The sequence below is a fragment of the Rousettus aegyptiacus genome, unplaced genomic scaffold (genome assembly GCF_014176215.1).
Source record: "Rousettus aegyptiacus isolate mRouAeg1 unplaced genomic scaffold, mRouAeg1.p scaffold_m13_p_2, whole genome shotgun sequence".
NCBI lineage: Eukaryota > Metazoa > Chordata > Mammalia > Chiroptera > Pteropodidae > Rousettus > Rousettus aegyptiacus.
In genome coordinates, this window is record NW_023416295.1 from 107,898,384 (window position 1) to 109,030,361 (window position 1,131,978).

The window sequence follows — 1,131,978 nt, forward strand, 5'->3', positions numbered from 1 at the left end:
CATGAAGTTGATTTCCTTTAGCTATTCTCAGGGGAAGAGAATACAATAACAACAAAAAACTTTCTGTTTTTCTTTTCACTTGGTGCCTAACAAATATTATAGCTCAATTTTCCTATTAACAGTTTTTCTCTTTATTTCCAGAATACATCAGTTTATTTTTTATTTTTTAATAACTACATACTACTTACAAAAAAGTTTATAAAACAATATGATGAATATTCACATACTTGTTACACAGAAGTAAATATAAAGCAATAAAAAAGAAAAACCTTGTAAATTCATTATGTGCTGCTCCCCAATCTAATCTCCTTTAGAAAAAAGCAGCTCAGTGAATGTCTTTATGCACTATGTTTCCATCTTTAAATAATGTATAGTATTAATATTGGTATTTTATTTGTTGCTAGATGTATCCTTCTAAAACCTTTTTACTCAGTATTACACCTTTGATACTCATCATATTTATGTAGCTCTAGTTCATTCATTTTCCCTTTTGTATCGATTTTTATGTTTGACTAAGCCAAATGAATCCATTGTCCTGTTGGTGGACATTTAGTTGATAACTAATTTTATTTCATTCATGTATTTATTTAACAAATATTTATCAACCATCAAGAACACAGGAGGAAAATGAAATCCCTATCCTCCTGAAGCTTATATTCTACTACAAACCCATCCTGTTTCACAAATAAACAAGTATTTCTCTAGAGTAAATTTCTAGTGGTGAAATTTCTGGGGAATTGGTTATTTATTTAACATCAATATGTATTGTCAAAATTTTCTCCATAGAAATTGTACCAGAATATTAGAATGCTATTTGATCTGTATCCTACTAATACTTGACATTATCAAACATAAATTTTAACAGTCTGATGGATGTGAAATAACATTTCCATATGGCTTTAAAATGCAATTGCTTAATTACTAATTATACACAATTTTTTTTTTAATGTTCATAGGCTATTTGTATTTCTTGTGCTTTTGCCCATTTTTCTACTGGTATATTTGACTTTTAAAACTTATTGTTAGAAGTTAGCTAGTCATATTTTTTTGCACGCTAGTCTTAAAATTTTCTCTGTATAACTTAAAATACCTCTCATTTTCTCTTCAGCAGTTTTATCACTTCTTTTGATACATTAGTCTTGCCCAGTATGTTAACCTTTATAAAAGGCATTTATAAATTAATTTTCTAATTGTGGTTTAGAAAGAATTTTATTTAGAAATCCAAGGCAGGGATTGACAAACTTCTATAAAAGGCTAGCTAGTCATTATTTTTGGTCTTGCAGACCAAGGAGCAAAATCTAGCAACTGTTCTCACTGAAAAATGGAGTCATTTTTACACTTAAAATCATTTATAGCTCAGAGGTCTTAGAAAAACAGAGAGCAAAATGCTCTACAGGCTGTAGTTTGCTGATCTCTCATCTAAATTATAGTACATTAGCCAAACTATTATTAAGTGTAATAATTTTGAAGATTTATGTGAGTTTTCTAGGTAGGCAATTGTAACTATATAGGATAGTTTCACTTTTGTTTTCTTTTTAATGTCATAAATTACTTCTTTCATTTTACTGCATTTGTTAGGACTTCCAAAAATATTTAATGAAAGTGCTGATCATGATAACATGTTCTTGTTTTTTTGTATACAGGCAAACCTCGTTTTATTGCACTTTGCTTTATTGCGGTTTGCAAGCAAGTTGTTTACAACTTGAAGGCAAGACCCTGCAGCAGCAAAAAGATTACTACTCACTTTACTGTAGTAGGTACTCACTTATTTTACAGTAATCTGGAACTAATCTTTAAGGTAGGCCTGTAAAAGGGATCATCTTAATATTTCACCATGGGGTATGACATTCCTTATGGGATGTATTGAAACATTCATCAATTTAAGGGGCAGTCTTCTATAACTAGTTTCCTGAAGGTTTATCATTATTATTATTATTATTATTATTATTATTATTATTTTTACCTGGATGCATATTTGATCATGTTTAATGCTTTTTTTCATTTTCAATTAAAATTATCATATTTTTTATCTTGCCTGAAGCAAAACATAAAGAGATTTTCTGATGTTAAACTCTTTTACATTACTTGTGTTTATGCATTGCTAAATAAGATTTGCTTCTATTTTATTAAGAAGTTTTCATCTATAATAATATATAATATTAATCTGTTATTATTTTTTAATCTGTAATTTTCTTTGTCATATTGTCCTTATCTGGTTTTGATATCAATGCTGGACTAGCTTCATAAAGTGGGTTGGGGAGTACACGCTACTATTCTTTGAAAGAATTTGCATGTATTTGAAATTATCTGTTTCACCTAGAAAAACACCAGAGACCAGTAGGTTTAGGTGTGCATGTGTGTATATTTTTAACTATTGATTTAATTTCTTAATGGTTATATGTCTGTTAAGATTTTTGTTTCTTAAAAGTTAGGTTTGATAGAATATGTTCTAAGAAATTGCCCATTTTTACCTAAGTTTTCAAGTTCATTGGCATAGATTTTGTACTACTTTAAATTTTAAGACATTTTATTATGGAAATTTTCCAAATATTCATCAAATAAAGTAATAAAATAAACTCCCATGTACCCATTGCCCAATTCAATTACATATAATTATATAAACATTCTACTATATCATTTCATTTATCTTCCTGAAAGACACTTTTTGGCATAAACATTTTAAAGCAAATCCAATAAATCATATAGTTTACCTATAAATAATTCGCTATGTATTAATTAATAAATTATTAATAACCAAAAATGTCTTTTAATACCCTGTCTACATTTAGTTTTCCTTCCTTCCTTCCTTCCTTCCTTCCTTCCTTCCTTCCTTCCTTCCTTCCTTCTTTCTTTTCTTTCTTTCTTTCTTTCTTTCTTTCTTTCTTTCTTTCTTTCTTTCTTTCTTTCTTTCTTTCTGGAACATATCTTTTTGAGGAAAAATTTAAACTTCTAAGTTTAGTCTGATTTTCTATGTAGTTTCCTACTTAGAATTAAAAGAATTGTTTTAAAATAGATTTTTATTTTTAATTACATTTGGCATACAATATTATATTAGTTTCAGGTGTACAACCTAGTGATTAGACATTTATATACTTAAAAAGTGATCACGCTGATAAATCTAATACCCATCTGGCTCCATACACGGTTATTATAATATTATTGACTATATTCCTTATGCTATACTTTACATTCCCATAGCTATTTTATAACTACCAATTTGTACTTCTTAATCCTTTCTTCTTTTTCACCCATCCCTCCAACCCCCTGCCTATCTGGCAACCAACCATCAAAATATTTTCTGTATCTATGAGTTTACTTCTGTTTTGTTTGTTTGTTTATTTTATTCTTTGGATTTCACATGTAAGTGAAATCATAGGGCATTTGTCTTTCTCTGTTGAACCTATTCCACTGAGTACAATACCCTCTAGGTCCATTCATGTTGTTGCAGATAGCAAAATTTCATCCCCCTTTTTTTATGGCTAAGTTACATTACATTGTATATATGTACCACCTCTTTTTTATCCTTTCATCCACTGATAAACACCCAAGTAGCCTTTATATCTTGACAATTGTAAATAATGCTACAATAAACATATGGATTCTTATGTCCCTTCAAAGTAACATTTTGAGTTTCTTTGAAAAAAAATACCAAATAGTAGGATAAATGGATCCTTCTTCATCTTTTGTTTTAGCCTTGGTTTTAAAGTCTACTTTGGTATAATTATTGCTACCCCAGTTTTTTTTTTTTTTTTTTGCTTGTTTCCATTCTCATTAAATATTTTTTTATTTCGTTACTTTCAGTCTGTGTGTGTCTTTCAATCTGAGGTGAGTCTCTTGTAGGCAGCATATGTAAGGGGCTTGTTTTCTTATCCATTCAGCCTATCTTTTGATTGGAGAATTTAATTTAAAGTAATTGTTGATAGATATGTAATTATTGCAATTTTATAATTTATATTTTTGGTCTTATTTTCCTTCTTCTTAAAGAAGTCCCTCCAACATTTCCCATAATGTGAGTTTGGTGGTGATGAACTCCTTTAGCTTGATCTTATCTGGGAAGCTCTTTATCTTTCCTTCGATTCTAAATGGTAGCTTAGCTGAGTAGAGCAGTCTTTGTTGTAGGTCCTTGCTTTCTATCACTTTGAACATTTTGTGCCAATTCCCCTGGCCTGCAAAGTCTCTTTTGAGAAATCCGCTGATGGTCTTATGGGAGCTCCCTTGTAGTTAACTGTTTTTCTCTTGCTGCTTTTAAGATTCTTTCTTTGTCTCTAACCTCTGGCATTTTAATTATGATGTGTCTTTGGGTTCATCTTATTTGGGACTCTGAACTTTCTGGGCTTGTATGTCTATTTCTTTCACTAGCTTAGGCAATTTTACCATCATCATTTCTTCAAATAGATTCTCAATTCCTTGCTCTCTCTCTTCTGGTATCTTTAATATTGACAGGCTTGATGTTGTCCCAAAGGCTTCTTAAACTATCCTCAATTTTTAAATTCTTTTTTCTTGTTGCTGTCCTGAATAAGTGTTTTCTGCTGTTGATTTGACCCTCTGCTGTATGTAATCTACTCTTGATTCCCCCTAAGGTATTCTTCATTTGAGTTATTAAACTTTTCAGTTCTTACTGGCTCTTTTTAAAAATGTTTTCTATCAACATTTTTATGTTTTCTATCTCCTTGTTAAAGTTCCCACTGAGTTCATCTACTCTTTCCCTAAGTTCACTGAACATCTTACAACCAATGTTTTGAACTCTGCATCTGGTAGATTGTTTGTCTCCATTTCGTTTAGTTCTTTATCTGGAGCTTTGCTCTGTTCTTTCATTTGAGACATGTTTCCTTGTCTCCCTATTTTGACTGCCTTCTTCTGTTTTTTGTTTGTTTGTTTGTTTTTGTTTTATTGTTTTTTTTTTTTTAATGTAGGGCTGCCATGTTGTCCAGTCTTAGTAGAGTGGCCTTATGTAGTAGGTGGCCTGTGCAGCCCAGTCGCACAGTATCCCTGGTCACCTGAGCTGGATGCTCCAGGTGTGTCCTTTCTATAGGTTTTGTTTGCCCTCCTTTTGTAGTGGAGCCTTGTTTTCTGTTTATATATCAATGGGAAGGATTGACCCTTGGGCTGATTGGTTGTAAGGACTGGCTTGTAATGGCAGTGGAGGAATTGTCGGGCAGGGGTGCCCTATGGAGTAGGATTCACTTTAGCAGGGCTCTGTTACTGTCCAGTCTGCCCTTTGGATATGTTGTCCTTAAATGTGGCCCTTGGTGCTCCTGCTCAGATTGAAGCAGACCACTGGGTGTGCAGGCCAGGATCTTCTGGGAGGGGCCCCACCACAGGTTAAGTTCAGCTGCAGCTTGTGCCTTGCCCAGGGCCATGTGGCGTCAGCCACCAAGCAATCCCCAGATGACCACCACCCATATTGGGCTTAAATGTACCTTGAGAGACCAAACTGCAAACTGAAGCTGGCTGCTATTAGTGCTGGGCCTGAGTCTGCTCAGCAAAAGGTATGGGGCACACTGAGACCAGATGATGCTTATTTAGGTTTTGTGAACTTTTGAGAGATTTTAGAAAAGTCTTCAGCCTGAGCCTAACAGGCCGTTTATATGTAAGAGCCACTGAAGGCAACTTGAGTGTGACCGCAAGTTGAGTGCAGTGGGGTCTCAGGGAATCACTAGGGCAGAGCAACCAGTGTTAGCTAAGTTGATGGAGACTCAGATATGGTGGCCACATGACTTCGCATGTTGGGAGATGGGAAGATATGACAAAGGAACAGTGGCCTCTGCCACCACTTCTGTCTGAGAGAAATCTGCCCTCTAGCCCTCGCCCTGAAGCCAGACAACTCAGTTCCTTCGCATATGTTCTTGGCACACAAACCCCTCAAGAGGAATGTTTGTGACTCCAGCCACCTTTTGTCTCACTCACAGTCATAGTCTCTGCTGGTTTTCACAGCCAGATACGCCACCTTTTGTCTCACTCACAGTCATAGTCTCTGCTGGTTTTCACAGCCAGATACTGTGGGAACTTCTCTTTCTAGCATTAGAACACTGGGGTGGGGAGCCTCATTTTGGTCTGACACATCTTCCTCCTTCAGGGGCACTCTCCGCAGGTAAGATATCCCTTGAGATTTTTAATCACTACACATGTGTGGAACAAGCCTGTTCCATATCTCCTCTCTTCCTACCAGTCTTGAGGTGGTCTTTTCTTTATGTCTTTAGTTGTGGGAGTTCTGTTTATCTAGACTTGAGATGATTCTCAATGATTCTCAATGATTCCATACTTCAGTTGTTATTTTTATGTGGTTGTGAGAGGAGGCAAACAGTGTTTATATACTCTACCATTTTGACCAGAAGCCTCTAAAATTAATGAGTTTTAATGCTCATATAACCATGTTAATCATTTCATCTTCATGGCTAAAAAGTATTCTGTAATTATAAGATATTGTTGACTGTAGAAAAAATTGCTCCATTAGAGAATCTGAATTTCAGTCCCCACTTACTAACTATGTGTGATTTGCCAGGTTATTTAGGTCTTCTTCATTTCTGCTTCCTCAATTGGATAAACAGAGCAAAAATACTGTGAATGCAATAATTTAAATATATATATTAATATACTTATAATCTTTTTAATGCTATAGAGGATGTCATACGCAAAGACAATATAGAATGTTGTGAAAGATCATTTCAAATTTCTCCCACTTCTGAACAAAGAACTCGATGTCCATGATATACTTACTAAGGGCATATAAATAGTCCCATCTCTATGTATTGGGGTTCCTGTTTTAAGTTTGACCTATAATATCGAACATGGACAGAATTTTGCAGAAGAACATAATTTAAAAAAATTTATTGCTGCTTTTTGGAGTGGGGAGAGGAGGTGATATTTTCAACTATCATTCTCAAGGTTTATGCTGTATCCACTGGTACAAATAAGATTTCTTTATTTTTCCAGTATTTATATTTTGATACTTATAGCAGAAGGGCTAGGACTATATATATGTGTATTTCCCATCTACTATTTGCAATCTTTTATTTATTCTCATATTTATTTTCCTAACTCTTATGTTAAAAATTTATATTGAGTTTAAACTTAAGCAACAGGCGATTTTTAGTTATTATGATATAAATGAGCAAAAAGTACAAACAAAATGTGCTATGTTGTCATTTTCTACATTCTATTTTAATTGTGAAACTGAATACATTTGAGTAATGATGAAGTAATCTTCTTAGTAAAGAAAAAAAAAATGGAGGCATGAGGGTAGCTGGGCATCCTAATTGAGCCTATATTAGAATTTGAAATGCTGCAATATGAGAGACTTATTCCTATTTCCTGCCTGCCTCTCAATCAGTTTTCATAGAGTGATGTGCAGAAATATATTAGTGCCCAAGCACAGTTTCAGATTCTTAGCGTATGCAAATACATGTATGTACATATGCACGCACACACACACACACACACACGCAAGTACAGACATCTCAATATTTTCAATTTTACATTTGTAACAAGATATATAGTTTTTAGTCCAAACATGTATGAGAAAATTTTCTTAGAAAAATAGGAACAACATGCATGTATTATTCCTCTACTTTTCTTCTGTTTTTAGAGGAATATTTGGATCATAAATGCCTGCTTCTTAATTGCTTATAACACAAATCAACATGACAATGAAAATAGCTTATGTCAGACTTTATACCTGGTGATATTTAGACATTGTAGAACTTTATCAGCCTTCGTGATTGTTAGAAATGGAAAAAGGTTATTTTATCACATAGTGGATTGACAATGAGTAAAAGGCCAGTGGCCATTTCAAGTGTTAGCCTTTTGTTTCTACGGAAAAAAAAAAAAAAAAAAAAAACCTATAAAATTTACTTAACTAATTAAGGTATTCACTTATGCAGATATAATAAAAACTTTTTTTTTTGTTTACTAAGGCTATAAATCACTTTACCATCAAAATATCAAAAACTTTCAAGTTCTCATTTTGACAGCATGCTAAAGGATAAATATTGAACTATCAACAATGGCAGGAGGAAACCTGTGCAGGATAACACATTTACAACCCGCTCAAGCAATCATGAGATGAAATCTAACTCTGCCAATACTTACAGTACTGCCAGGCCCTGCATAATGGTGTTTCCACCAGTGACGGACCACATATACAATGGTGGCCATATAAGATTATAATGGAGAGGAAAAATCCCTATCATCTGGTGACACTGTAGCGTTTGTAACATCATAAGACAACACATTACTCATTTGTGTGTGGTGCTGGTGGTATAAACGAACCCACTGCACTACCAGTTGTAGAAAAGTGTAACATGTAAAATTATGTAGATAATATTTGATAATAAATGGCTGTTACTTGTTTATGGGTTTACTATGCTACACTTTTATCATTGTTTAAGAGTGTACTCTTTCTATTTATAAAAAAAAGTTGGCTGTGAAACAGTATGGCATGTTACACAGGCAGCAGTTTCATACATCTCATGTTTATGGCATCTCTCGATTGTATCATTTCTCCCGTGCTAGATTTAAATTCCTGTTGTTTTGTATAGTAACATGCTGTACAGGCTTGTGGCCAAGGAGCAATCTGCCAAACCATATAACCTAGGTATGTAGTAAAGCTATACCATCTAGTTGTGTATCAGAGTACTCTATGATGTTTGCACAGTTTCAAAATCACCTAAGACTGCATTTCTCAGATATATCCCCATTGTTAAGCAGTGCATGACTTTTACTGCTATCGTATGACTCAGAAGGTCTATACCAGTATGACATACTGCTGGGTGTCTTGATTATTCAGGCAGTTTTCATGACATACAAGTTGCTAAAGATATTGAACATTATCATTGCTTGAAACTAATTGTCTTATTTTTAAGTAATATATGATTAGGAATCAGAAACTATATAAATGTGGAAGAGAGAGAGATGTTGTGAGAGATCTGGAGGCAGTGACAGATAAAATGAGGAGAAGGAGAGCAAAAGATGGTTTATGCTCAAACTTGCTGCTTATTCACTAATTTTCAACACTCTATAAAGTATAATTAAAAATTAAAAGTAAATGTTTTCAAAGGGATTTAGGAAACATAGGGAATGTATAGTGCTGTCTCAGGGCTAGGAGACAAAACATGATCTTGAGTAGTCAGTAGTCTTATTTCAATTTCTGTGAGAATCATTTTACAGTTCTGGCACCATGAAAACTGAAACATCATTAGTGTCCAAGAGAACTTCACATCTAGATGAAAATAAGTAGATCTTGAGAGGATGTCTTGAGATGATCTAAAATGCACATTGGTGACCTCCAGAAATAAATGGAGATTTGGGGGAATGTGGAGTGGGTGAAATGGTCTTGAATTATTCTTTTAAAGCTAGAAGGTAGCAAAATTTAGATAATAATAGTAACTTATTTGCATAGATATAAATTATATAATAAGACGAGATAGTGCCTCTTTGTTTTTTAAAACTTTATTTATTTAATTGAAGAAACGATTAAAATTTTTTCCCCCTGTCTACCACCCCCCAACCCCATCCCAGTGCCTCTTGATTTGTTCTTAACAAAGGATGGTTTAGAGGGAGAGAATATTTTTGTGTATTATATAAGGCTAATGAATTATCTCATATTCATAATTTATTACTAAACAAAATATTTTTTTCACTTGTGATACTTTCTCTCTTAATATGAAATTTAATCGTTACATTTATTATAATAAGTAAAATGTTTATCCCTGTTCAGGTCATTTAATTTATGTAATATGTTTTCTTATTTTCCTAATTTCAACTTTTGTTTTATGTCTAAAGTCACCCCAGCTTTGTATTTTTAAAGGTAATGTTATTTATATATTTCTATGTTGACAACAATTTTCTCTATATACTTTGCAATTTTTTTTTTTTCACAATCTTCTGGCTTGCCTTTTTAATCTTGTTGAGAAAACTTTCATTTTAACTGTTATTCGTTTGTAATTATATACTTTTGCTTGGGATAAAATGTGCTTCTCGGGTGAGTATATTGTTATCTTTTGGTATTAGTTCTGAAAACGCACAAGTATTATCTCTTCAAATTATGTTTTCTAATTTTGATTAGTATACATTTTGGATTTTTTTGACTTAAATTTTAAAGAATTCTTCACTTCTGAGACTCCCATCAGCTGTTCACTACATCTCTCTTTCTGCCATCCATACTTCATAATGTTTTAAGAATATATCTATCTCTTTATCTCTGTGATGCATTTTAGTTATTTCTGGGGCTATATATTACCATGTATGAATTCTCTTTTTGGCTTTTTCTAATTCACTTTAACCTACCCAATGATTCTTTTTATGTCATAATTATATATGCTCATTTCTAAAAGTTAATTTCTAATTTCTTTTTTATTTGCTCATATATATGATGTCGACTAAATATTTAAAGATATTTCACATGTAGCTCTTCTAATAAGTATCTGAAATTCTAATAGGTATCTGTAATTCAATAGGTATCTTTATATTCAAATCTCTAAATGGTTTTTCCTCATTGTTGTTTGACTGATTTATAGTGTCTTGACTTCTTTCACATTTGTTAATTGTTGATTGACTTCATTTCTTGATGTTTTTCCTGATTATCTAGCACAATACATGTTGGGAAATCTTTCTTCCAGAAAGGATTTACCTCTGTATTTGGTAATATCCACAATGAGATCATTTTGGCCTCCTGATGATCATAGTGGGGAAGGCATAGATTCTGCTTCTCTACTTCATCCCACCTAAGACTAAATATTTTTAGAGGAGTATTATTATTGAAAAATGTCCTCAGTGCAACCTATTTAATTGGGGCCATGTACTGTTCCAGCAACAGATTATACATTTGTTTTTTATTATTACAAGGAGAATAATTAAAGACCCCTTTCCCTCATATGAGGCACTCCTCATGGGAAGTATATTTAGAATATAGTTGGACCATAGTGAAACTGGTCTATCAATACACTTAGTCACTCGTAATATGTAAAGCAGGTCACATTAACTATATAAATGTTTGTTATCATTATAAACTGGAAACTTTATTGTTAGAATCTACAAAATCATTTGGAATATTGATGTGCTATGCCTCCTCTTTAACCTGACATTACTTTTTGTACTTTTTAAAAAGCTTGCAAGCGACCAGTTAGAGACTTTTCAAACATGGCATGAAATTTTATCTCTGTTTTTATTTTCTTTGTGGTTGTTGTTAACTTAAACCTTACATGTTTCTCATTGTAAAATTTTATACACGAGTAATTATTTGGAAGATATATTTTAAAGAGAAATAATGACAACTGTAATCTCTTCATCTAGGAAAATACTATTATCATTTTTAATTATTTAATCCCTGTATTTATAAGCATTAATACTACAATATTTTCAGTTAACATGAATATTTGCTAATATATTTTTATTTAAGGAACATATTTTTAAAGTAAAATTATGATCAAATTAAAAGTTTAAATAAATTTTAACAGTTGAAATAAGAAAAAAATGGAATAAAATGTTAACATTTTGATGTAATCACTACTAATACTTTCATTAACCTTTTCAAAATCCCTAAGTACATGCACACACACACACTATTTCCTGACATAGCATATTAGGTAATATCGTGTATACATGCAGAGTTCTATAAGTACCCTTTTCACTTAAAGCATATTCTAAACTGAACAGGAACAACTTTTAAGAAAAATTGCAATGAAAATAAAGCTCAAGAGAATAGTTTAGTCGAGGCACAATAAAAGTTTAAATATATAACATTCATTCTCATATTTTCATGAGCGCTTTCAAATATTTGCCTTTATAAATCATTACCTTCTATGACTTGATTTGTTATTCATTTCTGCATGTATGTGTACATTAGACATTACATCTACTATTTAGAGCCCATTATTTGAGTGCTAGATGCTGGAAACAAATTTAGCTCTGCCCTTAAGATATACCAACCCACGTGAAGAGGAAACAGAACTAAACATGTATAAAACACATTAGTGACCTATATAGAAAACACTAAGGGTACTTAGAGGAGAAGAAATTCTTCCCAGGGAGAAAAATGGTTAAAAAATCTTAAAGTAGAATATTTGTGATGAGTCTTAATAATTAAAGATGTTTGCTTACCTTGTCGACTTGTAAGACTCGGGATGAGAGAGAAGAAATATGAAAGAGTATCTGGTATTCAAGTAATAGCAATTTCAACAGATCTAGTAAGTCAAGAGTGTAAGAGTTTTAAATTATAGGCAGTGGTGGTAGAAATAAGTAAGCTTAATTAATGAAAAAATTAAGCAACTGAAAAAACACTTTTTTTTCCCCCCCAAATATAATTCTTTTTCAGTGATGTATACTTCTTACACTATCAGACATGGCAATATTGTATGCCCTCCTGCTATGATGGTGAGGTTAGAAATTCATTTCAGTAAACACTTGGGTATGTTTTAATTAAAATGCCTCTGAGAAAAAGGAATGTCACATTTTTAAATAGAATTTCAGGTTGCTATAGCAACTAATAAAACTGTCACTATTTATCCTAAATAACATTAAAAGCATCTTTAAAGATGGTAAATCATTTTCAAAATAGCCTGACTATTAGTTCCTGATATTAAGTTGAATTACATTAACAGTTGAATGTTTCATGTGTGAGGAACTGCAGAAAATATATAGAGAAAATAGAGATATCTTCAAAAAATATATAGGTTAAATGGAAACAAATGTTTAACGTGCCTTCTACAAAAGGGAAGGCAATTTTCCGTCACTGATCTCATCTGTTAGGTTTAAATCATCCAATAAAATTATTTTTCATTGTTCTCATGAAGGCCTGCAACCATGGAAGCATAAACAATAGCTAAGTGAGGGACACAGTGAGTGACATAAGGGAGTAATGTGTCCTAGAACTATAGGGCTCTTGGGTCCAGATCCAAGCTCTTGTTGCAGACTTTCTGACATTGGAAATAGAGGCCAACTGCAAAACAGTTTAAATTAAAAATATATATATTTTTGTACAGTATAATGAATGCAAATATGGAATTTCAGAGACTTCCTGTTATCTTTTGAAACTTAGTCTAGTAAAATTAATACATAATCATGTCCCTATTTACATGATAATAACATAGGCCTCTAGAGTAGTAAAAGAAGTAAAGTCAGGAGCTTGTGGTCAAGAATCCAAGTTTAAAAGTTAAGAAGAATGTCAGTTAAAGACTTCCAAGACACATTCAAGTTTTGAAAACAAATTACAAAAATTACAAGTGTACATATTGCTAATGCTCACCATGCTCCTCTCCCTTCTTTTTTTGAGGAAGAATCATAATTGCTACTTTGTTCTAACTGGCCTTTCTCAGTTCAGTTTCTTCATCTCACAAAATGGGGGAAATAGTACCCACTGCAAATGAGAAAGTGATTTTAAGGATTCTGGTACAGTTCTCAATAAACATTGGTTCTTTCATTTGCCCACTCTTTCCAAGTTTCATAAGATTTAATAAATTCTACGCTAACACAGAAATTTACAGAAAAATATTTTCATTGAAGACATAATTTTGAAATTAAGGAAAATGTTAAAAGTCTTGCTTTATTAATAATAGAAGTAAAATAATTGGTTTCAGTGATAAAAAGATGCAAAAAGATTCTGAGATCCTTTGTCTTATTAGGGCTGGCGTGATACATTATGTACAGTTAAGAATTCCAGTCCATATTGTTTTTATTTTATCTTTTTTATTTTCTAGAAAGTTAAGGAAAAGTATAATTTTCTTCCTTTATAATTTCTTCCTTTGAAAATTTTAGCTGAAAACACTCCTCTGTTTTTTAGAATTAGTTATTATCTTAAGGGTTCCTAGAATTTTTTTCGAATGGAGTCATGGAATAGACATATACATTTCTTAGTAAATGTCTCCATAAAAATATTTTATGAAATAATTTGGAATAAGAACTATTTTTTTTAAATATAAATTTTTCAATTTAACTATATTATTCATTTGTTTTAGCAATACTTGGTGGATAGCATGTGTTTTCTTAGAGAAGATAAAGTTAAAAGGAATGATCTGGAGACAAACTTAAATCCTATTAAACAGCAAAAAGAATTACTATGCATTTGTATGAAGATGAAATTTTAAAACTAGAACTGGATATTTCATTATTATTTTAAAAGAGTAAAATGATCGCTCAGCTAATACCCTTTGATAGATGATTGGATAAAGAAGATGTAGTACATATATACGATGGAATATTAGTTATAAGAAAAGATGAAATACTGCCATTTGAGACAATGATCTTGAAATTATCATGCTCAGTGAAATGTCAGATGGAAAAAGCTGAGAACCATATGATTTCACTCATATCCGGGATATAAAACTGAAAGTAACAAATGAACAAGACAACAAAAACTCATAGACACAGACAACAGTTTAATGGTTACCAGAGGGGAAAAGGTGAGGGAGATAGATGAGGGTAAGGGAGTCAAATATATGGTGACGGAAGGAGATTTAACTTTGAGTGGTAAACACACAATGCAATATACAAATGATGTGTTATTGAATTGTACATTTGAAACCTGTATAATTTTATTAACTGTCACCCCCAATAAATTTAATTTAAAAAAGAGTAAAATGAAATAAAATGATCTCTATCTATTAGCCAAAAATGATCCAAGAAACAAATAGCAGGTAAATGTTTTTTGTCATTAATTAGTTCATGTTAGTTCCAGTATTCTTAAGAAAAAAAAAAATTTAATTATTGATCCCTTTCTATCTGCTAGATGGGATGCCCAATTTATGAATCTGGATAAAACCATAAGAGCTTTAAAATTTACTCAGTTGAATTTTATTTGTAACACTACTTTTCTCTAAAATTTCTTTTTTTAATTAAAAAAATCATTTTCGATCACAGTTTACATACAATATCATACTAGTTTCAAGTGTATAACAAAGTGATTAGACACCCCATAAGTCTAGTGTCCACCTGCTACCATACATGTGTTTATTACAATATTATAAACTATATTCCCCATGCTGTACCTTAGCAGCCCTGTGACTGATTTTATGACTAGCAATTTGCGTATCGTAATTCCCTCTCTTTTTTTCACCCATTCTTCCAACCCCCTCTCATTTGGCAACCATCAAAATGTTCTCTGTATCTATTATGTTTGTCCATTTTTTTTGAATTCCACATATAAGTGAGATCATATGGTATTTATTTTTTTCAGTGTGAATTATTTCACTTAGCATAATACCCTCTAGGCCCATCCATGGTATTGCAAATGGCAAGATTTCATTCTTTTTTAAAGGCAAGTAATATTTCATTGTATATATGTACCACCTCTTTATCTAGTTATCAATTGATTGACACTTAGGTTGCTTCCATATCTTGGCTATCTAAATAATACTGCAGTGAGCATAGAAGTGGATATGTCCTTCAGATTGCTGTTTGGAATTTCTTCAGATAAATACTGAGAAGGGGAATTGCTGGGTCATATAGTAGTTCTATTTTTAATTGTTTTTAGGAAACTTTGTACTGTTTTCTATAGTGATTGCACCAACTTCCGGTCCCACAAACAATGCATGAGGGTTCCCTTTTCTCTGCATTCCTGCCAACTTGTTGTTTGTTGATATATTAATGATGACCATTCTTATAGGTATGAGGCAATATCACATTGTGCTTTTAATCTGCATTTTTCTGATAATTACTGATGTTGAGCATCTTTACATGTCTATTGGCCATCTGTATGTCTTCTTCAGAGAAATGTCTATTCAGGTCTTCTGCTCAGTTTTTTTTTTTTTTAATAAGATCATTTGTGTGTGTGTGTGTGTGTGTGTGAAGTTGTATGAGGTTCTTATATATCTTAGATTTTAATGTCTTATCAGATATATTACTGGCAAATATCTTCTTTCGTTCAGTAAATTGTCTTTTTGTTTTGTTAATAGTTTCCCTTATTGTTCAAAAACTCTTTATATGATGTAGACCATTTATTTTTTTGTGTGTTTTCCTTGCTGGAGGAGACATATACAAAAAAAAAAAAAAAAAATGTCTCTAAGAGTGATATCAAAGAGTTTACTGCTTATAATTTCTTCTAGGAGTTTTGGGTCCTATACTTAAGCCTTTAGTCCATTTTGAGTTTATTCTTGTATATGATGAGAAAATATTCCAGTTTCATTCTTTGGTTGGGTTTGTCCAGTTTTGCTAACATCATTTATTCAAGAGACCTACCTTATCTCATTGTATAGTCTTGCCTCCTTTGTCATAGATTAATTGATCATATGGGTCAATTTCTGGGTTCTTTATTCTGTTCCATTGATCTATGAATCTGTTTTTATGCCAGTACCATGGTGTTTTGATTACTAGAGCCTTGTAGTATATTTTGAAGTCAGATTGTGTGATACCTTTAAATTTATTCTTTCTCAAGATTGCTTTAGCTATTTGGGGTCTATTGTGGTTAATTGTAGGAGTCTTTGTTCCAATTCTGTGGAAAAATGCCACTGAAATTTTAATAACCGTTAGAAAAAGATAAACATATATATTTATGCTTTTTTCCAAGGAATGCTATAATGTACCAAATAATCAGCTTTTACCTTAATATAATGTTTATTTAAATAATTTTTGAGAGGTAGAGAAGGGAACAATTTGACTATAATTTCCTTAATTAAGTATTTCAGGTTTTAAAATATTTGTACATCCGGAGTGCATATATATTTAACACTTATTATTGTACATTTGTGTCATAATTGCACTGAAGAGCCTAACAACTGATATTTAAAGCTTAAAATATCAAAGGCAACTTTACCACACTGTAAAGATATTTCTAAATTTCATATAATTTGTAATTAAGTACTGACACTAAATAACCTGAAAAATTATATGTTCCTTCTCTAGATTTATTTAATAATCATTTTCACGTATGCACTTATATTACTTTAACATGTCAGAGGAAGTGCTTATATAAAACAGAATGTTTTAATCAATGTTTTGCAAAGTATTTGGTAGAAAGTTTGGTAAGGAATCAGAGAAAATCAGTTTAGAAAGTGTTTATGAAACATTAACTGCATGCAGTCCCTATCAGCACACATTAATCACAGTGGTTTTTCTTTTTTATATATAATGCTTTAAATTTTCAAAAATTTTTATAATTGTCAGAATGAGTTTCTGAATTATGGTTTCAAATTTGTAGTTTTCTTTTCTCAAACCAGATTGTAAATTCCTAAATGATAAAATTCTTTTTCATCTAACTTTGAGTGAACATCAATTAGTACCTGGTAATCATGGTTGCTTGACTGAATAAAATGGAATTGCATGAAAGGCTCCTGAAGTCTGATTTTAGGACACTTAAATTCATATTCTAGATCATTTATTATTACTCCGTGGGATACTGAACTGGTTGCAAGCACTCTAAATCTGTGACTCCTTAGCTGTCAAGTAAGGATCATAACATGCTCTGCCCTGCTTACCGCAAATGTCTACTTAGTGCAATAATATGAATAAAAGCTAGTTGTTTACTATAAGTACATTGCTTCCTCTTCAGGAACATATTTTCCCCCTCAGCTAGGAGCTCTCCTTTACCAACTAATACTAAACTATAGGGCCCAGTTTTTATAGGGCCAAATTTATTGGCAAAATAGTTTTGTTTGCACTCCTTTTCTCTTTATAAAGAAAAACAAAACCAATTTATGTTCACAAATATTAACTGCTACTCTTTTCTATACAACTGGTTTGAATAGGAAAAGATCATAAAGAACAATAAACTGGCTATATCCATTAATGTTTTAAACATAATTTATAGATCTGGAAAATTTTGTTAATTCTGTTATTCATCTTTAATTTGTCTTTTACTTTATTAAATCTGATTGCTGGCATTTGAATTGGACATTTATGCCTTTCCCTGAATTGTATTTGTGTTTCAACCAGGCAGTTTTTTAAAATATTTATCAGAAACCTCATAAACCAACTACAAACAGTGTTTTATTATGCTGTTTTGGCAATTATTACTATGATACCTAACATGTATTTGGCACCTTTAGTAAATTCTCCATAATACATAACCACTGTGAGTGTCCTGATGGACCATGGCTGTTATAGAGTATTAAGTATAGTAGTTAAAAAAGAAAGGAAGCTACTGAAATGTGAAAGATTTTTATTTTACTGAAGAAGTAATGACTTTATCTAAAGTTTTTTAAATAGAAGAGTAGCATTTTCAAATTTTCATGCTTTTCCTAATAGTAATAACCTAAGGTCATGGCAATTCAATACATCAAGAGATTCTGAAATTTCAGAATTGAGCACATTTGTATCCAATAGTTTAATAAAAAGCAAATGAAGAAATAGCTTATCTACAACTGTTTATTAACTGCTGATAAGCTATATTTATCTAGATGAGGCAAGATACAGAAAAAAGGCTTATTGATACTAGTATTTCCTGAGAAATATCTTCATACTCCTCACTCAAACATTTACAAACCTTTATTCTTAGACGATTTTGTAATACAGGCCATTATTATCTTTTCTTGTCCTACTATCTCAAAAGTCCTAACTGACATACCTTTGACATTTTATCTTGACTGGATTTGTATTGTTCTCATTACTGAGAAGTCTCAGGAACTCTTCTATCCTCCGTAACCTCTTATACAATTTTTGTTTCTTACTTGCTATTGCCAGTCAGAGACTTCCACAGACTTATTTCTGGAAATGTTCTTGTTATCTATTTCTTTCAAAATTCTTCCACTAGATACTTTTATGGCCAACTCCTTCATCTTCTGTAATTCTTCCTCAAATGAATTTTCAATGGCAACTTGCCACAGAATTTAAGTTGTTCAATCTTAGGCAAGTTGAATGAGGGGGAGGAAAATGCTCCAGTTAAAGGTATGTATCTGTGAAATGTAGAATGCCAAAGAATCTATGAAAAGTTGAATTTGTTTTAGATAAAGCGTAGTGATTTTGTGGTGGTTGGATAGAGAGGGGAGGCAGGAAGACCATGGGGGATGCTATTTCAATAGCATAAACAAGAGAAGTTAATTGAAGATGGATTATAGGGAAAAAATTTAAAATTAGTCACCAAGGAGAACTTGCTGACTAAATGTGGAAGATATTAATAGAAGAGTTGAAGATGGTTATAACTTGCATGAGAGTTGGCAAATGACATGACTATTTATATCATTCTGTGCAGAATCTCATATATTGTTGGTGGCATTATAAATTCATAATTCTTTCTTTTTATTTTCTCTTAAGTTATTTTAAATAAGCCTTTACTTCCCCTACTTCATTAAAAGAGATCTTATCAAGGTCATCTATGACTTGCATGTTACTAAACTCTAATGGTCAATTCTGTTCTCATGTTACTACTCAGCACCGTTTAACAAAGTTGATCATTATGTACTCTTTAATATACTTTTGCATACAGTTTAATATACTATTGTATACAGTTTTCTGTATACTACACTCAATTCTTTTCTTTCCCCTCAAGTTACTCTTTCTTTTTCATTTTTGCTAGTCCCTCCTCTTCTCATTGGCCTTTTAATGTTTGAATGTAACAAGACTCAGTCTTAGGTTCTAATTTTTTTCTCCATCTACAATCACTTTCTTATTGTCTTATCTAAGAAACTCTGATTTTCCCAAACTTTATATTTCTAGGTAAGACCTATCTCTCAAACTCCAGATGTGAGCATGAAACTGTATACTTGATGTCTTTATTTGGATGCCATATAGATACTTTAATCCTGAATGAAAACATCCAGAATTGTGTTCCTAATCTTTCTTCAATTAATTTTTTTCTTGTTAGATTTGTTGTTTCTAGTGCTGGAAACTCAAAATTTTGGTTGATTAGGCCAAAAGTTTGGGAGTTTCCTTTGACTTTTATTTATCTTTACACATCACACTATCTTGGAAAATTCTTTTGCGTCTAACTTTCAAATGTTCCAAAATCCAGTCACTTCTTACAAAATTCAATGCTACATCATCGATCTGAACTACCAGTAATTCTCAGCTGAGTATTGCAGTTACCTCCTCATGGATCTCCTTGCCTCTATCCTTGCCCTGTATGGTATAATCTTAATACAGTCAGAAATGGACCCCTTAAAACATTAGTCAGATCATGTCTTTCATCTGCTTGAAAACCCTTTTAATTCAAAGTAAAACCCAAGTCCTTATGATAACCTATAATTTCCTACATGATCTGTGTCTCCGCAGACTCTGTTATCTTTCTGATTTTATCTCCTACTTCAACTCCTTCAGCTACAATGGCATTTTTGTACAACACCTTTTGAACTGATGTTCCCTCTACTTGACATATCACTCCACTAGATATCTGTAAGGCCAACTTCCTCACCTCCTTGAATTCTTGCTTAAATGAGTTTTTAATGGAATTAAATTGCAGCCCACCCCTGTTCAACAGCCCTCCCAGTTCTTCTAAACCTATTATACTTTTATTTTTTCCACTGTGCTTATCACTGCCTAATACTATGTAATTTACTTATTATATGTATTGTCTGTATTCTCTACCTAAATGTAAACTCCATAAAAGCATATACTTTGTTTTCATTGATGTATTCCATGAGTACGGAATGATGGCTGGTGCAACATAAACCATTTCTCAAGTAAGTTATACATTGTATTGTGACATTGAACATTCACATACTCAAACAGTAATTACAGTTCAAGGTATATATACCCAAAAGAAACTTGAGTACACTTGTGCTAGGAGACATATGCAATCCAAAATATAAAAAGAACTCCTACAGCTCAATAGTACAAAACCAAATAATCCAATTCAAAAAATGGCAAAGGATTTGAATAGACATTTCTCTGAAGAAGATATCCAAATGTCCAATAAGGACATAAAAAGTTTCTCAACATCATTAATTATCATATATATACAATGGAATATTATTCTTCCTTAAATAACAAAGAAATCTTGCTATTTGCAACAACATGGATGAACAAGTGAGAAGACATTATGCTAACTGGAACAAGAAGGTCACAAAAGAATAAATACTGCATGGTTCTACTTCCATGAAGTAACTAAAATAGTCAAGAGATATAAATAGTACTAGAAATAGTCAAGAGATATGAATAATACTGGAAATAGTCAAGTACAGTAAAAAATACAATAAACCTAGTAACAATGTTGAGTTGAAAAATGCATATACAAACATACTACATATGGTAATAATAAGTAAAATATTCAGCTACATATTGGATAAGAAGAATCCATAGTAAATATCAATTAAGATTAGTTTCTAGTTTTCAGTTGGTAGCAAATTTGTGGAACTTTTTGTTTTTATGAAAAAGAAAGACATGGCAGAAAAAAGACCATGTATGAACCAATACTAATAGTATACCATGAACTAACTATAAGCTATTTATCTATTTTACTGAACTTAATTTTTTTTTAAAAAAATAATAATAATATTTGGAATTTGGGAAGAAATTGTTTATGTTCTCTTTGATTGTGCTTCAACTTTCTTTCATCCTCTTCTTATTAGAAGTCCTGGGGGTGTTCAGGGCAATCATCTTCCATTCCCAGCTCTGGGTGTCTTGAGTCTTACAGAAGAGTACTCAGTAAGCTACTTGAGTCAAGTTATGGGGTATAAAATTAAGAAATCTTCAAGTGTGAAGCAGAATATCAAAAGGTCAAAACAACAACCTTTTCATGTATTTTCAAAAAATGGAAATTTGTTCTCAGCATGTAAATATCACAGTATGAGCATTTTTTCAGTAATTAACTCTCTTTAAAAGTAGTCAAATGTAAAAGTAGTTTAATTTTTTATTAAATTTATCAGGATGATGTTGGTTCAAAAATATGTTTTAGGTGTACAATTCAATAATATGTCATATGTATATTGCATTGTATGTTCACCACCCAAAATTAAATCTCCTTTCATCACCATACATTTTACCCCCTTTATCTTTATAATTTTAACAACACAAAAGTCTCTCATTTTTTAAATAATTTAGAAAAAGTAGAAATATGAGTAATCAACTACATGCATGAATTAAAATGAAAATAGCCAACCACATGGTGAAATAATGTTTAAAATCAATTTCTTTGAAATTTTGTCAAATTTCATTTGGGATATTTTGATCACTAAGAACTCTCATTTGGCTCAGCAAATGGAAATGCTCACTTTCTTGCTTTTAAAATATGTGCCATTTAAAATTCACCAGTATCTTGGTTTCTGAATTTTATTTTACCAATAGACATACGAAAAGAAATGTGATGACAATGACAAAGATAATATATGGCTTAGCTATGGTGCTTTCTGAAAATAAGGATTTTTAAAAAATAATCTTATCATGACTATGTGTACTAGATAGACAATAAAAACTGAAATCTGGATCAAATATTGACATGGAAAGAGCCTAGAGTTTTAAACTTTTTATTAGTCACATTTTCTCTTACTGGAAGAGACTTATGAAATATTCATCATAATATTCATCCAGGAGAATAGTAGGAGTTTTGCTTTCCAAACATGCTTAGCAATACATGAATAATATTATGCCACAAATTGTATAATAACAATTATAAATATTTTATAACAAAAAAGAGAAGATAATAAATTGGAAAAGCCAAGTTTGGGGCTAGGAAGTATTTATTCTTTCTATAATGGGGTGGAAGTTTATTCTCTTATATTCCTTGTTCTTTACCCTGTTCTTTACAAACTAGATAAAATGTACATGAAACAATTATTCTGGCGATAACAATATAAATATCATCACTAAAAACTTAATAAAATTTCTAATAAGGATATGGTTTTTGGTTTTGTTAATTACGTTAATTTTATGAAAGAATTTCTATCTTGATTTTAGATAATTAGTTAAATGAAGACCAGTCCATATTTAAAATTTAAAAACAAAGACTTACATTTCATACAGAAACATGCCAAAAATAAAGTAGTTTTATTTATTCTTCTTTTCTAGAGATATTAGCCAAAAATTAGCCAATATCTTTATTATAATATAACTAAATAAGATGACAGAAGTAAGCAAATCATCATTCAAATAATTTGTCATATTACAAAACTATTTTCTTATGTTTAAATATATGATACTCAAGTTTTTTTTTTTGTAATATACAAGTTCTAATTCTGTCAGCTCTAAGCCCTCTATATCTTCATAGTGCATAACTCATTTGATATTGATAAATAACCTACTGAATTTTGTATTAAACATAATTCCATTTTGGATCAATAATAAAGCTATAGTCCACTCAAAAATATAAAAGAAAACCAAATTATAGCGGGTTAACTGATTTGCATGCTCTGAGATGTTACCAGCTGCTGTTTTTAATAATAAATGAAGTCATCCCTTTCAGCAATCTAGAAAATAAACTGAAATAATTATGTTTTCAGCTTTGATTTAACGAAAAACTGTTAATAGGAGAGGAGCAAATGTTCTCTCAACAGAAAAAAAGTTGTAGTTCACTGACAACCAGGTCAAGTGTGTATTTTTCACAACAGCCTAATTTATTGGTCCGCATATCCACTGAAGTGAAGAAGACCTCAGAGGGCCTTAATGCAGAGACCCAAGAATTAAACTCAAAAGCTCTGTATTCACAGTCAACAGATACAAAAGGCACTTTTTGAGATTGCTACTCATTTCTGACCTTATTTATATTAATAGCAAACATTATTGAACATTTAACTCTAATTTACTTTCCCATTGCATTAAATGTTTAGTTCCCACAATATACCCCAGAGAAGATTGATGCTGTTATTATCCCTATTTTAAATATAAAGAAACTGAAATGTATTCACTAGCCCAAGGTCACACTGTTAGTAAGCAGCAGATTTTGGGTTTCTACAATCTTTCTGATTCAGAGCCTGAGAGTTTTTACCCATGTGATATTGACTCTCTATGGGCCCATTATTAAACTCACTTTTTATGTTGAGGAATTAATATGTGGATTGCATGTTTAGTTTAAGATATATTTTTGAGAAACAAACTCTTTATATCTAAATATAGCACAGCAGCCACAACCAACCTAGTACGTGAATATTTAAAAATCTCAATTTTCCAGAAGACAACACTAAAAATACATTGTAGATAAGTTTAATTATTTACATTATCCAATCTAATAAATTAGTAGTTGGATTCCAAAATATAGAAACTCAGGGCTACAATGAACTGTTGTGGTATGCACACTGCACACCCAACTCTAGTGGGCATGATTCATGGTGCTAATTATGTAACTGAGATTCACTATTAAAAACATGTATTCAACTTCTGTATACATGCTTCCAATAATTTGTAGAGCTTGACTTCAAAGAGCTGACAATTGAACACAGTCCTTTCGTACATATTTTGCTAGCCAGAAAATGACCAGAAATTAGTATTTTCCCTTTTAAATCAAGGGACAGAAATATAAATTAAGCATAATATAATATAGTAAGAGTCTTAAATTTATGTTCAAAGACAAAAGCAATTTGTCAATTTCAAAAGGTTAGATTTTTTTTTTTAAGGAAGTTGTAGAGTCAATCTGCTTGAATTTGGAGTCTGGCTTCCATTACTAGAAGTTATTTAACTTCATTTTATAACTCATTTTTATATCTATAAATTGAGAGTAACAATAACACCTATCATAATTTGTTTTGAGAATTTAATGAGCTAGTGTGTATAAACCCTATGGCACAATACTTGTGACATAGAATAATTTAATTAGTGTTCATTGTTAGTTTTAAAACAAAATTGTAAACACAGCAGAAATAATTGCTTTTTTCACACAATTTTTGCAAATGAATGAGAAAAAATTAAATAAATTGTGAATAAAATGAAAATAGGCAAAGAGGAAATATAATTAGTATCTAAATGTATATTTTTAAAAATTAAACTTTAGTCATAATTAAACTAATCAAAGTGAGGCAGAACATAAAATAATTTTCTATGCACTCATTAAGCAAAATATAATCAATATTTATAATAGAGAATGTGCTATAAAGTAGTTTTATTTTTCATTGATAACAATGCAATCATACAACTGTATTGGAAATATGTTAGCTAGTATGTATCAAGAAAACATTTTTATTTTAATAATCTTTGATCCAGTAATATCAATACTGTGGATCTTATTTAATGAATTAACCCTGATGCAAAAACAAGACAAAAGTATACTCTATTAAGGAAATTCTTTTAATAGCTTATTTACATAAGAATATTGCATACTATTAAAAATAAACACTATAAAGAGTTTGTAGAAGGAAGAAAACCCTTGAGGTTTAAGTAAAAAAAAGGGCAGAAAATGTAAGTATGTAAAAAAGATGAAAGAAATCCTAGATTGAGGCATAACATCACGTCGCAGTAATTGCATTATATTTGCATCATTCTGAGTGATGTTGTTTTTCTCTTTCAATATTCTGTAATGTGATTATAATACTTTATCATTTAAAAATAATTTAAAATATATATTATACAATACAAATGATATTAAAAATATTTGCTATTATTTACATTGTCTGTGTTGGAAACCACATAGCAGGCCAAAGAGAAAACATACCAGATTGGTCTGAGAATTAATTTTTGAAACAACCACGGATTAAAATACTAGTTTTTTGGTCCTATATTTAAGTACGAAAATTTATAAATTGAAAATATTAAGAAGAAATATGAGGCCTCAACATGAGACCAAAAGTAGTGGTGAACATGCAATGCAAAATACAGATGATGTATGATTGAACTGTACACTTGAAACCTATATAATTTTATTAACCAATGCCACTCCAACAAATTTAATAAAAATAATAATAGTAAAAATAGAAGAATAAAAAGAAAATAGTAAGGTTATATATATATATATATATATATATATATATATACATGTGAGGTATACATATATATATATATAAGGTGTATGTGTATATATATATATATATCTGATAGAGTATTTCATATGTGAACATACAAATAATATAAAATTAGATTTTACTCTTTGAAAACTTAAAAAAAATAATGGCTACCATTCTTTTTTATCTATCACAAATCAGGTATTATGCTCCACACAAGGGATATAAATTTAAAAACTTTAAAACACAGAATGTCCTTCCAGTAAGTTTTAGGAAGAAAAAATTTAGCTCAGTTTAGGAGTCTGAATAATTTAATGTCTTAGCTGAATCTCGAAGGATGAGGAAAGTCTGAGAAATCAAATATTAAGAAACAGAGAGTACAGCATGAGCAGAGATATTCAAGAAATAAGTATCAGAGTAGATTTATATAGGGAAGGGCAGTTCAGTATTAATATAATGTAAATTACTAGACAAAAATAGCAAGAGATGAAGGCAGAGAGACATCCAATTTATGGGAAAAGCATATATGCAATATTTAGGAAAACAGGCTCAATAATTTCCTCTCTTTCTTTGGGTCATGGACCGTTGATTATCTGATGAAGGTAATTAACTCAATTCTCCTCAAAACTGTATATATATATAAATAAATGCAGTCAATTATTTTGCATACAATTTTAGAGAGTTCACTGAGCACCTGAAATCTATTAATTGACTCCTTGAATCCTGTGACAGGTGAAAAAAAAAAACAGCAAAAACTGATCTCATTAATTAAACCAAAATTATGACAAAAAAAGAAAAACAAAAGGAAGCTGCTATTTCTTCACCAAAAAGTTTATCAACTCTTGCTTGCTCTAATTCAAACTACTTCTAAATAAATCAGCCTCTTCCCACTTCCAAAGCTCCATCCCAGACCAAAGCCACTGATTGGCTATCTAGAAGACCTCTTAGTTGGTCTCAGTGTTTTCATTCTGCCTTCCTATAATCTGTTCTCTACATTACAGCCAGAGTGATATGTCTAAAAGGTATACCAAACCACATTACCCAAAATGCTAAAGGGATTTTGTTGCACTTGGATTAAATCCACAAGTCCAGGGTCCACAAAACTGGTGCTCTGGCCAGGGCCGACTTCCCCAAACTCACCTGATACCCTGCTCACCTAGAGTGCCTAAACTCTAATCCACTGGATTATCTTTGCTCTCCACCTACCAGGTTGGTTCCCATCTCAGGCCTTTGAATCTGCTCTTTCCTCTGTGTCAAAAACTTCCCCCAAAGTTCTCATAATTGATTCTTTCCTATAGTTAAAATCTCACCTCAAATATTACTCCTGAGAAAGAAATTCCTTAATGACTCAGTCAAAAGTACCTTGCTACCCTACAGTCACTATTTCAAGAATATATTTTATAGTAATTATTAATACTTGATACACTATGATTGTTTATTCACATTGTTATTTTTTCTCCCCCCTCCCCCCGGCCACTCCTACATAGAATTTTACTCTACCTTCCTGGCACATAGTAGGTAGTCAACAAATGTCAGTTAAATAAATTCCTTTAAATAATTGAGTCTGTATTATGCAGTATTTAGACTAAGTTGAAAATATTAGCTTTCATGTGCATCCTGAATAAATGTGTTAAATGAATGGAAGATATATTTTAGTAATTGTTTTATGTTGACATTTCTGAGATGAACAATTAACCTTTGCAAATAGATTTACATTTATGTACAGTACTGTAATTTGTTTTACAATCACTCCTTTTATAGAAATGATGAGCAATTTAAAGTTTGGAATTTCTGTATATCTAAAGGGAACATAAAATTCTCTGTATTTTTCAAGGCTATCTCCTCTGCCAAGTTGTTTTCTTGCTTATTTGAAGTATAAAACAAACTGCTGAAAATTGTTTTGGCATTGGCTACCATACGGTCAGTTCAAGTATTTGGAACTAGTGAAATAAAAATTTAGAATTGTATGATTTTTAAGTGCTAAAAAAGATATAATTAATATGTAGTGTAACTTCTGTTTTCTTAAGTCCATTATGAAATATAAGTGAGGTGACCATATGGTTTGGTTTGCCTGGGGTAGTTCTAGTTTATGTCTGCCTTCTTATTTAATCATTTTCACTCTTGAAGTATCCCAAAATGGGCAGCAAGTTATATGCTAACTATAACTATGGGCAATATTAACTTTGGTAGCAATTTTTGTCAAATTGTGAGAAAAAAATAATAATAGTATCTACTTTTATAGGTTGCTTTCTGGATTAAATGCTTTAGCGTATGTAATGTGCTTAAAAAGGTGTCCAGCATATGTGTGTGAAATAAATGTTGAGTATCATTATCTATTTCCTATGGAAAGGATAGACCAGCAAGAGCTGCCCAATTAGGTGGAATGACAGCATTTAATGCATCCAGAAGCATTGCTGCATCATAGATTTCCTTTTCTATTCAGTTGTATTCTATTTTCACCTGATATTTTCAAGTTCCCTGATTTTTTTATGTAAATGAAGCCAAATAACCACCCAGATCATTTGTAGTCCTTTAAAATAATTCCTTTCCTTGTAGGTCTATCTTTCTGACATTTGATTTTATTAGGAATTGGTTATGCTGAACAAAAAACTGAAAAAATACATCATAGAGACATTAACTGGTTAGGAAGAGTAGAGGAATAAAATTTTCATATGGGGAAGGGATTGGAAGGGAGTGTAAGAACTGAAAGATGATATAATCTGTTAGGTTAGAAGTATCATACTTTAACATAACTCTTTTAAGCATCCAGTTTTAGAATAAAATTTAATTATATTAGGTAAATCGGTTTCAGATATAATAGACTCACAACTGAAATGAAAGTATATGTATTATATCTCCAAGAGAGGTACTATTCATGTGTTGAGGAGCATTGTCTTGTGATTTATGATAAAAAAGAATTCGAGGATTTCTTTTTTGTGATCTTCAAGCTATTAAGTGATTTTCAAGAAATATAACTCCATTTTTCTTTAAGGGAAATGTAATTTTGTCTTTCAATTTATGCATGGAGATTTCAATCATATTAATTTTGAAGAAGTTTACTTAAATTTCACAAAAAATGTCCCTAGTAGTAAAAACATAATTGGCAAAGACATCTTCATTCTTGAAAATGCCAGTATAAAGTTCATTATTTATTTCAGATGCTAAATTACCAAGGTATTTAGGATCTTTTTTTTAATTTATAAATTAATTACAAAAGAATTTTGAAAAGCATTGCCGATGTATGTTAGTCTTTTTGTATCCATTGGTCCTTAGTTTACATTATTATCCAGTTCTAAATATATTGTTTTTTAAGTAGATCTTTTTAGGAAATCTACAGAACCATTTTGATCATTAATAGAGAATGCATTAAGTTCCTCTAGTTTCAAATTTTGTTGCAAGATGAAAAGTTTTCAATGCCTATTTTTAGTCTACATTTCTTCAGACTATTGTCTTCCTTGAGTGTATTCGTGGAAAATGTTTTAATTTAATTTTAACATAAAAAGTGTCAGTGGCAAAAGTGGTGTACTTAAGTTGTTTGTTACTGTGCAAAAATAGATCTTTAAACTGAATTTATAATCAGTTTTACTGGCTTTGATTTAATACATCCTATAGAATAAAACAGAAAGTAGAGCTCATTTGCCATTTAATTGGTTGTGAAGTGCTCCAAACCAATGAAAAGATATCTGGTTTGTGGATGATAGAAATTCTATATAATTGTAAGGAGCTGGAGGATGATGGTTTTTCATAGAAGAGTGCTATTGTGAAAGATAAGAAACTAATGAAAGATATTCTGAAAGTTACTAAGAAAATGACAGCCAAGGCAAAGAGAACTCCTAAGAAATAACATTTCTGATATTAGCTGTCATCTAGTAACTTCTACATGAGATTGGATTTATATAAATAAAGCAAAATTGATTGCTTATTGATTACTGAATTTGGTAAGACTCCATTGAAAATTCGACCAGAAAAATGTATTACCACTTTATCATATTAACCATTGAGTTATTTTAGATATTGATGCTTTCCAACATGAAGACTGGAAAAGAATTACTGAGCCCATATCCAGTTATTTTTAGTGCATTATCTAAGGCCAATAATCAGAGTTCCTACAGGCTGATTTTAGAGATGATTCTTAATTTGGATTACTTATTTGTTCATTTATCAAATAATTACAATAATAAATATAAAAGCAGGCACTCATTGTGCAAAACCCTGGAAGATCAGTATAGACAGAATAACTTGTCTTCTTCAGATAATATTAAATACTCCATGGATCAAATGACATACTGATAATATGACCTTAAAAAGTTGAGTTTATTTTTTAAATTCTCTCAAGTTAGAGTTGGTTGACATTTTTCCAGCTATCTTATATCGAAAGAACTGATTGATAAAGCAACTAAGCAAATATGAAGAAGTATTTCACAGCAAAGGTATTACTGATAACACTAAGCTTTTACTATGGGTGTGGCTATGCATTACAATGTTCCTCATCACAATCCTTGGTCAGTTGTGTTAGTTAAAATAGGGGAAACTACTTTAACAAATGGCTCAAACCCAATTGCTCAGTTTAATAGCAAATGATGATTACTCCTGGTTTGTAGGCAGCTGTTCTCTGTACAGCGATTCATCTACCATTAACTAGTGGAATGAGAAAGAAAAATGGAGGAAACACTCTCTTCTTAATAATCTTGGCCCAGAGGAGACAAACATTACTTCCATTCAGGTTCTGTCTGTAAGAACTGGTAACATGGCCACACCTGGGCTGCAATGGGAGCTGAGTAATGGGGTATATATATATGTGCAAACATTTTGCAGCAAAACCTAAAAAAGATGGGAGAGAGTTGAACAACTAATTTACTTGCCTAATATATGTTGGTGTGATTCACATTTTACTGAAAACAACAACAACAACAAAAGGAATAACCCAGAATTTTCTAAGTATTTGTTATTGGATCTTACTTTTCCTTTCATGAAACCCCTATTAAAAACAATAAAAAAACTTACAAGTCAATAAATTACATTTTGAGACATGTTGGAACATATGTCTACATCACCAAATACGAAAAAGAGATTTGAAATTTGTAATCACAGCCGAATAGCTGAAGTTACATTTTAGACTATATCCGAAAGAAAAAAAGCGATTGCTTAATCTTGAATGGATTTTGAAGGAACTGGACTTAACTCATGGATATTTACTGATAGGTAACAAATGACATGGACAAATATCACTGAGAAGCCACTTAGTTCTATGTTTAGCTCTTAAGTTTTGAATATGTCTATGATCACTAGCAAGAAAGGTGGCCTGAGAAACATTCTTTTTATATTAAACAAATAAATGTTTGAGTATATATTTATATATATATTTACTTAGCTTTTTATTCAAATAAATTATTAGTTGGAAATATAATATCTTATGAAAAAATATCAAGAACTTTAGTTCCTTTAAATATATTTTGTTTTAAAGCTGTTTTAATTTTTTTTCTTATTATTTATCTATGAAGAGGTTTGTGTAGCCATAATACTCTTACTATGTTAAATACATTTTAGTTCTAGAAGCCCAGCAGGGTTAGGCCTAGTTAATGTTTGCATGAGAAGGATAAAGTTAGTCAGGTCAATATCCCATTGCAAAGAACTTTATTTATTTAGCATTGTTTGGAATATGGAAGGCATCTGGCATGTTATTCCAATTGGTTTACTTCACTTAAGTAATCAATTGAATCTTTATTTCTGAAAAATTATACAACCTGTAGAATACAGGTTTTGTTAAGCATGAACCAAATGATGCAGGCCATATCAAAGATTTTGAACTCAGTCCCAGGATCAAAGAAAAGATATTGAAGATTTTATATAAAGCGACATTATTGCATTTGCATTTCAAATCATTTTGGGGGCAATAGATTGGATTGAGGGAAAAATAACAAGCTAAAGGTCAGTATAAATGTTCAGCCTACTGTTTTTTTCTCATTTTGATTGTAGATCTCCTTCCTTGCTTGCTCTTCCATTTTAAGCAGAGAATCCTGAATCACTTTTCTTATGAAAGCTATACCCATAATACCAGGATACAGAATAACATCAAAAGAGAAACAAGAAGTAAAGTCTCAGTACAGGGGAACAGGAGTTACTTATAGGCAGGGGCTATAGCCAAAGGGAGCAGGGAATCGAAGTACAATAGTGGTAGACAGTGAATGTTTCAAAGCCTAGATTCCTAAAACTCACTGCTCACATCAATTTCATTTAATTTCTATTTCTTGGCAAGATCTTTGGCTTAGTAATAAACAAGTAAGATAAGTGTTAGAAATAAATACTATATTAATATCATATTTTAAACTTTTGACTTGAAGAAGAAATGGTTTTTGAAGAGGTAAGGAGACAAATATGACAAATAGTAAGAAAAATTATTTTAAAATGATAATTCTTAATCCTGAATGATATTTTCAGTGAGTGGATTTTTGTGATGGCTCACAAAACTGAAGATAAATTATATTCCTGTTGATTAATTATTTTTGCTAAACTCAATCAGATTATTTTGGTATGCAAATAAAATTTATCACTTTTGAAGTAACTTGCAAATTACAAATTTATTGTTTAATCTTCTACCCATCTTATGTACATTATGATCAAATAGAAAAAATGTTTTAAAAGAATAATTATCTTTTAAATTGTATTTATTGTTTTAATTATTTTCTAAAAATTGTTTTATTATGCAAAATCTTTTGCTTTGCTTGTCTCAAAGAATGAGATTTATTATGCCATACATTATATATGAGATGAAAGATACAGATTTTGCATATATCAATTCATTTAAGTTGATAATTGACATTCATAATGCTAAAAGTTTTTCTTATATAACTACTTAAAACTAACAGCTAGAAAAATAAGTACGAATTCAATCAGATTAGTAAATTATCTTTTATCTTTTTATTTCCACTTTGTACATAGATTTTCTCTAATTAGTATTAGGTAAAATGTTTAATTATTTCATCTGTATCATTTAATTAGGAGCCTATTAGTACTACAAAATTAAGTATGCAAGAAAATAAGCTAATATAAGCATTTTTCAAGAGAAGTTAATAATATGGGAGTAAATGGGAGAACAGTAGGCATCCTGAAAAGTATAGATTACTGAACAGACGAGGTCTGTACTAAATTCTTATTTGAAAATCACATCTAGGTTAACACTATGTGCCTCATTATTTGAAAGAAAATGGAAGTAACAACTTAAGAATACTAGTGTTATGGGATAAAATTATTAATTATTGTGAAGAAACATTTTTCTTAAAAATCCTTTTATTTTCAGAAGTAATTCATCACATCAGAATATTAATTTAAAAAGATGCATGATCTTGTCAGCAAAGCCTCACAAAGCATGAAGAAAATAGAAGGGAGTCTATTAATATCAGCATAAAAAAATTAACCACAGAGTTTTTTAGATTTGCTATGCTTAGTTTTAGGCATGAAACATTTAAGAAGATGAACTATTTAGCTGCACACCTCTTCATCTAAACTTACCTAAGTTTCCACAGGCGAAATTCATGGCTTTCTCCTCTATATTTTCAAAGCATTTGATCAAACCTATTTTTGTATATGTGTTTGTGTGTGTGTGTTTTTTAATTAAAATTTACATTTATAACGTTAATTGAAATAATTATAAGCATATGCCTGGAGAAATTTTAATGTATGATTTTTACATAGTAATACACCTATCTGACTACTACCGAGATCAATATATTAAACTCCAAAAGATTCCTTTTTGTTGTGCTCTATCCCAGGACTGTCCTCCAGAGGTAACAAATATTCTGCCATTGTAAATTTGTTTCACCTATCCTTGAAGCTAGCATAAGTTGAGTCATACAGTATATATGACTTTCAATCAAAATGATGTCTCTGAGATCCATTTATGTCATTATGGTCATCACTATTTTTTTCTTTTTATTTCTATGTAGTGTTGCTCTGTGTATGCATATACATTGTGTGTGTGTGTGTGTGTGTGTGTGTGTGTGTGTGTGTATTCTATTATTTCTAGTCATTTAAGTTTTTTGAAACACTTGGGTATTGTAAATAAAACTGCTATGAACAAATCATTTAGCACACATATGAACTCTCAGAAATCTAAAAGTAGAAGTAATGAGTCTAGGGTAAAAATAGGTTTAATTTTCATAAATATTACCTAGATTTTTGCTAAAATGATTAGAGCAATTTATACTACCACCAGCAATATATCAGGGTTTTTTTTTTTTTACTCCATCTCTGTTCTAACACTTGGAATATTCTCTCATTTTAATTTCATCCACTGTGGTGAGATTTTGTGGATTTAATTGAAATATCTTTGATAATAAATAATGTGAAACTTTTCATATGTTTATTGACCATTTGAACATCCTCTTTCATGAAGTGCTGTTAGTCTTTTGGCCATTTTTTAAATCGAGTTATTTATCTTTTTATTATTGTTTAGTGAGAGTTCTTTATCTTGGATATGAGTCCTTTGTCAAATGTCTTACTTATTAACTCAATGATAATTTTCAATGAGCAGATATTCTTAATTTAATGTACAGTTAGCAATTTTTAGTGAACTTGTGTGTGTGTGTGTGTGTCTTATTTAAGAAATCTTTGCTTACTCCAAAGTGATGAAAATATACTCCTATGTTCTCCTCTAGAAGTATTATTGTTTTACCTTTCTCATATGTGATAATAGTAAAAAAAATTTAAATTTCTTCTTTATTATGATAAACATAAAATAAGTTTTTTAATATTTGTACTTAATTTTCTGGTACCATTTATTTAAAAGGCCACCTATTTGCCACTAACTGACATTGGCATGTTTATTTATAAATAAAATGACAATATTTGTAAATCTGCTTCTTGACTCTATTTTAGTATTGATTATTTTGAATATTCTTATGTATACATCATGCTGTCTTGATTATTATAGTTATGTAGTAATCCTTGTAGTCTGATAGTGTAAGTCCTATAAAATTTCTTTTTAAACATTTTCTTTGCTATTTAAGGTCAAGTTAGGCAAAGACCAACACATGTTTTAATTAGTCTGCAAATCTTTAATGGTAAGCAAGGATTTATTAATTTATTATAAAATTACTTTATTACTCTTTCATTAAAAGAAATTCTTCCATAGTCCAACTGGAGAAAGCTTCAGTAAGATGCACTTTTTTATGGGCAATTATAGATTTTGTAACATGGATTGGAAATGTTCAGACTATTTAGACTAATCAAATACTATGCAAAAATAGAAAATTCACAGTATAGCTGACTCTTAAATTGAAATAATTGCTGTTAAAATAAAATTCCAAAGAATTATCTAAATAATTTGTAGTTCATCAGTTAAGCTTTTTAGGAAAATACTATGCACTGGGTTGCAATTGCTTTTCTTTTTATTTAATTTGACATTTTATGTAGCTTCTAATAGTGATAAAAAATTTTTTTTAAATAAAAAATATTCTTCCATATCTTCTTTAGCAGAATCAGGAAGGAACTAGGTTAATAGCTAGATAAAATTGTATGATTTCGGAAGGTTTTGTGCTTGTTTTTTGTGAGATTATAGTCTTGATCATGTTTAAATGCAAACACTTGAAAGAGAAACCTTGGACATAAAAAGTAGAGATATAATAATAACTAATGGTGTGAGCGCAGGTTCCTGGGAAGTTAAGAGGGTCTAGGATAGCAGCATTGAGAATGATTAGGCTTGGTTATGATGAGGGACACTTCTTTTTAAAGGGGATGATAGAGGAGAGAATGAGTATAGATATATGGTTTGCAAGATATATGAGGAAGTTGAATGACTTCCTTTTACTTTTCCTCACTGAAATAGCAAGAGAGATCTTTTGCTGACAGGGAGGGGCCAGAAGACAGGATGTAGAGAGTGGAGAACTTTTCAAATAATTTAAAGAATAAGAAAGCAAATCGACTAAAGAAATTTATCAGGACAGCTATTGGGAATGACTGAAGGTTAATGGTAGTTCTGTTATCATAAATTTGCTTATACTAGCAATCTCTCCAGAAGTAAGTGTGCAAATGGTTATCTTGTAGGTATGGCCAAAAGCTATTGGATTTTAAAAAATATTTTTAAAATATGTCATCTCACAGACATTTATTTCAGTACAATCTAGATACTCTGATTAATATGGAAACATCCTCAATACAGAATATTTCTATGCTTAGAAATTTTAAGAAACATCATTAATTTACCTAGATTACAAAAGCTCTTGTTCAGTTTGTAGTGAAGAAAGAAAATAACTATTAATCATTATCTATATGATTGATTATTTGCTATTTAAAAGTTATTAATGAAGTCAATGCAGATATTTCTCACCCAAATTTATATATACACATATATACATATATGTACACACACACACACACACACACACACACACACACACACACACACACCCCCTTAGCTGAGTTTCACATTGTCCTCCATTCTTTACATTCCTTTGTCAGGTTTAGAATAACAATAACTACATTTACATAAAATTTTAGTAAGTATTTTCTCTATGCTAAGTATTTTCTCCTCTCTTGCCCAATTTTATATAGCTATTATGCTGTATAACTAGACCATTAATTCAATTCTTCAGATTCTAATTCAGATTCATCTCCACTATACCACAGGAGGAATAGTAATACACTTATAGTCAGACTGACTGAATTATGCTGGGAGGCTAAAATGTATTTATTTCTGCATATGCTGTTATTTGAACATGAAAATACAGATACAGGATTTTTTACCTTTGATGTTTCATAAATATCTCATGTAAATGCAGTATTACTTAGATGGCTATTAAATCCAGTGGACCAGTGTTTTTTTAAAAATCTTGTAATCATGTCTATGGCCATGCCACCCTGAACAAGCCCAATCTTGTCTGATCTCGGAAGCTAAGTAGGGTGGGGCCTGGTTAGTACTTGGATGGGAGACCACCTAGGAAGACCAGGTGCTGTAGGTGTAAAAAATAAAAAATAAGGGATTATAAACTGACAAGGTCCTTGCAATCTGTGAGGTCAACCAAGGGTTGCCTTATCTAAAAAAAAAAAAAAAAAAAAAATCCTGTAATCATCTTTCTTACTATATCTGGCAAAAGAAAAAAAATGTTATACTGTGTGTGTGTGATAATATATATATGATTTTAGCCTAATTTATTCATTTTGTAAATGTAGATTCCTTTATTCCAGTTTATTTTAGAGTAAGACGTACCTGAAATTATAAGAAGAAAAATTTAACATATAAGTTAAATAACCAGATCTTATTTGATCTGAAGAACAAGCTAGGGCCTCTATCCCAAGAGAGATAGGCACTTAGTCAAGAAATTGAACACCCTCATTTCAACCCTATATTTTAAGAAATAATTTCAAGCTTTAAGATATAGTTCATGGTTTAATGTTTTATATAAATCAATACTGGCTGAGATCCAAATATTAAAAACATGACAAATAAAAAATTCTTTATTTCCTCATGATCCACATGAAATTATTTTGTTTGTTTCGCTACACTAAACAACACTTACACAGCAATTGAAATGTCTCTTTAAAAATCAGAAAATCTGAAAAATCAAGACAAGATTATTTTAAATTTAAATCCATGAATTGAACAGATATTTCTCCAAAGATGATAAGTAAATTTTAAAAATGTTCAATTTTACTAGTCATTTGGAAATGTAAATCAAAACCACAATGAGATTCCATTAATACACCTAGTAGAATGGTCCGATAAAATAGGTAGATAATAAAACATGATGGCAAATATATGGTGATGTTTGAATCCATATATATTGCTAGTGGGAGTATAAAACTATGCATTTACTTTGGGAAATAGTTTAGCAGTTCCTCAAAATGTTACACATGGAGTTACTATATAATCCAGCAATTTCACTCTTAGGTATATATCTAAGGGAAATAAAAATATGTCTACATAAAACCTTGTAAAGAAATGCTTATTGCAACATTATTGGAATAACCTCAAAGAAGAAACAACTCAACTGTCTATCAACTGCTGAATGAATAAGCAAAACATGGTATATCCATACAATGAAATATTATTCAGCAGTAAAAAGGAATGAAGTTCTGATACATGCTACAACATGGGTGGAACTTGAAAGCATTATGCTAAATGAAAGAATTCAGTCATGCATAAAAGACCATATATTGTATGATGACATTGATATGAAATGTCCAGAATAGGCAAATATATATAGAAAAATAGATTAGTGATTGCCTATTAGTGGTTGCCTATTCCAAAGGAAAATTGCACCGGACACATTAACCAGGCAAGGAAGACTATTGTAATAGAGGAAAGAGATTGAACTCCACTTCTCTGAAATAAAATGTGAGAGTATTGTTAAATGCTGTTGTGAGCTGGGGAAAAGTACTAGAGGAAGTTAAGGGGTCAGTCATTGTGATTAGGCCATCTATGTTTGCTAATATAGTTAAGCTGCTCTCCCTCAGAGACTGGGAAATAGTGGCACTGTCTCCTTTGATGATTGCATTTCAAAAGGATGAGTCCTAGGTCCTTGTTAAAGACATTTCTAGATTATAAAACTGGTAAGAGAGTTGGAAAAGATTTATTTGCATTTCAAGGAGGCAGAGAAAGAATTTACAATGACAAGTTTTCTAAAGTCAATGTTATAAGGACAGGTGTGGGAGGAGGTCCAGAATCTATAATAAGAAAGAAATTTGATTAAAATTTAGTCAAGCTGAAGGGAAAGCCATAATGTTCACCTAGGGCTGGGGGAGGAGTTGAGTGAGAACAAGAGTCATTGCTACTGGGATGAAGCTTTTTTGTGGAGTGAGAAGTGCTCTGGAATTGATTGTGGTGATTGTTGCACACCTCTGTGAATGTATTAAAAACAATCGCATGGTACACTTTAAATGATAAATTGTGTTGATTATATCTCAGTAAAGTTGTTTACAAAAACAGATGTGTGTATAATTATTTGGGGGTGTAGTCCTACCTATTTTCAGTGTTCCTTTACCAAATTACTATATGAAAGAATAAAAGGCCATGCAATTACAGTTGATTATAATTTTTATCCGTGAGGTATCTGTCTTTGCTTCTTAAGAAATTTTACAGAGTTCTCATTATTTGACTTCCGTGTTTGTCTAACATATTTTTCTCTTCTTTTATGCTACCTGAGTTGCAAGCCAGAACAGTCTGTCTACATTGATGTTTCACGAGAATATTATCTGATCTGAAGAATAAGCTAGGACCTCTATCCCAAGAGAGATATGCACTTAGTCAAATAACATATTATGTATTAAGACTTGGGTACAAAATCCTTGTGTGACCTCCAATTCCAGTTCATTTAACAGGTACAAATAGGGACCTTGAAAATTCTTTTGCCTTTTAACACACCTCTTTGACTAAAGGTCAGACCTGAGTAGCAGGCTTTGTTTCTCCTTTGCCTGTGAAAAGGTTATATTTGACAATTCAGCATCATTTGACACATTCCACCTCCTGGGAATACTTTCTTTTGCATATTTACATAACACCAGAGTTTTCTGGTTTTCCTTCTACTTCACTGACCATTCTATCTCTTGTTGAATCTTTCTTTTGCAGACTTCTGAATTGGACTACTTAGATTCTGTCCTCCCCCTGCACCTCTCATTCTTTTATATATTTCTTCCCTGCATGTACTTTACAGCTACACAATTCATTTTTGTTAATTAATGATAAAATTTATGTAGCAAGAAGTAGTCATCATTACCTTCACTTAAACAGAGACCAAATAAGAATAAATTACTTTAGCTATGAATTTAACCAATTATTTGCCAGAAGTCATTTTAAAGTTGCTTTTCCATGGAACTAGAAAACAATGATGTGACTTTGATATTATTTTTGCTTTCACAAAATTATAAAATGACTTCATGCTTATTTGACATGCAAGAAATTTTTCTAATGAATGTGCAAGAGCAGGGTCAGCCCATTGACTAGTGTTAAAGCAACAGTATGACAGTGTGGTATTAAAAAACAAATATAAACTCATTCATCCATTTATTCATTCAGTAAATATTTATTTACTGAATAAATATTTACTGAATGAATCAGGATCTGTATCAGGATCTGTTTCAAGAACTAGAGATACAGCAGTGAACAAAATTGAAAAAAATTCTCCAACTATTCATTCTATATTATACTGTGAAGAAATAGGGACAAAATTAAAAGAAACAAAACAAATGAATCTACAGTATACTGTGAAGAGATAAGTGCTATGGAGAAAAATAAAACAGGGCAGGGGAAACAGAATGCATTGGGGGCGGAGGTTGCAATTTTTAAAATAATGGTCGGAGTACTTCTATGAAAAGGATACATTTGAGCATTTTGTTGAAGGAAGAAATGGTAATAAACCATGCAGATAAATATCTAGGTGAAGTGCATTCTAAGCAGAGAAAAAAAGTATAAAGGTGGGCCTCCTGTAAACGTATGTTAAATATGTTTGCAAAATAGCAAGTAAGACAGCATGTCTGGGGAAAAGTGAATGAAAAAAAGAATAGGAGAAAGTAAAATCAGACCAGTACCTATTTAATTTATGTTGGGTTTTGTAGGCAATTTGAAAATTCTAGTTTTAATCATCATTATATACATGGATATTTATTAGCAGATTTTTGCAGAAAAGTGACTTGATCTGTTACACTTTATGTTGAGAATCAATTTTAAAAGTGTGAGAGTGGAAGCCAGGAGACATGTTGGGAGGTCATTTCAATAATCTAGGTAAGAGAGGGCAGAAGTTGGTAGGAAGTTTTAAGAAGTGGTCAGTGTCTGGGTATATATCAAAATTGGATGTGTATGGATTAGATGTGGAGTATGAGAGAAAGAGAAATATCAATGGTAACTCCAACTATTTTATTACATAAGTAATTAAAAAGATGAGTCTCTTTAACTGACATCGGAAGAATGCAGGATAAGAGGTTTGGGAAGTAAAAAACAGAGATGGTTAGAGACATGCTAATTTTGAAATGTCTACTAAAATATGCAAATGAGATGTTGGGAAGGCAATCAAATTTATGAGAATGAAGTTCAAGGAAAAGGACTGAGTATGAGATTTACATTTGGGAGTCACCAATTTATATGTGCACATTTTACTCAATATATATATATATATATATATATATATATATATATATATATAATATGAATGAGATTGCCAAGGGATGACTAGACAGAGAGGGAAATGACCCAAGTCCTGAGTCATGAGAGTCAGCAAAAGAGACTGAGAGATAGCCACTATGAAAGGAAGAAAGCAAAAATGTGTGATATCCCATAGGCCCAGTGAATAATATCAATAAAAGTAGAAGTGAGCAACTGTGTAAATATGGCTGAGAGACTGAGTAAAATGGGCAATGAGACTTGACCATGAGACTAAGCAACTAACTGATGACTTTGAAATAAGAGATTTAGTGTTGCTGAAAATCTAGTTATAATGTGCTTAAAGAGAGAATAAGAAAGGAATTTAAGTAAATATAACTGGTTTGTTTTTATTTTTGTTTTGTTTGTGTTTTGCTATAAAAGGGAGCAGAGAAATACATAGGATTAGTTGATAACTGCAAAAGTTATCAAATGTCTTCAAAAGTGCCTGATACAAAATGTTTTAGTTTTCAATAGTATAGTGAAAACATCTTTTAATCAGATCAATTAAAACCATGATCTCAAAAAGTTAACACACCTGTTTTAAGCACACTCTGGTTTGGGCTACCATATTTACTTTAAATGATCTGTGAGAATGGAAAATAAAGTGAACTGAGAAGATCAAAAAGAGTGTTCTTCCTATAAGATTTCGAGAAGAGTGGAATTAGGTTCCTCACTCCATGCTCCTTCACCCAGTTTCCTACAGTTATTCCTAGATCTCTCAAATAAGTGCCACTTCTAGATCTCTGTCTTAACACATGGGTTCAAAATAAAAGAATTGAAAAAATAAGATTTCAGTGGCTACCCCAGTTTGATTCTATTCGGAATCCCATTTCTGATCTAGCAAATACTTCCATTCATTCTACATTATGATAACGCCATAGACATGAGAAGGTGCCCAGCAGATCTCCTACTACAGGGAGGATAATTGACTGAAAAGAAATGACAATATGCTCTTTGAAATCCATCTCCAGAGTGGAACTGAGGCCATGTCTTCCACAGGCTGCTCCTTCCTCATGACTAAGAAATATTAAGGTAGATTCCTTCTAGGAGACGCAGAACTCTATTGACTAACTTTGGCTCAAAGCTTATAAATAGCTTTCCTGAACCTACCTTAGACTCCATTCAACCTTCTCCCTATCTCTCTTTTATTTGCATCACGGTCTGACAACTTTCCTACCCTTCCTTATCTCCTTTCTTAATTCTTTTTACACAAATGGTTAAAGAGCTATTGCAAACAGGGTCTGAGTTGACATCCACACAGAGACCCAAAGCATTTTCTCTCCCTCATTCAATGGGAACCTATGGGAACCAGGTAATAAATAAAGTTTTGGTGGAAGTATAACTCACAGTGAGTTCGCTGGATTTGCACACCCATTCAGTGATCTTTGTCTCGATTCCTGAGCATATAATTGGAATGTATACTTGATTGTAAGAGGGACTCTACATTGAGTCTCTGGTCTGTGGAGTCAGAGCTAATGTGGTGGGGAAAGACAAATAAAGTGCTTTAAAACTCCTCCCCACAATCTAATCCAAGGAATTTTTTTTTTCCTGAGGTATATGATGAAGATTCATGTGACCATTAAAATCTTAAAAGATGCAGAGATAGCAGCCCCTATTACATATTGATTTAATTTGCCACTGTGTCTCTTGCAGAAACTAGAGAATTACTATAGAATATTTTAGGTTCCACCAAGTAGTAGCACAAATAACAGTTGCTGTAACAGTGATGATATCACTGTTAAGCAGATTAATAATACCCCAGGTACATGGTGTGTGGTCATTTATTTCACAAATCCATTTATTACCATTCCAATTATGAAAAGTCAGAAACAGTTCACATTCACATGGGATAGACAATATTCATTTACAGTTTTGCGTTAGCGCTATGTCAACTCTTCTATCTTGTATAAAGTCCAAAGAGATTTGGACCATAAAGAGATCTAGCAGAACTACCATACTGAACTACCATTACATTGTTGGCCATCACGCCCGTGTGGCACAGTGAGCAAGAAGTGACCTGTGTTAATATATATATATAGATCTATATTAGTGACTTTTGGTCTAGTCAACTGGTCAGGGGCCAGTTGGAAAAAAAAATGAAAGGTCAGAGACAAGAAAGCCTGGAGTAGAGACAGGTGAATGGACACATGGTAGAGGGCACAAGGTAAAATATTTGTATTTACTTTATACCAGAAAATATCTATCAGGGAAGAGGCATTAAACAATGAAGTAGACAACATGACATAGCCTCAGAAATGGAATAATGAGCACAGTTGGAAAAAACAAACAAACAAACAAACAAATAGTAGCCAAAATGGCAGAGATGGAGGCCCAGTTTCAAGTCTCTTACCAATGTGTGTATGAATGTGCAGCTTTAGGGAATGCATGGCAGAGTTGAGACTGCTATGCAAGGCTACTCCTTGGGAACAATCAGGTGATACCCTTGATCAGAAGAAGGCTGTAATACAGTTTTGCACAGTGAGGGTATGGAGTAGCATCTGAAACCCTGGTGATTCACTTGGGGTGCCTCCTGGTACTCCTGGGCCCCATTTTACTCTGGATGGACATGTGCAGCAAACTGAGAAGTGTATGACTAGCAAGTATTCAAACCATACAGAGGGGTTGTTTTAGAATATAATTTTTTTAACTTAATATTGATTCATTAACTCAATGATATATTGCTATGTTATACTTATGCTAAAAAACAAACCATCTTTGCTTAGTTTTAGATGAAATTTAAATCTTCTGTGTATACTTTTCTATTTAAAAGTGACAATAAAGGTTACCTTGAATTCCAGGTACTGATAACTATACCTTTATTAGAAATCGTGACAATTTTATGCACTATCATACATTATCTCAGTATATTTTCACCTTATTATCTTAATTTAGATGGAGATTGAGATGAGAATATTTTAGAAACATTTAAAAACATATCTCAAAGTTGATTAATTCATAAGTTTTCACTTATAGTAAAGCCACAGGTAAATTTGAGAAATCTCTCCCTTTTTTGTTTACTCTTAAATATTATTGTATTAAATAGCATCTGCACACATCTCCACCTCTTTTATTCTGCTCTCTGACATAGGAGGCTGCCCTGTACAGGTTATATCAATGGGGACCCTTTCCCTATAGCTTCCATGTAGGATCTGTAGAAATGACTCCACGTTGATAACAGTGGCAAGAGATCAGAAAGAAGCTAGGAAAGTGAGGTTGGGAAACTTGTTAGCCATAAGTCCTTCCCAAAAGAGTACTTTGTACTGGCTGTTTCCCTCAACCAAAGGTCCTAGCTCCCCTCAAGTTGGTCCTTTAAATATGATTATTTGCTTACAAGGTCCTTTAACTGGTCCTTCTTGTCCTTTTGGCATACCTGTGGTACTAGCCCTCACTGATATTAGCCTCTAGGTATTGCATTATCCTTTGTGATTTTTCTACATCCTTTCATACCTTTGAAAAGAGTTTTTTAATTGAATTCTCCTGGGACTCTAACATATATAGTAATTCAGTGTTTCCCAACATTTCTTCATTATCTATCCCCTAAGTAATCTTTTTAGACATTATTTTTAAGTTGCTCTTTCATTACATCAAATACTACTGTGGAATGAATGGATAAAAAAGATTACATGCACGGAATACTAAGCTATAAAAAGATCAAATCTTGCCAATTGTGACAACATGGATGGAACTTGAGATATGCTGAGTAAAATAAATCATATGGAGAAAGACAAATATCATGATTATACAAACAAAACAAAAATCAACTCGTAGATGTAGACAACAGATTGGTGGTTATCAGAAGGGAAAGGGTGAGGGAAAGGCAACATGGGTATGGTAAAGGGTCAAATGTATGGTGACCAATAAAAACTAGACTTTTGGTGATGAGCACACTGTATATACTGGTGTCAAATTATAATGCCGTACACCTGAAACATATGATATTATAAACCCATGTTACTTCAATTAAAAAAATACTATTATAATATCTCAGATTTTTCATCCCCAAACTTAATTTACCTCACTTAGTGGGGATATCACTCCTTTTGAGAATGCTTGGAATAACTGGTAACAGAAGTAGCTTAATGGAATTTGAGAACTGCACACTCATTTAAGCAAGCACCTTAATTGTTTGGAGGAAACAAGACACAGTAAGCTTACAGGATGTGATGTATGCCTCAAACCAGCAACTCATATATGATTAGATTGCGGAGATGTGGAAACCCAGAGATTACACTGAAGGTGCTCACTCTTATTATTAGATGTAATAACCCTTTGAGGAATTTTTCTGTCACTGCAACTTTGAACATTGTGGGTTTGGGGATTTTTAGGCCCCAAACAGGAATGTTTCTTCAATTCAAAACAAAACAGAACAGAACAGAACAGAACAAAAATAACTATAGTCATGGTTCCAATGAATTAGAGGCAAATCTACTTCTGGCCATTTTGGGCTTCTTATGCCTCCAAATCAACAAGAAGAAAATTTACTGGGATTACTGATCCCTTTACCAGGGAAGTATTTGAATAAAGAGCTAAAAGAAGACTATTATTGATATCCAGGGGATTTGGTGGCGCACCTCTTGTCACTTATTTGGCTTGATAAGTGGAAAACTATGGCAAATTGAGTTGCAGTTCCTAAAAAGAAGATTTTGTGGGTTACCATACTAAAAAATCCTGTCCAGAAAAGTTACTGGTACATGGTAAGAAGAATATAATATGTATTGTGGATTAAAGCAGTTTTGACCACCAACTTAGGTTTTTGACCAGCTAAAGAAGTAGCAACTTAGCCATATTTCACATTATTTAACACTTTTTTTCCTCCCTCCTTTTCTCCCACTTTCTTATACAAACACTGGTTGCAGTTAATATTTTAGATTTCAAATAGGAGTATAGTTGAATGTGCTGGAGGGACTTTAGGTGTCTCCTGTATTTGAAATGTACCTGTCACTCAGGTCAAAGACAACAGTATATGCTGAGAAACAAAAAGATGAACTGTGGTATATATCTTTTGTCCTTTTAGATTCACTCACCATCCTGCTCTTTCTGGAAAGTATACCTATACTTGATATCTCAGCAGGCTGTCTTGTCCTTTGACTTCCAATTAAATTTAGCCAATAAAGAATCTCTGACAGATAACTCAAAGTAAGGAAGGCAGACACATTAAGTTTAGTGCACAAACCCTTTCTCTATGGAATTCCTCAAAGGTTGTCACAATACTAACTTTTAAAATCTCTTTAATAAACTCCTCAATTTATCCTATATATATTTTTGGATAAATATATGATATATTTATCCTAAATATACTATATGTTTTCTGGTGGGACCTTGACTTATACATTAACTATGATACATTTTTTGTTTATATGAGCCAAATTCCAAGATTATATATCTATATTAATCATATGACCTATAGCATTGTATGCAATATCAAACTAACTGGAGAAATATTTTTGGACAAAGAAAGTATTCTGAAACTTGAAAGCTTTGAAATTAACTTCTACCATGGAAAAAACTGAATGTAATTTGACCTAGTAAGGTCAGCTATAATAGAGTATAACATCATTTTAGTGAAAACCAAGTTTTTTTTTAAAAGCCCGTATAGTAATTTACATACTATTCTATTGGTGGACAAAAACTTAAATGAATTCTTCTCTATATTTTTATTTTTTCCAATCCTATGCAGAGAAAATTTGTGTGTGTACCTGATGTGTGTTAACTATATTTAGCTTAGTATGTTACTATTTTTAGAAATTTCTATTTATAAGTTTTACATCTTCAAATATAAAACTAAATCCCAATTCAATTATTTTAGAAATATAATTAAGACGATGTTCCTTTCTGATTAAATATATCACCTTCACTGTTTTGTCCCCAGGTTATAGCACAGTGAATGACCTACTTTTCATGAATTAAAGTAAACTATCAATATTTATTGACTGAATGAAAACCTACTAACAATATCACATAATGGATCCAATAATTCACGTTGCTATCTTATGCAAAACCTCAACTGAATTAAAAATAAGTGAAAAATGCATTCAAGGTGAGATTGTTGATAGTTGAATTTCTTTATATAATCATTTACAGATATGAAATATAGAGAACATGTTACCATTGTTTTTAATTACCAAAATATTAAGTATATTTTAGTTAATGTATCAATTAGAATAATGAATGAACCAGATGTTAAAATTAATAATCAAAATTTTCTGGAATATGATGAGTCACTCTTATTTTCCGCAATCTCCATAAGTTTAATAAATTTTATTAGTGTGGTTCTTTTTTGGGATCCAAATCTTTCAAATTTTGTATGTAGCCCATCAAGCTAAAAGGGAGAAATATTTGTGCCCTGATTCAGAGTGACCTTTGTTCATAGCAACATATGTTTATACATTTTATATAAATACATGTGTATTTATTAAATCAGCTATTGAACAACTTTTATTACTTTATAGAGTCTATAAGATTCTTGTTTATAGGAATTGTGTCAGTGTCATAACTTGATATCCATAAACCGGAACGATGAACTATTTAGAATTCAGTAAAGTTACTAAACTTAACAAGTAAAGCAATCATTTAACAAGTTCCTCTATTTTGAATGTAATGAACATTACTAAGTACCGTAAAGGAACAAAAATCAAAGCTCCAATCCATGTACTTCAAAAGCTTTTGTTCAAATAAGAGAGGTAAAGGACAATCATTTTTCCCAGTTTCCTCAGGGTAGTCTGGGTTTATACCTGTGTTCTTGACTTAAATAATAAGATGCTCCATTTCATTCTCAAAGGTGGCCTTGTTAGGTCGATAAATTATATGGTCACCCTAGTGATAATGCACATAAACCAGTAAGTAAAATCTAAAGTGGCAAGTGATTAGTATCAGGAAATAAGTACAAAGCAAGTACTACTGAAATTCATATTATGTGAGTCCAATTCTCCCTGGTAATCTGCTTCAAAGCAGAGGTGATAGTTATGTCAAATCTTTAAAAAAAAAAAAAAGAGGAAGATTTTGATAAAGATAAGATGAAAGGCAAGTAGTTTATTCAAGATAAGTATATATTTCATGTAAAATTTTACTCATTTTAAAGTATGATATGGATTACAAATGTACATTTTTTTTCTTTAACAAATCGAGTTTTCTTACTGACCCTGCACCTATTGTTCAGTGGAGAAAATTTTACTTTTTATTCTTTTCAGTTTTAACTTTCTCCTGTTAAGATAATTTAATCAAAAGGCTTATACACTATAGAAAAAAAATCCTTCATCTCATATTTCTAGTTTCCCAGTCAGGAGAGTGCCACAAAGTATTTGAAATGTTTTCAACATGGTCTATTTTTTGTTAGAAATTTAGGAGTAATATATTTAATTCTGATTTGTTAATACTGCTATATTTTTCCACTCCAACAATAATCCCATTGTACTTTTCATCACCTTGAGTTAAAGGAGAGTGGCTGCTTGTATTTGGGGGTTCCACTGAAGGAAGGAGAATTTGAGTTGAGACTGTGTTTAGTTTGTGTTAAATGTGTTATATTTTGAAGGTCATCCTTACTCCTCTGTAGAGTTCTATTATTGCCAGCCATCCAGTGTAGAAATAACTTCCTAGAATTAGCCCTACTGTCTGCTGTGACAACTCTATTTCGTGACATGAGGATATAGGGCAAGAGGATTTAATATCATATAAACATGATTTATGGTGTAAAAATGTGGGCAGTGATGGAGAAAAAATAGATCTAAGACATATAAAATGTACAAAGCCAGAAGGTAACCTATGGAAACATTCTTCCAATTATCAAATGTGTAAAAATTCAGGGGGAATCTCTCTTTATCTCTCTATCTCTGTCTGTCTCCCCCTTTCACTCTCTCTATCACTGACTCTCTTTGTCTCTCTGTCTTTTGCTTTCTCTATCTCTTTTTGTCTGCCTCTCAATATGTATGATGAGATTGCTCAGATAGAATTAATCAGAATTTCTGTTTTCTATGGCACAAATCAGTAGCAATATTATCGAGGACCAGTAAACCTTCTGGACTCCCCTTTCAGCCCCATTTTGCCCTTCTGGGTTCTCTCTCTTTTAGGTGGCCTTTGTGGTCTTTTTGCCCTTTTGTGGCCATTTTGGCCCCTTTGTGTTGGTTACAGCACTGGAACCATGTTCCTCCTTGGGCATACTTTGTCTTTCTCCATATGCCTTGGGGCATTCTTAGTTTTTCTAAAATATACTTTTAATAAAACCATTAAATCTCAATAATCTTTGATTCTTCACTGCCGTCATTTGAGAAAGAACTGAGGAAAAATGCCATCTACACATCTGCACCGTCATTATCCCTCTCTCTTCCCCCTGCCATTGGGGTAACACCAAACTCCGATAGGCCCCGACAGTGATGGAAGTAGCAAGGGAGAAATTCCAGAGCTGCATCCTAGAGGGGAGTGGATGCTTCCCTAGGCTAACTATCCTGCCTCAAAAGTAACCACATTTCTCATGTGTGGAGGGCTAAATAATGCCCCCCAAATATAAGGAAGTATTAATCTCTGGGAATGTCTTAAACTTAAGTGGCACAATGGACTTTGCACATGCAATTAGTTAAGGATCTTGAGATGAAGAAATTATTCTAGATTGCCCAGGTGGGGCTAACTGAAATCCCAAACTGCGAAGCAGAGGCAGATTTGACACAGAATGAAGCAACGTGGTCACTGAAGCAAGATGCTACACAGTTGACAATATAGAGGAAAGGCCTGTGGGCTGAGGAATACAGCTCTAGAAAGCTGGGAAAGCCAAGTATTCTTTCCTAGAGTCTTTGGAGGGAGCACAGAAATGCCAACACCTTGATTTTGACCCAGCGAAACTGATTTCAGACTTCTGACTTCCAGAACTATAAGAGAATAAATGTGTGTTGTTTCACGACACCAAATCTGTGGTAATTTGTTGTGGCAGCCATAGGAAATAATGCATTAGGTTTTGAGGGAGTTATACTGCCTTATGTCACAGGAGTAATTCTAATGGTAACATCATATATGAAATAAGTAATCAAAGGAGATATTTGGGATGAAACAAGCTTTTTGTCCTATGAAATCACGTATTCTACATGACAGCTTATTTTTAAATTTCTGTAATTGGGAAAGTACCCCCAAATCTTTAACCTTTGTGGAAATGATGTTCAGGATTTCAGGGAACAAAAGCTGCTTTCTATCAATTTAATGTGTAAGTACAAATGCATATTTAGCCTTATTATTATTATTATTATTTTACTAAAAAAATCTATGATCAGTAAGGTATGAGCTTGACTTTTCTCTGGTTCCAGAGGAAGAAAGTATAGCTAAATGGTTTGCATACTCAGGCTTTGGTATCAGCTAGTGACAAATTGTGTACAAAATACAGAACACATATATCAGAGTTTGTTAACTAAGGATCGAAGGCGATAAGCTTTATAAAGTGCTCAGTACAGAACCTAGTGTATTGTAAACATTCAAAAGTGGCCTTCGATTGTTTTATTATTAATAATATTAATAATAACAATAATGATATCAATGAATGACAGTTGTTTATCGATGAAGAGCTGAGATTCTGAATTCAGACTCCTTAGATCCGGGTCCCAGTCTAATATTAGGTGTATGACCCTGGATAAGTCATTTGTCATTTCTGTGTTTCAGTTTCCTCATTTATGAAATGGTTTTAATAATAGAACTAACACAGAGAGATGTTATAACTACCAGATGAGTTCATGAATGGAAGCATGAAGAGTCATGCTTCTAGAAGCTCAGTCAATTTAGATATTTTTTATTGTAAATTTGCTTTAAGTCCCCTCTCTACCTTACCGCTTCTGAAGATCTCACGTTTTCATTTTGTGGAGTTATATTTTTTTATATATGGGTAGGGGAAACTTGAATAGTTTGATGTCATATCCCCGTAATTGTCTTCTACCCTGTCACACCCTTTTGCCATACTGTTCACCTCGAATAGTGTCACGTAGATTCTGTAACTGGTGGGAAAAATCCCATTAAGTGGTCCATTTACTCAGCCCACTAATACAGTGCTTACTGACAAAGAAGGTTTTGTACTTCTGAAAACTTCTCTGGGGGCAACATCCCCAGGTCTGACACTTGTGTGCAAATTTGTTCCCACTTTTGGGAAAAGAGACTTGTTTGTCATGACAGTTCCCAGGTGAATACCTATTGGAGCTTAGCTTACAGAACTGGGCTCCAAATTTAGGTGATCTGCGGGAACAGAGCAAAGTATCCTGCACAAGCATGCAGGGATCAAGGCCGAGGAGAACAAACAAAACAATATCCTGAATTTTATGTACACATTTTTTTTCAAAAATCTTCAGGCCAATTAATGTAATTTTATTCTTAAATACAACATTTCAGTGTTCCATATGTGTAGGGCACTTTAAATGTATCATAACATTCACTCTTGACAATGATGCCTCAGAAAAAGTATTATTAATTCTATTTTGCATTTGAGGAAATGAAAGATACGTTAGAAACAGTCAGATGCAGAAAAGGGAGAGAATCAAGATTTAAACCTCTGCCTACCTAGTCTCCCAACAGCAGATGTATGTGCCAATATGTTTTTTAATCATTTTCCAAATGTTGAACATGGAGGTTTTTTCCAATATCTTGCTATTAAAAGTAGATCCACAATGAACATAACTGTACATTAATCTTTGTCAAATTTTTTTATTACATCTAGATAGAATAGTAGGAAGTAAAACTTTAGGTCAAAGAGTATGCAATATTTTTAAAGACTTTTTTTTTTTAATACATGAAATGAGATTGCTTCTCAGACAGGTTGTGCTGGGCCTTACTCCCTAAAGGAGTAAGAGTGCCCAATTTGTATACTTTCACCCACACTCTCATTTTTTAATCTTTGTGAATTTAATAGGTAATACAAATATTAATTTACCTCATTTACAATGAGATTGAAAATTATCGTATGTTTATTAGCCATTCATGTTTCCTCAATGAATTGTCTACTTATATATATTTTTTTAAAAACTTGAGCTGTTAGTGGAATTTTTAGAAATTGATCTGTGGGAAATATCTTTTTGGTTCTCACATATATCCTCTGGTTAGTTTTTGCTTATGATTTTGCTCATGGTGGTTTTGTTGTTTTTTAGTTGATAATTGTATGTGAAAAAAATTCAATTGAGTAAACTTGAAAGATCTTATTGACTTTATTTAATGATTTATGAATCAGGCAGCATTCCATCCAAAGAGCTGAACAAAATGAAAGATTTTATAGGCAGATGAGAGCAGGACAAAGAAGTTACACTAATAAAGAGCAGACTGTTTTTTGCAAAGTAACTTTCCTTTAGGGGCTGACAGGGGTTCGTCACCTCACTAGCACTGACCAGGTGAATCTATATTGGTTTAAAATTCCACTCTTGGAACAGTTTCAAAATGTAACTAGGTATTAAGTCTCAGTTTGGTGACATGGGTGGGGCTCAGCACAAAGTGACTATATTTTGGGCTTGTTGTCTCTTTTTTAACATATTTAATAATAATATATTCAAATTAATTTTTCTTTATAATTTATTACATGATTTTGTTAGAAAACTTTTATTATCTCCTTCCCCTAGATCACACACCCATGTTCACCTATATTTCCATCTTACGCATTAGTAGTTGTATGCTCCACATGTAATTCTTCAAATTGCTTGGCATTATTATATTATATGGTGTAAAGTTAGGGTATAACTATTTTTTCTTGAATAGCTAAAAACTTGTAGCTGTGTCATGTATTGATTTATTCTTGATAGTTTTTATTAGACCTCTTAAACTTATATTATTGATATTTTCTTATACTTTTAGTATTTTAAACTATCTTTATAAATTTTAGCATTATTTTAGTTTTTCTTTATTATTTACAAGAAACTTTATGATTCTATAAAGCTAAATAACAAACTAAAATTATAACATTGATAAGTGATGTGGTGGAGCTGTATTTGAAGGCAAGCTTTCAAACTCTAACTGCCACATAGTTATCATTGTGCTGGGCTGTATTCATTTTATTTCTCATCCTTTTTTCCTCTTCTTATTTTAGACAGCATGTGCTTTTCTTATATTTTAGTGATAGCACATTTTTTACGTTTCTTGATGTACTACATTTTAAGAGTCAACTTCCTGCTACATTTTTAAGGCAATGTTCTCATTTTGTCTTACCTAGTCTTTTCATTAGCCTAAGGCCATTTCCCCCTTCCAAACTTCCTCCAGTTTTCTTATTCTTGAATAATGAATGCTCTGTCCCAGTAGTTAACTGTTCAGCAGAGATAAGATGCACATTTTCCCCTTGCAATCCCTCAGGTCCACCTGGATGCTATCAGAATTCTCCCCTCAAATCTTCAGCTTGAGGACAGTTCAATGTGCAGTAGACAAATTCCTTCTGTCTGATAGCTCTGAGCCAGTGAAGTTCTGCAAGATAACAAAATGTTGGTCCTCTCATTTTACTATTTTTGAATACTAAAGGATGGGATTTTTTTTTTTCCTGGACATTTTGATGTAAATGGTAGTTCTTTAGCCAGCTTCAGAATGACTGCCTCAACATACAGTAGTGTTCACATTCCAACGCTAGTTTCCCTGTTTGAAAATGGTCTCACCTGGCCAAGCTACATTACTGGGCACTTAGTCTCCAAGGCAAATGCTAAAAGTATAGAGGGAGCAACTGAAGCTGCAGAAGGCAGGTTCTGACTTTCGATGCAGATCCTGTCTCTCCAAGAGCCCTGCACAGCGTGACTACCTGAACCTCATGCTCATGACTTTCCTATGTGGTTGTGTTTGTTCCAACTGTCATAATAGAGAGCAGCTCTGAATATTTGCAGAATCTGTAACATCTGTTATGTAGCAGAGGGAATTCCTCTCAGAATGTGGCAAGTCAGAATCAGCATTCTGTGGGGCCGTGGAGACTCGGACAGTTGTGATTTCACGGGTAATTTGAGGAAAAAGCGGAGGAGGTGGATGAGTCAATCACTGAGAAGTGTTAGTCACTAATGTAAGACAAAAGCTATAAACTAGTTTAAGAATGATAATATCACACAAACTGTGATGACTCACGCACGGACTTGTAACACCTCATTTCAACCCACCTCCCCGAGAACTCCTGTTCTTGCAGCGCATGATTTCAGGCCCACTAATGGGGAAGTTCTGCCTATTTCTTCCCACGCTTTGTACTTTTTCCTCTCTATTCCTCTTTATAGAACCCAGCACTGTGAGGTAGTCGTGAGACACATAATAAGTGGTTGTAACTTGATTCTAACTAAGTGTTCTTCTCTTACCATTTTGCTTCATTGTTTTCATCTGTCCCTACTTGACTGCTATGCTTTTACACATGAAATTCCAGATCAAAGTTACATTAGCTCTTGAAAATTGAATTATTTCCCATTCCTTCTTCTACTTCATTATCTTTAGGAAACACACATAATAAAGTCCTATTCCTGTTCCCTTGAATCAAAAAGTTTTGGTTCAGAAGTAACTTTTATTTTCTTTCTTCCTCCTCAGTCAGTTATTATTTTGTACATAAAACAATTTTCAAAACTTATAAGGCAAATTTTTAGGAGTAGTTTCAATGGCATGTTATAGACATATGTCTGATAAATCAGTGGTAGAGCACTATGTGGATGTAAGAATGTTAACCTTATGGGTTTACAGTTTAAAATTATTTCTAATATACTCATTACCTCATGGAGGTTATTCATTTTATAGATAATAAGGACAAACTAATACGGAATGTATTTTTGATGAACTATGACATAATGTGAATCTTTCATAAAAGCTAATAAAATGTTGCCTTGATCATATTCAATGTTATAACAATTCATTAAGGGGAATAATGAGACAATTATAAATTTGTTAGCAGAGTATCTGCTATATAGTAAGTGCTCAGCATGTCTTCACTATCATTATTTATTAAGTGGCTAATAGATGCCAACTGAGCTGCTATTCACTTTATAGCTAAGGGAGTCTTTAAAGCAAATTATTTAATTATCTGAATTTCTTTTTAGGCTTTGATATTTTCTTTGTGTCTATTATACCTGTCCACTGTCATTTCTAATATAATTTAAATCTCAAGATATCATTAAGTAATTTAGAATTTAGATGTCAGAGTGTGTTTTTCTTCATCTAAGTTTCTTTAGTTGTATGTTGCAGTGAATTGGCCAGGTCTAGAATTGTGTTTGCTGTAAAGAAACATGCTCTCATGAGTCTGCTTTTTGACTGTTTGCCATGGTTTCTGCTTGAAAAAAAAAAAAGTTTTTATTAAACCTTTAAAATGCTCTAAAAACCTTTTTATACTCTAATATTTCTTATACAGTGGTGTATAAAATGAAACCCTATTGACTGAAAATAAGCAATTCCAACTTAATAACGTGGCTTCCATTAGTATCATAAAAACAATAAGGCCATAGTTGGATATGGATAGCTTCTAAATTCTCAAACGTATAAAATGAAAGATCGTAGTAATTCATTTAATAGATTATTTTTGACAAAGTATGCCTAACAATGTCTCTGTATAAAACGCTATTGTGCTGCACCACCATTAGCAATGTAGGATGAAAATCACCACCACAGCGGTGTCCTTAATACTTCGTGTTCACAGAAGTCATATTTATGGTTGTGACTGGGATTCCAAGACTGAAATTCTTTTCTTTTCACTGTATTCAAAGACATTTTAATACACTGTTTCTTGCTTACAGGATGGCAGCAGAAGCTAATCCTTTCAATTTTCCAAAGTTAGCCTTCTATTCCTTCTTGATGGTTGTCACATTGATCCCTGTTCATCCTCTGATCTGTGTAAATGATCTGGAAACAAGAAGAAATTGAACTTTTGTGTATTGCTTATCATCAGTCAAGGCTTTCTGCCTATTCATTATCCAATTCTGCCCCAATATAAAACCACATTAGAAGAGGCACCTTGTCTGAATCTGAAATGAGAGAAATCAGAGCAGCATAACATGTGGGATGTGACATATCTTTTAAGGGGATGCAGAGCCCAGTTTTCTTTGAAAAGGAAGGTTGAACTTACCAAGAACACATGTCTTTCAACATGGTTTAGTGGCCTACACTGAGAAATGCAGATGGAGGAGCTTGACTATGTTTGGAGCTTGCCTGTGGAGAATCGGTCTCTTTAGTACTCCATGTTTCCATTCTTTTGCTTTATCCTGTGTTTCACTGTAAAGAGTTTACAGTTACTTGAAGATCAGTCCCATCAAGGTGTGATTAGATTGTGATTTAAGAAAAAGGTTTTCAGAGTAGGTGTGCATGTGGTGTGTGTGTGTGTGTGTGTGTGTATGTGTGCATGTGCATGCACATGTGCATGCCAAGAGGTAAAGACAGAACTCGAAGCCCCAGTATAAACATATTTGCTTAGAACTACAGTCAATTGCATGTTAAAAAAACAAAACAAAACAAAACGAAAAACCTGCCAATATAGTTTAACTAAACCAGGCTTAGATCTAGTTGTACTATTTAATATAGTGGTCACTAACCACAAGAGGCTATTTAAGTTCAAATTTAAAAATGCATTAAATTAAAAATTCTTCAATCTTACTAGCTACATTTCAAATGCTCTATAACTACATGTGACTAGTGGCTATTATATTGGGCAGCATACAACATTGTAGAAAGTTTTATTGGACAGCACTGGAGAGGTAGGTAGTTATAGTGCTAGTTTATTCATTACTAGGTTATTCATTATATGTACTTGTCCATGAATCCGCAGCTAAAAGTAATTATTCCACCTTTAGTCCTCATTCATTGCTCCAGGAATTAAAAAGGAAAAGAGCAAGATCTAGAAAGATGGTTATAGCTGATTCTTTCCCTACTTTCTGTTTGTCAGAAAAAAATAATAGCTTTTCCAGAATCCCTAACTACTATAAACCTTATAGCACATGGAACTGAAATGGGTCACATGACCTCCTCTGACAGAAAAGGTCTGGTGTAGTGAATATGTGTAGTGAATATTTGTAATTGGCAAATTGATACTACAAATAAAATCAGAGTTCTATTGTAAGACAGAAGGAAAGAATCACAATTGTGTACGTGACATCAGAGTCTGAAATGCATGGGATACCTCTTTTATGGCATCTATTTTTCTTAATTTTAAGAAATTTAAGTATTTGCTTTAGATTTTTGGTAAGCAAATTTTAAGTAATTTAGAATATTAAAATGCATAATAAAGGAAATGGATATGTTATATTGCGCACTACATAAATTTTTAGAATAAGAACATAATAATACAAAGAAATTTTTTTTCTCAGGATCACTTTAATATATGCTCCACATACTTCTGGGGTCTTTATTCTTCCTCTTCTACCATTAGGATTATTTTGGTTTAATAAGATATGTTCATATCTTCCTTTACTAGTAGTAAAATTTTCATTTTCATAGAAGGCTGTGAAAAACTGTCTTTAATGTATCAAGAAATAATGAGATATCTACCACTGTAAGAGTTGAAAAGTTTTTGGACATTTGAGGTTTGTGTGGGGACTAGACTTTCTTCAGTCCTTCAGATAAACCTCAATGACAGTTGTGTGTAGTCATGATATTAATGCCTCATCTCTCTTAAGAGGCTCTTTAAACTCCTTAGAGGATCTTCTTAAAACTAGAAATTAGGTTTTAGATTGCCAAATGCTGCAGTATTGGAGAGAAAGTGTCAATCTAAATCTGTCATTGAATGATCACTCTCATGATATAAATTTCTATTTACAGTCGAATTTCTTTGCTTTGAAAGTCCTGTGGTCTGTCTTTTCTAAGGTAACATTATTTTGGGGGGGGGGGTGGTGGTGGATTATATCTCTTTCCTTTCCTGCAAAATTCAGGAGTTGCTAGTCTTTCGTTTTTCCAGCCAAGTTAACTCTTAATACTACAGTAACTATCCTAAAGTGTAGCTCTGAGATTTTTTTTCTTCCTCAGTCATTAAATGGCTCCCCAAATAAAAAAAATGTGTGTGTGTGTGTGTGTGTGTGTGTGTGTGTAATTTCCTTATTGACCATTTTAAGTCTTCCAGGATATAAGCCCATTCTAGCTCCTTGATGTTAAGACCTTCTATGTCTTCCTGACCTCTATTTTGGACAAATCTGACAACTCATACATTCTCAGCAATGATTTTGTGTTACCTCTGAGAGTTTTAATATTTCCTTTACCAGTATAGACATAGGCTTCATGTACTACATGGGTGATCCCACCAAGAAAGGTCTTAGTAGAGAAGAGGTATGATTTTATAGAATAAGTGACCAATAGTAGATCAGTTTGCCATAATTTTCCTGACCCTTCATCTGTGATCTAACGTTTTCTATAAAATAAAATGGGATTTTTAATACATCTTCACTTTTTCATGCCTCCATCCTGAAAGCTGAATATTAAGCACAAATATTGAAGACAGAAATGGCCCTTCACTTTGTCATTGTGGGTATATGGTTTTTTATCTCCAATGTAATGATTTACAACGTGTAATATTTAGTGTCCCTCAAGATGTATAATCTTATAGTTTGGACAAACTCCCACATGTTACTATGCTCAACATTCTTATAAGAAAAGAAAAAAAAATTCTGCTGTTTCCCCTTACAATTACTTACAATTGCAAATGGATACTGGAGCAGAGGTAAACACAGCCAATGGCAACAAACGAATAAGTTGAAGCCTTTATATTTTGAACATGGGTAAATTGAAGCAGCAGGTATTTTCCATTTGCTTTTATTGGAATGACAAGACTGGAAAGAAAGTCACTGAATTAATTTTTTACACTTTTAAAACTAAACTATATTGTATATTCATAATAGTACACAAATCATAACTGTACTGCTTAATTATTAAAATAAACACACATATGTAAGTAACCTCTACCTGTATGCAAGTATAATAGCGACCTGCACCTTAAGAAGCTACCCTCATACCTTCTCTGGTGTTGCCCTCCACAGATAACTGCTCTTCTGACTTGCATCACCATAAACTAGTTTTGCATTTTATATTAGTGGAATCATATAGCATATGTTCTTCTTTGCCTGGATTCTTTTGTTTAACATAATGCATCTGAGATTTATCTTCGCCGTTTGTAGAAATGATTTTTTTTCATTACTGTATGATATTCCATTTAAAAAATATAACACTACTTATTTTACTACTGATGGCTCTTTGGGTTGTTTCCAGATTAGAGTTATGATGAAGAGGTTGCTATGAATATGTAGCATTGTGCTTATATTATACGTTTCTGTTCAGATTTCTGTGTATGTATATACCTCAAAGTGGAACTGATAGGTTAGTTACCGCAGCTTTGTTAGAAACTGCAAAACACTTTTTAAGGAGACTGTACCAATTTATACATCGGCAACACTATATAAAAATAAAGATTCTCCCTTATCTTCACCAACATTTGGCACTGTCAGCAGTTTTTAAGGCATTCTTTTGGGTATAGAGTGGTTTCTCATCATTGGTTTTAACTAGTTTTCCCTGATGATTAAGGATATGAGATACCCCTTCATATACTTAAAGTCCATTTGAATTTCCTCTTTTGTGAAATTCGAATGGACTTTTGTTCAAATCAGTTGTCTTATTTCTTAATAGTCATCTATCTTTGTATTTTTGGATTGTTTAGAATATTCTGATAGTTCTCTTTAGATATAAATATTACGAATCTTACCTTTCCAAAATTTGGCTTTACACTCTTAAAATGGTGTCTTTCGATAAATAAATTTCAATAAAATTTTATTGCAAATAGAGAGACATTGCTACCATGCAGCAGAACTTAGTGTGTCATTTTGTGTGTCATTTATCAGTATTTCCTTTTTTAAATGTGTTCAGTGGCCCATTTAACCAACTTGTGCCCATAAATTTCCATAAATCCATCCTATATATTCCTTTTACTCTCTCGTTCCAATCCTTAACTATCTTTTATTTTCAGATCTCTATTTCACTGTGAATAAAAACACATTATTTGTGAGTAGACAAAATATTTAATATTTCAAGACCCCAAAGCTTTATAAGGAACATACTTTGCTTACTGAAGTGGGTGATAAGAATTAGGAAATTTGCAAGATTTAGAAGTTTGAGAGAGAACCAAATTTTGTTAAAGAAAAAAAACAAATGAAATGAGGAAACCCCGAAGGAAGATTCTAGAGGTTGAAAGCTGTGGCCCTGGGGGCTGGAGTGGCCTGTGTAGAAAGAAGTAAAATCTACATGGCCAGCTATTGTTTTTGGAATTGTAACTACTTTAGATGAATGTATACAAAAGATTCTTATTCAGGATGGGCACAAAAAGTGAGATGCTGAGCAAGGGGATGTGTGTCCCCACAGTTCTAAATTATATCTGCAGTGTATAATTTATGCTATTTTGTTACATTTTCAATTAAAAAATGATTTATATCATCTTGCAGTAATATACTTATTACAAAAATAAAATTATATTTCCAATCTCTTTTAGTTCACTAAATTGTGGACATGTGAGAATTATACCAGAATATATCTGAATTTGGCTTGTCTTTGAAAATGAGTCATTTTTTGTTTGCTACATGATAGTCTTATTGTTAATCTAATTAATATTGGTAATAAAGATGGCCACTTGCCATGTTGTATTTACAAAATAGATTTTGTCTTATTTGACAAACTTTAGCCATAACTTCTTTTTTTTTAATCTCTTCTATGTAATTTGGGGGGAAATGTGGTTTTATTGTGTTCAGCAAAAAAAAAAAAAAAATTACTAGCAAGAATGAATAGTAATAATTGCCTATCTTTCTTTCATATTGATTTTTCTGTTGGAATAAAATAAATGCTGCACCCTCAGAAGGTACTATAAGTGCTATTATTCATGTTTAAAAATCATACTTTATTATGGTATACCACTAATCTTCCTCTTTCAAGTGATTCCCTAATGTTTTCTATAATATTAGAAATTGATAAAATTTACCGAACAACTATTATCAACAGATATCATCCTACAGAAGAATGAATTCACATAAAATTTCTTCTATCAAAATAATTTCAAGATTTGTACAATTTTGTATGCATGTAAAATTTATGTAACATGTACATTTACAAAGGCTCTTCATACTGTGAAAATTATTACCAATGAGAACTGTTCTAATGAGGAAGAATGCCAAGGCCCCTACAGATGGCGAAGGGGTAAGATAGTGTCAAAACTAGAGTCCTGATGGAATACTTTGTTTAGACTTTCAATAGATATTGTCAAAGTCATAATCTTTAGATGTTGTTAATTCTGACATTTTATATAATAACAGATATCATCTGTGTGGTATCTTCTACCAAAAAAATATTACTTTTTGTCTTTACCTGTCAAGGGCTGATTAGGCAGCCCAGAAGCTGAATACTAAAATAACTCCTTTTTTTAATTAAGGAAACTTTTGAACAACAACAACAAAAATTCCTAATCTGTTGCCAGTAGAATGAAAGGATTTTTTCCCCTAATAGATCACTTGTGAAATATGGCAAAACATTCAATAGACATAGGAAATATTTGTTGAGTGCCTTTTTTATATAGTATGGACTTAGGACTTCAGAAAAGTCCTGTTTTCTGTATGTACCGCCTTCCACATGTCTACGAACAAAGATCACCAAAAATTCTCAGCAGCCAGTGGCATCTCATGTTTGAAAAGTTACTCTGTATGAGTTTCAATACTCTAGGAAGGTGGTCTAAAGATTATTTTCCTTCTTTCATTTGCTTGGAGAGAATGTTAATGATCAGGTGCCAATTCTCTTTGCATTTTTTTCTCAACTGCCTTGCTAATTAGTGTCTAAATAAGGAACACTTGTTACTACTACTATTTCTGTATATTTTACTGAATCTGGGAAAATGTGCCACACAAGAGCAATGCGAGTGTCCCAGTCCTGTCGGATGTTTTTTCTGCCATCTGCTTTATGATTCTTCACTTTGCTTCTCCTGTCTCTAATAATTAAGCAAACAGAGAAGGTAGCAGCAATCTCAGTAGTGTTTTTCCATCCGGTATGTAACCTCTTGTTGATTATCTGTTTTCTTGAAGCCAAATATAATCAAGGACAAACATAATTTACTAGAAGGCAACATGTTGTGGTGTGAAGAGAGAGAGGGCTTTGGAGCCAAGGGTCTTCAGTCTGAATCATGACTTTGTCACTTACTCAGTAGTGTGGACTTACACAAGCCAAATATCTATCTGACTCAGTTTCCCTAATACAATACTTAGCAGGTGGTGTGATATAATCAGAGATATGAGACATAACATCCTTAGGATATAGCAGGCATAAATTAAATGATAGCTATATGTCAAAAGCAGCTTAGAATATAATTGGAGATTCATTACACATATGTGCATGTATACATACTCGATCAGTAATACAGTATAGTATATGATTTTGCCAAATGATTGGGGTAATCATTGCCAGAGAATTTTAGAAGCCCATGTGAAAAATTCTATGACATTCATAAGCTAGTGACCTTTTCTGGACCAAAAGCACCAAGGTGAAATCATTGTCTTAGGCAGGTCCTCTGGACAGCAGTTGCTGCAAAACACCAGAAATGGCTACAAAGCTATTGCAAAAATTTAACAATGTGTTAAAGGATGGAATTGTACACACAGATAACTGTATACATTAGAATTAAAGGCATTTAAGGACTGCTGGGAGCAAGAAACACAAATAGGTAATTCTTTCACCAAATGTTAAATGGAGATAAGCATTATTTTCTTCCACAGATAGATTGGTAGCATCACAGACTTGAAATGAATTAAATCACATTGAGCTCCTTATTAATCCCAGAGAAAACCAATTGCGGCTATGAATAAGGATCTTTCCAAATTATTTCCCTAGCAACATCACACCCTGGTGTTAGTGTTGAATTTAATGAAGCAGGGCCAAAGAAGCTGTGGCAATTGAAGCATGTAGCTTAACTGCAGAGCTGAGGAAAGGTACACAGGACTCTATGCAGACTATTTCACAAGAGTGTAACATCTGCAGAAAGAACTTCAGGATTTGCTGTCTTATAAATTCCTAGTCTTTACTTCACTCTTGGCCTCCTACATATAGATATAGAAAATATAAAGATTATACTGCCCAATAGAGTAATAATAACTGTATTATCCTATATTTTCTTTGTACTTTAGAATTGTCAAAGTGAAATCACATATATCTGCAGCAGTTTTTATTGCCTATCTTTTCTAAATTTCTAAATATATTTTTAAATAGATTTTGTTTTTTCAAAAATTGCAGAATATTCACATCATTGAAGGACACTTTGTGAATTACATTTAAAACATCTTTTAAGATGTCCCTACTTCAAAATCACTTTAGAGATATTAGCTGAACAGAAATATGAGAAGTTTGGTCAGAATAAATATGTCTCTTGGTAGAAAAGAAAATGGAAGTGTGAAGAATATGGGTTTTGTTTAAGAAACCAAAATGAATCGTTTGAGATAGGACCTAGGAGATTCCGAGCAATAAACAGTAACATTTTCCCCTATACTCTAATCTAGCTTCTTAAATACATCAATTTAGCGTTAATATGGTTATGTAAGTCTTTAGAAAAAGAGATTCGAATTTCCAGAACTCTATACTCAGACATTGAGAACAGCAAGTATTCTTTGAGCACTAAAAGTGACTCTCAAAAACAGTGTGCTCAAGGACAAATGCCCAGGTTCACAAACATATACTGCTCATCCTCACTTCTAATAATTATGAACCATGCTCGTCATGATCCGTTTACCAGTGTTCCCGACGAGAAAATGAATGTTCTTTAAAAATGCCCTGAGTGGATTTTTCAGCCCTGCAACTATAGAAAATCATTGGTAATGTATAATAAGCCCCAAACAAGCCAAATAGGAGAGACTTTTCCTATGAGTGTATGAGTGTATAAAAGAAAGGAGTCTAGTCTAGATAGAAAGTTCAGATAAAATAAAATTGTCAATGAATTTTTTTAAGCATTGTAAAAGGCTGTATTTCAAAGCAATGATTATAAGAGTTCAATTACTACATGTTCTAAGAATTTAAACATCTTTTTGGGAGAAGGCACAGAAATAATAAAGGCTAATTATGCTAGTTTTATCTTTTGCTCTGTTGAAATTTGTTGTGAGTGTAAATTTAATCCACATTCTATATGAGATCATGCCCAAGGATATTTTAATGATAATATTTTAATGATAATATTTGAAATAACAATCCTGTGTATTTCTCATGTTTTCACATGGTAGGAAAGATCATAGCAGAAGCTGGATATTTCAAAATAGTTCATCAAATACATCTTGCCCTACTCAATGTGAGAAATAATAGTAAAATTTATAAAAAATAAAAAAATCTTTGAAAAATATAAAAATAAATATGATACCATAACAGCAAGCATAATCCAAGATTCTCTTGAGTAAACCAAGAAATGTTATCATTCTGGTTAGGAGTAAAATCAGGGAATATTGTTTTAAGAAAGCTGAAGGAAGAGAGAGTTCCAAGAAATGGGATTGTCAACATTGCCTACTACTTCTGGGAACTCAAGTTAGATGAAGCCTGTTAAGTGCCCATTTGGTTTAGAAAAATGAGACTCAAAGATGACCTTATTTAGAGAATATTGATGTGGGTTTTGGAATGAGTGGGAGCTAATAAAATGGAGAGATTATAGATGAATATGTCAAGAAGATTGGCAGTAAATGGGAGGAAATCTAGACCAGTTATTAGTAAAGGAGATGGGTCCTAGGAGTGATTGAAAAGATGGATGAGACTTGAATAGGTTTATACATTTGTAATAACAAGGTTTTAAAAGAAATAGAGAGGTTGATAATGAAAAAAAGAGATAGAACTATAGAACAAAACATGAAGAGAGGTCCGGGGCACAAACATATATTTAAAACCAATTTAAATGAATTTTGAACATGCTATAAAAAGTTTATTTGTACTTGTGTGAAGCAAGTAAAGTGAATTAGAAGCAACGGATATGATAGAAACAATTGAACTTGTTAAGAAGGGATCAAATAATAACTTATGAAGATGAATCTTCAGTAGTTTGAAATGAATACATTAAATTAGAAAATGTTAAAAAGGTATCATGGCATAATGGGTTTTAAGTTTTATGAAATGTTGTGATAACTAGGTCAGAATTTTCAAGTGGATATTGAGTGATCATCCTTAGAGATGTGAAATATTAATGGAAACTATAACAAGGATGTTATTAAAGTATTCAAGTAAATATAATTCTGGCTCAAAGTAATAAGCTTTTGCCACCGTGAATTTCAATAAAATTTGGCTCCAAATGTTTGTATGGAAACTAAAATTCTATGTCATAGTTCTTAAAGTTTCTGGATGAGAATTTCTGAAACTGTTCTAAGTTTGTTTTTTTGAGTTGAAAATCAGTGAAATTGATATATATAGACATATTTAAATAAGTCATCTGTTTAAAAACTTTGGCTCAATTCAGTCATTGTATCACTTTTCACATAACAATGCAACTTGTTAAAGGTTTAGTTTATTGCCAACATTTGGCTATGCCATTCCATCTTGTCATTATTTATGCCACTACTGAAAAAAAAATCAATATCTGTTTATATGCTATAGCTGATAAAAATAAGGTTTCTTTGTTATTAATGTACATGATGTAATGACTCTAGTAAAAATTTAAAAATAAGAAAACATTCTAAGAATATGACTTTCTTATCTAACAATATAAACATCAGTCTGTCTCTTTTTATTGCTACAAGTGAAATTGAATAAGATAATTTTCTACAGATTTTCAAGAGAATTTCATAGATACAGCTATCCTATCCTGCATAGCATTTTAGCAATACTGTGGTTATTAGTGACATATTCTATTTAATGTTACTATTTATTTTATCCAATGTGTTCAAATATTATTAATGAAACAGTTCACTTCCTGTCAGAGTATATCAAAATAATTTAACAAATTTTTATTTATAGTAGTGAAAAACTTACCATATGGATTAAAAACTAGTACTTTTGTCATGCAGTGAAAGAATGCACATGAAAGACATCAAATCTGCATACATATTGAGACTATGATTTTAAACTGAACTCAAAAGTTTTTTAGTGTATGACTTCGGTTTAATTATTGAAAATAATACCAAGTCTCAGTAACATAAACTTAGATAAGAGAGGTGGGCAATGGATCTGGAGGAGCAAACTGACAATATCTAAGACATTCTCCTTATATTACATCCTTTTAAAACCCTGCAGAAATTAGTTGTATTTCAAAACTTTAATTTATTTAAGCACTCCCTTATGAATAGTCCTTAATTGTTTTCAGTTTTGACCACTGTAAATTTATGATGAAGATTTTCATCTACAGAATGCTATTTTACATGTTAACTGAATGGGTATATACTTTCTTCATTTCTGTTTTATTTAGAAGCCTTTGATATTGTTTAATATAAATAATTGACCTTTTAAAACCCTCTCTTTTACTGTATCTCCTTCATAATAGAGGCTATTTTAAAATACTAAAATATGCTTCAAATGATGGACATTACACAAATTAATAGAATATCCGACTAATGCAGAATTTCTTCTAGTGTAACGATGGTTTCATATTGAATATTTCTATTGTTAGTTCCCTATTTTAGTGGTGAAAGCAAAACAGCAGGACTTTTTGATATCAGGATAATTTGAATATAATACAAAAGGAAGATAGCAGAGATTTATGTGAGTATAGATTTAAATATATGTCTTAATTCTCAAAAGGTAATATGAATTCCTATGCCAAAGCAGTGCCTCTAATTTAAACTTCAATTTATTGTGAAGAATGAAATGCATGATGAAAAACTATTGCAAACTGTCAGCACTGATGCTTAAACATTATGATTACAGTTACTATTCAAGGGCAGAGATCATTTTGCTGAATTCCTTGCTGGTAAATTTATTGTTCAAATAACACGGTCCTTAAAATGTGGTATAAAATGAATAGTTACAATCAATAGACTTGTGATTTATGCATCTGTTGTAGATATTTTCATTGTCAGGTTGCTATGTACAAAGAAAAGAAAGAGAGCAAACCAGTGGGGAAAATGTTGAAGATGAAAATTACAAAATATGTGTTGAATTCTCTCAGTGGCAGGGAAATTTCAAGGCTTATACCAGTTTCACATGTTTTTAGCTTTCTTGGAAGAGAGTAAATATTTTTTTAAAAAAGGTATAAAGTAACAAGGGACATTAGCTCCTTTGGTAAATAATATTGAACAATGTTATGTGATGGTGAAGTTAAATTATATATCATTTATATTATCAATTGATCTGTGACATAATTTATTAAATTAATAGTTTTAATGTAAAGTTTAAGTTTAAAAGCTCCCAGAGCAAAACCTTCAAAGATAATAAATTAATCTTTTTTTGACTTATCAGCCAAATACTGATGAACATAGAAGGGAATATTCTTTATATATGTATATATAATTTTGTCATTTGCCTCATCAAACTATGTTCAAATAAATAAAAACCCTCTACCTCCATCCTTAGACTTCTACATCAGAGTTCCTAGTTCAGTTTAGGAAGATCTTTTAAAAACATATACATTCTTTAAACTAAGATATCATAATGATGATGTAATGACCCTCTCAGATAACTTTTCAAAATAGAATTTAGAGTGGCCTTTTTTAATTTTCATGACATATTTTGAGCTATTATTGACTTTCCATATTCACTTTTTTTATTGTATAGTATTGGAAAACATTTTCTAACTAATCAGAGATGTGATTACAGGAGTAAATATTTTATTTTAGTTTTAGCTTTGATCCTAAACCAATGTATAAAACAAATAAAAAAATGTAATTTAATACTTATGACTGGATTTCCTTATAGGAAAGCTTTTATTATTATTTAATATTACTAAGAATTGACATTTTTAAGTTCACAATGGGATCATAGAGTGGTGTCATATGTCTTGGTAAGCAAAGATTGGTCTTACTATGAAATCATTTATTATTCTCAAGTTCTTTACATGCGACTGTATTAATTGCATATAAAGGAGCTAGAAACTTATAGATGCATTTTAAGCCCCACTCACCATATCTCTACCTACCATTTGATCTGATCATACTTGAAATTCTTTGAAGAAAGCAGTATAATTAGTTTGTCTTCACAAATATATATATACTATCTAAATAAATAAATAAAACACTTGTTTTTCAATCTGTCACACAAAAGTAAACAAATGATTTGTTTTATTCTATGTGTTTTTTCCCTTCTAAGTTAGTTTTTGAAAGTAACTTTATTTTCAAAGATCTAAATGAAAGTGTCATGATAGAATTCATTTTAAAGGTGTCATTTAATGACTACACTTTCCTTTCACAATAATTAAATTATGAAGTATATGGCTAGAATGGTTCCTGATGTGAAAAACTTGTACTACGGTGGTATCATTTAAAATTGATTTATCCTAGAAAACTGACAGCATAATAGATATTATATCTTTAACCTTGAAATCAAGACCTATAATTAGCTGAAGATGACAAAGAACAAAGGTCACCATCTGAAGGTTACCCTAAATATCTTGATCTAATTTCTAAAGGACAAACTACCTCATTTAACACCCACTGTCTAAGTGATCACAAAATAATCATTGTAAATTAGTTTGCACTAAATCACCTTGTCCATCTGTGGAGTTCTTTTGTCCTATAACAGGTAAATAACAAAGGAAGAGAATATTGGATTCCTCTTGCTGATGTCCATATGATGCCTGACCCATAAATATATGCAGCCCATTGAGCTAGTGGTGTTTTATAAATCTTAACCAGGTTGTCCAATGTGATTAGGCCTTCCTAAAATGGGCCTTTTCTTCACTAAGTATAGTTTTTCTTCTAAAGTTTTTCAAGTAGATGATATCATTGAAATGCTGGAGCCTTGACTAGTTTTCCCACTTGAATAAATAAACATATTTTCAGGTCACGGAAAAGTAGTTAATTGAGTCATTTGAGAGACTTTTAGGCAGAGATGCAGACTTCGATTTAGATTGTATGTACATTATTTTAGAAAAAGATAAGAAAATAAATAAGCACAAATATTACTTGAGAAATTTCTCAAGTAAAATGGGTTTGTGAGATAAAATAGAGCAAGATTTAAATTTAAATACCTAATATGAATGTTCATGAAAACAATAACATTACTTATGCATATAAATTTAAATAATAGAAATAGGTAGAAAAAGAAAGAAGAGAAAGAACAAACAAATGAATGAATGAAAAAAAGAAAAAGAGGGAAAAAGGAAGAAAGAAACTGTTAAAACAGTAATTGTTTAAATATAGAGTTACTGAGCATAAAACACTTCATATATTTTTTAGTTGTATGCTCATTTTATGATTGTATGACAGTACCTATTTTATTAGTAATATCTTCAATTATTTAGCCAATTTTACATGTGCGTAATACCTTATATACAGCTTGAATTTATATTTAGAATACATTCATATGAAATACTATAATTAATTAAAATTAGAGCTTTTATATAAGTATAATGCAATATCTTCCCTAAAATAAACCAAAACATAAATTACACATTTAAATTCTTCAAATGTAATGTTTATGACAATAAACATAATAGGATATATTAATATTAAACACTGACAGAAATATTAAGTTTATTCTTAAAGTAAAATGGAGAAATTAAAGTATTCTTTATCATATTAATAAAAACTTCTCAGTATTAATTTCTATATAATTTGGACATTCAGTTTTTGATAATATGAACCTAAATATTTAAATTATATCAAAGTATTTAAGAGTTTTTTTGTAATATACCTTCTGTTTGGAAATTTTGTCATATTTTACAACAAAAATAGTATCTGAGAATCTGAGAGGTAATTATTTTTAGTAGCCCACATTTATTTAATATTTAGAAAATGGTTTCTTCAAAGGGAATATAAAATCCAAATAGTGGAAATTAAAATATTTTCTAATATCGATGGTATAAGAAGTTAGCCTGAGACTATTATTATACTCCATCACAGAGATGACATCTTAGTGAGGTAGGAGTGGTAAACAAATAAATAAAATTGAGTATGATGTAGAGTAAAATAGGAAAAGTTATTCACATGAACAATCCATCTTTGTATGTTTCAGTTTAGTACTAAAAATATGTCGTTTTTTTCTTTTCTTGAGTAAGTCCAGTTCGTCAGCCACTCTCTGCATTATTAGAGTGCTATTTAAGCACATACAATTTCTTACCTTTTTCGAGTAAAAACAATACCTTAAAACAGTTTAGGTAGATATTTATTGTTTGTTTTAAGAAGTTGCTCATCTGAATTTCACACTCATGTGGTAATTGCTCAAGGAGAATGCATCATATTCATTGTTGTGTCCATTGTTGTATACCAAAATATTCATTGGATGAATAATTTATTGTTTTAAACACAGATATTTTCTATAGATTTAAAAAATATATAATCCTAAAATAATTATATTAATAACATTTAGCATGTGTTTCTATTCATTTTAGAAGAGCTCTCATATAGCCTTGGTGAAGAATCAATATTATCTGAGGAAATAATTTCTAGTGCTGCCTTCTCATAAATTATCTTAGCTCTATACCATGTGATTTAGGAATACAACTTAAAATTCAAAAAAAGGGTAATTCCAATGCATTTTCCCCAACTATGAACATGTACAGGACTCATGCTTTAATAATCTAATCTTAACCACATGCTTATATTCTAATAAAGAGGCAATGAGGAACTATATTAAAAAGCATTTTATAAATTCATTGACAAACTAAATTGTATGTTAGTGGCATAAAGTTTCAAAAATTCTATATAATTTAGGTATGTATTTTCTAGATGAATCCTCAGAATTAAGAGTATACAGCAAGGTATGGTTATCTAAGAGCATCTCTGACTTTCATCTGCTTATACAAATTTGTTCTAATGTGACCTCTAATTTTTATCTCAGCTGCAGCTACTAGGTGTTGCCTCGTTTCTAAGGTTTGGGATTGCTGATGCTAATAGGTGGCATTTATTTAGCTCTGTAAATAAATAATCTTTTTTAATCCTATGATGTAGATACTATTTTATTCCTGTTTTACACATAATGAAATGGGAATTGCAGAAAGTTTCAATAATTTACCTAAGATCAGCTAGCATATGACAGGGCCTGAAAACCAGGCAGTCTGCTTAATTGGTACTTTCAATACTACATCTTATTTTCTTACTTAAGACAGGTGTCCTTGCCAGCTCTTGCAACTTCTCTTGGGCTGAAAGTCTGCTTCTGTCTATATCTAAGTAAACCTTCCATGTTGCCAGGCATCCTATTTGCCCCTACTTGACTGTTGAATTCTCACCTGTTATGTGTAGACATAATGATTCAGATGCTCTGCCTGTGTATAATTTATCACTCCACCTCATTAGTACATCTCTGCTTGTTTTTTGCCCCAACTCTCTTTATATCCAGACCTCCGCTTACACTTGCTTCAAGATTATTAAAGAAAATCAGTTAAATAACTTCTACAATAATGTGGCATGAGATACTACTGAGTCACAGTGGAAAAATGAGAAAAACTGAGAACTATTTTGTGGTAAAAACTCAACAAATCTTAGTATCGTACTCTATTAAGGGCTAAAGTTTAGAATTAACTAAATTAAGATTCCAAAATTATGATACTGGGAGGATGGATGTGTCATACAGAAAAAAGGGACAGTGAGAGCAGCTAGGGATAAAAAGAAAAGATATGCGGTTTTGCTTACATTGAATTTGAGGCAAAGGAGAAACATATAAAAAGAGATACCTTGATATCACTATGTCCACAAGCTTATTTGATCATTATGCATATTTCTTTTTTTTTCTTTTTTTTTTTTTTTTTTACTTTTTAAATATCTCAATAGTAGAAGTTCAGTAAGTTGCAATAAGAAGTACATAACAGGTGTTTGGTAAGTTTATTGTAAATTTAATTGCAATTATCAGACTGACATAGGCTTATATCTAGTTTTGTAAGTTTCAAGGCAAATTTATTTCTAACTGGATGTAGAACATTCAATTGTTAATAAATTTAAAAATATATCAAATGCTGTTACTAAGAATCTGCTTCACAGATATTAGCAGCTAATCTCAAAAGCTTTCAGTATTACATTTAAAAATATTCAACAATTTTTATTTGTGCCCTTAATAACTTTAAAGTGAAATTAAATCAGTGTAAAAGTTTTTATTAATGATACTTAAGTTTTAATTGCAGGTTATTTTATGGTATTTTAATATATATCTTATTATAAAATATTTTATAAGGAACTAGAGGTTTGAAGAAAGAAATAATGATATTTATTACTCATAATTTTCTTAGAAAAATTTATATGGTTATTAAACACAACAGTTAAAATACTTAATGAATATTTTTAGACAACAAAGAATATTTTTCTGTTTCCTTTCACTTCCCCTTTTGTCTCTTTTTTTGAGTTATTTTATTAGATCAATGAAACCAATTGGAGAGAAATTGTTTTAAAGGAGAATCCTTTGGTATATCTTGAAAATTGATTGCCCTTTGGCAATTGTCGATAAAAAGGTCTGTAACAAATATTTTGGAATGAACGAATGAATACTAGAATGTAAACTTCATGAGCTCAGTGTTTTTTGTTGTTTTATTCACTGCTAGATCCTTAGCATCTGTAACATTGTGTGGCACATCATAGATGCTTAACAGCTCACAGATAGGATTAAAGAAATTAGATCATAAATATGAATTAATAAAGCAGGTAAGAAATGATCTGGGCAGAAAAAGGTATTTCTAGTTACTTAAATTAACATTGCCCCTCCAAGCACTATATGCTTAATTTCCAACCAAGTATCAAGAATCATCTTAGATTTCTAATTTATCTCCTCGTTTCTCTTCTCCCTGTTCTTTCTTTCCATATAATACTGTTTTTGGTATCTTTACTCCAAATGTCCTCTGGTTTCTTCTTTCACTAAGTATTAGCATCACCTATCTGAGCAAGTTAATAATTTCATATTTGATCATTTAGAGGTCTTACTCCTCTGCCCATAGGAGCTCTCTCTGGTCAGATGGTCCTTGTCATCATTTAAATTTTTCTCCACCTTCCTCATTCCCAAAATAAATTCTATTCAAGCCATTTCTTCATAGTTATTCCTCCTAATGTAACTCATAAAAAAAACATTTAAAATGAAATTCACATCTACCTTCTTTGAGAGAGTTACTGATTACATTTATACAAAATGATGTTGTAGTACGCATTTGCTTTTTCTAGAGTCTGTTGTGATTTTGTTTTATTTTTTCTTTAAAGCTCCAAGAAGTGTGGCTTCAGTTTTCTTTTTACATGGTTCATATTAAGAAATATACTGTCATCACTTAATATATTCTGTGAAAAAAAAATCTTAATGCATTCCTTCCTTTGCATTGTTTATGTAGAATGGAAAAGGGGGAAATGTCTGAAAATGGTAACAACATCGCAAAGATAGTAATATATGAACATATCAGGCAAGGTATAATTTTAAAGATTCTGTCAATATATTAGTCGAGCTGAAGGAACAGAAACTGTCTTGGATCTAGCAGAGAAAAAAAAAAGAGCCACAGTATAATTGTGATAACTCTTCACATTTCTGTTAGATCATAGCATAGCCACCTCTGTTCACATTCCATGAGAAAGACAAGTAACATGACCAGGTCTATATCAGCACAGAAGGGATGCATACTTCTCCCACAGAAGGCAGTGTAATGAGCATTGCAATAGGTGGGAATTTATAATCTTCTTCAGAGAATATTGTGAATAATAACAAAATATAATACAGTATGCATTCTAATAAAGTAATAAGATTTACTTTCCTGTCCCAAACAAAACCAATCACAATAATATATTGTCATCGTATATAAATATAGGTCTATGCAAGCTGTAAAGATTATATGTATAGTGTATAATACTAATAAGTATCTAATATATACAGCTCCAGTTACTAATATTTTGATATGTGATTGCCTTAAGAATCTCCTACTATGTATATTTATCTCAAACAAATGCATTCATGCATCTAGATGCAAATTTCGCAACACTTTCACAGAATTTGGAACTTCTAAAGCCCACCTAAGAACCACTGGAATTCTATTGACTTTTGAGACAAGAACTCATTTCTTTTCAGCCTACTCCCACCTTTTCACATCATTAGCAGCCACATTTCTTGGATAGCCACTATTTTAACCGGTAATCTCTTTGCCACTGTGATTTGTCTTCTGCATTATTACTTCAGGGAAACTTCCCTTGCTAAATATTCTAGTAATATCTTGTTGCTAAATCCACAGGAAGTTTTTGTTGTTATCTTACTTGATTTCTCAGTAATATCTGACACTGGTCACCACTTCCCCCTTCTTGCAATATTTGTTCTCTTTCTTTGGTATCTGTGACATATAGCCTCCTAATCTCTCTCCTTTTTCTTATTTCTTGTTAGAATCATTTCTCAAATAGTTCTGAATACTTAAACACATAAATGTTTAGTGTTCATTAAAGTTCTGTAATTCTGCCCTCAATCTTTTACATTGTCTTCATTGTCAGTGTTTACTTCCACTAATGATTCCCAAACATTTATCATCAGCCTGGATTCCTCATTTGATAGATTAGCATTTCAAACTCCTTTTGAATATCTATAATTGGATGGCTCACAGTCAGATAATAAAATTCAACATGATGAAATCCAAATTTATTTTGTTTTAACCCAATTGCACTCCTGCTTGTTTCATACCCCATTGAAGGGTGATTCAATCTTCATATCTCATCCATAACATTCTTTCTTATCTCTCAATGTTTTTTCTGCTCCTTCCAAAAAATATTCTAAAACTTCCAAAAAATAAACCTAAAACTTTTTAGGCTTCCTATAACCCTCAGGATAAATGTTAAGCTCTTTAACAAGGTTTGCAGTTCTTCCATGTGTGGTCTTGGATTTTCATTTCTTCAGTTTTAGCCTCAGTAGCTGAATTGATGCCACATCCTATTCCCTAGGCAAATATAGTTTATCTGTCTCTTTTTATTTATGGTTGCTTTTACACTATCAACCCACTCATTTACAAATTTACTTAATAAACCCTCTTCATCCTCAACACTACTTTCCATAACTAAATTAGATATTTCTTTTCTATGCTCCCATATCGACTTCATTTTATCTTTTATCATATTGTATGACTCTTCACTCCCTACACAGCTAGTTCCTAGGTGCTGCATGGACACTTACAATTATAAATAAAAACTTCTTGTATAATATTGTAAAACATGTTTCAATATTCAAAGGCCAATTTCATAACCCCCCAAATTCTAAACTTGGGAAAATAAATGCAAATAAAATAAAACACAGATGTATATTATAAAAATATTTACTAAATATGGTAAAATTATTACTGAAATACATTAAATGACATAATATGCAGGTTTGCATAATTTAAAGATTAATCAAAGGATTCCAGTAGCTTTTATTTCCAACTTGCCAAAAGTCTAGGTTCTGGTTCCCCTGTATAAATCTAGTTTGGATCCAGTTGCAGTTTGGCACTATTCAATAATAGCTGTTTGTCACAACGTACATATCTATGAGATGATGTGGGTGAATGGGACAAGAGATTCCAGGGATTATCCAGTTGTCTGACACCTGATTGGTATCAGGGTTATGTTGTTTGTGTGTTTGTTTGTTTGTCTGTTTGTTTGTTTGTCTGTTTGTTTTTGGGGGGGAATTCATGCAGATAACACCGGAGAAATATCTGGGGTTATAAAGAACCCAGTTTGCCTCTCCCCACTTTCCAAGTGTCATATGGGCCATCACCTTAATAAAATGGGAGTCTCCAAATATATTACCATCAAGCTTTCCAGAAGCTATGAAATAGAAAAGCTCACAGATCATATTAAAATACTCATGTCACACAATTTATCAAGTCTATTAAAAATATACAAAAGCAATGGAAAAGAGACAGGATAGGTTAACACATCTACAATGAGGTACAGTGGAAAGACTACACTATCTGAATCTTGGGATACATAATGTTCAAATGTTCTGTTTCTCTCTGTGCCACATCAATCTTTTACATGGACAGTATAGTTACAGGTCCAGAGTTAAAGTGTGAGTTAGAGCTCAACGGGCAGAAGACACTCTGGGTCAAAGACACATACTTGTTTTACTAGAAAGATGTAGAAACAAATATAGCTGGCCAATAGATGTAGCTCTCCAATTAGCCTAGTGAAGAGCTATGGGTTTTATTTGTGTTATTTAACAGATGACATATAGGGTCATAATTGAAGTCACTACTTGATGGCCAAATAAATACCTCATGAATGATCATTTTTCATGTATATCCTGAATACTTACATACTCTTGTATATTTATTCTTAGCTATGCTTACGTATTATAAATATATAATACCCAGGTGTCTATAAATATTAGGTATCTCTGATTTTTCCATCTCTTTCTGCCTATGTTTGACACTCAAATGATCTGTTTTCTAACTACTTATCTTATACTTAATTCTCATGAATTCTTCCCATGTCTAATGAGCATTTTGTTTACCAGCTACATATCTATTCTTAAAACATTTTCAAAAACTTTGCCTACTTTTTAAGACTACAAATTTATTTTTTTAATATAACTGAATAGTTTTATTCTTAGCAAATGCATATTTCACATAGGGAGGATACTGTGGCTGAGTGTATTTTATATAAATGGTTTCAACAATACTCTTCTTACCATGTGCTTTGGATGCTCCTCTTATTAGGAAGTTGGGGTCTATGTTCCTTCTTCTTGAAACCAAGAGGGCTTGTAATTGTTATCCAATAATAGAGTATGGTAGAAGTGACACTGTGTGACTTTCAAAACTAGGTCATAAAAAGCAAAGCAGCTATTACCTTGTTCACTACTTGCTTTTGACTTCTGCCATGTCCGACTGCCCTTAAGCTGCCAATCCGTGAGAAAGTCCTAACTATTCCATTTAGCAGTATCACATGGAGAAGCTATAAGACAAGAGAGATAGGATAGAGGTAGCTAGAGAGACAGAGAGAGAAATAGAGATGGGGGAGGAGAAGTGGGGGCGGGGGAGAGTGTAGAAGCGAGGTCAGGAGCAGGAGCAGGAGCCAGAGCATCTCCTGGCCAGTCCTGGCTGCTTTAGCTGTTCCCATCTCCACTCTTTAAGTCTAGCCACTGTCACCCTGCAACCACATGAGTGATACCAAGCCAGAACCACCTAGGCAAGCTATTCTCAAATTCCTGATCCACTGACACTATGATAAATAAGAAAATGATTGTTGTTTTAAGTTACTAAGTTTTGGAGTAATTTTTATTCAGTAATACATGCCAGAACACTTGCTATTTCTACACATGGTCTTCCTCTCCCTTCTACATCTCACACCCCGTCTCCCCACTCCACCGAATTCAGCAGATAAGAGCTTGAGTAAGACTGAACAGAAAACAAGAGTTAATTGCTAAAGGCATTATATATAACTGTCATTTTAAAGAGAGTATTCTATATGACATTTACTATCTAGAACTTGTTATTAAATTATTCTTATTAATTTAATATTGAGAATGTTGTCATCTATTCACAGTCTTTGTAAAGCATACATTTTTATTCTTTATTGCTCTATGGGTCTGTAAACTATATCCAAAATTGGGATTATCCATATCAGTTATTTTCATTGTTTAATTTACTATCCATGACTGCTTACACATGTCTTAAATGATGAATACTAGAGAAAAGCTTATTTTCATGTTGTCGATTTTCCCCCCAATGATTTCTTATCTAAAGAATGGCAGTCATCACTGATTTCAACTTCATCCGCTTTATTTGTGTTTGCCAATTGATTCAAAGAAATATTGGATTGTCATCGGTAATGTTAATGATCAAATTACTTAGGTAATCATAAATAATTTTGAGAGTTAAATCTAAAAGATTTATATTTACTAGGAGAAATTTAAAAAGTAGGTTTCTAAAGTCAAGCAGTACCTGCCTAGCTTCTTCACATATGTCAGTCGGAAAATCCAGGAATTAATTCTACTGAGTTTTACGTAACTCATCTGTAAGGTTAGAGTTAGATTAGAACTCTCAACATAAAATTCTATGATTCTTTATTTACAGTGTGGGGTTTCCTGAATTGGAGCAGTGGCAAAATGAAAACCTTTATTATAAGGCTTCATATTAGAATAAATCTCCCCTCTACGTAAAAATAACTGCTGACTACAATTTATTTTTTCTGTTAATATTTTATCTCATAGGGGATTAAAGAGGGACATAAATTTTTTTCCTATGAAATATTTTTTCTTTAAAAAAGAAGAAAAAGTTATTTCACAAGACATCATTATTTTATTTGTTTTTAGTGCCTTTGTATTGCTCTTAGGTTGATGTCAGATAGCATTGAATGATGCCAGATAAAATTCTCTGATACTTGTCTTTTCTTATCACCCTTTGACTTCAGAAAATAACTAACAGTTTTTGCTGTCCCATAACACTAAGATATTTTTACTTATGAGTTGAAATTTCAGTGACTATTTGTCAAAATACTACATTTTACAGTTATCCCATACAAATGCATAGATAAAAGCTGATTAATGTAGCCTTTCACAACAATTCGATGCTAATACATTTGGAGGCATGAGAGTCAGCAACTTGTGCTTAGTATAGCTTTCATATCTTCTAGTTTGCTTTTGTACACAGGTAAGAAGAGTAATGTGTAGCATAAAAAATAAGAAAAATGAATCCTAGTGCTCACTATTTGTGATAAAATTGTGTATTAATTTTATGATCGATTCCAATTAATTACATTTAATCATTTTTAAAATATGCATAATAGAAAGTTTAAACATAACATATTCTCTACATACTTATTTCCATATTACTTTCACAAACAATGTATGGGGAAAATTGGCTAAGTTTTTACCAAAAGCCTCTTTATTCTTTTTCCAGCCTTAAGGCTAGACTACTTTCTAAGCCTCTCTTGTAATTGGATATTGCCATGTGAGTTGTTCTCATCAGTGGAATATGAGAAAAGTATGTGTCATTTTTGGACTAAGGATTTTGGAAATAGGTGTGTTTCCTTCAGCCTCTCTCTCTTTCTACCATCTGGACACAAAACTTAAGGAAACGGCAGGGATCAGACAAGAAAAGAGCCTACATTACTGTGTGAAGGAAAATAGCCTATTGACCACATCTCACCTTGGAATACTGAGAAAGTGAAAAATTATCTTCAAGTGAATTTGATTCATTATATAGGCAAGATAGTTGTTGCTCATTCTAAATAATATAGTGCAATAATATTGCATGACCTTATTGTTTAATGAAAATAAAGTAAAATTCATGTTCCCATAAGACTATAGGTAAAGTGTATGATAGGAGTTACTTCTATTATCTATTACATCCATCTTAAATTTCAAATTCAATAGTAAGCATAAGTGCAAAAAAATCATGTAATTATTTTAATAATGTTAATGTAAACTGTTGTAAATATAGGCAAAATATTTGTATAAGTGGATAACTCTACAGTTGAAATGAGGTAGTATATATTGACGTGTATGTTATGGCTAGTATTATTTGCTTCATTTTGCATGAAAATTATCCTTGCACTTAAAAGAAAAATCACTGCCAATTACTAAGTGTTTGTTATTGTTGTGACCCATGCTTAACTACCCATTTTTCTTGGTGCTTGATTTCAGCAAACTTTATTTTTACAAACAAACCTATCTTTGATTTAAATGAAAAATTCTTTCTATTATTATTATTACTATCATTATATTACTAATATACCATGCGATATTTAAAAATCTAAGGAGATAGAACCACTAGCTATCACAGTAAAAATGAGAATAATTGTGTGACAGTCTCCACTTAAAAGAATATACAGACAAAAATCTCATATTTTAAATAAATGTACAGTAGAAGCATTGATAAGTGTGGCTAGTGATATTGCATGCCTTTTAGATTAAGTCCTTTCTTGATGTTAGGCACTAAAATAATGAATGAGCTGGCTCCTACTACCTCTGCCTAAACCTAGGTGACTATTTAGGAGATAAGCATATTTCATCTTAATCATTGATCCTTGGCTATCAAAAACTAGTGGGAGCAGATGATAACCTCAGCATAATAATTGATTTTATATTTGTATGAAAGATATTTTGCCTTGAATGCAAAATATTTATTTGCTGTTTTTCTTGTTCTATACCATTTTCTTTTAAATTTCTTCAAATTTATTCAAGCAGTGGTTCTCAAAGTGGGATTTCTGACTTAACAATATTAAAATTACTTAGGAACTTATTAGAAATCCAAAATCTCTGGCCACAGGTCCAGAAATCTGCATTGCAACAAGCCCTTTGGAGATTCTCTTGCATGCTAAATTGCAGTAGTGTTGGGGGTGATTACTTTAGAACATACAGTTTCTAAACCCAGAGTAACTGTGAAGACTTTATCTTGTTAATAAATATCTTTTACTCCATGACTATTTTCTGCCTTCCATTACTTTCCCTTTCTGTGACATCAGCTATGGGGTAGCCTTTCAAGTCTGTTGTGTCAACTGAATGTGGGGATTATACTCAGAATTAATACTTTTATTTGACATGTGAATGGGAGTCAGGCAAATCAAGAGTCTTCTTGGACATGGTAAGAACATCTGAGCTGGTAATTTACAAATCTTGCTTGCCAAGGAAACTAGAACCAAGGTTTAAAAAGGAAACAATTCTTGGACATATTAACTGTATAAGGACTTTTTATATATATATCTTTTAGGGAACTCCAGAAACTGAAAGTTATGAGTACTGAAATCTGATTAATATGATAAAGCTATTATAAAATCATATCTATTTGAAAATGGACGGGGCCACCTTTTGAGTTAATGGGTTTCTTATGATTAAGAGTGTTTAAATGTTAAAGGTTGGATTAACTGGGTGGTCTGGATCCTTGCTGCTCAGTGTGGTCCTATCTGAGAGCTGTTAAAAGTGTAGAATCTCAGGGTCCACCCCAGTCCTAGTGAATAAGAATCTACAACTTATCAAGATCTGTGAGTGACTTATATGTACATTATGTTTGAGAAGTGTGTTCCAGTTGACATATGAATCTTCATATCACTCTTATACTTAATTATAATAAGATTATCTTGTGATGTAGAATTTGAATAAGTCTGGAAGAGAAAGGGGTAAATACATGAGCTTGACTACACATTTCACTGAATTAAATGCTACCCCCAGAATGAAAGGTCTGTCTCTTGAACATTGCACTTAATTTAATGGAGCTGGTATTTGAATATTATTTAGTTAGCTCCTGACTCCTCTTTACACAAAAATGAAATATACTTTTTGGATTTCTTGCACTAACTCCCAAGTTATTCCCAATGTTTAATCCGTCTTCCAATTCCTTCCTGCAAGCCCTCTTTCTTTTCACTAAAACTAGAATATGTGACCTTCCCTCACTGAAACGTTTTCTTTTTTTTTTGGTTAGTGTAGGTACTGGTTTGGTCTGCTTCTTCCCTATCTCGGATGGGATGAGTCTGTGTGAACGGATAGCAGTGGAAGAAGAAAAAGAGAATAGGTAAAGGAAGGTATAAGTATAGGGGAACTGGAACGCGATGGAGACCAGACTGCTCACAGCTGAAATTTACTAGAGCAGGTTGTACTTAACTTACAATCCTCATTGCCAAAGCAATGAATGGAGAAGAGCTGGAAGGTAGAAGTGACAGATGCCGCCACACCCTAGATTGACTCAGGTTTTTACAGTCATGACTACCATGCCCTAGTCCTGGGAGAAAGAAATTGCTTAAAGAAATGACAAGCACCTCGAAGGCCAGAAAACCAAAAGGTGCCCAAGCCTATTCCCCACCCCAGGAGCGCGGGCTGACACACGCTTTCTGGTAAAGACCATTGCGTAGGAGGAAGCTCTGGTGAGCAACAGCATACCCCCTTCCCATACCTGCCCTTCCCCAGCCCTTTCCTTCGCCGGGGGCATTGAGACCCGCGAGAGCTCCAGCAGCCCGGCAGCGACTGTGGGGTAGTCGTGTGTATCCGTGAGCGCGTGTGCGTGAGGAGGAGAGCAAAGACGTGATTACTTCAGAATTTATTTAAGGGCCGGTGGAAACCACTGCAGCAGCTTCCAGGGGAAGCCCTTGTTTCAGAGGAAAAGGAGGTGGCGACTGCCAAGGAGGAGGAGGGGGGAGAGACGGAGGAGGAGCAGCAGCAGAAACAGCACGAGGCAATCGAGCAGAGAAGATGCTGTAGCATCCACTCCGGCTCCCAGCAGGTTGGTTCTCCCGGCCGACTGATGCAAGCAACGAGGCTCGCAAAGAGGCTGGGAGGAGACACTGGGTGTCGGGGAGGCGGGAGGTAAGAGGGTGGGTGCTGACTGCTTGCCTTTCCGGGGAAGGAGCGCCTCTTTTAAGTGAAATGAGATATCCCAGCGCGGAAATAGGCTGGGGGCCAAGAAGGGACCTGTCCTGCTTCTTGCATCCCTGGGGACTCGCTTCTCTTTAGCTTTCTAACTCCTGACATTAGCCAAAAACTCTGGAGGGGCTTTGGGTGGGGGACTAGGTGGAGAACTTCCCTTCTAGTTACTTCTCACGCCTTTTCCCAAAGCTCGCGTTTGGGTAGGTACCCCCAGGTGGCTTGGACGAAGAAGGGGAGCAGCGCCGCTTGGTTAAGTTTCTACAAGTCAAACCCAGCCCCCAGTTCCCGGCTCCCCGCCCCGCGTCTCCAGCTGCACGCGGAGAGCTGCGGCTGCTACGGCAAAGGGGCCGCTACTGCTTTAAGAGCCGCCTCCCCCTCTCTTCCCTTTGACAATGGTCTGAACCGAGCTCTGCTTCCCAAAGCAAAATTTGTAATATGCCATTTTTCCGATGGACGCTTCTCCTTTTGGCTGCTGACGGAGCCGCGGGAAGATGCCGAGTTGCTGCCGCGCCACCGAGCCGGAGCACGTTCCGGGAGGGCGCCGGGGCACGCGAGTGTCTAAGCTGCTTTTCTCCTCCCGTTGCTAGGGAAATGGTCCAGGAGCGCCGGGCGTGAGCCTCCCCTCTCTTCAAGCCCGAGACTGCAGTTATCGTTGATCATTTGAAGAAGCAGGACCCGAAATTACAGGCATTAGGTACAGAAACTGTATTTGAGTTACCTGGTTTCCCTTCCGCGTTGTTTTTATTTTACCCCCTCCCCTCCCCCTCAGGCCCCACCCCGCCCCCAGGGAAGATGAGATGCAATTTCCTCCTTGCCAATTACTGTTCCATACCTTTTGCTTTCCTGGACCAGCCTCTCCACCACCCCCCACCCCCCAATCCCTCCTCTATTTCTCTACCTCCTCCCTACTTGGCTCTCTCCTGCTGAGCAAGATGAAGGATTTTAGTGTGGAAATTATGAAGTCAACTTCTTCAGGGTGGTGGGGGGTGTGGCTGATAGATAACTGTCCAGCCATGTGGGGTGAGCTGGCTCTTTGGCCATCTGTAAATGCAATAAGGTAAAGAAAGTGCGGAATGCTTCCATCAGAGGCGATAATAATATTTCCTGAGGACAGAGGATTTCAAAGAGTTAAATAGGAGGAGGAATATTCATGTAATGTAATCAGACAATACCTAGAATTTCTCTCACAGAATTACTTTTTTGTAGGTTAACTGAAATCGAGCTGGGCTAGTTTTTAAGACAAAATTTTTGCAGAAGAATCTACCAAGGATAATTGCATCTTTGCCTCTACTAGAGTCTAAATCCTAGTGATCTGCCTAAATAAAGTGATTCATTGACAGAAAAAAAAAGCTTTCGGTAACACTATTATGTCTAAATAGGTACTGCTTGAAGGGCATATATTGCTAATAAACACATTGGATGTTGAAAGTCCTTGGGTAATGACCCCACTTCAAAACTTTTGTTTTGAAATTTGAGAGATTTAGAAGACAGTCAAGGTTATATGCTCAGAATAAAGGAATTGGTTTTCCTTGTATAAAATTCTTCAAGATAAATTTAAGCACTGGGGTAATTAAACCAGCTGGTTTGTCATTATTTTTTCTCATCACAACAAAATAACCTGTACTAGGTCTTGAAATCTTTAGGAATTTAATGAATAAGGCAACAACATCTAGAAGAGGATAACATATTTCATGTCTCCAGTTGACTTTGAGGAGGGGGAGATGAAAAGGCAAATACCAAAGCAAAGTGTTAGGAAGTCCTTCCTGGTTTTTCAGGAATTATGCAGTGCAGTGGAGCTTTAATATTGAAAATAATTATAAAAATTAAAAGTGATATGAGGATGAAATATACTAGAAGTTGGTTGACTGTAGCCTTCCGGACTGTCCAAATTGCTTCAGCTGCCATCCATTCTATAAAAGGGTGTTTAACTCTTAAAATGAATGCAAATTTTTGGTTGCTCTTAAGACCTAAAATGTGCATTTAAGAAAATAGATTATAATATATTTTAAGGATTCTATAAGTATTTTGTAATTCATATCGGAATTTGAGTTATATTGTAAGAAACTAAGGTAGTTTATGAAAGTGGCCTTATTTTTGTAAAAACATTTTTTCTTCCAGTTTTGTTGAGAGGACTTTAAATTTACTTATTTGGATGACTGTTGGTGCAGAAAAGCAGCATTTATTCATCTTATTTTCTAAGTAACTTTTGCATAATTTGATTTTTTTGTTATTGGATTTGGAGAGTTCAGGGTACCCACTGGAATTAAACTTTTAGGCATGGAAGCAGCAAGAATCATAAAGGTAAAATATTCTTTCTGCAATGATGAATGTTGGTCACTTAACAATAGAAATACTTAAATATGTAATAGCCCCCCCTTTTTTTTTACTGCGTGATCTCACTATCAGAGCTTTCAAACAGGAATTTTTGTTGTTGGTGGTGGTGTTATTTTTTAAAGCAGGGATTATTATTCCTACTTTGCAGAAGAGAAAACTGAAGTTTTGACAGGTGAAGCTACTTGCCCTGGTTCACATGCTACAGGAGTCCAATTAAATCAAGTTCTTTTGAGTGTAGATTTAATAGAATTTCTAAGTCTCTAAGCTGCTTCTCATCATAGCATTTTTGGACTGACTAAATCAAAGACCAGCTTTTATACTGATCTAAGAGTCTAAAGTGTGTGAATGTTTAATGTCTCATGGTGACAACAAATCTTTTTTAGAATTAGGGTAGTATAATCGGGAGAAAATTGTGACCTAGGTAATCGCTGCAGTTATATTTTTCCTTGGAACTTAAAGTTGTTACAAGTAATTCTGAGTGAAGATGGGCTAATGGCTTAATTTCAAGAAGGATATGTATTAAAATACATATTTAAGAATGTTTAAGTTACCCTAAAATTTAAAACTTAAAAGTGTTTTAGCACAAATTGTCACAATGCTGCCATTTTCTCTCCCAGTATTTTGTTAAATGTCAAAAAGAAACACACTGGCTTCTGGTAATGATTTCTCAGAGTGACACAGCTGTTCAGTGTGTATATTTCATGTATGGCATGTGAACTAGTTGTTTTAAATATTGAAATGTGTTAGAACATTTTTTGTATTTGTTTTCCAATCCTTTCCAATTAATGTAAAGAAAAATTGTAGCAGTTAAGAGTCTCTTTTTTTTTCTTTGTGATAGTATTTCAATAAAATTCAAATTGAAAAAATAAAAAATATTATAGTTTATCATTGTTTAGTAATAATTACAGTGTGTGTGTGTGTGTGCTCATGCACACGTGTGCATTAATACATCCTATGTTTCTACTCTGTTATTTATTTTAGGGTAAATAAGAAATTGTACAAGTCAATTTCTTACCTTTAGGAAGCCCAGTGTTTTGAATAATGAACAATAATTCAAAGCATTATCTTGAATTATTCTAAAAATCTCCCTTTTTAATATTTTTACATAGGATATCAGTCACACAATACTTTCTTCTTTCTAAAACTTTCTCCTGGTTTTCAGTAGACCCTGACCAAATCATTCACAGATAATTGAATTTCTCTCCTCAAAAAGTCTATATGAAGAACCACATAAAAAGTAATCAACTATTGAGCTGTTAAGTCTTGACATTTTATTTGAAAATATCACCAGAAATATTTGCCCCAAGGACAGGAATATATAGGCAGAAAAATGAATTGATCTTGCATTATAAAACCAAAGAATGCTTCAGGAGCAACAGCCTCACCAGCCTTTCTCCATATCAGCCTTCTGCAAAACCAAGCCCTCTAATTAATAGCTCCTGGCCTCAGTACAACAACTGAAATTGAGATGGATTTGATTCTTATTGAAATATAAGATAGAGAATACAAGAGAAAATGAGATAATTTCTGATTTTTTAAATGTTACACTATAGGTCATGTTACATCCTAATGTCTGTGTTATTTTAAGTCAAATTAATAAATGATTTAAAAAATATTCTGAGCAGTTCATTTATTTTATGACTGGGAGCCTCTGACTAGCAGCTGAGATGTGAATTTACTACATTAGCTAATGTAATTTACGGCATCTGTTTTGTGGAGTATTTGAAAGAGTGTTACTTTGTATTGTTTGGATGGAAACCATACAATGCAGCTTACGGGGAAGCAAAGGAATATAAAGTGTAATTAGTAACATATTAACCCAAACAAATTTATGTACCTCAGTCTATTTCATAAAGCTCATATCTAATTCAGTCGCTTTACTCTGTGTAGACTACTGCAGGAATTTAGGAAGAGAGCACATCAAAATAATAAAATAGGAGTTGTAAACTTATGAAGCTTTAAAGTTAGTTGGTATGAAAAAAAAATCTGTTGATAAAATAAAAACATAAAAGCTGATTATTATATAAAAAGAATACTCAATGATTTTTTTGTGGATTTTCTAAAAAAGTGAACATTAATTAATTTAATTATTTAAGTTATTCAAAAATCATTTACTGTCCGCCCAGTAAGTGTCACACTTAATGTGCTTGCTGTTAACAATATAACAAATAAGGGTAAGATGGAGGTATTAACTATAAGGGATTTGTAAACTTACAGGTGAAGAGAGGTGATAATAAGTGTAATAACATGTTACTATAAATTGAATTAGGTGAGATAAATCATAGAAAAAAGTCAGCAGTAAGTGGAAACAAGCTGTATTTTGTAGTCCAGAAATATATAGACTGTCATTAACAGAGAAAGGATGTAGGTTGAAGGAAGTCAATGAATCATTTTTCATTGAGGTCAAAATATTTAGCTTGGCTGGAGTTGGAGCAGTGGGTAAAAGAAAGACACAATTAGGCTAATGAGATGCAAAGCATTTGGTGAGTTAAGGGCCAAGTGGCTGTATTGGAACTCATTTCTTTACTGAGACTTCCCTCCCCTTTACTTTCTTTAAGCAATGATGTGTGAAGTGATGCCCACGATTAATGAGGACACCCCAATGAGCCAAAGGGGGTCCCAAAGCAGTGGCTCCGACTCAGACTCCCATTTTGAGCAGCTGATGGTTAATATGCTAGATGAAAGGGACCGTCTTCTAGACACCCTTCGGGAGACCCAAGAAAGTCTTTCACTTGCCCAGCAAAGACTGCAAGACGTCATCTACGACAGAGATTCACTCCAGAGACAGCTCAATTCAGCCCTGCCACAGGTATGCTTCCTAGTAGCATTTGTCCTTCCTACTGTAATTGAAAATGTGATAAGACTTATTTAAGAATAGAAAATTCACATGAAACCTTGCCTCAAAGAAAATCGTGGTATGTTGGTAATGAAAAGTATGAATCATGGGTTCCTATTTGTTTGTTTGTTTGTTTGTTTTTGAAAATTTTATCTGCAGGTTTTGGTGGGGGTAGAAACTTACCTGTTGATCAGCTTTTAAACACCTGAAAATGGAAATGGTTGATTTTCTCTTTTTGTGTTTTAAACACAATTACAACGCTTAGAAATATGTACTTTTCATTTTCAGTTATGTGTTCTTTCTCTGGAAATGATAGTAGTTTGGATGTCTACTGTCTATTTTTTGTTTCTCTTTCTCTAAAAATGCCTAACATCTGCTTAAAAATTATTGGAGTTGTTGATGTATTACCCTCTTCCCTCAAAAAACATTTAAACCAGTTTCTTTTTTAATATTTTGGGAATTGGAGAAAAGAAAAAAGTTCAGTCTTATTCTCACAAATTTAAAATTATTAGGTTAGTTTTTTTTTGGTATTTTTTTTTTTGTCAAACACCTTATTTTATAGAAAATAATATAATATTTTAAGGATTTATAGCTTATTTAATGTTAATAAAGAGAGTTAATTATCTTATTTAAGAATAACATAATTGTGTTTATTTTAGATATGAGAAAAAGCATAGAATACAAATGAGATTTTTAATAATCACCCTCATGCACTATATTTTTCTTGTAAATACAAGTTTGATTAGCCCTCTGCTTTAAGGACAGTATAGCACATGTTTAAGAGTTGACCTCTCTCCATGAAATTATCTTGTAAATATTATGTCTTCATAAATATTAAAATTATATAATCAAAGTTAATTAAATTCTAAACCCAGCTATACTATTAACTTATACTGTGATGCTGAGATATTGATTGCTTTTGGAATAAAAAGGGTCACCTAGAACGTTTTGCCATATTCCCATTAGGTAATCCCATTGCTCTATACTGATAATTCTCTCTCTCATTCCTTTTTATTTTCAGTCAGTTTGTCTTGTTTTGAAATACAATAATGTTTCCAGTAACTCTCACCTGTTGGTACAGTGATTTGTTTAATTATACAGAATGAGTTGATTCATTTCAAGGACAACTATCAAATATCTTTATCAATAATTATATTTTTCAAGCTAGGTGTTTCCATCTTTGCAATTGTTCTTCAGAAGGTGATTTCTAAAAGGTGATTTCTCCATCATGCTTCTTCTAGGATTATTTGAGTTGATCAATGCTATTGTTAAAATGTGGTCCCTGAACCAATCACTAATTGCTATCTTCTGTGACAAGCATAGAATGGGATAATTATTTCTCCTTCTGGAAAGAATGTTTCATTAAAGAAACCTAGGAGTGTATTGTATTTTGGGGCAACTTCGATATATTTTCAGTATGTCCTGTGTCAGTAGTCAAGTGACATTTATAACTGAATTGCATAAATGCTGCATGTTTCCATTTTCCCTACTCTTTTTGTAAGTTGACTTTTTAGTCATAAGTGTAGGAATATGCATGTGTTCCCCCTACATTTATCTTTTTATATTTTATTCAAGCCCTATGCTGTCAACTTAGATCCTATTCCTATTAAAGTGATTCTAAGAATAATTTGTTTTTCTAAATCTTTCTGTATCCGTATGTGATTACTTTATTAGAATGTTATAAAAATAAAGTGTAGAACAGATACTCTTTGGGAAAAAGGAAAAATAATAAAAAGGATTCATACATAATGATATTGTATAGATAAATCTTTTAAAGGTATAAGAATGAAAAATTTTAATTCTAGCAATTCTGTTGTATTGAATCTAAATGATAATACCACCTAAAATTTTAAGTTTTGAATTTTAGTTATACTGGTGGACAATCTCTTATTCAAACCCCTTGGGGCCAGTTATGTTTTAGAGTTCAGAATTTTCCTAATGTTTTTTGTGTATATAAAGTAACTTATGGAGCAGGGCTCCAAATGGATTCTGGCAGCACCCTATAATTACACATTTTTATATATAAAGATAATTCTTATGAATATGCTTATTGTGTGGAAAAAATAAACTATTAATGTCTCATGTTAGTATTGGTCTGGTTTTGCCCCCATTAAATTTACAACACAGAAATAAGACATCATTTTATAGAGTGTGTAGGTTTTGGAATTATGCATTAGGGATTATGAACCTGTACATTTAGATGGATATGGTTTTAATCTCTTTTACAAATAGTTCAACACATTTTTTCAATATTGATTTGTATTTTACTATTATAAATATTGAATTCTCCTAGTAGTCTGCAGGTCTTTAAGACAATGATGGTCCTGTCATTTCTTTAAAGCCAGTTTTTAATAACCTAATCTGTATCTTAACAGCTATAGGGAGGGGTTCTGTAAATAATATAAATATATTCTTCTTTGATTGATATCTTTGAATCTCTTTGAATATTCTGTAAGTAATGTACCTGCATTGTTTGGTGGCAACACATTTGACATTTAGCTTGAAGGAGAAAATGGCTACCATAAATGTGAGTTTTTAGGCAGAAATAAAGCATATAAAAATGAAAACTACTAAAATAACATAAAATAAAAATTATTTTAGCAAACATGGAAGAGTTCAAAGCAGAGTCAAACTTCATAACATAATGTGTTTTAAATCGCCTATGTGATACTTTTACATTTTGATGATTCGGTACTTTGCCTTCGTCACTCTCTCTCCCGTCATTCTTTTATGAACAAATGCAGTAATGATTTTAACAACCTTAACTGTGTAAAGTGTGTTGCACCCACAGGGTTTACTTCTTCATTATGTGATTGGGTGTAAATGGGTTTAAATGCTGATACTTCTATATTAGGCCTGATGCTTCTAAGCTACACACTCAATTTTCTATTTTACTAATACACAGATCTATTTAAATATTCCACAGAACCTCAAATTCAACATGCCAGAAACTCAGTTATCATCTGCCTCCCACTCCTCAACCAAATCCGCTCGAATTCCTCACCTAGGAGACCTCACAGATGGTGCTTTCTCTCTCATCTCTGAATTCAGTCATCTTTAGGCTGTACTGTTTTTAAATCTATTAAATAACTCTCAAATCTCTCTGTTCTTTTTCTGTTTGTCTGAACCTGGCCCAGAACTTCTTCATTGTTCTATCTCCTAACATTTCCACTTTTGCAAATATGTAATGTTGTTTGCTTGAATAATACTGCACTGCTTGCAGTGCCCCTACAAACTTCATGCTATTCCAGGGTCTTTTTTTTTTCCCCAATGCATATTCATCTCTCTATCTATAATGTCCCTCCTCAATATCTTTTTCTGGCTCACTTCTCATTCTAGCCAAGATGTTATCTTTTCCATGCAGCCTTCTCTGGACCCCCAAGTACATTTCCTCTGTGTTCCTTACCCTTATCACTTACCATATCATCATTAAATTTTCTGATTATATGCCTGTTTACCACCCCAGACTATAAGTTTCTTGAGAACAGGAGCATATGTTAGTCATCTACAGTCCTCTCAACCAGTAGAGCATCAGTAGTAAAGGCTTAAAGTAAAACCGTAACTAAATGTATACGCGTTTTGACGTAGAAAGAACAATCAACTTGAAATAGGAAGATCTAGTTTGTATTATGACTCTACCATACATCATCGACCTGAGTCAGGACTTCAGATATTCATACTACAAAAAGTGATTAATACAAATACCTCACAGGGTAGTTTATGATGATTAAACAAAATAATAAAAGTAATGATATAAGTAAAAACTAATTTCTGAAGCATTAAATAGGAACATGCTTATATTTGTCTTATCTAGAATGCCAAAAGATAAACTAATTTCTAGGTGTGTATGCCAGTGAGCATTACAACAATTCATTAGGAATATTGATAAAATAAATCATCTTTAACATTTTTGAAAATGGCAAACATTTGTCAATTACTAATATGCTTATTAAAATATTTTAAAATAGTTAAGGACAGTGAGGTTTCCATTGCAAGAAGTCATTATATATAAAAGTTTAAAATTTATTTTTATCACCTTATTTACCATATAGTAAAGATCTTCTGTGTACCATTAAATGGTTACATATATTTGTAAAGAGAATAGGAAGAAAAGGAATATAATTTGGCTCCCAGAGAATTTAAGGAATAGAGTTGCTTAGAAAAATATATAAATGGATACAAATTAATATAATACCAGGAGATTATAAAAGTAGATAAAATATTTGAGGTATAATATTAGTATGTTATTAACTACAGAAAGTTTCATGTGGAAAGTGATATTAGAGGGCTATTTTTAAGAAAAGGTTGAAAATAACTCAAAGGTGTTTTATGTAGGGCAGTAGAGTAATAGGACCCTGCTCAAGGACATTTTGGGGACAGAAAGTCAGCCTATACTCTGCTTTTTAGGTTAGGCTTAGGGGTCCCTAATTTGCACAAAGGAGACAGATGAGCTAGCAATATCCCTGTTTTATTTTTTCCTTTAAAGAAGACTAAATAGGTCTTCTTTAGGAATGAAATAAGAAGAATAAGAGATTCATTTATCGAAGGGTGGTAGGCTAGGAATGAAGTTGTATATAGTAGCAGTGGAGGAGTGTGGCCTGTTTGTATTTGGTGACAGCTAAGGACAGGAGTTTGTATCCAGGATAATAAGTCGGATTTTGAGTGAATTGTGACATGGTATGGTAATAAAGAAAGGAATATTCTGCTGTTTGATTTAGGATAGATTATATAATACTCATGTATCAGCTATCTATTGCTAAAATAATGCTATATAGTAAACAGCACAAAACCCGAGTATCATGAAATAATATGGTTTTATGAAATTCAGTTGACCTTCACTTGGCTTGGTTGATCTTTCCTGGACTCATTTATGCCACTGATTAGCTAAAGGTTGGCTCAGTTAGCTCTATGTTAACTGACCATTGTCCGATATGGATGGCTTTACTGAACCAACTAGGGCCACTCAGCTGTATGCATATGTCTTATACTGTAATAGGCCGGATCATTCATGCTCGTGGCAGAGGAGTAAGAGCAAAGCAGAAACAAGCAAGTGCTCTTTAAGCTTCTGCTGGGGTCTTTTTTTTGGTGTGTTAGCACTTGACCAAGCCCAGCGACAGTGGAAAGCAATACAAAAATAACATGGCAAAATTACAGGGAGGGATAAATCACAGGGCCCTCAGTGCAATTGATTTACCACAAATATAAACTAAGAGAGTCATTTGGGTCATTATTATGTCAGGGAAAGTTTATCATGATAATGTAATAGTTCTCATGAAGTGTGAGAATTTGAAATAGGATTATAAACCCTGAATCTAATAAAGACAATAGAAATGGAAGGAATATTGAGGAGAAAGAAGGACCAAGGACTGGTAATGAACTGAATGACCAAAGCTTTGAGCTCTAATCAGAATTTCTGATCTGAATTCGACTTGGAGTCTTTCCACCTATCAGCTAAAAAACCATTGCTCAATAGCTTGACTTCTCTGAAACTCTGTTTCCTTAATAGGAATGAAGGATTATATCTTCCCTTAGGAATGAATGAAAAGAGATGTATGTATGGCTTCAGAAACCCCAAACATTAAAAAATGTCAGGAAGTTTTTTTCATAAATTTGGATGTGCAAGTATATACTCTGTAGAGGTATTAAATTAAAGAAGTTACCTGTGTAGAAGAGGAATATGTTTACATTTTAACATTTTAAAATGTAAAATATTTAAGTGAAATTTACAGAGAATGATAGAAGTCACTTTTATTCTGGAGTCAGTCTACCTAGGTATGTTTTTGGCTTGCTACTTACTAGCTCAATAACCTTGGTCAAAGTAGTTAATTCAAATAATAATAGAACCTTCCTTATAGGATCATTGTAAGAAGTAAATGAGCTGTAACATGTTAAATGATCACTGCAATGCCTCATAGATAGTACATGCTCAGTAAATGTTATATGTAGCTATTGATGCTATTATTATTACCATAGATATTATCATCATTATTCTTAACCAACCTGAACTGCACAATTTAACTGGGTAATCATGAACACTAGCACACATTGAAAGCACTAAAATCCTTGCTTTTACAATCTTTATCAGATTTTGGAAGTCCTTGATTGATCGATTGATTGATTTTTAGTTCTTAACTATGTTCTTCTAAATAGTTTTCCCAAATTCTCTACTTCCTTAATGGCTGGTCTCATGTGTCTCTTGATTAAGTCAAACAGCATCCCTTCCTATTGTGCTGAGAAGATCATATCTGGATTGAGCTTCCTTCTTTTCAGTGAAACCTAATGCTGTCACAAAAGCATTTTATCCCTTGCTACTGTCAGAGAAAGATGTTGTGCCTTTTGCTGCCTCTTACTATAGTTCTATTTTCTTAATGTGTTTTTCTTTCTATCAGTTAGCGATCTTTTTCCCTGGCTAAATGAAATGGCATTCACCTGCAGCCTTTATTTTTCATTATTTATAGCTCTTTATTTCTCTTTATTTATGTCTCCTCTTTTTCACCCTTATAATTAGGCTTCTATCATCACCATTCTCCTAAAAACACATTCCTGTATTCTATCAATGAATGCATATTTGCAAATTTATTAAATCTCTTTCATTCTTCATGCCCCTTGAATCTTTATGTCAAACAGCATTATTAATTATTTTATGCTGAAATTCTCATGTCCTTAAATCTCCATAACTATTCATTTTCTAGGCTGCTAGGTAAGTTTTTCATCAATATTCATTTTTTTCTAACATATCACCATACATTTATTTATACCTATAATTGACTTTATTATATTCTCAAATCTTAAGCATTGCCTTTCCTGTTTAGGACTAATACTTCTCTCTAAGTTTTTGATTCCACCTTCTCATTTCCTCCTTCAATTATTTTTTTCTCTGTCTCTAGTATCTTCAATTTCTCTCTCTCCCTCTACTTCTGCCACTTTCTCTCTCTCTCTCTCTCTCACACACACACACACACATACACAACTGGCTTTTTTGTAACATTAAAAGTAAAGTGATGACAAGTACAACACCAATAACAATAACAACAAAAGCCAAATAGTAGAAGGGTGATGGAGGGAGGATAAAGTGGGTAAAAGGGGTCAAACATATGGTTATGGAAGGAGACTAGAGTTGGGTGGTAAGCACGAAATGCAATATATAGGTTATTATAGAATTATATACTTGCAACTTATATAATCATATTAACAAATGTCACTCCAATCTATTTAATTAAAAAAAAAAAAAAACGCTGTCCCTGCTTAGCTACTAATCTAACTTTTTTTTCCTGTAAACTTATTTCCCAATTTGTGTGTTCTCACCATCTCAATTTCTTTATCTTCTGTTCACTGAGCAACTGCACTCTGGCTTTCCCTCAAAGTTGTTGCTCAAAGAATGAACCAATCAATGAATGTAGTTAGTTTGTTTTATTAAAATTCACTGCAAAAGTTGACACTGCGTTTACTCCCTTCTCAACAAAACAGAACAAAACACCCACTCTCTTAACTTTTATGACACCCAACTGCCTTGGTTTATAAATCTTTTTGACTTTCTTGTCCAATGTTTTTATGAGGGCAACTTCTCATCTAGCCACTCTTTAAATGTTAAATAATAAAGATAAGATAAATAATAGCAATTGCTAACATTTCTGAACACTTGCACTATTCCAGGCAATGTTTTATTTAAGTATCCACATATTAAAATGGAAGTCTTTCTGTTTGAGGGGAGGCTAAATAAGCGAGGTGCAAGACTTTACTTTCAGAAGGTGCTAAAGTATAGTCCCTAATAAGTTAAGCATTAGCTCAAACTCCATTTTAAGATTCTGCAAAGACTGATGTGGTAAAGCTAGAAGACAGGCAAGCTTTTGGGGAGCTGTTGGTTTGCTGTGCATAATCTACCACTCCATCTCTGAGGGGTGAAGAGGTTCCCTTTCAACTTAACTATGTGAGAAGGGCTTTGGCAAAAACATTCAGAGAGCATGATGTGTTTCCTCCAAAGCTGAAGGATATAGAGTCTGAAGTCTAAAACCCACAGCTGTGGCTGAAGATGTGCTGCCTCTATGGTGGATTGAAGAGTTGTATATCAGGACACTGCAACTTCTCCAATATCGAGTGAATTCACACAATGAGTGGCATATTGGGAGACTGATACTACAGAAGAGACTTAGAGCATGTCAAGAAAAACTGGGGAAGAACCCACAGAGGGTTTCTTTGAGAAAGCCACAAACACACTGTAGAAGAAGGATTATTGATTGTATATTTGCCATTCAGAAAGCCCTGACCATGATTGACAACTGGGTCAGTCACATACCACTCTGATCTTTCTACCCAATTTCCCTTTACCAGGCCCTGACTCTGAAACTGTCAGAAAGTGTTACGGTGAGTGGAGGATGTCAGGGTAAGGAGAGACCACCATGCTCCCATCCAGTGCAGACTTCAAAACTAGAAACAAGCCTAAACTGAGGACAAGAGCTTTATGTTGTACAGGAACTCAGGGCTTTGTATAGCATGCAGGCTTATATTGAACTAGAACTATGAAATCATTAGGCTTTGTAATTCTGAAACAAAAGGACAGATCATTTATTTTCTAAGCATGAGCCAAAAAGCTAAGAACTGCCTGAAATTTCATTTGCTTTGCATTCCTTCACCCAAGGGGATCTGAGGAGAGAGATATAATAGTGTTGATTTCTTAATCTAGATCATTCATTAAGTTGGTTAGATTTATCATCTCAGCTAATCCTCAAAATATTCCAAGGAGATCATTATTATTATCACCATTTTACAGATAATAAAACCAAGGCACAGAAAAGGTTAAGTAACTTGTTCGGCACCACACTATTGGAAAGTAGTAATCACCAGGATTCCATCCATGGCTTACTGTTGTTTTACTCTTAGCCAAGCCAGCTTCTTCATTTCATTATGTTTATCTAGATTTAAAGAAGTATTTAACCTGTCTGAATATGGGCCATTGAAAGCATTAATCATGACTACTCCTAAGTTCTAACAAGGCAAACAAAATTATTATTAATGAAATGTGAAATGATTGTTAGTATAATTATACTGAACATAATTATTCAGAGAGTCCCAAATACTCGTGTTTATGATACCATGAATTTATATTTTTATGTACTGAGCATATTTTCTAGCCCATTAGGTCCTTTAAATAAGCAAGAGACTATGGGTTCCAAGAAAAGTATTTACCTAGAAGTTATTCTACCTTGATTTTACTTTCATCTTTGCTAACCCCTTTGACAACAGTCTTGACAATGTGACAATATGTGAGGTAATTCAAGTTCTAGTTCTCTCTAATATGTTGTATACTTTTACTAATTTCAAAGGATTATAAAGGTCATATACCTTGGCTTTATTAATTTAATTATAGCCACTTAATAAACAATTACTATTTATTCAACACGTATTTTAGTGTCTACTCTGTATCAGATTCAGTGCTTACAGTATAATGGTGTTGAGATCTATGCTGTATTTTATCTCAATAATTGTGGCTCCCAGGAATACATTGTGACAATAAGATGGCAATTCCTGTAATGCACTGAGTATCACATTTATCTGTAAATTCTTTGAATCTTGCTGTTATTTCTAGTTATTTTATTGCCTTTAATCCTCTACTCTGATAAACTATCTATGTTCCTAAAAGACCAGCTACCTCTCTAGTGTTCTAGATCTCATCCTCTCTTGGTATTCTAGGATAAAACTTTCATCTTCTTTTTTCTACATCATCAGTGTTTTCAACACTAGTGGATTATAACCAGCAGTATGAAATATTCTTATATTTCTCTCATTGGGGGAAATAAATAATGACCCTGCCCTACCAAGCTACCACCACTGTACTAATATTTTCCTGTACAGTATATTAAAAAAAAATTGTACATTTGTTTTTTCTAATTTCTCTTTCCCCATTTTCTCTTGAATCCATTTAAGTCAGGCATTCAACTCATCACCTTCATCTAAACTGCTCTTGCGAACATTATATATAACCTCCATATTGATAAATGCAGTGATTGATTCTCCATCTTCATTCCTGTTCATCAGGATACATAGTGGATCTCTCCTTTCTTGAAACATTTTCTTCATTTGTCTCTAGGGCATCTCAGTTGCCTGTGTTTCTTTTTTTCCTATGGCAATTGTCACTTCTCAGACTTTATTGTTAGTCATGTCTCATCTCCTGACTCATTAATACTTGATTACTCCAGGGCTTAGTTTCTGTCTTTTCTCTTTTTATCTCTACACCATTGATTATCACTTCTATCTTCTGGCTTTAAATATCATGTAATGTTGATGACGCCAGAATATATATCTCTAATCCAGACATTTTCCCTGACCCTCTAATTCATACTATCAAATGCAGAAATTAAATGTGTCTAAAACTGAATTCATGATCTTCATTTAGACTTCTGCATCTAAGTTGACAGCATTGTCAATTTTCTGTTGGGTTAGGCCAAACCTTAGTTTCTTATTTCTTTCACATTCTGTATTTAATTTAGAAGTTAAGTCTCTCAATTTTATCTTCACAGTATACGTAGAATTGAACCACTGTAATCACCTCTACAAATCCATCCTAGTCAGAGTCACCATCTTTCACCTGGAACAGATAGGATTTTCCTAACTAGTTTCCTAGCTTGTGTCCTTGCATGTCATCAGTCTGTTGCCAAAAGAACAGTAGAGAGATACTGATCCTGATGAAAGGTAAATCATGTTCTGTTTCATCTCTGCTTGAATCTCTGAAATCATCTCAAAGTAAAAGCCCAGGTCTTTAAGCTAACCGTAAGGTCCAACATCTGTCCCCTCCTTTTTGTCTGTCAGATATCATCTGCTATTCTCTTTCTCACTCACTCTATTCCCACCACTTTGGTGTTCTTGCTGTTCAGCTGCATTACAGACTTTGTATTGTCTCTTCCTAGGCCTGGGAAAGTTGCCCCACCACCATCTGACTTGCTTTCTCAACTCCTTAGATGTTATGTTCTCTCAGTGAGGCCATGACTGATCATCCTATTTAAAATTGTCGTAGCCTCTCTTTAATACTTTCAATCCTTATTCTCCATAGCATATAGGATTTTCCTAACATCCAAGTATATATTATATGTCTTTGTCTTGCTTATGAACTCTTTCTCTCTCTGCTAGATTCTGTTCCGTGAAATTGGGGAGATTCTTTTCTAATGCTTCATAGCTGTATTTTCTATCTACAACAGTATCTTGTATTTGGTGGTTGTTCAAAAATACTAAACAATAAAATGAAAATGAAAAACAATATTTTGCTTGTAGAACACATTCTCTGTAATATCTACTCTGTGCTTATTTGTCAAAACATATAATCTTAAAAATTGGACAGCATGTATTAAATGTTTTGATCAAACAAGAGAAAAACACTGTATAGAAGCTTATGGCTAAAGTGTTTATAACACTAACATCCTAGTATATATGAGGCTAGTGTTGATATTGCACCTCAAAGCCCCTTCTAAAATGATGTGGGTTTTATATTAAGAGGTGGCATCACTTTTAATATTTTATGTGTTAAAGCAAGGATGATCAGAATGTAAATTGTTTGCTTTGAAGATATGAATAAGGGATATTAGTCTAAGTTTTTTAACTTCAAATTCCAATTCTTTTACGTTTTTCATGTTCTTTTACTAAGACATTTGTTGCCTAGATTAAGCCAGGTTTTAAAAAAGAAATGGTATGGATAGTTTTGTGACCTTATAATACCACTACCACTGTTTGATATCTATACATGACTTTGATCTTTTGTAAGGACAAAAGTAAAAGTAGAATGCTTTGGTTGCTTTTTGAATCAACTTGTCTTACTTATTTTTGAATCAACTTGTCATACTTATTAATTTTTTTCCCCTGCTTGCTCTCATTCTCATTCTCTTTGAAGGAATGATATCTATAGAAAAACAGCCATTTTTATTCTCAAGATGAATATCTAGCCTGTTTTCCATTAAATTTCATAGTTTAATTTGGTGTAATTAATTTTAGCATGCATATTTGATTTGTTAATGTTTGAAGAAAAAATTTAGATTCAGTAACAGAGACATTGAAACTAGCATTATTTACTTTTCCTGGATATTTCTCTTTAGGGCCTATGGCTCAAAGCTAGGTATCAGCCATCACAATGCTCTTGTTTGGGAAAAGAGAGTTTAGAACTATAATTGTAGAATATTTTTAAAACATAATTATTACGCCCCAGTTAATTATATTATTCATTTTTGCTTTGATATCTACAGTTTAGTTTACAAAATAGTAGCTCTGTATTAGCTTATGCTACATGACCCTTAGTATACCCTTAATATTTCTTGTCTGATTACTTAGGCATAAAGATTTTGTAATTTAATCTTAGTGAAGATTAGTAGGCCAGAGGTGCATAGCGCTTGAATTTTAAATTACACTTTGCATTGCAATCCAAGTTCTATTTGTAACTCTAGTGATTTATATATATATATATATATATATATATATATATATATATATATATATATAATTTCTCCCAAACATGACAGAATTTACTGAAATTCTGAATGGTTTGTAAATTTCATTCGTGGCCTTTAAAATAAGATGAATTTTCGCCTAAAAGGAAAATTTTAAATTCTTCTTTTTCTCTCTCTCTTTTTTTTTTTTCTTTCAAAAACTGTCCTTGATATTAGAATTTGGAATATGTGCTATGGGAACAAGGTAAATCTAATCCCTCTTGGCTCTTCCCCCACACCCTGCCAGGAGGTAGTCAGTCAAGAGGTCTCAGGTTGCTTTCAAATAATTGACAGTTAAGTATTCCCTAAGTACTTGGCAGATTTCTGCTTTGAAGTGTTCCTGCAAGCACATGTTAATCTTGATGTTAATTAGAAGAAATTATTTAAAAAATGGATGTGATTAGAATTTGACACTACCTTGTTCTACAGTAAACTAATTGTCCTGAATTATTTTGACCTATGATTTTCCCTTTTTTATTCTTACTTTTAGGATAATATGCTTCAATTAAGATGTATAATATATATTTTGGCTTAAAAATTGTATCTGTTCTTGTGAGAGTTTAGGAGACATATTTATGTTTTAGTGGCTTACAACCAATTTTTGATGGACCAAGTTTAAAAACAATACTGGTTATAAATTTTAAAGTTTTTCCTCAGGAAGGTCTTACCTAATGATCTATTTCTAAGACAAAGGAGATAAATCAGTTTCAAATCAGAAAGATTATTTTACCTTTGTTAATTTTGTATATGAGAAACATTATTTTACAATATTTTTTAAAAATGTCATTTAAAAAATTCTAAAGCCAGTTGCCTGATATACTGTGTCATCAGAATATGGTCCTATGAACTATATTCTGTCTGCACAAAATAATCGATGGTAGTTTGATGTTGCTTGAGTTAGAAGAAACATCTATTTGGATATTTTTGTAGAAAAGATTTCACCTCTGAGATTACAGTTTTTAGTAATATTGTTATGTACATTTAATTTTTTTGTAAAAACGTAAAAATTTTACAGTTCTAAGTCTAAAGTATAATCACAAGTTTTAAGGTTTCCCTGCTATAATTATGAATTTTCTATTTCTTCTTGTAATTCTTTTAATTTTTGCATATGTTTTGAGACTATTATTACTTGCATTCAGCTACATCACTGTTATATGTCCATGGCTAATTTAACCATCTATCATCATGAAATGTCCTCTTTTATTTCGAGACAGGCATTTTCTCATAAATTTTACTTTGTCTGATTTTAATAGTATTATAGTGAATTTATTTTTTATTAGTGTTTTCATTGTACACCTTCTCCTCCATACTTTTACTTTCAATGTCTCTGTGTCTTTACATGTATTACGCACAAATAATTTCTGTATTTTATTTTTATGCAGACTGTAAATATTTTTCCTTTCATTATTGGTCTCTTTATATTTACTGGAATTACTTACATATTTGTGCTTGATCTACTATCTTACTAGGGACTTTCTATTTTCCCTGTTTTGTGTTCCTTTTATTAATCTTTCATGCCTCCTTTTGGATTGATTGAATATATCTTTTTTTAAAAAAAAATCAATTTTCCCCTCTATTACTCTGGCAGTTTTATACTCTATTGCTATCCTTTTACTATTTAACGTTAAATTGCAATGTGCATCCTCAGCATACCAAAGTGTATGTTAATGTGTACTTTCCTGCCTTGTATTCCCATGTGTGTGATGTGAAAGATATTATTTTGTAGTTTTGTATAGGTAGTATTCCTTTAGATTTATTTACACATTTACCATTTGTGTTAGTAACCATTCTTTCTGGAACTGAATCTTCTATTTGAGATCATTTTAATTCTACCTGAAGAATGGCCTTAATATTTCCCTTAGTGTAAGTCTATAAATGAGTAATTTCCCAGTTTACAAATTTCTGAAAATGTCTTTATTACACTTTTATTACTGAAGGATGTTTTCACTGGATATAGAATTTTATGTTAGTGGTTATTTTCCTTTGGCATAGTTAACATATCATTTTATTCTGACCTTCATTTTTGCTATTGAGAAGGCATTTATCAATTGAGCCATTGTCTCTTTGAGGGTTAAATTGTCTCCCCTGTCCATTTTTTGTTTTTCTTTTTGTCTGCTTTAAAGAACATTTTTGGAAGTTTTTCTATGATTTGCTTAAAATATATTTATTTTTTATTTTTCCTGTTTTCTGTTCATAGGAATTATTGCCATTGTAACTTAATGCCTTTTATTAGTTTGGGAAAATTTTTACTAATTTTAAAAATATTGCTCCTGTCACATTCTCTTTTACCTTTAATTCTGGAATTCCACTTCCCATATACTTGTTCTTCTCACTTTATCTTCTATGCCCGTTATACTCTGTTCTGTATTTTCTATCTCTTTGTCTATCTATAATTCATTTGGAATTTTTTGGTACCTACATTTTTGTGTATTAATTTTCTCTGCTGTATCTAATTTGCTGTTGAGCCCAGTTATTTGTTTTTTTATTGTATTGTCTTTTTCAACTCTGAAATTTCCATTTGTTTTGTTTTGCTTTTTAATTCCAGTTTCCTGTGAAAATTTATAATCTTGTCTTTTATTACCTGGACCACTATAAACATAGTTATCTTATATCTTTTAGATAAAAAGCCTTTAGCTTGTTTCTGTTGTTTTTTATTTGTGTAATTGTTTATTCTTCGTGTCTTGCCATCACATGTGCATGGTTATTTTTAGATGTGTGTCAGTCATTTTTTTGGTAAGATTATTAGTGGAAGCCTTTTTTACTTCTAGGATTATATTATCTTCCGTCAAAGTGAATATCTATTTATTTTGTCCAGGTGGCTGGAAAAATAGCAATCCTCAATCACCTCTATCCAAATAATTTCTGGGAAGATCCATAATTCAGGGTTTATTCCTTCTAGAGTATGACCGATAAGAATCTTGAATCCAATGAGAAGGATTTGCCTGAGCCACTCCATTTGTCAGGACTTAATTCTAGTTCCTGTCCCTCTAGTCCAATGAAACTGTCAAATGTGTTGAACCAGCCCCTCTAAAACTAGGGAAAAAGCAGACCTTAATGTCTGAGACCTAATTTTCCCTAAATCCCAAATTCTCAATTTTTCATAATTTTTCTTTTTGTATTGGTCATTTGTAAATCAAGAAAAGTTATTCAACTTTTGTAGTTTTCCTTATCAACAGAGCTGATCCTTTGTGCACAATCTGCCATAACTAGAAGCAGAAGTCTATAAACTTTCATGAGTAAAATAAATTCAATTAATTCAAAAGTGTGCTTAAAGCAATTTTTTTTTAAAAAAAAACAGGCCAATATCTATGAAAAAAATTAGCAATTATTTTTCTTAATTCATTTTCTGGTATACTCCTAATCTTGTGATATATTCCTGCTAGGATTCTAGATGTCAGTAATTGTTCTAACAGTGTTAAAAAATAATCTCCTTTCTCCAGCATTTCTTCCTTGAAATACATCTTCCTCACAGCTGCAAAATTATTCATTTAAAATGAAAATTTGACTATGCTACTCCTTTTCTTAAAATGCTTTGATGTCCACGAGAAGGAAAAAAAAAATTACGGAAACTACTAGAAACAATAAACTAATTCAGCAATGTCACAGGATAAAAGATGAATATAAAAGAAAATTGATTATGTTTCTATATAGTATCAAAAGTAATCAGTGAAATTAAAATGATTTCATCTATAATAGCATTGAAAATAATAAAATAATGAAGAATAAACTTAATAGAATACATACAAGGGTTATGCACTAAAAACTAAAAAATATTGCTAAGAAAAAATAAAGGTTCTAAACAGACAGAGAGACATTCCATGTTCATATTTTGAAAATTCAAAGTTATTAAGATAGATAACGCATGTGCTTGATCTATAGATTAAGCACAATTCCTATCAAAATGTCAGGTGGCTTTTTTTCAGCAAGGAAGAAGGTAATTCTAAAATTTATATGAAAAGACAAATGACCCAGAAAAGCTAAAACAGTATTGAAAAATAATTACAAAATTGAAGGACTTAAATCACTATTTTCATAACTTATTTAAAAATGCAAGAATCAAGAAAGCTTAAGGATAAGCAAATCCTCAAGATAGCTTAAGAATAGACATAATGAAAGGCACCTAAAAATGGATTAGATGATATAGGCTTTATTCATCCCTCTTGCAACCATATCAAAGTTGGGATGGAAACATAGAGAAAACAGCAAGCAAAGTCACCTTGGGTCTAGATGAATAGAAGCACTACAACTTGGGAGAGAAATAATTAATCGATCTGATATAGTAGAAGGTAGGAGAGGGTGAGAATATGAGGCTGCCTGGTCCCAAGTGGCTGAGTGGGACAGAGGCTACGGCAGCAACAGCCAGCAGCTGCAGATGCCATGTCCACGAGACATTTGAGATGACGGACTTGGCTCTGAGCACCTGCACTGGGTCAGCTGCTCAGGGGACACCAGGGACTTACAGGTGGACAACAAGTTGTTGGAACAAGGGCCAGAGGTGAGGCTTTCTCCTGGGCAGAAGTGCTGGCTGTATCCATTGTTCTTCTGTTGAACCCTCCCCACTCTCGGTGTGCGGACACAGTGTCTCCATAGCTGAGATGTCATCTAACTGGATAACAGAGGTCACTCTGCCCAGAGGATTCCCTGAAACTCTGCCTCTCTCAACTCACAGCTCCACCCCAGCCACATTCAGTTGTATCTTTGGTGAGTCTGGTGCTCTTTATTGAAGTAATCTCAAGACTCACACTGGTGGCATCTGGCTTCTGGTGTGGTTTCTTGAGGCAACTATAAGCACAGCATCTGTGGATTGCTTGCTGAATCTTAACAGGTGGCTCTGGAGGGGACACAGGCTGGGGCCAAACTTGGCCTGCAGCTGAACTCCTTTCAGGACTGTGCTGCTGGACACCTACTACAAAAAGCCACGCTAATAAGACCAGGAGACTTAGGAACTTTGCTTTAGTACATAGAAAAAACACAGAAAGGCAGCCAAAATGGGAAGACAAAGAAGCAGAAACTATGAGAGAATAGAACAGAGATCCAGGAATAATGGAGTCAAGTAATCTAATAGATACAGAGTTTAAAATACTTGTTATAAAGTTGCTCAATGAACTTAGGGGAAGTGTAGATGAATGAGTGAGAACTTTAACAAAAATAAAAAACATAAAAATAGAAATGGAAATTATAAAAGAGAACCAGTTCAAAATGAAGAACATATTATCTGAGATGAAGAGTATGTTAGATGGAATAAACAGAGTGGGTAAAGAAGAGGATCTCTGAGACCTTGGATTAGGTAAAGATACATGTAACTAAAAACAAAAGTCATAAAAAATTGATAAATTGAACTTCATCAAAATTAAAAACTTTTATACTTCAAAGGTCACTATTAAGAAAATGATAACACAAAGAAGACTAGGAGAAAATAGTTCCAAATCACTTATTTGATAAAGGGCTTATATTCAGAATATATAAAGAACTCTCACAAGTGAATAATAAGAAAACAACTTAAAATATTGGTAAATAGGAAGTGATGTCAGGAACGTGACCAAACAATAGTCCCTCACTCTTATTCTCCACCTCAACAACAAGAATTTGGCATCCATTCGTGGACAAAAGTGCCTTTGTGGGAACTGTGGAATCCAGCACCTTATGCCAAGGGATCCATTCATGCATCAGATAACAGACATATTGACCTGAGTCCCATCTGCAGACTCTGCAGTGGCCCATGAACTGGCTCTGGCTCCTCTTAGCCACAGTCCAGAAGCTCATGGAGAACACTTAGATAAGTACCCGCAGATGGGAGAGTCTTTCCGGAAGTTCAGATTTCCAGTGAAGTTGCACAAATAAAATTAATATAGGCACTAGGGAAGAGTATGGAGGTTCCTCAAAAAAGTAAAAATAGAACTACCATATGATTCAGCAATCCACTTCTGGGTATGTATTTAAAGCAAATGAAATCAGGACCTCCAAGAGCCATCTTCATTTCCATGTTCATTGCAGCATTATTCACAATAGTCAAGATATGGAAACAATCTAAGTGTCTGCCAATGGATGAACGGATAAAGAAAATATGAGATATATACAATGGAATATTTTTCAATCATGAGAAAGAAGGAAATCCTGACATTTGCAACAACATGGATGGACCTTAAGAGCATTATGTTAAGTGAAATAAGCCAGACATAGAAAGACAAACACTGTATGATATTAATTATATGGGGAAGTCAAAAAAGTCAAAGTCATAGAAACAGATTGTAGAATGGTGGTTGCCAGGGCCTGGGCAGGTATGGTGTTCGGGAGAATGGGGAGATATTTATTATTGGTCAAATGGTACAAACATCAAGTCATAAGATGAATAATTTCTGGGGAACCTAATGTATAGCATGGTGACTATAGTTAATAATACTACATTATATACTTGAAAATTGTCAAAAGATTATATTAAATGTTCTCAGCACAACAAAGAAATAGTAATCTTTTAAGGCGATAGCCTACATTTTACAATGTATAAGTATACCAAATCATCTTGCTGTACACCTTAACCTACGCCATGTTATATGTCAATCATATCTCAATCTGGAAAGCATTAAAATTTTTAACATAAGAAAATGAGTCAACTTTTCAAATAGAAGTTCTACCAGCGATAATAAATGAATGTCAATAAGCACATGTAAATACACTCAACACATTTAATCATTATGAATTCCAAATTAAAAGCACAATGAGGTTATACTTCACACCCACTTTTTGTTTATAAACAAAAAGACAGCCAATACCAAGTGTTAATGATGTAGAGACTCTAGAACTTCCATAAATTGCTAATTGGCATGCAATATGGTACAACCACCATCAAAAGCATTTGGGCAGTTTCCTAAAATAGTTAAGCATAAATTCCATTCTTAGACATCTACCCAAGAGAAATGAAAACATATGTCCACATACAGCCTGTTTACAAATGTTCATAGCAGCATTATTCATAATAGCTAAAAATAGAAGCAGCATAAATGTTTCTTCACTGGCATATGGATAAACAAAATATTGCATATCCATGCAATGAAATGCCATTCAACAATACCAATTGAACTGATACTACAGCTCAAATAAAGCTAAAAATTATCATGCTAAGTGAAAGAAGCCAGTCACAAAAGATCACAAGTTATATGATTTCATCCATATGAAATATCTAGAAAAGGCAAATCTAAGGACTGATTAATGGTTGTCTAGGGGTAGAGGTGGGACTATGAAGTGATGGCAATTGAGCACTAGGGATCTTTTGAGTGTAAATGGAAACGTTCTAAAATTGTATTATGATGATTACACAAATTTATACATTTACGAAATACATGCCATGTACACTTAAAGCAGATGAATGTTATGGTATTTAAATTATTTCTTCATTAAGGTGTTAAAAGAATACCTTTTCATAGTTCCCAGTCATCTAAAACAGTTTTCACAAACTTGACTGAAAATAGGAATCCCTCATGTTGCTTATTCACACTGCAGCTTTTCTGAAGATGTCAATTTCCTATTTTTAACAATCACCTTGGATAATCCATATAGATTTGGGAAACATTAATCTGGAATATAAATTATTAAACTCTTACTATATCTCTAAAGTCTTACCTCTAATCTGCCTCTTCTCACCTCACATTCTTCCACTCTCTGCCTCATAAATTAACATACAAGTCTAAATTTATTAATCCTTGTTCCATGTCATTTTATGTATTTTCTTTTCCGAACGCAATGTAATCTTTGAGAATATAGAGATTTTATATTTCCATATCTCCCAAAACTACTAACATAGTGCTGAGCCTGGCTTTATCTGCAGTTATCAATTATTAGATGGTTGAAGAGGTTCACCTGGGATTAAAAAAAACTCAAACTGTGAGCTCTACAGTGATAGGGAGAGTACCTGTCACTTTCACACAGTATTCTCAGATTTGGGCACTGAATATACCCCTCAAATAGGAAGCAGTGGTAACATTAGATCATAATTTTATCTAGCACATGAATGGATCATTTTCAACCTGCATTCCTGTCCTCAATCATTTTACATATTTTCAGAAGTCACAGAGCCCTAATCAGAAGATTATAATAAAGTAGGTATATAATAGACAGACATGTGACTACTAATATGGGAACACAAAGGATGGGCATTAGGTTTCCTGAGCGTTCGTTGTACTTACAGAAATAAAAAAGACAAATGAAAAATATCTTTCCCTTCAAGAAATTCTTAGCTTATTTGAGGTGACTAGTGATTAAACCCGTATTTGTGAGTATATGTGACAGAAGCATGACAGTGATAGAAGTAGGCAGATAAAGAGCTCACAGCAGTGGAATGGTGGAAGAGGAGAAACATCTGTTGATCACATATTTCCAAGTACTACATTAGTTGACTCCTTCAAATATTTTATCTTCATTGGAGTCCTGAAAGTAATCCCTTTAATTGTATGTTATATATAGTAAGACAAAATCTCAGAAATCACATTACGTGTGTCAAAAATAGAATACATTTCTGATTTATTTTATTTTATGTTTTATTTTATTGTGGTAAGGACACTTAATATGAGGTTTACCCTCTTAAAATTTTTTAAGTGAACAAAAAGCAACACATAGTATTGTTAGCTTTAGCACAATGTTGTACAGCAAATCTCTAGAACTTATTCATCTTTATAACTGAAACTTTATTCTATTGCATCTTTGCAATGCAACCTCTCTTAAAGCACTTATGATTTTATAGTCAAAGATAGTCAAAGATACAAGAACAATACTACACATGTGATACTTACTAGTTATTTTACATTCCTGGATTAATTATTTAACCTGAAACTTAATTTTAAAAAAAGTTCTTAAGAATGATGACTCACATATTAGAAATGGAATTTTGTGTATTTTATCATCATAATATTAGATATAATATATATAATCTTACTATATCAAGACCATAAAGAGGTCGCTCTATTAATTTATAAAATCTTAGTAATAGATATGTCAAAATCCCAAGACCAGACATAAATAAGATTATATTTTTCTGATGCTCTGAGCTGATTTTCAATCCAATTTATGACACATATTTAGCTAATTTTCAATACAGTTTATGACATATACTTTGCTGATTTTCCACTGTGAGTCACATACTGACTTTGTTCAATTCTGGTTTGTTCTTACATTTTTCTTATAATGAACTTTCCCCTCTGTGTTAAAATGAATTTGTATTTATTTTTAGAAACTTTTATATAATCTTTTTACTCCGAGATGTATTGTCTATAGTTGGTTCAGGAGGTTCCAATTAATTGTTCAGCAGTTGTAAATGCCACTTATGTTTAATGTGCTTGAATGTTTATATCATGCTTGTATATACCATTTGTCCATTTTCATATTTTTACATTTGATTTCATTCCTTGGCCAGTTGGAATGCAACCATAAATTAACTTTCTAAGAAGGGTATTTGAATGGTGTTTTATTTTCTGAGTTCTTACATATATGAGTTTCTAAAGACTTTCTGTATAGTCAAATTCCATGTTATATTCATGTATATTCCTCATATTATGCATATGACATAGATATTAATAATCGATTTTCATTTTTTCATCATATATTTTTTCAAAAAATTTTTAGAACTGCTCTTCATGCACCCTGATACCACTAACTCTCCAGAGTAGTGACTAGTATCAGAAACAGAAATGATAGCTACTGTTTTAGAGTTTGCATTCCAGACACAGTTTTAAGAACCTTATACACATAACAAACTTAATGTGAACCACCACCCTATGGAGTAGAGGTACTATTATTTTTTCTCTTTTATAGCTGAGGAAACTGGCATGGAAATGGATAAACTAATCTTCCTTAGGTGTCAAAAGTAGTATATAGCAGAGTTCCAATTCTAACCAAGGTAGTCTGATTTCTGAACTCTCACACTGACCACCAGTCTACATTGGTATACTATTTCAAATTTATATATATTTTAAATACTATTTCAAATTTATATATATATATATTTAATTAACTGAAATATCCTAAAAGAAAAAGTTAAGATTTTTTTCTGGTAAGTTTTAAAAAAATTAAGTCCTTTTTCAAAACTTGAGGCCTGAAGTCTGAAGACTCTAAGCTTTGATGTACAAAGAGAAAGCATTGCCTGTGAAATTTGAAGTTTAGATTTCAAGTTACATCAACCTTGAACCTCTTCTTGGTTCAAGGTTTTCATTTTCAAAGGATTAATGAGGTTCACACCTATAGCCAAGAAAAATCGGTAAAAAAAACTAACTTGCAGATTCAAGTACTCCACATTGTTATGTGGAGAAAAGTTAAAGACACATTGGAAAGTTTTAGTTCCAATCTCAATCCTCCCAGACAGACTAGAGAGAACCTTCATTTAACTGCAGGATTCAGATAAGAAAAGAAGAAATTTTTCTTTTCCTTTTCTTTTCTTTTTTCTTTCTTTCTTTTTTTTTTTTGAGAGCTGCTAGCACTGAACCATCAAAGCAGCATCCAAAGCAGGAGTTCTGAAGGCAAAAGTTGAATTTAAATTAGCTTCGTAGCAGTCCTTGCAGTGATGTTAGCATATGGAAGTGGTAGTTGCACTAAGAATAGCAATACAAGGAGGGCAGAGGCCACAGTGATGTAATGGTTTAAGCAAAGATTATTGACTCGTTTTTGCTGTAATTAAAGAGTACTATTTGAGCACTTAAAAATTTCATTGTTTAGTTGATGGTGTCTATTTTTTATCTTAATCCTTTATAATCCTAGGGAAAGCAATGACTATTTTACATCAGAAACTTCTCAAAAGCAAAGTCTGTATCTAATTCAGTTTTGAGTATGCCCAACACTACACATTATTTAGCATGTTGGAACTTTCTTGTAAATTTTGGTGAAAAAGTGTGTTTCATTGACTGTAAGAGAAAATGAATTGAATAGAATTAGAGATTTCAAGTGTACAGAGCTGTTTCAAGGAAGTTTGCCATAAATAGGAAGATACAAACAGATGGCAGCTGATGGGTAAAGTAAAATCAAGACAAATAATTTTTTTTCTTTTTCTTCCAGGTAGAATAACAAGATGTTTTACACTGATGGATACTGGATAGGAATAATCTCCATAAGTATGTGATGTAGGAAGCAGGGTAGACTTTTTGGAGTCATATCTTTGAGGAGGTTGAAAGGGAAGGTAATGGCAATGCTTCAGTAGGAGAATACATAGCTTTTTTTCCTACAATAGTATCTGAGAAGTTAAAGTATGTCAGTAGAGGTGCTGGTAGGTGGGCATATGTGATTAGGGAGGCTGTGGAAGTTCTCTGCTGGTTGCTTTAATTTTCTCAGTACCTTAGAAGGCAAGGGCATTAATTGAGATGGAATATGTGGAGAAGTTGGAAGTTTGAAGATAGAAGAGAAGGTGTGGAATAGTTTTCTAAGAAAGTGAAAGAAATGAACTAGGATGTAGAGAATAATTGCTGGAAAGCATTAAGGATCCTCTTAAGGTTTGTCAAAGTATCTATTATTTGCCCATTATCAGTTTTTCTTTTTTATTTTGTGTATCTATACTTGATCTTTCCCCTTCTTTTTCTTGATTAGATTACTCAAAAGGTTATCTTTTTTTTCCAACTTCTGAGCTTTCATTTAACTTATCTGCTCTATAATATTTATTTTTATTCATTTGCTTTTTTACCATTTTAAAATATTTTTTTCAATTTTCTGTAGACCTTATTTTTCTGACTTTATGTATTAGATTGTTTAATTCACTTATTTTCAGTTTTCCTTTATTAATGTGTGTATCAAGGGCATTTTTTTTTCCTGAGAACTGTTTGGTTTCTCTTCAGTATGTAGTGTTTAAAATATTCTGCAGTTTTTTAAAATAACACAATTTATTAAGTAGTTTTGATTTTTAGGTGATGGGATATTTTTGGTTTGCTTTCTAATTTTTTTAATATTTCTGTCTTTAATACATTTTGATGGGAAAATGTGGTTTCTACTAGGACCAACTTTCAAATTATTGATTTTTTTTTGTTTTAATATGATAAAATTTGTGAACTTTCTAAAAGAATTTGGGAAAATTATTTTATTATATTTCAAGTTATACAATTTAATGTACATATTATGTAGAACTATATTATATTGTTCTTTTAAATTGTTATTTAATTTTTATTTGCTTGATTTCACATAAACTGAAAAAAGCTGAATTAATTATATAGGCAATTTAATAACATTTTGTCATTCCTTATAATTATAGAGCTTTCACATTACCAGCCAGGCATAACACAATGCCATTTTGAAAATTTTAATAAGTAAAACAGTTAACAATCACTGTTAACAATGTCAAATACAAGCTTTTTAAAGAAGGTATTCTACAAATATTTTATTGTTAAGATTGTTCAAATTTAGAGATAAATGGTTGTAGCCAAGCCAAAAGATGACTGGAGATACTCTCATATGAAACAGTCATATTTTTTATTTTTTTCTTATATTTGCAAATAGCTCCATTATTTCAAATAAGTAAAGTAATAATAGTTTTCAGTTCTTTTCTTAAAATGTTCTTTAATCTCAGACATGCTAGTTGGCAATTTAGGTAAAATTAACAGAAAATATCATTCACAATTTATCTCATTTATAGTCTTGAAGGAGAAATGTTCATTATTTTACCCTCTAATTTGTGCTTTCAGATATAAAGCACCTTAAGTAGGGAAATTATCCCATTGTAAAATGCAGAACTTTCTCAACGAGCTTGCTTTATAGACAGACATTTTAGAGTGTCTTTATATTTCATAATTTGCATTACAATAGATGTTTTTGCAAGAACTTAATGTACTCAACTGAAAGCTTTTCACTGTGTACAGGAAATTGCACTCTATTAAGCGATGACATGATTTTTTTATGAAGAAGAGTAATTATTTTCTTGGACACGTGGGGCATGTGTTAGAATTGGAATACCTAGGACAGAATAGGTGAGTACAATGATAAATAATATTATATTTCATTGATTCTCCCAAGTACCTCAATATGGACAGTTTTTTATAGAGCAATGCTCTGGTCATTGTTTTCATGAAACAAAGAAAATATTTACTTTCTATTTATTAATATTCTTTTAACTTTATATATTTAGGACAAATTATTGGTGTGTCATATATCTTTTCAATTAATTGTCACCATACATTTGAAACAGCTGGTGTGTGGTCTTGGCTGTGGAATTTCCATAGACTGACAGAGCATATCCTCTTTATGTTTTATATTCTGTTAACTTCCAAGCAGAAAGGGTATAGTGAACTAGTCAGTATTTTGAAATGTTAATTAAAGGTTTCAAAGGGGTTGTGTAGAGTTAGTGGTGCAGTGAAATATGAGACAGGAAACTAAAGGCACACTATATTCATAACCTTAATGTTCCTGAACTTGTTTGCCTGTATGCTTTAACCTATACAGATGTGCGGCTAAACTTTTTTAAAGCTAGGCACAGGCGACAGAACGTTGTATCTCAGGCTAAGTTATATTGTTTTGGTGTTATATATATTGCCAACTGGTATGTAATTCATGTATTTCAGAAATCTAACAAGTTGAAGAGGTAATTAATATACTTTATGCTTCACCCTCATGAACCCTAAGAAGAAAAATTTGAAAATAGATCATATCATGGCAAGACAGCAAGACCTTTAGATAGCATCGATTGGACAGGTTTTTCAGAGAAGGGATCTTCCTTAGGAAGGTTAGAATGAGATAATCTGGAAAATCAATATTAAGATCTGAATTTTGGATAATAATAATAAAAAAAAACTTCGTGTGGAAACTGAAGTTTGCACGAGGTAGTGTCCTGATTTGTATTCACGGAGGCAAGGGGAAGAAAATATATACATATTGCTCAAGAGACTTTGCTGTGGAAAGCCGGAGCTTAATATAGGAAGTAAGATGGGTGCACTTTCATGGTGATCTGTGATGTTAGCCAATCCCTTGTTGATAAATGAGGAATTATTTTAAAAATATTTTGAAGGAAACTACAGAGGCAATTTTCCCCTTACAAATATACTAGGAAGGTCAATGTCAGATCTAGCCAGTTTAGATTTGGGAATAAGGTATGTGTGATATACACATTAAAAGAATTCTCATAAAACATGGGCATTGTTGGGCATTGAATCTTATTCAGAGAAAAATTTATCAGAGGCAGGTTGACATGTACATCATTAAGTTTTTATTGTTGATTGTGGTATACCATCTTCTAATATTTTTAAATGGTTCAAGATCAGTTGATTTTTGGTTAAGATTAAACTTAGCTGGAAATTGGAAGTTGAGGGAGAGTAGAGAGTATGTCACACTGCAGAACTTTGAGTTATACTCTATATTGTATCATGTGTATGAAGTTTTGCATGGAAAAATCTTTTAGAGATACATGCTGTAGAAAGTTTTCTCTGAAAAACTGATGTTTTCCTTTCTAAAAAGTAGGAAGAATTATGAATTACAGGTCTAAACTAGTGACCTACATTTATTGCTGCAGATATATTTTCATTTTAAAAAACACATTGTTTTAAAATGAAAATATAGTTAATATTTAAGTACTTATATTGGACATTCTGTTATCTCATTGAAATCCTCACAAAGCCTTTATGAGGTCAATGCTATTACTACTTTTTTTTTCAGATGAAATAGAGTGATTGTCATGTCTAAGATCAAACAAAAGTAAATGGTGAAGCAAACACATAGCTCAGGCAGTTGGATTTCAGATTCATTTTTTTTTTAACCTCCCAAGAATGATTTAATTACCAAGTTTCAAATTGGGGGTATTTCATATAAAATCTGTAATTCCAGTGTCTCTTAAAACTTGGGTAATATGGTCAGTAGAGAGTTTGCATTCTTCATATAAGAAATGAATTTCAGCTGAACAGCAATTGGCCCTTTAGAAACATTTCAGCAGGGCTATCCAAGTTGTTTGTGCTCATGGGAGTTGTGACCTTGAATGGTAAAAGTAATTATGTTCTCACCTTTGTTTTGATCGCCAGGATATTCAGAACTACCTTTGTAATTTTTTTTCTTCTGACATTGAAGTTCACTGTTTTATTGTGTGCATTTTTGAGGCATGCCCAAAGTCTTTGTAGGACGTTTTAATGACTATTGGGCTAAAATTTCTTCTGCGGTTATGTAAAGATCTTGGATTTTTAAATAGTTGTAAATTTTTTTATAAGTAGATTGCTATGGAAGAGTATTAGAACTTCTGTAGTTCAGCTGTGTTTTAAGTATATAAAGTTTATGTAACTTAAAATATATGTGGATAGCATTGTGCCATTGGTATATCATGAGCTTATAAAGAAAGAGGTAGAGTTGCTTTTAGAAAAGACTTGCAGTAAAATAATATTTTTCTAATGGTGAAATTGGTGGGAATATGCTTTGTGAGACAACCCCCAATTCTATTGAAATCATGTCCCAAGTATAGCTACCTAACCATCGGGAGGTCTTAGAGATCAAAGTCAAATTGCTACTGTGTGTGTGTGAGTGTGTGTGCATGTGCACCTGTTAACTGGAATGAAGTCAACATGTATTAATAAAATAAATTCTTTACACAGTTCACTCTACCAGATGTAAAAAACATAGTAACCACAAGCCCTGTCCAACTGGAGCTTATAAATGCACTGAGGAATTCAATACACCTTAGAACACATGCAAAGCAAAACGTATGTTGAGAGCAGACTGTGGTTAAACAAAATTGATCAGGGGAATTTTTCTAGAAAAAAGCCTGGAGTCAACAATGAAAGAATTTCTAGTCGTGGCCCAAACTACACCTGCTTCTTCATTTTACTAGAAGGCCTACACTTTTTCTCTTTATTGTAGTACTATTGTAATTTCTAATAGCTGCAGCTAGGCAATCAAAACTGTCATTTTTTTTTTGCCTTGCCAGGTATCATAGTTTATCTATTTCATAATTACCTGCCTGTCTGTTGCCTTTTCCAATGAGATTTGAGGCACATTATCTGTCAATTCTAATTTATTTGGTATTACTACCACACAGAAACAGTTCATTTTTCTCTGACCAAATAATATTTTTTGTGAGCTTTTTTCATTGGTCAGGAATCTTTGTAGGTAATAGAAGTTGCTTCTAGCAAACTAAAACCAAAGACAAATTTATTAGAAGTATACAAGACAGTTCAGAATCTCAGAAAGCAAAAGTTAGGTCTAAGAAATAATAGAGACCAAGGAAAATCCAGGAGTGTGAGTAGAAACTAAGGGATATCAATGAGGTGTTCACATATGAGCAAAAAATAACCTCCAATTTTTTTTTTAATATTTTGGCACTCCATTCAAAATTCATATTCCCAGGTAAGAGATCTGAAGCAGCATAAGTTGAATCACAGGCCTACACTTTGGCCAGAAGAGGGCAGTACTTTAATAAGTGGTCCAAGTGTACGTGATGAAGAAAAATACTGTTTCAACTAAGTGGAGGTCTCATTAACAGAGAGGGGGGAAAAATGTTGTGCAGAGAAACCATTAGACGGTGCTCCTGCCAGAGTCTTAAATTCTATCTTTTTTTTAGGCTCTCCGACATGTTTGTAGCTCTTGGCCATATAAGAATGAAGTTAGTATATATATATTTGACATGCAAACCCAAATGTATTTAGTGCCAGTAATTTCAATTGACCCCCACCCCCTGCCGATATTTTATATTCAGTAAGTCTTTTACAAGAACCATTTTTCTTTCTAATTAAAGAATCCTGTTGAGAACAAGAATTCTGCACAGAAGAAAGTAACAATTAGGGATTCGATTCAATTAGAAATTTAAGACGTGGGTATATGTAGGCCATGCTTTCTCACCAATTATATCACAAGTTATTTAATAAGAATCATACTTGACTTCTTAAAGTAGAGAAATGTCAGACTATTTTTAAATTGCATTAGGTATTCTTGAGACTTACTCTAAATATACAGAATGGATACAATTAGTCAATAAAACAAATATCACTCTTTAACTGTAAGAAAATAAAATAAATGTTCTTTCACACCCAATTTTCTATATATTTAAAACAAGATATTTAAATAAATTAAGCTAAATATCTCATGATGTTATTTATCAAAAACATCCTATTTTAAAAGTCGGCGGGGATATAAGAATGAAGTTAGTATATATATATATATATATATATATACACACACATATATATATACATACACACATCCTATTTATAAATGACTTTATCTCATTAAGGTATGAAGATAAATATATATTTATAAGTATATACATATGTTGTATATAATTGTAGGAAAAAACTGAATTTTTATTCAGTGAACCTTTTAAGATCTACAGTTGAATGCTGTTTCCAATATAAATTTAATTAAACTAAGATAGATAGAGATGTTCAGTTAAAAGCTTTAACTCTGCCAAATGTATCACTTTGACTTAAATTTCTTTTTGATGTCATTGGTATTAGAATGTTTTAAAAGAGGAAGAAGAAGAAGTGTGACACAGAGATGAAAATTAGACTTCTATTTAAGTACATCGCCTCAGTAAGGGGTAATCACCACACTGCAAGTTATTAAAACCAGAAACTTGGATATAAGAGAATTGACATCAGAGTAAGATATGGGCTCTTTAAGGTAAAGTCAGAAACTTTCAAGAAAAAAACAAAGAATGGCTTTGTGTTGGAAAATGTGAGTATTTAGATTTAATAGAAACATTGAATACAGTTGCTCTGCATAAAAAACAATAACAGTAAAGGGCTGAAACCACTAATAAATATTTCTATGAAGGCCAATACTAATTTGAAATGGAATATTTCATTCAAACTAATAGAAGTAACAAGATACCATTAGTTTTATTGGGGATTCATGTGCAGTGTTATTTTCAGATTACTTTATGACTGCTTACTGATTATCCTTCAAGGATAGTCTGCTCTTCTCCATTCATCAACTTGAACATAAAACACTTTGCATTGGCCCTAGTGGAACTGACAATTTATGGAGGATAGTCATCCTGGCAGTAGCTGGCTGTTGCATGTGAGGAAAATATGGCTCACTTGCTTGAAACCATTATCACAATTTCACTACCCCAAGGTGATAAAATTACAGCTAGAATAAACGCCAAGCTAATGCCAGACTGAGAACATGCGTTCTCTGCACATCAGCCAGCTAGCTCTAATCCTTTCACAGTTTTGCCATTGATGGGATGACATTAAGTTTGGGATGTAAACAAATGGAATCCAATACACAGAAACTGTCCAAACATTTATAGCAGATTTTTTTTAATGTATTTAATGGGAAGTCACTTTCTATACCTTTTGTAACTCTATCCTTGCCTTTCAGCTTCAATGAGATTTTTCCATTGGAGAAATTCTTTAAAATTGAGGAGTCGAACCAGATGACATTTGAAAGCACTTCTGGTTCTAAAAGTTTGAGCAGATATGTTTTAGAACTTGGTGCTTTTGTTTTCTTAGTATAGAGCTCAACACCTTACAATGATCTATAAGGCTCTATATAATCTGTCACTACCTCTTTCCTTTCCAGCCTCAACTCCTACCTCTCTATCCATTCTTAACCACTTCAGGAACATCTACCTTCTGACTCTTCCTTGAACATACCAAGGCTAGATCTGTCTTGATTTAAAGTCCCTCTTCTCTCAGATAATTGCATGGTGAGGACTCAATTTCCTTAGGTCTCTTCTCAGCCTTCACATGATCAGAGATGCCTTCCTTGTTCAGCATATCTAAAAGAGCAATCCCTCTACCCATGTCATTTTCTGCCATCCTCTACCCACATAGCCATGTCACCCCCTGAAATATTAAATGTTTTGTCTTCACTTAGTAATGGATGATATTTGTTCTCTGTCTGGATTCTTCTATTGACCACTCAAAGATGCTCCTGTCTCCCTGTTTTAGAGTATTGCCTTCAGGCTGAAGAGGAACCGCCTTTCCACTGAGTTTATGTCCACCCCAAGACAAGAATACAAATAGTCTAGTCCCCTTCCCTCAAGGTGCAGCCAACTGTGATATAATTCCTACTTCAAATTTTCTCAGTGAGATCAGTCTGAAGCCTGTCTGCAGTCAATACTGAATTCTTGTTTAGTTCTTACCTCTCCTACTAAATTCTGCTTCATCCAATCCCCTCCTCTTGAGAGCACTTTGTTATTGCACTCCTTGCCCAAGAATTCACACCTAGGCTCTGCTTCTATGAAACTTGACCCAAGATACCACTCTAGAATGTAAGCTTCCTGAGGTTAGATGATGTGTCTCCCTTATTCACTGTCATATTCTCAGCATCCAGGTCAAGTGCCTGACATTTTTAGGTGCTTAAGTAATTTCGAATGTCTTAGTCTTGAAGGACGTGATTATTTTCTGCAGAGCAACACTCTAGATTATATGAGCACTCATTCTGCCTTCGATGAAGGCAAGAAAAGAAACAAATAAAAATAAGTCCATCCACTACCTTTAGCCTCTTCACTTGCAAACATCTTAAAATTCAATTAAAAAGAGGTCCATTAACATAAATATTTACTGTTTTATTTACCAACACTGGATTTTCTGCAGTTTTATGATTATTTAGGCCAGAGGTTAATGAACTATTACCTGTGGGCCAAATCCAGCCCTTTTTAAAAATTGTTTACATGATAAGAAAGGTATATTTTTCAAATCATTGAAAAATATCAAAAGAAGCTTATTATGTCATGATACATGGAAAGTGTATGAAATTTAAATTTCAGTGTCCATAAATAAGTTGTGTTGGAGCACAACCATAATTATTTATTTATGTGTTATTTATAGCTACTTTCATGCTACAAAGGCAGAGTTTCTTAGGAGTTGCAACGGAGACTACATATATGGTTCAAAAAGCCTAAAACTTTTCTATCTGGCCTACTGTGGGATAAGTTTGCTGGTCCCAGACTTAGACTCCCATGTTCTCCCACTGTCCCATGAATTCTTAGAAGCATCAGTCCAGATCATGAGATGTCTTTAGTCCAACCAGGCCTATGACATCATACCTTGACATGTCATCATTTTCTGACTTCTTTCATTTAGGACAAACTATTCTTCCCTGGTGAGATGTTCAATTTTTTTTTCTGGTTACTAGCTGCTACTTGCTTAGCTGGTAATCTTTATTAGTTATCCAAAGCTTTCACAAATATGAGTACATTTGCTATCTTACCCTATAAAACATTCACAGCATAAGTCCTGCTAGTAGAAACAAGTAAAACAAATAGAATACAAATAATAAAGATGCAAACATAACAAGACTCCCACTTGTGACAGTTTTTTTTTCTAAGAAGTCTTTACTACTTAACAGGTGCAAGTCCCACTGTCCTTCATTCCAGATGAAACTACTTTATCAGCATTCCTTCTAACTTGCATATGTTAGATAACAGTTCCCCTCCCCCAACAAACGGTATACAGAAGAGAAAAAGTGTGTGTATGTGTGTGTGTATGCTGGTGCTTTCCAAATAAGAGGTATTTTTATTATCTAGTTGAAGAACAGTTACACGAAAAATATAATCTCAAACAATAACCATGGATTATACTTGATATTAAAAAAAATGTTTTAGCAGTTTTATAAACTGCTTTATGATTTAATTGTCTCAGTTAGTAGTTAGGCCATAGTTCTAATGAGTTGAAAAGGATGTTTATTTCCCATATAGGTAATTTAGCTTTATGCTTTTCTTTGGTGACATAACTTTAATTCAGAGTTTTGCTGGTTCAGCTCTTTGTTGGCATAGAGGATAAGGCAATAGAGGAGATAAAATCAGTAAAATTTAATTATATAGCTTTCATGCACAGTCTAGAAGAAACCTGACTTTGTGTAATTTATTTAGATTACATTTTAATATTTATGAAACTTGTAATTCTTGATTATGTATAGATAAACTCAATGGTAAAAGTGAACAGTTAGTCATTATCACTAATTAAGGCCATGACAATCAATACTAAAATCAAATATTTTTGAAACTATATCAGTGTTAAATGTTATTATTTTATTTACTCAATAAACTTATTAAAGATTTATTTTTAAAAATATATTAAAGGAAATTTCTCTGTTTCTACTTGAAGTTTTTAATCGAAATGTAAGTTACAAATTTAAAATTTGTACTTCCATACAAATTTTAGAATTGTTTTTCCTCTCTGTGAAAAATACCATTGAAATTTTGATAGAGATTGCATTGGATCTGTATACCACTATAATCAGTATGAGCTTTTTTCCTTATAATATTAATAATTTTGATCCATGGACACAGAATACCTTCCCATTTAATTTTATTTTCAGCTAGTTTATTGTTACTGTATAAAAATGCACCTGATTTTTGTATGTTGATTTTTTTATCCTACAATTTTACTAAATTCATTTGTTAGTTATAACAGTTTTTTGATGGCGCCTTTAATGTTTTCTATATATTAAATCATGTCATCAGCAAACAGATGATTTTACTTCTTGCTTTCCAATTTGATGTCTTTTAATTCTTTTTCTTGACTAATTGCTCTGCTAGGATTACCAGTACTATGTTGACTAGGAGTTGTGAGAGTGGATATCTTTATCTTGTTCTTGATCTTAGAGGAAAAGCTTTAAACTTTTCACCATTGAGTATGATAGCTCTGGGCTATCATACCATCTTTATTATGTTGGGGTATGTTCCATGTTTCTCCACTTTGCTGAGAGGTTTTACTGTGAAAGGATGTTGAATTTTGTCAGATACTTTTTTTTGCATTTATCAACATGATTATGTGATTTTTATCCTTTATTTTATTAATGTGGTGTATCACATTTATTGATTTGTGTAAATTGAGACATCCTTGCATCCCAGGGATAAATCCCACTTTATCAATGTGTGTGATCCTTTTAATATGCTGTAGAATTTGGTTTGCTAGAATTTTGTTGAGAATTTTTGTATCTATATCCATCAGGGATAGCGGCTCATAGTTTTCTTGTAGTACCCTTATTGGCTTTGATATCAAGATAATTATGGCCTCATTAAATGAGTATGGGCATGTTCCCTCTTCTTCAATTTTCAGGAAGAATTTGAGAATGATTGAAATTAATTATTCTATAGATGTTTGGTAGGATTTACCAGTGAAGCCAGAGCCCAAATGGCCAAAATAATCTTGAGAAAGATAACAAAATTAGAGACGTTACATTTCCTGATTTCAAATGATGTTACAAAGCTATGGCAATCAAAACAGTATAGTATTGTCATAAAAACAGACATAAAGACAAATGAAACAGAAATGAGAGCCCTAAAATAAACTCATGTATATATAGTCAACTAATATTTAACAAGGCATTCAGTAATAATCAATGAGGAAAAAAGGATAGACTCTTTAATAAATGTTGTTAATAAAACTACATTCTAATGCAGAAAATGGAATTGTACCCTTATGCCACTCAGAAAAATTAACTCAAATGGGTTAATGACTTAAATCTGAAATCTGAAACTTTAAAACTTGTAGAAGAAAACATAGGGGGTAAATACTCTTTGACATTGGCCTTAGCAATGATTTTGTTGTTGTCTGTTTGTTTTTGGATATTGCACCAAAAAACGAGCAACGAAATCAAAAATAAATAAGCAGGACTACAGTAAACTGAAAAGTTTACACAGCAAATAAAACAATCAATAAAATGAAAAGATAACTTACAGAAGAAGACATTTTTAAACTATATATCTGATAAAGGGTTAATGTCCAAAATATATAAGGAATTCATAAACTCAACTGCGGAGAATAAACAATCTGATTTAAAAATGGACAAAGGACCTGAATAGACATTTTTCGAAATAAGAAATAACAAATGGCCAACAAGTACATGAATAGGTGCTCAACATCACTAAGCATCAGGGAAATGCACATCAAAACCAAAGTGATATATCACCTCACATCTGGTAGAATAATTATTATTAAAAAGACAAGTGATACCAGGTGTTGTTAAGGATGCGGAGAAAAGAGAACCCTTGTGCACTATTGGTGGGAATATAATTTGATACAGCCATTAGAGAAAATTGCATGGAGGTTCCTCAACAAATTATAAAAAAATAAAATTACCATATGATCCACCAATCCCTTTTCTGGGTATACATGCAAAGATGAAATAACTATCTGAAAGAGATGTCTGCACCTCATGTTTATTGTATTCACAATAGCCAAGACATGAAAAAAGCTAAGTGTTCACTGACAGATGAATGGAATAAAGAAAAGGTGGCACACATATAATATAATATTATTTAGCCAAAAGAAGCGAGAAATCCTGACATTTGTAGTAACATGGGCGAACCCTGATGGAAATATGCAAAGTGAAAGAAGTTAGACAAAGACAAATACTACATGATCTCATTTATATGTAGAATCTAAAAAAGATGTATTAATAGAAACAAGTAGACTGGTGGTTACCAGGGGCTAGCGGCAAAGGGAAATAGGAAATGTTAGTTAAAGGGTATACAAACTTTCAGGAATGAGATAAATAACTTCTGGGATTTTAATGAATAGTATGATAACTATAGGTACTAATACTATATTGTATAGTTGAAATTTGCTGAAAGAGTATCTTAAGGGTTTTCACAAAAAAGGTAACCATGTGAGGTGATAGATGTGTTAACTAATCTTATTGTGGTAATCATTTTACAGTATATATGTATATCAAAGCTTCATGTTGTATACCTTAAACTTACACAATGTTATTTGTCATTTATACTTCAATAAAGTTGGGAAAAATAAAAATCTATATATCAAATATATATCAAAGTCAGTCACATGTAATGAGCTATGACTTGATAAGATGCTAAATTTTGTTTTAAATTATTTATTTCTAATTAGTAAAATAATACAAGGTCAAATGAGATCAAAGGTGTATGGGCCATTAGCCTCTCTCTTAAATTTGGTAATTGTTCATCTGTTTTTATATAATTCAATTTCCTTGCTATGTTTCTTATATCCAACTTACAAAGCATTATTATTACTTAAATTATAAATATGTTTTTCATTATTCATCTGAGCATTGAAGTTTATGTTTATAAAGTCTTTAAGCCAATATCGTATTCTTCTTATTAATGTTATTGCCTTCACCTGGATGTTAATTTTTTGAAAAACAGAAAAATCGCACATTTGATCATCTCCTAACTGGCCTGTACCCAGTAGCTTTTCTTCACCTGAGATGTGAACATGAAATCATCTGAGAAAATGTAGTCTTATTTGTTATCCCTTATCTAAAAAAAGAAAAGTCCTCTATGTAAAACTTATGGTAAAAGCATAAGTTTAAGAACATGTACCAATTCAGCTATTGATATGTATTTTTTAATAAGCAGTAAATTCAGCTATAATTAAGTTCTCTTAATATTAGTGAAAGGAAGGAATAGATACATCAAGGGAAAGAGTTTACAATCTTATCAAATGTATAGAAACTATTTTCAGTGTTTGAGCCCTATATAGAAATTGTTATATCTATGGTCTGCTGTGTATACTATGAAATTATCTGCATATATGTACCAGAAATTTTGTGCCATCTTGTAAGATTAAGGCCAAGGAACACTTTTATTTCTTCAACAATTTGACCTCCTCTTTCCTGCCAAATTAATAAGAAGAATAATGACAGAGAAATTTGTAAATAGACTTTCTCTTCATTGCCATCTATCGATCATTTATAGATATTTATAAAATCCTTCATCATTACCTCTAAAAAAAGGTAAGTATTGGTATTTGCTCTTGGCAGTCCATGCCAAGAATTAATGTATGTTTCTTTGTTCATTGCTTTTATTTTCATAAAATAATACAAACTTATATTTCTCTTGCTTCATTGTTAAAGTCAAAGGATCTTCCCTTATCCAAGTACAATATCTCTATGAACTCTAGCATGTATCTTTTATGAATCCTCTATTTGTAAAACATAGCATTGTCATAGAATATTGTCTGAAGGATATTCAGACCTGTTCCTTCAGATTCTATGTTCTAATTATTTTTTTATTCGAACAATATAATTTCTTTCTCATCTTCCCAGCCTCTAAATGTTAACGTACATCAAGGTTGGTCCTTTGTCTTCTCTTCCTTCATGGACTCAGAGTGAGTTCATCCAGTCTCATAGTATTAAATATAGTTCACAATGTGACAACTCCTAAATTTCATATCCAGATAGTAACTCTCTCTCAAGGAGGACTCACTTCTGCAACTAGTTATTCAATAGCTTCCATTTGACAATGAACAGGATTCTAAAATATAACGTATCTATAACTCAAACACCTGATTTTTACCCCCAGACACCCCCAAAATCGCTCACACAATTGCCTTCCACATCTTTAACAGATTCCATTTTTTAAGTTACCTAGGCCAAAAATTTGAAGTCATCCTATATTTAATTTAATTTTTCTCACACATACATCCAAACCAGCACATAATCTTCTTAGTTCTATTTTCAATACATAGAAATGTATGTGCGTATTTATGAAGGTACACACGCACACACCCACACTTACATACATATTTCCCATTTCATCTCTGCCCCTCTATGTCTTTAACCCATACCACTCTCCATTTTGTTTTCTTTTCTTCAATCTCACTGGCACTCTGGATGTTCCTCAGAACTCTTCCTGGAATGGTTTTCTCCCAGAGAGCTACATGGATCACTCCTTTGCTTAATTTAAATCTTTACTCAAATGTCATCCTATTGTTGAGGTCTACCCCATCATCCTATAAAATGATTTCCACACCTTTGACTTTTTTATCCACATCACTGTTGCTGACAAATTATTTGTTACTCATCACTCTTATCTAGAATATAAGCTTCATAAGAGCAGAGATTTTGTTTGGTTCTTTCCTATTTTTTTCAGTGGCTAGAACAGTAATGGACACATCATAAGCACTCAGTAAATTTAATGCATAAATGAATCAGGTTGAGCTGAGAGCTAAATCAGACAGCAGGAAACTTTGTGACAATGACATGGGAAATATACTATAGAAGAAATACATGGGCAAGCCCATGACACATAGCTAACACATTAGGATTTTCAGAAATTGCTAGGAGTAATTGAAATTATGATGCTGTAGAATTGTAGAAGTTAGCCTTGATAAATCAAGGAAATGCTATCTCTGTGACTTTCATTATGACTGTCATAACTTTAGACTATGGAAGCTAGGAAAAAGTGTAAGTTATATGAAACAGTAGAGCATGTACTGTAGAACTGTAGGCCTGGCATTGTATCTGGCTCTGCTACTCCTAGCTGTGTGACCTTGAGCAAGTATCTTAATAGTCTTGTCTGTCAAATATAAATACATATAGTACTAATGTCCTAAATTTGCTATGAAGATTAAATGAATTAATACACTTAAAGTTTTTAGCATACTATCAGTCCTCAGAATAGCTCTATTATTATTTATGACATTTTCTAATAAATTTGTACCAAAATATTGAAGGGAACCATAGAAATACTAATCATGACCATGCCACACACATGTGGAATTTGACTTATTATTAAGTTCTATTATGCACTCAAAAAAAGCAAGAAAATAAAAGAAGTTAATCCAGAAATAGAGTCCAGCCCTTGCTTAGAGAATAATGAGCTTATGATAAAGGCAAACTTTACTCAGTGGGATTGTAGCTACACCATTGCTTCATCATTTTTCTTGGAAATGTGGTTGAAAATATCAAACCATTTAAGGAAGGCTTAGACACTGACGAGATGACAGCATTATGATCCAAGTTAAAAGCAACAAGCTCAATTTGAACTATAAAAACAGTGATATCCCACTAAAAAATCTCTTTGTGTTTTTGTGAGAACCAGAGGGATGGAGTTGAGTCATTCAGTAAGGCACCTGTTAAATCACGATGTTTTAACAAACTGCATCTAACTTCAGAATATGTTTGAGAGTGGGTTGTTCATTAGTCATGACTGAAAACATTATGTGGTACTGAAATGCAACCTAAAGACACATAATCTCTATAAAATACTTAATTTATTACTAAACCCCTACTCTAAGTTTCTAAGTCTGCTTAGAAGTTTAGGCAGCCCTGCTGTTAATGAATGTCTTTATAAACCAAAATTAAAGTCACTTGGGAAAGACACATTAGAAATTAAGGGATTTTGCATTTTTTGCCCTATAGAGAAACAGTATTGTTTGCAAGGTTCTCTTTGTGACCTTTAATAGAAAATATTAAGCCCTTTGTATCAGACTGTTATAATGGTACACTGATATAAGCTTCAACACATTCAAACTTGCAAAGCAATTTCTCATAGTATTTGTAGGTTTTTGCTGAATTTTAAAGATGAAAGTGAGACCAATATATAGCATGTACATGTGTGATGTGTGTTTTAAGACATGTACATTGTGTATGTATACATGTGTGTGTAATTTTCATAGTTTTAGGGATAAAGTGGATACTGAAAATAAAAATTCTGAATGAAAAACAGATTTAACTATAAAATAGCTAACAATAAACATACAAAAAAGATAAAATACATATGAAAAATTGGAAAAATATTTGCAACTGAGTTATTTGACTAGGTAAATTAAATATTCTTAATATTTGAATAGATCTTAGAAACTAATGAAAAAGATAAAATTTCCAATAGAAAAAAATGCCAAAGGCAATTAACAGTTTTTTTTTAAAGAAAAGAATGATATATCCTCCTCTACTGAACTGGCAAATATTCATAATTTCAATATTGCCAAGAGTATGGAGAAATAGTCACTTTTACAGGATTTGGAAACTGGAAAACCTTTCTGGAGAACAGTGTAGCAATATGAGTTAAAATTTTAAAAGTGGCTTTTTCACGTTAATGGTGGGAGACGGCTCCTGAGTAGAACACAGGTAACCGCTACTGCCACCAGGAAAGTCTCCCTCTCTCCTCCTTTCCTCTCCCTGCCAGTGTCCGACCTCACCAACATGTCCGTGGTGCTGCCCAATTGCTCGCAGAACCGCTGGCCCCCGGAGGGTGGTCAACCAGTTTGGCAACAAATACATCTAGTAGGCCAAGCCTTGGAACATAAAATCACCCTGTACCCTCTCATCAATTATACTTTTGGTACAGAAGAGCACCTCTATGAGAAGGACAGCTCTGTTGCAGCCAGATTTCAGCGCATGAGGGAGAGATTTGATAAAATTGGAATGAAGAAGACTATAAAAGGGATTCTGATTGTACGTGAGCACTGGCTACCCCAGGTACTACTGCTATAGCTGGGAACAGCTTTCTTCATATTACCTGGTGGTGAACTTAACCCAGGAGATGAAGTTGAAGGACTAAAATGCTTAATGACAGAGAATGGGTTGTCAAGTTGAAGTCCTGCAGGACTGGGTCATTGATGATGCATTGGTAATGGGTGGAGACCAAATTTTGAACCTCCTCAGTATCCCTATATGCCCGCTCATATAGGGATACTATGTGATACTATTAGATTTTGTAATAAAAAATTATTTTTGCTTCAACTTCAAGAGAAAGCCTTGTTTGCAGTTCTAAAATTTACAAGCTGGTAGCTGCACCTTTGTTTGAGTTGTATGACAATGACCCTGGGAATAGACCCATTATTTCTAGTCTCCCTCAGCTTTTGAGCAGGTTCAGTTTTATATACAACTGTCTTCCTGTGCAGTGAAGTTAAAGCAGCCATCTCTGTGAGCAGAGCTCTACACAGTGTAAACATGGTAGAAAAGCTTTTTGGTTTTATCTCTTTCCCAATTCTTAAATTGCTCCTTGCTTTCTATTGTTTGAATAGAAAAGCTAATGTGAAGAACTAGATAGTGGTATAAACAAAAATAACATAGAATTTGTTTTTGTTTCTACTCATATATTTTTATACAACATTAAAGAAAGTGGACTTCTAAAAAAATATTTTAATGTGTATATTTTTATTTACTTAGCATTTTAATTTAAGAGATTATCTGGAGGAAATAATCAGACTAGCATTCAAATATCTAAGTACAAAGATGTGAATTAGAATACTATTTGTAATAGTAAAGAATGATACTAATCTAAGTATCCAACAATATAGGATTTGATAACAAAGTTTAGTATATTCAATTGGTGGGACACCATGTAACCATTAAAAAATATGCTGCAGAGATACGCTTATGGACTTTGAAAGTGAGAGTATTTACCATCGGTCTGTTAATGGTAGTTTGTCAATGGCAGTGGGCAAGCAAATAGGTTTCTGCTCCCATGGAATGTATGTTCCGCAGAGGAAAGTCCAACAATAAGCAACTAAGCACATAAAGATACATTCAAATTTGATAGTTGGCCTAAGGAAAAGAAAGGAAGAAATTTTGCAAAGATGCCTTTGGAAAGATGCCTTTGAAGTAGCAATGTCCAAAACTGAGACCTAAATGGAAAGAAGGAACTAGTTGTGAAGGACTGAGGGACATAGATTTCTACGAAAAGGGAGCAGCAAGAACAGAGTTTCCCAGGCCAGGATGTGCTTACAGGCCTGGAGCAGGAAGAATCTTGGTAATGAAGAGACTTGAGTAATGAGAAGGGTACAAGAGAAAGTCTGAGATGCTAATAATGTAAGGGCCCTGGTGGGCCGTGAGAGTTTAATAAATAAATAAAGTATATTTTAATCTTAGTGTAATGTATGAATTAAGCAGGATTTAATTTCATCGTTACAAAATATAATGAAACATTTTTATTCTTAAAATTACCTTGCCTTGAGAGTAAAAATTAAGTTACAATCTTTAGTATTGACTTTCTAAAACAACACTGTCTGCCTTCCCTAACAGTTTAATTTAACAGGTAATCAGGTTCATTGAATCACGGTTAATTGTAAAGCTTTCAAAATTAGCAGAAATCTTCCATTAAGGGCTCAGTGATTATGTTTATTAGTATTTGTAGCCTGATTTGTTATTAGGTAAAGAATACTATTATAGTGTAATCTCATGCATTTTAACAGCTCTGTTATTCCCAATCATTCAAAGAAGGCTGTAAACTGAGTCTTATTAACAGAGATTCCCTAAACACAATAGATAGTAACAACCCATTTTATTTTAAGATTCTTCACAGAAATTAGTGTTACTATGTAATTAGTTTAATATTATAGAATGCCACTATTGATTCATGTTAACTCACCTAAATAAATTAGTTATAATTTTTATACAAGTAATAATTTTATCAAAATACTTCGGAACACATTTTGTATGAGGTTTACTAACTTAGAAGAATTTCTAAATATATTTTTCTTAATTTTACAGCAAATCATGGCTACGTCCCAAAATCTCTAGTTTAGTTTTGACACATAGATATTGACCATTTTAAGTCATTTTCAATTTGATTTCTAGATTATATTGTCATCCTCTATACTTTTCTATTTCTTAAAATTAAAAAAATAAAGATAATCACAACAAATACATTGCTATACATTTCCGATGTTTATTTTGATTTTACCTTTAGTTTTAACATATGTAAACTGCTATTGGAAATCAGTCAGGAATTAATTTTGTACATTACTTTTTTAGGGATGTGGAAATAACAAAGTAATGCAATAAATAGCCTCATTAAAAAATAGAGACGGTCATGAAACTCCTCACCAGAGCAGTACAATACTGTAGAAGCTTTACAGATTTAATTAAAATTATAAAATATTGTTGTTCTAAATGAAACCACACTTTAAAACAATGCTCAATGCTTTCTTAAATGTATAAGAAAATACTTCTGTGGTATATAATGTCAAACTTTTATGGCTTTTATTTAAATCACATTTTTTGTAGAGAGGATTTTATGGGCTTAGTGTTGAATAATCTCTAATCTAAATTGATGCTGTCTGTTCTGGAGAATAGTATTAACTTGTTTGTAAACCTTTTAGAACAGCACTGTCCAAAAGATAGCTGAACATGTAGATGAAAATTTTCTAGAAGTCACACTTAAAAACAGAAAAAGAAATAATAATGCATTCTATTTAAACCAGTATATCAAAAATATTATCATTTCAACATGTGTCAATGCCCATGTTTCAAGTGCTCAGTTACCACCTGTGCTAGCAGCTTCAAATTGATGGAGCTTTGAAACATGCGCTTTGCCACTTAAAAGTGTCCCTGTAAACTATAGTTTCTGCAAAAGATAAACTACTTTTCAGTTAACAAGCATGATTAAGACAGTAGGAAAAAATTAAACAATTGATTAGACTGTATTATGTCATGACAAGACAACAACTGTCTTGGCTTGTGTTTTTTGCATTTTTACCTTTCTGTGAGATGTCTTTTCTCTGTGTGGACAAAGTTTTTCTCCAAGAACCCTTTGTAGTCACTTAGACTGCTTTGCATTCCATACTGTACAAATACCCTGTTTGTTTGTTTGTTTTTCATGACTATGACTTTGAACAGGTCATTCCTTCTATTTGGAATAAGCTTCTCTCTTTTTATGTGCAGCCAAACTTGACTTATGCTCAAGGCCTGGTGCAAATGGCACATCCTCTGTAAATTCATCTCAGCATATGCCAGGCAAAATCAGTTGACTTCTCAATGGTGGGGCTTCCATAGCATTATGTTTATGTCTTTTCTATACCACTTGTTGAAGTGTATATAGATTTGGCACTTATATGATTTTCTTCCTTCCTTCTCCCTCCAGTTGAACTATGGACAGAAACTCTGTGAGTAGGTACTATATGTTACTCATTTTTGACAATCTATACCAGCTAGATGATAGGCATAAGGTAGGTTCTTAGTAAATGTTTATATATAATATTTAAATAGCTACCCCAAAGTATTATGCAGTTTGAATTTTTGTAGATAATCACAATTCTGAATTTTTCTTATAAGTTATTTGTGTCTATTTAAAATATATGTAACTTGGTTCTGCTCCTTTTGTGGGATCTGTATTGTCCTTTATTTCATCTCATCTCATTGGAGCTCGCTTTTTGGAGAGCCATGAATGTTCAAGACAACTGTCATCAAAGAGACTCATTTGTTGTCATTAAGTTTTATTAAATATTTTTCAGTAATTTTGCACATCACGAAATCACTTTATATATTCTTTTCATGTTGCTTTGTGAATTTAAACCTTAGATCCTCAAGATTATAACCTTATTTTAAGTGTAAAGGCTATATATTTTGTTGTCGTGGTTGTTTTTATTTTTATTTTCTTTTATTTTTTAAATTTTAATTACAGTTGACATTTAATATTATTTTATATTAGTTTTAGTTTTAGGAGTACAGAATAGTGGTTAGATATTTATAAAACTTACAAAGTGATTCCCCCAAGAAGTCTAGTACCTACCTGGCACCATCCATAGTTATTACAATATTATTGACTCTATTCCCTATACTGTACTTTACATCTCTATGACTATTTTGTAACTACCAATTTATTTATTTTTACTCTCCTCTCCCCATAATGCCAAGCAGTGCTTTGGTCATAGAGTGGGTATTATGTTCAATAAAAACTTAATGAACTCATAATATTTCTGCATAAAAATTATGTCTAATATTAAAAGTTATGAAATAGCAATATAGTTAATTTTTATACTGTATAATTTATAATAAACCCTACTTAATTATTTAGGTGTATGTTGAATACATATTTCATATTGGAGTATATTCATTCAATTCATTCATCATATTGAGCATTACAAATCCAACAAAAATATTAGATATGGAGCATGCATTAATAAACACAAGAGTCAAGATCCTACCCTTGTGTACCATGTAACAAAAATACAAGTTGGTCCAGTGTCCACTGATAGATGATTGGATAAAGAAGATGTGGTACATATATAAAATGGAATATTACTTGGCCATAAAATGGAATGAAATTTTACTACTTGTTACAACATGAATGGACCCAGAGAGTATTATGCTAAGTGAAATAGGTCAGACAGAGAAAGACAAATGCCATATCATTTCACTTATATGTGAAATCTGAAAAAAAAAATGAACAAACAAACAAACAAACATTCCTATAGATACAGAGAACAAACTGATGTTTGGTTGCTAGATGGGTTAGGAGTTGCGGGAGACTGGTTGAAAAATTTGAAGATATTAAGAAGTACAAATTGATAGTTACAAAACAGTCACAGAGATGTAAAGTACAGTATGGAGAATATAATATTGTAATAAGTATATATGGTATCAGGTGGGTACTAGACCTATTAGGGGATCACTTTGTATGTTATATAAATGTCTAACCATTATGTTGTACACCTGAAAATAATATAATATTGAATGTCGACTGTAATTGACAAAAAAAAATTTTTTAAAGAAAGAATTGTTGTGCAAAGAGTGAGAGAAAGAGCATCGCCAGAGAGGGGACAGCATGATACATGCTGGATTTAAAAGATGACCAGCTGAGCCAGTGAGAGTGGCAGGAAATAAAGGTGGAGGGATAGGCAAGGCACAGGATGAAACTGAGATCTGTAGGCCATAATAAGGAATTTTGGTTTTACTTAAAAGATCTTGAATAGCGAAGGGCATAATTCATCTTTAACATATGAAACTACAGAAGCAAGAGGAGGAGTGCTGGAGGGCAAATGGAGTAAGAATAAGAGGCCCATTATAAGAGTTTTTTTGTGATAGAAGATAGTGGCTTGAACCAGAGTTGTAGCTGTGGCGATGAATAAAATATGATATATTTTGAATTGATTTGAAGAATACTTATTAAGGATTGAGGAAGGGTGAAGAATAATTAGTTTCTCTGGTTTGTAAATTGTGGATGTTAGAACATTTTTTGTTGTTAGATGGGTAGGCTGAGAAACAATGGGGATAGGGCTTCAAAATATAAATTTGGAGAAAGCACAAACATTCAGTCCATAACAACTGTTTTTAGAGTTTTTAGAGTTTTTAGCTTCTAGGATTTAATGAATTGCAATTATTAAAAACAAAGTTCATAGACAAAAACATTAAAATTTTATTTTACAAAAGTAACAGAGGATTTGAGCAAATTAATTGTGAGAGTTTGAATATAAAGCAGGCTTTAATATTAAAACTGTATAGTTAATTACATAATATCTCAACAAGATCAGCTTCCCTGGAGTGGTGCTATTTGAAGACGGATTGGAGTGGACTAGGTAATACAGCAGAGGAAACCAGTGGAGGGAACCTCAAAAGTCTGTCAGTGGCAAGAGAGCAACAGAAAAGTTTGGCTGTTAGTGGCAAGAGAGAGTAGTAGCTGGGAAAGAAAATGGACCAATCAAAGATACTTTTAGACTGAGACATGCTACAGCACATTTTTATATTGAATGGGGTGCCCGTACAGAACTACATCAGCTTACAAAATGTGGACTAGAGTGTGGCACTAGACAAGAGTAGCCATTTGTGGTGGGGGTGGGACTCAGAAAGAGAAGCTACATCTGGGTGTTTGCCATTCACCCTATTTTTTCCTTATTCCTATAAAGCAACCAGCCGCTAGGAAGAAATGATAGGAAATTCCTGCTTACATCCCATGTTTTCTCTTACTTTCACTAGTTTCCAGTCTGCAGTTCTTACTCTTTCCTTACTTACCCAACTCTCGTAAATCTAAGCTTCCAGCTACCTTTTTTTCCCCTCTTTTTACCATCTCATATAATATGCAGCTTACCTTTATGAGGTTAATTGAATTTTTTTAAAAAAGAGTTTATTTCAGAGTTTATCAGAACAGTTATGTGACCAATGAAATGACACATATGTAATTAGCCTCTATTTAGATTGTTTTAACAAAGAACCACATTACCATTTTTACAACATACTGAATGAGAGAATTGTAGACTATTAGGCAATTATTAATATTTATTTATTGAAGACTATGTTTCATAAACTGTTATAAGTACTTTATGTGAAATGTGCCATGTAAATTTCACATAGCCCATTTAGTCAGCTGTTATTTTTATCCTCATTTTATGGATGAAGAAGGTTAAGTAATTCAATTAAGAGCATGCATTTTGAAAGTATTGGAGTCAGTATCTGAATTCAAATAATCTGACAGAGAAGCTAAACTCTAAGCCCTAACTTCTACTGCCTGAGGCACCAAAAAACAGTACAGATGATATCCGAATAGAGTTCCAGCATCATGTGATTCCATGTGATTTCTTTGAGATGGTACCCTTCTAAATACTTATACCAGTTTCACCCGAGCCCTGAAAGAAGGAGACCACTCTCTAACTAACACATATAAGTAGTGGTAATAGCAGGAGGTACGGCAGCCTCACTTAAGAGATGACCTGCACTGAATGGTGACTAAATGCTAGGCACTGTGCCAACCACTTTACTTGTAACATTTCCTTTACTCTTCCCATGATGATCCTCATCTCACAGATGACAGAAGTGCAATTCACTGTGGCTAAGTCATTTGCCACCTAGTCCAAAAGTGCAGGAGGCAATATTACTGCAGAATCTAAGCTGTCAATCTGAAAATCTTGAACACTTTTGCTTTTTCACATTTCTTATGGAATTTAGCCACTTTTCCATAGTCCACTTCTGCCTTATCTTCCAAACATTTTAATCCCAATTTGGGAGGAACTTGTAGGTGACATTTTATTGATTTCTAATGTATGTAAATTATAGAAATCACATACTTTGAGCATTCTCAGTTAAGTTTATTTCCACTCAAGATTTTTGTTTTTACTCAATTTTTATATTCAACTAATCTGTTTAGATATCACGGTTTTTTTTCTTCTCTGTTGTCTTTATTGGTAATTGTTCTCTTAAATATTTCTGTGACACTTTTTAGCCATTGCTTTACCTTTTATATCATTTTAAATACTGTACACAGTTGAAATGTAAATTCAAACATGATGCACAATGCCAGAAGTAGAACTAGTAATCTTTTATATAATGATATAAAATTGTTTTAAAATACATGTTCCAGAAACATATGCTTTGGAATGTGCCAAAGCAAAAACAAAAACAAACAAACAAACAACCAAAACCCTATGGGTAGAGAAGGAAAGTTTTTCACATTTCATATTTTATTCTTATAGGCTCACCATTTATTCTCTCACAAGCTATGGAAAATGTTATTTGGCATTAGAATGTCTCTTTAAAAAGAAGAACAGGAATTTTAAATAATTTGAAAGCAATAGATATATGGTTGCTAGAACTTTGTCTTTGATTACAACTGTAATTTCTCAAAATATGTTTATATATCGAGTGTGATCTTTGTTGTTACTCTTACAGTTAGATAGGTTTCTTCTTGCTTACCAAGTGAAGTAACTGTGATCTTCCAAGGCTAGGCTCACAGAGCCAAATAATTTTATGTAACAAGGCCAAAATTAGCAAGATGTCAGGGAAAGGAAGTCCAACTTTTTTTTGGACCTTACTTAGGGACTTCATTGGCCAATCCCTTGGGAAGTAAGAGACATCTCCAAAGAGAGTACAAAATATACAACCTTCCATCTACAGCTGCTCCCAAAAATAATGAAAAGAAAGATTCAGACAATTTCCTTGAGAACTGCAGTAGTAGGTAGGATCCTAATTGCAAATGGAGTGCAATCTACACTTCTGTCCAGCTATATTTTGGGGGCTCCCAACATGACTGGCTGCCAAGCCAGGTACGCAGGACACAAAATGAGACAGACAAGAAGGCAATAGCTGTCCCTGGGAGAGAAAAGATCAACAACCAACGGAAAGTACCCGAAAGCAAATTCATAAGTCACAACTCAAAGATCTATTTTCTTACAAATGTTTTTCGCCTGTCAATTTGAAGTCGGAGAGGAAGTAACAACATGAAATTTTACCTTCCTCTCTCAACCAGGCACCATACATAGATCGAGATCCGACAGGGATGACTCTGTTAAGAATTCTTATCCTTTGTGGTCTTCTGCCCGTTTTCCCAGGATCCAGTCAGCATGCTCTGGAGTGAGTGGTGTGTCCCAGTGGGTCTCTTCCCAGTAATGGGAAACCATGAAGAAGAAACATAATTTTCCTCCGCCCTTTGTAGTGAGTACTTGTCTGAGACCCCTTTTTCTTTAGGGCATCTCATAAATGAATAAGCTTATCTAGGTTAAAAGTTCTCAGCTGTAATTCAGACTTTCCTTTGGTAAAGTTAACCTACTTGTTCAGGTTTCAAACAAGATTTTATTCACTTGAGGCCTCACACTGGCCACCTACTTCCGGTTTAAGTCAAATTAGTCTGTCCCAGAACCAGTTCAATTTCTAAGTCAGACCCAGTCCAAACCTGGACCCAGTTGGGTTTTTAAGTCAGATCCAGCTTGCCTCCAGCAGTTTCCGGACCCAGTCCTGAAAAAGAAAAGCTCTGATAAAGTCTGGAAGCTCATAATGCAAATGCTACAAAGCTACAGGAGACTTAACCCACCACCTCCTGAGGCAGGGAGAACATAGCGAGCTCACGGGCTCAGCAGGCACCTACATCCAGTTGCTCGTTGCTCCTAGGGGCTGTCAGGGTCTCCTTTGGTTCTGTTTCCTTACACCACAACTGGTAATAAATAAACCAAGGCATATTAAACATTTTTAGAGATTATTTGAGCAAAAATTGATTTAAATCAAAGAACATCCATTGTAGCAGATAGATAGGAGTTTCCAGGAGCTGTTCAAAATAAGGCTTTTATAGGCAGAAGGAAGCCGAATGAAGAAAACACACCAAGCATAAAATGTGGTGGTTATTGAAAGGTTAATTTAGGGGCTGGCAGGGGTCTATGAGGCAGGTTACTGAACTAGTGCTGACCAGGGATTCATGATTGAGTGGTTTAAGATTGCATTTCTGAGAGCATGGAAACTGTAAATTATGTCTTGGTTTGGTAATGTGGGGCTCACCATCTATGGGCTTGGGCCCACTTTAAGTCTATTACCTTGTTTTAAACAAGGGATGTCATCTTTTCTAATGTAATATAGAATATAACAATAAAACTTTTGAAAAGACGCAGAAAAAAAATAGGTATTTTTCTGACTCATACAGCTAAGAAAAGGCTAGGTAGGGTGAAAATAATAAGATATTTTAAGTTGGTACACCCTCCCACGTACATGACCCTTTCACTACTTTTTAAGCACAGTGTGTTACCAGGTGTTATAGGTCTAATTTCACAACAAAGGGGATGCCTGCATGCCTAACAACATTATTAGTTTCCCATTTTCTTCTTTGGTGACTCCTTATCCACAGCCTATATATAGCTTATGAAACATACTCATATGTTGCCCAACCTACAAAAACAAACCTCCTTTGCTAGAATTGTAGATTTTTATTCCCAGACCCACTGAATCGGAAACCTTGGATGAGGTGCACAATCTGCATTTTTATCAGCCTTCCAGGTTACTCTATGGACAGAAATTTGAGACTTAATCAAGAGGTAAATTTAGCAAGCCTGGTGAATGATTAGAGGTGACAGAGAAAGGAATTATCCAAGGGTTTTTCAAAGTGTGATCTGGGTGATAAAAGGTGATATTATTTTAATTGAGGTATAAGGGACAGTTAAAAAGAAAAGATGAGGACTTTAGTTGGATACATTATTTTGAGATTTCTTAGTGACAATAAGCACTAGAACTCATTAGTGTATATTATTGCTGATGGTTATAACTTTATGAAGGGACGAGGTAATATAAGGGAATCATAGAGTAAGAAGACAGATGGGCCAAGGATCGAGTCGTGAGGAATACCAGTTTTTGGGAATGCAGGCGGAGAGATGTCCATGAAGAAATCTGAGAAGCGGTCAGGGGAGTAGGGGTAGAAGTGAGAGAAAGTCCGATATTTCATGGAAGGCAGTTTCATGGATTAAAATTTCAAGGAGTAAAGATTCAACTACGTTATAGTAGTATTAACATCTAATAAGAATTTTATTTAGCAATATATTAAGATCATTGTGCCTTTGGCAAGATGAGATTCAACAGAATTTTGGAAGCAGAAACAAGTTTAGAATTGAATGATAAGTAAAGATTTGGAGAGAGGGAAATACATACGACTTTCTCTAGAAGGTGGACTAAAAAGAGGAGAAACAGGGTAATATCTAGAGGATGATTCAGGGCTAAGAAATGTATATTTAAAGACAATAATATTGTTTAATGTTATAAGACAGAGAAAAAGAATGGTAATAAAATCCACTGAAAGCAAACTTTTATGCTTATGGAATCATCTTAGATTCCAATAATTTGTCTTCCTTTTATTTTGATTACACTTAATTAATCTACGCTAATGCTGATATTCAAGGAAGATGCTGACTTCTATTTTAGGATATATTTCATGTTTTTAGGTTGACATATTCTCAGCCAGTGCTTATATTGCTACTATGAACAAAGTAATTTCACCCCCGCATAATTTTTCTAACCTATAATGTTTATGATAGATGTTGAAAAATAACTTTAAATCAAGAAGAAAATATTTCTGCAAAAAAAAATCATGTTTACAATATCTTAAAATCATTAAAAAGTAATGTTCAAGTATTTTTATTTTATTTAAAAAGTTTTTATGTAATGCATACCAGAGTAGGTTCTGCTCACCCCATCAATTTTTTAAACGGCAATTGAAAAAAATCAAATTCAAGTCAGTCTTCAATTGATCTTGTTCTACCTTTTAGTAATGGTTGAGGATGTGGGTAATTTGTCTTTTTAAAAAGATATTTAGTCTATATACCACCTTTAGTAACTTCTAATAATTTTTGGAATGCTATTGTTTTATTTCTGAAGTCTTTCTGTGGTTTTATAATAGATCTATGGCCAGATAGTAGAATATCTGATCTAAAGTCTTTCCTGAACAAACTTTCTCATGAATAGCAAATATCTTAGCTCTACCAATGTTTATAATAAAGTCCCATGTACTCAAATGCATTTTATTACAATTGTCATGGAACATGTAACAACTTACATCCAGTTTACTCAAAGCCATTACTTTAAAGGAGAAAATTCATGAATCTTTGTTTCCACTAGCTCTGTGTTTGTGCGTATGTGTATGCATAAGTATGTGTATATATGTATATATGCATATATATCTGTGTATAATATATATGAAAAGGACTAGATAAGTTGAAATTAATAATACTTCAAAACTGCGCATTACACATACCACCCCCCCACAGGTACAAAAAATTATTAAAATTATGCATAATTATCAATAAATTTTAAAAAAGCATTTGCCTCAAATTATAAACAAACTTTTTTTTTCCTTCGTGTCCTACATCTTCATATTTCTGTTTCTGACCCTATCCACAGACATCATAAATGAGCAAATATCCTTTTTTAGAAATAAATATTTATAGTCCTCCAGCCTACTAAATCAGAAACTCTCAGAGTAAGGCATGGAATCAGTATTTTTGTCATTTTCATGTTTCTTTTTTGGATTAGTGGTACCATTCACATAAGATATATTTTATGAGGTTGTTTAAAAATATTGCTCAACAACTTAATCTGAATAGGATTACTTTTATCACACAGGTCACAGTATTATCCATTTCAGATTCCAAATACCACACACACACACACACACACACACACATATGTTTTGTAAAAACTTAATGTCTGTGATTGAGCATTCTAAGCTGATTTGAACTGAAAGAACATATTTTCCCAGTCTCTCAGTTGTGTCCAGTGAGTGCCCGTCATATAGTAGACATTGATCCAGGTGGAATTTGAGCAGTGAACAAAACAAAGTCTTGGTCTTGAGGAAATGTGCTAAGTTGTAAGAGAGAAAGACAACATGAGTACACTTTGTAAGAGTTCCTAATGATCGATTTTTTTCATTTTTCTAAAGAGAACCCATGTTGTCATGCAGATTCTAGGTTAATATTATTACTAAAAAGTATACATTGTCCTACGTCGAATAATGTCACTCTATATCCAATAGTGTTATATAATTATGAACAGATTTTTCAACTGAAATGGCCTAGGAAACTTCATAATTATAAATATGATTTGTTTAATTTATCTTCGTTTCCTTTTCTTTCCTTTCCCAAACTAATTGCATATATCTCCCTAGTCTGAGTTGAGAGTTGTTGCAAAGGAAAATAATTGTTAACTAGAGTAAATAATTATATTTTGTAAACCAGTTTTTAAATAAGTTAGCATAATTTGCTATAACTTATCATATGGTATAACATTTAGTGAATTAGAATAGCCTGAAGGCCTTAAGAATGATTTACTGAAAATTTATCTCATTCATAGTGTACACTTTCTGATAAGACTTCCTAATTTAGAAAGAGGGGAAAAGATATCTTCCTTTATTGTGTTTGCTTTACTACACAAGGAAAACTTACTCATTAATTTAAATTTAGAAATTCAGAGGAAAATTGACATTTTCTACATTAGTGTTCCACTTTTTTCATTAGATAATGTCTTTTGATGATTCATTTCAATAACAAAATGATGCTAGATTCATAATAGATCCAGATTTAAGATGAAAATCTTTAACAAGCAAAAGAAAAAATTTGCTTCTCAAGAGAAAAACTCAAGGTCGAAAGGTAGAATTCTGTTTCCTTTTAAGTTATGAGGTTTAGGGATAAAAGAATATCTTTCATCTAGTGGAGAAAAACGGAGATATCAAATAGGTCAGGACTAACTGGATCCTGTTTTAACAGGTTAACTTTTTGTCGCCTATTTTAAAAAAACTGTCCAAAAAATCTTTAATTCCTTTCCTGAGGGAAGAGTTCATGGCATGGCTTAAAAAGTTGCTTGATCAAAAGTAAACTCTGAAGAAATAAAAATATAGTAATATGTATTATAATCAAAAAGTTTTGCTGCATCCATTATATACAAGACTTTAAGAGGTCTTGCTTTATTATAGGTCCCAATTAAACCTGTAAAAATATTGTGAGGTCTGTTGTTAACTTTGGTTTATGTTTCTGCCTCATAGGAGAAGCCAGGTTGCTTCACAGTTTTGTAAATCAAATATGGAAGGTTTAAATATGCAAATATGCAATATGTCAGTCTTTTTCTTTACTATTCACTCAGTCACAATGTCTCCTGATGCAATTGCACTACCACGGCCTTTGTAACTGGATGATGAGAGTGGAGACCTTGCAGGCCATACACCTGGTAGAACTGAAAAACCAGGTTATTTTTCCCTCTACAAGTATGTAATATAAAATTTAAAACAAAACACATCAAAACATTATTGCAATGACTACTGCTGCTGCTACTATTGTGATTCATGCTACTAACAGCTAACCTTCTTTGCATTTTCTATGTACAGTCATTTACTTTCCCAACAACCATATGAGACATGCACTATTATTATATAAGTTTCATATATGAGGCAATAAGCACAGACATGTTAAGTAACTAGCCCAAAGTTACATACCTGATCAGTGGCAAAGTCAAAAATTGAACCTAGGTATCCTGGCTCTAAAGCTTGGATTTCTAACTGAGCTATAAAACCTCATGTATTAATGCTGACATTAAAGTACACAACATAACCACAATATGCTGAAATTAAATTTTCTTCTTTGTTGTTATTCTGATTGCAAAATTCAGGATAAATTTCTCTCTTATTGGGGTGGGGGGACCTGTTTGTTCAGACAATTATATAACAGTACTGGGAACTAGAAATGAGGTCAGAGAGTTGCCTAAGGAAACTAGAGTTGGGGAACATAAAATGCAAAGCCATTTAGAAGAAGCAGAAATCAATTGATGTGTAGTGGTGATCATCTGAGCAGAAAGCTAAGGTTTCTAAAGAAGAGTTATATTTATATTTTTGGCTGAGGTGTGTGTATGTGTGCAGAGTGAGGCTAGATTATCTGTAAATGCTCATATAAAGAGGAATTTTTTACATAGAATTTTAACAATATCTTATATTCCTTAGAGCACCTCCTCAAAAGGATGCTTTCAATTGCCTTATTCATTACTAAAGCACTAGGTAGAAATGAATTGGATAGATATGTTCATATTTTTATTATGTGGTCAGACACTGAATGTGGAGTATTTTTAATCTATGTTATAAAATATCTCAGGTTAAAAATAAAGTATGAGTCATCTGCTATGATGGTATATTCAGCAGCTAAAAGTCACAGAGCTTTTTAAACATTCTTTGTCAATTTTAACAAGTCATTCATACATAATTGAAAAGAAATTGCTTTTTATTTATAGAATTTTACATCATAAATAATAGTTATATGTCTTTGAAGTATCAAAACTCAACCTCATTGTAATCACCACAAAAATGTTTTCTTAGAAATTTAAGATAGTTGGTAATATGAAAATAACTATGTATGGTGTCAGATGGCTACTAGACTTATTAGGGTGGTCACTTTGTAAGTTATAAATGTATAATCACTGTGTTGTCACCTGAAACTAATATAATATTGTATGCCAATTATAATTGAAAAATAAAAAATTATTTAAAGAAACAAAGAAATTTAAGGATTCTTAAATATTCAAGAATGGCCAAGACAAAGAAAATATGTGTAGAAGAAAAGCATATTGTGAGCTATGTGTACTGATAATTATCAGCAATGCGGCAATAAATGATATGTAATTTTTTCCCCCAACATTGCTTTGCTTTTAGAAATAGAGTTATAAAATGCATGAAAATCAGAACATAAAAATGATGATTTCTTTTATGGGTGTATTGGTAAAAAAAAGTTTAACCCCGTGAAATATTTTTATTTTATATAGAGCCTTATATGGTGAATACACAAAATTGAATGATAGATTAGAAATGTGTGAAATTTGAATTTAATTTCTGTATTCTTTCCTGTGTAAACAATTACACATTATTGCAAACATCAAAACTTACTAGCTTAAAACCACTGCATTTGTTACCTTACAATGTCTGTGGGTAGGGATTCTGTGCAGTTTACCTGGGTCCTCAGACTCAAGGTCTCTCACAAAGCTGCAGTCTAAGCATTAGCCACAGCCACAGTCATCTCAGGCTCAAACAGGAGAAAAACTGCTTCTAAGTTCACTTACATGAACTTAGCAAGCTTTAGTTCCTGGCCAATTATTGTCATGAAACATTTGTTTCTTGTCTCGTGGTCCTTCCCAGAAGGATACTCACAATGTGTCAGCTTCTCCTGAGGGTTCTGAGAGAGAGAGAAAGATAGAGAAGTGCTCGGTTATTTGCAACTTAATCTCAGAAGTGACATCTCGTCATTTTGGTCATATTTTTATTAGGTTCAGCTCACATTCAAGAGTAGGGGAGTACATACAAAAAGGGCATGAATTCCAACAGATATAATCATTGAGAGCCATTTTAGAGCCTTCCCACCACAACATCTTTTACAATATTATAAAATAAGTGAAAATGTGTCTTTTCCTTCTCTTTCTCTTTTTGATAATTTTCTTCCTTATGGAATTTTCTCCTTGGATGTTCCCTCTGGTCTGAAATGACTCATTTCTTTCCCATGACTGATTCAAATTTGCTTTGAGCTATTATCTATCAATAGGTATTTGCTGAAGTAATCTTATTTTATGTGCAAGACATTTGGCAAATGCAATGCAGACAAAAAGAGAATGAGTAACTTAATGTAGTTCTTCCCAGTGGGTTTACACTGGAGGTGCTTAAGATTGAGTAGAATCTGCTGGAGTGATTCACTTGGTGTTTGTGACTAATTCCAATATGTGTTATCTTTTAATTATGCCTAAAGTTTCAATGCCTTAGAAAAGAATAATGTATAATGGTAGAATTTCAGATAGTGGGACCTGAAAGGGGATCCTTTTTGGCAGACGCCTCAGAAGTGCCTTGCTTCTACCATACGAGCAACTGCCCATTCCAAGCATCCTTTCATGGTTTTGAGTTTTTTGAATCAATATAATTATTGGGAGCCTACAGAACACAGAGAGGAATAGATAAATCTCTGCTAAGGGAATAAGAATTTATATGGAAAGAAAACACATAGAATGATAATATTAGGCAATATATACATGAAAATTACATGAAAATAAATATAATGCAAATTTAGCAACTAGAGAGGTCAATCCTGTCTGGACTGATCAAGAAAATATTATTTGTTTTGAATATGAGATATCCTTGTAGTTCCTAGATTCAGGCCAACCCTGCTCTAACTTGAATTTTTAATATCCCTCTGTGGTAGACTGAATAATGATCTGTCAAAGAGGTCCATATTTTAATTCCCAGAACCCGTGGATGTGTTACCTTATATTGTTAAAGGGACTTTGCAGGTATGTTTAAGGATGTTGAGGTGGGAAGATTGTTCTGAATTACCTAGATAGGTCCAATGTAGTCATAAGGATCCTTATAAGAGGGGGGCAAGAAGGTTAGAGTCAGAAAAAGGGGGTGTGAAAATGAAACCACAAATAGGAGTGATGTTCTTTGAAGATGGAGAGTGGGTCCATGAGCCAAGAAATGTAGGCAGCCTCTAGAGGTTGGAAAAGAAGTAGGAAATGTACCTTTTTCTTCTCTTTCTCTTTTTGATAAAAGTCTCCAGAAGGAATACAGCACTAGAACCCTGTATTTTAGACTCTTGACCTCCAGAACTATAAAAGAATAAAATTATGTTGTTTTAAGCCACTAAATTTTTAGTAATTTATTAAAGCAGCAATAAGAAATTAATATACTCCTAATCCCCTGGGATTCTACTCATCTACCCAAGGCTAGGTTGTTTAACCCTTCTTGGGTCAACTATCCTTCAAGATACACTGCCTGCTGTGTAGCCCAAATATGGTGATCAGGAATGTGTGGTGTGGTGTGTGTGTGTGTGTTTTGAGATTAAGGAGTGGAAAACATAGACATGCTTTGGTACCCATGTCTGAAGATGCCAGATCCTGAAAAGCAACAAATGTCTCTGTACTTTGCATAAAGAAGACAACAAATGTTAGTGAATATGTGGAAAAAATTGGAACCCTTATACTGGGGGTGTCCAACCCCTGGACCATGGACCAGTACTGGTCTGTGGCTTGTTAGGAACTGGGCCACACAGCAGGAGGTGAACGGTGGGCAAGCGAACGAAGCTCCATCTGTATTTGCAGCCACTCCTCAGCGCTAGCATCATCACCTCAGCTCCACTTCAGATCATCAGGCATTAGATTCTCATAGGAGCACAGGTCCCTGGTGCCAAAAAGGTTGGGCACCGCTGCCTTATACACTGTTGGTGGGAATGCAAAATGGCGTATCCCCTTTGGAAAACAGTAAGGAGACTCATCAAAAAATTAACAATAGAAGTACCATATGATCCATTAATCCTACTTCTGGGAATTTATTCATAAGAAATCGAGATCTCAAAAAGATACAAGCACTCCCATGTTAACAACGGCACTGTTTATAACAGCTGAAATGTGGAAAAGATGTAAACAGATGACTGAATAAGGAAAATGTGGTATGCACACACACACACTATATGTATATATGTATATATATGTATATATGTATACACACATACACATACATATACACACACATAACACACATACACTTTTTCCATTAAAAAGAGAGAAATCCTGCCAAATGCAACTATATAATGAATCTTGAAGACATTATGCTAAGTGAAATAAGCCAGTCACTGGACAAATTCAGCATGATTCCACTTACATGAGATATACAAAATAGAAAAAAGACATAGAAGCAGAGAGTAGTGGTTTCCAGAGGCTATGGAAAGAAGGAAATAAGGAGTTGGTAATCAATGTGTGTAGTTTCGGTTATGCAAAATGAGTAAGTTCTAGAGACCTTCTGTATAACATTATATCTTTAATTAATAATACTGTATTGTACACTTAAAAATTTATTAAGAGGTTAGATCCCATGTCGTGTTTCTCTCTCTTCCTATATCTGTATGTTTATGTATATATATTTCCTATTAAATATGCCAAGGATGCCCCCATTACGAGATGATGCTTGTCAATTCTGGCTGAACCTTTTTTTTTTTTTTTTTTTAATAGTATGGCCTGGTGTACCTTGTTCCTTGACAATGTGGAGATATTTGTCACCATAGCATTGTTCTCGGCCTTTGGGTCAAACTAAAATTGAGGAAGTTTTCAATTTTAATATTGGGTTATATATAATTACTGCATTATGCATTCAAGATTCACAGTCTCGTTTGGGGGATGCTGAAGGCAAAGGAATAAAGACTGACCTACTATTAAAAAATAATTGCAGGAAATCCTTACTTTGCATGGTACTGCGTTAACGGAAACCAGTGTATATGAGAACCAGAGGAACTGTGTGCTTGTTTTACAAAGTAACCAGTAACTGAGTTACCATGTAACAATGCAAAGCCAAGACACTGTTCTTGTATTTACCATTTTCTTTAATGCTTTACTGTGCAAAGTGAGGACTGTCTGTATTTTCTGTCTGGGTGACTTCAAGCTAGACAAATGTTCAAACTTCTTTGCGACTGCACTAATTTCAACTCAGCATTCTGTGCACTTTGGAATTCTTACCTGGCTGTGTGGCTCAGTTGAATTATCTCAGTTATATTTGGGAGGAATAATAAATAGTGAAAAATGTGTTCCAGAAATATTAAGGAAAGGAGAGATTTAAATATAAAATATTCTAAAATAATCTTAGTAAATCAAAGCATATAATAAAGTTTGGAGTTTGGTTTTGGCTGTTTTGGGGGGAGCTTGATGAGATGCATAGAAGAAAACAAGACTGGCTATACAACATATACTGACTATAGTATATTATGTTATTGACTCTAAGTCTCCAGGTTGGAAGACTCTCGCTTTATACTATAGTCTCAGTTAGTTAAACAGCATAGCACCACTGCATTTTATGCTCTGATTTCAGTCAGTTTCATTTCCTTTCATTTAATAGTATTTTGAGAATGTGATATTAATATGGCAAACATTAATTCATATCAGAATCCTGGTAGCATCAATTCAAATGAAACTGCCCAGAAGAAAAATAGAGAAATCATATGTCCTGTTGCTATTTCTGATTACCATTATAATCTTCATACATCATTTGAAAAACAGAAAGAATAGGAAATTAATTTAAAATTTACTTCTTGTGATTTAGAACTTGGTAATCTTTTCCCCAAAGATAATAACAATGCAAAGGGAATGTGTCTGCCTATCCCTTACATTCAAAATAGACTTCTTATTGAAATTTTTGTGTATCCGATTTTAGATAGGGCTACTAATTACTGTTTTGCAAGTTCTCATCTCAGCCCGCCAGCTCTGATTCTTTGATGGCTGTTATTTCCAAAATTAAGGTATAAGCATGAAATTTTTAATATTTAGGTGAAAATCCCATGGCAAATTTCTCTAAAAGTGTGAACGTAATGAATTGGAAAATACTTTATCTGCTTTCTTACCAGCTCCTTATAATTACCTGAAAAAACTATTTAGGTTAATTGGTCTAATACCTAAAATCAAGTAGAAGAGATATATAGTTAGATATTTGTTAGAAATTCCTATTTAATGTGCATACATATTTTAACAAACTATTTGCTCCATTTTTGTTTTCAATTCACAAGCAATTCTACCTTGCAGTTATTTGTAAACCAAAATGATAAATGGCTTTAGGGTACTATATTGAGTGAAACTGCAGATAATAACAGCTGGAAAAGACAGACATTTTAATATTTCCTCTGAAAAAACATCAGCTCAGATAGGATAATCTCCAGTTCATTTTTTTTTTTAACCAAGTAAATATTTTAGGCTATTATTTACTGAGTTAAAAGTAAAAACTGATTTTTTTTTAAAAAAAGGGTAGTTATTTACTGTATTTTTTCTTAGTTATTTACTGGTATTTTGTATCAGATAGGGGATAATTAAGTATCATATAATTAGAAATTTGACTGTAAATTGAGATCCCAGTAACTGAGCCTCTTATTCTCAACTAACAAAGGCTGATAAGTAAATCTCCTAGAAATTATGTGTATCTAGGATTATAACATTGCTATTCTCTTTTAAATGTTGCTGGCTTCCTTTCAGTTGCTATAGCACATTTCAGACAGGCTTAAAGCTGCCCACCACGGTGCATAAACATATGATGTCAGACACACACGGAAAGAGGAATAAATTGTGTATAGATTCAAGGTATGAATTTTATCCAATAAATAATTCTTACTATATAACAAAAAGATTGACTGTTTTTTAGTCAGAAAAATAAAAATTATATATTTGTAAATGACAGTGAAAATTTTATAATAATCGATGTCTTAGAAATGCATAGAACTTATAGGGCTAATTGAGGAGATAAAATGCAAAACAGTATCTCTTACCTCTCAGGAAAAACACATAGAAATCTAATGGGGATTTAAACCTAAAATTAAACTATATTCGAGTCTTATGTACAGGTATTCTAATGAATATCTGTTTCAACATGTTATTATTTAATCTGTGCTCATAGCCTATCTTTATTTCATATATGTATAATTTAATCTATGCCTATGCGTGATTCTGTGCATAGTAATAGCTAATACTTATTGAAAAATCGCTATAAGTTATCAATAAGTAACTTTCCATGAACTATCATAATTAATATTGTAAGATCCTCTAAGATAGATACTAGGACATAGATTGACTTATTTTATATGAGGAACATAAAGCAATTGGCCCAAGCTCACATGGTTAGTAAATAGTGAAGCTAGGCTTGAATCTGTTCTCTTGATCACTACCATATTGTTTTCTTGCATGTGTGTTGCATCTTGCAGGCTTGAGGTGAAATTGAAGGACTGCCTGCTACCCCTCAGGCAGGGTCTCTTGGGGCGGTACCTCCATTATGTCAAAAAAATATATATCTCATCATTCATTTTGCCATCCAGATTTAAATTTCTGCAGTAATCTCAAAGATAATTAGCTTCTCAATGGCAAACAAACCCAAATGTAATCAGAATGCAAATCTGTTAATATAGCATAATGCACATTTCAAAGTGGTCTCAAGTACTAGTGTCAGCCAATCACCTCATTCTTTCCCTGTACAAGGAGTTCATGGGAAGCTAAATTCAATATTAATCTGTTTAATTTCTTTAACACTTATTGGTTATTATTTGTGATAACTTCTGAGGATACAGTGACGACAAGTACAACTCTGAATTGTTTAGCCCTTAAATAATTGGGAAAGACAGAGGAGTGAAATGAGAATTATAAAAAGGTGTAGTAAGAATCATGAAAGAGTTAAGTTAAAGTTTCTGTGAAAATAAAGTAGAACCATTACTCTAGCCTGAGCAACTCCAGAAAGTCTCTTGAGAAAAGGTAATGCCTGCGATGACTCTCAAAAGGTAAGATTTATCCAGAGAAGAGGGGTGACTTTCTAGGCAGAAGGCTCTATGGTACAGAAGCGGAGAAGCAAGAAAACACTTAACATGAAAAGAAGTACAGGGTTTATTATGATAGGAATACAAAGTTTCTTTTGAGGAAGTGGTGGAGGATGAAATAGGACAAGTAGTCCACGACTGTGTAATGAAAGACCTCTGCATAAAGATACTCGATATTTTTTCTTCCTAAGAATGGGAACTTTATGATGAATTTTGAGTACAGGAGTTACCTGTACTTATTTACATCTGGAACACATCGTTCTAGAGCAGTGGTTCTCAAATATTAGCCTGCATTAGACTCACTTGGAGGATTTGTCAAACACACAGTTTCTGTTGGTCTGGGGTAAGACCCAAGAAAATTCATTTCCAAGTTCTCAGGTGACACTAATGCCACAGGCCACACTCTAAGAAACATTTTTCTGTATAAGGGTGAGAGTGTAAAAAATAAGTCAGAAATAGCTCACAAAAGACATTATTTTGGAGAAAGTCACGAATGGGGAAAAATAAAATGAGGCTTTGAACTAAGGGACTGAATGCAATGGATCTTGAAAGAAGAGGATAGATTAGGCCGAACAGATATTTAGAAAGAAAAATGGACTATCTTGGTGTATGGATAGCAGATTGAGGGAAAACTCTGTTGACCTATAAGAATCTAGATTGGGTGACTGACTTTATTGAAAATACCAACAAAGATAAGTGCTGGGAGAAGAAATCGAGTGGGAGGCAGCTGACCAAAATAGTGGCAGAGGAGGAGATGAGATGACATCTGATTTGGACATATTGAGTTTGAGATAACAAGGATTCATGAATGTGTAAAAGCTGGCAAAGGGGAGCTGAATGAAACTGAGTCAGGATTTAGCAAAAGGCTCCCTTTATCACCTCAGCCATACAGAAAGGAATAGACAGGATAAAAGCAATTCAAGAATTTCATAAAGGAAAGTACTTCAAAGAGGACACTCCATGGAAAAAACAGAATCTTAAATCTCTTTGGCACTTTCTTCAGAATACCCTAGTGCATGCAACATTGACACAATTGTGTCTTTGATACATATTGGATTTCCTATTTAGTTTTGACTTACAGAATACTTTGAAATCATAAATATATAACAAAAATATTAGGAATTTTACTTTTTGCCAAATCTAGTAGCATTAACTCTCACATCTGTAGGTCAAACAAGGATATTCTTTTTTCCATTAGAAAAACTCTGCAATTTCATTCATTCCTCTACAAATATGGAATGAATATGTTTTCTCTCAAGTCATTATGTGGCATAGCAAGAAACCCTTGCCCCCCTCTTTTTATACCTCAATTTATTTAAGAGAGCACAATTGTTAAAAATAATTGCCTGTGGAGTCAGCCTGCCTAGATTTGAACATCTATTAACTGTGAGATGTTTGTCAAGTTATTTAAACTCTTGAAGATTCAGTTTCATCATCGTGAAAGTGATGAAAATAATAATGGGTAAAAGAGCTATGGAGCTCTTTAATGAGGCTGTAAAGCTCTACACAGGGTGACAGGTACAGTAAATGCTCAATAAATGTTAATTATTATGTTACCCATCCAAGTTCCTAGGACAGCCTTACTCAGTATACATTCAAAAATTAAATATAGTTCTGGCAATATGAAATACTCGAACTTGTGTATACCCTATAAAATGTACCCCTCAACCTGTTATAATATTAACACTTTATTTCTCAGAATTCTTCTTTATATTGTTTTGCAGATGGATGTACTCTTAGACTGAAAGATTCTTGAAGTCAGTATCTCATAGACTCTAGCTTTCCATGCACCAGATTCAGTGTGGCACCTTGAGCTTATTGTGTGTATACTGTATGTCAACTAAACCGTATTTGTTGTTCTGACTCCCTGCTAGACTTAGAACCCTCTGAAAGCTGTGACCTTGACATATTCATCATGTTTTCTGTGTCCCGCACAGTGCCTCAGTCACCAGAGAGGCTCAACTATTCTTTTTTTGAAGGAATTATATATGTGGCTCAAGGAAAATTCAGATTTGGGCTAGACTATGCTCAACGCAAAAGTGTAGTTATTTTTCTTTCTTTCTCTCTCTTTTTTTTAAATTTTAAAGAGTGACTAAATAGAGCTCTGTCTGGCTTCCTAAGAAAAGATTTATAAAATTGGTTGTGTGTGTTTTTTTCTGTTTCTTCTCTGCCTCCCAGGAAATTTACCCTGTAAAGTTGCCAAGGAAACATGAACAGCTTAAGTCTGGTAGAAAAGGAAGATGCCTCATTAACAAATTCAGCTTCATTATTTGGATGCTTGCCTCAAGGAACTGATGTTCTGTGATGAAGGATTGTTTCTATTAAGCATTATGTGGAAAGCCGAATTATTTTTTTTTAAGGAAATTTTGTTTTCTGACTCACTCATTCCCAGTGCTAAGAACCCACATACTATGAAATGTTACATAAAAATAAACTATTAATTTTTAGTTTGATGGATTTGACCGTGTATTAGTAGTACTAAGCACATATGTCAGACAAAGTTTTCAAGTACTGATTTATTTATTGTATAATGATTAAGTTATTAAGTCTTTAATATAAAGTATTGGCAGTATTTCACCAGATGATAAATTTAAGGTATTGTTTATTGCCTATTAAATTACTTTGTATATTTTCCTTCTCATGAACTAGAAACCCTGGGATATATAGAAATCTATTGCCTCAAGAATTGAGTGCATGTTGCTTTAGGAGGAAGTCTCATTAGTTATGTGTAATAGAATAGAAAGTACACTGGGTTTGGGGTTCTAACACTTGAAGTTTCAAAGCTTCTTTCCAGCATTCACCAGCTGTGTGATCTTGGGCAAGTCATTCATTAGTTTGTTTATTCAGGCATTGCATAAAGATTTGTGCAACCATTATTGCCTTAAGCCATGCTCTCAAAGTGATACATTTATACAAAAATGAGAACTACATCATTTATAGATTCTGAGCTTAAGTTTTTTTATGTATCAAAATAGTATTATGTGCTTTATTCATTTAGTCAGTCAGTCATCCATTCAAAAACTATTTATTGAGCTTCCGCTGTGTGGCAAGCTTTTCTAGAGGCTGATGAGAGGTGTTCAACCCTTGCTCGACTTTTGACAACATTATTCTTTTATTTTACTACTTTGGGCGTAGGGGTGGTTATAACTTCCATCTGTTTCTAGTCCTTGTGCGCCACCAGTTCTCTGAATCTACAAAACAGTCCATACTATTATCCTTTTTTAAAAAAATGCTCTTTTAACATGTTTTTGAGTTTGCCACTTGTCTCCATGTGGAACCTTCACTGATTTGGATAGTTAGGGAAAGTCTGTATGAAATTTTGAGATCCGAATAAAGTGAGGTAACAAGGAGGGTAACTAAGGAATGAGCATCCTAAGCAGCAGGAAGAGCATGTGCAAAGGCCCTGAGATAGGAACCATATTCGAACTGTTTTTGAAACAGCAAAGTGTGACTTGGGTAGCAGGAGAGAAAATGATAATGGCAACAAATAGGATCAGCATTATGGCCACAGCCAGATCATCAGAGGGCATTGCATGACATAATAACAAGTTTCCATTTCATTCTAAGAATAATGCAAGACCCTTGGGAGGTTTGGGTCAAGGGAGTAATCCGATCTAACCTGAATAGATAGTTCTCACTGCCATGTGGAGAATTCAAGGAGTCGGGGAAAATAAGAACAGAGAGACAGCAGTTAGGTAGCAAGCTATTTCTCAAGGGAGAAACTGTTAATATGTTCCAAAGGATGGGGATGGAAGAAAGTTAGGTGATGATGAATAGTCAAATTTAAGCCATATTTTAAATATACAATTGGCCGGATTTGCTGATGGATTTGGACCTAAGAAACTTGGTGAATGGTGATGTTATTCACCGTTGGAGGAGGGATCGAAGTGGAAACAAGTTTGATTTTCATTGTTAAGTTTTAGATGACTATACTATTTCCAAGTGGAGATTGGAATAGGCAGTGTGGATCACAAAGGATAAGCTGAGGCTGAAGTTATAAATTCAGAATTCACTATTATACATGTTTTAAAGCCATAGTACTAAATAAAATCATATAGAGGATGAAACTAAATGGAAACCAAGACAGAAAAGGATTTCAAAGAGGATGGAATGACCCACTGTGCCAAATATGACTTAGTGATCAAGAAAAATGATAATGAAAAACATTGGCTACTGATTCAGCCAATTGGATGTCATTGGCAACCTTGATAAGAAGGGTTGCGGTGATGTGGTGGGGACAAAAGCCTGCATCAAGAGCCAAATAGAGATGAGGGAGGTTTTGAAGAATTTTTCTATAAAAGGGTTGAGAGAAGTGCTTGATTTTGATATTTCGAATACATGAATTTTGTAAGCTTCTGTACAAACATAAAAAACCTCATAGTCAAATGTTTTTAAAGACCTTGAAACAAATTTTAAATACAATCATTCAATAAAAATTGCTGATATTTTGCAATATTGTATTGATTTCACTGTGCTGATACATTTTGGGTAGATTTTTAATGTACTAAATTATACGCTATTTTGAAATATAATCACTTTACTTCCAAAAAATTTCTAAAGTAGTTCCAAATTATAAATATGCATAAATCAAATACTTGAAAATTTAACAGTAACTTTAAATGCAAGGATAAGATTTTAAGATGTTCTGGGTCTTATGGCACATTCAATGTTAGATTCAATGAACTATTTAGAATTTTTATTCTTCATTTTTAATGTATTTTACACCCAAACTACTTTAATATCTTTTTCTTGACCATAACTGGCTAATCTTATGGGACAAAAATAAGGATTCAGCAGTAACTCTAAAGGAGACCTCAAATCCCAATCTCTTCCTTTTATCCCCACCTCCACACAGAGGAAGCAGGGTTTAGAGCAACTGAATGTAATGACTGGTACTGAAAACTACATAATCCCTATAGCTCTATTATTCCAATTGTCTGTCAGGGAAAAAAATATGTCAGCTCTGGAGCCTGGGACCATGGGGAGGGGTATGCAAATGAGAAACCAACAGCATTAGTGCAGCACAATGTAGAATTCATTTTAAACCTGAGCTGAGGTGATACCCATGCTCCAGGATGCCCTCGAGTCTCACTGTCCTTAGAGCTCTGATGCTGATTCCCTCACTCCACCCACAGATCATCCTTTCTAAGCTTTAAAATTTCTGATTCATGGTTCAGCCTTGGATTACCAGGTTTCCATTCCAGGAACAGAGGTTCCTAATACTAAAAGACCAGCTCTACACAGTTGGTGTCAAAGACTGGATAATAACCACACTTAGGTAACTGATACCTTAGAAAAGAAAGTGAAACTTTCATTACTTGAAATTTCTCTTCAAGAAATAAAATTAATTATATAATTAATAGATCCTAGTTTGTTTTATTCTGTGTGGATGATAACAACCCACATAATGGAGGCTATGTAATACTGGTATTAGGCAGCAGGCAGTCCTTGAGCAGCAGCACACAGGCAGGTACTAGGTTGGCTTGCCACAGATTCCACTGGGAAGGAGACAATGAGTCCAGATGCATTTAAAGAGTTTATTACATATACAGCATAAACAAAGTCACTGTGGTGTCAGCTCTCCACATCTCTAGAAGGGCCAGGACTAGGGCGAGACAAGTAAGGTGCTTATGGTACAAAGTTTAAGGGGTCACTCACTCCCCAGGTTGTACAACTGCCCGCTCTGTTCTTGCAGAACTCTAAAAATGAGGTTGCTGAGGCACAAAATTAAAGGAGGCATTTACTCTTGGCGTCCTGCAAGTACAGGATCAGCATTTGTATAACCCTTAGAATGAGTGCCTCCTTAAAACTGGTACTCTTCACATATTACTTGCCTCACTCTAGTTCTGGCTCTGGTCCCTAGTTGCACAGGACAACTTGGATGGATCAGATGATAGACAATATGAGAGGCAGGCTGCTCTGTTGACAGCAGCCAATTCCATATTGCACCTAAGCAGTTTATAGCCTGAAGGTGGATCTGGGATGGGAAGGAGTGAGGTAGAGAGTTCCATGCCTCATTGGTGCCAGGTAGAGAATGATAAGCAGCCATGTGGAAGTTCTTCATAAGACAGCCTGCCTTGTCATGTTCTTGGGAGATTCACAGGACATTCTGACTAAGACTTAGGCCGGCCTATGGTTTAGCCTTATCTAATGGCCCGTGTGGATATGTGCAAGGTCACCAGGATGCCAGGGAGAAGCTGTTTCTTTATAGCTGGTATTAAAAACACAGATTTGGAATCATACAAAAAATATGTTTTATAACCCTATTTCTGATAGCTGTGTGATATTGGGTGAGTTTTATGAACTTTTAACCTGTTATGTCAGAAAGAAATAACTGACTTATAAGGCTGCTACAACTACCTTATAAGTCTGTCTATAATGTGTATAAAGCATAATGAATGCCTGGCATCTAGTAAATGTTCAGTAAGTACTAGTTATTTTAATAGCTATTAAATCTAAATGACCATGGTGTACAATAGAGTTAAATAAATTCTATAACTCAGTAAAAAATTTATTTTTAAAAAATTTTTTAATCAAACAAATATTATTACAGAATTTAGTTAAAAATCTTTCAATATATTTACTTTTTGATGTCCCCTTTTGCTGTTATCTTTATAAAAAGACATTTAAATAATAAGATAGACACATTTGTGAAGGACTTCAATTATATTTTGCAGATAAAATATTCACTAACCATCAAAGAGATTAACTTACTTTTAATTATGTTCAGAGTTGCTCAAAGAATTTATTTCATTTACTATTTTTACCACATAAATACATTCATGCACATTCCTCATTATTCATACCTGATATTTTTCTTTTTTACACTAAGTGAGAAATAAGCCAGGTTTAACTTGTGTGTCTATCCAATAGGATACTCTTTTTAAACTTACACTCAAAATAGAACCTAAACCTAAAAAATTATTTTTCAATTAAACAAATAAATGGAATAAAAAAGTACATCAGTACTATGTAGAGCCATGAGTTCATGATTTGCTTTAATTCAACATGTTAAAAACCAAATATCAATGCCACTTCTATTCATTTTTCTAAATTCTACCTTTGCTTTATTTATCTCAACACCATGAATATTCCAAAAAGTTTAAAATTTTAGGAATCTGAAAATTGGCCCAATTTATATATGTTAGCAAGAAGCCTTCATGATAGAATTTTTAACAGTTTGATGAAATGCATCACCTAATTGCTAAAATGCTTTTTACCTGAATCAATGTCTCTATTACCTCTCTAGTAACACCATCAGAAATTCTATTGTTAATATTAATTATATGCCTTTCTGTGAAGAATGGAAGATACTTGGAATAAAACTTTCATATAAATATAACTTTGTTTTTTGTCATTATCATAACAGGAAAATGGTCTGTGTATTTTGTTCTTTTAATATACTGTTTGAACCATTTTACTACCAAATCTTATCTGTTCATTCATCTCATGAATTCCAAAACAATTTTTAAAATTATATTTTACCTTCACATTAAAAAGAAATATTAATTTTGTTTGCCAATTTATGTTTTATGTTTTACTTTTATTATACAAGGATACAATTTACTCAGATGACAACAGGAATATTTAAGAACATGTAAGAGCAAACAATTTAGGTCATTTGGTTGTTTATAGTGTGCACTGTGCTGGAATAAAGAATTTCAACAGGGTGGAGAGGGAGAGCCTTTACAAAATAGACAACAATGTAGACATATTAATTAGGATTCTTTTAGATTTTGAGAACCAGGAACTATTTTAGTTGAAAGCAGGGGGAACACCTAGTTTGAAACATTGTTCAAATGGTAGAATCAAGGATTTAGACTCTAACATTATATCGTCCAGAATATACATTGTCTTAATTTTCCATCAGGCTTTTACAATATTTGAAGCAATTTTTGTAAGCCAATTTTGGAGCTAGAATGGGGGCAGGGGGAGTGAAGAAGGAGAAGTTCCTCAATGGGATGCCTCAATGGGATGCTGGATAGGGAAAAGTATCATATACAATATATCCTTTATAGAGAAGACAACTTAATAATTTTCTTGCCAAGTATCCCTTGTGATTTTTCTCACCATTTGTGGCCTTAATAAAAAATGCACATAGAAATTTATCACCCATTGAGTTTCCATTCAAAGTCAGCTTCTTCAAATGGAAATTTTAATCATGCCATCTCTGCCTTTTCCCATGCCTTGCCTTTAATGTTTTCTTCACAGGCTCATTTCAGCCTCATATTTATTGTTAAGAATCCCCATTTTTGAGATATCAGGAAAATGATGCGATTAAGTCCCAAGTGAACTGGCATAAATCTTAATGATATCAAGGTATCATTGGCTGTTTCTCTGATCATAGGTATCTAATTTGATTTTCCTTCTATCTTTACTCAGTTATCTTCCATATTTGATTTCTTACTGTAACTATGTTTCCCCAGGTTCCTCAACCCTATACGTACAATGAGATGCAAACTGATAAGAAGTGACCAGGGTCACAAGAAAGAAACTTTTTAGCAAAAAGTATAACTCTTCATTGTAGCCCCAAACTCCTATCCAGCAGCCTTTGAGAAAACTGGTTTTGTTTTTTCATTTGGGGGGTGTGGGAGAATGATTTAAAAATTAAGACAATTGTGAACATTAAGGAGCTCTAGGTTCTTTTGAAGAAGTCATATGGTTAGTATGAACCAAAGCCTACAGCCAATCAGGATGAGCTGTAGTTATCTCTGTAAACAGGGCATGTGCTCTCCAGTGTGTCAAGCATCACCCATTTCCCCATTGATGATACCTTCGACAATTATAATCAGTACTCAGGCATGATCTTCTGTGGTTGCTGATTCAAGATTAGAAATCGATCCTCATAGAACAATAGCTAATCTATCTGCATATATTTTCATTTTCTGTATATAGTAACAGAGTGGATTATAGCTAATTGAAACTTTTCCTGAATTCAGCCTTTTCCGTGGGATTAATATTCTTGCTAATAATATGTTAAATTGTGGTTTTATTAAATTTTCTTTCTTTTCTGTCCTCACTTCAGCTTCTTAGAGAACAAAACATCTGCTCTCCCACCTAGAGCTATTTTCTTGCATATTTCAGGAATAATTAGTCTATTTATATTTTTTCTTTTTACAGATTGTACAGAGTTTGAGAAAATATCCAAATTTTTAGATATAGGCTAGTTGTATAGCATTTGTGTAGCAAGATTGTTTAAAAACAAAACAAAACAAATACAGCTGAGTACCCTAAGTTTGTAGCTTAAAGAAAATATTACACTGTGGGACTGGGAAATTCTCCATGCCATTGAGTAGCATTTTACAATCAACACCTCTCCCCTTTTCAGGATATCGAATCCCTAACAGGAAGTCTGACTGGTTCTAAGGGGGCTGATCCACCGGTAAGTTAGCTTCTTCATTAAATATAACTATTGACGAATTGAATTATGTACACACCAGATCGTCAGACAGTTACTTGTATACAATTTGTCATATAGGTTACTTTTTGAAATATATAGCTACTGCAGTAACTAATACAAAAGTGTGAAATTGCTTTGTGGTGTCATTTGGTGTTTTAAAAAGTTTTAATAACTCATAAAATTCATCTCCATGTATCACTCTAAAAATAAGAATAAAGGCTTCCTTAGACTATATAAATGTTTTTATGTCCTACTGATGGGCTACACCAAAAGTTAAAACCTTTTGAGACTTGAGAGTTTACTATTTAAATACGAGTGTATGATTTGGGTTGCAATATATTTTCTACTAACTGAGAGAAATAATTTTATCACCCCATTTAATCAACAGCGTTGATCCTTGATATTGTTCTTTCCTCCTTTAACCAGAAAGCTTCTAGAAAATTAGAAAAAGTATTCCAAAGTTTCAAAGGATTAACATTTTTAAACAATAAGAAGTGATTGTATTGGAACATCTTGGTCTTTTTTGTGATGTCCAATTTCAGAAAATATTAAATAATAGTCCTATGATTTCATGTTTGAAGTACAAACATAAATTCATTCTGTGCACCTAAAGTAATAAGATTCAATTTATTTCAACAAATAGTCAATATATTAATTTTTATCACAGTTGGCTTTTTACTTAACATTGTGTGATTTGATGGGGAACATACTGAACTCAATGTTATCAGTTTTTGCTATGCTTCATCTAGGCATCCAGGCAAAGAACATTATTACATTGAAACACTAGTGAGATGTTAAAAAAAATAACTTCCAATTGTAGCTCTTTCTTTGCTACCTCTCTCTCTCTCCTGTCTCATGATATTATCTAATCTTCACCATATTTCTCCTAAAGTAAGCTAAGCAACATAGTCCTTTCCTTTTTTATTTTCATTGTCTGAATTTATGTAGGAATAATTTTTTTTAAGTGTTGTCTTCAGATAGCTGCTTATATTAAGTCCCCGAACCCATTACATTTTAGTATAAGACAAGTGACCCCAGTAAATATATCTTGTCAGGATTTATGTCCAGCCCTGTATGCAAGTATAGGTGATTGCTTATGTGATGTAATTTCATCCTGCTGCCTTGCACAGTGTTTGTAAAGGCATCCAACTTTTATTAGAAAAGTAAATCTGTTTCATTCAAAATGCCTCCCTCACCTGTTTACAGATTCCTGAACGAATTCTACAATTAGTGATCAATTTGTTTTATAAGGATCTATCCCTTGTTCAAAAAACAACTAAACACCTCTCTTCTACAAGTGGTGATAAAACTCTTACCCATTATTTACATGTTAAATAATTTAGTATATCATGTCCTTTCAAGAAAGCACCTTTTCAAACAGGAAAGCTTGTGCATGCACAAAGCGTAGTTATTGAAAGAGGCCCCTTGCAGAGGAAAAGGGTCACAGAAAATATCCTAAAGTCAAACTTAACTTCATTCCCATTGGCTAAAAGTGAAGTGTGTGTGTGTGTGTGTGTGTGTGTGTGTGTGTGTGTGTGCGCGCGCGCGTGCGCGCGCGCATGTATATACGTTATTCTTCTTTGGACGTAATTTATAATATTGTGAAGATAGAGATTCTCTCTTGGCCATGCCTAGCCACAATGGTGGATATTTACTACTGCTGCCTACATTTTCTGAAATTTAATGATTATACCTTATAACTTTTTGTAGGGTGAAAAACATTATGCACATTTCAGAGTACATGAGAGTTTAGGAAGCCAGGGTAGGGTATGCAAGTAAGAGTACACATAAATTTAGTGTCTCCCATTATTAAAGAGTAATCTACCAAGAACTATGTAATAAAATTACTTTTAGTTCTTAAAGCTTTTATAAAGTATGTGTCAAGGTAAAATGATAATAGTATCCTAGAGTTACTTCAGTCATTTGAATATAAGGCTTTCAATTGTTTTTGCTCCTAAGTCAGAAAACTTAACTGATTGGATTATGTATAACCTAAATATATTTGAAGTTTTGTGTTATTTTTTTTTTCTTTCTTTAAAAGTTCTTGGGAATAGATCATCTAAACAATATTATTCATAATCCATTTTAAAGGGTCTTTTGTATAAATATTTACACTGTATTTCTAAACCCCTTTTTTGATAAAACTTTTATTGGTAAAAAATTCAGGGTGCTGTAATTTTTATTTATTGAGCAGAATATATAAAGTGCTGAATAAATAGATTTACGAAGAAGTATAGCTGTGGACTCATTTCTTTACCAGTTTAATGGGAAACTCATATACATCTTTAAATGTAAATGGCATATTTAAAAATTATAAAATTTTCTGTCTATAGACATAAATATTATTTCTGAGCAGTAGAAAAAGGTGAATTTTGAACTTTTTCAAATAGCAGACCTGTATAAACATTGTGTCAGAATTTGCAAATGTAATTATAAGTAAATTTATATATCTATTAAGAATTAATTTGGGAAACTCCAGGAATATAGTTTGCATTAATATTTTAAACAATAAATGCTAAGTAGGTATTTTAAAAATTCAAGTAGTCTCAATTTTAATGCCAATAATGAAAGAATTACCCGTTTATGATTTTTAGGAGCAAGTTGGAAAGTTTTATAAGGGATTCCTTCTGAAAAGGATTTTAAGAGGCATGTTTTTTAATTCAGAAACTGGAAATTAGTTACTGCAGCAAATAAAACTTGTAGATTTTTCTAAATCACATAGTTATCATAGAAAATATATTATTTTATCAGTGAGAAAAATATCTTTCAAATGTTAACTTAGCATTGGCATTGAAGAATTGTATCAGATTGTCTACGTTCGACATGTTTTTTATTCAAAAAACTAGATCACGAATTAACCTCCAGTGTAAAAAAATAGCATATATTTACACATAAAAATACAGGGAAAGAACATAGATAATGAAAATCTAAAGGGTAAATTATTATTAAGTATTGCATTTTTTAATATATATTTTTCTATAGTGTTTTGAATTTTAAATATTAACAATTTTAATATGTGTAAAACTTATGAACTGTAAGGCATCTAGGGTGTCCCAGGTGATCAAATTGTCATCCAGCCTTTAGGAAGGCCTGATAGGTAAGGTCTAAGCAACTTAGCTTCAGATGGCCAAGAGAATTTTGAATACTGAAAAACTAGAGTACAATGAATAAACACTCTTATTCAGCTGTAATAGCTGTACCTGGGTATCTAGAGAGCTGTGGACACACAGGGCCATGTGAAACTAGCATTGTGACAAATCATTGTCCCATCTTTAGCCAGTGAGCCAGCCAGTGACATAGCCCCTGGCCAAGATCTGGGATTTGTCCCAGACTGTGGGCTAGCTTTAAATCTACCTGTAAGATTTAGTAGCTCAGCTTGGCCACAAATGTAAAGTTTAGTCATAAAGACACAAGCAGACTAGCATACACAAGGAGGAGAGTTTCTTTTTTTTAAAATTTGGTTTAAGAAACATTCTAATCATTAAATAGCTATTTATTTTCTTATCATTTCTGATTTATTTAAGGGTTAACATAGACAAAATCTACTAAGGAGTAATGTGAGTGAAGTCCTAGACAACATAAACACAATCTGAACACGTTGGTCAAATGTGGAAGCATGATGTTTCAGAGTGCTGTTATCGGTGTTTGAATTAAGTTTACCTCATTGCCTCATCCAGAACTTACAGCAAGAATTCCCCTAGGGGTAGTCAGTTCTTTTCCTGTTTTTCTTTCTTCTTCTTCTTTTCCCTTTTTTTTTTTTTTTTTTTTTTTTTACCTTGGAGTAATAAGTCCTATAAATTTTCTTTCTTCATAACTTAGTATTTTAAATTGTTTGAAGTTTCGTTTATCCAAATGCTCTTTATTCCTAGAGTGTGTTTAAAAAGTGAATCCCTACGTAATTCCTATCCTTGAGCTTGATATATGCACACTGTCCTGAACGTTCTCCAGCTCCATCAATTTTTTCCCCACTGAGGAACCAGAATCTTACATTCCATATTTTTGTACTTTTTGTTCTCATTTTAATGGCCTTCCTGATGGTTCTTAGAAACTTCAGTAAACACTTCACAGAATTTAAAACCAGTTTAATTTCCTGAGGGTGCTGTTTAGACCAGATTACATATATTTTTTTTAAATTTTAGATGATCTTAAAATTTAAAAGTTTCCAAAACCGATTTAAATTTGGTTATTCGAAAAATGCCAGTGTTCTACTCATTTGCTTCAAAAGATAAGGGAGTAAAAAATGTGAATCTGAATCATGACCTAATGTAATTCATTTTGACTTGAATGCTTCATCGTTATATTACTTACCTTCATTCTCTTTTTTAAAGTCAGAATTCAGTGTATATTTGAATGTACACAATGTACTAGACATTTGGTTAGGTTTTAGAGATACAATGGTAAATAATACAGTTTCTCATTTCAGAATCTTACAATATAATGAAGTAGACAGTTTAGTAAAAACCAGTCAATGTCAGTACAATGTCAGTACAGGGTAAGAGGATTATGTAATCTAATTGGTGAGGATAAAAAAGGGGCTGAAGAATCAAGAAAGGTAAATAAAAGGAAATAAAAGGATGTGTTGAAGTTTGCCAGCTGAGGAAGGTGGAGCATGGTATTTTAAGCAGAGGAAATAGTATCTGTATAGGTCAAAAAGTGAGAAAATAATGTGGTGTGGCTAGAGTATGAACAAAGCTAGAGGACAGAAAATAGTGCTGAGAAAGGAGGTAGAAGGTTGTCAGGGCAAGAAATAAGATATTTCATGGAGGGAACCTGTACTCTGTACTAAGGACCATGAGGACCCATTAAAAATTTTAAACAGTCAGGTCATTTAATCAGCTCTCTCCTTCAGAAACATTTTCTTGGCTCTCGTTGGAGAGTGATTTGAGAAAAGACTAAAGCAAAGTGACCAGTAAAAAGTCTCTTGTAATCATCCAAAGCAGAGACAGATGAAGAAATAATGGCAACGTATTTATTTATTTATTTATTTTGAGTCCATCCACTGTATTATAAAGCTAATCGAGAGTAATATTACAGGAGAAACTCAATATTTTGTTTCGAGTACAATGCTAAATTATTGATATGAGCCTATAGAGTAACAGTGTAGAGAGAAGTAGGCTGATTCATGAGATATTAAGGACATAGTGAATATATAAGAATTGATGGTTGTTTAACGGGAGGAAAATGAGACTTATTGAGAAGTCAAAACTGATTTTTAAACTTTCTGATTTGGCAACCGTGGATGATGATGCCCTACATAGAGATAAGAGTCCCATGAGATAGAAAATTTTGGGAAGCGAGCTGATGAGTGCAGTTTTGGACACATTAAATTGAACTGACAGAGTTGGGAACATATAAATAATTTTGGAATTTAAAGGTGAGATCTTATTTATAGCTATTGATTTAACTTGTAGAATAGTTCATTGAACCTATTGAAGTTGATGAAATCATCCTCCACTCCCCCCAAAAATGTATTCTGAATGAGAAGATAAGAGAGTTCTTCCCTGAGGAAGAAATGCATTAAATAAAGAAAGAGAGAAAAAAAAAAGAGGCAGTGTATGCCTTACAAAAGATAAAACAAAGATGGATGCAAGGCAGGAATACCAGGAAGATATGGAATCATGAGTGTCAGGGTCAAGAGAGGATGGTAAAAGGGTTTATTAGGAGTTTCATAATTTCGAGAGTTCAGAAACAAAGTACCCGTTGACACTTTGAAATTTAGCAGTAAGAAGATAAAGGGTGATCTAGGTGAGAGTAATTTTAGTGGAGTAATTAAGGAAAATCAAGTTTCCAGTGACCCAAAAGATTAAATGGAAAGTAAGAATTGGATTCAGTGGCTATAGAAAACAATTTCAAAGAGCTTAATTGTATAAGAAGTGAGGGGTCCAAAAGAGGGCGGAGGAGAGAAGGAAAAAGGTAGCTCTGGGCCCTGGCCCCATTTATTTACGTGGCCAGCCAGTGGAACCCCATGTTTTTGAAGTTATGGAAGTGCTAATTCCTATTATTAACAGGCTCCAAGAGGTGGACACCAACATCACCCAGTTGCCTCTGATTGTGGTGGTGGGAATACAGAGCAGTGGAAAGAGCTCAGTACTAGAAAGCCCAGTGGAGAGAGACCTGCTTCTCAGTGGGACTGGGCTGGCATTGTCACCCAGAGACCTCTCATTCTGCAGCTGGTCCATGTTTCAATTGAAGATAAACCAAAACAACAGGAGAAGAAAAAGGAGTTAAATCAGAAGAAAGGGGTAAATTTCTTCACACAAAAAAATAAGCTTTACAAGGATGTCGATGAAATTTGACAAGAATTTGAAAATGAAATAGAAAGGATTTCAGGAAATAATAAGAAAGTAGTCCTGAACCAGTTCATCTTAAGATTTTTTTTTTTCTCCCAGCATTTTAAATCTTACACTTATGGATTTGCCAGGAATGACCGTTTGCCTGTAGGTGATCAGCCTAAGGGCATTGAGCTTCTAATCAGGGAGCTCATTCTTAGGTTTATCAGTAATCCAAATTCCATTATCCTCTCTGTCACTACTGCTAATACAATTATGGCAACATTAGAGCACTTAAAATTTCAAGAGAGGTAGACACAGTGGGTTGCAGAATCCTAGATGTAATCACTAAACTTGACCTCATGAATACAGGTACTGATGCCATGGAAATATTAATGGGAAGGGTTCTACCAGTCAGACTTGGAATAGCTGGAGTTGGTTAACGTGAGCCAGCTAGATATTAACAGTAAGAAGAGTGTTACTGCTTCAATCCATGTTGAATATGCTTTCCTTCAAAAGAAATACCCACCTCTGGCTAATGGAAATGGAACAATGTTTCCGAATAGGTTACTGATGCATCACATCAAAAACTGCTTACCAGCACTGAAAATAAAAATAAATGTTCTAGCTACTCAATAACAGTCTCTTCTAAACAGCTATGGTGAACTTGTGGATGATAAAAGTGCTACTTTATTCTAGCTTATTACCAGTTGCCACAGAATATTGTAAAACTGTTGAAGGAACCGCAAAATATATTAAAACTTCGGCGCTATGCGATGGTGCTAGAATCTGTTATATTTTCCATGATACTTTTGGGCAAACCTTAGAATCTGTTTACTCACTAGATAGCCTTAATGCCCTTGACCTTTTGACTGCCATTAGAAATGCTACCAGTCCTTGTCCAGCTTTGTTTGTGCCTGAAGTTTCAAATGTCTGGAAAAGCCCAGCCTCTGTACGTGTAACTGGTTCATGAAGAAATGGAAAGGATCATTCATCACAGTAGCAATTACAGTACATTGGAGTTATTGCAGTTTACTAAACTGCATAATGCCATAGTCGAAGTAGTAACTTGTCTTCTTTGTAAATGGTTCCTGGTTACAAATGAAATTGTTCATAACTTAGTGGCAATTGAGTTGGCTTATATCAACACAACAGATTTGACTGATGCTGTGGGCCAATGAACAACAAGACAGAGGAACAAAGGAGAAACAGGCTAGCAGGAGAATTACCTTCAGCTGCCTCACTAGACAAGTCTAAAGTTCCAAGTTCTTTGGCACCTGCCTCCCAGGAGCCCTCCTCTGCTGCTTCTGCTGAGGCTGATGGCAAGTTAATTCAGAACAGCAGGAGGGAAACTAAAAATGTGGCATCTGGAGGTGGTGGGGTTGGAGACGCTGTTCAAGAATCAACAGGCAACTGGAGGGAAGTGCTGAAAACTTCAAAAGCTGAAGAATTATTAGCTGAGGAAACATCAAAACTAATACAAATTATGCCAGGGAGTCCACAAAAAGTCCATGCTGTGAATCTGCTTCAAGTGCTGGTTCCTGTTTCATGAAAACTATCTGCCTTTGAATAGCAAGATTATGAGGTTATTGAATGGCTCATCAAATCATACTTTCTTATTGTCAGAAAGAATATTTAAGACAGTGTACCGAAGGTAGTCATGAAGTTTTTGGTTAGTCATGTGAAAGATACTCTTCAGAGTGAATTAATAGGACAGCCATATTAATCATCCTTCCTGGATGATCTTTTGACTGACTCAAAGGACAAGGCGCTGCCTACTCAAGTAGAATTTTGTTTATGAACTCCTGTGTATTGCAGTGGTATGAATCTGCTCATGTGAAGACTAGCTGTAGACCGAAAATTATACTCTATTACAAAATTAATCACACATTTAGTCCAAATAATAAATGGCTATTTCTAAAGTTTCCCAGTATATATAAAATTAAAGAGAAGTAGGAAGGAATAATAGCCACTATAGGATATGTGTTTAAGAGAAAATTATTTTTAAGAGAGAAAATAAGAGTGCATAGAAACATATGGAAAGTACATACAGAGGGAGAAAAGTTACTGAGGAAAAGAAAGTTAGTTGATAGAGCACCAGATGATGCAGGAAAGATGAACTCCAGGGCATATTATATAGAAAGAGCAATATCTCTTTAAATTTGAAATGAGGGTAGATAAAAAGGCTGGAAGCTGATGCGAGCATATTTATAGGCGGGAATCTTACAAAGTTGAAAGGTTCCATTTAATGGCTTCCATTTTCCCCACAAAGTAAAAAACAAAACAAAACAAAACAAAAAAACTAGCTGATAGTGGCAGGAGAGATGATATGATAAGATATTTCAGGAATATGGAGATTTATCTATCATGATGGATTATGGGAGAACTATGTAAATCATAGATTGATTAGTGGTAAGTGGTAAGGGTCCACTTGTGGCTCTAGGCAGTGAATTTGTGGTCACTATAAATGACTCAAAGGTGTGGGGTTTTTTTTCCCTCTAACAGCTTTATCACAGGTATGGGAGGGAAGAATACCTGTGGCCATTTTGGTGTTAGGTTGTTGTTCTGCAGACTATTGCTGTGGGAGGCTAATGGGGCAAGATAATTGAGAATATCCTCAAGAATGTCATAAAGTCTAAGCTGAATAAGAATTACAGCAACGATAGGAAGTGATCAGTGAAGCAGAGGATTTGTTTGAATAAATTTGAAAAAAAGGAGTAGTAAATATAGGAAGAAAGATCAAAGATAATAGTGAGAGACTAGAATGCTTGATTTAAGCATTTCAAAGCCAAAATATTAAAGGTCAGAAGAAATGAAACTCATTGGAACTGATGATGACAAGGAACTGAGTATTGGATTGATCATTTATGTGAGCCCTGTAATTTTTCCTACCCATGTTTTCATTCCTTTGATAATCACACACTGCTTTACAACTTAAGTGCTATCATGTAGACACTGATAAATGAAAAATTTTCCAGTCTAGGCTAGATCACTCCCCTAAACTTTAGACTTCTGTATCCAACTATCCAACTAAATATTTGACACATTCGTTTGTATATTCAATAGAATTTAAAGTTAAAAAGTGAGCTTCTGATCTTCTCTGCTACTTTCTACAGATCTGTAGTTTTCCCCATAGCAGCTAATGAGTCCTTCATGCCGCTATTTCCAGAAGTCAAAACCTTAGAGTCTTCTTGTAGGTTCTATCTTCATAATTTATCCAGAATTCAACTAATTCTTACCGTACTGATCAAAGCCACACTCCTCTCTCACATGTCCCTTCTCAAGTGAGCCAGGCAGGATCAATTTCTTAAATGTCAATCAGATTATATCACAGCTAAGCTTAAATCTTTGTCGGCTTTCCATAAGAAAAAAAGAAAAATCCCAAAGTCCACGAAGTGGTTTCTTAGACACTTCATGACTTTTCTCTTTATAATGCCTCTAGAAACTCATCTTCTACCTTCATTTCCTAGATCATTCCACTTTGGTTGCACTAACACGTTTACTATTCCTTTACTCAGGCAAGAAATTGCTATTATTTCATCTACATGGCTTATTCCCTCACTTTCTTTAGGTCTCAGTTCAAATGCTGCTTTAACAGGGAGATCATCCGTGAACAATCAATATTCTTTCCCCTTTTCCTATGTGTTTATTGCTTGTTTTATTCTACTAGAATATAAGCTCCACATGGTTAGGGACTTTGACTTTTTCATTCACTATTATATTCCAAAGGCCTAGAATAATACCTGTCATATGAATTCCTCAGTATATATTTGCTGAATGAATGAATGGCAAGTATTCTTCAGCACATGATTTATATAATCATATTTGTGGCTGAAAATGATAACACTAGCAGAATGCAGCATGAAGAAAGAGATTGAAGCTGTTACAGTAATTCTGAAATGAGATTACATGGATGTACTTCAGTTATGGTAGCAGTAGTAAGAATTAAAAATGCAGAGAATAAAAAGCTTACAAAAACAGTAGTAAAAGAATTTTACAGTGGGGAAAGAAATAGGACTCAAGGATAACTTCAAATATTGGCCACTGGGAAAAATAACAGCAGTATAGAATCAGCAAGATATAATTTGGATATTTTATTTATACATTATGTTTAATATTACTAGATATAAACCCCTTGAAAGCAGGAATTTCTGTCTGGTTTACAGCTGTACTCCCAATGCTCTGAACAATGCCTAGCATGCAGTAGGCCTTTAATAAATATTTAATGAACAAATGAATGAACCAGGAATAATAATACTAATAGGTCTTCAGATGGAAAAAAAATGTGAATGAGGTATTGAAAACTTTAATAAATATGAGAGTAAAAGATGTGAAATGGAACTTCCGTTATTGAGTCAGAATTTTCTTTAAAGGCTCAAAGCATAAGTCCACTGGTGATAAGTATCCTTACATCTGTGAAGTGCTAGACATATTCGCCACAGACTTACTAGGTAATAAGTGCAGTAGTAACAGTCCTGCCAGTGTGAACCACCTTTAGCCTCTTTAAAAGAAGACCAGAAAGGCCTCCTTAGCAGAATTTCAGCTGGTAGGGAGTCCTGCAGGATTTTTACTCCAAAGAAAAATGAGGAAGGACCGAAAACAATGACTCATAGAAGGATGCAGTGGTATCCCTGTGTTTGGAATCTTATTCAACAGCTAAATCAGCCTGTGATTCCATGGAATAGTTGCGAGGAGAAAGAAATAATGTGTATCACTTGAAGTTCAGGGACATGCATAAAACTGAACCAGATATTTGCTTTTCGTATACCACTGTGAATAGAGGATAGGTAAGAAAGGAATTAACAACTTCATTTTAATTAATTATTAATATTTTAACTTGTCAGAATATGTTGGTGACATGAATGTTTAGTCAAAATAATGAAAGATAGTTTATATGCAGGAATTTTATCATGAGAGAAGTGTGATGCTTAGCATATATAGTAACAAAAGATCTTCATGTTAGGTGTTTCCCTACTCATTAATGTATTACTGATTAAAACTATTTAAACATCTATATTTTAACACAACAAAACTGCTTAATTGGAGGGCACATTAGAATGTGGTTTTCTATATTCAAAAATTTAAATTATGCTAACTATGAAAGTGAGCAAAGAGATTTGAATTATAGATTGGCACCTGAAAGTTAGGTTTAGAATAACACTAAAGGTGGGAAGCAATTTTGAGATCTCTCAGCATATTATTTCACTAATGATCAATGTAATAGGAAATCTTTTAGAAATGATTTTTCTAGTATATGTCAAGTTATTTGGGAAGGTCAGAGTAACAAAACACAACCCCTTATTAGAAATAGATTCTTACTTGTTATTACTGTTTATTTCTAGTCAATCTATAATAAAAATACTTTAATTTTTTGAGGGAAAACCAATATGTTAATGAAAAGGGACAAATAAATAAATCAAGAACTTGCATTATTGCAAATATGTGTTATCTTTGTTAATAATAATAAAACATTGATGTATTAAGATGTATTCGATTTCTTGATCATGTAAAGTTCAATATGAACTATTTTGATTTATATCTCTTTGCTCCCCAAATTACCTATCATAATTCTTTCCAAAATAATAATATAATTTCAACTACAGGTATTGTACATAATTGCAGTTCTTTTTTTACCTTCTTTTCTATTTCTGTTTAAAATTATTATACAAATTTATTTGTTGTATGTGTATATGTATTTATATATATCATATGTAAACACATAAATATATAAAAAAATATATGATATACACACACATTCATTTATGTATATTTCCTCTTAAAAAGACAGGACAGATTTTTTAGTATCTTGAGTCCTTAACTAAATAAAGGGGTGGTTTCTAATTAGACTGTTCTTATCTAACACAATAAAGTGGAACTATTTTTATTCTTGATTAAAGATGCATATAATTTAGCTTGTTTATCTGAAAAGACAGATGGATGAATACAGCTTTATACATACAATTGCTCATTAAAATGTAAAAAGTATAAAGTAAAAATAAAGGTCTATTTAGTAAGCATTTGTAATGCCTATTGTGTACTTAGTACTATTCCTGACACTTTAGAAAAAAATGAAAGATATCATCTGAGTGCTATAGATTTTTACACTCTAACTGATAAACAATTGTTTTTTTTTAAGTGATTAATAAGTGTAAAAAAGTGTGGATACATAATTACTTTTTTGTTATTTGGAAATAGTGATGGTAAGTGTGTTTTGGGGAACACACTTTACTTTTATTTTTTATGGAGACCTATTTTGAGAGGTGAATATTGAACCAGGTTTCAAAGAGCTCATTTGTATCAAATTAAAATCTTTATTCTGAATGGAAGGAAATCAAGAGTCTTTCTTCCTCTGGTATCCAAAAGTAGTTAAATTCTATAAGCTTTAGTAACTCATTGTTGGCTGCTGCAACCTATTTACAGTATATCTGTTTGAATTTTATAGCCAAAGTTATTTAGAATATAAAACTATAACTGGTTTTTAGATATCTTTAAAAAGTATATATAGGTTTGAAGCCCCAGACACCTTCTATGTACTTGCGCAGTTTAACAGCTAAGCATCTATACAGCCTCAATGAGATTAGACTACTGGCAGTGCTTGCCTCACCATTCTAGAAAGGAGTTTTGTTTGAACACAGCTGGTGCTCTAAGAAGGAGGGACTATTGGGCAATTCCAGCATAGCCTGAGGCAACAGGACTTGCACAGATACTGATCTGGGCTGTTGTTTTTCCAGGGATCCCAAAGAGGTGATGCTCTATATCCTTTGGCAAGATGAGAAAGTTTTCTGAAGGTTTGCCCCTTTTCACCACTCCTTTCCGTCATAGTTTGGCTGGGTCAAAAACTACAAACTTCTTTAGCTAGGGATCCTCCCACTTTCCCTTATTTTCCCTCAGCTTTCAGAGGAGACAGCATTATGGCTTCCTTGCCCTCCAGCTCTACCCAGGAACTTGTCTCTCTGTGAGGGAGCAGTTATCTGGAGAGAAAACAACTTGCTCTAGCTAATTCTCAGTAACGAGATTGTCTTTTTCAAATGAATGCAATAAGGGAAACATGAGTCAGCAAAATGTAAGTTCTTGAACTTGCATGCATATTCTTTTTTTTTCCCCACTTAACATTAATTGCAACCACTATTGGCACTTTAAAAAAGAATCTGATTATATATTCATAATAAATTAAAATTGAGATTCTGCAAAATTCTTACTTCAATTAAAATTTGTGTCATTTCAAGAAAACCACATAATCAGTATCTGCCCTGAAGATTTTATGATAGGCTATTAAATTATTTTCCAAGAAGATATTTGAAGCTATTGAAGTTTTTTAGGCAATTATAAATCTCGAAGTAAAAGTAGAAGAACGATAATACTAAAAAATTAAAATTAATATTTTACCAAAAGAGTTCACCAAGGTCATCTGAATATTGCTAAAACATCTTCTGGCTACAAAACAAATTCTCTAGGTATTCTTCTATTTTCCTCATAGGAACCATTTATATTTTTATTGGAGTATGGTGACAAGTTTTGTGGTATTGGTAGTTATTTTGTCTATTTTCCCTTTCCTTTTTATAGATTAAAATGGGTAATCCACATGAATGACTGTTTTTCTGTTATGGATAATTCTTTCTGCAAAAATGTTTTAAAAACCTTGTTAGCATGCCTATCCAGAACCACTGGGTTACATTTAATTTACATTGCCATTCTCAAAAAGACCAAGAAATCAACTAAAATTTGAAATTATAAAAAACATCATTGTTCTAACTTTTATATAATGGTATGTAAGTAATTGTGTTAAATGAAAGTGGAAAAATGATCAATGTGAGATAAAGATTGCATGAATTTCTAAAAACTACATAGTTTATAATATAAATCGAAAATATGAGAATAAAGAAAGGTTGAAAATAAAATGATAGAAAAGATATACCATATAATACTAAGTAAAAAAAGAAAAGGCCTGTTCAGCAACATTAATATCAGAAAGTATAATCTTTCAGGAAAAACAACAACAAGGACATAAAAACTAAATTTAAAAAGAGAGATACTTAAATATAAAATTTGGTGTACCCAGAAGGTAGGAATTTTAAATAAGTATGCATCTAATAGCAAACACTTAAAATATAGAAAACAAAAACTAACAGAAATGAAAGAATAAAAATGCCCTCGGTCATGGTGAAACGTGTTAATACTTCTCTTAGCATCTGTCTAAACAAGAAAATGAATTTTGTAAAGATGATAATTTCAGCATTGATAAACAAGCCTGTCCTCAGTGATATATAGAGAATCCTATACTTTATTTCTCCAAATTGACCAATGAGTCATATAGGAAGATTCAACAAATTTCAAAGAATTGAAATCATGCAGAATGTGTTTTGTTACAACAGCAGAATTCAGCTAGAAATTAATTTTAAAAATAAAATTAAAAAAGTAATAAACAGAAAGTACTGAAATTTTTGGAAAGTATGGCATATACTTCTAATTAACTTTTTGGTCAGAGAAGAATTCAAAATAAAAATAGGAAAAAAAATTGAATTCAATGATATTGAAATATTATATGCTGAAACATGCAGCAGATAGTTAAAGGCCCCTTAGGAAAAAGTTATAGCATTAATATATATAGTAGAAAAAATTAAGGCTAAAAACCTAATGATATAGGCATTCCTTTCAAGAAGCTAGAAAATAAAAGAGCAAATAAAACCAAGGGTATATAGAAAGAACTAAATAATGAAGCTAGTAGCAAAAATTAATAAATAGGAAATTTTAATATAGCACATAAATCTAAAAGTTGATTTTTAAAAAATTGATACTTCTCTGCTGAGTTGATAAAATAAACAAGTGAGACAGTACAAATACATTAAAATAAGAAAATCATTTGAATGCAATTTATGCCGATGAATTTAAAACTGTAGATTAAATAGAGAAATTCCTAAGAAAACACCCCTTAACCAAGTTAATATGAGATATAATAAAATGCAAATAATATTTTATATTAAGGAAGTGGAACCTTCAATTAAAATCTCACAAAGAAAATTCCATTACTAGATAACTTCACTAGTGACTTTTACAGTTTTTGTAAGGAAGGTCAATTATTAAAATCTCTAAAAGATTTAAAAGAAGCAGTATTTCCAAAATGTTTTATGAGGTGTATTACTTTTCTATTGCTTGGTAACAAATTACCATAACCTTTGAGACTTAAAGCAGCACACTTATAATCTCATTTTCTGAGTCAAGTCTGGGAATAGTTTCAATTCAATGGGTCCACTACTCAAGGTTTAACTGGTGGCAATCAAGGTATGGGCTAGGCTGCATTTTGATCTGAAACTTGGGGTCCCCTTCCGAACTCACATGATTATTGCTATACATATATATATACACATACATATATAATGATGGGAATAAGATCCCATAACCTTTACTGTATACTATGTAGTTAGAAGTAAATCGCATAAACATGGGGACTACTTTAGGCTCTGTCTACCACTAGAGGCCAGAAGAATCTTAAAGCCAAGCCTGAAATACTAAACTAAAATTTTAGCTAATTAAATGAAGTAATACATAAGGATATGACATCAGGACCTAGTTGCGTTCATTCCAGAAATGCAAGATTAGTATAATGTTCACAATTCAATAAAAGTAATTCATCATGTTAATAAGGAAAAATTATATGATCATCTACATAGATGTATACAAAATGTAAATTAAAATTCAACATTTATTTAAATGATATACTTTTATATCATGTAACAATCATACAATTATTAACTTTCGTAATGATTTAATATCATTTTATATTAATGATACAATAATTATTTTACTGTTAAAATCTCTCCATGCAACTTTCTTATTAATTATTTAGTCAATGTCATCATTTTATTCAAATTGAGTAACTAATATTTGCTGGAAACTCAACTGTTTTTTGTGTTCATGTGCACTCATGAGGATCTCTTGCTTCAACATATTGGCAGCTCTCCATATGCATTCACTATACAGAGAAGATTACTTTATATTAATCTAAGTACTTATACAGCGCAAGTACATACTAAGTACTCTACACTTATCAAAATGCATAGCTGGATTTATTTCTATTTAATAAGAAACATTTTTTTTTCTCTCACCCTTCCTTTTTTCCTTCCTTTTTATTCAACCAAACACAGTATCTCTTCCAGATCTTTCCATATTTAACTGCTGTAGTTGTCTCCAATTTTAAAAATTCATTTAATATAATTACTCCTTGTTAATAGCTAGATCACACACACTTATTTTCTGGCTAACCATACTAAATTAATGAAATAAAAAATATTTAAGGAAATATGACTTTCACCCTAGTTTGAATGTTTTAAAAGTGAAAAGAAGATGGAGTAAAAAGAACAACCTAATCAAAAAGGGACTCACAAATACAGAGGACAATCTGATGACTGCCAGAGGGGAGAGGATTGGGGCGCTGGGAGAAAGGGGTGAAGGGTTAAAAACTACAAATTAGTGGTTGCAAGATGGTCTTGGGAATGGGGAGCACAGCATAGGGTAGTCAGCAGTTACATAATGACTATGTGTAGAGCCACCAGATAAAGTAATCAGGGGGGTCATTTCAAAAACTGTATATTTCAATGCACTGTGTACTTGAAACTAATAAAATAAGATGCAAAAAAGTTATGAAAAAAGATGGATTATTATAAATAAATTATGTAATATTTTATACTTCCCAGAGAATTACGAATGTAAACATTTTTGCAAACATAAATATATTTATATATATTTAAAATCATTATGGAAAAATATTTTAAAAGTATGTTACATCCAATATATAGAAAGATAACCAGTCACAGAATTAAAATTTAAAAAGTAGTATTCTTCTGTTTTGCTCCTCTGTGCAGAACTTTATTCTAAAAACAAATCACCAAAGTGCATACATTATTACTCATATTAAATAGGGGTTTATATTCAAACGTGTTTAAAATATTAATAAATGGAACTTGTTTCTTGTAATTATGTTTTGTTTATCTTATATTTGTTAATATCAGGACTTAAAATCTCTCAGCATAAAAAATATTATTTCAATATAAAATAGTCTTTACCTTGTGTTGTTTTTGATATTAAGCTAAAGAGTACAGTTACTATATTGGATAGTGTGATAAGACTCTCTTCTTTCTTTCCTTTCCTTTCCTTCCTTCCTTCCTTTATTTTTTCTCCCTTTAAAATTCTTACTTATGGATCAATTTCTTCGGGGGTCACTAATCAACTCTTTAGATTGGGTTATTTGGCAGTCTTGACTTGCTTATCTAAACTAAATGATGTTGGATGTCATAAGAAACACAGGAACAATGCATGTTCTAAACCTTAAGAAATATAACTTTGAAATTGTCAAGGCATTAACTTAAGTTCACATCTTTAATGCTATTCGAACAATTTTAAATATTTATTTGGACATAAAGAAATTCCATTTTCAAGATGAAGTAAGGATTGCTGCAGATACTCGAAAAATAAGTTCTATTTATATTATATTGAATATGTGCCAATAATTCAAAGGTACTCTATTTCTAAAATGTAACTATAAAAATACAGGTTTCGCTAAAGTATATCAAGTTTTTATTGTAATATCACATCAAGCAGAGTATTCATAGCCACTCATCTAACTCTCATTGTTGTCAAGGTCAAAATTAATAGGAGTGACTGAGAAGTCTACTTACTTTCCTTCCTTTTCCTTGTATAGGATACTATTGCCTTTAGCAAGCCAGGTTTTGGGTGTTTTTGAAACCAAAAAAAAAATAGTCCTTTTTTGCTCATCCTACCAGTGAACTCTATAATCCTTATACTCTGATTAATAGACTGACAATTTTATGTTTAACTTTTTTAGAACTTTAGATGTTTTTTCTCATATAATACAAAGTATTACCTTTGCCTTCCCTTTTCCTTTCTATTATTTTCTTACATTTTATCACTGATACCAGTTTAGATTTATAGATATTTCTGTTCATTTTCTTTTCTTCTTAACTTGTACTCTTTGTTCCTCAGGTAATTTTGTTATTATTCTCTATTCCTTAAATACTCCGGAGTTTCTTGCTAACTTCCATTAAGTATGTGCCATAACAAAATTAAATTTAAAAATAGTCCCATGTTTCTTAACTGATCACACAGTGTGTATGTATGCATACACACACATAAACACATTACTATATGTATATTTTACACTTATACATTTGTATTTCATCTGTAAATATCCATATCTGTCTATCTATAGATATCATATGTTACATATAAAGTATATTACCGAAGTTACACGTGCTTGACTGGTGAGAAGGAAACAATGGGAGTTATTAATAGAATGCAAGACAAAGTCAAAGACACTCTCCCAGAGGAAGTAACTTCAAAAAGATGAACCATATGAAGAGTAGATGATGAATGATCTGCCCAGATATAATATAGTGAGTTAGTGTCCCCCTAAAATTCATGTTTATCCAGAACCTTGAAATATGACCTTATTTGAAAATACAGTCAATGCAATTAGTTTAGGATCTTTAGATGAAATAATCCTGGATTTAAGGTGGGCTCTAAATCCAATGGCTAGTATCATTATGAGAAGCGGAGAGAACATGAAATGCTCAGAGGAGAAAGTGATGTGAAAATGGAGACAGAGATTGGAGTCATGTACCTACATGCCAAAGAGTGCCAAAGTTTGCTAACAACCACCAGAGGTGTGGAACAGATTCTCCCTCAGAATTTCCAGAAAGAACCAAACCTGCCCGACAACTTGATTTAAAACTTCTGGCATCTTGAAATATGAGTGAATAAATTTCTGCCTGAAAGTGTCTGGTTTTATGGGATTTTTATTTTTATTTTTATTTTTGTATTCTTGCAATGAGTAATTGAATACCAAACATTGTGTGGAAAAAAAGAGGAAAAAACTGAAGTAAATAATATTATGTCCACAAATGGTCACCTCTCTTTATTAGGCCATTAATTTGAGGATTAAGTTGGTAGTCAGTAGTTGATTTGAGCTTTAGTGACACTTTTAGTGCAACACAGGCTTAAACTTTATTTTTGAACTGTTGGATTTCATAAGAGTTTTGCAGTGCTAGAGGATTCGTCTAAGTATTCTTCTTCCACCCTCGACTTTCCAAAGACTCGCATGCCTATGCTACAGAAGGAGTAGGGGAGGTCTCTGCATTCTTACACCTTTCCTAGTAATAGACCACTATTGCTTTTACTCATGGCTAGGCTCATGGTAGGAGCCAGGAGAATGGGAGACTGGAACTTCATAATTCTACTTCCCCAGCTTTAGTCTTAAGCAGAGTTTGTGCACCTAACCTTAGGACTTCGCCTTTCTTCATTTTTCTGCCCTTTTCCTAGTGAGTCTAGAGTTTTCTACCTGTTTTTCAAGACAGCTGACCTCTGTCTTGAATCAGCAGGTGTTGCCACAAGCTATTTTTCTGCTCTTCTACAGCAATAGACTTCTTTATATCAGTGAAGAGTCCTGGGTTTCTTGCACCTCCCCCAATGGCAGATGGTTTTTTCCTATTAGCATTTCTGGTTAGAGGAGGTGGATTTCTAATCCATTACCAGTTGCAGCTGACCTTGGCTTGGGAACAAGGGGTAAGAAGATTCCCTGTACCCTCCCTAGAGGACTTATGTAAGGTTTCCTTCCTATCTCACAGACAGAAGACATTTCTTATTAAAGCAGGACCAGATGTTAGATGCTGGAAGAATTTTTTCCTTTCCCCCAGATGCAGATATATTTTGCTTTTTCATACCAATCTCCAGCAGCAGCTGAGACCATCTTGTAAGAGAGCTTGTAGTTGAGCAGATGCAGACTCCCCTTGGGCATGGAGCTTCCAAGAATTCTTCCCTCAGGATAACCCACACTAGGCTTTTAAGAATTCCTTAAAATGTAAGTTTATTTCTTCTTACCTACTTTTATGGCTTTTCACTTTTCTGCCATGTTCTGCCAGTAGTTAAACAGTTGTGTATCCTCTCTTTCCTCAGCAGGTCTTGCGAACCTTGGGAATTTGGTTTATCTGAATGCCTAACGTCCTCAGCTCTTTGATCGTTAAATTAAAACATGAATTTTTTTATACAACTTGTTTCTTTCTCATCGTTAGCATCATAGCAATGTTCTCTTAACACTTTCTATATTCGCAGTGGAAGTAGAATTCCTAATTCAATTAATTTTTTCCATTATTGGAAAAAATTAAGAATATATTATTCTTCCTTTGGTTAGTTAATACATAAACTTTGGCTTATGCTGAGGAGTGATATGAACAAATAATGTAATATTCTGAGCACTAGAATGGGCCTCAGGAAGCCGAGATGCAATACTCTGAGAGACTTGAGGGAACTGAAGCCACTGAAGAAATAGCAGATTCAAATTTCCTACCTCATACTCACTGAGAGAAATGGCGGATAAAATCACTATCATTATTTGATTTCTTCTTTCATTTATTTCTCTCCTTTCCCTTTTTTCTATTTCTCTCTCTCTCATTTTTTCTCCTCTCTCCTTTCCTTCCCCAATAGCTTAATTCAAGTAAAGATAATGTGCTTTATATCTGACTCTTTCGTACTTTGCTTAATATTAGTCTTTTTAGACAGTGTTTCTATGCTATATTCTAGTTTCCATCTGTTTCCAAAGAACATCTGTACAAACTTACCTTCTTACTATCCTTTTTTCTTTGTTTTTGCGTATGACTAGAATGTGTTTTCCTATTCAGATTTTAATCTTGAATTTTTAAAACCTCTAAATTTTCAGTAACTAAATTGCTACGGAACTTATTTGTACATCTGGCATTTTTAAAATAAAAAACAAAACTTTAATTCAATAACTGAAATGAGATGATCAATAAAGATAAATTTTAAGTGACAAACATGCTATCACTGCTTATTTGATCATTTATAGTATGCTGAAGCCTGTATCATGGCATTGAGAACTATGCAAATGTAGAAGAAAACTGCTTTCTGTTATCGTTTTTAAATAAAGAGCACCACCTTGTGGGAATATATGCTTATATGAAACGAAACAGGAAAATCAAATAATGCATTTTAAAATACTTGTATTTTATACTATAATAAATTATTAGTGTAAAAATCATAATTTTTCTTGAGGAAAATTAAAATATAGAAAGGTAGAATTAGAAAATTTTTATTGTGCAATTATATGTCAGTTTTTTTCATATTTTATGAAAAATAAAAATCTACAAAATTGTAATTACTAATGATTATTTTATATAAATATTTTTGGAATTTATTTTTAGTATAAAACAATAAATAGCATTTTAAAGAACTATGAATTTAACCTCATCCCCAAAAAGCCTTATTTTAAAAATAAGGAAACCAAAATTGAGGGTATATTTATTGTATCCACCAACTTATGTAGAACAAATGCTGGGCTACAAATGTTCTTAGGAACATCATCACTGTTTGCCTGACTAGTTTACTTTTAATGTTTTTTTAAAAAAAATTTTTATTAAATTTATGGGCTGAAATTGGTTAATAAAATCACATAAGTTTCAAGTGTACAGTTCAATAATATGTCATGCATCTATCGCATTGTGTGTTCACTACCCAAAGTCAAATGTCCTGCTGTCACCGTATATTTGACCTCATTTACCCTTATCAACCTCCTTCTTCCCCTTTCCCTCTGTAACCACTAAACTATCGTCCATGTCCGTGAGTCTCTGCTTGTTTGTTATGTTCATTTTGTTGCTTTTAGTTTTATATCCCACAAATGAGTGAAATCATATGGTTCTCAACATTTTCTATCGGACTTATTTTGCTTAACATGGTATTCTTGATATCCATCGTGTTGTAGCAAATGGCAATATTTCATCTTTTCTTATGACTGAATAGTATTCCATTTTATATACATACCACATCTTCTTTATCCAGTCATCTATTGAAGAGCACTTCGGTTGTTTCCATGTCTTGGCCACTGTGAATAATGCTGCTATGAACATCAGGGTGCGTATATCTTTATGAATAAATGTTTTCAAATTTTTTGGATAGGTACCCAGAAGAAGAATTGCGGGGTTGTATAGTAATTCTATATTTAATTTTTTTCAGGAAACTCCATACTGTTTTCCATTGTAGCTGCACCAATTTACACTCTCACCAGCAGTGTATAAGGGTTCCTTTGTCCCCATGACCTCTTACTTGTCTTGTTGCCTGAGTAGTTTTTGATCAATTGTAAGACACTCGAATATAGTAAGGTTTCATTGACCTGTACTGGGGAATAGATTACTTAACAAAAGTTAATTTTGTCATAATAAAGCAGTGTGTAACATATAATATTGCTTAAAAATAATCACTTTTCTAAAATTTATGATGCATTACCCTTATTTTAACAGTGGATAGTGAATGCACCTAATGTTTCATGGAATTTAATTTGAAAAAAAACATTTTTACTGATTAAAGTATTGCTGTTTCTTTTAAAAGCTCCAGATTTGACATCGTTTCATCCCAATTATCTTTCAAAAGTTGGACTAAAGTTTATTGATATTTTTCTTTCAATGGGGATCCCAGAGCTAGAAACTAGTCCTCCTCTCAAATGTAAAAATAATGTAGGTTTCATCATTTTGCAATATTAAACATTGTACTTACACTTTGGAACACCAAGTTGCCTTACTACTTTTTAATAATAAGTCATATCACTTCTATATTGAAACTACAGAAGAATAAAAACTTCTGTTGTTTTTGTTTTTGTAATTGTTTATTGTTTAAACATGTAATCTTCTTAAGCCAGGTTTTTCCCACGTTTTTCTATATTTAAGGTGGGCAATAATTTCTACCAAGGTTAAGCATTCTAGTCTTGATTCTTCTAGTTTGTTGTAATCTTTATGAATCCTGATTCTGTACTTTGCTCCTTGTTTCCCTAAATTTGAGTGAGAAAAAATATATTGTAAATGTACCTTTAAGTATTCATTTACAACAACATATTATAAAGAGTCAATTACAAAAAAAATTGAATTTTGCTTCTGGTAGCCTACCCTTGGTGATTCCCAGTCCAATTATTCATTCTAAGAAATCATCTCACCATCACAATGTCCAGCCCGCACGTCCCTATCTTTTCTCCAAAAGCATCAGTGCAGATGATTATACCCACCTACCAGGATTATTGGGCTGTGTAATATTTATCTCTCTATTTTTATAATCAAATATAATTCAAACAAATCTTGTATTTGTGCCTATTTACATTCACAATTTATTGCATCTAGTAAAAGTATGACTCTGAAGAACTGAAAGTCACCAATTTAATTGAACTTTGCAAGATTTTCAGAAATCATACAGAGTAATTCATGGAACCTTTAGGACAAGAGTTTGTGAAAGTATTTTAATGGTTGAGGGATCTTTGATGTTTATCTTTCAGATTTTAGATAGAGATACTTCTTCTGATGGTGTATTTGTTGGAAACCTATCTTTCAGGGAGATGACATGTGCAAATAAATTATTTTGAATAAACTTCAAATCATAATCCCTTTTCATTTTTAACCAATCTGAATATCATGCTGACTGATAGTATATTATATTTTTGTAATGGCATTTTAAATAATTTGGATGCGTATGCTTCAAGAATGTATTAGTACTGTGAATTATTAGTACTGTTTCTGGCACATAGGAAGAGTTGAATATGTTTGCAGTTTTTATCAACATTTCATTATCAGGTCCCTAGGAAAGTCTTGTAGCAAATAGAAGAATCAGAAGGCCATAAGTGTACAGATATAAAAACTAAGGTCATGGAAATAAATTAACCTATGTAAATTCTTATATAATTTTCTATAGAAATTATTCTATATAGTGCTTATTTATTTTTCTATCATTTTTGGTTGTAGCTCTGTAACTCTTAGTTATATAAGCAATTTTCATTTTAGTCTCATTATAAAATAATTTGTGATAAAATTAATATATATTTTGAAAAATGTATGTATCAAAATCATCTCCAATATTTGAAATAGCAAGCAAGCCTAGCATAACTGCAATAATATCTTATCACAAAGGTAAAAGATGCCAATGAGTTCAGTTGATATGACATTATTATAAGAAAATTATATAGAAATGTGAAAAATATTATGCAAGTATAAAAGTGGAGAAATAGTTAAATAGGTCAGTTTGACTAGACCAGAGTTTTCATAAGTGAACAGGCTACATTTTAATGCATAACAACACACCCTGACACGGTGTTTTAAAACAGTAACCATTTAGTTAGCCTACTCTTCTATGGAATGGCAACTGGGGTGGGCTCTTCAGGGCAGCTCTGCTGATGTGTGTTATGCTCAGTTGAGCTGGCTGGGCCTGTTCATGTGACGGTGGTCAATTGTCAGGTCAAGGGAACTGGCTGGTTTAAGATGGTTGAGTTGGGATGGTTCATCTTGTGTGACCTCTCATCTTATAGCTGGCTGGGTCAGTTGTGTTCAGTAGGCAGAAGTGACAAAGGTGTTGAGAGAGAGCAGAAGTATGAAAAGTCTCTTGATACTTTGATTCAAAGCTCATACAACTTGATTTCTGGAGCATTTTATAGTCCACAGTAAATCACAAGATAGCCCAAATTCAAGGAGTGGATAACCTCACTCCACTTGTTAGTGGGGGGACCTATAAAGAATTCTGATCACTTTTGTAATCTACCACAATCAGAATTGTAGCCGTGAAAATGGAACTGGTATATACTGTGAGATAATGATCAATGGGACTTGGAATCAGAGAAATAAATGAAAAAGGGAGAAGAGTCAAGTTAAATTATTTGAAATAAGTGACTTAGTTAATGAAAAGCAACATGATTTATGTGGTTTAATACTTTGCAGTAATGTTGACTCGGATTAAAAATGCATTCAATTTTACCACCAATTCCCTTCCCTAAAAAGTGGTCTTAGGCATGTCATTTATTTTATTTAAGTTTTCTTATAATTCTTCTTTTGCAACAAAAGCTGGAAATGATAGTAGCTACCTCATTAGGTAATTGGGATGATTAAATGTCATGCAAGAAAAGTACACAACTGTATGTTTAATACAGTAAAGGCTCAAAAAAGTCAATAATTTATTTTTGTAGAACATAGTTTTCTTAGTAGTATTATAAATATTATCCTGGTGATAATAAAAACACATTTCAGAAAGAAAATTAACTTGAAAATAATTTTCTTTGGGGCAAGATTTGATTGCATTGTCAATGGAAATATTTGTCAGGGCATTATAAATTTTAAACTGGAGTTTTCGGTGGAAATCATGGATAGCTATGTCTGTGATGATAGTAGAAACCATGAGAATGAAGGAAATCTAGAACAAAAATCTGTGCAAGAAAAAGAGCGGACAGCCAAAACTAAATATTTATGAATTTAGAAGATTAGATTATGATTAATTTGTCATGTTTGATCAAGTATATAGGATAATATGGTATTTTTTGTTGTTTGCTTCTCTGGCACTAAATTTTTGTTCTGTTTCCAATCACTACTGGTATCACCACCTGTTAGAATCCTACTCTTCTGCAAAGACTTATTTTATACATCCCCTGCTTTCTGTGCCTAATGATCTCAGCCTGAAGTATAGTGAAGAGAAAAATAACAATTCAATAAATATTTTAATCGAATATAAAGAAGATACAAGATTTATAGTATAAATAAGATTCCAGGATTTTGTGATAATCCTTCAAATATTACCTTCACATTAAATTTAAACATATCTAACCATATATATACATATAACTGTGTTCATGTTAAAGGATCATCAATCATAGCTATGCTTTCCATAAATTCAAATATTAAGAAACAATTGTTCTTCCTGATGGTTGAGTGTAAAATTAGCACTACCAGTAAAAATGGTAATACCTAATTGCAATTGAGATAGGAAACTGTGGAATCTGGTTCCTTCAAAAGAGACTTTACATTCATTTTTTTTAAAAAAATGACTCACCACAGGCCAGAGCATTGTCCAGATTATCAACAATTTTGGCCTCAATTGTATAATCGAGTATTATAAATTTAGAGTGAACTCTTTATGAAATATTACATTATTTTTTCAGTTCTATTCCATAGATATTTACTTAACATATATTATGTGAAGGATGTTCTTGTCTATCAGTTAAGAAAACATCTATAATCTTTGTGTAAAACACGTATATTTTAACTTTTTTAGTTTAAATTGAAAACAAACAAACAAACAAACACCTAATTTTTCAGCATTGGTAGAACCTGTTGTGACTACATATTATATTTCATTGCCGACTTTAGGAAAACTAAAATTTTCAACTGAGCAGATATTCTTTGTAAGTGTGGTTAAGGGAAGTGTTTGTGTTTGAGTCATGCTGGAGGTGGGAGGGGATGTGGGTGGTTGTGTTTTATTTTTCTAGGCTATAGGCGGTATTTTGATATGTTGAGTGTATTTTAAGGCTTGGGAGTGAATGTTCTATTGTAGTTTCTATTTTCTTTTTTCAGAGATGCACTGATTGTTGTTTTTGTTGCAGGTGGTATTTGGAAATTTGTTCCAGAGGAACATGTTTTAATAGAAAGAAAGTGGGGGGAAATTGATACCAGTCAAATAGACTCCTACACTACTCATCTGGTAGTTGTTATTGCTTTTGTAGTTATATTTTGTTTCTGCAAAAGACAGATACTGAGTAATGAACCGAATTGTTGGCTTTCATATTTGACACACTAAGGGCTTTGACAATTCCCTTAGTAACAAGTACTTCTTTCAAAGGAGAGAAGAGACAAGCAATAGGAAACTCAAGAAATATGGAAAAGAGGCTCCAAAATGTATTAAAGTGGGAAAGAAAATTTATGACAAAAAGAAACAAAGAAAAAAACTGAGATTGTTGTCACCATTTTACTATATTAAATATGAAGCTCTAAGAAATCTTTGTATAGAGACTTTAAATTTACAAAATGATTATTACCCTGCAGTGACTTTACATGGATAAAAATCAATTAGAAAAAGATTGTTCCGAAATTCAGTAGAAAGTAGCTTTCTACTTTCTCTCTCCATAAAGTCATCCAAACTTGTGACTCCAAGTACAGCTATAAAATTTATCTATAATTTTAATAATAAATTTCTCTCACCATACAGATACTTCTACTATTTATTACTTATGTTCTCTGATTTCTAGATCCACTTTATAATTTAGATGTCATATAAGCACCTGAAGTACAAATTCAGAATGATCCTCATTTTTTTCTATGTATATTTTATTTTAATAAATGGTACCAAGTCAGGTACTCCTGTTCAAAATTTGGATATCATTCTTAAATCTTTCTTTTCCATGAACTATTCTTTCATCACAACTTCCATCAATTTAATCTCCAGTTTCCATCAATTCAATCTTTAAAATACAGTTCAAACCTAGACATTTTCTTTCTTTTCACTGTAACAACCCTTGTCCCAATCACTGCTGTTGGATCTCCCCAACAGCCTTATTAGATTCCTGACACACAGCTTTACCCCCTCAAATTATTCTCTGAATTCTATACTAAGTGGCCTTGTGATGTGTGAGTTAGAGCACAGGAGATGGTAGTTAAGCACTTAGAGTCTTGAAACTGAGCTTAGAAACCCATGCTGTTACTAATGGTGACGAAATAAAGGTATAGCATGACCATGGGTGTCAGAAATGAACTAAAGGAGGTGAGGAGACTGAAAAACTGAAAAAGCAAGTCATTGAATAAATTTCCTGTGATTTTTCGAGCTATTAAGAATTATGATAGGGACAGGTAGAGAAGCTGAACTTCTACTTCCACCTGGAATTAATGAGGCAGCACCCCTCTACAACCACTGGAGTAGTCGATGGAGACCTGCTAAATCATAAGATTTAAATAAGATCCAGGATTCAAAACATAATGCCTAAAATGTCCATGTTTCATTTCAATAGGAAATTACTAGCATACCAAGAAGTAGGAAGAGCTCGAACTGAATGAGAAATGACAGTCAACAGACATTGATCCCGTGATGGCACAATTGCTGGGATTATTTGACAAGGTTTTTAAAGCAATCGTCATAAAAATGCTTCATTAGGAACTGTAAACATGCTTGAAGCAAATAAAAAATAAAGTCAGCAAAAAAATGAGAATGTTAGCAAAGTAATAAAGAATATAATGGAGATTTTAGAACCAAAATGTATGGTAACAAAAATAAAAACTCAATGGCTGGACTCAACATCAGAATGGAGAAAGCAGAGGAAGGAATCATTAAACTTGGAGACAAAAAAAAAAAAAAAAAAATAGAGATTGCTTAATTTGAAAAACAGAGTAAATAAACAGAAAAATAAAAGAGAGTATCACACATATGTGGAACTAAAACACAATCTCTATCACTTATGTCAATGGAGTTCAAGAAGGAAAGAAGAAAGAGGATGGTCTGTAAAAGTATTCTAAAAAATAATGCCTGAAAAATTCCCATTTGGGGGCATACCCCGAATGGAATAAATTCAAACAAATCTCTACCTAGACACATCGTAGTCAGATTTCCAAAATCAAAGACAAAGAAAAAAATGTTAAAAAATAACTGGAGAGAAATGACACATTATCTAGACCAGAAAAATCAATTTGAATGACAGCAGAATTTTATCAAAAAGTTTAGATGTCAGAAGAAAGTGGTACAGTATTAAGTGCTAAAAGAAAAGAACTGTCAACATAGATTCTTATATCTAGTGAACTATCCTTTCAAAATGCAGGATATAAGACATTTTCAGTTGAGAGCAAAATAACAGAATTTGGTACCCAGAGACCTACTTTACAAGACTATCAAAAGAAAATTCTCTAAACAGAAAGGAAATGATAAAAAAAAAAAAAAAAAAAAAAAAAAAAAAGAAACTTGGAACATCAGGAAGGAAGAGAAACAGGGAAAGTACAAAAATACAGACTTTCTTTTTCTTCTTGAGTTTTCAAAATTATGTTTAATGATTGAAACAAAAGTTATTGCACTGTCTAATGTGGTTCTCAAAACTAACTATGATAACAAGTAATTTCTATGAAAATTGTATTATACTGTGCAGCATGTTCTTTTGAAGAAAAAAAATCTACTTTTCTTCACAAGGGGGCAATGCAAAAGCCTCTGGGGGAAGGAACTGGTTTTAACCATGGAGAACTAATGTGTAAGACAGGAAAATGACTCAATTTCAGAAAGTTATTAACAGCCTTCCCAGCTCTGGGGAACATCAAAATTGCAATTGGATTGGGCCACTTCATTTATTCACCTGAAGGCTAGAAATGTTTCCTCTGCTCTAAAGAATACAAAACAAAAAGCTTAAACATTTTTTCATTTCACAGAATAAACTTAGAGAAATCATTCTGGTTTTATTGAAAATGGGATTAGTCAGTTACATCAGGCACATTCAAAGAAAGAATGAAGACTTCTTGCCTTATCCACAATTTAAACCCTTAGCTATAAAATTCATATTGTAAGCTACAAAAAGATGCTAACCTTCAAACCAACAATTTATATAGAGCAGCCCATGAGGAAAAAAAGAAAAAAAAAAAAACCCAGCTATTGCAAAGGTTACAGACATCTCTAGAAATAAAAATCTCCAACTGTTATTTGCATTCATATTTGGTGTGGCAGGGCACAAAAAATGCTTTACTGAAAAAAGTCAAATGGTAGTATTTTATTTATATACCAACCATTTCTGAAGTGAACACCCGCTTAACACGCGGAGTACCCTTGAGTGTATATTTTACTTCCAAGTTCCCCTAGAGTCCAGCAGAGTTTTAAGTATCTGGTTGTCTTATTTTTGGTACATATTTTCCTGAGTTCCTGATAAAAATATAAACAGCCTCTCTATTACCCTTCCCCCACACAAAAACAAAAATAAATTACCTTTGATACCATCCTAATGAGGGATTATGTCTAATTTTTTACTCTCCTATCTCGTTTAATTGCTTCCATTTAGTCTCATTATCTTTTTTATATTAAATTATGCAGTTTTTATCTGTATAAATGTGTGTTCCTTAGTTTATTAAGCTCTTTTCTTAGCTCATAAATTTCCTCTGGCCTGGAATGCCCTATTCCTGTATCTACCATATCCTCTACTGGCAAGCTCTTTTTTCAGCTTTCAAGAACAAATTGAAAAGTCATCGCCCCTGGGAAATCTCTGCAGTTTTGTTTGTTTGTTTGTTGCTGTCGTGGGGGTGGGGGGAAGCAAAGAACACTAATGATTAGAGAACTAGTTCTCTGAGTTCCCAGGTGACCTCTAGAATATCTTGTGTCCCATTGAATGAGTTGTTTCCATGTCCGTTTTCCACAGGTTGTCAGAAACTGAAAGGTGGGGACCATGAGAAATTTTCACTAAATCTACTGCACCTAACCCAGTACCTAGCACAGGACTCCATTGTCTGATTTATTAAATATTTCCTAAGGAAAAATAAGCAATTTTTGCTTAATCATCCTAAGCCTTTCTAGAGGTTATTCTTTTATCCTTCACAGAGAGAGAGAGAGAGAGAGAGAGAGAGAAATCCTAAATGCATTCAAAGTATGTGGAATTGGAAAGTGTTTTCCTAGAGTTCTATTAGGGCAGAAGGGCATTATAATAAAAATAGCAATATTCTCAGATTTTGGAGTCAGACAAGCACCTCATTCATTATTTACTAGATATGGGATCATAATGAAGTTTTCTATCCTCTGAAGACTCAGTTTTTGTCATTAATATATTAACTACTTCAAAAGAGTTGTAATGAATATAAAATGTGATAAACCAAGTAAATGTAGTATTTAAAGTTCTTCACATAGCATAAGTAATCATTACCCTTCGTAGTCAGACAAAAACAGATTCTAGTTTTGTCTCCTGTGACACTGAAAATCAGAGTGCCAAGAACTTTGATAGAGACCAATTAGTTGTCCTGGGCCAATGTGGCTGGGACAAGAAAAGAAGAATACAGCATTTAAGAGCAATCATTGGGCAACATAGGCCCTTAAGGCACAGAAAACAATGGGGCCCCTCACACATATCCCAGTTTGCTCCTCTTTGCCTCACAGTCTAAAAGGGTCTGCATTTGCAACTTGAAGATTCCCTTTCTTATCCCTGTGACAGGGGAGTATTTAAACTTACTATATAATTCATATTATCAGTTAAAGAAAGCTAATGACAAAGCAAGGGAATGTGAAAGGCAAAGAGAGCAAGAATAAAATAGTAATTTAGTTTGATATAGTCCCATTCATTTATTTTTGCTTTGACTTCCCTTGTCAATAGATGACTGGATAAAGAAGAAGTGGTACATATATACAATGGAATATTACTTAGCCATAATAAAAGATGAAATGTTGCCATTTGTGTGTACATGGATAGATCTTGAGATTATTATTATTATGTTAAGCTATATGTCAGGAAAGTTGAGAACCATATGATTTCACTCATGTGGGATATAAAACTGAAAGTAACAAACATGACAATCAGAGACTCATGGACATAGACAGTGGATTAGTGGTTACCAGAGGGAAGGTAGCTAGGGGTAAAGGGGTCAAATATTTTGTGATGGAAGGAAATTTAATTTTGGATGGTGAACAGACAATGCAATATACATATGATGTATTATTGAATTGTACACTTGAAACCTATTTGATTATATTAACCAATGTCACCCCAATAATTTCAATTAAAAAAAGATTAAAAGACAAATTTTCAAAAAAAGAATGAAGTAGTTAAGAAATTTAGGCCGATGTAGTGTTTTTCTTTCCATATAGCAATTGTATTTTTGTATTGTTTTGATTTCTTTGCTATTTTTTGCATTTTTAACAATTTTAGTGTAATATACATTTAAATGCTTCCAAATAGGAGATATTTGTGTGTATATGTATGTGTATATATGTACATACATATATACACCTACATGTGCTCACACACACGTGTGTCTGTGGATTTATTACATGTTTTTCAAATGATGTAAAAGTGATCTTTAAGAGAAATTAGATAATTTCATCTGGTTGTGTAATAAAGTTAGTAGTGCCAAATATTATTAGAATGATTTTACGTGATATTTGTCATTACTGTAATGAAAACAAAAAAATAGATAACCTTAGTTCATGAATTAGTAGATTCCTTTTGTATTGAGAGCATTTTGTGGTGCACAAGTTCCTTGAAATTACAAAATACAAACCACATTCTTACTCTGTATTTCCTGTTAATGAATGCTTTCAAGAGTTATATTTTGATAAAAAATTTACTTTAGCACTATATAAAAAAATGTACGAAAGATGATTTTAAGAGTGCTAGTTATATATGTGAATAAGATAGTGCTAGTTATATATGTGAATAAAATAGTGAAAACCGTGTTCACCACACTAGTATATAGAATACATTATGTTAAGATGTGTATAAAACATATCTTTACGATAAAAATATTTTAAAACATCTGTTTGTACATTTTAGTGGTATAAAACAGTGGAAACACATGGACTAAGTAAGCATAGTATGTGTCCCTAAAAATGGACACCAATATTATTCACTCAGTACACTTTTGACTTGCCCATGATTTATCATTACTCATACTAATAACATGTACTGAGTAGTTATTTTGTGCCAGATAATATGCCAATCACTAAAGCATTATGTCATGCCACTAAGTCATATTACTAAACTATGAGATAAATACTATGATGATTACAGTTTTGTACATGAAGAGGGTTGTTTGCAGATTTTAACCAGAACAGGTCAAAGCCAGAACTGAAATTAGACCTACTGGTAATGAAGGCTTTGCTTTATAACACAGTTCCATGCTGCTTAAATGTTTGGGAGCCATTGTAAAGTAATGTTGAGATGAAAGTGTTTATAGAAGAATAAACACTAAATAGCAGACATTGTGGTAATTATACTGTAACTTAGTTGAGGTGGTATCTTCCAAATTTAAGGTTTGGCAATTCATGAGTTAAATCTCTTATATTTATCACCAGAAAAATGTTGAAAAAGAATGAAAAACTTTATTTTAAATTTTGCCTTTTGCCTCTATATTTCTACATAACAATTTTATAATTTCAGACATTGCCAATTGTTTTCTCATCACTTTAACTCATCATCAGCCCTTTGTGTTAGGAGAGGTAGAAGATTAGCCAAAGCAACTAGGCTCAGAAAGAATCATTTTCACAAGGCCAGTCATTCATTCAATGATAATTTTATTATAAATAGAGTCCAGGATTTATCCTGACTCTTAAGTCAGCATGATTTTTCGCCAGATGACACTGACAAATTAAATTATATAAATTTTATATTCACTACAAAAACTAGAAATGTGTGCTTTAAAGTAAATATTGCTAGTAGCATTGAAGTTAATTTCTAATCATATGAATTGGCTTTAAAAAATTCTACAGCCTTTCCATAGCAGTGTTTATATAAGAATATGGTGGAGCCTAACAGCATGATTTTTTTTTAAAGAAAAAGTGTTGTGCAAATATGTAGGACATATCTCTCTATTTCATGATGTCCGAAATAGGTATAGGTTGACTACAGTAGGAATTTCGTTTTATCTCTGGATAGTTAAATTATACTCTTAGATTTTTAAGTTTTATGATTTTACTTTGTGTTATTGAAATAGTGATTTAGGAATGAATGAAGATAATCGATTAGAAAGTCCCTGGGCTCTTTAAATTCTGGTCAAAATGGAGAGGTTGGTAAACGCTGTGCTTGTCTCCTCTCATGACCACATTAAAATTGTAACTAAACCACAGATACACTATCACTGAGAGTCACCTGAAGTTTAGCTGAACATAAGTCCTAAAACTCAAGATAAACAGAAGAAACCACATGGAGACTGGTAAGAGAGATGGAGACGTGGAACAAGCTGATTCCACCCCATGTGTGGTGGTTAAAAATCAGGAGGAATATCTAGGTCCCCCCTGAGTGAGATCGTACAGTATTTGTCTCTTTCTCTGTCAGTCTTATTTCACTTAGTATAATGCCCTCCAATTTCATCTATGTTATCAAAATGGCAGGGTTTCCTTTTTATGGCTGAATAACCGTGTGTGTGTTTGGAGGAGGGGTGAGTATGTCACAATTTCTTTATCGATCTCTCAATAGACACAGTTTGTTTCCATTTCTTGACTATTGTAAATCACGCAGCAATGAGAATTTGCGGGAGTGGGGCGGGGGGTGGGGGAAGAGTAGATATCTCTTTGAGATAGTGATTTAATTTCTATCAGATGTATACCCAGAAGTAGAATTGCTGGATTTTGTGGTAGGTCTATAATTTAATTTTTTGAGGAAACTCCACACTGTTTTCTGTGGCGGCTGCACCAATTTAGATTCCCACCAACAATGCACAAGCATTTCCCTTTTCCAGGTCCTTGCCAACACTCATTATCTCCTGTCTTTTTGATAATAGCCATTCTAACATGTGTGAGTTGATACTTCCTTGGGGTTTTAATTTGCATTTTCCTGATGACTGGTGATATGTAATACCTTTTCATGTATTAACTGGCCACTTTAATATCTTTGGAAAAATTCCAAGACCTTTGTCTATTTAAAAATTGAATTACTCAGGTTTTTGTTGTTTGTTTGTTTGTTTATTTTTTATTATTGAGTTGTAACAGTTCCTTACATATTTTAGATATTAATCCCATTCCAGATATGTGGTTGGCAAATATATTTTTCCCATTCCATAGGTTGGCTGTTTCTTTTTCTGTGCAGAAGCTTTTAGTTGATATAGCCCCACTTGTTTATTTTTGCTTTTGCTGCTTATCTCCCTATATATTTCAGGGGGAAAAAGAGCCTACATGCCCTGTAGAAGCCATGAAAAAAGTGGCTTTTTAGGCTCTGATATGATTGGGAAGTAGCTGTATTCTCTGGACCTGGCAAGTCTGATGTACTCAACCAGGACCGAAATTGAGAACCAGTGATCAAAGAAGCATCTACATTAGGGGATTATATTTGCTTTCCACTGCTACTATAACATATTACAACACATTTAGTAGGTTGAAAAAAATACAAATTTATTATCTTACTTTTCTAGAGGTCAGAAGTCTGAAATTGGTCTTACTGAGCCAAAATCAAGGTGTCACCCAGGCTGTATTCCTTTCTGGAGGCTCTAAGGAAGAGCCTGCTTTCTTGTCTTTTCCAGTTTCTGGAGTCCACATGCCTTCCTTGGCACCTCATACCCCCTTCCTCCATCTCCAAGCCAGCAGTGTATAATGTTCAACTTGCTCTCTTACCCTTGTACTCTGCTTCCCTCTTTTAAGAACATTTTTGATTACATTTGGGGCCACTGAATGATCCAGGATAATTTTTCCATCTCAAAATCCTTAAATTAATCACATCTGTAAAGCTCTTTTGGGCATGCAAAGCAACATATTCACAGATTTCAAAGTTTAAGATGTGGACATCTTCAGGTAGCCATTATTCCTCCTATCACAAGGATCCTTTTAGGTAGCTCACCAAAAGCAGCAATATTTATTCCTAGGAGCAGCTGTGACCGAGATACTCTGGAGCCCAGTGGAAGCTGTAAAATGGAATCTGTAAATTTAGTAGCATTCAGTGTTTGGTGATGTTATTTGGTGGATCCTAAATTGGAAATTTAATATTTGGTGTGCTCCAGGATGCTACCAAGCCTCTGGTCTTTCTTTGCATTTTCCAAATGCCTCAGTTTTTGTTTTTGTGTTTTGGTTATCTTGGTAGTTGTAAGTACCCTTTCCATAAATTCCTTTTTTGGTTAAGTTAATAGAACCCTAACTATGGAAATGAGGAGAGACTGTAAACTATATAGGGGGAATAAATGAGGTAGGTGATGTTTGAGGATAGAAAATACAAGACCAAAAAAAAAAACAAAAACAATAACAAAGAACCCCCAAACCCCAAAACAAAACAAAAACAAACACAATTAAGAGAGTTTCCAGCTGTTAAAATGCTAATCTTTGATTTATCAAATAAATGTAGTGAAAATTAGTTATTTTTAATGTTAAAGACTTTTCATTTAATAATATTTTATTTGACTCATATTTAAAGTAGCTATTTAGTTAAATCGTACTATCAAAGCTCATAAAATGCAATATAAATTTTATTAAAGTAATCGATTCATTAGAAAATCAATAAAAATATGTGTTTGTGTGTGTGTGTGTATATATATATATATATATATATACACACACACATACGCATATACACATCCTCAGACCTATAAACATTTACAAAACTTACATGATATAATTTGTGTCCATTTCATATAGTGATGGTGACTACAGAGCTTGCTTTACCTTTCTTCTTGGCATATATCCCTTCTGGAAGAGGTAGAAAGGTCAACTAATCTACTTTACCCAGGGGAGTCCGCTCAGCATTTCTCTACCTGTGGACCTTTTCCTGCATTCTGTTGGCTCTGGGCCACTCCTTGCTATTCTTGCACTGAAAACAACAGGACACTATAAACATCATGTGTCATTGTGTCTCTTTGATCTAAAAAGGACTGCATCTGAAGCTTGCAAATGTGACGAGGAGGCTGCAGCTTCAAAAATAGAAGACTTAACATATTTTGCCTTGCATTCTAGAAATCAAGTAGAGAAAGGAAACAACAGGAATGGAGCTGTTGATTGCTTGTTAGTTCTTGCTAATAGGACACATCTAAAATGAGTAATAATCAAGATCATCTGGTTCAAATTTCTCATTTTACAAATGAGGAAACTGAGGCATAGAAACCTTAAGTAGTTAGCTCAGGATAGTAAATGTTTAATTGCATAATTGTACGATTGCATTTTAATTATTTCTTAAGCTGTCTTTGAAAATATAAGTTCTTATTTTAATATGTTAGGTAACCCAAAATAAATCATTTTCTAATGCTAACACTAGTATTTTTTAATACTAATCATATATATTAGTATTATATCCTAAAATTTCTCTTTCTCCTGAAAATTATGTTAAAGGTAGCTCTAGAACTTTATTTTATAAAATTAAACCATTATATTTATGAATCAGTGAATATTCATAGTTTAAAACTAATAAATAACCATAGCAAACCTCCATTTACTTCTTATTTATTATATTTCTTTACTAATTATATTGCAACCAATACTGAATGTTCAGAAATCAAGATTTTTCTTAAAAGTCACATTGAAGAATATTTATGGAGATTACATCTTGAAATATTATAAAGTGAATTTTAAGGTATTAATAAATCCTTAAAGCATTTACTAGATTGAAAAAAATAAAATTTTCTTGTCATTAGTTGCATCATATGTGGCCACAAGAGGGCAATCTATGAAAATAATTGAAATTCCAAGGAAAACTATCAGCATTTAATATGTGGATGTTAGATGGTATCTTTGATCTTGAATTTAACATTATTGTCAAAATATATTAAAGAGATATACTTTAACTACATAGTCTAATTTTCTTCTAAACTGGAAAATTAACTAAGACAAATTAAGCTCTAAATTTTCCTTTACATTGTGATGTTGACAGCTATGCAATAGTTACATCCCATGTGTGACACCAAAATGAGATTACGTCCTTGTAGTAATGATATTTTGGAAAAACAGTTGTAATGAACCATTGATACTATCCTAGGAGAGTGACAGTGTTTCAATGATCTAAATGACTCTCATTTTTAAAGATTGTCATGGACCTTAATGACCCTTGCCTAATCTCTGATAATGTCAAATATTTGTTTTCAAGTACATCACAAGGACTGAATGAAAAAGGATGCCTTATAGATTAAGATCTCTTTTGATAGATAAAAGTAGATTGATTCTTAATTTTGTCTCTATCCCTATGGCTCAATATGATGTAGCATAAAAATGATTGCATTTAACAGATAAAAGAGAAAAAAGTGTTTTGAGGATAAAGTTGGGATACTGATTACTACAAAAATCTCTGCTCACTTCAAACTCTCACCCCAGCAATTCCCCGAATAGTGCATATCATCTAAAATACTTTTGTTCTTAGGGACATAATGCAATAGAGTCATCCAATTAAATTTCTGGAAGCAGGTATCCTTTATGATAGCATCACTTTAATTCCTGCCAAGAACATAATGTTCAGTACACAGTTCTAGTTTTATTAATTTCATTACTGTTTGCAGTACTCCGACCATTATGCCAGATATACTGCAGGATGGCTCAAACAGTTCAAGGGACAATTCCTATTTATATCTAACATTGTGTCTATTTAGTTACATGCCTTTATTTTTTAATATTATATCATTTTTAAATTTAATAATTTGTAAATATAATACTGATTAAACATGTATAGAATTATATTTTCAGTGGTCCTCAGATCAAATGATTAATCCTAAATTTGAGATATTATGATTTAAAAATAGGCTACATTATTAGAAAACATCTTTTGGATGTTCAAAGGCAAAAGCTTAAAAATAGCTTCTATTTCACCTCGTGGAGAAAATTTCTCTTAGGTAGCTTTCAAGTCCTTTTTGACCTAGGATGCGTTCTCTCCTCTAGCTTTCATGTTTCTGTAATTAGGCAGGATGTATAAACTACATTTACAAACTTGCTATAAATGATAACAGGTAGAGATGGTACTTACTTAGAAAAGGAGTAACGAAAACTAACTTTACATATTCTGCTCTAGAGTTCTATGAACTATGTATGGCTTTGTGGTTGGGTTTTAAAATAAAATCTAATAACAATGGCTATTAAGAATTATCTTTCTGTGACTTATGCATTTTTCTTCATATCACAATAGTACATAAAATAATTATGGGGAGTAAAAATGGAAGAGAAGAGAAAAATCAGGAAATAGCAGTAATGCTTAGAAAAATGCCAGGGAAAAACATAAATAATGTATAAAAGAAATTAACAGATATTAAACTACCTATCATGCTAGTTATTTTCAAATAAGATGTCCAAATACAATCTTCTCAAGAACTCTCCCAGGTACATGTTATTACAACTAGTTTACAGTCTTAGAAACCATGTGTTTAAAACTTAAGTACCTTGCCCAGGGACACGTACACAAAATAGCAGAACCAGGATTCAACTTATACCATTTGATTCCAATGGAAATCACTCAACTACCAGAACAGTTGAAAACAAATTTCCTGGATATTCTCAATGCCTAATAGAAAGGAGAAGCAGAGGGAGAAGGATGTAAAATGAGGAAAAATAGAGTAAAAGCAAGAAAGAGGGATATAATTTGCCAGGAATGGACATGGAGAAATTTGGGTTCTGTATCTGAGAGACACTAGAGCATAAGTGAGAAGTAGAAGCCGCTTCTCTACACAGAGACTCTCGCTCAACTGCATTCTATCCTTAACCTTTCTCTACACATGTGTTGTCAGCTCTTGTGGTCTGTGCATAAGCTGGGTCTCACCTCGTCACTAAATGTGGGAAGGCTTCTTCTCAGATGTTACAGATATGTTGGTCAACTTTAGCCAAATTTCTAAAGCTCATTCAGGTTCTTTTTAAGACTATTATTATTACTATTTATTATTATTATTATTATTATTATTATTATTATTATTACTTTTTAAACTGAGAGATTTTTGGTAAGCTCAGCCAAGGAACCAAGGAAGATCACATGTCATGACACCACTGTATCGATGATACCAGCCTGGGGTTTTAATAACATAACCTTCAGCTCTTTCCTATCACACTGGGTTTTCCTGCGTTCTTGGAATGCCATCCAAACGGAGTTCAGATTTCAGTAATAAATCTGAGCACTATATCTGAAATCAAGCATGATTTTCTTGGCAAATTTCTGGATGTAAATATAGGCTTTGAATTCCTCATTCTTGGCTCTTTCCAAGTGCTTAGGACATGTCCATGCAAATTGGATATATTATAGAAAATCTTGATATATCGGAATTGAAATTGATAAGGTATAGGCCCTAACTATGACCCTAATGTGTGTAAGTGCACAGGTTTAGCAACTAAGCATTTATTCAATTCTCTCTATAGGTTATACACAATTCTTATAAGCTTAAGAGATATATTTTTGACATCCCAGAAGCTTCCTGCTCTTTATGTAGGGCATAATTATGTGTATTTATACAGTATATCCATATAGACATATATTACATATATAATGTATAGTGTTTTCTTAGAAAAATAAAATCAGAGTTTTTATTTATTTTACTTTAGTAATAGTAGTGACATGTCCCATACTATCATAAATTTTTATTGACATGACCATATTTTTGAGCCAAGTTCCCCTATGGCTCACGACAAACAACTCTTTGCAATACAGTGTTGAGCATGAGATAAATTCTAGTACCACTTTAGAGAGTAAAACTGATTAACTTATATGAGCAATGCTATAGTATCAATATTTCTATGCTTTAACAAACTGAGTTAATGTCATTCTACATGAAATTTACCTAATTATTTGCATTTTAACAGGCTATTATTCTGAAAAAAAATTTTCATAACATAATAAATTACAAGATCTCCTAAGCTTCTTCACTTTTACAAATTGTTATCATGTTTAATATATGGAAACAATTTTAAATGTATGTGACCTATAACTTAAAATAGGTACTTCTATCAAAATTCTGAGACAGACCAAAACGGGTAAAGGAGTATGTCATTGTCTTAATTCTGGTCGCTGTCTGTGGTAGGATTTGGAGAGGCTACTCTTATCATCCTTATCTCGAGTAGGTGTTATATGTAAAATTGTGTCCTGGGACAAGTACTAAAGCAATGTACAGGTTGTAAGATCAACTTCACCCTGAACCTAATGTTAATAATTAAGGAATGGGGTATATAGAAATTAACAATCATTCATCTACTCTACATTTTCCTGGATTTGCAAGTTGGTGTCAACTACTCTAAAAAGAGTTTGTTTGGGCATTAAGTGCTTCTAGCTGTGAAGATTCACTTTCCAACCCACCTATCTTTTCCATTGTACCTGTTTCTTCTTATTCACTTTTTCATATGAAATCTTTTCCCTTGGCAAGGGCAAGAAAGATTATTTGCAATAACTAATTAGTACAAAATAAAATGACAGATGATTCAGTATAAAACTATATGTTCTGATAAAAGAAAATTGGTTTTCTGAAAATTGTTTTTTTGAGGTGTGTGTGTGTGTGTGTGTGTGTGTGTGTGTGTGTGTGTTTACTGCAGCTATTTTGAATAGTGCCCAAATTGTAGCTGCCTTGTTTACAGGAGATAAAAGAGTACTTAGTAAAATTTGCCTTTTTTAACCCCAATATCACAGTCTTATCTTCATCACATCTTAGGTGGAAAGTGATGTGGTTAACACTTCTCCATTCAAAATAGACTCCAAACTCAAAACATGATATCTTTAGCTAACACATAATAATTTCCATTAAATTTTTTTTCTGGTGTTCTAATTTATGTAACTTGGAACCTAACTGCTCAAGTATCTTTAAGTTCTTTTAACTAATGTATCACTATATCACATGCTGTATGTCCTAATATCTATCATTTCTCACAACAAGGCAAAAATTATGAATCTTTATAATTAACCATTCAATAAATATCGTTTTACTTCTTTTAGGCATAGAAGAGATATTTATAGGTATGGGTCTTTACTGTTATGAAGCTTACAGTCTCGATTTATAGATGAAGAAACAAAAATATAGATTTGTCTGCCATATTTTATGCTTCAAATATCGGTATATTAGTGCTAAAAGTTAATAATCCATTATTCATGCTCTTTAAGAGAACTGATAGTTAATCGACAGTGATTATACAAATAATTCTAATGTAAGAAATGGAGTTATAGTCTTTCTAATGAAACTATAAACAAAATGATCTGGGAGTATATGGCTAGGGGTTTGAGCACAAAGATGTCATTATTATATGAACATTTATATTTTTATAAATGTTAACTACAACACAGTAATCACACAAGGATTAATTGTAACTATAATAAATTCAGTTATTTAGAAAACAATATTTTTTTCTCTCTCCTATCTTACACATCTGTACATGCATGCTCACAGAATATTTTAAGAATTCAAAGTTGAATATTTATTTTTCTTCTGGGTCACCTGCAAACTGGATTTTAACTACCGGGTGGTTCTTTTTGCTTGTATACTTTTGTTCTGTTTTATTTTAACTTGCTTTGACACACTTTTAATCTGAGTGGAAAAACCTAATGCCACCTAACCATGTTTTAAGGTTTTCCTCCTTCCCTAATTACTTCTGGTGATTATTGGCTTAGGTAAAATTACAAAAATCAGTTAACTCTCATAGTTTGTTTTGAGTACCAAATATTGTCATGTTTCTATTTTCACCAAAAGCAGTGTATTACCTAAAATTGGGAATAACTAATATATTTTTTTAAGAAGTGAATATACATTTTAGGGCCTCCTACCTATTCAAGTGTATAATTCTATTATTCAAAGTAGCTTGTTTAAAGAAGACATTTTACTGACCAGTCCAGGGAGTGGAGTTGCTACTTTGTCTTGTGTATGTTAATTTGTATTCATTGATTCAACAAATATTCATTGAGTGACTATTATATGTGAGGCACTGTTCTAAGCACTGAAGTTATAGCAGAGAGCAAAACGAAATCCCTTGCCATGACAGAATTTACATAATTCTAGTAGGAGGGGAAAATGAGTTAGTTTCATTTCATGTCACGGTCTTTCTTTCTTTCTTTCTTTCTTTCTTTCTTTCTTTCTTTCTTTCTTTCTTTCTTTCTTTTTTTCTCTTTTCTTTCTTTCCTTTTCTTTCTTTCTTTCCATCAGATTTGGGGTTTCAGAGATGTATCTAGGTCATCAGGAAATTTGATTTTCTTTTGAGTGTCTGGCTTTCGGAACTCTACCCACATGCCTGTAGGCTACATATGTGGATATATTGCATATGTAGTCAGAAAACAGGTTGTAGTAGGAGTCTTATATGGTAAATGTAAGTCACTCTGACATCTTTGGCAGATCATTTAACTGTTCACATTTGTAAACTAGTAATACATCTCTCAGCCTTAGATGGAAGTAACAATGTTTCACTTCTATGTAATAGATGGAGGAATGTAGTGATATATTATTTTTGATCATTATAATGGCCTGAGATAATTAATCATTTTAATGAACATTTGTAAATACCAGTTTGTATGTCTCATGATATTTATCTGCCCTTTTAAATTAGTTCCATACATTTTGAGCATCTCTATTTTCACTGTTTTGAATACATCCTGAAAGTCTCACATCTCTAAATAAGCTACAGTATTCCTCTTGAGGGACCTCACAAGATTGCTTTCCTATTCACACTTCCATTTACTGCTGGCTGAAAGTCTAATCTCCCATTTGATTAAAATAGATTGTTGTTGGATGCAGTCGTAGGTTCATTATTACGCCTACTCATCATTGCAACTTCTTTCTTTTCCAAGGTAATTGTGGAAGAGTATATTCACTATCTTGTTTTTCTTTTCTTTTTTTTTTTTTAAAAAAAACTTTTAAATGCATCTTTTTACCGCCTTACCTTAGAGGTAATGTATTTCTGAAATAGATAAACCTTCCTGTATACATGTATGATTATTCACATCAATTTGTCTTCTAGACTATAAATGTTCTCTCTTTCTTTAAATATAAGTTATTTAACATTATTGCTAAATGGCCATGTTTATCACTGAAATGTCATCTGCGTTTTGGAGGTTTTGCAACTGAGATGTCATGATCTGGTGGGGGAGGGGAATAAAACATTGACAACCTTAGGCATATTCTATCCTATCAGGTTCATTTTTCCCAGACCCTTTCTGACTGTTTCAAATGGCAGTTAATTTAATTTCCATACCACTTTCTTTTTAAGTTTCTGCCAGGGTTCTTTAAGTGTTTGCTAGGGCTCTAGGACTGTGCCAGGATGCCTCAAGGATAGCTCTAGTAGGGACTCCTGAATAGGCAGGTGTCTGACTCTGTTACCTCTGCCTCAGACAAAGAAATACCACTCTATATGTCTTATATCTTATACTCCTACATATAATTTTATTTAAAATGTATTCTTCTGTTTACAAAAAAACAACATTGAATTATATCAACATTTTACTTGAAGAATCTATTTTGTTCCCCTTAGCACTGACACCTATAACTCCCAGATTATTTTGGGTATTGGTTTTGAGCCCTGTATCAAATTGTAAGCACTTGTTATTTATCATTATGTTCCCATCCTGGTCCTCCATTAAAGTCAGAATAGGAAAATAATCGCGTGGTAATTTGTGACCACAGTGGATTTTGGTGATCATTGGCAGAAAAATGCCACCTTTTTTTTCAGTCCACCTGGCTTGTTGTCTAAGTTATTAGCTAGGAAAAAGAGGCCACATCCTCCAGATGGCTCTTGCTTCAGTTATAAATTCAGGATGGGTTGCTTCACTGGCCTCTCTTTTGAGCTTCTTTTGCTGATTCTTCCACATGTCACTGAACTCTTTAATACAAGAGTGCTGAAGGGTTCAGTCAGTGGACCTCTCCTCATCTCTCCCTATATTTACTCCCTTAGTTCTATACACTGAAGACTTCCAAACATACAATTCTTGTAAGAACTCTACACTGAAATCCAAGCTCATATGTCTGACTGCCTACTCGACATCTCCGTGTGAATGTCTAATACATATTTAAAACTCAACATGTTGAAAACTGATCTCTGGTTTGTCCTTCCAAACCTGATTTAACCATAGTCTTCCCTATCACAGTTTATAGCAGCTCCATCCTTCAATGGTATAGGTAAAATTCTTAGAGTTATGCTTGTTTCCTATTTCCCTTAAGTCCAAATTTACCTTCAAAATATAGAGTCCAGCTATGTCTCATCACCTTTAGCACTACCACCTTGGTCTGAGCCACCATTAGCTTTCCCTGGCATAGCCTCCTAGCTAGTTTGTTTCTCTTCCCCTCTAATCACCCTTCCTCATGCTGTATTTGCAATCTAGAGGCCAATCTCAATCTAGAATGATCTTTTTAAAATGTTAGTCAATTATTTAATCATGTCACTCTTCCCCTCAAAGTCTTCCAAAGCCTCCCCTACCCTGCTTTCCCATTTTTCTCAGACTAAAAGTCAATGCATAATTAGTGCCCTATAACTTCCATGTAATCTGGCCTCTCATTCTCTCTCAGATTTCATCATCTATTATCTCTTTATTCATATTCCCAGCTTAGATACTCCACCCTCCTCGGTCTTCAGTCATACTCAAAGCATGCTATCATAGCACTTTTGTATTTCTTCTTCACTTTGTCTGGCACTCTCTTACTTTATTATTATGGCTCACGTCCTCACCTCAAGTCTGTTTCTTTTCAAATATTACTTTTTCACTGAGACCTTCTTTAACTACCTTAAAATTTTTTAGTTCCCTACTTCTCCCTACTTTTCTTTTTCCCCTTCATAGTACTTATAACATTCCAACATGCTGTATAAATTCTTTATTTATTCCACTGAAAGATAAGCTCCATAAGTAAAGTTATGTATTTGTTTCCATTTTGTTCACAATAGAATCTTTAGTAGTTCAAACAGCTTTAGGAGCTCAAAAAATATTTGTTAAATGAATAAATGACCCTTCCTTAAATTCTTTCTCTTAATATTTAAATAATATATCTACTTTGCTGTGGGTATCTCAGTGCCTTTAACATTTCTGAAGATGTCAAGAGGGATTTTAAAATTGCCTGCCATTTGCCTGAAACCTCTTACTTCTAATTCATGCTGCAGGGTCAATTTCAATGACCTTAGATACTCCCAGCCCCACTTCTACCAGATTCCATTCCCTTCCTGAATTTCTTTAATCCATGGAGAAACATCTCCAGCACCTAACTTTCCAAGTGTCATTAATGCAAATTTTCATGGATGATTTTAAGATAGCAAAGGATATTGCATCATCAAACAGAAAAGTTTAAATTAATAATAGACATAACAGTTCTTAAAGTTTATTGGTCATTCTATACCTCAGATTATGTCTTTATCATGGTCTCTCATCTGAAGCTTTGGATATTTGTTTATAACTTTAGAGTTCTAGGTTTTAGTTATAGCCTCATTAGCAAAGTACAAAAATTGGTAAATTAATACTTATAGATTATGAAAGAAAAGTAGTCAGGTCATTTTGATCATTTCTGTATCTATTTTGAATCCAGAGGACAAAATTGAGCTATATGAACCTTTGGCACACATTTTATTCTCTAGCAAATTTTACAGCAATTGCAAATACCAAGGGGATGATAGGCTTATATGGAATTTGTTAGGAAATATCATGAATAAACTTTTTTCTTTGAGATATACATTCTAGATTTAGTTGTATGATATTACTTTGGATATGTTCTGTTTTATCATCTTTCAATAAAAACGTCTTTATTTTTCCATTTATCTAATCAATTTATCTTTATTAGTAGGCAGTTTATTTTTTTTAATGGTTAGCTTTGTTTTGTTAGTGGCCATAAGGGAAATTATATTTTGTATTGTAAACTTCAACAGCTAAGGAACTAAAACATGGATTTTATAATGTTTTACCTTTTATCACTCTGAGAAAAACTCTCAAGTTACCAGAAAAACATTTTAACATTTAAGTTGCAAAAATAATGAAGATCTTACTAAAATTTCTGTTATGGAAAAATGTATTTTTTTGCTATTCCCCAAGGAATCTTGCAGTAAATTCATATTAGGTCACGATATTCACTAGTCCCATTCACTTTTCAAGGAGTATATATATTTTTTAAATCACGCCATATCCAGGTATAAATTTAGAGGGCAAGAAAAAAAAACTAATGATTACATTCTGTGGCATTTGAGTGGACTGCTATTGTTGACTTCTGTGACCACTTGAGACTAGAAAGCTAAGTATCTAGCATGCATAATTAACTATGTTTTACATATCCATTTCACTAACCCCTTAAGTATCATTGTCATTGAGACCAAAGCTCCTAAGAATATAAAAAGTATTAACCAATTCAGATGCTCCAAGTCCTTTACCATGGAGAGACATTTTGCTTCATTCTAAGTCCAAAGAGGGCAATATAGCAAGTAGCATGTAAGACATATACACATACAAAAAAACAAGATTTTTTGGCCATTACTGAATGATGATTTAACTAGAAAAAGCAATTTAATGATCTTCACAAATAATACTTATCTTTTAATTTTATAATAATATTTATACAAGGTTTTTAATAATTAAAGATGCCCTTTTAAAAATGATTATGTCCATGTTTTGAATTGTTGTATCCCCAATGCTTAGTAAAAGCTTAGAACATTATAGGCACTTAATTAATTAGTAATTGGTGAATTAATGAATAAGTGGTCTCATTATACAAGTTGGCAGGTCATTGTTATCTGTAGAAGTGTCATGGGCATCAAAAGCAGAATTTTTAAATATTAACATTCTTGCCAATTACTGAGGAATAATATATTATTGATTAAATTTCAGGGTTTATTTTTTACCCTACTTTTTACATTTAGTAGCTATTAGCTGAAGTAAAAGTATCACCTTCATATATTTATTCAATAAATATTAATTAATAACTTTATGCCAAACATCATCCTAACTACTGGGATATGACAGTTAATAAAACAGAAAAATAAACTGTTCTTTTACAAAATGAACTCTCTCTCTCTCTCTCTCATTATATATATATATTCAAAGAAGAAGATGAAATTAAATGAAGAAAATGAAAATAAAGCTGATTATAGACATAGAGAGTTGCAGTATGGGAATAGGGGCATACATTTTATACTCTTGGAAATTTTAGAGCAATTGCAAATACCAAGGTCGTAGTAGACTTAATATGGGATTTGAACTCAAAACTCACCAATCCTTTCTCCCCTTGCTCTAATTCCTGTCCCCTTCCCCTGCTCCACTTCTTTCTATTGCGCTTATCCCCTTCTAACATACAATGTAATTTATTCATTATAATGTTGATGGTTTCTGCACTTCTTCCCACTACAGTGAAGCTCTACAAGGAAGGGTGTTTGTCTACTGTGTTCACCAACGTATCCCAAATGCTTAGAGTAGAATGTGGCTCATAGCTGGTGCTCGATAGAGCTTCACTGTATTAATTGGCATTACATTCTGGGAACTGCAAAGAGATTGTGTGGCCAGCGGACAGTGTGTAGGGGCATGAAGTGAGGACAGAGAGTGCCAAAATCAAATACTATATAGCTTTATAGGCTATGGAAAGGACTTCGAATTTTTTTCTGAAGTGTGATGGAAAGTTATTGGACGGTTGAGAGTAAGAGAATGAAATGGTCTGATTCACATATTTATACATCTTATAGGCTGCAGTGGGGAGGACACAATCTACCTTCTCCAGGAGCTCCCAGTTGAATGGACAAGCACAGCAAATATAGACCTTAATATGGTCTATAAATGAAGTACGGACTAGTTGTATGGGAATAAAAAGATTCTGTATTAGTGAGACTTCATAGAAGAGGGGGCACTGGAGCTGGATCTTGAGTATGAGTAAAAAGAAAATGCTGGGCAACAGATAATTCAACACAATCCATTGGTGAAAAGAAAAAGAAATTTAGAGAGTAAGTTTGATTCTGAGTGACTGAGAGGGTGACAATGACAGTACATGCTTTACCTACATTATCTGACTTAAATTTCACAACATCCCAAGAGTTAAAACCTATTTTAATCCCCACTTCTCAGAGAAGAAAACTGAGGCTTAGGGAAGCTAAGTCAAAGCTTTGTTCATCAAGAAAGTAGAAGCATGTAGATATGAACTTGGATCTCTTTGATGCTAGAGACCATGTACTAGGTTGATGATTTAATAATAATACAATCAGAATTCAAAGAAATATTCAATTTCTTTCATCTAATCAGCTGAATCAAATTAATATTTATTGTTCATGAATGGTGGTGCCAGTGTATATAATGCTAACAGATTGTAATCATGTTATTGATTACGTGCCCTTTTGATATTAAAACAAAGCATTTATAATAAGAATTTCTTCTTTTGTTATGAAATGTTAATATTTATGTTTCTTTCATTTATTTCTGTGTGGTGAATGTCAAATATAAGGCAGAAGATCAAAGAAACTAGTGTGTGCCCATACTTTATCATGACATAAGAAACTTGTAATACTGTATCTTCATGGCCTCCTCATCAATAAGCTGCAAAACTGTGACTTGACCATTGTTGTTTAGGTGTCTACATTTACAGATAAGAGGTCGTGACCCAGGACATTTTTAATAATTCACTGTCAATATGTTCAAAATGAAGTTTTGCCAAGGTCATTCCCTAAATGGTGTTTAAACTTTTCATTCTTTATTTAGCTATAGGACTGAAAAATATACCAATAACACAAAACACATAAAAAGTGGAATTTAATGGAGAAAAGGTGAGAAGATAGACTTCTCAAAGTGTAAATATTAGCCCGTGATTTTTGAGAATAATGGTACACAAGATCAGTGTTTCTCAATTCCGTTCACATTATGGCACAAAGAGAAAATTATGATACTTCGACATCACACCAATGCAGACAGAGGAGGATGCTCAAGCCTAAAATTGAGTACCTCAGAAGCTCTTGGAGTCTCAGGATTGAATGAGTCACTCTGAAGCTGAGAGACCAGTATTTTAGCACACCTATAACCTATTTGCAATACGCTGGCTAGGAAGGAAGCTCTGCCCTAGTTAGCTCAGAATGATTCATGGTATGACCAAGAACAGCAGGACATTTTAATCTCTCATGTTCAGTTTGACTATAAAATAAAAGAATTGCACTACATCAGTGATCCTATAATCTGTTTGCACATTGAAAAAACACCTGGGAGATTTAGAAAAGAACCAATTTGGCATCCTTAAACTAATTAAACCAAAATCATTATAAGTGAGACCTAAACATTGGATTTTTTTAAAGCACCCTTGAGAATTCTAATGTGCAGAAGGTTCTATTGTGCCAGATAATGTCTAGGGTCTTCTGTATCTCTAATCATCTGGGATTTTAAATAATATTAGGAGATATTGTATTGCAATCTAAGTTTGGAGAATAAATATGTGAATGATTTAAAGAGATATCAAAGGAAAACCAATAAAAGAGACTGTCCCAGAAAAGAGTTTGCAAGCCACGGCTAATGATGCATAAAAAGATCCCCAATGTAGACTTAAAATTGCCAGGAAGCATCTCTTTCTCCTTGTTACAAAATTGAAATGGAACTATCAGTCTCAGACTTTGAAGTGAGAGGAAAAAGATAGGAATAGGGGCAAATACATGTAAGTTTGTAAGAAAAAAGATTGTAGTTTAAAACTGACCCGTTACTCTGTGGAAAGTGAGTGAGCAAGCAGTCGAGAGAGGCTGTAAACAGACTGGAGAGAGATTTATTAAGCTGCCGTGAAAGGAACGTGGGAGACGATGAGGGGCCAGACAGAAGAGAGGGCACTGTTGGGTTGAGGATGGTGAGCTGGCCAGTGAATTTGTTGTTTTATGTGCTCCAGTGGCACATGACGATTCAGGTTGTAGCAGAGAAGCTGGGCAATTGGATCCAATTTTTTGAATGAGTCGAAGTATTTCAAGAAAGTAGGCTGAGGGTATAGGCAAGAGAATGGAAGAACTAACAGACCATGGATTCTTGGTTAGGTACGGAGGCAATGGAAATAAGAATTGGCTGATTGACTGGGGGAAAAAAAAAAAAAAAAACTTGGTCAAATGATACTTATTTTCATACTATCCAAGAAAAATTATAGTGGAAAGAAGAGAATACATCCCCCTCCACCACATTAGAATAACACTTCTGGCCTCACTTGTACTCCCCTAGGAAGAAATAGCTTCCTTGATAAGTGAGTTTGAAAGAATGGCTTATTTCTTTTCTCTCTTGTTATCAACCTATGAAACTGTCTCCAAACAACATGCATTCTAAACTGCTTGCTGCCATGCAGTAAAAACTTTGTAGTTTTTTGCAACCTATGTATCCATAGCCAAAGATTTTAATTTAAGGAGGTAAGTCAGCTGATTTGCTTGCATGTCTAAGCTATTCTTTAATATACATACATTTTAATATGCTCCTTTCATACATAACTGTTTCATACCATTCGCTCACTTCTGAAACATTCAAAACTTCTGCCCCCAACCTGATTCTCAGCTGAAGTCCTTGCTTCCTAAGTTCCTGAGAATTTGTACAAACTCCCACCACTACGACTACCAGCATGGAATCCCATTTCATCATACATCATATTTTTCACCTTCTCCTAGAGCCTTTTCCTCAGCACAAGCTGTTCTTATTTCTCTCCCTTTTCCTTGCCAGCCATTGTCCCATTTCTTTGGTTCCCTTTACAACAACGTGCTTTAAGAGTGTTGTATAGGTATACTCTTTCCAATATGTCTCCTCCCATTTCACTATAAACTTACTTCGATCAGGTTTTTCTCCCAAACGTCCACTGCAGCCAAACTTTATTTTGCTAAATCTGGTGCCCGGTTCCCAGTTCTTATCTTTGATCCCTCAGTAGTGTTTGATACAGATGATCACTCTCACCTACCTGATTTATGTTAATCACTAGGCTTTCAGAACACATCTCTCTATTGGTCTTTCCTGTACTTCACTGATTGCTCCCATTCATTCTCTTTTGCTGGTCTCCCAGGACTCTTATTACTAGAGTGCACTAGGACCTGAACTTGGGTCTCTTCTCTTCTCGATTTATATTCACTTCCTGGTGACTAGTTTATTTATTTATTTATTTATTTGGTTTTCAGTCTGTATGATAACGAGGTCTCCAGATTTGTATATTCAACTGCCAACGTGACATTTTTATTTAGGTGACCAATAGAAACTTCAAACTCAATATGTGCAAAACTGAGCAACTGAATTTTTCCTAAACCTGCTTCTCTCACAGCCTTCTCCATTTTATTTGGTGGCAATTTCATCATTCTGCTACTCTGGCCAAAAAGTTGAGCAACTGCTCAGACTAAAAACCTTCTGGTTGTTCTGTATTTTCCTCTGTCTTTCACAGCCCATATCTGATACATTGAAACAATCTGAATATGTCTGTAAAATAAAAAGTACATATTTTATAATGTAGCTTAGTAATCAGAAAGACCTATTTCAAAAGGTGTGACATTTCCACTTTGTTTCCTTAGACTAGTTTTAATTTTTCTAAGACTCAATTTCCTTATATATAACTGAGGATGCCTTTTTTAGAGAGCTTTGTAAAAGGCAGCACTATGGCTGGCATATAATATCATTCAATAAATGGTAACTATTGAGTCATTGTTCTCGCTCTTAATAAAAAATAAAATGGAATAGTGAATGTCTTTGTCTTCTAAAGAACATTCTTTGAAAAAATAAAACTAAGAAGAAAATAATGCACTTGCTACCATAGCAACTGTGGCAGTAGAGATTTTGAAAAGTAAGAAATAAGTCTAAAGATTGCTTAAGTCTTGTCCACAGTTTTGCCTAATATTACCCTTGTTCCTATAATCTTTCAATCTTTCTAATCTTAAATATAAGACTATGAATGGTGTGTCCATCCATATAAATTAATGTTTTTTTTTTTAAGTTGTTCTATTATTTCAAGCTAGCTCTGGTAATTTTGTCCTAGAAGCCCTCCTATAGACTTGGTTACCATTATGATTATTTTCCTCTCATTCGATCAGTTAAATCTATTCTGGAGCAATATAGACAAAGTATTTAAAATAAAATGAGCTAGATTAACAGCATTAGAACATCTGCTTTGTTTGTGGGGAACGTACCTTTTTTCCCCTTTCATGTGATATTTCTCTTGATGCTCTTGTGAATGTGTGCATGAAGACAAGGTTACTTGTGTGTGCATTTTTGTGGGTTGAATGCACGGAAGTCTGCAATTTACTTCTCAATTTATTTTCTAAACTGCTCAGGCAGCATTATTTAATAAAAACAATATGTTTGGTAGTTAAAATATCTGGATTTGTTCATTTTTTTATTTATTCATCAAAAAACTTGCCTATTATGTACCAAGCAGTATACACAGCCCAAAGTTTAAATGTTAAATATACCACATATTAACTGTAAAGATCTAAGAATAAGAATAAACATTTTAAAATTCTCAGGACTAGTCAGCAAGTCAATGAAATAATTAATATTAGCAAGTCATGAAAAAAGAGAAGCAGAACAGCCAGAGGAAGATGTTTCAAGCATTCCTAAATACTTAGTTACTGGACGTCTACTCTATGCCATGAGTTGTGCCAGTCCTTGTTAGTGGTAGACAAGAAGATCCATATAAGGATAACTTTTGCACACTAAGGAAGCATATTTTATCTCAAACTTTAGATAGAAATTATGCTTCCTGATTAAAAAAATAAAATTGAAATTCTGTGTGAGTGACTGAGAATGTGTATCCCAATACAATAATGCTGGTTCAAAGTATCAGAGAACGTATATGGAAACTTAACAGTGAATAAATTAGAAAATAACAGACTTATCCAGAGTGAAAATATTATGTTTAGTCACCAATGGCTAGGAATTTTCTCAATTTCTGAGGAAAAGTGAAACTTTACATCAAATCCATATTGTACAATAGAGCATGCAGGGAATATCCAAGTTTAAGTTCAACATATAACACCCTGTATATAGTTCTCATGCCATAGAATGGACCAAATCTTTCTCAACTAGCTGTTTTTATTTTATAAATGTCAGAGCTCAGCAATCCTTGCACGTTATTATAAAAACTTAAATGACGTGGGCATCTGGTATTCAGAGTTGTAGATGAGGAAATAGCATCCTGTCTGTCATAGAACTTTAATTTCTATAAAACCAGGTCTGATGTCATATATTTCAGAACATGACAAAAACTTAAAGGAATATAATGAAAGTATTGAGTTGTTGTAAAATTATCGAGTTATAATAAATTAATTTTTTTGTTAAAAGACTGAAACAGAAAAAAAAACTTAATCCTGAATTTAATACAATTTAATATTAGCAATTTACATAAAAGTGGTAATGGGCTAGCATAATACATGTAAACTTTTGTGGAAAATGTGCTTTAAGCAAAGAGAAACTAAAGTAAATAATAAGGAATATGGAAATAAGATACTATTTTAAAATTTTCTGATTTCAGTTCTGAAGACAGTATATATGTACATATGATGTGTATTTTTATATGTATAAACTTGTGTAAACACATGCATGCACATACATATGTACACACATTTACATGCATGCCTAAATCTACACACATATAGATTATGTAAAAAAATATAACACATTATTATCAAGATGTGGATTGAAGCCAAACTTTAAAAAAATTCCTGTTATTAATGGAAGCTTGTAAATTTTAATTTATCAATATGCTTATTATATTTTTGTCTACATGGGTATAAATCTTAAGGGATCCCAAGGCATTCTAAATATTGTTTTGATTTATTTGGGACATCCTCAATCAATGATTTGTTAGGTAAAGAAATCACTCAAAAGTGGAAGAAAGTCTCTAAGGCATTAAAAGTTTTTTCGTTCTTTTGTTTGTGTTTTTGGGTCCTTCGATAGAAGATCTCACTGCTAGGATTGATTACACCTGTTGGATGGGGCTTCTCACTGACTAACTACAAAATGCAAAGTGTTTCCACTCAGTGTTTCACCTGCCCTTCATTTCTATTCTAACTGTAACAGGTATCTGTCACATCATCGCTCCTCTGTAAGGATTTGTTGAATAAATCAGTGAATGAATGAAAGAATGAACAAACCTTACAAACGTGTAGATTCAGCTGTGACTGTCAGAAAGTAGAAGACACAGAAACAGGATGTAAAAGTAAACTTCAGGTTTTGACAATCTTCACAGAGTCGTCTTTGCTATATTTTGTAGAACTTGTGATAATAGGATAAGGATATGGATATAGATAGAGATGCATAAATATGAATATATATTTAGATAGATAATAATAGATGGGTAGATATATAGATAATCTTAGATAGATAATTTAGCTGGCAATATATACTTAACTGGCTTCCGTATACCATCCATATGGATTCACTAGGATGTTTTGCCCATCTGGGCTGCAAATTTCACTCCATCTGGCATGACTTCTAACTGAACACTCGGCTCTAAAATTCTTTGTTATCCTATATTGCTACGGTGTAATATGGTATAAATTGTAGTAATATCTCTCCCTTTTCTTTCTCCTCTTCTTCCCTTCCCTTTGGCTCCTCCTCCTTCTTTTTCTCTTTCTTTCTTCTCTTTCTCTATCCATCACTCCCTCCCCACCTCCTATTCTTTGTGCAATATGACATTTCCCCCCTGAGCATTTCTCAGAAACTAACAGAAACTAAGAAGCCCTTTTTGGTGCATTCCTTTACCCAAATTCTTATCACTCAATCAAATTTTTTTAGCTTTTTATCCAATATCCATAAATAAATAAAGGAAAAGTTATATTGAATTGCTTGTCCTGAAGCAGAATATATCTACAGTTATTTGATTAAAAAATTATGTCACAGTGTTATAAAAAAAATGTTTGAGCTGAATCTTCCTGATGGGATATAAAACGGTAAGGTCTAAAGTATTTTTTTAACATTTTATAAAACCAAGCTGTCGACATATATATCAGAAGGCTAAAGGGTAATTATTCCCAGAGGCAGGAGGATGCATTAGATGACTTCTGGGAATCTCCTCTTAGTCTATTAAAAATAACTGTCTGGCTTCAGGACTTTATTATATTCATATTTAAGAAAGTATAATTTAGTTATCCTTTTTCTTTGTCATTTTCACCTTCCTTCTGTAAAAATTCAAGTGGTTGAAATACCGGGTATTAAGCTTTCTAGAGTTCATATTCTTTTTTATGTTAATGATCTTGACTCTAATAATTTCACCAGAGTTCATATTCCTAATTTACTTCTCCTGGTGAAAGATACATCTTGAGAGATTTTTTGAGGGGTGGTCTACATATACTAACTGGAGTGGGCATATTACTTACCCTCATATGATAGACATTGCCTGGAAACTATTGTTACCATGAGTACATTAAATTTCATTTCACATAGTAATATTGTACTCTATACTTCTATTTTCAAGTTAATGCTTAAAATAGTATAAATCAAAAGGAGTTAACCTAAAAATGAAGTTTCTTGACAAGCCAAAATAATCTTGGAAAGCTATTTGAAAAACTAAAAAAGATATCAAAATATACTAAGGAAAATATGAAACTATGACTCCACATTTCATATTTTTTGAGAAAAGAATGTTTGAATTTTACTTGATTTCATAGGAATAGGGTGTTAACCAGATTAAGTCTCTACAAATTTCACTTAAGAAGATGTTTATGTGTGAAAAAGCACATGTAGCTCAGTTACTTCTCATGCCCGAAATGTTTTCAGCCATATTTCCCCAAACATTCCGTACCATCTTATATCTTTTTGCACATTGACCCTTCTTTTTGGAAAGCCTTTAACCTCCTCCTCTTACTAGGATAACTCTGCTATATCCCTTGATTTAGTTCCTTTTCAGACAAACACAGTCTTCTTCAGGTTAAGTCAGTCATTAACATTTATTAAACTTCATTTTAGTTGTCTAACTAGTTACCTACCTCTTAATAGTTGCTGTCTCACTCACCAAATTTGAAGTGTCTTGAAGACAGACTGTATCTTTTATAATCACGCCTCCAGGGCCTGGAAAGAGAACCAGCTATCTACAACCGCAATGGACAAGGCAGGATTCTATATCCTTAGCAACTTTCAGACCTAGACACCACCTTCCCTATATCTATTACGCAGGGTGAGAAAGTTGAGTTGTCTCCAAATAGGCCTTCAGAAAAAATGAAATAATGTAATTATCATAAATAGCCTACATAGAAAAAAAATTTTGGAACAATGTATATTTTGGCAAATTTTAGCAATATTGGAATAAAGAATGCCACTTATATTAATTATATACTATTACTGTTTTTTTCCCCCACCTCTTTTACCATTAGTTCCCATTGCTTTCTTCCCCTCCCTACACAAGAAATATGAAAAAAAAAATGATATGTTCTTATTGGCCAAAAAGCTCCAGAATTCCTAGCTTAATAGTTTGCTGGTTAATGCAAATTCAGCAAGTATATGAGATTATGCCAGGAATATGTAATTTTTATACCAGAAGTATTTGGTTTATTGGCTCCTCTAAAATAACAATAATGAGAAATCTAGTGAATTTTCTGGTTAAATTACACCAGAACCAACTTACAGGTTAGCATTAAAGTACTTGGAGGTTATATTTGCATCATAATAATCTCTTTCGCAAAAAAAAATCTTTACTTTTAAAACCTGGGTTCCCAAGAAGCTTCATGTTCATTTTGGAGACATTGTTTCCACTCACAGCCCTTTGGAGAGCTCAAGTTATGTGGCCCGATTAACCACAGGAGGAAGTATGATTCCAACATGTATATTCAAGTGAGAAGAACTAAAATGTTTTACACATCACTGATTGCCATAGCTGGTATGTTTATATAGTTATTTTATTTAATTTGAGAATCAATGTAATGAATTCTGTGTGGGCTAAGAAGTCAGAATGGAAAAGAAGATTATAAAATTATATAGGTGCTTAAATAATTATGAAAAAATAAAAGATGATTTTTCAAGTTAACTTGCTATGATAATTAGAATTATAATTAAGGAGACTAACAGTTTTAGCAAATAGGTGATTATAAAGGAGAACAAAACACATTTAAAAAAATAATTATTTGTGTGCTCAAGAAACAAAAAAATGGGGACATGTCAAAGGGAAACAGGGCCTACATGAAGAATGTCCTAGTGGCCAAAGCTAGGATGAGCTGAGCATCAAAATAAATTGTATTGTATTATATTATCACCCCAAAGTATAAAATAAATTTATCTGAGTCCATACTAATATAAATAAATGATTGAAAAAATAATCAGAAGAAAAGAGGCAAATTTTCTGTATAGAAAAAAATTCATTTAATATATGTAGACACTATCCTCCTCCGGGAAGTAAAGCTTAGATTCAACCCCCTCTATCACCTCTTTGATTGTGCACTAGACTTAGTGACTAACTCCAAAAAATAGCATATGGAAAGAGAAGAATACTTAACTTTGCAGTAGGGAAACCTGGCAAACACTACCTTAACCAAGTGATGAAGGTTAATATCACTAGTGATATGTGCATATCATGTACCCCCAATATGGTGTGATGAGAAGGATACTTCACCCACAGCCCTAGACTATTCATGAGGAATATTAAACAAAAGAGAATATCCTATAGGATACTTGGGTAGTACTTAAATATGAGAAGCTGTCACAAACCAGAGGAAATTGGGGAGACATGGAAGCTAAGGAAATGTGGTGACTTGGATTGGAACCTAGAACACAAAGGGGGCATTAATAAAAAGACAAGTGAAGTCAAGAGATCAGTTAATAATGTACCATGTTTGTTTCTTAAGTTGGACAAATGTACCACAGTAATGTAAGATGTTAACAACTAGGGAAGCTGGGCGAAGGATATATGGAAATTCTCTAAACTATCTTTGTAACTTTTCTTTAAATTTAAAATTGCCCCTAAATTAAACATTTATTTTAAAATTATCTTCTGGTTTACAGAGCAGTTTTCTAGGTAAATAATTATACTTACCCAGTCATATAATTTACCAGAATGTAGAAATCCCATCTAAGGAATTGAGAATCATTATTCTGCATCCTCTTCATTGATTTTATAAATTTGAATTGTAACTGGAGAATTGAAAGTACAAATAAATGATAATTTAAGTTTTAAGAGCTCATCACCATAATTTTCCTTTTGTAGTTTTCAGGTTCAAAGCAGGTGGTTTCTGGTTCTTGATTGTGCATAACTATGTCATCTTAGATACATTCACAAATATACCACTTTTGGGTCATTCTTATCTCTTTCCTCCTGAAGTCTCCAACTTTGAACCACGTGTAAATGGAACATTTATTTTTACCTCTAAAAAGTGCAAAGTCATCTGAATATGATCTTTTATACAGACTGAATAATTTGTGTTAAAAGACATAGAAAAATGAACGTGCTTCGCAACACAGCCTAGATGTTTGCAATTAATGTTTTTGGATCTTGAGTCAAAAATCTTTATGCACCTAAAAGATATTTTCTTAACTGTTTTCTACATATGAGAGAAAGTTGTGATTTTTTAAAGTGTACTTTTTTAGACATCAACTGTGAAACTTAATCATTTTCAAGTTAAGGTGGGGGAAATAGAATAATGACTATGCTCATATGATGTTCTTTTAGAGTTCAGAGAAGTAGAAATATTTAGTGCATTTTATTTGATAACATTCATAGTATTATATAATCTTACTGACTTGTATGCCTGGGACCTCAATATCCTAGCCAGCTATAATATGCTTTGATCTATAAATTTAGAAAGAAGTCTACTTTAAAAGAAAGAGCTTTGTACAAAAATTAAAAATCTTGCTGAAAATACTGAAAGTAACAAAGATATTTGGAAATCTACAGAAATAAGAGTGATGGAACAATAACGTGTTACTAAATACAGCTTTAAACAGTGTATGAAACATGCTTCAGGTTAGTCAGAAGAGGTCCTCTGAATTACACTGTGCACGCTTCCCTGAAATGAAACTGTATGTTATTGGTTAACCAGGATATTTAGCATAATCACTCTGCTAGACTGTGGTGGAGGGAGGTGATTATCACTGAGAACAGATGGGCAGGTCCACAGCACTGCCAGATTCTGCATAAGCTCCATTTATTGTTGGTTCTTGCTTCTTTTCCTTCTGTGTTTTAAAAAAAAAAAAAACAATTTAAACATTGTATGTTCTAAAGAACTAGCTGCACAAAAGGTTGATGGCTGATGACCTTTCAGCTTAGATTTCCAACGTAGGAGAAAGATTCAAAATGCTATCACTGTGTATCTATGAAGGATGGGGCAGATTTCATTTTACTCTCCAGCCTCCCTCAATGCATGCACGGATTTATCTGTACGCTAAGCTCTCTGCTCTGCATCTGTAGCTCCTTGAGGATTATACTGTCTCTGTGATCAGAAATGATTTTCTCGGATATGAACACCGTTTCTGGCTCCCCTAAAGTGCATCCTCCTAATGGGACCCGGTTTTACACTTTTCAAGTAAGTGTGCTTTAAATGGCTTCACTACATAGGAAGTTGATGTATAGTGAAACTTTTAATGAAGAGAAATCTAAGGGAAGGGAAACTGCAAAGTATGAAGGTATTAAAGAGGATGTAAGAAATACATAATGTGCATGTCAGTTTAATCTGTGCTTTAAATATGGAAATAAGATGGCATTAGGATTCTCTGAATGCAAGCAAAATAGTAATGAACACTTATTTTTCACAGGGATTTAAAATTTTTTCTACATGTCATAATTGAGGGTTTATGAGATATGTCTTCTGATATTGTTGTTTATGGCTACAGTATGGTGAACATTACAGAGTTACTTCCCTTGTATATCTCAGAAAGAATAGAATTAAAAGACATTGTATGGAACTTTGCAAACTGTGTCCTCTGGGATTAGAAAAATGTTTGTATTTCATATGCATAGCTTAACATAATTTCTATTTTTTATTTTTTTTATGTGCAATATGCCAGCAATCAATTATACAGGAGGCTTAAGTATCATGTTTAATATGCTTTTGAATTTGAGGTAAAGTAGAAACTCATTAAGATGGAAGATTTTCTGTTATCAAAAAGTCAAAATGATTAATAATATGAATATAATAGTGAGTTCAAAGCTGTTACCTACTAAATGTATTTCAACTACCTAAGAAAAAATCATTCATCCTTCTAGAAAATGGTTAAGTCTAAACTAAACCAGATTCTACCTCATTTTTATCCTCAAATTGTATCTTTCAGTACTAAGGTTTACTTTGTAATTTAGTCATGTTCTTTATATGAAAAGGGAAAATTAACCTTTTCTCTCTGTATATTTTACATTATGGGAAGGAACATAAACATATTGGCATTTAATTATTTTAGCTACATAGTTATAACGTTCTGGGAAAAAAAACTACAAAGACCTAGAGAATTAATATAGTAAAGTCTAAATTCTTTATAAAGGTGGCTCTGAATAAATGCATGTCTTATTTATTAAAGTCTCTTGCCTTTGCAAACTATAAGCAGTAGGGATAATTATTCTCTCTCTCTCTCCGTTTCGTACTTCTATTTTTAATCCTGTCACCTCTCCTGCTTTACAATGATATCTACTAATAGTACAAGTCTGTGCTGTTACTGAATATATTCGCTTCCTAGTGGAGATCTGCTTATTGTGGCAGTGACTCAAAATGCAAGTGCCCTGGGGCTGTTCTACAGAATTATTACTTTTTTTCCCCCTTCTCCATACACTGAGATATAAACGCTCTTTACAATATCCTGTAGCTGTCTCTTTAAGTCAGCTTTTGACATTAGGTATTCTACCTCAGTCTCTTAAAGTTTAAGGGTCAGTAAATTCCATATGCTCAGTCATGACACAGGCTCCTTCAGTAAAGATCTTGCTGACACCTTTCTTGGCAGGTGGTTTTCTTTGAAAACACACTGGAATGATTTTAATCATTCACTTTTTTGTTGATGTTATAACAATTCATGTAAAAACTCTAGGATTTGAGATAAAGTAGAAATGTTGGTAAATATGAACTCTACCTCCTATATTTTTAATTCAGAAAATATATTTGATCTTGACATTTATAAAAGGAAATGTGTCTCACTTTTTGTTGCTATTGTTTTTGTATTCGGTGGAAAAGATGAAAGATGGTTTTAAAGCATGAAGGTAAAGATTTATTAAAGTTGACTCTGCTTGTATTATCAAAGGGAGAGAATTAAAAATCATTTTTTTTCTTATTGGTGTATTTAATCTATTTAAGGCAATATGTTTTCTTTGGTTGAAAGACTGTTATCAGAAATTAGGTGCTATAAAAGTAACAGATCATTTCTCAAAAAATGCATTTTGTGAAAATGATTAAATTTTCAAAACTGATTCTCATTCTAGAATGGCATAAATGCATTTCTGAAATGATTCTCCATCAAGGACTTGAGATTTTAGTGCTTACTTTCTTAAATTATTCTAGCACAAGAGTTAACATATGCAAAAACATTTAAGATAGTTTAGCATGAATAATACTGAATTTGTTTCATCTCATTAAATGTTCAATCTTGTTTTTGCTGAAATTGTACATTATCAAATTTTAAGTGTAAGATTTAGATTGTATGTGACCTGAACAGTTCAAAGGTAAAAAGGCAAGAAATAAGAAGCTGAAGGATATTTTAATTACAAGACTTTTTTTTTCATCGAATTTTAATTTAGTCAAATACATTTTTACTCCTACACACACATGCAAATGCTGTTTTTGTATAGACCATCTAACATTTAATTTAAATTAATTTCCTTATATGTGAGATCTCACTTCTACATTATTATGGATATACTTTTGTTAGATTCTTCTCTTCAGAGGTACCTGAATCCTGGATCATACCAAACCCACTTTGTGCTATATGCTTGGTAAAGTACCCATTACCAAAAATTAAGTTTTAGAGTAGAGTTACCTGAATGTCCACTGATTGACAAAAACTAAGATTAAATGCTACTATAAGAAAAGATTAATTGTCGTGTTTGTATGTATTAGAAGTGTCCATTTATGGGACTCAAATATGTACAAATGGGAAACTCATTTTATGACAAAATTAAATGAATATACATATAATATATAATATATAATACAGCATATGTGAATGTAATAAATTCTCCTTAATGTCCACAAAATATGATTTTACATTTAGTTCTATTTTTGCAAATAAAATCACAATGCTCTACTAAACCACTAGATTAGTTAATCATCACTTAATGTATTAACTTTCTCAGTGGTATTGGTGACTAACATGCTACTCCCCTTACCTAGAGATAAACTGTCTTAACCTAGTGTTTTCAAACTGTGTCTACACACTCCCGTGGGAGTTTGTCAGTAGTTGCTGGAGACAGTAGGGTGGAATACACTCTTTAAGGCCCTTAATGTTTCCTTATTTTACATTTACCTGATCTGTGCAAGCTTTCATAAACAACAATAATAAGCAGTGTGCTATATAAAAAAAAACAAAACAAAAGAAAGTCTGCAAACCACTTCCTCAAATCATTCTTTCCAACAGAAACACTTTGATCTATTGCAGCCACAGGGGAATTATTTCAGTTTTAAATATGTTTTAATCCTGGCATGAATAACATTAACTACCAGGACTGTGTATAAAGGGGACTGATTCTCTTGCCCCCTGGGGCCCATTAAAAACTACAGAAAGACATTTTATCACAAAATATGAAAAGATAGTAATCTGCCATTTCTATGTTTAAACTCTTTCATGCCCCTGGTCCTTAAAGGATAAAATTCATTTCCCTAACTTGGCATAAAAGGCCCATTGTGGTTTGGAGCACATGCAACATATTGCTTTAATTTTCTTTCTCAGGAAGTTGTCTATATTCTTCTGTTGTCTTTGCTTCTTCACTGAAACTGCCCATGGGAAAATTGTTTTTACTTAGACTCATCTCAAGTGCCACTTCCCTCATGAAGCCTTCACTTATTCACTTCATTTCTGCAAGCTTTTTTAAGTGCCTTTTCTTTGATCTTTTGCCGATTCATATCACTGTTAAAGCACTTATGCTTTGTTTTAATTCTATTCTTGAGAATATTTTATCAATCTTTGCCCCTGGCACATAGGTATTGCCAATATCTTTGTTTAAAATGCTAAATGCATATATTTGAAAGGTAAATGAATAAAATATGAATATTTAACATAACTACCAACAAATTCTTTTTTTTTTTTTTTGACTATATAGGCAGTTGGTGAGGGATAACTATATATTATTAAGAAAATATCTAAAGATATGTTATGGTAAATTTGTTTAGTACTAAGCCTTTGCATACCACTGTTAGATTCTTCAAAATATGTAATAGTTCCTTGAGTAATCAAGAAACAGCTTTAATTTTATTCTTTTAAAAATATATTTTTATGGCAGCTAGTCAAAACCTTTTTGAGACTTTTTTCCTTTACATCTCTTTATTGATTTCTTATTACTTGGAGTTTTTCATATTTTATCAAGAACAATTTAAAATTTGATTAGTTTATATTTGCCCATTTAGCAGAAAGAACTAGAAATACATAGAAAAGTAACATGTGAGCCAGAAACGTCAATTGCAGAAAGAGTTTCACTCAAAAGATATTACTAGTAATTAGTATGGGATACCATATATTTGTGATCAAATGAGATTAAGGTAATTCTGGCTGTTTGGCACAGAACCAGTCTTTTTAAGTTCTTTCATTTTGGTACTACTAGAATTCCTCTGTTATTTTTCTATTATTTAGAGCACATTATAACTTCTTACTGTTCATAACTTTAAAATGCATTTGAAATATCTAGCAAAATGCTTGGCACATATTACATTTTTAAAAAATGATTGAAGGCAAAGTAGTCCTACAGAGATGATTAGAAAGACAGACCCTGTGGCTCTAGGGTTACATAGTAATATAGGCAGTGAACCCCAGTTAAATGAAAGAATTAAGGTTTTTCTCTGTTGCCTAATTGTATGCAGTCAAAATTATGAGTGGTAGGGTTAATTCAAGAGGTGTTTCAAACAGGTGGACTACCATCTTCAAAGGTACTTACTGGTTTGGGGGAAAGGCAGAGTTTCGTATAACTGGAGCGTAAGCTGCACATAGGAAATGACTAAAAGTAAAATGCACAAACTCCAGAATATAAAGATACATTTGAATGTCACCCTCAAGATCTTGGAGTTGAGATTTAAGGATTTTCAGTGAAGACTGGCAGGCTTATATTTCATATTTAGTTAGACTATCGGATTGTACTTTGGCTAGGTGGTAGGACTGGAACAGAGAGAACAATTTAGTAGCTTTCCAAAAATATCCAGATGAATTTCCATGATGTCCCTGCTTTAGAGATGAAAAAACTGATGCTCACAAATGGTACCTAAATAGTTGTTAATAATACAGAGAGTAAGTATCATGCTTTCTGTTTGAATCCAGGATTATAGAACCCCAAAGTCCATGCTCTTTCTCCTTTATTCTGCTGCCTAAAGTGTTGATGATTAAATATAGCAGCAAAATTATTCCAAGCTACCCAATTTCTAATCTCAATGATCTGTTAATTCAGAGATTACAGAAATTTGGTTCCACCACTTCGAAACACTGTACTATAGACTCGTTAGGTTTTTGTCTTTTTTTTAACTTAAGACTTTTATTTAATTACGCCTCCCCATTTTATCTTTAGCGACACAATTATAATAACCAAATTGTCAACAAATTTATATCCTGATACTGAACTGAAAGACAAAAAAGGGAAATTTAGGGGGGAAACTTCCTAAATATACATCTTTGTTAATTTAAGAATGCTCTTTACATGAGTGAGGCCAATCATAGAAATCAATGAATAGCCCCTGGGGCTCCATATAGGAAATCATAACTCTTCCATCCACAGAGGTTTCTTCTTAACTTCTAGGTTATACATTCTGTGAGTATAGGCTCTGTGTCCTTCTTTTCACTGTAAAATCACTAGCATCAAGCAGAGTGCCTGGCATGATGAGTAAATATGTATTGAATTGAATTATAAATTGAAAAGAAGAATATCTTACACTGTGTCATATAATGTCTTGCCGATAGTCTCATTTAGAATGTCCTCCCCACAGGAACACATAAATAGTTTTAAGATTTCCAGATTGGGGTCCACAATTATATTTCACCTATACCTAGCTAAAATAGTTCTATATTTCAGGTAACACCTAGATGAGAGGAAAATTAGAAATAGAGAAGTGATTGAGGCAACTCTTAAGATAAAGCATTTCATTCATTGAGCACAGTACCTGGTGGTTAGTAAAAGCTCAATGAGCAGCAGCTACAACAGCAGCAGCAACCAGAGATGTGGTTGGGAGACCACAATAGATGTGGCAAGAATGTGAGCTAAGAGTAGTTAAGGATGAGAAAAAAGTCCTTAACAGATACATTCAAAATACTTTATTAACTTACTGAATATAGGAGACAAAAGAGAAAAAGACAAAATTACTTCAGAAATTTCTGGTGGGTGAGAGAGGAATATGGAGAAGGAGCAGCTTGAAAAACAATATATTGAGTTCAGTTTTGGACAGATTGAGTAGACAGTTGGAAATGCATGTTTGGCTCTCAAGAGAAAGGTCTGTCTGAGTAGTAAATGTAACTGTAGGTGACATTTGCTTACAGAGTAGGGGAAGCTATAGAAATGGATGAAATAACCTTGGCAAAGAGCAAAGAGAACAGGGTGGGTGAGGTAGGACATGAAATACTTGGATGCCTTGACTTATCCAGAATTATCACTATTTCGAGCATGTATGCTTGGTTTATTTTACAAACACATTTTGGAAGCTTTTATTTTTTTATCACCCCACCTTGAATATCACCCCTGAACTGAATTCAAGTTCGACACTTCTGCCTCTTTATGTGTGTATTTGCTTTATTTTATAAATGAACTTTGGAAGCTAATGTTCCCTTTCAAACCCTTCCAAAAATATCACCCCTGAACCTTAATTTAAATTAAATCCTCCTGTTCTTACACTTTCATAATTAGTGTATGTCCATTATACTGTTTATTATACTACATTTAGGTTTTCACTTATCTCTGTTTACCACTAGTCTGCTAACTCCTAGAGAGCATAAATTTTATTTGACTTAGCTACATATATTTGTTTATTGACTTATAAGCTGTCAAATAGATAATGCCTGTCAAATAGAATATATCCGTGGTTTTAGATTGAATGAATTCATTTTTAAATTGAAGACTACCTAAAATTAATTCATTTTTATTAATTCGTGAAATCATTCAACATACCATGTTAAACATCAACATTATGCCAGACTTCAACAATGGTGAGCAAAATATCTGGTTTCTGTACTCAAAAATCTTAGCAGGAACTCAAGGAAAATTGTTCGAAAGTTACAATCGCACGTTATTTGATTCTCTAGCATGCACAGACAAAAATACTTTGACTTTAAAGGTACATATAGATGTTATTATAACTTGGTAATGTCAATTAAGTGATTCTATTTCCAAATCTACTTATAATTCTAGTTCAAAGTTAATTTTTCCACCGTTACCCTACTGGTAACAGTGGCATTGCATAATGGTTAAGAACATGCCCTTTCTATTTAAACACATGGTTCAAAATGAGAGTATGGGTATGAGCAAGTGGAATTATTTCTGTATGTTCACTTTCCTTGATTATTGTAAAAGTAGGTCATGAGGTCATTGCAAATGCTAAAAGAATTATTTATGAAATTACATATAAAGTATTTTCTTCCAATAAAGATGGTATTCAGTCAAGATTAGCTATTGTTGTTTTAATAATTAATGTACTTTCCAAATAATAGCATAATTTATTCTACAAATGATTTCTTCCTTTTAACTGATTCTAAATTTTAAAAAAGTTAATGCCAAGAGGGTGCATTCACCACTTTAAATACTTCACTTTAAATATTTCAGATATAAGGGAGCTTATCGAAATATATTTAATTAACTTTCAAGATATTAATTTTATATAAAATATTCTGTGCTTATAGAATATAAGTTTATGGAGCATTGATATTAAGTATCCTTTTGAAAGTGTATATGCATTTCTTTTGTAAATAATTTTTTTTGTATTTTTTAAATTTATTTTTAAGTTTACTTTGTATCTTCATTATGACATTTATTATCTTCTCAAGTTTTACACACATACAAATGCATATTTAAAATCATCAGTTTGTGAAACTGGCTAACTTTATATATAAATCAAAATACCTGCAAATTAAAAGGGTAGCTCACTTTAGATCCTGAGTACTCCATATATGTAAAGATTTAAAGTAGTTTACATTACTGAGAGCCAGCAAGTTTTGATGCTATTTGAAAGTCAACAAGATTTGACGCTATTATTTGCAGCAGAACTGTCTGAGAATTGCTGGCCATCTCAAAAATTATTAGACATTTTAATAATGTTAAAAAGTGTATAACATTTTGAAAGAATATCACAAAATGATATTTTAAGTTATATCACAAAGCAGAAGTTAACAAAGTTAAGTGAAAAACTGAGCAATGTCATTAGGAAGAAATGAACTTAAGGTAGTTCTTATAGCTTAAATATTCATAATTTTGATTATATTGGGAAAAAATACAAATATTCATAGAAAACAATGTTACATTTAGCTATTTCCTATCAATAAAATCAATGCAAAACTGACAGTTTGGACTACAATGTCATGTTCCACTGTTTTATAGCACACCATTTTCTTTTATCCTATATTTTTGTTTCTCCTAATTTAGCACATCATTAATGTGCTTCTAAAATGATCTATCTTTGAAGTTATAATAGGCCTATAAGAAGCCACAGGTGTATTTTGATTCATGTTACAAAGAAGCTAAAAAAATAAGGCTTTTTTGAAATCTTTAAAAATATAGCTATCATAAATAAAATCATATAAATTCACAGAAGAATTATATTTTTTATTTGTTTTTTGTTTTAATATCATTTCGTATAGGTATTTAAATATTTAATGCATAATCAAATGTTTTAACAATAATATGCAGTTCAAATATTTGTATACATGTTTCCTTCATTCAAGAAACACTAACAACTTGCTTTACATGTGGTCTATATTTTTAAGGAGCATTTTTTGCATTACATAATAGGTCAAAATAAATATTATAATAAAATATTGTTCAAGATACAGTGACATTGGGCTAAAAGAGCCAGGTAGTTTCAACTATGTCATCAATAAGGACTTCGAGAAAGAACATTATTAAAAAAAAAAAAATAGAACTTTCAAAATAACTCTATCACACAAATGTAGATGAAACAATTTTTTCAATCCATATATACCAGTCATGTTCTATGACCGGCAAAGAGGTCGTGATCTGTGGGGCCATACTAGACAGAGCTTCAAATGTCTTTCTCTAGATTTTTAGACTTTACCTAGATTTTCAAAGGAAAAACGTATTGGGATGATATCAGAAGCTGTGAAGGAAAACTGAAAGAATTAGGATTTAATTGACTCATGCAACCCACTATGTACCAGGTTCTGTGAGCAAGTAAAATACGAAGCTTACATTCTAGAAGGATGAAAGATATAATAAATAGGACAATTATAGTTTGTTAGATGGTGATAAATGCTAGGGAGAAAGGACCATAGAAAGTGAAGAAGGAGTATTGAAGTGTACTGTTAAACTATGTGTCCTGGAGAAAAGAACATTTCGGTGAAAACTTGAAGGAACACAGCAGCTTTTTACATCTGTGTACTAACATGAACTAAAGGATAATCTTCTTCATAGTGCCATCCGTTATCTGTGTGCCCTCTAACTGGCTTGCCCAATCTCTGTCCCAGGGCTTTCCCACTTACTATAATGAGATCCATTATAAAGAGACTGTGGTGCTCAACAGATTATAGACTTCCTTTAAGACATAAGTAAGTGGTCATTGCATCTCTATATTCCTCACTGCTCCTAAGACTTTCTTTATGCCCCTTCCTTTCCTCATTTTCTTTTTGCCTCAAAATCTCACTAATTTTTTAGTGTCCAGTGCAATATATGTCTTTCATGAATGTGTCTGCCCCCAGTTAGGTTCTTCTACCTCTTTGTTCAGATCACATAAAATATTGTGCTTACCTCAATCATAGTAATGAACACAAATCTAATTTAAGTATGAATATTTATTTCTCCATTATACTCTCTGTTTCTTAACAGATAACAGATATTCCATAGTGAAGATATTTTGAGTGCCCAATAAATGTCCAAATATATAAAGGATGCCTGTGATTACCCAAAAGGTCACAAAATGTGTTGTACCAATAAAGATTGTACCAACCTTTATGTTCAAATATGTTTCTTAAACTTGACATTGTGACCATAAAATATTAATTATCTGACAGAAGATAGTTGATTAGCCTCATTATCGTGTGTGTTCATGTATGCATATGTGTGTGTGAGATTGCTGATATTGTTCTGTTAATTTAGTGGAAAGAAGTTATAATTAAAGACATAATTTATTTTTGTAAGGACTTTAAAAGAAAAAAGATTCCTAAATTTTAAATAAATATATTTATTCAAATTTAATATCCATTAAACTTTATCAGGATCTACACAGTTCATGTGAATTCTGTATAAAACTTAGATGTTTCATTTCAATCTGTTTGATGCTCTACATTACTGGGCTATACAAATCAGCTTCAATTTTCTTTCCTTATCAAACATTCTTTCTAAAGTTATCACTGTTGAATACTAAATCTTTATTTATGATGATGTAGGACAGCAGTTTGAAGTCAAACAGACCGAAGTGTTAGTCATTCTTTGTCACCTAATAGACAGGTAACACATTCTCTCTAACCTTACTTTTTTTCATCTGTATGTTCACCATGGGGCTCAACATGAACAAATGAAAAAGATGTGCCTAAAGCATTATCTTTATTAATATTTTTAAAGCATCAAGTATAAAGTATTAATATTTTTAAAGTAATATTTGAATGAAATATTTGTTTCTCAAAGCTATACTTACTTCTTGCTGTCAGTGAAGATTCTCTCTGGGAATTGAAATTGGCTTTTCAGATTTTATGCAGTTGACAACAGTTTATTTTATTGCTCCTCTCTTGTGGATTGGAGTAAAAGATCCTTAGGACTATTGTTCAGATCCTCAAGCTATATAATTATCCATGATGCAGACCACCCCCCCCAACCCCGCCAGAGATGTTTCAGAAAATCTTGTAAGGGCCAAGGAATATTCATTTTAAACAGAATTCTAGGTGATGTCTATGTGAAAATGTGACAAACTGGGAAACAGTGGACTGGAGATAGAGAACTTTTAGTACTATGAAAGGTACTTTTTATTTGAAAGATAACCGATGAGCAGAAATTATATATCCACGAGGCCTTCCTCTAGTTTTAAATAATTATTCTATTTTAGACATGCTTTTGATTTGTTGTGATGAAGGCATTTAGTTATTTCTATCATATGCCAATTTTTAACTCCAATTGATGTATGGATTGTGAGGATTCCAAACTACTTCTCAAATATGCTGATTAAATTGAGAATCAGGCCTCAGTAGTGATGACCTTTAGCTTATCTCTCCTTTAGGATATATGTTTGTTATGAATGTTCCAAATTCAGACAATATTTTGCCACGTTGAGAATGATATTGATCTGTTGTTAATGATTTACCTGTCACCTAGAAACTGTAAAATGAAATAAAACCTTTAAATTATCCACCAAAGTAAATAACTGGTTTTGAAATTCTGATTTTAAATTAAAGCTTGATTAAAATAATATGCATTCATTAGAAAAAGGGTGTTATGTTGTTGGTACCCTTGTAATACACAATTTTTAAACAGCAAATATAATTCCTGTTTGTGTACTTGGTCATTACTTTATGCCTTTGGCTTGGTTTCAATATTAAGGCCCACAAAGTATGACTTTGCTTTAATAAAAAATCTGCCCTTATGCCCAAATATATTTGCAAATTTAGAATCGCAGGTTTATACACAATGCAATATATATATATGCCTTAATGTTGAATTGTACACCTGAAACTTATTGGATTTCATTAACCAATGTCATCATAATAAAAAAAAATTTAATTTAAATTAAATTAAAACAATAAATAAATAAAATAAAATCACAGGTTTATAAGAAAATTGTAATGTTAAAACCTTCCCATGATGGCTGCTCCAACCAACCTCTCTGATTGTAACCAGATGAGAAGTCCTAAGGTAACTACCAAACTGACTCACAAAAACAAAGCGAGATAATAAATAATCATTGTTTTGGGCATAAAATTTTGGATTTTTATGCAACAATAGATAACTAACACACCTGCCAATGTATAAAGAAGACAACTTTGTCATCTCTAAGCAAATTAATGGTAATGTTGTCTATCCATATATATCATCGCTCTATCTAATGCAGCCTTCTTACTCTTTCTCCACCTAATTTATATTCACTTCCCATTTTACCTTAATGCTTTTAATTCATGAATCCATGAGTCTCAGAGTGGCAATAATTTTCTCATTAAACCTATTTTATGGGCCTTTCTTCCTGTAAGTCTTTACTAAGATACATACACAATACACATAAATTGCTGGTTGGCAGGTACCCTAACTTCTTGGAATCTTTGACATCTCTTATGATCTAATCTCAGTCTATGGAAGTTAAATAGATAGATGATAGATAGATAGATAGATAGATAGATAGATAGATGAATAAATATAAAATACTTGTATATATGAGATACTTTTTTTTAAACTGGAATATTTCATTGTATTTACAGTTCCATTCTAAGCAGAAAAATGTCAATTTTAGTAAGCTGGATACTTAATTATTTTATGAAAGATAAGATATAGTAATATTTGTCTTAGATAAAACAACATTTTGCATTGAAAGAATTTGAACTCCCATTAAGTAAATATACAGATCAGAATAGCCTAATGCATTCTAACAAAATTCAATACACCATTAATTCTCATATTTGAGGTATGATGTTTATGTGAAATTCTAGTATCTTCAGTTTGATTTTACAACTGTTCCTGACAAGTCCGGGTTTCTCAAAAAAGAAATGACTGATCTAAAAGCATTTGAAATTGTTTTCAATAAATTGCCAACCACCCTCCTCAAAAAATAAATGTACATGGGATATTGTCAGAGAATATACACCACAAGAAAGCATAGCAGTGGAATTGACTTATTTTAAAATGTTTTCAGAGAAAGATTTTTTTAAATATAAGATTTTATTATCTAAAAATTTTCAGATTTTTGCATTAGCTCAGCATAAAAGTACTTCAAGTAGCTTTTATAAACTATGTATATATGGAAGCCACCATTCCCCACTTTATGTCTTCCTGCTAGTTGGAATGCAAAGTTGATTGCTGGAGTTCAAGCAACCATTTTTGATGTTGAGGTAAAAGCACACTGAAGTTGGCAGATACAAAAGAGAGAGAGTATAGGCCTCTGTCAACTTGAATCCTCCACAAATAGCCTTGGACCAGTAATCTTTTATATCTTATATAAAATATCTTTTATCTTATATATAAGAGAGCAGTAAACGCTCTAGTTTCTGTCACTTTTAATTTGTGAATTTTTTTTATCCAAAAGAAACTTATCCTAATGTGAGTCTTTGCTGACCTATTAGATAATATTAAGTTCCACTCTTTTATAGGATTATGGTACCATATTCTTTTGTTTCATACTTGTTATCTCAGTATATAATTATACATATATATATATACATATATGTATATATGTATATGTGTGTGTGTGTGTGTGTGTGTGTGTGTGTGTATAATGTGTTTTTCTTTTTTAATGGAAACTCTAGACAGTAGGGCCCATGTATCTTTTCACTCACTTTTATTCTCTAAAGCCCATCATGGTGTTGACCACAAAGTCAGTATTTAATAAATATTTGTTCAATAAGGAATGACCACAAGGTCAATATGTATGAGTTGAGATTGATAAGCTTAAGTGGGACTTTAAATTTCTCATGAAAAACTACGAATAGTGATTATTTTCTAGGCCCATGTTTGTACTGGTTGTCTGTCCAGCAGTCATAATAAATTTGTAACTATTTACCTTGTCATAAGACTGAATTGGTGAGAAGAGTGGTGTGAGAAGTACTCTCTGTTTTGGTGAGATGATGAAATTCACTATCACTTTGATGAGATTCAGTTTCTAGGAATTTAATTACACTTATGTTTAATTTCAGGAATTATTTCCATTGTGGATATGGGGATATTGAAAAGTAATTATTAAGTGTATGTTCACAAATCTACAGCAAGATAGAAATTTAGCATTCTTAAGGCGATTTTAAAATCAGTGATCCCACAAATACTGCATTTTAAATTTAGAGGACATCCTTTTGAAATCATTATTCTTCACCTTTTATATAATTTGAAAAAAAATGAAATACTTCTATATGTATCTTTTTTTGCTTCATGGTAGAATATTCTGCCAATTTTCAGAACCAAAAGAAACAATTTAGCTTTCAAATTAGTCTTGATAAAATTTCATGAAGATAGGAGAAAATATCAAAATCTTTTTGGTAGCATGTCATCTAACCTCAGGTTACACAAAGTCTTACCACAGCAAACAATTAAACTCGGTAAATGTAAAAGCAGTGTGAACCACAAAAAGATCAGTTAAATAAGGACTTTGTTTCTATAAATGGACATGTGACTCACAGAATGCAAACCCTCTCAGGAAAATGGAGGTTTTGTCCAAGAAAAACAAAACATCTATAGGGGCACCACGGTAATTACAGATAGAAATGCAGTGGCAGATATTTCATTCATGGGATCTGAAAAGTCAAAGGCTGTCCCAGGGGTCATATTGCTAAAAGGTAGTTGGTGGGTAGTGCAGCTTATTACCTTTGCATTCATTTAGTCTTAATAGAAAGATGAAAACTTTTATGCATGAGAAGTCAAACACAGTGGCAAAGAAATAAGAATCACTTGCTTTAATTCTGACCATTTTCTAATTAATGGGTTTCTGCAAGCTTTTTTTTTTTTTTGGATACAAGAATTTCAAAATTCTGATGGACCTTTTAAAACATTAAAAAGAGAGTCAGTAATAGTCAGTTTTGATCTTGGCCATATTCTAATTCTTTAAAAACTGATCATCTATTGCTATTAATAAAATCGTATTTTATCTACAATTCTCTATCAATTCCTTGATTAAAACAAAAATGTATTAGCAAGCAATATATTAACAGATTGTAAGGCATAGCATGCAACCTTCTGGCTGCACAGAAGTAGGTGATAAAAGAGGAAATGTGAAAGTTATTTTTTCTGGGTGTCTACAGAAAATGGATATGCAGCTCATGATAACTATTTTTTTTTATTGTGATATTAGAAAATGTACCATTAAATGTGCAATTGAGTATCATCTGCCTAGTTGCAAGCTAAAATCATGATCACAGTTCTGACATAGTAAGTAAAATGCTAATGAGAGGATGAGAGTAATAGGTATGATTCCTGCTAAGAATGTTTCCAGCCTAGAACAGTGTACAGACTAGATTGTTGTGGGTTTTTTTTCCCAGTTAAAATAATAGTGTTTTTAAGTTAGAAAAAAAAATTGATCTCTCTAGGACCTTGAGATCAACCAAAACTTCTTTAGTAGCAATAGATTTCTCAAAAATAATTTAATATAGTTAAGGGCTATAGTTTGCATTGCTGTTCCAAGGGAGCATTTTAATTAACACCTTTGAAGCTCCTGCCTTTAGTGATTGAACCCATGCTGCTCTTTTTCTGTCTTCCTTAAGGGAGTTACAAATTTTTAGCTGGGGAGGTGAAGAAAGACTTGTGACTATGATTGTCAGAGCCAATGCAGGATCAGAATCAGCTGGTGAAAGAACTGAAATCAAATGCAGCGAGTAGAATGTGGGGTTTCAAGTTTATCAGAGAAGAGCCTAGACCTAGAGATAGCCTGTGGAACCTAGGTATTATTTTGCTGTTCCCTCTTTGAGGATGCAGCTTTGCTAATGCCTTACGTGGTTCAAGAATCAAAAGAATAGATGTTTGTAAATGTTTTTAAAATGGATATGCATAGACTGTAAGTGTTTCAAAAAGGCAATATAAACTCAAGTATAAAACACTTATGTGTTTTTAGGAAGAAATTGGCTATTTTCTCACTACAGCAGAGAATGTGGTGGCAGTTGTATCGATCTTTTAGGGTGGCAATGAGTGAGAAAAAGACAGGCCAAGATATGCTACTGCTTTGTGTGGTGCCCTCTTATCTGAAGGTCTGTAACCATCACCACATAAATTGGGAACTTTATGGCAAATACAGCTGTTCTGTTCCTTCTCAAAAATCTACCACATAATCTTAAAATCTCAAGATAGTCATACTAACATTTGGAGGACAGTGTTTTATTAAACTTGATAATTAATTAGTTAATTAATAATTTATTTGTTTGTTTACTTATGAAATATATTTTGCCTTTTTATGATACCAACCAAGCTATATTAGTTCCCTTTATAAACTGCAAAATACTTTTAAATTTAAGTTATGAATTTTTAATAACTTTTCTTTATATATTTCCTTTATATTTGGTATGCTAATAATTTATCTCATTATTTAACAACAAAAAATAGACTTTCCTAGAAAAATAAAAGTCTGTTTTCTAGTGTGTACTCAGGAAAGCAAATAGCCCAAGATGCATCAAATAGAGAAAATAGCTACATTAATTTTTCTGTTAAATATTTAAACATGAGCCACATGGTAATCACTGATACAGATAAAGTGGCAGTCATGATGGAGCTTGTGCTCTATAGAAAGGAGATAAAATATAATAAATAAGCAAATAAATACTTAGTATGTCATAATAATAAGTGATTTGGAGGACTGCAAAGCAGGTCAAGGGGGCAGAGTAAAGGGGAGAGGTGGCTATTTTATAAAGGAATCCAAGGGGGGCTTGCTGAGAAAATGACTTTTGAGCAGAAACCTGAAGGAGATGAGGGCGTGAGACGAGCTGGTTGTGATGTTGAGGGTAGGGGCGGGGTTGAGAAGAAGGGGAGCATTCTGTACAGAAGGAGAAGTAAATATAAATCTGAAGTGGAAGATTGTTTGATGTGTCCAAGAATGCAAGGGGACCAGTGCGGCTGGAACCAGAGTGTTCAGAAGTGGTCAGATAAAGACATATCTGAGGGATACCATAAAAACAGTTCCTCTCTTTAGCTTCCCTAGATATCAAGACTCAGAATCCAGTATTGGTTTACCACTTTGGCCCAGATAACATAATTAGAGAATATTTTACCTGGAATACCAGTTTCATATATGAAAGAAGTAGATGGACCACATTGGAATCTCTTCTATTAACTCTTAATACCTGTAATGCATCAATAAATATTGTATCTTATCATCTTGAACAAAAGTGTTCTAAGCTCAGAAAAAAGGGGGGATAATTATAGTATTTTTAGAATAAGTGAATTTTGGAATAAATTATTAAATGGAGCTATTTTTATAATCTGTATTTCAGTTTACTATGTTGTAATTAATGTTTGTACCTTGAAATTATATTAATATATACAAAATTTTTTAACTAAATGGGTCAAAACTTTCTCTCCCTTTTAACATGTCTATGTTATTCATGAATATTAAAGAATGAATCAATTTTGAAAGCAAAATAAGATAAAATAAAAAATTCATGATAGATTATTTTTAATGAGTCATGCATACTGTATTTGTCTTGACAAAAAATAGCAGTGTCTCTTATTGTTCATAATTCAACTTCCATCACCCTGCCCAAGCACATTTCACGATCTGGCAATGGCAGTTATTTTCCTCTAAATTTAAGTTGGCAAGAAGTGATGGAAAAAACAAACAAACAAACTTTGTATGGACTTTGCAAGGAATCAGTGGGGCCTATGAGTTCTGAAAATTCTACTCTAAAATTTTACCAACGTTTTGGAATAATATAAAAACTCACATTGATTGCAATTATAAAGTTAAAAAAATAGCATCTCATCATATTTTTACCAGATTTAGTCAAAATAGTATTGCTTTTTTTAGGTTACCTTTTGGCTCCTAATGTTAATCATATAGAAAATCATCACATATTTGAGAAATAAGAGGTAGTGATAGAAATAGGTTAAAAACAAAGAGGAGGGCAAAAAGTGTAAACAGGTGCTGTGCTGGGGTTAGAAATAATTTGGGATAACTGGCTAACCTGAGTCTAGATTTGGAGACTTGAATAAAGAGCTGAAAGATATGGCTCATTCTTCCAATATAAATATTTTTTTTCATTAGGGGACACAATTTAAACTGCAAGCTTAAACATAGAGTTTGTACTGTAGACAGAACTGACTTTAAACACCTTTATCATATGACTTCACTACCTATCACAAGCTATGTAACCTTGAGCAGTTAATTTAACCACTTCAAACCTAAAATAAATTAATAAAAGAAATAATGATAGTATTCATGTTGTAGATTTTGCATATTAAATAAAATAGCATATATAAAGCTTTGTGCCCAATTCTTGTATTCATTAAGGGCCAGTAAATAAAAGTTATTGATGTTATCTTTTAATTTGTCCTTAATTCCATGGTGAAAATGTTCCAAACTTTTTCCCTAATCTAACTTTATCTAAGGCTGTCCGCTATCACCACTATTATTCAATATAGTGTTGGAAGTTCTAGCTAAAGCAAACAGGCAAGAGAAAAAAAAATAAAGGGCATCCAAATTGGGAATTAAGAAGTCCCTTTTTACAGATGATATCTTCTCTATATAGAAAACCCTAAAGCCCCCACCAAAAAACTATTAGAAACAATAAAAATATACAGTAAAGTTTCAGGATTCAAAATCAGCATACAAAAGTCCATAGCTTTTCTATACACTAACAGTGAATTTTCAGAAAAAGAAATTAAAAAAAAAAAAAAAAAAAACAATTCCTTCTGCAATTGCAACAAAAAGAATAAAATATCTGGGAATAGACCTAACAAAGCATGTGAAGAACCTATACACTGAAAACTATAAGACATTATTTAAAAAAATTGAAGAAGGCACAAAGAAATGGAAAGATATTTTTTGTGTTCATGAATTGAAAGAATCAATATTGTTTAAAATGGCATTATTACCCAAAACAATATACAAATTTGATTCAATCCTCATCAAAATCCCAAGGGCATTTTTTTTTTTTTTAAAGAAATAGAACAAAAAATCATCAGATCTGTATGGAACCACAAAAGACCCCTAATAGCCAAAGCAATCCTGAGGGGAAAAAAAGGCTGGAGGTATCACTCTGCCTGATTTCAAATTATATGACCAAGTGATAATAATCTAAATAGCATGGCATTGGAAGAAAACAGACACACAGACAAATGGAACAAAATTGGGAGTCCAGAAATAAACCCCTGTATATATGGGCATATAATTTAGACAAAGGAGCCAAAATCATACAATGGAGAAAGGAAATCATCTTCAATAAATGGTGCTGGGAAAATTGTAAAGCCACCTGCAAAAGAGTGAAACTAGACTGTTATCTGTCACCATACACCAAAATTAACTCAAAGTGGATCAAAGACCTGAATATAAGGCCTGAAACAATAAATTGCATAGAAGAAAACATAGATAGTAAACTCATGGACCTTGGAATTAGAGAGGACTTTATGAATTTGACCTCAAAGGCACAGGAAGTAAAAGAAAAAAATAAATGAATGGGACTATAGTAAATCAAAAAGCCAGTATGGAGTTTCCTCAAAAAATTAAAAATTGAATTACCATATGACCCAACAATCTCTCTTCTTGGAATTTACTCATAAAAATTGAAAACATTTATCTGTAAAGATATATGCACCCCGATGTTCAGAGTAGCATTATTCACAGTGGCCAAGACAGAAACAACCCAATGTCCTTCAGTAGATGACTGGATAAAGATGTGGGACATATATATAGTGGAATATTAGCCATAAAAAAAAAGATGAAATACTGCCATTTGTGACAACATGGATGAATCTTGAGATTATCATGCTAAGCAAAAGAAGTCAGACCAAAAAAGTTGAGAACCATATGATTTCCCTCATATGCGGGATATAAAACTGAAAGCAACAAATGAACATGACAAGCAAACAGAGACTCATGGACGCAGACAACAATTTAATGGTTACCAGAGGGAAGCAGGGGGGAAGGGGGAGGCAAGGGTAAAAGAGGTAAAAGATATGGTGATGGAAGAAAATTTAGCTTTGGGTGGTGAACACAGAATGTGATATACATATGGTGTACTATTGAATTGTACATGTGAAACCTATATGATTTTATTAACCAATATCACCCCAATAAGTTTAATAAGCAAACAAATGAATAAATAAAATATGTGACACGATATTTCATGTACAGTGTGATTTTATTGGTATAATGTTTTTTTTAATTGAATGCATTTTGAAAATTCTGCAAGTATACTCTGAAAAATATTACAAGTTTTTTACTGAGAAGTAGATTTTAATTGATTTTATATATTGCAAAATGTTAAAGTTTTTTGTGTCATAGTTATAAGATTTCAGGTGATTTTATTATTTTTCATTTATTTACACATTCTAGAGTAAACATAAACATTACTTTTTTTTTTTTTTTTTTTTTTGCTGGGGAAGATAGAAGCTACCTACTCATCTTAACTCATTTTCATTTTTTTTCTATTTCAATGGAGCTAATGAATGTGGTACAAAGTCTTTTCAAATTATGAGAGTCAAATGCTGGGTATTTATTATATCTTTTATTTGTTAAAAACAAAAGAATATAATATCTCTATTATTCCAGTGAATTTATTTGGTTTAGTAAAATTATTGTGAACTTGTTTATTATTTGTCTCTGATCTGAATAAATCTGAAAAACTGATGCATAGAAGGATAACATGATTTATACAAATCATATAACCATGAGATAGATTTTCAGCAATATCACTTAAGAAGCATGATTTAAAATGGATGCATATTAATAACCAAATTAAATACTTAAGTGTTGATTTGTCTTCAGCAATTCTATTTCAATATCGTTATGAAGGAAAGTAAAAAACACAACCAACAAACAAAAACCTAATTTAGTTTTGCCTAAAAAGTTTTTTTTTTTTTAAATTTGGCCACATACACTTATATTATTATTTTAAAATAAATAGTTAAATCTATATTCTTGTCTAACAAAGGATAATGTTTTGGAAAAAAATTAAACTGATTTTTAAAAATTTCCCCATTAAGCCACAGTTTTATTTGTAGATTCTGACCTTAGACACTGAATAATAATAAGGTAAAGCCTGACCCTTTTTAGGAAAGAGAAATAAGAGGCAGGAAAGATAGGAATTGAGCAAGTTAGATATAGATAAAATAGAGTATATAAGGCAGATGGACGGTTTGAGCATAATGGGTTCCTGTTAGGTACTCTGAGCTGAGACTTCCTCAACCAGGGCCAGAAGGGAGTTTGTTTTCCTAGGTTCCCTATTTCCTCTGTAGATTGGACAGACCTGTGAATTCTCATAAAATCCCTCTGAAGGGACATGCTGGAGGTACCTATGGCCTGTAGTTGGGCTAGCCATGGGGAAAGCATTTTGACTCACCAGTAAAGGCAAGGGGGTACACCCCATCTGAAGAAACTCAATGGAGTTTGGAATAATTAGCTAAGAATAAGCTGACCAACAGAGATCAACAGAGAACCAACAGAGATCCTGTTACACTAACCACAGATAGTTTGTGAATATAAGAAGACTCACCACTAGACAGATAAGGGACAAAGGAGGTAGAGGATAGTGTCCTTTGAGGCCTATGATTTTTGTTCTTTTTTGTGAGTTTACATAAACCCCAACATCCTGGGTTGCCATCTCAGAGAGTAACAAGGGCACAAAATAGGGAAGTCCTGGAGAATCAGAGATTTACCTAAAGGAATCATTTAAATTGTCAGACTGGTTATATTAATTTCTTATCTTCCACCCAGTGTATGTAACTTCTTGAGGCAGATGAGGTGAATTACATATTAAACAAACAACTCACTCTATCTTCAAACATAGTGTTAGTCACATTTATGACATAATTACTGCAATGCAGTTCTGACACTGACTACCCAGAATTAGCACAGACTTCACAGGTTGAGGGCGTAGTCCTCAAAACTCCCCACACTTGAGACACCAGTCATAAGCCCTAAGTTTTCCAAGCCACCCATGCTTCTAATAAAACTGGCTATAAATTTGAGGATTCCCACTATCAGCTCAGGTTTGATAATTTATTAGAACAATTCAAAGAACTCAGGAGGAGGCTATACTTATAACTGAAGTTTCATTATAAGAGATATAAATCTGTATAAGCCGATTGTGAACACACATAGGGAGAGATCTGGGAGGATCCCAAATATAAAGCTTCCCTGTTCTCGGAATGCATCACTCTCCTGGCACATAGATGCATATCACCAATCAGGAATTTCATCAAGGTTCAGATGTCCAGAGTTTTGTTGGGATTTTATCATATAGGCATGGTTAATTGACTCATTGGCAAAGTTACTGTTTGAATGCCATCTCTAATCCCCTCTGCACATTGGAGGTCAGGAGGTTAGGCTGATATCACATGGCTCAAGCCCCAACCTCTAATGATTTGGTTGATCTTTCTGGCTTGCCCAAAATCTATTCTGGGACTTTCAGAGTGCCTACCATGAGTCACCTTATTAGCATGAACTCAGGTATTATCTAAATGTCTCAGACATTTGAAAGTAGACACTGTTTTTTTTCATACAAGAAAGCCCTTATGTCAGGTCAGGTCATCCACCTGGTGCTCTTCACCATAGGTATAACATGTTCTAACTTAGGAGAAAAATGGCCTGGACTGACTTTAGTGGGAAGTAGTATGTTGATCTTCAGTGAAATGCCTCCCTGAGGGATTGTCTAGAGTGGTTTTGAATAAATTGATTTTTGCCTTATGAAATAACTTTAAAACCTAACCCTCCCCATCAGAGAAATGTGATTTTCCTATTAAACATTATATATGACATGTTTGAGGTCATGAAATACAGGTCTACCTTTTGCAACTAATTTTTTCGAAAGGAAGTAAATAATTATAGATTTGTCCTAAAATGATCAGATGACAAACAAGAAGTGTTTGTTGCATTTTCTATGACATCTTTTGAGGGACATCTTATAATTTTTTGTAAGACGTCAGAGACATTCTAGGAATCTGATTTCCTCATTCTTGTTTCTTAAAGCAACACTGTCTCAGTTATGTTAATTAACAACTACTTGAGGGTCCCTAGGAGTTTAACACTGTTTAGGAGCTGCTTTGTCATATATTTTTTTTTTTAATTAGAGTAAATGAGGGGGTGGGAAAACATGTAATGCTTACTAAAATATTTTTCTTAAGACTATTGTAAATAATTTCAGAAAGAGGTGTGTGCATTTCACTATATAGACTTACTATGGTGCTCAATTTGCCTTTTTGTAGAAATATCATTTAGAACAGAGCATTCTGGGTTCTAATTCAGTTATGCCCCTATGAATCTGTGTAAGTTGGAGCAAGTGTTTTCCAGAGGGTCAGTTTCTTCTTTATAAAATAATGGGGTTGGACCAAATGGTCTCTAAGTTCCTTTCAACTTTAAAAATATATAGTTCTATAAGCTGTCTCAGTTCAAATATAGCACCTTTAAAGTACCATTACATTAATGATTAATTTCATAAGTATTCAATGAAAATAAATGTTTTCTATTTACAATGTTAATCAGAACTAATAAAATCATTCAAAATAATTGCTTTTCATATTTGTGTGTTTTATAAAATGAGTTATTTTTTATGTTATTCATACCTCTAGAAGTCATTTTTGTTTATTTCTACTTAAAGGAGGAGGTTTATATAGAGTAATTTTTATTGGTTTTATGTATTTGAATAGAAAGTGATCTGTATTAAAAGTCTTTAAAATGAGCCCTCTTTTATGATATCATCCTGTAATATAAATGTCTCTATTATAGCATTTATCACATTTTATAACAATTATTTGTGTATTTTCTTCCCTCGAAAGTTCAGAGACCATATCTTACTGAGGTTTATACTTTGATATCTACATTGATGTCTGCCAGATGATAATGGTTTAATATCTGTTAAGTGAACAAATTGGTGAATAATGACTGAATAGTGTGTCATTATAGAAGCCACGAGTGGAGATAATTTTAAAGAAAGGAGTCATAAATTATATCAAATATTAGACAGATTAGATGTGGACTAAAAGGACCATTGGATTCTTTTCATTAGAAATAAAGTCAGGTTGCAATGAATAAATTAAAACCAAAAGGGAGCAGTAAAGTTAGACCGCTTAAGAAGCAGAATTGTAAAAAGGAAAAAAATCTTAGGCAGTAGTATAGAGGTTATAAATATATTAAAGGCATTGATTTAAGTCTTTAAATATGTCAGTGTTATACAATGTTTGAAATCCATGCTGGAGGATCTAACAGAGATGCTGGGAGATGAAGACACCCAAAATAAGTAGTGGAGTGACACATCAGAAGGTAGAAGATAAAAGTAATGGCATAGACAAATTGATATATTTGGAAAGGAATAGACGGTTGAGTCCTTTGGAAAAGATCGTTTAAAAAGAAAATAAATTCATGTCTAGAAAAGAGGACAAGATGAAGAGATTCACTCCTAAATAAGAAAGACAAAAAATGGAGGCATAACTGCTCTGTGTAGACAATATTTGTTGTCCATTGCCATGTACAATGACTTGCAAGAATATGTTTTCTTGCCTAATACCCTGGAGTAATATTCATTTACCCATATTGGAATTCTCCAGAGCAAGTGGTTATTGTACAATCAACACAAATTCTCTTACAAAATGGCTGAACACTCTTGAAATATTCCTCAGAGAACCTCATTCAGCTATCATCTTTAGTCATAACTATACAAGAATTTTCAGTTTTTAAATTGTATTTTCCTTTAATATCTGTATAATAAAAACAAATTATTGATTGGCAATAAAAACAATGTACTAACATTTCTGAATTATTTTTATTTTATATGATGACTTAATTATCTTTTCTTAAGTTGTAAGATGATCAGAGAACATCTATGCAAATAACCCTTGATTTAGATTAGCATACATTATTCTTCTTAGTAACTTACTGCTTTTAGATTCATTCAGTTTTTATGTTTCTTCCACTGGGTTTTCATAATTTTTTCTTTGAGTCCCCTAAATTATATTTCTTCTTCTGCAATTCTTGGCAACAGACAACTGCTGTAAAACTAGGTCTGAAAAACATGCAGGCCTATTAAAGAGATTTTTAAAAATGTAAAATTAAAAAGTCCTATCAATATTAACTCGTTAAATGATTTTTATCTTTGATGATATCTCTATTTTCTGTCACTAGCAAAAAACTGTGAACAGAATATTTGATGCAGTTAAAATCTAGCGAGAATTAACTGGACATAAAAGGCTATCACTGGATACTGAATATTACTGCCTCCACTTTGGTGAGATGAATTGGCTCTGTCCATGTTGTTGTTTATCACATGTTTCAGATTAAAGCTCAGGTAGAGCATTTAAATGGCTGAATGTATAGGTGCTCTAGTTGTTAAGGATGAGGGTAAGCATTTGGCTTTTGGCAGTGAAATGCGGATGTTTCCTTTCACCAAGACCCATCCATCTATCCCTCTACCACTTCCTTCCCCAGTTCAAATGGTGACCACCTTACTTAAACTTGCCAATGAGATCTTTCTAGGAAATTTTAGGACAAACAGGAAAAGTGAAAGTACACAAAATCTGGAGGCAGTATGAATGAAGTCCCATTTTGAGGGGGGGGGGGAGGAGGGGAGGGAGGGAGGGCGGGAGGGGAGGGAGGGGGGAGGAGGGAGGGAGGGAGGGAGGAGGGAGGGAGGTAGGGAGGGAGAAGAGAGGAGCGAGAGCGAGAGAAAAAGAAAAACGCACGCCAAGAAACCGACTCATCATTAGTCCTTCTTCCTTCCTTCCTTCCTTCATTCTGGCCTTCCTCATTCCTTCTTCCTCCTCCTTCCTCTCCTCTCTCTCTCTCTCTCTCCTCTTTCTTTCTTTCTTTTCTTTTCTTTTTAACCAAGGGACTTAAAGGGGTAAAACCAGAACTTCAGAAAGTTAAAATAGAAAAGAACTGAAAAGGTTAAAAGAGAGGAGTACAGATGAATGAGTCTGTTGACATTCAAGCACTCTTTCTTTTCTACATTCCTGATACCGAGTTTGATTCCTATCGCTGACTTTTATGAGACACCACTTAACCTAATAATAATTCACACTTCTTACCTGAGTTAATCCAAGTTGTTGATCTGTTAACTACTGTTGCTATAAATATAGACCTTATTTCTAGGTCAATTAAAATGAGATAAAATATGATGAGATTTGATGTGGAAGAGATTGTTCAATACTTATATAGTGTTTAACATTTAGAAACTTTTTAAATTGTGAAATAAGTTCTACCATAAATAATGCCTCATAGGTCAGTATAATATACAAATCTTTTTTAAAAGGAAAGAAAACAAAAAAAAATATACTCTTGAAAAAGCCTACATTTTTTTCTTGGAGACACAATTAGTACTTGATGTTTTAACTTACAAACAGTAAGTTACTTTTTTCAACTATTGAAAAAATTGTTTACCTGAGTGAATTTTTTCTGAGAATGCTTTAGCTTAATGCGTCTACATTCACAGTACAAAGAATCTAAAATTCTCCCAGAGTTTAAGTAGACAATTTTCCTGTGTAGCATTATTAAAATGTTCAATTAACCTTCACACTAGAACATTTTCTGGATTTTAGTGGCCTTCTTCAAGAGCTTATCAAAACATCTGTCTCAACTTAATTTTATTTATTTAAGAATAATACTAATTGCACAGGTTTCTAATTGGGTAATTATTGATATTAAAATATATATATTCTATTTCTTCTTGATTCTAAATGTATAACAGCTAGTTTTTACAAAAGATATGACCATTTCTGAATTATAATTCTGAATTATAATCAAAATTCCCAAATTATCACAATAATTATTTTTATCGAAACTATTGCTTTTTATTTATATATGTGATCAGAAGTATAGATATCTTTAAAGTTCTTCTTTAAACTACAATGTTTAATGAAATGTTTTTCTTCTATTGGTGAATATTTTTTATATTCTCTGGAGCACTGACTAAGATAATTTAATGAATCATTTTTTTCATTTTTAATTGTTGAAAAGTCCCCATATGGAACTTTATTTCAATCAGACTGTTGACTTCACACTTAGCAACGCAGCAATGCCTTTTCCAACCTCTGTGGGTTACTTCTCTATTCTCCCAAATCCTTCTTTTTTTCTCACATCATCCCACTTATCTGAACTCTGCATCTTCTTTCTCTCACCTCCTCTATGAATCATCCCTGATTATCCCTTTATAGTGTACTCCCCTTTTCTTGGACTCTATGTGTAATCTTCTAACATCTACCTTGAAAGAGTTTATGCAAACATGAAATTAGATAGCATCTGTACAGTGATCAACATATTGTAGGTGCTCGGTAAATACAAACTGTCCCTTTGAGAAGTGCGTAAATATCTAAAGGCAGAAATTTTGACTTGACCTTAACCAAACCATGAACAAAACAGTTGACATTTGATGATATGTTTCATAATAAATGTTTTGAAAAGAAAGTGGAGAAGCTTTAGAAAGTTATGGCTTTTACAGAGAAAACAGTAGATGGCTTTCATCTGTTACTAATATCATCAGAACTCTGTATTGTAATTGAGACAGAGTGATTCATTAGACTATCTTTGTCAGTGCTCCAGAGAATATAAAAAGTATCCATTAATACAAGACAAATCTTTCATCTACATGGGGTTAGGAACCCCTGAATTGCCTTCAGCAATGTCTCCACATACTGGTGCTTCTGTTCTGAACCTCACTTCATTAAGCTGTATCTCTCTTGTGTGCATCTTCATATTATAAGTAATCCTATCAAAGTTTTACTAAAGTATGAGCTTAGTAGTATGTTTGTAAAATTGTCATTTGTTCAAAGATGTCATTTGCATATGACATTAACCTGTTTTCTGTGGCAGCTTTGTGTGATATAGGGCATTTGTTAATTTGGCAATTCTAAGAATACTCAAAATGCATACCTCATAATTATTGTATATGAACACCAAAATATTAATAGTAAATATCTTTGGGTTGCAGCATTTAGGATGATTTTTTTTTTTCCTTAAGAGCTATCTTTTTCCATCTTTCACTGTGTTAATTTCCGCATGATGCCAAGTCTGCCCATAATTGATCTTTTAGAAACTTCCGGGATTGACAACCTACAGAACAAAACTTGCCCTTTCACACTTGTCAGATTAAAACCCTCAATGGCTCCTCATTTTGCTAAAAGAGGACTGTCTGTTCTTACACAGTTTAAAAGACCCAGGAGGCTGGCTTCTGGAGACATTTTTGGTACCATATTTCTTTTGCTGCTTTCTACCTTGCACTTTATGCTTAAGTCTCTCTGCGCATTAAATTTTATTTCTTATTCCTGTGTTTTTGCTAAATTTATTCCACTTTCACCAGGATAATTCTACCTTTAACACTTCTTAAGATTTCACCTCTTTAGTCATTAATACAAATGTTTTATTTTTATTTTTATTTTTTTTATTGAGTAGCTACTAATTATATGGTGAGAAAATGTAGAAACAGTATAAAAATTAGTGAAGAGCTATAAAGTAAAGGGATGAGGTTTAGAGAAAACTTCCCTGAGGAAGTCAAAAAAATAAGAAGAAAAGTTAGCTTTAGCTAATTCAAAGGAGAAAAAGGAGTAAGATGGTAACTGAAAAAGGCCTTAGACAGTAATTTTAATTAAGTGTTTTTCTTGGTACTCCTATATGACTATATATCCGTCTCAATCTTGGCACTTATCTTATTAATTTATTATTTCTACTTACTCCACCAGAGAGATTGTAAAATTTTTGAAGCACGAGCTGTGTATAATTTATTCTTGCTCATTCTCTCATAGCTGCCTGTCACATAGTAAGCACTCAAAACTATTTTATGAATTATTAGCCTTGAACTAGTGAGATGAAATTAATTGTAATATTGTAAGGGAAAAGCGAGACACAGACAGCATATTATGTTCATGCATTTTGCTCTTTGCCATCTCATGTAATATACAGTCTGTGTCTGTCTTTCTTCCTGTATTATCCACAATAGAAATATATTCCGTCATCTTAAATGAGTCATAGGAATAATTTTTTTGCATGTTAATACACTTTTAAATTTATTAGTGAATTAAATAAATCATTGACTTAAAGTAGCTAAGACACACACACATACATACATACATACATATAGAAATAGGCAAATAGCTTTTTACTTAGAATCAAAGTTCATTTATCATAATTTGTGCAAAGTGTCTTTTGCATAAAATATGGTTTGTTGCTGTCAATTCTCTCCTGATTGGAAGTCTCAACAGGTGTATTAGCCATTTTCAGGTAGATATTGAGTTAAATTTCCTAAGTTCTATAAATTTAATCTTCTGTGTTTATAAAGAAATAATTTCTGAGGCACCTATATTAGGGCAAAACCTAAACTTAAGTCTCTGGTTCCAAATGTGACCTCTTTCTCCTGTCCTATGTTTTTCATTGCTAATTAATATAACATTACATGATGTCGAAACATAGAAAAGGCAAATTGTTGAAACATTTAAGCTAATTAAAATGTTTAGAGCTACAAATTTAAGATCTGAAAAAGTCTTCTGTGAGAGCGAGCCCAGTTATTAAATAAACTAAGAATAAACTAAGACATCCTGATAAATCTTTTAGATCTTTTTTTAAAACACACAGTTTTCTGCTAAAATATTATGAGAACAATCAAATGGTGAGGTTATGGCAATACTTGTAACTAATAATATATGATTACATATTGCTTTTCACATAATTCTACATCTAATGCTAAAGATTTTCTCTCCCTCTCTCTCTCTCTCTCTCTCTCTCTCTCTCTCTCACACACACACACACACACACACACACACACACACACAGAGTGTTTTACTTTTTTAAAAAAGAGACACTAGTATTTTTGACAGTACTTTAAACATCTTAACTGCACTATCTCTAGTTCCTGTACCATTTAAATCATATTTTCCTTCTTGCATTCTGGTCTCTAGTACTTATATTCCTCAGGATCACAGGTATAGCCCAAGAAATGACAGTTAAAAAAAAAGAAACAAGAACAAGAAACAAGGCTCACAGCTCTTCTGTCTCTGTTAGTGTGAAGTATAATAATAATGTGTTATATTTCTCATGAAGGAGGCCACATAGGTCAGCCTACAAATTAGCATTTGAAATTTTTATTCATACCAAATGAGTCTATTGAGAGAGGATGTTAATTAATTTGAGCAGATGTATGTCAACACCACTCTGGGGGGAAAAAATGAACCAGAAGACTGCAAAAGAACTTAGTACCGCTGGATTAAAGAAATGAAATGTAAAAAAATGTAAAATAATTATTATTAAATAACTCTTTTTACTTCGCAGTTTAAAAGAGATCTACAACATCCCACCTAAATGTTTTTTATTTTGATAATTTTGTGAACTTTTTGATACTATAACACTTGAACTTCTTTTAAGTCTAGAATTCCTGAGTTCTAAAAATCATAATTTCGATCATGCAGCAGGAACACACAAATTTAACTTTGGGATAAAATTTATTTTCTATCCAAATGAATAAAAGATTAGAGAACCCATAACACACAACTCCATGTATTTCCAATCCTGTATCATCTTTTCTTGCCCACATGCACACACACATACATATACTGTTGCCACCACACCCACATTCATTTTTTTAAAAAAGAGAAACAAGGCTCTTTAACACTTATTTTGAAATGTAGATATCTGTTATTTCCCAAGTTTTGTTAGAATATCTCGAAGCAACCCTTGACTTCTTTAGCAAAATGAAGCATGGCATTTTCTCTGGGCATTTTAAGATAGTTCAACTATTGCATTAATACATCACTTTCAAGAGGTTCAAAGTTTTTTTTTTTTTTTTTCAAGCCTATTAACTCCAGGATGAATATAAGAAATAAGATTAAGATAACCAAATAATCCCTTATTATACTTGAAGAATTTTTGGAAAAAACAAGTTGTATGTGTTTTCTAGTGAAGAAAGGGCTACATTTTGGCTTTTTAAATATATAACATACTCAGCTAGAAATAGCACTAATTCCATTGTGTGATATAGAATGGAAACATGCACATATTTATAGCATGTATTACAGTGCATATTTCCTCAGGCCTCATCAGCCAGAGCATAATTGGCAAGAACAATAGTAACCCGTAGTAACTAAATTTTAACTAGCTCAGCCCGCACTTGCCATTGCAAGACTTCAAATACTTAGCAAAAGTCTCCAAAAACGTCTCACGGGTCCTCATAAACAAATTCTTTGAGCTATTATTAACTTCATTGGTTGTCCTGGCCTCTTCGATGCACATTTTCCTACAGCTCTGTGATCACATTGGATGAGCTTGTCTTCACTACTACCGATATGCCAGGGCCATGCTATATTCCATGCCGAAGTATGGGAATGCTCTCTCTCTGGGTGGTGCAGTCTTGGGTGATTTATTTGTATTCTGCTTATCCATATTTTCTAATTTTTCTCAGTGAGCTTATATCAAACTATATATGAAAATATATTTACATTAGGCTAAGGAACTATCCATCATAATAACTATACATCAGTCTTCCATTTTTTCTAAATGCTGGTTTCAGGTCCAAGCTCCATAAATTGAGAAGCACAGAGAACATTTGAAAAACCATGAATATGATTCTCCATATATTTCAATTTAGTCATAAGAAGAATTAGGCATGATATAATATTTTTTTACATATAAAGCAGAGTGAATCATCTATTTCTGCTTTGGAAAATCAACCACAACCTTGGGATCCCAAGAAGCTATATTTGATAAACCTGGCAAAATCGTACCTTTTGAAAGTGATTTGTGTATAAATAGGATATTTTTAGAATAACAAAATAATGATTCAAAACTTTTTAAACATTACCATTCCCACAATAATGGCAAATTTCAGACAAGACTGCCTGATTCCAGTGAGAATCCTATTGCACCATTCTGTGACTCTGATTTAAGAAGTATTTTAGTTTGCCAAAATATATACATTTCTTGTCAGTGAGTGTGAGTTAGCTTCTACAACTTGTTTCTCTCTTCTATAATGTAAATTTGTGCTATGTATACTTTTAAAACTTATTCTGTTCTATTCCAAAAATACAGTGTTGATTTTATATTAAAATATTTTTATTTGCATGCTGTCAGCATCAATAAAATCTGCAAGACAATTTTTATTATATTGATTATTTTCAAATCTAGATAAATTTAGATGTCTCAGATACTTAAATAAATATATTTTCTTAATCCAATGAAGATCACTTATTTTATTATTCAAATTAAATCAAAATATTGTGGTATTATATTTCTACATATTGATGCTTTAACAAAATTGAATTATAATAATTAACATAAAAAATTCTTCAATTAAGGGAGATTAATGTAATGGCTACCATGAAATTTGACTCAGGTACAAATCCATATTCCTACTTTTCAGATTTAAAGAATGGAAGCAGAACATTTCTATGCCACCTTTGGGCTAATAAGCTAGAAAAGTAGGATGTACATTATATTTTCTTTCTGTTAGCTATGTAGAATTCCTAAAAACACATGAATGACTTGAACATATTTTTAGAGGATCTAGAGAGTATTATGCTAAGTGAAATAAGTCAGGCAAAGAAAGACAAACACAAAACAAACAAAACAGACTCATAGAAACAGACCAAATGGTTAGTTACCAAAAGGATGGGGGTGGAAGGATGAATGAAAAGAGGAAGGGGAATATAATTAATAATATTGTGATAAGTTTGCATGGTTACAGATGATTAGTAGAATTAGTGGGGTGATCACATTGTAAGTTATAAAAATGTCAAATTACTATGTGGTACACAAACTAAAATAGCCAATATAAGATTGAATACTTATATATTTAAATAAAAAGAAGAAAAAAAATGTAAAATAAATCACGAAAATGTTTAATCTCTTCTGAAGTAAAAGAATCATATTGCATACCCAACCATATTGTATGGACCAAATTCATGAAATTAGAAGAAAATTACAATATAATTTTAAAATTATCATCCAGGGCCACTGATTCCCAAGCAATGACTTGTGACTGGAAACCCACCATCCTTCAAGGAGCTTCTTGATCACTTTTCCTATGATAATTCATTGGGAATTGCTAACCAAATCTCAGTGGCATTTATAAATTGTTCTTATACATTTATACAAATTAGGCCATGGCTTTCCTAGAGACATCTTTTCTGAGTCTCAGATGATATTAGAGAAATAATATATGACCAGAGAGTTTGTAAGTACATTTTATCATAAGCATTAATTCTCTCAGACCATTAATACTCAAGTAAATTACCCATTTAGTGAGCTAAGTGCTATTTAATTTGAGAAGGCTCAGTTATGATCTGAAAGTATTTAGTTCTGAGTAATGGCCTTAACTTACTATATTTTTCAGGAATTAGCTTAAATAATAGAGAAAGAAAATTACAATAGCTTCACCTATGCAAAGACTAGATTTAAGGCTATCTGGTGGAAATTGCTGGAATAATGTTTCTTTCCAGAGCAATTGATTGCCTTTCTGATAAGATCTTTGAATAAGAAAGCATTAACTAACAATTATGTAAAATCTTGGGATTGATCAATTTTAAAGATCCTTCTTTACTCTGTAAAAAAAAAAAAAATGTAGGAATTCTAACCAGAGTGAGTTTGACATTATATGCCTCTAGCACCATCTGAAAAGATTTTAAATATTTTTTTAAGGATTTGGTGTTTGGGGATTTTGAGAATCTATCCTGTTCAAGAAACTACCGATCTGGGAATATTGTGATGAATTAAATTAAACCTGATCCCTCCACTTGTGGAGCTTTTAGTCCAACTAAAAGACAGATATTAATAAAGTTATCATTCTAAGTAATATATAGCTATCTATCAAGGAAAGATGGACAGTTCTATAAAAGCATATAAGAATGACTTTCTTTCAACTTGGGAGAGAGATAATAAGGCTCTCATAGATGAACATATTTATATTCCTCTTGATCTCAAATCTAGTACCTCATAATTCTCTTGCAATCTCTATAATCATAATTTCATGGTAAATTGAGTTGATATTACCAATGATTCGAATCTAAACGTGAATAGAGATGGGAACTTTATCAATCAGGGTAATCAAAATTTCCAAAATGCTTGGTAGAATTTGCATTGAATTGGTTAGATAATTTTAACTTTATTTTGTGGACAAGACTACTATATATTGTGTGTGTGTGTGTGTGTGTGTGTGTGTGTGTGTAAGTTATGAAGTCAAAGAGACCTGATAAACAACTTTTTTTTTTTTTCTTTTAACAGTCTCGTTGAGGAAAAAATTTAAAAAGATAACTTCGGCCATATATATGTAAATATAAAAAATTGTTCTCAGCAGTTTATAAGTTAAGAGCTGCTAGTTCAAATTTTTGGTGAATTCAAAAATTAGATAAATTACAACATTCCTGCTAAAAAATAAAAAAATGCAAATAAACACAAGAAGTTCAAGATATACAGACCTGTATAACCTTACATTTTAATTTTTTTTAGATTTATCATGAATTTCAGTAGTAAGAACCTCAACAATGGGTAGCTCCTAGGTTTCATTCTATATGTGGAATTTCTCTCTTAAGTTGGTTGTCATTGATAAATTTTTTGCTTGATGTCTTACTAACTACATAAATTAGTATGGGGGGTAGATTGGTCCAAAACAACCTAGCAAAGCATTCGTCAAAAGTTGGCTCAAATTTCCCCATTTCTGTTTGATGAAAAACTCCACTTCATTACCTACCTAATCTCACCTTCAGCAACAAGCTTTCACTCACAGGACTGCCTAACTGCACATTTTACATAAGCTTGTGAAAAACTTCAGAATTTTTCATCTTTTAGTGTGCATGGAAAATAGTAAGAAATATTATCTAGGTGATCACACAACCAGTTAATTGAGTTTAAAAGGAAATAGTTTAAAATGTTAGAATCTCAATATTCTCACCTTATTATTCATGAAATGTGTTATTCACTTGCTAGCCATCGACCCCTGTTTATTCATTGGGTTAATTTTGGTAAAATAACCGAACACATTTATTAATGAATAGTTATTGGACTACCATCACCTAAAACTTTTGGCTTAATTAGTAATTTTTTATTATAATGAATAAATAATGATAACCAGAAAGTACGAAAATGTAACGTGCATTATTTAGAGTATTTGGAAATAGTTGGCAGGTGACCTAGGAACACTGAGTCCAATGATTCCCATATATTGCTAATCACAGCCTAGTGGCATCAGAATCACCAGGAGTGCTTTAAAACATAAATATTTATTGGTTCCATGCCCAAAACTCCTTTTTCATTCTTATTCAGTTTATTTAGGGTTAAACTCCAGGGGTCTTATTTCTAAAACTTATTTGAATTATCCTGATGGACAACAAGGTGCAGGAGCCACTAAATTTAACTATGTCCTCTTATATTTAGTAAGGGCCCTATGTAAACACCCAGAAAAAGTGTAACTATAGTTATGTACATCTCTAAGCCTTAAACTTTTTGTTCTGCAGATATGATTTGAGATTCTGGATATTTTTTTCCCCATTTGCAATTAAAATTTATTTTGAAAAAAATATCTCAGCTTTATCAATTTACTGATTTACTAACTGGTACTCTTATTCTTGTCCTTATGGAATTAATTGTAATGTTTTGTGTTTTGCCATTCAAAATATCAGTGAAAAGTTAAATAACAGAAACCTATTACTAAAGAATCATTTATTTTCACCTAATGGAAGTCTGTCACCATCTGAAAATTATGCCTTTTAAGATTTGCAGGTTATCAGTTCGAAAAATCTCAGATTAATAAGGCATAATCGCATCTAGGAAAAATAGGATAAGAGTTAATGTCAATGTTATCCCTTATTTATAGCTATCGTATTTATATTTAGTAAGGTTTTACATAGCTCATAGTATATATGATAATTTCATATACATTATTGTATGTTACACTATATTATTTGCCATATAGTCTAAATTAGAATTATAGTTTAAACACTTTTCATTTTGAAATCACAGAAATAAATTTTTAAATCAACATTATCTTATATGCATTTCCCACAACATGTAGTACAGAATGTTAGAAAGAATATTCAACATTGCCACCAAATTGCAAGTGTATATCTCTAGCCTAATCTTTTTCTACTCACTGTAATCTCTGTTCACCCTAGCCATGCCAACTAAATTGCTTTCACCATGTCCTCAGTCCTACCACTTGCCAAATTCAATGAGTGTTTTTCAACTTATTTCTCATTTGATGTCACTGTGTCAGCTACCATTGTTGATAACTCCTTCTTTCTTGAATTCTTTCATTGGAATTCTAGGATAGCTCAATCATCTAGTTCTTCCACTTTTCTTCTCAAACTTCTTTCTATCTCAAATCTTTTCTTCACCTTAGTCGTTAAATATCGATTTTCTCTAGGGTTCAGTTATTAGTCCACTGTTTTTTTTCTACTTAAATGTTCTTTATTCATATTTTTATCTACATATTTGTCTTTACTTCCTCTTATGTACTAATGACATAGCAAAGGCATCTTGATTTTTACTTCTAGAAATGAGATAAACCAAATGTCGCCTATACACAACCTAAATGCCAAATTAAAAACCACCATTAAATACTTTAAAACTGCTGAGTGGAGCTACCTCAGCCAGAATCCTCAGGGTTCTTTGAAACCAAATTCTGAACAGAAACCTGTTTCTATTCAAATTTTCTAAGTACTGTTTATTTTCACTGCCACTCTTACTTAGACCTTCAAAATATATCATTTTAATACCTTACCTTCTGAGTGATTATATCACATCATTCTGTATATACCTTATCAAAGATACCTCACTACTACTTTTTAGGTAATTTACTTCCATGTTTTTACAAATGTTCTTCCCTGGGTCTAGAATACCTTAACTTCAAAGTACCTGTCCTTGAAGATCAGATGTTTCTTTCCATGTGACTCCTCCTCCAAGCCTCAAGTTCTGTCTTCTCTGGATTTTCCCTGCTTCTAAACACTTCATACAGCTCTATTATAGCACTTAGTGCATTGTTTGTAATTTTTTTCACCTATCTTCCTACTTAGACTGTGAATTTTGAAAGGGCCACAGTTTTGTCATTTACTTTATATCTCATGTGTCTAGTGCTAATTAATTGGTTTATTTACCTGAGATTGAAGATCAAAATAAATTTTAGACTTTTTTTTAAAAAAACTGAAATTCACAAACTCCTCTCAGGAAGGAAACCATTTTTGCTTTAGAATGTATCTTATGAGCTTGCTTTTTTATTAAAAAAAATGCTCTGGAGCTGCTCGAGACAGAGGTAGTAAGTTGCTTTACATAATAAGTTAATTGGAATCTGCTGGTGTAGGCCCCAATAGGAAAATGGTCAGATGGACAGCAACATTCACAATGATGTAAAAAAGTAGTGGCTAAAAAACATTTTGGAAGGAATAAGAATGCCTTATGTTCAGATAGATATTATTTATTCTGCTGTTCTATGCATTACTATTATTTGTTCTGAGATTAGTATCATTATCTATTAAACATGCAAATACTTTGAGACTGTTTTGGGAAAACAACTATATTCAAGAACTAGTGAGACAAGAACTTTGGAGTGAAGAGGTTGTTATGAGAATGAACACTCATCTATTTTTTAAAACATTGAGGGGGCATGCTCTGGACTTCCCATAGGACTTGATATTGAGGTTACAGTCAATATTATTTAAATCTTAAAATGAAGTGACCTCTGTTGACATCTAAGTCACATTTTTATAGAAGCTAAAGTTTCTATCAGTTCATGTTAGTTCTTTAATGTGCATCATTAATTATCTTAAAAGTAGGTTTTCTTAGAATATACATTAATTCTTCACTTGTTAATTGAATTACTATTTCCAATTATGAAAGGTAGCAACTAGTATCTTTCCAATAAAGTATGTAACTCTTACTCAACCTCACTAAAGGACAGAAGGTTCTAGGAAGATGGAGGCATAGCTCAAACTATATATAAATGAAAGCAATAATAAATACATATGCCAATGTTCTCTCCAGAGAGGCATGTGTTCCTTAAAAGATACAGATGGGTTGGGACAGATGGGAGAGTATGAGTCAGTACTTGTGTGGAGGCAAGCTATGGCTCAAAGACATTGGTTTCTACAATTTATTTCTCTTGTGGGAAGCTAAGCTTCATTGTATGTGTGTTTTTTTTTGTTTGTTTTTTTTTTTGCTAATAAAAAACTTAACAATTTAAACTTTGGAGTAACACAAATATTTCCTTTGCAAATTTAGTATTATTGCTCCATAATAAGCACCTGCAGTATTTTTGTATTTAAAAAAAGCTCATAGTATCTATTGTAACATTAGTTTAATGACTGCTTTCATAATTCCTAACTGTCGATACAGAGGTCATGAATTAATGTTGTCATTGTTTAAAAGAGAGTAAATATTCTAATTATCTTCTCTCTTTTTTAAAGTAAGAATAGTTCTTTGCCAGAAAACTCAGTAGAGTTCTGATTCATTTCCTTATTACATTTTTTCTATATACTTCTTATTATCGCTATAATTAGAGATTAGTTATTATTCCTATATTTCTAATTAAAATGCTAGTCACATGGAGTTTATGTAGATTGCCAAAAACCTTATAGAAAATCATGGTGGGACTGAGCTCAGATCTGCAGTACTCTTTGTTCTTTCTCTACTTCTTTCTTAATTTTTCATTTAATATGTCACTGATCCAATTACAAGTTAGTTAACAACTTAACAGCTGCCATAAAGTGAAGACTATAGAATTTGATTGAGACTCATAGGTAGACTTTTGATACTTAGATTCAATATCATTCAAAATCTGTAATTAGTAAGATTTGGGGTAATAAAATAGAAATGAAAATAAAATTTATACAATATAACTTAGGTTTGTAGTTAACATAAAGTGAGCATAATTCCATAAAATGACCAGTTTGTCATGGACAAATAATTTTACTGCTAACACCAAACTCTAATTGCTGGAAAATATTATTTCCTTTTCTCTTCCAGCACACCCACCCCCAACATCTGCCACACTTCTCACTGCCAGGCTTAGGGCACGATTAGGAACCAAGAAGTTACAACTTACTAATTCTTTCCGTACTGGAGGAGAAAACAATCACAGGATCAGATGCTCCCTGAACTAGTGATGCTCAAACTTCCAAGACCTTACAACCCTGACTTAAAAATAAATCCAGTGCTTTCCAATGTGATGCTCTTTTTTATTTCCTAAAGTGAAATTTATAGAAAATATAATTCATCTAAATATATAATTTTTAAAAGTCAATATAATACTCTGAGTATAAAAAAGGAGTAAAATAAAGTTAGTGTATAATAAACGACATATATTTTTTTAATTTTAATTTTTCAATTAGAGTTGACATTTAATAAATGACATGTATTTCAATATGTAAATGTCTAGGCATAATCAATTTATTAGATGCTTTTACTTGTATACAAGGTATTAACACATCTCACATTGGCAGCTTGAGGCATTGGTAGTGGAGCTTTCCAAAATATTTTCAAATAAAATAGAGTCTGTTCAGTATTCCCTTTGCTACTGAGGTCTCATACTTCTAGGCACTCTCAGTTGACAGAATAATTAATTATATTTGTATACTAATCCATATGTATATGTATTATATGTTTGTTTATATTCATATCTATGTATGTACACACATATATGCTTATATATACATATACACATATATGCATATCCGCATAAAGGCAAATGCACACATATCTATCTACGTATAGATAGATGATAGATTGAGAGATGATAGATGATTATGATGGGAGGGAGAAAGAGAGAGAGAGAATAGATAAATCTATATTAGAATCCTGTAGCAGCAGTAACAAATTACCAAACTGGGTGTCATAAAAGCAGAAATATATTCTTTCACAGTCTGAAAGCTAGGAGTCCAAAATTGAGGTGTAGGCAGAACCACACTCCCTGCCAAGACTCAAGAGGACAATCCATTTTTTGCCTTTTAAACTTTTGATGATTATAGTCATTCTTTGGTTTTTGGACATATCACTCCGTAATCTCTCCTTCTGTGGTCTTGTTGCTTCCTCTTCTATCTCAAAACTCCTTTTATCTCTTTCTTATAAGGAAGTGTGTAATTGCATGTAGGGCCCACCAGGGTAAACTAGTATAAGCTCCTCTAAATATTCTTAACTTAATCATATCTTTTGCCAAATAAGGTAAATTCACTCTTTTGCCATGTAAGATAATAGTTATAGGTTCTAGGGATTAGGACCGATGCATCTTTTTGGGGTTCATTAATCAGCCCACTACAGTATTCCTCTGTATTTATATTGAGCTAACCATGAATTCATACTGATATATCTAACCCTAATTCAGTATCAAATTGATCATTCTGGTCTTCTCTCCTTGCTTGTCTGTAACCTATCATTCTAGGAAAGATACCTGACTGTCATCACCAGCCATCCATTTACTACATTTAAATTTCATTATACATCTATAATGGTTTCAAAATTGTTAACTTGTAGCCAGGAACAAGTCAATTCTGGAGCAAATCAACTCAAGAAAAAGAGTCTTTTTAGCACAGAAGCCTGATCATAGATCATCTAAATACTTGAGAAACTCTTAGTCTTTTGTTTATTCATCACTTTAAAAATATAAGCTATCTGATTAATATAAAGAAAAAAACTATTTGTTGAGCAATAACAATTTTTTTACAAACTTTATTTTCTACAAAAGAAAATTAAGCCTTTCCAAATTGTCATAGGTACTGTAAAGAGCACATGGGGAGCTACCAAAATGAATTTACTTTGTTGTTTATTTCTTCTTGGGGTTTATGATTTTTCTTTAGTACTTGACTTCCCACCACGAAAGGCAATTTCTCTCATGGGAACTAGTTATAGAACATTAATTTTTACATGCAATTTTCTTCCATTGGTATGGACAGCTGTTGAGGAGGGGCTCACCAACAGGGTTGTCAGATTTAACTATGACATGCACAATTTCCTACAGCTGGATTCATTTCAATAGCATTCATTAAAAAATAAAATGTCTGCTAATTAACCGTTTGTCATGCAAGGGAAAAAAAAAGTGGAAATAACCTGATTCTCTGTAAGAGAATAAACTTTTGTTCTTATAATAGAAGATTATTTAGCAATTAAAACTAGTGAATTATAGCTACATGTATCCATATGGATAAATTTGAAAAAAAGTTAATCATAAGTAAAAAACCAAGTTATTTATACATATTCTTAAACTACATACTCTACGTTGTTACTGATGCATCCATATATGCATAATATGTAACAATTCATATGGGAATAATATATTTCAATTTTAAGATAGTAGATATCCCTGGAGAAAGACATAAAGGAGGACTAGGTGGGGAGGTACAGGTTTTAATTGTATCTGTGACATGTAAGGTTTTTTTTTTTTTTTCCTAAAGAGAGAACCAAAGTTAATGAAAAACGCGAAACATCTCTAAACATCTTGATAGGTACAGATTGTATGTCAGATTATTTCTGTACTTTTTTATATGTTATTTTTATTGAAATATACCAAAAAACCTTAGATTTCTAAGCTGTAACAATATAGAATATGGATTATTAATTATGTAAATTTTTGGTTCTAATCCTCCATTTTTATCGATAATAACACAAACCATTGTATAGACATATGCAATTTCCCTTTAAAAAATTTTGTAAGGCCTAGTTAAATATTCAAATAATTTAAAATATTTATTTAAAATTAAAAGGTTGATAAATTTTCCTAGTCCCAAAGTTCCTTTCTTTAATGTGAGATGATTTATTCCATCTATTTCAATAGCAACATAATCTTTGAATCTTTGCTTAGTTTTGGTTTGACAAAGCATTGTCACATATGTGAGATCAATCTCAGCCCTCAAGGTTAAGTTTTCAGGAAAGGTTTTCTTGTGTACATATTTATTATTGAACATGAAGAGGTCCTGAGAGATTAAATCACCTTCCCTAAATTAGTTGCTGGCCTAGTATCAAACACAGTTCTTTCCATTTTATTTGCTAACTCTTAAGATAATCCTTTCTACCTTCCTTAAATATTTTAAAAATCTTCTAAGGTCTGTCATGTATTTACTCTGTGATGTATGTGTTTATTTCCTTGCTATTAATTTTATTTGGTTTGTTTGACTTGTTAATGTATGAGTGGGAGTTGGTGAGAAACATAGGATCTGCCTGATATAGGCAAGTAATATAAGCATCTACTGGTTCTTTTTCCTCTCCTCTCCTTTCCCTTTCCCTCCTCTCTTGTCCCCTCCTTTCCCCTCCCCTTCTCTTTCCTCCCCTCTCTTCCCTTCTTCTGCTTTTCTCTTTATGTCTCTCCACTATAGGAATTCATTTGGGTTAACAAGAGCCTTTTTTGGAATTCTGATTATCCCTTGATGAGTAAAACCTTAAATTTTAATTTCTTTAATTAGATTTAATTAAAATCAGTTGAAGTTAGTGAATCCAACTTGGGAGGATAAAACATGCTCTAGGCAATCATGCCTAAAAGAAATGGAAAATGGGAAAATAAGGACTATAAAACTATGTAAAAGTACTAAAGTACTAAACTAAGTGTAGTAACATTTTGAAGTACTAGAGTATCTGGTTCTTCACAGAGGCTCAATAATAGTTTAATATTTAAGAGCATTGATGCAAGTTCTTCAATTTTTACCCCAAATCTATGGCAGTAGTTCTTAAATTTAAGCATGTGTCACAATCATCTGGAAGAGTTGTTAAAACACTGTTTGAAATTGCTGAGCACTACTCTGAAGCTACTCATTGTTTTAGGCGTGTGTAGTGTCAAAAAACTGCATTTCTCACAAGTTCCCCTGTGATGTTGTTGATGCTGGCTGGGGTAAACCATACTATGTTTTTTTCCTACTTCACTGATTCTTCCTTTTTAATTTCCTTTACTGGTATTTCTTCTCTACAGACATTCTGATACTAGAATATTGCAGAGCCCAGTCCTCGGTCACTTGTATATGATCCTTTGTTACACTTAATCTCATTAGATATTACCCACTCTCATGGCTTTAAATACCATCTGTAGACCAAGGACTCTCAAATGTATATTTCCTGCCCAGATTTCTCTCCTGAACTTCAGACACATATATCCGAATGCCTACCCAATCTCTCCATTTCTATTTCTAGTAAGGTTTTCCTGCTTTGTAAGTCTAGAAATAGAACTCTCCAACTTTGCCTCCAAACTGCTCCTCCCCAAGACTTTCCTATCTTAGTTGATGACTATTCAATTATTCTAATTCATTATTTCCAAATCTTTAAATCATTCTCGATTTCCCTCTTTTACACAATACAATCCAGCCAGAAGTCTGACCACATCTTACTATTTATATTGCTACCACCCTGGTCTGAGCAATCATCTCTCATCTGGATTGTTACGATAGCTTTCTAACTACACGCCTTAAACCTTGCTTCTGCCCCCATCCCTCTACGGTCTATTCTTAACATGGAAGCCAGAGTGGTGTTAAAACTCTCAGTTCTCATGGTTTTTTTTTTTGTGTTCAGAACTCTCCAAAGTTTCCCCATCTCCTTTCAAACAAAACTCCCAAATCTTAAATGACCTACAAGACAAATTTCACACTCCAACTTTACCTCATGCTATCTTCTCCAAGTTCATGCCACTCCAGCCTCCATCCTGTTCCACACACACACACACACACACACACACACATGGCAGGATTTTATACTTGAGAACCTTTGCACTTGCTATTTATACTAGAATGTTTTTACACCTGAAATCTACATCCTCACCTCCTTCAAGTCTTTAAATAGCATCTTTTTAATGAGACCTACTGGGATTTCCCAATTTAAAATTGAAACTCCTCTCTACTTCCCTCATTCTCAGCTTTTCCAATCTCCCTGTATGTCCTCTATTATTTTTCAAAGCATTTATCATCCTCTCTTTTATGTAAAATACATATTTATTGGATTTTAAAATTCATCTTCATCCTCACCAGAATATAAACCCCATAGTAATGTTTTATGCATTGATATAACCAACATCTATAATAGTGCCTGGCACTCAATAAGAATATGTTTAATGAAGGAATTAATTAATCATCAAGACCCTTGATTTCCTCTTCTTTGCCTTTGTTATGGTCATTATAATATCAACATTTACTGCCTATTGTAAATATACAGTGATTGTGCTATGTGTTTATCATATTTTATCTTTTTTAATCTTCAAAAACAACTTTTGAGGTAGCCGTTATTATGCTTATTTTATAAATGAGGGAACAGAGTAATTGAGATATAGCAACATTCTAACACTATCATCTAGGGACGTGACAACATTTGATTCGATAAAATCTGATCTAAGAGTTGTGACACTGCTGTGAAGTGATGCCTGCTATTCATTCAATGGGACTTGATGCTTATTGTCAGACTGTGAACATGGATCCTGTGAGTCTCAGTATAAGACATGGATTTACTCTCAGTGTGCTGTCCAAAATCAAAATTTTAACCCTACAAGATTGTGGAGTGGGTATTGATCTAGGGAAAATTCAGTAAAAAAAAAAAAAGTCACACCTTGAGATCCCTCATAGCCAGCTCTCTTCTCTCTCAGAGTTCACGTCTTTTCTTCTGATTAAATATCTGCATGGGTTAGGTACTGTGCCAGGCCCTTGAAACACTGGTGAAACAAAGAACTCACAATCTAATAGGAAGACAGTATTCTTGAGATACTTTGTGATCTGCACTCTACTAGAAGTGTGTTGACAGTAGACTAAATGGTCTATCGAGAGCATCTAAGTTTACCAGGAGCTGTAGGGAGGCATCTCGGGGATCTGGGCTACTACTCAATCACAAAATGTTGGTAGATATAGGGAGAAGGAATACAATAGGACATTGCATGGGAGAAGGTATAGAAGTGAGGAAGAGCTGATGTATTCATGGATGTCTTTGGTTCTAGTTCAGGCCACATTGCACTTTTCTCTCTCTTCCTCCTTTACCTTTTTTTCTTCCTTTTTTCTTTCTTTCTTTCTTTTTTTTTTTTTTATAATTTAGAAGGGGTTTGGGAACAGTGTCTGTGAGGAGGATTTGTGAAAAACTGGGACAATTAGTCAAATGTTTAAATGTTGGATTTTATCTACTATATAATTATCCCAGCAGAGATTTTTTTTAACATTGGTATGTCAAATAATTAGCTTGATTTCTCTATGACCATTTCAGATGAATTGTTTTTGTTTTATCTATAAAATGCATAGGTATTTAAGTGCTTTATTAAGAAATACTTGTTTTTAATTCTTTTTCCGTTTCCCACTTAGATTTTAGGGCTGTATTATACAAACAGTATGTACTTGATAAATTAATATTTACTGATGTAAAACCATAAATTTGTCAGGCTTTGGCAGGCAGTTATTCATGGCTTTTAAAAAATGTTTAAATTTTACATTTAATATATATATATAATATATATTATTAATTGGGTGATCTGTACTAGTCAATTTGTCATTCACACCTTTTTATTATTCCTCAGGGAAATTGAATAATTTTATTCTTTTTAGTATAAAATTTTGAACTTTAAGAGACAGTGTCTACTTTTGGTTTTCTGTAATAAACTTATTGTCAGGAAGATATCTTTAGATGGTATCCAAACTAAGGTTTTTGATACTTTTTAGTATTGCACTTGAATAGTTTGGAAAATATGATTAAAAGTTTTTTTGTAAAGCACAATAAAAATCTTAGATAATTACAGTTTATATGTAATACTCAATATTCATTTGTATGTTAGTGTAAAATTTGGAAATTATGCTGAGCTAGTGAGGATTACTGTGCTGATAGTTCAAAACAGATGATATATTTATCTCATTTTATGTTTGTCTTCAGCTAATCTAATATGGAAGTAAATAATAGTCAACTTCGTTGTGATTATTGATGAATTTTAGGTTCTATGATAATTAACCATTATAGTATAGTTTATGCATGCTGAGATGCTGACTATATTTATAGCACTCACATTTTCACTGAAGACAGCTTTGATGATATGTGAAAATGAATTTGAGAAAAAAGTGTAAAAATCTGGCTTTGCTCATCTTTTATGACTTAACCAATTTAGTGAAGTGACAAATGTTTTCTAATGTTTTTTTCCATGTTGTTACCTCGTATTCTGGTTTCATCTGTAAAATGTAGATGTGTACTTAGCTATAACAAAGGCAGCATCATTTTTTAAGTTATGTCTAATAATGGAACTGAAATTTTTATATAATATATTTATAAAAAATTCTATAAGTTTTCTTATTTTCTACAATTGATATCTTCTTGTTCTTGAGAGTTCATTTCCTCATATGAAGAAAAGTGTGATATTTTCGTGAAAGAGACCTCAGTCTCTTTTAGATTAAAATAGGTTAACCTTTACATAATTACTCAGTTTCTTCTTGGTGGGGGGGCAGGGTATCTGTCCATGGTTATAAACTTTCTTTCTTCCCTCCTTGTCCAGATAGTATCTGGATGGAGAGGGAAACTTAGTTATTTTTATGGTATTGAGTTAGATTTTCTTCATTTTATTTATCTCCAAGATCTCAGAGCATCAGCTGCAGTGAAATTTTACTTCCCAGGAACTTGGACATCATGATCTGGTGTCCCCTGAAGTGTGACTGGTCACATATGATCTTTGAAGTGTTGTTCTGGAACCCAGTTCTAGTGACTGTAGACCTAACCCTTACCTATAGTCAAGAGTTTCCAAATTCTGAGACCCTGTTATCCTGAACCCAGGCATCCTGAAATCTACAACACTCTCAGATATTTTTATATCCTTTGGTGCCCATTGCCCTGAAGGTTTCCACTCCATATTTCATTCCTTAGGATGGAGTGTGCCAAATCTGCTGAGACTGCTCTCCTGTTTATTTGCCTAGATAACTTCTTCAGTCATTACCTTGTTGCATCATGGAGGCTGTAGCACCTGCTATAATGGGGACTTCTCTGAGAGCACTGGGGCTTGCCAGGACCACGTAGCGGGAGGTGGAAAGTATCTCCAAGATGATCTGTTCTCTAATCTACCTGAATTAATTCAGTCTACTTAAATCTATTTGCATGTCACTTACTTTCTTCTGACTTCATGGTCCGTCATCTCAGCTTTGGTTCTTGACAGATGTGAACTTTGCTTTGGTTTTTTCTAGAAAAGATTTTACCCTCTTTTGAAAATCTGCCTTCCTATGAATTCTTGAGTTAAGTTTAAAACTCAAAGTTCAGTAATGCATATTTAGTCCTTAGGATCTACTTATGGCCTTCTCTAAAAGAATTAGGAAAAAATGAAAAGTAATAACAAAAAATTTAATTTCCAAGAAAGGAAAAGGCATTGGTGATATTTCACAACATTGGCCTTCTTCATTGTGTGCTTGCTTTTACTTGGTAAAAAGTCCAGTAAGGAAGTGAAGATTGAAAGGTAAATGTAATGTTATTATCCAAGGTCACTAGGATAGGACAATCCCATGAAGCAAGGGCATATGAATTCAGGAGCCATAATAATTGAGGAGGATCTTCGCCATAACATTGATAAGTTCTAACATATATTTTTCACTTTTGTCACTATAGGCCTATTTTTAATTCAGAGCAATTTTTACAAGTTTTAAAAGCTTATAGCAGTAGAAAATCACTATGGAAAGTCTACAACCGAGTATACTATATCAGTACTTATTTGTTATAGATTCTGAGGTCTGCTCAGTTGCACTTTTTTTCTTGGCCTAGAGAATAAGATTGAAAGGGTATTGAAAGCATTCACTATTTAAAGAATATATATATATGAATATGGTAGACCCTAGAATCACAAATGATCTTTGAAGAAAATTAGTGCATTTATAGAGTATTATTTTATATTAAAATGGTATGTCATTATTTATACTAGTATTGTACATGAATACCTATAAGCGTTTTGAACTTTTTTAACCAGTGTCCTTTTCTTCTTGATTGCACTGTATATATCCCTTTCCTCAGCTAAGGTATCGGTATCATTGCATATGAAACTGAACACTACTTTGCTTATAAGTGCCCCGTTACAGCATTTCACACCAATGTTATGATACAAAAGTTGGAATGTCAGCTAAATTTTGACCAAAAACCATATATATGAGAAACATATTATTAATAGAAAACTCTTAAGTGATATTTGATAAATGGAGACAACTTCTTGATTGAGATAAAGGGGCTTTTGCTTCTATCAATGAGAAGCTACTTTACTTAATATGCTAAGAGGGCAATGCAAATAACAAATTTAAAAACATTTCTATGCACTCCGCTAAAGAGAAGAAATTATGAGATGAGTAAAAAGAAACAATAGGCTTAGTTATTGCCTTGATAATAAAATAAGGATTAAGATAGTTTGCATCATATTAAGAAATTGCTAATAATACCTAAAGTTGTTAAAATGGGATAGACTATATCCAATAGCAATGTGCTTCTGGTAACTAGATATTTACAGAGAACCTAAATAACATTTTCGTTTTTTTTTCTTTTTTTTCTTTCTTTCTTTTTTTTTTTTTTTTTTTTTTTTTTTGTGATACACAGAGTAAAAGAAATTCCTAACTACATTTTTTCTTATTTGTTTGGTTATTGATTTATGTCATTTTCCACCCAATGCTCCTTCAGTTGCAAGCAGCAGACACATGTGAACAAGATCAAGATCAGGGAGTAGTAATTATAAATAATTAATTATAAAGGTTTGAACGGCCTCACAAAATTCCAAAATGTGGAGTAAAGGACTACCCGACTTTATGAGAACTGGCAGGCCTTTGTTAGCTGAACTGCTCTGACAGCCTCTCAGGAACTGCATGATTCTTACCTTACTTTGCTTTTTGATGTCTTCTCTATCCTCCTTTCTTTACAAATTGGCTTAGTCATCACTTTGCACAAGCCTGAAAATAACCACCCCAGAATCTAAGTGTACATAATCTTCCAGCTGTAAAGTCTACAGCTCACTGGTAACAATCTCTAAATCTTTCATTTGATTGGATTATCTCATCTGTTAAAGCCAGACCACCCAAATCATAAATTTCTCCTAGCAAATGTCATGGCCACTTTTATTTCAGAAGACTATTTTCAATCCAATTAACTGTGACCAAAGTTTGTGGTTGGGGAGAGAGGATTGCATTAAAAATAATGCTGACCTTTTAGAAATCTAAGCAGCTCAGTTAGTTACTAAGGGAATGAATTTATTACATTTACTTTCTTAATTAATATCTACTTACTTAATTCTCAGTTATTTCCGGATGTGATTTCATAAACCTGGAAGCTGATCTATAAATTTTTTTCTAATTTTCAGATTCTGTTTTATCATTATATCTTACCAATTTCATTATTATTATAGCCCTTAAGTCCATATCCTTGCCTCTAGTCTTAGTCTGTGTCAGTGTACCTTCCTGTATCATTCTCCTTTAAGGGAAAAATAAAAATTTTCATCCCTTCCCAATACTCTTAAGAGAAATTCTTCTTTTTGTCCTCCCACAAGGTACCTAGGAATGTAGATAGTCTTCTTATTTTGTATCTTTCCATAACCTCACATGCCAATATGTCAATCATCCTGATCATATCCTGATCGCCAATTATTATCTTCTTCCTTATCATTAGCTTGTTTTGTTTTTCTGAAGTTGGACTAAAACTGCTCCATTCATAGCCTAGGTAATTCTTCATTATTCAAAATATCATTTAGTCACTGATTCATCTTGGAAGTCCTCTATGATCCTTGGATGTTGCATTTCATTTCCCTTCTTTGTGATTTCATGGTACACTCTGCTTAGGCTGTCATAATTTTTTTTCTCTAGTGTTGTTATTTCTGCTATACCATAATTTTCTGAAGGTCATAGCATTACCTTTTATCTCTTAATAGACAGTGTCTAGTTGAATTCCAAGCACATTGTAACAAGTTTCTCCATAGATATTTTTAAATGAATAAATTCTATACTATTTATGCAATTTTAATATGTTGATATGACTTCCTTTTACTAGATATGAAGAACACTGGAAAATTTCCCATGAGACAGGTAAATGATACAGTAAAAAATAATTTATTTCTTTAGAATTTCTTTTGTACTCCTTTCTCTCTTTCGTATAAGAGTTCAGTTCATGTTTCTCTCACCATACTGTGTGACCCACTTTTGGTCTCTCATTTCTGCCCATTCACAAACATCCACGAGGTTTACTTTAACATGTAGAAAAATATTCATTTAGATAATTACTTAGTTTTAATAATTAATATTCAGTGGTTTAAAGTCATAAGTCCTAAACTTAATTCTCTCATTTATAAGCTTTAAAGTTTAAATCATGAATTATATTTTTCTCCTCATAATTTTAACAAATTTTAGCATGCACCTTTATAGGATTTTTTTGTTAAATCTATATGTTGTGATTTACAAACTTAATACCTTTTTGTATTTTGGTCTGCATTCATTTAGTTAACACATTAGATTTCCCTTTTAATGGCTTAAATTGTTTGACAGATAACAATTTCAAATTGCTTAAATTATTCTTAAACTTTAATAAGGATAATATATTCAAGTCTAAATTTTCTTAAATATTTCAGTATTGCAAACTGAGTGAGATTTAAACATAAAACCACAATTTTTAAATCAGCTGACACAGAACAAGAAATAGGCTTGCCCACCATTGTATTATTAGTGCTGAGAGCAATCTTGATACATAGATCATTTATCTCTAACTCTATTTTCGTCCCTATATCCATACTATAATTGGAATGAATATAAAGCTTATAGTTCACCTGGAGGCTATTCCTTCATAGTGGACTATTGGACTTGGGTTTCACTTCTTTCACTTGGCCGTCTGCCATTTTTTCTCCCTTGCCTATCCCAACTTTTTTTCTTTTAGTGTATTACTCATGAGTCTAGAATCGTTCAAATTAAAATGAGTTAACAATATTAATAGCAAGAAAATATGAATTCAAGAAAATTAAAATATTACTTTATCACTTGATGCTGGAATGGTAAATCAAACAGCATTAGGCTCAGGTGTCTTTTTTAATTGGCTAGAGAAATCCACAATGACCTAAATTGTATATTTTATGACAAATATTTAATATAAGAAAGTATTTACTTTGGTGGTATTTTCTTTGTTTAATGTGGTCCATGAAAATAAAAGTAATTCTCATTTTGGTTATCAGTTTGATGTTTTTCTGATATATTGATTCTGACGGGCTGTGCCTTTCTTGGTTCCAGATGAGTTCTCTTTAGTGTTGAGAAGAAAATAGTTTCATTAGTGTGATATAAATTAAAATGTTTGGTTTCTTCTTCTTAAATTGGAATTTTAGCTGTAATGCTCTAATTTTTGAGAAGTAACCCAAAATTAGAATATGATAATGTTTTACTGGTACTGAAACATATTGCAATAGTCTGTTTTCATAGCTGTTATTATAAAACATGTTTTTTGTACCCATTGGCTTACAGGTAATTGACTCTTTCACATGTAAGATATAACTTCCTGTTGTTCATGCTGCTGATTCTGTTGTGTGAGTGAGCACTGCTGTCCCATGATTCTGAAAAAAAAGCTTGGCTTTTTTTTCACATTTCCTCTGCTGCTGATTATAGAGATAATTATTCTGATGTTGCTTGGAAAATACTTTTAATGACACTTTTTGAAGATTGTGTTGCTGGTGTAATGTTTCTGTTTATTTACTTATTGGTGATTTGAGTTATGTTTTGTGGGCATAGACCATTATAAACCACTACTGCTTAGGGCTGAACACATAAGTACTCAGTACTTTGAATGGAATGTATATTCCCCTCTCATTGTCAGGAACTCATTTTATTTCACCCATTCCTAGAAATTATGTTTGCCTGCTTCCACTTATAAATCAGCTCTGTTCAAAAAAAGTTCTACCTGTAACATATATTAAGTATGTATGGATATTTTCTCCAGTAGAAAGCTGATGCTTTATCTGGTTCTTTTCTGGGAGGTGGAGTCCTATGCTCTTTACCTAGTCTTTTTGCTGACTCTGAATTCCTGTTACCTGTGTCACTGCCTGGGTTCTTGATCTTTTTCAATTAACTTGTCTGCTTTAAGACTGTACCCTCTGTCTACTGATGGTGGCTGCTCTAGTTTTGCTGAATTGGTCAATGGTGCTCTCTCATTCATTCAACAAAAATTATTGAATATCTACTAAGGACCAGGCCCTATTCTAGGAACTGGGATACTGAAATGACTAAAATAAATAAAAGACCCTCCCTTCTGTGGTTTACATTCTAGTGGGAGTGACAGCTGCTGATGATAAATATGTAAAGAAAATATATAATATATCAAATGATCATTAAACGCTGAGAAGAAAAGTAAAATAGGGGATGCTGGAGGTATTATGGAAGGCTTCTTTGAGAAGGTTACATTTGGGCAAGAATTCAAAGGAGGTGAGGAAGGGACTGTGTATATATTTGAGAGAGCAGTCACAGTGGACCTTGTCAACATGAATTTTAGTTAAGAGAGTTTGAGAGAGATGAGAAAGAGTGGAAGTAAATACCAGGAGTAGAGACAACTTTTTCAAAGAGTATTATTCTAAAGGGAAGCAGAAAAAATGGATGGTAGTAAGTAGAAGATGAGAAGATTGATAATATGTTTGTTAGGATACTTGAAATTGCAGCATACTTATAGGCCGATGAGACTGATCCAGTGGAAAGAGAAAAGTAATGATGTGTCACATGCCCCATCCTGGTTTCTTGGTCTATTTCTACTCTTTGTTTATGTTGTGGTTACACCTATTAAAATAATATATTGATTAGCCCAAGTACTACAGGCAACTAAACTGTTATCATTCAAAAAACAATTGGCATGGATTTTCCAAAGTTGATCCTCCTTGCCATTAATCATTTTGTAGATTAAATTAAATTTCCCACCAGTTTTGGTATTATGCCATAGCCTTTGTTCTGATCAAAGGCCAATTGAAATTCTTACGGAGATAAATACTTTATTTTAACCATTAGGTCATATTCCCATTTAGAAGCATAGGTACAATTCTGTTATGAGAAATCCAAAAGATGAGTAAAATAAAACAGATATAAATCATATGTAAACTAAACCTACCCAGAACCATCAGGGTATAAGGCGCTAGAGATAGATATCATTAAGAAATCAAATATGTTAAATATTTTTAAATATCTGATATTTGCTACTTCTATCATTGTAATTCAACAGTGAGCTAAGAAATGTATTACTTTTTGTTTACATTATCGTAAGAGCAATATATTAGCAAAATGTCAAATTGTCAAATCAATTGTTAGTTGACATTCTGTAAATAATTAGTTGAATGGCTAAATGCTTACTTTATTCCAAATCCTAATAATGCCTAGAGAATAGAGTTATAGAAACTGTATTAGTTTGGACTTTATATTAAAGCAAAAGAATCCCAACTAAAATTGGTTTTAAACCATGAAGATTTAGTGGTAACTCAAAATCTAAAAATAAAGCAGGATTTAGCATTAGGTGGTACAGTAGTACTTCAACTATATCATCAAGAACACAATTTCTTGTTTCTCTCCTCTGCACTCCAGAAATGTCATCTCCATCCCCAAACAGACAAAACTTAAAGCCGCAAATTCACTTCCATTAACAACCAGGGCTATATGCATCTTTATTCACATTAAGCATGAGGGAGGCCACATTCTATTTCCAGAATTCCAAATGAGAGATTCACTGAGGATGCATTTCTACGACAGTGTCTAAGGCCAAGAAAATAAAAAATGCTGACTATCTCAAGTCAAAAAGGTTCTCTGAGTTAGAAGATTAATTCACTTTTCTCAGACTGCCTGGGATGCCTGTAGATGGAGTAAATAACTATTCTAAACTCTGGATACTTAGAACAGAAAAGCAGCCAGCAATCTCTACTACTGTCACCTATATTTTTATAAGAATTCCTTGATTTTTTAATTTTACCTTTTATGTATGACTGGATTTCTTAGACAAGAATAATGGAGGAATTTATAGAAATTTTATTGTGTAAGTATAGTATTCAAGTCAACAATAAAATATTTACTGATTTTCTTAGTTTTGTAGATGAGATATGGTTTCTGCCTTTAAGGAACTGAGTCTCACTGGAAAGGAAGACGTGAATGAGCCACAGTTATAGCACATTCAGTGTTCCGATGGAGTTGGTACACTGTACTAGGAGAACATATACAAAGATCTTTATTAGTTTTCTGGTGCTGAACAATAAATTACCACAAATATAGCAATTTAAAACAACATGCATTTATTATCTTTCAGCTGACTTGGTCCAGGAACCTGAACACAACTAAGTTTTCTGCTAAGCATCACAAGCCAATAATTAAGACATCAGTCAAGTCTGAGTTTTCATTTCAAGTTCACAGCCCTCTTTTAAGCTCAGAGGGTGATTGGCAAGACTCAGGCCCCTGTGATTGTAGTACCAAGGTCCTCAGCTACTAGAGTCCACCTAAAATTTCCTTCAAAGTCAGGAGAGTCTCTCTCACCTCAAGCTGAGCCAGTTCTTCTTTTAAGGCTTTTTCCCAGACTAACCCACCAACCCAAGATAATAATACTTTTTATTAACTCAAAATTAACTAATTTAGAACTTTAATTACGTATGCGAAAGCTCTTCATCTTTGCCATATTCTATAAGCTAGGAGTAAGTCACAGGTCCTATTCACACTCAAGGAAGAGGACATAAAGAAAGTGAACAATCGAGGGAAAACAAAATAAAGGTTATAACCTGTGCTTAGGATATACTTGCCACGGGAACTAAATTGTCTCTAACTAAAGGGGTAGAGGATTATTAAGGAAGGCTTCAAACAATCAGTAAATCGTGAGTTCGGTAACGGAAAATAAATGATATTTTTAGGCAAGAAAGGGAGGGAAGGGCATGGAGGAACTGAACTAAAATAGGTTGAGTATAGAGTTTTAAAAGTGATTAAATGTAGAATAGAAAATAGGTCCCATATGGTTAAACCAAAATGTTGATAAGAAAAAAATAGCTTTAGCTTTGACAATATGGCCATGTCATAATATGTGATAAAAAGATTAGACTTTTCTCTTCATGCAATGGAGAATGAGCACAGGCATTTTCACTTTGGTTCATGAATCTCTTCATTCATTCACTCATCAGTATTTACAAAACTGCACTTTATGCAAGATACTTCTTAGATGCCAAGGATATGAAGCTCTGCCATGGGGGACTTGCAGTCTAGTGAGTAATGAGCTGAGTTTGTTTAGCACCCTGTATAAATGTGACTATGACAACAATTATAAATCTGTAGCTTATCCCGTTCAGTGCCAGAGACACTTTGCCATTCAAACAACACAGTTGACCAAAAAAACGATTTCAAAATAATTTAATTACTTCACTTGTATTTCTTGAAATTAGGAAAAGGACACAAAGTATGCAACAATATTTCCAAAACTTTTCCTGTTCTGTTTCCCCATCCACTGTCCTCATATACTGCAGCTGCTTTCATCCTTCTCTTTGTAAACTACCTGGAAAAACTTATCAGCCAGCCCAAACCTGTACACATTCTTCATATCCTCACCCCTCATATCCTTTTCTATTTATACAGAAATATAAAGGAACCAAGTCTAATAAGTTGGAAACTTCCTCATGACAAGGTAAAGAAAAAAAATGATTAGACAAAGCAAAAATCTCTTCAGGCAACAGGAGGAGGGAAAGCATGAAGGATTAGTCATATTTTAGTACAGTTAGATATGTCAGAAGAATAAAAATAAGGAGTAGGTGTTTTAATAAGGAAAAAAAAACAAATGTCATCTGTATAAGACTTTATTAAAAGCACTGCAATATGAGAACGGCTGAAGATGACAGTTCTGTGGGGAAGAAGATGCTTAAAATTTTAGAGGATAAATTGAGAAAAGTCTGTCAAAGTTCAGATTTGTTTTGTGAAGTATTCATTTTTCATATTTTTGGAAGATATGTGGATACTGGTGTCACTTAAATCACGGAACTGAATATAGAAAGAACAGGACTGGGCTCTGGTTTAGTTATTGGTGGATAAATTTGGATTTAGCAAGAGGTGTGGGTGGAAAAGTTCAGCCTAAGGTCTTGCTCAAATTAGTGGGAATTTTCATTTTTTTCAGTATCCTTTACATCATAGAATTAAACTCTAGTTTCTTTGACAAAACAGAATACAGATACCACCCCCAGACTAGGGGAGGGAAGGCCAGGAAAGTCTTTCTTATAAATAGAGTTTTATCAAAATGAGTAGCATTTTCAAAAGGTATACAAATGAGGAAAAGGATGCAATATTCAAAAATTAAAATAATTCAAATGTTCAATGACAAGAATGTGTAAAGCAATGTGCATAAGTTTCCATGGATTTGGGTGGCAAAGAGGTGGAAGGGAGAAAACATTTATGTTGAAATAAATTTAAAGAATCAAACAAAACTAGAAGATAAGTTTTGGAATGGATTAATTACATGAAGATTAAAATTTATCACATTTATGTATAAGACTATAGAAGGTAGTTAATTCTAATAAGATGTGATTTCTATAAGGGTTCTGAGGAGTAAAGAACTATTTACTAACTAGAAAAATGCCAACAAACCCCATGCCTGTTATACCTGAAGCATTGGAAACTATGAGAGACTGATTAGCTATTTAGCAAAACTGTTTTCCTTTCCTGCAGGGCACCTGGCTACAGTATACATCCCATCTTCCCTTGCTCTTAGGAGCAGCATTGTGAGAGATTTATGGCTAGTGAAATATTGGCCACAAAAACACGTAGTTTCTGGCCTGACCTATAAAATCCTATGAAATCCTCTGATAGATGGGGGTTGATTTTCCTAGCAAACCAGAGGAAACATGATGGAGGACCACAGAACCTCCATCAACTTGGGTCCTTAAGTGAGTGTGTAGAGCAAAGTTCCCCAGACTGCTATTAGAACTTCTATTAAGATTTAAGGGTTTCTCTGTTACAAAAACTACCATTACCTTAACTGTACTAAATGTCTCCATGAATAAGGGCATAGGAAAATGATGAATTAAATTCAGTTTTAGTCACAGCAGATGGGTGGAAAACATTCTGTGAAGAATTAAAGTAAATAAGAGTGTTATTTATCATGGAAAATAGCTTCCGAGAAAAAAATTGGGTGGGAGACAAAAAATTGAGGTAAAATGAAGAAGTGATGTAACTTTTTAAAAGATAAGCCATGCAGCAATCTGTAGGAAGGGTTGTAGTACTAAACAAGTGAGAGCTGGAGGCAGGAAGCTTGTGTGGTCTTAGAGATATTTCTATCGTGTACTTAAAGAGATATTGTATCCATGTGATTCAAGTTTTATATCTAAAGCATTCTGCATAAGAACTTTTAAAACATTTTTTCAGAGAGGTAATCTTCAGATAGATATAATACTCAAATGTAGCATATGTTTCTGAACATATAAGACGTATCGAGTTGTATTAAATTTTGCTTATATTGCAGTATATGTGTAGAATCCACACTAGATGGCCAATGCATATTTCTAAAAAAGAAAGTATTTGTGTACATATGACAGTACTTATTCATTTCTCTGGAAGGTATAGGCAGTGGAATCAAGAGAAATATATAGTCTGCAACAAATTATTTTGAAGCAATTTAACAGCTAGCATTGAATATTTAAATAATGAATGTCTGCAGTCCAGTCCACATTTTTTATATTATTTCTTTTTTGTTATTTATTATTATTTATGCCTACAGCATCTGGTGTTCCTACATGGTTTCCCATCCAAGCACTAACCAAGCCCAACGCTGCTTAGCTTCCGAGATCAGACATTGGGCTTGTTCAGGGTGTCATGGCTGTAGACCATTGACTGTGGCTCAACTGAGGTGTGAACCTAGGACCTTCTATGTGTAAAGCAGATGTGCTAACCACTACACTATGGAACCACATCCCATTTTTTCTTTTTTTCAAATCTACATATTTAATACTTTCAAGAAGGTATTATGAAACAAATATATTTATAAAGCCAGATTTTGAATATTTTTCTTTATTAATTCTCATTCCCCTAGATAAATATATTCTCTGATTATGTTTAGTTGGAATAAGAACAATTGCAAAAATCAATTCTTTATCTTATTTTTATATAACAAGCTACAATGTAAACTTTATAATAGAAAATCAAGTAGTCCTGGATATAATTTAATTTCATAATATAAAAACTTTGATTTGCACATAAATATGTGCAACTATTTTAACAAAACTCTATTACCATTTCAAAGTCTCTGTTTAGATGACTTATTAATATTCAAAATCATACTTAAATTAAAAAAATAGCCATATGCACATACACTGCACTTACTATTGTGAATCATACACTGCAGGTGCTTGTAATACATCGGCTCTTTTCCAAAGGATTACTGATCGGGAAAGGTCAAAATAAATCACCATCCACTCAGTTAATGATTAATATGTCAAATTACCTCTCACCAGAGTTACTATATTAAGTGGTGTTTATTAAGGGCTGTTATCTAGGGTATCCTGGAGGCTTAAAATTCACATTGATCTTTTGCTAGTGATCATTAGACCAAACTCTTTCGTGTGACTCCTTAAATTTCTGAGAAATGTAAAAATACTTTTTTCCCATTAACACTAATCATTTAGTTATACTCTAGCAATTCTATGAATATTTAGCATCACCTTTTTAAAAATGTACTGTAATTTTTGGATTTAAGTGCTTCTCTAGCATTAGGTACAAAATAGGTCAGCCTGGAAATAAAAACAAGTTTCTACTAATATCTTTTACAATACTTTGATGCTCTCTCATCTTCTCTCCCTTCCCCCAAAAGCACTATAATGACTCCTATGGCATTTCCAATAGAAACCAACTACTTCCCTGGACTACCAGGCACTGCAAGGTATGAACCTTACCCACCTGTTCTCTTCTCATAACACATTTACTATCAGCCATGCTGTTCCCAGCCCACTGGCTCTTGGAATATACTGTGCTTTTCCTACCAAAGAAGAGTTGTATGGATGCTCTCAGAAGAGCTAATCACTACCTTGGGACTCCTTCCCTCACAGCCTTCCCTTGACTGATGCTTCCTATCCTTCAGATCTGTCACCTTTTTTGTCTTGTTATTTGTTATTCTACCAAACCTATCGAAGTGCCTGGCACATAGTAGGTGACCAAAAAATATATTGTTGAAGGAAATAAAGAAAGAAGAAAAAAAAAAGGAAGAAAATAACAATTGTCTTTTGCACTGTTTTACTGTATACTGCATGCTGTTACAAATACATACACCCGGATAATTCCATTTTAAAATTAATCCATTATAAATATTATGATAAGCTCTAAATAGCATTTTGTGTTATATATTTTTATAGCTAAAGACTGTGCAGGTTTTAGGGGGCATGTTAATTAACAAGATTTGAAACATTCTTTAGGTATACTATTTCATGCAATTTGACATACTATAGCTCTCCAGATGGTTCATTATAGCAATGAAAAGAACATTGCTGTAAACAATCAAAGCTACATGCATGTCAGTGTATGGATAAGGCTCTCCTATTGCATGCTTAAGTAATGTGGGTCTCTCTATAATTAGTTTATCAGTTTAAATAGTTTTTACTAATTTAATTTTCTTCTCTATTTCCTATTAATAGATTGTCATGGTTGATTTACCTGATGTAATTAATAACTTTGGAGCTACATTATAACTGCTGAAAGGCATCATTAAAAATGAACCTTTAAACATTTTTAAGCTATTTAATTTCCTTCCCGACAGACAGATTGAAAAGAGTAGAATCAATTTGAAGAGAATAAAAGTTTCAATACATTAATATAACTTATAGTTCTATTAATTGACCAATTTAAGAATCCATTCAATTAGTTATCTCATATATTTTTAATCTCTTAAAATTATACTGTTAATTTAAGTGAAGTAATTACCATTAAAAGGTGAGGAATTTTATAAGGGAAAATAAAAAGGAAAATTTCAAAGGTATATATTCAAATTTTATGATATATAGCAAGAATACCTTTGTGCTTCTTGTATATCATTGACTTTACAAAATGGACTTTTCCATTTACCTTTAGTGGGTAGAATAGAATTTTAAGGGTTGCTTCATCTTAGAATTGCAATACTGTATGACTCATTTATTCAACAAAATGTTTGAACACAAATAATGTAGCAGGATTATTACAAGATAATTATGTCATTAATTTATTCAATAAATATTTATTGAGCTTTTGCTACATTGCAGACATTATGGTGTATTTTAGGGCAACAGCAGTGAACAGAAGTGTCTTTGGCCTCAGGGAAATCCTATAAAGAGGTAGATGATGATGGATAGATGATAGATAGATAGATAGATAGATAGATAGATAGATAGATAGATGTTATGGAAAATTACAAGGCAGGAACAGTAGTTTAGAGAGTGCTGGAGAAGAGAAGGAGATAATTGAAAAGGTGGAGGTGTATGCAAGATTATGATTCTAATGACGGGTTGTAGTATCTAAAATAGATAGCTAGGGATGTAAGGACATGAGAAAGAATGAAGAGATAATATACGTAGATGCGAGTCCTTCTAGCTTTGGAGAATTGCTGACTTTTGGGTATTTAAGTGAGTCATTAGAAATATAGAAGATGATACATAAAGAATGAGATGTTTAGAATTGAGTTCGTTGGAGTTAGGGTGTAGCTATTGTTATTAGCAGGACACAGCATGACCTTGACAGTGGGTGTCTGAGGCATGTTTGAAGATTAAGTCATTGAAAAAGAGAAGGTCAAGAAACTTTTACATGATCATTGAACTCATTAAAAATTCTGACTGGGATGAACGTGGTGGTAAGCCAGGTGTTAAAATATTTAAGAATGAGAGAAAGAAATTAAATTTCATCTTTAAATTACTTCAACAGATAGCAGCGGTCTAGTCTGAAAGTTTGGGCTTCAAAACTGAAAGTTTCAGGAAGGAAATAATCTGAAAGTGGCAGTGAAGGAATTTCACTGGCCACCTAAACAAACCAACAAACCAACCTTACTAGTTAGTCTAGTGGGTATGGCGGATTAGTGTTCGAGACATCCCACCCTCCTTCTCATGGGCCTTGATGAATAGCAGAATGTGGAACGCTACAACCTACATTTTCAAGTTTTTCTTACAGCCAGGGCTCCCAATGTGATTTAGATTCAGTCAATTTCATGTTCTCTTAGAAAGTTCTCTTTCTATGGCTTCTGCTCTATTGGGTGACAAGCACACCAGAGAGGTAGGTATGTGGGGTTTCTGTGTCAGCCACAGCAGAGATTTAGCATCTTGCCAGCCACTCTGTGGATGCTGAGAGACAGGGCATGTGGCACAGATCTCACTGGTGCGGGCTGTAGCAGACATACTGTGGTTCTGGATCTGCCACTGCTGTTTCATAAGTGATTTTATTGAGCTTCTCTTTTGCCCATGAAGCCTTACCTTTGGTTCTATAAAACGTAAGGGCAATTTATTTAACAGGTTTTCCTTTGGGATCAAAAGAATTTCATATTTAACATTATCAATATAGTCTATTAATTATCCAGTTATCCATGGTACTTTGCTGAATGACATGACGAGTGATTTACATATTTCAACTGTGTGTCTTTTCTTAATTAACTCTTTTAAAGTTAACAGAAGAATGGATACATTTATATAAAACACAATAAAACTATATTGGTTTTCAGAGGCTGCTATAACAAAGTATTACAAACTGAGTGGCATAAAAAAAACAGAAATTTATTGTCTCACAGTTCTGGATCCTTGAAGTCTGAAATCAAGGTGTTGGCTGAGTTGATTTCTTATGATTGCTGTGAGTAGGAATCTGTTGATCCCTCTTGCTTCTGTCTGGTTGCTTTAGGGATTCTTAATAGATAGTGTTCCCCCTGCATCTTCACATTGCCGGCCCTCTGTGTTTCTCTCTCTGTCCAAATTTCCTCTATTTATAAGGATATGATCATATTGAATTAGAGCCCAAATCAAATAACCATAATCTCATCTCAATGTAATCATCCACAAAAATCTTAGTTCCAAATAAGGTCACATTCATAAGTTAGGACTTCAGCAGCTTTAAGGGGACATAATTCAACCCACAATAACAACCAAATAGAAATATAAATGTCTGGTAACTGAAAGTTAAGTCTATAGTAGAGTTGGTAAGTAGAGATAAGAAAATTGTATATAATACCTAATTTACTGATTTAATCTCAACAAGAACTCTATCAAAAAATATCCTTATTTTAGCAGGGAGTGTCAGCTTAAAACGTCAAATGTCATAGAATAACAAATGAGTTAATTTATCTCTGCAATCTCTTATCAAGGAAAGGACAGTGGATTGAAGAAAGTAAAGGGCTAAATCATACAGGATAGTTTAGTATATTTAGAATTTAAACTATGAAATTCTAAAATTAATCTGTTCGAAACAAACCAGTACACTTTTCCACTCTTCCACACCGTTTTCCCAAAATAGAAAAATACATAAGAATTATAAATCTAGAAAGCATCATTTTGATTGATTTTCACAATCAAGGAAATATTTATATTGTAAGAACTACTTTCTAAGAACTGTTTTCTAAAAGCAATATTTTAATAACTATTTCAACCATGAGGAACAGAAAATTGAATATGCTGGGAATTTAAGACCCATCCAGGTACCTAATGCTGGAAACTTTGGTAAGAGTTCTGGTAAGACATGACAAGATCTGTAGGAAAAACACGTCGAGATCTCAGAAGCATACCTGGGGAAGAATGCATAAGTCTCAATGATTTATTTGATATGCAGTAATGGGGGGAGGGGATTTACAGTGACTCTCAGATATCTAATCAAAAGGAAAAAAAAGGTCAATCATAAATGTGCATATAGAAAAATATTCAAAAAGAAAAAATACAGAGAAAGTCCGTTTTTAGGACACTGAGTTTGAGGAGACTGAAGCATTCAGATGATGAGCACTAAAGAAATTTGAATACGAAAATCCGAGCTGATGGGAGAAGCCAATGATAGTCTTCAGAAGGAAGCCTGTGCTGAACATCGCAGCCAAATTCAAACATGAGTCAGAAAGAAATGAAACAAATGGATGATGAAGCTGATATAATTGTGGCATAATACTTGGAATTATTTGGTATTTACATTTTTAAATTAACTTAATTATATAAGCAAAGTATGTTGATCAATATGAATAATATGTATTTGGATTTATATATTGTTTGCTTTCATCAAGAGTGTGTTATAAACATGTTGGATAATCCTCAAGATTTCTGAGAAACAACAGGTTTTATCCTACAGTAAGCTTACTTTTGATTTATACTGCAACAACAACTCAGTACATCAAACTGTTAGGAAGGAGGGGTATAGCCTTATCTCAGATTTCATTACTATTGAGTTAGCATTATCTGTTATTTTTCAAGTGCTAAGTATTATTTATTATGAATGAAGTATAATCGTCAGCTCATTTTTATAATGTTTTTACAATACTTAAAAGCAAAATTTGTGACAATGACAGCCATAGGAACATGTCATACTTTTTTATTAAATTCCTTTCAGTTTTCCCATATATAGTCTTACAGATTAAAGTTAACAGCAGAAAAGAACACTGAAGAAGTACAAAAAAATGCATAAGAAGAAAGGCACTAACAATCCAGAAAGTGGTAATTCTTTATAACAAAAGCATAAGTGACAGCTTAAAAAGTCAAATGTCATAGAATAACAAATGAGTTAATTTATTTCTGCAATCTGTTATCAAGGAAAGGACAGTGGATTGAAGAAAGTAAAAAGGCTAACCCATATTTACTTTAAGAAACAGAAATCAAAATTATTATTGTATAAAAGTAATTATTTGAATTTACAACCACATCAAAAATGTATTATTTAGTTGTATCAGAATACCATGGGACCTCTTTAAATTTTTTTTTCTCCTAATTTCATGGTCTTAATAAAGAATTTACTTACATGCGAATAAGTTATAAGAGAACAGACTTCCCCAAATTTCCTAACTTTGTATATATGAAAATGCTCATTTAAAAAAGATTTCTAAAAGAATTATTCTAAAATATTCTAAAATATTTTATCTTAATATCCTAACTTACAATTAATTCATTTTCTCAGATGATTGCAAAAGGAAAGTTACAGTTATTGTCATTTTTTTTTTTTTTTTAGCAACTTCAGATATGAATTACCATCATAGGTTGTAAAAGTCAAGGCCTCATTCTAAATGGTGCATATCACTTAAATTAGTCTGCTCCCAGGGTGAATGAAGGATAAGATGGTTTCAATGACAACATCAGCGGGTGTGTGCACGTGGGAAGGGCTTGCAGGATGGAAGAAGTTTTCTGAGAAGATCTGTTCATTGCAGTGATTCCATGTACAGTGTTTGCATAGGCAATTAGATTGGAATAGTCAGATTGCTCTTGATCTGTGAAACTGTGCCTTTCTTTCCTCTTCTAGCCTCCTTTAAAATCTAACAAATGGAATAGAATGGTTCTGAACTTTTTAAAATGTTCACATTAGTTCTGATGGAGAAAGACAAAGTTGGGTTCTCACGGAAACTATCTTGAGTCCTTTGTTGTCAGGAAAAAGGGAGAACATCTTCTTAAAGGTGGTGTCTGGCTGCCTCTCTTGTTCAAGCTAGGTTTTCAGAATTCTGATCTGTCCCGGGTCACCTGCAGCTTTGAGCTTGGGGCAGAGAGAAAACAAAGACTGACTTTCACAGAAGAAGACTTTACACAAGTTCAAATTTAAAGAGAAAGTTAGGAATCAAGAGCTAAAATTGAAATGAAGCATCCTCAAAAAGAATTAGGTGGAGTGAGCAGGTTCAGAGAGCAAGGCTAAAGGATATGGTGAAGAGGAGGGAGCCATCAAGGGCCCTAGAACCTTGGGACAGAGAAAGATTTATACAAATTCCTTTAATTAAAAGATTGTTGACCTAGGCTCCACATCTGATATTGACCCTGATATATAATCTCAGACCAAAAGTGGGAGAAGGGGAGGATGGAACAGGCATACCTACTCATAATTTGAAGGTCTTTCCTCATCGACAGGAGGGCTATGGTTGAAAACCTTTTTTTCCCTTACTATTTTCTAATTTTTGTGTGATATCTAAAGATCGTGAACCACTATGGAGGGGCACTGCACAAATTTTCATCAGCTGCATATCTAAAACCCTCACTGGGAATTCATAAACGAATGGTTTTATTTTGGTTTGGACCCAAGTGAAGTGATTTTGTTTTTATTTTTTAAAATGCCTTTAAAATATACTTTTGTTATTTGTAATTCTTTAAGTTTTAAAACGTTCTGCCATACACATTTTCTCATTTGATCTTTGCAGATAATACATGAGGGACATAGAATTTTGTATTATGAACTATATTTCAGAAATGAAAAGCAAATACACACAGATGCCATGAAGTCAGTGCCATACAGAAAACTTTAATAGTATGTGACCAGAAAACAGTTCTAAGAGACGTAGTACTTATTTATGTCAGGAGCAGGAGTAAAGCTCTATGGTACTATTATTTTTTAAATCCCTGACACCAAAAAACAAGAAAACAAAAACAAAAAAACAACAACAACAAAAAAACATCAGCATATGGATATAAATTTAGGAACCTCTGGTCATGTGACAGGGCATCAGATTCAATGCCAGATGTTCTCTGCTCTAGTTTCAGACCCGCCAAAGTCTGTACGAGTTTGAACAGGTCCCCCTGCCCCATCCTCTTATAGATTGTTCTCCACGAAAACTGATCACACCTCGGGTTTTAAGCCAAGGAAAGATATGTGTGTCTCATGTTGAGAAAAGATCTTTCTAGTTACTAAGCTGAAAGTAGACTGAAAGCGATGAGATGGAAGCAAAAATTAGTTAAGAGATTAATCCAGAGGAAAGGTAAGGATGGCTTGGACCAGCATGGCTGCTAGAAAGAAAATGAGAAGTGGTTATATTCTGGATATGTTTTAAAAAGTAAAGCCAACAAAATTTTCTAATAGACTGAATGAGATGAAAAATAAAAATCAAGACTGATTCCAAGTTCTTTGGCCTTGATAATGTCTAAAGAACTTTGATGGAGTATGGGATACTAAAAAGTTACTCCAGAGAAACTTTTAAAATTCAATTAAAATTTTTCTTTGGACATTTATGTAAGAATTTCTGCCTAGGTGTTAGCTGTGTGTATTTATTTTCGAGTTTACAAAGATATGAATTGAGGGAACATCTATTTTGCTAGAAATCTATATTTTAAAAATAGGAGTTTTTATTGCTAAAGCCTATGAGAAAATAACTGAAAATGATAAATGTGTAGTTTTTAGTTTAGATATAATAAGATAACTCAAATGAAAAAGACCTGAAAGGATTTGTTGAAAAAAAGCCATATAAATCAATGATAATGTGTGCTAAAGATGTGATATAGTCTTAAGCTTATCCATGAATGGTTGTTTGTCTGAACCACACAAAATAGAAAACTATTTGAGTAACCATCTTCTCAAGTCTCCTCAGATGGTACATAGCTGCTACTACCATTCTAAATGGTTCAGAGAGAAGTTGATTCAGTATGTAAATGGCTGCCTTGAGGCATTAGAGCTTATTTTCTTGTGGAATTGTAGTTGAGAAAGACTGGTCTCCATGAGGGCCACATCTGTCTAGTCACCGGTTTTTGTAAATAAATTTTTATTGAAATATAGCTATACTCATTCATTTATTTATATTTTATCTATGCTGTTTTTGTGTTACAACAGTAGAGCTGAGTGGTGGGGAAAAGACTAGCCTGCAAACCCTTAATTATTTACTATCTGGCCTTTTACAAAAAAAAAAACTTGACTGGCCAATAGTCTGGATTAATGAAGATAACATATCTACTGTAGACTTTCCTGGTTACATATTTTTCACAGTTTCAGAATATTAAATGGTTTCAAGATAAAGATGAATAGAACAGTATAGGAATAGAAAATGCAATATCTGTGTTCAATTCATAAATAATAATATGCTTCGTATATATAAAATGCTATATTTAGTTTGGAGTAAAGAAAGAATTAGCTACAATTTATGTACACAACAGACTTAGATTTCAATAGAGGAAGTGCACATTAACGAATGTAAATTAGAGTTTTTGGCAAGTGTTACTTAATGTAAGTTAATTCTGCTAATGGAGAATTGGGGAACATTCCATGCAGAGCAGATATTTGACCTGGGCTTTTAAAGAAGACTTAGAAATTTAACAGGCAGAAAAGAAAGAAAAGGTATTTTAAGAAAGGAACATGCATGAGCAAAGTACGAAGTTGCAAAAAAAAATATGTGAAATCTTAGTCCTTTCGGGTTGCTATAACAAAAAGTGCCATAGACTGGGTAGCTTGTAATGTGGAAAAATTTATTTTCCACATTTCTGGAAGGTGAAAAGTCCAGGATCAAGCACTGGCAGATTCAGCATCTCGTGAGGACCTGTGTCCTGGTTCATAGATGGCTATTTTCCCTCTGGGTTCTCACATGATGGAAGTGGAGAAGGGAGCTCTCTGAGGTCTCTTTTATAAGGGCATGAATCCAATTCATGAGAGATTTACCCTCATGACATAATCACCCACGAAACGAGCCACCTCCAAACATTATGACATTGAAGATGCTTTCAACATATGAGTTGAGAGAACATAGACATTCAGTCTACAGCAGGGCCTCTATTGCAAAATAAGTATTTTATAACCCAGTTTAAATGAGTATATTTAACTGAGCAGTTTCCTAAACCTGGTTCCTTTTACTGGCACGATAGCATTCTCATGATACCAGTAGCTACAGAATGACTTATTGGTACTCCATCCTTACTCAACATCGTGATGTCAAAGTAGTCCAGGGTTGCGTTCTGAGCTTTAGTGAGCCCCACTCTGGTTCTCCTTTGGTCTCATTCGTTCCACCAGAAGAGATATTCTTGAGGCCAAGAAGATATGCCATGCTACATCCCCCATTTTCCCTTCCAGATCATCTCTGTGTACCAGGAACTCTGAAATTCCATGACCCAATAACTTGAGCCTACTTTCCAAGGCTTGATTGGACCCCTTCCTTTGTTTATAGACTTCATCTCTGACATGTGCATCCCTAGGACCATAGAGCCAAAGGCACGTTCCTTGTAGTACAGGAGCTTGGACCTATAGGCCAGAATGTACATGCGTGCAGATGTATTTGAGTCCCCGCACTGTGTGGGACAAGGCTGGTGGTGGTGGGAAGAGAAGGGGAACAGCATCAAACTTCCATTTGTCCTCTTGCCATACGCCCTGCAAATGTTACGGGCAAGCCTGTAGATGGTTAGGTTCGATGAAGGAGGAACGCACAAGGCCGGAGGGGTTAAGCAAGATTTTTTGTAGCAGAGTGACAGCCTGGCTGAGCCGAAGATAGCGTCAGCCCCAAATTCGAGGAGACGTGAAACTTATATGGGGCTTGAGCCAGCTTTATTGGTGGAAATGTTTAGAGAGGAGTGGTAAATTGGCGGGGAAGGGAGGAGAGTCTAGTGAAGTGGGAGGTGAGCATGTAGGGTTGCTAAACCAGATGCAAGGTCCTTTTTCCACACAAAGATAAGAATGAAATCTGGATCCCACACTATGCCAGGGGGTGGGGATGTTAGAGATTGGGCCCTCCTGAACCTAACAGTAGCCAGATGCCAGAAAACAAGTACCCATTGCTGGCCGTCACCATAGAGCTGGGTACAGATCAGACCTTGCCACATAGGGACACCAAATAAAAACCAATAGGGAGAAAGCACTTGGCTGAAAGGAACAAAAAAATCCTGATCTTTCAATTAATTGCCAAGATTTTCTATTTCCTTACAAAGATGAAGCACAGCGGCTACTCTACCATCATTCTCAACACATTTAGTTACACTTTCATCTTAGCATTAGCACTTTCTTCCCTTTCCTTTCCAGACAGTCCACTTGCCTCTGCACCTCAAAAATTTATGAGAAAGAGGATTCTGTGTTGATTAAGACTTTTAAATACATGGTGAATACCTGCTTCAATTATAATTACTTTATAATTAAATTATTTATTATGAAACTGCATGTATCTCACCACAAATACTACCTTGACTTCAGAATATCACTGCCTATCTTTAATCATCTCACATTAAATACAGTATTATTTTGCTCAAATTCTTCTTTGTACCTTTATCATAAGCTATAACAAGCTAAAAGATTTTCTTTTTAATGAGTTTTAAACCAACCATTCCTTATGAGTCTGCCCCAGTTTTCCTCACATTGTAGATTCTGCTTAAAAGAACATTTTGTATTTATGCATAGGCTTTGACTATTTAAGCTTTGAGGTGAATTTTAAAAATGTAGCATTTGTAGAGAAAAAAAAAGCAATTTACTAAACTTATCAAGGACCCAGGAAAGTTAATTTCTGTGCAAAGGCTATTGATTTCAGTTTATATTTTACCCATAAGATTGTTAAAAACTGCATAAATGGCAAAAACTCTTTGCATATTTTTTTTCTTCTTCATTTAGTAAAATGTATTCTTTTACCAAACAACAGAAGGGTGAGTAGTCCTATGTGTCTCTAGATTTGGCTAGCTAGAGTTACATCTGAAAATTTGATCAGAGTCGGTTACAGAAAACTGTGTATGCCATTCTAAATCATGTGATCTTTACCATGCAGATAATGGAAATTTGTTGGCGTTGTCTTTTTATTTTCTTTCGTTGAGTGGAGGGAAGGGGGGAAGGGAAGGAAGGGGGAAGGGGGGAAGGAAGGGAAGGGAAGGGAAGGAAGGGAAGGGAAGGGAAGGGAAGGGAAGGGAAGGGAAGGAAGGGACGGGGGGGGAGTGTCGGTGAGGTTAGGGAGGGGAGGGGGTTGAGGGTCTTTATGTCGGTCGGGGCGTTTTCATGTCTATGTTCTTCTATTTCTGTTTCAGTTCTTTATTTCATTTCTTTCCTTTTTCCCTTCCTTCCTTCCTTCCTTCCTTCCTTCCTTCCTTCCTTCCTTCCTTCCTTCCTTTTTTCTTCCTCTTTCTTTTTTTCTTTTTTTTTCTCCATGACAGTGGGATGTGAAGATCTGAGTTTCTGGAATATTTTTTGGAACTCAGAAGAGCTGTCTGGAAAGTAAAGATTTTAAATGATAGAAAACTAGTCAGAAGGCTGTTACCATAGTTCTTGCCAGAGAAGTCGATCTGAACCAGGCCGGTGGCAATGAGAGGGAGAAAATGTGGGAGAAGGACTAATCAGAGTGAAGTATTAGTTATGGGAGGTGCAAATGCTTAGTCTGGAGAACAAAAACCACACACGCGGTTTCAAAATAATTGAAGAACTCTTCCCTAGTCTCAAATTAATTTCTCTCTCTCTCTCTCTCTCTCTCTCTCTCTCTCTCTCTCTCTCTCTCTCCCTGCTCCCTGCCTCTCTCCCTCCCTCCCTCCTTCTTCATCCCTACCTCCTTCCTTCCCCCTGCCCCTTCTGCCCCTTTACTTATCTCTTAAAATTTCTGTAGATAAATGGCTTTTGATGGAATCTGTTTTTTCTCCTAGAGGAGTCATTCCAAGTAAAGGGAGGAGTATAAGTTGTAGTGGATAATATGTGGTGGCCCAGTTTTACTAGATCTTAAATATTACACAGGTACATGAAGATAAATAAATTTAGATGAATTTGAGTTTAGATTCTCGAAGAGTGATGCTGGAAAGAAAGATTGAAAATTTTACTCATAATGAGAAAAGGTCATTTGATCTATTTTCTTAAAAATTACAGATTAAGTCAGAGCATGACTTCCGTAAAAACATGGTATTCCATTAGAAAACAGAGTACTTCAAAATTGCACATCCCCTTTTCTGGGAGAAAATTTTTTATTTTTTTATTATGTAACTTCCTTTTAATGCCAGGGCTTAGATCTATTCTTCTTCAAAGCTACATTAATGTCTCCAGCTCTGTGCATCCTTGGCTTTTAGTTTTTTGTTCTTTGATCTGCTTTAACAGAAAATTGAAAATAACAGTGTTAAGAGCTCTACGTATACCTAAGAGAGAATCTTTACTTTGGAAATAACACTGTCTTTAGCATATCTTTTTAAAATTTAATTTAAGTATCAAAATGTGAGTGATAAACTTCTAACAATAAGTATAAAGACCTAGCAAAATATGACCACATTATATTAACTTTTATAAATTGGCTAGTAGTGTTTAGTAAGAATAATTCGTGCCTCAGACATTTGCAAAAGCCAATAATGGTGTGTCTATTCATTTATTTATTTAGTCATTTGATAAATATGTTTTGAGAACTTATCAGGTGTCAGGAACTTCACTGAGCTTCGTAATACAACGATGCTCAAAACAGAGAAATGTGGTTGTGCCATGGAGCATACAGTGTTCAGGGTGAGTAGACAATAAAATAATTTAAGCAAATATATAATATGTTAGATAGTGATAAAGATTCTGGTTGAAAATAAAGCAAAGAAGGGGTGTTAAAAATTTCAGTAAGGTGATCAGAGAATGCCTTGATGAAAAGGGAGTATATGAATAAAGATTTGGCTGAGATGAGGGAGAAGCTGTCTGAGAAAAGGCAAAGGAAGTAGCAAGTGCAAAGGTACTGAGGTGAATGTATCCCTGGTATGTTTGAACAGAGGAAGCAATTCTGTTATAGGAGAATGTCCTAGGATAAAAATAGTCGGTGATGAAATTGGAGGAGAGCAGTACAGGTAGAACACTGTAAGCAATAACAATGACTTAGGCTTTTAACATGAGTGCGATAAGAAGCCTTTAGAGGATTGTGAGGGGGTGGTGGTGCTGGTCTGACTTTAGTGTGAACAGAATCTCCTAGTTACTGTGTTAAAAATAGACTGAAGTAGGGCAACTACTATTATTGGCAGTGGTTCTTGCCTGAAGCAGCTTTATCTGAGTTAATCTGATTATGGGGAGCAGAGGTCAGGAGTACAAGAGTTAAATCCATGGGCAGACAGAAACAGAGGAGTCAGAGTCAAATTAACAGATAAAATTTGGAAAAGCCCACAGTTCAAAGATATATATTATATAGCCCAAATGAGTGAATGAACATTTGACACACTACTATTTAATATAATGTAATACCCAAGGAAGTTAAGATCTGAGTATGTTAATTTAAATTATATTTTAAAAATGAATAATTTGCTGTATATTTTAGAAATTGAAATTGAGCAGCTTTTTTATGTGTGCCAAGGGATGCTGCATGCCAAAAGTAGCTTTCCAATGTGAAGTTCTTAGGAATTTGGGGAAAATGTGAAAATGAACTCAAAATGAATGAAAGGTCATGAAAATTGTTTAATTCAACAGAATTTATGAAATGCTCATCGTGTTCCAAGCATGTTACTATAAGCAGGTGCTGGGCAGGGGTGAGTAAGACAGGGGTACATAGGATAGGGAAGGTATACATTGCAGTGGTTTTGAGATCAGGCTTTGGGCCAGAGAGAATGGAATTCCAGCCCTGATACTTGCTAACTTTATGACACTGAGTAACTAATCTTTCTAAGCCTCAGTTTTCTTAAATGTAAATGATAATCACAATATTTGTTTTATAGGACTGATGGAAGCTTAAATGCAATAATTATGTGTTTAGCAGAGAGCCAAACACATAATAAGGACTCAGTTAATGGTAGTAGTTCCTCTGTTGCTGCTTTTTGTCTGAGTTTAATTATGTACAGATTAGAATAGCAAACTCTAAGCTTTGCAATATTATGTGTTATAAAACAGATTGCTATAGTGGATAGCTAGCTAGCTAGATCGATGGCTCAAAGTAACTGCAAGAAATAAAATGCTAAAGGTATCTGGGAGAATCAGGAAATATGTCATAGTAGATAGGTGAGGAAGTACCTATCTAATGAATTTTGAAGAATGAGTTCAAGTTTCCAGGTAGAGGCCATCATTCATTCATTCATTCATTCACTGTCACTCATTCAATTAATATATATTTATTGTGTGTATGCTATATCCTGGAACTGTACTAGGAACTGAAAATGCAAACCTTTATAAGAAGTAATCTTTTCCCACCCTTTTCCGTTATGATGGAAACAAGTACTTTGTGAGAATCAACTATTACACTACATGAATATGTGTTCCCTGAGGCTGCCTGTAAGCTATATGCCCTGATTGTGGATTGGAAAGAAGGTAAAGGTTGATTCTGTTGGCAGTACAGAGAGAAGGAAAATGAAAAGAAAATTCTGCAGTATCTATTCTAGGTGCTATACACACTTAACACTTAACAGTCCTCTGAATTAAGTATTGTTTTTCCGATTTGATAGAAGAAGAAACTTGAGTTCAGGAGTGTTAACTCTCTTTTCCAGATCACATAACCAGCAAAGGGAAGAATTAGGATTTGAACATGGCCAGAGCTAAATTAGAAGGGAGAAAGAAAGTGCATGTTGCTATGTGCCTGAAAGAAAAAGAGACCTGGAATATTTGTGACCATCTCTAATGACAATCACAGATGACTCTCTGTTTTGAGGGACTGGTCAGAGTAGAATTGGCTGAAGTCAATATGGGAGGATCACATCTTTTGGTTTAAGGGTTCCTGGCAAGGGCTAAAAACAGCAAGGTAGAATATGGGAACAGTGGTATTCTGGAGAGATTATCAGGAAGCACTTGGGCTTGGGAAGCACTTGGGAAATGATCAGGGACCCAAGTATAAAATCTCACATCCAATGAAAAGTGCCCTGGAAGTGCTGGGCTGCCCATACCTCCGTCATTTTTTTTTTTTTTTCCTTCACTTGCAAGATCAGGCTTTAATGAATTTGAACACAAGGCACAGGTTTCTGGGTGTATCAGGTGGACTTTTCATTTTTAATAGGGAGCTATAAAGCCTTGGGCATGAAGAAATTTATTCTGTAAGTTCAAGATCTAGGCAGACATATATGTTAAAGCTAAGAGTAAAGATCAGAGTCTTCGTGTTTAGTTTATGATTCTGCTACATTCCTACAAGAAATTCTTAGTTATCGCTGAGTGTAACTAAAGAGCCATTAGAAACACATGTTTTTTGCTTGTACTCTAGGATTACATGATCTATAACTCCTCATTGGTATTAGAGTATTACTAGTCATTAGAAAGGGGAGGCACTAAGCTCTTTGAGAAAGACAAACAAAACCTTCTTGTACTTCTAACAAGTGTCCAATCTATATACATTTGTTCCCATCACTCTGCCTTTCAAAATGGGTCAAAGGCATAGAAATACCACTACCAATATCTCAGGGTGATTACCAGGACATCTACCTTCTAGGAGAATAGGATCAGGATTGGATTTAATTGGTGATATCAGGAAGATCTGTGCCATTTAACCACAGACTTAAAGGTCATGTGTAATCTACATCCCCAGGTGAGAGAGGGAGGAACATGCCATAACCCATGATCTTTACCCCTTACTCATGGCTGACTTCAAAGAATTCCACTGAATTCCACTCTCCTCAACTATAAAATAGGGATGATGATATTTACCCCATAGGCTTCTCACATATAAGGGATCTGATGTAAAATGCTCAGCATGTTACAAACATGCTATTACAAAAAATGATGACTTGTCTTCCCTTCTCCCCCTTTCACTGTTCTTTGAAAATATAATTATTATTAGCTGAACCTCTACCTCCAAGGTGAGAATTAACTGAGATCGTAGTATGGACATCATGGGAGTTTGCTTTCGACTGAGCCTCTCTGCTCAGGTGTGGATTAACAGAGAGGAGAGAGAGAAAAATGAAAGAGAATGAGAGTTAATAGCCCCCTTTTTGACGTTATAAATAGTTTTCTTAGCTGCAACAAAAGAAAAAAAGAAGACTCAGAAACAACCTGTAGTTGTAGTTGTTGACAACAGAAGATAAAGAGCAGTTGTGGAAAGGTTCACCATTCAAGGAATTACAGAGGCATGGTACAGAGACAGGATATATGTCCTGGCAGGGAGAGTGTTCCATGAGTTCATGGCAGGGGTGGCAGAGCTTGCAAAGATTAATGTGGCAGAACTACTGAGTTCTTCCAACACCCAAGCTGCCAGTTTATAGCTTTGGCTTTTGGCAAGCAGGCCCAAACTTCCGGTAGAGAAAGAGTATCATAACAATTTTTTCTTCCAATGTTCGATGCCCAATACTTTTCTTTACCTTACTTTTCCCAAGGGAAACATGCATTGTTAAATACCTGAGAGTCTGCAATAAGAAAGGTGCATCACCTCTGTGGTATTTTTACACGCACACACAAAAATTATAACCTTAAGGTAATCATAGGAAAATATCAAGTAAACCCAAATCGAGGATCATTTTACTAAATATGTGACCAGTACTCCTCAAAGATGTCAAGATTATGGAAGACTGAGAACTGTCACAGGTTAGATGAGACTAAGAAGACATGATGTCTAAATACAACATGGTGCCTTGGTATCTCAGATTGGATCCTGGGATAGAATAAGAGTATTAGTGGAACAACTTGGGAAATCAGAGCAAAATAGTTAATAGTTATGCACCAATGTTAATTTCTTAGCTTTAATAAATGTGCTGTGGTTATATCATATCCTAACAGTCGCTGAGGCTGGTGAAGGGCTTATGGCAAATCTTTGTCCCATCTTTGTGACTCTTCTATAAACCTAAAATTATCCAAACTAAATTTTTAAAATATCTCTATGGCTTATACCACAGTGTACTCTCCTGGGCCATATATAGGCAACTCTTTATAACTTTCTTTTTTTAAGAATATTAAAACAACAAACTAGTAAAGATTCATTAAAATAATTATTACTTTTCATGATGACATTTATTTAATTTTTAAAATTTTTTAATTAAATTAATTGAGTGGCATTGGTTAATAAAATTATATAGGTTTCAAGTGTACGATTTAGTAATACATCATATGCATATTGCATTGTGAGTGCACAACCTGAAGTGAAGTTTCCTCTGTCACCTTGTGTTTGATCCCCTTTACCCTTATCTACTGCCTCCCTCTCCCCTCTTTTCCTCTGGTAACCACTAAACTATTGTCTGTGTCCATGAGTCTCTATTTGTCTTGTTGTTGCTTTCAGTTTTATATCCTACATATAAGCGAAATTATATGGTCCTCTTTATAACTTTGTGGGAACATCAGCCATTAGGATTTTGTTCGTTTTATCAGCATTTGGGATACTGTGCCCTCCCCCTCATCTGCATATTTCTCAAACCAATTTTATTGAAGAGCCTAAGAAAGGGAAAATTATGGAAAAAGAAAATTGAACATTGCCTTTGGAAGGTGAAGAAAACTTGTGTAACTTATGAAACCTTATATAATTCATATTCCAAAAGCACATGAGGAAACCTGTGTTCTAATAAAGAGAAAATTAATACAAAGAAGATTAACTTACATGTAATCTTGGGAAGAAAAGATATTAAATCACTAGTCTCATGTAGGAATTCAAAGGCATCTCAGTTTTCTAATATTTAATTTTCTATATTGTTGAGCCAAAAATAATCATGGAGTGACCCGAAAATGTGGTCTTGGTGCAATCATGTCTGTTCTCGTTTTTATTAATCACAAAGAACAATCTCTAAGAGGATTATTTCTGTCATTGGTGAATAAAGCATTTGGTTGTCTCTAGGAAAGTGGGACTGCTTCCAAACAGCTCATGTGCATGAGGAACGTAGCGTGGGCTAGCACATAAATTTTGACCTTTATATTCAAAACTATTGATTATAACAAATTTTTGTTTCCAAATGTTGAAAGAAAAAAAAAATTCAGAGGTGGAGCTCTAATAGAGGTAAAGCCATTTTAAAACCTACCAAGTCAGCTGAGGCATTCAGAGTCCAGAAGAGAAAGCTGTGGTACATGGCATAAGATATCCATCCACCTTCTCAGTTTTATTTTTATGCCTCAAAGCTTATTCCCTTTCTGTCATACTAAACCATCCTTCTAGTCTTACTCATATAAACATAACAACATTGACATCCTGTGATATATTTTTTCAGCATATTTTTTCTGTTTTATTTCTAAATGTTAAATTATCTCATCCTATCTCATCGGATCGTAGGCTAGAAACATTGAACTCTGATCATGTGTCCATATTAAAGCTGGCAATATATGCATAGTACAAGTATATTATTAACTTTTTTCTTCATCTATATTTATGATTGTTTTGCCATCTATTTTTTTTCTCCAACTTCTTATCTGAAACATTTGAAAGTAAGTGGCAGATGACATTATGCCTCATCCCTAAGGACATACTGTGTCTCTTGCAACAATGAAGACTTTCTCCTATATATTATACTATTATCATACCCAAGAAATTCCACATGATGCAATAGTATTATTTAACAAATAGGCCATATTCAATTTTCTCCAATTCTTCAAAAATATTCTTATTCTTATAGTTTTTTATTCAATTCATAATTTTAACCAAGGATCACATATTGATCTATGATTGTATTTTCCATTAACTCCCTTTCCTAAAACTTTGCCACTTGAAGAATCAAACTGATTCTCTATTACCTCTATCACATCTCACTTTACAAATATCAGTCTCTCTATTTGTATATAAAAAAGAAATATGAAAGAGAGAAAAAAAAGGAAGAAGGAAGAAATGGAGGGAGAGAGGAGGTGGATCGCTTTCATGCATTCCCAATTTTTTCATGGTATATTGCTGTTATAAAAATTCCTGGGGCACCAAACAATAAGGAAAAACATAAAATTGGCATATTTGAAGTAATGATATCTTTTTCATTATGCTATGCATTGCCAATAAAATTTACTTTCTATATTTAATAATTAAACATTGAACTTTATAATATATGTATATTATTTATAATTCGACTAATAATTTGACTGGCAATAATTAGTCAATAATTTTGACTAAAAATAATTTGTGAGAATTCAACTAGAAGGAAAAATTCAAAAATTGAAGCCTTATAATATTACACATTTTAATCAAATTTATTTAAATATATTTATTGCATCCAATTAGGTGATCAATAAGTGACTTGAAGCTTCAAAATACATTCCATGTGGTTGAAAAACAAAATGGAAATACAATTTAAGCAGATAAAAATACAAAATTTCTGATTTAAAGAACAATTTGTGGGATTTTTTTATTGTGTATTTCAGTGGATACTGGTGAGTTTAAAATTGCAAAATTATTATAATTCAGTTTAATGTATTTAAAAGTGATGTAATAGTTTTAATTTGCCAAAATTTACAATATATCAGAAACACTTTGCTACCAATTAAACATAGAGTAACAGATTTTATATTTCACTTTAAAAATATGTGAGGAGTTACATTTCCTAAATGTCTTTTAGAGGATAATTGAATAAATATATTTGAAGACATATCCTAAACAAGTTTTCACACCTTTGCTTGCTCTCCAATTTTGAGCATTACCTTTCTCATATTTAATTGTTGACTCTGCTTCTTACCCCAACTGAGAAAATAGAATTTCCCAACATCACATCTCCCCACGTATTTGTATGTTATGCACCTGTGTTCTGTCTCCTCTGTGGAAGAATCAAAGGCCAGCTCCTCCTGCTGCCCCCTTCTCTCCTACTCAAAGACAGAGTTTTAATAATTCTCTCTTTCTCCTGGATAGATTTCCCCCTTCTACTGAGTCTTAACATCAATGTTCGAAATTATGGATGGTTTTTTTTTGAGTATATATTATCTTTTATTTTTTAAATTTATTAGGTTATTTTTTAATGTTAATATTAATATATAATAAACCATCCTCGATTCCATTTATGCTTCTAATTATACCTCCCATTCCAATTTCTCTTATTTCCTTTATGACAAATGATTCAAAAAATTGTGAATATTGATTTTTTCTCTAATTTCTCCTAATTCTTTCAGACTCTTGCCCCACCTCTCCAATGAAACAATATCAAGAACATCACTGATCCCTGAGTTGCCCAATCCAGTGATTGCTGTTCAGTCTTCATGGGTATTTGGCAAAGTTGATTACTCCCCTCCTTAACATGTTCCAGACATTTAGCAATACACTCCTGTTTTCTCTCCCTCTTCTCTGGCCACGTTGTCTCAGTTTCTTCTACTGGCTTTCTCCTTATCTCAACAATAACCAAACATTGAAGAGCGTGCCAGACTCAGTCTTTGGACCTCTTCTCTTTGTATTCATTCTATCTCATATCTTGGCTGGATTATAGACTTAAGTACCATTTTATTAGTGACTCCAAAATTAACATCTCAAACTTGGACCCCGCCCCCCCGCCTCGACTAAACTCCAGACTTCGAAAATACATCTTAACTTAGTTTCTAATAAACACTTCAATTCACTTAATGCAACAAAAACTGACCTCTGACTTTCTGCTCCCTATTCCAAACCTGCTTTTTTCATGATTTTCCTATCTCTATTCTGTTCTTCTAATGGCTTTAGCCAAAATTCTCCGAGTCATTCTCGAATCTCCTCTTCATCTCATGCCCACATATAATTTTTCAACATTCCTGGTTGGCTTTATCTCTCTCTCTCTCTCTCTCTCTCTCTCTCTCTCTCTCTCTCTCTCTCTCTCTCTCTCACACACACACACACACACACACACACACACACACACACACACACACACTGGCTACTGACTCTGGCTACCTCACTCATTTCCATGGCTAACACTCTGGTTCAAATCACTATTATCTCTCATCTTCTTTTCCTTGCTCACTAATCAAATATTCTAACCTTTATACTCATCCTTCCATCATATCAGAAGCATTCCACTCACCCCTTAGATTTCCACTTGTCTTACTGTCTCATCTCCTTCAGGCCTTTGCTCCAATGATCCACTCCCCTCCAGTGTTTTCTGCCCACCCTATCTCAATTGTAGCTCTACCCCTCCCATTCTGTTTTATTCCTTAGCACTTATCACCATCTAATATACTCTATATTTACCTGTCTTCTTTATTGTCTGTCATTCCAGCACCAGCCACCATCCCTGAAAGATGTAAGCTTCCTATGGGCAAAGATTTTTTCTGTTTTGACAGAATAGGATTTGCTACTATATTTCCATTTGCTAACATTGACTGAACCTCTTCTAGGAAGTCTATCAGTGTTTTTGAGTAAATGAATGCATGAATGAATGTGATAAATTGTTGAAGAAAATATAATTGAGAAATTTTTTGGCTTTTTTTTTGCAAATGTTATTATATCAAACACAACTAGCATAATACTTCTTTTCCTAAAACAATTTGTAAGACAATTTTAAATAATTTTCATAATCAGGCACACAAAATTCATTCTGCTTAAATTTGAGTAACTGTGAAGAAAAATGGATTGGTTATTAAATTTTGGAATAGTTGAAAAAGAGTTTATTAAAGTACTAGGACTTGACCTAGGCCTTAAAAAAAAAAAGTAAGATTTAGAAATGTAGAAAGGTAAGTAAGAAATGACCCAGGCAAGAGAAATGGTGTGAAACTAAACTGAACTACGAGGCTCTATGTAAACATGTTTATCTCCCTGAGGCAGAACATTTCTTTCAAAAGAATAGTAGAAGTTATGAGTTAGAGCTATAGGTAGAGGCTAACACATTTATGCATAGGTGAATTTCAAAGAATATGGGGTACTTTTTTTCAGTTCATATATAGCTTAAATACTGTAAGGTCTTTAAGATTATAATTGATAGAAATTTTATTTTACACAAAAACCTATATAGGGAGTAACAATTAACAGTTGAATTATTTGAAGTTATGAGAAAATTAAGCTTTTATCAAAGACAGGGAATTGTTTTTTCAGGGTTGTGTGGTAGCTGAGCATAGTGACTACATAAAAGTTTTAAAAAAATACTTTTTAAGTATTTTTTGTCTTCCTGGTCCACAATTAAAACTTCTTAATAATTTTTCTCTGTGTTATTTTGATTGCTTTAAACTGGTAAAGAAACAAACATCCGAATAAACAGAAAACCAAAAATAATGTCCTTGGACATAAGAAAACTATCTTGAACTTTTCTTTCACACATCAGAACATTTAGTAAAATACATTAAAAATAAATATATGTTATAAATATATTGACACATTAATAATTTCTCTGTAATGATTATTAGAATACTGAGCTACTAGGGAACTGTTTTTTAAACTTTAACACTTCAACATTTTGAATACCTGAAAATTCATGAACTACTTGAATAATTAGCAATGTTCATTTCTAAAGTTTATCATTTTTGTAACTCTCAATGTTATCAAATTAAAATATATTGAGAATATGGTAAACAGTATATCTGATCCAAGAAAAGTTGGGCTTTGGTAATCTGGTCTGACTAATTTGTAAAAATAGTACAGGAACTTGTTTATGTGGTTGACCTCTGTGATCTTAGAATCATGTGCTGTGCTCAATTGTACTTCTATTTCATTAGGTAACTTATTCATTTAGATAGATTGAGATCCTGCTCTGCTCAAACACCTCGTTGTGAGAAGAGTCGTATGGTCCAATGTAGGTCTTTAGACAACTGCACAAATAATTGCAGCACCATGAATAGGCAACTCTAGTATGGGAAACCAGATTTCCCAATTCTTTCTGTAGAAGATAGGCTTCTTAAAATAGAAGAAATGTCATCTAAGTCTTAAAGAATAAAGAGGAGCTTTTCAGGGAGGCAAGGCAAGCAAGAGCAACATGAGCAGAGGGAAAACATGATAGTGCAAAATCAGTGAGATCCTGGTTTCTTATGTAGATGCTATAAGGCAGTGGAGGAGCCAGATCTCACAGAGAGCTTAAGCAGAGGAGGTACAGGATAATAATTGTGGTTTAGTAAGTCCACTTAGGTGGTGATGTGGAGGGAAAAGGCCCTGGATGCAGGAAATAGTTGATAAGAGACTGGGCAAAAATAAGCCTGATCTAAACTAAGAAAATGGTAGCAAAGGAGAGGGTGGATAGATGCAAAAGATCAAAAGAGTAGAATGACAAAACTGATAATCAATTGGATATTCGATATCGACAGAAAGACAGGAAGAAATCTTTGGTATTGTCTCTGCCTTTCTTAATCTGTGTTTGTATGAATGTGTGTTGGTGGTAACTCCAGCAAAATCCCCAGTTATGATGGAGCAGGCAGGCATGGGACATGATCTTTAAGACCCAATCCTGAAATGGCAAAATGGCAAGTGATGAGAATTTTAAGTAGTAGTAGTGGGAGGAAACAGATGACAATGTCATACATTTTACTCATTTGCTAGTGAAATTTGAAGTAGATTCTAGCTTATTATGGTTATACCCTCTGTATGTGACAAATGTTTCACATTTTTCTCCTCCTATTCTCCAAATGCAAATATTTTTTTTTTCAAACTGGAATAATAAAACAACAGTTTTGGAAAATGAAGGACCATCAAAACTCTCTAATTTATTTTATGTAGTATTGTTACATAAGTGCTGGATAAGTGCTGGAATTCTCAGCAATGATTAGTGTATTTGCAAAGTATTTAACTATATTACATGTCTTAAATCACCAATTTAAATGTGAGAATGAATAAAACTGGAAATGGAAATATAAGTGTTAACCATAAAATCAGATCATGGGCCTTATTACCTTCACATACCCTCCAAATTATATGTATAATATATTTTTCTTCTTTTGCCTTCTATGGTAATTTATATTAATTACTCTTTTCATCCAGTTCTGTCTAGATCCTTTAAACATCAGACTAGCTCTCAAACAGCTGTCATTATCAGGATATTCGTCCCAAATGCCACTATCTTTTCTTACTGTAACAGAAATAACTGGACTTGACTATGATAGAATTCTAATGTTGGACCTGAGGACATGGATGTGAAATATCGGCCATGGAAGATGATGATTAATGTGACAATGTCAGTTTCTGTGGATTGTTGGGGTTTGGGGGCATGCAGCTTACTCTAGAATCACCTAGAATCTCCCATCCTTAAAGGTGTGAGCTGTTTATTTGTTTCAATAATAATAAAATAGTTAATACTTACACTTGTCTAAGCACTTTACATGCATAACTTAGTTAAGTCTCACAACAGCTTAATGAAACTGTGTGTTTGGTTCTGTGATTTATTCCTCTTTTATAGATGAATAAGGTGAGGCAAAGAAAAAATTTTCCAAAGACACAGCTACTAAAAAGATGGAGCTAGAACTCAAAAACAGCTGCCTCTAGAGCTGGAAGTTTTAACCACTGTGCTACTTAACCTTCCCAGAGGTCACCTTTCTCTCTCATGTAAATAGATCACCTCAACAGACATTCTGTATCAGCCCAGTCATGGCCAGTTGATATTCCAGATACCTAAAGCTCATAGGGTGCTGTGCATGTTCACATATTTTTCATTCCCAAGGTAAGCTCCCTAAGAGCAGGGATCACATTATGTTTTGCTGGAATGGAAATATGAATATCCACTGAGTAAGTTCATTTATAGATACATTTTAAAAATAAATGTGGTCCCAGAGTTTGACATGATGCCATATCTGACTATAAGAAGGACACAGAGTTGTTTGGAATACGTTTTCAGGTTTCTCGAAAATTTAGCTAAAGGATGACATTTCTCTTTTAGCTTTGCTTGTATTCCTCTATCAATGAGTTCAACAAATTGGAGTTGACAGTTATGTAAAAATAATATATTTAGATGAACTAAAAACTATTATTTTAATGATTACTATCATCCAAAAGTGATATAAGTACTTCTCTTCTAAGCTAAAGATGTACAGCTAACTTCCTATTGTTGCTAGTATGAATTGTGTGAATTAAAATGGAATATCTATTACTTTTAAGATATAATTACAAGCTGGTTTAGCACTGAAATTTGAAAATATTTGTGCAAATTTATTGACTAGAGCTATCACTAGTAATCTGTAGTTTGAAAATATGGGTATATGTTTATAATAAGTGGAATTTTTCCCGATGCAGTTTATGCCTGGAAAATGCATTGGTAATATCACTTCTAGAAATACCATGGTTATTTATTTTTCCTCTAAGCTTATATCCTAAAGTTCTATGCTTTGTATATTAGATTATATTACAATGTTTATGTTATAATAAATAGTTGAGAGTGACAGTACTTAAAAACAGGAACTTTGCCACCAGATGACAGGGTTCAAATACTAACTCTGGCACATAAAACATTAAGACATATGAGACTTTAGGTTTTTCATTTGGTCTTATATAAGGCAATAAAATAAAACTGAAATTACTAGAATATAATGGAATTATTAATAAGGAAATGACCTTTGCCCAGGCAATACCACATTTATTTTTTTCAATCTCATTTAAGAATATAGTATTACAAATGAATGAAGCTGTTGGGCATTTTAAAAATGATTCCAAGGGTACTTCAAGATTCTGTACAAGGGCAAGACTAATTTATATGTTCACTATCCCCCCACCTTGCCTGTAAAAAAATAAGTGTGTGTGGAAGGTGATTCTATAAAGTATTTTGAAATGATTATATTTTTAATGTTGTAAATTCCCAAGTGTGCAACAAGGAATTTAAATTTCAAATCTATATTGTGTAGAATTGAAAATATTAAAGTTCAGAAATGGAAGAACTGTCTTCTATGAAAGTTCTTTTCGATTCTTTAGATTTTTAAATACTTCTTTTATAATTTTCCTTTATACTCTTTATTAAAATATAATATACAGAACATAAAGTTCACCCTTTAAAAGTGTACACTTTAGTGTTCTTTAGCATATTCATGCAGTTGTACAACCTTCACCACTATCTAATTTTAGAACATTTTAATAAACCCCTAAAGAAAAACTTGTACCTATTAGGAATCATTCTCCAGTCCCCTCTCCTCCGAGAGACTGGCAAATACTAAACTATATTTTTTGGTCTACAGATTTATCTATTCCAGACATTTCGTGTACTTGGAGTCACAATACGTGGTCTTTTGTGATTTACTTCTCATTTATCATATTTTAAGGATATGTCCTTATTGTGGTGTCAGCATACTTCATTTGTTTTTATTGCTAAATAATGTTCCTTTGTATAGATCTACAATCTAATGGCCCAAAATTTGCTTATCTATTCATCAGTTGATGGACATTTGAGTTGTTTTTCTTTTTTGGCTATTATAAATAATGCTACTATGAACACTCATATACTATATTTTGTACAGACATATGTTTTCATTTATCTCGGATATATAAATAACTATGAATAGAATTTCTGGGTTAGATGGTAACTCTTTGGTTAACATTTCAAGAAAGTCCCAAACTTTTTTCCAAAGTGACTGCCCCTTTTGCAATATCACCAAAATGATAAATGAAGTTTCTATATGTTTATATGATACCTAGTTGAGTTGCAGAAGATTTCTATCTCCACTTTTATAGAATAAAATTTAATTTGTATCACAGTATAGTAAATATCACAGTATATCCGGAGCATATCAACTCCTTAGATGGTAAGCAGAATTTTAGAGTTAAATCCCATTTATCCATCTTTGTGATGTCAGCAGAATTTTGACATGTGACATTCACTTCTAAACTGTTGGATAAATAAATGGTGATATGGATTTATCATTTAATAAAATTTTCTTTCTGACTTTCTTACAATTATTCTTTATCTGACTGAAGCAACTCTTCCAAGTGAAAACCTTTCAAGTAGTTGAAGGCAGCTCTCATCTCCTCCTTTTCTCTCAATCCTGAGGTTTATTTTTTTTTTCTTTAGACAAAACAGAAAGCACTTCGCTGTTGAAATGTAAATGTTTTAGTTAACTGAATTATTGTAAACACAGTTCACATTTTATGTGACATAAACCTAGATTTCTTGTGTTTTTCTTTTAGGAACCCATTAATTATTTATGTCATATTTAATCATGTGTCTCACAAACCACATTAACTGACAGAAAAAAAATTTTCTAAGGATAATTCTGTGATGACTTGAATCACAGTTAATATTAATTTAATATAGTAACTCAACATCTATAAATATTTTATCAAGTTTAACTTCTACTTTCTGCCAGTGTAGCAAATTTGAAAGTCTAAAAAACCTTCCCAGTACAAAAACCTAGATTAAATGTGACAAAACCGCCTCTGATAAACCAGTACTGTATTCTCTGAAGACTTGAGCATCCTGAAGACATTTGCTGGTCCCAGAAACTACAAACTCAGGGTTTAATGTCAATGGCATATGTTAGGCCCAGGGAAGGAAACAAGGCTTTGAAACTGAACAAATAGATTGGAACTAAAACCCTGTATAAATCGAAAACCAGCCCCTCAGAGACAGAATAGCCTAGAAGGAATCTACCATCAGCAAAAGGAAGACTATCAATATAAATTTGAGTTAAGGTTTAGGGGCAAAAGAAAAAGAAAAAAAGGATTGCAACAATACTGCCCTTGGTAAGGAATGGACTTCAAATTTTTATTAATTATTTAAATTTAAAGTAGTCTGTTCTTCATAGTGCCTAGGAAAAGCAAAATATGTATCTTTTCGAAAAAGGAACTTCTTTCATTCAGTCAGACCTCAGAATTCCCACAGATTAAGTTAACCAAATATGCATTTGCAATCATTGTTTTAAGTCACAAGAACTGTTAACTTGTGCTAGAATCAGAAGAAACACTAAGTTAAAAATTCTATTCTCAAAGATATAAATTATTACAATTATAATAGCCATAATTAGGTTTGAAATGTTTAAAGACTAGCACTTTAAAAACAATGAAACTGTTATGCCATGTTTTAAATTTTTTTTTTAAATGCTTACTAATCTGCATTAAAAAGTTTTCATCATTAAATGTTAACAGCGATCTAACATTGTTCTTATTTAACAAATGTAATCTCTATGAGAGGCCCACTGTGAGGAGCTGGCATATTATAAGAGGCAAGAAACTCTTAGTTCTGGCTCTCATAGAGTTTACCATCCCGATGCAGAGATTTTTATATTGGATTAGAATGAAAACTTTTAGTCTTCTACTTTATGTAGAAGACTACTTAATGTACTCTGAAAAGTTACTACCATAGATTAACACAAATCAAAGGAAGAGTAGCATATATAATTTAAAATGAAGTTAATTCACCTAAAAATCTCATTAATTTTAAAAGATCATTTTATTTTTATGTGTTATGCATTATTTTGTTCTAAACAATTCACATTTCAACATCTCTCAAGATTCTTCAACCATCTAGGGATCCCACTTTTGTATGTACTTTTGACTTCACCTCTTAGCGATCTTTTGAGTGGTCTGTTCAAAGCAATAGAGCAAAATTAGCAAACTTATGGCTAACTAGAAGGCTCAACCTTCTTTCATACTTTGAAAGCAGAGATTTAGAAACTAATCAGGTTTTTTCTTACTTGCGAAGTATAGATGCAGGGTTTTTAAAGAACACAATTAATCAAAAGACAATACAGTTCAGAGTAATTAAGTTATCACAAAATGGGACCTGGTGGTAGCATATATTTACAAGTGTGAGACTGTTTAAACGAAATATAAAAATTCAACATGAAATGTTGAAAATGTTTCCTTCTCAGAGAATTATAACCTTCTTTTACTATTTTCTGTATAAAGTTTTCTTACTCATGGAATATGTTTTTTTCTCTTGAAGTATATCATTAAATAAACTATTTTAATGCCAGAAGATTAAATTGTGAAGAAAGAACATCTGAACATATACATACATAGACTCATAGTCATTTTTTATCCTCTAAAACAATATTAGCTTAAGAAAATAAAAAAAAGAGTAAGTACTAAAGATACTCAGACTAATAAAGTGGCTTTCTTGTGTTGATTTCTCTGCATATTGTGGACAAGTCATTGTAATGTAATGTAAACAAATGGTTCTGTAGTTGAATTTTTTACAGTTGATGTTTCTAACTTGGACTATTGCAATGCTTTATTTCTTTAAGAAGATTAAAAAAAAAAAAAAAGTAGTTCCAGAACAGGATGGCAAATAGGATTCATCTTGTATGCCAGTTTGGGTTATTAAGTAGTCACTGCTTAAAGTGCAGCATCAAGGAATATTCTGAGGCTGCTTCAAGAAAACAGTAATTATTTTATGTCGTCTCAAGCAAAGGAAGATAGAGTGTCAACACACATGTGATTTATTTAATGAAGCTGTAGAAAAACAGCATAAAAATAAATATCAATCTATATGTACCTGATTATACATTTCGCTCTCTCTATGCAATTTTATTCACAGGTGTCTGCGGCTGGATTAAACCAAGATTATGGTCCTCCAGTCTTTTGTATCTGGGCATGCGAGAGGGATTCTCTCACTACCAATGGGGTGTTCTTTGGGTAGTCTCTATGCTGGGCCTCTATTCCTTTGTTCCTCTGTCGCTCATGTCTGACTAGCTACCTAACAATATGGTATTTATTTTACTCAGCATTATAACTTCTAGGTCCATCCATATCATTGCAAATAGTAGGATTTCATTTTTTTATGGCTGAGTAATTTTCCATTGTAAATATGAACCATACTTTCTTTATCCAATTGTATGTTGATGAACATTTAAGTTCCTTCTATATTTTGGCTATTGTAAATAGTACTGCCACGAACATAGGGATGCATAGATCTTTACGAATTATTGTTTTTGTTTTCCTTGGATAAATACCCAAGAAGTGTGATTGGTGGGTCAAAAGGTAGATCCATTTTAGTTTTTCAAGGAACCTCCAGACTGTTTTCCATAGCAGCTGTACCAATTGGTAATCTTACCGACAGTGTATGAGGGTTTCCTTTTCTCAGCATCTTCATCAGCACTTGTCGTTTGGTTTATTGATAATAGTCATTCTGATAGGTGTGAAGTGATATCTCATTGTTTTTAATTTGCATTTCTCTGATGATTAGTGACCTTGAGCATCATTTTACATGTCTATTGGCCATCTGTATTTCCTCTTTGGAGGAATATCTATTTGGGTCTTCTGCCCATTTTTTAATTTGATTGTTTAATTTTCTTTTTTTTTTTTTCTGCTGTTGAGTTGTATTTTTTTTGTATATTTTGGATATTAACCCCTTAACAGATGTATCATAAGTGAATATCTTCTCCTATTTTTTTTTAAATCTTTTATTGCTAGGGAAGGGGCATCAGGATGGTCAGAATAAAAATTAAAAACTTTCCAAAGGTAACAATAAGCAAATACTGAAGTTGAAAGCATTGGATGTCCACAAGAGGACTGAATGGCTATTAAAAGGAGTATGTCAGAGTATTACTACCTTGATAAATTGAGCAAGGTCCAGAATCTGGCCCTTAGCTTGGCAAGTCCAAAAATCTGTTTTTGTCAATGTATTTGTGTGGTTGCTATAGACTTAGAAGAAGGAAGATAAAGTTATAATGTCATTCACCTGCTTAAATCCCTTCTCTGGATCCCATTGCCCTTTACCAAAGACCACAAGAATTACCATAGCTTACACATGATATATCCATACTGAACTGCTTTTTTTAACAGCTTTATTGAAATATCATTGACAAACTATTTTATGTACCCATTTGAAGTGCAATTCATTGGTTTTTAGTAGATGCATAGAGTGGTACATCCATCACCACAATCAACTTTAGAACATTTTCCTTGCCCCCAAAAGAAATCTCACACCATTTAGCAGTCACCTTCTTCAATCTCCTCATCCTCCCTAGTCCTAGCAACCACTAATCAATTTACTTCCTGTTTCTATATATTAACCTATTCCAGACTTTTCATATTAATAGAATTGTACAATACATGGTACTTTGTGACTGGCTTCTTTAATTTAGCATATATATATATGTATGTATGTGTGTGTGTATATATGTATACGTATGTATATATATACTACTTTTCTTCCCCATCCATTCAATTTTTGGACATTTGGGTTGTTTCCGCTTTTTAGTTATAATAATACTGATATGAACATCCATGTACAAGTTTCTGTGTGGACTTATTTTCCATTTTCTTGGATATATTCCTAGTAGTGAACTTGCTGAAACATATGATAACTCTGTTTTACCATTTGAGACACGATAAGACTGTTGTTCAAAGCAATTGTACCATTTTACATTCCCACCAGTAATGCAAGAAGCTTCTCCACATCCTTATCAACACTTATTATTATTTATCTTCTTTATTATAGCCTACTTTGTGGGTGTGAAGTGATTTCATTGTGATTTTGATTTGCATTCCTCTGATGGTTAGTGATAAACATCTTTTCATTTGCTTATTGGCCACATATATCTTTGAAGATATCTATTCACATTCTTTCCTCATTTTTTAATTGTGTTAGTTATCTTTTTATTAATGAGTTATAACAGGTATTCATGTATTCTAGAAACAAGTTCTTATTATAAAACATATAACTGGCAATTTTTTTTCTCTCATTCTGTGGGTCGTCTCTCACTTTCTGGATGATTTCATTTGAAGTGTAGAAGTTATTAATTTCGATGGTGTATTAGTCATTTTGGGTTGTCATAACAAAATACCAGAGACTGGGTAGCTTAAACAGATTTCTTATCTCATGGTTCTTGTAGCTAGAAATTTGAGTTCATGGTGCCATCATGGCTGAGTCTTCTTCCTGGCTATCCATGGCTACTTTCTGGCTATGTCCTCAAATGGCAAAAAAAAGCTCATTGTCTCTTCCTTTTCTTTTAAAGGCAGTAATCCCATCAGGAGGGTACCACTCCTATGACTTTTTCTAAACTTAATTATCCCCCAAAGACCCCCTCTCCAAATACCATCACACTGGGAGCTAGGGCTTAAACACATGAATTTGGGTGTAACACAATTGAGACCATAGCAGATGATGTCCAGGCCATCAGTTTTTTTCTTGTGTTTCTGGAGCTTTTAGTATCATAACTTGCCTAACCAAGATTGTAATTTACTGCTTTGTTTTTTTCTAAGAGTGTTATGGTTTTAGTGTACTTAGGTTTTTTTGGACTTTAGGAAGTCATTCACATTGTTCCCTTTATCTGGCAAAGTCTTACTCAGCATATATTTTGTCTGGCTCTTACCCATTTTTCACATCATCTTAGATGCTCCCTGCACATGCGTACAGTCTACATGGGTTAGTTAAATTGTGCCTGTCTTTTCCAAGCAACCTAAATATAGCCTCATTACTACATTTGTCACATCGTATTGTAATTGCTTCAGTTACCTTTAATTACTATGTCTTTTTCACCATTGTATATATTTTAATCTCTGAAAAATTACAGGATCTCCTACATGTTAAACATTCAATAATATTTTGTAGAGTCATTTAAGGAATGATCGAAATATTAGTTTATTAATTTACAGTGAGAAGTAGAATTGACAAGCAGACTTGGTATTCAAACTAGGCTAACAAGGGCAAATCTCCGCTCTGAAAGAAACTGTGCAAAAAAAAAAAAAATCAGTTATTCAAAGAACATTTCTTGGTATTCGTGGACTCAGAACTTGTTCAATTATTTGGATATTTAATGACACAATATCATGCCAGTGTTTCCTGTGTCAGTGTATACTTGTGTCTGCTTCTGTTCCCAGTGGATTATATTACTTGAGCCTTGACTCCTTTTTAGAGGAGGAGTGTGTAGAAGAGCCCTGCCACCTCTTCCTTTTATATGATTTGTTTTTGTTATTTGGTGCTATCCCCTCCCCTCGTCACTGACAAATTCTCTTTTAATTCCATATTAATGCAATGTAATACTACACAAAATGCTACTCTCTCAGCCATGTTCTTCTTCCAAATATTACATATGGTAAAATTCTCCAAGTCTAGACAATATGTTTTGATATACTTTATAACTTCTGCAGCACATGCTACAGCATTTTAACTCAGTAATAGGAAACAGTGTCATAGCCCAAATATTTTTGGTTTTACAATTCTAACTTTGTTGTTTGCCAGAGAGATGTGCTCTAGTTTTGTTTTGTTTAGAGTTAGAGCTTTGTCAGGCTATGTTGGGAGATTTAAATATTCAGCTTGGATGCTATTTTGTGTGCCTGGGAGTGTTTGCCACAGCAGGTGTTACCTAACCAGATGCTAAAGCCTTTGAAATTAATATGCAGCATCTTGTCAAACATGCCTTCTGCTTTACACTGTGAGAGCTGTTGAAAATGGGCTTTTTATGCCAACAGAGTTTTTGTTTGGCAATGACTCAGCCTGACATGCTTTAGCTACAATGCTTACTGGGCCAGGTGATTTTACTAATGTCTTAGAATGTTGAGTTTTAATAAATTTTCAAATGCTTCAAGCATCAAAGAAGCAAAAATATATTTTGGTAATAGAGATAAAAGATATTTTCTCTTTTTATAAAGATGAGTCAAGATCAAGGACAAGATCATTAATTAGGTTACAGAACTAGAAGGCATGGTTACTCTATTAAGATTTCTCTCTGATGATCTTCTCTCTTCTTTCATATATCTGACACTATAAGACCAGGCCTAAGGGCCTTTTCTATTTGGGGAAGAGCACAGAGAAAACTGGAGCAGGTTAAAGGGAAGGGATACTTGGAGTAGGCAACTTCAGAATCGGTTCTAGAGTACTGAGTTTGTCTTTCTCATTTCAGTAATAACATACACAGGGACAGGATTTGGGAGTTAGAGAAGTTGCTCAAATTGAGGATTTGAGAAGCTACTTAAAGAGTCAGAGCCCAAGGGGAAAGGGTCTTCATTCGACGCGGTTCATCCTGCTCACCTGGGTCGGGAAATCTATGGCTCTAGGCTACGACCCTGGATTCTGGACAGACTTATTGTAGGCAGTTAGGCTCCTCTCAAACAGTATATCATAACAAGCAACACAACTCTTCAAATATGTTTTATCATGTCATTTTATTTCAGACTCCAGACAACATCTTGAGAGTTGTAGGAGCCCCAGGGTAGAAAAAGATGCAATTGGAGACATGCGGAGGGAATAATAGCAGATAAGGTCAGAGACATGTGTTCTAGGGGGCTTTTAAGAACAGTTTTATGATATCTAAAGAACTGTATCATAGTTTCTACCTTTATATAAACCATTAATATTATGCCTTATTTTTATGAGAATATAGAGTGTTATTTGATGTGCTTTAGGTAGTAATAACCCAATTAACTGATCAGCAAGAATTTACTGAGTGCAAAGGAACAAAGGGATACAAAAGCCATTTTATCTTATAAAAATGTGTGAAGTGCTTTTACTCTATCATATTAATGTCAATCATTTTAATATGCTAGTCCCCAAAAGTGAGGATGCTTAACGATGAGATTTATGTAAGTAATTTATTTGTCTGTTATGTGACTCTTCAGTTGCATTTTAGTTACCATTAATGAAAAAAAATTGTATGATTTTTGTATTTCCTGATACATCTAGTGAAATATACTATCCTAATATGGAAAATCGGGTGTTGGAAGAAAACAAAATTGTATGTAAAATAACTACAAGTAGCACAAAAATTACTGAGCCTATATAATTTATTGAACATCTATTATAACTAGGAACTATGGTACTCACATTTGCAATAATGATATTATTTTTTGTACTTTAAGAGTTCATTTTTTTAGAGCTGTTTAGATTCACAGCATAATCAAGAGGGAAGAACATAGGTTTGCCGTATTCCTTCTGCCCTCACACATGCATAGCCTCTCTCATTATCATCATCCCCCACCAGATGGTACACTTCTGCAATTGATGAACCTACATTTACAAACCATTATTACACAAAGTCCATAGTTTGCATTAGGGTTCACTCTTTGTGTTATACATTCTATGTGTATGGAAAAATGTATGACATGCATCTGTCATTACAGTATCATACAGAGTATTTTCACTGCCCTGAAAATCTACTATACTCTGTCTACTCATTTCAAACACCTCTGACTCAACCCCTGACAACCATTGATCTTTTTATTGTCTCCATAGTTTTAACTATATAACATCGTCAAATAGTTGGAATCATACAGTATATAGATTTTCAAATTGTTTTCTTTCAATTAATAATATGTATTTCTGGTTCCTCCATGTTTTCACATGGCTTGACAGCTTGTTTCTTTTTAGCATTGAATAATTTCATTGCATGGATGTACCACAGTTTATTTATCCATTCACCCATTGAAGAACATTTTGGTTGTTTTCAGTTTGGGCAATTAAGAATATAATTGCTACAATATCCATGTGCAGTATATTTTTGTGAATGTAAGTTTTCAAGACCTTTGTGTAAATTCAAGAAACATGACTGCTGAATCATAGGGACTAATGATCTCATTTTTACCTATACCAATTCTATAAAAAGACATTGCTACTGACATTTCCCAGATAGACAACTGAGGCTTAAAATGTTTACTGCTATTGAGCCCATATATAACTCTAGCTCTGTTTCACACTGAAATTGGTACTGTTTGGACCATGCTACATGTGACTTATTGGAGTAGGCAGAGTATAAGAGCAATTTACCCATTAGGTACAGTGAAAACTCTACTGAGTACTGACAATACCTTTGGGGGCCCATGAAAATGTTTCAATTACCTTTACATCAAAAGAAAAAATAAATATTATCCAACCTGGATTATATTAATCTTTGTATCAGCACAGTCATAAAATATAGTTTTTGATATTTTTTATGACTGACTGAAGGGGCCCACAAAAGCTAAAGTACGTAGGGCCCACAGAAGTCATAATGCAGTGCTGGGAGAGCAGTCAATTTTGAGGTACTTGCCTCTAAATGTGTTCCTAACCAATCTATCATAACAGTGCCTGCCCTCCAGGATTCAGCAACAAAGATGAATCTTCTCTAACAGTTGCTATTAAAGAGCACCTGATACCTGGGGCGACTCCGTACACACACTGACAAATTAAAGTCTGGAGAGCATATGGGGATAAAATATAAGATGGGCACATTTCAAGGGAATGTTGTGAGTGAGGCATGGTGGGAACATGACTTGGTTAGATGACCTGAGGCTGCCTGACAGCACCTATATTTGATTTCAACAAACATTTACTTTTTGGATTTCTTTATGCCAGTTGCCTTGATTAGAAGATATTTTAAAACAAAAGTTACCCAATACCTATGTCCACATACCATAAAATGACTCTTGTAGAATGTTTGATTTTAAACAGGCTTGCGTATCTCAGGTCACCATTAATGCATAAAAAATAATCTACTATGCAGTTTTAGGGAAAAGAAAAAACAGTTCTCTTATCAGAATATGGATACATAAAAAAAATCAAGGATGCACAAAATAGTATTTGCATGGAGTTTAAACCTCATTTTCCTTTTAAATTGAGCAGCCTTATTTTACAATTTCTGTGAAAACTCTGAGTCCAGTGGTGCCTGTCAAATTTTATTAGTTATGCAGGCAGTTCTATCTTCGAGCTGGTTAGCCCAAGGCTGACCAGGAACCACGGCTGTTTCACACAGTAATTTTGGATGACAGCTTATCCTGAGCTCATGCAAGTCTAGGAGGCAGTTATAGGACCAGAGATCATTAACACAGCATTTGATTACATAACATAATATAGAAAAAAAATTATAATATACACATACATATATACATATAGTGATGGGGTATTACTTTCTATGAAACAAATCCTTTTTTTGTTTCTGAACTAAATGATTTCCAAACTACGTTTTTAAAGTCCCTTGTGAATTTATAACTAATATTCTGAGATATGAATACATATAAAATTTAAGGAATTTTGTTGCTTATTTTTTACCTTTCCAATGTAATACTCCTGTTACTAATTTGTTCTAGAAAGTACATTCTGTGGTATGGGGAAGAAGATATGTATATTTAATATGTAAATATATGTGGAGTTATGTACATAAATATACAAATTTTAAATCCAAAGTGTTCTACCAAGTATTACAAGTAGAACTGGTAAAAGAAATTTCAATTTTCAAGAGAAGAGACACCAAAATACAGTAAATTGAGGGCATAGCCTAAGGAAGTCATTACAAAAACATTTCAAAATAGTTAATTTTGTCTAATTTAAATGCTAGATGGTCAAGTCAGCATGCTTTCATGCCATATGCTTTCCTCAGAGCTATTTTCGATTTGCACAAATGTTAGGTGGTTGGAGAATAAACTTAAAAGATGCTTTTTTGTGGTTGGTGAGGGTGTTGGTGGTACTTAGTAAGGCCGAATTCTGACTCACCCTTTATTTTTTTCTCCTTTCTCTCAGACTGGTTTGCACTTATGATCATTTAGCCAGTGCTTACTCAGATACATGGCTACAGAAATAAGGCCATTGTCACTTCATTAATTTAGTAGCCCACAAGATTAGAGAATGCAGGTTTTATTGAAAGGTAAAGATTATTAAAATTGTAATTATGATGAATGGATTGCCACAGATTTCTCTGGAGACTGCTGCCTGTTGTCAATGACTTGAAATCAAAAGGTTTATTATTTTCTTTCTTGTCATGCAGCTTCTCCTGACCTGTTAACTGAGGAGAGAACTCACCTATTAAATAAATCAAGCCCTTTCAAACATGAAGTTAATGAGAAAGTATACCCTTCTCCCCACCCCAAATGAACCCCTCAAATAAGCACACCATCATGTAATGAGTCGGGTAAAGTTACCAGTCCCTCTTCTTCTGTGTTTAATATTAAATACCAAAAAAAAAAAAATGGACTTAACCATATATAAAAATAGAATGTTCTACGTCTGTCTCAAGATGGGCAGATCAGCAGGCTATGGTGATTTGCTGGATAGAAAGAGGCACAAGAAGGGAAGAGGAAGGATGGCCAGAGGAAACTCTAATTCTATATACTTGTCTCCTGATCAGGTTACTTCTACAGAATGTAAGTAGGCACAGGAACTAAGTGAATCTGTACTTTGCCCTTGTATTTTTCTCTTTGAGAAAAACACATATGTGGACCAAAACGAGAGAAGCTTCTTTGCATGAAACTGATTGGGAACAACCCACTGACCTAAGGGCCAGTATGTGCAATATTAGCAGCTCAGACACTTGAATTACTCATGTTCACCCTCAGGTCAATGTCAACATGCACAGGTGAAACCACTGTTAAGATTCAATGGAAGGTTATCTCTGCTTTGGCATCTGAAAAGCCAGAGACTGCCAAATTCTAGCATGCTCCTTGCTAGAGTTAATTTATTTTTTCTGTGTTCTGTGTTCTGAGAATAATAAGGCTGCCATGATGAATATATGATGCTACAGGTGCAAAGTTCCTCACAACTTCCCTAGCCTTTACTGAACGTTCAAGAAACAGCAGCTTGAGAAGAGAATAAGCCGGGCAGGGAAGAAAACTAGGAATTTAGCTAAAATTGCGGGACTTTAGACTTTATGCATTTTAGGGGACTTCTAACTTAGAATTAGGAGCATACAGAAATTAGATAACTTGTGTTGGTTAATAAGAAATGATACTTTCAACTTTTTAAGATATCAACAGGAAAAAAGCCTTATTTTGCTCTACTTTTTTAAGGAAACAGTGCTCTACACTATGAGTTGAATTAGTACTGAGAGGGACCGATATAGTTAGAAATAATTCACTCCTGAGTAAAAGAAGATTGAATGGTGAATGCCTGAGTGCACGTAGACTTATTGAGGGCAAGGACTTTAACTTGCTTCTTTCACGGTCATCTGCCTTGCCCATGCGAAGGGTGTGCCCACTTAAATCTGTGTATGTGCGACGTACGTGAGTACATGCTGAGTAAAGACAGGGCACTCTCTTCCATCCGAGGGTGCTTGTATGATTCGGTCTGTCCTGACAGCTCTTTAAAATTCCAAGAAAAAATAGGGTAGGGAAAGTAATTTTGGTCCTTGGGCAAAGTAAGAATTTTGGCAAACGATTGTTGGGAAACAAAATGATTGGCCTGAAAAGTTGATGAATATCATTTGTTGTTGGTAACTGATCTACTACTCCTTTCTCAGGATGATTCAAAGCAAACTCAGCTCTCTCTATAGACTACTTTGAATTCAAACATGAAATATGAATGAAGTTTTCTTCTAACATTTATCCTTCACTGTTTGCACCTCCTGACAATATGCTGTTACACGATGTGTTGTTTATTATCTTTTTCACTCAAAATTATAGTTTTGAAATCTTTCTATGTTGCTATATAAGATCTAGCCTATTTATTCTACCCTTTGTACAACATTCCATTATGTGCATTTAATATGTTTATTTCATCCATTCTGTTATAGATGGTCTCAATTTGTGGTCTCAATTCTAGACCACAAAACCCACTTTCCTCAGAATCTTTTATATTCTGATTCCTGTAGTAGGTATAAAAGAGCAAAAGATAGAATACATAATTTTCCAAATCTATCCGGCTATGGATTTTTTTTCTGGGAATCTTGTGGAAATACTGTTCTGTAGAATGTATTTTGAGAAAAAAAATAAGATTAGAGAAATAACATATGGGTTAAATATGTATTTTCACTTTAAGAATGAGTAAGACCAATATAATATAGTCAATAAACAAATGATAAATCTACATGTAAAAATTATGGGGAGCAATAGTATCACTTTATATACATGCAACAAAATATAGCAGACAAAATGTAATTGCTGTATAGAATATGGTATCATATAATATTTCAGATTATAGACAAAAACAATAGCTATAAAGTAAAGTAGATATCAAACATGTTATATATTGAGCAAATTTTAATTATCTCACTAGGAAAAAGAAGTAACTTAATTATGCCTTTAAAAAAGTATTTTGGTAGTAAAGTCAAAAAATTTAGGGAAAGTGAGCCATTCATCTGTTGTTACAACAGGGCCTTGGCTGAGTGTCTGCAATTTGTCAGGAGCTCTGTGAAGTCCTAAGGATATAAAAATAAGATAACCTTGCCTTAAAGTATCATACTATTTATTTGAAAGAGATGAACACATAATTCAGTTATTATAAAAACAATATGGTAAGTGCATTGATAGATTTTGAACAAGGTATTTATTATAGAGCATTAGTAAAGCAACGCAGTGCTTTAAAAATAAATTAGTTAGGCAAAGAGGATGGAGAAGAGTATTTAGATATAGGAAACAGTATGTGAGAGAAAATGAAAATAGATAAGAAAATGGAAAGGTAGAAATAGAAACAAGAAAGAAAAATCTGTTGAAGATGCAGAATATAGACCTTTTAAGAAAGAGGTTTTAGAAGGTCAGTCTCTCTTGTATGTTGACAGTGTTTCTAAGCACATAACTACTACTACTCTGTGTGTGGCACTTTGGTGATAGGTTTTGTTAGCAATAGAACCTCGATGTGGCTTAAATGTGAATTCCGAAAAATCTTTGGGGTCAAGTGTAACAACTACGTCCAAGTCATCTCTACATCTTCAACACACTCTCTAATATGTAGTAGGTGCTCGATAAATATTGTTTGTGTGGATGGATAGTTAGAGGGGTGATAAATTTGTATGACGTGTTACAGTTGAGGAATTTAATGATTTTCCATTTTGAGTCAGAAGGAGGCAGAGTTGCAGAAATTGAAGAGTTTTGGAATAAGGGTGGATTATTTTTAACTGTATGACCTTAAACGAGTTATTCATCTATGCTAAGCTTTAGAATCCTTAGCTTCAAAATAGGGAGGAGATGAAGTAATTCACATAAAAATGCTAAACTCAGGGCAGAGCAAAGTGGTTCCTGCACAAAACGGTAGTTGGTATTGCTCAGTAAAAAAAATAAATAAAAAAAAAAAAGACAATTAATTGTGGAAGGGCCAAATTTTGGATGACTTGAATTTTAAGTTAGTCTGCTTAAAGTTGATGCTTGAAAATAGATAGCTCTGAAAAGCTTTATGATCTTGATAAAAATATAATTTTTACAAAGACTGAAAGAAGAATAAATTATAAAGGGGAAAGGTAGAAAACAACCTATCGTCATCATCCAGTATGAAAGGGATCGTCTGGGTTCAAAGCCCAGCTATATCATTGACTAAGTGTCTAACTTTGGAAAAATTTCTTAATTTTTCTAGGCCTCAGTAAAATTGTTTTTTAATTTATATTTTTAGACCAATTTTAGGTTCACAACAAAATTAAGGGGGAGGGATAGAGGTTTTCCATATGCCACTTGCCACCACACGTGCATAGCCTCCCCCATTATAAACATCCCCCCCCCCATCAGTGGTACATTTCTTACAAATAATGAGTCTGTATTGACACATCATCACCCAAAATCCATAATTTATATTATGGTTCACTCTGGGTTTGGAAAAATGTGTAGCTGATATAAAAATGTATCTGTCATTATAATATCATACATAGTATTTTTACTGTTCTAAAAATCTGTGCTCAGTCTATTTATACATCCCTCCCACACACACACAAACACACAACACTCTTGGCAACCACTGATCTTTTTTTACTGTCTCTGTAGTTTTAACTTTTTTCAGAATGTCATATAATTGGAATCATGCAGTATGTAGCCTTTTTCTGATTGGTTTCTTTTACTTAGTAATATGCACTTAAGATTCCTCCTTGTTTTTTCCTGGCTTGATAGCTCATTTCTTTTTAGCACTAATAATATTCCATTGTCCGAATGTGGCACAATTTATTTATTCATTCACCTACTGAAGGACACCTTGATTGCTTCCAAATTTTGGAAATTGTAAATAAAGCTGCTGTAAACATCCATGTGCAGGTTTTTGTGTGGACAGTTCTTAACTCCTTTGGATAAATACCAAGGAGTGAGATTGCTGGATTGTATGGTAAGAGTGTTGTTTTGTTTAATGAGATCATAGTATTTTTTACAGGATTTTATTAAGATTAATGAGATAATCAACACAAATTGTTTGACAGAGTGTCTGACATATTATAAGGGCTCAATCAATGTTAATTAGATTTGCTGTTATTATCTGATAATAGATGATGCAAAACTCAATTGTTGACAGTAAAGATGGAGAAGTAGGTACAGAAGAGAAAAATATCAGAGGAAAAGTGTAAGATCTTTTCATAATTTAACTCTATATGAGGTAACTGCATCTATTGTAGTTCTAGATATGCAGAATGTGGTTGTATAAGGCTTGTTGCTCTGCATGGAAGGTGTACCCTGCCTTGGGCCTCCTAGTTCCCCACACTCCCTTTGGACCAATTAAGAAGGATTATGCAAAGTAATTATAAGTAATGGTTGTCTAATTCTTCAGATAAGGCAAAAGAGTACTGCTAAATGCACTCCAAATCTGAACCATTTAAACCTGATAAAAAGCTAGGGTCAAAATGGTATCCTGGAAAAGCACTAGACAAACAGTCTAGAGAACTATGTTCCCAGCCTCACTCACTCTCTATGAGCTGCAAGCTTCCTGAACTTGGACTTAATTCTTAGTAATTCAGTTTCTCTGCCATAAAATAGAAATGGGACTCTCTCACTGGTTATTTAGAGAGCAAGATGAGATAATAAATGTGAAGATACTACACGAAATTTATAAGAAGTCAATAAATGCAAGACTACTTTTAATACACGGAGTCACTAAATAGCTTTCTCAGAATCTATGCCATGATAATAAATAAGAAATACAAAGTTATCTGTCACCAATGACATCTTGATTAATTCCTGTTCTGTTTTGAATACATGATGGTTTCAGTGCCTTGATAGAGTTATATTTTCTTATTCTCTAAGCATTAAGGCATATTTCTCCTTTGTAGAGAATTTTATAATAGAAATTCACAGGAAAAAGCCAAAAAACAACTTATTATTTCACTACCTGGAAATATCCAATGTTAATATTATGAAGTATTTTCTTTTGATCTTTTATCTTTCTTTAGATAGCAAGCTAAATCTCTAGAAAGATTAACCTGGATTTTTTAAAAATTGGTATGATGTTAAATATACAGATTTGATTTATGCTCTATCTGATAATAGTCATGAGCATAGGATTAATTTTAAATGCTGATATATTAACATATGATGCAGAATTTTGTCTCTTCTCCATCAAAACTCTGCAGTTTATATAAAGTTTCATTTATATGGAAATGTTTATTGTTTTTTACTTATTTATTCCTTTCTCCACTTAAATAATATGCTCAGAGAATATCAATAGCATTTAAGCAGGCAGCAATTAAAGAGTGAAAACATTTATCTGTAATGCCAGCCAAATTGTGACAATGGACTCTTTCATCTTGATTCTAAGCCCTAAGTCTGCTCTGAGGGCTTTCAAGTATCCATTTGGGCTGACGCCACTCAGAGAAACTCAGCAAAATAAGTGAGTTGAAGCAAACAGAAATATAAACCCTCAACATTCCAAGCTTTACATAATCATCATATTCATTTATACCAAATTTGTTTTTGTGGAGGTTAGGTTAACCAAACCTGTCTCTCCCATTTTTGGTTTTCTTTCTGATCTTCTGACAATGTCTTCTCAGCCTGCAGCTAAATTTTCTCAAATATTTAAATATTTGACAAGCATCTGTTTTACTAAGAACCACTCTAAATGATTAATGATAACATGGGTCTGTTTACTAATTTTCGAAGTTATTTTAAAATAATGTTATAAGTTAGAGTAGCAGAATAGTTTACTTGGGTTTCATGATCTTCTTTTAAATCAATTTTTACCATGTCTAAACTCTCTATCTAGTGGTAAGAAGTGCCCATATTATATAATCTGTGATCCCATTTAGGGGAAGGAAGCTATGGAAGATTTCTCCAAAGTGTAATCTGTCATATAAAGGATAACTCCAAAACTCCCAAATTTTTATAACGATGTGACCCATTTTAATTTTTTGAAAATAAATAATAATTGAGTACCCATTGTGTCTTATACATTGAGAGTGTAGCAGTGAAGTCAGACAAAGTCCCATTTTACATGGATCTTACATTTCAAAAGGAAAGCAATGCATAAATTAATGAGACTCTTGGATATTGATATCGAATCTTAGATACATTTATTATTTTGCAAGAGACAGGTATATTCTCCATCTTGTTAACAAATAAATGATCTTATAATCTGTAAATATCACATTCAGAAGGATTTTTTGTTGTTTTTGTTGGTGGTGGTGGTGTGTTTTGTTTTTTGTTTTGTTTTGTTTTGCTTTGTTTTGTTTTTGATGATCTAGTATAATCAGTCAGGACATTGCTATATTGAGTTATTCATAAAATTAGTTTAATGTAAATCATTCTGTATTATTAGTATGCTATTATAATAATGTTAATGTTGAATATGATGCATTTTTAAATATATTTTATACATTAATCTGAGCAATATGCTATATTATAATATGTATGTTAAATATCATGGATTAGCTTTTCATTGGAAGCAAGTTAATAACAGCAACATATATATATATATATATATATAAAACAGTTAATTGAGTCATTTTTTTCCGTCAAACGATTATAACTTTGAATTTTTTCATATATAGAATATATATTCAAGTATTTTTATTCCCCTTTCAGGAATTTGCTGCACTGACAAAAGAGTTAAATGCCTGTAGGGAACAACTTCTAGAAAAAGAAGAAGAAATTTCTGAACTTAAAGCTGAACGAAACAACACAAGAGTAAGTATAAAACTGCTTCCACTTGGAATTAATTCCCTGCGTAGGTCAGTGCCTCATCTCTTGCATGTGCATAAAAATATAAACATTTAAAAACTTTAGAAAGACTAAGCAGACACTACTTATCATCTGTTATTTAAAATGAAGGAGACTCTACTACAAAACTCAAAACAGGAAGACAGAAAACCTAAATTATAGTCTCAGCCACTGCTAAATCACTATGTTGCTTAGAAAATGTTTTTACTCCTTTTGGCCTTTGCTTTGTTCAACTTCAAAAGGAAGGGCTGGATTTCAACAGAGAATTTCAGATTTTCAAACTGTTGTATTGAAGTGGTGGAACAATACCTCAGAGGCTGGAGACAGGCAACAAAGGAGAGGTTTGAGAGAGGAGCATGAGTTTTTGCTATGAGGGTGCTTTGAAGGAGTGTTGTGGCATTGGCCTGCACTTCATCCCACCCCGGCAAAATATTATTTAAAGAAAGAAAAAAAAATGTTAAAATGTAAAACACTGGAACAGAACTTTCCTAGTTAAATGAGGGATACCTTTCCTATTTTAGAAGATTGCCTTTAGATTCTAATATTCTTATCTCATGAAACTGATGGAAGTTACTACATTCTGCTTTTGGAAACCCATGTATTGTTTCAGTGTCATGACATATAACTTTAAAGTTCAGAATTTGATCAAAGATACTGTATTTTCTAGTTCTGAAAAAAAGTCACTTAATTTCATAAAATATATAAATCACCATATATATTACCCATAAATGAGAGATAAATGAAAGTAGTTTCTCTACTAAAAGAATGTAGGAAAATTCATTTTTGTGTGGATATAATTCAATTTCAATCTAAAGTAGGTGAAAAATATTTTAATTGTTAGAGTGCTAACAGATTAATGCTGAGAAAATAAGATATAGTTGATAATGCATTCATCTTATGCTTGGTCTTTGAGAGTAACATAAAAATGACAGCACCACAAACAGTGAGCTTGAGCCTCTAATGAGAGATGCCATCACTTGAACAATGGCTATATGATCAAACTCAATTTATCTCCTTATTCCTTAGGATATTATGGTAAAGAGAATTCACACAGTGTGCCCACAAGGAATTGGTTTTCGTTGAGACTAATGAGCCAGTCACGTGGACTGCCTCAAATAGGACACAGAGAAGAGTTTAGATCATGTTATCCGATATCAGATTGATTTTTTCTATTTCTTTCTCTCTCTGGTTTTCCCACCTTTGATTTGTAAATTACACTGTTTGTTTTGTTTTGTTTTGTTTTTCATGTAAATTCAAAGTTTATTTATGCCATAAGATTTATTCTGCCCTATTTCACTATTTTATATTTTAATGCTTTTGGCCACAACCCCTGATATAGCACAGGATAGCCAAACTTAAGAGTAGAAACAAGAAGCTGAAAATGGAGGGAGGTGCAAACCTCTGGGTGGCTTCTAGCTATTTCTCATAGTTAAAATGCACAGAAACTCTTGCATTAGCTGTGTATGCATTTCTCCTTTATACAGTCTTTCTTTCTATAACCCTTTACTCCTTTCTGCAACCCTATGAGGGAGATGTTAATATTATTCCTATTTTATAGTGAGGCGGCTAGGCTCAGAAATGGCAGATAACTAGCCAGAAGTCACCCAGTGAGTACATAGCAGAGAAGGGATTTTAAAGCAATGGCAGAATAATTCCAGAGCCTGTGCCTTTAGCCATAAGGCCATCGGCACAATTATTCATGCCATGAAAAATCTCCTAGGATTTACTACAGCTTAGAGGAGACGTTGCTTAAGAGTAGACTTCTGCAGGATGGAGTGTGTCGTTTTGTCTTGATTGTGACTAATTTTAGGGAACTAGGAGATTTGAGAACATCCTCCACACAATTTTCATCATAATACAGCCCATGAGACCCAAAAATATCTGTGACTATTGCAAGGAATTAAGGAATTAAGGCAAGCTACATCTATTCAGGAATTAAAGTGAGCAAAATACAAATACTAAGTTTCATTATGATAACAGAAATTAAAGCCAATGATTTTAAACATGAATAATAGTTACTTTGAATATATGAATAAATCTGGAAAACATTTTTATCTTTTTAAAAAATTTTAATTATAGTCGACATACAATATTATGTTAGTTCAAGTGTACAACATAACAATTAGACATTTATTTACCTTATGAAGTCATCACCAGTTTGTCTAGTATCCATTTGCCACCATTTAGTTATTACAGTATAATTGACTGTTTTCCCTATGCTATACTTTACATCCTTGTGACTATTTTTGTATCTGTTGGTTTGTACTTCTTAATGCCTTTCACTTTTTTTGCCCATCCCCCCACTTGGAAAACATTTTTATACCTTCCTTAAAAGTAGTGACATAGAGGATTTTTGCTTTTTTATTATGTCAAAGGAAGACAGATTTATGAAACCTTCCTTGTACAAAGTTTTGATTACTTGACAACTCCCTAAGTTACATAACCACCTCTCACCTCCCCCCGCACCTAAAAAGTATCCAGGGCTGAAATTCAGACATATCTCCTCTCTTCCCCGCAAATGCCCTATTAAATGTTGCTAAATATAGATTTTACATAATAGTTTATCCTTCCACCTGTTATGTTTTCCTTCTTTCTATAAATACCTACTTATTGGTCTTAAAGAAAAAGCGAGAAGATAGTATTTCCTTCTAACACCTGAAGAAAGTTTGATTTATGTTGGTGAGAAATTTTAAAGCAGAATTACATGTTTTAATTTCCAGCATTCTCATAAACTCATCACTCTTTCCACGTTGAGTAGTTTAATATATGCTCATGAATTGAGATAAATAATACAAAATGAGACAGTCCACAAAGAGAACACATGAGTGGGTAGAGTTATTTGTGTTAATTTTAAGTATCATCCAAAATAATAGGTCAGAAAGGGCCCTTCTGTATGATATTTGAATGAATTATATCTTCTTCCAAATAGAAAATAAAAGTTTCAGCTGGAGTTGAATGAAATTTATCTAATATATCAAGTAATTATAATGATAATAACATAACTAAAATTGATTAAGTGCAAAATGTTTTTCTAAAGCTTCACATGTTTAACTTACTTTATCCCTATGGCAATCCTATTATCCCCATTTAACTGATGGGAAAACTAACATAGTAAGTAACTTGCCCTAGGCCATGTGACTTATAAGTAACACACCCCAGGAATCTACTCCTCAGCTTAATCACAGGCTATATATTTAAAAAATCATATTCCTATGTCACTCACAAATCATATTTGATAAGAGGCATTGCGTTTAGGGAAGAGCAGAGTTTGTTCAATTTTTTGTAATTCACACCTAATCTGTTCAGTAATTTATTTTGCATCAGTTATGTAGAAAGTAATGTAGGCATTTATTGTGATGTCAGACCTGAAAGTTGTGGCCATTTATCACTTTGTCATTATAGAAATAACTTTAATGAATAAATAAAAGAAATCGAACTAGTCACTAGAGTTGCTCTTAAATCCAGCTGCCTTAATAATTAAATTGAGAACACCAAATAAAATCATCCTAACAATAGTCTTTACTATACAAAGGTAGGAATTTCAAAAATTATAGTGGATATTTGCCAAAACATTTAAACAAGCTTCATTGTTTACTTCCACATAAATAAAATATGGTCAAAGTATTTAAACAAAATTTGTCCTTTCTAAAACTTCTTTGACCATACTTATATTTACAGAAAATAACATATTCCTGCTGTAATTTCAACATACTCAAATTGACTACTAAAACTTAACCATGTTTTTTCAGATTTCTCTGAATTAATGTAAAGGTAAAGGAAAAGCAGAAAAGTTAACAAGGTTACTATCTCTTAATATTAGAGTGGAGAATTTTTGTCATTGTTTTGGAACTGTTTCAAATGTTTTTGTGGCTGAAGATCTCAAAGAATGGTTATATTATTGAAAATATTTTAGAATGTAACTATTGCATGACTTCAAAAAAGAAGTTATGATTTCAAGAGCATCTTAATGTCAGTTAAAAATAATAAAGCTGTAATTTTATCTCACTGGTCATAAACTTAAAAGGTTAATTGTCCTTAATTCAAATTAAACACTTAATTTGAGACATTTCTTACTATGCCCTTACTTTTATTTTGAGCTAAAGGAATTATAAAAATGTTCAAATACAATCAGACGCCTGCCATTATGAAAGAAAAGCATCCCATTCTTGACAAACATGTCTATGCAAGTTAATAAACTCCTACTAAACAAATTTTCTCAGTAAGCAGAAATTAAAGTTCAGTTGAGGAAAAGGAAGACCCTGCAGTTGAAAGCAGGTGAAGATATATGTGTATGCATACGTGAATGCAAGTATACATATTTATGAATGTACTATGATGGGATGTAATAAATATATGAGTGAATAAATAGGACATATGCCCTCCCAATAGGTATTTCAGTGTGGGACTCAAACATGTACATTAGAACATTGGCAACTGTAAAAGTAAACAGTATTTGAGAGTAAAGGATGTTGAGTGTACTGAGCACAAAAGCAACTAGTTTGAAGGTTTTCATTTTCAGATGTTAACGTCGTGTTACATGACCATAGTAGAGAAGCCATATTAGTCTACAGAGAAAAATGTATTTCTACTTGAATGCCATTCATGATTGAAAATAATTGTGCACAAGGTTATGTTGAATTCAGATCTAATAAGAAGATAGTTTTTAGAAATTTCCATTGATTCAATATGTGTACATGAATATATGATATAGGCTGTGGTCATTTAGAGTGAATTCCAGCACAGGATAAATGATCATTCACACAGTCCCTCTTAATTTTTGAGTATACTAAAGACAGTGTCTCTGCAAGCTTTACGAAATAGTAAATTGAAGTGTGGCTCCTAGAAAACGTGTACAATTAGCAGATTGTTAGTGGTACCTTCGATGGGTTCTTTTTTTTTTTGTTAAGTCCGTAAGGAGTCTGTTTTATTCTAATAAAAACACATTTGGTTTATTATTATATAGATGAGAGTTCCTAATTGCACTAAATATACCAGCTTAGCTGCTTTAATCAGGAAGACATTGATTAAAGTATATAAGAAATCATAAACCGAACATCCAGGTGCAGTTTCTAGGACTACATTTCTTAGCCCTGTAAGTTTTTCTTACACACCTAGTCCCAGAAATATGCAGCCTCTGCTACTATTTGTGCTAGCAAAATAGGCACCCTATGCCCAGCACATTTTCTCATCTGACCCCCTCGGAATCTGTCCTGTGCATGTGGTTCTGGTTGGCTGAATCTGTATCACATACCTGCCACTTAGTGGTAAACATGCCTGAGAAATGTTTCTTGGATACCATATTATTGGGAACATAGCATTCAGAATATGAGGAAATATTAAATACGGAGGTTATGTTTAAAAGATTTGGAGCAACCAGGAATCCAATTTGTCTATACTATGATCCAACTTTTATCATACCCTTTTCCATATTAAAATTCTAAACAATAGTAATAATGGCATGCATCTACTCAACAATATAGTTATACTTCTTAGACAAAAATAAAACCACCTTTCCTTTAATAAAGTTCATAATCACTAGTTACTGCATCCAGCTAGCTACTTGCCTGTTCTCATTAAATCATAATCCTATTGTAACATTATGTACTCCATGGACTACTTTAAATGTCCATCAGAATCAATATACCCAATATAAACAGAATAAAAGAGTAAAAATAAAACAAAAAAAGAAGATAGTTTAATATACATTAGGTATATGATACAACAAAAAAGGAAGCTCCTCTATTCTTCAATAGATCACGAAATCCTACTAACTATTATAAATTCCAAGTCTAAATTTTGAATCTTAGACCTATGTATATGGACGTATACATATGTATTCTAAGAAAGAAACTGCACCCTACTTCTATCAGTAATTCTGAGCATATATGGATTCCAAGATGATAGCATCCCAACCTAGCAATGTATTCTCTACCAGCTTGAATTAAAATGGGTCTTCCCTGGGTCATTTAACCATCCTATAAAATCATCTGCTTTTGCATCATGCGATAGCCTGGTAAAACCAGAGCTGGGAGCATCAGTCAATTGCATTACTCCTTTCATTATAAAATAAATGATGTAAGCAAAACATGACTAAGCAAAAATCTAGTATGATGGTGTTGCTGGTAGAAGCATAACCATTGGAGAAGGCAAATTCATATCTAGAAAAATTGTTTATCACAATAAGAAAAGACAGCTGCCTCCTCCTTGATAGAAGCGATTTAATGTAATCTGCTTGCTTCATGGTGAATAGCAGGTGTCCAGGTATATTTTATCATGTCAGGAGTTCAAGGTTGTTGGCTGTAGCTAGTAACTTGGCCATTCTCCCAATATATAGTGGTAACCCTATCAACCTTAGTGATAAAAAGCTCATTTTTTCAGGTCAGGAAATAACTTCTATCCCTGAAATCATGGTCACTTTTTTTTTTTTTATTCCCATTGAGAAAATGCTATGATGGCCAGAGATTTAGGCTAATATTCACAGTGTGAATCATTTTATACACCAGAATATCAAAAGCCTCTACAACAGTGAGTACCAAAGAATTAGTCCTAGCTCAGAGCTAATATTGAGAGATTTTGGTATTCTATTTTTTGCAATATTAATACCTGCTAAATGGTTGCAAGTCCTTCTAGGGACTATTTTCTGATTGTATATTGCTTCATAACAAACCACCCCAAAATTTAATGGTGTAAATCATTTTACTATACTGACAGATTCTGTGTGTCAGGGCACAGTTATGATGGCCCTTCTCACTTCCATAATATTCAGGCTCTCAGCTGGGATGACTTGATGGCTAGTGACAGTGATGTGCTAGTAAATTATTTCTTTACCAAGAAAAGAAGCTCTTCCCAGGCCCCTGCTTACCAAGAAGGCCATGTTCACTTTGAGTGCAAAAATCATGAAGCCAAAAGGTGAGAAGTCTAACGAGTTTGAGCCCCACATCTCCTAGGTGCTCCTTGAGCTGGAGATGTATTTGGACCTCAAGGCCAGCTACAGGAGCTGAATATAATAACAGCCAAGGAAATTGAAATTGCTGGTGATTGGAAAGCTATTATAATCTTTGTTTCTGTTCCTCAACTGAAATCTTTTCAGAAAATCCAAATCTGGCTAGTATGCGAATTGGAGGAAAAGTTCAGTGGGAAGCGCATTTTCTTTTGTGCTCAGAGGAGAATTCCGCCTAAGCCAACTCGAAAAAGCCATATAAAAAAATAAGCAAAAGTGCCCCAGGAGCTGTACTCTCACTTAGTTTACCCCTGCTAACAGGTACTTGTGGTAGCTGATATGAATAGAATAGAATAGAATAGAATAGAATAGAATAGAATAGAATAGAATAGAATAGAATAGAATAGAATTAAGAATAGAATAGAATAAAGTAGAATTTAGAATAGAATAGAATAGAATAGAATAGAATAGAATAGAATAGAATAGAATAGAATAGAATATCAGCTACTTATGGTATTAGCACAGCATTCTTTACTCAACAATACTCAATATCACCTTAATTAAAAAAAAAAAAATCTCTAACCTTAATGTGACTCAAGATAATATTTGGAAAACAAGACATTTTATCAGGTGACTCAAGTCAGGATTCAGTTCTCCAGAGATTTTATTATTACTATTATTATTTTATTAATACAGTTTGGTCCTTACTGGTCTATGAAGGATTCTATGATCAATTACCATTACCAAAGATTCCAAAGATCGCAATGGATCAAAACCATTCTTCCTGTTATAGCTACCACACTCACTTTACTTCAGGCGATTACTTAACCTCTGCCACTGCAGGATTCTGTTATCCACACGAAGATTAGAGTTCATTTAGTACAAGCATCTCTCCCTTTTCATCCTTTGTCTATAAAGAACTTCTGTCATGGGGATTTTGTAACTTTGGAGCTCTCTAAGATATTTCTAATATATGTGTGCGTGTGTGTGTGTTTGTGTGTGTGTGTGTGTGTACACACACATACGCGCGCACACGCACACACATATATATATTTCTAATATATTTCTCAGTGGCTGCATGAAGATAGTGTTGCTTTCATCTCAAAAGAAATAGAGGTAGGCAAAATTCTCCATTTTTAACTCCTTAAATCATCAGTTTTCTTCTTCTACCTTATACCCAAAGAATTTCTGGATTCTTCCTTTTACCTGTTTCATTTATGGCCTTATTTCAGGCCACCAAGTTTCTATTTTAGTTAGCCAACAAAGCAAACAATTACATCCACCCCAGCTGCCTAATATCAATGTTAAATCCAGATTCTCTGATAGTCACATTGATTATTTTAACCAGATCAATTATTTTTTTTGTTTTTTTTCTTTCTATTCCAGCACTATTAAAGATCTATTTCTACATATATTTTCATATTTCTGAGATTACAAATTAACAAAATTATACAAGTCTTATGATTTGGAATCCTTTCTTCTAAGATTAGACTTTATAATGTATACCTTGGTATTCTAATTAAAAATCTGTAGGAAAAGAGGGGTGTTTGGGATGTGATATGAGGAGCAAAAGATAAATTCTTTTCTAAGATAAATTCTGTAAGTACTGTCATTTCATTTATCAAGAAAGATAGGATTGGGCTTATCAGAGAAGTATGGAGATCATTTGGATTTGAAGGATCAGGTAACTAAGATTCATCTGAATCTTTCCAAATGTCCTTTTTCTAGATCTTGTGGTACCTTCTTATTTTTAGAGTGGCCCAAGATTTCCACATAGGACACCTGGTAAGGCTATGAATTCATCATACACTGTAATTCAGTGATCTTTCCTAGATCAGGCTCTCTAACTTCTTTCTGTTATGTCTTGGGACTCAGTATGAGGCTATTATGGGCAGTTATTTAAAAAAAATCCTGGGTTCTCTGGGGCTTGACCTAAAAACTTAAAACTTTAAACTTGTTGTTTTCTTTCTTTAAACTCTTCAGAGCAGTTCAAAGCATTCAGCTTACCTCATTGTCCATATGTTCTTCATGCCATTCAAAATGGTCTATTGTATCTATGCCTCAGTTCATATAAGCCTTACTTTCACAGGCACCTCATTTCCAGAGAACTCGGGAGATTATTTAAATAACTATTTTACCTCCATGTAACAAAGAAGATAATGTCTCTTCTTTTGATACTAATCTGATTGTTGCTTAGTCTGATCTATCCAGGTCATAAATCCCAGATTCCCATTTCTCTGAGGAATTGTTACTTATAAACATACCTGTTACAAACTACTGCTTTAATCAGGGTTCATTTATTCATTCAACAAAAATTTATGAACTTCTTTGTGCCAATCTTCTAGGCACTGACAATACAGCTATGAATAAAATAATAATAAAAAAAAGTCTTTCATCATGGACCACATTGTTTTTTGACAGACAGTAAACAAGATAAATTATAAAATAAATAGTACACTAGATATAGACAAATAAGAAAAAAAATAAAGCTGGAAAGAGGATTTGTAGTGTAGGAGGCAAATAGAGGAGGCCTTGTTGAAAGGTGATATTTGAATAAAAATATGATAGAGATGGTGGAATGGGATGGTCATGTGGGTATCTGAAAAAAAAAATATTTTAGGCAGAGAAAAGTGCAATCACAAAGGACCTGATGTGAGAGCATGGATGTCTGATATATTTAAAAAAATAAAACAAAACAAAACTGAAATGATGTCAAGCAGTTAGAGTAAGAGGACTAGGAGATGAGTTTAGATAATTTAGATCTCTTTGGTATTTGCAAGGACTTTGGCTATTATTAAGAAAATAAGAAAACATTGAGGATTTGAGCAGAGGTACATAACCTAACTTACATTTTAACTTAAGTAATGTTTGAGAACAGTCTGATGAAATAAAATAATGGAAACAGGAGGACCAGTTAAGAGGCTATTATAATAATTCAGGGGTAGATTACATGTCTTGAACTCAGGTGGTAGCAGTGGATGTAGGTAAGAAGTGGTAAGATTCTGGAATTTGCAAGACCATGAAAAGAGAGTGATTTTAAAGACTGAACTAGCAATTTTAAGATAAATAAGAAGGTGAAGGCATGAGTGTGGTGAGGGGCAGTAACAAATTTTTTAAATAAAGAGATTGAGGATGCAAGTATTTTTAGAGTTTGAGCATCTAAAGTAAATTGAAATGTAATGCCATGAGTTATATGATAAAAACTAAAATTTGGGGAGAGTTTCACTTATTGATAACAGTGGAATCTACAGTGAAACCATGAATGCGGGTAATGGAAATAGGGTAGAAGTTGAGACCATTGCAGTACACAGGTCTAGAAATGCAGAGGCCAACATGATGGGGAAATCATCTAAAAGTATAATAAAAATAACCAAGAATTGTGGCTGTGGTAGTGCTAGAAAAAGTGACAATTGCATACTAGCTAAAATATTTAAGAAGTACTGGAGAGTCACCCAAAGCTTGGCAGGTGACTATTACAAATGTAGCAGTAGATACAACCTAATTACTTCAATGTTACAACATTCTTAATTCCAGATAACAGAATTAACAATCTAGCTAGTTTAAGCAAACAGTAGTTTTTAATCGATCTTGAGAAATTCTTAATAAAAAGTCTGTAGCCTGAACTTTCAAGACCAAATTTTACAACTTTATTACAAGGATAGTAAGGGGATATTTTTAGCCTATTTAGTATAAAATCGTTATTCATTTGCCACCTCACATGGAGCCAAATAGATACCTTCATTAACTTATTTATACAGCTTATAACTTATTCACACAGCTCATTTCTCACATAGGTGTATAATTAGTAGAACCAGTGTGGCACCAAACACTGAGAATTGTAGTTTTTATGCTCTGTGTTGGGAAAGTGGGGTTAATAGTGTGAGGAACTTGCCGAATAGTGTGATCAAAAGATTTAGGTAGTCTCTAATAACAGATGTCCTTTATAACTGCAGTATAACATTCATATTGTGTTTTTTCCTAGAGAGTGATGATTTTATCTTATACATCTCTGTATCCTATACAATGTCCTACAATATTGACATTCAAATAGTTTTTAAATTACTGTGTAGATCAAGGCATCTCTAATTTACAGTTAGAGAAATCAGTTTTCATTTTATTATGACATTTCTTTATTAGTATATCATCCATCTAAAACATACATGTATACAACAATTTTGATTAGCTTAAGCTTTTAGAAAATATTCATCAATTAACCATGGCTGCAGACTTAGCTTTAATATAGGCCAGTGTGTACACTGAAAAATTTACCTAATTTATCATTGTTTCTATTTATTCAACAAATATTCATTGCAAACCTATAAATGTCAGGAACTAAGACATATACCCAAATACAGAGATCAAGAATATCAAGACAGTTGTGGTATCTACCCTCATGAAGTTTATATTTCAATAAAAAAACAGATTGAAATTTAGTGAAACTATTCTTAAGAAATTGCTCATGATATATTATAAAGGAATGAAGGCAGAAATTCAAATAGAGAATTATGGGGGCTGAGAAGTGAAGTGACCTACTTTACAGAGAGTAGGAAGCAAATGTTTTATTGAGAGGGTGATATTTAAACTTAGATTAAAAAATGAGAAAGAGCTGGCCGAAGAAGAAACCAAAAGAAGAATACCCCAGGTATAGGGTACAACATATGCAAAGACTTGGCATGTTGAGGAACTGAAAGCTGGTATGGTTAGAGCACAGTTTGCCAGAAGAAGACTAACACCAAATAATGTTGGAGAACTAGGCAGGGTTAAGGTCATACAGTGTTATATAACCTGCATGAAACAGCCTGGATTTAACTAATACACACATGTATCTATAGAATTCAAGAGTAAAATACCATGAATATAATCAGAGGTTGATAAAATGAAAACTTTTCAAAATATTAATACTTATGTCATCTTCACACTAAATTTCTATTACTATTATTTGACTCTTAAATATGACTCCTACCTCCTGATCTGTGTACATTTAGAATCTCAGATGTTTGTGTTCTTTTGTGTCAATGGCATGGCAAAGTTTTCTGACACTTTGAACAATAATTAAGGACAGTAAATGTAGAAAAATTAACTTATTAGGCACTAAGAAATGTGATACCAATACAATGGAATATTACTCAGCCATAAGAAAAGATGAAATACTGCCACTTGCAACAACATGGATAGATCTTGAGATTATGGTGCTAAGCAAAATAAGCCACATAGAAAAAGTCGAAACCCATATGATTTCACTCATCTGTGAGATATAAAACTGAAAGCAACAAACAAACATGACAAAAAGACAGGGACTCATGGACACGGACTGCGGATTAGCAGTTACCAGAGGGAAGAAGGGGAGGGTGGAGGTAGGTAGGGGTAAAATGGTCAAATATTTGGTTATGGAAGGAAATCAACTTTGGACGGTGAACACACAATGCAATATATATATATGACCATACTGTTAATTGTATACTTGAAACATATTTGATTTTATTAATGTCACCCCAATAATTTTTAATAAAATAAAAAATGTGATAACAGTATGTGACACTAAATCTAACAGTGACATTTTGAAAGTCAAAACTTTTCATTACAATGTAAGCTTTAGGAAAAATTCTGAAAAAAAGAAAATTGTTTTCGCGACTTTTTTTTTCATTTCAATATTCTTCATCTTTATTTTTTCTTTAATATTACTAGTTTTGCGTATATAGTATATTAATGAGACATTTATATAGTTTATGAAATGATCTCCCTGATTACTCTTATCTTCCCTTTGGCTCTACACATAGTCATTACTTTTCTGCTGACTACATTCGCTATGCCATACTTCTTTTTACTCCAGTATCTATGACTTTTTCCTCTTTTGTTAAACTTCTTTATTTTGCATAGGCTAACTATTTGTTAGCCTATGCTTTCACCATCCTTTTGAAAAACTCTCCTACGAAACTTACTGGCCACATGTTGTTCGTCACCAGCAAAATTTTATTAACTATTAATAAGCCAGCAGTTTTTTAAAATTCTTTTCATGTATGTTTTTTTTTTTTTAGCGGCAAAATTCCATTACAAAATAAAACACAGGTGAATACCCAATTCATGAAATATTTAAAAGTAAAATTTCTCTGGGAAAAGTCAGAACATATAGTCTGGAACAGACTGAAACATTGCTCATAGGTCTATCTACCCCTACCTCTATAAAGGCCTCAAAGACTACTGGGCGAATGTAGGCTCTTATATACTCAGTTTAAAACTTATGTCCTTTTACTCCTTTTCCCAAAATGACTATTGCAAATCTCAGTTACCATATTCTGGTTGATTGCATATGTTTTTCTATTATATAATCTAATAATTGTGTATAAAATCATTAGTCATTTTCATTATAATTATTATAGCAACATGTGATTGTGATCATTACTATACAACATGTGATTATCACTATAATCACATTTATTATCTTCATTTCCTTCAATTCAAAATTTTAAGTGAACAAATGTAAATGAAATTAATTTTGGCTTTCACTATTAACAAAATCATCATAATCATCATGCATTATGCAATATTGTTTAATAATTATCATATCAGATTACACATAGTATGTTTTGTTATACTTCTACTGATTCCATACTGAAATTACTAAATTTTCTAAAAGAATATGTAAAATATACATTATATTTTTAAATGTAGTCAATTGTTATTTAATATAAATGCAATTTACTTTTAATGTACTTTATGAACTCTGGTTTAGACTTAGATTTGAACTTCTTTGCTGCTACCTATAGTATAATCTATGGTTATCATTAGATATCACTGGTGGCTCATATCTATTAGATAATTATATTTTCTGTTAAACCCAATAGCTGTTACTGGAGCATTTGGAGTGCCTTGTGTCACGACATGAAAGGTCACTAAGAATGACAGTGGTAAAACGGCAAGCCCAGTCCCCCTCGGGAGTTTCCAGCGAAGTCGAGGTTCTCAAGGCGCTGAAATCTTTGTTTGAGCACCACAAGGCCTTGGATGAAAAGGTACAGTATTGTAAAAGGGTTCTTACAATTTTATACCTCAATTATACCTCAAAACGCTGAAATCAAAAAATAGAATGTATTAAAGAAAAGGCATAGTATCGACAAAAGATTTCAGCTTAACTGTACTTTTGTCATCAGCAACTGTGCTGAGGATCACGGCAACTGTGCTCCTTGTCTTCATTTTTGTGCACCTGACTTCTGAAGTAAGTCAATTCAGAGGAACACATTTGAGTTTTAGAAAAATCATTTTTAAGAAAATGCAGCTGGATTATTGTGTTGGTAATATTTATAACTATGTTTTTAAAATTATCACTGAATCTCTGGCTTATCAAGTTAAACTTCTATTATGGTGTGTTATGGTCCCACTCCAGATGGCCATTTGAAATTTAATATTGTCATTCGGCTTCTTTCTCTCTCTCTCCCTCTCTCTCTCTCTCTCTCATTTTTTCCTGCCTTACCCCTCTCTGAAATGCATGTATATAGATGCCAACACTGTAAATAACTAATTAGCAGTTAAGCATATCTTGAGGTATAAATTGGATGTTCTTTAACCTTTAGAGGTTTATATTAGAAGCATACTGTTTTTTTTAAGTCTCTAATATCTTAGTTCTGAATATACATTTTTAGTGGAAAAACCTGCTTTAGGTCTTTTTAAAAGTAACTGTGTCTCTTAGCTGTTACTCAAATAAATTCCAGTGACATAAATAAGCCAAAGTGATGATTATATCCTTTGGAGATTGGTAAGGCTTATGACATGATTTCAATTTTGTGAAATTTCAAGGAATAAACCTTTAAAAATTAATGAACCTTTAGGATTTTATAGAGTGGGAATTAGGGTGCTCATTGTAAAGTATTTGACAAGTTCTGAGCATTAAAATTCAAACTAGGGATTATTAGCCAGTTATATCCAGGTTTTGACATGGAGATACTTTTTATCCATGTAATATTTATATATATATATATATATATTTTTTTTTATCATTGGTTTTTCAGATGTTCTTTGAGAAGGAGATTATGTAGAGTGTGTACATAATTATAACTATTATTATGTCTAGATTATTAAAAAGAAAGTATATTTCATTTTTTATTTTAGCTATGAGGCAACAAGTTTATGAATAATGTTGAATAAAACAGGAATGGGAATTATATGAAGAGCCCTAATAAATATAATATCAATGAATATTGCTTATCAAATAATCATTTAATATAATTAATGTTCAATATTATATTTTCTGTCTTATTATGAAAGTACATTATTAAGAATTTGCAAGACTTTATAGAATATCTATTATGGTTTAGACTCTTTGGTAGGTATTTAAAACACAAAGGTAAATAGTACATTCTTACACCTGAGGAGTTTGTAATTAGTGCCAGAGAGTCACATGTTAGTAATGGGCAATACTAAGAGATGTGTACATAGCAATATGGAGTATGGAGTCATAGAAGTGTTGTGACTTATTCTGCTTGAAAAAGTGACAAGTCAAGAATGTCCTCACAGAGGGGATGACATTTGATCTGGGTATTAAAAAAGTCAGGGTGTTTAAAGCAGAGAAATGAAGATGCTCTAAATACTATGATCAACATGTAAAATAACTCAGAGCTATAAGAAAAACATGGCCTGTTCAGAGAAAATTTAACATGATTCAAATAAAGAAACACTAGAAACACTCCACATCATTTAGGTGAGAGATGCTTTTATGAAGGAGTTAATAGAAAGCAATAAACAGCGTTTAAGACAAATAACCTTATGAGTATGAGTACTTTTAAGAAGAAAATGGTTGTTGTACAACTTAGAATGTAGAAATAATTTACTGTCAGGTCAGTAAATTTAACATAATTAAATGAAGTGTTTTATACTATAGCCCCAGGAGCTATAATAGGATTTAATAATTCACCATAAGTGCCTTGGACCTCAGCGAGTTCAGGGGCAACTGAACGGATTATCAACAAAGTAATGCTAAACAGCCTAAAGGAAAAATGTTATGATGTTGGGTTCTAGATTTGGACAGAGTGGCTTCTCTAACCATCTCTTTCTTCTTATTTTGAATGAGGAGAGAATAATAGTACCTACCTCACAGAGTTGTCAGGAGGATTAGGTGTGATCAACATGCAAAGCTCTCAGCCAGTGCTCAGCATATGGCAAATGCTCGGTGAATGTAATATTAATATTATTATTAATATAAAAAGTTTTAGCATTTGACAAAACTTTCAAACTACATGAAGATGTTATCATCACTGTTGGTTTCATGCTTGTTTTAAGTAGTGTTTCATTTAGCTATTGAGGGATTAATATGACCCTAAGCAGCTTCATGAACAATTTCCCTAAGAATATCTCACAGCTCCTCATGGGGGTAAGAAGGGATGGGGAGAAAGACATATAAACTAGTAGTTAAAATATTCTAATTTAAGTGCAATGGATATTATATTCAAATATAGAAAAGATCAAATAAAGGTGCAATTAATCATATCTTGAGCACAAGAAACTACCAACTTTATTATACAGGGTTTACATGAAGACATAAAAAAAGTATAAAAGATTGAGCATGACTACGGACAATTATTATGACTGGCAGTCTTCACTGTCGATGTGCTTATTTACTTCTTTATACATCCACTGATCATAGGGTAGAATTTTCACAATTAGCTAAGACCAACAATACTTTTGACATTACCCTCCAACATGTTCACCAATTCCGTGGGCTGGAAGAAATTAGAAATATAAGTGTGTTTCATAATCGCTCAGATATCGACTATTTTTTAAAAGAGTACATATTTAATATGTATGGAAAATGTCATAAAATATTAAATATATACATGCACTCCACATTTATTTCCATGATCTAATACTGCAGTGTTAAAACTGGATTTGAACTTCTATAGAGATTTCCTCACAATGTTTTTTGTTGCAGGATAGAAAATTCCAAAATGAAACCTTGCCATGACTTAATTTCATTTTAAATGTATGCTTCTCGCACCAAAGTTCCTTTCATCCTGAAACACATTTGACATTTTAGGGATTTATTTTAATTTCCAGGAGTAAAATTTTTATGACTTTAAACTATCTTTTGGGAAAGAAAAAAATCCTCCTCTTTATTTTTATACCATTATGAAGCAAATAAATGTAGCAGATAAAATTAAAAATCAAATATTCTAGATATACATAATATATTTTGGGGGGTAACATTGTAGCTCCATAAATAAGTAATCAACATATCTTAACTTAAAGACTATGCAAAAATAGATTAATTAAACATAGTTAAATAGTAAAAATATTTAAAAAGTTAAGTATAGAGCTAAGGCTGTCAACTATGTACTTATATTTAGGGGGAAAAAAAGAACACCAAATCTAACAAGAAAAAATAAAGGTAATTATGGCATTCTGCTAATGCTATGCTCAGAGCAGAGCAGAAACCTAAGAGCCTTATCAGAGATACTATTTTTTTCTTCTATCAGTGGAGTTCCAGCTATGTACATAAGGTAAAATGTTAAGATTCTTTATACCCTAGGAAAGTTACCCCTTTGGATCTTACCTTTTAATCCTTACATAAATGTGGATAAAACATTCATATCATAATGTATTGATATTTATATTATCAATTTTTACATTTATAACTAATTCAAAATATATTCAGACATTGTTTTTATTTTCTTGTAATAACAGCTTCAGATTTATTACTTTGTAGATAATAAAATCTCGAGTTGTAAATGCTGTTCTAAATTTATTGAGGGGCGAATCTATTTTCATATCATTGAAAGATCAATATAATGAGAATATAAATGTTTAACTTGTGGTACATAAAAATCAGTTTGAAACAGTTTCTGTGAATTTTAGTTGAGAAAAGAAAGTCAGGAAGATATTTTAACCTACAAGATAGCCTCGTTTCAGCTATTCCTTATGTGACTTGAATGACTCTCAGAAACATTCCAGTGTATTAGTGTCTTTTAAAATATGGTACCTTCACCTCTTCACAGCAGTGTAAATGTAATCTGATCAGTGTTGATGAGATCATTGACTTATGTTTAGACCATTTCATATTGTTGTTCTCAACTAAGACTCCTAGACCTTTATCAGAACACCTACATTTTTTTAGTTGGTATTTTAGGAAGTTGACATAAAACTTTACAATCATACCTGTTAAATGCCAAGCATATCTTAAAAGATTTTTGATGCTATCTGCATTCCACATATAAGTAGTCCCCCTCATTTGCATGCCTTTGGGATATTTGTTTCTTTTGCAACTATTCAAGACATTCATAAAAAGTATTCCCCAAGTCAAATCATCAAAGATTTCCTTCCAAGTAGCTCCTTTTCAGTTATTAATCTGCATTAGTTTTATGCATTTTTATGAACAATTGGATATTTGTCTAACAGTACTGGTACTTGAAAGTCCACCTAGCACACCTAGGTAGCATGAAAGATTCCATGTAATCAAATGTCCTTGAAATCAAATGTCCATTTATGTAAATATAATTACTAATTTTCAGAGAATTTGAGCATTATAAAATATAATTAATATAAAACCACTCAAATACTTATTATTTATTATTCAAGATGTATTTCAGGAGTTAAGTATACCCAATCACCTGAATATATACCAGATATCATTATACAGTACAAAAACATGATCGTTTTTTGAAAATTTTAAATTAGATTTTAGATTAATAAAACATTAGTGCTTTTTGTTTGTTCGCCAATTGGAACATACTGTTATAACTCTAACTCCAAAATCATTACATATGCTTTTGTATATTTTATATACTTAACCTATATTACTAGTTAAATCTTACTAAAAAAAAATAAAATACCATGCATTAAAATACATTATCAACAAATTAATAAAAGTTTATAAAAATAATTGTTTATTAAAATAAATATTCACTACACAAATACTATAATAGTCCTATGGAAAAATCTCTGCTAATTCATAAATGCTCAGAAACTCATCATAAATTGTGTTGAAGCTATAAATTTTAATGATTTTTTCCCCCAAGGAAAATTAAGCTGCTATAATAATTCATTTTAATTCAGTCAAATTTATTTCTCTGAATTTTTTCATAAATGCAATATTTTTAACATGGTGAAAATTTATCTTTTTAGATCAGTGTAATATAGAGTATACTTATTGATCCAAATATGTAACAAATATAACAATTTTAGAAGTTCTAAGACAAAAATAAAAGAAACACTTTGAGTTTCATTTATGTATGACATTTGCAAACCATAATTATTTTCAAACTGAATGTTTACAGAGTCTTTTGTTCTATAAAATATAATGATTTAACCTTTGATGTCTGGAAGCTAGTTAGGAACTCTAGAGTAATTAAATAGTTTCCAATCCCTCAAGAACAATATAGACCTCTAATTAATACAAAACGTGAGCAGTGGACATTTTTCAAATTCTAAAAATCCTTTGCTTTTAAACAAATAATTTTTGAAATTAGGTAGTAAATGCCAAATGAAAACTTATTTATTATTTTTAAAAAGTAGAGAATAAGTTTTTTGCCTATGTCTTATGCTTAATCGGTGACTATTTTTCAGATGAATTCATAATATACTTTTGAACTTTGCCTCCACTTACAATGCATCAAAATTGAGAACAAGACGGGTCGATCTCCAACCTCACTGGAAAATATATCATTGAAACACTAAAACGACATGATTACAAGAAAATCCCTTGATACAGTGACATTATGAGGTGAAAATGTATTCATAGTATTCCTGAGCACTTGGTGCTATAAATACTTTAAAAATAGCCGAATGTGACTGTCTCTGATAATGCTAATGATAGATTCAGCACAGTTTAACGTGTATGAGATGTACATTACGGCACATATTTTGGTTTTTCTTCTAGGTAAGGGAGCGACTGAGGGTTTCTTTAGAAAGAGTCTCTGCACTGGAAGAAGAACTAGCTGCTGCTAATCAGGAGGTAACATACCAAACTTTCTCCTCTTTTGAGGTGCAATATCGCTAACATTATATCCCTTGTGTTTCACGTCACTTTTATTAAAACTGTCAGAAAAATAAATTACATTCTGTATATGCCACTGAACAAGGCCTGTTGAAACTATTTGCCAGAGTTATGTCTTCTTATTTCTGGTCATTCAGATCTGCCACTAAGAAATGAAAGGAAAATTATCAAGAGCTAGTGAGATGGGGATTTAGAAAGACTGCAGTCAGAATGCCAGTCATTTTGAGAAGTAAAACACAGCTCTGAAACTGGAAAACATACAAAATGTCTGTTAAACTTAAAAATGTCACAAATCAAGTTCATTCCTTGTGATATAAATATGTTTCCCCTCAGGTCCTTACTATTATCATCTAAAAGCATTGTGCCATGTTTAATGGCATCATTGAATCCATTTATTTTAATGTCATTCATGACACTAAGAAAGTATTTTATAAATATCTCTGAGTTTTAAAAAGTTGTTTTTATTTAGAAGATTTTACTTTTGATTAGTATACAAATGAACTTGGGTTATTAAAAGATATATTTAAAATATATAAATATATACAACAAATTTAATCTATGTAGGCCACTAAAATAGCCCCATCTCTCTCTCTCTCTCTCTCTCTCTCTCTCTCTCTCCTTCTTTCTCTCTCTCTCTTTCTCTCTCTCTCTCTCTCCCACACACACATATATACATTTTATCTACAAAGCAAGTTTTTTGGAAGAAGCTTATTTTAGTAGTATAAATATTTTTATTACTAATAGTAGACAAACTAAAATAATTCAGCAAACTTTTAAATGATTAAAGAAGTAGGAAGTTAATGCAATTAATTATGTATTAAGGTATTCTTAACAAAATAATATTTACATATATTTACATTTGCATCACACACACAAACAAATACACACATTTTCAAACCAGGCTAATATTCTTATCCAGTACAAAATCCTCATCTTTTAAAATAAGCTAGGGCAATCGAGTAGTTTATATATGCTTTTGTTTGCTTCATATTTAACAATTTAAACTTTAGAAATAATAAACTTTTAACTACAGGAAGAATGAGTTCTGTTAATTAAAGGCTAGTAGTGTTAAAAGCATAAATAGTGGCACAATCATTTGAAAAAGATGTAGAAAGAAAACTCTTTTGGTAACCAGATCAGTTTAGCAAACTTGATGTTTCAAAAAAATAAAACGTAAAAGATTGGTACCTCCTAGTCACTGTAGAAGAAAAGAAATTCTAAGATAATGGGTACTGACAAGAAAAAAACCCAGTCCCTTTATGGACAGAATATATAAAATTATCTATCAAGTAACTGCATATTACTGAGTGTTCAGGAAGAAAACTTTAAATGTTAATTCATTTTGTATCTTATCATTATTAACTTTGATTATCATGTATGTTTACATTTATTTTGAGTAAATCCTTCAAAATAGTTTATTGATAAGTATAAGCAAAAAAAGGTTTGGGGACCACTAATATGAAAGTCTTGCAGTAATTAAATTTCTATTTGTCATAAACAAAGGTATAATGAGAGCACTTGACTGAAGTATTTATGCTGAAATAAAAATATTCCATATATTCAAGTGAGGCTCTGAAAATTTGCTCCAGAAATGGCAACTAAGTAGTTCAATTACACATAAGATGGGATATCAACACTTGAGAACAAAAGTGGAGAAACAATTTTTGACCATTGTCTGTATTATAGTTTTAGCCCTCAAATATTAACTGTAGTCTCTTGTAGGCAATATGGTACATTTGATTGCTTGCATATAGATTAAATAAATTTTAATCATTAAAATTACTCTCAAAATAGCGCATCCTTTCTGAGTGCTTTTGTTTTGTTTTAAATGATTTATATAAATAAGAGAAAAGTCATTGTGTACTCATTATTAACTTCAATGTATTTGCTGTTGTTGATCGTAATTAATTTCTATGGAGCCTAATCTGAATTCCTACGTAGGCAGGCACAGATCCAGTTAAAAACTAACTAAATAAAAAGGTCCTTTAATTTTCTAATAATAAATTGTTTACAAATAATTAGTGATTTTTAAAGAAAGTAAACAGAAAAAATCAGCTTTTACTTCCTAATGCAATTTATAATAAAATAAAAATAAAATCAGAAGACACCTACAATTTGAATTCTTGATTCTCTATAGTAACAGCAATTGGTACAAAAAAATTTTGTAAGTAAATCATCATTTATTGATGATAACAAGATACATTTAGAAACCTGACAAATCAGTCTAGAAAAATTCATACTATTGGCAGCTTCAATAAGGGGAACTTGATGAAGTTAGAGGAAGTAATTGAAGAGGATATTTTAGAAATAAAAAGAAAAATTTTATTAAAAAAAGAAAAACTTATTTAAGAATACGTTCTTAAGAGTCAAATAAAATTATATAAGATAGACAAAAATAATCAGTTACAAAATTTCTGCATGTGCCTAATGAGCCAGGGATTGGGGAGATCTTCATTTGATACTTCAGATTTTAAATTAAAATTACAATGTATTTACTAGTGTCCCTTATAATTCAAATCTATTTGTTTCCTGAGTTCATATAGTAAGCTTGGAGAATAAAATATTAATAACATAATGATATAATATACTCTATTAATACATGTATAATGATATATATTACATGAACCTATAATATGCCACTGAGAACCTCTTCAATGGTCTTAACCTACAAATCCAGCTCTAACTCCTACTAGCCTTCACTGAGTCATTTCTAAGTTCTTTTAAATTATAGGATTCATTATTTTTGAAAGCAGCCAACATTTTTCTTGCCTCTAAATCTTACTTATGCTAATGTTTCTCTTGGAATGCCTCCACAACTCCAATTCACCCACTGAAATTATACTTCCCCATTTAAACTCAAGTTCAGACATCACCATAATTTGAATGAGCTATTTAATGATTTCTTGCCAACAATCATTGCTCCTTAGTTTAAGTTGCTAGAGCTTATTGCTTCAGCATTTATTATGACTTTTCAACAAGTATTAGGGTTAATTATATACCTGCTTAAGCCTAGGTTGTTAGTTTCCTGAGAAAATGGACCGCATCTTGCTCATTTGTATTTATTTCACTTAGTACAGTGATATGAACCTTGTGATCAATATGTACTTGTCAAATTTTATTGCACAGAGTTTGTTCTGACCAGTGTTTTCGCATTGTTCCTTGGCTATTCCCTTAATAGAGAATTTGAACAACCTTAGTCAAGCTCAATAAAGAGTAATACATTAATCATATGCATCAAATGAATAAAATGTGTATTCTTTTGAAATATAATTATTGAGTAACTACCATATGCTGAAAATTCTGTGAGTCTCTGACAGGAGGAATAAGAAAAAATAAAATAATAAATAAACATTATGTAAATTTTTATGTAATTTGCTCTCATCCAATGGAGATGGACATATAAACAGACAAGTAAGTTGCAATGTAGTACAAAACTAAATAAATACAAAATAGAGGCCCAACCAAAGTATACAAGAGCAGAGAGGAGAAACATATTTATTCTGAAACAAAGGATTAGAGAAGTCTTCACCCTTGAAGGAAAACTATGATTTGACTTTAAAACTGGGGGAAAACATTTCAGATTGAGCAGACAGTATGATGAAGAAAACCTGAAATGGATTGTTTCAGGAATAATGGATGATGTTGCATTGGTAAGAATCAGAGTGTGAAAAGGTGTAGAAGTGAGGAGGGGAGAGGTTGATTTTAGAGGACCCTGAATGCCATGTTCAAAATTGGAATTCGTACTTTATAAAATGAGAAAGTAGTGAAGGTATAGTTTTGTTTCATTTTGTTTTGTTTTGTTTTGTTTTGTGAACTGAACACCACTGAGAGTATATTCTATTTTTGTTGTCTTTTTGTAAAGTGTTAAGTTTCAAAGCTGACATCTGATATGGCTGGCGGGAAAATTAATCTCGTGATTTTCATGATGACACTTTAACAAACATTTTATTATGTATCTTTTGTTTGTCAGGCATTGTGTTAAGTACTGAATATAAACAGATAATAATAAAACTCATACTAATAAACCAATAGTTCTTTCACATCTAGTATGGGAGATAGACATGGTAGAAAGTAATTATAAAGGAGAGTTAGTATTTAAAAGGAGTGGAGTGTCAGTTTGGGAAGATGAAAAAACTTCTGAAGATGAAAGAGGTGTTTGCATAACAATGTGAACATAAAATCACTGAACCGTATACATAAAAATAGTTAAAATGATAAACTTTATGTTAGGTACATTTTACCACAAAAAACGTAATTATAATACACTATGACTAATGTGAAAATGATAGTAGATATAAGGTTTAATAGTATTAAAAAAGAGAGTAATTAATTGTTTGGGCATGAATGAGGAAAAACAGCTGGTGTTAAGAAAATTTTCCAAAAGAAATCATACTATTTGCAACTACATGGATGAATCTAGAGGACCTTACACTAAATGAAATAAGATAGACAGAGAAAGACGAATACTATATGACCTCACTTATATATAGAATATAAAAATGTCAAATTCATAGACACAGAGTAGACTGGTGGTGGCCAGGGGCTGGGGGGTTGAGGGAAATGGGGAAATAGGATCCAGGTCAAAGGATGCAAACTATCAGTTACAAGATAAATAAGATAAGAGGCTCTTATTAGGGGATCTAATATAAAGCATAGTGACCAGAGTTAACAATATTGTATCTTATACTTAAATTTTGCCATGAGAATAGATCTTAAATGTTCTCACCACCAAAACAGAAAAAAAGAAAAAATAACTATGTGAGATGAAGAATGTGATAATCATTTCAAAATATATACATATATCAGGTCACCTCATTTTACATCTTAAACCTACACAATATTATTTGTCAATTGTATTTCAATAGAGCTGAAAAAATATTTTTAAAAACTTTCTAGAGAAAAAAAAATTACCAAGAATCTCAAGAGTGACTATAAAGACCTAACAGATGGACTTGGAATAAGAGAAGGAAAGCAAGCAGGAGTAGTGAAGGGGACAAGCCTGCAGAGACAGGCAGATCTAAGTTAGGAATGGCTGGAACATTGACTTCTTTCTGTAGGCAATGGTAAATCAACAGAGTTTTTAAGGAGGGAAGAGATATGATCATATTTTTAATTTTGTAGACCAATGGTACCTCCAAAAGTTAAAGGTAAAAAATGTATATGATAGTTAAGGTACTGTTTTTTAATAGTGGAAAACATAAATATAAATGAAAGAACCAAAGCAATATTATAAATACATATGTATATGACTATACATATACATATATATACCTATATATATACACACATATATATGTGTGTGTGTGTGTGTGTATACACATAATCAAAGTTTGCTGTTACTTTTTTTGCCCCACACAGGAACGTTGTTATTTATTGTTAACATTGATTACATTTTCCAGGCCATTATCCTAAAAAAGTGAGTCCAGACTACTTAGACAAAGAAAATACAATACAGTCTGTATTTCTTGCAGAGTATTTCTGGTACTGCTTAAAATTGGAAATGACAAAATAGGTACAATAAAAAGACATGCAAAGAGGAATAAATAGATTATTCAGGAGCTACGGTAAAAATTCAATTGACAGACTAATTTAAAGTGAATACACAGGTGTGCTTATTTTAAAAGCTTTTCTACATGATTGCATTATACTTGAAATAGCATATTTAGTTGTAGGCTGAACTATATTTTTCATATCCTGTTTGTTTATTCCAACCACTGAATTTACTAATTTTCAATTAGAATTTTCTTAAAGAAATTAACATTTCATTGTACTTCATCTATAATCAGCTTTATCCCTGAAGTATAATTTCCTAAAAAAAAGTTAAAGAACTTTCATGGGGAAATAAAGTCCATTCACATTCAGAAAAAAATTGGATCAGGATAATGAGATGAGGTAGAGGAAACAAACATGTTTGGGGGCCTTTATAGGACCATGGATGGATCATAGCCATTGTTTTAAATGCCTTATGACATTTAATGATCACAACAATCCTTGGAGTTGGGTTAAAAACTAGTACTCAGTTGTATCAATGGAAATGAATGAAAATGTTGAAAAGATAAATAGATACAGGCAAAGGTGGAACTTACCCCAAAAAGCCAATAAGAGGCTGGGAAGAAGTAATGAGAGATGTGAAACTCAAGAAAGTCAAGAGTCTTTGAAGAAAAGAAAAAATGATGATGATAAAGAAAGAGAGAAAGAGAGAGAGAGAGAGAGAGAGAGAGAGAGAGAGAGGAGTGTTTTAAGTGTAGGGATTAAAAGTTGTCAGCAGTGTCAAATATTTCCTAAAAGTATGTAGGGTTATGTCTAATATGAGGTGATTAGACTCATGATTAAGAGATCACTGGAAATGTTTGCAAAGACAGTTTTATTTTTTTTTAATTTATTTTATACTATGGTGACATTGGTTAACAAAATCCAATAAGTTTCAGGTATACAATATGTATTGTGTGTTCACCACTCATAGTTAGATTTCTTTCTGTCACCACATATTTGACCCCTTTATAAATTGTAATGGAAAGAGAATAGCTGTGATGAAAAGAATTTGAGTTAATTAGAAATTTTTAAATGAGAGATGTCAAGTAATACTCTTATGAGATGTTGGCAACAAAGAAGAGCAGAGGGTAAAAGCTGAATAGGTAGTCAATGAAGGGAGATAACCTATTGAAAATGCTTACTGCCAACGGAAAAAAAGAAGGAAAAAACAAAGTAGGGCAACCCAGTAGAGGGTAGGCATGGTTTCAAGATCAATGGCAAATAGTAAAATGACTTCCTCTGAGAAATGGAGGAAGGAGAATGGAATGTGTAGTGTAAAGATGAATGAAGATTTTGATTTGGAGAGGAAAGAAGACGAGACTTTTATTAGAGAGAGTCTTCCCAAGGAAACAAGGGTTATCTGCTAAATGAGGTGGAATAGAGTTACTTTTTTTTTTTTTTTTCAGCTTAAGGAGGCTAAGGATAAGATAATGTAGAAAATGGTGAGGAGCCAGTAAAACTATGCAAGGAGATTTTAGTGTAGGGTGGTAGACCCAGAAAAAGTTCCCTCTGTTACCCTAGAAAACTAAATAAAACCAGTTTCCACAGCACTTAGCAATTGAAACAATTAGAATTCTACAACAGTATTTCCTTATCTAAACCTCTGAAATTCTGTTATTCATCATAATTTAAGAAGAGATACAAATATGAAATTAAAATGGCCTCAGATGTCTTTGATCATTTGGAATAAATCCAGAGGTGAATGTTTCTCTAAAACTTAATGGGGGTAAAAATCAGGAAGCTCCTGAAATCCATAAATAACTCAGCTACATTTAAATAGTTAAAAATAAATTTAATAGCTGAAGATGATCCAGAAAATCATGCAAAAGTGAGAAAGTTGTTGGGCAGTGCTTATTAAAGGAATTTGCCTTGGGGTAACGGATAGCAGTACTCATCTGAAGTTATTGAATTATTTCAGAATCCTAAAAGAGATATTATTAATCTTGATAGGCCTTTGTCGATTACTCATTTTTAAATTCTATCTTTCCAAGTTCTATAAGATAAAAGCAGATTTAATATTTTATGTCTATCATTCCCTTTATAAAAACAATTAATCTTATGACTTTCTAATTTTCTTATATTTATGCATATTGCCTATCCTGATTCAGCTTGTTAGCTTATTTTAATCATTAGTAAATACATGAAACTATTTTCATTATTAGTAATTCTATGACTAACTTTTAATTAACATTCTAACAGAAATTCAAATACAAGTTTTTTGTTTGATTAACATTTGAAGCAAGTCACCATGAACTTACCAGAAAATAGTATTTGTTTAATAACAGTGTTTGCATAAGATAATGACATCTTTGCAGATCCAAAGTTATATCTCTTGAAGATAACATAAAACTGTCTGATGTGATATTCTTAGCTTACCTGCAAACTGTTATGAGTTTCCAATGGGCCCCCTTAGTGAGAACCTAGTTTTCCTGTTTAATAGTAGTTGAGCGATATTCTTTTTTCGCTTTATAATGGTAAACTCAAATTTTCAGCATTCTCAAACTGGCAGCTATTCACAAATGCCTACGATTCCTTATTATACCTCTAGATTATCCTTTATGATGATATTGCTTTGTAAAGATAAGTGTGGAAACTAAATTACCTAAGTTATCATCAATAGAAAATGTCTTCTTTTTTGTTGATAATTGTACTATTCCAGTACAAAGAATCTTTTCCAAATAAAAGGAAATCGAGGTATCTTAAGACAACTATGTTAAAACTCAACAATGAAAAGAGAGTTTAAGGAATTGCTGTTTGCTGCTTTCACTATTTTTGCTATTTCCAAGACCTGTGCGAAGCAATTGTTTAAAATATAGGTTAAAATGGTCTCCTGTTGTGTATAAACATATGAAATCCGTTTGCAGTAGTTCAGATTCTCTTATCTGTTTTGAATAAATCTCTCCTTTGATGAAAGCATAGGGTTCATCTTGCTTGGGATAGAAGACGTGGTTGTTTTATCTTTGCACATGGAGATTATAAACTGCTTTTATTCTCTTTCTACTAATAGCAAGATCAAGCTTGAAATTAATGTTTTGATGATAAACATCATAAATTAACCCATTTAATTTTACCCATGTGCTTACTAGATACAGTATTCTTATGAGAAAGATTACTTATCTTTTTAAGAATTTAAATGGTATATATTTTAATGAAATTTAGTAAGAAAGATACAAAAGATTCTAGTATGAATCCTTTCTCTATTACTAATTATATAACATTTGGTAATTTATTAAACCCCTCTCCACCTCAGTTTTTTCATCTGTGAAATGGAATATTAAAATTTTGTAATGGCCTATCATTCAAAGAATTCATAATATTTGGATGAAATAATATACAAAAAAAATGTTGTAAACTTGAAGTACTGAAGTGTTATTACTATTATTACACTCAAAGGCCAACATCGGTAGTTATTAGTTGAATAGGTAAAAACTCTTCTCTGTTAATAACTTGAACTTGATGATAAACAAAATAACATAATTTTATACCCAGGATTAAATTTCCTTTTATTGGATAAATAAGTACTGTATCTCATTTGTTTCTTAGATTCTGTAGCACTGCATGAATTTTATAAATGACTTTGCAATTTACTCACTTATGTAATTGGTAAAAATAATAGCATCTGCCATTTTACAGGGAGATTATTGTATGCCTGGCACCATGGTGAGCACTATACACCCCCTCAAACACACACACATATTTTTCAGTTAATCATCACAATTAACTTATGAGAAAAGTATAATTGTTACTAGTATTTTTCAAATGAGGAAACTGAGGTTTAGAAGAACTAAGTGAAATATTTTGCATATTATCACAAGTCAAGCAGGAATCCAAAACCAAGATATGTGACTCCAAATTTGAATATTTAATAGTAGCCACTAGGCTGCCTGGCCTTTCTCTTAATAACAAAATTTCTTTATACATGAAAACTTTGTTTCTAAATCAACAGTTTACCTTCTAAAAATTATTTAAATTAATTATGACATCTTCATATTTGTTCTATTTCTATGAATTATTTTAAGATTCATAGCTTCATTATATTGACAGAGCTAAAACAGGTATTAATTAATAAAACATTAAATCAGTTAGTTAAATTATTCTGCTTTTAAACTGCCAAATATTAAGTTGGAATTAAACATATCCCAAAGGCTCTACCTTCCACAATCATCACATTGGAGGGACAGAAGCATTCAATCTATAATGCGATGGCCAGTACTGAGCCAACCTTCAAAGTATGAGGGCACGATCCTTCGCAATACTGACCTCACTTCTGACACCAACTGCAAGATTGAGGGGTTCCCAAATCTACACTCAGGTTCTATAATTTACTAGAAGTACTCACAGAACTCACTGAAAGCTGTTATACTCACAGTTATGGCTTATTACAGGGAAATGATCCAGATCAAAATTAGCCAAGGAAAGCAACACATAGTGCAGAGTCTGGGGGGGTTTCAAACACTAAACTTCCATTGTCCTCAGGATATATGATCCTACTAAAATTGACATGTGGTGATATATGCAGAGTACTGCCAACCTGGGAAGCTCACCCAAGCTTTGAGTGTCCAGAGTTTTTTATTGAGGTTTTATTACCAAAGCATCATTAATTATTTGTCCATGTGATTGATATCAGCCTCCAGGGGAAGACACAAACCATCGTAAATATTATGGTAGGTCTTTCTGTCCTAACCAGCCCCTAAAATAAGACTATTAAAATTGGCCAGCCAAAAACCGAGATTCACTATGGCCAGATCTCTCCCTAAGCAAAGGTATTTCTAGTTGATATGATATAGATTACTTCCCAAAAGCAAAGGCCTGAACTCTCTTTGGGAAAAGCCAAGTTCTTAAATGCACAGATAAAAATTATCTTACCTTTCTGTCTTAATTGAAAATTTTTAATTAACACTTAGTGTTGAGACTATCTCCTTGTTTAATAATATATTGATAAAACAAGTATGTTATTTTCCACTTCGAGAGCACTAACTACAACTGGGAAATAAAAAAGAAAAATCCTATAAGGTATATTGAGCAAATTTTATGGATATGGTTTGAAAAATATGACTAAATTTTACCAGAAATTTTTCTTTAAAAGTAAAATTAACATGCTCAAAACACTTTTTAGGTATAAAATGCAATATTCAGGGTATGACCATTTCGGGCTCAATGTGGAAGCCCCATGAGTGCAGTACTAAGTACTAGATTTGCTACAGAAGGACACAGGCGGTCTAACTATTTGGACCAATTTATACTCTGGTCTTATTTTGTGGCTTTAGACGTATAGATCATAACCAATTCTCCAAGGTACTCTGACATATGTTTCATGCTCACTGAACTAACATCTAATCCTGAGTCACCTTGCCTTTCTAGTTATTTGCAGTAGAATATTAAGCTCCATCTGTCCATCATGACCACCTCTTAGAAAAATCTACAGTCCAACATGGTGCTCAGACCAAGGTTCTCAACTACCTTTGTACACTTCTAAGCATGATGGCAGAAACCTTAATGGTTATTGAATCGACTGCTAAGGGTCATGTCCCCTTTAAATTTAAAGAAGTCCATTCCATTTATATCAGAATTACTCACTTCAAAGGAGAGTACATAATCTTAGACATACTTCCTGTGTAACAACCAAAGTAACCAAGTTTATCTGTGCATAAACTCAATATAGTGCTTCTAAAATATGCAGCTGGTTTTAAATCATAAAATCCATTTGTGCAGCTTACTTTCATCTTTCCTTACCGGTAGAGTTTTTATTGGCACGCACACACACACACACACACACACACACACACACACACACACACACACACACAACTTCTATCTTTGGGTGGAAATGCCTGCCATAGTTGTCACCACTTCTAGCCAGTAGGATATGGAAGGCATTGAAGAGACATGTAAGGATTACTTTTACAGACATAATAAGGAAGTAGCATAAATGATTTTTGCTAAAATTCCATTGAACAAAACTTGGTCTCACAATCACTCTAAGCTGTAAATGAGACTAGCAAGTATAATCTTTATTCGGGTGGCCATATGCAGTAGTTGTATTACTACAGAGTGGAAGAATGGATATTAAAGTATAACAAGTAGCATCTAGAACACACAGATTATAATATTTGGAATTCATTAGTGAATTTAATAAAATCATACAAAAATATATACACAAATATCAGTAGCATTCCCATACAAGCAGTAAATAGAAATGAAAAGTAACAAAGCCTAAATAATAAAAATTGAAGACCATGAATAATGCTTAATTGAAAATATATGTAAGGATAATAATTTAAGACCTTATTTATATTTAGCAAAAATAATATTTATTCAATAAACATTTATTAAAACATTAATAATAGACACTTATAAAGTACCTACAACATGAGAGTCCCTCTTCTAAGTGTTTTATACATTTTAATTCATTTTATGTTCACATTAATAACCTCTGAAACTGGTATTACAAATGCCATCATTTCCAGAGGGAGACAGAGAGTGAGAAGACTGAGGCAAAAAGAGGTTGAATAACTTACGTCCACACTTTCAAAAAGTAGTGCAACCAGAATTTTAATTCATAGTTCATACTCTTAATCAGTACTGTGTATTATCTCCTGGATCAGCACAAAGTACTGTTTTGGGCCTTGAAGACATACCAGTAACTAAGTCAGAATTGATCCCAGTTCTCAAAGAGCTTACATTAGAAAATATGAATTTAAAAATAATTGTAGGTACTAATAAATTCTATGAAACAAATTACACAAAGCTATGGATAGAGAGTATTGCAAATATAATTCATACTTATTTTTAAATTTTTTTCTGTGTTCTCTTAGTTCTTATTTTTGTAATATTATTAACCAATGTCATGTCATCCAAATATTTCTATTTAGACGCAAGTATACCAAAGAGTACATGAAAAATTGCATTCACTCATCAAGTAATTACATTTCCAGAGATAAATTATCCTATGTTTCTACTGATTTAACTGAAATTCAAAATAAAGCATTCAAGTAAATAAAGAGCTTAAATCTAAAAACCAGGAAGAAAAGTTATAGTTCTGACTTTTACTGGACCCATTTGAATAGTTTTTTAAAAAAGAGATGGACATGAACTACCATACCAAGGATCAGCAAACTTTTCTCCAAAGGGACATCAGATAAATATTCTAGGCTCAATGGACCATATGGTCTCTGTCACAACTACTCTACCATTGTAGAGTGAAAACAACCATAGACAATTACGTAAACAAATTGCCACCATTGGGGGCGATTTAAACTTCATTGTTGCCCCAATGGCAGGAGTGGGGATAACAGTACAGAAGTGTAGTTAGCATTTTTCCTCTGTTCTTCCTCATTAACTTAGCAAAGAATCACAGGTCAGTGAGATTTAGAAAAGATGTATTAAAAGTACATTTTAGAATGACAGAGCACGCTCCAAGGAAGAACATGTTTCAGTGAAGACAGCTGTTAACCCCAGAAATTGGAATGATTGAATTATATTTGGGCCATGATGTGTGGTTCCAAAGGCATTCCTAGGTGATTGGCACGTGAGGTCATTTCAATTGACACTTGGCTGCTGTATAACACTTTGTCTAGTGTGCATGTGCTTACCCAGAATCCAGTCTGTAATAATTAGATTCATGAACTTCTGGGCATAAACATAGTATTATAATGACAGTATAATGAGGCTTAGATTGTGGGCAGATTAGGGTAGTACCTTCCGCACAGGTGTCTGTGGCCAGATTAAACCAGCTATAGATTATGGCCCTCCAGTCCTTTGTCTCTGGGGATGCAGGAGGCATTCCCTAACTATCAACAGGGTGTTCTTTGGGCAGTATATAGACTGGCCCCTATTCCTTTGTTCCCTTGTCACTCATGTCTGACTAGCTACAAAACAAGATGAAATGAGCTTGGCCATGTTCCAAAAAACATGAGTTTATGGACACTGGAAATTAAATTTCTTATCATTTTTATGTGTCACAAAGTATAGTCCTTTCAATTTTTTTTGACCATTCAGAAATGTACAAACCATTCTTAGCTTGCAGGCCTGACAAAAATAGGCAGCCTGAAGTTGATTCCTCCTGCACCAGATAATCACTTAGGCCATGTCCTAGAGTCTGAGCCTGTCACAGGCCTTCAGCAGCCTTTAATTGGGCTGCTGCCTCTACCTCTGATATATAGCCACAAGAGAAACATTTCTACACTTGAAGAATTCTTGCACATTGGTCCTCAAACTGCAAGGTGTATAAGGGTCACCTGGAAGTTAATTAAAATTCAGATTCATTTAGATAGAGTCGACATTTTTAACAAGCATCATAGGTGATTTTGATGCAAGTGATTTTGAACTGCCAAGAAAAACCTTGACCTAAATGTATTGTAAACATAGAACATCTAACCCATAAACTGAAGATTACAAAGCAGTGAGATAAATAAGAAGTAGCTAAGAAATTTGAAATAGTCTATTAAAAATGGATAGTAAGGAGTAGTTAGAAGTCAGCATGGACAAGTAGGGAGAAAGTGGTAAATATAAAACCCTAATTCTGTATAGAATATTTAATTGGGTATTGTGAATATGTTCTGCCCTGGGTGAAAAAAGTAGGCTGAGGACAAGAAATGAAAAGAACAAACACTGAGAACAGGAGTGGTAATCTCCACCCAGGGAGATTTACTTTCTCCCTAAATTGTTCTGTCATTTGCTAGCTCTGTGTCTATAGGAAATTTTCTTATATTATCTTTGCCTCAATTCGCTCTATTCTAATAATAGAACTTATCTTACAAGGTTGTTGTGAGGTTTAAGTGAGTTAATACATGTGAAGTGCTTAAAACTGTGGTTGGCAGAGAGTATTCTTAAAAAAAAAATAATCTTGTTATTGATATTGAGGTTGATCTTTTTAGCAATGATACTTTCCAATTCCTTTTAAAGATGACTGAACTGAAATCTAGAGAGGTAGAATATGTGTCCCACAGTGTGACTAACAAGGTGGTAATTTGGGGCACAGGAAGTGTTATTATCATTCATTCTCTATAAACTTCACTTTCTTTATCCATAAAAATAAGGCTTAACACCACATGAATTCGGTCCCTTCCCATTCTGACATTCTGTAATATGTACACATTTAAAAATCACGTAAAAATAAAATTGGAATGGATGCAAAAGAATATAACATATGATTAATAATATCACTAAAATCCAAGCAAATGGATTACTTTTAAAGGAATTGTTCAGAATAATGGGCTCAGTATGCTTCTTTTGTTATTTCTAAGGAAGGAACTAAATGGATAAATCCTTTTTATTGCCCTGGCTTGCTTTTTTATATGCAAGAATGACTAATGGATATTGTTTCTGCCTTGCACATTTTCTCAAGTACTTTTCAAGCACTTTGAAATGCTTTTTTCCCCCCTTAAGACTCTTTCCTTAGCATACAGAGCTAAAAAGAATTGTTCCAAGACAGAGCCTATAATTTTGTCACTTCTGCCTTGATTGGAAAGAAAAAAAAAAAGAAAAACTCAAGTGTGTACTTACAGTGTTAGTCATGCCTGGCTGAGGAGGTCGAATCTCATGGTACTGAAAGAGGAATATAGTTCATCTTCAAAGAGATTAATTTTATTTATTATTTTTAGTATGCTTGTTAACCATCTCTTTTTTAAAGTGTTATTGCAATACAGTTGATACAAAAAGATTACAAATAGTGTGTACCTTTCTATGAATTTGGATCTATGCATGCATTCCTTATAATATCACTTCAATCAAAGTGCTATACATATCCATCACCTCCAAAAATGTCCTTGTGTTGTTTTGCTGGTTGGTTTTTTTTTTTTGTATTTCATTTTTACTTTTGTTTTTGTGGCAAGAATACTTAACATGATACCTATCCTAAAATATTTTAAAGTGCACAATACCGCACTATTAACCATAGACACTGTGTTGTATAGCAGATCTCTAGAACTTATTCATCTTGCATAACCAAAACTTAATACCCATTGAGCAACAACTCTTAATTTCCCCCTCACCTCAACCGCCTGAATGCTCCAAATCTCTGTGTGATCTCAGAAGCTAAGCAGGACGGGGCATGGTTAGTACTCAGATCAGAGAGATTACTTTTAATGTGACATTTTTAAAAATTAAAATATTTGTTGATGGAAATATAATATGTTTGGTTTATTATAGCAAGAGTTTTATTCTAAAACACCCAAAATTCCTCACAGCAGATGAATGACACTTGAATAAATAGATGACAGAGACATGATTAGTATTATGTAAATTTACCTTTATTAATTTAATAATCAGTATTTGCTCAAAACATTTTAATACTTCTCGGTATACATAAAGTAGAAATTTACTCATGTTTTAACATATTTAATAAAAGATAAACATTTATTGAGTCTTTTGAAGACAGAGACTAATTCACAGAGGTCACTGTACTTACTATGCTAAACTGATTATGTCTGGACCCATTGGACTATTTAGTTTGCTGTGACTCTCTTCTCAGCATAACTTGGTCTCGTTATTTTTTCTTTTCTTTTCTTTTTTTTTTTTCTCTGTTTGGAAGGGGAGGGATAATTACTGCAGTCAGTTGTCCTTTTGCCTTTAGCTGAAGGCCAAGTGGAATTAGAGGGTTAGGGGCCTACTGGGAGTGATTGTGGGGAGTATCATGAAGGAAGTTTCTATTCTATACAAATGTTCTTTATAATAATCAATACTTGTAATAAGTCTTATTTACTTTTTTCATTGTGAGACATATTTAAAAATAAACTAAAGCATATTAAATTGTTTTAGTTTATTTGAGCAAAAATTGATTCACATCAAGTGGAGTCAAACCACTCTATAAAAGACATACAGGTTTCCCTCACTATCCAAATAAAGAGCATGCCTATGAGACCTTTCCTAAGCCAAAGCAGCATAAAGCAAAGAGCACATCCTATTTTCCAACACTTTGCCTTACACCACTTCACTTTTAGAAAAGACCTGCGTTAGTACCTGTTTTCACTAACCAAAAGAAATCCAGTGAGGATTTTCACTTTTACGAAAAGGCCACTACCATAGACAAAGCTCGGAAGAAAAGAAAGGAAATTATTTGCCTATAGCTTAAAGCCTAGTTGGTTGTTTGTGACTGGCTGTCCTTAGCATTTTAATTTTGTAACCCTGAGGCATATAGGCTTACATTTCGGTTTGTTTATGTAGCTTGACCTGGCATTAAAGCCACCTCAGTCTAATGATCTTGTTTAATTAATTTGAGAGACATTTAGTTTACTTTTTAAAAAGAATTCTGGTGTCTTCTTCAGGGAGAGGAGAAGTTATTAGCAACAGCATCTTCCTGGGTGATGGAGATTGTAATGCATTTTTTTCACGAAACTCAAAGCTTTCAACTAAATTACTGCCAACATTCTCAGCACTCACCGTTGAATTATTGCAGTTGTTTTACACTTGGTATGGCACTTCTGTGTCATTTTTTTTTTTTACCTGACTGAATACTCTCTTCACCCCTTCTCACTTATTTATTGCTTATTTATATTTTAAATTGAAGCTTGCATTCTTGCAGTGATAAATACAATTTGTTCAAAGTGCATTTTCCTATTACCAATACTTTTGGAAAACTTGAAAACTTTTTTTTCACTTTCTTCTCTGAATTAATTCTTGTATTTACCACATCAGCAGCTTCTTTGGTCATTTTAATTACTTTTCTTCCAGTTTAGACCACTCTCAGCTGCTAACCTACTACAATAGCAGTCCTGAGTCTTAACAATGTCCACCTAATTCTTCTGCCCAATTTGAGTTGTTTTGTATTTTCTGTGACCACTTGTTTGCCTCTAATTAAAATGCCATTTTTTAATTTTATTATTATTTTAAATATTAAGCAACTATTTGAATAGTGGAAATAAGTGAAATAAACGAGTATCAAAAAAAGTGATGACTGAAATACCGATTAGCTAAATGGAATAGAAAGTTTTGTAGAGAGTTGTAATCTATATTAGAATTGCATGTCAATAACTATGTTACAAATACAGCTAGTGTTGGAATTACTATTGTTGACTATTATAATGTTGAAAATATATAGCATAAGCATCCCTTGAAGAAACAAATCTTGCTAAGCAAACATTTGAAATTTTGTTGCTATTGCAACCATTGTCTTAAACTTAAATGTAAAAATAACAGTTTTGCATGCCAGTTATTATTTTAAGAATGGTCTTAGAAATGTTTTATTATTTTTTTTAAATATTTTTTCACCATTAAAAAGTACATAAGTGTAGATGTTATGGCGAGACAAGATATTCGTATGTTTTTAGATTATGCAAAATTAGTTCAGATATATTAGGAAATAGTCAAAATTCATGTACTGTTCATATCCTGCATTTTCTATCAACGAGTCACCAGAAACTTACTGGTGATATACATTTAAATTTTAGTGCACAGTCAATTCACCTAATGTAAATTGGGAAGGCTGGTCGGCCAAAGGAAAGAAATTAAAAACAAAGGTATGTAGTATGTTCTCATTCATTCAATAAATATTTGTTGACTGAACAGAGAGAATGTAGTGGTAAAAATTCTTTAAAAAGCACCAAGTGACCTCTGTTTCCCACTTCCAAGCTATTTGCTCATGCATGAGGATTAATGGATTCATTCAATGAACCATTCATTAAATAACTATTTTTTTAACTTGACAAGAGGCAAATTCTCACAATGCAAACCTCTGATTCTCATCTCAAAATGATTTATTCATTCATTGGATCAGTTAAGTTTCACAAGTGTTCAAAGTCTATCCATGCTCACCAAAAAACACTGAAAATAAATGTTCTGCTGATCAAACTGCCTTAAGACTTACGAAGTTGCTTTACACTGGTTTTATTATACTTAAATATTATTTATAAATCTTGTGTCCAAAAGCCAGAAGTGGAAAGTAAAATAGCTATTGGCTCGGGGTCCTTAATTCTGTTTGAATAAGTGTCTCAATTTTATGGTTTCCCAATTAATATATAACAGCACAAATCCAAACTATTAGGGCTGGAGAGTTGCTTAAATGTAAATTATAAACCCCTACTATTCTACTAGTTGTTTTTTGTTTTGTTTTGTTTTATCACACTGCAGCCTCAGTGTAATCTAAGCATAAAATTTATTTAAATTAGAATAAGTATCTGAATAGAAGCAAATTATGTGTTGGTGTAGTGAGACTTCTGTAAGTCTCACTCTTGGAATTGTTAATTGAGTTTGGGGTAAAAATAGATGAAAAAAAATCTTTGTTAATTAGATGTGAGCACTGTCTGGAAGTTGTTGTTAAGTAGGTAAAAGCAAATGTGAATTTGAAAACATCATAATGAAGAGCCCTGGAGAATAGCATGAGGGGTAGACATGATTTAATTTAAAAAGTAGTTGGGAATTGTTCAACATAAACTGAAATGCCTGTGCCACATAAGAATTATAAATAAAAAATGATAAATAATGTAAAGAGTATGATTTTTTTCCTAATAATTGAAGACTTCTGTATCTAAATTGTTTTGCCAGATCAGGGCAAGTAAATTCCCCTGCTTTGTGACCATAGAACTATAGTCCTGACCTAGTTAAATATTTGGATTTTGTATGCTGTGAATTATTTCATTAATTTTCAAACAGCATTATAGTGTAATGCTTAAAAATTATAAATTTTGAAAGTATCAGACCTGGGTTGGAAATGTCACTGTCCTATTTTTTTCTATATGACCTCAAGTATGTTACTGATTCCTTCAATACTAGCTTCTTCATTTGTAAAATCAAAATAATAATACTGAATTTATAAGTATATTGGGAGGAGTAAATGAGATCATGTGTGTAAATCACTTTGCATGTATGTGGCATGTAATAATAGATGTCCAACATATAGAAGCTATTATTATCACTAGTAGTTTTTAATTACAAAGTTAATTTCTAAACTCCTGTTTCTTATTTGTCTTTCTTCTTTATCTAACTTCATGGAAATGTCCTATGCATTAATATTTTTAAAAGTGAAGAAGAGAAAACAAATCGAAAACTAAATTAATTTACTTTGCTTTTCTTTTCCCACTTTAAGAAGTAAGAATTTCCTTGGAATCTTATTTTTCCCATCTATTATCAATCTACTCTAAATCTAAAGTATATAAACACAACATGCAGTGCAATGTACCTGAAACATATTACTTAGGCTGCAATAAACTTGCAAATATTTTGTAATATTTTAAGAAACAGTGCAATTATTTACATAATGGCTTTGTTGACTTTCATTAAGCTGCCCTTCCCTTCAAGGCTATGTCAGTATTTCTTGTTATTTTCTTTTTTTATTTCCCCTGTGAGCTCTTCTATGCTTAGTGTTCCTTTTTAACCTCGAATTATGTAATACAAACATTGGGAAATACTTCAAGGTTTTTTAGTCTTTTATAGGATGACTAATTTTCTTCTCCATGTATAAATTCTTGAGTACTTTTCCATCCAGTTTATTCAACTTCTTATAGGTCTTTTCTATTCATGTAGTCTACTGCCATCTAACAGTTCAAAATATTTGTAGAGTGGCTCATACTTGTCAGCAAGTGGAAATAAATAATAAGATCTAGCTTCAATAAATAATCAATAAGACCTAGTTTCAAGGCACTCAGTGTCAACATGGGCAGTCAGAAAACTAACAGCCAGTTGTGATAAAGAGTGGCAATTTTTATGAGTTGTTAGAGAATGCTAAGAAATTATATAAATTAAATTTATGGAAGGAGGATGGTCCCAGAACCCATCCCAAAGTGAGTGATGTATAAGCTAAAACCTAAAAGATGACTAAAAGGCAGTCAAGAAGAAGGAAGGGTATACAGAGAAAACCCATCTACTCCTGTGTTTCTTCTTTACTCTCATACTACTACCATATTCACAGCTATTCACAGCATTTCTGATACCAGATTACACTCACCCCACTTCGTATGCCAGATGCAAGTCCAAATTATCACCTGTGCTTCTGACTGTTTGGCTTTAAATAAGAGGTTCCCACACGCCCACTTCTTGGGTTTGATTAATGTTCTAGAGCAGCTTACAGAACTCAGAAAAACAGTTACTGCTTACTTTTATGAGTTTAATAAAGGATATAATAAAGGATATAGATGAAAAACAGATGAAAAGATACATAGGGAAAGGTCTGGAAGGGTCCCCAAGTGCAGGAGCTTCTGCCCTTGTGAAATTAAAATGCATTACTCTCCCAGTACATGGCAGTAGTTACTATCCTGGAAGGTTCATGATGCTACATTTTGGGGATTTTTATGGAAGCTTCATCACATAGGCATGATCAGTCATTAACTCCATTTCCAGCCTCTGTCCCTTCTCTGGATAATTGGGGGTTGGAGAGAAGTGAGAGTGAAAATTTTAAGCTTCTACTCATGCTTGGTCCTTCTGGTGAACAGCTTCCATCCAAGAGCCATCCAGCAGCCCGCCCAGAGTAACCTCAATAGGGAAAGATGCTCTATGCAGAGATATAATATATGTATGTATGTGTGTTTATATGTACACATACATGTGTGTGTACATATAAACACACATACATACATACACACATATATATACACATGCACACATACATACACACACATACACATACATACATATTTTTCCCTATCATCGCACAAAGAACAACTCAAATGAATAAAAACTCACATACAAGATGGCATTTTGTGTGCATGTGACTAAGGCCTTGCAGTAAGCTAGAGCAGTAAGCGTGAATGGGAAGATAAAGTTGAAGACGTAAATAAAGTCTTCATTATTCTCATTACAAAGTGAATGTTTAACATACATCATATTTGACTAAGTACAGTACAGACACACTAAAGGTAAGTATTATTATCCCTCATTATATAGAGGAACATGAACTTGAGGTTAAGTAACTTGTACAAGGTCACACAACCAGTAACACCTTAAAGAGTCAGGACTCATCCAGGTCTTTCGTGATTATTTAAGAAATGCTATGCTTCTTGGAATCATTTCCCAGATAAACTACTTGTGTGTAATTAATTGCCTCAGGCTCTGCTTTGAAGGAGTCTCGAACTTGGAAAGAAAGCATGGTATAGAAGAACAGTAAAGAAGCAAATTTATATAATAGGCTTAGCACAGTTTCAAATTCTTTAAGAGCTTAATAAATCATTTTTATTTTGTTGTTGTCTTACTACTTCCTTCTCCACCTCCCCCACCCCCACTCTTTACTAGAATATAATCTCCTTGAGAGAAAAACTTTATCTGCACTTTTCACGGTGATGTCTGATACTTAGATCAAAGGTCAGTAAGTATATGCTGAATAAATGGATTAAGACATCTTAAATACCTGAGAAATCTCGAAGTTTGGGAATATAAAGATATTGAATAGATTATGTTATTTTCTCCATAATTAAATTTCTTTTAAGAATTACATATTTTTCTGTATATTTCCTGGCACTTTAAATTTCCAAGGCATCAACTTTCACTGACGTTTTAGCTTTCTTTTGAAGAGGACATTTTACATTATTCAAGGAACTCACTAAAACATTTTCGTGAATCTCGAGCTCTTGTTTTCGATATGATTTATATTTTCTTCACCCTTTACCTTGAAAGTTCTTCTCTCAGTTATCCATATTGCTTTCTTTACTCTGTCTTCTAGTCTACTCTCAGAAAACACCTAATTCCTAATTAAGCTGCACCTCACACCACCTCCCCACTGCTTTCATTTTCCCTTTATCACCATTTAAAAATGTATTTTACATATTTTTGTTTATAGTTTCTCTTCCCCGATAAGAATTACAGTTTTCTTAGAGCAAGAGTTTCTGTCTTTTCCTGCTGTCGTATTTCTCTAATGCCTTGTGCTCAATGAATATTTGTGAAATGAATGACTCTCTTCAGGCCATCAAGGAAAACAGATGTTCGAAGAAAAGGGGATAGGAGAGGATCTTTTGGAAAACGTGGTAGGATCCCAGAAAGAGTCTGGTATGAAAAAAGAAATGAGGGCTGGGGAATTTTCCAGACTGGAAGACTGGCTACCAAGGCCAGCAGTAGTCCATTCTATAGGGTCTGAGCTTGTCAGAGATTGATAAGAGCCAAATGACCTGGCAGAAGCAAAGCCAAGAACAAGACTTGGAAGATTACCTTGTAAATATAATGTGTTTGGGACTACATAGAAGCAGTGGCCCAGGCTGTCAGAAACTTAATGAGCAATTAGGAAACATAAATTAGGGTCAAGGAAAAATAATAGACCAGAAAGCAAGAAGCACACAGGCCAGAGTTTTAGTTGAAGTACTTTAATTTTTTTAGTCTTCTGCCATACTTCCATCTTCTTCAGATACTCTTTGCATGAAAATAGATAACAACCTAAAGTACTAGAAACACAAAAAACTCTTATACCTACTTGTAAAGTTTTCTTTCATTGTGTCTCTGGTAAATTCTTAGCCATTCTCTAAAATCTCCACTTAGAGATCGCATGTGCTGTGTTGCCTTTTATGTTCATTACTATATTTGCAAGAACGCTTTTAGTTGCAAGTGAGAGAAAACCAATCCAAATTAGTTTGAGCACAAGTGGAAAATTTTGGGCTTGCATTAGTGAACTGCCAGAGACAGAGATGATTTGAGATTGGCTAGAATCAGAATCAGAAGCAGTTGATCAGGGCTCCATCTCATCTACCTGTTTTCTCCATGAGGTGAAACTACAGTAATGGCAAACAGCACCTGATATCCTACCCTCTTATCTTGCATAGTAGAGAGAATCTTCCCACATACCTCTGCCAGAAATATCTCAAGGAATATTCTGATTACCCTGGCTTGGATCATGTGCCCACCTAGTTGCCATCAGCTCTGGCCTCTTGATTGACAGTCTTTTTAGGATTAAAGTAGGAAAGGGAAATTCCCCAATGAAAATGTAAGAGGCTGTTACCAAAAGGATTATGAAAAGATGCTACACATTTAGAAACAAATGTCAACAAACTCTTGACAAGTCATGGTTGGACAGCTAAAATGATTGTGGAAAGTTTCTCCTGACTACAATTTCATAGGTCTTCAGTGGACTGATATACTTAAAATGTATGCAAAACTTGCCTATATGTGAATCACTCCAGGGAAGAATTCATATCTTGATATACAGAATTCCAGTTTGAGAGGGTAGCAGTACTTGGAAAGGAAATGCTTCCTCCCTTTATACTTTTGAAAACTTGAAGTTTGCATTTTTTTTTAATTTCAAATTGGTATTTAGGAAAGATATATTTCATAACAAGAATTATGGCAGGTAATAAGTAGCACAAAAAATCTGCCCTCATGAAGAAGACTATATAGTAGAAAAAGAACAAGATAAGTACCCATAGCTGTCAAATAATGTGATGAAAAGACATAGACTACTGTGGGTATTTAGTTCAATAACATTGACATGAGGAGATCAACTAAAACCATGGGGAGAAAAAGGCATTCGATGTGGATCTTTGAAAATTGAATAGAATTTTCATAGAGCAGTTAAAAAGGTTGCATTTTCAGTAAAGAAAATAACATGAATAAATCGAGGGAAGGTGGAAAAGCAAACAACACATATAAGAGAAACATTGTAAGTTTTTGGAAAACAGTGAAACATGGTGCAAATTTTTTATTATACCACCTTTTTTATCATCTTTATTGAAATATAACAGACAATTAGTTGCTTGTCTTTACACTGTACCATTCAATGAGGTTTGTTTTTCAATTATAGTTGGCATACAATAACATATCAGTTTCAGTTGTATAGTATAGTGATCAGAGATCCGCATAACTCTCAAAGTGATCACCCCACTAAATCTAGTACCCTTTTCCCCCTTACATATTTATTACAACATTATTAACCATTTTCCCTGTGCTACACTCTACATCTCCATGTCTATTCTACAACAATCCATCTGTACCTCTTAATCCCTTTGCTTTTTTTTTGTTCCCCCAAACCCCCTCCCATCTAGTATCCCTTTAAATATTCTCTGCATATTGAGTTTATTTCCACTTTTGTTGTTGTTGTTGTCGATCGATTTTGTTCTTTAGGTTCCACATGTATGTGAAATCATGCAATATTTATCTTTCTCTATCCAAACCATTTCAGCACAATACCTTCTAGGTCCATTAAGGCAATGTCGTTTTCTATCCCCTTCCTTTTAGTGTGTATGTGTCTTTTAATCTGAACTGAGTCTCTTGCAGGAAGCATATGTAGGGGTCCTATTTTCTTATCCATTCAGCCACTCTGTCTTTTGGTTGGAGCACTTAATTCTTTTCCATTTGAGGTACTTGTTGATAGAAATATAGTTATTGGCATTCTTAATTCCTGTTTTTGATACATGTTTTTTCTTCTTAAAGAAGTCCCTCCAACATTTCCTGTAATACTGGCTTGATGATAAATTCATTTAGCTTATTTTGTCTGGGAAGCTCTTTATCTATCTTTCAACTCTTAAGTGATAGCTTTGCTGGAGAAAGTATTATTGGTTGTAGACCTAGGTTTTCACCACATCAAATATTTTGTGCCAAACCTTCTGTCCTGCATAGTTTCTTTTGAGAAATCAGCTGCCAGTCTTATGGGTGCTCCTTTGTAGGTAACTAACTGCTTTTCTCTTGCTGCTTTTAATATTCTTTCTTTGTATTTTACCTTTGGCATTTTCATTATGATGTGTCTTGGTGTGGGCCTCTTTGAGTTTCTGGTTTTGGGGACTTTCTGAGCTTCCTAGGGTTTTGTCTATTTCCTTCACCAGGTTAGGAAAGTTTTCCATCATTTTTTCTTCAAATAGCTCTTCAAAGTCTTTTTTTTTTTCTCCAGTACCCTTATAACACAGATATTTTTACCTTTAATAGTGTCCCATAGACTCCTTTAATTATTATTATAGTCTTGGCATCTTTTTTCTTGCTATTCTGATTGAATGTCCTTGGCTTTCCCATCCTCTGTATAGGTCATTTGATCCTCTTCTTTATTCACTTTGTTTATTCCATTTAATATACTTCTCATCTCAGATAATGTGTTCTTCATTTCTTACTGGTTCTCTTTTATGATTTCCATTTCCACCTTTATGTTTTTTATCTCTTTGTTAAAACTCTCACTTAATTCATCTACACTTCCCATTAGTTCATTGAGCATCTTTATAACCAGTGGTTTGAACTTTGTATCTGTTAGATTGCCTGACTCCATTATTTCTGGATCTCTGTTTTTTTCTCTCATACAGTTTCTGCTTCTTTGTCTTCCCATTTTGGCTGCCTTTCTGTGTCTGTTTCTAGGTACTAAGCAAAGCTCTTAAGTCTCCCAGTTTTATTAGTGTGGACTTTGTGGTAGGTGTCCAGTCACACAGTCTTGAGACAGGTTCAGCTGCAGGCCAAATTTAGCCCCAGCCTGTGCCCCTCCAGGGCCACCTGTTAAGATTCAGCAGATGCTGGGCTTATAGTTGCCTCAAAAGGCCACACCAGAAATTGAAGCCAGCTGCCATCAGTGCAAATCTAGGCTCTGCTCAACAAGGGGCGCCTGACCAAGCAAGGAAACACCTGGATGTGCCTTGGGTGGGGCCATGAGTTGGGGGAGGCGGGGTTTCAGGGAATCCTCTGGCCAGAGGGACTGCTGTTATCCGGTTTCATGCGGTTTTCACTATGGCTGTGCTGCCTCCGCGCACTGGGAGAGGGGAGGGCTCAACAGAGAAACAGTGGATACTGCCAGCACTTGTATACAGAGTGAGTCTCCCCTCAGCCCTCACTCAGTGTCCCCCTGTAAGTTCTTGGTGCCCCCGGGTAGCCTCCTGGTGCCGGTGCTCAGAGTGAGCAGATCCATCACCCGGAAAGCTGGATAGCAGACACAACCCCTTTAAGAGGCATCTGCAGCTGCGCTGCTATGACCTCTGTCCCACTCAGCTACTCTGGACCAGACAGTGTCTCATCCTTGCTCCGTCCTACTTTCTGTGTTGCAGGGTGATTTCTTAGATTTCTCCTTAGTTGTACGGTTTATTCATTTAGACCCAGGCAATTTTCCTTACTATTTGCTCCTTGTTTCTGTCACAACTTTGATTTGGTCACGAGAGTAATTAACAGAGCCTCTATCATCTAGGTCATTTTTTTTTCTCTCCTTCGAAGTTTGCAAATTTTTAGCATATGTTTGCATAGAGTGTTTTCCATATGAATTTGATGTTTTGATATTTTTATTAAAGGTGTTAATTTACCCTTTCACAAATTCATTCAGTAAACCTTTATAAATGGCCTGCTTTATTTTAAGCACAAGGAAATATTTGAAATTTATCTGATTTACTAACCAATTGGAATTTAATCCTTAAATTGGGAATTAAATTTCATGTATAAATATTTTTAAAAGGTTTGTTTTTATTTCTTAGTAGATTAAATAATGAAAGAAAATGCATAGAGTTTTTAAATTTATTGTTACTTTTGTCTTAACATAACTGTTAGTAATGGATAATAGTGTAATGTCAGCATACAATACTTAAATTTTTAAAAACTCAATAAATTCATAATAAAATTTTATTATGTATTGATGGTAATAAAATATTTTTTATGCAAGAGGCAAATTTTAAGAATGTAACATTACAATGATATATACAGGGACTATTCTTGCTTTTCCTTTGATGTAATCCATTTCAACACTAACATGAAAGAAACATCTCTGAAAAAGTTCCCAAACACTTTAAATTTTTATCCCTTATTATTTCTGATGAACTAGATTTACACTCTTTGTTTTCCCATACCCATTCATTATTTAATTCAACACTTTTTTATTAAATATCCTGTACATAAAAATATAATGTATTCGAGGAGTGGTATTTCAGCTGAGTATTGAAAGCTGAAATTGTGTCGACTCTATCTGAGGTGGGGAAGAATGTTTCAAGCAGGACAATCAAGTTTCTCAGTTCTGGGGAAGAAAAGAGTCTGGTACATTTAGGGGACAGAAAGGAGAATGTTGTGGCCAAGGGGTCATGTAGTACATTATAGACCTTGTTAAAAAGTCAAAACGTGTACTAAATATGTTGGGAAAACATTGAAGTTTCTTTAGAAAGCTGAGAAATGTCACAATATAACACGTTTAAAAGAGGAATCTGACTGCTTTGTGGATACCTTGTAGATGGGGAGAACAAAAGCAAGGGAATCAAATATTTGGTGATTTCAGTACTATATGAGAGAAGAGCATTCACCTTGTTGTTATGTGGTGATATGTCCTTAAAAAATGATGTGCCATATGTTCAAATGCTAGGGGTAATATGCAAGATCATTTGATTTTGTGAACATATCACAGTTTATCTGGACATTGAGGCAGGGGCAGACAGCAGGAAAAACAACTGAGCTCTTGATGTCTCTTATTTATTTGATGATTATTGTTCTATGTGACAGATCAGTCTCAAAACTTCAACATTTTCTATAATTCGCTATTTATTGTTTATTAAATACTATAGACATTGATTTCCCCTAGAACCAATACTGACTCAATATCTAAGTTGATAATTCAGTTGGCCCTTAAACAACTCAGGAGTGTCAACCCCTCATGCCGTAGAATATCTGTGTATAACTTTGACTCCATAAAAACGTTAACAGCCTATTGTTGACTAGAAGACTTACTGATAACATAATCAGTTAACACATATTTTATATGTCGTATGTATTATATATTGTATTCTTATAATGCAATAAGCTAGAGAACATAAAACATTACTAAGAAAATTATAAAAAAAAGAAAATACACTTACCGTATTTATATTCACATATAAATGGACCTGTGTAGTTCAAATCCTTGGTGTTCAAGGGTCAACTGTATATTGTGAAACATCATTTTGAATATGGTACAAAGTTACTTTCCAATTTGTATAGTACCAAGAACAGTTAAACTACATCTGAGAATCTTGATTAATGAAAAGTATCACATCTGTAAAATTGAGCTGAAAATTTGTAGAAATTACTTGCCTTTGGAGAAATTTTTTTTTTGTATTAACTATTTTGGATTAGTTGTGCTAAGATAATGGCCACTGCAATAATGACAATGAGACCTATTTAATTCTAAGTACTTGTGATAGTGCCACAAAATTATTTAAATCCAGTTCATGTGTTTGCTAGTTTTTAAATTGCAGACACTCTGTCTTTTAGGTAAATGAATGTGCTCATGATTAGCCTTTGGCCTTCTATCTTTTCACTTATGTTTCTTTTACAGTTTAAAAATACAAACCACTACCAATTTAATCACATTTCATAAATTCTAAAAGGTAATTTCTGAATTAATAACACATGAATCATGCCATTTATTTAGATACATTTACAACTAGGTAGATACATTTGCCAACTAGAAATAAATAAGTAAATTTCACAGTCTTATAAATATTATTCAAAATGCTAACTTCAATTTTAAAAATATTTTTTGAAATAATAATATGAGTAAAATTGTGTTTATTTTCTGATTATTTGTATTCATTAGTTCTTAACCACATTTATGCTCTATTTTAGATTTTAAAAGCATAGTGTTTTTATTTTACAGATTGTTGCTTTGCGTGAACAAAATGTTCATATACAAAGAAAAATGGCATCAAGTGAGGGATCTACAGAGTCAGAACATCTTGAAGGGATGGAACCGGGCCAGAAAGTTCATGAAAAGGTATGACCCATACAACATGCTTTTACATGAAATTGTTTATTTGCTATATCATTTAATAGGAATATGAAATATAAAATCCATGTAATAAAGATTCTTTATTATATTTTGATTTGTTTGTCAAAAGTTTACGTGATTTCCCTTTTCATTTGTGGCCCTTGATTTCATTCTCTAATACTGTACATATGTTCGTGTTGATGATGCTTATGTATATTTGAATTTCTCATTACTTTCTATTAACTTGATTTTCTTAAAAATAATTCACTTATGTATAATTGAACATATATATGTAATTGAATAAATATATCTATATAAATATAGATATATTGATACTACATATCCAGGACTTTTTAAAATACAATAACAATAATTTTGATCTACGAGTGGTATTATGTACAATTGGCAAATAATCTATGACTTATAACTACAAAAATTTTTTTGTAATTTCTAATTTGATTTTTGTATTTTCTGTGTGTTTGGAAAGGTCCCAGAAATACTTCCATTACTGAGAAATTACATTAAAGGATATCTGAAGTCATGCGGGTGGGGCTTTCGGGTAGGTCTTAGGCCAAGGCCAAGGAAACCAGCAGTCTGGTTTGGCCCTTTTCTATACTGAACCACTTGTTTTCAGCACAAAAGGAAGACCAGTTGCTGGTAAGTCTGGAATCAGATAAAGACTACATAGTCATTTGCATATTCTGTGCATGAGGCTTAAACAATCTCCTGAATATTTACCATTAATAAATTTGAACTCCTTAATCATCAAGACCACATGAATTTGGTAGATGAATTGGTGTCATCGTCAAGAGGTCATCATCAATGTCAAAATCTCTATTTTAAAACATAGAAAATAATAAGCAAGCGATTAGACCACAAAACAAATAACACTAGACTTTTTGCTAGAAAATAAATTGAGCACTTTCTCACTTATCCAGTTGAAACAAATGGAGGGACTTCTTATATTTCCAACCTGAAGTGTAAAAACAAAGGCAGGCAAGTAAACCAGACTAATTTCCTGAGACCACCATCAATTCTGGTGACCGAGAAACAGCTCTTAGCTTAAGGCTTCATCATTTTAGCCTTTTTCCATGTACTTTGTAGAAATCTTAAACTAACTATTAAAAATAAACTGTAATCTGACAGCTAGATTTCATAAGCTGTATTTCAAATTTTAATAAAAATTACTTATCTTTCTTTCAGATAAATAAACTGACATTAATTCAGTAAATGAACTACCAAGCTCTTTAGAATAAGACATTGGCATGTAAAACTCTGTTTAGAAAACTAACATATAGTTTTCTTTACTGTTTCATTTTATTTCATAAATACTGTATTTTATTTCATTTTATATTTATTTCATTTTATAGTATATTTTTTACTGCATTTAATTTTATTTTACCACTGTTTCATTTTAATTATTATCAGTCATACAGTGCTATACATTTCCTTGGAGAATTATAGAATCGCCGGTTTGTGTATGAAAATGGACTTTATAGTCCTCTAGTCTTTTTCTTAAAAATCTAAAAAATATTATTTTCTATAACAATGCCATATTTATGCTAATCCAGACTAAAATTAAAGAAATATGCCTTTCAAAGCCATAAAGAATTTGAGATCCCTTTCATTCTCTGAAAAACTATTTGATGCTTAAAGTATTCTTCTAGTACTGCTGAGGAAGAGTACTCACACATATATTTTTCTCACACATTATTTATTTAAAGTATAAATTCTAAATATCTAGGCATTATAGAATGTGAAATATGTCAGATTAATGTTCAGAAACTGGTTACAGAATTAGAATGAGGCTCTGTGTGTAATTGATTTTTGTCTTTTTTGGATTCCACAAATAGAGGTATATATGTGGGAGATTCTGAGTAGTCGGTGACCTTAAGTACTTGTCTTTAAGTTTCTTTGCCTTCCAGTTCTTGGTAAAGGCATTTTAGCCAATGCAGAAGAGAAATTCTGTGACATTGCTACCTTACTCACTCTTTGTTATGAATGTAACAAAAGATTTTTAAACATTGTAATTATTGATTTTTTTTCAATGTTCAAGAATTTTAGGAAAAGTGATTATCAAATGCTCTGGAATAATGATATACTAGTATTGTTTAAAATATCATGCCACTATCCTCCTAAGTGAACCTAAAATATATGTCAAAACTTAAAAGTAAGTAAACTGTGTTTCAGTTCATGTTACACCAGAGATGATTCAAGAAAGTACTATGAAAGACTTATTTTTATCACATTTCTCTGCCTGACATTTTTTCCAGCATTATTGTAATATCATTGACATATAATGTTGTGTAGATTTAAGAATGACAATGTGATGACTTTGTATATGTATGTATTTTGAAATGATTACTACAATAAGATTACCTTCATTACCTCACATAATTACCTCTGTGTATATGTGTGCATATGTGTGTGTGTGCTTGTGTGGTGAGAATATTTAAGATTCACTCTCTTAGCAGCTTTCAAGTATACAATGCAATATTGTTGTCTATAATCAGCATGCTGTGTATTAGATCTCCAGAACTTATTCATCTTCTAAGTGCTATTTCTTATCAAAATATTTCCTGAAAATAATATCCTAATTATTCTTTTATTATGCTCATATAAACACTTCTAAATAACTTACATATAGCATTATGAATCATATTTTCTTTTCAAAATTACCCAATATTAAATAGTTATTTTAAGTATATAAATACCATTGACTATCATAGAATATTATAGAATTGTAATTTAAATCCTAACACTTATGTTTCTATTGAGAACTGCTGAAAAGGTATATTCGAACATAAAAAATGAACATAGTATTTTGGGGCGTGTCTAGGTAATGAAAGCTATCAGTGTAGGATGACTATCATATCAGTGTGTAAATTGCAAAGTGGTTTCTTTGGGGAAAAACACCAAACTATAGTTAGGTACGATGGTACTGTCAGAAAGTGACTTGTAAATCCTAGTCACAAGGATTACTCTTTGTTTAGGGCAGTAAAGTTACTTAAATTACATGGTCGTGGTTGGTTATTAGCCAACAGGAGATGTTTTGTGTCAGTGGCTTCAGAACTCTTCTGACAAAATAGTTTATAAAAATAGTCTCATAAAAGCACACTCTGAAACAGGCCTTATTACTCATAGAAAAGTTGTGTAATTATTATCAACATTCAAAGAACAAAATGAAAAAATACACTTACCTAAAACATGTTTAAATGGTTTTGTATGCTATTAAATTTGATGTTATTCTAGAACGTAAATATTCACAAGATAATAAAAATTTTCAGAACACTAAATTTTACCTCATTAAGAGTTAATAACTAAGCTCAATAACTTCTTTCCTATTACTTTCTAGAGGGCAATTTGTGAATTTTTTTTCAATAAACATGCTACTATTGTAAAGGAGATAATGTACGACTTATATATTCTGTACTTTCAATTATTTTTTCTACCCACAAATGTTTACTAAGTGATATAAATAAATATAATGATAGTTGTGGAGACTCAGAGACATAGTCCCTACAATAAATTCACTAAGAAACTAAAGTGAGAAATGAACATACCCAACTTAATATTACAAAAAAAAAAAGTGATGAATAAAGCGGAATCAAAATAATGTTAGAGTTTAAAGAAGAGATAAATTAATTCTGATTGGAGGGTGTCAGAGAGGCAGCATGGTCTAGTGATTTGTTTAAAGCCAGTAGACCTAGATGCAAATTCCATTCCTGCCAGTAACTAGCTGTGTGACCTTATGCTTCAACCTCCCTGAGGATGTTACAGATAAATAGCCATTGCCTAACTTACGGATTTGTTGAAGGAATAAAAACACTGACTATGAATGACAAAAGTTTAGGCACATTGATTACAACAAGCATTAGTGTGGTTCATTCATTTTAATAAATATTGAGTGATGACTTAACAGTGCTAGGAAATATGTCCTGTTCTACATGGTTAAGTCAGAGTCATCAACAAAAGAGATGAGGGTACCGGCAATTAACAAATACATATAAATGGGTAAAGAGAGTCAAAAGGGAAAAAGAAAAAAAAATGTTCTTTTAAAAAGAGTGAATGTAATCCAAAGGCAGGTGCAAGGTAGGTTGGGAGGGGACATTAAATAGTCATGACAAGGAAAGGCTATTTTTAGGAGGTGGAATTTGATCTGGGACCTGAAAGAGCACAGGGAGTCAACCATATGGAAAAGCTGGAGGAGATTTTCAAACAAAAAAAGCGTGAAGTACAAAGCTTCTTTGGCACGTTCTCTGGGAGGAAGAGTGACAGGGTAACTGGAACCCAGTTGTGAGGGGAAAGAGTGGCAGTAGACAGGACAGAGCAGTGAGCAGGGTCCAGATCATTTATGTTCTTGTAGGCTGTGGTAGAGAGTCCAGTTTTATTCTCAGAACAATGAGAAGACATAATAGTCTTTTAAACATGAAAACACCTTGATTAGATACTTTTAAAAAGTCATTTGCCCTATAATTTTCTATAGACTTGTCATTTTTTTACATATCAGACTTCTGAAGTAGGCGGAGATTTTCCCTTCTCTTAAGTTTACAGATAAATAACTTGAGTCTTACATAGGATGATTAAATGACTTATTTGGCTAGAGCAGGACAAAACCCTGGTCTTCTCACCCAAAGAAATATAATGCTCTCACATTTTTTTCATACCAGGATGATTTCTCTAGGTATTTTTGTTGATTTTTAAAAATTTATTCTAACCCAATCTCATTTTTCCAATCATTTATTCTTTCATAATTAGACATATTTATTTGATTTTTTAAGATTTATTCTTTTGTTATATTTGAATATGCTTTTTAAAAATTCTTTAATTTTCCCCACAACTTCTTTTATTTTATTCAAGAGTATGCTTTTTTTTTAAATTCTTTACTTTTTCTCACAACTTCTTCCAGTTAATTTTTATTCTGAACCAGTACTTCAAGTCAGTGGCATTCAAAATATTTGACCACTGTGAGTATGGATCTTAAATCTGGGCAAGAGAGGCCCAGGTCCCACAATTTATGGGGTCTTGATCTGGCCTTCTGTTCTCCTGTCTACAGGATGAGGAGTCTATAGGACAGAAGGAAATTACATATGTATGAGCCACACAACCTTGCCTTCTTGACCATATGCCAGGTACCTAGAAACTCAGACTTTTTTGAACAAACAGACCTTATCCTGCCTTCAAAGTCTTTATGGGTTTACATTATAAATTAAATTTAGCTATGCATTTAAATCTTTGGCTTATAAGTATATCACATTATTGTATAAAAATACCATTATCACAAATGCCATTTTTTAAAATACCTTTGCTCAGTTATAGCTAAAAACCATTATTCATAGGGATGTCTCCCATGTATTAACTATATTTTCCCCATTTTTATAGCTTTCCTCACTACATGGCAACTACTGCCAAGAACTACTCATCCAAAAATTCAATCTTTGTCAACTATGGCTTATTTCATGCAATATTGATTAAGCCCCAATTTCTTCTCTGTATCAGAGATCATTATTATTTGGATTTATTTATATCTGAATAGCACTAACAACGTTTTGTTCTGTGCATTGATCCTATATATTATAATCTAATTTCTCCTATTAACATAATAAAGTATATAATTCTCTTTTATTCTTCAATTGAATTTCAAACAATGAAACCCAGTAGGAGGATGGGATTTATAAATTTGCCATTTTCGAGTGAGCACACCTCCCAGGAAAGAGAAAATTGAAGTATAGCCCTGGATACATGTGGCTAAAGTGGCCTGGCGGTCTGTGATTGGCTAGAAACACTCCCAGAAAAGGCATAGTTAAGCTGTTCCAGTATTCATCCCCATGTCCATGAAGTTATCCCATATCAGGAGCTGAGCCAGAGAGGAACCTCATGACCAAAAGCCAGGCATCTTCTATGTGCAGTGACAAATTTAATGAATAAAAATCTTCTAATGTTGAGTGGGAATTTATTAAGTTCAAAACAAATATCTCTCTGAATTCAGTGTCTGGGTTTTTATGTATTAACTATAATCTTACTAGATGGGATGTGAGTGAGGAATTGGCTCCGTTATCTGTAATAATAAATTTAGTATCATTTATATTAGCCCAAATTTAAGGAAAGCAAAATAAACATAATTTGCTCAAGTAAGATGTCTTCTGACTTCAAAAGACTGACTGAATCACAAAAGTTTGACAGAACGTTAGTTCATTTATATCTTTATCCTACTGGCGTAATTTGAGTGTCTATTTTATGTCAAGGGATTTCTTTCCTCAGGGGATACAGAGAAGAACACGCCCTTTTCCTTCTCTCTGTATTGTTTTGTCTGATCTATCAAAACTAGTCCAGGAGAATATTTAAGGCTGTCATTCAGATGTTCCACATTCGACCTAAATGCATTTTTCACTTTGGTGGAGTTTATCCACTTTAACTGTTCATGAAACACTAGCTCCCCAGAAATTTAATAGTTGTCTTACGAAACCTGCTTCCTGTAAAAGAGGAAATATTTTGCTATACAATTTTGAACTGGCATGACTATTGTAGAATTTATTAGAATTTTTATTTTTAAATATTGTCAACCTCCAAGGGAAAACACAGTATGCAGTGTTTCCTAAACTTACGTGACCAGAGGTCCCCTTTATTTGCAGGAGAACTGCACATGCCAGGGTGAGTATTCTACAAGATATTTCTTAATGCTGGCTCTGGTTTTTTAAAGATAGGCAAACTGTTCTTCAAGCCTTTCTGGAAACCTCATTAACAAAGGGGCTACATGCCAGTAAGAACAAGATAAAGAACTGATATAAAGCCCTTTACTGTTTTCCGAAGTGCATTTGCATAAGTTGTTTTTATTTGATTCCTGTAATAACACTGTAAGGTCTGTAGAGCAAAGATTACTAGCTCAAACTTATCTAGCTCTTGAACAGTAGAAGTGGATATAAATAGTGTAACAAGTATACAAATATTAAAAGTGAATGTGGGTTAAAAAAAGCAGCATATAAACTATCTGATTGCATGGATTTCAAAATATGAGAATATTTATTTTAAGAAAAGTCTTAAATCTGCCCATGTGTCTAAGAGGATGAAATAGCTTTTTGGACTGGGCAGGAGTCATTAAAATTTTCAAAAATAAACCTTAGGCAAAGCAAACTTTGTTACACCTGTCTTGATGTCTTTAGCAGTCATCTAGTTAAGTATACTTCTTCAGCAATTCTTACTATGTTCTTCTTTATTATCAATTTTTTTATCTATTCTATCTATAACGTACAAATTTCTTCCAACTTAAATAAAATTCACTCTCGACCCTACTTCTTACCACCAGCTATTTATTACTTTATGTTCTATTTCTCTTTGCAGCAAAGCTCTTAAAAGGATTGTCTACTCACTGTCCCCAAACACTTTCTTTACATTCTTTTGTAAATCTATTCCAGTTAGGTCTTTGCCTCCCTGTTCCACAGAAATCACTCCTATCACTATCATCACTACATGTATGTTGCTAAATGCTATGGGCCATCCTCAGTCCTTGTAGTTGATGTCTAAGCAGCATTTGATGTAGTTGGTAATTTTTTTTTCCTCTTTTATTCTCATTTTTTTTCCCACTTGCATTATAGGAAACCACACTCTCTTTGTTTTTCTCTTACCTCATAATGGCTCTGTCTCAGTCTCCTTTCTTGGATCATGATATTTTTCCTGACATCTTAATACTGAAGCGGCCCAGAGCTCTATTATCCATATCTTCTCTCAGTGATTTCAGTCTGTCTCATACCCTTAAATATCATCTATATGATAATGACTTGCAAATCTTTACTTCTAATTCAGACCTGACAATCAAATGCACATATCCAGCCACCTACTGAACATCTCCACTTGTATATCTAAAAGATATACAAAATATCAGAAACTTACTTCTTGATGTTCCCCCCAAAAGCTTGCTATATTTTTTCCATTTCAGAGAATCAAAACCATGCCTTTCTAGTCATTCACCTTAAGGACGTTGGAGTCATCCTCAAGCCCTCCCTATCTGTGTCACACCCCACATCGAACCATATAGAAATTTTATTTGTTCTACCTTTAATATATATCTAGAATCCAACCACTTCTCGCTAATTCTTTTAATCACTCTTGTCTAAACAACTATTAACTCTCACCTGGATTATTGTAATCACCTCCTACCCAGTCTCTCTGTGTCACCTGTGCACCCCCAACCATCCATGGGCATGAATCAGAGTGATGTTTTAAAACATGAATCTGAATATGTCAATCATATACTCAGAACTCTGCAAATGTTTACCATTTACAAGTCCCTATAGGATCTGACTGCATCTCCAACTCCACCCAAGCCACACTGGACTCCTATTGACCTTCGACTTGCTCTTCCCTCTGCCTAGAATGCCCTTTCTTTAGATATCTGCAAGTCTATTTCCTTTACCTTTATAAAGGTTTTGTTCAAATGTTGTAACATATTCTAAGAGTATGATTCTTTTATTTATAATATCTTTAATTTATTGTCTGTAACAGCAACCGAAGACTAAGCTTCATGAGGGTTAGGATCTCTGTTTTACTCCTGCTGAGACTCAAGTGCTTAGACAGCTCCTGGAACTTGATACACACACACACACACACACACACACACACACACACACACACACACACACATATGCATACATACATACATACATATACGAATATTACGGTGTTTTAAAATATGAGCTTCTCAAATCCCATTTTAAAACACTATTGAGATCTTGATTGGAATTACCTAAATTAAGAAATTAATTTGCGGAGAATAGTCATCTCTGCAACATTACCATTCAGAACATGGCTTGTGTCTCCACTGGTTTGTGTATTTTTTATGTTCTTCAATGAAGTAGTGCATTTGTTCATATTGAGATCTTACAGATTATTATATTTCTTTCTAAGCATTTATAATTTTGTTTCTTTTGTGATTATATCTTATTTTCATATTTTTATGTATTTCTTTTTTTTCATAATAAATTAATACTGCATGTAAAGATGTTATTGGATTTTCAATATTAATATGGTATCCAGCAAACTTGCTAACTCATTAGTTCCAAGAGCTTGTGCTCTTGAACTTTTCTAAATAGTTAAGCAAATAAAGTGTTACAGTCTCTCTTCTTTTTCTTCCCAATTTTTCTTACTTTTTATGTGCATTATCTAAGGCTTTGATGTCCATACAGTGTTCAAAACTTCAATACAATGTAGAGTAGCATGGGTCAGAATGACATATTGGATTTTATAAAGCTTTTAAGATTTATCACATTGTATCATTAACTATCATAACTGCCATAGTAACCTTTTATCAAATTTGAAATCTCCTTTCTATTACAAGTTTTCTATGAGTTATCAGCAACGATAAGATACACTCATCTCTTAAAGTAGTGGATGTCATTGGAGATTTTAAAAAATTATTGAATAACATTTTGGGGATAACATTTTTGATTTTTTTTTTTTTTTGGTCATCTTATCTCCCTTTTTTAGCCAGTGATAATCCGAGCTTTTTAAAAATTAATTTAGTTATTTTTAATTCTTTAATGTCATCACATATTTGACCACTTTTACCCCATCTAACTCCCTCAAAATTTTTGATTTTTATATTTTAATCATATACAGAAATGCCTACTCACTTTATATTTATATAACTGAGAGATCTGCTTAGTGATTCTTCCAGGAAGAAAAAAGATTCTCTCCAGTGTTACTCCTTTGTTCTATAGCTGAACAAAGAAACACTTGAAGATTTGAAATAAAAAATAAATAAGAAACAAAAACACAATCCTCAGTTTGCTTACTTCACCTCCTTATATCTTCTAACTATATATAGATCAGTTAAAATTTTTAAAAATGAATGTTTTTCCATATTAATCATTCAATATGTTTATTTCATATTGCAATATGAGAAATAGCTATTTTTCACATTGTTAAGTGTTATTAATATTTCATGGGAAAACTGAATAGAAATTTCTCATGTTTTACTAGGAGTTAAGATACTATCATGGAATATATTTCTATCAAGCCATATACATAGGATATAGTGAATGAAAGGTATTTTAGTTTCAACATTATGAGAATATCAGAACTTCAAAATAACACATATTCCTCCAGTGAAAATATTCTTGTTCTTAAATTTGGTGGAAATAAAAATGGCTTATAGTTTCTTTGAAAATAATAACTTTAAAAAACACTATTAATCACACTAAACTAAAGAACTGGCAAATAAGTGTCTCTCAGCTGAATATTTGTATTAAATAAAATTATTGTAAATTTATTGTCTCATATGACTTTCAAATCTCAATGCTGAATAATAAAATCATTAATGGTAATCAACTATAAGAAATCACCTGGTCTAGAAAGTTTCCATGCAGGTCAATATTTGACCAATTCTGTTAAAAGTTTATTTCTTCTCATCTCTCAGAAATAATAGATAAAGTCAAGTCTTTCCGTTTGAAACATTAAATATTTTTTAAATAATTAGCTGATACTAGGATAAAGAATACTAATTTTTAAGTCTGTTATTATATATTTTATTATATTCATTTCATTAATCATTTTATTTATTTAATGTCTTTCCCTTTTTATGACAATTTTTCAGGTTTTATGACTAAATTAGAAATAGTAATTAGAGAGGAACCTGGATAATATAGATCTATGGTTCTTAACTCCAACTAAACATATTACGATTAGAGAGATTTAAAAACAAGTATATGTCTAAACCTCACCCTTGGATATGGTCTAGAGTAGGATCCATTTTATATTTTTATTTAATGCTTCCAAGGATTCAAATGTTTGGTCATGGTTGAGAATAACTGACATGGTATACAAATATAATTTCTGCTCTCTTCTAGGCTTTAGGTTTGCAGCCATTGTAAATAGATGGTTTATATATGATGAAACAGATTTGAGTCAATGTGGAATTATAAGTAACAGCTGTGAATTCCATGCTATAGAATCTCAAATCGAAGACAATTGGAATAATTTATATGAAAATTTATTTAAAATTTATTTGAAATCTGAGATCAGGTCTGATTTTTGAGAGCTAAAAAAACAATATGAAGACTATAGAGTGTAGGCAGACACAAAATGCCCAAAAGTCATAACCTGGAAGCCTTTAGACTTCCCAGTGCTTAAATGCTTTCTGGTCCTTATGAATTTTGTTAATTGTTTGGTTGCTTGATTTGGTTTATTCTTATTTCCCCTCACATTATGTTACTTTCAGGCAGGAAATCTTATAGTCTAGCACCCAACTTGGTGTCTGACATATGGTAGAGGTTAAACAGATACTAGAATTTTGGTGAGAGAGAGAAAAGGAGAAAGGGAAGAAAAGTGAAAGAAAAGGCTCCCAGAAATATGATGCTGGAATCAGAATGCCTGGCTTTGATAGTGTGACATTAAGCAAAATACTTACACTTTATGCTTCAATTTCCTTTTTTGTATCCAAAACATTGTTATAGAGATTAAAGAGTTTATGCATGTAATGTGCTTTAAACTGTGCCTAAAACAGAGTTAGAACTTAATAAATGTTATCAAAGTGGAGTAACTGTTATGAACCCATGTATGTTTAAAACCAGAAAATTTACCAGTTATATGTTCTTAAAGGCTCTTTCCTTCCTGAAGTTTATGTTAGCAAGCCAGAGAGCTTAGCAGATAATAAACAATAAATAAAAATAAGTGAATAATCTGCTATGTTAGAAGATGTTAAATACTATCGAAGATAAGAAAAAGTAGACAAACACAAAAGGATCAGGAATCTTGAGGAACAGTAGGAGTGGGAACATTTGTACTTTTAAATAATATGGTCCATGTTGGACTCATCAAAATAGTTGAGGTTAGTAGCCATATGTGGATTACTAGGAAAGAACATTCTAGGCAGAAGGAAAAACTAAAATGAAGGCTGTAACATGGGAAAGTGACTGACTTATTAGAGGAGCAGTGAGGTTGCCAGTGCGACTGAAGCAAGAGAGCAAATGGAAGAATAGAAGGAGACAGATTGGAGAGAAAGGGGCACCGGGAGAAGGGTAGGGGATTAGGGAGGAGAAAGGGGGATGGGAGGCTGTGGTTACTGCTTGTCATAATACTTTTGCTTTTGTACTGAGTAAAATGGAAAACCATTACTGTGTTTTGAGCACAGTAGTGACTGCATCTGACTACAGTCACTATGGATCACTCTGTCTAATTTAAGAATTAACATAAGAGGACAATGTTAGAAGCCAAGAGACCAGCTAGGAAATTGGTAAAGTAATTCATGTGAAAGTAGGTGACCCAGACAAGGCCTGTGCTGAGAAGGAAGATCCAGCTACCAATCCCAGATGAGGATTCGCACAGAGGATGCCGAAGAGCATAACAATGCCAATCTCCAGAAGCGGGACCCACAGACCTCAGCCCACCACATCATCTAGTGTTTCAGAGCCACCAGAGGATTGAAAACACAAGGTGCTCCTTGACATACAAGGAGGACATGAAAATGGGTCTGATTTAGATATGTTGCAAAGGTTAAGCAAACAAATTTTTCTAACTAACTGCCTTCTGTTCAACACCTTCCTATGGTGCCCATCACACCAAGAGTAAAAGTCAAGGTTCTCAAGAACCCGTATTATCTGTCCATCTACATCTTGCTGTAGCTCATTTTCTTCTGTTTACACTGGTACTCTTGACATTGTTAAACCCACTTGTGTCTCTCAAACTTTGATCTTTCTGTTTTAACCAGAACAACACTCTACTCACAGAAAGAAGAGATACAGCAAAATCAGCACCTGCACCATGTGCAGGTCTCCTATGGCTAGGAGGACCCTCTTGATAGCTGAAGTGGGGCAAGGGACCCCTCTTATGATGCAGGTGAAGATACGTTCTCTTCTTGGAGGGGACAGTTATGGTGGAGAGGCTGGATAAATATCATATGACACACACATGCCCTTAAGAAATATAAGGAATTGCACTTTGTACTAGTTCACTAGAACAAAGGAAAGTTTTCTCCTAATAAGGAAGAAGAATCCAAGACCAAGAGACAGCTTGACACCTAGCTTCCATATAGAAGAATATTCCAGGCCCAGGGCACTGACTGAGCAATCTCTTCGAGTGACAGGTAGCAGAACAATTGCCCCCTCAATAGATGGCAACAGTAGAGGTCATGAAAATGGAGAAGATTCACATATATTGCAAAGGTAAAGCCAACAAGCTTTTCTAATAGACTGGATAAGAGATGAGAGAAAAAGGGAGGACTCAAGGATGACTCCAAGGTTTTCGACCTGAGCAAATAGAAGGATGGAGTTTTCACCAATTGAAGTAGAGAAGGATGAAGGTAAAACAGATTTGGGAGAGGGGCATAGGAATTTGGTTTTGAATACTTGGAATATCTATTTGATATTCAAGCAGGAAAATTGAGTAGCAGTTGACTATATAAGAATATAGGTTAGCATTAAAGCCATGGATAGAGAGGCAATTTTAAGAATATATATTTTGGTGGAAGATAGAGGCAACAAACATAATTTGTATAACATGGCAGGGGTGAAAGACTTCTCTAATAAAGTAACATTTGAAGCAGGCTCTGACATATTCTTAGTTGCTTTGATGATCCTTCCCGCTTACTCTGCACTTGGTCTCACCCAGTATTATAACTTTTCATAGAAAAAAATCTACATACTGAGCACTCCCAACAGCAGACTCACTCATGCAATAGCCTACCTGACATATTCACTTTGACCTCTAATAAATAATTTCAAACTTTGTTTCCAAAACCCAGCTTTTGATTTTACCTCATCCTAATCCCAAGTCTGTTTCCCCTGCAAATCTAAATAGCAGTAATAGCAATTCTATTCCTTTTTAATAAATAAAAACTCTATCCTAATTGAAAGCCAAAAATCTTGAAGTCATCCATGAGTCTATGCTTTTGGTCACATATCATTTCTATTCCATTTAAAGAACGTGACCAATTTTCATAACATTCACTGCTAACACCCTGGTCCAAGCCAGTATTATCATCCAACTGGATTACTGCAGAGGTCTTGTAATTTATCTCTTCAGTTTTATTCTTGATTCTTATATTCCAGCTTTTACAAAAAGGCAGAGGGATCCATTTAAAATGTGAAACCATGCTACTCCTTTGTTCAACACCTTCCTGTGGTTCCTCCCATCGCACCCAGAATAAAAGTCAACATTATACAATGATATCAGCAACCCGCATTATCTACCCACCTATACCCACTCCTGTATTTTTGCTGTAGCCTATTCCATTCTAGCTACACTGGTCCCCTTGAAAATTCTAAACCCACTAGTATCGCTCAGCCTTTAATTTTTCTGTTCTCTCTACCAGTTCAATATATGTGACTTATGCTCTTATTCTAGGTCTTGGCTCAATGCATAATCAATTCCCTTAGTATAAACTTGACCTAAATATTGCATATGACAGCTTATACTGAAAATTTTTTTATTGTTTATCTGAGAATCAAACATAACTGGGCACCCACCCATTATTTGTTTTGCAATACTAGCTGTAGGGATAAAAAAAGGGAAAAGAGATGTTGAGCAGATAAGCAAAAGTTGCTCTATCACAGATAATTAGGAAAGGATTTACATAGATTATTAGGATTACGAGGAGAGATGAACAGTTTGACAGCCAATTTTTACATGTTGTTTCCTTGTTCAAAAACCTTTTAAGTACAAAGAGTTCGTTCTATTTCATATGAAAACTTAAGGCCATCTTAATCTATGCTTGTCCTCTCTTTCAAGTTTCATATCATCCTGTTTCCCCACAGCATGTCTTCCGCTCTGCACACAGGACAACTTATAATTCCCCTACAGAAAGTACCTCTCTGCCTTTGCCCTTCCTGGAATGCCTATCCCCCCCTGTTTTACTTGAAATATGATTACTCATATTTAAAGACCCAAGTCAAGGAGTAGGTATTTTCCTCTCCTTCCATAACATAAATATGTAAGTAAAACCTAAATTTATAATAGCATTGCACTGCAATGCTTAATAATTGCTTATTTGTGTGTTACTTCTTTGCTTTATGAGAATTTCTTTGATGTTAGGAGTACATCATCATATAAAAACAAATCCTAAAACCCAATACCCTCCAACTGGAACATAGTAGGTGCTCAATAAGTATTTGTTAACTGAATCAAATTATATATATTTAAATTTTTAACATTTGAGCCTTTATTGCATTTGAAAATAATTTAAGTAATATACTTCAACAGTTTAAAAGAAAAAAATTGAAAGTCTTTATAACCTTGTGTTAGAAAGTAACTTGATGGAACACCAAAAGCATAAGCCATAAAGAAAAAAAATTTGATAAATTGGACTTTATTAAAATTAAAAACATTTGCATTTTAAAAAGCACCATCAGGAAGGTAAAAAGATAACCTACAGACTGGGAAGAACTATTTGTAAGTCATGTATCTGATAAAAGGGAAGTGTATCCAAAAAATATATATGTACATATATATATGTATATATATATATGTATGAAATTCTTATAACTCAATAATAAGAAGACATCATATAAATGGGCAAAGAATTCAAATAGACATTTCCACAAAAGAGATATACAAATGCCCATGTTCACATCATTGGTCATTAGGAAATATAAATCAAAACCACAAAGAGATACCCCTCTATATCCACTAGAATGGCTGTAATAAAAAGGACAAAAACAATTTTTGATGGAGATGTGGGAAATTGGAACTCTCATCACTGCTCTTGGGAATATAAAATGATACAATCACTATGGGAACCAGCTCTTCAAAAATGTTAAACTTTGATCATATAATCCAGCAATTCTACTTTTAAGAATCTACCCAAGAGAACTGAAAATATGTTCACAAAAAGACTTCTACACAAATTTTATAGCATCATAATTCATAGTAGCCAAATTGTAGAAGCAGTCTAAATATCCATTACCTGATGAATATGTAAATAACCTGCAGTATATGGACATGATGGGATACTATTCTGCAGTAAAAGAAATACTAATTACATGCCGCAACATGAATGAATCTCAAAAACATTCTCAGTGAATAAAGTGAATCACAAAAGAATATATATTCTGTGATTCCACTTATGTGAAAGGTACCAAAGAGGCAAATCTATAGTGACAGAAAGTAGGTTAGTGGTGCCTATGGCTTAAAGTGGGGGTAACCTGGAAGTGACTGCTTCTGGGTGTGATGTTTCTATTAAGAGATGAAAATGTTCTCAAATTAGATTATGTGGTTATTACACACCTCTTTAAGAATACTAAGTACTTATACTTTTTTTTTTATTAAATTTGTTGGGGTGACATTGGTTAATAAAATTATATAGGTTTCAAGTGTATAATTCAATAATATGTCATGTATATTGCATTGTGTGTTCACCACCCAAAGTCAGATCTCCTGTTACCATATCTTTGACCCCTTCTACCATTATCTACCTCATCACTTCCCCTACTTCCCTCTGGTAACCACTAAACTGTTGTCTGTGTCCTTGAGTCTCTGTTTGTCTTGTTTATTTGTTGCTTTCATTTTTATATCCCACATATGAGTAAAATCATGTGATTCTCAACTTTTTCTGTCTGACTATTTTGCTTAGCATGATAATCTCAAGATGCATCCGTGTTGTAGCACATAGCAGTGTTTTATCTTTTCTTATGACTAATATTCCATTGTATATATGTACCACATCTTCTTTGTCTTATCATCTATCAAAGGGCATTTCAGTTGTTTCCATGTCTTGGCCACCATGAATAATGAGGCGATGAACATCAGGTGCATATATTTTTACAGATAAATGTTTTCAAATTTTGGGAGTGGATACACGAAAGAGAGATTTCTGGGTTATATGGTAATTTTATTGATATTTATACTTTAAAATGGTGAATTTTACAGTAAGTTAATTATATCTTAATATAGTTATCTTAAATAAGCTCTGAGTTGTCCTTTAACTCAATCATCTGTCATTTAGGTTAAAGTGTCACAATTTATATTAAACTTAAGTCTACATAACAATGATCTTCAACAAAAGTTGTATATACTCATACTCAGTTAAAAATCACTATTTTTATATGGCCTTTCTACTCTGAAACCATGAAAACATATTAAGCTCACTATAAAATCTTTTTAAGGTGATGCGAACAAATGAAATATTACACAGTTTTAAAAATAAAAGATTCATAAACACTTCAGAAAAAAATTTGAGTTTGAAAAATTTTCCATGAGTAGTTCCAAATTCCAAAGTAGTATAAAAACTCCACAGTATACATCTGTTCCTTAAAGGAGTTAAGGAAGTTAACATTTTTAAAGTGTTTTATTTTACTTGCCTGATTGCTGTTTATATTTAGTTAAATTTTTCTTACCTTGACTCCATTAAAAAATATACAGTTTTTAAACAAGATTTTAATGTACCTCAGGTGCACAGAATTGAAGTAATTGTTTTTCTGGTTAGAAAATTAACATCATTCAATTGCAGTGAACAAAAATTTATCGAATATGTATGTATGTGTGTGTGTGTATTCACATACACACACTATACTTTTGGTACATGTCTATATCACACAGCATGTATAACTTTACCATGTTGATTTATATGCTCAGATTAAGACAACATGGTAAAGGATAGATAAACTAAACTTGGAATTCACAAGTTCTGCATTTTAATTCAGATCACCTCTGTGTGATTTCCTTGAGTCTCGGTTTCTCCAAAGTTTTTTGGGGGCTCTAGTTTCTTAAATGTAATTTTTCTATTATATAAAACATTTTCAAAGTAAAAATTTATTTTCTAGTGACTTTTGTAGTTTCCAAAAATTGCCCTTTTTTAGTTCAGTAGAGAAAGTTCTCAATGTGAAGAAATATAAGTTCCAGTAAAGCTTAAGCTTGCCCAGTTACTTATAAGTAGTGTACATAGTTCAAAGGTATTTGCTATTATAACAAAAATCCTGTAATATTGTACCTTAGCTATCCCAAATTTGGACATAACTTATCGGCTCTAGACTCCTTCCCTAAACCAGCTCTCAATTATTGCCTAATGATTAAAAACTGGCTTTTCTCAGTTTTTTTCTACAGTTAGTGACCTCTGTAAAGGTCACTATCAATGTTTTTGAGTTTATGTCCATAAAGCTGTCTAAAAAGTTTGTTTTTCATTAGCTTCACAATAATGCAGTGCTACAATATATGTGGAATTGCATGCTCCATAACTTTGGATGGACAGTTCCCTTCTGCTAGGAGCAATTCCTGGGGACATTCTTAGCCCTATTTTCTCAGCAAGCAAAAATCTCAGCAAAGAGGGGAATGAAGACTCTGAAGGAGGATCTGGCCAATTGACTGCAGCATGCTCTCCGACATTTTTGTCTAGTTGTCATATCTCTTACTCCTTTTACTAGGTAATTAGAGATTTGATACCAGCAATACAACAGTTTAGTAATACTGTCAAAGTGTTAGGTCCATAGATAGAACTGTCATCTTTAGAAAACATCTTAAAACTGGCTCCATCTTTTACTGCCCATCTTTCTCACTGCTTTTATGATGCTTTCTATTCTCTCACTTTTCCCCTACACTCAGTTTTACTCCAACATGACACTTGCTTTTTTAAAAATCATGAGATATATACACAATTTCACAATAAAAGAAAATACAGTGCTGATGGGTGAAAAGGGGTTTGCAGAGCACACTAAACACTTCATCAATGACATAAAAAAAAAGACAGAAAACTCATAAAAATGGTAGCACAGTTTTACACGTTACGTAGTCAAGAATTGCATAAATACTGTGATAAACGTAACTCTTTACTTTGAAAAAGACCTGAAGTTTGCTTATGGAAGTGGGTGTTAAAAGAGTTTTAGCTATGAGTTATTGCATGATGGTGGAAGGAGGGGTGTCCGAAATCAGAAAGTTTTAGCATAGATATGAATAGTTTGTCTCAAAACATGCAATGAACTGAGGTTGGTGTTCAATGTTTAAAGAATGTACATGTGTGCATTTTGTGTTTCACTATGTGGCTTGGTTTAGCTAGATGTAATTTTATGTGTTTACCCAGTGATTCTCAGGAATGAAATCACATATAAGAAAATACGAATTTTATATATGTTCAAATTTTCTTTTTTTGAGAATTTTTCAATTACAGTTGGCATACAATATTATGTTAGTTTTGGGTATACGACATTGTAATTAGACAACATTGTAATTTATGTAACTTGAGAAGTGATCACCCCAAAAAATCTATTACCCATCTGACATCATACATACTTATTACAAGACTATTGCCATATTCCATATAGTGTACTTTACATCCTTGTGACTATTTGTAACTACGAGTTTATACTTTTTAATTCCTTCCCCTTTTTCGACCAACTCCCGTACCCCCATCCCATCTGGCAACTATCAAAATGTTCTCTATCTATGAGTTTGCTTCTGTTTTGATTATTCATTTATTTTGTTCTTTAGATTCCACATGTAAGTGAAATCACATAGTATTCGTCCTTTTCAGTTTGACTTACTCTACTCAGCACATTACTTTCTAGGTTCATCCATGAAATTGCAGGTGGTAAAATTTTATTCTTATTTATGGCTAATATATGTATATATGTACCACCTCTTCTTCATTTATTCATCCATTTATGGACACCTAGTTTGCCTCCACATCTTGACTGTTGTAAATAATGCTGCAATGAATATATGGATTCACATATTCCTTCAAATTAGTGTTTGGGGTTTCTTCAGATAAATACCTAAAAGTGGGAATACTATGCCCTTCTTTGTCTCTTGTCATAGCCTTTGTTTTAGAGTCTATTTTGTCTGTTATAAGAATTGCTACTTAAACTTTTTTGTTTTGTTTTATGTCCATTTTCATGAAATGTCTTTATCTCTTTCTTTTCAGTTAGTATGTGTTTTTCGATCAGAAGTGAGTCTCTTACAGGCAGCATATGTATGGGTCTTGTTTTCTTTTCCATTTAGCTACCTTATATTGCAATTAGAGCATTTTATTAATTTACATCTAAAGTAATTGTTAAAAGATATGTAGTTATTGGCATTTTATTGTTTATATTTTTTATTTTTTCTTCATCTTCTTAAGGAAGTCTATTTAACATTTCTTGTAATACTGATTTGGTAGTGATAAACTCCTTTAGCTTTTTTGTGGGTGGGAAGCTCTTCATCTGTCCTTTGACTCTAAATGATAGCTTTTCTGGGTAATCTGGATTGTAGGTCCTTGCTTTTTATCACTCTGAATATTTCATGCCAATCCCTTCTACCTTGAAAAGTTTCTGTTGAGAAATCAGCTCACAATATTATGGGAGCCTTCTTATAGGTAACCAACTGCCTTTCTTTTGTTGCTTTTAAGATTCTCTCTTTGTCTTTATCCTTTGACATTTTAATTATGATGTGTCTTGGTGTGGGCCTCTTTGAGTTCATCTTATTTGGGACTTTGCACTTCCTGGGCTTGTATGTCTGTTTCCTTCACCAGGTTAGGGAAGTTTCCATCATTATTTCTTCAAATAGGTTTTCAATTCCTTGCTCTCTCTCTTCTCCTGGGGTCACTATGATGTGAATGTTAGTAAGCTTCATGTTGTTCCAGAGGCCCCTACCCTACCCTCATTTTTTTGAATTCTCCTTATTCTTATTCTGATTGGGTGTTTTCTGCTACCTTATCTTCCAATCACTGATTTGATTCTCTGTTTTATCTAATTCACTGTTGATTCCCTCTAATGTATTCTTTATTTATTATTGTATTCATCATTTCTTACTTTTTTAAAAAACTTTAATGAAGAGGAAACATTTTTATGTTTCCTCTTCATTAAAGTTCTCGCTGAGATCACTGAACATCCTTATAACTAGGGTTTTAACTCTTCATCCAGTAGATTGCTTGTCTCCATTTCATTTAGTTCTTTTTCTGGAGCTTCTTTCCAATTTTTTACATGGGACATATTTCTTTGTCTCCTTTTGGCTGCCCCCTTGTGTTTGTTTCTATGTATAAGGTAGGGCTGCTATGTCTCCTGGTTTTAGTAGAGCAGCCTAACCTAGTAGATATCCTGTCAGGCCCAGTTACATTGTCTCCCTGGTCACCTGAGCTGGGTGCTCCAGGTGTTTCTCATATGAGTTGTGTGTGTTCTCTTGTCATTGGAGAGAGATTGACCTTCAGGATGATTGGCTGTGAGGACCGGCTGGTGACTGCAGTGGAGGGGTATTGTGCGGGGGTGACCCTGTGGAGCAGGATTTGTTTTAGCAGGGCTCTGCTGCCTACTCAGTCTGTCCTTTAGGTGTGTCATATTCAGATGTGGCCCTGGGTGATATTCTGGCTCGGTCTGAAGCCAGCCTCCTGAAAGGGGCCCCACAGGTGCAGTTCAGCTGCAGACTATACCTTGCCCAGGACCATCTGGCATGAGCCACCAAGCAATCTGCAGATGGCCAACGACCATGATGGTCTTGAAGTTACCTTAAGCAGCCAAGCCATAAAATGAAGCTGGCTGCTGTTAGTGTAAGGCTTGGAGCTGCTGAGCAAGAGGTATGGGGCACACTGAGGCCAAATTCTCCTTGTTTAAGTTTTGTGAACCTTTGAAAAATTTTAGGAAAGTCTGCAGCATGAGCCCAGACAGGCCATTTATATGGAAATTCCACTGTAGTGGTTTGGGTGGGCCCTCAAGTTGGATGGACAGAGTCTCAGGGAGTAGCCAGGGTTCAGTGACTAGTATTAGCCAGGTTGATGGGGACTCAGATATGGCAGCTCCTGTATCTGCATGATGGGAAGACCCAACAAAGGAACAGTGGCCTCTGCCAGAACTTCTCTTTGAGAGAAAGCTGCCCCTCTAGCCCTTTCCCTGAATCCGGACAATTCATTTCCTCCCTGTATGCCCCTGGTGCCCTCTGAGCGGCTGCCCTGGCACCAAAGCCCAAAGTGGGTGAGTCTATCAGCAACTAAGTCCATGGGCTCTTCACTCTGCAGCCCTTCACCCTACTCAGCCACAATTTTCACTGATTTTTACATCCAGATTTTGTGAGGGATTTTTGGGTCCTGGCCCCCAGGCTGCCTGGAACCCTTGATCCTCTGGGGGCACCTCCTCAACCAAGATATCCTTCCAAATTTTCAAGCTCCACATGCAGGTGTGGGACCAACCTGTTCTGCTTAGCCTCCCCCTCCTAACAGTCTCAAGGTGGCTTTTTCTGTATGTCCTTAGTTTTAGGACTTCTGTTCAGCTAGACCTTAGGCAACTCTCAGTGATAATTGTTTTGTAGTTTAGTTGTAATTTTAGTGTTGTCGTGTGAGGAGGCAAACACAGTGTTTACCTACTCGGCCATCTTGACCAGAAATCCCAAATTGTTTCTTAATATATCTGTTGTGTTAGAATAAATTCATGTTTTCCAAATAAACATTATAGCAGAATTGTCTTTTTTTTTTTTTTTTTTTTGCTGCTTCTCATTTTCCTATCTCAATTTAATTTTCTTTTTCTCTCCAGCTGTACCGTCTTCACCACAAAACTTCTCTAGTGCAGCTAGATTGTAGGGCATGCTTTTGAAGTCATAGGTTACCCTGGCTTTAGACAGCCTCTTCAGAAAGGAGAAAAATCAGTCTCAAAGTATTTAATTTCTTTCAGCTTCCTTTCTGAGGCTTGTGTGCACTCATGACTTTTATGTTGATAGCAATATAGAAAACAAGACTTTTCAGTGTTATACCTTTGTTTCAGCTAGGTCACATTCACAGCAGGAATAACCTTTTTTAAAAGAAAATGGTGTATCAGTTATTTTTCTGAATGTTATTAAAAATAAAACTTGCAGATGCACATAGGTTCTTGAATAAAAATAGAAACCATCACATAGTTTCAGTGTCTTTACTTATTAATAATTTACTGTGCTATATAATAAATTTTTATAATAAATTTTGTATATAAATGATAGTATAACTGCCATATATTAAATGTTTAGTATATATTGGTATTTTGTGTGAAGCTATATATAAAATATATTATGTATGTGTAAACTATGTATAATATAGATAGTTGCTTTCAGTTCAAATGTATTTGTTTATGTGTTTGAAAATTACAGAACTACTTTATATTCTAATGTCAATTAAGTTTCTCTCAGAAACTTAGTTTTCCTCTGTAATTAGCTCTCTTAGTGTTCTTATTTCTTAGCGTGAAAACTGTGTCAGTTTCATTTCTTTAAGTTTGTGAATTTTAAATAAAAGATGAAGAATATCCTAAATGCCATTTCCTTTTCTTCTCCTGCAGCGTTTATCCAATGGTTCTATAGACTCAACAGATGACACTAGTCAAATAGTTGAACTACAAGAATTGCTTGAAAAGCAAAACTATGAAATGGCCCAAATGAAAGAACGTTTAGCAGCTCTTTCTTCCCGAGTGGGAGAGGTAGAACAAGAAGCAGAGACAGCAAGAAAAGATCTCATTAAAACAGAAGAAATGAACACTAAATATCAAAGGGACATTAGGGAGGTAAGTGATTCATAACACTTTCAGTCTTTGCTTCCTGAATGCTGCTTCAGAGATGTTTTCCCATAATTCCCTCGAATGGCAATACTCTTTTGGTCTCAAAATATCATAATTTGGAATGTATTATATTAGTGATAAAACTTGTTCACTAAGGCAAAAGTTGTTTATTTCATCAACCCTTTATCTATGGAAAGAAAATTTAATATTGAGTCTCAGATAAAATAAAACATTTCTACAGTTTTTTTTTAATTTTTTGAGCTATTAATTTTAACAACCCTGGATATGAATATAATAATGAATTGCTATACTTTTAACATGTGGAAGTGCTCAAAAACATTACCTAATTTTCTTTTCTCTTTTAGTTTTGTGTCTATGAATGAGAATGTATATATCGAATGTGGGAACCTTCCTTTTTCTAGATATTCAGTTCTTGCTAGACTTAATATCACTTAATCTATTTTTTTTTAAAAAAAGAGTACTTGATAGTTACTACAAAAGAAACAAGATCTTTAATTTGTAACACTACCAATCAAGTTATCTTCCAGCTAAGGTGAAAATTCAGAACTTTTCCGCCTTCTCTATTTAATCGAAATGTATCTAAATTTGTGGAATTTTTATTTTGTGGCTTTTTACTGTTTCCATTTTTACATATTTCTTTAAGTCATATATTTTATTCTTTTTATATATTTTGTAAATAATTAACTAGTTGTTATTGGAGTTGATTATACTCTTTGTATCCAGTTTTTTTTTCTTTCCATTTTCTCTCAAGCCTATTTTATGATACATTTCATCCCCTGTACCATTAAAACTGTTTTTATCCAAGTTGTTATTGACCTCCATGTTGCAGAAGCTAGAGGTTACTTCTAAGTTCTTCGAAGTACATGATCCAATTACCACTCCCTGGAATACTTTTTCCACTAAGCTAATAGCACACTACACTCTCCTGATTTCCTATGTCTTTACTTGCTATTCCCATTTCAGGCTCCCTTATTGGCTCTACTTTTCCTTTCCAACCTCAGGGCATCTCAAAATTAGCATCCTCAAGACTTTTCCTGCAGGAAGCCAGACTTACTTTCAGTCTTATGAATCTCAAGGGCAACTGATGGCAACTCGTTATTGTTTCTCAGACCAAAAGTAAACAAACAAACAAACCTTAGAGCTGTCTTTGGTACCTCTTTCACTCCACACCTCCACAGATTGCATTTGATTGGGTTGTAAATCCTATCACTTCCACCTTCCAAATATCTCCATAATGTAACCTCTTCTTACAATTTCCATGGCCCTTATTCGACACAACCATCATCTCTCAATGGATTATTATAATAGTTTCTAATCAACACAGCAGCCTGAGTAATCTGTTACAATGTGAGTCAGGTTAAGTCACTTTTCTGCTTCAAATTTTTCAATGGCTACCTATCCTATTTACATTAAAATGCAAGCCCTTGCAGTAGCCTACAAGCCATGTATAAATCTGCAATACAACTCTACCAACATCTGGAACTCATCTCTTAGTCATTCATTTTATCCCTCTCTGTTCAGTTAAGGTAGCCTCTTAAACAAGCTGGGGCTATTCTGTTCCATTTTCTTTTCCCTCTGTCTTTTGCTGAAACATGTTTTTTTTTTTTTTAATTTTTCTAATGGGGTTCCCCAACCGTGCCTTTTACACCTACACAGTCTCCCTGTTCTCTTATTTTTTAATCTCACAGCATTTACTGCCACCTGACATGGTAGGTATTTTTGTGATTTACTTGTTTATCATATGCTTCCCACTCTAACTGTACATAAAGATTCATAAAGGCTGGAATTTTTTGTTTTCTCTTATTTTGTTCACTGTTCCATTCAAATCATCTGCACAACTATTGAGCATGTGATAGACACTCAAAAAATCTTTGCTGAGACAATGTATATTTATGTATGGTATGTATACATCAAAAGGCATGGATGAGATAAAATATGTACTAAAACAGTGTCTACTCTCTCAGGAAAAGATACATGGTCCACGAAGTGTTAGACTGCTGTACCACTGCACAGATAATGAATAATACTGTGCTATCTACACCTTTATATGAATTAATAGTTTATAGATATATCTCTTGTCTTTACTTTTCCTCATACCCAAACTAAGAGAATTTATAAAGCAGATGAATTTTAACCTCTCTTCTATATCACTCTTAAGAAATACTAACATTTCTGGCTAGTAAACCACCAGGGCCATTTCTTGAGTTTTTGCTCATTCTGTATTTCTTCATTCTCTTAGTCCTAGAGATTTAACTGTTTTCCTTTCATTCAACACTCACCTATTCTATTCATGCTTATTTAATCAAGTATTACATGTAGTGCTCTGTATCTCTAACTCTCTGTTTCTTATTGCCTATGTAAAAATAACCCCTTGATCTAATAGTTTTTGGTTTTAGGTGACAAAGAGCTACATCAAATGAAAACTGTCAGTCATCTGATACCAGTTTTTTTTTTTTTTTAATTGAAAATCCCTCTAATGAGTTAGGAGTCTGCCTTCAAATGATTTCTTTATGACTTTTTTAATCAGCTCTATCATGTCTATATAGTTGTATTTTAGAGAAGTATCATGAGAAAGGGATATCTTTCATCATTTGCTTTTGAAGGCAGGTTGCAAACATCAATACTTTTAGAGCCAGGCAGGCAATATAAATCTGTGAAAAGCCAGGTGCTGGACTGTAGGAAGAGTTAGGAAATGAGACCTAGACAAGGAGCCTATACTCTGCCTGACTTTCTGGAGGCATTGTGTGTGTGTGTGTGTGTGTGTGTGTGTGTGTGTGTGTGTGTGTATAACAAACACTGTTAAGGCCAAATAAAATATTTTCAAAAAGATTCAGGTCACAGGCCATAGGCCCCTGGTTTGCTGCTCAGGAGTTCTTTTCTTTTTTCTTTTTCTTTCTTTTTTTTTTTAAATTAAATTTATTAGAGTGACATTTGTTAATAAAATTATATAGGTTTCAAGTGTACAATTCAATAATATGTCATATGTATATTGCACTGTATGTTTATCACCCAAAGTCAAATTTCCTTCTGTAACCATATATTTGACAACTTTTACTCTTATCTACCTCATCCTCTCCCCCACTTCCTCCTGGTAACCACTAAATTATTGTCTGTGTCCTTGAGTCTCTGTTTGTTTCTCTTGTTTGTTTTGTTGCTTTCAGTTTTATATCCCACACATGAGTGAAATCATATAGTTCACTTGGTATAATAATCTTAAGATCCATCTATGTTGTCACAAATGACAGTATTTCATCTTTTCCTATGTCTGAGTAAAATTACATTGTATATAAGTACCACATCTTGGTCCAATCATCTATCGAAGGGCACTTCAGTTGTTCTGATGTCTCGGCCACCGTGAATAATGCTGCAGTAAACATCAGAGTGCATATATGTTTTCAATTTTAGAGGATAGATATCCAGAAGAATTGCTGAGTAATATGGTAATTCTATTCTCAATTTTTTGAGGAAACTCTATCCTGCTTTCCATAAAGGCTGTGCCCATTTACATCATCAGCAATGCATGAGAGTTCCATTTTCCCCACAACCTCTCCAACACTTGTTATTACTTGTCTTGTTAATGACAATCACGCTGACAGATATGAGGTGGTAGATTTTGTTGTGGTTTTGCTTTGCATTTTCCTAATAGCTAGTGAAGTCGAGCATCGTTTCATATGTCTATTGGCCTTTTGTATGTCTTCTTGGGAGAAGTGTCCGTTCAGGTCCTCTGCCCATTTTTTAATTGGATTATTTTTGTTGTTGTTGAGTTTATGAGTTTTTTACATATTATATTACCCCCTTATCGGAGGCATTGTTTGTAAATATCTTCTGTCATCTTCTTTGGCTGCCTCTTTGTCTTTTTGGTGGTTTCTTTTGCTGTGTGGAAGCTTTTTACTTTGATATAGTTTCATTCCTTTAGTTTTACTTTTACTTCCCTTGACTTTGAGGTCAAATTCATAAAATCCTCTCTAAATCCAAGGTCCATGAATTTAAAACCTGTGTTTTCTTCTATGCGATTTATTGTTTCAGGTCTTATATTTAGATCTTTGATCCATTTTGAGTTACTTTGGTGTACGTTGATAGATAGCAGTCTAGTTTCATTCTTTTGCATGTGGCTTTCCAGTTTTCCCAGCACCGTTTATTGAAGAGTCATTCCTTTCTCCATTGTATGTTTTTGGTTCCATTGTCAAAAATTATTTGCCCATATATGAAGGTTTAGTTCTGAGCTCTCAATTGTTTCATTGGTCTATATGTCTGTTTTTTCTGCCAGTACCATGCTGTTATGATTATAGTCACTTTACTGCTAGGAATTTCTTGGTGACCAACCATGAAAACTGTTCTAGATGCACTGCAAATTCATTTGTCTAATTCTTCTCAACTGTTCTATAGAGAAGGTATTTGTCTTTATTCCCATTTTTCTCAGATGAGGAATCTAAGATTTAGTGAAGTCAAGTGACTTGCCCAAGGCCTATGCAATGCCCTCCCTATTCCCTCATCCCCTAGGACCAGGGGGATCGGCCTGGCTTAGAAACGAAGTGCTTCTTCCACTATGAACAGCTTCCAAAATCAGTGTGATACAATCATTTATTCAATGTTAGAAACTGTCATTAAAAAAATGTAGCTGCAATATAACTTTCCATTAAATAATTAAGTTTTGATTATTCTTTCCAACAAACAAGAAGATATAAAAATCACATACTTTAAAAAAGCATCACTTACACTCGAAGCCTTAGAATTTGTTTTTATTTTCCTGAATAATATTGTATTTTGGGACTGTGGTCACACAAAATCTACCTGATTCCAAATATTTTAGTAGAAAAAAATATAAGGTGATTCTTCTCACTATCCCTGCAGCACTGCTAGCACAGTATGATTTATATATTGAGTAAACAATAAATATTTATTGAATTAATTTTTAAAAATTAGAGGATAGAAAAAACTAACCATATAACTAAAAGATAAAAAGTATTTTGTTTTGCATGTGAGGACAGTCTAATATATCTCAAATGAATTATATAAGTATGTTTCATTAATTGTTCCAAATATATTTTTGTAATTATTCTTTATCAAAAAATAAATCTATCCAAAATTAATTTCATTTATATTTTTGTCTTAATTGCTCTTTAAATTGATTATGATCTATTAGGGTAAGAGGCTGGATTAAAGCTAGGCACAGTATACATGTAAGAAAACACAGACAAGCTTAGTCCTTAATGTTAGAAAGTTTTTAAGAACAGCTATTATTGGATATTTTTAAGTGTTTGATCCAAAACTGCAGCCTTGAAGTTCAGCTAAAACCTATTTTTCCTGCAATACTTGAAAAGGAAATGTTCAGAACAAATTCAGAAACTACTAACATGCTAAGTCATCAGTTAAAGCCTTAGTCTTCAAAAGAAAAAAAAAAACAGAAAAAAAAGTAAACATAGCCAATCTCACATGGAGATTTAGCTCTCCACTTTTTAGTAAAGGCTACTAAGCAGATGCAGAATATATTTTATTAAATATAGAGATATGCAAAGAATTAGAATTTTCTGTGAAATATTAAAGCATTTTTGTTTTACGAGTAAAACCAGCTTACCTTTCCAAATTTCTGTTAAAATCTCTTAAAAGTTTTGCCAAGTGATTAAATTAATTTTGTTTATTATTATCTGAAATGTGGAGTTATATATTTTACTTTACTAGATTTTTAGAGTTATATTTATTTGATATAATAAAGTCTAGTTTAACACATAAGCTTCAGGTCAAGAGATAAGTGAGTTTTTCGTCTATTTTTCTCTTCTTTTTAGACAGCAGTTTTCAGAGACTAGAAAAAGCTTCTTTTTTTAGAATTTCCAAGTGACATACAGGGAAAAGATATTTTTCCGACTTGTAAATTCAAAATTTATTTTCGGTAACACAGCCTGCAGTTAAAAATTGAATCTCCCACGTGAATCACTGAATCAAAAATGTAATACCCAAGTCACATACAATGACTCCTCCATTTAATGTATGCTAGAGTCAGGTCATCTAATTTTAGATATAATACTAATGAATAATAAAAAGTAGTTATTATTTGTTGTGTGTATCTTCTACACGAGACATCACACAAATCACTTAAACCCCACAATAAACATTATACCACAACAATGATATGTGGTAGATATCAATATCTCAAACAAAAAAAGAAAGATGAGGTGTAAACAAGTTAAGCAACATTGAAATATTGACATTATAACAGTAAATATGTGTTTAAAACTTAGATTTGGAGCAGGTATGCAGTACTTCAATATTTATGTTCTGAAGAAACATGTGTCTACATTCTACTGAATTTATTGATATTAAAATTTAGTAAGAAGTTTAAATATTTAGGCTAGTTTAAGAATTTTCTCTTTGAACTACAAAATTGGCATAATATTTTCAGGGTTCTGTATGAAAATAAAATTAACAGAGTGCAATATTAACAATTGTAAGCACTCTGATGGGATCCTTTAGGATAAAAACTCTGCCCTCATTAGAATAAAATATATACATAAAATAGAAAAAGTCAAAATTTAAAATAAAAGCTTTTTAAATAGTAGCTGTTTGGGATGACTAAAATCTAGGGGTGTGTATGTAATATTGGAAAAATTAGTCAAGAGTTTTTTCTTTTGGCCAAATCGATGGATTAATTGAATTTAATCATTTGAACTTAATAATTAATGTAATTAAGCAAGTAGTCTTTAATTAGGTCTTAAAGGTCAAAAGGATTGAACTAAACAAGGAAGGCAACAAAATGCATTCCAGGTAGAAATGAAGTCACAGAGTATATTAGTTTCCTGAGACTGTTATAATAAATTACCATAAACTGGGTGGCTTAAAACAACAGTAATTTATTCTCACAGTTTGGGAGGTTATAAATCTAAAATCAAAGCATCAAGTCCATATTCCCTCTGAGGCCTCTGGTGAAGAATCCTTTTTGGTCTGTTCTAGCTTCTGCTGGTTGCTAGGACTCCTTGACGTTCTTAGCTGTTAACAGTATAACTACAATCTCTGCCTCCCTCATCACATTACCTTTTTATCTGTATGTCTCTGTATCCCCAGATTGCCCTCTCTTTATAAGAACATCAGTTATTGGATTCAAGGCCCACCCTGATCCTGTATGACCTCACATCTTAACTTGATTATATTTGCAAAACCTTATTTGAAAACAAGGATAAATTCACAGGTCCTGGGTAGACATTAATTTGGGCAGAAGGAGCAGGTCACCATCCATCCCAGTCCAGAGAGAGAGAGGAGTATCAGGTCATGAAGCTATTTGTTTTCTAGACTTCATAGCTCCAATTTTACATTGAAGATAGTGTTGAACACATTAAAGTATTCAAGCCAAGAAGCAATAAAATCAGACTAAACTTTAGTATTGTCTCTTGGTCAGCAAGGCATAGAATAAGCAAACAGGAAAAAAAGACCAACAGCAAGATGACAGGTTTGACTATTAAGTGGGAGTTAGGGTGAAGGAGTTTTCAAGAATGATCCTAAATTCTGTGGGGAGTTATGTCATACTCTAGTGAAATAATGCAAGAAGAGTTGATTTGTGAGTAGACAAGGGACTAAGGACAACATGATAAGTTTCATGGTAGATATATTAATTTTTATTTAATTTTAATATTTTACATATATATATACTTTTACAAAGTTGAGTATTTTGGGGAGGGTACAAATATCTAGAGGGTACAAATCTAAATACACACACACACACACACACACACACACACACACGCACACACACGCACACACACCCCAAGCCTCCACCCACCTCCTTCTCATTCCTTGAGATTCTTAGTTTCAATCCTTTTAGCCATTACTTGTATTTTCTCTCTTATGTAAACTTAATCTTTCTTTATGTTATATACTATATTACCTCTCTTATTCTCTCCCTTACTTCTCTTCCACCGTCCTTCTGCTATAATTATCTTAAAATCACATTCACTGTTACCACTTTTATGACTATGTAAATAATTTCCACAGCTGACTCAAGTAGGAGTTTCCTGTGATAGTATTTCCTTTTATTGTACACCTTTCTGTTTTTCTAGGATTTTATTATTACCTTATATATTAATATGCTTACTTATTTATAAAACTATGGGAAATCTTCCCATCCACTCCAACAGTTTGGTAAAATTCCATAACTTCAATTCAATTATGATCAATGGTCAAGTAGATAATTTACTGTTCTTGTTTTTATTTTCTTTGAATCATCCCTTTTTCCCCTGCCCTCTACCTCTGATCCCTACCAGCTTCTTTCTAAGCCTGTTGCATTGTTTTAGCTGTTGTTATGGGATTTACCTCTACTGTCATCTTGAAAATCTAAGAGAAAAGAATGATCAAGATTCCTAGAAAAGAAAAAACATAAAACCCAGAGTACAGATGATTATTAAACCTTGAGTGAAAATGGGACAACTGTTCTAAACTAAAAGCTAGAGGTTAAGGATTTGTGTACATGCAATTAAATTTCCACATGATCATGAGGGAAGATCAGGAAGTTGGAGAACCGTCCATTTAAGGACTTCAATTTTTTGGAAAATTGAAAGAAAATGTATCTGTTCTATGGGTGTGACGGGATTGGCTCTGAATCCTGGAGGAAATAATAAAGGGACAGATTATAAATGAGTGATTAAAGGAATATGAATAGTAATATATCGAAACCACCACCACCCTCTCAATTTCATGATCCTTGTGCAAAGTAGCTTCCCACATTATCAGGAAACCACACCAGGCCCATGACGCTCACTTTTGTAGCTCTTTTCCCAATATCACGTCAAAAGGTACATTATCTACCTACTAATAAATTCTCATGTAAGATGGTAGGGAGATAAAAGCATCTCCAAATTATCTATGAATTAGATAATTTAAAAAGTGTCATTTAAAATATTATTAATTCAATGGCTTTACTGCATTTACACCAATAGTTGATTTTTCCCTAGAGTTATGTGTTCACTGAGTTCTATAAATTCTTTTTTTAATTGAAATATATATATATACACAAGGGAAATGATTAAGTTCCAAAGTCAATCGGTCAATTCATATATGAATATGATTCAAATTTACTTTTTTTTTTGCCTTCTCTTTTAACCATCGAGTTACTCATACTTGTATGTGAAGATGAGAATCTGAAAATATTTGTTATCCATATTTAAAGATTGCTTTGCAATTCAAAACTGTAGTCACCATTTTATTAATTTTATGCTTTGCAACTCTACCCATAATTATACTTATCTCTACTATGTAATGATCCAGTTTATCTGCCACATCTTTTCTAAGAATGCCAATTCTACAGTAGGCAGTTTCAAACTGTACTACATTACATTCTCAGGAAAAGAAAGCTTAAGGTTAACCCAAGATGTAAGGAGAATTGTGACAGATAAATTTGGAAAATTCAATGAAATCTTGCATTACTACCATGAAAAGAAAAGAATTAATATTTACTTAAAGAAAGCAATGGTTTTTATATTTTAGTATTTTATTTAAATAACAAAAGAATACTTTAAAGTATCAGAGAATTTGATTTGAATTTTTTTTTTTTTAATTATAGGCCATGGCACAGAAGGAAGATATGGAAGAAAGAATCACTACCCTTGAGAAGCGTTACCTCAGTGCTCAGAGAGAATCTACCTCCATACATGACATGAATGATAAACTAGAAAATGAGTTAGCAAATAAAGAGGCCATCCTACGGCAGGTTCAGTATCTTTATTTTGGTTTTGTTCTTGTCCATGTATGTGTTCTCACCATTCTTACAAAACATGTATTAAATAAAATACAGTATTTCTTGGCATTCGGTCATTCCCTAAAACTTAGAATGAAGTAAACAGATGTGTTTTTAGCATGAAATTTAGAAATTTGTCTTAATAATAATAAAAATAATGATGAAATGCTAATATTTACTTTGGATCTAGGCATGAACCAGAAACTCGGCTAGTTTACATATATTACTTTATTTAAATCTCAACACCACCTATAAAGTAAGCACATTTATTATACTAAGGATACTAAGGTTCAGAGACATGAGCACTTTCCCAAGGTCACACATCTTGTAATTGCCAGTCTAAAATGGAAACCTAACTCTATTCTGCTCTACAACAGGAGTAAGCAAACTATGGCCCATGTGCCCAAACTGTGGTTCTGTTTTGTAAATAAAATTTTATTGAAACATAGCCATACTCATTTATTTAATGATTGTCTATGATTTCATTTTTGCTACAATGGTGGAATCAAATTTTTGAAACAGAAACTATATGATACACAAAGCCGAGAATATTTACTATGTGACCCTTCACAGAAAAAGTTTGCCTACCCCATTTCTAGAGTCTGGAGTATTAACCATTATGCTGTATCACCTCTTCCTCTCCAGCTACTACTATGATATTCAATATTTTGCTATCATGGTACATCTGAAGTCTTAGTACCAAGTTGTATTCCATTTGTCCAAGTTTATACTCACTAGAATTATCTTTTCTTTTTGCTGCCATTGGTGAGCTTTTCTGTCTTTTTAATGTGCTTAATTTTATTAAGGAATATGGATAAGTTATATAAAAACATGAGGACAATAATCTTTTTTCACAATAGATATGGCAGTAGTAGCTGATTTTAAGCCTAGAATGATGACTGAAGTCCAAAGCCCCTAGCGACTAGTATTTGCTATTGTAACTATGACTCTTCAAGTGTCTTTTTTTCCAACCCTATTTCAGATGGAAGAGAAGAACAGACAGTTACAAGAGCGTCTTGAGCTGGCTGAACAAAAGTTGCAGCAGACTATGAGAAAAGCTGAGACCTTACCTGAAGTAGAGGCTGAATTGGCTCAGAGAATTGCAGCCCTGACAAAGGTACTACTATAAAACAATTGATGGATCTAGATACACTTATAGAAATTATTAGTAATCAAAATAAAATCTCTAAAGATTTTCTTTAGGCTTTATGGAAATTAAATTTATTTAATCTTTATATTGTTTTCTTATTTAGATGAATTTTTCATATTAAATGTACCTTATTTATTCTGACATGAATAATTAATATATGAATGTAATGATCTCCTTGCCTATTTAAACATTAACAGAAACAAAATTTCATGTTCTTATAGTTAATTTTCCATGATAACATTTGCACATAAGAATAATCACCAAATATAAACACATAATAATGATATTTAATATGTATTTATGTGAGACATAATAACTTACTCGGCTTAATGTAAATTGTTTGGTATAAGAAATACAGCAAATATAAGAAGTTGATTTCTTTCTGACTGTAGTATGAAAACATCTGTTATAAGTTGGAAGTTAGATTCATAGGAGTCTGCAGTCTAAAGCCAATAATCAAAGTGTATTTTGCAATTTCTTCTGAACCAGTTAAAATCAATTGTAATCTGAAGAATGATCAAAATGATCTGCCATGTTATAGCCATTAGGTTCTGCAATTATCTGCATATCTTAGAATCTTGCAACCATTATGTTAAAAAACTATTCTTACCTTTTACAGTCAAATGGAAATGACATTACTTCAAAGTGTACATGCTCGTCACTAGAATAAAAGTCCAGATTTTGTTACTAAAAGCATGTTTGACTTTTAATATCAATTCAAAATGTACACATATTTTATATGTTCACACAATTATTACCCCACTGCAGTAAATGAGTAAAATGGCTGTCGAGTGCAAGTTCCAAATTCTGCCAGAGGGATTATTTGAAACAACTGATGTGGCAATATAAAAGTAGGCACACATACTTGCTTTCCTGAAAAAGTAAATAAAGGGGGACAGTAGACCGATGCATGTGGTTAAAATAAGGTAATAAATCACATAGTAAAAAGGCAAACATTTGACAAAACAAGCAGCTTTAGAAAGTATTGGAATATTGGTGATCTATAGAGTATTAGTGTAACTAGCTGAATAAAACATTAGTCACCTTAGGGTAATGTTACAATCTGGATCCTTCTATAGTCACAGATCATGCCATAAACCCCTTTGGCAATTACAGAAATGTGTGATTTCTAAGATAAATGTAAATTTATTCTTTTATTTTAAGAAAGATTCTCTAAATTATATAAAAATATGCAAATATAGCAGTAGTTCTCTTCTTACGAATACATTTTAAATTACTATAATATGAATTAATGTATGTATACATATTCTTTTCATCAAAACATAAAGAATTTTTATAGAGTTACCTTATTGAACCAAATTATTTTAGGGAAAGTTAGATGACTGGTTAAATAATAAAAACTGTTATAAAATTTTAATGTAAAATAATCATCAATATTATTTTAAGTAAAATACAAGAAAGTCTGGAATCTCTCCCAAAGAAACACAATTTAAAATTCAGCAAATAGTTGCCTCAAATTAATTTTTGAATACCTAAGAATAAAACATTTAAAATATACTGGATGAAAAGGTGAAGAGATTAAAAAGTACAAATTGGCACTTATAAATAAAATAGTCACGGAGATGTAAAGTACAGCATAGGGAATACAGTGGCTAATATTTTAATAACTATGTATAGTGTCATTTGGGTACTAGACTAATTGAGTAGATCATTTTGTAAATTACATAAAAGTGACCACAAGTTTTTACACCTTGAACTAATATAAAATAATATTGACTGTCACCTATTATTGAAAAAAAAACATAATAAAATAAAATACTCTAAATATTTGTAAGAATCTTTGATTTAGAATATAAAACAAAAAACCAAAATAGTGTCTCATCTTTCTTGCCCTTCATTTGAGATCATATTTTTGTTATGTGCATTCACTTGTGCACCCAAAATAATTTCCTCGGTTTACTCCTACCTACTAACATATTGCTAAAATTTCACTTCATGTGGACTCTTTTGATTTCTTCATTTTTCCATAGAGTTTTGTTCTTCTTAAGAAGTGTTAAAATGCTAAAATTCACTCTGCTTCTTTTTACTGCTTTCTCTTCTGCTTGGCTCTATATCAACATTATTCCAGACATAGAGTTTTTAGATTATTGCTATATTTAATTCATTATACATGCTCTTTTAGTGCTGAGATTTTATTCTCAAGAACACACTCTCTGCTTGTAACATTTTTATGACATTTGAAGATCACTCTTTCATTTGTTCTCTCATTTTATGGCTACAATAATATACTTCTTGTCTTCTGTTCTAAAGACTTTTAGGGACCATCTCTAGTCCTGCTTTATTTATTTATTGTTGAATTTCCATTTGTTTTCAATATGTCACTATTATTGATCATCATAGTCTTTCTCTACTTCTTAATATTTTTGACTACTCACTAAAGTAAAAAGATTTCTGCTTAACTTAAACCTAGGCTCCCCTCTCCTATATTTTGAATAGTAATCTTAATCCCTCAGATATTTTATTCTACTTTTATTATCATCTACTGATTTTTTTCTCTTTGGTTCTCCTCTCTCTAACTTCAATTTCTTCTCCATTTCAAAACATAGTCACATTCTTCCCAAAACCATTTCTGCCCATGTAATTCCTTTTAAAACTTTAGCTCATTTGAAATTTTCCTATGTCACGTTAAAGAGTCAATACAAGGTAAACCCTATGTCACATCAAGGAGTATTTTTAAAAAGTAGCAGATGTTCTTGTGTGGCCCCTGTATTTATACCAGATGCTTAAACTGAGGTCCTCACAAGGCAAATGTGAACATAAATCCATAGTGATTGAAAATCAATCACAGTGTTTGTTTAGAAATGATATCTAAATCTATTCTTTGGTTGATAAAACTATCTTTTTTTCTGTGTGTGTGTGTGTGTGTGTGTGTGTGTGTGTGTGTGTGTGTGTAGGTAAAGCTCATTTAGGGCTTTTAGAAAGTCAGAAGTATGGCTATGGATAAAACTAAAACTAGGTTTTTGCAAGTATATACACAATCAATAAAGATTTTTGGCTCCAGATCTTATATGATGTTTACTTTTAATTAAAATGCATATTCCCTCAGGAAGGATATAATTCATCTTGAATTCCATAAGGTATTTCATTCACTTTTAGTACCAATAAAAAAGTATCAATAACATAGTAATTAAATAATACAGAATTCTTGATCACTCTCTGAAGCAAATTTTCAATGTGTGGTGTATTTTCAGTAAAGATGGAAACAGGTTTAAGGACCTTGAAAGACCTACTGGATTTTACTTGTATTTTTGAAGGGACAGTTTTAAAAATTGAAATGTTCATGTCTTGACTACCTTGAATCAGCCACCTGATTAATTTTCATACCACTAACTGCCTATTAAATTATACTTTTGAGAACTTACAAATACCTTTATGAATTTAGATTATATAATTTTAATATCTTGACCCATTTATTGTATTCTTTATTGAATTCCAAATTTTAAATACTATTATAAATCCATTTTATAGCTCTTGAAGACTATGGTAGCTTCCTGTATTGCTTCTGCTTGAAAATTTGAGGAGAAAAATTACTTATGGTTATTTTTTTTTATTATTTCCCACATTTATGAAATAAGAGTATCAGAAGAAAAATCTTATAAAATGTATATGTTGAACTATAACTTGCATACGTACACTCATTAATTGTTAAATGTTATTTCATAGATTAAATTGGAATTTGTTGTATAAAATAATATATATACATATGAACCAATACATAACTAGATTACTATTTATTTTCAGGTACAGAATGGCATATTTATATTTGGTCCTATATTTACATGAAATAAATTTTACAGTTTTAGAATAAATTTATAAATGTAATAGAATATGCTCTGGAGTTATATTTTGTAGTACTAACATCAGATACTTTTGATGTTAAAATTACGTGTAATTTTGATTAAAATGTTGTAACTTTACATGTAATCCGTGCGTAATGTACTAATAGAATTCAGCTATCAGCAACATTACCTGTCGAACACTGCATCTGTGGTAACCTGACAATCACCTCCGAGACATGTAACTCAGCTTGGCACTGGGGAAACATTAGCTCACGGAAGCAGTACACTGCCGCTTTACTTTAGGTCACTCTCTTGTTTCCACAGCAACAAATCAACACAGAAAGAGTTTGGGAGTGGTCACTAGTGTCATTCAAAAGAGTTCACAAATAATACTTCTTGTCCTCACAATATTATTGTCATCTTTATAATCTGAGGACTTTTAATCACATTCATTTAAAATTCCAAATTAAAACTGTATCTTAGGATACGTGCCAAGGTTCAAGACCTACAACCATAATGTATATTCAGAGATCAGAAGTCATTTTGTAAGTTTGCTGCTTTTGCTGAGGAAACTCAATCCTGCTTGAAATGGAAAACACTACTAATAACTAACCTCATGGCTTAGCTTTTTCTCTGATTTCGACAGAGTTGGGTTTATAATAAATTTTATTTCCAATTTATTTCACTTGGGTCATTGCCTTAGCATATTCCACAACATTAAGGTACATTATTTCCATCATTTTTAAGTAACATGATAAACAAAAACCAAAATACAAAACATTTAACAATCTACCAAGGACATATTCTAGTGTTGGTTTCTCATAATTTCAATTATTACATGACTCTTTTAGAGTTGCTTTAATTTATTCAGTAGTAGTCTTTCATTGCCAGCCATCACTAACCTTCCATACCTTAGGTTGATAGCTTTTTATTTGAGCATATCATTGTTTTCCAGTTACAGCCATCAACTGCATCATGTTCACCAGATATTGGTGTAGTTCTTTCCATATAAAATTCTGTCTATTAAAGTATTAAATTTGCTGTCATGTTTTTCTTTTAAGCATTCTGTGCTATGTTCTGTTCAGTGTCAGTGTCTTTAGTTCTGATTTTTCAATTTTGTCCCTCTCCTTTTCCTTGACTTGTTAGTCTGATCCAACCTCTTCTACCTCATCAGATGATTATCAATATGTTATGGAAGCTAAACTACAAGAAATGATCTCCATACGTAGGAAGGTAGTCCTACTGGACTTTACTTTCTATTGCTAAATAGAATCCATCTAAGTTTTTCTTTTTATTTATAAAAATTATGTTACTTTTATTTATTGATAATCGACCATCTGTGCAGTTCAGTGCTTCAGGAGCTTACGATTGGACAATGGCAGGTTTGTGTTCAAACCATGCACAGTCTGCATGTTACATTTGGCTGATTTCATTGCTCATAAATGACTCCAATGTTTTGCTGATGCTTGGATGTAACAGGCCTTTGTAGCTGACACATTTCAAGCAATGCTGTTCAGCTGCCTGTTTAAAGAAAGTTTATTTTTGAAAACTACATTTGCGGTTAGTAGTAGCTTGCTTTACATTTTATTTCAATTTATTTAGAGGAAAAGTGTTAATCAAATGTTACAAATTAGGTGCATTCTTCATATTTTTGAATAGGCTGAAGAGAGACATGGAAACATTGAAGAGCGTATGAGACATCTAGAAGGTCAACTTGAAGAGAAAAATCAAGAACTTCAAAGAGTATGTATATTGAAAACTGCTCCCCTCAATCATCAATTTCAAGCTTTATATTCTACATTCAAAAAATGAATGTCTTTCTTAATTATGAGTTACATTTAAAATATTGTGGATATGCCCTTTCCATTTTAAAGAAAAAAAGTTTCTAGCAATATAATCCAAATAGATATAAAATTAAATCCCATTTAAAACTAGAAAAAAATTTAAAAACAAATCCAAATACTTTTAAATGATTATTGTGTCAAATTTATTTTTTCTTGGATGTAAGGCTAGGCAAAGAGAGAAAATGAATGAAGAACACAACAAAAGATTATCTGATACTGTGGACAGACTTCTGACTGAATCCAACGAGCGCTTACAGTTACACTTAAAGGAAAGAATGGCTGCTCTAGAAGAGAAGGTAAAATGACAGAAAAGTAGAATCACATGAACATTTAGCAATGTTTTTATAATCATGCTTGTTTTATACTCTGCTGCAATCCTTGTATTGGTCAGATTATTCATTTACTTTCCATAATTAAAAAAAAAATAGCCTGCTATATTCTTAGAAGTGAATGGTTTCTATAAAAATGAGTAACGTCAATTTTCAAATGAATAAAAAATGCTTAATGGTGTATAAACCTTACATATTGGCGTGATCATACAAGACAAATGTACTAAAACATACTGTGCTTTTGTGATAAAAATATTCCACTTATCATTTGCCTGGTGTGCAAAACAGAAAAATGATAAGACAAAAACAATATTTTGCAGTATGTAGGAAGGCTTGTTTTGAACTATTCAAATATTTCAAGTAACTGAGTCTAATACTAGTCTAAAAGCCAAAATGTGAGAGTTTGTATCACTAATAGTTCAATTTCATTACAGAATTTAGGAATGCAGTATTTTCAGCTGCATTGTTTTTTTTTTTTTCAAAAAAAAGTGCTTCTGTGCAGTCTGGAGTTTTAGTCACAATTCCTTATGTCTCGTTGATAGTTGGCAGCTACCAGATCAAAAAGCGTGAGCTAGTTGCCAATTCTAGAGCAGAAACTAACAGAGGTACTAAAACCCAGGTGCACAAATCATATTGGAAATTTAGATTAAATGCCAGTCACTACTTAAGCTAGATATTTTCCCTGTTCTGTACAATAAACCAAAATAAGGAAAATGTTCTAATGAAATGTTAAACTATTTTGATTAATTTGCTCATTAGGAAGTCATAAGGCATGACTTCTTCCCACTTAACTCCAAGTGTGTGGCCACTATGCCAATTACTACACTCTTAGGTTAATTTTACTCTATAAACTTGAAAAGAATGCATTATTTTAGATCACGCTTTTGTATCAGTATGAGAAAAATATACTGAATTTACAACAGTAATACTTTTTTGGCATGATTTAAAAAAAATCTATGATGTAACTTATTTCTATGTCATGATGTATAACATTGGTTTTTAAATAGCTAAAATTTATTTTTATTTCTTTAATAACTTAACCATCATAGAAATTGTTAATTCTTTATTTGAATACGAGTCCAGAACTCAAACTATAAAAATATGATCTGATCATCTCTTCTTTCTTCAGATAACAAAAATTATTTTACCTGGATTCTTTGTCAATAATATCTCTGGCTAACATTTAGCTTGTAACTCACTTTTTCTCATTCGTAGAGCAACCTAATTTCTCAAATTTTAGAAAAGCTGAAAGGAGGCAAACACCAATAGCTTGAAAGATAATATCCATTCCTTTTCTCAATTCAAATGATACAAAATAACATCCCACTTAAATTTTATGTATTTCTCAAAATGTTAAGGTGTCAGGTTTAAAGATTCTGTTTAAACTTGGTTTCCATAGAAACCAAGAAATAGATGCAACAAGGAAGCAATCAAAGATTATTGCATGATTAAAAAAAAATCTACATATTTAATTACTTTATGTTTAGCTTATTATTTCTGTTTTTTTTTTCTTCTGTAGAATGTTTTAATTCAAGAATCAGAAACTTTCAGAAAGAATCTAGAAGAATCTTTACATGATAAGGTATCATGAAAACTTACATTTGTCCATTTTTCTTTTTCATACTGCTGAATGTTTTGTTGAAAAATACATTTAACAGGATGTAATTTTAGAATGTTATCTTTTTAAAAATAATTTGACTTTTATATTATACATAACAGTGTGTACATATGTAGGGAAAGCTTGATGAATTTTTACAAACCCAACACACTAAAAGTCAACACTCTGGAAACCCCTCACTTGCTAACATGCAATTACTATCCTTACACTAAAAGATAATCCCTGTCTTAACTTCTTATAGAAAAAATTGCTTTTGACTTATTTGGGCTTCATATAAATGGAATAAAAATTTATGCACTAATTTGAGTCTAGTTTTAGATATTTTAGCAGAAATGTATTAAATACCTATTTTGCATAAGAATTGTGCTGTTATATATTTTTGAACATGATCCTAGTTCCAAAGTAGCTGAAAAATCTAATTGAAGAGAGAGAACACACTTTTGACAAAGCAATAAGTTGCAGAGTAGCAGACACCAAGTGTCAAATGAGTGAAACAGACGTTAAGAACTATAAGTAGGAGAGATCGCCATACATTACTGCTATAAAGAAGGCTTCAGTGAGGTGAGACTTGACTAAAACTTTAAGGAAAGGTAAGACTATGTTGCGAGTCTTTTAAGTACAGTGCATATAGCATGATTACAGATACTAGGGATATGGAAGGAATGGAAAGAGAGGAGAGAGAGAGAAGGAGGGAAAGAGGGAGAAAGGGGAAAGAGGAAGGAAGGAAAGGAAGAAGAAATTACAACACTGCGGTATAGGGAAGGTATTGGAAAAGATAAAAAAAATAAAGTTGAGATTGAATAATTGTATATTCAACCCAAATGAATATTAATTATTATGATGTCAATTTTTAATATAATATTTGGTCCTACAGTCAGTGTGTACAATATCTCCCGAAAGATAGATCTACTAGAGCAATATAAGATGGCACCTAGAAGATGGTACCAAATTCTCTTAAAGTAGTTCAGAATGTCGACATGAGGGAGATGACATTTCATCAAGCTCTCGAAGGCAGATATCTTAGAGGAGAGTAGGGTAGAGTACAGAGCATATGCAACAATACAGAGAAAACAAAGATGTTTTATTTACTTTATCACCAGAACTTTGCTGTGACTGGTATGTATGTAAAGAACTAGCTTTTGGCCAGATTATGAATTTTGGACTTAATCCTGTTATGCAATGTTCAGTTGTCCAAAACTCTGTGTGCTCCTGGCAAGATCCCCAAAACCCATTCCCCAGTACCTACCCAAGCCTTGTAGTATCACCAGTCTGCCTAAGTAACCAGCAGTACTAATCGTTCCATGTTTCACATCCTTATTCAGTTCCAGAAGAAGCAAATCCCAGATCATACATCATTTCTGAATATTATTTCATACAGCTAAACATATTTCCTAATCTAACTATATTTCCTAAAACTCCTCAAGTTTTCACTCAGTTATATATAACTCATAGTCCATCATCAGCAAAATTCCCTGCATACTAAGTTCTTTCAATATTTCTTGTCATCATCTTGATCTCTAAAATTCGAAGTTCTAAAGACTGTCCTTAGATTCTCCTCTAAATTTAAGCCCTGGTGAACTCATCTGATCTCATGGGTTTAAATACCATTTATAAATTGAGCACTTCCAGATTTAAATAACCTACTGGGTTCTCTCCCTTGAAGGAGTTCATGTATTCAAGAGCCAACTCATTATTTCTGGACACGTAGGTCTCAAACTTAACAAGTCTATTCCCTCAACAACACCACCACCTAACATGATCACCACTACCAGCAGTCTTCTCAGTAAAGCAGGAAATTTATTAGTCCATTACTGTATTTTAGATGCCTAGCACACAAGAGGTGCTTAATGTATATTTGTGTAAATAACCAATGAATGAATTAAAAAATATAATAAGAAACTATCAAATATTTTTAAGCAAAGGATTTATTTGATCATACATGTTTTTTAAAATGCTACATCTTGCAGAAGAATATGTGGGGAAAGACTGAAAGGAGCACCACTTCTGTGGAAGCTAGTAAAATAATTCAGAAAGGCGATAAAAAGTATATAGAATAGGATGATAGTGGTAAGAATAAAAAGGCCAGATTAAAAAAAAAAATCATTACAGAGGCCACATTGACAAAAAGAGGTGTGATGAGAAAAGAAGTTTGAGTCAAGTAAAATGTCAAGCATAGGCCATTTTGAGAAGGGAAAAACAAAAAAAAACAGCAATGGAAAAATCCAGGACACATTTAAACATTTATAACATTATAAAAATTATAATCATGAAAACAAAATTAAGTGCTTACATGAGCATTTTTAGAGCTATAAGACAACCCTTATCTCCATAAATTTATAGACTAAAACTAAAAATACCAATTTGAGAAAATGTTCAGTTACACAAATAATTATGCCAATATCAAATTTATAATTTTAATTCATATGATGTAATTTTTTTTATCCTTACCCTTTTAATTCTATCTTCTTTCTCCTTCACTCATGTGTTCTTCAACCCTTTTAGAATAATAGGAATTCTTCACTTACTGCATAAATTAGACCTTTATTTTTTTAACCGGCCATGATTTCTACTTTGAAGTGATGTATATATAGGTAGTCATGACCTCAGTATTCCCGTAAATTCATGAAAATGTAGGATTAGTGATTGCTAGGGAATATGGATGGATTTTTATTGATTTCTGCTGTTTGCGTTTTCATTACAAAGGGAAAAATCAGGCATGTTTCACTTTCATGTCTAATAATCTTTAAAAGAATTATATCCATCAGTTTTTAATTTTTAAAAACCCACTAAACTTGGTAGTTTGGTTTATCATAATTGAGTGTTGGTATTATTGGCATTTGGATATCATTTGAGTAACACTTCTTTGATTTTTAGGAAAGATTAGCAGAAGAAATTGAAAAGCTGAGATCTGAACTTGACCAATTGAAAATGAGAACTGGCTCTTTAATTGAACCCGCAATATCAAGGTAACATTAAATTAAAAGCTTCTCTAGAGGTCACTAAAAATCAATATAAATTTCCTTATGGTTCATATTGCCTCAAATGAAATAAATAAATAGCTCCTATTACTCAGCTCTAATTGCCCTATTTTGACTCCTTACCAATTTACAGTTTCTACATTCAAAAGTAATTCTCTAATTTAAAAATACTTCTAGAAGATATGCAATAAAAATTTAAATTACTGCTTTTCATATTCCACACTTAATTATATAGATAAAATACATAAAAAGAATCTTAAATGAAGAAATGGAACTGTGTATAACATTGCATTTCATTCCAGGAAGAAGTATCAGCCCTTTTCTCTACTGGTAAAAATGCTTTCAATGTTTAATGTTACTGGAGAAATATCATTAATTGTGGTGATTTAATATACTCCTATTTTTGTAAAATAATTGCAAATAAAGAGATAATAATGAATGATACAAGTTAAAAATTAAAATAAATTTAATAATACTCATCTACTTTGAATATCTCATCTTAAAAGAAATAAGCCTTGAGATGATTATTTAGTCTGTGGATAGATACATAGATTTCAAATTCACATTTTTTTTTTGATTAGAGCTTTTTATTGAAAGTTGATAAGGAATCTTAGAAAGACTCATTTATTTAATCATTTAGTTATTAGGCAATATAATAATATCAGCTATTTAAAACTTTTGACCACCACAGATTTCTATAAGTTCATTTTCCCGGGTCTTATGCTTATCTTAAGAATTTTATTTCCACAAGGGCAGGAATTTTTCTCTGTTTAATTACTATAGTCCCCATACATTAAAAAAAAAAAAAAAAAAAACTGGCATGTATATGTTCTCGATAGATATTAGTAAATGAATGGCTATCTGGTAAAGCATTTTTCAGATGCTCTGATGAAAAATCCAAATAAAAAATTATAAAGGTTATACTTTTCAGTATAAATATTAATAAAACATTCAATATTTTAAGTATTTCTATTTTCAGTTTAGTATAAGAAACACAGTTCTGCAGGCATAAAAATGTCCAATATTTTTTAAATATGTAGGTTTTTAATTTAGAAAGCCATGCTTAATTTTTTTTATTCTGATATATATCTGAACAGAAATTATTAATTTAGTACTATATGTTTACATAGTGATGATGATGATGATGATGATGGTGATAAAGAAAAAGGAGAAAAAGAGCTGATAAAATATCAAAGGAGTAAATATGTAGAATGAGCATTATTCAATTGACAAATTAAAGATATTTTAATGGGACCAAATGACCATTTTGACCTTCAGTCACAGAAACAGAGAATCATAGAAGTGTTATCTAAAAGTTAATCACTGCAATGAGTCATCATGGGCCACCTAACGATGTGACATTTATCCACAATAAAAGCACTACACACAGAACAATTCTTCTCTGACACAGCGGATTGTAATAGAAATAACACGAGAGCAAGCATAAGACTGACATTTCTAGGTTTCAGATATACAATTACTAGCTGTTTGATTTTGGAAAACCATTTCTTTAATAAGATTCTAATTTTCTATTTATTTTACATAAATTATATATAAAATACTAAATTGTATAAAAAAACTAAAATGAGAAAAGTAAGCAAAGGTGTTTTGTAAACAGTAAATCACATCACAAGTATTAAGTATTATAGGAATTATTGAGATAGCTAAACCAATGGAATTTATAATAAATTACAGGATAACTGAATATTAAATAACAATTGTTTATTGAACATCCATGCTTCTAAGTGCACATAATTAAGAAAGAAACAATAATGAAAACATGATGCAGGAGAACTTCATCTACTTGTATTTGATCTTACAGGTAAAACATTAGGAAGAGATGAGTTAAAGTTAGGGAATATCGGTAACTAATATCCTCTACTAGTGGTATCTCATCTGAAAATAAAGTAAACTAAGTTCCAGAGTGTCTGGAGATGGCCTGATTTGTCTGAACTCTGAAGAAAGGATAGGATGTGAATAATTAGAAAGGATGATGGAGGACATTCCAGAAGCAGAGGGATAGGTAACCGATTTACTCTAAGAGAAATTCATATTTGATTCCTCTATGGAAGTTCTTTTGTGAGATTATGTGCAAGAGTTACGGGAGATTTAGAAAGAAAAACTATATATTTCCTTTTCTAAATGAACTGGTGACTACAAATAAACTTGTAAACCTAGACCTCCAAGTGCCTCTCAAAATGATATTCACAAAAATATTTAAGAATCGAAATGTATAAAAATATTACCTTTGATTTCTCTTGTTAGAGAACTAACTCACAGACTTAATATGAAGAACTAAGATAGTGTTAGTCAATGGGACTTTATGAACTGAGACTTTAAGGATGCTAAACATGTATATGTGTGAAGAAACTGTTTTTAAAGGGTCGAAAGTGAAAGAATTGAGTTATTGAAAGAATGGAAAGAATGTCAGTACAGCCAGATGGAGAGAATGATACAGAGAGTAACTAGAAGTGAAGCTGCAAAGTAGGAAAGGCCCAACTTGTAGATGGCCTTGTGAGAACATTGAAGGGTTTTAAGAAGGTTATCAATGGGACTGGATCAGTGTTTTGTTTCATGCTTTTATAAATGACCTGGAGTTGAAAGAAGGAAAAAAAAAAAAAGAAGAAGAAGAAAATACTCCTGGGATAAGGAGTTACAATTTTGGACACGGCACTCTGATGCCCAAAATGATATTAACCTAAGCCTCCACAGACAAGAGATACCTAGAATGTTCTAAGCTAGATAGTTCAAAATCTATTATAATCAATTTCATTCATTCATTATCTTACCAGATATTTATTAAGTGCTTACTATATGCTAGAGATACCTCCTTGCACATATAATGATGACTAAAATATATATGTCTTTAAGAAATTATACCCTCTCCCAAGCAGATAAAGATGGAGATTTATATCATTTATGAGCATGGCATTGGTAGTTAGTTTTTTATATGTAATTGCTCCACAACAAAAGCAGTTTGCTTGATTAAATCTCAGGTTCATGCGTAAAACAATAGCTGACATCTATTTCGGGAATGATTCCTTAGTTTATTTGCATTAACGTCCTCTTTGGAAAAATAAAGACTTGCATCAGTTAAGCCAATGTCTCCTACTGTTTCAAACACTCAGACTTCACAACATCTTTTAATTTTGCCAAATATTTGGAATTGCTTTGTTCAAAAAGAGAGCATAGTAGATCAGCAAGAGACTAAGTTCAAAACAGAAAACAAAGTTTTTGAGGAACCTCCATAGTGTTTTCCTTTCTGGCTGCACCAATTTACAATCCCACCAACAGTATGTAAGGATTCCATTTTCACAGCATGGCGGTTCCTCAAAAAATTTAAAATAGAATTTCCACATGACTCAGAAAGCCTACTTTGGGGTATTTATCCAAAGAAATCCAAAACACTAAGTTGAAAAGACATGGACACCCCCCTACATTCATTACATTATTTACAGTAGCCAACATATGGAAGCAATCTAATTGTGCATCGATAGATGAATGGATAAAGAAGATGTGGTTATATATATACAACAGAATATTATTCTGCCATAAAAAAGAATGCAGTTTGCCACTTGAGACAACATAGATGGACCTGGAGGGTATTATACTAAGTGAAATAAGTCAGACAAAGACAAATACCATATGATTTCACATATGTAGAATGTAAAAAAAAATAAAAATAAAAAATAAACAAGCAAAACAAACTAATAGATACAGAGAACATTTTGATGGTTACCAGATGGGAGTAAGGTTGTGGGGGACAAGGGAAAAGGAGAAAGGGATTAAGATGTACTAATTGCCAATTACAAAAATAGGCTTAAGGATGTAAAGTGCAGTATAGGAATATAGTCAATAATACTATAATAACTATGTATGGTGCCAGATGGGTACTAGACTTATTGGGATTACCACTTCATAAGTTATATAAATGTCCAATCACTATGTTATATGCCCAAAACTAACATAATATTGCATGTCAACTCTAATTGAAAAATTAAAATAATAATAATTAAAAAATAAAAGAAAAAATAAACAACAAAATAGAGCAAACAGCTTTAAGTATTTTTTCTCCTGATGATCACTTATAGGACAACATGTTGTCACTGTTATCATCATCATTATTGTAGTAATGAGCTAAATTTGCTGTAAATCTATGAAATAATGTTCCAGGAGAAACTTATACTATACTTTGATTACAGTGTACTTAATTATCATACTTATTGAAAACCAGTGTGAAAATATTTTCCAATCGGTATGTTGAACTGTTTTTCTCTCTAAGCAGAACTCAAAATCAAATGTGCTTATCAAAAGATCTTTCTTTATCTTTTTGCATTGATGTCTTATTAAAAGCTCAAAAATTGTTTTGATGGTATATCTTATTTTATTACAAATAAAATTATTAACCTTAGGTTAATCTTTTTTATTGATTTCCTAAATTGAAAAATAGATTGTTGAAAAATACAGAATTCAGAGACTCCAAGCTTTTACACTGTTAGATTAATGAGGAATGTTTAAAACAAATATAGTCACAAATAGCATATATTGTGAGATCCACTAAACAGCTCAGACTAAATAGAATTGCCAGAATTTAAACCAATCGATCTTAGTTATCCATCTTAACATGTTTTGTTGTACTATCACATTTAAAAATGATAGTGAACAGAATGGTTTTGTATATTCTAAAAAAAGAAAATGTACTCAACCTTCAGAAATGAACCTGAGACTGGAAATTCTGACCTAAACCTCTGAAGGGACCTCAAAAAGTCATGACAATTCATTAGTTTTCTTTCTTGATATTTATTTTCTTGAAGGTTTATGTTTTATTTCCATTTGCAAAGTGGATAGCGATTTGCTGATAAGTATAACTTTTGGAAATTGACTATATTTTATAGCTTTTTCTTTTTTCCAGGACTCATCTAGACACCTCAGCTGAGTTGCGGTATTCGGTTGGGTCTCTAGTGGACAGTCAGTCTGATTATAGAACAACTAAAGTAATAAGAAGACCAAGAAGAGGCCGCATGGGTGTTCGAAGAGATGAGCCAAAGGTTAATTTTTTATTCCAAGTCTCTGATGGTTTTAAGTAAATACACTATTCTATTTGGGATAGAAGTTTAATACTGAGATAATTGAAATTTTATTAGATTTTACTGTGACATGACACATTTTAAAAACTATAACTAACATAAAAGCCCTATTATGTGCCAGAAAGTAAACATTTCCCATATATTTATTCACATAACTTTATGATTTGAGTACTATTTTTAAACTAATTTCAGATATAAAAAGATTAAAACTCAGAATTTTAAATGTTCAATATTATGCAGCCAGCAATAAAGTCAATACGTGAATCTATGTTTATGTGGTTTTAAATCCCATGTTTTTATTCACTATGCTATATTGCCAAATAAATAGATTTTTGGTTTGCTTGAGCACCTAAGCAATGGCATTTATATTGTTAATTAAAATTAAGTATTTAATTATAATTACTATTTTTAAAACACTTTGAGGAAAATGTACATAGGCTATTGAAAGTGTTTGTAGAAAACTGTTCATTATCAACTACAGTGCCAACCTTTCATTTACTCAATAACTTAAAATTTGTATGCTGTGCATGTTGAGTAAATATATAGTTTCATTTTACAGGGAAGTAATGTAGTTCCTTTGTGCCCTAAATATACTTTGTTCTCTCCGATCACTTTTATGTGTCCAAAATACTACATAACCTACTTGTCTTATTCGTGTACTGGCTCTTAACACCCTTTAGTTTTTAAATGGCACATACCTATGTGTCATGTATAAATTAATCCTCCAATATCTGTTGATGAATAAGTAAATAAATGAACAAATGAGGGATAAATTAAATTCATATCAGTTCTTTTCTCCCTTGTATATGACAAATAAACTAGCACTACTTAATACCAAAATAATTTGAAACACAATTGCTAATTCAAGTCCTCAAATCCTAAATACCCAAGGCAATATCATATGGTCCCATGTAAAATTATTTTATATCATTGCAAAAATAAAAAACTATTTTTTAAAAAGCAGAAAACCCTGAGACCTACCCCTTATTCCCAAGCCTGTTATACTTTCAAATTACAACTTGAAAGACACTGATCTGTTGGTTACTTGAGACTTTCATTCACATGAGTATTTATTATATCAATTAAAAAAACATTACCATGTTAATTATTATGCCCTGGGCTTAGAAAAATCAATGAGGTGTTTAAGTGACCAGAGCAGTAGAAATTAAATTAAATCACTTTGCAATATTTTTTAATAATACTTTGTTAGAAACTATGTAAATACAAATATTGTGTGATAATATTTGTATTCCTAGTCTATAACAAGAAAATATAAGTAAGGCTAATAGTACAAGAAATGGGAATGCTTGTGTACGAATTCTTGATTTCATATCTTGATTTGGGGTTGAACTAGAAATCATGCAGAAGTTTATTATCTTTATTTCTAAACAAGTCTTGATATTTATGCTGACAGTTAATACCTCTCATTACTTAAACATGCTAAGGAACTATTTTATTGAACCAATATGTTAAATATTATTATTGTATTTTTATTATATTGATTATTGCATGTTAATTAATTTTGCTTTTGCCAGGTAAGCTATAAAATCATGTGTGCTTTTTTGTTGTTTTTCAGAATATTACTTTGAAAATGAGCAATGTGATAAATGCTGTAATTGTTCATTTACTACTCAGGTAAAATCTCTTGGTGATCATGAGTGGAATAGAACTCAGCAAATTGGAGTACTAAGCAGCCACCCTTTTGAAAGTGACACAGAAATGTCTGATATTGATGATGATGACAGAGAAACCATTTTTAGCTCAATGGATCTTCTCTCTCCAAGTGGTCATTCTGATGCCCAGACTCTAGCTATGATGCTTCAGGAACAATTGGATGCCATCAACAAAGAAATCAGGTGAGTTCAATTATTACCGATGTTTTCAAGGGATTAGAAAACCTTGATATTAAAAATACGGTTATCAGATCAAAAGCATCAGCATCACCTGGGAGGTGTTAGAACTGCAGAATTTCAAACCTCATGCCATACCTACTGAATAAAAATGTGCTTTTTCACAAGATTTCCAGGATATCTGTATATGTCCTATATAATTGTAGATAACATACATGAAATATACATAGATTTATGATATGAAAACAACAAAATAAAGATAAAATCCTTTCCAGTATATGTAGAAGCACTTTTTAAGTTAAAATTTACTACTTAAATTGTATTCGTGGTGATAAGATACATATTTAAGATACATTTAATGCTCAAGTGAAGGTACTAAGTAGCATGCAAATTAATATGCAACCAGCTCCTTAAAGGTATTTAGACATTGGAGTGAAATTAACTATGACCGAATTATTTCAAAGTATATATGAAAAAATTTACTATTATCATGCAGAATCTGGATAATATAGGTTTCAAAAAAGTAAATAACAGTATAGAATTGAAATTGTACAAGTTCACATTTCAAATATTGAGAAATGTTGTCACTATAATTTAAATTTTAAGTTTTATACTTTCTTGAGTCTCAATGACATTCACAGTTTTTTTCAATCGTTAATTTGAATAGCCCCAGCAAAAAACTCTACTATGCCAGGTGGACTTGTATTTTTTCACACATCAGAAAACTATTCTTAACTTGTTTTTCAACTTATGAACAATTTTTACTATTTAGAACAATGCCTTTATGTGTTCTTTCTGGCTCTAGCTAAATCTGCTAACTTCTTGTTCTGATTCATAGCTACCTAGCTCTCCACTGTGGTCATCACCGTGCTGCCCATTATAAGTTTCTTATGTGGATGACAGTAATAGTTTCTTTCCGGTTACTTTGTAGTGTTTGGGTTCCTGATCTAATCTAAACTACTACTGCAGCCAGAAAAGACATTTTAAAACCCAAATGTGTTTATGTATTTTCTCTTTTTCAAGCACTTCAGTTTCTCAAAGTAAGGATCGAAGTCCTTCAGATGGCCTATTGTGCTGCAGCTCCCTCAACATAGTCTTAACCATTCACCTCTCCAACTCCATGTTTCATTATACACGAGTTCCGGTTCTTTGAATGTCCTATGATATCCCCTTTGCTGTTGCTTGTCCTTTCTTCTGGAACATTCTCCTCAATCCACACTGTGCTGCCCTAACACTTTCCCACTTTATTTCTACCATCACTTCTTCTGTCTTTCAGTTCTTTACGTTCACTAGATTTTAAGTAATATAAGAGCAATAAATGTAACAGGTTTTGCTCACTGTTTTATTTCCAGAATCAACACTTTGCTTGATAAATAAAAATTGCTTCATAAATGTTTGATTAATATAAATAGAAGAAATAATATAAAACATTAATTCAAACTGAGTAACAGTTTCTGATGCTGTGCAGCTAATAGTTGAACTCACTAAATGAATTAGAAATCAAGTATACATCCTTGCGATAATTATTTATACACACATCCTCTGTAATAACCTGTCCTGCCAAGGACTCTTAGCTTAGTTACATTATGGTAGTAATTAACCTTGGCCTAGGCTAATAAACTTGATTTCCTAATAATGAATTCAAACTATTGCCCTTCAATATGTTATATCACTGCCCCCCTTAATGTAGAGTAATATCATTGCTGATTACAAGAAATTATGATATACATAAAATTTGACTACATAGCAACATTTAAAAGAAATTAATCCCTTGGTGTAAACCATGGTAATATGATAACAACAATCAGAATTTTTTTCTGGTTAAAATTTTTCTTCATTTACAAATTAATTATTTCACAAAATAATTTTTTAAAAAATTCCTTTGGCTTCTCAGTTCACTGGTTCTCTTAGAGGAAGAGATCAAATTACTTCAAAATTATTTGCCACTGCAATGGCCATTAATCTGTTCATCTATAGTTAGCTATATCTGCCTGCTTTTCTTTTGTAGTTACAGTCATCCTCTCAGCCTTCTGTATGATTCCTATGGGAATCCCTTCTCAACATTCTAAACTGGAACATTCTAAAGGGAATCCATTCTCTTATTTTCTTTGTTTTCCATATTTTCACCAAAATTCAAAAGATCAATGGATTGTAATTTATTTCTTTTTCAAATAAACTGAACATCTATGTAGCTTTAGATTTCCTGTTTGACGAAACTTTAATCTACCTCTTAGCTGTCCTTCTAGGTTTGACTCTCCTTTAAAATTAATAGAATACTGGAGTTAATAACCACAAATTTTTTCGTACAGCAGAACCACATCACCTCACACCAGATTTTTCTGAAGGAGTCATTTTCCACCAATCATTTTAAATATACAAAATCACTTTTTTTTGTTGTTTTTAAAAAGAAGCCAAGTTTTTCATTTAAATTTGTTTAAAGCATTAATGATATTGTACTCTGTTATTACTTGATAAAGCTTTCCTTTGGGACTCTGATTTTTGGACGAAGTTAAAATGTACTCATGAAAATAAATTTTAAAGTGACAAAATTCATATTCTTTGTGTAAGTAAAATATTATAATTAAGATTAAATATACTTCTTAATTTTATTGACTTTAACTTTCTTAAAGCAGTTTAGTATTTACAGTAAATTTAATTGAGGGGAAGATAAAGAGATTTTCCTATATATAAAATATGTATAGATTCAACTAAAATAGGAATTTTATGCAACCCAGCTAAAGCTCATTATTCTTCGTATGTATAACTAATTTATACACATTTTTGAAGCTTGCCCTATTTAAAGAAAAAGTGTAATAGTGTTTTGTTTTCTCAAAAGCATTTATAGCAACAGTTTAATTTTTCTCATTATCTACCTATCATCTATCTATCTATCCATCCATTCATCCATCCATCCATCCATCCATCTACCAATCCACCTCCTCTCATCTCTACACTGTTAAATTGCCTCATGCTTTTTTAAAAGACAACTTGGCTAAATAGGTATTAATTAAAACATAAGGGTTTTATTTCATAAAATGATAATTGTGACTGTTTATTGAGAATTTTGTTAATTACATTTTGTTTTGGGGTCAGAGAAAGGTTCAGTAACTTTGTTAGGACCTGATTTTCTAAAAGTTTCATTTATCAGGACCTGAGCTCAAATGCAAATTTAAGATTATTGGCAGAAATTAACTAGGCAGGCAAGGTTTTAAAAGAGTTTTAGTAGGTAGTAGTATAGAAAGAGGGTTAAACAAAGTGGGGATGAATTATGTATCACTTAAAGAGAAGGATTTTCTAAACTTCAGCTAGGTTGTCCCTGGAATTTATTGAAAATTATATCTTCTTGAGAAAAAAAGATAAAAATATAAGATTTGATATGATATTATCAGAGCAATTTTATTGATTTATTACATGAATTCCAATTTCCATTATAGCAGCATATAATGGATCAAAATTAAACTGTATATTTCAGGTTAATTCAGGAAGAAAAAGAATCTACAGAGTTACGTGCTGAAGAAATTGAGAATAGAGTAGCTAGTGTGAGCCTGGAAGGCCTGAATTTGGCAAGGGTCCACCCAGGTACCTCCATCACTGCCTCGGTTACAGCTTCTTCGCTGGCCAGTTCATCTCCCCCCAGTGGACACTCGACGCCGAAGCTCACCCCGCGAAGTCCTGCTAGGGAAATGGATCGAATGGGAGTCATGACACTGGTATGAAAATATGTCCAGAAAAGCTTTGCCTCCATTAACTGATATTGATTGGCTGTTTATTCCAGATTAAGGGCTTTCTATGCATTTTATTGTTTCTTTTTCTTTTTTTCACAACCACCCTATGTGGTAAGTACAATTATTAATCCCATTATGAGATGAAAAAATGTTACCTACAAAGATGTGACTCGCTCAAGGTCATATAATAAGTAAATAGAAGACTAGGAATCTTGATATCACATTAGAAATCTGGATGACATAAACCATTAAGTACATTTTTTATTGATGATAACTTGAAGAAGTAGATTAGGACTGGGGTTTTTTTTAGCTCAATAAATAACAAAAATTGGTTATTATAATTTTTCAATACGCCAACATAGAATGTTATAATTTTATAATATACATAATAAAATAATTTTAATAAGAGCCATCAAAAGCAATAGCAGCAATTTCCCAAATTTGTTTTAGAATTTCATGTCAACATTTTCACTCTTCTTTATTATTTAATTCATTATTCATTTATCTTTATATTTGGGCTTAAATGTTGAAAGCTTGAGTTAGGAAGTCTCCAAATATGATCAAGAGAAAATCAAAGCATGCTTGCTAAAAATAATATAAGAAAACCTCTGGAAAATATGGTTGTAATGACAACTGAATGCCATGATGTGTAGTCATTTAATTCTCATGATAACATTTGAAATTCTGAGGATGTTACCTCAACAGAGAGTGGAGGGAACTGAGCCTTTAAGAGGTCAAGTAAATGCCCATGTTCAAAACAGCTAGTATGTAGAGCTGTATTTTTCTTCAAATTTGCTAGCTCAAAGCATGTGCTATTGTCTTTTTTTTCTGTGATTACCTGGAAATATATTAAATTGACAACAATAATGAAGATTTAAACATTCTGAACTATTTGTGGAGGTAAAATTTTGTTTTTGTAATAATACTAAAACTATATTATTAAAAAAATAAAATTTACATTAAAATGAAACAAGTTGAGAATAGAAATTAAAATACAAATAGGTAAAATAATAGTTTATACTTTGTAAAATCTAGCACAAGCATAACAAATGAAGGAGAAAATGATACTACAGAACAACATAGAATGTATGTTGTGTTTCTGGTCAGAAAGTTGTAAAGTTTCTATAAAAGTGCACAATGTCTGTATCTGTTTGTGTACATAATATCTGAACAAAGAAGGTGTGTGTATGTGTGTGTGTAGTACTCTCATTCTTACAAGACTGCAAAACTGCCTTATAAATAATTAAGTTTTAAGTTTTTATTTTATCTTCACAAAATTCCTGTTTTATATATATATATAAGTTTAGGTATTTTTTTCTTTTGATTTCACAATTGAGAATTAAAACAGAAAACTATTTACATGGCAAGGCAATACTTCTCATACAATTAAGTCAATACAAGAGAAATTGTGAAATTTTTTTAAAAAGAAAACATTTATCATCTTCAGCCATTGAATCCTCTATTCTGTGCTAATTTCCAATTTGATTTTTAAATAGACGGTACAGACAACGGTCAATCAGAAAAGAAAAGACCAACTAATCAGAACTGACTCCACTCAGATAGATACAGCACAAACTTTTAGTCAATGTACTAAGATATATTAAAGTAATAACTGAGCTACATTATGATCTACTTATTTTAGAAATCTAGAAATCACACTTCTGATTTTATTGACTAAAATGATAAAGTCTCTGGCTTAGTTTCTGCATGTGTAATATGTGCTGCATATATATCGATCACTTACGTATTACTAAAGCTAAGTAAGAATCTTCTCCCACAGAGGATAATTTAGTCATCATTCAAGGCAAGGAAACTTTGGTTATTTCTGTGCTACAATTATTTACTTACATTTATACAACATAGTATTTTTACCTTTTAAGTATTTTCATTTTATAAACATGAGCATCATAATCCTTGACAGTGTTATCATTTTTCTATTAATAAAATAATATATTTATAATATTTAAATGTGAGGTTTATGTGAAAAGGTACCAGTGCTTCCATGCATTGTCTTGAGCAATTAGTCATAAACAAATTAGTAGTAAATGAGCATTATTACACTATAATTAGAGTACTTAAAAAAATATTTAGAGCATTTCCTGAGGGTTAAAAAGTATTTAAAATGTTCAATATCTGACTCAGAAAAACAAGAAATGAAATGCAAGAAGTCCTTATCACTTAATAAAACTTTGCCATTAAATTCACTTTTGTTATTAGTGAAACACAGGTAGATTTTCTTTTACTTGTAGAAAATATTGGAGGAAAAATAACTTTTGTTGGATATAATTTATGTTTGAACATTCAAAGAAATTTAGAAATTTTAAGGACAGAAAATTAAAGTTGAAAAAACATCGTATTGGTTTGGGTTTTATATGTTTTACAAACATGGTTATTTGTTTTTCTTGCATTTACTTTTATCTGTTGTATTTACTTTTATTTTACCACAAACCCATAATCATAAATAACATGCTAGCAATATCTAGTTAAAATACTGAATGAGGAAACAACCTATTTTCCAATAACAATTATAATGTAAAATATAATGTAATAGTTTAACAAAAGTTATTTTACTTATGTAAGAAAGGTTAACAAAGATATGAAGTGAATTGTTTTTTTAAAAAGTCTGTAAAAGAGCATTGACAAGAAAACAACAGCCCAATAAACACGTCATACTGAGACTAGAGCATTTTGCGAATGGGGGATTTATTAGAATCCAGGAAGTTTGAGATCCTTCGGGAATAGCATACGTGCCCAATGGAGTCCCAAAGTGCTCCATAGATAGGGTAAAGGGAGTGTTTACAAAATCTACATACATGCATCGAATCTTTATTTATGCATAAACTTTTTCATTCTGTCTGTAGTTTCTTAGGAGAGATAGTCTCATATTTATTTCTTGCTCGTTCACTTAATATGTGCTTTATATGCCCAGGGTCCATGTCTCGTATCTCAAATACGTACACATGGCTCCATCATAGAAACATGCCCCCATCCAATGCATCTAGGAAGTTCCCTCTTTAAAGTTATTCCTAGGAGAAGTGCTTTTATAATGATCAATGAACAATTACAAACACATTTAGAAAAAAATGAAATAAAAACTATATAGCCAAGTCGTAGATACTATTTAAACTTGTAACATGGTCAAATGGCAATCACTAACTAGTTCTGTTTTATGTTGCTTGTATTACTGCCAATCACAGCCAAGTGACCTAAGGAAACATCGAAGAAAGGTACTGTAAATAACTTTTATGTGATTATTAGTTGAATATTGTTTTTTCCAATGAAAGCTTTAAAATTATATTTCCTCTAGTTGAAGTATTTTATTAACATTAAACAAGAAATATTAAAAATATTTAATTGTTATTTAATTCTTTAAATGTTATCATAAGAGCAAATGTCTCAAAAATAAAATTTTTTGATGTGGTCTGCAACAATATTATATTATGAGGACTAACTTTGAGTTTTCCACAGATTATTTAGAGCACTGTTGGTAAATTAGATACTTTAATGTCAATATTAGAACAATGCTGCTTGTTTTAAAATGTAGGTTTTACTATTACTCAAGTAAAGTGAGGCCAACAGATCAGGAAACAACTGCCAATGAAGAGATAACTGGTTACTCACACTTTTCAAGAGAACGTGGCATGCTACCTTATGTAGGGGCACGGGAAAGTCAATATATGGTTCAAGAGGCAGAAAGAGTGAGAGGAAAGGAAAGGCAGAGAACTGTATTGTGGTTTTTGTGAGAAAGGCAAGGCAAGGAAAGTAGGATTAGGATTGGCTGGTTTGAATAATTGTAGTGGGCTCTAGGGTATAGGGGTTGTCTCCAGTTGTCTGATACCTAGCCTAGGATCATTAAGGCAGAGGAATATTGTTTCTTAGAGTATAAGAGCCCAACAAAGAAGACGTTTGGGGTTCTGGTCTGGACTGATTGATTTGCATATGGAAGGCACGCCCTAGGGAAGTGGTTTGCTTTCTCTAGGAATTAGCTAACTGGGAGGTGCAGTCTCTCCTTAGTCAACATGCCCCAGGTGCCAGAGCATCAGGAATATAGAAAATTAGAAAATGAAGTTAATACACTGCTTTCCTGTTAAGAATAAAATCAAGAGAATAAACATTGACTATGGAAAACAAATGGACTCCAGTTCTGATTCACAAGTGACACCTTGATAAATAATTGAGAACAGCAGAGCTTGAACTCATGGTATATCAGATGGGAAAGATTTCAAAGATTCAACCTACTATCAAGTGCATAAATCTGTTTTTCAGCATCAATAAGATGTGGTAGTGGTAGTCAGCCTCTGCCCAAACACTTCTGGAACCACAGAACTTTTTTTTTTTTTTTTACTTAAGGGAACCTATACTATGCTTAGATGGCACAGACTGATTTTGGTAACTTTTTTTTTTTTCTTTTCCTGAGCCATTATCTACTGTCCTATCGTGCTCCTTGAAACAATCAGAAGAGGTTACCATGCATAATGTTATTATTTGCCTTTGACTTCCTCTGCAACTTAGAAGAATTATACTGGGAACATAGGAAGAAATCTGACTAATGATATAAAGAAGTTCAGTGCGTATAAGGAACAAAAAAAAAGTCACTAAGGAAGGTCCTATACAGAAATTCAACCTCAGGGAATTGAGGGGGTAGAGATGGTTGGTAAGAAAAGTAGGTTATGGAAAGAAGACCACAAACTAAAAACTGTTACATATCAGGGTATATTGCAAGGAGTTATATGCATGATTTTATTTATACTTCAAAAGAACACATTAAGGTATTATCACTTTCATTTTATTGATGAGGACATTTATTCTTAGAGCATATAAGGAATTAGCACATGCCATACAACAAATAAGAGAAACCAGGTTTCAAAACCATCTCTGATTCTAAAGCCTTTTTCTTCAATTTTCTTTACACAGCGTGAGCTCTCAGCGTTATTCAGAGGAACAGTTTGAGTACAGTGTTAAAAGCGGATATTGTAAAAGTTGGTGTAGTTTGTTTGGCAAAGTGAAGAGAGGAGCGTATTTTATAAGAGGGTGTTTCAGGAAAAAAATCAGAAAACAAATCATGCTTAGGAGAAATGATTAGGAAAACAATCACAATTAGATTATGAACTGTGGAAACAAATGTATATTAGGAAGAGTTTTGAAACAGATTCCATGAGTTTAAATGAGATGTGAGTTTAGAAAGTGTTTTTTATAGCATTGATATGTGGAAAACAGTTCTTGAAAAAGATTCTTCTGGTGGCACTAAGCTAATTGAAATGAAGAGGGGAAATGTTATTAAGGTAGCTTCCTAAACTGTGAAAGAGTATTCTAGGCTTGGATGACAAGAGCACAGACAAACAATTTCATTAAGTTTTTCTAATGCATGAGGTCTTTATCATATGTAAACACGTTTGAGCATAATAGCTTCATGTAGAAACAAGCAAGACATTGGGTAGACATAAGAACATAGCTTTAAATTCTTTTTCTGTGGTCATACTGAGAACGTTTTTCATCAGAACTTCTAGAACTCTATCTTTTAGCTATGCTTGCCAGTTTTTCACTGTATGTATTTTCATGCGCAATGATGCTATGAAAAAAAAATGACAGCATTGAAAAATAACTCCACAATTAACCTAATTGTTGAAAAGTCTTGTTTTAATACAGCTCTATATCCATATCTCTGACAAAATTTGTGCTATACAGAATTGTTCTGGATTTTGAAATAAATTGTTCTTCCATCCCTCTTCTTATGGTTTTATATATGCTTTTGTCAATTTTCCCATGACAAGTAGTATGAGTGAAACAAGTTGTAATACTTAATTTCTTATCTTTTATTATTGTGATTTTTGAAAAAGAAAATTTTTTTTCCTTACAAACTCCAACACATTTTTTAAACACCCTGGGATACATTTCTTGACTAATACAAAATGCTTTATCTGATGAAGTTATATTTTGCCAACTTCTCTTTTCACTTCAAACATCCCCCACTTAAAAGATGTTAGGATAACCTAACTGCATTTTTTTAAAAGTAAATTTGCTTTTTTAAAGCATTTACATTCTGGTATATCGAAATAGATCCCAAAATAACTTTTTCGTAGTCCCTGCATATTGATTTATAGTGCTTATTTACTCTAAAATAATGTTTTGAAGTGGGTCCACGTTTACTTAAACTGGAGTTTCTTCACTTTTAAAGAGTAACGAAATTTGCACTCTTTAATAATGTTAATTTATATGTGTGAGACTTATGTGCCCCAAGTTTTTTGTTTGTTTCCATATCTGATTTACTCGGCCTTGCTTTAACAATTCTCCATTTTCATCATCTTCAATTGAAATTTAGAAAATTCATCTGAATATGTTGTTTTCACTTCTAGATTGCAGTGGTGGAAGAAGATGGTCGGGAGGACAAAGCAACCATTAAGTGTGAAACTTCTCCTCCCCCTACCCCTAGAGCTATCAGGATGACTCACACCCTTCCTTCTTCCTACCACAATGAGGCCAGAAGGTATGCTTCTCCCAGCACACTGCAAAGTTTATGCTCTTTTTCTGAAAATATTCCTCCTCCTTTTAAGTATTATCAAATAGACTGTTTTAAAAAATGTAAATATTTTTTTTTTTATTTGAACTGTAGTTCTCCATTAGGGTATTTTCCTGCTACCTCTACACAGTTGGGGGGGAGGGGAAGACAAATTAAGACAAATTTCCATCCTGAGATCAAGTTTTTAGTTTTAAAATGAATTAGGTATTTGTAGTCTTGTTACTAGCTAATATTTATGAGAACAGCTCTTTTATTTTTGGTGGATAGTTCTTATTAAAATAGAGTCAAGCTGGAGGAAGAACATATTAAGAAAAGTAACATAATTTAAAGGGATTCTAGAATGTAGGGGTGGAAAACTTTTCCCTTCTTTTCTTCTAAATTTTTTGACTGGTCTAGTAATTAAATTGACAAAAGGCAGATTAACAGGAGAACAAATTTTATCCATAGAAGAGTCCCAGAAAAATATTAGACCCCCACCCCCTCCTCGCAGTCAAGCTTACGTTGAGGCTTATATACCATCCTGAGCTAAGGAGAAGTGAGAAGAGGTCCAGGGCTTTAAACAGGAAGTAGACAATTCACAGAAAGATGAAAAGAACAGATGTTTGGTAAACAAATGTTTGCCATGCCATGTAGATAAGTCCTTCTGATATAAAATGTTATCTCTGTTAATGGCTCTCTTCCTGGTACCTGTCCCCTATCTAAATTCTTTTAGGCAGTTAAGGCCTTTTAAGGGCGAGGTAACAAGCTTCTTCTGAGCCAGCTAGGCTCAGATTGTCTTCTACTTGAAATAATCCACATGCCAAAGTGGCACATTCTGGGGTGGCATATTCTGCTTTCCCTCAAGGACAAGATATAAATTTGGCTTATAGTGTAAGAGTATTTAAGGTATGAAAAGTGAATGATTGTGCCTAGTTTACTTTAGCAGACTAGCATGTGCATCAGCCATCCTTTGTGCTGCCAGCTCCTCATACACAAAATTCTTAGAAAAGAAAAAAAAAGCATATTTTTGAAAATATTAATGGAAAAGATAAGCTAACATGGGGAATTATCTCATTTATCATAGTGACTCTTCATACGGTCCTTTCCATCTATCTAAAAAATTATAAGCAATTCTCTATAATAATTGACATAAATAAATCTAAGAATGTAATTTACTTCTAAAATAAATGTCCTTTCACTATCATCAATTGCAGCATCTCTGGACACGTAATTAATATAGCTGAACATAATGACAATGGTTAATACCGTAAGAAAGAATCTGTCTTTTAAATATTATGTGTTTTACAACAAGTATTTTTGAAAGAGAGCTTTCTGTGCTGAAAGACATTTCTTTCCATTTTGTTTATTTTTAATTCCTAATGTGGAAAAAAATAATTTACTCCAACTTCAAAATATATTCTTCCTTCACTCTCCAAAACAAGAGTGAATTATATTGTAACATATGAAAAGCAATAACTTTTGTAGTTTAGAGAATGTGAACTCAGATTAATTAGGCTGAATAAGTAAAGTTAAATAGTTCATCGTAGAATTGTCAATTTAACAGGTGTAGAAAAAAACTGTAGCAATGTCTGTTGAACCACTCCTGTTAATACAGTGTGAAATACATTGACCAGAAATGGAACCTAGACCAACTGCTTGGAGACCATTTCTTGCACCTAACAGAATCTCTGAGAACTATAAGAAAAAGCGTGCAGTAATTACTAGGGTACACAATCTGTTGCTTCTAAATCCTACTTAGATGAAATTAAAATTAAAAGAATTAGGCTCCAAAACTGAGAGAAGGATGGCTAGAGGAAAATTCAATAAAACCATAGACTAGGAATTTAAACTTTATTGTTTAGTTATATTTAAATTTCTTACTATAGGTCATTATGTTTAAGATTTTTTTTTGTCACCGTTTAAGGAATTTTTATTAAAGAAAGAATTTTATAATTCAAACTATGTTTCCTTGCTCAGTTTAAATTCTATTATTTAAAACAGAAGCGATATTCTGAGCTTTCCCACAGTAAAGAATTACAAAGTTAAAGAAAGGAATGCTTATATTTAAGGTTTTAAAAGACAGCTCTGAGAAATAAATAAAGTCAAGTGCTAAATAATAGGTCTTTTAACCAACCTATGTAAACTAACCTACAATTATTGATTAGTTCGAGATTATGTAAAGAAAAAAGAAGGGAAAAAACCATATAAAATAAGAAAATTTTCTAGGGAAAACTTGCAGGTTCAGGGCTTTAAGGCTGAGGAAACCATACTTTAAATGCTTACAAGGAAAAGCAAGTAGAAAAAGAGAAAATAACTTCTAAGTGTTCCTTCTTTCATGCTTTTGTAAAGAAAAAATGTCTTGTGAACCCTGTGGATGTTGCATCAAAAGACGCAATTTGCCTTCTTCTGTTTTGCAGTAGTTTATCTGCCTCCCTTGAGCCAGAAAGTCTTGGGCTTGGCAGTGCCAATAGCAGCCAAGACTCTCTTCACAAAGCCCCCAAGAAGAAAGGAATCAAGTCTTCAATAGGCCGGTTGTTTGGTAAAAAAGAAAAAGCTCGACTTGGGCAGCTCCGTAAGTATGCATGTTTAACTTTCCACTGCTACTCATTTCAGTTGCTTGAGTGTCCACCTGTTTTTCATTTTATTTCTCTGTTTTTTCATTTTTCCTTTTTCCTACCTGACAAACTTTGTATCCTAATAGCTTTGTAAATCCAATTCAGCTGAAAAACACTTGGCAAAAGTTACAGGGGAAGAATACTGTATTATAAAATTCTTCAGTCACTTCGATTTCTCCGTTAATAACAATAACAATAGAATTTATTTAATGTTAACTCTGTGATACACACAGGGACCCTCTGAGGCAAGTGTTATTACTGTTATCCTTACTTATTGATGAGTAAAAATATATTAGTAATTTGCAAAACTGAGATATTCATTCTAGTGCTAGTGTTTCAAAACCAGCTTAAAACCATCGAGTGTACTTCTGCTTAGAGCATAGATAGATGTGTATAAAAGCTTAGCTATGTAAATTTAAAAGCTTTATGGGGGAGCAGGTTGAGAAGCCTACAAAAAATCCAAAAGAACTTTTTAAGTCAAAATAAAACATTGTGATATATAGGGCATAAAATGGAAAGGACAGGATTTCTTTTTTAAAAGCTATCACAGTTTTCCACTAACAAACTCTACAATAGGTAGGTGGAAGGATGGAGAAATGAATAGGGCACAGGGGATTGTGTTAGAATTAGCTACTGACAATGACTAAGTGGATAAAATATATATCAGTACATTTGAAATGACCTTAGGTTATTATTTAAACATATATATACATTGATGTATGATCAGCTAGCTGGATAAAGGGATAGAGAGACAGAGAGATAAAGAGAGAAAGACAAAGAGGAGAGAGAGAAAAAAGGAGGGAAAGAGAGAGAGAGGAGTAACTGTCTAAAACAAAAAGCATATGTGAAATGTATTTATTGAAATGATTATCTATCCACTTGCCTTTTTTTTGGGGGGGGTCTTCTTATATATTTATTTTTTTCCTCTAAAATTTTTTTTCATCTTGGTAATTCTTGATTGTATCTTCTATTTTTCCCTCTTCTATTTAACTTAAAACTAGAGTTAAATTATTAGGAAGGATTTAGTTTCTACCTCCAGTGTTAAACAAAATGATGCAAATTTCTTAGCACTCCCTTTGTCTTCTCAAATAATGGAATGATTATTCACAAGTAATACCTCAACCACCAGGCTTAGTTTCTTGCCCTGGAACCAAAAGAATTTCTGAAAATAATATTAATATTTGAAGATATATACTGTAGTATTATTCAAAAATGCCTTTTCCAGCTTCCACAGTGTGAAACCCACTCAAAGCATCAGAAGCCATGGGGAACTGATGTGAAGCTGGCTGTGTGATTAAATGTTATTCAGCAGGAGAATTAAGTTCTCTTTGTACTTCTACTTTTTAGGAAAGGAACCCCTCAGGCTATAAAAATATTATTGAATAATGAGAGAAGAGAGAAGATGATTATTTTTTAAATATAAAATGTATACTTTCTCAAGACATTGTTTTAAATTGTTTCATCTTGTTTGACCACTCCCTATAGTCTTACCAAATTATTTACCATTTCCAGTATATTATAGTGTAATTCACAATAGTGTTGATAGTTAATTATTTTAAAAATGTTTATTTTGTTAACATAGTAATTATTTTATTTATTCTTATTTCAACATATATGGTCTATTAGGTTCCATAATTTACTTTTGCCTTTTAAAATGTAATGAACTGCCTTTTCACTTAGATTTTTCTATTTTTATTTTGTTTAACTTTGATGAAGAATTACTGAATCATTAGGAATTTTGCCAACAATATTATGTCAAATGAGGATATCCAGAATATGATTTAGTTAGAAAAATATAGATCCCTCTAGAAACCCAGACTTTCTTACCCATTTTCAGTGACGTGTGTTTTTATGTCAGAACAAATGGTACAAGAGTCAATTACAATTACATTTTTTTTTTTAGGCAAGGAAACCCTTGGTTGACCTTATAGATTGCAAGGACCTTGTCAGTTTATAATTCCTTATTTTTTTTTCTATTTTTTTTTTTTTTATGCCTATAGTACCTAGTCTTCCTAGGTGGTCTCCCATCCAAGTACTAATGAGGCCCAACCCTTCTTAACTTCTGAGATCAGACAGGATCGGGCTTGTTCAGGGTAGCATGGCCACAGACTACAATTACATTTTTATCAACACCATCCAAGTCATAAACTAGCAATAGTTACAAGGCTTCTGAGCTCTGAGCAATTTTGTTTTACTCCATAGAACAAAGGTAGAGTGTAAACAAAATCAGAATCAGCAGCATGTTAAGGACTACAGGACTGATGAAGAAGACGAGGACAATAACCTATACCTCTGGAGCTATGTAGGCACTACATTTAAGGTATATCAAAATTCCTGGAGAAACCAAGAATAAAAAGTCTCTATTGAAAATAAGACTTAAGTAAATAAGAAGACAACACAGGTACAAGTAGGTTCCCAGAAACCCTCTTTGTACCAAAGTAAGTGCTACCTGGTACCACTGGTACTTTGATTGAGGGCTATGGACTTGGGTCTACTTTTTTCCTGGAAGGCATATCCCAGCTGTGAGGGGAAGATCATGAAGACTCATTAACTCAGGGGCTAATGCTGCTGGTTCACAGATCAGAAGAAACTAGGGAAACATCTCTAGTGATTATAATTTTATTATCTTGATCTGGAAAATTCAGACACAGGAGTAAGCCAGTGTTCTTTCTTCTACCAATGAAAATAGAAATAGAAGATAAGAAAGGATGGTGTGAAGAGTAATATGGTAGAGGAATAATGATGTCAAGGAACCAAATTTGAAATTTTGGACCATGTCCTAAGATTTAGAACGCTTAGTTAAAGAGTAGCTTTTAAAGGCAGAGAAACATGAGTTAACCTGAGAGTAACTATGCCTTTAAATGAACTGTGACATGGAGGAAGAAAACTATCTAAATCAAATTATGAAAATGTTCACTTGGTTCATTCAGAAATGATAAACAACAAGGGAGAAATTCTTAGTAATTCGCAGAGAAGAATATTTGTAAAGGGGGTGTTATTTGCCTCATATAACAATCCGAAAATATAGGTTAATAAGGTAAACCAGATATGATAGATCAGTCAATGTTACTACAGTGATAACCCCTACCCATGGAGAATCAAACTTAATATACTATATATAATTAATCTTTACAAGTGTTGTTAGCAGAGACAATATAATTCTGAAAACTCCATAACTCAAAAGAATGGGGTTTAAAAGCATTTGAATAAAGCTAACAGAAACCAAACATAATTATTTTAGTCTAGAAATCTATTAGAACATGTTTTTCAAATGGTTGGTGATTATTCACTTAAGTCACAAATATAGCAAAGAGTAAAATTGAGTAGTAATGGGAGATTTCAAGTTTTCTGGTTATCTTTTAGAAAATTCATTCTACTCTTATCAGAGGTTTTGATAGTTCTTGTTCTTATTATTGCCTATAACGAAAGACCGGGATTTGCAAAAGTGTACTAAATTCGTCAGGTTATGGTCAGGGTGTGAAATAAAAGGAGTGAGGAAGACAAAATTGAATCAACATTTGTTCCTCCACTTAAAGCTCTCATATTCAATTTTTTAAGTACTGTGCAGGAAAGATATGTGACCCAAGGCTACCTGAAAGTCACGATTGAATTTGGGCAGAGTGTTCTGACAGAGGAAGTATTCCTTCTAGCAGACTGGATAACCTTGTTTAGTTTCTCTGTTTCTTTTTCTCTTTCTTTTATTTTTAGTCCCTTTCTTTCTATATCATAAGTCCCAAAATGAAAAGACATAAAAGCAGATTTGATAATCTCATTGAGGGGCATGGAGAAAATAGGTGCAATAACTACTTCTGCTGACTTCCTAGAGCGTACATCCAGGATATAATAGTATCCTGTTAAAGTTTCACAGCCCAGTGACCACAGAATATTTTATTTCTTTATTTATTCATCTAGATGCAATGCTCTCTGATATTTCTATTAACGTTTAAACATGCTCATGTCTAATCTATATCTTAAAAGTCATCACTTGATCCTTCCATCTTCCTAGATATTGACTTATCTTTCTTTTACCCTTAATATCGAAACTAAAGTTAGATATTTTTACTTCCACATCTGTCAGTCATTTTACAACCTACCACAACCTGGCTTTCACACAAACTACTGTTAAAGTTCTAGAAACAAGTTTAATCTTAGCCAATATGAAAGAATTGGTTAGGACCATGAAGACTAGATATTATCAAAGCAATTCAAGAAGATAGCAGTACACTCACACTTGTATTGATGATGATGTGAAGTAATAAGTATATCTGAAATATAAGATCTCTTTCTAAAAATATATTTTTAAAAATTTTAGTCAAAAGTTGTATCTATAACAAATGATAGATGTATGTGAATGGCATAGACATGAGAACAAAGTCAGTAAGACCACCAACTAAAGTAAAATGATAACTGGAAAAACTGACCAAACCAAATGGGTAATTATAAAATCTTTATTTTTTTTAGTAACTTTAAAATTTAAAGAAAAGTAATAAAATGAAAGTTTATCTAATGTGAGCAGAATATACAAATAACTAGAACTACTCAAAAACTCTCAGTTTTGCCTCTATCTGCTTACTTGAATACAAAGTTTTCACCCAGAAAAGAGGTCTTAACCGTAGGTTACTAAAGCCCTTGAGAGTTGCACTTTTGAGGGGAAACAGACACAGATAATTTAAAATCATTTATTTATTTATACTTTCAGTGAATAAACATAGATTGAGCCACTGTTAAGTGCAGAGTACTGACTATGGGCTTTGTAAAAGACTGAAGCATGGCTATTGGCATCAAGGAACTTTTAGTAAAACAAATATGTATGTATGTAAAACATACATATCTCTTATTTAAAACAAAACAAAAACTTCAGTATGTTTCCGGCCAAGAAAAATGTACTTATGTCGTCTGTCCTCTCAGAACAACTAGAACAGGGGTTCTGAACCTCACGATCCATGATTAGGCATCAGTAATTAGAATCCTGACTGGCTTGACTTTTAATTTTATCTGAAAGCATTAACCTATTTTGAAACAAAGCCAATTAAGCGGTGTTAAAAATAGTCATTTCAAACAATGCTCATTTGTTTCATTGACAAAGTTGCTCAGTAACAGAACAGGAGAGGTAGTGACAAGCTGTGACTCACGACATCCCTGTGGATGAGATTTCAAAATGGGGCCTTGGTGATGGAAAAATTAAGTGAGAATTATAACTGGTTGAATAATCCTCCAGTAATTGTCCCAGCGAGTGGAGTGATGCCACCTTGGATCAAGGTTTCTAGTGGAATTATTAGGACTCACTCTTTCCTTGGTGAATACAACCCTCAATCACTTGGACATGAACATTTTAACAGCACAGGTATCTGATTTATAAATTACTGCTATGGATAGGAATCATAAATGAAAAAAATAGTGTTATTTCTAAAGACTATCTGAAAAAAAAGTAAAATATGAAGATTCCAAAATATCTCACTCTAAACTTATAGCTCTTAGGAGCATTATTTATAAGAAAAATTTAGACCTTTTATGTTATTCAGGTCAATATACTAGTCAATAAATGTAGTCATTACTAGACATAGTATTGGGATTAAAAAAAAAAAAAAAAGAATACTTTTTCATTCTACTCTGCTGTGGCAAGATAACAACCAGAGAATATTATTTATTTCTGATTACTGCCCTGTTAGAGGTATTTCATCAGGTTGGAGGGAAGGATTTAAGCTGATGAGAGGACTGAAATCAGGTGAGGAGTAGATAAGTAGATGTATTTAATCTTGCTGGTCCACCTGGATGGCTGATTACAAATATTTAATGAGCTACCATGTGGGCTTTTTTGTCATTGAGGATACAAAGCTAGAATCAAACCATTAAAGTTATAGATAGATTGACTTTATCTCAATTTAAGAAAACTCTGGGGTGTTATATCCAAAGAGCTTGTTTATGAGGTACTGTTTTTTTTTTTTTTTGTCACAGAAGATTTTCAAGTAAAAGCTAGGTAAGTACTAAAAAGATCCGTTGTAGAGAGGATCCAAGCATTGGAAAGGTGATTGGAGTGGATGATCTTTAAGATTTACTTTAATTCTAGTAGTCCTGAGTTTATGAAGGTGTAACATTTAAACCTTATGTCCAGCAACTTGTTTTTTTACAAAACTTATACCATGAATTACTTACTATAGAAATGCATTGGTCTTTTTAAAATTACAGACTTTTAAAGTAAGAAAATATCTAACAATCTTGTAATGGTTCATATTCTATACTATATAGAAATAGATGGCTTTAACAATTCTCAAGGCAAAGTAGTAGCTTAAAGGAGAGTTGGCATTGGCTTCTAGCTCTCACTTCCGAGTCTAGTGCTCCAGACAGTATACTCTTGTGACTATTTCAATCAAAAAAAAAAATACATTATTGATTTTCTAATCCTGTGGAGCAAGCTTGGTAAATTAATGAAACTAAAAACATGATTATTTATTTCAAGAAGTTTATAAATTCTTGAGGATATTACATATAAATGCATGAAAAAAATAAAGAACAATTCAAAGCACCAATAAAAAAGGACATTACAAAATACATTACCAGTTGTCTTATAAAGGATACAAACATAATGTCATTGAGGAGTTCAGATGATTAATTTTTATTTTCTAGGATATATTTGATTCTACTATGAACATCTAAGTGCAGTTTTCCTACAGGAATGAAAAGGTGTAAAGCTAGAGTTTCAAACAGAACTTATCCTTGATGAAAGGGCACTGACACCACATGAAAAAACAAACTCCAAGGAGAATGTGATGGAAAGGACTTGGGTCATTTCTGTGGCTAGTTAGGAAGTGGATATTGGCTGGGGTCAGGAGTGTGAAACCAAATTATCAAGCAAAGAAAATGATCAGGCCTGAGGGTCAAGTTGCCTAGCCATAGAGAGATTGGAAATGCAGAGATCAGCGGGCAGCAAGATGAAACAGAGACAAGCACATGAATGAAATGATCTAGGATCTGTGGTGAAGCATCCAAGCAGAAGTAGGAGTTAGAGCAACCAAGTACCATGCTACAGAGGTAGCTTACCAGTTTAGGGAAATACTGATAGAGTGTGGAGACAAGGTAGAGATGTTAAAACCTTTACTACGCCTAGGGGAATCATCTGCTCCATATGATCTTAACATTCATTGGTTACTCTCTGTGAAACACCAGGTATTTTCAGAGAACCCTCATAATTATGACCATAAAGAAAGAACAGAACACATGTGACCAGCCTAGCTGATGTTAACTAACAGTGAATCGTGAGAATGAAGAGGCCATTGACAGGCATCGCAAGAGTGAGAACAGAAATCAAAGTTTTTCAAGAGTGGAGAATTGAAGAAATAGTGCCAAATACAGCAAAGCTATGAAAAAAAAATAACAAAAAGATAAAAATTCATTAAATCTGAACAAGCCAAATCCTCAATTAGAGATAGATAAAATGCATATGTTTGATTAAAAAAACAACTTTTACAGATTTCCTTTAAATGTATACAAGAAACGATATATTTTGAAAATAATTTTTGCCTACTAAATTTCATTTCCCTATCCTTTATTGGCCGAATTCATTGGCCTGCTGTGATCAGCATAATGGAGAAAACAATTTCATGGTGACAAAACTGAGTCAGCATTACACCAGCATTATTTAGCAAGCACCTTTCTACACCCAAAATTTGGGTGGCTAAGTTGAACTTTACCCAAAACCTTAGATTGTTCCTAGATGCTATGGAACCAATGGATATAATAATATAAATTCCACAATGTATCAGTTAGAGATGACTCATTCCCTGAATGGTGAAAGGGCCTCTCTGAAGAAAGCAGTATTTAGCTTCAATTATGAGTACATGTTTTACATCCTCTTTATGAGCCAGGCGCTGTGCCTAGGTGCATCCTCCAGAGAGCTTACAGACTAACAGACATGAAATAAGTAACCATTTATTAATTCAAGTGTGTTTAAACACAAAATGAGTGGCACGGAGTAATATTGAAGAGAGGTCAAATGAAGAAAGATGAAGCCACTGATCAGAAAGTAGATTATAGTCTTAATCTCTGTGGCGTTAGAGTTCCCTTTTTTACACAATAACAGGGACCTCTCCTGGAATGGAAAGGCAGAGACCTTAAAATGTGGGTTTTGACCAGAAATTTCTCCAGACTTGTACCTCAAAGGCCAACATGAAGTAAATTATTTTGAACAGAATCTAAGGCCCAAGCAACATAGACATATTTGCTTTAACATTCCAAATGAACAGATATCTCCAACCAGTACCACTGGTAGATCTGGACATATTAGGGTCCTTTCTTGAATTCCTCAGCCTGGGTCTTAAGAAGCCTCACACTTTGCAGTACCTTCCTTGACATTCTCTGAGATCTTCCCTCTGGTGCCTGGGAGAGGCTGAGGCTGGCAATGCTATCTGGGCCAGTGCCCTCAGCCAAGACCTAGACCTGTGTGGTTCTACTTGCTGGAAGCATTGAAATTTTCTGTTACCTTTCAGATCCTGAGACCAGCCAGGGAAGCAGTTTCATCTAATCTAACTAAACCATATGGACCCAAGTCTCTGTTTTTCCCCATCAGGATGCTCCCTAACTCTCTACCTCATGTCTGAGATTGACCAGATGTCCTGGGGATCCCAGAGACTTGCACTTATGGGGTTGTTCTGGACTGGTAGCCTGCCCCTGGTTCCAGGAAGGTGCTCTGACAAGTGAATCATTCATTTCTGCTAGCTAGAATGATACTGTATGAGAATGGACCACTAGATTGTTGCCCTACTGATTTGAGGTTACTCAAAATGTGCATATAAAATATAGGGTGGAAAAATAAAACTTGATTGGGCCCTTCACACTCTAGGAGTGGTCCTGTCTTCAACACTTCCATATTCTCAAAGACATTACAAAAGTAAATATGCCTGAGTGATAAATAGCCCAGAGAACTCTGAGGGCAAGGATTCGGTCTTGGGCTTTTGTACGTGCAACAACTAGGGAGCCACAGAAAAGGCAATATGCAGTTTATTATCTGAGTATCCACTGACTTATGAGATTCAAGCTTTCTGTGCCTGAACACCTTATGCCATCAGATGGGTGGAGTTAATGATGCTCTCTACATTCCTAATGGATCTCCTGGAGAATGAGTAATCCGAAGCTTCCACAAGCCAGTGTTTCTCATCAGGGTCACTCTTGCCTTTTTCGGAAGGATAAGCTAAAGGAGTCTCTATTTATTGAGGGTATTTAGAATCCTTGTTCCCTTTTTCATATATGTCAGTTTTACTTTGCAGTCATTGTGATGTCTAAAAATGGAGCCCCACTCTCCCCACCAACATATGTAAATATTTACACTCTCTCTGGGGATTGATACTGTCTCTATTAAGAACCACTAATATACAGTACTACCAACAGAAATATGAGAGTCACATGTGTAATTTCTATTTCTCTAGTAGCTACATTAAGAAAACTAAGAGAAAGGTAAAATGAATTTTAGTAATATATTTTATTTAAAGCAATATATGAGAACATGCCATTTTAGTATGTAATCAATATGAAATTATTAATTAGATATCATATTTTTTGTAATAAGTTTTTAAAATCTTGTGCATATTTTATACTTGCAGCATTTATTTTGGAATAGTCACATTTCAAGTACTCAATAGCTACATGTGACTAGTGAATAAAATATTGGTATAAATGAAAATATATTCTTAAAGTCCACACAGTCATAGGAGCCTGCCAGTGCGAGGATAAAATGAGGCACTCTAACTAGACTTAAATAATTATCCATATTGCGAAAGAGTTCACAAATTGGTTTGGCGGAGGAATATAAACAATATATGTAACCTTGGAATGAAAGGAGAAAGATAGAAATGTAGAAAGATGAACCTGAGATTTACAGGCAGCTGCATAATTTCTATGAAAGAATCTCATCTAGAAATAGTTTAATTGGGCTGAAAATATGTACATAATTAGATTTTTGATCCCACTTCAGGGTACATTCCTATATGTGATGCTTAAAACTAATTTTACCTGCTGTGGCCGTCAGTGTCGTTGTCTATTGGCATTTTCAAAGAGGATATGACCACGATTCTCTATTAAACTTTTTATTCAAAGGATATTAGATTTTGAAGTATTCAGAGTATTTCTAAGATCCTCTTGCCTTTTATTTTTTAAATTTTATTTATGAAAAGCAAATTCTAATGTCTATTTTTTCTGGATCTAGTTTTGATGGCCAAATTTTTTCTAGGGGTTTCTTTGTTTCTCTTCCAGAGCTTTCATTTTTAAATGTTCTTTTTCTATAATTAAAATTTTGAGTTCTTGATGAAATTTACATCGTATTTAAGTTATTCTTCTTTGCTCAGAAGAATAAAAAGCTGAATGCATCCAGCCACCTGGTGATTAAGAATGTCTCCCTGTTTCAAATGGGTTACCACATCAATTCCTAATGTCCCCATCTGGACTGCTGAAGAATTTTGTAACTTTGAAGTGAATCAATCATATCCATGTCCATTTCTCTAGAGAACAATTTTATTGTTAATTACAGATTATGAATAATAATTTATGGATGTACAGTAAGGCAAGTATACCAATGAGAGAAATAAAATGAAAATATCCATTCACTATGAATAATGAAAAATCCCACCTTTAAAAATTATCCCCAAGAGTACATTAGTCAGCTTGTGAATGATTTTTCTATGCTACTAACAATAAAAATCTTTCATCATAAAAAATTATTATTATTAGTGCATAATTGAATAAAATAAATTTTTGTTCCAGAACTCTGACTTCCTGATTAAAATCTAAATAGCAATCAAAGCATTTTCAGTTAAAGAGGACTTTCTTATAATTATCCAGTTCAGAAACAAAGTTACTAAACTATGAGATTAATTTATTATATCAATGCTCTGGAATTAATAGTATCTAGTATTATAAGTAATTTATTAAAATAAATTGTTAAAAATGGTAACAACAAAATTCGTCTCTGGTCAAATCCCACAAATGTTAAGTAAGGAAATATCCATCAATGACAAAAGAGTAAAAGTTATCTTTTACTCTTTATTTATTCAAAGTTATTTATTCAAATAATTATTATTTTTATAAATAAAAATTTTTTATTATATATTTGTGAAAATTTTTGTGTAGTCTTTGTAAGAGTTAGTTTAAATTTTTCTACCTAATCTTAAAATTAGTCTAAATCTTTTCCATTTAAAAAATATGTACACCTTAACCCATTTAAAAATAGTGAATATTTTTCATGTTTTTCACATAAATACCAAAGAGAAAACAGAGTTCTTGTTTTTCATTCATATTAGATAATGTATGGATTAATTATATGTTTAAAGATTCTGCATTAAATAATTGCATTGTAAAATGTGTAGTTCTGTGTTTGGTGCCCAACATTCTTTCTCCTTTCATTCCAAGGTTACATATATTGTTTGTATTCCAAAGCCAAGCAAACTGCCACTAACCCAAACAATTTGTGATCTGCTGGGTAAAAACAATTCTTACCAGGGTCTTTTGAAGAAAGATAGAATTTTTCCAGGTATTATTGTAAGATTTACGAAAGAAAACAAAACCTGCCAAAATACAGGAAATTCTGGAAGGTTTATACTGGATATAGGAGTTGGGCAAGGCGCAGAAGATGAAAATTTTTGGAAGCCGGGAGTGCCTCTCCATTCTCTTAACTTGGAACTTAATATATACACGAGTTTCTACTCTTTGGGCTGCCATTATCCCATTATACATTAAAATTTTCAATTTCTAAATGTTGAAAAAACATATACTACATATTTTGCTCTTATTTTTCATAAGAAAAGTAGAAAAAGAGACCATGAGGCTTGCAAACTATATATTCACATGTTTGTCAGCATACAGGCCACATGTATTATGTTGCTACTAGATGCCATTGAATAGTATAACAATAAGTACTTTTTTTTCATTCTCTCAGTGTATTGTTTATGTATGTACCCATGCCATTTTATGTATGTTGGGTTGGAAATATAAAGACAATAGAAAAAAAAAGGGAAAGAACATGATTATGAACAGTTGCTCAAATAAACTTGTAAGAATTTAATTTCGAAATTGATGTAATGTATCCAAACTAATGTGAATAGTTACTTCTTCACAGGAGGCTTCATGGAGACTGAAGCTGCAGCTCAGGAGTCCCTGGGCTTAGGCAAACTCGGAACTCAAGCTGAGAAGGATAGAAGATTGAAGAAAAAGTAGGTTTGGAGATTTTGTTTCCCTCCTTTTTCTAATTTTAATTTACTCTTTATCATTTATTGCCTGTGGGGAAGTTAAAAAGAGAATTGTTGGAAAGAAGATGACAGACCGAAGCCAATATTGCCATGGTATTCCCTAAAACTACTAATTCAGTGCACGAGTTTCCTGGTTCTAATAGGCTACAGTTTGAAATGACTGTAAAAAGAAATCTTTGCCCTGTAGTAGAAATGAACAGTTTATCTAAGAGATCAAAGCATTTATTTCAAAACACAGTGTATTTTAAATATTTAAGTGTAGCCTTACAAATAATGTAATATTCTATTTGATGTTAAATTTAGTACTGAATCAATGTGATAAAATAAGAGTATACCATCTAACTTTGTGTTTCCTCTAATGAAAAAGTCTCTTCTTAAAATGGCGTATTTAAAAGAACATTTCTCTGACTGATTGAATATAAACTTATTTTAGACTCGCAGCAGATTATTTTGCATCTGTCAGGAAACTGATAGCATATCTTTTCATTCACATATAATATGGAACATTTAAATGAATTGCAAAATTGGCAAATTTTGAGTCTCAGCAGCTGTTGGAAAGTGAATGAGTCCATAAATAACACATTTTTAAATACGTAGTAACATTTTCAGTGATGAAGAAGCACCTTTAGAATGTGTTCTTTAAAAGCCAAAGAATTTCTCTTTATTCCAGAATCTATTGTCTGGTTACTCCTTTTCTTCACTCTTAAATGTTTATTGCTCTCATCATCATCATTGTAATAGATGTGCTCTCATGGTTGTAGCATTCAAACTAATCAATTTACTTCATACTTTGCCATTTCTCTTGCTTTGCAGATGTTTACTAATAAGGACATACGTACTTAAAAATGCAGAACAACTCACTAGACTATTTGTTTTATTAATTTGCTACTTACTAAAATTAGGTAATCATCCAAATTTGGTTAGAAATACTGTGCAGAAAAAAGCGACCTTGAGATTATTATTTTTTAAATACAATTAAATATTTAGTCACATTCCATACTAGTAACTATTTTTTCTTCAGTTATTTATTATTCAAATAACTAAAAAATGTATTTAAATGTTATCACAATCTGCTTGAAATCTCTTAATTTTATTTATTCCTATTAATGAATGTTATATTCAACTTATGGTTATTTGAAAAAAAAATTCTAGAAAGTCTTCACCTTTGATAGACTCTTTAAAATGTATTTCAAGTCTAAATGATAGTTAAAACCCAGCCTGGCTAATGGACTTGGTTTATTTCTCTTAAAAGTTAATTTTTATTTTTCCCACAATGAAATGTTTACATAAAATGGTCATCTGGCCAGCTTTCACTTTGCATACAAGGCTGATACTGAGTCACTTCATTGGTTGTTTATGGGACCAAGTTAAACATCTTTTTTAATAGCTACTAAATGTAAATATTCCAATTATACAATGACTTTTAAAATAAAATATTTAGAATTAATTTTTAGTTATTATTAACTTTACATACTATTGGATTGATTTGATGTTAATTTCATGGAATTATTTCTCAAATCCTAAGTACCCTCATAGTTGGAAACTGATTTTTAGTTCTGGACTTAGTTTGAAGATCTTACTATACTTGACCTTTGAGTTTTATTTTGCAATATGTTTTAGCAAAATATGACTTTAAAATGTCTTAGATAGGATACTACTGTTAATATAAGAAGAATATTAAGAACATTCTTTAAAATAATAAAAGCTAACATTTTTAGTATAATTATTTCTATATAAGTATTTGTGTTAACATGGATCTGAGAGTTAATTAAAGGAAAGACAGAAGTATTTCTCTTATTGTCTATTCCATACCAAGAATCCTATGAGCATAAACATGTAACCAGTATTTGTGAGATTTATGTAAGTAAGTATTAACACTTCTTCCAGACTTGCACGACACTATACTGTGGTTTCTGGGTTACCAAAGTATGAAGTGTCATCACGTAATGAGTTTTATAATGTTTTTAATTACATAGTTGCATGATTAATTTATATTTAATTTTTTATTGTTAATTATTATGAACATTGGCCACTTATTCTTAAATTTTCTGAAGTATTTAAATTCTCATTTAAATGAGTTCATTTTTTTTTCCTAAAGATACCCTATCCTCTTTAAGTATGCTTCAAGGAATATTATTTTCTGTGTTAACATTTCATGTTTATTAGTCTTCTTCCAAGATGGAAAAGAAATTTTAAAAGTATATTTTATTAAAAAGATAAATAAAACCAAAAATATCACAACTTCTTTCAAAAAGTTGAACACTGTAGGTTGTATGTGCATAGTTGCAATGACTGTGGTTTCCTACCAGCTGTTTTCCATTCTGCTCTTTGTTCAAAAAACTGATGTTTCCAGGACAAAATAGTTAACTTAAATCTGCATTTGCTATCTCAAAGTTGATGTCAGAGATTCATTAGACTCTGGGAATTTGCAGAAAAAAATCTTATTTTCAACTTTTTGTAGGATATCAGGTATTCACAATTGACAATCTGTGAATTTAAATTTAATTGGAAGTAATTTTCTCTAAATACATTAGTTATGACACATTTTTAAAGACCATATGGGGGAGATACTTTCAGAGAGCAGCATTTGCGACATTCCAAATTCTTTCAAAGTTCAGAAATTTGTAATGTTGCCAGTCTTAAAGAAAGGTCTAATTTGAGGTACATTTCCATTCAGCAAATTGAACTCATATAGATTAGAACAGCTTACTAGATGTGTTCCTACTTTATTCTACTTTTACTTTGCTTTCTGGTGTAGACATTTGTTTTTCTTGCCTTTCTAGCTCTTGTCCTGAGATGGGATTTAGGAAATCAACATTCCTGGATTGGCTAAAGTGTCTACTGGTCAAAATATCTCCTCAACATTTATCTTCCTGAGTTGGGTATTATCATGTAGATGCTATTCTTCCAACAAACATCTAACCTAGGCCTAAACGCAATCTATTATTCTTCTACCTGGTTCACTTTTATGATGCCTTATCTCTACTTTCCTTTAAAACTTTAATTGCATAATTTTTTCCTAGCAGTTTTATATAGAGTACGATTAATACCTACAGTAATTGTGTCAAACTGAAACTCATCTAGTAATTCTTTGAGTACTTTATAGTAATTTTTCTGGTCTTCCCCATTAAAATTTGACCATTTTTTCCCCCATAGCCTCATGGTATAGCCTTCCTAATCTTTAAGGATCGAGTCACTTATTCTTCTTAATATATATCTCCATCTTTAAAAAATGTGATTTTTCCTTAGTTTTCTCAATGTGTGCTCCCTCTGAAGTGTCACTACTCTCTGAGACCTTGTCCATCATCCTGCATTTGATTTCATTGGACCACAAGTACCTTTTCTGACTTAACACAAGTTAAACATCTCCATTTTTAAGACTCACATTCTGAGCAACTAGATCTAAGAACTTCACCTCTTCCCTTTTATACCTGTCATTCTGATCTTCAAGAATTTATTTCCCTTTTTTAGATCACAGGCCAATATTTTAGACTAAAACCTAAGCTACTTGTCCAGAATGGCCAATTAAAGTCAAGCACACAACTACAAAAAATAACTGCATGGCATAATAAAAGCTACTGTAAAGTCAAAACTTATGTGGTCTAGCCCATCCAAAACCTCAATTTCTGAATATTCTTTAACTCCCTGAGTCTCTGAATTTCACTTAGAATATAGATATGGGTATTTTTAGGACTCAGTAAATAGAAACTCTGCTCTTTGCCTAAGTTTAGAATAAATTTGATGACAGACAAAGGAGTCAGACAATTAGAGATCAAAATCTCAACTCTATTACTGAAGAACTATTGGAACATGACTTGTGTATATGGCAAAAGGGGAGTTTCCTAAAGTTGAACCCCCAAATTAGAAAAATTTACCTGACAAAAGAAATAGAAGATAGTCACAGGTTTCTAAGATGTACAAATATAAGCCTCAATTCTCCTTAAAAATAGCATCTACAATGTTAGGATTCTATAAATATGTTACTCTGCAATCAAGGAGTATGAACTCACAAGTAAGGAAGTATTATGTGGTTAGCATCTTTGCCTAAAGAAGAATTTTTGAAGTATCAATATTAAATGTATTTGTATTAATGTCTCACCAGATTTTCTACTTTTTTTTTTCTTCCTGGAATATATTTAATTGCCAGTTTTTCATATCATCTCTCTAAAAATGTGATGATAGCATGTGTGGCAAACTCACTAAATCCTTAGAGATCTGAACATATATTTTATAACTCAAATTGATTGATGGTTGCCAATAGTCTAAAACTATTAGTTTAAAATGACTTACCCTCAAAACTTTCAAGTACTACTCTTCCTCCTTCCAGTTATGTCTAATGTCAATTAATTGTCATTCTTTTGTATATAACATGTAGGATTTCTTTTTCCTCACCTTTTCTCTCTCTAAAGTTTAATATTTTTCTCTTTATCTTTGGGTTAAGAAATGCTATGAGTTTCTGTTCAAGTTTTTTTTTTTATGTTTTATTTTTCTACTTTATACTTTCAATTTGAAGATTTGTTAGACTGGACTGTCTTACATGTATTGACCTAAAGGACTTTTATTTCTAGACTCAGCTTTGATTCCGAAGAACTGATTTTTACAGAGACTATAGTCTTAAAGGTGAAGTCATCTGTTTCAGTAACATTACACCTTTCTGACTCTCATGAAAGTCCTTGATAAGCAGTGAATATATTAAAATTGACCAAAAAAAAGTGAATGGTTACTTACCTTCAGAAACATAAATTCTGAAAATTTTATCTCAATTTTTATCTGCTGTTTTACTCCTGCATTTTTAATACTGTGTAATGTGTTATTAAAACATATATTCATGCTGAGATCTTATGGATCCTGAGACAAGTTGAAAAGAACCATATGAATATTAATATATTGACTAATATCTCATTCTCAATCTTTAGTTATAGGTAACTATTATATGTTATATTTGCTATGTTCTCCTGAATATCACCACTAAATAAAATTGAATTTTATATTTGAAATCAATTTTTTAACATCATTAAAAATGAAATTAGCATTCCAACTCAGCTATCATGTCAGCAGCATCCTCCAGAGAAGCAGTTTTATCCTTGGAGCATGGCAGTCACAGTTAATCACTACCAGGGAATCTTTATGTTAGAACTTCAAAGACATAAAAGCAAAGCTCTGTAGATTTAGTTAATTTATTTCCATTGCAACCCTAAGAGTCCCCTTTGGTGCATAATCTTTAATGTGTTTTGAGACTCTGCATTTTAATCTTTGGCATTTGGAAGGTTCAGAGTCTGCCTGTCTTTAAACAAAATAAATGTCACTGCAAATTTTCATAATTAAAAGTATCACAGAAATTCCACCACTGTCTTTCAATTAATAAATATTTATTAAGTGTGTATGTGCCAAGTTAAATTTAAAAAGGGGTTTATTCCAGAGGTTAATTATAAGACGTGTTAGAGGCTTTGAATACATTTTCTCATCTAAGTAATGCAGCATATATGGAAGGTATATGTCTTTACTTCCCTCACAAATATCTATTTTGTAAGCATGCTGTAGGAACTAAATCTGGATGGATAGGACAAAAAGGGAAATTCACTGGGATTAGAGCTCTCAGAGAGTGCAGAAACTACAGAGCCAGGACAACTTCAAAATTTCAACAGTAACAGATTATGAAATATTTCTCTTGAGTGTTGTCAATAGCTCCTAATTTCTATTTCAGACTTGTAAATAGGCAGAAGTATCTAATTGGACTAATGTGAAAAAGATTTACTTGGATCAATTAGCTATAGTCAAGTGTTTATTTAGTTAACCTAAACCCATTGTTCTCTGAAAGAATGTGTCCCGATTTTCTCCTTGGAACAATTGAAGTATGTCTTCTCTGCCTCCACTAAGCTAGAGCTCTCATTGCTTTGCCTTCTGATCACTGATAGTCTTGCCTAGTTCCAACCATAGGCAATTATAAGAATCCCTGAACCTAAAACAATAGTAAATTCAAAGTCTAAAGGCCAAGATGCATTGATCTATTTAGAGGAAGGGAAATAATATGGAAGGAATAGGGTTGCTGTTTTGAGCTTACAGTACAATGTTAATAGACTATAGAGTACGTAGAACAGAAGCCCTGGATAGTCTTCATATTTTCAATCCATGGAAAATGGAGAAAGTAAAATAAGAATTAGTAATAGGAAATTAAAACTCAGGATAGTTACATAGACTAGAAGAATGCCCTCCTTTTCTAATAAAATCATATTGTTTGTTTTGATTGATTTTAGAGAGACAGATATGAAGACAAATTTTTGCTCTTAAGTATTTCAGGAGCCATGATCCTTTCTCTGAGGCACTGGTCTTCAAACAGAATAAGAAAAATTTTTCACAAGCCTAATGATCTTATTTAAAAGATGTTCTCTAAGCTAAAGACTGATCACCTCACTGTTAGTTTTCCAACTAAATTTAAAACATTTAATAGATTACTTTTTGAACAATAAGAAAGGGGATTATTAATCACCAAAATTAAACAGAGTCCCTTAAGAATAAGCTGTGCCCTTAAACTTTTCAAACATTTTGTAAACATGTAGATAAGGAAAATTGTTATAGAAATACCATATATTGAGTTCAGAAAGGTATTTCATTTCCTTTTAAATAGTACTTCTAAGTATAGCATTGGAACAAGACTAACAACATGGATTTAAAACTGATGAGACAGTTGTAATCAAAGGAGCTGAACAAATGAATTGATAATGATTGAGGGAAACAAAACACAGCAGACTCAGCACTTCTATAAATGATTTAAATAAAAATATATAATTTAACTGCAGCTCCTAAGAAAAATGTTTTTGCAAAAAGGGCAAATTAGCAATGCCTGAAAAGAAGTTAGTGATTTTCAATATATATATAAAGGCAATCTTCCTACTTCTAGTCTTGCCTTCCCACAATACAGTCTTCACACTTCAGCTAAAGAGATCTATCTAAATAATATTTTGGAACCTGCCCAAAATCCCTCAGTCATTCCCTAGCAGCCATAAAATAAATTCTAAATGCTTTTATATAATCCCTACATTATCAGGTACCTATTTAGCTCACCAGTTTTATCTCTCTCTACTTCCCACCATGCACATTATGGTCTTAATATAGTTAATATCTATTTCTTATTTATAATTATTCCTGTTTCCGAATATGCATATATTCTGTTCCATTTTCCTTTGTATAGTAATGATAATAATTATCTATTTTATATGTAATAAATATTTAATAATCACATTGAGCAGTTATAATACACACGGTGCTGTTCTACACATTTTACATTGAATTATCTTTTAATTTTTATAAAACCTTTGAGGTAGAAACTGCTATTTCCCTTTAGACATGAAGAAACGTAGCTTCCCCAGCACTGTGGTGTACAAAAGTACAGATCTCCTGAGCCCAGAGTTCCTTTAAATTATTTAAGATCTCAGAGTAGGGCCACAATTTAAGGAGTATGTAGTGTGGTCTTTTCAGCTAGACCTTGAAAACCCTATATAATTTAAAATGGTCTGTAAAGGAGTCAAAAAAGGATCCTTAACTCCCTTTATACTCTGAAAAAAATAGCAGATTTTTTCTCCTAGAGAATAATTAGTTTCTTACCTGACCCTATCTCATTCTTCAAAATAAGCAACAAATATATTCAAACCAAGCACTTTTTTTTTAAGACTGGGAGAGGTAGATAGTTTCAAATCACAAGATACAGCTGTGTTACAAAATTGCCTTTTTCTGATATAAGTAGCCCCACATAATATCCCAGTGTTTGATATAGCAATAGTTATTAACACTAATAAATAAGCAGTATAAGAAATTTAAATGTGTGCTTGAATCGATCTAACATTATTTATTCCAGTAAAACTTACAAAGTCAGTGTCTAATAACAAGAGTACTTTAGTTCCTTTTTTAAAAAAAGGAAAAAAAGTCATTAATTGAGGTACATTTAAACATGACATTGAAATCTTGATCTAGAAAGAATTCTCCTTAACTGTTTTCACAAATATAAGAATTTATCTCTGTATCATATTTTTCAGAAGGTCATCGAAGGTGTGGTTTCTTCCCTAATTATTTAAAATTAGCCATTTAAGCTTCTCTTTCTTGTTTCAGAATTTCTATCCATATGCTGTCGCCAGGGTTTTATAAATAAAAAGTCTTTACCAAAAGAATTTTATTTCAAAAAATATGTGTATGTGCAAATATACAATTAGATATATTTATATTAGATTCTATACAATTGAAGTTTTAATTTGGGCTTGACTGGATTATGTTTGCTACACAAATTAATAACAAAATTCTGAGAAGAATACAGATTTATTAACCTATTTTTAAAATGTTTCAAACACCTTAACTATTTGAAGTTAATATTGAAGAAAAGTTATTTCTAAAATAGTGTCATGATGAACCATACTTAAAATTTCTAAACTATTTTCTTTCATTTGTGCTCAGCTATTTATTTTTATCTCTTTCCCATCATCTGTCTTTATATATAAAGCAATTTCTACCATTACCCTGAGTGATCTTATATCCAGATGGATCATCAATCCACAGCCTAGCTTTTAAATTTCACAGCTTTGTCATTTTTAGTGCCACTCTCTGTTCCATGTTAGATGCCCCTCATGGTCATACTCTAAATTTTGTCATAGCCTTCAAGTCATGCTATTCCAAGATTACTAATTGAAGCATGTTATTCCTTCCTAACCATAGGTTTTCCTTTATGCTTTATCAACTTCTTTCACTACCATATTTTTAAAAAATTCTATCCTTTCCCAGTGCATTAACCCCTTTTTATTCTCTCCCCTCTCCCTATTTAGCTTAGATTCCATGTCCATAATTTCAACACAACCAAAACTTCCTAAATCCCTTTACTCCTCATTCATTTGGCGACAGCCATGTGCCATAACTGCAGCCACCAATGAATTTTCTTTCTCCATGTCTATATTTGGACACCTCTGTACTGCGGGGGAAAATTACGGTAGGGGAATTTGGACAAGCTTTTTTTGTGATATAAACATTGCCCAGTAATCTCAATATTTTTCTCTTGCCATTCTTCTTTCTACTCTGCAACTTTTTTTTAGAGACTTCTACTGTCCTTAAATCTGCATCTTCTGTAAATGAGCTCACATTATCCTTCATAGGGAAAGAATAAAAAAAACAACTGAGTACTCTGAATTTTTTGCTGCGAAATACACACTAACACTTGCCCCCATCCTCTCTTAGTACAGAAGACTAGGCTACTTTTCTTCTTAATTAAAACCATCCCTTTCTGTTTTCTCAGTTATATCATGCTGATTTCCCACTTGCTCTTATAGCTTCAAATTCATTTCTCTTCTGTGTTATGGCTATCACCATTTAAACATTCTCAAGTTTACTTATTGAAAGAAATCCTTTCTTCATTTTACTTTTCCACTCCAGTTACTACCCATTCACTCCTCAATCTGGTGTTAATTCATTTAGAAATATTTCTGAGTTACCAACTTGACCCTTCAAAAGCAAGAGGCAGAATATGCAGAATAAAGCTCATTCATTGAGCTTTATATGCAGAATAAAGCTCATTCATTGTATTATTTCATGTAAAGTTTTACATCCAAAGTTGACTAGTTTATAAGCAGGTGAAGGCCCATTCATTTAGTAGGAAATCTAAACTATTAAAGTGAGGTAACTGAAAAGTTTAAGACCTTTGTTTAAAATATAAGACATATGTTAGCTGGCAGTGTCTTCTTGTCATGCCTGGATATATACTGATGTTCCCAAGGAAAACACTATTCCAATAATTGAATTTGGTCTTATCCATTAGATGGTAACTTCGAATCTGTTCTTTTCTATGTCAATTAAAATTTGTTGCTTGCCTGTTACTTACAGTGGTCTTTAACCGAAGAACATTTATTCTTGACAAATCTGGAGTGGAGAATAATGAGGTTATATGTTACTATAAATAAATGCTTGTAAGAAAGAATGTTGTTAATTTTTATAATAAGAAAAATTAAACACTTTATCAAGACCTGAGAGTTTGCAAATATATATATATTACCTCTGATATGAATTTATAATATATTACCACAAAATCTCTCTGAATTATTTAGGACTATAATAGCTTTTTGTGTTTTTCAGAATATATTTTTTAGAAAGTCATGAGCTGAAATACTTAATATTTTCAGGTGAGATAGCTGCTCAGTATATCTCTTAAATTAATTGACCATGGACAACAAAGTTCATAAAAACTATGAGAAATTAGATAGCTTATACAATTTGATAACAAATATATTAAGATATTTGGTGCAAGTTTCTATTTTCAAAATGATAAAGATGTGAGGAATATTAATATTATACTCTGTGCAGATGTAATCAGCTTGTTTTCTTGGAGAACAATCCCTAGACAGTTGGTAGGCTAAGAAATATTATTTTGTTCATGGCAAATACTTTGGGAAATTTACATGGAAAGTTCAGAAATTGCCTTGATTTCAGAGCTCATTCAATAATTCACAGGTTTGTTGACAGAAAAACCATTTAACCACCTATAAGCTATCTTTTTTTGGTTTTAATTTTCTTTTAGCTCATGTTTGATATGAAAACTATGCCTTAAATGTCTTAAGAAATTGTGATGCAAATTTGCATAAGTAATTATTTTTTGTTTATTTGAAAATTTAAAGAGCTCGTCACAACTGTTTGGGTGCTAAGGTCAAAGAATACGTATTTCCCTGTAATGACCATTTAAAAAAATAATACATGGTTTCTCTGAATGAATGCGTTTAGAGGAGGCACGTGCAGGGTGTTCCCATTGCCACATCAAGCTTTTTAAAATAATGATTATGTAAAAAAAAAAGGAAACTCTCTAACTTGCCTAATTTCTGAGATAAGAATTTCTGCTTCATATTTTGTTACATTGAATGTATTTTATGAGTTTTAGTAAAAGTTTTATTTTTCTAAGATTTAGTCTATTATGCTTGTCTAGAAAATTTAAAATAATAATCATGGATTTTTGTTGAATTATTTAAATTCCATATTTTTCCAGCGCCTCTACTATATCCAGGGAACAAGTAGGCTCCTTCAAATACTACATTTAAATCAATGTTGTTTTTCTGACAATTTCTGATAATATTGGTGAACCAATCTCATGCATTATTTTCCTCAAAGCAACATTTACAAATATCTGTTGAAATAAATGTTTCTATTGAAAAAGACTCAAGTGGCACAAATTCAACACTTCGTCAGTTCAAATAAAGGAAGAAGTAATGTGGCAAGGGAAGAAGAGTGATAAAATTTAAACATATGGTTACTAGTGCATACATATTTACAAAAAGAAATAACATTATTGTAGCACTTGTTAGAATAATAAAATTATGGACCTGAATGCACAAATTTTGTCTTACCCCAAATTAAACTGAGGAAATTCAAGATCAAAACTTGCTAGTAATTTTGACCAAAATCTGTATGAGAACTACAATCCAAATATTCTGGTGTTCAAGCCAGTGCTTTCTTCAAATTGCTTCCTCTCCAGAAGTCTGCTGTACTTTTTCTTGAGCTATAACAGTAGACTTATAAGCTGTGTGAGAATCTGATCACCATTTAGTAAACTATTGGTTTCTATTTGTAAAATAACACAGGAGCACCCTGAGGTCAAGAATGTTCTTTAACAATGTTCCTTATTTCCTCTTGGGATACACTAGAGGCTGAGAAAAATGTGGTTGTGCATGTTTCAGAGTGGCTCTTTTCAAGAAATAGACTTACTGGTCAACTATTAGAACCAGCCTTAGCCTAATCATACTTTTGGATGCAGTGAGTATTGCGTGTCAAGGTAAAAAAAAAAAAAAAAGAAAGACACCATGTTTCTCATATCTGAGCTTTTACACTTCTGAAATGATGCTCTTGTTTTATTCCATGGCTTCCTTTGGATTGAAATGTATCCCATTAACATTTGTGTGCTTTTCTTTTCCATCCATCCTTCTCCATCTCATGAAAAGCACATCTGGGTAAGTTGAATCATAATGGCTGCTGAACATGTTTATTTTCAGCACCATCCTCTTTTTCTTTTATCTTTAGTATTTCTCTTTTCAGTTATAACACAAGCTGCACTGCCTCTCACCTAAAACAAAAATGTGAAGTGTATTTATTTCCATACCATAAAAGGAATCATTGGTTCAGAGAAATGCTTACATTTAAATTAATTATGTTGGCCTGTTAGGCACTTTAATTTTTCAGTTCTATTAGACGCAATGTCAACAGACATTTCAGATATCATTTCCCCCTACCTCTCAAATGATACTCTAGGAGTTATTATGGCACTCAGTGAGGCTTAAGGAGAAGTTGCAGGCCACTTGGGTACTTTCGACTGTGCTACATGACTGACACTGCCTGTGTGTTCCCTAGGGATTTGTGGTTCTGACTGGCATTATATTCACAAGACAATTTATTGTCAATTACTAGAACTGCACTTATATAGAGAGGGTTAAAAGCTGGGTCTACCTTAGCAGAACTTTTACCTCAGATTCCAAAGTAATTTTTAGTTTTGGCTGAACCCTTTTGTTTGTGCATTCTTTCCTTTGTTTCCTGTGCACTGGTTTTTGTTTGTTTGTTTGTTTGTTTGTGTTTTTTTGAGAATACTTTATGAGTTTTTGTAATCAAACCCATGTAGATAAGACCTTACAGTGCATTACCCCTGTACACATGGAAAAATTATGTTTAACATTTCTAGGCCAATATGGCTATTGATTTATGTACAGGGCCAACCCAATATGGCATAACCGAGATACTTATTTTCAAAGTTGACAGCACAACTAAAGTTTCCAAAAATCAATTTATTTATTTGTTTGTTTATAGTAAACAACCCATAGCAGTATGTTACACATCAATAGCAGCAACAACTTTTTCATGGTGATACTTAAAGCTGTAAAAAAACTATACTATTCAGATTGCAGTTTTAAATTTCAAGTCTTGTTATTTGAACTAAAATTAGAATATATTATTTATTAAAAACAAATTGTGCTTCGAAGTAAAACAAACTATGCTTCTATAATACTTATAAAATATTTGCATTGGTGTAAACTTTTGCATTGGTAACATGGTGAACTATTTGAAACACCTTAGATGAGGAAACATATTCCTTTTAAATTTAAAGCAAAAGAATAATTGGGGGGAAATAGGAGAAAAATGGCTCAAATGAGATGCAATTATTTAGGAAACTATGGAGCATGTCACTGATTGTCTAGATGGCTATTTTATATACCAATACATGGTCATGTGTTTTATATTACTTAGTTCATTTGCATGGCTTATATTTGTTATATTTTCTCCTACCTAATTTTATGTTGTAGTTACTACTACCAATTATTTAACAATGCAATATTTACCTCAAGAGAATTCATGATATTAAGGAAAGCTCTAATAAGTGGTCTTAAAGGTAAGCTGTGGTTAGAGTACTATTCAACTATGCTGGCTAAATACAAGTTTTAAGATCTTTTTAAAAATGATTATTATTCTGATGTTGGATTATTAAAACATTATCTTTATGTCATCAGAAAATATTGGTCTTTAGTTTTCTAATGAGTTTTAAGTTTCATGAGGAAAATAATCTCAAGAAATAAAACATTTTTCTGCATCCCTTATACACAAAATGTTGAAAGATAATAAATGCATGATGTATTGTCATTTATGGACTTTAAGGAACTAATATAATTGCCTTAATTCTGAAATGCAATTTCTTGTCCTGAACACGCTCCTGGAACTTAAACATTTAGGACCTCAAAATCATCATTGGTACAATTGCTAAAAGGAAGCTTAGGAGATTAAAATGTCAGAAGGCACTATAAACATAATGAAGATATGGGGAGAATTAAGGTGAAAAGAACATCGAACTGAGAATCAGAAAACAAGAGTTTAAGCCCCAACTTTCCCATTTGTTTGCTGCAAACCCTTGAGGGACAGACTTACATTCTCTGTACTTACTAATATTAGTCTCAACTTCCTAGTCTTCACAGGGGTATGAGAAATATGAATAACCTCAAAGCATGGAAACTATAATAACTTCAAATCTGAGTTAAAGCGGGCTCAAAATTAGATGAAGCACTAAAGCAATCTAGCCTAAATAGTATGCAAATAACCTCGAAAATTACCAGTGTTCCTCCAGTAAGTCCTTAATTTACTATCAGGAAGTGACTGGGGAGAACAGACCAGTGTCTTGCAAAAGTGAAATTGTTTAATGGAAAGTAATACAGTATACTCTAGTTTTCAATAACAGCATGAGTAATTTATTGTTACATCACATTTGTGCATGTATGTTGTTTATATCTTTTTAATGGTTTTGAAAGTAATTAAATTCAAAATAAAGTGAGGAAAGATATTATATAAATCCCAACTCAAATTCACAAATAAATTATATTTCTTTTCCGAGACTATGCCCTCCATTTCAGAGCAGCTGGAGAAAAAAGGTTTCGGTATGAATGAACTTTGGTTTCAATGTAACCAAATCATTTCAGTTATAAACAGCCAACCATGTGTTCTTAGAATGTAAATAAAACACAATTTAAATGTGTAATGAACTTTTATATACACTACATATGAAAATGTGCCATCATAAGATATACAAAAACATACTCTTACACTTGTACACACACAAAATTCCAGTATGTTGTACTTTCAAACTCAAGTTAACTGTGTTAATGTTAGATTTAAAACTCTTAATTATATGGAGCTAAATATGTATATTTAGGTAATCAATGTTCTGAAGCAGCTGATTGAAATTTTTAATATATTTCTGTTTAGAATAGTTATGCTAATTAAGATATACATCTTCAGCTTTGCAGATGTTAAAAAAAATGAAGGGGTATTATATTTTGTTTATGTTTACTGACCAGAATTTCAAACAGTTTCTCAAATATGTATTTTTTATTTTCATAGCATTTTCAACAAGTATAGATTTCTGAATGATAGAATTACAGCCCATTGGTTCATTGGTTAAAATTTGAGGAAATCATATTCTATTTATCCTGCTGACTGTTGAGTTTTAATGGAACAAGATACATTTTACAATTATAATGATGTAGAATCTATGTAAATTTACTGTTAGTATTATATTAGGAAGTTTTATTCTCTGTGCTACACGGTTAAGAAGTAGATTCAATTGTCAAGTTATTTTAACTTATATTTCATTCTTGGTTTTTATTGAGTCACACGTTTATTTCTTCTGGTAATACCAATAACTAAGCACTTATCATTTGCGACAGTAAATAGATAAGTTCTAAAAATAAAATTTTCAACCGGAGAATTACTTTGTATTACAACTACACAAAATCAATTGAACTGAAACGAATTAAAATAAATTCAGCTTTTTCATCCTGATTGTATGAACGAGGCCTGCTCCTTCATCTGGCCAAAATACAGAACCTGTTATTGGTAAGGAGCAGCAACAAAAGAAAAGTCAAAGCTCCTTTTTCTCTTACAGTGTTGAGGATTGAAGTGTGTGAAACTGAATGGATAAAGGCTATATAAATATGTGCCCTTTCTAAATAAAAAGGAACAGCAGGGATAGAAATAAAAGTAGGAAACTATCATTTTATTTAATACTAACAATGAGGTAGGTATTACTATCCTTTTTCAGTTATGAAAAGTTCAGAGAGTTTAGTTAGTTAAAGGATAGTGTGGTGTTAAGACAGCTAACTCTGTGGCCAGGTTGTCTGAGCTCAAACTTTGGCTCTGCCGCTCGCTGACTCTATGCTCCAAGTGGCCTCCATTCTTTAGTGTCCTCATCTGCAAATGTGTATCAACGTATATCTTATTGGATTATTGTAAAGATTAAGTGAATTCTACATTTAAAGTACTATGAATGGTGATTCACACATAGTAAGTGGTAAGTATCTGTTAGCTATTATTACTTGGTATTCAAACCTTAATTTGTCTACATAGAGAAACTTTGCTCTTTCAAATCATGATATTATATCTCAGAAGAATATTAAGTGCCTCAGATGAACAAGACAGCACATTAAGTTAATCTCTATTATAGTATTCACTGCATTAAATTGTAATATAATTTAATTAATTACATTTAAATAGAATTTTAAATTTTAGATGAGTGGTATAATAAGTATAATAACTGGAGCATATGCAAGTTATAATATTGGTATAGAAGAGAAAATTAATTCTGCATAGGAGAGGTCTTGAAGTCTTAACAGGAAGGATCAAGTATGCATGAGCTATGTCAGAAGGATGATTTTTTAGGCAGAATAAGAAGACATATACACAATCGTGAAGGGTAAAGGAGAATGAGATATTTGGAGAATGGCAAGTATTTCATTACTGATAGAGCAGAAAATGGGGAAAATGCCAGGGGCCAGATCACTAAGGGGTCTTTTTAGTCATGCTAACATATTTGACATTTATTTTGGGGAAAGGAGGGAGGTTTTTAAGCAGGCAAGACTTATAAAAATATTTATGTTTAGGAAGTCGGGAAAAGGATGGGAGATAGGGGATACCAAAGCAGAGATAGACTCGGAGAATCCATTGCCATGATCCATAAACAAGGATCTGAACAAAAGCTTTAGTAGTAGTCAATTTACAAAATATCTTATGTAATGTTAGAGAGGGCATTTTCATTTCTTTCTGCATCTAACCTGGATAATTACTAAGCAAAATGCCTATTCTTTTTTAAGATGCAATAAGTAGTTGGACATTAACCAAAATGTAGAATATTTAAAAATTGCCATATGATCAAGGATCCTAGGTGGTTTTCAACACTGAGACTTTTGTGGATTAAAATCTAACAATCTTTAAAAAGGTATTCTTGTCTAGATCATGCAAAGAAAAACAGAACATGGTGCAATGGATGAGCAAACTCTCATCTCAGATGCTTTAGATGTGGCCCCTGCATTTGGTGCAAATTCACAGCCTCAGTGAGTGATGTGATGCTGACACTGTAAATTTTCATATTTTAATTGTGGATTACAATGATTACAAAATTAAAGGGGAAGGGGGTCATGATGTAGGTAAACAGTAAGATTTTGATAGTCAAAGAAGAAGGGAAGGAACTTAGTAGCTCTGGAAAATAGTACTTGCAAAAATGGAATTAGTCGTGCGCAAATGATTTGCCAAAATAAATTTTAAATTCTCATTAAAAGCAAGGGAAGATGAGTTAAAGAAAGGTAAATCAAGACTAAATCAATTTTAGTCTTTATAATTCAGTTTGTAATCTAGACATTTGAGGAATCATTGAAGATTTTCAAAGTTTGCTATGTGAGCCATTTATTGGCTGTTTCCTTTGGGCAAATCACTGTTGTAATCACATTATATATATATTTCTTATTTATCTTTCATTCCAACCCTGTGGGGTTGCAATTGTTATCAACTTAATTTTACAAATGAGGAAACTAAGGCAAAACAAGGTAAAGTGGCTTGTCTATGGATGCATACCTAAGAAGGGAAGGCACGGTACCAGTAATTGAGCCCAGGTTTCTAATTTTATTTTTATTTTTTTATTTATTTTTTAGGCGAGGCAACCCTTGGTTGACCTCACAGATTGCAAGGACTTTGTCAGCTTACAATCCTTTTTTTTTATTTTTATACCTCAGTCCCTTGCAATGTATTGAAAGGATAAGAAGCCTGAGAAAAGGGACAATTATGAGGCTGAGGGGGAAAAATGTATAGTGTCACTAAAAGTAAAAAGTAAAAGAAGTTGAAAGTTAAAGTATGAAGGGAAAATTAACAGGCATTCAATAGAAGGTGAAACGACTGCCCTGAGTGACAGAGGAAATGGTACTCTGTGGTATTTAGATAATCATATCACAAATTGGCAGTCCAAAAATAGTATCCGAGGCAAAATAGTCTGAGAATAAAGTCTATTTTCACTGACAGTGATGAGCCATCTACATTGGGAAGAATATGGGAGAGACTACCACCCCCATGGTCTGTGCCTTTTTTGAGTAGCTAATGAATTTCATCTGTCAGAGTTTAACATTTTATCGAATTTGTCAATTTACAAGTTGTTCCCCCTACTGTAAGAACAGGAGAAAAGGATTTTGTATACCCCAGAACTAACTGACTTAGGCAGTCAGACATCTGATTTTCTATAGACCTTATATGTGCCAGGTTGTCTTCAGCAAACAAAGAATAAAACTTACCAGATATCTGACTCAAAAAAAAAAATGATAAAGGTATTCTAGAGTAGATCAATTATTACTTTGGAGCTTATGAAAGGAAGTAGTAAATATTACCTGAGGTGTTAGGAAAGGATGGCTTCAGAGAGGAATTATTTTCGTTGTATCATGAAAATCAAGATAAAGTGAGTGGGAGGACAAGATTGGGAAGCATGTGGACCTTGTTTAGCATGGCAGAAGTATACCTTACAAACAAGCATACTCCACCAATTAGATCAAATCTGCAATAGTTGAAGAAAGACGTAAAACCTAAACAGGAAGAGCCAGACACTTCCATTTGGATTGAGCCATTTAAGCAAAATCATACTTGCTTAAATTAGTCTGGGTCAAGAAACTACAAGCTTGTCAAATGTTCTTGATTTACTTACATTGTTTAGATGCTCTTGATCCTTTATCTAGAAACCCTTGGGTCTAGTTATTACGGGGGTGCCCACACTTTGTTTTTGTCCTCAGATCAGGTATAGCAAGCACAGGCTTCCCTCTGTACATTTATATACGGGCTTGCAAATTTTATTCACACATCTGAGTGTTCACTACATATTGGGTCTTCTCAATATGTCAGATTCCAGCTATAATAACTTGCAGAGATCTGTATTGAGTCTAAGGCCTTTGGGGGATCCAACAACATCCCTTCATTACAGACCAGAAGCTATTTCTTCAAAATACTCAATGATTCAGAAGTTTTTTCTGATTCAAGAAGAACTTCCCTTACAATACTGATTTTCTTTTTTGAGTTTTCACACAGATAATGACAATCTTGTGCCTGACACTTCCTCTAAAAGGAAGAATTATTGATAGCCTCTAAAACCTAGTTTAAAAGTTGAAACAAAAATGTATGCCTATAACTATAGTGATGCATAAATTATCCTTTTGGAAATGATGGTAGATTAAATAGTAGATAGTCTGGAGAAAAAATAAATAAATAAAAAGATAATGAAAATGTTTCTTCAAGCCTGGATAGAAATACAGTAATATTCAGACTCAGATTTATACTGGGGAATTGATCATAGCATTGCTCTTAAAAAATTGCCATTTGACCTTTCAACAAGTTGAATCTGAAGTTCAGAGAGAATGCATATGTTTCCACACATGGACTGCACAAACAAAGAATATCAGTATATCTAAAATGCCTGTTTGAGCAAAATCCAGTTTTTACTTAGTATTTCCTAAACAGTGCAAGTCACTCTCTGACAGTGACTCCAAAATATCTGATGAGAACTAGCATGCTCCTCTACATTTAATGCCAACTTTGCCCTTAATAATCTGTTAGGAAATCATCATGTTATTAAACTCAGTGATTTCCAACTATTGTAGCATTGTCTATATTGCTTTATTTTTTCTAAAATTGCTTCTTTCTCAACCCAGTATGTCCAGATACATGTCTCTTATAAATTCTGTATGGTGCATGGGTTTTTTTTTTTTTTTTTTTTTGTATAATTGAGAATTAATTTTAATATTGCTTTGGGAATTTCATTGCACTTCTTGATAAGCCTTTTCCCTGGGTTAAAGAAAAGCAGGTCTGGAGTTAGCATCGTGAAGCCCGCATCCTGATATAAAACCCAGCCATCCACCCCTAATCTTCCTGTTTCTCTACAGTTTTAAGTGTGTCAGCTCAAAGGCCCATACTTGGGTTTTAGCCCTGCCAGCTGGGGACCAAGGAACAGAATCCACTGGACTTGAGCTCACTTATCTCATTATTTTTGCATACTCTCACTTAAGTTACTTTATGAGAGTCTGTGATCTAAGCACAAGAAACAAAATAAAATAAAAAAAAGAAACTTTTTCAAAGGTCATATTGTCGAATAATTTTCCAAACAATTATATAATTAAACTTTTCTTCAGAAATGGAATAGAACTATTTGAGCACTTTAAATTGGCTCTTAACCAGATTCCCATTAGGGATTCTAAAGCAGATAAGACTCTTGGAATCCCCTGGGATTGTTAATATTCTGACAAAGTGGCTCAGAAAATGAACTAAAAATACATTATGGAGTACAATTTACTGAAACAAAAAGTAGCTGAATGTAAACACTGGCTGACTGTTCAATATTCACAACTGTGTAGTGAGTACTTCTTCTTTGCCTGACCATGTTCTAAATGCTCCAAATTCACCTTTGAACAAAATATGTGAAACTTTGGTCCTCCTCGAACTTGCTTTCTATTGGGAGATGGTAGAGCGAGGAATAAATCACACTGTTATAAGTGTCATGAAAGCAATAAAACGAAGGATGGGGATAAGGAGTTTCTGGTTGAGATTATGTGGGGGAAGGTAAAAGAGATTCAAAGAGAGGGTTACATTTGAGTAAATATTTAAAGTAGGTGAGAGAGTAAGCCACATGGAGACGGAGAGGACGGACAAGCATCTCAGACAGAGGAAATAGCAGGTGAGGCTGACGTGTGGGCTGTTTCCAATTCACAGCAAGGAAAACAGTGTTGCTGGGTGAGAAGGCAGTTGAGTTGGAGAGATGAAGAGGGAAGGGTGGATTCTAACAGCTGCGCTGGCTTTCACTCTCAGTGATACAGAGAGTAATCAATGAGTTATGAGCAGAGAAGTTACATCATCTGACTTAAATTTTAACAGGATCGCTCTAGCTTGTGTGGTACATTTTTTTTTTTCATTAGAAATCTAGTCAAAACTTTCACAATTAAAATGTTCTAACCTTTAAGAATAGCTTTTGTACAACTCATATAATCTCTTTGTAAAAATGTTATGTGCATATTTACTTGCTTTTTTTACTAGATGTATAAAAGAACAATTGCAAAGATGTACTTGTCTCTTTCCCTTTAATGCCACTCACCTGTCACATAACTGAAAATATTCCCTTCCCTAATGTATATAACATGATGACTCTTAATACTACTCTTTAGCTCTGCAGAGATCTACTTTAAATTTTCTTATACATATTCCATGCCTCTGCCCCTCCACCTTTACTGCTTATCCTGCTTGGAACACCATTCCCATCTCTTTAGTACCTGCCCTTCAAAGCTAGCACAGTTTCCATGAAGAAAACAATTGAAAACAATTGTTTTCATTCCTTTTAGCCCCTTTTCAAAAATCCTCACACTCAGAATGTGCATCACTAATTATTAGCATCTATTTGTATATGGTATTATGTTTTCAGTTTCGTATGTTTACTTTTTCTATCAAACTAGGGATCTCCTGGAAAAAAATGAGTCCATGTCTCTATTTCCACAGGTCTTAGCTCGCAATATATGTTCAATAAGTACCTGATGGTTGGTTGACCCTTCAACCCATTTCTATCAATATTTCTGTCACAGTGAGACTATGGTATTTAAATCTGGTTTTCAGTAAAGGAATGTTAAGAGGAAGCCTGAGGGAATAGGGTGATGGTAGAGCAAGCCAGGTGAAGAAGCTCCTTCTAGTTTTTACTGAGATTCAGGGTGCCAGTGTTGCTGTTCACTTTCCCAAGTGCTGAAGAGCTTACTTGCAGAATTTACCCATGTTTTCCTTGCTATCCCATCAAATGAAACAGCAGTAGATTTATGTGTCTCTTCAGCCAATATAACTTCAATTTTTGTTTTACCTTTTTGCTTAATTTTCACACTACATTTTTATTGGTAGCATCCATTGCAAACACAAAAAACTCGTATTGAAAGGCATTTTGATTAAATAGTTTAACATATAATCTACCTCAATGAGCAATTAATTGATTGGTAACAGAAAATAACCAAATGTTTCATTTCGGAGTTCATATATGATATTAATGATAAGTTCCTAATTATAAAAGACATTAAAAATAAAGTAATTAATGTATATATTTTTTATTATTTGTTTATAAGATTGACACATACTAAGAACAGAGAATACATTTTCCAATATAGTCCTGGCCAGGTATATATCAACTTAAGTTTCAAGAAAACAAATTTGCTTTTTCAATAGTGAGCTATTTCAAATTGGTTTTATAAATCCATGTCAATTCTAAATGCTCAGTAGTGGGAATAGTGATTAAAGATGAATCTGTCGATATTCTTTAAAACTTTTTGTTGTCAGAAATGACCATTAATAGTCAGTGAGGGGTTTCACTTTCACTTAAAACACAAGTGATTATAAATGAAAATAAACGTACTATTGAATTTCACATCTTACACTGCTTTCTTGTGATGAAGTCAGTTTACCTTAAAGTTCTCTTTAAACAAGAAGTAATTTTGTAGTCTAGACAAAGAAGTAACTTGTAAGATAGCCACCTGGACCCAGAGAACATTCTAAAATTAACTACATTATTTGAATGGGGCTGTATTATCTCATAGAAAGCTTATAAAAGATTATTGGACTTTTTAAAGAAGTAATGTAATTAAAAATAATCACAACCATCATTTTCATGTTACCTGACTAATAATCTTTGCTGTATACTACAGGCATGAACTTCTAGAAGAAGCTCGAAGAAAGGGATTACCTTTCGCCCAGTGGGATGGGCCCACAGTAGTTGCATGGCTAGAGGTAAGAGAATTAAACCAGAGGCTCTTAAATCAATCATTAATAATTAGGTAATTTCTTTAGAGAGACAAATAAAGGGAGGCACCTAAAGTCACAGCTTTCCAAAAGTCTGGAAAAGTACAGAAAGAGAATATTTTGCTTTAGCTAGGGACACATGGACATTGTGATTTTACCCTTCTGCTTTCTTGTGATTGTGACAGAAGGACACACCCAATGGGATAAAAGGAAATGTAATTAAATTTTACCCACTTCTTGTTTAAAGTGAGAGAAGAAACAATTTTTGAGCCACACTTCTGTTGTTGCAAGAAAATGTCTGTCCGAGTCCATCAGTCCAGAGTCCTTTCTCATCAGCAGGCTACAGAGAACACTCTCCATACAGTAATGATTTAATATTACTGCCAACTAGCTACATAGAGAACCATTTCTTTGCTTGTAGTTTAATTCCTGAACCTTATTTTCTCAAGCCTATGAGCCAGCTAGGTTTCGGCCCTTGGAGTAAAGCAGAAGACTTATCTCTTCTCTTCTATGTCTAACCTGAATGATATAATGAAACAAGGACTACATTCAATATTTTCTGCCCAACACAGAGGTCTGTAAAAATTAACTAATACCTAAGAGGGCAACAGGAGCTGACTAGGATAGTGAAGGAAATAACATGTTTGACAACAAAGAGACCTTTTATGCTACTTGTCAGCCTCTTCCATTCAGTTCTCTAAGTGAGCTTCTGGAAGCTGCTTAGGATATGCCGATGTCAGGGCAAAGAAAAATATAGGCTTTTCGTTCCTGGCATAGACAATTAGAACTCATTGTTTTAAATGACTTGGGATTATTATATCACCCACCTTTGTTCTCATATCATAACCAGAGCTGACAGATTAATCTGGAAGAAAAATTAAAACCCATTTTAGTTTTTAAAAATGGTCTTATATAGATAGATAGGAAAATATGCTTTGCTCTTTTTCTTGAACTAAGTGAGAGAGGCATGTGTCTTGTTTTATTCTCTCATAGCAGTTGGAAATTTTTAGCAGTTTAGTGATCAGAGCTGCTTCTTCCAAACATGTCTTTAAAATTACTATATTTTAAAAATCAATTATACAACAAAATACTCAAGGAAGATATCTCAAAATTGATAGCTGTTCTTTGTTCAGTTCTACTCTAATAAAATGAAGTGCAGTTTGACAGTTAGCTGCTATTTTGGCAAGTGATAAACAATCCTTTTGATGATTAAAAAAAAAAGAAGATTTACTGACATTAAGGGGCTAGAAAATGACAGGCAAGTGAAGTCTGTGCTAATTAGACCTATCCTGAGCACACAGAAATTGCTCATAATGTGCTTCCTAAAGTGACTCAAATTATAAAATGGAATAAGCAGGGTGAATGAGCCAGGTAATCCAATGAATGAGAGCTCTTAACTCTCACCTCTGTTAGCACTTCCTGTGTACACAGCCTGCTAAGAATAATATTAAGTCTGATGCTTCACACACCATTTATCTACTTCAAAACTTTTTAAAAGTCTAATCAAGGATGACATTGGTAACAATGTATTGGCAAGCATTTGTATAAAACCAAAATTTCAACAAGGTTTTTTTTTTTTTTAATGGAAATCCAAATAACTTGCTTAGAAAAGAGGAGGTAGAATATAATTAGGATCCAGTGCAGGTATATTTAAATGTTTAGTTATTTTGAAAAACTTGAATTTATAAACTAAGAAGTCAAGTCCCATCTTTGGTTGTATCTAGTCATACCTGTGAAGGTAGGGTTAATTCCTTGTGCCTAACCTACTGGAAAAATATATAAATAGTTCAGTCATGCACAGTACTTAGATATCTTCTCTCCTTTCTTTTATCCTAGTCACAGCCCAGGCTGCACTGACTCCAAAATTTGGCTTTTTGTTTACTTGTTTTTTTTTCCCCTTTAGAGACAGGTAGCCTTCTAATGTGACAGACATTTTTTTTTTTAAATAAAAGAGTATCTATATTAGTTATCTATTACCATGTAACAAATTATGTCCAAACTTAGCATTTATTTTCCTCATAGCTTTTAAGAGTCAGGAACCTGGAATGGCTTAGCTATTACCTCTGTTCAAAGGCTCCCACAAGGCTGCAGTTACGGTGTACTCCAGGGCATCAGTCATCTCAAGGCTTGACTTGGGAAGAATACACTTCCAAGCTGCCTCATGTTTTCACAGTCATGATTCAATTCCTTGCTAGCTTTTAGCCAGAAACATGTTCCTTGCCAGGTGGGCATCTCCACTGGGCTACTCACAACATGGCAGCTGGCTTCCCCCAGGGCGAGAGCTCCAAGAGGAAGTGGGGGAGGACTAGCAGGAATGAAGCCACTGTCCTTTTATAACCTAATCTGGAAAGTGATATCCCGTCACTTTTGTCATAGTCTGTTCCTTAGAAATATGTCACTCATTCCGGTCTAAACTTAAAGGGAGAGGATTACACAAGGGCAGGAATGTCAGAAGGAGGAGATCATTAAGATCCATTTTAGGAGCTGCCTAACACAATGCCTTAGATTATTAATGCTGAATCTCTTCATTGTACAAGTGAGGAAAATAAGGCTGAGGTTTAGGGGGTTACATGACTCAGTGATGAAAGTGAAGGAAATAGAGTCCAGACCTTCCAGTTCTTGGTCCAATGCTCTTGGCTTTATATTTTGCTGATTTCTAAGGTTTTTTCTCTTTCTCTTACTCTCTCACTTTTCTTACTCTAATGTTCTCTCTCTTTTTGCTCAGTCTGTTCATATCAACAAATAAAATAACCCCCCCAAAATCAATATTTTGGTCATTGAAAAAGCAAGGTTTAAACTGCTCACTTGCACGTGCCCCACTTCTTACTCGTAGCTAAGTAAGAAGTATGGCTTCTCACTCATAGTGCCTGATGAGGGGAAAGTAAAAAGAAGATTTCTTTTTTAAGTTGATATAATTCAGATGCTACCACATGCATGTGAGTTGGCATTCACCAGCACTGTGTCAGACACTGTGCTGTTCTCATAGCACTACTGATTTAGTTCTTTCAAGAACATCACAGCAAAGTTGAAAAAATTGAAATCCCTAATTTTTAATGCATTATTCATTTTGTTACTCTCTTTAGCTAACTTTAGTATCTTTCATTAGCATATTTCATTCTCCAAAAATATGTTTATATAGAACATCTAATTAAGTTCACAAAGCTATCACTTGGTGTAGGTTAGTACATGAGAGATGCAGCTTAGCTACACTACAGGCTTTGATCAAAATCATATGTCTGGAGGTGGTAGAGCTGTCTCTTTCTGTACACTCAGAATTTCTCTGCACTCAGAATTCAGAAGGAGAATTATAAATTGAAGTCATGTGTGAAACATTGATTGCACCTTCACCAAACAGCCTGTAGCTATTTTTCTTGTCCTAAACCCAAGGGGGCTTTGGTATTGTGCAGCTATTATTTCTTATCTTTAATAATGAAAATTAGTTGTTAAATTGTGGACCCTGGAGACTTGATTTCAAGTTTATTTCCATCACTGCCTAGCTGGTATTTTTAATAAATCACTTAATACCACTGTGCATCTATCTCCTATGGGGAAAATAATAATAGCATCTATCTCATGGGATGGTGGAAATAAAAGGTACTTCAAATAATGCCTAGCACATAAGAGACACTAAAATTTTATTATTATTACAATCTGTGCACACACTTTTTTTCTCTATTCAACAGCTCTGGTTGGGAATGCCTGCTTGGTATGTAGCAGCCTGCCGAGCCAATGTGAAGAGTGGTGCTATCATGTCTGCATTATCAGACACCGAGATTCAGAGAGAAATTGGAATCAGCAACCCTCTGCATCGCTTAAAACTGCGATTAGCAATCCAGGAGATGGTTTCCCTGACAAGTCCTTCAGCTCCTCCAACATCTCGAACTGTGAGTCAATATGTGCTCCTTCGCTCCCCCAATGCTGGGCAAATAGCATCTCTAAGTCCACAGAGCAAAATGGTGGCAGCACACATTTCTGTGTCAGCATGAATTACGCTGAAAAGATTTAGCTTGCTCTTCATTTAATGCTACTTTCTTAAGTTTTCAACTGAGGAATTATGATCCCTTTCAGACTTGAAGGCTGCAACTAAGGTAGACTTTTGACTAGTCTCTAGACTAAAGTTTAGATTTTTTTCCCAAGCAACAAAACCCCATTTACTCTTGTTCAGGGTATATCTTTTTTTAAATGTAATTCAATATAAAATTTTTACATATGTTTATTGATTTATTATTTATATTAATTATTTATTTTCTTTTTTCTATAGGATTATAGAATATTCATCTTTTAATTAATATCTAAAACTCTTTATTCATAGAAGATGTATGCCTTTTGCCAAATATTGATGCAATTTACATAAGGGATAATTTAAGTCATGTATATTTGCTTTGAAAATTATCTACTGAGTGCTTTTTCTTCTTTTTACTTCATCTACATGGAAGTATTTACTCTTTTCTAATAGATTTCAAATATGATTTGCTTTGCATAAAAAAATTTGCATTTTAACTTTTAGTAATGAATCCAGTGCATAAAATGAGGATGAAAGCATACAAAACCATTTATTTTAAAAGAAGTCATGTTTTAAGATTTGCTTTTATCTGGTCTTTCCAAACAATTCAACTTAGTGTTCACTTTTGAGCCAAATTTCTTTTATTTTTCCTTTATTTAATATTAATTTAAATTGCCTAATTCAAAGAAAGGTAATAGAAATAGATAGTCTTGGGAACAAATATAAATGACCTTTGGTAAACATATAATTTAGCAAATTAGAGCAGAAATGTCAGGCATGAGGTAGGTATCAGTCAGCACAATCTACAGGGCAGAGAGATAATATATTAAACTAAAGATTTGCTTGGGCGGAAGGCACTTAACAAAATTTCCAGTGATGTTGGAGTAATAGCCCACACTAATGGTGTACTTATTAAGTAAGTGTCAGTTCCTGTTCTAAGTGCTTTGCATGTAATAATTCATGTAAGCCTCACAACAACACTATGAGATAGGTACTTTTATTAAATCTGTTTTACACTTGTAAAGAGGTTAAATGGCTTATCCAAGGTCATACTCTTATGTGCTTTTGTCCAAGAGCCTGTGCTCCTAACACGTACATCTCTTGCTTCCTGCACTCTCCCAGCTTCCCTTCTCTTTACAGAATTCTTCCAGTCTGCCTTGGTTTCCCTTTTCTTTATCACTAACCTCATAAGCCCCAATCTTTGGTGTAAATTAGGTGAGATATAAATATATAAATACTAGTCCCATTATAATGGGAAATATGTTTCCTCTTATAATGAGAAGCATAAATTTAGAAAAGAGAAATATGCATCTCGGGCATATTGAATGTGGAAAGTAAATTTCAAGTCAATTTACTTCGTATTTCAATTACAAAGTAAAAATACCTCAAAATAACCTAAGTAGTAATAGAAGTTACTTCCAGCTAGGAAAGGTTTTAGATTGTTCTGAGGTCTGATTGCTTTACTTATTTTATATTTCTGACAGCAAGAGAATTAATTATTTTCTCCTAATTAATTTTTATAAATTATTTATTAAGCTCATTTTAATATTTATTTTATGTCATAACTCTCCTCTGAATGATTTAATTGGCTAAGTCATTTAATCTTCCATATCCTTTAGGAATTTTTCTTCCAGTTCTTATTTGATAATACTATTTAAATATCTTACCCCTTCTGGACCACAAGGTGAGGCTAAGCCAGGAGACACCGCAAACACAAAATTTCAGGAAGTATTCACGTCAGGGGCCTACCCACACTTGCAAAACCCTGAAAGTGAGTGCTTCCTTAAATTTAGTCCCCTTGGCACCTAGCCTGCCTCATCCTATTCCCAGCCCTGTAACAGAGTATATCATATCATAATATGAACTTGTCAGTATTTTTCGAGTGTGAAGTATGTAGTTTTAGCCCACTTAACAGAAGTAGAGTCTAAAATTTAGAGAGTTTTAGAAAATGTCTTAGGGTAGTTACTGAAAACTGACACTGCTAGAACTCAAGCTTCTTGATTATAATTTGTTAAATTACCGAATACTTGAAATTTTATAAATCACCTGTTAGACTCAGCTGGTATTAGCCACACATACACACACAAAAAAATGACTGCTGGTTTGTATTCTGCAGCTTAGTAATTAGGGATTGCAGCATGGACTTCCAAGGGTAGTGAGTAGACGATTTTCAGTGGCTCTCAGAGAACCACAACCAAATTATGTGTTGCTATTCCTTTATGCTTTTCCAACCTACTTTTTGCACTGTCTTTATTCTCAGACCCAAGGCACCTGTGTCTTTATCTCCTTTGGTTGTTCAAAGCCTCCCACTCTAGCTATTTTCTAAGATACTCTTTGTTAAAACTCTCATGCTCTAAATCACCCCTTTATGAATTGCCTAGATGAAATCTCCACCCCTTAAATTGGTGGTAAAAGGAAAGAAATCTGAAAAACATAAACATATGGGCTTGCTTATAAAATAAACTTGTTAAAATCTCTACTAATAGTAATTGATTGGGCTGTGTAGAAGTTATTTATAAGTTACTTTACAAGATACTAGAGCAGGCAGTGCTTCTTACAAATAAAACTGCGAATCAAAGGTGAATAACTAAAATAATTTTGGAAAGATTGCCAACCATAGTTTAGAAAATTGCCCTGGGTATATACTCATTTTACATACAAAGATATAGATAAAACCATAACTTCCAGCATCTTGCCCATCCAAAATATGGTAGTAGCCTGGCAAATATAGACTTTAAGAGAATCTGTAAAAGGGATAATAAATGTATGTATTCCAGGATGAGATAATATTGGTCAAGTTTCTTATACAAGGAGGGAGATCTTTATTATTCTGAGTCACAATTAATGTAGAGGCTACAGAAATCATTATAAATTAATATTGGCTTAAATAAATTTCCTCTCAGGTAATCACTGAAGCTCACTTTGAAAACAATACAGGCACTAGGGCAAAGTGACTACTGAGTATAAAGAGAATGTGACAGATTCGCATAGCTAGCATGAGAATAGCATGCTACTCATGAAGTCAATAAAAGCAATTTTTTCCAATGATTTAATGATTATATTTATACTTACATACAAATATAATATAAATATGAAGTTGTATTTATATACAGCTTTCTGTTAATAATGAGCATCATTCCCAGAAACTAGGAGTAGTGGGGAAGGGCTTTTAATAACAGATGACTTCTGTATTCGAAATATATTTTACAGGTGTGTGCAGTTTTATCTTATAGGAAAAAATTCAGATATACTTTTTTTTCCAAATGGTAGGAGAATGAGAATTCTGTACATATATATGATGCCTATTTGAGGGGATTTTTTTATGCCCATGTAATTTACTTATAATTATGAATATTTATAACTCAACTCCCTTTTGTTACTCAGTTAAGTACATAATTTTTTTATGTATGAAATTCCTCTTATAGTGAATTATATTCATCATTTTACTTTGTATGCAGTAACTTTTTAAATTATATTAAATTGTATTATTTATAATAAAAAGAAAATCAAACCTGGTACTTATGTGAATGGTAGAAAAGGCCAAAAAGAATGATGGTGGTAACATGTTAGGGTATCAATCTCCAGTTCTTTAAAACTATACCCCTTCCAGAGCAAGCAATAAGCAACAGATAGGATGTAAATTCCGTTGTAACTATAAGATTTATGTACTTGGACAACCTTGTAAAGTCTATAAAGACTTCTCAATGAAGTGGTGGAAGTTGATGAGAAGTGGTTCCCAATGCACATTACCATCAATGATGTGATTGATCTTTATGTTACCACATGGACTTTGGTTTAGAAATTGTACATTATTAAATGTATAGACTAAATGTCATGGATTGTTTCATTTAGAAAGAAAACAAGGTGTCAGAATAGAATAGTGCCTGCTAAAGAGAACATTTTCTTTTTCATCATGTTCTTCTCTGTAATGTCATAGGAGACTGCTGAAAACTTAGAAAACTTAGGTTTTGTAATTTCTGACACTATTCAGTGAGTCTGAAAAATACCTTTTATCAAATCAAAAATAGGATTTCACTTCTTTTTCCTCTATAAGAATAGAAAAAAAAAACCATATTTACTGAATTGTAAAAGGAAGAACACATTTGGGAAAAGCTGACATTGGTTTCCAGACAGGTAATAACAGTGTTTTCAGCTTTGTATTGATGAACAATTTCCTCTTTCCAAGGACATCGAAGAATCCAAAATATGTGGATCAAATATTGGTAATAACACAACAAAGCACATGCACTTTTGTTTTCTGAAGAAAAAATATACAGACCAACTGTATTCAGTTCTCCATGATTACAAATAATGGATCCAATAGCCACACACCTTTGAAATACAAAGTTTGATTAAGCCTTTTTCCTAATTAAGAAGCACAGAAGTATCATTTAAATTCTATCTCACTTGAGCTTCACAGCATACCTCTTTCTATTTAATCTTTTTAAGTAGAAGAAAAAGGGAGCTATGAACAAACCAGCAATGCTGTCTCTCTTGTGCATGCTGTAGAGGCAGGAGCACTGTCGTGTTGGTGTGGTGCTGTTAATTCACAGTGGTGCTGCCTTTCTTCTTTACCACTGCTCCCCTCCCTGGATCTGCTGCTTCCCTCTGGGCTGCCTCACTAGCCTTCAGGCAACGTTTGGGTGACCCATGAAGAAATGGAAAATCTTGCAGCTCCGACAAAAACGGTTAGTCTTTACAGCCCTGTTGAATGTGAAGAAAGTTATTTTGCTGCTATGTGGATGAAAAATCTATTTTATTTACAATAGATGAAAATAATGGGGTACATTTACATAGTGATATGCAGCGATAACAAACACTTTTTGTTGTGGTTTTATTTTGTTATGATAACTTGGACATTTTTAAAGGAAACAGTGCTAGATTCTTATAATGTAGTTAACATCATATCTGTAATATGCAAATAAAAATAATTTAATAACTTTTTCTTCATTTTTCAATATTAGTAACAAATATCACTTAATATTAGGCACATTCATAGGTAATATTTATTACCAAACCCAATTAAACTTGTAATAGAAAAGTTCAGATTGAATACTTGTTTTTAATATGATTATTTAGTTTCTTGTACTTTACCATCTCAGATACAGAGCTTGTCCTCTCCACACTCACAAAAAATATATATTCTGTTCATTTGGTATTCAAAGCACAGGCTTAAAGAAATTCTTGTGACTCTGATTGTAATTGTCCACTTTAAAAATATCTATGATCATTTTAAATTTAAAGTAACAAAGTCGGAGAGACATGCATTTTATTATCCTCAGCAACTTTTAAAAAATTTAATACCTTTTCAGTTTCATCACTACTTTAAATTGATTATCTAGTTTCTGATGGATAAAAATGTCAATATTATTTGTATTTCTGGTTTAGCTTATTGTGTTTGGTTTTGTCTTTTAGTTTTGCTTGTTGTTGGCTGTTATTGAAATCTATTTGATCACCATGAAACTTTGTTAGAGAGATGCAGCTACTTTTTCTACTTCATCAATTTGCTTTCTATAAGATTTCTCACATGTCTATGTGTGTGTGTGTGTGTGTGTGTACATAACAACAAACCTCATATACATTCATATATAACATGGTATACCATATAGCCTAGGTCTATTGTAGGGTATGCACATATAAGATATATTTTATAATATATCTATACTATACACATTTGTGAATTGTATTTGTATGTATATGGTCAGAAATTTTTATTATAATATAATTACATTTGGGAATTTACACACTTTTTAAGAATTAGAAAAGATTTGCAATTACCAGGCCAAATGTATCATGAAAGTCCCATATGTCATATGAGTGTGTTTAATTAGAATTAATTAAAAGCTACGTAACTGCCCTAGAACTGCTAAATTAATTACTATAGATCTGAATAAGAACCTGTGTTTAGCTGCCTATGGCATAATTAACATTTTCAATAACAATTTTGCTTCTGCTAGAAAAATTTTACTGTATTTATTTGAGATTAATTTATACTTATCTGCTTTATTAATCATTCCCCACTGCTAACACAGAAAGAATCTGAGGAAGGAAGCTGGGCCCAGGTAGGAAATTCATATGCTTTAAAACAATGAATATCATTAGTCTGCTTTGAGGATATAAAGTAAAAAAATGTTGTATGTCACAATATTATAAATCTTCACTTATCTTAAGATTAGGATAATTTATATATTTGAACTTATGTTTAATTATGTGTCTTTTTAAAACACCATATTTCTCAGAAAAGATGATTATCATTTCATGTCTAGCTTCTTTTTAAAGGAAGGTTTCTTTCTTCTTCAAAAGAATGAACTATAACTTAAATTTCTCTGAAATCATCCCTGAATGTATTTAAACAGGAATCATTCAAGTTAGGTATAAGGTGGGAAGGATTTACAAAAACATTATTTGGAATTACTATGCTTTAAAGTATAACAGAAAATGTGTGAGGATTGTGATTGGAGGAACATTGTCAGCATTGCAACTACAAGTCAGAAGTTACTCCCATTTATTGAGATAGCAATACATGATACACTCTTGTGCTTTGAACAAATATGTATATTTGCAAGGAAGTTACACATTTTGAGCATTTCCATATGTTGTATAACTGAAAGAATTACAGTCATGCATCACATAATGACACTTCGGTTAATGACATACCACATATATGGCATGGTATACCATATAGCCTAGATATGTAACAGACTATACCATCTAGGTTTGTTTAAGTACACTCTATGATGTTTGCATAACAATGAAATTGCCTAAGAACACATTTCTCAAAATATTCCCATCATTAAGTGGCTCATGACCATAGGGTATTATAGTTAATGTGATTCAAACCTTTAACTATAAGGAAGTATTTTGGTAGTTATTACTGGGACCAATATTTAAACATTCAGTAAATTAGGGTTGAATTAGGTTTTGACTTTGGTAAAATTTCATCGTTTTTAAAAACACACACAAAAGAAGCAGAGAACCTAGATTTTCATTACAAATATGTAATTATAATTGTGAATGTGTAATTTAATAAGGACTAAACACTCTCAAATTAATGGAACAATAATCTTTTTTAAAAATTGCTTTAGAAGTGATGGTAGATTCTGTGTTCGTTTTCACTGTTAATGAACAGTATTTGGTAAAGTCAGTTCATATCATTATTTTAAAGAATTAGATTATCATCCTTGGTTTTTGATTATGCCCTGCTTCCTTAAATACAGTCTATATTGATTGATTTCTAAAACAGACTGATTCTTTCCTATGATCTTTATGGAATATGACTGCATGCTTCACTAGGTAACAATAACATCCATGTAGAGCTTTAGAATTCTGTCTCTCTAGCCTTGTTGCTCTCCTTTCTTTATTCCTTTAGTGAGGTTCTTATTTTCACATCGAGATATGCCATTATGCTGTACCAATGGAAATAGCATTGAAGAGAAGGAAATGGTGGAGTATTAGTTGACAGATAAAAATAAAATAAATTAACCTATTCATATAAAGAATCGTTAAGCTCAGCATTCATATATATCATTAATTTTTACATTTGATTACATTAACTAGTATATTTTTATTAAAAATGTATATTTGCATACATTGTAATTCCATTTGAGAATACAAAGTGAATACAATCATTTTCTATAGGCAAGTACCTTGATAACATCTTCACAGAGTTCCATTTTATACCGAAGTAAATCAAATGTTATTTCTGCTTTGTTTCCATATATCATAGGAATTAAATATCTGTTATAATAATAGACAATATCCTCCAATTACCATCTCATTTTACTGGCTCAGAAACTTGACTGCTATAAAACAATTCTAGTGTCCGGTTTTTCTGCAGACCCTGGCATATGGAGATATGAACCACGAGTGGATTGGAAATGAATGGCTTCCCAGCCTGGGGTTACCTCAATACAGAAGTTATTTTATGGAATGCTTGGTAGATGCAAGAATGTTAGATCACCTAACAAAAAAGGATCTCCGTGTCCATTTAAAAATGGTGGATAGTTTCCATCGGTAGGTTTTATACAAAGAGTAATAAGTAAAACAGTAAATAATGTATATTACTAGAATAAAAAGAGATGCTTAAGAAATAACATATGTGCTATTCAAAACCTCTGTCTATATCTACTTGGCAAAATATTTGCATGCAACAAATTGCAGGGATGATCTAATGTAGAGCTGTGTGCATATTATATGCCCAAAGCTTATAAAACTGTACATTTATAAAACTTTTATGAAACATAAATGTTTGTTTCTGTAATTTTAGGAAACCCCGTGTTGGGATTTGTATCTGTGTATGTGTTTATATTAGAAAATTATTCATTAATAATAAAATTAAGTCAGTTTTAACTCTAAATATTATATGGGTATGAATTATGCAATTTAAGGATATAGTAGAAAAAATTTTGAGAAGGAATTCTCTGGAAAACACTTTGTGTTTTATATTTTTTAGTACATTTGCTTATTTGTATATTAATTTTAAGGGAAAACATGGGTTGTGAGACGTTTGTGAGGACAGAGATGAATAAAACGCAACTTCATTGTTCAAATTCTTTACAATCTAAGGGGTAATAAAAGACTTGTTGTAATACTATGTCATAAATATTATATTGTAGCCTGATATTTCTGTAGATTATGTGAAAAATTGTTGGTCGGATTATGATTATTTCATATATAATTGATTATGATAATAAATTAATAAGATCTAGATGGTTTTGGCTTGGAAACTATTTGGTCATATCTTGTCCAACATTTAATTAGGGACTGAAATAAAGATGGTATGAAAGTCAGATATGATGATGACATAAAATTGGGGTAAAAAGATAATAATTGGGGATCTTTAATCAAATTTATGGAGCTCTTTTTAATTTTAATACAGTTATTGACACTTGGATTAAGTTTAGTGGATAAATATAACAGTTTCTAAAACCATTAAGATGCTGGATGGGCAATCTATGGTTTAAAAACAGTTCAAGTGAAAAAGATATGTGATTTATAGTTGACATAAATCTCTCAGTTTTGGTTAATGGCTTGACAAGGAATATTTAGATTAGATTTATTGGCAGGGATAATAATAGTCTTACGATATGGTGAGAAGATGATTAGAAATTGTGTTAATTTATGGATATTAATTGTTATTAATAAAATGGTATAAGTCTAGTGTAAGAGCTTAAGAAATTAAAGATTTAGCTTGGTTATGGGAAGACTTCAAATAGGTTTTCTTATGTTGTAATATATAATTATGTGAGGGAAAAATAGTATTTGCTCTGTTGAATGTGTACTTTTCGAGTTCAAATAGGTATAGATACTCAGGTGAGTGATTTATATTTGGTAGAAAAAACAACTTTGTATTACTCTCGCTTGTCCTATAGCATACACATTTTAGGTAGTGAGTCTCTGTCACTAAACATTTAGGCCTCACATTTTGTGTGGTTGCATTAGACTTTTGAATACATTATAATGACACACTTGTGCTTTTTCTCATTCTTCACTAGATCTGCTTTTAATCACTTTATTGTTGTGGTAGAAATGATTATTTTGAAGATCAAGATTTGTTTTTTTAAAAAAATAAATAAATAAAACTTATTCAAATGCCAGGGTTCTCGTTTGTTCTGGGAAATATACAAGCTTCATCTTTATGCTATGCTTAGCTCTGACTTGAAGAAAGTAGTACCTGCTTGCATGCTGCATCTCCTTGTCTTTACAGCCTATTTACCACCTAACAGACAGACATTATTAAAATAATATATGTCCTTCTTATAGCATAAATTTTATATTACATGTAAAAACTTGGCAGAAATTTGCCAAGAGCCAATGATTTAATCTCAAGTTGCTTAATGTTTACAGTGTTATTATATCAGCATTATACGGTATCCCACTGAATTAGTTTGCTGGGCCCGCCATAACAAAATACCACAGGCTTAAACAACAGATATTTATTTTCTCCCAGTTCTGGAATCATGAAATCCAAGATCAAGGTGCCATCAGGATTGGTTTCTTCTTGGTTTGCAGATGGCCACTTTCCCATGCTATCTTCACGTGGTCTTTCTTCTGTGTGTCCGCTTCCCTAGTTTTTGCCTGTGTCCAAATTTCCTCTCCTTATGAGGATACCAGTCAGGCAGAATTAAGGCCTACCCGATAGCTTTATTTTAACATGAATACCTCTTTTAAGACCCTATTTTCAAATACAATCATGTTCTGAAGTACTATGTGCGAGGATTTGAATGTATGAATTTGGAACAACATAATTCAGCCCATAACACCCACTTAATGCAGATTTCTTTTCATTTTCCTCTAATTCTGAAATATTTAAGCTCAACACACTATTAAAGTATAGGGCTTAGAACTGAAGCCAACACTCCGAAGTAACTTGTGCATATGGCCAGTATGTCTTTTTAAAGTTGTGGGTATTTCTAAGTGACCAAGAAATCACTAATAATCAATGCTCTTTACTCTTGAAGCCTAGAGATTCTTTTTTCCTATTATACTCTTCCACATCCTTTTTATCTAACATCACCAAGACTTCTTCCTTCTTCTCTTTGAACATCTATTTTATGGATTTTCTTTTCATTCTCATGGCTATTGTCTTTGTTGTGACCATTATTTTGGCAACATTGACACCTTGATTTCCTCATCCCTTAGCATTACCTATTTTCTCCCTCTCCTATTCTGCTACCAGATTATTCTTTCTTAAATTAATATTTTTTTATTGTCTGGGTGGCTCTGTAGTATAGTGGTTAGCATGTCTGCTTTACATGCAGAAGGTCCTGGGTTCGTGCTAACCATTATACTACAGAGCCACCCAGACAATATTTTTTATTGTCTGGGTGGCTCTGTAGTATAGTGGTTAGCATGTCTGCTTTACATGCAGAAGGTCCTGGGTTCGTGCCTGGGTGGAGCTACGGACCATACTCCCAGTGTGCCAGGCCCTGGGTGCATGCTGCTAGTGTGTGGGAAGAGATGCCCCACCTTCAGAAGTCCAATTCTTAAGGGGAGACAACAACATCCGTAGGTCAGGGGTGAAGTGGGGGAGGGTGGGAATTAAAGAGGGGGGAAATTTTTATTGTCTTTCATTCTCCTATGAAAATTACCCAATAATTCTTTATCACCTGGATGTATTCCACACTTAACGCTGAATGTAAGGTTTCCTTAATATAACTCCACTCTGTCTATGTAATTGTATTCCTCCTGACTTCCTAGCATGAATTTCAATTCTGGACAGCGTGTCTCACTATCACCACACATTTAAGTTTTTATACGCAATCCCGTAATCATGATGCTCCATTTTCTTTAATATCCCTTTCTTTGCACCTGATCCTTTAACGATCAATTTTCTTCTTTTCCACATATCCTTTCTAGAGTTTCAGTGTCTGCTGATTTGTTCCTTTCACATGATTCTGTATGACTTAGAGTTGGTGGCTATTTATTTTGGTGTTTCTCTATGTTATTACTTAGTCAAGTTTTCATATTATTATTCTCATCAGCTTTAAAAGAGAGTATCCATTTTTTATATATTCTTTTCTGCCTCCATAATAATGATATCATTTTTTCAAATGAATAAAATATTCATTTGTTTACAAATAGTGTCAAAATAGCATAATGGAAGACAAAGACATATGAATGAATAACATAATCCATTATTTTCAAGACTATAGTTGTCTCATTTTGAAATTGTTTTTACTCTTTACAAATACTGTGTGCTCAGTTAAAATAATTATAATTTTATTTTCCTCCAATACTAAAGGACTTATTTACAAATGCAATTTATTAACTTGTTACCTTAAGAAGTAGTACGTAGTGTTGACTATATTTAAAGAATATTCTTCATCTGCTGAGTAAATTCAATCTGCTTTTTTCTTTAAAAAAAAATAACAGAACAAGTTTACAGTATGGAATTATGTGCTTAAAAAGGCTGAATTATGACAGAAAAGAACTAGAAAGAAGACGAGAAGCAAGCCAACATGAAATAAAAGGTAATATGTCTTCCTTTCATATTGAATGCCTTTTTCTCACGTTTTTAGCTTTCACTTTTATGAATCTAAAGTGCCGTGTGTATTACACTGAACATTAAGTAACATAAGTATCTGACTAGAATAGTGACATCATTACTTCTTTTTCATTACTTTTCTGATTAAAACACAGAAAAGAATGTCATCATTTTATAAAGTAAATATCTCATTTGGGGAATAGTCATGATTTTTTTAATTGAGATTTATTCCTCTGTACCTATTAATTATACATTCTGCTTGTTCTAAAGATGCCTTCATGTAGATATTTTTGTCAAACTTTTAGTAGAACATTCTCATTATAATTCAGGGAAACATGGTATATAATTTATTTCTGGTAGTTTATCTTTGGCTTATGTCATTTGAATTTTATTTCAGTGCCCAGAAATTTTATTTGTGTAATATAGTTATAGAAATTACATAGAGATTTTGTATGAAAATTACATAGGAATTTTACTCCTATAAATGAGACTAGTCCATTAATAATTTTAAGTCGGAATAATTTTAGAAGAATTACTAACTGCTGAAACTGTTATGTTTACAAAAATGATTGATTCAAATGATAAGAAAAGATACTTTACTAGATTATGAAAGTATTATATTTAATAATTAACCCTCTAAATGTTGAGAAGTACCTTACTATACAGAGAAAAGAATTGTTTAAAAAGAATAACATGGGCTATCCTTATTAGTGACCACTTTATTTTTTCTTTTCGTTGTTGAAGGAACATTTAATCTTTGAGTATAAGATATAAGAATCTTTAGGCCTTTTTTGGTAAAAAATCATCTGTCTGTTTATAAATGTCCATTTACATTTTTAAAGGGAAAAAAAAGGCTCATTAAAGGAAATGTAACCAAATATTTTTGAGGAAAATTTTGAGTACAAGCAAAATAAACTATTTAGTAACATGTCTGCTTACCGTTTCCCAGGTATCAATATGTGGGAAGCATTTCATCATATTCAATAGGTGTTTTTTTATACATTAATTATTTAAAGTTAGGCATGAATCTCTTTGTTTTCAGCTTCGCTCTCTTTGGGTCTTACTTTAGATATGAAAATATTATATATTACATGAAAATAGTATATAGTACATGTTACTCTTTCTCCCATATTTAAGCTTAACACTGTTTTGTTCTGTATTGAAGATCATCTATCTTTGACTTCTATAATTTTATTTGTGATAAGCAATGTCATACGTTACTTTAATCTTTTTCAGTTTTTGGACAGTGCATTAGTCTTAGCATAATGTGCTTGAACGCATTTGGTAATTTGTTAAGAATATTTTTCCATATATGGTTCATCAAAGAGTAGATAGACATACAATGGCTTTCTTGTAACACTTCATCCAACTCATTACTTAGGTGCAAGAAAGTGTTTTTCCATTATTAAATTGAGTTGTTTAATTTTACTTTATTTAGGGACCCCAGAAAATTACAAGTTCTTCTCAGTTATTGTTGTTCAGTTAAAGTGAAATCTGGGAGTTAACTAGCCAAAGAAAGACCCCAGAAGGAGGTCTGTGCTTGACTTAACAAAGGATGTGGATGTTTTCGCACACAAAGATTTTACACATCAGATACTACTTTCTAGTTTTCTTTCTGAAGTATTTTTTTCAATTAGTTTTTATTATGCTTGGTTTTGCCACATGGAATGCTTCAGATATAGATATAAAGGAGAGGAATTACCCATTTGGCCCTACATCAAATATAATATTAGTATTTGACAGTTGCTGGTTAGACAGTAGCCCTGAGAAAAAAGACTGCTATGATTCACTATGATTAAACACAGCTCTATATGATGAGTAGCTGTGAGTGAAATCATAAATAGTCCCTATTTCTTATAACTGATCTGATGACATTTACAGGAATAACTCTTGACTGTGAATAAGGGTCTCTGTTATTATCTGAAGTGTTAATTAACCTTAACCTTAAAAAAACAGCTTTCCGAAGTAAAGAGACTATGTAAATATCAAGAATATACTAACATTTAATTTGTTACTAGGAAGTAGTCAACACTGATCTCTAGCCGTTTATTGTTTAGGTCAAGGGGATCACTACAAAGCTTTAAAGTCAGGGCATAAATTTTGCTTAGAAACAGAATTATATATAGAAAGGGATCTGATTTACAAAATGAAAAAAAAAGTTATTTTGCTGTTCTACAAAAGAAAAATCTGGATTAATACCTTATTTCTCTTCACCCTCTAAATGAATGGATTATTTTATATTATATATTTGATGACTCTTAACTACAGGTGTGGCAATGTAATTATTGATGGAAATGTATTTGTAGAAGTATGGTGGCTACACAATGTCTTAGATTATCAAAATATAAATCCAGCTCTAGAAAAGAACAAATACTATTTGTTCACAAATCCATTTATCACAAAGAAAACTGGATAGTTTGGGTTTTTGTTTTTTGGGTTTTTTTTAGAAAACTATTATTTCATTAGTTTTTTTTTATTCGTTACTTTTAGTGAAAACAGTTGAATAACTATTTCTGTTAGCCATACATACCTGACCAACTTTTGAAGTTCAAGTATGCTATAACCAAGTTAGAACTAGTCGCTATCAACATCAGCTGATTAATATAACCAAAATATAATACTAACCAACTTACATCTAGTTTCTGAGGTCTAAAACCTCAATGGAATAAACCAATTAAAACTTGGAGGGAAAGATACATTTCAGGATTGACCCATGGAGACCAGGAAAATATATATAGTATAAAATTTCCACATATAGTAAAGATCGTTTAGGAAGTTCTTTGCTTTGCTGAAGACAAGGGGAAAGACAAAGCCAAAACTGAGGAAGACAATAACTGTCTCACTAGCTAAAGAAATTTATTCTTCTTTAACTGGAGCAGGACATAGTGATAAGACCATAGGAAATAAGCATTTTGAGTCTTTTCTCACATGTTCCTCATTAACTAAGTCCAAAGAGAGACTTAGAACCTTTCTTTTGAAATAAGGTTGTTCAAGCCACAATAAGAGTTAAGTAGAGAGCTGTGAGGCAGATGTAGCTTCTGGATTAATATACAAATGCTTTACCATCACTGTGGATTGGCAGAGACAAAAGAGTACAAACTAATTCTGACAATAATGGAGTACATTAAATCAGACCAATCTTCAACAAGAACAAATAAAAGACTAGATAAATAAATAAACAGATGTTTGAAGACAGATACATATGACTTAAAAGACTAGGATCCTGGAAAAAAAAGAGACATGTGTTGAGGTAAGCCTGTTGTTCTTTGCTGCTTTTACCTATCTCACAGAGCAGGGAGGGAAAATTATTATTTAGAGGTACCAAAGCTGCCATGCCTTGAGGAACCAAGATCCCAGAGAAAAAGAAAATAAGTAAATCTGACATTTTATACAACTTTCCTCTCAAAACATTTTCAATCATAAATTCTGTGATTCAATAAAATATATATATATATATATATATATATATATATATATATACATATTAGACGTGTAAAGTATTGGGGCAAGATAATAAAACCAAGAAAAAAAATAGTAACATACACACAGGTGGACCTGAATCATTTTTTTTTTCAGACATGGACTTTAAAACAATTGTGATTAATGTGCTAAGAAAATAAGTGACAAAATGAGTATATATATCTATATATATATATATATATATATGGCTAGAATCAATATGTTAAGAAATGATGAAATGGAAATTTGATGAAGCAAAAAGTTTAAAATTGAAATTAAGAATTCAACAGGTGGTTTAACAGTAAAAGAGAAGTTTAGTGAAATAAAAGACAGATCACTTGAAAATACTTGGCCTGAAACACTAAAACAAAAAGATGAATGATATAAAATAGATTATTAGAGACATGTCAGATGTAGCAAGGAGTCTAATATAGGTGTAACTGGAATCCGAGTAAGAGAGGTAAGAGAGAGTGAGGGAGGAAAAAAAATATTTGCAAAGACACTAGTGGAGATTTAGAGAGAAAAAATGCAACAACAAATGAATGAAAACAAGCAGCAATTCAAGATATTTCATGCATGCCAAGCAAGATTTAAAAGAATGGGGGTGAGCAGGGGAAAACATTTAGACACATTCTAGTAAAGCTGCTGAAAACCATAACCCAAAAAAGAACCCCCCCCCAAAAAAAAAAACCTTATGATCTGCCAGAGCAATACTTTATAATACTGTAATACTGTAATACTTTCAAAAGAGCAGCATGAGAAATCTTTCTTCATAACTAAAATAATGCCAGCGGAAAATGAAATGGCATCCTTAAAATGTTGCTTGAAACCTTCTTACCTAAAAGTGTATAACTGTATGTTCATCAATATTAAAAGCAAAATTAATACATTTTCTTAAGGCTTTGGGGTAAATACCCAGTAGAAGGATTGCTGGATCATATGCTAGATCAATTCTCAGTTTTTCAAGGAACCTCCATACTGTTTCCCATAGTGGCTGGACAAAATTGCAGTCCCACCAGCAGTGTATGAGGGTTCCTTTTTCTCCACATCCTCTCAACATTTGTTATTATATGTCTTGTTGATTATAGCTATTCTAACAAGTATGAGATAGTATCTCATTGTGGTTTTGATTTGCATTTCCCTAACAGCTAGAGATATTGAGCCTTTTCATATATTTGTTGGCCATTTGTATGTCCTCTAGGGAGAAGTGTCTGTTCATGTCCTCAGCCTATTTTGTGATTGGATTGTTTGTTTGTTTTTGTAGTTATTGAGTTGTGTGAGTTATTTGTATGTTTTAGATATTAGGCCCTTATCAAAAAGGACAAATAAATAGAGACTCATGGACACGGACTATAGGCTAGCAGTTACCAGAGGGTAGGGGGATGGGGAAAGAGGGGGAGGTAGATAAGGTAAAGGGGATCAAATATAGAAATATAAGGGAGTAGGGAGAGGGCGAAGTAGGTTAAGGGGATCAAACATGTAGTAACTAAAAGAAACTGGACTTTGGATGGTAAACACACAGTAGAATATACAGATGTCAAATCATAATGTACACCTGAAAATTTATATAATTGTGTTAACCAATGTTACCCCACTAAACTTAATTTAAAAAAAAAAATACATTTTCAGACAAAGTCTGAGACGTTACCTTACCAGAAAATCCAAAGACAAAGAAATATTAGAATGAGTTATTCATGCAGAAAGAAAATGATCAAACAGAAATGTTTAAAACGCTTACAATATGAGAACAAGAGGACAGTATGGGAAAATTTAATAATAATAAAAACAATAATAGTAATATCTGTGGGCTTTAAATTTCACATAGAATTAAAATATATAAAAACTATAATGCAAGAAGGGAGTAAATTAAATTAAATCGTTTGAAGTTCTTGCATTATCTAGGAATGAAAATGTACTAATTTGCAATAAATTATAGCAAGTCAAAGATACGTGTTATAACCTTTAACTGTGACTGCTATGAGAATAATATAAAATGTATAAATAAAAAACTAATAGAGTGGTACAATAAAATAATTTTTAAAAAGGCAAGAAAAGATAGAAAAGGAACAAAAACAGGTAAGACAAATAGTAGATTTAAACTCAAATATCTTAGTAATAATGTTAAATGGAAATGGACTAATTCAACTAAAAGAAAGATGAAAGAATAAAAATTATTATACGTTGTTTACAGCCATAAATATAGGGATATTAAAAAGTTGGAAATTGAGGACATAAACACTAAAGCAAGCTGCTGTGTTTTTATATTTTTTCTAATATCAGAACATAGACATTAAAGCATGAAACTTAACTAAAAATAAAATTCATATTTTATAATAAAAGTGAAGATATGGTAAATTTGAACATATCTAATATAGAGACTTAAAATATGAAGAGATAAAACAGACATCTAAACATGGAAGTACATATTTTCACAATCATAGTGAGAGATACTAAAAATCTCAGAAATTGATGAGACAAGTAGATAAAATAAATTAATGAAGATATAGGAGACTTGAAAATGATGACTAAAAACTTGAACCTAAATGACATTTTTAAACTATTCCATCCAACACTGAAGCATACATATTCTTTTCAAGGACACATATACTATTTACCACAATTGACTATGACACTGAGACATATTGCAAATTCCAAAATATACAGATTTATTTCTCTATATGTACATATTGAAATTAAACTAAAATGCAGGGATAAAAAATATTTGAAAATCTCTAAGTATTTGTTTATTAAACAATACACTTCTAAAAAACCCATGAATCAAAGAAGAAATCACTGAGAAATTGAGGAATATTTTGACTGAATGATCATGAAAATGACATATCAAAACTTGTAAGCTACAATTAAAGCTATGATAGCCCCAACTATATTAATTAAAAAAGAGGCTACACATTAATTACTTATGTATTCATCTCAGGAAGTTATAAAAAGAACTAAAATTAAATTCAATAAAATAGAAGGAAATTATAAAAATAAGAACAGAAGTTATTGTAATACAAAACAAGCAGAATGGAGCAAATGAACAATACCAAAGCTAGTTCTTTGAAAAGACTAATAAAATTGACAGTCTCCTGCCAAAGTTAAGGAAAAAAGAGAAAAAGTACAAATGACCAATATAAAAAATAAAAAGGCAATATAACTAAAAATCATATACTAAAATGGTTAGAGGATTGTAGAAAAAAAATATCAAAGTATTTGAAAAATTAAAAATAGACAAATTTCTAGCAAAAACACAGGTTACTTAAGAGAAAAATCTTAATAGTTCTATAACTATTACAAAAATTGAATCGACAATTTTTAAAAATCTCATAAAGAAATTATTATGTCCAGATAGCTTCATCATTGAATTCTTCAAAATATTTGATGAAGAGAATAACACAAATTCTTACATAGTCTTTCAAAGATTAGAAAAAGAGAAAATACTTCTACCTTTATTTTATGAGACCAACATAATTGATAGCAATTACTAATAAGGACATTAAAAAAGAATAATTTCAGACAAACAGAATATAGGAATAGGTAAAAGAATAATACATCATGACAAAAATTGTTCATTTTTAGGAATTTCAGGGTTAATTCCATCAATGTAATTGGCTAAATTAACAGCATAAAGAAAAATCAAGATTTTCGCAAATTAAGAAAGTTAATTTATTAAAATTCAATTCCTTCAGAAAGAGATTTTCTTAATTAGATAATGAGTAACTACTAAAAACACATAAACATCTGACTTAATGGTATAATATTGAGTACTTTACCACCACTTTTATTCAAGATTGAAGTAGCAGTTCTAATCAGTGCAATAAGAAAAGAAAAAAATTTTAAAAGATGTGAGGATTAGAAAGGATTTATGGAAAATCTAAATGATCTAATGATATGTCATTTGAATTAATATGTGAATTTAGCAAGGTCTATAGATAAAAATTCAGTATAGCTTTAAAAAATGCTCTATCAAGCCATGAAAAGACACGGAGTTACCTTAAATGCATATTATTAACTGAAATAAACCACTATGAAAAGTCTACATTATATGATTCCAACTATATGGTTTTCTGGAAAAGGTAAAACTGTGGCGACAATAAAGAGATCAGTGATTGCCTACAGTTGGGAGAGAGGGAGGAATAAATAGACATCTCCCAGGATGATTTTTGGGGCAGGGAAACTATTTTGTTGATACTCTGATGAACCCATGTCATACATTTATCAAAACCCAGTGAATCCCAATGTTAATTATGGACTTTGTGTCAATGCAGATTCATTGATTGTAACAAATGTCCCAGTACGTTTAGGGATTTTTATAGTGGGGGAGGCCTTGCATATAATGGAGCTAGGGGTATAAAGGAACTTTTTACATTTTGTTCAACTTTGCTACGAACTAAAAAATACTCTAAAAAATAATGTCTACTATAAAATTTTAGTAGAAAAATTAACTGTATGTCTAGTATACAAGATATTAACAACAAATATAATAGGACAATCAAATATTAAATAAAATGAAAGATCTATGAGAGTCCTATATATAAAATTCAAACAAATTTTTGAGAGAAATTAAATCTTAAAATGGATCTATAGATTCAATGAAGTCTTAATCAAAAACCCAGTTGGGTAGGGGAGGGTAGTTGTAAATTAACTATATCAGATTTCAAAATATGTATTGAGATTCAAAGGCCAAAAATAGCCAAGACAATTGTGCGTAAAAATTAATTAATGAATTAATTAATTAATTTGAGGACTTAGACCACTATATCAATAATTACTATAAATCTTTGGTAAATGAGACATAATGATCTTGGTGGAATAGATTAATAAAATTTACTTTTTTATTTAAGGAGCATTGACCTTGCCTCCTGATGTACGACATTAATTCAAAGTGGAATGTAGATTTCAATGTGAAAGTAAAAAATAAAATGAAATGAAAACTAAATTTGGCTTCTAAAAGTTACAGAGAAATAGCTTCTCATTCTTTTGAAATGACACGAAAAAAGCATTAACCCTAAAGGAAAACTGATAAACTGAAATTTATTAAATCAAGAACTATAGTCACCCAAAGACATAATTAAGAGAGTGAAAGGGAATTTCAGAGTTGGAAAAGCTATTTGCAATATATCTCTAACAGAGGAATCATATCTAGAATATCTATAGAACTCTAAAAAAATAAATAAGAAAAGGATGGACATTTAAAAAATGAGCAAAAGACACTCATAGGAATTTTATAAAAGAGGACTTCCAAATGGCCAATAGATACATACAAAATTGCTTAACACGTAGATATCAGGGAGTTACAGATCAACACTGTGATGAGAAAACCACATGTACAGTTTGCTAGGGCTTCTGTGACAAAGTACCAAAAATGGGGAATCTTAAAAACAGAAATTTACTGTCTCACAATTCTGGAGGCTAGGTTAAAGTGTCAGCAGTGTTGGGTCCTTCTGAGGGCGGTGAGAAAGAATCAGTTCCAAGCCTCACCCTACCTTCTGGCGTTTTTTTGGCATTCTTGCTGTTCTTGGTTTAAAGAAGCATCTCCCAGATTTCAGCTTTTGTTTTCACATGGTGTTCTCCTTGTGTGCATATCTTATTTCCAAATTTCCTTTTTTAAGAAAGAAACCAGTCATATTGGGTTAGGACCCGTTCTAATAATTTCAGTTTAATTTGATTACTTTTATAAAGACCAAATGTCCAAATAAGGGTACATTCTGAGATACTGAGGATTCAGACTTCAACATATGGATTTTGAGAGGACACAATTCAACTCATAATGACACAAATTTACTATAATAACTAAAAGCAAGCAAATAAAACAAGTGAAAAAAATATAAAGTATTTGTTAAGGTGCAAATTTTCATACTCTTCTGCGGGAGTTTAAATTGTGCAAGCGGAATTTACTTAGCATGTCTGCTAATGTTAAATCTATTTATAAAACATGGCTTACCAATTCTATTTTTTGTTATTTACTCAACAACAAAATGTGTATAAATATATATATATGTATAGATAGATACATATATATATATGAACAAAATGCATACATAAGATTGTAAGAATCAAAGCAGCACTATCCTTAATAACTCAGAGTGGAATTTACCCAAATGCTCATCAATAGTAGAATGGCTAAATGATGGCTTAATCAAAAAACATGGAATAGTAAATAGCTACAAAAATAAACAAGGTGCTGCTATTTGCCACATCATAAATAAATGCATATTGAGTGAAAGACACAGACACAAAAGTATGTATTGTATGGTTTCTTTAAAAAAAAGCTAAACTAAATCAGATAAAAATAATCTGTGGTGAAAATAGCCATTATGTTGGTTATTGTTGCAGTGAGGATAGTGACTGAGAAAGGATCTCTTTGAAGTGGAAGCATCACTTTATTGCTTTAACATTATACATGAGAAAAGCTAACGTGGTTATAAATTAATGCATTAGGACAGATTAGTAATGCTTTCAAAAAACAATATATAAATATTCTCCCCCTCAACAAAAAATAAATACTGTCCTGATTTTTGAAGATCATTTAAATGATAGATAATAAGCAGTTGAAGTTGAAGAATATTTCCCAAAGAATTCTTTATATTTTTTTCTGGAAAAGGTATAAATTTCATTCAGGGAGAAAAAAATTAACAGAAAACCCTGCTTTTATTGTAATAGTAAATTATGAGTCTCATTTTCCTTTCTATAGGGTTAAAAATGATTTTTTTCTAATTTCTCCATAAGTTCCTCATCTCTTTTCTATAGAATATTATGACCCATATGACTATTTTTCTAGTTATTATGTAGCATTCTGTCAACTCGTAATAGGAAGAAATGGGAAAAATGATAAAATGTACTTTGATATGTTTTGGTCTAAAAAAAAGCATATATATTTTTTTCCTAATGGTTTTAGTTTTGGAAAATAAAATTCAAAGTGTTTCATACTTCAGTAAAATACTACTTATCAACCTAAAAAGAAAAACAACTTGTGACTTGACTGGGTGCTTGATTTTTGCATTAATATGTGGTTAAAAAAAAATGAATTGACAAATTAATAGGGAAGTATCAAACTATTTAGTATTAGTTCTATCTTACTGTTCTGGTCTCTGATTTATTGTTTCAGATGAAAAAAAGTTTCTTCTTGTCTAAATGCAATATTTAAATAGTGTTTTAAAACCACTCTGATGAAAACCCTTATTAGAGTCTCATTTTGCTCTTTAGTGTGTATCAGACATAAATAAGAAATGTCCCCATCTGGTGGTAAGAACATTTAACTTCAGACAGATCCCTAGAGCTTTAGAATAAAAACGAGAAACACCTTGAGATGTTGTGTTCTATGTCGGAGAAGTACTCTCACTTCAGTAAGAGTACATTCTTAAAATGACAATTTTTTTCTAGACTAAAAGTAGAAAAGGTTAGTTATTTGAACATTAAATACATGCAACACAACAGGGCCAGATGTGTTAGGGAGAGGATAAAGAAATCAGCCTAAGTGCTGACCTGGCCGGACACCCATAGCTCATTCCAGCCAGAAGTTTTGTTTATTATGTAAAATACGCAGCCTAAAATAATGCACCTCTTTTCCTAGATGTGTTGGTGTGGAGCAATGATCGAGTTATTCGCTGGATCCAAGCAATTGGACTTCGAGAATATGCAAATAATATTCTTGAGAGTGGTGTGCATGGCTCACTTATAGCCCTGGATGAGAACTTTGACTACAGCAGCTTAGCTTTATTACTACAGATTCCAACACAGAACACCCAGGCAAGCCCCTTTGTGCTGTAGTTGCACTGTGTCCTAGTTTATTTAATGATAAACAAAACTTTTAGGGCAAAAAAATAGTTGTCTATGTATTCATGATTCCTAACGAGAGTTAGCTCAACCTTTGAAATGTGTCACTGGGGCTTTAATTTCAAGCTATTGGATTTCTAGCCAAAACAAAATCATAAAATTAAGCAGGAAGGGAGTTAGAGGTTATGTGGTCCAACCTTCCACCTGAATTCCAGATTCCCCAAAACAGTATCCTTCACAGATGGTCTTCAGTTTCTGCTTCTCTGAGAGGCAATCATTTCTATTTACATGTCTGAATATACAAACACATAGCATTGGGGATGCCACTGATTCCCAAAACTGGATAATTATCTGAATCACCAGAGTTCTTAAAAAATTAAAATAAATCCTGCCTCCTGTATCACAGGCCTAAGAAATCAGGTATCAAGAGAAAGGGCACAAGAATCCTAATTATCTAAAGTTTTCCCAAAAGGTAATCATTGACCAGGTTTGAGAACTACCTGCATAGACTTGATCCAAATTTGGCAGTCTAACTTCACTTCTTATTTTGTTGTTATGTATTTCAAAGTTTAAAGCAAGGTCAGTAATTCTACATTCAAATGGACAGGGCAGATGATCTTGGTATTATAAAACCTAAGCTCCCCTTGACTTCAGACATTTGCATGAGGCTATTTCTTTGTTGTCCACAGATAAAAAGGAATTTCCCTACCTTATATTTATTTACAGCTAAAATTTACAATGGCTTGTACAGATGGAAGACTAAAAACTTAAGACTCAATAAATAAAACAGGATTTTTAATGCTTTCTCAGATAAATGTAATCTCAACTTTCTTTTTTAATTAAATGTGACTAGTGATGGTAACTGTTATTTGATGTCAACAGGCGAGGCAGATTCTCGAAAGGGAATACAATAACCTCCTGGCTCTGGGAACTGAACGACGACTGGATGAAGTAGGTCCTTGTCTATCATTCAAAGGAATCTTTGCAAAGAACAAGTAAAATGACATTCAAGCAATAGTGCTCAAAATTTAATCAGATGCTTGCTCTACTGATAGACTAGAATTTTCCCCCGGATTGTTCTTAAATATTAAATTTTATTACTCATTTGATTTTTGAAATAACTTTATGAATTCATAAACATTATCACATCAGCAGTTGGAAACACTAAAAAGTAATTCAAAAAAGACTTTTCATGAACTGTGAATACAAAATGCTGAGCAACATTTTTTTAAATTATAAGCAATAACACTAATCCCGATAAATTCAGCTTTTTAATAAGGAATGTGCTTATTTCATAAGTATCTGTATCTTCACAGGAAATTTTAGGATATTACAATGAAGATAAAACTTGCTTTTAATAAATAGGAAGCTTTTTATTATTTTAGATATCAATATTGGGTTTTCCTTAAAAATATATGAATAACAGCTTAACAGTCATGGGATTTGAAAGCTATAATGAATGTAAGAATTCCTATACCTAATACATGCATGTTTAAAGAATTGGAAAATTATAAATATGTAAGTAGCCTCTTGAGATTAAAAAAAAATTCAGGTACATTAGTAAACTGCATTGATAGACACTGTAGACTTCATTTGTCCTTCTAAGTTTTTTACAGGGTCTTTCTGAAAGAAGTAGGAAGGAAACCTGAGTATGAAGTGGAAAATACAGAGAATCATAATTTCATGTTGCAAAATGCAGATATTTTTTGGCGATAAAGAAAAGCAGATTAAAACAGTTTTGTAAATGAACCCAAGAAATCCTAAAACAAGCTAATAATTCCACATTCAAATGAACAGGGCAGATGATCTCGGTATTATAAAACCCAAGCTGTCCTTTGTGGAGGAGGTTATAGACAGATAAGCTCTACAGTCTTGACCTCAGCTAACTTCCTATAAGGTCATACTCCTGTCCACTAAGGATAATGATTAATATTTTTAAGAGCCAGTTAATATTTAACGGATTTTAATTTTATAACTTGTTTGATAATCTTTTTAATCCTTATTCTTAATTGTTGAATCAAAAAGTCTGCATAAACCCTACACACTTTTGAATAAAATATTCTCCTTGCTTCAAAGTTGCAAAACAAATTTTAACAAAAATTATTGAAGATCTGTCATATTGCTGCTTCATTCTAAAATGCAGATTGATCTGAAGGAGCTGTCCCGGTAGATACACAAGCCTATGTGAATTATAGTGTTGCTTCCTGTAAGTAAGAAATGAGCAGAAAGATTTAAATAGAATGTGACTATTTGCCTTTAAAATATGCCCCCTCTGTGTCTTATTATTAAAAACACAGCAAATGATTTTACCATCCAAACCCTCGACTCTCTTCTGTCTAGTTTTTTATTTGTTTTTGTTTTTCGAGTGAGAACAGAAATAGCTAAGCAACTTGCCCAGAACCAGAGTGGACTTCTTCCCGGGGCTGATCCTTTTCAGATTCCACCGAAATAATTTGGGAATGCTCATGTATTTCTATAGACTTTCACTTCATTTAGGAGGATACTTTTGGCCTTATCTCATGGAAATTTTTTCCCGTGATTTTGCTGCTTTATAATTCCCATTACTTTCTGCAGTAACACTACGTTGAAAGAACAGAAGAAATCATGATTTAAATTCTTGACTTATCAGCTTATTTTTGAGCCCATAACTCATACCTTACATTACAATGTAATGTAGTGTTTTGTAGAAATGGATAATGTTTATGTTTATGCAACAACGTCTCTAAGATTTGAGAAGTTGGAGAGGCCACCATTGTGAAATCCAGCTTCTTTTCTGCATTTATTAACATTTGGAGATCTAGGGCAATGTAAAACCCAACAGTTGAGAAGAGGAGTAGCAGACATTTCTTAAACTGCAAGATATTTAGAAAATCTAAACAAAATTTAGTTATTGATGGCAAAGACTCTAAAAGAACAGTGGAGAGATGTCATTATACAAATGATTTTATTTTACTCAAATTGACCTCGAATGTTACTTAATTAAGATAATGGTCTATGATGAAGAATGCCCTATAGTGTTATTTGTAGCAATGATAATTTGAGCTGAATATCAGTCTATTATTCTCTTTGCCAAAATGAAGTTATCTGAGCTAATAGGGGCAACCACACATACTTGACTCTAACTTCAAGGAATAGACAGTATTCCCTAGATGAAAACCTTAGTGATATAAGCAGATAAGAGCTATGTGGAATGATTAATATTTTCCTTAGAATTAGATACAAAGAATACTACTAATTAAATGCTAAATTACATATTACTGCTTACCAATTTAGAGAAAATAATTCTATCTATGCAGGTATTTTTTGTATGCACAGAGATGGAAAAAATTATATCATTAATATATAACAGAATCAGCAACCAGAATTATATTTATAAAACAGCAATCAGAGTTACATTGTGCTTTTAGTGGCATCTAAAGAGCACCTATATTTATTAAAAGGATGATGTCCAGGCTGCATGGGTTTTTAACAAATTACAAGTTAATTATGTATGAGATAAAATCTAACCTGTAACAATTTTAGAGTTTCTCATACAGAATGTAGTTTATAGTATCCCATATGAGCAGGCTATATCAAATATAGATTTCCCCTATAGCATATATCTCTTGTATACATAAAAGCAAAATTCACAAAATAGTTATTCGAGTATGCTTCAACACTTATCCCACTAAATATGTCATCTTATACCATAAAACCAGTCTGTATAAAGTGCAACAAGTATACCTAATATATACTATTTGGAAAAACTTAGGGGTTTTATTTTAGGTTTTCGAAGATGTTTACTTTTATAGATGACAGATTTGAAATGATAGAAAACCTTTTTTTATAAAAACACTGGTTTCGAACTTCCTGCATTTTCATTTTGGAATTACTAGAACTCTTAGAATAAAGCATGGTATTCTGTATGTATGCTATATAGAGTGAATGTAAATAATCAATGTTACAATTTTCTATCTCTGTACTGGCAGAGTGATGACAAGAATTTCAGGCGTGGGTCCACCTGGAGAAGGCAGTTTCCTCCCCGTGAAGTACATGGAATTAGCATGATGCCTGGGTCCTCAGAAACATTACCAGCTGGATTTAGGTTAACCACAACATCTGGGCAGTCAAGGAAAATGACAACGGATGGTATAGTAGTTTTCCCTTTCTGCTTATAAAATGAAAAGCTTGTTTAACAAGTGCTGGTTATCATTCTCTGACCTTGCATAGCTTTCTGCAATTGTTTTCTTGAGTTGGTTTGCTCTGCTTGAAGTTTACTTTGCTTTCATCAGATCAGACAGTTTTGTAAACTGCTAATGCATGAATTCATGGCACTTTATTCATTTTTAAAAAATTATTTATAATATCCTAAAAAGGATTTTGGCTAATGTCCACATCTAGGAAGAATAATAAACGGCTGCATGATTTGTGTTTCTTTACTCTTCTATCCCTAAAGTAAATAATTTGTTTAGGTAGAGGTTGGACTTGGACTGAGGGTCTTTAGTAAATGTAAATGAACTCCATGGTCACCCCACATGTTTGAATATTGCAAGTTTTATATTTTGCCTTAGACACTCAGACTCATCAGATATTTTCACCTCTGACCAAGGCAGAAGGCCTTAAATAAACAAGCACAACCATGAGAAGAGAATTAAACAAACACAAAACCAACAGTAATTTTACAATTAGTATTTCCTTCTGTGGACATTAGATTTGTTTTATATACTTCACAAAAGAAAGTAGCCATTCTGAAAGAGAGACAATTACAAATGGTAGTGACAAAGTTATTTCTGTTTAGTAAGCACTAAAAAAAAAAAAAATAGCCCCACTCTCTTTAATTAAAACAATCACCGAGAGTCATTTCTTTCCAAGGTTACTGTTATTGTGGCCCTTAAAATTCATTCTGATATAAACTGTAATAATCTACATTTTTTTTCTAACTTGTTAATATTATGGAACATCTTAGTAAAATTCATTAGGCATTTAACACAGCTAAAATTAGTGTAGAAGCTCTTCAGTACTCAGAGGGGAAAACATCCACCATATTGAATTCTCTAAGATCAATCTTCGTTTCCAAAACAGAAGCACCTCGGGGAGCTGCTCTCGTTACAGATTCCATCTAAGGGGAAATACACAGTGCTAAAGCTCAGTTGAGTCCCACTGAAAGAAATTTTCACTAGTAACTTGGTCTAGGGAAAAGAAATATGAGTGGCTTATATCTGATAGAAAGAAGGTCTGCTAATATGTTCAGGATCCCTTTATGCAGGGAGAATAAATCCTTCTCATCTGAAATTGTGTACTCAATCATCGAGTCCCTCTAAAGCCCTTTTCTCCATTTGCAGTTACTTCATCAAGACTGCAGAGGTTAGACAACTCCACTGTTCGCACATACTCATGTTGACAAGCCACTCAAAGGAGGCAGCACTGACTTGCTGTGAGTAGTTTTCCTTGGCTGACAAAAAACCAACCACCAAAAAAGTGGAACCTACATAGACTAGTAAATATACACAATACTCTTTGGTATGACCTAGGAGTACAAAAGTGAGATAACCCCTTTGAATTGTTAGAGGGTAAAACGGAACCTTTATATTTTAGCTCTTAATCTAGGATTTCCTGTCACCATCTGTCTGCTATGGTTTAAGGTCTGTCTGTTGAAGGCTTGTCACTATCTTGTTACACATCAATGGGTTGCTACCATACCGTCTTTTATTTTTAACAGCATTTTATATGGGCACACATAGTATTTCATTGATGAGAGTTTGGCACTTACAGAATACCACCCCTTCAAGAGAGTACATAGGGGAAGCCGAAATAGGCGCATAGTGATTCTGGTAGGTACACAGAGTCAAATAGTGGCAGAGACAATGATTTGGAGGTGATTTCGTATTAAAAATAAAAGCATAAGTGAAGATATACAACTTTTAGTATGTTGTCTTTCATAAAGGTGATTTATATTTCTTGAAAACAAGTGCGAATATTAAGTGTGTGGGTTTATAGCATAGGAAGAAAGTTAAAGTACTGGTAAGAATGGCTGACAAAACTATCCGAAAACCTGGATACATTATTATAAGGTGTAAGACATTTATATAGAGAGAAATATTAGTTGATGGAATTGACTTCTAAATCCATGCCAAAATGAAGTTTTATTGGCAATCTTAATAAAACTATGGTTTCCTAGATTATAAATGTCAAATGCTTGTAAAACATTTCTTAACCCAGAACTGTATGTTACCAAAATATTCTACCATTTACAGTGAATTAATTTGGAAAAATACTTTTAAAGCAATAATTAGAACCAAATGTGTGCACAGAGGAGAGGAAGCAGTTATAGGCAGAGGAACAGCTCATCTTGTGCTGTTTATTTACTGCCTTGAACTAAAAGCGCCACACAATTTATTGTTGGTCTTTGGGGCCTAATATAGGAGTTGATCTGCTGCCTTATTTAGGTCACTATTTGAAGCTGTTGATGATAAACAAAAAGCTTTCAGATAAGAGATTTAATTTCAGAATATAAAACCCTAACATTAAAATTTTAATTATGGTATACAATTTGACATCTAATTAGGCATGATCTAAAGTGTATTATAATTTGGCTCAAAAAGGGACTTTTCAAAATACTGTTTGTAATAACTTCTACACATAACATGATAATTTCCCCAGAACTAAATACTTCACTAATTTACAAATGACGATTTAATATGTTGAAGAGTGCTTGCTTCTTAGCTCTAGACTGATGGGTAGAATTACTCTTTTAACTATTTGCAATCTGTATTTTGTGCATGGCATTTGAGTTCCTATTTTCTAGTTTTTATCATTAAATGGGATAAAGGTTTTATTTGCAGTTTATTTAGTCTAAGACAATCAATTTGTATTTTGATGAAACATCAGGACTTTTGCTATTAATTTAGACCATATTATTTATTTTGTGTTAGGAATAGTAATTGTGAACTTTTCCCAAATATATTATGACTGGAAAGAATCAATGATGCCACAGCACTGACCCTTATTCTTTAAAACATGTTTTATTATCATATATTTTTGTCACAATTAAACAAAGGTATCTTTTTAAGAGCTCTAAAATATAGGAACTAAAATATAAATCTATTCCATTAAGTAGGTCAACTAAACACAATGTACTAATTAGCAAACTTAAATTTTTCAAAAGGATCTGTCGCATTTCATGATTATCTTTTTTTATATTATTGCCATACTTTCCACAAAGTTGAGCAAGTATTATTTAAGCTTGCCTGCATGAAATTGAAGAGCAAATGTTCATTACATATAGCTGTTGGTTACTTTCTAGATGATATCCTATTGCTTATCTCTTAGGACAGAAGTAGACAGGCTGCATGGAGGTACACCAAGAGTAGAAGAGGGGAATTTTCTGGTCTGGGACCTTTTAGTAAACTAACACTATCCATTAAATATTCTAGATGTCGTCTTTTCAGTCTACCCTACCTAAAGTGCACTACCATCTAAGAAGACGAGCAATGAATATCTTTGTGAAGACTGATTTCTAAGGAAATAACCACAAGTAATGGTTTATTAAACTGAAAATGTGATTGGGGTGGGGGGGGTCAGATATTAAGTTTGATTAGTGTACTATAATTGAAAGAAATGCTTAAGTCATTTGAATAATAAGCATCATCCACATCATAAATTCTGTATAACAGATGCTTTTATGAAATGGAGCCACTTGTTTTTTCATGTTTTATTGTAATATACTAGGCATTTATGTATTACTGTGTATGTATTTCTTTTTAAATGTGTAAGTCTTATGTAAATGGATATAAATATGATTTTTTAAAAAATAAAATATATGGTTCATGGAGTCTTGAGTGCAAACATTTGACAATTCCAAGTACTGTTTGTATTTTACCATTCCACCATTTTTACAGTTTTTGAATTATAACAGTCAAATTGATATGTTTCCTGGAAGCATGTTTCATGCCTCCACATGTTTCACCTTCAAGTCTGTCAATACTTAAAGCTGAAAACCTGCCTCTGATCATGTCAAAAAGAATGATTTAACCTGGAACTGGAGCCAAAAATAGACCTTTAAAGGCAATCAGGGATGTCCTCTATCTTTAGAAATAGCACTGTGATGGCTCGATCTCCTTTTCGATACAAAACAAAGCCAAACTGTTTACAAGAGTCAAAGCAATTATTTAAAAAAAAAAATTTATAAAGGAAAAACATTATCTTCTCTTGTTACCTGTGGACCAATAATAATAATTAAAAAAAAAAACTTCTTTATTAAGAACCACACGTTCATGCAAATATCTGGAACCGCCAGCCAGCCCTGTTCAGTGAATGTCAACCACTGCAGAGTCTGAGGCTCATTTCCACTGGAGAAAAACAAAATCCCAGAAACCCTTCCCTTTTGTCAGTGTAACAGGGCAATAGCCAGACTCATGTCTAATGTTATAAGCTTTTAGCCGAGATGGCCTTGTTTCGACTTCCCTGAAGTCAATCTTATCAGAGGAAATAAAGGAAAGACAGAATGATTAACATATATAGTGTATAAAGTATAGAAGAGTAATCTCTTCCTTGTGGCTTTATTTGGTGGTGTTACTGTTGTTTATTCTTTGTTTATATGGGAGATTTCAAAGTACAATCTATTTAATAATACCATTTATCTAACTGCTGATTTTCTGCTATTTGATCTTATTAAGCGCAAAACCTGTCATTAGTAATTTCTTTTTTGTATTTGATTTGATATGTTTGCACGTACATTACATTTGTTTTGATGTCTATTTTTGTTTAACAGATTCAGTCAAAAGGTAATGGTAACAGAAACCTTCTCCATTGTCAATAAAAAAAAGAATACTTCCAGTTCTCTGTTTAAGCTTTGTTTTCTAGTCACTTAAAAGTTTAACAATTTATTTAAACTATAACGAAAATTGTTCTTTCAGTGACTCAATCTAATAATATTTATCTTCAAAAGTGAGTCTGCCACAAGAGGGAGTACTAAACTTGTTTATGAGAGTGATTTTTAAATTTTCTGAAAATGTTGCCTGAACAGAAACAATGGGAAAGAGCTTTTTGAGCTCATCTGGATATGGGAATGCTGATTTACAGAAATGAAGTATATTATAGAAACTATGATATTATAATAACATAAACTAGATTTATATATACTCTTATACAGGACTTTATCACAGAAACAGTTTTTCCCCTTTAGAGATCACCCAGTAAAGAATGTTAATCATTTATAATAGACTCTAACATATGGATAAAAAAGATCCACCTACTTGCCTCAAAAAAGCATAAAGTACTCCACAATGTAATAGATACTTTCTGCCAGATTCTAAAATCCATTTAAAATCCATTTCATGACCAACTATGAACATTATGAATTTTTACATTTTTAATGATCGCAGCCTTTACAAATACAATTTTATATAAATAAATCAGCTGTCTAAATGTAAAACAGGACTCGTTTGTATGTAGATAGTACATTTTCATGATCAAAATAATAATTGAAAACATTTCTATACATTTTTAAAGAAAATCTTTATATTTTAATTTTTCCACTCTTACAGTAAAAAAATTATAAAAATTTAAAATATGGAGAATTTATTTCAGCATATTTAAAGATGATTGCATTTTTACTAACATTATAGTTATTTTTAAAGATACATTTAATTCAGAATATTTTAGGTACTATCCAGTAAAAGTGCTTTATGGTTAGTATTAAAATAGAAAATTCCTTTTTCCTTCCAAAATTTAAGCAATGATGCCAGTGTCTTTCTTGCCCAACGTTTACTCATATGAAAGTAACAGTATGTTCTCTGATCCTGCAAAGGAGATAAATTTCCTCAACCAGATACAAGAAAAAGCTACTTGCCCAGTCTTGTGCATTGTTTTTTTCCCATTCAACTGGAAGATAGCTCAAGCCTGCTTGCTGAATTGTCCTTTTAGATATGATTACCAGGAAAAATGTGTAAGAGGACCAAAGACCTAACCTTTATATACTTCTTGGATCTGTACAATATACCTTGAGTTTATACCTCACAAACGATACTTTCAGGTGAAGAATTAGCCATTTAGAATTAAGTGAATCTTATATGAAAAAAATAAGGTAATACAATTTATGCTAAGACATTAAAAAGAGATTATTTGTTAAGATTACAAATATGATCATGGATAAAATGTACCCAAAAAAGGAACAGTTTAAGGTGCTCAACAGCTTCAAATTATAAGCTGAATGGCTAGCTAGTTTAAGCTACTAAGATAATTAAAGGGAACAGCTATATGAATGTATTTATTCCAGGTGTAACAATCAAAAAGCCTATTTAAGTAAATAAGAATTTACTTTAAGAAATCATTTGTATTATAGCCTATGGTCCCCACCCCACCTCCCAAAAAAGCATACATTTTCAAAATGTCTTTCTACAGGTTGTAAGTAATTTTTATGAAGAAAAAAAAAAGTAAATAAGCTCTCATCTATTATCTTTGACACATATTTCATGTACCCAGACCATTATGTTAAGATGGTTGCTCTAGATAATAATGTTCCTGATGGACTGAAAGATGAAGGAATACTTTGAGTACCATCAAAGACTCAACGGGTATAGTATATTTTTGCATTTAAATGTAATTTTTGATTGCTAGTTATTCTGTAGAGCCCTACAGAAAAAAATATTTACTTATCTATATCTACTCTGGTTAATTGCTACGTTGACATAAGCTTATTAAAAAGACCCATTTTCAATTTTTTTCAATGCTCAATAGTTTTATAGAACTTTAAATGGAAAAATGTGTTTGGATGTCACAAAATTTTTTTAGCAAGTCGTTATTTTAAAATTAGAGAATTAGAGATTTCACATAAAAATCAAGATTTTTTTTTTTTTTGGTTTCTCTTCAGAACTCGTCCTGATCTTTAGCATAATGTTAAAATGCGTACCTTTTTTCCTTACAAGCTTTCTCTGTCAGTATATCCCATTTCTATATCATTCCCTTGTTTCCATAAGAAGCTAGAATCCTTAGTACTCAGTCAACTAAGAACAGAGACAGGAGGGGCTGCAATGGTCCCTCATCTCCATGACCAAGAGAAAGGATTAAAGGACTTCTAGACTCTCTGCCAGGCCAGCGATTTCCCTGAACTAAGTAACAAATGACCTGAGGACAGAGCCATGCCCTGGTATCCAGCCCTCCCTTAGGAAATGTTTGACCGGACAGGCCCTTCTACCTAGAAAATCAACTGATTAGATGATTACCTAACACTTTCCATTTCATTCTTTTCATTTAAAATAAGCATGTGTGTGAGCATCTCAAGAATATTAGAAAGTATTCCAAATTTCTATAAGAAAAATTATAATAATTTTCTGACTTCGACTTGAGTTGCATATTACTATTTTTAGGAAGTCACTTTCAATTAAAAATTGTGGGAATACAATTTTTTTAAAATCATACATTAGACATGCTTTTCTAAAAGTTCTAGACAACTTATAATGAGTCATGTTGCAGGTAATTGATAACAATACTAATTGGGTCTAATCAAACAGAAGATGCATGTCCTTCACTAGTCTTCAAATGCACGTTTTTTTTTGACCAAGCTTCACAATTCACATTTCAGTTTGCAAGTAATTTCTATTTAAATATTTATTTCTGGAAAATAAAAACTTGACTTCAATTAAAAAACTGACTCAAATTGACTCAAAAAAGAAAATGTCATGATGCTTTCTTCAGCACTTCTTCTATGTGCCTAAAAATGCTGGGGTCTTCAATTGTAGGCGTTACCTGGGAAGAAAATTAGAAACATATGAACTCTTTTCCTTGAACCCCTTTCACTTTTCTTATAATTAAAATTACATACAATATGTATTCCTCATTATATTACTCATATGGAAATGCTCAAAAATATGAAACTTTGAACTTAATATTTTAAAATGTGTCCAATTAGCAAAACTGTTTATCCTCAATGATACTCTCTAGAGAGTTACTCTTATCGGACTTTCTATATGCCTCTATAAAAAGAAAAAATTTTTTTTTGCATTTGCTCATATAATGACTAAAATATGCGTATCTATGAAAATGCACACAAATTAAAAGAATACTTATGTTCGAATCAGCCTAAAAGTCCCCAAAATAATTTTCTCTCAACACAATCAGCATATCTACCTATTTAGAACTGTTTAAAACACATATAGCCTGTCTGTTGTCTGCTTTCTGATTCACTAATAGCCATAATGACTACAATGAAGGAAAATATACCTTTAATTCAATCTGATTGAGTTTCCACAAGTTCATTTGACTTTAACTGACATATTTACTAATAGTAAAAATATTTCACACACCTGTAATCTCAAAGAATATGGTTTTAATCTGTTTCTCTCTCAAACCCTCATTCTTACAGAGTAGCTATGAAATTTCCCCCAACTTTGAAAAAAAAGTGCAATTATGTATTTTTAGGAATACAATTCATGCTTGAGAACCATATTTTAAGAACTCTGTTGAAGATAAAGAAATGGAGAAAAACATTCTAGAGCCAGCATTAAACGTCCTTGATAACTTACCTTATAAGGCTTGCCATTGACAAGGGCAGACAGAGCTGATCGAGGAATTTTGCCAGATCTAGTTTTGGGTAACTGTTTGACAAATACAGCACCTTGAAAAGCAGCCACAGGGCCGATGCTCTGTCTAACATGTTTTATAATTTCTTTCAAAACTTGTTCCTCAGTTGTATTTATACCTAGGGAGAAAGTCAGATGGTAAGCACTGAATTAATCTAAGTCAATCATTCAGGACCCAAATAGTCAGGGAGGACAAAAATCTCTCACCTTCTCTCAACACGCAGAGGGCTAAGGGGACATGACCTTTCAAAGGATCTTCCTTGCCAACCACGGCGCAGTCGCCCACAGTGCCATGGGAAAGGACTGACTGTAATAAGGAAAAGTATTCATTTAGTGTGTGTGCGTGCGTAAATTATATCACGGGGGCGGGGGGAGTGCATGTTAGAAAATTCAAAAACCCACAGCTGCCTGTGTGAAAATTACTACAAATTTACAATTCACATCATTACTATGGGAATACATGGTTAGGATCCCCACAGTATTCCCTCACTAAAGGCTGACAGTAATTAAGACAAATTGCTTAACTTACCTGGAATATAAGGAAATTATTCCTTTATCTCAAATTGTTTATTAATCAAGTCAGGGAAAATATGCTGTGAATATCACATGTAAACAGATTGCAATGGGCCTCTGAAAACAAATGGCTTCATGGTGATCTTGCTTTAGTGCTGGCTACCATAAGCACACCTACCAAAGGAACCCACGGCAGCCCCATGAATAACACAGTGATTTTATTTTTGTATGTTACTAAGCAAAGAATGGAGCATTTCTTTTCTTGAACGACTACCTATCCAAAGAGATTTTCCAAGAGACTGGACAAGGAATGAAGCCCTAACATAAAATAATCATCACTATCAAGGAACCATTTTCATATTGCTCACGCAAAGCTCTGAACGTCTTAACCCTTTCCCTGATTATGAAAAAAAAAAATGTAGTTCACATAGGAATACTACGTTTTCTAAGATTTGACATTTTCAGTGATGAAACCAGTAAACAGAATGCTATAAATAGAATAATGTCATTTGTTTAAAAGACTATCGCTATACTACAGCCATATAAAAATAATAATAATAAAAGTGAGATACTTCATAGTAAACTTTAGGGGTAAGTGTAGGACTGTAATCCGCAAGTTATCTCCCAACAAATGGAAAAAGGGTTAAAGAACAAAGAAGCTACCTATCTGGAATCAGAAGAACCCACAGAGTAACCATATGAAATACAGAAGCTTAAGGTTTAAAACATTTCTGCCGGGACTTTTAAAACTGAATATTCAAAAGTCCTTTTCTGTGAAAGTAATACATATTTCAGTGACTACAAATCTCTAATGGCAAGAGAAAACAGTGAGCAATATACCAACAGCTCATATGGCAGTTCTCATTCTTTCTTCTAGTCATTCATTCAACAAATATTTACTAAATATCTCCTTCATTCTAAGCACTAGACTTAATAGTGAGCAAAAACAGGCTGAGCACTGTCTCATGGTGCTTATAGTCTAGCAGGGGAGAGCAATATTAATATTCATAAATATTTAATTATTATGAATGTCTAAATATAAAAACACTAAGAGCTTTAGGGGAAATAATGTGTTTTTCATATGAGAGGTATAGCAAAAGTAACTAACTTGGCAGAAAGATACAGATGTCAGAGATGCCTTTCCTTAGGAAATAGGTTCAGATCTAAAGGATTAGTAGACACACCAATTCGGCAAGGAGGAGTGCGGCAGGACAGAAGCCCTGTGGAAGGACTGTGCATATACCATTCACACCTGAAACAAACCGCTATGGTGGAAAGCGAGAGCAAGTTTGAGAATAGTACAAGAGGAAACAAAGTTGCAGAATTAAAGACAGGCTGTGCTAATGACTTCCAACTTATTTTAGCAGCATTGGAAGGTAATAAAGCACTTTCAGAAGTTGAAGAGGAGATGCAAGATCAGAACAGAGTTGTTTAAATAGATTTTATTTTTTTAGAGTAATTTTAGGTTCATAGCAAAATTGAGCAGAAAGTACAGAAAATCCCATAGACTTCCTGCCCCTATACTAACAACCTTCCCCACTATCAAAATCCCTCACCAGAGTGCTATTTTTGTTGTGACTGATGAACCAACGTTGACATATCATTATCGCCTTAGTCCTTAGTTTACATCAGAGTTCACTCATAATGTTGTATGTTCCGTATGTTTTATGACGTATCCACCAAGATAATATTTTACAGAACGGTTTCACTGCCCTAAAAAATCCCCTGTGCTCTGCCTATTTATTCCTCACTTCCTGCTAACACCTAGCAAACAATGATCTTTTTACTGTCTCCAAAGTTCTTTTCCAAAATGTCATGTAGTTGAAATCGTACAGCATTTAGCTTTTTCAGACTGGCTTCTTTCCCTTTAGGTGGATTTTGAAAAACACAAATTTGTTTCATCATGCAGAATAAATAGATGATTGCCGAGAGTGAGAATCACAGTTTGTGCAGTGAAACTATTCAAGAGGCTATTGGATTAGACTAAGGATATAGTAGTAGGTATGAAGATTCTAGAGTTTCTTAGAGATAAAATGGACAAAATTTAATGGTAAATTAAATATGGAGCAAGAAGGCAGAGGGGTTAAAGATGATTCTGTGCTTTTGGTTTGAGCTGGTTGACTAGTGATGTCATTTTCTAAGCAAGAAAATGCCAGTGAGGGTTAGGCTTGAGAGGAAAGACCATGTAATAAGTCTTTAAGATGTTTCATCGAAGTGCCTTTGAGATATCCAAATCAAGGCAGTTGGATCTGAGGAGAGTCTTAATCTGGAAATGCATATTTGAATGCCATTGATGTATAGATGTTAATGAAAGCTGTAGACATGGATGAGATTATTTAGGGTGAAAGTAGTGAGAAGTAAGGAGTGAGAGTCTTAAGAAACTTCAACAGCTAATGGCTACAGGAAAAAGGAGAAGCTGGGAAACTAAACTAAAAAGGCACAGCCAGACAAGTAGGAGAAAAATCAACAGCATCTGGGATATGCCACTTTCAAGTCCCAAACTTTCTGTGAATATTTTTTTATTTGATTAAGCCAAGTTGAAAATGAGTTATCTCTTCTCTGAACTACTAGGAGGCTCAATGAACTGCTAGAATGTTTGGTACAAATCCAGGGTACTTTCTCGCGTGCCCCCAATTAAACATACAAATCAACATTTCTCCTAAATCCTATTGTTAGTATCAACTTTGAAGCACTGAGTTGTAAGACTTCTCATCCACGTGGTTTTAGACTTCTATGGTGCTGAGGACAGATAATAGGTGTTTTATGAATGACTTTTGTACCATATGTTTTATTAACTTCATTCCACAGGTAAAGACGTCTACCCCTTCTTTCCATTAGTTGAGCCTGACTTAAAAGCTTCTGCAAAACATATACTACATGGACCATATAATACCGTGTTCTCCCACTGCTTCACATTGAACTCTCAAAATGCTTTACTTTTCACATGAGTGGAGAAAAAAACCTTTTACCTGACTAACCACAGTTTTAATTGTCAAAAAAAAAACACTTATCAAAGTGTTCACTAGTGCTATAAGCCTCTATACTCGAGTTTTCTAAATGCCAAGGTAGCTGTCCAAATCACTATAAAAATGAAAAATTCAGTCATCTAGATATTTTGTCACGTCACCAGTATGACTGTAGTTTTAACTAAATTAAATGTCAAAAGTTCTAGCTTTCATTTTGTTATTTTAATTTCACCATGTTTCCATCCTAGGTCTTAATGTTTTTAAAAGTGAATGGAAAATGTTGACCTCTTACATATAAGGGCAGGGAGTATTTTGAAATCAGAAGTAATACATAACGCATTTCCCTATAATATCAAAGTTTCCTATTTTTGCCAATTGCAAGTAAATTCTCTAAAATCTGTTAGAAACAATCTTTTCCCAGACTTCTGTATCATCTGTACATGAAGTTCATTATTGTAGTGTTTAAAATATTATATTAATCTATCAATGTTAAAGATATCATAAAGGAAGGGAGGCAGCATTCTGTGTTGACCCCACAAACAGTACTGGTACGCCAAATGATTTCAACTACTGAATTTTAAAAAAAGAAATATGCCTTGGCAACATTTAAGGGACAGAAGCCAAGCAAATGTCCTATGGGAGAAAACAATCAAATGTACATGTATACATTCCCTCCATATGAATTCCATAAAGGATCTGTGGTTAACAGGCATTTAAATACCTCTAAAATGTGATACAATTTAAATACTAGGTGTTTCACCAAAAGTGAGTCTATAAAGGTTATGGTAATAGGTCTGATAAATGCTTGTCACTCATTGTTACTGGTATACTGCCACTTTCATGTAAATTTTAATGGATTTAAAAGGCTGAACCTTTACTGAGCTAAATTAAATAAGCTTCTCAGTTCTGTTTTTAAGTATTTCCATTTTAGAAAATTTAGTTATAATCAAGCACCCTCATAAGGTGCAGAGACACTCTGCAGTGGGAGAGTGTCTCTGCAGTGGCAAGAAGAGGAATGCTTTTTTATTTCCTCTGACATTGTAATCATCTAGAAAACTGTCGGAGTCCACATCTTCATCAATAGTCATATCAATACTAAGGAAAACAGTCAGCAATTTTTACAACTATTTAAATCCAGTAATTAGTTTGCACTGGATAGAATTGAAATTGCATGACATCTTTGTTGAATATGCACTTTATGGAAATATATTCAAGAAATCATTCTTAAAGCAGTGAATAAAAAAGTTATGTTGGAAAACAAGCAATTACACATTGGTCAGAACAACTTTCAAAGCGCAAATTATATGTGAACACTACCCTAGGCTTTAAATACAGTATTTTAACACCAGATCTCCCAGCTCCCAAGGATACGAGCAGGATTCTTTAACAAACTGAGACTTAAGCCAACAGTGAAACAATGAAACAGGGAGCCCATTTTGTTCCCTGGAGATGTCTTATCATGAAAATGTCTGCCCACAACTGTGAAAGAACCAAGCATGATGGACCACACCGAATCCTAGTAATTTTCACTCTCAAGACCTGAACTAACAGATTTCAGACCCAATTTCCTTAAGAACACCTTGAACTTTCATCAAAGGGTCCCAAATGTCTAGCTAGATGCTAGATTTTCAAAGATTAATTAAGTGTTCCAAATGATATAATTATTTCTTAATTATTACAGAAGGTCCTCACATGTGTTAGGATCTGTCAGAATAATGTCCCATTAAATTTATTAAAAGCTATTCTAGGATTCTATTTTCTTATGATGAGAACAGAAAAGAACATAGAATTTCTTGAAATGTTTTTGATGTAATAGTTGCAATAGAATTTATTAAGTCTTATGTAAGGTAATATACTTGTCAAATTTTACTTTGAGAAACTGGAAAGGCACAGATATTTTCACCACATATGTGAAACAACATTCAATCTACTTTTAATTTTTACGAACAAGGCTTCCAAACGATTAAGACCCTTAAGTCTTATTTCAAAAAGTTAAAATGGAACCTGGCATCCACTATTGAGACTCCTGGAAAAGCATTTAAGTATAAATTATGATTTGGGTACTTTAATAAAACCTGGTTATGGTATCAATAGAAATATTTCACATACATATTAATTATCACTTTGTTAAGCAATTTTGTTAGCAACTGAGAAAAAGTCACACAAAAAAAGTTAGTTCACAATTCTCTGATTCTAATATAGAAAAGACAAACCTGATATGAATTGACATATTCATTTTCTTAATAGACATAAATATATAATAGAGTTAAACATTTAATTCATATAAAAGCTTGAAGGCTGAGGTGTGTCTCATTATGTGTTATAAGTTCTCCAAGACTCGGTAACAAAATTCCTGTTAAATGCCATTAATTCTGCACAGTTTTTTGATTTTGCCTTTTCAACTGCCTACCTTTTGCTTGCCTCACTCTATTGTTGCACAGTGTGAGAAGGACATCAGTAGAATATACATAAATATAATATATATAATATATATAATATATAATATACTATATATTTAAATAGGTTAATATTTCTCATTTCATTCTAAAAATAAAAGAGAGAGAACTAAGAATTTTGACTGATAGTAGGTGTTGCTTATATGTAATCTCCATATTTTGATTAGCTGAGTCTGTCAGAAATGCAGGTAAATATTGGAGGTAATCTCCTACAAGCAAGAAATTAAAAGTTCATGCAACCAGAACCACCTTCTGTCAACAAGCCAAAATACATGAAGCATAAATTTCAATTTCAGGTTATTACAAAATTCAGAGCCAGTTAAAAACAAGATAATATTATAACTGCACATAAAGGTCATATATTCCAAAATATTTTAGAATTTTTTTCCTTTTACTCAGTATCTGATTGTCACTTTCAAAAAAGTGCCATGACAAGAAGTGTTAAATTTGGACTATAGATAAGTACAATCTTTAAAGAATGTGACCATTTTTTAATTAGAGGAAAGGAGATAAACTTTGATTTTGCACACTCTTATCCCACTGCATTATCAATCATACTACTTAAAAAATTTGCTTTCATTTAAAGTTGCTTTCATTTAAATTTGCTTTCATCGAAACTATCACCGGTTTGGTTCTGGAAAAGATGACATAGATAGTCAGGGAAAAATGGCAGACTAGGACCGCATTGAAATTACAACCAAATTATAAAATAATCAACATGAAAAGTCACCTGAAATCCAGCTGATCATAACACCTACATCTGCTTATATAAAAGAGCCACACTGAAGCCAGTGGGAGGGGCAAAGTCACAAATCGGGCTGGACCTGCACTGTGGGTGGTGCAGGATCACATCACCAGGAGGGAAAATGAGGCTGCAGAGGCCCTCCTGAAAGAGAGGGGGTCTTGGTCTCATCTGGGGGCGGCCAGCCCAGAGACTCAGCCCAGTGAAGAGGAGATTGCAATAACTCTGACTATAGAAACTGGAGGGGATTCCAGTCATCTGGGTGAGACAGAAGGCAACTAAACCCCTAAACATCCCTTTTCAAGGACCTGGGCACAGGCTTTCTGACCTGTGGACACTCACCTGGGACAATGGCCGTGGGTGTGAGGCTCGCATGGGATTCATTCTGAAAAAGTCTGCATTACCTGGCATCAGAACAAGGGCTGGAAAGGCAGCCACCACTGTGCCTTAGTCCAGCCCCCATACAGCATAATCTACAGACCATGCCAGCTAGATTGTGCAGACCCCTCCCACAGAGCCAGAAGGGAGTGCTGGCCTGAGAGGATCAGCCCACCCCGCCTAACCTGCAGATTGCTTAGGGAAGTTGTTGCTGGATGGATTCCAAGCCCTGCTCCCAATGATTCAGAGCCAAGTATTCACAGTGGGCTGCCATTGCTGTGAGCTGCATTTCTAATCCCAGCGACAGCAGCCAGTGCTGTGAGCCACTTTTACATTCCTAGCAGGCGACCAGAGCTGTGAGAAGCATTTCAGACATAGGGTCAGACAGATCACTGCTGCCAACATGAACTTGGGCGGATATAGGGGTCCTGTGGGCCAGCCCCAGAAAGCAGCTGTGATTCAGGACTTATGCGGAACTCGCAGTTACCAAAGTTGCAGCAAGACTGAGACTGTATTGATCTGACTGTCATTGTCTCTCTGAGATCTCACCCCACCCTACCCACAAATTGCCCCAGGTAGCCCATTGACAGTGAACTGCCACAGCCATGCCCTTCCCCCGATCTCCTAATCCACACAGGCAACAAACTTTGGCTGGCACAGGGTGGGTACCATATGGAAATCAATGGCAGGCAGTCCTTTATTTCCTGCAAGAGTTGCAATATTGTGTCCGGGGAACACAGAGGTCTGTGGGACCACCCCTGACAGCAACTGGTCTCACTGTGATCTGTGTCTATGGTGGGAATGCCTAGGCACGGAAGTTGCAGCAAAACTGAGGCTGTATTCGCTGAACAGACATTGTCTCGCTGAGATCCCACTTCTCCCAAGCCACAAAGTGCCTTTAGCCCATTGACAAGCATCCTTTTGTGCCCTGCTTGGCTTGGGGGTTGCTAGCGCAATGAGCACATTTTGAGGAAAACAGACCACTGTTGCCTGTATGAGCTGCAATATCTCTTAACGGGATTGCAGGGGTCTGTACTAGCCTGACAGTCCTCAACTCCCTGAGCTCCTGCCCCATCCAGTACACAAAGTGCCTGTTGAACATTGATAGGCAGCTGTGCCTGCTTTGGTTAGTGCATTTAGGCCCAGGGTGAGCAGCAGTTGACCTTTCTACAATTGGAAACTTGTACAGGGAGCCACAGAGACAGCACGGGCATGTAAACTGACACTGTGGTGGCAAAGGGAAATTTACTCAACAGATCCAGGAGACTCCCAGAGTCCCTGTGCCACCCAACATGCATATCATCCAGAGACTCATCCAGTTTCAGAGACTTACAGGCAACTGATAGGCAGTATCAGGCCTTGAGGAGCAATGGTCCCTCTGCTAAATACCATAAGTCAGGGATGGGAGATAACTGAGAGCGACCTACAGTGTTGTCTCTTTCACTTACCTATAGATCCAGCATAGGCAATAACCATCAATGGATTGTTTTGTATTTCTCACTGGGTAGCCCTGAGCAATCAAAAGCAGCAGCTGACCTTGACCTAGGAGGGAGCCCCTCCCAAGGGGCTACAAAACCCACGCATTTGGAGGCTGGCACCAGACCACAACGGAGCAACTCTTAACTAGTTCCAGTAGTGATACACACAAAGAGTGGTTACAACAAGTACACAAGCCTGCTAGGGTAAATCCCACTTAGTGTAGTCAGTTCCCACAATTAGTTATCCTGAACGTTAATTCTACCCACGGATCTACTAACAACAATAAAGGCTTGGCAACAACAGAATATCACACATAACCCACACAAAGGTCACTCCAGAGCTCCTAGCACAAGGGATAAGGCAGGGAGAGTGTGTCACTGGACCACACAAGACACCTCCCACCTTAGACCATCTGGCCAAGGCTGAGAGATGAAACAAATATTCCTAACACATAGAAAAGAATACATAGAGGCTAATAAAATGAAAAAAAAAAAAAAAACAACCAAGAAACATGCCACAAATGAAGCAACAAGAGAAAACTCTAGAAAATAAGCTAAATGAAATGGAGGTAAGCAACCTACCATAGTCAGAGCTCAAAATAATGGTTATAAGGATGCTTAATGAACTTATGGGGAGAGTGGATGAGCACAATGAGAGTATAAAAAACGATGTAGAAACCATAAAAAAAAAAGAACCAGACAGAAATGAGGAATATGATAACAGAAATGAGGAATACAATAACAGAAATGAAGAATACACTAGAAGGATTCAACAGTAGAATGGATGAGAAGAAGATCAAATCAGAAAACTGGAAGGCAAAGTAGCAGAATACACTCAATCAGAACAATAAAAAGGAAAAGAATTTTTTTAAAAATGAGGATAGTTTAGGAGACCTCTGGAACAACACGAAGTGTAAAAATATCCAAATTGTAGGAGTACCTGAAGAGGAAGAGAGAGAGAGCAAGGGATTAAGACTCTATCTGAAGAAATAATGACAGAAAACCTCCCTAAATTGGCAAAGGAATTCGATGTACAGGTTCAGGAAGCACAAAGAGTTCCAAACAAGAGGAATTCAAGCTGATCTACAACAAGACACATCATAATTAACATGCCAAAGGACAAAGACAAAGAGAGAATCTTAAAAGCAGCAAGAGAAAGGAAGCTGGTTTACTTACAAGGGTACCCCATAAGAATGTCTACTGACTTTTCAGTGGAAACTTTGTAGGCCATAAGGGAATGGCAAAAAATATTCAAAGATATGAAAAACAAGAATCTACAACCACAGATACTTAACCCAGCAAGGCTACAGATTAAAATGTAAGATGAGATAAAAAGCTTTCCAGGCAGGAAAATGCTTAAGAAATTCATCATCAACAAGCCAGAATTACAAGAAATGTTAAAGGGTCTTCTGTAAAAAGAGAAGGGGTAAAAAAGAAAATACAAATAACAAATATGAATAATAAAATGGAAGTAACAATGTACCTATCAGTAATCACTTTAAATGTAAACAGATTAAATGCTCTAATAAAAAAACATAGGGTAACCAAATGGATAAAAAAATAAGACCCATGCATATGCTATCTATAAGAGACCCACTTCAGATCCAAAGACACTCATGAACTGAAAGTAAAGGGATAGAAAAAGATATTTCATGAAAAGAGAAATGAATAGAAAGCCAGGGTAGCAATATTTATATCAGATAAAATAGATTTTAAAACAAAGGCTAAAATGGGAGATAAAAAAGACATTACATAATAATAAAGAGATCAATAAATCAAGAAGACATAACCCTAGTAAATATATACACACGCAACATGGGAGCACCTACATATATAAAGCAATTGTTGACTAACATAAAAAGAGAGATCAATAGTAATACACTCATAGTAGGAGACTTTAACTCCCCACTGACACCAATGGACACATCTTCCAGGCAAAGAATCAACAAGGAAATAATGGGCCTAAAAGACACGCTAGAACAGATGGATTTAGTAGATATTTTCAGGGCCTTTTACCTCAATGAAGCAAAATATACATTCTTCTCTAGTGCACATGGAACATTTTTCAAGGACAGACCACATGTTAGAATACAAATCAAGTCTCAACATCTTTAAGAAGATTGAAATCATATCAACCGTCTTCTCTGATCACAATGGTATGAAACTAGATATCAGCTACAAGAAAAAAAACTGGAAAATACACAAACACATGGAGGCTAAATAGCATGCTACTAAACAATGAACGAATTATTAATGAGATCAAGGAAGAAATCGAAAGATACCTAGAGACAAATGAAAATGAAAACACAACTCAAAATTTATGGGACAAAACAAAAACAGTGCTAAAAAGAACATTCATAGCAATGCAGGCCTATCTCAAGAGACAAGAAAAAGCTTAAATAAACAACCTAAATTTACAATTAAAAGAACTAGAAAAGGCCCAGCGTGAACAGAATGAAAAGAAATAATAAAGATCAGAGAGAAAATAACTGAAATAAAGTCTAGAAAAACAATACAAAAGATTAATGAAACCAAGAGCTGATTCTTTGAAAGAATAAACAAAATTGACAGACCGTTAGCCAGACTCATCAAGGAAAAAAGAGAGGACTCAAATAAATAAAATAAGAAATGAAAGAAGAGAAATAACCACGGACTCCACAGAAATACAATGGATCATAAGAAAATACTACAAGCAATTATGCATCAACAAATTGGACGATCTGGAAGAAATGGACACATTCCTAGAAACATACACTCTCCCAAGACAGAGTCAAGAAGAAACAGAAAATCTGAACTGACCGATTACCACCAATGAAATAGAATCAGTAATCAAAAACCTCCCAAAAAACAAAAGTCCTGGACCAGATGGCCACATAGGTGTATTTTACCAAACATTCAAAGAAGAATTATCAGCTGTTTTTCTCAAACTATTCCAAAAAATTCAAGAAGAGGGAAGGCTCCCTAACTCCTTTTATGAGGCCATCATTACCTTGATTCCAAAACCAGGCAAAGACATTACAATAAAAAAAAGAAAACTATAGGCCGATATCTCTTGTGAACACTGATGCAAAAATCCTCAACAAAATATTAGCAAACCGAATTCAGTAGGACATTAAAAATACCATACACCATGATCAAGTTGGATTTATTACTAGGATGCAAGATTGGTTCAATACCAACAAATAATTAATGTGATACACCACATTAACAACGCAAAAGATAAAAACCATATGATCATATCAAAAGATGCAGAAAAAGCATCTGACAAAATCCAGCATCCATTTATGACAAAAACTCTCAGCAAAGTGGGAATAGAGGAAGCATACCTTAACATAATAAAGGTCATATATGATAGACCTACGGTTAACATCATACTCAATGGGGAAAGGCTAAAAGCATTTTCCTTAAGATCAGGAAAAAGACAAGGATGTCCACTTTCACAACTCCTCTTCAACACTGTATTGTAAGTCTTAGTCACAATAATAAGACAAGAAAGAGAAATAAAAGGCATCTGAATTAGAAGAGAAGTAAAACTCATTATTTGCTGATCACATGATACTATACATAGAAAACCCAAAAGAATCTACTAAAAAACTGTTAGAACTGATCAATAAATTCAGTAAAGTAGGTTACTAAATAAATATTCAGAAATCAGTGGTATTTTTATGCACCAATGATGAACTTTCAGAAAGAGAAATTTAGAAAACAATCCCATTTACAATTGTGTTGAAAACTATAAATACCTGGGAATCAAATTAACCAAGAAGGTAGAAGACCTGTTTTCTGAGAATTATGTCATTGAAAAAAGAAATTGGAGAAGATACAAATAAGTAGAAGTATATATCCCATTCATGATTAGGAAGAATCAACATTATTAAAAGGGCCACACTACTCAAAACAATCTGTATATTCAACGCAATCCTTATCAAAATACCAATGGCATTTTTCAGAGAGCTAGAACAAATAATCCTACAATTTATATGGAGCTGTAAAAAAAAACCAAATAGCCATGGTAATCTTGAGAATGAAGAACAAAGTTGGAGGTATCACATTCCTTGATACCAAACCATACTATACTATAAAGCTACAGTAATCAAAACAGCATGGTACTGGTATAAAAACAGATACATGATCAATGGAGCAGAATAGAGCACCTATACACTCACTTAATATATGACAAAGGAGGTGAGAATATACAAAAACAGTCTCTTCAATAAATGGTGTTGGGAAAATTGGAAAGGAAGGAGAAGGAGAAGGAGGATGAGGAGGAGGAGGGGGAGGAGGGGGGAGGGAGGAGAAGGGGGGGGAGGAGGAGGAGGAGGAGGAGGAGGAGGAGGAGGAGGAGGAGGAGAAGAAGAAGAAGAAGAAGAAGAAGAAGAAGAAGAAGAAGAAGAAGAAGAAGAAGAAGAAGAAGAAGAAGAAGAAGAGAAGAAGAAGAAGAAGAAGAAGAAGAAGAAGAAGAAGAAAGAAGGAGGAGGAGGAGGAGGAGGTGCAGCAGCAGCAGCAGCAGCAGCAGCAGCAGCAGCAGAAGTAGCAGCAGCAGCAGCAGCAGCAGCTGGACCATCTTCTCACACCATATACAAGAATAGACTCAAAATGGATTAAAGACTTGAATGTAAGACCCAAAACCATAAAACTTCTAGAAGAAATTATAGGAGTAACCTCTCTGATATTACTAACAGGAATTTCTTTTTGATTATATCTCCCTAGGCAAGGAAAACGAAAGAAAAAAAATAAACAAATGGGACTACATCAAATTAAAAGTTTTTGTACAGCAAAGAAAACCATCAACAAAACAAAAAGACAACTGACTGTTTTGGGAGAAAATATTCGCTAATGATACATCTGATAAGGGGTTAATATCTAAAATTTATAAAGAACTTATACAAGTCACAACAAAAAAACAAACGATCCAATTAAAAAATGGGCAGAAGACCTGAACAGATACTTCTCTAAAGAGGAAATACAGATGGCTAATAGACGTATGAAAAGATGCTCAAGGTCGCTAACCATCAGAAAAAATGCAAATTAAAACCACAATGAGATATCACCTCACACCTGTCGGAATGGCTGTCAACAATAAATCAAAAACAAGTGTTGGCAAGGATGCAGAGAAAAAGGAACCCTCATACGTTGTCAATGGGATTGCAAATTGGTACAGCCATTATGGAAAACAGTATGGAGGTTTCTCAAAAAATTAAAAATGAATATACTTTATGACCCAGCAATTGAACTTCTGGGCATTTATTCAGAGAAAACTAAAACAATAATTCGTAACGATCTATGCACTCCAATATTCATGGCAGCACAATTTATAATAGCCAAATTATGGAAGCAACCTAAATGCCCATCAACAGATAACTGAATAAAGAAATTATGGTTCATATATACAATGGAATATTACTCAGCCATTTTAAGAAAATGAAACCCTACCATTTGCAACAACATGGATGGACCTAGAGGTTATTACGCTGAGTGAAATGTCAGACAGAGAAAAATACCATATGATTTCACTTATATGTGGTATCTAAGGAACAAAAAGAACAAACTAATCAAAAACAGACTCACAAATATAGTGGACAATTTCGTGACAGACAGAGGGGAGCAGGGGTTGGGGGACTAGGAGAATGAGGTAAAGGGTAAAGAAGTACAAATTAGTAGTTGTTAGAGGGTCATGGGGATGGGGAGCATGGCATAGGGAATGCGGTTAGCATTAATATGTTGGCTAGATGGAGGGTCAGGGAAGGGAGGGAGCAACTGGGGGGATTGTTTTATGAACTATATAAATGTCTAACCAATGTACTGTAGACTTGAAACTAATATAAATGAATAAATTAAAAAAATAAAAATAAAAAAATAAAAAAGATGACGAATACATTCCACCTTATCACTTCTACTAATTGCAATTAAAGACTGTGGGCTAAATTATAAATCAGAGGATTCTATCAGAACGATCAGAACTTGAGAGAGAAACTGATAGTGAATTCCCTGTTTGTCTTTTGTTTGTTTGTTTGGAGATTTTTTTTAATGTTTGTTGTTCTTATAGTTTATTTGTTCATTGGTTTTACCTCCCATATATTTGGCCTGGTGCTAGAGTAATCTACAACGTGATACTGTCAATGAATAGAGACAGAAAAGCCCCAAGAAATGCCTGCTGTGTCTAGCCAGAAGTCCAGCAAAAAGAAGCAGAGGATCTGGGACATAGAATCATTTTGATTGTATTCTCCCTACTCCAGATTAACTCCAGCAAAAAAAGCTCTTCTTCCTTCATACAGAACTATAGCAACCCTGTTGGTGCTACATACCCTATACCAAGAGAGCCTGGAAAGATTCAGTGCCACTTGCCCTCCCCACCAGCAGCCATCCAGTCTCTGCGAGTAGACTCCTGTTGACTTGTTTTGCTATATTCCAGGCGAGTGCTAGTAAAAAGACAGAGTCTCTTCTTCTCCCCAGGGACACTGCGCAGGTAGACTTTGCAGGACTGAACCTTGGCAAGAACATGAGGAAGCTAATACCCTGGCTTTCTACCCAGAAGAGCTGGAAAAGGAGCCTTCAAAATCAAAAAGTGAGGAGTACATCATGGAGATGAAGGAGCTAAAGGAAGGAATACTTTAAATCTGTGTATGAAGTCCTGAACCTACACTGAATTTGTGCATGCATGAATCCAACCAGAATCAGCACAAAGAAGATTCTGAACACTTAAATTTCAGATTATTTTCTGGGAGAGACACAAGTCAAATGGACCAGAACAGCACTGCAAAGGCTTTGAAAACTGAATTGACATTGGAACCACAGTCCACAGGAAGTGAATAAGGAGATGTACTCTGATTTTAACTGAGTTGACCACCTGCTAAAATAAAAATAAAAAAATCATGCACACACACAAAACACAAATCCAGATGATTTAAATAGAGTCCAGAATCTCATAATGTAATATTCAAAATTACTAGCCATAAAAAAATGAGGAAAAACTAAACACCTCTTAAGAAAAAAGAAAATCAACAGATTCCAAAACCAAGATAACCCAAATGTTAGAATTACCAGACAAAGATTTTAATGCAGCTATTACAACTGTAGGGAAATAAAACTTGCCTGAATTTCTCATTGCTCCTGTAAAAATCCCTAGCCTCCTGAGAATCTTCAAATATCAAGAGAATTAGATATATAGCCATTTGTCTCTAACAGGATAATAAAACTTCCCTAGTTTCCCTGGGAGGGCCAAATGATGATAGAGTAGACACTACATTAAACTCCCAAAGTGCTTGGAGCCTGGCTCACTATATCTTCCTAGGTATTTACCTGTCAAAGAAGATGAAGCCTCAGAACTTGGGAACATTTCTTGGTTGTAGAAGTTGAGACACACTGGCTCCTGAAGAGATTTTATTTATACATCAAAGAGTTGACGTTTGGATTGAGGCCATTAGGTTCCAAGGAGACTCTTTCAGGAGGGGTGAAAGATGCCTCCTTCTTCTTCATACGCAGAGAAAACTAATTTTCCTTATTTCTCATCAATGGATTGTCTGGCCACTGATATAGGAAAATTTCCAATTGGCTTTTATTGAGTCATGTAGGAATAAGACCTGGGGTAAAATTGTGCAAGCACCCTTATTAAGAAATCTGTCTTTGACTCAGAACACCACATTTGCACATTCAGGGTAAAATTAACAAAGATATATATTTAAAAACCCATGGAAACCATGGCCCAGGGAATAGGGGCAAGTCCTTTTGGAATAAATGGAAAAAGCAAAAAAATAGAATCAAAATGACTTAACAGAAGAGAGAAAAGATGATGCGGGGGGAGAGAAAATTCAAAAAATAATTTTTAAAAATCTTAATAGACAGAAACATATTAGTAATTAATTTAAATGTAAATGGTCTAAAAACTCTAGTTAAAAGACTGAGATTGTCAAATAGGATAAAAATTTAAGAAGAGCTAACTAAATGCTACCTCCTGGAAATCTACAGGAAGCATGATGATCCAGAAGATTAAAAATGAAAGGATGGAAAAAGATAAATGATCCAAACATTATTCATAAAACATTAAACTGCTATACTATTACACAAAGCTGACTGCAAAACAAGGAAATTACCATAAATTTTAAAAATCAATATATAAAAACAATAACACATTACAACCAAGTGAGCTTTATCACAGCAATGAAAGTCTGATTCAACAGTTGAAAATTAAATAATGTAATTCACCATATTAACAGGCTTTAAAAAAAAGATCGTATCAATAGAGGCATAAAAAGCATTTGACAAATTCAACATTCATTGAAGATTTAAAAAAAAAAATACTCAACAAGTTAGGAATAGAAGGAAAGTCCTGCATTAGAAAAATCTATATCATTTTTAATGTTAAGATACTAAATGCTTTTATCCAATGATAATGAACAAGACAAGAATATATGGTCTCACCACTCTTATTCACTATCATACCAGAAGTTATAGCCATTCCAAGAAAGCAAGAAAAACAAAAAACAATACATTCAGATTTAAAAGAAAACACTAAAACTATCTCTATTCACAGACAACATTATCTACATAGGATATCTCAAGGCATCCACAAATACAAACAAAAAAGCCTACAACTTATAAGAGAGTTGAATGAGATCACACGATACATATCAGTTTATAAGATCCAACAATATTTCTATCCACTAATTATGAAAATTTGGAAACCAAAATTTTAAACATTTATAATAGCTGAAAAAATAAATATTTAGGAATAAATCTAACAAATATGTTCAGACTCTGTAAACTAAAAAATACAAAATGTTGATGAAACATATGAAAAGATCTAAATAAATGGAGAGACATACAAAGCTTATTGGAAGATTCAGTATAGTTCAGATAACAATTTTTCCTAAATCAATCTGTATAGATTTAACACAATGTCGATCAAAATCCATGTAGGAATTATTGTAACAATCGAAAAGCTCATTCTAAAATATACATAGAAAAGAAAAAAAAAACTAGAACACCCAAGACAATTGTGAAAAAGAGCAAATGTAGACATTGTTCAATTTAAGATATTCTATAAAGCTACACTATCAAGAAAAAATAGTATTGGTGGAAAAGTTAAACAAATAGGTCAATGAAATAGAAGAGAGACTCTAGAAATAGACCCACTCAAATACTGTTTTCTGATTTTTGACAAAGGTACAAAGACTATTCAATGGAAAAAGGCCAGTCTTTTCAACAAATGATGCTTAGAATAATTAGCTTCCACATTTAAAAAAATAATAATAATCCTCGATCTACATCTGGCATTATGTACAAAAAATAAATTCTCAAAATGTTAATATAAACTAATATAAAATGTAAAACAATAAAACAAATGTAAAATTTAAAACTATACAACTCTTTAGTGAAAAAAAGGAGAAAATATTTATGAGCTTGAGTTAGGAAAGAAGTCTTAGATACAACACCAAATCATGCTCTATAAAAGAAAAATGTGGTGAATTAGACTTTATCAATAAGAAAAAAAATTTTGCTCTATTAAGGGCACTTTTTAAAAAGACCTGTAATAGACTGGAAGATAATATCTGCAAATCTCATATCAGACAAAGGAATATCCAGAATATCTAATGAATTCTCAAAACTTAACAATAAGAAAACATTAAAATCTTCTGCCCATTTTTTTAAATGGGCAGAAGATTTTAACAAATATTTCACCAAAAAAGATATATGGATGGCAATAAGCATGTGAAAGATGTCCAACATATTAGTCATTATAGACAAGCAAATTAAAAGCACAGTGGGATACTATTACCTATCTATTAGAATGGTGTGAATAAAAAATGACCACAATTCCAAGTGCTGATAAGGATAGAAGAAATAGGAAACCTCAAGCAGTGCTGGTGAGAGTGTAAAATGGCATGGACACTCTAGAAAGCAATTTGACAGTTTCTTACAAGCCTAAACAAATAACCATATAACCATATAACCCAGTAAGCCAACTGCAGGTATTTATCCTAGAGAAGTGAAAGGTAGTTTTTGCACACACACACAAAACTTTATTTGAATGTATATTATAGCATTATTTATACTTGTCTCAAAATAGAAACAACACAAACATCCTTTAAAGGGGGAATTGTTAGTATATCCACACAATGGAATACTGTACAGTAATATAAAAGAACAAATTATTAGTATACATGGCAACTTGGATGGATCTCCAGTGTATTTCCTAAAGGAAATAAACCAGTCTCAAAAGCTTACATACTGTATTATTTCATTTATATGACATTCTAGAGAAAGCAAAAACATAGGAACAGAGAAAAATCAGGAGTTACCAGAGGTTAAGCATAGGGAGAGTCAGAATACTAAGGTGGTATTATAAGGGAATTCTTTGGCAGTGTTTAAATTTTTCTGTATCTTTTCTGAACCTATGTAAGTCAAAAAAAATCAGTATTGTACAACAACAAAAAAGTGGATTTTACTTTATGTAAAGGTAAAACATTTAAAAAGCTTTTTAAAACTCTTCTGGAGATTTTGTATAACTTACATTGGAAACAAAATTATCAGGATTTAAGAGTACAATAAAATGTGGAAATTTACACAACTTAAAGATTATATACAAACCTGGTTTTCAAGCAGGAGCAAATCAAGATGCTAGAAGCAATTAAGTAGCAAGTATCAAGAAGCAAATGTATATAGACTCTCTCTCTCATAAGTAGATGTAAGTGCTTAAAATCCCTCCCTATAAGCCATATAGGAATGTGGAAGTAGGAGGAGGTTAAAACTCACAGGAGAGGAAGTGAGGTGAAAGTTACTAACCTAGCCTCTGCTTCAGATGAAAGGTGTGGTAACTTTCCAAGTGGAATAAGCTAACCTTAATATTGACTTCAGCTCAGCTATTTCTAAACACTGCCTAAAACAGAAGACAAATACTCATCGATACCTCTTCAATGGCACCTGCAGAAATCCTGTGACCTGCAACATTTATCACGTCATCAACTCGAGACATAACATACAAATAGCCTTCTTCATCCATGTAACCAGCGTCCATGGTGTCATAGTAGCCCTGAAAATAAGAATAAATAATGTCTAATTAGCATGTACTATTAGGTAATCCAATCATTTTCAAGCTTGGTAAAATATCAAATGTGATAGAAATGAATTTACTGAACTCATTTGACTTTTTCATAACTAGCCTATGGAACTAAATTACCTTTGAAAGCTTACTAGAATCTCTTTGCTCCCCTAATAACCAAAAATAAATTAAAGTGTTCTTATATAAGTTCAAATTAAGTGTTTGAACTTAAGAGTTGTAAAGTTTATGAACTCAATTTCTTTTTTGTAATTGAGAAGTAATAGCTCAATATCTTCAATACACTTCAGTCTTGCAAAGTAATGCTTTGGTAGATTTCTGCTTTAATTGTGTTAATTTTTAGAAGCTTTAAAGCTCTCTATGAATAATTACAAAATAGAGGACAGTTTATTAACACAGATTTGGATTGAACTTGAGCTTCAGTGAAATATAGTTAAGTAGTAAGTATGAAATTTAATTTCTAATCAACTCAAAGAAGCAGCACGTATTCACTGGTCCAGAAGTTACAATAGAATGAAGAAACAAGAATGAGTAGAGAGAAAGGAATCTTAACTCTCTAATGTTTCTGAGTTATTCAATACCTGTGGAAAATCCCAGTGAATCACTATTTGTGTTTCTTAATCTTTCTAATAAATGGGGTAATGAACTATGCCTTATAAGTGTTTTGTGAAGCATAAAGTAGGTGGTATATATAAAGAGGGCAGACACTGGCAAATCATGAGCACTCAATAATTGAAACTCTTATTGCAATTACTACTGAGATTACTATTAGAGAGACAATCTGGAGTATAGTTAAAGAGTATGGAATCTGGAACCACACTATATGGGTTAAAATATTAGCTCCATTACTTCTAAGCTATGGGCAAGTTACTCAGCTCTTCAGTGCTATTATTAACCCCTTAGATGAGAGCTTTGAGGTCAGGGTAAAGAGACAGTATAGAGTCAGTACCTATAGTTTAACCATAAACTGGGGCTTTTAAGGAGCTTTCAGTCTTAAAGGTGATCATGTTAAAACCACATGCATATATTATTTGCCATTTTCAGGTTGCAATCAATCATACCCACATTCTGAAGATTTAACAGTGGCCCATCAGGCAGATAGATTGGGCTGACTGAAGTCAACTACACTGACAAATCTTCCCTGCCACAGTCCCTCAGGGACATGTTTAATCTTGGCTACTGAGGTCATTTAACTCTGAGATCTCTTTCTAAAGGAAGCTATTTTAATTCTTGTCATTTGTCTAGTTGATTAGGTTAGCTGTCCTTCACTCACAAATAAAAAAAAGGATAGAATGCTAAATACTTAGACTTGCTTTTTTTTTCTTTAATGAAATTCTGATCATTCATTCTTTTTACCTACTGCATAACAAAGACCAGGTATCTCTCTCAGGGGAAAAGAAGTGAAAAGAAAGCTGAAAGGCTGTTATAAACAAAAAACATATAACGGTGGCACAGAGTAACAGGTAAATGACAAACAGAAAACAGGAAGACGCTTTTCGATATCCTCTATCTGTATTTTAAAATGGGATTTTAAAATAAAGAGCTGAAACACTCATGAAAAAATGTCAAAACTAGGTAAAGGAATAAAAACATACAACATCTGGCAAGCCAAATGAATTCTGCTCGCATAACTGGGAGCAAAGGAGGTAAAGGGGCCCTAAAGACAGCGTACAGTTCTGACAACATGTTCCCAGTTTGTGCACGGGAGTCCAATGGAGCAGGCATTCCCAGCCCCTGAGCCAGTACTGATAGTGGTCCACGGCTTAGTAGGAACCAGGCCTCACAGGAGGAGATGAGTGGTGGGCCAGTGAGGGAAGCTTCATCTGTATTTGCAGCTGCTCCCCAACCCTAGCAACACCACCTCAGCTCCACCTACGGTCATCGGGCATTAGATTCTCACAGGAGTATCGGTCCCTGGTGCCAAAATGTTGAGGACAGCTGCAATGGAGGAAACGATATAGAAGCCCAAAAAAGTTTAACATCACAAAAATTTCCTAATACCATGGGCTGTTAAATTCCAGGAAAAGCAGCTAAGAGAACTGAGAGATGTGTATGTCCAGAGACTGAAAAAAAAGAAAAACCATAAAAATTATTTATGTAGACATCTGCGGTTTGGGCATCCTTATCCCTGAGATCTAATAACTATTCCAGATAACCTTTAAAAGTTGCTTTGTGATCTATAACTCTAGGAGCAAGCTGCTCAATTTAATAGTCGAGAACTATAAAGAAGTATATAATAAGTAAAAAAGCATAATGAAGTTCTTACAGGAAACTTTTCAAAGTATAAGTGCTTGAATGCTTCCTGATTCTTCCAGAGTCCTGAAAAAGCACCAGGTGGTAATGGCAACCTAGTATAAAAACAGAGAAGTCAGAATTATGATGAAGTGGTAATAAAGAGAGATTGGTTAGAACTAATAATTTTCCAGTGATGGATAATTACAATTCAGATCCCATAATGAAGTGTAACCTGTAAATCTACTGGACAGATCATGTCTAATGGAGGCTGAAGAAGTTGACCATGACATAGCAGAGTCACTGAAGAATGACTGTAGTTACTGGAAAGGGTGCAAAAGGCACACATTTGGCATTCAAATAGTTATCATCTGCAATTACTGTTTCAATAAGAAGCATAACAACCACACAAAAAAATTCATAACTGAATTACTTTAAGAGAAATAAGCTTCCACCATAGGCAAATACTACATCTGCATTACTGGAACTTATAAAATTACATAAAATGCATGTGAAACCATTCTGTAACCTGTTTAAAAAAAAAAAAAAAACTACAGAGATACTGCTATGCTGCAGCTGTTGCAATTGTTATTACTTTTCATCAGAAAACCCACTGCAGGCAGCAGGCTGAAGCAGGTAATCCCTTCCACCATGTATATAATTTTGCTTCATGGTTCATTTTAGTTGTTAATATTTTACAAGCAAGTGTAAAAGTCATTGATTATTAAACATTAAAATAAAATATGAATATGACAACCACTAGAAATCATTCCAGTTTGCAGCATTTTCAGGATGCCAAGGATAAAGAGATGAAGAGGACCTAAGAAGAGGTGGTAAATCAAAAGCCAATACAGAAGTAACATTGATTATATGTAAAATAAACAACAATACATCTGATGGAGATACATTCTTGCTCATGAAATAAGAAATAATTTTCAGTTGTTCTCAAGAAATACATCATGCATGATATACAGTCCTTTATGTCTTTCATGGTGACATTTTTTAAACAGATACATGGGTGTAAGAAAATATGTCCTTACTGTAAGAAAAAGAAATGCTATAATAAATGGCAGCCAACATTCAGGCTGGATTGAGGGCAACAGAGTGTATTGGAGTCTGAGGCAAAATAGAATGCACATGTCAGGTCTAATGGCAGCATCTGTTTCTGAGTTCAACCTAATTACTGATGTACAGAAATGCTGATCCAAATCCTTAAACACATAACATTGCCCATCCTAAACTCTGTGTATATAGAAAGATATATTGCTAAACAAGCATCTCTTTCATTTTCCTTAAAATATAGGACGCTTCACATATTTGCAGGTCATCCTCATACAGGGCCTGTGCTAATCTTCTCTGTATTGTTACGATTTTAGTATATGTGCTGCCAAAGCGAACACTACCTCTTTCATTTTATCTACCCCAAATTCAAAATTTGGTCCACCAGCATCCATACACTGTCTCCTAACAGTAAATGGAGATACCTAAGTGTTTGCAATAACAACTTAGAGTTGTATTTAGTGTGTCGAAGATAATTTGAGTTTCCTAGTGGCCTAGCATATACCAAATTCAGGTATGCACATGGGACCAAGAGTTGAGCATTTTCTGGTAAAAGCGTTACTGGAAAGGAAGGGAACCTTTTATATTTCCCAGAAGTTGGCTAAATTTGCAACCTCTATTCATCAAAGAAGATGCCAGGTAATCTGTGTTTTCTCTTACTTTCTGAGAAAAATATGGTACTAGAAATTAGTAACATATAGACTATATTCTTATAATTAATGAAACCATAGAGAATGAAAAGCATAGGTAGCCATCCTCCAAAAAAATAAGATTTAAGAACAGAGCCATTGTACAAAACTTTAAATACATGCATAAACTTTCTGAATAACAGTAACAATATGGATTATTATTCCCATGAGAAAGGTCTGCATAAGTTGGTACATACTTATAGGCCTTAGAAATTAAGAATAACATACTAAGGATATTGTCCAGAAAGATAGTACAGAATAAGGAGAAATCCGAGGTCAAACACCAGTTTCAAAAAAGGACAAAAAAAAAAAAAAACTATTGAACAAAAATAAAAATAAAAAATAGTGTTGTAGGAGCCACCAGAGCAGAGTTTTAATATTGATTCAGTCAATATTAAAACATTCAACGAGGTCAAATAAAGTGCAAATGTTTGAAAGTGGATTCAACGGGGGTCATAGAACTTCGTAATTAAGATATTTTGAGTATTTTAGGATTGCCATTTCAATAGAGTTGAGCAGCCAATAACTGGAGTGATTAAGGAGTAAATAAGAAGTAAGTTAAGTGGAGGCAGTAAAGTTAGACTACACTTTTTAAAAGTTTGTGGTTAACTGGAGGGAGAGATATAAATGGGTGGTTTAACACAGAGAGGCAGGCTAATGTAGGATGGGGAAGATTTGCATAGAAGTAGCCAGTGGAGAGAGGATGAAAGTATGCAAGTTAGAGAAGAAAACATCAGAGGAATTATTTGATTGTTTCATTCATTCATTCACGCATGCATGCATATGCATGAATTAACTCATGCATTTATTTTCTTCATTCAATCAATATTTGTTGGGTGGGTGCTTGGTACTCCTCAGTCACTATGTTAGACATTAATGATACAAAGATATAAACTCTGGTGTCAGATCCGAGGAGATCCTGGTATATTGTGCACTACAAGAAATGAGTATTCTTTAGAATACATATAGGGAGAAAGACTGTCATAAATGATGTCTGTTCCATTAAGTTGATATAAACATTTAAGATGTTTGTCGGGCAAGTTTAACAGCAGGTAGTTAAACCCTGTACTGCAAGGAGCTCTTGGAAGGGAAGATTTTATCACTAGTCAAGGTATGGACCTGCTGGAAATGGCAAATGTGTCTGTCGTAAATTATACCCCCACAAACTATTTTATTATCCCCAAGTATAACTGAGAAACAGGCTGGAAAGCAAGATGCGAAGTTGCACTTGATAATTAGTAGGATAAAATAAGGGAATGCTATGTGTTCTTCACAAATAAAGTCTGGTATCTAAAAATACAAATGTTGTCATTTGAATACTGAAAAGAGACTAAAGGAAGAACCATGGAAGATACCATCTAACTGTCCTAAAGAAAAGGAGAAAAGAGATGGTTATAAAATTGGAAGTGTTTGTGAATATGCATCGATGAAGTAAAAAGTGTGAGGAGAGGAGCAATAAGCTCTACAGAGAAGTTAGGTGTGTCTGGGCCAGAGCAGAGAGTGGAATTTTTATTCATTCATTCATTCATTCATTCATTTTTGCAGTATTCCAAATTAACACTTTCCATGTTGCCATCCTAATCATTATTCTATATTAAACTCAGCTCTTCCTTCTGGAATGGTGAGTGCACTGGGTTCTTTATCTGAAGCAATAAAAAAGAAATGTGCACTTTTTTTTTGTAATTACAACAACATAAAAATACATTGGACTAGCAGAAGAAAGGAAAATTTATGAAAACACTAAGAAATAGTCTGGGTAATGTCTACACTCTTCCTTCAACTCGAAGATCAAATACCCTGTGATACCTTCCTCAACACTTCCAATCTTCCAAGCAGAATGAAAAAGGGAGTTTTGTTACAACCCATACAATAGTGAACCAGGAGTTCCTCTTAGAGTGTGTGCTTTCCAAAGAGACCCTCTTTAATGCGGAAGAAGAACAGCGGGCAGCAGTAATACATGGAGGTAAGGGGGAGGCATCGGAATGCAGAGAAATCCATACAAAACTAAGAAAGGAGACCATCCATCTCTGTAGAAAGCAACACATTTCTGACCAATACAAAATATAAAACTAGATGCCTCTAATCTTAGGGAAAGCATGGTCTATATTCACTTCCCCATTGGGAATCCCTAAGGTAACAGATATAAATTGAAGATAAAACTTCCCGTTCCCTACAGAATCCTGAAGTTATATCCAACTGGGCACCCCCAGTTTTTCCTACGGGGTCTTTAGGCTGTCTTTGGTTTCCACATGAAACTACTTTTTATCTCCCCAAAAGAAATTGACTAGGCCATACTTTCTTTCTCTCTGGGCAAACAAAAGACTGGCTAATAAATATGAGTTCTAGCTGTGTAACTACTAATGACATTTAGACTCCCACGTCGAAAATGAGGATAATATCTGTCCCACTGCCTACCTCACAGCATTGCTGTAAGGCTTTAAAAGATCATACTAAAATCTGTACACAAGATTTAGAAAGAAACTTTACAATTACATGACATCCTCGGTTTTACTCAGAGGGATACACTGATGAAAAGAAAGCTGTCCTGACCCTCTCCCAAGACGGCGCAGTACAGTGACTAAATCACTCCTCTAAGCTGTAAAGATGTGAACAAACATCATTAAGGGCCAAGAGTTCAATATCTGGAGGCTGAGAAATTGGCAGGCAACCGAGTATGAGGCACTCACACAAAGCCGCACAGATCCCCCGCACCCCATCATTGCCTGCACGGTGCAGGCCAGCAGAACACAGCAGGAGGCAGCCGCCCTGTACCTCCAATAGCAAGAACCGGATCTGGACAGAGAAAAAAAAAAAAAAAAAAAAAAGGGGAGTATGCCCACAAGAGAGGAAGAGCCAGAGACCTGCAGCTTTAATAATAGTGAGCACTGTGGTACTGAAGAAGGCAACTGCAGTTAATATTTTCTTTCATGCCTGTTCTGTGTTGCCTGGAAATTACTGACTCATAGTTTTATTTCTGCAGTTTAGAGTTCTGGATGCAACTGCAGGAGCACCTTCTAAAATACATGAACATTTTGTATTCATAATAATTCGGATGTTATAACTTTCTCACTAAATTAACTGCCTGGAGTAAGTTTCGAAATCAAAGTAATTTTCTAACATTCATGCAGACATAAAGTTTTCTCTTCTAAAAGAAAGGTAAACTCTATGAGTCCAAGTAATCTATGAAACTTCAGGATTCATGTTTATTACACCCTAAAGTCTACAGTAGTTTAGAAATCACTAAAATGTCTACCTTCCAGTTAAGGGATTCCCAGAAGAGCAAAGCTGTGATTTGAAGAAAGCCTTAACAAAGGAGTTTGAAAAGTGGATCAAGAGTTTTTCTCAAAATTACCACCTGTTACTTTTCTGATTTGGGAAAGGGTCATCTTAATCTAATAAAATGAATTATTATATTTAGTATCTTATAAAGTATGGAAATATGACATATTTTAAAGAAATTGCCAGAAAAACATAGTTTCAATGTTATAGTATTCACAGCAGATTTTATAGTGAAACAGGAAGCTATAGCTGTACTTATAGAATGCAAACAAATTTGATATTAAAACAATTATTTTTATTGACTTACTTTATTATAGTTTGAGCCCTATACATTTTAAGTATCCCATGCAGATTTCCCCCTCTATTCTTTATAATCACTATAAGTATAATTAGTGAACATAAAAATAGCATTAGGGAATATTATTCTTTCAAAGACTATTCTACTTTATGATACAAAGCATCCCCAGTGGTGGCTTTTGATGCCAGATTAGTTTTAGGCCCTCATTCTTATTACTAGTGGCCTTATCCCTTAAACATGCAAAGATAATAAAATATAGCAATCATTGTATATTCAGGAATCATGGGAAGTAGGAAAGTACAACCTAAAAGTTGTCTACAATAACATGAAAAATTTATGAAGACAAACTGACAATGAAGTTACAATGTTAAATTTTATAGATATTTAATTAAACATGTATTCATTTTGATTATAAATTTTTAAATTTGAAAATCAATGCATTTTTCTTAAAGTTTAAAATTTTGGATATTTTGTGAATCCTTGATACTCTATATAATCCCTAATAAAACACCTTTTATAGGCCACCAAGTGGTTCTGGGTCCATGTAGCTAGTCTCTGGAAAGAACTATGCTTCCAGATCACAGACTTTCTTTAAAATGTGGGAACAAATGATTATCTCTCAAATTATACACTAGTTTTTTTTTTTAATCACAATAATTTTTTGTGAAGTCAAGAAGGTGAGCTTTTCCCTTCACTTAATTCAATTAAGCATTTATTTATTATATGCTCTTAAAAAACATTAATTGGCCATTTTTCATTCTGGAAGAATGATGTACCCCCTCAAGGCACACACAATAGCTATAGACTGACACAAACAAATCTTCTTGAGAGATGTTAAAAATGAAAACATTTTAGACATACTGCAAGTAGCCATTGGGATTCATGAATAATTTTCAGGTTAATAAGTTAGAGAGAAATGGCTACTAGAGGTATGGATTTCAAAAGGGAATCCTTGCTCTTAAAGATAAAAATAAGGTTCCTGAAATAAGCCTTCAAGAACTGTTTTATTTTTTTTTTAAAGAGAGATCTTGATGGCAAATTTTTTTCTTAATTATTTCTACCTTACCTTTCAAATATAATTATAATTACCTGTTATTATATATTACATATAATATAATATTTTCAATTTTACTATTACCATAAGAGAGGAATCAAAGTCCACTGCATGTTATAATATATTTATCCTCAAATAATTTATAATTAAATCTCAAAATCCCAAATCTGAACAATAAAATTCCCTGTTTAGATATAGAGAGGGAGAAAAAATCCTTCTAAATTGGTGCCAATCTAAACTATAGAAAACTATAGAATGCTTTAAGGCAGTAGTTTCACTACCTTCAATTACTTGAAGTGATACTAATTGTTACAAGAAAAAAATACAGTTTATGTGGGCTATTATTATATTTTATTATTTTTAAACAAATGTGGGGCAAAGCCACCAATAATTAGAGTAAGGGGGGCATGAGGGGCTTAAAATTATACTGGTATCAAATGCTGCCATGGGATCTTGTAAAGTTGCTTGATGAAATAGATGACTCACTTATAGTTAGAAGGTTATATAAAAATGTATACGCTAGAGTGTTTTTAAAAGCTCTCAAAAACCATGTACTTCCCTAAAAGAGCTAAACATCCACTCACAATCTTGTTCAGATTAAATTTTTTGGCAAGCCCTCCCCCATCCCCAACATTTCTCCCCTTACAGGCCAAATTCCAATCAGCTCTATTTTAACATGAATTCTGATTCAGAAAAATATGACTACAAATGGTATATTAGCCTGAGACAATCTTATACCAATTTGAAAATGCCAAGTAATAAAGATTATTTCAAATAAATGGGAAAACAACCTTTTTAAAAAAATTTGAGATGCAATGTCTTTTATTTACAGTAGCTCATTTTCTTTAAACCATATCAGTATATTCTGCTTAAATTATATCAGTGAAAATATCAATATTATGCTAATCAGAGGCACTAAGCAACCTGTGTCAACTGTTAAAATGTCACATACTGTGTGTCTCCCAACTTAATCAACTTCCACCTCAGCTTCCACCAGCATAATAATTTTAAAATATTGATTTAACCATAGTACATTTAAATATTTTTACTTCAAATTTTGGCACTTTGCCTGTCAAATGATCAAAAACAAACAAAAAAAAATGTTAATAAGGAATTGTGCTACCTGATGAGTCAGGGATTTTATATTATGATGTTTGACCCAGCAATTACACTTTTAGAAATCTATTCAGTATTATAGTAATTATCAGAAAAGGAGAAAAGACAACACAAAAAATGTTCAACACAGCATTATTTATAATCATAAATATTAAAAAAAAAAACTAAGAGGCCTAGAACGGGGATAAACATTTTTAAAAGAAGAGCAAGAGTTAAAAATAGTCGTGAAACAGGGTTAAAGAAAAACAACAATCCACAAGAATAAACTGAACTGTTTCAACAATCTAAAATATTTATCAATAAGAGAAAAATCAAATACGAAAATTTACAATGTATCACTGAAATGTGGGAGTACAGTAATTATACTTCTCTGTATTTTCTTATATTTAAGTTACTTTTATCACCTGGGTATTACTTGTATAATCAGAAAAAGTTATTAAAAGGATACACAATTTATCTTTTTAAAAAATTGTATCTAAATTTGTTCTACTTTATAGACCTTTCATGTTTAAATTACAAAAGTTGGCACTGTGTGTTCTCAAGCAATACGAAGCTTTTCTGCAAGCTCCTCACCAGTAATATCACTGCAAGTATTTCATTATTTTCTTAATATTATATATCAATTCTTGTTCTTTTAAATAATAGTATTAAAATTTTTGCTTACTTTACCACAATATTTCCTAAACACCGAGCCTTCAGTTTTTGCATGTTGTCATCCAAAACCATAACTGAAAAGTAAAGCATAAATAAAGAATCAAACAAATGAATAAAAATTTGAATTAAAATGTATGACTTCAGTGCTTAAGTATTCACATATTTCCTCTTTTCAACACTCAAAATACTAGCTTAAGAAAAGGTGTATTATAATTCTAATGAGACCATGAACATATATAAGAAAGCTAAAATGTCTCACCAAAAATACAGAGTACACGCTTTTGATGTCTAACAAGTTCATAAATTTTCCTTCAGAATCTCCCTTATATAAATAGGTCCTATTTCAAACACACTGGTAATTTCATGATCTATATTCATATCCACCTTAACGTATCCTTCCGTTCTATCGAAAGATTTAAAAATATGTTTAGCTTTTCAAAAATTAAAGAAAACAAGTCAAGTATAAAAAAAACTAAAAAATATTTCAAGCAATAATAATAAAGTATTCAAAACCTGGAAACCTCATTTTTCTAATTTGTCTTCATATCCATGTACAAGTCTGAAAGGTCAATTTAACTTTCCAAATTTTATCCCAATGTTTTCTGTGCTATACTGTTAAAATCCTGAAAGATTTTAGTAGATCAAAGCTTGTATTCACATTCAATACCCTTAGTGGAAAAAAAAAAATGGAAATGAGGATACATCATCATGTTTTAAGATTTAATAGATTCTTTATGTGGCTTCATCCATCCAGGTTATTCTACTGAAAGAAGCTATGAAAAAAAGACATTATTCCCCCCAAAATTAATCACTCCTTTCTTTGTGCACCCAGAGCACTTTGTTTTAAAATTCTGGTCTTACAGTTACTAGCAGTATAGCTATCTGTCTCCCACTAGATTGTGAGTTCATTAAGGGTGAAGGCCATACCTAATTCATCTTTGTTTTCCCAAATCCCAGAATAGTAGACAATTTACTATGTGCCCCTGAACACATCCTATTACCCCTTCAATTTCCCTATCTAAAATGTGGGAGTAGTTCCTTTCTCATAGTGTTGGCACAAGAATTACTTGAAAAAAATAATAAAGTGATAAACTTGCATAAGGTACTCAATGAATGTGAAATTATTACATTACATTGAAAGATTTTTACACAAAAATGGTTTCCTTTCCTTCTCAAAAGGATACTGCTTTTTTATTATAATATTGAATGTTATGTTATGCTTTGAATCTCTGAATAGCTACAAAACATATAAAGATCATAAGTCATAAAGTCACTATTTCCTTGGTTATAAATTGGCTTTCAGACAATGAGAAACTTCTGTACTGAAATTCCATGAGACATCAAAGTTTAACTCTTTCTTACAACTGGATATAAAAATGGTACTGAACTACTGAAAAAGAAATGTGTTTAAATCTCCCAGAAGCGCCAGCCCCTAAAAATGGCTCAACACAAAAGCAGTTTTTCTGACAAAAGGAGTAGAGATGATGGAACTGTTCAAAGGGAAGATTTCACTAAAACTGGATTCACCTTTCCATGCCTGGAGAAGTCACTGACTTCATAGAATATCTATTTCTGCCCTTAAAAAAAAAATCTTTATGTCTTTTTATAAATATATCTGTTGGGTTAAACCAAATGACCCATATTTTCTTAACCAGTCATTGTCCTAGGAGAAAAATACAATAATTTTATGCTAGAGAAGCAAAAGACAAATCTCTAAATTTTGTAATTTATATGCAAATAGGAATATACGTATGAATCATATTCTGTCTCAAAAAGCTGGGTTTTTCTCATAAATCTAATTAAATTAAATTGTGTGACCTTATGCAAATAACTGCTTCATTTTCCTTGTCTCTAAAATGAAAGTGTGAGTCTAAATTAAGTCAGTCCATCTGGCTTCCCTGAAATATCAATAATACTACTACCTAAGATGGAATTCAGTCTTTCTATTAGCAGGCGTTGTATTAATGCTTCATTATGTTACAACACAGCAACCCTATGAAGAACATAGAATTATTCCCATCTAGAAATAAGAAAATTGAATGTTTGGAAAGTTAGATATATAATGGAAAAATTAGATATACAATGGAATATTACTCAGCCATAAGAAAAGATGAAATACTGCCATTTGTGACAACATGGATGGATATTGAGATTAACATGCTAAGTGAAATAAATTAGAAAAAGTTGAGAACCATATGATTTCACTCATATGTGGGATATAAAACTGAAAGCAACAAACAAACGAGACAAACAAACCAAAACTCATAGACACAAATCCAAGTTTAGTGGTTACCAGAGGGAAAGGGAGAAGGAGGGGAGGTAGATAAGGGTTAAATGGGGTCAAATATATGATGATAAAAGGAGATCTGACTTTGGGGTGTGAACACGCAATGCAATATACATATGATGTATTATTGAATTGTACACTTGAAACCTATATAATTTTATTAACCAACATCATCCAATAAATTTAATTTTTTTAAAAGTTAGATGACTTGTAAAAGTTATACAATTAGGGAATTGAGTCCAAGAGTAGTTATTGAGCTATTATAATCACTACTACCGATTTAAAAACAAATATTGAAAAATATTGTCTCTCATTGTCACATACCATCAGCATGAATGAAATGATTTTTCTTTATTAGAATCCTTATTTTGTATACTTATTTTTAGCCGAGAGTTTCAAAAACCTTATCATCACTCCTAAATTAAAGAGTAGTATATACAATGGGAAAAAACTGCAGCTTTTGTAACAAAAACAAGCAAACAAACAAAAGAAACACAAGGGTTTGCATTGTCTTCAGGATCTAACCAGTCGTGTTACTTTAGGAGAGTTATTTAGTCTCTTTGGGCACCAGTTAACTCATCTCTGAAGTGGTAATTAAATCTCTGAATTAAATATCCTGCAGCACAAAATGATGCATGCAAAGTACTCAGCACCTAGCAGGTATTCCATACATATTTATTTCACATCCATATCTTCAACATGCCTTATAAATAACATATTTTCTTAGTTTTGACATCATGTAGAATATGTCCTTGGAAGTCTACAATCTTACTTTTGATCAAATCAGCTCATAAAACTTAAGGCATTCCTTTTGAATACAGGTATTCATTCAGTCAAATACTTACTAAGTGCCTAGTATGTTTCATGTGATATGATTCACACTATACACAAAAATTGCCAAATTTATTAACATTACATATTTTAAACAATCATTGTCATATCTCACCATTGTATCCTGGGACACTTTTTCCTGCTTGTCCTGGAGGAGGTGTTTTAGAATTACCTAATCCAATGCATGATGCTGTAATTGGGGATCCAGTCTCTAGAAAAAGAAATATTATTTATCACTTAATGTTTCAATTTGAGATGATGATTTCTTTAGTGTGTTTACTCCCCCGTGCCTCCAAGTCTGTCACAGAATTTAACTGCAGGAACAGATAAATAGCGCAAATGCATTATTGTAAATTTTTTAAAATCCAGGAATTTATACCATATCAGCATCTCTAAAACTTAAGAACACATATTTAAGGTAATATAAATAGTAGTGCTTCTTTAAAGAAAAGAAAGGCCTCAATAGTGCTCTCAGCTGTGGATCAGGAAGCATAAAGAACAGAGAATGACGTGACTGTAAGAGTTTTACAACACACGTTAAAAACGAAAGATTTCTAGAAAAGATGCTCTCTCTTAAGCCATCGAGAGGTATTTTATCATGGTAAGTAACAACTATATATGAAATATTTGCTATTTTAGCTTAGTCTGTGGAATAAGTAACCCCCAAATTTTAAACAATATATGAACAATATCATACTCTAATATTTTTAAGAACTACACTTGTCTAGAGACCTTGCATCTGAAGTTGAATTTAACAATGTTTTCTCAATCTGTTTTGCCTGGACTTCTAAAAGGCCAAAAATATTTTAAAAAAAAAAAAAGATATTTTTACTCTGCTGAGTATTTTACCAAGGCCAAAGACTTACCTACAATTAGTTGGCATTGATTAACAAAAATGTTAAATTTGTTTTCTCTATCTCCAGTTTTAACAGAATAATAGCAGCTATTACATAAAAACCATAAGAAACCGATCATTTTTATGGAGGAATGCATTTGTTATTTAGTGAACACAAGTTTGTACTTAACAGAATCTTTTAAACATGAGACTTATATCTGTGTAGAAACAAGAAAAGAGGGTATTGATAGTGAAAAGTTTCAAAACCACTGGCTTAATATTACATACACAAACATACACGTACATACACCCAAGGAATTAATTGCCAAACCAAACAAATTCAAAGTAATCCAAAATATCCAAAATGTCTATTTTCCTAAGGACTCAGAATGCATTCTTTCCACCATGGTCTCTATCACAATTTACATACATTTATATCACTTTAGAATGATGAGAAGAATTTATTGCTGTTCTTTACTTTCCAGTTTAATGTATTACTCACATTTTATGGATGGTGGCTCAGCTGGCAGCAATAACAGAAGACTGACTCTTGAACATAAAAACACAGTTCCTAAGTCACAGCCCAGTGCTTAAGGTACTAAGCCATACAGTTGCCACTGAGGAAAAGCAGCCAGTAACCAGAATAGAGATTTCTGATGTTAACAAAGAATTCTCAAATAGTTTCAAATGGAAAGGTATTTTAGGAAATTGCATTTCATCAGCCATGCAAATACCCTGCCCATTCTCCCTACAGCAGTCGAATTGGGAGACGATCTGCATGTTTGGAAGGGTTAACAGCAATTTTCCCTTTACCTTTTAAAAAATGTCTAAGTGCCCACCTCAGCTATCCTTCAAAACTGAAGGAAAAAACAAGAGCGAAGGGGATGACAGGAAACAACTCTGTAGAGTAAGTGTCTTTTTTTTTTTTTGTTTTAACACCCACAGCACCTGCTCTTCACAGGTGGTCTCCCATCCAAGTACTAACCAGCCCTGACCCTGTTTAGCAGCCAAGATCAGACAAGATTGGACACGTTCAGGGTAGCATGGCTGTAGACTGTAGAGTGAGGTTCTTAAAGGAAGATGCACGGGCAGAGTAAGATGACAACAGAAACAGAAGCTACTTTGTCACATTAGGAAGATGCTTCTGTTCTTCCTCCCACCCTCATGGGAAGTGGCTGCTAAAGTAAAATTGCTCTTTAAAAGCATATCTTCTCAAGTTTAGTTTATCAATAGGGGCATTCCAACCATCCGAAGTTCACAGGTGTTTCTCAACACTCTAAAGGCTTCTCAGAAACTAGTCAATAGATGGCTCTGGACCCTATAAGTGTACCTTCTGTTGGCTCTAGTACTTGCTGCCTAAAAGAAAAACAAAGAACTCCAACAACAAAACTGGAACTACACCCTGCTTCATCTCATGTTACGGTGGATTCTTATAAAAAGTTCAACACTCTGCTCCTCCTAGAACTCTGGGAGAAATGGAGTGTGGGAAGAGGAAGTGAGAATAAAGCTTAGTCTTAAATAATAGCGCAAGAAAGGAGTAGTTAAGCACCATCAATATTTACTGCCTAAGCAAGCTGACATTATATATATTTCCTGAGATTCTTAAGCATCTTTCTGTAATGATTACATATTATAAAATCTTTTAACCTTCAATTGTTTCACTGGATTTATAATTATAAAACAACATGGAAAGCATCTTCTTCTATATCATTATTTTGATTGAATTTTCAAGTCAGTGAATAGGATTATCTATTCACTTAGATAATATACACTTTTCCTTTAAACATTAGTAATTTGAGTATCTCTTTGACCTTATTTTCATATTTATTTAGAGAATTAGATAAAGAATCGTTGGTATTCACATACCAAGGATACAATCAAGAAAAAAGGTGACAGTTCCTAAGACTCTAAGCATAATAAGGAGCCATATTTAGGACAAAAGTGGATGAAAAAGACCATACTGGTTGTTACAGATACTTTGATTTTCTATCTTTATACCTCGAATGTCCTGAGGCCCAAGAACTAATCCACCTGAACTGCAAGCGCACACACCTGTGATCACACATTCTTGCAAACAGACTGGCTCTTGGGTTGGTCCACATGCAGAGAAAGCTCCAGGTTAGGGAAAACCTACAGGCATGCTGCAGCCCTTAACCAAACTCCTAAGGACTCCCAAAGTCCCATTTCAAAGATGCTCTAAAAACTTCTGTTTCATACTGTCCAGTCTACAATTAACAGGCTTGCAGTTATCTAGGGAGACAGAAAATCTAGATGTCACATTGTGACTGGGAAATAGCTACATTAAATGAACCAGAGCATTCTCTTTAAAGAACAGAATAGGATGCTGCATTTGGAGAAATCTAAAGCTACCTAACCTTTGAAAAACATAATACTCGGAAATTCACCAGCATTTCTTTAAATAAGAGAAAACCAGGAAGAGGATGGCAGAAAATTGAAGGACGTGAAGAATAAGTTATGTTAGTATATTTATATTTATACTACATTAGAAGCTAATACAGACATTTCACTTTTTTTTTTTGTAACTGTATTGCCTCATTCCACCTTATTGCATTAGTGAGGTGTTACCTAAATGAACTTTCCTTAAAACTTCTACCTCTAAAGGAAAGAGAGAAAAGAGAACTAATATATATAATTTATTTCAAATATAAATTATGCCCTGTATCATGCTAAATTTTGTTTATATTTATATTTTTTGCTTGTTGTTTCTATTATTGCATTTAATTCCATTACAAGCTAATAGAAGAAAAGAGAATACTCTTTTTACAGAAGAAATACACTGAGACCTAACCTAGAAATTTTAAACTATTTGCCAAGGTTGCATAGTTCTTTCAGAAGGAGTCATGTGTACCATTTGTGAGGTTTTCATATAGAAGAAAGAGGATTAGAAGGGAACAGAAATCACCCAGACTGTGTCTCAGAGGAAGAAGAATCCTTGTGACAGAGAGGGAACACAGTCTCTTATATTTGCAAATGGAAGTAATGGTAGTATGTATCACTTATTAGCAAGTATTTATTGAGCAGCTACTATGTGCTAGGTGTTGTCATTAGAACTAGGGGTAGAGCAATAAACAAAAGTGACCAAAATGACTACCTTCATGGAGCACACATTCCCGCCCGACCCTGCTTAGCTTCTGAGATCAGATGAGATGAGGAGTGTTCAGGGTGGCATGATAATAGACTAGGTTCATTTTATTTGGGGTTTTGAGAGAGATGTATAGGAAGAAATGCATGGACAGACAGAAGCTATATTAGAATAGTCAGTTAATGGGAGAGATTCCTGTGGCTTCCTGAACATCAGGAACCAATTCATATGAGATATTCACTAGACTGACAGAAAGACTAGGGCCCAGTTAGGTGGTACATGGGAGACAGACAGCTCATACAAACGAAAGATGATCACTTTTGTTATATAAGTGTTAATGGGTATATAGATCAATAAAACATTTCTGAATGGCAATTTGGCAATTATAAAAGCCCTTAAAATTGCACATGCCCTTTAACCCAGTTGTTTCACTTTAAGGGATATATACAAGAAAATATTTATGGGAGTTCACAGACATTAAACATCAGAGACATTTATCACAGTATTGTTTATATAAAAGCTTAGAAGACTGTCCAAAGGTAGGGATTATTCCACATTAAGGAATAATGAACCATTCGAACACCACAGAAAAATATCTAATTGGAAATAATTCTTACAAAATATTGTTTAAAAAATTTGTAAAACATAATGCACAATACATTGAACAAAAATCAACATCTGGATAAGATGCACATTAAAATTTTAACAAAAGTTATTTCCGAATGGTGAGTAAATGGGAGGCCATGTCGAACAGTCCAAAGGCTGCATCACAACTTTGGAAGCTGCCCACAGTGGGGAGTAAAGAAGCCGCAATTTGTTCGATGCTCCTCCTAACACATGGGACCCACGTCCTCTCTATTTTCATTTGGGTTACATTTTGATGGTTTTGACTAATAGAAAGAGTGGAAGTGATACTCTGTTTTAGGTATAAGTCTATCAAATTTTATAACACTGTTTCTGGAACCTCTCAGCTGCCCACTACTCCGAATCTTCCAAGATAAGAATTCCACTTGCAGGCATTTCTGTTACTAGACTTAGCTGCATCCAGCCCTCCAGCCATTCCCAGGCAAGAGAGTGAAGCCTTCTTGGACCAACCAGACCAGCCCACTCACGACTTAAAAATGTGAGTTGTCTCAATCAACACTGCCTGGAGCACAAAATACCTGGCTGATCTCTGCTCATATCCCTGATAAACAAAATCATAAGATATTATTGTTGTTTGAAGCTACTAGAGTTTGAAGTATTTTTTTTTTTTTTACACAGTAATAGATTCTTGGAACACCCACCATTAAAAACATTACAAAATCTTTGAAAAAAGAATCAGTGCAGTTCTTAAAAAGAATTGTACATACAATTATATGAAAACATTCTTTTAGCCTTCAGTTGAAATCAGGTTCTTACTGTGTACTTGAAAATTATTTGCATCCGCAGGACTGAACACAGTCCAATTCCTGACATTTTATGCTCAGGAAATGTTTGCCAACTAGTAAATACATATTTCTTACAGGACTTTAGGTTCTGCTTTCCATTGTTAAGATCAGGGTTCTTAAAAAAAAATAGCAAATCACAGAATGCAATCCCAAAATGAACCATTTAGCAGGAGAAATAGAAGACTCTGGGAAAAGAGAAAAAAACTGTATGGTACTGTTATAATTCTGTTACAATCTTTTCTAATTCCAAGAATGATATTCAAAAGTCAGTCCTTCAATAAATATTTATTGAATATAGTCTACTCACCGAAAGACTTATTTTTGAGGGGAAAGGAATGTTTAGGGTATGGAAAGACATACCATAAAAATAGCAGCATGCTCAAGGGTAGAGAAATTAGACTATCAAGGGACTGACTGCAAGTTATTGAGTAGAGCAATGTTTGGGGTGGGTGGTGGACTAAAAGCCATAATAAGAAACAGTATGAGAGAGAGAGAATCAGAGGCAGATTCTGAAGTGCCTTCTGTGCCATGTTAAAGGATCTGAATATTATTCTTGGAACAATGGGAGACACAGACGGTTTTAGCAAAGGCGATTTGCTCAGAACTGCATTTCAGAAAAACCTTTTTGGTTGCAAACTGGAACAGTAAACTGAGGACCCCAACCCGGCAAGAAATCACTTAGCCTTGGTATTCTGATGCATGTGAGAGATAGTGGAAGGTGAGACCAAATTTGAGTCATACTCAGAATTAAAAGGTCTTGGTAATTGTTTGGATATGAGGAAAGAGCCCTAAGGTTTTGGCTAAGAAATAACACAGAAAGAAAAGTAGACGTGAGTGAAGGCTAAGAGGAGTAACGTGGTGGAAGGTTCACAAGTCCAGCTCTATAAATAAAAGCTCCGGTGGCATCTGGAAATATGCCATTCTGCCCCACACTGTGGTTCTAGAAACACTACGTTTAAACAATATGGATTTAGAAGTTGGTGGCCCATGCAGATAGCTGAAGTCCTGGAAATAAATCAATTCAGCAGCCTGGTACTGCTGAGTCATATTAATCACAGCATCGCGATGGGCATAGAAGCAATTTGTAAAGAAACCAGTCTCTCCACCTCTGAATCTATGTAGTGAGCTATAAATAACTTGAATGGTGATAGCAGAAAGAAAGCAGAAACAGTGAGATATACCAGTGAAAGAAAATCAATTTAATCTTTGTGTTCACGAGATGGTACGATTATAGTTCAGAATACTTAATTCTAAGCAACTTAACTTTTTGTACTCAGGACGCAGACCATTAATTCAAACTGTGAGACACTGGTCTTATCCCACTCCCTCACCAGCACACTGTCTCTACCTGTGGAGAAACTCATAAATAACCTGGAGTTGAATTAGATAAGAATGCTGAACTAATGAAGGCACAAGATAGGACATATGAAGAGGACTCTGGACAACACAGGACAATGAGAGTTCTAGTTCGAATCTTAACTAGTTAGTTCACTTTGGGAAATTAAACTCTTTATATCACTTTTTCTCATTTATAATTTGAGCTTCTATATTCCAAGATTTCTTGAATCTAGATGACCCACAGACGAGGATGCTGAAATGGCCTTTGTATTCATGAAGGGTTATTCATAGAAAGAAAAGGAAAGAAAAATATTTATTGAGTGTTACTATAGGCCAGGAACTCTGTTGCATTGTTTGTACATATTTCACTTTTTTCAGGCTTCCTACAAGCCCATGAAAAAAGCATGAGCAGAAGATCAAGGACTTGCCTGAGGCACAGAGTAAGTGGTTGAACAAGAATTTAAACACAGTCCTATTAGGATTCGGCATTGTTTTTCACGACCCACATTGATTTCCAAGAATAGTCACCTGTTGTTTTCCAAATTAGAACCACCAGGAAAAAAAAAAAAAGGAACTGGGAACTATTTTGTTGGGTCAAAAGACCCACAGTATGGGAGTTTATACGCAACAGAAGGAAGTCAAATTTCCAGACAGTAAGGTTTGTCAAGAGATGGTGTAAGAACTCTTTTTCTTGTGAAGATCTACAAAAACATGACATATTTTCAACTTTCTAAAGCGAATTAAGTGTGATTCTTGCCAAGGTCATGAGAATTAGAATACATGTTATTTCAAAGACCAAACCGATATTCTTAATTGATTTCCCAGTGCTTCCTCTCTTGCCAAAACATTACTTCTAATATAACAATGGGCACAAATAGATTCTAAAAAGCGATTATACCTATCCTAACTACTTTCTGTACAGTAATCATATTTTTAAAATGCCCTAACTGAAAGTTATTTCTACATTGTTATATTATAAAGATGAAAATGTCTGATTCAATGACTGCTATTTGACTTGGGAAATTCATTTTCTGACAGAGTAACAATTTGTAAACAGTTAATCACTTTCAAAAAGAGAAAGCCTCATCAAGCCCACCTTACACTTGACAAAAGATTCTTCCTTCAACAAACCAAATTCACATAGCTTACCTCTAAGCTCCTGCTTCTAAAATTATCAATAAAAATTACCTACTTTATACTAACAAAGACTGCTCTAAATGAAAAAAAAACTGTGGTTGCTAGGCAACAAAGATGACATCACGACATTTTTCTCTCTCGCCAGATGGATACTGTCAGCACGGCTAGCTGAACATTTCTAAGATGACAGTGTGTCTGTAAAAGTGTTTTTCTCCCAATCACAACTTTTCATGCTAAACTATATAAATTTTCTCTTCCATGAATGAAAAAAGAGATATATTTATTTTTGACCATTACACTGAGAAAAGAAAAAATGCAGCAGTAGTGATTCATTCATATTACTAAAGACTCTGCATTCTACTATTTGAAAGCGTGAGAAGGTATATCAGGCACAACCCAATTCATAAGGCAGTGGCATTGCAGTCCAGTCCAACCCAGTCCTTTGAGTTCCACAATGTCACATTTCAAGATTCTAGTTCAATCCATTGTCTTTGAAAATACAGGCATGCACTTTAATGAAACCCTACCACCATAGCCCAAATTCGATGAAATAACTCAGAAACAGAGAATAACAAGAAGTAAAAAAGCAAAACCTAGGAAGGCAGCATTTGGTTGTACAAGAAATATTTTACTCTAAGATCTGCAGCCAGAGGAATGTGAGCAGCTATTGGCACCCAAACTACAGGGAACAGGTTTTAAATAAAGTCTTTAAGGTAAAGTCACCAAGAAGATGCTTTCCTCATTGTTATGTCAGCCATATAGAGCTTTTTCCATGCTAAGCCTAGGAAGGCATTTTGCAGGAAAATATACAGGATTTTGCAAAAGGCACAAGCTAAGTATGTTTAAGTTAGGAGAACGTCACACATCTAGCACATAGTTGTAAAATATATATTTAAAAAAAAAAAAAAAGGTAGAAGAAACAAGAGCCATAAAACTTCCAGCGTTGAATTCCAGGGATGAAGAAAACTCCCTATGCTAGACTAAACTTAGAACTACAGACTGACACACAAACCTTTTTGCAGTAATTATATAAACTCAGATGCATGAATATGGAATGTCAGAGAATGCAAGGGTAACAGAGGAGGGGAATCCAGAAAAAAGAATGGCTTAAACTTTGATAACCTCGCTATCAAATCCTCAAATCTTGACTAAATGTTCACAATTAGTTTCCTTAGAAGGAATAATAGTACTATATTTGAGACCGTACCATTTCCCATAGAAATCTCTGCTTAGGATAACTGTTATTAAACTATAATTAATTATTCCACTTTGCAGTTTTGCTTTTGGTAAATATAATTATTCCTAACTTTAACAAATCTTGGACTAATGAATCTTTTCCAGATAGACCTAATTGGGTCTGCCTCATCAATTTTTGAAGTTAACACTACTGTCCCAGTTGTCCCTTCTCAGGAAGTACAGCCTACCAAACTGGAAAAGTAAAGATTATCACATCAAGGAGCCTTGACACATTTTAATAATATGGTATTAAGACGTGTGCGCTTTAGGATCAATGATTTTGATTTAAAAACTGGCGTGATCGAATCTGCTGGGGCCTTCAGGTCCACTTTAATAAAATCCAGAATTATCAGATTCCTCCTCAAAGGAGGAGGATTTAGGCTATATATAGAATATAGTTGCTTTGGAACTGGCAATTGCAATTAAAACTGCAGTAGTTCAATCAAACAAGGGGAGAAATACTGTGGTTACTCCAAGATATAAGAACTCAACAAAGATGACTGGAGGCAGATAAGTAAGATCAATAACTTCAATCGTCACCAATGTCTCAATCCATTAGGTGACTAAGTTTTCTCAGTGAAATCCCTCCTTAGAGTTTTAAAAATTCTGTAAAGAATTTTGGTCCTGTATTGAAGTGATGGAAACAAAACAAATAAACCAACAACAGAATCACCTTGAGCTGCTCAAGCCGATGCTTATTAAGTCTTTCCAATCACTTCATCACTACTGGGCATAAAGATACTTGAAACACTTTCAGTGTAAGCTCCATATCTTCAGATGGGAACCACATAGATACGTACTGCCATCAAGTAGAAAGAATCATGAATTCTTTTGATCAAACCCTTTACCAAGTTGTCCCTTATAAAATCCATTGTGGAACCTGAATATTCTAACTTTGTAGCCTGCTATATTTAATTTAACTACTGATAAGTGAAAGAATAAAGTATTTCTATCTAGTATTAAGTAACATTAATAAGTGCGACCTTAAGCTGTTTTGTAGCAATTGTTTCTAAATCAGTACCATATCACATAGTAAACAGGGAAGAAAGGAAGAAAGGGAGAGAGGAAAAAAGAGAGGGACAAAAGAGAGAGAAGAGGGAATGGAGGAACAAAAGAAAAAAAACATCAAAAAAGGAGTGAGTTCTACTGTGTTTAGGTTTTAGTAGTTAGTGTCTGAAATTTAAAGAATGGATTTTTTTTTGTACTTGGTCATTCATAAGAAAAACAACCATTTATAGTCCTTTTACGTTAGGAAAAAAATTCTTACAATGAACATTATGCACTGAACTGACACGTTTCCCTTTCTAAAATTGTGCTTCCTGTCTGATTTCTGGAAAAGCTACTCTTAGTACTAAAAATGATCTATAATAGTACAGTGTTTTATCTGGTGATGGTACACCTGAGGATAATGATGTTCTATTGTATTTTTGCATATAAATTACTATATCTTAATGGAACATTATCTATTCTCTTAATTTTCCCTTTTTAAATTGCGATTGTAGCATCTCTGTTTCTCTATGTAGAAAAGGAAATTAAAAATCTGGTCAACCATCTTATGATAAGTTACTGTGAAGATAGATAAAACATCTGGGTAAATGACAATTTGTCTTTTATTCAGATTTATGAATTAAATAGATACAACCTGTATAAACTTAGCAAGACCAGTTTCCTTTATAAGCACATTAAATGTTTACAATTATAACAATCCAAAACAAGGGCTTAATGATTCAATGGTGTTGAACAGAAACAATTCTTTATTAAAATGCTCCTATGAGGAATAGATCGGTTCTTGAATTTTCTGCAGATTAGGTCTCAATTTAGAATCAGATATTTATTCAACTGAGACATCAAAGTTGCTATTAATGGGCCAGGAGAGGACGCTAGTCAATGGAAAACTGTTGTTACTAATACAAATTTCACTGTGTAACAAAACCAATATACTAATAAAATGTACTGACTGCAGTGTACCTTCTTTTAACCCAAGTCACAGGAACTAATCAAGTTTTATTCATACATTTTAGTTACTTAACACATCTCTTACTAATTCCAATTACACATCACAGTTTATAAACAGCTCATGTACACATATATTAATGTAATCAGAGAGTAGATCCATAAATTATACATTGTATGGAAGGTTCATAAAGGCATGCAGTTGTATAAAAAAATCAATTTCTAAGTCAATAAGAAGAAAGAGAGACCTTGTATAAAACCTTAAATTTGAAATAAAAAGTGTTCCTTTGGCCAAAGCTTAACATTTTTTATTGGTATACTTCTCGGAAAAGTGTTCCACCATCTAATTGATATGTAAAACACTAAGAAATTCATGAATATCCTAGAAATATTAAATTTGTCTTTCTTTTTTCTAATAGTTAACAGTAATCCACAAAGTACTTGCTTTTTTTCCCCTGGCAATTTAAAATTATTTTGATATCACTTTAAGAAAGAAAGGTGAAGGGTTACAAATGTTAAACTTTAGTGTCACTTCATAATTACCACAACATACAGCTTTGAAAATAATGAATTGATTTCTTCTATGAGAATGAATAAAGATTCTAACTAGACTTTGTTAGTAGCTGATATCTGCATTGCCTAGGATGAATTTCTTTTATAAAGTACTAAACTACCTAGGTAGCTAGCTACCTACCAACCTACATATCTATATGCATGTATTTGTGTACTTAAATTGGACACAATATCAAATGCTATACAACTGAATGGGGGGGATGGAAAAAATCCATCATTATTAGTAGAAACCTACTCTGTTTTCCACAGTAATGAGCAGCCATTCAAATCTGATTAAAGTGACAGCACACTGACATAATGTGGCTATTAATTCACTCTGAACAATACATTAAAGAAAAAATGCAGATTCAATGAAACTCAGTACCCACTAGAGACTTCATATGCTTGTTTGTCAGGCTCCAGTGAGCTTTTTGTAAGCCGGAATGCACTAACTACATACATCTGCACAGGCTGTTATGCATGAATATATCAATAAAAAATAAAATGAATCATAATCTTATTTATTAACTTGTTGATTTCCTTCAACAAGCTTCAACATATGCAACTTTAAGAAGGAAAGAACAAAAGTCTTTTGCAAGCATTTGTGTAAGGTACCTTCTGTGTTAGAAATAATCCTTCCATCTGACCAGGAAACAAAAACCATCTCAAAGGTAAGAAGATATTTTTCTCTTTTTGCTCAAGAAATAACTTCTAGAACTTTCCCGGTGAATATAAAATTTATCAATTCTATAAATACTCTTTCTTGCTGAGGCAATAATTATTTACTTGTTTTTATGTATTTCTACACAGCATTGCTTTTTGAATTCAGTATTATCTCCTAAATAGTTACAAATCTAAACTTAGATAAGAAATTTCTCCTTCAGCAAATCAAACTAAAGGGAATTGAACCTCTTTCTGATTTTCATCTTATTTAAGAAACAGATATTCTTCCCTGATCATTTATTTTATATTTCATATTACAAATGATGTAGAAAATACATTTTTCCAAAGAGCAATATCCAAGAAGTAAAATTATCAGAATCAAAGAGTTCTAAAATATCCAACACTAAGTTTGTTTTTGTCACTCACTTGATTGTCTAGATTCTAATTCTTTTTAAAAATCAGACCTAATTTTTGCAAAGAAACTTTATTTATTTTTAATCAAAATTTGATACTCTGCACCAGTTGCTCAGAAGATGGAAATTCAGATAATGCTAATATAAAAGAATTGATCTGATTTGTTGTTCTAAGTAGAATCAAACTGAAATATGTACATGTGAAGGGACAAGTTTCTCATAGCTACTTTCAGTGGTTTAGAGGAATACCCAACAAAATCCCTACACTTGGTAAGGAGGAAACAAATTCCAGGTCATCTACATACTTTGACATATGCACACAATCACCCCTCAAAAGAAACAGCCGCAGTTTTTGTTTTTGTACCAAAGTTTATATTCTATCTACTTAATATGGCAATTTGACAATCTGTTTCCCAAGGATCACTTAGTGGGAGGAAAATAGAGAATAAACCAAATAAGCAAATAAATAAGCGCGCACGCGCGCGTGTGTGTGTGTGTGTGTGTGTGTGTGTGTGTGTGTTGGAGGAAAAAAAATACATTTTCTGCCTTGAATGCTAGGCAGAAGAGATTCAATTTTACAGAACACAAGAAGTGAGCCAGAGAACCACAGGAAATTCTACAAGAGAAATCGTGCTTGAAAAAAAATTACTCGTGGAGCAGTGTAAAGAATGTATAGAAAAGCAGAGAGAAGAGAGATGAGTGATGAGGATAATTTAAATCAGGGCAGATGATAATGAGGCTGCCACAGCTCAAAGGCAGTGGGAGTTCTGAAGGTGGGATGAATCCAACAGACACTTCAAAGGAAAATCTGAGATTTAGTGACTTACTGGATGTCAGAAACAAAGAGGAGGAAAAGTAAAAGAGGTCTTCGGTGCTTTATACCTAGGGACCAAGAGAATGGTGGCATCAATGTCATTTATGAAGATGTGTTTAACAATAGGATAATCAAAGAAATGCTTATTTCTGCTGAAATCAGACCACTTGAGTCCTAAGTTGGTGCCAGATGGTGAGAGTTCATAATTTCCTCCATTTCTTACAGTGTTTTTAAGCATTCCTGCAATATTTATGTACATGCTTTGAAAATGCTCACCAGTTTGCCACCAATGGTCTAGGACGGGTACTCTGAACACCTTTTTGGACCATTCCAGGGTCTCTGCATCGCACCGTTCTCCAGCCACAAATAATGTTTTAAACCTAAATGTAAGAGGGAGGTGAATTCAAATTATTCCTTGAAAATAAATCTAAATAATTTCATCTACATGCTTTTGAACATTATGAACTCTAATCACATTAATTCTCTCAGAGGAAAACAGTCGTGGTACCAGTATATCATACTGTAAAATGGTGAGAGGCATTATTTGTTTTGACCCAAATTTACATCCCAACATTGAACAGTTACTTCAAAAGTAGAATTCACAGCTACAACATCTCAGTTCTGAAAAGAGCACTTGAGTTGATATTTATATCTGTCATATTCATTTAACGATCAAAGATAAAAAGTCTTTTCCTCCTTGACATTATCTCTGCTAATTTTAGCTTCAAGTTTCATTGTATTCTACTTAGATCTATACACAAAAACACATTCTCAAGTATCGTCTAAGACAACAAATATGCTCATAAATGTTATGCACTTGTTTCTTCTCTCAAGTTCCTTTGGTAAAGATTACTCTGATTCCTAGCATATATTTCCCCTATTCCAAGGACAGATAGGAAAGGTAGGTATTAAAAAGTAAACAATGTTATGGCCTTCCAGGTTAAAAAGGCTCTTATCACAAGGAATACAAGGTTATTAAGAGATGAGGAATCTTTGGCAGGGAGCACCAGGCCAAAAAAATAAAAAAGATGAAAAAAAAAAAAAAAGAATTTGTTTGACACTATTGGTGGGTGGTTCATTGAGAAAATGACTCTTTTTCTTCCACTCTCAATGCCCAGTGACATGTCAAAAAAAAGTAATATACGTATAAAGAGTTAATTCATTATCATCAAAGAACAAACAAATGAAAATCTGCCTATCCACCTGAAAAATGTAATATAGCCACAGATTTCTTTTTCATATTTCTTCTCTCTGCTATAAACATGTATCTCATTCTATAATTGTTTCTTATCTATTTCCCAGAGTGGACTGTGAGCTCTTTAGAAGTATTCATCTTTACACCTAATACCAGTCAAAATATCTGGGAATTTTAGATATTTAAGCATTTATAGAAGCTTAGGAAACTGAAGTACAGAGGTAGGGAGCTGGTAAAATTTATGTCAGCTCGACTCATTGTTCTGAGCAAAAGAGGAGGCATGTTGTTTTGTAAGAGTGTGAAATTGACAAAAGAACAGTGACTTGAAGAGAGAAAAGTTCTGGCTATTTTAGGAAATTTTAAATGTATAACCTAAAAGTGAAAGAACTAAAGATTAGCCACTTGGCTTTCATAAACTCAATTAGCACTCTAGGAGGCTAAGTACAGATAGCACAAATTGAGTGTAGTACAAAAAAGAAGGGATGGCAAATCAATGCTACAAGGGATGTGTGGTGGATCTAGGCCAGGCAAGAGAAATGGGGAAACAAAGTAGGAATTACCATGGTGGAGAAAAATACCAGGAAAAATTGTGGGGAAAGAAATTAGAAGTCTTAGAAGAAAATAAAAAGTGAAATCAAAGACACTGTAAAATCAGAAAAGAGGATATAGTTTTGAGAGGGAAATTTCAGATTTTGAATCTTTAAAATGTGTCTGTTCTGAAGGATGATAGTGCTTGTGGTAGCAGAGAGAATCTAACATTAAAAGACACTGGAAAAATAAGTGTTTGGTCGAAGAATTTATCATCGAGAAAATGAAAATCATTCAAAGATGGTAGCAATTGAAAGGAGAGAGGAATTACATAACTTGTTGCCAAAATTGCTAAAGAGAGCTCTGAAGAGTAAGAGAAGGTGCTTGTCATAAATAGATGGCATGAACTTTAATAGAAGGTGAGCAATTAAACAGACAGAATAATCAAATTCTCATGGGATCAACTTTAACATCCTCTCTAACTTTCATAAATTATCATGACCCCAAAGGTGCCATTTGGCCTCAAGAGTTGAAAAAATTAGTTTAATACTTCTATAGAAAATCCTGGTTGTAAACAAGAGATTAAAAACATGTTAATTGATTTTCAAGTATAAATGAATCACTGATAAATGACGTCTACACTTGAAGTTCTACCACTTGATAATTATTTGTGATAATTTTCAATTATAGATGAGGCTATCTATATATAAGGGTGTCAAAGGAGGCTATAGTAAATTGGTGTAAAATACTCAAAGTAATGTTACTACTGTTCAACAGGTCTTGAGAAAAAAGGATCACCGTTTGCTAATATCAAGATATTCAAGAAATAAAATTACCTTATTGCAACATCTTATTTTTTGAATGACTTAATTGAATTCATGAAGACTACCTAAATCAGTATTATCCAATTGAAATGTAATGTGAATTACAAATACAAGAAATACATAGTTTAAAATTTTCTAATAGCTTCATTCGAAAAGATCAAATTAACTTTAAAATGTTTTATCACAAGTAAATAAAAATATTATTTCAACATGTAATAAATATAAAAATTACTAATGCAATAGTTTAGTCTTTTTCATATCTAGTCTCATTTTTATTGGCCACATTAGCTAGTGGCTACCAAATGGCACAGTTTGGAGTCAGAACATGAGTTTCTAAAGAAGCAACAGAATTCTTACACTAGCCAAGATGATGAAAAATTTTAATTTAATAAAGTATATATTTCCAGGATGATGAAAACTTTTAGCTTAACACAGTTCCTTTTCAAACAATTACGTCAATAATTTCTTTTGACTTGGAACTGCATGCAAATACATATATGGGAGTGCATGTGCCAATACATGCAACAAAGGTAATCTACTACTTAATGCTTCCATAAAAAGACTGTTATTACAATGGCTTTACATAAAATGAGCTTTGGTCTGGTTTAATAATTTGGCATAGTTATAGGCCTTGAAATAATTGTGTGATGCACTGTCAAAAATAATGTTTGAGGAGCTGGCATATATTCCAACTACATATCCAAAATGATCAAGGAGCCATCCTTTAACAAGATATGTACCAAAGGTAAAATTTAGATGTCTTAGTAATGACAGAGAAGCATAATTTCAAATTTCAGAACAGAAAAAAATCTATTAGTAGTCTTTGCTATGAAACCATTTGAATAATGTGGATCAGTCACTTTGGTGAGCACCCTACCCTCTTAAAGTACACTAGGCTACTAGGGCAATATTTAAACTTTTGAGAAAAAAGAAGTGAGACAGATAAAAGGGATGAGAATGGGAGAGCAAAGAGAATTAATAAAGCAGGGACTAGAAAAAGTCAGATAATTACTATTTATAAATTTGCAACTTGGGATAAAAATTCAGGTAATCAAATGTGTTTTCATTTATAACTTGCTCGAAATTAACATTTGGATTATCAGTTATGACTCATTGGCTAGAACTGTTATAGCAGAATGGAACATTAATACTCAAGTCATTAAAAGTAGGTTAAAATATGAGATTAGTGTACAGTTTTAAAGTTTAAAATGAGGTAAAAAATAAAAATAAATATATAAAATGAGGTGGATACATCTACAATTTTAGATCTCATGTTAAAACAAGACAATATTAAAATTATAAATGCCATATTGTTGATAATCCTATGACTGAAAAATATAAAGATATTTTGACTGTGTCATTCAAACAGCTTCCTGATGTTTTAGAAAACTTGTGATTAAGAATATTATTCATTTATGGGCAAATGAGAAACAAGCAATGCCCTTTGGAGAGACATCATCAAAAAGGGGATTGTAGAACCTTCTGGAGAATTTGGACTTCATCATGAAGGCATTGAGAAGCTAATTAAAGCTAATTAAGGATTTTAAACAGGAGAGTGGTATAGGGAGATTTTTGCTCTAGAAAGACACCGCTGGCTGTAGTATGGAGGGTGGAGGGAAGGAGCTGGGGGCCTGGCCTTGGGAGTCTGTTACATCCCTGGAGAGTGGTGTGGACCCAAATCCTGGCCGCCCGAGGGAACGAAAGCAGAGGTGGAGACAGAATTTTTCAGGAAGTTTGAGCAACAGGTCTGATTCCAACATGACTATTTTCATTTCCTTGAAAATCCCTTTAGAAATGCGTTGCATATCATAGGAAGAAAATTGACACATAAACAAACAAAAAAACCCAAACGCTTGAATACTTAATCTTAAATAAATGTAAAATTTAAGAAAACATAATTAGGAGGAAAACACAGGTATCCATGACAGATTGTAGAAGCAGGAAAGATTGAATGAAAATGTCTGTAGTTTCACCGTTTTTGTGCTTCCGCAAATTGTACCAAACAGATACTGCTGATGACTGACAATGGATACATCCTTTACAATTTAGATTAATTTAAAATATCATATTTATTGTTGTTACATAATATCATAGAATATTTGAAGGACAGAAAGAACACACATATATACACAGATATGAACATATTAGCACTTTTGTATTTTGTCATTTATGACCGCAGGGGTTTCAAACATGGTTTTCCAACTGACTAAAAAAGGGGCCATTCTTTGTATTTCATTGAAGGTATTTCTAAAGCATACTGTATCTTTTCTACTTTCTTTCTTCATCAATAGCACATATGTAATAGAACATATTAGCCTCAAGCTTTTCTTTAAGAGCAGAAATAAATTTCTAATAGTTTTCTGTTTGAGAAAAAATAAAGAATGTTATGCACTTAGATACTTTGTATTAAAATTTATAAAATGATAGGTTTGGCTGATTCCAATATTGCATTAAAATTTATAAAATGATAGATTTGGCTGATTCCAACTTTGCATTAAAATTTATAAAATGATAGGTTTGGTTGATTCCAACAGCAGAGGCAAAGAACAATCAAAAGAGTTTTACAGATTTCAGAGGCCACATTTCTGTCATCTGTCAAGCCACAGATTACTTCAAAGAGCTCTAGATGGTTCAGATAGTTGTATGTTCAGTTTATATATAAAACTAAAGATATAGACTTCGAAAATATTTATTATAAAAATGATGCAAAATATTTTCAATTAAAAAAAGCACACAATAAAATATTTTTTGGCTAATTAAGAAACAACTAATACCTTGATATTACCAGCATTTTTATGTTTCAATTAAATTTTTGGCATTGTTTTCCCAGCCAAATAAACTACAATGAATTAATTAATTGATTGCAATAATAAACCATGCATTAGCATTGAGTTCTCATCTGATGGCAAATTTCAGCATTACAGATCTTAAAACTTAGTATTTATTTTTACGGTTTGGCATTATAATTCTATTCCTTTTTTCCTTAGATTTTAATTTCATTAGTACTATTATGGTAGCAATCCTCATGCTGGCACTAAAAAGCAAAATAGAAAGGTTTGTATTTTCTAAAGAATGATAAAAGTGCTATCTGGCTTCCTTGTAAGTCAGAAAATATCTTCTATTTCCATTAAAATCACTTTTCTATTTACTAAAAAAAGAGGAAAATTTTTGAAATTATTGTTAATTTTGAAAAATGTCAAAGTAGTATAGATGATTCCTTTCCTTAAATACACTAGAAATTATCGATCTATTTTTGTATTAAATGTCCTAAAAATGCCCCAAAGTTATTATTTTTATCCCTGTATTATTTTTACAGACTCCCAATTGTATAATACTAACAAACATAAACATATTATAAAGATAAGATTTAGGACATGACCAATAAAACTATTTTAAATCTTTTAATAAATATTTCATCAAATATTATTTAACTCCCAATTCTTCATTGTAAATAAAACCATGCCACGTGATTTAATATATTTTTTTAATAACTTTAATTTTTTTCCCTCCTTAATCCCTCCCCTCCACCACCACCACCACTTCCACCCCTGACCTATGGATGCTGCAGCTTCCTCTTAAGAACTGGATCTCTAAAGGCGGGGCATCTCCTCCCACACACTCGCAGCGCACCCAGGCCGCACCCCAGCACACTCCAAAGGCCTGGCGCACCCCTGGTATAGTCATTCGCTCCACCTGACATGCAAACCCAGGACCTTTCCCGTGTAAGGCGAAAGGCCACTACACTATGGAGCCACCCAATTTAATACTTTTATGACTATATTATTACTGAAAAAAACGTATAAATCCAGAATTAAAAGATAAATTATAAGATAATTTAAAGATAAACTCAAGCCTAAAGACATGATCTGTCTTCGTAATTTTTTAACGAACACTAGTAGCTTGCAAAAAAAACAAAAAAAAGAAATGCTTTTCATGAGTTAAATTTCTCATTAATGACCTTGCCATTATTTTATAAATAATACAGAGATACATGTCCTTATTGAAAATTCAAAACATATTTTTGCTTAAAAATATATTTTACGTAAGTTAAAATTTGCCATTTTTTAAAGTTATTTTGCACTCTTTCTTGAAGGTTAAATTTACCCACATTAATTACATATGTCGATATCTGCATTGTACAATATGGTAGCTATTAGCCACCTGTGGCTATTTAAAATTAAATTCGTTAAAATTGAACAGAATTAAAAATACCAGTTTCTTATTAGTATTAATCTTTGTCAAGAGTTCAGTAGTGACATGTGGCTAATGCCTACCATATTGTAGACCTTGATTTTATTAGACAATGCTACCCTAGGTTCCTATAGATTAATAAATATATGGGTGATATTCTGTTGATGATAACTCATGAAAAAATTAATCTATTTTCAAATGTGTAATCCTAAAAAGATAATATACAATATCCAGAGTAGAAAAAAAGGAAGGAATTAATGGGAATGAGACCTATATACCTTTTCCTAATTCTAAATAAAACTGAGTACAAGTTAACACTCAAATGCAGGTGAAAATTAAGCAAAGTGAAACAGAAAAATGGTAATGTTATCAAATTAATTTCAGTCCAAATGGATAGGAAGATAAACAGAAATGTATAAAATGCTAAAGATGAATTCTGGCAAAGAATTTTCAGGTAATAAAGTAAGGGCAGAAGGAAACTAAAACGAATGTTTTGTTCAAGGTCCACAAACTACCAAACAAGTGAAAATTACTCTTCACTTGTGCCAACAAGTTAAATACAAATAGATTGTTTCAGTGATGCCTCATCAACTTCTAGTTCACATGACAGAACATCATTATTTTTTGCCACCACTGTCCCTGTGGTTTATCTCCATCTTTCCTCCATTCTATTTTCTTCTACTGCTCCCCACAAGAAAATTCAAATGAAAATTCAAATTACTTCTTGGAAAAACTCTCCACCATTTGTAGTAAAAAAATTAATTTTGCCTTATGTATAAATACGGTATCTCATTATAATTGTTATACTAACTAAATAAATTCAATATCTTTCACTGTTTTTTGCGGCTGCTTATTTTTTGTGTCCTACATTATTCTCCCATGTGGGTTTTTTTTTTTCATAAACTCTTTGGATTTTAAGTTTTTTTAGTTTTGTCCACATAAACATTTTTTTATTTTGCCCTCAGTCTTCAATTAAAAATTTCAGTTTGACAACTCTCCCTCAGCACATTAAAGATCTTTCACAATTGTCAACTAAAATCTATTGGCAACGGTTTGATTTTCTTCTTTGATACTCTGTTGATTCCCTCTCGTAATTGACTAGATTTTTTCTATAGCCTCAGTTTATGTTCCACAATATCCAAATGATATGTCAAATGAGAATCTCCTTAGATTTAACCTGGTTCGTACTTGAATGGCATTTTCCATCTAGGATCCATATCTTTCTTCAATTTTGTAACGCTTCCAATTATTGGCTCTCCTAGTATTATTTCTAACAATTCTTCCATTATTTTCTTCTGAAATTCTTATTAGATGTATTTGTAGTTTATTATTCTTCTCTAGAAGTCTCTTAACTGTTCTTTCAACATTTTTATTTACTTCTTGGATTTTCTGTATCGCATTCTGGGTAATTTTCTCAATATTATCCAATGATTTTTAAGACTGTTTGTGCCCCTCTATTTATTTTATTTATTTACTTAGTTTACACCATTCATTGAATTTTTTATTTCTTTCATGCCCATTGGATGTTTAGTAATTTTATATAAATGATCACTTTATGACTTTGATCATCTTTAACATACTTGTTTTCAAATTCGATTTGACTATATTACAAAATTAGTCTCACCTGGAAAGAATTCATGTTCTAGCTGTTGATTTTATTAACATGAGAGTTCTTCATGAGTTTTGGAACTTGATTTTTCTGGCTTTTTCTGAAAAAGAAGTTCTTTGTTTTCATTTTTATCTCTTCCTATGCTCACCTTTTCTGTTCAATGGTTTTGTGGGTGATGTATCTATTCCCCAGAGGTCCAATGCCATAATGATGGTCCAGAATTATAAGTCCACAGTGGTACTTGGAACATCTGTTCCAAGATGACAGGTAAGCAATTTGGTTCAGTCTCTGCTTGCAGACCCCTGGACCAAAGCTTTGTCTGAGTCAGAGTCCCAGAAAACAACTGAGAACCATTATTATCAGCCTCTCCTAATTGAAGAACACCACCTCAGCCTGACTTCAAGCACAGAGCTGGCTCCAATGTCACCACTGAAGTAAGGGAACCTCTGTCTCTATTGCTCTGCCAATGCCTGCTTTACACCTAGCCTCAATCTGTGTTCTGTAATTTCCAAATGACATGTCCAATGAGAATTTACTTATATTTAACCTGCTTAATACTCAGATGGCATTTCCATCTGGGATCCATCTGACTACAACCAGCCTTATCACTTTGCAAGTGTATTTCATTTCTAGTCCACACAAATGTTTAGTTTATTTTTCAACTCAATTAATACAAAATCATTAGTTGATAATGATAATTATCAACTCTGATGCTCCACATTTTCTTTTTTGTTTTAGGTCTCATTGCTATGTAATTGGAAAAGAAAGCCTGCATCAAGTATAAGGTACTGTGAGATCTTGAATGGAAATCCCAGCACTGAATTTTTTTAACTTGATTAATACTGGATTAGAAAATCATGGGAAAATAAACCAGTATGATGTGATGAAAGAGAGCAGTGAATTAGAGAGCAGAGATAATAATACCTGAGGCTTAGTCTATGTTAAGAGCTGTTTCAAGTGGATCACATACCTTTTATTTTCATTATATTCTTTTACTATTACTATCTTTATAGTTCATAAAAAGAAGGAGGAGGAAGTGGAAGAGGAAGAGAAGATAAGGCCGAGGGGCAAGAAAGGAAGAGAAGAGCAGAGAGGCTATGTAATTTTCCTTAAGGTCACACAGCCAGGAAATGATAGATTGAACACACAGAGTCTAACTCTAGGGTCAGAATCTTAAATACCATACTGTACTGCCTAGTCCCAGAGTAGTTTTGCTTCGTCCCAGAGTAGTTTTGCAATCTTGGGAATGCTATCTCGACCCCAATGTGACAAAGTTTGCTCAACTGTAAAATGAAATGATTATTCTAAATAACTTCTATTTTTCCAAACTCTAGTCATTTATGATAAATGAATTTATAATTGTGGTTGGTTCTCTATTTTTCAGAGTAGACTCTTAAATTTGTTTTGAGCTAAAATTTTTGGCAAATCTCCAAATTTATTCTAAAACAAGCTTTCATGAGATATGTAACACATTTAAAGGGAAGAATTCATCCCTTGAAATGTTCTATAAGAAAAAAAAGAGAGAAATTCTGCAAATAACCATGAGTCTGCAATGATAATATCTAGCAAAAGTCAATTCAGTAAGTAGTATGAAATGTCTTGAACATAAATATAAAAGTATAGTTGTATGACTTGAGTTCTGATTTTTATTGTCTCTAACCCAAACTTAACTTTTTCGGACCCCAGTTTCCTAGTTTTCGAAATGAGATAATTGGATTTCTGAGATCCCTTCTGTTTTTAACATTCTCTTATTTCACAAGTGAGAATCTATTCAAACAGTTCAGTGAAGGTATTATTTAAATAGACTGAAATATATGAAAAGTAAAAGCTGCTTTTATCCAATGAAAAGTGACAAAAATATCTGGGTTGTTAGTTTCCTAATTTAATTCTCATAGGAAGAGTATGCCATGGTATTTATTTAAGAATGCGAGCCTTAGATTGTCTGAGTTAGTTTCATTCAAAAGAGTTACTTAAACTCTCTGGGCCTGATCTTACCCATTTGTAAAGTGAAGATAATGACAATTATTACTTATTGTGATGACAAAGCTAGAAAAACTGCTTACGCCTGGCACATGGTAGATTTTCAGTAACTGTTGCATTTATTATTAGTAGTAATTTAAATAATTGAGGGTGTTTGTAGAGTTTGTCTGCAGTCCTACATATCTATTAAAAACATGTGTGCACATCGTCATAAATAATTTAAGTGCCTAAAGACAAAGGGGCATGACAGAGAGAATTTATTGCAATTTTTCTTATGCTAAAATCTCCTGCTCCATGTCTATGTGTATTAGTTTGAGAAGTGATGGTTTAATAGGCACTTAGTATTGCTTGATGCTTTATACATAAGGCAAATTAGAAACAGTTCTTGCCTTCACAATAAAAGATAGCATTTCAAACCTATATACAAATGGGAGAAGATGATGATGCAGCAAATGAGAGACCTTAGCTTGCTGGTCACACAACTTCATGCCCGGCAATTGCATGCACTTGTCAGTAAAGAGACACTGCAAGAAACTACAATCACTGTTTTTTCAGAAGCCCTGAAACTGTCTTAAGACATGAAAACTGTACACAGCCTCAGATGTTTTTACCAAAATCTATATTTCCATACTTCTGACTGAAATGGAAGAAACTAAATTGAAATGTAAATGAATGAACAAATAAAGCGTGAATAGAAATATTATAATAGAGGGTTCATTTTCTGAAAAACTTTTATTTTAATGAAGTGTACTCTTTAGATTATAGATAAGTTTTGATGTAAATCCAAATCTATTTTTTTCATAAAATAAAAAAAAAGAGGGAAAAGAAACAAGTAAAACCACTAACTATGCCCAAATTGAAAGCTTCTTGCTTACATCTTCAATTGGTATGTGATATTTCTCTTAACTCCTTTGGGCCATAACAACATAAAATTCATAACATCTGGCATTTAACTTAAAAATTTAAACTAATTTAATTCAAACACACTTTGTGATTGGAAGAAACTATAAAATCTCTTCATTTAGTTTACGATAGCAATGACCTATTTCAAACAAGTTCAATGAGAATCGATGCTGGAAACTGCCTTGAAGATACAAATTGCTACAATTATCCTTGAATATACATATCATTAAACTGAAATGGATGTCAATAAGCCAGCACAAAAATATCTAACCTATTCAGAGCATATTATCACAAAATAATAAAAAAGTAATTTCCTTCCTCTTTCAACAAAGATAATATGGACTATAATTTTCATGTTTCATCTGTATATGTGAAATCAAATAATATTTTCCTCTATGTAAACCATTCTTTTATTTTCAAAAGACAAATGCATGTGTGTGTATATATGTGTGTATGTATGTGTATATACTCATATATATGTGTGTGTGTATTTTAAGTCAGTCAGTAGTTTACTTTTAAAAAATATAAGCAGGGTAGTTTCAAAATAAAATGTTTTGGTAATATTTGAACTGAAATAAACACGATATGGTATTTAAAAATACGGTTAAAATTCCAAGTATTTCATTCAGAATCTTTTGTCTCTTTCCCTGGGAGGTATTTCAGTACAAGAAAAAATAAAATGTTCAGTTATTCATTCCAATTGCAGTTTTTAATGTCATTTGCACTGTGCATCCCGTTCACCTTGTCAAAGAGTACTGCTTCCCCAAGGCCGCCCCGGGGTCCTGTTGACGGATTGCTCTAATTGCAGTCGGCGCTGTAAACAAGGCAGCTACTCCATGCTCTGCCAGCACACGGAAATAAGCTCCGGCATCTGGTGTTCCCACAGGCTTCCCCTACAATGAGATTCATTTAAAATGTCACTGGGTAAAATGTCTCATATTTCATTGACAGTTCAATACTGTGCATTTAACACAGAAATATTAATGAAACGGAAATCTCAACAAATCTTAGTTTTAAAATTATCCCATGTTCTAGCATAAATAAAACAAACCAAATGCCCAGGCATCAATGAGGCTTTGTCTTGCTACAGCATCTCAAAAGCTTTCAAACTGCAGTTCCCCTTTTCCAGTTTTGAAAGATAAAGAACAGATAATATGTGTCACATTCAAGTTAATAACAGCCAACAGTCTTTCATTTGACAAGAAATTAAACATATGCTTTTGTGTGATAGACTAAATGAGAAATATAGTTACTACGAATTTCTACTTTAAACTTTTTTTCATGATCACTATTAAAAGTGACAATAATAATTCTCAAAATATTTGAGAGAAAAACCTGGAATCAGCAATTTCTGAGTAATGACCTTTTCAATTAAAGTTGCTTCACTCTAAGGAAAACAACTTCTATGAATTAAAAAAAAAAAAAGTTCCAGAATGTATATTTTCCACTGTCTCAAATGACATCATACATGTTCGATAGAAAAATCATGCAGAAAAATCTAACAATTCTGACAGACTATATAATTCAAAAGGACACAAAGTATTTTTTAATTGATGTTTCTGCAAAGTGAAAAATGAATGTGGCATTTAAGTATATCAGCAATTCTGCAAATATTTGAAGTGACCCATAAAATCTATCTTGGTTCAGCCATACCCCCTCATTCTTCAACCCATTCTCATCACTGCTACTTCTTCCTGTGTCTCTAAAGAAAGGTGCCTGGAATATTAATATATGTTATATATGTAACATTTCCTAAACTTCTCTGACCAAATTCCGCATCTGAGCATCCTGTGGATCTTATGTTCTGGAAAACACGCTTAGGAAACACTGAACTAAGGTAAAAAAGAGGAAAGAATTTGTTAGCAGTAAATTTAGAGCCCTCCCCCCAAGAGAATCATAAATGAATGCATGATAATATGAGGCAGACCATAACTGTTCAATAATTTAGATTCACTATTCACTTCTAATTGATTCTTTGATAGGACACTATTTCAATTTTACATTTATTTTTTCACGGTTGCCTTAATCTTTAATGTAATTATATCCATTTTTTTTTTTAAAAAAAAGCTTTTTAGGTCTTCTTATATTGTATTGCTTTGTCTTTTGCTCTTTTAATACCAAAGAAAAGTATCTGCTCCAACTAGAAATTCATTTTATTATCACAACTATCCTTAAACACTTGATTCCAATTTATTTCTTTACCACTTCATAATAGGTCAACACATCAACATAGTATAAAAAGCTGCTGGATACAGTCTGGCAAATCATGTGCATAATTTGACCCACAAATTTCCAAGCTTTAATTGCATCGTTCTAAAAATGCATCAGCAACTGCATTCTTCCTAAACAAGCAAGGTAAACATTTGACTTTTTAGTTCTCTGATCTGTTTTAGGCACTGCTCAGTCCCTCATGTACTAGATTGTGACTTTGGGAAATTTGATCTCAACCACATAAAAATGATTTGTCAGTTGACCTTAAGCAATTGACTTTCCCTGTTTATGCTTTCATTTTCTTGCCTGCTAAATAAGAATAAATCATTTTTCCAATAGTCCCTTGATAAGCTAAAAGCACTGAGATAATATTTTAAAGTAGTTTGACCTCCACTGAAGAAAGATATTTTATAACGAATTGAAGTTTAATTCCACTACAGAAACAGTGCCATGGGACAATGGTTATACACTCAACAAAAGTATGATATAGGTGTCATAATGAAAATGCTACCCTATAATGACTATCCATATAGAGGACACAATTTGATGTATTTTACAGTGCTTTCAATTAATCACATCTAATGATAACAATAATGATAATTTAAGTATTAGAAATATTAGTTAAAACTTTACCATACTTCTTATAAATAATATAAAATTATAACTATTGATGCAATTCTGACCCTGCACCACACAAATTTTTATCAATGTTACATTTATTAAGTATAAAAATCATATAACATAGCATTACTGTTAGGACACTGAAGGATGTGATATATAGAAGCTCACAATGTTCTTTGGAAGTTAGTTGAACTCAGGAAGGTTTAGTTGTTTTACATTTTATTGTCCATTTCCGGGAAGGTCATTTGAGTCTATGAATATGTTTCCTTATTTTAGAATTACTTTAATATTTACATACTTCATTAGATCTTTTTCTTAGGAACTTCTATTTGATCTCAAATCTTAATTAAAATGTAAGTTATGATATATTAAAAAATTATTGTTCCCTGAAACAGCTGATGAGTAAAAGAAACATTCAGTTCTGAATGATGTAAACACTTCAAGTAATATTATGCAGCACAGAACAAGATCTTCTATCGGAAACCATTATTCACATAAAAAAAAGTCATAATAAATTAGGTAGTGCTAATATATTTATTCATTTAATCGACATTTATTGAGCATCTACTATTGGCTAGACACTGTTCTAAATTCTGGGAATAATTTTGTAAACAAACTAGGTAAAGTCTTGTTCTAATGGAACTTATATTCCAGCAATTACGGGTGTGTGTGAGAGATAATGTTATTAAAAATTATATAACAGATGGTGCAGGCGATTTATATCTAATAAAGGGAAGGAATAACTTAATAAACATAGGACCTATATATTCTCAGCATTTATTATTACCACCAATAGTTTCAGAAAATTGAAGCAAAACCTATAAGCCTCTTTCATTATGATCTCTAAATGAAAATGACACAATGACCTTGATTTTATTGAATACTCTTCTCTCCTGACCTCCTGCACATACACAGGTTCCTGTGCACACAAAGACACACACAAATACGAGCAATATAATCCCTTAAAATTTTTTTTTTTTTTTTAAGTAACCAGTAACATACTAATTAAGCTGAGCTGCCTGGAAAAAACGATACTAATTCCAGAACTTGCATATTCAGTAAGGAGCCCAAACACTATTCAATTTTAAAATGAGAAAATTCTAAGATTCTAAGGGTTTCTAGCAAACAACATATACACCCAAATCAACGTCTTTACCACTTGCTTTTATTTCCTCCCCATGAACTACACTTTACCTTACTGGTCGCTGCCCAGAAAACAAAGGCAGAAAGTAATTCCTACAACGGCAAAGCAGATATTATAAGTTTTCATTTGTTATAAGTCATGAATTTTTAATACTAGAGATTTATAAAATATCAATTGTGAATATTTAGTGATGATACAAAGCACAGAAAACAAGAGTTACCAAATATCTTAAAACTAATTTGCACTTATAATTTTCTACCACTTATGATTCAGTGTGTTAATATTAATGGACTGCAGATGGTAAGTCCTAAGTCAATTTATTGTTGAGAGTTTTTTAACAAATGTTTTTAAGGCTTTAATGTCAAGAGGCTGGAAGGTAGAAATACATTTTGCAATTAAATATATGGCACTATATATTTCCTTAAGTGGAAACCATGTATCTCCCAAATAACCTAATTTAAAAAATATATAGTCCTTTAGAAACTCATGGAACTAGTTTAATATTGACCATTTTTCTACTTTTCTTTCAAATCTTTCCACTTTTAGCAAGTTTCTGCTTAGTGTTTGAATAATATTTGCCCTGACTTGTTGCATAGGAATTTCCCATAGCCACCTTAAGAAAGGCTGGACACAGTTCACTCCAAATCCTCAATGTCAATGAAAGTTCCATGGAAGCCTCAAATGTGAAAAGTAGGGAGGCAGAATTGAGAAAATACCAACTGAACGGTGCAGAGGCCAGGAGAATATTTACCAAGATAACATGAAACCTGTTCAATTTTATCCATAGTCTTTTCTTGGACCATTTAAACATGGAGCTATTTTGTTTTTTAACTACATTTGTAATTTCAAGAATTCACTGAGAGCTCAAAAACAAGAGAATACCTGTAGAAATTGTTTTTTGTTGTTGTTGTTGTCGTTGGATAACATATAACTTCTTATATCAATTTCTACTAGAAAAAATAGCACTGTTGGAATTGGATTTTACCTTATGGCCTTCTTTACTACTCCTTGCTTTCTATAAATTATGTTTCATTTCTGTAAATGAAATAAGGAGAAAGTTATACTACATTAACTAAAATAGAAATGCTAGATTTAAATTCAGACTTGAATACTTTGGCCAAAATTATAGTTGAGCTCATATTGGGGACCACCTACCAGCAAGTAGAGGAGTCCTATGTGTCCTTCCTTGGAAGAGTTGAATACTTAAGAGCTGCAACACACTTGCAGTTCAATGATATGAGGTCGTTCGTCACTATTATAGAACTTTAATTTCGTGTACTTCATCCTATATACTTCGTACATCAAACCATCCTATATACATCATACGATCATTTTTGAAAGAAAGCATAAATCTTTCAAAATATTTAAAATATTATTTTAAAAGAAAAAGTCATATTTATGAATAGTACTTATATTGTTTACTTCTTGTAAACCATCGTTCAATGAATTTTGCAATGTAATTCTTTCCTATTTGAGAGTAACTCATGCACTTAACATTTTTTGATCTTCTTGGGGTGACTTTCTTTTCTCAATAAAACCCAATTAAAGATGTTGTACCAATTTACTTCCTTCTTGTTCACTGTTTAAAACGGGTATAGGTGAGAATGCCAAATATTGTACATAATATGTCAAGACCCTGAATAACCGACAGCAAAATCCCTGAATGAAATATAATCCAGGTAAAATAATCCAGAACTCGAAGTGTCCAAACATGTAATAGGTGACTGACTGGTGAAGTGTTTCCAAAGATCCAATAAATTGATAAATTCACTATGAAAGCTACTACTCCAGATAGCAGAACCATAAGCAAAGCAAAAACTGACCAGGGACCAAATAGTCCTCCTCTCCAAAAACCAGCTCAACGAAGGGCACCAGGGACCAGCAACAGGGCAGACAACATCAGAGCCTGGTAGCACAGCAGCTGCACTGAGTTTATTTGTAATTCATGCTGTTTTGCTCTTACCCACACTTGATAAAGGGGTGTAAAATAAAACACCAAGAGCAGCAAACACCATTCCAAGGAAATTAAGCTTTATATTGTAATAAAAATTCAGGATTACACCTAAAGTTACAGGAATCAGCATGAGCTGTATTTTGGTAGAGAAGGCTTTCTTGTAGCAGAGGGTCTGTCTGACTATAATCAATGGGGTGGTCATGGCCTTGGCCAGTGGGTATGTGCCTATGACATTGTTCTACAGAGAGAGGTTGGTGAAGACCACCAAAGCTATGGAAGCCAAGGACCAAGAGGAGGAACACGGAAAGTGGCAGACTTTGGTTTGGGTAGAGATGTACAAACCAAGTCTAGGGACCACAAAGTACATCAGGGTCAGGGTCATGTTGGGGAAGCCGTGGTGCACATTGATCCATCTGTTGAGGAGACGCAAATGGACACTAGCAAGCCCGACGGCATGCGCCTGTCATCCCCGACTCGGTCAACCAGCGATGCCACAACCCCCAAGAAGCCGGGGCTCTTCAGCCTCTGAGAGTGACACCCGGCCTATCACCGGCTGTCCTCGCCCTTCTCCTCCACTGCCGTGTGCTGGCGACCTCTGGCTTCATTTGGGGGCGGGGTGGTGTGGGGAGCCTGGGCGGGGGGTGGTATCGTGGGCAAGTGGCTTCGCACACATGCTGTGCCACCGCCATATAGCCCTGTTTCAACTTCCCACAGAGTTCCCACCGAGGTTGTTTTCAAAACAGTAAAGCAGTATCGAAAGTATAGCAACTTAGAGAAACAAATATATAAAACATTAAAGCTAAACCTTTGAGCAAAAAATCATTTACTATGATTTCAGTATATCCATGGCTTGGAGTTAAGGCTCCTTGTGGTTTCTCAGATTTTGACATAAAAACTTGTGCATCGGCTGCAGTTTTTGCCTCTTTTTTTGTGGCAGGATCAGAAACACATCTGATCTCCTTTAGAACACTATTTCTGAGAACGTCACCGAAGGCATGTTTCTACATCAGTTCTAAGGTGGAAAACTCTGGACTTATGGACTAGTCCTGAATGGCATTTCGGCAGACAGGTACAGCAGGGTTAACTTGTTTATTTGGGAAGAGTGATGAAATTGGCAATGGCATTTGTTGAGTTCCTGCTACATAACTGTAGAGCTATGGCTACAGAGCTCCAAGATCCTCTCATAGATATTTACGTGTGTGTGTGTGTGTGTGTGTGTGTGTGTGTGTGTGTATACATATATACAATTAAAGACGTGTTTGACTCTGACTCTATCTACATCTATCTCTTTTGTACAAACTTTCAGCTATAAGATGCATAAGGTCTAAGGACCTAATGTATAAAATGATGACAGTAGTTGATAACACTGTATTATATAACTGAAATTTTCTGAACGTAAATATTCTCACTAAAAATAAACAGCCAAATGAATGAGATGATAGATGTGTTAACTAAATGGGAAGAATGCTGTCACAATGTAGACCTGTATTAAATCATCACAATGTACACTTTAAATATTCTAGAATTTTATTTGTTGATTGTACCTCAACAAAGTTGAAAAAAAATTAGAAAAACAAATTCCTTTTAGTTTGGTTTTTCCCTGCCTTCTCCCAGCTCTGCGAATTGACCATATTGGCCCTCGTGATAAGGCCACTTTAGGCCACTGTCCCGTTAAAAAGATGCTTACCTCTGAAAGTATTAATGCCAAGTAAATGAAGCAGAGTACTGGAACCGGTAATTCTGCAGACCCAGTAATGAGCTAATTAGGGGCTCTGACACCTATTTACCACTCTCAGCAGTTACAGAAAACATTTATCACTAGAATAGCTGGTAGCCTGTGGCTTCTAGCTTTCATCTTTGAATTCCTCCATGCTGATGGGAAATCATTCTGCTATCTCATACTAGAGGCACAAATCAAGGTTTTCTTCAATCACAGTGAGCAGTAAGACTTTGCTGTAAGAAATTAAATGATTTCTTGCTTTATTACACTACCAGATATATGCCCAGAAAATAGTGTGTCTTTTCCATATATATATATATATTGCAATTCAACCTGAGGTTGTACAAAACCTAGCTCCTCCATACCAGCCAATCCTTTACATAAAACATCCTTCAAACATGCCCGTATTTCCCCATGTTAAAAAAAAAAAAAATCTTTCTATGAAATTGCTGTCATAAAGGTGGATAATGACAGCTACTACCCAAAGCTGCCTTCAGTTGTTGCCCTACCAGACCTCTTTCTGTTGTACTCAGTACTGTTGATCCCTCATCTTCTGAAAAAACTCCCCTCCACTGGCCTTCAAAACACATTTTATTACTGGTTCTCCTACTGCCTCTAATTTCTCATTCTCAATTTATGTGGTGTCCCTTTCTCAATCTTCAACTGAGTATCTTCATCACCTTAGGGACTGAAATTAGTATTTCTTCTATATCTCTAATTCTGAACGTTTTTCTGAGTTTCAAATCCACCTTCCCAGCATCATGCGAATGTCTGAGTAACACCTTTAAACTCAACACCACCAAAACCAAAAGTACCGTTTTCCCTGCTATGATAGTTGTTGCTCTACTGTAATATTTCAGTTGATGACTGACATTATATCACTTGTCTCAGCTGAAGACATCACAGCTACTTTCAACTTCCTTCTTTATCTCTATCTTATAATATCCACTTGATACCATAACATCCTGCCTTCTCCTTAATGTTCAGATCACTGGTTATGGCCATGTAGCTTGCACTTCTTAGCAGCTTTCCATTTGTTTTGTCTCTAAATTATAACGAGCAAGCACTGACTTTGGAGCCAGAAAACCAAGCTCCATCACTCTAGTGCCCCTGGTAAAGTTATTTAATGCCTTATTCTCAGTTTCTGCAACTATAAAGAAGGCCTCAAAATATTAACACCATGCATTTGTAGAAAGAATTAAGACCATGTATATCAAGTGCTTAGAAGAGTTCTTATCACCTAACACTCAATCAATAGTAGTATTAATCTTTTTTGTACTGTCTCATCCACAAAGCTTTCTCTGTCTCCTCTAGTCCCAAACTTCTCTTAAGGGACTAGTGGACATATTTTTGAGCCAGGGTGGCATCCCAGCCCCGCCATTTACAAGCTATGTGACCTAAGGTGATTTATTTAATTGCTTTGATCTTCATTTAGTTCCAGCATCAGAAAATGGCATTGAACAGATACAAGTTTTGAATTCAGAGTATTTTTTTATCAGTAATGGCTCAATGTAGTTTCTAAAAACATTTTCATATCTTCTGCACAAAGTAAAACATTTCTTAGGTAGTGTCTTGATTTGTTTGCTTTCTGTCCTTTGCATTGATCTTAATTTTTTGACTATACTATCAGTGCTTTCAGTGCAATGAGTACATCTGATACTTATTCTGTTTCCCTACCAACCCCTCATAAAATGTTGAGCTCACAATAGGCACCAATAAATATTGTTGATGGAACTATAACAATAGCTTGCTCCAACATAAAATATAGGCACATACACAGAAAAAATAACTAAAAAATAAATGTCTTCAAAGAACTGGTCATGTGAAAAACCTAAAAGATGCTAGCATCAGCTTTACAATCTTTTCCAATTGAGATAAAATTATATAGCCTGAATCAGAGGAAAAACTAAGTCATCATTTTTTTTTCATTCCATACATACAGAAAAGGACATTGTTTTAAAGTAGATTTTTTTAAAAATTATTTTTCATTATATGAGGGGGAAAAGGACCATGGTATGTGCTTATTGAGTGTACTAGTTAGCAACTTGTGGCTACTAGTCTTAAAATGAAGTAACATATCCCTGTGCTTGAAGGAAGCTAATTTCTGTCCTTGAAAACAGATAAGCAAATTAGGGAAAACAGGTAAACACAGTGAAAATTTAAAATTTTAAAAAGAAGGTAACGGCAATACAGGCAAGTAAAATTATATTGTTAAAATGAAACTTGGGAGGGGTTAAGAATTCAGAAGTTCTACGTGTGGAAAACACACCATAGAGTGACTTCATGCAGATTATAGATCCAACGCAGCCTTTAAGCAGAAGCATCTACAGAAGTAGATGGCACACATGTTAAAGATACATTGTGGATAATTTAACAAGAGTTTTCAATACAAAAATAATGTGGAAATAGTTCTTGCCCTCAGTATTCTCAAACATGAGACTTTCGTGCTTAGAAATGGCTTTAAGTTATGATCTGTGAAAATAAAATTATATTAATTACTTATCTTTTGCAAATATGTGTAAAATATGTGTATAATACCACCATATTTTAATATATAGATATACATGTATACATATAATCATGATATTTCTTTAAAGATTTCGAACTAATTTCACATACATTATCTTATTTGATTCCTGTACAAATACAGTATAGAGCTGATTTTCACACTAATCATCCTATAAAGGAAGGAAAGACAGGGTTATCTAAACTATCCCTTCCTCCTATGAATTCAGAGAAAGAATATTCAATGAGAGATTATTGGGCTGAATAATCTGAAGTTTTCAAAAATATATACAGTGTAAAAACTAGTAAAGACAAAGCTCATCAAAAAATAGACATAAAAGATCATAAATGTTGGGATAATGGTAAACCATGAAATGTATTGTATAATTCACAGATGAAAAACTTAAAAGCCACTCTTAATTTCATTCACAAGTTCTACTCTGAAAGGACAGATTCTTGAGGGAAGAAACCACTGGATCATTTTCTATGTCTGCTACTCATTCTTCAAAGTTGGTAGTAGCTGGATCAACATATCCCTGTGTGCTGATTCATTTGCCTGATGCTTAGAAGAGAATTATTGGGCTCCAAAGGAATTGCTGTAATGAGTGCTGTAATGATTGCTTCAGAGTTGCAAGGACAAACAGACTTTGAAAGAAGAAATGTGGAGTATCTGAAAATTCAAACATTACAATGATTGAACTCCATGGGAATGAATAGTTAGTTGCTATTTGTTCTGAAAAAAAATAAATGCATATTTTTGAAAATAACAGTTTATAATAGCATTTACTGTACTATTTTACCCTTATAACTATTCTGAGGCTTTTCATGAATTAACCAATTTAATACTATATAAGAAAGGTATAATTAATACTGATATTTATAGATAAGAAAAATGAGGCCAAAAGCCTCATTGAATAAGGCCAAACTATATGCAGAAGTTACAGGAATCACATTATTGTGTCCGGAAAGGTCCTTCTCTTACTTTACGAGAAAGAATTCAGGGGTAAGACGGACAGCTGGAGAACATGAGGATCCAGTGACCAGATTCTTATCCTATTCTGCAAAAAAGAATTCAAAGGCAAGGCAAACAGCAAGCAGAAAAAAGTGCAAAATTTATTAAAGCAAAATGTACGCATTTAAGTTTGGGGAAAGCCAGCTCAAAATGGCTAGGTTATGCACTCTTTTTGTTTTTCCTGGTAGAGGCTGTGAAAACATGCTGCTGAGGTAGACTTGCCATCTCCTCCCAGTGGGCAGAGAGCTCAGTTTCTCACTTTTTTGTCCTCATATCGTGTTTCTGGAAATGTCATGGTATCAGGTGCCTAATGGGAGCTGCAGTATTTGCGACACAGATTAGATTATAATGATATTATAATTAGCCAAAGGTTATGCCTTAGCCAAGGATGGAGTCTAGACTGGAAAAGACCATTTTGCTTCTCTCCCCCTGTCATAGCTAAAACACGGGGAGGTCTGAAGAAAGGAAAAGCTTTCCAGAGCCATATCCTGGAAAAGAAAGAGGTTGCCCTGCACTACCTGTCCTGCCTCACTATGAAAGTCTTAACTGCAATGCTTCCTCTCAAACACTAAATTTTTTAATTAATTTCAAATGAAATCTTTCTTCATTAAATGCGTTTGAAAAATCAGCATCACTATGAAAAGAAACAAATAAATTCCTGCGTTAAAAAATTAAAACATTTTATCAAATAATATATTTATTCTAGAAAAAGCAAAACAGTTGACTTGAAGAGGATTCAAGGTAGTACAAAACTGGGAGAAAATGTGTCAATCATCAAGTTTTAATAATGAAAAATGGAATCTCAAAGAGGTTGAGTTAGTCTGCCCAAGGTCGTCAGATATTCATATTTCCAGTCCTGTGACCATGGTTCTATACCACAACTCAGAATCTTAAATCCTCTATTTCCTCTAACTAACTTATTGCCAAAGAAGGCAGAATGTAGTATATACCTTCAAAGTTATTTGTTGAATTATTAACAGACAGCCATCTGCCTTGGTTAACTAGTGAGAATACTAAAGGGTTTATTGAAATGGTTTGCTGCTTGACATTTACAATTTCTGAAATGCAAACAAATGTAAAAGAAGAGCAAGTAAGAATTGTAACAATTGCCATATCAAGATCAAGTATTCCAACTAGTCAAGATCAAGTATATCAAGCTAGATTTAGATGACCAATAACTAATATTCTATTCTTAGCCAAGGAACTTAGCCAAGGAACAGTAAGCTGATTTTTTTTTTAATTTAAAGTAAAATCTGTCTTGTTTCATGTTAGTTTTATATAAAGGCTTTTAAAACATCTTTCTCCAGCTTTACTGAGGTATAATTGACAAAAATTATATTATTTAAGGTGTGCAGCTTGATGTTTTGACATATGTATATGTTGTGAAAGAATTACCACAGTCGAGCTAATTAATGCATTCATCACCTCACATACCTACCATTTTCTTTTCCCTTTTCTTTTTTTTGGGGGGTGGGGTGGGGGTGGGTGAGAACACTTACAATCTACCCTCTTAGCAAATTTCGAGTATAAATTACAGTATTGTTAACTATCACACTGTTGCACATTAGATCTCCAGAACTTCTTCATCTTGAATAACAAACTTTGTACCCTTTGGTCAACATCTTTCCACCTAACAGCAGAAAAATATACATTTTTCTCAAACTTATATGAAATAGTCTCTAGGATAGATCACATGTTAAATCACAAAGAAATTATTCCAAGTATCTTTTCTGACCACAATAGAATAAAACTAGAAATCAATAATAGTTAGAAAATTGGAAAATTCATAAATACATGGAAACTAAACAACACACTCTTGAAAAAACATTGGGTGAGTGAGGAAATCACACAAGACAAATGAAAATGAAAACACAACATAGCAAAACTTAAGCGATGAAACAAAAGTCATACTAAGAGGTAAATTTATAGTAACAAATGCTGATATTTAAGAGAAAGATCTCAAATAAACTAATTTTACACTTCAAGGAACTAGAAAAAGAAGAACACCAAAGTTAGTAGAAGAAAGGAAAAAATAAAGACTAGAGTAGAAATAAATCAAATAGAGAAAATTAAAACTAAGAGTTGGTTTTTAGACAAGATAAAACGGATAAATCCGTACCTAAACTAAGTAAGAAAAAAGGAGAAAGACTCAAGTAAAATCAGAAATGAAAGAGGAGAATATATAATGGATGCCTCAGAAATAAAAAGGATTATAAAGAACTATTAGGGGAGATGTTTGTCAAATAAGTTGATTCCTTCCTTACCCACGGCACTGCCACTGCGGAAGCCTGGATTCTAGTATTATGTGGATTCTAGTATTATGCAATTGAAATGTATGTACAAGATATATGTTTGGACACTGGTACTCAAGCAAAGATAAGGAGAAAGACATGGCTCAGAAGGATTTCTCTGCCCTTGAGGAGCGTTAGGTTTTGATTCTGCAGATGACAGGCTTTTTGAAATGGGGAGCAAATACAAAATAGAAGAGAGAGGCCAGAATGCATTGCTGTGTATAACTACCATTCATCAACACACACATGCCCACACATATATACCAGTATGCTAACTTTGTTTATACTTTAAAGTTCTTATATTAAAGTATTATTTCATTCCTCCTCTTTGACAAAACTGCTGTATCAAATATGTCCTCATCCATATACTGTTGGGGCTAGGTCTGTTGAAATCAGCACTCTATTAATAAAATAAATTTCTGAAAATGTACTTTTGGTTTTCTTTCTTTCAAAAATAAGAACTAAAATATTCAGAATTGGTTCAAATATTTTAACTGATCAGTCCAATTTGACTCCAGAATTGCATACTTTAAATATGCCCAGGTCAATAAATAAAAGTAACCTTTACATATTAAAAAAATAAATAACCTACTACTTAAGTTATTTATGAAGTTTTCTGGTAAAGAGAAAAATTAAAATTATTGTTTTGTCCCTTAGGTAAAAAAGTCCTTAAATAAAAATCAAGTTGTTTTTTTTTTTTTTTCCTGATATCTTCATTAGGGCATTTATTTAACAAGTATTTATTGGGAATCGAATATATATCAAGAACAAGGCTAGGAGTTGAGAATTGATGATGACAAAAACCAAGATAATTGAAGAGTTGGGAGCAGAGAGGGACAAATGAATAAATCAAAGAATCCTAAAACTACTTTGAAACTGCTACTGTGATAGAAGCAAGAAGAAAAAGGTCAAGGTGCTTCCAAGAGGTAAAGGATGGCTTTCCTGAGGACACTGAACGGAGATTTCAAAGATAGGAGGACTATATTGCAGACAACAAATAGGCAAATTCCTGTAGCAGGAATGAGCATAAGAATAACTTCAGAAAACAGGAACATGTTGTGTCTTAGAAGGGAAGAGAGTGATAAGAAAGAGAAAATGGTCAACTTTTCAAATGTTGCAAACCAAGTGTTATTAGGACTAAAAATGTCCGTGGCTTTTAGGAAAAATACTGGGGACATTAGCAAAAGCCGTTAATTATGGAATCATAGTGTCAGAGGCCAATTAGAGAAGATTACACAGTGGCTTCCGGGTTAGAAAATGGAGGTATTGGGTGCAGGCAAACCTTCAAAGATGAAAGGAGAGTGTTGTAACTACAAGGCAATAAGGGAACCAAAAGTTTTTGTGTTTTTCTTTTTTTTATTGTTGCTGTTGTTTTTAATTGTTGTTGTTTGTTTTGATGAGAGAAACAGGAATGTTTTAAAATTTGGTAATTATCAGAAAGTTAAAGTGATATGTTTTCACCCTGCAAATGTAGAGATTTATGTCCTCTTACAGCGGAAAAGAAAATCTTATTTAAATATCCATCGTATGCTTTCATGTTGAAACATGGACTGTCTTAAGCATGTAACTCTTATGAAGTTTCTAGAAGTTAAATTGAATATCCAATTTAGTTATAACCATCTCTCAAGTTTTTTCAGCCAATGTAGTTACAGATTTGTATTTAGGTGAGACAACCCTTGGCTGACCTCACAAACTACCAGGACCTTGTCAGCTTACAATCCCTTATTTATTTTATTTTATTTTTTATACCTACAGCACCTGGTCTTCCTAGTTGGTCTCCTATCCAAGAACTAATCAGGCCCAACCCTGCTTAACTTCCAAAATCAGACAGGATTGGGCTTGTTCAGGGTGGCACGGCCGTAGACCAGAATGTAATTTTTTTTTTATCTTTGCTTAGAAAAAGGATTCAAAATTCAAAATTATCAAAATTCAAAGTATCAAAATTCATCATTAAGGAAAAATATCTTCATAGACACCAATTAACAATCTACCTTACATTATAGCTTTAAAACACTATAATATATTAAGAGTAAAAATAAAACTTTGATCACACTGGGCTTTATATAATTTTATTTCTTTTTAGAAAAGATAATCCTATAAGAAGCACATAAATAATCTGCTAAATTATTATTCTCATTATATGAAGAATGTAATTTTTATAGCTTAATGTGAGAGTTTAGCATCCTAATTAAAATAATACTAAAAATACTAAAATACAATAATAATTAATATTAATTTGGCAATCCACATAAAATTGGGGAACAAGTGGGACAATCATTTTGTGGAGATTAATAATGTTTTCACTTGCTGGCCTAGAGTCAAATTAGGACTTTTAGTTTAATTTTGTTTTAATTAAACAATCGGGCAAGTTTACCTGCTGCATTTTGCATGCTCTAGTTGTCAGTTAATCCTCTTAGAAATGATTCATCTACACAACATTTATCTACCTCCTGGAAGGCACTGTGCCAGACATTGTGGGTACAGAAATTAAAAACATCGACTGATCTCAAAAGTTCAGCATATCACAGCACTTTATTTGCAAGATAAGGCAAATCTAGGTGGTATAATGTAAGTACAGAGAACACGTCAATCAGCCTGAGAAAAGCAAAGCATGTACCAGAGAGGAGGTAAAATTTAAGTCGATTCCCTTAAGAAAAGTAGACCACTCTGCTACATAAATAGAACAGAAGTGGAATTTTAGTAGAAGAAATAACTTAATCACTGGCAGTTCTTCTATTCATGCAAGTGCCAAAAGAATGACAAAAGTGTTGGGTTGGAGGCTGAAACAGGAACCAAGAACCAGAGACAAAATGTTAAATGTGGGCAAGGGGCATCTGACTTTGGATCATTTAATTGAGTTTGAATTATATGTCCCTTAAGACACAAGAGTTTTTTGAAGCCTTTCTACTTTTTTTATTTCTTAAACTTTTTATATGAGATAATTGTAGATTCACATACGATTGTAAAAGTTAATACAAAAATATAACATATACACTTTACCCAGTTTTTCCCAGTGGTAACATCTTGCAAAACTATAGTTTATTATCACAATCAGGATATTGAGACAGTCAAGCTACAGAACAGTTCCATGGTCTAAAAGATCCTTCACATTGCACTTTTATAGCCATTGTTGTTCATTGCTCATATACAGAAATACAATTGATATTTGCATGTTAACCTTGTATCCCGAGCCCTGGCTGAACTCACTTATTAATTACAGAATTTTATTATATACCCTACAATGTTCTACAAATAAATACAATTTTATTTCTTCCTTTCTGATATGTTTTCTTTTGTCTCCATGAATTGCCTTATCAAACTGACTAGAACTTGCAGAACTATGTTGAATAGAGTGCAGAGAATAGACTTTCTTGCCCTGTTCTCAGTCAGACACAGGAGGAGATGTTACCTTTTTATTGTTAAGTATCAGCCTTTGGCCATTCTTTTAGGTAGCAAATTCTCTAAGTTTTCCTTCATTTTGTGAACATCTTTAGATCTCTTGTATTCCTCAAGTATAACTTGGTGGATATAGAATTCTGGATTGACAGTTCCTTTCTTACTGCACTTGAAAAATGTGTAACTCCCTCTGATCACCCTAGTTTCCAATGAAGATTCCTATTTCATTCAAATGTTTTTTCCTCTATAGGTAAGGTATCTTTCAAGATTATTTTCTTTGTCTTTAGGTTTCAGAAATTTAATTAAGGGATGTGTGTGTGTGTGTGTGTGTATGTGTGTGTGTGTCTTTAGATTAATCCTGTCCAGAGATTTGCTCAGTTTCTTGAATCTATAGATGTTTGGTAGTGTGGCTGTATCCTTGGCCAAATTTGAGACAATTAGAAATTTTCAGGAGTTTTCTATTATTTCATCAAGTACTTTTTCAGCCCCACTCTCTTTCTCCTCTCCTTTCATTACTCTGATGTCACAAATGCTGTATTTTTTTGTTATCGTTCCACATGCCCCTGATACAATTTTTTTTAGTCTATTTTCTTTCTGGTGTTTAGATTAGGAAATTTCTATTATCACTCCTTCCAGTTCTTGGATTCTTTATTCTGTCCCCTGTATTCACTGAATTTTTATTTTGGTTATTGTAATTTTTAGCTCTAAAATTTCTATATGGTTGTTCTTTATAATTTCTACATCTTTGGTGATACTTCCCATTTCTTTGTTTCAAGAATGTTTGTGATCACTTGAAGCATTTTTATCGTGGTTACTTTAAAATCTTTGTCAAATAATTCTAACATGTCTGTCATCTCAGTGTTGGTATCTATCAATTATCTTTTCTCATGCACCTTGAGGTCCTTCTAGTTGTTGATATGAGGAGTGATTTCTTTTTTTTTTTTCATCAAATTCTGGACATTTTGTGTATTATATCATGAGATTGTCTCATATTCAAAACTTTTGTTTCAGATGACTTATTTGATTTACTCTAACAATGGTGAAAGTCATGACTCTACTAGGCCTCCACTGACACTACCTCAATAGAGAATGGGAAGGGTTCCTCATTACTGATGAGTGGGCATAAAAGTACAGGCTCCTGATATGGTCTCTACTGACTTTGCAGGTTTTAGGGGTCCTCAGTACCATCTGGCAGGGGCGAAAGCCTTGGCGCCCTGGTTCGTCTTCTCTGACACTACTCCTGTGGGAAAGAGGTAGGGTTACAGCTTTACCTTATAGCCTAACAAATGCGGAAGCCTAAGCTGCCCACTTACCCTTTGCTCTTGGGAATGGAAGTGGGACCATGCATTTTTCTGTGGTATTTGTCTGGAGTAGGGTGATCTAAAAGTTTTGTGTCTTGCTTAGGTTGCCTCTTTTCTACTCCATCAGCCTGAAAGATAAGGATTTTGTTTTTGTTGTCTTTTTTTGCATGGAGGGGGTTGCAAATTTTAGTATTTCTAGGTTGCCAGCTTCTTCAGCATCAAGTGTATATATCCTAATATGTGATAAAAAATAAAACCCAGGGTCTCATTGCCATATTGTCCCTCGGCTCCCAAAGTCTCTCGAAGCCTGTTTTCCTTCTTCTCTTCGTGTTTTAGCTTTCTTATGTTTGTTTTAGATAGAGTACCTAAGACGTTTAATTCTACTTAAGGAAGAAATAGGAAAAAGTATGTCATCTCCATGTTCCTGGAAGCAGAATTCAACCCTTTGAAAGATTTTAAGCAACAAAGTTCTACACTGACCTTTGCACTTTGGACAGATAAACTATAAATGAAGAAAGCTAAGAAACTGTAGTTAGGGTAGAGATAGCCTAAAAGAGAGTGACACAAGAGCTAGGAACATTTGTTAGAAAGTGCTCTAGAGTGATTATCTGATGATAATCTAAAATATGAATGGGAACACACAGGCACAAATCAGGTAAGAAGCCCAAACAGGATGGACACTGGTCAATATGGTATACTTGTGAACATTACCTGAGTACCAACTTGACTTTATGGCAGGAGGCATGGAAAGAAGAGACACTTTTAATAGGTATTAAAAGATAGGTTCAATAGAATGTAATTACCAATAAAGTATGATATATAAAGATAATGGAGTTAGAAGCACTCTCAGATTCTTATTTTAGATGACTGAATGGATGCAGATAACCTTAACAAAACTGCAGAGTACACAGATAGAAATGTGTTTTGTGGAGGAAAGTGGAAATAGTGAGTTCAGTTTATGTCATCTTGAGCATAAGGTGTGAATGTACCTAAACGTGTCTTAAAAGCAAGTTAGTGCTCAGCAGGAAGATCAGACGTAGAAAGGAGGAGTCAGGAGCCTTGATTTAATTAGTAATACTCAAACACAGCTGCATGAAGATTAACAAGGACACACAAACAGAATGAGAAAAGAAGGTTAAGAACAGGGCTCTACTAACCCCAGCATTTAGGACCAAAGTAAGAGAAACCAAGAGAGGAAAAGGAGAACAAGCTGTCAGAGACTTAGGAAAAGAATAGAAGAGTACAGTTCAATTTAGTTCCATAAGCATTTTTGAGCACATAGTGTGTGTTCAAAAACCAGAGACTGGTTTTTGAAGCTCTCACACTCTACAAGATACAAAACAGATAATTCCAGGACAGTGTGATCAGCTCAGTGATGGACATATGCTCAGGGAGCAATGGTACCACGGAAAGGGGCACTAAGCATAGCCAAAGATTATGAGAGTAACATCTAAGTAGAGTCTTCAAAGATGGTAGGTATTAACCAGATAAGAAAAAAACTGAAGGAAAGTCATGACAGGCAAAAAAAAAAAAAAAAAGCGTGAACAACAGCAAAAGGGCATAGAGCTCAAGAGAGGAGAGAAGGAGAGAAAATTACCTGCAGGGAACAGTCAGCAGGGTTGATGCCACTCAGAAGCAAATAAAATAAGATTGAAAAGGGCCCTTGACTTTGTCACTTATGAAATCACTGTTGACCTCTGCTACAGTAGCATCTATGAGGTGACGTGAATGGAAACTGGATTGTAGCAGGATGAAGAGTAACTTGTTCAGACAGTATGAGTATAATATTTTTTCAAGGAACTTAGTTTAGAAAATATAAAGATGGGATAGCTAGAAGTGAGAAAAGGTTTCAAGGGCTCAGTTTTGTGATTACAGAGAATTGAGGATGTTCACAAGTTGTAGGAAAGAAACTAGAACATAGAGAAAAGTTTTAAAAATGTGGCTTACTCCATTCACTCTTCTGCACAAATATTTATAGAGCATCTACAATGTTCTTGAGCATATCATTCTAAGATAAATAATCAAGCCCCTTTTATGGTGTTAAAATCATGTTTTAAATAAATTTAAGATATAATGATAGGTAAATGCATAAAAATTGTATATACTTCACTTAAAGGCAGCTTAATACTTATACATATAATGACATTTGGCTACATTACATTTATGTTAGCAATATTACAATTCATTACAAGTATTCAGTCTTGGAGTTTATTTTTTTACTTCGAGGGAAATGATTATTTTAATAAAAATATTCTATTTCAAGGACTTCAGTATGGAACAGATTTTCAATATTATTTGATGTTTTAATTATCACAAACACCACAGTGCATATCAAGTCTGCAAAGTACAAAAGCATAGTACAAAAGATATAGAGTAGCCTGAGATGGTTTAATGTGTCAGACTTAACATCTTAATATCTCTTAATATCTTAATATCTCTGAACATTCAGAGACAGGAAACCGGCCTGCTAAAAATGATGGAACACTAATACCCACAAATGGTGACTGGGAGAATTCCACAAAGATAGTGAATAGTCTCTAATTTATCAAAATCATTGAGTTGCAGGATTTGAAGGTTATAAAGAATCTTGAAATCATCGAATACTATGATCCACACCCCACATATAAAAGTCCTTTCTTCACATTCCTTACCTGATATTGAGAGACCTTAAGTGAAATAGAACCTTCTTTGTGAGACATTGTCTCTTCTATTACTGGACAGTTAAATTTGTCTGTGATTATTCCCAAAATACAGGTCTCTGGAGCTATGCATTACCACACTACTTCCTTTATATGTGGCAACTCTTTAAAAATCAAAAGATACTGAACATGTATGCACACTAAATATATTATCTTTCAGACTAACCATCCACAATTCCTTCATGCCTTTCTTCTATCACATTATTTTCATCACAGTCCCCTTCTTCCAGATACTTTCTAATAAATTAATTATTTTTCCTTCTCCCCATTAAACTGAACACAAATTTCCAAATGTGAAAAAATAAAGTAAGAATATAACATTGCATACAGTGAGTATTTTTTTAAAGCAATCTTACCAAATGCTTATGTTTGAACTTAACCACAGAAACTGCAACCAACTCAAATTTCCTTGACTTTGTTTCTGCACTTCTTTTTAATATAAATATAAACAGAAAGATTTTAGTATTTTCCCATGTTGTGCTTTTTGTACCAAAAGTTCAATTTCATTTTTAATATCGATTCAGTAAACTTTTTGCTGTCCCTCTAAAGATTTCGCCTCCTACAAATCTGATAGGCATGTGTTCTATAAGGCCTTGATAAAATTAAATAGAATAGGCATATTAGAATTTTCTAGTATACATACAAAAATCTTATTCCTGTGTTATATTAATCCATGCAACAGACTCTTAAAGCAGTTATTTATTGAGCTATAAATATGGTTAGTCTGTGCTTCTCTCCCTTATGCATATAGCTATCATCGGAAACCACTGAAAATATTTAGCTAAGATCAAGACATCATAAGTTTGGAAACCCATTAATCCTATAAGAATGCAAAAAGATGGATCTATATTATTTATTTTATGATAACTATTTTCTTTACTGAGATTCTAAAATCGGTATCAACATGATAATATAATTCTAGAAATGTTAGAAATAGAGATCAAGCTTTTGCTGTACGTTTTTCAGAATGTTATTTTTATGATGTTGTTTAACAAATTTAATTCACTGGCTGTTATTTTCTGTACATTCCTTTCTCTTTTGAAATCACATTTTTAACTAGAAGAAATAAAAATATCCCCTGCCTCCATCCAAATTATTCTATTCTTGCTTAGAGTACTTCTCAAAAAGTTTCAGTAAAATAAATATTATTTGTATGTGGTATTAATTTCATTACCTCATATAAAACTGTTGTGTTCCCATGAAGAAGAGGTCCATAACAGATATAGGAATGCCCGACAACCCAGCCTAAGTCAGAAGCTGCCCACCACACCTAAAAAAAATAATAATAATAAGATGATCATAAAATGCATGTATCGTAATCAAAGAAATGCCATGTAAAGTGAATTTAACACCATGATTACCTCTCCAGGTTTAAGTCCATATACAGAAGACATTGTCCAGTTTAGCATTACAGCATATCCCCCAGTGGGCCTAACCACACCCTAAAGAAGAGAAAAAATAAAGCTAAAATCAATAAACACTGTGTTAAAAGAATCTCTGTCCTAAAAATTTTTCTGTGTAAAGTATTTTACATTACATAAGTTATAAATTACTTCAGCTTTTATATAATTGTGTCCAAATCATTATTTCTTTGGCTCCTCCAATAATAAACACAGAATAAGTTGTCCACGTTAGCCCATTTGTAGAATCCATTCTCACAGACCATACTTGATCTTCTAAAGGAAATGTGATATCACAGAATCACATGCGATAAAAATTTGTTCCAGCAGTAACATAGATTAACAATGTTTCATTTTCAGACATATTTCCAGAACAAAAGGAAAACTCTCAAAATTAAGTGCACAGAAAGTTCAAAGGTAGCTTGTGCATCTAAAATACAGATGAACATAAGGCTATCTATACTTTAATGTTATTAAATAATACTAGTGTGCTCAGAGGAAACAAAGTCATATTCTAGAGCCTCATTACAATGCCACATTGGGGGTGATGCTAGCACAGTATTTGAGCTGAGCAATTCTTTAATGATGACATTTGGAACTCTGAGGAATCAATCCTGATGAGTTGGATCCAAAGCTAGCAGATTTGATTTACAGTACATTTTGTACAAAAGTAGAGATTATTACATCCCAATACTATAGCTTTCACAGATCGGTTTCTAACAGCTATCCATGACACTGAACAAATTCAACTTTCAAAGAAGAAACTGGGCAATATTTGAAAACTGGGCAAAAGAGTCATGATAAATAAGAACTAATAAATAAAAATTATTAAATTTAGTAATTAATTTAATTTATTGCTTCCCTATTAATATTAATCATTATTGGTTCAAAAAGACTTAATGATGTGAATATTTAGAGCGAGAAGGTGAATGCTTGCTATGAAATATTTAACATTTGACTCAAATGATTTTGAAGCATTTTTTAGAAGAGCAGTTATACTCTGCGTAGAAAATAATTATTTTATCAAAAGGTCCCAGTGAATAAATGTGCTACTCATCGCACCTTTTTGGCATAGCTCTGCAACTGTAATAAGCATACATGAATCAGAGGAATGAAAGAGAAACTGACTTTCTGTTAGTTACTAAAACTGTTGCTCTCCTCAGGTACCACTAATAAAACATTGGTATCAAGCTGTGGAATACATTTTATCTACCAGCAGCAACACCTGGTCTCTTGGCAAATATCACATGTAGCTTCTTGGCATTTGACAGCTACTTTCTAGGTTGTATGACATGGTTAGCATGCAGTTGGCTCTCTTAATCACCTTGGGAGTAGTAGAAATCCTCAGCCCCCTGCCAGGAAGTCTCACAAATGCTTCCCGAGCAGCTCTTTCTACAGCACATTCTGTATTATCTTTCATGTACTTTGCTAATTTATTCGTTCTATTGATAAAGTCTTTTCCCGTGGTCTGATATCTTGTTAATTTGATATTAATCAACCTGCAAACATTCTTTTCTAAAACTTTTTATTCATTTATAGAGGAAAAGAGTGAAGTTTTTTTTCATACATAACATGCTATCCATATATTATGATAAACACTGATAATTGTTAGTAATCATTTTACTTAAGATGTTTTAAGAATTTCTCTCTACCTGCCTTCTCTGAATTGAGATCTCATTTTTATCAGTAATTCTAAATATTATTACAACTAAACAAATTTTTAGATCATATGGTACAGAAGGTAAGGTAAATCAACTGAGAGTGATAAAGAGGAACAAAAGACTTGGAGAACATAAATGAGTAGTAATTCATTTATAAAATTTAGGAGATAACTTACAGGATAGGTTACCAAATTTCTGTTTACCTTTCAAGTCAATACTTCTTTAAAGTATATTTACCAATGCTGCTGTCTATAAAATAGTAATACTTAAATCCACTTGATCCAAAAAAAGTGATATTTAAGAATGAGACCATGCATGAAAAGCATTAAAAAATTGTAAAGGCTAAAATTTAATATCCCATTAACAAAATTATTTCCTTAGTCCTAGAAAATATTGTTTTTTTTATTTTCCCTGTGCTAATACCATAAAAGCTTCTCACTAAAAACAATTAAAATGAAGCTAAAACAGAGAGAAAATCCATGATGTCTTTTTTCCATTGTTTTCTGATATCTACTTTTATTTTTTTAAAGGATGAATATAAACATTTACATCATCAGTTCACCATTCATTAACCTAGAATCTAGATTGGAAATTTGGTCTTGCCTCCAAAATATTCACATAACAGTTTTCAATTTCAGAGTATTTGATACTGTACAGAAAAACTGCATAATTTCATACTTTCTATCTAAATCTTGTACAAGAAGTCTGAAAGTTAAAAAATTAAAAGATTCTATTAAATAGTTTATTATAATATTAATATGCAACTAAAAATAAGTGATAAAATATTTCTCGATTATTGTTTGTAATTACATTTCCCAAGTGTTGATAATTAAAGTACAAAACAGAAACCTTTTTCAGCCTCAAAAAAACGTATACATCATACAAAAAAAATAGTTATATTCTAGGTATGCAAAATTAATCAGAAACTAAAAATTGCATTTTAAAATATATTTGAAATCTTGAGTTTGAGGTAAAAATACTTATTCAATACTACTTTTTAACCGTAAAACACGAACATACTACATTTTTCTCTTTTGAATCTCTGTTACTACTTTTTTTATGTACGTGTATGCTCTACCTTAAAAGTAAATACATTAGATGACCTAATATATTCCCAGAAAAGCCCTGTAACCTGAAAAAATACTGTTCTAGTTTTTGTGACATCAGCATAATACTTGAAAGACATCCAGGTGGGAATGACACTCTGTGCCCCTAAATAAAGACAGAAAAGTGAATTCTATCTCAGAAAAGGGAAAGGAGACAATGTGAAGGTGCTCTTTAAAAACAAAAACCACTTTTAATGTATAATGGTATTTTCAATCTTTACAAATAAATTTAAAGGCTGATTATTAATCACCCAGAAATGGGACCACAAAGTCATCGTAGATGGCTCTTTACGACTTCCAGCTTAACGAGCTGTTTTCGAAGATGAGGAAAGACACAAAATATCATAAATGGGGCCATTACAGTGAAAAAGGAAACATGTTAGTATCATGTGTTCTGTAGTTTTGGTTGCCCCAACTTAAAAATACAGTTGGAACAATGTGAACAATATGGGTTACAGCAAAAGAGGAAGGAAGACAGAGATGTCTGGTAAGAGTAAGAGCTTGGAATTCTTCATCCTAATAATTTTTTTTTTAACTAATCTTTAAATACAAAAGGCTAATCTCGAAATACTCAGGGTAGAAGAAGTTTGCAGTATGTGATAAGACTTCATAATTGAGCCCCTTTGTCATTCGACTTTATAATCAAGGCTTATAAGAAACAAATATTCACATATGATATATATATTATCTACACATATAAATATGTCTATGTATGTATATATGTATATGTTCATGTATGTTTATACATATTTGGATATATATTTTACATATATAAAATTCAGCTTGACAGATGAGAAAAAAAAAAGAAAGAAGAAATAAATATTTTACCTAAAGTATAGAAACCCATTGCCAAACAATGAATGAGAAATAAAAGGTATGGTTCTGATAACCTAAAAAAAGCCAGCACATCAAGAATATTCTTGTACTTAGGGTGGCTTTACCGATGATATTCTCTCTTTCTAGAATGAGGCCCCATCCCCGGCACTTCTCTGAACCTGGTAAGCTCCTACTTCATCAGACAAACACTTTAAAAGACATTATGAAAGTGTCACATCTTCTGGAAGCTGTTCAGGATCCCACAGTAAATGCCAGTCTCACCCTCTTCTATGGCCCCAGGGCATGCGCACACCTCCTTCAGGCACTGACTGACCACCTGGCCTTGCACTGTGTCTCCTCCACCATTTAGTGTTGTCAAGACAATGCCTTTGTGTCTTCAGCATAGTGTCTGGCATAAAAGTAGGCATTTAATACATTTGTTGACATGAGAGAACCTTTAAGTGAATAAGCACACATATGAAAAATATTCTTTTTACAAATACTCTTTGTTCAGGAGAAATCTTTGAAACTCATAGAACTCAGTGAATCATATTTGTAGAAATGGAATGGTTCCATTTAGGATATTTCATCAAACATAAAATCTCTTGCTATAAGCTTTCAGACGACTCTGATGCTGCAGTATAATTTTTTACTGATCTGAGCAACTGTGAGATGAGGGGCAAAGGTGTAGCAAGTCCAGCATTTTAACTTGAAAGAATTTTAACACTGATAAAAAAAAAAAAAAAAGTTCAGTGCTTTTTTTTATTTGACTTTTTCTTTTTTTTTTTTTTTTTCCTAGGGTACTGGATAAGAGTAAGTCACCTAGCATGCAGGAATAAAAGTGACATAAATTGTGTAAATGAACATCAGGACAAAAGGCATTATCTACACCTTCCTTTCAATCTTTTGCTCTTAGTTTCTTTTTTCCTGTTCTCCTTTGGCACTGAATTTTTTTTTGTTGTCGTTATCACTGTTCCTCCATGATTCTAAGCAGAAAGAAGATAAATATGACCATCACTAAATCTCCCATTCCCAAAAGGACGACCCATTCATACGAGTGATTCTTCTATTATGAAAGTGCTTTGAAATATCTTGAATACAGGCACCAAACCAAACAGGACAGAAGCCCACAACAAGACAGAAATGAATGCAAACCAGCTCAGCTACAGTTGCTGGAATATTTGCAGTAGCTACCAGATTAACCTGTCATACAGCAACCTGACAAATCCAGAGTTGGCAGATGCAGAGGTGCAAATATATCCTAATTATATCTACAAATTCTAACCAAAGAACAGATTGTTTTATGTGTGTTGTATGTTCCTATGAGAAATGAACATTTTTAAGCAGCATATTTTTATGGGCTCACAGTATTATTTTTCCTCATGAAGATTAAAAATTGAGAAAACAAACTAGATGATGATATGAAATTTATATTTAAATGCTTAGTAAATGCATGTGGGCTCATCTTTCCTGTACTATTTGGAGAATCCCAATATTAAAATTTCAGATCCCATTAATCCTGATTACAACTACTAAAAATAAAGTGGAAACAAATAAAGAGGATGCTTGGAGCTAACTGGAGAAGTAAGAGATCATTTACAAATATTTGGAGGATTTACCATGGCGCAATTTTAAAGTTAATGACATAGTGGATTCAAAGATGTATGAAATATATTCTAAGACTTCAGAGAACATGCAGCGCATAAAGCAGAACAAAATAAGTGGCATAAAGGTTTGTTGGCAATGTATAACACCAATGCAATTAAAATTCTAATGTCCACTAGAGCAGTGAGGGAAGTATTTCCGAGGGATCTTGAGAGACCATTACTTACTCTTGCCATTCTGATGTCCTATTTTACTAAACCTACTCACTCCCATGATACAAACACCAGATCTCTTCACTGATGACCCACAATGGTCTACCTACAAACTCATATGTATTTCTTGGACCCATAGCTTCACCTCCAACTATTGCCTAGGCATATTCATGTTAGTGTCCCAAAGACACATCATACTCAATCTATTAAAAATTCTCAGTTTCTCCAGCCCTAAACCATCCTCCTGTGTTTCTATTTCAGTAAAACCGTCAAAACCATCTTTCCATGTTCTTGGGTTCAAAGTCTTGGACTCCTCCTTCGCCTCACTCCTAACCTTGAACCAAACCTGATTCTTCCCTACTAAGTGTGCTGTACTAAGTAAGGTTCTAAACTAATTAAACAGCCTGAAAATTAATATTCTTTCCTCCATTGTATAAACTTGACTATCTTTCCAATAAAATGTTGCATGGTTATCTTCCTTTATATTTTTCTCTCCTCCTTAAAAAGCATTAATGCCTTCTGCCCATTACATACAGAATATAACATAAACTTTTTGGTGAAATTTTAAGAGTTTGGCTCCTGCCTACATATCTAGCCATTTCTTCTTCCCTTGTACCACATGAACTAGTCATTCTAGAACCTTCCTTACACACTCCTGTGTTTGCTTATGCTGACCCACTCTGCCTGGAATGCCCGTCCCCCTGTGATGTCACTCTATGAAGAAGTTCTATTCATCCTTCAAGTGTCATCTGATCGAGAGTTTTCCCAGAGTGAGCAGCACTCCGCCTCTTCCCATCACTCTTTACTTTTTTATCCCATCTGCTTTACTTTTCCTCATAGCACTTATCAGATATTGCATAGCTCTTATTTATTTAGTGCCTGTATCCCAGCTATTGGATAAAATCTTCTAAAATGAGAGCCAGACACATATTTGTATGCTCAGTAATATTTTTTAAATTAGTTGAATTTAATCCTTCAGATACCATTGAATCTCATCTTTTGAAAGAGAAATAGACAGTGAGCTTTGTTCTCTTAAAGTAAGCATCAGTCTATCTTGCTTTATCTGTGTTTATATATATATTTCAACCTCATTAGATTGATAGACAGTGGTTTTAGTCATATTTTTATGAATTCAACGTGACGAGATCACCAAACCATTAAAGCTCTCTCCAATCTATTGAAATAGATCATCTTCAGTATGGTACATTAGGACAAAGATGAGAACAATTAAATCTTCAAACAATCTTCAGTTTGAGTATTTAGGAATCCAGAAGATAACTTCTAGACTCAGAGAAAACCTAGAAGATCTAGGATATTGCTTTATTTGGAACCACCACTGTTTAGATTCAGTGCTCTCTGTACTATTTCATTTTCTTTCTACCACACTGGCTGAGCAAGTTTTGAGTTTCTGACAAATGTCTGATCTGCTCCCACACAGATCCCCATACATGCAACAGTGAATTTCAGAGTGATTAAAATCTTGAGTTGGTGCAAATGTTTTTATAAGATTCCTTTAGGCTTTTAATGTTTGGGGGTAGTTTTGTTTGTTTGCTTGTTTGTTTGTTTTGTTTGTTTGTTTTTGTCTTTTTTCTTTTTTGTTTTTTTAGGTTATACTATGTTTTCAGGGTCAGGGGTTTCCTCTCATGTCGATACTTTAGATTCCCATGTACTGAGTCCTCTCTTATTTTACAACCAAGCGTTCATTTGGACTCTAAGTGGCTGGTGCATAATGCAGAATTACAAAAAGTGGAGGATAAGGATTGTGTCCAGCAGATCATTTGGACTAGTTAAACAAGTCTTAGAGTTTTCAATATAACAAATACTTATTTTTTAGAGTTGTTTGGGAAAAAAAATCATAAAGCTTTAATTCTACAATGCCACAAATATCTTTATGTATATGCATTTATTTACTTAGCATGCAACAAAAATTTGAGTACCAACTACATACGAAACACAATGCTGCACTAAAATATGACAAAACATTGTCTCTCTTGAGCTACATTATATTCTACCAAATTTCTTTTTTACAAGCAAGTGAATTTTATATGGAACATCTTAATTTTCTATTTTTAAAATTATTAACCAATGATGTTTTCGGTACTATGATGATGCACAGATCTAATATTAATAAAGAGGCCACTGCTCTCCAGGATGTGATTGTGAAAGTGCTTTCCCTTACTAAAATTCTATGATTCACTGAATATCGAACCCCCAAAGATGCACAGGAATATGATATTGCAAGCCTTTTTGAAATCATATGAAGAAACAGTATTATTTGAAGATACCAGGCAAAAGGGGAATTTGTTTGTTATCTGACACCTTCATAAATATTGATGCTTTTAACTTTGTTTTGTGAAAACACCTTTCATGGTAAACAGAATCTAAAATCCTTGAGTGTTTTCAGTGCTGCAAATCAAAGAGTTCGATACACTGGATAAATTGCCTGTTGTTCAAACTGTCTAGACCAATTCTCAAACTTGCATTTATAATAAAGAATTGAATTCCCTTAGATCAAAAATCAATTCTGTAGTGCATGAAAGTTATACCCCAATTTAAAAAATATTTCACTTGCGTTTTTATAAGATTTGATTAAACCAGCTGATATTCAGTGAAATATCTATTAATTTTAGTAACTTATCAAAGCAATTATATAGTGCTGATATATGTGAAGATTTTAGAAAAAATGGATGCAAAGCACTTGACCTTAAATATAATGAATACTTTTCAATATGTTTTTTAAACACAACATTTCTTTAAGATATAAAGTAACTAAGTCTAAACATCAAAGTATATTCTGCAAACATTTTAAATCAGTAATCAGATATTCTCAGTGCAAAAGAAATCTGCTGCTAGACATAGCTATCCCTAAGGGAGTGAATACCTTTGGCAATCCTGTTGTTCCAGATGTGTAAAGAATATACAGCGGATGTTCCGAAAGAACGGGAACACAATCATGGGACTGTGCTTTTGCCATCTCTTCATCCCAATCAAGGTCACGACCTGGAGCCAAAGGAACTGACTCCTGCAGAGCAAAAAAGTAGGAATATGCACTGAACAAAGGAGATCAAACCCGGAGAACAATGGAAAATAGCTAAATCTGTATTAGTCTGAGCATCCGACTGAAAATCCAAGCTTTCTATATATCACTAAATATCAGATTTATGACTAAATATCTCAGGGTCATGAGTTAAGGCAAACGTTCAAAGAAAGTCCAACAATTTAATGATTAACTGAGGTACATGTCTCCATAAATATATGTATACCATTAACTTTGTAAACTAATTTCTATTTTTCATAATCTATTTCCTTCACTTTAGAACAATTGTCTTCACAATGAAATGTCAACTAACCCATTAAAATTTATCTTCATACAAAGGCCATTTAGGAGTAATACTGTAGCCATCTTTTGAAATGAGATAATGTTAAATTATTTTCAGGAGTGGAGGAGAAATCTGCTTTTTCAAGAAGAAAAATAAGTTTCACAAAATAATGAGATTATGTAACAGATTTAAAATGCTATCCAAATTTTCCTCCATCTAGGTCATTGATTAGCATCATAGAAATGTCTGGGGATTTTTTTATTCCTAGAAACAAGCTGTGTGTTGTAAAATTTATAACAGAGTCATGAGTTAGACAGATATACCTTAAAAGAAGGTAGACAGACCTCTTTAAAAATGGTGCTAGTGAAATAAGCCAGATAGGTGAAGAATAAGGAAGGGAAAAATTATTCTAATGAGGAGTTACATCTATTTAAGTAAAGGTAAGACTTAGTACATGTCTAGTTATTTTCTGAAATGATAACTAAGCTAAAGATGACACATCAGAAAGTTTATAGTTGGTGAACTTGTTAGTATAGGCACCAGGCAAAACTACACATTCTTTAGTGAAAGTAATATCCATATGGAGAGTATATGTAACCATTCATTTCATCAAGGTGATGCTAAGCCCGGAGACTCTGAGAGATTTAGAAAACCCAGGCCATTTCCATTTTCTGACTCCTTGATGTATTAATCTGGGTTGTAAAAAATGATCATATTTTTAAAAGTTACATTAACAAATTAATACTTCAGTATAATATCACAAATACAATGCCTATATGAATAAACACATCAATAGATAACAATCTGAGTTCACCTTCAGGAAGGTGAAGTTTTAGACTTCTTCAGACTCACTTGAATAGCTCTAGATATGCCGCTTAGATAAATAAAAACGATTAACTGTGACCAAATTGTATATTTTCATTTGTTTTTACACATCAGATAAACATAACTAATTTCAAATTATCATCAAAATTACAAACCTATAAAAAAGTCATCACACTGCACAATTAAAAATGTCAACTGAATCATCACAAAAATAATTATGGATAAATGAAATGAGGATGTGAAAGAATGGTTATTTTTCAAGATAAGAAATACAGACATGTGTATAAAAGATTTGATGAAAGGAAGAGAGGAAAAAATTCAACATTAGCTTTTACATAAATACATTTACTTCCACAGACATGTCCTGCCTTGTTGCTATCATTTTTAAAAGGCAATATTGGGAGAGCACTACAGTTCACTGCTGTGATATTCCTTTGATTCTGTCATTGCTTGCCTGAGGCTTAGGAGTGGCAATCAGGTTGTTAAGAAGAGGCTCCATATGTGTCTCTCTGAAGTCACAGCGAAGCCAGCCCACTGGGATTAATTACCATCTAAACAGCAGGTTTAACATGAACGGTAAGAGACATCCAAAGCCCTGATCTAAAATAAAGATAAGTCAAAGTAGAGGAAAAGTTCTTGAGAGAAAGGGAAAGGGAGAGAAAGTGAGCCAGTTATGGGAGAGGGGTAGAGGGAGTGGATCTCCACCTATTAAGAGGAAAGAGAAGAGATTTGCATCAGAAAAATCTGAATGGGAAACATTTATATCCACAGTCAGCATGTTAGAAAGTGAACAACACATATCTTGTTGGTTAAAAATCACTTAACTGGAATTTAAATCTTGGCTTCACCACTTATTAGCTGTGACTTTGGGCTATGACCTCTATGACTCAGTTTCTTCATCTATAAAATGAGGCCAGTAATAGCAACTACTTTACCGGTTTGCGAGAATTAAATAAATATATGAAAGTACTTAGCATCAGGCCTAGCATAAGTTCTTTATAAATCCTACATTTCATATATGTATAAACAGCACACACATACTCACATCAACACTTTTGTATGCATGTGTTTCTACTCTTCCTCCAACCTTCTCTCACCCAAAGCCTTTATTGCTGACTTCGCAGTCCCTGAATTAATGGCAACAAACCTTTTTTATAAATATGCTTGAGGTCATCTGAAAGAAACTTAAAATCTTTCTTCGAGACAGTAAGAATATTAAAATCATTGAGTGTAGCGGTTCATGAACCGCAGGCTACTGAAACTTTACACGGGAATTTAATCTAGTAATGGGAATTGCTAGGTGGTGATCAAAATGACATAGTTTTAATGCTTTCTGTTCTTATGACTTGTCATTTAAGTATTTTCTGCAGCTAAGCTCTTAAGAGTTCTGCAAAATTATACATAATTTTTGTACTCTTATAATTTTTCTTCTGCAAAAAATTTTAAACTACTAGAAGCCCAAGTTAGTCCCACTATAAATAACTGTATACTTGCTTGAATGTAGAAATGAGGTGAACATTAGATCCAATTTACTAGGAAAAGCACTGTAAAATACATTCATCAGTGAATTATACTGCCTTTTCTTCCTTCATGGATCACAGAGTAATGAATCTGTTTAGAATATTCATATTTTGTTTTCCTAAACATAGTTTTTATTTCTGGACTAAAGACTTCTTCTAAAGTTTTTAAAAGGTATTTTACATACAAATTAATCACACCTCTCCACAAGACAGGATAATTTAGGCTCTAAGCAGGCAGTCAGAGTGTTCACATTCAGATCATGATCCTGACACTAGTAGCTGAGCAAGTTTCTCACCCTATTTATTGGATTCCTCTTCTTTAAAGTAGAGATAATACTATCACCTAGGTCACAGAGTTATCGGGAAAATATTTTAAATTATCCATTAGTAGAGTATCCTAAAAGTCATATGGTAAATGTATGCTAGTACTATTATTACTATCGTCATAATTTCAATTAATAAATGACACAGTAGACTATACATAGAATCCAATTCATTAATCTTGAGGGTGTTTCTGTGTTTCAATCTTTGTATTTAATCTAGTTTTTCATAAAGAGAAAATGTCGTTCATATCTAATATCCTTTCTTTTTTACCAAAAAATAGTGACGTTCAGGAAATATATTTAATGGTTTGTAAATCTAAGGTTTGTTTCAAATAATCGAAACTAAAATCATCGTTAGCACATCACTCTAAGCAAGAACTAAATTCAATATACAGATTACCATATTTGGACGACTATAAATGAGGACTTTATCTGGTTTGTGTTGTCCTATTCTCAGCGCTTCTTCTAGAAGTGGTATGTATTCTACCCTCCTTCCAGGTTCAATGCCAAATGATGCTGTGACAACCACCTTGGGCTACAATTAAAACAAATAAACAAACAATTGAGAATACTTAACAATCCTAATTAAGGTAATCACAATATTTTAAGTACAGACAAGCAGTTTAACATTTCTAAATAAATATTTGAATAATTCTGTTCTCTATTGAATAAACGGCCTGAAAACCAATAAACCTCCTTTTAGTGCTGTAGACCTAATCACTTCTATATAAATCTCACCTGTTCAAAATTACATGGCAATATGCTTTTGGCTAATAAGTGTAAGCTGTTAAAAAATACTTTTCAAATAATTCATTGAGCCAGATTTGCCATGAGCCAGTAAAATGCAAGCCTAGGGGCCATCACTTGCCTAGCCCCTGTAACAGTCAGCTGTTGTTGACATCGTAGCATTTCCCTAGGTGGGGCAGGCCAGCCACAGGTGCTATCAGGAAGCATTTTTAAGCTTTTTTATTTAAGCATATCTGCTTTAATGCCTAGAGACTGCAGAAGGATGGGACCCAAATCTCCAATAATTAATGATTCTTTTCTCATTCTAAAGACATATTTATTTTCACCAAATATTATATTTGTGATTTTGTCTTATTTTTCTTAAAAGGGCTCCCAAATAATTTAAGTTTCAAGCCCCACAAAGCCTGAACCTGCCCCTGTAATTAAGATACATTTGGCACTCTGACAACTTGCTAGTCTTCAAGGGATACACAGATATAGCCAAAAGGCATCCTTGAGGGGCAGAAGTTATTAGGGAGATTGCACTGTGGGCAAGCCTCAGATGTCCCACTGTGGTCAAAATACTCCATCCTCTCCATTGCACAAAAAGTTCTCCAAAGCCAAATTTGGATCTTATTTATCTCTGTGCCTCTTATGCCTAGTATGACGCTTGCCATACCATAAGCTCTCAATAAATATTTGTGTAGCTGAACCACAATTCTCATTAATTTACAGAAACAAACCTATCTTTATTCTCTTAAGTACATGGTTTCTTCACCAAGAAATCTGAAGCAAAGAAGACAGATAATAAATTATTCGGGAGACAGATAATCTATTCGAGATAGTGCATCTATTCCTGAATTCTGATTTCTGGTTACAATACATTTCATCTGGGGAAGGTTTATATTATGCCAAATATATGCATATATAGTGCTTTCTGCTTTTTGAATATCATTTAATATTCATGGAGCTGAGGTGAAATGCAGTTGCCTAGCTTGCCCCAGGTTATAAGTGATGGAATGAGAAAGAGGCCCATTCTGTCTGATTACAGAAACTTGCTCTTTCCACTATATCAATCTGCCTTTTGAAACAGAGGGAGGAAGGATAGAAAAGAAAAATAAGTCTTACTTCCTCTTGTTATGTTTTAAAGGTCAGACGTTTGAATATAACTCATACTATAATATCTGTAATACTTACAAAAATAACTCTGGATAACATTCCCTAAGATTAGAACTCTGAATAAATTAAGTTACATATCAAATTAAAAATATATAGAGAATATATCAAAACTTGAATAATTTAATAAAGTCAAAATGAGAGTCTTCCTCTAGAAAAATAAGCCCTTTCACATTTCCATTAGCCTTTTATTGGAGGTTTCATTTAGTCTAGACTGACTTGTTAGAATATAGTCTTCCCATCTTCTTCTGTTAAAAATAAAACTTTTTTTAAGTCTATTTAATTGAAAATCATGACATCGAAATCATCTCTGATTTCAACTACTAAATGTATCCAAATATCTCAGACATGCATCTCTATCTTCTTGCCTTTAATTCGCCCTGGTCAATGGTCTTGCCCATAACAATACGCACTTACTGCCTAAACTCTTTTAAAAAGATGTGTGTGCATGTGTGTTAGATAAAAATACCGCCAGTGGTATAGCATAAGTTTTATAAATTTTTATTTTTTTATATATCTCGATTATTCCACATTATATAAAATTTTACGAAGAAAAAATAATACATCTTATACCTGTATTTAAATGGTGTTTAGAATTTCTGTAGCTAAAAAACTGGAGTCTACAGCTTCCTTGGACAAGAAAGTTTGTTGATCCCCCCCAACTGTACATTTATTTGCAGGCCAATGATTGATTGATATCTCCCCCTAGATTTCCTTTTAAAAGCACTACCACAACATGTTGACAAAAGAAAGAAAAAACAAACCACAATGAAAACAACTAATACAGCCAGTTAGTTCACAAACCAGCTTCTAATCCTAATAATTCATCTATCCCAGATGAAGTCAGACATACAAAGCCTCACTCTATGCCTAGCACCCAGGGGGCCTTCAATATATGTTAGTTCCCTTCTTTATTAAGAATGTCTCATCTTGGGATTATAAAATTTTAAAGATCAATCATCTCTTACTCATAACACTCCTTTCCTTGATCTTCCCACTGCTATTGCCCATAGCTTCATGAACAGACCATCTACCAAAGGTTCTTATTCCAGCCTCTAGCCTTTCTCCCACTAGTACCATATCACAAGACTTGCTTCCTCTTAACATTGCTTAAAACGTAACACTCACCTGGTCAAGGTCTACAGAATCCAGTCCAGACATAAACTGCCTTTGCAAGCTTACTTTCTCCTCTCTCCCTCTTCAATCACATAGGTCTATTCACTGGCCTCCAAATGAATTTTACCCTTTCCTGCCTCTAAAGCTAGACTCATCTTCTTTTCCTCACCTTTAGGATCCCCTGATGTCATTCTCTTCAGCTAGCTGAATCTTAGCCAAGAGCTAACTCAAATCTCATGTCCTTCAGGAAGCTTTCTTTGGCCACTCAACTAAAAGAAATCACTCTTTCCTCTAAATCAGGGGTCTGCAAATTACGGCTGAAAACCACACCCTGCCTACACCATGTTTTCATAAAGTTTTATTGGAGCACTGCCATGCCCTTCCTTTCTGTAGCAACTAAAGCTGCTTTTGTGCTACAATGACAGATGAGTAGCTGCAACAGAAATCATATAACCCGCAACGCCTAAAACATTTACTATCAGCTAACATACAGAAAAAAGTTTGTTGATCCCTGCTCTAACTTCATAGAATAAGAATAGCTAACTTTTTTTTTTAATGAGTACTTTAGGCCAGGCATTGTGCTAAGTGTTCTAAATTCAACATCTCAATGATCTTTTATAACAGCCTTATCAAGTTTGGTATTTTAGTATCCCATTTAGACATGTAACTCCACCCGTTCCTGACAACCTCTCTTAACCATTCCTGGCAGTATGTAGATTACAAAATCTGTTATGTGTCCCATCCATTTGACAAGGATAATTTATTTTCCTGTTCCAAGTTCAGTACCAAGCACATAGTGGGAACCTAATAAATATATGTTGAATAAATTAGTTATTAGTTATTTTACTTGTCTCATGCACTGAAATATATAGCAAGCTAACTTAAAAGGCATTATAGTTTTTATTTCTCACAGCACCTAGCAAGATGTCTTTCACATAGGACTGACTCAAAATTAAATTTTTAGTTACTTGATATATGCCAAAGAAAAAGCACATTTTAAGTACCCTATTTGAAAGGAGGATCTAACAATTACAAATCACTCTTGGATGATCCATCTTCAAATATGGATGTACCATAAATAGTTCCTACTTGATTTCCACAAATAAAGCACTTACCTTTGCATGATCAATGCGACTACTTAGTTCTTTGGATGCAAATCCCCCAAATATAAGACTATGGATGGCTCCTATCCTTGCACATGAAAGCATGGTATATATTGCCTGTGGGATCATGGGCATGTAGATAACCACAGTGTCACCTTTCTTGACACCATGCTTGACCAAAACACCAGCCAGCTTAGAGACCTAGAACAAAATTATTAGATCAGCAAAGTGTTTTCTGCGTTATTTCACTAAATTTCTAAGGTAAGACAGGAATGCAAGAAGATGATCGCCCTCTTGGTAGTGGATTAAAAAAGCCTGAGTAACACATATTTGATGATGATGATAAAGGTTTAATAATAACAGACTAATAACAGACATCTCTATTATAATAATTGACTACAAACCAACTTACTGTTATTATACCTTATGAAATTCATGGCTTAAATTTGCTGAATTATTTATTCAACAATATATTTATTGAGCAACTGTTATGCATCATATAGCATCTTTAGAGTTGAAAACATGACATTGAAAAACAAAGACACAGATGTGTCTCTGTGAAGCTTTTATTCTAAAAAGTGAATCTGTCAAAAGTAATTATAAATGTAGAGAAATGTTCAGTTAGTTGTTGAAGGAAACAAGTATATATTAAGAAAGAAAACATACCATTATACACTTAAAAGGTAAAAAGACACAATTTTATTATTATTATTATTATTATTATTATTATTATTATTATTCCTATTTTAAAGGTAAGGTAACTGAGGCTCAGAAATAATAACTAACTAACCAGAGGTGAGAGAGTTAGTAAGTGGTGTAACCAGGATACAATCATAGGTCTTTTGACCTCGTATTCTTGCCCTTTTTACTGCTTCATGCCAATTTTTCTTTATAGTTTTTTATACTAATTTTCTATGCAAAGTGATTGCCCTCTATATTGAAACCAAACATAAAAACTTCTTTTTAACATGTGTTTTGGAGACCAATCATACAAATATCTCTGTCCTCTTAACTTGTGTTTTTGCAATTTCTAGTGATAAAGACAAAACAGATTATAAGCGCACACAACATAATTTGTTGCAAGAAACCTTTCATGGGCAATTACAGAAAGCTATGGGAACTATACCCAGATCTAAATGAATAAGAAGTCAGACATTCTTTCATTTAAAAATACATATATTTAGTGCCTTATATGCCAGACACTGTTTTCAGAAATAATAGTAAACAAAACAAAGATCTCTATCTTTAGAGTATTTATGTTTTAGAAGAGGAAATACTTAAAATAAACATAATAACTAATTACATATTATATTAAAGGTAATTAATGCTGCCAGGAAAGGAGAATAGAGCAAAGTAGAGGGTATTAGGGGTGCAAGGGTCATAATTATCAATGGTACATTAGGGTAGACCTCACTAAGAAAGTGACATGGAGAAAGACACGTAGAAAGTTGAGAATAAGTGAATATCTGTGACACCAGTACAAAGGTGTAAGTGGGATCACATGTGATGTAACTGAGGAACGGCAAGGAGACCAGGGGATCTGAAACAGAAAGAACAAGTAAGAAGGTGGTTGTGGATGGAGTGGGAGAACGCAGGGCCTGAAGGAATCTGGTGGACAGCTGGAAGGACTGTGGCTTGCCTTTGAACATGACTGCTCAAGAAAATAAAGAGAGGAAACCTGAGAGAAGAAATGAGGACACATGGCTATTTGCAGTGCCTTTCATTTCACTCTGCCTCTCCTACTTTTTGGAAAAGTTCAAAAGATTCTGAATCCTGGTCATTCTTATTACTTTTTCTCTTCATTCCCTTCCTCTGTGCAGATGGGGAAAGCTGTGGTCAAGGTTAAGGAAGCTGGTGAAAGAAGTAACAAACAACTGTATCAGGGTTTTATTCTTTCCTATATTGCAAACCATAATTTAGTGCTATTTTTTAAGAACGTAAAGCTGCCCTGCAGAAAAATACAAGAAAGATACACCAGAGTAATATAAATCATGAACTTAAATTCTACATGGAGCTCAAGAACCAAAATAAATACTGGAAAGTCATATCCAAACAACTCGGTGTGCAATCCTGTAGAGTGTGCCCGTGTTCAGTGATCATGTTACTGGGTGTCCCATTTAAGGTACAGCACTGGGAGAGACCAATGGCAAGAATTTGTCTCGTTTATGGCAATAACATCAGCATCTTGATAGTGTCTAGTTGCAAATAAAAATAATCTTCAACAAGACCCCATCTAGCAATGACTCAGTAACTTTATATTCATCTCACTTCACAATGTTGCCGAAAGATTCCCAAAACTTTTCTGTCCTCTGAAAGAAATAAAATTAATAAATTCAAGACCTTGATCTCAAAATGGCCTAATGTGACCACAAGATATATTTAAATTAGGGCCATAGCACATCATTAAAAAATGAGCCAACATATTAAAATTAGAAGTTTCATATACGAATCCAGATTCCCAGGTTCTCTTGAAAAATTAGAAGGTCTAGCAACACTGGGTTTGAGTCCTTGAATGACAATAATCAATGGAACCTGATGATCATCTGTTCGACTTGCCACAGACCACACCATTCCCTGGGGCTGTTTATCACAAAGCTTGCATTTTTCTTGCCATTCTGAGTTTAAAATATATTTGTCTACATCCATTTATGTAATGTACTTATACTACAGTTCTGTAACCATAGAATGTGATATATGCCAAAAACTGATTTTTCTCCCACCCACTTCTCCTAATTTATATTGTCTGCTTGGCTCCTGTAGGTATCCAAGTGGTTCACCGCAGTCCTGAAAACAACCTGCAGTCAAATTAGGCTGCACCAGATCTCTACAACCACTAGATGGTGTGTACTTAGCCCACCTCAACCTTGCTTCTTGCAGCTACTCCTCACTGTTTTGATAGACGCTGTGAAGACAAAATTACATGATCAGTAGAGAAAAAACATTTTTCGATACTTTCCAGGACCAAATGCCACACCAGTAAAATTGTGCATCGTAACTTCTAAATTTAATATATACACATGAATATGTGTGTATATATATGTACATATATATGTTTCTGATGAGACTTCAAATAAATAGGCTTATGAAAAACGTTAGCTCACGGTAAGAAAAAATAAATGGACATTGATTCAATATTAAAATATTTAAGAATGTTTCATAAAAAATAGTCTTTATTATTATTAAATTTAGAATTAGTCAATATGGGAGCCCCAGAACAGAACACTTAACAGTCTTGTCCCAGAGGTAAATATAATAATTTCAAAGATAAATGTAAGCAACAGTGAGAGATAAGAGGAAAAATCTAGAAATCTCAGTCACCTAAGAGTTTAAAATAACTTAAATAAAGGGCTATGAAATTTCAACACAGAAGACTATTTGCTGATTGCTATTTCAGGATTCATCTTGTTTTTTACTGATTTCAAATGAAAATTTATTGAGAGAAGAAAAATATTATTTTTATTCAATGTTCTATACATATTCTTATCTTACTATAGATGTCTGAGTATAGATTTTTGATTTCTATTATTATCCAAAGAGCAAATATTTTAATGTATACCTTTATAAATTATTGTTTTTCAACTAAAGTTAAATCATGTGCCATTCAACCATTCCATATTTATTTTTGCACCTTCTTAAAATTGTGATTTAAAATGATTTGATAGTGTTATATCAGGCATTTACCACCAAATTTGGGTTTCATTCTGACATCAAAGGAAATACATCCCATGCAATCATGGTCAAGCCATGCTACACTGCTCGCGTGAGGATAACTGAGCTGTGAAGGAAGCTTGAAGAAACACAAAGAATGTATACACTTATTTAGACACAATATTGCTTCTTCCCACTACAATTACACAAATTAATCATTATGTTGGTACTAATTTAAAGTCATTTTAAAATATAAGGATCCTGTCATTGATCCGATTTGTATAGCATCTGCTATGTATCCTACATTGAGGTCAAGTCTGCAGAAGCAAAACTATGGAAGACATGGTCCTTAAAAAAAAGGAATTTGGAATCGAGGAAAAAAACAGCATACATAAATAGTAATGATAAAGTAAGACAATGCAACAACTGATATTCATGTAATGTAAAATGGTTTGGTATACACATATATTTGGTTTATATATGACACACATTTGGTTTAGATACAAGTAAAACTTTAAATTTTAGAATTACATAATGAAAATATATTAGTATAAATAATGAAAAACATTTCCATCAACATTTTATGTATTCATTCTGGAAAATCTTCATTCAAAAGCAGTCTGAGGCTTAGTATAATTTCATGACCAAATGCCCCTGACACAGATATAAACAGCTGAAATTGACCAAAAACTATGTTCTATGGAGTATAATAGCACTTGCTTCACAAACAGCAAGTGTGCCCATCTAAAGAAAATCATGTTTGAACAACAAAGATAGTGTTGGTGTCCAAATTTTGGCAAAAAGATAACAATCATGAGCAACCTCACATCCATGTGAAAGAAAATTATATGAAAGACAAAGAGAAAGCATATTTTCAAGCTAAATGATGTTACACAGCAAATTCTAGTCTAATCAATCACAGAAAATATAACTGATTTAAAAGCCTATTATACTAACTGAGACATTTACTAAAATTAGGAATAAATAAGTTGTTCTTCAGAATACACAAATTTCCCATAGAAAGAGACAATTACCTAAAATACCACCATTTTACGTTTAAATATATTAAATATATTAAGTTAATTTTGTATTTGTGTACAAACACATACCATACACATATTTTTGGTTTTTCTACTTGTACACACATCTCTACAGAGATACCAAAAAAATAAAAATTTCTAGTGAATAGATTATTCTTTTAGTCATATACCAACTATGCACCCAGGTAAATAACTGCAAAAAGAATCAGTTATACTAAAACTGTTTAAGATCTGAAATGGTAGTAAAACTAAATTTTTTGAAAGGGAAACATTCAGGAATATAAATAGTTTTGTACAACATGAGAAGCTTCTAGAAATGTAATTTTTTTAAGTGACAATTTATTGGGCATGACATTGAGATAATTTTCATTTAAATATACTATACTAAATCAATTGTGAGATAGGCCTTTCAATAGCAAGAAAGTAGGAGTGATATTAATAAAAGGAGAGAAATCTTTCCTCAAAAGATAAAAGTGCACCATTTATATTCGAGTAGAATTTATTATTATTATCTAAAACACAGAGGAAAATATATTTCATATTTAAAAATGGAGTCTACTAAGTTTTGGAAGAAAAATTGTAAAATCCTCTGTTCAAAACAGTTATCTGCCAGTGGCTAGAAAACATTTACTAACATATTTCTCAAATAACTTTTCTCCAAATGAAGGAGTAGCTGTCTTTACTCAGAATAATCATTTTTCTCATTTCTGTTTTATTCGCAAGTGAGTTTCAATCAATATTTGGTCATTTTAAGATTAAACGTTTGCAAGCAAAAATGAAATAGAGAATCATTTAATACACTTATTGCAGACTCAAAATAATTGTAATTTCAATAATATGTATGCTTTCAAGACTAATAGGATTTTTAAACTATGTTTCATAGAAAATTAGTTCAATCCTACATTTTTCTATGCATATGTGCTCGGAGACTTGTCATTGAATATACCCTTCCATTTCTTTAATATTCATATGTCGTGATTTATAAGTAGATCATCAGAATTTATCACATCTTGAAAGAAACACCTTGTTAATTTTAAAATAGTGTTTCTACCTAACAGTCAGGCCATTGTTGACAGAGAAAATATCCTACCATCAAGAAGTCCAAGGTCTAAAAGAACGATAAATGTAATTGATGTCTATCATGAACACACGACATGACAAAAGTGTAGGTAACAAAAAAGAAAGTGTAATAGAAAGAATAGAAAAGAATAATGATTGCCTCCACTTTTTAACCATTTTAACATCTTTCTGTTCTAATAGTTGAGTAATAGTGATTTCTTCACGCTTTCACTCATTTTATAGTTTCTGCCAAAGTTCCTAATTCTCATGGCATTTGTTATTTAAATTAGGCATTTGTCTGAGAAAAGAAAAGAAGTTCAGAATGGACAGAATGGAAGTTCAGAATTCAGGGTGAAGACGGTTGTGAGATGGGCTGGAAAGTATAAAGAGACAGTATCACATATCATTTAGAGCTTTGTTAAGCCCTGTCAAGTTTAGATTTATCCTAAGAAGAATGTAATAATTCAAAAGTGTTAAGTTCTCTTTAGAAGAAGGCACTTTCCATATTCTTACAATGAAATGATCATTGCAAGAAATAGGACTGTGACACCGGGGATAAAAATAAATGATATGATTTGAGAACTACTTAGACTTTATAGGGATTGGTGATTGATGGATGCAAGGAAGTAGTAGAAAGAAGGAAGTTTAAGAATGGGTCCAGGTTTTGATTTTATCAACTACCTGGAAAGTGATGCTGTTCGAAAAGTTGGGTTCTGGGTTTGAATTAATGTTCCCTGTTAAAATAAGACATGGAAGTGGAAAAGTCAAAAGTTTAACATTTAGAGGGCAGAGGACAAAACTTATTAGATAAATGCTCAAAAAAAAATTAAAATTCAGTATTGAAGTCCCAATGGATATTGGAAACCATGAATTTATAGTAAATCCATATCTGTGGTTATGTGATTTTTCTCTAACAGGATTCAACATATAAAGATACAGGAATGAAGACAGTAAAGAATTAGATTGATCCACATCTGGAGTTTTGCCACAGAGGCGAGATGGAAAATAATGTTCAAGACAGTGAAGATATCAACAAGAGGGTTGTTTTATTAAAGAAGAATCTAATCAGGATAAACAGAAAAGTGAAAACAGAAAGACCCTTTAGGTAATGACCACACAAAGTCAAAACCATATAAAACCATGGTAGTTAAATGGATACCGTATCTAAAACTGCAAGCTGTCGAATAATGTGGTTTTGTTGCATTGTGTTAAGAATACCAGAGGTTTAAAATAGACACTCTGAAAGTTATGAGCCCCAATTTATATATGTTCTTTACCCTTGCCCCACTTTCCATCTACCAAAAAAGACAAACTCTAGAACTCCTTCATGCATGTGTTTCCAGCTGACCCTCCTCACAATGTCCTTTAGTCCTTGGAAAATTACACTATGATGTCCCCCTTCCCCTCCACTGCTCACTCCACGGCTCACATTTCCCACCATCTCAGGCAATCTCTTTCTCACAGACTACCTCCACTTGCCTCTTCCATGGTAACATCAACTTTACAACTCTTTAAAATGCTCAAAGACCTCTCAAAAATTTCTCATTGGTTTCTATCTATCTCTACACTTTCCTCTAACTGAACCTGCTTTTCTTTAGCACCAGTATCCAATTATTTTAAATTTGTATTCTTTGTATTTTCAATTATGAGCATTGCAAGAACATTATCTTTATTATTTTTCTTTGTAATGCACTGCATTTCAGCTATATTGCGTGCTAAGCAGTTTGGTGGCTAGACTGCACTCAGAAAAGTATCATTCATAGACAGATGGAAAAATATAGTACAAATTCCAATTAAACAGTTCTGAAATGAATTTTTAAAATATAACTCAATTCAAAGTTGATTACTTTCTGTATGTTTTCTAGAGTGATTCTAAAGAGAATATTCCAAGTACTGAAGCAAGTTTTATTACATTTTTAAAAATATAACCCACCTGGACTAAAATGTAACAGAAAATTTAATGATTAGAGAAGTCACTTATCACAATTTTGCATTCAGATCTCTATGGAGAAATCTAAAAAATAAAGCATAATGTGGTTAACATGCAAAGTTTTGCAAATATGTTTTAAAATGTATATAATCTACTATATTCTATTAATAAAGATCATCCAATTCAGTACAAACTTATGTAAGTCACCTAGATATGGCTATATTCCTTCAAAAAACATAAAGCCTGTGGTAATTATTTCCCTACATATTTGCTTATACATGCAAAATGTAAAAGTTATTATTTTGAAACAATTGCTGTGTCGCTGTTATGAACATCACATTAAATGACTAATGGAGAATTTTTTTTAAGTACCATTAACTCATGCTGTCAATTAAAGTCAAATTCCTCTCACTTTATCTAATAAATTGTTTACTGTAGTGTTTCTCAAACTGGGGGCTATGGAGGGATTCTCAAGGTCCATGAGTTCTCCATGAGAATTTTTAAACTTTGTGTTTTCATTTTGATGACAATTTTAAAAATAAATACTGCAAATTCTGAATTACTTGAAAACTCAAGCAATTACACTGTATTTTTGTATTTGTTTTTATAATCTCATGTAAGTAAAGGCCAGACGATGTCATGGTGTATTGTATAATAAAAAGCTTCATGAAAGTTCAGTATTATGGTGACAAAAGATTTGAGGCATCACAAGGAATATGTTTCAAAATTCAAAGGACCTAGGGCCACAGCACTCAGAACCACAAGCACTTTGCAATAAGACATTCAGTTCCAGCAAAACATCACTCACTATATAAAACTAATATTATCAATTTGAGCTTGACTGACTTTGTAGATTTGCTTTTATCCTGTTCATAAATCAGACAAGGCTTTGTATATGTAATGAGCTTAAAGAAAATATCAAGGCCTAGTTTTAACTGTACACTAAAATAAAAATAATTTCAGTCCATACTTAAAGTACTTAAGAATGTTTTTCCTTTATAAAGTGTTTATATGTCTCACGATTTTGAGAGGAAAAATGGTTTCTTTGATTTCCTTCTTCTTCTAAAGAAAGGGAAATATAAAAAGATCAAGAGACATCAACAGGAACCTTGCATCATTTAGAACAATTCTGCACTGATTATTTAATCAAAGCTTTAATTAAACAAACACCCCAGCATTTTTACAGACATTACATATAACAGGACAATGACATCAGGTGCATCAAATGCACTTCCCAGCATTCCACTTTGTTTCTGTTAACCTTTACAGTTTTGTTGGTCAATACATCCTGAAAATCAATCAATATACACAACGAGCTCACAGGGAACTTGTTAAAAACCCAGGAGTGGTACAAGGACATGAGATCATTGCAATAGTTCGGTCTGTTCCAATAGCATTAACATTACAAAAGGAGCCATACATATTTTTTAAATGAAAAATTCACAAACATAATGCACTGACTAGCAACTAATAAACAAAACAAACATAGATCATCACACATGCCAAGAATTTATCATAAATATTCATAAATAGATCAAATTTCCCATAAAAACTATACGTGATAAAGTTAATGTAATTCAGTTTTGTAATGGAAACAAAATTATCTTAAATCAAATATGGCATGAGAAAATGAATAATCAATTTCCCCCAGATCTTGAATCTTGACAATAATTCTATTGAATATAACCTTTCATTGATTTATTCAAATTTTTTTTACTTAACTACTACAAAGTACACGAACGTGAGAATAAAACTGCCAGATGGATTAAAATAATGTTAACAGCATCACTTCCCATACTACATATTTATTGATTTCAAAAAGTTTTATATGAAAAATATTTTGTTTCATACCCTCAAAATATGATTCTATCCCCATATCCTGATTTGCATCACTTGAGCCACACTCACTGTCTTCAATTTATGTTAATTAGCTTTACCCTCTACTTGCTATAAAAATTATGTCAGGTCAAATAATTTCATAGTTTCATACATTATCAAAGGTCAGAAACTGAAAGTTGATGCATTCACAGCTGTCCTAAAGTCGCTGACTACATAAAGAAAGGTGCAGGTGTCAGTCAACAGATAAAAGAATAATTGTTACCAACCACACTTTCACTTGTAGGAACATTTTCTTTTTCTTTTTCTTTTCTGTTCCTCCTTGAATTTAACAAATGCCTGTCTCCTTCCTCTACTCTTCAGTAATCTTCCCATTTTGTTTCCTATTTAATTTATCCTGACGGCCTTGAACTTCAGCCAACAAAGACAATCAGTTGTCTTCAGAGTGCATGCCTCGTCATTAAAGATGTCACCTCCATCTGATGTAGACTTCAGGAACACCTGTAGTGAGACCAACTATGACCATAGCACTTATTTCTATCTTTCTTTCATGATTTAGCTAACACATCACCTCCTCAGCAAAACCCTCTCTGACTTGTTAAGCTGGTCCTTTCTTCCTCTGTGCTACAAATGCACAAAGCTTTCTGGTTATTTTATCACTCATCTATTTTTGTCTTTTTCTCACCAAGCAAACTATGAACTGTTTGAATGCAGAAACTATGTCTTATTCATCTTTTTGACCCCTCTGCTTAATACAATAAGCATTCAATATATGTCTGAGGAGTACAGATCACTGAATATGTCTTCCTTCTTTACCTCTAGCATGCTATGAAACTTTATTTTTAACTAAAAATATTTGTTATTTGTTTCCCAGGACTCATTATTTATTGACATTAACAGGTTACAATTATTTATATGTACAATTTGGCATTCATTTTACCTATGAAATATAAGAATATTTGTGGTAGAAGCTCCCAATTTTCCATCAAAATGCATTCAGCTACATGGGATTTCCCAGCTTTCCTTGCAGCTGATGGATAAATGGAATGTGCAGGGAGTTATATGACATTTTGTGTAAGGGCCTTAAAACAGTATATCTGATTCTTTGCATCTTCTTCTGCCACCCCACGTGTGGGGATACAGGTGTCTGCTTCTGCTTCAAAGATGAAGAAAAGTGCAATAAACTAGGGCGGGGGTCCCTAACCCCTGGCTTCAGACTGGTACCGTGTAGAGCCAGATCTGAGACCAACCCATGGCCAAAGCATTGGCAAAGCCATGCTTGACTGTGTTGCAATCTTCCAAGGGCAGAGAAGCGAACAAATAGATGGCTACTTGTGGTTTAGCACAGATAACCAGTGGGTAAAGCCAGGCCTTTGGGAAATTATTGTGGCCAGCAAGTTTCAAGTCTCAAGAAGAAGACTCCCACCCCCTCCTTGACCTTTAGGTGTATATAATAAATGTGCTGAGCTTTCATCGGGATCATTGTATATCCATCAGAGTGCAATGTCCCATCTGGACCCATCTTTTCCTATATTCTGTCTCTGTGTTTTTCTTAATCCTCCCTCAGGTTAACCCTCTAATCATGTAGGTTGTGACAGTACCAGTGCACAGTCTGTTAGGAACTGGGCTGTACAGCAAGAGGTGAGCAGCGGGCCAGGGAGCAAAGTTTTATCTGTATTTGCAGCTGCTCAAAAGAGGTAGACTAGCATCACCACCTCAGCTCCACCTCAGATCATCAGGCATTAGATTCTCATAGGAACATTGGTATCTGGTGCCAAAAAGGTTGGGTACTGCTGAACTAGGGGATAAAGGGACAATAAGATTTCATCTGAATCATACCAAACCGAACCTCATCGATTCCGGATGAGAAATGCGTTTTAAATTTTAAGCCACTATATTATTGGGTATCTTTGTTTTAGCAGCTTAGCCTTTAACCTAACATTTAAGAAAATTTTTTGAAAAATGTTATATCAGTTATTAGGCAACTTTTTACTGACAAAAATGATCCAAGTATTTCTTTAATGTAATTGAAAGAAAGAGAACTAATTCACTTACAAGAAATAGTCTACCTTTCTAGGGTTCTACTAGAAAATTATAAAAAGCCTTCCCTTAGAGTGCAAAATTAAAAACACTGTGAATGATGGGGATTTATAGGTGGCTATTCTATGGTAGGCTGAATCAGACTTTTTTCAAGCTAGTAGGTGTAGTCAGATCCAAGATAAGACATATGCATGGAATAGCTTCCACCTGGTACAATCCACATTCTATCTTTTAACTGCCCAAGTACATGCAAATACTGCCATTATTAAGGGAATTTAATTTAAGTGGTGCCTATTCATTTCTCTACTGGACCATTTACCATCTTCAGGTGTCCAATCTTTCCCCCTACAGTCATGTCTTTTCTTCTTCAGAGAAGCCAAAGTTATTCCTTTAATGACATAGAGTTTCCTATTATACTTAGAATAAAATACAGGAGCTTTCCATCACACTTGGAATAAAACACAGTCTTTACCATGGCCTGCAAGGTCCTATATGATCTGACTCCTGGACACTCTCCCAACATCATCTTCCACCACTCTCCTCTTATCACTGGCTTCCTGACTCTCACCAGTGGCCCAAGTCCATTATTGCTTCAGGAGCTTTGCCTGTTACAACTTTCATATAAGTGTTCTCACAGTTCTCTCACAGTTATTATTCGGGTCTATGTCACTGGGTCATCTCAGCAACAAGTAGTGTCCCCTGACAAACTTAGATAAAACGGCAGCCCAAGTCACTCTGTAGCTTTATATTTTTCAATTATACTGCATTATTTTTTTTCACTTATATTGTACTATATTTTTATTCATAACATATCTCCCCAATTAAAGTGCAATCTTTCTGTGGGCAAAGACTACATCATTTGCCACTGTAATCCATGGTGTCCACAATAGTGCCTGATATATATTAGGTGTCCTAAAAGTGTGTTTTGAATAAATAAACAAATTTTACCCTACCATCATTCCAGTGCAAGAAATTAAATTCAAAGTAGGTAATTTACTGAGTTTGTTAACTTTACAAAAGATCAGAGTTTAGCCACTCTGAAGATAAGACAAATTATCTAATTAAGAACCTCTCAATTAATGATAAAAATAAATTAAATATATGTAAAAATAAAATCCACGCACCAGATTTCCAAGTTTCTAAAATTGGTCAAGTAAGGCAAATTTAAGAAGAGCTTTAGATAAGTCAGTATATAAACCTAATGGACAATGCATTAAAACAAGATTTTCACCTCATCAAAAAATAAAACTTTGCCAGAAAAAAAAAAATCACAATGTAGAGAAGACAAGTAATATTTTTGGAAATAATTATTTCTCATAGACAAAAATTATATTTTTATTTACTTTTTAATGAATGACTTATTGAATGTTCTCATGAATTCATTCAGTATATAACATGAGCTTATGCTGTGAGGCCTGTATTAAAGCATTGTGTAGCAAAATTAAAGAAAATATATCACTGATATCCTCAAGGAATTTTTACTCCAGTTGGGAGGTACACTAACAAGTAAGTACACTAATAATGCAAGTACACTAATAAGTAAAATAAAAAGCAGAAATGAACTATGCATAGAGAAAGTACAAGTAAAGTGTTCCAGACTTCAAAGCATGGTGAAATAGCTTCTAGAATTAAGGGAGATGCAAAGAAGCAAGTTTACACATCGGATCTCAGAAACAATGTATCTCTCTAAAAATCTGGTTGAGAAAATTCAAAAGGTTACAATATTGCTATTTCGAACCGATGTAAAAATTATCTTGAGACATTTTGAGTTTTGAACATGGAAAAAAGGAAGCTAGGAAATACTTGTGTTGTTTTCTTATTTAATTAATTCCTTCCTATATTATCTGTTAAATGGGTCTGATTTTTATTTTATTTACATGGAGTACTCTCAGGATCTAACTTAAATTTTAGTGTCTAAAAGTTATTCAAGTTTCTAGTTATAATTTTGATAAAAATTTAAATCAATAGTTGGTGTGCATGTGTGTGTGTGTGTGTGTGTGTGTGTATGCTCATCTTCAATTTCAAATTAAATACAAGTGGTTCTGCTACAATGCATTATGCATTGTATAAAATAGCTCACAAACATAATGAGACTTATGGGAAAATGGGGTGGAGCCAGACCACTCAATATCAACATAACTAGAGCCTTTTAATGATAATAAAAGTACTAGCAAAACATCATCTTCAGTAGATCGTTCCCAGCCTTAAACACTGGGGCTTATGCTTCCTGCTTTAAGTTATTCAACTGAAGGACACTCGCTTCCAAATTTTCTTTCAAAGAAATACTAGTAGAGACTAATAGAGTATAAATTTTATCATTAATTATATGTATAACAGGGGATACTATTTCTCAGCTTTAGATTTTCAAAAACATTTAACTCATCAACACTTGCACTAAAGGACCTTCATCATTTTTTTCTTAAGTTTTTTAGATATTGATAATGTATTCTCTTTGTGGAAATATCTTTGCCAAAGCTTGCTAACATGGTAACAGTCCAACAGAAAACTAAATTGGCGGAAGATTTGAACTGGCCCTTTTGAAAAGTAGAACAACATATGACCAAGAAGCACAGGAAGATAAGTTCAACTTTATCTGTCATTAGGAAAAAGCAACTTGAAACCACAATGCAATATCACTACACCTTCACCAGAAAGGCCAAACTGAGAAGACTTGAGATTCTCAATACCAAGTGTTGACAACTGGCATTCTCATATACCACAAGTGGGACATAAATTGGTACAACTATGGAAAATTGTTTGGCACTATCTACTCAAGCTGAACATGCACATATTTCTTGAACCAGCCATCTCGCTTCAAAGCACATTCCCAAAACAATTGCATACATAGTCTCACTAAAATCAGTGCACAAACAAGTACGGCAGCATTATTTATAATTGCCCTAAACTAGTCATTACCCAAATGACCACACCACAACCTCTTGCAATGAAATAAATCTTATTAACAAAAAGTTGAGTAAATAATGCAAGATGCAAAAGAGCACATCCTATTATTCAACTTATACAGAGCTCAAATGCAGGTAAACTTCGTCATGGATGATGTTCTGCTATCTGGACAAAATCATATGAGGGCTGGGGGAGAAACAACTAAAGGGAAACATTATAAGAGTTTCTGGGGGGGCTGAGAATATTCCATCTCTGATTGCATGAACATGTTCTAGTTGTGAAAGTCTAACAAGCTTTATATTTATGATCTGTGTATTAATCTGAAGATGTATTATGTTTCAATAAAAGTTTACTAAAGCACATGCTAGGAAAAAGCATACATGAACTGCTATAAAGTTAATCTCATACCAACATCATTCACCTAGTTACCAAGCAGAAAAAGCTAATTTACCTTACAGAGACAGTTTTCAATGGAGTTAACTATAACACAGATGAAGTTTTCATTGCTTATTTAGGACATTTAAGAAAACTGTGAATAGGCACAGTTTTATCTTTCCTCCTCAACAAGGCAGCCACTGAAAAGACTTAATTTCTGCATCATTTTGTTTTTACATTGTAGGTTTTTTGCTTAAGGAAATACTGATAATGTGACAAAGAAAAATCATGTCATCTCACCCTGACATATTTCTGAGAAGATGAAATTCATACTTTGAAGAAAGCATTCTAAAGGGCAGAGGTTGGCAGGAAGGCTTCTCATAGGACATGACCCTTGATTTCAGAGTAATTTTCTCTTCTAAATTATTCAACCTTCATATTAACAACCACTGCCATAATTATATTTCCAAAAATTACCTTTGGTAGAGATAACAGACACTTTCAGTTTAAATTAAATCAGAAATATTTAGCACACACTGCATTTCATCAATTTCCCTATATACATATATTCATGAAAATTTCTCAAATGTCCTTTAGGGAGGTTAAATTCTTATTTAGTGAATAAATACACAGAAATATATCATTGTTAAAATATAATTAAGACAAAATTACCATACACAGAGGTAAATTCCAAAGAAAATTAGAGATGGAGAAAAATAAATTCAATGTAGGAATTTCTAAAAATGTTTATATGTGTGTGTGTATATATACACATATGTATTCACACATACATATACATATGTATACACACACACATATCTACACACACAAATACAAACTCTCACAAACAGCCATTTTATTTCACTGAGGTTTGATAAAACTACTACTTTGAAAAGAGCTAAAACAAAGACACAACAAACACAACATGTTTCCTGGAATACAGATCTTCTGAGCTGTACATGTGAGAAATTCTAGGAGGAAATATTCATCTTTAAATACCAAGCCAAAAATAAATAAACAAAATTCTTTACAGATAGTAAAATGTTAGAATTTACTGGGAAAGAAGATCGAGTTCTACTGCTGATATAATTTAAAGATAAGAAGTTCTTGCAGTAAAGGAATCTAGAGTCACTTAGAAATTTCAAATGGTATTTCATTCACACATTCCTTTGTCCTTCAACAAATGTTTACTATGTACCAAGCACTGTTCTCTGTGAACAAAACGAAAATCTCTGCCCTAATGGAACTTACATCCTAGAAGAAGAAACAACACTAAAGATAAAGAAAATATTAAAAATGGCAGAGCAATAAATGGCTTTTTTTTGTAAGCAGAAAAGAGAAGGTACGGTGTTGTTAATGGAAATGTTTGTATTTAATACGGCCGAGAAAGATCTCACTGAAAAACTAACATCCAGGTACAATGAACCAAAATATTTCTAAAATAAAAACTACTTCAAGCAGAGGGCAGGGGGTTACAAAGGCTCTAAGGTGGGAATAGAGCAAGACAAAGACACTGACCGCAGGAGGCGGCGCAGCGGGGTGTGCAGTGCAGTGGGGCTGGGGGTGGGTCACAGCGATCAGACTGAACTCGGTCACAGGGTTAACATTTGTTCTTTTCTCTCTACTTCCCTCAGGATGAAGTATAAACATGTAGTGTGGCACTCACAGTCCTCCGGTCTGGCTCACTGGAGCTCCCTCTCTCTCCACCCCCTTGTGTTGCACTTTCTGCTAAAGCCACTGTGGCTACTAGGTTCCCTCTTCCCTCAGTATGTCTGAACATCCCGTTCCTTCTATATGCAGTGCCTCCTTCTCCTCACAGTTTTTCCCTTCTCTTTTTTGGTTGTTTGAGCTAATTTTACACATTGACTCTTCCAGAAAGCCTTCCTATGTTCTATTAACCCTTAGCTAAACTGGAGGCTTTCTCACATATTTCCACAGACTATAACACTACATCCATCATAGCCTTTGTTACAGAAAAGTTGCAAAAATCATATCGGCAAGAAACCAAGCAGCACTCAGAGAGTTAGAGAACTCAGGTTAATTACGCCAGCAGTCCCAGAGGCTAGAGCTCTGAAGGTCTGGGTCTGGAACTCAATTGTAACATTCCTTATATAGAACTTATTTGGCAGGGGCTGATTGGTTAATTTGTCCTCAGATGGTTACAAAGTGCGGGCGGGGGGGGGGGGGATAAAGGCAGTTATATTTGTTGCTTAGAACAAACAAAGGGAAGATGAGTCTTTAGTTAATTTCGAGTATAGCCTATGCAGCAAGCATATCTACAGAAGCAGAACAAAGAGCCGATTAGCCTTTCGAGTGAAAATTTCTTTTCATTTTTACTATAGTTATGAAACCGAGGGTCCTTATGATTAAATTTACTTTTAAAGCCCAGCTCTAAAAATCATCTCTCTATATACATATCTCAGATTATCCCCCAGATAATCAACAACAGGAGACAGTAGCCTAGACCTGACTAATGGTCATGTGGTCCAGACTTCTGGCAGGCCAAAGATAATATCTTGACCTAAGTTATGTTTCTGTTCCTAAGGTGGAATGACCCCCTGGCTACTTTCCCATTAGACTAGACAGAAGGATGCCAGGAAGGATCTGAGATGTCCTCAAGACCTGAAGAAATAATTCATTACCCTTACCTCTTATTTTACCTCTGACCAATCAGCTCCTAACACGACCCTGAACACCTAACCCACAGTGCCTTATAATTTTGCCCTATATGACCTGTAACCTACATGCCACTGGGGAGTTGGGTCTTTTGAGCATTAATTTCCCATTCTCCTGGATGGCGCCATCCATCAATGAAATAGCCAATATTTCTCCACTACAATTCTCAGTATTTAATGTTTGGCTCTCCTATTGCTAGATGGGCAAACTCTTTCTGTTCTGTAACAGTTACATGTCTTTTTTAGCTCCTTAAAAACAGGGAATGGGCCCTTCTACACTCCTTCTACCTGTATCTCTTTGCTCCTAACAGGGTTTGGCATACAAAATAAATATTTGGTGAATGAATGACAGATCTCAAATCAGGCTCAAATGTCTCCAAAAACCTTAAAGCGTTGTTTAAATGATTAGATCTATATCAAAGATGACAATTTTGGAAAAGCTGTACTTTCGAATCATCCTATAAAATCTTTAGATCCTTCATGTCACTGAAACAATTTAGCCTAAAATTTGTCGCTTCACTAATTAAATAAGAAATGCTAACTAACTTAAGTTTTACCTAGCCAGAAACTCCCAGTAGAAAGGAGACCAGGGAGATTAAAGCAAGTAAAGTACAAAGGCATTTCTTTTTGTTTGTTCGCAATGGCATTACGCATTAAATCTTTCTCTCTGTTTCTTTTCCACCTAATAAAATAAAGGCCACAGGGAACCAGAAACTGGTAATCAAAGTGGGGCACAATGACTCCTTCTTTCCTAACAGTTCTTCCTTTAGTGCTTTAGAGAAGAAAAGCCTGAGGAATCTGATGCCATAAGCAGGTGAGAGAAACAGACGTTTTAAGTACTTTGATGGCAGTCTAAACTGACACCAGTGAACCAGTACAAACCTCATCAGGGTCTAAAAGTCTAGACTGAAGAAAATCAAGATGAGTTAGCAAAGAAAAAACTTCTAAGCAAAACGTGGGTGTGTATCATAAATATTTATGTAACTGATCAAAAAGAAAACAAAGTGAGAAGAACCACCACTATTACTTAACTCTTCTGATTTTAGGTTTCTCTAAAGCTTTTTCTTCAACTCTGATGTTTGGTTATGGATTGCATTTAATAGGTTGATATAGATAACATTTTTATATTATGTAAATAAGCTTCCGAATCTGTATACCAATTAAAATTTACCAGTTTCTTAGACCTTGATATTAATAAAATGAGGGTATAACAATATGCCTAAATAATAAGAACAAGTTTTTAATCAAAAACTAAATCTCATCTAAAAGCTGAAAATGCAAACCTAACATAAAACATGGAACATAAAATGTTATTAAAAAAATAAAACGGGGCCTCATATGAATAACAAAGTCATTTGATAACCGAGTGCCTATCCTGCTCAGCCCCAATGTGAGCTCTGTCTCTGTATAATTCATTAAAATACACAATTCCCACTTACAGACCATTATAAAGTACCCCAAAATATATTTGTGGCATTGTTTTGTTTTGCTCTGTCTTGGGCTGTCCAGCATCTGAACTCCCTTCTTATGAGATTGCAATTCCCCTAGTATGAGTCCTACAGAGAAGTTATGCCCCAATTCCTACTACGAAATCCAGAGAAGACTAGGAATTTTCTGCCTACTACCTGGTACTTTAGGCATGTAACCTAAATTTAGGCAATTAGATGTTCATTCTCTGTCAGCCTAGAAGGAGATTGAGTCAAGGTGGCAAGTCTGCTTACTAAACAATTCATGGGTTCTCCTTAACTCTTCATCACTACCCATTCTTCCTTGGGGTATGCCTTTTTTTCTGAGCCTGGTTCTCAGTCTTCTCTTTTCATAAATTCCTCTTCTGTTTAAGTCAGCTGAAACTGGGATTTGTCACCCAGCCAGAGCAAATCTGGCCTAAATTTTCTCTCCTGATTGTTTGCAAACACTCAGGATTGGTGGGTTAACTGTTTTTGTCTCAGCTGCCTGAATTATCTTAGAAAGCTAAACAGGAACATTGCTATGCAAAAGGATAGAATTTCAGAGAACCGTCCAATAAACTTTACAAAAACTAAATAGAAACAAACTTTCTAAAAACCAAATAGAAACCTTAAATAGGTTTTAAAATAAGCAAAAGAAGAAAATGCAATTCAAAAAGCCTTAATTTAAAAGCAAATAATTCCAAACCCTAGTATGACAGACTCTGCTCAAGCGGTAGTTCTCAACTTGTGGTGACTTTGCCACCCAAGGAACATTTAGCAATATTTGAAGACATTTTTGGTTATCACAGCTGGGGGAGGGGTGCTGGGTAGAGAACAGGAAGACTTCCAAACATCCTGCAACATACATTCCAGCATTCCAAAACAAAGAAGTCTCTAGCTTACATCAAAGTTGAGGAACCCTGCCCTACACAATTACTCCCCTTTAAATCAGATATAAATAAATGCCCCTGCAAAGCTCGACTAACTCTCCCACAGTCCACAATACTGAAATACTTTTATAATTGTTTCTGAAATCTCATTTCTACCCTAATGTTCAAAGCAAATCTCGTAATTCATCTGTCGATATCATAATTCACCTAAGAACCACACACGTGGGAAATAACTAAAAAAGAGCAAATAAGGGAAAGGAACAGCTTGGGCAGGATGGTCAGAAAGAGTGACAGACAGGACACCCAGAGTGAAAAAAATAGTTGTGTTCATGGCAAAGAACACTGGGAAATAAAGCTTGGAGGGACACTGTGATCAGAATCCCAAGCGTCTCAAACATCACAGGAGTCCAGATTTTACTCTCTGAATAACAGTAATTTGTTAAGGAAGAACATTTTAAATGGGATAAAGAAATATGTTGTTCCTAAGAAAGAAAACTCTAGTGTCAGTTTCGGTGATGATCTGATAGGAGCAGACCTGGTAATAGGGAAGTTAGAAGACAGCTTCAATAGTACAAGAGCTAAATATAGAATGGCTAGATGAAGGTGAAGGCAATGTTGATGGAAAACAAAAGCCAGAAAGGATTTAAACAAGCACAGAGATTTGCTAAACTCTCCTTCTAACATGAGTATTTTCTAGTACTGTAAAATATAATTTAAGGGATAAAAACACTTTAAATGAGTGAACACATCACTTTTCCAATGTGCATCAAAAGAAAAATACCATAATTTCAACAAATCAAGAGAACTAAAGGTTATACAATGACAGAGTATATTATTTAATTTCTGTATGATTTCTGAATAACATATATAGAAAATATGTGATATTACCTGCTCCAGGACTTCTTTATAGGTAATAGTTGCTTTAGTATTTGTAACAGGACTGTCATAGATGATAGCAATCTTATCTCCCTTACCATTTTCAATATGACGATCAATGGCATTATAACAAATGTTAAGCATTCCTTCCACAAACCTGAAAAACAATTGGAAAGTAAAAGTGAATGACTCTTTTCAAAAGCTACTGTTGCTTGCCTAGGTTTGTATATTTCTAGTTTGGCAGACCTGCCCTTAAAATAGTGCTTCCTTGTGTATGTTATGCCAAGTAATGATAGCTACAAACTAGGTATGTAAGGTGGTACAGAAGAGACATTTTTATTTCAATAAATACATATTTATTTTGATGTGCACTAAAAAATACCTTACACTTCAAGGTGACAACTTTGTGGGTTTCATTGCTTTGAATGAAACTATAGAGTACAAAGCAATGAAATAATCTACTTTACATAAATGAAACGAATTATATATAAGTGCAGCAAAGATGCATTAGGCATTTTTTTGCTCACTTTATATATAGTCTCTAAACTACCTCTACACTCCTATGGTTTCAACCTCTATCTTTAGCTTTGGCCTTGATCTCCTTTCTGAGTTCCATACCTTCATAGTCAGTAGCCTGCTGGACACCTCTACTTGGAAAAAATAATATGTCCAAAACTATAATCATTTTCAGTATGCCTTCTACCCACAGCCCATACTGTCAGCGTAAAAAAAACAGGAACCAGTTCAAAAGGCAAACATGTTTATTTGGGATCCAAGATTTGCATTTTCACGGTAAACAGAGTTAGGCAGACATCCAAGTAGTGTCTGGATTACATGAGAGGGAATCAGCATTTTCACGATAAAAAGAAGGAAGATGAGGTAAGTTATTTTTAAGAAGAGTTCATTGGAACTGACAATCGAAGCTAGATTTGTACTTCATTGATTGCTCAGGCAGTGTTCACTAGTAAAAGTTCACTCTTATTAGTCTTGTCAAAAAGAAATTCTCATTCTTGTTATGCTCTTGGAATGTTGGTGGGTTAGCCCAGTTCAAAGACTCAGAAAGAAAACAGGATATGCAAAGCACTTCCTTTATAATGGCTTCCCCGGCTCTATTTTAAAATGGCTCCACGTATGTCAATTTTCACATTTCTCCTTTTTGATCAAGATTTTTTTTGAGAAAGCATTTGAGTGGACTTTCTCAATTTTCTCATGTGTTCACATTGTGATCCCCATTCCAGAAAGGCTCATTCCTGGAATGTCGTGTAGCATGTAGGAGGAAAAATGGTTTTCTTGGAAGCCTTTAGGCCACATTTGAGCAGCAAGAGTGCCAAAACAAAGGAAGGCTTATTGCTCAATCCTATGAAATAAAAGTTAGCGAAATTCGGCATAGGTATTCAAATCATTTTTAATTTTGTCTTTTCATTGTTCAACTAAAGTCCTACATGTATTAGAAAACAATTTGAAACATTGTGCTCCCATTATTCTTGTAGAATTCTTATAGCATTGTGAAAAACAATAGATGTAGAGTTTAATAATTATTCCTAAAACCACAAACATGACACTACTTTAAAATTGCAGAATATTTCTAAACCATGAGGCTGTCCCTCAGGGTAACCAACTAAATGGGTCAAAAGATCAATAACTTTCTAGAGGCACTTATAATCAGTGACCTTGTTTTCCGATTTTGTGCAATTATGTTGCAATCAATCCTGAAGCATTTATTTAAGTACACAGATGTATTAGTGATGGCAGACATCACCTTGTTCTGCTAGAATATAGTCAAAAGAAATTCAGTTATCCAAAACAATTTGAGCAACTGAATTTGAAATTTTCTTGAGCAGCTATGACTTCGGTGATAGATTCAGCAATATCCCATAAAGTTTTAGATAAATTTCTGACCATATGTTCATTTGCACCAACACCTTACTAAGGAAATAAAATTCTCAAAAAAAAAAAATTTTTATTCATTCATTGTCAGAGACATCACTTGGCAATTATTGCCTTCATCTGTGATGTTAATTTAAGGGAGATGACCGAGGTTGAGTGACTGACTGCATAACAAAATAGGGATAACCAATAATCTGACTCTGCAATAACTTCTAAGTAGATATGGGTTTAAGCAATCTTCCCACAGATTTTTCTGCCAAGTGCAAATGAAAATAAATCCTAATGTGGCACAGGTTATGGTTTATGATAATGAGTTTGACTGAACCAAGGAACTGAAGGTAGTAGGCACAATGAAAGTATTGTAGAACCAGCCAGACATTATAGACCTGGTGAAATGAGTTCCCTGGTCAGTATGAAGTTCAAGAGGGATTCCCCGAGTAAGGATAATTTTCTGTAATAGAATTTTAGCCACAGAAGGTGCAGTAAAAGAAAATAGATTCTTATTGAACTTACCCAAATAACATTATTATGAAAATAAAAATGCAAATTGACAGTTTCTAAATTCCAGAGGGATCCGGTATAGAGAAAAAGTAGTTGTTTCACCTCATCCATAAAGATACACTTTACCAAATTGCTGTAAGTCATAGGTGGCTTAAGAGAAAAAGTTTCCTTAAATTCAATTCAGTGGGATGATCTGAAAGTTATCAGAGATTTGTATTCTAGAGTATTTGTCAGAGTCCTTTCCATGAATTTCTCTGAAGATAAAGCATCAAAGTAAAAAAGTAACTGTCTGTAAATGACAAAACTTAAAAATGCCCATTTTTAATGATCAGATGAGCAGTCATCACAGTGAAATTGACAAGAAAATTTAGCTCCTTTAATATTGAGAAGACTAGTTTACTTAAGTAATTAAAGACTTGATGGTAGAGATACCGTGGCACACAGAAATCATTCTGATAATATGCAGTATCTTTGTTTTTAAGGTAGATTACTTAACAGGTAAAGAAACTTTCAATCTGTTATCAAAAGCAGATCAAAAGTCCAAAAAAAATTATCCTTTCAACAAAATGAGAAAACCAATACTAATTTTGTACAGTATACTTTTGATATTTACACTCATTTTTTAATTAAATTTACTGGGGTATCTTTGGTTAATAAAATTATATAAGTTTCAAGTGTACAATTTGATAATATGTCATATATATACTGCGTTGTGTGTTCATCACCTAAAGTTGAATTTTCTTCCATCACCCTATACTTGACCCCTTTTACCCATACCTACCTCCCCCCTCCCCCATGTTTATCTGGTAACCACTATACTGTTGTCTGTGTCTATGAGTTTTTGATTGTTGATCTCGTTCATTCGTCGCTTTCAGTTTTATATCCCATATACAAATGAAATCATATTGTCACCAGAGGACAAATGAGTCCTGTGCTGCACACTCAGCCAATAGAGCAACATAGGAGTTGAGATAAATACAATAAGCATTTGTTAGAGAAGTCCTGGAAGCACAGGCAAGCTCTCGCTCATAGGCACGGCTACCCCAAAATCTCCAGAGCACAGATTATAGAGGAAAAATCAGTCATCACGGAAACTAAGAAAGTTGGGGACATGGGTGCCACTGATTGGATGACTAAAGGAGGATGAGGTAATTGATCATTATGTCCATTTCTTAAATCAGCCACGGTGCCATTCCATCTAGTCCTGTGACCTAGTGAGGCTGCTGTTCTGCCTCCATTGGCCTGGGGCTGTAAAAGTCCAACAGAAATCTACTGTCCTCATAATTATAGTCCTGAGGCTCAGTTAATCTTATGTCCTAAGGCTTAATAATTAAGGGAGCAGACATAGAGAGGATAAGGGGGAAGGCAAGTGAGTCACAAAGCCATTACCTGGGCTAAAGCAGCTTGAATCAGAGGCAAACAAAATCATATTAAATAAATGAAGTCTGTGTGTATTTACAAACTATAAGGTAAGAAGAGGTGAGGCCGTGGACACTGTGAGGCTTCTAATACGGGGGTCCTCTTTCAATATGGTTCTCAATTTTTTTCTGACTTATTTCACTTAGCATGATAATCTCAAGATTCATGTTGTCACGAATGGCAGTATTTCATCTTTTGTTATGGCTGAGTAATATCCATTGTATATATGTACCATACCTTCTTTAACCAATCATCTATCGAAAAAGGGCATTTTGGTTGTTTCCACGTCTTAGCCACCGGGAATAACGTGGCAATGAACATAGGGGTGCATAAATCTTTTCAGATAAATGTTTTCAAACTTTGGGGGTAAATACTCAGAAGAGGGATTGCTAGGACATATGGTAATTCTAATTTTAATTTTTTCAGGAACCTCCATACTGTTTTCCACGGCGGCTGTACCAATTTGCATTCCCACCAGCAGTGTATGAGGGTTCCTTTTCCTCTACAACGTCTCCAAAATTTATTACTTGTCCTGTTGATGATAGCCATTCTGAAAGGCCTGAGATGGTATCTTGTTGTGGTTTTCATTTGCATTTTCCTGATAGCTAGTGAAGTTGAGCATCTTTTCATTTCTGTTGGCTGTCTGTATGTTTTCTTAGGACATTGTCTGTTCAGGTTCTCTGCCCATTTTTTAATTGGATTATTTGTTTTTCTTGTTAAGCTGTATGAGTTCTTTGTATATTTCGGATATTAGCCCCTTATCAAGAACGTTATTTGCAAATACCTTCTCCCATTCAGATGGTTGCGTCTTTGTTTTGTTGATGGCTTCTTTTGCTGTGCAGAAATTTTTTAGTTTGATATAGACCCATTTTTTTTTTACTTCTGCTTTTACTTCCCTTGCCTTTGAGGTCAAATTCTGTGGACTGGCAGACACTAATATTTTTATAATTCTATCTTCTCATAGAAAATTTCTCAGCATGGCATATAACAACATGTTAACTAAGAGACCCAAATAGCTGTAAAAGAAATCAAAAGTGGATAAATAAATCTATGTTCGGTCATTAATGTTTCAGTATTTTATCTTATTTAGAAATAATCTAGACATTCAGTGACTTTCTATCATTTAATTTAATCTTACTTTGTTTCAAACTGCCTTTCACAATAGTATCATTATTTTCAATGATCCTAGAATAATGTTTCTTGTAGAAAAATATTTGTCACATTCTTTTTCATTACATTTGCAGGCTAGATTCCTACAATCAAACAACACATACACGCACACGCAAATAAAATAATCAAATTGCTTTCTGGAAATATTGTATCAATTTATACTACCATCAGCATTACCTGAAAGCTGATTTCATCATATACACTCCTCTAAACACAGATTATTCTCAATCTTCTACAATTTGAAAAGTAAAAAATAGTTTTAATTTTGATTTCTTTGATTATTATTAAGTACAATGTCTTATCAAGTTTTAAAAGCTCTACAAACACGGTGATCTTAAGCCTGACATTGTAATAAATTATTTTCTAAATTTTTTCACGAATTTTAATTCATGGTGTTCAAGACAAAATATTTTAATTTTTTATGTAGTCAAATAAATCTATCCTTTTCCTTTGCAACTTTTCCTCTAAGATGATTCATTCTACTCTGTTTCATTTTCATATTGATCTCTTAAATGTGCCAATAATTTATTCACATATGTATTAAGCATGTATGCAAGATGTTACACATATTACATATTACACATATGTATTAAATGATGTGTGTACATATATTGTGATGTGGCAGTATAATTATATTTATTTATCAGTAGTTAATTTTTCAAGCATCATTTTTTGACTAAACCTTACTGTCCTCATTCAGTTGTAACGTTCCATTCTTCCCATATGTATTAGCATTATATAGTTATATCTGCCTATATGTAAGTAGATAGAGCTATGCAGATATGTAGATATCAGAGTGTTTGTCAAGGCTATAAAATTTCTAGATATAACTACTGGAATGTTCTGTCAGTAGTCTTGTGAATAACTCTTTCTTTAAACTCAGTTAGCTTTTAGCTCTATTGAGGAAAGAAAGAAAATAACTTAACATTCTTTATCCTACCTCACCCCTCCCCCAAATTCCTTCTGCAGAAAATTGCAAGCAATCTAAATGTACACTATAGGCCACCTGAATAACAGAAAAAAAAATGAAATGAAATTGATAACAATAGTGGAATCACTAGAAATGGAGCTACCGTCAGTGAGAACAGTAGCAAACTTTTGGAATATATAAAGCAGATAGAAGAATAACTGCTAAATCCAGAATTCATAAGAAACATGGTAGATCCAAGTGTACTAATATGGAAAGATTTCCATGATGTTGTATATACTATCAAGTCAAAATAAAAAAAAAAAAGAAAATAGATGTAGAAATATTTATACAACCATGTCACAAAATACATTCATGAGGAACCTATAAACCCTAAGGATGTAATAAAAAAAGACTCAACAACAACAACAAAAAGCTCTCTAAATAAAACTCCAAAATAACTATAAGATCAGAGGCAGGTAGGAATAAAGTATGGGCTGTGGGTGTTTGGAAGTATAATTAAGCTCCCATATACATACCCACACATATAGCCACATACACATTAGACAAATGTTTAACAGTCTAACTTTTTGAAATAGGAAGAGCGTCTGTATGGATATTCGTCTAGGAGATTTTAGACCGCTAGAACAGAAGCAAGCTCTATATACTTTCTGAGAGACCTGGAAACCGTACATTGCCACCTGGAAATTCCCTCTTTTTCCTCAAACAATCATAGGAAGAAGGACTCTAGTAATCAAAATCTGCATTCATTAGTAGTGAACAGTGATTATTACTTGGATTCTGAAATCATTTCCACTCAGCTACCTGCATCTTCACACTCAGATAAATACCTGTGGGTTTATAGATATATCTATGAGGCTGGTGTGTGGTGAGGGCGTATTTTCAACATAAACAATAGAAATAAAGATATTTTTGCAACTTCAGTAATATTTAAGTGTACCTAAAAATCAGTAAGAAAAAAAGTTTAAATACGATGTAAGGCAAAGAATCTCAGCACGCTATCTATAAAGGATAAAAACAGTAATGGCCAAAAAAACAAAAAGCAAAATATATCACACTCAGCCTTACTAACAATCTGAAAAATGAACATTAAAACAGTAATGAGATGCCATTTTGCCCCATTGGGTTGATATAAAGATGTAATACACAAGGTTGGTGAGAGTTAAGAGAAACTGGCATTTTTATGTAATGCTGATGGCCAGATAAATTAGTTCAGTAATTTAGGGAATAAATATCTACAAAATGTACTTTTAACTTAGACAAAGTAAGTTGATTGTGTGTTTATCTTTGTGTTGTATAAAAGAACAAGAAGTCTAGAAAAATCTACAAGAAAATATTAATAGTGGTAAACTCTGGATAAGAGAAAAATTGAGGCCCTGCATAGGGAAGAGATAGTCATATTTTTATCTAATAAATACTCCTGTGTTATTTAATTTTTACGAACATGTATTTATGTATTGAATGGGTGATTTAAATATATTGAAATAAAAATATAAATTAAAACAGTCAAGATTGCTTGGCTCTTGGTCTGACTGAATCATCAATTTTATAATCAGTATAACTACCATTAATGAAAAAATTCTAATAAAAACATCTTTTCAATTTGCATCTTGTAATAGAAGCATTTCTTATGATATCTAAATTCAGTTATAAGAAACTAAAAATTGAGCCATAAAATTTTCCTTCTTTTTATTTATTTTTCTCACCAAAATCAATCTCAAGTAGCCGGGCAATAATAATAAATGGCTACATAGAACCTTCAAAATCACATAGAGAGATCTATTATAAATCTGTCATCGTCCTTTCTGCTGTCCTCTATGATTTTGTTTGCCCTCATTGCAGACACTTGTAAGATTGCACTTTCATACCCACTTAAAATGAGGCATAGCCTTGAAGTTTACGAAGCAATGGAAGAAGTCTTCAAGACCCAATGCATGTTTACCACATCTCCTTCTCTCTGCCACAAGAACAAGTGACATTCCAAATGGTAACTGCACCGTCAGTCTGTATCCTCGAGTGAAGATAGATGGCATGGAACAAATTTCCCAGGTAACCCAAGATAAACTGATATGAGGGACTCACACCTGGGCTATTTTAAACCAGAGAGATTTGAGGGTTGTTTATTCCTGCACCATCATCTAGTTAGTCTACCCTGGCTGATTTTTAGAAAGTCTCAAGATCCATCAACTTCAGCAAATTTAAACAAACTTTAATATTGTCCCATTTCAGAATTTAAGAAGCAAAGGGATACATTCCAGGGCAAATGAAATGAAAAGAATCTCAGCTAAAGTAATTAGATACAGTCACTATAGTAATGTTAGATGTCCTTAAAAAGGAGGCAGAGATACCCTCACCAGTGTCTGAGCTCACAGAGACACCCCTTCGGGTCTTCAGAAAGACCTCAATGAAGAAGAAAGTTCTTGACATTCCTTCTAGACCTTTTATATATAACTTTTGATTTTCCCTTGCCTTTTCCTCACTAACCCCTGATGGCTTACATCTCACACATAAACTCAGTCTTTGGAGGGAATCTTGCTTGAATTTGATTTCTTCTCTTCTTCGCCTTAGCCTACCTTGAATCGTCTCTGTCTTCCCTAATATCTGACTTTGACCTATCCTGTATTTCACTTTGGTCTTATTCATCAAAGAAGTTAAATAGGAGTGTGTACTTGGCCCACACACTGAGCTAAATCAATCAATGTGGGTAGATGTCTGAAAAATTTTTAATAGGTTAGGAGCCTGACACGTTCCCCGGTGTCAAAAGAAGCTAGGAGCAAATGTTCACATGATTCTTTTATTTCTATCAATTCCCAACATCACCAACTTTCCTTTTTTTGAAAGCTTAAATATTTAAGCACGTATTTATTAAATCAATTTTTAAACATTATAGAAGGAAATAAAATTTTGACACTCAATTACTTGTTTCAGAGGGGAAAATTGATGGCATTTAGTTGGTGAATTTGATTATACAGCTCTGGAAATGTGAATTGGTAAAGTCTAAAATGTTCCTCGCAATTCCACCACTTTTATTCTAAGAATAAAATATAATGTACTTTAAACAATATGAACCATGTAACTCTTTCACAAACTGTTGCGTTTCAATTTGCATGAAATAATTGTTGAAACCTTCCTCCAGCACAACCATATTTAGTAATCATAATGTTGCAACCCTCTCTACATTCTCCGTGACTGACCTCTGTATTCTGTGCATATTCATTATTAAATAAATGGAAAGTTCAACTTACAATTTACCTTTTGATATGAACTTTCTTCCTTCGATCATATTACAATTACCTTCATTGATGACCTACTATGTGAGTCTTCATTTCAACACAATTTCAGAAAAAAACAAACAAACAAATATCAAGCACTTTTTCAAAAGTCAAATAAACAAAGGCCAACATATTAGAAATAATCCAAAAATGATGGATACATTTGGTTATCTACATACTAAAATATTAAATTTATGTACTAAAATGGTGATAAAAATACAACTTTTATAGTATGTAATTTATTATTTTATAAGAAGACTTCAGCAGATTACAATCCCCTATCTACTGATAGATCAACTATCAATAATGATTTCTTCTTTAAAAATTATTCTATTTAAGAAATTTAATAATAATTTGTTGTTGATTAGACTTGAAACTGTGAAAGAAGTAAAATATAACTGGGAACATGTTCTCCACTCTCAAAAGGCAGAATGATTTGCAATAACTATAATAAGAAGGGAAATGTGGCAAATTTTCTGACAGAAGTGTAAACTAAGTATGATGAAACACAGAGCAAAAAAAAGATTAATTCAAAGTAAAGAAATATGATAAGAAGCCAGTGGATGTTGAAAGAAATGTAGTATAGTGTAAAGGCCTGAACTTAAAGGTCAAAAGACCAGAGTTCAAACCTCAGCTATGTCACTTACTAGCCGCATAACTACAGGAAAATTAGCCTGTCTAGGCCTTTCTTCCCTCATCTAAAAAACCAAACACATAAAATAAAAACCAACAATCAGCACTTTGTACAAGACAGTATTATAAGCATTTAACACAAATAAGTTCATTTAATTATCCTAACAACTCTGTGTGTACGCTAGCATCATCCTTATTTTACAGATGAGGAAACTGAGGTACGGAAAGTTTCAGTGGTCTACCCAAGGTGCACACTAGTGTGTGACAAGCTGGGACTGGATGTCAGGCAGTCAGGCTCCAAGTCTCAACTACTATTCTGTGTTGATGAGTTAATATGAGAGAACTCTATACCCTCCATGAGCACAATTTTATACACATTTCATTGATTCCTTCCAATAACCCTTTCAGGCAATTGCTATTATTACATACATATCCAAATGAGGAAACTGGCTTAGACAAGTTATAAAAAAGCGCAGTTATGTGGCAATGGTGTGATGCGCTGGAGCAGGACACAAGGAGGGAGTGACTGTTTAGAGATGTTTGGCAATAATGAAGTGTTGTGATGCAGATGGAAAGGAGGAAAGGATTTGGGAAATATAAAGGCTGAAAAAGTAAAATTTTAGAGGAAAACAAGAAGAAAATGAAAAAAGTATACATCAAAGAAACCAGGACTATAGAGGAGTCAGAAAACTATAGACACGTGACAAATCAGTCCCCTCACCTGTTTGTGCAAAAAATGTTTTACTGAAATACGAGTCACACTCAGTTATTTATCTATTCTCTGTGGCTGTTTTTGCTTTACAACAATAGAATTGAATGGTTGCAACAGAACTTATCCAAATTACAAAGCTAAAATATTTACCATTTGGCCTCTTAGAGAAAAACTTAGCCAATCCTTGCTCTAGAGAAGCCCTGTCCAATAAAATTGTTTATGATGATGAAAATGTTCTCTATCACCACACTGCTCAACAGGGTATCCACTAGTCATAGGCAGCTGACTATATTTAAATTTAAATTAATTGAAAGTACATAGAATTGAAAATTTAGTTCCTCAATCACACTAGCCACCTTTCAAGTGTTCGATAGCCTCATGTCGCTAATATAACGGTGGAACTAAATTTTAAATTTTATTTCTTACTACATTAAACTTAAATTTAAATAACCACATGGGTTTGGCTATCGGCTACCATATTGGACAGCGCAGTTGTAAGGAATTTCGAGGAGACAGAGGTGGCCCTCAGAGTCAAATACTGAAGAGAGATCAAATAAGGAAAGAGCTTCAAATCAATCATCTGAATTAAGAAACAAGTAGGTATTGATGATCTTTGGGAGAGCTATTTGGATAGAGTGATAAGGACTGAGGACACCTTGTAGTGGATACAGGAGTATGAGAAAGAGAAGGACAACATGGCCAAGTGCAGACAACATGGCCGAGAAGTTAGAATATAAAGAGGAGAAAGAAGTTTTGGCTTCTTTTTAGCTTGTGCAAATCTTTCAACTGGTTTTATTAAAACAGAAGGATAAAAAATTAAGATAGCTAAGGGGAGAGGGGTTGCAAATTAATGCAAATATTGTTTCTTTTTTCAATAGCAATGACAAGTGGTACAAGTACAAACACAGGGCAAAGTTCAGGTTCTTGTTTAGAAGTTCAAGTGCACTAGTGCTGCTGATGTAAGAGATTTGTGTTTGGGGTGGGAACATAACATGAGCTAAGGGAAAAAAGACCAGTGCAAGTGTTATCGTAAAAGTGTTGAACGCCTTGTTAAGGGGAGGCCATTAAAGGATTTTGAGCAGGGGAACGCCATGCTCTGAAATGGACTAACGGACAGACTTGAGAGGCAAACAAGGAAATGGAATCAGTTAGGATATACTGACTAGCCTAGGACATTATGGTAAGTAAGAAAAACATGGTGGTAGGGGGGACACTATTATAGAAACAACCCAAAAGGTACTAGAAGTAGAAGGAAGAGCATATCAAAGGAAAGTGAGGCTTTTATTATCTCTGGGTGTCAAGGTTATGTCCTCCTTAAAGGATATTTGGAATAAGAAAAAAAATCAATAAAATCAGTTTTGAATTATGTGAGGAAATGGACATTTTGTTAATCACCAATGAGGCAGGTTCTGAGTTTGATCATTTACGTACATCAAATCATTGAATCCACATGCTATCCCTTGAGAAAGACAGTGTTATTCTCATTTTACATATGAGAAATGAGGTTGAGAGAAGTCGAACAACTTCCTAGAATTATAACACTAACATGTGGTAGAATGGAACCTAGTGCTTTCTGACTCCAAGGAAATTATGATGAATTTCCAATTTTAAGTGTCTATGTGTTTGAGTAATTCTTATATCTTCACTAGATGCTGTTTCCTGTGGGTAGAGACCACGTGCTAACTCATTAATGGCACGTGGCAAATGCTCAATAATTATTTTTAAATAAATGCCTGCAAGTGTGAATGAATGTGAAGTAAAGTAGTACTCTTCTGACACATTAACCCAAATAAGAAAAAGTCTCATGAGGTAAACACTCAGCAAAAACAATGACTAGCTCAAAAGACTACGCTGACCACAAACAGAGGAGGTTTTAAGCATTTTTAAGAGGGCATCATATTGCTTTATTCACACAGTGACATCCCATCTAAATTACAGATACCTGGCCTTGGGCAGTATCAACTGACTGTTCCAGGAAACCTTCCAAATGGATAATAGCTTACTTGGGGCAGCATAATAACCTTATGGTAATTTAACCGCTAGGGATATTGTTTTTGAAAAAGTACTTGGAAAGCACATCTCTTTACAGGACAATTATTTTAACAGAGAAACCTAACACAAAGAGAGAGACATTCCTTACCTCTACTGATCCTTTACACTGAGAACACAGCCGCATTCCCCCAGGTCTGGCCACAGACCGCCCCACTGCCACATGAAAGTACAGCCCAGGCAGATGCACCTCTGCCAGATCATTTCAGCTTAAAACCGAGTGAACTGCCAATGGTGACACATGCAGCCAACAAGAAAAGGAATAGAAAGAAAGGCTTTCAAGAAATCAATACCTGTTGTCTGAACTGGATCCACTGTCAATGAAAAGGCGTAAATGAATCATCTTAAAGATCCTCCGGTTGTGAGTCATGCCTGACAGTTTAATTCAAAGCAGAAAGTGAGGTCACCATTTGATATTGTTTTTTTTGATGTTTATTCTAGGGGAAATGCAGGAAAAAACAGAGCAAAAGGAAATAGGACTTGGTTTAATATTTAAAAAAGGAAAAGATAAAATTATAATTAATTAAATGAATATTAAAGGTCAATGTAATAGATGAGAAACATTTAAATTTCAAAGCATAAATTTATTAAAATTTAAATGTAACCCTAAATAAATATAAACTTTAAAGGATATTTGCAAAAACAGTGAACTATAGTCAGCCATTTTCAAGAGAGCACTTAAGACACTGAGGAGCAGAGATTCTCAATCTATCAACTCAGAAATAAGGCATGATGAGCTCATAAGGAACCAAACTCCAAACCAGAGCAGGTTCTTTAGAACACAAGACCTACAGGCCAGAATGCCCACAGAGGCCCCAGGCAGGTAGGCCCAGGAACTTCAAAAGTAACCAAAGAACCAGGAGGGGGCAGAAGAGGAGGCACACTCTCCAAAGTCAGCCAGTTGCATGGAAGAGAAGATGACTGAAAGCATTTAAACCTGATGATGATGATAATAATGAAGTGATGAAGAAAGAACAAAAAGGAAAGAGGAGAGGGGAAAAAATAAAAAAGAGTAGCCTTAGATCTGTGCAGAGGGGGAGAAAGCCTATTTGTGGACATGGTGTTTTCTCACTCTGGTTAGGGAGAAATGAGAAGAAGGAAGGGAAGAAATAGGTAATATTGAAACCAATGTACTCAAAACCTGTGGATCGTAAGATTGCACTTTTTTTTTCTATTTTCGTATTACATTTTTGTCCTAGCTATCCATATCTTTTGTTTAAAGGCTATAACTCATGCAGAATGACACACTGCAATGTTATGATGAAATTCTCCTCTACCGCTGAGGCTCCCAGAAGGCAGACACCACATTCATTAACTCATTCTGCACAACACTTAGTTCATGTCCATAGAGAGATTTTTAACACAAGCTCTTATTAAAGACAAGAAATACAATCAATCATTTTAGAACGTCTAAAAACTTTTTCTACCCATTGAGCCTTTTAAATCCTTCTGAAATTATTTCTATAAAGACTACATAATTGGAGGAGATACACAACTTTGTTTATTGCTTAAAACAAAAAGATCTGAAGCAATGTGACACAATGTTAAGATTTTACAGAGCCCAGTGTTCAGTGTTCACCAAATAATTACCTTTATCTATTCTCTAAATATTTCATGAGGAAAAAGGCTGTGGGACCTTATTCACAATATTTATTTACCTTTTTGGAGAAAAAAATCTGACAGTGTACATATATATCAGATAATATATAAATTCACTTTGACCCAGAAATCTAAGAATTTATCAGCAGAAGGAAGGAGAGAAACAGAGAGAGAGGAAGAAACAGACAGAGACAGAGAGAACTCTTTGGAATGCTGTGTCCAAAGGTGCAAGTATATCTGCCTGTTTATAAAGCAAATAAAGAGAAGCCACCTAAACATCAACATGAAGGAATTCTGAAATAATTGTACATTCACCCAATATGTTAAAATATTCTTCATACATTAAAAAATCATGGAATAGAAGAAGTGGGGAATGGAAAAAAACACAACTTATTTTAAGTGGAAAAATTAGATATCAGATAGTATGGATAGTATAATTTCATTTTTCTGTAAAAGCAAAAATAGAGACCTAGAGTCAAACAGACTAACAGACATATATATATGCACAAAAAAATGAGTGCATGCAAAACTGGTACATCTGAATAAGGTTTGTAGTCTTGTGAATTGTAATGCCAATGTCAATTTTGGTTTTGATAATGTACTATAGTTATGTGAGATGTTAATTACCCTTGGGGTAAGCTGAACGATGGATACAAACAACCTCATTGTACTATTTTTGCAACCTTTTGTGAGTCTATAACTATTCCAAAATAAAAATTTAAAAAGAAAAAATATGTAAAAGACTGTGGGAAATATACCAAATATACCAAGATATATTGAGAATGTGCTTAGATATTAAACTATGCTGATTTTCCACCTGTATTGGCTTTCTTTAGTTTATCTAATTAAAATTTAAAGTAATACGGCTTCTTTGTAGGAAAAACCATGAAACTAAATTATTCAATCAGAATAAAGAAATGTCAATGAAAAGTAATTCAAACTTAGGTCTCAAACCTAGGTCTTGTGATTACAAAATCTCTACTCTTTTTATTAAACCACACTGTTTCTCATCAAACTCCCCACCTTCACCTCTCACCAAACCACCTTACACACAGACATAAACATAGACATATCTACAAAGATAAATCTAACTTAACTAAGTAGTTATCATTGAGCATAACTTAAATGTTAAACAAAGTAAAAAAAAATTTTATTATGCTTTTTTTTCTAGCCTTATCCTCAAAATATCTAAGAACAATGTCACAAACTACATTGCTTTGTGCCAGTTCCCCCACTATCTACATACACACATATTCATAGATAAACCATTTTCCATTAACGTTCAATAATTTGAAACTTGAATACAGTACAGCTTGCTCAATTATACAAGAATTAATTATCTAGCTAATGATAAGCAAGCCCATTGGTTCCCGTTATTCTTTTTTGTTGTAGTTGTTACTTGTTTCTTCCTCACCTTCCTGTGTGTCGGCAGCTCTCGCAGAAAATGATACCCTCCACAAAGGAATAAAATTTAAATTGGTTGATTCTTTTATCTATTAAAGAATTTATTAGTTAGAAAATGGCTACTGTTCACCAAAATGTGAGACTGTGTGCTCTAGTCTTTCACACCTCAACAGTCAAAGGCAATTCTGTGTAGAGGTGATTGTAGAATAAAACTTTTTTTATTACCGAGATATTCAGAAAACAATAACTAAGTAGTTCATACTACTCGTGATTACTCTTTTTTTATTAAACAAGAAAATGAAAGCTATTTTATTACAAGTAAAAATTCTTTCTTTCCTTTGATGCATGGCATTGTTCTTCAGAGTTATGCACTATCCAAACTCTCATTCAGCATCTGGATTAGGGTCTGGCTCATAGAAAACATTCGATAAATAACTGAAGAATGAACAAGAGGAAGAAGGAAAGAATGAATAAAGGAACAAATAAGTTCATGAATGAACAGGTTCTAGAGCCAAAAAAACTTCACTTTTGTAAATATAACAGCCTAGCAAAAACATATGTGTGTGTATAATTATAAATATGTATATGCACCTGGCTTGTTTTTAAGTCTGTAACAATGGTATTATGAGAATAAAATAGGATTAATTAGAGAGGAAATATGACAGTGAGAAACTGATACCCTCTCTAAAGTCTTACAGATCCAGTTTGTCATCCCAGACCTGCCGTCTGCATGACAAGTGAATGTGGACAAGTTATTTAACATTCCCTAAACTCTTCTTTTAGAACATATGTTCTTGAAAAGTTGAAGAAATATAGCAAGATGTATTATTGTAGTTATTATTACCATAATAATGTATTTTGTATCCTGTAACACTAACACACAACCACAAACACACAGTAAAATCATCTTTTAGGATTTAAGGGATTTTGATTTAAGAGTGTTATGATGTCCATAAAATAGTCTTTGAAATTAATAGATATTTAGTAAGAAAAAGAAAATCTTTCTAATTAAAGTCATTTTTTACTAATTACAAATTTTTTAATTAATCCTTTTATAAATTAAAATAAGAGAAAATTTCATCAAATTAGATCTACTAAGCCCATAATTACAAATCATATTTCAAATAGCTCTAGAAATATTCAGGTAAATAATGAGATGTTTATAGTAGAAATATGTAGGAAATCTTGGGCATTCAGAAGCCAACATTTTAACATGATAATAAAATCAGCTTTATGTTTTTCTAAAATTCAAGTGTTTAACAGATAAAAATCAGATTTTATTCCAAATAACATAAATATTAAGGTTTTTATCATCATTTGCAATAAAACCATAAATGTGTCCCAAAGGAAATATTTTTTATGTTATCTAATTACCATCGCTTTTTTCTTCTTTTTTATTGAGGTATAATTTTTACATTCGGCTATACAACATGATTTAATATTTGTACACACTATGAGATGATCACCACAATAAGTCTAGTTACAACCCATCATCATAGAGTTACAACTTTTTTTCTTGTGATGAGAACTTTTAAGATTTATCACTTAGCAACTTTCAAATATGCACTACAGTATTAGCACCATGTTGTACATTAAATTTCCATGACTTACTTATTTTATAAATGGAAGTTTGGACCTTTTGATCTCCTTCACCCAATTCTCCCCACAATACACACACACACACACACACACACACACACACACACACACACACCATCCCTCTTCTGCTCTGGTAATCACCAATCGGTTCTCTGTATCTATGAATTTGGTTTCATATTTTGTTTGTTTTATTTATTTAGATTCCACAGATAAGTGAAAATCATATGGTATTTGTCTTTCTTTTATCACTTTTAACAGGCAATTTTTATTTGGTTAATAAAATTTGATATATTTGGTTAATACATTTACAAAAAGAAAATGACGATTCTGGAATATAATATTGATCCAACTATTAAATCTAAAGCTCAAAATCTGATATGTGCCAGAGAGACTTTTCCAGTCCATGCTCTCATGGGTACTTGGTCTGTACTACATAAGTAATGTAATTTTTCCCCTTGCAGTATGCATGTCTTTGATTTGATGACTAGAAACCCATGCTGCTTGTAAAACATTCTCTACTACAACTTAAAAACAAATGAGCTAAAGAGGACCAAGGGGGCCAACTGCCTCGTAATGAAATTTAGACCCATGAAGACAAGAGGATTTCAAAGTCTTTGATGCCTTGATAGATAGAAGATTCATGGCTCATTTGGGTTCTGATGAAAGGATAGTTCATGTAATACCTCCTGCAATTTGTGTTAGAACCCAAATTAAGGAGATGGATTAAGACATTTATTCTGCATGTGGTGAAGTTTTACAATCAGTTCAACTGACATACATACGGTTATGAGATAACAAAGGTGACTGAACTCTGCCCTTCTACTACCTAGTCATGATTTCTTAAATTACTGGTAAGAGAAAATTATTAGTAGACTGTGAGGTTATGTAGTGGATATACATTGACAAAATGAAGGTGAGTATTGAGCAGTCTTTGCCAAAGTAGCTTAAAGGTTAAATATGAGTCAAGGTGACATCCTTTTTGAAAAGAACCATCTTTCAAGAAGACGCATGCGAATTGACTCAGGGAAAAAAGTGAAGATTTACATTCCTCTAAAATGAGAGGAGAATAGACGACACATAGAAACATAGACAACAAATGAGGAGAAGGGAAGTTACATCTCTAATTAAAATGTTTAGAATTCTAAAATTGTTCTCATTCTTCTGTACCCTCTAGGTCCAGACATCTAAACAGCTAGATAACGACCTGACAGAAGTTAAAAAAGTGTAATTACAACTCATTATAGAAATTAAGCTCTATAATGTGACTCAACTGGATTGAAAAATTAAGTCCACTGCTATTTGACAAGTTGCTTAATCTCTCTATGCTTAAGTTTACACAGTTATAAAATGCATTATAATAATACTTATCTCATCAGGTGTTGAAAGAATTTAAAGAAACATACATATATATTCTTAGCATAAGGCCTAACCCAGAGCAAGTACTCAATGATTAGTAACTGCTGTTGTCATTGCCATGGCTTCTGTTGTTGTTATCATTATTGAGAGACAGTGCATCAGCTTTAAAAACAAGAATAGCTCAGTCATGAGCTAGAGAATAAATACATGTGAGTTTCCTTTACAGTCTATTACAGACTCTGAAAATATCCCTAGCCTTATTGTGGCTGATCCTCTAAATACTAGAAGGATACACTGAATATGTTCAGATCATATGTTCCCCAAAGTTTGGCAACATCTATGGAGTAACACAGGTAAGTGAGAGAGTTCACACTCATTGCTCTTATATTGGATTTCAAAAAATGAGATATTCATATTTGAACTAAGAAAACTGTATGCAATATGATTCCTAAGAAACTCATCTCTGCACTTAACATGTGCCATTTATCAAGGTCTATCCACCTGTACTAGGATCAAGATGAAAAGCAATGAAAGAAAAACAGGAAAAAATACTACACGCAAATGCTTTAAATAGTAAATAAAATCAACAACTTCCATAATTACAAAGATACATCAAGTCCTAGTATTTTCTGTTACTGAGATGTTAAAGGACAGGAAATTTTTCAAGTATTTATAATTAGAAAAATTAATTAGACTATTTATCACCATGTTCTAATAACAATAATATTAAAAGCATAGTACAAACAATGAATAATGTGCTCATTATAGATTTTCCTTAAGAAAATCAACACAGCATTTCTATAAGAGAAGATTCATATTGCTTTCTACTTTCCAAAAGATATTTCTAAAGTAGGTAACAATTAATATGAAGCCTCCCTCCCTGGGACTGTTATATATATTTTACATATTTTGTGTATAAAATATAGTTTATTTTTTTTCAAAGAGCATCAATCTATTGTTCTATTATCTAATATGGATGTTTTCCAAATGTTTCTGTGATATAGATACTCATTTTTAAAATAACTTTTAGTAGTTTCAGTGAACAAGGGGTAAAACATGAAAAACTAAAATTAACTGAGACTAGTATTAGAGAACAATATAATATAGTATTTATTTAGCTACGATATAGATACGAAATTCAGATGGCCTGTGTTTGAATCCTAGATCCACTTACAAGTTTTATAAGTTTATGTAAGTTTCTTAAACTCTCTATATCTCCATTTTAACATCCATTAAATAAGAATAAAAATTGACCCTACCTCAGAGGATTATTATAAATATTAAATATGTTAAAGTACTTAGCATTGTACCTGTCTCATAGCATGGATGCAAATAAAGCTTAGCTGTTTTTACCCTATGCTGGACACTACTTATGTGCATTAGCAAACTTAATCATTTCAACAATTCTATAAAGTTACTATGGTTTTCTTTTCAACTAATAAGGATGGGCAAGATGCACTATAGTAACCTCAAACTTTCAGTAACTCGTAAACATAAATGTGTATTTCTCACTTATGCAACTTCACTGTGGGTTTAAGTGGACTCCCCAAAGCATTATAATCTATGCATCTTTGCTCAGCAATCCAGACTACTAAGATCCTACATGTGCTTCTACAATGGCTGTGACAGACCAAAGAGCACTAACAATTGAAGCACTAGCAACCAAGTTTCCCCTGTAGTGACACACCTTGCTCCTCTCATTGCACTAGCCAAAGCTAATTACAGAATTATGTTTATGTGGGGAAATTCGATCCTCCTCTGTGCTCTGAAGTAGAAAACAAGATATTGCTGAACAATAATACCCATCACAATCTGCATTTTATAATTTACCCACTTTATAATTATTTGGGGCAAGGTATTGTTCAAAGATGGAAGCAAGATTTTAATCCAGAAATCAATTTGTTTTCTCTACAAACAATTATCTTTGACTTTCTTTTTTCTCCTACTCACCAAAATAGGGTATGTGACAAATTCCCATTGGTAACAGTGGCAAAGTTCATTCAGCCTTAACAAGGGAGAGTTGGGAAGAAGGCAAAGTCAGGGCATTTGTGGTTTAGAAAACCACTTAATTCTCTCTGAGAATCGATGAAAATTTATAAAAATAAGAAAAAGTTTAAAGAGAAACCAAAGTGAAATTAGTACAAAAGTAGATTTTTCTAAACTCCAATGCTTTTGCTTATGGTTATTTAGCAAATAATAATACTGATTTATATCCCTTCGGCTACTACATTTTTTATCATTCTATAACCACATACAAACTTCATTTAATTTCTTTAATACAGTTTTTTCTGATTCAAGTTGATTTTGCCCAGAAAATGACATTGTGACTTACTTGCTTTTTCCACCCTCTACTTTGTATGTCTGCTCCTTTAATCATTAAGCCTTAGGACATAAGAGTTATTGAGCCTCAGATTTATAGTCATGGAGACAATAAGTTTCTGTTACACTAAGGATAATATCTTAGCCTTAGATGTGTTTCAGCCTCAGGCCCATCGAGGGAGAGCAACTCCACCAGCCACGGGAGCAGACAGAATTTAACCACAACCATGGCCAATTATCCAATCAGTAGTACCCTACCCCTAACTCCCTCAGTTTCCATGACAACTGGCTTTTTCCTTGTATAATCTGTACTCCCCAGAGTCAGTGCGGGGCAGGCTGTTGACAGCATTAGCTCTCCTGTCTCTGGGACTTGCAACTCCCTACAATAAATCCTTACTTACTTTGTGGCAAACCTACATGTATCTTTCCTTTGACTATTGAGCAGGCAGACTGACCCCTTTTGTTCCGGTGACATTTCTATCATACTAAATTTTTTTTTTTTAACAAATATCTATATTGATCATGTCTACATACTGAGCATTCTTTCTTTTTCTTTAATCTTTCTAAAGTTATTTTACTTAACTGACATATTCACTCAGGAATCTTTAAGATTAATTATACTTGGAAAATGTTATTCTAACATTGAAACCTAAGGAGAAGTTTTTCCTATTGTCCAGAGTTAGCTCTTAAGCCAAAGACCTACAGACTAGTCACTAGTCACTTTTCTCCCACTTAGAGCAATTCATATTTAAGTCAGTAAAATTCACTCTTTATCTAAAAGTCATAAATTAAACTCTATTCCTCGCTAACTTAGTATTTGAAAGAGCTTCTCTTTTTTTAGCTATTCTAAGACTTTCAACTGGGCTATGTCAAACCTAAATTCTTAAACTTCACTTTTCCAAATATTATAAGAACAGTACCTCTCCTTTCTGTGAACTGTCCCTTACCTCATTTTCATTGGCCACAACACCAGCAAATACAATTAATGCTTTTTGTAACAAGTTCTCTATACACATAGTTTAGATAAAAGATTTGAGTTCCACATTCGGATGTGCTTCCTAAAACTGTAATTTAAAGAGGTTATTACACTCATATATATCACCACAGAGATTTACTAGCCTCCAACACGTTTTCTTGCAAATGTCACACCACAATAAAAAGCAATGCTCTCCCTTACAAAATTGCTATTTGTTGCTTATGAGACTAGAATTCTTTTAAAGAAAGAGGAGGAGGAAGAAGGATAAGAACTAAAAAATAACTCAAACCACTGTTTTTTGTTTGTTTCTTTCTTTCTTTTTTCTCAACTAATAGCATGTGGCATGAACAAAGGAACAGTAAGCCACCTTTCCAGGAGGTGCTCAGAGTTTGAATTTCCTCCCAGGCCTGGTAGGGAATGGGTCACAGTTGATTGAATTTCCATTGTTCATTGATTGTGCCTTTGTCAGACAATCTATCCTTGCTTATGTAATTGCAGCATTCTTGCAGGTCCCTCAGTTCTGTTATGAGGGTTCAGTAATATAAGAGACTGAGAAAATTAGATACAGCACTGCACCAAGCTGCTGACCTTCAGAATATAAAATAAGGCCCATCTTTTAAAATTGGTCTTTTTGGTGAGGTTATTTTGAGGAGCTGTATTTCTAACAGGGCATTTTCATTTTGTATTTATAAAAAATGATAATTTAAATTTCAAATATATCTGTACTGTGCAAGTACTATGAATAAATTGATTTAACTTAGATTTTGTCAAAAAGGGACAAATTTGTCATCTTTAGATAAAACTCTCACCTTCAAAGTAGAATTAAAAATAATTATATAAAATTTGAGAAATAGAAAAGGAATTTCACCGAATCTTAATAAGTTTTTTTTTTAAGATTAAATTTCCCAGTTTAATGTGGCTGAGTAACTGTTTGCCAAAGAAACAAAATTCAGTAGAGTAATTAAATTACTTTCTTTTTACAAAAAAATCCATATTATATTTTCTTTGTTTTCCTTTGAAACAATGTCAAACTCGGAAAAATTGCAAGAACATTTTCCCCCTCTGAACTACTTACTGAAATCATTCATGCCTGATAAACCTCAGAATAATTGAACAAATATTAATTCTTTCATTTCTTTTCAATTGTCTTCTGATCTTCCCTGTCAAGCTCACAATCAAATAGTGCATAACAGGAACATATAGAACTGCTAGCTAGCCCTTTCTTCCATCTTTTAAACTTTCCCATCCTGTTTCTTCCATGAACTTCTAGTATATAAGGAAAAAAGAAGCGAAACGAAGTTCAACTTGGAAAAACAGGGAGTCCCATTGATGAGGAATAAGTTAAATTCCCTTTATTCCTGTTTCACAGATTTCTTCACTTCTGTCTTTAAATATGGGTTTTTCCTAAAGAAAGTAAAAGGGAAACTAAAGAGTGAGAAACCATTTTTCAAGTAACCCAGGTACCTCCACATGGTGTCATCCTGTCTCCCTTCCTGTCAATGTCAAATATCTCTGTGAATGTTTTTGCCTCCCATCAGTTCACTCTGTAATGCACTATTCTGGCTTTGGCCCTCATCATTCCACAAAAGTCACATCATTATCATTAAAAGTCACTGAGGATTTCTGAGTCAAACTTATCTTTCAATCTTCAATAGCCTCAGAACATCTCTAGAACCTTAGATCTCTTTTGACTTTCCCTATTTCTGTTTTCTTACTCGTACTCTGACATTAAAATGTCCTACTCTTCCATCTCCTACTTCTTTGAATAAGTCTCAACTATTCTCGCAACTGTTTTTTCTTCTACTTGTCTCCAAAATTCAGTTCTTAGTATTCTACTCTTCCCTCCTGTCACTTTTTCTTCCTCTTCCTCCCTCCCTCTTTCCCCAACCCCCAAATCGATAGTCATTCACCAGGCTTTAACTCTCAATTCTTTGCAATGTATAGTCAAATCTCTAATTCTACATCAAGCCTTCCCACATTTTTCAGCCCATTATCTTTAATTTCACAATCAATTCCTCCACTTGGAAATTTGACTCACATTCTTGCAGTCATCATAACTTCTTGTCTTTGTTGCACCCCATGGACAGGCAGTTACTACGTATAATTTAGCCTGGAATAGTAGCTACCCAGTTCCAGCCAAGTGTTGCCATGAACGAATGTCCACTCACTGCTGACAGTCTGCTTTTATTCAAGAGAAGCCCCAAAACTGAATTGTTAAAGAAAATGTAGATTTTAAATGAAATCTTCTCATGTTTAAATACTGACAACTAATTTTAGAAAACGAACAAAAAACCCAGCACCTGGGTCAAAAAATAAATAAAAAACCTAGGGTCCAACGGAATCTATCTGCAGGCTTACAGTTACTCTGTGACTTCTAGCCTGAGAAGTGAATGCAAATGCCTTAGCATACAATTTCAAGCCTTCTAAAACCATTCTGAAACTACTTTCTGAATTCCAGTACCTGTAGCTCAAAATAATCACAACAAGCCAACGGGTCTATTATACTATCCCCCAAGCGCATTTGGTTCTTTCTTACCTCCATGTCTTTGTCATGTTTGTTACCTATACAGAAATGTTTTCCTTCCTGAGTCCTATTTTATGTTCCAGTTCAAACGCTACCATTTCTCTGAAAACTTCCTGGACCACATTAGCTGATGGGAATATTTCTCCGATAGTATAAAGACACTAATACCCAGTGCTGTGTGCCAGGCACAGTCTGAGATATTGTATAAGGCCTCCTTGCCCCACCATAATACTAAGAAACTGCTGCTACCAGTATTCTCATTTTGCAAATGAGGATATCCAGGATTGCCTAAAGTAAATGGCTGAGCTGGGGCTCGACTCAAACATATCTTGTTCCAGTGCAAAAAGAAGAGTAAGAAATGCATTCTTTGGTTATCTGTTATATGCCAGGAGAAAAAAAAAAATTTACAGCCTTAACAAGAGTCATAATACCACTCACAAAATGGAATAGAGCTATTTTGTTTGGCTCTATTCTTCCATTTCTTCATAATTTCCTGATTATGCCTTAAACTCCACCCATATTAGCCTTCTTTCAATTTCTCGAATTTACTGAGCAACTTCATATCTCAAGGCCTTTGCAAATGCAGTTTTCATTGCCTGGAATGTTCCTCCCCCCTAACCATTGTATTTCATAGCATCTACCGCAACTCTTAATAAATAGTTTGGTAATCATTTATTTATTGTATGTCTCCCTTGCTGCTGTGTGGTGAGTTCCTTCATTATCTCTTTTATCATTTTTTCTGTACTATACACACAGTGAGTGAATGATTGATATCTTTAACTTTTGTCAGCCATTTTAAGATTTGGAGGGATCAAACAACCTTTATCTCATAGCTAGTAAGTAATTAAGATTTTGCATGTTGAAAAACCTACACTATTTCCATTATAGAAATGTAAATCGAACTGAAATTATTTTCTAGTAATCTGCATTTAGTCTTTTCCTTTTCAGCTTATAGTCACTGTTAATATATATTAAATTCTAAATCAAACAGTACTTGAGAGTCTTATCATTGAGTGTTGTTTATATAAAAATAAACTAAAATGGGATTGCAATGCTTTCAGAGAAAGAGACGAACTGATGACCTAAGCAGAAGAATCAACTTCAATGGGTAATGTAAAAGTGTTTTGCCTAATCCTTCAGAGAGTGGCAGCTAGATTTCAATTTTACGATAGGTAGAATGTCTAATTCATCAGAAGAAAATAAGCCAAACATCTATTCTGTTGTTCCAGGATTAGAGAAATTGCTATGAATTGTAATTGCTTCACCTTCGATTGCAGTTCTCCATTGAGGTCTCTATAATAGACTTTATTGCTCCAAAAGCCAGGTGTCAAAAATGTAAATTAACCACCAAACTGTTAGGAAGGACATTTCTTCAAAAATTCCTAAAGCAGCTACATGTAATTGGGATTTGTTTTTCAAAGATCTCAGAGATTGTAGTAGCAGAAATGTATTTTATAGGGTTATTCACTACAATGAAAAGTTCCTTCAGTGTATCACCCTTAAAGATTTCTATTACATGTTCATACTACGCCATATGTAAACTACTATTGAGTAATCTATGCCACTGTGAAAGCTGACATACATTAATCTATGTGCTGGGGATTTGATAAGCCTATAGATTCCAAGAAGAGCTTACTATCATGAAAAACAGACAAGCTTATATAAAGGCAAAAACATTCTTGCCTTTGGCTTCCCAAAGGGCATCAGAGATCCTGACTGCATGTATGTCAACTCCATCTAGAGAACAATTGGCTGTAGCAATTCCTCCTTATTTTACTCAAAAGTCGTCACCTTCTCCCCTCCCCACATCTCAGCTTCACATCAGATTGTGCCAGAATGCACTCACCACCTCCAAAAGACATGTAGAAGCAAAAACCATCAAATCAATGTATCTTGTTATTTGACTATCATTTTTAAAATTATGTTTCAACTCTACCCTAGATCCTAGAGATATAAAGATCAAAAAAAAAAAAGAAGACATTCGCCCTGCTGTTAAGTTTAGCTTTGTAGAAAATTTTTAACTACTGAGAAATATCTACAAATAGGTGTCCAACACAGGTAATGGATTCAAATCGAAAGCAATAACTGAATGAAATTTAAAATTAAACATATGAACTCCTACCTCTACTTCCCTCAACTCTGCTCTGCCTAGCAAACTTCTTAGTAAGACTGCATCACGCTGCTGATATAAATACATACTCCAGGGTTTATCTCTTATTCACTTTGATCTCTTGGGCTGCTCTAAAACAGGTATGGCCATGAGATTCCAAGAGAACAAAGATGAAGAATGCAGATTGACTAAATTCTTTAGCCCAATTTTATCAGTAGTATTTGACCATTAGTAGTGTTTGAATACTGTTATTTGACTAAGCGATAGTAATCTACAATGCACTGAGTTTTTGAAAATACAAGGACCCTTTGACAAAACTTCTTTGGTAAAACTTCTCCTTATAATTATGTGTAATTATACACATAATTTTAGAAAATTTAGGCCAGTTAACTAGAGATTAAGAAGAAAAAAACAAGTTAGAGAGAAAATCTCCAGGTCTCAAATGTCTATCTGATGTACAAACTATGACTTCCACATCCTCTGGATTACCCTGGGACCTCGCCAACTCCCAGCTAATCCCTTGGGAATCGGTCCTTTTTCTTCCATTACTACTGCCACTGTCTTATGTTTGACCCTCATTGTGTTTTACTTAGAATAGCCCAGTGACTTCTTAACTGAGTTCTTTGCACTTAATTTTATGGTAGGGATGGCCACAAATGATTTCGGTACTATTCATTATGACTGATAGGTGAACGCAGAACTTTTTGATAGCACACCCTTCGGAGACAGAATAATATCTGTATTTTGATCTGAGAAACACCAGGAGAATATCCTGCTCCTAAAATAATTGTGGTGTGAGAGTGTAAAGATAGCTATTCTTCCTCTGACATTTATAGGGCCTTTTTATTCAAGACATGGTCTTAATTCTTTATTCAGTAAATCCTAATACTGTTTCCACATTTACACATGAGCAAATGGAAGCACAGAGAAATTAAGTAACATGCCTGTGAACACACAGCCAGTAACTGTGAAAGGCAGGACTAAAACAGTATTCTGGTTCCAGAGACCATGCTCTTAATCATGACTCCCAAAAAGCAGGAGCCATACATTAATCATTGGTGTATACCTGGCGTTTGAGTCATTGCCAGCCATGGAAAAAGAACTGGAAGAGGAAAGGTGCTCAGATTCTAAAGGGAAAACCATATAAACATTTCCAAACAGGGCATCACGGCTCTGGTCTACTTGCTCTTATCCATTCCAGGTTCCTAGCCCTCAACAAGGAGATATTTGTCAAATGTAAACCTGACCCTGTGATTTCCCCCATCTCACTGCTGGGTATTTTGGAACAGGAATGAGAAACCTTATTGCACTGTTTCTTAAGTTTGTACAGGCAGATGACAGTAACCACACCCTTAAGGGAAAGGCACATAGTGCAAACGGCAGCCACAACTCTGAGTTCTCACAGACTATGCCTCACCCTTAATATTCTAGCAAGTTTGGCATTTATCCTTCAATTCGTTTATTGTAATATAAAAATAGTGTTTATAACTACTTATAATTACAACACTAGGAGAAAAACTTTAATTCCTACCATAATTTCTAGCACCACCTGGCCTATATGTGCATTCTTTCTGGGCACCCCATATTGCAGCTTCATATACAAAATAGGGCTCTGCTCTAATCTAAGCCAATTGGCAGGACACATAAAACTCTTCTGGACCCAGCCCCTGACTCATCAAGCCCCTGTCCTACCTCTCCAGCTAACAAAGTAATTCACAACCACGGTAACTATCAAATTTCAACCTATTCTCTGCCTCCTGATCTACTTTAATAATTAGGTCCTTGGAAACTTTATCCATCCTTCCAAACCTACTTAGGTGTGATTTTAATGAAGTCTTTCTTCTACCTTATTCTTCCCCACAGTGTGTGGCCACTTAACAGTACTTCCCTGGTTTAATAAACTGCTTGCATTTGTTTACGCGGCTCTCTCCCATACTAGGTTGTGCTGCCCCTGGGGACAGGTCCTTGTTTTAGTCGGCTTAACATCCACAGTGCCAAGCAGAGCCCTCCCATACAGGTAAATCTCAGTAAGGTAACTGAGCTCACAATAGATAACCGAATCCCTCAAGAGAAGCAAGAGAGCTGTGAAACTGGAATTTAAAAGATGAAAGATCTTGGCACATCTCGGTCTCGATTTTCTTTCCTAATAGAACTCCAAGTTTTCGGGGCAGAGGTCGTGGAGCAGAGAGCTCAGGGTTGGCGGAGGAGTCACTCACCAGCTGGTGGAAGGGTGTCTGTTCTCTAGCGTTTTGGTCCAGGGTTTGTACCAACTGATCTGCTCGGCGGCTTTGCCCCAGAACCTCTCAGGGTCGGCCAATGAGGCCGCGAAGTGGGTCTTGTACTCGCCGCCGCCACCGCCACCGCCACCGCCCGAGGACAGCGCGCGGCAGCCCGGGCCCCCGAGAGCGCCCCGCGGGCCGGGGGCCACGTAAGCCCTGCGAGCCTGGCCGGCTCCCCGGGCTGGAGAAGACCCGGCCAGGGGTGCTCCTAGTCCTCCGGCGCCGGTGACTTTGCGACATTGGCGCCAAGACGGCTTCATCGTCGTCAATTACTCCCACGCAGGCTGCGCAACCCGCGGTCCCTGAGTGGATTTCTCCGGCGACAACTGGGGCGCTCGCGACTTCCCGGGCCAGAGGAGAGTAGGCGGGAGGCGGGGGCCAACTCCGAAGTGAGCCTGGAGCCCAGGAGTTTGGACGTCACAATAGAGTCCCTAGAAGAAAAAAAAAAACCGACCCAGAGAGGCGGGGAAGCAACAGGCTGGAGTGGGCGGGGTGGGGGGTGGGGAGTAGGGACGGTGCCCTAGCGCGGGTGACCGCGGCCCTGCAAGAAATCCAAATCCTCGTGCATTGCCGACCTCGCAGTTCCCAGGCAAAGTGCCCTCAAACTGCAGAACGCCCTCACTTCAACGAAACACAAGTAACCCTAGGATGAGAGCCATGGGCCCAACTCTCAGTTTTCAAGCAAGGAAGTTGTGCGCAGCATCTCCGGGTTAATCTTTAGAGAGAGAGCTGGGGGAGGCAGCACCGCCTCTGGCCTGCAGCGGAAACTAGCAACCCCGGGCTTTACGGCTAGGCACCTGATGTGCTCTTTTTATTTGTGTATTTTTTAAAACTCAGCTCAGTCCCTGGTTATTAAAAACACAAGCGACTCCAGGGCAAAGAGTGCTCCAGGATTTCCTGACAGCTGAGAGGATAGGAGGGGTGGAAGGAGACTGTTCCAGCCCAAAGGGATATATTCTTGGGGGTGATTGGCCACTGGGGTGGGTAACCCACCGAGATGGGGTTATCTTGCTGAGTGGACTCCTCCACAGGATTTAGAAGCAGAAAGTCTATAGGGGACCTGAAACCTACATGTGCAATGTTTTTCCATAGACAGATACTTTTTCACCTAAAGGAAGCACTTTCAGGCTTCTCTTTGGCACATCCAAATTGCCAGAATCACTGCTTGTGCGCTTTAGGGCCATTAAGTAAAATAAGGATTACTTTAATAGAAACACTGTGATACCATCATTCCTGACAAATAAGAGGACTACTAAATGATGAATGGGCAGGGCATGCATACACCGTGAACCTGCTATACAAAGATTTATTCACATCCTGAGCAGGATGGAGCTAGATGGAGCTGGATGGATTGATTTCATCATGATATTCAAAATATGTCACATTTAAAACATATGAATTGTTCATTTCTGGAATTTTCCATGTAATATTTTTGGACTATAGGTAACCAAAACTGCAAAAAGCAAAACCATAGGTAAGGGAGAACTACTGTACATTGACTTGTTTTAAGCAATTGTACAAAATAGATTGTTGATGTAAGTTTCATCACCGGCCAAGGGAAGAGCATGATTGAAGGCACAGCCCAGCAAAGGCAAGAGTACAGTGTACAGGTAGAAGAGGAGTGGGCTGTAAGATTAGAAACTTTTATTGGAGCCCAATGGGGCAGTGCACAATAGTGTCAAATGCAGACCTAAGCCTGAGAACAGACCATTGGCCTTTAAATTAAGTCACTAAGAGCTTGTTGACTGGTCACTAAGATTATGAAAAGCTTAAAATCATTAGCCATTGAGTCTCAGTTTGAATCCTCATACTTATTAGGTGGGAAAACTCGAAAACATATTAATTTCCCTACACCCTAATTTTAGTATTTGTATTCTGAGGCTGATGCTTCACAGGATTGTTGCAAAGTTTAAGTATATGTAAATTGCTTAGCGTCAGGGCAGTAGCAAATCAGACTAATTTAGGAGAGCAGCAAAGCTTTTAAATGAGCAATCAAACCAAAAATTCAACCCAAAAAACCTTCAGCTTCATTCCCATACTTAACATTTTTTAATCAGAAAATTTCTTAAAAAATTAATTTAAGCATGCGTGTACATCTATACTATCAAAAAATAAAATTACAGTTTTAACTAATCTAGGGACAGGTGATAACAATTTTTTTGTAACCACACACGAACTTCATTTCTTTAATATAGTTTTGTTCTATGATTCAAACTGGTTTTACCTAGATAATGGTATTGTGAGTCCTTGCTTTTATTTTCTGCCCTTATCCTCTATACACTTGCCCTTTTTTAAAATCATTAAGCCTATGACATAAGACTAACCAAGCCTCAGGTCTATAATCATGAGGACAATATGCTTCATTTGAACTTTAGACTACACGTTAAGATAACATCTTGGCCTTAACGTGTTTTAGCCCCAGGTGCATAGAAGCAGAACAACTCTACCAGCCATGGAACCGAACCATCTATGGGACCAGACTAGGCAGGATGGCACCATGGCTGATTCCAGATCCGGACACAATGATCAATTAATTACCTCATTTGCCTCCAATTGTCCAATCAATAGCACTCACCACCCCAACTCCCTTAGCTTCCATGGCTACTGATTTTTCCTTATGTAATCTGCACTCCAGAGACATCCAGGGAGCCAGGCCTTTGAGCGATGGTTACCTCTATCTGCGAGACTTGCAACTCCCTAAAATAAATCCTTACTTCCTTTGCCGCTGTTGCAGAAAAGGTCCAAAATCAAACCATCAAAAAACCAAGCAGAACTCTGAGAGTTGGAGAACTCAGATTTATTACGCTGGCTGGCAGTGTCAGAGGAACTAGCACTCTGAAGATCTGGGCCCGGAGCTCAGTTGCAACATTCCTAATATAGACCCTTTTGGGCACAGGCTGATTGCTTAATTTGTCCTCAGATGTTAAGAAGCGACAGGAGCTGCAGCGGTTGCTGGTAGTTACATTGGGTTACAAAGGGCAGGAGTTGCTATGTGTTACAGGCAGTTATAAAGTGTTACAAAGTGCTGAGTTACTAGGGGGTACAAACAGTTACATTTGTTGCTTAGACAGATCAAACAAAAGGGAAGATGAGTCTTTAGTCAATGTCGAGTACAGTCCGTGCAGCAAGTATATTTACAGAAGCAGAAGGAAGAGCTGATTAGCCTTTTGAATAAAAATTCTTCTTCACTGCAAAACCTTCACATATCTTATCTTTGGCAGGCAAGTTCTTTATTTATAACTCTATATAGATATAGTTTATTTCTCTGTAACAATACGTTGCTTATTCCATTGAAACATATCAATCTAGTATAAGCAAACGCATCACATTTGAAAGAATGGAAAACTGTTATTGGTTATTAAGTTTATTTTTGTCCTTTTTATTTTTGGTATTGTTGTTTTATAACAACAAATTTCAAGACTATTCCAGCTACAGGAATCTCCTACTGGATATTTGCTTAAGAGCTGTGACAAAACCAGGAGTCAGTACAAAGGTTTAGATTTTTTGATAGTTGATTAACCTGAAGAACTAACTGTAAGTACGTGTGCATATGTGTTAAAAGTGAAAATGTGTAAAATGTGTGTGTGCGAAATGACTAATTTCTGCTTTCTTCTCTAACATCTCTAAAGTACATCCCTTTATTTCTTTCCCAGTGAGCTAACAGAACAGCTTGCTAACCCAAATCCTTTTCTGCAGATTGGTCTCCCTCCTATCATTCAATTAATCAAGTATTTACTGAGTGCCTCATACCATGCTCAGCAGGATTCCAGGAACACAAAGAACAATTTAAAATAACTAAGAGACCATCTCTGTTTTCAGGGAGCTCATAGTCTATGCAAGAGGAAAACAAGTCAACAAAAACCATGTAGTTTGTTAGGCCTTTTAGAGGTAAATGAAAATGCAATAAAAGAGGATCAAGGAAAGGAATGGAAAATGCTGTGTTTAAGGCAAAAGGAATCATTTTAAAGCATAAATCAATTGTTTCACTCTCTTGCTTGAAATCTGTCAATGACTCACTACATTCTGAGTGAAAAGCCCAAAGCTCTTAGCACAGACCTTTGATTTTCTATTCTGCTCCCCTAGGGGGCATTTAGAAGTGAGTAGTGTACTCTTATCTATTGTTGTCTAATAAATTATACCCTAACTTAGCAGTGTAAAACTACAAATGTTTATTATATCATATGAGCTTCTGCGGACTAGGAGTCAGGATGGCTTAGCTGTGTGGTTCTGGCTCTAATGAGAACAGTCAGGCTATTGGTCAGGACTACTGTTATCTGAATGGGCAGGAGAATCTGGTCCATGGTCACTCTATGTGGCTGTTGATAGAAGGCTTCAGTTCCATAGATCTGTTCAGAGGACAGGGCAGTTGGCTTTCCTCAGAATGACATGAGTAATTCGTGTGTGTGTGTGTGTGTGTGTGTGTGTGTGTGTGTGTGTGTATGAGAGAAAGAAAGACTTCACAATCTTTGATAGCCCAATCTCTGAAGAGCAATTTATCATTTCTGCTTTGTGCTATTGGTCACACAGACAGACTTTAGTACAATGTGGGAGGAGACTATATAAGAGTGCGAATAACAAGAGTCTGAATGATTGGGGACCACCTTGGGTGGCTGACTACAAAAAGTAAGGATACTTTTGGTTTGTCATAACAGCTAGCATGGGCAGGGTCCAAGGATATTCAAGTCTTCTACAAGAAGGAAGTGTAGCTCCTCACCAAGTTACTAGCAACATTGTCAAATAGCTCATCTATACTTCATATACACTATCTTTTTCCACATGCACACACCTATGTTCTATCTGTGTCTGGATTCTAACTTTTTCCTGTAAAATCCAATTCCTTTTGATCTGCACAAATCTTCCTTCTGGCTGCAGTGCCTTCTTCACCTTGGCAATCTTTCAAACCATCTCTTCAAGACTTAGTGCAAATATCTTCATCTCCTGGATGCATCCCCTGATCACATAAGCAGACAAGCCCTTGCTATTCTCTGCCCTATTCATATCTTAGTTATAGCACTATTGTACAGCTGTAATTACTCCTTTACCAACCCTTCTCCCCAGAAGACTATGAGCCTCTGAACGACTCTAAGTTAAAGTCTTAGTTTAGTCTCAGTCCCTGCACGTAGTAAACAATTCTTAATACAAGTTAGTTGAGTGAATACCAAATTAGCAGCATATTGTTTGTTTATATACATGTGTGTACAAGGATGGTGTCAATTAAGAGAAAATGCAGAATGTAAAAGCTTGAGAACAACCGACCTGCTCTTTCAACCCAGTCTCTGCTTGTTCTTTTCGTTTTTTATTAAGGTACAAATTTGGCCTTCACATAAAAATTCACTTCTCAGAATAACTTTTTAAAGATAAATATGTATATTCTCTCTCTCTCTCTCCCTCTCTCTCTCTTACACACACCACACACACACACACACACACACACACACACACAGAGACACGCGTGCGTGCGTACGCGCCACTCAATTACTCATGTCACTTTGGGAAAAGCCATCTGCCCTGTCCTCTGAACAGACCTATGCAACTGAAGCATCCTGCCAATAGCCACATGAGTGACCATGGACTAGACTTTCCTGTCCATTCAAATGACAAAGAAATAAACAAAAATTATATTTTCATAGATCACGTCTATAAATTTAGGAGGTAGTACCTGATTAAAACACTTATCTTTCAGAAAATATTCATGTTAAAGAGTTTAAGATCTTTTATAAATCAAAAAAAAATTCTGCCTCATTTTTTGCTAGATCTCATGATGTTTACACGATAGTGGGTAGATATAGAATATGATATCCTAGCACATTATAACGATAAATTAACATTATTTTAGATAAGGATGTAAGCTATGATGAAAATCAAACAAAGTAAAGAGTGAGTGAGTATTTCCCTTAGGAGGTGCTATATAAACTAAGACCTAAATTATAGGAAGAAACAGTCATGTGAATATCTGGGGGAAGAGAGTGTTAGAGGGACAGAAGAATCAACGAGTGAAAGGTCTCTGATTGAAACAAGCTTAGCATATATGAGTTAGAAAGTTAACAAGTGATGGTGAAGCACTTTAAAAGATTAAGAGATACAGTATGAGATATAAGAGGAGCTAGATTATCAAGGACCTTATAGACTTTGGAAAGGAGTTTAGATTTTACTCTAAATGCAGTTGAAAGAGATTAGATGGATTTCACAGAAGTGATACCTGATTTGTGTTTATAAAGTTTTGGGAGTTTGACCCTTCCTATTCTGGTTCTTACTATAACTGTTAACTCCTGAATCTGACATCTATGACAAAATATCTTCAAAGTATCCAAAAGTAGAAGTGGCTTGGGTTTGCTAATGGTGCACTGTCTCTTTTATCTACAATGTTAATATTTCATGGGACTTCAGTACTGAGTTTCACCTTGACTCAAGCTTAGAAAGCCTTTTCTTCTAGACTATATTTTCTTTTTAGCAGTTGGCAAAACAGGCACCTAATTCTTCAATCACTTTCAGCCTTTGCTTACTCTATTCTCAGGTCCATTACAGAGGTCCATTTCCTATAAAGAAATTTCACCCTCTTCCCTCAACCAAAAAAAAAAAAAAAATCAAACAAACAACAACAACAAAAAACCCACCAAAACTTCAACATCTCAAACCCCATTCTGGGCTTCTTAAGACTCAAGAACAGTTAAATCGATTCAGTTGCTCTTCCCCCTACCCCCATCGAACAATACAATTTTAAAACAGCCAAATAATGTCAAATATTCCTTGTTAGTTCACTGTTATAACTGATAATTGTTTTCTAAACTGGAGTATACTCAATGGCTATTCTAGACCCAGGACTTCCAACCTGCTTAAGAAAGGTCTTAACCTTAGATAAAGGATCAGTCACTTTAAAAATATTCTTCACCCCTTTCTTAAAAAGACATCCTCTTCAATATTATCTAAACCATGCTTTTTTCCATGTAAGTTCTTTGTGATGGAAAATATTAAGAACAAAAGAGCTACCTTGTATAAACAAGTAAAGAGGCAGGGGCTCAGTTAAGTGAATGCCTCCTTTATACTTTGTCCTAGAATTAGATACTAGGAATTGAACTAAGCCTTTACTTCTGTCTTTGAGCAACACTGTTTTTGAGTGACACTTAGACCACGATCAATATTTGGAATAAAAATTCAGCATAAAATATCAAAATATTCTTAAATATGAACGTTTATTCTTTTCAGGATAAATGATAATAGGAAAGCAGCTAACTTTTGCCCCTTTATACTTGTTATCTACCCTATATTCATTGATTGATTTTGACAGTGCTATATATAATAGCACTCTATGAGTCTGTAGAAAGAAAATAAATTAAACCTCAACACTGTAGACACATTTCTGGTAATTTAAAAGACCAAACTGTTATAATTAATTTGTAACTAATATATGCAACGAAATTCTCAAATTCTATGAAATCTGAAATAATTATGTAGACTTTTACAATAAAAACGAAATTAAATCTATTTGTTTGTGTTGTATATAACAGAATGGTAATCCAATTTTATTCATAATTATTATGATAACCCCCAAGTTGACTTGTTTCTCCACAAATATTATTAGAAAATAACACCTAAGTCATTTATTTAATATACATTTAAATTAATTAAAAATAAAAACTCACATGACTGTTTAATTGAACTGCTGCAGTTTTATTTTTTATATTTTAATCAAGGTTTTATACAAGATCTAGATCCAAAATACTTGGATTTTGTAGGCATTATTCTTCCTCCACCTCTCAAAAATACACTTTATCAGCTTATGTTTAAAACAGAACAGTTGATAAGTTTTTGAGGAAAAGGATACACTCCACTTCAAATTTCTAACTGGAGATGGAACATAGGTTTAAAAAATAACATTAAAAAACAATGATTCCACTGTGATACAATCAAAACAGATTTATTAAGAACAAAAGAACATAACTATTTTACTACTTTAAACTTATCTACAACCTCCTTCTTATTAAAAACATGAACCAAGAGGCAAATGGACAAAATTTGAAGTGCACACTTAGAAAATACTTCCGGTAAAACACATGTGGAAGCATTGATAATGAACATGTGTACCTAACATTTATCTAAGAGGAAAATAGAGAAAAAAAGTTAAAAACATTTAAAGTTATACAATTTTTTTCCACTGAGGGAGCTTAAGTGAGATAATGCACATAAAGAACTTGGTACAGTGCTTAAATCATAGCAGTAAATGGATAGTCATTTCCGCTGATTCATTCAACGTGTATTTATTAGACACCAGGTATATGCCAGGCATTCTGTTGACTAATAGGAATACAACAGGAGCAAGATCCTTGTTGTCATGGAACCTAGTTTAGTAACAAGGAGAGAAAATTAAACAATTACAAGAAAATATTATAGAAGTGCAGGAGTACGTGATCATTCTTAAAAATGGTGGTGATGGAGGAAAGCCAGAGAAAGCTTCTTGGAGATAAATTATAAGATTAGACGTGCAGGGATAGGTAGAGGGCAGGAAACAAGGTAGAAGAGTGTTCTGGACAGAGGAAACATAAAAATAGCCTTAGGATTTTTTCAGAGATTCAGATGAGAATATGCTTTTCTCATTTTCATTTTTAGTCATTTTCTTTATGTCTGGTTCTCACTTCCCTCTGTTTAAATACATTTGTCATTTTGCTAAATCATTCTTAATTATTTGCTTGGATGTTTCCCCCTCAGCCTTTAGATTTTTCCTTGTACATTGCTTCTTCCAGGAAGCTTTTCCTAAGTAAGTCTCTGTTTCCTCTTATGTTTTTCCACTTTCTTGGCCCTTAGCACACTTTACTCTCTGCTCCAATAAATTATAACTTGTAAGTTTACCTTTGTATCCATGATATATATAGCATAGTACTGCTACATAGTAGGTACTATGTAACAAACAAATGTTTGTAGGAGACTATCTGATTTGCCAATTGCCTTAATGAGTGAGTGACAAAACACACATACATACAAAACACATAAGAAAGAAAGAAAGAAAGAAAGAAAGAAAGAAAGAAAGAAAGAAAGAAAGAAAGAAAGAAAGGAAGGAAGGAAGGAAGGAAGGAAGGAAGGAAGGAAGGAAGGAAGGAAGGAAGGAAGGAAGGAAGGAAGGAAGAAAAAAACTCAGGACATGCATTTAAAAAAGAAGCAAGAGCAAGACACTGTGTTGATTCATTTCCCACAGTGCTTATAAAGAGTTTATCACTCATTATTATTATCTTAAGTCTCACAAAACTTTGCTAAATTCATATAATTACCCCTATTTTATTTGCAAGAAATTTAAAGCTCAGAAAAATTAATGTCTTGTTGACGACTAAACTGATAGTATGTAGAAAAGCTTGGATTAGAAACAAATTGGAAATTGTAAGATTTTGAGGTAGGGAATAATGTGCAAATACAAAAAATATTTTTAAATGTGAGAAAGAAGATAGATATTGGATAGACTTACTTATATTGATTTTCGAAGTGAAAAGGGCACTCTAATATTAGAATAAACTTTGCTGAAATTCAGCAGTTTTACTGACATAATAATTGTATTTTTTTAATGCCTGAAAATTTGTGGGTAAGAATATTGTGGCTTAACAAGTTTTGGGCAAAACATACATTTTTCTGCTTGAGACGTGTGATTGTGATTTATTACATTATGGGAAAGCTGAGAGCTGAAAATTTAGCTCCAGATATCTTAGATCTGCAGATAAACAAAGAGCATTTTGGACAAGTAGTATCTGTCTAATTTCTCTTGAAGAAGAACATATCATTAGGAGTGAAAATTTCAAAATTAAATCTCAAATATCTTTAATACCGCATCGATTAACATAAATTAGAAGTGACACCACAGAAGCTTGAGTAACTAGAATTTTGAGAGAAAAAAACACTTAAAGTTATTGATATAAGTGTTTTGAAAATATAACGCAATGGGCCAGACTTTAATAACTAGTAAATAATAGAAGTTTGAAGAATATTTACAAAACAGATACATTTGAATGCAATAAGATATAATATTAGCAGAATTGGGGTGATGTTTCTTGTTAGATCTTGTCATCATAAGATTTATATCTTATTACTCATAAATCATAAGATTTATATCTTATTACCCATAAATGTAGCAATCTGTATGCAAGGTAGCCTATGAGATTTTAGTTTTTGTGATGTTATTTTTATTATTAGCTTCAAGATTTTGAGGCTTGTTTACTTGAGTGTTATGAAAAACTGTACTTAATACAGTGAATTTTTTCTCTTTTTTTAAGGAAATTAAATTTAAAAACATTGAAATTTAACCTGCCGGCAATTATTTAATTGATCTTGTTATAATTAACTCAATTTCTTTATGATAGAATATGTATGCAAGATTGTTCAGTCTCATAGTTAGAAATTAACAAATATAATTAAATTAAAATAGTATGTGACTATAACAGAAACATTTGCAAAAACAATGTCATTGCCATATCAGCAGGAATCTGAATTTAAACAGTCTTCTGGATTTCTTTAGAGGATTGGCAGAGCCCAGCCAGTTGTCAATCAATACCTATGTTTTCTTCTTTTTAGGTTCACTGCTCAACTACATTTCTAGCCCCTGCTTATTAGGTGGGGCCAAGAGTCCAAGTGCTGGCCCATTAATGTGGGCCTGAATGTTGTATGCTGTCCTAGTCTGGTCCCTAAACCCTTAGACAACATGCTGAAGAATCCTGTAGAAGAATCCAAGAACTTCGAAGATAGGGGAGTTACTCCTCAGGAACCTAAGTTAATAAAGAAGAAGTCTACCACCTCCTGGGTTGGATGTGACTAAATGTGATGTGAGTGAGTAATAAGTCTCTATTGTGTTAAGCCATTGAGGTATAAGTATAGTTTGTTACAATAGATAGCTTGTATAATAGAGAGGAAATGGGAAAAACCCCAAACTTGTTTCTTGCTTTCCTCTCTCAAATACCACCCTTGCTGAATATTAAATTATCATTAATTAGGTACCAATTGATCTAAATAAAGGTGGTTTTGACTTGAATATTGCTAGGAAATCTATTTACCAATCGCTTCCAGCATTTTTACAATAAGAAATGTGAGTTTAAATTAGAAGTATACAGTGCTTACCATTAGAGCCAAAATATTCCCCCATTGTCTCATAAAACAGTGAAACACTTTTGTTCATGTTCAGTAATATTTTCTTTTCCCAGATGCTCCATATTTTCTGCAAAGATATTTCTACTGGACAATTTTCTATCAGTAAAAGAACACTTTAGGCTTCTCAGGAGTCTGACTTAATGAAAATCTGTATTGGTAGTTAAAACTCATTTTATCAAATCATATCATTCCAATTACAGTTAATCCTCATCTTACTTCACCTTATAAAATCAATATATTTTCTGCTTCTATTTAAAAAAACAAAATTATATGCTAGCTACCAGGCTAATTAGTTTTTACCAACATAAAGTTTCTCACTCTTTAACTGCACAGAAAAAGTTTGATCCTGATGTCTAACAAAAGTAATACAATTATTTCTGAAGTATTCTGTATTATTTTTATTTAATTATACCCAGAACCCCAAAATCAGAATTACAAGGAGTCTCCACTATTCTGAAATAGCATTTTTGGCTTACTGATTTTATGAGTGAATGAAATGTTTCTCTTCATTCATTCAACTTAAGAGAAAGTGAGCATTTTACATTACAGTATACTTTTCATTTTACAGATGAAAAAATCGAGATTCAGAGAGGAAGGGTAACTTGCCCAAGGATCCACAGCTTATAAATGGGAAGCTGCAATTTGACTCAGATGAGATTGGCTCACGTGGCCTAAACTCTTAATGTTTAAGTCTATTAACCAGAGTGTCTTAGACTTGAGAACTTGCCGACTGTCGAGAATGTATCTGTAGATCCTTAACGGTCTATGGAACCTAGGAAGAGAACTACTACAATTAACAACTAAATGCAGACTTATTATGTCATATCTTGATCTAATAGAACTATAAACAAATTTACATAGAAATTACAAGGCAGTTGCATGATGATAAATGAATATATCAGATGATCTAAATCGTGTGTGTGTGTGTGTGTGTGTGTGTGTACATACACATGCATATCTGTCAATTCATCCATTAATTCATCTGATTATTAAAGAGTCTGGACTTGATTGGGTACAAAAAATGAGTTTTAGTTTTCTCCAAATACTGCCTATACAGTATTCTTTGGAGCAGCCTTTAAACCTAGGTGTGCAAACCATTATAACATCAAGATTTTAAAAGGAATAAAGGAGCAAAGAGGGTCTAAAGAGTATCAATTTCCACATGCCAAATTTCATGTGTTCTTTTCTAAGACATGTTGCTGAGAATCAATCGGCAGAAGTAATTTAAAGGCAGGTTCCTCCCTTCTACCTCCCTCTCCCTGTGCCTTCTATTCTGCTTCACAAAAGAAAGGCACACGCCTCAACAATCTATCCCACCATCAAAGTAACTTCAAAATATTAGTGTGAGAAAACAAATCACGTTTGGTAAAAACCAAGGAAATATCATCTTAAGACGTACGTCTTTCCTTGTCCTATAGATATTTCTGTTAAAGGACAAAGAAAGACATACGTCTTAAGATGATATTTCAGGCATTTAAAGCAGATCGACATTGATTATTATCCTTTAAAGATCTAACCTCTTCCATTTTCCCACTACTGTCAAAGAATGCATCGATTTTGAGGGAGTTCCACAAGAGCAAAACAAATAACAAATAGGTAAGAAATATTAAATATTGAAAACAGCTTATTTCATGAATTTAAATATTATTTAAATATAAGCAGCTCTTTTCGCTATTCTTAGCATTCATCCTTGAAACATGTCATTAGATAAAAAGAAAAGCTTTGAAATGTTGAAGAAGTACAGGTTAATAAAATAAAAATTGAAATTTTTTTGAGACAAAACTTCTTGAGATACAGTGGATAAAACTCATGGATAAAATTTTTATGATTTCTTTCAGATTGTGGTATGTATTATTCAACAAAGTAGTTAAAAACTTTTATCGAGTCATACTATAAAACACTTATTCTAATTATTTAATCCATTCATATCATCTTATAAAATAACAGTATTCTCTACTTTTTATTAACAAAAATAAAAGTATATGTTAACTGCCAGACTACTGAGTTTTGGGCAGTAGAAAAGTTTCTCTTCATTTAAATACAATAAAAATTTGATCATCATGGATATTAAAATTAATAGAGTTCTTCCTGACTTTATACTTTATTTCAATTTAGTTACTCTCAACGACCAAGCATCAGAGTGTGATACATGTATATACACACATTTAATAAGAAAGTTAGCTCTGAATAAATAAATGATTTATGATTTGAGCTATGCATTACATTGCATCATTAAAAATAAGTAATGAGAAATAGCATATTTATTTATAATTTTGTTTTATAAGTTATTGTATGAATATTGTATAAAATTGTATGACTCATGTCTTGAATAAGAGGATTCATTGTATCCCCTTATTAAGAGGACATATTCTATACTATATTTCTCAGTGGTTTTTGTAATAATTTTCAAAATAAGTATTAACATGCATATTTTTTGAATGAAAAAATGAAGTTAGACTTTCCTTGTCAGAAAGTATTTTTGATAATCGCTTTTGGGTTTGACGATGAGAACTGGTTTTACATTGAATTGCATGGTCATTCGATTTAGCTAAATCTTCAGTTTTAAAGTTTTTATAAAGTTTATGTAAAACACATGGCAAAATAAAAATATTATTAAAATATTAGATTGGCAACTACTAAAATTAAGAATGTTTTTATTTTTAAACCTTTCTGAGTACATTGAGGGGCAGTTTTAATTTAGTAGATTAGAGACTAAACTAGAGGGAGAAGACCTGAATTCAAGTCCTGACTACACCATTTCTAGCCAAGAGATTTTATGCAAGTGACATAACCTCTCCCCACTGCAATTATCATCTTTAAAATAGAATATCAACAGGACCTATACATAAAGTTGTGATGAAGACTGAATGGTTAAAAATATAGATTAAACTGTATGAAATTTCTGTGTTCAACCATTTTTAGACCTATAAAGACAGCTATTTCATATGGTTCAACCTAATACAGAAATACCTTAGAATGAACAGTATGTGTTGAAGACTATACTGGTCAATTTTTAGGTACTGGTCTCTTAAACTAGATGTCATTAATAGGAGTCATAGTTACAGATTGATAACAGTTGATTGATAAGTCTTAGTAAAGCCATTTCAGAATACTTCCCAGGAACAGAAAAAGTAAATGACCACTAGGTAACAAGTCCTTTTGCAAGTTGGTGGATTTCAACTTCTTTGCTTTTACCAAAATTGGAGGAGGATTTAACTGAGCAACTAGGTTAGTAACAATAATGCTTGATGATAGATTATGATGTTTTATTTACAACATAAAAATAATTTTAATAATTGAGTTATATTTTAAAATATTGTCATTCCTATCAATATATTTATGAAAGCATTTTTTTGGTCTGTACAACTATAAAAAGGAAAAATAAAAATAGAATTGACCCTGAACTTGTTGCATTCTAACACTAAGTAATATTCATCTCTATATGCACTAATGTTTTAAAATTTTAATCTCATTAGATTTGTTTCTAATAAATTATTTTATAATTTTAATAAGTTTACTTTTAGTTTTTTGAAGACATTTTGAACATGTTGTTTTAATGAATTGCATATCATTAAAATTACTCATTTCAGAAAAAATACATATTAAATCTATAATTATAGATAATTTTTAATAAATTATGTACAGTTTATTTACATAATCTAATTCTCTTGCATCTGAACAAATAAGCAAAAACCAATAAGCATACTGCATAAAAAACATTCAACTGGATAATAAGATACCAGTGTCAACTTCTAATTTCTAGGGGTAGTGCTTCTTAAGGTCTTCTCTCTTGGATTTGGTAAGCACCATTACTCCACCCTTAAAGCAAAGAAGTGAAACTCAGTTTCTTTCCTGGATAAATAATTCATAACTTGGATAAATATTTGGTCTCCCTATTCCCAAGGTTCTGCTTAAATAGACTTGGGATCGGGATAGAGACCAAAGAAATATTCAAAAATTACTGAGCTATTTGCCTTGTAATCAGCCTTCAGAGAGGTCATGGCCTCTTAATTATTTTTATCATTCTCTAGAATATAGGAAATTGATGCCCCTTTTTTTCTCAGTCTCAGGTTTTTAGATGATGAACTAAAAACTATTAATAAGCAAATCAATACTCAGCACTCACACACGGAATGAAGAACAGATTTGAAAAATTATTAGTGAAGTTATTCTAATAATGGCAGAATACATCCTCAGATTTAGGGGGCTGCAAACACCAAAAAGAAATTTTATAAGTAGTATACCTTCTAGATATTAGGAAAGTACCATCTAAATAAGAGACATTACATCAGTACCACAGATGTAATCTATACTATATTGTATACAACGAATTTCACCGAGACCCACTGAAAAATCGAAATAGATATGCACACTTCTAAATTATCTGTCATTTTATTTAGAAACTTCAGAAAAAATCACCAAAAAAATTAAAACTTTCCAATCAGCATTATAGGTTAAAATTTAGAACAATTTTTAGTACTTTACTAGCAATCAATTTTTTAAAACTTTATTACAGAATAAATGTACCAAAACTAGAAGGAAAACACAAAAACAAGTATAATTTTACCAATGAAATTATATGTTTATAAAAATTCAACTACCTGGATGAAAAGACTATTGCCCCAGTACCCAAATATTTTCTAAAAATAATTATCAACCAACATTGATTTTTTTGTTTGTTTGTTTTTGATCACTATTCTCTAATTTATCACTGACCTGATCAAATCAACATCATTGGAGGCTGGGTTAGACTCCGAACCCATGAAAACAAATGAATTTTACAGATACATCTTAGTCCTCTATAATGTAGATATAACTGAGACACAGTATCAATATATTCTGCCTTGGAAATATTGGTAAGTATAAAATCACAAATGACAGTTTGAACTTATATAAAGAAACCAGGAGAGTTCTCAAGGGAATGCTTACTAACCTTACAGTTTCCATGGTTATCCTCTCAGGGGTACTTTTATTTTGGGCTGGTTCTGGCCTCACATGTGGGAAGATAGCAAATTCTAAAATTCATGTGTAACTTTTCCACTATATTGTGACTAAATATAAAAACTATTTAAAGCAATGCTTATATTTGTTAACATAATAGTATTACCCAAGAACACAATACATTATTATCCACATGTCATTTTCTCATTGATAATAACATTGATTTTTTTTTCCCCCAGTGGTTGATCTTTTGGCAACTTCAACATCTGTAATAAATCTGAGAACTTGGTAAAGTAAAAAAAGTTCTGACCCATTGAAATATCTGGTATTTTAAGGTTCATGCATGTTGTTTATTGGCTAGACTCTTGACTCAGTAGTAGATATAATTAATGCAGTTTTCCAAGAAGCTTCGATATCCTATCTCTCTGCCCACATCAAATCAGAATGTGAAGAACTGAAAACTTCATTTGAGAATTCATGTACTTATTTCCCAAATATTAAAAAAAAAAAAAAATTCTGTGTGCTCAGCCCTGCACTGGCAGACTGTTATATAATAATTAAATAACAATAAAGGAGTACATAGAAATATAACCATACTAAAGCCAGAAATAAAACTGATAGTCATGAAAATAACTCAAATATCAAGAGCTAAATTACACTTGATATTTTCTATTTATAAAAGCAAGTAAATGTGTTTGTTTTAGTAGTATTTTTTCTTTTAATTTTAGTAGGATTTTTAACTTAAAATACATATTGTTAAAAATATTACCTTTGCTACTTAAAGAAATAATTTATCTGAAATTCATTTATTAAAGTAATGTGTTTTACAATTGTAGCAAGAATATGGCAATAATAATGGACAGTGCCTCACTGTTTCTTTAGAAACTTTTAGAATTTATTCTCATAAAAATAGTTAGCTCTAAAGGCCAGTACAGCAATTTAATAAGCTTGAGATTAATTATAATTACATTTTATCTCAGAAAATGGACATTGTGTAATAAGGTACAGCTAGATTCCCTGGAGAAACCATAGTGATTATTTTCAATTGGCTATTTCTATTAGATACAGGAATAGCACTGAGAAGCTTTGAAAATTTAATCGTCTCTATCCTCCCTAGAGTATAAATCAGGAGATTGAAACAAAATGTTATGCTGGATTTCAAAATAGAATATTTTGAATTATGTACACAAATTAATATTAGTGGTTATTCAGAAAAACAATGAAATACTGAACATGTCAAACCAGCCATGTAGAATGGTATGGGTTCATAAGTTCAAGAGCTTCATGAAATATTGTTGTGGGAAAGTAAACATTTCAATCAAAATTGAAAATATAACCTTCAGGTCTATAGTTGAATGTATTTTCCAGTCTGTGTTACATATATTCTATTATATTTTATGATCATATAAAATGCACAGGTTCCAAACGTAAACATTATTGTCACCTTCAATCAAGTTATTAACAGCTCAGTGAAATTTAGTTTGTCTAAAAAACAAAATTAGCAGTCTCCTGTCTGATCGCTTACAAGATGTTTTCTTCCTTCTATGATATATCCATTGTTTTAGCCTATTAACATACATCAATGTTAATCGTTACCAAAATATTATTGTGACCATTCATAGATCTTGAAATGTAAAGTCGACAATTGTTACTGAGCAAACGTTTCATATTTTACTTGTCATTTACTGATTTCTGGGCTTTCCTCAGGAATGATAGTTTGAGTCAATAATCCTACATTATTATCGTTGTGTTTCTCTAAAAGCATCTTGTAAAATGTTCTTAGCACTCATTGTATGTAATTAGAGTTATAGGTGTAAATGAATTAAAAATAAAAATTCTACCAGATGTTTGATTTATCCATTTGCAAAGCAACTGAATAAAAGGAAAACTTGTTTTCCATTTTATTATTCGAAATCCACATGTTTATAATACAGTCCTCTGTAGCCTTTTATAGCTATGATTTCCATGGTAAATACATTAAGGTAATTTTTGACAGCATTTCTCAACATATTTTGGACTCTCAGCAAACTTATGGATTTATGATTCCTGATAAGCATCAGTTTTCCTTTCCATTCTTTAATTTTATATTACAAATTTATGGAGGTGGTTAAATAATAAAAGTAACTTTTAGCCCATTTTCTTGAATACTAAAAAGAAATTAAAGAAAAATCTGTTTCCCTGGGCACAATCACAAAAGTCTCAAAAGAGTAAGTCTTTAGATATTCTACAATTGAGAAAAACAGATTTATAATAGCAATATTATATAAAAATCACCAGATGGTTTTTCCTAGTCTTTGTAGATTTCTTCAGATTTGATAGACAAAATATTTAAAAGAACAAAAAAAATTATTTTGCATGAAAAAGATGTTCCCAAGTACTGCTTATTTTTGTATTGCACTTTTCTCATTTAAGTTAATCTCTTGCTGTCTTTTCTATGGAGATTACACACACACACACACACACACACACACACACACACACACACATCTCCTATGTAAACTATAAGGTTTATGGCCGAGAATACTAAAATTATCTTCTTACAATCTCTCTCCAAGGACATAAAGTCCCGACACATAAAGGGTGTATGTCAAGTGTCTGACTGATGCTCATGATAAGATAATGGTACTTCTGATTCAAAATTGAGTTTTGCTATGAGGCACAGCCCAGAAGGCAAAATTATATGTGCAATGCGTAAGTTGAGCTCATTGATGATTCTTTTCTTCCTCTGAGAACCTCAAGCTGTGGTTTACAGTTTTCTTGTAGAATGTGCTGTGAAATAGCAAACTGATTTTAACTTATCTTTCACCCTGGGGCTTTGTTTACTTTTCTAACTGGAGAAGCAGCAGAATATAAAGAATTCTAGAAAAGTATACCATGCCATAAGAGATTCTCAAGCCCGCTTCTGAAGAAAAATATTGTGGTCAAACAAAGATAAATATTTTCATTATCTGCTTGCTTGAGATGGCTCAGGGCTTTTTCTAGTCTACTGTATTCAGTGAATCTCTCAAAAAGAAATAAGAATAAAAGCGATATAAAGGATTATTTAATCCAAGCATACATTTTACTGATTTCTTATAAAGATATGCATTCAAACTAAGGTACTGTGGGAAATGTTGGCCTAGTAGAAACTAATGTTAATCATTTGTTTTAAAGGATCAATTAAAAAATTCCTATACTATCATTAATGGTGTTTTTAAGTGTGATATTTCTGAATAAGCAGATTTGGGATATTTTTAAATTTTAATTTCTATTGGAATATATTCTATTCCATTTTAGGTGTTATGTGTTATCAGTACATATTTTCTCAAAGAAAAATGTTTATACATTTAAAAATACCTGAGCAAATGACTGAAGTTTTCACATTTCTATGAGACATATTGTTGCAAATTATGACAAGGCATGATTGTTCAAATAGATTTTTAAAAATTTTCTATTGAATCATGCAGAATCTTATAAAGTATGAAGATGTCAATAGAACTATTTAATAAGTTTAACTCCTTCATTTTAAGGAAATTCCAGCTCAGGGAGGTAAAATAATATATTAAAGTTTGAGTATCAGTGGGAGAAAAAGCAGAAATTAAGAGAAAATAATAATGAACAAACAGAACACCTATGTCAGAAATAAGAGACAAATTTATTTCTCTTTCCTGTCTTCCAGAAACTGAATTACCAGTATGGCTGGTGTAGAGTGATAGGGAGGATAGCAGACATCAGCTCTTATAAGGCCTCTGTTCTCATCTTGTAAGCTATTGCAAGGGCCCAAAGGTTTCCAGCCCAAGCTGCTGTCTCGTTAACATGCTGTAAAGGGCCTCTATTCCCAAGGCTACTTCATCCTCTCGATAGCTGCTGGAGATTTAGCATTTAGGTGCTTTTTCTAACCAGCAACAAGGAGAGAGGGATGAAAAGAATTTGTTTAAAGAGCATTTTCTGGAAGTTGCACACTCTGCTCTCCTTATATCCATTATCTAGAATTTAGACATATGGTCAAAACTAAAAGCAAGGAAGTTTGTACCCAGCTAAAAATTAAGTGAGTAGTAATTAGAAGACAATTTGCAGCCTCTGCCTTTCAGGGAGCTAGCTAAGGCAAAACTTGAAAGTTAATTTAGCTCTTTAAAATTCATGTCCATTCTTTACCACATTTCTACTTATTATGTGAATACACTCAGGTTCTCCATTATTAAAACTATTATGCCTTCTTAAAGTCTACCTTACCTCACAAAGCTTTTCCTAACACAACTCAGAATTATTTCACTCTTTGAATTTTGATGTAGTCAGTTGATAACACAGTCTGGCTTGCACTGTACTGTAAACCCTTCTGTTTGTATGCAGCCTTTCTACAATTGCAATGCAGGTTTCATAACTTTACTACAGGGTCATAACTGGCCCTAATTTTTGAATTGCTAGACCTAATGGCCTTTGAGTCTTCATCCTGATGCAGGACAGGGCAAATTTCCCCGAATGTGGAGAGACTAAGCCCTGTACTGAGAAAAGAAGAGGGTCCTTTGGCAGAGAGTATAGAAAGAATTCAATGCACATGCCAAAGTTGGAGTCAAAAGGAAAGTTTATTAGAAAAGGGGTAATACTCCACAGACAGTGTGGTCTCCTCTCAGAGGCAGAGAGTGAGAGGACAGTGCAAAACTGTGAGAGACAGAGTAAAGGCACTGAGAAGGAGCCTAAATGTTCAGAAAATTTAGATTATATGTCTTTCTTTCCTTCCCATTTCCTTTGATATGGACATACAGTGAGGAAGGGGAAGAATATGTAGAGTTAAAGGCCTGCTGGCAGTTCCCAGCCTTTAATCTATAGGTTCCCCATGGTTTTAGCCATAGGAAATGACTCCTGGTTCCTGCTTCACCTTCACAGGTGTGGGGAATGAGTCCTTAGCAATCCCAGCAGAAATTTTTGTTCTGAAGGTGTCCTCTTGGCCTGGTTGCAGGGCTGATCCGCACATCGCAATCTCAAACAGTGGCTTGATTAACACTTTTATGTTCTTGCCTCCTCCCTACATTAATCTTAGTTTACCGGTTACAACCTTGTTAAACGCTGTTGTGTATAAAAACTCATCCCACCAGCTGGCTACTGCGCCACCACAAGCCACCACACACTACCTCTTCTTACAAGTGCCAACTACCATGTTACTGGTGGGGCACTGTGAAACCACAATCCACAGGAGAAGAGATCTGGACTCCATTTAATGCTCAATTATGGGCTATTTTAATGTAGCTAAAGTTTGCAGATTGTTGACCTACAGACTAGATGTAGTTCTAGTCTTATTTTGTTTGGTTCATATAAGGTCATTAAAGAGGGATTTACTAGCCAACATTTAAAAATCAGATGTTTAAAAATTGAATTTCTAAGTTCTGAAAAATTCAAAGATCTAGCCACCTGTGCCAACATGTCCACATGTTCTTAACAGGCTTGAGTTGAATATCTGTTATCCTTTCAGAAGAGACAATGTTCTGTGTTCACTAAGTCTCCTTTGTTTCTTTTCTTTTTCTTTCTTAACATGCAACTAAATTTCAGTTTCCAATAAATTCCTAGATTTTATTAACTTGGTGCTAAATAAGTACTCATCTTTTATGTGAGTGTATATACCTATTATAGGCTCTGCTTTCTTTGAAATATTATAGTTTTTGTTTTGGCTTGGTTTGGTTAAGTGTATATTATTATAGTAAGCATACAATGTTTTGTTTTCACAAAGTGAGCTTCAATTGTGAATGTAAAAAGAAATCGCTTTAGTAAAATAGTTAATAACCAATAGGTCCTAATGAGGCTAGTATTTTTACTTTCCTAGGTCCTAACATTAAAAATAAATACACGTGCATTTATGTTTATTTACACAAACTCTTTTAAATAGGTCTAAAAACTATTCAATTTATAGCCATCTTTAAATTTTGTAATTTTTATACAATCCAAGTTTATGTTAAAATAATTAAAATATGTTTAAATGACTTTCCTAAAATAATTCCTTTACCTGAAAACATGAAACATTTCCACATTTCTGCCACCTCGGAATAACAATGTAAAAAGTGTAGTTGAGGTCATCTGTTTCCCCTTCTCCAATCCTATTCACCTCTTCCTCTTTCCAGAAATAATCATTAAATTTGGAATTTATCATTCTCACATATGTTTTAGAATTATTATTACATAAAAAAGTATCAGTAAATTATATATTATTGATTTTCCTGCTTTAAAAACATATCTGTATCACACAGAATTAAATTTGCTTTTTCACATTTAAAATTGTTTTGTTTTCAAAAAGTAAATGCATTTCTGATATATATTTTACTTATTTTTCCCTTTAAGTTATTTAAACAATTAATTTGTGGAATAGCTAATCCATTCACATGGCTACAGAGTCAATAAGCATAAAACACTACATGCAGAGTTAAAAGTCTCCCTCCCACCTCTGTACTTTAGCCACCCAGTTTCCATCCACCCACCTCAGTCTCCCCAAATAGGTACCTCTGGATGAGTATCCTTGCATTTCCTTCCAGAAATGTTTTAAATGCATAAATAAATGGTAGCATGCTATGCAGTGTTCTGTACATTGCTTTTTTTTTTTACTTAATAATATATCAATTCTCTTTTCATATCAGCACAGAAAGCATCTTTTATCTTTTCTTAGTGTAGCATTGTGTTCCATTTTACAAACGAACCTTCACATATTTAACTACTATGTTATCGATGTACATTTAAGTTGTCTCCACTTCTTAACTATTACAAATAATGCAGCCATATATAACATACATGTGCATAATTTTGTATATGAGTTATATTAGCTATCTACTGCAACATAAAAAGCTAGCAGCTTTGATTAATAAATACTTATAATTTCAAATTTTCTATGGGCCAAAAATCCAGGAACAGTTTAGCTAGATTGCTTACCTCAGTAAGTATCACAAGACTAGAATCAAGGGCTGGCCTGGTCTGTGTCCTCCTCACTGAAGGCTTGACTGACGCAGGATCTGCTTTTAAGCTCACTTTCATGACTATCTTCGATATTCAGTTTATTAGAGACTTTTAAACTGAGGCCCTCAGCTCCTCACAAACTGTTGACTGGAGGCCTTCCTTACTTCCTTGCCAGATGGGCCTCTCCACAGGGTAGCGCACAATATGGTAGCTGGCTTCGTCCACAAAAAGAGTTCTTTGAGAGAGATAATGCAATATAAATAGAAGGCTACAAGAGTAAGAAATAGTAAGAAATACATATGTACATGCAACAGTGTGTTTATGTATGAGAGAGAGGCCACCAGGGGAGGGGAAGTAGAGGAAAGCAATGGGGCCACAGATGAGCATGAGAAGAGAACACTTGACCAACAAACAAATGTTCACTAGAGAGTACTGAGAGATAGGAACATCTAGAACTGACACTGGGGAGTTTTGGCATGTTCTCAACCTAGGCAAATGCAAGGATTTTGAGTAATAAAGCCCTAAGAAGGCTTGAAACTGACCTGCCAAGGCCAACTTTCAGGGCAAGACTCCAGGGAGTTACTTTTGGGACTGAAATCCAAATTTAGCATGACATAAGTAACAGAGAAGAAAAGGGGATGTTCAGGTAAAAGTGGAGGAGAGAGCAGAGCCAAGAACATCAAAGAGCAAGCTATTACAAGAAGCTATAGAAGAGGGAGCTCTGTGAAATTAGAGAACATATCTGAATCAAATCTACCTTTAAAAGTTCAAGAAAACTAATTTCACACAAAAATGAGCAAGATAAAAGTGTTAAGGTTGAATCTCCTAAGTAAAAAGAGAATAAAGAACAAAAGCACACCCATACAGTAAAAGGATCTCAGAAAAGACGTGCTCTAAATAGATGATGTAGATAGATGATAGATAGATAGATAGATAGATAGATAGATAGATAGATAGATAGATAATAGACAGATCAATAGATAGATAGATAAACAGGCAAATAAACAAATATATTAAAACCATACCTATTATTTCAAAATAAATTAAAAGGTATCAACAAAATTACTTAAAAAATAAATATATAAAAATGCCACATAAAATCAGACTTTGAAAAACTCAGAAATAAGATGAGAGAACTCAAAAAGAAAAAACACAACAGATTTTATTTTTAAATGCTCTTATAAATTTTGTGTGCCCGTAACTTAGAATATACATGCTAGAGTTTCACTGAGGTACATACTTAAATAAGGTACTTGCTTCATCAAAGTGCGTGCACATCTTTAAATTTACAAAATATTGTCCAGTTGCTATCTAAAATGGTTATGCTAGTTTACATTCACACATTTTAGGAGAATCAACGCTTCTACATATATTTACCCACATTTTTATTGTCAGAGTGTTTCAATTTTGCCAATCTATCATGTGTGAAATGGTATCAAAATATTATTTAAATTTTTATCTGTCATTACTAATAAGGTCTAGCATTTTCAATATGATTTTATCATATTTTCTCTGAATTACCTGCTCACATCATAATAATTCTTTTATTTATTCTGAAAAACGGTCCTCTGCTATATGCAATGTAGAGTATCTTTTTAAAGGTTAAAATGTCTTTTTAGATTTCAGTGTCTCTTTTTGAAATAACACTTGCCATCTTAATGTAGTGTATATTTCAACAAGTTTTTATATATAGCTCGTAGTGTTATGTTTTTGTGATTTTTTTCCCTCTCCTGTTTCAATAAGAAAAATAAATGCCTTACACATTCTTTAACATTTAATAATGTTGTGCTGTTATATTTGTCTTTAATCTATGTAGAATTGATTTTAGGTATGATGTGAGATATGGTTCTAATAGTTTCTTTTTGCTGTAGTAATAATCACAATGAAGCCAATTTTTCACTAATAGAAACAATAGCTCCAGTGGCATTCTTGTGCACATGAGCACTTTTTCTCTAAAGTAGCAGCTAGAAGTGGAAGTACTGGGGTAAAGAGTATGCTCATTTTTGTATTTACCAGCTATTGACAAATTATTCTCCAAAGAAAAATTTCAAATTGACACTATCACTGGTAAAGTGTGAGTTCTACTTCCTTACAAGTGTCATCAAATATTAATTTGTGCCAGTTTGATAGGTGTTAATTGTCCTATCAGTAGTCATTTTACAAAGATTTTTTTCAATTTGTTTACTTAAGATATATCACACAATTACTTGTTCAAAGTGGATGATCTATTTTCTGATTTCGCATGATTCATAAAGCCCAGCTTATTTCTTTCAGCATGATAAGCAGATCTCACCAAAGAACTTATTGAATAATGACTCGTTTTCCTCCATTATTACATTGTAAGATATTATCTTAAAGATGATCGAGGAAAAAAAATTTACAATTATTCATATCATTTGAACTTTCTCATCCCCACGCTTTATTTATCATATTAATGATATTTTATATCTGTATAAGCACTTGACAATTTTAAAGAATTCTAACATGCATTTTGACAAGCGTTTAAAATTCAGATAAGAGTTTCTCTTAACTAAACATAATAAAAGCTAAAAAAAAAAATTTGTGCTGATCAGTCACTTTCAGTTTCTTAGTTACCTATTAATTAATGTTTCATCAAAAATGCCTGCATATTTATATCAACTTTCTGTTTACCCTTTAGATTATTCATGCCCGAGTGGAGTGTCAGCTGCAGAAATAGGAGGTTTAATGAGTTTCATGGGGATACCTCATTCCAAGAACAAAAACTGGAAAAGGAATATAACACAAGTGCCTGCATACTAATTTAGTTCCTTGTTAGAACCAGTCTTGGGAGCACAGGATGATAGATAGTCCCTACACAATATAGATCTCCTTTAGAGAGGCTTTTACTTCCAAATCAGTTTTCTTTGTATAAGTTAATCTCCTACAGACACTGCATTAATGCTAAACATGGAAACGACAAATGCCCAAAGAGAGAGTTCGCCATTACTTTACCTTGAACATTGTGTTATTCTGCACCTGCTCGGGCTTTATTTTAGACTATTGCTTTGTTCTTCTGCTCTTTTCCCTTCTTTTGTAGAGAACCATTCTTGTTTGTAATAAAAATAAGATGTCATCAAAATAAACATTGAACTTATTAGCATTCTACACAGACATTCTTTTTCTTTGGAAGAGACCCTTAATTTACTATGGTGAAGATAATGGATTATAAAGCACTTTTTTTTTTAACATATTTAATATATGCTATGTAATACTAGTCTATTGGGATAGCAACCAAAGTTAGTTGGTTGCTATGCATCTCATAGATCAACATTTTCAAGTTGATCTATGAGGTGCATGAAAAATGGAGAACTAAATCAATTATTCATGCTTGTCAGATTAAAAATTCCAATATATGTATAAATAAAAAGACAAAGATTTTGAATCTGTATGATTATTTCATGTATGGTTTCTGTGTGTGTCTGTGTATGTGCAGCAACATACATGGAATTATAAGACATTCTAATGTTTGTAAAAAACTTAGTGGTTATTTTACAGTAAAAATTAAACAAAAGACTTTCAAAGGACCCTACATTTCCTAAGCCAGGTGATATTTTTGAAGAAATATTTTCTAATATTTAGAAGGATTTTATTAACTAGTCTAAAACAGTGGTGAAATATCCTTTGAATTAGGTTTAAGCCTTGCTTTAAACTACATTCAGCACTTTCTGATGGGCATTCTCTAAACTTCCCAATTTCCTCAGATTTCAAAGAGAATAAATTTCAATCATTTAAGTGGAAAGGTGCTGGTTCCTCCATACATAAAAGAATACTCTAATGTGACGTTTAGGTGACAATGATGAAAGAGAGACAATTATAAGTGAACATTAAAGTAATGACTAATTTTTGTAGACATTTTACATATATTATTTATATTGTTATTGTGGTTGATGCTGTCTTTTGTAATCCACTCATTTATTTCATTTTTAAAAAGTGTTCTTTCTTTTCACCAAAGAACTTGAAAGAAGTTAGCATAAATTTTCATGATATGGTGTCAGGGTCAAGATTTTAACTTTATAATCTCTATGACTATAAAGTCAATATCTTCTCCAACTCACTACGCAGCAAGAAGTAAACAGGGGATTTTGACTAAGGATGATAGAATGTGCAAATACATCCAATAAAGCCATGCATATATTCCTAGTGCTCTTCTGCATTGTAGAGGAGAAATTGACAACACCATTTATCTAAGAAAAACAATTTCTTGGAAAATTTTAAAATAGTAGATACCATTATTAATAGGACCTGTAGTGCTATAGAATTTATAAAAACATTTTTATAAATATTTATATGATTTAGATATAATTTATTGAGGGATTATTTTCTGTCAGTCATGGTTCTATTATTACATTTCATCTGTTCAACAAGCCAGTGAAGGAAGTATTATTAACTAATTTTTATAGAAGAGGACACTGAGCGATATCACAGAGCTCATCAGAGACTTGCAGAATTTAATCGAAGGCTTCCAAACTTCTAAACCCCCATATGCCTACTCTTCCAACTACCCTAAGCAAAGTGTTCAAGAGCCCAGCAATGATTCCAAATTAGAGAACTGGAAGAATTATTGTAATTATTCATATTCCCTCAATTCCTTTTTTTTTTTTTTACAGAGAAATCCAATTATTTGGATTCTAAAACATCAAATAACTTTCATTATTTTCTTTCACTTTTCCCAAAGAAATTAAATGAAAACAAACAAAAAACTCATCATCAAAATCTTTTCAATTATGTGAAGAAATAATAAACACTTATTTAAAATTCCTTGAATGTGCTGACAGTGAATGCCATGTTTTCAAAATCATCTTTATAAAGGCCATTGATCTTACCATTTAAATGCCATGACTCTGGAGTTCTGACTTCCAGAATTCAAATTCTAGTTCTAGAAAATATTACCTTAGACAATGACATAACATTTCTGAATCTAATTTTCCCCATGTATGTAAGGGAGATATTAGTGTGCGTGTGTGTGTGTGTGTGTGTGTGTGTGTGTGTGCGCGCGCGCGCGTGCGTGTTTTAAGTAGAGAAGGGCCATGATCTGAGTGACATTTTAAAGAGATATTAATAAAGACCATAGGAAGAGGAGGCAAGGATTAAGCAGAAAACAGTGCTTAGGGCAGGGTGGTGATGATGGTGGAGGTGAATAGTGGACAGATTCTTAATATTTCTGCAGGAAGAGCCAACAAGAACTCTTGACAGATTAACACGGAGTCTAGGGGAAGTTTGGTCTGAGCTAGTGGAAGGATGGAGATGCCTTCAACACAGTCAGAGAGATCTGCCAGGGGAAGATTTAGGGTGAATCTTTTAGAATGCTTAATTATAAGTTTCACAAAACTATTCAAAACAAACTTAAAAATCAAAATTCAGGGGTAGCTCCCTAGTGTAGTGGCTAGCAAGTCTGCTTTGTGTGCGAAAGGTCCTGGTTTCCAGCCCCAGGTGCTCCCCAGGTGCACCCCAGGTGCACCCCAGGTGCCTATGGGAGGAGATGCTCTGCCTTCAGAGATTCAGTTCTTAAGGTGGAAAAGGCAACATCCATAGGTCAGGGGTGGAAGGGGGTGGTGGAAGTGGGTGGTGGAAGGGGGTGGTGGTAGGTAGGAGTGGAGGGGAATTAAAGAGGGGGAGAAAAGAATTCAGCAGCTCACATAATTTAAGAGTTCAAAGTTTTCAAGAAGGCTTTGGTCTCAGTTCTGGCTTTGTTTTTCTAAGGTTTTTGTGCCCATGTTGGCTTACTCCAGGGTAGCCAAATGGCTGCTTTAGTTGTGAGCTCCCACCTCACACTGTTTCATCCAGAGTAAGAGAGCCTTTATCTTCTTGCAATCATCAAATACAAGTCCTTCAAGCTTCATCTAGATTTAATTATATTAGCTGTCTCTGCCTACTCTTTAGAATTATTTCTACAGAGGGAAGAATGGGAAGGAGTACTCTTGGTGATTTAGGCTAATCTATTGATCTGGGGGAGGCTCAGTCTTAAATAGACCACATGGTGACTTCACTTTGGTTGGGATAGTGAAGAAAGAGATAGGAATGGTATCTTGGGATGCCAAAATTAATGTCCCCACATTCTTTTTTATAGCATGGTTGAAGAACTGAAAGAAATAATCTATATAACATGCCTAGCAGAGCTTCTGACACACAGTAAGAGATATATAAATGATAATATTCTAATGCTTTTAGTACTTTATTTTCATTTTATTTGAGATTTTACTAGCAGAAAACTTAAAATATAGAAGACAAAATTATATATAATACCTTAGTATTAATTTTTCTAGGATGCTTATTCTACATGACTGAATTAATTAGACTGTTATTATTTTATGTGCTGAATTTGGCTTCAACAGACAGCCAAAATATATAACTTGATTCAAACAATTCTTTGCTCTTACCCTCCCTCATTTTTTTTCCATGAAAAATATTTATAAATTAAATTTATCATTCAGAAATGGTTGATTTGGCAATAAAAACCACAGTAGAGTAATTTCATTAACTAATTCATTATTTCTCAAGCTGCATGTATTTGTGATACACTTTCAAATATGCCAATTTTTCTGAATACTTAAAAGGATTAAAAGAAAATGGGTGAATTTTTAAAAACACATTTCAGAAAATTTAAGGGAAGAACTCTTCGTTTCAGTTGTTCAACTATCCTCATCAGAACTGAGTCGCTTATGTGGTTTTATTTCCTATTCTGACCACACTCTTGTGAATTTGCAAGGCAAAGTTTTCACCTGTTCTGAGAAACATATCCTTCCTCTTTTCTTCACTTTCCCTTTCCCACACCTCTTTTTTTTTTATTATTGTAAAAGAGTCTATGTCACTTTATCAAACCTAGCATTTTGTAATGATAATAATAGCTCAAATTTATAAATGCCTATTATTTTCCAGAGACTGTTGTAAATTTTTATATGGATTAATTCTTTTAACCCGCAAAATAGCGATATCCCTTGTGAAGGATTGTTACGGTCCTTTGTGTAGTAGCACACATTACTGTGAACCCTTGGGTAAGCTTATCTTTTATAGCAATCTGTGTTTCAAGGAGTTATTTTTACAGTTTGAATAAATCACAATGACAACAACAAAAATGCTTATTGCCATCCTCAACACACACACACATGCACATACACCCATACCCGTTGCTATGTAATAAGTCACCGTGCACAGCAGTCCCACAGTTCTTGAGTTTACAGCTTCATACTCATGTACACACAAACAAAGACTGCCCACCTGTCTCTGAATCACAATTTCAAGTTCCTGGAAGAAGGAATCTGATTGGCTCAGTTAGGGTTAAATGTCCATAAATGATTCGTGCAGCTAGGAAAGAGAATCTTATAATTTATAAGAAGGAGGAAGTAGAAAATAGTGAAAAGATAAATATGTATAATAGGCTGATCAGTTTTTGCTATTAGTAATAATGTCCCTGATTAAAGAAAGCAGTGTTGTATCAGCGGTTAGCGAGTGGGATTAGAGCAATCCCAAATTAGTTGGGACATGCAGAGATCAGCAGAGGCTAAACAAAGGAAAAACAAAAAAACACTTCACAGAAACAGTTCCTGAGCTTTCTGTATAAGGGTCTGAGCAAGTGCTTTAGTGATGAGCATAGGAAATTTAAGAATTATTTATAGTTATTTAACTGTGTGTAACTGCATAGCGCACTTGGTTTTATTCTGAAGTGCGAGTTGAATCATTGTCACTCAATTTCTTATAATTTGAGTCAAAGAAACCTTCCTAATATTATGATGTTATATGAGATAGGGACTTTTAACAGAAATTGTAATTAAAAATTTTATACTCAGAGAGGGTAGACAAGATAATTAACAAGCATTATAGAATACCGGAGTAATAAGACATTGCTGTCTAGAAGTATTCTGTCATTATACTTATTATTTTTCTAATGTTATTTCTATAAGCAAAGAAGTGGAAGAGAGTATCAAAATAAAACAAAACAAAACTAAGGATTCATATGCATAACCAGTTCCTTAGATAAATGTCTATAGACATCTCCACATTTTTTCATAGAATATACCTTATACTCTGAGTTCTGGTCAGGAGCTGCCTGAGAGTTTCCTCTCTTCTTAGCATGCTTGACCTTTCTCTCCACTACACTGAAGAACACCACAGTTTTATTCGCTAACATGAAGAACCATAGATTTTTTTCAAGAAGCTAACTAGTTAATATCTGTAATGTCCACCAAAAATATTAACATGTAGAGTAAAAGAAAAAAATAGGACCTATCATTATCAATTTCATTCATATTGTTTATGAATATCCAACTGACCCAGCATCATTTACTGAAAAAAATCAGCTTCACAAAATAAACTCTAGTGTCGTTCTTATCACAAATCTGATGATCAAATATGTGCGGATCCACCCCTGAACTCTCTGTTGTGTTTCCTTAATTTATGTCTATACTTGTGCTAATATCACACATTCACAATTAGTATAGCTTCATAATAAGTCTTGAATCTAGTAATATAAGTAATCTAGCTTTATTCTTCTTCAATATTTCCTTGACTCATATAAGTCCTTTGCATTTTCATAGAAATTTTAGAATTAGCTTGTTTTCATTAAAAAAAAAAAACTGCTGGGATTTTAATTGTGATTTTGTTTCATCTATAGATTAAGGTACAAAATCTTTACAGTTTTAATTTTCTATCATTGCATAACAAATTACCACAAATTTTGAAAATTAAAATAACACTCATTAATTATTTAATTTTCCACAGTCTGGTCATGGTTTGTCTGGGTTCTCTGCCCTGTACCAAGGTTCACAAGGCTGCAGTCACATCGTTGGAAGAATCTAGTCTGATCTGAGACTTAGAATCCTCTTCCAAGTGTTTGTTCTCTCTCTCTCTCTCTCTCTCTCTCTCTCTCTCTCTCTCTCTCTCTCAAAGATCACTTTATTTAAATAATTGTTGTAAAAATCATGGTAGCGTCACAGTTCTATTGTGTCCTACTCCAGATGTACAATAAATTGGAAAATAGAGAAGGTATGTGAGGCAGAAAAGGGGAGGTGAATAGATAGTAAATAATACAAGAAAAGGTAGTGGGGAAGAGGAAAGGAAATAACAGCAAGAAGAAATATAAAAACTCTGGAGAAGGCAGCCCTAAATTGAACGCTTCCAGCAGGTAAAACCTGATTGAGATGTTTCAGATCTACATTTTGTAAGTCAAGTCTAGAGAGAGGAGTAAATAACTGGCAAAAGACAGAAAACCCAGATACCTTCTAAGGTGGGAGGGACGAGAATGGTCAGTCAAGGGTAGGAGATGTTGGGAGAAGGGAGAACCAGATTCCTGCTGCTCTCCCTTACCCCTGGCCCTGTTTGTGGATGAGTTTAGGAGTAAGCAAGGTGGTGGACAATGTATTACAATGTTGTTTTCACCAAGAGTTTTATCAACATTGACCTTGGTTAATCCAACGAGCTCCTCGATCTACAGTTCACGCAGGTTAGAAACTGGCCCCAGGTTTGTGTCAGCATTCTGGATTAACTCAAATGTGAAATTCACCTGTGTTTTGTAGGCTTGAACTGAGATTTTCTCATTGTTTTCTTTAATGCTGCTGAAGCCCTGAGGCTGGAGGTAGATGACAAGATCCCAGTGGTGAGGTTCATATAATGTCTGCTATCTGTGTTGTCAGTACAAGTCCTGGGGGGCAATATGGACTTCTGGGAATGCAAATTGCTTGACTGGTGGAGTCGCTGGAAGCCCAAGGCCTAGTTGTCAGAGGGGCTGATGAGCAGGGCTCAAAGACACACGGCATATAGAAGCGAATGCAGTCATCACACATGATGTTCTTAAGGAGCTCTAGGATCCCCTGGACTGTCTGTGCAGGGTGAATTCTAAAGTTGATTGTAGCCTGGATCATTGTGGTCATGGCATTCACCTTGACCCTACATTTAAGATAGTAAAAGTCCTTACCAACTCTGGTTATGTGATTTTTCTCCATTAGCCTGAGTCCTGGGTCTCTCTCTACCTTAAATATGCCTCAGGGACCCTCAGAGGTCAGGAATCAGTATTTGGTACCTGACTATGTAGAACTCATGGAAACTTACTTTTTCTCTGACTTCCTTCTTTGCTTCTAAACTTCCTTTGAAAGGCTCATGTGATTAGTTGGGCCCACACAGAATTGCCCTTTTCCTTAACTTCAACTAATTAGAGACCTTAATAATATCTGTAAATGCCCTTCGGCTTTGCCACATTCTATGGCAGCAGTCTCCAACCTTTTTGGCACCAGGGACTGGTGGTCCTATGAGAACCTAATGCCTGATGATCTGAGGCAGTGATGCTCACGCTGGGGAATGGCTATAAATACAGATGAAGCTTCTCTAGCTAGCCTTCCACTCATCTCCTGCTGTGAAACCTGGTTTCTAATAGGCCACAGACAGTTACCTCTGTTCTATGGCACCTGGGGACCCCTGTTCTGTGGGTTAGAAACAAATTAAAGGGCCTGGTCACATTCAAAAGGAGAGGAGATTATACAAGGATATCAATAATTAAGGCTCATTTTTAAATTTTGCAAAGTAGTGCAAAGTCGTTGTCTTCCAATCCAGGAACATTCATTCTCTCTATTTGTGCCATTTTAAACTTTTCTCAATCATATTTTATAGTTTGCCCTATAGAGGTTTAGCACATCTACTGGAAGATTTATTTCTAGGAGTTATATTTTTTTGTGCTGTTATAAATATTATTAGTATTATTTAGTGTTATTTTCTAATTCTTGTTCTCAGCATGTAGAAATAATTTTTTTTTTTTTTTTGCATTCAGCTATCTTGCTATATGTACATAGAACCTTTTACTAGGTCATCTGTAAATATTCTTTCTTAAATAATTTCTCCTGGCATTTATCCTGTCTTGTGTTCATTGTACTGTATTCTCACTCCAGGTTTCTGGAGTTCCAATTCCCAATCAACTACCAATGATACAGTAAGTTAATTATGGACATAAATTCTTTTGAAGCTGTTAGGTAAATTTACCAACTGTACATAATTGATATATTTGATATTTCCCTATATCTTTCTCATAACCAATCAACCATAACCAATAATTTTGTGTCTTTTAAATACATTTTTCTTAACAGTTTTTTGTTTCTATAAATTTTGCTACTGAAAACTCAGTAACTGAAGTAAAAGAACTAGTAAAAGATTTTAAAGGACTGAATACTCTTTTTCACATGTTACTCTATCCACTGCAATATAGTCACCAATTGCTCACCTAACCATTCCTTCAATAAGCTATGAATGTGGCATAATGTAGAGATGTTTCATAATAAAAATAAAAATGAGTTTTTATTTACATCTTTATAGTGTCAAAACATCCCAATATAATGTGGAAAATCCAAGTAAATCTGGATTTTCACAGCTTGTACCTAAACTACATGTTTTCGACTATTTGTCCTTTATATGGATATATATTCTTGAATAATTCTGAAGACACTTCAATATATGTTAGCAAATATATCTGAATTTGAGGAAATATGGAATTTATTATGATGTAGTTTAACAATGAGTATATAAAATACATGTGCTGTTTAAATATTTTTTTAAAATATTGGGAATAATTTATGAATTTGTGAAATGGAAGTACTAAACTAAATGTTTGAGAATTTTGACTTATATTTCTTTATTATGTCTTAGGTAGCTTTTACCCATTACCAACACTTACAATTGTATAAAAGTTTTACTCATTAAAACTAGCCTTAGAAATACTATATAATCTTTTTGTCTAACCACACTGAGTTATATTTATTTTTAGCAAGTATAAAGAAATAAGACTATGGAAAAGTCAGGAAAATAAAAATTGTCCACTTGATTATGTTTGTTGGTTGACTGGTGTTTTCATTCTCTTGCTTTGTTTTGAGTACTCTTGAAAGTGTGTAAGAAGTTACTGGAGGGGTTAGTGAGGAATCAAATGGAGAGCATGCATACGCAGACAAGGACAGCCTTCCACATGTATAAGCTGAATATTCTGAGATATGTATTACATCTTGATGAGTATCAACAGTATTTCACACACCAGATATAAAGTGTTCACTCTGAAGCCCAACAGAAGGCTGCCTCTCTTGTACCTTTCAATGCTTTCCCCTTCTTTATGCCTGGTAGGTTCCTATTAATGCTCAATTGGCATAACAAATGCTCTTTCTTCTTACTGCCAAATATCCCTTTGGTGGCCTTTCTCTAGACCTCAGTTCTCTCATTATCCATAACTTTAAACTTGCAAACCGTTTATTTCTTATGCCAGTGTGAGTGTTAATTTGTTGCTAAAATCCAAGGAAATAGATCTGTAAACATTTAATACAGAGGTGCAAATATACGACTAGCTTTCTCTGAAAGTATCTGATTGGTGATCTGATGAGAGAGAACTTCACTTAAATATACTGTAATATTGATTTTTCATCACTTAGATATCTACTTCTTTGGGTCTTTGCTATTAAAACTCATGTATTTCTCTGGATAGGGTCATATCTTAAGCTGTTGACCACTCACCTTGTAGGGAAGAATCAGTTGGAAACTAGTCTCAGTATTGGTGAGGTAAAAGAGTAACCATGGTGGTTAGAAAAGGTATCAGGGTACTGGAAAGAGAAGCCCAGCATGAAGATTAAGTGCTCAGGATGCAGGAAGATGTCTTCCTATATATTCTTCACAGATTTGCATATGACCAATTCTGTAAACTCATGTTTACTTTGCAAGTGAGATCTACTAAAAAATAAATACTTTAATCAAAGTTAAAGACTATATTTTTAATCCTTTTATATAGGTTATTCAAATGCAGAGAAGAGTTATATCTCTTTTCTACTGTCTTTGGTAAACAAATATCTCTCCCATGTGTATAAAAGATTTTTTTTTTTTCCTTAACACAGGAGATGTGGACAGACTGAGATTAAAGTATGGGAAAGAAAAAGACAAAATACATAGCTTATCTTCTTGCAAATCCTTTGCATTTCCTGTTAAGCCATTGTTACAATAGTTTTAGAATTCTTTGTGAATCTAATATTATATGAACTTTAGAGCAGATAAAGATATTCCAATTTATACCCCTCATTTCCCAGGTGACCAACAAAGATCTAAATCTCAATTCAGAAGTGATTCCACAACATTAAAATACCATTATCTCCTTACATATTTATTTTTAGTTATAATTACTTCGGGAATGAAACTCATATCTGTAAGAGAATAACGTTTGGATTAGTTAGCACATTGGAGTAATTTCTGAATAAATACTTTAGATGAAACACATTGTTTTATTAGTAATATGATAATTTGTTCAAAAACTGAGTAGCTATTTTGCTTATTTTTATGTCATGTGAAGATACTGAAATAGCATTATCAGTATTAAAAACATACAAATTTACATAAAATCTAGTCAAAATTCTCCTTGGCTAAGTGAAGTTATCATAAATTATACACACACATCATTTGAAATTTTCATCTTAAAAAAGCTAAACTCAAGCTTTCAAGTAAGAAATAGCAACAGCTTATCTTTAATTAAAGTTTAAATTACTTGCACTTTAAAGCATGAAACTTTACTGAAAATAGTTCTTTTAAATTCACATAATGTTTTTAATTTTATGCAGTGCTTTATGTATTGAGTATCTTGTAGCTCTGGTACCCTTCTATTCATTAAATGAATTGTTTTGAACAAAGAGCTGACTCCTGAAATGCAGGTTGTTGCATTTCACTAAATCAATGTCTAAGTAGATCAGAAAAATAAATTAAAAATTTTCTGACTTAACAGAGAACTTAACAGTGCTATACAATAAAAAAATGAAAACCAGCTTAGTCGCTTCGAATTTTATGTCATATTAAGTAAAAATTACGCAGGGGAAATATTATACAATATATAGACTTAAAAATTTAAAATTATTAGATCTAAGAAATTATTAGATTTGTAAAATTTAACTAATTATAAAAATATTTACTTTATTAGTTAGAGATTCTCAGTCTTGAACAATCTTCCTTAACCTTCCAACTTTAGAAAGTGAAATATCTGGGAAAAGTAAATAAATAAAATAAAATAAAATAAAATAAAATAAAATAAAATAAAATAAAATAAAAAACTGTTTAAAAAATACCTGATCACTGTTCTTTCAAGTTAACTGTATTTTGGTCATTATTTTCTATGCTCATCTAAAATTGTGGGACCATACTCTGAGAATCACTGCTTTGAACCATTTGACTCTCTTCTAACTTTTCTTCAAATGTACTCCAATTCCCTCTTTTACTAAAGTTGTATTTGGTCGTCCGAGTTGAAAGGTTACTCCTCTTCTGAACTGCCATATTATTCTGATACACAGAATATATGTTTTATTATCTGCTATTATTTTGAGACATGTATCTAAATTTCCAATTGAATAATCAAAACCATTAAAATATTGGCAATTTTATATAATTCAAATTAACATTTGCCAAGTAGTCGATGTATGCTTTAAAATGTGAGATTCATTTAATTCCCTTGTGTACTCATTGTATGCTAATTTTATTGTATGTAATTAAGTACACACAAAATAGTGTCACTTTCTTTGTTTTTAATGAAGAACGTAAAAACAATGTTGAAGGAATGAACAAGCAAATGAAAGTAGCAGTAGGGAAGGGGCAAATACAGTTATTGCATTAACAAACCCACTTGTAACATTTCTTAGCCAGAAATGTTTATATAAAACACAGTTAGAAAAGAGAGAAGCAATATAAACTTTCTTCAATACATGACATGCATTTTTTTATCCAGAAGCATAGATATTCATTCATTTATTTATTCATCAAACAGTATATGGTCTGTACATACCATGTTTTAGACATCACACTAAGTATGAAAGATAAAATTAATAATATAAAATATTTATTGAGTTCTTATATGCCAAGTAGCATTCTAAATGTTTAACATGTTTTAATTTATTTTATATCATACAAGAAACCTATGAAATATTATCTACAGTTAACAAATGGTGAAAACGATACAGAGATGAATTAAGTAATTTTTCAAGTGTACACAGCTCATGAGTGGCAGAGATAGGCTTCAAATAATGCCATCTAGTTCCAAAGTCCTTTACCTTAACCACTGTCTAGTCTTGCTTCTCAAGGTAAAATTGAGAAAAAAGATCCACTAAACTCTGAGGCCAGAAATAATTTGTACTGTTTTTATTACTGTGTCCTGAGCAATCAGACCAATGCCCGGTGCATTTTGTGTTGAATAAGTGAATGAATGCTCAAGAATTCTTCTAGGGAAGTAACATGTTGAGATAAAATTTATAATAGACACTTGAAAAGAAGTATCATGGAAGGTCTCAGGATACAGGACATAACCTTGACTGATAGAAATAGGACAGGTTTTATGAGTAATATTGGATCAGTATTTAAAAAATATTAGCCACAAGAATATTCCTAATATAGAAAACTGCATTTGCAAAAGCTCCGAATCTTGAACAAAGTTATGTTCTATTGCTAGGTGTTAGTAGAATATAGCCAAAATGAGAAAACTGAAAAGTTCTGGCATATGACTATGAAGGAGGATGTATCTTAATCTCAGGAGATTATATTTAAGCCTATGAGCAATGGGAAGGCAGCAGGCTTGCTTTCTTCTTTTTTCTCTTTCTGTTTAAATATACCTTCTAAAAGTGTCCGAATTCATTAGTGTTTTGCTTTTTGTCATTTTTTTTGTTGTTTTTGTATTTGCTCCCAACTATATCTCAGCTAGATTTAATGAAACACAAATTATTAAAAATATAAATTGAAGATGTTAAAACAGTGTAGCAAATTATTAAACCAAGCCTCCACAAGGTCAAAGATAATGATCAATAATTTAACTGTCTGTTAGAATAAAAAAAAACACTTTCGGAGTAAATTAACAGAATACATAGTTTCTACAAATTTCCTCCATAATGTCTAACATATAATAGAAAGTACTAGACGTCAAAGAAGCAGGAAAATATGAATCACGGTCAAGACATTTTTAAAAAGTATTCAGTGGGAAAACCTCCGAGATGGCTGAGATATTGGAAATAGTATACAAAAGTTTTAAAGGAGCTATTTTAAATATGTTCAATGCATTAACAGCAGATTGGATACAGCAAAAGAGTGTCAGTAAACTTTAGCATAATTGAAATTTTCCAATGTGAAGATAGAGAAAAATTGTTAAAAAAAAAAATGAGCAGACATTCAGAGACTGTGAATTTAAAAAAAAAGGTGGTCTGACATACATTTGAATGGAGTTCTAGAAAGAGAAGAGACAGAGAATAAGGCAGAACATATTTGGAGATTTTTTTTCACAAATTTGGTAAATAACCAAAAATAATCAGGAATTTTCCAGTTAAGGTGAAGAGCAGGTAAACTCTGTGCATGCCTCCTCTCATGAACACATCAAAAACTACAACTAAACTACAGAACAATCATCATTGAGAATTGCCTGAAGTCTAGCTAAACAGAAGTCTCACAACTAAAGACATACAAAAGAAGCCACCTTGAGACAGGCAGGAGGGGTGGAGATGTAGAATGAGCTGGCCCTACACCTACATGTGGTGGTTAAAAATCAGGAGGGATATCTCAGTTGTGGAGATGCCCCAGAAGAGCTAATGGTCCCAGACCCACAGCAGGTTCCCCAGCCCAAGATTCCAGTGCTAGGAAAAGAAATCCTCTCAACATTTAACTCTGAAAACCAGCAGAGGTTGTGGCCGAATAAAACAGAGGGTGGCTAAAATTCCTCTTTAAGGGTTTTCACACAGACTTATTCACTGATAGGCTTACTAGCTCTGAGGTACACACTGGGGTAGCTGCTCAAAAAGCCAGGGGAATACAGGGAAGAACTGAATCGTTCAGCTCTAGGGAGAGATTTGGAGGGGGAGCTTTCTCCCAAACAGAAGTGCTGATAGAATCCATCGTTTCCTTATTGAGTACCCCCGCTCCTACATGCAGGCTGATGCTATTATAACTGATTCTCCATTAACATTGGTCACCTCACCCTGGTGATACCCTAAGACCCTCCCAACCCCACCCCAATGTGCAGTTGTACACATGCTACTTCTGGTAGTTTTTCCATTGAAATGGCCCTGTCTTGGTTCATGCTTTCCTAAAATCTCTCGAAGGTTCACAAAACCTAAACAAGCAGCATCTTCCCTCCATGTGCCCTATACCTCTCACTGAGCAGCCCAAGACTGGCACTAGCAACGGCTAGCCTCAGTTCATGGTAGGCCTCTCTAGGAATCTTTAAGCCCAGGTTCCTAGATGCGTGGTGGCTATCTGTGGATTACTTTGTGGCTCCTGCAAAGTGTCCCCAGGAAGAACACAGGCTTTGACTGAACTTGGCTTGTGGCAGGACCCCTCACAGGAGGCCCCAGGGCTGGCACACCCAGTGAGTAGCTTCAGACTGAGCCAGAGCACCACCTGGGGCTGAATCTGAGGACAACCCACCAAAGGGCAGACTGGACAGGCACCAGAACCCTGCTCAAGCAATCTACCAGATGTAGAGTTCAAAACACTGGTTATAAGAATGCTCAATTAACTTAAGAGAAGGATAGATGAACTTAGTGAGAACTTTCACAAAGATATAGAAAAGGTAAAAGTGGAGATAGAAAACATAAAAAAGAATGACTCAGAAATGAAGAATACAATAACTGAAATGAGGGATACTTTAGGAGGAATTAAGAGTAGATTAGATAGAGCAATTTAGAATATCAGGAAGCAGAAAATACCTAATCAGAACAACAACAGGAAAAAAGAATTAAAAAACTGAAGATAATTTATCTCAGAGATCTGCACTTCAAGAGATGTTGAAGACTTTAAATTATAAAATGTGATTGGACAGACTGTTCTTGTTCTTTCACGTATTGCTCCCATTGCATGTCACAGTACCTTATATAAGATAACTGCTCAATAGAAATTTTTTTCAAAATTTATGTTCGTAATTAATTAGCAAATAAAAAGTACTTTGGGACCAATTATCTGAATTATCAACACCTCATTCTTCAACTTTATTTTTGTAATTTTTGTTTACCTAATCCAGTTCTGTTCTTCCTGGCAATTGAAGATTCTGACAAAAGATTACCTGTATTCTCCAAAAATACAACTAAAATTTGGCAGATATTTAGAGAAGGAATGAGACTTCTTGTATCCAAATAGAAATTTTGAATAGCCAACAATTTTTCTTGAAAGATTTATGGTTTCATTTTGTTACTGCCTGAAGCATCCAAGTAATTGCCTTTTATTTAGGGATATTAAACATTATCATTGTATAACATATTTAAATATTGCTATCTTTATTTTCTAGAAACATACAATTTAAAAAGTATTAACATGCATTTTTCTGAGATATGCTTTAAGCTATGGCCTGTAATTATGTAAAAAAAGAATTATGGGAAATATTCTGCTACTATGCATTTTGTTGCCAGGACAAAAATTTATTATAGTCATAAAAATTCTATTCTGTATTTCAATTATCATAATTTCCAAAGCTAGAATACTAACTCTTCATGAATAGAATATAATGGTTCTTCTTAGAATTTTTTGATACTGAGCTTTCTACCTAGTAGCTAGCTGCTCAGCTACTGGTGAATGAAAAAAATAATTAATGGATTTTATAAATAATTGAATCATTATTTGGGTGTACAATTTTCTAAATTCCGAAGTTGATATTAAAGAAATTGGATTGCCACACAATCTAATTATATGATATGATATCAATATATTTCCTAATATTAATACATCTTTGAATTCCTATGAATAACTATATGGTCAAAGAGAGTTACTAGTTTATCATGATTTTTAATAAATTCCAAAGAGTTTTGAATCCTACATATTCATAAGAGGTTTGCATAAAGTTAGCAAGAGAGAGAGATCTCTAATATGTTTTGATCTGAGAAGTATTTTAAAATGGTAGAGAAAACTTTCCTTTTTCTATCTTGTGATAGTTTATATAGCATCAGTTGCACTGCAATTAAAACCATTAAGGGAAGAATTCCATAATGAATTTAATAAGTTACTTAATAAGTTTGACCATTTATTTACCTTTTCTCCATGGTTATTAGTTTATTCAGAATTTACTATTTTACTTCTGGAGTTGATATTGGCAATTTTTTAGAAAATTCTCCATTTCAATAATATTTTCCAATTTATTAGTAGGTCTATGAAAAGTAGTTCCTTAAAATTAACTTCTTCTGCCTTCTGTTTTAAGCCTAAAATTATTATTTCTTTTATTATGTTTGTCAGAAAATTTGTATTTTAGTTTACCACACTTCCCTTGCATCCTCACACTCCACATGCATACACACAAAAACAAAACAAGCCAGAAATCAGAGTTTTTGGACTTGGTTATAAATTACATTTCTTTCTTAAAATTTATAAATTATGAATTTTCCTTCCATTCTGATACTCTCTATAAACTATTTCTATTTATTCTGTCATCTTTATTTAAATATGTATTAATTTCTTTTATATGTTTAAAATAATGCCTCTTAGATGCTTGCGACTTTACCTTTGAGTATACTTTTGGTTGTTTACCACAAGGATGTTTTCATTTTTCTTTTTTTTATATCTAAGAATTTTACTAATGCAGATTTTATTTTCTATTTGGATACATAGTTACATTGGGGATTTTTAAAAATTAAGTTTTAAATTCTTACTCCATGTAGGGCTCTCTCCTTCTGAGAGAGATTATTTCTTGTTAATGTCTTATACTTGCCAATCAGAACTCCTCGATTTCCCTGACACCCTGTGACAAGTTTCTGCTGCAAGTTCCACAAGTCTCATGTGTTTTTGTTATGTGTACATATAGTTTCCAGAGTTTCCATGCTTCCTAGTTTTGTAGAATTATTGTTTGCGAATTTCTCCCTTTCCCTCCTTACTCTCCTTGATTCTTTGTATGGTTTTTAGGAGAGCAATGAGAAGATAAGTAATAAGCCAGTATTCCTTTTTTTTGGAAACTAAATTTATAAAATATAGTGACTTAATAAATCTGCTATGGCAGAAAGGATTTTTTCTCTCCACTAAAGTCTCTGCTCATTGAATACATAAATATACTTTTTATAGTATCTCATCACTACTAAAGTTAATGTTAAATTAAACTTTTTCACTAACTAATCTAACTTTAAGTTAATTAATGTTCAGGCATCCTGTGTCTATTCAATGAATGGGTGATTAACATTTTAAAAGCTAAATTGCATTTATATCTAGAGAATTGTATCAACAGTGGTAGCTGGGTGAAAGATATTTTGTAGGATAATGATAACAATAAAATGAATCCAAAGGAAACAAGTAAGCAATTTTAGTGTCGTCAATATTTAGAAAACTAAATAAATCATTTAAATAGTCTTTTTTTAACATAGACTTATTAGTTATTCATATGACCTACTGAACTATTCTATGACTTCTCTTACGAGTTCGATCTGATTAATTTGTATGAATGACATGATCAAATAAAAATTGTCTTAGATACTTTCAGATTTTAAATATAAAATGGAAGGCTATCGAATTCTTTTAATGAGGAAGGAAATTAATATCTATTATGTAAGTTTTTAAATATCTCTTAATAAAAAGAAGTATTATCAAGTTTCTAATTTTCATGTTTTTGGTAATAGGCTCTAAATAATGATCAATACACAAGATCCACTCTTATCCAAGCTACACATAGCTTTCTACATGTGAGCTGATTATTCATCACAGTTGCATAGTTGCTTTTCCAGCTAACAAAATTGACTCTAAAAATTCTAGTAAATTTACGCTAATAGGAACTGACCTGTATCATAATAGTATACTGCATGCATATTTCAAACTATTGTACATTATTATCTTCAAAAGTTGCTACCTTCTGCTTGGTTAATTTCCAACAGTATATTTTGGTTACAATTTTGAACACAGCATATTGTGTTTTTTTTACACTCTATTTCACAGTTTAAATTCAAACTTCCATTGTTTTTGGCTTACTAGTTTATAGGTTCTGTATGAAATCTGCTTCTAAGAGTAAACACTACTTCTGTAGAAAGCATTACAGCAGCATTGGTTTATTATATTAATAATTTCTGATATCGATATTAATGCATTTTATGTAGTTCACTTCCAGCCACACAAATCCACTTTCTCACTAATAACTTAATTGTTATATTTACAAATTTTGATCCTTCATTTTTTTTAGAGCTTAACTCAAATGTTGCCTTTTTGGCAAGGCCTTCCCTGACCATTTTATCTAAAAATATTTCTCCTATGTTCTGTTCCCCCTACCCTGATTTATTTTGTTCCATAGCATTTATCATCCTGATATTTTATATTTTACTTATTTGTTTATAGTCTGCCTCCCCTCTCTAGAATTGAAGCTTTATGATGTCACGAATGTTATATGTCCTTGTTCATGCTCTAGTCACTGCTATTTAGAATAGTTCCTGGAATGTAGTAGGTTCTTAATAAATATTTGTTGAATAAACAAAAAACTATACCCAGAATGATATGGGGATTATAAGAGAAGATATGTAGAAAGTGTCAAGGGTGTTACAGGAAAAAGTGGAGAATGTTTTTGACTAAAACATTTTTTATTATATTATGTAACATGGTATTTAAATGTTCGTGGTAAGGTTTGCCAACAAAGGTCAGTTTATATAAGATGTTGTACTCCCTCACAGTATGTATATACTTATACAGAGCCATAATATGTGTGGAATCTTGAGACAAAGTAAGACTGAAGTTCTCAGTACTCTGAATTCATGTGTAAAATGAAAATATGAAATGATAAGCAGAGAACATGCTGTGAGAGTGGGAATATAGTAAAAGCTAGGAAACTAAATCAGATATGCTAGTGATAGGTTGCCTCTCCATTTCCCCTCAGATGCTGTGTCTCATTCAGTCATCCTCATTGTGACTCACTGCTCACTGCCAAGAATACTGTGTTTAAAAAACAGAAGACAGCTCTATTGATTTTTTCCCCTATCTTCTGGCATAAATGACACTCTGGCATAAAGACCCTCAATATAGTTATTTCTCTATTATTTCAGGTGTTTCTCAGTGTCTAATGAAGCAAAGTGTTCTATAACCGACTAGGTATGGGCATCAATACCAAAGCAGCTGGAGTCATAGCTCATTTTGGCATTGGTACCTGAAGTAGGATGAAGAAAGTAACAACATGCCAGGTGGAGATAAGTCACTTAGCTGACTGATTACATCAAATTGCTTCCAACATAATCAGCCGGGACACATTTACCAAACTGGCATTTCAAATCATTGTAAGGAAGTTGAATTAATTACCTAATTATATGGCTTAATATTATGTATTCAGTGTGTGCTCATAGTAGATACTTAATATAAATGTTAATTATTATATAAGGGAAAATATAGAACAACTAAAAGCATAGCTGATTTTTTTGAAATGTTAGACTTATCTTTACATTATGATAATTGTCCTAATCATAAAGTCTGTTAGCTATCAATGAATGTTTTTGATTAGCCTAAAATCTGTACTGAGGTATCAACTAGGAAAATTAGGAAAAATAGACTACAGCCTATAACAATCAGCACCTGAATTTTTTTGTGCCATTTTTCCTTTAGAGTCAGTAAAAATTAGATTATATCATTTTAAAATTTCCCTAGTTCTCTCTTGCAATGTGTCTGCCAGCCCCTGGAACACAATTCAGCTGTGCTGTGTCCTGCATACATTCCTCCTCATTAAGAAGCTTTATTGGTTGGTTGTGATGAGGTTTTGCACAGTCCCTTGAGCCCAGAGAGTTCACTGTCTTGCCATTTTCACATTTCATTACATTAAGAAAATGAAGCATCAGAAAGATTGGGGCATAGTATACATCATTTTTCTAACCTTTGAAACTGACAACATGACAAATGGCAACAAAAACGCATTTTAAATCCTAGTATAGTGATGTTGAAATTAATGTAAGTAGTGAGTTCTGTGGCCGTCTTCCTCTTCTATTAAAAGTAAATGTTGGATACTACTGTCTTGATAACCATCATGGAGATTTTTTAGGCCTTTTTTTAAAGCTGTTCTCAGAACTAAATGATTCCTTTTATTAGGGACTTTAAGATGCAGACAACATCAAAATTAAAAGTGTAAAGAATTGTTGGAGGCTTTTTATCACTCCGAAGAAATTTAGTCAGAATGGTCTCTAAAATCATTCCTGACACGTGCACACACACATGCACACACACACCCCTCCAAATTATTACCAATGGCTTCCTCCAAAATGATTATGACTGTTTAAAATTTGAATTCTTATAACCAGAAATATTACTATTTGAAATTTAAAATATTTAACATAAATTTGATCACAAAAGTTAAATAAACCCTCACTTTAAATAAGTTAGTAAGCTCTTAGTTTTTATTGAGCACCTTTATGATTATCATAAATTCATTTGCTATAAAAAATACATGTATCCTATTGTATTTATTCTTGGGTATTTTTATAGTAGACAACTGACCTCTTTATTCTACTGCTATTATCTTACTATCCATTATCCTACCGCCTATCTTATTTGAGAATTCTCCTTACTCAACTGGTGAGAGAATTCTATCTTCTATTACAGAAGATGAAGGATTCAAATATTACCTCTCCGTAACACCTAGAGTGCCAGCTCATGATACCGGGTCAGTGAAAGACTTCAGTTTTGACCTTGAATCTGCAAAGATGCAGGTACAGTTCACTGATTCCTAACCTTTTAGTGTCTGCTTATTTCCTGAGACTGATTCTCCAACTTTCCTATGCATTCTTGAACTATAATCATTATTCATTCAGGAAAATCATTTCTCCTCAAGTTTGTCAGAGTTGGCAGTGTTGCTTATGACAAAGACTCTGGTGAAGCAATTGGTATTTGGGAATAGATTATAGATAGCAGATGTTTAGAGGAACAAGGATTTTTGGATTGGTTATGGTTGAAAGGCTGCTGAAGAAGAATGAAACTCTACTATAGACAGACAGAAATTTGGCAGAAAAGGTATGCAAGCCATAAGGAGTTCAAGACTATAGGATGGGTTGGCTATTTATAATTCAATTAGAAAGCTTTAAGAAAGAGAAAGAAAACAAAACCTGTGATGTTCATTATGGTATTTCCATATGGCTAAATCAACCTGACTATCAAAGACTAAGTGCTTAAAAATGTAAAATATCTTATCATTAATTTTTATTTGCTTGTATGTTAAAATAATAATATATCGTAAACCGGGTTTAATAAAATAGAAAAATAGATTTCATCTGGTTATTCTGACTTTTTCAAATATAGTTACTAGAAAAAGTTTTATTACGTAAGGCTTGCATTTCTGGCTCACAAGTTACAGTATCAGTTGAAAAATAGTGAGGGCACAAAAGGGATGCTTATATGGATAATATTCGGAAGGCCTTGAAAGACCCTTGTTCTCCAATCCCACTAAACATCTCTTGCCAGATAAACTCCTTCCCATTTCTTAAAACACTATAACTCCCTTTGCATGAAAGTGTTACATAGATGATTAAGCCAATTTCCTTCATATCCAATGGTACACACTTCATGGTGGTCTCCAGGCTTCTAATTGGAACAGGTTCAACAAATTTCGAAACTTTGATACTTATGTCTATAAATGTGTAGGAATATGAGTGAAAATAGATCCTAAGGGTGCTCAACAAAAGAGGAAATAATATAATTTGAAATTGGGTTGCAGGTGTCAATATTAGTACAACTCCCAGAAATTCCTGATTCAATGTGTTAGCTCAACCAGTTGACATGGGTCTAATTATTTGCTTCTATGAAGTGACTTGTGGCTAGTCACCCATATAACTTGCCCAGACATTTCAGGGAATTGGTACACCAAGTCCAATTAATTTCTAATATCCCATACTGTCCCTGCAGTCTGGAGAGTTTACTGCAGCCATAAAGTGGAGTTCTGACTAAAGTCCATCTCTTGGTTGACCCGACCGAAGCCTAATTCATAGTGATTTTATTTCACAATTCCTGAAAGTATTCTGTGATTTCACTTCTGCTGAAGTTAACCAGAGTTCTTTCCTTTTTTTAAAAAAAATAAATTTATTGAGGTGACATTGGTTAATAAAATTAGATAGGTTTCAAATATAGAATTCAATAATACATAATCTGTGCATTGCACTGTGTGTTCACCACCCAAAGTCAAATCTCTTTTCATCACCATATATTTGACTCTCTTTACCCTTATTTAACTCTCCCCCTCCTCTCTTTCCCTCTGGTAACCACTAAACTATTGTCTATATCAATGAGTTTTTGTTTCTTTGACTTTGTTACTTTCAGTTTTATATCCCACGTTTGAGTGAAATCATATGGTTCTTATATGATTTTATATGAGACTTATTTCACTTAGCACGATTATCTCAAGATCCAACCACATTAGCACAAATGGCAATATTTCATCTTTTCTTTTACCTATGTAATATTCCACTGTGTATATGTACCAAATCTCCTTTATCCAATTATCTATCAAAAAACATTTTAGTTTTTTCTATGTCTTGGCCACCATAAATAATGCTGCAATGAATATCGAGGTGCATATATCTTTATGAATAAATGTTTTCAAATATTTTGAGTAGATACCCAGAATAGGGATTCCTGGGTCACATGGTAATTCTATTCTTAATTTTTCCAGGAATCTCCATACTATTAACCAGTGATTATACCAATTTACATTCCCACCAGCAGTGTATGAGGCTTCCTTTTTCTCCATAATCTCTCCAACACCTGTTATTATCTGTTGTAGCCATTCTAACAGGTGTGAGGCAGTATCTCATTGTGGATTTGATTTGCATTTCCCTAATAGCTAGCAAAGCTGAACATCTTTTTATATGTCTGTTGGCCATTTATATGTCTTTTGGGAGAAGTGTCTGTTTAGGTCTTCTGCCCATTTTTTAACTGAAATGTGTTTTTTATTGCTCAGTTGTATGAGTTTTTAATATATTTTGGATATTAGTCCCTTATCAGAGGTATTGTTTACAAAAATCCCCTCCCATTCAGAAGGTTGCCTCTTTGTTTTGTTGGTGGTTTCTTTTGCTGTGCAGAGCTTTTTGGGTTGATATAGTCCTATTCTTTTATTTTTGCTTCTACTTCCCTTGCCTTTGAGGTCAAATTCATAAAATTCTCTCTAAAACCAAGGTCCATGAGTTTAATACCTATGTTTTCTTGTAAGTGATTTATTGTTTCAGGTTTTATATTTAGGTCTTTGATAACTTTTGAGTTAATTTTGGTGTAGGGTGACAAATAGTTTAATTTCATTCTTTTGCAGGTGGCTTTCCAATTTTCCCAGCACCATTTATTAAAGAGGGTTTCTTTTCTCCATTGTATGTTTTGGTTTCTTTGTTGAAAATTATTTGCCTATATATGTGGGTTTATTCCTGGGCTCTCAATTCTGTTCCATTGGTCTGCAGAGTTAATTTCTATTACTAGCATTAGAGGGCACTCACTGGCTGATGTAAATTTATGGAACTCAGTAATGTCCTCCATTTATTGGAAAGGGTACTGATGTTGGTAAGAATACACCTACTCTTAATTTCAGCTTTGAAACTAAATAACTGTGTGACTTTGAACACCTACTCTCTTTACTTGTAAAATCAAGATATTCAACTATTGTTTAGATTTATTCTTTACAACTAACTGAATAAACATGTAGTAAGTGCCTCCAAATTAAATTTATATTTAACCCAGTCATTTGACTGTTCCTGCCCCAAATATTTATGTGTCAAAAGAATTAGATTTATTGACAATGTCTGTTCTAAACCTGGTTTTTTTTTTTTTTTACTTTCCTGCTCAGTGATATATTCACCAAAATTCTAAAACATAAAACTACATTTACTAGTTTATCTCCTAAAAAATATATTCTATTTATATTTTTAAACCATGTGGCTATAGACTTTAGTTGTTAATTCACAACACTTACAATTAAGCCAACCTCTTTAGTCTATTACATAATATAATCTCCAGGCCAAAGAGGAGAAAGACTATAAAAAGACGAATTTTACAAATATACCACAATTGTGTTTAGTGCCACAAAGTTTAATAGGGTGCTGTGAGAACACATAATGAGACATCTGGCAGGTAACTGCCTCTGAGAGAAGCAGAGTATTCTTCAGTGGTATGCTAAAGATGGAATCTGGAGCACATTAAGGCTAGCAGCTGATGGACACAAGGCCGTTCTCCAGCTGATGTGTTTAATGCAGATCAAGCTGAAGCACAGAGTAAAGTGTGGTGTGTCAACCTAGTGACATGAGAGTGATTTATTAATCCTTGTTTCCTCTTAGAGTTCTAGGTCCTGAAACCGCAAAGGGCTTGAATCCAGGTTTTCTCCCCTCACCAGTCAAAAATAAATGTTCATGTCACTTGAGAAAGATAGTAATGAAACAGCAAATAATGCTTTCTGGTTGCTTCAAACATCAAGATGTCTGCAAAACTCTGCCTTACACATATGTAGGCTTTTCTTCTTCTCATTAGTTCCATTTTCTTTTAAACTAAGGGAATAAAAGTTTCTACCTGCACGAAATAAGTTCAGAATTCTCCTTAAGAAGCAGAATCCTATAAAAATCCACTATCCACAAAGAAAAAGTAGATTTTCTTTTAGACTAGTGTCCTCATTTTCTCACCACTTTAGTTTAATTTAGGTCCTGGGTATGAGTTTATTTTCACAGAGATATTTATAGAGAGAAGAAAAGAGAGAGAAGTTTAAATTTGAATTTCCAATGCCTTCAAGATATCAAGACTTTCTCTATAGAACGTGAATGTAGTTCCTTCATAGTGCCAACTTCCTAAACATAATAACCTGATGGCTAAGGGCCAGGCTTTGGAGCAAGTAGGCAAGGTTATTATATATACATGGGGAAATTACTTAATCATCTAGGCAATGATAAAATTCTAGTGAAGATAGAATGAAATACATTTGTGAAATGTTCAACACAGTACCTGGCCAATATCTGCTCAGTAAGTGTTAGCTATTAACATAGCCATCATCATTATCTCTAACAAGCAGCCAATACCAGAATAGTAGTGGAAATTGGGGCCACAAAAAGACAGAAAAAGGAGCATATTCATATCACACAGGGAGCCTCTGAAAATATTTTAATTTATATAAAACCTATGCTCATCTACATTATTCATTTTAATCACTTTTATTGACTATGCATCTTTGGATTGACCTTTATTGCATTTCAAAGCAGCACATTGTAATATTTAAGAATAAGGTCTCTGGAGTCAGATTGCCTGGAGACAAATGCAGTCCAAACCAGTTTTGAGCTATGCAATGTCAGGCAAGTTAGCTCTTTGAACCCCTGTTTTTACATTTTTAAAACAGGGATAATAATAGTGCCTACCTTATAAAGTTGTTGTAAGGATTAAGTGAGATACAATAAGTTCTCACAATAGAATTTAGAGCAAGGTAAGCATTCGAGAAATGTTCATTCAGTATAATTATGTTACAGAGTATCATAGATTTTTAATGTTCTGCTCCCCAAATTAATAGCATTCTCTCATTTCTATTCTGTAAAGCCTGTTTAAGAATACTGCTAAAGTATATATGTATATATATATATTGCTCATTGTGGTAAGAGTTGATCACACTTTCATTGAAAGAGCTTAGGCTAAAACAAGCAGCGTTGCCAAAACTCAAAATTTCAGGATCGACTTAAGCAATTTTATGTTATCAGTCAGAAATGAGAAGAATAAAGAAACTACTCTAGTGTTTCAAGCAGAATGAAATTTAATACAGTGAACTCATGGCTTAAACATAGAGGAAGGGTGAGAGGAGGAGCAATCATGGAAAGCACTCACTATTATTCATTATTACTCAGTTTTATTGTCAGCCATGAGAGGACTAGGAACTTCCAGGCATCATGGGAAATGTCCACTGTTAATCTCAGCTCACTACTGCACAAGGGATCTGAAGGAGCTGCAAAGCATCATATCTCTTGAAGATCATGAGGTCTTCTTACTGGACGATGAGTAAGTTTCCGCTTCTTTCAAACTTTGTGGTCTCCGCTTAGACTCTAAACCAGACACCTGCTGGCAAGAAATTCTGGGTAATGTATTTCCTAGACTTCCAGTCACTGCGATATGAGGATACTAAAAAAAAAAAAAAAAAAAGTACATGCTTGTTGCTCTAGAAAAAAATAATATGTAACACAGTCACTCCTTTGTCCATTCAGCATCCAGAGAAGCCCTTCTACCTATAGTTAAATTTAAAACAACAATAAGAATAACAACATTCTTAAATCTAAAGTATTGTAATTAATTCTTATGCAAATATAGGTGTGATCCCTCTTTTCCTATGAAGGAAAGATCCCAAATTCCATCTGTTACTTTATTAAAATCAGGATAATGTTACATACCTTTCTAGTTTGGTCACAACTTTTTTGATAAACTTTAACCTAAATGATCAATTATAAAATTATCCACCACTAAAATAGTTTATATAAAATAGTAGGAGAAAGGAAAAATGACATAGGTTAATTTACACAAATATATTTATATCAAATCAAGCAAGAAAGTGTGTTTGGGCACTGTGGTGATTTCTGAAACTAGATAGGAGCCAACAATTGATATCAATAACTTCCTTTTTCCGGTAATCATTCTATGTTATCTTTGTCCTCAGTTGGCATTTGGGCTGCTTGTAATTATTTTATGTATTTTATTTTTAAGTACAGTTGACTTACAATATTATATTAGTTTCAGGTATACAAATAATTCTATTCCTTGTGGGGTGCCCTACCCTGTAATGGTACTACCTGTATTTGATTGCTGTTGTCCTCTATTAATGTCTCCCACCATAGATGGAAGCTGTAAGGCTTTCTGAGAGAATCCCTTGTTTCACATGCCGCTCCACTGTCTAGAAGAGACCTTATTTTTCTTTAATAATCAAGATGTTCACTGCACTGTTCAATAAACACCTGCTTTGCCCGTTGGTTCATTGGAAAGTCCAACCTTTAGTTTCATAGACATTTTATTTTGTCCCTTTGTAGAAACATTCCTCCCTCAGGAACCAGAGAGTCAAAGTTGTTAGAATGGGAATTGGGACATTAGTGATGACAAAACCACCCTCATTCATTCCCTTAGTTCTAGACCCATGTGTTCTCATTGTGCATCCAGGCAATTGGGTACCTGGTAAGACCACTGACTCATATGAATATTGGTTTATTTCCTCCCTTGTATCACAGTAACTGAGTTCTTTGGTCAGAAACAATGTTTAGGATTCTATGACAATAAGACCAGGGTAAATGCTGCTGGCAAGAGGTGATGGGACTAAGAAGGAAAATCTCTATTTACAGTGTCTACTCCACAGAGCTAAAATTGCTACTCTTATTAATTTAGTCTATCAATTTGCCACCAGGTGACTGGTTGGTCCTAGGAAATGGTGCTATACTTGGGACTCAGCTTTTATCTCAACCCTTGACAGACTGGGTACTCGGCAATAGTGTTCACTAGCCAGCTTAAGTTTGGGGAAGTTATACTCACATGGTTTAACTTTTGTATAACTTCCATCTGAACTGCCTTGGACACTTAGTTTTTGAAATAACTGAGAAAAAACTGGGATAGCTGTTGAAAGAGACCGATCAGGTCATTTCGTCTACCTTATAACTGAGAGTCGCCCCCATAGTGTATGTCCTTTCTTAAGACAGTGTGTATATGGGAAACAAATATTCTCACACTCCGTAATGACATAAGAGGTCCTCTTTTGTTGATCTCCCATATAGGTCCTCTGCTGACTTACTTTTCACTAATGCTCCAGTCAACATTCATCACTATTCGGTAAATCCATTGAAATCATCTTTTAATTGGTATGCATCCATATATGTAGTCATCTCCCTTACTATCAAAGTGAAACACCAAATAAGACTACTCAAGTCTCCCACTAGGAAGATTCCTCTTTCCTACTGTCTTCTAGAACACCGATTGAATTAAGTGATTATGCTGCATTTGTGTAGTTCTGACTGACTGAAAATCTCTTTTTATGTGTAAATCAGCCTTAAATATTTTCTTTCTCATACAATTGGTTACAAGAAACTCCCCATAAGGTCACAGATACAGGCCCAGGGAGAGGTGGCAATGCTTGTGCCCTGCACAATCTAAAAGGGCCTTTTTCTCAATGGCAGGGGAGTGCAAGGTGTAGCAAGCAATTTATCTTTTGCTTTGAGGACAATATGTTAACATGACACAAGCCACTGGCACTTCGGAAACTTTTCTGAGGTAGCAGGCTCCAGAATTTTCATGGAGATTAATTCCCAGCTTTTGGCAAATCATGTGTCCTGTCAAGGCATCTAGGATATTTGTTGATTCTTGCCAACCAGATCCCAAGAGGATGTCATCAGTGTAGTAACCCCAAAGTCCTATGGGTTGGAGAGATGATTAAGATTCCTGTGGGGAATTCCTGTGGAGAGGTAAAATTTAAATAACCTTGGAACATAAAAGAAAACTTCTACTAGTAATTTTCCTTTATACATTTAACTTCAAAGACTAGCTATAGGTTTTTCAATTGTGAGAATCAGTGCTTTAGGAAAACTTCAAATTGAGTAAAAAGGAAAATGTTTTCATATCTAATAAACATTTATAAAACAAACAGATAAATAAAAGTGTTACCTAGAAATAGAATAATCATGTAAAAAGATCAAGTAATCATGTAAGATGGTGAGAGGTAGCAAGATGGGATCATAGGATACAAGAAACAAACTTAAAAATAAATTTTAGAGAGATAATGAAAATGAGGCATGAGTACAGATAAGGCAAAGAAAATAAAGCAATAATCATATAGAATGCTAAGATAATCTATTTATAAGTTATTCTACCTACTGTTAATTATTTTTCCTTTTAAATTAACAACTGTGAAAGGAAATATATCTCAACTGGTGAAATCACTTATGACTGACATATAAGAAAAGTGACATTTTCCTACAATGCCTATCCCAGGAAAATCATAGATTTTATTTAAAATTTAAATGTGCCCAGTGTTCATCTTTATGTAGATATTTAAAACTGTAAAAGCTGATTCATTATTTTCATTTTTTACTTGCCATTGTTGGAAAAAAATTTAAATATTTCTCTTGAATAATTCAATATCATTCTTTTCTGGTAAAGTTAGTCACCTTCATGCTACTGTTATAAATTAGAACAACATTTCTAGTGCTAGAAATAATTATTTGCTTCAGCTGAAACATAATATATACAAAACCTTATATTTTCCCCCCAAATTATTCCAATTTAACATTTTTAATAATTCTTTTAACATTTTAAATTTTACATTTTACTGCTTTTATTTTATGGTGATATATATAGAACAGATTTTTAGAAATTAAGCATATTTCCAGATTATTTAATTTCACTGAGTCTAAAGTATTAGCATTACACATTCTTAATATTGCAACACTGGAAGAGAATTGTAGAGACACATCATTAAAAATATGTATTAGGCATCCACCATGTATTAAGATTAATACCATGTTGACTACAGGATGAAACATAAATGCTCGTTGCCGTCTGGTAATTTATAATCTAATTCATGAACCACTCCAAATTCCTCATTTTATATACCCGTGAATAAAAAAACTAATCTCGTTTTATAGTTTGTTTTGTTTTTTACAATTTATATTTCTAAGTGTTTGTTAACATGGGATTAAATGGCTAGCATTCTACTCTTAGGCATTTGGATGATTTTTGTTTGTTACAAATTTCAGCTCTGCATTTTTTTTAATTATAATTTTATTAAGATATAATATATATACCATGAAATTCAACCATTTAAAGTGTACAATTCAGTAGTTTTCAGTTTATTTACTATCTAAGTACATTTTATCAGCCCCAAGAGAAATCCCATAGCAATTGTTACTCATGCCTCTTTGTCTCAGTCCTTAGAAATCATTATACACTTTGTCTCTATGGACTTGCTTATTCTGTACATTGCATATAAATGTAATCAAACAAAATGTGGCCTTTTTAAAAATCTAGTTTCATTCACTTACTATGATATTTTGAAGACTGATACATGTTGTAGCATGTATTAGTACTTTATTCTTTAATAGGCAAATAAGACTATATGGATCCACCAGATTTTTATCTAGTCAATAATTGATTAATATTTCATTTATTTTCATAGTTTGGTTATTATTAATAATGCTACTATAAACATTCATATACAAATATTTTTGTGGACATATATTTTCAATTGTCTTATGTATATACCTAGGAGTGGAATTGCTGCATCATATGCTAACTCTATGTTCATTTTGAAAAAATACCCAAATGTTTTTCAAAGTGGTTGCATAATTTTACAATCCCATCAGCAATATATGAGGGTTTCAATTTCTCTACATCCTAACCAACATTTAGTGTATTACCTGTCATGTGAAGTAATATCTAATTGTGGTTTTGATTTGTATATTCCTGATAAATAATGATATTGAGCTTCTTTTCATGTATATATCTTTTCACTTGTTTATTTTCTTTGAGGATATGTCTATTAAAATATTTTGCCCATTTTAAATTAGATTATTTGTCTTTTTATTATTGAATTGTAGAGTTCTTTGTATATTCTGGATACAAGTCCCTCGTCAGATATATTATTTGCAAATATTTTCTCCCATTCATTGGGTGTTTTTTTTTATTTTATTGATGCTATCTTTTGAAGCCAAAAATTTTTAATTTGATGAAGATGAATGTATTTATCTTTGCTTTTGTTGCTTGTGTTTTTGGTGTCATATTTAAGAAACCATCGCCTAACCCAAAATCATAAAAATTGACTCTTTTGTGTTCTTCTAAGAGTTTTATAGTTTTAACTACTACATTTAGCTTTCAGATCCATTTTGAGTTAATTTTTGTATATGGTGTGTAGTAGGGGTTCAACTTTATTCTTTTGCATGTGGATTTCCAGTTTTCCCAGCAATATTTGTTGAAAAGACTATACCAGTTATTGATATCTACAACTAACATTTCTATTTGTTACTCATCTATGAAATATATATAATATATATTGGTATAAATAAATATATTGAAAGTACCCACATCAGAAAAAACAAAATCCATCCTTCTTTGAAAAAACTAAAAAGAACCCAGCCTAAAAATTTTATGAATATCTTTGCCTTACTTAGCATGTACTTACCTTAACCAGCATAAAAATTATTTGTCATTATTATCTTTGAATGTCGTAAACTTAGCACCATTCTTGAATCATTCTAGTCTCTGTCCATTTCCCTTACCAACAGGATTATAGCTGAGATTTACCAACGAAAAGCATGTGAAAAATGGAAAGCATTGCCCCTTGATCAACAGTGAGATATACATGAGCTTCAGCCAATGTGAAATTTTGCAATAGCCTCTAAGAATTCCCCTGGAAATTACCTGCCTTGGGGTTACAGGTAGCTATACACATACATAGTGGATCCTTACATTTTCTGAAATTGCCTGAGTCTCAGAAAGTGAACCTAAGAGTTATGTTGGCTTTTTCTGATCTTTACTCTTCTAACATACCCAATGGTTTTCCAAGCTTCTAATTCCTTGTATTAAATCTCTTCCTTTTTTGGATGACTTAGAATATTTTTTTCTCTTATTAAAACCCAACCGATATATTTATAATGGAGGATATGCTATACATATATTTTTAAATACTATGAAATCGAAATTGTTTTCACACATTTAAGAGATTTTTTTTCAGTCATAAATTATTATAAGAAACTTTCTCATGCTGCCATCTCCCTTGCCTTAGTATTTTTGTAACTTCATCTGTGATGTCTACAAAAGAAAAGAAGCCTTCCACTTGTGCTGCTTGATGAGAGTCACTGTCTTAGTGCCTGTGGCATAATGGACTCTGCTGTCTCTTGAAAAACCACAGCCCACAAAATTTTCTTCTTTCTTTTACCAGATGTCTCCTCATGAACAATATGTGGAACCTCTCTGATTTCTTATGAGAGGCCTGAGCCTTTGTGGAAGTGCATGAAGAAAATAGAGTCCTAGTTTCTATTTTTGACCTTAGAAAAAGAGTTCTCTGAGTGTTATTCTCTATTCATTTTGTTTTCACTCAGTTATCCAATTCCTTCTTTTTATAATACATTCTGGTAATACAATAGAGGCACGTAGATAAACAGATTATTAGAGATGTTCACAACTCAAATACACATGTAAAGACTACTATTTTTTGAGAATCAACAATATATGTCACATATTGTATGATACAATATACCAGTAACAGCTAATATTAATATAACAGTAAGAGCTAATATTTTTTTAGTACATATTATGTTTAAGGCACTATGCTAAAGAGTTTATAATCATTATCTTATTAAATTATTAAACAATTCTTTAAGGTACATACTGTTATTATTTTCATATTACTAATGAAAAAAGACTAAAAAATAAAAAAGACAAATAACATCCCCATGGTCACAGAGTTGCTAGGTAGTAAAGCTAGGTGTCAAACCCAGGTCTGTGTAGCCCATAAGCCCATTTTTTTTTTTTTTTTGTATACCAATAGATTATGTGACCTATATTTGTGCATATATTAAAGAAGTTTATAGTTTTCTTCTGTATTATTCCAATCTATCCTTCATAACCACAGTTTTTTTTATATAAGAAACTAATGCAGTTGCATCTTGCTTATAGTTCTTCAATAGTTTCCTATCACCTACACTATGCAATCTATATTTTTAGCATTTTATTTGACCCCTTGAACCTACTGAGTCTTACTCTACTTCCTCCATATTTTATCTTTTTATGACTTGTTGGTTTGTATTTAAGTAGTGTGATTGACCAGTTTGTATTTAAACAGAGTGATAACATCTCTGGTGATGACAGAAAAATCATAGTTACAATTGCTCAGCTACTTAAAGGGTGGTAGTGCTAGTCCTCCTTGTGGGGATGGCTCGATGGAACCAGACAAACTCTTTGCCTGCTCTTTTTGCAGCCATGGAGTGCTAATGAAGATGCCATCTCTTCACTGACAGGAAAAAGAAGATATAATGGGAATTCAGAACTGTTAAAACATGCTTTAATTCTTATTTCTTTTGTTAGGGGAGCACATGCAGTGTGCCCTCAGTGAGAGCCAACAATGAAGTGGCCTCATATTCTTAAAAGTGAGTATATGTGAATGTGTCATGTCATTGTCACCCTAAAACATAAAAGACCCTGAGACAAACATGGAGTCAGGTCAATGACCTGACTAACATCCTCAGGCATCAGTAACATGCTATCGTTTTATCTTTATAACCACAAATTCTCACCCCACACAAGACATTGGGTGAAATATAAAGGAAAGAGAGAAAAAGGAAATAGAGAGGCAGAGAGAGGGTTAGGGAAATGAAAAGCGAAAAAGGGGGAAGGATAGAAAGAGAGAAAGGAAGAAAGAAGATAAGAAGGAAGGAGAAAAAGAAAAACGAATGAAAAGAAAGCAAAAGGAAAGGATGTTTGGAGGTGACATTTCTCATTTTTACTGACTATATCATTCTCATTTTTTATTTTCTTTCTACCTATTCCTATGGATTGTTTCCACTAAAAAGTTTTTTCTCCACAACTTTTTGCATAATGTTGCCCTGCTGCAACTGGTTTCTATTGTAACCCTTCTTTATACTCAGAGCTATTATGGAAAACATATTAATACTTTCCTGAATGGACCAGAAAAAAAAATATCCTCTTAAAGTTAGGAATGCTCATGTGACTTGCTTAAATTCATTAAGTGTGAGCAGAAGCAATGAGTGTGTCTTTGTCTCTTTTGGTTAGAAGCATTTCAGAGTGGAGAGCGAACATTCACTCTCTCCTTCTTTGCTAAGACAAATGTGGAAGCAACATGTTGAAAGAGTGACTTTACCTGTAGGCTAGTAAAACATCTTTCAGTTTGGATCTTTGTGTCTATGATGTGCAAAACTCTCAGGCTAACTCATGTTCATATATAAGTAAGTAGTAAATGTTATTTTAAATGACATGTTTTGGTGTTGTTTGCAACATATTCTGAATAATATAAACATATGTTTTCTTTATACACATGGGCCTGAAACAGACTTCACTCCTCTCTCAGTTCGATAAAAAATTTCATTATATCAATTTGATCACGGAGAAAGGTAATTTACTAAACATATTTCTTTTTCTCATAAGGTTGATCACTTGGGCTATACAGGTTTCAGTTAGACATAATAGCATTATTGGTCAGTCTCTCAACATCTTGGCAGAAATTCTTGGCAGAAATTTCTTGGCAGAACTTCCAGGTTGCGTGATCCTTGTGAAGCAATAATGTAGAAAAATCGCTGGCTTACAATAGATGACTATGACAAGTAGAATAGTTACAATTTTCTATCAATTTTAATTTTTATCCTGATAAAAAATGGATTCTAATGACTCAATTCTTCCCCAGTCCAGCACCCTTCTTACAAATAAGTTCTACCCCCTCAAAGTAATTGCTATGTTTTTGGTTCATTGTATTCCTAATTTGACTCAGTTCTGGCCTACCTTCTAAGATCTGATACAGTCTAGAGTTCCTTTGGATTCAGTTCACAGTGCTAAAGATTAGCTGGGATTACTCATAAATTTAAAAAAATATAGGAGGCTGGATCATTCTAGTTTTCTTTCACTAGTTTCAAGGGAACCAAGGGTGTGATAGGGGCAAAACAATTTCATTATTTTCCAGAGATGTGCCTATAGTTCTGTTAGGTAGTTAAGTAGACAAGCAACTGGGGAATGGAGGCCCTTCCCAAAGACTTCCCTCAGGACCTCCCTGGAACACCCATTTTATGGTTATAAATTACCTCTACATCCTGAAATACAAAGAAGTAGAAAGCCACAAGTAGTAGCCAGTTTGGTCTGGCCACAAGCACTTGTGCAGTCAGTCCTACACTGACCTCCCCATGACATTAACCTCATTATACCATCATTATAATATCATGCCTATACCTCGAAGTTCATGAATCTAATTATAACAGACTGAATTCTGGGTAAGTGCATGTGCAGTAGGCAAAGGGCTATATAACAACCAAATGTCAATCAAATGATATCACATGCCAATTATCTAGCACGACCCTCGTATCCTCCCATCACGGCCCTAATATAATACAGACCTCCCCCTTTCCACGAAGCTACAGCCCTCTTTGGCATAGCCTTTTTCTCTCTTTAAATGTACTTTAATAAATCTTACTTTTTCTAAATCTCACAGATCCGTAATTCTTTACTGAGTTGGTAGAAAGAACTGAATACCCCTCATTGCTACCGGGGCAATGATGGATTTTAGATTGCCTAAATGATAACAGTTCTAAATTAACAGGTCAATGTGGAAACAATTACATTTCTGAAGAGGAAACCTTTAAAAACTTAGCATTCTTCATTTGTTTATTTTTTAAACAAATATTTACTTTATGAGAATTGTAGTTCAGGGAGTTTTCTAAATGCTGGGGGCCCTACCTTTATGCAGACACCAGATAATAAACTGAAAACCAAATGAACTAGAAAATGTCAGACAGTGATAAAGGCTTCAAATAAATTTAAACCGGATGATAGGCTATACAGTGCCTGGAGGAGTGGGTAGCTTTAGATTAGGTGGGCAGGGGAGAGTCTTTACCTTATTAGTGTGATTATAGTGTGCTCTTCCCATGAGCTCACACTGAGCTAGGTGCTGTGCCAAACAAAAACAAAAAAGCAGAAAACAGAAAATTGCCCTCAAAGATACTAGTGAATTTGGGAGAATGACCAAATTGACTTGAGAGAAACTGATCTACTCCCTCTGTTTTGGTACTCATGCCAGCTCTACTTTCCAATATTCAGGCCTGGTCCAAATCCACTAAAAACGATTTCCATCAGAATAAGATGGGTTTATGAATATGGTGAATCACACCACCATCTGACTCTCTGCACTTGGCTCTGAGCACTGCTCCAGGAATGAAGACGTGTAGAACCAATTTATTTTAGATATGAAAATATCACTATTATATTCACTAAACAGCCTCATTTTTACAGCAGTGCTTTTATTGACAGATATGAAAAGGACAATTATTCTTATCAAAACCAAATTTTAAAAAGAGTCAATGAGAAGAAGTTCAAGGGCCTTGTAGTACCAAAGATATTTTGTTCTATGTTGACAACCAATGAAATAGTCATTTAGGGAAACTAACAGAGCATGGTTTAAGTGGTCAACAAGATTTAATGCACAATAGATTCGAGTTTTTCAATGGCATCTAAAAGGGCAATTATTGAGCCTCAGTGCACAGAAAGCTGAAAATACTCCCTTTGAGCTTTTCATACGTTAATGCAGAGGATAAGGAGAATCTTAATGGAAGGAAGAAAAAAGTAACCAAGGGTTCATTTAGTTCAGGCAATGGGCTAGATACTTTACACGTATTTACTCATTCTAGGTGTTTTCATTTCTAATTGGAATATTTCAGAGTAACGACCTCTTTCCTTGATGTACACTTATATTCAAGTCATTCTTCAGCATTTACTGGGATACAGACTTTGAGCTTCATGGCTGTAGTTATAATTTGTCAGTACAAAAAAGCAGTGTGCATAGCCCCACAAGAGAAATAAATATAAGCTTGTGAAAATCTGAAGGTGCATATTTACTGAATCCTCTCCTAAAAACTATTCAAAGATGGAAAATTCTATTCTATAACCATATTCAAATTTATATACATAACCTCTTTCATAAAAAAAAAAGTGGTGAACACTCAATGCAATACTGATGATGTATTATTGAATTGTACACTGAAAGTTATGTAATTTTATTAATTGATGTCACCCCAATAAATTTAATTTAAAAATAGGAAAGAAAGAACAAAGAAAGTAACGGATTCTAACCTCTTGCTTCTGATTTTTTTTAAAGTGTTTTATGTGGTAAAATCAGCAAAGAAAAGATAATGTCAATACCGGGAGGAAATGAACGGAAGAGCCAAATAGTGGAACACAGATTGAGTTCCTCTGTGGCATTTTCCTTAGGCTAGAACATAAATTAAAACATTCTGCCATGAGTTTGTGCACAATAGCAGACTGTTTATTAAGGCAAGGTTTAGACACCTTATTGTCTGGATTTCTGTTGTTCCTTTTTGTAACTAAAGCATATTGAACTTTCCCCCCACATTTTCATTTGAACTAAGGTTATAGAAGTAATCTAAATTGAATATTAGCAATTTTATATCCTCATGAAATCTCTCAACATGACACATTTGAAAGCGAATGATTATGCGAGATATGTTTAGAATACTAAAGCCCATACAGGAAAATGTGAATTACATTTTTGACATTTATCCATAAATTAATTATTCAAATATTTGTGAATAAGTAGAACTTGTTGAATTTTCTTTATATGTTAACTATTGACCAAAACCTTATTAATATTTAATACACATCATTCAAGCATTATTTTCTTATGCGGAATATAACTCCAGAAATAAAATATGAGCCTCTAGGGTAACTGAAAAACCACTATATTTATAATTATCAGATAAAGTCTAAGGTGAGAAACCATAATTTAAAAAAATAAATTGTAAATTAAGCATGCTTTTATTTTGCAGGGCTTTGAAGCTGTAAATCAATTTATGCTTGCCTCTATTCATTTAATCTATTATTCCCGCACTTCCTTATTTTCAAGGGGGTGATAGTAATAAACCCTTTGTATCTCATAGGGGATATTATGAAGATAAATGGGATAACATATGTAAGCATGCTTTGGGCTACTTGAAAGTGTGTGTGTATACACACACACATATACACATATATATAATTAAAATGTGGCCAATATTATTTTTGAGGAATCGTAAAGTAATTATTTAATAATATTTTATACTTTAATTCAAATAAAATTTTATAAATATATCCTATATATTTTCAATAAAGGAATCACTGATATACCATACCATCTGATTCAGGTGATTCAGAATAAATGTTATTAATTTTTTTCTTCTTGACTTCATTAATTTTGATCACTGTAGTTAAATTCTCATGGGCCAGCATATTTTCTGGTCTGTTGATCCTAAACTCAGAAACACACCTACACCTTCCTACCTGCGTCACAACTATAAAAAGTTAAGTCGATGACTATCTAGAGTTAACGAATTACATTCTTCACATTAATTGTGTTGTTATCTTCAATCTTAGTTGTGCTATTTTCAATTCACTATTTTACCCATAAATAGAGGAGCAATGATGCAAGTTATTAGAAACAACAGATAATCCATTGATCCCTCTGGCAGAATAAGCTGTGCTGTGTGCAATGGGGACAGTTGTGGTGACTGAAAAAATATGACTGTAAGCCAGGTTGAATTTATTCTTTCTATGGTTTCAGTGTATCATCAGAGGGGAATTCCAGCTGGGATCTTCAGCCTCCCAGTTAAATCGTGGCTATTCATGGTGGCAAGGTCATCAAAAGTCAGAAAATGAATGCAGATTAATGTAGGGAATTGAATTTAATTCTCATTACCCTGGAGAAATAGTTCTGGGAATGGATGCCATACCCGCTTGTCTAATAGATTCTTTTTCTGTGCTCCCAAGGCACCTTGCCTACAGAAATATTTTCACTTGGACAAATAAATAAGCCAGACAATGGCACATACCTTTTTAAAAGACCAAAAGCATGGATTGTGCATTTTTACCCCAAGCAATTAGAATAGTGGCTAGAATAGAACAAATGTACTGTAAATTATGCTTACATAAATGAATGAATGACTTGAAAAAATATTCATTAACCATTTTAGATCTAAGTTTTTAAAAATGTTACTCTTGTATTCTGAGGTCAGATAAAATTAGAAAAAGAGGCTTGGAAAGGAACTTGGTTGAAAATGGTGGAATTCTAATAGCCCTTTAAAGCACAGGCTGCTTTGTTAGGGAAGAGGGAAGAGGGAATACCTTACTGGGCTATTTAGTTACATAGAAACAAAGCAAGTGTTCTGCCTCCTGTTCTTTGCTCTTGCCAGAGACTGGGGCAGTTATCTGGACTTTTTAAATCAATGTTTTATTTCTGAATACTTGTTTTTTTGTGCAAAATTTCTTTCCCTCTCCTCTCTCCCTCTCTTCCTCTCTCCTATTGGAAGTTACTCATAAATGAAGAGTTGAGTCTCAGTCACTAGGGTCATGAGTATCATCTGATCTTTAACCAGTGATTAAACGGTGGGCTCAGCGCATTAAAGGAATCTACATTTCACATGTTGCTAAAAGAAGACACACTAGAGGAATTAAGAAAAACGATGAAGGTTTCAAATAAGAAGTGAATGACTAAACCACACCCTAAACTCAAGATCTTGTTCTGTTTTGGGAAAGTGTTGCGAAATTTTTGTATTTCACATGTTATCCAAATATTATACCAAACTCCTATTTTGTCAAATAAAGTTAATTAGTCCATATCTTGCCCCCGAAAGCCCAAATTATTAAGAATTTTTCTTAAGCACAGAATTCTTCTATTGTCTTTGATCAATTCCATAATAGGTCGGAGAATCTCATGGGATGTGTATAAGCGTGAAATTGTACCTTTGAAATAGTATAACATTTTTATATTTTTGTGATGTGAATTTGAGGTTTCAATGTTAATCAATATTTTTATAATCTGTAATTTGATACAGATTGATGCTCAAAATTGTGTGTTACACAAAATTAATTGCAGATAATGTTTATCATGTATTTAAAATCTCCATGATCATATGTAAATAATTCGATAGGGTATTAAAAACATTAAAACAATCTTTTAAATACCACTGACAAAAAAGAGTGAACTAGGGTCTACGACAGGAAATAAAATCAATTTTGAATTTGTGCTATCTACAGTTGCTTGATATAAACTTTTGCTTATCATTAACAATGTTAGCAAATACTTAAATATTTGTTGGATACTTCAATTTTAGGGATTTTAAAATATACTATTTTATTAAAATGTACAGCTGAAACTTATCAGATTTCATTAACCAATGTCACTATAAAAAGAGAATACATGAAAAAAATAATAAAATATACTATTTTAAAATTTAGAGAAAATAATTTTTCTATTAAAATATTACATGTAAAATATGCCTCAAAACTACTAATAAAATATGAAAAATAAGGAAATAAAATATATAACTATAAAAGAGATTTATATACAAATAATACTGAAATTAATTTCTATAGAGACTTCACTGGCTGTTATAAACGCAATGTATGGTCTTGATGAAACAAAGAATTGAGAAAATTGAGGGAGTCATATAATTAATTGTACTTCAAATTTCCTTTATAATATCCTAACATTAAAGGAAGTCAAGAAACATGTATGGCTCTAGATGTTACATTATGAAATAGTTTGTATAGTTTCTGTGGTGTTAATTTTTCAAATATTATCCCCATTACAACATTTGAACACATAAACTTATAGAATAACTCCAACTATAAGTGTCACATTATAAGTCTATAAATAATTCCAGACAATTTTTCCAAATTGAAGTTACCGAATAAACCCTATTGAAGCACTATGATGATTCAGCAAGGTTGTCTAATTTGACATTATTGTCAATAGAATACAAATTATATAAAAACCTTGATTCTAATAACATAATAAATAATTTTGCTGACATAATGGTTAGAAAAATACATTATTTGAAATAAATATATAATAACTTATAATTTATGTATATTTTGCCTTATTACTCACCCAAATAACTTTCCTCTTTTTAATGGAACAATGACGCATGTGCTATAAAAATTAAATTTGTTCATTTTTGATATTTTGCTGACTTTCAGTAATAAAAATTACCTAGGCTTAATGCATATTTCTCAATGTATTCATTATGAAGGGATACTTGTCAAGGTAGAAGGGCAGAATATATTTCATTTAATAGTCTGTAATCCTGATTTATAATTTTTAAATATTCAGTCTTATTGTATGCTAACTTACATCTGTAATGTTTTCCAGGTCCCGTCTGGTGGTGAGACTTGCTAAAGGAAGTGGGTTCTTCTGTTTTTGCTAATCATGTAAAGAAGGCAGAGTATCAAAGTGTAATTTTTTTAAAAGTTAAAATATGTCATAAAGTATATAAACTAAGCTCATGTTGAAAACGCTAGTGAAGAATTACGCTGAAGGTTAAACTTGTTCAATAGGGTATAGGAAAGACCGAGGTATGTATAGAAACAGGAAGGGAAAAAAAATCCTGAAATGATGTTGCTAAATTAAGTACAAAACTGTTTAATATCCTTCAGGACCATAAAACGTAACCTTTGGGGTTATCTTTTCAATCAGACAGGAATCACTTGTGTCTTATCTGGACAAAAGTCATTTGCAATTTACCAATCTTCTAAAGGTTAATATCTAACCACACAGAGAATGGAACTTTATCGGTAGTAAATCAAACAAATTGAACCCTCTCAGAGAATTAGGTAAGCCTGGGGCAGACTTGTTAGAACCTGTTCCAATATGCCATGAAAAGGACATGCAGTTATTCTTTTGGATCTCAAGTTTTAGACACATTTTCTTAATAAGGGAAAGGAAATAAAATCTGGCAAGTTCTGGTTAAACTGGGGTGAGAGAGGGACTCCTTCTCTAACTGGGGCTTAGGCAGTGAGCCAGATCTCTGATGAACATAGATAGAATCAAAAACATGCCATGCATAAGAACAGCTTGGCCCCGGCCATTCAGAGAAGGGTCAGAAACCCGGCCAGGAGGTGCCCTGTGACTGGGACTCCCTGAAGATAGGCCTGGACAGGTGCACTCCAAAAGCAGCCTTCTTTCATTGTAATTGTAATTTATTGATAGCTTTTCTTTATCTCCAGCTTTCAATAAAGTCCTACCAAGTAAAAGGCTCATCTTTACCCGTGTTGTGGGAAATTAAAGAGAGGGCCTGCTCCATGTTTGGGTGAAGTATTCGGGTCAGGCATGAACAAGGAAAGGAGCAGTGTTTCTCTTCATGCTGAGGCCAGTACAGTGGTAGCAGCAGTAGCTCAAGGGAAAGTGGCCTGGCAAGAGAACCGCTGTGAAATTACTTATCACCAAAATTGCTGGTTCTAAAAAGGAGGAGCTCTATGGTTCAAACTTTGCTAATACAAGTGGCAAGTGAAAATTAGGACATATTGAAACACTTAGGCAAGTGTGTTTCAGAAATACTTGGAAGGGAGCCCTGGAAAAGACTAGCATTTTTTCCTTTAGACAAATGAATGAGGGTCCAGCACACTTGTGTTTGTTAAATTATAATACAATGATTGCATGTATAAACTCTAGAGTCGTATTACCTGGGTTCAAATCCAAATTCCGCCTCTTAAAAGTTATGTGAACTTGATATTACTTTCCTTCTTTATGCCTCAGTTTCCTCACTAGTGAATTAAGTATAAAGCATAACAGGGTTGTTATGAGAACTAAATCGTTGTCTATCAAATTGTATGCATTTTGGTTATTTTTCTGTTAGTATAAGCTCACTTCTTACACTCACTTTTGAGTTGCAGGAGTGGTAGCCTGCAAACTATATTTTCTTTGCTAGTTGAGTTCAGAAGATGGTAAAGCAAGAGGAAAAGGGGTGCCATTTTGACTTGCCTTTGGAGATGCCTGCAGCAGAAGTAGTAGCTGCAGTGTCGCAGTTTCCTATGGGCTCTTCATGGGAGTGTGGTCCCAGCTTCCCACTCATCTGCAATAGCAGTAGGTACAGAGCCTTCAACAAAGTAGTGGCAAGGCAGGACCTTAGCCCAGAAGTGGTACAAATTCTGGATCAGTGGGTAAACCTCTATACCATTTTGTTTACCTAGCCTTTCCAAAAACTTTATAACTAATTCTATGCACAAATCCCTTTGCACTTGAAATAGCTAGGCCAGTTTCTGTTTAACTGACTGATGGACACAGCTATTATTACTTTATTGTAATTTATGATATTACACTTTCTGACATTTATATTATTAATAGAAATTATAGTATTAACATTATTATTAATATCCTCTGAAACATTATCTAGGAACCAAAAGAATCAAACAATGTAAGCCTCCTACTTAGCCTTTGCAATCAACTACTCTAGTCCTTTTCCCCACAAACCTTGCCCTTGACCCAGAAGTTTGTACAATGAATGATCAATAGTTATATGAACTGGTGTCTCATTTAAATCCACCACTACAAGTTTGTATCTATCACCTAATGGCCTAGTGAGAAAAGAAATTTATTTCATTTGATATCAGTCTAAGAAAAATCACTGGCATTTTGTAGAACAGATTTTGAACAATTAAAAAAAATGTGTGATCAATAATAGGAGAAATTGTATGTTCTACATAGGCAAATTCATCCAGAAATACTGTGTGATTAACCTTTAATACATTACCTTTCTCCAATTCTCTATTGATTACCCATGACTTATAAATATTTGAAGGAGAAAATATGCACCACACAGGTAACCTTGTTTCATAGCTGGGCTGCCTTGGTAAGAGGAACTTTGATCAATGAATTTAGCGTTTAGAATTATAAATTCATAGTAGGATTTGTGAATGTGAGGGCTTAAAATGAGACAAAAATTTGAAAATAGTTTATAAAAGACAGAACCGATATAGAAGAAAAGTATCTAGCTCAACAAATGGCTTAAAATGTTCTAAGAGAACAGACAGTTTGGTTCACATTAAGATCTCTTCATTTTTCTTTGATCTCTTTCTTCCATTTTTTTGAAGGTTTAATTCTATCATGAAATTGTCATGTCCGTCTTTCTGCACTGCGTTCCTCTGCTAGTCTCTGGGGAAGACTATTGTTGAATTTGTCGTCTCTATATGCTAGTTTTTGCTGGTGAATAAGAGACTCCTCATTACACAGTGATTCAGGTATATAGCTAGAAAAGAACCATGTTAGCTGGAAAATGTCTTTACTTTGAATGACTCTTTCAACAGCAACCAGCTTTGTTGGCTAAGTTGATCTGTTTATTGATAACCTAGAGTTGATAATTATACAATATGCAACTAAAATAAGCTCAATATCCAGGTATAACATGTAGAATCAGCATCTTTGCTACAGTTATACCACTTGTGACATCTGATTAGTCTATACGTAAAATAGTCTATCATTTTCTGAAAGTTGGAAAGAGAAAATACAAACAACTGCTGGGATATGATTTGCAGAGTCATTGACTGAAAGACAGCAGAGTGAAATAAAGACAACACTGGCTTTACAATCAGACCACTTGAGCTCAATCCTTGACTTTCTCACTCTAAGGATTCATTCATTTAATTCGCCTCTCCTTCTCCCCATACATACATAAGCCCCACATATGGCTTATATCAGGGGCCAGCCAAATTTAGTCTACTTTTGTAAATAAAGTTTTATTTGAAAGCAGCCATATCCATTTCTTACATATTGTCTAAGGCCACTTTTTCACTTCAAAGGCAGTTTAGTAGTTGTGACAGAGACCATATAGTGGTAATGCTTAAAATATTTACTATCTGATCCTTTACGGAAAACATTCTTTTAGCTGAAAAATATTAGGAAAAAAATTAGGTCTTAGTTTCTAATTGCATTCTCCAGGACTCTTTGGAGAAATGGCTAATTCTAGGGCTGGGGCAAGAAATATACAGGATGAGCCTGCAGCATCTATAGTGTTAGAAAGCAAAGTACTAAAAAACAAAAAAATGAAGCAAACAAGTATACCAAGAGGACACAGAAGACAAATGCAGATGCTTCCAATGGCTAAAGCTGGAATTATTTGAGTAAATAAGTAAACAGACAAATTGATAAATAAAATTGTATTGGATTATAACTCAAAGTCTAAAATAAACTCCATGGGTCCATACTTACATAAGTAAGTAAGCGAATAAGTTAAGTAAGCGAGTTAATAAATAATGGGAGAATAGGAAAACCTTCAGTAAAGAAGCATTCCAAATAATTTATGAAGATGCATTGCTCTCAAGGAGTGGAACATAACTGTCTATTCCTTAAGTTGGACTAACATAATAACTGCCTTCAAAAAGTACGATATAAAAAATGGGCAAAAAGAGCAACTTTAAAGTGGAGAAACCTGAAAACGCTACCTCTGTAAGGTGATCAAAGTCAACATCGCCACTGGCAAGTCAGGTTGATAGTTTGTACTCTTAATATGATGAGATGAGAATACTACTTTGTGGTCTTCCTCCCCAAAATATACAACCTAGGTCTAATCATGAGAAAAACATCAAACAAATACCAGTTGTGGGGCGTTCGACAAAATATTTGATCTGTCCTGCTCAAAACTGTCAAGGTCATCAAAAACAAGGGAAAAATCTGAGAAACTGTCATAAGAGGCTAAATCTAAAGTGGTTTCCTGAAAAGAATTCTGAAACAACAACAACAACAAAAAGACATTAGGTAAAAACTAAGGAAATCTGAACTCACTATGGACTTTAGTTAATAATAATGTGTCAATAGTATTGACACATTAATTGTAACATGTGTATTAGACTAATATATAAATTGTTAAAAATATCAGAAACTAGGTTTAGGGTAACTGTTCTAGTTTAGTGATTTTTCTGTAAATCTAAAACTATGGTATAATTAAATGTTTATTTAAAAATTTAGCAGAAAATCATTGAAAACTTACTGGATTTGGATGGCCACATCTTACACATTTAGGTATAGAAATGATTTTACCATATGGATCTAACAAAGCAGAATGAGCAAAAGAATCCCATATATGTTTATTGTCTTACAGTAGTATATTATACTTTTACTTGAAAATTTTTGCAGCTTTTTCATTTGTAACTAATGGGCTCTGATCCTAAAAATACTAGAGAAATCAGAAACTATTTCAAGTAGAAAAGACAAAAATAGTAGGAAATAACAGACATGTTCTGAAATATAATAAACTCATTCAGATATTCTATATAATAGCAGTACAAAAAAGAGAGAAGGATACAGTTAAAGCATAAAATCTACTGGGGATATATTTAATTCAAGGTTGTATTTTGGAAACTACCCAAAAGCAATAAAAGAGTTAGTACAAAATTTGGGAAATTAGAGTGAGCAATGCAATAGAATGGAGGTTCATTTCTATACTGGGACAGAAAAATCAGTATAATAGGAAAAAAAAAAATCCTGACATTCAAAGGAAAAAAATACTATAAACCATAAACATATTTCCCAAAGAAATAATCTATCTCCAAGTTGAAAATGTACAGTCTATAATGTGCAATTTACAATGCAAGGGCAATTCTATGCCAAGAATAAATCTAAAATTGACATATAGTTCATTCTAGAGATCATTAAAGTTTGAATGCTTTAAAAAGTTAAACAAAGAAATCCAAAGCTGTCATCTTAAGCATTTTAAATCTGTGACAACATGCTTAGGTATAAAATGATGGTTCTAAGCCAAATTAAGCCATACTGGCAATGTTTCTGAAAGAGAAATTGATATTTCACAAGGGCTGTGTCAGGTCGTGTTAGAATGAGTTATCACTCATACCCTGGGCCTCTGATGCTAGAAGCAAAGTGGTAGACCCTAAGTCAATCCTCAGGAATTATCTTTTCTAATCTATTCAAATTTAAGGAAACAATGCAATCTTTTAGAAGACCGATGATATTTCTTTCAAAAGACGTATTATTGTGAATTTGGTTAATGTCATATCAATGATTTCAATTGCTTTCTCTGATATAATATAAAAAATTATTTAGAATAACCTACTTTTGCTTAGAAAATATTTTTTAAACAGTCCTCAAACAACTCAATAAAGTAATATAACGTGTATATTCCATGATGCTCGATCAGAGAATATCTGTTAAATAGAAAACTATTTGCTTATTGGTACTCTATGTTAATACTTAAATCTAGAAAGCCAATACAATGTGCTATTAGGAATCCCATTGTCAAAATAATTTTCAAAATCTGATTATACCAATTAACTACAAACTGTGTATATAAATTCTAACACATGTTTTCCTTGGGTTGATCTCCATAGTTCGGACACATTTTTAAAGAGCAACTAATAGTTCTTTCAATCTAGAATAAAACAGTAAAGTTGAAACAGACAAACAGGTTTTCTTTGACTGCTTGATAATTATGCTGTTTAGGTTCTCGGCTAAAAGATTAGGAATTAATTTTGCTTCTCTCATTGTGGCCTTAGTGCAGATCATTTATCAATATTCATTTATTTAGCAAAAGTTTATTGATCATAGAATTTGCATCAGGCATTGTGATAAAACTCTGGAGACATAACTGTAAACAAAATTAGGAAGGTCTCTGCCTTCAAAAACCTTATAGCCTAATAGAAGAGACAAGTCTTAATAAAATAATCACATAAACAAACAAATGTGAAATTACTCTTGTAGTAATTGTTAGGAAGGATAAGTGCGTAGTCGTAAAAATCTCCTCTGAGAGTCACACTTGAGATAGATGTAAAGACTAAGTAAAAATTCACTAGACCAAGAGAAGAGGGAAAGTTTCCCAGGTAGAGGGAAGAATGTATGCTACTACCACATGATGGAACATGGTTTGGACGATGAATGAGCTTTGAGTATCATAGTAAGAATGTTTGCCTTTTCTTAAGAGAGTAGAAAACCATTTAAGAATTTTAACCAAAAACAACGTAACTATTTTTGCATTTAAAAAATGTCATACAGTCTATTATGTGGATAAACGATGAGATGGGGTTGGCCTGAATGCAGGCAGATTACTTAAAGTGTTACTATTGTATCCAGGAGTCAGTTTTTGAGAACTTTAGCAAGCTTTTCCTGGAGATGCTAAAAGGTGGATAGATTTGAGTGCCATTTAGGAAATAATAGGCACTGGGCTTAGCGATGGGTTGAATATGGAGTGGGAGATAAAAGAAAGAAACACGTAAAAAGATTAGCTTCTAGATTTCTAGCTAGTGCAGGCTAAAGGGTATTGGCATACTCATTGAGAGAAACTAGAAAAGAAGATTATTAAAGTGTAGGGAAAGGTGATGTCGAATAGAATGAGTCCATTTTGGGATGTTGACTTTAAGATGCCCCTGAGACATACAATTAGGGATGACTCACTTCCAGAATGGCAGATTCTATGTGTGGTAAGGGCCCGTTTCCTGCTTCTTAGATGGACATCTTCTTACTGTGTCCTCGCATGATGGAAAAGGTGAGAGAGCTCTCTAGAATCTCTTTTATAAGGGCACTAATCTCATTCATGAGAGTTCCAGCCTCATAACCTACTCACTTCTCAAAGATCTCACACATCCAAATGTCAACATGTTGGGGGTTAGAATTTCGACATAGGAATTTTGGAGAGACACACTCACTCAGTCCATAGCAATAATAAAGTCACAGAGTACAATTTTTAAAAATGAGTATAAAAAATAAAGTAGAAGGGATACAGGGTCTGGGATTCTATGAAGAAATGATTTTGGGGAAAATCCTGGAGGTATTCCATATACATCCCTGGTTTACACTGGCTTAGAGGCCTCATGTTAGAGAACATAAATATGTCAACGATTACTTTCAAACCAGGCAAGAAATATTAAGAAAAAAGGAGCCAGCTAAGAAGATTAAAACATATGGCCCTTTGCTGATTCCCAAACTTCTAAAGTTTTCAAAGGCATCTGGATAATGGAACAAAGTATTGAGACAGCAAAAATTAAACAGAGCTTTTCACAGTGATTGGAGAGTGGTTATATCCTTACTCTGTGTATTGTTTTTCTTATCTGTATATAAAGAATAATAATATCTTTTTCATAGAGATACAGAAAAGATTAAATTTTAAAATGTTAGTGAATATCGTGTGTACCTGGCACATAATAGGCTCTCAATCACTGTATGTATCATATTTGTTATCAAATTTTGCTTTATGACAATGAAAGGCAGCAGAGAAAAACATTGTTATGACATTATAAAATGTCCAGATATTTATAAATCATTGTAATAAGCTTTGCACAATATAGTTTCATGTGTTAGGAACTTGTTTCCTGTTGGTATGAGGAAAGGTGATGAAAAAATAACAATGTCTACTTAAATATGGCACAGAGGTTCAGTATCTACAAAACAGTATTTTCCTCTTTTTCCAATTAAAAATAAAAATGAAAGGTTCACCTCAAATAAAATCATATAACAACTGGTAGAACGAGAAAAATGAAGGAAAAATATCAGAACATTTTCTCCTTCACAGATAAAAAGTAGAATAGGGAAAATTGATTATTTTTCAAATGACTGTATTTGCCACTCAAATACCAATAATACATAAACCTGAATGCTCATAAGTATTTCATATTTATGTAGGGTGTATTGTGGTCTTGTTATCCCACAAAAGAAAGTTTACTACAGAGTTGCACTGGTGGCATATATTACAGTAAATTATCATTAATGTAATTTTTATTCTTACCTGCCAACTCAGAGTTGTCATGAGATTGGTGTATCCTAAGTACACCATGCAATCTCTGGTATGTTATAATATTGAAAAAATATTAGTTGAATTTGTGAGATACTCAGACTGGGTACTTGAAAAACACATCTGCCACCACATTTCAGTAGGAAAAGACAGTTTGTCCTTTTTTTTTTTTTTTAAGACAGTTTGTCCTTGTACGAGTCAAGGCAGGGACTCCTCCATATCCTACGGCTACCAAACAGCAGCTCACTGGAGGGGATGGTGACAAATGGGTAGAAGTTTAAGTTATTGAAGTTACAGAGGGGTAGGGGGTGTGCGTGCGTGCGTGTGTGTGTGTGTGTGTGTGTGTGTGTATGTTAGAGAAATGCAGGTAGATAATGGAACGTGTTAAAGACTTAGAGTAACCATTTCTTTGGGATTTCTAGCTGGGAATTGAAAGTTTGCTAGGTATAATGGTGGTGATGTTGGTAAAAAAAATTTTTATGCAAAATAAGTGAACTGGTAGATCTTACAGCAGTGTAGTGCAGTTACATTATACATACATTTAATTTTAAGCCAGCCTTAAAACCTAATTGCATTTAATGCTTAAGAACATGAGACTGATTCCTGTTCAGTGGGGCCTCAAAAGGTACTGACCAACTAAAAAGATAGATGCAGGAAGTCAAGGTCATCTCCATATCTTTTCCAGGAATAGTATGCATGTCCATCTGCTCACACACGATTTAGATTAAAATCCAGTAAGCATTACCTACTGTGTGCCAGGTGACATTATTTCCTCCTAGGAAACAATTTATTTATATTAAGTTTACAGAAGCTGACTTATTGAAACAGAATGAAGTAAATGCTTCGGGCAAACAGAAACATTTTCTAATTCCCATCATTTGTTTTCTATTAGGAATTTTATAGTTATCATAAAGTCAGAAAGAATAGCAAACACAATTACTGTATGCCAGACACTGTTTCAAACAGTTTACACATATTATCTCATTTGATCTTTACAATCTATTCCATAGGTACAATTATAATCCAATTTTGCAGATGTGGAAACAGAACAAGAGATATTAAGTAGTTTGGCCAAGGCCACACAGGTACTAAGCAATGAATCTAGAATTCAGTCAGCAGACTGATTTCAAAGCAGGCACTTCCAGCCACACTGACACTGAGCACTGGGTCATTCACCACAAGGGTTTTCAGACTTTCTTTTGTCATAAATTTAGTACAGTACATTTCAAATTTTAATGTACTTACAAATCACTACATAAGAATATAGACCTTAATTAAGTTTTATGGGTGACATAAGAAATTTCAAGGGCATTTTTTTGCCTCACTAGATGACTTTGGAGCTTAACCTTGGGACAAAGCAATCTCATTATAATTTGTAAAATCATAACCAGCCTGTAAAACAAATGCAATGTAAGCAGAAGCCAGCCCTCACTTAACAGGGTGCTTGGATATGCCAACTAAAGATAACTTATCTACTCATTAGGGCTTATAAGTTTTTACGTAACACTGTCTGCCTTCTGTATTACAGTTAGTACACAAAATTTAAGATATAAAATAAATACTAAAAAATTTTTTATTAGCATCGCTGCCTTTTCAGAAAAGCCTTAATCACTCTTATTTATTCTTTTGTTTCCCTTCCTTCCTTCCATTTATTCATCATTAGTATAACTACTGTAGGTTAAGTATATGAGGGGGGGTGGGGGAAGCAAAATGTGGTCTTGTCCATGTTCAGCCTTTCCCCTTTAAATGGGAAAGGAGTTTCCATGTGTCTCAGTATTTGTTTAACTTAGAAACATGCACAGTATTAATCAATGGAACTAAGCTTTTTGCCTAAAACCACAGAAAATTTTAAATATGTCTTGGTATGTATATTTTAGAACTTTAATGGATAAAATCTGGGTACAAGATGAGGATTATAAAAATCTCATTTGAATTTAGTAAATGCATTTGTTTGTCATCTGATACTTTCTTTTACTGTTAGCTGATAGAAATAATGTGTTTAGCTCTAAAAATGTCCATCTGTTTTCAAGCTGAGAGGTCATTTTCAGTTGTCCGTACTCTATTTTTATATTTCCATGTTTAACTTTTTCTTTAAAGAATTCCTGGATTTTGACCTTTAAGTGTTGCGATGATACAAATAATATTAGACAACAGTTTCATGCCTAAACACTATTGTGTCCAAAGGAAAACTTCTAAGTCATGAGTAATACCTGAATATTAAATGTATCTAAAAGGAGTAGAGATTCCAGGCCTAGAGCAGGAGAAAGCTCAACCTACATCTCATCTGAAGAAAACACATTTATATTCCTTAATAAGGAAATGCCCCATCAAGAAGAGTCCATCTGATGGAGATAAGGATGTTGCCAAGTTTTAGAAGGACATCTTAATATTTTAGTTAGTTTAAAATTTATAAAAAATTATATTTTGTATATCCAGGAAAATGAACATACACCTGATAGTTTCCACATTGATTAAAGAAAAATCAAAACCACCCATAAGCCTATGAACTAATATAATTGTATGAGCTTTTCTACCATGGAATGCACTTAGGTTTGTAGAAATTAAAAGACAACTTTAAGTTATTATTTTTTAACCAAAATAAACTTTTTTTATCAAAAAACAAATTGTGAAGTAAACAAGGTAATGATAATTTTAAACATATGTAATGACAAAAGCTTACAAAGTTGAGTTTTTTTTTTTCACTAAACTAGCCAATAAAACTTGTAACCTGAGGAAAAGTTGTTTTGTAGAGGTCTCATTGAAACATGAAGACAAAGAAAAGTTTGTTTATTCCTCTTTAAAAAGTTTGTTTGCATTTAATAAGCATGCCAATTTACAGTCCACCAAAGGATGTTCTATATTTCTTTTTTGCTCCCTTTAGTTCCTTCAAGATTTGTGTAAATGTTTTCCAAATTTAACAAATCAATGTCTCAAAAAATTAAAAGTTGGGAAGGCAGTATTAATATTGGTAAAAATATGAAAACAAAAGCAAACACAGAAGTGGAAAAACTTGGAGAGGGAGAGAATAAAGAAAAAAAATACAGAAGTAAATGAGACTCAAAACACAGGCATTTTAGTTTACATTAATATTAATGTTCTGAATTACCAAAGTACTAAAAAAATATCTAGAGTAATCTGAAGCCTCAAATTTAAAGCGAATTTCAGCTTAGAGATGCTTGATAATAGTTAGGTATTAGTATACTCGACACATTATTACGCTATAACCCAGCTCTAAATCACATTGTAAAGATGAGGACTCAGGAAATACAAGAGCCAAATTACTGAAGTGCGTATTTGAAATCAGAAGTTCTTTTCTTACCTGGAAGAAACTTCTAGAGTCATTGAGTAGGTGGCTCCCAAAGGACTAGAAAACTACTAAAAAAGAAAAGTTAACTGTTAGATGATAATTAAAATTACCGCAGGTTTAGTTTTGGTGGTGTACCACAATCCCTAGCATGCTATCTTGGTCATCTAGAGACATCTAGTAAAATGCCTCTTTCCTCACAAAATCTATTTTTCACTGAGGTTATCTGGTAATATTTTCCACAAAACTGTATTTCTAACTCTATATTGAAAATGAATAGATAAGCGGCATTTTCTTTACTTTAAAAATGCCTTAAAAATCAGCTTTGCAGAATATAGCTCTTCAATAACCCAAGGAGTCAGGGAAGGGAAAAAATTAGACATGGGATAGAAATAATAACGAGCGAAGGAAATGTAACAAGTATAAAGATGGAGGAAAATTGAAGGGCAGAAATATAAATGCTGCAATTTTATCTCTACTTTTTCTCCTGAATGATGAATACAACAATTAACCTGGCACTAACCTCCACCCACATTCCCCATTGACTCAGTGGGAGCTCTTCACAGAGCTACAATTATGAGCTGCGCATAACACAAAATTGTTAACTTGTTCATTTACCGTCTCTCTTATTCCCTAAATATTTTATCACACCTACTAATGTGAAAATTCCACTGACATCAAATGTAGATACTTCTTGTCTTAAGAGCTGTAATATTTACATACATACTATATAAAAATAAAAGATCTCATGTCTACGCTTGAAATATGTCTTACACACATGTGAATCTTTGTCTTATATGTCCACTAGTCTGAATAAAAATACTAGTCACTCTGTACTTAAACATTAGAATGATGAAAATGTGTGGTGAGAATATTGTCGCATAAATACTTGAAGGCGAGAAAGATTCCTCCCACCTGATAATATAATTTCTATAGGTTCAGTGATATTTTACATTTGTTCCAGGCTTGTCGTTCATTTTAAAACTGTTGTAAATAGTAATTAACAATAGAACTCAAATAAATGACTCAGTGTATGCACCACCATTTAAATCTCTGAGGCCACTCTTATCTAGTTAATTTTCTTCAAAACATTCAACTGATTAACAAATCATCGTTATTTCAAAACTCATCTTGGGATGAAGAGCTTTCCTCAATAATTCCCAAAAGCCTCCCCTATCGAACATCTTATCTTTAATGTCATACCAGTATTTGTTTATATCCTCGCCACATAAAACTCTCTTATTTTTTTCTTATTATTTCATTGCTGTTCTTGTTATACTGCCTAGAGATATGATAAATTTGAAGGAGTTCAGAAACAAGCAGTTACTTGAAGGTACATACAATGACATTTTAGGAAGGGAACAGGGTGCTCAGAAATTTCGAGTCCTCAGAATTTCAAACTTATGCCACTCTATACTTTTTCTTTGTATTCTAATAATTCTTCTACAGCTAAAGTCATCAGCCCTCGAAAATAATATGTATATTTTTGTGTCTGTCATGACAAACATTGAAGAAAATGGTGCCCCCTAAGCAATGAACCAAGCGTAGTTTGACGTGAAGGCCCATTTCTAAGACCACAGAATGAATCTGTTCTTTTCAGTTGTGACTAGACCATCATGAATATTTTAACCTTCTATTAACATATATTTAGAACTTGTAATAATTTTCTATAATACGTTTAATATGCTATTTCAAGAACTTAACTGCCAGAAAGCTTGAAAGTTCTTCTGAATAAATCCTAAATTCCATAGTGTGACTCCCAAAACTTCCTTCAGTACCTGCCATTCCCTTTCCCTATCGGCTTCTTTCTAGTGTTAATATTTTGTTACTTTCTTCATGTCTTATGTTTTTCCAGTAAGTGGATTTTCAAAAATAAAGTGCATACCATCATTTCCTATTTCTGTACATTTTACACATTCTGTTCAATTCGACCGAACTGTCTTTTATCCTACCTCCACCTAAAAAACCCTCCTGTTTTTCAAAGTCCCAACATAAATGCCATCATTTTATGATGTCTTCCATGTTCTTAAGTCTTGTATATTGTGGCATTTATCATGCCCTATCCTGTTTTGCAGGTAATTGTGATAGCAGTAAGTTCCCATAGGGCAGGGTCCACATTTTAATTGTCATTTTCTTGTAAATCTCAATAGGATATAGTAGAGAAAATATCTTGTACAAAGTTAGCAATCAATAAATTAATAGAACTAATTTTCCAGTGTAAATGTATTTAAATAAAGGTTATCTGCTAGGTAGTATGGTTGTCTTTTCACTCCTTTCACTCATATTTACTGACGATTGGTTGGTTATATGCCAGGCAATAAGTATGTAGTGGCAAGCCAAACATTACGTCTCTGCTCACAAAATTTATAATCTAGTGTTATAATGTAGTGTAATATAAAAAGCATTGGACAGAGTATCACCTGGATTCAAGTTTGAGCCCTGTTGTTCATTAGCTAGGAAAAGTTGGGCAGTTGATATACTCTGTCTGGATCTCATTTTTCACTGTGGTTTGGATTTGACATTCTTTACCATCTTTTATGGCTCAAGAAAATTATATTTTGACTCTAGAAAAACACATCTGCGTGGATGCAACTTTTTCAATACTATATATATTAATATCAATCTTTTTTTTTTTTGAGAACTAAATTGCTTCCTCTCTGTGTAGAACAGTACCAGTCCACGGCCTGAGAGTTGGGGACTCCTGAAACGGTGCCACTACTATTTAACTGAATGGAAAAACATTATGCCTTACACTACGCATTATGTCTTTTTGTATTATTTCTTTATTACATAATTATTTCTAATAATAGATGGCAACAATTTATTTGCCAAGTTCAAAATTGAACTTTAGTAGAAAAATTCAAGAATAAATATTTGTGTGGGTGCGTGCATACACACACACACACAGTAGAAACCAAAAAGAAATTAAAATACAAGTAGTCTTCTGAGGTAGAGATGATTTGCATGACCCTATGTAAAAACAAATTTGACATATTATAGTTGCAATAAAGATAAGACCAGTAGAGAGCACTACATACACTGATTTTTAAAATACTCCTTTGAATACTTAAAACAACATTCATGAAAAAAATATTATTTCTCATTTTAAATTTTACTAGATTTTCTCTAATTAGTGACTCGTATTAGTTGAAAAATAAAATGCTTAAACATCTTCCTATGTTTTTATCGTGTTCTTGTTTTGTTTGGTGGAAATAAAATATTCAATAAAACAAATATCTAAAAGAGAATTTTTAGATTTTTAATTTTAACTTAATTTAGATGTATATATTGCTAGCTTCGTAGATAAAAAATATGATAATCGTCATTGACTTACTGGACTGCTGGATGGTGTATCATACCACATATTTTAAACATAGAAATGGTCATTTACCTATGGCAACAATTTTTTAAAAATCACTTTAGCATTTTAGGTTTTAGAAACTCAATTACATATGGCACGTCTATAGAAAAGAGGTTTCAATTGGCATATGACAGAATGCATACAATGAGGCAGAAATAAAAAGAGTCTCAAGTATTATAACCTGGAAGCACATCATTGAAAATGGCCACATTAGCACTTGATTATACAAAAGTACAAGGCTGTAACTGAATAGAATTCGTGATCATAAAGATAATATAAACAAGAAAGATTTTAATTTGTAGCACCGTTCGAGATAGCAAAAACCTATAAACCACCTGAAAGTACACCTATAAGAGGTTATTTTGATGGAATTCTATGATATAGTTAAGAAAGATTACATAATCTATATGCATTGATATGCAAATATCACCAGAAAAAAAAAGAATCAATTGTAAAATATGGTGTATAGTAATGCTATGAGTCTTTTAAAAAATATGTGCACACGTGTGTCTGTGTGCATGGGTGTATATACATATGATTTCTGGAAGAATACACCAAGAAAAATCCTTCTTAACATTGATTACTTGTGGTGAGTGAATGGGCTTTTATAACATCCTTTGATTTCCACGCGCATTGTCTCACACTTAAAATTTCAAAACATAAGTCTTTGTTGAAAAGGGAATATAGAAACTGTATAAAAGATTTAATAGATTAATTTACTAGCTTGTCTTAGATAGAAATGAAATTTGCTTACTCATTCCATTTATTTGAGATTGCTTTGATTTGGAGTCCAGACATAAATGTTTGTTAGGCTTCATTTGCCACTACTGAGGTATGCAAAATTCCAAGTGATAGGAACCTGAAGATATTCAGAGGAGTTAAAACCATCCTCATTTGTCTCAGTTTTTCTTATTCTAGTTAAATCCTCAAGAGTCCAAAATAAAGCCATAACTGGATTTATTACAGTGAGTAAATGCTTTAAGCGAGAAGTAAAATTAAGAAATCTTTGAAAGAGCAAACTTCTCAGAGACAATGTATTTCAGGAAACAGATGTACCTTGCATAACTACAGACTTCGGAAATGGCTTCATAAGATTACAAGCTTCAGAATGGTCCACCTACATGGGCAAGGTGTAAAGAGTTCATCCGGGACCAGAAAGACAGAGAACTCAGAGAAGCTGAGAGTGAGGAACTTTGTTTAACAGAGCATAATGTGATCCCACTGCTAAGTTTTAAGAAAAAGATAATTTATGCTTCAGCTTGAGTCCAGACGATCATATTTAAATGTAAACCAATTTAAATTGTAATTAGAGCATTGGGAAATAAAAATAAAAGTTTGGAATTCTCTTCTGAATGTGCTGTCCATGTTAATGTTGCATTTTGCTCTTGAAGTTGCTAATCATTGACCTGTGTGTCCCTCAGCAGACCTACGCTAAATTCTTTAACTATCTTCGATTCTCGTACTGTGTCACGATCTGGGAAGAACTTGAAGATGGCCTTTTAATCTTTTTTTCTCCCTAATATCTTTCTTTAATTAATTCCATAGTACTAGAATTAGAGAGAAACAAATAAGTTCAGCTAGGTTTAAATAAATAAAAGTCAGGAAATGAGGTAATTTTCAAGAAAAATCCATTTAACAAAATATGGTTAAATATTTTAAATGAAGCTAACGCCCCAAACAAACGAGCCTTGACCATCGTTAGTGTTTTTTTCAAGGATCAAGGTAACAGAATTTTCACTTCAACATGGTAAGATTCTCTAGCAACAGAGACACCAAATTATAATGATCATGTCCCTCTTTTTCCTTTAGTTTCTCAAGAAATTCCTTTGAAGATCCTGGTTCAATTGGTTAACATTCTTTTGATTCGGAATTGCAAACAGGAGAGTTCTGTTCAAAGGTTTAACATTTTATTGACACGCAGGAAAAAAACATCTCCAAGTGTTTTGTCTAAATGTGAAGGTAAACTGCTTCTAGGAAGCCTTCACAAAATTCAGACTCCTTTTCTTTCCGTGTATCTTTAACACATACAAATTTTTTACATCACTCATTCTTGTCGATACATCATTTTGTATTTAATTCTGTGCGTTTTCATTGATACTTCTATTTCCTTTCCAAATATTTTGTAAACTCCTCGAAAAAAACAAACAAACATGAATTTCTCCTGCGTTTAATTCCATCCGAGGTCCAGCATCTTAATCAGTACTTCACCAAATACACTGTAGATTTGTTATTTTACAAAATTTTCTATCAAATACAATGTGATATGTTTTCTGACCATTTTAAAGTAGCCTCCTCTCCTGCAGCATATGTCATCACAACTTCCTATTTGCTTTTCTTTGTGGACTTTTGTGGTATGCTGATGAATGTTTAACAGATGGATTACTAGAGGAAAAATAAGAAAACTTCAATATATAGCATTTGTCAATACCCATGGTATAAATACCCCCACCACGGCCAATCTAAAGATACCAACATGATGTCATTGAAAGTGATGTTGGGCCAAGATGTACAAACTGGGTCTTGAGTAACAGTGTGAACAGGCTTCAGCATATCATCGTTGTGGTCTTTACTACTACCTAAGGTTATCTGATGTATTATTTACTTATATTTGTATTGTTTATTCGTAAGTCTCCCATCATAAAAACTAAGTTCCATAAGGAAAGGCACTTTTTCTATGTTTATCATGGAATCTTCTCAGAAGAGTGCCTTGTACATAGCAGGTACATGATAAACATTTGTTGGATAAAAGCATAATTTTGGACTCCCAATTTAATGTATTTAAATTTTTAAGATGAAATAGTAATAGAGATATTTTAAAGCCATTAAAGGTTGTCAGTTCTAAAAGTCTGAAAAATCTCCTGAGTAGATGTGAGAAAAAGATGAGTTCAGTATCACTTTTAAAAATCATTTTATCTTGCCTCTTGTATCTCTCAGGGTTTCCCGATGGTGTCTGACAATATGAGGTTGGGATGCATAAAGAAAAAAATATGTATAAGCTTCAAATTTAATTTTTATTATAAAAAGATTTATCTAACTTCCAACTGTGAAAATAGAAAAAAATATTCATTTCAATATGAAACAAAAACATCATTTTATATTCTGTGAGTTAAATAGGCATAAATAAAACACTCTAGTACTAGAAAGACTTTGCACTTATTATATGTGCTATTGCCCATAGCAGAATCAAAGTTAATTATTATACTTAACAATTTGCATGATGACTTATAGTGTGAAATAATGCAAATAAGATCCTACAACTGAGGAAAAATTATTGAAATTCCAAATTTTCTTCCCTAAAAGTGATTTTCTATTTCTTTTGAAAAGAACTAAAAAAATAGAATTGACTTCTAATATTTTTATTCCATCTTTAATTTTCTAACGTCCAAAGCAGAATTAGTAACTCTTATTTCATTCTGATGTTAGTAATTTTTAATGTAGGTGCTACAACACAGTTTTTTTTTCCTTAGTCTAGATTGTATTTATAAATTTCAATGTATGATGAGCACAGAGTAACCCATGAAAAGGTTATTATATTTCTGTTAATTATCTATCTTTCACTGCCTGACTCTCAATGGCTGTCTTTAGGCTTGTTTTTCTTATACTCCAAATTAAACTGCTTATTTGACCCAAGCAAGTGCCTTGCCTGCTCTCCCACTCCTGGCTTGATGCTCTTGCTCCCCTGAATGCCCTTCTCCCTATCTCTGTCTTCTGTAATCCTGACATTATCCTAGGCCTGATTCAATTGTCAAATCATTCATTCATTCATCCATTCATCGATTAGTCCTTAATTGATCTCTTTCTTGTTTATTTATCACTTTTTTTTCTGTCTTTTCTTATTCACTACAATCCCAATGCCTAAAACAGTGCCTAGCATATAAAAAGTATATTAAGTATTCGGTGAATGAGCAGACAAATAAGTGGTTATTGAAACAAATATCAGGATAAAATAAATATAGTAAGATTCTCTCTGGATGATGATTTTTTAAAAAACCCACAAACATTTCTATTCCAAAGTATTGGCTGGCACTTCATCTTAATCTACTGCTATTTTGACAAAGCTGTGAGAATTAAGGTAATGTGGTATTTTGAATCAATCAAAAATAATTCCTACACCAAAGGCTGAAAGAATTCCAGTTTGAAGGTGTTATTTTCCTCACATGTAACTGTGCTTATTCTACTCCATTTAAAATCTAACTAAACACATTTTCTTGGTATGTTAATGTTTTATGCAAACTTTCTCTTGATTTTGCCACATGATTTAAAAAGATTCAATTAAGTGAAACAGACCTTAATTTGGCTTTGAATAAATTTTTTTAACAAGAACAGATTTTACATTTCGAGATAGGTAGTCATTTAAATATAAACTTATATTTATATAGAATGGAACGAGTATCATAGTTCTTTTCTGCTTTGACTTAAATTTCCTCTAACTTCTCTCTTTGAGTATATCTCAAACATAATTTTAAAAGAGAAAGTTTATGTGTGTGTATGTATTTCAGAGTTCCACATTTCTGGAACTCTGAAATAAATAAATTAGAGTTCTAGATTAGATATAGATTAAATATACAGATATAGATGATAGAGATACAGAGATAGAAATATACATATACCTGGAACTCTGAAACAAAAGGCCGAAATCACAAAGTCTTCGATAGTACAAAACGAAGTGTGTTTCTTAGTGGACAGCACTGGGACTCTTTCCTTAAGCAAATTCCTTAACCTCTCTCAGTCTCAGTTTACCTATCTCTAAAATGAGATAACAGTATCTACTTTTTCTGGGCTGAAAAATAGAAGGAAAGAGAAAACCTAGCACCAAGCTTGGCACATATAAAATACTTAGTAAATATTTATTGAGTTAATCAACTATTAAAAATATAGGTGCCAATAAACTAAAACTATAGTGATTGTGCAAACAGTTAAAAGTATAATCACAAATGTTTTAACAACTCTCTGATTACTACACAATCAATAAAGCAACATGCCTCTGAATAGATCAAGTATAATGACCTTCATGAAATACTGGTTGGTACAGGAGTGGTCCAGGCAATTATTCAAGAGACCTAAGTATGGTCACATCTACCAAAGCAAAGGAAGAGATTAAGAAAATTTTCTTATGTCTCTGCATGTCTCAAATATAAATATGTTATTGGAGAGACAATAGTTACTCATACTTCATAGAAAAACAAATTCTAACAGATAATGGATTGTTTATTATTCATTTTCTACACCCGTGGAGGCATAAGCTAAAGTCATTGAACTTGCCACTACTAGAAATAATAACTGATGAACATATGATTTGTGCTTCCTCTTACTTTCTCTTTCAATCCTTTCAAAAAAATTGCAGAGCCAACACGGAGAATGATAGAATACATTTTAAATTAAGGAGCTCAGGCCTAAGTACAGAAACATGCTATTAAATGTTTGGTGCTGGGGATACATCAGGAAACAAGAAAACAAAAAGCTTATCTTCGTGGACCTCATGATCTGGAATTTGTGTTAAAAGAGTTACAATTATGGCTTTCAGACTTATGAATCCAACCACTCAAATACATATTCATAATAAAGTATGTTCTTAAAAGAACTACATTAGTGCTGAGGGATTTGTATGTCTCTTTCATCCTCAGTTATTGAACGAGGTTTGATATTTTGTGCAAAACTTTGGAACATACTCTGGTTTTATTGTGCAAAACTCAACTTCTTTCTGTTGTGTGACTTAGGGTATATGAATAATGACAATCAAGTTGAATTGTTGCTTCTTCTTGTCTCCCACAACAATTTCTTTCGGTGGTGCTTAGAGCACTTACTGCATAAAATTCTTTTAGCTTGCTCACTATTTGTCTCCCAGCCCAGACTGAGGACTGCCTGGGTAGAGAGGGTCACATCTCATTATTGTTTGCAAGGCCGGCAGCTAACAGGGTGCTTGCTACACCATTCATGTGAGATATATGTTCATTGCATGAATAAATTTGTATATACTTTACTGTATTCAAAGCATATTCATATGCATGATCTCATCTGACCCTCAGAAAACTCAGTGAGATTGCAGGGTAGAATTAGTTTCCTCATTTTATAGAAACTCAGTGAGAGTGAAGGTATTCCCTTATTTGATAGATGAGGAAACTGTGAATCTGAGAAATTATGTGTTTTCCGAAGAGCACATAACTGAGACTTGAATTTCAATAATAGGGTTCTTTCTAAAACATTAAATGAAAATATAGGCATATTGAACTACTATGTTAGAAATGTCGTTAGGGTCTGTTAAATGTATGACCAATCATCTTTGATTTTCTCAATCACTGGTGAAATCTTGCTTTTTTTTTTTTTTTAATAAAAATGTAGACCATGGATGGAAAATATCTTCAGAAATCATCTGTATTGTCATCAGAAGACAATGACATGGGTTATACGCCAATAATTTGCTATGAAACAGACTATTATAGCTAGTGAAAACAATTCTCTGTCATAGGGAAGGGGATGGAGGCAGCTTTGTCATTTACAATCCTAAACCAACAGTCATTACCATTCTGCTTATACAAGATTTCTATATACATCTTAATTTCTTTATCAAGAAATGAGAGTCCCTACAGTGGCAAGAGATCGAATGCAGTCTGTTGGGATGAAGGGGTCACGGCCAGTATTTGAAGGTTCTAGTAACTGAATCCTGATCAACTGACTCTGAAGTCACCCTTTTAATAACATCTTGTCCTATTAGATCATAAGCTACAAGAAAGCAGGAACTGTGTTGAATCCCTAAATCAGGCCATGGCACATCGCACATGGCATGTAACACTTCTAGCTCAATTCTTGACACACATGTTATTATGTGGCAACTCTGACTAACCACTGGCCACAGATCAACCTGAAAAAGTGATAGGTACATGTTTTACAAACTTTGTTTTTTTGTTTTTTAACTTAAAACCATTTTTACGAAGTTTGCATTTAAGGTACATTATTTTTTAGGCAATATACTCAGGTTCTTAATGGAGACCTAGTGATGGAACCCTGGCCTTCCGGCGGTTATGTACAGTTATAGGTCAACATTCCAAAAAAGAAAAAGAAAAAAAGAAAAGAAAAGAAAAAAAAAAAAAAAAACCATGAACAGACCTTAACAGCAACTGTAATTAAATCCCAGCATGTCTGCACTAGAAGCGTTTTCTCTCCAGGGGACGGGATTACAGTGTTGACAATTTCTCTTAATCTCTACTCATATCCCTTTTCAATCTTCTCCCTTCCTCTAGCCGCACGTACACTCTGACCATTTTATTTGAGTGGAAAGTTGAAATAAAACACAGAAGCTACACCCATCCAGCACTCCGTGGGGGAGGAGGGGGGGAATAGCAAAGTTCTAGGGCAGAGCCTTTTCCTTCCCAGAGCTAGCGATGCAGTCGCTCTCCGATACCTGCTCAGCTTCACGCCGCATGTGAAGGTCGGCCCGCCAAGAACAGTTGCGTCTCCATCTGGCTGCCAACCCACCCAGTCTTTCTTCTCCTCCACCACCACCACCACCACCACCACCTTCCCTTCTCTCCCCCCCCCCACCCCTCCTTTCCGTCTTCCCTCTCCACCCCCGCCCCCAATCTCCTCCTCTTTTTCTCACTACAAGCGGTTGCTGATGCTGAAGCCGAGCGTCACTTCGGCTCCCACGGCAGACATGGCGACATTGACAGTGGTCCAGCCGCTCACTCTGGACAGAGGTAAGGGAGCGGCTCGCCCGCCAGGCTGCTGCGTCCCCTCTGCCTCGCTCTCTGTCTCTGCCAACTGCCACCGGGACAGGCGGACGCGCTCGGGTAGGGGGAGCAGAGAGAGCGAGGAGGGCGAAGAAGGCAAGGCGTTCGCGCCGAGAGCAGGATACTTTCTTCCCCTTTTTCTGCCCGCCACGTCCCCGCTGTCCCTTCACGCCGTACTCGCCAGGCCGAGGGGCGCCTTGGCCGGGCTTTGGCGCCCCCGCCGCCACTCCCAGCCCCTCGCCGGGTCGCCTCCGGGCCACCTGCTTTGTTGGAGCGGATGCGCGGGGACCGCTAGGCGCCCGGGGCTCGGGGTTGCAGAGGGGCAGGGAGGAAGCTCGCCGTGCCGGGCGGGGGCGCCTGTAACCCGGAGACCTGGAAAGCCGGGCGGGGGAGCCGCATGATGCCAGCCAGCGCGGCCGGGGGGCCCAGGAAGAAGGAAGTTTGTCCGGGCACCGAGGGGCGATGGTCGGTCCGGCTGCGGGGCAGGCGCGGCGCTCCCGGGGCGGCCGGTTTCCGGGCGCACGGCGGCGGGGACCTGCCCTCGGCCGAAAGGGCAAAATGGGGCGCGCAGGCAGCCGTGCCCCGGCCGGGGGTGCAGCGTCGCGGCAGCCGAGCCCGGTTCTTGCCCGCTGTGCGCTTCGTGTGCGCAGGGGTCGCGCCTGTCCGCGCTGCCGGCGGCTTTCCGGCTGTGGCTACTCAGTTTCCCCTGCCCCAGCCGTCCTCCTCCTCTTCCACGCGGTGCCGCCGCGGTGCCGGGGCTGCGGAAGGCTCTGAGATGCAGCGCAGCCTGGATCGAAATTCAACTTCTGACCTTCGACCCTGTGCGTCCTGCTCTCCGCCTGGCACGGGGAAAGCAGTGTTTGCTTTCTCCTCGGGACCTCCCCAAGCCTGGGGACGGAGTCCGCTGCGATCCGGGCCTCCCCGCTGCGCCCGTCAAGGGTTCGTGATACCTGTACCCGTGCGTTCGGGTTTCCTTTCTGGCTCCCAACGCCCACTTGTGAAGTCGCTTGCGTCCCACGACCCTGCAGCGGAGGACACCTGCTTGTCCCCGTCCGCAGCGGCCGGATTTAGGACCCTGGGCGGCCATTTGGAAATGGTGTTTTCAGACGAAAATGATTTAGTTCAATGTACCTCTAAAAATATTCTTTCTAGCGGATTAAACTGGACTGTGGGACACGACAAAAGACCATCCTGCTGCGACTACGGTGAAAAAGCCAATGAACTCAGTGAGGTTTTTAATTTGGAAAGATTGTGGGTGACTTTTACGCAGTAATGCCTATAGGTAGTGCCTATAGCAATCTTACTCGGGGTAAAGGTTGAAAAAAAATTAATTGATTTTATGTTGGGAAATGTTCATGCAAACTAGTAAATTATTAACAGTAAAGAGCTCAGAAGTAAATTGTATAATCCATGATTTCACCCCAATATTATCATCTGTACTAAGCAGGCTTAAATCTGTTGCCGCTAAGAGCCAAACAGCTGGCATGCTATTAGAAACTATGAATTTACTAAGTATTTCTGTTTTAATGTAATGAGCTCTTATGTTGTCCCATTACTAAATCAGTCTTTAAATATCCCAAGTAAAACGACTATATTAGAAGAAAAAAAAAAAACACTCCAAGAAAATTGGATACCTGAGTGATTTTATATACTACTATGTACTACTGAAAATGTTTCACTTCTTGGTATTACCTTAGCCCTTAGATGCCTCGCTCAGTTGTGGAAAGGAAGTGCAATCTGACTAAGATCTATTCTTAAAGTTTGTTCTTGTTCACAGCCAGACTGTCCCTGTCCTTCCCAGTGTGATTAGTTTCACGCAGTAAATACCTCAAGAGGCAAGCTGAGTGAGACTGTGGATGTATCTGAATAAATTCACCAGCAGCTCACTGCAAAGTCTGTAATTTATGGATGATAGGTTATTGGCAGCATCGCTGTGCATAAAGTCAATATATAAAAATAGTTTTCTCTTTACCTGATTAAAATGTAGTTAATTGATTAATTGCATCATTAAACTGATGAAATTAGGAGTTCTGAAAAATTGCCTATAAAACAATGGAAGTCTCTTTAAAAGAGGCAGCCCAATACTGCTTATCAGGGTTCTAGTTGTAACTGATACTCACCTTGGTTGAGTCTATTAGTCTCTCTGGGTATCAGTTTTCCTCTGTGCCTCACTAGAAGTTTGGCTTACATGGTTGCGACACTGTGCAGCTCTAATTTGATTAATTAAAATTAGGACTCAGTTTCTGGTCACCTACTGGAAGGTTTTCCAGATCAGCCCAGTCTCCCAGGTTGTTTTAATGCCCCTTTATGTGCTCCGAGGTCACCTGCTGCTTTGGCCCCATCAAAACATTTCTCATACTGTTGCATCTGTCTCTTCATTAAATAGAGCTCCTTGAGGGAAGAGACCATTTATAAAATCTTTGTATTTTCAGTGCCTTACATAGACCCTGATCACAGTACAAAACCACAAATGAATGTAAGTTCATGTGCGTGAACTAAGGACTGCAGTAACTTAAGCACTATTAAAATATAGTGAAGTACAGTTCATAGATTCACAACATTTTGACCCTGGGAAGGATGGCGGGGAGAATATAAACCAGTGGTTTTTAACTTTTCTTTTTCCATATACACTTTATGATTTTCGTCAGTAAACATAGCTCACCAAGGCTGTGATTATTAACTAAGATGGATTATAGCAAGTGAGCAAACGAGAGGAAAGAAATAAGATGCTTGACAAAGCCTCACACGGACATCTCAGCAAACCTGAATACATAATCCATAACTTGAGAGCTGCTGGTTCTTTTTTAGCATCTTTATTTTTCAAATGAAAAACATGAGAGAAATGATAAAAAATGTCTTCAAGGTTACTATTCCAGGTAGTGGGAAATTTTATGCTACAAACTAATTTTTTCTTGTTTGATGCACTTTGGCACCATACATTGATTTATTTGAAATCCTCTGGGTAACAATTTCAAGCAAACAAATCCGAGCTATAGTTTGAAATTAAGAATTACTACTCCCAGAATTCAAAAGCTATCTGAAAGGAAGAATCTCAGAAGTCTGCACTAGCTTCTTGGATCTTGTCTGGGAAGCAAACCTTTACCAGGCTGGGCCCTGAAAGGATGAGTAAGTTAGCTTAAGATTTTCACTGCTCCACACTCTTTCCCATATGCCATTAAGATCTCATATTAACCTTATAGAGGCCTCTGGGTGACCACAGTAGATTCTTGTTCACTCTGGTTCCAGTTCTGGAGGGTTCTTCATTTACTTATTGTTTACTGCCTACTATATGTGAGGCCCTACTGGGGGATTGGCTTATGTTTGCGAGATAAACAGACGTAATTCTAGACTCTGTCATAATTAGAGTCTACCTGGAGAGAGAGATTAAACACACACACACACGCACACACACACACACACCTGCAAACCATTCATTCATTCATTAGTTCATTCAATCCATATTCATTTATCACCTACTATATACGAGATGCCATAGGAATACCAGAAACAGTATTTCTCCTTGTATGGTCCTTAAGGGTCTAATAGGGGAAACAAATAATAAGAATGGAATTAATCTAGTCAACAAATAAGTATTGAGTGACAACCTTATGGCAAGCACTGTTTTAAGCAATGTGACAGTAGTAATGAACAAAATAGGTTAAGTTTAAAGGTGTTTACATGCTAATGAGAGAGTCTCACACAACTATAAGCGCTAGTGAGAAAAATAAGACTGGATCAAGGGTAGGGAGATTGCTGTTTGCAATATGATAGTTAAGGAAGGCCCTCTGAATTGGTGACATTGAGGAAGAGACCTGCAAAAGTGAGGAAGCAAACTTTGCAGATATCTGTGGGAATGTACTTAGAAGAACCTTACATGTGCATGCTGGGAACATCAAGGAGGTCAGCGTGAATACATGAGTACATGTGAAGAGTGGTGGAAAATGGGATGTATGAAGTTGGTAGCCAGGGGCCGAGTTGGTAACTTATAATTATATTAGCTGAAAATATGAAGCGCTCTCAAGACCATAAACATGGCGTGAAGATAATGAATAATAGGGAAGGACCAGTTTAGGTCATATTGGTCAAGGAAGGCTCACTGAGAAAGCAAAATTTAACCAGTTCTGATGTAGTAATAAGATCCTTAGAAAAAAAAAGTATTCTGGACAGAGGGAAGAATACACATAAAAGCAGTTCCACGTGTACAACTTGGCAACCATGCGTTAATACATCTGTAATGATTGAAAGAAATTACAAGAAATAGTAACACTCTAAGTAAGTATCAGGTAGAAATTTGGTTATAACTATACTAAGAAAAATCTATAGATCAGCTTTTGCTTCTTATCGCTAGGCTTAAAGATCATATACTTAGATTTTTAAAGATATAGTGAGCACTATAATTTACATATTACTATGCATAAATTTACATGTTGAATTCAAGTGGTCATAATATGAGATATACTCATTTTCAGTCTAATATTTTATATTATACAGTGATTTAGAAAGTAGCACTTGAAAGTTACCCTTGTGGCAAAGAGAAGATTCTGATAAGGAGATTAGTGTGGTATCTTCTCTTCCAGAATTTAAAATCTTCACAGTAATTCTTCTCTACACTAGGGGTTAATTTACTCAGATTTTAGTCTCTAAAACTAGAAATGACCTTCAGTTAAACTCAAGGGAATGAAGCAGGTTACAATCCATGATGCTTAACACCTTCATAACAAAGAACATGGCAATACCTAATTGTGTAAAAGGCTTCATGGGTTTAGGAACTTTCTTAAGTCCAATAGCTCCAACTCTTCTTCACTTTCTATCTCAAGGTCAGAAAAAGGTAATACAACAGAATTCTTCAAAAGTTCACTTCTGCTAACATATCCCACCTAATTTTAAGCAGAATTGCTTTTAAAAATAATGATTTATAAAGAAATAATAAAAAACCAACTTTTGGATAAAAATGGATAATTAAAACAATTACCAGAAGTAATTAAAATTGTGACGTTGCTTATGTGATCAATAGCTGCATTCAGGTGCTTACATAAAAGAAAATGTTGGTGTCACAGTCATCTAACTTTTCTGTTAAATTCAACTTGAATAATTTGCAAAAATATAAATGGAAATCTTGATTTCTTGGCTTCTAAAATAAGCTGTAATTTAAAATATTGATTAAACAAATCTTGATGTGTTTTCCCTTTTTAAAAAATAAAACATTTTGCTTTAAAAATTCTAGTATAAAATGAAGAGCTTTTATTTTGTTGATTTCAGCCTTATGGAAAAAAAACGTGAGAGCAAAAATTGAATGCAAATGAAAATCCCATGGTACCACACTTTTCATAGAATTTGTGATACATTAAAATTTTCCCTTTTTATTTTTCAAGGCACGCAGAGATTATGACTTTGTATATCTCCCAATTCAAGCCTTGGGCAGCCTATAGCTTTTCTAATCAGCTGTATTCACCAGTGTTCATAAAATTATCATTTGCCTGAAAATTGCTTTTGCTCACAGTCCAAAAAGGCTTCCTGCTTCTCCCTCTGCGTTTTGTTTGTTTGTTTGTTTGTTTTAACAGGAGGGGAGATTAAGGAAGAAGGAAAATAAAAATTAAGCCTAGTTTTTATATTGTTTTAAAGGTGTGTGCACTGATGGTTGTGACGGGGCGGGAAAGAGGGGCTGACTACACTTTATGGCTCCTGTCCTAAAGCCGTCTCGCATGAGCAGCCAGATGTATTTTGGTCTACAAACATTAAGTGCTTGCTTGTTTTTTCATGTTTTCTGTAGACATCATTAGACATTAAAAAATTTTTTTTTTGTAGCACTTTTTTGTTTCGCAAATCAGTATTCGAGTGTTTCCTTTTGCACTATATAGTTACAGAACTTTTTTAGGAGCCAGAATTATGTCGCATCTACCTCTTCTTTTCTTTGGTGATAAAGAGTTGCAAAGAGAGACTCAAATTTTCAGAGTTTTGATTATTTAAAAGGGGTATTTTACATTTGGTGATAGTCTTCTATAAAGTTTTGAAATTAAAAAGAAATTGAGAATCATTGCCAGAGAGTCCAGGGAAGGAAAAATAAATCTGGTGAAACCTAATTTGGTGTGTCAGCTATCCAAGCCCAGGGATGGATTTGGTGTGCTCTGGTCCTTTATGAAATAATGATTTTGCTTTTGGAGTGCTAAGGTTTAGCTATTTAGTAGGGAAAAAGGAACAGTTAGAGAGTAGTATCAAATGGGAATATTTATACTGGATATTAGGGATGGTGTAGGTACAAAGCCATTACCTCTTGGGGAGAGTTCTTTTCTTAAAGCCTTAACATCTTTCTATTAGGGTATGGTCAGGAAACATCTTTCTATTAGGGTATGGTCAGGAAACATCTTTCTATTAGGGTATGATCAGGAAACATGCTCCATTTGTTTATATAGAGCCCAACACATTATTTGTCACATAGTTGGCATAGTCAGTATTTGTTCATTGGTTGAATGGATGAATGAATGAAATTGATATAGCTAGACCAAGTGTTGTGGGAATTATTCTTAATGCAAAAAAAGAAGCAGTCGGACCTGTAATAATGCAAAATTAATGCCTGTCATAGGTTATTGTTTTGCTTCTGTGTGTGTGTGTACGTTTGTAGCAGACATGTAAAAGTGGAATGCTTTCCAGGGCCAAGAAAGGATGAGAGATGCTGGTGTTAGTATCCATAGCCCTACTTTCATTGCTTGCATCCATCTGCTATCTTAATTTGTTAATCGAACCAGGCAAGTTAATCCCAGAATAGTACTGAAAAGGTTAAAATAGTGGGGAGAGTGTAGCTCCAGCAGAATTTCCCACATAAACACATACAAATAAGCTCTACTGTCTCATCTTTTTTTTTTTTTTTTTTTTTTTTACTATAAATGGATAAATGATAGAGCTATGTCCTGAGAAACAAGTTAAAGTGAATTTAATTTGAAATCACTCTGTGTTGGCAAATATGAACATAACCTTAAAAAGTCATGTTGATTTCATCAGTACTTTGTGATTGAATTTTACTAAGTAATGTGTTCCCCAGATTTGAAGACTTGCCTAATAAAAATAAATATGGTCAAAGACTACGTGAAAAAAATGATGTTGAATTGAAAATTATTTCGAAGTTATATCTAGCTATTTGTCTTGGATAGAAAACCAGGGCTTCTAATTTAAACCTGTGGTAATTTCCCACTAGAAGAGCTGTAGCTCTTTCAAGTCCAACTAATGCTGCTATTTTTGTTTACTTGCCCAGTGTGGTGGTAGTTATGATATTTCAGTATAAAATGTTTTTTTTTTTTTCTATCAAAGGATTATCTTTAACCCAAAAAAGATAGAATAATGGGAATCACAGAATGGCAATAAGATTTGAACCCCCAAGTTAGACAGGGGAGGAAAAATCAAACCATAGCTCAGTCTATTTAAAAGTTATGAGAGAATTGGATAATATGACTGAGAGACTGCTAAAAGGGATTTTTGAGAAATATTATAGAGAAGCAATAATTGCTGATGGACAAATATCCTGGCTTCTAAAAAGATGAGAAGTGAGTTTTAGGAAAGGAAACTATAGTTTAATCTACTTGTGGCCTCCTGGCAGAAAAATCTAAGGCATATTAATAGAAGAATGGAATATTGATTGGCACTGTGGATGAAAAAAGGGGTTATATGGAAAGTAACCTCACTGGGTGATCTGATCATAAATTTCTAACTGGGCAGGTCTTGGTGGGTAGTCAGGCTCCAGGCATACACATAACCTTTTAGCAAAAGGTTTATCTTTGCCTCGAGCAAGCCATCCATTGTTTATGAGCCTCTAGGTTAGCACATTTTTGAAACAGCCATAATCGTCCTTAAGGAAACATGTAGTCTTGTTAATTGTCCTGCAATCCAGTCCCAGAAGTGCTTTTTCCCACCTCCATGTAATCTTGCTCCCCGGCATATGTCATAAGTTTGGCTCAAATAAACTGTTATAAAAATTCTCTATAGGTTTGGACATTTCTTATGTCAACAGCACTTAAAAACACTGGTATTCCCACAGAAAAAAACTGGTAATCCCACAGAACCTACATGGGATCACTAAGAATAGGTCTAGTCAAATTTTAGGCATATGCCATAGCCATACTATACTCATAACATCACAACTCTGGTAGAAGCTTTGTGGAAAAAGGAGAGGTATGTGAAGTGAATGATTGGATTTCTAGTGGTTAAAACACTCTCCCACAGCAGTATGGTTCTCTGCTGTATTCAACATTGTTATCAATATTTTGGATGAGAAAAATAGAAGATTTTTATAGGTGACATATAACTAGGAGGAACAGCCAATAATTTGGCCAGTCATCATATCAACCTAGCTTGAATGGCAGGGTTAACAAAATTCAAGCAGGTACATTTGAAGATCTAATTGATTCTGTCACACGATTCATGAATCTGGCAGCTTCCCATCTAGCAACTAGAAAGGCACATTTAGGAATTGTACAAAATGGAAAGTTTTTATGAACAGAAAGAGGGGTGTGACTAAGTATTTTAGGTTAGGACAGGTTCCCATAGGGGAAAGCTGAGGTTTTTATCAGGCAAATTAATAGTGTTGATCAGGAAATTCCAGTATGATTGGTTTAAAATTCCAGTCGTGGGAAAGGCTGAACCTGCAATTATGTTCGTTAAGTTTGGGTTTGGTGACATGACTCAGTGAAAGTGACTCCATTTTGGTCCCCCTCCCCCCTTTTTTAAAAATAGCATGTTACAGTAAAAGATATAAAATTTAGTGGAAATAAATGTGTTTTCATTCATTCGTTCACCAGGAAGAGGGATCCATCCCTGGCTATTCACTGCCTTTGTTTATCCTGTCCAGTGAGCACTGCCCCACAGGGCTCCACTCTACCACCTGAAAACCCCACAGGCCCTGACCTCGGTTAAGCTATTATGATTCAGTCCTACAAAGGGGCAGTTGTCGCTTAGAATGGCAGACGTGCACCCCAGTGTCGGCCAGCCTGGATTTGAATTCACCTTTTCCATTTACTAGCTCTATAACTCCCAATGTTACTAGATTGTTTTAAATCTCAATTTTCTTCTTTATAAAATAGCAAATGGTAAAAATAGGACCGACCTCATGGAACATTGCCTTTAATATTTATAAACTGCTAAGAACAGGCCCGACCAAATAACCATTAAACAATGATGATTATTTTTTCCCTGATTCCTAGAAGTTGGGTACTCTCACCTTACTGCCAGAGGACAAGACAGATAATACTTTTTGCCTTCAGACTATACTGAGAGTCAAGGACCTTGTTTATTTTAGTGTTCTTTAGAAGCAGGAAGCATTTGGAGATGCCTGGAGGCCAAAACAAAAAGTTTCCTCTATACACGCCTATTTGCCAACCCACTCCTTTCCAAAAAGCACTTCGTTCTTGATGCACGTTTTTCATAATTCTACGAGAGCACTTATCACATAAGATCGAATTTTTTCTTTTACACTGCTGTCACCCTAAACAGCGTAAGTTAATTATATTCATCTTTGTGTACCCACTGCCTATCACAGTGTCTGAAATATAAGTGTTCAAATGTGTGCTGAAGACAAAGTGGTTTGTCTTCAAATATTGCATCATTTCAGGGTTAAGACTAGGTAAGTGAGCAGATAATAGAAGATGACAGATTTTTATTTTAGAAAAAAAAATCCTACATTTATTTTGTTCAAAATTAGAATGAGTGCCCTCTGGGAATTAGTAAACATTCTTTTGCTCGATCGCTGGCAATGTACAGGTGAAAGTTGAATGACAAATTGGAAGAGTTGTTCCGGATAGACTTTAAGGTTCAGTGATTGTTTAGGACAGGAATTAAAATTTATGGAGATGTTCAGCATTTTTCTATTTATAGCCAGATATCAAAAGTGTACTAAATATTTTTTTGACTGGAGGGTAATACAACCAAGAGTGACTTTTTGACTCTTTTTTCAGGGCTATTTTACTGTAAAGGATTACATGATGCGGAAATAGGCAGACTTGTGCCAGGTCAGGGGGGTGAGCTCAAGATCCAGATGTCGGGGTTCAAATCCTACCTATCTCTGCCTCTTCTTGGTAATTTAACATTTGCCTGTTATTATCTCCTCTGTACTTTGTTTCCATCCGTAAAACTGAACATAATAATAGTCTCTACCTTTTAAAATTGTTGTAAAGATTAATTGAGAAAATATATACAGGTGCTTAGAACACTATCCGTTCCTTAGCCAGTGCTCAGTGATGAGTGGTTATTCCCCACCTCTTCTTCTCAGGGCCTGTGTTTTTCCCAAAACAATAAATGGAAAGTGCACAAGCTTCAGATTTAGACAGACATGGATTTGAATTGCAGTTCTGCCACTTCCTAGCTTTGGAAGCTTAGAGTATTGCTTACTTTCTCCACATTTTACGTCTTTCATTCTTAGTATAGGAATAATGACACCCACTTTGCATGGCGATACACTCCTTTGATTCCTCCTTCAATAAGTTGTTGAAGGAAAAGTGGATGAGAGTCTACTACATGCCAGGTCCCAAATCAAGGGCTAGGGGTAGAACTAGCAGTCTAGGGACGATAGACGTTAAACAGAAAATATATGTTAACGTAGCTTGAGTATTTTAGCAACAGCTCACACATACTGAGTATGTACTTCATGCCAGGCATTGTGCTTAGATCTTTTCATGTTTCATTTCAATGAGTCCTCACAACAAACCTTTGAGACAGATACTGTTAGTATTATGAATATGTGGGAACTGAGGCATAAAGAGGCTAAATAAAGCAATTGGAGCTCAGATTGGTTGATTCTTGAGACCTCTGCTATACTGTGAAGAGCAAGTGCATAGGTCTGTAACAGAGTCTGTAACGAGCCTTGAAGCACTTGAACTTTAAGGGGCAACAGAAATAGAATTGCTTGCAAAGGCTTCAAGGAATAGGCAGACAGGTAGGAGGCACACCAGGAAAGCATGCTGCCTCAGACAGTAGGAAAGAACTTTGTCTCCAATGCTTATAAAAGGATTGTATACTAATATTGGTAAAGATTAAGTGATGTATTTTAAAAGTCTAGTACAATTATTGAAAAATAGCCGGTGTTTAATAAATGTTTGTGCTTATTAAATGTTGATGGTTATTAATTTCTTAGTACTAATAGTCAAAATGCTCATAGATAGAATTATAAGAAAGCACTAAAATGTTCTGTCCCTTCTTCCCATGCGGTGCCAGTGACCCCCAAAATAATGACTGTGACGTTCAGATGACCTTTCAGTGATCTGTGATACACAGACAAAACTTCATAGACCTGGACTGTTGACAGGCTCACAAAAGGAGTGAAAAAGTGATGGTAGTACCCCAGACCCCCTTTCCCTGCAGCCTTTGCCTCCGAGTGGTATAAGTGAGAGGGATCTGAGGATATAGCAGAACCTGAATTTCAGACATGAAAAGAAATTTGTGAACTTTTTGTTTTCCCTTCAGGATTAGTTCTAAATGTCTCGAAGATCATAAACAGCCTGCTCACCATTAAAATACATACCTTGAGGTTTTAATGAAGATTTCAGTGGGCCACGCAATGGCCATATCTGTCTAGAATTAAATGTAGAAGAGATGCCCCAATTAAGTAAAACTTACAGATAGCTAAAGCTTACTCCTTTAAGCCTAAAGTTAGTAATTTTAAAACATTTTTAACCTAAAAATATCTGTTTCATTTCTTTCTTTGGCATGGCATATGCTCTCTAGAAGACAGAATTTTTATAAAGGAATGGTGGACGATACAACAAAGAAGACAGTCAAATTTAATGCATATTACTAAAGGAATGCTGAGGTATTTATTTTGATGGCTCAAAGGGAAATTCTGCATTACTCCAGCTTTTCAGACTTATCGTAGTTTGTTGAGGTTAACAGAGACATCTCTCTGGATAAATGAGGTATTTTCTGACCATGCAGACACCGATTTTTTCTGATGTCACACATTTCATAAGTATTGCCATGTTGGCATCCAATTGATGACTGGAAATAGCAAAGTGTTAAGATTGGGTGTATGTTATGGACTGAATATTTGTGTTTCCATCTTCTAAAACTCATGTTGAGGGCCTACCCCACAGTGTGATAGAAATCAGAGGTGAGACTTTGGGAGGCAATTAGTTTTAGATGAGGTCATGTGTGTGAGGTCCCTATGATGAGATTAGTGTCCCTAGAAGAAGAAATCAGAACTCTCTTTCTCTCTATCAAGTGAGGAAACTTGATGGAGAAGCCTGCAATCCAGGACAAGGTTTCTCCCCAGGACCTGAATCTGCTGGCACCTTCATTGTGGCTTCCAGTACTGTGAGAAATAAATGTCTGCTTTTTAAGCCACCTAGTCTATGGTATTTTGTTATAGCTGTCTTCATATGATCTTGGACACCACAGTTTTCTGTTCTAAGTAGTTCAACAAATTAGTCAGAAGAAAGATTGTAGTATATTAATGCATGTTAAGTTATGCCTGTTGTCCTGCTTAGTTTTACCCCTCCTCTGGGGGGTGGGAGAGGTTTACAAATCTCTGTCTTATATATTACTAACAAGTTTTTTTTTTTTTTATTGTCTGTAGTGGTGGCCCTACGATTGACAGTATATATCTTGAATTTATCAGTCTTTCTTTAAATAAAATAATTTATATACAACAATAAACTTCCAGTTGCTCCCTCCCATCATTTATGCTGCCATTATACCTAGGGTATAAACTCATAATTCATTGGTAGTAATTTGCTTTAAACCAGAGGTCATGAGCTATAGCCCATGACCAATCCAGCTTAATCCAGCATATTAGCTCTTTACATTTTTAAATGGTTGAAAAAATAAAAAGAATATTTTGTGACACATGAAAATTATATTTAATTCAAACTTCAGTTTTATTGGAACACAGCCATGCTCATCCATTTACACATCATCTGTGGCTGCCTTTATGTTACAATGCTGAGTTGAGTAGCTATAACAGAGACCACTTGGTCTGTAAAGCTTAAACTATTGTCTGCCCCTTGACAAAATGCCTACTGACCTTTGCTATTAAAGCATTAAAAAAATGGAGAAGAGAAAATATCTTTTATTACCTTTCATTTAACCGTTCGAGGAGCTCTATCCTCAGCGTTCAGGATTCCTTGAACACTTGTGTCCCACATAGATCACTGTCTTTGCTCTCTGCCTCCTCCGCCCAGGGGTAGACAGCTGTTGCTTATTACTTGGTACTTAGTAGCCCGGTGGAGGAAGACAAAGAAAGGAACCTTGGTTGTCCTGGCCCAGCCTCTGTCTCAGGAAGGCTTTGTGCCTGGGTCTCAAGGATGGGGCTTTCTCTGTGAACCTGCCTCTCTTTGGTTTACCAGACTAAACTCTGCTTTTGTGGTTAGAGGGTCTTAATTGGGAGAGTTCCCGGCCCAGTGGTAGGAGACCTCTCATAGTATTGGTATAGGGGTCTAGAAGTAGATCTGTTTCTTCCCTCTCCCTTGAGATAGAGAGATTTTTCTTTTACCTTCTCCCAGTTGCAGTGGGTCTTCACCTCTACCCTTTGACCTAATCCATCCTTTCTCATGAGCCTCCAGTAAAGGTTTGTGTAAAAACTCCTACAAGTGTTTGCCACTCCCAGTGGATCTACACTCTCATGGTAGCTCACATTTGGACTTCCATCAGCTTGTTAAAAATTATAGCCGAATTCTTCTTACCCACTTACATGGCACCCAGTATCTCTCCTGCCCATGCTTTGCCATGGGCAAGTGAGCCCGGGCTTGCTTCCTTCTGTTTGGATGGGTTTCTATGTTCTTTACTATTATGGTTTTGGCAAAGTTAACTCATTCTGTCTGAGCTATAATTAACACTAACTTAGTTGAGTAAGAAACTGTGTTCCCAGTTGGAAAGACAGACTTTGAAAGCATTTTTGCAGCCTAGCTAATTTTTGGTACTTATTTGCACATCTGAGCAACTATTTGGTCAGACAAACTGTCTTTATGTTGTTACTCATATTTCAAATTAAAATTCAATTTAGAGACTAATTTGAATGAATCTGTAATATGGCAGTCTGAGCTAACACAGAACCTCTTCCATTACAAACAGCAAGATGTGTTAGATAAAATTTAACGATTAAAAACCTATCTATAGCTTTAGAGTACAATTAAAAAATTATAATATCTAGGTGCCAGAAATGAAAAAAGAAGTGAAGTCTGGAATGGTATTGAGCTGACACCTTGGTGGAAATGGAGGGAGGAAGATAAAAAGGTACCAAGTGGTCCTAGACTTATAAATAAGCCCACAGCTGGGGGCAGTGCAGGAAGTGGGCATGAGATCTGCGCTATCACCACGCCCCAAACTGCATTACTTAGCTTGGACTCAATACATGCCACAGAGTTGGTTCAGGAAATTTTCTGTCAAAAAACTTATATGAAAGGAATCTTAGGCTAGGGCAGACCAAAAGAAGTAAAATGAAAGACAACACTCTTAAGAAATATCTAGCTGCATTGGTTTCTCATAGAACAAACAATTCCTGCCAAATGTGCACTCACAATTAAACATTTGAAACAGAAAGAGATAGACCAGTGGAGTGTTCATAACAAACTAAAGTGAAATGAGCCCTGTGTTTCTAGCATAGGGAACAGAAATTCAGAGAAAATCAGGTATGTCTGAAAAATTTAAAAATTTTGAGATAGAAGAAATCAGAGAGACTAAAATAAGCATATTTATAATTATTAAAAATATTTTAAAAGAATAGAAACTATATGAAAACATGACACTGAAAAAGGATAGGTAAGTTTTAAAAAGATTATTAAAAAAAGAAAAGAATACTAAAAGATTTTTTTAAAAAATAAAATGACATTAAATTATATTAAAGTTTTCAAACACTTGAAAACTTGTATTTGTAAGACCATATTTGTGTATTACATAGAGAAAAAAATAACTTAAATTGCGCCATTTTCACTTTATCCAGTGGTATAAACATTTACTAGAAATGACTGTTGAACCTGAAAGGAAGCTGTTGCAAGTTAACTATTAAAACATTCAGAAACTGAGTTTTATGTTTGGTTTGAGATATTAATCTGAGTGTGCTATCCTATGCATTAAACTCTTCAGTGGCTTCCTGTTGTCCAACATTCTTAATATGGCTAGACTGCCGGGTTTTCTGGAGTGAGATTCTAGAGTTTTATTTTGTTGTTCCCAGCCTCCCTTTACCACTCTCTAAGGCCAGTGTTTTAGAGCTCCTTCCATTTATAAACATACACTCCCGAATTTGTTATTCCTTTGCCTGGAATGCTTTTTCCTCGGATAATTTGTCTTTAACTTCATTTAGTCTATGCCCAAACTTTACCTCGTTAGCCACTCTATCTAATTAGTCTTCTTTCCCTATTCCCATATTCTTTATTCTCTATCTCAGTTTAATTTGTTTTTATAACATTTTAATTAACTGATCATATCCCAACAATTAATTTATATATGGTCTTTTCCCTTTACTGTTTATATTCCAAATGCCTAGAACACTGCCTGGTACATTGTGGTTATTTAATAAATATTTGTTGAATCAACAAATAAATACAGGGTCTTGGCAATGAGGTTCTCTTTATGAGGAAGCTCTACCCTTTCTCTTTTTCCCTCTTCCTGGAAAACTTCTACTTGTCTACTTGTCTTCTTCTTTCAGATTCCTCAAGAAGTCTTTTCTTGTTCCCTTGGTTTAGGTTAGATCCCTTTGTTTATGTTTCTGTGGCACATTTTAATGCCTCTTTATAAATTTATTCTGTCATTCACTCAACAAATATTCATCGAGCACCTACTATTGTTCCAACCCCTGTTCTAGGCCCCGGAAATACAGTAGTGAACACAACAGACATAATCTCAACACTTGTGAAGCTTGTATTCTAGTGGGACAAGGGTGGAGGGCAGACGAGAACTAAAACAAGTAAGTACATAATACTTTATGTTAGGAAACATGAAGCAGGATTGGGGAATGAGAGAACCAAGGAAATAAGAGGTGGTTCTTTTACGTAGAGGAGCAGGCAAGTCGTCACATGTTAGATGTTTTAAAAGAGAAGCTGTAAGGAAATGAGGAGTTGGCCCTGATGATAACTGGGGGAAAGTGACCCAGTCAGAGGAAACACCTGGAGTCAATAATGTAAACACCTGGAGTCAATAATGTTCTAAAGGTGTAGGAACAGCAATGAGCCTAATGTGGCTGGAGCAGAGTGAACAAGGAAAATGGTAGTCTGTAAGAGATGAAGTCGACAGAAACTTTTTAAAAATATTTTTCTTACAGGTAATATCATTTTAGGTTTTACAGTTTTCACTGGGATGGGAAGGGGGAAGAGGAATAGGGAGATTGTAGGTTTTGGTTCCATAGTTGTAAGAACTCCAGGTCCTGAGGGGGCAACCCCAGGAACAGCTGCAAGGTGGCGCCAAGCTGCACAGGCGGCCCCAGAGTGCTGTCGGGGGCTGGTTGTTGGGAGCCTTAGTGATTTTTCAGCGCTTACTTAATGATGAATCACGCGTCTGGCCGGAGTGTCTGAAAAGGTGAAGCTTCACTTTACTGAAATTGGAAAGATAATAGAAGAACATAGGGGAAAAGGGTTAATCCAGAAGGATTATAGACTTGGGACATGTTGAGATGAAGAGTTTGAGTTGGCAGCTGTTCATAAAATTCTGGAATTCAAGGGAAAAGTCCAGGACGGAGATATAAATAGGGAAGTTATCATCATATAGATGGTATTTAAAGCCATATGGGGGATGAAAAGACTTGAAGTTTGATGACTCAGCTCTGGGTAATTCTAACATTTGAAAGTTAGAAGATGAGGAAGCACCAGCCAGGAAGGAAGACCAAAAGTGAGTGCTGATCAGAATCTAAATAAATGGACCTTTTAAGAAGATGGAAAGGATTATCTGTGTGAAATGCTAATAGGTGAGGTAAGATGTCATCTGAAAACTGACCATCATGTCTAGCTGTGTGGAGGTCATTGGTGGACCTGACACTGTTGAAATAGCGAAGGATAGCTTTATGGGAGTAGGTTCAAAAGGGGATAAGAACGGATGTTTTAGGGACACTATGAACAACTTTTTCCAAAAACTTTTGCTTTCAAAGGGAGCATAGATAAAGTATAGTAGCTGGAGGAAGATATAATATTCAACATATTTGAGAGTCCAATGTCTGTAAGAATAGTAAGAACTATACGCTGTGATAACAAGCTGTGTGCATCTTGTTAACTGCTTTTTGTTGACTATAACGTTTGACTGAAAGCAGATGTACAATTAAATATTTACTGAGCAAGTAAGTATATTTCAGTTAAAATTACAACCTAGAAATTATTATGGTTTAGAAATATTTTTAGTAGATGTTGCCTTTTTTTTTTTAATTGGACAAGAGCATGTCTTTTAACACAGGTAAAAGAAATGAAGCGATCATGGATAATATGATCATTCCACTTCTACTCACCAATTCCCCAGCTTACTCAATTATACTAAGCATCATATACCACCTTTGTTTCAGAATAAAATGTGTAATATGATAAGTTAATTTGTTAAAAATATTCAGTGCAGGTAGCTTTAATTATCTGTAGCAGAATTTTTCAAATCATGGAGAAAAGAGTGAAAATATATTTTTCTTTGGCTAAGTAGACTTCTGTTTAAGTTTGGAGACCATCAGGAAACCATTAAGTTTTTAGAGAAGCTTATAGCACCATAATTATGTGTGAAAGGTTATTTCATTGTCAAGTGATGGTACACGTTTATTTGATGCAACACATTTATTTGATATGGAGGTGAGCAGTTGTAGTGCAACAGATCCTGTTTGACATCTAACTATAGAGATGAATAAAGCCATGAAAGATAAGATGAAACATGTAGTTTGCAGATAGATGGGGGTACTTAGTTTTCTTTCATGGGTAATTGAGAGTGTTTCAGAATTTTGAGCGGAAAAGTGAAATGTTGTATATCTATTAACAAACATGAAAATCAGTTACAGAATTGAATGTATGGGGAAGAGCAGTGTTTCATACACATTACTTTGGGAGATTTTTTTGGTTGCTCCTTGAAAAAGATTCCATGGTAAATGGATTAGGATTTGCCAATATTAGGTTAAACAAACTTAAAGATGTTTCTTTACTGTAGTCTAGGATATACTTTGTGAATCTCCAAGTCCTGTGTAATATGGAATTCTTTGTTTATGAGCCCTATTATTCTTTGGAACAGTTTGACAGTTTTCAGCTGTATTGTTGTTGTAATCTGGCTGACCTGAACTGAACTTGAGGAGAAGTTATAGGAATGGAAAGGAAAGAAGAGCTAATAATGGGCATGAGGTGGTGTAGATAGGGAAAGAAGAAAGTCAAGGGGAAGCAAGTTGGTTCAAGAAGTTGACGAGTTCAGCTTAGCGCTTAATGAGCTTTAAGATGCAGGGAGGACAAACAAATAAAAATGGGGGCTTTGACCCGGGACAGAAAGTATTTAAGGCTAGAAACAAGTTTCAGAAGCACAGGTACTATGTACCAGATAGTGCTGGAGAAGAATCTCCAAGTGATTAGAGAACAAATTAGGGATATTGAATGTTGTGGTTAGCTCAAATCTAAGACCCACGGAGCCAATTGAAATGAATTGTGACCCTTTATTAGCCGTCCTGCGACTGATTCTCTACCATGCAGGGTCAGAGGAGATCAGTCCAGAGCTCCCAAAAGAGGCAGTTTATAAAGCCTAGAACCACACTCTGGTTAACATAAAACAAGATTAACAAGCAAGCAAATTACAGAATCAGAAGTTGGCCCTTAGCATATCTTTGAGCAGATTATCACACTCTGGTTAACAGAATCAGAGTAAATCCTTAATGCTGGCTTACTGGAAAATTTTCCACTCTTAACATTGAAGAAATAATAGCTACAGATTTTTTTTTTTCATAAAAAAAAGTGCAAGATGGAGCAAAAGACTAATTTTGGAAAAGATAATGCAACAAATACTTGAAAATAAGTACTTTTTTTGTGAGTATCAGGAGCATCATTTTCAGTATTCAGACCGAGATATAAAAAGAAAATTGATGTCAAAAAAAAAATGTTTTTCTACTCTGCATATTAATTCACCATAGCGGGAAAGTGTGATGCTCAGAAATCCTGATAAACTCAGGATACTTGGGCAATCAGTGTTTGTGACAAGCCAGGACTTCCTCACAGTTTTGGCTTTGTCATCCCTCCTGTGAGTATTACTTCATAATGATCCATTGTGTCCACATCAGCATTATAAACCCTAGGTCCCTTCTCCTCTCCTTGGTGTCCTCAGAGGTCTGCCTTTCTGAGCCTTCTTGTGAACCACCATTTCTAAGAAGCGTTTCTTTCTTGGAACTGTGCTTGTCAGCACTGGTACATATCGTGGAAAGTGCAGGAATTTATAGAACAACTGAAAGGCTGAAAAGGCGTCACCGCCAGAAACAAAACCTTTAAAAAAAAAACAGCAAACTGAGATTAAATAAAATACAACACAATATGTCCTTTGTATTAATATTCTTTGCATAATTAGGGCTGCATGCATTTATGTTTAGAAGGAAATGCATGTAACAAAACATGTAGATGCATTTTCAAGGTCAAAATGTGGAGTTTGGAAGAAAAATGTGGAGCAGACGGTAAGCTCATAGGAAAAGTAAGTCAGCCAGCCCTCCCCAGATGGTTACCTTTACTGTTTTTTGTAGCTTGTGAATTAGGCACCTGTGTTTTCTTCAACTCACTCCCTGCTATGTGAATTTTTGCATTTGACATTTTAATTGCGAATAAAACAATCTTTTTTTTTTTTTTACCAGGACATCCCCAAACTTTAATTTTTATTTTTTCTTGGAGTATAATAACTTTTATTCATATTTTGGAGTTCCTAAAACACTTATTTCAATAGTACTATTTGTTGGCTGGTGTGATAGTGACGCAGGACAGGGCAGAGGGAACACCGAGCACTGCGCGAAGAGGAGAAGAGGGGCCTTTGGCAAAGAGCGTGGAAAGAATTCAACAAACGTGCCAAAGTTAGAGTTAAAATGAAAGTTTATTAGAAAAGGGGCAACACTCCACAGAGTGTGGTCTCCTCTCAGAGGCAGAGAGTGAGAGGGACAGAGAGAAAGACAGCGAGAGGAGTCAGAGGGACAGAGACAATAGAGCTGATGAGGACGGTGAGAGAGACAGAGTAAATGCACTGAGAGGGACCCTTAGTGTTCTGGGAATTCGGTTTACATGTCATTCTTTAGTTCCCATTTCCTTTGATATGGCCATACAGTGAGGAACAGGAAGAATTATATAGCGCTAAAAGGTAAGAAAGAATATGTAGAGCAAAAGGCCTGCTGGCAGTTCCCAGCCTTTAATCCATAGATTCTCCATAGTTTTAGCCATAGAGAATGACTCTTGGGTCCTGTTTTCCCTTCACAGGTGTGGAGAATGAACTGTTAACAATCTCAGTAGAAATCTTCTTTTTGTTCTGAAGGTGTCCTCCTGACCTGGCTACAGGGCTGATCGACATATTGCAGTCTCTGAATGTAGCTTGATTAACATTTTAATTCTCTTGCCTCCCTACATTATTAATAGAAATGCAAGTATAGAGGTTCAACTCACATAAAAGATTTCTTTTTGCACTTTTTAGGAGACTGGCTTGAGTAACTTTTAAGATTTGTTCAATTTTAAAATAACTTACATTACATATTTTCTATAGAATGTATTTTTAAAAAGAGATTTACAATTCATGATAAGAATAACAATATCGATTTCATATCTAAGTCATTTAAAAATGTCCTTTGAACGTAATTGTCACATGTCAGGCACATCATCTACCCTCACACATGGGGAGACCAGTGCCTTTAAATAAACAATAATTTTCAGGTAAACAGTGTGCTATTCTCACTCATCGCTTTCAAACTTCTATGGCATTTGAACTGGCATTTTATTATTAAAATGTCAGAAAAAATAGGCTACCTCATCAGTGCTTAATAAACCAACACAATAATTTCTTGTTTTTTTTTTTTTTTGCATTGTTTATATGCATTAATGAGTGTTGACACTGAGATACATGCAGAAGAGAATCCAAAGAGACATGTTAAATTTTTTCCTTATCTGTTAGGGATACCCTTGATAAATGTAACATAAAAATAAGTACGTTTAAAGCATTAATAAAATGTGTTGAAGTACTTGAACATGACATAAGGTATTTAGTGTATGTATAATTAAAGACAAGATAAAAGGTACTGAGTAAATGATGGCAGGAGTGGTTAAGTTAATACCACCTAAAAAATAATTCCTTTAAAATTAAACTTACATATGAGTAATTTGTCTTACATTTAAAATAATGGGAATTTATACTCAGATTTAAGTATATTGGGATCTTGCTTCTCTTGTTTAAAAGATAAAACAAAGCTAAGCTTATTTTATTTGATCTTCTCTCAAATGGAACAAAACCAAGCTATTTACTATAAATTCAAGACCTTGTTGAACAGGTTATTTCAAGTTTATTGCATTTGCCTGTTTATTTTGAGTCAATTAGGTCCTAATGGCTCATGAACTAGAAAGATACAAGTATAATTTTAAGGATATCTAGAGGTCTATGAGATTAAATATTTTTTATCTGACTAGAAAATATTACATTATTTTTAAATCTAATATGAGGTTACAGCATCCGTTTTTGTCCAATAAATGTTTTATTTGTGAATTTTGAAATTAACTCATGCTTAGCGTCTACAGCCCAACCTCTTAACTTTATCTTCTAGAGCTTCCTTAAAATTATATTTTAAAAAATGATTCTGGTACATTTTCATGTACAGAGATTGAATTATGATTATAAAGTTAGTGAATAGTCTTTTGAGCATTGTGTGTTTAATAACATTGAGCCAGCCAACCCTATCCCAAAATATTTCCTCCATCTTTAGGATAGATATATTTTTGGGGGCTCATTATTTATTTAATGAATATTTAATGAAGGCCATGTTACAGGCCTTCAACTGGGCATGTAAGAGAACAAAGGAGAACAAAAAATAATCATGGCCCTGTTCTCATGAAGTTTCAATCTACGGAAGAGAGACAATAGTCAAATAATCATGGAGATAAATGTAAAATTACAATAATGATAAGTACTAGGAAACAAAGATAGATGGTACTGTGAAAGAACCATGGCACATGGTAGGCATTTAATAATAGGTAGTTAATATTTGTTGGCTGGATTAATGCAAAATAACTGAATGAAAAGGATAACAAAAAGAATTGTCTTAGAGATAGCTTTCCTGAGGAGATTATGTTTGACTTGAGATCTGAAGCATATATAAGCATTCAGTTGGTAAAGAGTATAGGATAAAGAGTCTCAAACAAAAAGAAAAAAAAAAAAAAGCTTTATGTTAAGATAGAACATGACAGGTAAAAAAGAATGAGCATGTAATAGGAGCTTAAATTAGAACATGCTGCCAGAGGAAGCTGGAGGGACTGGTCTTTATTCACAGACAGAATGATTGTCTATGTAGAAAATTCTACAAATTCTATCAAAAAGGCTATTAAAACTAATACATGACTTTGATAAGGTAAGAAGATTAACATGAAAATATCAGTTATATTTCTATATAGTATCAATGAACAATTGGAAACTGACATAAAATTAGTAACATATGCAATAGCCTCAAAATCATAAAATATTTAGCGTCAAGTTTAGCAAAATGTGTTCAAGAATTATGTACTAAAAAGTGCAAAACATTATTGAGAGAAATTAAAGATTAAAATAATGGAATGGTATACCATGTTCATGGGATTGGAAGACTCAATAGTCAAAATATGTCAATTTTTTGCAAATTGTTAGATAATTTCTACACAATTCTAGTTCAAAAGTCAACAGTCTTTGTTTTTTGTGTGTGTGAAAATTAATGAGTTAATTGTAAAATTTATATGAAAATGTAGAGATACAGAATAATAAAATTGGAATACAAGAACAAAGTTGAAGGGTCTACACTACTATATTTCAAAACTTACTATAAATATAGTAATAAAGTGTGATATTAGTGTAAGTATTAATGTAAAGATCAATGAAATAGAATAGAGTTCAGAAATAGTCCGACAAATATATAGCCAGTTGATATTCAACCATTGTACCAGGGAAACTCAATGGAGATAAGCTAGTCCTTTCAATAAATACTGAATTTCAATAAATATTTATTGAAATATTTATTTCAATAAATATTGAATTTTTAGACCTAATGTGAAAAGCACAAACCATAACAGAAAAGGATCATAAGTGTAAAATTATTGATCTTTGAAAGGTATTATTAAGAAAACTAAAAGACAAGGCAAGTACTAAGAGAAAATATTTGCAAAGCATACCTGATAAAGAATTTGTTTCCCGAATATATAAAGAACTTTTAAAACTCAATGATTAAACAAAATAAATGACCCAATTTTAAAAAATAAAAGATTTGAATAGACACTCCACCAAAAATGTACAGGTGGCAAGTAAGCATATAGAAAGATATTTAATATCATTCATCTTTAGGGAAAAGCAAATTAAGACTATACTGTGATACTTTTACTACAGTGTTTTCCTTAGAGTTCTCATTTTTGTGTATGATTTTTTTAAAAGCAAACTTTATTCTGCATCATTATTGTCTCAAGTATATAACAGTATAGAAAATATTCTTCCCTCATACAGATCTCTTACCTAGTCTCAGCGCCTCCAGTCTTCTCTCCATAGTAATTATTTTTCATTTAGTCAAAACCTTAGGCAAATCACATTATGTCCTTTGACCTCAATTTCCTTTTATGTAAAAAGTAAAGGTTGAAACATAAAAGTCCCTTCCAAGTCTGTGATACTAGTTTACTCTCCTACATTTGATAACTTTTTGATGAAAATCAAACAAAATTAGCAACTTTCACTTACAGTTGACCTATCCATGGTATCGGTAGATGCATACAGATGTCTAATTCTGGTAAGACCTACTCCACATACAGTTGTACAATTTAAAACCGTAGCATGTATTTTTATTATTTTCATTACTCATTCCCCTCAGACTTTTATTTTAACTCTTATTATGTACAGATATAATTGAATTTCATAAAAAACAAGCAATAATGTATCATATGTGAAGACTGATTTGGAAGTTGTTGGCATCATAAGTTATATATTTGTATATACAGCAAGCTATTTTTTATTAGGACCATTTTTATGACAAAGGCAAGTCTGAACAATTTCAATTAAATATTTAGTAGTGTAGAGGGAAAAGATCTCGTCTGGGATTTAGAGTATCTTAGTCTTAGTTCTGTCTACATCATTGACATTTCAGACTGCTGAGATATGTCAAGGCTGAGAATGACTGACTCTTCACACCCAGTGACAGATCATCTCTTTATTCTGTCTTGTCAAAGTGGCCATTACTCAGCCACTTGCATACCTAGTCCTGGAAATAGGCTCTTATTATAGTAACTGTATTCACTGACAACTGGATGGGAGTACCTATTGGATTCCGGAAGCATACAGTTTAAGTCCATAAGTATAAATATTCAATTTTAAAAAAAGACAGACACCAACTTTTAGAGAATGACCATCTTTATAAAGGCACCTATCTCAAGAAAAAGAAAGAACAAGGGAAAACAGAATTAATAGAGCAAACAATACATGCTTTGAAAAATAAATATCAGAGAAAATCAAGAAAATAAGGTGTTATGAAAGAGACAGCTGGAAAGTTAGCACAAAAATATGACAGAATAATATTAAAATATCAGTCAAAAGAAATTAAACCCAAATTAAATGTGACAAAGGGTGATATTTAACATGGAGAAAAATTACTAAGAATCTATTAGGATCCTAAACCTTTATGTACCTAGCATGTAGTTTAGAAATACATGTGTATGAGGCAGAAACTGTTAGTGGGAAAAATTAGCAATTCACATAATTTCTCAGAGGTTGACAGCTCAGACAATAAAAAGTAAGACTATTTGAGATTTTAATAAATCCTTAACAAGCTTGAACACACATATGTTCGTATCTGTATTATCTATTTTTTCTAAACATCTGTGGAATGTTTACTGTGTATGACTCCAAAAATATCGTTAAAATCCAAAACGAGAAATTGTACAAGTAAAGCAATAAGGTATAATCCTCTTAAAACCATTCCCTTGGAAAAATTTTTTTCTTCCAAATAACTTTTACTTTAAGGTCTCAAAAATTCAATGGTAAACTAGAAAGAAATGATCCACTGTGTTGAAAAAAAAAAAGCAAGATGTAGCTACAGTGAGATTCTGAAGAAAATACACACACACACACATGCACATACATGCCTACAGCTGTAAAGAAGGAAGGAATAAGGATGAAAGCAGATACTAATATATAAACTACAATAAACCATCATGAAATAAATTTGTTTCATGATAATGAAACAAAATATATTTCATAAAACTAAATAAATGTTGGATCTTTGAAAAGACCATTAAAAGGAATAAAAATTTTTTATATTTGATCAAGAGAAAGAACAGGGGTACAAATATATAACTTCAAAATGAGAAATAGAATATAGCTATAAATATAGAAGAGATTTTTAAAAAGTATAAAGTACTATATACAATACAGCAAAAAAATCAAAATTAAGAAGAAATGTACATTCAAAGACCATAGAAATTTTTAAAATTTACTGTGATGTAGTAGACAATGGGGAAAAGCCAGTAACAAGAAATTGAAAAGCTGAAACCTATCCTTAACAAAGGCCACAGGTCCAGATGAATTTACAAAGATTTGTTCCTCCAAGGACAAACACTTCTAAAACATTTTAACTATTCCAGTGCATATGTTAAAATTAATGGAAAAGTAATTGGCAACTCAATAAATAAGATACTAGTCAGAATTCTATTAACTCTAATATAAAGAATGATCTGATATCAAAGAAAATGGTTATCATAAAATGAAAATTTTAAAGAAATGGTATCACCATATATTCATGATTACAATTCTTAGTTAAATAATGAACTTTGGGACTTAAAGAAAATTAAATAAAATAGCTACTTTAGTTTTATATGCTGAAGTAATTCGCTTAGTTAAATTATTTTGAATCTTCTTTGAAAGTTTTCATTTTAAATTTAGAAAAAAAATAGCGAGTCTCTATTTGCCTGCATATATTTTATGGTCAATAGTTCTACAAACTATTCCCTTCTCCTCATAATTCTTACTTCCTCACTTTTAACTGTTCTTTTGAGATTTACCTTCTTGTCACTGTAATGCTTGCATTGTTACTCCTGGATTTTTTAGTTTCAAGTGTTTTCTGTTGAAGGTGAAGATGTAGCCCTTTCATCATGCTCTCTGTCTCCACCACACCACATGCGGGCTCTTCCTATCCCACACCCTCTCAACAGAGTTAGGTTGCAGTTTTGGTTAGATTAATAACCATTTCTTACATGGTGACCATGTGCATGGTCTTCACAGTTGAGCCCGGTAGTATACAAGCTTAGGTTAGATGTACCACTGACCAGGAGGGCAGAGATTTTTGCCCAGCGTGTTTTGGGGAGTGAACCTGGGACACTGTGAGAGGCAAGATTAGACAGAGGGATAAATGGGGCTTGGACAGTCACACAAAAGCTGTACCTGATCCCACAGGAAGCTCTGAGCTGGGATAACCCTGCAGAGTTACCCAAAATTGAGTCTGGGTGGGCCTTTGTATCACCATATGGACTAGTCACTGGATGGGGGCTATCACTCTGGAGGAGGTTCAGCCACGGGTGAAGGACTCCCTTAGGCTGATGGCAAGTTCCAGAAAGACACAGCTGTCAGCTACCAGCGAGCAACACTCCCAACTAATGGGGGAATTCCAGTTTGGATTGGGTGGCGATGGTCTATAATCTGTAGCATCACACTGTAGCATCCACTTCATATACTGTGATTACTTTCCTTTGCCCAAATTCCTTTTTTCCTCTCATGTTAATAAATACCTTTCTGTTTTCAGTTTGCCTTCTTTTCTTAGTACTTTACACTTATGTAACCCCAAACTCTCTAAATTGTGCAGCTCTTCTTAAAATAACTTGATATCTCAAAATCTTAAAGTCTCAATATCTTAAAATTTACTGGGTATTTTATCCATTTCATTTTCTTGAAGCGATGTCTTCTAGAACCTTCTTACCTGCTGCTCCAGTCTTTCCCTAGTGCACATTTGTTTTGTCAGAGTCTTTTTTCACCCCAATCTCGGGCACTCTCTGCTTCTCTCTTGGGTTAGGTCTTCTATTTCCTGGAACCCACATTCTGCTGTCTTGGTTTATTCCTTCATTGTGGTAGAATACATCCTCCAGTAAAGGTGCGCGAGAAGTAAGTTGTACGAGAATTGCATTTTTGAAAATGCCTTTATTCTTTCTTGAGTGTTGAGAATTTAGCTAGATATAGAATTCTAATTTGGAAATTACTTTTCCTCAAAAATGATGAGGCATTGCTCATTTACTTTCTAGCTTTCAGAGTTATTGTTGAGAAATCCAATACTATCTCGTTTACTTGTTTGTTTCCTCTCTGGTAGCCTATGTTACCTTCTCTTTGTCCCAAGTGTCTTGAAATTTTATAGCTTAGTGCCTTGGTGTTGTTTATTATTATACATTTGTCAGGAGACTTATCTATGGATCCCTTGTGCTCCTACAGGTCTTGTGGAGTGTACCAAGAATACAAGACCCTGACTATTTTTAAACCAGGTCCTTTCTCAAGGTCGTGTTTGCAGTGAACAACCTGGAGGAATGAGAAACGTCTCCATCCAGGACAAAGAGCAGGCCTTCTTATTGCTTTCTGTAAAAGCAGTGGGTTCCTCAAGCTCAGTGCTCCTCATGTGCAATGCAAAACCACTGCATGTGCAGCATCCATCGAGGCTCCTGTGCGTTGCCCCCATTGCACTCGGGGGCAAGGGGAATCGACACACACATACTGATGCTCATTCTGCTTGCTCTCCCTTGAGTAATAAAGTCCTTTATCTCTGGCTAAGAGGGCTTATATTTTCTGTCTGTATCTATGAAAAAGTAACAGGCTAACTTATTAATTATGAGGAGAGCAAAATCAAATCCCGCTCCCAATCCCATTGTCCTGGCCACTTGGTGGGTTTCTTCAATCCTTCCATCTGGACCAGAATCTCTTAAAAAATTTTTTAAACTAAGATCATCTAAAAGCATATGACTAGTATTTATACTTACCCTATAAACTCACCAAGATGGAATTTATTTTATAATTAGGGAAAAAAAAAACTCAAGTTTATTTTTGATAATCTTTAAATTTATTCAATACGTCATAAAACTATACTTATGACAAATAACACTTCATTAGTTACTAATAGTTTGCTATGCAAATGCAGTAACTTACTAAACAATTATTTTTCTCCTTCTCTACTCCCAAGATTTGGTTTATGAAAGAAACATCAGGAGAAAGTCTGAGAAAGCAGCCCTGGGGAATCTAACATAATGAAGAGAAACTCATTATTTCATGATTTGTACTTGGAATTTTAAATCGTCTTTTATACAGCTTTGATAGTAATGATGTTCTCAACAAAATACATAAACTGTTCACCATAACAATTTCTGCAAACACCAAGCTTCATTTTGTCCTCTAATTATCTTTTAAAGGTGTAGATAGCACCACACTAACCTCACCTCACCATGCAATGCTCAGAGTAACTAAGAAACTGGGTGACAGTATGATGTAGTAGTGATAAGGTAAAAGAGGAAACACATTATTAAGTAGTTCGATAGCAGAATAATATATCAAAGTGTCAGTTTAGATAAAAACATTCATCCATTTTTCTGGTATAGGAGATATTTGAGGACATGAAAAGTGAAATTTGTAAGATTTCTTTACAACAAGCTCTCTGAAAACACCCAGCTCAATTGAGTGTCTTTCCAGCAATTTCCTGATGAAATCCTTCCTGAGCACTATGAAAAGAGGAGCTGGGATTCACTAATAATAATTAGAAAGAAAAACTCCCATTTTTTATGATACGCACAGGTAAAATACATAGATTTTATTTTAAACTTAAAGCTCTGTCTAAGGTGTTTTGTTCTTCAGTCCAGCTGTATCTTAAATCAATGGAGGACATCAATGCAGGTATATAAAGAATAGCATGGATGGGCAGGCTGGGGAGCTGATGGTGCACTACCGAGGTGTCACTTTTCTAGTCTGTACATGATAGTTTTATAGTATTCCTACAGAAATACTTCAGGTGTACTTCATTAGCTAATGAGTAAGTGTTCATTATATGCATTTTTCCCCCCAAGAAATCTCAGAAATGATTTGTCTGCATACAAAATGTTGTTGTTTGGACAATGTACTTTAAAATACCTCCTCAGAGAGCTTAAAATAAAACCTCTCTAAAAATATTCACATGTGCTAAAATGAACTCTGATCCACTTTCAGATCATACCCTTGAGTTCGTACTACCCTCATTTGTAGAATATTAAATTTGATCATTTCAGAAAGATGGAGTCCAGTCCCTTAGATTCTCATTTTCCCAAAATTCACTTTTTATAGGAAATCTAAGTCTTATCAAATAGGAGTTTAAACAAATATTGTTAACTAGTGAATACAAGTGCTTCTATAAATATAACAAGAAAGTTTAATTCCATGTAATCAGTTTTATTGGACAAACAATTTTTAAGTATCACAATTTTTGTTATTCTGTATTGGCTGCAATGACATATTACAAAAAGTAATAGGTCACAGGTATTTTAGCATTTATCATAAAAGAGGGCACTAGATTGTTCAACTTCTTTCAGACATGCAAAAACAGATGACATTTTAGCTAGGTCTGATTCTTCATAGAATCTTAAAACACAATCAAGTTAGGTGTTCTTTTGCATGGATGCCAGTTAAGAACAAGATTATAGTTGGCGATTAGGATGCAAAGACATAGATGCAAGATTATATTAAAAAAGTGAGGTGTAAATATAGAAGAAAAGGAAAGACATTAAATGTGATAGAGATAAGAGAAAGCTCAAACAAGAAAAAAAAACAGTGAAACTTTGTTTCTTGAGGCCTCCAGTAATGGTAGGAAAATTGAGCTTCAATTTTAGCTGCCTGGGACGATTATATATGTACATAAACACACACATGTGTGTATGTGTATATATATATATATGTATATATATACACACACACACACACATACATGCGTGTGTGTATATGTACATTTATATATATATACACATTTTTTTAAAGAAGAAAGAAGAATTAAAAAAGAACAAAACACTAAATATAGTTCCTAGAAAAACTAGGAACACATTACTCATTCCAACCACATAATAGAGATTTTTTAACAAAGAAAGCCATATCTTAAGCTTTGCATACCTAAAGGGTACCTAAAGTTTTATTGTGTGTCACTTTCAAATGAAATAGGTACCTTCCATTTTAGGCAATCTCTTAGCTGCTATAGCTTTTCATTTTGCAGCATAAATTGTTCCCCTGGTTGCAGTGGGTCTGGAAAAACAAACACTTGGAGTAGAGTTTGGGCCAGGATTTTGTCATTCTTTAATTTCATGATTTAAAAATACTAGTATTGTCAAACTTTTCTTTGTGGTATACTTGAATGCCATCTCAAATTATATGTAGAAAAGGCCATTCAGCTTTTGATAATAAGTATGAAGTGTGATAATTTTAATAGCATAATGAGTAAAGTCTTTTTAATTTGAGAACTTTCAAATTGAACCTTTCTTTTTGGGGTTTACTAATTAGTCTTCATTTAAAGAACATGGCAAGTTGTTGGTGGATCAAAGCAGATATGAGTGTCAGATGAGAAGGACACACTGATTGTTATGTCTCATTAGTAACTTGTAAATTGACAGTTTCTTTTCATTACACAGCAATGGCAATACAATTATTATTGACCTTTTATTTTATTTTGTTGGTACACATGCTCTGTTGTCCAGCATTAGATTTTTAAACTGAACATTCTCTGGTCGAATTTTTAGATATACCAAAAAGCTAGGGATAATTCAGTACTTTGTGTACACTGCTTAAATGTAGTTTTAATAATGATTTTTACAATACTATACATGAAATACTGACTTAAGGCAGATTTTGTGTTTACAGCTATTCTACTTAAAGTTTGGTTGCTCAAGTATAAGAGTATGTATTTTAAAAGAGAACATCTAGTCACATTATCAAAAGAAATTTGAGTAGAATAATTCCCTCTCTATAATTTTACATTTCCTTTTCAAACATTGTCACTAGTAGAACAGGAAGTAAGAGCTCACAGGAAGAAAGGGTTAGCAGAAAAGATGATATAAATCTCATATACAGATCACATGCCAAGTACTACATTAAAATCTCATTAAAAGTATAGTCATTTAGACCTCATAATAACTATATAAGTCAGTGTTACGACATTTCATAGTTCCCAGGTGTCTTTGATTCTCGAGTCTATACCCATGTTCTTTAACTGCTTGGTGTAGTGACAAAACATTTTATATAATCCCTTATTGCCCCTGAATTGAGAACTCTTATGTGTACAGGAAGAGAATAACAGGAGAAAGTGCTGCCTTCTTATTATTGGCTTTTATTTATTTATGTATTTATTACTAAATTTATTGAAGTGACATTGATTAATTAAGTTAGATAGGTTTCAAGTGTACAATTCAATAATACATCATCTGTATGTGCATTTTGCGTTCACCACCCAAAGTCAAATCTGTCACCATATATTTGATTCCCTTTACCCTTACCTCCTTCCCTCCTCCCCTCTTTCCCCCTGGTAATCACTAAGCTGTTGTCTATATCTATGAGTTTTTAGTTGTTTGTCTTGTTTGTTTGTCGCTTTTAGTTTTATTTTGTCCTCAGGGTGGTGATGCTTTTTTCCTACTTTGTTATTCTCACTTCTTATTAAACGCGTTGACACCGTTTGCATATAGGTAAAGCAGCAGCCACAATTATTGATGAAATGCTGCTAAAGCATGTGACTGTATCGCCAATAAATCCTTTTCCTCTGAAGAGGCATACTGTTGAGACCTCATCAGACAGCTGTGTGCCCGTCAGGGTGCTCTTTCTTCTTCTCCCCACCCGTGCTGTTCATGCCTTGCCATCCCCTCTGCCACCATTCCACTCTAAGCTTCCACCACCCTTTGCCAAGGCCCCTGTAATAGCCTTCTTCCTAACTGGTTTCCTGTATAATTGGTCCACTATAATTAGAATTTCAAACAGTCATGGTGATATTTATAAAATGTGAATCGGATGATAACATTCTTCTGCCAAAAACTCTCTAAATGGCTTTTTTAGCAATTGTAGTAAAATATAACCTTCTTACGAAATAGTTGTACAAATTCTGGTTCCTGTTTACTTCCCAAATGTTGTCTCCTACTCAGCGGTGTGCTAGGACTGGTATTAAATAGTCAAGATTCTTTCAAGCCAATGATATCATGTTGGTAGCTTAAAACAGGCCATGATGGGAGTGTTTACACTACAGAAATCAGCAAATGCTATGAATCGGGGCTCTCTGTTTTGTCTGTTTGTTTAGGAGAGCTTGGTCGTTAATCATTACCAACACACCACTGTCGCTAGTGCTCTCTGCCTCATCACATTGTTCCACTGACACTGGTTTTGTCTGTTCTTCTAACATGCAGGTTAGAAGAACCGGCTCCCTCACTTTGGAGTCTTAACATGCTCCCCTCACTTTGGGGGCTTTGCCCTTGCTGTTTTCATTGCCTGGATGCTCCTCCTTTGGATTTTCATATGACTGTCTCCTTGTCAACAATCAAGTTTCAATCCAAATGTCAGGGAGCCTTCCCCTGACTACCTTAATCTAAGGACCACCATATTTCTCTATAACATCAGCTTTGTCCCTGGAGCTTAGAGTAATTTCTTTAAAGATACGTGCGCTTTATCGGTTAGCTTGTATCTGGTTTCACGCTGCAGAAAACCCAACAGCAGAGCATATATTTGTCTCGTAGATAAGAATCATGGGGTCGCATAGTTCAAACTTGGGATAACAGCTTAGTGATGACATCAGGGCTAAGTCTCTTCCTTCTTCCTGCTCTACCTTTCTTAGCATATAACAGTAATTTTCATAATTATGAAATGACTCTTTCACCTCTGGGCACTTTAAGATGTTATAGCTGGCAAGAGAATGGGGACAGAGGAAGGGTGCAAAGATTAAAATGCTGAAATCATATACCAGCAGTTTGTCCATTTAAAAAGCCTTCCTGGAAGCCATACCCGGTGACTTTACACTTACAACAACTTGGCCAAATTGCAAAAGAGTCTGGAAAGAGAAGTATGCTTGCTTTCTAGCTTTGGTGGTAAAAGAAAGCAAGGATACTATGTTTGTAGATGATTTGGGGGCAAACAATGGTTTGCTCTAGTATCCAATAAATTTTAATGGAATTCATGAATAATATGCTTAAAGTGACTCACCTCTATAGTTATCCATGTTCCAGATTTATATGAGTCATGGATTCAATTGGCAGTCTAAATGTCAAGGAAGTTAATCAAAATTCATCATTAAGGAAAGAGAAGATGATAATTGGACGACTAAGGATCACTGGATGCTCATTTCATTTAAGTTGCAATATTTTTTGTTGTTGTTTCTGGTTACAGTGTTCAACATATTTTTCAAGAAAATCTTTCCAAAATATGGCATCTTACTGTCATTAGACCATTGATGGTGATTTGATCATTTTTTGATGATAAAAATGGGTTATCAATATGAACACATACCGTAATGTACTGAAGAACAACCTGCTGGGACTTTGGGCACTGTTACGACTGTTCGCCTCAGCTTACAATGGTTCAAGATGCTATATTTAAAAAACGAAATCGCCATACCCTTATTGTTTTATTTCTAACCCTTTTTTTGGTGGCAAGATAGAGAAATAAACAAGAATATGAGCACTAGAGTCAAACATAATCTGATTTTGATTCCTGGCCCTACCACTTACTAAGTACATAGCCTTGAGACAGATAATTTATCTTTCTGAGCCTTAGTTTTGTGTGTGTGTGTGTGTGTGTGTGTGTGTGTTTACTTTATTACTGGAAAAAATAATAAAACAGTAGTAATCCTTTTATATACTTGTCAGAATTTTACAAGATGATCTAAATAAGGCAAGTAGGCACTGAATAAAGATGGCCATGAACTCACTTTGTTCTGGATCACATATTAAAGTATCATAACCTGTAAAGTGAAACACTTCTTGTATCAGAATCATCTGAGATGACTACTAAAAGAACAGATTTTAAAGCTCCACTTCGGCTTCTTTTTTAATTAAAAATTATAGGGGTGACAATACTCAACAAAATCCAATCAGTTTCAAGTGTACAGTTCAACAATATGTTGTATATATATTGCATTACGTGTTTACCCAGAGTTAGATTTTCTTCTATCACCAAATATTTGACTTCTAGTACCCCTATCTACTGCCTCCCCCCGCCCCTTTTCCTCTGGTAACGACTAGTCTATTGTCCATGTCCATGAGTCTCTTTTTGTTCATCTTGTTTGTTTGTTGCTTTTAGGTTTATATCCCACATATGAGTGATATCATGTGGTTTTCAACTTTTTCTGTTTTATTTAGCTTAGCGTGATTATCTCAAGATCCATCCATGTTGTCACAAATGGCGTGCCCCAACTGCATGCCAGGAGCATGTGGGAGGGGACTCCCTGGGTTCAGAGATCCAATTCTTAAGGGGAAACAGCAACATCCATGGTTCAGGGGTGGAAGTGAGGTGTGTGTGTGTGTGGCGGGGTGCATTAAAGAGGGGAAAAATAAAATAATAAAAGCTCTCCAGGTAATTCTGGTGATCAGTGAATACTAACTGGACAAGATATACAGGCATCCCTCATTTTATTGCACTTCACAGATGTTGCATTTGTTTTACAAATTGTAGGCAATACTCTCCATTTGCAAAAAGATTAAGAAGCACTTTATTGTGATACTCGCTTTATTGAGGTGGTCTGGAACCAAACCCGCAGTATCTGTAAGCCTGTCCTGGTGAATGAAATAGATGTTAACCTTTATTCAGGGGGGAGGAAACATCAGGAGCTCAGCCTCTGACCAAGAAAACCTGCAGAGCACAGAGCTATTATAAAAGTACTGAATGTTGAAGGAAAAAGCTGCTAAAAGAAAAGCTGTGATTGCAAAGAAAATAAAAGACACAGTGTTTAGAATCACTTAGATCCAAATTCCAAACTCAGGTCTCCAATGTGTTAGTGAGATACTTAAACTCTCTATAAGCCTCAATTTTCTCATTGCATAACTTGGATATTTACAACCCCATGTGGTTGTTTTAAGGATAAAATGGTATAAAAGATATAAAGTTCTTAGCATACAATGGACCCTACTTCATAGACATTAAATAAAGTTTTACTGTTATTGTTGCTTTTAGAAGTGAGGATCAATGGAAAGCAGAGTGTTAGAAAGAGGGAATGGCAAGGGTAAGATCCAAGTATTTTGCTTACATAATGGGAAAAAAAAATGGTAAAGGTGTGAACCTGAGAGTTGGCAGACAAGAGGAGGCTGGGTTTCAGGAAAAAATTCTGAGATCTTCATACTTTTGTTGTGTTTGTTGATCAGCTTCTCCAATCCTTAGCTAGCATTCTTCCTAATCTGAACTATACTAGTATACTAGTAAACTCAAACTTCTATATTACTAACCAAATCTGGTAGAATAGTTTCATAAAATAAGTGTAAGGAGGTTCTGAATAAGAACCTTAATGGGACGCATAAATAAACTACAAATGTTTTATTGCAATAATTTTAAGAACAAGTATTTTGCTGACTCAAAGGCTTCCTTTGCTTCCTTCCAGATGCAGGCCTTGCAGGTTTCTGGTACTTTGACAGAGCTAAAGGGAATTAGGATTCCATTTAAAACTCCAGTCTCAGAGCCAGTTTATCGCTGACCATCTCTTTGTTTATAGCACTAGCCAAGTCTGAGCTGAAGGGACCTGATCTCTCCTACTTTTGGTTTTTAGACTTTTGACTGTTAGTAATTGCTGTATGTCCCATTACCACATAGTGCTAGGTTCCCTCGGGTGGGTACCAGCAAGCTGGTTCAGGCTCCAGAGGGCACTGCTCCTCAGTTCTGTCCCTCTGATCGGATAGGCATAGAGGGTAGGCAGATTGCCAAGTTGCCTGTGCCACTAGGAAAGAGATTCTAGTAGGCACTCCCAATGGCTACAATTGGTTCTTTTGGAACACTTCTCAGTTGATAGAAGAGAAGCAAAAAGCCTAACACTCTGTCCCATGTTAATGATTTCACAATTCCTCCACGAATTTTCTTTCATCCCACAGTTACCTCTTAATAAGGATTGGACAAGGCCTGTAGAGTAATGTAACAGGGCTGGCTCAGTTTTAATAAATCTTAATGGGGTGTATCTGCTTTCCTTGATGGCTCTTTTATGAACAGTATTTCTCGAGCTTGGATGATCATAAGAATCATGTGGAAGCTTTAAAAAAAAAACTGTTGACTGGATCCCACTCTTAGAAATTTTGATTTAATTGGTCTGGGGTAGCAGGCTGGTTAAAAACTCCACAAGTGATTCCAAGGAAGAGCCTTTGCTAAGGAACACTGTTTTAGAAATGAGGTGGTACCCATTAATAATTATTTTTATCCCTGGGCTTTTATTGGTAATTCTGAGACTCCTGGAAGAATTCTACTCATTATCCTGGGTATTAAAGAGTAACAGAAGATGGAAGAGTTTCTGGAACGCTGAGCCTGAAAGAAACCTGAAAGATCATATTGTTTACTTTCTCTCCAGATGGGGTCTTTGAACCAACAACTTCAGAATCACTTCAAGCATTTGTTGAAAAGGCAAATTCTTGAGCATTATCTTTTAAACTCCTGAATCAACCTCTCTAAAGGGTGGGTGTGTGTGTGTCAGGAACCTACATTTTAATGAATTCCCAAAGATTATTGTTGAGCACATTAATTAGAAATATTAATTAGAGCTATTAATTTGTACTAGAGCTTCTCAACCCTAACTGCTATAAAAGCAGCCAGTGGTTCTCTGCCTTGACTGAACTTGAGCATCACCTGAAGGGCTTTAAAAAGCTTCATTCCAGGGACTACATCAAACTAAAAAACTTCTGCTCAGCAAAAGAAATAGTCAACAAGGCAAAGAGACAACCATCCAAATGGGAAAATATATTTACAAGAAATGCCTCCGATAAGGGCCTAATATCCAAAATATACAAGGAACTTGTACAACTCTATAACAACAAAAAACAAACAATTCAATCAAAAAGTGTGCAGAGGATCTGAACAGACACTTCTCCCTAGAGGACATACAAATGGCCAACAAACATTTGAAAAGATGCTCAACATCACTAGCTATTAGGGAAATGCAGATCAAACCACAATAAGATACCATCTCACACCTGTTAGAATTGCTATAGTCAACAGGACAAATGATAACGAATGTTGGAGAGGATACAGAGGAAAAGGAACCCTCATACACTGCCGGCGGGACTGCAAATTGGTACAGCCACTATGGAAAACAGTATGCAGGTTCCTCAAAAAACTAAGAATTGATCTACCATATGATCCAGCAATCCTTCTACTGGGTATTTACCTCAAAGATTTGAAAACCCATATCCGAAAAGATATTTGCACACCAATGTTTGTAGCAGGATTATTCACTGGCCAGGACATTGAAGCACCCGAAGTGTTCTATGATAGGTGATTGGCTACAGAAGCTGTGGTACATATATACAATGAAATATTACTCAGACATAAGAAGAGATGAAATACTGCCATTTGCGACAACATGGATGGACCTCAAGATAATCATGCTAAGAGAAATAAGCCAGACGGAAAAAGTTGAAAATCATATCGTATCACTTATATGTGGGATATAAATCTAAAGGCAACAAACGAACAGGACAGACAAACAGACACATGGACATGGACTATAGACCAGTGGTTACCAGAGGGCAGGGGGTGGGGGAGGTAGGTGGGGTAAAGGGGGTCAAATATGTGGTGACAGAAAGAAATCTAACTGTGGGAGGTGAACACACAATGTAAATATGTACGTGTGTGTATGTTTGTGTGTGTGCGTGTGTGTATATATATATATATATATTTATATATATATATATGCTTTACTGTTAAAGCGTACAGCTGAAACTTGGATTTCGTTAACCAATGTCACCATAAAAAAATTAATTAAAAAATAAAAATAAAAGGCCCCATTCCCAGACCCCACCCTGCGCCAATCACAACAGAGTCTCTGGGCACGTTTGTTTTTTAAAGGTCCCAGGTGATACCACTTTGCAGCCAGTGATGGGAAACAGTGTTCTGAATATTCTGGTTTAATTTGTTTGGGGTGGGTCTCAGCATTCATAATTTTTAAATGTACCGTAGACAATTTTAATGTGAAGCCAAGGTTGAGAATCCTTGAATATTCAAGTTGATGTCATTTTCAGCTTTCTCAAGCTTTCTTCAATATACTCAATGCTGTCAGCCTGCAGATTCACGCTTGCCTCCTTTCTTCAAACCAGACACCTGCCTTTCTGAACCATTTCTTTCTCGTTTATTAATTTATTATTTATTCAACAAATATGTATTAAACATCTAATATTTATCAAGTACATTACATTGAAATAGGGGTATAATGGCAAATAAGATATTGTTCCTGAAACCTCAAGAAACTTATAGACTTGCAAGGGTAAAGGAGGGAAGTATACATGCAAATGGATATAGCAGAGAGTAGTGATTATTACAGTGGATGAGTGAACAAACCTGTAGGAACACAGATATGATAGCCACTAAATCTGTCTTGGAAAATCAGGGAAGACATGTCTAAAGAGAAGCTATAAAGCCAGGTCTTCCCCACATGACCTAAAACACCCTTCATAATATAATTTCTCTCTACTTCATGTCTTGCTAACTTTGCCCTGTTTTTAACTTCAGCCATATTGAACTCAGTTCTTTGAATGCCTACACTGTCTTCACAAGACTTCAGTCTGTATTTATTTATTTGCCTGGAACATCCTTCTCCCTTCCCCACCTGCACCTCCTATGTAGTATTCTGCTTAGCTGTTACTTCCACAGAGGTCTCCCCTGACCTCCTGAATGATGATGAATGCCTTTGTTGTACATCTATGCACTAACTTGTACTACTTGTACTACTTTTGTAGCACATGCTCATTTAACAAGTCTGTAAATTCCATGAAAGCAAGAGCAACCTGCTATCACCTGTACCACTGTGTGTCCCATGCATAGCACAGTGCCTGGCACTAGTGACAAGTGAGTTAATTGCATACCAGGAACAGGGGATGACATGTGCAAAACCACAGAGGCAGAGGCATGGAATTCAGTGGCATGTCCTAGAATAACAAAAACTTTGGCTGGCCAAAATATAAGATGGGCAGGCGGAGGTTTCTAGAGATGAGTCAGAAGAAGTAGATTGTTAAGGACCTTGTGTTTAGCCCGAAGTGGTCTGAACGTCACCCTGTAGACAGCGGAAAGTCAGATAAGGTTTTCTGTTGGGGAGCATAATAATGAGGTTTATCATTCAGGACAATCATTCTGGAAGTAGTGTGAAGGATGGACTGAAAAAAAAAGAAAAGATTAATTAACAGTTAGAAGATGTTGTAATATGGGTGAAAAATAATGAAAGGATTTCCTGAAGTAATGAATTATAGGGCTCCATGCAAAAGATGTATATGAGATAGAATTTACAGCCCTTGCTGACTAACTGCTTGTGAGGGTGAATGTGAAAGATGAAGCCATGGCTTAGTTTGGAAGACAGACTGGATGGGGTTGCTATTAATGGAAATATGGAATATACAGAGAGAAAAACTAGTTTCAGGATTAAAAAAGAACTCATTTTTAAAATGTTGAGAGTTTCATGGACCTGTGGACATCTAGGAAGAGTCTTTTGTGAAGTTAGAAATGCATAAAATTCCTAGTATGGTACCTTGTTGATTGTGGATGTGGCTGATATTGTCCATTTAACTATGTTGGCTTCCAGTTTAGGCACAAAAAGACAAACTTTTGAAACTGGCAGTGTCATATTGATTTCATGATTTGTGCTTCTTTGGGCCACATTTTGCAAAAGTTGGTAATATTTTAAAGGAAAGCTTTCATTTAAGTTCCTTATTGGTTATTTTCTTTGGTTAGATACATGCACCCCGAGTTCTGAGGTGGTAATGATTTTATTTTAAGTAGCTATACTGTTATATTTCTTTCTCATCTTTTACCAAGATGAGATCAATAAGCTATGAATTGTAAATTCTGATTTTGCAATTAATTTCACTTACTTTGTATTGCCTAGCATTCAGTTGGAATGACGGTGCTTTGTTGATGAGACACAGTTTACTCTAGATCTCTCCATTTTTTTTATTCAGATGTTGCCAGAGCAATTGAATTACTGGAAAAACTACAAGAATCTGGAGAAGTACCAGTGCACAAGCTACAGTCCCTTAAAAAAGTGCTTCAGAGTGAGTTTTGTACTGCTATTCGAGAGGTATGGTACTAAGATTCTAATAACTATCTTTAGCCATATGTCATCTGAATAGAAAACATGTCTTTTCCACACAAACAGTTGAAATACTTAAGATTGGAACCTCTTAGCTTTCTGTTTTTAGCTTCTTGGACAGATGATAAAATATAATTTAGTCTGCTAAATTCTTAAATTAGATCCAGTCAAGATTTATACATTCATATAAGACCAAATGTTGATCTTATGGGACCAATGAAGTAACTGCCTCAGCAGGTAACTATTACATGTAGTCTAAACTATTTAGTGGTCACATGAAGTCACCTGGAATCTCAGTTAGAAATAGTTATAATTAATGAGTGCTGATATTTTATTAAAAGAACATTCAACTAAAGTCTTTCACAGGTAAATCTGAAAGAGTAAACTCCTTCTGACTAAAGTTATAGTTATTCAAACATGACTGTCTAGTGCAAAAATGGAAGATCTCTGAACAGGCTGATATGCTCCTCTAACAAATCTTTGTAATGTTCCCTTGCTAATAGCTTTAAGTTGCCTAAGGTGAAATAAGAGTATAGTATGACATTTTGAAGTTATGTATTGACTTGTGGTGGAATTGACTCGTCAACTAATGAATTTATTTGGTTACAAGAAAGTTCACTTGAGAGATAGATGTTATATTGTTTCTTAATAAAATAATATTCAGTAAGTTCATCAATCCTTCCCTATCAGGTACTAAGTAATAATTCATTAATTAGAATCTAAAGTCTATAAATCCAATATATCTGCCTTGCTAGAAGTCCCCAGGAGGTTTTGTTGTAGTAAGGGGCATACATCTTTAGTTGAATGTTTGTATCAGCCTCAATCTTCGCAATTCTTGTGGCTAATACAGAATGCTAATTTATGAGTAGTCGCTAGGTGAGAAAGACCCAGGTGATTAAAGTGTAGGAACATACAAAACCTCTTTTACTTTAAATGTAAACTGTAGCCTATCCAATGAGATTAGAGTTTGGATTTTGCTGACATTTCATTTAGACTGGACTTGTGCTGAATCTTTATCAAGTGAAGTGGTTGACTATTTAATTTTTGTTTATAACAAGTACTGCTTGAGTAAATAACCATAATTGAATCTCCAAGTTTTAACCTATGAGTTTGGCCAAAGGCTGAAATTTCGCAAAGCATATGAATTCTCGACCACTGCTGCTCAGTGGAAAAGGTTTAAGGTATATGGAAACCTCATGGGACTCCTCTCGGTTAAACCATAGTCATTCGGTAGACCAAGATTAAATCCCTTATACACTCTTTTCTTCCTTCACCTAGTGCTACTCCCCTGAGATTTGGTGGCTTCCTTTTCATTTTTAGATATGGTATCATTTCTTTCATTTTCCACAGAAACATCTAAAGGGTAGGGCACATCAAATACATATATCTGCTCACAGGGAATTTAGCTTGTGATCAGTGTGAATTCTCTACCTTCATAGAACTTCCATTCCAGTGAGAAAAATGATAAGTAAATATGAGGTGCAATGTCATAGAGTGACAAAACTATGGAGACAAATTAAGCAGGATTAGGGGAGTGGGAGTAAGACACTATTAAGTTAGTGTGGTAAGAAAATACCTTACTCGAAGTAATGAAATAAGTCACAAATAGTAGTCAGATAATAGTGTTTCAGGCAGAGGAAACCACAAGTACAAAACCCAGATGCAGGAATGATCTTAGTCCATGGAAAGAACATCCCAAAAGCCAGTATGTCTGCAGTAAAATAAGCAGAGTAGGCTTCCTAGAGGCAGCTAGAGAGCAGATCACATAAGGCCTCACAGGACATGATAAGAACTTTGAATTTCATTCTAAGCACGATAGGAAGCCATTGAAGAGTTTTAACCTGACCTCATTAGATTTAAAAGGCCTCTCTGCTGTGAAAACACAAGTGTGCGTGCCAGAGTAGAAACAAAGAGAGTCCAGTAATAAAGTAAGTAATGAGTAGACCAGGTAAAAGATAAGATGATGGCAGCTTAGATGAAGGTGGTGGCAACAGTGCAAGTAGTGGGAAGTTGTCAGATTATATATATATATATATATATATATATTTTTTTTTTTTTAAGAGTAAAGTCAACAAGAATTGTTGATGTATTGGCTGTAAGGATGAGAGAGTTATCTCAATGGATTCTTAGGTTGAGTTTGAACAACTGGATGAATACGATATAATGAGATAGGGATCTTTAGTGGGGATCAGGTTTGGGGAAGACTGTCCAAGAGTTCTGTTGGTGAAATAGTAAACCGGTTATGCTTTTCAGACATCCCAGCAGAGATGTCTAGCAGTCACCAAAGTCTGAAGCCGGGGGAGGCATTGGGTCTAGAAATGTAAACGTGGTATAGATAGCTGTTCAAATAAAACACATATGCCTTTTTCTTTAGAGAATTTGCTAAGGAAAAAGGGAATGAGAATGAAAAAGAAAATAAATTTAGAGATGATATACGGGAATTATGAATATATCTTACAAACCCCATCTGTGGCTGTGTGGTATGTGTATTATGTGTGGTCCTTAGAAATCTATAACTGGACTATAGGCAGTCCAACAATGTCAGAGGGAAAAAAATGATAAAATTTATCTACCTTACATTTTATAAATTTGTACTAATGAGGTTAATTTTATGTTCAAAGTTAATGTCCTTATGATAATTTTGTTCTTAAAGGCAATGCATGTTATACAGAAATTATTTTGGTCATTTCATCTTGGTTAACATTTCACACCAGTTGTACAGTATTATTTCTATTTGTTAAGGTTGGGATTTTTTTCATTACTTTTACTGTCACTTTACATGACCTGTAAGAAATAATGGTAAAAATATCAGTATGCATACAAGACTTCTGGATCATGAAATAACATTGCTAATCCAATTCAGGGAAAGTTCTTCAATAAAAACATAAAATATGAACATGTGTTGCCAGACAGGTGAATACACAGGCCAGTAAAGAAAAGTGCAGCTAGGAAGCATGACGATATACAATAATGGATATCTGAAAATTAAATTTTGTTGCTCCAAGAACCCTTTCACTCCTGTTATGCTGGCACAGAACCATTGACGTTTCAGTTTTTTGTTTTAAAAATTGGCTTAGGTTCTCTGTGGTTAAATTACTTGAGTTTTTCAGAAATATTTTCTAGTTAATATTTTCCACTCTGAAAGTTAGAATTTTGTTGTGATAGGTCTGGAGAAGAGAACAAGAAATACAATGTCATTATTCTTACTTGTATTCACCAGAGCAAAAACAAGTATAGGTCACATCATTGCCAACAAGACTTAAAACCCAAAAGAAAGCAGGGCAATCTATTGCCAATTTTTTAAATTGCCTAATATAAACATAACAGTAGTTATCGTTACATGTTGAGGTAATTCCATATTTTGTTTTACATTTTTGTGAAATCACTGAATCAGCTCTTGGGATATGTGCAGCACTTATATGAGGAGAACAGTTTAATAAAATTTTATTTCATTTTTTACTGAAATGAGTGATTAAAAGAGATGAGACGCTTTCTCTTCTGAACAATTTTTTTTAAATCTGTAATAAATACTGAAAAACTTTTGTTGAGATAAGTAGTGAAGAAAGACCATCTGTGTACACAGCTAAGCAAGACATTGATCTATTAATAAGTTACACTTGAATGCCAACCCACACATAGCTTTATCCATGGAATGCAGATAATAGTGGGCAGTTCTTATCTTGATTGTGTTTTATTGCTGAAGGAGCTTGAAAGGACCTGATTAATAATTAAATGGCACCTATTCTGTGCAAGTGATTTCAGAGGACATGGCAGCTAAATGGGCTAACATGTGCTGTTGCTTTTCTATAGTGAGAGGTGCTGAATGACAAGAGGGATTTCATACAAATTTTTGACCGAAAGATAAAATAAAAAATTTTATGGTACTGATTGTCCCAGTAAAGACAATTTCTGTGATTTTAAGTAGCTTCCTCAAGTTTCGTTCATCACCGTATTATCTTAAATAATCTAAAACGTATATATTGAAATATAAAGGAATATAAGGTTTGAAATATATGGATTATAAAATGTTGATTTTGGATAAAAGAATTTCCTAAGAGACTCGAATTAATGTTCAAATAGCTCAATTGCCAAGAGATGGACTTTTCTCCAGCACTTCATAGTCTTCGTGGCTCAGAGAAAGAAATTAACAGTATGTGAGCAGTTATATTTTAAGAGGACATCCCATTTCTGCAGGAGAATACAAAGAAGTTCTTTCTGGAACTAAAATAATAAAAACAGAATTAGCAATTTATTTACTACCATCATGTTCTAACTTTTAAAACATTCAGGCTTCTTGCTTTCCATCATGCAATGTGCTCATTGATCTGGGCGCAACATGCTGCCGAGAGTGGACTGTGGTGATGACTGCCTCCAACGTTTATGACTGTCCTGTGCATGTTTGAACTAAAACTGCAGAACTGAATGATATAGTCACCAAAACTGCCTTCCTTGACCAATTACCAGATGTCGTATATTATTATTTTTCTAACGTAATAGAACTGGAGAATAATAAAATAAAGCAACTCCATATGGAATCTATCATCCTGTGCTAGTTAGTAAGATTATTGAAAAACATTCCAGTCCTCTTCTCCTTTTCAGTACGTGTTACAATAGGATTTCACATCCTCCTTAAGCTTAGATATGATTATGACAGCTCTTTGGCTAGGGTAACATGAGTGGAAGTCTCGTGTACCCCTTTCTCATAGAAGCCTTGGAGTCAGTGCATAATACACTTTGTTCCTTTTTTCTGCCATGTGACTAGTGATGTTTTATAAGATATATGATCAATCAGCGTGGGTAGCAGATTGAAAAAATGAGAATTATAGGCTTTAGCTAACCTTTTACTAACATGTAGCCTGAGAAGAAGAAAACCTTTGTTAATCTAAGCCTTCAAGATAAGGTGGTTATTGTACCACAGCATAACCCAAGCTATCCTGACTGATAATCCACAGTCATAAATCTGAGTTTACCTTGGATAAAAGTTATAAGCAATATGAACCCTTTAACTGCTATAAAATGAAATTAATTTTTTAAAACTATGCTGTATTTTTAGTTAGCTGTGATAAATCTTTTTAAAACTATATGAAATTGGTAACCAATAAAAGTATCCATGTCCGGTAGTAGGTAGTTCATAAATGTTTAAAGTTTGAGACACCTGAGTCATAGCTTTTGTTTGCTTCTAGATTATCTCTATTTGCTCTGCTCTCATCTTTTTCTTCCTGAGAAGGCTCCACATTTTAAAAAAAATGTGGACAATATAGAGTGGTTTAAAAATAGACCAGTATACATACAACTCAACAACAACAGAATAATCCAATTAAAAAATGGGCAGAGAACCTGAGCAGACACTTCTACCAAGAAGACATACAAATGGCCAACAGACATGGAAAGATGCTCAACTTCACCAGCTATCAGGGAAATGCAAATCCTAACCACAATGAGATACCATTTCACACACACCTATTAAAATAGCTGTCATCAGCAGGACAAGTAATAACAAATGTTGGAGAGGTTGTGGGGAAAAAGGAACCCTTATACACTGCTGTTGGGATATAAATTGGTACAGTCAGTATAGAGGTTCCTGAAAAAACTAACAACAGAATTACCATATGACCCAGCAATTGTCCTTCTGGGTATCTACTCCCAAAACTTGAAAACATTTATTCGTAAAGATATATATGCATCTCTATGTTCATTGCAGTATTATTCACGGTGGCCAAGACATGGAAAAAAACGAAGTGTCCTTTGATAGATGATTGGATAAAGAAGATGTGGCACATAAAATAAACTGGTATAGCTAGAAATCTGGAAACCTGTCATAAGATGAGAAGACCTGGTGATATTTAGCCACGAAAAGAGAAAAATAACGTCTGATATGATATTTGTGATTTTCTTTTTGGTAGGATGAAGAGAAAGGGAGGTAACCATGCTAGAAAACTGGAAGATAAATAGAAAAATGTGGGTCATTGAAGATAACTAGCAATACCCAGCGCAGAGCTTACTTGTAATATAGGAAGTTTCTATAACGGTAGAGATTAGATCGTCGTATTTCAGTTCACTTTAGAACAAGAGTTTTTTTAACTTAGAGTTATATGTAGGCTTCATATTGTAGGTGAAGTAAGAATGAACTATATATATATATGTGTATGTATATAAAAGAGCAAATATATATGTGTGTGTACATATACATATATTTGTTTTCTTCCCTTCGCCTGCAAAAATTTTTATGGCAAAATATTTTTTCAGTGTTTTACTTTAAACATGGATAAAGTGGCATGAATTCATTACGTAAAATTATCATCTTTGTTATGTAATGGCATCTAGAATAGTGCTGCATTCATCGGAATTAACAATAATGTATCTAACATTATGTTTATGTATGTCTCTTTATATTGAATTTAGCTTAAGTTGAGAGATGACAAGGAAAAGAAAGCTTGATGGCTCTTACATTTCTTTTGATTTTATTTGCATTGCTAAATGTGATGGGACGCAAAAGCCAGACTGTGCTAAGTTTCCTGCCAATAAGAGCATGAAGTCGAAAAAGCTTATTTTTGAATATATTACACAGTATAGAATTTTTATTTGCTGGAGAAAAAGTCCAGTTTTGAAAGAGTAGAAATTTACCACAACTTACATTTGCTGAATGTGTTTGACACAATTCCAAGCAAAAAGTACCGTAAATAATTGGAGAAAGCTTGATTAAATCATGCACCCTAGAAATGTTTGAATGGTTGGTTGCTCAGAACAACGACAACAGAAAACATTAAAAGAGTGCCTCTGTTCCCTTGATATAACCTACTTCTGAACTTTGACATTTTGCTGTTTTAAAGCCAGCAATGGTGAAAGTAACAGCAGTGCCATTCCTTGGCTTTTGGTGAAAACTGTGATTGTTTCAGTAAAGCTCTGATTTTTATCTATCTTATGAATGCTAACGTCCTTGTGTGTGTGTGTGTGTGTGTGTGTGTGTGTGTGCACGTGCGCGCATGCGTGGGGTGGAGGAGGGGTGAGGGAGGGAGGAGACAGAGACAGAGAGAGAGATAGATACCCCATAGATATTTTAAAAGGCAAGTTGTTGCAACAGGGAAAGGTGGTTCTGTCAAGCGAAAGTACTGTTTTTTTTTTTTTTTTTCAAGAAAAATCTTGGTACTGTATGTACATATGAAGTACATATGGAATTTCTGGGTCCAACATCCAGCTTCTGGTGAAGAAGACAGAGGTTCTACTTTTCATAGAGAATTATTACTTTTGACATCAGCATACATTAGTGTCAAAAACACTGACAATTATCCTATAAGATTCTTTGCCTGCTCTGTGCACATTGGTCCGATAACTTTACAGGCATAGCCTAGAATCTGCATTTTTAAATGTGTATCTAGAAATGGAGCAAAATATATTACTTTTACTGTCAAAGTTTCTTCACTTTCCAGAGGATAAGTGTTAATGTACTTGGTTGAACTTGGGTCGGAAATTTTACTTTTTTTTTTTTTTTTTTAGGTAAAGGATTGCTATATCTCAGAACAATTTGACAAGAAAGATTTATGAGTGGCTAGACTTTCTTGTAGATGTTATGCCATAAGCAGGAGGCTAGTGTTTAGATTCCAGATTTGTTGATCTTGTATGTGCTGCTGGAAACACCTGCCATATTGGAGGCAGACATTAGAGCTGAAAATTTGTGACCTTTCCAGCACTGAAAGGAAGGGTATCTGTGAGGAAAAAGGAGTCAAAAAGAAAAAAGTCTTGTCAGTTTTCCAGAGGGAAGATCTGTAATAACTAGGAAGACTATAAAACAGTTTTAAAGATTACTTCTGCTTAGTTGATTTAAAATTGAAAGAGGATTCAAATATCTTTCCTTGCTGACAGAGGCTGCTCTGTTGATGTCAACGTTTCCAAAAATAGCTTCACTTGACTTGAGGATAAAGGATTTGATAGGACCTGAGTTCAACTTGAGATGTCTTGGAAAAGGCTCAAGTATCTCGACACAAGTCTACTCTGGTCTGATAGAAAATTTAATTCTGTTCTCTATTGAAAACTGCAACTTTGAACACTTGTTGTTATTAACATAGACTCAAAATTGATTGACTACTAAAAATAACATTAATATTTCCATGTAAAAGATACCTCCAAATTTTAAATTTTCCAAGCCAAGCAAGGCAGCCTTCTTATTGATATATATATATATAAAATATGTATATTATATATTATTTATTTATTTAGAATTTTATTTATTTATTTTATTATGGTGACATTGGTTAATGGAATCCAGTATGTTTCAGGTGTACTGACCGAAACATATTTTAAAGAGAAACAGAGATTTCTTGTATGATTTGAATAATTTGGAATTATTTTTTTCCAGAAAGCAGCTGTTAGTTACAAAAAAGAGTCACATAATCTTTTGTAATATGTGAAATAATTCAGTCAAAGGCAAAAAAAAAGAGTCGTGAATATTTACATGAGTGTATTTTCCTTTGGATAACACTGTAACTTCATTAGATTCTTAAAAGGGTCCGTGATAAATACCTCCCATCCCAACTCCCAACCCTCAAAATGAAGACTACTCCCTAATATGAGATTCTCATGTCAGTTGAGAAAGAATACTTGAATGATTGGTTTCTATCTCTAAGGCCTGCCCTTGTTAGTTTCATAACAAGTAAATCTATGTTTTTCTTAACACAGAATTATGTAAGGCTGAGCCTGCATGGATGGTAGGGATATGTGAATATGTGAGACTCTATGTGAACAGGGTAAAGAAGACAGATTCTATGAATATGTTTAAACTGCTAAAAATAGTTACAAAAAATAAATGTACTCATTGTATTGAGGAGAATATTACCTATAATTTTATGACAGGAAATTGCAAAAACAGAATGACTACATCACTCACAGGGAACAATTATTAAACTATAGTTGTAGTTCTATTTCTGCAGCTTTCTCAGAGAAAAGACACATTTTTAACAATGTGAGGAGTGTTTATAACATCGACATGTCACTTTCTGGTAGCAAGAACAGGTTCTGTACAGCAGGAACCATCTTAGACTTAATTGCACTAATGGGACATTGATCCTAAAGATGTCTAAACAAACTCTGACAAATAGTCTGTAATGACTCTAAAGGCTGTTAGCATCACTATTGGGCATATACTCAGCTCAAGGTTTTCTGTTTACTATAACAAGTGATAAAATAAAAAGTACATATTTCCAGAAGCTTGTAATTACATGTACTACATAGTAGTTCAAAATCATAGAGTTCTTAGGGTTGTATTTTACGTCAGATAAAATGAATGTCTGTCTTCTATCGAGATCATAGGACCAGAAATCAGAACTTCTGTTCTTGGCACCAGGCATGACTACTGTTCCCCTCCTCACACAGTTAATAAGTAAGTCATTTAATCTTGTTCTGCTTTGGTATTGCTAACACATGTGGAGACAAGTCCATTTGTACAAGCCATCTAAAATGAATGTTAAGTTACAAATTGGCAATTTTAGCCAGCTTACCATTATCAGTGTGATTTGCATGTAGAAAAGGAAATGAAATTAGTATCACTTATAATTCAAATACGTGCAAGGCAAATATTAACTTTCTCCCTTCATCTTTTCCTTCTTTACTTCCTTCCTTTCTTCCTTCCTTCCTTTTTTCTTTCATACAAGATTTAAAGCTGAAAACTGACTACTACATCTGATTTTCTATTCATGATTTCCTTGCTTCTTACATAGTCTATGTGCTTATATATTTTTCTCAAATATATTTATTTTAATTTAATTTGTTTAGAATGTTATAAAAAGATATCATGCTGATGAAATCTTTGGGATGTACTTTTTCACTTAACAGCATACCGCTAAGATGCATTCATATTTTTTGTTTTGCTGTAGTTCATTTGTTTAGACTGTTGTGTAATATTCCGTTGTGTAAATATACCACAGTATTAATTCACTCTCTCGCTGATAAACATTTGAATTGTTTCCAGGTTTTCCCCACGATCATCAGTGCTACTATTAAGATATATGCATTTCTTGTTAGATGACCAAAATTTCTCTTGGGTATATATATCTTGATATGGAATATCTGGGTCATATGTATAAAAATATTCAACTTCAAGAGATACAGTCAGTTTTCAAACTTGACCATTCCAATTATACCCCAATAAGCAATGCAGAAGTTGCATATCCATATTACTTCTAACCCTTAGCATATGAGACATTTAGTCTTTTACCAGTTGAATATACTAAAATGGTATCTCATTGTAGTCACCATTTGCATTTGTAATGATCACTAAATCATTGAATATCTTGTAATTATTGGCCACATATATTTTTTGTGAAACATCTGTATATGTATTTTTCTACTGGTTTGTGATTTTATAAATATTATTATATTTCTTTTATATATTTTTATTACTATTTTTTTTACCAGTGGTATAGTGAATATATTCTCCTACTTTTTAGCTTGTCTTTAATATGTCTTTTATGAATGCAATTCTTAATTTTAAATATTCATGTTGATCACTTTTTAAATAATCCGTGCTTTTTTTTTTGGTATCTCACTTAAGAAATATTTCTCTACCCCAATGTCTAAAAGATATTCACCAATATTTTCTACTAAAAGGCAAAATTTTATTTTGGATGTTTTTGTTCTTAATCCATCTAGAGTTGATTTTTATATATAGTGTGAAGTAAGGGTTTAATTTTGGCTTTTATTTATAAGGGTAACTATTTATTCCCACCTCTATTTATTGAATAATCCATAATTTACTCCCTGATTTGTCACATTCATATACACCAAAGGTTATACACATGGGTCTGCTTCTGGTCTTCTGATAAATTGGTTAGTTATCTATTTTTTTCATTATTGTCATACTTATATCATTTGGGAGAGCCAAGACAATGAGTATTAAGTGGAGAGGGTGTATAGCTTTAATCCTAGCTAGTTGTGATTCTAGCTCTTGTTTTATTAGGAGATTTGTGAGTGTTTTGTGTATGTGTGTATGTGTAAAAGTAAATAAATAAAAGCAATTTATTCATGAATTAATGGACAGTGATGAATATGTGCCATAATTATGATAGCTCCAATTCTCTTTTTTTTTTGCACCTGAAGTCTGAAGGAGAAAGAAAAAAAAAAAAAGAACAGACTAATGTTCTCAAACAGTGAATAGTTTCTCATTCATGATTTACGGGTCTCTTTCAATTTCTTTCATCAAGGTTAATTAATGTTTTAAGTAAAGTCATCTGTCTTACTTAACTGAAGGCAGAGAGTGTTTCTTTCGTCACAGCAAAATTAGCACCTAGCATAATGTCTGCCAAATAATGAGCATTTAATAAATATTTGTTGGATGCATGAAGAAATTAAGATGGTTCATTTTCATTAGTAGGCAAATATATATATATATTAGCCTTGAATTTCAAATAGGATGACAAGCTCATACAAATCCCAGACAAAACTTGACACCTCTAGTTCAGAATAAGATCTTATTTACATTAAAATGACTTCCAAGATTAAAAGCTGATATCTAATTATAACTAAACTTTCATTTACATCTAAAAGTTGTTTTCAACTTTGAAAACTAACTAATTAGAATAAAAAATTCAAGGTTTTATGTATTTGCGTAAACACATGGGTTTTTATGTAGTAAACGTACAAATATTGTATTTGACATAAAACTTAGTAATGTGTAAAGGGTGAAAAAGGAATCTTAGAAAGTCATAGTTCTATGGTTCTTAGCCTTTAGGGAATTATAAACTTCTTTTATGAATCTGATGATTGTGAATCTAGTGAAATTATGGACTATTTCCCCTAGAATATGTACATGTGCAATTTTTTTTTAATTCAGGGGGTTTGTAAATCCTCTGAAACTGATCCATTTAGCATCTTGACCTATTATAACCTCTTAATTTTACAGAGAATATAAGATCCAGAAAGTTTGAGTGCTCTTTTGAACTAGTTAGAACCAAAGTTAATACCAGAGCAGTCTCCTGAGTCTTAATCTAGTTCTGCTTCCACTTGCTATGTACAGTGGCAAAAACAAAACATTCTGAAATGTGGAGACAGTGAAACATTATTTTACTACTTATCAGTAATGAGCTAAAATAATTGGAAAATTACATCATGATTCCATTTCCATAACTCCTATTCATATTGGTGTTCCATGTATACTAACAGCATTATTTTGAATTTTCACTTTCTGGTTCTTTCTTTGCCTCATTTAACACAAGACTATGTATTGTGTTTTAGTAATATATTTTCTCATCTAAAAAAATAGTTACTAATTATTATGTAACTGGCATTATATTGCCAAAATTACTTATGACAATTTGAGAAAATTTTGCCCCCTTCTGGAATAGCTAGTATTTTTAAGACCAAACTTTTGCAAGTGTATTTCACAATTTAGCATAAATATGCATGTATATTCAAAAGTGTCCTTAGTCTTTTTCTTAGTAAGTTAGCACTAGAGCCAAGGAAACCATTTTTAACTAATAGCCTTAGCATTAGGAAGAAGGCCTGCTCATCTAGACAAAAAGAAAAGAAATATGTTACAGGTAATCTTGTCTTCTGAAACTACCTTGCCCTTCCTATGTCTTACCTGTTGACCATATAAAAGACCCTAATATTTATTAAACCTGATACTTTGAAACTTTTTGAACTGCATTTTCTCTACACTGCTGTTTCCTATAGTTCACAGTAGTTCACCCAGACTTGTCCTACTGTCTAAAGTTCAGCCCCAAATTACTTTGCTGCCCATTCTCTATATGCTAGCACCTGGAGATGAAGTCAGAGCACACAAGTGATAGGCAAGAGACAGCAGTCATTTTGAAAGGCATTTTTCCAAGTTTTTTGGGGCCTATGCAAAGAAATAAGCAAATAGAAAACTCAAATAAACAAAGAACCAACCAAGCAACAACAAAAACAATATAGCAAATCATTTCCCTTAGAGGTATTAGGGGCCAACAAAGACACATACTCTTCCTCTCCTCAGTCTTGCTTTTGGAAAGATGGTGCCAATGACTAGGGACACCAGTGACAAGGAAATCATGGAGGTCCGGATAGCCAACAGAAGAATCACCTTGATAACAACAGGCAGATGTGTATTTTCTATGTTAACTGCAATAATGTTTCTCTGCTTTAAAGACCAGGAAAGGAGAGGGGAATTAGTCTTTCTGGAACATCAAATAGAATAGGTAATTTTTGTTTCACTGATCGCCTTGACATCATTTTCTTCGCACACCTTCAAAGCAATGTTCAGGTCTTACCCTGAATATGAGCAGCAGGCAGCCTTACAAGAATGATGGTGCCACACACATATTTCTAAAGAATTCTTAGGACTAACTATTCTGAGGCATGTAAACAAATGTGGAGCCAATGTGGAAAAGGTTACTGACAACATAACAAAATTAAAGAATCCTACCTCCTGGAGTTTCTGATTCAAAGGATGTTCCCTTAAATTTCCTATATGGCCACCTGCTTGACTGTGAGATATCTATGACTTTTTATTTCAGAAGGTGAATTGTAACTGAATTCTATTAAATTTTCTCTGAAAATTATTCAATTTCCTCACAGATGGAACAGTAATTACTTCAGTGTTCAGGATAGAGAATAAGCCTCTACCATTATACATTGAGAGAACTAGGATTGCTAGACATTAGCTGAGTAAATTAGACATTCCTAAACAAGCTATAAGATATGCCTTTCCTCCAGATATGACAAAGATTTGTGTCAATTATATTTTAATAAAAATTAAGAATTAAAATAGCCAAATGATAAGGTTGGAAAGAAGACATTCAAGGTCTTATAAAATTATAAAGACACCATAATAGTTCAAAAGAACTTTTCACTAATAAATATTTTAAATGTTTGAAGATAGTTCCATGAGAGGACAATAATTTATTAATTACTATAGTTGAAGACTTTGTAATTATGAATGTGATTTAAATCACGTTGATATTTCATGCAGAATACCTTGTCAGGCATAGGCAATTACTAAAACAATGGTTCAGAAGATGATAGTCAGTTAGAATGTTCATTTATCTAATTTAATTTTGGCACACTATTACAGCTGAAGGAGAAATTTTCAAGATCTCCATGACTTATGGACTGAAAGTAACAGAATAACTGAATCATACTTAATACTCAGATTTTCATTTAGAATGGTTAAAATTGGGTGATAAAGAGTCCATTTAAATTATTGATTTAGTCATCATGGTATAAAAATAAAAAACAAATGAAATTGAATGTTATTATAATTATGGCTTTATAGCATTTACATTGCCAAGTACAAAGACAGAGAGAAATATCCACATATTTGAACATGTGACTATGCAAATAAGTTTTTCCCCAACTTGAATTTCTATTTAATGGAAATTGGGCTCCTTTAAGTTATAGTTTAAGAAAAAAAATCTCAGAACATTTATTCTATCTTTAGTTAGCTCAATAGTTAAAATGATCTAAAAATGAGAAAAATAAATATTGCATATTGTGATTATATTTTATAAAATATTTTCGTTTTGTAGAAGATAAACTGACCATTTTTTCTCACTGAATTTTCGGTGATTAAAAGGTTTACATTTATTCATTTATTATAAGATTCTGGAAAGTTTTGACCACCAAATACTTATATTTGAAAGATGTTTTACAGTGGATACTTAATTAAGCATGAGTTTATGATCTGTACTCAGAAAATTATGTCATTGAAGAAAGAAATTAAAGAAGATACAAATAAATAGAAACATATGCCATGTTCATGGACAAGAAGAATTAACATGGTTAAGATGTGCATACCCAAAGTAATCTATAGATTCAATGCAATCCCTATCAAAATTCCAATGACATTTTTTTCACAGAACTAGAACAACTAATTCTAAAATTTATATGGAACCATGAAAGATTTAGAATAGCTATAGCAACCTTGAGAAAGAAGACCAAAGTTGGAGATATCACTCTACCTGATGCCAAACTATATTACAAGGCTATAGTAATCAAAACAGCATGTTTCTGTCATAAAAAAAGAGACCCATAGATCAAAGGAACAGAATACAGAGCCCAGAAATAAATCCACACCTGTATGTTCATTTAACCTAAAACAAAGGAGTGAAGAACATACAGTGGGGTAAGGACAGTCTCTTCAGTTAATGGTGTTAGGAAAACTGGACAAATACATGCAAAATAAATGAAACAGGACCCCCCTCTTCCACCATGTACAAGAACAAACTCAAAATGGATTAAAGACTTAAATGTAAGACCCTAGAGCATAAAACTTCTAAAAGAAAACATAGGCAGCAAACTCTCTGACATTGCTCCTAGTAATATTTTTCCTTATATATCTCCTCAGATGAGGGAAACAAAAGAAAAAATAAATACATGGGACTACACCAAATTAAAAGTTTTGCACAGTAAAAAAAAACTATTAACAAAACGAAAAGACAACTTACTGAATGGAGGAAGCTTTTTGCCAATGATACATCTGATAAGGGGTTAAAATCCAAAATATATCAAGAACTCATACAACTCAATACCAAAAAAAAAATACAATTAAAAAATGAACAAAAGACCTGAATAGGCATTTCTCCAAAGAGGACATACAGATGCCTAATAGACATATGAAAAGATGCTCAAGGTCACTAATAATCAGAGAAATACAAGTTAAAACTATAATGAGATATCACCTTACATCTGTCAGTACAGAATGACTATCATCAATAAATCAAAAAACAAAAAATGTTAGTGAGGATGTAGAGAAAAGGGAACCTTGATACACTATTAGTGGGGTTGCAAATTGGTGCAGCCACTATGGAAAACAGTTTGGAAGTTCCTCAAAGTATTAAAAATAGAACTACCTTATGACCTAGCAATTTCACTTCTGGATATTTATTCACAGAAAACTAGAACAATAATTCAAAAAGATCTGTGCATCCCTATGTTCACTGCAGCACTATTTACAACAGCCAAGAAATGGAAGCAACCTAAATTCCCATCAATAGACAGTTAAATAAAGAGGTGGTACATATGTACAATGAATGGAATATTACTCAGCTTTGAAAAAATGAAATCTCACCATTTGCAACAACATGGGTTGACCTAGAGGGTATTATGCTAAGTGAAATAAGTCAGACAGAGAAAGACAAATACCACATGATTTCACTTACATGTGGAATCTAAGGAACAAAATAAACGACACAGAAACAAACTTATAGAGAACATTTTGATGGTTGCCAGATGGAGGTGGGGGTGGGGATTGGGATGGTGAGTGAAAAAAGGGAAAGGATTAAGAAGTACAAATTGGTAGTTATGAAATAGTCATGGGAATATAAAGTACGGCATAAGAAATATAGTCAATAACATTGTAATAACTGTGTATGTAGTGCCAGGTGAATATTAGACTAATCAGGGGGATTACTTCATAAATTATATAAATATCTAACCGCTATGCTGTACACCTGAAGATAATATAAAATAATATTAAATGTCAACTCTAATTTTAAAAAATGAGTTTACAAGCATTATATTCATAAGTTAGTCATCTATCTAGCTCTTTTGTTTATTCACTACCAATGTTCAGGTGTTTACAAATACTGATTTTCTTTTAGGAAAGCAATATTTATAATTGTTAGAAATAAGTGCTTATTGAACTATATTTCAGTGTATTTGGTACTGATGTACATATTGGCAGTAAAAGTTTTCCTCAACGCAATAGCTAATTTGAATATATAAAACTATTTCATTGAATTTAAAAGCAATTGCTTTATAATTAAGCTTGTTGACTAGCTTTGCTAATAGAGATACTTAGAGATATCATTTCAGACAATGCAATTTAATATGTATAATTTTATTTTAATGTAGTAAGTTATTTAGGAAATAAATTCATTCTGCGTTGTGTGTGAACTCTGAGGGACATTTCCTGTTTCCCACTCTTCTCCATTACCTTTCTTTTCACGTGGCCAATAAAAACCAAGGAACCACTAACAGATTCTAGATACCTTCTCTCATCCCACTGCCTTTATTTTCTAATATGTCAGGAAGAAGGAAAGATGCTGAATAAGATTGATGCATTTCTCCCTACTATTTTCAACCAAGATTCCTTAATTTTGTCTATAGTTCTTTTTTAAAAAAAAATTTTAATGTAGCATACTAGTTTTATGACCTTGGAGCTTAGATCATTTTTATGTGAATGCTTTTTCCATTTACAGCAGAATTTTCCATTGACCTTTTCTAAGGTATACTGATAATTTTTTAGAATCTTGTTTGCTGCTAAAAATAATGCAGATGTATTTATAGTCTATGTACAATAGTAAATTGAGCCCACAATTAGTGAATCTGAATGTACCTATGATAGTGCAACAAAAATATTTTTCCCTATGCAAAGAAATACTAATTTTCAGTTAGCAGCTAGCACCTGGAAGAGCTCAAGGTGAAGTGTTTGACTGTTATACATTGTCTGGCCCTGCTCTTGACTCAATGAGATTTCTCCTCACAATGGCTAGTTACAAGATATATTGTCTTACTGTGTGTGTAGTCTCCCGGTAAGCCATAGACAGTGGTGCCAAGCACTTGGTAGGTGTTTGTGGTGATAGCTGTGATTTAGTACACCTTCGGAACATTTCTTTCATCCTCTGTGCTTGCTGTGCTCCCCACTTCTGTTTGATTTCCAGCAGCTGCTTGTCCTCTACTCTTGGCTAAGGTCTTCTCCAGCATTTGTATGTAGCATTGATTCTGATCAGCTTCATTGGCAGGATTTATCTTTCTTCTTATTGAAGGGGAGAGTATACTTTAGTTAATCCTCTGGAACTCCTCGAAGGTACCAAATAGGATTATGCACTGTACACTTTAGGAACACCATTTATTATCATGGTCATCCGGATTTGAATATTTATTATTACAATTTCCTGGCAGATGGCTGTGTCTTGAGGAAGGGCCAGTTTTTTTTTGTTTTGTTTTGTTTTGTTTTTTTTCCTAACGTGCACAGAGGCACCAATTGTGCGAAGTCCAGGACTGGATTTCCCATAATATATTCTTTGTCATTTTGTGTATTTATAACAGAAGGGTAGTAATTTGTACATTGAGATTCTAAGAGAGATCTCAAATATTAGGAATTAGCAAAAGTTCCCAGAGCCTTGCAACTTACAAGTTTCCTCTCTCTAACTTAATCATTCTCGTATTCTTTAACATTCCTCATATGGTGTGGTTTCTATCTTTTCAATCATCTGATTACCTCTCAACAAACTCTGAAGTTCATGAGAAATGCTTACTGGATATATTTTATTCTATAATTTTATATTTTGTATAATTGGTTTCCATACAATACTGATATATAATTCAGGTCCACTGTCTCTCAGTATCCCCGTGTGCCTGATTCCAGTGTAGCTTTCTCTTAGACTGAAAAGAAGACAGTTTGCAAAAATATAAAAGTAAATATTACGTTAGACATAATTTAGACATAATTTATGCTTTTAGTAACTATATAGTCATTTAAATTTCTAACTACATATAGGTCTATATACTATTGTATACTAATGACTCCCAATAGTTTTTAATTAAGGATATATTTATTCTCAATATACCTGAGATGTGATTTAAAAAAAAAATTAGAGGGTGCCAGTGGACAGTTTTCAGTCCAAACCTGTGGGAATTTTTGCCAAGTTTATCCCACAGTGCTCTGATGGACTGCAGTGCCCTTTGCCTGAAGATCACTCCATACCCACCAGCTACAACAACTCACCCAAGCAGTTTGAATTGGGTAAGAAGGATAGATATGTCCCGGTGTCCACAGAACTCTCCCCACTGAGGAAATCTCTGATGCAGATTGAAATGGTCTCTTTATTTGTGTATGATCAGAAAACATACGTATTTAAAATATCCAAGTTAGTTCCCATGAAGCCTCCTCTTTAGTTTTTAGGTTCTAGATCAATTGTCTCGTAAACTACATGGCATTTTTTTCTTCGTAAAGTTTAAGATGCCTTGGTTTAAATTGCTAAATGCCAATGACTTTTCTCTATCTAAGCCAAAACTTAGGCCACCTGAACTTCACCTTGTGCTTCACCTTGCAGCTTCTTGCTGACAATTGTGTCATTGTTTAGATGGCATATCACATCCTTATCCATCTTCTTTAAATGTCAAGTGCAGAGCAGTTGAGGTGCAGTGAAACTGGGTTTTGACACTGAAGAACTGTCTGCTGTAGGATTTCCTCAGGAGTCAGCCTAATTTGTTCCCTGATTAGTGATTATGAATTATAGGAACCCACTGAGAAACCAGCCCAGAGGTGGGTACTAACCTCCAGTGATCTTATCCAATAGGTTACTTATGCTCACTTAGTTAATTAAAGCTGAGCAATAGGTCTGCCGAGCAGTTTGACACATAGTATTTCTGAACTATCTTATCAGGAGGCAGTTAAATGAGATACTAGCTACTTCCTGGTTTCTGAATTAATTAGTACTGGCAGCTTTGACCTAAATTATATGGAAAGACAAATAACACGCAGCTGTGAAGAAAGGTATAACTTCTGTCAGTTTCTTTCCTACTTCACCAGCAGGGCTGATGTCTCTTTATCCTTGAGTAGACAAACATGGACATGTTGGAAGAACTTTGTGGATGATTATCTTGGTGCTAGGCGGATGGTCTCCCATAATTACTATTACACTCTCGTGGAAGGCAACTTCAGCATTATCAGAGAGAAGAAACACTGCCAAGGTGCAGTCAAGTTGCTAACCATCCATTTTTTCACTACCGGAGGCTTAAAATATCTGCTTCCAGTTTTCCCTCTCCTTTTCTATCAGTGTAGTAACGCTTCAGGCATAAGTATTTTTGTGTGGACTGTACATCTGATGTATACTTAAATGAAAATTAAAATACTACTAATATGTTAAATTGTCAATATAAAACACTTGCAGCAGATTTTTTTATATATATATATATACATTTCTGGGCCTGTTGGGGATGGGTTACAAATACTAGCAAAGTCTAAATTGAAAATTATTGAAATTTACTATACTAAAAGCTTACCACTAAGGAGCACACTTTGAGAATGGGGTTGTTTCTTAGCTGATACTCCTCTGAGCCTCACACCTTCTTGAATTCTCGCTATTGTGGAGTATAGTGTTCATATAAAGAGAGGAGTGTAAGAAAAAATACACAGAAGTCTTGCATAAGAAAAAAAACTATTCGAATTGATGACAGGCTATAGAGCAGAATATGGAAGGAAAAATAGAGCAAATAGAAACTCCAGCCTTCCTACTAAACAGCTTTTTTCACTTCTTTCTAACTGGAAGAAATGTGATTTTATTAAGGTGCCTATACCCCGTGCTTCTTCACCCCTTTCCCCACATTGACTCAGGGAAGGGTGACCCTAAATAGAATTTAACCTGATTGGTTTAATATAAGGCAGGTGCCATAGTGTCATTCCCCGTGTGAATGATTAGTTTATCAGGTAGGTGAAGTGACCCTAATTTAGGCAATGGAGCATGACTGGAAGTCCCAGTGACGAGTTTTTGAGAAATATAGCTATTAAAAAGGTAACCCCTTCTTTTCTACTGGATATTTGTCCTGTCTAGATGTAGTTTTTGAAACTGTGACAGTCTTTGAGGACCTCAAGGAGAACAAGCCTCCAAAAACAAAGTTGACATTCTGAACATTCCGGAGGGGAAAAATGACAAACCTGGGGCATTGATGACAAGTTTAAGTCCTCGAACTAATTTCCTAGATTCACCTTACTTGTTGTTAGCTGCTCTCAGTGCTCGAGCCAGTGGTTCCCAAACTTTACGGCACCTGTGAATCACCTGGAGCGTTTTAAAAAATTCTGCTGCCTGGCTCTCTTCCTATTGCAATTTTATCAGAATGTTGGGTGGGAGCCAGACATCAGTATATTTGAAGGATTCCCAGTTGATTCCATTATGCAGCAACATTTGGGAACCATCTGGTTTGAGCCATTTTGAATTATATCTTTTGTTATTTCCATCTGAGTGCTTCCTAACTGAAACAACAGAACTTAAAGTTTTTAAAAAAATGAACTAAGGTCATTATTTGCATGAGTAGCTTACACTGGATTTAAAAACACAAACAATATTAAGGGTATAATAAAGAGTCAGAAAAATGCTTTAATAGGTTTTCAAAGGAGTTCTAAGTCAGTTACTTGGCAATCCAATGGAACTATATTCAAATCCAATCAAGTACCTACTACTCGTGGTAGAATTGGCTTCCTGATTATTTCCTTTTATAAAGCTTGGTATCTATTTAATGACCTAAAATTTAATTTACATAAAATAATTAAAAGTTAGAGAATCCTTCCATGTCTTTATTAAATTTGCTCTATGAAGACTATGTCTACATAACAAACAAATGTTCATTTCGGTTATACATAATATCAAGAAAGGTAGATTTATTATCCTATCAACTGTTACAAATTCTCCCTAAACACACACACACACACACACACACACTCTGTTTGTTTGTTTTTTGTTTTTTTTTTTTTTGACCAGTGGTGTGAATTCTAGATTAAGGCCCTCTGATACTTTAACTCCTTGCTTGATCTATGATTATTATAATATTGAATTTAGGAACCATCTAAGAAATGTCCCATAGCTGCTTTACACTCCATATGGGGAGATGCAAGCAATAAACTTAACTGATCACCATGAATCTTTAAAACAATTCTATGACAACCAATTTACAGAAGAAACATTTTCTATTCTCTGGAAGGCTGTGCTTCATCTTATTTTGGGAAGGGGTCCTTCTCGTCATCTACTTCTTCAGAGTGGACATCACAGAGCAATTACTCTTCAGTTAGTCCCCTTTATTAAGAGCCAGAGGGCAACAGCCTCTTTCTTTTGTCACACTCTCATAAAACACTATGCAGTGGACTCAGGATCTAGCTGAGAATCTCAGTGTCACCTTGCAGTCCAAGGGTAGATATTTTTGGTACCGTAAGTCCTAAGGCTGTTCATGATCTCACTACATCATGATCTAATACGACAGCTGCCAGAGAAAACTTTCAGTTTTTGCGAAAATGTTCTTGATACCACTCAGTTCTCATTGATCTCATTCCCTTTCTCCGCTGCTCAGTCATTGGATGGGGACCTTGATTTCCTACTTTGTCTTCAAGTAAGATAATAAAAACTGGATACATACTATATATGTAATCATCCCTAATGTCATAGACAGCAGGATAGGCCACTTAGTTTTAAAAAAAATAAGACTGGTCAATTGACAGCTGAATGGGCTTTGCATTTCATTGGTCATATCAATGTAGAATCTCTTAAATATTGTAATATAGAGAGATGATTTGCTTAACCAATGAGAAAAATGACTACCAGTCTTATTTTTAAATACAGGACTCTTAAAAATATGCATTTACATGTGCCGTAAGAACATAATGAAGTCACTATAGACTTAAAAACAGGCATGGAATCAGTAGAGTGGTTTTTTTTAATGCTGTTATACTGACAGTTATTTCTGATAAAAATGAATGGGCAATGTGACAGGAATAATCAGTGGCCGAGAGAGATTTTTACATCAATCTGAACTGATAGCATTTACTTGATTGAGGGTAGGTAGTAATGAAGCACTTCAACCTAATTAAAACTTTCTAAGCTTTTACCCGCCTTTCAAAACTTGGATGTTTATAGGACTGAATTTGAAGAATATGGAAACACAAAGACAGATTTTTGTTGCGCTTAATGACAGGTTAATAATGCATTCGGATTCACATCATCTTCCACATTCATAAAACTGACCTATTTTTTCTTCCAGAGAGGAAATGTCTTATGAACTATTTTCACATAAAAAAAAAAATGTTGCATTTTTGGTGTCTTACTTCTTACGTTCTATAATTAAACCTGGCATATCACTTCCAAAAGTTAAATGAAGTTTGGTTCATTTTCAGGTCTGGGCTTTTTAATGAGTTAGCATCTCTGCTGCCTGAGACAAGTGGCATTTACTGCTTTGCATGCCAGATAATTTTTCTGACAGTAGTGATAATGATGCAGATGTTTTTCTTTGTAGGAATCTTCCAACAATAATCCCTAATGAAAACACAAGCCTGTTTCCTGGCAAATTAAAAAAAAAAATCATTTTCAAAAACAAAAACATTCAAATGCTTTCATCCTGAGATGGCAAATGTGAATAGTCCATTATTTTCTCCACATCTTTTTTTTTTCTTTTGCTGTGTTCTGTTGCAGCAATAAAGTTGGGGAGGGGGTTGTTTTTTTGTTTTTTTTGGTCTTGATATAAAACCAACTTTTACAAAATCTTAAGCAAGTTCTAGTAGAGTGGGGATATTTAAAGTAGTGGGGCAAGCTTTGTGAATTGACTCTTAACATTGATTTTCCATGTTATCTTGAAAATTATGTATAGCTAGGTAAGCTGATTTAGTTTCAACAAAAAAATAAATACAGTTGCCATAAGTATTATGCCCTTAACCTTATGAATGTAATTTTGTCTTTTGAGATTTATATAGATTGAAATAAAGATCTGTGTAAATAATCTTTAACAAATCTTTTTTTATTTTTTATTTTATTTTTTAATTTTATTAAATTTATTGAGGCGACATTTTATTGAGGCTAATAAAATTATATGTTTCAAATGTATGATTCTATAATGCATCATCTGTATATTGCATTGTGTGTTCACCACCCAAAGTCAAGTCTCCTTCTGTCATCATATCTTTTCTTTTAATCATGTTATAATTGACATATTTAACAAATATTTTACTAAAAATGTGAAAATTTTTGCAAAACTGCAAGCTGAGAGTTTGCGGAACTCAACTTTAGATATATTTTAGAGTTTAAGAGAATGTTTGCGTAACATATACCAAAAAGCAAGCCTTTTATCAGCTTTTAAAAGAGAATTTCTGGTTAATGTACACTAGAAATAGTCTAACACTCATTTTAAAAATTTTTTATTATATTGTAGTAAGAACATTTAACATGAGATATATTTTCTTAACAAATTTTAAGTGTACATTAGTGTATTGTTGACTACAGGTACAGTAGAACTCTAGAACTTATTCATTTTGCTTAATTGAAACTTTCTCTTGTTGTTTAGTAACTCCCCATTTCCCCATTCTCCCAACCCCTAATGATTATATTCCACTCTTTGTTTCTATTAGTGTGTGTATCTTAGATACCTCATGTAAACGGGATCATGCAGTATTTATCTTTCTGTAACCGATTTATTTCATTTATCATAAATAAAAGACAAGTATTGGTGAAGATATAGAGAAATCAGAACACTTACAAGTATTGGTGAGGATTTGGGGAAATCAGAACACTATTAGTGGGAATACCAAATGGTACAGTCGTTACAGAAAACAGTATGGAGTTTTCTCAAAACATTTGAGGAAACTTTTGGGTATTTACCCAAAAGAATTGAAGTCAGGTTCTTGAAGAGATATTAGCACTTACCCTATTCTTAAGCATTGTGCATGCGCTGAACATCATGACAGCTTTATTCCTGAGCCTCAACACAAGTCTGACCCATACCACATGGGGTACAGGATGGGGTAAGGACCAGAGAAGTCTGCTGTACCCATTGCTTGGTCACAAAACAATAGTGTTTTAAATTTACATGTCTATTTTTAACTTAAGAGGACTATGTCAAAATGCCACATCAGATGGGCCACATCAAAATATTCTCATTTTCAAAACTTATTTACCGCTGGAATTTGGATAATTCCAGCCAGATAAAAGTTGTCACTAGTAGCAGCTTGGTTAAGTTTGTGTACACCTACAAGTAGGTGATTTTATTCCCTCTTATCTTTGAGAGGACCTATTGACTGCCCTTTTGTATGACCAAACTTGGATCATTTTTAAGCTCTACCTTCATAAGCAAAGTAAATTTAATTATGTTTATTTACCTCCTCTACTTAAAATGCCTTTTTAATCTACAAAAAAAATTGGAGAACAAAACCATTATTTTCGAGCATCTATTTAGCCCTTGAATGAATAACCTTGAAATAGAACTCTAACAGAAGTCTACCTTAAGCCAGCAGTTTGAAAATACTTTTCTCTCTCTCTCTCTCTCTCTCTCTCTCTCTCTCTCTCTCTCTCTCTCTCTCTCTCTCTCTCTCTCTCTCTTTTATCAAACCTGCACATGATGAAAAGCTAAGGGTCATCTTTGATTACAAATTAGAACTTAGTGATTGTTTTTAGTCATAAAATGCACTTTTATGGGATTAATTACATGGAGCCAAGCCTGATACCTTGAACATAAGTTTAATTTTACAGAACACATAAGCACAGATGAAATGGAAAACTCCATGAAGAGTATAGTCTGGTGTTTACATAGTGATGAGCGAAGACAGTGTCAGGAAAGCCTAGCCCATTTCGATATTTTCATTCTATAGTTTCTTAAGTGAATTATCCTTATATAGTCTGTTATCATTTTTCATGGATTCTGTATTTGTGAATTCATCTACTTAATAAAATTTATTTTGTGGTCAATTCTTTCATATGTGCAGAATTGTGAAAAATTTGAATCACCCAATGAGCACTCTCATTTTTCAATCATCTTTCATAAATACATTACGGCATGTTTATAAGATTGAATATGATGCCACCATTAAAATAATGTAGAAGAGCATTTAATACCTGGGGAAAATATTCTCAATATTTAAATGAAAAACTAGGTTTTAAAAAATATATAATGACTGATTTGGTATTGATTTTTAAAAATCAAATAAAACAGACTTGGAATAAATCCCCCAAAATGTTAACAGGGGTTGCATCCCGGTATGGAATTACACATTTTAAAAAATTTCTTGCTTATACAGTTCCATATTAAACAAGTTTTCTATAGTGTAGATGATCTACTTTTACTGTGAAATCACTTTTTAAAAAATGTATTTCTTTGCATTCCCTTTCTCCTGAATCTGTGTCATTTAAAAGGGAGTATATGTGAGTTATTTAAATGCAAAAAAAGAAACCACCTTAGCTCTATAGGTTAAATATAAAACAAAGACTCAGCTTATAAATTACATAAGTAGATGTTGGAACCTACCAAAACCCTCTCGTTTTCTCCCTCTAAATTTCTCCTACAGAATAACAAACACAAATGGCTTCATTTGCCAACTATTTAAGTAAATAACTCACAAATTATATCTTACAGCCTATATTTTTCCTTTCATTTTCAGACCTATATATCTAGTTGTCTACGGAACATCTCTTGGAGATCACAAAACATATCAAACCACATCGTCTAAAGTCAAACTCATTATCCCATATCCCTGCCCTTATTACCAAACCGAACCTCTTCCCATCTTTTCTTACCCATCACCAAGTTCTGTTCAGTTCACTCCTCAATCAAATCCACTGTCGTGCTCTGAATCTTATACATCTCCTGCCTGCCAAACTACAATAATCTCTTTTCAACCGGAATTTATTCATGATGTCTCAGATACTGTGTGGGACATACTTAAACTAAAAATTTACCATTGTTCTGTCTGAAAGTCCAATTTAATTGAGTGTCATGTATTTTTTCTGCAAACTCTGGAAACCTTGTTAATAGCTATAATATTTAATTCAATCAACATAATATTTAGGTTGGCTCTTAATGACTGAGCTAAATGTTTTCTTTGGTGTTCATTGATTAGCCAATATGACTCTGATGACAATTACAGTATACACTTAGTAGATCCAAAATTATTAATTTGCTTTTCAGCTAAAGACATATTTTAAGTAGAAGCTGGTTTTACTACTCTTGTAAAGTTTTAGGTTCACTGGTAATTTCAACCTGCTGAGCCGATATCCTAGCGTGCTGGGATCCTTCTTGAGATTCTACATCATCCTAATTCAATCAGTAAAAAAAAGTCAGATTTAAGCCCCAAACTTTGTTTGAATTTTACCCCAAATAAGCAAATATAGATAATCAAGTCCCTTTGAATGGTGCTATACTAATTGGAAATGACATCTTTCCAAAATTTTGCTCAGACATTTCCTGTCACAAGGGACTCTGGCTGTGTAACAAGGACAGGATGGGAACAGCTGCCTTAAGGGAATTCTTTTTTAGACAACCATAAGGAAAAAGGTTTCTCCCTGGTGGCTTGGCCACTTGCCATGTGGACCCTGTGGAAATGCTCTGTTAACTATGTTCTTATATTTGCTTTGCAGTTATTAAATGATTTGTAAAAAAAAAAAAAAAAAAGTATTTAATTTGTACTACCTTATGAAAGTTATGAGTTAACTTATATTAGGAAATAGTAACCAATTATTAAAAGATGTAAAGAAATTAATGTTTAATGGCACAGTTTTAAAAATTATCATTCTTCAGTATTATAGCTTCACAACTAACAATTCTGCTGTTATATATAATAGAATAATTAATTGTGAAACTCTAAAACTGAACAAAGTATTTTCTGTTCCCTTTGGGCAATAAAGTATACTGCATAGTTATTTTAATTCACTTAAGCAGGGATATAAATGAATTCTGGAAATTTCAAAATTGATAGATATTCTGAGGACTGTGTTATGCAACATACCAATAGTTCTGATGTGTCCCTACTGTGTTCTTGCAGAACTAAAAATGAATTAAAGATGTGTCATTTACTGTCATGCAGGAGGGGGTGTTTAATCCACTTCATTAAATGATCCCAGAACACTGTTCTTGAGAGTCCTCTCATCCTTCTCACATCATTTTGGAGGTTGAGTGATAAAGAACTTTCTTAAGGTGCCCTTTTTATTGGAATTAACCTGTAAATATCATTTCAGAAAAAGTCACAGTTCCTTTATGAGTTGGCTAGGCAGATGAATAGATGTTCTAAAGCATCATTTTATCAAAAATGTTCCTCATTTTTATCTAAATCTTAAGCATTGGAGATCACTTGCAATTTGAGACTATATTTTCCTCCAGTCTAGTAATATCATTTTTACATAAATTCATTTTAAGACATGAAATTGGTTCCAAATTACAGACCCTTTCAATTCAGCTCTTCTACTGCTATAGTTTACTTAATGCCCTTTAAAGTACATCATAAATGGCATGTATCACATCTCAGCAGAAAGTCTGAGTCATGTAGTTGAGCTTAGAAGTAGAAGTGTGGGCTGTGAGAGGTACACTTGAGGTATCAGGGCTATGGAGACGGTATCATAGCCAGAGGTCCAGGAATGCTCAGATCCTCCTCTGCATTCCCCCTTTCTTCTGAGGGAGTTACCAACCAAGAAAGCTAGGTGGAAGAGCCAGCATCAAATAGCAAACAAATGGCCATTTTGTTTGCTAGGAAGCACCCACATCTTCACTAGTACAGCTTTCTCTCTGGTAAAATATAGATTGGAGAATGAAGTTTGGGCCCAGATGCCTAAGTGACCCACTCACCTTTTTCTCCAGTCTGAATCTGAGATATCCATTTGGCCTAAGAAGATGGAATATAAAATGAGAAGACCAGCTACATCTGCTTCAAAGCAGGTGACCCCCACCTGAGTTCTTGTGACATGGATGCAGAAAGGCCAGAAGGTGTGTCTCATGGCTGCTAACCTTTTAGAGACATTATCAGTACCACTAGTAAACCATGGCCTAATGGGTGCTGACCAATTACATGAGCAAGTAGGCCTTCCTTCCTTAAGGATATTGGGGCAATAAGTAAGCAGGTGTGCAGAGGTTAACATGTGAGAGGGAAAGCCAGAAATTTCTAGCCCTTACTTGTAGCAGAATGTCATATTTGTTTTCTATCTTCAAATTCAATGGTTTTTGTTTTTGTTTTTAATTATAAGTAATGTCGTCCTATTGTGATGATGACATGGTTGTCAGATGTACCCTGTCAGGATACAGTTGAAGTAGCAGGCTCTATAGTAAGGCCGATTTTATTTCTTGGAGACGACAATATTTGTATTAGCATGTGTTAACTGAGGTTTCTTCTTCAGTGCTAAAAGGAAACATTGTCTAGTCAAAGGCATTTGCTATGTATATACTATATCATGTAGTTGAAAAAAATAGTAATGAAGTAATGAAGCAGATTGCCTAAAATAAGGTATTTTATGTCCTTTGTGATTGAAAACTGAAAGAGTTCATTTATTTTCACCTACTTTGTTTGAGGACATAGAGAGTTCTTCACATGGTACAGTTGTTACAGAGCCAAGGAAGAATGCTCCTGTTCAAGTCCATGGCCCATGTCTGAAAGGAATTGCCATATTGATTTTACCAGTAATGTCATCAAATGTTTGCTTTTAATGACTGAACCCTCTTTTCTAAGTTATTTCAACCTAGTAGAGATGTATTGTCTTTTGCTTCTTATGCTCATCAGTATTTTTCTTGTCCAGTGGGTGGCATCTTGTCATCAAAGTTGATGGTCATAGATAGATATAGAAAAAGACATTACCTTGGAAATTTTACCTTCTTAGATTTTCACAGGATTTGTTTGATCTTTGATGCTCTTACTTATAGCAGATGTGACTTGTAACCAGTATGTGCCATTTAATTTTTTTGTTTGTTTTTTGCAAAAAAAGTTGGCTCTAGACATAAATCTCATATCCTTAGTTTATAGGAATTCTTACACTACAATTTTAAACAGAATGCTTCCACAGTTACAAAAGCATATAGAAACTATGTATGATAGATACATGGATAGTTATAGCTTTAAATATATAAAATATTTTTATTCTCTGATGTTTTTTCAGATCATATAAATCTTTCTCCTTTTACTAAATATATAAAAATTTTTATGGCTTCTGGATTTCCAAAATGAAAGAAAAAACTCAAGGAAAAATTAGATGTTTTTGGAATGTATCTTCCTTAACAGATGAATCAATTTTCAGTTAATCTGGAATTATTTCTACAAAACCTCCTAAGATAAGTAGACTATGTATTCAGTGACTTAAGCTCAATTTCTATTTTATTCTAGTCATATCAAGTGCAGTATGCATTCACTTCAAGGCATTCAAATTTTGTATGCATGATCTTCACTCCACTAAATGCAATGAAATTTAGAGCCACAAATTAATTTTAGATACCTCCCTTGGCATAAAATGTGCTTTCAGAAAATCTGCCATGTTTTTATTATATTATTATAAAAACATTGTGGCATAATATTATGAATGTTGTCCAACCTCTCAGACAGCCTATAATTATCAAAGGATATGGGGGGGGGGGTGGAGCTTAATCTTTAGTTTTAATGTTATGAAAACATTTAAATATTTTAAAGTCAGATACTACATTAAGTAACTTTTCTTTATTCACTTCTTACCTAAGTTTCCAAATCTGAAAATTTGAAAAATTCATTAAAAATTATAAATATAGATATAAATATTAGTCTTAATATATCCATTGTTTTTTTCTTATTAACAAAAAGTACATTCTTGCTTGCTTTTTCATAAAAACCATACATTTAACAAGCCTTAGTGATCACTATAATGTGGTAGGATTTGGACCTTGTCATTTTCCCATTTGGACTTTGTTTCTCATTCATTTACTCTAATAATTCTGACCATATGTCTTTCCGCTTTTTTTTTCCTCATGAGGTAACTTGGTCTAATATCATTTTTATTTTTCACAACATTTCTGAAAGGTTTATTTATTTTTGCCAGTCACTGATGTAGAAGGATTTATTTAATCTTAATTGTAATTCTGTTGATGTTGTAGCAGCCAGCCTATTCATAATGAGGCACTACAAAATCTTAAGCATCTTACCTTTGAAAGAGATGTTACCATCCATTAAAGTGCTGCTTTGCACATTTATAAATTTTGAAGAATGGGGGCTAATGTCATCTTTTTTTTTCTTACATTAAACACTTTCTTAAATATGTGTAGGTCTTTGTGTTTCAAAGCCCTTATTTTTAGTTTCCAAAATAATGATTAAGTTTATAAATATTTTCATTTCTTAAAAAATATATTCTCCTTTTTAAAAAGTTGGGATTATTGAAGTATAATTTACACAAAGTAATACCATTTTTAGTGTATAGTTCTAAGAGTTTTAACAATCACGTATAATTATGTAACCAACACCATATTAAAATATACAACAGTCTCAACACTCCCCAAATTCCCCCAGTGCTGGTAGTCAACTTATTCCTACCGCCAGCTTCCGGCAGTCTTTGATTCGTTTGCTATCCCTGTTATTTGCCTTTGTCGAAATGTTATGCAAATGAAATCATCATAAAGTATGGCTTTTTCCACTTGCAAACATACATTTGGGATTCATGCACATTGTTGGATATATGAGTAGTTTGTTCCTTTGTATGGATGCACTTCCATTTGATTATTCATTCACGGTTGAAGGCTATTTGAGTTGTTTCCAGTTTGTGGCTATTATAAATCAAGCTGCTACAAGTGTTTACATCCCATTTTTATATAAATATACATTTATATTTATGTTGGATAAAGAGCTAGAAGTAGATAAGTGAATCTCGTAATAAGTATAGATTCAACTTTACAGAAAACTGTTGTCATGTTTTCTCAGGTGGCTGCACCAATTGCCATTCCAACTAGTAATCTCTGAGAGTTCTAATTGCTCATCATTCTTGCCCATTCTAGGTACTTTCAGTATTTTTTAAAAATTAGACATTCTGATAAGTATGTAGATATACCTATTAACGTTTTGATTTTAACTTCACTGGTGACTGATGATGTTAAGTATATTTTCAAATTTGGCACCCACATATCTTCTTTGATCACATTCCTGTTCAAACACTTTACCCAATTTTTAATTGCGTTGTTTTCTTCTTATTGACTTTTGAGAGTTCTTTATATATTCTTTATATGAGGCCTTTATCAGACATGTATTTTACAAACATTTCCTCCTAGTCAACTTGTCTTTCCATTTTCTTAACAGTGTTTCTCAAAGGGTCAGTTTCTGCCCCCTCTCCTTTTAAATTACAATTTTAGTCCATTTTCTTTCATTCTAAGCCCTCATATTAACAAATTTGCACTAATTCCTAATGAACAAATTACAGAATAAATTTTGGAATTTGATAGAAGTAGGAGAAAACAGACTAAAGATAGTATACTTCTGTGTAACATTTACTTGAGTAATAGAACAAATAGGGATTTTCTTGCCTGAATGTAGCAAAAAACCCCAGCTGCAATGGCTTAAACATGTAGGACTATTTTTCTTTGCTACAAGTTGTGAGAAAGGCAGCTGCTTGCTGGGATTCAGGAACCCTACAGTAATCACAGCTGATAACTATACATTGCCTTAGTCTTTCTCTTGTAGTTCAAAGTTGCTACTACAGCTGATTATATCCACATTCAGAACAAAAAGTAGGGAATAGAAAAGAACAGAGCTTGAACCAAGAGATCAACACTTTCCAAGAAGCCTCTCGGACACTTCCAATTGCATTCTCATTGGATAAAACTGGATCATATGGCCTGGCAATGCTGGGAGGAGCAGGATGAGTTAGGCAGGGCTACCCAGTGTCTGCCTCACACAGCATTTTTAAATAAAATCAAAATATGTAAGGTAATAAAACTATAAGGACAGAAGACATAGCAATCAAAATCTACTTTTGAACTCAAGGTTTTTCCACACTTCGCTGGCCGAACAACTAAAATCTGTAGCCGTCATTCCAATTGCATATTAGGCATGCATATAAAAGTAATAATAGAAATATAGTAGCTATTATAATAAGAATAATGGGTTATGGCTTATGAGGCCACATACTTTATCCTCTTTGCCTCTCGAAGTTAGGATCTTACATAGTAAAAAAATATATATAATGCATAGATAGTAGTTCACTTAAAGTCACATAGAAAAGGGACCAGGACAAGAAACTCATGATATAGGTTTGTTATCCCTTACTTACCTTTCTATACCAATCAGGGTTTTCATGATCAAGACAAGCGATTCAGTGTAAAGTTTGTATTGTGATATTGCCTACATAGCCTATATGTACGTGTATAAATGAAAGCTCAAAGGCAAAAATCCTCTTGTAAGAGAATTTTAGCTGTTTGTCTGAAACTCTATCTAAATGGGAATTCTGCTATAAACTTGGTAAATAAATTGAAGTTAAAGTGAAGCTTTTACTTCATTTGTATTTGTTATTGTCTTGATAAAATTTCCATCCAGAAAAATGTAGTCTATTTGCTTTTTAATATAAAGAAAAGTAAAATTTAAATGATTCGTTAAAAAAAAAATTTATAACAGCGCTTCTGTAGTGAACATTATGTTAATTCAAGGTTTTAGAAGCAGCCATTAATTTTTTTCCTTTCACTTTTTGGCCCAGATGCATAACACTCTGACTAAAATGTTTGTGGAATAAACAAATGAATCTTCTGAACCAACTCACTACAATTCCATTGTCTTTACTGAATTGATTTATATTTGTAAATTTTCAATAGCTTGAAATAAATTTTAAATATGCAAAATGCTATTGAATCTGTGAAAATTATTCAAGGCTAGGAAATTACTGTCACTAAAAGGGAAGGTAAAATTCTGTACAAGAGTTTCTATCAGTTATTTGACTTTCACTAGGTATTAAACCCATCTTAGCCAGTAGAACGTACTTAGTAATGCTGTGGCTGAAGTTTGCCAGAAATTTGGGGACCCAAAGGATTCTGGAGGCCCTTGTTGAAGTTTGTACAACCATTCTCAGTTTTTCCTTTAAAAACTCTCTCTGGGTATCTGGCAAGATACTTCATTCAGCTTTCCATAACAACTTTCTTCAAAGTTTTACAAACACTTTTACAAATATCCTTGAAAGATAAATAGGCAGAGATAGTCTCTTAGAAAAGAAGAGACTAAGAAACTTTTTCATAAGATGACACAGCTAATAGAAATAGAATTAATATCGCCAAGCTTTGACTTTGTAAGTGAATCATGTCCTCTTCAGTTTACTTTTGATAATCAGCTAATAAGAATCTACTATTTTATTGAAAAAAAAAAAAAGATTGGCAGTAATATTGGATTTATTTCACTCAATCTTAGTATATTATAACCATAAAAGGATATTAAAATTATTCTTACTTTCATTGGGAGTGATGAATTTGTTGTTTTCAGAATTATTGTATTGTATATTTACAGCCACAACTTGTATAATGGTAGGTGCCGTATAACACTTAGGTACTTTTATTCAAAATATAAATAAATATCTATAAAATCTATAAGGTTTTGTTTCCACACATACTGACAGAATAGTAGTGGTTGGATGCTGTCTTAATACAGAAAGCCTGATGTGGTTGGAAGAGGAAAGATTTTGGAGGCATTTGGACATGATTCTTTGTACTAAATCTGCCAGTAACTAGCTGTGCAATTGTTGGCTTGTCACCATCTCTATGGCTGTTTTTCTGTGTGTAGAGTGCCTGAATTGGAAGTTGTGAGAATTGAATGAACTCATAGATTTAAAATGCTTAGCATTACTCTTGGCCTTGATTAAGTCCTCATTAAATGTACTCCAGAATCATGATAATTTACTCCAAAAATTATTTATTAAATACTTCTAAGATCTTTTACTCAGTGAAATAGTGTTTTTTTGTTTTTTTGGTTTTTTTTTGTTTTTTTTTTTTTTAATGGCTCACTAATTACTACATACAAGAAGAAAAGATATGGCTTGATTCCTTAGTTTAGAGGTTCTTAATCTCAACACTGTTGACATTTTGGCAGATAATTCTTTGATCTGGGGGCTACTCTGAACATTGCAGGATGTTTAGCGGTATCTGGGCCTCTATGCACCAGATGCTGATAGCACTATTCTTCTTCCTATTTGTGACAACCCAGAATGTTTCCAGACATTGCCAAATGTCTCCTGGGGTGGGGGTGGGATTTCACCCGCACTGGAGAACCACAATTTTAAATCAATTCTTTTTAAAAAGTGTTCATGAACTTCCAGTCCTAGGAGATTCTTCCCAAAAGAGTCCCAGTATCAGATAAATTGAGAAATATTTAATAATAATAATAATAACCCCAATTGCATTATTGCAAGGCTCAAATGTCAGTCCATTAGTCAGCAAAACCTGCATGCTTTCTATAACATCATTCTGGGTCCAGGTTTTACTCCTATCCTTCCCATTTCATCTAAATGTTAATATGAACCCATAGTCAATATGTTCCTTTGTGTTACTAGTTTTAAGAATTTCTTACTTTACTGTCTTTGCTCCTGAATACTATTTTGTCTCTATACCTATGAATTACAAATGCGAATCATGAACAGTAACATATCTTCCAACATGCAAGGAAGAGATATTGCTATCTTAGCTTTCTGTAATATTAATTTAGAAAACTATTTTTACAATTTACCTAGATTCAGGAACTAACAATATATGTCAATTTTATCACATATTTGACAGACAGTTAGACTTATATATAATGGTAGACATTTTTACTGACAAAATACTTTTTATAAAATATAAAATAAGAAAAATAAATATGAGAGTTTTTATATTTGATAAACGGGAATAGCCTAATTAAAAACTTCTGAATAAAAGTGATTTCCTTCTCTACCCCACTCCACTCCCCCAAAAAATAGGAGAGATTTTTGACTCAAATCATCTGGATAATTGATTCAGACCTAATTCACTTAGCGATAGGGAACTTTTGTATTATAATGAAAATTTATCACCCTATTGCAGTGAAAGAATTAGTATTCTTAATGTCCTTACACATTCTTTTTTTTTTTTATGTGAACATTTTAGGTGTATCAATATATGCATGAAACGATAACTGTTAATGGCTGTCCTGAATTCCGTGCCAGGGCCACGGCAAAGGTAAGGCTTGAGTAACTTTAAAAATATGCTTAACCCCAGTGATCTAGTAATTGATTGTGCGCGTGTGTGTTTCAGGTATTCTCGTGTGTACACTGTAAGAGAATTTAGACATCAGTGGCAGCCCAGAGTCTAGAACCAGTACTACTTCCCAGGTAAAAATCCTAATGGAAAATTGAACGTTTCTGCTGCTTCTGTAGCTTAAGAAAGGAGAATGATTTCATTGAATTCACTAAATGTTCATTTGGCACAAGCAAATCTACTGATTCATTATATGAAATACCACTAGGTTTTTTGACAGATTTTTCTGATTCAGAAGAACCTATTCCCCGTTAAGTGCATGAAGATTTATTTGCGTAAGTCTAAAAAGATTTGGCATTAAGAGAACTCATCTAACACCCACAAATGTAGGATTCTTCCATGTATTCAGCAGAGCAGTGCGTCGCTTGCTGAAAGAGTGTGATGTTGACTTAAAGGGAAGGCGTGTATTCTTTTGTAATAATGACCACATTTGCTCTTTAAAAACTCAAATTCAGAGATTACAGAGACCCTACTAATAGAAGCGTTAACAGCAGTAGGATCACAAAATTGTCTGGAAAATAGACCATTAGGAAATAATAGTTTTAAACTGAAATCAACAATACAGTTCTTATTTTACAAATACAGAAATGTTATAATACATAGACACTTGCTTTTTAAAAGCTTTTCCCTTTTTAATAATGTATAAGAAATAAGAACTGGTGAAAATAATCAGAATTTTTCATTTAATTGTTTATGTTAGATTACCTCTTGTTTGGTTTCTCTCTCGATTTTTTAGTTTTCATCCTGTAACTGAGTACTGTAGATTCGTAAGTTTTTTTTTTTAACCCAAGAAAAGAGAGGGTATTATTATCATTGCATCATGCTTTGCTTGTACTGAAGTGGAACACACAACAGAAAAATGATCCCTACATGGTTTAATTAAGGGGAAAGTGAATTATGTAGTGTTTTACCATTCTCATTTCTTATTCATGTAGAACAGCAGGATAGCAGCATAATGTTGCGATAGCACAATATTTTCTGGTTGTTCTGGGCTGTCTGCATTGCATCCATGTCAGCCATTAAAATCTATGCATGACGACAAGGTTTGCATGAGCAAATGCATGTAGCTAAAAACAAGCCATTATTTTCATATCATTCACTATCTTTCACTAAACGCAGACAGTAGCATAATGCTAAATTGATGTGATAATGCTGTGTGTGGAAAAGAATGTACAGTAATTAGGAATCGATATTTTTAGTGTTGAGTAAATAACTTTGCAGTGAGGCATCCAATCAACTGTGGTTAAGAAAGGTTAATAGAGGTAGGAAATCAAAAACAGGGAGAGAATCTTTTCTTGATAGAAACTACTTAAATGCTATAATTTTATTTCCATGAGGGGTGGGAATTAATGGTAAGTTGTCTCTTTCAACTTATTTTTTAAATTAATATACGAATTATAAAATAAAATTATGTCCATATTAAATGATATTTTGTACATCTAGGTATAAAACTGCTCATTTTAGCTATACGACTATAATAGTTGAAATATTAATGTAAAATGTAGGGGAAAAAAACCTGTGCCAGATAATAATAGCTTATATTAACTTTAATAACTTCATAATAATATGGAATATTGATGTGAAATAATAATAATTTGTTGTAGCTTTGATTTTATTGTGGCTTTTATTTTCTTTTAGGCATCCTCAAAAAAAAGGGGTACTAAAATTGCTAAGCGAATGGTTTGGCAATAGCAAAATTATAGATGTATTCACCAGTATATATACATATAAGTGCTCCTCAGTGTATTGAATAAAACACTTATGCACATTCACGTGCAAACACTGGGTTAGACTGTGTGTTATACAAAAAAAAAATGTAAGCCACAATCTTTGCTCTTAAGGTACTCATAGTCAACATATGTACATAATAGAGTATGTGTACCGTATGTACATAGTAAATGGAACAAATCTATTTGGAGTGCAAGAATAGGAGGAATTCCATCTAATTGAGGTAATTGAGAAGAAGGGAACTTTTTATTATATCGGATAAGGTCTAGAAAGCTGTAAATAGCTGGGTCGGGCCTTACGGGCCTTACTGTAGACATGAATTGTAGATGACTAAATGAAGAACCCCCTCCCTTTTGTGTTTTTAATCTTGCAGGAGAATGCTATAAAATATGAGGAGTTGACTGATTCGCCCACCCCAAAACATACGATGAGCTTTATTTTCTTTGTTTTATTACCAAATGACCATCTTTTTTTTCAGGCAACAGTTGCAGCTTTTGCAGCTAGTGAAGGCCACTCCCACCCTCGGGTAGTCGAACTGCCAAAGACTGATGAAGGCCTTGGTTTTAACGTGATGGGAGGAAAGGAGCAAAATTCCCCCATTTACATCTCTCGCATCATTCCTGGAGGAGTGGCTGAAAGGCACGGAGGCCTCAAAAGAGGAGACCAGCTGCTGTCAGTGAATGGAGTGGTATGTTCATAAAATAACCTGTGGTCTTCATCCCAAGCGCATTCTTTTCTCTACTGTTACTGAAGTCAGTCTTGAAATTCTAGACCAAATCTTAATTTTGTGTCCAAACAGCTTCCTAAGCATTGGTGAAAATTAAACCTACAAAAGCAGTACTTTGATAGTTTTTATGTCTCAGTTCAGGTATGATAAGTAGGAACTAGTTGGAAAATAATTCCCACTGGTAGAATTTCCCCCATATAATACTCTGACTCAATATACACATTTTTAACATAAAGATAAAACTCTTCAGCATATCTTTTTAAATTTTAATTAAAGAAGGAGGATAATTTTAATATATATAATAATATGGAAAAGGCTAATGCACAGATAATTCTTGAAGCCAGGTGTATAGTTATTGTACAATAAAAATTTATCAGCTTCCCTCACACCAATGGTTGATTATTTTATCTATCCTTCATATAAATCACATAAAGTTAAAGTAAATTAAAATATATAACATTTTAAAGTAAAAGTATAAAACATATACTTTTTTTATAACCTCATATTCTTTCAATGCCATTACCTCCATGTGTAATAATGAGTTGCTAAAGGAATAGCCTTCTGTACAGTGAATAATTTTCTCCCCATGACTTCTACTTAAATGAAAAATAAATAACCTAAAAGCATACATTTCAAAAGTATAAATAGGAACATATCAATGATTACTTCTCCATTAACCTAAAATCTTTTCCCTAAGAACTTAAGATTTTAATAAGCTATATTTGGGCTATATGTGGCCATATCAATTTCTACTTAGAATACCTAAAATAAAATGCATTCGGAATGTAATATTTTATTGGTAACTATGGAGTAAATTCTTTTATATTTTTATCTTATATTTTATTTCTTTTTATTTTTAGCCTGACTAGTAGTTTTATGGAACCAAAACTATTCATTCGACTCTGCTGATCTCTGATGTACATTAAAATCATCAGTCCATGAATATTTTATATCACTTCAGCATTCTAATTCTAAAATTACCATTTCATTTACTTTTCTCTATGTAACAATACTTTGAGATGAGCTCTTTACTGACCTTTACATAACTATGACTTTTTCAAAGCAGATTTCAACTGATAATTTAAGAGTCAAGCTTTCTAGTAGACTGCTCTAGGAGCTAGGTCATGTAATTATGTCACAAAGTAATCTGTGCCTCAATGTATGAATTTACAATTTTTCTGAATATATTGGGTAGATCAAAAGGAATTAGATTTTAAAACATGAAAAGTACAAAAAGGAACCAAAAATATATGAATAATAATTATATAAAGCAACAATAAATATACATGAAATCATTTTAATAGGTGGTTGACTTTTAACTCTCTGTCAAGCTCGCCAGATAGTCTTTGTTTAACCCATACATTTGCAGGGAACACAGCCGTAAGTATTTCATAATAATGACGTATTTATTTCTTTCAATGGCTGTATGACTTTGGGAGTCTGCAGGAGGGGATGGGGGGCTATTGGAGCATGGAATCAGACACATCAGAGTCTAACATTCAATATCTGTATAATTATGGTTTAATAGCCCCTAACTTTGAATTTCCTAATCAGATAAGGGGGTAGTAACTAATTTGAACGGTGCTGATGAAGATTAAACTGGGGCAAAATGTCTGTTGAGAACTGTCCAGAGATAATTTGGTCACACACATCTTTGATAAGTAAGAGTGGTTACTGAAGAAATTTGAAGAGGCTTAGCAACCCTTCTATGATATTGCTAATGCTAGTTGTGTTAAAAATAAGTCTTAAGCAACTTCCCCACATATAAGCACATTTTAGCAAACATTGATAAAGAATGTCACTGGAGGCAGATGAAACTACATTCTAAGGCCAGAATTTTGTTACCCTTATGTTCAGCATCAGACAACCAGAAATTCTATTAAATTGACCTTTGGAAATAGGAAGGTTTAGTGATCAAACTTAGCCCACTAATCCTGTGGTACAGCCTATGGGCTTCATTATGAGTTTTATGTCCTGTTCATGTTAAAGGGCCAGGGGGGCGGGGGAGGGAGGAGATGTCTCCAAAAGTCTTTAATGTTCCACATACTTTAAGTGGAATATTAATTAAGTTTCATTTATCATGCTTGTTAATGAGTCACTAATTTTGCTAATAAGACTCCATTTCTGCCATATTTTGGCTAACCAGCAAAGCATTTATATGTTCATTGAAATAAGTATAACAAATGTTTTTATAGCAGCCAACCCTTCAAATGTTACCTTTCTGATATAATGCTTGCTGACCAACTTGAATTGGTTTAAGCACCTAAAATTGGTGTTTAAAATATTACACATCCATATAATCAAACTACATATTATAAATAACCTGTTTAAAAGTATTTAAGAGTAAGTTCTATGCATTTTGGACAGTGCCTAATATTTATCAAGAGGTAGTTTTCCTTCTATAAATGAGAAACTACATGATCCAGTGGCTTTCCCATAGTCACACAGAGAGTATTTAATCCAAAGCAAGGACCCTGGGCCTCTAACACTCAATCCAGAAGTCTTTTTAGTATGCATAATTCCATTCAGAAGTACTTAACTTTAAAAAATTACTCTGTAATGGAAGGGCTAAAAAAAAAAAAAAAAGAGAGAGAGAGAGAGAAAAAACATTAGCCAATAATCAAGTTATTTCTATTTTCCCTTAAAGTACCATTTGGGGAAATTAATATGAAAGATGTTCAGAACATGCCATTCTAAAACTGAGAACAAATTTTGAAAGAAGTGATTTGGAGGGCTGAAGCAAGCCTTAATTACTTCAGCACTCTAGGGAAAATTTCTTAATGTCTTACTTAAAAAGTAAAGAAATTATTCTTATGGGTCTTTAAATATCTGAAAAGACATAGCATCTTTGAAGTCAAAAAGAAGGAAACTCATACTAGCTCAGCTATCATTGGGAGAGAATTTTTTTTTTTTATCTCGGAGCTCCAGGAGAAATTTTCTATAGGATTTTTACAAATGGTACATTGAATTACCTAATACAATTTTACAGAAAATACAGAGGCCTTTTTTGTATGGCTGCTTCTTAAGTCGACCCTCAGTAAAAACTTATTGCTGAATTCTTAATTAAAATTAAACATTAACAGTGGGTCAAAATGTTACAGACAGAATTTATAGCTTTCTAATAATCTCTTTTTCACTTTTTTTATGCCTAAGTGTTTGTTTCAGCAATAATTTCGAGAAAGGACTAAAAGACCTTTTCATAAAGGCAACACCCAATGTGGAGCTATCAGGGATAGTAAATACATTTCATAACAGAGTCTAGATTTAAAAATCTCAATAACATGGTATGGTAGATCTAATTTAATAAGAATCTACATGAAGACCTGCTCCTATGCAGAATCAGGGAGGAAACATCAAAACTTGGGAGGGGGGGCGGGTAGGAGGCCTGGGAGATTTCAGTTGATTTCAAGAGGAACATGAGGCAAATTGTGGGGAAAAAACACACCAAAAACATGAAAACGTGTTAACATGATTGTAGGGGCCATTGATACAAATATTGTGTACAGACATGGTAGGGAATGGTTTAGCTCTTTAACGGGGCCGTTAAGCTCACAGCACTTTGGGTTTCCCAACCTTGGTTCCATCCTTATGAAGAACAATAAACTAGTTCAGAGATGAGCAGTCTTGCATACTATGAACATGTTGGAGAAGGGCTTGAGTTGTTTAGGGTAGAGAACAGAACATTTAGGAGAATGATGGCTATCTTCAGTTCTTTGTATGAGGCACCAGATGGCAAAGCCAAGACCAGTGGGTAGAAGTCACAAGGAAGGCAGACTTCAGCTTATTATAATCAAGAGCTCTTAAACACCACGAGCTCTATAAATATGGAAAGACTGAATCGTAAAATGGTATATGTACGGTGTAGAGCTGGAACAGTTGGTCTTTGGGTCCCTTCTAACTCTGTGATTCTGCAATTTTATGTCTTCAGATGGGATTTCACTGAGACTGCTATATACTCCTACACACACACACACACACACACACACACACACACACACACACACGCACATGCAGAGAAATGGATACGCACAAATGTATCAGACCCGCACTCAAATATACACACATGAAATAAATTTCAACCTTTATTGTGGTCATAACTAATGCTTACCAAATTTAATAATTGATTTTTTAAAAAGTTAATCCCAGTGAATTTTGTAAACTGTGCATTGTGCTAATGTCAATTTTCTTATTTTACTACTATATAATAGTTTTACAAGATGTTAATATTGAAGGAAGCTGGGTAAAGGGTACATGAGACCTCCCTGTATATTTCTTTTCAATTTCCTTTGAGTCTATAATTATTTCCTAATAATTTTTTTAAGGGAGAAAGTCTAAAAGAATCATCCTGAAATATGATATCCTACTGGTACTGAGGGAAAGAGGGCAAGTGGGGAGCAGGAAGGCAGGAAGGGGACAGAAAGACAAAATAAAAACACAGGAACTTTAACAATGTCATGGTGAAAAGAGGCCTTCATTATAACCTGAATCCAATGATGTTTTAGAGCATCATTGGTGGGAAAACTGCAGTTAAATTCACCCAGTTCTGTGGTTAATCCTAAACAAAGCTGTTGATACAGCATATGCACAGTGCTAATTGATTTTTAAGCATAACAGATGAACAAATAAAAGTTTAGGAATGCAACAGAATAAATTGTTTTCCTGGAATCCGGCTTTTTTCACATTTTATAAATACCTATACCAAGTTAAGGGTGAGTATTTACAGCCCAAATTATTTATACAGAATGACTGTCAGATGTGGAATGAAGTTGAAACAAAAATTAAAACTTTTTAGATTTTAGTGCTGTGAAACCGCAGCATCCTAGATAGGAAATTCATACTACAATCTTATTTATTTGTTATCTGAACAAAAAGAACACAAAAGTAAAAATTTTTTTAAGTTACTGTGAAATACAGGGCATTTTTTCTATGAAAATTTAAGCTTCATGTTAAAACATGTACCCCTCTGACAGCAGTAATTTTTGTTAATTGCTTTATCTTTAGTCCCAGAACAGTCCCTGTACATAGTTGAAGCTCCGTACATATTTTTTGAACTCAAGGCACAATTATAAGCACTTTACATATTGAATTTATTATTTCCCCATAATGATCTTTTGTGGTAGGTGCTATTATTAGCACTCTCATTTTACAAATGAGGAAACTGAGAAAGAGAGAGCTCTAGTAACTTGCTCAAGGTCATACAGCTACTGAATGGTAGAGCTGGAGACTCTATTCCAGGCGATCTAGCCTTATCCATTATTATTTCAGGGTAAATAAGTATCTTAGCCATTAATAAATTAGTATTTTCCTGTATGGCATAGAAAAGATCAAGGTGTCTTTTATGGGTTTGCATAGTGCATTTTTGGTAGGGGGAAAGAGTCTGTCATTTTTCTGATTATCATAAGGGGCTTTACCTTTAAAAAGTTGAAAACCAGTCCTAAAAATAGTAACATTTTGAAAAAGGGGGAGCTTGCTTGAATTCATATGGCTCAGAATACAGAGGGGGCGCAAAGAGTTTGATTTGAATATACTTGAATGTTCTATATCTGCTTAACTTACCACTTTTTGTGTCAGGCACAGAAATTGCAGGGACCAGAGTGTGGTCCGAACAGCCCTGATCCACTTTCAAGTCCATCTGGCTGTTCAAAGGCCCACCCAGACATAAAGAGGAGAGAGGCAAAGCCTTAGCCTTCAGTTTTCCTAGAGGCATGAGGATCCCCACCTCAGTTTTCTAGGTCCGAGCCTCAAGTAAAGCTATTTTTCTCATGTTCCTTTTCTGCCTAGGACTCATTTCCAGATTTTTTTTTACCTTTCTCAATGGCTGAGTGGAAGATTGTTTTGATTATAATTAAATAGGAGTGCAAGCTGAAATTTCAGTTAGGTGCTGAAAATTTTTATTCGCTGAATGACATCATGTGACACTTCATTCACAATTGTGAAGGAGCCAAGAGAAGTACAATTAGGTTGTTTCATTCCAGTCACCTTTGGAATGGCACAAACAAGGCATTGTAATCTAGTATATTTTGCAACACTGAGCAGGTGGCATTCTGAGTCTCCTTCATTCTCAGTTGGCCCATGATAAGAGATCTTTTCATTTAAAAAGTGGAACAGGGAAATACTGTGCTTTCCCAATAGAACAGGTAACAATAGCTCACAGGCTAGGACTGCTACATTCCCACCCTGTGATTTCAGCCAGCAGGAATGGGCACTGGGTATTTTAGCTTTCAGACATTAACAGGCCAGCTTGAGCTTTGAATGTACACTGAGATTGTGCTGATAAAATTGACTGAAAACATATCAACGCCAGAACACACTCACATTTAGCCAGAGACAAATTTCTAGATGCTCGAAAGCATTCTCACATGTTGGATCAGACTGGCCTAAATCTCTATTTAGATTGCTGATAATGGGTTATTACCATTATTTTCTTACCATTTGTTGTTTGTGTTTTCCTAATTTTGTGCTATTTTAGCAATGTTTTTTATGCATTCGATAGTTATTTGTAGAGCAGTTATTATGTAACAGCTGCTGAGCCAAGCCCTGGGTATAGATGGTAAACAAAACAGAAAAGGTTGATAACCCTCATGGAACTTTCTGCCTGGTGGAGGGTAAGAAAACAACAACAACAATAAATATATGCATGTAAATGTATATATATAACTGGTGATATATATCTACCACTTATCCCAGTCCAAAGGAAATTCTCCCAATGATTTAGTCAGCTCCACGTTGGTCAGAGTAATGAGCTTTTCACTCCATGTTCGTATTAGTTTCCCACGGCTGCCATAACAAATTACCACGAACTTAGTGGCTTGAACAATAAAAATTCATTCTCTCGTAATTCTACAGGCCAAAAGTCATAGATAAGTTAGGACGATCCAAACCCAAGGAGTGAGCAGGGCTGTACTCCCTGCAGAAGCTCTGGAGAAGAATCCTTTTCTTGCTTCTTCCAGCTGCGGGTGGCCGCCTGCAGTCCTCAACTTGTGGCTGCCTCACTCAAATCTCTGCCTCCATGGGAACCTTACCTTCTCCTCTGCTGTGTCAGATCTTCTGCTTCCCCCTTGCAGGGACCTTTGCAAATGCATTTAGGGCCCACCAAGTGGGATAATATCCTCATCCAAGATCCTTAATTTAATGACATCAGCAAAGATCATTTTTTACATCAAGCAACATTTACAGGTTCTAAGGAATAGGACCCAATATCTTTGAAGGTCATTATCCAGCCTTCCACAGTGTGTGATCTTAAATTCGGAAGGCTTACAAGTGTCCACAACTGAGGAATGGGACTGGTTATCCAAAGGCCGTGCACACTTTGGTTTTCTCCTCTGAGCACAGCATGTGCTGAGTATTTCCACCCTCCTTCTGGTTCTGAGAATGAGTTTCTTTTTCCTCCGTCACTCTGTGTACTTTTCTCCTTTTACTTCTGCCTGTACAGTCAGTGAAGTCCCTCAGCTTCCTCTTCCTCCTTTTACCAGCCCAATCCTAGTATTTGATGATGAAAAAATGCAACCATCTCTTTCTGCATTACACCCAAAGGCTTTCAGCTATTGTTGAGCCTTTTTCTTTCTCCCTAGGTGAGGGCTGAAGGAAGCAAAAAGGAGAGGAAATACACAAAGAACATAAATTTATACTTCAGGATATAACAGTGCCTCATAATTAAATGCTATGACAAGTGTTAAAGGGGAAAAAGGAGAAGAAGGAAATAAGGTGTCATGTAAAACAATAAGACACACTACTCTTAATAGTGTTAGGGATGACCTCTTTGAGGGGTGACATTTAAGCTGAAACTGAAGGTGAGGAAGAGTCAGTCATCATCAGACAAAAGAGCTTGGGACAAGATCCCTAGGTAAGAAAGTCCATGATTTGTCATGTAGGAGTGGCTGAAGAAGAATAGAGTGACTGAGGCAAGGAGAGTCAGATAAGATGAGCTGGAAAGTAAGTTGGGAGCCAGATGGGGCACTTTCTTAAAGGTGCTACCAAAAATATTCTGTTTTATATTATTGTAAGTGCAATAGAAATCTCAGTGTTTTCCATCAATTCTTACATCTGGTGATATGCTAAGGCTTTCTTATACCTTCTATGGCTATTTACTAAGAGATGAAATGTATTGTATTTATTCTCTATTTTAGTGTATCAATATTATTTTTATATTGAAATTTTCTTTCTATACCCTAAACCACTTGACTAAGCTCTGACATCTAATAAAAACTTTAGAAGTTGTTTTCTTTTTACCATTTCCTTTAATGGACGTTAGGAACTTTTACTTTATTGTGAGTTGATATTTTCAATATTTCAACTAAGACATTACATGTCAAGTTTTTATAGTTTTTGAGGTGTTTAAGATATTCTAACTGTAATATGATCACTTACTTTTAGACTCATTTTATCATCTATAAAGCAGAAACAACACTTTTCTCAAAGTGTTGACTCGAAGATTAACTATGAAAGTATACACAGTAACTGTTCATTATTTTTAATTATTAATTTAAACCTTTTTTCCTTTAAGGCAGGTGATTGTTCCCTTTTTATCTTACATTTTTCATGCATGTAGTATTTAAATACTTAGCGCAGACTAAGTCATTTTCTCTGATTTCTGTTATCTTCAAGAAACAGTAAAAGTCCCCCCACTGTATATTCCAATTCCAGAGACAGTTGGATCCCACGCATTGGCAGGTATTGACAAGTCACTGGACTTTCTGGCATCGTTATGTCTCCAAAACTGATGTAATAACCCCTGTCCTATCTATTTTTCCTAATAGTTGTGAGGGTAAAAGAGAGAATTAATAAATATAGCATTGGCAAAAATAAGACTTTGTCTTTCCACAAAACACAGCATTATTGCTGTATATTATTATTAAACAGATTTTTCATCAGACTCCCAGATGGGTCTCTCTATATTTCCTATTTCAACAAAGTCTTAATTTATAAAAAGCATAAAATGTAAATAGTCATACTTCTTCTGTTGGTTGAGGAATACATGGTTCATCTCAAAGGAACACAGTGTTTGCCTTCAGATTCTGTGCTAGGTCAAGTTCGGCATCATTTATTCTTTGTGGAACTCACCAAACCCAGTTACTAGTTATTATAACCATTAGTGGAGAAGCCAATTTCTCTTGCCTAAAAGCTATGTTTTATGATTCAATTTTAGCTTAACTTGCTTGAGAAGGAATATTCTCCTGACTTATTCAGTGTAGTTCTAGAGACTACTGGCATCAGCCTAAAGTAAAGTTGGAATGTTGTTAATATACCAAGGATTCATAGGTATACCCAAAGAAATGCAAACCAAGTTAAGTTTCATAGTTATATAATGGATTTTGATCTTGGTTTTTCTGTGTGTTTCTCGAAGGAAAAAGACACTGATACACATGGGACTCAGATAACATGTCATAAGCTATGTGTGATTACTGGGAGGTTCACGCGAGATGACCAAACTCTAACTCAGCTATTAGTTGCTGAGCTTCTGATACGGGAAATCCAATGAGAGGGTCTTTGCAGTTGTACTAGGACCATACCTTTCTTTGTTCAGCTATGGCGTGTGGCCGGTTTTAATGAGGTTGCATCGTGTGTCATTTTGAAACGTAGGCCTTCCCATCTTGGTTTGCTCTCTTCTTTCATAGATACAGAATCAGTAGGTAATTTTTATAACTATTAACTTTACTCCGAAATGTAATTTATATCATAGTCCTTCAGTGGCGTTGAAATACTTCCTGAGAAGTCATGTTTCTATTCATAGATGTGCTTATTATCACCAACAACAATGTAAACATAGCATAGGTTAAGATTTAAGAATGTAACTTTGAAGACAACCCAAAGCATGAGGCTTTATACATCCTGGAGTTAAAGTCTTCATGTATTGTAATTATATTTTTGATGTAGCTTGAATTTAATCACCAGATTTGATCTCCTAGCCTTGGCTTAGCCTAGTTTTTCACCCAGAACCTGCATCTCAACTCAGCCTTTTTATTCTGAACTCATCACCACATATGCAATAGTCATTATGTATTCAGTAATCTAGTAAAATGTGACATTAAAAAAGTTGAGGATTATAGACACTCTCTGAACTTTGCCTCCGAAAGCCAAGGAAGCATTATGGTATACTGGATTTGATTTTGCAAAGGGCTCTCCTTAAAGTTGGAGTGATAAATTTGACTGACTACTCGGGCCCAAGAGGAGCTTATATAAATGAATGGAGATGACCAAGTGGGCATTTTGGCAAAATCTCAAAAGAAAATGCCTCATTACCATCCCAGTCAGTAATTGCCATTGGGGAATGTAGACAGTGTTGGCAGATAATCCAGAATTAAAACAAACAAACAAAAAACACCTCTAGCTTAGTAGAGGTGTATAAGTAGGATCTTAAAGGATAAATAGTAGTTATCTATGGAAATGTCAGAGCCAATTGGTTGATGAAAGGATACTACAGGCAAAGGGGACAACAACATATGCACAAACATATGAGAAACAACATGATGTTTGTAGCTAAGGAGTAAAGCAAAGTGTGTTGGTATTGGGTTGGAGAAATGGGCATGATTCATGTCACAGCAGGCCCCGTAAGCCATGATAAGGAACTTGGACTTAACGATTTGAAGGTGGTAGGATGGTTACCATAACATGGTTTTCTTGTAGCAACAGCTAGCATGCGGGAGAAGGAGTATGTGAAGGGGTAAGGGGTAAAGGAAAACTGGAGGTGGGGAGATCAACTAGGAAACTCCTTGAAGAGACATGGTAAAGATCTTAACTGCCAGAAGAGTAATTAGGTTGGAAAGAAAGAAAGAGATATGAAAACTATTTTGGAGGTGACAGTATTATCATCAAAACCTCGTGATTGATTAGATGTGAGATAAAGGAGAGGAAATTACCAAGGAGGTCCCAAGTTCTGGCAGGGACCTTGTCTCCTGTTGATACAGGAGAAAAGATGGTCCAGGTGAGAATGTGGGGAGCTCGGTGCTCAGCAGGTTGTAGTATCTGTGGGTCATCCAGGTGAAAGTGCACCAAATAGAACAATTACAGCTAGTTTTGAAGAAAGGCATGGTTTTTAATTTAGTTTTGCCTTTTAGGGCTTTTAATTTAAAAATGAATTGACTGAGTTCCAGCAAACTGGCAGCATTTCAGCATAGATTTTTAATTTATACTCTAAACTTTTCACTAAATTACATTTGTCTTAACTAGCATTTGTCAACTTTGGAATATTGATATTTTGAACTGGATAATGCTTTGTTAAGAAGGCCGTTCCGTGCATTGTAGGATGTCTATCAGCATCCCTGGCCAGTACCACTCCCCACTCCAGTGGGAATCACCAAAGCATCTCCAGACATTGCCGACTGTCCTCTGAGGAGCAAAATTATGCCTGATTAAGAACCATTATCTTAAACTTAATTAGTTCAGTTTCATAGAAACTAATACAAACCAAATAGGAGCTGCACTATTAAAATTTGAATTGCATACATTATACACTGCATGATGCATGTGAATAGAGTGGATTTCTACCAAATCGTAGCATGTAGGGAATGCCACAAATGAAGACCATTCTGGAAAAGACTGCACCCAAAGTTTTGTCTTTAAATTGAGGCATCTCTGCAGAAGAGCCCTGCAGGTGAACTTAATTAGCGAAAAGATTTCTACAGGCAAACAGTATTTTAAGAAAATATATATATATATATTTTTAATATATATATATATATATATCTCACTTACTGTTGCATCGCACACTTGAAACTTAAAAGATTTCCTTAACCAGTGTCACCATAGTGAATGAATGAATGAATGAATCAATCAATCAATCAATATCACTTTAAAAGCTCCAATCAGATTGCCAAAAAATAATTATCAACCACATGCCCGCCAGTTTAAAAGAAACAGTTTAATAAAACATAAACCATACCCTAAAGGGACTTATTTTTATCTAATTCTCCTAGAAATATCAAGTTAAGTTTTTCATAAATAGAAATGGCTTCATTACTCCTAATTTGTCTTAGTTTTAGTTTTGGGTAATTTGTAAAAATACTGTGCCATTATGTCATAAACAGAAATATGCTAAGGCTTTACCTCTTTTCTGCCTGAATGTAGAAGGTAAAGTATTTATTCGGCCACTTAAAAAAGTCTGTTACTGAAGTCTACAGGGAACCTCAGAGATGAGTTTTACAGTGGGCCTAAAATGAGGCTGGTCATCAGGCTGGGAGGCAAACAGCTGCTAATCCTGAAACACTCTTTATTTTTGTGTCTCTCATCCATTTAAATTTTTCAAGTTTATTTTAAGTGATTATTATTGTGGACCTACTCACTCTTAAGCAGTGTAGCAAACAACTTTAAATATCATTGCCCATGCTATAGCAATTCATACGGAGTAAACTACCACAGGAAACCCATTGCACACACTGTTTCACACAGGTTCTCTTTTATTAGATGGTATCAGTATTTTCAGGTGTTAAAATTTGATTTTCTCCAATTATATTGAATATAATTTTGCACATATTCAGAGTGTTGCACAAAGAAGTCCAATCACTTTTAATCTGCTTGGTCTCTAATAAATTCATTTATTTTTAAAGAAAATCTTCAAGAATTTAATTATGTGTACCTTTTAGTAGGCATGTTTGTTCTGTGAATAAAACAGATTAAATATAGTCATTTAAATTCCATGTGATGCACTTTCAATTATTTGTAGGAATGTGGGGGCCTGAGTTAAACTTTTAACTTTTAATTGTCCTGTTGTGTTACTCTGCTTAGGTTTAACCATGATCATCTGCTCAGTTATTCCACCAAACTTTTAGATTTAGAGATATTAAACAGGGCAGTAAGTTGACAAAGAATATGTAAATGCCCTGTATCTAGAGCACATATATGGCCAAACAAGGTTGTATAACATTTCCTAGACATAGTCTTAATATTTACTCTTTTATTCAAAAAGTATTTATTAAACATCTAGAGTGTACTAGGCATTATCAAAAGCAGTCAGAATTCTTTGGGTTAAAAAAAGAGAGAGAATAATTCTTTCCTTCATAGAGTTTATATTCTAGTACGGTAGATAAGTAATAAAACAAATAAGTAAATACTTATAATGTTAGATGATGGCAAGTCCTAAAGGAAACAAAAGGAGTAATTAGTACAGTGGTAAGAAGATAGGAAGTGCCAGGGTACAAAAGCTGGGGAGGCTGTGTGGCTGCACAGGGTAGCTTCAGTGAGAAGGTAATGTTAGAGGAGAGAGTTAAAAGAAGATGAGGGAGTCACACGAGTATCTAGAGAACATTCCATCCAGAGGAAAGAGTCAGTGCGAAGTCTCCAACATGGAAAAACACTGGCATGTTGGAGAAGCAGCAAGGAAGATAGAGGTGTGTTCAGTGGTAGTATTTTAAAAAAAAAAAAAAAAATTGTTTTTCCTAATTTAAAAGAATGCAACTTCTAAAAAATATATCTTCTACTGAATATGTATGTCTCTACATTAAAATGGTAATTTAAAGACACCCCCTCTCCCCACAGGCACTAGGTTTAGAGCTAAAGCAGGCAGTCAGCCCCCCTAATATAGTAACAAAATTGGTAACAAAAGTAACAGCAAGGTTCTCTGTGAGAGCTAACAGACCAGGCATTTGTTAAGCACTCTAAAATGCACTGGGACGTTTAATTCTCACACTAATTCAATGGAATTCATGGTTTCACGAGTAATTTGATAAATTCTCTAAACCATAGTTTCCACATTGTTGAGAGATGGTAAGATTAGTGGCTACCTCATTTTATGTTTTGGCGTAAAAATGACATAATGTAGTTCCTGACTCACAGTGAATACTAAATAAGTGTTAGTTGTAATAATTGTTACTAGTTCATAATTAAGACATTAGCCATTGGTTTAAATAAGAAATCATTACATTTTTTCTCCCAGAGAAGTGACAACATAAAGTTACAAATTTGTTGATGGAAATTAACCAATCCATAAAACTTAAGTATTTATTTATTCATTCATTTGGCAAATATTATTTGCCTGGCATAGTCTTAGTCATTGGTGAAATAAAAAATAAATACCCCTGATTTCATGCTTGTAGACATGGGGAAGAAATAGGGATCATCTTTGCAACATAAGTTATCTTATAACTAGTAATAAGTATTGATAGAAGCGGCATCTAACCCAGGCACGGGAGGGCCAGAGATGGTTTCTTCTGTGGAGAAAACCTGTAGGCAAGTAGACGTTGGGTGGGTGATTAGAAGCAGCGAGGAAGGTCCAAGAGCCACCTCAGAAGGAGCAATACTAGAGTCCAGACACTTGAGAAAATTGCAGATTCTTCCTTTTGGAGCCTTAAGTGTTGGCAGATAAGGCTGAAAAATATATGTAGGGGCCAGATCATAATGAGGCATACTGGGATGAAAAGTTGCCGCTGTTATCTGAGCAATATAGGGGCTCAGAAGGATTTTAAGCGAGAGAGTTACATGATTACATTTGCATTTGAGAATGATGACTGTGATTGCACTGTGAAGATTGGTTTAGAAGTGGGCAGAATTAGAGGCAGGGCAACCAGTCATAGATACAACTTAATGTTTAGTAAGAAAAGAAACGGATCTCATTATGTAGGAAATAGCTATGTTTCTTTGTTTGTTACAACACACTGTTATTTAGGGTAAGCAGGGGACGGGGGAGAGAATCAATAATATAAAGCCAGCTCATTTCATTTTTGAAAACATTCCTAGGTAGACCGATTCGTAACTCTGGGGTCTCACATCTATCAGGCTTGAAATCACTGCAGTTTTTCATCCTAGGAGCCATTAGATGAAAAGCAAAAATTTAAACATGCAGTATTTCATAATTCTTCCTCATTTCTCAGTCAAACATCATTCCCTGAAAACCTGGATTTATAGCATTCACATTTAAAAATGAAATGCTAGCACTGATAAATGAACAACTGAGATAAAACGGGGGAAAGGAAAACTCAGGTTTCAGCAGATTAACTATACCAGGAGAAAAATACAGTCATAATTGTTCAAACAGAATTTCAGTGGTATTCTCTTACAATTGGGGTTTTGAAGTGTCTACAGACCACACTTCTACGTTCATAATTTCTGAGGTAATGCAGCTAAAAACTCCTTCATTTTACTTAAATTACCCAGGCAATTACAGTTAAAATTTATTTTTGCTCAAATTACTTCAAAGCTCTGCCTCAAAGCTCTTTTTAAACAAAATTACACTGTGTTCCACCTTCTCCAGTTTGTTTTAGAATGACTTTCCTTCTCACTTTCCTCATGACGATACCAGGCTATTGTATTCAATCAAATTATATAAGAAATATGTGACTGGATCCTTATACAATTTCTAAATAATTCATTGTGAAAAACCTGAAGTCAGTTTAAAAAGAAAAGTCTCTTTAACCATTTCCCTCTCCTTGACTCCATTCCAATATTTATACAAGCATTTTTCTTTGGACTCAAGTACACACACTTACTCAATTATTTATTCTTAGGCACAGACACATGAGACAACATACAGCAGTGATTAAGAGGTCAGGCTTAGTTTAGAGACAGATTTGTTACCCATTAATGGTGTGCCCATGGAAACTTACTGTGCCTCAGTTCCTCATATATAAAATTGAGATTATACACCTCACCAGGTTGTTAGGAAGCGTAACCATTATGATAAATTTAAAGCACTTAGAACAGTACCTGATAATAGACACCGAATAAATGTTGTTATTATTATTTTAATTTTTAAAAATAAACTGATATTTTCACATACTTATTCTATGACTTGCTTTCTCAAGAGTATGTCTTGGATATCTTGCCTCATCAGAATATCCTTAGGTTTTTTAATCTGCTGTATAGTATTCCATCGTATATGAGTACCATAGTTCATTAATCATTCCCCTATTGATAGACATTGAGTTTGTTACCCAGTTGGTTTTTTGTTGTGTTTTGTTATTGTGAACATTGCTTCAGTGAAAATCTTTATGTATGACTATTTATGTATGACTAGGGTGAATATTGGTATGTGGCAGGCCAGATTTAGAGGATATAGGAGTACTTTATTTTAATAGATTCTGCCAAATTGACCACCATATCGTTTATGAATATAAATCTCACCACATCTCAACTTTTAAAAAATAAATGAATCATTTTTATCCTATTCTGAATTTAATCTGTACCTTCCTAAATAATAGTAAAGGTAAGCATCTTTTACCTGAGAGTTTTATGAGAGGAAACTAGTATTACAAAATTATGGCAGGAATGAACTTGGCATGTAACACAAAAACAAACTCCAGTGTGATTTTGGGTATAAATGAGAGGAAGGGTCTTAGCCGGAGAGGCCATCTGGGAGTGGAGAGTGAAGGTTCCTGTGGGCCATTATAAGGGTTTAGCACTTTCTTTTGAGCAATAAAGTGAAGTAATAGAGAATATGTACTTTTTGGAATAGACTTTGAGTGATAGTTTACTAAGACAGGCGGATGGAAAAAGGATCTTCTAGGCCGAGGGAGTAAAACTGAGAGATCATGGAAACATAAAGATATGTGGTTAAATCAAAAGCATGGTGACGCTCATATGTTGATGATGAATGTAAAACAATAGAGTTGGACCTGCTCCTTTGAGGGAAGTCCATGCTGTAGGACATTTGCATGCTTGCCGGAGCTGGCCGGCTAAAGTCGATCAGTACCTGAAAGAGGGGCGTGAAGCCTAAGAAAAAAGAAGACAGGAAAGTGCTTCGGGAGGGCATACAGTCACTGCTGCAGCCCCGAGTTTATTTAGCACAGCCTTTATATAAGTTTTTGGATACAATAGCAGAGCACGATAGTAAAGCACAGAGTACAAATAGCAAAGTACAGAGTACAATGGCAAAGCGCAAAGTACATTATCATAGGAATGCTGATATTTACATAAGTTCCTATATATCCTTTTCTGGGCTGTAAAACATTTCACTATCTTAAGAAGATTTCTTTAGGAGGCAAACATCCCCTCCAGGGTCAGTAATGTTTAACTCCACACCCTGCTTCCTAGAACCTTTGTTTACGCAGTCTCAGCAGCAGCAGCTGCTTCATGGCTATCAGCTATGTGACTTCTTCAGTGTCTCTTAATGGCTCCTGACACATGCTATAAGACATTTTAATTTTCCTTTCTAGAAAAAACAGGAAATATCAGAGGTAAGGGAACCTGCACATACTGGGTGCACTCTGTGGGCCAGATTTAGTACTTGGCACTTTACATGGGTATTTCATTAAGTCTTAAATGACATCTTCGAAGAAAATGTTATGCACACTGTTTTGCATTTGTGAAAACGGAAATAACTTATCCTAAGTCATGCAGCTGGTAATCTTTGAACCTGACCTTCAAAGCCAGCTCTCCCCAGATTAGTTAGGTAAAGGTTGGGGGAGTACTGTGCACTGTGCCGGCTACTGGGGAGAAACGATGAATCAGCACCATCCCTGCCTGGAAGGACAGTGTCCATCAGAGCTGTGGTTTTCTGCTCTTTGCTAGAATTTAAGCCAGGTCCCGGGAAAGATCAAGAATCTGGAAAAGAGTTTAGACAAGAGAAAAACTAGAGGCTATTTTAAAATCTAGACAAGAAACTATAAGAAATAAGAGGGAGAAGAGGGTAGATGAATTGGTAAGTGGGGAGCGAATGTCAACCAGTATCAGAGGTTGATTAGCTGTGTGTTGAGGGGAGAACTACAGATGTCTCCAGGGTGTGTCATTTGGGTGGCCACATGGCTAATGATAGCAGGAACCAGAGAAGAGGAGTATCAAGAATCTTTGGAGGTTAGAGCCAGTTAGAGCATTTAAAATAAGTAAATTTTACTTTATGGACCTACCTGGAAAATCTTAGTACAAGTCACCGGTGACAAATCCAAAGAATATTCTGTGGGTGTGCTTTTAATTGGAAAAGACATTTATATGCAGAGCCAGAGAGATATTGGACAGTAAACCAGAAATATCCTTTAAATTTTACTTCTCCTGCAAGAATGCATCTGTAAAGTTGAGTCTCTGGAATTAAATTAAATGTTATAGCTATTATTAACATTTATTATTCATAGTACACAGCGACATAAAGGTCCCTGCTGCTTTACATTTCACAAAAAAAAACACATTTGACAGCTCTGGATGCAGACAAATTCTGCCTAGATTTGTTGTGTTTCTCCTTTATGCTTTATATTAATTGCCTGAGCATCTAGGATTCTAAAATGGGTTAAATAATAGAGTATATCCTTTGAAGAGTTTGGTTGAATAATTTCAGGAGCCTATAATTGTCTCTATGACACCTCTTAGAAAACTATGGTCTGTTTGAGATCACTAGGATAAGATACTGAAGGGGAAAAAAAACAACCCACAACTCTTCTGGTTGACAGAATTCTGGTGTTCCTGCAGCATAATACCTGCTGTCATCTAGGGTAAAGAGACAGGATGATGTATTCCATGCTTATTAGTAAAATAAGATTTCCTGAGAACCTCTTATAAGCTAAGCTTTTTTTTTTTTAAGTTGAAAAAAATGCATACAATTTTTAGTGTTAGCCCTGTTGTCACCAAGAGAACAACCCACCTGCCATAAAAATCGGTATGCACTATTTGATGAGTGGGCTTTGGTATTTATCCTCAGGAATCTCAGCCAGTATCTAGCTGTGCAGCACTGGTTCATCAACATTTAAAAGCCCTCATCTGAATCTGGGTACTCCTTACAAACTTGCTTTGCCATTTTAAGCCCAGCTCCACCATTTTTGGGATTCTGTAGTGCCGGAAGGAGATAATGCACCTTTAGAGTCTTGGCAGAATTGCAGTTGGGTAAAAATGACACAGTGCCTTCAAACCTACTCTTCCAAACCTTTCTCTCAACTCAGAATCTACTCTTTTTAAGCTTTCTCTTACCTCCGGTCTCTCCTTTCCTTCCCCTTCCTCATGCTGCCCTTCCGTGTTCAATGGACCCTTCATCCATTGATAAAATTGCTTCTCTTCATGTCCACTGAAAATTCAAATTCCACAAGTGCTGCTAATTAAAAAAAAAAAGAAAACTAAATATTTATTGAAAAAATATCATATACCAGGCAGTCCATGCACTCTTTAATCTTTGCAACATCTATTTGTGTCTTAACAGGTGACTGACTGTCTCAGTTTACCTGGGACTGAGTCCTCCCCTGGGACTTTCAGTGCTAAACTAGGACTGTCTCTATCTAGGAACTGAGGTACAAAGAGGAGAGGTCATTTTCTAAAGGTCACGCTCTTCATCAGTGATTTGTCTACTATTTACACTCGATCTTCCTGACCTCAATTCCTGGCCTTTCTGTCCTGTCATACTGGCTATACTAAGGGTTGGTTTGATGATTAAGAAGTGACACTAATTTTTGAGATATATTTGAGATATATTTTGAGATATATTTGCACGTTTCAGTGGAGCTGCAATAGTGATGAGAACGGGGGAGGTAGTTCTTCATAGGTACGTGGGGGATGGTGGTTATCACATCCCTAGAACCCCTCCCTTTTACCAAACCAGACCTGGAAGCAAATATTGAGAACTGGCAGTTTTGACATTCCTGTTTCTGAACTTTTGAAAGAAGCTCTGCTCTTTGGAGGATTAGTGTCACGGAATGTCATGGTTGGGAGAGAATGGGCAGGCATGGCATGCATTTTAGAAGGAAAAATCAGTGAGAGTCATGATTGGGAAGAGTTCCCTGTAATCTTGTCTTTTTGGATGAAAGCTAGCACTCGAAAAAATACATGCAAAAAAAAAAAAAAAAGAAAGAAACTGGACCACCTCTTATACTATATACAAGGATAGACTCAAAATGGATTAAAAACTTATATGTAAGACCTGAAACCTTAAAACTTCTAGAAGAAAACATAGGCAGTAAACTCTCTGCTATTGCTAACAGTAATTTCTTTTCGGATATATCTCCTCAGACAAAGGAAACAAAAGAAAAAATAAACAAATAGAACTACACCAAACTAAAAAGCTTTTGTACAGCAAAGGAAACCATCAACAAAATAACTAACTGAATGGGAGAAGATATTTGCTCATGATTCATCTAATAAGAGGTTAATATCCAAAATATATAAAGAACTCATACAACTCAACAACAAAAAAACAAACAGTCCAATTTAAAAAATGGGCAGAAGACCTGAGCAGATATTTCTCCAAGGAAGAAATACAGGTGATCTATAGACATTTGAAAAGATTCTCAAGGTCACTAATCATCAGAGAAATGCAAATTAAAACCACAATGAAACATCACCTGATACCTGTCAGAATGGCTATCATCAATAAATCAAAGAACAAGTGTTGGCAAGGATGTGGAGAGAAGGGAACTCTCATACACTGTGGGTGAGATTGCAAATGGCATAGCCACTATGGGAAACAGTCTGGAGGTTTCTCAAAAAATTATAAATGGATATACCTTTTGGCCCAGCAATTGCACTTCTGGGTATTTATCCAAAGAAAACCAAAACAATAATTCATAAAGATCAATGCATCCCTATGTTCTTGGCTGCACAATTTACAATAGCCAAGATATGGAAGCAACCTAAATGCCTATCTACAGATGACTGGATAAAGAAGTTATGGTTCATATATACAATGGAATATTATTCAGTCATTAAAAAAAATGAAATCCTGCCATTCACAATGAAATGGATGGACTTAGAGGTTATTATGCTGAGTGAGATAAGTCAGACAGAGAAATATAAACACTATATGATTTCACTTATATGTGGAATCTAAGAAACAAAAAGAACAGACTAATCAAAAACAGACATAAATATCGAGGACAATCTGGTGATGGCCAGAGGGGAGGGGGTTGGAGGGCTGGGAGAATGGGGTGAAGGGTTAAAGAAGTACAAATTAGTGGTTGATACACGGTCATGGGGATGAGGAGCATGGCACAGGGAATGCAGTTAGCGTTAAAGTAATGCTAGGTGGAGAGCCAGAGGAGAGAACGAGCAATTAGGGGGATCGTTTTATAAACCATATAAATGTCTAACCAATGTACTGTATACTAAGAATAAAATAATAATAACAATAATAATAATAATAATAAAATTTTTTAAAAATTGGGTGGAGCACAAAAATTTTACAGACTGATTTACAGACCTCATTTTCCCATGCAGCTTTGCTCTCTTTTAAAATATGTAGTGCATGTGAATGTTTATATGTGCACATGGGTATGCATGTGTATATATGTTTATTGTGTATCCATGCATGTGTGTGTGTGTGTGTGTGTGTGTGTGTGTGTGTTTCATCTCATCCTAACAACCATTAGAATTTTTTTCCTCCTTTTGGTGCCAGAATATCAAGGGTTGAGCAGTTACTGTAAAGCATTAAAACTGAGATGTAGCGGCAGCATTTGTTTCTGGTTGTCTCAAGATCTGAAAGGTGGGCCGAGATCAACCAAATATTAGATTTGTGATTTCTGGCACTGATTTTTTTTTTTTTCTAAAGCTTTTGCTCCTTTTAGGTTTTCTACACTCCTCACTTTCATGGTCAGATTTATTTGTATTTACTACTACTCTCACAAGATAAAGTTATGTGTAACTATATATACTTTTTCCCCTGTTAATCGGGGCTCTTTTATAGTGTTTGGTTATTTGATAATGTTCCTCTCTCAAGTTTGCTCACATTCTACATGCTGTATCAGGTGAATCTCCTGCATACTCTTCCTTTCCTTAACAAAGTGTGACACTTTGGAAGGACTGAGAGGAACAGTTTTTGATGAATAAATAATTATCATTTGTAATTTGCATATCAATTATATGTATAGAAATGATGCTTCTAAATTACTTGACAGGGATTAGAAGCAGCTGATTTACCTAACTAGTTTTAAACATGCTCCAACTCAAGACAGTATTAATTTATTTAGTAAACTTTTGCTTCCTACATAATGTAAAGGAAACTTCTACCTACTGCAGAGGTAAATTATATTTTGTTGTTGTTGTTGTCCTTAAGCACATGAAGCCCTATAGCAAGATTGTCCAGGGGAGAGAGGGAGAGGGTTTATTCATTGACTAAGTATTTATTAAGCACAGAATAAGACTCATCCTGCCTTTGGACAGTCTAGTGACAGCAGAATGATTATAAACTGATAAATTATAGTGCACTGAAATAGATATTAACATTTAGGCAGGAATAAAGTACTATAGAAGGGCATTATCATATTTTTCCAAGGGATAAACGTGATACTTTTTATACACTTGCCACTTCAGCAAAAGATAATGCAGTACATTCAGAACAGGAAATTAACATATTTGAGAAAAAGAAAGGGTCAAAAAGTCATGTTTTTTTCTGAATGTATCCTGTAGCTTATGCAGAGATATTCCATTGTTAAATACCCAATCGATGTTTTTTTTTTTTTCCAATGACCAAAAATGCTGAATGCAGACATATACCAAGGTAAAATTATAAGATTTTCTCACCTACTCAGCCCTTTCTTCTGGAGTGACATAGTAGAGAAACACTTATGATGTCATTTACTATTTCAGTTAGTTATAGTCTAGAGTACATCAGTTATTGGATGGCTGGCTGTATTGGAGTTTTATAAAAAGTCACTTATTTCTAGGTCATATCACTTTGGATCTCGATATGACAAGTCTGGAATACATTCTGGGTCTCTGTGTTTTAAAAGTGGCCCAGTTGATTCCTAAGTATATCCAGGTTTAAGAACGACTGGTCTCAACAACCATGAATAGAGAAAGCCACCCATAAGATACTATTTTCTCTTTATTATATTGTTTAAGGCTATGAATTAGTAGGTAAGAACCTAGACTGCAGAAACAGATTTTAATTCAGTTCCATCTGCTCCACTTACTACTACCTGGGGACCTAAAATAAACTTTTTAAGCTCTCCATTACTTTGCTTATAGAGTTGCTATGAGGATTAGATATAACACACAGATAGCAGCTAGCAGTGCCTTGCACTCAAGTGCTCAATAAATGTTAAGGCACACACACATATGTATATGTATAGACACTCACACTCAATGTCAAAACACCTTGATGGGCTAAAAGCAAGACTATCATAAGAACAAAATGATCAATCACCGTTATTACTTTTGTGGGACAGGAGTAGGCCTGTCTTTGGCTATATTTGACCTTTTTGAAGTTAATAATTATAACCCACTAATAGCCCTTCACAGAGCCTCCTGCTGTTCCTTCATTGGCCAGCTCACACCGTTTAGAACTAGGAGTTGACAGATCTTGTGTTTGTCATTAGTTCCTAGTCTTCCACATCACGTAAAAACCAACCTTCTATGCTCTGAATTAGTTAATCTAGAAAAGCAGAATGAAGTTGTGGAAGAGCAGTCATCAAAAATATTGAGTTCCAATCCAGCCTTGCAACTAGCAGGTTTATAAAATGGGCCAAGTCATAGCCATTCTTGGTCTTTGTCTCCTCATGTATTAGGATAGAAGGAGATGAAAGAGATTGTTTCTAAGGGCCTTTACAGGTATAATGTTCTGCATTTCTTAGCTACTTATTTGCACTAAGATATCATAATCCAATACCCTTGATAACATTTAATTCCTGATAACATCATTTGGCCTTTAATCCAAAGGAATGACTGATGTCATTTAGGAGCCTATTCATAAACATGGATTTAGATGTACCTATAATAACTTAGAGGCTATAGCCAACTCTTGGTTATCCAACAAAGTGTTTAAGCAGTTTATCAGCAAAGAGGGTGAGGATTATTTCCATGTAATCCCCACAGAGAAAGACCTGTATAAAGACCTGGGCATTGGCCATCCTGCACTGATTGTGTACAGATAACAAGATTCCTTCCCAGGGCAAGCATCTCTTATATCTGAGGTCTAGCCTTCAGATATATGTTTATCTTAACTGTTTACAAATAAACTATGACATTTCAAAAAATTTTTAAATATTTAGTTTGAAATGATACATCCCTTCATTAAGAGAAATAGACCAAGTCAAAAGTTGGAATAAATGATAAACTTTCAGGGTTAAAGGAATACTGCCTGTTAACAAATGTTTGTACATTAGCATGGCTACCCCACGTGAGCCTTATAGTTTGGCCTTTTTCTTATACATGGAACAAGAACTCCTTGTAAAGGTGGTCTGCTTTTTTGTTCTTACCTTAAAAAGGAAAGAAAGGAGATAAAACTGTTTTGTTCTTAATAAAAAGTTATACCAAGAGACTAATAGCACTCCAGAGATAAATAATAGGTTAAGGAGACAAATACACACTCAAAAATATTTATAATTTAGGTAAGCCAGTGGAAAAAGAGCTGCCCAGAACAATCCTTGACACAAAAGTTAAGAAAATTTTCTGAAAATTAAAAAACAAATTTAAGGAATGTTTGAAATAATACATTCTACAAACATGCTTATATTTCTTCAAATCTAAGGCTTACTTCTTAATTTCTGTTATACTGTTTAACCATATAATAACAAAGCATTTTTAGGTGTAGAAAGGGAAAAGTATGACACTCTGCCTAGATCTTAGGTGATGGTTCTGTGCCCTGGTGGGGAAGGCAAAGTGAAAGGTAGATCAAACCAGGAGACCTGTTAACTCTCCTGAACCTGAAAGAGTCTGAATCATCATCTAAACCAGAGATAAAGCATCAAGGCAAAAATTTTGGATTCAAAGACCATGGACTCTATTATTTATAAATTGCTGACTACAGGAAGAGTTGGGCTGGGTGTGCGAGAAGGTAACCCAGGCGTATTTCTCTCAACTATTCACTGTGGTGAGAGCCTGATGGTACCAGTATTAGTACCACATTCCTTCTGCGGCAACTCTAAATTGTAGGCATAGTGCCTAAACTGGGATAATGGTCCTCTAAAGGTCTGACTTAGAATTTCCAACCCTATTAAATGAAAGCAAATAGAACAAAAGCCAAAAAGAAGCTGGAGACTAATCATCTGGCCTTGAAAATGATGAACCATTGTTATTGAAATATATAAACACCTAACTTTTAATATTAAAAAACAAATGAGAGGGTATGGACAACCAATCATCTAGTTTTTCTCTTAAAAGAGAAAATTCTATACATTAACAATTCATCTTGGGGCAAATTACAAAGAAATTACAAGCTCACTAAAGGTAGAGTTTATATTTTATAACATTTCCCCCATCCTTTATGATCTTCCAAAGAATTTAGTTGACTATAACTAGTAAAATAAATGCTTAATAAACATCTGTTAAGTGACCAAGTCAATGATTGAGTGAATAATTAAAAGAATAAGTTAATCAATGAACAAGCCTATTTTCCTAGGCTTTGGTCACAGATAAAAATTCATTCTGCCCAACAGCTATTTATAACTCCTTGCTCCTTATTTAATCCAGACTTGGTGAAGAGTGGTTATATAAGTTGTCTCCAGGGCTCACCACGGTCATTTAGTCATTTTGTCAAATGACTAAAGCAGTGCTCCTACAGGGCACCGATGTCTGCTTCATTGCTAAATTCAAACCTTTTTTTTTTTCCCTCAGTCCATATCCACCTTGCTGAAGCAGAGCACAGAATGGAACATACCTTTTAAATCTTCAAATCTGCATAATAGTAGTTATGTGATTCTGAAGATATAACTGAAGTGTGCCGAAAATGCAAACCATTTTATTTTGTAACATCCATTTTTAGTCCCCTTCTGTTTGGGTTCTGAAAATGTAATCTCAACTAATTTGAGGTGGCCTTGTCTGCCACTTCAGGGCCACTCTTAGCTGTTCTGACAATGTTTGATTAAGCCTATCTCACTCCCTATTTGTCATGTCACACAGATGTTTCTTTTCTGCATTTTGTCTAGGGAGCAAATTAAAAAGGCCTTTATACTTCATTCCTATAAAAAAAAGTGGGGGGGGGGGAGTTATGTCATCTGCTCTGGGGATCAGCTGAGAGGGAAGAAGATTGTCCACTTTTCTCAGGGACCTAAAATGTCATTACAACTTTCCAACTGGAGGAATCATTAAAAGGTTTGGAGATTCAGAGAAAAAAAGTGGCGTAGATGATAGAGGCTCTGTTCATCTCTCTGGCGACCAAATCAAAGTTGTGATGGAAACAAGAAGCAGCAGCAGGGAAAAATCACCTGGGATGAACAAGCCATACGACTAGGGAGAAATCTAAGAAAACACCCTGCAACGGCAGAAGGTAGGATGGGGCTAGGACATGGGGCTGCCCGGTCTCAAGCGGCTGAGTGAGACAGAGGCTGCGGCTCCTCCGGCACCGCAGGCAGCGGCAGATGCCTCTTTAAAGGGGCCGCATCTCCAAGTGGATTTTCGCAGTGATGGACCTGCTCACTCTGAGCACCAGTGCTATTCGGCTGCACGCAGGGGAACACCAGGGACTTAAAAGAAGACATATTCGGAGTAAGACCACAGGCGAGATTTGCTCAGTACAGAAGTGCCGGCAGTTGAGCCCTCACCTACTACCAGTGTGCTGGGCAATGCACCACCATAGCCATACTGGATAACAGAGGTTGCTCTGCCCAGAAAATTCCCTGAAACCCCACCACCCCCAACTCATGGCACCACCCAAGCCATATCCATTTGTATCCTCGGCAAGTCAGGTGGTCCTTGCCGAGACTCACACTGGAGGAGGCAGCTGGCCTCAGTTTCTGGTGTGTCCTTTTGAGGCAACTATAAGCACAGCATCTGTGGATTGCTTGCTGAATCTTAACAGGTGGCCCCAGAGGGGTAGAGGCTTGGGCTAAGTTTGGCCTGCAGCTGAACCCCTCTCAGGACTGTGCCACTGGAGACCTACTTCCCAAATTCACACTAATAAGACCGAGAGACTTAGGAGCTTTGCTTAGTACATAGAAACGGACATGGAAAGGCAGCCAAAATGGGAAGACAAAGAAGTAGAAACCATATGAGAGAACAGAACAGAGATCCAGGTATAATGGAGTCAAGTAATGTAACAGATGCAGAGTTCAAAACACTAGTTATAAAGATGCTCAATGAACTTTTGGGAAGTGTAGAGAACTCCAACAAAGATAAAAAACATAAAAACGGAAATGGAAATTATAAAAGGGAACCAGTCTGAAATGGAGAACACATTATCTGAGATGAGTAGTATATTAAATGGAATCAAGAAAGGAATAAACAAAGTAAATAAAGAAAAAGATCAAATGCCTTATCTAAAGGACTGGAAAGCCAAGGACACTCAATCAGATGGCAAGAAATAAGATGCCAAGACTATAAAAATAACTTACGGCGAATATGGGACCCTATTAAGGGTCCAAATATCTGTCTGATTGGCGTAACTGAAGAAAATCAAGATGTCAAACAGCTCTTTGAAGAAATAATGATGGAAAACTTCCCTAACCTGGTGAAGGAAATGGACATAAAATCCCAGGAAACTCAGAGAATTCTAAAAATCAGGGATCCAAAGAGGCCCACACCAAGACACATCATAATTAAAATGACAAAGGTTAAATACAAAGAATATTAAAAACAACAAGAGAAAAATGGGAAGTTACTTGGCAGCTGATTTCTCAAAAGAAGCTATGCAGGACAAAAAGGCTTAGCAAAATATATTCAACAGGATGAGGACCCAGGATCTGCAACCAACAATAATTTATCCAGCAAAGATATCACTTAGCATTGAAGGACAGATAAAGAGCTTCCCAGACAAAAATAAGCTAAAAGAATTTATCACCACCAAGCCAGTATTACAGGAAATGTTGGAGGGACTTCTTTAAGAAGAAAAAACATTTATCAAAAACAGGAATAAAAATGGTAACAACTACATTTTTATCAATAAGTACCTTAAACGGAAAAGAATTAAGTGCTCCAACCAAAAGATAGAGTAGCTAAAAGGATAAGAAAACAAGACCCCTACATATGAAAAGAAAGGGGATGGAAAAAGATATTGCTTGGATGGACCTAGAAAGTATTTAAGTCACACAGAGAAAGATAAACACTATATGATTTCACTTATATGTGATACCTAAGGAACAAAAAGAATAAGCTAATCAAAAACAGACTCACAAATATAGCGGACACTTTGGTGATGGACAGAGGGGAGAGGGGTTTGGGGAGCTGGGAGAATGGGTGAAGGATTAAAGAAGTACAAATTAGTAGCTGATGGATGGTCATGGGGATGGGAGCATGGCATAGGGAATGCAGTTAGCATTAATACATTGGCTCGGTGGAGGGTCAAGGGAGGAAGGGAGCAACTGGGCGGATCATTTTACGAACTATATAGATGTCTAACCAATGTACCAAATACTTGAAACTAATTTACCAAAAAAAAAAAAAAGATTTGGGTGAAGTCTCTTTGTGTTTTCTTAAACAGTTTCCCCACTATTATCTCTGCCATGGTATTCAAATGACTATTTTGAAACTCAAAAGTCAAGACTTGATTTGTTTTTTGCTTTCTGTTACATTATAACTTTTGTAAGTATATGTGCATCTTTTATTATATCCTTTGTAAATTTCTCTGAAAGTCAAACTATTCATTATAAATGATTTGTTCAATGTATAATAGTAGTGCCCTCCAGAAAAAGTGTCAATTTTTGTTAAGTAATTATTAGTGTATAAGAATCTCATTTTCCTATATCCTTATCAATACATTATACTTAAAAATTCATACTTACCATTTTTAAATTAAAAATGAAACATTTTATGTTTATTTATATTTGTTTGATTACTAGGGAGCTTGAACATTCTTTCATAGATTTATTGGACATTTTTAAAATTATTATTTGTCCATAAATTCACTTGCCCATTTTGCTTAAATATTTATTATCTTATAAGAATTTTTCATTGGAAGAATATTAACAAATTGAGTGTCATATATTGAAAATTTTTTTTTCTGGTTATTTTTATGGTGTGTGAAAAAATAGAAACTTGTAATTTTTACATCTGATTTTGTGATTGTTATCCTTTGGTATTTTTGCTTAAGAATTACTTTTTCATTGCAAGATGATGAATGTTCATCTATGTTGTATTTTAGTTGTTTTATGGTTTTATTTTTACATTTAAATTTTTAATCAATTTATTATATTTAACATTGACTATGAGGTTGGAGTCTACATTATTTTGTGTCATTTAATTATTATTTGTTCCAGCATCATTGTTTAATAATTCTTTTCTCCTTTGCTCTAAATTCCATACTTATCATATAAATAAAATTTACATATATTGGATCTGCTTCTGGACTCTGTTCTGTTCTGTCTCTTACTATATCAATATGACACTAATTTACTAATTGTAGATTCTTAATAAATTTTAATATCTAATAAGGAAAATCACCATTTGTGACTTTTTAAAAAACTTTTTTCAAATTTTTCCAGAATAGTATATTTGCCCTTCCAGATCAAATTTAGAAATTCCATTCTAAATGTTAGCATTGTTTTTTAGGTCTTTGTTACTTCTCACTCTCCTAACTCGAAGCCCTATTTGATCCATTCTGTACCCTAGTGCAGCCTACCCTGCTTATAGAGCAACCGCAAAAATGACAAATTATAATGATGATGGCAATAAATCCGATTTGCCAAACTTTCTTGAAATTTTACCATCTGAGATTTTAATATGATACTAATTTCCAATTTGTCTTTCATCATAAGAAAGAACATGGAAACTGTCCCTTTTAAGAAATGTCACTGTCTTTTCAGAGCGTGGAAGGAGAACACCATGAGAAAGCTGTGGAACTACTCAAGGCTGCTAAGGACAGCGTCAAACTGGTGGTTAGATACACACCGAAAGTCCTGGAAGAAATGGAGGCTCGCTTTGAAAAGCTACGGACAGCCCGGCGTCGGCAGCAGCAGCAGTTGCTAATTCAGCAACAGCAACAGCAGCAGCAACAAACACAGCAAAACCACATGTCATAGGTGAGAAGTGCCTTTTATTCAAGGAAAGCCCCTTACACATACAAGTTTTTATTTGTTTTTTTGTTTGTTTGTTTTAAATACAGTTCCTTAGTCAGATGGAACAAAATCATTAGATTTAACATATTTTTTTTTAATTTATCAAATGAAAAACAATGATCTCAGAAAATGTAAACACGATAGTTACTTACTTCCTATGTGATTCAGCCATATTCCTGCAAATGTAAGATATTTTAGAAAATAATTTATTTTGAAGGGGCCATGTACAGACTATTGAAGACCTTTATAAAATTAGAAAAATGTAGCCTTTGTGCAAACCCAGATCCTCAGGCATATAGCTATATAACAAGAGTCGGGTCTGGATTTCAGCTGTCACTCACTTCCTTGGCCAGTTGCCTTTGCATAGTGTACAAACTAAACAGTCATATAGTGCTAATTCTGGGAAGACCCCCTTTAGAATACTGAAATGCAGCATTTTCAGTGTTCACTGAAAAGGATGAAGCGGAGACCTGTCAGTGTACATGCTATGAGATTTTGAATTTTTCTTTGGATGCTCTCTTAGAATGTGTCTAAGATGCACCTGCCTTTTTCTAAATTCCACTTTGTGGCAAAGAATGCTAAATCAGGTTTTGCTATGTACTTTAAAGAAAACTCAAGAAAAAAAATTAAGAGTAAGAATCACCATCTTTGAAATGCCCACTGTGTGCTAAGCCCTTCTCACATATTATTTATTCTTAATCTTCACAAAAACCCTTCAAGTTAAGTATCACTAAAACCCCATTTTTCAGATGAGCTATATGAAGCCGCAATTGCTTCAGTGGATTTCTCATAATCACGTAAGCAGCGCAGAATTATTTTCCTTCTTACTCTACCAGGTATTTCGTCTGCCAATGTCAGATGTTCCGGAGTTACATAAATTTATTTTGCTATCCTTTGAAAGAAACATTTTATATTGTTAGATCCCGCTACACTATGATGTCTGCAAATGTGTATTTGAAATGAGGTTCAAATGTTCTTGGAAAAATGACAGTGGGTAAAGTGTGATTTTAACTCATTCACATCTTAGTTTGGTGTTTTCATCTAAAACTCCGTTCCATTCTAAAAACTACATTTATTCAACAGTATTTATTTAGCACTACAATGGGCCAGGTGCTTACTATTCAATGGGCTGTCGAAACAGCATGAGCTAAGCACAGTCCTTGCTCTCATGGTGCTAACATTCCTGTTGGAGCAGATAGTTAATAAACAATTAAGTAAAAATATCCTGCTGAGATCAGGACTTTACAGAGTTAAAATAGGGCGCTTTGATAGAGACTAGCCAGGTGATGGCTTTCAATTCAGTGATGAGGGAAGACCTCTCAAAGGAGTGACATTTAAGCTGAGACTGAATGTCAAGGAGAACCAGGAAATGAGCATAAAGAGGAGGAAATAGCCTTAAGGAAGACTGGAGTTATTTGATGTTTGAGGAACAGAAGGAAAGCTGAGTTAGTTAGGAATAATGAGTGAGAAGGACAGTGAGATAGATGGGGGCCAGGTCACCCAGAGCTTTTTAAACCACTGAAGTAAGTTAGATTTTATTGGAATGGAAGCCACTGAAGATTTTTAAGCAAGGGGGTGACATGACCTAATTTATGTATTTAAAAAGATCACTCTGGCTGTCGTTGAGAAATAGACTATCACAGGTAATAGTGGAAACAGAGACCAGTTAGAAGACTATTATTTGGTAGTCCAAGCAAGAGCTATGGTGACTTGGACTAGGAGGATATTGTTGAGATAGGTGCATGTGGACAAGTCATTTTGTCCATATTCTTCTTCTCTCTTATCCATTTAGAATGTAAAGGTATTTTACATTTGTACTTTCAGAATCTGTCAATGATCTTTTTGCTAATAATAAAAATCCACTATACTTTAGTCAAACTTTGACCCTCTTCCCACTGACTCATTTTTTCCTTCCATCCTCAATATTACAGACTTGTATCAATTCTCCTAATTGATATACCATACTGGTCCATAGTAAACTTTTTCTCTTTTGAAAGAAGTATGTTGCAATTCAAACTCCTGAGGTCTTACTAAAAGCTTTCAATATTATGCTCATTCAGTCACTTTTCGAAGTATACAACTTGACCATATATACTTGCTGGGCCATGCACTCAATTCTATTTCTCTGTGCCGTCAGCCTTCATTAAATCACTTCAGAATTTCCTATTGTCTCATTACCAAAGAAGAACATTTTAAATAAAAGGCATCTACAAACTATGGGGTTTTTTTTTGTTTTTGTTTTTTGCACAGAATATGGTAAAGCTTTATTTAAGCGAACATTTAAGTTATATTTATGCCTGCCAAGATGATTCTTGCAATCAACATGATTATGCCCCTTGAGAACTGTAGTGACCATTTCAAGTACAAGCAAAATACAACCAAGTAATGTCACCCATGGATTTTATGGTGAATTCAGTCAGAGACCTACATTAGCTCTCGATCAACTTTTAATTAATTAGATTTTTAAGGATTAAATGGAATTTGTTACACTTGCTAACTCATACTCTGATTGCTTTTGTGAAGAGATTCGAAGCTAATTTGACCTATTTCTTTGAAAAGATCTCTGATTTCTTTTTAAGTTTGACAAGTCAAGCAAAACAGGTAAAGCAAAATCCTTATCAGACATTATCTTATTGTTTATTATATAAAATATAATTTCTTTTTTCTAAATTAGAAATAATTTTTTTTAAACTTGAGATTGTATACAGTAGTAAGTAATTAGCAAAGGTTAATTCTGAATACAAGTGGAAAGTAGATTGAATGCAGATAGTGTGTAGAGAAAGTCTCTTATGCCTACTTCTAATTTTAAACTCTCAAGTCCCCTCACTTCCATATCTCATTGCCAAGAAGAGATTACATTTTTTAAAATGTAGTAGATATGATCACTATATGATTATATTACAGAAACTTAAACAGAGAATATGAATATATATTTTTTATGCTATACTCACTTTTTTTGATAGCGTTACGTTTGTTCAGCTTTAAACATCTCATGTTTTAAAGTGTGACTTTATATACATCTATATTTCACAGAGATTCCCAAAGAATAAAAGTAGGAAGGAAAGAAGAAGAATACTTCCTGAGATGTCGACATGCTGAGGAAGTCCAGACAAAAAGCCTGTTTCTCTGACCTCTTATTGCTAGATCTAGGGTGGAGAATTCATTCATATTCATAACCAGGCTGGACCTTAGCAGATTTACAAAGCAGCTGGTGTTTGCCAGTAGCCTCACTTTCTTTTTCCTCCTGCTCTTCGGGCCCCCATTCTCCTTATTTTGTTCACTACTGACTGTCCTATACTTTTCACTACCACTGTCACAGCCATGGCCTAATGATCTGATCCAGGAAACCACCGACAGAATAGCCAGCCCAGTTAGTTAGAGGACTAGGTCCCAGATGATGACTTATAAAACTGAATCCAAGGAACTCAGAGTTACCAAACCGAAAACTGGACCAGAAATAATAATTATAATGCTGCATAAAATGTAATAAACTATTAAGATGTGCTGAATATTAAACTGCTTAATCTTCAAAATAATTCTGTGAGTATTAGGTACTACTTTTAATCTCATTTTAAAGAAGGAAACTGAGTCATGTAAGATTTTTAAGTTTATACATTTCACAGCTAACAAATGATTAGGGCAGTGATTCAAACCCAGAAACATGAGCTTCGAAGCCTCTTTCTTTAACCACTGTACTACACTGCCTCTTTCTCCAGTGCCACCTGCCCGTATAGTCCCCTATTCCTCCTCACAGACACAGTCACATGAGTTTTCCAGAGATCCATTCCCATGCTGCTTAGAGTTGGAGTTATCTAATTCACCCTCACCACTTAACTCTAAAACAGTACCCCATATTTCAGTACTTCACCATCACAGCTGTATTAGTTTTCTATTGCTGCCCTAAAAATTACCACAAATTCTGTGACTTTAAAGAACAAATTTATTATTTCATAATTATGTAGGACAGAAGTTTTTAACACAGTCTCATTGTGTTTTAGGAGGCTTCTAGAGGCTGCTCGCATTCCTTGCCAAGTGGTCCAGCTGTCCATCTTCAAAATCAGTGATGGTGGTTGCATCTTCACACTGCATTGCTCTGACCTCTGCTTCCATTATCACATCTCCTTTCCTGATTCTTTCTTCTTCTCTCGTCCACCTTTCATTGCACTGAGCCCACCTGGACAATTCAGGATAATCTTCTTGTTTTAACATCAGTTGTTTAGCAAACCTAATTCCATCTACAATTTTTATTTCTCTGCACTGTGGAAGCTAACATGTTTATAGGTTCTGAGGATGAGGACATCGACGTATTTGGGGTCCATTATTCTGGCTACCATCATGGCTCATTTAAAAGTTAGCAAAACAATTTGATCAATAAAATGTACACTAATATGGAGGCTCTTATTTATTTTTTAAATCACTAACCTGTTGAATTATAAATCACGGAAATGAAAGAAATAAGGCGAACATTTGTGGTGGATGGTTCTTCCCAATATGTATTTCATTGACCCACATTTCGGGTGCCCATTTCTCCCTCAGCTGCTGGCATGTCCTTTGGGCCTATTCCCCATCTGGATGAGGAGGTCCAAGACTATTAATACATTCTTTTGTTCTGAATTCCCGTGGCACATGTAACTATATGATAGATTAATTCATTAAAAACTCAGCCTCTACATTTCTGTAACTTAATAGCGAGGATACCTATAGGAAGTTATTTAATCGAAGGTTCAGTAGCAATCTCTTGTGGACTTTAAATAAGAAAAAAATGTAAAACTCTTAATAAAATATGTGTCAATTAGTGAGCACTCAACTGTACTACTACTACTACTACTACTACTACTACTACTACTACTAGAAGGGTAGTAGTAGTAGTAGTAGTAGTAGTAGTAGTAGTAGTAGTAGTAGTAGCAGTTATAGTCCTTTTGTAGTTGTTAAAATGTTAATGACAGATGTAATCTGTAGTATCTTGTTTCGTGTCTCTTGAAGAAGCATGATGGCCTCATTCATGACTTTTGATTCCATCCTGTGGGCCCCTAAGGACTTTTAGGCACATCTCTAGAAGGCACGGCAGCTGGAGAGTACGATGCGCCCCCTACATTCATATCAACCAGAGCAATTGTTAAAATCTGTTTTGTATATGGTGCTCTGAATTTATTGGAATAAAAATATCTGCAGCTTTAAAAGTAAAAAATTGAACCTATCTCTCTGAAACCTATCTCTCTGAAAAGAAGTAACTCCATAATGATAGAAGAGTGACAAGTCTCAGGAGAGTGTTTTAAAGAGGCTGTTTCTCCATATCTGACCATATGGGAAGCTGCCTACTCTGTTCTACTCGGTGTCAGGCTGAACTTGTGGGAGAAGAAAGGGGCCTGATATCTGCTTCAGAGAAGGAATATTGGTGACTCCAGCCTGTTAGAGAGGCTTTGATGGCTTGTATGGCAACAAAAGTGCTCCTAACCGCCCTAAGTCATAACATAAAAGTTATCTATTCTTTGCCTTCATGAAGAAAAATAGAGTTATCTGGAATTAGGAGGAAGAAATGTTTTATATTTGAAATGTTTCCAAACTGATGTCCTTTATTTCATTTTAGAGAATAACTGTCTTTTCCATCCTCATTCGATAATTACTTCCTTTGCAAATACCAGTTTTTTTTTTCATATGTAGAAGACTGTGCATGAATGATAGTGCCCAAAATAATCCTTGCCATTCTCACATAGCACATGCTCTTTTGTTATTTTTAGCATATTATAGTTGACAAATGAATACTGATCACTGAATTCTCTTCATTCTTCCCCTTTTAGGTCCTTGAGGAAAAGCTACTTGATCAAACAACTGAGAGTCACAAATTTGAAACCGTGCTTCTGAATCCCAGCATATAGTAAAAAGAAAAGACAACACTGATAATTATACCTGTCAAGAAGCTGTGAACACGTGGTGTATAAATTCTTTACTAAGGCACCTTCTTTCTCTGGGGCTGAACCCCCACTGCTCAAGGCTCTTTACACACACAGACCTTCCATTCACTGCAGTGGGCATTCTCCGTGTGTAAATGGAGAGGTTTTCCAGTCTGCAGACTGAAACAGTATAAGAATAAAGTCCATGACTTTCAGATAAATCACCAGGGCCAGAATTAAGTGAATCTTGGGTCTATAGCTTTTCCAGAGATTACAAACACCTCATTAGGCTGTAGTTCAAACTGCATCAGTTCAATAATGTCACCACTTAAAAGAAACCTACTCATTGCCCTTTGCCCTGACTTCTTCCACATCCACCTTGCTGAGCTGTCTGAATTAGAAATTCCAAATTCAACCTAAATTCCCTTCTTGAAAAACAAATTATTATACTATGTTTATACTCTATTCAGGTTCTCGAAGCAATTGGCTTTTTATTTTCTGTTTCCATGAATTTTATTATGCATTAATAGAGTGGGGCAATTATAGCTCAACTTTTAGTTTGCTGGAAGCAAGGATAGAGAACTCTAGTACTGTAATTTTTTTTTTAATTTAAGTATTGCTTGTATCTATTATTATTAATTCTAACAGAATATAATGTATATTTATTCCACAAAATATATATTATCAGAGTGTATTTGTTACAGACTTAGGTCTTTCCTTACCAATATTATGAATCTGGTAAGAGAATACTAGCAAAGGACCTAGCTTCATAAACCAGTCCTCACATGATATTTATATATAACCCTGCTCTCGATATTTTTTTTAAGTTTTATATTTTTGATTGATAAACTCTGGAGAAATCTAAATCTTTTTATGTACACTGATGTGCTATTATAGAAATCTATTTAAAATTGAAAGCTTAGGGCTTTAAACTAAATTATAATACATGTGCATATATGTACAAATATGTATGTCATACAAAGTTGAGATCAATTTTCCCAAATATAAACAGAGTATTTTTGGCAATCAAAAGTCAAAGTATTATTCCTTTTTAAATTAGGGGTATATAAACCATGATATTAAAATTGTGAATGAAAATATGCTCCTATTTCTAAAGGAAAAAGATACCTACTTCATTATACATTTTCATGTAGGTAAATAGACAATGAGATGTCGTCATCTTTCAGAAAGTATCATTTACTGAAAAACGATCTGCTAGAGCTACCTATACAGATTATAACTTTTGACTTCTAGAACATCGAGCTGCCTAAGTCTGATTTTACTCTACGGGATAAATAGGAAGCAATAATTATTTGGTCACTTAAATACCTTACATACACAAGTGTACCTGAAAAAAAGAGTAAATGTCCAGTTGAAACATTTTAGATAGATCATTAAAACTGAGGCAAGTATTTGAATATCCCCTTTTCTCAAATGCAGAAGTTGATTCCCCAAGATACAATAAATTTCACACTTCAGATAATTCCCCACATTAAAAATTTATAAAGCTCAGTTTAGGAATTGTTTTCTCGCAAACAAAATAAAACCAATCAGAATTACTCAGCACTCTTTTAGTTTGCCCTGTCAGGCAGTCTTATTGTCAATGCCAAGCCTGCCTGCTCTTCACAGCCCATCACCCAGCAGAGGACAAACAGCAAGAAAAGTAGGAGGTTCACCAGTTTCAACAATGTTCTGCTGTAGTAACAGATTCTCATCCTAGAAAACATCATTTTTTTACTAGAGAGAACAAGGGTGAGCACTCCGAATGTTATGTAAAATAGGTTTACAAAAGAGAGAAGCATGACTAAAGGAACAAATGGAGACTACTTGAGTATTATTACTCAATTTGAAGAGATAGTTCTCGGTTTTTATAAGGAATATTTAATAAAACATATATTTTAGTTATCATTTAACAAAGAAGTATTAAAACTATTCAGGCGATGCCACAGATTCTCAGAAAGGGGAATCATTGCACCCTTGTCATGAGAAAATGGTCATTTCAACACATTTTAATACATTGTATAAATTTGGAGCTTAAGGTGAGTATATTTTATTTAGCCGTGTTTGGTTAATGTGAAATTATCATATGTTTTCACATTAGTATAAGTACCATCATAGAATTACAGAACACTTATCAAACGAGCAGATATCTTACACTTGTGTTTTCTAGAAGTCTTTGTATTTATGCTTCATTTGCATAATGTTAAGTGCTAATAAATGGATGTTAGGTCATTTATCACAGTTAAGGGGCAATTCATCACAACTAAGCCATCTAAGGGCAGATTACATGTCATAGTGGTCCTAGATACATGTGACGAGTTAAGTGGTCAGTTTTCTTCAGTAAAACCTAGTTGTTGAAATGTAAGCCTTCCCCTAAAGTTTTAATCATGAGCAACCCCTAAGACTTAGAGATGACCCTTGTGGTTCTCTAAAGGTTTTCTGAAGCCAGGGGGAAAGGGTAAAAAATTACAGCTTGTCTTAATGCTCTTTATTATTAATGACCATATTAGAGCTACTGGCATGTCCAAAACCATATTAGAATAAAGACATTATGTTGCTCTTATAGGAAGCTCAATCTTCATATAACAACTTAGATATTAAAAGTTAGGGGGAAAATCTGTTGTGACTATTCATCAGTGATCCTGGTGAATTTTAGTTCTTTCACTGACTTGACCAGGTTGGTGGCCAGATTTTTCTAAATTCTTTCCTACTATGATTTTGAAGGTAAATATTTGGAGTATATAGTTCAGTAAAAGAATACAAGAACCTTTTCATTGGGTCATTTACATTTCGATTCTGTTGCCTTTGAAATGAAATATCCTCGGGGAGATAATGAGCTTAAATTACAGTTGACTTTGGAAAGAATAACAGACTTTTGCTCTTCCTCTGTCATGTAATCAACAGGGAATTCTCTAGTTATGTGAACTACCACTCTTCTTAAGGGGCATTTTAAGAATTCAAAGCTGTCTCTAAAGAACTTGCCTAAAGATGAGTTGCACCAATTTACAAATGCAGTTTTTAGCTAAAACAAATCAAACTGTTCTGATCTCGGTTTATTTTACTCAGCTGTGCTTATAGGACTCCACGACACTCGAACATTATTTTAAACACTATCAGTATTTGAGGATATGTGAAGAATGACTGAATTTCTCATCTAGCTAGTTTGTGTTTACCATGCAGACACAGCCTGTTAGACCATCTTTAGACAGTGTTGTGAAGTAGAAATCAATACCCTAAAGATTCAGAGAGGCCAACATAAGGAAATATCTCCCCAAACTTTGGATAGTCCTATCCATCTTGATCCTCTCTAGATCACAAACTCCATGAGAAAGGACTGTGACTGTCTCGTGCACTGCCATACCCCTGGCACCTGATATAATGCCTGGCACAATGTAGGAGGTCAATTAATTTTTGTTGAATGAATGAATGACTTAATAGGTGGACAGACAGAATAAATGAATTTCACCTTTAGATAATTTGAAAATTTTCACCTCTTTATACTGATTGGCACTATAACTTCTGTATTTCATAATGAGAACTAGTACTGGCTCTTCATAAATACTTTCTAGATGTATGAATTTGGAATCACTTACTTCAAACACTTCAAGAATTTAAGCACATTTAGATAAAGAATAACGTATGGGATTCAGAGTTTTAAAATGAATAACACTCAATCTTTCTAGGTCTTTATGAAAACTTCTTGAGTTATTTGGCAAGGATAATCCAAACATGGAACTTCATTAAATTTTATAAGATATTATGTTTTTGTTTTTGAAATATAAGAAAAACTGCATCATCAAGAATATTAATATCCCCTTCGATAATAACTTTAACAAAGTTCATAGTAATTGGAGTTACCATCTCTAAATACTCTCTTGCTTTCACAATCACTCTCATATTTGATTCCTAGAATGTACCTGAGCTTAAGATTAATCACTAGGCTAGTAAGACTTTTTCCATGTGTTTATTCATTCCAAAAATATTTATTTTGTACCTAGTATGTGCTAAGTTCTGGAAGTACAATGACAAACAAGACAGACATAGTGCCCCTCATGGAGCTTACTGCGAGGAACTCAACTCTAGCAATAACTAGAGTTTCCTGTCCATCAGGTGCCTTTTCACAGCTGATAGAGGAAAAAAAATCCCTAACCCCATGGAAGTCATAAAAGATGCCCTGAACATATTTATATCAGTTTGCTTTTCTAAACATAGCACTTAAGGATGCTGCTCAATTTATCCATACATGATAGTTATACCCCAGTGAAGTAATTTATATGTAACTAACATCTAGTTCTTACTGGGTTCTACTGTGCTCAGTACTTTCATAAACTGTCTCATTGACTCTTCAACAACTCTATCTAGTAGGTTCCATTTTATAGAAAAGAAAACTGAAGCACAGATATGTGCCTTGTTCAAGGTCACACAGCTAGCATATGGAACTAGGATTCGAACCCATGCATTGTAACACAAGAGCTCATGTGTCTAACCATTATCTGTGGCTTGGGGGAAATCATTACATTAACATAAATGAGTCATTAAAATAAATGAGTCCCTCTATATAAAAAAACTTTGAAATTATAAAGTAGTACACAGAAAGATAATAGTAAAGGATTAACAGTCAATAAACTGCCTTAGTGGCAAAAACAGTGAGAATGCAGTCTTACATTATAGCTTACTCTTAAGAATATGTGAGGGACATAGATAAAAGTACAGATCCAGAACATTTCTGACATGTGAGATATTTCAATGACTTTTCAGAATTTGCTGTTCGGCACTGTGTCTATTTGGTGCTACAAAAACAAACAAAAAAATTAAAAGAAACAAAATCCCTTGCTGTAAGGGCTTATAATACACAGTGTGGAGATGAACCAAGGATAGTTTACATTTACGGGGAAAGGTTGGGCAGTAGTATTTTCTCACCATTGCATGTGATCATGTCTTTCCAATTGTTTTCAATCTTTTTCTGAAAGAGCTGCAAAATTGTGCAGTGGTTCAACTTGACCAAAGTGGTATTATGCTGCTGGGAAGTAAAAGTATTAAACACCAAGCTGGAAGTATTGTCTTGATTATCAAATGACTAAGTTCTTTTAAAGCGTGGACATGAAGGGATTTTTGTATGTTGAAGGCACCTGAATATTTGGATACCAAATTCCTTGTGTTTCTCCATTCCAAACCACACAATGGAGTCTTACTATTAAGGAGTTAGCCAACATACAAGGCGAAAATTGAGATTAGTCTACCACAATCAGGTAGATCAGTGTCTACACTTTCGAAGGCTGACAGCCCTGGGAACAGTAAACTCCTGGCTCCCATCTCATGCACTCACAAAGAGGAATACATGCATTATTTAAATTTGTTCTCGCTCTGCCCCTCTCAGTTAAATGGGCATGCGATGCAACTTAAATTCTGTTTTATATCGGTAGAAGCAAGGAGTCTTCTTAAGCAAACTTTTAATTTTCTCATTATTTCCTACAACCAAATTTTCAGTTCCTTCTAAACAATATTTGGGGAAGTTTAGCTTTACATGTAATACACCAGTGGGGAAATTCAAATGCCTTATGTCCCAGATCATATTCGTTAACTCTCTTTAACTCTCTTTTGATGCCTTTCTTTCTTACCAATTTCTATACAAATGTAGTCATCTTTCTCACTTGCTGTCCCACCCGCGGGACTGGTTATTTGGTGGGAGAACCGAGGAGAACCCAACCTAAAGAAAAGAGGGGTAACACGGACGAGAGAAAAGAGTGGAGGCAAGACAGTGTTCTGATCAAGCCTCAAATTTTATTCTGAGCAGCAGTTGCTTTTATACAGGAAATAAGAGAAAGGGGTAGGGCTGATTAGGGAAAGAGGAGTATATGGCATGATCTGATTGGCCAGCTGGTATCAGCGTCGTTCTGTCCTGCGGGTATTGCGGCTTCCTGTTGCTTAGTTAGAAGGTGCTGAGTGACTTATGCAAAAAGAAGAACAAGTTCTTTCCGGCTACGTGACCTTCCTGGTAATTTATAATGGCGGACCTCTAGTCTTAAGATGGCTCCTGACATCTCCCCCTTTTTTATTTCTTAAAATGCCAAAGCCTTTTTTGCTGAGGCGCAGATAGACTGTGCCTGTCTTAGGCGACCCCTCACCAGTCTGGGCCTTACCCGTCATCGGCACATGAAAGTCATGCAATCATGCCCTGTCTTAGGTTGGTCCCAGCCCTGAGGGATTCTTACCCGTCTTTGACTACCAGCCTCTGCGTCTTGGGGGTGAGCTTTAACCGAGTGAGGGAGCAGTGGCCTGACTCCTCCCGAAGGCTGGGAGTGGCAGAGTGATGTCAGCTAACCTCTAGGTAGCCAGGCATGCTCTCAGGGAATTCTGGAGCAGGTCAGGTAAGGACCTTCCCTTGCACTATTAGACGTTGCACTCAGCTCGGTGCCCAGGCCTCTTGTTTTATATCGGAAGAGGCGGGCCTGTCTCCAGTTACCAGGCCGTCCCCGAAGGGCGGGAGCTAGGTCCTACGGATAAAGCGCCATATTCTGCTATACCAGGGAAGGTTTATTTCTTCATCGAGGAGGGAGAACTGCAGACCAGCAGGCGCGGTGGGCGGTTCTTGATTGTAGCTGTCAACCGGCTCCTGGGAGGCAAGGCGATGGTAATGGACTTCTAACGGTCTTTTGATTGCATTGTCAACCTGGTCTTTGATAAAGGTTGTAAGACGATTAAATGCCCAAGGCCCAAATGAGATTAGTAAGAAAATGCCTACAAGAGGTCCTAAAAGGCTAGGTAGCAAGGTGGTAAGCCAAGGGGAGGCAGATGGTTCAATGTGGCCAGCATCTAACTGTTCCTGCACTAACTGTGTGGCCGCTGAAAGTTTATGACGGGGCAAGGGCCATTGATCGATCCAGACAGGGTGGTTGCTCTTCCACGTGATTTTATCTGCCTGGAGTGCAGGGGGAGCAACGGCCCTCACGAAAAATTTTTGATGTCGTACCCTAAGCCTGTCCGTGGGGCCCTGTGTTCGGCCTCTATGGGAACGGTAATACCCTGATTATTTTTTCCAAGGCCCTTGCCCGGGATGAACCCTTGGTTTAGCATTTGGTGAGTAACGGTAGCTGAGGGACTGAACATTAAAACTCCCATCTGGCTCAATATGTCGCGACCCCACAGATTCACGGGAAGCCCAGGGACAATAAAGGGGCGGACCTGACCAGTGTTTCCATCAGGGTCTTCCCAGGTGAGAAGTTGAGAGCTTTGTAAGGTGTTTTGAGAGTGTCCTATGCCTTGAAGATGAGTAAGAGAGGGCTGGCAAGGCCAGGAGGAAGGCCAGGAGGCCTTTGCAAGCACTGTAGAGTCAGCGCCCGTGTCAAGGATGCCTTTGAATTTTTTGCCATTGATTTTGAGTGTGAGGTATGGGCGTTCTCGAGAAAGTTGTTGGATCCAAAAAATATCAGAGGAACCAGGCGTAGACGCCCCTCGGGAAGGCCCTAGGGAAGGATTAGATGTGTCGAGGGGTAGGGGTAGAGCCTGAGCAAGGCGTTGACCTTGGTGTATATAAAGTGGGCCTCTGGAGCTACTGGCTAATATCTTTATCTCCCCGGAATAATCACTGTCAACAATAGAGGGAAAAATGGTGATGCCCTGCAAGGTAGAGGAGGCCCTTCCAAGGATAAGAAAAAATGTTTTAGGGGGAGGGGGCCCAAAAACGCCTGTGGGGATCACCTGAGTCCCGCTATCGGGCTCTAATATGATGTCGGAGGAGGCACAGAGGTCCAGTCCTGCGCTTCCTGGGGTGGCCCTGTAAAGGGAATGGACTGATTTTGGGGAAAGGTGGGTAGGGGCTGAGTTTGTTCTATCTGGCTGTTCCCCGAGGCCCTGAGAAAAGGGATTGGCTGAGGGGCCCGGGGCTGGCCCCTCTGCCCGTTTCCCTGCTGGCGAGTGATGGGGTTACCTTACCGAGTATGTCGGTGGTGGAGCGGCAGTCTCTAGCCCAGTGTCGGCCCTTTTTGCAAATAGGGCAAGGTGTCGAGGGAGGAGAAGGTCCTTTATTATAAGGGGCCTGAACCCTGGGTTTGTCATGGGAACCGTGGCATTGACGGGCAAAGTGCCCTGGCTGACCGCATTTGAAACAATTTTTTTTGTTGGCCAGGGTTGGCCTGGATTGCAGCACCAACCGCTAGATGAATGGCCTGAGATACCTTGGAAGTAAATGGATCAACGTCTCGGCACAAGCGAAGCATTTCATCGAGCGTCTTGTCCCGGGTCTTACCCCTGAGGACGGCTCGGCAGGAGGCGTTAGCATTTTCAAAAGCCAATTGTTTGACTAACCTGTCATTAGCGGCGTCGCTTCCTAGAGCGCGCTCAGCAGCCTCTAGAAGGCGACTGACAAATTCACTGTAATCTTCCTGGGGACCTTGGATAACCTTGGTGAGTGGTGTGGTGGGGGTGCCAGAACTAGGAAGAGTTCTCCAGGCCCCAAGAGCGGCATTATGTGTCTGAGAAAGGAGTCCAATAGGGAGATTTCGTTGTCGCTCTTCAGTGGCATATGTCCCCTGACCAGTAAGTTTTTCAAAGGTCCAAGAATGAGAGCGGGGATTTTTAAGATTATTAGCGGCTATAGTCTGGCAGCGGTCACAGAAATCAGCCCGCCAAGTTAGATATTGGCCACGGGTGAGGACAGCCTGGACTATGCGGAGCCATTCACAAGGGAGAAGGTGTCCCCCTCGAGACAGTGTTTCGAGGACAGATAAGGTGTAAGGAGCATTAGGTCCATAAGTCCTGACAGCTGTATTTAGTTCTTTTAAGTTTTTGAACTGTAATTTATGGAACTCTCTACGCTCCGGGGCGGGGGGAGGGAGTTCATCGTCACTGCTTTCTTCTTCATCATTATTGTCAGCAGTGTCCTCTCCACCTTCAGGGGCATCAGGGGGATCAGCGGTGTTAGAGGTGGGAGATTCAGGTCGTTGGGATCGGGTGATGACAGGGAAGGTGAGGGTTTTTGGTTTGGGGTTTTTGGAGGGTTTTATGGGCAAGCGTTGGGCGGTAAGGACAGTCTCTTGTAAAGCAGCCTGAAGGGAGGCTAGTTTGTTCTCTATCTCGGCCATCTGTGCAGCAAGCTTATCTTTGGTTTGTGAAAGGTTGTTGCCGTTGGAGGCGGGGAATGGCAGAACAGGCGCACAGAACTGTGGATTGTAGGGTGGGAGCCAAGTAGAAGGCCAATCTGGGTTATGATATCGTACGGCCTCATCTTCTAAGGTGGCGGCATCACCAGGATCTAAGGGGTCATTGAGTGGTCTTTTAGTTAGTAAGGGATTGGTAAGAGGACTTTTAGGAGAAGGGGGATGTTCTGTGGGCAAAGAAGGGTATATACCTTTAGTTGGAGAGGGATCGCTCATGTCTATAACGACTGAGGGACATCTAGAGGGGGGCTTCTCAGTGGGAAGAGAAGCAACGGATGCTGAGCGAGACAGCGGTTTAAGGCAGTACTCCGCTACTGACAAGAGTTGTCGTTTTTCGGGGTCATCGGAGGCGGTTTCTACAATATCTCGAATTAGTCCCCAATAAGAGAAAGCAGAGACGGGGACGGCATCAGGGCCTTCCTTTTGTAACTTATCGTTTAAGTCTCTGCCTACCTTTTGCCATTTTTTTGGATGGATTTCGGGGCCATTTACTATGAACCAGGGACAGACTTCATCAATGAAGAGAAAAAATTTGACTAAATCCTTCTTTTTTACTCGGATTCCTCGTTCCTTGAATGAGCATTTTAAGTCTTTTATGAATAGTGCTTCTCTGGACAAGGTTTGTCCCATCTTTTTGTTTTATTTATCTAAAAAGAAAGAGGGATAGGAACTGAGGAAGTGAACATAGGTATCAAGGCAAAAAGGAGGAGAAGGGAACTTAACTTCTCTCCCGCGTGGGCAGCCGGTTAGTACAATCCGCTAACACGGACCCCCTGGGGTGCGATGCCTACGGACGTCCCGCCGGCTGTGCCTTTGGGCATAGACAAGGCTCTTTTACAGAGGCGCCAGAGGAGGGATTATATCAGAGGTCTCGACGTGGGCAGTCGGTTGGTACAATCCGCCAACACGGCTTCTCAAGAGGCGAATCGCAGACCTACAGCTCTCTCCAGGGCGGAGGGAGAGGTCTACGACCGGGATGCCCTCTGAGTGGACGACTTCTGCCTTAAAGTCGACTGACACACTGTATTTTCCCAACTCAGAAAAAGCAGCCTCTAACCTCAGGGGTGGACGGCTTGTGCCGAGAAGCGGGCTAGAGAGAAAGGTCCCAAATCCTTTGAAAAAAAAAAAAGGAAAAGACAAGAGGACCTAGAGAAGACAGAGGGAGTTATACTCAACTCTTTTCCCCGTTTAAAATTTGTTACTTATGATCCTAGCAGTCCGTGTTGAAACTAAACTAAGGCGGATGAACACTCACCGAAGACGGCGATCTCCGGTGAGCCGAAGACGAGGACCTTCCATGAGCGGTGAAAGGCAGTCTTCTCTGAAAAACTTCTCCTTAACGAGCTGCAGCCTCTGTTATTTCGTAGTCCGCCTGGGTAAGGGTTCTGCACTCGGGCCCCACGTTGGGCGCCACTTGTCCCGCCCGCGGGACCGGTTATTTGGTGGGAGAACCGAGGAGAACCCAACCTAAAGAAAAGAGGGGTAACACGGACGAGAGAAAAGAGTGGAGGCAAGACAGTGTTCTGATCAAGCCTCAAATTTTATTCTGAGCAGCAGTTGCTTTTATACAGGAAATAAGAGAAAGGGGTAGGGCTGATTAGGGAAAGAGGAGTATATGGCATGATCTGATTGGCCAGCTGGCATCAGCGTCGTTCTGTCCTGCGGGTATTGCGGCTTCCTGTTGCTTAGTTAGAAGGTGCTGAGTGACTTATGCAAAAAGAAGAACAAGTTCTTTCCGGCTACGTGACCTTCCTGGTAATTTATAATGGCGGACCTCTAGTCTTAAGATGGCTCCTGACAACTTGCCATTCGTATCAGTTCTTAGATTCTTTACATTTTGCCTTGTCCCTTAAAACTGTCTTCTCTTACCCATTCTCACTATTCCTACCTATGCAAAGAATGTTAGTACTTTTTTACTAGGAGTTTTGTGAGCTTTTTACTTTTCTCAGTTATGGCGTCTCTCCAATTTTTCCTATATATTAATATATATTAATACTAGATAAATCTCCTTGGAGCTATTCCTTTGCTCAAAATCCTTCAAGAGGTTTCTCTCTCTCTCTCTCTCTCTCTCTCTCTCTCTCCCGCTTCTTTCCTCACTCCTCACTCCCTCCTCCCTCTCTCTTTCAGACACACACACACACACACACACACAATTTCTTAGTATCCTCTGAACCAAAATATGGTGTTGGGGTAGAGGGACGTGATAGTGCTCTTCCATCCACAAATAAAAGATATAGAACATGAAACATGGTAATATTAAAATCTGGTACACGGGCTGTGAAATAGAAGTCGTGGGTCCATAACACTAAAAAATGTCACCAATTTTTCTTCAGTATGAAAATAAATACAAAGACTAGCAGTTCTATGGTGAAGATATCTACCAGGACTCTATCAGATTATGACCCACCAATTCCAAAGTATTTTCTTGGGGTGTGAGGTGTGGGGGGGGGGGCGGGGAGATAGGCCAACATGCTAACATTAGGAAGAGATGTGGTTTGAGATGTATATTTTTTACTACATAGCATTGCTTTTTTTTTTAGCCTTCTATTGTATTTTTCAGTCCAAGTTGACCACTTACCTATTTCTGGAAATTATTCCAAACTTTCCTTCCCATGAGGTTTTGGTTATTTCTGAAACTCCTCTTTCCTGTTCCTCACTATGCCTGAAAATCTTTAACTTGTAAGGCCCATTTTAAATGGCCCCAATTCCAACATTTCCCCTATTTTTCCAGGCCTAATGTTATCTATTCTGTCATCAAATCCCATTGTGATGGTTGTACCCGCTCTTTAGCTCTTTTCTTAGCTTGTCTTACAGTATACCAGTTTGTGTCTTTATCACCTTAATTTCCACCACGGTTAGTAATTATGCATGGCATGAGTGCTTAATATTTCTTAAAAGGAATTAACTTTTACTTGTCAACTTCACAGAATGGTTTCTAGATTATGTGGGGATCCATCTCAGTTCTCTAGAAATAGCTCACCCATTAAGTTCATCTGAATTAAGAACTCAACACCAGATACTTTTAAAGGAGAAAATAGCCTTAATTATTGACTATTTTGATTTTTTAAAAAATGTAAAGATAAAAGTGGTAATCCATATCTCATATTTCCTAGGTTTTTCTGATCCGACTTTTGTTCTGAGGATGAATATGGAAATTGATGTACATATTTTAGATGACAACCACCCCATAATACTACTTCTGATTTTACTTCAGCCCTGTATTAATGGCCCTGCCGATAGCTGCTGTCGATAAAAATTTAGACCTTCTACTCTTTATAAGTCCTCCTCTACCCCAAGCCCTTCAAGCTTTTACATCAGGAACGAGGGATTGGCAGACTAATCACTATTTCAATTGCTTTAGCTTATATAGGAAAATAAAATTTAATAGAAATGAAAACATTTCTCCAGCCTTTGTCACACATTGTGTTGTATTGTGTGATCAAAACAAAGCTTTATCTGAGTATGACATTTATATACAAAACGTAGTTAACATCTAACTTAAACATGATATTAATTAGTTCTTTTTACTTCCCACAAGGATAGAAAACAGTGTTACAAAGAAAAATTTCCGCACATAAACTGACCTGCACATTTTTTTTTTGTCATTTTTTAACTTGGAAGAATTACAAACCAAACTTCAAGAAATATCCTACACAAACATGACATAGTTTTGAAGAGTTAAATTGCTGCCCATCCAAGAAAACTTGCTTCCTGTGGGCATTTGTTTATTGACTGCATTGTTGTATCTAAAAGGGCTGTAAGAGTGAGAGGCTGACTAGCTACCACAGAAGGAGACCCAAGGAGGGTCTATACCTGGATTTTTTTAGTACAACTTTCCAGCATCTGGACCTCAGCTTTACAGATCCAGGCTCAATTGTTTGTTTGCTGTTTGTTTGTTTTTCCTTAGAAATCCAGGAACGGTCTCAGTTAACACCTGTTTTCTCAGAATGATTATTAATAGCAGTCCTTTTAACTCTCAGAAGTGTCTCAATTTAGACGCTGACAGTGTCAACCTAACTAGAAGTGATAAAGCATTGAGATGATGGTTCACATTAACCTTCTTGAATTCACAAGATAATTGGAAGGAGTTTTTGTTGTTGCAAATAACCAAAATAAGACTTAATAGAACTTGAGGCCAAAAAAAAAAAAAAATTATCTATCATCGAAGTGGGCCAGATCCAAAGTCTTAATGTTGATACAATTCTCACCTCTTTTACTTCTCTTTCTTTCTTAGCTCCACTTGTCTCTCCTTTTTTTGTTTCTGGCCCTTGTTCTTTCTGTTATAGTCATTGTCTCTCCCTTGTCTGTCCCTCTCTCTCCTAGTCCCTTGTGGCACCAGATCTATATCTTTAGAGTTCTTAACCTAAGGGGTTAAGAACCTAAGGGGACAACTAGACTTTTTTCCTCAGAGTCTGTGTAATACAGACAGACCCTGAATGGCCACATTTGACACTGGTGCTCACCTCTTGAGGCAAATCACTATGAAAAAAGTGACATAATTGCCTATGCGTGGGTCACAGTCTCATGCCTACTGAGTGTAGGGAAACCAAGGTGAATAGCTCACTAACAGTTCTACTACAAGGCAAGCTAAAGAAATAACTACAAAAGGAATACAAATATCAAAATGGGGCTCGATTACAAGTGACATAACACATCTGAAGAAATTTAAAAATCTTGAAGAGATACCAATTAAAATGGCTGTTAAAAGTTAAGTAGGATTTGACAGATATGGAAAGAGTCTAGAATAGCATCAAGATAGACATTGATTAGAGGAGGGCACTCTCGTAAATCTTGGATTAAAACAAGAATCATTTCTTAAATTCTTAATTCTGAAGCTCACCAATTTAGGCTAGGCTCAGACAGGTAATTCTTGTGGGTTTGTCTAGATGGGCTACTCCATGAGTCCACAATTAGTTGCATATCAGCTCAGCAGGTGAGCTTCCAGGGTTAGCTCATGTCCAAGTGAGGTATCTCAGTAATCCTCCACATGATCTCTCATCCTCCAGTAGGTTAGTTTGGGCTTGTTCTCATGGCAAAATAAAGAATTCGAGAGAAAGCAGAAGTTCATCAAGCCTTTTAAGAGTCAGGTTCAGAGCGAGGCAATGCCACTTTCATCACATTCTATTGACCACAGCAAGTCACGAGGACAGCCCAGATTCAAGATTGGGGAAATAGTCTCTACCTTTTGATGGGAGAATTCATTGCAAAGGGTATGGATACACGAAGGGACAGAAAATTGCACTTTTTTTTTTTTTTTTTTACAGTCAATCTATAACAGTGCATTTACTGAAATAAGTCGATTGGGAAAGCATCCTGGGAAGGCAAAGTTATAGTTAACAGATAACTTTTATTAAGTGTTTACTGTGCTAAGCACTGTTCTAAGAGTTTCACGTATATTAACACATTTTAATTCTTGCAATATCCTTCAGTCAAAAAAATAGAAGACCTTCATGTGGAAGTCTGGATGTGGCTTATTATTAGAAAAGGAAACATAGCTGAGTTGAGGGTCAGGAACTCCTTGAATTCTGGGCTGCTGTCTGTCATCAGAGGCCAAACTATTCTGCATAGTTGCTGCATAGGTTTTCAGTTCCCTTGTATAATGTGACAGCTGGGAGCATGGTGTATTAGTCTGCATTCTCCAGATAAAATACCGATAGGAAAGATAGAAAGAAGAGGAAATTTATTATAAGAATTAATGCATGTGACAATGGAGACTAAAAAGTCCCACGATCTGCCATCTGCAAACTGGAAATCCAGAAAAAACAGTAGTATAATTCAGTCCAAGACTGAAAGCCTCCAGGCTTCCCTGGAACCAAGAGTACCTATATCAGAAGGAAGAAGAAGATGGGTGTCCCAGCTCAAACAAAGATCAAATTTACCCTTCCTCTGCTTTTTTATTTTGTTCAGGCCCTTACTGGATTGAATAATGTCCACCTGCATTGGTGAGAGTGATATTTACCCTGTCTACCAATTCACATGCTAATCCCTCCTAGAAACACCCTCACAGACACACCCAGAAATAACATTTACCAGGTATCTGGGCAACTCTTAGCTCAGTCAAGTTGACACATAAGATTAACCATAGCAGATGGTGTTAACCTTTTTCTCTCAAACAGAATGCAATAATCTACTGAAGAAGATATTATAGAAGGTAGAGAATAATTTTTTTTTTTCTATTGGCCAGAATTATGGCTAGGACCAAATGCTGAAATCAGAATTCACTATATATTCCCATAATCTAAAGAGCACCTTGGACTTTCCAAGTAGTAGAATTGACCCCACTCACTTCAGCCCCTCTCACCACTAACAGGAGAGAAATAGAGATGAGAGAACTAGAGAGAGACAGGTAGGTAGATAGGTAGGTAGGTAGGTAGGTAGGTAGGTAGGTAGATGACAGATGATAGATACTTGATAGATTGATGATGGATGGATGGATAGATAGATAGATAGATAGATAGATAGATAGATAGATAGATAATAGATGGAGAAAGAGAGAGGTGTAAGAAATGCAATTTTTCAGAGATAATGTTTTCCATCTGCACATTCACTCCCATCTATATAAAGTAATATAGATGGGAGCTTCAAAACAATCTCTCACAAAGGTGAAGGGCTAACTCCGAGAAAACATTGCTGGAAATTCACTCCCTTGCTGAATGATTATTAAGCTGCATAAATCAATTATTCCCAGATGGTACCATTGCTTCTATCACTGAGTGCAATGAGATAGTTCTTAGGAGAGCTTTGAGATTTGTCCCTTGAGGTATGTGGCATAGATGAACAAAAAGACCAAAGATGAGGAGTTTCCTGCAGAGCCTGTGTCAGCAGAGCTTGAAGAGAATGTGCTGTCTGGAGAGAAGATGGGCCAATTCCAGTTCTCTGTGGACCTCAGCGTTCACAGAAGAGGGCCTCAGCCATAGTGTAGGGTCAATATGATGAAATATAGAATTTAGAGGAGGGGCTGGGATGGGCTTGGATGTCAAGTCAATGTCAAGTTACTACACAAGTTTTCAATGCCTATTCTTACTTACGTCTAACCAGCAGGAAATCATTCATGAGCTAGAAATTGTCTTATGGACCACACTTTGAATGGGACAACTTAGGTACACTGTGGAGAAGAATTTTGGATTAAATATAAAGCTTGCCATTTTAAATAGAACTGATTTTAATTCCAATGAGCGTAAGCAACCAGAAAGTCGTGGAATCTGTTCAAAATATTGTCAAAATGATTGAAAGGGGGTAATTTAACCAAACATTGCTGAAAAAAGGTGATTGGAAAAAAACTAAGAAAACGTTGTTTATACCACAAGGTGCAGATATTCTTCAATAAACCTTTTATATATAATAATTCTAATTTTAAACTTATCTACATAAAAAAAATGTCTAAACATGTAGAGAATTTTTGTAAGAGTTTATTTGAGCCAAAATAAGGACAATTTTAAGAAGGTGGCTCTCAAATGCTCTAGGGAATAATAGTTTTGCAGTTTCTTTCAAACATTTGGAACTAAGGAGGGAACATAAGGTAGATTACATGAAGGTGGGAGAAAACAAGGCAGGGATTGGGTTACAGAGTAATTAACTAGATTCTGAGCTATCTTAAGAGTAGTTATGCTTTAGGGGTCTAAAAAAGAGGCATTTCAAAGCTGTGTTAACCTACATGCACAAAAACAGTGCTCAGGGCTTGCTTAAGGCTAAAATAAACCTTTTACTAAAAAAGTTATAGGCCCAAGACATACAACCCACTAAGATCTCTCCACTCAGGAGTTTGTGATCCAATTTCCCTTTGAGGTTACTTTTAGTCACTGAACGTATACATAGCTCCTTTTCGTTCACAAATTTATTTTATCTTTCTGTAAGTGATTACATTTGAATAAGGTCCAATCATAACTATGGGTGTTCTTCAAAATTTAACCAATCAGGGTAACATGTTGCCCTGTGTGATATTGTGATTTTTAATAAGGAATATTTGGTCTTTCACCTTGTTCCTGGCACAAAGCTCCTAAATACTTGGAATTTCCCATGATAAGAGCAAGAATGTGTCTTTTGTTATGTTGATGAGGTGACTTTTGGCATCTAAGGTTGGTTGCCAGCGAAGCCAACCAGAGGGCTGGAACTTTCAATCCCATCCCTGATACTCTTCTTTAGCTCCTGTACCATTTAAATAAATGCCCAGTTCAGGTCAAGGAGAAGCAAACCTAAGTGTATCTTGGCTTTTTCTAGCTCGCTTAAGAAATAAGATAGGCTAATAGATAGAAGTTTGTTGTAGTTATATGTTCAAAAATTTGCCGTAATTTATATGTCCAGGAGGGAAAAAAGCAGAAATTTGTCTATAAGCAGGCTTTTTATATTTACGATTTTCATTTTAAATATACTTTTAGAGAGAGGTCATACTCAACATAGCATTAAGAGAGTTACATTTATTCTTTAATATTGGGGAGAAATACACCACAGTAAAAATATATCATTATCATGCACATGTGACTAGAAATTACAGAACAGAGTCAAACACATGCTCCTTTTCACACAAAACTACAAGCCTGCTATGTAGAAATGAGTAGTGGCTTATCTTTCTTTGGCCAGTGCTTATAGTTATAGTACTAATAGTACCTGGATTTATTTATTATTATTTTTACAGAAAATACTTCTATCTTGACAGTTGGTTCCAACCATGGAAAGCACAGTAAATTCAATCAGATGTCATTAGTTAGAAAATATTGTGGAGGGGGCCTAGATAAAATTGGGATTCTAAGTTTGTATTTTGTTTTGTCCATTCTACATAGTCATGGGAAAGACTTGAAGAGTAACAAATTTAAAAAGTGTAAGTAGATATCTTTTTCATTAGAGATATAGGTACCAATTCACCATAGGGATGGAATGTTAAGAGGATGGCTTTTGAGTTAAATACAAAGCCATTACCCATGCTTTTAGAGAAAATTGAATCACTATTAAATGAGTGCGTGTGTGTGTGTGACCTTATTTTATAAAAATTGAGATGGGACCCACAATTGGTAACAGTTACAATGGTGTGTATAGTGGTAGATACTGGTTTTGAGGGACCCAAGTCTTATACTATGGGGAGGTAAAAAATAAGACTTTTTAAAAAAAATTACAAAAACTAATTTCTTACAAAGACATAAAAGTTCATATTTATTTAGAATGAGAATAGAAATCACCAGAAATCATAAATTTTCAGAATTTGACAAATACCACAATATCCATATGTGTAACATAATTTTATTAATAATGACCTGAAAATGTCCATAATATTTTTCCAAGATTTTTATAGAAAATAATATAATATTTCCCATGGAGAGAATAGAAAGATAATTTAGCAGTTTCCTCTAAATTGGCTGATCAAAATTTATTTTTTATTTTTGGTAGTTTAGAAGAGTTTATTCATAACTTCATAATTTGATATTTTTAATTTTTAGAATTGTGGTTCTATTTGGAAAACCCACACTCATATATGTCATCAGTTCTCATGGAAATTTTTGCTAAGTAAATTAACTTAATATTCTCTTTGAATTAACAGTATTCTTTAAATACTTTATTATAGATATCTTCACTGTAGTAGTGGAATATTATGCATTTTTAAAAATTTATTTCTTCTGTAACTGTTTTTCTTGTCAATCAGCAAGAAATTTACACTATTTCCCGCTTTGTCCAGGTGAAATACTTGCTTTTTATTGTATTATCTATCAAGCCAAGGCCTACTCATGACTTTCATTCAAACTCATCTTTTCCTCTTAATGAATTACTCATTTGGATATGAATAGCTTTTTTGTTGTTTTTTTTTTATTATTATAATTCACTTCTAGATATCAAATTAATTTCTATTTTACTACTCATTTTTTGACCTTTTCATGTTTCACTCATATGAATTTGAATGTTCTCTTAGTTCATTAATAACTGCATTTTAAAATAGCAAAAGATTATTCACATATATCTACGTCAAGAGTTTATAATTTCTCATTTGTTTTATTGAAACATTTCAAACTAGCTTTCTAAATTACAATTAAAATAGAGAATCTGCCACTTGATGTGTCCTTTTTCCAAAGTCAAAATGCCCAAGGTCACTGTAGGGAAGTATGAGTTAGGCCAGTTACAGTGAAAAATAGTCTTTACAGATTAAATTATTTTTTTAATTTTTTAATTTTGTTTGAAAATTGTATAGAAACATATAATGATGTGAAAACATTTGCTGAAGCCTTTCTTGAGGATTTGGAAGGCGCTACTTCAAGGGAGGGGTCCGAAGCTTAAGGCTCATGGGTTTCACAGTCATCAGGCTTCTGGCTATGTTCTCAAAATTAACTTGAAGATGGGTAGGGTACACTTGCCTCTGATTGGGTAGGCAATGTTTTAAGGGATTTGGAGCCTTAACTTGCAGGAGACAAAAACGAGAGAAGCTGATGCAGTTGTTTTCTAGGCATTCTGAGTTAGACTAAACAGTAACCATATTGCTTGGGGCTTGGATATTAAAACAGAAAATTATGAAAAGTGAATAATCATTACCAAAGAAAGCCTATCTTTTTCTTCAGGGATGTGTGCATTGTGTGTTTAAAGAAAAAAGAAAAGGAACCAGAGGAAAGTCCTAGTCTTACCACTCTGACAATTCAGAAGCATCTTGTGAAACACCAATCTCCCTCCCAGTTTCAGGAATGACTCTAAATCTTATTTCTCTCCTTTTTGTTTCCTAAAACTGACCTCCCCTACTATAGCTTCGTACACCAGAAATTAAGCAAATAAAATAGGGATTTCTCTGCATACATGTTAGGATATTTATGTTATAATAAAAGGAATATTTAAGGCCTCAGTAAAAATTAAGAAAACAGTGATTTAACCTAATGCATGACATACCTTCTGGTAAAATGAGAGACAATGGACTTCCAAATATAAATTCGAAATACTATTATTATTTTTGGATGTGGCCAGGAAATTACGTATGGCTTTCCAGTGTTTGAAAATGCAATTTTCTTTCTGACCACCAGGTAGCAGACAAATGCCTTGAAAGAAAGGCTCTTCAATCAGATATGAAAATGTCAAAAACTTACCACAAAAGAAACCAATGAAACCAAGAAATAACGTGCATTGATTAACATAATTATTCTTTCATCTGAAGAATAAAGGATGCCAGAAGGCATGCGCTGAAAAAAAAAGCCTCAACCATTTTCCATTTTAATACCAACTATCATTTACTTTTTGGATTTAGATTGAGGAGGCAGTGTCTCTGCTCTCCGAAGGTTAGCAACTACTAATAAAAGGAAAGATATACACAAGTATCCTGTCCACTTCTTGGAATTATTTGACAAGACTAAAGAAAATGAACATTATGAGACATCACCGTAGGTAATCTATTGACACGGTCTTCCCTAGTTCTCTTTGGTCATAAAAAAGCTAGCTGTAAACACACACACACACACACACACACACACACACACACACCCCAAGTAAGTTCTCAGTTTAGTGTTTAAGTGCCAATAAAGAATTTAGTTTAGTCATTGGCACATTTTAAATTAAGCTTCAGTCCATCAACTGTAAAATCAATAAAATCATAGTAAAAAATTTTATTTGTAAGCAAGTTTCAGCAAATTATTATTTAATACACAAGATCAACATGATATGTAACTTTAATTTAAAGTAATCGATGTTATAAAAATCTCCCCTGGGTTTTCTTTAAACAGGCTTACGCCAAAGGATAATTAGTTTTAGGTAGAATTAAGTTGGGAAAATTGTCGTTGAAATATTGGAGTTCTAATCCTTCCTCTCACAGTTTTTTAACTGTTACTCATTCTGTAACCCTGTCTGTCATCTTCCCTGAGTGCCAAGTATACATGCGACTGTTCCTCTTTCCCTCTTTCAACACCTATTGTTACAATCTCAAGTGCCATAAAAGACACAGTGATGGGCTTTCAGTGCACTGACTGCATTTTCATAGGTTTTGAATACTTAAGCCAAAGGGTGAAGTGAGAAGGGAAAAGGTACTTTAGACTCAAAGGCAGAATTTTGAGTTTAAACCCCAGCTCTGCCCCTTACTTGCAAATTGTTAAGCCTCTATGTGGTTTCTTTTTGTCTTGCAAAATGGGGGAAACAGTTACAGGACCCCAGCAGCTTATAGAGAGGGCTGCTGTGAGTCTTAAGTGAGATCATGGGACAATGTGTCTGGCATGATGCAAACTCTTAATGAGTGTTAGTTGCATGTCTTCATTATAAAGGAGGTTTTTTCTATAAACTTTTCCTCGGGTGGCTGGAATCATTACTCCTGCCAGGTTTTCTCTTAAATAGGTCAGCAGATTCTGAGCTTGACTCTGATATAATTAATGCCTAGAATGTGGTTTAAAAGAACCATTCATGATAATAATTGTCATGCTGTGTAGCCTGTGCAAGTCATTCAACCCTTTATACAAATGAATTCTTATTTTGTAAAAAGATGTTATTAACCAGACAGACAAATATTGTATTTACTGTAGTCTCAAAGCTCTTTCTCAATTAAGAACTCTAAGGTGAGATCTGAGATAACTAACAGACATGCAAACCCAGCACACTGCAAACTGAGCTCCTGACCACCCCACCCCACATTCAGCACCCTCCCATCTCAATTTATGGCAGCTCTACCCTGCCGGTTTTTAAAGCCATATTCACTGGAGTGATTCCCCAACTCTACTATTTCTCCTACGTCTCACTTCTTGTCTGCTAGGAAATTCTGTCGCCTCAGCCTTCAAAATACACACAGAAGCTGACCACTTTTTACTAATTCCATTGCCATCATCTTGTTCTCAGCCACCATGTCTCACCTGAATTTCTGTAGTAACTTTCTTAACTGGTTTCCCTTACTCCACACCGTCACTCCCTGTCTATTACAAACAGCAGCCAGATCTCTTAAAACTATAGTCAGATTGTGCCACTTCTCTGCTTGGAACTCTGTAATGACTCTTCACTTGGATTCAAAACCAAGGTTCATACAATATCTTTCAAGTCTTCCTGTGACTCAGCTCTCACTTATGTCCTACCAGTCTCCACTGCCTCACCCCCCTTCATCACATTGGCCTCTGTGCTTTCCTTAAAACCACCAGAAATGTCCACCTTCAGGCTTTTGAGCTAGCTTTTCTTCCTGCCCAGAAAAGTGTTTAACTAATTAAAGCTTTCTTCAGGTCTTATTTTCACAATGTGGTCTCCCTAACCTCTCTAATTAATATTGCAACCTGCCTGTCCACACCCCTTGTACTCCCAACCAGTTCTACTTAATCTTGTATTCCTTAGTACTCATCACCTTCCAACAACCTCTGTCTCTGTCTCTCTCTCTGTCTGTCTGTCTGTCTCTCTCTCTCTCTCTCTCTCTCTCTCAAAGCTCTTTTTCCCTCTCTCTCTCATTCCATCATTTATGCTGCTTATTTCATTTTGTCTATTTCCCTCCACTGGAATATAAATTCCACAAAGACAGGGATTTTGATCCTTTTGATTCATTGATGTGTCCCAATCACCCAAATACTTAATAAATACTTGCTGAATGACTGGAGTAGGAGGAGAAGTGTGTAGAGGAATTAGGATACATTGAAGATTTATTGATCACTGTTTTAAGAACATTCACATACAGATTTACTTGTTTTTCTCTTTTATTTGAGTTTGGCAAAAATCAAGCCCTTATTAAATTAGACTTGTGTACTAGTTGCTTTTCAGATACCAGGAATAGGTTCTGAAATGCAATAGTTATATCACCACCTCTTTGTATGTAATTGGGTCAGAATAATAACAATAAGAACAGGAGAAAATCTCATAAAAAAAAAGAATATGGCAAATCTTTCAGTGGAATTTCAGAAGGTATATAAGTATAGCCCTTACGATGCTTTAGGGTCTAGCAATCAAGTTTGTCAAATCTATGCTCGTACTTGTAAGTAATATTCTTAGGAAAACAGGTTTGAATGCAGACTATTAAAAAAGTCTCAGAAGAAGTTAAAATTGATAATTTAAAAGATATTAAGCACTAAGCAATGTGAGCAGTGATACAAAAAATGAGACATTGTCTTTGCCTAATAAAAGGTTATAATTGAGTAGGAGACACAAGACATGTAACGCCAATAGTTGTAATTCACTGCAAAATGTGATAAGTGTTATCATAGAGGTACAGAGCACAATAGAAAGACAGGAATAGAAATGATTAATTTCAATACTTAGAGATACTTACTTTTAAACTTCATTTTAAATTTGTATGTGTGTTTATCTCTTGCAAAATGTTTCAACTAAATTGACCTCAACCAACTGCAAATAATTGCTATGGGTTTTATTTTATGTTATCAGACTCTATGCTCTTAATTCGTCACTACCTCATTGTTTAAGTAATGCTTTGCAAAATACAAAACCATGAATCGTGAGGCTTTAAAGATTTTTTTGAAAATGAGTAACTTTCCATAATCTGAAGAGCTAACTGAACTCGATTTAATTCATCTTATTATCTGAAGTTGAAATAAATCAGAAAATATTAAGCATGAATTGCATAAAACACAATTCAAGTATCTATTGAAAGAAAAATACTGTGGTATTAGTTTTATGAACAGTACTATCTACATGTATTTTATTTAGATGATCGAAATTATAAATATACAACCAAACCAAAACTTATGAGGAAATTCCTATACTAATATTTCCTGTTTTAGTGAATGATATTATCAGAACCAGAAACCTAGGAATCACCTTTGAAAATGCCCTATTTTTCCTCTCATCCAATAGCCAATGCAGCATTAAATCCTATGGATTTTTACCTCCCCAATATCTTTCAAATGTATCTACTTCTCTTCATCTTCACTGTTATTCTAGTTCAACCTACCACCATATCTCACTTAGACAATCGCAATGGATTAATACCATATCGACTCTTGCCCCCTGTAAGTCATTCCCACACTGTAATAAGAGTGATTCTTATTCGTATGTGTGGTTATCTTAGGACCCCCAGTATCAAGAGTTGAGTTACTCATATTTCTTAGCTCATGACACACTATCGTCATCTGTCTATGAAATGCCCTTCTCTTATTTTTTAATTTATTTCATTATTTTTTTCTCTGTGCTCCTCATCACCATTCTTTCTTCTTCTTTTTCTGTTTATTAGTATTCTTGTAAGAAATATGATGTTATTTCAGTATAATATGTTTAAAAACTATATAAACTCTACAGTGCAAAAGATTATTCTCTGGATCTTATTTTATCTTCAGTTAACATTATGCTCTTAAAATGTATCCATGAAGCTGTTTTTGCATCTAATTAAGTACTTCTACCTGCTGGCTACTACTTCATTGAATGAATTTACTACATTTTTATTCATCATGCCATGAACATGAATTCTTTCATTCAGCATGTAGTTATTGAGCAATGACTAAGGGTCAGGCAATTTTCTGGGCCACAGAGATAATAAGAGCAAATAAAATGGAACCCAAAAGTACACACTCAGGAGGTTATATTCTTGTGGTACAAACATATAATAAACAAGATAAATAAATAATTAAAATATAGATTATGTTGGATAATAATAATTACAGGAAAAAGAAAGCAAGAAAGGAGGTGTAAGAAGTATGCAGGACTGGGGATGGTCAAGGAACGCCTCTGTGTTTGGAAAAGGTGATATTAGAGTAGTGATGGCATGAGCCACTTTGGTATTTGAAGGAAGATCATTCCAGGTACAGAAAGAGTAAGTTCAAGTCCTGAGGTAGAAATGAAAAAAATGTGTTCAAGAAACTATAAGGAGGCCAATGTTGCTAGAGCAGAATGGACCAGGAAAAAACAGTAGAGGTGAAATTAGAGCAGTAATGTGGGAACTCCTCTTCTAGAGCTTTGTAGATCACTTTAAGAAATTGTGGCTTATTTTTTTTTTTTAGATGAGAAGCTATTGAAGTATTTGAGCAGATGAATAACATGATCAGATATATGTTTCATTAGGATCTTTCTGATTACCATGTTGAGAATAGACTAAAAGGAACAAGGCGGACTTAGGCAGACTAGCTAAGGGAGTCTTGCAATAATCTTGTGTGAGAAAATGATGATAAACCAATGTGGTAGCAGTGGAGGTGATAAGAAGTTCTTTGGTTTTTTATATATTTAGAATGTGGAGCCAATAGAATTTTTTGATAAATCACAGTAATGCATAGAATATAGTCAAAGATGACACAAAGGTTTTTGGCCTGAGTAACAAACAATAAATTTTCATTTACTAAGGGTAAGATAAAAAAAAAAATCTGTTTTGTCCATGTGCACTTTGAGATGTCTATTTAGCATCTAAGTAGAGTGATTGATCACACAGATTTATGAGTTTATAGTTCAGAGGGAAAAATTTGGCCTAGAGATATAAATTTGGGAGTCTTCAACATTGATAATATCTAAAGCCATGGCATCAAATTGGTTCCCTAAGGGAATGAGTACAGCAAGATAAGAGAAAACACCCAAGAACTGATGCTCAAGTTACACTAACATTTGTAGATTAGGTGGATGAGGAAATGCTAGCAAAAAACAAAACCCTCAAATTTAAAAGGTGTCCAGAGAGATGGTCCTCCATTTAGTCCAAGAAGGATTTTCAAAAGGCATGACTTTTTATTTTTTGTCTGTGAAAATACACTGCAGGTCAAAACAAGGACCTAAGTGTGGGGTTTTGAGGAGTTCACAATACCAAGAGAAATTATACATAAACACCACTTAGCTTAAATAGCTTTGCTTTTGCATTTTTTTAAGAAGCTGTGAGACATCTGCGAGCAAGCAAGATGGGAGGGGAAGGGAAGGCACACACTTCATTTTCAGTGATTGACAGTCTTTCTCACTAGCTCAGTCACTGCTCCCTACAAGCAGGAGAGTCTCAAGGTCTCACTTGCAGATGTCTTTGCCAAGGGTACAGGTAACCTAATGGTTTGCCTGTGGCAATGTGCAGCCGCTCTGCATATTTTCAAGGACACAGGGAGTCATTGTGCCTCATAGTCTGGCCAGCAGGCCTATATGCTAACTGGGGAAGCTGGGCACTCTGAAATCGCCTCACATTTAATTGGTTTGCAGGTGTATCTACCTCATTCTGATTAGTTAGACCCAAATTTACATAAGGCATTGCAACACTGATTATATAATGCTTTTGAAAGTTATATCTCTTCTCCCGAACATGTTCCAGAACTTTCTTTACCTTTCAAAATATTGTCACATCTTCGAGGTACAGCAGGTGTTTATCTCTTTTGAATGAGGTGCTCTATGCTTACCCAAAATGGACTGGACATATTTATGACTTAAACAACTAGTGAGGAATATCTGTTTACAAACAAAGGAACACTTTTAGTGGGCAAGCTTATTTAACATCTTTAAGCACAGCAAAACAGGTTTTTATTTAGCCTTATTAATATGAAGGAGGAGGTACACTTAACAAAATTTTTTTTCAAGCATGTCACATGCCTGACCATATCCTCATTCTTCTGCTTCAAATTCTTCAAGGGCTTCCTCCTGCTCTTAAGATAAAGACCAAACTATCTAAAATGGCCACCTGGATCCTACAAGGTCTGGCCTCAACTCACCTTTCTAGTTTCATCTCAGAACAATTGTCTTCATCCAAAATGGCTTTTTTCATTGAACCTCTGTTTGGCGCAGGGACTTCGTATGCAGTTCCCGCTACGTGGAACGTTCTTCCCCAACTCCAACTCCAGCCTCCAGTTGGCTCCCATGCACCCAGTTAACTCTTTAAGTCTCACATTATTTATTTCTTCCTCTGAGAAGCCTTCCCTGACTCTCCAGACGATATAGGGGTTCCTATCACTTGCTTTTAAAGTACCATATGTATTTCCTTTGTAAACACTGGATCATTTGTAATTTAACTTTTATCTTTCTAATAAGACATACACTCCATTGCATTCTAGCAATTAGCACAATACCACGTTACATAGTAGGTTTTCATTTATATTTGTTGACTGATATTTGTTGACCGAATCAATAAGTAGAAAGCATTTGTCATTAAATTCTTGTGGAACGGGGCAGTTTTCTTAAAGTGCTTATTTTTTTACTCAAAAAATCCAAATTGGAAGCATCAAGTTATATTGAGAAGTTCTAGATGCAATATAGGCATCTTAAATTTACAATGAAACTGGATTTTTTCGTGATGCAGACACTAGAATAATGGATATTATAATTCATGTCCAGTGATGTTTTCAGTCAACAAATGTGACCTGTTGTTAGTCTGAGGGTCTAAAACCTATGCATTAATTTTGAAAGAACACAGCTTACTAAACAATAAACATGAGTGGAATTTGATTCATTAAACATCCATAGCTCCTATAATGAATTTGGGGATTTTTTTTATAGAACACAGCCACAATGCCTATGGGTATGAGTCATAAGATTTCTAAATATGCTCACATTCAATCAAAGAGAGGATTTAGATAACTCTGTTGATACTTGGATGCTTCCACTAGATATTTTTTAATTTTAATATATATTATGTGTTAATCAGTATCTAATTTTCTTGCTTATTAGTGAAATAGGTTTGTAGGAGGTATTCAGACTTAGCTCATGCTAGCCAAAGATTTTTACATATCCATGTGGAAAGCCTGAGGACAAGGCAGTTCCACAGTGTTGTCTTTTCTATCTTAAAGGATGACATTTTTGCCTCCACTGCCTGCTCACCTTCACCCACTCCACACCCATTCTTTTCACTCTAAGCCCGAAAGAAATATACCTTTTTTTCCCCCTATTTCTTTGCATTCTCCTTGGATTGTTTAGCCAGGGAGAAACAAAAGGGGGTGCAGGTTGTTTGCAAAGAGATTTGGAGTTTAATTTTAAACTTAAATGAGCAGAAGGAAGGAATTCTGTTTGAGTGTGGAATAAGAGAGCAGGAAGTACAACATGTGGAAGGAAGGAGCAGCAAAAGACTGAAGATCTGGCCCAACTAGAGCTGTGCGCTGTCCAGAAGATAGCTCTGACATCTCTCATAAGCAGGAAGCTTAAGTTGAACAAAATCAGTCACTAAAATTATAAAGTGGTTCAGTTAAGCTAAACTGTGGAAAAGTTGTACTTTATGCTCTTAGTCACACTTTTTCATATGATGGTCTTTTATTTTCATCATACCACTTATCACTACCTAAAATATTCTTATTAATTGATTGTTTATTTATTGTTTATAGTCTCGCTGACCCTATTCAGTATCTTTCTAGCTAGACACACACTCCATTGCATTCCAGCAATTAGTACAATACCATGTTACATAGTAGGTTTTCATTTATATTTGTTGAATGAATCAATAAGTAGAAATCATTTGTCATTAAGTTCTTGTAGAACAGGGCAGTTTTGATCTGTACCATGTTTTTACTGTCTAGAAAAGCATATGGCACTGAGTAGACCCTCAAGAAATCTTTATCAAATTGATTAAAGACTATTTAAAGTCCCAACAAATATTTCTACCTTTTCTGTAAAGTCCTTCCTGATTCTTTTAGGCAAAATTAGTCACTCCCTTTATACTCTCTTCAGTAGTAGATTTTATTCATCCATCCATTTGTTTATTCATGTGTTTGTTCATTCGTTTACTCTTTTACTAAACAAACACTGATTGAGTGTGTGCAGTATACTAAGCACTCTGACAGTGAGACTATAAGACTGAATAAACCTCTACCTTCATGTTACAGTCTAGAGGAGGAGACGGGTAGTCTAGGGTTAAGATAGAGATTTTGAGGAGAGTGCATTGGAAGAGCTCTTAAACCAGCTTCACAGAGTCAAAAGGCTTTCTACTGAAGAGACTTTTAACCTGAGGTCTCAAGAATGAGTAAAAGTGAATTGCATTTTCGAAAGAAGCAATGGCATTTCCAAGGCTTAGAGGCTAAAATGGACGATGGAATACGTCGAGTACTACCTTTCTCATCTGATAAAAACTGCCATAAAGGGGACAATGCCCTGCACACAGTAAATTCTCAATAAATATTTATCCCAGTGGTTGTATGGTTACACCACTGACAAAGTAATTGTGGAAACTGAAAATTATCCATAAAGAATTACTCTGTGCTTTCCTTATCTTTATCTAAGAGCAATATAATCTCTCTCTCCTGTTACATCGACACATGGCTGAAATAGAATTCATTCTTACGCAATTGTATTTTAAGTACCTTAAAGGATAAATCCACGTCTTCCATTCAGTGTTGTTACTGTACAGCACTTTCCATTTTAGTGGCACAGCAACTTCTGCTGTTGGTGATAAAAGGACCTGAGAACCAAGGATTTCCTCATTCAGTACCCTACCCACTCCAGGTCTGAAAGGAAGTCATCCTCCTCCTACCTTAGGGGAAGAAAAGCAGGTGCTTGAAATCTATCAAAAAGCTTTCATTACTCTTTGTCAAAAATAATGAACTCTGTTATTCTTTCAATTCCTGGGCCTTCCAGTGTACTCCATGCTAGTTAATACAGAATATCTTTGGATGATTTCTTGGCAATCGTAATTCATGACTGGCTTTCCTCTGTTCTTTATGATTTCTAGCCAACTCCCATCTGTTTTATAGTTTCAATACAAACTTGTCACAAAAGAGATTCACTACCCACCTAGGATTCAAAGACGTTGGTAGCACAAAAGCCGCAGAGATGTTTCACATCTCAATCTGTAAGAAAAATGCAAATAATAAGACTCAAGGCACATACAAAGTCTGTTAGAGTCAGAAAAGGTGCCAATTATTATTGAGATGATGAAAAGGCATACAAGATAATTGAATAATTACCTCACTATAAAACAAAACAAAACAAATTACATGAAATATAACAGGATCCTAAGGAGAGGGATTGTCAGGAAAAGGTCAGTTGCAAACCTGTATGATATTTTGCATTCTACTTTGATGGCTCTCTCAGCCCCAAATCCTCTTATCATCTTCCTAATCTACCTCTTTTTTCTTCTTCTTCTCTTTATCATTTCTCCACAATGCGCATCCAGGATAAAGAACTTTAAAACAATTTTGTTTAATTGACACCATTTAAAAATATAAGCATTTTATGTAAAAACTGAGATTCTTAGTTTCTCTTGGGAAAAAAAGCCTGCATTTCTTCTTGATGGTAATGCTAGACTGACAGTGTAAACTCTCTGGATTCTCTCTTTGCCCAGGTCCTCACTAATCCCTTAAACCACGTACAGTCTCTTTCATTTGTTTCAATAGAAGTTTGAGTTTCATTTCTCTGATTTTCTCTTTCAGTGTCTATACCACTTTTAGAGCATATATCACTTCATGTCTGTTCTTATTATCAACGTGTAAGTCCTTCCGTTTACTCAACTACTAGCCCTGTAAGTATTCTGTGCTTCATGTTTGGATTACCACAGGTCTATAATAGATGTTCAATGAATATTTTATGAGAGGATAACACAGTAGATGAGAAAGTGTCACAGACTTGAGAAAGAACTGGTATAAGAGTTAGGACATCTGGCTTTTCATTAATGCACCATGTGATTTCCAGCAAGGTATACCTCCATTTGGAAGTCTCAATTTTCATGTTTCTAAAAATAGGAAAGTTGATTCGAATGATCATAATGATTATCTTTTCACTCTAGCATTTTATGATGCTAGAGTTCTTCGAACTAGACTTTCCTTAATTTCTATAAATTTGCCAGCTGGGTCACAAAATCCCCATGCTCTCTCCTGTTGAATATGAGTGGGAAATTATTCTGATTATAGTTTTGCAAGGGCAAGCAAGAGAGAATGTCAAAGAAAATAATACTTGGCACATTGTGAATGAGATTTTAAACCAAATATTTTTAGACTGTGTTTTTTTCTTTGATGTGCCATTATCTAAATCCTCCTTCCAGAGCTCCCATTTCAGATGCGATTTAGAGTTAATAATATGGTAAGAGTCAAGCAACTCTGTCTTCCCTGTTATGTGACACAAAAGGGTAGAATACAGGCACCGGGGAACTTGTGATGAAGAATTTGCCAAGTCATATGTTCCTTTATATTCTGCAGAGCATTAAGAATTCTGTCGGCACATGAAAGATAAATAATAATAATTGTAATATGTTCTTTATTCCCAGCAGGACTGTCAGGATCTGAACAGTATTTTTATTTATTTTTTATTTATTTTTATTTTTTTGCAATATCGCAACTAGAGGATATAGGCTCCCCAGTGTCTTTGTTGAAATCATGTCATAGAATGTATTCTCTTTTCCTCTGACTTGGCCTCAAACTGGATGTCTCAAATAAAGAAATTGATTTCCTCCTTAAAATATACCACCACAGAAATAATAATGCACTATTTTAGGAAAATTAAAATATAAATAAAAAGGAAACAGTAGAGGGAAAATCACTTAAAATACTTCCATAAAGACAGTTGTTCTCAACAATTCCACATACATGTGTACACACACATATACAAAATTGTGAAAAGGATATTTGTTATTTTATCCTTTAATATCTTTCCCCTTCTTACCAGCACTCTGCTGTCCTATGGAGTATCATGTCTACAACCCTCACGTGTAATTTTGGTGAGATAGAGATTCTAGGTGTTAAGAAAAAATATTCTTTTTCAACTTTTGTATTTCTATATGGAGCAATCTTTCTCATTCCCTGCACTGCTGACATTTGGAGCCAGATAATTCTTTGTATGGGAACTTCATTGTTTATTGTAAGATGTTTACCAGCATCCCTGGTTTTGCCCACTAGATGCCGGTAACACCCCTTTAGTATGACAACCAAATTTTTCCAAACATTACCACCGAGGCAAAATCGTCCCCAGTTGGGAACTAGTGGTATAGTGGACTACCCTAGAATAAAATTCCAGGCCTTTTATGAAAGAAGAGTGACTTAGCTATTTGAAGACTGTGAAGAAAGGGGCTAAGCATGTGTGGCCCAGCACCTTCTGGATGCCCTTTGGGATCTATTTGCCTCCAGAGAATATATTATGGGATGGTCATAAGCTTCTGATATTACCTGAAGCTTGAAGTTTTGGTGGTAGTTTACTTAACCAAATGTGTGTGTGTGTCTGTGTGTGTGTGTGCGTAAAACCTAAATGATGGTCAAAATGGTACTACATGTCATACTTTTAAGGTTCTGTAGTTGACTTTAAATTGGCATGATTTAGGTGAGTAGCTTTAGGACTTGGGGATTTTGTGAATGCAAGTTACATGGTTGTTTTGACAGTGACAGGTCATCACAGTTTTAGGGTGGCTTTATCCTCTGCAACTGACTGTATTTCAGCAAATATGGGCCATAATGGCCTTGGCAGATGTCAGCTGCTTGGGCTCTAGAATGCAAGCTGTTATAGCTTGACAGCAAAGTGTATTCTGAGTTGGCCCTGCAAAAGAGACAGAAGAATAGATTCATTCCTTTTGAACACTGATAAGGAGAGAAATATTTGCTGCTTGTGCTGTTTTTCAGCCAGGCTTTCAGATCAAGGACTTCGAACAGCACAGGCTATTGAGTTCCAAGCAGACTCTGCTAGTGAATTTCAAACTCTAAATTATTAGTGCCAGGCCTAACCAATCAGTGCTAGATCAGTTGCCTGAGATTCCATTCTTCTTTCTGTTGTCTTAAACTACATTCTTGGCAAAGAGCTAATATCTCTGATTCATGTGCCATGTCCACATGTCCATACATGTACTCTCTCTATTACCATCACCACATGGTCTCGAAATGGCTATGGCTTGTCCATTACACAAGTTCTAGCCAGAGCTTTAAATTTCAGAGGCCCAAACTCTAATTTTACTTATATTAGGATGGTCGATTTTGGTAACTATGAAAAAAAAAATTAAATTATGTAGTCCCTTAGTCCCTTACCATAAAGAAAATATTATTTCTTCTTGGTTGAAGACAATGAAACAACCAATGAAACTTTGGCAAAACTAAGGGTTTTGAAAGTAATTAAAGAAAATCAAGAAATGGTTTGAATAATTAGATTTCAGCCCTACACTCAGCAAGGAGCAGGGGAATAAAAATAAACATAGGAAAGCAAATAATTAAACTTGAGGAAGAGAAAGCATTCTTTAATTTTAAGGTCACAGACCTGAAGGGAAAAATGACATTAGATCTTCAAGGCCAGAATGAACAGATATAAAAGAAGAAAAAGGTTTCCAGATCTTATTTCTTTTAAAGAGAATATATGAAATAGAGAAATTATTTCAGTTATTCACAAAGGGTAACTGGGTCCAATAACTTCTAATAGAGGAAGAGAAGCAGAATCCTGAAAAGCCGGTTAAAATGACTGCTTCACAAAGAGGAAAATTCAGGAAATGACTGACTTTGAACCATGTAATTAGCTCAAGTAAAGCTGCAAGTTGATGTAAGCACATGTGGAAAAACCCTTTGAAGAAAAGGACAACTATATCAAACAATTTCATATAGAATGTTTGGACCTATTGAGAAAGAAAAAAAAATAAGATCAATATAGATTCTCCAGAATTACTTGGTCAACTTTCAAGGTGGCAGTTATTGCCAATAGGTTTGCATATGTTGCCTATGCCTTGAAGGAATATACTCCAGGAAGTTTTAACATATGAATCCAAGGGAAGGCAAAGTCAAGATGAGACATCCTAAAGGAAGCTGGGCAGAACAATACCAGAGTCCTTGCTTGATCTGAATGTTTGTCCGATATAAGACTATATTTTGGGTGAGATTATCTGGCTTTGGGGAAGTAAAGATTTACACAGTTTGTTTAAATAGTGGAAAGAAGCCCCTATGGCAGACACAAATAAGACAAAATCTAGAAGAACATGTAAGAAAAACAAAGTTTGAGCCAGAAGACAAAGAAAGAAAAGGAAAGAACAAGACATTCAAACCCAGCAAACAGTGCTGGTTGTATCTGTCTAAACTACAAAAGGGAGCAATTTAAAAATCAGGTAAACTGTTAAAGTTGAACCAAACTCCTCTAAAATAAGTAGGGGAATATCAAAGGGAAATAAAGGATATAACAGCTTTGTAAAATATATGCACAAGAAAGGTCTGGAAGATTCCAAAACTTCAGAAAGAAAATGTCTTGGCAAGCACATGGCGAAGGTATTGATCCTGTGACACAAGCTTCAGAATTTCAGCAGCAGTATCAGTTCAGGAATCTGTTGAAGGTGATTCTATAGCTGAACAAGGGGGCTAGGTGGAAACTTCCCCAAACATACTGGTTTCACAAGCCTAAAAAATAACACAAAGAAAAGCAATGGGAGCAGCCACTGTGCTTTCCCAAGAGAAAGTGAAGGCTTTGTCAATTAGTGCAGAACCACAGCATAAGAAGCACAAATTCTAGTGGGAGATAAAGATGAAGTTTTTAATATGCTGAGTAAAAACAAATAAGACCTGGTAACTGAGGATCTACATTGCAAATTTTAAACTTTGCAAGGAAATAGCAGTTTTACAATGTGTCTAGGTAAGCATTTGCCAGGCTATTTAGAAAGGGAGATTATTCCAGAGAGAGGAAATGATGTGTTCAAGACTAAGAGGCATAAGATAAATGTCATGATTGGAGGACCGCAACTAGGTCAAGCGGTAGAATTGGAGTAATGGCCAGAAATGAAGTTAGAGGCCAGATTCTATGTTAAAAAGAAAAAAAAAAAAAGCCTGATCCATAGTAGGTAGCAAGTATATCTTAGAAGAGTATATGAAACCAAATAACTTTTTAAAAAAATGTTTTAATGAGGAAAATATTTGCTGTCCTAGGAAAAGCAGCAGCTAGCAATATTCATGATGAGATTGATAAAATTGGGCTGGGGAGGGAAGGGGTGCTACTAGAAATAGCGAATACATACATACATACATACATACATACATACATACATACATACTATGTACTGTATCAATGATCTATTGCTGCATAGCAACGTGCTCCAAATTTTTGTAGCTTAAAACAACAGTTAATTACTTCTCATGGTTCTGTGGTTTGGTTGGGTGACTCTTCGGCTGATCTCACTTGAGCTTTCTCGTTGGGCTTTGTTCAGCTGGTGTGTTGGTTGGGGGTTGTGCTTAGATGGGGAGCTATAATGGCAGGTCTTTCTCTCTACTTACTCTTTTATCCTCAAGAAGGCTTGATTGAGCTTCTTTACAGCCTGATAATCTCGGGGTTCCAAATGCATGAAGGTGACAGCAATAAGACTTCTTGAGCTCTGGGTCCCAGAATCTGTGGTGTCCCCTTGAAAATTCTCATTAGCCCATGCCTGTGTTTGTTTTCCTGTTTGACGGGGGTTTTGTCTCACTTATTCTTTGTAAACTTTCTTCTATTAATGAAATACATGCTTCAAGAACTTTCTGAAAGAGGGTAATTTTTTTTGAAACTCTGCATGTCTACTAAAAATGTCTTTATTCTACCTACGGTCTTGATTGAAAAAAGTCTAGATAGAAATAAATTTTACACAAAATTATGAAGACATTGTTTTGCTATCTTTTAGTATTGCTTTTGAGATGTTTACTGCCTTTCTGCTCTTGATCATGTGTATAAAATCTGTGTTCTCTTCTCTGGAAAGTTTTAGAATCTCTCCTTTGTCCTCAATATTCTGAGAGCGCATTTGGTTTGGGTCAATGTTGACCCATTTTCTTGGGCACTCAGTGCACTTGTTCAATCTGACAAATCATGTTCTTAATTTGGGGGAAATGTTTTGAATTTTTTGAATTATTCTTTTCCACTGCTTTTTTGTTTTCCTTTCTTAGAACTCCCATTCTTTGAATGTTAAACTGCTTGCCTTGGTCCAATAAAATGTTTAATCTTTTCTCTGCTATTTGCTCTCTCTTTTCTATTTCCTGAGAAGTGTCTTTAACTTTATTGTTCAATTCTTCTCTTGAATATTTTGTTATTCTGTTTTTAATTTCTACAAGCTCCTTTTTGTTTTCCAAATATTCCTTTTTAATAGATTTTTTTTTTTTTTATTTCATGGTACAATATTTCTAAGTATCACAAGGGCTGCGCTTTTTGTCTATTCTACTTACTATTGAATCCCTACTGCCTGGCACATAGTAGGCCCTGAAATATTTGTTAAGTGAAACTCTCTGGGGATGTTTCTATAGATTTTTGTATATTTTCTTCTCTCTGCACAATTACACTTTATATTTACTGTACTTTCTATTTATTTTGGCGTATTTCATTGCCGATTCTTGGTTGTCTGTTCAATTAAAAAGCTCAGCTTTAAAAAGTTGCCCAGAAGCTTTTTATAAACAGGCAGAACTTGTTAACAGTGGATTTCTCTTATAGGATTAGTCAAATTGAATTTTAAATATTCAACTCCAGTTTTTAACACACATTTAATTAGATTTAACTACAGAGTGTTCTAAATCATGTGATATATATTTAAGTGTCTAGTTTTAACATGTTCTATCATTTTTCTTGCTTCCTGAATCCCTAATAATCTTTATTATAATGATATACACAGAATAGGGCTACATCCAATGCTTTATCTCTTCATTTTACTTTCCAAATATATTTGTATAAATATCCAAAGAGCCATAGAGAAGGATATTCATTACAGTGTTTTTCGTAAACAATTTATATGTTCATCCAAATGGGAAGTGTAAAATAAATGATGGTATAGCCATATAATGGAATACTACACTGATTTTAAAGCACGAGAGATACCTACATGTGCTCATATGGAAAGATGTCTGAATTTTGTTTTAAGCAAGGTACAAAACATAAAGAAAAATAGGTGGTGTTGTATTTGCATAAAAAGTGAATAGGCACAAAATTAATCATCCCTTTTCTACAAATAAAGCCTGGGTTGTTGGGGAGGCAAACATGGTCTCTACTGTGATGATAACTTACTCTAGGGATTAATAAAACTCCATGGCAATGAAACCACCTTTATGTCTTACTTAAGTAACCCTGAAACAAATATTAAGTTATTAGTTTATATATTACTTACTACATTTCAGGTACCCTTTTGTGCACATGTATATTTCAAGTACTTTACATATATTAACTTTAATCATCACAACTAAATATAAAATAAATACTTTATATTTAAAATCCTGGAGAAAGAGGTAATTTGCTTAAGTTTACTTCTTAAAATTTGAATCTACAAATCTGTCTCCAGAACCTATTCTTTAACCATTATACTACCTATTTGTTTGACTTTAATATGTTCAGTTTTCTGTTACTTTCAGCCCACAGTATTTCTAGTTGATGTATGATTGAAAGAGTCAAATTTGATCACTTTAAAGTTATAAGTTGGTCTTCCAAAAAAAAAAAATGAGTTTTCAAAGCTTTCAATCAAAGTGCTATTTACTCTAATATGCACTATTACTCATATCTTCCTCTTTCTTAGATCATAACTCCTACTGGTACTGCATTTTTACAGCAGCATCCTTATAAAGCCTTAAATTCAAGGCATGTGATTCTCTTACCTGGTACTGACAGTAGCCAAGAAACATTTGTATACTTGAATTCTACTAAGAGGGTAGATCTTAAGTGTTGTCATTACAAAAAAAAAAAAGGGTAACTATATGTGGTGCTAAATCGGTGAATATGTTAGTTAGCTTGATTGTGGCAATCACTTCACAATGTACACATACTTCATAACACCAAGTTGTACATCTTAGATATGTTTATACACATTTTATTTGTCATTATACCTCAATAAACCTGAAAAAAACCCACATTTGTATTTATCCTCTTTTTCTGGATGTCTTCATTTTTGCTAGCTAGAGATATAGTCAGTAAACTGGCAGAATCATCATAGCATGGGGTCAGGCTCAATTCAAGAAATATATTCTCTCATATCCTTCCCTTGTCCTCTGAATTATGCCAGAGAGTTCCTTCTTAAAGCTCATAAAGTATATTTTAATCAAATCATATTTATGCAACATGGATGGAATGCTGAAGTTGAAGAAAACTACAATAATATATATGTCTAAGAACTTTAGTTCCAGTTCTAGTTCTTACAGTTTTAAAATTATTTAATCAGAGAGGGGGTTGATTTTATTTTTAAATGTCCTAGGAGCCCCTGAAACATTCCTGTCTATGGCCCACTCTACCCTTGGGGAAAACCTTAACTGGCCCTTTCTATGCATTGTCTCCTACTGTGAGAATGGGTAGTGAACACACTCCTTTTTCTGCCCAGGTCCTCTCAGATCCCTTTAATCTTACCTGTGGGTGCATCTCCAGGTTCTGTGTGCCTTGTTTCTACACAAAGCACTGACGTTGGCCAGAGTCACTTTGCCAGCAAATGCAGAGAGCAAGAAGTTCCTGGAGGACATCAGCAGGGCTCTCAACCAGTGACTGACATGATAAATGTGAAAGCCCAGTTCCTTTGCCTTCAGTAAGGACAAATTCTGAGAAGCATTTACATTCCAGAGCTCCATGTGTGATCAGGCTGATGCTGGAGCTTTGTCTGAAGTCACATCCTTTCTTAGTTTCTTCCCCTCCGCTGTTCTAATTTTCTCACTTTCTTACCAGAGTTTTCTCTCTTCTATGCAAGAATATAATGATCAGAAAATGCTCTTCCATCACATGTGAATTTTGTGAATTTGGGCTCTTACTTTGTTCTGGCCTCCAAAACTTTGTCAAACTTTTTGGTTAGTTCAGCTAAAGATTAAAGGATAGTTAGGATTAGGAGAATATTGGGTGCCAGGAAATTAGTTTGCTGCAACAAGGGGACAGATGATAAAGGGATCTACACTAGACTCTGTAGATATAAAAATTATTCTCTGTAAGAAAAATTTGAAAGGAAAAATTGGAAACAATAGATTGGAATTTTGAGTCAAAGAAGGATGAGAGAAATCAAGCAAGAACTTCAAGATTTGATATAAGTGGATAATTTGTCATCTCAGAGATGGATTTACATTGAAGACAGTGAAGCTGAAGCTTTAGAGCATTACCCATTCGAAGGCACCAGAAGGTGCCTTATAATATGCTCACATAGTCATTTGCAAAAGTAACATGTTTTAACTGCCATTAAGATCGTTGTCTCTATTTTGAAGTTTACACTATCAGTTTCCCTCCTTTGGGGTATGTTGGAGTATCTATTGATATTTTTGTGATCTGGCTAATGAGAATTTGAGTTGGAGATATGCTTAATTTTGGATTGGGAGATAACTCTCTTGCTATCCTCATTTAGGTTTTCACTGTGCCAACTTAAAGTAATGGCACAGTCACATGAATGATCAAGGCCAGAGGTTTAACTGTCACGTCATACAGATAGTGAACTGCCTCAGAATGTCCCAGCAGAGAAAAATAGTGGAGCAGAAATAAAGTTTGAAATGTTTGGTGCAGAAAATTTTTTTACTCAGTGGACCAGGAAACTTGTTAGGTAGGATTCAGTTTTCTCGTGTAAAAAAATATACTTAGAAATGAAATTTAAAAATACATACAGCATTTTAAAAAATAAATATAACAGAATTTATCGGAATCTCTATGTTGAAAGATACTACTTATAGCCACACTACAACCAGTAGACACTCCTGTTGTGTGAAATCATCTGTTTTCGGCAACTCTGTGATTAATTAATGAAGATTTCTATTAGCTATAGTAGAAGAAAGACCCAATTCTCTTCTATTTTCTCTATAGAGACCTGCATTACAAAATTATTGATAAATGAGAAGTGAATCAAAAGGTATGACGTCAAAGAAATGTTAGGAAAATATGAAGTGTATAAGATACTTAATTGATAAAAATTGTGTTTTTTTAATTTAGTAATATTTATGATATTTGCCAGCTTTGCATAATTTGTTATAATTCATTTTCTCATTCAAAGCAAATATTTATTTTTATATCTTATGTTATATTTGTAATTTTTAATTATTTTTTATCCCTTGTCATATCAATTATAATTTATTTAAAAAGTATATCAATTATACTTTTAAAATGTTTTAGTTGCTGCCTAAAAGTTTGCAATATACAGTTACAACTAATCTAAGTATATTTTCAAATAACGGTATTCCAATTCATGGGTAGTAATGATACAGGTACTTTATAATAGAATATTCCTAATTTGTCCCTCCTGTACCTTATATAATAATAATAAATTTATAGTAATAAAAGAACAAATTACCTAAGAAATGTGAGAAATTCCAAAAGGTGTAACATACATGTAATTGAAATATCAGAAGGAGAAGAAATGGAGATTAGGACACAGGAAATATTTAGCCAAGAACTTTCCAAAAATTAATGACAGACACCAAAACACAGATTCAGGAAGCTCAGAATTCCACCTAGATGTATCATGTTCAAGTTGCAGAAAAACGAAGATGAAAAGAAAATCTTCAAAGAAAGAGAAATATAAAAACCTTACCTTCAGAAGACAACCGGCAAGTGCATAGGCTCAGTCTCCATTTAAGGAGTGTATTTTAGGAAAATATAAAGACAACAGAAAAGACAAAAATAAGGGTGCTAAAGAAGTCTTTTGCTTTTTTAAGAAATCAGTACCAAAACGTTAAAAGCCATCCACCTGCAAGCAAAAGTTTGATTGAATAATTCTAAATTGGTGTTCAATCAGTGTAAGTAACAAGTGGCAAAACTTGAATCCTGCAATGACTGACCTCTGTTTATGTGTTACCTTTTTGAAATACAGAGAATTCTTCATGCAAAAGCTTACTCTTCTGATAAAAGTAAGTTTCTAGAGCCTTGTCTCACTTAGTCTGAAGGGCAATTACCCAATTCCAGCCTCCTCTAGCTATCCTGTCTCACCTAAGTGTGGGGAGAGAAAATTAAGAAATGTAAGAAGCATTTGTGAGGTCACAGTCCAAGGATATAGGCCATCTAATAGACTGAGTTTTAATCATAAGATTATAGAATGCTTAAAGGAGTAGAACACTTCTTTAGTACTTACCTGGAATACAAAATTGGAAGATACATTAAAGAAATAGCAGTTTGGGGGCAGCACCTAATATTTTTCACCAGATTGATGCATCCTGAGCTTTAGATCTTATGCACACTTCACTGAGTTAATCCAGACAGTTTAAAAAGAAGAGAGCATCTAAAGACAAACAAGAAAACTACTTTAAAAATTCCTATTCTGCATAGCAATCATAGAATCAATTTAATATTTCAAACGATATACTATTCAACAAAATGTATGTTACAGATTTATACCATCGTGGGACTCTAATTTCTCCAAGAAAATTTATTTTTGTGATAAACACAGCAAAATGTTACATGTATGATGACGGCCTTAATTAGCTAATACCTGACATTGGTTTCCATTGTTATTGGTTCTCCTGATTCATCATGGTAGGATTGTTTCTCACCCTACAAAAACCAAAGCTCGTCCAAGGCAGCCCTATATTGTCCCCTTTTTTTCTCTCTCCACGTAACCTCTAGTAAGTTTTCTGCACACTGATGACTAAATAAAGACCTTACAACTGGTTTTATTTTAAGCCCATATATTCCAAACAGAGATATAAAGAGGATGGATGCTGACTGAACTAGAGTATTCTTCTAAAGAAGGAACACTTGGGAAATATATCTGTAAGAGGCACCAAGTTGTCTCCTTCTAAAGAACAAAAGAAAACCCTGAAGCCAGTTGCATATCAGAAATGGCATTCATTAATCTCTTTGCCAAGCAGCATAAAGTAAAAAGGACTTTGAAAGGAGTTGCCCTTAAGAATGGAGTCATGGTTTAATGTGTTCGGTTTGGAGCACCTTGCTTTTAGAAGCTGGCACCTGCAGCAGACCAGACTCACTGCTTCTGGGAGCAGACTGGGTAATGATACTGATGACATTTATGGTCTAACATTTCAAGAACTAATTTACAATGGAAATGGTTCTTAGTTCAGTGAATACATCACTGCAGTGAAAGATTGACTCCCATTTTATCGGCTATAAACTATGCGGCCCAGCTTAAGTCCTTTAAAAGGCAAGCATTACAGACATTACTCCCAGTTATTTGGGATTCATAACTCACTGGGAGAATATTTCATATATAAAGGTGGATGCCACTATAATAAAAACAAGAACAAAAACCTAGAAAGGTATTTGGAGAGAGAGAGGAACAATGGAGGAATGTGTTCCAGGTGCCTATGTGTCTTTTTCCTCTGGTCAGATTTTCTATAGAAGCCACACAAATTTATCCCTGACGATGCCCTCCGTTCTGCTTCAGCAACGTCTCACCAAACATTTTCTTTATTCAGCTTCTCTTCTTCATCATTTATAGCTGGCCTATTGTTTTCATTAGAAAGAAAATTTTCTGAAAATCTATTAGAAAATTCACACGAAGTATATGTCCTCATGTTATTTTGTGGGTTTTATTAAAATTTTACAAGTCACTCATTTCTGGCCTTCAATAAAGACTTCGATATTTTCCTAGGACTTCTGGAATATTGTTAAAATTACTCTAAATGCTTATTTTTTTCAGGGGTAGATGGCTGTGTCTATAAAAAAATACTAGAGATACACTGGTAATAAACTCACATTTAAATGTTGATTAGAGTCTTGGATATATGAATACGCTTGTCTTGTAATTGCAAAAATTAATAAAATTAAAATAATAAAAATGATTAACATAAGCTATTATACTACAGGAAGTGAAAATGAAATACTGCTGTAGAAGCCTAGCAGAGAGGCTGGAGTTAATCATTAGTACCTATTCTTGGCCCTGAAATAGACTTGGAATAAGTCCTTTAACTGAGATCAGTATGTTTTCTGTGTCTTTAAATTAGTGTAGTCTTTCTTAAGGACATCTTGAGTATACATAATATGTGGGGAGCAATAATGCTATAGAGGGTGGTCTGCATGATCACTGGGCAGTAGGGGAAGAGACACACTCCCATTAGTTTTCGCAAAGGCTTTTATATAAGCATAATGGGTTTTTAGTAAGTGTAGTAAGTATCCCAGACCCTGCCCTCATATACATCTCCCTTCCCTCCCAACCTACCCTTCCTTCTTACTGTCAAAACTGGGAGAGTGGATGTACTTACGTGCAAACAGCACATGAAACATTAGGGCTGCTTTCAAAATTCAACAAACTCTTTAAAAAAGAAACTATAGGTTGGATAATGATGATATAAGAAGAGTTTATATAAGTTGCTATGCATTGTTTTGTTTTCTTTATAAAAATGTCCATTTAGAAAACTTGGAAAAAATTAAAAAGAAACAATTAATGGGACAATTATATCCATAGTTTCCTCATTTAAATACACTGTCATTCTTTGTCATTTATCTAGGAATGTATAGCATAAGTACTGCAGAAAGTTTGCAACATTATAGAAAATATCATTACTTTTGATTGAAAATTTAGTGGGAGCTTCTGTATAAAGTAATTAGAAAAAATACCACCTATAAAAATAGCAGTCATTCATATAACTTACTAGCAGCTGATGTGGCTCAGTGAATAAAGCTAGAATGGACATACTAGAGATACTCAAGCCTTTGTCAATGTTCCCAAGTGCCACAGTAAATATAACACATGAAACTTAATAGCCGTGATTTCAAGAATTAACCTCCGGAGAGAATTAGACTAACAATTAGAATCCTATGTGTTTAAGTTTCGGTGAGCTATAAGTCTTGGCCCTCTACTTTTGTTATACATTAATTTAAACAAACAAAAAAAGAGATGGTTTTTCCTTTTACACCCAAGTAAGAATTAAAAATTATCTTCTCTCATATGTGGAAATAGCCATATAAACCTAAAAAGATTGAAGAGCACTGTATTTGTAATATATTTGTAGATCACATGTGTTAACCACTTGTATATGATTTCAAAGTATCACTCAGATATTTTTCTGTATGGGTTATTAGAAAACAGTTTTCATAGCACTTTTGTATTATATTTATTAATAATTCAGAGTTTAATTTATTTTGTGAAAACACTTTACAATTATATCTTCAGCTATTAATTCAAAGAATTAAGACCAAAGTTCAGAATGGAGATGGGCTGAAAGGATATAGTATCTGGTGCTAAAAGTAAGATTTTATTAAAAATTGTATTCCCTAGAGGACATACAAATGGCCAACAAGTATATGAAAAGATGCTCAACATCGCTATCTATTAGGGAAATGCAAATCAAAACCACAATAGGATACTATCTCACACCTGTTAAAATAGCTATAATCAACAGGAAAAGTAATAATAAATATTGGAGAGGATGGGGAGAAAAAGGAACCCTCATATACTGCAAATTGGTACATCCACTATAGAAAACACTATGGAGGTTCCTCAAAAAACTAAGAATTGATCTACCATATGATCCAGCAATCCCTCTACTGGGTATTTACCTCAAAGACTTAAAAACTCATATCTGAAAAGATATTTGCACATCGATATTCATAGCAGCATTATTCACAGTGGTCAGGACATGGAAGCAACCGAAGTGTCCTATGATAGATAATTGGCTAAAGAAGCTGTGGTACATATATACAGTGGAATATTACTCAGCCACAAGAAGAGATGAAATACTGCCATTTGAGACAACATGGATAGATCGTGGGCCAATCATGCTAAACAAAATAAGCCAGAGAGAAAAGTTGCAAATCACATGATATCACTTATATGTGGGATTTAAACCTAAAAGCAACAAATGAGCAAGACAAACAAACAGAAACTCATGGACTTGGAATATAGACTAGTGGTTACCAGTGGGTAGGGAGTTGGGGGAAGGGGGTCAAATATGTGGTGATAGAAAGAAATCTAACTATGCGAGGTGAACACACAGTGTATATATATATATATATATATATATATATATATATATATATACGCTTTACTGTTAAAGTGTACAGCTGAAACTTATTGAATTTTGTTAACCAATGTCACCATAAAAAAATAAACAAATAAAATAGAAAAAACAAAATGGTAAAGTAACCAAATAAAAAAAATAACGATTTTAGGTAATTTATTTAACTTTAATATTAGAGTTTTACATAACTTCCTATATGAACATTAATATCTGTTTGAAAATCCTAGAGTTTGTCAAATGAGTTTGAAACAATTAAGTTTGGAATTTTGATTAAATGTTTATTGCTAGACAAAAACAAAAAAAAAAGGAAAAATTAGTATGTTTATGTTTTCTCTAGTTCTACCTAAATGCAAGTTTTGACTATGGTATTTAATCTAACACTATTGTTAAAATATCTTAAATTAAACCAGACTATACCTTAGGCCAACCACTTGTCAGATCCCAAGTTTTCAAATAATACCATATTCGGAAATATTTCTCATAATCCCTTCTCCAGCATTTTGTATGAATTCTGCTGGCCACTACTAGGTAAAATTAATTATCTCCAAGTATGCTGTGTGTTCTATGTACTAGGAATTGATTTCAGAGCCTGAAACACATTATATATATATATATATATATATATATATATATATATATATATTCCTAAAAACAGCTTGCAGGGTATTAAAAACTCTATATTATGACTGAGGAAAATAAAGCACAGAGAGGGAAAGTAGCTTGATCAACTTAAATTGGGAACTTGTCACTTGAGCAAGGTCACTTTTACTTCACTGCTTATTCCCTTAACTACTATACACATAGTTTTCTACATTCTTTGTGTTGGATCAGAAAACCACACAAAGTCCCCATGTGATATTAAACTCTTGAGCTATCGAATAACACCTTGAATTTGGTTGGCTGCACTAACATGACTTTTGTGGTCATCAAGGATCCCAGGGACTTTATACAAACAAGTACAGAACATTTCATCTTTCTGTCCTGGGTAGAAATCTAATTTGAGCAGTTTTACTTCGATGCTCTATTTTTGATTGGTTAAGCCATTCATCCTGTTTGACATTGTTGTGTGGTGTTGCTATGCTTACTTTAACCAGCTGTCACATTCCAGCCCAGAGGTGGGTGAAATGATTTTTGTTTATATGTAGTTCTGAAAGGACTTTTAGATACTTTGAGTTGGCAATATGTCAATGTAAAATAAAGTTTTCCTTCCAGCATAACAACCCTGAAAGATTTTCAAAATTCTTCATGCAACTTTATAAAAAAATTTTTTACTGCCATTCAAATGTTGACAGGCTGTTTTGATGAAATTATTTCTAGCTCTGTTATTAAGCTTCTGATTGTAAAGAGACAGCTTTGTAGCGGATACTCATTTCTTCGTGTTGAATTGATTCTAAATTTGTATGAGACTATTCATATCATATATCCTGTCTTTCTAAAAGAGATTACAATATTTAAAACAGGATGGATGTTCTGATCTACAATTAGAGATGGAAAGAAGTTTGAATTCCTCCAATAGATGTTCTACTCATGTATACAAATTGATTTGAGAATATAGAAATCTATTTAATGATCTTTTATTTTATACCCTTTAATGTGCCTGAAGCAAGAGTAGATCCTCAGGATACAGAGAATAGTTCTGCCTTTGGGGAACTCATAATTTACTTAGAAAAAAAAACTTTTAAAATTCTTTAGTCACGAAATTATGTTCCTCCCAAAATGTACTAATAATGAAAATCAGTAGCATCTTGGGTTTGGTTATCCAGGAAATCATTCAATTCTCCTTGTCACTTTCCTGTGTAGATAGCTCATCTTGCCAGGTCCTATTATCCTTATGCACAGAATGCAAAGCCAACAAAGTGATTCAAAAAGTAACTTTAAAAATTAATAATTTCTTCAAGAAAAAAAAGGCCGGCCCCATAGCAGCCAATCTCTTTATTATCATGCACACAAAACGCACTTAACCAGTTATTTTACTTAAACTTTTACTTCTCAACAAATCAGGTTAGCATTTGGACGTAGCATAAATTTGAGTAAAAGGCATTATCTTTAATGATAAATTAATATTTTTATATTCAAGTTACATATTCTACTTTGGAGATAATTTTTTAAAGAACAAAGTCATATTTATTTTGTGTTACTGTCAATACTTAATTGCAGCAGTATGGTTTTTTCAAAATTATGATTTTTCAAATACATTATTATATGCAATATAGTTGTTTAGGAGGACAAAATTTACTTTTCGTGAAATGAATATGATATTACAATGCTATGCTTTTATATCACATTTTAACTGTGCACAGAAGGAAAGTGTTAACATTTAATTGTCTGTGAAATATTTTCAAGGAGTTAGCTTTGATGTGAAAAAATAATAGTTACTTAGAGAACTGTAATGCTGTAAGCTTGAAATACCCAACCCAATGAAAATTCTTTAAATAAAAAGAAGAGAAACCACAACTAGTGTTTAAAATGCATCTCTGATAGTATGAAGCTTTTACTTTCTTCATTATTTACTAGTTCTTGCTTATTTTCATATTCACATGTCCATATATTACCTTTCATATTTTAATAACTCATCTACATTGGCAACCCAATTACCATTCTCTGGTAAAAAATCAAGGAATAGCTACTGGTACATGCTCAAGTTGAGTTAATTCAATGCTATTCTTATGGATAAAAAGTAAAAAGGCAGTCAATCAGTTAAAAGTTTTAAATGTTTGATAGCAACGTATCATGTAACCTTAACATCTGGTTGACTGGATTTTACTCTTTATATCCAGATGTCTGGCATCATGTGGACAAAACCTCAGTGGTTCAATCACTCAGTAACTTTCATTGAGAAACTCTCTTGTGCTGAACAGCTCAGCGGGGGCTAAAGGACAATGTCACCTCATGCATGGGCTATTACAAAATCCTCTTAATTAGTACTCCTGACTCTAATCTCTCCCCATTACAAACTACTGCAACACTGAAATACCATTTTCAAGATCTGAGTTACTTGCTCGAAACACTTGCCTTGCTTCAGGATTTCATTGAACTTGGTAGTTGCTGTATAGGGCTATAATAAGAGGATTTGGAAGAACCCCACTTATAAATTGATCATGTTACTTTCCTCTTTGTGTGTAACCTCTTCCTTGCCAATAGCCTGGGGTAGGTAGTGCTCATCTCATTGAGCTGTTTTTATGCTTAGTTATATATTATACATATGAGACTCCGAAAACAGTTCCAGGGACATAGCAGTCACTTCATGAGTGGAGGAAATTATTTTTATCTACTAGTAATCAATATTAATAATACATGTAAAACTTAGTTTCTAGTAAAAAAGAAGTATTTAATAAACAGCCTTTCTTTTGTCTAGAGTCAACATTCCTTGACCTTATAATTTCATTGATTATAAGATGTTCAATCTAAAACAACTTTTTGAGTAAAAAAGTAAACTTATTCCATTAAATGTTGGCAAAAATGATAAAATCCAGACTGATTTCATAAATTACAATGTAGAAAATCATGCTTATTGAGAAATACAAATTGTTTCTATTGCTTCTATTGTTATTACTACTATTATTTTTACAATTCCTTTTGGCATGATATTCAAACTAATTGCTTTGAGGGAAAAGGAAGAATAAAAAATGATTCTAAAATTTCCATGCTTACTTATGCATATGATACCACAAAAATAGGACTGTAAGAAGATGAATTAAATTTTGTCCATGTTGAGATAGCCATTAAGGTGGAAATCCTCTTAATTAGTGCAATTAATACAATATTGGTTGGCCACTAAACATTTGAATGGCCTTCTTAAGAATAACCTGCAGATTAATATTTAAAGGCTGTTTAATGTGATTCTTTTAGTTACAGATCGACTTAAGCCGGCTCATATATAGAATTCATAAAGAGCAATAAAGGAATCACTTGGGCCCATAGGCACTAAAGTAGAAGAATATTTCTGGAATCAAGATGGTTCCAAAGATCCTCACATTAGGCATTTATGAGTCTTCATCCTAAATCTCAACCATTATACTCTTTTTTCATTAATTATCATTTTTTGTGTGTATTTGTTATGTATTAGGCAAAGCTAAGCATATTATATGCCAAATGTCTTGCAATCCACATCTGTTCTATGACTTATATTCTATTATTATCCACATTTATAGGTGAGAAAATGGCTTTTGAGCATTTAAGAATCTTACCTAAGTTACCACTGCTAATTAGTGGTAAATTAGTGAGGCTCAACTATAATTTTTGTCCAGAGCCTCAGATCTACCGCACGTAGTGTGTGCTGTGCTCTATTCCATCTCTCAGTCCACTCTATCCCACTACCAATGGACTTTTTTGGTTTACTTTACTCTTCTATTTCCTAATTTTAGCCTCTGCAAGACCTATCAATCTCTCCAGCCCCATCAACATTATGACTTTTCCGTTTGGTTCCCATTATTTAATGATGATTTATTTCTGTGAGTCTGAACTGATAAAAAAAAAAAAATCTATTTTTCTCAATGCTTATATTGGAATAAAGCTATGCATTTCATAAATGTTGTTCAATCTATGAATTGGCTGCCCTCTGCTCAGATACACATCCCTGACTGACTATCAGTTAATTAAAAGGTCAGTCACACCAATCAGAGGCCACACGTGGGGTAGATTCCCTTAGAAAGGGTATGGGTGAGGCAGTGGTAGAAACATCCTACCACAGGAGATAGGTAGGAGGTAAAGCTATGGAAGTGGAAAAGGCTCACAATAGACCAAAAAGAAAAGAGGCCACACAACAGAACCCTAAGAAATAAATATGTAAAGATTGCCAGAATAAGATATGTCAGTAAAATAAATTAAAATAAAACAGAAAATTAAGAGAACTAGGAGAAGAATATGAAACAGTGCCAAGAAATTCTGTGAAGAAGAGAGCTTGAAAAATAAGAGAGCATTCCACAATAACGAATGTTTCAGCAATGCCGATTCATTTATATACATACACAAAATATCCTATTATAGTCCAGGGGACACAGGGTTGAGCAAGAATGGATCCTTGCTCTCATGGTGGAGGAAACAAATTTAATTATTATACAAATTAATGCATAACTGCAATTATGAGACATACTACAGAGAAGAGGTATATGGTTATTTTGAAATTATAGGATAAGAAGACAATACTGTCTGTGAAAGAGTTCAAGCAAAATTTGCCTTAGCATTGATGCCTGAGCTGAGACCTAAAAGTAGATCGTGAATTAATTAGGTGGAATGGAGGAGGGAAGAGTATTGCAGACAGAATATGTAAAGTTCCTTTGGAAAGAGGGAATGTTGTGAGTGGCAAAAGTCTTTTATGTGGCTGGAGTGAAGAGAGCAGTGACTTGACATTGCTTCTAGAAAGAGAGGTAGATAGGAGACAGACAGATATGCAGAAACTTGTGGGTCATGTTAAGTTTGGCTATCATTCTACATGCAAGAAGTGATCGATGTAATCAGATGGATAATCTGAGATGATTGCTCTAGCTAGAATAAGCAAAAGATCAAAGTGGTTTTACGCAAAATTCTTTCTTTTTCAATTAACAAAGTTCCCACTTATGGCGATTTAAAGAAAAAGATTATTTGTTGGCTCCAAATTTGTAACGCATGACCGAGATAATGAATATATCTCTCTGCATTACAGCTCAGCTTTCTACTGTATTAGCTTTATTTTTAGGTAGAATCTTCCCTCCTGGGGATGAAATGGCAGCTGTCAGCCTAGAGTGAAAAATATTATATATTACCATCCCCGAAGAAAGAGAACTTCATTTTCCCTGATTCCAGCAAATGTCCCAGGGCTGACCCTTAATGATCAAGTTGATCACATGTCTAGAGTTATACAGTTAAGCAGTACAGTCAATCCCACCTGAACCACATGGTTTGGGAAAAGGAAAGGACAGTCCCCAAAGGAAACTTTGAATGATGGCTCCAGAAGTGGGAGGTCCAGAGAAAATATGGGGGAGCACATTAAGAGGCTCTTAATGATCCTCAATTGGATTGAGGGTAGAGATTTAAGAGGTATTTAGGAGAATAAATATATAGGATTTTGTAATGAATTAGACAAGAGGTCAAGGAAGGTTGTAGTAGGAGTATGTCCTAAGTTTCATGTTCACATAACTGGTAATATTTTTTACTGAAGAGTTAATACTGAAAAGGAGGCAGGTTAAGAGTTAGGGAGAGAGGCAGAACGTCATGAGTTTAATTTAGAACATATTTAGTTGGAGGTGCCATTGAGAAATTCAAGAGATGCTAAGAATACGTGTGTCTAAAGATCAAGGAAGACATCTGGGCTGGAGATATAAGCTTGCCCAGCACAGGAACAGTCCACTGATTTAAAGGTATCTTGACCACGGATGGTGACAGAGGCAGAACCAGACTATGGTGAACAGGTGGAATGGATGTAAGATAAGGAAAGAGACAGCAAGTATATACTAGCCAATATGCTAGGTTAAATGTAGCTACAAATTTATTGCTATTTATTTCATTGAAAAGTGGAGTTTAATTTCCTTCCTGGTGATTCTGGGCTGGTTTTAGTAACTTGTGTAACCAGGAGAATGAAGCAGATGTAATGTTCTGAAACTTCCAATGCTAGGTCATAGGAAGCCTTGCAACTTCTGTCTGAGACTCCTGGAACATGTGCTGCCAAGTAGCCCAAATATCCAGCCCAAATAAAGTGTTCTTGGGCAAATTATTAAGCTCCTTAAGCCTCAATTTTCTTATTTGCATAAGGATAAGTACTCAATAATTGCTAGTGCTGCTTAACCATTACTGCCCACTTGATCTATAATGAAATGAATTAAGTAGCATAAAAGAAGATGATTTGGTTTATTTTTTTCCTTACAAAGGGTTATTTCTGTAAGATTTTAACACTAAAATAATTTTAGTGGTAACTCTAATGTTGTTATAAGCTATCATTTACCTTATTTAAAAGATGTGGCAAGTAAAATTAAAAAGAGAGCAATACATTAATAATTTTAAACGTAGTCTAGACTTTGGATTAAATTCTAGGTCCTTTGCTCAGCAAATGTACCATGTTAAACAATCAAATCATTAGCTAACTAAAATATCTATAATCAGACTTCTTAAAGGAAATAAACTTGATGTTCTGTGCTTTTATGTGATGATGACGGAACATTCAGTGGTGATGTTTTCAAGGCTACTTTGCCATTCGAGCAGGGCTTTTCTGAAGTCACAGATAGCTTTACTCTAATATCATTCCCAGAAATACAACCTCTGAAAGTCAGAGTATTAAATTACTACTTTAACCTAGTAACTGTTGTAAACTCAAAGAGAGAATTTCAGAAAATACTACTCTGATTAAGTATTTGTAGGATACCATCTTAAAGAACTTATGAGTATAATATAGCTGCTAATTTTATCTGAACTGCATCTTTCAAATGAGAAAAACAAAGGCACAATCAAGACACCTCGATTATAAAGCTACTTACTTCCAAACAGTACTTCCCAACTTCCACAACCTTACAGAACAGTTTCCTATGTAACCCAGTGAGCTTGAATTTTCCAGGCCTGAGGAGAAAGGAGTTTCTTTTGACTCTTATATCCTGAGAACTTTCTCCCCATTGGGCTTGCAGATAGTAAAGGGGACATCTTTCTGGTGGCTCCTAGAAATGTGACTGTTGGTTGCATTTTTCCATTAGCTGAGGTGAGGTGGTCCCTTAAAAGCTCAGTGGCAGCCCAATTGTTCACTCCAGGTGATTTAGAGATGACAAAATTCTGTTCTTGAATATTTTGCCAGTATCACTCTGTTTCCCCCTTACTGTCTTGAAGAAGACTTTTCTAGTCTACTGGAGAACCAATGTCTCTTGTCAAAAAACTGTATGTGACTGCATGTGACATGTTGTGCTGAGCTGTTTCCTGAGTAGACACCAGCCTTCAGTGTTAATACACTGGAAATGAGATTAAGTAAGCAATACAGCATGGAGAGTATTGTCTTTAATGATACATTGTCACTTGTATTAAACCCAGACCACTGGAAAGAACTAAATACTTTGAGGCATGATGATATTCACTGAGAATGTCAAATACACTTGCAAATTAGAGAAATAACTGGGCTTTGCCAAGATGGTTAATTTCTATTCACTTGAATTAAAAATTACACAATATCGTTTACTTTTATTAAATGCAATAGTATGGTAATGTGCTTTAAACTTGATCTTTTAAGGAAAATAAGCCAATCTTTGGATAGTTCTTTTATTTGAATTCCACTAAGAATAACAAATCTGCAACCTCTCCATAGAATATAAAAAGGAGAACAGTAACTCAAATTTATGTTGAAATTATATGTGAATCTTTATCGAGACTTCTTGAATTCTCTTTACCTCAAATTCTCACAATCCCAAAGCATGGAAAAGAGTTACCTGTGTACTGAAATAAAAGTCATCATCCCATATCAGACAGAGCATGACGCTAACAGACTGATGATGGCTACATTATTTAACTAAGCCCCTCTCCTCTCCTTCTCTATCTAGAATTATATCCATTCGTTTAAACCTGATGATTGGATAAGCACAAGAAAAATCACATCAGAGAGAAGGGAAAACCTTCCCGAGAACAGTATGATTGCCAAGCTGTCGCAAAGGGTTCAGACACGTTGGCTGATTAATGTAACTACAAAGCCTTAGCAATTTTAAACTAATGTACGAATTAGAAGATGACACAAATATTTTCATTTGCTCTGTGAAAAGTTAGATGTCTCAAAAATATTGCCTTTTATCTCTCAATGGTAAACTTGTGAGACATGCCAGTAACTGTCTCAACCTAATTTTCCAATTGTTTCATTTTTTATCTCAAAATGCATGTCTTTCATACATATACACACATATACACACAAACACATGCACACGAAATATGATTAAAATCAAAAAGGTGGTGAAAAGGAAGAAGCCAATTGTACTCTGCTTATTTTACTATAGTTTGTGCAACTTTTCTTATTCTGGCACTCTTATAATACAAAAAAATCAGCTTAATAGCTTTAACAATGTTATTGAGAACATTAATATATTAATGTTATCAAGATATTTTCAGACAAGTAAATATGACCTAACTCATGATCTCTAATGTACTGTAGGTATTAAAATAACACATTATATTCTTTTTATTTAAACATGTTGTTGCCCTGAATAACTTCTACTTCCTCCACACACATACAACTTGACATTATATGGTATAGTACTAAGATAAAGTAAAAATTTTATTTAGCAGGCTCCCATGAAATATGATTAAAATGGAAATATGCTATTTTCATTTGTGACATCAATAAGACCTAAACTGAGTTTATGAGATGGTAAATATTCAGATTTCTCCTCAAAGCCAACTGTTTTGGCATTTTCAGCCCTCCCTTAAAGATTTCACATTAATGACTGAAAATTCTATTAGCGGTATCCTTTCAAAAAATCATGACTCAAATATTTCTTCATTTAAACAATTTTATTTATGGTGGAATTTCCAAAATGTCTTATATCTTGAAATTATCCACAAAGTACTATTTTGTGCTTACATTAATAAGATGTATTTCTCATAAAAAAAAAATCAATATATATACCACTAGGCAGTACTGTTATATGTTTAATACAACATAACCAAAGGATTAAAGAGAAAAACAAGTTAAATATATTTAAAGTTTCCTGTAACTGATTTCTAGCTGTTCTAATGTTTTGAAGAAAAAAATAAAGATCTAAACACCAGAGACATTTTGATAAGCAATATTTATAAAAAAAAAATATAAGTTAAGCACTGGAACAAGCTACCTTCAATGAATTGCCCCTATCAGAAATATTATTATTGGAACTATGTATCTAAAGCAAAGAAGGGAAAAAAGAGGGAGGAAGGGAATGGGGAGAAAGAGAAAAAAAATTAAGTATTAATTGCAATGATGACTTCTTAGTTAAATACACTTTCTTCTAAAGTGGCAGATAATATGTACAAATTTACAACTGAAAGGAAATCTATATACAGGTTGTCTTGCTTTTGGACTCATCCGGCCTCTTTCCTGCTATGTAATAGGCCCTGTTGGCAGAAATGATCAAGACTAGATTTTTAGTTCATAGCACATGATAGATGAGCCTAGAACTAGAAGCCCCTGGAGTTGCAGGCTGTGAATCGGTGCTGGCAGCTGGAGAGAGAGAGGCTGGGTCCTGGAGAGGCAATCCAGGTTGCTCTGAATTGGAGATCCGATCCACTATGCTGGATAAGCAATCCAGGCTGGATAAGGAGCTTTTATCTGTGGCATATACTAAGAATACAAAGAAAAAAAAAAACATTTAAGAAATCCCCAAATATAGAGACTTGCTTATGTTGTACTTTACACAGTAGGGCAGCACCTCTGACACCCAGAGGTCAGATGGTCACAGAAAACCTGATATAATCTTCCACAAGTTTCTAACAATTCTCGGGGATGAATGTAGGGAGTAGGAAGGTTGTCTAGTAATGTGTGTATCTGTTAATTGGATTTTGAGCAAACAACATGCATATTTTGCTCTGCCAAGATCTCAAAAGAACCATCACTTCTATTCCCTTTCCCGGTACTGCCAGGAAGGACAGACTCTGTTTTGACAGGCTGAATGGTGAAGTTGAACTGGTCTTTAAACTCCTCTGAAATCATCGATTCTTACCATTTGGTACATCAGGACAGTAGATGCTGTCAAAACTGCTGCTCTTTCTGGACCAGACAGGGCTGTTACATTCGGGCTATAACGCAAGACACAAAAGAAGTTTGTTTTCAGGTCTTGGCAAAAGATTCTCTGACCTAGAATGAGGCAGTGCTTGCCCACTACCCCCATAAATTGACCATTGTCAATCACCTTCATTGCCTTGATTTAGGAAGGGTTAGCCTTCACCAAATTGTGAGGGCACTGAGGTCAATCTCTGTGCTTCCAGAAGAGGAGAGCAGCAGCAAAGGAAAGAGGGGGGTGGAATTCAGCAGCAATGTGCATTGGGTTAACCATGCAAAATGGATTGGAGTAGAAGGAAGCCACACTAATTTAGGAAGAGAACACTTTCCCAGGACAAAAACACATTAAAACCTGGCAGCGTTGAAGCAAATGCCCTCTGTAAAGAATGCATCGACATTTCCTTCCAGCCAGGCCTCAGCAAAGCAGGGACGGGTGCCATGTGGGAATTTCTTTCCACTTCTTCGTTAAGTTATAAATCGTGTGGCAGTGGGAGCTTAAAAGCTGTCTTTCGATGTTAATGTATGGCAGCAGGTTCCATTGGTGGTATATTTTGGAAATAAATTAAACAGTGGAGAAAATATGTGGTTGATCATTCACAGTCACCTATCTCACCTGACAGCTCTCTTACAATGTACACCTAGAATCTGGTAGGAAGTCAGACTGAAATACTGTTCAACAGCTGTTTCCTGGCATCTTTCTAAATGTGGCGCCTCTTTTCTCTTACAGCAACTGTCCACCCCCACCCCCAACTATCCACCAAATAACTATTGAATATTTGGTTGCCACAGCTGGTTTACATGGGATGTATGGACTTTTGGAAAAGATTGGGGTGACAGAGTCGGTACCAGCGCTCTCTCTTACCATGCCGTCGGAGCAGTTAGAGGTGGGGCTGGTGGGCTCTGAGCAGCTCTGTCCCGGCAGACTGTAGTAGTTCTCCACCTGCTCCCTGAGCAACTCCTGCAGGCTCTCGATGTAGCGGATGGCATTTCTGAGGATCTCCACCTTGGGCAGCCTCTGGTTGGGGTTAGTTGTGGTGCACCTCTTGAGTGTCTCGAAAGCTTGGTTGACCTTCTTCAGGCGTCTTCGCTCACGCATGGTGGCCGCCTTCCGCCTATCCATAGTGGTGGACTTTCTCTTGCATGCTTTGCAGGCCCACATGAGGCAGTGGCCAGCCTGGTGGTGGCCCGTAGGTGCTCGCACGTGCTCGTCCTCATCTGAACCTTGCAGCTCTGCTTTGTGTCCCCCGAAGGCGGCTACTTGCGGCTCAAATTCGTCCCCGAACTCGCCCTCGGGAGACGGGATGCAGGAGCCGTCGTAGAAATACTCAGAAGGCGAGAACTGACAGCCGTCCATCATGTTCATCCTCTGTGGTGAGGCGGGTGGTGCACGCGGACAGCAGCGACAGAGATGGAGAGAAACTGGAGCCTGGCGCCGCTGCGGGCGGGGAAACCCGGGGCTGAGCTCCCTGGTAGGTTTCTCTGGTAATTAACAAGGGCAGACGCCCGGCGGCCTGGGTCGGCCGCACTGGGGTTAGGGCTCTTTATATATTCTTGGGGGAGGGAGGCCGGCCCCAGTGGCCGGGCACTATTAGCATATCCCACCGCAACCCGCGCCGGGGCTGTCTGGGCAAACCTCAGCCTTTCCTCTAGAGACAATTTGCTGTTTACTGTTCTTCTTGACACTAATGGTTTTAGTGCATTTCTGCTGGGGCGGGGGATGGCTCCCCAACTCGCTCACTTGCACTCTCTACATGCACTTGAAGAATGTCACAGACAAAAGAAACGAAGTATGCCTAGCTTTTTACAATTGCTCACAGATTACAAAATAATAACTAGTACGCCCTACATTTTAGCTGCCACCAAAAGCTGACCTGCCTTCCCAATCCTGGACGTGAGGAATCACTTTATTTTTAAATGCTTGTTTCTTTTTGTCATGAACCTTAGTTATCTCAGGATTCTTTTTGTCCGTGGACTGGAAGAAAGGTTGCTAAAAACTTGAAACGACACTTTCAGTCTTGGAGTGAATCTATCAAATTTTCTTTTATATCTATTTTGTTCTGATCAAATTGTCGTTTGAGTTATGTTCCTGGGAGAAGGCGAGGACCTCGCTGCTGAGTTCTCTCTATGGGTCTGCTCATTTAAAAGGAGGTGGGCTCAAGGACCAGGTGACGGAAAGTCCTTCCTCCCTTTCCCCTTTCTGCACGGGTTTACTGAGCGCCTCCTTCTTTGCACTAGGCCTTTGCTAGACCCCGAGCCGACTGAAGATCCGCATTCCGCGTCTCTACGATTTGTATTCAAAGAAACCCATTTTTAGACGGCGAACTCCCTTTCCAGGGGTGCGTCTCCTTTCTCCCTGTTTCTGCTCCCTGTAATTTCGACAGACTAACTGAGCGCCTCCTTCTTTGCACTAGGCCTTTGCTAGACCCCGAGCCGACTGAAGATCCGCATTCCGCGTCTCTACGATTTGTATTCAAAGAAACCCATTTTTAGACGGCGAACTCCCTTTCCAGGGGTGCGTCTCCTTTTTCCCTGTTTCTGCTCCCTGTAATTTCGACAGACTAAGCAGCCAAGCTGAGCTTTGGGGGTCGCTAATTTTCTGCTTTCAAGCAAACTAACACCGTTACAGATGCATCCCAGCTGCTGGCACAGCAATCCTTCTCGGCTCGTGTACAATTTCCAACTTCTCAAACCCTGAGTAACACACTCCCGGGACAAAAACCTTCCAGAAAAGAAACTGTAGCGGGGTCTTTGAAACTTTGGTCGGTAGAAGGCGAGGGGGAGGGCTGCCATTTAAGTAAGACTGAATCTATTCATCAGCTTTTGCCAATCCTCCTCCGCTCTTAACTCACTTGATCGCTCGGGGCGGGGGGCGGGAGGGGGGGTTGTAGGGAGGGGGCTGCTGTTTATCTATAGGGAAAACAATTAAGGTTTACACAAATAGACTTAAGTGGTTTGGAGGTTGGACCCATTAAGAGGGAGTGTTCTCACCTCGATCTTCTGTCATCCAATATAGTAAGTGTTGTGGTTCCAAAGTTATTTGTGGAAGAGGGGCGCTTTACTTTCCGTAAAATTATTTTTCTGAAGCAGCCCTGGCTGGCTGATTTCAAGTCTGCAGGAGCCAGAGAAGTGCTTTTTCTGACTGAGATCTGCTCTTCAGTGTGAAGGCCCTGAAAACCAGGAGTGGGAGAGTGTCAGCCACTAAAGGCTGCTACAACGTGCCAGCTGCAGTCCCCTCTCCCGTGTTGCCGTCATTTCCAAGGCAAAGACACCACCCTTTGAAAATCCGGCTCCCTTTCACACCAGCAGGCTGCTGCATTGTCTGGCCAGTGGGAAATCCATCTGCACCTTATTGAGGACTATTAACAAGTGGTTGCCTTTGAAATGAATACAGTACACAGGGCTACACCGGATAAAAGAATCAAGTTCCTAAAGAGTATAGGCGGAATGGGAGGCTGCTTCCAGGCAGGTCAAACGCTGGAATTCATGCACACTGCTGCCTCTTAAACGCAAGAATGGGGAGATCGTCGTCTCACCCAGGAATTGTCTGCTAAGTCCCACAGGTTCTGGCCGGCAGCAGTACAACCAATTTCTTTGCTTATGGAATTCGCTTTATCACGCTGGCCAAAACTAAACAGAGTTATGTGCAGGTTTATAATTTGGACACAAACTTGCTCCCTAAAGTTTAGGTGAGAGAAGTTACACTTCTGCAAGCCTTTCAGCCGATTTCTTTCCACTAGGCACATAATGTGCTTTGAACCCACTCCCCCCTCAGCGTGGCACACAGGCAGCAAACAATTATTAAGACTTCTATTTGCCAAGCACTGTTCTCAACCCTTCTTATGTATTTACTCACGCCTTCCAACGACTCTGAGAACTATTATTAGGTTCATTTTTAAAAGAAGGTAACCGAAGCTCAAGGGGTAGGTATAATTTGTCCAGGACGTACAGGATTGGAAACTAGGCATTCCCTCGTCTAGCTTGCGCTCCTATTCGTTTTCTTCTTGTATGTATTCACGCTCAGCGCATGATTAGCGCTGCAGAGCAGAAACTCGAAAAAGCTGCGTCTGGGACGTCTTTACCCGAGCCGAGGAAGACGCTGTCTCTCAGGAGGCTCGGTCAGGAACGGTGGTTCTCAGAGGTTAGGGCTGTCTTTGGTAAGGTGATCTCAAAACAAACTTACCGGAGTGCTGCGGGCGAGTGGAACTAAAGAAGCCAAGAAAACATAAGCGCCCGGCGGCTTAATGGGACTTGCTAGGGGGGAATCAGGGTTTGGGGTTGAGAACCCTTGAGACTCAAGTGCTGAAAATAGGATCTTAGAGCACCAAAATCAAAAGAAAAAGAAAAAGGAAAGGAAAGAAAAAAACACCAAACTTTTAAACTGCTATTAGTGGCGAGAGGAGAAAGATTTTTAAAAAGGAGGGGCGGGGGTGTATACAAAGAAGGAAAACAGCGCCTCAAAGATGCCTGGAGTCCCCCATTTCAGGAGAGGTTCAGCTGCTGTTTTCTGAGAAGAGACCCTGTGAGAGAAAAAAGGGAAATTGGGTAAGCGATACAGAGAGAATATATATAACTTTTTTTCTAAGTGGAGAAAAGCGAACAGGGAAGTATGAAAAAGTTTAAAAATTACTTTTAAAAGATTTGCTGGTTATTCAGGTGTTCTCTTTAACTCAAAATCAAACTAGGTTTTGGCTTTTGTTCCTCATAGAAAACAAAAATACAATGTTTTCCACTTTTTCTCTAGAGAAGTGGACTTCTCATGCAGAGAGAAAACTCACGTGTATTTAATATGTAAACAGATAGAAATGATATTTCAACACCGACTGCTAGGAAAGCTTCAGAATAGGTAGATGAGGGGAAGAAAACTGAGCCACACATGGTGTTATAACTGAATGCCCATCAAGATTCCTGTGAAGTAGAATTTTCTCCATTTTACATTCTAAAAAAATTGTTTGATTTTTCTTACAATTTAGAGTTGTAAGCAGGCTTTAATTGCATAGACCTTTAAGTAATCATCAACTTTTTTTTTTTTTTTTTTTTTAAGAGAACCTATTTTAGTTTAAGCATTATGGCCACCGTCTTAGTGATGATGGACAGACCACAACCAGCAAAATGATACTCAGAGCTTCCCTTCCTGGTAAATTTTGCCCATCCTAGGAATTCTGTATTATTGAAAATTCTCCATGCTTCTCTTAGCAAGAGAAGCAAATGTACACAGATGTCAATTTCAATTCATTTCTGTCTCTACCTAAGACCTTCATTTACTCTTGGACGAAGGGAGTTGTTCTACAGATTTTTGCTTATTATATATGACTTCACAATGTGCTAAACAATTTCAAACCGTTATTAGCTCTGGGAACCGGGCACACCTAAGTAAACACATTAGTACCTGCCAAAGCTGCTGGAAGAATTTGTGGAGAAGACAGCTGAGGAAGACATTGGCTTCTGCTTGAATTCGAAGACTCCCAGGAGAGATCAAAGGCCTAAGTAAGAGCTTTTAGCAGCCTTGAGAGTAGAGAAAGTAGCCAGTTCTTGCAGCATTATCTTTGTTCCAGCACATGGCATAGCCATTCCATCTCTTAGGCTGACTATGAATGAGGCTTGCAAAATTGCTTTTTCAGAATGAAACCTCTAGGACCAAGAGTCATCTTTTGTAACACTTCTTTTGAGTTTAAAGAAGTAACTAGAGGGGTCTGTTGGAGAAATGTCTTGATGGCTTGGGCCTTCGAGGAAATACCATGTTACTGCTAATTTACTATTGCATTAAATTGGGAAGTGAGATATTCAAAGTTTAGACTAATATTTAAAAAATTTTTGCAGATATGATATTCTGGAGGAGGATTTTGAGATGAACAAATGAGATAAAATATTTCTAAGAGTAAAGCGCAAAAGGATACATTCTAACTTTAAGTCAAGGATAGAGGTCACTTTAGCAATCTAAAACTTCTCTGGCAATCTCAAGAGTAGTTTGGAACGTTGAATTTCAGCACCACGCTCCCATCCCCCACCCCACCCCCCAAACATGTGAAAGAGCCTGGGGGAGGGGGGAAGAGATTATATTATCTATAAGTGGATTTCTACTATGGTCAGACTTGGAATTCAGTGATACAGGCGTGATGATTAAAGTTGGAGAAAGCTGACATTTCATGTTTCACAAATTATTTCTATAGTAATATAAAAAAGATTATCACTCATTATTTTATACTTGATATCTTTATTCCTGCCTCTGGGAAGAAGCTCAGTTTAAATCCTAAATTGCTTATCTTTACCAAGTTATTACATCTTGATTTTCTGCTTCCATGGGCCTGTTTGTTTTGGCTTTGGCCTTAGTAAAGATTATCATCATTAATATCCAATAAAAACATTTTAATTGCAAACACACCCAGGATTTCATTGGAAAGCCTGACATGTCAGCTACAGCAGTAGAGGTCACATGAAGTCGTTGGGAAATATTTGCTCTATTTAACGAAGGGACTTCTATAGGCAAACTTATTCCAAACAATTTCTCAAGTTACCCAGCTAGAAGAGATAGAGAGGATTTGTTTTGCAAAGACTGAATCAAATCTATCAGCAAGTAAAGTCCATGAATTGATAAAAGCATTCTGCTGCTGAGCAGTTTATAACACAAATCATTATGAATATATATGTAATCATAAAGTAAATGAGTTTACTTGGCTAGTTATGATAGTTGATTTCAGCTGTGGCATAAATCTGATTTTTTTTTTTTTTAAACACATAGGTGTGTGTATATACATATATTTTAGAGAAACTCTTTATTCTCAGGAAAAAATCAGATACTTAATAAGCATGATTGATGGTTATACACACCACCTAGGCGTATTCACACACATTTTGACTGGATAATTTGAAATGCTTTCTCACTTATTTTTTAATTAAATTACTAGCTAGTCACTCCTGAGAAAGAGCTTTTGAAAAACAATTGTCAAAGAGAGACAAATTATTCTACAGAGCATGAATGTTCCTTTTTATTTCCCAAGGCTGCTTCTTCCAGGTGCGTGGTAATTGTGGGAGAAATGGAAGCATTTGAAATTGACTGGCTCCAAGTCTTGACTCTATACTTAAAAATGCAAAAACCTCTCTGTCTCAAATAATCCTTTTCTCTAAAACAGAGATAACAGTAATGCCTCTAACACAGGTTCTTGTGGGATTATATGAGTTAATATGTAAAATGCTACAATGGCTCATTCATGTTGCTGCTAGGCTCATTGCTATTAATACTTTCCTAAGCCAGAGCCTGCAAAGGCTGGAAAACCAAATCTGAAGGTACCGTGGATTTTGATGGAGGAAAGCCTCTTAATGGTCAATTTAGATTTACTAATAAAAAATAAAGAGAGCCTATGTTGAGCGCTTACTTAGTGTCCTTTTTTTTGGCTAAGCACTTTACATGAGTTATCTCAGTGAATTTTGACAATTCCTGGAGTTAAGCACTATTATTGTTGTCTCCATTATTTTATAAATGAGGAAACTGAGGAGAGCAGCGGTTACAGCCCAAGGCTACTCAGTAACAACCTGCATTTTGTCTAGTGCCCAGGAGCTTCAGCAGTTTGCATTCACTAACATTCCCACCTGCTTTTCTCAAGTCCTTGAAAGGACTATATATCAATGTCAGTTTCCTCTGTGAAACTTTCTGCATTTAAAAAGTATTCTAGGTGAAATTAGAATTATCCAGATGCTCAGAAAACAGTACTTAACTATTACCCAGAGGAAGAGGCCTTTTGAAATGGAAAACGGGCAAGATACTGCTCTGTGCCTGCAAGGGGCGCTGTCTGAGGCTGGATATGAAACTTCAGTGGCCTGCAACAGGAAGGTCCAGACCAGAGCATTATCAAGCAAGGTTGGGCTCGGAAAAGCTGAGTTCGATTTGATTTTCACATTTGTGAACTAAGGACTAGCTGTGGGGAAAAACATCGAAAGTAGAAACGTGTGTGGGGTGGGAGGGAAGGAGTCAAATGGAAGGTACCATTTATGAATGTAAGAGAAGCAGCAATTCTAAAAAACTGTCTTGTCCCTCTCCTCTGCTTCACTTCCCACTGAGATTCTTGGTGGTCGTTTCTTCCTGAGGTTACAGGATAAACAAACCTGGCACACGTTGTAAAATCCTCACCAGTGAGGAGCTCCTGGGGCTTCAAGCCTCTCTGGGGCTTTGCTATTTGGCCCAGCTAAGAGGTTTCATGTGTGTTGTTGTTGTCCTTTGCCCTCAACTATTTAACCCTTCCCTCTCTTGAAGCAACCCTTCCTTCAAAAAAATCCACCCAACCTCAAGAGACAGATTGTCCCCTTCTTTTATCTTTCTATTTGGAAGACTGACCCAGGCTGCACAAGGCCTTTAGGATATTCCAGTCTTCTAGCCACCAGTCTAGTTCAAGAAAACTGGGGAGCAGGCCAGAGACCTGGGTGGGAAGCCCATGCAGCCCCTGGGGACTCCAGAAGAATGCTTCTTCAAGAAGAGCCTGGAAAGTCAAAGAGGGAAAGTAATTTGGGCTAAATTGGCTGAAGATCTTTTAGAAAATAAGCAAAGAGTTTTTGTGTGGCAATTTCTTGCAGTGAGATTTTACCGGACTGAAAGTTCATTAACTTCAGGTAAGCAAATCTCACCCAGAGCTCCAGGTACAGGGCAGTTAAAACAAAGTATGATAAAAGGGAAAAAGACAGTTTCTTCCTGGAATAGTCTTCACTTATAACAAGTGTGAAGCCTACCCGAGATAGTAAAGTGAAGTTTCATTCCGACATAGGAAAACCCATTTTTCTCCCTTTAAATCAGCCTTTAAAAAAACACCCAAATAAATGGGCTTGTGTGGTGTTGAAATTAAAATATGGCTCTCTTTATTTATGTACATATAACATTTTTTAGCTGAATCAAAATAGGAGCAACTTTGTTCATATAGAAACTTATTTAATGTAACAATACCAGGATCCTCTCACATTTTATATACAGTACATCACTCTAGATTTAAAATATATTTTAGATATAAAATGAAAGTACTAAGATTATTTACAAAAATACATTAAATACCACTAACATTTAAATGCAACGCTCCCACTTTGCTTTAGACAGGAATGAACTTCTGAACATCGGACACAAAAGAATCGCCGTAATAAAAGTAAAGAAATTACAAAACCAACCAAACAAAAACAAAGTAAGGCTGTTAGACCTAAGCCACTCGCTGTTCCAAAAACAAAAGCCGAAAGCTGAAAGGTTTTTTAATCTGAGCGTGCACAACAGTTTCAGAGAAGTTTCTTTGTATTTGAATATGTCTCCTTCCTTCTCATAAACTCCTAGGTCTGAGTTCCTAAATATTAATGTAATGTGACCTAATCTAAAGGATTAGGCAAAAGAGGGAGGATGGGATCTTCCTGATGCATGAACATCCCAAACACCAGCTCCACGTTACTTCTCCACCACCTCTTCCACGCAGGGGAGTTTGCGTTCCTCCGAGGAAATACTGTCCACGATGGAAGAAAGGCAGCGAAGGCTACTCGAGGCCGATGAATCAATGCTTGCCCCTCCTAAGCGCAGAAAACACACATACACACACACAAACAGCACCCAAGGAATGAAGAGGAGAGCAGTTGCGCCCCCTGCTCCGGGCCTCTTAGGCAGCGCGCGAGTATCGGGTCCCCACGCTCAATGAGCGCACTTCTCCCAGATCGCGTCTCTGCTCTCGCTCCGAGCCTTTTCTTCCCAGAGCGAGCACCCCTACCCCCTCCCGGGGTGTTCCCTAGCACAGCCCAGTGCCCTTTCTTTTATTTTACCTTCCTTGGCAGTTATCAAGAGCCCCCTGGAATGATCCGAAACACTTGGCCACTGAGAGCTGCAGGTGCGCAGGAAATCCGCACCCTCAAGCTGGAGGAAAACCAAGGAAACAGTAGATTAGGAAAGAAACATTGGTTCCGGGGGTGGGGGTGCCTTTGTGGGGGTGCCTCCCCTGCTTCCTCGGGTCGGGAGCGCATTTCCTGCCTATTGCAGGCACCCCGTGTTCACGGGTCACTGGGGGTTCATTAGAGAGGGAGCGGGAGGGACGGGCGATGAAGGGGGACGGGAAAGGAGATCGACCAGCTGGATATTAAGGCCCCAAGGAAAGCATCTAATCAACCTTTGCATTCCCCTGCTCGGGCAGCATCTGGGCTTACATTCTCTTGCTTGGGTCTGTAGCTGAATGGGTCCACCCCTAGCTCCTGCATTTTCTCCTGTTGATCCAGCCGGTGCAGCAGGTCCTGCAGCCGCTCAATGTAGCTGATGGCGCTCCGCAGAATCTCCACCTTGGGCAGCCTCTGGTTGGGGTTGGCCACAGTCCGCCGCTTCAGTGCCTCGAAGGCCTCGTTGATTTTCTTTAGTCGCCTCCTCTCGCGCAGGGTGGCGGCTTTCCGTCTGTCCGTGGGGGCAGATTTTCTCTTGCATGTCTTACAAGCCCAGATGAGACATTGGCCAGGACAGTGGGGAGGCTGTAGGCCTGGGGGCGCCAGGACATGTTCCTCTCCGCTGCTGTCGCTCCCAGCTTCCGGGGGCATTTGGTCCTGGCAGGGTGATAGGGTACCATCACTCCCTGGATACAAAGGAGAGCCTTCTGCCACTTCTAACGGCTGCAGGGTAACATTTTCCCCGTCCAAGTAGAAGAAATAGGAGCCAGTTTCAAAAAGGTCCATCATCATGTTCTCCTCTTTGGCCTCTGACTTGATCTGAACTGGGTGATGGACTCAAAAACCAGAGGTACCACCCAGATGGCATTTAATTAGCACAGTGACATAAGTCGCCCCAGATTTATATATAGTAGCTCCTGAAACTCAATCCAACTTTTAGCTGTCATGGAGCATCAGTCTCCCAATGTGATTACAGCTAGTGCTCTCTAGAACATCTAGTTTGAAAAAAAAAAAAAAAAATGAGAAGTATCACCCCAAGAATGATGTGGCAATCTGTATGCAGGCCTGGTTAAAACAAAATACACAGAGTACTGTAATTTAAACACAGCATCGAATGCTTCCATTTGGGACAGTTTATATGTTAAACTGCTTACAAGGCAACTTCAAAACAACTGGGGATTAACACTGCCCTATTCCCCTCCCCCTGGCTCATCTGAATTCTAAGTATAGACTCACGATGAAAGATTTCAAAGGCTATAGCCATTGCTCCAAAATAGCCTGGTTAATATTTGCATGGTGGTTCAGGTCTTTTCTCTCCTGTCTGTCAAAAAGATGCTATTCCTGTGATTAAAACCATTACAGTCCTTCAAAGGTTATGCATGACTTTCAGGCTTCAGCCTCAGTAGCAGCAGGTAAATCTCTTTCCTCTCTTTTATAAGGCTGGAGGGGGAGGCTGGAGGGTGCTCAGATTCCTTCCTTGGCTATCTTTTTTTTTTTTTTTTTTTTTTTTTTTTTAAGGGGAAGAAGGCAACCAAAATCTGAATTCTGTACCTCTCCATGGTGGAGCAGTAGCACCTATGGGGTAAGGGGTGGAGCAGAGGATGTGGATGCAATACATGTAATAACTTGCATTGTAAATTAGTTTTAGTGGAAACAAGACTCACACTAAAGCTAGTTGATATTTCAGGATGCATCGTGGCCCCCAATCCAAGGTGCTTCTCTTATGGTTCCTGTTTTACACACTGTATGTTCACAGTTGTTTCTTGTACTAGCTATCCATTGACTATAAATCAATTGTTTTATAGGATTCAGATGAGAAAGGTAACAACTGAGGCACAAGCAAAGAAATAGAATTTTTAATTTCAGCTTGCTCATGGTCCAATGCACACAAGTATGGTGGTTGGGGAGGCAGTACAATACAAGGATGAAGTGCAGGGGCCCTCGATTCAAGGGACTTCCTTCAAGTCCTAGCTTAGTTCATTTCTATTTATGTGTGCATAGGTAAGTGCTAGGTCTCGGTTTCTTCAGGATAATAGTGGTCGTCTTATAAAATTATGGTTTGGATTCGATCAAATGATATCATGCATTAACTTTAAAGTATTAAATTTATATTAACTGCTTGATGAACATTAGTGAATAAAGCTATGTCAGGGCTAAGACCGTTTCTTATGAAGGAAATAAAGCACAGTTGTTGCGGTGAGTTTTTCTCTCTTTTCTTGTTATTGTATTTATTTTCTTTCTTTTCCTTTTTCTTTTTTCTTTTCTTTTTTTCTTCCTTCCCCTCCTTTTCTCTTCTCTTCCCTTCCCTTCCTTTCTCCCTCCTAGAGCTCTGGAAGGACTCCTTCCACCTACAATGTCCTTTGGGATGGCAGTCAACTTTAGTTTTGGCCTTTATAGTTAGTGCCTGAAAAACTAGCTGGAAACTAAAGGTCTTGTTCTATGCCCAAGCAGTGATAATTATAGGTTATGTTCAATATAACTTCATTTTTCTTTCTTTCTTTCTTTTCTTTTTTTAGTGAATAGAGTGAAGACAATGCAAGGAATCAATGGTCAGACAATGTAGGAACTAGCTACATTTTTGAGTCAAGTCACTTATTCCAGAAGTTAATTCTTTGTAGTCTCCTTCTATTGAGCCATAGACTTAGGGTGTTAAGTTTGAATGTTGGGCTATTTTTCGGTTTGTTTGTTTGTTTGTTTGTTTGTTTTATCGTACAACTGAATAATTCCTTATCAAGTTTGAGAACCGTTTTAGGTTTTTGAAAAAATAGGAAGCACAGGGAAGAATAATAAGAAGGCAATGCTTCTTTTGTGATATTTTTTCCTATTTCTACCAGTCTCTTGGTTGCTATAATGTCAGCAGTTAAGACTGCAGATTGAAAGCTCTAGCAACTCAAGGTATAGTTTATCATCTATTATGGAAAATGACCCAGTGCTCTATGCTGCCTCCTATAATGTAAAAACAATTGAAAAAGTCATTTTTAATTGGTAAAATTATACAGCATTGTTGCAAAGATTACTAAGATAACAATAATTGAAATTTATTTTAAAAAAATTTTTGGTACCTACCAAGTGCCAGATAGTGGGTGCTAATGAAAAAGCAATGAAAAAAATAATCTCTTTTCTTGCGGTGTTCAAAATTAGAAGGGTGAGTGAAATTGACTAAGATAAAAAATGGGAGATGTGGTTCTGGAATTGGGGTGCAGATGGCTTAGATTACAATTGTTTTGGGACTGTGAGGACTTAGTTAACCTTAATGTCTCAAATTCTCAGTTTTTTAACCCATAAAATTGATAAAATGAAAAAACATTATACTTTCAACAGTCGTGATGATGTTTTAAAAAATGTGAAATCATTTCAAAAATGTTGATACTCTATAAAACTATTGTTATTACTAGCTATTATCAGTTGCTACTAAGGAATTGTGCCGCTTGGATAATAGAAGTTACATTTAAGGTCGATGGTACCATTCTTTGACTCACCACTGATTTCAAGAGATATCCGGCAGATGCAAAAGAGTCTGCACATCACGAACTGCAAAAGAATATGAAAGTGTACTCTTTCCCTTTTATTTTTCCCAAGTCAAGTGTCACCACTCAAGCAACAGTGAGTTCAAAATGGAGAAGATTCTAGAACAAAGAAGAAAAAACTTTGGGGTGCTGATTCCGAGCAACCTCTTAGACAGATGTGGCATTTCTTTGTGTGTATTTGACCTTCATGATTGAGTTGCGTTCCTTATTAAATTACAAAGCCCCTTTCCAGACATTCTGTAGAACTCAGGCCAGTAAAATTATGTTGTTGATCACCTTAGTTTAAACAGACTTTTCTCTGTTTTGTTGTTGTTTTTCAGGGCGGGGGTGGGAGGAGAGAAAAAGGAAATGCCAGCTTGGGAAATAAGCATCCTTTATTAGATTAGGTAATGGGAAAATATGCAATGATTCCAAACAACACACTAGCTAGCTCCTGGAACTCAAACTGTTTGCAAAATATGAGATGCCTGTAATTGCAATTCCATTATTTTTCAGTGGAATTTGGGAGACACAGACCTTGACTAGTGCTCAAAACAGGTTTATGTAAACTGAAATCCTCCAGGCTTTAAATAGTTCAAATACATTTTAAAAACTACATAAAAAGTAATTAAGAATAAGAGAATAATAATATTAAGTATCAATAAATTATTTCAGAGGCCTGGACCTTATTCCTAACAAAATCCAAAACTAGGTTAATGATAGAATTGAAAGTTTTCAAATAATTTGGCACCCTATTATTCTTACTGCATACTAAGTTATTTATAAATGCATTTTCTTCCCATCATCTCCACACAGGCTTGAATGTGTCCAGCTCTTCTTTCCGTGAAAAGGATTATGGCTAGTTTAGTCAGTGGTGGATTTTACCTCTGAGCCTTTAAGAAAGTGGTGTATGTGTTGGAAAAAACAGCTTTGGAGTAAGATAGAACCTAAGTTCTAGCCATTTTTAATTATATGTTCCTAACCTCAGTTTTATAAGAGATCTAAGAGATCAAATGGCATATATAATACATACATCTGAGGCTTGTTAGCATAAAATGAAATAATATGTGTTGAGTCCATGACGTGTAATAACTCAACAAATGTTAAGTTCCATCTTTCCTCTACTCAATTCATAAGGCGTCTCATTGAATTAGCCATAGTGAATTAATTGAAAAACCTAGATTTGGTGAGGTAGATGTTTAAGAGAAATTTAGGGATAGATGTTTGTGTTAATGGTATAATGGAAGTGAAACTATTAAAACTAGTAACTTTGATAATAGTGATTTCTTTATTTATACCCTCAACAAATTTCCAGTTTACTGGGGGACAGACACCAAGTAAACAATCACACAAACAAATAACTGAGCTAGGAACTTTGGAGGAAAGGATTGTGGTTCTCTACAAGTGTATAACAACGAATGGGAAGCTTGAGAAAGGATGGTTTGGAGACAGAAGTTCCTGAGATGTTGGGTTGGCATTTATTTCTAGGGAGCAAAGTTGAAGCTTTTTAGCAAACCTGTGGATTGGGACAGTGATGACAGAAGGAGAAAGCTCAAGAAAAAAGCAAATTACAAATTTCTGTCGATCAGAAATTGGCAGAGATTTTTGTGGGTTATATCTAAGGGTATGACTACATTGTTGCATAGCTGGGTTCAAAGAAAGTAATTTCAGTGATAGCTGAGAAAGTAGAATTGAGGACTAGGCATAAAATGATATGTTTTCAGCAGTGAAAAGAGAAAGAGAGAAAAAGGGGTAGAGGAAAGGAGAGGAGAAAAAGAGAATGAGCAGTATTTAATCCAGCCTGTAGCAATCAACTAGCAAGGCCAGTGAGTGGTCCTAAAGAACAGAAGGTGAAGAAAGGGCCCGCTGACCCAAAGGGAAAATTCAGAAGAGTCAGATTAAATGCTCCAAACTCGTGGCAGCTAAATGAGTAACATGAGCCTGTGCACCTGTAACTTACCTAATCTGCAGACAGTATGTGCCCAGAGATTCCCAAACACTGTGGCAAAAATAGTTTTGCACTTAGACTGACAGAACCTTTGAGTCACTTCAGAGGACATGGGGGAGGGGCACAAGCCAAGCAGAAATAAAGGAAATATTCTAAAGACGAATCCTTTGCAATCTCCAGGTGGTGGCAGTGAGGTTTTGCAGAGAAATGTGTCCAGACTGGCACTGGGGAGGTCTTTGGTTTCGAGGCCCGCTCGGAGTGAGTCTATGACAAGCAAAGGAGAGATCAGGGAGGCTGCTCTTTGGATCTTTCGAGAAATACATTTTTTACTCTTTGCTCTAATCTATAATTCTGTTCTATTAGGGAGTAGAACATGACTTCCACACACACACAAAAAAGTGTGTTTGGTTTATGTACTAGCCTAAAGATGCTACTTAAGGAAGCTGCTGCTCATTTCTTATTTTCTGGACATAATTTCCAGGAAAAGAGACAATGAATGCTCCTTTACCTAAGAAACATTCATTCTGGTGCTGAAAAAAATGAAATCCTCTTTGTAATTCCGAGCTCTTACTTATTTTAAACTCAGATTTATGAAGCTTGAGAGTAAAATTTGTGAACTAGTGGACTCTTTCCAGGTTAAATATTGCTTCCTCATGGGTTACCAAATGGCATAGGTTTGCTTAGGATGGGTACCCAGGAGACCAATTTATGCACTAAAGCTGAACAAATCCCAGGAAATAGAATGAGTTTGTCATCTTCCCGGAAAATCAGCAAAGATGCTTACAAATATCTATTCACAAATAAGGACAATGAACAGGGCACAGAACATATAAAGTAGACTTTTTTCTTTAAAAAATATTACAGTGATTATCAATGCAGGGTTTAATACTATATCCAAGTTCTAGGCCCAGCTCTGCCACTTGCTAATATTTGATCTTGGTCAAGTTATATAATTTCTCTAAGTCTCAATTAACTAGTCCATAAAGTATAAATAGTATTACTTCATAGATTTGTTTTAGAGATTAAAAGAAATGCTTAATAGACAGTATCAAGCACATAGTAAATACTCTGTATAAATTAGTATTATATTACTTAAATTTTGATTAAAGAAAAGAAAAAAAAATTATCCATCTACATCTTGCCTTAATAAATTATCTCTGCTTGTTTCTTGTTTTCTATAAGAATAAAAATGTTATATAATATAATTGCATAATGTAAATTTTACATTACATGATTTAAAAACAAATATAATAAATATTATATTGGTATTGCTTCTGTCACTCAAAATATTACATAAACATTTTTCCATGCTACATTCAACTAATGTTTAAAATGTCTAAGATATATAACATGATTTTTTCATGTTGTTTACATTTTTAAAAAAGTAAATGACTTGTGATAGTCAGAGGCTCCAAATTATAGTAGTGTCTGGCGTTACTAGCTTGCTAAACTAAACAGATGTCTCTAGTATAGAATGGTTAGCCAGGTATTTTGTTACTGCCCTCCAACTGGCTGGTTATGACATATTGTCTAAAATAGTTGGTGCTTTAATGCCTGTGTCAGAGCCTACTGTGACAAATAGTCACCACTGTACAAACACATTTATTCCATAAAGTTTTTCTACAGGTTTGGGGGAACAAAAGTTGTTTAATCAGACATACACACACATTTCACATTTTTTCAGAAGCTCAGACAATACATGTTAGTTTTGAGAACATTAAGTGATAGAAAAATATCAAAAGTTATAATACATATAAATTGCATATAATCTGGAGCTTTTTAAGTATATGTAGTACATATTCATTTTGTCACTAGTCATATAAAAAATAACCATATTAAAATTTCATAACCTGATTTCATAACCTGGGCTAAATGTTGTGATTGGTAAAGACTAACTATGTAATTTCACAGTGTAAGTATAATCTTATAAAAGTTAAATCATTAAATCATTTAAATAGATAAACTGTCATGACATTTAAGATGTCTGACAATATAAATTCAAGAATTGGTACTTATAAAGTATAGAAATATATATTTTATTTTGTAATGTTGTAGCCATTATTTAGCTATAATTTAACTCTGAAAAAAAAATTAGCACTTGCATTGAAGTGTTTTAAATGAATGATCTCATTGCATCTTCACAATGTTTTACCAAATATGTTATATAATTATCTTCATTTTAAAGAGAGAGAAACAAAGCAAGGAGAAATTAATTTAATTGCCCAAGGTCACATGCTTATAAACTAAATCCTGGCTCCTATAGCAGTGATTTATATAATCAAAAAGTTCTTATTCTGAGTCTTCTTTTAGTGACAAATAGAATAGTCTTCAGTGGAAAAAAAAAAAGTCTAAGGCAAACTAATTTAGAGGATCTTTGAATTATATTTGCCCATCTGCAGAGTAACTTACATCATTTGACTAGAATGGCCGAAAAAGGCACTGTCGATAGCTATTGGGTGAGATTTGGACATGTATTCTATCCCGTTGCGAAATAATGATCCAATAGTATTTTCCATGTATGCTGCCATGTATAGGCAGCCTGTCCCAGAAGTCACAAAACTGATGCTTCAATAAAAATGCCCAAAACCCATAGTCTATTTCAATATTTAAGAATATACAATAAGAAGCAAAGGGGAAAAGATGGAGTAGTTTATCGTACTTAGGATGGGTAAAAGTGGGTATAGAGACCATGCCATTTAAACCTTGAGTTACACAATGCTCATATGTCCTATATCCTTCCCCTTCAGTCTGTCCCACTATGGTAGTTAACAAGACTTAGAATTGAGGATAGCAGCATATAGAAAGTGTCTGGAACCAATACACAAATGTTCTGTGTACCTAGGCAAAAGCTACATGTTACGTGCCATTGAGTCGGCTCTGCCTCTTGGAGACTCTATGAGTGAGCGATGTCCACAGTGTTCTGTCCTCAACAGCCCTTCTTGTCTCCCACACACTCAGGCCTATGGCTTCTTTTATGGAGTCAAGCTATCTCCTATTTGGTGATCCTCTATTTCTGCTGCCTTCTGTTTTTCCCAGCATTATTGTCTTTTCTAAGAACATTGCCTTCTCATGATGTTCCCGAAGTAGCACATCTTCAGTTTTGTCATTTTTGTCTCCAGCCATGTTTCAGGCTTCATTTGCTCTAGGACCCACTTGCTTGTCTCTTTTGTGGTCCCGGGTATCTGTAGAGCGCTCCTCCAACATTCTGTTTCAAATAAATTATTATTTTTTCCTCTCAGCCTTCTTCATTGTCTAACTTTCACATCCATACATAGTGATTGGGAATATGAGGGTGTGGATGATCTTAGCTTTGGTGTCTAATGAGACATCTTTGCTCTAAAGCTGTAGCTCACCTGTAACCTATCAGGTAGCATTGCTTTAATTCATGTGGGCCAGAAAGGATTTTACCAATTAGTGGTCAATGTAAGACTGCCTTAATATTTGGGGTCTCCAATGTATTTGATGATTTGATGCTTAATTGGTCCTCCATCCCTGTCTGAGTTGACAGGCACCAGCTTTACCTACCTTGTCTATGTCTAACAAATGATTTTCCAAGCCATTTGCTTTTAGTTTCAGCTATTCTCTACATTTTCTATCCATTATGACAGAAGTAGATATTCTTAAATAACAGAAAATGTATCTTCTTTACGTGCTTGTCAATTAGAACTGCTAGTTTTTTAACTAATTTCTTTGAATTCTTTAACATATTTCTGTCATTATAAAAGTTTAATTTCCTCTACTTTCTATTTAGTTGCGATTTTATCTATTTATAGTCCCCAAACTCAAACCTGTAAACCACATGTAGTTTACATACTTGCTGGAGGGAAAGTATTGCTACAATTCATCTTGGATTTTTAGATTTCATGTTACGCTACACACATTGATATCGTTAATTATTTAGCAGTAGATCCAAGTTTATTTCACCACTTTATATTTATTATATTTAAAATTTTTTTCAAGGTAACTTATACTTTTAAAAATACATTCTCTTAAATTATTTTTTAATTAACAGACTTTTAAAAGAGCACTTTTATTGTCTCTGTCTATTATGATAAAGTTTATACATGAAATGTGTATATGACTTTTACCATTATTTAATGGACATTTTAATATGGATATATATACAGACACAATTACTATATTATTATATTTATTTATTTAGAAATTCTGATGGAGAATTTAAATCTAAATTTCATATTTTTCCCAAAGTATAGTTTTTCCCATTATACAACACTGCAAAGCAGTTTATAGGTCCCAAAGAGGCAGGGCAGAAATTATTATGAGTAGAAAAAAAAATACCATGGTAAGTTAAAATTTAATGGAAAAAATAGGACTTATAATGGATCCAGAATAAATGGTTGGCTTTTTTTTAAAAAAAAAAATTTAATTAGTTTCAGGTATATAGTACATTGGTTAGACATCTATATTGTTAGTAAAATGATCCCCCCAGTTGCTCCCTTCCTCCCCTGACTCTCCACCGAGCCAATGTATTAATGCTAACTGCATTCCCTATGCCATGCTCCCATCCCCATGACCATCTATCAGCCACTAATTTGTACTTCTTTAACCCTTCACCCCGTTCTCCCAGCCCCCCAAACCTCTCTCCCATTTGTCCGTCACCAAATTGTCCACTATATTTGTGAGTCCGTTTTTGATTAGTTTGTTCTTTTTATTCCTTAGATTCTACATATAAGTGAAATCATATAGTGTTTATCTTTCTCTGTCTGACTTAAATACTTTCTAGGTCCATCCAAACAATATCTTTTTCCATTTCCTTCCTTTTCAAATGTAGGGGTCTTGTTTTATCCTTTTAGTCACTCTTTCTTTTGGTTGGCACACTTAATTCTTTTCCATTTAAGGTACTTATTGATAGGAATGTAGTTGTTACCATTCTTTATTCTTATTTTTGATACACGTTTTTCCTTCTTAAACAAGTCCCTCTAATATTCCCTGTAATAATGGCTCAGTGATGATAAATTTCTTTAGCTTATATTTGTCTGGGAAGCTCTTTATTTATCCCTAGTCTAAATGATAGCTTTGCTAGATAAATTATTCTTGATTGTATATCCTGGGTCTTTATCCTGTCGAATATTTTTTGCCAAGCCCTTCTGTCCTGCATAGTTTCTTTTGAGAAACCAGCTGCCAGTCTTATGGGCATTTCCTTATAAGTAATTATTTTTTATTCTCTTGCTGCTTTTTCTTTTTCTTTGTATTTAACCTTTGTCATTTTAATTATGATGTGTCTTGGTGTTGGCCTCTTTGGATCCCTGATTTTTAGAATTCTCTGAGCTTCCTGGGGTTTTATGTTCATTTCTTTCACCAGGTTAGGGAAGTTTTCCATCATTATTTCTTCAAAGAGCTGTTTGACATCTTGATTTTCTTCAGTTATGCCAAGCAGACTGATATTTGGACCCTTAATAGTGTCCCATATTCACCTTAAGTTATTTTTATAGTCTTGGCATCTTATCTTTTGCCATCTGATTGAGTGTCCTTGGCTTTCCAGTCCTTTAGATAAGGCATTTGCTCTTTTTCTTTATTTACTTTGTTTATTCCTTTCTTGATTCTATTTAATATACTACTCATCTCAGATAATGTGTTCTCCATTTCAGACTGGTTCCCTTTTATAATTTCCATTTCCGTTTTTATGTTTTTTATCTTTGTTGGAGTTCTCTACACTTCTCAAAAGTTCATTGAGCAACTTTATAACCAGTGTTTTGAACTCTGCATCTGTTACATTACTCGACTCCATTATATCTGGATCTTTGTTCTGTCATACGGTTTCTGCTTCTTTGTCTTCCCATTTTGGCTGCCTTTCCATGTCTGTTTCCATGTATTAAGCAAAGCTCCTAAGTCTCTTGGTCTTATTAGTGTGGATTTGGGAAGTAGGTCTCCAGTGGCACAGTCCTGAGAGGGGTTCAGCTGCAGGCCAAATTTAGCCCAAGCTTCTACCCCTCCAGGGCCACCTGTTAACATTCAGGAAGCAATGCACAGATGCTGTGTTTATAGTTGCGTCAAAGGCCACACCAGAAACCAAGGGCAGCTGCCTCCACCAGTGTGAGTCACAGCAAGGAGCACCTGACTGGCTGAGGATACACCTGGATGTGGCTTGGGTGGGGCCATGAGTTGGGGGAGGCGGGGTTTCAGGGAATCTCTGGGGGGAGCAACTTCTGTTATTCAGTTTGGTGACCTCACAGTTGGCAGTGCTGTGTCCGGCACACTGGTAGCGGGGAGGGCTCAACAGGGAACAATGGATACCGCTGGCATTTCTGTACCGTGCGAATCTCGCCTTGGCTTTCACTCCAACAATGTCTCCCCGTAAGTCCCTGGTGACCCCTATATGCAGCCGAATGAGCACTGGTGCTCAGAGAGAGCAGGTCAGTCACTGTAAAAATCCACTCATGGTCACAGCTCCTTTAAGAGGTGTCTTCCTCAGCCTCTGTCTCACTCAGTCACTCGAGACTGGGAAGCTCCATGGCTCCATGTTCTCGCCCCATCCTACCTTCTGCCATTGCAGAATGCTTTCTTAGATCTCTCCCTAGTTGTGTGGCTTGTTCATCCTAGGCGATTTTTCCTTGCTGCTGCTCCTCGTTTCTGTCACAACTTTGATTTGGTTGCCAGAGGGATAAACAGAGCCTCTATCATCTATGCCATTTTTTTCTCCTTCTAAATGGTTGGCTTTTGATAGAGGGATGACCTAAGGTAAGACTACCAGTAACCTAGAGCAAAATAAACCCAGGCATATAAAAATAGCATCTTGGGTAAAACAGTATCTGGATCTTAAAGTATCTTCATTGTTTTATATATACCAAACTCAGAATATGTCACGAGCTTTGAATTCTTCCTAAATAGAAATAGAAAAATTTTTTGTAACTTTTATGGTGGTGGGTGGTAGCTGGACTTATTGTGGTGATCACTTTGCAGTGTATACCATGCTGAATTATGTCATACACTTGAAATTCATATAATGTATGTAAATCATACTTCAATAAAAACAAAAAAGAATACAAAATGAATAAATAAAATAGCAGTTTTAGGTTTACAGGAAAATTGAGCAAAAAGTTTAGAGAATTCTCATTAACTCTCTTAGTTCTTCCTCCACATCAAATGTTTTTAAAATTTCCCTTTATTCATATTCTCTTTTTCTACTTGTTCCTTAATACTCCTTTATTTTGTGCAAAATTTTATGTTAAATCTAGAAAGATCTACATATTACCCTTCTTCACAGAGTTTACAGTCTAATTAGATATATAAGATATACTTTCTGAAGCAATTACATAACAGTGCAAATTAGTATACAGTAAAATTCCAAAATGAGTAATGTAGGGAATATGGCATGAATGAAAGGTTATTTTAATGAATGGTGTAGCTCATAAAAAGGTTAGACCTAGAAAGATAGGTGGGATTTGGATAGGAGATGAGATGAACACGAAGGACAAGACATGACCAAATTGCAATGATTCGTAGGACAGACCTAAAAGTATAAATATTGTGAATATAGGGGTTAAGCTTATAGGGAATGGATAACCATTAGACATTTTGAGCTTATAAAATGACATGCTTCTTTTCACTGTCTATGAAGATTTGTAATGTTACAGGTTGTGGATCGAAAGTAGGATAGCCTTTTCAAATTGGGCATCACATATTTTGAGGGGAGCTCTTTTGAAATTATTGACAATCTAAATGCAAATGTGGCCAGCAAAGATAAAGAGAAAAATAATACAAAACAAATACTGATCTTATCAATATCTACAAAAGAGCATGTGGAAAAAGGCATTTCAGGATATTTTGGAAGAGCAATTTTGTTTTCTTAAAGTGTTCTAAATTTTCATGTGTTGAAACAAATTAAATTTTGATATAATTGTTTTGATATATTAGGTTTATTAATTGAAATTACATGAAAATTTAACAGATTATTTCATATAAGGAGTGCTCTTCAGATTTTGAATCAGTATTAATTATGCTTCAAGTCAGATATAATAATCATGGGAAAACTATTTGTTTACTTTTATTACTATTTATTTATTAGTTGACAGAATAGAGAAGGTTTAGTTTTCAATGGGATTACTACTGGAAAAGGCTAGAACTTAAAATATTTTAGTTCCAAATATTTTTAAACTTACTCAGAAACAAGATAGTTTGGACTTGAAAGAGTCTTTTATTTGTCAAATAGTGAGTGCACTTTGGTCCAAGAATTACATCGGCTAGGGGTAGAATTTCTTTCTAAATTCACGTCCAAGAAAATAGACTATCATATGCTATTGGAGATCAAGAAAAAAAGGTGCTTACATAGCCCATACTAAAGCATTCTTTTCTCCTAAATACAGACTAATGTGGACTATGACAAGCATGACTCCTATGATGGATATTTGGTAAAGTACGAAAGTCTTTTCATACAAACAAGGGCTCTATTAATATGGTTTCCTCAAGTCCACTTCTCACTTCCAAATCCTCTAGGAATTGACACCAACTGTCCATTTTGACACTTGTTCATTAATTTCCTTTCAGTGGAACTATTCTCTCTCTCAGCTGTTGTAGCAATTTAATGTTTTACAAACTTTTCTAATATGGATCTTTGTTGAACATTCTTTCTGTGTTTAGAAGACTATATAACACCAGAGCCCTAAAGTATGTCTCAGAGTCATTAGTTTAGTTTGCCACATGTTTCATTACCCATTCTCACAGAGGGAAACCAGCTTGAGCTCTTAAGTGAAAGGAGCAAATCCAATTAGTTTTCTCTACCAAGACTTAACGGTCTTGATGGCAGTAAATCCGTGTGCTGATGCTTTCTTTCCTAACCTGCAACCGTCCACACACTTGACCTGAGTAGATCCAATAGGCCCTTAGTTATAAACTGCTTTCAGAAAAATCTTTGTTTACCCTCTCTCTGACTGGGAGGCATGTGTACGCATGCTCTGTGAGTGAGATCATTTCACAGCCAAAACTGCAAGTACTAACAGATCACAGAAAACAGAGAATGATTGTTGTATATCCCTCTGTAAAATATGGTCGACTTCGCTAATTTTTATTCATGATTGGGAAACCCTAGCATTTTGAGGATTAAATGGCATAAAAATGAATAAAGGAATAGCTGTAGATGAGTATAGTATTTGTTTTGTAGTAAATTTAACTTAGACCGTGCAGTGGTATGACTTTTCCATGGCACAAGAAGCTCTTTTCATGTGTGTCAGTTTTGGTTTTAGGTTAGTGAGAAACATCACATCACAAAGAAAGAATGCAAGTATCAAGGGTTGCTTTGCACTCTACCAATCTGTTGTGCTGTTCCTGGAAATTTTTATATTTGAAGTTTGCCAAAAGGCAGAGAATTATTTTCGTGGTTGCTATGCTTAAAAATAATATAAGTGTAATAAGTAATAGTTGATTGGTTTTATATTCTTTTACCATTTTATTCAGATCGATTCATGTGGTTTAGTTTTTTAGATTTTGTATTATGTTGTGATGTAATAGCACTAAGAACATATGCTACTTTTTAAAATAACTTAATAATTTCAAGATATTAATTCCTTAATGTTCTATGTATGATTCTAAGACAGCTAGACTTCTTATGTTTCCAACTTTATTTTTACTTCTTTGAAGATTTAGTGTTTTATGTAGTTTTCTAGAACTCCCATAACAGAACTTTTTCTTTAATCTTATCCATTTCAATTCACCAAAAAGCTTATTTTTTTTCTGACTTTGAAGAAAATCCCAGTCTTCTCCATGGAATAAGTTATCTTTTGAAGATTAAAGTGATGATTAAAATCAGCTTTTGGACGTATGATAATACTATAATACTATTTTTTGGCAGTGGTGTGTTACTTAAGGAGTTTTATAAATACATTATCTTAGCAATAACTTCACCCACAGGAAAAAATGAGGCATGATCTTATAAGGTCTTAGAAGATTAGTGTGAGATTTCCTGAGGGTGCAGTAATTTATCTCTACCTTTAGAAGTGGGCAGCAAGACTTTTCTGGGGCTCTTGGGCTCTTAACAGTCTATCTGGAGTAAAGGCACATAATGGAGAGAGAGGAAAGGGGAAAAGGGGAGAGGCAGGGAGGAAAAAAGGGAGAGAGGCTAGAGGAAAAGAAAGGCTAGAAGGGGAAAAGTAGGATTGCAAAATCACTCTGATTTCAAAATTGACCACTTTAAATCAATTCTGTAAAAATCGTAATATTTCAAAAATAAAAACATAATTTGCAATCACTTAAAATGCTTGCTGTTACTGGATTGAAACGAAAACCTTAAGGTAAAGCACAGCTTTTTAAAGTTATGCTTCCTCAGAATAAAATTCGGTGTAAAAGCAGAGTCACAGGAAGCTTGGAAGCACTCGCTGTCTTTTACAGGCACCAACTTCAAAGTTCATGACTGGAAGGCAATACCTATAAGGAGACTATTTGTGGAGTAGGAGTAGGGATCGTTGAACGATGCCCATTTTTCACAACTGTCACTTTTTACATATCTCATATTAATGACAGTGTCTGATTCTATGATTACTCATCTCCAAGCACTTTTCACATTGCCTTATGATGTTTATTTGTTCACACCACCTACTCCACAGACAGGAACTATATAATCATCAGTGCTTGGAAGATGACCTGGTGGAAAACAAGGTATTATATAATCTTTCCTGAGTGAATTAATGAGAATAGATACTTATTAACTTATTAATAATAATCTTAATGAGTTCATAAGAATTAATAATCCTCTTTACTGAGATAAAGCGGCATTTTTCCTTATTAGATACTTATTTCTATTTTGGATTTGCATAAATTTATTGGTGCTTTGTTCAAAAGATGTATTCTAAATCAGTTCAAGATATACTGTTCATTTAATCTCTTTGAAAGTAGTTCTTCAATTTTTGTTTTAGTAGAAGTTCCTGGAAACTTCATGTGGCAAGAAGCTCTCTACTCAAAAAAACATTTTATAGTAAGACTTTTTGATTTTGTAGCTGAAATTGCTAAGCCTTAGATACTAAATCTAAGTAATAAATTGCTAAATCTGGCTGACACAACAAAATTAGAGTACAACAATTTGAGTTCAGGCACTCATGCCATGTTTACAAGAGAGTATGGTTGTTTATTGGCTGCTCATTTTAAAACTGTTAATAGGTTGCTTGTTCTTGGTTACCCAGCTCCTGAACACTTAACCTTTCGTGATGTTCCTGGCCTCCCTGTAAATGAGAGTCACTATTTCACCCAGCTGGCCCCATAAATGAGAGCCTCAGGCCACGTGGTTATCTTACCCTTGGGCACTTGAAGCTGATTTGTGTTGCTTACTACCCTTTTACCTCTTGAACCATGCTGGTCAGGCTTTCCTGAATACCTGAAGGTTGTAAGAACAGTAGGAAACACAGCATTGGAAACAGTAATTCTTAACTCTGTATCTTTTGACTTTCTTCTTTATATAGTCTCGGACTTATAGTCATAAAAATGTTTTTATTTACCTTACAATAACTTAATTTTGTAAAATAATTTTTAGTCCAGTAAATACTCATTTTAAAAAAATGGTATCTTAAATGGTATCTTATATACGGGGTAGCCCATTTATTAGAGGACTTTGAAATGATCACAATGGCCTATTGAGGTGCTATTAAAATAATTGGATGTCAAAAAACTTCTTAGAAAAGAACCTGTAATACTAGAACACTTAACAGAGCAGACCTTTCCTTTCAAATGACTTAATTTCATAGATTTTTGAATAGATTCACTTATTAAGTGTTTTTTATAAGTTACATATAATTCAAGCTCAAACTTTGCAAGCAAAATGGTCATACTTCTAAACAATGTCATAAATTCACCAATTATCTTATTAGGTATCTTCATGAAATCTTGATACATTTCTTTTGATGACCATAATCAGAACAAAAGAATAAAAAACATTACTCCAGAAAGCTCAGTGGAAATTGTTAATAACGCTATTTTCAGGTACTGGGATTATAGTTGATAAAATTTTATAAAGATTTTTCTGTAATTAAAAATTTCGGTAATAAGTATTTTCTTTTATAATGAATAATAAAACAAATATGATTTAAGAAAATAAAAACAGGCACTTAGGCACAACTAGAACTAGTATATCTGGTAATTAAGACGGAATCTGATTATAGGACCAGGAAACAAGACCTGCACAAGATTTGCAGCAAAGTTCTCTTGATGCTGATCCAGGACTAGTGAAGGAATATACCCTAAATTTCCCTAGATAAGGACTAAATTTTTCTCAGAGTTTAGAGTGAAGCTAAGCTTTCTGGTTAAATTGAATTACTTCTGATATACAGAGATGAGGATTGTGGGAGTAGGGAACCAGGTGGCTTTCTCCAAACTATAAGGATCTATTATCTGAGAAATTTAGTTATCTGAATAAGATCCTTCCTAACTATAATAAATTATGTTATATGCTGCTTTAATTAAATTTATTGCATTGCGAAGTAAGGTTACTTAAAGTAGGCTACTAGTCTAAATTTCAGGTTTTGATTTTGGGACATATATCTTTGAATTTTTATAAACTGTGGAGAAAATGTAAATGTCTCATCTTAAGGTAGTAAGATCCACTGGGCATTAGAAGTTAGGTGAGTGACCTGAGTAAGTGAAATTATTTATCATCGTTAGAAGGAAACAAGGCCATGAAACACTAGAATTTATTTTCTCTAAAATTCATTCTGGTTTATGATGAGAGGGTTACACTTAAAATGATTTCATTTTTTGCTTAGCAGTCAATTTCCCTACAACATTTACTGAATAGCATATCTTTTCTCCATTTGTGGGTGATATTTTCTTACTGACATATTAAAATCTTATAACATGATCTGTTTTAGAAAAACTTTTGTTTCATTGAGGTGTTGCTTGCTTCTCATATAATATACTTTAACTTGATTTAGATCAGAAAGCATTTTAATATATGAAAGGGAAATTTTCCTTTCATCATGCTTAATATTCAAAAAACTTTTAATCTATTTTCTGTTATTTATTATTCCAGACAAACTTAAGAATTTTTTACAAACTAGATATAATCTAATACTATTAAGATTTTTAAATTGGCATATTAAATTTATGAAGTAATTTGAGAAGAAACGTGTTTTTATAACAGGCTTCCCATACCAAAAAAATTTAATCATACTTTAGCTCTATAATTTTCTTCAGAAATACCCTATAAGTTTAACCTCCTGGTGTTTTATAACATTTGAACATTATTAGTGAACTAATTTTTCCCGTTGTATCTTCTCACTCATTAATTGTTTATGGTTTTGTGTATTTCTTTTGTGATGACCTTCATGAAAGAACTTGTTACTTATGAAGTTTCGAAGTTTTAACTTATAAAGCTTTTGTGTCTACTTATTTTATATCTTCTAAATGTGCAATATTTTTTGTACCAAATAATGGCAATTTTGACTTTTGCTATTATTTTTATTTTCATTATTATTGCTTTGGCCTGAGTGGTAGTAATACATTTTTATTACCTGATTTTGGTATCTTTTGCCTCTAAAATTTCTCTAGTACTCTACTTATTTAAAGCATTTGTTCATTCATTCATTCATTCATTCATTCATTCAGTTTACATTTATTTAGTGCTCTTAAACTCTAAATATGGAAGGAGAGAATATAGAGATAGATCTCTCTCGCTCTCGCTCTTGTTCTGTTAGCAATCCATCCATCTATTTATCTATCTTCAGGAAATGAGGGGTCATTGAACCCTGCCCAGGTCTCTCTACTTTATTTCTGAATCTTCCCAGTGAGTAGAACCCTGCTTCCTGCTGACCCACTTCCTTGCCTCTGGCTTTTTTTGGATCTGTACAGGGCCAGTTCTTGGATTCTCTTTAGCCTTGCTCCACCTGCCTGTTATGATATGCTACCTCCTACTAGTCCACCCTCATGTGTCCTGCCTGGTGTGCACCTGTTGCTCTTTACTGTCCTCTCTGGACCTAGCGTCCGCCTTCGCGCATGTGCCTATTGGCAGCTGACTCCAGACCTGCCTCATCAGCGCCTGCCTCACTCCTGTGACACACATTGTTCCAAGTTTCTTCTGAAATCTCTTCACTTTGTCTTTTTAATCTAATTAGATTTGAAGTCTTTTAAAAAATGTATTAAACCTTGTCTTGACCACTTAAAAAGTAAATATGTAAATATAAAAGGCTTTAAGGTGAAAAAAAAACATTTTCTTAAAAAGGACGCTGGTTGTAATATTTATTTTTGTTCTATCTAGTTGCTAATGATATATGTTGGATTTCAATAAACGGTCCTTTTTTTTTATGTTTTGAAGGACTATGTACTTTTACCAAGAAGAGATGTGTGTGTGTGTGTGTGTGTGTGTGTGTGTGCGCGCGCGCGCGCGCACAGGCGCTTAATAAATGATATAAGCCATTAGCTTTGCAGTATCCAAACTGCTTCAACTGTGAAACTAAGTTTGTTCAAGTGTCTGTAATGTAAGAAAAAAAATATTTGATTAACTACTTTTTAGTGAGTTGCCCAATTGTACAAAATTCCTTTTTGTCAACTTCAGTTCTTTAAAGGTTTTTTGCATACTTGGCTTTATTCTCGATAACTGATAATCCTGAACAAATGACACATGGCTATATGCCAGTTTTCCTTGCTCTTCTATCTTCATTTACCTTTGATCCAGTAGTGTTTGCGCCTTGACTGAAAAGATATTTTAGCATGTGAAGTGCATTACCGCACAGGCAAAATTATTTCACTTTCGCTAAGGCAAACTTTCAGTTGAACAGATTTGCTTGAGTTGATCTGATGTGAAGTTGTTTTGCTAAATACTATGTGGTTAAAATCATGAGAAAAAGACAGTCCTCATTCATCAGGAGTTAACAATCTGGTAGGTGGGGTATGCCAGTGAATAAGAACTACCAAGGAAATTGTAGGAGCCAGCATGGTATTGGGAATGTGTACAGTGTGTTTTAGTAGGCAGAAAGTTTCTAGTTTGGCTTAGGTCAGGAAAAAAGAGTGAGACTGTGGGAAAAGCATTTTTAAAAATAAATTTAATTCAATAGGCAATAAAGGGGCTACTGAACAGATCACTGAAATTATCCGAGTTCAGAGCTAGGGATATAAATCTGGCAACAAGTTGTGGAGAATGGGAAAACAATAATATAACTTGGTTTGGCCCAAATATATATTGGAGGAGATGAGAAATAACAGAAGGAATATTGGGCTAGATACCTGAATTCAAAGGCTAGCACTATCACTGGCTGAATATCCAACACATAATTTGCATAAAGTGGCCTATTTTAGATGACATCAAGAAACTTGTTTTTGAGGACTGGAGTAATTAGAATTTAGTGTATGTTCTACATCCCAGTAGGTAATATCAAAGATATTATTATATACATAGTGGTCTCTAGTTAATACAGTAAGATATGGTGGCTAATACTGCAAACTTTGAAATCAGACTTATGGTTTCAAGTCTAAGCCCTTTCACTTAATGAGTAACTTTGAAGAGGTTATTTAAATGTTTATTTGCTTTTGTTTTCTCATCTGTAAAAGGCAGATAATAGCACCTACTTCCAAGAATTGTCAGAATTAATATTTGTAATATCTTTAGAAGAGTGTCTGGCACATAATAATGATTCAATAAAGAAAGCTGTATTAATTATAGTAAATAAAATATAATAGTCTATTTAATGCAAATTATTCATGTTAAAATTTTAAGTATGTTCTTTGTAGCATAATATGTAAACTTCTGTTTTAACAGCCCAAGGAGTAGGTGTTAATACTGTACGCATCCATCAGCTTTATGAATGTGGCATACTCAGATTGATGAAACTGTGTTCCAGTACGAGAGCCCAGCAAGTGAATTCATTTCTTCCATAGCACTTCACCTGGTTATAAATATTACTCAAATAAGAACTTAGTGAATTCTATAGAAAGCAGTTGGAACATATTGTTTTATTTTTAATATTTAAAACACCAATTGTAAGTGCTCTAGGAATGGAATAAGTAACAATAATATGTAAATATTTCTCTCCATATTACACTCATTCAAGCAAGAGAGGACACTTTGGTAGATTTGTCAAAATAATCCACAAAAATGTTATGTCATTTTAATAAAGTTTTAATGTTTAAAATTTAAAATGCTTTTAAAAATATGAAATATTTTAAACACAGAAAACTTTAAATGATATATAATATATATTTTTTGCTCAATACTTAATTTTAACAAATATATGCTGCCATATATGCTTCAAATTTTAAAACAAAATTTACAAATTTGTTTGAGACTCTTGTGGATGCCCCAATTCCATGGACATCCATCATTCTACCTGCCTTTCTCCCATATCAGAGGAAACCACAATTCTGACAATACTTACATTCCCATTTATGAATTTATATAGGTACTATAATAAATGAATCCATAAAAGTATATACTATTTTTATTTTTAAAACATTATGTAATTGGCAGATTATAATTATCTTGAAACTGTTTTCATTATCTTATTTTCTAAAACTCAATCTTATCGGATTATAATTTACATAAAATGTACTCATATGTATGCAATTTAAAGCATTTTAATAAATGAATATAGTGGCATAAATAGCAATCTATTCAAGATATCAAACACTTTCATCATCCCCAATAGTTCCCTTTTGCCCACGGCAGTCAATCTCCACATATACCTCACCCAAGGTAATCACTGATTTGATTTCTATCATCATAGATTAGTTTAACCTGTTCTAAGCCTTCATATAAATGGATTTTTACAATAAGTACTTCCCTGTGTCTGTCCTCTTTCATTCACCATAATGTTTTTGAGGATTTTCTCTGTTCTTATGTGTGTCAATAGTTCATTTCTATTTTATTTCCAAGTTGTATTTCAACTTAGAAATGGGGGAAATATTTTCTCTCATGCTTCTAGCCTGTGGCTTGACTTTTTATTTCTTTAATAGTGTCTTTTGAAGAGCAGAAGATTAATTTAAGGAAGTACAATTTATAGATATTTTATATATCATTTTTTGTACTCTATGAAATCTTTGCCTGTCCCAAAATCATGAGGATTGTCTTAGTTTTTTTCTATAAGCTTTATCGTTTTAGCTTTTACATCCAAATCTGTATTCCATTTCAAGTTAATTTTTGTATTTGTTGTATGAGATGGAGATGAAGTTCATGTTTTTCCAAATGAACAACCAGTTGTTCCAACACCATTTATTGGAAACACTACTTTTCCCCATTGAATAATCTTATCATCTTTGTTGAAAACCAATTGACCAGCTATGTGTGGACTTAATTTTGACTTTCTATTTTTTCTTTTAATGAGAAATACAAAGTGTAAATCATTCATCTGTGTTCTATTTATAAATTGTTTTGGCTATTATAGGTCTTTTGTATAATTTCTATAGAAATTATAAAATCAGCTCATTGATTCGTAGAAACAAAAAACAGTCCTTATGGGATTATGATCGATATCCTGTTGAATTTATAGTCAATATGAAGAGAATCAACATCTTAACAATATTGTTTTAAAGTTCACGGGCATGCATTTAAAAAAAATTATTTGAGTCTTCTTTAATTCTTCTCATCAATATCAGTTTTTAGTATACAGATCTTGCACATATTTTGTTAAATTTATTCTTAAGCATTTTACCTTTATGGATGCTGTTGCTAATGGTATTTATTTTTATTAAATTCGTTGGGGTGACATTGGTTAGTAAAATTATATAGGTTTCAAGTATACGATTACTTTAAATTACAATTTCCAGATGTTTGCTGAGAATATGTGTTGTGGCGCATTCAAATCTAAGACCCACGGAGCCAGTTGAGATTAATTACGAGCCTTTATTAGCCGGCCGGCGACTGACCCTCCCCACTAGAGAGTTGGCCCCGAGCCTCCGGAGGAGGCAGTTTATAAAGCCCAAAACTATGTCCTGATTGGCCTTGATCAAGCAACCAAGAGATTACAAAAGCAAAAGTTAGCTGTTAGCGTCTAGCACAAAGAAATATGGTTTCTGGTGCACAGCTATGTTATCTGTACTCTAGCGGCAATATTGTTTTATTTTTCTTCTTGGGAGCCTTGGAACTATTTACTCCTAGGCAGCTGGCACCTGGATATATCACTCTCTGCCCTGTCCTTGGGGCTGACTTACTGAGGAATTGATACCAATAACCATAACAATATATTTTCCAAAGTAGTAAGGGCCGGAATAAAGAGGGGAGTTGTAAACAAGGAAGATGGTATTGAAATGCATTTTTTTACACTGTTACATATGTAGAAGTAAAATTAATTTTTGTTTCTTTGTCTTATAACCTGTAAGCTTTCAAAAGCTACTTATTACACCTAGCAGATTTTTCTTTGGTACATTCCTCAGTTCTTTCTTCATACATGATTATACCCTCTACTCATATAGACAGTTTTGTTTCTTCTTTTAGAAATTGTATTCCTTTTAGCTCTTTATTTTTTCTTATTGTAATAGCTAGGAACACTAGCAAAATGTTGAATAGAAATTGTGAAAGTGGGCATTTTTACCTTTTTCTTCATTTTATGGTGAATGCCTTTAATATTTCACCATTAAGTTGATACTAGCATTAGGTTTTTTTTGTAGTTGCCATTTATTAGGTTTAGAAGATACTCGCAGCACTTTGAATATTTCATTCCATTTTCTTTTGGCTTGCATTGTTTCTGAATGGAAGTCAAAATATTTTCTTATCTTTGAACCTCTGAACAGGTCTCCATTTTCTTTGTTGGTTTAAAATGTTTATCTTTTTCATTGACTTTCAGTAACTCAATTATGATATGCAGCTCTCACCTTACTAAATGGGCTGTTAGACATGGCAATTAAGCTTTCACTATATTTATCTGTAATATGGGACCCTACAGATTTTTAAGAATTTCATAAGGATTAATCAAAATGATGAATGTAAAAGTATTCTAAAAAATTTATAATTTACTAAAATGGCTTTCCAATCCAAGAATACTTTGAGTGAAAACTAAAGTAATTTAATTTTGTAACTCTAGAAACAATCTTGTTTCTAGGAAGGAATAATGTCTTTTGCTACCTTCTACTAAGTTATGGTTTTAATTTCAAGTGACAATATTGCAGACACTGATTTATAATGTTTCTGTTGAAAAGCCTGAAATGAAAATATTCTTGTTTTCCAAATCCCATTTTATGTTATTCATGTACATGTCAGTCTAATCATTTTAGTCCAAAAATTTCTCGAGAATGCTCTTAATAATTCATTAAAAAAGTGACAATAGTCTTATTTAGCAGCAATCAATATAACTGCCACAATTTTATCTTCAATCCATACATGTGAAACAGACATACAAATACAGAAATAAATATCACAAAGTATATTACAATCCTAAAATGGGATACATTATATTACTGATAAATATTACACACTGACCAGCCTGGGTGAAAGATTATCTTAACCTTGTAGAATTCTTTGTACTTTTTGAAACACTTTCATATGTGTGATCTAATTTATTCCCCAGAACATCATGAGCTGGTAGGCACAGGAATCCTGATTCTACACTGAAATTCTAATTTATGAAGTCATTTACCACAAAATATTACTTATCCTAAGAAGACAAGCTGTTTTGTCAAGATTATACTTTAAAACTTTTAAAAAATATTTTTACTTTCGATATCATTTGGTTGAAAATTTCAGATCATTTTGTATTTTGGGCTTCATTAAAAACATCACTGAATTTTCTAAAAGCTGGCCCACAAAAATAAACTTATCATAGTAATGCCATGGACTTACAGAATACTTTGCTAAATTTAATTCTATTCTAAAAATTTAGTGTTTGGTACCAAATGTGGAGGGTGAATCACCAGGTCCTTTATGAAGAGAGCAATGTTTAATTAGCTTTTTAAAAAAGACTTATTATACATTTCACCTACAAACTGAAAGAGGAAAATTATGCATTTTAAAGTAGGATAAAAGTAGAGGTGCTACCCACAGCTGCTCTCCTCTCTGGCAAACCATTCTGAGAGGCTCCAGTTTCATTTCGTTCAGATGAAACACATGTTGCTCATTTATTGTACATGTGCTTCAATGTATTTTGACAAATCTGATCTAAAAATGTTACAGATGTTCCTCATTATTTTAATTTGCACTTAGTAGCCACCTTGGAACTTGGCTATGAACTAGCCCTTTCACAACATAATTAAGAGAAAATTTAGCTATGGTTAATATGTGAGTTTCGATTCAATTCCATTTATAGTTTCATGATATAGGTAGTGAGTTATATGCATTTAACAGGTGTTCTGTTATAATTTTTTTTTCTGATAATGAAGCCAAATCTTTTTAAACATGTTTAAAACAACTTCAGGTGGACATGAAATTATTCTGATCCTAATGTCTTTTAGAGTTTTGCTATTCAGTGAGATCAAGCAACAATATTATAAATTGAATACTTACTAGACATGAAGAATATCAGGTTCTACCCTAGACCTATTGAAGCAGAATCTGAATTTTAACATAATCCTTAGGTGATCTGTATACACATTAAGTCTGATAAGCACTGTTTTAGAAGAGACCTAAAAACTCCATTTTATACAGATATATGCATATGCATATACATATGAGTTACACCTTATATTCTATGTTGTACATATCTATTTTATACAGATATTATAAAAACTAACCTGGCCTTTAGATTGAACTATTTATTTTCTTATCATTTAATACATTAAAAAGTAACCTCACCAATGCAGGTTGTTAACTATCTTCCACGAATACAGAAACCCACATTCATAAGTACTGGCTTGCCACACATTTTCAATGACCAACACATGAAGCAAACTGAAGAACTAATTCCAGCTTGAATCTTGTGGAGTTATCATGATATCTTATTGTTTTCTGTAACTTTCTATAGAGTGAACATGGTAGTTGGAACAGGGGTGGATTATAATTATTTATACTTCGTTGCCCTGAAAAAGAATTAGGACTGCTTACAAGACTAAAAGATTGAATTTCTTGAATAATGAATTTGATTTAAAAATTACTTTCTATCTATGGATACCATGGGAAATGATTGTATCTTAATTATTTATACTATATTATATTATTATATTGTATTTACATATAATATACTTCATTATATTATAATTATCGATTATATCTTAATATGTGATACAAAATCAAATTTATATTTATAAGTCCCTCTGAAATCGTGTTGCAAAGTAACTTGATTACTTAAAATTCAATTTTATTGGCCATCACATTTTCTATATTTATATTCTGGGAGAAATAGGAAAAGGATACAATTTTTATCATAGAAGAAATAGAATAATGTATTTATAATATGACTCTTAATTGAAATCAGTGACAGAATAATACCACATAGTTAAAAACTTGGTATGTTGTCACCAACAAAAATGGAGGTGGAAATATTTTCTTTTAAAAAAATCTCTAATTTGCTGTAACTTGGTTAACTTCTTTGTTTTCAGTACCACCAAATACACTTTCAATAATCAACACTGGGAAATAAAATAAAGATCATTTTTTGTAATCTGTTCAAAAGTCTCTGTTGGCACCACAGCAGCATATCATTAGTTTACAAGCTCACAACACATTACACATTTTAATTATTGTTTTTTATACAGTTCTGCTGAAGAAACCCTTCAAAATTGTTAATATTAGGTTGGATATATTTCTATCTGACAAATACTCTGATACATCTAACTATACAATATAGTGGTACAGCTTGTGCCTGAAAATATACAAATGTAGACAGGCTAGAAAAGCACTCAATAGCTTCGTATGAACAATTGCACTGTTTAATGTTTCTTTTTGTTTTTTCAAACTAAAGATCACAATGCAATTTAAATAGCCCTAAGTGTCCCTGAAGAGCTACTGTGTGTTGTATAAAGGCTAAGTAATCCCTGCAGTGTCAGGGGTTACTGTTCAGCTGTTGGAGATCATGAGATGATATCTCAGCACTCATAAAACAGAGGATTCAAAACACAGGGGCGTACATAGAAGTACAGATCATTATGACAGTCCTGGAAGTTATCCACAAGAAACATCAACACTCTGGAGGCCAAAATAACACTACTGAATCAACATTTACCACTTTTGTTCAAGATTAAATCCAGTATGTAGGGAAAATTCATATTGAAACATTAATGCTAATATAATGATAGTTTTATATTTGGCTCATTCCCAAAATACGGAAGACCTCAAAAAATCTGTGGGATATCTTTTCTTACATATGTTAAATGCATATTTATTCTGTACAAAACAAATAACTATCCTGAATTAACTACTTATTGGAACTAGTCATAAAATGTCAATACATTTAGTAAGGTACAATAAGGGAAGCATAGAGATTTTTTTTTTTTAATTTGCACATTCAATTTGGAAGAATGAGGGGGTAATTTTGGCCCCTGGGATTTGAGAATGTCTTCCAGTCGTATTCCTTGGTCTGAATATTTACATGGTGGTTTCCTCCCATTCAAGCTCAACATCACCTATAACATAAAGTAACATGTTACAAGAGAGAATTAAAGTTAACTATTCAAAAGATTTAAATGTGCAGATGGAAATGGCTCTTATTATCCTAACTTGGATTAGAAATGAAAAAAAAAAAAAGATAAGTGCACTAACCTAGCTTTGAAAACATCTTCAACATATGGTTATTATTAAATTAATACTCCTACTATAGATGGCAAACCAGTAAGTTGGGTACAGATTGCCTCTGTTTACCTTCCATGGCATCCAAGGAGTCCATTTTCTGAAGTGCTGAATAGTTAACAAAACAAATGGGCTGATTGCTTCCTTTATTTGATAAGAGATCCAGAATGCACTGGTGTAAAAAGATATACTGTGCCTACACATAAAAGAAAGAGTGGTTAAATAAATGGATGGAGTGGACATTTTTCTTATAAGGGGAGTTATAGTGTTAGAATGAAAAGTAATATTGGATTCAACAAATGTTAAATAGCCAAGTTAGAGACACAGAATTTACTATGGGTATAAATGATTCTCTGCCATCTCAAACCTAAGGTTTTCTAAATTCTTGTATCTTCTTATAGCTTCAAGGCTTTAAAAAAATACTCATAATTAAACACCAAGTGTTAATATGTTCTTTGCCTGCTGTGATTACAAAAAAGTGGCGTATTAGATTATTTAAAATTTAGAAGTTCTCTTTTTCCTATTCAGTCTTAATTGAATAATTTTTAAAATAGTTTTCTTTTTAGAATGGCTATTGGAATGCAGATGCTAAATTTACTTTCAAAATCTGTGGGTGAGCATATCCATGTGCCATGAGCACATTTATGTTTAACAATTCTGTTAATCACCTGATATTTGGCCTACTTAATGGCAAGTATCTGGTCTCTATTTGTAAATACTAGGCAGTTGACCACTGAAATATCTAAACATCCAGATACTGGACAAGGACTCCTAATATTTCATCTGAATGTTTGGGCTCAGTTCGGTACTACCTGGGTTAAGTTTATTCAATATAATTCAGCAACTTGTCAGCTTTCTGAGTTTGGACTTTCTCAAAGGCAGTTAAGGTTACAGCCATAGAAAATTACCCTCACTTTTACATAGGAAATTAAAACCTGACATTAAAAAAATATAATAAAAAAGTTTAAGATATATATATCTATACACACACACACGTGTGTGTATATCTATATCTATATCATCTATATCTATATCTATCTGTGTATATATATATACATATATATGTATATATGTGTGTGTATATATAGATAGATAGATAGATAGAGACAGAGAGATAGAGAGACAGAGAGACACAGAGAGAGAGAGACAGAGAGACAGAGAGACAGAGAGAGAACTGATTTAAATAGAATGTCCTCTAATGTGATCATCTTAAGAGGTTATATTTGTCCTTGCTACTAAACCACAAAACTTTTTTGGAACTCCTTACTGAAATTGTCTTCAGAAATTGTTGGTCATTATTAGGAATATCTATTTCTTCATGGATTACAAAATGTTTCCACAAACATCTCATTGCTGGAATGTTAGTTCTATGAGAGCAGAAGTCTCTTATTCACTGCTGATTTCCCATTGCCTGTCATAGTGCCTGGCATGTTGTAGTTGTGTAATAAATGTTTGTTGACTTAGTCTCATTTAGTTTTTATGGCTAGTCAATCTTTACCATTTAAGGACAGATTTCATTTGGAGAACATCCAGAAGTTGTTAGGGATCGAGCTTTGTACGTGAAGTGGATGATCCAGTTACATATTTCAAATTTGGTAAGAAGTGAAGTGTTGTTGTAAAGTAATGAACATTCTACTGAAATGACTAGTAAATTACCTCTCAAGGTAATTCCAAAAGAATATTTTCAAATGTACATTACACAATGCATAATATTATTGGCAGAAATATCTTGACAGAATATAATTTCTTTGAAAACAATGATAATTTAAATTTATGATATTTCTTTAAAAAATGTATTTGAATTTGAAGTCACATTTGGCATGTGAAGCTTCTGAATATCTCCTTCTCATCTTCTCCACTGGAAAGAATGATGGGTGGAAACTCTGCCAATAGGGCAGAATGAGCTTCACGGCGCAGCACTACATTTTCCAAGATCTCTCTGCCATGGTGTGTCATTGCCAAAGAGACAGTGAAGAATACAATTCCAGTTTCTTCTCTAGAGATGTTACCTTAAGAATTAAACTTTTTGATGTTCAGTTTCCTCATTGGGGGATCACAAACCCTACGCGGTAAGATTTAAAGGACAACATACATAAAGTGCCTGCCTAACAACTAGGCACCCAAAATACATTAGTTTTTTTTCTCTACCTTGGAAGTTCACATGAGTACGTTTTCAGGAGAACTAGAGCAGGAGAGAAACTCAACCAGATGAACCCTTATTTGAAGCACCAATCATACCTCAGAATGTCATGTCACTGCATTCTCTCAGAAAGTCTTTTCAACCCTCTTGGGGCCATTACGAACTGTTTTTGGTAGACAGTGAATAATAAAGCTCCCTCCTGGGTCTGGGTCCTGCCCCTCTGGTGCCTTTTTGTGGCAGTATTTTCCTGAGGTTCCCACCTCCCAACCCCTGTCCGTGGCTACTGTAGTATGTGCTGAGACATGCACATTCTACATAGGGGTCTAATATCAAATTGGAATCACTCCCAAGTGCAATAGAAGAAAGTAAGAAATCACTCTTATGCAAGGCAATGTCAGTTTATAAGGACTAGAGCCAAGGTTGGTCATTCCTTTTTTCATCACAGGAAAGACAGTAAAGAGCACTATTCCTGGGAATGAAGTTAGAAGAAAGAGAGATTTGGAGTACCACCTTTGCAGCAAGAAGGGAATCCAGCAGACTCTTCTCAGACATTTACTGCGTGCTGGGTCCTTTAGATACCTACTCTTATTTAGGACTGACAATGAACTTGTGAAAAGTATAACATGGCTATTTTAAAAAAGAGAATTAGCTAGAAGTTAATTAAACAAAGTCACAGAACAAGCTTCTAGCTGGTTCTGAACTCAGTTCTCCAACTCTTTCCATTTTTTTACCCAACTTCAACATTTTACTCTAGCTGGTTAAACGAGCATAATAACGTGTGATGTTTATAGCATATATTAAGTATTAAATTGTGTGAAATTAATAAGAGACATTATTGAACACACTCTTTACAAAGTTCAGGTCCACAAAGTTGGCAAAAATATTTTCAACTTTTATTCTTTGTAGACTGACTCTAGACTCTAAAAGGAGACAATATCCCAATTAGTCCCATCGTCTGTCCTTTCCAAGAGAGCCAACCAATCTCAATTAATGCCAAAAGCATTGATCATCAGTGCACATGTTTACCCACAAACAAATGGGAGGGAAATATCAGCTTTCTATTTATCCTTATTGTTAACTAAAAATAAAAAAATGTGTTTTAATAATGATTAATAGATTGATATTAGACCCTTTATAAGACCCCTGGATAAGAATCAGCTACATAATTTTTGGGATCCACAGCAAAAATTAAAATGTGAATTCTCTTTCTCAAAAATTATTAAAGAATCTTAAGACAGTGACAGTAAACATTAAACTAAGTGCAAGGCCCTTTTGAGCATGGGGACCTTTGAGACTGCACAGGTGGCATATCCATGAAGCCAACCCTGGTCACAAGTCATGTCGCATTTCTGAAGTATCCTGATAGAGGAATAATACTTCACTCATTTGTTTCCTTTAGCATATAAGGGGATGCATATGGATTACATTACTTAGTTTTACCTAATTGTTATAGAATTGATATGGCTTAAAAAGTTTCCCGTAAAGAGATTGCAGATTGAAGATAATATTTATAATGCAAGCATGAATGAATGATAATATAATGACAGAGCTGACATTTTTTGCACTCCTAGAATAATCTTGTAGTAAGCTGGATTACTTTTTAAAAAATTAAAAATAATTTAAGATATGTATATAAAACTACTACAAAAACAGAATTATCCTGTGCTAAGTATATATTTTATCTTTTAAAAATACCTAATGATAATATGAAGCCATCACAGTTAGCAAGGTTTTCAAATTATTAAATATCTGACATATATCTTATGTTTTTCAATTTTATTCTGTATGTTTAATAATTTACATAATTGTACAATCTACATCTTAAAAATACATACATTACATATTGAATGCATAAACATTTTTCCTGAAAGGGATGTGCAGCCTAAAACATTTGGGTGTATAAGGTCTACAGTGACATCTTCATAAGCACATGAATGTCCATGACATGGCATTATAGGTTCTGGGGTAAAGAAGGGTTTAAGGATTTCACAATCATATAAGTTTGGGAAATGTTGCCCGCAAGGGTTCTGTATTTGTAATTTTCAATATACATTAGTACAGGCACTCTAAAAAATTCTAAGAAAATCAATTTAACATCCTTTTCAGATTAATTTTAGCAAAAAAACTTGTTTTTGCACACTTGGAATGACTGTGATGCCACTCGTGTTTTCTAGGACGTACTCAGGAAAATACTGTTAGAGCGATCTATATATTTACTGTGAGAAAATCTCTATTTTATAGCAGATGAATTCCAGGCCAAAAATAAAGATAGGAATGAATTGTATATTATAGTTGGACAGCCTTGGCTCTGACAGTTATTAATAGTATAACCTTAAGTATATCACTTAATTACTTGGAACATTTGCTTCCTTATTTGTAAAGCAGAGTCAATAATACCTAGTCTGTTGATTAGTTCAATTGGACTTACTTTACAAATAAAGGATTAAATAAGAATTAAATAAGATAATACATGTACAGAATGTAATATAGCACCTGGAAACCACCAGACACTCAACGGAAGGTTTTTAGTCTTATTACATGACTTTTTAATGAAGAAAAATCTATATACTGTGGAAATATTTTTGCCTCCAAATCAAAACAAAACCAAACTCCTAGTTGGTTAATATATAATAAATCATTGTTAGTACTAATAGATAATAGGGATAAATATGGACAAGTGACATACATAGAACCTCCTAACAGTCAATATTTTAAACTTTTTCCCAATATAACTTTTAGCATGTTTACAAAGAGATTGATTAGATTCATTTCCTAAGTTCCTCAAACTTGATTAATGCCAAAGACAAATCCATTTTATGAATTATTTTCTACGTGCCTATCCATATAAACAAGTTAGGATGAGCAGTCAAGTAGCAATACTGATGAATGGACTTTATTTTCCTATTTCTCCAGCATCTGCCTTCCAAAAGCCACCCCCTCCTAACCTTAGGAAGTTTAAAATGTAGGAAAAGAGAGTATCTGCTGTGCAAATACAGTTTGAAATCCATGTCCAACCAGATCACTGCCACTAAGATCCTCTCATCTAGAAATTCTACAGGTGACATCACATGCAATTTAGATATCTTACCAGGTTCTGTACCATGCACATTCTTTCACTTCTCAGTTCAGCCACTAGTCCATATATATCCACAAAATCATGATCATTTATGTGTTGTGTTAAGTGGTCCAGAGCAATAAATACTCCAGTTCTTCCAACTCCAGCACTGCCACAGAGTGAAATTACATGAAAATTATTCAGTAAACGGTTGTTCATGTTGATGGTGATGAAGAAAATGAGCTATGATAATAATTCTAAACAGTTCTTTTTTTATATTTGAAAGTAGATGTCTTTTGGATTTATATTGTTATCAAGACTTTTTATACAAGGCAAGATAGTTATCATTAATTATCAAATATTTGAGTTTTTAAAAAAAATAAGTTAAATTTTTCCTATTCTTTCATAATATTTTAGGGGCTATAGTTGGAGAAGAATGGAAAAGATTTTTAAAAATGTTAAAAATTTCTTAACACCAGAAACTTTGTATTGAACATATTTTTGGTAATTGATAGAAATGCTAAACATTAAAAATATTAAATATTTAACCTATACAGCTTTCCTGCGCATCATTATTGAAATAGCCTCTCATGTGTTCTTTTCACTTTTTTCCCCTAGAATTTTACTTTCTATAGATAATAAAATTGAAAAACTACTTCCTTTTAAAAAGTTAATTAAGTACTCAAGGACAGGTATGTGTTACACAGAAACTGTTAACTGATAAATCTGATGAGATTTTTTCAGAAACTCAATTAAAAAGAAAAGACTCTTAGGTAATTTAAATGATTAATACAAGAAGTAAATCTGAAAAATAAAAAAGACATTTGAAAGGTTACCTTATAAATGTTCTTATAAATGTTCCTTCAAACAACACAAAACTGCCATTTTTGTAAGTAGAGAGTTTAAAAGTTATAAATATCCTATAATTTGATGTAAGGAATAGTGAGCATTACAACATAAATCTGGTTATGGTAACACATATACACATATGTCTGAACAGAGCAATCAGTCATTACATCATTCAATATATTTTGAGTGTCAGACATCGTTCTAGACATCTGAGGTATTGCAGTGAATAATACAAAGTCCCTGCATTTATGAAGCTTGTATTCTAGAGGATGGAGAATACCGGTGCACAAACATGCATAGAATGTTTGCGGTAAAAAGGGCAACAAAGATAAATCAGGTTAAGGAGATAGAAGATGATAGGGTAGGATAGGGTCATCAGAGAAAGCTTCTGGTAAAAGATACCCAACATAAAATTTACCATTTTAACAATTTTAAGTGTATAATTCAGTGACATTAAACATATTCATACTGTTGTACAGCCTTCACCACTATTTCCATAAGTCTGTCACCATCCCAAACAGAAGCTCTGTACCCATTTAAACAATAATGCCCCGTCTCCCTCTCCCACAATTCTACCTTCTGTGTCTATTAATTTACCTATTCTAGGTATCTTATGTAAGTGGAATGATAAACCATATATTATTACTCACTTTTTCTCTAATCTCCAAACTCCAATGGTTGAAGAGACTCAAGTCAAAATTAATTTAGATATATCATGTTAGAAAACATAAATCTTATCAATCTGAACAGAAAATCTCTGAATACTAACCGCCTTAAGTTTTATTATTAAGAGTATTAAATACCAATATAAATAATGAATGAGAAAAATTTCAATTTATAGTCATATTCTATTAACCATGTTCACAGACTTAGTCAAAAGAAGACATTTGATTAGCTAAAGCTTTGTAAAAATTTGGAATCATACTTGGGTTACAACTTAACTTGATCTTCATTTTAAAGTTCATTTTCTTTTATTTTTTAACTCTCTTTTGCTTTTACAAAAATGTTTAAATTACAATAGTATACTAATATCAATTGAAATAATGAAAGAGCAGATAATTATTTATAAAATTCATAATAGCTTATAAAAACATATACAATAAATAATAGGCTATACTTTTTCATTTTTAAAGTGGCTTTAGAGACATAATCCGGTCAAGAATTCAGGAAAATTCCTGTACTAGTTATATATGTGTTTTTTTCTTAATTTTAGATATGTTCATTGTTCATTTTATTTCTGCCATCTGAACTTTCATAAAGCTACATCTTTATTCGTTATGGCCAGTAAAATATCTGAGAAGTGAAAGCTGTAATTAATCTACATTAACTTCTGCCAGAAAATAATCAACAGTACCATGATAATAAAAAGACCACATTGAGTTTAAAAGCCATTTCTAGTGTTTTATATAAGGTTCTAATAATATTTCTTTCTTACCTGCAGTGAACGATCATAGGTGTGGTGTCATGTGCTCTGCTTGCACGAACCAACTTCACAAAGTGAACTAGAGGGGCACTGCTTTCAGGTACCCCGTGCTCAGGCCAAGCAGTGAAGTTACACTGACGAACAGTCATGTAATCCCCATGCTAGACAAAGAGACAGATTAAAGAAGTCTGATACAATTATTGAAGTACCACAATTAAGTTGGAAGACAGCTGATGTCCTAGCTTTGGAAGGTGATCTTTTAAAAACTACTATTTACCAAACAGAAGAAACTGTATTTTCACTTACCCTATAAGAAAAGGCTTTTATTACTACTATAATAAGGAAAATTTCCTTTTAGTATAAATGGAAACAATTAGAAAGCTTGCGAAGAGAAGATAATATAGGGTATTTATGTTCAAATGTAGCATAACATTTTGTAGCACTAGAATAGAGTTTGAAACTATTTAAGCCCCAAACTTAAATAAATTATTAAAAGCATATGTATTGAGTGTCTGATAACGTCAGAAAGTATAAAGATCTTTATATTATTTTCAGAGTGTATAGGCACTTATATAAACTGATAAAGTGGGATCCCACACTATCTCTTCTGTATTAGTTCTGGATTAAATATAACATTAAATTATTAGGATGTAGGTAGAGACAAGTGATTTGGAAAATTCTTGTTTTAAGTCAAGTAATACAGTTTATCAAATAAAATAAACCTAGTAATTTCATTGTTTTCTCTTTTTTCTTCCTTTGTCTCTCTAAGAATTTGATGCTAATTGATTAATGTAAACTTTAACCATGTGATTTGAAATTTAAACACAGTGACATAAATATTAAAGTCAGATACCTATTCAAACCTTCTGTTTAGAAAATAATAGGAAAGCGTTGTTGATATATAGGTATTGTTGCAAGAGATAGTTCTAGTAATTAATTATACTTTAGACATTTAGAGCATTCATATTTACTATCATGTTCCTACCCCCTCCATTTTTTACCCTTTCAATTTTCAGATCCCTGATGGTCCAATCTATTTGAACATCTTCCATTAGTTTTGTAATCACTATATCTCCAAAGACGGTAACTGGTTTGTTGTCCTCTGGCCAATACTGATGGCATCTGATCTGTATTCAGAGAAAATCACCTGTCATAAGGACCATTGTTATACCAATATATATCACAGTTATTACTACTAAGTTAAAACAGCCTTATAGATGTCCAAGTTAATGATGACACTCACAATATTAGCTGATATTGTCACAAATTTATTAACACAACTGTAAAATAACATTTTGTGAAAAGGTTTTCAAATAACTTACCCGCCCTTTTTCAAAACACTGTGTCAGCATTACTAATGTTTTCGTTCTGGTTTCCCAAACCATTCTCCAAAAATCCCCGACTGTTCCTGGTAATGGACCTTGAGTAGCAATAAATTCATTTGGACATAAGTAGCCCTAAAAGGATATAATTACAACACTGCATCAACAGTTTTTAGGGTTTGAACAATTTATGAAAAATATAGTAGCTGTAAAATGATCTAATAGTTTAAATATTGTGTATTTCGAATGCTTAATAATATTACTCAAAATTTCCAACATATAATTTTAACCTCACAATGTGATATACTATACAACTAACAGTTCTTAAAATTTATCTCCAATATTTCAATAAGACATTAACTATGCAACTGCACTTCTGAGTATTTATCCAAAGAAAACCAAAATGATAACTTGTAAATATCTATGTATTCGTATGTCCATGGCAACACAATTTACAATAGCCAAGATATGGAAGCAACCTAAATGCCCGTCAATAGATGATTGGTAAAGAAGTTATGGTTCATATATACAATGGAATATTACTCACCCGATAAAAAAAAAAATGAAATCCTACCATTCTCAATGATATGGGTGGACCTAGAAGTTATTATGCTGAGTGAAATAAGTCAGACAGAGAAAGATAAATATCATATCATTTCACTTATATGTGGAATGTAAGAACAAAAAGAACAAGCTAATAAAAAACAGACTCACAAATATTGAGGATGGTGATGACCAGAGTGGGTGGGAGGTTGGGAGGCTGGGAGAAAGAAATGAAGGGTTAAAAAGGTATAAATTAATAGTTGATAGAGGGTCATAGAAATGGAATTAACATCTATTCCAACCATCAAAATATTTGAAGGAATAGGAATAAAAGGTAAAATTTATTTGTAAATTGGAATTATCTCACTAGTCAGAGAATATATTATTGTATAAGAATAATACACATTTTAAATATCAAGAGACCCTACACTCTATTCAAACCAGTTTAGTTTACTTTAAATAATAATGAGCACCTTAGGTAATTTTTCCCAAATCACAATGCTAGCCAGTGACAGTCTCTGGGAAAAACCTTGAGTCTTAAATACATTATATGCTACAGCACTTCTATTTTTCCAGTCTCAGTTGAAATACATCTGACTATGTAATTATTTTACATTGTAAGAGTTTACTTTTTAGGTTAAAAAAGTAATATCTTCAGCATATAATGTTTGAAAAATTTAGAAAAATATGTAATAGAATGTGGAATTCACCTGTAATCTCACTACCCAGAACAAAGAACCATTAAAACTTTGATCGATTTCTTCACAGTCTTTTAAAATATGCACATTCTTCCATTCAAATAATATTTGAGTGCCTACTATATGCCAGGCACTATTTTAGGAGCTGGAGATTTCTCATTGAGAAAAGACACTAAAATTCCTATCTTTATTTGTCTTACATTCTAATTAGGGGAAATAGAAGTTAAGTCTATTAATAAGTCTATTTAAAAAAGCAAAACACATAGAACTTTAAAAAGTGATAATGTGCTTTGAGAGAATGCTTTCAGAAAATAGTGTTCAGAAAAAACTCATTGTTGACATCTGAGGAAGGACTTGAAGAAGGAAGAGAGTAAGCCCTGCAGGATTTTAGGTAGAAAGTCAAGAGTAATAGTATGAAACGGGAGATGTGTCTGCATTGTTCTAAGAACAGTAAATGACTAGAGTGGCATTTAGAGGGGTGGTGGCAAAAAAAAAAAGTGATGTTAGAAAGCACAGGGTCTGAGAGAGGATAAGGGTGTTTTAGGTCCTAATAGGTAATTATAAGACTTTGGTTTTTACTCTGATACAGAAAGCTGTTGAAAGCTTATGAACATATACACTGTATAATCTAACAGTTTTACTCTGGTGTCTGTAAGAAGATCAGATTATCAGGATGTAAAAGAGAAAAGAAGAAGAGTAATTAGAAGGTTATAGTACTATTTGAACCAAGTTTTAGTGATAGCAATGAAGATGCTGAGAAGTGATAAGATGTGGATATATTCTGAAGACAGAGCCAACAGAATGTGCTGATGGATTGGATACTGGGTGTAAGAAAAGTAGAATAATTGATAATAATTGATAATGATTCCAAAGGAAGATGAGGGAAGACTTCAGAATGAATAGCTTTGACAGGAAATTTAGAAATTCATTATGAATATGTTAAACTGCAATTCCCTGTTAGATATTCAAGTGGGAATATCATGAAGGCAATTAGGTATGTGAGTTTGGAGTTCAGGAGGAAGTCTAAGCCAGAAACATACATTCGAAAGTAATCAGCATGCAGATCTTAAAATCATGAGAATGAATGCGATTACCAAGGAAATGAGTTTGGGAAAAAGAAGTAAATTCAAGGATTGGGCTGTAGATAATTTAAATGTTTGGTAGTCAAGTTGAAAAGAGAATCAATGAGACTGACATGAAATAGTCAAAAAGCTATATGTAGATGGAAAATAGAGAGAATGGTATCTGGAAGCCAAATGAAGAAAGTGTTTCAAGGATGAGGATAATTAACTTGCAATTGATTGATTTATAAAATGTTTCTCCTGATCATTTGCATTTCACTTGTTCAGGGACTCAATGTCCTTAAGTACTACAATCTATCAAAATGGGAACAAATCTGATGTTTCTGATGTTATTATGGCTCTTTTGCATGATAACATTTCATCTTTCATCTCTAATTATGAAAAAAGTTATCCCCCAGTTAATGTAATTTTAGGCATCTGGTTGACAGGAGAGATAATTTTGAGGATTTGGGGACTTCCTCTTGTCTTATTGTATAATGTTCTTACTGTTAGCTCTCTTGAAAACATTTGTATAGTTAGTAGCCATTTTCAGGGATACAGTATCTTTTTTCTTCTCTACCTTTCTCCTACAGTCCATTCTTCATCAACGTTTTCTAGGCTCAGTGAGTCCTCGCTTAAGGAGCATAATTCCCAAGGACAGCCAAGGGTAGAGGGGTAGGTGCATCGATGGTACATTATCCTGTTACAGACCCTGGTCTGGAATTTCCCAGCCTGAAAGTCTATCCCTCAGATCACTTGCTGGTCTCCCCCTTTACATTTCCCAGACTTCAGTTTTTTTCTTCTCCATTTAACATTAGTTTTGCGTTCTTCCCTACCTCCCTTGATAGTTCTCCTTCCTTTCCCTCTAGCTTCCAAAGAAATAGGAACCCAGAATCTATTTGTAAATGGCCTCCATCTTCTTTTCCTGGGACAATGTTCATGAACTTTCAGATGGAGGTACCATGGAACAAAAATGAGAATGGGGGGAAATTGAGGTGTTAGACATTCTTTCTGAGGTGAAGACTGCCTACATCTGGAGATGGAGAAGTGAAAGCCACTACAGTATTGAGGTTTTGTCTAGTCCCATCTGGTCCTGGCATTCCAAGCAAAGATTCTGTTCCACATCCTATTCTATGGTATCACGAGACATATGATCATGAGAGCATTAAGTTTAAGTATCTAAATGCTTATGTACATCATATGTAAATCAAGATAAAACTTCAACATGCTATGGAATTTTTATTACAATGAAAATTAAGCACAAGATTTCACCAAAATCTTTAGAGAGGAATTACACTTTCAAAAAAAAATCAATCATTTGTTAAAGGTATAAAGTATGTTAATACAATGGTAAATTTGTGTTTTTTAATACCAAAGTTCTAGTATAAACAGATGAAATTCTAAGGATTGCCTTAACTTCTCCAACCACTGTCCCCTCATCACTTCTCCTATTAAGAAATTAAATATTTTCACATTATTTATTCCTTTCATAGTAAGATCCAACATATGATTATAATTTTGGAGTGATCATCAACCCAGTATAGAATTAAAGTGAGTCTCCTCCCCCAACAGTGTCTTGGTGGTAATGGGACACAAGATACACAGGTTTGATGTTAGGGAAAGGACAGAGCATTACATAAACAGGGCCCCAATGGGACAAAAGGGAATGGCAGACCTGGGTGAGAAGATACACAAATAAGAGGAAAAATGAAAAATCTATCGAGTGTGAGCAGTAGAGGAAATCCTTAAGTACCTGTAAGGTCACATGATAAAGATGATTAACATTTCTATATATTAGAATTAGAGCCTGTGGGAGAAAATATAAGAGAACATATCTCATAAGAAAATAATTGTATTAGAGTTAATCAGGAATGGAATCACCTGCCTTAGAAGGAAGTGGATGAATCAATGCCGAGATAGGTTAACATCTAATTATCGGAAATTTTTAAGAAAGATTTTGATGGCGAATGGCTGAATTAACCATGAGGCAATTCCTACTCTGAGATTTCACAATTGTGTCAACTCTAGTGAAGGTTTGGGTGCGTACAACATTTCCATGTACCCACGGTAGTGATGAGCATTGCCAGAACAAAAGAGCCATGGAGAAGGAGAGGAAGACAGTGAGATCCCTAAAATAATTTGGTTTCATTCAATTTTCAATCCAATTCAGAATTTATTATCTATTTTGTGCAAGACGGTACATTAGGCATGTCACAATTCTCCCCCATGTTGGTTCATTTAAGATATGTTTACTGAGTAGCTACAATGGAGTTCACATTCCACAAGTAGCTAAGGGTAAAAAAGAGAATGTGGCATAGTAGTCCCCCTGAAAGACTGCAAATCTAGAAAGGAAGAAGAGCATAGTAAATTTTTATATTATACGAACATGACTATTTGACTAATTTAATTTTCTTTTGAAAGAGTAACTGGTAGACCTCATTGTATGCAGACAATACATTTAAAACACATAGGAAATAGTAGAAAGGCCAGGGGATATGTAACTTGAAGTTGTAGATCTGCCACTTCTTAGTGAACTGATTGTTGGTAGGTTGAAATCTCTACTAAAAGCCTCCATTTCCCCATTTATAAAATGGGGGTTACCTAGTGTTGTTGGAAAGAACTGGCACATTAAAATCCATAGAGGGTGTAATAAATTTGGTGTTTTGAATAGTTGGAAGAGTAATAAATTTCAGAATTATGTTTTACAAAAATATAAACTATATAAAAATAGCAACTTACAGAAACATAGCTGGCATTAATATAATCTGATCCTGGAATACTAGCATCAGCTATCAGCTTCACTCTGTTATTATTATCTGGAAGAAAATATAAGAAATTAGTACTAATTCAATTTTAAATTGCCACTATTTTTCTTTTTATTATAAAAGTAATACAAAAGAGTTCACGATATAACATTTAACATTACAGATGGGTGTAAAGCTAAAGTAGAAGTTCCGGCTTACCCCATATTTCCACTACCCAGAGATAATGACTATTAATATGTTCTTGCATATGTTCCCAGAATTTTTTATACATGTTCATAGAAAATTAAATACAAATAGGATAATATATGGTCTATCCTGTAAATTGCTTTTTACATTTGATTATATCTTTCCATATCAGCATAAACAAAGATACCTAGCTCATTATTTTAAAAAGCGATGTAGTAGTTTATTGTTTGAATATGTCATCTTTAAAGAGTTAAGTTAATCTTATTTTGTTATTATAAAATGCTGAGTAAATATAATTGAACTTTTTGTATTTATATTGGAGTGTCTTTGTAGAATGTATCACCAGCAATAAAATTCCCAAATCATATTGTGCATTTCAACTTTTAAAAGATATTCTCAAATTGTTCTCTAATTAGATCAATTCGTTCTGAACAAAAAATTTTGAACAATTCTGTTTCACTACCATGAGATACTAGTAAACACTTTAATTTATAATCTTTTGATAGATACAATTTGATAACTCACTATTCATTTTGATTTCCTTAAATATAAGTAAAATTGAATTTCTTGCTTGTTTATTGGCCATTATAAATATGTTTTCTGTTAACTGTCTTTTCCTATTATATAACTTTTCTATTTAAAAAATACTTTATATTAAATACAAAGGTTATATGTAGCCTTTTGTCATATGTATTAGAATTTTCTTCTTAGATTATTGTCTTTGACTCTGTCAATCTAGCTAGCTATCTTATCACATATAAAATTTATATTTTTTGTAATCGAATTTATCATTATTTTTCATTATGGTTTCATTTTCATTGTACTATTAATGCAAATGTGTTTGTCACCAATTTTCTTATCCTCACAAATTCATTCATGGTTTAGTCTGGAACTTTAATGTGTTTTATTTATTAAAATGCTTTTAAGCATTTCAATCTTTGATCCATTGGGACTTATTTATTTATTTTTCATATGGAGTGAAGTAAAATCTATCTTTTATTGTTTGTTTGCTTGTTGCCATTTAAAACAACAAACAATCCTGATTTTTTAACATTCCATCTACCTTTTTTCTCCTTATTCAAAACACTGCTTTTATCATACATTAGATTTTTCTATATATTTCTGGACTTTTATTCTCTTTCAGTAATATATCTGATCATTCTTTCTTTAATATCGAACTTTTAATTATTATTCTTTAGACTATTTTAAGATCCGGTAAAATTAGATACCCTCTATTCATTAATTTTTTTCAAAGTCTTAAAAAATTTTTTTCCTGAGTATTTTTACAAGTTGGTATTATAATTGCAATGTCCAGTGTTAATTTTAACTAGACATGGAAATGATAAAAATAAAATATCTATAACTACATAGTTATATTGAAGGTTTTTTTTTTTTTTTTTTTTTTTTTTTTAATTTTAAAACCTCAATGGGAAGGTGCTCGAAACTGGAAAAAAAATGGATAAATGGGTTTGGATTTGAATTCCAGATGATCTGTCTACCATATGTATGGGCTTGGGTGAATTGCTTAACTTCTCTACTCCTTTGTTATTTCAGCTATAATACATAGCTATATATTTATTTTGTATACTTCCCTTAAGGAAGACTTAAATGAAAGTTTATAGTAAGAACTCAATACATGTTCTTACATTGTTAAAACTTAAGCAGATGTTATATGTTAAAATGACTTAGCTGTATTGTTAGTAATTATAAAGACCTGCCCAATGGGCTTAAATTAGAAATAGAAAAATTTTAAGCAAATTTATACAAGTGATTATGTCCCAAAGATTTTTGAATTTGGTATGATCTAACTATTTTAATGACAGTGTGGCTAGTCCTATAACTTAGAAGGGAAGCCATCAGGTTTCTATTCACTTGATACGCCTGCTCATAACTATTTGAGTGAACAATAAGTTACATTTTTCTTCATGGTGTTGGAACATTTCTGAAGGTCATAGTGTACCGTCAGAGATTTGCAAATCTCTTCTGCAAGCATTTGCTGCTAATTCTAGTATCTTAAAGCCCTGTAAGCTAATATCTTCTAAAATGCACTGTGATATTTGAAATCCTACTTCCTACATTACTCAGGGGAAACAATGCACTTCACTTAGCTGGCTCAAGCCAAAATTCAGACTCTATTAAAATGAATTCATTCTCTAAAGGAGAAAAAAATTTTGTTTTCAGCTTTATGGCTTCTCTGCAAGCACAATGGAAGAATATATTTTGTCTAAACATCTCATTTGTTTGGTGTGTGTGTGGGAGGGGGTCAGGAGGGTGTAGAGGATGGTATACTGGACCATAGAGGTGGCTGAGTTTATAGCCTGCCTTTTAATCCAGGCTATTGAACTGGGCTTGTTATCTCCAGACTAGAGACCCTAAATGACATTTAGCATGTCACTAAATCTTATTCGCTCAGAAAGTTAGCAGTTTTTAAAAATAAGCAATCTATTGATTACTAACAATCCTAATAACTGACATTTATTGAGTGCTTCCCCTATTCCAATACTGGGAAAAGTAATTTACATGATTATTTCATCTATCTTCACAATAACCTTAAAAGATAGAGACCATTGAATTAATATGTCTAGTCACTAAGATAGTGGGTAAACAGGATTGCAACCCAGGGGGTTCAATTAGAATCCATGTGTTTTTAGCTTTTCTACTATACAGAAGGCACTATGTATTATTAAATCAATAAATTATTGTAATAAAATTCTGGAAAAATATAAAATTTTACCTAACAAAATTATTTCTTATAGGACCTCCAACTCTTTAAGAGGACAGTTAAAAATCTTTCCTCTAAAACTCCATTAAAAAATACTGAATATAGATATAATATAGAAATTTAGGTACAGATGAATATAAAAACATGAGAATTTCCATGTCTCTTAAACTTATGATGCATCTCATCCAGGTTAACTCTCTGAAATTAAAAACAAAAGGACTTGTTGAGAAAGCTTATGCCATAGAAATTTAGAGATGTAATACTAACATTTCTTATTTCTTATAATGTCTTATTTGTCAACTGTTCTTAAAGTCATTTACTTATGATTTGTTTTGTTCTAGAAAGGATTTTAGGATTAAAGCTTTTTGTATTTTCATCCTATTCTAATACCGGGAATTAACAGATTCTGTTAGATTACTATCTCTTATATCATGTTTCCTTAAATTTATTTCATGACTCAGTTATCCTCTTGTTCTAGAGGATATCATAATTTGGTCCATTTAGTTCTATACATATATATTATGATTTTACATTCTATGATTGTATCCTTCTCTAAGTCCATGTTTTTCTAGATAGAACAGTTTAATTTTTAAGTATGGAATTTTCCCCAATACAGTTTTGAAAAGGCACAAAACAGAAAAAATTATGTGTCACCTCTAAAATTAGGAATATTTTAAAACTTTAGATTTTGAAATAATATTGTCAATATTTCAAAACATCAAAAATATCACTTTTTATTTCTTAATGTAAAGTGTATTAAATCAGAATATAGAAAGAAACATCTGCTTAAAAAATACATCAGACATTTATTATTATTTACCAAGGAATGCTATGTTTTTTCTTTCACATAACTGTAAATTCTTAGAGCAGTAATATGGTTTCTTTTCTAAATGAATTGAAAAACGAAGCCATGTTTATTATGGTAAGGCACAGATCTGCCTCCTTTGTAAAACTAATTCTGGTAAGAACTCTGATCTTAATGAATATTTTGCAATGCATTTTTTATATTCCATAAGAAAACAGGGCCATGCTCTTAAGAGAAACTATGCACAAAGTTACGTATGAACTTTCTCTTTTTGTTTGAAAACTAGGTCTGTAGAAAGATGTTAGAGAGTTTTGTTACTTGGGTTAAATTACAAAGCTAAGAAAACTATTAGGTCTATAGTTTCTTGCACCTGCATAAGTGAACCTTGTGTGTGAACAGGCTGAAACCATGTACATTAACTTTAATAAATATTAACAAAGCAAAGGAGACACAATTTGAAAGTTGCTGCTAACAAAACACATTATTATAATTCAATTAATATGCTGTAAAATATACTTAAGAAATATAAAATGCTAAGATGCATTTTGTGGTTATGTTAAAACATTCCACAGCTAAAACCAGAGAAAATAAGTGCACATACATGGTTTTATGTTTGGAAAACGGTTTTTTGCTCTGTTCCAAGGCAGGTCGGCATCAGTTGAAGAAAGATCCTGAAGAAATTTTGGTAATTCCTACAGAATAAAGTCGTTGCAAAATTTACATTTATTTGAGGTAAACAAGAAATTCCACTTAGTAGTAAAAGACAATTCTTTTCTGTAAACCCTTTTATTTTTAAATTGAAAACACCTCTTGTAATTACTGAAACAAGGTTAAATTAATATTAATGAACTTATGTAAACTTCCACCAAAAATATGAATGGAATGGTCAGTTGGGCTACTGCTCTCTGGTTTAATTTCTTTGCATTTTGGGAAGCTCTAAGATGTAGCTATCATGTTAGTAACACTCTTCCATACTCTACTAATGGTTTTGTCAGGTATTTACTTAATATAATTTAATATTTTAATGTCTACTTAGTAGAGAAAGGGAGTTTAGTGATTTATTTTTTGTTTTTTCTCGTCAGGCAGTGTGATTTCACGCCTATTAATTGGTACAACACTGGTCAGTTTGAGAAGATGCCAAAGGTCAATTCCTATTCTCAGTAGGCATTGTTAAATCGATAGTGGAATGTGAAAGCGAGATTAAGAATGATCAGACACAGACGAAGGGTCAAGAAGATCTATTATTGACATTTTGGTGAAAAATCATGATATTATCCATTTATCATTAAGAAAGTTGGTGCAAGAAAATGTGTTCATTATTTTGTTGAGCTGAGATTTACATTTACAAAATTTTAGAAATAAGTCTCAACTTGTCAAATTTCTTAAAAAGTGTTAAAAATGTGTTTTTACAATTTATTCAACATCATTATAAATTATTTCTTTTAATTGGATAATTCTCCCTTCCCTCTTATTGTTCCTTAAAAAGAAAATCTAGACAGTCTTTTTGTGAGTGGATGTGTATGAATTTGGTGTCTTAGCACTAAGGCTTAGAAAAAAAATTAACCAAGTGAGGAATCCTAGAAAAGCTTCCTTGTGTCAAGGTTTTGGGAGTAATGGACAGCATGATTGTAGGAGATAAAGAACTATGCAGGGGAGGGGAGAAGAAAGGTGAATTGGAAATCTCTTGAAAAGTGGTATTTCTATTCTATAGTTATTTTACATAGATGTTTCCATTTATAGATTTTAATGACTCTGGCCTTGATAATTAATACCCAATTACCAGGTTGATTGTTTGAAGAGTAATGGTACACTTGGTTATTCTTATCAGGGCACACAGGGCCTCAACCACCCTCCTTACTGTTAGCTATTTCTCCTCCTGTTCCTTCTTTTTAGTGGATCAAAGATGAATTGGACTATTTTGCATCCTTATGCTTTTGCATTCATTCCCTCTCTCTAGAATACTTTTCTTGCTCCTTTTTCTACTCATTGGGCTTCAGCTCTTCCTAAAGTTAACCTCAAAGGTTACCTTTTTGTAAAGTCTTTTCTGACTGCTATCCAAACAGAGCTGATCATCACTTTTTTATGAACTCATTTTTTTATCATAATATAGAGCATGTGTAATTTTTTTTATACGTGTCTGCAATTCCTATAATATGAGCATCTTTCTGGTAAGAATTATCATTATAATAGTTAACAATTGTATCAGCCACTATTCTTAGTATTATACTTATTCAATCATTTTAGTATTTGAAATTCAGTGAGGTAGAAATTATAATAACAATTTCTATTATTTTAGAAATGAGGACATTGAGGCACAGAGAATTTAAGTGATTTTCCAAAGGTCTCTTAGCTATTAAGTGTTGAGTTGATATATATCAATGTATCAGATACAATGCCTATCACATAGTAAGAGATCATAAATATTTAAAATATAATAAGTGAATATAACCTGAATTATAAGTTTTATCAAATATATGCATCAAATATGCATTTGTTTATTAAAACACAATTTTGCTTTAAAAAACTTATAGCATTAGAATAAAAACATTTTTGTAAAAGAAGCCCCTTTTATATTTATATACATTTATATAATATATACACAAAACCTATACTTATATAACAAAACCCAGGTTCTTAAAATCATGATCTCCAAAAATTTAAACTAGAAAATTTCTCAATGTAATATCTGTGAAAATGTTATTGCTAATAAAACTTATCTACTCTGTCATGCATAATGAGATTTTATTTGCTCCTATGCTAGTGAAATTCTGCTTCTGAAAACTTCAGAGTTCTCTCTTTGTAAATACTAAGAAGAGTTTTATAGTATCACTGATTTTGTTAAGTCCAGACCAATATTATTTAAGAAGCATAACCAAAAAGCTGTGGGAAATACCATTAATCTTCTCATATTTTTGTTATTATTCCCTAAGAGACTGAAATATTATAATCTTGAATTATTCAAGCCAGTTGTTCAATTCTTTGTTTCATAAATTCACACACTAAGAATTTCACGAAAAAAATAAAGTTTTGGTGACATTTAATAAAATCTGTTTTATTTTCATAATACAAAATAATCATCTAAGTTAAGAAAGATGCTTACAAGTCAAAATAATTTGAAGATATGATATCTATCTTACGTTTTAAAATACTTTCAATTTATAAATATGCAAAACGTTAAAAGCAACAAAATCATTCTTAACTTTTGAGTAGTTTTTGCATGATAGGTTCTTAATTTTACATATTCTCTAGAACATAAAATAGCATTTATTCCACAGCAAGTTAAAATCAGGCCTTGTAAAACATGGAGATTACTTATCATTTTTTAAATTTTTGGACAGTTATAAAAATAAAATTATTTTTATAGTTTCTCAAAATATTAAGTTCTGCTGTCAGGTTCATCTGTAGCGCTAACAAACTAAGCAGGCAAATATAACTTGGAATTATTTAGTGTTTATATCTAAAATAATTATTCAACTATAAAACTACATATATAGTATAACCCAAGCCTTGTACCCAAACAAAACTTAAGAAATACAACATTATAGATTTGCATCTACATCTGGATGAAAGAGCAGTACGAAACCAGGCCAGGATGCTATTCCCAGGGAGGTCTGAAGAAGTGCACCTTTTCCTGACACAGCAGGTGAGTAATTTTGTTCAGGTTGCACCAGAGGCCGCCCAGTCTCACATTACTATCCAAACAATCAACCTGGTAATTGGGTATTGATTATCAAGGCCAGTGTCCTTCATGGCCTTGCATGCTTAAAATGGACATGAAATGTGACACATGAAACGACTGGAGGTCTGGCAATGTTGTGACAACTGCTAGTAACATACCGAAAATTCTTCTTGAAACTTTAGGTTGTTGTTTGTGCAAAGCTCTTCAACATGTTGCAGGAAAGATTTCTTGCTTATCGGCCTCCAAGCAAAGAAAGGTATAAAATGGAGTCACATTAGATTGAGTTCTTTCACTTTCACATTGGCACTGGTGAACAAGTTACAGAACAACGGACATTTCAAACCCCATAAACCACCCAGCCTTTTTAAGTGACTCTGTCACACTTACAAAATTAATTTTTCCCCTTTGTAAAGTTTCCTTCCTTTGTATTCATGGTACAAAATTCCTTCAATTTTTAAGTGACTTTAAATGAATGATTTAACATTTTAATGAGGAAAGTTTTTCAAGTAAATGTAAAGTTATCATTGAATCCTAAAGCGCATAATACCTCTTTGTCATACAGAAAGCATTTTATACGTTATAAGGTTTTAGAAGATATAAAATATTGCAGTGACCTCATTCTCATAATGACATGGTTTTTAAACCCCAAGGAGTTTAAATATCCCCGTATTACTTCCCAAGCTAAAATACAGACATGCAGGCTTCGCCCCAGAGAGAGAGAAAGCATTTCTCCAGTTACCATGCAATTAGTCATGCTTTTATGATTTATATCCAGCTTAGAGGTTTTTCTAACAAACATACAAAAAAGGAACCACACATTAAAATTCATCAAATCAGTGAGTCTAAAGTGGATATTCAAAAAAAAAAAAAAGATATTTGACAAACTTACTTGATGGATTTTCTATAACTAAGTAACCTGCAACAGAGATTGTGTTAAATGCATTGAGTTGAAGGTACAGCTCTTTCTGAAAGAGTTCTAGATTAAAATCAGAAAAATATAAATCAGTAATGTGTAATGTGCTATGCCTTTATCTGACACATGATCATTATTTTAGAATCTATTTCATTTTTAATTATATATTATTTGAACCTTAATAGGGCCAAATAATACTTTAGCCTCTCAGGTTAAGAAGGAATTCTTTTATATTGTTAGGTATTTGGAGCACTACATTAAAAATGGGTTATTTTTTAATATATTGCATAGTATTCAGTGTTCTAAAAAAGTTAATGGAGATTTAAAAACATATTTTCTTTGTCCAATAGAGAGTGCTGAACCAAGAAGAATGAAATTTTGCAAATGACATTATATTACCTGTCTTGTTTCATAAGTGAGTTTTGATGAATATGTAACCATAACAAAATCATATCTTTTCAATTACTTAAGACATATGTTTTGTGACAGTTCATTGGTCAAGTTATTTATACTTTGAAAAATATTAAAACATTTTTTGATATCTAAATAGACTATGCAACACACAAATTCAGAGATGAGTAATCTTTAGTAACATGTTTATCATGCACAATAACTTAGCACTGCAAAAAACACAAAAGTCACAAAGTTTAATTAAATCAATAAAACCCATAACTTATAAAAAGTTTTACTTTTTAAATATTATTGGGGATAATTTAATGCATTCCTTAGTAAAGTCTACTTATAAAAAGATGTGAATTTTGAAGTAAAGGATGAATGAAAAAAAATAATTAGATGAAAAATGTGGTGTAATGAATATTATGAAAATGGTCACAAATGTTCAAATGAAGAAAACATGAGTTGAAAAGAAGTGTATTTCATTACAATACTGGGACCGGTAAAATATGTTGGAATGCTGGAGCAAGTATTTTCAAGAAGAATGATAGAATTCTTGGTTAATGATGTAGGTGTCCCCAAACTAAAGGAGGTATCTCCCAGCCAGCCTCTATTCTCATTTAGGGTATAACCTGGTAGAGCATCACGTTACCAAACATGGCATCACAGTGATAAAACTGCAGTGCTTGAGCAAAGTCTTGGTGCATAAACTTGTAGGCTTCCCTCTACACCTTCTGGTGATTCTAAGAAGGCAACAGAGAAATCCCAACTCTAGATGGATACAGAGATGGCTAAAAGGGCTATTAAATCAGAAGAAGCCCTGGTTTGGGGGCAGGAAGACACAGTGTCTGAATTAGACGGTCTGGACACACTTCTGACATGGCAACAGTGGGGACTAGGAAACAATTCCTGTTGGAAATAATTACCCCTTAGCAAAGACCAGCAAGAAAAAAAAGGTATTATGGACTAGATCCACACTACCCCAGCCTCCTTAGATGCCTGATGACCCAGTGCTGTTCCTCAGAAATTGCAGTGGGAAGAGGGTTTGGTTGGAAAAATCCTAATTAACTTAGCTTAAGATAGAAATAAATGTGATACTCGAATTAACAAATCAATTTCCCTATGAGGTGGATATGGAGAGTCTTGAGTTGCGTGGAGATCATTTTTACAGTAACAAGGAACATTTTTCAGTTTGTGATTGGTGAAATTCAAACACACTGCATCTGATTTAATAACGGTCTTATTGTCCTCTTATATAAAGATATTTAGACTTAAAAGATTCTCTCTTTTACCAGAGGATCCAGGATTACTTGAGGCTGTACTGGCGAATATTTTTACTAGAATATCCAAAATCTAAAATAGAGCTAGTTTCTGGGCAGCCATCAGTATGTCATTTAAAGAATTGATTCACATTGATGAAATCCCCAAGAGATGTTAATCCCCAAGAGACATTAATCCCCAAGAGATGTTAATCCCCAAGAAATGTTAAACACAAATAATCACGTGAAAATATAAATGAGCAAGAAATAGCTAAAGAATCATATTATTATTCGTGTCCTTGCTTTTTTATCGATCTCTATTCTCATTTAGAAATCATAATTAATTGAATACTTTTTTTCCTTTAAAGTCAGGTTTTTTTTTTTTCAGTAAAAAATGCTATGGGAAGTTACTTTTATTTTACTACTTTTATTATTTTATTTTGCATTTGAAAGATCTCTCTAAAGACACTAATTTTAAACCATAATCAGCTAGCTATTGGACTTAGGTGGATATTTGTAAATTATTTCCTTATAAAATATGATGTCCCCAATGGTTTCAAATATCTGCACCAACAAATACTAGCTATATTATCTTGAACAAGTTACTTGATCTTTCTGTGCCTCAGTTTCCTAATTTGGAAAATGGGGTAAAACATGTCAATCAAAGCCATATATGTAAAATGCTTAGAAAATTCTCTGGCTGTGGTAAACAACATATAAATGTTAGTTACTATCATTAGTACAAGAGTTACTTTTTCTAGTTTATTTTGTATAAATCAAGCTCCTCCTACTCATCTGTTCAATAATAAATAATATAAAGAAAGATTTTTTTGTTGTTTTTAAAAGAATATTTGCTCTTAAATTTATTCAAAAATGGGTAGGCTTGATTGTGCTAAATTAGCAGCAAAATTTCCTATTTTATTCTTCTTAATCATGGTTCCTGAATAAAGAGTGGTCACAAATATCTAGACATCAAATCCTAGTCTTATTTTCTGGTTTTCAATTGAAAGTGCTAAATAAATCTCTGATATAATGACCACAAATACTAAGTTTTCATATAATCATGTAAAAACATTTCTAATCATGTCCATATTTCTGATATTATTCCTTATAACTCCCCTTCATATACTCTGTTTGCACTCCAAGTATTCTCCCGGTATCCCTCCCTCTCAGTATGTACCATTCCAGGTGTTTTCTCACAAGCAGATTCTATCGATTCCTTCCTTAATAGCTGATTCAAATGTTAACTCCTCCATGGACCTTTCCTTGTTCTATTACAGAGAAAAGAATTTTTTCTTCTGTGACACCATCACCTTCCACCTTGTATTATGGCTATTTAAGTACATACATTAAGGATACATGCACTAAGGTTCATAAATACTTGAAGACAAGGGCAGGATTAACACCTAACTTTCTACAAGTTCCTCAGAACCTTATTCATCGTGGACAATGAATAAATCATTGTTAAGTATACAATTGTGGATGAATTCAGACTAAGATACACAGTAAGCTAAATATAAGTACTCTGATGATGAGAGAATAACTGAGTTGAATCGGTTTTGCGCTAAATATTAAACAATTCAAAATTCTCATATGGTCCTATCTCAAAGCTTTAGGTAAGTATGATCAAAAAACAGTATGAGTCTAAACGAAAGCCATATCGTATCACCTAATATTAGAATTTAACAGCTGCTAGATACTTTCTAGGAAATAAGATATGAGAACAATAAAGTCGCTCTTTTCTACTTAAGTAATAAAAAAAAATAGGTTTAAAAAAAGAAGTAGGGTGTGTTTTGGCTTTATTTTCTTTTGTATCCTTTTCTTTATCTAAACTCAATCACTTTATGTAATCTGTACTTCACACTTTTATTCACATAATGTGAGAATCAAAGCTTCTAATAGTCTAATTTATGTAACTGTCCAGTCTATGCTTATGTCACAGTTATGTGTGAACTGAAATCTTAAAATACCTATATGGATAGCTTAAATTTATGCCAAAATGGGAATAAATTACCTATTTCAAATAAAAATTAGATTTTTTTCTTGTTGTTTATAGTTTCTTTCCATTGAATTGCTTTGATTCTTAGCTTTATATCACATGGATGTCATTTTCCCCTTAAATATTGGCTATGTTCTGAATTTTGTTTTTCCTTGAGGTTTTAAATTTTTATTTTTAAATATGAAAAGTATTAATTTTGACAATAATGCAGGAAATTAGAAATGAAGATGGGACATAATATGAGACAAATGAATTGACTTATCACTGATGAAATAATTAAACTCCTTTAGAAAAATTAGGTTAGATACACACACAAATTTACAGAAATTAATGTGCATGAAAGTCAACAGTATTATTTCAGAAGGAGTGCTATTTTCAAATCAAGTGCTCTGTGAAGACACTCAAAGAAATTCAAATAGAAAACATTTTTTTTACTAAGATTTAAAAGAAATCTTTAAAAATTGTTAAATAGAAAGCATTTTAGACTAGTATGGTATTCTTATTTTATTCACTTACGATAGTGAAGATCATTGCCAAATCATATTCAGTTCATTAGTATAGAAATCAATTTTAGAATCGTCTAGATTTCAGTAAGATAACTGACCACTTTTCTATATAAAAGGCTAAACACTTTTTATTACATGATTCTTAGTTGTCTTAAATCCTATGCTTTTTTTGCTGAAAGGGTATTATTTCATGTTTGGGTTCATTTTTTAAAAGTCTATCAAAAACTTAAATTCCACTCAGATTACTCTTGATAGATCCAGGGAGGAACCATTTATTTATGTTGGCAGTGGTGATTGAAGACCATATTGTCACAGAGACTCAGCTTTCCCTCAAGGTCAATTAGTTGAAATCTATAGGGAACTAAAATATAGTTCAAATAGAGAGCCATAGATGATAGCATATAGATGAGCAGCTTAAATCAGCATTACCAGTGGCATAGGATGAATTGAGAAAATTTGTGGTTTTACTTAATTGGTTAAGTTAGGATAAAAAGAAAAGAACCTCAAATTCTTTTGCCTTGATATAAAAATATGTATTTGTACATATTTACATGTACTTCCTAGTCAAATAAAAATTTGTAAAGAATCTTTCTCTCTGGTAAAACATATTGATTAATCTTTCCAGGTTTTGTAAAATGTTGAGTGTAAGTTTTTAGTTTATATATTTCATCAAGTCATTAATTACTCTGACATTTACAGCTACTTTTACAATGATATTCTATTACTCAGTTTTAAAAGTTGTCTTAATTTTTGTTCCTTCCTATTGTTTTTACTTGTTAAAGGCTTTAAAAAAGTATTCTTTCAAATCCTTCTTCCTGCCACCCTGGGAACCTTAACAGTAATAAAATAACCAATAACAGTATCAATTAAATTGATTATCTTAACCTATGGCTGCTACTATATAGCTGACACTAAAACTTCACTCTATAAGGTAAGCATACCACCTCAATAAGTGAGTAGTGTAATATCTTTCTTACTTAAAGAAAACAATCAGTAAGTAAGTGAACTCTAAGTACTTTCTCAGTCTGTCTCCTCATATCTGTGAGGACAAATAGGTTTAAAAGGAGCTTAGCTATTTGAATGGCATCTCTCTGGAAGAAATGCCCTTTCCTTTTTCATCATAGTATTTCCAGTGCCGAGAACAGTGCCTGGTACTTGATGGGTGCCCAGGTGATATTTCTTTTACTCAAGCAAGGTGAAATGGGTTTTTAGATAGATATGGGAAAGCAACATTCTTGCTGATGTCAAAATGATGAGATAAGGTTCCCAGGGTGGCAGGAGTTGAATTTTTCTCATCACTAAGCCTCTCCACATTAGCACATTTAAAAACAAATTCTTGGCTGTCACTTTATTTTGTCGACCATGTATTCTAAATTAAAACCATGGGCACAAGCTTAGCTACCTCAGGGGCAATAGGGAAGAAGCTGTAGATAGGAAGAGCCTGCTGACAGCTGTGTGAAGAGATGGGCAAAGTTCTCAGTGAGAACTTAATGGAGAGGAGACAGATGACATAATATCATCTAAGATGAAAATCCTCACAGCCTGAAGTATTAGCTAGTGGGGCAGATAAGCAATGAAGTTCCCCTATTAGATGTTAGAAGGCCACCTCTGAAACTAGATTTGGAAGAAGACCACATCTACCTTAACTAATGTAATTTATATAGAGGTGTTCTCTAAAGGCTCTCATTAACCCAAACTATTAAGTTTAGCTCTGTCAAGATAAAAGCTCTCACTGAGCAGAACACTAATCACTGACTCTAGGAGAAAAAAGTTGGTGATAGAGGAGAGACAGTGAGGGTTCTATAAAAATGAAAGCATTTTTCTCTGAGGTACTAATGGCATAAAACAAAAGAAAAAACGAGTAAAAGCATTCTGTTTAATGATGATGAAGAAAGACATTCAGCAGTGTTACTCAACCAGACTGCTTGTGAGTCTGGAATGCTGAGAGGTCAGCTTTGAGTGCTGGTTGGAAATTGATCTTTTATGTGTGACGTGATCACTTAAATCTTTAGTTCAACAATGTCTTGCTCTGACAAATGTTTGAATCCGATCAAGCAGGTCCTTTGAAGAAAATGTATTTTCATAAAACTTCTAATTCTGTCAGTGGGAACTTGGTAATTAGTTAATATAAAGTAAAACGAGATTAACTATATTCCAAAATGCTAAATGTGATTAAAGTAGAAATAGGCCTGGCTTCCTCTATTTTAATTGTGCTGAGTACTATTCATGGTCAATGAGAATGATGGGAGCATTATCCCCATTCAACATTGTGGCTAATGGAGACTGACTCCTTTGTAGTAGACTTGGGATTTTGAAATCAAATGCATTTTCATTCTCTGCCACCATTCACATCCTTTGTGTGAAGAAACTGATTATCACTGGGGCATGCAATCAATTGCTGGGCTCCAAGCTAATGCTGACATTTTGCTATGCTAGCCTTAGAATGTATAAAGCAATTTTTGTGCTAGGATAAAAATGGCATTTCTGAGCATCAGAGGGAATGCTTATAAACATGTACAGTTGGCTATCCAGTAGTTAGGGTAGAAGTAAAGATTCCATAAAAAGTGTCACTCTAAATGCCTCAAAGTTAGAGAACAGGAAATGTCGTCATCTTGGTCCTTACAGATTATTATCTGCAGTAGTTGAAATGAGCTTGTGTGTAGTGCGAACCCAGATTCCATCTGTCAGATGGCAAACTCAGCTTTGTGTTATGGTAATAATAGGACGTAAAGCAAGTGAAGAAATCTAGATGAACACTTATTTTACTATCAAAGCTAACACAACATGAGAACACAGCAAAGTCTTAGGACATGCACATTTTTGAGACAATGTGCATTTTACCATATCAATAGCATGCAATATTAAAGAGGACACATTGTAAGTAGAAAACATAGTTTTTTGTTTTTTGTGGTTTTTTTTTGGCTTTAAAAAAACAGCACATTAAACAACAAAATGCTCAATAAAATATGTATTTAAAAAATAGAGCACACAACCTGACAAGATTAAAATAATCACAGCAGAGCTCTGCATCACCACAGTAACTTACTGGATGACAAAAATCTCCTTGCGTCTAAAGAAAAATGAAGAGTATCTGGAAGTAAAGATTCATTATTTATTTAGTATACAAACACACTGTATTACTTTTGATTTGCTAACACAAGAACATGAGCATTACAAACCTTAAGCTTTATCATGCTTCAGGACATTTCTTGTCCTGAATTCACGTATTAGTCAGATATTTCTTATCTGCATTCTCATATTTTTGCCATTGCTTATAAAATAGTTTAAGACAGAAGTAAAATTAATGACAAGAATCTGTCAAAAAACTGACAAGTAAAATGCTATTTTACATAGAATTTCATATATCAGTCAAATATTATGTATTGTTATTGAAGCCACAATAAAAATTGCACTACAAAAGATTTTCCAGTTTCTGCAAGTTTGAACCTATGCCCAAATATCATCACTCCTTTGCTCCATATAACTAGAGAATTAATAATTTAAAAGAAACAGTTTTTCCGTTAGAATCATTCTCTGTACATAAAACACCAAGAGTCTTTGTCTATTTAGGAGGTTCATATTGATCTCATGTAGCATGTCTCAGAATTAAACACACACACACACACACACACACACACACACACACACACACATATCGTGATATCTCAGAATCAAACACACCTAGGCTAGCATCATGGCTGTTCTATTTGCTAGATGTATGATCCTGAACAGTTACTTAAAAGCTCTAAGCATCTTTTGTTTTTTATTTGTAAAATGAGGATAAGAGTCCCTACTACAAAGATTGAAAGAATTACTTGAGATCATTACATACAGAATTTAAGACATAGAAATTGCTCATAAACAATAGCAATTATTATGTTAGCAAACCCTACATGAAATAGATTTGGATAATTTTAATTTTACAAATATTATAAATAACAATAACAAAAACAAATGTATTCTAATACAAAGCACATTTACAGGATTCTTTTAAATGGTAAGCTTCCTGAGGGCATAACTATTATATATTTAACAATAATTCAACATGCAAACATCTAAAGTTATTGAAGAAAGAAACTCTTAGACTAGCATTCAATTGCCTTGCTTCATTTTGTTAAAAATTTTAAATCCATTCATGATCATTGGATTGGGCATTGAGTCTTTAAATAATGTACCATTATATTCATTCAACTAAAACAGGCAAGATAATTAGTATGAACTAAAGCACAATTGTCTTGGAAAAAAAATTGAGGCCTAGAGGAAACTGAACATCTGTCAAGTAAGAATATTAGAAACATTGGTAATTGTTATTCTACTATTTTTTTTCTGATTTGCGTACCATAGGAAACAAAACTTCTATAACTTAAGTATGAAAAGGAGATAGTGAAAATAAACGTTTTTTAGCAAATAGAATATCTAACTCGTGAAAGTTCTATTTCATTATTTACTTGGAAGTATTATAACACTTATGGGAAGGTAGTCTGTATTATACTTGAATTAGTTAAAAACAATCCACAATGTAAGTCAGTCTCGGCAATTTTAAAGAGACAGGTCTATGTTTTACTTGTGTGTACATGCTAATCTTGCTAATATTTTCTTCTAGAAACCTTTCCCACTTCCGTGGATTAAGTGGCTGTGTTTTCAAGGAGTGATCACAAAATGATCTTTTGTTCATTCATTTATCATATAAAAAAACCCACAGGTCATTTTCTAACCTGGTAATTGTAGAATAAGTGAGCCAAAAATATTAAATATTCTTACTAAGAAATGTAAGTTGCATTGTCTAAATTTACATATAAAATGTGCATAATGAAATAACAATTATCATTCCAAATAAGAATTTAAAACATTATCTTAATATACCTCTGAATGTTCTCATGTTCTCATGGAATTATATAGTACTAAATTTTTGAATTTTGTTCTCCTTTGGGAAGGAAAACTATAAAGTGAGAGATTTCTTCTTCAGATATTACTGAAACAAGGTAGAATACAATTAAATACTAAGAGTTTACATGTACAAAAATTATAGGATGAATCTTAAAATGTAAATAAATATACAGGCAGATAACATAAAATAGTTAAATAATTTCTTAACTATAAAACCCCAAATCCTTGAAAGAATTTGGTACCAAGCATTGTAATGACTTCTTCTGTCAACTAAATAACTCCCAAAACTAATATTTTAATGATTGATTAGACATTCTTCTTTTATCATTTCTCTATGGACATGCGAAGACATAAAACATTGAGGAAAATTGAAATAAAATAGCATGAGGAAAGTGAAGACTCTGGATGAAAAATAACATGCATGAGCCTCAAGTAAGAATATTAGAAACACTGATTACGTTAACTAGGTAGACTTAAAGGAAATTATCTCAGTTCTTTCTTGCAAATAACAAGGACATATGGCATTCTCAAACTCCTGGATTCTTCACCTCTAGAATCAACCATCAATCTCTGTGGCTCTCCTCTCATTAGAACTGTATGGCTTTGAATAGGTTTAAATCTTCCAGCACCTCAAAGACAGATGAAGAGCTTTACAGCTTCACTGAAGGATGGCCCGATGCGTATGTGTATCTGGCTAATTATAGATCTGTTAGTTCCTATTTTTTTTAGTCATATTGTCCAATGTATTAGTGACTTTATTAATAGAAAAAACCTTCAATAAATAGTAAAGCTGTACATAGAGCTCTATAATGAAGAGTTAGTACCTAAACCACTTGGTAGTTATTTTAATAAATTTCTATAATAAATCAAGCAAAGAATATTATTATGTGCCTGCCATTGGAATTACAGATAAGAATGTTTTTCAGTCACAAGTACTGGGGTCATAACAAACAAATGAGAAAGTAAAAAGAATGGAAACTAAAATTATGAACTTTGCTATTACTAAGGGTCATATATGCTAATTTTCTATATGCAAAAATAAATGATAATTATTTGAAATCTATTTGAAAGAAACTTCTACATCATTTTACAAATAAAATGACATATACATAAACAAATGTGGAAGTTGGAAAATAAATAATGAAGAGTCAAGGTTAAATAAAGCAGTCCCTGCATTGTAAATATCCAATAATAAACAGCCTGTAGAGTCCTCACTCACTTGTTCTATTAGCTGCTATGACAGTAATTGGTAAACAAGCAAATAAACAAAAACAAAACAAAACAAAACAAAGAAAACAACCTTATCTCTTTTGGATAATAGTTATTTTCAGAAGTAGATGGAGGAAGGTGCAAGCTGTGAAAACACAGAGAGAGCTTAGAGGATCTGACCTTACCACGGCCTGCCTCGAATGCTAACCTCCTTGATAAAGAATACCTTCTTCAATACTGACTGGCTTTTTTCTCTTTATTAATTTATATCTCCTAAAAATTTACTAAGGACTTTCAGGGGATTAATGAAGTTTCTTTTATAAGAAGGTTCTAAAGTGGATGTTAGAAGCCCACATTTTCGTATGAACAGATTCATTTAAATTGTTTAAACAACTAAAATTAATTCCACTGAGAGATTTGTTTTATTATTTGTATGCTTTGGGGTGTAGAAGAAATAAACTGGGACCTCAGGCTTGTGGATGGGGCACAAAGAATTGAGAAAGCAGTATAGAAGGTACTTGGAAGAATACTACTGAAATTTGGTGGGCCCACAGGGGAAAAGAAGAAATGTCTTTTTACTATGTAGCATGACACTTCAAGGACTGAGAGACATAGCCTCATACTAGTAATGTCTATTGTTCCTACCATGATTCATTTTGGCAGATTAACTGGGTAATTTATTGCTCTTTTATACATAACATTTCTTATATGGAAAACTGTCCTGGGTAATATATAACCATCTTATACATAGTCTTTGGAGCAATATCCACTCTGGATGGGAATGGCTTGTATTAGAATATTAACAAAGATAAATATCTCGATAGAAGGAATAAGTTTTCATATTCAACATACCAATTTCTTTGTAATCTAGTGATAACACTGAATAACTTTCATTCTGTAGCGTTCGGAAGGATGCTGCTTATCAGATGACACTTCCCTCAATAGCACACTTTAGTTATTTTAGATATGCTGGAAATATTCTTGCAAAGTCAACCTATTAGGAAAAGGTCGACTTCGGTTAATAACAACTATAAGTGATTGCTTTTGTTTTTAAGTTCAAGACCTTTGACTACCTATTTTCAGAGTTAATAACTTTTAAAAGTTCACCAGAATTGTGCAAGTACTTTGTAACAATTGTTTATTTAAACATCAAAAATATTGACTCTTATAAGAATCTAAACTTAAGATAGCCTGATGATAGTGTTTGTTAAGAATTTGATAAATCATCTCAAGACAGAAGTTTTTTTGAATGTGCCAACATTTTGAATAATTTATGATGATTTTAAAAATTTTAAATTAGTTATTCTTTAGTCATTTACCTGTTTCTAATGCATATTGATGAAGTGTCATTTCACATTTAGTACACACATTTTTTTACTTTTCCTTCTACAAATAATTTTTACTTTGTATTTAATTTTTAAATACTAAGCACTTTAAAAAATGAAGGAACAATACACAATTTAGACTTTTAATGTAATTTTATACTGTATACTAAAGTAAGGCATTGTAAGAAAGGTTTTAATAGGAATTATATAAACAATATCAAGTAGCTACAAGTTTAATTATTTTAAACTTCTGATTAAAAATGTGGACAGTCCCAGAATATCTGCTATAAAAAAATCTATCATATGAAATTAAACACAATTTTAAAGGTTTAATGTGTAAAAATATTTGTCTCAGAAAAAAAAAATCCAGCTTGAACATTGTAGTCTGAGGTTCATATATATCGAACTCTTAAGTATTAAGAAGATTAAGTGATTCTCCGAACACCAGTGAGAAGTGTGTAGAAGATGGAGGTCACCCTTTGAAAGAAGATCTCTGTGACCTGTATAAATAGGAGCCCCACAAACACTTCCAACAAGCATAGGTCAGAACAGGGTCATGGCTTCAGGCCCTCTGGACCACTGTTCGCCCAGAGGAGTGTGCTCACCGCGTTAATCTCTCGTCCTTCAGTTCCAGGTCTGCCACTGTAATGAGCTGATCCAGTTTGAATTTAGTGTCAATAATTTCTGCATCCCGAGGAGAGTATGTGCCACCTTCTTTCTGCTTCTGCCGAATTCTAAAATAAGTGTCATAAAGTTCAAGAAGAAAATGTCACACAAAGCATATGAAATTGGGTTTAATTTTCTTTTTAAGTAAAGTTATTAGTCCAATAATGTCTTTGTTGGGATCATGTCTCTGAATATACTGCAAATTTACAGCTACTCAACTTCTTTTTCCATTTTAATTCCAGGACCTATCCTACTATATATTTTTTAACGTGTTGTTTTGTTGAAGTTTCAAATTTTAATGAGAATTAGTTGATTAACGATTGAGTCACTGACACAGTTAAGATCTAGGGCAAACGAGACTGATGTTGTGAACTTGCTTCTCCTCCCCTCTAGCTGCCTCATGGATTCGTCACAAGAATATGTCAAAGTGGAAATAGCTTATTGTTTTCAACGCTAGTGCTAAATCACAATGCTCCATTGTTTTTACATTCACATAACATTTTTACATATGTGAAAACACATAAAAATGTGTTTTGAACTGTCTTCTTGACTTTGAAAAAATATTGTGAAACATAATTTATTTACAATCAGAAAACTCAGGTTCAAATATAAAAGTCACATGAATCTGAGAAACTAATGTCTTTTCATTTTAAGCCATTTACACGCTTATTTGTCTATAACATAGTGTGGTACTTTATGGAGTAATATTTAGCTTTTTTTAATCTATCATTCACATTTATTTATTGAGTTATATATTCAAGATGATATAGGAAGTATAACATATTGTCCTGATCCTTAAGGACATCACAAAATTTAGTTGAGGAGCAGCATCTAAATTTAGAAAAGCATAAAAAGAGAAAAAAGATGCAAATTAAAACTCATAAGACAGTACCTGATTAGTTATAAAGTGTTATGTAAGTGATTATAATTCTTAGTATTTAGAAGAAGTAAAGAAGTAGGACATGACTTGGGTGTTCCAGAAGGAGAAGGAGAAGAATGCATATTCCTAGTATATTGAACGAAAGGAGAGTTATATAAAAGCCTAAGGTAATGATCAGGTGGGAATAGATCTGTTTGTCTGAAGAGATGTTGGAGAGTGGTAGAGAATAAGAGAGGATCATTTCCTGCCCTCATAAGGAGTTCATCAAGGAAGGAAATGAGAAGTCAGAAAAGATTTTAGAGCAGGAAAACAATATAACTATGTCTGCTGTGTGCCTCTTGGGGACAGCACCCATATATTACATAATATGTCTTTAAAATGCCTAGAATAATAATTTTCTTTCATTACCTTCTGGCTGAATCTGAGAACAGTATGTGGTATTAGAAAAATATCTTTTTCAAGAGCCTTTCAGATTAATCTATCTGAGAGATTTAAGATGATCATGGGCATAATTCAGAATACAGGACAATGCACTTCAGATAAAATTACTGTAGGGCCCAGTGAACTACTTAGGAAAATAGTAGAATAGTTAGTTTTACAAATGTAAATTTCCTTAAACTCAGCCTTCTACCTTATGAAAGTAGATTTTAGGATCATAACTAAGATTCCCTCTGAGGTCCTATAAACAACAGGTGAATTAAGAGACTGATGTTGAGAATTTGGAAGGACACTTGGAAAATGTAGTAGAGAAATGCTGGTAAAGTAAATATGAGAAATGGGCCCACTGTAGAAAGAAGTTGTACATCTTTAAAGTGCTATATACTTACTATAAAAATTATCTCCTCTGTATAAACTTTAACATTTAGACCTGATCAAAACATTTTAATTAAATCTATCATAGTTATAAATTATTTTAAAAATGTAGAAAGTCTAGCACCTTCTGCTGTCTTGTTATCACTTTATTGTCTCTCAGCTTAAAATCTACTCTTCGTTGCCCTGCTTTGTAATGTTGGAGCTAGACTCTTCTTTGCCAGCTGGCAGGATATTAAGCTTTGTTAACAGAGGATACTAGACTGACCCTGCAAGAGAATAGGGACAGGAAGGTACTTCCCTTGTGGGTTCATGCTGCAATATTATTATTCACTGTGGGAGCCCAGCGGCTCACCTGGATGAGCTCTAACTGCCTCTGAAGTGTATGCTTTTCCCACAGGTGAATGATACCAAGGAACTCCAGCTTATTCACAACATCCAGCAAGCATAGGTGTCTTCTCCAGGACCAACTCCAGCCTGCCTACCCTTCAATAATAATGGGTAGCTTCTATAGAACAGCTCCAGCCCCTTTCCCCTGTCATATTTCTTTGCTCACAGATAGGTAATAGGCTGCATGCACTTGTAGTAGCCATTCCATGTTAGCTTTGGGAGTGGGGTTTCTTCTGGAACTTAGTTCCTTTATTTGTCCTCTCTCAGGCTAGAGAGAGAAGCTTTTTTGTTGCACTTACTCTTTCTAGACCTCTTAGAGTTCTTTTTTATCCACTTTTGTGGTTAATTTTCTATTAGTTAATAATTCTTTTTATTAAATGTTTCCCATTCAAGTATCTATTGTGGCTTCTCTCTCCTGATTGGAATATGACTGAATAATTCCTAGAAAGCATCCTAGCAATGTGAGTAATGATAAATCTTACCTTGCAAATGCAAAAATTGCTGTTCCAAGAAGAATGATGGAAAGGATACACAAAGTGACTGAAAGAATAATCTCTACAGTTCTTTCTGAAAGTCCTTCACCTAAAGAGGAGGAAGTATAATATTATCATTAATTATTGTTATAGAGTACTCTCTTGGCTCTCAAAACATAGAAAAATATTTTCTCGGAATAATGCTGAAGAATGCTAATAAAATGTACAAATGTGTTTGTTACTCTTCTATATCTTCTAACTTTGGGGCTCAATCCTTGGTCCTCTTTGTCTATCAAAACTCCATCCAGCCTCATGGTTTTAATTTTCATCTATATGATGATGACTACTTAATTGCTACCTATTGAACTTACTTGTATATCCAATTGCCTAGGAGAGTGTAATTAAAATTTAAAAATCAGTATTTCCAAAGCTAAACTCCTATTCTTCCCTTCTTTCACCTGCATCCCTCCACCTCTAGTTGATGGTAACTTCATAGTTCCAGTTGGTCAGGCCCAAACCTTAGAGTCATACCTGACTCTCTTGTCCTCTCCTAGAACACATCAAAAATCTTTGAGAGAATCCTGTTGACTCTATATTCAAAGTATATACTCTTTTCACTAAAAGTAACTAAGAAAACTTGGAGAGATGGTAATTCCAAAGTAGAAACAGGGAACCAAAGGAATTCATATATCTAATGGAACAATAAAGCTAAGAAGCCATCAAAGACTAATGAGATGAAAAGAACAAAATATCCTCTTGAAGAGGTTCCTCCTGGCCAAAGAATGAACAATTAAACTTTATAATAATTAAAAACTAAAATTGACTGAAATAGAGTCAATATATGAAAATCCATGAATTTTGATATCATATAATGTAAGAGAAATAAAAAATAAAAAATATTAATCTGTATATACCAGACTACCATTTCCTTACTCTAAAAATTTATAATTAAAGGGAGAAAATTAGGCATTTTTTTTCTGGTTTTCGCATATGAACTGTATTTTATGAATGAAAAAAAAAAAAACAACTTCAGTCAAGGAAGAAAATAAAACTCTTTATTCAAGGATCATTGTTTAATAAATGTGTCAGGTAAAATAAAATTAAAAATTCACAGTTTTATATTCCTAACAAAATAATTGATTCAGGTAACAATCATTAAATGCATTCTGAAATGGTTATGAGAATGATAAGAAACCAGATATTTACTAATTGGATAGGACGCCAAAATATTACCCCATCAATTATTTGCTAGTTATAAGGAGGAAAAAAAGCAGCTTTCCAAGGAAGAATCATGTTGTCACTACCGTTAGCATTACTGATCAATTTTAATGTCACTGAAAACGTGACAACCAGATATTAAACAACTGTTGATGTGAGGTATTTCAGTCTAGGCAGCAACATCTGTAAAGAATCCTTGCCAAACACTTTTATTGTGAACATTTAACTTTTTAAATCTTATTTCTAATTATTAAGAAAGTAAAAATAGTGAAAGAAGTAAAAATAAATGAAACCAAGAAAAAGCAATCAGACAAATCTAGAAAATGGGACCTCCTACAGGACAGCTCTACTGGTTACTTCAGTGAGTCTATGTTATAGGGGGAAAAAAAGAGGAGGATGTCTCTTCTTGATTAAAAGAGATTAAGAGACATGGCAATCAAAGATAATGTGTGAAGCTCTTTTTCGGATCCTGATTAAAACAAAGTACAAAGAACAAAATCAGAGAACGATTTGAAAATATAGGTAGTATTATTTAATATGAAGAATTTATTATTAATTCTGTTTAACTGTGACAATATGAGAAAAATGTACTTATTAGAGAAACAGTAAAGTATTTCAGGGTGGAATATATCACTTTCTGTGATTTACTTTAAAACACTTTGGAAATAAAAGAACAAATACACAAATAAAACAATGTGGCAAAATGTTAAAAATTATTAAATTTAATTAGTAAGTATTTGGGAGTTCATTATACTACTCAAAACTTTTCTGCATGCTCTACTCATTTCTCACTACTCCTGCTGTTAGCTTTCTGACCCAGGCCAGCATCTTGTTTTATGATACAAGTCTCCTTGTATCATTCCTTGTCTTCTTTCTATCTATTCTCAAGATAAAGGCAAGATTCATCTTTTTAAAACATTACCTCACTACTTAAAATCGCCATCTCTCACAGAGAAAAGCCAAAATCCTTCCAATGGACTATACAACCTTGCTTCTCATTAACTCTCTGCTTCCTTGTTACCTCTAATCCCCCTTCCCATCTCCACCTTGCTCACTTTTCTGGAGCCAGACTGGCCTCCTTGTTGTTCCTGGAACATATCAAGTCATTCTTGATATAGAGCTTTTGCATCAGCGTCTGGCTCTGCCTGGAAAAGTATAGCCCTTATATCTGCCTGGATAGCCATTTTATTACCTTCAAGGATCTGCTCAAATATCACCTCACTAAAGTCTATGCTTACCACCCCTTATGAATGCACACATGACCCCAAAAGTCATACATTGAAGGAATAAGCCCCAGTGTTAATACATTTAGAGTAAGAAAGTAATTAAGGTTAAATGAGGTCATAAGGGTTGAGTCTAATCCAATAGGCCCAATAGGATTAGTGTCCTTATAAAAGGCATCAGAAAGCTGACTTTCTCCCTCTGTGCATACACACTGAGGAAAGGCCATGTGAGAACAGTGAGAAAGAGACCTTTTACAAGCCAGGATGAGCACCCTCGCCAGACACCAAATTGACTGCAATGTTGATTTTGCACTTCTAACCTCTAGTCTATGGTACTTTATGTCAGCTCAAGAAAACTAAGACACCACTATTTAAAACTGAAAGATACAACTTGCTCACTTCCTGCTTCTGCCCTTCTACATCCTCTGCATACTATTCTACTCTTTCTTTTCTCTGTACCCCTTATCACCTTTTAACATGCTTTCCAATTCATTTATTTATTATCCTCATCGTTAATTATCTGTCCAAAATGTAAGCTCCCTGAGGACAAGGGTTGTTTATTTCTTCAAAACTGTATTTCAAATTCAGAGAATAGTACCAAGCACATAATAGATGCTCAGTAATAGATGCTAAGTTTATTAATAAAAATATTGACTTTGAAAGAGATAAAAATTTTCAGGTTGAAGATCAGGTATTGAATCAAATAAGAATATAAAAATTTCTCATTTATTTTAAAAGAACTACCAATTAAACTGTAATTAATTTTAATTTATATGATTTATAATTTATAATTTTAGTGTAAAAAGGTATTAAAGTCAAGCAACAACATAAAATAGGTTAACTATCTGTAAATATGCAAGGATTTATATTTCATCTTTTTTCCCAAGATTGGTGACTGTAAAATGTTAATGGTATGAAAGGGTTCCTGTGGCTATTCTGCATGGTAGATTTGAATGAATACTGAATCTCAAAGAATTATCAGAGTTTTATGATCCTTTAGAATCTACAGCTAAATTTAGAAGACACTAAAGCAGCATGTAGCTCATAAAGTATTTTAGATACATCTTTTTTATACATTAAAATACAAATGGTTTGTTTTATGAATTTTCAAATGCTGACTCTAATAGGATATGCTTGGGAAAGGAAACATGAAGATGAATAAAGAAGCTTAATCAGGTAGTATTGAATCATTGAACCTCAGAACTCAGAGGGAGAGAAAAATGATCTCATAGACCACGAATAATTTTTTTTTCAGATTAGATTACCATTTCAAAGCACTAGCCAAGTGAAGTGAAGAAATGACATACAACATATTAATAAACAATATGTAATCCTTTGGGCACATGTATTACAAAATTACCACCAGGAAAGGACAAAATGTGCCATGACTGTGAGTACAAATTCTGATTCATTGCTATACATGCACCCACAGAGTATTATCAGTACAGGATTAAGTCACTTACTCAAATCCTTTCATAGAAAATAAAATTCTTTTGCTTAAAAATATAAACATAAATCTTTTTGGAATAAGTACACATCATTTTCTTACTAGAGAAAATTCTATGAAAGGTCAAATTAAATTATATTGTATTTGCATAATAAAATGTACTACTATAATTAAGCTTATAATTATGAAGTACTAATTAAGTTTTCATAAGCATTATCTTTTGATTAAAATAATCATTGTCTAAACTCAACATATGGATCTGATTTATTAAGCTAGTTTTATACATTAAGAAGCTTGAGTTAAAAGAGTTATCAAACTTATAGGTCAATGTCTGGCTCTTAATATAGGTGCATGTTATATGACCTTATTATTAATATTATTATTGATCTTAAAAGAAAATAAGTTCTTTTAACAGAACTTAAATATAAGCAGTTCTTTTTTGACCTAGTCACCTTGGATATCCTAATACTTCACAAAAATTTACTAAAAGCCACTCAATTTCATAATTCCAGAAATACAAATTAATGTACCCAAGACAGATGTTGTTTTCATACATCGGAGTGGCAAAATATTAAAAGTAGATAATAAACTGTGGTTTCCAGAATGTAGCAAAAAGAGACTTACTCATTATTTAAAAAAACCAAAAAGTTGTTATTGCATTTCTATGTGTAAAAATAAAGTATTCTCATGTGTGAATGTTAACCTCAAAAACTAAGACAAGGAGGTGAAAAGAGAAGAGCTAGAAATAATTTAAAATGTTTAGAAGATAAAATGGTACAGCAAAGATAGGAAGTCTGTGGGAGCACAAATATCACCAGTAGTAATGAAATTGAAAGCTCCTGGGACACTTAATGATTTTCAGGCAAAGTGTTAACAGTGGCTACAAGTATAACACCAACTCTAGTCATGCTGCCTGGGTTTAAGGCTGGCTCGGCTACTTCCTAGCTCTGCATCCTTGCTCAAGTTGCTTAAAGACCCAGTTTCAGATTTCTTACCAATAAACTGAGGCTATCTATAAACAGGAAATCAGGTTATAGGGTAGTAAAGCATACACAAGGTTATGTATAAAAATACTCATAAAAGTCTTGGCACATAAATAATGTTTGGTACCTTTATTGATAAATATTATCATATTCATTTATCCATTTGTTCATCATATTTAATCTCCCAGTTAGTTTATGAGGTAGGTATTATTCTTCTCATTTTGGAAATTATGTTTCAGAGTTAATTTCTTAAATAACCCAAGTTTACATAAAATTCGATATATGCCAAAAGTGCCTGAAATAAGCCTGTCTGATTGCAAAGTTTATGAGGTTCATGACCACATTCCCACTGCCTCATTAATAATGAAACTTCCTGTTCCTCTGTTGTTTGGCGGGGGGTGGGGGTGTGTGTGGCAAGTGGTCCTTTTGCCCCCAAAAAACAAAACAATGAAAACATAGAGACTCCCTATTTCTAAGTGAGCATACTGTACCTTTTCATTGTTACCATAATAATTAAACAAGAAGTGTTATGACAGATGAAAACAATCATAGAGTGCTTTTGCCATAGGGTTTAAGGTTTCATCTTGTTCAGTTTTAATGAAATCCTGTAAGGTGCAGAAAGGAGTGTCTGGTCTTCAAATCACAGGATTCCTCTATAATTAAGCCTTGCAATCAAAACATTGCCTACAAGCAGTTTGCATAAACTGATGTGCATAAGGAGGATTTTCAAAAAGTTTAAAAGAGATTCTTGTAAATTTGTTAATAAACATGATCAATCCTGAGTGAAAAAAATAGTCAAATACATTGCATTTCTTTAGGATTAAAATAATGGTGCATGTCATCTCTCAAGTTAATTCCTATACGCAATAAAGATTTCCCTAAGTGCAAACTCCTCTCATAACCATTTATATTGATCCAGACGAGCTCTGCCTGGCTCCTTCTCAGTTGTACTTTTGTTAGCTCTTTTCACTGAACACAAACTTTTGAGTCCAGTCTATCAAAATAGTCTGTCTTAGAAGTATTTGCCCTTTATTAACTTAGAATCACAGCCTGAAAATTTTATTGATAGGTAACTCAGCTTGGAGCTCATTGCCTGTGGTGTGCAAAAAAGTAGTGAATGAATGTATTTCTATGGGTTGTTTGATGGCCTAAATGGGATCTATACTTCTTTCACTGAAGTCGGGGATCACATACATACTTTCATCACTTACACAGTCTTTATCAGGCTTGTCAAGAATGTTGAGAGCCACTAGCCTGTTGCAAATGTTATCATATATCCCAATACATGACATATTTGAGAGAAAAAGGACTCAAACATGAAAATGGGGGTATATATCAATGTACTTTATTATGTGCTTGCCCCCATTCTCACAGCCATGAAACCATTTTTGCCATTGACAGCCAACTATTATAGAAATGGTCAACTTTATTTCCTTTTTGAGTCCTCCTACTAAATCTTCCTTGGCAATGTTCTTTTTCTGAAAACTCTTATGATTCCACAGCATTTTATGTCAGATCATGGATCAGGGACATTTCTGGAGGGTACTCTTTGGTGCCTTGATCCATCAGATTGAATCCGATTTTCACAAAACCATAACATTCATTAGCCAGGTAGAAAACTCATGCAAGGATAGAAATTGACAGTATTAAATCCATTAACCAGCAAAATGACTGGACTACATTGTTAGTCATCAAGGAATTCCACTCCAGTGGTACACTCCATACTCCAAATCTGAACATCTCATTTCACCACAACTGAGGGCTGTACTCCTAGTAATTTCCTCTACTACTGCCTATAACTATTTCGCTAGCTATAAATGGTGAGATAGCAGAACTCCATGTGGTCAATTCGGAATAAGCATACAGAGTAAAAGCCTATTACAAAGCTGCTATCTATCAGGGGCCTATGGAAGGCCGCTCTAATGAGGAATCTGAAAGGCTGTCCCTACATTAGTGATCTGCAGATAATATATGAACTCTGAGGCTGTCCCTACTTTAGTGATCTGCAGATAATATATGACCATAGATACATGAGATCCTTGCTTGTCACCACCCCTTACCAACTCAGTGGTTTTCTACTTACTGCATCCAGTCTATGTTTCATGAGGTCCTCCTTCCCTAGCCTTGGTAAGATCCTGTTCTCCACCTTTTATTCCACATTGTCACATCCTTTCTAGACTCCTGCTGTTACCAGGGCACACAGACATTAGCATCTGAATGACTGGCATGGTGGTAGTTATGATTCCAAAGAAGGAACCAAGAACTGACTGTGTATTTCTGTTAATTTCTAGAATTAATTATTGTATTCCACTCATGGCACTGTCAGAGATAGGAAGAAAAGAAGACCATCGTCAAGTACACAGACTACCTGTGATCAAAGTGAGGGAGGAGTCCGTCCTTGGCCAGAGGGAAGCCAGCTGGCTGAATCAGAGGAATCGTTTCCCTGTCACCATAATCCTGGATGCTTGGCTTTCCTGCTTTTTATGGCTTTTGTTTCTCATTCCCATTACCCAGATGTCTCGGCTTTGTCTCTCAGATATCTAAATGTGTGGTCCTTACATAAATAATCTGTACGAAACCAACAGGCTACGAGAGACATGGCACACAACAAACATAGCAAGTCGATCTATTTTCAGTACTGCTCCTACAAAATGTCATCTCCCAGGACATATGAGCTATCCACCCTGTCTTTGTCTCGTCTATCAGTGAGCACACTAGGCTCACTAGTTAGCTGGATTAATAGTTTCTGAATGCTGTAACCTAGAGGAAATTATGTTGATGCCTTCAAGACATTTACTTTACTGTGCTGGTATTAGAGTGTGATAAACCCACCTATCAAATCAAGAAACACACACAATTTCAATATCACAAGTCTAATCATACAGTTTAAAATCGATTAAATTATTGGGTAAAAGTAATCAAACCCATGATTTTATAGAATTATGATAGTCAAAGAAATTTTTTATTCCTCTGTAAATAGGCACATAGCAAACCTAATGCTTCTTTGTTATTTCTTCAAGATCCAAAGTTTCCTTAACTAAGTGGAGGTTGCAGAAGCTGGCTTTTTATACAGCTGATGTGCCACAGCATGGTGAGAATTTCTGACTGGAGATGGTAGAACAATTATCTTCCAGCCACAACTCTCACTGAAATCTATTGCAGCTGATGATAGACTGTGGATCTGAGGAGTAAACCATGTTTCATATTCTCAAGGCCTCGTGCAGGGGAAATTGGAAGTTGTGACCCACTCAGAGAAATTCTAGGGAAATAGAAGTATGTTTCTAAAGAAGTATGTTTCTAAAGTCTTTGGTTATAACTTGTCCAAAAAGAGGCTATTAAGCATTTAATGATTTCCTAACTATAAATATTAATGTCTTTACATATGTTGCTTTATTTAAATCTTTCAAGGTAGATACTATTATCACCATTTTCCAAATTAAAAAAACTGAGATTTAAAGAAATTAAATTATTTTCTCGAGCAGAGGAGCCGAAATTTGAATCCAAGCCTAAATCCTGTACTTGGAGTGTAATTTGCTATGAAATCTGTACTGGAATCCTGGCCCACCCACTTAATTACTCAATATGGGCATTGGTTTCTTCATCTATAAAATGGAACTATCATTAGTAAGGAATAGGGTCTCTCAACCTCAGCACTATTGACATTATGGGCTACATATTTCTTTGCTGTAAGAGGCCGTACTGTGCACTATGAGATGTTCAGCAGCATCTGCCCACTAGATGCCAACAGCTCAGCCCCCGTGGTTGTAATAAAAAAATAGTTCTATTCATTGCAAATTGTCTCTTGAAGAGTAAAATCACTGTGGTTGAGAACCAGTGACTTAAATTAAAGGATAGATGTAAAGAGCCCATCAAGTAAATACATACAAAGAGCATAAAAGTGTGCCTGGCACAAAATATTTAATGTTAGATATGATGATGGTGATGATAGAGAAGAAGGAGGAGGAGCAGGAAAGAAATATTCTTGCATCTGACTAAATTGCATTTGTGTTTTATTCAATCCTGATTAGGTGGATATAATTGAAAGAAAGAAAATGAAATTAAAGAGGAATAACAAACTCCTAGTTTTTAAGATTATTTCAGAAAAATTTTCATAAGCCTTTTTCATTTTTATTAGGTAAAAATATTTTACTATAAGATTGTCTATTAAACAGACAAATAAATATTTGCTTAGTATAATGTTAATATACATCAGCATAGAACCAATACCATATCAAAATCTATATACAGATTTGAATGGATGGAATATATATCTGTTAAAAGATTATTTGAAAAAATACAATTTTTTCCTTAATCAGGCTAATTAACCTTGAAATGAATTTATACTTGAGGACATTCAGTCATGGATTAATACATTTACTAATGAATGTTGCACAGCGATTAGCATGTTGAGTATAAATGAAAGTAAACTGCAAAACACGTCTTACCTAAAGTCTTAACAGGGTCAGAATAATCAGAGTCAGTAAATTGTCCCATGACATTTGTGGCTCTAAATTTAAATCTATGAAATAGAAAAAAATTAGAAACCAATAATTTGTATGTCATATGACTTTTCGATGAATAATTTAACAAATAGCTGTTAAAAACAAACATTTTTATTCAAGATAAAATGGATTTATAAGATGTAAAGGACAAATATATACTATCTTTATGTGAGATGAATAATTATCCTATACATGGACCTCTTGAACTTGAGAGAGTGATTAACAATTTGGGCAGACTCAAGAGCAATCAGCAGCTAAACTGAAGCAGATCACCTCCCTCACAGATTTGTTTGGTTGAAATAATTTAATGTCTCTGTGAAAGTGTGTTGCACAAAGATATTTTAAAAATATAAAGCATAATAACCAAAGTACATCGACCACCTTTGAAAATACTGGTGAACCAGATTTCGAATAGCCATGTAGAACATCTTTTTCCTATGTATACAATTAAGAACAATACTCTTAATTCTGTGTGTGCTCAGCTGTATTTTCACTTTCTACACTTTTATGACATATGAAATAGAAAAGGCTGGAGGAGAGAATTAGTCTTAAAAATCACTGGGTGTTTCTGACATCCACAGAGACAACTCAAACACCTTACTTAAAAGCTATAGACATTCAGGCATTTAAAAATATATAACCAGTTTACATTAATAAATTACAATGCATAATTTAATCTTTATTTTCAAATTCTAATGATTTTATTGTGATTATATGAAGAGTCTGTTTTGAAAAAATATGCAAATAAAAATACTTGAATAGGTATTAAACTTTGTGATATAACTTTTTCATAACTGTCATATTATGATAATTAAATTTCAGTAATAACTTAGTAACCAAAGCAACTATACTTGATAATAGATGGTAGAGCATACTTTTTTTAATGCTTAACTTCTCCTTTTTAATGCTAATTTTGCCTAGAACATTTAATTAACAGGCAAAGATGAAACTAGCTGCATTTTTCATATTAAGCAGGAAAAACTGTACTTTGAAAATCAAATTATTTAATATTTTAAAAAATTGTAGTCTATGACACAACATAAGTCAATTTAATAGAAAAATAGTCCATTTAGCTTAGAATTTAATAAAGCTAAAATATTAGCATTGATTTTTAATATAATATTTAATTATTAGGATCTATGAAATATCAAATATTAAAGTGAGTCATAAAACTATCAAGCATTCATTTAAATGTTTGATAGTATAAAGAGCAGAAAATTATTGCTATGAATGAGGTAAACTGAAGCCATCATTAACCAAAAGACTATGATAGTGTTTCTAAACTACCATTAGCATGTATGGCAAAAACAATGAGTGAAAAACACAAAATATTATATGCATTAGTCTCATTGTCCTCTACGTAAAGAATTAAGTTCTCCTACCTATATTCTCTGATTGAACATTTTTTATATAATATTGCCCTTATGTCACTTATCTGATCAAATCATAATTATGTTTAGGTTTGCCTGCTTTTCTGTAAAACTATATGTCACAGAATGTGTGGACAATGCCTTGTTGATCTTTATATTCTTAGGGCATAAAAGATCAGATCACAATACATGAAAAATGCTCCACGCTTACTGCAAAGATGAAAAGATAGGTGTATGGATGGATGAAAAATGTCGACTAGCTTGCTAACATGATGCATAGTAGGTATAAAACACACTTACAAATATTGCTTTTTCGGTTTCAGAGGTCCATTGCAAATTTTGTCTTCATTGCCAGGAATCATACATGCATGATCAGCACCTATGACATAGATTTCTTCATTTCCACTGAACTTTGTCTTTCCTTCTGTACATGGAGGGTTAGGAAAGCCTTCATTTGTAAAATATGGCCTCGGTTTATTAAAATATGCATCATACCACTTTGTTACATTTCCATCATGCTGCGCTATTTTCAGAAAAAAAGAATGATAATTACAAGTAATATACAAATGTACTTTCACATTTATAAAAGATGTTTTTATTATAATTGCATGAGAAAAATCTGTATGCAATATCTCTCATTCTATGAACCACAAGGGATGATTCAGCTGACTTATCTGGATATGCAGATAGAGAAATAAAACATCACTCAATCAAGGGTAACACTCTTGTTCACACCTCTAAAGAAACTACCAAGACTTCTTGTTAAAATTAAAACAATCCTCCTAGCATATAGAGTAAATAAATCACATATTCTAACTGTGCCTTCTCTTATTTTGGTAAAATAGTTTAGGCATAAGTAAATGATTAGTATAATTAATGATAATATTGACAATCTATTAAACTTAAGAGTTGTGTGATAATCGGTCAATCTTACATTACAAATTTTGAACTGAAATTTCTACATCATTTAGTAATTCACACTTTACAATTGAACAAGATAAGCTAACATTTGATGATACCTCCAGCTTCTGCCACAAGCACTTGTACATTTTTAATTGGTCCATGATTATCATTGTAGTAGCATATTGGCATTCTGATTGTAATTGTTGTTGAAGTCACAAGCAATCTTCCTGTGGCATCATAAATAGGGGTTGGTTTGGTTTTTGGTCGTGCTGGAGCTATAAACAAAGAAGAAATATTATTATAATTGATTTTTTGTCGTATCTGAAGAGAAGAAAAACATTTTAAATTCTTATTTCATGCAGGTAATTTACAGATAAAGTGATGACAAATATAAATGACAAATGAAACACAGTTTCTCTTGGATACAGCAAATATTTGCCAATTATTATTTCCCAGGGGTAGAATTACATATTTGAGACTTTTCTGAGATAATGGGACCAAGTGTGATGTTTTGGGAATCCGACTTTTCTTCACATATTAAATAAAATAAAATTATATATGCTCTCACCCAAATATAATTATATAATTTATATAATTTTAATAAGTGAATTAAATCACACTACCATTTTAGTGTTTTTTGTCTTCTTTTAATTCCTTTAGCTGGTTTACCAATTTCTACCTTAGTCATACCAGTACCTCCCTCTCCCTCCCGTCAGGTTATCCATACCAAACATCTTTTTATTTTTATGAAATTAGTTCAAAGAGTAGAATTTCTGGAACAAAAGAGATATGTATTTTTAACTTTTTAATAGATTTGCCAGAACAATTTCTAGAAGTGTCATGATAATTCACATTTTATCATCAATGTATACAAGTATCTCCAAAATCAATACTTATAGAAGATGATCTACTTATTTCATCTTATGACTATATATACTAGCTGTTTGAGCATTAATAAGTTGCTTAATCAAACTTCAATTTTCACATATATTAAATCATTTTTAAAGGTGTCTCAGTGATGCTATAAAATTAACAATATCATTTCCATTTTCTACATGAGGAAAGGGTCTTACGTCACAAACTATAAAGGAAACTGAATCTTTTAAATTTGATCCTTTAGCTCACTCTTATGAGACATAAAAGCTATGATGATAGTAAATGTGTAGAAAGTTGATTGGGGGAAATATCTGTGAATAATAAATGGACAGGGTGCGGGACTAAGTGGTGAGAGCTTTTAGACCACAGGTCACAGTTCTGACACCTGTGACATGGGAGAAAGAGGGAAGAATTCAGCAGGAAGAGTTTCAGGGAGTTCTGAGGTGCTCTCAGCTAGGCTGCTGGGGAGTCTCCAAGAAAAGGTTTCCAGTTAGAAATATCTGGTATTGAACATGACTATCCAACTCAACGTTATCTGTCAAATGTAAATTTAATGAGACTCCATGTTACTAATAAAATTATTCATATTATTGGAGGAAAATTAATTTCTCTCGTACCCCACTACTGCCACCATTACTCAAATACCTTCTCTAGATAACTAGTCATGAGTCTACCTGCCTTCTAAAAAGTGGAAAGTCAGAATTATTCATCTTTGCCTGGTATAACCAAAGCATCTGAAATAAGAAGTTTTACTAAGGAATTAATATAATGCATTTATTGTTCCTCCATACCTACGTGTCTGCCACCAAATAACAAAAAGAGATTAAGATGATATAACAGGCTCTTCTTTATGAAGTCATTGTGTAAAATTGCTGATTTTTCTAAGACTTTACATATTTGTATATTCTAAGTACATGATTTATCAATTAAAAACAAATAATTAATACTTATAAATAGTATTGCAATTATATAAACTACTGATTGATAAAAAGATAAAATTTATCAGCATCACCTTACAATGAATATTTCTTATTCTTGATAGTACTAGTTTCTAGGCACTAGCCTAGGGTTTTTCAAAGATTATATCTCTTAATCCTCACAACAATCTAAGAGGTAGGAATTAGTATTATTTCCACTATACACGCTTATAGAGGTTAAGAAATTTGCCCAAAGTCCAACAAATATCACGTGGCCAATCCAGGATTTGATCTTAGCAGTTTGACTCTAGACTCAGCCCAGAGCTGGCACTGTTATTTATTTTTTATTAGATTTATTGGCGTGATGTTAATAAAACTACATAAGTTTCAAGCATACAATTCCATGATACATCATCTGTATATTGCATTGTGTGTTCACCATCCAAGTCAAATCTGTCACCATGTACATGACCCCCTTTACCTTTTTCTTATAATCACTGAGCTCTGCTGTCCTTACCAAAGACTGAGAAAAGTTACTTTTTGCTTTAAGACAAGAAGTGTCACATGGCAAAATTCTATTAAAGTCCACACACTTATTAATTAATTAATTAATTAATTATCTCTCTGCAGGTTTTACATAGATTTTTGGAGAGATGGCACAATTATATGCACATTTTCCATCTCAGGCAGAGAAGGCAACCTGAATGACTGAATGACCCTAAATTCCTCTTAAATATCTTTTTAGTTTTGTGGATTGGGGTGGGGGGGCAGTGAGGGACTCCAAATTTTTGTTGTATTTGCTGTGAAAACTACCTGTCATAATAATGAACTGATACATCTACTTTATAATCGGAATCATAAAGTTGAATCTATGGTAGTTCAGTAAACACTATTTGATTAACTAAAAAGAACCTGACTTCCAATACAAATATATGTCAGTCAAGGAGTCTAATCAGAACTAGTCAACTTCTAGTCATCAATAATTTACAGAATGAGTTTTGTTTTCAATAAAATTAAAAAGCAAAATAAAAGACTGCAAAATTTGTCTCAGAAAAGTTTAAATTTTGAGGACAAGAAATATAAGAAAAATAGCAGGTGGTCATTCTCTTTACTTAACGTGGTAATTTGCATCATTATTTAGACATTTTAATTATAACTTAATAAGCATACATTATTACTTAATATGCTTATTATACACATATGCATCATTTAAAAGCTTGACTACATCCTTAACTCTAATATGGAATTCAAATTATAATTATTGTTTGATTAAAACAATAGCTTTTGCGGAAAGGCAGCTTGTGTTCATACCTTTAATATCCATGGTTATTCTCATCTGAACCTTTGGCCCTGCACCAGCACTATTGATTGCATAAACCTAAAATAAAGAAATGTCTTGTTACTATTTTCAAATTATTGCTTATGTGTATACATGACTGATTACAGTTATATGTAATTTAAAAATGATTTCACTTTTAAGAACAATTGCATTAGCCTATTATATTTTTCATACACTCACTTAAATGAATATATTACATGGAGGAAGAACATTTACAGTAAAGTAACGCTTAAAACAGATCTTATGTTGCCAGTCCCTGAGAACAAAGGCTGAGTGACCTAAGCAGCCTGATCACAGAGACCAGGAAAGGGTTGCGTCTTCACTTTGAACCCGTAGGAGGAATAGAAAAGAAAAGCCAGAAGTCCGCACTCTTTCTTCTAATTTAACATCTGCTCCTCCTCTCTGTAGTTAGGGAACTCTTGCTTTTTTTAAATCCATATTCAAGATCCTCTTCTTTCCTTCTCTGAGATGAAATCCTATTCCTTCAGCTTCCCAGTTTTCCTGTATTAAATCATCCCCTCTGAAAGCTGCCCTTTATGCCCTTCTTCACCCCTGCCCCAAAGTATCTGACGCTGTAACCTGCATAATGCAGCATATACACATAAAGCATTTCTGCTTGTATATACAGAGGGTGATTTACACAAATGTGAACCCTTTCAATTAACTTTGTGCTTAAGAAGCTATAGACACAGAATCTTTTTTAATCATTTTACCTTGTTAATTATATAAAACAAAGACTATGGTCTTGGCCAATTTCATTATACTTGATAAAAAATGTTCAGAACATAATATGTTTATTGGAATTAAATTATTTGTGTATATATTTGTGGCCCACACTCCACACTATAGATACTTTGAGAATATTTTTATTGAATTAAAATTATAATGATATATATGATGTGATAGGTGTGGTAGATAAAGCAAGTTCCAAAAATGTGATTAAAATATATCTGAAGAAAATATTTATTGGAGTTTGTAAATATAAGAAAGAAAATATACTAAATAAAAAGTGATATTATGGTATACTTTATTATTTTTATTTCTTTATGGTACAACCTAACATTTGAGTGAGATAATAAATGAAGAGTTAGGCAATGCTGCTTATATTGCATTAAAGTTACTTGCAAACCCTGTTAAATGAAGATATGCAGATTTTGATTAAGCAGATTGTGATAGGTGCTAAAGTTATACATTTCTAATAAACTATCAGAGGTTGAGGATGCTGTAAGTTGCTTCTGTGAACAGAGAATTTATATCTTGTTTTTTAAATTATGAATTAGTTGTGCTTTGTTTTATTTCCTATTTTTTTTCTCTTATTCGCAATAAGAAAAACTGATAGTGCACGTACTACTTACCATCACTTAAATCTTTAATCCTCACAAAAATCCTAAAATAAATTATTATTCCTATTACAAATTTTTCAGATAAGGAAATGAAGGTACAGACACAGAAAATAGTAGAGCTAGGATTTGGACCCAAGTCAGATCATTCTCTTAACCGTCACCCTCCTTGTAATAAATCTTTCACAGTGGTGGTCCATTTAATGGTAAGTGCAATAAGAATCATAGCAAGACAGATTGTATAATAAGATATAGAGTGAGCAAGGAAAGAAAAGAATATACATATGTATACAAATCATTGATAATAGTGTTCCAATAATTGTAAAGAATCAGTAGGAGAATTAGTTACTAAGCTTCTTGAAGTTTTAGGATGAATTCAATGTTGCTTAAAAGATGATTTTCTGAATTATATAATTCTCTTTGAAAATTCTATGATATGCTACAAAAATAGTCAAAGGATTATTGTGTGTAGGTATATGAACTCGCATAAAAATTTACTTTCCAAAATGGATAATTTGGAATCAAGATATAAAATGCTATTAGCTTTTAGTAATAGTTATGTGAAGTACATGTGAATGTCAACCATGTAAATAGTTATTTCTGCCCTTTGCCTTTGAAATTTTCTTTCCCATTTTCCATTTATAATCACACATAAATAGTATTCCTTTTCAGAATCATATCTTTATATATCACTGCTCTTTTCTTTCTCCTTTATTTCTATTTTTCTACTATAGTTGTACAAACATTTTTGTTATCTACATATTTTCATAGGACGTGCTGTATTATAGTAGGAAATCAGCAATTTTCTCTAAATCTATTTTCTGTTGGCATGTCTTAAGCAATTTTACAAAAAGATACAAAAAATGTAGTGTGTACATAAGCTGTAGTATTTTTGAATGCTGAGTTTGTAAATTGACTTCGTAAAATAGGTGAATAATTAAAAGTTATGAATGCTTACACTGATATTGTATGTGTGTCCACCTTTTAGTCCTTCTAACATTGCAATGACGGCTGTGTCAGTTTTCTGGATAATACTGAGGTTGTGAATCTGGACAGCAGTAGGATCATCTTCTTGATAAACCAAAGCTTGATATACTTGTATATTTCCATTGGGTTGAGAAGGAGGAAGGAATGTTAACTGAAACTTTGTAACTTCATCTGGTATCTTCTGAAATGTCATGTTGTTAGGTGGATCCTTAGGGACTAAAACAAAATATTCAGTAATTAAATTGAAAAACATTGTTCTTTTCGATCTCCATATAAAATGCATTTGCTTTAAAATTTTATTTATGAAGAGTATTAAATGTATTATGTAAGTCATATAAATTATGAAAACAAGCAAAATGGCTGAGGCCTTGTAGAATCATTGACATCTATAGGTCACAGGAACCATAATAGCGATCAGTTCACGTGAACATTTATTTATTTATTTATTTATTTATTTATTTATTTATTTATATTTTTATATGCATTAATTTTTGCAGAATGCATTTACATGACTATTTAAACTTAATTAAAAGTAATATAGACTCACAGGAAGTTGCAAAAATCATACATACTGTCCCACGTAACCTTCCCTTAGTTTTCCCCAGTGGTGACACCTTAAATGACTGTAGTTTAATATCAAACCTGGAAACTGACATTGGTATAATACTGTTAACTTATGTACAGACCTTATTGACATTTCACCATTTTTCATGCTTTCCTGTATGTGTGTATAGTTCTATGCAATTTAATCCCACATATGGATTCCTGTACCCATCACCAGAAACAAAATACAAAACTGTCCCATCACCATGAAGGAACTTCTTCCTTCTATCTCCTTGTTTTTAGACTCCATCCCACCCCAAAACATCCAACTCCATTCTAGTAATTCTCCATCTCCATAGTTTTGTCATTTTGAGAAAGACAATAACATAATGACCTTGAGGTTTACCAGTTGTTGCATATATCAATAGCTCATGCTTTTTATTCAAATTTCTGAGTAGTGTTCCAGTTTATGAATGTATCAGAATTTGTTTAATCACTGAAAAACATTTGGGTTGTTTCAAATTTTTCTTAGTTATTACTAATAAATCTGCTATTAACATTACATAGAGATGTTTTCATGAACAAAAGTTTTCAATTTTCTGTGATAAACACCTAAGAGTGTAATTACTGGTTCATGTACTAAGTACATGTTTCACTTTATAAAAAATTATCAAACTATTTTCCAGTGTAGCTATATCCTTTACATTCCCACGAGCAATGTACAAGAAATCCAATTTTCTACATGTTTGCCAGCTTTTGGTATTATCACTATTTTAAAAATTATTTTATCTGTTCTAGTAGATGCATAGTGATATCTCATTGTGGTTTTAATTTGCATTTTACAAATAGTCGATGATGCTGAAAAACTATATTATCAAATTATAAAACTATATTGCCAATCATATCTTCTTTTTAGTGAAATGTCTGTTCATATCTTTCATCAATTTTCTAATTGCATTTTTAAAATGTCAAGTTTTGAGAGTTCTTTATACAATCTAGATATTCCAGTTTATTTTTCAATACATAAAAGCCTAACATACTAGCTAAGTATCAACAAGTTATTGTGAAAGAAAATGATATACATGAGGATAAAATTAGTTTATGAATGTAGAGATTAGTTCTTGCTGTACTACATAATTAGTGTTCTTTATATAAATGACTGATCAAATGAATGCCTCTATTTTGATCAAATTGAAATGGATATATTTCTCCATTTTAAGTAAAGAATCTCCATGAAGAAAGCTGTTAATATTTGGCTATTAAGAGTTCAGATACTTAAGCTTTATTTTCTTTAGATATATTTAGACGTCTTTAGAGATAGTGCCCTGTAGCAAGCAAAAAGTAAGTAAATAACAGTGAAAAAAAAAAGAATCAGGTGTTATTACATCAAATATCACATTATAAGTGGAAAATGCATAGCTAAAATAAAGGTTAGATTGTTTCAAAACACATTTTCAAATTAACCGTTACACATTTTTAGGACACATAAAAATACTATCTATATCTTCTTTGTACAAGAAAGAGATATTTCTCAAAAATAAGATTAGGTTTAAAGTTAGATGAGTGAAAGAATTCTCTGAATGCTGGAAAGAACTTCCTATACTCAAAATATTTTTGCCTTTATATCTAGAATTCTACTTTTAAAATTCTACTTTTAAAGGTTTAGTAAAAAGTATTAAACTATGATATCCTTTGGAAAGGTAGCACATTAATATTTGCAATCAGTACTTTATGGCATGAATGTGACCAATTTCAGCAGCATCTTTTTTCACAGATAGGTAAGATGAAGGAGAAGTGCAAAAAGTATAAGAAAATAGATACCTGGGATATATGTGACAGCAAAATGGAAACGTAGAATTTTAGGGTGCTAAGAATAAGATATACCTTTTGATTTAGAGCCATAACTTTATAGACAATACAGTATGTAATATAATGAAAGGACTAACTAGAGAATATTTTTATTTCCAATAATAACCTTACAGATAGCAACAAATAAACTACAGCAACACATCATTTCCTGTGTTTTTTCCAAAGATATATCTGGCGGCAAAGAATATCAGGAGTCCGAAGGAGGATGGGGCAAGCGAGTTCTGGGAAGTTGACTTTCCACATGTAATTTTCATTGGTTACAATCCTATTATTCTTTCAGACCCTGTTCATAGGAACTCTGTATGGATTCTGGCATTTATCAAATAGATTATATAATAAAACATGTCACTTAATTAAGTGAAGAAAACAGATATGGTAAATATGACCTGGATTCTAATTTTGAATTCCAGATTATTTAATAATAGAGTATTATCATTTTAATGTACACTTACATCACGAGACAGAAATACTTAAAATGGAGTTTTACGTGAAGCATTATCAGATATAGACAATTGGAAAAATCATCTCTTAGGGAAGGTAACAATTTTTGAAACATTTACTGTTTAAATAAATACAAAAAAAGGACAATTGGGTTTATTACAAAGTAATTTGTTTTTGCATTTACAAGGACTCATTATTCTACAAAATTCCACTTTTCCTAAAAAATAGAAAGCTAAACTTTTGTCAATCACAGTGAGTCACTGAATTTTATATTTATATGCTTTACTAACTTCTCATAATACATACTTCTTTTCTACAGTGGGGTGTGAGAAACTGTAAGAAAGACATCTAACTCTCAATTTTTAGCAATGATGAAAAATATACCTTACCTGATTCTAAAGTAGTAACAATCACTTCAGCACTTGACTTTCCTTCCACATATGCAGTGCTAATGTTTCCAGTAAATGCAGTGATCACCACAGAATACCTTGTGAAGATTTTTAAATCTTTAATTTCTATGGTTTTGTTTTCTTCATTTGACTTGATTAAGGAAATATTAAATTCATCACTATCTACCTACAGGAAAAAAAATAGCTAACAATTAAAGGAATCAGTATTTGAGACACAAATCACTAAAATATAATAATTTAAAGCCATGTGGGCTTATTTATCAAGTCAAGATTTAAAGTACAATTGACCCTTGAACAAGATAGGTTTGAACTATGCAGGTCCACTCAGACATAGATGCTTTTCAAAACATACCTGTACTGTTTTTTTCAATCCACCACTGGGAATCCACAGATATATTGGACCAACTGTATATGTTGATCTACATCATTTTATATAGGAGATTTGAACATCTGTGAATTTTGGTATCTGTGGGAGCTCCTGGAACCAGTCCCTTTCGAATACTGAGGGACAACTCAAGTTTTGGGAGAGTCAGAAGTTATACACAGATTTCAACTGTGCGGGGGTCAGTGCCCCTAACTTCACTGTTGTTCAAGGTCAACTGCATTTTTTTTTTTTTTTTTACAATGAGTTGTCCTGGGAAATTGAAAGTGCTACTTTAATGGTTTACTTATTAGCAATAATTTCAACAACTGAAAGTAAAAGGAAAAACCAAAACAATGAACCAACCACAATTAACCAACCCATTAAAAGTCGTCAAAATCAAGCAAGAATCATCTCTTCGGTCAATGAAACACTATTTGGTTCACTTAATAGTTCTTGTAGCATTTGGCAAGTCACTTATGTTCTCTGTGTCTTAATTTCTGTGTATGTAAAATTGGGGTGATAATATCTATGTATAGTGTTTTGTTGAGATTTAGAAAAAATAGATCTGAAATAACTGGCATGGAGATTTTAGATTTTGATTTGTTTGTTTGTTTTTTACTATGAACCACAGAAAGGAAACACATTAGTAATATAATTAGATAATTCAGGATATATGTATGTATATACACTCAAATATATTTCCTTATAACTCAAAAATGATTTTCAGAAATACAACTTCTTTCTGAAATGCACTGGGATATTTTCTGCTCTTTTAAATTTTATTCCAATTCATTTTAAAATTCTGATCATGACTGCAGTTTGAAAAACCTCTGACCTATTGCTATGGATGCCATTGGATGAGGACTCAATTGTGAATGTAATAATTACTAATTATGTACAAATAAGTATCCTTAGGTGTACTAAATATAGTTGTATAATTTATTTAAACATGATATGTCTTTGATGGAGAGTCTGGCCTTTCACTGTAGAGACTAAACACAGCTAAAGTTTCTAGCACTAAATGAAAGGACTTTTCTGAGATAAACATCAGAAAATTTGAAATTTTCTGCATGTTACTCTCAGGTACCTGACTTCAACCCCTCTAAAACAGGTTATAAACACTATTCAAAATATTATGTTCGTTTTCAACTTGAACCTTCCTCGTAACTTTGAAAGATTTTTTTTTTGTTCCGTATGTTCTTCAAATGCTCTTTTCTGAGAGTGATTTTCAACTTAAAGATATTGCTATGAGAAACATAGCAAGAAGCTGATAAATAATATTGGCATTACAAGAAGTCAAATAGATTGTTCCCACCTTAAGACAGAGCAGTGGAAAGAGACGTTCCACTCTCTAAAATGGCAGAAAAATAAATTAGTATAGAAATTCAATTGTTCTATTCACAAGTAGTGAGTGTGTGTGTATTTGTCAACATTTAAGTATCACATAGAATCTAGCTTTTAAAATTTTCTTTAAGACTAGGCTTATATTCATGGTGAGTAACAATTATAAAAAGAATGATAGTTAACTACTATGATGGGGCATGGGTCTTCATTATTGCCCCACCCAGTTGGCTTCATTTTCACTACCCATTTACGTTAATTGTCTGACTATGTACTATAGCTGCTTGAACTCTGATTACAGAATTGAAGTGAATTCCTCAAGATTCCATAGCTACTAAGTATCTAAGATAGGATTTGCACCCAGGTGTTTCAGGAGTCTGGCACTCTCTACACTAATATAAGTTCACTGGGCATGATATCATAAAGTAAAATTAAACTATTCTAGTGCCTTCCATGAAAACAATGAATAATAAATGTTGAGAAGTAAAAATACAATGCGGCATGCATGTTATCTACTATATCTTAAAAAAATGTTTTTAATAAAACCCAAAAAGAATGGTAGGTCTTTAAATATAACGTGTACAAAATTTATTTTCTTTCTTCACTAAACCTATTCTGTCTTTGTTATTGTTAACCATTGTTTGTCTACTCACATAGGACTTACATTTCACACTTTTTGGCTCACTATTTCCCTTCCATCAATTCCAAAGTTGTTTGCTTATATTATATTTGATGAACTATTATTGTAAAACATTTTAAAATTTGTTTTCGAAGTGTGGTGGTTTTATATACAATGTCAGTAATTAGACTGGATCTAGTTTCTCTCCGTTTCCCGCCCCACTTCCTCCTTTCCCCACTGGTACACCCTACTCATTCCTGGAGTATCAGAACAAATTTAAGTCTCCTCTGTATCTTAAGTCCCCACAACAGGAACATTAATTACTTTGTTACTGTACATTTCAAACAAATAAACAAACAAACAAACAAACCAAAACTGTATACCTCACATTCTATAATTAGCTATTTATATTCTAGTGTCTCCCACTAGAGTGTGAGCTATTGAGCAGAATTTTGTTTCCATACCTGTTTTGGTAAACAGAGGCTACTCACCAAATATTTATTTTGAAAAAATAAAGGAAACAATGAACAAATGACTATGAAATGAATGAATTTCCAGTAGAATCATTCACAATGATATCTGCACTCATATATTTTTATTTAAGTGGTCAGTTTTATTTAATTTGAGTCTTATAAGGGAAGACTTTAATATCCTTGTGGCTAGCATTTGGTAAAGTCCAGGCTGCACATGAGTCTTAAATTCAATGACATATGTTCTTCTTCCTGGGCCTCAGGAGCTAATGATTCTTGAATGTAGATAGTTTTGTATTTATGAATGAGCTGTAGATAAGCTCTATAAAGACAGTAATGACAACATCAGACCTGTTCAGTTCTACGTATCTAGCTATTAGAATAATGCTGGTGTGTTGTACGTACTTAAAAATTTGTGTCGAATGAATGAAAAGAGGAAGGAACTAAATGACTACTCAGTTCCAAGAGTCTCAGGGAAACTGTGAAGTGCTAGAATCCACTTGAATTCTTGCTGTCTTTGATCCAAAATGGTTTTGGTGAGCATATGTTTCAATTTTGGAAATTTTATTTGCTATTAAATGGTTTTCCCTTTTTCCTATCACATCACTGTCTACTGGTCTTAGACAGGTCTCAGATATGCGAAAAATTATTTATCATGTCTGTGCTTCAATTCCCCTTTATGTAAAATGAAGATAGTAATATTTACATCAAAATATTGTTAGCTAAAATGTGATGACATAATGCAAATGAAGAGATAATGATAAGCTCCGATGTTATTTATTTGTGATATTTTTCCCCTAATGCCCTTCTCCCTTCTTACTTTGTATTATGAGTCCTTTGTCATTGTATTTTTAAACCAATGTTTTATTATCAACTTAATCACTTGTTTAAATTGATGTATACCCTAAGGATCAGTATATAATACTCATGGTAATAATACTTTGTATTTATTGAGTGCTTACTATGTGTCAGGCAATGCTTTAAGTTCTTTTTGCATATTAACAGATTTAGTTGTCACAAAATCTCTGTACCCTGGGTACTATTATCTATTATTAATCTTTATTTTACAGATGTGGATACCGAAACACAGACAGGTTAAGTAAGTTGTCTAAGGTCTAATAGAGCTTGAATCAAAATGCAAATAATCTGGCTCGAAAACCTGTATTCTGAACCATGCTCATACTGCTTTTTGCAGAAGGTAAGACAAGCCTTACTGATTTGATGTCTATCAGATAGAATGTTGGTCCAGTAAGGGTAGCAGGTTCACTCCAGCTGATGTTGATGCTAAAAGGTGATGTTGCTACTACATACACATTTTCAGGAGGACCGTCTGGAGCTATAAAAATAGAAAACCAATTATCTATCTACATTTGAGTTAATACTTGCTATAGTACAATAATATAAAAGATTATGAAAAATGGATAGCCATATGAATTAATTATACATTAATTTATAGTTCACAGTATGTTAAAGGTGTTGGAAGATTGAAGGATGTAATTCCTTTCAAAATAATTACTACCCATATAGAACTTCCACATGAGAAATTAATAATCATAAATATGTGATTTTTAAACTTAAAATAATATTTTGCAAATAAAGCATTACTATTGCTAAAATAAATCTTTTTTCATTCTAAAATAGATAGTCTAACAATGCTGTTTGAAGAAAACTTGCAAAACATTTGACTACAGAAAAGTGAAACTGGTATAAGGGAATTAGACTCAAAATGTATCAACATATGAATATAAACTGGGTTGTTTTTATTGTTTTCACTGAGAGAGTAGTATAGAAAACATGGTATACAACTGATCTTATTACAAATGTAAACATTTCCTGGATTCATTATGATTACAAATTCTTCAATTTGTTTAACTTTGATTATTGTTTTTTCATGAGTACAAAATGAGATACTCTTAAAAATTGACTAATGAAAACCATTGTGTAAACTTTCAATTTGTGAAGCCACTAGGTATTAGAAAGATTTATAGAATGTTAATTAGCATTTAGCTACAGTTATCTGGCATAGACGCTGACCTAGGAACACTATTACATACATCTCTGTCTTATGTATATATATATTTTTGGCATCTTGTCAATTCTAGAGACATTAAATATTGGAAAATAAGTATTTCCTAGTATTTCTATGTTTTAAATCCACATAAGCAAAGATTACTGGACAAATATTATTCCATAGATCCTGAGACTGTATACAGAGGAAGATAAAATATTCCTTTCTTTAAATAACTTATAAAAGGAGAAAGTTGTGTGATCTTGGTCAAATAATAAAACTTCTGGACCTCAGTTTCTTTCTCATATGCGTATTTCATAGTGTTTTAAAAAGAAATATGAAGACATAAAATGTGAAATTGGCCAGTTTAGTGTTTGGCCCATCATTGTCAATAAATATAATATATTATAATAATAAGCAAAGTAAAGATAAGGACTAATTAGAAATAATCTATGAGAGGGCAAAGGGCAAAATAGTAAATACAGATGGAGCAGGGAGTGGAGGTAAAGTTGCACAGAGGAGATGAATAAGCTTTGAAAAATGAGAAGGATTTCAATAATCAGAAGAGTAGGTTTAGGGGCACTTCTGTGGGAAGAGGATCATAAGCAAAGCCACAAAGACATAAACAACAGGGTCCACAGACAGAATTTTATTACTGGAGAATTGTTTTCTTTGGTAATCTTACATTTATTATCTTATACATTCAAAAATGTTACTCTAGGAAGGGGTCTAAGCGCTTCACCAGACTGCCAAAGAAATCCATGGTGCAGAAAAGATTCGGAATCCTCACATTCAAGAAATAAAAATATCATGGAAAGACTAGGAATACTATTGTATTCTTAGTAAGAATACAGTAGGGAACAAGATTCAAATAGTAATTAGGGAACTAAATTAGGGAGCACTTGATTAGTATGTTAAAAAGTTTGACGTTCATGCTTTAAACAATAGGATGTCACTAGGGGGTTTGAGAAAACTCAGGTAGCAATGAAGTCCACATTGGCTATTTCCAAGAAGCCAGATGAGATATGACCCTAAGCTAGAATAGTGACAGTAGATATGATAGGAGTATATAAATCCTAGAATCACTTAGAAATTTAATAAAAAGAACTCATAAGCTGGTTAGATGTGCACACAAACTGAGATAGAGAAAGTAGTAAAAGGTAATTCATGTGTCAATACTGAGAGGATGCCGATAGAATTCACAACAGCACATGAAGGAACAGATACTGGTTTTGGTAGTGATAAGACTATAAAAGGAAATCATAAATTTGTATTTGTACTCATTGAATTTGATAAACTCATGAGGATTGAGATGTCTATCTGGTAATTAGGAAGATGAGACTAGAACTAGAAAGAGGATCAGAATGGAAAAGAGTTTTTCAAAGATTTCAGATAAGTTTGTACAAATTGGGATGGTATAAATATGGCAAATATATCTAGTTCAAGTGATTCACATGTTCTGAAGAGAACTAAGAAGTTTATTTCAATTCCAGATAGGTATTTAAGATATTAACAGTAGTGACAATCTTTGAATTATGAATGAATTATTGGTACTTGGAATATATTTTCAAAAGAGATGATAAGTGTGGAATTTAGTGGCAAATTCAACCCATAAAATATTTTTTAATAGTAGCATTGAAACATTTAATAATAGTACTTACATGTCACTATAGAGGAATCTAGCAAATAGGCATAAGAATATTACTGTGGGAAAAGTCTTTTGGGGTACCAAATGTATCCTTCTTACTTGTATCTCTTCTGACCTTTGCACAATACTCTGAACATTGACTCAGAGATCCAGACCAAATGGTCCAGGGAAGAATCAATGGGAGGACATGAAGAAAAGATGCTCCAGGATTCAGAGATTTGATGAACTGAGAGACGCTAATAATACTGACAGAACTGGGTCTGATGACTATAGTAGAAGTGGTCATGGGATCTTCATACCCTGAGATCCTCGGTCTTATTACTTCTAACTTTACTAATGCTGACTCAAATTGTAGCAAAATCTGTTTAGGTTATTACATGTAGCAAATGAGAGTAATGAGAAGTCATCCACCACCAGGATGATTGCTTTCGGAAACCATCACAGAGTAATGTACCCTATTTTCAAGAGTGGCAACACTTTTTCCTTTTCAAACTGGATATTTCTTAGAAATATTATGCTCACCTTTCCTTAACAAATGGCAGCTTTGAATCTTGTTATTTGAAATGTTAAATGAGTGAATGGGCTTCAGGACCAAGTACATCATTACTGATAATTATTACATACTCTCCTCATGGAGAAACTTGCTTTGAAAAATATAAAATGTTTTGTGGGTTTCAATGGCCTATGTTCTGCCTGTGACTCTGTAAAACAGAATGAGTTAGAAACTAAGTACGAATTTATCAGTCCCCTTGATCACTAATGTTTTCATAAAACCTGCCTTCTAGCTCTCTGTGAGGACCATTGTTGGAGAAATAATTTTCTGATAGGCCACACATTTCAAATGGTGTAAGACAGGAAAATACTTTTGGCTTTCCTTCTCTTTATTTCTACCCAAATGTCCTCTTGGCTTTTAGATGAAATTTATGTATTCAACCAACCAACAGATTTTATTGATCACCTTCTATGTTCCCAGCACTAAGAAAATACAAAGGCCATAGAAATGATCAAGGTGCATATGTTCCTATCCAAATACAGTTTCTAGTATATAATGGCTCTTCTTCACTCAACAGCTAGTTACTGAACATCTACTATATGCTAGGCACTTTTGTGGTGCTGGGGATAGAGAAGAGAAGCAAAGAAACAGAGAACATGGAATCTCCATTTTCAGGAAGGGAGACAAAAAAAATATCTAAATATATTATAAAAATTTGGATAAATATACAATATATAGGTAAAATATACCATGTTAAAAGTGACATGTACCATGGCAAACAGTGAAGCAAGATAATGGGCATGGGGATGCTGATGGGAGTTACTGTGCTAAATGTGGTGGTCAGGGTATGCCTCTAAGCAGAGGACATTTAAACAAAGATTCGAAGGAGGTAAAGGAGCATGGGGATGTTTGAAGAAAGAGTGCCACAGGGAAGAAAATGGACAGTGCAAAGGCCCTGAGACAGGAGTTTGCCTGGTGCGCTCTAGGAATAACAAGGACTCCAGTGAAGCTGGAGTTAAGTAAGTCAGAATGAGATGCAGAGAGGAAATGGGGACCAAGTTGTGGAGGGCCTTTAAGGCCAATGCTAAGTTCTTTGTAAGAACTGTTATCAAGGACAAAAAAGACAAATGCCATAGTTTATTATCATGAACAAGAAGGAGCTTCTAGAGATTTTGGTGCTTGGTATCCAACTCATACCAGAAAGATGGGTCAAAAATTAATTAGATCAAAGAGAACAGACTATCTCAAGAATCTATTTGATTCACATACCTCTATAAAGTATACCAACTCAATGGCTGGGACTACACTTTTAAACCTAACTCATTCTAGCAGGCAGACAAGGTGGTACACTATCGTTGCCCAGATGTTACAAAAAACTTACTGAGAATTTACTGTGACTCAGAAAGTTGACAAGATTTTTTTCGGTGACTGTGTCGATGGTAGATTGTGGTTGGAAATATTTCCAGAAAAATATGCTTGTGTCTTCTCTGCTCCATAGTCTGGATCTTTGGCATCCCAACTAAGGACAGATCCAAACCCATTTCCCAAGGAAAACCTTGGCTAGTCTTGCAAATATGTCTGCACATCAGCTCAGAAAGCAGTATGATACCTTGCTTCAACCTTACATCTTTCACAGTAAAATGTGAACCCTGCAATCATTCCTTTAATAGCAACAATCAAAGCCCTCATCATGGAATGTCTGCAACCCCAAGCAGAGTTGAGAGAAAAATGACATTCAAAAATAATTCATGGCACATAGTAACCACTTGTACCACTAAATATTTTAAGGGTTATACAGTAATCAATCATTTTAAAAAGGCAATGTATTTAGCCCCTTGAAGAGCTGTGTTTTAATGCCAGTTCTTGAGCTTTTCCCAGGTTTTCTTTATTTCTTTTAAAAAACAACCACTCTAAGCATCATGTGCATTTTCAGTAAACTTGAGAAAATTGCCTGTTTTGTTATAAAAGTGTTCCTTTCATTGAATCCTTTGTAAAAATTTTCCCTTAGAATACACAATTTGTATTCTCGAAAGATTAGAATATGATGAAATAAGAACTCAAATCTGAACTGAAAAATAAAAGCGAACATGTATGTAGCTTAACTCATAGTTATTTTAAGAGAAATATTTCAAACACCATATGCTCAAGACTATTATAAAAATAGCATCTCATTATCTTAGTATTGTTTAAATATTATAGTGTACCTGTAAGTATATTAACATTTCAAGTTTCTGTTAGGTAACTTTCTCTTGGCATTTACCAAAATTCCAAAAATACATAATAAAATATATCCAACATTATCTCTTTTATCACAGTATGTAATAAATGATTAGATTCACTTTAGCAGAACACAAAGTTTTAATTATGAATGTCAACTACCAAAATGAAGAAAGCTGATGGCAGTAAAGGTATAGGAATTAAAAATATGACAGTTTAAAAGCTTAGTAACTTATAAGCATCCTTGGGAGACTTTGTTTTTCTCCCTATAAACTGTCACATTCTGATTTAGGATTGTTTGTGAAATGAATCTAGTCAGTAATGGGCCAAGATATCACTATACCCTTTCTCTTATAAATCACAGCAATTTACTCAGTAGGAATGATCTATCCTTATTCTCTCATTCCCCATAATCCAATCACTTCCTCTCATAAGCACTTTCCCCCTGGTTTTCACAATAATGCATTTTCTGTAACTAACAACCATCATTTCCTGATTATCATGCTTCTATCCTTGCACAGGAATGTGGGTCTTATGTGGGTCAGGGTCATCTTTCCCATCCATCTGTGTCCCCATGCTAAGTGTGTTAGCTGAAAGGTGAGTCTGGATAGACCATCATTTTGCTTAGTCCATATAAAAGTTTGAATGCCCCCAAGTCTGTGCCACTTTGATTAAGAACCACTAAATTTTGGTGTGTCTAATACTACACTTTCAGAATAAGCACACTCAAAGACTTATTAGTAGCTTTGCCTTCTGGAGATCTTTGTGAATTTAATTTAATGATGAAAATTTTATAGGAAATAATCTATGGTTTTTAGTGCTCCATTCCATAGTGACTTTCCTAAAAGAATAAACATAAAAGAATAAAGGATTTGACAGTAACTCAGAAGACAGAAACTTTGAGCTCTGTACAGAAATAATTTAAATTGTCTGTATATCTATTTGAATTTACGTTCAGGTTAAAGTTTATTTAAAGGGGCTACCCTTCAGGGTATTTTAGTTTCAGAACTTGGCACACTGAACCACCAAATTTCTAGCTACTATCATTACTACATGAAAGACAGTTCTTTCTCAGCTTTACAAATACTAATGACCTCTACGATTATGTGTTGCTTTGATCCACACACCCGGGTGAACTTGCTTTGAGTTTTAGATCTCTCTTAATACTAAAGAAGTGGTTGGGTGGTTTGGGTGTATTTTTTGTGTCTTAAACAATTCAGGGTATCAAGGGCCCTAAAGAAGTTCAACAATTAAATTGACCATGTTTATGTAGGCAAAGAGCATCTCAGGACACACCTCACTGGTTACAATATTTCAGTAATTGGCTGTCCTTCCCTGGTGTTGGATGTTTCCCTAGAGACCAGTGATTTCATTGCCCAGAATGGAATACTACCATTGGGGCATATAATATTTCTTACTGTTTCACAAGACTTTAATTTTCTTTTATAGTTAGATTTCCCAACAGCAAGTTATCACAAAGGTAAACACTACAAGCCTAAGAATTTGTCTGATTAGGCTACCTGATGAATACAGAGAATGATTTGTGGATGACCATAGTACTATGACTATTATTTTTGATGTTTAATTAGTACTTTTCTGACTCACTTCAGAACCACCCCCCCCCCTCCAAAAAAAACCCCTTTCAGTTCCAACACTAGCCATTCTAGGTAAGATAAAAAAAATTCTAATATTAGTACTATTGTTTGTAGAGCCAGAAAATGCATCTTATTTTTAGAATAGCATCATGTTTATAAAACAACTTTCTACAACAGTGATTATCAAAATGTGGTCTTTAGACCAGCCCCATTAATATTACCCAGGAAGTTATCAGAAAAGCACATTCTGAGGCCACACACCAGACTTCCTGAATCAGAAGCACTAGGTAGAACTGAGCATTTTGAGTTTTAACAAGCCCCCCTGATGCCTGTAGTACAGGTTTAAGAAACATCGCTACACGACATCAAAATACTATTTGAAAAAGTAGTGGCATTGTTTTTCAGATGAAATGACCAAAGATTACCACTCTTTATAACAAGGAAGAAAAGGGGGGTTAAATCACTGCTTCTGTGAAGGCTAGGAAAGTAGCAGCAGAGACTTTGGAGTTGGCAATAAATGTGGAAACATACATCTAGCTGACAGAGACTCTACAGTCTAGACTGTCTTTTCATACCTTCTATTTATTTTAATTACAGAAAAACTATGAAAAGGTTCCTCCCTACAATCATTCCCTCCCATTCCCAAAGTTCCTAGAGCGATAACAAGTCATTGTGAACATAAGAAAACATTACTAGCTCTATTTTGAAGCTCTGTGTAAGAATTTGGAATAATTCAGATGAGGCCAACACCACATGTAATGTTTGAGCCCGGTTAAACTTTGTACTCTATTCACTGTATTTAGGTATAATCAGGGTAAAATAACTGTCAAAGGTATTATTAAAGAGAAAAAAAACAAAAATGTAGTTTGAGGATATGTGTGTTAGGGAAAGTCTCATCCAATTTGTTTGAGAATGGAGATAGTTGGATTACTTACTAGAAGCTTGTATTATATCTCCCGGTCTTTCTTAGTCCCAAAGAAAGGTCAAAGCTAATAATATCACATAGTGACATGCCTTAAAATTTCCTTTGACTGTTTGGTTTTTAGTGTTTTTGCTGAAAAAGATATCCTATTTGCTTTAAAAAAAAATGGGATTTCAAAATATTTTTACTTACATTCTGGAAAACTTGCTTAACAATCTTACAAAAGCTTTTTTTTTTTTTTTGCCATTGAATATAGAGTCAAATGCTTTATGAAATAGTTTAATTTTATATGCCTACTATTATGTCCCTTAAATTATGATTTCACCTGCATATCTTCTGTTTGCAATCCTACTTAGCATCTCTCTACATCTTAGTACTTTCATGCCACCACAAAGTTTTGCTGAAGTCTTAGCCAAGACCTAAGAACACCGGCTCTACCCTAGAAATGAATGAGGTTCATGAATGAATCAATGTGTGTAAAGTTCTTAGTACAGTACCAGCACATAGAATACACTTGAAAAGAGTAGCTACTGTTATTTTTCTTAACTATCTAGCCAAGGGCTCTCAAATTAGTTACTGGGCCCAATCAGAAAGTGTCTTAAACAACCAGGCATAGCAACCCTATGGTCTGCAGAATTTGGAGTTTTCCAGTCAAATCAGAGTTCTTCCCACTTCCTTAGTAAATGCAGTAGAAAATGGAACAGAATTTTTTGTTGACCCAGGGCCTGATACTGAAGCAGACTTGAACTGAGGTCGATGAGCAAAAATCACAAAAAATTAATCCTCTTTTACACTGCTTTCTTAATCAAGAGAATTAAGATTCTCAGAAGAGTCAAAATAATTCAATTCAACCTGAGATTTGAAGTTTGAGATGAGAAAGATAATTCATTTGAATTTTTAAAAGATAAAATTCAGGTAGCTGTCATTGGGGGAAAGATTTTTTCTCCTTTTTTTCTTAAGATAAACAGACTTACTATAATATCGATTTAAAATATAATATAGTGATAATCTTTATAATATCTTTTGATTTTTAGTGATTTTACTGAAAAACACATTCTATGTACTTATTTAATGGGATTTAAAAATATTAATAACCTTGCAAAAGCTCTATGAATTAAATATATATTTGAATGCTTTATTAACTACTTTAATTTTATATGCTTATTATTATATCCTATAAATTATTATTTTACTCAGATATCTATTCTTTGTAATCATACATAGCAGCCCAAATTTAGATATTGTTATCCTTTATTTCCTTCCTGGACTATCAATCAGCCTATTATGATTCCACCTTGCTATAGAAATTCATTAAAAGTTTATTATCTCAAGTAATCATTTCGATACTGTCAATACTGCGACCTATCTGAAATAGGCATTTATTATTTTCCTTCATTGCTTGAAATCCTTCTCTATTTACTATATGCATACTTCTTTCTTATATGCAGTAATTCATACTATTTATGTTAATTAATAAAAAAGGACAATAAAAATATATTAGCAATATAAAATCGACTCATTTTGTGAAATAAAAGAAGCCAAACATATCAAACATGGTCAGTAACTGACCATGAAAATTTTAATTTTGGCAATAACCATGCAAGTATTTGAAAGACAAGTTATAAACAAAAAAAATGAATAAAATTAATATGAACCATTTTTCAATAAGGAGAATTTTGACATTAAAATACTTTCATGTTGAAGTCAAACACTTTTCCCAAGTCCAAATATTGACCAAGTGTTGAGGGTAGAAACATACATAAGACCTGATCACCTGGTCATCTCAGCTTTTAAGGAGCTCGGAGTTCCACAAAAGAGAAATAAACAATTATGATAGTAAATGATCAGTACTTTAGAAACAAGTTTTGGGAGGTAGGAGTAGAAAGAGGAATTTATAGAAGGCTTTGCAGAAGAGATGTTTGGTGTGAAACATTAAAAAAAAAAAAAAGCAGTTTCTCTACAGAAAAAGACATAACATACAGAAAAAATAAAATAAAACAAAGATTCTGGAGCACAAAGGAGAAAGAACAAGTCGTGTCTAGGGGATATAAGCAAAATCATAAAGGACCTTACTAAAATGTATGATTTTTACATAACAGGAAAATGCAAAACAAGATTTTAAGCAGAGGTATAACATGGTCAGATAGGTGTATTCAAAAGCTGAGTTCAGGTGGAGAGCAGAGAAAAAGGGAACAGAAAGACCATTTAGATACCTTTTATATTAATAGATTAATTTTAAAGGTCTAGATTTGGAGATCTTTAATGAGATAACTAAGTTTGAGAACTATTTAGAAGGTGAGTTCAATAGGACTCAGATATGGACTTGGAGGGTGAGGATGGCTAGAAAGAATTAAAACGATTCCTAGATTGCTGGCTTGAACAATTTGATGAATAATGGTACAATACACTGAAACAGGGAACACGAGTTTGTAGTGAGGAAGAGGCAAAGGTAAAATGGGGTCTGAGAGGTCTGCAAAAACCTAAGTAGTCATACCAGTAACTTCAATGTACAGGTCTAGAAGAGAGAGATGTTGTCTTGAATTACACATTTGGGAGTCTCAGGAAAAGCATTTAACTAATTTCATAGAAATCATTTCTAGAAAAAAATTATATTCATTTCCTTCAGTACTGACAGGATAGAGACTATTCTAAAAATACGCTGCCACCATATGGGCTTCTTTATGTCTTGTTCTATATTTTCCTACTTATTTACCCCTTATTACCATTATAGAATTTTCCTTTATGGAAAAGATGATATCTACCTCTGTTATGACAGTTTTCATCCCATTATAGATGATTTACACAGTTCAGAATAAATTAAGGAAAATAATTGAATACATAGAAACTCATTAACAATTTATTTTAAAAAACGATAAGGCATACTTTGCCCTCTGTTTGGTTTTTCTTCTTCTTAGATCATAAAGTTGCATTCCTTGGAAGCTTCTTTGATGAGGCATGTTTTGCTGAAATTTTTTTTTAACCTAACAGATGTTTGGGTAGTTAAAATTCCTCATGAGTATGGTATCCTGTGGTTTTCACAACCTAAGTGTTACTCCAGGAATTTTCCTTTCTTGTTGTCTCCAGTCTTGGTGGTCCATAGGAGATGCACATTATGAGAGTTCCATTTCATTCCATACTACTTTCACAGCCACACTCTTCTAAAGTTGTATATTTCCTCAGCATTATAAATACATATTGTATAGCACAGAGATACTTAACAGCTTCCAGTCTACATTCCTCCCACACGCACAACTCAAATTGCTTTTGGGTATACGGGTTAGTAAAATAATCTGCAAGATTTTAATGTTTCAAGTTAAATATTTCTGCCATTTGTAATTTCTGTGTTTGTATCTATACACATTCAGCATTAAGTAGAGTTATGGCTATTATGCAGATGACTTAAAAAAAAAACAATTTGGCCTCAAATCTCTAGATCAGAGTATGTGAGAGAAAGAAAAGTCAGCTTGAGTTAGCTGAATAATGTTTTCTCTATTCATTCTAGTGGATAGTTGTAGATTCAGTTCAGAAAGTAACCCAATTTAATTTTTAGCTTGTATTCTACCTTCACCTCTTTAGTCTTTGATTGGACGTTCCTCTATATGAGCTCAGAGAGAGTAAATACAACATATTTTCTCATTTTACAAGCCACTTTAGAATATTTTATAATATTTATTATTCAAATGGGGTAGTCTTTTATTTGAGTTATTCAAAGTATGAATAATTTAATTTCAAACTAGCTATCAGTTGCTAGCTCCTTATCAATAAGTTTCAGGTTTTGATAAGAAGTTCTATTTATTAAGAACTTAGACACTTGATGCCATTAGGACAAAATGCACACATCTAAAATAGTAATTTTATACTAATTTATATTGTTTTATCTTTTCTCTAATTCTGATAAATTGTTCACTTTCATCATTTTTATCTTCTTATATAATATTATGAATCAATACTTTTTGAATCAATGACAGGTAGTACAAAACCTAATAATTTTCTTGAAACAAATTGTTTTTTATATTTGCAAAATATCTATACTTCCTATCTTTGATGTGCAAATCAATATCTCAGCATTACTTTTAATTTTAAAAGAATTACTGCTTTTCAAGATTTTTGTTGCTGGACTACTCTGATTTCTTTTATTTTTATACTATATATTAGTTCACTATATATATATATGTACATATATATATGATCTTTCAATAATGTATGCAGTATCTATTTTTGTCTTTCATATCATATGAAATCTTAGATGATTTCTTCTTGGCTTAATATAATAAATAAAGCTTTCTTACTGTACAATTATAAAATTAAAATATATCATTAGAAAAATGTCCCCTCAATTCCTGAAACAGAGCAATCATCTCATTCATAAGACTTACAAATAAAGTAATACTCAGTTGAAAAGCTAGTAAATTTGAAAATGCCAAGATAATATGTCTATTATCACAATTTCTGAAATATATAAATCCCCTTACTTTTCTCTCTTAATTACAGTGGAAGAAAAGCAATTTTCCACATCTCCTCTGAAAATAGAACAAGAAAAGCTTTCAATTTTATTGATAAATAACAGAATAGAAAATCTCTCAAAGCTCTCAAAGATAAAGAAAATAAGAAAGGAATATGAGTAGTATAGAAAATATACTTAAGTAAAGATAAATTTCTTCATCTTAAGTATTCTTTGATGGTAAATTCAAATTGTGGCAATGAAACACTAGATCCAGAGAGGAGAAAAATACCAGATAAAAGACAAACTGGTACTTCATGAGAAAGGCCTTCTGTGGATTAGTCATCAAGTAAAGATCTGGAGGCTGGGGTAAAGGGAAGCCAGGATTACTCTCTCCTTCGCACCAAGGACTAACAAACCAAACAACCATCAATGACAAAGAGAGACATCCGGTAAAACTAGGAAAACAAAACTTAAAAAAAAAAATAGCTCATATCAATTGTGAAATATTTGAAGTATTCTACTACTATTCCTTTAAACCAAAAAGAGCAAAATGAACTAACTAAAAATAACCAAATTCTAGTAAGTGGGTCATAGACCTTAAAGAGAGTAGGAGGTGGAAGGACTAGGATAGAAGCAAAGACATTCAAGTAGAAAGACTCCCAAATTTTCTGATTTACAACATGGGGTTCTTTAAATATCCCACTTCCTGGTTTCATTTACCTGCTTCTGAATTAGTCATTTTTATGTCATTTTATGCTAATTGAACATTTTCTATCATAGCGCTTACATTAATTGAAAAAACATTGCATTGAGAAAGTCCACTTCTTGGTTCAGTGGACTAGGTAAAAGCAGGTATGACTCAAGTCAGGTGCTCATAAGATGTAGGACAGAAACCTTTAACGGCAGAAGACAAAAAATAGGCACAAGATCTACTTTAACCAAAGGTTAAAAATTAGCTTCCCATAGGCCAGATCTGGGCTGCTAATGTCTTTAGTCTGAACAAACAAATATTTTAAAAAACATGTCACAAGCAAGAAATCGAATATTTTCACACATGTTTTTTGGAAAACGTCAGAAGTCCTAATAGCGTGTCCTGTCTATAGAACAGTAATCAGCCAGTGGTGAGGAGTGGCTACCCTGTTAGCGCATTCTCTGTTAATCTGTCCTGGTTTCCACCACTCTCACCTGTGTTACGTCAGCCGGCTTCTTTCATTATGATGCCTGTCTGACCGCTTTAAGTAACTTCCAGTTGCCTCTGGGACTTTAAAGTTTGTTTAGTCAATGTCCCATTTCTACCACATCTGCACTTGGGATTTTATTCATTCTTATTGGCTGAGGCAATGAAAATCCCTAACTTAACCTATGCTCTAATCTCTAAGCATCTATTTTCTGTTCAAAATAATATACTTATTGCCTAAATCCAACTCAGATTTGATTTTTTCATATTTTCCTTTTCTTCATTATGGCACCATCACCTTCACCATCACTTTGCATTGGAAAACAATTCATTTTCCCTTCTCTACTTTAGCTTTTCAATCAAGTTTCACCAATTCAAGAAATATTTATAGAGTGCCTACTAGTGCTAGGCACCATTCTAGGTAATAAGAAAATAGTAACGGTCAATCAGGTAATTATAGATGTTCATTAAAATAAGATGACATTCTAGAAAAATACTGCATAGATGTTTTAGATTGGGTGGCTAGAGAAACTCAGAAATCATTTTAGTAGACTTATGAATAATAAAAAAGCTTCTCATGGGAAGATGGAGATGGGAGAATATTCTAAAGCAATGGGAGTTCATGGAATGACTTTTAAAAAGAAAGTGACGTCATCTGATTTAGGTATTAAAAGATCAGCCTGAAAACTCAGGAGTTCGGAAAGGTTAATATGGTAACAGCAATGAAAGATAGGACTAATATGATAGCAATGCCAATGGAGGGCTGTATTGAGATGGTGTGATAGAAATATACCATTGGTAGAGTTGAGGAGGAAAAGAACACTGCCTATATTTTCATTTTCTGCAACCAGGTGAGTAATGGTGCACCTAAGATAAGGAAGATTGGAGGATGAAAAGGTTTGGTGTTTAGATCATGCTAATTTGGGGAGGTATATTTGACACACACACCCTGTGATATCAATTGATCAAGTAAATATACTGATCTGAGTTTTAGGGAGCAGTCTGAGATGGAAAGAGATATGCATTTGAGAATAATCAGTATAAAGGTAGACTTTAAAGCCATAGGACAATATAAGGAGACAACATTTCCTAGGATTTTATGTTGATGAAGAAGAAATGTAGTTAGTATTAATGTAATGGCTAGGTGGAGACCTACAGGAGAGAAGGAGCATTTAGGAGAATCATTTTATAAACTATATAAATTTCTAACCAATGCACTATATACTTGAAACAAATAACAAAATTAAATTAAAAAGAAAAGGGCCAAGTATAGAACTCCTGGCACTCCAAAACCTAAAGTTAAAAAAAAAAAAGAGGATGAGCAAAGGAGGCTGAGAAAGAGCTACCAGGGAGATAGGAGATAAACCAGAAGGGCAGATCTTAAGGAAACTGAGCCAAAGTGCTACAAAAAGGAAAGGTTGGACAGTTATGTTAAAGGCTGAGTTGTCTAGATTCTCACATATCGAATTGCATTAACAAACATTCATTGCACATTTACTGTTACAAACATGTCGGGTACTCCGGAAAATAAGAACAAGAGGCACGTTTAGTGACCTAGACAATAAAGCCCCTAGATCAAAATATATTTCACTGTCTATAAAGAACTACAATGGCATCTATTTATCACTGAAAATCTGTGTGTGTTTGTGCATGCATGCACACCCGTATGTATTACTCTATTAATAGGTACCAAAAGTTTTTAAGAAAATCCAATCTGGATTTAAAAGGAATCAACTAGTCATAGTCCTGGTCAAATTAGGAGAATGGACATAAGGTCCCTATTTGGAGGGTTTATGTGGGATGGTGTTGGGATGGGTGCAATGGGTTATCTGGCTGATCTGAAATTTTTTCTGCAGGGCTTGGGGCAGGAATGGCATTTTAAGGATAGTGCAGCCATCCCTCAGAACTCTGGCTTACATGAATCCATTTGTAATCTATTTTGCATGGAAGCCATTACAATTTTAGGTAGCTAATGTTAAGCACAAATAATAAAAATATTTGCTTAATTATGGTTAATAATGTCTAAGCAAGTATGGTAACAAGTTAGTTTTAAAATATAAAACTAAAGTTGCAAGAGTATCTCTACCTACACTTAGTGATTTATATGCAAAAGCATTTAGTTTTTTTTTTTAATGCAAGAGTCCTTAAAAATATGTATGGCAGAATAATTTTGAGAGATTATTTTGTGTTTTTTCTCTGTATTTTTCCCTTTTCCCTCATTTTAAGCTGGAAATTGGACCCTTGGTCTTTCTTTGCTTCCAAATTTTGTATGAAAAGCTACTGGAAGATAGATTAATCTGGGCTATTCATGAGTGCACATTTGTGTGCATGTCTGTGTGCGTGTGTGTGTGTGCGCGTGCACGCACGCATGCATATGCGTGTGTAAGGCTAAAGTCACTGAAAAGGTTGTAAAGCCTGGCTTAAAAGCAGCAAAGCCTCCAGATATGAAGTAAAAATGTGGGCATGGACAAAGGGTTCTTGATTGCAATCAGTACACCCTAATAGACCACAAGAGATGCCTGCGATGCTTTGTTACCATATGGGATGCCAGGACCTTGCAGCAACTTTGGAAGTTTGAAAAAAGCCCTAATAATGACTGAAAATGAATTTTCATTGTTATTCAATTAAATTAAAAGTAAATATGTTACTAGTGAGTTGGTTTGTATACTAAATAATTTTTATGTTCAGTGATTTTAAACATAATGGAATTAGGTAAAAATCATTAACATAGACATAAAATAAAACAGAAATCAGTGTATGTGTGTAATGTGTGTATATGTGTGTGTGTGTGTGTGTGTGTGCATATGTAAGCATATATGCTTTGTATGGAAGCCATCACAATACTATGTAGACAATATTCAGAAAGGTATAAAACTAACTTATTTACTTAATATTAACATTAATGAAGTTGTATAAGCAAGTAGGGCAATCAGTTTTAAAATATAAAACTTAAGTTGTAAGAGCAATTACTAATGGTTTGAGTGATTTCTATGGAAAAGTATTAAAGAGCTCTTTCTTGAATGCAAAGGTATATACACATATACAGAACAATACTTACAGCCAGGCAGGGTTTGCGTAGATATCCAACTTGAAGCATTGCCATAGCCTGCATTGGTGCTGGCAGCCACTTGGAATCTGTACCATCTAAATTTCTTTAATCCATATACTGTGTCTTCAGTTAGGTCAGCTTCATAGAGATATTGAATTTTTTGATATTCGACACATTCTTCAGATTCCCATTCTCTGCATTTTTGAGCCCGAAGTTGAGTGGTAATCTTGTAATTTTGGAAGTAGCCAAAGATAGTGTCAGGCCTCGCCCACGTCAATGTTGCACTAGTCGACTGAACGTTAGAAAAAGTAATATTTGTGGGAACACTGGGAACTAAAAATTAAAGGGAAAAATTGAGAAAACAATTGGAATTACCAAACATTTTGTAAATAAGAGAAATGGGATTTAAAAATATTTCTTTATTACAGACCTCGTGGTATAATAAAGTATCCCTTATCATAACTGCCCTTGGACTAACAGCCCCATATTTAATGAGCATAACCTTAATAGAAACAGCGATTCAAAGAGGTAGAGGACAAAAACAATTGCGATTATTTTTTATTCCTAATTTTGCTTTCAAATTCACTGATAAGTTACTTATATAAACAAACTTCTGCTTCATATACAAGCATGGTACAAAGAAAAAATAAACATTCATATAATCTTACATCCTTCCCTATGTATGGTCTGAGTTTTTAATATTCAGTTTCAAGAAAAACATCCTTATATTTAAATATCTAGAAAGGTACGAATGAATCTTATTATAGTACATGTTGATTATAAAATAATTTTAAATAAAATTATTAAATGAATAAATGATTCATATAAGTAGTTTATTTTTATCTTGCATACATTTAAAACTAATGAAACCCTGTCTAGAACATCATCCAGCACATTAATATTAATACACAGATGAAGGTATTATATATCACCTACAATCACACGATCCTACTTAGAGCCACTTACTAGATTTCATATTAACCACTGCTTTGTTACATGCACAACATGTGCTAGGCTCTGAGCCTGTTTAGAGATTCAAGATACATAGGGTTATGTCTTGTTTTTAGGAAATAGTCATTTATTGGACAAAAAAAATATAAGCATATTATGCTTAGTAATATGAAAGAACAATAAACTAAGTGATATGAGCACCATTTTCAACCATGCCTTTTTCTGTATATGCACAAGGGCTTTTGCTTAGAAGGCTGAGATAGAATAACCATGACTTACATGAAAATTACTTATTTCATAAAAACTGTATGTTAATACACTTAAAAATAAAATGATTATAAAATAGTTAAAAAGCCTCATTTATTCTGAAACATATCATATTAATTCAACATTCAATAAATATCGAATGAGCACCCAATTTGTGCCAAGTACTATTGTGGGTGCTAGGAATACAATGAACAAAACAGACAAAAATCCTACCCATGTGTAATTTATGTTCAAAAGGTTTATATACAATAAAAGTATAAATAGATATTATATAGAGAATTTCGGATGATGATCAGTGTTATGGAGTAAAATAAGGAAGGAAAGAAGGAGCAAGGTTGTTACAGGAATTTTAAATTAAGTAGTTGGAGAAGAACTCACTGATTAGAAGACATGAAGTTCATGTGAATACTTGGGGAAAAACATTCCCAGTAGTGAAAAATCCTTTATTAAAGGCCCTAAATTAGAACCATAGTTGGTATATTTGAAAAATAACAAGGAGGCCAGCATGGCTTGTAGGAATCGACGTCTGAGAAAAAAAACACTAAAGGCTGGATTGTGTACAACATTGTAGAACATTGTTATGACTTTCATTTGAGCAGAGGAGTGACAGGCTCTAACATATGTTTTCATGGAATCACTCTAGTTACTCTGTTGAGAATAATAGACTGAAGGGAGACAGGACAAAACACGGAAAGTAATTAGTAGGCTATTGCAATGTCAACACAAGAGATTATGATGGTCTGGACCAGAACTGCAGCAGCAGAAATGAAAGGAAGCGTTCAGATTCTGAATTTAATTTAAAGGAGAAGTGATAGGATTTGCTGTTGTGTGACATGGGGTGTAAGAAAAAGACAGTAGTAGAGGAAAGCTCTAGGGTCTTTGGATTGAGCAAACAAAGATGAAGTTGCTATTAACCAAGAGGAAGATGATTATGGGAGAAGCAAGCTTTGGGGAGAAAGGCTAAGAATTTTTTTTTTGAGCATGTTAACTTGGAATACCTATCAGGTACCCAGAAGGAGATGTCAAATAATACATGGTTACATGAGTTTCCAGAAAGGTCTAGACTTAAGTTAAAATGTTGGGTTTCCTCTTAAATTTTTTACTAAATTATATACAGATCTATTGCTTATATATTTACTTAAATCTGGAAGAGAAGAGATAGTCTAACGCAATGGAAAACAAATAGATAACCTGAGGTCATCAGATCCAGTTGACCAGATTCAATTACTCTGTTTTCAAATACTATTTTAACACCAACTATTACTGCATTTAATCAAACATTAACTTTTAAAGTAGCATTACAAACAGAACACCTGATACATTACTTAGAACACACTCCTTATTGTATCTTTAGTTATGAAGAAAAACATTTAAAATTTCTTTTTAAGAAAAAATTACCTCTATAGAAAAAGAAATTTTAGAATTGGCTAAATAGTAGAATTTCCTAATTTATTCAAATCTCCCAGACACTAAATCTGAACTCAGACCACTTGAAGATAAGACATATTTCCAAAATATTCTAACACAAAGCAGAGACATATGACTGATTTCGGGATTCAGGAAAAGTTTTAAGGGAAAAAGTGGCATGTGAGATGGAATTTCACTGATTATAAAGGTAGAGATTCAAGAAGAGGGGGTAATGAGATCCATCTCCAGCTTGATTAAAGTTTATAATTCATCTTGGCAATAACAAACAGGAATGCTACACAATAGCCTGGGGAGAGACTGTGTCAGAGAGACTTATAAATACCTTTACACGCAATGGAAAGTTATCAAGGTACCAGAATAAGATGTTCAGAAGTACAGTTTGTCAAGTCCATTTTGGTAATTACACAAAAGGAAAAGGGATTAATTCACAGACCATTTGATTTCTTCAGGGAAGAAGAAACAAGGTGGTAGCAATAGGAAAGAAGTAAAGTTTTAGATCTATTTTGGTAGTTAAATTCATTGAACATGCAAATGAATCAGTAGATCACAGAATCAGAATTTGAAGTTTAGAGATGATCTTGGTCAACTTGGCTTTTTATGTCTGACCTTTATGTAGACAGATGTACCCTAAGATTCCTGGCCCTGTACAAACAACTTCTTCCAGTTTTTCAGCCAAATAAATTTAATTTAAAATTTATTTCCAGATAGTGCTATTAGTTTGTACAGCCTTCATTATTTTAAAATGATATCTGCCATCCTAGACATCCTAGATCTATACTGAAAACCCACCTCAAATAGGCCTAATCCTATTTTAATGTCTATTTCACTCAAAAATTTATCCCAAAGATCTAGGAATGTTTTAATCTGTATTCATTTCAGTAAAAAAAAATTGAATGATCACTTCAAAATATATTTATTTATATATTTTATATATCATATATGTATGTGTGTGTATATACACACACATATATACATACAAATGTCCACCTAAATATTAGGTTGTATCTCTGAAGGTCCAGATTAATGCTTGGGACAAAGTAGGTATTTCATAAATGTTTTTTGAATGTATGAACAAATGAATAAGAGGGTGTAACAGGAACTTGATTTAGATGGTCAGAAAAGGCTTTTCTGATAAATTATAATTTAATCAGAGACCTGCCAGGTAAGATGTAGCTTCCCGTGAGAAGAGAGTGTGGCACATTGGAATCACTTAAAGAAATCTGGTGAGTCCACAAGGAGAAGGAAAGGCAACAGAAAGTCGGAGATGTAGGCCAAAATCAGACAATATTGAGCCTTCTAGACTAGATTCAAGATTTTTAGTTTTATCTTAAGTGCAATGAGAATACTTGAGAAGTTTTGGATTGACTTTTCATTTGCATTAAAACTATAGACACTGCTCTTTCCCCTTGAGAGCCCAGAAGTATGGTCTTGACATTTCACTTTCTTCCAAGTCTGCCACCAACCATTCCTTCTATGTTTCAATTTATCTTATGTAGAGTTTACTAAGCAACTAGACATGGGAGGAACAATAAATGCATTAGGTATCCAATGAACTGGAGAAGAGGAGGCTATCTTTTTCCTATTTCAGCAAGAGAGATGACTCATACCCATGGTTCTATAAAGAACTTTCTCCCCCCCACCCCAACGTTTAGATTTTAGAAAAGAAGAGTTTAATGGAAAACACCATTGTACAGTAAAAATTTCATCAGGTTAATATTGGTCCATAGACTCTAGTATTATCCAAATGAGTGCTACTAAATAGGATAGTACTTTAAATTGACAAAGAAACAAGATCTATGCAGAGTTACTTCTAACCTGGCTAAAGGAAGAGTAACAATTGCAGTTGCTGCCCATGTGACAGAAACAGTGAAAAGCTTTGAACAGACACCCAGTGTCTGAAACATATGGGCACTCAATAAGTGTTGACTATGTGATTAAACTATGCTTTATTAAAACAGTCTTTTAGTTTTCATGTGGTACAAAATTCTGTCCAAATTTTTCATCAAATGTATTTAGAAGAATAAATCAGAAATAAATCTAATCTGAAGCCAAATATGTAGTAAAACTCATAGGCAACTTTTTAAACAAGGCTACCTCAGAGTCACTCATATATGACCAGCAGTAACCCTCATTTATATCCAGTATCTTCTCTTTTGATGATCTGTGTGTTGAACTAGACTATCTCAAGGCAACTGCCCTATTGAATTACAGATACAAAGAGGATTACACTCATTTTAGCATGGAGAATCAGATTTCCATTCTTTAAGAATGACTAAAAACCTCAAACTTTTTCTATCCACAGATGGTACTAATTTGAACACATCATTCCATGTTTCCTGGAATAATCACACAGCTTGCTTAGATTTTCTAAACATGACTGAACTGTGATGAAGTGATCAACATTCACTGCCAAGATATTCCGTAAATTACATTTTTATTCATAAATTATTCTTATTGGTGAAATACTTTCATCATGACTGAAATGAAAGTCTGTAGATCTATATAAGTAAAATTTGTAACAGGTTTAAATGCATGTCAGTTTTAGTGACTAGTAGATTCAACTTAGAGGATAACAATGAGTATAAAATGTAATTATTCTCTAAACTTCTGAATATCAATTATTAAAAGTTGCCAAATTTCATGATGGGATTCTGATGGTAGTTTATTGACTTCTCTCTAACCCGGTTAAATACTAACTTGGAAGAGCAAGTTTCCTTGATTCTTTGTTTATGACTATATATTTTTATCTTCAAGCACAGATGTACTCTCTTTTAAGTAAAACAGATGTCTAAAAATTTATATTTATAAATTATATTTATAAAACTTACAAAAGTATTGATATAATCTCATAGTTCATTAAGAATATATGTTTATCTCTACTAATTTTAAATAATCTATAATCCTTTCAGAAACACAAAGTACAAATATGTGATCCAAGCATACACAAATAAGAGTACAGTTTACTAACACTAACACAGTGTGAATCAATATAAAAATAAAAATTTCTGCAAAGTTCATTGCAAAGAAAACTTCAGCATACCCAATATGAATTTTACATTAACTTGATTTAATCAATGACATTTCTTGGGCATTCAAATTGAGTTGTATGAACAATTATAAGTCTTAGGGATCAGCTCCTTTTCATACACAAATGAAAAGTTAGCTAATAGAAACCAGCACAAATAGGTGATGCCAAAAGGAAAAGCTCAATGAAAGAAGAAGATCTGGGAGCTGTAATGTGAAGAAATGATTTAGGATTAGTAAAGGTGTGGAAAAAAAGATATTTAAGATTGAGTATGTGGAGAGATATATAAAGGGCAACAAAATGTCAAGGGCTGAAAAGTATACAAGAGAAAAAGAAAGTCTAAGGAAGCAATTTTAAAAAGCAAACCATCAAATATGGTGTTATTTCAAGGCACTAAAAATTTGAGAGAAGAGTTTAGATGACTATTTTAGGAAATAGCGAAAAAGGGATTAAGTGTTAAGTATAAACTTAAAGAAAAGACTGAGCCTCCATATAGATAGTTATTAGTAAAAAAGTAACCTGGAGCATCAACTGCTTGCCTCCATAAATGACATACCCAAAGGGGAGACTCAGCAGGCACCATAACCCTGCTAACGCTAATCTTGCTCTGTAGGGTCAGCCCCTGCACGATTGTTCCTCCATTGTATTCATGGGGATCCTTGCACTCAATCAGCTTAAGGATCAGTCCCTCCCACTGATGTGCAACAGTAACCAAGGATTAACTATAATAGGAGGGCATAAGCAACCTATACAAGGAACACATACAAGTATTCAGTTTAAGTGACCAGGGAGACTACACATTTGGGCCCCATAAAACACCTACTACTTAAGGCCACTCTACTAAGACCAGACATAGAAGCCCTACCTAACATATAGAAACACAGGGAGGCAGCCAAAATGAGGAGACAAAGAAACATGTCCCAAATAACAGAATAGAACAAAGCTCCAGAAAAATAACAACAAAATGGAGACAAGCAATCTATTGGATGCAGAGTTCAAAATACTGGTTATGAGAATGCTCAATGATCTCAGTGAGAACTTCAACAAAGAGATAGGAAACAAAAATGAAGAGAGAAAGCTTAAAAAAAAAACAGAAATGAAGACAGCAATAACTTTTTTTAAAAAAGTACATTACAGGTAATCAACAATAGATTAGATGAAGCAGAGTATTGAATCAGCAATTTGGAAGATAAATTAGCAGGAACACTCAATCTAAAAAGGAAGAAAAAAATCTAAAAAATTGAGGAGAGTTGGAGGGGCTTCTGGGACAACATTGCACATATCAACATTCTTATCATAGGAGTACCAGAAAGAAAAAAGAGCAAGGAATTGAACATCTATTTAAAAAGTAATGACAGAAAACTTCCCTAACCTGGTGAAGGAAACAGACATACAAATCCCAGAAGCTCAGAGAGTTCCAAACAGGATGAAGCCAAAGAGGGCCACACCAAGACACATCATAATCAAAATGCCAAAGTTAAAGACAAAGAGAATAGTAAAAGCAGCAAGAGTAAAGCAGTTGATTACCTAAAGGAAGCTCTCATAAGACTCAGCTGATTTCTCAACAGAAACTTTGCAGGAAGAAGGGATTAGCCTGAATTATTCAAAGTATTTCACGAAAAGCAAGAACATAAAAACAAGATTACTCTACTCAGCAAAGCTACTATTTAGAATTGAAGGAAAAAGAGCCTCCCATACAAAAAAAAAAAAAAAAAAAAACCTGAAGGAGTTCATTGCCAATAAACCATTATTACAAGAAATGTTAAAGGACTTCATTAAGAAAAAGAAAAAAAATAATGGTATGAACAATAAAAAAAGCAGTAACTACATATCTAGCAACAATTAATTTAAATGTAAATGGATAAAATGTTCTAATCAAAAATATAATTTGGCTGAATGAATAAAAAAAGAAACCCCTGAAATATGCAGCCTACAACAGACTTACTTCAGATTAAAAGACATATGCAGAATGAAAGCAAAAAGATCAAAAAAGATATTTTATAAAAATAGAAACAAACAAACAAAAAAAGCTGGGGCTGCAATAATTATGCTAGACAAAATAGACTTTAAAATAAAGGCTATAACAAGAGACAAACAAAAACCTAATAATCCCACCTCTGGGTATTTATCCAAATAAACTCACAACACTACTTCGAAGGGACATGCTTATCCATACGTTCATTGCAGCATTATTTACAGCAGCCAAGACAACGAGGCAACTTGGGTATCCATAGTGAATAAATGGATAAAAAAGAAGTAGTACATATATACAATGGATATTTATTCAGCCATCAAAAAGAATAAAATCTTGCCATCTGCAGCATCAAGGATGGACCTAGAGGGTATTGTGCTGAGTGAAGTAAGTCAGGCAGAGAAAGACAAATGTCATATGATTTCACTTATATGTGGAATCTAGACAATAAGATAAACAAACAAACAAACAAACAAACAACAGAAACAAGCTCATAGATACAGAAAGCATTTTGATGGCTGCAGATTGGGGACAGTAAGTGGAAGGGTGAAGGGGGAAAGGATCAAGATGTACAAATTGGTAGTTACAAAAAGTCATAGGGATGTAGAATATAGCACTGGGAAAATATGTATATGTATAATATCAGATGGACACTGAATTTACTAGGGTGATTTGCTTTGTAAGTTATATAAATGTCTAATCGCTGTGTTGTACACCTGTAAATAATATAATATTGTATGTCAACTAAAATTGAAAAAATATATATAAAAATGAAAGTACAATATCTGAAATGAAAAGTTCATTAGACTTGTTTAAACCCAGATTAAAGATGTCAGAATATAGTCAATCAACTTGATGACATATAAATAGAACTCTAATCTGAAGAACAAAGACAAAAAAGTGAAAAAAAATTAATAAATCTCAATCACTTAAGGGATGATATTAAGAAGTATAATTGGAATCCCAGAAGAATAGAATAAAAGAGGACAGAAAAATATTTTAAAAAATAATGGTCAAAGATTTCTAAAATTTTGGAAAAATATTGATTTACCAATACCCAAAGCTAAACAAACCTACAGCGAAACAAAGGAAACAAAAACCATACAAGTCATATCATTGTCAAACTGCTTGAAGGCAAATATAAAGACAAAAATCTTGAAAAGTGCTGGAAAAAATAACATTTCACACACAAGAACTCATTACATAAATGGCAGCTGACATCTCATTAGTAACAATGAACATTAGAAGACAAAGGAATGACATCTTCAAAGTGAAAAATATTGAGGATAGGGAGGGTGAGACTCTTATCAACCTAGAATTTTATATCCTTCAAAATGGAAGTAAAATAAATCTATTTTTCAAATAAGTAAAACCTGAGAATTGATGCTAGTATACCTACACTAGAATAAATTCTAAGTTCTTTAGCTGAAAAAGAAATGACACTAGATGCAACTTATAACTACTGGAATAAATGAAGAACATCGAAATAGTAATTAGATGAAAAAGATATGTGGTCTTGTGAGATTTACAATGTACATATGTGTAAAATATTTAAAAAATATATATATATAGATGGCAAATGTATGGCAACAACAGCACAAAGTATGGTGAAATTTATGGAACTGTACATTCGTAAGTTCATATATTTTATGTGAAGTTGTACAACATTAATTTAAGTAAATATGACAAACTAAGGAATCATATTGTAAACTCTTGAACAATTGGTAAAAATAATAAAAGAAAGGATAACAATCCAATAGAGGAATTAAAATAAAAAGTTAAAACTACTCAACCCACTGAAAGGCAAGAAAGAACAAATAACTAAAAAAGATAGTATAAATTGAAAACAGATAGCAAACAATTGAACTAAACTCAACTAAATTAATAATGACTTCAAATATAAAAGTTAACTATTCCATTTAAAAGCCAGAGATTGTCAGACAAAAATGAAAGATCCAGTTATGTCTCCTCAAGAGACATACCTTGCTGTCTATCAGAAGTAGTTTAAGTATGACACAAGTAATTTAAAAGAATAGAAAAATATATAGGATGCAAACAGTAAACCAAGGAGTGTGTGTCTATGGTAACACTAGACAAAACCTTTAAGATAAGGAGTGTTCCCAAAGATAAAAGAAGGCAGTTTAAAATGATTAAAGTGTAAGTTAGGAAGTTTTAAGAATCATAAATATGCATGTGTTTAATTAAAAAAATCTTTGAAATACATGAACCAAACGCTGACAGAATTGAAAGAATAGACAATCCACAATTATTGTTGGACATTTTAATGACCCAAAGAAGAAATTTCAAAGGAAATTTTATCTGAAAGTAAAAATTCAAAATTTGTGATATATCATTATTAAAAGGAAATTTATAGGTACAAATGATTATATTTGAAAGGAAGGATGGTTTAAAATCACTATAAGTGAAATAAGCCAGACACAGAAATAAAGATGTCAACATGATCTCACCTATATGTCAAATCTAAAAATGCTGAACTCATAGAGACAGAGTAGAATGATGGTTTCCAGGGACTGGGATGGGGGAAATTGTGGGACGCTTGTCAAAGGGTACAAACTTTCAGTTATACGAATAAGTTCTGGATAGCTAATACACAGCATGGAGACTATACTTTAAATTTGCTGAGAAAGTAGATCTTAAATGTTCTCATCACACTCACACACACACACACACACACACACACAAAGGTAAATATGTGAGGTGATGGACAGATTAATTAGCTTGATTGGAGGAATCATTTCACTATATATATTCATATATATTCCATATATATTCATATATATTTCATAAATATATTCATATATATTATATATATAAACCTTAAATGTATATACAACTTTTACTTGCTAATCATACTTCAATAAAACTAAGAAAAAGAGATAGAAAGCAAAGACAAAAATAATCATGATCTGTATTTTCAATATAAGAAGAAAAAAAAGAGCACATTAAAACCAAAATATTCAAAAGAAAGGGAATAATAAGGATTAGGAGTCAATGAAATAGAAAACAGATAAATATCAGAGAGTATTAATAAATTCAAAAGTTGTTTCTTTGGAAAAATTAATAAAACTCATAAACACTTATCAAGTCATGTATAAAATGATAATGCATCTGAACAAGTGCAGTCTGTCCCAGGAATGTAACCAAAAAAAAAAAAAAGGATGTAATTTACCATAGTAAAAGAATAAAAGAGAAAAAAGTATATGATCATGGACATCTTCAGAAATCCTACAACAAACATTGTACAAAATGATGAAAGACTGATATTTCTCCTTAAAAATAGGAATACTGCAAGAATGTCTGCTTTTACCATGTCAATTTAATACAGTATCAGAGTCCAGCCAGTGAAATAAAGTAAGGGAAAAAAAATCATAGAGTTTAGAAAAGAAATAAAAATAATGTTAATTGTAGATGAAATGCTATTTTTAATATAGAAAATTCTAAAGGATTATATTTTTTAAAACTTTTAGGACTAATAAGTGAATAGCAGTTGTAGTATACAATATTCATATACAAAATCAATTGTATTTCTATATTCTACATCTAATTTTAGTGGTAACTAAAATTAGAATAATTTTGTTTAACATAAATAATATTCTGAATAACATAAAAATTAAATATCTAGAAATAATATTAACAAAAGGCATGAGAAACTCATTTGCTTAAAAGTACAAAAAACTGATGAAGGAAATTTGAGCCTAAAAATAGAGAAATACACTATTTTTATTGATCAAAATAATTAATATTGTTAAGATATCAATTCTCCCCAAATGCATGTATAGATTCAATGTAATTCCAATAAAAATGTCAGTTTTTTTTTAGAAAGTTAGCAAGGTGATTCTTATCATAAAATTTCCGTGGAAATGCAAAGAACGGCCATAACGATCTTGAAAATGAATACGTTTTCAAAATTTATACTACCTGATTTCGAGATTTGTTTTAAAGCTCTAGTGATCAAGACAGCACAGTATTATCACAAAGGTAGACAAAGAAATCAATGGAAAAGAATATATTCCATTAATACATTCAAGTGCACAGGGTCAACTGATGTTTAACTAAGCTACCAAGGAAATTTAAGGAAGAAAGGGAAAGTTGTTAAACAAATAGTTTGGGAAAAATTTTAACGATATATGGAAAAAAACTTTAACTCATACTTCATATTACGCATGCACATAAAATTAGAGATGAATTATGGATATAAATGTAAAAGTTAAAGCTATAAAATTTCTAGAATAAAACACAGGATAATTTCTCCCTGATCTTGAAGTAGACAATTTTTTTTAGGAAACAAAATGTACTAATGTGGACACAAATTGACAATTTAGATTTCATCAAAAGTAAAATCATGAGCTCGTTAAAAAATAGAAAGTCAAGTCATTGACTGAGAGATAATATTAGTTACACATATATCTAATAAAGGACTTGTTTCCAAAAATGAGGGGAGTAAGAGAGGTAGATAGGGGTAAAAGAGGTAAAATATATAGTAATGGAAGGAAATTTAACTTTCGGTGGTGAACACACAATACGATATACATGATGCATTATTGAACTGTATACTTGAAAACCATATAATTTTATTTTAAAAAGTCACAATAAATTTAATAAAAAATAAATACATAAAATAAGAATTCATAAAACTCAATACTAAGAAAAACAATAAGAAATGGGCTAAGACTTAAACAGAAACTTCCCAGAGGAAGATAGGACAACCCTCACTTTGCACATTCTAACATACTTAAATTTCTGTTTCTATGGTTAAATAACACCTACCTGTCCAAAACAGGGATTAAAATTTGTTACCATTATATATTACCTATGAGTACTTGCATAAAGTAAACTTCACTGCTAGCTCTTCTGTTGACAAAGCGCTACATAAATACATACACGTAGATCATAATTTGTGACCAATCATGTCACTTCTTTTAAAGCCTATCATTGATTGGTCACTGTGCATCTGTTATTTAGTTCATGCACAGTCAGCAAAGTATGTAGATATATTGCTTCCTCATCTCTCATCTACATATGTCACATGTCCATATGCATGTGACATACTGACCAACGAAGACAGCAATAAAGAAACAAAAGTGATAATACTGGAAGTGAAATTTGAATTAAACATAAATGCAGTTTTAGAACTAAAACCTAACCACAGAACTATTGGTATTGCTGCCATTTAAGAAACTTTAGATATGCAGCCAAAGGAACTTAGTGAAAACAAAACTTATGGACTTAAATGAGAAAAGTGGTTGCAATGAAAAGGATGAAGGATAATGTCCAAGAAGAAATAATGCCAACAACAACAAAAAAAACCCATCATATTAAGGGAACTTTTAGAGAACATTATGAAGAAATAATGTTACATTTCATAACACTGAAAATGCAAGGATAAAATGTTGGAAGCTGATTCAAAATTTGAAAAGGATATAAAAATTTGCCAAGTCATAGAAAAGATGCTCTCTCTATTGTAACCTAAACAATGAGAAAAATGAAGCAATCACTCTTCATAATTTTTTTACAAAGAAATCAAAAACTTTCTCAATACTTCCAATATTTTAAATTACTGTGTACTAAATAAATATTGGTTTTATTATTTTTTCATTTTTCTATGTACTCATAACTGACAGCAAGAGTTTTTAACAGTCAAAATTTTTGAAGACCATAAAATATCATAATTTTTCTCATGATTATGAAAACTGCTTTGCACAGATTCAGTTTATAGTCCCATACTACCACATAAAGCAAAGACTGCTTGTATTTGAATGGTTAATAACCATGTTAAAGGATTTAACATCATCGATATAGCTGAAATAAAAATTAAACTTATAAATAAAAAGATTGAAATTTTTTTACATCAATGTTTGAAATTAAAAATAACACAGATTCTGCTGGTGCTGAGAAGTGGTTAGAAAGAATTCTCATACACTGCTGTTGGGTATGCATTTAAAATAGTACAACCACTTTAGAATACTGTTAGTCTCTTGAACAGTTAAACATGCATCTAGGCTATGACCCAGTAATTCCGCAGACAAAAAATTTATACTAAAACATCTATAGCAGTTTTATTCATAACATTTAGTTTGAGACAATTCACATGTCCATCAAAAGAAAACAGACACAAATAATGGGATAGTCACATCATAGAAAATGACTCAGTAAAAAAGAACAAGTTACCGAAACCCTCAACATGAGTTTCACAATTATGTTCAAAGCAATAGACTAGACATAAAAGGGTATATATAGCACAAGAATAGCTAAAACTAATCTATATGGACTGAAATCAGGACAGTGGCTGCCTCGGGAAAGAGGTGTGCAATGGAACTAACTGTCTGCAGAAGACGGAAATGTTTGTATGTTGCTGAGTGGTGGCTACATGGGTGTGTGCCTTCAGAAAAACTCACTGAATTGTACATCTAAGTTCTGTGAAATAATTCCCCATCAGTAAAAAACAAAATGATAAAAACATAAAAAGAAAAAAGCTTTTGCTAAAAATGTATCAATAATATTCAAAACAAGTCATATATTACATTTACATAGAAATTTAAAATACTAGAGGGTGATAGTTTCTAACAAATAAAAAAAACAATATGTCTATCTCATATATCCATACTAGAAAAGAAGACTTACAGGATTAGTCCACGTAGGTCAACAACTACTTTCAACTATCTTTTGGTAAGTGTTTCAATTGCAGGCAAAGTTCCTCACAGTATATCTGAAAATAACATTCAGTCTGACTTTTAGGGACCATGTTTTATATAGTTAACCATTCCTCTGTAATAATGCCTTAAATAAAAACTTCATTTTAAATTTCAAATGTCTAAACTTTAAAAATGTTAGATCTCTCATATGCAATAAATATTAATGTAGATACATTTTAAAAATTACAAATAGAATCTTGGCTTTTTAAAAATCCTATCTAAAGTAGGCTAGTTTAATTAGTATCAGACTTCAGAAAATTGGGCTACTGATTTTTAATATATTCTTTAATTGGTGTAGATTTCATTATTGTGATTATAAAATAATATTTATTCTAACATTGCAAATAGTGTTTAAGTAATAATTCTTCATAACAAGGTATCCAGGCACAGAACTAGTTGGTAATTTTTTTCAAGGTTTCAGTGTATAACAGGTCATCAAAATTCAAGTTACAATGATGACATTAATATACTAAGAAATGTCACATTTTATTTTAATTTTGAAAGTATTTAATCATATAATGGCTGCTACTTATGCATGTGATATTTATAGAATAGCTTCCTCCACAAAAGTTGGGTTTTTTTGTATACCATGAAACTTGTAATATTTGAAAATCACTATTTTGAATTTAACAATAATTTGCACAATCTTCTATTTGTTCAAATTTATATTCATATTCCCTTGATTTTTAAACTGAGTCTAAATTAATGTAATATTATTAATAAAAATTTAAAATTCATTTATTCAACATTTTGAGTTTTTATACATTAATAAACATTTTCCCCTGAAGTCTATAATCTTATAGAAACAACACACATTCCTGAAGCTTGCAAGTAATATATTACCAGAAAGAACGAAAGAGGACTTTTGCATGCACACACACATGCTTAATTTACTTAAAAAGGGAAGTAAAAGAGAAGAAAAAAATGGGGTGAAATGGGGGAGGAGGTTGATATGTAAAGGCTGTTATGAAAAGTATCAGCTACAGCTGCATAGGACAGGAATGGAAAATAGTGTAATAAGATCTATCCCAGTTCCTAAATAAGTTAATAAAAATGCTGCTTCAAGAACAGCTGGCTTTAGCTGGAGTTAGGATGAAGAAAAGAGTGGATGCCTGAAGTCTACTTAATGAAAGGTATTAGAGCGTCAGTGGGGTCAAGGAGAATTACACAGAGTAACTCAAATTCATTTCTTATAAAAGGAGTTACATTTAAAAGGACTTTTAAATTTATAATTTATAATTTGATACCTAAGATAATTTCCTAATAGCAGACATTACACCTTTGGAATTGATCCAGGACAAAAAAAGTGATACGTGCTTAGTACCTTTAAGAATCTCCCGGAATGTATTTTGCTTCACTATTTTAAAGATCTTATCATGTTAACTCAGTATTTTTAATATTATAGGTTAAGCACATATTTGATAATAGAAATTTAGTTTTCCTGAATTTTAAATCCATATTTGAAGAAAAGTATGTATATGCTTACATTGTAAATAGGTCTGCAGAAATTTGTATAATGGACCTGAATTTTCTTACTCCATAATGACTCTATTTAGAGATTGTGAAATAATGGATAAACACTACTCTGATTCCAATAAACACAAATGGTCTATTAAATTTCTAAGGTAAGGAAGGAATCACAGGATCATAGAAAAAGTTCTGAATTAGTGAGTTTTGCTAATAATTAGTTATACCACACTAAGCAGACAATCTCTGCTTCATTTCTCAAGTTTTCAAAATGAAATGACTAGGTAAAGTTAGCAGTGCGATCCAATGAAATCTAAAATTATTAGTTCTAAATTTTAAAAGCACATGAAGTAACTTTCTCTCTTCATATTCTTCCTAATAGTCTCCATATATTATTTCATATGTACTGAATAACTTGATTTTGAATTGACGGATAAAAAGGTTTCTATGCATAGGTAGTAAACATATCCCATGAATGCAATTCTGCTTTGAAGATCACAGAGTAGATATATTCTTCCTATTCCTCTCACTAAGTACAACTAAAACTATACACATTAAACATAAAACAAACATAAGACGACTCTGAAATATGGAGAGAAGAAGGCAGAGCAACAAGGGAACCCAGTACCCAAGGAATAACACAGTGGTGAGTTCCCTGGCCTTTTTTTTTTTAATTCCTATATCCCAGAAGCCAGCAATCTGGAAATGCCAACCAGCTCATGACAAAAGCCCCAATCAAAGCTTGCTCTCTCTAGCTAAACCAAAAAGTGCAGCCTAACAAGACAGAAAATTTTTACACAATAACAGCTCCATACCAAAAACACAGAAAAACAAACAAACAAACAAAAAACTCCCTCCCATGACGTCAAAGGTCAAATAGGGAGGCTAGTCTTCAGGTCTTATTATATTGTAATGAAGCACCCCAACCATCCTTGATACAGTGAGGTCAGAGAAGACGACATAGGGAGCCAGGAGTTTTACCTCTTTCTAGAGGTAACCAGACTCTTCCATCATATCAGTGGAGAACATATAGGGAAGAACAATGAGGCTGGGGCCAGGAAGCCTCCTCAGGGAAGGCCTACTTTCCCATGCCAACCCAGCATCCTCCACTTGGGTATCAACAGAGGCTGTAGGGAACTTCACAGGGCAGCAAAGGAGAGGTGCCCTCCCTTTTCCTACCAGGATGGTATCAAAGGAAACCACTACAAATTTAATGTCCTTAATAGTTATAGGGCTATTCAAATTATTTCATATTAAGTAAGCTGTGGTTGTTGTGCTTTTTGAAGAATGAGTTCATTTCCTCTGAGGTGTAAAATTTATGTATGTAAAGTTGTTAAAATTATTCCCTTATCATCCTTTTGATGTCTGTAGTGTCTGTAGTGGTTTCATTGCTAAATATTGGTAATCTGTATCTTCTCTCTTTTTTTCTTTGTTGGGCTAGCTAGAGGCTTGTCAATTTTATCATTTCAAGAACTAGCTCTTTGTTTCACTGATTTTTCCTGTTTTTCTATTTTTAATTTCATTGATTTCTGCTCTTATTTTTACTATTCTCTTCCTTCAGCATGCTTTGGACTTCTTTTCCTTTCTGGATTGTAATACCTTTCTTAGACAGTTTACCAAATAATTGTCTAAAAATAATTTTGTGGCTGAAGTTTCTACTTAAGGCATCCAAAGTATGTATACTGGCTGTTTACTTTGTACTTATCATTCTTTTAGGCCTGTATGTTGATCATTTCATTCATTCATTCATTCATTCATTCATAATACATTCATTGAGTATCACCATGTGTCAGACACATTTCTAGGTACTGGCAATAGAAAAGAAAAATTCCTATTTACATGAAGCTGCATTGTCATGAGGACAGATCCATGAGCAATAATACATATAATAGAGAAAAAGCAGAGCAGGAAAGGGGGAAGAAAATTCTAGCTGGGAGGAGATTCCATTACAAATAAGTTGAACTCTCTTTGAAGAAGTGGCATTTGAGAATAAATTTTAAAAGATGAAGGAGGAGACATATTTATATCTATCTATATCTATATCAATGTCATCTATATCTATATCTCTGAGAGAGAGGGAGAGGGAGAGAGAATGGTGAATTGAAAAAGGACCTCATGGGCAATTGAAATGGTTGTGGAATTTATTCTTTGGTGATTTGGGAGGCTCAGTAAATATGTAATAAACAAATCCTTCTCCACCTAAAGAGAATACTCCAGTTTTTTAGGAAAATGGACAAAAACAATCACTAATTTAGAATTACTTATATTGTTTCTTTCTCAAAATTTGGTGGTGTCCGATTTTGCGTGACATTATCGTCAAACTTTTGCTGGAATTACATAAAACTAAGAGAAGAGTAAGGTCCACTTTAGTTATTCAAAGTCTCCTCCTACTCTCTTTCCAATACACTGTCCTCTACTCTAGTCAGGCTTTCATTCCGGTTTGATCCCTTGTATTATATTGCTGTATTCCACAGTGTGTTTTCTCTTGCTGTCTTAGAATTCCTATTTATTCCCCTCTATCTATTAGTCTCACTATTTTCATGAATAGTGATGATGCCACAGGGTGGTTCACCATGAGTGCATGAGCATACCCATAATTTTCAGACATCCTTCACCCCTACCATCTAAAAAAGTCAAATAAAAATAACAATATTCTTTGATATGCACAGTTGAAGAACTCATAGCATAACATATTGAAGAACAACAAAAAAGAATATTTAGAAAACTTGGCTATTTTATGGATCTATATCAGGAAATCTAACTAAATATTAAGTGTACCTGGCTGTGAAATTCAAGGTCCAAGACCATATCATTATCTTCCAATTAGGTTACTGAGTCTAAGCTTCTCCTATAAAGAAATTCAGAAGCTACTAATGGGGTTTGTACTTACTGCTTTACATTTATCGGATATTACAATAATGGTGGGATTATTTGGTCATGCAGAGCAGAGATCACCAATGCATTCAAAATTAAAACTTGGGTCTTGAACCCCCAAAACAGAGCCCACACATAGTAAGCATTAAATAAGAATATACTGGTCAAATATCAACCACACTACAAGTGTGAAAAATATTTCTCATTTGATGTTCACTCTTAAGAAAAGTATTATATTTAAAACTTAAATCTGTACAAAAGTTATTTTGTAAAATACTTGAATTTCAATTAGAATAGCAATTTCTAAAGAATAGGTATTTCTCTCTGATTTGTGACAGGCAACTATAATGGCTTTTGTGCTTTCAGCAATTACTGACTTGTAAGTAGAACGTGTCAATTCACTTGCTTAAGAACAAATAGGATTGTGCAATTTTCCTGCATGTTTGCCTTCTAATCTCAGATGAGGAGATGGATAAGGAGTGTAATGTCAGTGGGAAGCAGTCAAAGGACAATGTGAACTTTTAAGTTAGTGAATTAATTTGCAACCCCAAGAAACACTTTTACCACCTCCACTCAGTCTGTTAAATGGTACTTAAAAATGGTCTGAATTCTTATAAATTATATAAATACATTATTTTTAGAAAACTTGGTAAATGGTGATTGGATTTAGTCATAATAGCAGTTTTCTCAATAATCTCTGCACTGCTCAAAGAGGTCAACAAAATAGGGACCCAAATAAAGTGCACAACAAATACATTTCTTAAGTAGTTCTTAGAATGGTGGTCAAGGCTTTGTAGAAGAGGATTGAGAATTTACAGATATGCTATTAAATAGTAGCGATTTTAAAAGAACCAAAAGTAGAAGAAAAAGAAAGAAACAGGAAAATTGAACAAATTCTCACTCAATCACACTGTACCATTAATATAATTGCAAGTTCAGTGGATTTCCAGTGGGTCTCTACGGGTATCTGATAACTCCTCTTTACAAAAAGCTAATAAAAAAATTAATGCAGAAAAGAACACTCCTAGAAACTATAGCTGCATATTTCACTTTCCCCTAATTAATTTTTGGGTATCTGAAGGACCTAGATTATTTTTCTCTTTTGATTTTAAATTATTGAAGTTGAGAAAGCTTTGAATAAATCCACACTGTAAAGTTATCTTCCAGAAAAAAAGAACAAGTTTTTAAAACTCAATATTAAATCACCACATTTACTAAGAGTTGAAAATAATATGGATAAGTGCATGCACTCTGAACTAATTTAAAATTCTAAAAGTTGTCTTACAGGCACATGAACTTGCTATAAAATGTTTTTATTGGTACATGTGATCTATTTTGACATAAAATGCTATTAAAGGTACCAAGTTCGGGGGTCTTCATCTATATTTTCCCTTCTCCCACATGTTTGACTGTGACAAGGGAACCAGCTTAGACACCGAACACTAATCTCCTCATAAACTCAATCATCATGATGCATGTTTAACTGTGCTCAGATATGACCAAGTTTACAGAGAAAAACACCCAATAAGCCCTGTAAGGAATGTTAAGGTCAGACACTAGGCAGTGAGAGAGTGAGCCAAATTTGATTTTACTTTATGTCAAAAATAAGCACAGAGTCAGTGACTCAGAGCTGCCTATGCACTGTGACTAATCTTAGGCTACTATAAATTACAAGTTTGCAACAGCTATAAAACTGTTTCCATTCTGAACAATGAATCTCCAGTTCTTACTAACATATATCTCATCAACAAACAATTCATGTGAACCCAGATGAAAGCAAATTATTTACCTAATAAATATTGTAATCATAAATATAATTGCATACTAGACCTGAAACTTAATTTTAAAGATGAAAAAATTATTTAAATATTTTGGAAGCTGCAATGAATGCTCATGTTTCATATGAATGACTCCTCAATTAAAAAAAAACTTTCATATTTGTCTGAGAGAAAATATCTATAATTTTGCCCGATGGAAATGTGAAAATAATATATTTTAATGAAGTAAAAAGAACACCTTATAAAAATTATAAATTTCATAGGGAAACAATTCATTTCTTTCTTCTACAAACATTTGAGTGGTTATAATGTTCAAGCTCTCTGCTAGAAATGGTGAGTAAAATGAAGTCAAATAAGATGTAGTCCCCACAAGCAAAGACTTTACAATGGAATAGAGTGGTTCTCAAATTTCAGCACTGTATTATCCACATGTCTTGTTTAAATGAAGATCTGTGAATCTTAATTTTCAAACTCTGATTCCATCAGCCTGGAACAGAACCTCAGGAGTGTCCATTCTGATGTAGGGAGTCAGAAGTCCAAACTTTGAGAAACATTTGTCTTTAGTAGTAAGGGAATACACCATACGGCATGTCTAATATCTGCCTAATTCATTGATTTAGAATCCCTTCAAACTTCATCATGTGGTCTTTTACTCTTGAATTATGATCCGAATTCAAATTCAAATTCGTATTTTAAGGAACTTTTACAAAGACCAGAACCTTAATTAGGTGGCTCTACATCAAGTGCATATTGCACTTTATGTGTCTCAGTTTTACTAACTGAACTTCTGCTTCATTCCTGTGACTAAGCAGTCAACTTGAGTACCAGTGGACTCAGTAATAACTAGTCGTTTTCCTTGTTTTCAGAGTCTTGATCCTCTCATTTATCTTAGAATTATGGTTCTATCTTTCCCCCCCAGTTCTTAAGATTCAGCTCCTGTCCAATGATCAAGACTATTTTACCTGGTGCTAGACCACCCTGATATAGACCACCTGCCTGGATTTGAACATAATTCCTTCTCCCTAACTCTGCCTAGCAATGATCTGAGGCTGCCCACCCATGAGGAAACACCTGTCACCTGTTTCTGGACCTCTCTGACACCGTTTGGCTGTCTTCACTGATACACATTACCTGCTATCAAAGTTCCTGGGTAATCTACTCCAGCACTTCCTAAAAGGTACAGAGCACCAGATTACCTGGAGAGATGTTTTAAAGTACAGGATCTTAGGTTTCACCTCATGAGGCCTTGATTCAGCAAGTCTGGGATAAAGTCTAGGAATCTGTAGCTTTAAACCTTAGCATGTCATTGAAGACTTAAAAAAAACACACATACACATTTAAGATGGGCTTTTAAGAATAAACAACTTTTTGTGTGTGTGTGACATAGAAAGAGAGAAAGACAATATAGCTGCAGGAAGTAAAGCAATCTGATGGTAAAAGAAATGTTGGGTATGTTTAAAGAAGATAATCTAATCAATTATTAGTCCATAGCAGGTGCTTAATAATTATTTTTTAATTAGATACATAAAATCAAATGTGTTGAATAAATGAAGTGTGGCTACAGGCATCAGCTGTATGAAGAGATGTAGTGGAGGGACATACAAATGAAAAGCTAGACAGAAGCCAGATTCTAACTGGTGTTGAATTCCAGGATGTATTTTGTAGACAATGAAAATAAGTAAAACTTTAGGACCATTCTGAGCTTCTACACACTTTCATTATCACCTCTGTATTTCAGATACCCAAATCTACGTTCAGGTAATGAAGTTCAGGTAATAAAGTTCAACTGCCAACATATAAATTCTCTAAATTGTGTATAAGATCACTTCAATCAAAGTAAATGGGTGGAAAGATGAGACTGGTAGGCAGGCTGGATGAGTATGGGTGATAAGGCTACTTGAGGGTGTTATTACAGGAAGCAACAAGAGTCTGCTATGAAACTGGGGCAGTCAAGATGAAGAAGGGGCAAATTGCAGAGCTATGGTAGTGACTGAAGTGATGAGAGCTGATTATGAGTAGCAGAGATGGGAGAAAAAAACATAAAAATATAAGATTTGGTGTCCAATGTATTATAAAGAACAGGCATAGAAAAGTGAGAAAGAGAAGGAGAATTCTTGTAACATAGATTCTATTTTGAATATGTTTGATCCTCAGTTGAAATTCCCTAACAATGTGTATGTGTGCATGCATGCATGGCAGTCATGTATGTGTGCATGAGAGAGAGAAAAAAGGACAAAATACAGGAGAAGGTAGATTGAATTGATGACATAATGTTCTAGAGGAGACATGAGATTGAAACGAAATGAGCATCTAGATTCCTGAGAGGAGAAAGGCAATGATGTTGCTGAGAGAAGATATCTGGAGAGCATAAATAAAGATATGGGTAAAAATTCAAGGACAGCAAATCAATATCTTTGATATTATTAGTAAAATCAATGATAACATCAAATATGGATGGTAGTGGGAGTAGACTATGTTCAGAATGAGAGCTGAATTTTTTTTTATGGAAAATTGATAGAGTGTATTCAAAGGAAGTATAGAAGACTGTGGAGCTCCTGGGAGAGTTAGAGTAGGTGAATTTACAGCTGAAAAAGGTCGAACCATTTCTATTTGTTTCTAGCCCTGTTCATCAGCCTGCATCTGGTGAAGACAAATAGTAGGATACTCTCAGAGTTGGGAATCTCCTGGAAGATGAGTCACAATTACATGGTTCGAGATCTAAGGATCAAAGAAAAATGTTGAAATGCGTCCATTACAGCCAAATAGGGAGAACACTGAGGTCTGAAGAAATGTTGCATAGGAAGGAAGGGAAGCAAAGAATGCTGATCGGGATGCTGAAAGCAGAGTGAAGGTATTGTGTCTCAAAGTTCTGCCATTTACAGTCTCAAGGGTAGAAAAATGGAGTAAAATTGGGTGACGTTGATTTCAAAAGGAGAAAGGAGTTCAAAGATGTTTCCAAGACAGAGGTGCTAGATGTGCCAGAGGTAAAAAATTATGCCAATACTCACTGTCCCCATTAGGGAAAACTGCCAGGAAGTGGTATTCTCAGAAAGGAATCAAGTTTTCATTTATATGAGAAGGTATGATACTAGAGAAGGAAGAGGATGAAGATTACGACATAAGACAAATCACTGTAAGGGAGAGTGAGAGTTTTCTTTGTAGACTAGGTCCTAGTGCAAATAAAATAAAAAATGAAGTCTGGTATAGAGAACAGAAGTAAATTCAAGAGAGTCTGACACTGCAGCTCTGGAATTCGGGGAAACATCTAGAATTCCATAAAATTGATTAAGAAAAAAAGAGATATTCAAAAGCTTACATGTTTGTTCTCTGTTTTAAATTATGATAAAGCATAATTCAGTAAGTTTGAACTTTGGATAAGTAAAAAATAAATATTCACGAAAACATGATAAATCAGATTTTCTCTCTTTTCTTTCCTCCTTTCTGTCTCCCAGTGATGTAGAGAAAGGTCAACGTACTATGCAGTTTGATACTCTGGTGACACATGGGATAAAAAAAAAAAGTATGTGTTGTAATTTTTAACATTTCTTTAATACCTTTGCATAAATTTGCTATAACATTTACAAATGGTATGGACAAATGTATGACACAATCTAGAATAGTTACCTGTTTCAGGTTAGCATTCTCTTTCAGATAAATTACCTGTTTCATATTGGTTACCTGTTTCAGGTAGCGTGCTGATGTTGCATGTTCTTTCATCACCTTCACCAGCTGAGGTTGAAGCTCTTATTTTAAAGACATATGAGGTATTGGCAAGAAGTTTCATGAAAGTATGCATATGATCTTGGGGAGAGACTTTTGTAGAATTCCTTTCAATTGTTATCGTATAATGTGTAATTATTCCATTTGCCTTTTTGGGTGGATCCCACCTCACTAAAGCTGACTGCCAGCTAGTTGCCATACATTGTATGTTCTCTACAACATCTGGAACTTAAAATATAAACAAATGCCTAAAGTTAAAATTTATACACATGCAGTAGATAAATCATTTAATTATATGATTGTTAGATAAAATTATGTGTAGGAATAGACAGAATAAAAAATTAACATATCAACCTTTCAATTTATGCTCAAAAAGTTCTTAACAAAGGCTGAATCAAATGGCATTTAGCCTATTTTCTTTGGTATCTGTTAATCCTTACAATATTGAACCAATCACTGAATATTTTCCTAGGCCAAAGTAGCAATCACATCCTCAAATCCTCAGGAGCAACTCTATAGCTTCAAGCTCAGGCAGTGATTAAATCCTGTTCTCTCTCTCTTCATTGAAAAGGAGCAGTCTTAGCAATACCTTAGTATGAATCTTTTTATGCAAAACATAGATGTGGGTGCCTCCCTAATGGGTCACCTCTGGGCCTAACAGTACTAACAAACATGTAACCAATATAGAGAGTTTGCTTTTATATTTGGAAGCCTTCTTTGGAAGAACTGTGAAGACCTGATTCTTCGGTACCTTTTAAAAATTGTTGGAGAGATTTAAATCAGCACTAGTTTTTTTTTTTTTTTTTTCTTTCTATTCTTTAGGTGAAGTAACCCTTGGTCAACCTCACAGATTGCAAGGACCTTGTCAGCTCACAATCCTTTATTTATTTATTTATTTATTTGTTTGTTTGTTTGTTTGTTTGTTTGTTTTATGCCTATAGCACCTAGTCTTCCTAGGTGGTCTCCCATCCAAATACTAACCAGGCATGACCCTGCTTAGCTTTCGAGATCAGATGGGATTAGTCCTGTTCAGGGTAGCATGGCCATAGACTCAGCTCTAGTTTTTAATTCAGTTTAAGGTTGTTCTAGAACTTCCCTGAATTTATGTGGAAGTAACTCAGTTTCTCAGAGGTCCACTCTATTTGGTAGACCTGCTTAAAGAGTAATACCTCAGCCCACCAAAATGACTGCAGATTGAAGAGACTGGTTACTTCCCATGGAAATGTTTAATTATCTAATGCCCCCCAATGTTAGCATAGCTTTTACTATTATGGTAAAAAGAGGATGCTAGAAGGAAAATTGGCACAGAGTCAATTCATGGATTACAGACAAGTAGTGAGAGGAAACAATTTGCTGTCATCATATAAAACAGTTATTTAAAGAAAACTCAAGTAATTTTTGACTTGTCTACAGTTCTCTCCTCTGGCCTAAATTTATATCTTTACAAACTTTCTCTGTCAGATAAAGGCATAAGACCTAAAGAAAAATGCTTAGGGGATCAGTAGCATTTGAAATTTTTTAAAAAGATAGCAGCTGACCCAGGGTTCTGGCAATTAAACGACATTAATTATTTGCTTCCTTATTTTCAAAAACATGTAACAATATTTTCATAAAATAAGTTAACAAGAGACAGTTGACAACTTGTTTAAGTTTAGTATATAAACCAGGATTTTGCGAGCATGTATTTCACTTACTCTATGAACTCAAAAGCGATTAAGTAACCAGCTGATATTATAACCCTTAAAGTTGAAAATTTTCTTTTATTTAACCAATCAGGGCATAGAACTTTGTGGAAATATTTTATTTTACTGATAAAAATATTTATTGGTTTACAAAGCACTGTCTACAAGATGAGCTTTGATTTTATTAACCTAATATGTGTATAAATTATTAAAATGCTTTTTTTCCTTATAGGTTTAACATTTCTATGTAGTATTACTCATTCATAGTATGTGTTTCCTACAGTCATGTCCACCCTTCACTGGAGGTCAGAGGCTGATGTTCTAGATTAGTCTCTTCACTAATTTTCTTAGCCCTTTTCATCTAATCTGCCTGAATCATGGCTTCTTCATCTACGATATGGGAATAGGGGCAACAGTAATATTTTTTGAGCACTTATTGTATGTCTGACACTCTCGCAAATGTTTTACATGGATCTTTTCAAATATTTTTCACAATAATCTGATGATATTTCCTTTTAGTTAAGGATATAGAGTTTCAGAGAAGTCAAGGGGTTTTTCCAAGGTTATATAAGTACTAAGTCACAGAGCCTGGATTAAAATCCAGACACTAACTTCAGAGTGTATACTTTTATCCACTATAAATACTATTTACTTAGCCTGTCTCATAGGCATGCTATAAAAAATTCTCAGGTATCCATAAATTAATGCAAAAATTATTAATTTATCTATGAGTTGTCTCTAATTTCAATTTAAAAGTTTACTAGAACAAGAGGAAATGCATCCAGAAGTGCAAAGAAGAAATGATTGGAATAGCATCTTGTGCTCATTCAATAATCATTGACCAAAAAAATAAAAAAAAAAAAGTAAGGAAGGCATGCCTTTAAACATACGGTCTAGCTCAGTGGCAGAAAAATACATATCTAAGACACTATTATAGGTCATAAATTAATACTATCTAGTACACAAACAAAAGGTGAGCTTTTGGCATGTATGTGACACATGGTAAGTTGCTTAATTAGACCAATGGTATTTCATGGTCTTCATAGTCCACTCCAAGTGTTACAGATGGATTATGGGAAAGTAGAAGCTTACATAGTGACTAGTGATCTTTAAATGCCACAACACATCTTCTGAAAACAATCATAGACATCGTTCCATGAAAATACCACTTGGCCTTTTAAAAGTGACTACTGGTTCATTTCTTCTTTTAATTTTCCAAGCTATCTCAGATGATCCTATGAATTAGGTAATTTTCACAAATATCTAGAAGCCTTCATTTTTTAAACTAGTCTTTTATTTCAACTTTCTCAGATTAAAAAGAAAAGAACATCTGTAAATATATACATACACACACATACATACATATATATATATATATATATATATATATATATATATATACACACACACACACATAGAGAGAGAGAGAGAGAGAGAGAGAGAGAGAGAGATTGTAGACAAGACTCAGCCTAGCTTTAAAGCATTGAAATTCAATTTGCCTTTGAGTGGACTATTAAATAATGATACTTTATCACATAAACTTCGAAAGAGAAGGGAAAAGGGTTAAATGTAAAATGAAATACTTCAGGTTTAAATAACTGTGTCTAACCTGATTCCTGGGTTGTGAATTTCAGCACATTACTAAATTGATTGCCATTTCCAACTTTGGTAAAGGCAGATATGCTGACAGAATAGGTGCTGACTGGTTCCAGTCCAGTAAGTTTAGCTTCAGTTTGAAAACCTGAAATATTCTGAAAAGCAGAAAAAAATTCTTAGTCACAATGCATCATCCAAAATTTGTTTCTTACCGAAAGAAATATTTTACACATTGAAGTTATGCCTTCTATGTTTAACCTCTGATTTAATAAGTGCGAGTATTTTTAATTAAAATAAAAGAAATATTAACCACTTTTTTTCTGGCATAGGGGATGATTCAGGGATGAACTGAGCACCCTCTCAGCCCTGAAGAATCTTGTAATTACCACTTTTTTAAAAAGCCAGATAATTTTGTTTTCATTTTACCTCCTAGATTTTTACTTATAATTATACACCAATTACTTTCTTTAAATTTGCTAAAAATAAAGTCTCCAATTTAAATCCAATTTAGAGCTGTGATACTTGTTTTTTCTTGAATTCACCTAAATTTATTTTAAGTACTCAGTAACATTCTATGTAAATAATTTATTCCTCAGCTACTGTATGCTAGGCACTGGGAATACAGCAGTGAATAAAACAAAATTTCTGCTCCTATGAAGCTTAAACTAAATTTCTAAGTTGACACAATTCTTAGGAGAATGAGGAAAAAAACAAAACAGCACCGTTGCCCAAGGAAGAATATACTTTCTCATAGAAACTTTTACCAGTAAGTATGAAATCTGTATCCAAGGATAATTGTCCTAACCAAGAGAGCAGTTATAGAAAGAGAAGACAATCTCTGGTATGGTATAATTTTAAGAATATTGCATTATATCCGACCCAAATTTTAAAACACTTTCACTTATTTATTAAACATTTCAGCAGCAGAAATTTAGCAAGAATACTAACTCTTGGGGTACTTACAGTTAAAATCATATTTTAAATTACTCTCTTATAAGTCATTGACATATATTAAGAACTCACTTAATTACACTATTTTCTTTCATTTTTTTCACACTTACTATGTATAAAGCATACTGTTAGATAACCAGGATATTATAAATATTTGTAAGACATAGGCCCTGTCATCAGGAAATTTTTATATTAATTAGAGAAATTTATAAACAACTGCCTATTGAGAAGAAATTAAACAGTGAGGGTAATTTTGATTTAGGTTAGAAAGAACTGGTCCAAAGAGAAATGATGAGTTTAGAATGAAAAGTGTGAGAGTAGCATACTGAATGGCAAACAGATTGACACAAAAATAGTTGTAAGGAGACATGAGTGAGGGATATTTCCAAATATATTTTAATAGAACTTTTTATTGAATAAATAATTTATTTCAGTATGTATAGGTGACCTGAGCTTCCAGCAAATCTGAATCTTACTGATCACTGTGTGGACCACATTGGATTGACTGGGATGGCAGAAACATTTGGAGTGGTTCTGGAATTTTTTCACTTATATCAACCCACACAGAATTTGAAAAAATGAAAAGAAAGAATAATAGAAACTGATATTGTCATGGCATAGGGGTGGACAAAACATAGGAAGGAATACAGGAAAACATACTTTGAAAGCGAAATAGAGGAAAGGAACTAGTTACAGTAAACTAGACATTAAGAAAGAAAAAAAAATTTCATGTAAACTAATTGCTTCCTAGAGCTTGGATACACCGGAACAAACAAACTCCCTGCTCTTAATAAGTTTGAAATATGTTCGGGCCAATCTTCAGTTGCAGACCCTGAGTAGTGACTGATATTCCACACTCAAACCTGACTTTTCACTGTTTTATTAAAGCCTTATGTTGAATTGCTAAAAAAATAAAAAACAAAGGAAATTAAAAACAATACAACATAGATTCAACTTAGTTACTACTATATGCTAGGAATTTTTCTAAACACAATTTTAGAATTATAAATAAGCAATGGTAGTTATTCTTAATGGCATCTAAAAGATAAGAAACAGATGAACTATTGAATGATAAGTGATAACTCATTTCAGGCTTCTACAATATTGTTTCTGATGATTGTGTATTATTGTTGCATGTGTATATGATTAGATTTTTTTGCTATTTAAAAAATGTTGCAATGAGTACCCTTGTAGATAACTCTTTAATACATCAACTATTATTTTAAAAATAATATACAATATTTCAAGGGTAAATGAAAAAAAGATGGTACGAGTACATTTAAAGAAATTTAAAAGAAAACAAGATTATGAAAATCAATGGAAGAGTAAATAGATGTAAAAGGGAATAATTAAAAATAGATTTTAAATAAAAACTACTTCCTCCACCCCCAAAAATGACATAGTCAATACTTTATGGTATAAAGATTATATTTTTGCTACTAGTGGAATATTATGGTAGCATTTCTATTGAGAAAACAGAATGTATAAAAATCTTAGAATATAATTTATTCTCATATTCAGATAATAGTGTCATTTTATGCTTAGTGCTATTACATTGCTAGATGGATTTTTGTACTTTTTAAAACTATGTACAATAACAACAATAGATAATACCTTTATCATATGCCAGGGATTGTTCTAAATGCTTTATATGGTGTTGATGCTAGGGACTACTCTTCTGAGGAGAAACAACCACATATATACAATCACACTCCAATATACACACACAATTCCCCTACAAATGTGATAAAACTAAGAAAATAATTTCTTTTTCCCTTTTGACATCTATTTCCCAGTGACCCATTCAGACAAAGGAAATAAAAAAAAGGAAAATGTTAAGATTAGACCAGGAATGGATATTAGAGGGCTAGAGATTTAGTGTCATTAATATAATTTCACACTTCTGGGAAAGAGATTCCACATTTATGGAGTAATATAATTCAATTTCTACTCAGCTTATCAGATTTTAAAATAATATCTTGATTTCCAGAAAGAAAGTTATTGTTCTTAGGACATAAACTTAATCACAGTTCTTGATTTTTATTATTCACTTTGTAAGATACACATGCTATAAAAATGATTTACCATCCATAATAAATTGTAATACATATAATATTGGAGACAATGTTTATTGCAGATTTTTTGCACTCTCCTTGCCATAACAAAATAAGAGTGTTCAGCTTCAATTTGCCTTTGGGAAAGAAATAATAAGAGCACTTCTTTAAATAAATGCTATGTACTATAACATATTTTGGCAATTAAATGCTAAAAATCATAGAAGTATATTTGAGGCCCCTTGTTATGTCAGTTCTTTGGGCATTTTTCATTAATTCTGAAACTTAAAAATGAAGGAGAGAAAAGGTGTTTAGTGTTGTAAACTAATTAGCATTGGAAGTAAAAGAATAATGATATATCTTTAAAGACTAATTCATGTGGGACTAATACTATCAGGGAAGATTACCAGAAGTCCATTATAAAGACTTTTCTGAAAAGATTAAAACCATTCACTTGGTACTTCTTTTAACAACAAATAGAAATATATTATACTTAAGATAATAACAGGTTTTAGTCTGAAAAAAATTTACTATGTACTTTCCAGCATTAACAAAATGGTGCAATTATTTCTTAAATTGTAGATATCTAGAAGTTATAATTTCTAAGTAAATTGCACTACAATGTCTTCAGCTTCCATATCTGGCAAATATCTTCTGTGTTTTCCACAAGCATCCTTGAGTTATAGGAAACAAAAAAGGTTTTTTAAAAGATGGTTCTTGCTTATTTAAAGCAGTTCATTTTCCCCCTGCATGTCAAAAGAGTTTGATCCAATTTCTGAATCTTTTTGAAATAAACATATACTGTTATAATCAACCTACCTTATAAAATATAGTATCAGTTTCATGTTCATGAATTTTAAAACTATATACTTTAACAATACCACCTGGAACAGGACTCGGGCTCCATTTCAGCCATACAGAGTCTGAAGTGCAGTTGATTAAAGTCAAATTTTGAGGAGGTGCTAAAGGCACTGTAGGAAAACACAGTATAAAACTTGTATCATAATTTTTTAACATACAAATATCATTGTGACTCTAGCTTCCTGAAGATGCTGGTTAAGAAATATTTATAAAATGATCATATTTAATTTTGGAAATAAATAGTAGAAGTATTATTTTCGTACTTGGAATACAGTAGTTCCAAAGTAGCTTTCAACAGAACACTTTGTTCTGAAGTTTGAATTAAGAAAAAGAAAAGCATTATGCAAACTAGATGAATAGCTGTAAGCCTGTTACAAATAGACAATCGAATATGCTTTCATTTTCCATGAGGTTCCTTAAAAAGAGATGAGAGCAAGTCCTGCAACAGTGACATCATTTGAAGGAAGATGGATTCTGGCTTACCTGACTCATCTGTGTAAAAGAAAAGAATACTGGAAGGACCGAGTCCTTTTATGGTTCTTGCAGCAGCAAAAAAACTATATAATGTAAATGGTGAAAGCTCTTCCAATATTACATAATGATCAGAAGTAATGAAAGAATAATTTTCATTTGGTCCTTGTAAAGTTAAATCATAACTTATTATTGCACCATTTGGTTTTACTGGGGGATCCCATGATAAGAGAACTGAGGTAGAAGAAAGGTTTTTAAAAGTGTTGATTATTGGTGAAGTTTCTGGGACTATAAAAGAAAAAGAAGAATATTAAATGAAACAAAAGTGAATTAACATTAAAAAGAAGAGGCTTTAATAAAAATGGAACTCAATTTTATTAGCAGATAATCATTTTAATTTTAAGAAACTTCTAGTTTATTGTGTTTATTGAACAACTAATTACCTGAGACCGAACAGAATCTATATAAGAATAGTGTTTTCTGTCAGAAAGCAATATAAATAAGAGGATGCTAAGAATCTGCTTAATAGACAATAAAAGAATCCAGCCTACCATCTTCCTCAGTTTTGATGTGTAGCTGGGCAGTATAGATATCAGAGAATCCCTTTTCTGTTGATGGAGTGATTTTTAATATATAGTCAGTGTATTTTTCCAGATTATCAAAATGCATGCTTGTCTCATATGTAACGAGAGGTGGTCTTACATGGCGAGGAGTCTGCTGTAAGCTCAGAGAAACATAGTAGAAGACTAGACCATTTGGATGAGATGGTGGGCCCCAGGTTACATTTATTGCGGTTGATGAAATGGACTCATAAGTCAGGTTTCCAACAAGCCCTTCAGGTACTATGATAGGTAACATGCAAAATATAAAAGTTATCAGTCACCCTAAATAAAATTTAAGCAAATTCACAAACTGAAGATAATTGTTGAAATGGCGTCTATTACATCACCAGCTCTTACATTATTTAGATGCAGATGTAATAAATATTACCTAATAAAAATATTCTTTAAATAATAATATTAAAGTCATTCAAAATAAACCTTGTCATCTTTAATATGTATGAGAATTGTTTTATATAACATTCTCTTACAACATGGAGATTATAAGCATGTACGTACATATTTATGTGTGTATCTGTATACTCAGATGTTTAAATATTTAATAATATATAATCTATACAGTATTTTTTTGTTTTTATCTTTTAAATATTATTTTTATTGCACATATGAGGTCATCTAGGACCTCTCACCTGGAAAAGAGAACGGAACATGTTTATTATTCATGAAGCTATCATATCCTGAAAAAAAGTTATAGATTGATAAAAAATCTTGGGAGAGATCTGCAAGAATGCCGGAAATAATGTTGACAACATAATTCACTAAAACGCGTTTGATAAAGACTCTGTAAACATATATTTTATCATAACTTATTCTGTTGGTCTTGTCAACTGTTTAAAAGATTGTTGCAACAAAGAAAGCATTCACTCATATTTATAGTGCCTGTCAGTTTATGATCTTAAGGTAATAAACATGGAATTTCACTCTTCGCAGAAGTATAGGCCAATACCACTTCTCAACGAGAGACTACTAGCCTTTAAAAATTAAGTGAACAAAAGAAACGATCATAATAAGAAACAGGCAATGATCCATGTATCATTATATTCTCAAAGCTGAAACCTACAAAACATCAAGAGCTTCAGTCATTATAGTTTTCTGAATACTCAGCACAAACAAGATTCTGCAGAATCTGGGGTTAAAAAAAAAAAAAGATATTCTGTGTATATTGGTCACAAATACAATAAGAACAAAGATGCTGCGTAGAGTCCTGTGTGGATTCAAATGGATGAGCTTATTAACTATTAGAAAATTTGTCCATGCGTGCAACAGTATTTTTCTTGCTCATAACCAGATGGCTGTGACATTTTAGGAAGCAATAAACATGACAGAATTTTCATGAATGGATGGTAGGGGTTTTTATGAATAGAAAAGGCTGTTATTACAATAGCGTTATAGCTACATTAAAATGCATTTTCAAACTTCTCTAATGACTAGTTAAATGTGCCTAAATAAAATACAGATTTTACTCCCAATACATATAGATAGAAAGAGGTTGTAAAATAATTATAAATTTTTAAATTAATCCTATTAAAGATTAATAAATGCTTTTCATTTACATACTGTCTTGATCTGTGTATACTTGAACTACGTCACTGCTTTTATTCCCATTTCCAACTGAAGTACTTGCTGTTACCCAAAATGTATAGTAGCTGAAAATTGCCAATTTATCTATTATTGCAGATACGGTCATATTGTCAAAGTCATTGGTTACTTCAAGGAGTGTAAAATTCTGAAAAATAAACATATTGTTTTAATTGTTCAGAATGTAGTTTTAGTATACATGAACATTTAAAAATAATTATTATCCATGAATTGGTGTCTCATTATTATAATGTGTTAATTTTGGAGGAAAATCAACATAGAGCATTTTTATTGCAATAATTAAACTGGAAATATGTTTGTACTGAAAGAGGAATAAATGGCAGCAGTTTTAATTACAAAATCACATACAGAGTAGCAAAGAGTAAAATCTCTAAGCTTAGTAATGGAGACCGTCCAGTGGCCAACTGAAAATGCTACAACTGTGCTGATCAGTATCAGTTTTCTTCTGAAACATTCAAGTATTTTTAAAAACATTGACTATATATTTTAAAGAAGTTTGGGAATATCATAAAAATTTAATTTTTTTCTTCCTATTAATGATAAAGGAATTATGAAAGTCTACACCTCTTTCTATCAACTCAAGTGGATATTATTATTCCTCTTTAATGGTTCGTTTTTTTTCTATAATCATAGGGAGGAAAGAGAAGACAGTGAGATGCAGAGTAAGATAAATTTTATAATTCTCTGGCCTGACTTCTAGTTATATTTGTCCCAAGACATATTTTGAATTACTAGGGAATTTATGCATATTCTATCTGATCAAATTTTAAACTCAAAACACACAAAATCAATTTTAAAATAAAGGAAAAGACTTTTTAAAAATATCATGTAGGCAATTAGTGTAGACAATTTTGTAATAATGTCTATCTACACTGAGAAATCTACATTGTTCCAGTCCACACAAAGCCCTTAGAGTCCTATAAACTGCATTCATTTCTGGCAGAGTAGCCCTGGATAAACCATGTCATCTCAAAGCTTCTCCTTCCTCAACTATAAAATGGGAATAATCATTTCTACTTCTCGGAGAGCTTTTGAGGATTAGATGATATAAAGCACATAAAGCAATTAATACCACGTCCTGCACAGAATTTTAAGAAAACAAATAGTAATTGGTTTATTTAAATTAGTAACAGGATAAGCGATCTGGCTAAAATTTATAGTTAAGATGGTTCTGCAATGTATAAACAAATTAAATTCATCAAGTTTTTGTGGTTCTTTTGCCAATATTAGAGATTGGGGAGGTGAAGAGTGAGTGTAAGAAAAGATCTACTTCAATTTTGTGGTGACTTATTTAGGAACAGACAAGTTAAAACAACAATCTCACACAAAATATGATCTGTGAACTTTAATATCTTCTAACACATCTACTTTACACATGAAATAACTGGCTTATATAAAGTATTGTTTAAAATATTAGTGTAGCTTTTTAGTACAACTTTTAATTTTTCTTTGGCATAGAATTTATTTTGATTACCTATGACCTTAATGACAACTCAGCAACAAATTATTTTGAATCACCCAGAAGTCATTCATGCTGAATGTGCGTAGACATGCATAGACATGCATGGACATGTAACAAATTTATAATTAGATTAATTATCTAGATTATTTCATTCATCTGTTTATTTTTGGAAAAAATATCTTGTGGCTCAAATTATCTAATTAAGGCTTACTCTTTTGGGTATATTAATGCAGTCTAAAGGTTTCAAATTAAATTAAATTAAAAGTTTTCAAATTTGATTAATCAACTAGTATTTATTTAGCACTTTTTCATATAATAAGACTATGTCAGGCACACTGAGGAGACATGACATAAGTGGGTAAAAATTAAAATGTAGAAGAGTTAATACACTATACAAAATACAATGTGAACAACTGAAGGAAGAACAAGATGAATTGCCAAGGAGTAGTAGAGATTAAATTCCCCAAAATAAGAAGGAAAGATCACTTCACTACAAACTCAAGTGCTCCAAAATTGTAACTTAGTACCAAAAATGTTGTTGGTCTATGATAACAATTTATGTTCTTTCAATTAAGATATTTATTGAGCATTAAACCTATGTATGGTTTCAGGAGATGGAAAGATAAATGTCACATGACCCCTTTCTTCAAGTTGTTTGCTATGACTTAAAGGAGCTAAGACAATAGCAGATACCAGGAAGAGGAAGCAGAATATGATGTGCCATGTGTGAAATATTCTACATAGTTCAGCGAGAAAGAGAAGGCAAAGGAGAAATAATACAGCTACACACTTATTCTGCTACAGAATTTTCATTTTGGGGATGTCTTCTATTTTATCAATCTAAAACATAAAATCAGGTAGTGAAGATTTTGATGCTACATTTAACATTAACCTTAGGAATAAATTAAAGCAGGAATGAACTTCAGGCATACGAAAAATGTTTAAACATCATTAGCCTGTGCCCTCTTCAAGCTGTCACACTTAAAAGCATTCTTTAGATTATTTAATAAAAGATTACATTTTCTAACTTAGATGAATTGCAAATGAATCATATTATATACCCAGGTTTGAACAAGTAGGTTTATAAAGATCATGTTAACCCATTGTTAGATGTTTACATATAATTATTTAGATGTGGACAAAGAGAACCAAAATGGAATTATGTATAAGCTATAAAGTAAATTGTACGGAGGAAAAGCTTTGCTAAGATTCAGAACTACTGACACTACTTTGCAATACTTTCGTTAAATGCATGAAAAAAGAAAAATCCGCAATTCGAATAACCTCTATGATGTAATGACATTGTTACATTTATAAACAACATTGTGGTTAAATAACAATAATAAATTGGACACTAATCCTTATTTTCTCCCCCAAATAGAGCAAAACAAAAACATACAACAAAAATTGCTTGATTTACAGAGTAGGGAAAAAAAGGATCCTCCTTTCTTATACAACTCCATTCTTAGAGGGCCTTGAACATAAAGTAAAGACAGGACCAACTTCTAGGCCTTCTTGAACTCACTGCTGGGTTAGTCCTGGGACAGCTTGCAAAATTCTGCTCTGACCTTATCCATTAGTGTAAACTGCCCTACAGATGCACTATAGCAAGTTACTTCATTCTCAGAGATTGTTGCTCACAAGAACTAACTCTAATGACTAAACCTGAGTTGTCAGTCACAAATAGAATTAGGCTACTCGGAATGACTAAGGTTTATCTGTCTCTATTCTCCTCCTTAAAAGGATACAAAGAAATAAGAATGACCGGTCATAATCAATATGGAGTCAAGAGTTTCTAAGTTACATATTCTGTAAATTGTAGTATTTCTTCTCAAATTATATTCCAACTTCCCCCATTCTTGATTCAATCATAACAATTCCAAGTTAATTCTTTTCATATATTAAAGTTTTGTGAAATATTTAGTTTAGAGTAATAAAGAAATTTTGCTGAAAAATTAAAATATATCTCTAAATGAAATGCATTTTAGCTATTTTCATAACTATTTTCATTCATATTCCAGAAAGTATCAAACTGCAAAACTGTGTGACCCTAGAACCTTGTATACCTCAAGTTAAATAATCACATTTCTAGTAATTTCATATCTGATACTGTTAATAATAGTAATAATAGTGATAATAACCCTTCTTGCTAATAATTAAAAACATTTTTTAATGAAGAAAAACACATAAATACATTCAAACATGAAAACTATACTGTATAAAAACAAAAGAATTTTTTTTAGTTGAGAAATAATTGAGGGTAAATTAAATCATTTATTCTTTAGAGAATACTGCTTGGGAGAGTAGAATTAAAGGATATATTTAGGTACAGAATTTTAAATGGGTGGCAGCTTCCTTGTTGGAAATATCTTTGAAGCTATGTGTATGTGTGTGTGCGTGTGTGTGCATGTGCATATATAGATAGATAGGTAGGTAGATTAAAATGTATCTGACATTTTGCCACCACATTTTTCTATGTCAATGGGAGTTTTATAAAATGTTTATGCATAATTGTCATCATAAGATAAATGATTTTTTCTACCATGCTAAGTATATATCATCATCAATAAAACTGAGTGATATAAATAACTAGGAGAAAACTCAGGTCTTACCTGTGTGAAAGTACCTGAAGTATTTCTGTAATAAACAGAATAATATTGTATAATCCCATTAGGTTTTGAAGGAGGTGTCCAAAAGAGAATTATTGATGAAGAACTGAGATTTGCATAATAAACATCTTTGGGAGGATCACTTGGTGCTATTAAAAAAAAAAAGGCAATTGAACAAAAAATTGTGCTTGTGGCTTCAAATGATGTCTGAAGTGTTCTAAATTTTACTTGCCTTTGATAAATGATGATAATCGTTTTTCAAAAAAATAATAAATTGGAATTACATCTAATTACAAGTCAGAAATGAAATCCATGAGGTTCATTAGGTCATCCCTATAACACTCTACCTATAGCAACATCCAAGCAGAGGACAGATAGATTTCTTACTCATAAAACACTGTTCTAGTTCTAAAATACGCCTGCAGCCCTGGATTTGAAAACAACCTTGTAACAAGTTTCCAACATCGAATATATAATATAAAATTCTGACTTAACTTAGAATTTTAAAATCGAATACTAGAAGACAAAGGCAGAGAGCTGACTTCATATATTTTATTTTGTTTCATTTAACAAACACACACAATGCTTGCTAAGTATCCAGTTTTGTGCTAAGTGCATTTACAAAAATAACCCTGTGAAGTAGATACTATATTGTTTCTGCAATACAGATGGGAAATCGAGGCACAGAGAGATTAACTAACTTCCCCAATGTCACACAGCTGGAAAGTGACGAAAAAGCAATTTTGCACTCAACTAATAGATATTATGCTTAATAATACATTTTTATATTTAACACTCTTTCTTCTGAGTAGGATATTCATTTACTTGACTTACATTGAAAAAAACTCACCTCCCTCAGGTGTTCGAAAGTTAACGATGTTGCTTCTTGTTTTCCCATCACCAAATCTGGTGCTAGCTGTTACATATGCACTATAGTTGACATTATAGTCCAAATCTGAAAATTCTAATGATGTTTCAGTTACATTAATAACTTTTAATGATGATCTATCCCTGTAAAAGAGAAAAGAGATATTTCTGTATAATTGACTTTTAAATTAAATGTTACATATATATTTTGAGTGCAAGTACATTAAAAATAAACATTTATGCACAAAAATTTATCAATCCAGACTAATAGGATAAAGATGCCACTTATCCTGAAATGCAGAAGAGTGAATTTCGGAATAAATAAATAAACAAACTTCTTTGTTTTCAAGCATATTCAGTAATTCAAACAAGTGTTAATAAGACATTCATATTAGAGTTTGCTAGGACTGATTTTAATGGATCTCTAGGAATCTAAATTCCTTTTCATACCAATGTTTTAGCTGGTCTAATATTTGTTCTTTTTAAATGTTGGAAAAATCTTATTTATACCATACATTTATCAAACTCATTTTAATATATTGCACAAAAGTAACATTTACCTAAGACCAATTCATATACACAAGTAGTAAATATCTGAATAGATTATGTAAAACAGCAAGCTTTATTTATTTAATTAAAAATAAGACTGAAAATAATGTATGAATAACATATAGAAAAGATAAAAATAGAGCTCACAGTTCTTACTCAATTAAAATCTTAAAATACTTAAAATCCAGAAAAGAAAATATTGATGCAAAACTCTCCAAGTAAGTACCACAACAGGAGGGCAAAAAAGTCTAAAGAACAAAATATTGCTAAGTAAAACAGCACTACAATCATTTTATTTCAGTCATGTTAGCTCGGGCTCCATGGTTTTGAATTAGGTATAGATTAAAACCTAAATTAAAGAATGACCATGGATTCAAAGGAACTGAAAACTGCATTTTAAAAACAAATTTAGATTTTAAGAACAATAAAATTAATTATTAAAGAATTTAGGTAAAAAAATATGGTCTATATCACTATAAAGGTGCATATCTCAAAAAACTTCATTTGTTTCTTCTTTAGAAACACAAGGTATCCAAGAAGTAAATGGATATTACCTCTGAAGATAAAATGTTCCTTCTAGACTATTGAAATATTTGAATTCTTGAATCATTAAAAAGAATAATAGATTTTATATAAATCAGGACTATCTACAAAGAGATACATTTCAGCTATGGTTTTACCATTACAAAAGCATAAATTCACTGCAAATATAAGTATGGTTATCTGTAAAATAGTTGGAAAGCTTACTGTAGTAAGGAAAATATGGATTCAGAGTATGCTATTGGAGATAGGAAAGATTATCCAAGCTATTCAGCAATTTGAAACAGTTTGATCAAACATCTTTTCTCAGAAGCAACAGGGAGAAAGAACTTTCTTCGACTTCACTGAGACACCAGGAGAAGGTCTCTTCAAACTCTTAATGCAATGTCCATTTGTCTCAGAGAAAGATGCCTTGTCATAGAAAATTTACCCAGTTCTATATTCCTGTCATCAGAACACTACAATATAGCTAATCCAATTCCTATCCCAAAGCTATGAAATTAACTAAAGTAATCTAATTGCCTTATATCTGTTTTGAAAATTCCTTTTCAAGAATACTGCTGCCTCACATTGCCTTCTTGCCTTGATCTTCATAGCAAAATATTTCAGGTAAGTACCTACCGGCCTACAATAAGAAAAACCCTGATTACAATTCATAGATAGTGAAGAATCAGGGAAATTACCTGGAAAATGGAGGTCAAAAATAAATTTTGTCTCAAATACCTGTATATTTCAGTAAAAATAAGATAATCTTTATAAATTACCTAAATAAACATGGTAATTCACCTCAAGTATTAGCATTTATAAATATGCTTTCTACATCTATCACGATTTATTTTCAGAGACTATAGTGCTAACAAAATTTTTCAGATACTAATGTGTCTTGTCTGTTTGGGATTTGTTTTTCTTTGGGAGTTTAGGATTGGAGGTGATCTTTTAATGACTAAGGTAGAAAAATATCTAAACGAATAATATCTACCATAAATAAACTTCGATCGAAATTTCAACTTCTGATACAAGTTCAGAATATATCTTAGTTATGTAAGAGTTGGTTTGCCATAAAACTGAGAACTGAGAGAAATGGGAAGGAGACAGAAATGATGCTATCCCTGAGTTCTTGATTCCATCTTTCTTGTTCTAACACCATTGCCAGATCAGAGGAAACGCACATTAACCTTTGGGCTGAGGCCTGAGCTCTCCGCTCTCTGAAGAGTGATCTCAGTGAGCGATCCTGCAGTTCAGAGCAGTCACTCCCTCCCATGCATGAGAAACGCAGCTTTGACACCGCTGTAATCAGCTGCTACTTTGGTTTTAGTTTTGAAATCTGTTTTGTTCTTATTAGTTTAAAAATATTATAATATTACAATAGGATTATTTTGTATTCCATTATAGTGTCGTATTTTCATTTTTAAAAGTATATGTTCTGTATTTTGATGTGAATAACAATAATCTATATAATTATTTCTTGAGGTGTGGATTAGCATTTCTTTTTATTTTCATAGTTGACTAATTTGAATGTATCATAGATATTTAGCCATTCTTCTATAAATTAACATTTAGGTTGTCTCTCTTTTTTTTCTTTAGTTATTACCAACAATGATGCAGTAGTCATTCTTACATGAATATTTTTTCATAATGGTAGTTTTATTTCTGCAGGTTAAATTCCCAAGAGTATGATTATTGAGTCAAATGGTTAGAATTTTTATGTTAATTTTTTTGTTTGCTGTTCCAAAATAATTTTTGTTTCAAATTATAACTTATTATAATTTAGAGTCACAATAATAATGTGTGAGAGTATACATTTTTGCAACTCTCACTACTAGTCTAGACATTAATCTTAATTTCTGCAGGTTTAATAACAAAAAAAAAATCTATTTAATTTGCAAATCTCTGACAATGAGTGAGATTGAATGTCTTTTTATGTTTATTGGTTATCTGTAGGCCATTTAAAAAATAATTTATTCACTGATTTTCATTTCTACATTTTATTTTAGTCTTTTAAATGGTGGACGACATACGTGGGCGTTATAGGAGGGCATTGTTCTTTAGACAGTGCTGCAGCCACTCCCTCCATCTGCGTTCATGTCACTCATCATCCCAGTCTGGCCCCAATATTCCATTTCTACAATGCTATTTATCAACTTCTTCACACAGCTCATTTATGCTCCCTCCAAGCTTCCTATACTGTTTCCACTGAGTTGTTGTCCTGACTTATACATCTACCTTTACAACCTTCATTCCAAAATGGGAGATAAATTCAGGAAATTTGAAATGACCCTCTTCCCATTCTAAATGTTAATCTATATCCTATGTTCAAACCACTAAACAGTTTTAATAGAATGAAAACCTTTTGGAAAACTGGAGAAAGAAAAAGGATTAAGAATACTTTCTAGCATATGGAAAGCCATTTTCAAAGGTAAGTTTTTATTTTACTGGGGAATTTGACTAGTCACATTTAATAAAAAACTGCATTAAAATTGTTCTGACTTCCTAATATATTGCTCAGTAAGTATTTTAAATTATTTCACATGGGCATATTTTATCTCCAATTAGTCTACAATCATTTTAAAATTCTATCTCCCCACAGAGTTTAATAACTATTTGTCAGACTGAGTTATTTAAAATTGCTTCTCATAATTACTGCTAAGAAAACTGAGAAACATTTAAAAGCCAAGATCTGTACATAAGCTAGAATTGTCAGCATTACTTTCATCCCAATCTTCAGCTAAACCTTATGGGGCATTCAGTCAGGAGTTTTTAAACAAAGGAGAAAGCTTCTGTTAAATTTTAATAACAATATAGAAGTAAAATTGCTAAACAAATCCAAGTTCAATTCAACTATAAGGTAAATAAATGTTTCATATCAGTCTACTAGAATATCACACCTCAATCCAAAATGCATTAGAAAGATAAGCTTACAGTGCTCTAACAGAAATTCATTTATTTAATGGTAATTACTCTAGGAATCTTATTTGAAAGCATAAAAGTATAATTTATCAATATTAGAGGAAAAATGCTACTTATCACCCTGTTAGATCATAAAACTTATTTCACAAAGCAAATGTTAGATGGAAAAATTAATTTAAATGCAGATTTCTGAGCATATCATCCACAAACCAACTCATACAGTAGTGGATATAAAATGATGATATGCTAACTTTCCTCATCTATTTTGCAAATAAATATTCATGATAAGGACGGAAGTCATACAGTGCAACAAATGCAATGCAGCCTGAATTTTGCAGACATATTGAAAAGAGTAACTTCCGAAGATATTGTTTTTAAAAGAATTTTGTAATTATTGGAACAACTGAAATAATGCATGCAGAATTATAAGAGAAATATGGACACCCTGAAATAGAATTCCTGCTAATAATGACAGCCACCATTTATACAGAAATTTAAGGGAACTACACAGATACCTGAGGGGCATTTTTAGTTTTTTCTAACTCTGTAAAATTGTGTCCAAATCTTGGAGTTAATATTCTTGATTAAAAAGTTTAGAAGTTAATTCATCTCTTTTTCATCCTTGTAGCCAATCCATCACCAAGTCTTATCAACTCTTCTTCATAAATGTAGCTCAAAGCTACCCATTTGTCTTTCCCATTGTCAATATCATCTATTGCCCAGCCTACTAAAATAGTATCCCTACTATTATCTGTGCTAAAACTTTTGCCCTTTACAATTCGTTCTCCATAAAGTATCTAAAGTACTTGAAATTCTCCAATAATTCTCATTATTGTTAAAGTTAAAACAAAATCCTCGCTATGGCTTGGCTCCTCACCTTCAACTGCCTCCTATCACTCAGTATTAATCTCCTCTATCTCCGTTACCTCCAACAACACCGACCTTCTTTCTGGTCTTCAAAATGGCAAGTTGTGTTTTCCCACAGACCCTATGCATTTGATGTTCCTTCTCCCTGGAAAACTCCAATCTTCAGATCTTCAGATGACAAGAAGTAACTTGTCCTCCTCAGATCACAACTCAATACCACTTTTTCAAAGAGTTATTGCCCAGACATCTCATGAAAAGCAGCTCTCTCTCTCTCTCTCTCTCTCTCTCTCTCTCTCTCTCTCTCTCTCTTTTTGTTTCCCTCATTTGTTTGCTTATGAGTATATAATCCAGTTATCCCTTTAGAATGCAAGCTCCTTAAGGGCAGGGGTCTTAGGTGTGCCTTCTTCACAGATATATAAGCACTCTATCAGTATTGTGAATGAAGGAATGAAAATGAATAGATAGAGGGAAATGGTTACCTTCTTCTCACTGCTTCTCTTCCCACTAACATCTCTCATGTCACTCCTATTTTTGCCAGGACTAGGCAAAATGACTAGGAATCAGGCAATGAAGAACACAGGAGATACAGTCCTACACAGCAGTATGCAAAAAGTTTAAAGAGAGATCAGGAAAAGAAAAATCTTAGTTTAGAAGAGAGAAGAGTAGATTTCTTTAAAATATTATAGTCTCTCGATGCTGGATCTTCTAAGTCAGGATTCTATAAGTAAGAAATTTCTTTGTTCTATAAAATATTGTCAAATCATATTTTCTGAGTTGAGAGTTTTCAAATGTACTAGGAAATAAGTTACATAACTGATGAATCCTTTTAAGAGCATTTACAATAGATCGAACTACAGATTTTTATCTATTGAGTGTTCATGGAGCAGTATAGGCATGTAATTAATTGACATGAGATGCCTTATGAGGTTTCATGTTTTTCATAACTAATTCATAAGTAGATAATCAGGTAAGAACTATAAATAGATAATCAGGTAAGGTGATTAGAAAAAAATAAATCCACTGCTTACATTTCAGTGAAAAACTGACCTTAACAGATTTCAGAAGAACTATCTTTTAGTTAAATTTTAGTTAAAATCTAGTTAAAATTTTTCTGCTTAAAGAAACTTAAAAACATAACTTAGAGAATATTTGCATAAACTCTAGAAAAGTTTAAAATTATATACTACATTCACATAAGTTGATCAGTTCATAACTTTTAAAAACAGAAATTTAGTATAATTATGCATACTACATAATTTTTTTTATTTTAATTATAAAAATTATAATATTTGACTATGCTTAGACCTCTATATAATATGGGAAAAATTTGTTTCTTAATAAAAGCATATTAACTAGCCTATTAGTAATCAGGTTCTTAATGTAGTATCACATTCTAAAATGAAAAAAAAAAAAACTACATTCCTATTATGTTACAGATTAATACTTGTTCTCAGAACTATTTCCAAAAAAGAAAAAATTCTTACCAGACATAAACTGTGTAATAGAGGATAATTCCATTTGGCTCCAGGGGTGGTTGCCATGACAACTTCACCGTGACACCAGACAACTGTTTTACAAAGAAGTGTTGAGGGGGAGAATCAGGAGCTGAAAATTACAATATTGGACAATACATTTTATCAAACATTTATTTAAAAAGGTTAAAATTAAAATGCACAAAATTTTTATTATAAACTTTCTGGTAAATGAGGTAGGTACAGTATCTTTCTCCATGGGCACCAGAGACTGTTTACTTTCAAAATGAGATGATAAAAGGAGATTTTGCATGGTGGTGTAAGAACATCTGTTTCTATGATTCAATGGAAAAAAATAATTCATGAGAAAAAAGAACAGGGGGTATGTCATAGTGATTCACCTATTGTTCAAGTACATCTTGGTAAATTATCATCCTCTAATAAAAATAAAACTATTGGGTGAATAAGTGTAATATGCAGTTAAAGGGCTCCCCCCGCTCAAAAAAAATAGGTGGAGAAAAAAATCACACATCTAAGTGGGAAAGCGATAAGCATAACATTGGGAAGCAGTTAAAATGATTGACCTTACAAATAAAAACTACATCCTCAACTACAGTTGTGTCAATAAAAGATAAAACGATATCAAAATCTGTTCACTGAGTCTTTGAATTGAATGGTTTACAAAGGAAACACCAGTGTAGCACATAAATAGGAAAAACAGTTTAGGGTCCACTTCTAATTCTGCTATAATAGAATAAGGATTCAAATACTTAGGTCATTCTGCATTAACTAAGCACTAAAAAAATTACAATTACTATACACTAGTTAGCCAAGTTTACATTTCCATTTAGGTGAAACATTTAGAATGGCATTTTTTAGCTGCTGTGTAATAGCACAGTAATGTCTTAGAATATTAATATATAACTTTTTGCATACAAGAGGGTATAAATTACTAAAACTTAGATTATTGTTATAGTTATATGTGTAAAGGGAACTCATATGACATTAATAGAAATTCCGAGGATTTGCTGAGATCTTCAAACAATGTTAATTTATAAATTAGTACATGTACAGATCACTTTTTCCAATAATGTGGAGAAAAGCTACCTAATTTATCTGAACTTTTTCATTTTTCAGAATAATTTCAGTTACAGCTGTGTGATACACACAAATGTATACATGTGTATGTATTTTCATTACTTTGGTAACAATTTCCTAAAAAAAAGTTTATTGAGTAAAGATTTATGAGATGAATTCTACAGAATAATGGTGACAGCTAGGTATATTTATATTTTCATTTGGTATTCTTATTGGCACTACAATAAAAATGCAATCAAATATTGATTATTACAAGCATCCATATATTTTTTGGAGATGTCTGTTTCCTGATATGCATTACTCTGAGAACACTCATTTGTCAAAATGAAAGCCTATAACATTTTCCCTAATATCTTGGCAAAATTTAACCATTGTTTATTATTAGAAAATATGATTCCAATAAAAAATACCACTGATTTAGAACATAATATGTTGTGACTAAGCACTGCTGTTCTATAATATACTTTGAGATGTTTATGTAGACTATCAGATAATTTTTGGTGTTTTATATTTAATCTTCACTATATCCTTGGGTATATTCTTTTTTATATAATACTTTATTGCTTAATAAATGAAATGCCTATCTAAACAAAATACTGCATATCTATTATAGCAGACTAAGTTTTAATCATTTTGGCATTTGTATTCTGAAATATAAACAAATGAAGTTTGAAATAAATTAATATAATATAATTAATATAATATATTTGTTAAAATCTATCCAATTCATCATGACAGAGCATATGACGATAGGTGAAAAGGGTCTTCATAAGGTTCATACTCCCTGCTGGTAGGATCTTTCCGTTTTCTCACCCTACATCTTCCTTCAAGTCACAGCTTGGCCATAACTTTCTCAGTTGCACTTTTCCGGATGCCTCAGAATAGCTAAAGTCCCTCTTTTGTTCCAGTCAATAATTTTGGAGAGCACTTATACCAGTAATTAGTATTATAAAAATGATTTGTCTATCTGTTTGTTAAATTTCGGTCTCTTCTACCGAACTGCAGTCTCCATGACAACAGGGGCTCCTAATATCCAATAAAGCAAACTCTTTCAAGACTTTATTTATTCTCAATTTCCTATAATTTTCTGATAAGGGGGTCTTGTTCTTTATCCTCTTCCTTAGCAATTGTATAAATGACTTTGGCCAAAGACTTGGATGAAAGTTAATCTTGACTGTACATTTAACAACCCAGGCAATTCAGATATATAGTAAAACTAGAAACTATTGACTTGAGAGGTAAAAAGCTCTGCCTGCTCAACATATATATTCATTGCTGGCCCGGGTTCCTTCATATAAGACCTCAAATTCTCAGAACAATTTCATTAGATTAGAAATAAAGAGGTGGGTGATATGTCCAGAAGAGCATTGCTAAAATGACTTAATATACCTTTCTTAGGTATTATCTATGATAGACATAAAGCTAACCTCCTCTAGCATTTGACTATTGTCTCATGGAAAAGAAAAGATTGATTAGTTGGTTGATTAAGTTAATTTCACTTTGAGAACAAAAAGAAAATCTAACTATAAAAAATGAATATGTGGGCAGGTAAGTTTTGATGGAGAAACAAGCATAAATAAGTAGATGCTGTGATTCAGGAAGACTAAACACTGAGAAGATTTAGAAACTGGGGCAACTCAGAGCACCCTACCACCATGCTTTGGTGAAGTAATTTGATAGAGGTAAAAATACAAGAGACCTGAAATGGGAGAAGAGGGCTCCAAAGACTTTATTATTTTGAATAAAATAAGAACAATGCAAAATGATGTCTTTCTTCTAAAAGTTTACAATGCACATTTTGTCCTGGCAAATTACTAGAATCTGAATTTCCACAGGGAGCAACCTATCTTAAAGGTAGGGAGACTTGAAAGAGAAAGGGAAAAAAGATTACCTACAAATACTTATGATACATCTAACCCCCCACCTCCACCCCCATGGTAAAAGGACTTCCTTTTACAGAAAAAAAAAAAGAACAGTCTCAAAACACACAATGTATAAAACATAAAATGCAAATCCAGACCCAAGTATATTCCTCAAAACTACTTTACTTAGCACGATATATGCCTCTAACTTGATGAGGTACCAGTGTAAAAGGGGTCCCAGTAGTAAAATTGATTTTATTCAGATTAGGAAAGGTATGTTTAAATATTCAATATGAAGGCTATTAACATTCAGGAATAGCATCTTGCAAATTATGCAGCAAACCTGAAAAATACCCTGAACTCATTAAAAGCTAATTGTAGTACATAAAAAAAATGTTGCAGGCTGACATAACAGACTCTACTACAAAACTTATATAAATGTCTATTTTTATGAATGTAAAAGTTGAAAAACACAGTTATAACTAATACATTAGTTGATGTTCAAACCAGAATTTTAGCCTTAAAAATTCCCATGAAATAAATAAACATTAGCGATTTTTTTTATGGATGCCTTCAGAACTTAAAAAAAAAAAGCATTTTACACATGACTTTATTGAACATAAATCTGACTATACTAGCTTCTTTTATGGCATGACAATGAAATCTCTGTATAATGTTGAGTGAAATAAAACTGATACCCAAGGATAGGGGATTTTTTACATTATAACTTCATTCTTTTTTTAAACTACATGTTTGGGGTGGCATTGGTTAATAAAATTACATAGGTTTCAATTGTACAATTTTATAATACTTCATCCATTATTGCATTGTGTGTTCACAATATAGCTTCATTCTACATACACATTTCTTGAAATGTGATGGATTCAAAATATAGCACTATCCACTACTATATTTACCGTCTTCTTCAGTCAGTACATTTATAGGTGCACTCCGAACTCCTTCACCTTTGAGTGTACTAGCAGACACCTCAATCATATATTGGGTGTATTTATTCAGTCCTAAATAGAAATAAAATAGATGAGTTGAGACTTACAAAATATCTTTTAATAATGTGCATGAGACAAACTATGCAGTGTCTCTTAACAATCTTCCAAAAGTAAAAACTAAATAAAAATGTAGTTCTTTGAAGTAATAACTCCTATTATGAAGACTCAATGATATAGGATAACGTGAACAAGGATTGACCTAGAATATTGTTTCATGTGACTTGGAATAAACTCTTAGCTTATTTAACCAAAAAGTCAGAATTGTCATACTCTGTATAAAACTAATTGCACTTAACCATTTATAATACAATACGCTAATATTTATGATCATCTGTCAATACAAACATAAATATCCAACATTATACTTTTTTTTACCTTTAATGTTCTGAGTCAAAGAGGTTGTATCTATAGTTCTTTCTTCATTTCCATTACTTCTCTTGAGATAAATTGTATATTTTTGTATGATACCATTGGGACTACTTGGAGGAAGGAATGATAGTTCAATCTCTCCAGAGGAAATATTTTTGTAAGTAATATTTTCTGGTGCACTATCAGGCACTAAAATAAAAATGAAATAAATGCATAAAACAATTACGTCCTAAAAATCTATTCTGCTGAAGTTCTCATCCAAATACACTAGGAGATATATATATATCTCCTAATATGATTGTAATAAATGGAGTAGGGTGTAGATAAATTATATACTTATAACTGCATAAACAATTCATCTCAAAAGAAAATTAATAATATAATTTTACAGCATAATGTTTATTGTTATTACAAATACATGTAACCATATTAACCTCTCTTACACTGCAGAACACACAACAGATGAAAGAGGGTTGAAAACACTTAAAAATTGATTTAATCTTTCATTAAATAAATACATATTGTTAAAAATTAGTTTTTGCCTATAAGATCTGTGACAAGGCAAGTAATCTTTCCTAGATATAATGCTGTATATTGTGATCCGTTAGCACATCAGTCTCCTAAGGATACAGGATATCATTAAATAAAACACTAGTTTTCTGTATCTATTAATGTTCTTATTGTACTGAACACACTGGTCATAAGTGATTCTCTACATGTATTCAAATACTAACACTACATGTGGGATTCCAATTCTGGCAAAATGTCAGAATACATACCCTAAACTGAGTGACTATCTTTATTAAAATTAAAACATTGCATAAAATTAAAATAAATTTTTTCTTTTAAAGAATTGCTGAGTAGTCAAGAAAAATAGAAATCACTGGTGGCCAAAAAACAAAACAAAATAAAACAAAGAAATGAACAAACAAACAAACCAGAAAAAACAGGTATTTAGAGATAAAAGCTGGTACTAAAGCCAGCTTTGCCTCGGAGGGTATTGAGCAATCCTGGAGACTTTGAATTTTTGTATTAATAGTTGTGTGAAATGCCAGAGAAAGCCTTGGACCAGTAGAAGGGTAAGAGAGATCCCTGCATAAAAAGCTGGAACCCCAAAATAATGCAATTTCAACCAGAGACATTATATTGGACTACTGTAGGGGGCACTTTGAATTCTGCAGAGTGTCATAGAATTCAACATGAGTAGTGACTTGTGGACTAGAGCAATGTGGTTCATTCACTCTCAGGGAATGGAGAATGAGAAGTAAAGCCACCATGAAAAATGGAACAAAAAATAAACTTTTTTTCTCTTGTTACTCTTTTGGATAAAGATGTGGGAAAGAAAGAAAAATTATACAGTTTTGGAAGTGCAAGCCTGTATCTGGGAACCTCTGTAGTCCAAGTCCATGCTGCCTGTATAGTCTGAAAAATACATCTACTTCAGAATTAAATGCAAGTAAATCTGTAATCCTGAGTTTCTGTTATACAAAAGCAACTAGCAGGAGTGAACATAAATCTTCTCTGAAAGAACTGAACTTCAACTCAGGCCACATAAATTTCCCACAGATAAAGTTTCAAGAAATATGAGCTCACTGATAAAATCACTAAACACCCAAGCAAATTAGGCACCAATAGTTAAAGCCAGCGAAGGAAAAGGAAAAAATAACACACACACACACACACACACACACACACACACACACGGACTTCAAAAGACTTTAGCTATTGAATTTATTAAAGAATAAAAATGTGAATGTTTAATATATTTCAAGCAATCAAATATATTTGAAAATATGAATAAATAATTCTTTAGATAATAATAAATAATATAAATAACCAGACAGGTTTGAAAGAGACCCAGATAAACTTCTAGAACAGAAAAACAGATGAACTAAAATTCAAATTCTCTTGATGTATAAAAGATCAGATTAGATAAAGACGGAGAGAAATTTAGAGAAAAGGATGATGGTATTGAAGAAATTATCAAGACTATTCCTCAGAGAAAGAAAATATGAAATATAAAATGGCAGTTAGAAGTTACACTGAGAGGGTCTAAGATAATAGAATAAAGAAAAAGACATATTCAAAAGGATAATGGCTAAGATTTTAAAAACCATTGAAAGATTTCAAACTTCAGACCAAGGAATTCCAATAAATCAAAGCAGGAAGTGTTTTTAAAAATCATATTTTGAAACATCATTGTGAAAGTATTGATCATGAAGAAGAGATCTCAACAGCACCAGAAACAAGATAAATCATCTTAAAAGGAATGACAATTAGACTGAGAATTGACATTAATTGAAAAATTACTGGAATTCTATACCCAGAAAAATTAATAAGAGCAAAATAAAAACACATTCAGACAATCAAAAACAAAGAGAATGTCATCAATATCATCCCAATAAATGAAATGATATACAATGCACTTAAGGTAGTAAAATATTTACTGAAAACCATAGTTATAAAGATAATGGTTAAAAAATTGTCTGCATAAAAGAATGACAATAATGGCTAATTTGTGGATTAAACAATATAAATTAAATATGTTAATATTATTATATTATAGAGTCCCACTATTAGACTCTTTCCTTTCAAAAACAAAATTGAACATTTTTTTATTGGTATTCTAAATATAATGAACGTAAAAACTGCTACTAAAAAATTTAGCAGAGAAATAAAATTCAGAAGTCTTTAAAGTGTAGATACAGTGCTCTTCCCACTCAATCATTACTTATTATGAAGTGTACTGCATCTAAGGCAGACTTAACAGGAAAAATGACATGTGAATGTTGATAGTTCTAAAACTTTAGGAAGGATTATAAATCAGTACATAGCCTGATGTAGCAAAATATAGCAAAATAATTCTACTATCCCTTCCCTAACACCCCAAATCTTTTCTACTATCTTCTCAAGCCAACCCATTAAATTGAGAAAAATCCTCAACGACTACTCTGAATGTTTTGTTAACCTTCTGAGAACACTATATCTTAGCTCTCTTGGGTAACAGGTGCCATCTGCTTTTCTCCACAATCCCTATAACCATAAGACCTCGCTCAGAGTTGAGAAGTTGTATTTATTGCTCCTCTTTGCCATACTCAGATCTTTTCTCCTTCCTCCTTCTTGAAGAACTCCACATGCTACCCTTCCTTACGACACTCACCTAGTGGTACTTTGCCACTCTCCAAACAACTTAAAAATTTTACCACCTGGATGACTGGCTTCCTCTCTCTCACTCTTAGAAATGCCAACATGGACACAAATGAGCAGTCTAATTTCCTGAACTCTATATCCATTGATCTCCATAATTCCAATAATCTTTTCCTCTGCCTCACCTTAACCACCAGCGTTCATGGCAACACTCGAGACCTTGTCATTATCAGTAACTGCCAGCGTTCCTCTTTGGCAGCTCCCTTCTATCTTTCCAGCTTACTGACTCTACTGCTGCCAATCCAACAATCTTACCCTCATCAAAGCTTCACTGTCCATCACTCACTTTATGTCCTCATCATCCTACTTACTCAGGTCAGAGTCCATAGTCTGTGACTAAAATCACTCCCTAGCAATTTCCATCAACTTATTTTTCTATCTTACTTTCCTTGCAAAACTCCAATTTGGTTTAAACCAAACTCAGTGATGTTTCCACATCGGCAATGGAACAGCTGAAAACGTCTGAATAAAGCAACACTCCATGCTGACTAGCCTCATTTAAATTTATAACCTCAAATCTCAAATGAATCTTTTTCACTGCCTGTGGCTTACATATTTTTTGGTTAATTTAGTCTCTCACTCTGTTGTATAAATTTTCACCATCTTCTCTCTCAACAAATACTAATACTCTCCTCCTCCTCACTCAAAATTGATAAACTTACTTGTCACATTATGGAAAAAATAATAATATTCAGAAGGGAACTACATTATCTTCCTAGTACCGATTTTCTTTTAATTGCCTTCTCTCCTTACTTCTTTTCAAGGCCTAGCCCTCCACTTCTGTACTAGATTTTATTCCATTTATCTAGTCAAATGCTTTAGACTTGAAGTTAATCCCTGTCTGTTGGATTATCCCTTTCCTTTTCTTATTGAATTATTTCTATCATTGTATACATGTGAACACATACACAGATTATATCTATCACAGTACTGCCCCAAAATTCTCTTGATTCTATTTTCTCTTTCAACTATTGCTCCATTCTATTCTTCACATTATATCAAAATTCCTCAAATTTGCCTTTACTCATTTCATCCATTTTCTTACCTATCATTCTCTCTTAGTTCACTTCAGCTAGGCATTTTCCCCCTATATTTTTTCCATGAAACCTACTGTTGTAAAGTCATCAATGACCTCCATCTTGCCAAATCATTAAACAGTTGCAATCCCTCATCTTACTTCACTGTCAGTAGCATTTGACATAGGAAATACATTCCTTCTGCTTGAAAATCTTATTCACTTTCCTTCCAAAACAAGATCTTCTCCTGATTTTCTTCCTACCTCAGTGGCCACTTTTGCTTATTGCTTGATTGGCTTCTCCTTGACTTCTCAAAGTCTACAGGTTATATTGCCCCAGGACATAGTTATACATGTCTTTTCATCTCTACTCCACTCACCCTGATGTGACATTATCTCATCCCTTGATTCTGAACATCAGAGATATGGCAATGACTCCAAATTATATATTCAACCCTGGATCTTCTTCCTGGCTTTCAAACATATATCCAACTGCCTTCATGACAGATACTTGGGTATCTCAAATATGTTCAAAACAAGATTCTTGAATTCCTCCAAACTGTCTTTTCCTCAGCTTCCCATCTCAGTAAATGAAAGCATTTATTCACTCGAATACTCAAACCGAAACCTAATTGTTAATCTTGATTTATCTCTTTACTCCAAAATCTAACATGTTCAGTAGCAGCCTTCTAAAATTGCGAATCACACCAAGTTCTTGTTTCATAATTCTCAAATTGCTTCTCATTAAAATTAAACTCCAAACTTCTCACACTGACACCTGAAAATCTGCATGGTTCACCTTAATCTGTCTCTCTCTTCATCTGCTAATTCCCTCCACATAATAAATACTGCTTAAATGACAGAAATGTTCTTCCTCAACTATATCAAGTGTCTTCTCAATTCAGGAACTTGGTAATTGGTATTCCTCATTCTGAAACACTTTCCTTCCTTATCCTCATATATTGTTAATATCTCTGGGCATACATAACATCCTCACTGAAGCCTTTTCTCAGTCCTCTATCTCAAATAGCCACTCACTGCTCTGTAACTCTCTTCTTTCCTTCCTATTTTTTTCTTCATTAAATTTACCACTACCAAAAGTCATATACATTGTTTGTTTACTGCCTTATTTTCTGTGGTCTTTTTAGAATGTTAATTTCCAAGAGGTAGAAACTTTGTCTTACTGTTGTATCCACAGTGCCTATGAATCCATAAAACTCTGTTTAGGGAATAAATAAATAAATGTGTTCAACATGATACAGAATATATTAAAAACAAGAGAGAAACTCAGAGCTAAGAAAAATAAATAAAATTGAATATTTTTTAATTGTGAGGAAGAAAGAAATTAGTGATGCTATGCTTTATTTTTATAACAGAATAACTTCTAATTAAAAAAAATTCTCATTGGCATTTTCTAAATTTTCCTTCTGGAGTTGCCTGCCTACTACCAGTAGTTAGGATATAAATATACATCCCTGACCCAGACTGATATCCTTTGGAATTTTAATCATTTATCCTTAGGGGAAAACCAGCGCTAGATCTTCAGGGAAAACAAAGCAAGATGACTTGATGACTTACAGATTTTGGACAGTGATGATGCACTTAGAGTTTTCTGAAATAGCATAGTGTTTCCAATTGTAGAAGTATTATGCAAAATAGAAAACTCAGGAATTAAAAGTAATTGTGAGAGTTAGTTAGAATAAGCTGAATCTATGTAAAAACTAAAAATAAATAATTTCATTCATGATAATACTAAAATAGAAAATGGGAAGTTACCTTTAGTATTCCAAAAGATTGTTTGGCATATATAGTTTTAATATTATATAGATAAATTTAAAAATGTTATTAATTACTATAAATTTATAGAGTCATACACAAAATTTTGGTCAATATCTAAATTACCATACACTAATCATTGACCAAAATCATACATATTCAAGGCATTTGGTTAAAGGCTTACTATAAAGGAAGTTATATCTTTAAAAGGAAAGAAAAGATATAGAGATCATCGAAGGTAATTTGTATGGAAACTTAAAGTTCTTTTTGTGATTATTGCACCCAAGTATGAGAAAATATAAACTAATCTCAAATTTGCTTTGCCAACTACACATTCTATACTTAACACTCTCTCTCTCTCTCTTTCTCATGAAATCGATCCAATCCTGTATTGAACTTTCTACCTTGAGCATTACTAAACTCTGATTCTCTAATCAAGACAAAACATTTGAACACATAATTTACTTCTATTTATAATTAGTAGCATTAACACAATACTGATTTAGCACATTCTTCAATTTCTCATGAAATAATATTGAAAAGTGGGCTCTTGTTTCTTATATAAGACTAGAGGATGAGTTTATTATATTGAATGCAAATATTAAGCCCTGAGAACAGACAGATGTTCTTGAGCACATCCTCCTTCAAATGACACTTTGAGACTCTACTTAAAATTTTAGTTTCCTCTTTTGCAAAAAAGAGTTATATCGGTGGCTCAATAGTAGCAAACATGATCTAGGAAAGATCACTAATGTAGATTCCAATGTCTACTGTGTCCATCCAGATGGAGAATGAGCAGACTTTGAGAGTATCCTAATTTAGGACAGAGAGCTGGGATTAGGAGTTAGAGTACTGAAGCCTATGCTCTATTATCAGGCCTCTTTTTGCTTCTAAAATATCTAGTGTAAAAATGACCCAATTTTATTCACCCAAGTGAATGAGCTAGTAAACCCTGGCATAAGTTCTTTCTTTCTTCTCTTTTTTTTTCTCACTAGCTCAGGAACCTTGAATGGTGTCAGGCTTACCAAGTCTCAAAATTACTTCTCATCTACCATGCTCTTTGAGTCATTTTATTCAAATATTCCTAGGTCTTCTCATCTATAAAATGAAAGATTCTGTGTGTTTTCTAAGAGACTTTCCAAAACTAAAATTCTTATTTTAAATTACATTTCAAGTTAGATTCTTATATTCACTTAAGGCTTATTATCCCTCCCTTAGACTTAAGTTCATGCAACAAATAATTAAATAAAAAATCAAAAATTGACTTTTTAAATACTAAGTAAAAGATTGCATGCATGTAATAAATAGCAAACAAAAAATGATTGTTTTATAGACAGCAATTAAGATTAGGTGTTCTTGAAGCTGGGACCACTTAAGTAGTGGAACGTCTAATAAGTGTTCATGAATATGGTGATTGTTTAATATTACAACAAGATCTTTGAAAGTTCTTACTTTTCTTCCTCATGCTCTGCAAAGCTCCAAAGAACACCACTAACTACAATGATGAACAGAAAGATCCTAGATATATTTTATAATTTACCAGCTTTATTGGTGGTTTCTAAAACATCATGTATTATAAAAGGAAATGGGCTTTAGGGCAGATAAATTTGGATTCCAAATCCAGCTGGATGACCGTAAGCAATTAAACACCCACCAATTAACATTAACTTTAGGCAGGTAGAAATTCAGTTTCTTCTGCAGTGTTGTATTCCCAGTAGGGCTTGGCATATTGTAAATCTTTGTTGAAAAGATGAAGTCAGATCTCAGTGTTTCATTAGGTAATGAAGATAATAATACCTTACTGCTTTATACTAGAAGTCAAAAGGCAGTTTTGTAAAAAGCAATAGCAGAGCCCATGCATGGCACTTTGCAGGTGCTTAAAACATGCTTGTTTATTTTCTTGACCCAGTATTGAATAAAACTAGTTCAGGTAAAGAGCAGATATTTTTCACAAAAATCATTATTTAAGTACAGTATCTATTAAAGCAATGAAACATGACAGTATACAGTTTAATATCAATTAGGTTACACTTTAAAGGGTAATCTTAATAGTAAAAGATGTTCCTTTTATCATTCTCTTATTCCTTCAATTCCAACCAATGTCATCCTCTACGGGCTCTTTTGTGTCATCTCATTTTATTGATTCTGTGACCAATCTCAAGAAGATATTTTCCCTCAAAGGTAAGCTACTTTACTAGACTCCTAGATCCTCAAAGTCAGCGATAGGACCTTGTGTATAGTATCTGTCTAAACCATATGAAGTTACTGATATTTGGCCATTATGACCTACAGGAATAGAAATTCCATGTGGTTCAGCCGTTTGGTAGTCAATAAATATATATTTTTCTAAATGTAGGAATAGAAGAGTCACTTTAAATTTAGTTCTCAATTCTCATCATACATTACATAGGTAGCCTAACAGTGATGCTCCAATATATGATTATAAACACAATTAAAGCAATAAACTAAAATCATTGGGCAAAATGTATTGCTTTGTGCTGTTTGCTCTTGCATCCCTGAAACTGAAACACAAGTAACTCTTTGCTTGCATCGTTTCCTTTAGATGGAGTATCCTCCACCCCCAGTCCCTCAACAACCTCTGTAAGGTCCTCCTGCCCATTCCACCTGACTCCTTATGGTCGGGTCAAATGCTATCTCCTCCATAAGGCATCCCCATGCACACCCTTTCTGTGCCCCTACTCTGCACTTTTATCTACCTCTCTATCTCATTAGAGTATAGGAATCTATGCTTATGTGTCTCTGATTTTACCTAATTTGAAAGTAAGTAGTTATTCACTCTCAAATTTACAGGCACACGGAAAAAATCTTTGGTTTCTTAAGGTCTTTTTCATTTGAAAATTTTGCTTATTTTTATTTTGCACTTCCTTTATATGTAAAGTCAGACTTTTAAAAAATGAGCACAGCAAGACTCTTCCTATACTTTTACCAGAAAAAGCAAATAAATTCCTGGATTATACAAAATGGAATAATGAGGAGTTTTAGGTTAAATAAAATATAAAATATGGTAATTACCAGCCATGTTTACTTCATTACTATGTATTATTAAACAAACAAACAAAAACTTACCAGTCTCAGAAGTCCTTACAGAGAGTAAAGAAGATAACTGATTGCCATGACCCAATCTGGTATATGATCTAACAGAAATGTCATAGAGGGTGTAAGGTTTTAAGTCTCTCAAAATTATGTTTGTTGTTGAGGTGTTCTTCATAAATAAGGCGTCTGTATTTTTATAGAGAACTTCATAAACAACAATAATCCCATTGGATTTTTCAGGCGGTAACCACTTCAAACTTATTTCACTTGCAGTCACATTAATAACTTCGACATCTTGAGGTGATGATTCTGGTTCTGAGGGAAGAAAAGAAAATTTTAAATACATGTATTTTTTTTTTTTATGCTTATTGCTTTAGCCACTAAAGGCAGCATGAGGTAGATGGTAATTAGGGTGTGACACCATTTGCTTCTTTTTATTAAAAGTGCAACTGATCATCTTACCATCTTCTGGAGTTCTCACAAAGATGTCATTTTCTTCAGACAAAGAACTTTCTCCAACATGGGTTGAGGCAGCCACTCTCATTTTATATTTTGTATATTTCTTTAATCCTATAAGGACAACAGGCAATTTGTTTAAAGTCCTTAAAATAACATTCTTGGTCAGGGCCAATTGACATAGAAATAGTGAAAATTTATTTGGGAGACTGGCTCCCCAAGTTAGTTTCCTTATCATCCCAATCTCCCAAAATTCCTTGGATTTGAGGATCTTTCCATCTTAATGATGTTTTAGTTCTTTCCTAAATTATTAAGGAAATAATTTGAGCCTGAAAAAATAAACTTTGGCACACTGCAAGGAGTATAGATGACTCAGCATAAACACCATGTCAGCTAATTTACTTCAGCTGATTTCACATTCATTCATTCAAGCCTTCAATACTTAGTTATTTCAATATACTAGACATAAAATTCCCTGGGTTAAGTATACTCCTACGATACTTAGGATCTGATGACTTTATTATCTGTGGACAAATAAAAAGGAAAACACATTTAATCAGGTTATTGCTTCACATAATTTTCAAGATATCCATGGCAGCATAGACAACAAAACTTGGAATGATGAAGTGCATGCCCAACAGAGTTTAAGGCATAGAGAGGTACAAGTTTTCTACCAGAATAGAAATGTTAAACAACAACAACAACTTTGTTCTACCTGTTATGAGAAAGCTGTTATCTACAGTAGTCATCTGGAATGCTCTGTTTGTATCCAGTTCCATTACATAAATTGTATAATGAGTTATTTTTCCATTGGGATATTCTGGAGGATCCCAATATAACAAAATAGATGAAGAACTAATATTTTTATAATTTATAATTTGAATGGAGCTTGGCACTTGAAAAGAAGAATGAACAATTAATATAAATGGAAAGAAAAAGTATTACAATGTGCAAGAGCAATACTTGCAGTGAATTATTTCGAAGGAATACATTTTTACCTTGCTCAAGTGTCCTAACATTGAGAACCGTTGGTGGTCCTTCTCCCATGATGGTGAAAGCAGATACACTAATCATGTGCTCAGTGAAAGGTACAAGTCTCCTGATAACATAAGACAGCTGTTCAGCAGCAACGTCAATGATATACTGGTTCCGTGTAGTTCCTATTTGAAATCAGGTTTTTTAAAAAAGGTGTTTGATTTCACGATCGAAATTACTTTTGCTCACACAGTGAAATCTTAAACCTGATTTCACATTATGCATTAATCTCTCCATGCACTCCTTTATTTGAAAGGTAGATGTATAATTAATAGAATGCCAAACACTCCCCAACAGTATCTATAAACATTTTTGCTCATAATATAGTTTTGATAGTTATTATACACTATTCTAGAACATGAGGTTAGTGTTTTGAAAAAAATATAACTTTCTAAAAGGGACTTACAAGGAATTGTTTTCTGAAAAGACAGACTAGGCAATAATATCAAGTTGAAATGTTATAAATCGATGCTAGGTTATAATGTGAAAGTTACAGAAATGAGACTCACTACCCCTTTGCTAAAACCAATAATATATTAAAGCAAGCATGCTTGGATAACTGATACATAAATTTGTCTCAACAAGGATTTTGAATAATGTTATATTTTTAAATTTATTTAGAATTTGTGCTTTCAGTGTGTTAATTAGCAATTAGGGCATAAACTGCAGGCCTCTTAATTTGCAATGTTTTCCCCAGTCTTCTTTGCACAGGAAAAAATGAATCAGTAAATGAAATAAACATATACTGAATGTAATGTGATATTTTTGACAGATTCTATCATAAAAAAATAACCAAATTTCAATTTGGAATGGGATAAATACAAAATTAGAGAAAATGCAAGGAAAAAAAATATTCTTCTCACTTAGCTTTTTAGAAAAAACAGAGAGATAATTTAAATCTGTGTTGTCCAACCAAGTACTTTAATTTGCTATATGTGACATTCTCCTTTCAGAAACAATAAGATCCATTGAACCTGAAGAGCAAGTGTATACACTAATAACATCACCACATCATTGGGGTCACCTACACCTGTTTATCACCACATGCACTAGAGTTGTAACTTTCTGACCTATTTACCTTTAGTGACATTTGAAAACCTATTAGTCAAAAGCTGCAGAGAGTGTGAAGCCTGTAAATGATTTGAAGATATGTTAATCCTTTCTCATCACACCTGCTTTGGCAACTGTAATAACTGATTGTCTATGCAGCTTGGCCAGAGACTCTAGGGTGCTACTTTCTCTAGGAGGAAGGTCAAATGGGTTAGGAGGGGCCAGCTCCTGCTTGTGTGGCATTTCCATCTGCTGCATGAGGTTATCCGACAGTTAAAAAAGAAAAAAAAATCTGACTCCAGCCCATGAACCATTAATAATCTTGTTGAACTCTAAGCTTAGGTTCATATCTGTGCTAGCTTGTACTGGTGGTTTCAATACACTTCATAGAACATAAAAATTGTACCTACCAACTGTCGAATGCTGGTCTTCAGCTCTGTTCCTTGCAGGAAAATTGTTATGTGGATAACTGTTATACATAACTGATGCAATTGAGTAGAGGTCAGACGATATCTCTGCTGAACCCTCAAATAATCCTGCCATTGACTCTACTATGTTCACAGTTTCTGGAACTCTGGAGTCACTTATGAACTGTAAATAAATAGTTATTTACGAAGACCAGTTGTAATAATTATACTTAATAATAACTTCACCTAATTATTAGTTTAAGAAACTAGTACTTGGGATCATGCTTTTTAAAAAGACATTATTTCCATGACTGCTATCTTCTTTACATTCCAAAACTTCGTTGTGAAGCTAGTAAAATCCTCCACCGTTGTAACATACCATGATCACTCCTATATCTTAAGAGACCAATACTATATCATGGAAAGAAGCAGATATTTGTTTCTGACTTTGCTTTTCATAAAATTAGACATCCTCATGCAAAGGTTTCATGACTAAAATATTTTAACTGCTTCCCCTCATAAAGGAAAGTAAGTGTTCTAGGCATATTGTCTTATTTAAAATGTGTTTTGTTTTGCTATGCGCCCTTGTTTGTATATCAGGAGTGAGAGGCCCGCGTGACTGCTTAATATATATTAGTAACAGTTTATCTATAATCTGGTGAAGGTGAAGTCACAGACATGAACAAAATTGCATGGCAATAGTTTTCAAACAGGGTTCATGGAAGATCTATCCAAGGCTCTGAGCCTAAGGAATATTTTAAGTAACTGTGATCGTTCCCAGATCCCATAACGTACTTCACACATGTCGAGTTCACTAAAGTAGCAGATATTGAAGTAAAAAATATCAAGAGCAGATTACCAATATTTAGAGGTTTTTGTTGAAATAATAAGATGACTCTTCCCCTTCTCCCCATACAGTATAGCTACTTGAAATAAAATTAGAAAGGGATGTTTTGGCCTAATAGTATTAGGCATTTTGCATAGATTGGCAGCCTTGAAAAGAGGGTTAAACATTAATCAAAGAAAATGTTGTCTAAAAGACTTAACAACCAAATGCAATGTGTGGCCTTTGATTCTAATTAGAATATAACCATCAACATAGGCTTTGAAGATAATTAGGAAAATTTCAATTTGGTCTAGGTATTAGATGATATCAAGACAATATTAGTAATTTCGTTAGTTGTGGTAATGAAATTATTGAATAAACTAAAATGTCTATGTTTTTTAGAGATTCCTACTTAGGCATGTAGGAGAAAAATGATGTGTAATTTGGAATCTATTTTAAAATATGTCCACAGCAGCAGCAATAACACAGACAGCTGAGGTCAAGAACGGCAGAATGTTGATAATTATTCAACCCAGGTGATGGGTAAATGGGAGCTATTACATTCTTTTCTCTACTTTTAGACCTGTTCAAAATTTTCCAAATAAAAGTTTTGAAAAAAAAAGAAAACATAAGAACTACTCTCTTTTGGTCAATTCCTTTTCAAGTTCTGCTTCAAAATTCATCTCCAAAACATTTTTAATTCATAATATAGATTTTATCTATTTATAATTTTTGGTATATCTGTCTTTTAATTATCCTACATGTTTTGGAGTTGTCTTTACTTGAGTCAAAAGCAGGGTTTTTTAAAATTTCTTATTAACATAAAATACTCAGTTTTTGAAAAAAAATAGTAGATGCTCAGGAAACATCTCAGGAAGGCAAGACATTTTAAGGCAGTTTACTTATTTAATTATCTACAAAGACAGGCCATTTAAATATTAACTTTTCTGAGACGTAAAAGAATATAAAACAAATTTAAGAAAACTCTCTAAATGATATTTTTGAAATAAAGTTATCTATCTTGTTACACCTTCAGCCAGAAAATTATTGTGATGAAAAACAGGAGGATACCTATAAGATTTACTCTTAAAAAGTTGTGATAAAGAACTCTGGAGAGGGAACCCTATACGGTCTTCTATCTTCCAATAGCTCGTCTCAGCTCTGCCTCCACAGGGAAATGATGGAGGGCATGAATCACAGACACATAATTCAGAGATGCTCTGGTATTTCAGTCAATAGTTTATGCCTGAACCACACAGCTGTTTTCACTATCAATCAGCCATTCTGAGAATCTGCTATGCACAAACCACTATAGAAGGTACAATGAGGTAATACAAAGAACTATGATTTTGCTTTAAGTCTCTCAATATCTTAGACCCATGTCAGATAAATTATTGAGAGTAAACCATAGTACCCCGTCAATTAACTAAGTTAGGCATCTCTGTTGACATACTGCCATTTCATTGTAAAAATTAACATGAATACTTCTGAAATTCTCCCAAATTCTGGTATTCATTGGAAAGACACTACCTAACTCAGGCAAAGATTTGAGCAGTGGTTTTGTAATAACCCAGAATGTTACTAATTATCACCAAGTGTGTCATGCCGTGATATTTCTCACACTGTGCTTCTCTAAAGAAAGCATTAGATATTAGTCATGTTTTTTAAAGAATGAAAAAAAAAATCTTAAGAGCAAAATGATGTGAAAGAATCAGAATTCGAAGGAGTAATGGGAAAGGGCAATGAGAAGCAGAAGTGGATATAAAGAAAACACAAGGGGGAAAAGGCTCGCTGCAAATTCCAAAAGCTTTAGCTTCTTTGAGTTGGTCCAGAGTTCTCACCCTCAGCACTATTGGTATTCCGTGTTAGGTAATTTTTTTTGCTGTAGGGAACTGTTGTTTACACTGTGGGAAGTTTAGCAGCATCCTTGGTCTCTACCCATTAGAAGCATCCTCCCAACTGTGACATTTGAAAAATGTCTTCCAAAACTTCCAAATTTGCTCCTAGAGAACAAAATCATCCCTACTTGACAATAATTGGGTCTGGGAATGTCACAGTATATCAACATAAAAGGCCTCTCATAAACTACCCAAGAATCTTTGGAATTTATGTGAAAGAGAGTTAAATTCCTAATCCACCTGAATAAACCAACTGTATTCTATATATAATAATCTTCATTATAGTTAATTTGATTTTATTTAAAACAAGCCCTATTGTGTCTACCAATTTAGACTCGAAGTATGCTGGATTGAATTAATAAAAATTTTTGTTTTTTCTTAAGAAATGCTTCTATATATTACTATAGATCATAATTTAATTTATGCTATCATCAAACGATGATAAAAAAAAAAGGTTTGAAATTAGCATATGTTTGGAAACCTCCTAACAAATAACTATCTGTACATTATTTGGGTGAACAAATCCTTAAGTTTTGATTCTATGTTCTTTTTTCTTTAAGTTTTAATTTTTATTTATTTTTATTTTATTTTTATTTATTTATTTTTTCAGGCAAGGTAATCCTTGGTTGACCTCACAGATTGCAAGGACCTTGTCAGTTAAAATCCTTATTTTTTAATTTTTTATGCCTATAGCATCTGCTCTTCCTAGGTGGTCTCCCATCCAAGTGCTAACCAGGCCCAACCCTGCTTAGCTTCCGAGATCAGATGGGATCAGGCTTGTTCAGGGTAGTATGGCCATAGACCTGTTTATGTTCTTGATGCTCAACAAAAGAAATTTATCTCAAGGAATCTTAAACTCCTCTGAAGTCCTCTCTTCAGCCTCATTCTGTTACAATTGGCCAATAATTTAGCTGGCTTTCTTCTCATGTTCGCCAGTGACAGACATTGATATACTTGAGAAATATGTTGGATGAATGATGTATCTGTACGAATCTCAGAAATTTGTCACACTAGACAGCAAAAAGATACCTTTGTGGAAAAAAAATATCCCAGGGTTCGACATGAATAAGTACAGGATAAAATTTGAATGTGAAATCCAACTAAAGAGTAGTCATGACTTTAGGGTTTTTCAGATTTCAGTTTCAGTAGAATGAATCTCCCAAAGAAATAAAAATTTTTATTTGCATTGATTGATATAAGTAGAAAGTTACACCAAAGGAGAAATATAATTCTGTTCAATGTGGTTCTAGTCAAACTACATACGGAATATTGTGTTCGAGGCTCATTGACGAACAGGAAAATATACATAGGAGAGTAATCAATAATATGAGGGACCTGGAAACCACGACTGATGAAAAACTGAAGATGTTAAGCCTTAGAGAAATCATGACCATTGTCTTCAATTGATAAAAAGTTAAATCCTTAGGTATTATTGTTACTACTGCAAAGACTAACATTCAAAGTTACTATGTGTCAAATGCAGTGCCAAACACTTTTACGCATGTGCCAGCACTTCATTACAGCCTCGAAAGATAGTTTTACTATAACTATTTTACAGCCATCTGTTCAAGTTCACAAAACTAGTGATAGCAAAGGTAGGACTGGAACACATTTTCCTGGTTCCAAATCCCAAATGCAAAGCTATGGTAATGCACCATGTGGGTGGGTCTAGAAAGGAAAGACAGAACACGCTGGTAATTATTAGAGGACAAAGATTTCAGTTCAAAATAGCTAAAGAACAGGGTAGTTTCTTATTTATCTATCTATTTTCTGGACCTATAGGGTACCTGGAATTTACTTTTATAGTTACTTAATAAATACTTGCTTATGAGACCATAAAAAACAATGTTTTAATGTTTTTCTGAATAGAAGCAATTTTTGTGATCATAGATGCCCTATCATCAAGGTTGACCAAATATTTCAGCAGAAGCAGGATTCCCAGTAATTAGTAGGAATGCTATAGATGAGATTCATATACGTTTGAAAATTGAAAAAAAAAAGTCATCAAACACTGTGATTCAATGTAATTCTCATGTATTTCTTTCAAATACTTGTTTAAATGATGAAAGTAAAACTTTATATATATATATAAAGTTTGCTTAAATAACTCCTATTTATTAAGAAACAAATAAATTATGAGGGATCACTAAAATAGGAGTATATTTTAATGTTTTTAAAGTTTTTGCATCATCATATATGCATATGGCTATAACAAAAATCAAGAAGTGATGAAAAATTTACAATGAAAATCTCTGTCCATACTTTCCTGATCACTTCTGTTTTCAGTTTTTATGGTGTATATTTCTAAAATTACTAAATAACATGCTATACTTCTCTGTTAAGACTCACTTATTTTAGACAGGATCTATGGACTTCCTGCTTTGATAGTGAAGCATTAAATTACTTAAGTAGATACAGATATACCTTCCCCACCTATAGTTGATTCTTATTTGACTACTTTTATTAACTTAAATAATATGCTTAAATTTGGAAAAATTATTATAATCGGTATGTGAAATATAAAATAGTACACTGAGAGAGTGTGGAAGATTACCTCTCAGGTGGTCCCCCATTATCCCTACCCCTTATTGTTCTTGGTCCTGTATAATCTCATTGTCTTGAACTGGGCAGGATCTGTGATTTGCATCTAACCAATAAAATAAGGCAAAGGTGATGGTATGTCACTCCTATGATTACATTACACAGACTCTTTGCTGGCTTGATGAAATAAATGGCCATTTTGGAAAAGTCCATGTGGAAAGAAACTGTGCCAGAACTCCATGAGCTATACTTAGGGTTGTCTCCAGTCAAGAGCTAGCAAGAAACTAGGCCCTCAATTCTATAGCCAAAAGGAAATGAAACCTGCCGAAACACTGAGTATGTAACCACTTATTTGATACTTAGGAAGTCTTTGGTGACTTCTAACAAGATTTCAAGGATTTCAAGAATTCTTGAGACATGGTGTAAAGGCTGCACTTAGGGAAGTTTAAGAATGAATGGAAGAAAAAAGTCTTTATCCTACAAAAGGTACCATGGTCAAGAAAAAGGATAATAAATGAATACACTAAGCCAGAGGCTTTATCTGTCATCTCATGTAATCTGTACTTCGTAAAGCGGGTGTATATAAGCCCCACTTAAAAAATAAAGGTACTAAGACTCCAAAAGTTGACTTGTCCAAGGTCATAGAGCTAGAACAGTGCACAACCAAGGCTAAGACCATTGTTCATTTGGTTTTAGAGCCTCTCCCATATGTCTCCCCACATCAACCACCTAAACACCAGTCACATGAGGAAGCAGAAATATCAATTATGGGCCTGATCTAATAAAGATGCTGTCACAAAAATAGATAGAAGTATGTCTCCTTTTATTGAGAGAGGATAAGGAAACTAATATTGAGTGCCAACTAAGGTGAATGGTCAAATGCCATGATTAGTAATCACAACAGGTCACAGTTATTTAACACAGCACTTACTACATGCCACATACAGTTCTCAGTTCTTTACTCACATTAATCCATTAAATCCTCTTTATCAACTATTTGTTTCAGGAACTCTTATAATCCTTATCTTAAAGAAGAGGAAACTGAAGTTAAGAGATGTTGGGCCAACTTTCCCAAGGTTAAATCATCAGTAAAGGCCAAACCAAGATTTAAACCCAGGCATCATGCTTCTTAGTTCCACGCTTTGCACAGCCCAGTAAGTGATCAAATACAGATATAAACCCAGATTTATACAGATCCAAAGCTCATGTTCTTTCTACTATGGCACAGAGATCGAGATTATAGAGACAGAGGCAGAATCACGAAGAAGTTTCTAGAACCTCTTCACTTCAAGAGAAAAACAGGTGTGTCTGGCTATTCAATAGGTGTCATTAGCAGAAGTGGGAGACTTGTCACCTAGGCCTAAAAAAGCTAAGTGTCTAATTTGACCTCTCATCGGGAGCAAAGGGGTTAAGCTTTTGCCCTTTTCCTGAATTTCAGAGAAAGCATAACTCAACATCTTTTGCACATAAGAAAGGAGTCAACATAGGGTTAAAATTTAGCCCTAGTACAGAGATTGTGAACAACTTTGAATATTAAGACCTGAGTGGCCAGAGTGCATTGAGCACATTGTAAGGCTGACTTTCAAATAGACACCAGAAATAAAGGAAGTCTGGGACCAGAAATAGAGCGAACACTACAGGTGTGAAAAATAACAGCACAATTAGAAGAAGCACTGATTTTGAACCAAAACAGTGGAAGCCAATTGCTGAATAACCATCACAGGTAATGTCTCAAGCTAGTCCTTCACCTATACTCACTGGTCCTAAGTATGTTTATTCTTTGTGTGCCCAGGAAGCAGCCAAAAACTGGATGTGACAAGTGTGGAGGCTTAGGGGTCCTCTCAGGCGAACAGCTGGCTGGGTGAGGTGAATAAAAACAGTCTAGGGAAATCAGTGTTGCCTGTACTTTTAAATAGAAACAAAGGGAAAAAATAAGACTTCTAGTGTGAACAGAAGCAAAGCACTGTCCTCTTATTTTATATCTATGGAATTTTTAAATCTCTTTTATTTAGTTATTTGATTTCTTTAATAAAATATATTTTGTTTGTTTTTTAATAAGGCAGCTCTGAGAAATTCAGCTTCCTAAGACTAAACAGATATAATCATTTGTCATCAGCTACTCAAATAACTGTGACTTTTATTGGTAACTGTTTCAAATTGCAAGCACAACCTTAGAAGTATTTAAATCATAATAGGAGTTTCCAAACAATTCATTAACTGAATTACCATAATAATATTCACTTAAGGAAGTACCTTTAGTCCTGCTTAATTGTTCAATTAAAATTTTCCGTATGCTGAAAAAGAATTATAGCACTTAACTAATAATATACGTCCAAAAATGAGATATGATTCAGCTAGATTATCAACATGGCCCAAATTTACTTTATATTCTACTATAAACCTTGTCAAATAATTTATGTCTGAGTGCTGGCAAATCTTCCAAGTTATCAGAGCCAGAACCAAATAGAAAGGGCTCACCATGATGTAAAAGGAAAGTGCAATACCTCATCTTTTCCTGTGAGCAAAGTGTTTTCCAAAATGACTCCTGTCTCTGAAACTAGCACTTTTACTCGGTATTGGTTAATGATTCCATTTGGTTGTTGTGGTTTCTTCCACGTAATTCTTATTTGTGTGGCTTCTACTTCTGCAAGCTGTAAATCAAATATTGCACCTGGAGCTGAAAATAATAATAGAAATAGAAATAAGGAGAAGGAACTTGAAAAATACATTTTCAATTTTTAAAAAATTCCCTTAATGATTTACTAATTTATTAATAATTAATATGTATAAGATTCTTTAAATATATGACTATTTAAAGTTAAATTTCTATATATTCTTCTCAAAAATGAATAACTTGGTATAATTTTCTCAAATCAAAATGTCATCACATTTGTTCTAAACAAATTCATTAATAAAAATAACTTCTCAGAGAAATCTGTTTATGATGAATGCCCAGTAGAAACCTTGAAGGCTTTATAAAAATTATAACAATATGTCAAAAAATAATATCTAGAAGACTTTAAATGTAATGAAATGTAGTTGGTAAATTCAATTAAGCCATATTTTAATTTATTACATGAAATTGTTTGAAGAGTTGATTAATTTTTATCTACCAATATTACAAATTAATTAGGTGAATCTCAAGTTTTAGGTGCCCCTACTCATTACCCCAGAAGTACCGAGGGGTCCCTCGGTTCTTTTGGCCAGCTCAGCAAAGAATTACCAATCAGATCGCGAGATATAGGAAAAGTAAGATTTATTAAAGTGTGCTTCAAGGTCTTCCTTGAAATAAGTGGATCACACTCAAAAAGGATGATAACTGCACAGAAACAAAAGGTATGTTTAAAGACCCTCCAAAGGAGGGGTGGGTTACAGTAACACATTAAATTCATTTCTGTAAGCTGATATATTTCACATTACTATAGGTTCAGCAAGTTCCACTTAGAATAGACATAGTAAGAGTATAATATAAATGGAGAATGACTCTGTTTTCTTTAAAGATAACAGAAAGGAATTGAAAATTAATGTCACATCTCCTGTAAATATTATCTATAATTTGTGAACATAATCATGCTTGTTAATCATGTAGGAAACTGTATAGAGCTTTCATCCAATAGATTAAAAGTTTTTTTCTTTGTCTCTATGAAGTAACCATTTTAAAAGGCCCCTAGATATTGTAAGAATATAAATATTTCTAAATGTTTTTGAAGTAGTTAATGGCTAGATGAATAAATAACTCTTTCTAGCTGAAGAGTATATTACTTGACTATTGCAGTCAAGATTCTAATGTCTAGCATCGGAAAAACCTGTGCTCAAAACTGGGAGATAAACACAACATGGATAAAAACCAGTATTTTGCTAATTTTTTGAACCCTCTTTCCTAAAACCATTTTGATTTATTTCTGTATAGAAAGACAACTCGTCATATTGCTCTCCCCACAGGAGTTCTAATCTGAAAGAAAAACAGTTGATCTTAAAGGATGAAGGAAGAGTTTTAGGCTAGAACTCCACAATCATTGATTCATTCATTCTCATTCAACATACTGAGCACTCTTCATATGGTCACTGTTCTAGGACCTTGAGGACAGAGGGGGCAATAAGATGAATAACGCATTTTGCTCAGGTCACCTCTTGTACAAGTTTTATTTTATTAATATATGTCATACCAGAGCTTATGTTTTATCATCATATTTACCAATACACATTTTTCAAGGGCAGAGGAATTTTCCAGTTGACTCTGTAGTGTGAAAATAACTCAGCCATTTAAACAGCAATGCCCCCATCCCACTTTTATTAACATTTTATGTTGGGTCCCTATGCAGATGAAGCCTTAGTCAGTACTGCATAACACAATAGAAGAGATTTGGCATTTTTCTCTTTAATTTGAACTTACGTAGAATCTCAACCAAAGAAGCCAATTTCTTGATGGCATTGATTAAATTAATCAGCCAACTAAACCCTGCCTGCTTAGAAAATAAGTGAAATGGTTAGTTTCATTTGACATAACACATTAATGTACTAGGATACCAGAAACTACTCAGTACAGCAGAAAAAAATATATATTTTACTTTCTCTTAGTCAGTCATCCTTAAGAATAGTAGCAGACAGTTTATCTTCTAATTTAGAAGATATTTTTAACATAACAATAAGTATTACCCCAATACTAATGCCTAAAATTATGATTCAAGTAAAGATTAAATGCTTCTATATTATCCTAAAAATGTACCCCAAACTTCTCCAAGAATAACTGTAAATGTATCTCTTTTTATTCTTATAAAAGAAGAAAAATCTTAGGGCATAAAGGAAATGAAGTAGACAGCATTGTATCTTGTCTTTAGAAAGATACTTGATCTGTTACACCACAAATTCTTATGAGGAAACCAGAGAAGTGTGGATTAGATCAAACTCCTTTAATATTGATTCCAAATTAACTAAAGAAAATCAAACACGCAAGGATTATTCAGGGTTCAGTATCAACTCTGAAGGTGCTGTCAACAGGAACTACCTAAATAATCATTCTCAAGGCAATACGTCTATAAATTTTACTAATAAATAAAAAACAGAGTAGACAATGATTGGTAAAAAAAAACATTCCAAATAATTTTAACTTTGGAGCCAAATGGCATTGGGTAAAGAAAATACATTAAAACAATTTTTGCCATTATGGAGTAAATTAACCTTTCTATGCATTTTGAAAAAAAAATATTGAAAAATAAGTCATTGAGAATCCTGAAAAACACAAAGTTGACAGTCTCTCAGTGATTTCCCTATGAAAGATTTTATTACCATTTACAGAAAGGAGCAAATAGAAATCACTGAAGACAAAAGGCTTCACTTCTATAGTCTACTTATGGGGAAATAAATATGGATTGCAATACTTTTGCTTTTAAGAAATGATGCTAATCCCCTTATAAGATATGTGACACTGGTGACAGAAAAATTACTAAGGGATAGTAAAGTAACAAGGTTTGCTTAAGAGTTTTTTAACTCCTATACAAATAATAAGAAAAGACCTTTGTCTATATTATATTCAGTAACCCTATCTCATTTTGGAACAGGAAACTCTATGACATTGTGCAACATTGGAGATTATTAAATTACCATTTTTCCCCCAAATCATCTCCTTTTCATGCTCATGTAAAAAGCTGTTTTGTAAAATATTAAGGGAATGTAGGAATCTTATGAAATATATACAACTGCTACAACAAACATGATGTTGATTTTTTTTTTATGATGAAAGTAGACAGTGGACCATATATTCAGTGTTGATGAAATCAGCCCCATTATAACATAACAGCACATATTATTTTCTATTATTAGAGGTTTTTCAACATTTTTCTATGAATATCTGGAGATTTATTAGAATTCCAGTTGTTTTAAAAGACATTAATTTAAAAGCTAATCCTAAAGAACTTTTAAATAGACTATAGTCTACTTTTAAATACGGAAAAGAAATAAATTGCGTAACCTTAATTAGAAAGCAAAGAATCCTGTTGTATTAATAAATGAAGAATCATCTCAAATTAAAATATCGACTTTAAATGAAAGTACATAGTCCTAATGAATCACTAAGGATTCCTATATTACAAAGTTTTAATTAATTGGACCAGTAATAATTAGTGTGGTCAGAAGTAGAAAGCTTCCTTCACTTCATTTGCCAGAGTAGTCCAGTGAAGCCCTTCCCAAAGCTGACCTGTCCCTGAGAACTGCATGGAGGAAGGCTGTAATGCAGAGGTAAGAACCATGCCACTCTGCCCTTTGTGAAGCCCACCTGTTGCTAATGAACCCTCCTGAGATCCAACTGGATGTGGTCTATACAGTGAAGAACTCAGGAAGGGAGATAATAAGATCAAACGCAAGATAAATTTTTTGGTATATAGTGCAAATAGAGTCATCTATTCCAAATAATGCATGTGAAATATACTGAATAATGTCCTTAAGTTTTGACTTACTATTTTATGAATTTAAAAAAATGGAGAAATTAAAAAAGGGAAGTGGATGTTTAAATGAAACCTAAAATCAACAATATGGCAATGTGTGCAACAATGTACTATCTATATCTCTATGTTTGGCAAATGCTCTAGGACAAGAATGATGACAATAAAATGATAATCTTAAATTGTGAATTCAAATTAGAAGCAAAAAAATTGGCTTGGCTTTAAAAAAGGCAAAAGTTCTGAATTCCTTAATTGTTTAACATAAAAATAGAATTAGTTCGTCAATTGGTTTGGTTGAGAAAATGCTTCTGAGACTAAACTCAAGAACTCTATAGTCTGATGAGCGCAGGGTTGCTCTTCTGTGCTTGACAGCTATCCATAAATCAGAATCAGTCTAGCTTTCTTGGAAATGCTCAACAGTATAGTTTCTGGGTGGAGACGAGGGAGGGGCGGGGGCGGGGAAGGCGGGATGCGAGGGTGGGTGGAATTTAAGATCTAATAGAGAAGACAGAAAGCTAAGATTCTTCCAAACACAAAGAAAAATTTTTAAGATGAAAAAAAAAAACAGAACATTTTGCTTATGAGTATACATCTCTTTTTTAGTTCATGTATTACAACTATATACACATCAGCATTTTCATTTGAAATGATGTAAAATATGATTTTTAAGTTCTTTCAATAGCAAAATATTATCAAGGTTTAATTGTTCTTTGACGGGAAGAAGTACAAAATTCCCTAATAACTGCTGCCCTCTAATGGTCAAACAAACATTTGAATGAACTTATCTGATGAATGTATAACCAAGCTTCAGTATGAGCGCGCGCATGCGCACATACACATGCACGCCTGTGTAATTTACAAGTTACTATACATTACTATCACACAAGGAAAATCTGGAAACTTTTTCAAGTGTCGATGTGGTTGTAAAAAAAATTACTGTTTTCTTATTAATAATTATAGTCCATAAATAGAAATGAAGACATTTAGCAAGTTTAGTATGAGCCAAAAAAATGTTATGAAATGGTAAGGTAACATTTTTTAAACATTGTGGCCAGCGCAAAACTGTGATGTTTAATACAAACAAATAAAAAATTTTCTTTAGGAGAAATATTATTTTAATAAATTTGGTATATGCTAGTAAATTTGTATTATTTTTATTCAGAGTCCTTACTTGCTTAGAACACCCTTTTGACTATAAACATATTTTGTTATAGACATCGGGGATTTATAGATTCCTCTGAACATTAGTTTGAAAAAATATACATTCTACATTAAATAATGTGAGTTAAACAATGTTAAGTGTGTCTGTTTATTTTAAGATTCCTTGAGGTTTTGCCAATATTCATTGAAAACTCTAACAGGCATGTAGTGTTCCCGAACCTTGCCTCATCTTTGGTGCCTCTTATGAAGCATGCCGCGGGTTTAGTGTTCTGGGGAACATATGTTCAAAATGTATTAAGCAATTATCTGATAAGGAAATAACATGACTTAAGTAAATGTAAACCGAACAGCTTCTATATGTTTAACCAATGTAATAAAATTTACAAGCAGAGCAGAAATATCCCATTAACAAACAAAAGGAGATATTCTTACCTTCTGGAGGAGTGAATATTGAAATATTTGTTTTGGGTCCAATTCCTGCACTGGTTTCAGCTGCAATATACACATCATACATTGTAAATGGTGTTAGGTTAGTGAATGCAAACTTTAGGTCTTTCGTGCTGTTATCCAAAATCCGTCCTGCAAAAATCAAAAGATACCTGTGGATTACTTTCTCATCAATTATGTAATCATTCTCACATTCAAGTATAAAACCAAGGCAGCAATTGAAGTGTTAACCTAAGCACTAATGTTTGTTATTACAACTTTAAAAGTGAACATAAACATTTAGCTTAGTAGTGATTGATATCAATTTAATGAAAACAATAGAAAGATGAAAATCTTCCAGTGTTTAAAATGACTTTTATTAAATTGTAAAGTCCTGTTCAATTACCATGTTATTTTTTACTTATTTAAATAGAACACATTAGATTTCACCGATATAAAACCAAATACTCAAATTTAGTCAATCGATATGCTAAATACTCTCATTATCTTCTATAAAAGATATATTTAGAAAGTATTTCTAGTTTACCTTTTGAGCAAAATTCTTTAGTCTATCCTCGAAATTCTTTAAATCCTCAACTTTACCACTGAATAGTTCTTTCACCTTCTTGCTCTAGCTGAAACTCTCAGAACACTGTTTCTATTCCCCTGTAGCCATCCTGAATGATGATGGTCTGTTTTTCCTGAAGTCCTCAAATAACTTAAGACTTCAGGTATGTTATGTGTTCTCTTTGCTCCTCATCACCCTGTATTAGACTATTCTAGCTCCCTCTTTATAAAAGCCTGCAGCTTTAAATTTCATGTCATCTGTAAAGTCCACTAGCTCTCATCGTTATAGTGATCTCTAACCCCAGGGTCACTCACCCTCATTCTGGATGGTTTAGTTCCTGTTGCAATATCACTTTCTTTAATCCTACCATCTTAATTAGTGGCAATTTCAATATCCCTAGAGATAATCCTTAAACCATTTTGAATTCTTCTTAAATAATCTAGTCCTCCACCCTACCTCAGTCACTTCCTCATGGTCATAACTTGGACATCACCATTACCAATAATTGCAAATTCTCCATAATCTCAATTTCATTCAACTCTCTCTGACCATTCTTTCCTGTTTCCTGTTCACTTACCCAAGTACCCTGAACCAACAATTCTTTTAAGTCCATTGGGAGCTCTAGTCCGTTGATCTTACCACCTCTTTTATTGTATTTTGTTTGCTCCCCCACGAACTGATTTCTACTGTGTGTCTACCTTCAGTGTCTGTCAATTATAATCACTGCCTTACGCAAGCCTTCAATTCCCTTGCCCTTCTCTTGTTGAAGGGATCTGAGGAAAAACAAAAATCCACTCTGAGGGATATCGCTTTATTTCTTATCACATCTCAAATGAGCCCTTAATGATGCCTGGTCCCTTACTCAACTTCCATAGTTAAATCACTCTCCACTCTTCTAGATGATTATTTGACACTTTCTCTTCCCTCCTCAGACTTCAAAATCTTTCTGCTCTATCATAACTTCCAGTTGACAGTCTTGCTTCTCATTCCATTGAAAAAAAAATAAATCAATCGGAAAAGATCTGCCATAGACTCCACCAACATAATTATCTATAACATAAACTAGCCTCTGTACCCATATTCTCTGCCTTATACCCTGTTACTATGGATGAACCACCTACACTTTAATCTCGAACCAATTCCTACATTGAGCAAAGGATCTCACCCTCTGCCGACACAAAGATATCTTTCCAGTAATTCTTATCTTTCCCGTGTCATTATTTTTTGTCTTCATTCACAGCAGCCAAAAACGTACATTATTTATTCTTTCTGAAAAGAAACCTGTTTATTCTGTTTATCCCCATCCTCATCTGCTCCCTTTCATTGCTTCACTTTGCGTCAAAACTCAGGTTGTCTGTTATCCACTGTTTCAATGCTCTTCTCCCATTCTCTCTTCAATCCCCTCCAATCAGGCATTTACCCCCATACTCCATCTTAACTGCTCTTGTCAATATCACTATCGACTTCCAAGTTGTTAACTGTAGTCATTACTAAATGCATCTTACTTGATTTATCAGCCTTTTAGATGAAGGAGTACCTTGTCAACATTAAAAAAGTAATACCAGGTAGAAAAGGTATGTCTGTGTACCATGTTTGTTTCTGTGTACAGGGTATGGGAAGAAGTTGGAAATGAAAGAAAGGACTATCATTTTTCTTAGAAACTGAAAATATTTCAGAATTTTAAGAACATAAGGCAATTAAGGATGAAAAATAATGGTTAGTCATATATTCATGATAGATTCATAGACGTTTCAAAATCAATAATTCTTCCAAATAAATGCTAATATGTGAGTATATGTTATTTCATTACTATTTGAATTTGACTTCTTTCATAGAACTATAAGATCTCAGATTAGAAAAGAATTTTAGATTTTACTTAATCAATTTCCAATTATATAGTGTTTGAATCCCTCAAAATATCTGATAAGCAGATGCCTGAGTCCTGCTTGTTCACAAAGATGTTCTTTATAAATATATTTGTAATAAGAGTGAGCCAAGGTCTTCTTACTCAAATATTTGAAGACAGGTATCTCCTCCAACACTTCTTGAGTGGTTCCATCTCATTTTTTTTTAGCCCTCCCTCTTCAAATATGGAATATGGATAGTGTTTTGCCATACTTATACTTATTGATGGTTTAAAACAAAAAGTTATTACTTTTCAATTATTTGCTTCGATTATAAGGTCTTTTAAAAAGAGTTTGATACTTAAAGAAATTTGAAACCAGTAACATATTCTGTATACTTCTTACTCTAAAAAGTAAACACAAAATTAATTAATACTTACCTGACGGTCCATATAATTCGACTCTATAACTAAATTTCCCTGTTAGTATAGTTGGTGGGTCACATGAAATTGAAAAGGACTTTCCTGTAATGTTGCCCGTTAAACAGTTTTGTGGTGGTCCTTCAGGCACTAAAATGATTACAGGAAAATATGAATAAATAATAGATATATACTTAAATCTAAAAAGTACATTATTAAATATACATAATAAACCATAAAGACAGAAAGAAAATAAAATATCACACTAATAGCAAAGGTTTTTTTAACTTAAAAAAGAATGAGTAAAAAAAGAATTTGAATAAAACATGTTGGATCATCAGATGAACTTATTTGCAACAATTAATAGTTTTATTTAATGTTCTATTTTAATTACCCAGTGTATGTTTCATTCATATGTAGTTTAGTGTGCAGTTACATTGTCCTGAAACATTTGTATGTACACATATACTGCACCTGACAAGGCCTGGGCTTGATAAACACTCTCCTTCTGGTGGACACAGGTAAAAGGGTCAAGAAAATATCTCAGTCTTCAGAATCTATTGGTAATGATCTTTACTTTTTTTTTTTTTTATGCCTATAGCACCCAGTATTCCTAGGAGGTCTCCTATCTAAGTACTAACCAGGCCCGACCCTGCTTAGCTTCTAAGATCAGACAAGCTCGGGCACATTCAGGGTGGCATGGCCGTAGACTGATGTTTACTTTTTGTATCAATATTTGTACTTGGTTCTGAGAGGAAATTTATAATCTATGGTTAGAGATTCTAATGTAACATTGGTAACATAAAAAATACTAATAATATTTTAAAATGGTCTATTTTTCACAGATGCGTTTCTACATTTTACCCTTTGTTTTAATTAAAATGAAACATTCCAAATATTTTTTTCAATATTTTTTCTTGTCTACTAATTTCAGTTTGTGTGACCTTTATGAAGTTATTTTTTTATTAAATAAGAGTAAAGTAAGGAGTATGGAAGAAGAACGAGCTATGATTCAAAGATAGTTGTTTAAATCGAGAAAAAATTTCAAACTTTCATGTCATAAGATGATAACAGCTGACAGAAATGTCACCAGATAAAAATACTGTGCTTGAGTGAAACTATGCTACCAATAATAATTTTCAACAACCTCAAATATTACCTATCATAATTGAATGTCTGATACTGTATATTGAGTATGGTATTATGTCATCATCTACATAAATTTACATATATACATATCCATAACAGTATAATTAAATATATAAATACCCATACTTAAAAATATGTACTTTGAATTAATAATAATATCTAATCATACTTTTAATCCTACCACCACCATCATAAGGAATGTACTATCACAATCTCCATGTTTTACTTGAGGAAGATGCAGGGCAAAGAGGATACAAGTAGATATCTTTTTTAACTACTGTTTTTATCTGATATTGACATGTTAATCACATGATATTTCTGCTACTTCAGATGTTATCATCACTTTTGGTAATAGCAATATCAGTGAGAGAAGGGTATAGATGATTACAGAAGATGTAGAAAGGCAGAGATAATCATGAAAAATTGCCAAGATCATGGAATAGTAAAAGCTGATCCTAGAATCATAGTTATTAGCTTACAAATCCTTTCTTTCAAATTTTTCTAATTTTAGGTGCTGATGTTAGTAGTATAAAGCGGAACCAAAATTGAACATGCTCCAGATGTGATCCTATTATCTGTTATTAGGGGGAAAATAGTTATTGAAAGGGAAGGAACATTTTAACAAAAAGATCTATATTAAAAAAATGAAAGATTATTCTACAAGTAATTTAACTTTTTTTTTTTTTTCACACACACAAAACAAGAAACCATACCTGATTCTGGTGTCCTGACAATTGTACTATCAATATAACCTGCTTCGGTTGTAACGGCAGAAACTTCAAATAGATATGTCGTATAAGGTCTCAAATGTGTCACTACGAAACTGATAGGCTCTTTCCACACAGAGCGTATCTTACTGCGTGACAACGTGCTCGATGAGTATGTGGTACGTGATGGAGGTGTAACTCTACTAAGGGTTGGAGAAGGGCTGGTTGTACTCCATAAAAAAGATTCATTATTCTCCTAGTGAATAAAATAAATATCAATGGGGAAAAAAATGTGTTATCTCTTAGTAAACATGAGAAGTGTAATTCATTTTTTTCCTTTTTCCTATAAACATTACTCTTAAATTTGTATGTGTATGATTAATACACATTAAACATTAACAGATTAATGTATTCAAGTTATGGACAAATTTGCTAGAAATATACCCATTTATGTCTACAATTTTAAAGCAGAATGCATATATTGCATTCTTATACCTTAATCTTTCTTATGAATAGGATTTCAGGTGACCTAAAATAAAGGCAAACTACAGAAAAATCATTAGTAAGAATTTTTTAAAATTCATATTAAAACCGCAAGAGCAAAAGAGATGAACTATTTTCCTGTTTGTGAAATTTCAACCATAGATCACTTTCTTACTATTATTATCATTTTTCTCATAAGAACTCAAAAGATAAAGCCAATAGCATGTGCGTTGTATGTGTGTGTATGTGCATGTGTGTAGGTACGTTTTTTATTTGTATTTGAAATATCCTAATTTTAAAAAGAAGATTTTGAGACTTCTATAACTTAAAGTATTTGAAACAAAAGATTTGACTGTTTCTCCATCAATATTATCACAAAGATCATGAACATTATTTTTGGAAAAGCATAATTATATTACTTCCAGGGATTTCCTATCAATTATGAGTAATAACAAATTCTTTACCAAAGATATGCACAACAAAAACAATCTAGTTCTACAGGCTTAACCTTGATTATTCCCCTCCCCTCCTATCACATCTTTTTTTTTTTTTTCCAGTGATATCCTATACTTTCCTACTTCAGGACTTTCTAAAGTATCCTTCACCCAAAATGTGCCCATCTATTTTTACTCCAAGGCCTACCACAGATGCTACTCCTGTCATGAAATGTTGAATTCTCAAACCCTTCTCTAACTCCACCTCAAATATAGCCAATTGTGTTTAACATGATACTATAACCTAATACTAGAGGTAATCAAATAGCTATATTTTGGTAAAATATATAATACCCGGATGCTGGAAACTCCAAAATATAAGTTTATTCAAAATTTTTGAGCCACAGAAAGTGTACCATGATACTTACATTACATTCTGGCAATTTCCCCATCAAAATGTCCTCTACTCTGATTGAGACATCTTTCACTATTATCCCACTTCTGGCATGTTTGACGCTAATCTTGAAACCGGTAATTTTGCCATTTGGTTGCCGAGGTAAATACCATATCAGGTTTACTGCTGAATAGTTAAAGGCCTCGACTGTGAGATTCACCACTTTCCCTGGAGCTGGGGAAGTGAGAGAGATTGTTGTCCATATTCATTATACTTTGTCCCAGATCTCTATAGGTTATTTACTACTCATTGCAAGTTTGTACTCAATATTATCAGTCTTGTTCCTCCAACCCCTTACTCCCTGGTAACTGCCATTTTACTCTCTTCATTAATCTTAATCATCCTTTAAATTTAGTTGTGTAAGCTATACACATTTTTATAAGTATGGCTAATATATGTATTAATAACAAATTGCAGACAAGCTGACACATTTACAAATGGGCTTTAACAGTCAAGTGTAGAGAAATTTGAATTTATAAGGTAATCGAATTTTTATTAAACTCTAAAGCATCATTTCAAATTATTAAGAAAAGTAGCCTAAAAACATTAACAGATAAAAAGTAATTATATCTGTTAAACAACATATAGTGAAATTAATTATATCTGTTAACATTTTTATTAACTTGCTTTAAATTATTTTTGCCCCAATAAAATGTTTTTCTTTTTTGAATTCACAGTGTCTGAAGACAAATTCTGTCTCTTTTCTGTAGCTGGCAGGTCTTTTTCTCTTTTAAATATTCTAGTTTCTACTTCTGGACTTTTACGTGAAATCTCATTATCTCTTGATTTTTATTGAGTGAATTTATCCATTTTGATCCAAGTAAAGGTTTAATAATAAAGTACCCCAAGTTCTGTTAACAAAGTTATTTCATCTTTCACATAAGTGTCTTCCAATATTTTGAGGTTATATATAAAATACTGACATGCAAAAATATACATGTGAATGTACCTACTTTTCAAAGTGCACATTCTACAAAACATACATTTATTGGGTCAGAAAAAAAAAGAACTGTATAAATCCAATACAGAGACTTCTAAAAGTATTTTCTTGCATTTTTAAAGATTTATAAAGTTGGGAATGAAGATGCAAGAGATATTTCTAATATTGTAAAGCCAAAATAAATTATATTATTTATCTAAAATAATGCTTCATGAGAAGTTAAAAAGTTGAGTTTTTGTGCTTGAAGACAGAATATTAGCTCAATGTGCTATATAATTGATTAACTTGCATACTCCTCCTAAGAGTATTTTTATTCATGAGGAAAGAAATTATTTCAGATTCAATAATAATAAACACAATTTAGTTACTTCATAGAAATCTTTAAATTTGGGTTTTATGTAGCATAAATAATAAAAAAGGGATATTTGATGAAAAAAATTGGAAATCACTGATCTAATTGCATTTAGGTTTACATTATATGCTTATTCTTTACATTGAGAGAGAGAGAGAGAGAGAGGAAAGAGAGAGAGAGAGAGAGAGAGAGATGAAAAAAGAAAGGGCTTCTGTAATTACATAATTTGCCCAAGAACACACAGCAAATGAGAAACAATAAGACATCTGTTATAGGAAGATATTCACTATATCCTACAGTTTCTCTAGTTTTTCTCCATCCTGATTTGCCAAGAGAGTTAATATCCCTAGAAATTATGTCGGCAGAAGTATAAAATATATAATGTTCAAAAAGAAGATTGGTGTAGCTGGAGTAGCTGGAGGAGGAGAGAATAGTAAGAAATGAAGTCAGATAGGGGAAAGAGCATACAGAGCATTGCATACAGGCCCTGGGAAGGACGTAGGGTCTTATTCTCAATGATATAGGAGCCATGTTAGAAAGAGAATGGTAACATTGGCACATGTTTCAAAAGACGGTGTAGCGCTTGTGGAGAGAGTAAACTGTAGGTAGGTAAATTGGAAACAAGAAAAACAAGGACACTCAATTCTTCAGGTAAGAAATGATAATGGATTAAAGTGATTAGCAATAAGGGTGAGATTCAGCATATATTTTCATATTGTGCTGGCAGAGTTTGCTAATATACCAGAGTATACTGTAAGGAGAGGAGTTAAGAAAGACATCAAGATTTTTTCTCCTCCAGAATGGGGATATCTTTTTTAACTCCAGAAGAATGGAGGTATCTTTAAATTGGTTTGGTAATGATTATGTGTTATGTATAATATGATAAACATTAAAATCCATATTTCCAAAAATCTAAGGTCATAAAAATGCTTATGATTTGATGTTAACAGGGAAAGGTAAGATATAAACATGCATAAATGGCATAAGCCTATTTTCATTATTATATAGTCATATACACATATATTCATGGTGAGGGGAAAAAAGACCAGCCAGAAAAAAAATGTACCAAAATGATAACAGGGTTTTTTATGTAACAAAGCAATAAATAATTTTCATTGAACGATTTTATTTCTGTTTTTTTTTTTTAAGTTTTCTAAGATAACACTTACTGCTCTTATACTCAGAAGTAATAATACCTACTTTAATGAATGAGTTAGCTATCCAAGAAGACTCTAACCATAATAAAATGGCCAGCTGTTGAAAATTTTATGCATTCTAGCATGAGATTTTGTTTATATCCATATTTATTTTAAGTGATGAAAACCCTTAACTAAATTAATTTAGAATAAATGATTTAGACAAATTACCACTTTCTGCAGTTTGGAAGAGGAATGGGTCACTAAACACTCCAATGCCAGCACTGTTTTCAGCAGCAACCTAGAGCAGATCAAAAGAATTATTAAATTTTACTCTCTAATCTGAAATAATAAATTTGGCTTGTCTTATTATTTAATAAATGATAAAGATAGTTTCCCTTTAATTCCTATAATATTCCTGAAGCATAAGGTACATATGGAGCCATTCCATATTTCCATTCCCATAAGAGTATATTTGCAGTATAGTTTCATTCAAGAGATTTCTCAGATTCCTAATGGAAATACTAATAATAAAGTTTTATAGTCTATTAATATTAATAATAAAAGTTACCATTTATCTGCAACTTCTATGCACCTGGAAACCTAGGGATTTTACACATCTAATTTTAGTCACATAATCAAAACATTAAGTATTATTGTCAACATTTTATAGATGAGAAAACTGGTTGAGAGAGGTCAAGTAACTTGCCTGAAGTCATACAGGAATAAATGGGAGAATCAGAATCCACTTGAAGCTGTGCTTTTTTTTAAAGCTCAGCCTCTTTCCACTATAGTCACTCTACGCAAGACATTACAATTATTTCCGTAACAAATACAAGATCATATAGATGGTGCCTGGCTTTAGAGTCTACCATCTAATCAGACAAATAAATACTCAGAAAAACAATTTTAAAAATAAGCAAGTCTAATTAATCATTTAGACTACATATTCTAGAATTTAATAGACTGAAAAAAAATTTTTGACTTGGTTATTCTAGTTAAATAGACTAGAATAGGCAAAGAAAAGTGTCATAAATGAGATCACAACTCTCAAGTTCTTCCAAATGCCATAACTAGAGTCAGACAACCTTGGTTTAAATTGCAGTGCTACCAATTCCAAGAGGAGTAGCTTTTGTCAATTTACTTAACTATTCTAAGTCACATTGTCCTTTTCTTTGAAATAGGAATAATAATGTATTTGTGTCATAGGACTGTTCTGAAGACTAAATGAAATAATACATGTAATGTACTTAACCAGATTTTCCCATGATCATGTAGATTTGATACCTACCTACATTTGACAATATCAAATGTACTATGCCAAAAACCCTTTTGAATTCTGCAATGGTTAACATTTATTTGAACAGTGTAAAGGTTACAACAATGATTTATAATGTGTGGGATGAAAAGAAGAAAAAGAGCTTCCCAATAGGTCTGAAATAAGAGAATTCAAAGGAATAAAATTCAAACTCAAAAAAAATAGATCTAAGCAGAACTGGATTGGTTAAGTCACCTTTCTGTCAGGAATAGCCTCTTATGTCACATTAGAATCTAATCTTTATTTACTACTTTCAACAGCATATTTTAACTTATAAGTTAATATGAATATGTGTTTATTGACAGAAAATATCTTTAGTATCTCATTTTCAGATGTCAGTTTAAAAAAAAAGGTTTCCTACTCTTTAATCCATGTTTTTGTGATGAAATAGCCATCATAAATCTTTGACTTTGCTCTCTGCATCAGTAAAAGTTTGTTTTTTACTTTTTTCATTTGGGGGATCCCTACTCTTATTAGTATATGCTCTCTAATTCTTATTGTATTCTTTGATTCCACAAATGGGAATACTTCTGATAAGAAAAACCCTCCAGGCAAAATCTCTTCTTTCCCTTAATTTCTTAACATCTAGAAAATCATCTTAGTTATGTATGACCACATATTTATGCAGCTCTTATAAATTTTTTTCTCTATATTCAATTACCAGCAAAGCTCAACAAACATATAGATGTTATGTTGAAAATAGAAAGGAGCTAGAATTAATCTGTATTCTTTACTGTCCCCTAGAAATATCACAGATATCTCTTAACTGTAAATATTTAGGATTGCTTTTTAAGGTTCTTCTTTATCTAAATTTTAAATAAGGCATTAATTTTGCATATTGAACATTGTAAAGAACTAAAAATTTGTATAAACACGAACACACAATAAATGTTTATGAAATATTTGTTGAGTGGAACTAAACTGAATTCACTGGTCTTTTAGAAACTGGCTCATCAGAGACTTTCTTCCCATTATCCAAAATGTTGATAATACATACAAATACAACAGGATTAAGAGAAAAATAACAAAACAATTTTAATAAAAAGTACTATGTTTTCACTTATGAAGCCTAAATTATTTCTTTTAAACTTGATTTATTCTTTGAAAAAAAATCACTGAGGTTTTTTAAATACTATTTTACACAAATGCATATAAAAATAGTAAGTCATTATATTTGTTCATTTTTAAAGCCTCGATGAGCATGGAGGCCATGACTCAGATAATCATTATTCAGTAATTTGCTGTATTCAGCTATAAAGGCTTGACCAGGTGGGAAACGCTCCTTCACTTTTAAAATGAATGAAATATTTTAATACTAAATTATTGTTAACATAATAATTACCTTGATTTCATATGTTGTTCCAGGATTAAGATTAGTAAGAAGAACTTCCAGACTATCTGGCTTTGCTCTAACTTGTGTATATACTGTTTGCATCCACGGACAAACTTCCTTATATTTCACAATGTAAGAGATAATCCTTCCATTTGGATTAGGCGGTGTATTCCAAGACAGAAGAATCCCAGCCGATCCAACTCTTTCTCCAGCAAGGAAGACTGGAGGCCCTGGTTCTATTTAAAAATAAAAAATATATATATTTTCACAATCATAGGTAAGAAAGATGTTTACAAATTTAGGCTTTTGAAGTTCCTAAAGACGAATAGTTTCTTAAATGTGAGTTTATCTTCCCTAGAACCTTGCTACCAACAGCAAAATAAAAAGATTAAATGATTCGGGGAATACCAAAAACATTCTTTTATAAGAATGTAAAAAATGGAATGCTATTAACTACTACATGCCAAATATAATTTTGATGCCAGATCATTTACAAAAGAAACTTACTTGTGCCAGGCTTAAACACAAAAAACTAAGAATACAAGAAATAATCTTACAAACTGAATAATTATTCCCAAGCAGGCATAGTGAGTTTATTTTCATGGCTCTGTGATATTTAAATATCACCATTAACAGCCTCTGATCCATTTCACAAAAAAATATAGAGTTATTACCTTTACTATTTGAAAGTAAAAGAAGCTAAAGAATGAATAAAATGCAAGTTTTAAATAGATAACTTTCTTAAGTTTCCATTTTGCTTTAATTACTAAATTCTTTTTATGAATATAACGCACATATTGCTAATATAAGTATTTCCATCCAAAAGATTTATACCAGCTTCAAATACTTCATTTAGGAAAAGGTAATTATAAACATATACTCACTGGTCACATTTGTTGTCACTATTCTACTAACAGGTGAGCTATATGTTGTCGCAGAAAAGGAAGAGATGGTTACTTCATACTTCGTACCAGGAATAGCATTGGAGACATCAACCTAGAACACCAAAAACAAATAGTTGCATTAAAACTCTTTCTGGAAAGCAAGAAGCTAAAATAATAAATCTATCACAGTCAAAAAATAATAATAAAGTTACTTTACAACCCTGCATTACTTAAAATATCACAAGTTTCATATTGTTGTAAAATATAAATTTATTCTATCGCACAACTTTTTACCAAATAACATAATAGAAACTTAAAAAACATGCTGCGTTATCAAAGACTAAATCAGTACTTCTATCTTTGCTAATTCTTTGTCACAAGAAACAACTATTTAAGACTCTTAAGAAATCTATAGCCCATTGCTTAGCCTTGGTTTTTAAGAGTGTATATAAAATACCTGTGTCTCTGAAGTTCCAATAAAAACTAAAAGAAAAATGATAAGAAAATCCATCATTATTACATTTTTCAGGCAGTGGAATCACATTGATGGCTCTAGAGAGAAATGTTGCCTGCATTAATGATTTAGAGACAGATCTTCCTGGCAAGTACACAATTAATGAGCCTGGATTACTCAATAGCTCTGCCCTTTCTTTGTTAAACTATTCATGAACCCTTGGATGGCTGGCTGTAGGTTCAGGGCAGACTTAAAAAAAAAAAAAGGCATAGACGTTGCTAAGGTAACAGTCCACCAATGCTGAAACTTACACTCATCAATTTGGCATCAGTGTTTTTGTGTTCATCTTAGGCTTCTAAAAACTCTCAAAGGAGTAAGTTTTCATGGGGGATGAATTTCATAAAGAACTTTCCTATTAGGACCAAATATAAATACGAGTTGGCTCAGCAAGTATGATAATGAAAACTATACCTGATACTCTCCACCTCCAAGATCTTTGATAGTAACAAAGCCACTGTCAGGAACTAGACCCACATGAAACCCTTCCACATGGCCAGAGGGCAGGCTCCAGTGCAGAGAGAAGGAATGTGCGGAAATATTGAAGACTCTAAGTTTCTCGGGTTTTTCCGGTTCTGATATTGAAAAAGAGAGGGTTGAAATCAACTTATTCTCCTAAAGCTTCAAAGAAAAAGTGAAAATCAATAGTTTTCTAAGGGTCAGGTTTCAAACTAATCACATTATTAGAAAGCACTGAGTCCTTTAAATTATCTCTAGCCATATAGAGTCGTTAAGCATGCATATCCTGACAATAGATAGTTTTTAAGTATAATTATCAGTACGAATATATCAAGTTATGTATTTATTGCTGGGATATACCTTACCTACTAAAATCTGCTGGTTAATAGAAAAATTGAATCGTTTTAAAGCAAAATAAGTAAGAACTATTTATCCAATTACCTGGATATTTATCAAACAAAATAATTGAAAAAAAATCTGCCAGAGTTTTTTAAAGAGTGATCAATTCTGATTTAAAAAAAAAATTAGTTGTTTCTTTTAAAGGAAAGCTAAGTTTTCATGTAGGAAAGGAAATATGATAGTTTTTAAACAATAAGTCTTAATATTTTTCTACCTTTGCTTCCACTGTTTCCAAAGTTTAGTTTATGCTGCCTGTATCTCCTTGAAGGGAGTCTTCTATATAAAGTTCTTCTGATTGCTTGCCAATGAGTCAGGTTTTCATTCTGCCTTATCTTTAGAGTAAATTCCAGACAAACAATATATGGGAGGGAGAGAGATTAAGAAGCCAAGCATGCGAAAAACATACCTGATAGAGACCTAACCTAACACTGTTTCCAAAAAAAAGTCTGGAATTAATAATTTGACTCCATTTATCATTTTAAAGCCCCTCTACCAGAGATGGTCTGAAATGGGTATAATTTTTAAAATATATATTATTAAAATATATATTTTCCTAACAAAATCAATAAAAATTTTAACATTAAAAGTCAATTTCTCTTTTTTTGGGGTGGGGGAAGATGCTTTTCTTTTTCTTTTTTTTTTTCTTTTTTAAAATTTATTTATTTATTTATTTATTTATTTTTATAGTGACATTGGTTAACAAAATCCGATGAGTTTCAGCTATATACTTTAACAGTAAGGCGCATATATATATATATATATATATATATATATATATATATATATTTACACTGTGTGTTCACCTCCCATAGTTAGATTTCTTTCTGTCACCACATATTTGACCCCCTTTACCCCATCTACTTTGCCCCTCCTTCTCCACTCCCTACCCTCTGGTAACTATTGGTCTATAGTCTATGTCCATGGGTCTCTGTTTTTCCTGTTTATTTGTTGTTTTTAGGCTTATATCCCACGTATAAGTGATACCATGTGATTTTCAACTTTTTCTGTCTGGCCTGATTATCTCAAGGTCCATCCATGTTGTTGCAAATAGCAGGAAGATATTTTTCAATGACTTTTCTTTATCCTCTTTGAAAAGTTCCTTTAATGCTTACAGAGCTCCCCTAGTACCTTAAACTGATATTGATCAATTAATTTCCACCATGACATTCTCAAAGTTACAATCATTCTCTCGGCACCATGTCCAAATTGTTCTTGTAGTGAGCACTATAGTTTTATAATAACTCTTTAGATAAATTGTAAATCCAAGGTAAAAGATCAGAAAAATATCCAGGTTGTGATGGTACAATTATTTTGTTGTACACAGCTGCTGGCATTTTTCCTGGAACATTCTGCACATAGACCTATGTCTCAGTATTCTGAAGCTTGACAGAAAAGAGCATAATCCACCTCACCAGCCCACATTAAAACAGAGAAAAGTCTAACATCACAAAAGTCCAGCTGACTACTACTCACACTTACTGATTTATATGAGGGTTAATACTATTTCTTCAAGGGTCCCAGAAAGTAACTAATATCCATGAAGTCTTAGGAAATAAACTAGAAAAAGATCTCGGACAAGTCTTTGGAAGAAAAAGGAAGATCAGCAAAGTGGAGGTCTGCTTACTGAGATGGTGGTGAGATAGGATGTAGTTTCCTAGACTGTGGTTTAAGATTACGCACTGAAGAATTCTTGGCTAAGAATGAAGTGTGTCTCACCAAGAGGAGGAAGAATATATTTGTCTGGAAATTTGCCAATCTGATCAAGAGGGAAGGCCTGAAAACTTCAAGACAGTTTGGTAAAGACCTTTCAAAGCAGAGTGGATAGAAGCCTTGGAAATAGAATTTAACATAACTGAGAAAAGCCAGCTTGAATTCAGGGGTTATATAAGAAAGAGGAACAGTCTAATGAACATTCAGGCTATAATAAAGATTTTAGATTTTATTCCCCCTAAATGCAATGGAAAGCCTTAAACATTTTTAAGCAGGGACGCAATCTTACTTTTTTTTTTTTTTTTTTTTTTTACGATTACTTTTGAATGGCATATGAATGGTACATGATTTGGAGAGAGAGAGAGGCCAGTTAGTGAGATATTGTGGTAGTCTGGGCAGAGAAGAGTGAGGCTTGCACTCAGAAAAAGGTAGTGGAGGTGGAGCAATGCTTATGTCATTGTGGACAAGTGCAGCTTTCTGGATATGAGAAGGAAGATTCAATTAACTGAAAGTAGACCCCATAATAAATATGCGATGTGTACTCCATAGAATTTAGTCTCTCAAAGGGTAGGAAAATATGAAACAAAAATATTACTTTCAACCTAATTGTTACTAAATAATAAAATCCAGAGGGGATATATGCGGAGTTTTAAGAGAAAAGAATATCACATTGTGTTTAGTTGAATTAGGGCTAGCAAAAGAAATTCTAGACCTAGATAACTTTTTAGACCATACTTTCATAAAAATTAATCTTCAGAACCTTAAATCCTTAGAATTGAGTAGATGTCCTGTGATCAAACCACTTTATCAAATAATTCATTTTTTTAAGTTAAAAAGTTTTCTTTATTGCAGGATACCTCAGGGTATTAAATATGCTTAAATATGTCTTTTGTGATTCTCTAAAGCATCACCGTCCAATAAATATATAATATGAGCCACATTAAAAACATAAAGAGAAACATTTAAAATTAATTTTAGTAGTATATTTTATTTAACTCAATATATCAAAAACATTGTTTCACATATAATCAATATAAAATTATTAATAAGATGGTTATTTTTTTCATACTATCTTTGCAATCTCGTTTGTTTTTCACATTTACGGCACATTTGATTTGAACTAGCCACATTTCAAGGCTCAATAGTCACATGTTGCTAATCACTACATATTGGATGGTATACTCTAAAGCATCTCTCAAGTTTTCCCCTTGGCATTTCAGTAAACTTACCTAAACTACATTTTGAAGGGCTGAGTGAAAACAGAAATATGGTCCCATGATCGTTGTCTATAAAGGGAAACAGCTTAAAAGAGTTGGAAGTACCTCAAAAACAAAATCCTGATACAACCTATGGCACATCTACCTTTGAGAAAGAGAGTAAGAAGAGATTCAAAATGGAAAAGGAAGCTACATAGAGAGATCCTCCATAGATTCTGACTATACACAAAGTGAGACCAAACTGTTACATAACTCGTAATATTCACAAAAAATTGTCCAAATCTATTATAATAGGTTCAAGAAAACAAAAGCCTGTGAAGGACTTTTTAAAAATAAAATGGAAAGACTTAAAAATTTCATTGTCATTAGTATTAACTTTTACATATACTCTCTGTGTACCAACGCTATATATGATAAGCTTTGAATATTACATTTAAACCTTCCATAATTAAATCAAAGGTTGGGCATAATATATACTATGATTGATGACATACTTGTGCATTAGACATGCAAAATAATATGAGCCAACTCTTATTAAGTTTATAATATACACCGTACTAAGCATTTTCATTGTTTATGTAGCAGTCATAACAATTCATAAGTATATAGTATAATTATTGCCACTTTAAAATGAGAAAACTGAAATTTTATTTTGAACGGTGCAAAATGCAATACAGATATGAATTTTTTAAAATATCAAAAATAATTTGTATACCTGCAACAACTGTGATAAATGTTCCAGATCCTTCAACACTGCCTCTTATTCTGCGTACCGTGATGTTATATATCCCTCCAGGAGTCAGATCTGTAAGTGTGTACTCAGTCATCATTCCCCAAATAAGATGTTCTTTTGCAAATGTTCTGTTTGATATATAAATCTTGTAATGAGTGAAGTTGGTCTCTGTTGGATTCCACATTAAACTCGCAGAAGTAGTATTCACGGCTTTTAATGTTAAACCACATATACTGGAGGGTTCTATTGAAAAGGTAAAGTATACGTAAATAAAAATTGCACATATATAAAAAAATAAAGCAAACAAGAACAATGTAATTTGAACATTTCTGTAATAAACATTGTTTATTCATGTATAGCGTCCTATATGTTCAGCTCTGCAAATAGAGAAATATACATATATATGAGTTTTAATTTAAGTGGCACATTAATATCCTCCCTACTTCCCAAATATCTTTCCTTAACCAATCATAAATCACTTCCAATGGTCATTTCTTTAGATCTGGGTCTCTTGAATACTTTTAACTAGAAGTATCCTTATGTGATATAATCACAGGTTTGATAGCTACCATCTAGCAGTTACCTAATTTTGGATGAAGATAAAACAGAATAACTTAGAGAGGAAGCAAGGGCAAGAAATAAGGGTGTGGTTTTTCTGGTTACATCAAAGTTTTTAGCAGTCCTACATCGTTACAGAACTGCTGATTTTAATCTACTCATCAATGGAAATCATGTTGTTTCTTGCAATATTGGTCTCCACTGAGATGAAATCCTGTAGATCTCACAAACTTTCACAAGAATTGTTGGTTACAAATACTATTACTACACGTAACCCCAAAACATTATGGAACTGATTTATAATGAATTTACAAACATTGAGGAAAAGAAGATAGAAGTTCTTTGTTCATCAAAACCACACTTCAGTAGAAAATAAATTGTGTTTATATTATTATGGAATACTATATATGTTTGTATATATACAGATGAATATATACACATGTATTATATATATATGTGACACACAATATATCTATAAATATTTGTATATTCATACATGTTGTATATGTGTGTGTCTATACATAAAAATGTATGTATAGATTTTAAAACTGTGTAGTTTCCAAAACATTTAGCCATATACGACTTATTAAGTTCATATATTTTTGAGTTCTTTTAATCACATTTTTATGATCCTCATTTTCTTTTATTATCAAGCTTTGTGTTTTAAAATAGCTTTAGATATTTTATAGATATAGTGAGCCAAAATACTTTCAATTCTCATAATACTATAAAGCAAAGAATTCATTTATAATATAGCCTTACTTGTTGTCACTTTTTTCATTACCGATACACTGTAATCTTTGCTTCTAACTGTCTTCACATGAAACACGTAGTCCACACTCGGAGTCAAATTCTTTACTTTCACTTTGTTGTCATAAACAATTACTTTGAATAGCTTTTCCTTTCGAGATGTCATACAATAGGATATCTAGAAACAGAGAGAGATAAAGTTATGTTTTTCATGGTTCAAAAAAGGATTTACTGAGCACCAACTTAATACTAGTCACATTCACATAAATTGCTATTGCAAGTTAGGGGTTGTGATCATTTCTATCTTTGCCAAGAAGTAATATGAGACTAGCTGAGGTTGAAGGGCAGTGATGTTCACATAGTAACACATGTAATGAATGAACTTAAAAGTTTACTCACTAAAAGACCAGTAGTTCCAAACTATTTTTAAATTTCATTTACATATGTTCTGATTTATATGTGGATATGCAGTATAATAGATATACTACATAATAAGTGAGACTTTTCTTGTTGGTCACCTAAAAGCAAAAAGCATGATGTAAAGTTTTATATCTACTCTCTCGACTCCTTGTAAGCAGGAGATAGGAGGAAGAAAAAGCATGACCCAATGAAGTCCCGAGTTTCTGGACTAGTGGAGAATAAATACCATGACTTTTCCTGGCTCCCCAAGAGGTGTGAAGCATGGTTTCTGCTCACACCCCACACTATAGTTAAATGAAGAGCGCCTCATGTGTATCACCACCATAAATTGAGGGTGCTTGCTAGAGAGAATAATGCCTCCTAGATGGCCATGTACTTAGGCAGACTTTTTGCTCATCTTTCTGATTGATAAAAGAAAAAAGAAACTGGAAAGAGAAGCAAAGAAAAGATCTGTAGAGCAATTTGTTCACCGACTTTTGCAGTGACAAAGATACTAGAGTCTCCCATGGATCAAGTATGACCACAGTCAGGCTTGAACCATCTTAACAAGACCCCACCCAAGAAGTCTGACCTCCGTGCAAACAGACCTTGCCAGTAGAAAGCAGTATGATATAATGCCAGAGGGAAGAGCTGAGAGGAGTTAAAAAAAGTTTGAGCCACGGCTGATCAATCATGTCAAGGAAGTAGGCAGTGAGGATAACCCCCAGAGACCTCTAGAGAACTCACGCATGTGCCTCAGGAGAGAGCCAGTATTTGAAGGATAGTTAAACGAATGCCATTGGAAGTCAGTCAATGGTAGTCAGGGGAGTAGAAAAAACCAGCAAGAAAAAGAACAAAAATAGACAGCTGAAATAGAGAAGACACATCAATGTTTTGTAAATGAATGAATGATAAATGTCACACTCCATGCCAGCCCATCTTTCATCATAACCTGGGCCAATCAATTGTTCATTAAGGCTTTGAGAATTGGCATTGCCTTTAGAAATTTTCAACGAAGTAACCTCATAGTTCCATTACCTTGGAGATTTTTTATTCATTAAAGGCTACTTATAAGTCTTTACTGTTCTTCACTCTATATTTTGTTTGTAAAACAGAAAGTATGCCTAAATGAAAGTAATCACATTAATTTTATAAATTATTTCAACTGTATTATGCTTTAAAAAATGTTAGGTGTTAGGAGTCAAATTTTCTAGGCAGACATGTTTATTGCTGTCTTATGGGATGAGTGTTTTGTTACTGAAGGAAGATAATCATGAGGTCTAGAAGCATATCACTGTTTATTGATTTATAGGTGTCATTGACAATTACTTTACTTTCTGTCATATGGAAAGATAGGAGGAGTGAAGAGAATGCTGAGAACTTCTGGACCAAAAAAGGATGGTAAGAGAAAGTACCATATAATAGTCTTAATAGAATGCTAAATTCAGACATACGAAAAGTCCTATTAAGGCACTAATGAAGAAGCAGAAGAAGAAGAAATTGTCTGTAATAATCTAATGATGAAAACAAGTAAATTTGAAAAATAGAGGTTTGTTTATATCCCAAAGTATGTGGGCTACACATGCCTGATAGAAACCAATAGAACAAAACTTAATTCATGCTTTATTTCTACTTTTAAAGCATAGTTTGAAGACCCGAGATGATTAATTTTAAATGATTAGAAAGATGATCCCAATTATGCAAGAACACTTTGCTAAGCAACCAGGATACTGTTGCTTAATTCATTAAAATTTAACAGATAATCTCACTGGCTGAGTAAGACTAGGATAACTGTTACTAATATAATTAATAAAAATAATCTGAATCCTAAATATTAACATGATTTCCTAAAATAAGCTTCACTTAATAACAGATACATAATTTACAGTCTCTTAAAGAAATTGGTTCATATATATACAGCAAAAAGTAATCCTGTTGTCATGTACTTTATATGACAACACATAATTATATGGCCTCAATTAACTGCAAGGAAAGATCATTCCTTTGGGCATTTGCCTTGAAATATGTGAATTAGGACAGATAAACAAGGATTAAAAAATGTGGATCTTTTACAATTAACATTAAAAGTGCTTAGCTTTTTCACTAGAGAATACTTACACTGAATATAGAAGTGAATTGAATCATTCTAGAAGGATAGAATTTTTCATAAATAATTTATTATTCAAGATGCCCCTATCATTGAATGACATTTATAAATGACAAACAGAATACTCACATCTGACTTTGTGAACTTGCTAGCATAGAATATCCTTTCCTTTCCCATGAGTCTGAATTCTACCCATCACTAAAAGTTCATCTTAAGTTCCATCCTTTCCTAATATATTCAATATTGATGTCTTCCTCCATCATCACCCCAATCATATATGGGAACACTGTTATGTAAAATTTTATTTATTCATTAAATATTTATAGAGCATCTATTACATGGAAAGTATTATTCCATGAACTAAGGATATTATAGTAAATAAAACAGAAAAGCCTTCTAATTATAGGGAAGTTACATTCAAGTGATGGCACCTAACAACAAATTCAGTAAAGAAATAAACCAGATAAGTCAGCAGCAACATGAGTGAATAGAAAGAGCAGTTTTATTTAGATTTGGTAATCAGGGAAGGAGATGATATTTGAGCTGAGAACTAAATGATTGGAAAAAGTCAACCAAAACTGGAGGCAAGATACCCATGAAAATGAATGTCAAGCACAAACACCTTATATAATGTGATGTGCTTGAGGAACAGAAAGAGCCTATATATATGTTCTCAACATAGTGACTGAGAGGCAGGATAGTTAGATGAAGGTCCAATTGGTAAAGTGTTAGAGACCATGGCAAGGAGTTTAAATTTTACTTGAAAAGCAATGGAAATCTATGGAGGGTGTTAAACCAATGAGAGACATGACATTTTTAATAGCTTTCTCTGGCTCTTATGTAGAAAGTGTATTGTAAGGAAATCAATGATGGAAAGAGACCAGTTGGGAGGTAAGAGTTTATTATCCATCCCCTAGGCTGCAAGTCTCAGTAAAAAATAATAGTACCTTGGACAAATATGGTACAGTGGAGATGGACATATTGAGGATCTGTTTTAGGGGTAGAATTGGTAGAACTAGCTGATGGATTGAGGGATGAAGGAATGGGAAGAACTGATGATAATCGAGCAAGTGATTGCAGGACAGTATCCATTCTTGAGATGGGAGATACTGGAAGGAGTAGGGGTGGGGTCACAAGGGACAGGTAGAGCCTTATAAGCCATGGTAAGGGATCTTTTAAACACAAGAATGACATATCTCTTACTTTTAAGAAAGAACATTCTGATTTCTATGTGGCAAAGAAGAGGTTAAAGAGATATACATTAAAATTTAGCTTCCTTGATTATGAAATGTGAACCATGAAAACTAAAAAAAAAAAAATGAAAAGCAGTAATTCAATCATTAATTCATCAGAATATTTATTGAATCCTGCTATATGTCAGCTACTGATCTCAGTAATGGTACCGAACGGTAATCAAAGCAGAAAAAGGCCTGTCCTCATAAAATTTGCATGACAGAGCAGTTGCCAAACACAAAATTTCATTGAATTCTCTCAACAATTCTACAGAATAACAATATTTTCACTGACAGATGAAAAAATAGGACCAATGAGTATAAAAACTTCCTAAAGGTCTCACAGTAGAGGTGAAATTGGGATTCAAAGGAAGAAATTCCAGGGTCTTGATTCTTCTATTCAACCATTCTGCCTACCACACCTTGCAAAATCACAGGAAAACTGGACACAGGCATATATATAAAAGTTGTATCATATTAGAAAACTAGGACATGAGACCTGGAAGATAAAAACCATGAACAAATGAAAAGGAAGTGCTGCTTTATTCAGTAGATATGGTAACTTCGGAAGTCTACCCCTAAGGAGAGCTAAAACACCTCCCAAGGAACTGGCATAAGGATGTTAGCACATACACATCAACAATGGCAATAAAAGACAACATATTGAAAGTAACACAGAAAAAGTTGAACAGAATTTTCATAAAAGCTTTGTGCAAGAAAATGTTATTCCCTGATGATGGACTAGAGAAGGCTTCAAGAAAGAAGGATTTGAGCTAGGCACCAATGGGCCAATTTTTGCCATTCTTCCCCCTGATCCTTAAATCCAGATGACGACAGCCACTCTCTGTAACTATACAGTCCAATATGACAGCCACTTGCCACATGTGGCTACTGAGAATTTCGAATGTGTCTAGTCTCAATTTGAAATTAAAACAGATACCAGATTTTAAGGAGTTAGTAGGAAAAATAATGTAAAATATCTCAATAATAATTGTTTGCATATTTTTTAATATGTTGGGATAAATAAAATATATTACTAAAATTAGTTTTCCTTCTTTTTTTTCTTTTTTACAATTTAATTGTTTCTATTAGGAAATTTGAAATTACACAAATGACTCTAATTTGTGGTTCACATTACACTTCTATTGGACAGTGCTAGTCTACGACATCACTCAGAGTTTATAAAAAATAGTTGAAAGGTATAAAAAAGAAAATGGCAAATTTCCATAAATGTTTTATGGAAACATAAACTGTTTGATTTCTTCTAAGTTCACACTAAATTCTCTTAGGTCTTAAATATGTAAGCTAATATTTATTTTTATGCTTGGAATAGTTTATACCTTCAGTTAAATTACAGTTCTGAGATTCTTTTAAAGGATATAAATCTTTTGCATTCCCAATGCTCATGAAAAAGAAAGTCCGCAATCTAATAGTTTTAGAGGATTACTAACTAGAACGAATATTCAGTATTTAAATGAATTTCACATTTCGTCCATGAACTCTCAAAATGCTAAGCAAACCAAAATAAGCATTTCTGTTTTGTAAAGAAAACTCTACTATAAAATTTATTACCAAGATATTTTACATAGGACTATCATTAAACACTTAATTCTTCTTCTGAAAAAAAAAAAAAAAAGATAAATTGATTGAAGTTGATGTCCTAATTTCATGAAAAATATAAGATATTTGTTCTCTGTGGCATAGATTTCAATGACCTTGCATGCCACAGAGACTCCATTTCACATTGGTAGAGAACTTTTAGATACTTTGGTTTTCTGAGGACCATGTAAGAGCCAAGTGGAATTTATATTGCAGTGACAGAAATGACAATACTTGATGGCTTAAGACTTTATGTAAGACAGTTTCTTTTTAAATTTGCCTTGGTTAATCAACTGGACCTTAGCACATAGCACCTTCCTCCTTTTGTTTTAGAGGACTTGGGGGACTCAATCTTACCTGCTTCAGCGTTTTTTTGAGCTGCTGTTCTAGTAACTATCATTCTCATTCCTGCAGTTCTACAACATAAGCACCATGAAGACAAGAATTTGTTGTTGAAGGAATGAAATGTTTGAATATGAATGCTGAATTTGTTGAAAATAAAATTGTTGCTGTTCTCAGAATCGTTCAACTCAGCATGAAGACATACATAATACCCTCATCCTCTAAAAAACAAAACAAAACAAAACAAAAAACTGAAACCAAAAATTTTCCTTTCATCTTATTTTTTCTTATCTTAAACTGTGGATAATTAAAACAAAACAAAAAAACGAAACCAAAAATCTCCCTTTCATTTATTTTTTCTTATCTTAAACTGTGGATAATTAAAGCATTGTAATAAAGAGGCTTAACTCCATTTTTTGTTTGACTATTGACAACTTTTAGATTCTGGCCCCTCCTCTCAGTCTAACCCACACCTGGGGAACCAAGATAAGAAGGCTCTAACTCCCTTTGCCTCTGAGCTCAGGGAGAATTTCAAACAGCACAGCCTCCAGGAAGACCCTACAGCAGCTATGTGCTCTAGAAGCCACCTCTTCTCCCTTCTATTTGCTCCCCATTTCATTGCACCCCTACATGGGCCTAACCCCTCTTGGGAATCTTCAATGTGTTGTGAATACCTAATGCACTTTATTCATAGTCATAGATGAGCTTGTTATGCCGTCTGCCATTACATCCAAAGAAATTCCTGGTGGGCAACCATGTCTGTTTCTGAACAGATATCAAAACAAGTGTATGGTGTAAATGTTATAAATAAGACATGAACATAAAGTTGGAGAAGAGAGGAAGTAACTATTTTTAGAAACAGCAGGGGAAGCCACCTCCTTCTCCCAAAAAAGTGATGAGAGTTAAGAATACATAAAGAAAAAAAGAAAAACCTGCACAGATGAATCCTTGAAGGGGTGTGTACTATCAAAGAAAGAAAGAATAGGACATCTAAGATATTTACAATATGAGTCTGGAATTCAAATGAGTCAAGGGACAGGTAATAAGACAATGGTTTAACAGATTTAGATGTGTTCTGAAGGCCAATTTGGTCCTGGGAGTAAGAAAGAGCCAACAACACTGATAAGGGCCTGAACTGAGAGAAAATGGGGATAGAAAGAAAGGGAAGAATTTTCAGAATAATTCTAAGGTAGAATCACTACAATTCAGTGAATGAGTACATATAGACATGATGGAAAGAAAGGGAGGAGTCAAGGAGCAACGCTAAAATGTCTAGTACGGGAAATCGATAAATGGTTTTCAAGGGAACTTTCATGAAAGGTCTTAAAGAATTGTCAAAAAAAAAAAAGGGAAAAAAATGTATCAGTTGAAAGAACAATATGACCAAATAATAGAGTCAGGAAAACATAAAACATGTGGATAACAGTGAGCGACATAATTCAGTTGAGATCCTAGGTGTAAGGAAAATAGAAGAGTAGAGAGCATATTGAGTCCTTGTTGGACACTGAGGATCGCGCTAAGCAATATATATAAAGTTAGGTAGACAGTGAGGAGCCACAGAAGGCTTTTTACTTTACACAAGCCTTAAAGATAGATTGATAATAATCTCTCTATATAAAATATTATTTAATAATTTATATTAATTATATTAATTATTAATGTAATTAATATATTATAATATATAATATTATTTTAAATATTTTCAACATAAGTCAACTAGTGAGTTACATACATACATGCAAATGCCTTGAATAAACATATTGGTAGACAGTTTATTTCCATTGTAAAGCTAACAAGTAGAAGCTAAAGTCAGATGGTCTAAGTAGGTTAAAAATATTTTAACTGAACAAACAAGAAGGCTTAGCCCATGATTATTTTAATATAGAATTTTAACATATTCAAAGTACTGTCATATGTGTTACAACTATCATTTATAAACACCAAGGAAACTGTAAAACATGGATAGTCTTGATGGCATACACTCTTGTTCAAGCAGACAGGAAATTTTAAAGTAAGGGTTGATTTTTAGTTAAGTGGAGTCTAGCCTCTAAAGAAAACAGAATGATATATTTGATTCCCTTAAAAAGTATAACTTAATCAAATTGACTTACTTTCTCCAGCAACATGGACTTTTTCCTTGATAGTCACTTGCTATAGAATTCAATCATTAATTGAATATTATCAAATTGTGGATAAGAGCTGGCCCAGAATACTAAAATTATCAGAGAAACATTCAAAGTCCTTACATTTTCATCTATCTAGATTCCTAAAATCTAGCCTTTTAATAAGTTACTCAGAACACTTTGACAATAATATCTCAACACCATATCCACAAAATAAAAACCTTTCTCAGCTTCTAGATACCACCCACACTCTTTGGCTTATGGCTTCCTTTCATCTTGTCACATGACATATCTCTGATACTTTCTTTCTGCCTCTTTCTTCCATATTAAAGGATCCTTGTGATTATATTGTACCTATCCAGATAAACTATAATTTTCCTATTTTAAAACCCACTAATTAGCAAACTTAATTTGGGCTGCTACCGTAATTCTCCTTTGCCACATAATATATGTTCCAGGTTCCAGGAATTAGGCTGTAGATCTGCGGGAGGCTATTATACTGCTTACCACATCCCTCTTTGTCTTTGGTAGCAGGTACTATAAATATATGTGGATTCTTTTTATGTCTGTCACATAACTACTATTACTTTGATTCCCTTAAGAAATTCATACTCAAATATAAAACTCATATATACTAACTAGTTCATTTCAAGTGTCTGGTAATTTTATTGCTGAGTCCTTTTAGACTATACCAGTTCTATAAATTATTGAATTTTATATTATTTTACATTTTTATAGGAAACACCTTTTATTGAATCTGCCCAATTTCTAACAATTCTCTTTACAACCCTATCAGCCACAGACATGTGGCCACCATTTTTCAATGACATGGGAACTACATCCATTGTTGACCAGAGCTGGACTGGGTGTCTAATCTAATTTGAAATCATCACAGTCCCTTCCTTGGGAATTTAGGGAGAATTTGTCTTTCTCTGTACCTGGAAGTTGTGCATAGCATTCTTCCACTCACCAAATGAATTGCCTAACAGAGAAAGTTGGTCATTAGGAAAAAAAAAAAAAAATTAAGGCAGATAAGCAGAAAGAAATAGATGGAAGAAGGCAAACCCTAAATTTTCAGTGGGCTTTAAAGATCTGATTCCAGTTCTTTCGAATACTAAGTTATATTCTTTTCTTTAGTCTCCATGAGGCGCACTTATATTAATATATTTTTCTTTATTATTTAAATGATTTCAGGTTGTTTTCTGTTATTTACAACTAAAATTATCATTTCCTACCACAATAAAATTATGGAAAAGTTGTTTGCCCCCATAGTCTACAAAACAACAGTATTGTCCCCAGAAGCTTACTCTCTCTCCACAAACCAACACAATGTAGGATGTAGGTTGTATATAATATGTCCTCATCTGATGCCAGGTTACAATATTAACAACAAACAGCAATTGAAATGTATAAATTTAGCACAAAGACAGTTGAAAAGT

The 1,131,978-nt window shown here is 33.5% G+C and overlaps 6 protein-coding genes, 1 non-coding gene and 9 pseudogenes across 25 annotated transcripts; 5 read left to right on the forward strand and 11 right to left on the reverse strand.

Moving 5' to 3' along the window:
- Positions 1-36,557: 36,557 nt before the first annotated feature.
- Positions 36,558-36,676, forward strand: LOC118614569 (annotated as a pseudogene).
- A 45,185-nt stretch (positions 36,677-81,861) lies between these two features.
- On the forward strand, positions 81,862-506,122 carry PPFIA2 (PTPRF interacting protein alpha 2). Of its 16 annotated transcripts, XM_036237945.1 has the most exons (34): positions 81,862-81,964; positions 82,695-82,801; positions 87,000-87,250; positions 158,959-159,012; positions 321,513-321,614; positions 335,430-335,594; positions 341,447-341,521; positions 370,512-370,628; positions 393,803-394,024; positions 403,584-403,730; positions 404,740-404,874; positions 410,367-410,450; positions 410,716-410,847; positions 412,400-412,462; positions 415,373-415,464; positions 420,389-420,524; positions 422,199-422,419; positions 425,886-426,123; positions 429,336-429,365; positions 432,492-432,622; positions 435,052-435,206; positions 447,350-447,443; positions 459,434-459,442; positions 469,991-470,072; positions 473,768-473,968; positions 478,713-478,775; positions 480,120-480,149; positions 481,907-482,100; positions 485,962-486,059; positions 497,106-497,281; positions 498,191-498,259; positions 501,277-501,436; positions 502,630-502,721; positions 504,721-506,122. In XM_036237945.1, the coding sequence occupies exons 3-33, from the start codon at positions 87,002-87,004 to the stop codon at positions 502,686-502,688; spliced, it is 3,783 nt and encodes a 1,260-aa protein (XP_036093838.1). In that variant the 5' UTR covers positions 81,862-81,964; positions 82,695-82,801; positions 87,000-87,001; the 3' UTR covers positions 502,689-502,721; positions 504,721-506,122. The 16 variants fall into 16 exon arrangements, with proteins under 16 accessions (XP_036093838.1, XP_036093839.1, XP_036093844.1 ...); XM_036237946.1 differs by lacking the exon at positions 459,434-459,442; XM_036237947.1 differs by lacking the exon at positions 81,862-81,964 and having other exon boundaries at positions 82,553-82,801; positions 481,925-482,100.
- Positions 127,222-129,128, forward strand: LOC107510221 (annotated as a pseudogene).
- On the forward strand, positions 162,859-170,711 carry LOC107510217 (annotated as a pseudogene).
- Positions 437,241-437,359, reverse strand: LOC118613919 (annotated as a pseudogene).
- Positions 506,123-506,223: 101 nt separating the features above from the next.
- Positions 506,224-655,346, reverse strand: ACSS3 (acyl-CoA synthetase short chain family member 3). Of its 3 annotated transcripts, XM_016132365.2 has the most exons (16): positions 654,816-655,344; positions 626,154-626,298; positions 605,433-605,621; positions 601,700-601,834; positions 598,193-598,333; positions 589,873-589,953; positions 589,686-589,781; positions 568,399-568,550; positions 556,704-556,807; positions 543,069-543,164; positions 539,846-539,909; positions 531,721-531,802; positions 529,305-529,427; positions 510,073-510,172; positions 509,809-509,984; positions 506,224-509,032 (listed from the first exon to the last, which is right to left on the reverse strand). In XM_016132365.2, exons 1-16 carry the CDS (start codon positions 655,136-655,138, stop codon positions 508,964-508,966), a joined length of 2,076 nt encoding a protein of 691 aa, XP_015987851.1. In that variant the 5' UTR covers positions 655,139-655,344; the 3' UTR covers positions 506,224-508,963. The 3 variants fall into 3 exon arrangements, with proteins under 3 accessions (XP_015987851.1, XP_015987852.1, XP_036093854.1); XM_016132366.2 differs by lacking the exons at positions 601,700-601,834; positions 605,433-605,621 and having other exon boundaries at positions 654,816-655,346; XM_036237961.1 differs by lacking the exons at positions 601,700-601,834; positions 605,433-605,621; positions 626,154-626,298; positions 654,816-655,344 and adding an exon at positions 600,502-601,687.
- Positions 532,980-533,086, reverse strand: LOC118614452. Its single transcript, XR_004956055.1, has one exon. It is a non-coding gene; the product is annotated as a U6 spliceosomal RNA (small nuclear RNA).
- Positions 544,725-544,843, reverse strand: LOC118614195 (annotated as a pseudogene).
- LOC118614822 lies at positions 582,862-582,980 on the reverse strand (annotated as a pseudogene).
- An 88,664-nt stretch (positions 655,347-744,010) lies between the features above and the next one.
- On the forward strand, positions 744,011-859,529 carry LIN7A (lin-7 homolog A, crumbs cell polarity complex component). 2 transcript variants are annotated; one of them, XR_001595279.2, is made up of 7 exons: positions 744,208-744,347; positions 784,595-784,713; positions 820,243-820,314; positions 820,390-820,466; positions 822,599-822,808; positions 852,355-852,570; positions 858,405-859,529. XR_001595279.2 is itself a non-coding variant. In XM_016132400.2 (6 exons), exons 1-5 carry the CDS (start codon positions 744,266-744,268, stop codon positions 852,568-852,570), a joined length of 699 nt encoding a protein of 232 aa, XP_015987886.1. In that variant the 5' UTR covers positions 744,011-744,265; the 3' UTR covers positions 858,405-859,529. The 2 variants fall into 2 exon arrangements, 1 of the variants encoding a protein (XP_015987886.1); XM_016132400.2 differs by lacking the exon at positions 820,390-820,466 and having other exon boundaries at positions 744,011-744,347.
- A 53,304-nt stretch (positions 859,530-912,833) lies between these two features.
- Positions 912,834-915,361, reverse strand: MYF5 (myogenic factor 5). Its single transcript, XM_016132323.2, has 3 exons — positions 914,736-915,361; positions 913,815-913,890; positions 912,834-913,435 (listed from the first exon to the last, which is right to left on the reverse strand). Exons 1-3 carry the CDS (start codon positions 915,234-915,236, stop codon positions 913,245-913,247), a joined length of 768 nt encoding a protein of 255 aa, XP_015987809.1. The 5' UTR covers positions 915,237-915,361; the 3' UTR covers positions 912,834-913,244.
- A 7,410-nt stretch (positions 915,362-922,771) lies between these two features.
- MYF6 (myogenic factor 6) lies at positions 922,772-924,625 on the reverse strand. Its single transcript, XM_016132325.2, has 3 exons — positions 924,023-924,625; positions 923,645-923,735; positions 922,772-923,398 (listed from the first exon to the last, which is right to left on the reverse strand). The coding sequence occupies exons 1-3, from the start codon at positions 924,539-924,541 to the stop codon at positions 923,280-923,282; spliced, it is 729 nt and encodes a 242-aa protein (XP_015987811.1). The 5' UTR covers positions 924,542-924,625; the 3' UTR covers positions 922,772-923,279.
- A 26,850-nt stretch (positions 924,626-951,475) lies between these two features.
- Positions 951,476-1,117,213, reverse strand: PTPRQ (protein tyrosine phosphatase receptor type Q). Its single transcript, XM_016132460.2, has 45 exons — positions 1,116,858-1,117,213; positions 1,116,401-1,116,512; positions 1,115,526-1,115,752; positions 1,113,097-1,113,166; positions 1,110,412-1,110,611; positions 1,109,073-1,109,322; positions 1,107,232-1,107,360; positions 1,104,386-1,104,532; positions 1,098,860-1,099,032; positions 1,091,094-1,091,274; positions 1,089,597-1,089,758; positions 1,089,314-1,089,493; positions 1,088,605-1,088,712; positions 1,088,176-1,088,457; positions 1,079,097-1,079,279; positions 1,078,632-1,078,733; positions 1,074,767-1,074,887; positions 1,068,403-1,068,563; positions 1,067,556-1,067,701; positions 1,063,440-1,063,608; positions 1,061,814-1,062,104; positions 1,061,275-1,061,550; positions 1,060,750-1,060,901; positions 1,056,939-1,057,080; positions 1,053,606-1,053,875; positions 1,029,462-1,029,785; positions 1,013,114-1,013,235; positions 1,009,085-1,009,271; positions 1,005,814-1,006,058; positions 1,003,488-1,003,554; positions 1,000,500-1,000,658; positions 999,781-1,000,003; positions 998,054-998,127; positions 988,747-988,846; positions 986,124-986,252; positions 973,917-973,943; positions 973,186-973,267; positions 969,950-970,040; positions 965,610-965,686; positions 960,569-960,703; positions 960,248-960,373; positions 959,259-959,407; positions 957,008-957,143; positions 951,852-951,975; positions 951,476-951,616 (listed from the first exon to the last, which is right to left on the reverse strand). The coding sequence occupies exons 1-45, from the start codon at positions 1,116,912-1,116,914 to the stop codon at positions 951,579-951,581; spliced, it is 6,906 nt and encodes a 2,301-aa protein (XP_015987946.2). The 5' UTR covers positions 1,116,915-1,117,213; the 3' UTR covers positions 951,476-951,578.
- LOC118614078 lies at positions 1,054,580-1,054,698 on the reverse strand (annotated as a pseudogene).
- Positions 1,094,499-1,094,617, reverse strand: LOC118614383 (annotated as a pseudogene).
- Positions 1,107,803-1,107,921, reverse strand: LOC118613983 (annotated as a pseudogene).
- Positions 1,117,214-1,131,978: the final 14,765 nt, after the last annotated feature.

What these genes read in the sequence shown, in the direction of transcription:
- PPFIA2 (XM_036237945.1), top strand. Translation starts at nt 87,002, where the DNA reads ATGATGTGTGAAGTGATGCCCACGATTAATGAGGACACCCCAATGAGC. An exon ending in TACCACAATGAGGCCAGAAG is followed by an intron (nt 432,623 to 435,051) that starts GTATGCTTCTCC and finishes TCTGTTTTGCAG; the next exon opens with TAGTTTATCTGCCTCCCTTG. An exon ending in AAGCCAACATGAAATAAAAG is followed by an intron (nt 486,060 to 497,105) that starts GTAATATGTCTT and finishes CTCTTTTCCTAG; the next exon opens with ATGTGTTGGTGTGGAGCAAT.
- ACSS3 (XM_016132365.2), bottom strand. Translation starts at nt 655,138, where the DNA reads ATGAAGCCGTCTTGGCGCCAATGTCGCAAAGTCACCGGCGCCGGAGGA. An exon ending in AAGCAGTACTCTTTGACAAG is followed by an intron (nt 556,808 to 568,398) that starts GTGAACGGGATG and finishes TCTTACATTTAG; the next exon opens with GTTTAAAACATTATTTGTGG. An exon ending in CCTCTGCGTGTTGAGAGAAG is followed by an intron (nt 509,985 to 510,072) that starts GTGAGAGATTTT and finishes CTTTCTCCCTAG; the next exon opens with GTATAAATACAACTGAGGAA.
- LIN7A (XM_016132400.2), top strand. Translation starts at nt 744,266, where the DNA reads ATGCTGAAGCCGAGCGTCACTTCGGCTCCCACGGCAGACATGGCGACA. An exon ending in TTTGTACTGCTATTCGAGAG is followed by an intron (nt 784,714 to 820,242) that starts GTATGGTACTAA and finishes TGAACATTTTAG; the next exon opens with GTGTATCAATATATGCATGA. An exon ending in TGCTGTCAGTGAATGGAGTG is followed by an intron (nt 822,809 to 852,354) that starts GTATGTTCATAA and finishes CTGTCTTTTCAG; the next exon opens with AGCGTGGAAGGAGAACACCA.
- MYF5 (XM_016132323.2), bottom strand. Translation starts at nt 915,236, where the DNA reads ATGAACATGATGGACGGCTGTCAGTTCTCGCCTTCTGAGTATTTCTAC. An exon ending in CTAACTGCTCCGACGGCATG is followed by an intron (nt 913,891 to 914,735) that starts GTAAGAGAGAGC and finishes CTTGCGTTATAG; the next exon opens with CCCGAATGTAACAGCCCTGT. An exon ending in CTGTCCTGATGTACCAAATG is followed by an intron (nt 913,436 to 913,814) that starts GTAAGAATCGAT and finishes TTGTATTCTTAG; the next exon opens with TATATGCCACAGATAAAAGC.
- MYF6 (XM_016132325.2), bottom strand. Translation starts at nt 924,541, where the DNA reads ATGATGATGGACCTTTTTGAAACTGGCTCCTATTTCTTCTACTTGGAC. An exon ending in ACAGACCCAAGCAAGAGAAT is followed by an intron (nt 923,736 to 924,022) that starts GTAAGCCCAGAT and finishes GTTTTCCTCCAG; the next exon opens with CTTGAGGGTGCGGATTTCCT. An exon ending in CTTGATAACTGCCAAGGAAG is followed by an intron (nt 923,399 to 923,644) that starts GTAAAATAAAAG and finishes TTCTGCGCTTAG; the next exon opens with GAGGGGCAAGCATTGATTCA.
- PTPRQ (XM_016132460.2), bottom strand. Translation starts at nt 1,116,914, where the DNA reads ATGATGGATTTTCTTATCATTTTTCTTTTAGTTTTTATTGGAACTTCA. An exon ending in ATTCACAACCCAGGAATCAG is followed by an intron (nt 1,053,876 to 1,056,938) that starts GTTAGACACAGT and finishes TTATATTTTAAG; the next exon opens with TTCCAGATGTTGTAGAGAAC. An exon ending in GCAATTTTTGCATTTGCAAG is followed by an intron (nt 986,253 to 988,746) that starts GTAAGATTTATC and finishes CACTTATTTTAG; the next exon opens with AATTCGGCAGAAGCAGAAAG.